Below are 1,153,433 nucleotides of genomic sequence, written 5' to 3'. Positions count from 1 at the left end.
AATTATACACAAGAAACTAAAATAAAAATGATACAATACTAACAAAGGCCAGAGGCTCCTGACTTGGGACAGGCGCAAAAATGCGGCAGGGTTAAACATGTTTTTGAGATCTCAACCCTCCCCCTATACCTCTAGCCAATGTAGAAAAAACTAACACACAACAGTACGCACAGTAAAACTCAGTTAAAGAGAAGTCCGAGTCCGATGTCAGAATAGGAAACAAAAGAAAATAAACAAAATGACAATAATACATAAATAACAATTGACTACTAGCAGTTACTGACATGCCAGCTCAAGACCTCAGTTAAACTGATTGAAAGATTATGTCTTCATCATATGAATATCAGGCACAATCCCTCCTGTTAGGGGTTTAACATTCATATATATATATCTAAATAAATTATATACAGAGCTAGCAATCAAAATCGCAAGTCAATGACCAGCTGAAAGAACTAGAAAACCACACTCTACTAGACACATTGACAACTAAACACTGAACAGCCACTTTAAAATTTTAGAAAAGATCATCTTAATAAATATACAAAAATTGATATTCCAAGTCTAAGGCATCCATTTTATATCAATCAATATATAAAAAAAAAACACATTTCCAATACTAACTACCACATGCACACATATTTCCTTTCATTAGGATAGAGCGAAGAATGCCACAGCTTTATAGGGAGCTCAAACTTGTTATATATAGCTTAGATTTCTAAGCCTTTAAAGATTCTAATAATATTCGTATCAAGCTGCGTCTTAACGATATATTATGGTATGACATTGTCGTCGTCGTACAGTATTGTGACAATTTTAAACATATAAAGTTCTATTGCAAAACATACGACTAAGGGCAAATCTTATAAGCCAAATGACAACTTTTACAAAAAATCTCTCAATTTTTCCAAGTTTTGCACTTTTACTATATCAAATAAATAGTATCATTTCTTTTTATATTATTCATTTTCTGATAAAATTTCAAAAAAGACCAAAAAATAAAAATAACCTATTATAGAATAAAACTAGGGGAGATAATGATGGTACATTGACTGTTAGTGCAAAAAAATAAAATAACAAAAAATGCCGAACTCAAGGAAAATTCAAAACGAAAAGTCCATTATCAAATTGCAAATTTAAAAGCTCAAATACATCAAACGAATGGAAAACAACTGTCATCTTCGTGACTTGGTACAGGCCATTTCTGACATCATGAAGAGAATTAAACCTGAATTTAGGATGGGTTTCATGTTGCTTAATAATTAGAATTCTGTGTAGTATTCAGTGGACTAAACATATACATATGGATTGGTGAAGGCATAATCTTTCAACTGCTAGTAGTCCTTTTTGAATTTTTGTTGATCATTGTCATTTTGTTTTGTTTCTTCTGTTACCTATTCTAACATCGGATTCAGACTTCTTTTAAACTGTGTTTTATTGTGCGTATTGCTGTGTATTTTTTTATTCTACATTGGCTAGAGGTATAGGGCATAATGTATTTTATGGAGTGGAGTGTTGGAGTGAACTTTTGGAATGAGATTTTGGAGTGAAATTTTTGAAGTGAGATCTTGGAGTGAAATTTTTGGGGTGACATTTGAAGTAAAATAGAACACAATATTTAGAGCAGAGCTGCAATTACAATGTTGAAGGGGGGGGGGGGATTCGGAGGGGTCCTGATCTCGAAATCCCGGGCTTAAAAACATGAAAGGCTATAGACTACATAGCAGAAGTCACAAGACAACTAAAAACTCAACATTACTGCCAATTAGATTTATTTAACATGACAGAATTGAAAACCCAGGTCATTGAATATGTTAAATCATAATGCGACCAAGGCATTATCGACAGCATATCATTTCATTTTTTTTTTGTCAAATGGTCAAAAATTAAGAGATGCACGTTTAGGGAGAATTTATATTCTTCCAAATTCACCGTCTTGAAACGGAGACGTTCAAACAAATACAACATGATGGATTTGATGAATTAAATGTTATTCCACCTGGAAGACCAATTATATCACAGTGTGGTTCCGTAACTGAACTTATCGGTCATTATGTGGATTATTTTCTTATACCTATTGTTCAAAATCAGTCTACATATATAAAAGGTACTACATCTTTCATTGATATCATTGAGAAATTAAAACCTATCACTACAAACCAGTAAAAGTCTGAAATGGCCTATATCTGTACTCGACTGTACTGATTTTTACTCGACCAGTCTGAATTGGTCTGAAATTTACTTGATAATACTCGACTGTAGTCTGAACCATACTTAACAGTCTGAACTTGTACTCGACCCTTACTCGACCAGTACTTAACCATTTTATACGCGTCTGAACCATGCTCGACCTAGTCTGAACCATACTCGACCTAGTCTGAACCATACTCGACCTAGTCTGAACCATACTCGACCAAGTCTTAACCAAACTAGACCTATACTTTGTATCTATCTATTGTATTTCATCAATTTAGGAACTGTTTTTAACAACAGCTATTTCCCCTGGCTAGAAATTTGAACAACAATTTGAAATTAAAAATGTATTCAATATAGCATTGAAACCAAAATTTCACAATAAACATAATTATAACTTCATCACCATATTCATCAACACTTATATACATACATATATATCACCTTTAAAATAAAAATAAAACATTGCTGATCAAATAATCTCAAAACTGAATTGTGACTCATATTTTCAATGTTATTCAAAATTTTTTGAATGTTTCAGATATATTTTATGGTTACTGGACAATTTTCACCATTAACTTAAGCCTCGTATAGATTTATGGTGTCAGTTGAGTTTAGTTAATAATGCATTAATAATAAATTTAAAAAAAGACACCTTTGTTTTGTTAAACCAAGAATTTAATATAATCATGATAATAGAACTTCCATAGTTATCCTGTGATAAACTTTTAAAAAAGGAAATATGTTCCAAAGTTACAGTAAAAATTTATTTCAATTAAATTTAAATAATTTTTGTCAAAATTAAAGACATGGCATACAAGAAGCACTTTAATAAGATTTAATTACCTCAGTACATGTGTGTTTTACAGGTAAAAAGAAAGCCCTATTTTTCTTAAACTCGTGTATTACTTATCTAGTGAATTCAAAAGGCCTTGTGATTTAAGTTTAACAGGATGTTGCAATTTTGAAAGAATGTTATTTAGAATTTAATACTCTCTGACCAGGTGTGATCTTTTTCATGAATTTGCCCCAAGCAGGAGGTATTACTTTATACTTCCCCACTAATCAGAAGAACAATTTTATTAATTTCTTTAATTTTTATCCCTTTTTGATATATATTGTATATAATATATCCCAAATTATAATAATAGATATATTTCTAAAATAAGGTTAAACAATTTCAGTGATTTTGTTGGCTGTTGTTACCTCATTAAAAAGATAATTATATAACTATTGTACATTTTTTGTATGTAACCATGAAACCTATGTAGTTTTTATTTAGGAATTTAGGAAAATTAATTTAAAAAAAAACACATGCCAAACAAGAAGCACCTTATTAAGGTTTAATTACCCTCAGTATAGGTGTGGTTTTTAGGTAAAAGAAAATCTTTTTTTAACAAAACTCTAAAACTTTAAAATTAATATAATTAAATTATTATATAAGATAATTTGATTTAACTATCTCTATTCGATAAATCTGAGAATCATGTAAGAATGTAAAAATCTGTTTTTATAATATATCTTTATTTTATTGTGGCTGTTGTCATGTCAGTTAAAAAGAAATTTATTTTAACAGTTAAAATTTAGAAAAAGTAGAGGTTATTTGGTCAAGTATGGTTCAGACTGGTCGAGTATTGTTCAGACCTTTGGTCGAGTATGGTTTAGACTGAAAAAAATAGGTCGAGTACAGGTCGAGAATGGGTTAAGACTGTTTCAGACTGGTCGAGTAATAGTTCAGACTATTTTCAATGGCAAAGATAAGGGTCAAGTACAAATCAGTACAGTCGAGTATGGTTAAGACTGGGGTCGAGTAATGTCGAGTAAAATTCAGACCAATTCAGACTGGTCGAGTAAAAATCAGTACAGTCGAGTACAGATATAGGCCATTTCAGACTTTTACTGGTTTGTAGTGTATGGCAAACAGACTTTTGGTTTCGTATGATATAACACAGATGTTTACTAATCTTCCTCAAGCTGCTTTATCAAGAGCCGTTGAACGAGCCTATGCCAATTTTGACAATCAAACTTCAAAGTCAATGCTCTGCCGGTCAATGTATTAATACATTTGTTGAGACTCATTTTAGAAAACTATGTATTTTAATTTGATGGCAAAATATATAAACAAGTAATAGGTACGGCAATATTGGTGCAGTCCCTTCACCGGAAATCTGTGAAAATCTGATAAAAAATCTCTTGATTCTTATTTAAATAAATGTATGAATGTGGTAGATAATAGAATATCACATTTTGAAAATAATTTAGAAGTAAATAATAGAGTACATAATACGCCTATTTCCAGAACAACTGAAATAAACTTCAAGAACTTTCAAAGCGGTTTGTGTTTGTACCAGCCAACAATGTGGTGGTGGTATGCCGTAAATACTACACGGATGCTCTTTAGAATGAAATTTTAAATTTATCTACATTCATGTCCATGCGCCCCACAGAGAGTCATATAGTTAACAAACATATCATAACCACATCACAGCTTAAGGCTTCTTCTGAACATTTGAAGGTCCCTACTATGTATTGGTTACCTAAACTACAAAAAAAAAACAGTAAAATATCGTTTCATCTCGGCCTCTAGTAAGTGTTCTACAACTAAGCTTTCAGTGTTTTAACAAGTTCCTTAACTACTATCAAAGAGCTTATCATAAACTATTGTAATAAAATATATGAAAATAGTGGAATTAACTATTTTTGGAGTGTAAAAAATTCTTTGGATGTTTTAGTAAAATTACGTGCTTTTGGTGGTCCTTTTGATTCTGTTGACAGTTTTGACTTTTCTATTCTTTACACTACACTTCCACGCAATCTTATCAAACAAAAATTTGACTATATAATTAAATGGTCGTTTGTTAAATCTGAATGCAAATATATTTGCTGCAACTCATTTAAAACCTTATTCTCTGACGAGAAAGGTAAATATGCTAGATATACTTACTGGAGGTGTGATGAGATGATTGAAGTTTTTAATTTTCTCCTTGATAATATTTATGTATATTTCGGCAGCAAAGTTTATCGACAGGTTGTAGGTATTCCTATGGGCACTAATTGCGCCCCTTTGATAGCAGACTTGTTTTTGTACTGTTGTGAATCACAGTTTATGACCAAACTCAGTAAAGACCCGTCTAAATTACATTTAATTGGTAAATTCAACAACACTTACCGTTATCTTGATGATGTTTTTCCGTTGAATAATCAAGAATTTTCTCAATATACTGCCGAAATTTACCCAAAGGAACTTACTTTAAATAAATCGAATTTAAACGGTAACAACTGTCCTTTCCTAGATTTAGATATTTCGGTTTTACACGGGAAACTCCACACTAAAATTTACGACAAAAGGGACGATTTTTCGTTCCCTATTGTTAATTTTCCCTTTTTGGATGGTGATGTTCCTTTGGCACCATCTTACGGTGTTTATATTTCACAACTCGTTCGCTATGCCCGTGTCTGTTGTGACGTTTTTTATTTTAACGAACGTAATCTATGTATTACTGGTAAATTATTAAGCCAGGGAATTCGTTATCACAAATTACTTAAAACATTTACTAAATTCTTCCACAGATATAAAGATTTGGTTTTGAAGTTTGGTTGTACCTGTGGTTGTACCTGTAGAAAACTTATTTCAAACGGGATTGCACATCCTCATTTTTACGGCAATATTGTATACCGTGCCCGGAAATTTAGAAACGATCCTGGTAAACTTATCGATCCTGTAAATAAACTTATTTTAAAAGGTTACCATTTCAACACTGTAATTAGATCATCATATACCAATAGCAAGAAATGCGTAAAATAAAAAATACTGGTAATGAAAATGCAGGTGTGGTGTCCACTCTCCTCATTGCTCCGCATCATGGTGCGGAGCTATTAGTTTCAGTCGATATACACGCCATCTTGAAATAATTACTTATCACAGATATATTCTGATTGGTTGCTTTATGATGCGGCTAAGATACAGCAACAGCTAATGGCTTAAATGAGATAAAGAATTACAGACTTTTCTCGTTTTCTCAGGATAAGACATCAAATGCCGGAAAATTAACTATGTGTATTTCAGTTCCGATCAACTGTCATTAATTCATGTTCGTTTTATTATGAACATATTGCACACTGCAATTCAATATTGAAATATCAATTATTTATACGTGTTTATTTGCTTTGTTAATCTGCAATATGCACGATTTGTTTTGTTAACAAATTTTCCTATACAATGGTTACAAAAATGCATTATCTGTATTTTATAACTTCTGCCAATCTAATCATACCTCCAGAGTCGTGTCTATTTGTAAATGTTTTAATTTTTAACAGGTTAAATGAACAAAATTTTAACTTTTGGTAGTACAAGTCTTTACTCCTAGGTTTTGATTGTTATTGTCTTCATCACTCGAAACCATGTCACTCTTAATCAACATACCTAATAAAATTGAGAATGGAAATGGGGAATGTGTCAAAGAGACAACAACCCGACCATAGAGCAGACAACAGCCGAAGGCCACCAATGGGTCTTCAATGCAGCGAGAAACTTCCGCACCAGGATGCGTCCTTCAGCTGGCCCCTAAACAAATATGTATACTAGTTCAGTGATAATGGACGTCATACTAAACTCCAAATTATACACAAGAAACTAAAATAAAAATGATACAATACTAACAAAGGCCAGAGGCTCCTGACTTGGGACAGGCGCAAAAATGCGGCAGGGTTAAACATGTTTTTGAGATCTCAACCCTCCCAATATACCTCTAGCCAATGTAGAAAAAATAAACACACAACAGTACGCACAGTAAAACTCAGTTTAAGAGAAGTCCGAGTCCGATGTCAGAATAGGAAACAAAAGAAAATAAACAAAATGACAATAATACATAAATAACAATAGACTACTAGCAGTTACTGACATGTCAGCTCCAGACCTCAGTTAAACTGATTGAAAGATTATGTCTTCATCATATGAATATCAGGCACAATCCCTCCTGTTAGGGGTTTAACATTCATATATATCTAAATAAATTATATACAGAGCTAGCAATCAAAATCGCAAGTCAATGACCAGCTGAAAGAACTAGAAAACCACACTCTACTAGACATATTGACAACAAAACAATGAACAGCCACTTTAAAATTTCAGAAAAGTTCATCTTAATAAATATACAAAAATTGATATTCCAAGTCTAAGGCATCCATTTTATATCAATCAATATATAAAAATACCACATTTCCAATACTAACTACCACATACACACATATTTCCTTTCATTAGAAGAGTGCGAAGAATGCCAAGAGTTTTATAGAGAGCTCAAACTGGTTATATATAGCTTAGGTTTCTAAGCCTTTAAAGATTCTAATAATATTCGTATCAAGCTGCGTCTTAACGATATATTATGGTATGACATTGTCGTCGTCGTACAGTATTGTGGCAATTTTTTATATATAAAGTTCAATTGCAAAACATACGACTAAGGTCAAATCTTATAAGCCAAATGACAACTTTTACAAAAAATCTCTCAATTTTATGAAGTTTTGCACTTTTACTATATCAAATAAATAGTATCATTTCTTTTTATATTATTCATTTTCTGATAAAATTTCAAAAAAGACCAAAAAATAAAAATACCCGATTACAGAAAAAAACTAGGGGAGATAATAATGGTACATTGACTGTTAGTGCAAAAAATAAAATAACAAAAATGCCATACTCAAGGAAAATTCAAAACGAAAAGTTCATTATCAAATTACAAATTTAAAAGCTCAAATACATCAAACGAATGGAATGAATTCTGTGTAGTATTCAGTGGACTAAACATATACATATGGTGAAGACATAATCTTTCAACTGCTAGTAGTCCTTTGTGAATTTTTGTTGATCATTGCCATTTTGCTTTAATTTGTTTCTTCTGTTACCTATTCTAACATCGGACTAAGACTTCTTTTAAGTTTTATTGTGCGTATTGCTGTGTATTTGTTTATTCTACATTGACTAGAGGCAAGGAATTGTATATTTAAAAGGAATGGAAACGCGGCCGACTTCAAAGAAAATTGTAAGATGCATCTCTGACTTGGGTGGTGTGTTAATTACATCCCGTCGCTCTAACTGGCTCATTACTTATCTGGCAGTAGTTATCGAACTTGGTCATTTAATCATGAAATGAAACAAGGAATTGTCTAGGTATTTAGATATTATAATACAATTCCTTAAATGAAATAAACAAAAAATACAACCTTAAACAAAGTTACTTCTGAAAAACATTTTTTTTCTTGTACCTCCTCTTGATATTTCATGAAGGTATGCAACAATTAAGATCAATTAATAGATGAAATCTGACATTATACGAGTTTTCTTTTAATAAAAAGATTTAAGGTAATGCAAAAAGTTAAAAAAAACAACTTTTCAATTTTGGATTATGACTGGTATAGAAAAGTATAAAGGAAGAAGTACGTGAACAGATGTAGTATTTTGTCTAGATAAAAGAACTTAGATAATAGGTGTTATAATAAACACCGGTATGGGATATCCAATTTGCAGGTATAATCTATCATGTATCATTGATAAGCTAATTTTTGTCGTATATATATTTAAGCAGGAACAGTTTGTACTAACTATAGGCTGTCCCTGATTTAAGGTGTCAAAAAGAAATCACGCCGAGCTCACCTGTTAATAAATGCTAAATTCTGCCGTGGTGCAATACATTTTTTAATTAGAAACAGTTAAAACTTTCCGACATTCGCATATTATTTATTTTAACACCGAAGGAATATTTTGCGACCCCTAGACTACTGCTCTTCTAGAAAAAAAGGAAGGAACTGTTTTGCTTTTAAGCTTGTGTTAATTTGCTGCAAAGCTTAATAATAATGGCAAACTGCAATACCAAACAACGATTAAGTATAAAAATAGTATTTGACAAAAAAATAAATGATTAAAATCGTGTATAAAACGGCACAATCAATCCCAATCGGAAGTCTTATATACATTTCTTGCCTGTAATTTCCGACTTCGTCGGTGTGGAACTTGACTGAACAAAATGGCGTCAATGTGAACTATAAACATGGGATTTTGAAAAATCATAGCAAATTCGTTTTTATCACCATTTTCATAAAACCAACACTATGTGATAGAAAAAAAAACTAAGCTTTTAAATTGTATGTCAATGTCACATCTATTTCAAGTAGTTATTTAACCCATACCAGAATACGGCGTACGTGTTGGTGTATTTATTGACACACTACTTAAAATTTTCAACATGTTTCGAAATAAAATCATTTACATTGTACCAATATCATTTAGCATTCGTAATTTATACCAAACTGTAGGAAAATATTCCTTCTTTAAAATGATATCTCATTTTCTCACTTTATTCTTTCTACTTTCCAATATTTAGAAGAAATCGTATTACACTCCCAGATTGAAAGACGTGTTTTGACAGAATAATGAAATTCAAAACTGAAATTTCGAAAAATCGTAGAAAATTCAGAAATGTTACCAGAAACTTAAAAAAATGGCAAAATGCTAGAATAAGGTTTCAGCTTCATAATGATATCAACTATTTTGTTTTGCACCTCGTAGTTGCCGAGCTTTTAGAAAAAAATCAAAACACTATTTTTTGTTTTGTAATTCGGATGAAACTCACTCAAGTTGCAAGACCGATGTCTATTTTAAGGAGAATTTTCATAATAAAATATTACAAACGTATGTTCGATGAGGCATTAAAATGATACCTAAGGCCTTAACTATTCACGGAATGGAAGTTTATTCTTGATTTTGGGTTTCTCTCTCCTTTATATCTTCTCAAGCAAGGTGACCCCGTGAATTTAAAAGACCGATCTATATGACAGGAAATGGACCACCGTCAAGATTCTTTATATTATTCATCATACTTCCGACCGAATCACACATGGATTATAGCTCTGCAGGTGCTCTGCGGGTATCCCGATTGATCTCGAGCCGCGTTTCCATTCCTTTTAAATATACAATTCCTTGCTAGAGGTATAGGGCATTCATTACTCACGTCTCAGTCATTACAACTGAACGGACGTGCTGGGTCAGCTCTCCTTTACCCGCTATCTTCGATGAGGGTTTACAGTTGGATGGATCAACGACTTACTACTTTCGATGACAGAAACCAATCCAACGCTGTACAGACTACGTTAGGCTATAATCCGCGTAGGGGCAAATTCCCGCGTCAACATACACTCCAAAACCCATTATGGATGGGGGAGTGGTATGCCGAGTGACGTCCGAGGGCTGTATCCTAGGTGTTAGATGATGGACCACCATTTCACTGTCTCACGACTTTGGTCCTGATAATGCTTCCTGTCATTGTTAATACTACGTCCGAGACTCATCTACCAGTACTCCATCATCGAGGTTAGCCGGCTGCCAAGCTGACCAATCTGGCCCTGAAAGCAGCCGTTGTGAAGACATAACATCAAAATAGTCAACAAAAGAAAAATCAAAACAACTCGCAAAACCAAGATGGCGGCCTACCAAAATGGCGTCCACCACCTGTTCCTGACCGATGGCACAAAATTATTTAAACGCTCACCAAACGCCTTCGGGCACCGAGCCGACCGTGCAAGGGCTGTATAGCCAGTCAAGGTCGTTAAAAACTTCCATTTGTTTGTTTGAGGTATAGGGCATAATGTATTTTATGGAGTGGAGTGTTGGAGTGAACTTTTGGAGTGAGATTTTGGAGTGAAATTTTTGGAGTGAGATCTTGGAGTAAAATTTTTGGGGTGAAATTTGAAGTAAAATAGAATACAATATTAAGAGAAGAACTGCAATTACAATGCTATGTCCGAGATTTGGCGTTAGATTTTGGAGTGAAATTTTGGAGTACATAGTATATTAGGAAAAAAATGGTGTCGGGTCCTATTAGGCAACATGGGATGCGTGGTTGCATGGGTGTTTTATAATAACAATAATTATCTATTCTACCAATAGAAAAAATTGTAAAAAACGATCTTACTAAGGGCGAAAAAATAGCACTATTCATTTGAAAAATGATAAAACTATAGTAATAATAAAGGCAGATAAAAATTCAAATTGTGCTATTTTAGACAGACTAGACTACATAGCAGAAATCACAAGACAACTAAAAACTCAACATTACAGCCAATTAGATTTATTTAACATAGCAGAATTGAAAACCCAGGTCATTGAGTATGTTAAATCATTATACGACTAAGGCATTATCGACAACATATCATTACATTTTTTTTGTCAAATGGTCAAAAATTTAAGAGATGCACGTTTAGGGAGAATTTATATTCTTCCAAATTCACCGTCTTGAAACGGAGACGTTCAAACAAGTACAACATGATGGATTTGATGAATTAAATGTTATTCTACCTGGCAGACCAATTATATCACAATGTGGTTCCGTAACTGATCTTATCGGTCATTATGTTGATTATTTTCTTATACCTATTGTTCAAAATACATATATAAAAGATACTACATATCTTTCATTAATATCATTGAGAAATTAAAACCTATGGCAAACAGACTTTTGGTTTCGTATGATATAACACAGATGATTACTTATCTTCCTCAAGCTGCTTTATTAAGTGCCGTTGAACGAGCCTATGCCAATTTTGACAATCAAACTTCAAAGTCAATGCTCTGCCGGTCAATGTATTAATACATTTGTTGAGACTCATTTTAGAAAACAATGTATTTGAATTTGATGGGAAAATATATAAACAAGTAAAAGGTACGGCAATATTGGTGCAGTCCCTTCACCGGAAATCTGTGACATACTTATGTTCGAAATAATGAATTAAATAATTTCTGCATTTCAACATAAAGACAAAATATTCTATCATAGCAGATAAAGGCACGATGGATTCATAATATATGATGGAGCATCAGATGAAATTACAGAATTTTTTCGTCTAGCAAATAATTAGAATCCCTTATTAAAGTTCACCTATGAAATTTCAAACGACATTTTTGTCGTTCTTAGATGTTGATGTAATTAAAGGTCAAAGAGTTACAACACATAGCATTCTTGACTTTGAAATACATTTTAAAGAAACAAATTCGTTGCTCTATCTGTATAGAAATAGCTGTCACTCACAGCATGTATTCCGAGGATTTATTAAAGGTGAAGCAATACCGCATATTAGAAACACAAGTGACCATAACAAATTAATAAACAATCTACTTAATTTCAAAGTGAAATTTTTAGATAGGGTTTATGATAACTTCGAAATAGATGATAGTATTACTGATGCTTTATCAATTGACCGTACTGAATTATTACAGCAAAACAAATCGAAGAAACAAATATTCCGTTAGTTTTAATAACTAAATATAACCCATATATACGTTAAATAAAAAAAAACGTAATATGAAAAACTGGCATTTACTAAAGTTTGACGAAGATTGTGTACAACTATTCAATGTTGCACCAATAGTTGCGTATAGCAAACATAAAAGTCTAGGAGATATGCTTAGTAGATCAAAGTTTAAGACTTTAACATAAAATTGACAGTTGGACCCCTGATCTGTCATATCTAGATCTATTGATGAAGAATTAAAACATAAATATATCAATATATTATAATGCATAATTTTCATATTTCATTATATTAAAATGGTGCATCTTAAGATGACCATCCCAAGCTTTAAATGCCGAAACACTAAAATAGTGTCAGGTCCTATCAGGCAATATGGGATGTGTGGTTGCGTGGGTGTTTTATAATAACAAAATGTAGGAATAAAAAGAATTTGGAACCCGACCCAACCCACTACAAAAAAGTCGATTTATAAATAATGTAATGGGTGATTGGAAGGCACTTTTTTGCATAAAACTAGCGATGATAGATCCACAGATTTGTTTGGGCTGAATTTAAAAATTTCATGTTATTGAAAAAAATCTGCCAGGAACCACCAACCCCATTTTGTATCCGAAATTGACCTTTTGATGTAAATCCTTAAAAGTAAAATGTCTTGGTATATTTTCTAAATGGAAATCTCGGACAACATTGTAATTGCAGTTCTTCTCTTATTCTTGTGTTCTATTTTACTTCAAAATTTCACTCCAAAAATTTCACTCCAAAATCTGACTCCAAAAATATCACTCCAAAAGTTCACTCCACACTCCGCTCTATAAAATACATTATGCCGAGGTATAGAGGAGGGTTGAGATTTCACAAAACATGTTAATCCCCGCCGCATTTTTGCGCCTGTCCCAAGTCAGGAGCCTCTGGCCTTTGTTAGTCTTGTATGTGTTTTTTAATTTTGGTTCATTTATGTTTCGGAGTTTAGTGTACATTTTCGCTGAACTAGTACACATTTTGTTTAGGGGCCAGCTGAAGCCCGCCTCCGAGTACTGGATTAACTCTCGCCGTGTTGAGGACCCCTTGGTGGTCTCGGGCTGTTTTCATCTCATTGGTCAGGTTGTTGTCTCTTTGACACATTCCCCATTTCCATTCTCAATTTTATCTGTTTTTTGGGGTTTTTTTTTACCATGGTGTTGACAATTTTCTTGATTAACTTTTTTGTATTTTGATTGCCCTTGGTATCTGCTCCTAATCACTCATCCAAACTGGACCAATCTGTCCCTCCATCTGAGAGTAGCGGATTCACCCGAGGGTTGCCAATTGTTCTCCCAATTTTATCAAAACTTCAAATAATTTACAAGATGTGACTATGTGTATCATTTAATTGTAACAGATATATTGTAAAGCAAAATACGACCATCAAAATAAAACAGCTGTGCAAGATATATATATAATCATTGGAATGATGACAAGAAAAACAAACAAGATCTAAAAATAGCAATGATGTAATAATATAAATCTTATATTTAATATAAATATTTATCTTACTGCAATGTTCAAACATGTGCAATGTGCAAGTTATTGTCTTCAGAAATTGTGTCATACCTTTTCTTAGAAGAGCTTTTACATTCGATTAAAATCTATTCAGAACTCATTCATTGAAGGCCAAAAATAAAATAAGAATTGTTTGATCTTGCCTACCTACCCACCAAAAGGGTTTTTAAGTTTTTATCCTGTTCTAACATTGTTTTCTTGTCTAAAACATGTAACTTATGTTGTTGGCAAAAAAGAAAATTCCCTAATTACCTATCCAACCCTACAAGGCATGGGTTGGCAACATCAAACAAAGTATTTGTTAAGGGTGGTCTAATGAAGGTCACTTTAACAGCAACTGACTTTTATCATTCAGCTTTTAAACAAATAAACTTGTTTGCTTGCTGGAACCTAAAATCAATGCTAGGTTTGTTTATTACTTTTTGGAATAGTAAAAATTGTGTAGAAATGTTGTCTAAAGGAATCATTTCATACCTTTTCTATCACATTCGATCAATTAAGATCTACTTAGAACTGATTTACGAAGGTCATTTTAACAGTAAGTGATATTTATCATTCAACTTTCAAACAAAACAGCTGCTTACAGCTAAAATACTTTATTATGTACACAGAATAATGACACTTGTTAGCTTGCTGGACCATAAAATCAATGCTAGCTTTGTTTATTACCTTTTGAATGAGTTAAAATAGTGTAGAAATGTTGTGTCTTTTTAACACATTCACCATTTCCATTCTCAATTTCATTTAAAGGAATCATTTCATACTTTTCTTCTTTTACATTTCATGAAAATCTATTTAGTACTGGTTAATGAAGGTCATTTCAAAAGTAACTGATATATATCAACTTTTTTTCCAAAAATAGCTTCTTGTAGCTAATATACACTAATGAATACAAAAGAACAATGTAATTAAGTTTTATACAATACTTGTTTACTTTCTGGACCCTGAAATCGATGTTGCCTTTGTTTACTGCATATTGAAAGAGTAATATGAGTTATAACAAGCCAATCAAATTACACTTAACAAAATGATGACTGAAGAATCAATGATTCATCTAACAAACCAGCAAGAGATGTTTGCACAAATTACATTAATGCACAGTCAAATAGTTCAGTTGTAAAATTTCTTTGGTTTTCAAAATGTTTCCATTTTTATCTACCCAAGACAGTATTTTGCCAATATAACCAAATGCATGCAAATGGAGATTGCAAAAAATATAATACTGAAATTTAGAAAGACAGATTCAATTTGAACATCAATAAACATTATATGCCCCAGTTAGCTAATAAATATTTTTGCAATAAATAATTGGACGGAAAAAATGTATCACCACATTAGTGAAATGCCTAAGATGTATAATATTGAGTCAGTATCTCCTATCAGAATTCAAATCTCTCTTTAATATATAATATCATATGATTAATGTAACACAATTACATTTTACATATAAAGCAATATGATCTGTTTTATCACATAATAAATAAACTTTTCACTTGGTGAAGAAAAAAATACATTTCTTTCAAATAAAGATAATCTAACATTCTGTGTTTAACACAGAGAGAAGATAAAACTAAATCAGACAAAATTGCAAAACACAAAAAAAACTCAATTTAACAAAAATAATTATTAGATATTATTTAAAATCTAAAGGTTACTTATCACTTATGAGCATAAAAATAAACGAATATGATTTAGATTGTCAGGTAATATTGTATTCATTTTCATTTAAAAAAAAAAATAAATTATTGGAAAAACATTAATATTCAAAAAATTTTCATTACACCTAAAGATTGTTTTAATTGCTCTATTGCTGTGTTCATTCTTCAATACAAATCTTTAAAAAGTAATTCTGTCATTTTGTGTGTTAATAAATTATTATAAAGTTACAAAGCCAGTAGTCTCCCTTTCTACATCTATAAAGCACAATGAACTCAACAAACCTGTGGATGATTAAGTTTCAATACTTTTAATTTTCCATATGTTTAAGAAGGTAGACATACCTCTTGTTAAAGAAGATAACTCTTTGTCCATTTAGGTGGTGGGGGACACAGAGGAGGGTCTAAAACTTTTGCCTATTCTTAGACCACTCCAACTGGAGACAGGCTTTCATATGTAGCTAACCGATTTAATAAAAATATTAAACATACAGAAAAGACGGCCTGACATAATATTAATAAAAGTGTGATTGAAAAAATGAAAAGATCTGAGAATTTTAAGCATATTTTCAAGTGAGCAATATATTTGAATTAAAAAAATTCTCAATTCTTTAATTCTTTAAAAAAAAAATTGCTCGCTGCAATATAGCCTTTTTGTGCTGAGGCGGCGTAAAGCAAACACTAATCAACCAATCAATCAATAAATTCTTTAATCACATTACAAATGAGAAATTTGAAAATTCCACACAGATAAAATATTGTTCATTCAAAATGGCTGATTTGGTATAGAATTGATAAATCATGATGGACAAATCGTAATTTAAAATAGCAGAAATCCACTAAAAAGACGAACAGATTCATCTCTGATTCATAACAGCAATTAGAGAATAACAAAAGACAGCAACTAAATTCATATGAAGCAACCTATTGAAATACATAATAAATTAAGCAGCAATATTTTTTACATACATTAATATCACAAAATACCTGAATAATACAAGCTATCAACACAAAAACACACAAATAAATAATGATCACATTACAACTGGTGGCAGCTCAAGAACAGAACACCCAATCTAGTTCTTATCATTGCCAATGTTATTTTTTGTGAAGGCAAATGTTAAAATTGTACAAAAATATAAAAAATATGGCAAGTTGATCATCTGAATAAGCAATGCATACTGAACAACTTTTTGATATTTCAAGTATCTACAATATAATGTCAGCCTATGTAGTGACAGATGTCTACAATATAATGTCAGCTTATGAACACAATTTGTTGGATAATTTTGGATATGCCTAGGCTGACCTAGCTGTTAACATCCAAAGTGCTATGGTTCAGATATCAGTAGAATTATTGTATTATTGAGGATACATCTAGCTGTAACCATCCAAAGTACTATGGTTAAAAAATACCAGAAGAATTATTGGATTTTTGAGGTTTGAGGTGAGGATACACCTAACTGTAACCATCCAAAAAAACTATGGTTCAGATACCAGTAGAATTAAAAGCTATTGATGAGCAATCTATACTCAGATTTTTCAGCTAGGTTTATCGTTTGTAATGTGATGTTTCAAGTCTTGTATCAATAACAAACTTATAGAAATATCGCAGTTAATTCTTATTCAGATAGGTCTACAAAGGCTTTTATCTTCGCTGTCTATGTTTTCTTCATAGCAGGTGTTATTAAAAGCTCTCTGTTACCTAGTACAGGTTTTCATTATTATATCTGTATAATTAGTTCAAACATTAACAAAATATATAAATTTTTTCGTAATTCATTAACAAACTATAATTTTAAAACTATATCTAAGTTGTCATGGCAATCCGTCGCATACCACATTCACAACAAAATTTGGCATTCTGAATGGGATATTTGTTTCCACACTCATGACAAAACTTAGGCATGTTCTGAGGCTGTGAGCTAGAGTGATGATGTTGGTGATGTTGGTGATGAGTTGAGGAAGTTGAGTTAGCACTAGAGATACGACGCTGGAACTGTAAGTTGACATGTTCTGTTTCTGAGCTGCTGCTATAGTAACCAGATTCTGCTTCTTTAAGATTTCCGCCACCGTGAATAGAAATTTTCCCGCCCGTACTACCGCCAGGGCTGTACTTACTACCTCCCATAGCGTCCCTGTAAAAATAAACATTAGTAGAAGCGTAGAAATCTTTTGTCATATCATATATGTAATTAATATTAAGTCAAATTTCTTCTTCTTTGTTTGTAAAAATAGGAAATAACGATATGAACCCATCTTGATTGTAGCTGCAATATATTTATAAATCTAGGGTGAATGTTTGTGTGCATGTACATCTGGTTTTACCCATTTTGTGACAAGTGTTTCTATCTGGAACATGTGGTGTTACTTGTTGTCTGTTTTTAGGAAACCCCAGTTTATGATGTGGTCTGTTGTACTTTCCAATGGTTTTTTGTTATTTCTTGTTTATATTATCAAAAAAAGTAATATCAGTTCATGTATTTTTCATTTCTTTTAGATTTCAACAAAAATAGTAGCAGTTGTCATTTATATTTAAGAAGTACATTGGAAATAAGAAACAAACTCAGTTATCAAAAATGGAAACACTTCCAAAAACAAATTGGAATTTGATTACATTTTTTATTTGAAAACAAAATATTAAGTTGGCAGACTGAGATGTCCTTATTCCCAGACCTAAAATTTTGTTATTTATGAATGATAATATAAACATTTCAAGAGGTCAGTGAAATTAAAACTTGATTCCATTGAGTCATATGCAACTTTTCAAACATACATTCTTCTCATTAGGAATTCAATTACAAAATATTATATGCCTATAATGGAACATAGACATGAGCTCAGGGTCATATAATACATGCTAGACTGACATATGCTTCTTGTAACAAATTCAAACATAAAACTAGATATGGACAATGCCCCTCCCCCCTTTTCTTCTCTGCCATATGCATGAGTATAGTTCCACATATTTTAGATTTGACAAACAGTGATGTTGGCATACAACTTGAAATTGTTACGCTGTCTGTAAGACACAAATGATGCCCCAACCTGACAATAGGAAATTATAAATTTAACACTATGTATGATGATTTAAATGTAGGAGGAGATAGCCAGACTAACCATGATCTCTTTAGGCAGCTAGTACCAAAAAAAAATGACTATGTAACTACCTGTCATTATCAGAATATTTGAAAAAAAAAAAATAAAAATCCTGTGTCATTTTGTGTTTGAACATCCTACAAAATATTAAAGCAGTACCTCCAAAACTGTAGGAGGAGATCGATAGCCGGACAAACCATGATCTCTTTATGCAGCTAGTACCAAAAAGAAAAGTCCAACTACCTGTCATTTAGAATATTTGAAAAACATCAAAATCCTGTGGCCATGCACACCTTCATTATGTGTATGCACATCCTACAAAATATTAAAGTTGTACCTCCAAAACTATAGGAGGAGATAGCCAGACAAACAATGTATCCTAATCCGGACGGACCGACGGACGGACGAACAGATAGGGGTAAATTAATATGCCCCTCGACATTTTGTCGCAGGGGCATAAAAATGTTGACCTGTCATGGATTGTCATTGAATAATATGTCTGAAAAGATATGAAATATAAACTAAAACATTTCCAACAGATGAGAATGCTAGGCAGAAATTGAGTCCAAAATAACATGCACAATTATTTGTTTACTGTTTACATTTTAAATCTTTTTGTTGCTTAAAAAAATCTGTGCTGTGCAGAAGTGTTAACAATGGACTTGCCCTGTGTAGAACTGTTAACAATGGACTTGCCTTGTATGGAAGTGTTAACAAAGGTCTTGCCCTGTGTGGAAGTGTTAACAAAGGACTTGCCCTGTGTAGAAGTGTTAACAATGGACTTGCCCTGTATAGAAGTGTTAACAAAGGACTTGGTCACTTGCCCTGTCAGAAGTGTTATCAATGGACTTGCCCTGTGTAAATGTGATCAGACATGAAGGTTGTATTGTCATTTAAAACAAGCTTCAAACTCTTTTGTTTCAATATTTAACATCATCTGAACCTAATTTGTCATGTTTGTCAAATCAATTTTCCTGCACAAGAAATGTTTTGAAAAAATTAAAAATGTTATTGTGATCAACATTTTAAAAAGATAGCCATAGATTATCACACAGAACACCATAGCCACACTGTATAGAATATAGCATGTTATAAGACCTGTCTGTCTGTCTGTCTGTCTGTCTACTTCCTTACATAATTACAAACAAGAGTTCAGAAGTTTCAAACTACAAAAGGATTTGAATACCAGGTATGGATAACCCAGCTCTTCTAAAATGTGAAGCTTTATACAAAAGGCTAACAGTGCTGCATAATAACATCATTACGTCCTCAATGCTCTGTGTGAAACAACAATGAATTTTCTTGAGTTAAAAGCAGATTTATTTATTGATGGGCTGCTGCAATATTGTTTTATAAACCACATCTGTTATTTATACTATTTATATATAAACCAAAGATTAAAAATATATGGTTATAATATAAAAAAAAACAAAAAAAACACAAGCTGTTTTTTTTTTTATATCAGTAAGCTACGCATACATATATGCCCAAATATATTATTTTAAAAACAGCCTCATTAATAACATGACAACAATATATGTATATATTTAGCTGGTTTTTTTTAAATGATGCATGCATATACCAAAATAAATGGAGAATGTGTCTATGGGTCACAGATGCCCCCGCTTGTAAATATGCATGAGTCAACTTCAACAAATAGGTGCAGGATTCAAGTAGTGAAGACAGTTTTGTGATTATAAGCATTGTGTATAAGTTTCATAACATTCGGTTGAGGCAAACTAACATCAGAGAACGGAAACGACAGATTTAGCAATTTTTCCATTTATGAAGGGGCATAACTTATGAATGGTAAAAGTGACGCCAACCAACTTGGAACTTGATCTGTGTTTTGTGGTAATAAGCATTGTGTATAAGTTTTATAACATTTAGTTGAAGCAAACTGAAGTAGGAGAATGGAAACCAATTTTGGGACATACAGACAAGGGTAAAACTTAATGCCCCACTTCCCGTGATGGTCGGGCCATAAAAATGGGGTCATTGTACATTTTTAACATAATATAAAAAAAAAAACCAAAAGATTCCTTAATTATAGCTTTTCTGAGTATTTCCCCTTAACAAATTTTGAAATCAAGCAAATGTATTTTACTTTTGTAAAAATATGAGTGAAACTAACCTCAGATCACATTAATTTGTTCATTTAACTGAAAATTTGTAAGTTGCAATCCTGCATCAAATTTGCTGGCCTAATAGAAATTCTATAATGTTCTGCTATTTTACAATCCAAGAAAGCAGTTTTGGGGACGTACAGGACAGATGGGACAGACGGGACAGACGGACACAAGTAACACAAATGCCCCTCCGCTATGGCAGGGGCATAAAATTAGCCTCATTAAATTCATACCAGGTAATAAGACACCCATATATATATAGAAGACACTGCATGCAGTTGTTAAAAAATATAGTATACTATGTATATGCTGTAGCTCAGGTAGATCATGTCATTTGTACCTGTTAACTTTCCTTAAACCAAAAACTTAACATACCTTAAACCAAGAATTTAACTTACCTTAAACCAAGTTCTTAACATACTATAAACCAAGACTTTAACATACCTTAAACCAAATTAACCTACCTTAAACCAAGACCTTAACCTAACTTAATCTAAGACCTTAACCTACCTTAAACAAAGACTTTAACACACCTTAAACCAAGACCTTTAACCTACCATAAACAAAGACTTTAACCTACATTTAACCAAGACTTTAAACTACCTTAAACCAAGACCTTATCCTACCTTAAACCAAGATTTTAAAACACCTTAAACCAAGACCTTAACCTACCTTAAACCAAAATTTTAACACACCTTAAACCAAGACCTTAACCTACCTTAAACCGAGACCTTAACCTACCTTAAACCAAGACTTTAACACAACTTAAACCCATACTTTAACCTACCTTAACAAAAAACGTTAACATACTATAAACCAAGACTTGAACCTACATTAAACCAAGACTTTAACCTACCTTAAACCAAGACTTTAACCTACCTTAAACTTAGACCTTAACCTACCTTAAACCAAGACCATAACCTACCTTAAAACAAGACTTCAACCTACCTTAAACCAAGAATTTAACCTACCTTAAAGTAAGTCTTTAACCTGGGACAGACCAGAAGGCTTTCAAAGGAGGGGAATAAAAATATCAAATACAAACACTGGTACTGTATTCTCATTTCTTATCATGGAAAAAGAAATAGCATGTCCATTCAGCAATTTGAAGGTGGGCACACATAGCAATACTTTATGCTGACTCCCTCATGGACGATGTGGAATTGACAAAATCTACCTGAGCTGCAGTGAATGATGAATTATTATGCTATATGTTATTAGATAATGTTTTGTTATTGTCATGCATAATTGCTGTACACGTAGTTCATGCATGTTCTAATAACTTACGCTGACTTTATTCTTCGACTGTAAACAGTGAAAATAGTGATGTTACTCAAACTGTGGTAAAAACCTCTCACGTGTAATTTTACTTTTTAAAAAATCCTGTGGTGTCTGAATATAGTGACTAACTTAGGTGAAGGCCATTTGAATCTTTGGTGGGGCCTGGCAGTTTTTGGCCTTTAAGTTAAAATTATTTTGTCAAGTACAAATTTGACAAATAAATATTCTGATCTGATCAAATTTGCCAGGCTCCCCCTCAGAGAATCAAATGTTTGCTCAGTTAAAATTAAGTTCATCTCAACAGTTTACACAGTAACCATACACAAACCTAACATTATATATAAGACTATAAATACTGTGGATTAAATTAACTATATTCATGGAATACCATTTTATGTGGATTTCATGTAGACCATGAATTTAAAGTATTTCTCCAGTAATCATTTTTTTTAAACAATTTGATCAGAACAAATGATGAATACACTTAATTAGGGTGGTACATAACACTAAAGGGAGATAACTCTGTAAAAATCAGCTGAACGTTTTAATCACTTTCTATTGTTAAGTAAATATTAAGCTTCTCAATGATCAAAATAAGTGTTTGTCAAACTGCTATATGTCCAATGAAATTTTTCCGATAAAGTGTGTGGGGAAAACGGCAAAATGTTTCCGCTGACCATTAAAACCAATGAAAATTAATGAATCCACAGAATACTATCACATTCCAGTGGCGGATCCAAAGGGGGGGGGGGGGGGGGTTCCGGGGGTTGAAACCCCCCTTTTTTTCAGCCGATCAATGCATTTGAATAGGAACATATGGTTGGAACCCCCCCTTTATCCTGGGTTGGGACCCCCCCCCATTTTAAAAATGGCGGGATCTGCCCCTGCATTCCATTGTGAAATGCTACTAACCCCAACATACATAGGAACAACTAAATTCTCAATAATTTGCACGCTTAAAATAAAAAGTAAAGTGGACTTTAGAAATTGTTGTTGGAATATCACCTTGAGATTAAATTGAACCTGAAAGAAACTTAATTATCTTAGAAGAGAAATACATACTTAAAGTGCTACCTAATGGTACAATTTGACTTCAAATTTTTATAATAATCAATGTTAATTACAAATGTGTTTTTAATCAGAATAATTCCGTCTTTACATTTGACACTCTGGGATAACTTTTCCAAATACCAACAGAATAGCTAGGAATTTGGTTAGCCAGATTGCTTGGATTATTTGAGTGTGTTTTAGACTTTATTTGTAATACATCATTAACTGTCAAAACACAATTCTCTCTTTCACACTGGATAAACAATATGTTATACTCATAAGTTGTTACATATATATATCATGGCTACCATGAATCATTTCTTCCTTTTCTTAGTCAAAAATGTGCAACTTGTAACATAATTGAAAACAAAATAAGTTGAACTGAAAACAGTGAACATTAAATAATGTAATTATAAAATTTGTTAGTACTGAACAGCCACATACCAATCAGGAGCTAGACTGGCTGGGGACAAGCTGAAAATCATATCAAATTATTTCAAATTCTTTAAATTTAATATTCAGAAAAAATCAGACAGATTACTCCCACTCATTAGTTTCTTACACACAAGATATCATTAAACCTTTAATAGTCCAAGTTTTCATGGAAAAAATTAAGAAAGAATTTTAGAAAATGTCTTTACATGTAGCCTTTTCAATGAAACTTTCTTTATACTTTAACAAACTATATCTACATTGATATTGCAAAGAGAAAAGACAAAAAACTTTACAGACATGAAAGAATTCAACTTTTTAATATTTCTTATTCAAATGTTTTAGCATTGGTTAAAAACTGCTGCTGGTGGACTGTTACTCTCCAATGGTTTCTGAGCTAATGCCCAAAGAAATTGGCCTTACTAATTCTTTTAAGTCCCTTTTGGTCACATATCTTGTAAGCCCATCCTAGTAGAATATGTCCAAAATAAAGATAATAACTTGTCTGTTGAATCTTTTTTTCCCCACAAATTCTGACTGCAATTATATATCTATATATCTTATGAGTTATAATTTTTGATGACTTAAGCGCCAACTAAAACCCACAAAAGTTGAGAATAAAATGACTTATAAAACATTAATTCAATCAACAGACAACATGCAGTCGGTTTGTTTACCCATACTTCTAGTTATCATATCAATAGTAAAAAAAAATATGTCACAGACCATCAGTCATTATTTTGCAAACATAATAAGATAAACTGACCCCAAATTGAGGTCAGTTGTGGCAAAACGAAAATCCTAAAACATGAAAATGGTGAATTAAGCGTACTTGACATTACATATATTTTAACACAGATATTAAACACATTAAAAGCACACTAAAAAGCTCTCTACAAGCTGAGTAGGATTACTGAAGAAAAGTACAAAAGAAAAGCAAAGGTTTTAGTTCAAATTAAAATAAATGTGCAAGAAAAAGGACAATAATTTCTTCCACAGAAAAATACTCAAACAAAAAGTCACAGAACAAAATTTCAAGTTCTCAGATGAGTAGACCACTGATGTTTACAGAAGACTATAGAACCATTGATTGACAGATTGTGGTTTGCTTAAAGTCAAATGGCATATTCTTCATCCATATTCATGGCAAGATCAAATTAACAATAAATCCACTAGTTCAAGATTCCTCTGACCTCTGAAAGCCTTTTTAATGGCTTGTTGGGGGCCTCATCTAATCTTGAGCTTAGAAATGAAAGTAGACAAGCGCTAAAAAGAGCTCATCATTATTCCTTAGAGATGTTTCCAGCTTTCAAGAAGGTCTTAATTCTATACTGATCTAAACTGAGAGTCCAGGAATAATCTAACTGAACCAAACATTGAGGATGTTCGCTACTCTGTTTCAAAATAACAAGCTTTTTAAAAGACTATTATGAATTGATAGTATATAAACAAAGAAACTAAAAAAGCAGAAAAAAATGAAGGATCTGTGTGCTTGTTTTCGAGATATAAGCCATTGAAAATATGGCGGGAAATAATTCTCTCTAGATTTTTCATGCATTTAACATTGGCACCTTTTTTCTTTCAAAAATGATGAAAAAATAACAAGGATTTTATAAGATTTTGAAAAATGTCATTTTAAACTAAAAGTAATCAAATTATGGAAAGAAAAGTATGGGTTAATGGGCAAAATTTTAATGGCACTACATGGATAAAACCAGAGGATTCCGAATATCTGTCAAAAATTCAAAAACAAGAGGAGCGAACATCCTTAATGTTTTCTAGCTGTTCTACTTTTAAAAAATCTGACTTGCAGATATATGTCTCGAACAGAATGAAAGTCAGCCTAAAACATGCAACCAACTTAATGTATTCTTTGACTTTATGACAGAACCTTTGGCCAATTAACTTCTGATAATAAATATCATCATTATAGTGACAACAATATGGAGTCATGGCTCTTCAGCACAATGGTATTCAAAATTTTGTGTACAAAAAGGCAACACCATTGAAACATACATGCAATACAATAAAGATAACGGAAAGTAAACAGAACTTAAAAAGCAGTTGCTCTGGATAAATTATAAAGATGCAGAAATGTAAACATAAGTCAAAACATTAAACAAACACCAACATAGAGAGGTTAGGATTCATGCTGTAAAAATAAATAACTGGTACCTTAACAAAGAATTGGAGGAACCCAGTTTACTGGCAGATTTAATGTCCCGTTTTGCCTCTTGGTAAATTCGCCCACCTCTGCCAGTGCGTAATGCCTTCCCTGCATTCATTCCATTGTCGTGACCGTTACTTTGATTGTCAGAGTAATCTTGTGCCTATATAATTGTGATAATTATAGAAATAATCAAGCAAAAGCATGCTCCCAGAGTCAAAGGGAAAGTAACTAGAGGCTCCAAAAAGCCTGAATCGCTCATCTGGCAAAGATATGCCATTGGACAAAAAAGTATTGTTTTTCCTTTGATTTTTGTAATCTTGTATTGCTGACAATTTAAGAACAATAAAAGGCAACAAGGCCAAAATTTGTAAAAAAAAAAAAGTTGTTTAAGGACAATAACACCTTTCAGGTACAAATAATACTTTCCCATATTACCATTTTTGTAGATCATCAACAGCTGAATATTTTTGTTTTTTACAGTTTCTGTCTATCTGTTATAGATTTCAAGACAGAAGGTAAAATAGTGTCAAAAGTAATAATTTTAGGGCAATAACTTTAATAAGGAGTAGATTAATATTTCAATGTTTTGCCATTTTTGAGGATTTAGTATTGCTGATAATTTTTGCTCCTTACAGTTTTGGTCTATCTGTTATTGCTTTCAAGTTTATTTGCAAAAATTCTACAATTCAGCCAAAATTGTCATTTAAGGGCAATAACTCCTGTAAAGGGTCAATTTATGGATTCAGCTATTTTGACATTTTGTTTTGAATTGCTGATGATTTTTGCTGTTTACAAATTTTGTAGTGTTTCAAGTTAATACTAAAATTGGTCAAATTTTCTTGCTTATGGTTAAAAGGATTCCTTTGATAATGTTGGTACAAATGGAAAATCGGTGAATCGTTTTTTTTTACGACAGACAATAGATGAAGAATATCAAACACCAAGTGATGGCAAACGCTCATTTTGACCCTAGTGGCCAGGTGAGCTAAAATACTGAAAAATCTACAAAAGCATGCTTCCTTAATCAAAGTGAAAGTAAAAACACTGAAAACGATCTACAAAGCATTTGATATGTTTTAAAAAAAGTATACAGTGTAAACAATGTTATGTCACATGATCAACGTTAACTTTAAACTGAAGACTAAAAGCATAAATCATAAAGTGATCATGTTAACTTATGAATAACCTGATCTCAAAGCAACTGACATTTATATGTATAAAAATTTCATCTGAGACTATGATCTAATTGATCCTGCTAGATGGTTAAATTTGGTTTTATCGGCCAATTTTTTAACATGAATTTTCAATAGGATCCTATTTTATGCTATATTCTAGCAAGGCAGTCATTTTCAGCCCAAACAAATATTTTTTGTGAAGTTTGGACTAATCCTATTGAACATGAGTATTTTTTGACAATTACCATAATTTCAACAATAAAGTAGGGGGTGAATATATAGTAAGTCAGAGGTCATGACTTAAGTTCAAAAATTGGTGACATAACATAGCTTTATAAACCCTGTACACATAACACAATACTGCAATTGGTGATAATTCATCTAAAAATGCCCTTTTTTTATATCTAAATGCAATTCTAAATGATATATTTCAATAAATAATAAAATATAATGAAACATGCATTTTATATAAGCTTAAAAAGCCATTTCAAATTTTTTACTAAAACTATGTATATGCTGTACCATCAATTTTCATTCAATATAACAATAGAACAATTTCATATTACCGATTTTGACTCTGGAATTTTAGTTTTTCAACAGGTTACCTCCACTGTGGTAGCTGGACATCCTGGTACTCGGTCAAGTAAGACCAACTACCAAGCTAACAATTGGTGCAGTTTGGAGAAAAAATGAACTGTTCTATGTTTTTTAAACACAACAAAATCATAAAAAACAGGTTATTTTTTCCCAAAATTGCACAGATTGTTTGCTTGATTTCACTTTTTTTAGTTGCTCTTTTTCTACATTGAATACCCAAATGTCTTACCACAGAGAAAGTAGCCTGTTGAAAATTATATACTGCTTCACAAATATGAAATACATTTTGCAAAACTAATTTTTATCATGGTAATTATCTATTGACTCCCATGATTGACAAACCTACAAATTACAATGCAAAAATTGCACTGATCTTAACACGAGTTAGTAGAATATTCACAGCAGCTGTCTCAGGATGATTTTGTCATTTCTACCGGTCATCAATGGGGTCAACACAAATCTAGAGTGGCAATGTTATTTTCCCCCTATTAACCTTGTAAATTCATTGGAAAAATATCTTTAAACTTCTGTAGTCAAAATGTTCATAAAATTAAGTTCAGTTTGAGTACAAATGTGATTTGTCAACCATTGGAAGGTGGAAATGACAATATTTTCCTGAGCTATAGCGTAAATAAGCTCTCTTTTTATTATAACTAACATTGTTCAAGGTGGTATGAGAGCATAAACAAAATAGGATTTAATTTATTCATTCTTTGCCAAAATGTAGAATATATTGTGAAATGTCCAAAAATATAATAAAATAGATAGGTCTGTCACCAAGCTTGTTTTCTGGCTACAGGTTGTGAAAAAAATAACACATTTTGTATGGATTTTACAGAGAAAAAGCATTATTATTTGAAAAGAAGGTGAACTAAATGATAGAATTTTGAAATAAAATATGAGAAGATAGCTCTTAAAACTGCTTTCTGAATATCAAAAGAAAAATTGGCATCACTGTACGTTTTAACATAATATAAAAAAAAATCCAGAAGATTCCTTATAAATTATAGCTTTTCAGAGTTAATTCCCCTTAATACCAAAGTTTAACAAATTTTAAAATCAAGCACGAATTTTCTACTTTTGTAAAAATATGAGTGAAACTAACCTAAGATCACATCAATTTGTTAATTTAACTGAAAATAAAATTTGTATTAGTAAATTGCAATCCTGCATCAAAATTTGCTGACCTAAATATAATATATACCTCTATGTTCTGCTATTTTACAATCCAAGATGGCAGAAGATACCCATACCACCTTAAAACATGATTTTATTTCTATTTAAGCATGAATTCCCTCCAATTGTTAATTCAAAACCCAAACATGAGTCACCTCCGTTGTTAACTCTACATTCCTAAACATGAATTACCTTTCTTTGTTAATGGTACTATCCCAAACATGAATTACCTTTCTTTGTTAATGGTACAATCCCAAACATGAATTACACTTCTTTGTTTATTGTACAATCCCAAACATGAATTACCTTCATTTAATAATGGTACAATCCCAAACATTAATTACCTCCCTTTTTTAAGGATACAAAACTAACATGAAATAATTTCCTTAGTTAACTTTACAAACCGAACACGAAGTATCCTTTTGTTAACTTTAAAATACATGTATCAACCAGCACTAACTCCCCTTGTTAACCCAACATAAAGTATCTCTTTGTTAACTCCACACTTCCAATTACCTCCCTTTGTTAGATATACAATACCAATTACCTCCCCTTTTGTTATTCAAAAACATTTCCTTGACAGATTACCTCATCAATATTTGCATTTTCCTATAAGTTTAATTATAAATTATTTAAAAGGAAGAAAATACTATAAATTACCATACTAATATAATGTATCCATTGCTCTAAAACTCATACATGTGCTAACTAATTTTCTTGCTTTGATTAGAATTTCACCACATTTCTAATGTTTAGAAATTAATATTGAGTAGGTGATGCAGTTAAATGCTTCAGATGAAATTTTCAAATTCCATTTAGTTTTGGTTTCACCTTTTTTGATAGACTAGTGAACAGAGTACACAAACAAACAAAATTTCTCTCATCAATGTGTCTACTAATACTATGCTCAGCAAGGTGGTAAAAAATAATTTAAACTCACATGTGAAAGACTCCAGTGTTGTGATTGGTGGTTAATTCGTTTAGATATTATTTATAGCTTGGTTGGCAACAGTGGCATTGCTGTCCTTTCCAATCAAAAGATTTAAACCGTGAAAAATTGAAAACTTTAATGAAGAATTTCTCCCTCTGGTCCTCCAGGAGGTATGATATTGTCTTGTTAATTTAAATTTTAAATACAAAATTGAATTCATAACAGAAAATTGTGAAATTCAAAATTGAACTACCATATCATAAATGTATATATCGTAACTCTCTCACAACAGGAAAAGAATCTCATTCTGTTTTATCCAAAATAATTACAAATACTGAAAAAGTATTACTTAATTACTCCAGCCCCTAGGCTATACAAAGCTGAATGATATATGAATGGTTAATCAACATACAATCAGCAATGTTATTGATGTGGTTCAAACTTATAAAACAAGTGTGTTACTGGTCTCCTCGTCACATCATGCATTACAAATCATTCAAGTGTTCACAAATTTTCTTGCAATTTGATTGAAAAAAAAATATTGTTAGAACCACATTGTCTACATAAATACTTAATACTGACATAATATAACACATGCCAGCGCAAAGGGCATAAAACAGCTTTCTTGTATCACTGACTTCAAGCGTCAACATTTTTTTGGTATATACCCCAAATATCCAATTCACATTTCCAGCGTTAAAAATTAATTATGTTAACATTTTTATCATGCAGAAGCAATATTAGATCACAATTTTTACCGTGTGAACAAATTCATCGACAGGTTCTAAAAAACTTGGTCGAAAAGACACACGGTTGGCCCATGGTTTGTGTGGCTGTGGATCTATAGCTTGCTCCTCATGGATGTCCTAGTTTAATGACCATTTTAAATACTTTAAAATCTGATTCAGCTAAACAGCATCAAAATGTTTGAAAACTGACTAGCTTATAATTTATATTTTTATCTTCATATTTAAAAAAAAATAAGGCTGGTTTGAAATTGATGTTTTACCTACTTTTTATATATAATAAGAGTCTCTTCTGGTATTCAGCTAATTGTTTACATTTCCAGATCTAAGCAATGGTTGCTACTTGTCAATTCAAGCACTAAAATAATCACAATGTCATTGTTTCCATGACAAAAGAGTACACTGAAAATTGTTTTTTTCTAAGAAATTTTTCCCTTATATGTCAGAAATAATTATACCAAACCCTCATATGTCAGGAAATCATTATACCAAACCCTCGAATGTCAGGGAATCATTATACCAAACCCTTGTATGTCAGGAAATCATTATACCAAACCCTCGTATGTCAGGAAATCATTATACAAAACCCTCGTATGTCAGGAAATCATTATACCAAACCCTCGAATGTCAGGGAATCATTATACCAAACCCACATATGTCAGGAAATCATTATACCAAACCCTCATATGTCAGGAAATCATTATACCAAACCCTCATATGTCAGGAAATAATTATACCAAACCCTCATGTCAGGAAATCATTATACCAAACCCTCATGAAAGGAAATCATTATACCAAACCCTCATTAGTCAGGAAATCATTATACCAAATTAACTCTTGCATGAATTAACATTCAAATACTAATGGCAAAGCATATATTTTGTGTTTATACCGTAATATAATAAATATTTCAGTTTGACCACAATGTTGCTGCTCATTTGATTCTGATAATTTGGTATAGTCTGTCTGAAACTTGATCTTGCATGAGGCCTAAAAAAAAATAATCTGTGTTTCCGGTAAAATCATTTTGAAAAATAGGGTCGGTAGGTTGGATTTTTTTTTTTTTTTTTTTTTTTTTTTTGACATTGTAAACGAAATCTGGAAAATTATCATGGTTTTTCCAAGTCCGGGTCCGTAATTAGTTTCAAATACCGGAAGTGCGGCCATTTGCAATGTTTTTGAAGCACCTGCTGTGCAAATTTTTTGGATTTAACCTATTTGGAATACCTTTTGACATAAATAAAATGTTTTACTGGCTTTCTGTGCCAGTAGAAGCAAGTTAGATAAATAATTATGTCGATTAACAGAAGCCTGTGTCAAAAACAGGGTCGGTTGATACAAATTTTTTTTTTTTTTTTTGAAGATTCAATAAAAAAATTAGGGGTGGGGCTAAAAAAACAGGGTCGGTCGGGTTACCAGAAACACAGATTTTTTTTTTCTCGGCCTGACTCAACAAGGCTATTTTTGTTCAGATAAGAGATGACAAATTATCTCCTTTTAAATTTGTTTTACGGAATTGGTTGTCTAAATTATCTCCCTTTGACACAGTTCTAATAATTTGGAGTTTCTAAGCTTAGCTTAGGGGAAAAGTAAAAAGTAAGTATATTATTATATTCAAACTATTCTTCTTAAGAACTACTCTTTTATGTTATGTTTGAAAAACAGAAACTTTGTTCTATAAGATAATCTGTTAGAACTATAAAAAATTTCCAAATGCAGATTGTCTGAACTAAATTCTAGAAAGAAAGGAATTGTAATTTTTCACCCACTAAAAAAAAATGTTATAACGTAGCCATTGGTTGGTAATTCATTGTTTAAAGGACATTGTTAACTCACCAAATTACCCACAATGCATTAGATTATGAACCATTGAAATGTTGAGCACAGAAAACAAGTGCATTTCCCTAAAAAATTGTCCTGAAAACTTGTGTAAAGTGAAGTGATACAAACGAGAGTTTTCCTGTTTACTTGAGTGATTATCAAATCTCATATATGTAAATTAGATCATCAAAAATCTTACCTGATATGATGTTGTTCCAGTAGAACGCCCTCTAGTGCTGGCACCACCTCTACCGTAACCATTACTAGCACCAGGGGGTGTTCTACCAACTCCTGCAAAAAGTAGAATTCAAAAAATTTATTTAAATATCAGTAATAATAAAGTTTTTATTCATTAACATGCATTACCTAGCGGTAAATCAATTTCTTCCTCTGATCAGCACATGAACTTGTAAAATTCATGTTTTTTTTTTTAAAAATGATCCCCTGTAAATATAGATAAAGTAATGTTCAAACTAACAAATGCTTGAAATAAAATCTTTATAAGTTACACATTTTATGAATTTCAGTCATACCTTCAAATAATATCAAACTAGCATTAAAATTACACCTTCTACAAAACAAGAATGCACAGGTTGTCGTGCTAAACTATTACCCCCACTTGTAAAACTATTACCCCTACTCGTAAAACTATTACCCCCACTTGTTAAACTATAACCCCCACACGTAAAACTATTACCCCCACTCGTAAAACTATTACCCCCACTCATAAAACTATTACCCCCACTCATAAAACTATTACCCCCACTCATAAAACTATTACCCCACTCGTAAAACTATTATCCCCACTAAAACTATTACCCCCACTCGTAAAACTATTACCCCCTCTTGTAATTCAAAGTATTGGTAAACAGGAAGTAGGTGTCTAACTGATCTAAAAATTGCTCATACTTTACAACTCATCACTGTCAAGCTTCTGAATAAATATGAAGTAATTACATTGTATGTTCTGTACATATATACATATTACCAGAGTAGTTGAGAAAAGTGTATCATGCCAGAAAAAATATGACGAACAGACAGACAAGGTAAATGCAATATAGCCTCACTCTAGAGTTGGAGAATAATTAATGGTATCTGTTATGTAAGTTAGGGACTTATGACTAGATATCTGAGATTTGTTCTCAATTTTTAATCATAATAAAATGGAAAAACATGCATACATACATTATTTCACTAAAAACTAAATAAAAAAACATAACAGGCGTAGCCATTTTGATTATCTTTCATTAAAAATAGCATTAAATAATGATTCTTTGTATTTTGAATCATGATTATCATAATTATAGATTATCGATGGTTTTTCAAACCAGAGGGTGTTTCTCAGCTACAATTTCACCGTAAGGCCAACAGATGAGATGTGGCCGAGAAACATCTTAAGAGTTTGAAAGACCACTGATAATCTGTTTATCGCTATTTGCCTAGAATTAGAAAGTCGTCTATAGCAGGTTTTGTGTATTCTGCCATAATTCTGAAAATCATGAAATATCTTACAACAGATGAGATAAATGGATAATTACAAAGGTAAGGTCAATAAGGCCCAAAATTAATAAGTGCTTACAAGTCATTCTATCAGAAGGACTGAAGAAATGTGTAACAAAAAAATTTCAAATCTATTCAACACACCGGAAATTCAATATATCGGCAAACAGGAAGTAGGTGTCCGACAAGTGCTCACACGTCATAATTCATCACTGTCAAGCTACTGGCTAATCATATATTTTATAAAGTTTTTCTAGATGAATGGGATATACATCAATGAGACAGCAACCCAACGACAAAAATAACATTAACACATTACAGTCTTCCCAATAGACATCTAGAGGTCAACTTACATTCTTCCCGATAGACAGGTATCTATACAATATGTTGAACTCTAAGTTCTGGGTCTATAAAAAGTTGCCAATAAATTAAACAAAAAATTACAATCAATTCGTATTTTTCATGATATTGCATGGACACAATGGACGAAAAATAACTATATGTATTTCACAAAAACATGCATAACTGCATCCTTATTTTGGTGACATTTTATGGATGCAAGGTAAGCTCATCCTAACCAAAAAAAAATAGAAAAAGATAAATGATAGAAACAAGAAAAGAAAAAAAACAATTGCCAAACATAAAGGAAGAAATGAGATCCTTCGTCAAAGATAAAAATAACAAAAAACTGTTGTCAATAATAAAAAGAAATAAAAATTATTATCAAGGAGTTTTATTAGTTACAGATTTATTGTGAATGTATTTAGGAAAAAGGTTCTACCAAAAACGTGCAATGTGCATATACAGATATATATATACCATAACTTATGCTTTAGATTAATAGATAGACCTATTATTGGGTTTAAGTTATATAGTAGCATGGTTTCATTTTAAAATTTAATGCATACTGTATGGTATTATAGACTAACTAAACCCATTTTGACAAGGAATTTTTTTCCAATGGAATTCTTATATTTTTTATATATGACTGTGTAGATAAATCAACTCAAATCTGACTGGTATATTCTTTTTTTCACTAAAAATTATAAATTGATAATTAAATGCAAATGGTATTTATAGAAACTAAACAACACAAAATAACCCAGATAAATGACATGTATAGCCATAGGTCCTGACATATAGTTTTGAATTTTAAAATATTTTGTTGACCTTTGAGTTAAAAAAAATTCTCGACATTGATTTCAAATACAGTCCTCTAAATTAACCTAGATTTCTAAAAAATATACAACTAAATAACACTAAAACTTTAATCTAGCTATAACGGCATGATTGAAACAAACAAATATGTTAGCTTAAAGCCATTGTTTTGCATATAAAATAATTCTTATAGGCAATTTTCCAATCACCTTAAAAAGTACATGTAAGTTTAAAAAAAAGTTAAAAAGCAGAAAAGCTTTATTGTAACTTCGGCCATGCATTAAAAATCAGATGTGAAATTTAAGTTTCCACTAATGTAATTTGGTAATGTCAATTGTAACTTAGCTTCTTAACGCCATTATCATTATGGGTTTAGCAGTATTACATGTTTACTATGAGGATAACAGGTCAGCTCATATACTTTTTTTATAAATTTTTTTATCAATAATTTTTTGAATAAATATTTTCATCACCTGCTTTTCTATTCTGAACTGGAGGATCCAAGTAGCCTGTATCGCTCACCCATTAACTATGCAATGTATGCACAATATATTCATGTCAATTCATAAGGGGAATATGGTTTGGTCAAGATGTCAACGTATATTTGTTTTGCCTAGTTCCCCTGGGAACTTTCTAATAAACAATGTCATGATATCTGTTCCTTTTGGAACATATATTCTATACCCTTTATTCCTTAAGGAATAAATACTATAATATTATGAGGGGGTAGACAGTGGGGTACCCTTCTCCCACCTCCCACTTTCAGAATCTTTTTTTGTCTCCCACCTTCCCCCCACCCCCACCCCATACCACAATCATACCACATCTCCTTATTTTATAGAAAAAAAGTTATTCTATGAACTTTCTAAGTCCAAATGCCAACTCATATGATTGATTGTTGCTTGTTTAATGTCCAGTGGCAAATTTGTCATGCATATTCAGGACGAATGATCAGTTAATATGTAGGTAGGTTGACCAGGATGAAAGGCTGGTAATTTGGACTGCCACTGGAAAATGAGGTACAGAAATTTTGCTTTGACCCCTCAGAGAGTTGTTGCAATGGTTCTTTAATGTGCAGAGATCATAGCAAATCTGCAAAGAAGGCTGAAATGGAGATAACTTTCACTTAACGAATTTTTGTCAAAATGGTCATAATTAAGTAAAACGAGAAATTTTTGGGGAAAAATATATGTAACTTTTTATTTTACAACTGTAAGTGGAAAATTAAATAAATGTTTATGACAGTCATAAAAGTATCATATTTCTTGTTAAAACCATATGATCTATACTTAGTTTAACAGGATGCTTGGGGATTGGCAGGAACATCAGGAATACATTTACAAGAAAACAATTGAAGGACGATTGTGTTCACATTTGAATTCAATTGCAAAATGGGTTTTAAAGGAAAAGACCATATAAAAAGTGTAATGAAGAATGTCAACAACAGACTGATATCTGCAAAAAAAAAGGGGGAAAAGGAGATGAAAACTATAATTCATTTAAAATTTTCTGAAGTTATTATTAGTCAGACGATGGATGCCAGGCAAAAGCAATAGCTCACAATGGCCCTGTGGACAGGTGAGCTAAAATGTAATTTAATTCTTCACTTAAACAATTTTGACAAACAGTTGCTACCAACAAAGGAAGTGATGGTAAATGTTTGTCCAAACACCCAAATTCAACAAAAATCAGAACAGATCAGTGCCGACCCGGTATGTCCTCTGTATTAGCAATCTAATGAAGGATAAAACACATCTCAGATACCTTGTCATAAGATAGAACACAATGAAGACTTGGTCGCTTGTTTGTCACTTTTTTTTGACAGAGGCTTTTTGGATTTTTGGCCTAGGGAAATAAATGGAATAATATTACAATTCTCTGCTCAGTTACTATCTTGACAGCTCGGTAAAGACATTTTATCCTCGAATTGACTTCCATTTATTTATTGATGAAAAAGAACTGAAATCAAATTGAGCAATGCATAACAAAAAAAAACTGAAAATGGTCCTTTCTGCCATATTTTTTTGTTTGTTTCTTGTTTTGTTTAATAAAAAATAACCTAAAGGAAATATCACTCCCTTAGTTTCTTCCTTTAATTTTTATGTAAACAAATACTTCCTTCAAAAAAGTTTTCAGATGAAAATCACAATCAATATGATATAATTGTGATAATGTTCAAAGTATAAATGATGTGGAACACTTGTGTACAGACCAATGAATTACCCACAATGCATTACCTGGTTGAGATGCTGGTGCCCTGCCATACCCTGGACTATCTCCTGCTCCTCCTGGGCTTGCTTTTGTCTTTGGCTTAGGTGCCTGATACTGTAAAATCCAAGTACTTTAAATTAATAAATTGTACAATACAGTTGTTCAAATGAGAAATCCTCTATATATAAACCAAATAATTAACTTGAAACTAATGTTTTGTGAGAACGCTTCTGTAACATGTTAAAAATAAAAATGATAAAAAACATAATGTTTGATTTCTGTTCATTGTTTTTTACAGCTTGCTATGCGGTATTGGTTCTGCTCATTGTTAAAGGTTGTACTGTGACATATACTGTTAACATCTATGTCGTTTGGTCTCTGGCAGATAGTTGTTTCATTGGCAGTCATACTAAATCTCCTTATTTCATATAAAACTATAATTTAACTTAACTCAATTAAGTGTCATTATTTTATCATAACTAGGTTGCAAGCCATCATTTTATCTTACTGTGTAACGAGCCACAATTTTATCTTACAAGTTACAAGCCATTATTTTATCTCACTGTGTTACTTACCTTCATTTTTCTTTAGTAGTTATAACAAGCCATAATTTTATCTTACAGTGTTATGAGCTAACATTTTATCTTACAGTGTTATGAGCTATCATTTCACCTTACCATACGTGTGTAACGAGCCATCATTTCATCTTATCATGTTACGAGCCATCATTTTATCTTTTATCTTATAGTGTTACGAGCCATCATTTTAGCTTACCGTGTTACGAGCCATCATTTTAGCTTACCGAGTTACGAGCCATAATTTTAGCTTACTGTGTTATGAGCCATCATTTTAGCTTACAGTGTTATGAGCCATCATTTTAGCTTACCATGTTACGAGCCATCATTTTAGTTTATTACCGTGTTACAAGCTATCATTTATCTTACCGATTTTAGCTTACAGTGTTTGTTACGAGCCATCATTTTATCTTGGGAGTTACGAGCCATTATTTTAGCTTACCATATTACGAGCCATCATTTTAGCTTACCGTGTTACGAGCCATCATTTTAGCTTACCGTGTTACGAGCCATCATTTTAGCTTACCGTGTTACGAGCCATCATTTTAGCTTACCATGTTACGAGCCATCATTTTAGCTTACCGTGTTACGAGCCATCATTTTAGCTTACCGTGTTACGAGCCATCATTTTAGCTTTAGCATTGGGATCACCCTTAGTTGCCCGGTTAGGTATCCTAGATTGTTGTTCCTTACAAAAGTTTATATGCCTCTCAGCAGCTTTTGCATTAAATCTTCTGGCACAGTAAGGACATTGCTCATAATCTGAAAATTAATAAATAAGAGTATTGTATTTAAATATTGGTGAGTATCAATTAGTGCTTAGATAGTCCTAAAGTTAGGTTACAGCTAAAGCATCACATAATCTAAAATGTTAAACCATTATATTTTTTTGGTAAAATATAAGAATTCTGTTATTAAACTTAATTTTGTTAGAACATTTTAGTCTGAATAATTAGAACAGATGTCAAAGCCAACTGCCTATTAAAAGCAGTTTGAGTTTCTAACATTTTTTTTTTAGAATATTTCAAATTTAGCATTTATAATGTGTTACACCCAGACTTGACAATAATTCATACAGAAAGGTGAAGGAGGGGTAGGGGATCTCTCTCTCTTAGGCCTGAGTGACATCCTTGACATATCTAGATTAATAGGAGGTGTAAGACGGGTAGGGAATCTCCTCTCTGAGACCTGAGTGACATCCTGACTTACCTTGGTTTAAAGAGGGAGGGGAGGATGGGTAATGGATCTCATCTCTTTAAGGCCTATGACTCATCCCCGACTTACCTGGGTTAATTGAGGGAGGGGGAGGAGGGGGTAGGGTAACTCCTCTCTGTAAGGCCTGTGAGACATCCCCAACTTACCTTGGTTTATAGAGGGAGGGGAGGACGGGGTACGGTAATTCATCTCTTTAAGGCATGCGAGACATCCCTGACTTACACGGGTTAATAGAGGGAGGGTGAGAACGGGGTAGGGTAACTCCTCTCTTTAAGGCCTGTGAGACATCCCTGACTTACTTGGGTTAATAGAGGAAGGGGAGGAAGGGGATGGAATCCTCTCTTTAAGGCTTGAGTTTCATCCATGACTTACCTGGGTTAATGGAAGGAGGGGGAGGAGGAGGTAGGGGATCTCCTCTTTCTAAAGCCTGTGTTACACCCCTAGCTGCTCTCACAGTATTGATAAAGTCTTGATGCTGCAATCTCCAGTTGGATTTTGGAGGTTTTACAACCTGGAAAGAGAGAGATTATATATATCTAAATAATCTGTATATTATATCATATTTACATCCCCAATCTCTTCCAAAGTATAAATATGAATGAATATTAGTTTGACAAAATTTGAGAAAAAGGTCTAACTACATGTTTTAAGAACCATGAAAACAGGACAAGACAGGTATGCATGTACAAATAGAAACAGGTATAGTTGATCTTTTAGTCATAGAAAATGAAAAAGTGAGCTAAGAACTAACAGTTATGCTGATCATTGAACCATGAAAAGAGATCAAGTTCAGGGGTCATAATATGTCAGATGACCATGTCCACTTTACAACCTTTCTATATATAACAAATACAGTTAAATCTCATTAAGTTGAAGTCAATTGGACAGGACAAAGTATTCCACTTATCCAAACTGCATGTATTACTCATAGTAGAAAAAAAAGACCTAAGTGCTTAAATTAAATGCTCATTAAAGTTATAAGTCATTAAACAATGAAAATGAGGTCATGGTTGACTGCCTTATGCTAGATGGAAACTTTAAACCATTAGCCAACATGTTTTTACAAAATATGGCAGGTCTAGGATGTCTAGGTTCTGAAATATTAACCGTCCATGCTGTTGTTGCTACAGGTGATAACTGATAACATACATAAATTGTCAGACATTCTGCTAAAATTGTCTTAGGCAAGACAAAAATGAATAAACCAATAAAACCATTGTGAAATACTGTGATTGATTGATTGATTGTTGATGTTTAACACCACTTTCAGTACTATTGTCTATATAGAGGTGGTAAGGATTGATTGATTGTTGGTGTTTAACACCACTTTCAGTACTATTGTCTATATCGTGGTGGTAAGGATTGATTGTTGATGTTTAACACCACTTCCAGTACTATTGTCTATATCGTGGTGGTAAGGATTGATTGTTGGTGTTTAACACCACTTTCAGTACTATTGTCTATATCGAGGTGGTAAGGATTGATTGATTGTTGGTGTTTAACACCACTTTCAGTACTATTGTCTATATCGAGGTGGTAAGGATTGATTGCTTGTTGGTGTTTAACACCACTTTCAGTACTATTGTCTATATCGAGGTGGTAAGGATTGATTGTTGGTGTTTAACACCACTTCCAGTACTATTGTCTATATCGTGGTGGTAAGGATTGATTGTTGGTGTTTAACACCACTTCCAGTACTATTGTCTATATCGTGGTGGTAAGGATTGATTGATTGTTGGTGTTTAACACCACTTTCAGTACTATTGTCTATATCGAGGTGGTAAGGATTGATTGTTGGTGTTTAACACCACTTCCAGTACTATTGTCTATATCGTGGTGGTAAGGATTGATTGTTGGTGTTTAACACCACTTCCAGTACTATTGTCTATATCGTGGTGGTAAGGATTGATTGATTGTTGGTGTTTAACACCACTTTCAGTACTATTGTCTATATCGAGGTGGTAAGGATTGATTGTTGGTGTTTAACACCACTTCCAGTACTATTGTCTATATCGTGGTGGTAAGGATTGATTGATTGTTGGTGTTTAACACCACTTTCAGTACTATTGTCTATATCGAGGTGGTAAGGATTGATTGTTGGTGTTTAACACCACTTCCAGTACTATTGTCTATATCGTGGTGGTGAGGATTGATTGATTGTTGGTGTTTAACACCACTTTCAGTACTATTGTCTATATCGAGGTGGTAAGGATTGATTGTTGGTGTTTAACACCACTTCCAGTACTATTGTCTATATCGTGGTGGTAAGGATTGATTGCTTGTTGGTGTTTAACACCACTTTCAGTACTATTGTCTATATCGAGGTGGTAAGGATTGATTGTTGGTGTTTAACACCACTTCCAGTACTATTGTCTATATCGTGGTGGTAAGGATTGATTGATTGTTGGTGTTTAACACCACTTTCAGTACTATTGTCTATATCGAGGTGGTAAGGATTGATTGTTGGTGTTTAACACTACTTCCAGTACTATTGTCTATATCGTGGTGGTAAGGATTGATTGATTGTTGATGTTTAACACCACTTCCAGTACTATTGTCTATATCGTGGTGGTAAGGATTGATTGATTGTTGATGTTTAACACCACTTCCAGTACTATTGTCTATATCGAGGTGGTAAGGATTGATTGATTGTTGGTGTTTAACACCACTTTCAGTACTATTTCTATATTGTGGTGGTAAGGATGGATTGATTGTTGGTGTTTAACACCACTTTCAGTACTATTGTCTATATCAAGGTGGTAAGGATTGATTGATTGTTGATGTTTAACACCACTTCCAGTACTATTGTCTATATCGTGGTGGTAAGTTTTGATTGGTGGAGGAAGCCTGGAGAGAACCACAATCTTTGACAGGAAAACTGGCCATTCTAGTTAATTAAGGACGTTCGCTTGTCATGTTTTGGAATTTTTGTCAGATTTTCCGAATCCTCTGATTTTATCCATTTGAATGCCTTAAAAAACTTTGCCTGCTAACCCCTACTTTTCTTTTCATAATTTTATTACACATAGTTTAAAAAGCCGTATTTGAAAATCCTATAAAATCCTTGTTATTTTTTCATAATTTTTTAAAGAAATGGGTGCCAATGTTAAATGTAAGAAAAGTCTAGAGAGAATTATTTCCTGCCAAATTTTTTCAATGGCTTATATCTCTAAAACAAGCACACGGACCCTACATTTGTTCTGCTTTTTCAGTTCCTTTATTTGTATACTATCAATTTTTAATAGTTTTTTAAAAAGCTTGTTATTTTGAAACAGAGTAGCGAACATCCTTAAGATTGGATTGAACGTACCTGCTACCTGCAGGATTCAAACTCACAACATAAGTGTTGACAAAGATACAGTAGATGAACTACTTAGACCATTCTGCCACTGAGGCCCCTGTGAAGTACTATGAGTAAGATCATACTGCGATGTCCTATCATAATTCACAGTTTCGTGACTATTTAATTATTTTCAGCAGTTCAATTTGCATAAACATTTCAACACTTTGAAAGTATGCATTGCACACATGTTGTCTAACAAGCTTAATTGATTGTGGAATGAATGAGTTTTATCATCATTCATTAATTGCACAACTTTTTTTCTGATTATCCTTTGATATAACTGCTGGTGGAATATCCGTCCCCGTGGGTATCATCAGCACAGAAGTCAATACTTCGGTACTGACAAAACCTTTCAAAAATTATTAAATTATAAAGAAACTAAAGCAACTAGGGTTTCAACTCTGTCAGTCAAAATTGGATGGATTTAGCTATTATTTTTAGTTCCATTTTGGTCATATAGCTCTTCAACTGTGTCAGTTCTTATTCATTCTTGGCTTTTAAATATTCGGCTTTGAGCGTTCCTGATGAAGATAAATCCAGAAAAGCGCCTCGGACGCATGAAATCTATAACGTGTTGTTTTCATTTTTTAATGCCCTAAATATCAAGGTCAAAGAAAAATATGGATAAATAAATTAATAAGCATTATTTTTGTTTCTCAGTAAATAACAGAAATCAGCTAGTGGAAAACCAATGCATTGGTAAATTTATCAATTCTGTCATCTGAAAAATGATTTGGGAAATTACACTTAATAACTATTAATGTAATATGATAAAATTTAATCAATGATCCTTGTCTGTGCAAAAATCATTACATCTGTGCTAAACTGAATGAACAATAAAACTTGTGATATTAATAGCTCAAATAAACTGCATAATTAGGATGACATTTAAGGAATTACTGTAATATTTTTTCTGTCTATAAAGAAATAACATCAAAAATGTGGTGCACACTAAATAACCTGCATAGATTATAATTTAATTCTAAATTCTATTTTTAGGAGTAAATTTTGAAAAAAACGTTAGTGACGTCACGTGACATGACAAAATTATGTCTATGAGCTGATAGACAAAACACTTTCAGCTGATCAGAAGATGTGCTACATCCAAAATTAAATTATTAAGATAAATTAATGAATTGTCTCTATTTTTCAAGAAACTATAATTCCCCATTTCAGAATCTAAGAGTTATTGGTAATTTCGTTGCTTGTAACACCAAAAATCAAAATGATGGTACACCATTGGTAAAATATCCATAGTTAAGGACGTTAAAAATCAATCACATAAATTTGGACTATGCTTTTGAAAAAATTACCCAGAATGCATCAGTTTGTGAAAAAGTGCTTTGACATGCAACAAAATGAGAATAATTCTTATTCACAAATCAAAAATATAAATAGACCCCAGTATGAATTAAATCATAAAGTCAAAATATCTTAACTATTGATTATGTTTGTTGATAGTGATGCCAACTGACCACACATGTAGATGCCCAACTGACCATGCATGTAGATGCCCAACTGACCATACATGTAGATGCCAAACTGACCATACATGTAGATGCCCAACTGACCATACATGAAAATGCCCAACTGACCACACATGTAGATGCCCAACTGACCATACATGTAGATGCCCAACTGACCATACATGTAGATGCCCAACTGACCATGTATGTAGATGCCCAACTGACCATGCATGTAGATGCCCAACTGACCATGCATGTAGATGCCCAGCTGCCCATGCATGTAGATGCCCAACTGACCATGCATGTAGATACCAAACTGACCATGCCATGTAGTCTGGTAGATGCCAAACTGACCATGCATGTAGATGCCCAACTGACCATGCCATGTAGATGCCCAACTGACCATGCATGTATATGTCCAACTGACCATGCATGTAGATGCCAAACTGACCATATATGTAGATGCCAAACTGACCATACATGTAGATGCCCAACTGACCATACATGTAGATGCCCAACTGACCATAACTTCTACAATACATGTAGATGCCCAACTGACCATGCATGTTAGGTGCACAACTGATTACCATGATTTCCTTTTGTTACTTAGTCTTAAGGGATTAAAATCAGGATAAGACAAAAATGTCCGGCTGGCTCAAATATTTTTTTGGAAGCCCTGATAGTTATACACAGTTCCTTGACTGACTAACAATATATAGGGATGCTGACTACATATATTACACACATTTAAAACTTCTCCTTACAATATGTCAGCCCACTTTCTTTATACTTTGTCATGTATTAAAATATTGGCCCACCAACATCTTATCTTTTTTAAATACTTTCAAAACATAAACATTTTATATCTTAAAGACATCCCTGACGAATATTTTTTTAGTTTCAAATTAAATATTTGACACAGCATAGGTTTCTGACACAGAATGAATGTGGTCTAAGAACTTAAAAGTTTTTAATTTACCTAATTTACCTAAACCATATGATTATTATTTGCTTTTATATATAAATCAGAAATAACAAATTTAAAATGGAAAATTTTAAAGAAAAAAAGGAAAAAAAAATCACCCCCCAATTTTTTGAACCCCCTTATGATTCATCACCCCCAAACTCAATCCCAGCCTTCCCTTTGTAATAATAATAATAAAATGCTCCGCTGGGGCACAGCTTGATACGACCGCAGAGGTCGAACCCTGAACAGTTGGGGCAAGTATGGACACAACATTCTTTTATATATAAATCATAAATAACCAATTTAAAATGGAAAATTTTAAAGAAAAAAAAGGAAAAAAATCCACCCCCCAAATTTGTTGAACCCCCTTATGATTCATCACCCTCAAACTCAATCCCAGCCTTCCCTTTGTGGTATGGTACCTTGCAGTACAATTTCAGAGAGATCCATACACTTGAACACAAGTTATTGTCTGGAAACTAGAAAAAATGCTTGTTTTTTGGCCCCTTTTTGGCCCTTAAATTCCTAAACGTTTAGGGCAATTACCCCCAAACTCAAACCCAGCTTTCCCTTTGTGATATGGAACATTGTGGTACAATGTCAGAGAGATCCATACACTTGAACACAAGTTATTGTCCTGAAACTAGAAAAATGCTTGTTTTTTTCCCCTTTTTGGCCCCTAATTCCTAAAATTTTGAGACAATTACCCCCAAAATCAATCCCAGCCTTCCCTTTGTGGTATTGTACCTTGCAGACAAAGATATGACACCATTAATTTATAATTCTTCTACAATGTTACATTTCTAACAAGAGAAATACATAATATAATTGTCTGTTGTTTAAACTTTTCAGAACTTGATATTCATTTTTATCTTCTTACAACAAAAACTTAATTTGACATATAAGTCTGACAATATTATGACATAAATATTCCTTTCAATTCACTATGAACCAAAGACATGACTTGCATCCCAGTGACAAGTATTTTGAATTTAACATCAGCAGCTTTTACCAACTTAGGGTGACATCTACAGTCTTTTTCTACTTTTACCTGGACTGTTCTTGACTGTTATTTACAAGTTGCATTCTTGAGGTTTGCTTTTTGAGACTGTTAAGAACGGTTCTGTGTGTGAATCCATGCATTAAGAAAACTGTAAACCAACTAATGTTCGTGAATTTTATTCCCCTTTCTAGGTGACTTTGTGGCAAATATTTTCTTGATTTTCCAACTTTGTTCGTGTATCAATTTAAATCAATTTATTATTTAAAGTGGTTTGAATAAATTGCTAGGGAAATAACTGTTGGTTGATTTATTTTCATGGTTATCTATTTCTGTGGATTGAAGAAAAATTGTAATTTGGTGGATATTTGATTTTGTGGTGTTGCCAAAGTCTGCCATACTTACTCATAGATAATTTGTACTACTTTGAACATTTAAATTTGTGGTAAGCCTTTACACATGAGATCCATATAAATCTGACAAAAAAATACTGAATCCCAAGAAGTTGGTTTACAGTAATCCTTTTAAGTCCAGGTAAACATCGAACAAGAGAAAAGAACACCAAACTTTTATTGAGTAACCAACAGTGGAATATAATCCAGGGATAAGTTTTTGTAATATACTGTTCTTTTGAAAACAATTTCGACTGCTGTTCTGTGGCAGGAAACATCTGCCAGTGTAACGACAGTCATATTTGGTTCATAGTGAAATATACTACTGATTCTTAAGATGCATGATTTACAACAATGATGGGTACACCTAACAGTCATACTTTTATAGTCTCAATCCTATCGATGATGATATTCATTTACTCCTAAATTGTACAAATACAAGTCAAGTCAATTAATAAATCTTTTGCTTTTCACTTTTTTTCTCGTTAATCTAAAACCTGCATTTTCAGTCTCATTTTTGTTTAGAAAAATTAGGTACAAGTCACAAATTAGACTTACCTATTCCAATTCAGTTTTATGATATATTTTCTGGTCAAATAGAAAAAAAAATCTCATCTTTTATACATAACTTTGGTCGAAAAGCTTAAGATTTATTTATTTGGCCAATTAGTAATAATTGTATTTTCAAGACTAGTCAACACAAACCAGTGATTTTAATGCTGCAAATTTAGTTGTATGACGATGTGTAATAGAGTCATATTACAGATATTTGCAACTGTAAAATCAAGGACATATGTTGTCAATTATTCAAATGCAATATGATTTTTCAATTTTAATTTCAAAAGGTAAATTTTGTCAGTATAATTTCTAAATTAGCATGATAATCCTGTGCTACTGAGCATGTATTTTTATTAACTTTTAAATAGCCCTTATCCAGAAATGGTGTCTGTGAAGGATAAAATCGACATTTCTCCATAAAATACTAAAAAATCACTGCATAAGAATTTCATATGACTAGAAAAGTGAAATAAGATTTTGAGTATGAGATTGACTGTTTAATGCTTTGTTTGGTTTTATACTTGCCTCCTGCTTGGCCTGTAATTGGTCGATAAGTTAGTTATAACATTTATGAAAGAATTTATGTAAATAATAACAAATCTTGGTTCAGATTAATTAGGTAGACCTAGGATAAGGGACATAACCTCTACATATCTCTTGTACGTTTGTGTAAACTATCTTTATAATAGTTTTTTAAGCTTCCAAGCAATGTAGAATATAAAAATTTTGTTTCACAAAAATGTTTAAAAAGCAATAAAGAAACTGCTTACCGGTATGATAAACACATTATTGATTTGAACAGTTATCTCCCTTTACTTAAGTCTACATATCTGCTTTCTTTTTTGAAGAATTATGCACTCACCTGGTAGTCCTTCAGCTGATTCAAACTTTTGTGACTATACAATAACAATTATAATTGTCTACTTTTTGTTGAGTTTGTGTGTGTAATTTACGATATAATGTTGATAAAAAAACGTCCTGTGTGTTTTTGAACCAAAAGTAAGGATCCTCACTATTTTTAAGGTTTTAGGTGTAATTGTTTTTTATGATTAACATTGAAAATCAGCACTCGGTGTGCAACTGAATCAAATGTTTTCTCCAACGAGGAGGCTTACCTTTTTCTGAGACTGTTTTATCTGTTTATAGCTGACTTCTGTACCCTCAGCCCTTTGTTTGGCTGAATCAAATACTTTAGGCTTTTTTGCTGCAGTCTTTCTACAAATAGGTTCATGCTTGGCCTAAAATGAAAAAAAACATAAAAAAAAACATTTGAACTGTTCTGTAAATTTAGAAATCATTTTAACATTTGCTGTTTTCATCAGTTTAAATTAATGATGCCACCAGCTTTGAATGACATTTTGTATATACTTAGCTTATAAATGTAATTGTTTTCATCAAAGTCATGAATGATATATTATGTTGTGGAAAGGAATAACTGATTTTACAATAGTTTCAGTCAACATGAATTCTACATAAATTTACAATGGTGGTCATGAGAAGCTCCAGCACTGAGTACTCAAATAACTAATTTGCCCAGATTAAATATTCCTGTTCCATTATATTAGTTAGGAAGCTTTGTTTTGTAGTTCATTAGAAAAAGGGGACACAATCTAAAACATGTATATGAATAGTAAGGCCAAAAATAAAAATATAAGAGTTTACTGTCACATGCTGAAAAAAAAATAGGGTCGGTACTCGGTAGGTCAAATTTTTTTTTTTTTGGGGGGGGGGGGGGGGGGAGTTCAATCGTAGTTTCTTGACACAATTAGCTACATATAGAGAAACAGAAGACACTGTAATGGTGCACAGCGACAAAATGCTGGCAGTGCTGGCACTGGAGGCCTCCATTGTTGTTTTAATAATACGGTAAATATCAGTACCAGTGACAGAAAAGGTGGATATTTCCAGAATTTCAGAAAATTGCCAATAAAAAAAGGGTTGTGGCGATAAAATGAGGGTGGGCCGAGTGACTGTAAACACATATGTTTTTTGTTTTGTCCTTAGAATATTCGTTTTACAGGAAGTTAATGAGTGATTGATGTCAAAATGCATCACAGGTAAATCATAATCACATGATACTGCAGATTCATATATTTTCATGGGGACTACCAATTTCCATGGGTTGAGATAAAAATGTATTTTTGTGGATATTTGATTTTGTGGTTACACCCGTACGAAATTATAAGGCGTATTACGCCTGGAAATCTGGCGTAAACCTGGCATAAGTGGTAGTTACGTGTCCAGATCCAGGCGTAAGGGAACAGGAAACGTAAATTTGTAGTCCTCACGGGCGTAGAAAATATGGTAAACCTGGCGTAAATTGAAATGAGCAAGGCGTAAATTTTCCTACGGGCGTAAAACAGTTGGTATGGCGTAAATCATAATACCCATAATGCTTTGTTGATAAAGGATCATGGGATTTTTTTTTCAAAATTTTGCTCCTTGGTATTATTTTGCAAGAGTTGGACTTATGGCAGCTTTATATATTCAGTGATAATTAAGCTTGTTTTGTGCTTTTTGGAAGAATTTGAAATTGGAATTATGGAATCAAATTGATTAATGAAAATTGTGAAATAAAAGGAAAGTAATATACATGGTAAAAGATAATTATGTGAGTAACTAAGTTTTATTTTTTAACAGTAATTTTGAATTCTGAAAACCTTCATCCTTGGATGATAACATTAAAATCTTTCACATTAAGTTAAATTGCAGTATTATCATTGATATTTTGGTTCAAATGACATTAATTTAAAAAAAACACTTAGTTAAAATGCTGGTTTTATTTCAGTAAGAATTAATTGTCATAATTCTAATTTAAACTTAAACTTATTTGAGCCAGTGTCTGTCTAATATGTATATATTTATTTATATAGCTTCATCAATTAATGGTTAATATTTCAAGTTTCATGTCAAAAAATGAGAAATTTAAGCAATAGTACAGAAGTTTGTATCAAATACACAAAAGTACACAGCTAGGGTAATACACTGATTTAAAATAAGTGTAGTATTATGTAAGGATATTACGCCTGCTTTTTTTATTGACCAGGCGTACTCATTTGCATATAACGCCTGGTTTTCTGTGGACCAGGCGTACTCATTTAAATATTACGCCTTATTTTACGCCTGGTTTCCGCCTCAGTTACGCTTGGTTTCCGCCTGGTTTACGCCTGGTTGACGCCTGGACATGCATTCTCTAAACACTACAATGACGCCCTGATAAAGTATGATTTCTACGCCTGGTTTCCGTGTCATTTACGGGCGTCCCATTTCGTACAGGTAAATTTACCAAAGTCTGCAATCAAGCCAATAGAAAATTTGTTCTTCATTGAAAATTTAATTTCTTTGTTCGAAATCCATGAAAACCTCACGAAATCTCACGAATCCAGAGTAGGTTGATACCAAATTTCAGGAAGCTCTGCTTTGTTTCTCAGAAAAATTCGTAAGGGTTCTTAGGAACAAAAATAAGATGAGGAAAAAATTAATAAAAATATTCCTCTCGATACAATTTTTTTATTGTAAGAAGCTTCTGTCCAAGTTTGGTAAAAATCCAGGATAGTTTATGAATCTAATAAATGTTTAAAAACTTTAACTGCAGACTATACGTAATGTTAACTGGAAGAAAAACTAAGTCCATTAATAAGTAATAAACGGAAAAACAGGAAATTCTTTTTTTTACAAAATTTCCTTCTAGATACTAGCTTTTGATCATAAACAAGCTTCTGTCCATGTTTGGTACAAATCCAGGATAGTTTAAGAAAGTTATTAAAATTTTAAAAACTTTAACCACATAGTGAATGTGATGTTTCCTGGCAGAAAAACTAAGTCCATTTATAAGTAATATACAGAAAAACAGGATTTTTTTTTTTTAATTTACTTCTGGATACTATCTTATGATCATAAACAAGCTTCTGTCCAAGTTTGGTAGAAATCCAGGATAGTTTGAGAAAGTTATTAAAATTTTAAAAACTTTAACCACAGAGTGAATGTAATGTTTCCTGGCAGAAAAACTAAGATCATTTATAAGAAATAAACGGAAAAACAGGATTTTTTTTTTAATTTACTTCTGGATACTATCTTATGATCATAAACAAGCTTCTGTCCAAGTTTGGTAGAAATCCAGGATAGTTTGAGAAAGTTATTAAAATTTTGAAAACTTTAACCACAGAGTGAATGTAATGTTTCCTGGCAGAAAAACTAAGTCCATTTATAAGTAAAATACAGAAAAACAGGATTTTTTTTTTTAATTTACTTCTGGATACTATCTTATGATCATAAACAAGCTTCTGCCCAAGTTTGGTAGAAATCTAGGATAGTTTAAGAAAGTTATTAAAATTTCAAAAACTTTAACCACATAGTGAATATTTGTGGACGCCGCCGACGACGCCAACGGAATGAAGGATTGCTATGTCTCGCTTTTTCGACAAAAGTCGAAGGCTCGACAATAATGTGATGAAAATTTCACTGGATGGATGGACTGAAGGCCATATACATGTATTGGTGGAGAAACAGACAAACATAAAGCAGTATACTCCTCGTTTGGATCTGGAATTTACATGTAATTATCCATTCATCTGATCTACTTTCTCTCTAAATTTTTTGGTCTAGTTTTATAACAAACAATGCCTAGGTGATATTCTCTTTTATTTTCTGTTTGTATGCATAATTACCAATGATTCTGGAACAAACTGTCTACCACAAATTCTGCAGGGTTTTCTCACTCCAACTGTGAAAAAAAAAATTACACGATTAATAAAACATACAAATATTAAAGGACAATTTTTACTGTCTGCTACCGCTACATACATTGTATTCTGCATAGCATCATCCCCCCAACTGTGAAAATACTTGTAATTAAATCAAAATACAAAAAGTACAATTCAAACTGTCTACCACAAACTCTACATGGGTTCCTCACTCATACTGTGATTTTCTTACTTTTCTGTTAATGCAAAACACAAACCAGCTGATATAAACAAGTATAATAACTATATCCTTATATTTTGTCTACCACAACTTCAGCATGTTTGATTATCTCCCTTTTAACATGTAGAACCATCATTTATTCTTCTATATATTCAAACCCTCAGATAGTGTAAAGTTTAAGCAATATCCTTTTGTCAATTAGATGTGCTTATAAGGCACATAGATAAAAGACGGACAGACAGGGTGACTTCCTACATGTATGTTTTCTCCAAATAACTTTGTTGGAAGAATTATCATCTGTTACTTATTCTGAAATGTACATAAAGGGGAACACCTATGCAGTTTCATGAAATTCTGTTGAGTGGTGTCAGAGGAGTTGCAATGGACTGACAGGTCAAAAACATTATATCCTACACACATTTGTTAGTATTGTTACATGTGTGTGGTAATATTTATTAAGCTAAGATTAACCATTTTCTCCATTAACAGACCACTTACAGACCCCTTGATTTATTACTAGTTGCTTATACATGAATAATGTCCAAAGACAAATATTTCATGCATGTTTAGGACGAAAAAAAATCAACAATACATACAACAGGTAGGTCCTGTAAAAGGGGTCAACAGGGATGAAAGGTGGGAAATTTGGGCTGCAACTGAGAAACGAGGGAAAAAGTGGCTGCAAATTTATATACCATGCACAACCAAAGGGATGCCCCACTCTGGCAAGGTTTTTTTTCTGTCAGAAGAAGACCAAGAGTGACAATATTTCTATTCCCAATTCCATGCAAGTGACCCTCAGGGTTAGACCCCTTTGAATGAGTTGTTGCAAGGGTAAGATCATCAGTAAAGATGTGGGCATAAGTCAGTTAGACACTACATGTACATGTATCTCCAAAATAACCAAACAAAATACATGTTATGATGTACTTAATAATGATCTAGAGTTCAACACAAAGCCTATTACAATAGCTATGTATACAATGTGTACCACTTCTCAAGCTTAAAAGTACCCAGTATACATTTTATAAATAGAAATTGTGTTTGATGGAAATGAAATCTGAAGAAAAAAAACAACCAATCACAAGCTTACCTGATACATCGGACATAATTGTTTTTCTGCGATGAACAAATCTTCAACTCTCTCATAGAAATCAGATAATTTACTTTAGGTCACAAAATTGATTATTTACAGTAACAATTAATGGACATCAATACTATTAAACCAGGCATGCCAGGTGTGAACGTCAACAATAACTCAAGCATGAATCACATGGAATTAAAATTCTTAACTTGTAATGAACTCAAAGAAAAGTACTTTAAAATTTACATCTTATTTTATTCATGTATTAGACTTTAAGTATAGAATATATATAGATCTGCAACTCTTTGGTCTATTATTTTGTTTTATTAAATGTAAATATTATGTTGCGTTTCAAGTACATCCAACTGTCATAATATTTACATGAAACTACATGTATGTAGGTACATGCACATGTATTTTTGTAGAGAGCAGATTATCTATTGTGTCAATATCTGAGGAAACTTTTCACTGGCATTAATTGGTTTTATAAATGTCTAAGTGTTTTCAGAAAGGAGAAGGTATGATAAGGCATGTACCTATAAAATAAAAATAAGAAGATGTTGTATGATTGTCAATGAGACAACTCTCTATCAGAGACCAAATAAAAAATTGTGGTATGATTGCCAATGAGACAACTCTCCATCAGAGACCTAATGGCGTAGAAGTTAACAACTATAGGTCACTGTGCAGCCTTCAACAATGAGCAAAACCCATACCGCATAGTCAGCTATGAAAGACCCAGACTTCAAAATCTCAATGGTGATTTAATGCACAAGAGTACCTAATGCATTCCTAAACATGTCATTAGTTTACTTAATTCCAACTTCTATGGTTTTGAATAAGTATCATGAGTATACATACATATATGTTTAAATGTATTGTTTACAGTCTGCACCGTTGGCCACTAATCCGATGCCCCGACTAGTAAAATGTTTTGTAAAATTTTGTTTAAACACATGAGAAAAATGTAATATTGGTTTCGGACTAGAAGTTGGAAAAGATTTAGGTGCAGACAGTTGTTTACTCCTCTGAATGCCTTTTAGTATCATACAGTAGTATTTTTATTTTTGAATATTGTCTAACATTTTGTAAAATGCAAAAGTCAGTTGCAATACAAGTTACATGTATCATGTGTATCAAATGATACCATAAATTTGTAAAAATTTGCCAAAAATTGTATTTTCAGGTCTTTTCATCAATAATACATGTCCCAAGTCAGGAGCCTCTAGCCTTTGTTAGTCTTGTATTATTTTTAATTTTAGTTTCTTGTGTACAATTTAGAGTTTAGTATGGCGTTCATTATCACTGAACTAGTATATATATTTGTTTAGGGGCCAGCTGAAGGACGCCTCCGGGTGCGGGAATTTCTCGCTGCATTGAAGACCTGTTGGTGGCCTTCTGCTGTTGTCTCTTCTGTGGTCGGGTTGTTGTCTCTTTGACACATTCCCCATTTCCATTCTCAATTTTATTTACATTAAAATTACTGCAGTGACATTTTATATAATTTTAGGACCAGTTTACTTGTAACATTCAGTGTTCAGTGATCCTTATCCTTTTTATGCTGTTAAATCTATAGAAGGTCAATTGTTACATATCACAAGATATCATTATATGAAAAGTTTAACAATATAATATTACATTTTGTTTAAATCAACTTTGCACTGAACTTAACCAGGAGTTATTTTTTTTAAAAGTCATTTATCTTTTATGCCACTCTTTGAATTTCAATGCATTAGTGTTATTAAACTGCTAATACTTCATATTTGACAAAACATTCTGAAAGAAAGCTTATTAAACGGAGAAAACTGTTGACATGTTATACACAACTGATCCATTCATACACAAATCATTTAATCTCATGATCTCTCATATCAAATTACAACAACTGTCCAACAAGTCTTCGCAGGTCATAAGATTAAATAAGAAATATGATTCGATATATTCAAAATACATGCTCTATCATATGTTTTGATAATTTTCTATAGCAATCATGATTACCCTACATTTTGTACTTCATGGAGAGATTAATAGATTTGACAAATATCTGATGCTTTTAAGACAGTGGTTTTAATTGCATCTGTTGAGAAAAATCTACATTTAATCAGCAACCTTAAATCATATATTTCTTCTGAATTTTAAGAACTTATCATATATATTTGATCTTAATTTTAAGACCTTTTCATTTATTTCATCTTAATTTTTAGGCCTTATCATATATTTCTTCTTAATGTTAATTATATAAGACCTTATCATATATTTGATCTTAATTTCAAAACTGTATCATATATTTTATCTTAATTTTAAAAACTTTTTCATATATTTCATCTTAATTTTTAGACCTAATTAAATCATGTATATATATATTTCTTCTTAATTTTAGACCTTATCATAATAATTATTTCTTCTGAATTTTAAGACTATCATATATGTCATCTTAATTTTAAAACCTTATCATACATTGTCATATATATTTCATCTTAATTTTAGACCTTTTCATATATTATGAAGCTAGAAATAGTAACCTATTGCAGCTACTCATCCTCAACTATACCACTCATAACCCGGTACATAGTAAGTGCCTCCCTCCCAGCTTTATAAACATGAAAAACAACTGCTGTACATTTTTGTATTTGTATAAAATAAATACTTTTAAAAAATCAATATCATTAAAAGTTAATCATTTTGAATTTAGGTCACACCTTTATCTATTTTTTAAATATTTTCAAAATACCACAAGGTATCTGTAATCAGATCTTTCAACTATTTTTTAAATAGAACCTTGTGTACTTTATGCCTCATTTAAAAGTAATATAAATGGAAATAAATGATACTTGAGATTAGGACGGCTCAATAACGGGTGGTGGAGATTTAAATTCTTTAATGGTATTGTGTACAATATGCTACTGTACATTTAAGTTGAGAGATTGCAATGCTGCCTTGCACTAATTCTGGGCGGTATCCATGTTTATCACAACATCTCCATGTAAATATTAGATATAAATCAATTTATCTAAAGATACACAATTTCTAATCTAAAGTAGTATCACTGTATTGGAGTACTCTGTCATCTTTGATTGCCATTAACAGCAGCGATTGAAATTGATTTTACCAGATTTTAATGAAATTACCCTATTCTTATCGTTACGTTTTCACAAATCCAGCTTCTTTTTTTTTTATTTCTTTTGGAAATTTGTGAGGGGAGATAAATCAAATCAAATCAAATCAAATATTTATTATTCCAATCATGGTCCCACAGGGGGCATTTACAATTAACAATTATGATAGTAGAAGCAACAAACATGAGACATTGTACAGTATATAACGTGACAGATATTATAATAGACAATGAAAATAGTATTAATAACAAAAATACATTAAAAGTACTCTTGAGTATTTTTTTTTCCCTTCCTTCCTTATCAATGCTTATGTCCAGCAGTGTAAAAATAAAAAAAAAAAAGTATTAATAATAAAGTTTGATCAACCTTAACTTATTATCTATAAAGATAATCTAGATAATTTAATTTTATAAAATTAATGTAGATTCTTTAACAAGGTGTTTGAATTACATAGGTTCAATTCTCCTCATAGTCACTACTGTACGGAACATGAGTGGACAAAGTTTTCCAGTCAAAAAAGTTTTCAGTGTTTCAGCTTTTATTCATTTTAAAGATCTGTCTAAACATGCTTAAGTTATTTATATATATTTAAAACAAGAACATTTTATAAAAATTTATAAAAGTAGCATTTTCTGAAATAAATGCACTTGTATCTATACAAGTTCCTTCATTGTAATGTCATCATGATCATTGTCCTTACCAAATGTACATTTGTACTAGATAATTTTTATCTAATTTTGCAACAAACATGCCAAATTTCACCAAAACAATATTTTTTGTGTGCGATATAAAAGGTTATGTTGTTGCAAACTTGTTCTGCCTTCAAAAGGATAAAAAACATCAGTCATCAGAACATGGGATTCAAAATCCCTGTAAAGGCCCCTGCTTATTAGAACATGGGATTCAACATCTCTTTAAAGGCCCCGGCTTATCAGAACATGGGATTTAATATCTCTTTAAAGGCCCCTGCTTATCAGAACATGGGATTCCATATCTCTGTATTGGCCCCTGCTTATCAGAACATGGGATTCCATATCTCTGTATTGGCCCCTGCTTATCAGAACATGGGATTCAATATCTCTGTAAAGGCCCCGGCTTATTAGAACATGGGATTCAATATCTCTTTAAAGGCCCCGGCTTATCAGAACATGGGATTTAATATCTCTTTAAAGGCCCCTGCTTATCAGAACAAGGGATTCCATATCTCTGTATTGGCCCCTGCTTATCAGAACATGGGATTCAATATCTCTGTAAAAGCCCCGCCTTATCAGAACATGGGATTCAATATCTTTGTAAAGGCACAGGCTTATCAGAACATGGGATTCCATATCTCTGTATTGGCCCCTGCTTATCAGAACATGGGATTCAATATCTCTTTAAAGGCCCCATCTTATCAGAACATGGGATATAATATCTCTGTATTGGCCCCTGATTATCAGAACATGGGATTCAATATCTCTGTAAATGCCCCAGCTTATTAGAACATGGGATTTAATATCTCTGTATTGGCCCCTGATTATCAGAACATGGGATTCAATATCTCTGTAAAGGCCCCGCCTTATCAGAACATGGGATTCAATATCTCTGTAAAGGCACCAGCTTATCAGAACATGGGATTCAGTATCTCTGTATTGGCCAACATGGGATTCAGTATCTCTGTATTGGTCCCTGCTTATCAGAACATGGAATTCCATATCTCTGTATTGGCCAGGCTCAACAGATTAGGCTCAATCATTCCCAAGGTCAACAGACATTGGACAAAGGTCAGTAAAAATTGGTTTGGTTCAGTTAAGTGATATGCATTATAGTAGTCTGGTCCAGTTAAAAAGAAAGGTTTACTGGACCAAATGTCCAGTTGATTTCACAAAGCCTTGGGAACCACTGGAACATGGAATTCAATATCTCTGTATTGGCCCCAGTTCATCAGGACATGGGATTCCATATATAATGTATATCTGTATTGGCTAGGCTTATCATATATGTGACACATGTGATTCCATATCTCTGTATTGGCCAGGCTTATCAAAACATGGGATTCAATATCTCTGTATTGGCCAGGCTAATCAGAACATGCGTGCGATTCCATATCTCTGTATTGGCCAGGCTTATCAGAAGATGGGATTCCATATCTTTGAATTGGCCCCTGCTTATATAGCTAGCATTGAATCTATACCAATGAATAAACAATCAGTTAATAACACATGACTAGACCAAAAAAAAATATATGTCTGTTTAAGGTTACGTCATTAAAAAAATAGGTGCGTCTTGCCATTGTCAGAGTTGTCCATGGACCAAGTTTACCCGTATTTCTAATGATTGCATTATTTCCTTTGGTTATTGGTTGAAAAAAAAATGGTGGAAAAGTGTTTATTTCATCACATGAGTCGCGAGTTTCTTAAAACAGTAGTCATAATCATGGTTGTGAACATTTAGATGTATCAGGCCATTGATTTATTTTATTGACAACTTTAACTTCCCTTGAACAGTCAGGGGACTTATTGAAATAAGTGATTTTTAAATCACTTATTTAAGTAGCAAATTCAAAGTTTTGTCACAAATTGTGATTTTGTAGTTTTACCAAAATTTTAAACACATAGGTTTAGATAATATCTTTTCATTAGTACAATTGGAAAAAAATAACTTTTTGCTTCTTTTAAGCAGCAAGGTTTGTGCCTTTGATGAAATCATTTAGCTGCAAATTCTATTTTAGTTGAAAAAATGCTATAAAAATGGCTTTACATAATGAACTGTTACTTTCTTGACAGATTTTTCCCAGCAGTGGGAGTATTTTTCCTGTAAAATTCAAGGTTTCATCTTATAGATTATGTAATTTAATTCTACTGTTCGCTATCAAAATTTCACTGTTCGAGAGTGTTGAAATTAGTGGGGGTTATTAAAATAATGATACTTAAAGAAGTGATTTTTTGGAAGGAAATTGAGGTATGATACTTAAACAAGTGATTTTTATGTCATTATCCTAGATTTAGTACAAGGTCATCACCTAACATGACCCAGTCATCCTATCAACACAGATGTTGGTTCTGATAATTTTAGCAACATAATTAGTCCCTGGATCATTAGTATTCTATATTTAAAGCTACAATAAAATAAAATCACTTAGTCTAGTGATTAATTTGTACCACTTAAATAGGTGATTATTAAAGAAAGACAACTCTTACTTCCAACCTTTATAGACATAATGTTACTTGAATCAGTGATTTAAACAATCACACTATTTAAAAAATCACTCATTTACGTAAGTCTCCTGACTGTTGAAACACGAGTCCAGTTAATTTTACACTTTACGACGAATAAAATGACTTGGAGATTGTGCTCAAAAGTAGGGTCGGTCGGGTAACCGTAAACAGACATATATATGTATATAAATAAACAAAAATATCAAGACTGGTAGGTTATTTGCTTTCAGTAAAGGCAAGCATAGCTTAAAGGGGAAATAATAATTAGCAAGTCTTTCAAAAGTTTGGGAAATAGTAAAAGAGGGACGAAAGATACCAGAGGGACAGTCAAACTCATAGATCGAAAACAAACTGACAATGCCATGGCCAAAAATAAAAAGACAAACAGACAAATAATAGTACAGATGACACAACATAGAAAACTAAAGACTAAGCAACACGAACCCCACCAAAAACTGGGGGTGATCTCAGGTGCTCCGGAAGGGTAAGCAGATCCTGCTCCACATGTGGCACCCGTCGTGTTGCTTATGTTATTACAAATCCGGTAAATAGTCTAATTCATTAAGTCACATTCGTGAAAAGGGAAGGGTATTGTAGTTACGACATAACATATCCGATATCATCTGTGAAACGGTTATTCCATAACGGTCAACCAACTCGTGATGGCGTCCGTAAAATTTACGAAGGGATGACTTCAACTTCACCATTTGGAACTCTTGGCTTAATAGCTTCCTTGTGAGCAGCAATCCTCTATCAAGGAAATCATGATAGGAAACACAAGCCCGGGAATATCGTATCAATTGGGAGATATATACATGTACTCCGTATGCAGGCGCTGCTGGAATGTTGCTACATAGAAATGGAAAGTTCACAATTGGGAAGCTGAAATCATCTCTTTTGTCGTAAAGTTTTGTTTTCAACCGACCCTCATTGTCAATTTCTAGATGTAAGTCAAGATATGATGCAGACTTAACTGTATCTGTAGTATCCTTTATCTCTAGTTCGATGGGATAGATTCGTTCAACATAGTCACCAAATTTTGTATTAAAATAGGTGGCAACAGTTGAGAAAAATATTTAAGGTGGGTGGGGGGTGCAGCCGGATTGGTCTTATCTGAAGAAGAACCCAAATGCATTTTGATAGTCTTTTCCCACTATAGCCTATCAAAATTATCTTCTTCTTATCAGTTCAAGACTTTAACTTCTCTCTGCCATTGCTGCGCAAAAGTATTTCCAAGGCATAATAGTAGAAGATATTCATGCCTGAAGGCCTAGATAGGAAAATATCCATAAAACCTAACCATAACGTAGAGCATTCTGTTTTACCTTACCATAAATGTACCATTACTATAAATTAAAGGTGCCCCTAAAGTAAAAGAAGGCCCAGTTTTTAAAACTTATTTTTCAAAGACAAAGTTAAAAAATAAACCAAATAGTAATATATTTTGTTGGTTGTCTGGTAATCTAAAACTTAATTTTATGTGTAAAATGAATGCTTGTTGTAGAGAAGCTTAAACATGACTTCGACAAGTTATTGTCAGTATGAAAAATAAAGCAATATTTTGGTCAGCAACCAAGTTGTTTACCATCGTAATCCGCCATCTTCCAAATATCCAGCGACACTATTCAGCAGCAAATAAAATTCTTTCGCTCTCTGAGGGTTTTAAAAATTTATTTGCTCTATATCTAAGATAGAAAACTTAATTTATTTTATTTGAAAAATCAGAAAATGAAAACGGTATTGTTTTAATGATTTATTTTGGTAATCGTATCGTATTTGCCTCGGAAATAAAGTGTTGTCTGCAACTTCCGGTCTGAAAAATTATGATAAATTTTAAAGACGAAACCAAAAAATCACTTTAGATCGAAATCTAGGTATATTTACCAATTAAGGTATTAATGATTTTCATGATTATATTATTTTTAACAAAATATGCATTGATGACACTTGCCTGGTGCTTCCTTTTATTTATTTGCTAGCCTAAAACATGTCATGTATGATGGAAACTGTGGCCATAACATGATTTCATTAATAAAAGTTTTTTAAACATTAGAAATTAAAAAAAAATCTTTTTTAAACATTTTATTTTAACTTTTATCAGTTTTTTAATCTTTTATGTCTTGAAAGGCAGTTTTATTTAGTATTGGGATTGTAGAATCAGGTCTTTGAAATCTACAATCCACCTTCATAAAACCATAAATTTGCTGTTAAAAAAAATTATTCAATGATAATGTTTGAAGGGAATACAGGTCGGTGCGCACAAAATCAGGTTTGCTCCCGTTCACGTTAGCCCCTTTTCACCTTTGCATCCTTTTTAAAGGTTATGTTTTGAATAATTTTTTTTCATGCTTTAGTTAGTGTATTGCTATAAAATAAAGATAAAAACTGTTTTTATTGTTAAAAAATAAATAATCGGACATTACTCTGACGTCCAAAGGCTGTTTTGCCAGACAAGCTGGGGACGTCTCCCACGGTGCAAGAAGAGCTTGGGACGTCTCCCACAGCCCCAGCTTGTCTGGCAAAACAGCCGTTGGACGTCAAAGTAATCTCGGACTAAAAAATAAAGTGACATTAATATAAAACAGGTTTTATTTTGTGAATTATTTTGACGATATGAATAATGAATATTGTCATGATAATCAAAGGCCAAGCCATTTGTCTCTAAGACTTGTAAAAGAAATATAATGAAAAGCATTTGACTAAGACTTGTAAAAGAAAGGCGGAGGATACGAAACGGCTAACAAACTAGTTACAGTGACATTGCTACGACAATAACGAATAAACAAAAAAGGGCTTCAAAGCACATTTTTATTAGGTGCATGACCATGAGGGTCTGGATAGGGTTTACAGAACAGGGAATAGTGGACCATTATTACAAAAAAAATGGCCCAAAAAAATATAGAGAAAAAAATAAATCATTTAACAATGTTTAAATAAACTAATTTTTATTCATGAAAATATTTTGATATATATATGCATCTGAAAATACATTTAATACATGTAATAATTCAACCTATATCTGAATAAAAAATAGGGTGCAAATGTGTGGGATGCTAACATGTAGTATCATGTGAACATGTTTTGGGAGCTAATGGACACGATACCGCTTGAAGGTCCAGCAACTTATTTCACAAAAAATCTTATGAGAAAAATGTTTACTTGTAATACATGTAGTGTATCTGTATGGGTACATGTACATGTATATCCTATTTAGGCTTTTATACACAGTGGAGAAAGCACTGTTGTTATTGGCGGTGTTTCTGTAGTGCTGTCTTGAATGCCTCTATAGAATCTGCATGCTCAACTTCTAAATTGTTCAAATTTGAATGTCTTGTATATATAAAAAAGAAATTGTCTTTTTTGTGGAAATAGTTTGTTATTCTTAGATATTGCAACTTTTTCCCTGTTCTATTTTAAACAGCATTACCAATCTTGAATCTTTTCTTCTGTCAGAGGCTGTGTCATTCAAGGTGATGTAACATTTTACCAATGTAATCAACTCTGGGGGTGTCTGTCTATTTGTTAGTTACAAAACGGGCAGCCCTCCTTGTGGTAAGTAAGGTTCCCAAACAGAGCAAGCATACTCTAGTGATGAATCTACAAATGATAGGCTGAGTTTGTTCACTTTATTTCTAGTGACGAATCTACAAATGATAGGCTGAGTTTGTTCACTTTATTTCTAGTGAAGAATCTACAATGATAGGCTGAGTTTGTTCACTTTATTTCTAGTGAAGAAGCTACAATGATAGGCTGAGTTTGTTCACTTTATTTCTAGTGAAGAATCTACAATGATAGGCTGAGTTTGTTCACTTTATTTCTTCCAACATGTGTTGAATAAATAATGGTAGACAGAGTTAGTTAGTCTGAGTTTGCTGTAGGCTGAGTGTGTTTTAGGCAGAGTTAGTCTGAGTTTGCTATAGGCCTAGTTTGTTTTAGGCAGAGTTAGTTAGTCTGAGTTTGCTATAGGTCGAGTTTGTTTTAGGCAGAGTTAGTTAGTCTGAGTTTGCTGTAGGCCGAGTTTGTTTTAGGCAGAGTTAGTTAGTCTGAGTTTGCTATAGGTCGAGTTTGTTTTAGGCAGAGTTAGTTAGTCTGAGTTTGCTATAGGCTGAGTGTGTTTTAGGCAGAGTTAGTTAGTCTTGAGTTTGCTATAAGCCGAGTTTGTTTTAGGCAGAGTTAGTTAGTCTGAGTTTGTTATAGGCCTACTGTAAATTCAGAAATTATTGCGATGTTTTTATTATTGCGAAAAATGCGACAGGGTTATAATCGCAATAATTTAAACTCGCATTTTGAAATTTTTTATATGAATTAAACATGATTTTTCTCAATATCGCAAAAATTAAAATCGCATTTTAGTCTAAAATGACAAAATCGCAATAATAAATGCATGCAATAATTTCTGAATTTACAGTAGTTTGTTTTAGGCAGAGTTAGTTAGTCTGAGTTTGCTATATAGGTCGAGTTTGTTTTAGGCAAAGTTAGTTAGTCTGAGTTTGCTATAGGTCGAGTTTGTTTTAGGCAGAGTTAGTTAGTCTGAGTTTGTTATAGGCCGAGTTTGTTTTAGGCAGAGTTAGTTATTCTGAGTTTGCTATAGGTCGAGTTTGTTTTAGGCAGAGTTAGTTAGTCTGAGTTTGTTATAGGCTGAGTTTGTTTTAGGCAGAGTTAGTTATTCTGAGTTTGCTATAGGTCAAGTTTGTTTTAGACAGAGTTAGTTAGTCTGAGTTTGCTATAGGCCGAGTTTGGTTTAGACAGAGTTACATGTAGTTAGTCTGAGTTTGCTGTAGGCCGAGTTTGTTTTAGGCAGAGTTAGTTATTCTGAGTTTGCTATAGGTCGAGTTTGTTTTAGACAGAGTTAGTTAGTCTGAGTTTGCTATAGGCCTAGTTTGTTTTAGGCAGAGTTAGTTAGTCTGAGTTTGCTATAGGCCGAGTTTGTTTTAGGCAGAGTTAGTTAGTCTGAGTTTGCTATAGGTCGAGTTTGTTATAGGCAGAGTTAGTTAGTGTGAGTTTGCTATAGGCCGAGTTAGTTTTAGGCAGAGTTAGTTAGTCTGAATTTGCTATAGGCCTAGTTTGTTTTAGGCAGAGTTAGTTAGTCTGAGTTTGCTATAGGCCGAGTTTGTTTTAGGCAGAGTTAGTTAACGTTAGTCTGAGTTTGCTATAGGCCTAGTTAGTTAGTCTGATTTTGCTATAGGCCAGTTTGTTTTTAGGCAGAGTTAGTTAGTCTGAGTTTGCTGTAGGCTGAGTTTGTTTTAGGCAGAGTTAGTTAGTCTGAGTTTGATTTAGGTCGAGTTTGTTTTAGGCAGAGTTAGTTAGTCTGAGTTTGCTATAGGCAGAGTTTGTTTTAGGCAGAATTAGTTAGTCTGAGTTTGCTGTAGGCCGAGTTTATTTTAGGCATAGTTATCCAGAACCAACCATCAAAGCCAGATTCCTCTTTAAAAACAAATGTAATAGGCAAATACAACAACAAACAATACATGGTCTAAAAGTATGACATGGTTTATCCACAAAATGTTTTATGTGTATACAAATCTCCCCCTTTGTCTTTCTAGATTTTGTGAAACACAATAAAAAACGTACACATGTATTTTTGCTATTGGCAATGTACAGTCATCTTCTATAGAGTGTGTATGTGTTCACTTATTTCTTTCTTTTGTAGTGTCAATTAAGAAATGGAACAATACATGGTCTGAAAGGTAGGCCGAGTTTATTTTAGGCATAGTTATCCAGAACCAACCATCAAAGCCAGATTCCTCTTTAAAAACAAATGTAATAGGCAAATACAACAGAGTTAGTTAACGTTAGTCTGAGTTTGCTATAGGCCTAGTTAGTTAGTCTGATTTTGCTATAGGCCAGTTTGTTTTTAGGCAGAGTTAGTTAGTCTGAGTTTGCTGTAGGCCGAGTTTGTTTTAGGCAGAGTTAGTTAGTCTGAGTTTGATTTAGGTCGAGTTTGTTTTAGGCAGAGTTAGTTAGTCTGAGTTTGCTATAGGCAGAGTTTGTTTTAGGCAGAATTAGTTAGTCTGAGTTTGCTGTAGGCTGAGTTTATTTTAGGCATAGTTATCCAGAACCAACCATCAAAGCCAGATTCCTCTTTAAAAACAAATGTAATAGGCAAATACAACAACAAACAATACATGGTCTAAAAGTATGACATGGTTTATCCACAAAATGTTTTATGTGTATACAAATCTCCCCCTTTGTCTTTCTAGATTTTGTGAAACACAATAAAAAACGTACACTTGTATTTTTGCTATTGGCAATGTACAGTCATCTTCTATAGAGTGTGTATGTGTTCACTTATTTCTTTCTTTTGTAGTGTCAATTAAGAAATGGAATTTGCAGAATTTATCAAGACCCCTACGGTAGAGAATGTCTGTATGAAGCGTCCTTTTACTAAATCAGTTACTGGTACACTTTGTATCACAGGACATCATGTAATACTGTCCTCAAGATCAGAAAATCATGAGGAATTGTGGGTAAGTTATGGTCATCCATTAAACTTGTCACTGGTACACTGTGTATCACAGGGCATCAAGTAATACTGTCCTCTAGATCAGAAAATCATGAGGAATTGTAGGTAAGTTAGAGTCATCCATTTAACTTGTAACTCGTACATTTTGTATCACAGGGCATCATGTAATACTGTCCTCTAGATCAGAAAATCATGAGGAATTGTGGGTAAGTTATGGTCATCCATTAAACTTGTCACTGGACACTGGTACACTGTGTATCACAGGGCATCAAGTAATACTGTCCTCTAGATCAGAAAATCATGAGGAATTGAAGGTAAGTTGTACACATTAATTAATAAATATAAAATTGGATAATAGGCATCTCAACAATATACCTCACTCACAACACCCAGACCACATTAACCACGACCATGGAACTCATGCTCTGATGGATAGTTGTCTAATTGGGAATTATGCCGAGTTCAATATTCAATGCTTGCATTATACTGTTATACTACTGTGGATTCATCTATTTTCGTGGATAACAATTTTTGTGGATTGAGGAAAACTTGCATTTTCGCAGATATTTGATTTCATGGTTTTGCCAAAGTCTGCATACAAGCCTATATAAAATTCTTCATTAGTTGAACATTTAAATTCATGGTTCACCTGTATCCACGAAAATTGTATCCAACAAATAATAATGAATCCACAGTATCAAAATAACAAAAAGGTGAGACATATCTCTGTGTCAACAGTTTATGTTATTTCAGCTTCTACATAGTGCTATTGACAGTACAGAGAAAAAAATGACCCAGTCAAATGGGAAATATATACTGATTTTGAGATGTAAAGACTTGCAGATGATAGAGTTAGAATTCAATGGTGGCGATGACTGTTTAGATGTAGCATCATCTATAGAGAAACTGTCTCATGTTGGTAAGTGGTACACATGAAAAGAGGAGAGAAATTGTTTGTTTTGCTAAACAGATTTTTATTATTATTTTCTTCTTTTTATTTTCCAGATTAATACATTTTTGGAATGAGTGCATATACACACAACCATAATTTTAAACGACACCATCATTCCCAGTAGACTAAAAAATGATATTATATGAAAAGAAAACATTATACTAAACACATTTATAGGGTTTCCCATTGGTCAATTTTATTTTTGACACCTCTTTCTCCAAAAAAGATTTTTTTTACCACTTTCAATATTTTTTTATATTCCTTTTTGCTAATAAATTTCTATTTACAGTGTCATCCTTTCATGTACATTAATCCATAATCTACATTTTAGTTAATAAAAACTAAATTAGAACAACGGTGCCAACTCTCCCAATCTCAGTGAGAGCCTCCCAACAAAGAAAAAATAACCAAGTAAATTGAAAGACAGAAAAAAAAACTTTTAATTTCATATGACCACCTGGTCTGGGACTGGCAAGGGCTCACTAATTTATGTTTGATAAATATTTCAGATCCTTGGTTTGGTTTTATTTTGTACATGTTGTAAAATGACAAAAGTCAAACAGCATTGCATTTTAAAGCAGAACATTTCAAAATACAATTTGCTTATTAATATGTTTTCATCAAAACACTGATGTGTCTTTCTGTGACTATGACCCATCTGAAAGTGTGTTAAAAGCTGCTGACTCAAACATCAACCAAACATCTAAATAATTGCATATTAAATGTCGAAATAATAATTGATATATGAGCAGCGTTGGATTGAAATCGACCTTATCATCCTTATGCAAATGAATATCAATACATCTGTTAACCTTTTTCAGCTGCAGGTTCAAGAAATCTCTACAGAAAGTCTGTCACTGTTTGAAAATTGAGTTGTTATAAGAATAAAACACTTTTATTTAGTATTTGAATGTTCCAAAATCAGTCAAAGTCTTATATAGATATAAGAAGATGTGGTGTGAGTGCCAATGAGACAACTCTCCATCCAAGTCACAATTTATAAAAGTAAACCATTATAGGTCAAAGTACGGTCTTCAACACGGAGCCTTGCTCACACGCACAGCAAGCTATTAAGGGCCCCAAAAATTAATAGTGTAAAACCATTCAAACGGGAAAACCAACGGTCTATAGAAAATGAAAGGATATGGAGTAAATGTACATGGGACAAAATCGCACACAATACATAGAAAACTATTAAAGAACAGGGCTTTTATTACTGTTCTTCATCTTGACAGTTGATGTAGGGTAATCTATATAAAAAACGAGAAACACTTATGAACCACATCAGCAAACGACAACTACTGAACATCAGATTCCTACATGTAAATGTATAGGTTCACTTGCATAAGGTCAGACAGACAGAATGGCAGGTTCCCTGTTCTCAGTTATTATCACAGACAGACAAAGGTACCAGTGTCAATTTCTATCTGACGCAGCTCATATGTAACTTATGTTGTTATTACAAATAACAGTAAGTGATAAAATTGAGAATGGAAATGGGGAATATGTCAAAGAGACAACAACCCGACCAAAGAGCAGACAACAGCCGAAGTGGTCTATGAAATGACACCGAAAATAGCGCTATTTGTTGTATTATACAATAATAATTCCAGTATCAACAGTATCTAAGTAGGTCAGAATTTATTTATAGATGATATTAGCCTGAAGTATCAATTTTTCTATCGAGCTGGATTTGAGCCGTTAGAGGACGGCTGGCAGGCTTTTCTACCAGAGAATGAATACACACGGTTTAAAGAGTGCTCTGAGGAATGGAGGCTTAGTTATGTTAACAAAGATTATAAGGTATATTACTCGTGTATGAATAAGTGAACAAATCATGACATATTTCAGATGCTTCTTTTAAGCTCAAGGGACACCTTGTCAAAAGGATAAGTGATCTCTATTGCTATCATTTGGCAGTCATTTTCTTGTCCAGTGTTAATTTTGAATTTTTGTCATTCGCTGAAACAATCAGGCTAACAAGAACCTGAATTTGATAGGCATTTTTTTTTAAAGCCCTGATGGAAAAAAGCACTTATCTCTTATTTGATGAAAAACAAGTCAGCCAAAGGACAGTTTTTGTCATGTGTCAACGAAGTAAAAAAAGCAAGACATAGGCATGCTGTTTCTTGTGGCTGTGTCAACAATGTATTAGTTTCATAATTGTGATAAAGTCAAGTTTATGGGGAACCACTAGTGGTAGGTCAATGATATTTGGTATGCAGTTGTATTAGCATTGGGTCATCTCATTTCCATGGAGATTATTTTGCCCACCCCTCAGTCATGGTCTATCTACTTTGAAACTTTTGCTAAAGTACACTTTACATGTATTATTTTGTGATTTGGTCAGTTTAAGGGGAACTATTAGTGGCAGGTTAACGATATTTGGTATGCAGATATATTAATGTAGCATTGGCACCCTTACATCTCCATGGAGATAGTTTGGCTTTGATTTATATGGCCTCACCCCTCATCATGGTTCATTGACTTTGAAACTTTTACATAGTTTACAAGTTAAAGTTTGTGTTTAGGGTTGTTTAAAGGGAACCACTTATGGTAAGTCAATGGTATTTGGTATGCAGTTTTATAACCATTGGCATTTCACATTTCCATGGTGGTTATTTGGCCCTGCACCTTAAGTCATCGATCATTGAATTTGAATTGCCATTTGAATTTCAACATTTGCATTATATCATCAAAATTACAAAACACAAGCCATGTGTGTGTGTCAACAGTTTATTTTTTCAAGAAATTAGTTTGGAAATGTGTACTTTTTTTTTTAATTTTTCTATATTTGATTGATATTATAGGTTTGTGCATCCTATCCACATGCTGTGATTGTACCTAAATCCATAGATGATGAAACAGTTATAAAGGCATCCCAGTTCAGACAGAATGGCAGGTTCCCTGTTCTCAGTTATTATCACAGACAGACAAAGGTACCAGTGTTAAATCTTTTCAATTCATACAGACAGTAGGGTAGCACACTTTTAATTCATGTAATTTTCACTTTATTTGTTCAGATATGATTCTGTTGAAAAATCTCTGAAAATGGAGGTTGACATTCTATGAAAATGGAGGTTGACATTCTATAAAAATGGAGGTTGACATTCTATAAAAATGGAGGTTGACATTCTATAATCAAAGTAGAAGTACTGAACATCGGATGACCGCAAGTTCTTGTGGATGGTCAAAAGCACTTGTCACAGAAAAAAATCACATCTCTATACCTGAAACTGAGGTTAATGTACAGAGATATATTTTTTTCTGAGACAAGTTCGTGCGTGGATGATGAATAAATGACAGGAAATTCAACCTCACCGTAATTAGTTAAACTATTATATTGTAGTGATACATAAATGACAGGAAATTCAACCTCACCGTAATTAGTTAAACTATTATATTGTAGTGATACAAATCAGTATACACTGGTTTGTTGTTATATATTATATTATTCTAACATGACGTCCTTCAAACGCTTTGAGTACACACCCGTGGTAAAATATGAATATATTGTCTGAGCTGTTCCGATCGCACTCCCACGTCATATGCTTTTTTATGAATGAGCTTCCCGACGTCATAGAACGATGACGTGAGAATATAAGCATTTTATGGAAAAATACACGCTTGTGAAACCGAAAATCATCACAACAAGGAAACATAAACAAACAATGCTTAAATGTGATATAATCCAATTTTTTTATGTTCTTTTACGTCAATTGAATAGTGCGTTTGTTTATGGGAACGGCAAATATTTGCCTTCACCAAGAGCGCTCCGATCCAAAAGAATTGCCGTATTTATTCTATTAGAATCGAAATAATTCGATTTTTCTAAAAGATTGGATATGAGTAGGCATTCATATTTTCCCGCAAAAAAAATTTCAGATTTACCGGTCCTTGCCGGGATTGTCGCAAAACATTCTTGGGATATTCTTCCGCATGCTTTAACACAATTTTTCGGTACATGTGCATAGATATTATCAATGATCTTTTACTTATATATATATATATGTATCTAAGACAAAACATTTTCATATTATTAATTATATATTCTAAACAAAATTTTTTTTATCAGTATTCATTGAAGAGATGTATTTATAACAAACAATAAGGAATGTTAGTTTGCACTAGTTAATATCCGCGTACTTATCTTGTTTATAGATGTTATACAAAACGAAAGTTACGTAATAGAAATCTAGGCGATAGCAATACATCAGAATGCCCTCACGGTCATCGCGATGTAAAAATGGAGGTTGATATTCTATGAAAATGGAGGTTGACATTCTATAAAAATGGAGGTTGACATTCTATAAAAATGGAGGTTGACATTCTATAAAAATGGAGGTTAACATTCTATAAAAATGGAGGTTAACATTCTATAAAAATGGAGGTTAACATTCTATAAAAATGGAGGTTAACATTCTATAAGGAGGTTAACATTCTATAAAAATGGAGGTTGACATTCTATAAAAATGGAGATTGACATTCTATAAAAATGGAGGTTAACATTCTATAAAAATGGAGGTTGACATTCTATAAAAATTGAATAGTGCGTTTGTTTATGGGAACGGCAAATATTTGCCTTCACCTAGAACGCTTCGATCCAAAAGAATAATCTGAATTGCCATATTTATCCTATTAGAATCAAAATTATTCATAGGGGCTTGAATATAACGTGATTTTACCATGGGTTGTCCCTTTATGCCAATATTTTACCCCCTCGCTATTGATCAGGGTAAAATATTTAGCATAAAGTGCCAACCCGTGGTTAAATCACAATATATTCAAGCCCCCATGAATTATTTCTTAAATATAACAGTTACATATACATGTATATATAATTTTCATCCATTTGTATATCATTCTATTATACTATTCTAATAATAGTGCAGTGCAAGTGCATGGTGGACACTCTTCTGTAAAAATTTGATTTTTCTAAAAGATTGGATATGAGTAGGCATTCATATTTTCCTGCAAAAACAATTAGAGAGTTACCAGTCCTTGCCGGGATTGCCGCAAACCGTTCTTGGGATATTCTTCCACATGCTTTAACACAATTTTTCGTTACATGTGCATAGATATTATCAATGATTTTTAATGCCCCTACCGTAGCGGTGGTGGCATTAAGTTTTACCCTTGTCCGTCTGTACGTCCATCAGTACGTCCCAAAATTGGTTTCCGTTCTCTAACTTGAGTTTGCCTCAACCAATTGTTATGAAACTTATACACAATGCTTATTACCACAAAACACAGATCAACTTTGAATTTTGTTGGCGTCACTTTAACAATTCTAGAGTTATGCCCCTTTATAAATGGAAAAATTGCAAAATGTTTAGTTTCCGTTCTCTAACTTAAGTTTGCCTCAACCAAATGTTATGAAACTTATACACAATGCTTATTACCACAAAACACAGATCCAGTTTGAATTTTGGTGGCGTCACTTTAACAATTCTAGAGTTATGGCCCTTTATAAATGGAAAAATTGCAAAATTTGTAGTTTCCATTCTCTAACTTAAGTTTGCCTCAACCAAATGTTATGAAACTTATACACAATGCTTATTACCACAAAACACAGATCAAGGTTGAATTTTGGTGGTGTCACTTTAACCGTACTAGAGTTATGCCCCTTTATAAATGGAAAAATTGCAAAATTTTTATTTTCTTCTAAATATCAAGTAATTTTTAAATTTGGAGTTATCTTCCTTTGTCCATGATTATAGTTGAATCAACTACAATTAATGCTTTATACAATGCAATGTTTAATTTTGACTTCCACTGATAAAACACAGATCAAGTTGAATTTGGGAAGTGTCACTTTAACCATTATTGAGTTATGCCCCTTTATAAATCGAAAGATTGCAAAATTTTTAGTTTCCATTCTGTTACTTAAGTTTGTCCCAACCAAACATTATGAAACCTATACACAATATTCATTACCACAAAACTAAGATCAAGTACAAATTTTTTGTTTCCGTTTTTGTCGAGCCTGCGACTTTTGTCGCAGAAAGCTCGACATAGGGATAGTGATCCGGCGGCGGGGGCTACGGCGGCGGCGGCGTTAGCTAACTTCTTAAAAGCTTTATATTTTAGAAGGTGGAAGGTCTGGATGCTTCATACTTTGTATATGGATGCCTCATGTTACGAAGTTTCCGTCAGTCACATGTCCAATGTCCTTGACCTCATTTTCATGGTTCAGTGACTACTTGAAAAAAAAGTTAAGATTTTTTGTAATGTTAGATTCTCTCTTATTATAAGTAATAGGATAACTATATTTGGTATGTGCGTACCTTGCAAGGTCCTCATGCCCGTCAGACAGTTTTCACTTGACCTCGACCTCATTTCATGGATCAGTGAACAAGGTTAAGTTTTGGTGGTCAAGTCCATATCTCAGATACTATAAGCAATAGTTCTAGTATATTCGGTGTATGGAAGGACTGTAAGGTGTACATGTCCAACTGGCAGGTGTCATCTGACCTTGACCTCATTTTCATGGTTCAGTGGTTATAGTTAAGTTTTTGTGTTTTGGTTTGTTTTTCTTATACTGTATGCCATAGGTCTACTATATTTGGTGTATGGAATGATTGTAAGGTGTACATGTCTAGCGGGCAGGTGTCATCTGACCTTGACCTCATTTTCATGGTTCAGTGGTCAAAGTTAAGTTTTTTGAGTTTTGGTCCTTTTTTCTAATACTCTATGCAATAGTTCAACTATATTTGGTGTATGGAAATATTTTATGATCTATTTGGCAGTCACACAGGTTTTATTTGACCTTGACCTCATTTTCAAGGTTCATTGCTCAGTGTTAAGTTTTTGTGTTTTGGTCTGTTTTTCTTAAACTATAAGCAATAGGTCAATTATATTTGTTGTATGGAAGAATTGGTAGCTGTACATGCCTGCCTAGCATGGTTCATCTGACCTTGACCTCATTTTCATGGTTCATTGGCCAATGTTTAGTTTACTTGGTTAATGTTAAGTTTATGTGACAGTTGTAATAAAACTTTATATTTAGGACTATCAACATAATATCAATGATTAGTAAAGAAGGCGAGACATTTCAGCGTGTGCACTCTTGTCTAACTTTAGTTTGCCTCAACCAAATGTTATGAAACTTATACACAATGCTTATTACTACATAATACAGATTAAGTACGAAATTTGGTGGCAACACTGTTACCATTCTTGAGTTATGTCCCTTTATAAACATAAAAATTGCTGAATTTTTCGTTTACGTTCTCTAACTTTAGTTTGTCTCAACCAAATGTTATAAAACTTATACACAACTGTTCTAGAGTAATGCATGTTTACAAATAGAAAAATTGCTGAATTTTTAGTTTCTTTCTCTACTTAAGTTAGCCTCAACCAAATGTTATGAGACTTACACACAATGCTTATTACCACAAAACTCAGATCAAGTTAAAATTTGGCTAGTGTCACTTTTGCCGTTCTTCAGTTATGTCCCTTTATAACTATATGATATGCAAGCGGGGGCATCATCTGTGTCCACATGTGGACACTATCCACATTTATTTACTTATATATATATATATCTAACGACAAAACATTTTCATATTATTAATTTATGTTCTAAACAAAAATATTTTTATCAGTATTCATTGAAGAGATGTATTTATAACAAACGATAAGGAATGTTAGTTTGTACTCATTAATATCAGCGTATTTATCTTGTTTATAGATGTTTTACAAAACAAAAGTTACGTAATGGAAATCTAGGCGATAGCAATACATCGGAATGCCCTCACGGTTTCACTCTATAAAAATGGAGGTTGACATTCAATGAAAATGGAGGTTGACATTCAATGAAAATGGAGGTTGACATTCTATAAAAATGGAGGTTGACATTCTATAAAAATGGAGGTGGACATTCAATGAAAATGGAGGTTGACAATCTATAAAAAATGGAGGTTGACATTCTATAAAAATGGAGGTTGACATTCTATAAAAATGGAGGTTGACATTCTATAAAAATGGAGGTTGACAATCTTTGAAAATGGAGGTTGACATTTAATGTAATAACTGAGAATTGATTTGTGGTTATAAACTTTAACTTTCCATATGGTGAATGATATGACACTTCAAAGTAAAGTTGATTTGATAATTTTTATTTTGTTGCTCCTGTTGGAATGATATACACTCTTAACATGTGCAGGTTATTCAGGTTCTTTCATATTTTTCACCATTATTGATTACATTTTGTTTTTTGGTTCTTCCAGGCTGTGATGATGAGATGTAGTCAACCATTGACAGGAATGAACAACAAAAGATGTAAAGAAGATGAACGAATGGTCAATTCTGTAATGGGGCGTGGCAACAAAGGTTATATCATAGACACAAGGTCACCATCTGCTGCAAAATCAGCTCAGAATAAAGGTATTGTAAAGTCTGTAATGGGGTGTGGCAACAAAGGTTATATCATAGACACAAGGTCACCTTCTGCTGCAAAATCAGCTTGGAATAAAGGTATGGTAAAGTCTGTAATGGGGCGTGGCAACAAAGGTTATATCGTAGATACAAGGTCACAATCTGCTGCAAAATCAGCTCAGACTAAAGGTATTGTAAAGTCTGTAATGGGGCGTGGCAACAAAGTTTATGTCATAGACACAAGGTCACAATCTGCTGCAAAATCAGCTCAGAATAAAGGTATGAAGAAGTCTATAATGGAACGTGGCAACAAAGGTTATATCATAGACACAAGGTCACAATCTGCTGCAAAATCAGCACAGTTTGAAGCAGAGTTTCTAAGTTATATCTGAGAAAATGTCCTATGAAGATGCTCACACTCAGAGTCATCAAACTCCATTGAGATATTTTCCTGGTACAAGAGAGATAACCCAAATTGAACCACGTTCCATTGCTTACTTTAAATGCATTGTTAGTTGCTACTTCAGAAATGTTTATTATTCGATTCTATATTTTGCAATTTTTGTCAGTATTGATATCATGGATTTTTATTCCCCACCTACAATAGTAGAGGGACATTATGTTTTTGGGTCTGTGCGTCCGTTCTTCTGTCCATTCGTCCGTCTGTCCCGCTTCAGGTTAAAAATTTTGGTTAAGGTAGTTTTTGATGAAGTTGAAGTCCAATCAACTTGAAACTTAGTACACATGTTCCCTATGATATGATCTTTCTAATTTTAATGCCAAATTAGAGTTTTTACCCCAATTTCACGGTCCACTGAACATAGAAAATGATAGTTCAAGTGGGGCATCCGTGTACTATGGACACATTCTTGTTTTCATTTTCTTTGATCTTTATTCTATGTCAATTCTGAGAGATTATAATGAAAACAATTATTTTAGTAGCACATATAAATTAGAAACTGTCATATTCTCAATTATGTTAAATATAATGAATTTCATACTAAATGGAGTTCTGTTGTAGGTGGAGGTTATGAACCTGAGGTATATTATCCACAGTGGAGGCGGATACATCAGTCTGTGGATAGGAGACAAGCTTTCCATGACTCACTCATCAAATTGATGGAATGTATGTTTATTTTTTTGTAGATACCATATTATACAGAATTTCAGGTTCCCTGCTCATAGTTATTACCACAGAAAAGATATAAAATTCTATTCAAAATTGATTTGCGATGACAAAAAATATTTTTGTGATCATTTGTATGTAAAATTGCATAAAAATTTTTTCTTAAATTATAGAAATTCACAAATTTTGAGAAACATCTTTGTGTGCTAGAATTTCAATGAAAATTGATATTTAGAAACATAAGATACTTAAATTGAATCCATATGTCAAACATGTTCTAAACTGAGACAATAATTTACTTTCTGTTAAAAATTTATAATTTTGAGAAACATCTTTTTAGTGCACAGATAATTGATGTATAGGTATATTTTGCTATTCAAAATTGTTTCCCTGGGTAGAAAAAAAGATTATTGACAACATTAGCGGAAAATATTGGTGAAAAAACACAGTTTTAAGTTAAAAATTCACAAATTACTTCAACCATCAGTTTCTTAGGATTTCAACAAAAATCATATTAATGTATAATATGTATAATATGCTATTTGAAATTGATTCTCATTGTAAAATATAAGTTTGGTTTTTTTTGTGAAAAAAATTGCAAATTTTGAGATTTTTTTCCCCTAAGATTTCAGCAAAATACTATGTGTAGGTATAATATAAATCCCTGGAATCAAAATTGGGGGGAAACTGAGCATTTATTAAATTATAAATTTTAAGAAACATGTGTTTTTGCTAGGATTTCAATGAAAATCAATATGCAAAGGTATAATTTGCTTTTAAAAATGATTTCACATGTCAATTTTTTTTTTGCACACCACTTACAATAGTGCCTGCAAAAGTGTGCAGCTGGTGCCCTTCCTGACATGTTCGATTTTTAGTTTGTAATGTCTCCATTTCAGCATCCCTTGACAACACCAGTAGTATGGACAAATGGTTATCAAAGTTAGAATCCAGTAACTGGTTATCTCATGTCAAAGATATTCTAACATGTGCTTGTACCATAGCACAGTGTATAGATTCTGAAGGTAGGATTGTAATGTATACTTGTACCGTAGCACATTGTATAGATTCTGAAGGTAGGATTGTAATGTATACTTGTACCGTAGCACAGTGTATAGATTCTGAAGGTATGATTGTAATGTGTACTTGTACTGTAGCACAGTGTATAGATTCTGATGGTAGGATTGTAATGTATACTTGTACTGTAGCACAGTTAATAGATTCTAATGGTATGATTGTAATGTGTACTTGTACCGTAGCACAGTGTATAGATTCTGAAGGTAGGATTGTAATGTGTACTTGTACCGTAGCACAGTTGATAGATTCTGATGGTATTATTGTATTGTATGCTTGTACCATAGCATACTGTATTGATTCTGAAGATAATTTAAAGTACTAGCTCAAATATAAACATTGGATGCTATTTGAAAGGTTTAAACAACAACCCCACTGAAAAAATGTTAAAATTATATGAAACTGTAATTTTACTGGAGTTTTTGTGTTGGTCCATCGAACTGAGGGATTTGATACACTACTGGATACCCCCCCCCCCCCCTCCCTATTATGTCTATTATGTCTTGATATTTTTAATGTTGTATTTTTACAGGACCTTCAGTATTGGTCCGTAGATCTGCGGGATTTGAGAAAAACATAGGATTACCTCCCCTGTGCTAGTCCATCACACTATAATTGAGTTTTTGTTGTTATATTTTTACAGGGCTTCAGTATTGGTCCATGGATCTGAGGGATTTGATACAACACAGGATTACCTCCCCTATGCTAGTCTGTCACTCTATAATTAAAAAGTTTTTTATTGTTGTATTTTTACAGGGCTTCAGTATTGGTCCATAGATCTGAGGGATTTGATACAACACAGGATTACCTCCTCTGTGCTAGTCCATCACTCAATAATTTAGTTTTTATTTTTGTATTTTACAGTGGCTTCAGTATTGGTCCATTGAACTGAGAGTTTTGATAGAACACAGGATTACCTCCTCTGTGCTAGTCCATCACTCAATAATTGAGTTTTTTATTGTTGAATTTTTACAGTGGCTTCAGTATTGGTCCATTGAACTGAGAGATTTGATACAACACAGGATTACCTCCCCTGTGCTAGTCCATTACTCTATAAATGAGTTTTTTTATTGTATTTTTACAGGGGCTTCAGTATTGGTCCATGGATCTGAGGGATTTGATACAACATTGCAGGTCACCTCCCTTGTACAACTTATATTGGACCATGACTGTAGGACCATTAATGGGTAAACAATTTAGGATTATTCAGTTTTTTTTCTCAAGCAGTTAGATGCAGTTAAACTTTTTGAATGAAATGTGACTTCATGCAAACCAAAACTTAGTAGAACTGCATATTTGTTAAAATATTTAATGTTTAGGTGACACCGTACTTTGAATTAATGCAAATAAAACAATCAGTTATATTTTTCTGAATGAAACGAGATGCTGCAATGTGAATTCAAACAAACTAAAATTTAATTTTATTGTAAAGACCTGCCATTTTACATGTTCATTTATTTCAAAGTTAAAGCCCTTATTGCAGGACATGAATGGTTATAATTAGAATATTTGTTTGCTGACCTTTGACCCAAGTTGGTCCTTATCTTATTTGTTAATTATTTTAAGATTTGAAACCTAAGAAGAACGTGTATGGTTACAAAGTGGACATCCATTTTATAACCGCTGACCCTAGGTGGTCCTAATATTTTTTGTTGGCATTAAGTTTTACCCTTGTCCGTATGTACGTACATCCCAAAATTGGTTTCTGTTCTCTAACTTGAGTTTGCCTCAACCAAATGTTATGAAACTTATACACAATGCTTATTACCACAAAACACAGATCAAGTTTGAATTTTGGTGCGTCACTTTAACCGTTCTAGAGTTATGCCCCTTTATAATGGAAAAATTGCAAAATTTTTAGTTCCCATCCTCTAACTTAAGTTTGCCTCATCCAAATGGTATGAAACTTATACACAATGCTTATTATCACAAAACACAGATCAAGTTTGAAGTTTGGTGGCGTCACTTTAACGGTTCTAGAGTTATGCCCCTTTATAAATGGAAAAATTGCAAAATATTTAGTTTCTGTTCTCTAACTTTAGTTTGCCTCAACCAAATGTTATGAAACTTATACACAATGCTTATTACCACAAAATACAGATCAAGTTTGAATTTTGGTGGCGTCACTTTAACTGTTCTAGAGTTATGCCCCTTTATAAATGGAAAAAATTGCAAAATTTTTATTATTTTAAGATTTGAAGCCTTAGTACAAAGTGAATGGTTACAAGGTGGACACCCATTTACTGATCATTGACCTAAGTTGGTCCTAATTATGTATTTATACTTTTTAGATTTGAAGCCTTAGTAGAACGTGAATGGTTACAAAGTGGACATCCATTTGCTGACCGCTGTTCCAAATCTGCATTTGCCATCACTAAACAGAGAAGTGAATCTCCTGTTTTTCTTCTCTTTTTAGATTGTGTCTGGCAGGTTGGTATATTTATATAGTTTCTTAATCAATCAATATTCCATAGCACAAAGCAAAGACTAAATTAATTTGATTGGACAGAGCAAAGGCTATAGATATTTTTGAGTACTTGTTCAGACAACAGAGAGTTTGTAATGGTATTTTGATGATGAAATTATTTTTGTTTATAAAATGTATTATAATTTTATAAATCTATCAAATAATTCTTAAGAAAGCTGTAAATTGTTCAAAGTCTGTGTAAGTTGTGAATAAATTTTAAAAGAATCAATCAAAGTTTTATAATTTGGACAAGTCTACTCTAATGTATCTTTTGATTCATTCTCTGACACATGAACTAATTATCAATGAAACGATCTTCATGGGCTTCTTAAATACTCAAGAGACAGACCTGTTATACTTGCATGTACATTTACATATATAGTATACTTATTTGCTTTGGGGATAATTGATAAGTGTTGTTTACAATGTAGATATGGCAACAGTTTCCTTGTTCATTTGAATTCAATGAAGAGTTTCTTGTCATGCTGTTTGAACACACCTATTCCTCACAGTTTGGTAAGTATTACAATAAGTAGAAAACAGAAACTGCCTACAGCTAAATCTTGTTTAGATTCACAAATCAATATAGGGATTTGTCTTTGGGATTTTATAACCTTTTAGTGAGTGGTTATCAGTCGTGGATATGTTTAGTTAGAGGTCAGAAAGCATGGTTACCTTTAGTGAGAGGTTATAAAGGTATGGTAGTCTTAAGTGAGAGGTCACCAGGCATGGTAATCATTAGTGAGAGGTCACCAGGCATGGTAACCTTTAGTGAGAGGTCACCATGCATGGTACCCTTCAGTGAATGGTAATCAGGCATGGTAACCATTAGAAAGAGGTTAGCAACCATGATCATTATTAGTTAGAGGTCACAAGGCATGGTAACCTTTAGTGAGAGTTTATAAATGTATGGTAATCCTTAGTGAGAGGTCACCAGGCATGGTAATCTCTAGTGAGTGGTCACCCGGCATGGTAACTTTTAGTGAGAGGTCACCAGGCATGTTAATCTTTAGTGAGAGGTCACCAGGCATGTTAATCTTTAGTGAGAGGGCATCAGTTATGGTAACATTTATTGAGAGGACATGAATACCAAATTAAAAGAAAGCAAGAATGTGTATCAATGAAAAATTTAGAAAAAGAAATCCACTAATTTGATTAAAAAAAACTCCAACTGATCTGGAAAAGTAAATATTTAAAAGGGACACTTAATTTCTGCCATTAGCAAGGTATTTATATTAGCACAACAGAAGTACCATTGAAAACCTTCATTTACAGTAGATTATATTTATGAATAACAAAAAAAGATGTGGGTTATATTTTCATAAGACATATTCTCATTAATGGTCAAGCATATATACCATGTGTTAACCATATAGACTATATGACAACCATATATACCATATGTACCATGTGTCAAACATACATACCATTAGTCAACTGTGTGTACCACATGTCAAGCATATATACCATGTGTCGGCATTATATACTATGTGTCAACCATTAATACCCTTTGTCGATCATATATATATTATATTATATATGTTATCAATATATAGTATGTGTCATCCATATGTCTACCAGTATTCAACAAAATATACCATTTGTCAACCAGGTGTCAGTCATTTATTATATGTGTCAACCAGGTGTCATCAAAATATACCATTTATCAACCAAGTGTCAGCCATATATGACCTATCAACCAGGTGTCAGCCAAATATTACATGTGTCAACCATTTTGGTTGACCCTGATTTTGTGATTTAAAGGAACAGTATTTTTGTGCTTGTTGTTATTGGATACTTTGTTCTACTTTTAGGTACATTCCTGTGCAATAATGAGAAGGAAAGAAAAGAGTGTAAATTGTCCTCCAGAACAGTCTCTTTATGGTAATTGAAGAAAAGTATAAATTAAAGTCTTCTCTATTTAGAAAAAAAAACATAAAAGGCTACAACCATCTTGTTTCTAGTCATTATTCACCAAGAAAACACTTTGACCTTTTAGAGTAAAACAGGTCCTGACCCATACTGGGTGACGATTATATGGGCATTATAGTTTAAAGTTTTTGCAGTCTGGATTTTAAATATAAATTGAGAAAATATCCTTTTAAGATTTTTCATTTGAAATTGTACATTATATACCGGTACCATTTTTGTCACCCCTTCTTCTTGGAAGTGCAACTTTGGCATACCATTTTTGGCATCACTGTTGGCAACAGCCTTGTCAACAACTGCTTGAAATTTGTGATTAGGTTACACATGAAATACATGTGTTAATTGTTTATTGTAATAGTGTTCAAGCGCTGAATTGTTGATCAATCTAATTCCTTTAGAACTCTTTAGTTTCAATGCTTGGATTTTAGAACAGCTGTGGTAACATTTTTTAATCTTTAACTTTTTTTACAGGACATATTTAGCAAGACCAGAAGTTTTACAGAAATATCTTAATCCTATGTATGATCCTAATCCTCGAGTGATATGGCCCTCTGTAGCTCCACAAAGTTTGGTATGTGGTATTACATTTCTCTTTGATAGAATTAACCATAAACAATAATCATACAGGAACTACCCTGAAAAGTACACATTTGTATGAATATGACTACTGTAAATTCAGATATTATTGCTAGGTTTTTATTAATGTAAATATTGCAGCTAGGTGAGTATCGCAATAATAAGAACTCACATTTTGATAACTAAAACATAGATCTGTATGTAGATTTTTCTGAAATCGCAATAATTAAAATGGCATTCTTGTCCATTTTTGAAAAATCACAATAATAAATGCATGCAATAATTTCTGAATTTACAGTATAATAAAGTGTGATAACTTCTGTTTTACTTGTTATAAATTCAGAAATTATTAAAGGTAGATCAGGTGTCTTTTACTGAGCATCTCTTCTGCGCATGTTTTAAAAATACTCTTTTGGTTTATATGAATATAAAATATTTTACAAATTATCATTCAATATATAATAAAAACATAAAAATATGAAATTTAAAGATTAATCTATCAAAATTAAGTGTAGTTAAGTGTATTTAAAATTTTCAGAAAAAAATCCTTTAAAAACCCAAGGGCAGATAATTATACTTAAAGTGATATGATTATAAAAGTTTTGTCAAGATTTTTATACGACCGCAAAAAAATTTTGTGGTCGTATATTGGTATGACGTTGGCGTCGTCGTCGTCCGAAGACACATTGGTTTTCGCACTCTAACTTTAGTTTAAGTGAATGGATCTTTTTGAAATTTGACCATAAGGTTAAATACCACAAAAGGAAGGTTGGGATTGATTTTGGGGGTTATGGTACCAACAGTTAAGGAATTAGGGGCCAAAAAGGGGCCAAAAATAAGCATTTTCTAGTTTCCAGACAATAACTGTGGAACGGTGTATGGATCTCTCTGAAATTATACTACAAGTTTCCATACCACAAAGGGATGGTTAGGATTTGCTTTGGGGGGTTATGGCTCAAACTGTTTAGGAATTAGGGGCAAAAAAGGGGGAAAACAAGGTTGTCCTGGTTAATGGACAAATACTTTAGTACAAAACATAATTTAAAGCAGTGTAAGGGAGATAAATCAAATACATCATTGAAATTATCTCCCTTACACTGCTTTTAAATTATGTATAAAGTAATGGTTAATGAACAATAAAGATAATTTAAAACAGTGTAAGGGAGGTAATCCAAATACAACGTTTTGGTTACTTCCCTTACACTGCTTTTAAATTATGTTTAAAGAAATACATATTTATAAAGGAAGACCAGTAAAAATATCTGCAAATGTTGCATCTTTTTTTTTTACAAAAAAATCCATATGAAAGATTTGACACTATATTTTTAATTCTATTATAAAATAGATTAAGTTAGCACTATGGTAAATTTAAATGGGTAATTATGGTTGCCAACTCCTTTGGAAATTTGAATTGAGATTATGACCATATCTTGAGGGAAAGAATTTTTTTGGGGAAAAAAGGGGGGGGGGGATAAAAAGGAATTGTGGGGGGTCAATTTTTATACGACCGCAAAAAAAATTTTGTGGTCGTATATTGGTATGACATTGGCGTCGTCGTTGTTGTCGTCTGGCGTCATCCGGCGTCGTCCGAAGACACATTGGTTTTCACACTCTAACTTTAGTTTAAGTGAATGGATCTCTATGAAATTTTACCACAAGGTTCATTACCACAAAAGGAAGGTTGGGATTGATTTTGGGGGTTATGGTACCAACAGTAAAGGAATTAGGGGCCAAAAGGGGCCAAAAATAAGCATTTTTGTAACTTCCAGACATAACTTGTGTGTTAGTGAATGGATCTCTCTGACATTGTACCACAAGGTTCCATATCACAAAAGGAATGCTGGGATTGATTTTAGGGGTAATTGCCTCAACATTTTAGGAATTAGGGGCCAAAAAAGGGGCAAAAAACAAGCATTTTTCTAGTTACATGACAATAACTTGTGTGTAAGTGTATGGATCTTTCTGAAATTGTACTACAAGGTCCCATATCATAAAGGGAAAGCTGGAATTGAGAATTGGGGGCCAAAAAGGGCCAAAAATAAGCATTTTTCTAGTTTCCAGACAATAACTTGTGTTCAAGCGTATGGATCTCTCTGAAATTGTACTGCAAGGTACCATATCACAAAAAGAAGGCTGGGATTGATGATGGGGGTAATTGCCTCAATATTTTAGGAATTAGGGGCCAAAAAGGGGCAAAAAACAAGCATTTTTCTAGTTTCAGGACAATAACTTGTGTGTAAGTGTATGGATCTTTCTGAAATTGTACTACAAGGTTCCATATCACAGGGGGAAAGCTGGGTTTAAGTTTGGGGGTAATTGCCCTTAATGTTTAGGAATTTGGGGCCAAAAAGGGGCCAAAAACACATTTTTTCTAGTTTCCAGACAATAACTTGTGTTCAAGTGTATGGATCTCTCTGAAATTGTACTGCAAGGTACCATACCAAAAAGGGAAGGCTGGGATTGAGTTTGGGGTGATGAATCATAAGGGGGTTCAAAAAAATTTGGGGGGGGATTTTTTTTTTTTCCTTTTTTTTCTTTTTTTCCTTTTTTTTTTCTTTTAAAATTTTCCATTTTAAGTTGGTTATTTCTGATTTATATTTAAAAGCAAATAATAATGATATGGTAGGAGATACACACCAAACAGGATGTGTAAATTTTTATATAATAAGTATTGTGCAATAGCAAGAAATTTTCAATTGCACAGTATTGCACAATAGCAAGAAATCTTCAATTGCACAGTATTGCGCAATAGCAAGAAATCTTCAATTGCACAGTATTGCGCAATAGCAAGAAATATCCAATAGCACAATATTGCACAATAGCAAGAAATTGTCAATTGTACAGCATTGCGCAATAGCAAGAAATATTCAATTGCACAGTATTGTGCAAAAGAAGATACTTCGTATAAATTGCTTATTTCTTGACCAATTTCAATGGGGTTTTATTCTTGAATTCTTGGGGTTCTTTAATATGCTGAATCTAACCGTGTATTAAGTTTTTGGATTTTGGGCCCCGTTTTTAAATTGGTCCACATTGAGGTCCAAAGGGTCCAAAATTAAACTTTGTTTGATTTCATCAAAAATTGAATTATTGGGGTTCTTTGATATGCCGAATCTAACCGTGTGTTTAGATTCTTAATTTTTGGTTCCGTTTTCAAATTGGTCTACATTAAGGTCCAAAGGGTCCAAAATTCAACTTAGTTTGATTTTAACAAAAATTGAATTCTTAGGGTTCTTTGATATGCTGAATCTAAACATGTATTTAGATTTTTGATTATGGGCCCAGTTTTCAAGTTGGTCCAAATCGGGGTCCAAAATTAAACTTTGTTTGATTTCAACAAAAATTGAATATATGGGGTTCTTTGATATGCTGAATCTAACCATGTATTTAGATTTTTGATTTTTGATTTTTGGGCCCCGTTATCAACTTTGTCCACATTGAGGTCAAAAGGGTCCAAAATTAAACTTTGTTTGATTTCATCAAAAATTGAATTCTTGGGGTTCTTTGATATGCTGAATCTAACCATGTATTTAGATTTTGGATATTGGACCATAATAGGTGAATGTCCAATTTAAAAGTTCTTAGACCACATTCATTCTGTGTCAGAAACCTGTGCTGTGTCAAATATTTAATCACAATCCAAATATTATGCAAAGCTGTATCAAGCTTGAATGTTGTGTCCATACTTGCCCCAACTGTTCAGGGTTCGACCTCTGCGGTCGTATCAAGCTGCGCCCTGCGGAGCATTTTATTAACCAATTCTATCGTTCAATGTTTCCTCAATAAAGAAAAATTAAGTTTCCCCTATTTAACCAATATAAAATAACAGTTATTTCATTTATTTCAATGTATTATAACGAGAGAAAAAAAGTTCTGTGACCCCCTGTTTTTATATTAAAATTTGAGAGAAAATTGACCCAGATGTCTTTTACAGAAGTTTAAGAAAAATCTATTGTCGAACATTTAGACACCCCAGCTACCTTAATGCATTCATTTATTATTGCGAGCAAGTCACTGATTACTGGTAAAATGTGAGATTTGATTGATGCCGTTAGGAAAGTTTTGTGAAGAAGATCACTACTGAAATTATGAATGCGAGTTTTTATTATTGAGAACCTGATACTGTCAAATTTTTACAGGAATAAAAACATTGCAATGATTCCTGAATTTACAGTAAATAAACACTGATTATAACATAAAAAGCATCATAATTTCTCCTACAAGGAGGTAAGTTATGATGCATTACACCAAGTTCTGAATAAATCTCTGTCAAATCTGTAGTCACTGTTAAATTCAGTAGAATTATATGACTTTTAATAGCAACTGTCTTCTGTTTGACATATTGTAGTTTTAAAAAGCAAAGTTTATTTTGACATTTGATTCGTCTGTGTTTTTATATCATAGCTATCTCACTTATGTATATCTCACATTAATTTTATTCATATAAGGTCAGTTACACGGGTGCCACACGTGGAGCTGGATTTGTTTACCCTTTGAATGTCCCTTTTATTTATGTTTTTGCAGGTGTTGTGGTCTGGGTTATACCAGAGATCTATAATTGACCAATCAAAACAGAAGGAGGCTTGGCAGGAAGTCAGTAAAATAAGAGAGTATGACAAGGAATTAAGGTCAAAGGTCACCAAACTTAGGAGGTAACCATACTTACTACATGTAGTGATATTTAAGCTCATATAACATGTATTTGTTTCATTTTGTTGTTGTGTGAAAACTGCTGAAATTTTTATACCAATCAACCATAAAACATGACTACCATTGACTAATAATGTAGAAGATGGAGGGGGAATAATGATACAGTATTTATGGCCTTTGTGAATTCTGCTTGACGATTCCACATAGGTGTAACCATCAATAAAAATGGGGGAAAATGGCAACATATTTAAAAAAGTTCTGATAACTACTGTAAAGTTGCAATTGCAACCAGGCTAATAAAAGTGGAACACCCTCAGGGCTTGACATTACTGTTTGTCCTATTGTATGGGACAAGTAAATGTAGGTGTCAGACAAGTTGAATCAACATATTAGTTGTCCAATGGGACAAGTGAGTGAATAATCATCAAATTAGAACTTTTTCCCTTTATTGACCTACAATTATTGAGTTTACATTATTTCTAAAGAGTTGTATAACATAATTAGCAATTTAAATACTTTGGTTTGCAATCATTCAATAATTAATTGGCTTCTTTGACATCTACTGTATAGCGGGTTATTTTCGCTGGTGTAAAATTTCGCGATTGAGGGGCAACAAAGTATACGAAAAATTTTGGCGGTTTTTATTTAGGTGGATTCTTAAATCCCAATTAAATATTTTGGCGGATACCGAAATTGTTGCAGATAAAAAGTTGTAAAAATTGAGAAGCAAGTGTCTATTGCTATAGTTAATTGATTTTTTTTACTAGAATGACATTTTATTTATTGATTATATTATACACACTTCTTTAAATTTTACGGTTGATTAGTTACGAAATTGACCGGACCTTTGTTGTACTTACTAATTAGGTTATAAAATTATCAAGAGTGTAATATGACACTAATCAATAAGGGTAAATACCTGATAGAGTTACTTACACTCTTAATCTATTTTACACTAATTGATAAGGGGATATTACATGACTAATTGCATCATTACTTTTGATTTCTCTTGGATTTTACCGTTATTACAATTTGTGATAACGGAAGACAATTTCCGGTAAAAAACATTGACAAAAAGCTTATTTTCGGATTCTTTTTAACAGTTCTTGATAATTACTAGTGTAAACAGGACATGTCCCATAGATGCATGGGTTAATGATATGGTACGTCTAGACAGAAAATTATGTGTCCAGGACTCATGTACAAGCTTTAACAAGAACACTGGTTTATATATCAAAAAAACATTAAAATAAAATTTTTCAAACAATAAATTAATTGTGTATAAAGGCATTGCCTTGATTAATATTCATCAGGAACGCTTGAAAGTCTAGAGTTTGAACATGATCTAATAAATGTGTCAGTAGGTAAGGACACTCACAACATTGTTTAATTGTTTATGCCCCCGGCGTAGCGGAGGGGGCATTAAGTTTTACCCTTGTCCGTCTGTACGTACGTCCGTACATCCCAAAATTGGTTTCCGTTCTCTAACTTTAGTTTGCCTCAACCAAATTTTATGAAACTTATACACAATGCTTATTTTCACAAAACACAGATCAAGTTTGAATTTTGGTGGCGTCACTTTTACCGTTCTAGAGTTATGCCCTTTACAAATGGAAACATAGCTGAATATTTCGTTTCCTTTCTCTAACTTTAGCTTGCCTCAACCAAATGTTATAAAACTTAAACACAATGCTTATTATTACAAAACTCAGATCAAGTACAATTTTGGTTAACGTCGCTTTTACCGTTCTTGAGTTATGTCCCTTTATAGTGTTTTATGCAAGCGGGGGCATCATCTGTGTCCCGTGGACACATTCCCCATTTATTTAACTTTTGACTTAAGAAGTTGGACAAGTTGATTTTCTTGCAACTTTCCTGAATGGACAAGTTAAAAAAAAATGATTATGTCCCTTATAAAGCATTTCTAGGTTTATAGTAGATCACCCAACCTTCTTCAAATATGTCTGCCTGTAAAGGAGCAAATTGCTATTGATTAATTGATTGATTGATCGTTGGTTGTTATGGCTGATAATATCTGAATGCTGTTAATTTATTTCAGACAACTGGCCTCATTAGAAAGAGAAGCACTAGGAGTTGGACTGATTCTTCCCTCAGAACTTGGTGTTGATTGTATACCAGAATGAGGTCAATATTCAGGACAAACTTGCTGGATTAATTTTATGAAAATTGTAAAGTCTGTAACATACTGATATAAGAGACTTTCATGTTCTATTTTGTCTTAACATACTGTTTCTTTTGTTACCATGGTTATACTATACACATTAATCAGTTTTATTAAAGTTGGTCGCTGAGAATAAATTTTTCGATGATCAATTATTTTATTTTACATGGTAGATTGGAAGTTATTATTATAAAGAATATCACATTACTGCAATTTAAAGTTATATAATTAGTTTAAAGTTCAGGACTGTGCATTTGAATAATTTGAAAACTTTATGAAGGAATATAAATATTTTCCAGTGACCAAACTTTTTTTGACAATATGTGCAATATTTAATTGTTGATGTTATCATGTTTATGTATGTACTTACTGTGATAAGTAATAAAGTTTATGATGCTTTGTTAAACTGTCATTGATCCAATCAGTGACAATTAAGAGTTGGCCTGTTAATTCCAAATGGGTCCTTGATTCTGCTAGCACCAGACAATTAAGTGGTGGCCTGTTAATTCCAAATGGGTCCTTGATTCTGCTAGCACCAGACAATTAAGTGGTGGCCTGTTAATTCCAAATGGGTCCGTGATTCTGCTAACAACAGTCAATTAAGTGGTGTCCTGTAGATTCCAGATTTGTCGTTGATTGCGCTAGCACCAGACAATTAAGAGGTGTCCTGTGAATTCCAAATTTGTGCTTGAGTCTGCTAGCAACAGCCAATTTAGTGGTGTCCAGGTAAACCCCACAGCTCTTTCTCCTTGATAATTCTATACATTGCAACAGACAATTAAGTGGTATCCAGTAAGACCCCATAGCTGATCAGTGATTCTGCCAGGCTACAAATAATTTGGTGGTGTCCAGTTAAACTCAAAAGCTCGTTCTCCTTGATTCTGCTATGCAACAGACAATTCAACTGTGTCAGTTGAACCAAAAAGGCTGTCCTTGATACTGCTAGGCAACAGGCAATTATATTGTGTCAGTTGAACCAAAAAGGTTGTCCTTGATACTGTCAGGGAACAGGCAATTCTATTATGTCAGTTACACCAAAAAGGTTGTACTATATACTGCTAGGCAACAGGCAATTCTATTGTGTCAGTTACAACTAAAAGGTGTCCTTGATACTGCTAGGCAACAGACAATTCTATTGTGTCAGTTGAACCAAAAAGGTTGTCCTTGATACTGCCAGGGAACAGGCAATTCAATTGTGTCAGTTGAACCAAAAAAGTTGTCCTTGATACTGCTAGGAAACAGACAATTCAATTGTGTCAGTTGAACAAAAAAATGTTGTTCTTGATACTGCTAGGCAACAGACAATTCAATTGTGTCAGTTGAACCAAAAAGGTTGTCTTGATACTGCTAGGAAACAGACTATTAAATTGTGTCAGTTGAACCAAAAAGGTTGTCCTTGATACTGCTAGGAAACAGACAATTCAATTGTGTCAGTTGAACAAAAAAGGTTGTCCTTGATACTGCTAGACAACAGACAATTCAATTGTGTCAGTTGAACCAAAAAGGTCCTTGATACTGCTAGGCAACAGACAATTCTATTGTGTCAGTTGAACCAAAAATGTTATCCTTGATACTGTAACAGGAAACAGACAATTTCTGCGGACAATTCTATTGTGTCAGTTGAACCAAAAAGGTTGTCCTTTATACTGCTAGGCAACAGACAATTCAATTGTGTCAGCTGAACCAAAAAGGTCCTTGATGCTGCTAGGCAACAGACAATTCAACTGTGTCAGTTGAACCAAAAAGGTTGACCTTGATACTGCTAGGCAACAGACAATTCAATTGTGTCAGATGAACCAAAAAGGTCCTTGATACTGCTAGGCAACAGACAATTCAACTGTGTCGGTTGAACCAAAAAGGTTGTCCTTGTTACTGCTAGGTAACAGACTATTCAATTGTGTTAGTTGAACCAAAAAGGTTGTCCTTGATACTGCTAGACAACAGACAATTCAATTGTGTCAGTTGAACCAAAAAGGTCCTTGATACTGCTAGGCAACAGACAATTCTATTGTGTCAGTTGAACCAAAAAGGTTATCCTTGGTACTGTAACAGGAAACAGACAATTTCTGCGGACAATTCAATTGTGTCAGTTGAACCAAAAAGGTCCTTGATACTGCTAGGCAACAGACAATTCAATTGTATCAGTTGAACCAAAAAGGTCCTTGATACTGCTAGGCAACAGACAATTCTATTGTGTCAGTTAAACCAAAAAGGTTGTCCTTTATACTGCTAGGCAACAGACAATTCAATTGTGTCAGCTGAACCAAAAAGGTCCTTGATACTGCTAGGCAATAGACAATTCAACTGTGTCAGTTGAACCAAAAAGGTTGTCCTTGATACTGCTAGGCAACAGACAATTCAATTGTGTCAGATGAACCAAAAAGGTCCTTGATACTGCTAGGCAACAGACAATTCAATTGTGTCAGTTGAACCAAAAAAGTTGTCCTTGATACTGCCAGGCAACAGGCAATTCTATTGTGTCAGATAAACAAACAGGTTATACTTGATACTGTAACAGGCAAAAGACATTCATGACGTCCAGTTAAACACTAATGCTCGTTCTTTTTGATTCTGCGTTGCATCATATGATTTGGTGGTTTTGCAGTAAAACTCAAAGCTCGACATTGATTCTAACAGGCAACAGACAAATTGAAGGTATCCAGTAAAACCCAAAGTAACGTCCTGTTTGATTCTGCTTGGCAACTTTAAATAAAAACACAAATGTCAGCACACTTAATAATCAATAATTGTAAAATGATAAACAGTTGCATTAATCTGATATGACAGTTGTTTTCCATTCGTTTGATATGTTTGAGCTTTTGATTTTGCCATTTGATAGGGGACTTTCTGTTCTGAACTTTCCCTTGATTTAATTTTTTTTTATTCCCCCGCCGTAGCGGAGGGGGCATTAAGTTTAAACCTTGCCCGTCCGTCCGTCTGTCCGTCCGTACGTACGTACGTCCCAAAATTAGTTTATGTTCCCTAACTTAAGTTTGCCTCAACCAATTGATATGAAACTTATACACAATGCTTATTACCACAAAATACAGATCAAGTGTGAATTTTGGTGGTATCACTTTAACTGTTCTAGAGTTATGCCCCTTTACAAAAGGAAAAATTGCTGAATTTTTCGTTTCCGTTCTCTAACTTAAGTTTGCCTCAACCAAATGTTATGAAACTTATACACAATGCTTATTACCCCAAAATACAAATCAAGTTTGGTTTTAGTGGTGTCACTTTAACTGTTCTAGAGTTATGCCCCTTTACAAAAGGAAAAAAATATTGAATTTTTCGTTTCCGTTCTCTAACTTAAGTTTGCCTCAACCAAATGTTATGAAACTTATACACATTACTAATTACTACAAAACTCAGATCAATTACAAATTTGGGTAGCGTCACCTTTACCGTTCTTCAGTTATGTCCCTTTATAACTTTATATGATATGCAAGCGGGGGCATCATCTGTGTCCATGGACACATTCCCCATTTATTTTTTTTACTTTTTATAAAAACTGAAGTACAAAGATAATTATAATATTACACCTTATCGAAACCCTCAGGCAAAGTTGACCTTAGAAATACTTTTAGGTCTCCTAACAAGCTGTTGGAACAGGATATAACTTAATTTACAGAGGGAGATACTATTAACCCTCTCGATGAACATACATTTGATATAATTTATGTAGAACTATTTTAAGCTTAACTTAAACTTCTAAAGTAGAAAGAATTTCATATATAAATCATTTCTTTAAAAGTGACATTCACAAAAAAAAACATAAATAAATATTTGCTATGAACATTGTATTTTATCAGTGAAACACACAGTTAAAGTATTTAATTCTGAATTTAGGTCAATTTTATCACAAGACACTCATTATGATGTTATGAGACTGTAAAGTTCGCCTTCAATGACATTTGATTTTTTTAAAAACCTGTCGAGTATCGGTGTTCTTTGTAAAACTAGCTTTTGAAGGACAAATTGTTTAATTGAAAAACACAAAATGCGTATGTTATCAACAGATGCAATACTACAAAGTAAAACATATCTTGTAATCCTATAATACTGTATAGAATGATACACATTATAATAAAATTATCTATTTTATTGTTCATGAATGCAAAATAGTGATTTAAATATTACATTTCAAATGAATTGTCCGTTGATGAGTAATATACTTGTAACTCAAACAGTTCACAATTTGGAACATCAAACTGTCGTTAATATAAAACACTAGATTCTTTTTCTGCGTGTATTTAAGTATCTAAATCAGTCAATGTTTTTATTAATTTTCGTCTGTACGAATATGTTTAATTTGTTGTGTAAGATCAAACCTGCTATAAAGGTCGCCCCTATTAAGCAAAACCTAATTTGTATAGTCATCCGATTCTTGTCCCGTTGTAGTTATATACGTGCATGTTAACCTCAATTCAAAGGCCACCTTCTCATAAGGTCATGTTTATTGTAAGAGAAAAACAATACCTTATCACAACCCTCAGGCAAATGTGGACGGATAGCTTGGGTAAATAAATGCAAAAGTAGTGTACCGCTGTTCAATAGTCATAAATCGATTAAGCGAAAACAAATCCGGGCCAGAAACCAAAAACTAGGGAAACACATCAAGATCTTGGTATCGATTTCCATCAAATTTTCATTGATAATGTATAATAATTCAGCAAAATTTGGATGGTGTGCCGCAATAATGGGAATGTTTTTTTTCTCACCCATTCCCCTATATACTTAAAAAGGTTCATTACGGCTAATATTGTTTGCACGAGAGAATCCTTAGTTTTATTAATGTTTTTTTTTCCCTGAAGCCTGACTGTAGGCGATACTCAACTTTAGTACAGAGTTATGGATGACAACTCAGGGAAGAAGATATTGTTGTAATTCATTGGGCTTACAGTACAAATCTGTTGACATTACTACATTCCTTACTTGTGTTGTAGTGTCAAGAGGAAAGTATTGGTGTTTGTCATTGGGCTTACAGTACAAATCTGTTCACATTACTTCATTTCTTACTTGTGTTGTAGTGTCAAGAGGAAAGTATTGGTGTTTGTCATTGGCTTGCAGTACAAATCTGTTGACATTACTTCATTTCTTACTTGTGTTGTAGTGTCAAGAGGAAAGTATTGGTGTATTTCATTGGGCTTACAGTACAAATCTGTTGACATTACTAAATTCCTGACTTGTGTTGTAGTGTCAAGAGGAAAGTATTGGTGTTTGTCATTGGGCTTACAGTACAAATCTGTTGACATTACTTCATTTCTTACTTGTGTTGTAGTGTCAAGAGGAAAGTATTGGTGTTTGTCATTGGGCTTACAGTACAAATCTGTTGACATTACTACATTCCTTACTTGTGTTGTAGTGTCAAGAGGAAAGTATTGGTGTTTGTCATTGGGCTTACAGTACAAATCTGTTGACATAACTAGTCTTACTTGTGTAGTAGTGTCAAGAGGAAAATATTGGTGTTTGTCATTGTGCTTACAGCACAAATCTGTTGACATTACTCCGTTCCTCACTTGTGTAGTATGGTCAAGAGAAAGATATCAGTGTCTGTTATTGGGCTTACAGTACCAATCTGTTGACATGACTCCGTTCCTCACGTGTGTAGTATGGTCAAGAGAAAGATATCAGTGTCTGTTATTGGGCTTACAGTACAAATCTGTTGACATTACTCTGTTCCTCACTTGTGTAGTATGGTCAAGAGAAAGATATCAGTGTCTGTTATTGGGCTTACAGTACAAATCTGTTGACATTACTCCGTTCCTTACTTGTGTAGTAGTGTCAAGAGAAAAATATCAGTGTCTGTCATTGGGCTTACAGTACAAATCTGTTGACACGACTCAGTTCTTAACTTGTGTAGTATGGTCAAGAGAAAGATATCAGCGTCTGCAATTGGACTTACAGTACAAATCTGTTGACATTACTCAATCTTACTTGTGTAGTAGTTTCAAGAGGAAAATATTGGTGTTTGTCATTGTGCTTACAGTACAAATCTGTTGACATTACTAAGTTCCTTTCTTGTGTAGTATGGTCAAAAGAAAGATATCAGTGTCTGTCATTGGGCTTTCAATTAAAATCTGTTGACATTACTCAGTTCCTTACTTGTGTAGTAATGTCAAAAGAATAATAATATTGGTGTATTTCATTACTACATTCTTTTCTTGTGTAGTAGTGTTGAGAGATATCCTTTTGTTATTCACCGTTACAGATATAGGCAATGGGCAAAATTAAATATAAACTAATTCTTGAGTAAAATGTGCAGAATAAATGGCAAAAAAAAAAAAGGAAAGAGAAAAATAGGGCAAAAAAACAAAGAATAGAGAATAACAGGTTGCTAAAACATAAAGATCAAAGAATAATGGGTTGCTAAAACATAAAGAATAGAGAATAATGGGTTGCTAAAACATAAAGAATAGAGAATAAAGGGGTGCTAAACCATAAAGAACAGAGAATAATAGGGTGCTAAACCATAAGAATAGAGAACAATTGGTTGCTAAAACATAAAGAATAGAGAATAATGGGTTGCTAAAACATAAAGAATAGAGAATAATGGAAAGCTAAAACATAAAGAATAGAGAATAATGGGATGCTAAAACATAAAGAATAGAGAATAATGGAAAGCTAAAACACAAAGAACAGAGAATAACGGGTTGCTAAAACATAACGAAAAGAGAATAATGGGTTGCTAAAACATAAAGAATAGAGAATAATGGGTTGCTAAACCATAAGAATAGAGAATAATGGAAAGCTAAAACATAAAGAACAGAGAATAATGGGTTGCTAAAACATAAAGAATAGAGAATAATGGGTTGCTAAACCATAAGAATAGAGAATAATGGAAAGCTAAAACATAAAGAACAGAGAATAATGGGTTGCTAAAACATAAAGAACAGAGAATAATGGGATGCTAAAACATAAAGAATAGAGAATAATGGGTTGCTAAAACATAAAGAACAGAGAATAATGGGTTGCTAAAACATAAAGAATAGAGAATAATGGGTTGCTAAAACATAAAGAATAGAGAATAATGGGATGCTAAAACATAAAGAATAGAGAATAATGGGTTGCTAAAACATAAAGAATAGAGAATAATGGGTTGCTAAAACATAAAGAACAGAGAATAATGGGTTGCTAAAACATAAAGAACAGAGAATAATGGGATGCTAAAACATAAAGAACAGAGAATAATGGGTTGCTAAAACATAAAGAACAGAGAATAATGGGTTGCTAAAACATAAAGAACAGAGAATAACGGGATGCTAAAACATAAAGAATAGAGAATAATGGGATGCTAAAACATAAAGAACAGAGAATAACGGGTTGCTAAAACATAAAGAACAGAGAATAACGGGTTGCTAAAACATAAAGAACAGAGAATAACGGGATGCTAAAACATAAAGAATAGAGAATAATGGGTTGCTAAAACATAAAGAACAGAGAATAATGGGTTGCTAAAACATAAAGAACAGAGAATAATGGGGTGCTAAAATATAAAGAACAGAGAATAATGGGTTGCTAAAACATAAAGAACAGAGAATAACGGGATGCTAAAACATAAAGAATAGAGAATAACGGGATGCTAAAACATAAAGAATAGAGAATAATGGGATGCTAAAACATAAAGAACAGAGAATAACGGGTTGCTAAAACATAAAGAACAGAGAATAATGGGTTGCTAAAACATAAAGAACAGAGAATAACGGGATGCTAAAACATAAAGAATAGAGAATAATGGGTTGCTAAAACATAAAGAACAGAGAATAATGGGTTGCTAAAACATAAAGAACAGAGAATAATGGGGTGCTAAAATATAAAGAACAGAGAATAATGGGTTGCTAAAACATAAAGAATAGAGAATAATGGGTTGCTAAAACATAAAGAACAGAGAATAATGGGATGCTAAAACATCTAACCCTAACCCTAACTCTAACCCTAACCTTAACCCTAACCCTAACCTAATAATGAACGGAGAATAATAGGGTGCTAAAACATAAAGAACAGAGAATAATGGGTTGCTAAAACATAAAGAACAGAGAATAATGGGGTGCTAAAATATAAAGAACAGAGAATAATGGGTTGCTAAAACATAAAGAATAGAGAATAATGAGATGCTAAAACATCTAACCCTAACCCTAACTCTAACCCTAACCTTAACCCTAACCCTAACCTAATAATGAACGGAGAATAATAGGGTGCTAAAACATAAAGAACGGAGAATAATGGGTTGCTAAACATAAAGAACAGAAATTAATAGGGTGCTAAAACACAAAGAACAGAGAATAATTGACAAAACATAAAAAGAATAGAGAAAATGACCTAAAAAATTAAAGAATACAGAAATGAAGGACCCCCATCCAGATCCTCAATAACAGTTAGGTTTTTAATTTTCTTTTCGATACAATTTTCTTTGTTCTGTGCATTATTATGCCATGATTTTGTGCTTAACACTCTAGAATTTCACTTTGTAATAATTGTAAAGAGTGATACAAATTAATGCACGTGGCTTCCTGCCACTGCTTCATCCATTTTTAACAACTGTTTCCCTCGAAATCTAAATAAAAAATAAGATGACTCAAATGTTTGCGTTATTTCGTAAAGGTTCGCGTTATAAGTAAACGCTAACATAGGAAGAAGCATAAAAAATTTGCATTGCGCTAATACTTTTTCGTACAAAACTCTATTAAAGTTGATCGTTTGTTATCGGTTCAATAAACATATATTGCATTGCATTGATTGGTATTGTATTACATACTAGATACCCGTATGAAGAAATGACTTGTCGACAATCGGTAATGTTTATAAAGGAAACGAAAATGGAAATTCTTTTTAACCAAGTCAGAGACATATAATACAAATGTATTATATGTCTCTGACCAAGAGGACTATTTTTAAAGGTAATTTTAGTTAGTTCTGTTGAATAATATTAATATGAAAGTTGTTTTCCGTTTGTTTGATGTGTTTGAGCTTTTGATTTTGCCATTTGATAAGGGACTTTACGATTTGAATTTTCCATGGAGTTCGGCAATTTTGTTATTTTACTTTTCATTATTCAGACAGTAATATTAGTATCGTAAAATCTATATTTGTGTGTTACATTAAATGACCTTCATGAGAAGTAAATAATATTGTAGATTTTCGTGAACATGGGCGTATCAAGGATGCATCTTATGTTGAAAAATGTGTTTTTAGTTCTTTTTTTTTAAAATTTTGACAGCCTGCTTTTTAATCTACTCCTCCGTATCTTCCCCCCTTTATCAAAGTCCTGGATCTGCCACTGGTGAAAGATATCATATTTTACACGTATATATGTCCCCTTTGAGGACCTCATTCTGAAATGTAAGAAGAAACTTTTCAAGTAACTATTTTACCAAGTTATTTAATTCAATTCATAGTAAACCAAATAGAAAAGCTGGACTCATAAAACAAACTTGCTAAGCCTTATAAGATGCACATATTTATTAGTTTAAAATAAACTTATAAACAAGTCTTACAGGTTTTTCAATCGTCTTTGTGTATCGCCCCGTAAATGACTTGATTAACTAGTGATAGCTATCAGTGCTCTTTCAATAGGTAGCTTACAAAGGTAAATCTATTTAAAGGTCCATCTAACAAGAATTAAACATAACTTCCTTATTCATTGTACACGCAAATGTATCATTGATTATACCATTTGAATGATCCAGTCAGGTGGCCTAGACATAAATTATTTTCCTGAATGTGACCTACCGAATTAGACTTATTACCGGATTTGTACTTACATGAGCTACACGACGGGTGCCACATGTGGAGCAGGATCTGTTTATCCTTCCGGAGCACCTGAGATCAACCTCAGTTTTTATGGGGTTCGTGTTGCTCAGTCTTTAGTTTTCTATGTTTTTGTGTACTATTATTTGTCTGTTGGTCCATTCTTTTTTAGCCATGGCGTTGTCAGTTTGTTTTTGGCTTATGAGTTTGAATGTCCCTCTGGTATCTTTCGCCTCTGTTTTATTGATTTATTTCCTCTGCATGACAACACCTACACTTAAAACAACAATTAAAACTTTAGGCACAAATCATTCGTCTTTTTCTGGGGTATAGTTAAACATTGTTTATTAAAAAAATATTGAAAAAAGTAAACAACATTGACATGACATAAAATGCTTAGTAAAGAGAAAATCAGCATCTCTCTAGAGTACTATTTTTAGTAGCAGGCGCCTTCCGGAGTGTCATTGAACTTATAGATAAGACATTTTTTTTTGCCCTCCTCCTTATTTCAAAATTATTTTTTGGTTTCTTTTAATTGTAATTATTTTTTTTGTGATTTTCTGTGTTATACTTCCATCAATTTACTACAAACAACGTTTGTTTACGATTTAGGGACTTATCATTTTTTACCTGGGAGAGGGGGGGGGGGGGGGGGCTAGTCATTTTGAAGTGAAACATACAAAATTTCTTGATCCCCCCATAATATTTCACTATTTTTATTTGATTCCCCCCCCCCCCCCGTAAAAACATTTAAAAATTGTGATCCCCCCTCTATTATTAAACATGCCAAAATGTGAACATGCAAAACACGTATCATGTTATTTTACGAAAATATTGAAAATGAAATATTCTCAGTGTATTGAGTCCAAAAACACACTTGAGGGAAAATTGCCTTGCAATAGGGCTCTTCCATGAATATTAGTAGGTAGAGCAAGCCAATGCTTTGAATAGCTTTTTCCGACTTTTATTCTAATTTCCTATATTGGGCTATTAAGGAAACTTTATCCTAAGTAACTCTGTAAAAAAATATACATTAAAAAGTAAACTTTTTGAAACAGTAACAACACATTATTTACTTAGAGGGATCTATTATATGTCCCTCTCTTGAACGCTGCTTAAACTTAAGTTTTACGTAAGGCCTTATTGAAACCTCCATTGAGTCGCTAAACTTTTATATGGATAGTTCATGCTTACAGCTTGAACAATTCAATTACTCATTTATTGTCACATTTCATTCATAAATGTTTGATAGTAACCTCAAAATTTTGATTTATTAGCCTAAAAAGTACACATTTTGAGGGAGTGAGAGGTATAAATGGACCCAAAGCGATCTTGTAAAGAAACAAAAAGATACATTAGTGTTGTTCATCATCTCAGAATCATCTGTTGTATCAATATATTCAACTGTTTGTATGCAGATTAGATGAATATTTTAAAATCATTTATTGGGGAATTTATTGCTCTACACTATATTCTTCCATGATGCGGCGTGATTTGTATTTTTGGACCAAATTTTGCACAAATCGCTGTAGATTTCGTTTTAATTTATACTTAATTTCTCTCAAACTATTAAGCTGATTATAACAAAACTTGGCAGTAATGCTTGTTAATTTGGTGATCGAAGTGAGTGAAATATAACGACTAAATTATTCGGATTATGAAGCACCTATGCATTTTATATGGGACAAAATGACACAAAATGGCAGCTTCAGATCCTACATCACTAAAGTCTTGTGATGTCTTACTTAATTGTATATGAATGGTGTTAAAAATATATTTTGATTTATTTTTATTTTATTTCCGTTGAAGTATGTGAACTACTTATTTCTATGTGCAAAAAATATTGATCCCCCAACATTGAATTTAAAACAAAAATTGAACCCCCCTTTTCCACATACAGAAAAAAAACTTGATCCCCCCTGCATTTTAACCAGCCCCCCCCCCTTCCCAGATAAAAAATGATAAGTCCCTTATATTACTATCAATTGCTAGTTTATTGTCGACAGCGGTCACTGATAACTTATTTGTATAAGTATTGCCGATTGACGACCAAATGTCAGATTTTTTTCTTCATTTTTTCTATGTGATCTTCATACTGCAAAGCAAATAATGTTTTGGAATGCAGCATTTTTTGTTTTCTTTCAAGAAAACTGTTCACATGATCACATTTAGTACTAGTGCATTGGACAATTCAGAGTCATTTAATATCTTAAAAGGGGTGGATGTTTTTTTTTTCTGAGGAATATCAAAAGCCATTTCTTAGGCCCGATTGGCTCAAAATATATCTGAAGGGTGCCCATTTTTGTTTCTGATGGGTCTTTTGTTGTCTTAATATGTAAAATTGAGGAAATGCTGGCACAATATGGCATCTGAGGGGTTTAAACCAAAATTAAGCACGTGAGAGATTGAAATTTGCCTGAAATTTTTCTTAGGGGGTCCTTGACAAGGTATAATCCCCCCCCCCCCCCCGGCTTTTCATATCTTAATTGGAACAGAGACATATAATACAATTATAGTATATGTCTCTGATTGGAATGTCCCATTATGAAATTGTTTCTATGCAGCATTTTTAATTATTTGTTTACCATATAAGACTAGTCTAGACAAGACTGGAGCAGTCAATATACAAGACTCAGGGCGTGTCCAGGCGGCGTTATTTCAGAAAACGGAATCTATCTACTACGGACGAGCGGAAACAGATCTTTTCGCTATTTCGGAATCTGCGACACTTGAATTATTGACGTAATACAACAATCACTTTTCCTTTGTGGCGTCAGACATTTTCTATTGTGACATCAATTTTTTTTTCGGGAATCAAAGGCTATGTGATGTCCAGTAATGACGGACAAAAAGCGACAAGAGAGGCCCCTCATGGGGGTGTCCAATTAAGTAATCACATAATCACAATTTTTTTGTCGCAATATGAATCACATAATCAAAAACCCCATGAGGAGGCTCATATTTTATAAGTGTATTTAGAGCGGAATTTTTTTTTAACGTTTTTATAATCATATAAATCGTGAGAACAATGAGAAACTGTTTTGACGATCAAAGTGTAGCGTACGCCCTCTACGTACCCCTGGATCAACCAGTACGACTGCAACCTGACTGTCTTACTTTAAAAAAATCCTATCAGAAAAATTTCCGGAAACAAGTCCTGAAACGAGTTGTATATTATGCCAAGTAGATATTAGTTTCCCGCCGCCTGTGAAAGTATGTTTCCTGTAACGATTGTGAAAGAAATGGTAAGAATAGACGGTTTTTGTCAAACATACTCAAAGATATCTCAGCTGGTGCAGTGGTGGTCCTAGTTCCAAACAACAGTAAATTATACACATATAATACTAAAAAGTCATAGTTTACAATTAGCAGTGGCGGATCCACTGGCACTGACTGACTAAGAGGGGGTCCGCTTCCAGTCATACTCCAGTGATTCCCTAAATAACCAAGTTTCCCCCCCCCCCCCCCAAATCCACCTCTAACTAGTATATCATTGACTACCCAATAAGGTCTTGCACGTGACGGTCGGTACAGAGACAGTTCACAAATTGCACAGAGTAGGGGAAAATCGCCTAATTGCGGACAGCACCGATATGCGGACGGAAAACGAATATCTCACTTTTCAATAAAATTATGAAAAATTGAAACAAAATAGATATAAGAAATAAAGTGTTTTGTTTGCTATTGAATCTCTATTTTGTTGAAATAAGGTTATCATGTCTATTGCTTACGATTTACTTTTGTGTCATGTGATTGAAATTGCATGCTATAAATAGTATGTCAACAAGTTTGAAAACCGGGAAATTTTGAAAAAGGTCCAAAATCAGCATGTCACGTTGAATACACAGTTGTTCATGTAAGAATGGCAATTTATGTGTTGAAAAGCAATAGGCATGCATTGCGTATTTTATGCAAGGAAACATTTCTTTTAATTATTTTTACTGATTTGTCTAAATTTTGATTATAAAATAGGAATAAGCAAGTGTCCACATTTTCACCACCAGAAATAAATATGGTAGCCGAAATGCGGACACAAAATATTTTGAACAACTAACATGTGCAGTGGTGCATATGTCAATACCATGATGACGGAAATAAACAAAAAACTCTTATAATCTAGCATTATTAGTTTCAATCCGATACATTTATATCAATAAAGTGTTGATTAGGGTTTATTTGTTTTGTTTTCATTTTGCATATTACGAACATAATCATGATAATGCGTTTACAAGTCTGATTTCCACTCCAGTTGGCAACTTGCACACATCTTCAATAGGTCAAAAACTGAAAACATCATCCCCGGGATGGCAAGACAATCTATTTCTCTTTCTTTACAGAATGTCTACATGTTTAGGACTTTTTTGCGAAAGCAAATGGAATGAAATAAAATGTACAGAAAACAATCGCCCGAAGGAAATGTCTTGTAGACGAGTGGCTATTTGACAATGATGTTATTGGCTATTTATATATGAAACTAATACATGTAATACGTTTATCAAAACATGAATATGTATCAACACTACTATGCAAAATTATTGAAAGTGAAAAATTAAGGAAAATGAATTCAGCAGCATTGTGTTTAAATTTATTGCTAGAAAATCAAGTAGAAAAGGGTAAGAGTTGGACATTCTTACTGCGGAAGAGGCAGATGAACTTATTGATATCACGAATATTCTTTTGAAATAAATGTTTTTATAAAACTTTTCAAAACATGAGAGAAATAATGTCACCAATACATTGGTTTTAAAGACCTCTTTAGACTTTTGTGAACGTCCAACAGTAACGACTTTGTGCATCCAGTCGTCTATCTGTCTGTTTGTCCATCCATCTGTGACAAATCGAAAAAACAAACAGGCCCCTCATGGGGAGGTACAAGTAATAGCATAATCACCCAATTTTTGCCAACATAATCATATAATGATTAAATATTTGCTTTGGTAATCAAAAACTTATTTTCTTTAGTTATCAAATAATCATAAACTAAAAGCTTTGTAATATTACATTGTAATACTTGCTACAAAATAAAAATGCCTACCTACCCCACCTAAATTTTTTGGACATGTTACCCGAACCAAACAATTTTTTAGCTCACCTGGCCCGAAGGGCCAAGTGAGCTTTTCTCATCACTTGTCGTCCGTCATCCGTCGTCCGTCGTCGTTAGCTTTTTACAAAAATCTTCTCCTCTGAAACCATTGGGCCAAATTTAACCAAACTTGGCCACAATCATCATTAGGGTATTTAGTTTAAAAAATGTGTCTGATGACAACGCCAACCAACCAAGATGGCTGCCATGGCTAAAAATAGAACATAGGGGTAAAATGTAGATTTTGGCTTATATCTCTGAAACCAAAGCATTTAGAGTAAATCTGACGGAGGGTAAAACTGATTATCAGGTCAAGATCTATCTGCCCTGAAATTTACTGACAAATCTGACAACCTGTTGTTGGGTTGCTGCCCCTGAATTGGTAATTTTAAGGAAATTTTGCAGTTTTTGGTTATTATCTTGAATATTATTATAGATAGAGATAAACTGTAAACAGCAATAATGTTTAGCAAAGTTAGATCTACAAATAAGTCGTCATGTTGTTGGGTTGCTGCCTCTGAGTTAGTAATTTTACAGAAATTTTGCTTTTTTTTGTTATCTTAGATATCATTATAATATCTAATGTCTAATACTATTAATTATGATTTTAACCTTATTTTACATGATTTCCAAAGCATCAGTAAATACAGGTGAGCGACACAGGCTCTTGAGAGCCTCTAGTTTTGTTTAGGCCTCACTGAATCTGCCTTTATGTAATATTTTGTTTTTGTGTCGAAAAGGGAAACCATTTTATTCAATGTTTCAAACATAAGTGTGTCAAAGATTTCCGGTAAAGGAACTGCACCAATAATTTTGCCATCGCTTGGGGACCTTCTCCGCCATCATCTTGTCTGCCGTCAAAAACTTAAAAATCTTCTCACCTGAAACCAGTCAGAGATATAACTCTATAGGGTTATTACAGAAAATAACTTGCGTGTGTTATTACAGATACTTTCATGAGTTGTCTACTCTTTATTCCTTAAATTTTCTAAATCTGCAATAACATATGTTTGTTATTTGTAAAATAAATCAAAAATTTTTTAATTTATAATGGGCTCTAGGGAACTCTTTGAGACTTTGCGCAGAAACTAAATGCATAGCCTTGATAATTAATTTTCTAATTAAATTAATACATTTTTGATTAACCATGGTAAATCAATGATACGAGGCTTTTAAGGGATAAAATTAGCTGTAATAACATAGCTTAGTTATTAAAGGAATGTAACCTATTATATGAGACACTTGGGAATTACTGGGAAGCTTGCGCAGAACCTCATTACATGCTCTGGTCATTATTTCTTACAATAAATTAAAATACATTGTAATTAAGCATGATGTATGTCTGAGAAAATGTTTTGAAGTGATATAGAGAAACTGTGATAACACCCTTTAGTTATTACAGGCATATTTTTTCTGTATTAACATATAGGTGTACTATGCAAAATTGGCAAACTATGAACTATTATATCTTTCTATAGTTAAGTATACATAAAGACAATAGTAATATCAATAGAACTTGTATGCATTTTAACTAAACTAGTGATGTATATTGTCCCTTTGAAACATGTAACATACATATGTTATCACAGTTCTTTGATTTTTTAGTCAACAATAACAAATGTATGTTATTTTTCTGTAATAACCCTATAGAGTTATATCCCTGACTGGAAACTACTGGGCTAAATGTTATAAAAATTTACCTGAATGTTCCTAAGGGCATCTACATTTGTAGTTTAAAAATTGTATCTGTTGATTTGATCCATTAACAAACATGGCTGATGATGCTAAAAATAGAACATAGGGATGATATGCAGTTTTTGGCTTGTAATTCAAAAACTAAAGCAGATAGAGCAAATCTTCCCATCTCCTGCAAAATTTTCAAAAAATTTGACAACACATTTTGGAGTTTTTGTCTCTGAAATGACAATTTTTAGTAAATTTTGAAAGTTTTTGGTTTATATCTTAAAAAACTCAGGGGTTCAAATCAACATTTGGTACTGGAAGGTCCAGGACCTTTGACACTCCAAACTAAAAGGTCAATAACCTAATTCCCAGGTCCTACTTTTACATGAAATATTTCATAACTCAATAAGATACAAAATTAATGTGCTTTTGGAGTAAGGTTAGTTTGTTTCATCATATTTGAACTGCATGTGATGTTTCGTTTCTCATATAATGGGCTATCCATCGAATAAACAGTTTACAACCTTCATTGTTGAAGTACTGCTTACACATCAACACCATTTTTGCACTGAATTTCAAGAATAAATTCATAGTCACTGAAGGGTGTCCCTTTTTTTTGCAATACTGTATGCAGTGTTGAACAGAACCTTATATCTATTTAACTGATCAGACTTACATTGCTTCTTGAGAATACATTGTCCAAGTTTAGTGTCTGACAATTAATCTTTAGACTTAAAATTTGGGTCACTTTCATGGATCCACTGCTTTAAACAAGATAAATGCTGGGGTGTCACTTCGTATATTTTTATTGGGTCTATTTTAAGATTTTGTGTTCCCCTTACAAGTGCACTTTCTTTTTCTGAATTGGTGGGGAACTTCTGGCAGTATGTGCATGACATTAGACCAGTTGATTCATCAAATTATATAGCCACGGTTCGATCGATTTTCCAGTGGGGCTTAAATGTCCATTCCCGTTTTTCACGATTGCATTTTTGGTCTTTAGTGAGATCTTCATTTGATTTCTTTTGAAGACTTTGAAGACACAGGTACTTGTTTCTATCCATGGGAAGGTTGAATATCCTTCTATATTTATGGATAGTCGACCTTCCCATGGATAGAAACAAGTGCCTGTGGTTGAAGACCGTTCATAATCTTCAGGCTTTCTCCTGGAAGACGTGACACCAAAGTGAAACAGACTCATTTTGTTCGAAAATGATTATGATTTGTCACGTGACTTCTCGCAACTATTTGCTTCGCATCACGGTACAGAGCTATTAGTTTCAGTCGAAATACACACCATCTTGAAATAATTACTTATCACATATAGATTCTGATTGGTTGCTTTATGATGCGGCTGAGATACAGCAACAGCTATTGGCTTCAATGAGATAAAGAATTACAGACTTTTCTTGTCTCAGGATAAGACATCAAATGCAGGAAAATTAACTATGTGTATTTTAGTTCCGATCAACTTTCATTAATTCATGTTCGTTTTATTATGCACACTGAAAATTCAATATTGAAATGTCAATTATTAATACGTGTTTATTTGCTTTGTTTATCTGCAATATGCACGATTTGTTTTGCTCAACAATGTTCCTATGCAATGATTACAAAAATGCATTATCTGTATTCTATAACTTCTGCCAGTCTAGGCACACATCAAGAGAGGCACACCTCCAGTGTCGTGAATATTTGTAAATGTTTTAATTTTCAACAAGTAAAGTGAACAAAATTTTAAAAGCATGGGTGTATAACGCACAACACTGAACAGCCATATAATAATATGGCTTAAAAATGACGATACAGATGGATAAAAGGGTCAGCAAAGATAATTTTATTTCCTTTAAAATCGAAGGTCCGTTGGGCGTAGCTATTAACCAAAACCAAAGTCTGATTGCAACAGTGAAAGGTCACGGACCTCGGACCACCGCTAATTTGAACCCCTGAAACTAAACATGCTAAAGCAGTTTAAGCAAATTTGACAATTTGCATGATTTGGAGGTCTGGGTTTATCTTCTGTGGAATTTTTAGAAAAATTGTTAATCATTTTTTCGAGTTATTGCCCTTGAAATGTCAATAATTTGTTGATTTCGTAGTTTTTGAAATTTTAATAAGTAAAAACAACCAAAATAAGATCTACAAATCATCAACTTAGACTGAATAGTCAAATGACCCCTTACAGGAATTTGTATTCTATAAATGATGCAGTATCTATAGAGAAAAAGAAATTGTTTCTTGAAAATGTATTTCCAGGTCATTAATGTCATACATGTAGGTTGTAAATCTATGACCTCATAAATATGCATGATTTAAACACAAAGCAAAAGAACAATGCTTTTATTGTTGTTCAGGGTTTCAGATTGCCATCGGTCATCGGCCATTGACCGTAATAAATCAAAAATGACTGATATTTTTTTTGTCCAAACTTACATTGTGACCGATTATTTTTTGTTACTTGTGACGAAATGGCCTAAATGTAAATTTAATCTAATCAGACCAGCGACGATCAACTACGACGGCAGAGAAACCTCCCGTGATAAATCTATTTTGTTTGTTTTGGAATTCCAATGCCTAGAAATAAATTACTTCCGTTGTTAATTTACGGCCAATGGGGACTTGCAGAGCAATGATCAAAAGATACAACCAACCAGTATGTAAAGTAATTGTACTTCTTTTTAATCAGTGATCAGAGCCTGTATATCCCAATTTCCTTATGTGTCACGAAATTCTGGTCTGTAAAGATACAAATTTATTTCTCTAATATTTTTTTTCCAGTTAAAAACTTATGTTTTTAAAAAGATTTTAACAATGGCAGAGACCCTCAGAATGCAGCATTGGGAGTCTTTAAGTTTTAAAAATTCTCTTAGGGGGGCTACCATTTGATTTTTATGGGGGGCTAGGATGAAAAATTTGTCCTGCATTTTTTTTTAGTTATAATCTCTGTCCTGCCTATTTATTTTTCACTCTATTCGGTCCTGCATTTTTTTTTTTATTAGTTTATCCTGACTTTTTTTACGTAAATTGTCATCCTACCTTTTTTTTTGCAAAGTTGCTCATCCTGCATTTTTAGCTCACCTAGCCCGAAGGGCCAAGTGAACTTTTCTCATCACTTGACGTCCATCGTCCGTCGTCGTCCATCGTCGTTACCTTTTTACAAAAATCTTCTCCTCTGAAACTACTGAGACAAATTTAACCATACTTGGCCATAATCATTATTAGGGTATCTAGTTTAAAAAAATTGTCCGATGACCCCACCTTCCAACCATCATGGCCGACTTGGTTAAAAATAGAACATAGGGGTAAAATGCAGTTTTTGGTTTATATCTCTGAAACTAAAGCATTTAGAGCAAATCTGACAGGTGGCAAAAATGTTCATCAGATTTAGATTTATCTACCCTGAAATTTTCAGACGAATCTGACAACCTGTTGTTGGGTTGCTGCCCCTGAGTTAGTAATTTTACAAAATTTTTGCAGTTTTTTGTTATTATCTTAGATATCATTATAATATCTAATATCTAATACTATTTATTATGATTTTAACCTTATTTTACATGATTTCCAAAGCATCAGTAAATACAGGTGAGCAACACAGGCTCTTGAGAGCCTCTAGTTTTTTTACTCAAAACTCCTGTCCTGCCCTTTTTTTTTAAATTTCATCCTAGCCCCCCCATAAAAATCAAATGGTAGCTCCCTAAAGAAAAAGTTCAAAATGGCCTATTTTTTACCAGGTGAGCGATTGAGGCTCACGAGAGGCTCTTGTTATTTTGTTGATATATCTTCCCATCGTATTCAGGTGTAATTGCTACACTACACATGCTCATTTTTTCACTTTTTGTACACAAATATTTCCTTCATTTTGTGTTGCAGAATATACATGTTCATCCAGTCTTGCAAAAGCTATTTATTCTCAGCTCTTATAGGCCAGGATAATCATTTTGAAAATCCTTCTCCCCTTCTTCCCTGCCCCACCCCCCCAAAAAAATGAAATGATTGTCCCCTAATACTGGTCAATGAGACAATTATTCACCAGAGGCCAAATAGTGTAGATTTTATATCAACAGAAAGTCATCATACGGCATCCAACAATGAGCTAAACTCTTATCCCTGTTGTGATTCTGTGTCTAGAGCGATTTTGTTATTTGGCTACCCTCAGATAATCATTCCCTACACAGAATCTGAAATGGGATTTAGTGTAAAACCCATACCACAAGCTATAAAAGACAGACATAAGAAAATGTAAAACAATTCACATGAGGAAACTCAACATCATGATTTATTGTTTTACAGTAAAACCCGTACCACAAGCTATAAAAGACAGACATAAGAAATTGTAAAACAATTCACATGAGGAAACCCAACATCATGATTTATTGTTTTACAGTAAAACCCATACCACAAGCTATAAAAGACAGACATAAGAAATTGTAAAACAATTCACATGAGGAAACCCAACATCATGATTTATTGTTTTACAGTAAAACCCATACCACAAGCTATAAAAGTCAGACATAAGAAAATGTAAAACAATTCACATGAGGAAACCCAACATCATGATTTATTGTTTTACAGTAAAACCCATTCCACAAGCTATAAAAGACAGACATAAGAAAATGTAAAACAATTCACATGAGGAAACTCAACATCATGATTTATTGTTTTACAGTAAAACCCATTCCACAAGCTATTAAAGACAGACATAAGAAAATGTAAAACAATTCACATGAGGAAACCCAACATCATGATTTATTGTTTTACAGTAAAACCCATACCACAAGCTATAAAAGCCAGACATAAGAAAATGTAAAACAATTCACATGAGAAAACCCAACATCATGATTTATTGTTTTTTATGAGTTATAACAGATTAGAGATAGTCTGGTTATTAACATTAGAGTGACATGACACAAAATGACTCCCAGTAGAGCTGGTCTGATTTGATTTGATTTGATTTTTGGTGTTTTAACACCACTTTTAAGCACCGCTTTTGGGCTATTTCGTGGCGGCCAGTTTTTATTGGTGGAGGAAGCCGGAGTGCCCGGAGAAAACCACCAACCTTCGATAGGAAAACTGACAATCCTAGTCAATTAAGATTGGAGTCGAGTGCACCCGCACGAGCGGGGTTCGAACTCACAACCTCAGTGTTGACTGGCTAGTGATTACAGCAGTAACTACTTAGACCATTCGGCTACAGAGTCTGGCTATTAACATTAGAGGGACATGACCAGAATGACTCCCAGTAGAGATAGTCTGGCTATTAATGTTAGAGTGACATGACCAGAATGACTCGCAGTAAAGATAGTCTGGCTATTAATGTTAGAGTGACATGACAGGAATGACTCCCAGTAGAGATAGTCTGACTATTAACATTAGAGTGACATGACAGGAATGACTCCCAGTAGAGATAGTCTGACTATTAACATTAGAGTGACATGACCATGATGACTCCCAGTAGAGATAGTCTGGCTATTAATGTTAGAGTGACATGACCAGAATGACTCCCAGTAGAGATAGTCTGGCAATTAACGTTAAAGTGACATGACCAGAATGACTCCCAGTAGAGATAGTCTGGCTATTAACATTAGAGTGACATATCAATGATGACTCCCAGTAAAGATAGTCTGGCTATTAACATTAGAGTGACATGACAGGAATGACTCCCATTAGAGATAGTCTGGCTATTAACATTAGAGTGACATAACCAGAATGACTCCCAGTAGAGATAGTCTGGCTTATAACATTAGAGTAACACAACCAGAATGACTCCCAGTAGAGATAGTCTGGCTATTAACATTAGAGTGACATGACAGGAATGACTCCCATTAGAGATAGTCTGGCTATTAACATTAGAGTGACATAACCAGAATAACTCCCAGTAGAGATAGTCTGGCTATTAACATTAGAGTGACATAACCAGAATGACTCCCAGTAGAGATAGTCTGGCTATTAACATTAGAGTGACATATCCATGATGACTCCCAGTAAAGATAGTCTGGCTATTAACATTAGAGTGACATGACCAGAATGACTCCCAGTAGAGATAGTCTGACTATTAACATTAGAGTGACATAACCATGATGACTCCCAGTAGAGATAGTCTGGCTATTAACATTAGAGTGACATGACCAGAATGACTCCCAGTAGAGATAGTCTGGCTATTAACATTAGAGTGACATAACAGGAATGACTCCCAGTAGAGATAGTCTGACTATTAACATAAGAGTGACATGACAGGAATGAATCCCAGTAGAGATAGTCTGGCCATTTACACTATAGACACATGACAGGAATGACTCCCAGTAGAGATAGTCTGACTATTAACTTTAGAGTGACATAACCAGAATGAGTCCCAGTAGAGATAGTCTGGCTATTAACATTAGAGTGACATAACCAGAATGACTCCCAGTAGAGATAGTCTGGCTATTAATGTTAAAGTGACATGACAGGAATGACTCCCAGTAGAGATAGTCTGACTATTAACTTTAGAGTGACATGACAGGAATGACTCCTAGTAGAGATAGTCTGACTATTAACATTAGAGTGACATGACCATGATGACACCCAGTAGAGATAGTCTGGCTATTAATGTTAGAGTGACATGACCAGAATGACTCGTAGTAGAGATAGTCTGGCAATTAACGTTAAAGTGACATGACCAGAATGACTCCCAGTAGAGATAGTTTGGCAATTAACATTAGAGTGACATGACCAGAATGACTCCCAGTAGAGATAGTCTGGCTATTAACATTAGAGTGACATGACCATGAAGACTCCCAGTAGAAATAGTCTGGCTATTAACATTAGAGTGACATATCCATGATGACTCCCAGTAAAGATAGTCTGGCTATTAACATTAGAGTGACATGACCATGAAGACTCCCAATAGAGATAGTCTGGCTATTAACATTAGAGTGACATGACCAGAATGACTCCCAGTAGAGATAGTCTGACTATTAAGGTTAGAGTGACATGACAGGAATGACTCCCAGTAGAGATAGTCTGACTATTAACGTTAGAGTGACATGACCAGAATGACTCCCAGTAGAGATAGTCTGACTATTAACGTTAGAGTGACATGACCAGAATGACTCCCAGTAGAGATAGTCTCACTATTAACGTTAGAGTGACATGACAGGAATGACTCCCATTAGAGATAGTCTGGCTATTAACATTAGAGTGACATGACAGGAATGACTCCCATTAGAGATAGTCTGGCTATTAACATTAGAGTGACATAACCAGAATGACTCCCAGTAGAGATAGTCTGGCTAATAACATTAGAGTGACACAACGAGAATGACTCCCAGTAGAGATAGTCTGGCTATTAACATTAGAGTGACATGACAGGAATGACTCCCATTAGAGATAGTCTGGCTATTAACATTAGAGTGACATAACCAGAATGACTCCCAGTAGAGATAGTCTGGCTATTAACATTAGAGTGACATAACCAGAATGACTCCCAGTAGAGATAGTCTGGCTATTAACATTAGAGTGACATATCCATGATGACTCCCAGTAAAGATAGTCTGGCTATTAACATTAGAGTGACATGACCAGAATGACTCCCAGTAGAGATAGTCTGACTATTAACATTAGAGTGACATAACCATGATGACTCCCAGTAGAGATAGTCTGGCTATTAACATTAAACATGACCAGAATGACTCCCAGTTGAGATACTCTGAATATTAACATTAGAGTGACATAACCAGAATGACTCCCAGTAGAGATAGTCTGGCTATTAACATTAGAGTGACATAACAGGAATGACTCCCAGTAGAGATAGTCTGACTATTAACATAAGAGTGACATGACAGGAATGACTCCCAGTAGAGATAGTCTGGCTATTAACATTAGAGTGACATGACAGGAATGACTCCCAGTAGAGATAGTCTGACTATTAACTTTAGAGTGACATAACCAGAATGAGTCCCAGTAGAGATACTCTGGCTATTAACGTTAGAGTGACATAACCAGAATGACTCCCAGTAGAGATAGTCTGACTATTAACATTAGATTGACATGACAGGAATGACTCCCAGTAGAGATAGTCTGGCTATTAACATTAGAGTGACATAACCAGAATGACTCCCAGTAGAGATAGTCTGGCTATTAACATTAGAGTGACATGACCAGAATGACTCCCAGTAGAGATAGTCTGACTATTAACATTAGAGTGACATAACCATGATGACTCCCAGTAGAGATAGTCTGGCTATTAACATTAGAGTGACATGACCAGAATGACTCCCAGTAGAGATAGTCTGATTATTAACATTAGAGTGACATAACTAGAATAACTCCCAGTAGAGATAGTCTGGCTATTAACATTAGAGTGACATAACAGGAATGGCTCCCAGTAGAGATAGTTTGACTTAACATAAGAGTGACATGACAGGAATGACTCACAGTAGAGATAGTCTGGCCATTAACATTAGAGTGACATGACAGGAATGACTCCCAGTAGAGATAGTCTGACTATTAACTTTAGAGTGACATAACCAGAATGAGTCCCAGTAGAGATAGTCTGGCTATTAACGTTAGAGTGACATAACCAGAATGACTCCCAGTAGAGATAGTCTGACTATTAACATTAGATTGACATGACAGGAATGACTCCCAGTAGAGATAGTCTGGCTATTAACATTAGAGTGACATAACCAGAATGACTCCCAGTAGAGATAGTCTGGCTATTAATGTTAGAGTGACATATCCATGATGACTCCCAGTAAAGATAGTCTGGCTATTAACATTAGAGTGACATGACCAGAATGACTCCCAGTAGAGATAGTCTGACTATTAACATTAGAGTGACATAACCATGATGACTCCCAGTAGAGATAGTCTGGCTATTAACATTAGAGTGACATGACCAGAATGACTCCCAGTAGAGATAATCTGACTATTAACATTAGAGTGACATAACCAGAATGACTCCCAGTAGAGATAGTCTGACTATTAACATTAGAGTGGCATAACAAGAATGACTCCCAGTAGAGATAGTCTGGCTATTAACATTAGAGTGACATAACAGGAATGACTCCTAGTAGAGATAGTCTGACTATTAACATAAGAGTGACATGACAAGAATGACTCACAGTAGAGATAGTGTGGCCATTAACATTAGAGTGACATGACAGGAATGACTCCTAGTAGAGATAGTCTGGCTATTAACATTAGAATGACATAACCAGAATGACTCCCAGTAGAGATAGTCTGGCTATTAACATTAGAGTGACATAACAGGAATGACTCCTAGTAGAGATAGTCTGACTATTAACATAAGAGTGACATGACAAGAATGACTCACAGTAGAGATAGTGTGGCCATTAACATTAGAGTGACATGACAGGAATGACTCCTAGTAGAGATAGTCTGGCTATTAACATTAGAATGACATAACCAGAATGACTCCCAGTAGAGATAGTCTGGCTATTAACATTAGAGTGACATGATACAAAATGGCTCCCAGTAGAGATAGTCTGACTATTAACATTAGAGTGACATGACAGGAATGACTCCCAGTAGAGATAGTCTGGCTATTAACATTAGTGTGACATAACCAGAATGACTCCCAGTAGAGATAGTCTGGCTATTAACCTTAGAGTGACATGACAGGAATGACTCCCAGGAGGGATAGTCTGAGTATTAACATTAGAGTGACATAACTAGAATGACTCCCGGTAGAGATAGTCTGGCTATTAACGTTAGAGTGACATGATACAAAATGGCTCCCAGTAGAGATAGTCTGACTATTAACATTAGAGTGACATGACAGGAATGACTCCCAGTAGAGATAGTCTGGCTATTAATGTTAGAGTGACATAACCAGAATGACTCCCAGTAGAGATAGTCTGACTATTAACGTTAGAGTGACATGACCAGAATGACTCCCAGTAGAGATAGTCTGGCTATTAACATAAGAGTGACATGACCAGAATGACTCCCAGTAGAGATAGTCTGGCTATTAACGTTAGAGCGACATGACAGGAATGACTCCCAGTAGAGATAGTCTGGCCATTAACATTAGAGTGACATAACCAGAATGACTCCCAGTAGAGATAGTCTGACTATTAACATTAGAGTGACATGACAGGAATGACTCCCAGTAGAGATAGACTGGCTATTAACATTAGAGTGACATAACCAGAATGACTCCCAGTAGAGATAGTCTGGCTATTAACTTTAGAGTGACATGATACAAAATGGTTCCCAGTAGAGATAGTCTGACTATTAACATTAGAGTGACATGACAGGAATGACTCCTAGTAGAGATAGTCTGGCTATTTACATAAGAGTGACATAACCAGAATGACTCCCAGTAGAGATAGTCTGACTATTAACATTAGAGTGACATAACAGGAATGACTCCCAGTAGAGATAGTCTGACTATTAATTTTAGAGTGACATGACCAGAATGACTCCCAGTAGAGATAGTCTGACTATTAATTTTAGAGTGACATGACCAGAATGACTCCCAGTACAGATAGTCTGACTATTAACGTTAGAGTGACATGACAGGAATGACTCCCAGTAGAGATAGTCTGACTATTAACTTAAGAGTGACATAACCAGAATGAGTCCCAGTAGAGATAGTCTGGCTACTAGAGTGACATAACCAGAATGACTCCCAGTAGAGATAGTCTGACTATTAACATTAGATTGACATGACAGGAATGACTCCCAGTAGAGATAGTCTGGCTATTAACATTAGAGTGACATAACCAGAATGACTCCCAGTAGAGATAGTCTGACTATTAACGTTAGAGTGAGATGACCATGATGACTCCCAGTAGAGATAGTCTGACTATTAACATTAGAGTGACATGACAGGAATGACTCCCAGTAGAGATAGTCTGGCTATTAACATTAGAGTGACATAACAAGAATGACTCCCAGTAGAGATAGTCTGGCTAATAACGTTAGAGTGACATGACAGGAATGACTCTCAGTAGAGATCATGGAGATAGTCTGGCTATTAACGTTAGAGTGACATAACCAGAATGACTCCCAGTAGAGATAGTCTGGCTATTAACATTAGAGTGACATGACCAAAATGACTCCCAGTAGAGATAGTCTGACTATTAACGTTAGAGTGACATGACCAGAATGACTCCCAGTAGAGATAGTCTGGCTATTAATGTTAGAGTGACATGACCAAAATGACTCCCAGTAGAGATAGTCTGACTATTAACATTTATAGAGTGACATGACTAGAATGACTTCCAGTGGAGATAGTCTGGCTATTAACGTTAGAGTGACATGACCAGAATGACTCCCAGTAGAGATAGTCTGACTATTAACATTTATAGAGTGACATGACCAGAATGACTCCCAGTAGAGATAGTCTGACTATTGACGTTAGAGTGACATGACCAGAATTACTCCCAGTAGAGATAGTCTAACTATTAACGTTAGAGTGACATAACCAGAATGACTCCCAGTAGAGATAGTCTGGCTATTAACATTAGAGTGACATGACCAGAATGACTCCCACTAGAGATAGTCTGACTATTAACGTTAGAGTGACATGACACAAAATGACTCCCAGTAGATATAGTCTGACTAATAACATTTATAGAGTGACATGACCAGAATGACTCCCAGTAGATATAGTCTGGCTATTAACATTAAAGCGACATGACCAGAATGACTCCCAGTAGAGATAGTCTGGCTAATTACATTTATAGAGTGACATGACCAGAATGACTCCCAGTAGATATAGTCTGGCTATTAACATTAAAGCGACATGACCAGAATGACTCCCAGTAGAGATAGTATGGCTATTAACGTTAGAGTGATATGACCAGAATGACTCCCAGTAGCATGAGTAGAGATTGTCTGGCTATTAACGTTAGAGTGACATGACCAGAATGACTCCCAGTAGAGATAGTCTGGCTATTAACGTTAGAGCGACATGACCAGAATGACTCCCAGTAGAGATAGTCTGGCTATTAAAGTTAGTGACATAACCAGAATGACTCCCAGTAGAGATAGTGTGGCTATTAGCGTTAGAGTGACATGACCAGAATGACTCCCAGTAAAGATAGTCTGGCTATTAAAGTTAGAGCGACATGACCAGAATGACTCCCAGTAGAGATAGTCTGTCTATTAACGTTAGAGCGACATGACCAGAATGACTCCCAGTAGAGAAAGTGTGGCTATTAACGTTAGAGTATCATGACCAGAATGACTCCCAGTAGAGATAGTCTAGCTAATGTTGGTGCGACATGACCAGAATGACTCCCAGTAGAGATAGTCTGACTGTTAACGTTAGAGTGACATGACCAGAATGACTCCCAGTAGAGATAGTCTGACTGTTAACGTTAGAGTGACATGACCAGAATGACTCCCAGTAGAGATAGTCTGACTATTCAGGTAGAGTGACAAGACCAGAATAGGGGTTCAAAAAGTTTGGGGGGATTTTTTTATATTTTTTTCCCTGTTTTCAAATTAGTCCACTTTATGGTTTGAATTGTCCAAAATTAGACATTGTTTGATTAAAATTAAATTTTTGGTGTTTTTTCTATATGCTGCATCTAACCACGTTGTTAGATTTTGGATATCAGACCATACTAGGTAAATTAAATGTCCCTTTTCAAAATTTTTAGATCTTTGACCACATTTATTTATTTCAGAAACCTATATTATGTCAAAAATTTGATCACAATCCAAATTCAGACAGTATCAAGCTTGATTATTGTCTGGCAGGTATCATCTGACCTTGACATTATTTTCATTGTTCATTGTCAATGTTAAGTTTCTTGTGTTTGGTCTGTTTTTCAATTATCGTAAGCAATGGGTCAACTATATTTGGTGTATGGAATGGTTGTAAGGTATATATGTTTGTCTGGCAGGTATTATCTGACCTTGACGTCATTTTCATGGTTCATTGGTATATGTTAAGTTTTGTGCTTTGGTCTGTTTTTCAAGTACTTTAAGAAATATTTCAACTATATTTGGCGTATGGAATGGTTTTAAGCTGTATATGTCTGTCTGGCAGGTATCATCTGACCTTGACCTCATTTTCATGTTTCATGGTCAATGATAAATTTTTTGTTTGTTTTGGTCTGTTTTTCAATTATCATAAACAATAGGTCAACTTTATTTTGTGTATAAAAAATTGTAAGGTGTATATGTCTGTCTGACAGCATTTATCTGACCTGAGTTTCTGTGATGTTTTTTAGTTATGCCTTTATCTTTAGACATTCAACATAAAATCAGCGGTCAGTAATTCAGGCGAGACATTTCAGCGTGTGCACTCTTGTTTTAATTTTTCCATGCTATTATGAATTATCCTAAAAACTCTTACACTGAGCGTTTTATGGAACTATGGAAGGTTTTAATAGACCCTTCTTTTTTCATTTATGACAATTATATACAAATTCAGAGAAAGTTTAACCAATATTTAGATAAATGTGATGTAAACTGAAATTCAGCTATTTTATACTTTCAGTTTGAAGATCTATTTGTATTTATCTATTCAAGGACCAGTCAATTTTATTACTATAGGTAAGTGAACATAATCATGATAATAGTCAAATTGTATTGGAATGTTTAATAATTTGGTTTATCAAATAAACTACAATGTTTCATGTGAATATTAAAATTCTAAAAGGGGAGATAATCAAGAACTAGCTGCATGGTTCATTCTAGTAAGTAGCATTACACCAGTCCAGTGCTTTTTAATTCTTTTTTTACAGGATTAACATTTTTCACTCTGCAACTTGTATACAAAAATAACATGAAGTAATTACATATTTAATTGCATTTAAGAGTAAAAAACTGATAAAACATTGCAATCATTAAAATAGGAATTGTATATAACAATAGAGTTGTTAACTAAGAAATCAGCTGTATGAATGAAAGATGGGAGATAGTGTTCTCACTAAGGCTGTCAATGAGTCATGGACTCGTGAAATTTTGTCTGGACTCATCATTTTCAAAACTGATGATTCTAAAGATTCATAAGGATCATAAAATATTGTATCAACTAAGCATGCATATCTTCATATCATTTTATAGCAAATGTTTAAAAATGATAAAATTTGATGTCATTTCCTTTCTCTATTTTATCATATAGACTAAAGCAATAATTATGTAGCAATGAAATTTATTTTCACTGTTGAAATCGCCAAGGTCATAAATGACGATTCCCTGGACTCCCCTTCAAGAGTCCTAAGTCAGAATCCTATGAGGTCTATGTCAATCAGACAGCAACCAATCAATGACGATTCCCTGGACTTGCCTTCAAAAGTCCTTAGTCAGAATCCTAGGAGGTCTATGTCAATCAGACAGCAACCAATCAATGACGATTCCCTGGACTTGTCTACAAAAGTCCTTAGTCAGAATCCTAGGAGGTCTATATATATATAGATGTCAATCAGACAGCAAACAATCAATGACGATTCCCTGGACTTGCCTACAAAAGTCGTTAGTCAGAATCCTAGGAGGTCTATGTCAATCAGACAGCAACCAATCAATGACGATTCCCTGGACTTGCCTACAAAAGTCCTTAGTCAGAATCCTAGGAGGTCTATGTCAATCAGACAGCAACCAATCAATGACGATTCCCTGGACTTGCCTACAAAAGTCCTTAGTCAGAATCCTAGGAGGTCTATGTCAATCAGACAGCAACCAATCAATGACGATTCCCTGGACTTGCCTACAAAAGTCCTTAGTCAGAATCCTAGGAGGTCTATGTCAATCAGACAGCAACCAATCAATGATGATTCCCTGGACTTGCCTACAAAAGTCCTTAGTCAGAATCCTAGGAGGTCAATGTCAATCAGACAGCAACCAATCAATGACGATTCCCTGGACTTGCCTACAAAAGTCCTTAGTCAGAATCCTAGGAGGTCTGTATCAAACAGACAGCAACCTATCAATGAGAGATGTCAAAATGGTATTCATTGAGTCTTTATTACATGTTATTATTTCTACTTTAATACAAACATTTCTATTTCTAGATTGAACATCTATTATTGATATTTATTTATAGACCCTTGTCCACTCAATGTGATCCTCGTCCAGTCAATGTGACCCTCGTCCAGTCAATGTGACTCTCGTCCAGTCAAGATGTTATTATAGGTAAGTGTACATTATTTGTGAACTATATATATCCCTCTGATAAAACATTTATAATGGAAAATCCCTTTATTATCAGATTTAAAAAAAAAGGTTTATACTTGATTTAAAATCGGCATCCAATGAAATTGCTTAGGGCTTTTCCAGAATTATTTGAATGGGAGTGGCATTGACTTTCTTTCAAATTTGATGTGTGGTGGTTATTTTAGACAAAGCCTTAACAATTTTATTAAGTAATCAATTAAGATTTTATGCATTTCGGTGTTAATTAAAAAGTGCATTCCTATACCACCCCCTTCTTTTCCCCCTGCTAAACAACATGGCCGACATGGCTCAAAATAGAATTTATGGGTAGAATGCAAGTTTTGTCTATTATCTTGAAAACTGCTAAAGGTCGAGAAATTCTGACATGCAGAAATGTTCAGAATGTTTGTCTGGCAGGCTTTTCAGATCTTATTTTCATGGTTCATTGGTCAGAGTTAAGTTTTAGTGGTTTGGTCAGGTTCTCAGATACTATAAGCAATAGATCAGCTGTATTTTGGTTTATGATATGCTTGTAAGGTAAACATGTTTGTCTATCCGCATGGTTTATACGAACATTATCTTATTTTCATGGTTCATTCATCAATGTTTATATTGCATGGTTATATAAAAATAAGGAGATGTGGTATGATTGTCAACATGGTCAATGAGAACTATCCGCCAAATTAAAAATAAGGAGATGTTGTATGATTTTACATATTTTACAAATCTGTGAAAATTATATAAATGCAATGTTTTTAGTATTTGTTAGTTGGTATTATCATTGATATAAAAATAAGGAGATGTAGTATAATTGCAAATGAGACAACTATCCGCCAAAGTATAAAGAGAGGTGGTATGATTGCCCATGAGAACTATCCGCCAAAGTAAAAATAAATAGATGTGGTATGATTGCCAGTGAGACGACTATTTTGCAAAGTAAAAATAAGGAGATGTGGTATGATTGCCAATGAGACAAATATTCGCCAGAGTAAAAATAAGGAGATGTGGTTTGATTGCCAATAAGAACTATCTGCCAAAGTAAAAATAAAGAGATGTGGTATGATTGCCAATAAGACAACTATCCGCCAAAGGAAAATAAGGGAGGTGTGGTATTGTTGCCAATGAAAACTATCCGCCAAAGTAAAAATAAAGAGTTGTGGTATTATTGCCAATGATACAACTATCTTCAAAAGTAATATTGAAGGTTCATTGTATGTTGATGACTTTTTAATATGTTATAGAGGCAAAAATATGAATAACATAGAAAGACAAATACAGTTATGTCTTGGAAGAATTGAAAAATGGGCCTCGGAAAATGGGTTTAAATTTTCCACTTCAAAAACGGTCGGGATGCATTTTTGTAACAAAAGGAAATTGCATCTTGATCCAGAACTCACTTTGTACGGCAACCCAATTAAAATGGTTGATGAAACCAAATTTCTTGGGTTAATTTTCAATAAAAAGTTAACCTTTCTACCCCATATCAAAATGTTAAAATCGAAATGTTTAAAAGCATTAGATATTTTAAAAGTTGTCGGCAGAACCGACTGGGGTGCTGATCGCAACATTTTACTTAATTTATATAGATCTCTAGTTAGATCTAAACTAGATTATGGCTCTATAGTGTATGGCTCTGCAAGGAAGTCCTACATACAGATTCTCGATGCTGTGCATCATCAGGGTTTGCGTCTCTGTCTTGGCGCATTTAAAACCTCACCAGTTGAGAGTCTGTATGTAGAGGCTGATGAGCACTCACTCTTTGACAGACGTTTGAAGCTTTGACTTCAATATGCTGTCAAACTAAAAGCCTACTCAGATAATCCTGCCTACAGCTGTGTTTTTAATCCAATTTATGAAGATATTTTAGCAAAACATGAAAATAAAATTCCTCCGTTAGGTATACGTTTAAAACCACATTTAGCTTCTTTTGATTTAAAATCTGTTGCTCAAGTTGAAACTTGCAAATGTCCTCCATGGGAACTTCCCAAACCAAAAATGATATTTGATCTCCGTGAACACAATAAAAATAAAACAAATCCTCTTTTAATTCAGCAACACTATGCTGAAATCAAAGCCAATTATTCAGATTTTTCAACTGTCTATACTGATGGATCAAAAGATGGTGACAGAGTTGCATCTGCTGCTGTCTTCAGGGACAGAGCTGCAACTCTCCGTTTGCCATCTGATGCATCCATCTTTACTGCTGAAGCAGAAGCAATAATTTTGGCTTTGAAATTTATTGCTTCTTCAGATAAATCCAAATTTATTATATGTTCTGATTCACTTTCATGCTTACAAGCTATACAAAATACTAAAATTAAAAACCCAACAATTCTCAAAATTTTATATGTAATGAGGAATTTAAAAATTCTTCTTAAAGAAATATTATTTCTGTGGGTGCCGAGTCATGTTGGAATCCTTGGAAACACAGCTGTAGACCTTGAGGCAAAGAATGTCCTGGGTGACCCTTTATCTAACTGTGATATACCATATACTGATTTTAAATCTAATATTAGAGAATATGTTTTTAATATATTGAAAAATGAATGGAGTAAAAAAGATGATAATAAATTACATGAAATTAAACCTAATTTAGGTAAACCTTTCAATAATGTTATGTGCAGAAAAGATCAGTGTGTTATTTCTAGATGTCGTATTGGTCATACTAGAATAACACACAAATATCTTTTAAAAAATGAAGTAGAACCACAATGTATACCTTGTAACTGCAAGTATACTATAAAACATGTTTTAATCAATTGTATTGACTTTGCTGATATTTGTAAGAAGCATTTATATGTATAATATGTATGATTTATTTAATAATGTTCCATTTACAAATATTGTTTCATTCTTAAAAGAAGTTGGAATATATTCTAAAATATAAAAATTTTATTATATTTAAAACGATTTTAAATTTTATCACGTTATCTTAATGTTCATTTTTATTTGTAAATAATCAATTTGCTTTAATCTAGAATTTTAGTTTATTGAAGGGCCTTTTGTCTGATTTTAAGAATATGCTTTAAATTGTAAAAAATATTCGAATAAGCTCTCGCCGAGATATAGCCTTGTTGTGTTATGCGGTGTAAAGCAACCAACAATCAATCAATCAATCAAAAGTAAAAATAAGGAGATGTGGTTTGGTTGCCAATGAGAACTATCCGCCAAAGTAAAATTAAGAAGATCTGCTATAGTAAAAATAAGGAGATGTGGTGTATTTGCCAATGAGACAACAATCTTCCAAAGTAAAAATAAGGAGATGTGATATGATTGCCAATGAGAACAATTCACCAGAGTAAAAATAAGGAGATGTGGTATGTTGCCAATGAGACAACTATCCGCCAAAGTAAAAATAAGGAGATGTGGTATACTAGTAATTGCCAATGAGACAACTATCTTCCAAAGTAAAAATAAGGAGATGTGGTATGATTGCCAATGAGAACTATCCGCCAAAGTAAAAATAAGAAGATCTACTGTAGTAAAAATAAGGAGATGTGGTATAATTACCTATGAGACAACTATCTTCCAAAGTAAAAATAAGGAGATGTGGTATGATTGCCAATGAGAACTATCCGCCAAAGTAAAAATAAGAAGATATACTGTAGTAAAAATAAGGAGATGTGGTATAATTACCTATGGGACAACTATCTTCCAAAGTAAAAATAAGGCGATGTGGTATGATTGTCAACATGGTCAATGAGAACTATCCGCCAAATTAAAAATAATGAGATGCGGTATGATTGCCAATGAGAACTATCCGCCAAAGTAAAAATAAGAAGATCTACCGTAGTAAAAATAAGGAGATGTGGTATAATTACCTATGAGACAACTATCTTCCAAAGTAAAAATAAGGAGATGTGGTATGATTGCCAATGAGAACTATCCGCCAAAGTAAAAATAAGAAGATCTACCGTAGTAAAAATAAGGAGATGTGGTATAATTACTTATGAGACAACTATCTTCCAAAGTAAAAATAAGGAGATGTGGTATGACTGTCAACATGGTCAATGAGAACTATCCGCCAAATTAAAAATAAGGAGATGTTGTATGATTTTACATATTTTACAAATCTGTGAAAATTATATAAATGCAATGTTTTTAGTATTTGTTAGTTGGTATTATCATTGATATAAAAATAAGGAGATGTAGTATAATTGCAAATGAGACAACTATCCGCCAAAGTATAAAGAGAGGTGGTATGATTGCCCATGAGAACTATCCGCCAAAGTAAAAATAAATAGATGTGGTATGATTGCCAGTGAGACAACTATTTTGCGAAGTATCTCTTCTACCAGTTTCCAGGGAAACTCAATTTGCGACAGTAAAACTAAGGAGATGTGGTTTGATTGCCAATGAGAACTATCCACCAAAGTAAAAATAAGGAGATGTGGTATGATTGCCAATGAGACAACTATTGGCCAAAGTAAAAATAAAAGAGATGTGTGGTATGATTGCCAATGAGACAACTATCAGCCAAAGTAAAAATAAGGAGGTGTTGTATGATTGCCAATGAGAACTATCGGCCAAAGTAAAAATAAGGAGATGTGGTATGATTGCCAATGAGACAACGATTCCCGGCAACGCGTTTTCAGGAAACTCAATTTGCGACAGTAAAACTACCAATGGACGTCTGCACAGCTTCAAATACAATACAGTTATCTCTAATCTAATCTATCTAAAATATATATATATAAATTAGTTTTGTCAAAGTAAACAGTTTTGTCTAACCGGTTAGTCGGATAATCTTTCGACCGATTATCCTGTTAACCTGTAGTAATGTTGATTGATAAAATCTTTGTCTACAGTAAACTTAAAATATAAAAATAATAAGATGTGGTTTGATTGCCAATGAGACAACTCTCCACCAGAGACCAAATGACATAGAAGTTAACAAAACTATATGTCACCTTACGGCTTATGACAATGAGCAAAACCCACACTGCATAGTCAGCTATAAAAAGCCCCGAAATGAAAAATGTAAAACAATTCAAACGAAAAGACTAACAAAGGAACAGGGAGATAACACACAAACATTGATATGTTTATAAGAAGCAGGGAGATAACACAAACATTGATATGTTTATAAGGAACAGGGAGATAACACAAACATTGATATGTTTATAAGAAACAGGGAGATAACACACAAACATTGATATGTTTATAAGAAACAGGGAGATAACACAAACATTGATATGTTTATAAGGAACAGGGAAATAACACACAAACATTGATATGTTTATAAGGAACAGGGAGATAACACAAACATTGATATGTTTATAAGAAACAGGGAGATAAAACAAACATTGATATGTTTATACAGGGAGATAACACACACATTGATATGTTTATAAGAAACAGGGAGATAACACACAAACATTGATATGTTTATAAGGAACAGGGAGATAACACACAAACATTGATATGTTTATAAGGAACAGGGAGATAACACACAAAGATTGATATGTTTATAAGAAACAGGGAGATAACACAAACATTGATATGTTTATAAGAAACAGGGAGATAACACAAACATTGATATGTTTAAAGCGGGAGATAACCCACAAACATTGATATGTTTATACAGAGAGATAACACACAAACATTGATATGTTTATAAGATACAGGGAGATAACACAAACATTGATATGTTTTTACAGGGAGATAACACAAACATTGATATGTTTATAGCGGGAGATAACCCACAAACTTTGATATGTTTATACAGAGAGATAACACACAAACATTGATATGTTTATAAGAAACAGGGAGATAACACAAACATTGATATGTTTATACAGGGAGAAAACACACATACATTGATATGTTTATAAGAAACTTTCGTAACAGTTAACTATAAAAAGAAGTACCAATGAAGTATTTTTATGTGATACATATATATTTTATCAGGCTTAAACAAGTAAATATGATTCATAGTTATTTTTCACAGACACTTTAGATGACGACACAACCTTACTTATAAATTGGGCTGACCTCAGAGGTACATTCATCAGTATTTAATTAGTATGTATCGTATAATATGTTTTTGTCTCGACTTGACGGAGACAAAAAGCGAGACATAGGTATGCTGTTGTCAGCGGCGGCGGTGTCAACAATGTATTAGTTTTAGATTAGGTCTAGTTTATGGTGAACCATAAGTGGTAGTGCAATGATATTTGGTATGCAGTTGTATTAGCATTGGCCCATTTCATTACCATGGAGATTATTTGGCCCTGCCCCCTCAGTCATGGTCTATTGACTTTAAAACTTTTGCTTAGTTTATATGTAGTAGTTTGTGATTAGATCATTTTAAGGGGAACCACTAGTGGTAGGTCAATGATATTTGGTATGCAGTTGTATTAGCATTGGCACATCTCATTTCCATGGAGATTATTTGGCTCCGCCCCCTTAGTCATGGTCTATTGACTTTGAAACTTTTGCTTAGTTTACATGTATTATTTTATGATTAGATCAGTTTAAGATGAACTGCTAATGTTAAATTAATGATATTTGGTATGCAAATTTATTGGCATTTGCAAGTATCGTATCCATGGAGATTATATAGCCCCACCCCCTCATCATGGTTCATTGACTTTGAAACTTTTACATAGTTTGCAAGTTAATGTTTGTGTTTAGGTTAGTTTAAAGGGAACGACTTATAATAAGTCAATGGTATTTGGTATGCAGTTATATAAGCATTGGCACATCTCATTTCCATGGAGATTATTTTAACCATGTACCTTCAGTCATGGTTCATCGACAAATATTTGCATAACTTACATGTTAAAGTATTGCTATTTTAATTTCAACATTTGCATTATCAAAATTACAAAAAGGCGAGACATATCTCTGTGATAACAGTTTATTTAAGGTTACATAAAAAAAAAATTAATTCATAAAAACCACCTCGTAACAGTTAACTATAAAAAGAAGTACCAATGAAGTATTTTTATGTGATACATATATATTTTATCAGTCTTAAACAAGTAAATATGATTCATAGTTATTTTTCACAGATGCTTTAGATGATGGCACAACCTTACTTGTAAATTAGACTGACCTGAGAGGTATATTCATCAGTATTTATCTAATTAGTATGTATCGTATAATATGTTTTTTAAGATTACATAAAAAAAACCCAATCCATAAAAACCACCTCGTTGATCTTCATGGTGTGTAGTATTGTGTTCACCATTAGTGTGGGAGGTGGTGGGTTTGAACCCTGGACATTTAAACCAAAGACTTGAAAATTAATATTTGCTGCTTTTCCAAAATGAGGTAAATCAATATAGACTGTAAGCAGTTTTCACATCTGCCATGCAGTCACTTCCTGTTTGCCGATAGTTTGAAATTATACAACACTCATTGTACAATGAAAATTTCTTTGAACTTTTCTTTGCTTCTATGGAAGGGAATGATTTTATATTTGATGAACAGCTTGATAATTTTGAGTTGTAGCGTGTTAGCAATTTTTATTTCGGCTGTGCAGCTTCTTCCTGTTTGCCAGTAGTTTGAAATTTTACAACACTCATTGTACAAAGATAATTTTCATGAAAGTTTCTTGGCTCTTATGATTTTATGGAATGATCATTAATGCTTCAGTAAATATTTTACTCAATCAATTGCATGCAGCGACACAGGTCTATTTGTCTTGTTTGAAGTTATGGTCCCACAGCATAGGCTAGTGCCATTTTTGAAAAGAGCTTTTAGTTAAGGACTAAGCAACAAACTAAAATATGGCAATATAACACACCATTACAATATAATGTATAACCATTACAATATAACACACCATTACATTATAATGTATAACCATTACAATATAACACACCATTACATTATAATGTATAACCATTACAGTATAACACACCATTACATTATAATGTATAACTATTACAATATAACACACCATTACATTATAATGTATAACCATTACAATATAACACACCATTACAATATAATGTATAACCATTACAGTATAACACACCATTACATTATAATGTATAACCATTACAATATAACACACCATTACATTATAATGTATAACCATTACAGTATAACACACCATTACATTATAATGTATAACCATTACAATATAACACACCATTACATTATAATGTATAACCATTACAGTATAACACACCATTACATTATAATGTATAACCATTACAATATAACACACCATTACACTATAATGTATAACCATTACAATATAACACACCATTACAATATAATGTATAACCATTACAATATAACACACCATCACAATATAACACACCATTGCATTATAATGTATAACCATTACAGTATAACACACCATTACATTATAATGTATATCCATTACAATATAACACACCATTACGTTATAATGTATAACCATTACAATATAACACACCATTACATTATAATGTATAACCATTACAATATAACACACCATTACATTATAATGTATAACCATTACAATATAACACACCATTACATTATTCTTACTTTACTTTTCATAGTTTTAAATTAGTGTGGGCCCAACGGTCAGGGACCTTTCATTTCTGTGAGAGAATCTTTGAATTTTGGAAAACAAAGGTCCATGGCCTACAGTCCGTTACGTTAGTACTTATTTCAGGACCATTGAATTTCTTGAGGAGGGCTTTTCTCTTGAAAATTGAAATGGTCCAGGACTTAACATATTTTTAAGCAAATTGTAAAACTCATAATAGAAAGAATTTCAAGCTTCAATCCTGTAAGTACATTAAGTATGTTAAGATGGAGAGGGGTATCTGTGATCATTAGATAATTTCATTGTATAAAAATTAGGAGGTGTGGTATGATAAACAATGATACAATTATTCCTAGACCATAGGACAAAGATATAAACAATGACAGGTTGTCCAATAGCCTTCAACAATGAGCAAAACTCATGCCATATAATAATAAGGAGATGAGGTATGATTAACAATGATACAATTATTCCTAGACCATAGGACAAAGATATAAACAATGACAGGTCGTCCAACAGCCTTCACCTTCAACAATGAGCAAAACCCATACCATATAACCATAAGGAAGTGTGGTTAGATAAACAATGATACAATTATTTTTAGACCAAAGGACAAAGATATAAACAATTACAGGTGTCCAACAGCCTTCAACAAGGAGCAAAACCCATACCATATGATAATTAGGAGAGGTGGTATGATTAACAATGATACAATTATTCCTAGACCATAGGACAAAGATATAAACAATGACAGGCCGTCTAACAGCCTTCAACAATGAGCAAAACCCATGCCATATGATAATAAGGAGGTGTGGTATGATTAACAATGATACCATTATTCCTAAACCATAGGACAAATATATAAACAATTACAGGTTGTCCAACAGCCTTCAACAATGAGCAAAACCCATACCATATGATAATAAGGAGGTGTGGTTAGATAAACAATGATACAATTATTCCTAGACCATAGGACAAAGATATAAACAATTACAGGCTGTCCAACAGCCTTCAACAATGAGCAAAACCCATACCATATGATAATAAGGAGGTGTGGTATGATGAACAATGATACAATTATTCCTAGACTATAGGACAAAGTTGTAAACAATTACAGGTCGTCCAACAGCCTTCAACAATGAGCAAAACCCATACCATATGATAATAAGGAGGTGTGGTATGATTAACAATGATACAATTATTCCTAGACCATAGGACAAAGATATAAACAATTACAGGCTGTCCAACAGCCTTCAACAATGAGCAAAACCCATACCATATGATAATAAGGAGGTGTGGTATGATTAACAATGATACAATTATTCCTAGACCATAGGACAAAGATATAAACAATGACAGGTCGTCCAACAGCCTTCAACAATGAGCAAAACCCATACCATATGATAATAAGGAGGTGTGGTATGATAAACAATGATACAATTATTCCTAGACCATAGGACAAAGATATAAACAATTACAGGCTGTCCAACAGCCTTCAACAATGAGCAAAACCCATACCATATAATCATCTATAAATAGCCTTGGTATGATAAAATGTGAAACATTTCAAAAGAAAAAATCCACAGCCGAAAAAAACAATGAAGGAAAAACAAATATGGTACACAACTAACTACATCCACTACGTTATAGGTCCTGTCTGTGGACAGGCACATAAAGAATAAAAAAAACAATTGAATTTAATTTGACAGTTCTAGTTGATTATGGACAGTGTTTTAAGAAACTGTTACTTGATATTTGATATTGTTTTTCATGTGTGTCTAAAAGCTAGTAAATAAAACTTTTGAAATTCTTAGGTCTGGGAAAGTGCAATAGATGTTCTGGCGTTCGATGGAAAGAGTCACACCCTGCTTGTAGAATACATTTGTACCTCATTTAGGTATGTGATTAGATCTTAAAGGTTTTGAGTTCAGTTCATTAACTTCAAATAGTGCAGAAAAGTTGAGATAAATGACTGTTTCAATGCTATTATTATTTGAATGAAATCTAAAAATATTAGGTCAGTATTTTACATCCAATAATGATCATGTACTTTTTATTGGCAGTAACTATAATACATGTACCTCAATGATAACTCAACATTAGTTATTGAATATAATTTTTCTTATCTATTTTTAGGATATAATGGAGGATTGGAATAAGGTAAGATTTACCTAATAGTCTCCTTGTCATGTGTGGTTTTGTTCCCCATTATTGTACAAATAGATACAAGTATGTGATAATTTGAGATAAAAACTAGTAGAATACTAGGTGAACTACAAAACTACTTATTCCAAGAACACAGATCAAACAAAAAAATACAAAACTGGGACAAAGCAAGGTGCACTCAAAACATTTGACAAACTAAGGTGTTGCTAATAACTAATAGCAGAGATCGTCTTAATTGTCTTATCTTCTTCGCATTACACGGGTGACACTTGATCGTCTTACCTTCTACTCATAACTTGGGTGACACTTGTCTTATCTTCTATTCATAAGACGGGTGACACTTAATTGATTGTCTTATCTTGTACTCATTACACGGGTGACACTTGCACATATGCAGATTTCCTAGTAACTTTAATATATATCCTCTGAGGTAAGGGTGTCAATAACTTACACGGGAGTGCTATGCTTATTATCATACAATACTGAGTGGCAGTTTAGTTACACAAAAAGCATTTGAATCAGTATTGAGTAACTGATGACAAACAAAATGCAATTTAAGTTTTTTAGTATGAAATTTATCAAATATTTTTCAAATATGAGTGTATACTCTGTAAAGTTCTTTCCAGTAGTAGACAGTGTATTATTTATGTAGTACCTTCAGAATCCTTATTTAAAATGTCAAATATGTAATTCATAGGTCTATAGTGTTATTAGAAAAAAATATTGGACAATTTTACTAAATAAAACAAATACAGAAGTTCTCTCCCCTTGACATTGTTAAATTCGTGTGAGTTGAATAAGACATACATGTATCTATTTTATGATATAAAGGCCAATTGATTCAACACAACATTTTAATCCAAAAATTGTTTTTCTTGTTGGGTTATAGTCTCATTACTTTATTATAACCCACATCTACATTTATTCAGTCTACATACATTTATATAAAAATTTAAACACAAGTGAACCAACGCCTGGTAAATCTTCTGTCAGTAGATTCCATAAAGTGGATACCTCCATTATGCAGGGTCGTTAAGATAAAAACATAAAATGTAGAAGGTCCAGTAACAACAACACTTTAAGGAATGCTTCAGTAATTTATTGAGAGCGACATGTTTCGATGGCTAGGCCACCGTCATCAGGATAGAAAACAATACATAAAATCATGCTGAGGTACAAAATCGGGTTGAGAAAATTAAAACGTCACAATGTTGCTATGGTGAGTAACGTTATAAATAGCAACTTTACCAGATTACAAGATTTTTTGTATCCTGATGACTTGTGTTTAAATTTTTTCAACACTTTACAGTATTCCCGACGCGATTGGGAGTAGTACCTCTGGCCAAGGGAAGCCAGTCGAAATGGTACGGAATTGCCAGTAAAATGTCGTCTATATTTGGAAATAAAGACGTTAATTAAACACAAAGTTTACACAGAACACAACTGACAATAATTTATTGTATAATTCGTTCCACTGTGCAAGAGTGCTAACACATGATGGCAGAATAATTTTAACAAACATTTTAACAACAAAAACATTGTATTTTTATTTTATTTTATTTTTAAAAAAATATTTCTTTAAGGTTAACAATTTTTGTTTATCTTGATAATATAAAATGCATAAATTCCAACAATTACACGCTTTTTAAATATTTCCTCTCTGTCTGAATGTTTTATTAAGGAAAGATACTACTGATTTATGTAGTCATTGCTATACAGAAGAATATATAATTATTACCTAATTTAACAGTAAGGACATTCATAACAATCTACTTACAGAAACTTATAACAGCTGCTGTTACTGGAGATATAGAAGCCTTAAAATTAAGTCTACAGAATGATGCAAACATTGATTTTCAAGGTGTAAGTAAAATAGTCACATTCAAAACTACTTTAATTTAATACTTCATAGAAAAATCATTTTATGATACGTCGTCTTATGGTACATGTACAATAAAAGACACAAAACTACATGTTACTTGAAAACAAAGCACAGTAAAACAGTATAAAACTACAAGTTACTTCACAATAAAGCACAATAAAACAGTAACAAACTACAAGCTACTTCAAAATAAAGCACAGTGAAACATTATAAAACTACAAATTACTTCTAAATAAAGCACAGTAATACAGTATAAAACTACAAGTTTCTTCAAAATAAAGCACAGTAAAACAGTATAAAACTACAAGTTACTTCAAAATAAAGCACAGTAAAACAGTATAAAACTACAAGTTACTTCTAAAGAAAGAAATAAATCACAGGTAAACAGTATAAAACTACAAGTTACTTCAAAATAAAGCACAGTATAACAGTATAAAACTACAAGTTACTTCTAAAGAAAGAAATAAATCACAGTAAAATAGTATAAAACTACAAGCTACTTCAAAATAAAGCACAGTAAAACAGTATTAAACTACAAGTTACTTCAAAATAAAGCACAGTGAAACAGTATAAAACTGCAAGTTACTTCAAAATAAAGAAATAAATCACAATAAAATAGTATAAAACTACAAGTTTAATTCCTCAAAATAAAGCACAGTAAAACAGTAGAGAACTACAAGTTACTTCTAAATAAAACACAGTATAACAGTATGAAACTAAACGTTACTTCAAAATGAAGCACAGTATAACAGTATAAAACTAGTATTTACTTCTAAATAAATCACAGTAAAACGGTATTAAACTACAAGTTACTTCTAAATAAAGAAATAAAGATCTGTATAACAGTATAACACTACAAGTTACTTCTAAATAAAGATATAAACCACAGTAAAACAGTATAAAACTACAAGCTACTTCAAAATAAAGCACAGTAAAACAGTATTAAACTACAAGTTACTTCTAAATAAAGAAATAAGGATCTGTATAACAGTATAACACTACAAGTTACTTCTAAATAAAGATATAAACCACAGTAAAATAGTATAAAACTACAAGCTACTTCAAAATAAAGCACAGTAAAACAGTATAGAACTACAAGTTACTTCAAAATAAAGCACAGTAAAACAGTATAGAACTACAAGTTACTTCAAAATGAAGCACAGTAAAACAGTATTAAACTACAAGTTACTTCAAAATAAATCACAGTAAAACAGTATTAAACTACAAGTTACTTCAAAATAAAGCACAGTAAAACAGTATAGAACTACAAGTTACTTCTAAAGAAAGAAATAAATCACAGTAAAATAGTATAAAACTACAAGCTACTTCAAAATAAAGCACAGTAAAACAGTATTAAACTACAAGTTACTTCAAAATAAAGCACAGTGAAACCGTATAAAACTGCAAGTTACTTCTAAATAAAGATATAAACCACAGTAAAATAGTATAAAACTACAAGCTACTTCAAAATGAAGCACAGTAAAACAGTATTAAACTACAAGTTACTTCAAAATAAAGCACAGTAAAACAGTAGAGAACTACAAGTTACTTCTAAATAAATCACAGTATAACAGTATGAAACTAAACGTTACTTCAAAATGAAGCACAGTAAAACAGTATAAAACTACAAGTTACTTCTAAAGAAAGAAATAAAGATCTGTATAACAGTATAACACTACAAGTTACTTCTAAATAAAGATATAAACCACAGTAAAACAGTATAAAACTACAAGCTACTTCAAAATAAAGCACAGTAAAACAGTATTAAACTACAAGTTACTTCTAAATAAAGAAATAAAGATCTGTATAACAGTATAACACTACAAGTTACTTCTAAATATAGAAATAAACCATAGTAAATAATAGTATAAAACTACATGTTACTTCAAAATAAAGCACAGTATAACAGTATTAAACTACGAGTTACTTCTAAATGAAGAAATAAATCACAGTAAAACAGTATAAAACTACAAGTTACTTCAAAATAAAGCACAGTAAAACAGTATTAAACTACAAGTTACTTCTAAATAAAGAAATAAATCACAGTAAAACAGTATAAAACTACAAGTTACTTCTAAATGAAGAAATAAATCACAGTAAAATAGTATAAAACTACAAGTTATTTCAAAATAAAGCACAGTAAAACAGTAAGAAACAAAAAGTTACTTCAAAATGAAGCACAGTATAAAACTAGAAGTTACTTCAAAATAAAGCACAGTAAAACAGTATTAAACTACAAGTTACTTCTAAATGAAGAAATAAATCACAGTAAAATAGTATAAAACTACAAGTTACTTCTAAATAAAGCACAGTAAAACAATATTAAACTACAAGTTACTTCAAAATAAATCACAGTAAAACAGTATTAAACTACAAGTTACTTCAAAATGAAGCACAGTGAAACAGTATAAAACTACAAGTTACTTCTAAATAAAGCACAGTGAAACAGTATGAAACTAAACGTTACTTCAAAATGAAGCACAGTAAAACAGTATAACACTACAAGTTACTTCTAAATAAAGAAATAAATCACAGTAAAATAGTATAAGACTACAAGTTAATTCAAAATAAAGCACAGTAAAACAGTATAAAACTACAAGTTACTTCTAAATAAAGCACAGTATAACAGTATGAAACTAAACGTTACTTCAAAATGAAGCACAGTAAAACAGTATAACACTACAAGTTACTTCTAAATAAAGAAATAAATCACAGTAAAATAGTATAAAACTTCAAGTTAATTCAAAATAAAGCACAGTAAAACAGTAGGAAACAAAACATTACTTCAAAATGAAGCACAGTATAAAACTAGAAGTTACTTCTAAATAAATCACAATAAAACAATATAAAAGTACAAGTTACTTCTAAATAAAGCACAGTATAACAGTATGAAACTAAACGTTACTTCAAAATGAAGCACAGTATAACAGTATAAAACTACAAGTTACTTCTAAATAAATCACAGTAAAACAGTATAAAACTACAAGTTAGTTCAAAATGAAGCACAGTAAAACAGTATAGAACTACAAGTTACTTCAAAATAAAGCACAGTAAAACAGTATAGAACTACAAGTTACTTCAAAATGAAGCACAGTAAAACAGTATTAAACTACAAGTTACTTCAAAATAAAGCACAGTAAAACAGTATTAAACTACAAGTTACTTCAAAATAAAGCACAGTAAAACAGTATAGAACTACAAGTTACTTCTAAAGAAAGAAATAAATCACAGTAAAATAGTATAAAACTACAAGTTACTTCAAAATAAATCACAGTAAAACAGTATTAAACTACAAGTTACTTCAAAATAAAGCACAGTGAAACAGTATAAAACTGCAAGTTACTTCAAAATAAAGAAATAAATCACAATAAAATAGTATAAAACTACAAGTTTAATTCCTCAAAATAAAGCACAGTAAAACAGTAGAGAACTACAAGTTACTTCTAAATAAAACACAGTATAACAGTATGAAACTAAACGTTACTTCAAAATGAAGCACAGTATAACAGTATTAAACTACAAGTTACTTCTAAATAAAGAAATAAAGATCTGTATAACAGTATAACACTACAAGTTACTTCTAAATAAAGATATAAACCACAGTAAAACAGTATAAAACTACAAGCTACTTCAAAATAAAGCACAGTAAAACAGTATTAAACTACAAGTTACTTCTAAATAAAGAAATAAGGATCTGTATAACAGTATAACACTACAAGTTACTTCTAAATAAAGATATAAACCACAGTAAAATAGTATAAAACTACAAGCTACTTCAAAATAAAGCACAGTAAAACAGTATAGAACTACAAGTTACTTCAAAATAAAGCACAGTAAAACAGTATAGAACTACAAGTTACTTCAAAATGAAGCACAGTAAAACAGTATTAAACTACAAGTTACTTCAAAATAAAGCACAGTAAAACAGTATTAAACTACAAGTTACTTCAAAATAAAGCACAGTAAAACAGTATAGAACTACAAGTTACTTCTAAAGAAAGAAATAAATCACAGTAAAATAGTATAAAACTACAAGTTACTTCAAAATAAATCACAGTAAAACAGTATTAAACTACAAGTTACTTCAAAATAAAGCACAGTGAAACAGTATAAAACTACAAGTTACTTCTAAAGAAAGAAATAAATCACAGTAAAATAGTATAAAACTACAAGCTACTTCAAAATAAAGCACAGTAAAACAGTATTAAACTACAAGTTACTTCAAAATAAAGCACAGTGAAACCGTATAAAACTGCAAGTTACTTCTAAATAAAGATATAAACCACAGTACAATAGTATAAAACTACAAGCTACTTCAAAATGAAGCACAGTAAAACAGTATTAAACTACAAGTTACTTCAAAATAAAGCACAGTAAAACAGTATAGAACTACAAGTTACTTCTAAAGAAAGAAATAAATCACAGTAAAATAGTATAAAACTACAAGCTACTTCAAAATAAAGCACAGTAAAACAGTATTAAACTACAAGTTACTTCAAAATAAAGCACAGTGAAACCGTATAAAACTGCAAGTTACTTCTAAATAAAGATATAAACCACAGTAAAATAGTATAAAACTACAAGCTACTTCAAAATGAAGCACAGTAAAACAGTATTAAACTACAAGTTACTTCAAAATAAAGCACAGTAAAACAGTATAGAACTACAAGTTACTTCTAAAGAAAGAAATAAATCACAGTAAAATAGTATAAAACTACAAGGTACTTCAAAATAAAGCACAGTAAAACAGTATTAAACTACAAGTTACTTCAAAATAAAGCACAGTAAAACAGTAGAGAACTACAAGTTACTTCTAAATAAAACACAGTAAAACAGTATGAAACTAAACGTTACTTCAAAATGAAGCACAGTAAAACAGTATAAAACTACAAGTTACTTCTAAAGAAAGAAATAAAGATCTGTATAACAGTATAACACTACAAGTTACTTCTAAATAAAGATATAAACCACAGTAAAACAGTATAAAACTACAAGCTACTTCAAAATAAAGCACAGTAAAACAGTATTAAACTACAAGTTACTTCTAAATAAAGAAATAAAGATCTGTATAACAGTATAACACTACAAGTTACTTCTAAATATAGAAATAAACCATAGTAAATAATAGTATAAAACTACATGTTACTTCAAAATAAAGCACAGTATAACAGTATTAAACTACGAGTTACTTCTAAATGAAGAAATAAATCACAGTAAAACAGTATAAAACTACAAGTTACTTCAAAATAAAGCACAGTAAAACAGTATTAAACTACAAGTTACTTCTAAATAAAGAAAGAAATCACAGTAAAACAGTATAAAACTACAAGTTACTTCTAAATGAAGAAATAAATCACAGTAAAATAGTATAAAACTACAAGTTATTTCAAAATAAAGCACAGTAAAACAGTAAGAAACAAAAAGTTACTTCAAAATGAAGCACAGTATAAAACTAGAAGTTACTTCAAAATAAAGCACAGTAAAACAGTATTAAACTACAAGTTACTTCTAAATGAAGAAATAAATCACAGTAAAATAGTATAAAACTACAAGTTACTTCTAAATGAAGAAATAAATCACAGTAAAATAGTATAAAACTACAAGTTATTTCAAAATAAAGCACAGTAAAACAGTAAGAAACAAAAAGTTACTTCAAAATGAAGCACAGTATAAAACTAGAAGTTACTTCAAAATAAAGCACAGTAAAACAGTATTAAACTACAAGTTACTTCTAAATGAAGAAATAAATCACAGTAAAATAGTATAAAACTACAAGTTACTTCTAAATGAAGAAATAAATCACAGTAAAATAGTATAAAACTACAAGTTACTTCTAAATAAAGCACAGTAAAACAATATTAAACTACAAGTTACTTCAAAATAAATCACAGTAAAACAGTATTAAACTACAAGTTACTTCAAAATGAAGCACAGTGAAACAGTATAAAACTACAAGTTACTTCTAAATAAAGCACAGTATAACAGTATGAAACTAAACGTTACTTCAAAATGAAGCACAGTAAAACAGTATAACACTACAAGTTACTTCTAAATAAAGAAATAAATCACAGTAAAATAGTATAAAACTTCAAGTTAATTCAAAATAAAGCACAGTAAAACAGTAGGAAACAAAACATTACTTCAAAATGAAGCACAGTATAAAACTAGAAGTTACTTCTAAATAAATCACAATAAAACAATATAAAAGTACAAGTTACTTCTAAATAAAGCACAGTATAACAGTATGAAACTAAACGTTACTTCAAAATGAAGCACAGTATAACAGTATAAAACTACAAGTTACTTCTAAATAAATCACAGTAAAACAGTATAAAACTACAAGTTAGTTCAAAATGAAGCACAGTAAAACAGTATAGAACTACAAGTTACTTCAAAATAAAGCACAGTAAAACAGTATAGAACTACAAGTTACTTCAAAATGAAGCACAGTAAAACAGTATTAAACTACAAGTTACTTCAAAATAAAGCACAGTAAAACAGTATTAAACTACAAGTTACTTCAAAATAAAGCACAGTAAAACAGTATAGAACTACAAGTTACTTCTAAAGAAAGAAATAAATCACAGTAAAATAGTATAAAACTACAAGTTACTTCAAAATAAATCACAGTAAAACAGTATTAAACTACAAGTTACTTCAAAATAAAGCACAGTAAAACAGTATAGAACTACAAGTTACTTCTAAAGAAAGAAATAAATCACAGTAAAATAGTATAAAACTACAAGCTACTTCAAAATAAAGCACAGTAAAACAGTATTAAACTACAAGTTACTTCAAAATAAAGCACAGTGAAACCGTATAAAACTGCAAGTTACTTCTAAATAAAGATATAAACCACAGTAAAATAGTATAAAACTACAAGCTACTTCAAAATGAAGCACAGTAAAACAGTATTAAACTACAAGTTACTTCAAAATAAAGCACAGTAAAACAGTATAGAACTACAAGTTACTTCTAAAGAAAGAAATAAATCACAGTAAAATAGTATAAAACTACAAGCTACTTCAAAATAAAGCACAGTAAAACAGTATTAAACTACAAGTTACTTCAAAATAAAGCACAGTAAAACAGTAGAGAACTACAAGTTACTTCTAATTAAAACACAGTATAACAGTATGAAACTAAACGTTACTTCAAAATGAAGCACAGTAAAACAGTATAAAACTACAAGTTACTTCTAAATAAAGAAATAAAGATCTGTATAACAGTATAACACTACAAGTTACTTCTAAATAAAGATATAAACCACAGTAAAACAGTATAAAACTACAAGCTACTTCAAAATAAAGCACAGTAAAACAGTATTAAACTACAAGTTACTTCTAAATAAAGAAATAAAGATCTGTATAATAGTATAACACTACAAGTTACTTCTAAATATAGAAATAAACCATAGTAAATAATAGTATAAAACTACATGTTACTTCAAAATAAAGCACAGTATAACAGTATTAAACTACGAGTTACTTCTAAATGAAGAAATAAATCACAGTAAAACAGTATAAAACTACAAGTTACTACAAAATAAAGCACAGTAAAACAGTATTAAACTACAAGTTACTTCTAAATAAAGAAATAAATCACAGTAAAATAGTATAAAACTACAAGTTACTTCTAAATGAAGAAATAAATCACAGTAAAATAGTATAAAACTACAAGTTATTTCAAAATAAAGCACAGTAAAACAGTAAGAAACAAAAAGTTACTTCAAAATGAAGCACAGTATAAAACTAGAAGTTACTTCAAAATAAAGCACAGTAAAACAGTATTAAACTACAAGTTACTTCTAAATAAAGAAATAAATCACAGTAAAATAGTATAAAACTACAAGTTACTTCTAAATAAAGCACAGTAAAACAATATTAAACTACAAGTTACTTCAAAATAAATCACAGTAAAACAGTATTAAACTACAAGTTACTTCAAAATGAAGCACAGTGAAACAGTATAAAACTACAAGTTACTTCTAAATAAAGCACAGTATAACAGTATGAAACTAAACATTACTTCAAAATAAAGCGCAGTAAAACAGTATTAAACTACAAGTTACTTCAAAATGAAGCACAGTATAACAGTATAAAACTACAAGTTACTTCTAAATAAAGAAATAAATCACAGTAAAATAGTATAAGACTACAAGTTAATTCAAAATAAAGCACAGTAAAACAGTATAAAACTACAAGTTACTTCTAAATAAAGCACAGTATAACAGTATGAAACTAAACGTTACTTCAAAATGAAGCACAGTAAAACAGTATAACACTACAAGTTACTTCTAAATAAAGAAATAAATCACAGTAAAATAGTATAAAACTTCAAGTTAATTCAAAATAAAGCACAGTAAAACAGTATAAAACTACAAGTTACTTCTAAATAAAGAAATAAATCACAGTAAAATAGTATAAGACTACAAGTTAATTCAAAATAAAGCACAGTAAAACAGTATAAAACTACAAGTTACTTCTAAATAAAGCACAGTATAACAGTATGAAACTAAACGTTACTTCAAAATGAAGCACAGTAAAACAGTATAACACTACAAGTTACTTCTAAATAAAGAAATAAATCACAGTAAAATAGTATAAGACTACAAGTTAATTCAAAATAAAGCACAGTAAAACAGTATAAAACTACAAGTTACTTCTAAATAAAGCACAGTATAACAGTATGAAACTAAACGTTACTTCAAAATGAAGCACAGTAAAACAGTATAACACTACAAGTTACTTCTAAATAAAGAAATAAATCACAGTAAAATAGTATAAAACTTCAAGTTAATTCTAAATAAAGCACAGTAAAACAGTAAGAAACAAAACATTACTTCAAAATGAAGCACAGTATAAAACTAGAAGTTACTTCTAAATAAATCACAATAAAACAATATAAAAGTACAAGTTACTTCTAAATAAAGCACAGTATAACAGTATGAAACTAAACGTTACTTCAAAATGAAGCACAGTATAACAGTATAAAACTACAAGTTACTTCTAAATTAATCACAGTAAAACAGTATAAAACTACAAGTTAGTTCAAAATGAAGCACAGTAAAACAGTATAGAACTACAAGTTACTTCTAAATAAATCACAGTAATACAGTATAAAACTACAAGTTACTTCAAAATAAATCACAGTAAAACAGTATTAAACTACAAGTTACTTCTAAATAAAGAAATAAATCACAGTAAAATAGTATAAAAGTACAAGTTACTTCTAAATAAAGCACAGTATAACAGTATGAAACTAAACGTTACTTCAAAATGAAGCACAGTATAACAGTATAAAACTACAAGTTACTTCTAAATAAATCACAGTAATAAAGTATAAAACTACAAGTTACTTCAAAATAAAGCACAGTAAAACAGTATTAAACTACAAGTTACTTCAAAATAAAGCACAGTAAAACAGTATTAAACTTCAAGTTAATTCAAAATAAAGCACAGTAAAACAGTAGGAAACAAAACATTACTTCAAAATGAAGCACAGTATAAAACTAGAAGTTACTTCTAAATAAATCACAATAAAACAATATAAAAGTACAAGTTACTTCTAAATAAAGCACAGTATAACAGTATGAAACTAAACGTTACTTCAAAATGAAGCACAGTATAACAGTATAAAACTACAAGTTACTTCTAAATAAATCACAGTAAAACGGTATAAAACTACACCTTACTTCTAAATAAATCACAATAAAACAATATAAAAGTACAAGTTACTTCTAAATAAAGCACAGTATAACAGTATGAAACTAAACGTTACTTCAAAATGAAGCACAGTATAACAGTATAAAACTACAAGTTACTTCTAAATAAATCACAGTAAAACAGTATAAAACTACAAGTTAGTTCAAAATGAAGCACAGTAAAACAGTATAGAACTACAAGTTACTTCAAAATAAAGCACAGTAAAACAGTATAGAACTACAAGTTACTTCAAAATGAAGCACAGTAAAACAGTATTAAACTACAAGTTACTTCAAAATAAAGCACAGTAAAACAGTATTAAACTACAAGTTACTTCTAAAGAAAGAAATAAATCACAGTAAAATAGTATAAAACTACAAGTTACTTCAAAATAAATCACAGTAAAACAGTATTAAACTACAAGTTACTTCAAAATAAAGCACAGTAAAACAGTATAGAACTACAAGTTACTTCTAAAGAAAGAAATAAATCACAGTAAAATAGTATAAAACTACAAGCTACTTCAAAATAAAGCACAGTAAAACAGTATTAAACTACAAGTTACTTCAAAATAAAGCACAGTGAAACCGTATAAAACTGCAAGTTACTTCTAAATAAAGATATAAACCACAGTAAAATAGTATAAAACTACAAGCTACTTCAAAATGAAGCACAGTAAAACAGTATTAAACTACAAGTTACTTCAAAATAAAGCACAGTAAAACAGTATAGAACTACAAGTTACTTCTAAAGAAAGAAATAAATCACAGTAAAATAGTATAAAACTACAAGCTACTTCAAAATAAAGCACAGTAAAACAGTATTAAACTACAAGTTACTTCAAAATAAAGCACAGTAAAACAGTAGAGAACTACAAGTTACTTCTAAATAAAACACAGTATAACAGTATGAAACTAAACGTTACTTCAAAATGAAGCACAGTAAAACAGTATAAAACTACAAGTTACTTCTAAATAAAGAAATAAAGATCTGTATAACAGTATAACACTACAAGTTACTTCTAAATAAAGATATAAACCACAGTAAAACAGTATAAAACTACAAGCTACTTCAAAATAAAGCACAGTAAAACAGTATTAAACTACAAGTTACTTCTAAATAAAGAAATAAAGATCTGTATAACAGTATAACACTACAAGTTACTTCTAAATATAGAAATAAACCATAGTAAATAATAGTATAAAACTACATGTTACTTCAAAATAAAGCACAGTATAACAGTATTAAACTACGAGTTACTTCTAAATGAAGAAATAAATCACAGTAAAACAGTATAAAACTACAAGTTACTACAAAATAAAGCACAGTAAAACAGTATTAAACTACAAGTTACTTCTAAATAAAGAAATAAATCACAGTAAAATAGTATAAAACTACAAGTTACTTCTAAATGAAGAAATAAATCACAGTAAAATAGTATAAAACTACAAGTTATTTCAAAATAAAGCACAGTAAAACAGTAAGAAACAAAAAGTTACTTCAAAATGAAGCACAGTATAAAACTAGAAGTTACTTCAAAATAAAGCACAGTAAAACAGTATTAAACTACAAGTTACTTCTAAATGAAGAAATAAATCACAGTAAAATAGTATAAAACTACAAGTTACTTCTAAATGAAGCACAGTAAAACAATATTAAACTACAAGTTACTTCAAAATAAATCACAGTAAAACAGTATTAAACTACAAGTTACTTCAAAATGAAGCACAGTGAAACAGTATAAAACTACAAGTTACTTCTAAATAAAGCACAGTGAAACAGTATAGAACTACAAGTTACTTCTAAATAAAGCACAGTGAAACAGTATGAAACTAAACGTTACTTCAAAATGAAGCACAGTAAAACAGTATAACACTACAAGTTACTTCTAAATAAAGAAATAAATCACAGTAAAATAGTATAAGACTACAAGTTAATTCAAAATAAAGCACAGTAAAACAGTATAAAACTACAAGTTACTTCTAAATAAAGCACAGTATAACAGTATGAAACTAAACGTTACTTCAAAATGAAGCACAGTAAAACAGTATAACACTACAAGTTACTTCTAAATAAAGAAATAAATCACAGTAAAATAGTATAAAACTTCAAGTTAATTCAAAATAAAGCACAGTAAAACAGTAGGAAACAAAACATTACTTCAAAATGAAGCACAGTAGAAAACTAGAAGTTACTTCTAAATAAATCACAATAAAACAATATAAAAGTACAAGTTACTTCTAAATAAAGCACAGTATAACAGTATGAAACTAAACGTTACTTCAAAATGAAGCACAGTATAACAGTATAAAACTACAAGTTACTTCTAAATAAATCACAGTAAAACAGTATAAAACTACAAGTTAGTTCAAAATGAAGCACAGTAAAACAGTATAGAACTACAAGTTACTTCTAAATAAATCACAGTAATACAGTATAAAACTACAAGTTACTTCAAAATAAATCACAGTAAAACAGTATTAAACTACAAGTTACTTCTAAATAAAGAAATAAATCACAGTAAAATAGTATAAAAGTACAAGTTACTTCTAAATAAAGCACAGTATAACAGTATGAAACTAAATGTTACTTCAAAATGAAGCACAGTATAACAGTATAAAACTACTAGTAACTTCTAAATAAATCACAGTAATAAAGTATAAAACTACAAGTTACTTCAAAATAAAGCACAGTAAAACAGTATTAAACTACAAGTTAGTTCAAAATAAAGCACAGTAAAACAGTAGGAAACAAAACATTACTTCAAAATGAAGCACAGTATAAAACTAGAAGTTACTTCTAAATAAATCACAGTAAAACGGTATAAAACTACACCTTACTTCAAAATAAAGCACAGTAAAACAGTATAAAACTACAAGTTACTTCTAAATAAAGCACAGTATAACAGTATGAAACTAAACGTTACTTCAAAATGAAGCACAGTAAAACAGTATAACACTACAAGTTACTTCTAAATAAAGAAATAAATCACAGTAAAATAGTATAAAACTTCAAGTTAATTCAAAATAAAGCACAGTAAAACAGTAGGAAACAAAACATTACTTCAAAATGAAGCACAGTATAAAACTAGAAGTTACTTCTAAATAAATCACAATAAAACAATATAAAAGTACAAGTTACTTCTAAATAAAGCACAGTATAACAGTATGAAACTAAACGTTACTTCAAAATGAAGCACAGTATAACAGTATAAAACTACAAGTTACTTCTAAATAAATCACAGTAAAACAGTATAAAACTACAAGTTACTTCAAAATAAAGCACAGTGAAACAGTATAAAACTACAAGTTACTTCAAAATAAAGCACAGTGAAACAGTATAAAACTACAAGTTACTTCTAAATAAAGAAATAAATCACAGTAAAATAGTATAAAAGTACAAGTTACTTCTAAATAAAGCACAGTATAACAGTATGAAACTAAACGTTACTTCAAAATGAAGCACAGTATAACAGTATAAAACTACAAGTTACTTCTAAATAAATCACAGTAATAAAGTATAAAACTACAAGTTACTTCAAAATAAAGCACAGTAAAACAGTATTAAACTACAAGTTACTTCAAAATAAAGCACAGTAAAACAGTATTAAAATTCAAGTTAATTCAAAATAAAGCACAGTAAAACAGTAGGAAACAAAACATTACTTCAAAATGAAGCACAGTATAAAACTAGAAGTTACTTCTAAATAAATCACAATAAAACAATATAAAAGTACAAGTTACTTCTAAATAAAGCACAGTATAACAGTATGAAACTAAACGTTACTTCAAAATGAAGCACAGTATAACAGTATAAAACTACAAGTTACTTCTAAATAAATCACAGTAAAACGGTATAAAACTACACCTTACTTCAAAATAAAGCACAGTAAAACAGTATAAAACTACAAGTTACTTCTAAATAAAGCACAGTATAACAGTATGAAACTAAACATTACTTCAAAATGAAGCACAGTAAAACAGTATAACACTACAAGTTACTTCTAAATAAAGAAGTAAATCACAGTAAAATAGTATAAAACTTCAAGTTAATTCAAAATAAAGCACAGTATAACAGTATGAAACTAAACGTTACTTCAAAATGAAGCACAGTATAACAGTATAAAACTACAAGTTACTTCTAAATAAATCACAGTAAAACAGTATAAAACTACAAGTTACTTCAAAATAAAGCACAGTGAAACAGTATAAAACTACAAGTTACTTCAAAATAAAGCACAGTGAAACAGTATAAAACTACAAGTTACTTCTAAATAAAGAAATAAATCACAGTAAAATAGTATAAAAGTACAAGTTACTTCTAAATAAAGCACAGTATAACAGTATGAAACTAAACGTTACTTCAAAATGAAGCACAGTATAACAGTATAAAACTACAAGTTACTTCTAAATAAATCACAGTAAAACAGTATAAAACTACAAGTTACTTCAAAATAAAGCACAGTGAAACAGTATTAAACTACAAGTTACTTCAAAATAAAGCACAGTAAAACAGTATTAAACTACAAGTTACTTCAAAATAAAGCACAGTGAAACAGTATTAAACTACAAGTTACTTCAAAATAAAGCACAGTAAAACAATATAAAAGTACAAGTTACTTCTAAATAAAGCAAAGTATAACAGTATGAAACTAAACGTTACTTCAAAATGAAGTACAGTATAACAGTATAAAACTACAAGTTACTTCAAAATAAAGCACAGTGAAACAGTATAAAACTACAAGTTACTTCTAAATAAATCACAGTGAAACAGTATAAAACTACAAGCTACTTCAAAATAAAGCACAGTCAAACAGTATAAAACTACAAGTTACTTCTAAATAAAGCACAGTATAACAGTATAAAACTACAAGTTACTTCAAAATAAAGCACAATAAAACAGTATAAAACTACAAGTTACTTCTAAATAAAGATATAAACCACAGTAAGATAGTATAAGACTACAAGTTTAATACTTCAAAATAAAGCACAGTAAAACAGTATTAAACTACAAGCTACTACAAAATAAAGCACAGTAAAAAATTATATAAAAAACTACAAGTTACTTCTAAATAAATTACAGTAAAACAGTATAAAACTACAAGTTACTTCACAATAAAGCACAATAAAACAGTAATAAACTACAAGCTACTTCAAAATAAAGCACAGTAAAACAATATAAAACTACAAGTTACTTCTAAATAAAGAAATAAATCACAGTAAAATAGTATAAAACGACAAGCTACTTAAAAATAAAGAAATAAATCACAGTAAAACAGTATTAAACTACAAGTTACTTCAAAATAAAGCACAGTAAAACAGTATAAAACTACAAGTTACTTCTAAATAAAGAAATAAATCACAGTAAAACAGTATAAAACTACAAGTTACTTCTAAATAAAGAAATAAATCACAATAAAACAGTATAAAACTACAAGTTACTTCTAAGTAAAGAAATAAACCACAGTAAAATAGTATAAGACTACAAGTTTAATACTTCAAAATGAAGCACATTAAAACAGTATTAAACTACAAGCTACTTCAAAATAAAGCACAATAAAACAGTATTAAACTACAAGTTACTCCAAAATATACAACTGTAAAATAGTATTAAACTACAAGTTACTTCAAAATAAAGCACAATAAAACAGTATTAAACTACAAGTTACTCCAAAATATACAACAGTAAAACAGTATAAAACTACAAGCTACTTCAAAATAAAGCACAGTATAACAGTATAAAACTACAAGTTACTTCAAAATAAAGCACAGTGAAACAGTATAAAACTACAAGTTACTTCTAAATAAAGCACAGTAAAACAGTATTAAACTACAAGTTACTTCTAAATAAACAAAAGTAAAACAATATAAAACTACACAATACTTAAAAATAAAAAACAATAAAACAGTATAAAACTACATGTTACTAATTTTGAACATAAATAGTATAAAACACATAACTACAAGTTACTTCAGAAGAAAACAGATTGTACATAAATAGTATAAAACACACAACTACAAAGTACTTCAGAACATAACAGATTGTACATAAATAGTATAAAACACACAACTACAAAGTACTTCAGAACATAACAGATTATACATAAACAGTATAAAACACACAACTACAAATTACTTCAGAACATAACAGATTGTACAAAAGCAGTATAAAACACACAACTACATGTTACTTCAGAACATGACATTGTACACAAGCAGTATAAAACACACAACTTCAAGTAACTTATATTTAGTAACATGATAGGTTGTAAATCTAATCTATGAAACACACAGCTCCAAGTTTATTCAAAATTAAAGCAATGTGTTCATATAAATTATAAACTAAAAACTATAAAAAAGTTACTTTAGAATATGGCAACTTGTACATACCAGTATTAAAACACAATTATATACTACTTAAAAACACACAAGATTGTACATAAACAGTATAAAACACAAAACTACAAGTAACTTTAGAACATAACAGATTGTACATAAATAGTATAAAACACACAACTACAAGTTATTTCAGAACAGAACAGATTGTACATATCCAGTATAAAACACACAACTACATGTGTAACATGATAGGTTGTAAATCTAATCTATGAAACACACAGCTCCAAGTTTATTCAAAATTAAAGCAATGTGTTCATATAAATTATCAACTAAAAACTACAAAAAAGCTACTTTAGAATATGGCAACTTGTACATACCAGTATTAAAACACAATTATATACTACTTAAAAACACACAAGATTGTACATAAACAGTATAAAACACACAACTACAAGTAACTTTAGAACATAACAGATTGTACATAAATAGTATAAAACACACAACTACAAGTTACTTCAAAACAGAACAGATTGTACATAAATAGTATAAAACACACAACTACATGTTACTTCAGAACAGAACAGATTGTGCATCAATAGTATAAAACACACAACTACAAATTACTTCAAAACAGAACAGATTGTACATAAATAGTATAAAACACACAACTACATGTTACTTCAGATTACAACAGATTATACATCAACAGTATAAAACACACAACTACAAATTACTTCAAAACAGAACAGATTGTACATAAATAGTATAAAACACACAACTACATGTTACTTCAGAACAGAACAGATTGTACATCAATAGTATAAAACACACAACTACATGTTACTTCAAAACTGAACAGATTGTACATAAATAGTATAAAACAAACAACTACATGTTACTTTAAAACATAACAGATTGTACATAAATAGTATAAAACACACAACTACATGTTACTTCAGAACACAACAGATTATACATCAACAGTATAAAACACACAACTACAAATTACTTCAGAACATAACAGATTGTACATAAGCAGTATAAAACACACAACTACAAATTACTTCAAAACAGAACAGATTGTACATAAATAGTATAAAACACACAACTACATGTTACTTCAGAACACAACAGATTATACATCAACAGTATAAAACACACAACTACAAATTACTTCAGAACATAACAGATTGTACATAAGCAGTATAAAACACACAACTACAAGTTACTTCAGAACATAACAGATTGTACATTAATAGTATAAAACACACAACTACAAATTACTTCAGAACAGAACAGATTGTACATAAGCAGTATAAAACACACAACTACAAATTACTTCAGAACATAACAGATTGTACATAAATAGTATAAAACACACAACTACAAGTTACTTCAGAACATAACAGATTTTACATAAGCAGTATAAAACACAGAACTTCAAGTTACTTCAGAACAGAACAGATTGTACATAAATAGTATAAAACACACAACTACAAATTACTTCAGAACATAACAGATTGTACATAAGTAGTTAAGAACACACAACTACAAGTTACTTCAACACAGAACAGATTGTACATAAACAGTATAAAACACACAACTACAAATTACTTTCGAACATAACAGATTGTACATCTGCAGTATAAAACACACAACTACAAATTACTTCAGAACATAACAGATTGTACATAAGCAGTATAAAACACACAACTACAAGTAACTTTAAAACAGAACAGATTGTACATAAATAGTATAAAACACACAACTACATGTTACTTTAGAACATAACAGATTGTACATAAATAACATAAAACACACAACTATGAGTTACTTCAGAACAAAACAGATTGTACATAAATAGTTAAGAACACACAACTACAAGTTACTTCAGAAAAAAACAGATTGTACATAAATAGTATAAAACACAGAACTACAAGTTACTTCAGAACAGAACAGATTGTACATAAATAGTATAAAACACACAACTACAAGTTACTTCAGAACATAACAGATTGTACATAAGCAGTATAAAACACACAACTACATGTTACTTCAGAACATGACAGATTGTACACAAGCAGTATAAAACACACAACTTCAAGTTACTTAGTAACATGATATGTTGTTAATCTTATCTATGAAACACACAGCTCCAAGTTTATTCAAAATTAAAGCAATGTGTTCATATAAATTATAAACTAAAAACTACAAAAAAGTTACTTTAGAATATGACAACTTGTACATACCAATATTAAAACACAATTATATACTACTTAAAAACACACAAGATTGTACATAAACAGTATAAAACACAAAACTACAAGTAACTTTAGAACATAACAGATTGTACATAAGCAGTATAAAACACACAACTACAAGTTACTTTAGAACATAACAGATTGTACATAAGCAGTATAAAACACACAACTACATGTTACTTCAGAACAGAACAGATTGTACATAAATAGTAAAAAACACACAACTACATGTTACTTCAGAACAGAACAGATTGTACATAAATAGTATAAAACACACAACTACATGTTACTTCAGAACAGAACAGATTGTACATAAACAGTATAAAACACACAACTACAAGTTACTTCATAACATAACAGATTGTACATAAGCAGTATAAAACACACAACTACAAGTTACTTCAGAACACAGCAGATTGTACATAAATAGTATAAAACACACAACTACAAGTTACTTCAGAACAGAACAGATTGTACATAAGCAGTATAAAACACACAACTACAAGTTACTTTAAAACATAACAGATTGTACATAAGCAGTATAAAACACACAACTACAAGTTACTTCAAAACAGAACAGATTGTACATAAATAGTATAAAACACACAACTACATGTTACTTTAGAACATAACAGATTGTACATTAATAACATAAAACACACAACTATGAGTTACTTCAGAACAGAACAGATTGTACATAAATAGTATAAAACACACAACTACAAGTTACTTCAGAACAGAACAGATTGTACATAAACAGTATAAAACACACAACTACAAATTACTTCAGAACATAACAGATTGTACATAAATAGTATAAAACACACAACTACAAGTTACTTCAGAACAGAACAGATTGTACATAAACAGTATAAAACACACAACTACAAGTAACTTCAGAACAGAACAGATTGTACATAAATAGTATAAAACACTCAGCTACAAGTTACTTTAAAACATAACAGATTGTACATAAGCAGTATAAAACACACAACTACAAATTACTTCAGAACATAACAAACAGATTGTAAATAAACAGTATAAAACACACAACTACAAATTACTTCAGAACAGAACAGATTGTACATAAGCAGTATAAAACACACAGCTACAAGTTACTTTAACACATAACAGATTGTACATAAGCAGTATAAAACACACAACTACAAGTTACTTCAGAACATAACAGATTTCACACAAGCAGTATAAAATAGGCAACTACAAGTTACTTCAGAACATGTCAGATTGTACATAAATAGTATAAAACACACAACTACAAGTAGCTTTAGAACGTAACAGATTTTACATAAGCAGTATAAAACATATAACTACAATTTACTTTAGAACATAACAGATTGTACATAAGCAGTATAAAACACACAACTACATGTTACTTCAGAACATAACAGATTGTACATAAGCAGTATAAAACACACAACTACATGTTACTTCAGAACACAGCAGATTGTACATAAGCAGTATAAAACACACAACTACAAATAACTTCAGAACATAACAGATTGTACATCAGCAGTATAAAACACACAACTACATGTTACTTCAGAACAGAACAGATTGTACATAAACAGTATAAAACACACAACTACAAGTTACTTCATAACATAACAGATTGTACATAAGCAGTATAAAACACACAACTACAAGTTACTTCAGAACACAGCAGATTGTACATAAATAGTATAAAACACACAACTACAAGTTACTTCAGAACAGAACAGATTGTACATAAGCAGTATAAAACACACAACTACAAGTTACTTTAAAACATAACAGATTGTACATAAGCAGTATAAAACACACAACTACAAGTTACTTCAAAACAGAACAGATTGTACATAAATAGTATAAAACACACAACTACATGTTACTTTAGAACATAACAGATTGTACATAAATAACATAAAACACACAACTATGAGTTACTTCAGAACAGAACAGATTGTACATAAATAGTATAAAACACACAACTACAAGTTACTTCAGAACAGAACAGATTGTACATAAATAGTATAAAACACACAACTACAAGTTACTTCAGAACAGAACAGATTGTACATAAGCAGTACAAAACACACAACTACAAATTACTTCAGAACAGAACAGATTGTACATAAACAGTATAAAACACACAGCTACAAGTTACTTTAAAACATAACAGATTGTACATAAGCAGTATAAAACACACAACTACATGTTACTTCAGAACATAACAGATTGTACATAAGCAGTATAAAACATGCAACTACAAGTTACTTCAGAACAGAACAGATTGTACATAAATAGTATAAAACACACAACTACATGTTACTTCAGAACATAACAGATTGTACATAAGCAGTATAAAACACACAACTACAAGTTACTTCAGAACAGAACAGATTGTACATAAATAGTATAAAACACACAACTACAAGTTACTTCAGAACAGAACAGATTGTACATAAATAGTATAAAACACACAACTACAAGTTACTTCAGAACAGAACAGATTGTACATAAACAGTATAAAACACACAACTACAAATTACTTCAGAACATAACAGATTGTACATAAGCAGTATAAAACACACAACTACAAGTTACTTTAGAACATAACAGATTGTACATAAGCAGTATAAAACACACAACTACATGTTACTTCAGAACAGAACAGATTGTACATAAATAGTATAAAACACACAACTACATGTTACTTCAGAACAGAACAGATTGTACATAAATAGTATAAAACACACAACTACATGTTACTTCAGAACAGAACAGATTGTACATAAACAGTATAAAACACACAACTACAAGTTACTTCATAACATAACAGATTGTACATAAGCAGTATAAAACACACAAGTACAAGTTACTTCAGAACACAGCAGATTGTACATAAATAGTATAAAACACACAACTACAAGTTACTTCAGAACAGAACAGATTGTACATAAGCAGTATAAAACACACAACTACAAGTTACTTTAAAACATAACAGATTGTACATAAGCAGTATAAAACACACAACTACAAGTTACTTCAAAACAGAACATATTGTACATAAATAGTATAAAACACACAACTACATGTTACTTTAGAACATAACAGATTGTACATAAATAACATAAAACACACAACTATGAGTTACTTCAGAACAGAACAGATTGTACATAAATAGTATAAAACACACAACTACAAGTTACTTCAGAATAGAACAGATTGTACATAAACAGTATAAAACACACAACTACAAATTACTTCAGAACATAACAGATTGTACATAAATAGTATAAAACACACAACTACAAGTTACTTCAGAACAGAACAGATTGTACATAAACAGTATAAAACACACAACTACAAGTTACTTCAGAACAGAACAGATTGTACATAAGCAGTATAAAACACACAACTACAAGTAACTTCAGAACAGAACAGATTGTACATAAATAGTATAAAACACTCAGCTACAAGTTACTTTAAAACATAACAGATTGTACATAAGCAGTATAAAACACACAACTACAAATTACTTCAGAACATAACAAACAGATTGTAAATAAACAGTATAAAACACACAACTACAAATTACTTCAGAACAGAACAGATTGTAAATAAGCAGTATAAAACACACAGCTACAAGTTACTTTAACACATAACAGATTGTACATAAGCAGTATAAAACACACAACTACAAGTTACTTCAGAACATAACAGATTTTACACAAGCAGTATAAAATAGGCAACTACAAGTTACTTCAGAACATGTCAGATTGTACATAAATAGTATAAAACACACAACTACAAGTAGCTTTAGAACGTAACAGATTTTACATAAGCAGTATAAAACATATAACTACAATTTACTTTAGAACATAACAGATTGTACATAAGCAGTATAAAACACACAACTACATGTTACTTCAGAACATAACAGATTGTACATAAGCAGTATAAAACACACAACTACATGTTACTTCAGAACACAGCAGATTGTACATAAGCAGTATAAAACACACAACTACAAATAACTTCAGAACATAACAGATTGTACATCAGCAGTATAAAACACACAACTACATGTTACTTCAGAACAGAACAGATTGTACATAAACAGTATAAAACACACAACTACAAGTTACTTCATAACATAACAGATTGTACATAAGCAGTATAAAACACACAACTACAAGTTACTTCAGAACACAGCAGATTGTACATAAATAGTATAAAACACACAACTACAAGTTACTTCAGAACAGAACAGATTGTACATAAGCAGTATAAAACACACAACTACAAGTTACTTTAAAACATAACAGATTGTACATAAGCAGTATAAAACACACAACTACAAGTTACTTCAAAACAGAACAGATTGTACATAAATAGTATAAAACACACAACTACATGTTACTTTAGAACATAACAGATTGTACATAAATAACATAAAACACACAACTATGAGTTACTTCAGAACAGAACAGATTGTACATAAATAGTATAAAACACACAACTACAAGTTACTTCAGAACAGAACAGATTGTACATAAACAGTATAAAACACACAACTACAAATTACTTCAGAACATAACAGATTGTACATAGATAGTATAAAACACACAACTACAAGTTACTTCAGAACAGAACAGATTGTACATAAGCAGTATAAAACACACAACTACAAGTAACTTCAGAACAGAACAGATTGTACATAAATAGTATAAAACACTCAGCTACAAGTTACTTTAAAACATAACAGATTGTACATAAGCAGTATAAAACACACAACTACAAATTACTTCAGAACATAACAAACAGATTGTAAATAAACAGTATAAAACACACAACTACAAGTTACTTCAGAACAGAACAGATTGTACATAAGCAGTATAAAACACACAGCTACAAGTTACTTTAACACATAACAGATTGTACATAAGCAGTATAAAACACACAACTACAAGTTACTTCAGAACATAACAGATTTTACACAAGCAGTATAAAATAGGCAACTACAAGTTACTTCAGAACATGTCAGATTGTACATAAATAGTATAAAACACACAACTACAAGTAGCTTTAGAACGTAACAGATTTTACATAAGCAGTATAAAACATACAACTACAATTTACTTTAGAACATAACAGATTGTACATAAGCAGTATAAAACACACAACTACATGTTACTTCAGAACATAACAGATTGTACATAAGCAGTATAAAACACACAACTACATGTTACTTCAGAACACAGCAGATTGTACATAAGCAGTATAAAACACACAACTACAAATAACTTTAGAACATAACAGATTGTACATAAGCAGTATAAAACACACAACTACATGTTACTTCAGAACAGAACAGATTGTACATAAACAGTATAAAACACACAACTACAAGTTACTTCATAACATAACAGATTGTACATAAGCAGTATAAAACACACAACTACAAGTTACTTCAGAACACAGCAGATTGTACATAAATAGTATAAAACACACAACTACAAGTTACTTCAGAACAGAACAGATTGTACATAAGCAGTATAAAACACACAACTACAAGTTACTTTAAAACATAACAGATTGTACATAAGCAGTATAAAACACACAACTACAAGTTACTTCAAAACAGAACAGATTGTACATAAATAGTATAAAACACACAACTACATGTTACTTTAGAACATAACAGATTGTACATAAATAACATAAAACACACAACTATGAGTTACTTCAGAACAGAACAGATTGTACATAAATAGTATAAAACACACAACTACAAGTTACTTCAGAACAGAACAGATTGTACATAAACAGTATAAAACACACAACTACAAATTACTTCAGAACAGAACAGATTGTACATAAATAGTATAAAACACACAACTACAAGTTACTTCAGAACAGAACAGATTGTACATAAGCAGTACAAAACACACAACTACAAATTACTTCAGTACAGAACAGATTGTACATAAAGAGTATAAAACACACATCTACAAGTTACTTTAAAACATAACAGATTGTACATAAGCAGTATAAAACCCACAACTACAAGTTACTTCAGAACATAACAAACAGATTGTAAATAAACAGTATAAAACACACAACTACAAATTACTTCAGAACAGAACAGATTGTACATAAGCAGTATAAAACACACAGCTACAAGTTACTTTAACACCTAACAGATTGTACATAAGCAGTATAAAACACACAACTACAAGTTACTTCAGAACATAACAGATTTTACACAAGCAGTATAAAATAGGCAACTACAAGTTACTTCAGAACATGTCAGATTGTACATAAATAGTATAAAACACACAACTACAAGTAGCTTTAGAACGTAACAGATTTTACATAAGCAGTATAAAACATGCAACTACAAGTTACTTCAGAACAGAACAGATTGTACATAAATAGTATAAAACACACAACTACAAGTTACTTCAGAACATAACAGATTGTACATAAGCAGTATAAAACATGCAACTACAAGTTACTTCAGAACAGAACAGATTGTACATAAATAGTATAAAACACACAACTACATGTTACTTCAGAACATAACAGATTGTACATAAGCAGTATAAAACACACAACTACAAGTTACTTCAGAACAGAACAGATTGTACATAAATAGTATAAAACACACAACTACAAGTTACTTCAGAACATAACAGATTGTACATAAGCAGTATAAAACACACAACTACAAGTTACTTCAGAACAGAACAGATTGTACATAAATAGTATAAAACACACAACTACAAGTTACTTCAGAACAGAACAGATTGTACATAAATAGTATAAAACACACAACTACAAGTTACTTCAGAACAGAACAGATTGTACATAAACAGTATAAAACACACAACTACAAATTACTTCAGAACATAACAGATTGTACATAAGCAGTATAAAACACACAACTACAATTTACTTAAGAACACGACAGATTGTACATAAATAGTATAAAACACACAACTACAAGTTACAAAACATGATAGATTGTATATAAGTAGTACACTAATAAAAAATAATAGGTCTGTATGGAAACTGATATTTATATCATTATACTGATTTGATATTAAATCAAAATCTGTTTTTCATAAGACAGTTTTAGTGAAAAAAATGTGTAAAGGTATTTTTTTATAAATAGTTGTTGTTTTTTTTTTTTGAATTATAGTTGGTAAAGTTCTTAGTTTGTTTCTTAACAAGAAACCTTTTTTACACCAACGGTTTACTTGATGGTGTGATAAAAACTATAGTTAGATAGTTATATTAATACAGATCTAATGTAAAAAACATATTGTATAAAGGATAAATAGTCATTAGATTCATATAAATTTTGACCTATTAGCCTCAGACCAAATGACACAGAAATTAACAACTATAGCTCACCGTACGGCCTTCAACAATGAGCAAAGCTCATCGTACAGCCTTCAACAATGAGCAAAGCCCATACCGCATAGTCAGCTATAAAAGGCCCTGAATGACAAATGTTAAACAATTCAAACGAGAAAACCAACGAACTAATTAATGTACAAATAAATGAACGAAAAAAACAAGTATGTTATCTCTTCACTCTCTGATCACATTCCTTCATCTTATTGAAAATTATATTGTTAATTAGACAGGTTTAATGGACAACAAATATTTGTCAGAATTATATAAAGTGGGGTCTCATTTTGTTTGTCTCCTCGTACTAAATCAGGAAATGTAACTTTTTTTCATATTTCTTTGAAAAAGTTACTTTTTAAAAAATTGATCATTATTCTGAATCATGTTAATCAGACAGATTTAATCATTATATCAACAAATACTTGTTAGGATTATATAAAGTCAGATGTCATTTTACTCAGAAAGTTGTAATGAATCCATTGATATAAATATTTTATTGATTTCTTCAAAAAAAAAAAATTTTCTACATGACAGTTTTGATGAAAGTTCTGACATCTCACAAAAACATTTTGTTTATTTGTTGTTTATATACAATATAAATACAAGTGTGACTGGTCATTTTATTCAGTTTTGACCACTGATTCATGTGATATATATTTTGTTTATATTTATTACACAACATTGTCCAGTTTATCAGACAAGTTTTGATGTCAGTTGTATTATTCCAGGGTAGTGGATTGACAGCATTAATGAGGGCTGCCTGGGGAGGACAGCTGGAGGTCTGTAGACTTCTCATTGATACAGGATGTAAGATCGACACCACATCAACAGTATGTTGTCTACTTAGTCTGATCACATTACTATTAATCAACACAAAATCATGTTGTTAATTAGACAGGTTTAATGAACAAATATTTGTAATAATTATATCAAGTGGGTTCTCATTTTACTCGTATTATTGTTCTGAATCAGAAAATATAACTTCTTTTCATGTTTCTTTAAAAAAATTATTTTATTAAAATGAATGATCATACTGAATCTACACTAAATCCTGATGTTAATTAGACAGATTTAATGAACAAATATTTGTTAGAATCATATAAAGTGGGGTCTCATTTTGTTTGTTTTGTTCTACTGAATCCATTGATATAATTATTTTACACATTTCTTGAAAAAAATTTTTTTTTAAGATATCAGGTTTAATGGAAGTTTTGACATTTCACAACAAAACATGTTTATTTATTGTTTATATACAATATAAATACAAGTGTGACTGGTCATTGTATTGCGTTTTGACCACTGATTCATGTGATATATATTTTGTTTATATTTATTACACAACATTGTCCAGTTTATCAGACAAGTTTTGATGTCAGTTGTATTATTCCAGGAGGATGGATGGACAGCATTAATGTGGGCTGCCAGTGAAGGACAGCTGGAGGTCTGTAGACTTCTCATTGATACAGGATGTAAGATCAACACCACAGATGTATGTTATCTACTTAGTCTGATCACATTACTATTAATCAACACAAAATCATGTTGTTAATCAGACAGGTTTAATGAACAAATATTTGTAATAATTATATCAAGTGGGGTCTCATTTTACTCATATTATTGTTCTGAATCAGAAAATATTACTCCTTTTATGTTTCTTTAAAAAAAATATTTTATTAAAATGAATGATTATACTGAATCTACACTAAATCATGTTGTTAATTAGACAGTTTTAATGAACAAATATCTGTAAGAATCATATAAAGTGGGGTCTCATTTTACTTGTTTTGTTCTACTGAATCCATTGATATAATTATTTTACACATTTCTTGAAAAAAATTTTTTTTTAAGATATCAGGTTTAATGGAAGTTTTGACATTTCACAACAAAACATGTTTATTTATTGTTTATATACAATATAAATACAAGTGTGACTGGTCATTGTATTGAGTTTTGACCACTGATTCATGTGATATATATTTTATTTATATTTATTACACAACATTGTCCAGTTTATCAGACAAGTTTTGATGTCAGTTGTATTATTCCAGGGTAGTGGATGGACAGCATTAATGTTTGCTGCCTACAGAGGACACCTGGAGGTCTGTAGGCTTCTCATTGATACAGGATGTAAGATCGACACCACAGATGTATGTTATCTACTTAGTCTGATCACATTACTATTAATCAACACAAAATCATGTTGTTAATCAGACAGGTTTAATGAACAAATATTTGTAATAATTATATCAAGTGGGGTCTCATTTTACTCATAATATTGTTCTGAATCAGAAAATATTTTTCCTTTTCATGTTTCTTTAAAAAAATTATTTTATTAAAATGAATGATAATACTAAATCTACCCTAAATCCTGATGTTAATTAGACAGTTTTAATGAACAAATATGTGTAAGAATCATATAAAGTGGGGTCTCATTTTGCTTGTTTTGTTCTACTGAATCCATTGATATAATTATTTTACACATTTCTTGAAAAAAAATTTTTTTTTAAGATATCAGGTTTAATGGAAGTTTTGACATTTCACAACAAAACATGTTTATTTATTGTTTATATAGAATATAAATACAAGTGTGACTGGTCATTTTATTCAGTTTTGACCACTGATTCATGTGATATATATTTTGTTTATATTTATTACACAACATTGTCCAGTTTATCAGACAAGTTTTAATGTCAGTTGTAGGATATGTTGTATATTATTGATATTGATAACAAAGTATTGTCCATAATATTTACATGTTATTTGGTTATATTATAGAGATATGGAGAAACAGCTTTACATTGGGCTGCTGAGAGGGGATATCTACAGATCACAAGATGTCTAGTAGAACAAGGAGGTGCCAGTCCCTTGGTTACAACACATCAGGTAATATTTCATAGTATATACCCAGTGTTCAACTATAAAGTAATGAATCACTAAAATGATGTATAAGATATGTTTGGTCAATTTGATTCTTTTTCAAGGCTAAAGTGTGATTGATCTTAAAATATGAAAGTTTTATAGGAGGGTGTGGATGGGGTATATAGATATAGGAGGGTGTGGATGGGGTATATAGATATAGGAGGGTGTGGATGGGGTATACATATATAAGAGGGTATAGATGGGGTATACATATATAGGATGGTGTGGATTGGGTATACAGATATAGAAGGGTGTGGATGGAGTATACAGTTATAGGAGGATGTGGATGGGGTATACAGATATAGGAGGATGTGAATGGGGTATATAGAAATAGGTGGGTGTGGAAGGGGTATACAGAAATAGGAGGGTGTGGATGTGGTATACAGATATAGGTGGGTGTGAATGGGGTATACAGATATAGGAGGATAAAGATGGGGTATACAGATATAGGAGGGTATAGATGGGGTATACAGATATAGGATACAGATATAGAAGGGTGTGGATGGGGTATACAGTTATAGAAGGATGTGAATGGGGTATATAGAAATAGGTGGGTGTGGAAGGGGTATACAGAAATAGGAGGGTGTGGATGTGGTAAACAGATATAGGTGGGTGTGAATGGGGTATACAGATATAGTAGGATAAAGATGGGGTATACAGATGTAGGAGGGTATAGATGGGGTATACAGATATAGGATACAGATATAGGAGGGTGTGGATGCGGTATACAGATATAGGAGGGTTTGGATGGGGTATACAGATATAGGAGGGTATAGATGGGGTGTACAGGGGTATACAGATATAGGAGGGTGTGGATGGGGTATACAGATATAGGATGGTGTGGATAGGGTATACAGATATAAGAGGGTATAGATGGGGTGTACAGATATAGGAGGGTGTACAGGGGTATACAGATATATGAGGGTGTGGATGGGGTATACAGTTATAGGAGGATGTGGATGGGGTATATAGAAATAGGTGGGTGTTGAAGGGGTATACAGAAATAGGAGGGTGTGGATGGGGTATATAGATATAGGAGGGTGTGGATGGGGTAAACAGATATAGGAGGGTGTGGAGGGGTATACAGATATAGGAGGAGGAGGGTGTGGATGGGGTAAACAGATATAGGAGGGTGTGGATGGGGTATATAGATATAGGATGGTGTGGAGGGGTATACAGATATAAAGGAGGGTGTGGATGGGGTAAACAGATATAAGAGGGTGTGGAGGGGTATACAGATATAGGAAGGTGTGGATGGGGTTTACAGATATATAGGAGGGTGTGGACATTTGAGTAAGAATATATCTGACTGTCAAAAACAACATTTACAAACAATGGCTGCCATAAACTGAAAATGTAGATAATTACAATACCGGATTAAATTCCGGGAGCGGATAAGGCTAATCCCATGTTTGCCGATCAAATGCAATGTACATCTAAATAAATAGAATAAAAAATTCCAGTCAGGTGACAAAATATAGCTATGAAATATAAACACTAGAATTGAAAACCAAAAGATATGTGAAAAAGAAAGAAGAAACAGGAAATATTTTATACAGAAACTCAAAAATTATTTTAGTTCACAAATTGTCATGTCAAAATCCAATAAAAAGGACATTACCTTTCTTTAATTATAACTAAAAAATGTTGATATTAGATGTTTTTATAATGTAAACATATAACAACAGATCCAAGAGGTAATTTCTTTTCAATTTTGAAGGACCAGTAAAAATTTGGAAAAGCAAGTGAATTAAGAAAAGTGTTAGCCTGCTTGGCCAGTTAAAATACATTTTATTTCTATCCCTGAATGATTTATTATATTAACCATGTTAACTGTTACTGTCTTTGAAGATAAACAAGGCAGTAACTTTTTATCACATGTGTGCTTTTAAGAACTATGATATTTTGACACAAAAAAAAACTAGAGTGCCTTGCTGTTAAGTTTAAAAATAAAAAGAACAAAAAATAAAATTATAAACAGCAATCATGTAGTTTCTTACTTTATTTTCACTTAAAAAGATAATTTTTAATGACTAAACACATAAAAACTCGCATCTGGTATATTTTTTGTTTTCCCAATTTCATTGAAAAAAAAATCCCAAAACTGGCAAGGGTCCTTTTCCCCAAAAAACCCAGAAATCCCCTGGTGGATGTGGATGGGTATACAGATATAGGAGGGTATAGATGGGGTAAACAGATATAGGAGGGTGTACAGGGGTAAACACATATAAGAAGGTGTGGATCGGGTAAACAGATATAGGAGGGTGTGGATGGGGTAAACAGATATAGGAGGGTGTGCATGGGGTATGCAGATATAGGAGGGTGTAGATGGGGTAAACAGATATAGGAGGGTGTGGATGGGGTATACAGATATAGGAGGGTGTGGATGGGATTTACAGATATATGAGGGTATGGATGGGGTATACAGATGTGGGAGGGTGTGGATAGGGTATACAGATATAGGAGGGTGTGGATGGGGTATAATAATAATAATAAAATTCTTTATTAAGGAAGGAAGGTAACACATTTAACAATGACATGTTAATCTTCCATGAGGCCTTCAAAAACTATTAATACAAATAAACAGATTAAGGAGGGTGTAGATGGGGTGCGCACATATAGGAGGGTGATATAGATATAGGTGGGTGTGACTGTGAATGTGGTAAACTGTGAATGGGATATACAGATATAGGAGGATATGGATGTGGTACACAGATATACGATGGTGTGGATGGGGTATACATATATAGGAGAGTGTGGATGGGTATAAAGATATAGGAGGGTGTGGATGGAGTATACAGATATAGGAGGGTGTGGATTGGGTATACAGGTATAGGAGGGTGTGGATGGGGTGTATAGATAAAGGAGGGTTTGGAGGGGTATACAGATATAGAAGGGAGTGGATTGGGTATACAGATAAAGGAGGGTGTGGATGGAGTATACAGATAAAGGAGGGTGTGGATGGAGTATACAGGTATAGGAGGGTGTGGATTGGGTATACAGGTATAGGAGGGTGTGGATGGGGTGTATAGATAAAGGAGGGTTTGGAGGGGTATACAGATATAGAAGGGAGTGGATTGGGTATACAGATAAAGGAGGGTGTGGATGGAGTATACAGATAAAGGAGGGTGTGGATGGAGTATACAGATATAGGAGGGTGTGGATTGGGTATACAGGTATAGGAGGGTGTGGATGGGGTGTATAGATAAAGGAGGGTTTGGAGGGGTATACAGATATAGAAGGGAGTGGATTGGGTATACAGATATAGGAGTATGGGAGGAGGTATACAGATAGAGGATGGTGTGGATGGGGTATACAGATAGAGGAGGGTGTGGAGGGGTTAACAGATACAGGAGGGTGTGGAGGGGGTATACAGATATAGGATGGTGTGGATGGAGTAAACAGGTATAGGAGGTTATTTAGGGGAATACAGATATAGGAGGGTGTGGATGGGGTATACAGATATAGGAGGGTGTTGATGTGGTATACAAAAATAAGAAGGTGTGGAAGGGCTGTACAGATATAGGAGGGTATGGATGGGTAACAGATATAGGATGGTGTGAATAGGGTATTGATATAGAAGAATGTGGAAGGGGTATACAGATATAGGAGGGTGTGGATACGATATACAGATATAGGATGGTATGGATGTGGTATCCAGATATAGGAGGGTGTGGATGGGGTATACAGATATAGGAGGATGTGGATGGGATATACAGATATATGAGGGTATGGATGTGGTATACAGATATAGGAGTGTGTAGATGTCGTATTCAGATATAGGAGAGTGTGGATTGGGTATACAGATAGAGGATGGTGTGGATGGGGTATACAGGTAGAGGAGGGTGTGGAGGGGGTATACAGATATAGGAGGGTGTGGGTGGAGTATACAGGTATAGGAGGGTGTGGATTTGGTATACAGATATAGGAGAGTGTGGAAGGGGTATACAAATATAGGAGGGTATGAATGGGTAACAGACATAGGAGGGTGTTAATGGGGTATTGATTTAGGAGGGTGTGGATTTGGTATACAGATATAGGAGGGTGTGATTGGATATACAGATATAGGAGGGTATGGATGTGGTATACAGATATAGGAGGGTGTGGATGGGGTATACAGATACAAGAGAGTGTGGAGGGTGCATTGTAACGATTTCGGCCCTTAAACCGAGTGGTAAGAATAATTAGAATAAGAGGCTTGATCGAACATAATTTGCATGGATCCTTTGAGTTGGTTTAAGGTTGAAATAATAACTAAGTCAGGTGTAAATCTCAGACGTACTTTATGTAGCATCTATATAATCAAATATTTACAATTCATCATAAAAACATACATTTATTGTCGAGCCTGCGACTTTTGTCGCAGAAAGCTCGACATAGGGATAGCGATCCGGCGGCGGCGGCGGCGTTAGCTAACTTCTTAAAAGCTTTATATTTTAGAAGATGGAAGACCTGGATGCTTCATACTTTGTATATGGATGACTCATGTTACGAAGTTTCCGTCAGTTACATGTCCAATGTCCTTGACCTCATTTTCATGGTTCAGTGACTACTTGAAAAAAAAAGTTCAGATTTTTTGTAATGTTAAATTCTCTCTTATTATAAGTAATAGGATAACTATATTTGGTATGTGCATACCTTGCAAGGTCCTCATGCCCATCAGACAGTTTTCACTTGACCTCGACCTCATTTCATGGATCAGTGAACAAGGTTAAGTTTTCGTGGTCAAGTCCATATCTCAGATACTATAAGCAATAGGTCTAGTATATTTGGTGTATGGAAGGACTGTAAGGTGTACATGTCCAACTGGCAGGTGTAATCTGACCTTGACCTCATTTTCATGGTTCAGTGGTTATAGTTAAGTTTTTGTGTTTTGGTCTGTTTTTCTTATACTGTATGCAATAGGTCTACTATATTTGGTGTATGGAATGATTGTAAGGTGTACATGTCTAGCTGGCAGGTGTCATCTGACCTTGACCTCATTTTCATGGTTCAGTGGTCAAAGTTAAGTTTTTGAGTTTTGGTCTTTTTTTCTAATACTGCATGCAATAGGTCAGCTATATTTGGTGTATGGAATGATTGTAAGGTGTACATGTCTAGCTGGCAGGTGTCATCTTACCTTGACCTCATTTTCATGGTTCAGTGGTCAAAGTTAAGTTTTTGAGTTTTGGTCTTTTTTTCTAATACTATATGCAATAGTTCAACTATATTTGGTGTATGGAAATATTTTATGATCTATATGTCAGTCACACAGGTTTTATTTGACCTTGACCTCATTTTCAAGGTTCATTGCTCAGTGTTAAGTTTTTGTGTTCTCGTCTGTTTTTCTTAAACTATAAGCAATAGGTCAACTATATTTGTTGTATGGAAGAATTGTTAGCTGTACATGCCTGCCTAGCATGGTTCATCTGACCTTGACCTCATTTTCATGGTTCATTGGTCAAGGTTTAGTTTACTTGGTTAATGTTAAGTTTATGTGACAGTTGTAATAAAGCTTTATATTTAGGACTTTCAACATAATATCAATGATTAGTAAAGAAGGCGAGACATTTCAGCGTGTGCACTCTTGCATTTATATACAATATGCCATAATCATCTATAATTTATAGGTCAAGAAGGTTGACTTGAAATTCCAATAAGGTTGATTGTTTGCGTAGGTTGATTTGGTAGAAGGTTGAACTTTTCAACCTTCTTTTACCGATAGTATAAAATACTTATAAGGGTTGATTTAATAAAATATACATATATCTTAATTCTTTCTGTTAAAATGAAAGTAGATTTCCAGAAAACCTCTCTCATAATTATAATAACGATAGAAGGTTGACTAAGTGGAACGACAGTTGACGGGACTTTTCTGTAGGTTGAAGGTTGACTTATGCAAAACAAACAATAGCCATGTGTAGAAGGTTTAGTTTTTCTTAAAACATTTAAAACCTGCGTACCAGACTAAAGGTTGACTGTGGCTCAGACATATCTAAAATAAACCAGGTTGACTAAAATAGAACGACTAAGCTAAATTTTATGACTGCTCTTGCAGACGATGAGAATATTTCTGAAGTTCGTTTCATTAACCTTCTATTTATAATTTTTGGGTCAGTAGATCAACCAATCAAAACGTTTGTTATGTAAACAAGCAATCTCGTGTAATAAACCGCCAATACACAACTAATATGGCTGCTCGAGTAAAATAGATTATGGCACTGTTGGGATTTAGATGATTACGGCTAAAACACAAGTTATTATATTAAGAAAATAAGTAAGTTAAAAGGGTAAACACATTCCCACATCATCTATCATAAATGTACCTGCCAACCAACCGTAAATATTCTGTATGAGGTGAAATTCTATCGTAAAAACAGTGATGTAAAAGCGTAAACAAAACAGCTGATTCGTAAAATTACTACTATAAATTATGGACAACACGAGATCCATTAATTTTATCATACGATTACTAAATGGTAACAGTATATATCAGTATATCAGATGTAGGGGGGGGGGGGTGTGGATTGGGTATACAGATAGAGGAAAGTGTGGATTTGGTATACAGATTAGAAAATCATGAATGGAAGATAAGATCTTTGAGAATAGAGAGAAATTTAAAAAAAATTATTGAACTAAAAATAATGAGGTTAAAAAATCTAAAGAATAGAAAATAATGGGGTGCTAAAATATAAAGAACTGGGAATAATTTGTCAAAAAAAAAATAAACAAATAAATAGTTTAAATTGAAGACCCCCAAAACCCCACAGCCCCTCATACATGCATGTCATATAGACATAAGGATGCATTTACCAATCTTCAAACTGGAAAGATAATTACAAAAACCAAATGATGACAGATGGAGCTTTTATTCATATGCTTTATAAAGAAGAGTAAAAAGCCTATTTAAAGTCTTTAACAAATTTTGAAAAATAATCTGAATGTTGTCTCATGAGTTATATTTAATAAAGGAATATAATCTGGTTAGCATCTATAAAAATAAAATAAAACACAACTCAGCTGCTGCAAATACTAATTGTAAGATATGTGTGACAAAAGTCTTCTTTGTAGTTATCAGATGAAAGCAATATAAAGATTTATCTGTATTTCAGGGTAAGACTCCTTACGATCTAGCAGCAGTTAGACAGAATAAAGAAGTGATGGAATACTTACAGGTACTTATAGTGTTGAAATACAAATACTTACACTTAGAATGATACTTCAGGAGAGAAATCTTAAAACAGTTAAACATTCTTTAATAGATATAAGATGTGGTATGAGTGCCAATGAGACAACTTTTAAGTCTTGAACACACAATTTAAAAGTCTAATGCAATTTATCTATTATCACGATTTTTATTGGACAACATCATATATGTGAGGCGCTAAATTCCACGCTTAACTGGCCTTTAACTAAGCTTAGCCGTCATTTTTCAATTGGAATTTATTGTTATGTGATTTTTTCAATAATCAACAAAGTTAGCAGATGTCTTCTATTTCATTCAAGAGTGAACAAGACAAGAGCAAGTTTTTATCTCAACGGGGCCCGAAGGGCCCCATGTGAGCTTATGCCATCACTTGGCGTCCGTCATCATCCGTTGTCTGTCGTCGTCGTTGTCGTCTGTCGTCGTAAACTATTTCAAAAATCTTCTTCTCTGAAACTACTGGGCCAAATACCTTCAAACTTTAACAAAATGTTCCTTAGGGTATCTTGTTTATAAATTATATCTGAAGTTTTGATCCATCAACAAACATGGCCGCCATGGCTAAAAATAGAACATAGGGGTCAAATGCAGTTTTTGGCTTATATCTCAAAAACTAAAGCTTTTAGAGCAAATCTGACATGGAGTAAAATTGTTCAATTGGTCAAGATTTATCAGCTCTGAAATTTTCAGACGAATCGAACAACCCATTGTTGGGTTGCTGCCACCAAATTGGTAGTTTTAACAAAATTTTGCAGTTTTTTGTTATTATTTTGAATATTATTATAGATATATATAAACTGTAAGCAGCAATAATGTACAGCAAAGTAAGATCTACAAAAAAGTTAATATGACCAAAATTGTCAATTGACCCCTTAAGGAGTTATTGCCCTTTAAAGACAATTTTACACAATTTGTTCATCAAGTTTGCTAACATTTAAAAATCTTCTCCTCTGAAACTACTGGGCCAAATACCTTCAAACTTTAACTTAATGTTCCTTAGGGTATCTTGTTTATAAATTGTATCCGAAATTTTCAGACGAATCGAACAACCCATTGTTGTGTTGCTGCCACCGAATTGGTAGTTTTAACAAAAATTGAATATGGGGTTCTTTGATATGCTGAATCTAACCATGTATTTAGATTTTTGATTTTTGGGCCCCGTTATCAACTTTGTCCACATTGAGGTCAAAAGGGTCCAAAATTAAACTATGTTTAAATTCATCAAAAATTGTATTCTTGGGGTTCTTTGATATGCTGAATCTAACCATGTATATAGATTTTGGATATTGGACCATAATAAGTGAATGTCCAATTTAAAATTTTTAAGTTCCTAGACCACATTCATTCTGTGTCAGAAACCTATGCTGTGTCAAATATTTAATCACAATCCAAATTCAGAGCTGTATCAAGCTTGAATGTTGTGTCCATACTTGCCCCAACTGTTCAGGGTTCGACCTCTGCGGTCATATCAAGCTGCGCACTGCGGAGCATTTTATTTGTTTTTATTGTCGAGCCTTCGACTTTAGTCGAAATGGCTAGACATAGCGATCCTACATTCCGTCGGTGTCGTCGTCGGCGGCGGTGTCCACAAATATTCACTCTGTGGTTAAAGTTTTTGATATTTTAATAACTTTCTTATTTTTTTCCGTATTTTACTTATAAATGGACTTAGTTTTTCTGCCGGGAAATATTACATTCACTCTGAGGTTAAAGTTTTTAAAATTTTAATAACTTTCTTATACTACCATTGGTTTCTACCAAACTTGGACAGAAGCTTGTTTATGATCATAAGATAGTATCAAGAAGGAAATTTTGTAAAAAAAAAATCTATTTTTTCCTTATTTTACTTTTAAATGGACTTAGATTTTCTGCCAGGAAACAACATATTCACTCTGTGGTTAAAGTTTTTAAAATTTTAATAACTTTCTTATACTATTTTGGATTTGTACCAAACTTGGACAGAAGCTTGTTAATGATCAAAAGCTAGTATCTAGAAGGAAATTTTGTAAAAAAATAAATCCATTTTTTTCATATTTTACTTTTAAATGGACTTAGATTTTCTGCCAGGAAACAACACATTCACTCTGTGGTTAAAGTTTTTAAAATTTTAATAACTTTCTTATACTATTTTGGATTTGTACCAAACTTGGACAGAAGCTTGTTAATGATCAAAAGCTAGTATCTAGAAGGAAATTTTGTAAAAAAATAAATCCATTTTTTTCATATTTTACTTTTAAATGGACTTAGATTTTCTGCCAGGAAACAACACATTCACTCTGTGGTTCAAGTTTTTAAAATTTTTATATTTTTCTTATACTATTATGGATTTGTACCAAACTTGGACAGAAGCTTGTTTATGATCAAATGCTAGTATCTAGAAGGAAATTTTGTTTTCTCCCAGTTAACATTACATTCAGTCTGCAGTTAAAGTTTTTAAACATTTATTAGATTCTTAAACTATCCTGGATTTTTACCAAACTTGGACAGAAGCTTCTTACAATCAAAAGATAGTATCAAGAGGAATATTTTTATTGATTTACTTCCTCATTTTTGTTGAGCCTGTGATTAACAGAAAAATTAGGCGAGACACTGGGTTCCGCGGAACCCTTACGAATTTTTTTGAATATTATTATAGATATATATAAACTGTAAGCAGCAATAATGTTCAGCAAAGTAAGATCTACAAAAAAGTTTATATGACCATAATTGTCAATTGACCCCTTAAGGAGTTATTGCCCTTTAAAGACAATTTTACACAATTTGTTCATCAAGTTTGCTAACATTTAAAATTCTTCTGCTCTGAAATACAGGTGAGCTATTCAGGCTTTTGAGAGCCTCTTGTTTGAATTTCTATTTGTGACAGTATGTCGATAATTGAATTCTTTGTTAATTTTGTATTAGAATGCATAACAATGGAGATAACTGTATTGTATTTTTAGCTTGTCTTACATAAAACTTTGCCCTACTTTTTTTTGGACTTAGAAAATTCACGCAAATAATCAGTTTCTCCAAATTTTTTTTTATTATGCTTGAAGATATTGATTTGATATTTGGTATATAGTTTTACCATGACAAGTTACAGATCAAGATAAAATTTCGCTTCAGGTTAAAGTTTTTGGTTAAAGTTTTTGGTCAAGGTAGTTTTTGATGAAGTTGAATTTCAATCAACTTGAAACTTAGTACACATGTTCCCTATGATATGATCTTTCTAATTTTAATGCCAAATTAGAGTTTTTACCCCAATTTCACGGTCCACTGAACATAGAAAATGATAGTGCGAGTGGGGCATCCATGTACTATGGACACATTCTTAGTTTCTGTCATGCTTGAAGATATTGATTTGATATTTTACAACTTGAAATGTTATAGATCAAGTAAGCATTTTGTTCCAATACAATGAATTGTTAACCGGTAGGGGACTGTGTATTGCCATGCAATACTCTCAAAATGCTTGTTTTCATTTTTTTGTCTCTTATCTCAAAATCTTTATGAGATAGGTAAAGATTGTTTATAGCACAAAGGATCAACAATACATGATCTACAAAATGCCAATATGACAAAAACAATATTGGGCCATAGGAGTTGTTAACCTTAAATGACATTTTTGTTACTAATTTTATTGCTTTTGCCCATTACCTTGAAAACTATAATAAAGAAGTATAAAATGTAAACAGCAAAAATAATCTGAAATGCAAAATCTATAAAACTGCTGATACAACCTAAACAACTAGATGACTTTTAAAGGAGTTATAGCCTTAAAAGACAAAACATGGCTGCCATAGCTATAAATAGATCATAATGGTAAAATGCATTAACTGTTTTATATATTGAAAACCACAATAGATTGAACAAAATCTGCCAGGAGCAAAAATGCTCTGAAAGTCAAGATCTACCTACGTCCTATTTGCACAAATTAATCTTGTTGCATAGCACCCAACACTGAGCTTGTGAGGTGCGTTCGACTCCAATCTTAATTGACCTGCCGAAGGTTGGTGATTCTCTATAAAGGGTACTCAGGCTTCCTCCACCAATAAAAACTGACTGCCACAATAAAGCCAATAACAGCTTGTGAGGTGCGTTTGACTTCAATCTTTATTGACCTGCTGAAGGTTGTGGTTCTCTAAGTGTACTTTAACACTGAGCTTGTGAGGTGCGTTCGACTCCAATCTTAATTGACCTGCCGAAGGTTGGTGATTCTCTATAAAGGGTACTCAGGCTTCCTCCACCAATAAAAACTGACTGCCACAATAAAGCCAATAACACTGAACTTGTGAGGTGCGTTTGACTCCAATCTTAATTGACCTGCTGAAGGTCGTGGTTCTCTAAGGGTACTCAGGCTTCCTCCACCAATAAAAACTGACTGCCGCAATAAAGCCAATAACACTAAGCTTGTGAGGTGCGTTTGATTCCAATCTTAATTGACCTGCTGAAGGTCGTGGTTCTCTAAGGGTACTCAGGCTTCCTCCACCAATAAAAACTGACTGACACAATAAAGCCAATAACACTGAGCTTGTGAGGTGCTTTTGACTCCAATCTTAATTGACCTGCTGAAGGTCGATGGTTCTCTAAGGGTACTCATGCTTCCTCCAAAAATAAAAACTGACTGACACAATAAAGCCAGTAATACTAAAAGTAGTGTTAAATACCAACAATCAATCAATCATTGAATTAAGTAATCAATCCAATTAAGTGTTGGCAAAAATGCCAAGGTGTGCGATACAAGTTCCTTTGAGCCTCTTGTTTATTTTTCATTTCTGCTTTTTAGCTCACCTGGCCCAAAAAGGGCCAAGTGAGCTTTCCTCATCACTTGGCGTCCGTCGTCCATCATCGTCGTCCTTTAACTTTTACAAAAATCTTCTCCTCTGAAACTACTGGACCAAATAAAACCAACTTGGCCTAAATCATTCTTAGGGTATCTAGTTTTAAATATGTATCCGATGACCCTGCCCATCAACCAAGATGGCCGCCATGTATAAAAATAGAACATGGGGTAAAATGCAGTGTTCGGCTTATATTATTTATATGGGTAAAAATGTTTATCAGGTCAAGATCTATCTGCCCTGAAATTTTCAGACGCATCATACAGCCTGTTGTTGGGTTGCTGCCCCTGAATTGGTAATTTTAAGGAAATTTTGCAGTTTTTGGTTTTTGTCGAGCCTGCGACTTTTGTCGCAGAAAGCTCGACATAGGGATAGCGATCCGGCGGCGGCGGCGTTAGCTTACTTCTTAAAAGCTTTATATTTTAGAAGGTGGATGGTCTGGATGCTTCATACTTTGTATATGGATGCCTCATGTTACGAAGTTTCCGTCAGTCACATGTCCAATGTCCTTGATCTCATTTTCATGGTTCAGTGACTACTTGAAAAAAAAGTTCAGATTTTTTGTAATGTTAGATTCTCTCTTATTATCAGTAATAAGATAACTATATTTGGTATGTGCGTACCTTGCAAGGTCCTCATGCCCGTCAGACAGTTTTCACTTGACCTCGACCTCATTTCATGGATCAGTGAACAAGGTTAAGTTTTGGTGGTCAAGTCCATATCTCAGATACTATAAGCAATAGGTCTAGTATATTCGGTGTATGGAAGGACTGTAAGGTGTACATGTCCAACTGGCAGGTGTCATCTGACCTTGACCTCATTTTCATGGTTCAGTGGTTATAGTTAAGTTTTTGTGTTTTGGTCTGTTTTTCTTATACTGTATGCCATAGGTCTACTACATTTGGTGTATGGAATGATTGTAAGGTGTACATGTCTAGGGGGCAGGTGTCATCTGACCTTGACCTCATTTTCATGGTTCAGTGATCAAAGTTAAGTTTTTGAGTTTTGGTCTTTTTTTCTAATACTATGTGCAATAGTTCAACTATATTTGGTATGTGCGTACCTTGCAAGGTCCTCATGCCCGTCAGACAGTTTTCACTTGACCTCGACCTCATTTCATGGATCAATGAACAAGGTTAAATTTTGGTGGTCAAGTCCATATCTCAGATACTATAAGCAATAGGTCTAGTATATTTGGTGTATGGAAGGACTGTAAGGTGTACATGTCCAACTGGCAGGTGTCATCTGACCTTGACCTCATTTTCATGGTTCAGTGGTTCTAGTTAAGTTTTTGTGTTTTGGTCTGTTTTTCTTATACTGTATGCAATAGGTCTACTATATTTGGTGTATGGAATGATTGTAAGGTGTACATGTCTAGCTGGCAGGTGTCATCTGACCTTGACCTCATTTCATGGATCAGTGAACAAGGTTAAGTTTTGGTGGTCAAGTCCATATCTCAGATACTATAAGCAATAGGTCTAGTATATTCGGTGTATGGAAGGACTGTAAGGTGTACATGTCCAACTGGCAGGTGTCATCTGACCTTGACCTCATTTTCATGGTTCAGTGGTTATAGTTAAGTTTTTGTGTTTTGGTCTGTTTTTCTTATACTGTATGCAATAGGTCTACTATATTTGGTGTATGGAATGATTGTAAGGTGTACATGTCTAGCTGGCAGGTGTCATCTGACCTCGACCTCATTTGATGGATCAGTGAACAAGGTTTAGTTTTGGTAGCTAAGTCCATATCTCAGATACTATAAGCAATAGGTCAAGTATATTCGGTGTATGGAAGGACTGTAAGGTGTACATGTCCAACTGGCAGGTGTCATCTGACCTTGACCTCATTTTCATGGTTCAGTGGTTATAGTTAAGTTTTTGTGTTTTGGTCTGTTTTTCTTATACTGTATGCAATAGGTCTACTATATTTGGTGTATGGAATGATTGTAAGGTGTACATGTCTAGCTGGCAGGTGTCATCTGACCTTGACCTCATTTTCATGGTTCAGTGGTCAAAGTTAAGTTTTTTGTGTTTTGGTCTTTTTTTCTAATACTATATGCAATAGTTCAACTATATTTGGTGTATGGAAATATTGTATGATCTATATGTCAGTCACACAGGTTTTATTTGACCTTGACATCATTTTCAAGGTTCATTGCTCAGTGTTAAGTTTTTGTGTTTTGGTCTCTTTTTCTTAAACTATAAGCAATAGGTCAATTATATTTGTTGTATGGAAGAATTGTTAGCTGTACATGCCTGCCTAGCATGGTTCATCTGACCTTGATCTCATTTTCATGGTTCATTGGTCAATGTTTAGTTTACTTGGTTAATGTTAAGTTTATGTGACAGTTGTAATAAAGCTTTATATTTAGGACTATCAACATAATATCAATGATTAGTAAATAAGGCGAGACATTTCAGCGTGTGCACTCTTGTTATCTTGAATATAATAATAGATAGAGATAAACTATAAACAGCAAAATTGTTCAGCAACGTAAGATCTACATATAAGTCAACATGACCAAAATTGTCAATTGACCCCATAAAGAGTTACTGCCCTTTAAAGTCAATTTTTCACAATTTTTCGTAATTTTTTGTTATCTTTTACAAAAATCTTCTCCTCTGAAACTACTGGGCCAAATTAAACCAAACTTGGCCTTAATCATCCTTTGGGTATCTAGTTTAGAAAATGTATCCGATGACCCTGCCCATCGACCAAGATGGCTGCCATGGCTAAAATAGAACATAGGGGTTTACTATAGAAGTCTATGGGAAAATTGCAAAAAAAATAATTTCAAATGGTCACAACTTGAAAACTAATTTAAATAATGATAAGGGGTCTTTCAGTAACTATTGTAAGACTACAATGGGATGACCTGCTTTTAATTTAACTACTGGGCCAAATTAAACCAAACTTGGTCTCAATTATTATTGGGGGTATCTAATACTATTTATTATGATTTTAACCTTATTTTACATGATTTCCAAAACCACAGTAGATACAGGTGAGCGACACAGGCACTTGAGAGCCTCTAATTATCTTTAAAACTATAAAACTTGGTCCGGCCAAAATGATCAGCGAAACAAGTTTTGGTCCACAGTTTCCATTAAAGTTTAAACACAAATATTCATGCTGCATTGTATAATTTTATGGGGACATAAATACCTGCAAGGGGATTTTCCAAATTCAAAAACAACCTGTTTCCTTGAAACTATATATCTCATTATTACTCTGAGCCACACATTTTCCTGAAAAATATGAAAATTTGTTCGATTGATTGATTGATTGTTGGTTGCTTAATGTCCAGTTGAAAAACTTTGTTTGATATATATTATATAATGTGAAGCATTTGTATTATATATTATTTTTGGGGGGTTTATATTTAGAAATTTAATAGTTCTACAAGAGACATGAGTGAAGATATATTTACAGTGCATATTCTTCATTTTTTAGACTGTCATGTCAGAGAAATCTTCCGGTGTGACTGCTGGACAAGGGGTAGCAGGTAATTTTCTATAACTTTATTTCATTAGTTTTAACACATTATATGTTATGCCCTACTCTACAAATTGCAGAATAACAATTATATGTTTTCTGTACGTATCATTCAATTAACTGCAATGTATTAAGAAGATTAATCACTATGATAGATAATAACAAACTAAGGAGCTATAGCGTTAGCAGCTTTCCAGTATATGAAATACAGGACATAGTAAGTACTATCAAATATATGGTCTTCTATCCGTACTCTGCAATCGCAAGCGATATTCTACTTTGCTAGAATTATTTCAACAAGATAAAGGTAGCCATTCTATAGACAACACGCTGACATAATAGATGTTAGAAACCAATGATTTATATCTCACCTGCGACAAAAGTCCTATAATGTAAGACATAGGGATAGCAATCCTATTCAGTCATGTCATTGATCAGTAATCAAGGCAAAGTTTTTATTGTCAAGTCAATATCTCAGATGCTATAGTAGGTCAACTGTATTTAATGTATAGAATGATTGTACGGTGAACATGTCTGTCTGGCAGTTTTTGTCTGACCTTGTCCTCATTTTCATGGTTCATTGGTCAATGTTGAGTTTTTGCGTTTATAGATATAGGAAGATGTGGTATGAGTGCCAATGAGACAACTCTCCATCCAAGTTACAATTTATAAAAGTAAACCATTATAGGTCAAGGTACGGCCTTCAACACGGAGCATTGGCTCACACCGAACAGCAAGCTATAAAGGGCCCCAAAAATTACTAGTGTAAAACCTTTCAAACGGGAAAACCAACGGTCTAATCTATATAAAAACAAGAAACGAGAAACTCGTATGAACTACATAAACTTTGAAAATTTGTAGTAATTCCTAATAATCAAAGCTGGTATTCAGACAAGATCCATGATAACATTAAATAACAAAATAGCATTACAACTAGTATCAACAGGTCAAATTAAAGTACGATTTGAGAGTACTCGCACTTACTGACAGCTAGTTAAATGCCAAAACAATTAATAATAAAAAATCATGCATCAGAGACTAAAATCAACTAAAACACATCCCAGGGATTTAGTATTTTAAAGTCCTGAACAGTCACAGAAGACATGACTTGTGCAATACCAAAAATAAATGTATCTACAGGCAGTAGGATAGTTCAGTCAGGGGTACTACTTGTACAAGTAATTTTTATTTACTTGAAGAAGTAAATAAAATATACTTATACAAGTTAATTATATTGTTTGAATAATCTCCCCTTAATTTTCTAAAAAATTTACTTGTATAAGTAAATTTTTTTTACAATCCCACAAAAATTCTCAAGTTTTGAGATGTAAAATCATGCCTTTAACAATTTTTCTCAGGTTAGCTCATAATTTTTGATAAGAGTTCAATGTTTCATCTCATTAATTCAACAAAGAAACTGATTGAGCAAAGATCTTAAGTATTTGCGCAAGGCCTTCAAAAATTGCTCCTTGGGGGCTTGTAAATGAGCAGTGTTCTAAAGATAAAAGACAAATGAGATTTTCATTGTCCATGAAATTACACTTAAATGAATAGTAAAGACATCTGCAAAGGACAGACAATTCAAAATTCTGTTAGAGCAAAGAAGTTCTAAGAATTCAAGAAAAGAAGATAGGATGACTTTTTTACTTGTATAAGTAAAAAAATCTGAACGCCTAAGGGACATAACTAGGCCAAAAAATAATTTACTTATACAAGTAAAAAAAATACACTTGTATAAGTATCCTACAAATTTACTTATATAAGTATATTATAATTACTTCTTCAAGTAAATAAAAATTACTTGTACAAGTAGTACCCCTGACTGTAGTTGGGAGTGACTTCTTTATAGATAAAAATGAACATGTGTGTGTCTCTATACATCCCGTTTGAAAAGAAAATACAAATTTAGTTATGTTTTAATTTGCTAAGGCTTGTTTCTTGGATCATGTAAGTAATAGGTCAACTATATTTGATGTATAGAATAATTGTAAGGTGAACATGTCTGTCAGGCAGTTTTCAACTGACCTTGATCTCATTTTCATGGTTCATTGGTCAATGTTGAGTTTGTGTGTTTTGTTTGTTTCTTGGATCCAATAGGTCAACTATATTTTGTGTATGGGATGATTGTTAGGGGTACAGGCCTGTTTTGCAGGATTCATCTGACCTTGACCTCCTTTTCATGGTTCTTTTGTCGATGTATAGTTTTTGTCGAGCCTGCGACTTTTGTCGCAGAAAGCTCGACATAGGGATAGTGATCCGGCAACAGCTACGGCAGCGGCGGCGTTAGCTAACTTCTTAAAAGTTTTATATTTTAGAAGGTGGAAGGTCTGGATGCTTCATACTTTGTATATGGATGCCTCATGTTACGAAGTTTCCGTCAGTCACATGTCCAATGTCCTTGACCTCATTTTCATGGTTCAGTGACTACTTGAAAAAGAAGTTAAGATTTTTTGTAATGTTAAATTCTCTCTTATTATAAGTAATAGGATAACTATATTTGGTACGTGCGTACCTTGCAAGGTCCTCATGCCCGTCAGATAGTTTTCACTTGACCTCCAACTCATTTCATGGATCAATGAACAAGGTTAAGTTTTGGTGGTCAAGTCAATATCTCAGATACTATAAGCAATAGGTCTAGTATATTCGGTGTATGGAAGGACTGTAAGGTGTACATGTCCAACTGGCAGGTGTCATCTGACCTTGACCTCATTTTCATGGTTCAGTGGTTATAGTTCAGTTTTTGTGTTTTGGTCTGTTTTTCTTATACTGTATGCAATAGGTCTACTATATTTGGTGTATGGAATGATTGCAAGGTGTACATGTCTAGCGGGCAGGGGTCAAAGTTAAGTTTTTGAGTTTTGGTCTTTTTTTCTAATACTATATGCAATAGTTCAACTATATTTGGTGTATGGAAATATTTTATGATCTATTTGTCAGTCACGCAGGTTTTATTTGACCTTTTTCATTTTCAAGGTTCATTGCTCAGTGTTAAGTTTTTGTGTTTTGGTCTGTTTTTCTTAAACTATAAGCAATAGGTCAACTATATTTGTTGTTTGGAAGAATTGTTAGCTGTACATGCCTGCCTAGCATGGTTCATCTGACCTTGACCTCATTTTTATGGTTCATTGGTCAATGTTTAGTTTATATTTACTTGGTTAATGTTAAGTTTATGTGACAGTTGTAATAAAGCTTTATATTTAGGACTATCAACTTAATATCAATGATTAGTAAAGAAGGCGACATTTCAGCGTGTGCACTCTTGTCATACTAAGGTCTGTTTCTTGGGTACTATAAGCATTAAGTCATCTATATTTGGTATTTAAAATAAGTGTATGGTATGCATGTCTGTATTGCAGAGTTCATGTTAAGTGTTCATGTCTGGTGTGTTTTGTGGCCACACATATGGTGTGTGGTTTTCTCCTTGAATGCCTTGCAGTGACCTATCATTTCTTATCTCCGCTTCTTTGAACTCTGGTGGATATTTGTCTCATTCGCAATCATACCACATCTCCTTAATTCTATGTTGACCTCAATTTCATGGTTCATTGGTCAAAGTTTAGTTTTCTTGGTTAGGTCTATTTCGCAGATACTTTAAGCAAAAGGTTAACTATATATTTTTTATGGAATGATTGTAAGGCGTACATGTCAGATATTTACTTCCTGTTTGCAGATACTTGATTTGTTAACATGTTTGATGTGTTGAATGAACTTAATGAACTCAAATATTTTCGTCACACATTTTTCTCAAATAAGCTGCTTGTTAATGATGAGTTCTAACATGTTTGCACTTTTCAGATCGTTAGACCCCTACTTCTTGCTTTCCAATACTCTGAATTAAGAGTGGAGGTATGCTTAGCACAATATTGTGTGCTTTCTTGTTTTATTTTTATGCCCCACCTAGGGGCATTATGTTTTTCGGTCTGTGCGTCTATTCGTTCATCCGTCTGTCCATCCGTTCGTCCGTCTGTCTGTCCCGCTTCAGGTTAAAGTTTTTGGTCAAGGTAGTTTTTGATGAAGTTGAAGTCCAATCAACTTGAAACTTAGAACACATGTTCCCTATGATATGAACTTTCTAATTTTAATGCCAAATTAGAGTTTTGACCACAATTTCACGGTCCACTGAACATAAAAAATGATAGTGCGAGTGGGGCATCTGTGTACTATGGACACATTCTTGTTTAAACATACTTTCTTTTGAGGACCCAAATATTTGGTTTTGTAAAAATGTAAATTGTTTTCAGATCAACATTTATTATACCTCTAAATATGAAAATATTCTATTCTGAAGTGAGAATAGATGATATTTACTTTTTGTTTGGCGTTGACAAAATCAAGGCGGCAAGACTTAGGCCTGCTATTAGTAGTGTCAACAATTTGTTAAAAATTATGATTAGGTCAGTTTAAGGGGAACCACAAAAGGAAAGTCAGTGATACTTGGTATTCAGTTGTTTTAGCAGTGTCACATCGAATTTCCAGGGATATTATTTTGCCCAGCCCACTCAGTCACGGTCTATTGAATTTAAAACTTATTTATGTTAAAGCTTGTGATTAGGTTACTTTAAGGGGGACCACTTATGGTAAATGAATGATAATTGGTAATCAGTTGTATCATGGAAGTGTTATATTGACAAGAACTCCAAACGAAAAAATGAGTACATTTCTTCATAAAGTAAAAGGATCCGACTCAGTTTGTCAAGTACGTGATAACTCCTTTGTGGGGTATCTGTTATGCCGCTGTGGCTTGGTTCTGTTAAATGAAGCTACTCTTATCACTTGGTTTTGATATTGAATGTCTTATCTATCTACCAATTTAAATAATTCACGCTAAATTAATGACACAACTGGTTTCTTTCAATTAAGATGGCAAACATAAGATATAAAAAATCAGTCAATATTTAGCAGAATAGCACATGAAATTTATTGCAATTGGAAGGAATATAAGATCATTTTTTATTTTTATGCCCAGCTGTAGCAGAGGGAGCATTAAGTTTTACCCATGTCTGTCTGTACGTTTGTACGTATGTCCCAGAATTGGTTTCTTATAAATCTTATGCACAATGCTTATTACCACTAAACACAGATCAAGTTTGAATTTTTGTGGCGTCACTTTTACCGTTCTCGAGTTATGCCCCTTTACAAATGGAAAAATTGCTGAATTTTTTGTTTCTAATTTCTAACTTTAGTTTGCCTCAACCAAATGTTATTAAACTTATGCACAATGCTTATTACCACAAAACACAGATCATGTTTAAATTTTGATGACATCACATTTTACTGTTCTAGAGTTATACCCCTTTACAAATGGAAAAATTGCTGTTTTTTTCTTATCTGTTTTCTAACTTAAGTTTACCTCAACCATGTCAACCAAATGTTATGAAACTTAAACACAATGCTAATTACCACAAAACTCAGATCAAGCACACATTTGGGTAGCGTCACTTTTACTGTTTTAGAGTTATGTCACAGTTAAAAATTACATGTACCTGAAGAAGAATGTTTGCGGAAAATAATGTGATGCACGTTTTAGATTTAGGTTAGACTTAGTTATTTTAGGAAAACAATCCGAGGCATAATAATGTAAATTCGAGATTTCCTTAATATCGATTTTTAAAACCTTGAACAAAAGGGAAATAAAAGAAGATTACCGTAGAAAGGCTTGTATAGTCCGCGGTTTTATTCTCCAAAATTGGACCTTCCAGACGGGGTGCGGACTATAGAGTACAATAAGCAAGAAATAAGAGAAAAATTTCAATTTCGCGGGCGAGGTGGTTTGTTTACGTTCCGCCATCTTTGTTATTTATATTGTAGAGGGCGCTCTTATCATTTTTCAAACTAATAATTTTAACTCATCCATATTAATAAGTTATTTCTATTCAATATCAAATTAATACTGATAAATATAAAAAATAAACCTTTCATTACAAATTTCTCGTTTCTTTTCAATGCATTGGTTGAAATAAACTGGTATCTGCTTGATTGAAACGATACAAACATAGTGAAAAAGACAACCGTAAACCAGCTTAGAATTTGTAAACTACAAAACGTAATCGGTTATTGTTCGTTCCGTTTTGGTGTTTCATACTGACTAATATGGTTTGTATTAGCTTAAGACCCTTCAAACATTAATGTGATAGATATATTAAAGACTGTTTTACAAAAGGATGGAACTGTTTTACTTTCAAAGTCGTATTATAGTGATATCTGTTATGTACGGATTTCGACTCTCACCAGTTAGTTTCTTCTTTTACACGTGCTTTTTAAACTTCCTGTTTAAACATACACAAGTTTCTAAATTGTTTTTTAAGTGAATTAAACTTATTTTAACAATCATGAAGCGTTCTAGAATCATTTACAAGCAGTTTCAGCTTCTGTTTGATGATGGAAAACAGGTTTTTCCAAGAAAAAACCGCAAACGACCGCACAGGATTTGAAATTACCGGAGTTTCATTAGACCTTTTCTAACAGTTACAAAAAGTTTTTTTACCTAAAATTTCGTGGGGAGAAGGGGGTGCGGACTATGTACCAGTGCGAACTATACAAGCCTTTCTACGGTAGACAATATATATGAATACATTTAACCATGATGTTTATGAGTTTTCTCTTTCTATACTTTAAGTTCTATTTTATTAAGTCTCCCAAACAATCTCCCAAACAAAGTTTGGGAAGACTTTTTGTTTTTGCTCAGTTCTTATTATTATTATGTCACCCGATCGACAATGTCGGGTGACATATTGCTTTTACTCTGTTTCTTTGTTCTTATTACTATGTCACCCGATCGACAATGTCGGGTGACATATTGCTTTTCCTCTGTTTCTTTTTCCCTATTATTATTATTATTATTATGTCACCCGATCGACAATGTCGGGTGACATATTGCTTTTCCTCTGTTTCTTTTTCCCTATTATTAATAAGTCACCAAAACGGAGTTTTGGGGACTTTATGTTTTTGTCCCGTTTCTTCTTATTATTATTATTATGGCACCCTCAAGGAGTTGAGGTGACATACTGTTATTCTACGTTTCTTTTTTTTCTTATTTTTCTTCCACACATTTTGTTCGCCCAAGTTCTTGGAATCCAATGGACCGATGTTGATGGAACTCTACTATAATGAGGACCCCCATGTAAAGTTGTGCACCTTGCTATGGAATGGTAAAAAATGGTCGCCGTTTCCATGGAAACAGCAAAAATGCGAAAAAAATCAAAGTGTTCCTAATTGGAAGAAACTCCACAGGAATGTTAACTGGCATGTGCTGATTTGCTGTTTGACTTTGGAATTTTCAAAATGGCTGCCGTTACCATGGAAACAGCTAAAATATCAAAAATTCTAACTCTTTCGTTATAAGACCCAACTGGATGAAACTTTATGAAAATGTTACCCAGTATGCTAAGATGTGAAGACAATACTTGGATAGTCCAAAATGGCCCCCGTTGTCATGGAAACTGGGGGCAAGTTTTACATTGACCCTATAGGAAAATGCATAAAATCAGCATTTTCTTAAAGAGTATTTCACCAAAGTCAGTGAAACTGTATAGATATATAACATGACATGTGGCAATGAGATGTCTGCTTTTAGAATTTTGGAATTATCCACTGTAACCATGGAAACAGCAAAAATGTCCAAAATTTCAAAAAAAATCAAAATGCTGCAAACTGGATGAAACTTTACAGAAATGGTAACTGGCATAGGCAGAGTTGCATTTTGCAGTTGGAATTTTCAAAATGGCTGCCGTAACCATGGAAACAGCAAAAATGTCCAAAATTTTAAAATGCTCCAAACTTAATGAAACTTTACAAAAATGATAATTTGCATGTGTAGATGCACTCTTTGACTTTGGAATTTTCTAAATGGCTGCCGCTCGGCTGGCAATGGGGGAAGGGTGCCATCCGCTATTGCTTGCAATGGCAAATCTAGTTATGTCACCCGATCGACAATGTCGGGTGACATATTGCTTTTCCTCCGTTTCTTTTATTTATTATACCCCACGCAACGAGTTGCGGAGGGTATAATGTTTTTGACCCGTCCGTCCGTCTGTCCGTCTGTCCGTCCGTCAGTCCTATTTCTTGTCATCGCAACTCCTCTCAAACCACACAACAGAATTTCACGAAACCTTTTTAGATAATAAGGACATACTATGTAGTTGTGCATATCGACAGGAAATTACGATTCAATTTTTTTTCTAGGAGTTGCGCCCCTTTGAACTTATTTACTTTAATGTACTACTGCAACCTTTTGTCATCGCAACTCCTCTCAAACCACACAACAGAATTTCATTAAACCTTTTCAGATAATAAGGACATACAACGTAGATGTGCATATCGACAGGAAATTACGATTCAATTTTTTTTTCCAGGAGTTATGCCCCTTTGAACTTATTTGCCAAATATACTACTGCAACTTTTTGTCAACGCAACTCCTCTCAAACCACACAACAGAATTTCATGAAACCTTTTCAGATAATAAGGACATACTACGTAGATGTGCATATCGACAGGAAATTACGATTCATTTTTTTTTCCAGGAGTTACGCCCCTTTGAACTTATTTGCCCAATATACTACTGCAACCTTTTGTCATCGCAACTCCTCTCAAACCACACAACAGAATTTCATGAAACCTTTTCAGATAATAAGGACATACTACGTAGATGTGCATATTGACAGGAAATTACGATTCAATTTTTTTTCCAGGAGTTACGTCCCTTTGAACTTATTTGCCCAATATACTACTGCAACTTTTTGTCATAGCAACTCCTCTCAAACCACACAACAGAATTTCATGAAACTGTGTAGATAATAAGGACATACTATGTAGATGTGCATATTGACAGGAAATTATGATTCAATTTTTTTTTCTGATACAATTTTTTTTTCTTACACTTATTTCTCCAATGACAATGTGGGGACGTGGGGTATGTGAGCGTGCTCACTAAGGTTCTTTAATTATTATTATTATTATTATTCTTCCACCTAGTTTTGTCCTGCAGTTTTTTTTGAGCCAATGGAACCAATCTTAATGATAGTTAATTATAATGAGGAACACAAAATTTCGGGTTGCAGTAGGTCTTAAGAACATTAAAAATGACTGCCGTTACCATGGAAACGGAACAAATGTGAAAAAATCCAGTTTTTGGTTTTGGTGAATTATTTGGAGATGCTCAAACTTAGAATCATTATATTTTAATACCATGTAGGTACCCACTATATACTGGTTTTGGATGATTTTGGCAATCAATGGAACTACTATGTTGCCATGGAAACTACATCAAAAATTTTAAAAATATAAAAATGCTCAAAATGTTTTGAAACTTCACAGTAAAGATGAGCAACATTGGTAGATGTGGAATTTGGCGTTGGAATTGCCAAAATGTCTGCCATTACCATGGAAACAATGCAAAAAGGTCAGAATGCTCCAAAAACTTCAGGGTTTGGTATATAATTTTGGTATGCTTTAACTTAAAATCATCAAATTTTTATACAATATAGTTGTCCATTATATTCAGGTTTTGAATGATTTTGACAATCATTGGAACTACTATGTTACCATGGATACAGGAGCAAACATTTCAGAATGCTTCAAACTTAATGAAACTTCACAATAATGTTGACTGTCATGTGTGGAAGCAGCAATTGGCGTTGGAATTTCCAAAATGGCTGCCGTTACCATGGAAACAAGGCAAAAAAGGAAAAATTATGCGTAAAATTTGTAGATCCACTAAATGTTCTAAAAAATTACAGAAAGATGCATAGCCATCAGTATATATGTGCATTCACTGTTTAAAATTTTAAAACTGGTTGCAATCTAGTGACAATGGGGGAAGGGTGACATCCGCTATTGCTTGCAATGGCAAATCTAGTTATTATTATTATTCTTCCACCTAATTTTGTCCGCCCGTTTTCTCAGAGCCAAAGGAACCAATCTAAATGATGGGGCACTATAAGGAGGAACCCTGACTTGAGGGTTGCAGTGCAACTCTAGAACTAAAAAATGGCTGCCGTTACCATGGAAACAGAAAATATGTGAAAAAAAAAAAAAAATTGCAAATCCATTAAATCTTTCATTATGGGACCAAACTGGATGAAACTTTAGTGGAATGTAGCCTGGCATGCCAAGATGTGTTGACTATATTTATAAATTCCAAAATGGCTGCCATTACCATGGAAACTGGAGAAACATTTACCATTAGCCCCAACGGGAAATTCTTAAAAGTAGCATTTACTCACTTATAATGGTAGATCAAATTCCATGATTCTTTCATGGTATATTCCTGGTCATCTGCCAAAGTGGCATCTGTCTTAAAAATTTTAGAATCAGTAACTGTTACCATGGAAACAACACAAATTCAAAAATGTTCAAAAATTTCAAAATGCTCCAAACTTGATAAAACTTCACAGAAATGTCAACTGAGATGTGCAGAGTTGCTATTTGTCTTTGGAATTTTCGAAATGGCCAACGTTGCCATGGAAACAGCAAAAAAAAAAGAAGAAAAACCCAACATAATACACCTCGTAAATTTGAGGCAAAATTATGTAATGAAGAGTATGTGCATACTATCAAATACAAATCTGTACTGCAAAACATCTGCTAAAATATGCTAGAAGAAAAAAATATATAATTTAACGTGCTTCTGTTCTATACAAAAATCACGCTTTGAAGAGAAAAACGCCACAGAGAGAGAGAGAAACACTAAGAGTACATATTAGTGACATTTCTGTACTTGCATTAAAGTACACATCCGGGAATCACACACCTGCTAAAATATACACATTAGGTGAAATCAATCGATGAACGTGTAATTTAATTGTACAAGATAAGATACATGTATAGTGTGATACGCGAGCTTTTGAAGAACAAAATGAACAGTTAGTATGCCGCTCCGTCAATATATACACATGTTGTCTGTCCAAGGTCCCCTCTAAAAAGAATATAAATGTGCTAAGTCCACGATAATATACTTGCGCATCACATGACGCCACGTTCTTCCTCACGTGTGGGTCTATTTTTAGATTATAAAGAATTCCCAAACTATGTATAGAACTCAAACTTATTCTACGGGAAGAGAAAAAAAAGAGGGGGGGATCAAAGACATGCCAATTCCAGCATGTATAATAGATGTGCCATTTGACTTTGGTACACTCAAAATGGTTGCTGCTACTGTGACAATGTCCAGTACAGGGTGACATCCTCCGCTATTGCTTGCAATAGCAAATCTAGTTAAGTCGCCGAAACGGAGTTTTGGGGACTTTATGTTTTTGTCCCGTTATTTATTATTATTATTATTATTATGTCACCCGATCGACAATGTCGGGTGACATATTGCTTTTCCTCTGTTTCTTTGTTATTATTATTATTCTTCCAATGATTTTTGTCCGGCAGTTTTTTGGAGCCAATGGAACCAATCTTAATGATTGTCTACTATAATGAGGAACACAAAATTTCGAGTTGCAGTAGGTCTTAAGAACATAAAAAATGACTGCCGTTACCATGGAAACGGAACAAATGTGAAAAAATCAAGTTTTTGGTTTTGGTGAACTATTTGGATATGCTTAAACTTAGAATCATTATATTTTAATACAATGTAGGTGCCCACTATATACTGGTGTTGGATGATTTTGGCAATCATTGGAACTACTATGTTGCCATGGAAACTACACCAAAAATTTCAAAAATATCAAATTGCTCCAAACTTAATGAAACTTCACAGTAACAATGAGCAACATTGGAAGATGTGGCATTTGGAGTTAGAATTTCCAAAATGGCTGCTGTTACCATGGAAACAATGCAAAAAGGTCAAAATGCTCCAAAAACTTCAGGGTTTGGTGAATAATTTTGGTATGCTTTAACTTCAAATCATCAAATTTTTATACAATATAGTTGTCCATTATATACAGGTTTTGAATGATTTTGACAATCATTGGAACTACTATGTTACCATGGATACAGGAGCAAAAATTTCAGAATGCTTCAAACTTAATGAAACTTCACAATAATGTTGATTGTCATGTGTGGAAGCGGCAATTGGCGTTGGAATTTCCAAAATGGCTGCCGTTACCATGGAAACCAGGCAAAAAAGGAAAAATTATGCGTAAAATTTGTAAATCCGCTAAATGTTCTAAAAAATTACAGAAAGATGTATAGCCATCAGTATATCTGATGTTTAAAATTTAAAAACTGGCTGCAATCTAGTAGCAATGGGGGAAGGGTGACATCCGCTATTGCTTGCAATGGCAAATCTAGTTATTATTATTATTCTTCCTAACCCTAATTTGTCCGACCATTTTCTTCCAAGCCTTAAATGATGGAAACTTTATATTTGGTATGATGTTGGGGTAGTATTCCTAGGGGTGCATTCACTATTTTTTATTTCAAATGGGGGTCAACTTGGCACTATTTGGGGGCCAGAACATGGGTGGGGTCATTGTTCGACTATGGATTCGCTACTGGTAGAACCTTTAAGTTTTGTGTAATACAAGAGACCGATGTCTAGGTGTCCATTCCACATTTTTTATTTCAGCCCGGGATCATCTTGGCATTATTTTAGGGGGTCAATTTTCATGGAACATTCTAGAACAATAGTCATGTGATTAGTCATGTGATAGTGTTGAATTATTCCTATGTACTTTTTATGTTATATAATGATAGATTATTATAGGTAGCACCATATGTAGCTGTAATTCGAATTTGGAATTTTTAGAATTCCCGCCGTTACCATGGAAACTGCAAAAATGTGAAATTTTTTTAAAATGCTTCAAATTTAATGAAATTTTACAGAGATGTTAACAAGTGTATGTAGATTTGGAATTTGACTTTGGAATTTCCAAAATGGCCGCCGTTGCCATGGAAAAAACAAAAATGCGAAAAATCTAGATTTGGTCCAATCTTTATGATTCTTGACAGTAATGTGACCTGTCATGTGTAGATGTGCCATCCGACTTTGGAATTTTCAAAATGGCTGCCATTACCATGGAAACTGCAAAAATGTCAAAAAATTCAAAATGTTTCAAACTTAATGAAACTTTACACAAATGTTGACTGTCTTATGTAGATGTGGAATTTGACTTTGAAAATTCCAAAATGGCCACCGTAACCATGGAAACACGAAAGCCTAATTGGTCCAATTTTTATGATACTTGTAAGTAATGTGACCTGTCACGTGTAGATGTGATTTCCCACTTTGAAATTTCAAAATGGCTGCCGTTACCATGGAAACAGCAGAACAATGGTTGGGGTCCGTTTTGGCGACTTTTGTGTTAGCATCCTAACACAGGATTACTTGTTATTATTATTTTTCTTCCACCTAATTTTGTCCACCCGTTTTCTCAGAGCCAAAGGAACCAATCTAAATGATGGGGCACTATAAGAAGGAACCCTGACGAGGGTTGCAGTGCAACTCTAGAACTAAAAAATGGCTGCCGTTACCATGGAAACAGAAAAAATGTGAACAAAAAATAAAAATTGCAAATCCATTAAATCTTTCATTATGGGACCAAACTGGATGAAACTTTAGTGGAATGAAGCCTGGCATGCAAATATGTGTTGACCATATTTAGAAATTCCAAAATGACTGCCATTACCATGGAAACTGGAGAAACATTTACCATTAGCCCCATCGGGAAATTCTTAAAAGTAGCATTTACTCACTTACAATGGTAAATCAAATTCCATGATTCTTTCATGGTATATTCCTGGTCATCTGCCAAAGTGGCATCCGTCTTTAAAATTTTAGAATCAGTAACTGTTACCATGGAAACAGCACAAATTAAAAAATGTTCAAAAATTTCAAAATGCTCCAAACTTGATAAAACTTCACAGAAATGTCAACTGAGATGTGCAGAGTTGCTATTTGTCTGAATTTTCGAAATGGTGGCCATTGCCATGGAAACAGCAAAAATGTGAAAAATTTCAAAATGGTCCAAACTTAAAAAAATTTCAAAATGCTCTAAATGTTTTGAAAATTTACAGAAAGATGTATTGCCATGCATATATGTGCATTCACTGTTTAAAATTTTCAAAATGGCTGCCAGTGGCTATGGGGGAAGGGTGACATCCTTTTCCTCTTCCCTCTTCCTCTTCCTCTTCTGCCACTTTTTTAAATGAACTTGTCCGCACCCGTTCTCCAAAACCGCTAGTCAGATTTACTTAAGGTTTCACAATATGTTAGACTAACATGTCTAGTGGTGCAATGAGGGTGTCGTTTGTGCATGTCGTTTCGAGATCCCCACCCCTAAACCATATATATTCCTATTCGTCATGTCAAGAAGATTCGAATGATAAATAGGGTCAGTCCCCAGGGATCACCACCACCCCCTGCCTTTTGAGGAAGTTCTAATACAGGGATTTATCTAGGTATTTTGAGAAAAAGGACCCTGGCCAGTTTTGGGAATTTTTTAACGCGGTTTTCAGTGAAATTGGGAAATACAACCTATATACCAAATGCTAGTTTTAGTGTGTTTAGTTCAATAAAAATTTTCTTTTTTGGTGAACATGGTGAAAATAAAGTAAGAAACTACATGAATGCTATTAATAATTCAATTTTCTGTTCTGTTTTTTGGTGAAAAAGACAAGTATTGTCACATTTTATTTTATTTTTACATGAAAATTTGTGAACTAAAATATTCTTCTGTATAAAATACATCCTGTTTCTTTTTTCTTTTCTTTTTTATATATCTTTTAGTTTTCAGTTTAAGGGTTGTTATTTCATAGCTGTCACATGCTTGAATTTTTTTTAATTTATTTATTTCAAGGATTTGTATATTAAGAACTATACAAATCATTTTTTTGTTTATTTATTGTATTTTATCTGCAAACCCGGAATTATAGCCTTATCCGTTTCCGGAATTTGATCTGGTTTTGTAATTTTCTTCACTTCCTGTGTTTTGGCAGCCATTGTTGTTTTTTGTCAGTCATTATGTTTCAACTGGGATTTACACATTACTTGTTGGCAATTTTCGGCATAAAGCTAGCGGTTGAACATAATAAACATCTCTGTCTCGAATAATAAATATGAAAATGAGTTTTGTTATCAATTGGGAATTTTTCCCCCAAAATTGGGAAAAATGAAGGGGTTTTGCCGTTGGGAATGGGTCCGAATACCGGACCCTGTGGAATGCTAGAAAAATCCATGTAATATCTTGTAAAGAGGTTGAGATCCCCACCCCTAATCCATATATATTCCTGTTCATCATGTCACAAATTTCGAAAGATATATAGGGTCTTTCCCCAGGCCCCCCACCTCCAATGATCTAATATCTTTTAAGTGGTTGAGATCCCCACCTCTAAACCATATATATTCCTGTTTGTCATGTCACAAAGATTCGAATGTTATATAGGGTCAGTCCCAAGGGGTCCCCCACCCCCAATGATCTAATATCTTGTAAATGGTCGAGATCCCCACCCCTAAACCATATATATTCCTTTTCGTCATGTCAAGAAGATTTGAATGAAAAATAGGGTCAGTCCCCAGGGATCACACCCACCCCCTGCCTTTTGAGAAAGTTCTAATATCTTGTAAAGGGGTTGAGATCCCCACCCCTAATCCATATATATTCCTGTTTGTCATGTCACAAAGATTCGAAAGATATATAGGGTCAGTCCCCAGGGGTCCCCCCACCCTCAATGTTCTAATATCTTGCAAATGGTCGAGATCCCCACCCCTAAACCATATATAGTCCTATTGGTCATGTCAAGAAGATTTGAATGATATACAGGGTCAGTCCCCAGGCATCACTAATATAACTTTACTGGACCAAACCAATTTTCACTGGACTTTGTGATGTCAGGCGACCCTGGGAATGACGAATTATGGGAGCTTCGTTTGGGAGACTTTGTAACAGCATCATTTCTTGTTTATGCATGTTATTAGGTAAATCAGGGCCTATAACTTCCTTTTCTGCTTTAAATTATAACCTTCTTCTTTTAACCAAATTTTTTGGGTGCCAAATATTATTGAATATAATATCTTATAACATGTTCATATTTTGTGCATGTTGTATATATATGGTAACATATTCATATTTTAGAGGGGGCCTCGGTGGCCGAGTGGTCTAAGTAGTTACGTCTGTAATCACTAGCCAGTCAACACTGAGGTTGTGAGTTCGAACCCCGCTCGTGCGGGTGCACTCGACTCCAATCTTAATTGACTAGGATTGCCAGTTTTCCTATCGAAGGTCCGTGGTTTTCTCCGGGCACTCCGGTTTTCTCCACCAATAAAAACTGGCCGCCACGAAATAGCCCAAAAGCGGTGCTTAAAAGTGGCGTTAAAACACCAAAAATCAAATCAAATCAAATCATACTTTAGATTAACCGAAATAGTCTGTATGAGTTCAAAATCAAATTTGCTTAAAGGGAAAAATAATTTCAGAAATACAAAAACTAATGCATTCTTTTTAACAAAATATGCTTTCAGGTACATTTTGCAATAATAAACATTTCCATTTACCCATGACTGATCATGAAATGAGCCAGAGTTTTTCATTTGTTTGTTTATCATGTTTATAGAAGTTGTTATCTGAAATGATTGGCTATGGTGGTCGTAGTCCAAATAATTATGACATCATGAAAGGCTATTTTATTTTTTTCTCTGTGACGCCTTTCTACGAAAATAAAATAGCATTTCAATACGGCATAATTATTTGGACTAGGATAGTCGAAGAAAAAAAAATCCAAAAAAATTACATTCTATGAGTAAAAATGTTTCTATAAAAAGTTTCAATCATTGTTCAAACTAGTTTTACCATGCAGCATATGACTAATATTTCATGCTCGTAAACATTGTCAGTGTTTGTTGTTAGTCATCTCGTTATGTTGTTGGTTGCATAAAGTTTATCTTTCATGGAATTTGAGTGTTGATAGAAGATAATTTGAAGTCTTTGTTAAATTTATGTATCCACACCATAATGAGTTCTTCAACAAGTTCAAAAACCTGTAATATGTGTTGTTAACTCGATTCCACGTTTTTTGTTTGATAAATGACAAAATCGTTGTAATGTAACATCCGTGGAATGTAATCTCTGTTGATACTTTGGAAAAGAGTGCTTTCTTTCACGTCCGCACTTCTATCAAGTTAACATTTTAGATAATTATTAAGGATGTTGAAAATAAATTCAGAACTGTGAGCAATAACATATATTATAATTCAAACGGCATACGAAAACACCATGTGACAATTTTAATTCTTTGATTTTTTAAGTTTAATGTCATGTTGCACAGTGGTTTAATGAAGAGAAGGTTATCAATAATTTTTTATCATTAAAATGAAATTGAGACTTGTTTGTTACCTTTATTAACAAAACAAAGATCTGAACAAATATTTTTTTGCAGTTAAATAAAGGCAACATTAGTATACCGCTATTCAAAATTCATAAATCGATTGAGGAAAAAACAAATCCGTGTTACAAACTAAAACTGAGGGAAACACGTCAAATATAAGAGGAGAACAACGACACAACAGAAACACAACACTAAAATGAAACACACACAGAAACGAACTATAATATAACAATGGCCATTTTCCTGACTTGGTACAGGACATTTTAAGAAAAAATGGTGGGTTGAACCTAGTTTTGTGGCTAGCCAAACCTCCCGCTTTTATGGCAATGTTAAATATAACATTAAAATGACAAGACTACATGACCGGACTACAATACAAATAAATGGGAGAACATACAGGACAGAGACACACACAAATAATAGCTATCAAAAGGTAATAAAAACAATAATAAAGATCAAATAAAACTATCCGACACTATAATGATGTATCTCGTGTATCCAATATTCACACGGGGAAAAGGGGGGTTGCATAATAGTTAATATATAAATGAGAAGATGTGGTATGATAACCAATGAGACAACTCTCCACCAGAACGCAAATGACGTAGAAGTTAAAACAACTATAGGTCACCTTACAGCCTTCAAAAATGAGCAAACCCATACCACATAGTTCGCTGTAAGAGGTCTCGAAATGACAAATGTTAAATAATTCAAACGAGAAAACTAATGGCCTGATTTATGGGACACTTTTTTAGAATGTTACAAATATATCAATGGCGTGTAATTTCACAGAGGTAATATATCAAAGTGCCCAAATTTATATGTCATTGGGTCATACATGTAAATCTTCTGTTCTGATGTCTGTAAAAACTGTGTTCTGATCTGTTTATCTCATAATATGAATCATGGATCCCATGTATTTAACATCTCATTGGGATAAGATGTCATGATTGCTGGGAAATGTATATAAATGGGTTGTGATTTTCTTATGAAATGCATGAATGGGTAGGGATTTTAGCATAAATCTATATATGAATGGGGTGTGTTGATCAAACCCTAGCCGGAAGTCTGTACCCAAATTTGTAGGTTGACACCTCCACTTGACAAGGAGCAGTTGTCCCTTTTAGGTGGTCTCTTTTACAATTGGATTTTATTATGCTACAACTGACCAAGAAAGATAATAGCTAATTACTATGAATAAAATATCTATGGAGTTTATATTTCTGATTTAAATTTTTTTTTTATGGATTTGTGCTCAATCTGCAGTTACCTGTTTTAATTTTTGTTATTGTCCTTTGTCTTTATGTCACCTCTTTTGTGTCAGGGTGTTGTTTGTTTTTATTAGACTTATGATTGTTTATCCCCCGTTTACTCTCCGTCATAAATATGCATTAAGTATTTTCCACTACACGTTCAGCCAACAATCAATCATATCGCCTCTAAAAATAACAGCACTATAACATGTATAATGACTTTTAACACGATCAGATAATTAATAAAAGTTTTGTGTAATCCTTTAAGCAGATATATACATGTCTCATATTATTTCAAATTTCAAAAAAAAAAGAAAGAAGAAAAATAAACACAAATGTTAAATATTAAAGGATCACATTGTGTTTCTGCATGGGTTGTTTGTCTCATGGTGATGATGATGGATGGCTGTTTAACGTCCAGCGCGGAAAATTAGATGCAAACATGTTAAAATGAAATATGAAGTTTAACTCTGCTTTGTACTTGACAGACTGGCTGAGTCGAATATTTAACGTGCTAATTCATTAAGTCCGCCAGAAGACATATCACCCTCCTAAGAGACATTTATATGAGTATGAGATGACTAGTCTAAAAATTGCTCTTATTCCTTAATGCTGCGTGATAAGCTGAGCAGCAGCAAATACCAATTTTAATTTGGTTTGACCCGGCTTGGGTTTGAACCCATGGCCTTCCGCACTCGAGGCAAACAAGAGACCACCCAAGCGTTGTTTGTTTGTTTCATATCATAATTTGTGGTGAAGAAAGTTATATGATCATGTAGACATTGCTGAATATTTCTTTATTTTCAACTCACAAGAAACATGCATGTTTGTGTGAACTGATAAAGTTTTAACTAGTAAAACACCATAAAAAAGAAATGATTTTAAAGGTTTCAGCGTTGTTTTATTTTTTTTTAACTCACAATATCAGATAACGACGTAAAAGGAAATAAAAATGACGTTTAATTTCTATTTTTATCTATATATTGGATACTATATACTATAAAGATGATCTATGATCTTGCTGCAATTGATATTTTATCATGTCTTACTCGGACCTTGGGTATTTTACCGGAGACCTGGAAGAAGCAGTGTTCAATGTTTAAAAAATCAAACATATATTGGTGATATGAATGATTGAAAAGTTTTTTGCTTCTTAAAGGTACTAGTAATAGGCCCCGTATGCCTCACTCCACAGGGGTATAAGGCCTCTTTTGAAAAATCCCTGACTGTCTGAAATGAGGTTTCCCAAATTCTGAATAACAGGTGCTTGTTTTTGTATATTGTGTCAGCTTAGAAATATGAGACATTTTATTCACTATATAGTATACTTAATCACTGACATAAAACACTTACTATAGTAAATTTTCATTATTAATATTTGTATCCTCGTATCCTCGTCAAGCTCATAGTTTTTACTAAATGAAAATAAATATGTATGTGATTAGATAAAACTACTCCAAATATTAATATCGTATGGTTCGAGCTATCTGTTGGCCGAATTAACCCATTAAAATGTACCTTTGTAAGCGGTAAGGTCAAGGTTGCTACACAATGTGCTAATATTTGAAGTTAAAAAAAAAGGGAAAATTAGTAAAGACTTGCTTTGGAAATCACTTGTTATGGCCTGTACATTCATGCTATGGTAACGTTTATTATTTACAAAAGTTGGTTCGTCATAATTTGTTGAATGAATCCGCACAATTATGAGTCCGTCTTAACGATCAAAACTGCTAGGAAAGTAGTAACATACAACAACAAAAACCTGCCAAAATGTGCAATTTCTTTCTATTATTAGATCACTATTGTATGTATCCGTCTGATCCTTCACCTTGTCTTGTCAAATCCCTTTCCAATTAGAGTTTCAACTCAACTCCTAACAAATTTATAGTGTTTCTTCCAAATCTAAAGTGCTTTCATAACTGATTATTGCTAAAATCTCTTTCCAAGGGAAAAATACCTCTAAAACATCTCATTTTTCGAGCATATTAACCAATTTTTGCATTGCTACAGCAGCCATATTGGATATTTTAATCAAATGATTATATTTACTTCACCTTCATGGATTAAATTTAACGACAGTTTTAGCATTTTTAACACCATGAACACCGCTTTAAAATTAACGACAAGTTTAACAACACACTAATCATATGATTAAATCAAATTATTAAGAAATTTTAACGACTCATTAGTACTAACGAGAAGTTGAACAACAGACCCCAGAAAAATTACTCATGGCAAATTAGACAACAAACATTAAACACAGAAAACTACAAAAATATTATGTTTTGACTTAAACCATATATTCTTCTGAATTTAATTAATTATGATGTCTTGAAATTCTATTTTGATATATTGCAATGACTTCCTGCGTCATAAATATTTGGACTAAGGTCATGTCTGAACTTGTCTGGTTCAAGTGGCTTGGTACAACAATTTCGGCGATGGGCTGCATTTCATTCCTTTTTGAAATGCATTTACATGATTTTATGTCCATCAATGGCTGTTGTAAAATTTCTTAACCAGGAACAAAATTTGGACAAGTGGTTTTCTCTTTCAGACAAGTAAAATATCATGGTCACTTGCCTGAAAGAGCAAGTTGTCTTATGACCAAGTCTGCCTATTAAGATGGCGGACATGGCTAAAAATAGAACATAGGGGTAAAATGCAAGCTTTTATGCCCCACCTATGGGCATTATGTTTTTCGGTTTGTGCGTTCGTTTTTCCGTTCGTCCGTCCGTCTTTACTGCTTCGGGTTAAAGTTTTTGGTCACTTCAGGTTAAAGATTTTGGTCAAGGTAGCTATAGTACTTGATGAAGTTGAAGTCCAATCAACTTGAAACTTAGTACACATGTTCCCTATGATATGATCTTTCTAATTTTAATGCCAAATTAGAGTTTTGACCCTAATTTCACGGTCCACTAACATAGAAAATGATAGGGCGAGTGGGGCATCCGTGTACTATGGACACATTCTTGTTCCTATTATTTTAAAAACGGCTATAAATAGAGAAAATCTGACAAAGGCAAACAAGTTCAGAATGTTGAGCTCTACCTACTTTTCATTTACGTTAAAACTGTCAGACGACTTCTTATAAGAGTTATTTCCCTTAAATAATGTATTTCACCATTTTTGTCTCGCCTTGGTCGAAGTCACAGTATGCGAGACATAGGTATTACTATCCGGCAGGGGCAGCAGCGTAAACTATTTGTATAAAGCTTTATATTTCAGACGGTAGAAGACCTGGATGCTTCATATCTTGTATGCAGATACCTTATGTTACGATGTTTCCGTCAATCATATGTCCATTGTCCTTGACCTCATTTTCATGGTTCAGGGACTGCTTGAAAAAAAAAATTTTGTCATGTGAATTTCTCACTTATTATGAGTAATAGGATAACTATATTTGGTATATGGGTACCTTGAAACGTCTACATGTCTGTCAGACAGAATTCATCTGACCTCGACCTCATTTCATGGATCAGTGATCAAGGTTAAAGTTATATGATTAGGTTTGTTTCTCAAATACTATAAGCAGTAGGTCAATTATATTTGGTAAATAGAATGATTGTAATGGGTTCGTGTCAGTCTTGCAGGTTTCATCTGACCTTGACCTCATTTTCATGGGTAATTGGTCAATTTCAAGTTTTTGTGTTTTTGTCTGTTTTTCAAGTACTATAAGCAATAGGTCAACTATATTTGGTGTATGGAATGATTGTAAGGTGTACATGTCTGTCTGTCTGGCAGGTATCAGCTGACCTTGGCCTTCATTATCATGGTTCATTGGTCAATGTTAAGTTTTTGTGTTTTTGTCTGTTTTTCAAGTACTTAAAGCAATAGTTCAACTATATTTGGTGTATGAAATGATTGTAAGGTGTACATGTCTGCCTGGCCAGTATCATCTGACCTTGACCTCATTTTTATGGTTCAATGGTCAATGATAAGTTTTTGTGTTTTGATCTGTTTTTCAAATATTAATAGCAATAGGTCAGCTATATTTGGTGTATGTAATCATTGTATAGTGCGCATGTCTGTCTGGCAGGTATAATCTGACCTTGACCTCATTTCATTGTTCATTGGTCAATGTTAAGTTTTTGTGTTTTTGTCTGTTTTTCAATTAGCATATGCAATAGTTCAACTATATTTGGTGTATAACAAAATGGAAGGTGTATATGTCTGTCTGACATGATTTATCTGACCTTGACCTCATTGTTATAGATCTTTAAAAATGTTAAGTTTCTGTAATGCATTTAAATTTTTGCCTATTATTTCGAAAATTATAATAGATAGACAGCAAATTAAAATTGCAAAAATGATCAGCAAGACAAGATCTACAAATAAGTCAAACATGACCAAAATCTTCAATAGGTGCCTTATTAGAGTCATTGCCTTATAATGACAATTTTTACCAATTTTGTTTGCGGTTTTGCCTGATATCTTCAAAACTAGATTAGATAGATAGAAACTTTAAATAGCAAAAATGATCAACAAGATAAGATTTGCAAATAATTAAACAGGACTGAAACTGTTAGTTAACTCCTTACTGTAGTTATTGCCTTTTAATGACTATTTTTCCCATATTTGCCTATTATCTTGAAAACTGTAATATATAGATAGAAACTTTATTTAGCACAAATTATCAGCAAGACAAGATCCACAAATAAGCCATAATGGCAGAAATCTTCAGTCAACTTTTTATTGGAGTTATTGACCTTTAATGATAATTTCAACATTTTTTTTGGCATTTTTTGCCTATTATCTTGAACGCTATAGTAGATAGATAGAAACTTGAAAAAAGGAAAAATTATCAGCATGATAAGAACCACAAATATGTCAACATGATTGAAATTGTCAGTTAACTGTTAATAGAGATATTCCCCTTTAATGATGTTTTTTACTAAAAGGTAGCCCTTGTTGAAGATGCAGGTGATCGACACAAGCTCTTTAGAGCCTATAGTTTACCTTTTCAACTGGACCAAATCACTACTTTATCTTAAAATTCACATTCCAAATTATTTATCATGATATTTCACCCCCTACTTACTATTTTTATGTATTGATTGATTGATTGGTTGTTGGTGTTAAACACCACTTTCAGCACTATTGGCTATAACTTGGCAGTTAGTTTTCATTGTTGGAGAACACAGGAGTGCCATGAGAAAACCACTGACATTCTGCAGGAAAACTGGTTATGATAGTCAATTAGGATTGGAATTGAACACACCTGCCAAGTGCAGGGTTTGAACTCACAACCTCAGTGTTGACAGGCTAGTGATACAGTAGATGAACTACTTAGACCAATCGGCCATTGAGGCCCCTTTTATGCATATAATATGAAGAAATAAATTTGGAAAGTGCATGAAAAAAATGTGCAAGTAAAACGCTGTCCTCACTTAAGGGACTATATTAGTAGACAACAAAATTCAAAGGATGATAACTATGTTCCCAGACCTAATGGAAGAGAAAAACTTGATAAATTTTAATTAAACTTGGCATGAACTAAGCTTAGTGAAATATAAGACAGTTGACTAGGTGTCATGTCAATAGGATATATATTATAGACAATAAGGCCATTTATGAACTTAAGGTGTTCAATTTAGAAAGAACTTCACATTTCACTTGTTTCAAACAGGCCATTAGACCTGGACCATAAATACAACATATTATGCACATTTGTTCTGTGCTAATCTACTTTTTTCTAAATAAGCCTTGCAACAAAAATAGCAATACACAAAAACCTGTCAGATAGAAAGTCATTAGGATATGTAGTTCAAATGTGTCTGAAGATTCTGCCTGCCATCCAACATGGCCAACATGGCTAAAAATAGAATAAAGGTGTAAAATGCAAGTTTTGTTTATTATCTTGATAACCTCTATGTATAGAGAAAACCTGACAGGGGCAGAAATGTTTAGAAAGTTGAGATTTTCCTTATGTCCATTTACATTAAAAATTTAGATGCTATTTCGTGGTCTTGAAGATTAGCTTCTGTCAAAGTTCAAAACAATCTAGGTTTACAAATTTATCATGTCAAAAAAATTTAGTCATATATTGTCTGTAAGTATTAACTGTAAAAAAAATAAAGTCCATCTGTCAGAAAAATACTGAAAATGAAAACATACATTTTCAGAAGTTTGCTTCAGATATTATCTCTTAATCATAAAAAAGCTTCTGCCAAAGTTCATGAAGGTTTGACAAAGTATTTGATGTGTAACAAACTTAAACCCCCAACTGTATCTACTTGTTACCTGTCCATTTATCAGAAAACACGGAAAAATAAATTAAAATATTTTTTAAATTTTGCTCTGGATACTGTATTTTTGACCTTAACAAACTTCAGTCAAAATTTCAGAAAAAAATCGCAGGAAGGTTTGACAAGTTATTGATGACTGAAATAACATCAGACTGAGCCTGAATTTGTTAACTGTAAACGAAAAATCCGTTGATCAGTAAAATTGGGAAAACTGAAAAACAATGCTTTCAAAATTTTGCTCTGGATACTGTATTTTGGTCATAAACAAGTTTCTATCTAAATTACATAAAATTCCATGAAGGTTTGACAAAGTTATTGATGTCTTAAAAATTTGTAACCACAGACTGAACATAAATGTAGACAGGGACGACGGAATCTAGGATCACTATTTCTCTCTTTCACGACATAAATGTGGCAGGCTAAAGAAAAATGGGGACACAATTTTATAGGTAGTTATTGCCTTTTAATGACAATTTTACAATATTTTATCATTTTTATCAGACTGCAAAAATGTGCGTCCATATAATGGTATGGCTATGTTGTCATCCTCCAAAGACATTTGATTTCCAGACTATAACTTGAGTATAAGTGAATGGATATTTATGAAATTGTACCACAAGGTACATACCAGAAAAGAAGGTTGGGATTGATTTTGGGGGTTATTTGTCCCAACTTCTTAGGAAATAGGGGCCAATTACTTTATTTTATAAATTTATTGATATCTATGAAATTGTACCACAAGGTTCCATCAGAGCTCCAGATAAGAATTCACAAATTGGGGTTTTTACCCACCATTTTTTTTATGTAATTGGGTGATAAAGTTTTTTAATTGCATTATCAATTCCAATTCACCCCTCAAGCAAATATCAAATTGGGTTTTTCACCACCAAGCTCCTTAATGTATTGGGTTTTTTCATCAACACAATATTGAATATTTAGGCATGTTATAATCACATTATATCAACCCCAGATGTGTTTCCATCTTAAATGTGTTTCTTTCTTTGTATATGTGCTTAGCTGTTTTATTTGGTTTATTCACTGACGAGCAATTGTACGTTTAATTTGTGTTCCGTTTTAAACGTTCTGTCAGTTTTGTATTTTCTCAAAACTTATGTAAACTGCAGCTGGTGTCACTAGTTGGACAGTAACTAATTGCCTTTCTAGATCCCATATGATCACCCTACAGTTTATAGTTGGGGTAGGTGTGGCTAGGTGTTTAGATTATTATGTAATATATGTGAAATTTAGGTGCTGTAAGAAAGTTTTGCCAGTCCTTTCACCTATTTGTCAGATCTACTTTTTAATAAAAATAAAAAGTAGTTCCCAGATTTAAGATATACCCCAAAGCCTTGAGATTTATAGGGTGGTTTAATGATGGAGACCACATTCAACTTAAATTAACAAATAATTCTGCAACATCAAGTAAATAAATGACAATGTTATACTGCACTTGCCAATAAGACAACTATCTTAAGCATCCAGAACAATTAGACCAAAACAAAGAAAGTGTCAAGCTGCATAATTTGACGTAAAAAACGGATATGTGTATTCATTCATCAACTAAAATGAAAAAAAATAATATATAAACTGTTTTTGTTTAATTCAATTTGCATAAATCTGGGTTAAGTTGTCCCTTATCAGAACTTTTGGTTTCCGATGCTTTCCAACTACATATCATGTCATAATTGATTTGGCCTTCACTTTTTCCAACTGATTTCGTTTTTGACGAAACCCCGTGTTTATCGTTCTATAGCAATGTTCTCGTTAAGGTACGCAAACACGCTCGTGCGTTCAATGGACGCTTCCTAAAATCACTAGCTGAGTCTTGTTATCATCATAACTTTCCCTCAGCTATCAAAAAGAAGCCGAAAACATGCTTCTATTCAATATTTTATCGGACATTTACTTTCGTTTTAATTCATTGTATGTTATGATAAATCCCAATCAATTCGAAAAAATATGACAGCATGTCACACGCTAATTGGATAAACGCCGAGAAGATCGAAATGTTTTCATAAACACGTGTACCTTTTGAGCAACGGAAAATTCCAACAGGGACCCATTTCAGCTACTTGATGCAAGGCTCTATTTTAAGAACGAAAGGACATTTCCAATTATAAATATTATAAAAATAGATTTATGCGACGACTGTTATCAGATAAGGGTAAATAACGCAAACGATAGCGAATAAAAGCAATTAGAACTCATGGTTTTGGCATATAATTGGGTTTTCTTATGAATTAATTGGGTTATTGAACACTGCAGTAAGCAATTGCATTGGGTTTTTAATTATTTGTATTGCGTGATCACGCAAATACGCAGCTTATCTTGAGCTCTGGTTCCATACCTCAAAAGAAAGGATGGGAATGATTTTGGGGATTATGGACCAAACATTTCGTAACTAGGGGCCAAAAAACTCAAGGATTTTCTGGTTTCTGGACTAAAACTTCAGTATAAGTCTATGGATCTCTTTAAAATTGTACCACAAGGTTTCATATTAACAAAGGAATGTTGGGATTGATTTTGGAGGTTATGATCTTAACTGTTTAGAAATAAGGGGCCAAAAACAATACTTCTCTATTTTTTTGGATACATTGCTTATTTCTTGACCAATTTCAATGGGGTTAAATACAAAGTCTTGAATTCTTGGGGTTTTCTATTCTTATATTTAGATGTTAGATTTTGGGCCCCGTTTGGAAATTTGTGCACGCCCTTGCAAGAATCTTGGGATATCCTGGGATATCCCAAGACCTTCCTGGGATTTCCTGAGATATTGTCTTGGGATATCCCAGGACTTCCTGAAATTAAATTTCAAGACTTTTCAGGATTTTTAGGGAGAGTATTGGAACAGGATTTCCTGGGATATCCCAGGAAATCCTGATCCTAAAAGCACAAGACCAAATGGGACTTTTCAGATCTAATTAATCTGAAATATCCCAGGATTGTCCTGAGAAGTCCCAGGGTTTTAGGACTTTTCAGGACTAGTAAACCTGAAATATCCCAGGATTGTCCTGAAAAGTCCCAGGATTTAAAAACTTTTCAGGACTTGTTAACCTGGAATATCCCAATATTGTCCTGAGAACTCTTTGGACATTTCAAGACATTGTCCTTTGATGTCCTGGGATATTTCAAGATATACCAAAAAGTCATGAAAAAAAACCCCACAGGATAACATGGACTCTCATATCCTTTACAAAATCTATGAAGACAGTATTCATTCTTCCAACATTTTTTTTTTTACACAGCACATTTGATGACATTTTCAAAATCAAATCATTTGTAAACAAATTTATTTTCTATAGTACAGTCACTGTTTTTTTTTTATTGTTATCATCTTCAATTCTCTCCAATTTGCCCAAAAGCCTTCTTTACTTTAAGCTGGTCACAGATCTTGGCCCTCACTATAGATATGCAAAATATCAGAGCTGCTGAATGTCTTGAACAGTAAATCGGAAACAAAATAAAAGTTCTGGATCTAAATTATGATAAAAAATATAAAATACCAAATCTCATGCATTATGTCAGATTTGTTGAAGTCAACATGCTTCTTTTTTTATTGAATGAATACATACATATATTTTGTGTATAAATGTACCCTGACATTAAGGACTAAGACAATTTGACCCATTCATATATCATGGACTTTAAAATATCTCCTGACAATCTATTTTTAGCAATTTTTTCTTCTCAATCTTATATTTGAAAGTTTTAACATAAAAGATGCATTACAGCAGCATGTGTCTTGTATTAAGCTTTAAGACTTATTTCAGAGATATTGCTGCAAATTTGCTTGGTGCATATCTCTTGTGAGTTTTCCCACAGTTCTATGTTTTGCATTTTTCTTTTGATAAATGTTTTTTTTTTTAAGAATAATGATTTATTGTCGAGCCTTCGACTTTTGTCGAAAAAGCAAGACATAGCAATCGTACATTCCGTCGGCGTCGTCATCGTCCACAAATATTCACTCTGTGGTTAAAGTTTTTGAAATTTTAATAACTTTCTTAAACTATCCTGGATATCTACCAAACTTGGACAGAAGCTTGTTTATGATCATTAGATAATATTCAAAAGTAAATTTTGTAAAAAAAAAAATCTATTCCTTCCGTATTTTACTTATAAATGGACTTAGTTTTTCTGCCAGGAAACATTACATTCACTCTGTGGTTAAAGTTTTTGAAATTTAAATAACTTTCTTAAACTATCCTGGATTTCTACCTAACTTGGAAAGAATCTTGTTTATGATCATAAGATAGTATCCAGAAGTAAATTTTGAAAAAAAAAAATTCCATTTTTTCCGTTTTTGTCGAGCCTTCGACTTTAGTCGAAAAAGCGAGACATAGCGATCCTACATTCCGTCGGCGTCGGCGTCGTCGTCGTCGGCGGCGTCCACAAATATTCACTCTGTGGTTAAAGTTTTTGAAATTTTAATAACTTTCTTAAACTATCCTGGATTTCTACCAAACTTGGACAGAAGCTTGTTTATGATCACAAGATAGTATCCAGAAGTAAATTTTGTAAAAATAAAATTCCATTTTTTCCGTATTTTACTTATAAATGGACTTAGTTTTTCTGCCAGGAAATATAACATTCACTCTGTGGTTAAAGTTTTTAAAATTTTAATAACTTTCTTAAACTATCCTGGGTTTGTACCAAACTTGGACAGAAGCTTGTTTATGATCATAAGATAGTATCCAGAAGTAAATTTTGTAAAAAAGATAAATCCATTTTTTCCTTATTTTACTTTTAAATGGACTTAGATTTTCTGCCAGGAAACAACACATTCACTCTGTGGTTAAAGTTTTTAAAATTTTAATAACTTTCTTATACTATTTTGGATTTGTACCAAACTTGGACAGAAGCTTGTTTATGATCAAAAGCTAGAATCTAGAAGGAAATTTTGTAAAAAAATAAATCCATTTTTTCCGTATTTTACTTTTAAATGGACTTAGATTTTCTGCCAAGAAACAACACATTCACTCTGTGGTTAATGTTTTTAAAATTTTAATAACTTTCTTATACTATTTTGGATTTGTACCAAACTTGGACAGAAGCTTGTTTATGATCAAAAGCTAGTATCTAGAAGGAAATTTAGTTTTCTCCAAGTTAACATTACATTCAGTCTGCAGTTAAAGTTTTTAAACATTTATTAGATTCATAAACTATCCTTGATTTTTACCAAACTTGGACAGAAGCTTCCTACAATCAAAAGATAGTATCAATTGTGGAATATTTTTATTGATTTACTTCCTCATTTTTGTTGAGCCTGCAATTAACAGAAAACGTAGGTGAGACACTGGGTTCCGCGGAACCCTTACGAATTTTTTACTTATAAATGGACTTAGTTTTTCTGCCAGGAAACATTACATTCACTCTGTGGTTAAAGTTTTTGAAATTTTAATAACTTTCTTAAACTATCCTGGATTTCTACCAAACTTGGAAAGAAGCTTGTTTATGATCATAAGATAGTATCCAGAAGGAAATTTTGTAAAATAAAAATTCTATTTTTTCCGTATTTTACTTATAAATGGACTTAGTTTTTCTGCCAGTTAACATTACATTCACTCTGTGGTTAAAGTTTTTGAAATTTTAACAACTTTCTTAAACTATCCTGGATTTGTACCAAACTTGGACAGAAGCATGTTTATGATTAAAAGCTAGTATCTACATGGAAATTTTGTTAAAATTTTGTTCCATTTTTTCCGTATTTTACTTATAAATGGATTTTTTTCTTCCAGTTAACATTACATACAGTCTGCAGTATAAGTTTTTAAAACATTTATTACATTCATAAACTATCCTGGATTTTTACCAAACTTGAACAGAAGCTACTTACAATCAAAAGATAGTATAGAGAGGAATATTTTTATTAATTTTTTCCTCATTTTTGTTGAGCCTGCGATTAACAGCAAAAGTAGGCGAGACACTGGGTTCCGCGGAACCCTTACGAATTTTTTTTAGTTTTTAAAAGCATACTTACAATTTAAATAGTTTTTCATTATCTATAACCATATGTATTGCTAATTATTTATGATGGTGATTACAGTAAATCTTAAGGTAAACATTCAATAAGTTTTTTCTTTACTCTTATAAATTTGCCATATGCACATATTCCAAATGGTGGACTGTAAATTTATTTGTACTTACCAAAAGATATTATCCAAAATGCAATGTAAACATCAATGCTTCTTAAAACCAAACAGTCATGTCACCAGAAGAAAACATCTCCACTATAATATAATGTTAAAATATAGAATGTTTGTAACTATTTCAACTGCATCCATTTTGTTCAGGATATAAGACATCTTTGCTTGTTGTCCAAATTCAAATTCTAAATGTGTTTGGGATTGTTTAAGGAAGTTCGATTTCTATTTTCTTTGAAATGAGTCCCAGTTGAATAAATGATCTTTCTCTTGAATATTTGATATATATTATAATAAAAAAAATATCTTTTTATTGTTTATTTACCATCTTAATGTTTTAAGTTATAGTAATTGCAGAAAATGTATAAAGCCATGTGATCCCCTTTTATAATGGCCTCACACTTTATGTTTATGATACTTCCTGCCAAGTGTCTACACAAATATAAATGGAAAACAGATGGCACATTTATACATTTCATTCACTGGCTCACATGTCTAATTGATGATGAAGAGTTATAGCATGGAATTCATTTATATAGATTTAACCTGTGTACTGTCAATCTATAATCTTTTATTTTCAAAGCCCAAGATAGAATAGTTGTATGATCATGATCTTTAATTGGGCTTTGAAAATGTTTATGTTTAATTAGAAAAATTCATGTTGTGTTAAAAAAAATGTTACTCAAATTTTGGCTTGGAGCATTTTGACATGATTTGTGATATGGGAATTTTGCATTGTTCCAAAATTGTGTACTAACATTTTTCATCAGTATGATCATATAAAAGTCTAACTGTGCACAAACAAGTCTTGGAAGTTGTAAATATAATTAAGTGGAATTAAATTGCAAAAAAGACTAAGTCTTGAAAAGAAACCCATATATTTGAAGTCCTGAAATATCCCAGTAATTCCTGTTAATAATCTAAAGTCCTAAGAGTTCTTGAAAAATCAGAATTAACTTGTGTTGTTCAAATATTGTAAGTCCTGAAATATCCCAGAAATTCCTGAAACATTAATTGGATTAAACTCCACTCAAATGCAATCTTAATTGGCCACAGTTAATATATCATTACAGTTAATAATCATACTGGCATTGAGGTCAATAATTACACATCTAACTGAATACACAAAATCTTGATCTCAATAGTGTACCTTTAATTTATTTTGATCAACACTACATAAAATTATTCTGTTAATTTTGTGTGACTGATTATTAAGATGTGTTTTTTTATTTTCAAAGAAAAGACCAAAAATAAGGTATGTTTAAAAAAGCAACCAGATTTTATTTAACCTGTAAAATCAGTGTCATAATCATCTGACATAATTTGTAATTGGGATTATCTCAGTATTAAGTATTTTTACATGACATTGTATATTTGAATACAGGAAATGTATTTTTTCCTTACTGAAGAATTTACACTGAATTTAAAAATTAGTTATTTATTTTTGATGTTGTTGAGAAAGGGCATTTTTAATGCCTCTTTCTGGAAATTATTAAGCCAATTATAAAAAAATGCTACATGCTTGAAGATTTCCCTTAACGTTCTTGTCAAAATCATTGAATTTCAAATGTTTCATAAAAAGAAGATGGGAAAAAAAACTTCAAGTGAAATACCAAGATAATTTGCATCAATACTGCAAACTTCTCCATCTAGCAATTTTAAATGAAAAGAACAAAAGAAATATTGAAAGTATGGCCAGAAAAAATGTCAGACTAGCTACAAAAATGGCTGGATCACAACATCCAAGATACTTTGATTTTCTAGGAGTTAACTTATTTGCTTTAATGTACTACTGCAACAGTTTGTCATCCCATCTCCTCTGAAACTACACTACAAAATTTCATGAAACTTTGTAGATAATAAGGACATACTATGTAGATATGCATATCGACAGGAAATTATGATTCAATCTTTTTTCTAGGAGTTATGCCCCTTTGAACTTTTTGGCCTCAATATACTACTGCAACAATCTGTCATCGCAACTCCTCTGAAACTACACAACAGAATTTCATGAAACTTTGTAGATAATAAGGACATACTATGTAGATGTGCATATCGGCAGGAAATTATATTTCAATTTTTGTCTAGGAGTTATGCTCCTTTGCACTTATTGGCCTCAATATACTACTGCAACAGTTTGTCATTGCAACTCCTCTGAAACTACACAACAGAATTTAATGAAACTTTGTAGAAAAGAAGGACATACTATGTAGACGTGCATATCGACAGAAAATTATGATTCAATTTTTTTATAGGAGTTATGCCCCTTCGCTTTGAACTTAAAATTTTTGCCATAATATACTAAACAGTAGTTTGTCATCGCAGCTGAGTCCTTTAAAAACCACACAATCAAGAGATTGAGACTTTTAAGTGTGTGTTGTTCAGCAGATCATGATTTTTATACGACCGCAAAAATTTTTTTGCATTGTATAATGGTATGATGTTGTCGACACATTTGGTTTTCGGACAATAACTTTAGTTAAAGTGAATGGATCTCTATTTTACCGGAAGGTTTAATACCATTAAAGGAAGGTTGGGATTACTTTTGGGGGTTATGGTACCAACAGTTTAGAAATAAGGGGCCAAAAACAAGCATGTGTGTTGTTTCCGGACAATAACGTGTGTTAGTGTATGGATCTCTCTGAAATTGTACCACAAGGTTCCATATCACAAAGGGAAGGTATAGGATTGAGTTTGGGGGTAATTGCCCCAAACGTTCAGGAATAAGGGGCCAAAAACAAGCATTTTTCTAGTTTCCAGACAATAACTTGTGTTAAAGTGTATGGATCTCTCTGAAATTGTACTGCAAGGAACCATACCACAAAGGGAAGGCTGGGATTACTAAAAGGGGGGTTAAAAAAAAATAGGGGGGGGGGGGAATTTTTTTTCATAATTTTTTTCTTTTTATATCTAAAATTTTCCATTTTTACATTGATTATTTCTGATTTATATATAAAAGCAAAAAATACTGATATGGCAGGAGATGCACACCAAACATGATGTGTAAATTATTATATGAAGTATTGTGCAATAGCACAGTATTGCGCAATAGCAAGCAATCTTCAATTGCATAGTATTGCGCTATAGCGCAGTATTGCGCAATAGCAAGAAATCCTCAAATACACTGTATTTCGCAATAGCAAGAAATCTTCAATTGCACAATATTGCACAATAATGTGACAATATCACAGTATTGTGCAATAGCACAGTATTGCACAATATCACAGTATTGCGCAATAGCAAGAAATCTTCAATTGAAAATTAATACAAATAGTTTAACCCATTTCAAAATTTTAAGATCTTTCACCACATTTATGTTGTGTAAGAAACCTATATTATGTCAAAAATTTGATTACAATCCAAATTCAGACAGTATCAAGCTTGAATATTGTGTTAAAACTTGCACCAACTGTTCAGGGTTGGACCTCATCGGTCGTATCAGGCTGATCTCGGCGAAGCATTTTATTTAAGTACATATTTAGGAAATCCTAGTTGGTGTATAGAATGATTGTAAGGTATATATGTCCAACTTGCAGGTGTCATCTGACTGTGACCTCATCTTCATGGTACAGTGGTGAAAGTTTTGTAATAACATAAGCAACACGACAGGTGCCACATGTGGAGCAGGATCTGCTTACCCTTCCTGAGCACCTGAGATCACCTCCAGTTTTTGGTGGGGTTCGTGTTGCTTAGTCTTTAGTTTTCCATGTTGTGTCATCTGTACTATTATTTGTCTGTTTGTCTTTTTATTTTTGGCCATGGCATTGTCAGTTTGTTTTCGATCTATGAGTTTGACTGTCCCTCTGGTATCTTTTGTCCCTCTTTTAAGAGTTTGTGTATTGGTCTGTCTGTCTTCCAGGTATCATCTGACTTTGACCTCATTTTCATGGTTCATTGGTAAATGTTAAGTTTTCATGGTTAAGTTTGTTTCTTAGAAACTATAAGCAATAGGTCAACTATATTTAATGCATAGATTGCCTGTAAGGTGTACTTGTCTGTCTGGGATGGTTCATCTGACCTTGACCTCATTTTCATGGTTCACTGGTCAATGCTACGTTTTGCTGGTTAAGTTTGTTTCTTAGAAACTATAAGCAATAGGTCAATTATATTTGGTGTATGGAAAGATTGTGAGGTGTACATGTACATGATGAATTTCTGGTTTGGTTTATCTGACCTTGACCTCATTTTCTTGGATTATCTGAAGTTTATGTGATACTTGTAGTAAAGCTTTATATTTAGGAGTACCAACATTAAATAAATTTTCAGTAAAGCAGGCGAGACATTTCAGTGTGTGGACTCTTGTTTTTCTAGGAGTTATGCCCCTTTGAACTTAGAATTTTGGCCTCAATATACTACTCCTCTGAAACCACACAACAGAATTTCATGAAACTTTGTAGATAGTTATGACATATTATGTATATGTGCCTATGCACAGGAAATTTTTATCAGTTGATTTTTGTAGGAGTTATGAGTCTTAGGAGTCTGGTGAGATTTTGTTTGCCCAGTGACAATATGTGGGGCGTGGGATATGTGAGCGTGCTCACAAAGGTTCTTTGAATCGAGACAATGACAGTTATTCTTTTACAGTGAAATTGTTTGACAGTATTTATTTTTTTTTTTTTTTTAATATAAATAATTTGTTGATATAACCCTGCAGATGTGTTTTTCAACACAAGGATTTAATTAACACAATTACATATAGATAGGGCCTAATAGGTACCTTTCCCTTTGTAGCTCACCTGGCCCAAAGGGCCAAGTGAGCTTTTCTCATCACTTGGCGTCCGTCGTCGTCGTTAGCTTTTTACAAAAATCTTCTCCTCTGAAACCACTGGGCCAAATTTAACAAAACTTGGCCACAATCATCATTAGGGTATCTAGTTTAAAAATTGTGTCCGATGACCCCGCCAACCAACAAGATGGCCGCCATGGCTAAAAATAGAACATGTGGTTAAAATGTAGATTTTGGCTTATATCTCTGAAACCAAAGCATTTAGAGTAAATCTGACACGAGTAAAACTGATTATCAGGTCAAGATCTATCTGCCCTGAAATTTTCAGACAAATCTGACAACCTGTTGTTGGGTTGCTGCCCCTGAATTGGTAATTTTAAGGAAATTTTGCAGTTTTTGGTTATTATCTTGAATATTATTATAGATAGAGATAAACTGTAAACAGCAATAATGTTCAGCAAAGTGAGATCTACAAATAAGTTGTCATGACCAAAATTGTCAGTCGACCCCTTTAGGAGTTATTGCCCTTATTAGTCAATTTTTAACAATTTTTGGTAAATTTTTGTAATCTTTTACATAAATCTTCTTCTCTGAAACTACTGAGACAAATTTAACCATACTTGGCCATAATCATTATTAGGGTATTTAGTTAAAAAAATTTGTATGAATACCACGCCCTGCTCATACAAATATCCAATCAATTCCGCAAGCCGCTATTGTTTTCCATGTGAAACCATGGATACGTTCGGAAGGAGAAAGTTCTGGAATTTATGAATCCGAGTGTCAGTGGTGTTTACAAAGTCGTAAACGATTTTTTTTTCACATCTATTTCAAAGATTTTTCATATCTATACTGAAAAGCGACCGCTAATTATGACTGACAACCGGATCATAAAACTTGAATATATTTCCAAAATTTTAAGCCATCAATGAAGAAAATCTGACGAGTAACAGCTTGCGGAATGAATTTCAAAATCAGTAGTACCTTTGACACATAGTTTTTCCGGCGGCCATTTTTTTCAAAACAACTCCACTTCAAACATTTTTTTATCGAACCAAATCACTGCAATACCCATTAGACCCCGCCTTCAAACCATCATGGCCAACTTGGTTAAAAATATAACATAGGGGTAAAATGCAGTTTTTGGTTTATATCTCTGAAACTAAAGCATTTAGAGCAAATCTGACAGGTGGCAAAAATGTTCATCAGATTTAGATTTATCTACCCTGAAATTTTCAGACGAATCTGACAATCTGTTGTTGGGTTGCTGCCCCTGAGTTAGTAATTTTACAAAAATTTTGCAGTTTTTTGTTATTATCTTAGATATCATTATAATATCTAATATCTAATACTATTAATTATGATTTTAACCTTATTTTACATGATTTCCAAAGCATCAGTAAATACAGGTGAGTGACACAGGCTCTTGAGAGCCTCTAGTTTCCTTTTTTTCCTCGTGTAAGAGTCAAAGTGAGGTCTCTAGCATTGTGGCATCATAGCAAGTTGATTCTTCAAGTATATTTTCATAGCTTCTTTCTGTATTTCTATGTGGGTATTAAAGCGACGACCGAAGCACATTAAGTACTACAAATGTACAAACGATCAATGTTTTAACAACACTGTAAAATGAAAAAAGTAGGATTCAATTTTGATAATGAGATGTTTATGCTACAATCATCATGATCATGATATAGCAGTTCATATCAAGCTTTTCATCAGTTTTCCTATGCATTGTTCTGATGTTCTCAAAGGAAGCACATGCAGTCATGAAAAAAATGAATTTTATTGGTAAATAAAATATAATTTTGGAATGTCTCATGACTGTTGTCTGTCAATCAAACCTAAAAAAACATACATGTAATGTAATTGAATATTATATATTAACATACAGTGAAAACAGGCACACAAAAGAATAGTTACGTGTGTATACTTAATTTAATAGAGTAAAGTTATAATATTCTTCTTTATGAAAAACTCTTTACGATGAAATATCTTTGTAGATGAAATGGTTCCAACTGAAATAAAATTAATGGCTGACAATAGATCTATTGATTTGTACCTCAAATTACTTGAGTCAGGCTCTGAGAAAAAGAGAGACATACGTTTAGTAGTAGTTGGAAAAAAAGGTGCAGGAAAGACATCATTGATTAAAAGATTGTTCTCTGAAGAAAATACAGATATAACTAGTACAAATGGAATAGAAATCCACACAATAAAATGCAAAGCAAAGGCTGATGATGGCATATGGAATAAATTAGATGGTATGATGTATAAGCTTAAACACAAATGTTTCTCTATTCTTAAGAAAGTATTTATAATATTTTTGATTTCTAGTTTAGTTACTTATTATTCAGCAATATTATTTGATTTGTTAGGGGACTATCTATCAATTTCCAGTTTTCAAAGCATAGGTCTTACAAGATCCAATTCAAGGATACATTTCAATGAATCCAGGTCAAGAATTTTCATAAATAGTTCATCCAGTCAGAAACTATGTGAAGAGATATTTATGGTACAAGTGCATATCTGGTACAATAGAAATAGTACCATTAATGTTATAGGCTTTTAAACAGTATCAGAAAAGGTGAACAAAATAACTAAAGCTTGGTTTGATTTTGTCAAAATATGAACCCAATAGTTCATTGTTAAATTATTGTTACAATAAAATTGAGAATGGAAATGGGGAATGTGTCAAAGAGACAACAACCCAACCAAACAGTAGAAAACAGCCAACGGCCACCAATGGGTCTCCAACACATCGAGAAAATTCCGCACCCGTAGGCAGGCTTCAGCTGGCCCCTAAACAAAATGTGTACTAGTTCAATGAAAATGGACGTCACACTAAACTCCAAAACATATAAATGAACTAAAATTAAAAAAGCATACAAGACTAACAAAGGCCAGAGGCTCCTGACTTTGGACAGGCGCAAAAATGCGGTGGGGTTAAACATGTTTTGTGAGATCTACCACATTTGCATCCATATGCATGCTACACATGGTTTAGCCTCAGTCAATATTTTGATTGTGCAAATTGCATGAATTGTGGTCATCATGTTGAGTTACTTCATCCCCTTTCACTGGTAACACCTGCCTGATTTGAATTTTAATTAAAAAGATGATGATCATCATAATTGTTTTTATCGATGATATGATATCACACAGAAAAGAGGAATATCATTATAACACTATTTCATGTGTTTTTTATATTTATCTATTTAAATTGCCTTTTTGTCACATGCCTTTTTTTAGAGCTTATGTTGACGGATAATTAGAAGTTTTCCAGTCGAAAAAATGTTGATACTTCATGAAAATTGTTTGCCTTTTCTATTGTTATTCTGTGGACTTTTTGTACTACTGATATACTTTTAAATATGGTCTAAATCAATTCTGAAAGTTCAAAATGAATACAGTTTATGTGGATTTGGTAGCTAATCCTGTTTTAACATGTGAAGACATGGATATAAAATGTGTCATAAGTGCCCATAAGACATATTTCCAACAAAGACCAAAGGATGAGAGTGTAAACAATTACAACTCACTGTTTGCCTTCAAAATTATTTGTAAACCACATCATCTCATGATGAATCTTATTTCATGCTTTTTTTTATTTTATTTTGTTGAATATCTAAACTTTATTTAGCAACATATTAATAATAAGGTATGTGTATTATATGCATCAAGTTTTGTGGTTTTAATCAAATCTGGTATATCAATATTACAACCAACTGAAGAAACTCCCTTTTCAATTGTGATAACTGTTCATGTGTATTTTTGTAGAACTAATGGTTGAAATAAAAAATTGTATGGAAAACATTTATTCTGTAACTGTTTTTTGCTTATTATTCTATAATATGATCTTACTTAACATTTATCCAATTTTTTCTATATTATTGTAATTTTCTAATGATAGGAACCAATGAAGAAACTGAAATTCATGAACGACTGTTGAAACAATTCAAAGAAACAATTGAAGCATCAGTAGAAGAAGGAGCCCATCACGCTGTTAAGGAAAACACACCATCAACAAGTTTTGATGAATCAGAGACAGTAACCCAGCAGCCTAAAAAAAGAAGACTTCAAGTAACCACTGCATCTCAAGTTGAACCTCTAGTAACCTCGCAGCAACGAAACCAATCATTAGAACAGGCAAAAATGGATATTGAAACCATGCTTAAATCTAATGTTGATTTACATGACAAAGAGGAGTATGCCACATTATTGCTATGGGATTTTGCAGGAGATGAAGAATTTTACCACACACATCAAACCTTTTTGTCCTCAGGTGCAATTTATCTTGTTGTAACAAAACTCAATGAAGCTGACGACAAAAATGCACAAGGTAACATTTCATAGAGATAAGATAAGTGAGATTTAAAATATTTTATATTTTATTTAACTTTTTCTTAGCTTAAAATGCAAATTGTTGTCAAGAACTATAGATTCCAATTTATGCTCCAAGTAAGGAAGAAAATATGGGAGGCAATCAGTCAATTAATAGCATTAACTGTTCCAATTTTACTGCACCAGATGTGTATTTCAACAATGAATGTCTCTTCAGTAATGCTTGATGCCAAAATGTTGAGCTAATTATAGCTTTTGTTAAAAAGACAGATTTATCAGTCTCGCATATGTCATATTTATATATCACCCGTCAGTTGTTCTCAACCTTTCATATGGTAGACAACCTGGAAAATCCAAATCTTGTACACAAATGTGTTATGCAGTCGGCAGGCTTTTGAAAATATATTGATGTCAGCTATTTTTAACATTTCTATTCTTTAAGTGATGTCTAGTTTGCTTAACGATTTCCAAATGTTCAAGTAGCCTTTTATTGGAATTGATATTTTTCTTTTTTCACAACATTTCAAAAGTTGTCTTAGATATATCTATAAAGTCGTTAAAACATGTGTAGAATCATATTTCGAGGCCCTGTCCCCTAGGCTAAGGTCCAGTGACTTTGAATTGATTAGCAATTTTCAATGGTTAAGTTATAAAATGATAGAATTATCTCAATTGTACACACCCATGCCATACAGTACTTGCAACCTTAGGCGTTACTATTTTAGCAATCAATCTGCGGTCTTCGATCAGTCACGGATCAGTCAAGTTCTCGTCAAACTGACGTCACCAATCCATCAGACTTATAGTAAAAATCTTTGACTGATTGAACGGATCAGACGGATTGACCCTCTGACGGATTGAACTCTACTACGTAACATGTTTATTTACTCACATGAAACAAACCGGGATGCGGTATTCAGTACGTAGGTGAAACTGGACGATATTTATCTAAACGCACTCAAGAACATCTGTATCGTTTTAAAAGACCCAGTAAATTCAAAAGTATCATTTATCAACATCTTAAGAAGCACAATCATCCTATTAAATATTTAGCAGTTCAACCTTTAGAAGTAGTAAATAAGCAGCCTGGTGAATCTCATTCAAAGTTTGTACGATCGCGGAAAATAATTGAATTAAATTGGATTAAAAAATTACAGACAGTCTACCCTCTCGGTCTTAATGATAATATCATGGGAATTGGTAACATATCAAGAACCGATTCTGTTAACATTTTGGATATAGTTTCTAAAACTGTTCGTAAAAACCGTTCTCATGGTCGTAGAAAAAATCGCAATCAAAGAAAATTTCGGACCAATCATACCAATATTTCGGACCTAATTTCTATTTCAAAAAACAACGGCAGACATTATCTGTTAACAAAGCTCTGTTCATTACCGGTTAATAAGTTAAATAAAATTTTAGAGGATTGCAACACAATTTCATATAGCAGTCCTAAGTATGAAATCGTTCAAATTATAATGGCATATTGTTATTCTAAACTGTTTCCCAAAATTGATCGCCCTGAAGATCATAAAAAACAATTTATTAAAATAAAGTATGTCAATAAAGGTTTTGATTTTGTAAATATTGCCGGTATTTTTAACGACCATTCTGTTAAAGAACAAATTCCGGGATATTTTGATAATACTGAGCTCCCTCTTATTTGTTATATTTACAAGAAATCTACCCTGAAATTTGTGTTTAATTATAGCCAATTGTGTAAAGATGATAATATCAGTGAAAATACACCTACTTCATGTAATTGCAGTAATTCTGAATACATTTATGGACCCATTTCCCATGTTATAACAGGAGATCTTAACATCGTTCAAGACCGAGAGTTAAAATCATTCCTCAGTAAAGGACCTAAATATCGTCCCCCGTCAATTATTAATTGGAATGAGTGTCGTAATATCATCCACGACTCACTCCATACTTACTGTTTGAAATGGATAAAACGGGAAAAAGCTGACAAAAAATCTTTGGACTCTTTTTTTAAATCAGTAATGAACATAGTTGATATAGGTATTCAACATTTTAAAGAACATTTTACTCTTAACAATAACCACAATAAACCTATTTCTCGTATCAAACATAAACTAAAAGAACTAGCCAAGGAATTTGTTTTTGTCCCGGCCGATAAAGCTGCTAATAATATTATTATTGTTTGACGTAAATTTTACATTGAGGTTCTGAAAAAAGAAATCACCAATTCACCAACATTCCAACTGACTCCATTTTCAGAAAACGACATCTGTAACAAACATAAACTTTTAGCTACCGCTTTACAAGCAGAACCAAATACAATGAAAGTCCCAACTATGTATTGGCTTCCGAAGCTACACAAAACACCTTACAAATATAGATTCATTTCGTCTTCAAGCCATTGTTCCACTACTAAATTGTCTATTCTTCTTACCAGTACACTTGGTACAATCAAAAACCTGATAATAAATTGTTCAAATAAGGCCTTCGAAAATAGTGGAATTAATTACTTTTGGAGTGTCAAGAACTCGTTGGAAGTACTTGATAAATTGCATGCATATATTGGTGATTTTGAATCTGTTCAAAGTTTTGATTTTTCTACCCTATATACCACATTGCCTCACATTCTCATTAAGAAAAAATTCACACACCTAATTAAATGGGCATTTAAAAAGTCAGAATGTGAATATATATGTTCAAACTCTTTTAGGTCATTTTTTAGTAGCAATAAACAAAAAAACTATGTCAATTGGACATGCTTTGATACTATATATGCCCTTGAATTTTTACTAGATAACATTTTTGTTCGCTTTGGAAATTCCGTATATCGTCAGGTTATCTGAATTCCAATGGGGACTAACTGTGCACCACTTATTGCGGACCTTTTTTTGTATTGCTATGAGTTACAATTTATGACAAAAATCAGTAAAGACCCATCGAAACAACATCTGATACACAAATTTAATAATACTTTTAGATATTTGGATGATATTTTGGCTCTCAATAATGACGACTTCAGTATGTATACTAAAGAAATTTATCCTGTTGAACTTACTTTAAATAAAGCTAATACTAACAATGACCACTGCCCTTTCCTCGATCTTGATATCTATATCATTAACGGAAAGCTTAATACTAGAATATATGATAAAAGAGATGATTTTTCATTTCCTATCGTTAATTATCCATTTTTAGATGGTGACGTTCCCTTGTCAACATCTTACGGTGTTTATATATCTCAACTTGTACGATTCGCTCGTGTATGTAACAATGTTTTAGATTTTAACGAGAGAAATTTATGTATTACTGAAAAATTATTACACCAGGGTTTTCGATATCACAAACTAGTCAAAACATTTACTAAATTTTATCATCGGTATAAGGACATCATTCGTAAATATAGCTCAACATGCAGACTTCTTATACGTTCAGGTATTTCACATCCAATTTTTTATGGAAATATTCTTTATAAAGCACAAAAATGTCAGTATTCACCTCTGAAACTAACAAAACCTTTAAATAGACTTATTAAGAAGGGATATAGTTACGATACTGTTGTCAGGTCATTAAAGATTGCATATTTTGGCGTTAATATTGATTCACTTATAGAGTCTTTGCATCGGCACTAAACACATTTATTTAAAAACCAGTTGTTGGCATGACACGGGTTATGTTCTTCTCATATATGTTATGATGGTATGATACTAAACCCCTAACGGGAAGGATTGTGCCTGATATTCATATGATGAAGACATAATCTTTCAATCAGTTTAATTGAAGTCTGGAGCTGGCATGTCAGTTAACTGCTAGTAGTCTGTTGTTATTTATGTATTATTGTCATTTTGTTTATTTTCTTTGGTTACATCTTCTGACATCAGACTCGGACTTCTCTTGAACTGAATTTTAATGTGCGTATTGTTATGCGTTTACTTTTCTACATTGGCTAGAGGTATAGGGGGAGGGTTGAGATCTCATAAACATGTTTAACCCCGCTGCATTTTTGCGCCTGTCCCAAGTCAGGAGCCTCTAGCCTTTGTTAGTCTTGTATTATTTTTAATTTTAGTTTCTTGTGTACAATTTGGAGTTTAATATGGCATTCATTATCACTGAACTAGTATATATATTTGTTTAGGGGCCAGCTGAAGGACGCCTCCGGGTGCGGGAATTTCTCGCTGCATTGAAGACCTGTTGGTGGCCTTCTGCTGTTGTCTGTTCTGTGGTCGGGTTGTTGTCTCTTTGACACATTCCCCATTTCCATTCTCAATTTTATTCACTTAATAAAAATGGCGCCACGGAAACATATGAATCGTTTTAAGTACAGAAGCTCTACAGTTTATAAATAATCATTCAGCAAAGTTTTAAGAATTAAAAGAAAAGAGAAATATGCAGATAAAACAAATTTAAATATTATTAAAGAATTGTGATTGTTGTTTATATTTGGGTTATTCTTGTCAAACCCGATGACTGCTAAAACGGTGTTTATCACGACTGTTAAATAAATTTTACGAAAATGCTTTGAAAATGAAATGAAAAGTTCATTTATTGCAAATTCAAGTTTATTATTTTCAATATAATAAAGAAGTATGCAAGTGGGACACTCAAAAACAATGCAAAAAAAAAGTATAAAGTATATGGTCCGAGTACACAGTTATTTCGTAGTGCATTTCTTTTAGACAATAAATGAAAATAAAAAAAATCCCACCTGCGCTTTCTCAATAATATTTTTACAGTGTGTTGTACTACTTTTGGGACAAATTATATCAAAATTATAGAAAACTTCATCGGCTCTAACTCAAAATATGGACAATTCTATGTTAAGGGGGTCTTGAAATCTTTTGACAGCTTCCGAAGTGCTAATTTTTAACCTTTTTCAGCTGGACCAAATCACTACTTTACTTTACAATTCATGACCCAAATTTTTTTACAGTGTAATTTCATCCCCCTACTTGCTATTTGAGGCATAAAACATGAAGGAATACATTTGGAAGGGGTACTAAAAAAATTGGCAAGCAACACACTGTCCACACTAGGGACCTTATTCGTGGACAACGAAAATCAAAGGACGATAACTGTGTACTCGGACCTAATAGGATAGAAAAATTTGACCAATCTTAATAAAACTTGGTATGACTAAAGCTTAATAAATTATGAGACTGCTGACAAAGTTTCATGGCAATAGGATATATATTATAGACAATATGATAAATTCTATATTCAACTTCGCGTGTTAAATTTTGACGTTTAAATTGAAAAATTTCAACTATCGACATTTGGGGCTTTAAAAATTAAAATATTGCAAAAAATTACATTTTAAAGGGCTTTATATATGACATATTATGTATTTAAAGCAATAGAATACTCATTTGATTTATCAAACTTATCACAATTATTTAAAAGTCAAATTTATATGAGCCTGTGCCAAAAAATGGAGGTTTTCCAATGAAGGGGGCCTTACATGAAGATGTATTATTTTCCAGCAATTTTAAATTTGTGGAGTTTTTTGGTTATAAATAATCCTTACATATGTATTAAATGTACTTTAAATGGAAAGAAAAATTACAAATAGCATACCATATTAGTATAAAAGGGTCTTAAGCCAAGTAAGACTGAAAATAATTTAGGGTCAATTTAGGCCGTAGCACATATTTACATTTAAAAATGCATACTGAAGCTATAGGAAATAAAAATTTGTGTCTCTTTTATAATTTCTATACTCAGGTTACATGATACAATAAATCTGAGAATAAAGGGACTCTTGCATTCTACTTTTTTTGCAGACAGTATGGTCTGATACAAAGATTTTTCACTTTTTAGTGAAAAACTCGCATGCAATTTTAGCCTCAGCAGGCTTATATTTGAACCACTTGCTATTTAACATAAGAAAAGAAAGATACTATGTGAAATGAAACAAGTACAAAAGACATTGTGAAGTGCTTTTAATACAAATTTAGTGAAATCTTTATTATGGACTTCAACTTTTATGTACCTAGGTCCTCACATTTAACTTGATCCAAACAGGCCGTTACACGAGGGTCATTTATACAACACATTTTGCACATATTGTCTGAGATAATCTTATTTTCTGTAGATTCAGAGTTCACAAATGAGTAATACAACTGGGTTAAAGCATAGAAACACAAATATTGACACAGGAAAACCTGTCACATAGAAAGTCAGAATGCCATTTATGCATCAAAATTGAAAAAGCTTTGAAATGCTTATTTTGACCATATAATGCCAAAATGGGTAATTTTTGCAGAATTTCTATCAAATAAAAGTTTAAATCCTTTAGTTTCATGCTATCTGACAAATTGACACCATTAAATCATTCAGGGAAGTTGCCAAAGTACAGATTCTATATTTACTGATTTCGCCTCTTAGGTCCGAGTACACAGTTATTTCGTAGTGCATTTCTTTTAGACAATAAATGAAAATAAAAAAAATCCCACCTGCGCTTTCTCAATAATATTTTTACAGTGTGTTGTACTACTTTTGGGACAAATTATATCAAAATTATAGAAAACTTCATCGGCTCTAACTCAAAATATGGACAATTCTATGTTAAGGGGGTCTTGAAATCTTTTGACAGCTTCCGAAGTGCTAATTTTTAACCTTTTTCAGCTGGACCAAATCACTACTTTACTTTACAATTCATGACCCAAATTTTTTTACAGTGTAATTTCATCCCCCTACTTGCTATTTGAGGCATAAAACATGAAGGAATACATTTGGAAGGGGTACTAAAAAAATTGGCAAGCAACACACTGTCCACACTAGGGACTTTATTCGTGGACAACGAAAATCAAAGGACGATAACTGTGTACTCGGACCATATGTTTTCCCACAAAATTCATCATATTATGGGAACAACCCAACAAAAATAATTATATTCAACATGTTCAATGATGTTTATTGTGTAATTCAATCTTAATGAAATAAAAACAAAACTTGCAGTCTTGTTCAACACAAAGAAGAATTTAATTATCTTAATCCCTATATTATAATCAAATTTTATAAAAAGTAATTTATCCAAAGGCAATTAAGATAACTGATTGCTTACAACTGTTACAGTGCATTATTTTTGATAAAAAGAAGAAATATTGGTATTTTAAACAATGAAACCATTTAAATAAAGAAATAATTGCATTATTATTCAACAAAAAACAAAAGTTTAAGTATCTTTATCCTTACATCATTCATATCTTATAAAAAAATACTTATTTAAAGGCTTTAATAATGACTGGTTGCAACTGAGGTTGCATTATTTCTGATCTAAAAGAAGAAAAATTTGCATTTTTAAGCAATGCGATCAACATTTTAGTATCTTTTTCCTGAAGATCAGCATATTTTAGGAAAAACAACAAATCCTGATGTACAAAAAGTACTAAAATCAAATGGCAGTTCATAATTTCTATTAGAATAAAGAAATGTTTTCATTCTTATTCAACACAAACAAAAGTTTAAGTACTTTTCTCCTGATGTTATTAAAATTTGTATAAAAAAAAACTTTATGTTGAGGCCTTTGAAATAACTAAATACAAATAACATTGCATTATTTTTTATAAAAAGAAAAAAAATATTGGTAATTTTAAACAATGCAAACAACATTTTAGTATCTTTTCTCTGATATTCATTTAATTTTATGAAAAAAACAACCAATCCCGATGTACAAACAGTACTAGAAATCCAATAGCAGTTAATACTTAGCTTTCTTAGAATAAAGAAATGATTGAATCCTTATTCAACACAAACAAAAGATTTATTATCTTTATTGTTATTTCCCTCATATTTCATAAAAAAACAAAAATTAGCCTGAGGCATTTGGAATAACTGATTGCTAACACCAGTGCATTATTTTTGATAAAAAGAAGAAAAAATGGTATTTTTAAACAAGCAAACACAGTTTTAGCTTTTTTCTCTCTGATATTCATCATATTTTATACAAAAATAACCCATCCTGATGAACAAAAATAACTAAAACCCAAAGATGGTTCAATATTTCTGATATAAAAAAAGAAATATTTGCATTTTTCAGCAATGCGAACAAAATTTAAGTATCTTTTCCCTGAAATTCAGCATATTTTATGAAAAACAAACAGTTCTGATGTACAAAAAGTACTAAAATCAAATGGCAGTTCATGATTTCTATTAAAATAAAGTAATTTTTTCATTCTTTTTCAACACAAAAAAAAGTTTAAGTATTTTTCTTCTGATATAATTAAAATTTTGACAAAAAACTTATCATCTGGCCTTTGAAATAAATAATTACAAATTATATTGCATTATTTTAGATGAAAAGGACAATATTGGTAATTTTAAACAATGGGAACAACATTTAAGTATCTTTTCTCTGATATTAATTTAATTTTATGAAAAACAACCAATCCTGATGTACAAAAAGTACTAAAAAAAACCAATGGCGGTTCTGATTTCTATTAACATTAATAAAGAAATGATTGAATTCTTATTCAACACAAACAATAGATTTAGTATCTTTTTCCTTATAAATTATAACATTTTTGTAATGCGTGAAAATTAACGATTAAAGGTGTCTTCGTAGAGGTCCGCATTTATCACATGTAAATACTGTGGAGTTCGTTTTATATAAGAATCTTAATTATATACGTATCCATCTGATCCATACATATAATTAATTTACTGATCGATCACTGACCGATGTCACGCTAACTCTTACATAAAATTGAGAATGGAAATGGGGAATATGTCAAAGAGACATCAACCCGACCAAAGAGCAGACAACAGCCGAAGGCCACCAATGGGTCTTCAATGCAGCGAGAAAATCCCGCACCCGGAGGTGGTCCTCAGCTTATTTGATGTATCTGACGGATTCTATGGGTCATTGATCTCCGATCATTCATCGATCGTCAAACATATATTATTTATCATTCATCGATCAGTCAAGTTCCCGTCAAACAGTAACGCCTAAGGTTGCAAGTACTGTACATATTGCTTAAAGAGTTTTCTCAATGTTCGATATCTATGAATTTTTTTTCTTATGATTACTCATCGAAATCATGATTTTTTTATAGATTAAATAGGTCAGAGTGCAGAAATCCAATGAAGTGGATTTTTTTTAAATTAAATTGTTTTACAGTCTTTGAAATCTTAATATAACTTAAAATTTTTTGTGATCATTGCAATTGTGATGTATACAAATTTTTAAATCCTTGTGCTTATAGCGCTAATCACATGCTTTCTAAATCTTCTTTTTATCAAATTGCTTCATTTGAGCAGCTTTCTAAATTGTTCAGATACATTAAGACTTGTTTAAGAAATTCTTAATCTGTCTAACATATATTCTTGAACATAGTTCTGACACATTCATAAAAATTAAGACATTTTCAGAAGTTCTGAATTTGTCTAGATCAAAAGGTTTAACTGATTCAGAAAAATGCAGCAGAAAATTCATAACTGTCAATCTCAATTCCAAAAGAGAAATCAGGTAATCTCTTGATTTATAACTAACTTAAAGGGTATCAAATGTTTGGATTTAAGCATTCCTGATGAAGGTTATTAATCATGTTAATCCAGAAAAGCACCTAGGATGCACAAAATTGGTTTTGTTATTTTCATATCAGGATTCAGAAAGATGTAGTCATATTTTTCTTGTATTACCCAGTAGACAATGGTAGACAATTTCTAAATTGGTTAAGATATTTTCAGACAAATTGGGACTGTACTCAGAACATTTCCTTCCATGACGGAACAATGTGATTACTTTTTACATTTTACTTTTTTTTTAAATAATTTCTTTGACTATGATTTTGATAATACAGTAAAATACTTGGTCTGTATTTTTATTAAAAGGTGAATGATTTAAATGTCAAGTTAGTTGTTTACATATTAAAGATTTCCCCTATAACAGTTTTTTAATCGTTGTTTATTACTGTTAGTGAGAGTTCAGTTTTGTATTGTGCATGGACTCATTGGAAGGTCTGACTGACAGGAGCTTTTTGTTCATACTTATAAATACGTCAAAATTGTTTTAAATTGATCAATCGGAGTTCAGTGTTTTTGTGATTTTACTTTTTATTATCAGATTATTGACGACAGATTTCATTATAAATTGTACACATTTCGCTATTTAAAAGCTACACAGCGTGTTATATTAAAAAAATTATTTGTTTGTGAATTTTATATCTTTCCTCTATTGCAGCTAGTTGTTAGAATTTGAAAAGGTTGAACAGTGACCTTTAGCTGATTATTTTCTTGTCTATTGTTCTTCGGTGAATTGTTGTCTCAATATATATCAATCATACCACATCCCCTCGTTTTTTTTTTGTTATAGAGAATGTGTAGAGATTTAACAAGAGTGATTTATTTTCATACCTAAAATATCACATTAATATATTCCTAAAATAGGTTAAGTAATGCGGTATACATATAACACAATGGTACCATGAATCTGTCTCCCTTAAAATAGAAACAGTACAGTTATTACATGTTCTAATAACATTGCAGTGCTGGTGAAAATAAAGACAGCTCGTGATGTGTTGTTCATCATTCCTTTGTATTGATACCCACTTACATATTAGTAAAGCTACATCTCCGGATTTTTCAACTACAATTAACTTGCAGATCTTCATGAGACTTAAATAAATGTTGATGGAAATCGTTATTCTATTTCTTTGCAGATTTATTCCAGTTATGGATGGATTCGATCCATTGCTACAGTAGACCGGAAGAGGACAAAAGTAATTCTGCTGACAGCAAGTCATCAGATGATCTTGATCCACCAGTAGTTATTGTTGGTACTTGGAAAGATGCTGTGACCTCTGATGTAGAAGAGGTATTTAAAATCTACAAATGTTTATAGGTTGCAAGCACACTTCTTCTGTTCGTTCATTTTTGGTACAGGACCATCATGTTTTACTGATAGTGTAATGTATTCAGATCAATCTTTTGACAATATCTAATGAAATAACTTTTGAAGTGTTACCAGGAAAAGCAAATCCTTTATCACATTTTACAAAAGTTGTGTTCTTACAATAATTTATTTAATATAATATAGTTATATGATTATCATATATGTTTATATAGCTTTAGTATTTACTTCATGTTTTCAAATATTTTCAAAGCATTCATTTATTTGTAAAGACCAAACAAACAAACAAGCATATTTTTTTTGTAGATTGACGATGCATACCGAAAAAACATTTTTAAGTTTACAGAGAATATGTCAGAAGATGAACTAAGACATATAAGGCAAGAATATTTCATTTCCAATACAGAAGATGACCCCAGTGTATTCCAGCAAATCCGAGAAGACATCCTAAACTTAGCCAGAAAAATAAAAACTTGGAACAAAGTTTACCCCTTAAAATTTATTCAGCTGGAAAAACGACTTCAAGAGAAAAAGAAGGAGTTACCAATTATTTCCTTTCATGAAATTCAGTACATCTCTTCTGATACACCTAATCCACTTAATGATGAGGAACTCAGATTGTTCCTGGAATTTCACCATGAGAACAGAGCTTTAGTTTATTTCAAAGATCTTCCTTCTTATATTATTTTAGACACACAGTGGTTGTCTGATGCTTTTAGATGTATAGTCACAGCAAAGAAATTTAGAGCTATTAGTATTAGAAATAGAACAAACTGGAATGAATTGTATAGTAGAGGCAAATTACATAGTGAGGTTTTAGACGACATATTTAGAAAAAGTGAAAACATTTTTTCCAAACACAAGGATCACATCCTGAACGTAATGGAGAAATTTGATATCATTATACGTCCTAACATATCAGAGACTCAAAGAGACACTGGTGATGACAAATCTCTTTATTATGTACCTTGTATGATTAAATCAGAACCCGAGTGTGATATCTACGAAATGTTTAATGTTACAGAAAACACTTGTAATAAGTCCACCTGGTTATGTTATAAGTTTAGGTTTCTTCCACCTCATTTAATGAATCATTTAATTGCGTCACTGTGCAGGAAATATAAAGTTGCAGAAGTTGTCACTAAGGAACAGAAAAGACAAATTGCTCTTTTCAGAGGCGTTGCTGTCTTTGAGTTACAGAAAAAGACAAAATTAGCAAAATTACATATAATGAAACGTCCGAATATGATTCAATTTCAGGTTTGGCAATTTGGGAAAGGACGTGAACGAGGTATGTACAAATACATAGACGACTTTGTGACAGAGGAAATTGTCAAAATAATAAGCACAAGATTTAAGATGTCTAATGTGAACTTTTGGAAAAAATGGGAATGTGGCCTAACAAAACCAGAGTCTGTTACAGGATCAAATGATTTTAATGAAGAGCAGATTGCAGAATATTACTGTGAGAAATGTACATGCACCCATATATTCATTGATGAATGGCAAGATCTGCAAAGTAGAATGCCTTGCGTAAGTGAAATATTTATTTACTGCATGGAAACTTTGATTGAAGGAGAGAGGTATATTAATTAACCTCTGTGCAGAGTTTTCGAAAAGTGGTGGTCTGAAGGTTTTGACCACCAAAATGTTCAAAGGACTGATTGACACAAGTTTGGTATTTTTTCTAGTTGTTCTTTATCTGTGTCACACTCATGATTTTTTATCTTATAGAAGCTAGCATGAAAGCTGTTTACAATAAGATGATGTGTAGCATATCATTTTTACCTTCATGTGACCTTGACCTGTGTACTCGAAGTCAAAATGCTTGATTTTCATTGGTTTTCGTGTCTGGAACATTACTTTTTTATCCTTTGACATAGGCTTTTGATAAGTGAAACATTAGTGCAGTGCCTCATCACAATGTTTTTCGTACCATAGAGGATGACCTTTGACCTTGACCTAATTTGTTTTGTATATGTCCACCAGAACTCCAAATAAATTCTAAATTGTCATTTATAATGTGAATCCCTTTTGAGTACTAGGGATTTTTTGTTGCATTTTTACTTAATTGACTTCTAGAAATAAAGGAGAGACATACCGGTACATACATTAATGTGAATTGTTCAATTACTATCTTTTAGCGCCTACCTCAATTTGGTATTTGAATCAAAAAACAAGAGAATAGATACCGAAGCCGCATCATTAGTCCAATATCTTTATTTAATTATTAAATTACATGCAAAAGAGAGGCGAAAGATACCAAAGGGACACTAAAATTCATAAGTTGAAAATAAAACTGACAATGCCCTGGCAAAAAAAAGAAAAAGACTCAAAAGACAAACACAGCATAGAAAACCAAAGACTGAGCAACATGAACCCCACCAAAAATGAATTGTAGCACACATTTTAAAGAAAGTAGTGAACCTCCAATACTACTGAATATCATTTTGTTAATTATTTCAGCTGTCCCAGAGTTGTGAGATTAAACCAGGACTGAATCCTAACATAGAAAGCATCAATCAAGTCCAAACTACATCATCTAAGGTAACAACCAATTGTTCAAGTTATTTCTTTCAAATATTTCAGATAGATATTACCATAAAATGTATATAAATTTTATGCAAGATTTATAGATTTCAATAAAAGTGAAAATTGGATAAAGTTTGCTATAAACTCATAATTTCAATATAATAATAAACATGATAAATGAGCTAATTCAGAATTTATTATTATGTTATCTAAATTGAATAACAGAAGTTGATATCAAATGACATTGAAATATTATGTGTTTTTAAACATATATTTTTCTATTGGTAAACATTCTCCTTGTGTAAAACGGAACATTTCGTGTATCGTTGTTCTTAACTTTGACACCTTTACAGTAATGTGTAGAGGGTTTGCTGTCTATGTCAATTGTTTTAAACATCAGACGTTATTTGTGTTTGTGTACACTTCATAATGCAATCACATTTGATATAAAGAACATATATTCATTTGAAAAATGTGAGAGTTGTATATATTGTTCAAGAACTCAAACTTTGAGAAGAAATAGTCTGCAAATACAATGCAGGATGAGCCATACAAACTCATATGTTGTATCACTTGTTCATATAACTGTTCAGTGTGATAAGAGAATTATCTCTTCATGCGGGACATAGATAACAGGACACAATACAAAAAAATATTTAGTTCACGTTTTATTGTCGATTTTTAATACTCTTCAACTTCATATTTGATATGATCTTCAACTGTTTTGATAGTGCGCCACACAAAGCCGCCACTAATGAGTCTTACGTAGACAAAACGTGTGTGCCGTACCAAATTATACGCCAGGTATATTTGGTGAGTTTTTATACGACCGCAAAAATTTTAAATTTTTCATCGAATATTGGTATGACGTTGGCGTCGTCCGAAGACACATTGGTTTTCGCACTCTAACTTTAGTTTAAGTGAATGGATCTCCATGAAATTTTACCATAAGGTTCAATACCACGAAAGGAAGGTTGGGATTGATTTTGGGGGTTATGGTACCAACAGTTAAGGAATTAGGGGCCAAAAGGGGCCAAAAATAAGCATTTTTGTAACTTCCAGACAATAACTTGTGTGTAAGTGTATAGATCTCTCTGACATTGTACCACAAGGTTCCATATCACAAAGGAAAGGCTGTAATTGATTTTGGGGGTAATTGCCTCAAAATTTTAGGAATTAGGGGCAAAAAAAGGGGCAAAAAACAAGCATTTTTCTAGTTTCATGACAATAACTTGTGTGTAAGTGTTTGGATATTTCTGAAATTGTACTACAAGGTTCCATATCACAAAGGGAAAGCTGGAATTGAGTTTGGGGGTAATTGCCCGAAACGTTTTGGAATTGGGGGCCAAAAAGGGGCCAAAAATAAGCATTTTTCTAGTTTCCAGACAATAACTTGTGGGCAAGTGTATAGATCTCTCTGAAATTGTACTGCAAGGTACCATACCACAAAGGGAAGGCTGGGATTGAGTTTGGGGGTGATGAATCATAAGGGGTTCAAAAAATTTGGGGGGGGGGGGGGGATTTTTTTTTTTTCCTTTTTTTTCTTTTTTTCTTTTTTTTTTTCTTTTAAAATTTTCCATTTTAAGTTGGTTATTTCTGATTAATATTTAAAAGCAAATAATAATGATATGGTAGGAGATACACACCAAACAGGATGTGTAAATTATTATATAATAAGTATTGTGCAATAGCAAGAAATTTTCAATTGCACAGTATTGCACAATAGCAAGAAATCTTTAATTGCACAGTATTGCGCAATAGCAAGAAATCTTCAATTGCACAGTATTGCGCAATAGCAAGAAATATCCAATAGCACAATATTGCGCAATAGCAAGAAATTGTCAATTGTACAGTATTGCGCAATAGCAAGAAATATTTAATTGCACAGTATTGTGCAAAAGAAGATACTTCGTATAAATTGCTTATTTCTTGATCAATTCAATGGGGTTTTATTCTTGAATTCTTGGGGTTCTTTAATATGCTGAATCTAACCGTGTATTAAGTTTTTGGATTTTGGGCCCCGTTTTTAAATTGGTCCACATTGAGGTCCTAAGGGTCCAAAATTTAACTTTGTTTGATTTCATCAAAAATTGAATTATTGGGGTTCTTTGATATGCCGAATCTAACCGTGTATTTAGATTCTTAATTTTTGGTTCCGTTTTCAAATTGGTCTACATTAAGGTCCAAAGGGTCCAAAATTAAACTTAGTTTGATTTTAACAAAAATTGAATTTTTAGGGTTCTTTGATATGCTGAATCTAAACATGTATTTAGATTTTTGATTATGGGCCCAGTTTTCAAGTTGGTCCAAATCGGGGTCCAAAATTAAACTTTGTTTGATTTCAACAAAATTGAATATATGGGGTTCTTTGATATGCTGAATCTAACCATGTATTTAGATTTTTGATTTTTGGGCCCCGTTATCAACTTTGTCCACATTGAGGTCAAAAGGGTCCAAAATTAAACTTTGTTTAATTTCGTCAAAAATTGAATTCTTGGGGTTCTTTGATATGCTGAATCTAACCATGTATTTAGATTTTGGATATTGGACCATAATAGGTGAATGTCCAATTTAAAATTTTTAAGTTCTTAGACCACATTCATTCTGTGTCAGAAACCTATGCTGTGTCAAATATTTAATCACAATCCAAATTCAGAGCTGTATCAAGCTTGAATGTTGTGTCCATACTTGCCCCAACTGTTCAGGGTTCGACCTCTGCGGTCGTATCAAGCTGCGCCCTGCGGAGCATTTTATTACAACTTGTATTACTGTATAATTGATTGAACAAAATAAAAAAGATCCTGAAATTTTGCTTATTTTACAAAAGGAAATGTGATTGCCAGTGAGACAGGTATCTATCAGTGTTCAAAGGAAGTGAACTTCTACCTTGCAGCATTCAACAATGAGCATAACCCATACAGTATTGTCGGCAATTAAAGGCAATGACATGACAAAAAATCTAAATATTTAACTGCCTTATTTATGACAAAACAATAAACGAAAAGAAAGCATGACAGACAGCAACTAACGACATCCACTGAATTACATACACATTACAGATGAACTTACTTTTTCAGTAGAAATTTGAATATAGTCACTAAAAAGGTGTTGGTAAAATGTTGGTGTGTCAAACATTTGCATTTAGTAAAAGTACTGTCTTTTTATTTTTATATAATCAATGTTCCTGTTAGTTGTTTGTGATCGGTAAGTATGTAAAACACATGAAAAAATAAAAATTCAAGCATATAAACACATTTGTGATAGCACATAAAACCTTTTTTTTTTAAATGAATCCGATCACATCAGTTGCAATAATTTTGAGGGTAGATCAAAGTACTATTTCCATATAAATTGGTCTGGTAATATAGTAAAAAGAAGATTATTAACCTGTTGCATTAATTGATACTTTGAACCACTAATTGTATAATCAATTTCATCAAATATTTACATTTAAATTTATTTAGAGGATAATTGAATCTTTTATGTATTAACATATCTTATGGCGTTTAAATTTATGACTATCAAACATTGTATTTAAGGTGGCTGGGGGTCTTAATTAAAATCCATAGAATTTTTTTAATAATTTGTCAAAATGAAGTTTTTATCATGCTTTTTTCAAAAATATAATAAAAAGTATTGGTCACTGGATTTTTTTTCACATTACAGGTTGTGCAAAATAGTCAGATTTTGTATAGATAATGCATGGAAAATCCAATTTTGTGTGATAAAAAGAAAACCACACTATAGAATTTTATGATAAAATGTGAGAAGATAGCTCTTATAACATGCTTTCAGATAAGAAAAAGAAAAAATTGGGTCACTGGACTTGTTTTCTTGCTACAAATTAAAATAGGTAAATTCACGACACTTTCTATTATAAAATTACTTTATCTGAGTTATCTCCTTTTATTTGACAAAGTTGAAAAAAATGAATCAAACAAAAATATTGTTTTTTTTTTTTTAGAAAATACAGCCGTAAATATGATAAAACACATAAGGTTCTATATTAACATGAAAAGTCTTGCACATGAATTACATACTACTCTCAAAATTTGCACATTTCATTAAAGATCTAGACCAATTGTTATCTGCTACTTCAAAATGCAAGATAGAGGAAGACACCCAAGCCACCTTAAATGATTTAATTTAGTGTATTTCATTTTGGCATTTCCCTGAAAGCATGAAATAAATCGAAACATCACATTAACCAAAATTTCCCCATTTACGGTATCAATACATTCAGTAAGGGACGACATCAAAAGTTCAATGTAGGATAAAAAACTTAATTCACTTAGTTTTTTCACTGTCCCCCACCCTCCTCTTTACTTAATTTGAGAAAAATTGATTGACCAATATGGATATGTGCAAAATCGATTTTGGATAAACAAAACTTGCAGCAAACAACACAAAGAGACAACATCCCCACCAGAGAGTAAAAAAGCAGCCGAATGCCACCAATGTATTATATGTGTATGTAGTTTCCCCTGCTAAAGCACCATCATTGCCACTATAACTGGAAATAGAGCATAAAGTTTAAAATAAACAAGTTATGTACATTGTCGGAAAATATGAAATTCATTTGAACAAGCCTTAGAAACCGTAATAAAAGTGAGGGTTGTTTAGTAGGGAGTACACGTAGATCATTTTTTCCCCAACAGTGTATGAATATTAATTTCATCCTGCCATTTAACATTGACGCTTGAATGTTTAGTTTTTAAAATTCACAGTCTTTAAGTAAGGAAATTGACATAACTTAGACACAGATTGCGAAGATGAAACCAAGTGATTTGAATGAAACCTTACGCTTGCAACAGAAACAGGATATGCGAAGACTATATACGTTTATATACGCATACTATTTCATACTGATAAAAAAAGATATGTAGAATCTGTACACAATCACAAGTATGAGTCTATAAAAATACCTATAAATTTAAACCATCAATCAGCTCCATATAGGGATAACTTTCCTTAAATAACTATAAAAAAAATCCTCAAAACTGATACTACATACACGGAAGATTAAATAAGAAAGATATAATCAACAAAAATAGATTTACAATGATGAACTGATGGCACCAACAGGTCTAGTAGTTCATTATTTTCACAGTATCACTAGCTTATTAACACCCTTGTTCAGCTATTATTGTGAGTTCGAACTTCAAACTTGGCAGGTTCCTTCGACTCTGATCTTAAAATTAACTTGGATTACCAATTTTCTTGCCGAAGGTCATAGGATCTTTCCAAGTACTCCTGCATCCTCCAACAATAAAAAAATATTGTAAAATTATTATAAAGCCAAAAGTGCTGAAAATTGCGTTAAACACCAACGATCAGTCAATCAATCTTGGAACTTTTGAAGAGAAGTAATAGTTCTATTGAGAGCGACTGATCATAATGTAAGTTACTACGTCAGTGATTTTTGTTTCCAGATACCAATACTTTATATCCTGAAATTATGATCACATTTAATAAGATGAAGATCACTAATGATATTGACGTCACCACATCAAAGGTCACTGTCCATGCTGTCATAATTATTAGATATAATCCAAAATTTCTGCAAAAGGGGGCTTCAAGATGTTAAATCAAATTAATACTACATTTTGGATTGCAACTTAACTTGGATAAATGACCGGTATGATAAGAGGAAGATCCATTTTCTATGTTTTAGTCACTAGGTATGAGGTCAAAGTCAAAATTTACTAAACCGCCTCGATGGTATCGTTTGCAGGAGATCGTGGGTTAGTTCCCCAGTCTGGTCAAATTAAAGACTTTTAAATTAGTTTTTGCTGCATCTCCGCTAAGCACGTGGCTTTGAAAATAAGAGCAAAGATGGATCAGTTAGGAATCAGAAGAATGGTTCCGGGTATAAATGTGACATGTCTTCTTGTGGACTGTTACCTTGCGAACTAGCACATTAAAAATCCAGCTCAGGGTGTCGTTCTAGCACAAAGCAGGGTAAATATTCATTTTACATTAACGTATTCTCGTCCTGAATATGCATATTAATTTGCCGCTGTACGTTAAGCAGCTATCTAGCATCATCATTATCAAAGTTACTTATAAATTGATGTTTTTGACACACTATTGCTGCCCAAAATTATAACTAAAAAGGATCACTTCTCAAAAAAAAAAAAACAAAGGACATTAAAAGCATTCGCCTTTTGTATGGGGGAGGGAAAGGTGTAAGTGTATGTAAGCCTGCTCACTTCATGTTCTTTTATTTGTTAATTGCAGGTGTGTGTCCGTGTCAAAGCTATTAAGAGAGACATTTCAAATATCCATGATGAGTCAACAGTAGCAGCCAGTTTGACAGGGGTATGTTATATCACACATCTAGTGTTGTTCTCATTTGCTAAAAGTAGTAGGATATTCTATTGCAGAAATGTGTCTATGCATAATATGTTTCTTAATTATTTTGTACATCATTTACAGATTTCGGTTGTAAAAAAAATCTCATAAAGTCATCACTTGGCGTCTGTCGTCGTCCGTCGTCGTTAACTTTTACAAAAATCTTCTCCTCTGAAACTACTGGACCAAATTTAACCAAACTTGGCCACAATCATCATTGGGGTATCTAGTTTGAAAAATGTGTCCGATGACCCGCCCTTCCAACCAAGATGGCCACCATGGCTAAAAATATAACATAGGGGTAAAATATAGATTTTGGCTTATATCTCTGAAACCAAAGCATTTAGAGTTAATCTGACGGGAATAAAATTGTTCATCAAGTCAACATCTATCTGCCCTGAAATTCTCAGACAAATCAGACATCCCATTGTTGGGTTGCTGCCCATGAATTGGTAATTTTAAGAAAATTTTGCAGTTTTTGGTTATTATCTTCAATATTATTATAAATAGCGAAAAAATGTAAACAGCAATAATGTACAGCAAAGTAAGATCTACAAATAAGTCAACATGACCAAAATGGTCAATTGACCCCTTAAGGAGTTATTCCCCCTTATAGTCATTTTTTAACATTTTTTTTAAATTTTTGTAATCTTTTACAAAAATCTTCTCCTCAAACTATTTAGACAAATTTAACCAAACTTGGCCACAATTGTCCTTAGGGTATCTTGTTTAAAAAATGTGTCCGATGACCCCGCCAATCAACCAACATGGCTGATATGGCTAAAAATAGAACATAGGTAAAATGCAAGTTTGTCTATTATTTTTTTAACTGTTATAAATAGAGAAAATCTGAAAGGAGCAAAAATGTTCAGAATAATGAGCTCTACCAATTGTCCATATACGTTAAAACTGTTAGACAAATTCTTATAGGAGTTATTGCCCATAAATGACAAATATTACCATTTTTTTCATTTTTGCCTATTATCATGAAAACTATGATGTTAAGACAGAAACATTTTTTTTCGTTATGCCTTATATAATTTAAATTTTAGTAGATAAATAAACACTTTTAATCACAAAAATAATCAGCAAGGCAATATCTATTAAAAAGTCAAATTTTGCTGATATAGTTAGTAGACTGTCACTCTTCATAGGAGTGATTGACCTTAAATGAGGATTTTTTTAACCCTCTTTTGTGTTTTTATAGCAAAACTTTAAGAAGTTAGAGAGAGACTAAACAGACTAAAAGATCAGTAATACAAGATCAACAAAATAGAGATTTTTGTCATGAATATAAAAAAGAAGATGTGGTATGATTGCCATTGAGACAACTCTCCACAAGAGACTATGAAATATATTCCCGTCAACAATGTTGAAGAGTGTCATTTGTGTGATATGCACATAGACCAAGGTGAGCGACACAGGCTTTTTAGAGCCTTTAGTTTTTATACGACCGCAAAAATTAAAAATTTTTCATCGAATATTGGTATGACGTTGGCGTCGTCGTCGTCCGGCGTCATCCGAAGACACATTGGTTTTCGCACTCTAACTTTAGTTTAAGTAAATGGATCTCCATGAAATTTTACCATAAGGTTCAATACCACGAAAGGAAGGTTGGGATTGATTTTGGGGGTTATGGTACCAACAGTTAAGGAATAAGGGGCCAAAAAGGGGCCAAAAATAAGCATTTTTGTAACTTTGAATTGAGTTCGGGGGTAATTGCCTGAAATGTTTAGGAATTGGGGGCCAAAAATAAGCATTTTTCTAGTTTCAAGACAATAACTTGTGTTCAAGTGTATGGATCTCTCTGAAATTGTACTGCAAGGTACCATACCACAAAGGGAAGGCTGGGATTGAGTTTGGGGTTGATGAATAATAAGGCGGTTCAAAAAATTTGGGGGGGGGGGATTTTTTTTTTTCTTTTTTTCCTTTTTTTTTTTCTTTTAAAATTTTCCATTTTAAGTTGGTTATTTCTGATTTATATTTAAAAGCAAATAATAATGATATGGTAGGAGATACACACCAAACAGGATGTGTAAATTTTTATATAATAAGTATTGTGCAATAGCAAGAAATTTTCAATTGCACAGTATTGCACAATAGCAAGAAATCTTCAATTGCACAGTATTGCGCAATAGCAAGAAATCTTCAATTGCACAGTATTGCGCAATAGCAAGAAATATCCAATAGCACAATATTGCGCAATAGCAAGAAATTGTCAATTGTACAGTATTGCGCAATAGCAAGAAATATTTAATTGCACAGTATTGTGCAAAAGAAGATACTTCGTATAAATTGCTTATTTCTTGATCAATTCAATGGGGTTTTATTCTTGAATTCTTGGGGTTCTTTAATATGCTGAATCTAACCGTGTATTAAGTTTTTGGATTTTGGGCCCCGTTTTTAAATTGGTCCACATTGAGGTCCAAAGGGTCCAAAGTTTAACTGTGTTTGATTTCATCAAAAATTGAATTATTGGGGTTCTTTGATATGCCGAATCTAACCGTGTATTTAGATTCTTAATTTTTGGTTCCGTTTTCAAATTGGTCTACATTAAGGTCCAAAGGGTCCAAAATTAAACTTAGTTTGATTTTAACAAAAATTGAATTTTTAATGTTCTTTGATATGCTGAATCTAAACATGTATTTAGATTTTTGATTATGGGCCCAGTTTTCAAGTTGGTCCAAATCGGGGTCAAAATTAAACTTTGTTTGATTTCAACAAAAATTGAATATATGAGGTTCTTAGATATGCTGAATCTAACCATGTATTTAGATTTTTGGGTCCCGTTATCAACTTTGTCCACATTGAGGTCAAAAGGGTCCAAAATTAAACTTTGTTTGATTTCATCAAAAATTGAATTCTTGGGGTTCTTTGATATGCTGAATCTAACCATGTATTTAGATTTTGGATATTGGACCATAATAGGTGAATGTCCAATTTAAAATTTTTAAGTTCTTAGACCACATTCATTCTGTGTCAGAAACCTATGCTGTGTCAAATATTTAATCACAATCCAATTTCAGAGCTGTATCAAGCTTGAATGTTGTGTCCATACTTGCCCCAACTGTTCAGGGTTCGACCTCTGCGGTCGTATCAAGCTGCGCCCTGCGGAGCATTTTATTTTGTTATTGCTGTGGTTACTTATCTGACCACCTGAATTTTTTTCCGACAATCGTATCACCCAACAAATCTATTGAGCCTTATTTTGGCATTTTACATATTTCACATCATAACTCTCTACATTTATCTGCATTTCAGTTCACAAAAGAGGAAATCAACTTTACAAAGATGGGAATGATTGTGCTGAATATTCTCGCTGATGCTTTATATGATTTATTAAAACAAGACAAACAAAATTTACGTCCAAGGAGTGATTGTGATATTACACACTTGTACAGTGAGCACAGGAAACTTAATAAACATATTCCTAGTAATTCATGGGGCGGTCAATGGCAAAGAATTCAGAATACAGACTTAGCTATTGGAGATGATATTGAGCGCATTAGACTTGCAAGAAACGAATTACAACACTCTAGGATATTTCAACTTGATAATAAACGTTTTATTGAATTGTGTAACATACTAAGCGATCTTTTAAAACGCTTTGATCAACATAACAAACCAACAAGGCTGTATACAGATCATTTAAATGACATTTTGGCTAAAACTATTTCTGCAGAGGAAGTGAAATCAATTGAAAATGAAATATTAGGTAAATATGCTTTAAACAGTTTGATTTCTGAGCCTTTTTCAATTCCTTTCTTTTTATGCGCAAAGTTGATTAGGATTTTAGGACCAGTTTGTACTAAAATATGAGTGTATGCAGACTAGATTATATATAGATTTTCTATGTTTATGCATATAGATTATATATTTTATATAGATTATACCGTTGGTCTCCTGTTTAAATTATTTTACACTAGTTATTCAAGGGCCCTCTATAGCTTGCTGTTCGATGTAATTCAAGGCGCCGTGTTAAACCATACTTTAATTTATAATTGTTTACTTTTTACACATTTTGACTTGGAGAGTTGTCTCATTGGCACACATATCTTATTTCTTAAATTTCTATATAAAAACGTAATAAAATCGCCTGTTGACTATGACCATAACTATGGTTACATTGTCTGTTAATCACTGAAGTTTCTTTTTATATTGGTCTAAATTGTTATATCTATAAAACTTTGATTTTTTTTAGTAGAATTTCAAACTGTAATTTATTTTATCTGTGCAGTGATATGTTTTATTTTATTTCAGGAATGGCTTTTGAAGTTGAAATTGAACACCAAATCAATGTTCCAACACAATAGAGAAATAAGCTCATCTTCACAATTTGTATAACAAACAGTTAGGTATGTATTTTATGAACAAATACACATACTACCACAGCAACAGATTTACAGAAGACCAATCCTTTATGTATAGAATCGATCATCCTTAATAGAGAGTTTATGCTGCTGATTGAAGTAGAGTTACAGAAAATAATGGGCAAGATAAAAAAGAGTGAACCAAAGCGGAATGATTTGACTAAAGTTCAAAAATGGACCAATATTGGACTGTTTCAGTATTATTTTTAAAATGGAATCACATGCAGCAAATACTGTAATATTTATATTGCTAATACCAAATCAAGTATGTACATAGAATGAATACTTGTTTATACATATATATTTATGTGTAATAATGAAATATAGAAAAATGTTTTCAGTACAGTGAGAAAATGAGACAAAACAAGAAAACAAATAAGGAATATTTTGTCATTGTTTTTGATGAGAAAGATATACATGAATTATTTTAATGATTTTGTCGTTTTAGGGAATTTAGTGCAGATGAAAGAATTTGTTAAATATATTCATAGTTTTTTCTATATTTTGCACGATTTAATCTTATGTTAATGATTGCCATATTCCTTGTGTTTTATCTGTTGTAAAAAACTGTATTTTGACATTCAAATTTCTTTATGTTTTTGTTGATTGGATTGCTGTTTCATTGCTGTTTAACAAGCAGCTTGTTTCTGAAAGGAAATTAAAAAAGATTAATAGGGAATTATATATAGTCTTAACTTTCCAGATTACGTTTGAAATATTTGTTAGTTTGTATATTGTTATGTAAAAATGAAAATAAACAATAAACCATGAAGAGACAAATCTATTAAAATGTGTTATTTTCTAAATTCTCTTCGTTCAAACGAACATAAGTTATTTATATACTAGACTATATAATTTCTGTATACCGTCGGCCCAATCTGTTTCTTATCTCATTCAAAATAGAAATAACTAAAACACTAGTTTTAGAACTTGTCAGGCACGATGACCATTTTTGATTGTACAAAGAAAGAAATTACAGTATAAATCTTATAAACCTAAAGATTTTGAAACTAATAAGCATTTTTTTCAAATTATCACTTATGTAACTGTCTTTCGCGATATCAGATTTCCACCTTCTGTGAATCTTTAATAATCTGATTGAGACACCAGAGTTACTAGCGGCTGAGCAACCGCCTGCCCCAAAACTATGTGTACCAAAAATTCTTGGATCTAAACCTATTTCCGATAGAGCTCCTTTTACAATCTCACTAGTCCTAGTATAGGATAGTTTTATATTCTTTTTTCTCAGCTTGCAGTTGTTTGTACTTTTACAATAAGATAAAGCTCTGAACACAAAATCATCTGAGAACCTGTCTATTTTAGCTTTATCTAAATAATCACTTAGAATTTTAACAGGACAGTGTGCTTGATCAAGTTTAGCTATCAAAACGTTTTTTTCCTTTTCTGTAACAATCGGTTTTACTACTCTCAATATAGATATCAATATGATCGTCTCCGAATGTAATGTGCTTTGCTCTTATCTGACATAGTTCACTGTACCTTAAAAATCCTGAATAAGCCAGAAAACACATAGCTAATAATCAAAGATTTTTTAGCAAATTATTTGTTACTCCAAATTTCTTAAAAAGACTGAGCATGATGTTTGCATTCATCGGTTCTTTTTTCTGAAAAGGTCTATTAAGCTTTCTTTTAGATGCCTCCACAATACATTTAACTATATCCGAGTCGCATGGGTCTTCAAACCCAGCTAAACTGTGAGCCCACTTTATAGCATAACATGCAGCTTCTATAGTACTATAGTGTTTTGCACTTTGCATTAGATATTGAAGATATAAACTAACATAAATTTTGTTGGCAGGAAGGACAGACTTGATTTCTGTATATTTTTCAGACCACACTACAAAACGCTTAAAACTGAATGCATATTTAACAGTTGTATTTCTGGCTTTAGAGGCAATAACTGAATTCTTCATTTTTCTGAACAAAATCTTAAGTTCTGTGTGCTTTACTTGTGTATCATTTTTTCAAAATCCCGTTGAAAATATTTTCTGTAAAATATATATAGATTAATTAAATATTTACCTTGAAATATGCATAACTGCTCAGCATTCACAAACAGACAAAAACAGGTCCAGTGACCATTACTATACCCAGTGGTATCTGCAGGCCAAGTGGCCCCAAAACTATCGTCAAGTGACGCAATATCTACATCAATAAGCTTCTGTAAGCTAACGTCTCTGAATAGAGAACCTCCAGTAAGTAAAATCTGCAAAAAATAATAAAATGTTATCACAAATATCAATCAGTAGCTTTCGAACGAACAGCTAAAATTCTACCCTTGAATTTTCCGTTCGCAAAAATAGAATTTAAATTGTTTCCAGAAACTAAAATTCTGTCTACCTCGTTAAATTCGAGCACGTCTAATACGTAAGATCTGTATTCTGCATTTTCATAAAAAAATCAATGGCCAGTAAGGAGACGACGGCCAACTCGGAACTACCAGTGTTCCCTCTGCTTTGCATCTAACCAAGTGGTTTATGCACTTACAAACTAAAGAGACTGGTGGTACTAATATATTGTTTTCTTGTGCCCAGTGGCACGAGAAAGCGTCTACTGCTGAGGAACCAGGGTTCCAGTACAACGAACTGAATTTATCTACTTTGTTATTGTCCATATTAGCAAACCTATCGAAGGTATGAGGACCCCAGAGGTCGTCTAAAAACTGAAAGTACTCTGGAGAAATACCCCAGTCATCAATATCTATAATCCGACTTAATAAATCAGCCTTCTCGTTCTCTTTTCTGGGTAAACAGATTATGTGTAATGAAATGTTTTCAAGTAAACAACACCTATAAATTTCTAAAGACAATTGTTGTAACTCTTGCACTTTGCTACCTTTTTTATGATGCTAACAGCATTCTTGTTATCTGTGTGAAAAGTCACGATACTGTTTTGTAAGAGTTTTGAAAAGGCACTGACACATAACTGAATTGCTTTTTCTTCTCGCCAAGTAGAACTCCTACCTCGCTCAGTTTCTAACCACATTTTGTGCAAAATTTTCGATGAATTTTGTATGAAACCTGCAGCGCCCGTATCGCTTGCATCTTTGAAAACATGAAAATTTGAAATGTTCTTTACCAGATCAACCGCCTTTAATAAAAGCAAATTATCTCTCCAAAAAATGAGCTCATTGATACAATCAGGGTACTTGCCGATGTTTTCATATTGATCCAAATAGTCTCTTATATTAATGACTAAACAAATGCATCTTGTCATGATCTGGGTAACATTGCCTACGGCTGGTGTTAAAGCAATTAACTTACCGCAGATTTTGGCCAACTGTCGTGCCTTTACCCTGTAACTAGAATTTAGTATAAAAGCTACCAATTTCAGGATATCATCTATTTTTCTCTGAGGAATTTGTAATTTGCAAGAAATTAAATTCCATAAAAACATAACCATTCAACGTGCTGTGAAGGTAACCATACACACTTGTCTTTGTTTGGCACAAAACCAGAAGCAATCAAGTCTGCTTTGATTCTTTGAGCGTGCTTTTCACATTATTCATAACTATCTTCAACCCCAAAACCATCATCTAAGTAAACAACTACCTTTATGCTAGATTTACGCCAGTGCTTGACCAATTGTCTCACAGCTTTAGTAAAAATATACCCGCTGGAGCTTAAACCAAATGGCAACACAGTAAAAACATAAAATTCTCCTTTCCACGAAAACCCTAAATACTTTTAATGTTGTTCAAAAATGTTTAAGTGATGATATCCAGACTTCAAATCAAAGACATACCCATAACAATTCAATGTAACATATTGTGATAAAGTTTTCCAATTTTCGAATTTGACTTTGTTTACAACCACTTGTTTATTTGGTATCCGGTCGTTCCGTCCCCAAACCGATCCGGCCCCAAGTCGATCCGGCCCAAAGTCGATCCGTCCCAAGTCGATCCGGCCCACGTCGATCCGTCCCTACGTCGATCCGGCCCCATAATAAAATATGAATAAACTATATTGACTTTGGAGGATTTTGTGACAAATTTTAACAGTATAAATGGAATTTGTAAAAAGTATCGATGATGGATGACAACAGGTAAGTGAAGTATTGGAGTACCAGTCAAAGAATTATTTTAAATCGATACGAAAATGAGTGTGATTGTGTCTGTTTGTATAGCAGCTTCAACATATTAATATCAAGTTATTTTCCATGATAACTTTGAATGTCATGGCGATTTTTATTTTATTTAATTCACACACAGAATAGCTAAATAAATATTTACTGTCCAATGGAACCTATAAATTTTAACTCATCATAATGACTTGTTTAATCAAATCATTAGTCTATAATTGGTTTGTTTATTCAACAATTGTCTGATGATTGTGAACTAAGGTAATGCCACTCGTAATCACTTAATTCAATCAAATCCTGATTGATTAAAGTTACGTAATCAACAAGGTCTTTATAGTTTGATCTTTTGTTTGGTGTTATGTGTTATAATAATTAATTGTATATTTTTTTTCAGGTAACATCAGAGGCTTCTATAACACATTCTTTTTTTGTAATATCGAATATAGTCAATATATTTTTTTAAAGTTGACAATATTTTGAATAGTTGTGTGTAGATAAAAAAAAGTTATATGAGTATCCATTATTCTTTATTGCAAGATAATAACAAAATAATTACACTGAATGCACATTTTTTTTTACCGTACACCTTTTACATTATAATAAAATTCATAAACATTTATGAATTACAATTAATATATATCTTTATTTTTATTCCCTATAAATATATTTTTTTATTGGGCCGGATCGACTTTAAATATGGGCCGGATCGACGTTGGGCCGGATCGACGTGGGACGGATCGACTTGGGCCGGATCGACGTGGGGCCGGATCGACATGAAACCATATCTTTACATGTCTAAGATCTAAAATCAATCTGTGTTTACCTTTACCGTTAACTGAAACTGTTAAAGGGTTAACAACATGAGGCATAATTGATACACGTCTTACTAAACCGCCCGATACAAGCTCTTTGATACAAAATCTGAATGCTCTAACGCAGATTTATTATTTTTCAAATAAATATTTTCAGGCTCTTTTAACAAAGGTATTTTGTAACCATTTTCAATAACATCAACAATAAAACGAAGCGTTAATACTTTTTCAAAAGTTTACAGAATTTTTCAGCCGATCTTTAACAAAAATATCTGAATAACCTTTTTCATATTCAAAATAAGATTCATAACCTGTAAAGTGTCCGTATGAGCGCTGAAATCCTAACGAAGTTCCTCTGGGAGCTCCAAATCCAGTTTTGGTGTCTTTTTTGCACTCGGAAGCCCAATGTCCAAATGTAACACATATCTCCTTCCCTGGACCTTTTGACCTGGTTTCCGTAACCAGGTCTGCTCCCACGAAAGGGCGGCATGCTGACAGAAACTGGAATTGCATTATGAACTGTTTGCAAGGTAGAACTGGAAGCTTCAGCTGGTCTTTTTCGTACAATCTGCTTCTTGTCTGCGGATTTTACGGACTTCAACTTTTTCACCGCCGGGTTGTCAGCTGCCCTTATCTTCTTTTCATCCTCGGAGTCGCTAGCTAAATCATCGGATAAATATTCTTGTACGGTCTTACATCCTCCCTCCGACTTATCAGCAATTCTTTTTAGCTTGTTTCTTTTATTTAGCGTGTTAAGAGCCTCATTCAGGTCAGTCACCGCTTTCTCCGACTTGTTATTCCCTAGACAAGCCAACGCCCTTTGTACCAAATCCTGTAAATCAACGTTCAGCTCGTACTGGACCTGATGACCCTTGAATTTGAAAGAATTTTCAGCCTTTTTAACCTTTTTCTCCGAAGTATGCGTAGTATCTGTGAAAGAAGTTTCAATACCCGACAGCCTAGTGTCCATATATGTCTTGAGAAGCGAAAATAAGTCTGCATTAGACATTTCATGCGGATTTCTAGTAGAGGTACCTTGTTAACCCGCTAAATCTAAGGTTTCCTCCTCCATGTCAGACATTGTCAACGTAAGTCTATGGCAATACAGGTATATCTAACAAAACTACTTGTGTACATGCGAATGGTCAACACCCTTGTCGATAATTTCAAATCGAGTCCACCGTATTTAAATACACTCAGGTTCATTAAACCGGTTACAATTCTATTGGTATATTAATAGAATTATCATACGATAAAATTCATCCGCCACGTACATAAATATATTTCTTTTAAACTTTTTGAAAGGGTGTATATTCATGATAACTCATATGTCAGAGGAACTTTTATATACTGGTAATCAAATGAACCTCTGTTAACATTTATCTGGATATGGTGGATTGTGCTAATTTTTCGAATATTGTTCCTGATGTTTGCAGAAGAAAAATCAGTCAACTTTTTCAGTCTTGTCTGATTATCCTGTTCAAGGAAACAATCAGAAATAACCATTATCAGAGAGTGTCTGGTTAAACTGCTTCAGGGTCTTTAAACCAATCATAAATGTATTGTTACCATGTTCTAGGGACCAATCAGAAAATCAACATTATCAGGCAATGTCTTGTTATCATGTTCTAGGAACCAATCAGAAATCACCATTATCAGACAATGTCTTGCTACCATGTTCTAGGGACCAATCAGAAAATCAACATTATCAGGCAATGTCTTGTTGCCATGTTCTAGGAACCAATCGGAAATCACCATTATCAGACAATATATGATTATCATGTTCTAGGGACCAATCGGAAATCACGACAATCAGGCAATATATGGTTATCATGTTCTAGGGATCAATCAGAAATAATCCTTTTCGGATGCTATATTATTATGTTCCAGGGACCAACCGAAAATCACCATTATAAGACTCTAACTGGTTATCATGTTTTAGGGACCAATCAGAAATCACCATTATCAGACAATTTATGGTTATCATGTTCTAGGGAACAATCAGAAATCACCATTATTGTTCTAGTTAAGAAATAGTTCTTTTATGCCATGCTCTATGCTCATTTTAACATGAGTAAGCATTATATTTATCAATATCTTTATACCGAGCGTTAGCGAGATGTAAAATGTTGACAATTATAATTTCTAGATATAAGAAGATGTGGTATGAGTGCCAATGAGACAACTCTCCATCCAAGTAACAATTTATAAAAGTAAACCATTATAGGCCAAAGAACGGTCTTCAACACGGAGCCTTGGCTCAGACCGAACAGCAAGCTATAAAGGGCCCCAAAAATGACTAGTGTAAAACCATTCAAACGGGAAAACCAACGGTCTAATCTATATAAAAAATGAGAAACGAGAAACACTTATGAACCACATCAACAAATGACAACTACTGAACATCAGATTCCTGACTTAGGACAGGTGCAAACAATTGCAGCGTGTTTAAACGTTTTAATGGTACCAAACCTTCACCCTTTTTCTGAAACAATAGTGTAACATCACAACATAGAAAGACACACTATAAAATATCAACTGAAATAGCTTAATTCAATCAAAGGACATATTAACACCAGTGAACATACACTGAACAAATAAATTTGACCTATGATACAATGTAAATACAAAATAAATAAACTAAGGGAAGAATAATAAAAGTAACATGTTATACCGCTATGAAATGTTAAACAATCTAAAAAAAAAATATGTTCGAACAAAAATATCAGCCATTTGCGATTACTTTAAACACAGGTAAATGAAAATAATTTTGTTGTTAGGTATACGTGTACAGTTAGAGAAAGGAAATATTATTACAAAATAAATAATTTTGATGTTCATAGTACGAAGTGAAAATTTATAGTAATACCAAACACTTATCAAAGCTGGTATATAGACTAGATATAACCCTGAATAACATTAAATAACAAAAAAGCATTACAATTACATTGTTGTAGTATCAACAGGTCAAATAAACAAGAAAGTACGATTTGAGAGTACTCGCAGTTACTGACAGCTAGTTAAAAGCCAAAAACAATTATTAATAAAAAATCATGCATCAGAAACTAAAATAAACTAAAACACATCCCAGGGATTTAGTATTTTAACGTCATGGACAGTCAAAGAAGACATGACTTGTGCAAAGCCAAAAATAAATGTATTGACAGGCAGTAGGATAGTTAGGAATTTATCCTCTTTATAGATCAAAATGAACGTAGGTGTGTCTTTATACATCCCGTTTGAAAAGAATACAAATTTAGTTATGTTTTAATTTGCTGATTACAAAATTGATATTAGTGCCAATGTAAATTATATTCAAAGATCTAATTACAACATTGGTAAGATAACCTTTACTAATAAGTTTGTTTAAAGGTTCGATGAGTTTACACGGTTCACATAGTGATTTCCGCGCTTTAAGTACAATATTACCGTAAAATTTAGGATGTGAAATACCGTTTTTAATCAGTTTTCTACAGGTACAGCCAAATTTACTAATCAAATCTTTGTATCTATGAAAGAATTTAGTAAAAGTCTTACGTAATTTATGGTAACGAAATCCCTGACTTAATAATTTACCTAATGCATTGATAACGTTCGTTAGAATCTATGACATCACTACACACACGGGCATAACGAACGAGTTGGGATATATAAACACCGTATGATGGAGCCAAAGGATCATCGCCGTCTAAAAAAGGAAAATTAACAATAGGGAATGAAAAGTCGTCTCTTTTGTCGTAAATTTTCGTATGGAGTTTTCCTTTAGAGATTGAAATGTCCAAATCTAGAAAAGGACAACTACTGCTGTTTATGTTAGATTTAGTTAAAGTAAGTTCTACTGGGTAAATTTCGGTAGTATATTTAGAGAACTCTGGATTATTTAACGAAAAAATATCATATAGATAACAGAAGGTATTGTTGAATGTATCAACCAAATGTAACAATGACGTGTCTTTACTGAATTTGGTCATAAACTGAGATTCATAGCAATACAGGAATAAATCTGCTATTAAAGGGGCACAGTTAGTGCCCATAGGAATACCTACTACTTGTCGATACACTTTATCGCCGAAACGTACATATATGTTGTCCAGGAGAAAATTTAAAGCTTCAATCATATCTTCACATTTCCAGTAAGTGTATCTAGCATAATTTCCTTTTTCGTTACAGAAAAAGGCTTTAAACGAGTTACAGCAAACACATTTGTAATGAGATTTTTCAAAAGACCATTTAATTAAATATGACAACTTTTTCTTGATAAGGTTGTGTGGAAGTGTAGTATACAGAGTAGAAAAATCATAACTGTCAACAGAATTAAAAGAACCATCAAAAGCATGAATTTTATCTGAAACCTCTAAAGAATTTTTAACACTCCAAAAATAATTAATACCATTATTTTCATAAGCTTTATTACAAAAGTTAATAACAAGTTATTTGATAGTAGTAAGGGAGGTAGTTAGAAGCGCTGATAGATTGGTAGTAGAACTCTTACTAGATGAGGAGATGAAACGGAATTTAAATGTTTTTTTTGTGCAATTTAGGTAACCAGTACATAGTAGGGACTTTCAAATGTTCGGAAGAGGCTTTAAGCTGGGTAGTGGCAGTGATATGTTTGTTTACAATTTGACTCTCTGTGGAGCGTACGGACCTGAATGTAGATGCATTTGTAATTTCGTTTTGGAGAACTTCCGTGTAGTATATGCGTCACACCACCACTACATTATTTTCTGCTTTGTCTGCCGGTACGAACACAAACCGCTTTGCGAGTATTCTGCCTATATTAAAATTAGCATAGAGCATGGCATGATAGAATTATTCCGATTCTAATAGGGAAATTTAGAACTATTGTACTTCGAAGCGGACCTATAATACGCGTTCAAAAGGCATCCATTTTTATTTGATGAAGCCAAACGTTACAGAAAATCAACCGTTTCACGATAAACAAATACACGTAGACTTACTTTTAGAATGATTTTATTTTATTACCTAGCGAGCAACACCAGAACATGCAGAACAAATGTCACTTTTGATTTCTGGTGTTGTTCAAAACACAGCTGACGTTGCAATTTCAAATGTGACTTCAATCACGTTCATGGCTTTGTTTCCAAAGCGAAAAAAGAACGTCACATTAGAATGACCAATCGGAAATCACCATAATCAGACTCCTTATGGTGATCATGTTCTAGGGACCGATCAAAAATCACCATTATCAGACTCTATTGTTATCAAGTTCTAGGAATCATTTAGAAACCACTATTATCAAACAATACTATGGTCGTCATGTTCTATGGACCATCGGAAATCACCATTATCAGACTCTATATGGTTAGCATGATCTAGGGACCAATCAGAAATCAGATACACTGTTCTGAGAACATCGCTGGTTATCATGTTTAAAGAATTAGTCGGAAATCACAATTATCAGACAATGTCTGGTTCTTATGTAAAAGGGACTAATTAGAAATCACCATTATCTGGAATAAAAACTTTCTTTTGTTTGGAAAATATATTTAATAATTTGATGATAAACGGATCTGTTGAATGATTGACTGGTCAATTAATGGTTGCTAAATGTCCAGCGGCAGATATTAAATGCAAATTCAGAATGGTTCTCTGAAAGAGTAGGGAACTGCAGATGGTATCAGAGTACAGGTTATCAAATTTTATATTAACATTATTTTCTTAATTATGTCTCTCGATTTTTGTATGTGTGGGCACATACCGAGGAACTTTAAAATGTTTATCCACGACAAAAGGACAAAGTCCGGTAAGGGCTAGTTTTGGCCTAAAAGTCAATGTACAAGTGATTAAAGATGTTTGACATTTTTTAAAGACTTAATTGTCTACTTCAGTCGATTCAATTAGTGTATGTAAAATATTTGAACTGATTTAATCATTAAGACGCTCATTTACAAGCTTAAATGTGAAAAATCTATTAAATAGGCCATAAAACGTCACTTTTCAGATGGTTTTGTCTAGAATGGAAGTGGTCGCATTCGTGTTCAGTCTCAACCTTTATATATGTTGCGTGATTTCATCAAATACATATCAAGACTGAACACAAATGAGGCCACTTCCAATTTAGATAAAAACCGTCTTAAAATTAGCACAAATGCTACAATTGCGAGGATTTCAGTAGTTCAAAAAAATAAGTAAATATCATTTTGAAAATTATTTTAGAGATTTATACTTCTTTTCAATGCTTAAATTGAAATTTATAAGTTATGTATTGACACAAGATAAAGAATGTGTTAGTGTTTATACTAAATCTGACAAATCAAAATTAGCTAGAAAAATAGAATAACACTGTAAAACACATAAATAATTATTGGATGATAGAACTGAGAAACACACTAATGATCGATGACAAAGGAAAGGAAAAAAATCACAAACAAATAGTAAAGCTTAGTGTTGACAAATATTTCACATGGTAACAATAGAGATAGAATACATTAATAGTAATACTGTTATCTTAAAAAAGGGGGAAATATGTAGCTTTTTATCATCAAATCAACACTGAAAACGGCAATGAATATGACGACCAAAAATCTCCAGTTATGAGGCCCATACTTCAGCTGAAAATTTTCAAATCTCCAGAAGTGAAATGACAACTCTGTCACATGTATGTAGTTGTGCATGAATTTATGATGCTATTGCCTGATGCATGTGCATTGTTTTGTCAAAAACAGCCCATATTTATGGAACAAAATGTCTTTTCTACTTTCCAATAAAGAGCTAAAAGGTTACATTTCAACAAATTTGCAAAAATGCCAAAAAGGGGTCTTGCCGGGCCTACTCCTTTCACCATATAAAAAAAGGCAGTGGCTATTTTGCCGGTGCCGGCACTGATTACAATATCTTAATTCAAGCCGGCAAAATAGCATATTTCTATAGAAATGGCTATTTTACCGGCACCAGTAATATAGTTAACTTGTTATTTTGCCGGTTCATTGTAAAGAGGGAAATTTAATATTTACTTTTGAAAAGTTTTATAAAAATGTGCACTGTCAACATAAAAGAATCAAACCATTATTTAAATAAGAAAACAGGTAACAATATTTGAGATACATATAATCGTTTAAAAACATTTATCAGTCAAAGTGAAAATAAGAATGTATAACAAGATAAAAAAATAATATTGAGCATCCATTTGTTGCAATGAAATCATATCAAAACATGTAGCTGAAATTATTTCTAAAATCAGTCAGTCTAATGCTACATGTATGTATAAGAATAAAATCTCAGATTTTTTAACTGTATGTTATAAAAAAAAATATACGTTAAAAATCTCATTGCTTCAAAAATTTGATAAAACATTATACAATATAACAAAGTCAATCACATCAAAAATAAAAAATGTTTAAATTAAACTTGCTATTGAAATAATAGTCAGTTCTTTGAATGGCATATGTGTAAACAAAAAAAATAACCATTTCTGTAGAAATATGCTCATCGAAGTGTCTTCTGCAGATAACATTGTCAGTCCGCGGCTCTTTGGAAAGTTCTTTTCTATATAGAAAAGGAAATACGCCGTTAAGCATACTAAGGTTGTTCACTTTTAAATAATATCTTTTGTTTATATGTTCGGGCCTTCTTACTGTTAATTGATCAGCTATGTCGCTTTTGTTAAGTTAAAGTACAATTGAACTGTGCCTTATATCTGAGGTAGTTGATGCATACATTAGCTTTGCATTATCCCGATTATAGCACAGTAAGAACAAAGATATTTTACCAATGTCATGTTTTACCTAATTTGTGACTGAAAGACAATATATATAGGATAATCTTTTATTTGATTTGTAATATGTGAAGAGGTACGACTTAAAAGTTGTTAGAAACTCACATTGCTCTCTTAACGCTGTGTTACTGTTAGTGTTAGTAAAGGACCTTTCCAAAATTTCTCATGTGCACGTGTGAAAAAGATTCAGGATAAATGACACCTATCTCTTTATTGATGGGTTGTTGTTTGCTAAACCTCCATTGGCAAATATTTCATGTATATTCAGTACGATAATAAATTAGCAATAAATGCAATCGATGGGTTCATAAACTAGAGGCTCTCAAGAGCCTGTGTCGCTCACCTGTATCTACTGTGGTTTTGGAGATCATGTAAAATAAGGTTAAAATCATATAGATACCATAATAATGATTGAGGCCAAGTTTGGTTTAATTTGGCCCAGTAGTTAAATTAAAAACAGAAGATTTTTGAAAAGATTTACAAAAATTACCAATAAATCGCAGAAAATAACTTTAAAGGACAATAACTCCAATAAGATGTCAATTGCCAATTGGTCATGTTAACTCATTTGTAGATCTTTCTTTGCTTGATATTTTTGCTGTTTACAGTATATCTCAATCTTTTATGATATTCTAGATAATTAACAAAAAATAAAAAAATTCCTTTCCTCCGCTCCAAAATTTATTTCACCCAGGGCCTGTATAATGCTGAAAATGCCTTTAAATGTTTTTATGGAACACCCTTTAAAAAAATTTGGGCAGGGGTTCCCCTGACCCCGACTAACCCGCCGGGTCTGGGGGGCATTCATCCAATATAAGTTTGCTGAAAGAAAAGATATAATAATGGTTTATAGAAAAAGTAACACTGGAAAATGGAACTTATCGAGGAGAAATTATTAGCACCCCCCTCTGAAAAAATTGCACCATTGGAAAAAATACAAGTCATCCCATTGTAGTCTTACAATAGTTACTAATGACCCCTTATCATTATTTAAATTAGTTTTCAAGTTGTGACCATTTGAAATTGTTTTTTTTACATTTTTCCCATAGACTTCTATAGTAAACCCCTATGTTCTATTTTTACCAATGGGGACCATGTTAGTTATAGGGCAGGGTCATTGGATACATTTTTTCAATCAAGATACTCTAATAATAATTGTGGCTAATTTTAATTCCATTTGGCCAAGTAGATTAAGAGGAGAAGAAATTTGTAAAAGAAATATAGTGAAAAATTGACTTTAAAGGACAATAACTCCTTTGGGGTCAATTGACAATTTTGGTCATGTTGACCTGATGAACATTTTAACCCCGTTAGATTTGCTCTAAATGCTTTAGTTTCAGAGAAATAAGTCAAAAACTGCGTTTTACCCCCATTAGCTATTTTTAGCCATGGCGGCCATCTTGGTTGATGGGCGGGGTCACCGGATACATTTTTTAAACTTGATACCCTAAGGATGTTTTAGGTGAGCTACAAATGAGAGAAGACGCCAATGGAATCATTTAAAAAACATAAGTCTTTGGTCAAAGAAGACTATTCTATGGCCAAAAAGAAAAGCATCGAAAAGACCAACACCAGTCTATGAAACCATACACGGAAAAATGAAGATTTACCTCTGAAAAAGTATCAATTCTTTCTCCACTAGTGATACCCGTCGTGATGCTCATGACATGTATAGGTTGAGTGATTACTCGCATTCGGTAATGTCATAATCGATTAAAATGGTAATAATGGATAGGTGTTTAACATCCAGTGGCAAATATTACATTCATATAAGGACAAAAACATGTTGGAGATGATATTGATATAACCCTGTCTTTGTACGTGGCCGACACGCTGATTTTAACATCCACAAGGTAACAGCCATCAGAAAAAAGTAAAATAACAAAAATACCGAACTCCGAGGAAAATTTGTTTCGACCCGAGAAGGGATCGAACCCACAAGTTCCTGTACTTAAGGGTTCTTTAACGGCAGTATATATAGGCATAGCACATGTCTTACACCAGGCAATTGGTACATGTATAACATCCTCAGTCTTTCCATTCGCATGTGTCTGCGTATCTATACATCCCATACAATAAAAATGGTGCATTTCTTTAGAATGGGGTTTTCTCTCGGAAGGCAGACGTGGCTGCGTATTTGTACAACCCACACAGTAAAAAGGATTTATTTCTTTAGAATGGGGTTTTCTGTCGGAAGGCAAACGTGGCTGCGTATTTGTACAACCCACAGAGTAAGAATTAAGGATTCATTTCATTAGAATGGGGTATTCTGTTGGCAGGCAAACGTGGCTGTGTATTAGTACAACCCACACAGTAGAAAGGATTCCTTTTTTAGAATGGGGTTTGCTGTCGGAAGGCAGATGTGGCTGCGTATTTATACATCCCACACAGTGAAAATGATGCATCTCTTTAGAATGGGATATTCTGTCGGAAGGCAGACGTGGCTGCGTATTTATACATCCCACACAGTAAAAAAGATTCATTTCTTTAGAAGGGGGTATTTTTTGTCGGAAGTCAAACGTAGCTGCGTATTCATACATCCCACACAGTAAAAGGATTCATTTCTTTAGACTGGGGTATTCTGTCGGAAGGCAGACGTGGCTGCGTATTCATGCAATCCACACAGTAAAAAGGATTCAATTCTTTAGAATGGGGTATTCTGTTAGAAGGCAAACGTGGCTGCGTATTCATACAATATACACAGTAAAAGAATGCATTTCTTTAGAATGGGGTATTCTGTCTGAAGGCAGGCGTGGCTGTGTATTCATACAACCCACACAGTAAAAGGAATTCATTTCTTTAGAATGGGGTTTTCTGTCGGAATGGATAAATCTTGTCTATCTATCTGCGGGTTTTTTTACAACATCTTACACATGAACTTAATATTCTTAGATTGGACGGTTATTTCGTTATTTGGTAACGACTAGTTGCTTCTTAGGGAATTATCATTTAATTCTAAGGGGGGTTTGTTTTTTTCTAAAAACTAATATTTTCAGTGAGAAGGAAAACAATTCTGATTGAGAGCATTTACTTTTATACTTGATGTTAAGTTAAAAAAATAATGGTATGCTTGCGTGGTACAAATAATAGATTCAAAATGATAACAAGATCTCCCTCGAAATTCGAATGGTCGTTCCTGTACGGGGCAGTACTAAGTCTTGTCGATGGCTTTTTCCTCTCATTTTTTTTTTTTTGCGTTTTTTTTTTTTTTTGCAATACTTGCTGGCGATCAATTGATAAAGTCTTTATTCGTGGTCGGGGCGACAAGCTGCGCATTGCGCTTATTTGTCGATGTAACCTGGAAGATGCGTCGATGACACTACAGAAAAACTGTTCAGGATCAACGAAACATTATAATGGCCGTCCATTTAAAAACACCATGAATACAGTTTTTCTTTCTCCAAAAAAACTTATCGTGGATTTACATGAGCATTATAAATACATGTACATGAAAATATAAACCAAATACTATTTGAAATAATAAAGAAAGAAATAAGTTGAACTAAATGTGGGCGAACGAACACTTTACCGAACATCACTGAGTTTTAGAGTGCACGCTGACGCAGACCGCACCAAAAACAAGATCGGGAAAATGGGTACTATACAGCGTTCAATGAATTAACTGCAGTAAGAGATACGTATATATTCGTATAACTATAGCTATCCAGCTATCCAATGTACATCTAGTGGAAGGCGGGTGTTTTATATGTGTTTCAATTAGAAATTATGTTTATGTTATTATGTAGCACAATCATATTTTTTACAACTTCCACCTATTTAGCTAAGATGCAATAACAGAATATGAAGTTGACAGATTTTGTTATCTTGATGTCGGAAAATGTTATTGAGTGTCACATTGCTTGCACCTTACATTTAATGTCGGGAAACGATATTGACTGTCCCATTGCTTCGACCTTACATTTAATGTCGGGAAATGTTATTGACTGTCCCATTGCTCGCACCTTAAATTTAATGTCGGGAAATGTTACTGACTGTCCCATTGCTTGCACCTTACATTTAATGTCGGGAAATGTTATTGACTGTCCCATTCGATTGCACCTTACATTTGATGTCGGGAAATGTTATTGACTGTCCCTTTCGATTGCACCTTACAGTTAATGTCGGGAAATGTTATTGACTGTCCCATTGCGTGCACCTTACATTTTATGTCGGGAAATGTTATTGACTGTCCCATTAGATTGCACCTTACATTTAATGTCGGGAAATGTTATTGACTGTCCCATTATTTGCACCTTACATTTAATGTCGGGAAATGTTATTGACTGTCTCATTGTTTGCACCTTACATTTAATGTCGGGAAATGTTATTGACTGTCCCATTGTTTGCAACTTACATTTAATGTCGGGAAATGTTATTGACTGTCCCATTGTTTGCACCTTACATTTAATGTCGGGAAATGTTATTGACTGTCCCATTGTTTGCACATTACATTTTATGTCGAGAAATGTTATTGACTGTCTCATTGTTTGCACCTTACATTTGATGTCGGGAAATAATATTGACTGTCCCATTCGATGGCACCTTACATTTAATGTCGGGAAATGTTATTGCCTGTCCCATTGTTTACACCTTACATTTAATGTCCGGAAATGTTATTGACTGTCACATTGCTTGCACCTTACAATAAATGTCGGGAAATGATATTGACTGTCCCATTGCTTCCACTTGACATTTTATGACGGGAAATGTTATTGACTGTTACATTGCTTGCACCTTACATTTAATGTCTGGAAATTTTATTGACTTTTCCATTGCTTGCACGTTACATTTAATGTCGGGGAATGTTATTGACATTCTCATTGCTTGCACCTTCTATTTAATGTCCGGAAATGTTATTGACTGTCCCATTGCTTCCACCTTACATTTAATGTCCGGAAATGTTATTGACTTTCCTATTTCTTGCACCTTACATTTAATGTCCGGAAATGTTATTGACTGTCCCATTGCTTCCACCTTACATCTAATATCCGGAAATGTTATTGACTTTCCTATAGGTTGCACCTTACATTTAATGTCCGGAAATGTTATTGACTTTCGTATTACTTGGACCTTAAATTTAATGTCGGGAAATGTTATTGACTGTCCCATTGCTTCCACCTTACATTTAATGTCGGGAAATGTTATTGACTGTCCCAATGTTTACACCTTACATTTAATGTCCGGAAATGTTATTGACTGTCACATTGCTTGCACCTTACAATAAATGTCGGGAAATGATATTGACTGTCCCATTGCTTCCACTTGACATTTTATGACGGGAAATGTTATTGACTGTTACATTGCTTGCACCTTACATTTAATGTCTGGAAATTTTATTGACTTTTCCATTGCTTGCACGTTACATTTAATGTCGGGGAATGTTATTGACATTCTCATTGCTTGCACCTTCTATTTAATGTCCGGAAATGTTATTGACTGTCCCATTGCTTCCACCTTACATTTAATGTCCGGAAATTTTATTGACTTTCCTATTGCTTGCACCTTACATTTAATGTCCGGAAATGTTATTGACTGTCCCATTGCTTCCACCTTACATCTAATATCCGGAAGTGTTATTGACTTTCCTATAGGTTGCACCTTACATTTAATGTCCGAAAATGTTATTGACTTTCGTATTACTTGTACCTTACATTTAATGTCGGGAAATGTTATTGACTGTCCCATTGCTTCCACCTTACATTTAATGTTGGGAAATGTTATTGACTGTCCCAATGCTCGCACCTAACATTTAATGTCGGATAATGTTAGTGACTGTCCCATTCGATTGCATCTTACTTTTAATGTCGGGAAATGTTATTGACTGTCCCATTCGATTGCACCTTACATGTAATGTCGGGAAATGTTATTGACTGTCCCAATCGATTGCACCTTACATTTAATGTCGGGAAATGTTATTGATTGTCCCATTGCTTGCAACTTACATGTTATGTCGGGGAATTTTATTGACTGTCCCATTAGATTGCACCTTACATTTAATGTCGGGAAATGTTATTGACTGTCCTATTATTTGCACCTTACATTTAATGTCGGGATATGGAATTGAGTGTCCCATTCGATTGCACCTTGCATTTAATGTCGGGAAATGTTATTGACTGTCCCATTGTTTACACTCATATTTAATGTCCGGAAATGTTATTGACTGTCACATTGCTTGCACCTTACAATAAATGTCGGGAAATGATATTGACTGTCCCATTGATTCCACTTGACATTTTATGACGGGAAATGTTATTGACTGTCCTATTGCTTGCACCTTACATTAATGTCGGGGAATGTTATTGACATTCTCATTGCTTGCACCTTAAATTTAATGTTCAGAAATGTTATTGACTGTCCCATTGCTTCCACCTTACATTTAATGTCCGGAAATTTTATTGACTTTCCTATTGCTTGCACCTTACTTTTAATGTACGGAAATGTTATTGACTGTCCCATTGCTTCCACCTTACATCTTATATCCAGAAATGTTATTGACTTTCCTATTGGTTGCACCTTACGTTTAATGTCGGGAAATGTTTTTTACTTTCGTATTGCTTGCACCTTACATTTAATGTACGGAAATGTTATTGACTGTCCCATTGCTTCCACCTTACATCTTATATCCAGAAATGTTATTGACTTTCCTATTGGTTGCACCTTACGTTTAATGTCGGGAAATGTTTTTTACTTTCGTATTGCTTGCACCTTACATTTGATGTCGGGAAATGTTATTGACTGTCCCATTGCTTCCACCTTACATTTAATGTCGGGAAATGTTATTGATTGTCCCATTGCTCGCACCTTACATTTTATATCGGATAATGTTAGTGATTGTCCCATTCGATTGCACCTTACATTTAATGTCCGGAAATGTTATTGACTGTCCCATTTGATTGCACCTTACGTGTAATGTCGGGAAATGTTATTGACTGTCCCATTGCTTGCAACTTACATGTTTTGTCGGGAAATTTTATTGACTGTCCCATTAGATTGCACCTTACATTTAATGTCGGGAAATGTTATTGACTGTCCCATTATTTGCACCTTACCTTTAATGTCGGGAAATGTTATTGACTGTCCCATTGTTTGCACCTTACATTTAATGTCTGAAAATGTTATTGACTGTCCCATTGTTTGTACCTTACATTGAATGTCGGGAAATGTTTTTGATTGTCCCATTGCTTGCACCTTACATTTAATGTCGGGAAATGTTATTGACTGTTACATTGTTTGTACCTTACATTTAATGTCGGGAAATGTTATTGACTGTCCCATTCGATTGCACCTTACATTTAATGTCGGGAAATGTTATTGACTGTCCCATTCGATCGCATCTTACATTTAATGTCGGGAAATGTTATTGACTGTCCCATTGCTTGCAACTTACATTTAATGTCGGGAAATGTTATTGACTATTTTATAATACAAAACAATAAATCGTGTCTCAGTATAAGCTTTATTTACATTTTACTGAAACAAACCGAAACTTACCGAGAGTTAATAATGTGTGCTTAGTCCAAGTTTTGCGAAATAGTCTGAAAAAAGAAATTGAACTGTAGGTTGCCTACAATATAAATATCTCTGCATGAAACACATTTTGAGCGTTTGACCTCAAAACAATCGGCCAGTTAGGTTGCAAATATATATAAACATCAAATCCTTGATAAAATGAGCGGTTTTCTTTTTTAAATCCATTTAATTAAAAAGAAATACATTGGGTACCCATCCATGACACAAAATCAGTATTTGCACAGCAAAAAAAAAAACCAAACAAACAGCAAAGAAACAGCGCCTTTATTGCTGTTTTCATCTCAAAGTCATAGTGAGGCCTTCAACACGGAGCGTGCAAAAAACAATACAAATATCTAGACAACTACAAGGCACGTCGAGTTAGTCCAGTCACGAGAATGTTGAGTTCGCTAATTTTCGGGATTAGTCCTCGGCAAACGGCTTTCGTGTGTGTGAACTATAAAGAGAAGAAGTAAAAATATAAAACCTGAATTAATTATCCAACCTGGCTCATTCTATCTCTTACTTTTTATCCAATTTAATACTTTAATTTCACATTTTTTAATCTATACTTTTAGTAAGTCAGGTATCATGATTGTATATGTAATGTTCAAACTAGTAATTATAACACTTTATTTAAAAAAAACTCACATTTTTTGCAAACATTGCATATTACATGTAATATCTGTTTTAAACAAACACACGAAATATTGGAAAAAGGTTTTTCTTCATTAAACGTTTCACAGCGTGGAAACTATGATAATAATGTCAGTAACTGCAAGTACTCTCAGATCTGTATTTAGTGTCTTTCTGTTGTGTGGATGTATAAGTACCCGTCCACGTCCACTCAGTGTTTTTTTAGATGTATTTTTATTTGTATTCATCTGATGAGTTGAGCCTTTTTTAACTGCTTTTTACAGTTTTGATATTATGTTGTACTGTTACACATCTGTCCCAGGTTAGGGGAGAATTGGCGCCCACAAACATGTTTAACCCCGCCATATTATGTTTGTGCCTGTCCCAAGTCAGGAGCCAGTAATTCAGTGGTTGTCGTTTGTTGCTGTGTAACATATTTGTTTTTCGTTCATTATTTTATACATAAATTAGGCCGTTCGTTTTCTTGTTTAAATTGTTTTACATTTGTCATTTCGGGGCCTTTTATAGCTGACTATGCGGTATGGGCTTTGCTCATTGTTGAAGGCCGTACGGTGACTAATAGTTGTTTATTTCTGTGTCATTTTGGTGTCTCGTGGACAGTTGTCTCATTGGCAATCATACCACATCTTTTATTTTTATATATAAATGGTACTTATGCAGAGAAGATATCAGAAATTGTGTTACAACTGGTAATTTTCTTTCTACTTTTCGTTTCTAAAATGTATTTACATTGAACAAGCTTAAGTTGTACAATGCCAGTAAAATCATTCTGTATATTTTCCCTTCACGACAATTTCAAGATTTCTTTAACAAGTTTTAGGTCCAGAATTAGATTGTAATATTTGCCACTGGTCATTATTCAACTTACAAGAAATTGATCAACATTGTAGTAATAATATGAACAGCTATCAAAACACTGTATTGCAATCCGTTCATTGTTCTTAGTACATGTATTTAAATACAGGAATTGTTTTCCACAAGCAGAATGAACAGCAATTTAAATAGAAATCAGATGTTCAATTTTTGTTGTTGAAAAAGTGCATTTTTGATGGAAATGTTTAAGACAAAACTTCTTTAAAAAAATATACTTTAAAGATTTTTATTTCCAATCATGTCAAAATTATTTAATTTAAAAAAGAAGAAATCAAAAATCAGTGTCCCTTCTAAAAATTGAAATATCAAAAGAACTTTTCAATCTTTTGGTGACGTCATTTTCTAATTCTATTTTCATCTAAATAAATTACATAACAGAAGCAATGAAGGAAGAAAAATCTACATGAACGTACAGAGAGTGAGGAGTGCGTGAACCTCTCTGTTTGATTTGAAAGGTTCGCAATTAAATGAAAATGTGTAATAAGTTTCATGTCGGTGTGACTATAGAGTTGTTCCCTCCGAAAAATATTCAGTATGCCCTCGGAATATACAAATATTGTCAAACTTGTCAAATAACGGTCGGGAACCAGTCTTTTGTGACCAAAACTTGTGATATGGTAAACTTTAACCTAAAAATGTACTAATTTCAAACAATATAGATTAGACCGTTGGGTTTTCCTGTTTGAATTGTCATTTTTGGGCCCTTTATAGCTTGCTGTTCAGTGTGAGCCAAGGCTCTGTGTTGAAGGCCATACTTTGACCTATTATGGTTTACTTTTTACAAATTGTGACAATTTGTGACTTGGATGGAGAGTTGTCTCATTGGCACTCTTACCACATCTTCTTATATCTATTGAACAAAAACCTTAACCTAATACAGGACGGACTATCAAATGGACGCACAGACCAGAAAAAAAGCCCCCCCCCCCCCCCTCCCTCCCCCTAATTGCATGCAGGCATTACAATGAATGGTACAACAATAATAAGCTCTTCATTATTCCAAAAAGCAAATATAATCTTTGGTTTCTGCTTTGTACAAAGTTAAAGTTTAGACATCTTTACTCAATACTAGACTTTTATGTATTATTAATGAATTCTATTTTTATCATTCATTATGAGTTATATACTTATAACATTTCCGTGTTTTCTGTTATGTGGTTTTCATTCATATTTAATCAAACAATTTTCAAAGTTCAAGTACTTTCTACAATTGTTGTGAAATTGGAAAAGTACACCAAGAAAAATGTAAACATTTATTTCCGCACCATTTGAAATTTCCTGTTATCAGTTTCACATTGTTTGACTCGGTGCGATGTAGAGCTAAACAGATTGCTTAGACACCTGGCTATTGACGAAGACTGTATGCACTCCATATATTCCTATTTTCGTCGTTTGGTTGCTGCCCCGTTGGTAAAAAGCCAAGCTTCTTTAAGCATAATCATGTGTTAGTTTATCATTCAAGTAATCAGTCTCTGCTATATTGTATAAAGTAATCAGTCTCTGCTATATAGTATAAAGTAATCAGTCTCTGCTATATTGTATAAAGTAATCAGTCTCTGCTATATTGTATAAAGTAATCAGTCTCTGCTATATTGTATAAAGTAATCAGTCTCTGCTATATTGTATAAAGTAATCAGTCTCTGCTATATTGTATAAAGTTCCCTTGTGAATATCGGTTGTTGTTCTGTACATTTAAGGCAATTGTAAGATTTATGAGCATGTCGAATAATCAAACAATCTTTATGATTAAACAAGATATTCTACCCCACATCAAAGAACAGGTACATTAAGAAAAGTGGGTACATAATTTGTGTAATCAACGCCTCCTACAGTTGTCAACCCAGATCTCTGAAACTTCACAGGAAGATTACACATATGTTGAAATTGTACACATGCTATAACGGAACTGTTTGATGATTGTTTTCTCCTCTTTCCAGTCTTGGGAATTTGGTCTTGTAAAACAAACCATGAAGATATGATCTTTAGAATTTACCATATGCTATGATATTTATTTTGGTTTTGATGAAATTCCTATTTCTAATATTTTTTGGTGTTGGGAAAAAAAAATCCAAGAAGCATCTAGTTTTACTGAATGTCAAATAATTCCGCTTCTCCAAATATATGTTGTCCATACTTCTTTTTAGATTGCCTACATATAGTTTGTGTACAAAAGCAGACCCAAAAACCTCGCAAAAGTATTTCAAATATGTACTTTTTAAATTCACATAGAGATCAAAACTTGCAAAATAGAACTAAAACATAGGAGAACTTACAGTGCGTCTACTTCTGATGCATGGCAAAATATGACTGATTCAAGCAACCTTATTCAGTATCACGAATGCAAGATCTTTATATACATCATAAATGCCACATAATAAAATAATATGAACGTCAATATACTAATATCAGGATCTGTGTTATGATTGCCAAAGATACAACTATCCACCAGGAACCAAAGAACAAAGGCACTGTACGGTTTCAACAATGAGAAAAACTCATACTCCATAGTAAGCTATAAAGGGCCCACAAATGACATTATTTGAAACAAACACACAGCATGAATTATACTACAACTATAAACGAGACACACGTCACTTAGAATAAGGTGGACTGTTGTCTTAATGCCAATTACATCACATTCTCTTATTTTCATATTGCGGACAGCGATCAACGACGACCAGTGGATGCAGCACCCTGGCCAAGGATATGCCGTTTTCGCATATTTCTTGTCCGTAATTTTGCACTGCATATGTAGCTTATTGCGTTTATATAATCAGCAAAGATCCGTCGATATTAGTATTGCGGAGTTATAATCGATATTGTTTGATGAAGCAATACTAGCCCCTCTTTACGACAGTAGGTAGGAAACATTACTTACTCTACTTAATCACCTTCCATCTATAGTGCCACTCAAATATGTAGCACTTCGTTCAAGTTTACACAATTTGCGAAATCTTACAGGTTTATTGCTTACTTTGTTCTTATCCTGAATGCGCTTCAAAATATTTGCCACTGAACGTATGACAAAAACAACAGTATATCATCGATATTGACTTATGCAGATACCAATAAAAGTACGCAATACCTGTTAACGAACATTCATGACACCATCGTCCATTTGGTTGCTATATCAACTGTCAAAACACCATCGTCCATTTGATTGGTATATCAACTGTCAGAACACCATCCTCCTTTGGTTGATATATGAACTGTCAAAACACCATCGTTCATTTGGTTGGTATGTCAACAGTCAAAACACCATTGTTTATTTAGTTGGTAAGCTCAGGCTTATATATAGAAGATAATAATTGGTATGCTAATCAGAATTTGTCAAAACTGTTGTATTTATAATAGAAATCACAATTTGTGAGAATCATGAACGAGGTTTACGACTTTGTGACACATATTCTTATTTAAAATACATCCAGCTGTTCACCTTTATAATTTATTGTTTTTGTTTTTTTGTATGTGTTTTGTTTTGTTTTGTTTTGTTTTGTTTTGTTTTGTTTGTGTATTTATTAGTTTGTTTTTGTTTTTGTATTTCATTTTGTTATTTTGTTTGGGGGAGGGTGTTTGTTTTGATTGTTTTAACTCCTTTATCTTTTTGTAACGTGTAACCAGGCGTTTATATTTCAAACGGACGTTCCATTAAATACTTGGATTCAAGCTGTCCATAAACAATACGGCAATACTATTAACTATCTATGTTATACACAATGAACTAAAATATACACACGGGCTCTATGTCGATATAAAGTAACGACTAACAATTATATGTTGGCTGGTACAGTCTGTCAATACCAGACAGTGCTGCTGGTACAGCTGTCCTCTGTGTGGGACAGTCTGTCACTACCAGACAGTGCGGGCTGGTACAGCCTGTCCTCCGAGTTGGACAGTCTGCTATGTCAATCCTATATACGTGTACGTCCACTTTGTACCCACTACAAAGTGTCTTCTGAATATCAAGGCTCTTCTAGCACTTAATATATCCGACGTACGCTCTGTTGAAGGATGACAGCTTATCGACAGCCAACGGACAGCCTCAAGTGCCGTTTCTCATTCTCTTATATACTCGTGGTCGATACCACTATTTCCTTGATAGGGATGTTCTCAAATATTACCCTTACGCAGCATAGAGAGTCCCTTACGGTCACCCCTATAACTTTCGACCCGGCCACTAATTTTCCCGCCCAACGTCTAAATCGACACAACGCTTCCTTCTGCGTGAAACATGCATTGACAAGGTTCAACAAGGTTCTTCTTGTTTGTAACCATAACGACCAATAAACATTACATTTTTATAAGACGAGGGGTTACATGGGTTGTCATATCATTCGAAAAAAAACAAACAGAAATATTGTTTAGATTGATAGACGTTGACTTATATTTTTTTCTTCTTTTGAAACAAAAATACTGTTATCAATGGCACGTGTTAGCAAACCGAAACGTTGTACTTCATACCTCAAGAAAAGATATTATAACATAGGCTCCGAGTCTACACAAGCTCTGCATGCATCCAGTCTAGACAATCTCTGTACATGCTCCTAGTCATGACAATCTGTATTAGTCTGAGTCTAGACAAACTCTGTATGTTCAGAGTCTAGACAAACTTGATATGCTCTGATTTCAGACAAGCTCTCTATGCTTCTAGTCTAGACAAGCTTTGAATACTCCGAGTCCAGACAATCTCTGTATGCTCCGAATATAAAAAAAACTATGTAAACCTCGAGTCTAAACAAGCTCTGCGTGCTCCACGTTTAAAAAAGCTCTGTATGATACAAGTCTAGATAAACTCTTTATTTCCTAGTCCGTACAAGCTGTGTATGATCTGAGTCCAGACAAGTTATGTATGCTACTAGTCTTGACAAGCTCTGTATGCTCAGAGTCTAGACAAGCTGTCTATTATCCAAGTCTAGGCATGCTCTGTATGCTCCGAGACCAGAAAACTCTGTATGCTACTACATGTAGTCCAGATAAGCTCTGTATGCTTCGAGTCTAGACAAACTTTGTATACTCCGAGTCTAGGCAAGCTCTGTGTGCCTCTAGTCTAGACAAGCTCTATATGTTCCAAGTCCAGACAAGCTAAGTCTTTGTTTTAAAATAATTTAATTGAATCTGATGATTGTTGCCTTATCAATATATGCACCGACAGAAAAACTTGAGACATGCATACATTCACGTGCCTGTTCCAATCCAAAATACTCGTCAGTTGTTGTCTTATGTGTTTATATTTTAACGTTGTTGTTGTTTGTAATTATTTTGCGACTTTGTTTTGGTGGCAGTTCTTTAAAAGTTACTGTTTAATTTATCCGCATTTTATAGACTCGGGACGGCTTAGAGCTTGGAATATTGTAAAGTTACTGTTTAATTTATCCGCATTTTATAGACTCGGGACGGCTTATAGCTTGGAATATTGTAAAGTTACTGCTTAATTTATATACATTTTATAGACTTGGGACGGCTTAGTCACTGCCTGTAACCGAGTACGGCAGAAAGTGATTTTCCCCCGATTACAGTACTGATTTTCCCTGATTGATTACTGATTTTTCCCGATTTTCCTATGTAGAGAACATCAAAAGGGTAATTATATATGAATTAAAGAAAATCTGTGTCAATAATTATGCAACCTCCCTTTTCATTCATGCATTTTTATCATTGACCTCCCATGGGCAATATGGATTTTAATGACCAATCCTAAAAATAGAAACTTTTCCGAAGCAAGGAAGTCATGGGAAGTGATTTTCTTATATTATTCAAATATCTAAATGTTATTTCTCTAATTATAGAATACTTATTCAAATGTGCAAATTAAGTTAACTTAGAGCTGGAAGAACTTTTTTAAGGAGATTAGGAAAATACTAAAAAAAATATGATTTCAATTTCTGATGTAGTGTACTGATTGTCCACTATCAGTGTACAGATTGTCCCAGAGAAGATGAAGTTAATTACAGATTTTCCCCGATTTTCTCTTATAGTATCATAATGAAAAAAGGTTCATTCTAAGTTTTATTTATAACTGTTACTTGCAAAAAAATATCAACATTGCTTTGATAGCTTTCTAAAAATGTCATCTTTGAAGAAGCTCACCATCAGAAGACACATCCATCTGAAAAACTTGTCATTTGGAGAAGACTTGAAGAGGGTGGTGAAAGATAACATACCATGCATTCATTCCAGAACTTCTTGACAGAACAGGAAAAACTTTTATTAAAATACAAGATGAAAAAATTATAATTTGTAACTTATCAACAAATACACCACAAAAGATTATCAAAAAAGGCAAATCATCACAATCTCTAACCATTTCAGACAATTTATCAAATTCACCAAACTATGAATCCAGAAATATACAAACAGTAAGTTATGAACCCCAAGCAAGAAGAAACCTGTTTAAAGTTTCTGAACCAACTAATGAAATATCAATGAACAAAAAAATCTCTTAATTCAATTTTATATATAAAATTGTAGAATTACAGGTTTGCAGGAAAATTTTTCATATATTCCACTATTTTTATTAGCACATGCCTAAGTGTAATGAAGATCCACATATTAGCTTTATTTTTGAAGGATTAGCTTTTTCAAAATCGGGGACAATCTGTATAGGTATCAGGGAAAATCTGTAATCAACACAAGCTGATCAGGGACAATCTGTACACCAAAGCTCAAGTTTAATTGCTAGTTTTTTTCCCATTTAAATGCTTATTTTGTCCAAATTTCTACTTGCATTTTTCAGATTATTATATTTGAACAAAATTTCATGAAAAAAAATCTAATTTATATTCCCAGTTTTCTAAAAGCAGACTAAAACAGATTGTTTTTTACTCAAATCAGCTACAACAGCATCAAAACAAAGAATAAGGAAGGTCATGATGTAACTTCAAAGCAATCCCACCTCAGGATACCACTTACTAATGACTGCTGACCAGACAGAATAAATGATCTTTAACCAATTGATTAGTTCAAGCTACTTAAATTGAATAACAGAACTATAGTGTAAAATTTATCATGAAAAATCAGTACAAAATCGAGGAAAATCAGTACTATAATCGGGGGAAAATCACTTTCTGCCGTACTCGGTTACAGGCAGTGTTAGTGCTTGGAATATTGTAAAGTAACTTGTCTTCTATTGAATAGTTGATTGTTGACTTCTTAACAACCAGTGACAATTAAACCAACTCAATACTCAAACGACATAGGCTAGCACCAACATGTGTTCCTTGAGTAGCTCCGAGTAAATCTATCAAAGACTATTTGATGATACAAAACAATAAATCGTGTATCAGTTTAAGCTTTATTTACATTTAAATGTTTTTTAATCAATCAAAATTTAATTGTAGCTTTAGTAACTAAAAACTGAAGAATGTTAATTCGTTTGCCATAGCGACAATGTACCGGAATATGCAATCAAAATAGTAATAAACAGTTTTCGTTCCTTCGTAAGAAAAACTACAGCAATGCTAAGAAATTGAATAACAAGATATACATTAAACCACCAAGGAGCCAACAATAACAACTTGTTAAGTTTAAATGTGTTTTATAAATTTATTTCAATCTTCATCATCAATTTCTTCGTCTGTTGAAACCTCAGTACCGTTTTGTTTTTATAAAGGGACGTAACACCACTACTAACCGTGTATGAAATAAGCCCCGCCTCCCTACTAACCTAATATGGAATATACACGGTCTCCACGCGGACGCTTTTAACCAATCATATTCCTAGAAATGTAAAGGAGGTAAGATAATTGCAATTTCATATATGTATTCACTAAACGTTCAGAGCTGACATACTGTTTGATAAAAGATACGAATTGTCTTACCGTTACGAGTTCTATGCTTTTACAGCATCATTCGTCCTGGATCATACCACAGCTTACATTATATTCATATAACATTATGCGATAACATAATGATGTGTTGTACACACAAAGTTTAAAATTCCTAGATCTATATTTCAAAAAAGCATGATGAATCTCAATATTATATACTGAAACCTAAATTGAAGGCTAATAACATTATTTGATAACTCATTTTGACAGGAATGCACAGAAGCGAATCGAGACTTTCCAAACCTTTTTTTCAGCATTATCGAATTTGGTATAACAATAAAGGGGTTAACATAGTTTGATGAAGATCATTAGAAAATAAAGTGAATTCTAAGGTTTTCTTTAAATTTCTTTGCTGATTCAAATGAAATTGCCCATGACAGCGGATTGATGCATGGACAGACCACTAAATTACTCCACTTCATTAAGCAAGGGTAAATGAATCATTATTTTGAGCTGATTTTTATGTGGTGTTGAGGGTGTCCAATACATCCCTAGTTGTCCAACGTGAAGTGTATTAAAAAGTGGGGCTTGGCCAACAAGTGCTTTTTTAAATAAAATGCTCTGTAGGGCGCAGCTTGATACGACAGCAGATGTCTAACCATGAACACACGATGCAAGTATGAACAAAACATTCACGCTTGATACAGTTCTGAATGAGGATTGTGATTAAATATTTGAAACCGCAATCAAGCAAAGTTAAAGTTGGACCCTTTGGACCTTAATGTAGACCAATTTGATAACGAGCCCAAAATTCAAAATCTAAATCCAGCATATCAAAATACCCAATGAATTTATTTTTTGTTGATATCAAACAAAAACTTTTTGACAACTTTAAAAATTAGGCTCAAAATAAAAAATCTAAATACATGTTTAGATTTAGGATATCAAAGAACCTCAAGAATTAATTGTTTGTTAAATTCAAATTCAAAGTCCAAGTCAACATATTTAGTCTGGAACAACTGTACTATACTGTCCCATAACGATTTGTGTTCCGACGAAAGCGCATTAAACCAGGTTAGAGCCGGTCCAGTCAAATGCAAATGCAAATGCAATGCCGCAATTTTGCGATTATCGTCCAATGTTGAAATGTTATGAAAGGTTGCATAAGACTCAAATTCCGATATAAATATTGCCGCATTTTCATGAGGATAGTCCCTAAATTTCCGACAGTTCGCCAATTTCCCATTTTGTTCGTTATTAGCAGTATTTAAATAAGTAGGTAAAACTAGTTTTGGGGATGGAGTAAGTAAGTAAGTAATATCAGGATCACATATCTGATTGAGCGACAAAAATTCATCGGATAAATAAGAACATGGGTAATCAGTTTCTAGAGAATGTTCAGAATACTGAGACAGAGGTGATATTGAAACTGGTAAAGGCAGTAGAGGTGTGTCAGGCGAATTTACTGGTCTAATTCCAAATTCGATTTCACTGTCGTACCCGTCGTCGGAAAAGTTTACAGATACTGGATTTGAATTCATTTACAAGTTTATACTACCCAAACTTAAGAATTTACTCGTACACGTAGCGAGTTTATTCTCACATACCTGAAAGAAAGATGCATCAGCACATTAACAAATATACAATCTTTATATATTTATTTCGTGATACGATTTATGTCTTCGTGTAGCAAGATAATTCTCGCATACACTGAAAAATGCACCAGCCCATTTACTTTCAGATAATTGCAGCGAGACAAATTCTCACATACAAAACTTAATTTCTGAAGTGACAAACATGACAAACAAGTATCTAAAATGTGAATTACAATCAGCGAGACTCATCAGAAATAAAATTTACTTTCTACATCAAAAATGTCTGCCTCTTACGACCACGTGTTTCTCCTTCAACAGAAAAATCCCAACGTCATCCAGTGATGCACATCAATCTACCGACTTGAAAACGTTCCCAACAGTACCTGGTCATCAAATAATTCTATTGTCCATCTTTAAAGTCATTTTTTCATGCATTACGGGATTAAAAATTTTATCTTAGTTTTTCCTTTTTTTGTATCCACATTTATAGTTCGTGATATAAAGTATTCGTTCCCTGCTCAGCTCAGATTAACGAAGAGTTGTTTCTATGCGAAGAAACGAGTGTTTGGATTACCCGAAATACAAAATAAGGGTTCCTTGAATAGTGTGTTCGTTAAAAAAGGGGAAGACTTAGAATATGTCAAATATCTGTCTTCTTTTTAAAAAAATTATATACCTCGGTTTCTGCCATGAAAAAAACGGATAACATATTTTTGAAAGCAGGTCAGGAACTAACCGTTATTATCGATCTGAAAGTATATATGACCGTACATATGTACATTTTGAAAAGTTTGCTTTGCCTAATGGAATTTGCTCATTGTTGAAGTGATCTACAATGTTGCTTAAGTCTACGTCATATGTTATCTGTTGAATTTTTTTCCTTATTCATATATAGGAATTTTTAATTCTTATTTTACATTTTATATAAAAATTCGAAGACTGTAGAACATCTGCCGTGAAGGTGTATTGAAAACAGCAATAGTTTTGTTCATATAAAAGGTGTGATACATTTTCTACATCTTTTTTATTTTTTTTTTTTTTGGAGCAATCGTTTATTTGGCCAATATAATTATTATTATCTTTTTTATATTATTATCTTTTGTTAAGACGGTTTTATTTTCATTCTCTTTCATACACTATATTGTCCTATAGTTTGGGAAAAGAGTCTTCAATTTCATTTATTGCAAGACTAGATTATTAATTCATTCAGAAATATTCCCCTTCGAGAATAGCAAATAATTGGATGTCAAAAAAAGGCGAAACCCTTTTTATCTTCTTTGGAAATTTAAAGTCATGTGTTGAAGATTAAAAATCGTGCGCCCAAGACATTTAAGATATTTTAAACTCAAGAAATAATAAGTAAAAGTCAAGCGCTGAAGTTTTGAAATCTAGTACAGGAGGTATAAAATACAGTTCCGAAGAATTAAATTTATTTCTAGCGCTGATTTGTTAACGTTAACGGCTATTTTTAGCATTCTCCTTCATTTTTGTTGGACAGAATATTTATTTTCATACTGTTTTGGACAAAGTTATTTTTCCCATTCATTGCCAGACAAGAATAGTCATAGTTTATATGCAATTAAGTTTCTATCATCCATCTTTGACAATAAGACACGACATTGCTGAAACAGAATTATTATCATTGAACGCTCTTCACCAGATTGGTGCAATTTTTATCTAAACGCAATTCTTTCAAATCTTCCACGGCTATTTCACAAATAAGTCACAATCTTTAAAGTTGGTTCAAAGGAATTTTATTTCTAAAGCTTATCCGCCTTTTGATAAGATTTTGTTTCCTGTCTATATTGTTCGTCGATTTTCTGCATCATTTGATAATCAGTCACGGAAAGAATAAAAAGAGCAAGCAATTAATCCTTAGTTTGAAAGTCAAAGTCAGACAAGGATTTTATTGATATGTTATCCAAAATCTGGATTGTCCTCAATCAACACACAAACAAAAGATCAAACATTAATTATTTCAATCAATTCATATACTAGTACATTAAAATGTAGATACAAAACATTAAAAATAGAATCTTGTATGTATTTTTTCCAATTTTCTATTTGACCGAGGAGGGACAGTTTTACGAATGGAAAATATAATTAGTTCTGGCTACAAATTAAATCAACAATTACATTAAGGTTAACATTATTTCTTTAAAATCACCGATATTCAAGTTTGTATTTGAAAACAAATAAATTAATGTTGAAATCTATACAGTGTATACAGTATATATATATATTAAAGTGAATTCCTAGAATATGTGATTTTTGTAAGCATACAATAACTAATACCTCATCGAGGTCAGCTTGTGATACAATTGACGATTTTTTTAATGAGGTCACTTTTTTTTATCAAAGATCTAGAAACCTGTCCTTTCTCTCAAACGTGTCAGGAACCCAAACGTGTCTACATAACGTCACTGAACACGAACCATGCATAGGTACTTGGAGACAGGACAATTTTTTTAGCCCTCCCCCTTTTTTTCAAAAATCCGTTATTTTTTTGTTTCTATTAATTTCAATTTTTTTCGCGTTTTTCTGTATTATATGAACATATGGAACCATGTCTAGTTGGTGTAGAACGTAAATGCAAAGAAACAATTGAATATTATTGCTGTGAATGACGCTTCCTTTTGTTATATGCATGCGCAAAATTGGCATCTTCTTTTATCCAGTATTTTGTTCTGTTTTGATATTATTGCACTTTAAAAAATTATGAATACACAGGCCTATAGAAAGGTGTTGGTCGGAATCAAAAGTTTATTCATAACGTTTTATGAAATCAAATGAAGCTTTATTTGCAAACTCTGCACTTTAAGAGCTTATTGTTCTTAAGAAATAAACAATGTCGTTATCAGACTAAAACATCGTGTTTCAATTCACATTTTTCTTGAAGATTGAAATTTCTGTCAGAATCACTTTCATCCATCTCAACATATATGAAATTTCGCTAAAGCGATATGTTTTATTCACACCAAAGATTCATCCTAATTATGGGACTCGTCACTGGTTTTATTTATGTATATACGCAAACAGATATTACTGCCATTTGTGTTGGGTTTATATACTTCAGCAACATCAAGAATGATACAAGAAGACTGACACTATTATTTGTAAAACATCAAACAAAGAATAATCATTTGATGTAAAAGTGCATTTTTAAGTAATTATACGATTTCTTTTCATTTACTTCAATGTAAAGTGAAATTAAAATTACTTAAAAAATATGCACAGCTATAATTTCAAAATAATTAAATCAATTACTACAGTTTTTATAGAAAATTATCATTCATATGTAGGTTTAATACAACAAGCAACATGCATGTTACTAGAATAAATAAATAACTAAAAAAAGAATTGAAATTTATCAAAAATCGTAATGTAAAAGCATAGATATAAATTAATATATTCAAAAGTCAGATGTCAAATTTATAATTGTACAGCCCATTTTTACGCTAACTTGTAAGAAGTATATGACTTTGTGTTGACTGTTGTCTAGTAAACTGAGTAGTCTGCAAACGAATGTAAGTACTAGAGAGAAAGAAAAAACTGTAAGAAGTTTATTTATAAAACAGCCTATACCTTTTTCCATACAGCTGAATCATCTGTAAGAAAGTTGATTTACGGCTATTCCAAAATCTTATCTTTATAAAAGTATATATATATATATATATGCGCTATGAACCCTTATATTATGCTGAGTTGTTTTTTGAGAAATGCACGGTTTTCGAAAATTAAAAAAAAAATATGAAAATTAAATGCAAATGAGCTAATCCTTGCTGCTGAAAGACATTGTCAATGATATATTTTGTTTTCGTTTATTTCTAAAGAGAAAACGTTGGGAGAAGAAATGCCTTGCTATAGTAGTTTACAAAAGGCCATATTGTCCTGAAACCGGAAGCATCCATTATGTAGCCCCCAACGTCTGAAAACACTTACAGTAGACTTATTTCTGCATGTTTGGTACCTTTCGGGACATCTCAACCCTTTTACTTGCGTGTTTAAGTGCAAAAAGTTCAGCCAATGAGATAGATCGATAGCTTGAAGTTGTTACAGAAGTATATTTTATGAAATGATAATGGAAAAACCACTATTGAAACTGGCGCACGTCCTGGGAGGCTGAGATCCGAAAATAGCACCTAACCCGTCAAAAGGCTTCTTGACATCAAAGTCACGGTGATGAGGCCTTCAACACACAACAAGACTCTCACCTTACTGCAAGTCAAAAGACTTTTTTTTGCAAAATAACGATCACGCCACACTATGAAAAGAAACATAAAGTTTGAAGAGTAATGTTGATAAATTAAATCTGGCAAAAAATCTAAGCATGTAATACATTGTGCTTTCAGTAATAGTTTTCTGTGACCTTTATACCGAAATGATTCCCACTGATCACTACATGTATTTCTCTTCCTTAGTGGAGACTCGGCTCATTCTAAACTTAAACACACGACAAGCCTCACTTACTGAAGTCAAGCAAAATTGTACTGTAAGGTTTATTATGTCTTTATTTTTTGTAACACTGTTGCGACATCAGGTGAATTGATAGATGAATTTTTTGTAGAAATGAATTAGCAAATTCTAAGTCATGTCATGACGAGAACAAGTTATATTTTAAAAGAAATGAGATGAACATTGTTTAGTACTTGACCGACACACTCATGCAGTCCGTTTTTTTGTTTTTATTTGCACACTAAACAGTCTAAATAAAAATATGTCGTTGCACTCAACCACATAATACTGATTCTGAGCCAACAAATTTATTTTTGACACCATAATGCTGCGAAGAATCGACAGAATTAAATATTAAAAATCTTTGAATTGCCCTGAATGTCTGCGTATTTGTTTATAACGGGGTGCAATGATTGGTGTAAGATATGACGTTAAATACCCTATACAACCAACCAAACTTTTCCCACAAAAGAGGAGGGGGGGCCGGGCCCCCTGGATCCGCCTATTGTATATAACAAGTTATGAATTAAGTTTGATGTAAGATGTTACGGTGTTGTTAGTTGTAAATAACTGGGTATGATGAAGGATGTTTTGGTGTGATACTCTGTATATAAAGGGGTACAAGGATAGATGTTAGATCTGGCGGCGTGATACTCTGTATATAAAGGGGTACAAGGATAGATGTTAGATGTGGCGGAGTAATACTCTGTATCTAAAGGGGTACAAGGATGGATGTTAGATGTGGCTGTGTGATACTCTGTATATGAAGAGGTACAAGGATGGATGTTAGATGTGGTGATGTGATACTCTATATATAAAGGGGTACAAGGATGGATGTAAGATGTGGCGGTGTGATACTCTGTATATAAAGGGGTACAAGGATAGATGTTAGATGTGGCGGTGTAGTTAGTTGTATATAACGGGGTACAATGACAAATATGATATGTGACAGTGACAGAAGTTGTATATAAAGGGGTACAATGACGGATGTAAGTTGTGTAACTGTGTAGTAATTTGTATATAACGTGGTACAATGGCGAATATAAGATGTGACACTGCTGTAAGGTTACAATGATGGATGTAAGATGTGACGGTGTAGTAAGTTGTATATAACGGCGAACAAGGATGGATGTGATGTGACGGTGTTATAAGTTGTATATAGCGGTGTTCAAGGATGGATGTAAGATGTGACGGTGTGATAAGTTGTATATAACGGTGTACAAGGATGGATGTTAGATGTTAGATGTTACGGTGTTATAAGTTGTATATAATCGGGTACAAGGATGGATGTAAGATGTGACGGTGTAATAAGTTGTATATAACGGGGTACAATGACAAATATGAGATGTGACACTGTTGTAAGGGTACAATCATGACAAATATAAGATTTGACACTGTTGTACGGGTACAATGTCATTTGGTCTCTTGTGGAGAGTTGTCTCATTGGCAATAATACCACATCTTCTAATTTTTATATTCATAGTAAATATTACTAAATAACTATCTAATCTTGTTCGAATTTTAAACACATGACGTTGTATGTATGTACACATGCCTAGCGCAATGGTAACTCATTACGATATGAACGCACATGCAAGCTCTTAATATATACGAGTACAGTCCTTAAATCTAAGTGAATCATGATATGGATGCTCGGGTTTGTATAGCTACGGTTTAAAGCAGAGAACATGTCTGGGTATGATAAAGATCATTATAGGATTAAACTCATTTTTTCTAGAGGTTATTGATGTGTAAACTTGGTCGATTAACTCACAAAATGATTTTTTTAGTTTGTGAGTCATCGACACAGTTCACACATCAATAACCTCTAGAAAAAATGTGTTTTAGGGGGTACCCAACACTTTCACTAAAATAGATTTGGCTCGTTTAATTTTCATGAAATTTTGATAAAATAGTTTCTTGGACCTGTTGATAGAAATATAAAAATTTCAAGAAATTTGAACCAAACAATTTACAGGAATAATTTCATTAGATTATAGCAGTTTGACAAACACTAATTTTGATCATTGAGAATTTTACTAATAGTATATGATTAAAACGTTCAGCTGATTTTTAAAGAGTTAACTCCCATTAAGTGTTTGGTACCCCCTTAATCCTTATAATTCTAAATCGGAACGTTATTTATTATTTCTTTTGATTTCAATTTCTTTACAATGCATCGTAAGTAGTTTCACCAACATAGTTTATCGAAGTGTAAACCTAGGAAAGAAACTTTAACGGACCAATCAAATTCAAGTATTTGTTGATAAGCAAATCATATAATAAGAATCAGCACACCGTGCAACCGAATTGTCATGATTCAATTTAAAAAAAACGTCGAACAAGGTCACAAACCGACGTTTTGCTAAATATGGTAAAAATTAGTTATGTCTATATACAAATCTAAGAGTCTTTAAACTATTTGTGTATAACAAACAACGCATTAATGATTATGCTATCTCATAATGTTATATGAATACGATGTAAGCTGTGGTATTATTTAGGACGAAGAATTCTGTATGAAACATATAAGACCATATAACCAATTACGCGAAGAGAATCATTATTAACCTTATACGAAAACATATCTCCATTGCAAATGTATGTCAACTCATAAAGTTATAGGAATACATGTATACTTATAATGTTATATGAATACATGGCTTAATTGTAAATGTATGTCAACTTATAACGTTACATGAATACATGTCTACTCATAACGTTATATGAATACATGTCTACTCATAACGTTATATGAATACATGTCTACTCATAACGTTAAATGAATACATGTCTACTCATAAAGTTATATGAATACATGTCTACTCATAATGTTATAGGAATACATGTCTACTCATAACGTTATATGAATGTATGTCTGAATTGCAAATGTATGTCAACTCATAACGTTATATGAATACATGTCTGCATGAATTGCAAGTGTATTGTCAACACATAACGGTATGGAAGTATAGGTTTGAAAAAATCTAAAAACAATACGAATTCATATCAACATTGCAATAGTCCACAACCCATAACGCCTATTCAACAACAAATTATGCTACTGCAAGTTGAAAGCATAATGCAAGTTGAAAATATAATGTGTTTAATATGCTTTCTTATGTTCATATTTTATCTTATTTTGAATACATTTTGTACATGTATCCTGACAAACTGATAAAATGTTAATGCAGAGTAAGATGAAAAATCAAACAGCATGATCAACGGTCGTGAGGGTGAAAGGGATGTAAGATACATACATCTTGTTCATCTAGTTCTAAGAGTCATAGATAAAAAAAATTAGGAATAAACATGGAATGAGACACTATTAGGGTTCTAATGGGCAGGTATATCTTGCTTGATTTACATGTATCGGTATATGTCCATATGTATGTTCATATTTTCCCTTACAATGTGAAAAACAATGAGAATTACTCCAAAAACTTGGTGTTCATATAACCAGGAAGATTTGGACAAATGTGAAATAGAAATAAATGCTAATTCCGACAATATATTTTAAGTGCTATAGTGACAATTTATTAATCCGTTTATCAAACCTTTTACATTTCTTTGTGTTTAATTAACTCTATTGTTAAATATATGTTTGTCGTAATGGAAATCACTCTGACGATGACAAGTTAATCCTTTGGACACTAATCCTTTGCTATAGTAACTGTTTTCTATATATGCTTTTGTTTGTTATTTTGTAGTCAGTTTAGGTCTTAGGTCTGGTACTGTCCGGACCTTGCTAATAAAGTTTAACGTATTGGTATTCCGTCTTTGAGTTAATATAACACGGAAAACGCCCGGTTATATATTTTTGCTATAGTAACTGTTTTCTATATATGCTTTTGTATGTTATTTTGTAGTCAGTTTAGGTCTTAGGTCTGGTACTGTCCGGACCTTGCTAATAAAATTTAAAGTATTGGTATTCCGTCTTTGAGTTAATATAACACGGAAAACGCCCGGTTATATTCATGCTGCAATCTGATTCAGGAAAGTTATAATTTTACTTTATTTCACTAAATAATATCTCGCAATGGGGATACATGTATAATTTAAACCATTTTGTATATTTGAAAACATATTAATGATTCAGGAGAAAGTGATGTATGCAATGAAATCCAAGAGATAATTGTGTGAATTTAGAACGCGGTCCTAAACTGGATGTTAAACTAAATTATTAATTTCCTCAAGTCATGAAAAAATGAAACTATTTTACCGCATGTAATAATTGGACATTCAATAGCAGGTGCCCCGATAACATTACATATGACTTTACGTCGACGTTTTCTCATTATGACGTTAACCGCCATAAGCCTGGAAATGTCAACCGGGTCACATATATATAAACATCAAATCCTTGATAAAATGAGCGGTATTCTTTTCTAAATCCATTTAATAAAAAAGAAAGATATGGGGTATTCATCCATGACACAAAATCAGTATTTGCACAGCAAAAAACACAAAAAGCAAAGAAACAGCGCTTTTATTGCCGTTTTCATCTCAAAGACACAGTGAGGCCTTGAACACGGAGCGTGCAAAAAAACAATACAAATATTAAGACAACCACGATGCACGTCGAGTTAGTCCAGTCACGAGATGTTGAACTCGCTGAGTTACAGGAATAGTCCTCGGCAAACGGCTTTCGTGTGTGTGAACTATAAAGAGAAGAAGTGAAAATATAAAACCTGAATTAAGGTAACACGATACCGAATGACGTTACGCCACGAGTTATCGTTCCTGCTGTTGTCGACATCTTTGAAATTGACGTCAAACGTATAAAACTTAGAACGAATCAAACAAACAGTTTGCCTCAGTCTGGTATAAAATAGTTGAAAGATAAATGTTTCTTTATTTCAAATTTGCAAATATATATGATTATATATTAAAAATACGCTTTCTATACGTATCATATTCAATCACAAAACAAAAAACTTTGCATAATTACGATTCAAATAAAAGTACAAAAATAAAAGAAAAAAAAACACACTTAGGTGAAATATGAATAGTAAATTAATCTTTTATTTTTATTATCATTATTCATAGCAACTTTGCATAGATAAAGAATGTCGAGGGATTTGATGCAATACGTTATTTGACATTGATTGCTTCGGCGTCTTCCTCCCATTCCTCTTCTCATTCTTCACATTTAAATATATACTTTTTAGATAAGTAAGCGTTATTACGATTTATCTATATATGTTCTTATGCAAAACAGACTGAGCTTTTTATTCTGGGTTGGGTTTTTTTTCCAATACATTCTTATTAAGGATGCACGACGTTTCCCGATGAAATTTTTTTTTAAAAGTAGAATACCAAATTATAGAAACGCATGATAATGTATGAAAATACGGGGAATTGTACGACAATTAATGCAATTCCGCTAAGAAGCCCATTCGTTTTTCAATGGTCACCGAAAAACGTCGCTAGCAAAATAGAAAAAGGAAATTTATTTGGAAAAGAATACTGATAGAATTTTTCCGAAAAAAAAGCACCATACAAGCAGACGTACAAACTCAGACAGAAACTGGTTTATTGGCATGGAATGAACAAAGAAGAGTAGATTAAATTGGCTGTTTGGCCGAACAACTTTTCCTATGTTTCAAGTGTAAACAGTCTTTGAAATTTATTGGACTGTACAGAAGAAATCTGATATGGTTTCGAAAGCTTGTTTAAAAAAAACAACTAGCATTGTAATCTAATAGTCACAGTCTAAACAGGACAGCCACATCGGAATAAGGAGAAAGTTAACAAATGCTTAAACATATGGGATGTCAACACTAAATGTGCATTCGGTTAGGTCGAAATTCAATTTAATCATTCAGATCCCGTTACATCTTTTCTTTCAATTCCGTTTTGAAATAAATTATTTTCTCGAAATTTACAATCAAACGATTAATTAAAAACCTGTGGCCCCACAATGAATGAATAATCGGTGCTTCGATGAAGGTAAATCCAGAGAAGCACTTCGAACGCAAACAAGATATTTTCATTAACCTATTTTATTCAAACGGCAAAAACAAACTGATTAAAAGAACAGTTCCAATGCCCCCCACCCCCACCCCTCCCGCGTTGTACATATTGTATCTCTCAACGGCTATTATAACTTTAACAAAAGTTGTTTGTTCTTTGATTTTTTTTTTTTTTATATAAATATCGTTAATAGAGAAATGCAGATTTGAGAGCAAATGCAATGCAATTTTCGATATAATTATTATTTCCAAGGGGCATCACTCTTTTAGAAATACTTGATCAGCACTGACCTTCGAAATTATCCAAGACAATGCTGATATAAACCTTTAATATAAATTATTTAAAGATCTGGCAAAAATTGTACACGTGAGAGTGCTTTTAAATGCAATTTTCCATATACTAATTAATATATCCAAGGGGCATGACTCTTTTAAAAATAATTCATCGGCATTGATTTTCAAACTTGTCAGCGAACATGCTGATATAAACCTAATATATAAGTTTTATAAAAATCAGGCAAGACTTGTACACGTCATACAGCTAATAAGACCGGACAGACAAACGGACGGACGGAAGGACGGACGCCTGGTATTTGTATGTCCACCACAACGCGTCGCGCGGAAGACAAAAATCCAATGAGATCTTAAAATCAATTTTATTTTAGATTCATTTTAATTTGGATTTTGTCTTCGGGAAGGGGTGTGGTTTTGGATTTTTGAGTTGGACATAATGTACAGGTATAGCGGATAAAAAAAACCGCACCTTTTCACAAAGCGGGGAGACAAAACGACTCACAGACGATTAGCAAAGGTGCATTTTGGGGGAAGGGCATATTGCTCACATAGTCGCAGTCTTAAATGGAGTTTTTACAACAAGTATACAAGTGTTTATGTAAATTAAAAGGGTTGTTTTTTCTTTGTGTGCATAAATGGAAATGTGGGATATACAATAAAACAGAAAATGGCCAATGAACGACACTAAAAACCAAAAACATCTATATAACACGTGACTAATGCAGGATGGACGAGTATTTTTTTACTGCTAATTTGTAGTTTTAGTAAAGATTCGTTGGTCCCTTGAATTGGAAAGTTAATAAGTATATTTATTATGGCAAGTATCAAACCTATCAAATTATAACATCACATGTTCACAACAAAAGTCAGATTTTAACTATAACAGCAACATATTTCAGTCTCCTAGTACGTATTTGTTAGTCTTTAAATTTTGTGTATTTCAGGAGAAAACTCAATCGCTTATGAAATAAGGAGATGTGGTATGATTGCCAATTAGAGAACTTTCCATCAAAGACCAAATGACGTAGACGTTAGCTTGATTACGTTGCTACATTTGAGATCTCCATATTACCATTCCACTATGAACTGCTTATTCAAAAAGATATTTTGTCACCAAATGATTTATAGAATAGAAAATAATCATATATGCTAATATATATTTTGCTCCCTTGACAAAATGCTGGGAGCATATTGTTTTACCCGTGTCCTTCGACAGTCCGTCCCTTACTTGGTATATAGGGGTTTATACGGCTGATTTTTTTAGGATTACAGTTTTGAAGCTTTAACTTTTAAATTATGTACTTGGTGTTAGTACATATACAATACGCGCATCTTGTCAGATTTTTATTTTTTTATGACAGGTTGCTGAATTTGGCATTTTGATAATAAATTGCACCAAGTCTTTTTTTACCTATATTGAGGGTGCAGGTATATTCTCAGGATCACTTTTTTTTAATAAATTTCCACGAATGACAGAATATTGAACTTTGTCTAATCAAGTGAATTTTGCATACAGTTTGCAAGGTTTGTCCGACTAACAACGCACACAACCCACACGTTTACATCATACAGAGTATACTATATTTATAGAATACGTATTTTATCAGGATGTTGATTTTCTTTATATTATTCACAACTAAGAGAATGTGTAACCTTTTTTGACGGCTGCATCAAATGAGTCTTTTAGACATAACTTTTCAAATTGTATTGTATCGTCCTGAAAATCCATGAAATATTTGCCACTGGACGTCAAGCAACCATCAATCAATCAATTCAAATTGTACTTCGACATCACTGTTTACCAAATCAAATTTTTGAAGCACTTGATTTTATTCATGCATAGATACATCGGTGTCATCAGCATTGTCTAGTTTGGTAGGGTTAAGTTGAAGATTCAGTTTTGAAAGCTAAAAGTGCACACAGTTAGAACGAAATAAAATTAACTCAGTCGAATGTTATACTGAATTATTAGGAAATTTCCGACAGGGGGAATGAAAACAAAATAACAAACACCATTCAGATCCCGTTACATATATTTTTTTTCAATTCCTCTGAATAAAAATAACGTTATTCTGTATTCCGTAACGTCACAAATTTTTGTCAATTACTAAGCGTATCGGTCATCTTTGAAGCGATTTATCTAAAAAACAAGGATGGTGACATATGTTTTTTTATACATGTATGGATTTGGTATACAATCCTGAATATTATATTAGTTTTTAGTCTTTCTCCGTATATGAGAAAATAGCCATCCGTTGAAAAATCTAGAAAAGTAAGTCGAAAAAAAGGCATTTTCCCTATATATCTATGTAAATTTGGCGCCAAAATTGACATTTACTTATCAAAATTACAAAAAAACAAGAATGGTGACCCCCATTTTTTATTTCATATTCCGATGTAACTCGAATCAAAGAACAAGTGTGCCAAAAAGTTTAGAAATCGGGAGATATGCCATTCGGTATCGTGTTACCTTAATTATCCAACCAAGGCTCATTCGATCTTTTATTTTTTATCCAATTTTCTACTTTAATTTCACATTTTCTAATTTATACTTTTAGAAAGTCAGGTATCATGATAGTATATTTAATGTTCAAATTAGTAATCATAGGACTTTTTTTTTTTTTTTAAACTCACAATTTTTGGAAACATTGCAAACTAATATCTGTTTTATTATGTTGCACAATTCTAAGTACGAAAAACAAACACACGAATAATGGGAAACATTTTTTCTTCATCAAACGTATCACAGCGCGGGAAACTAAGCTCATATCTGTACGTAGTGTTTTTCTGATGTGTTGATGTATAAGTACCCATCCACGTCCACTCTGTGTTTTTGTTAGATGTATTTCTATTTGTATCCATCTGATGAATTAAGCCTTTTTCAACTGTTTTTTATAGTTTGTTCTTATGTTGTACTGTTACACCACTGTCCCAGGTTAGGGGGAGGGTTGGCGCCTTCAAACGAGTTTAACCCCGCCATATTATGTACGTGCCTGTCCTTAGTCAGGAGCCTGTAATTCAGTGGTTGTATTTTGTTACTGTGTAACATAATTTTATTAAAATTAAATCAGGTGTTTGAATTGTTTTACATTTGTCATTTCGGGGCCTTTTATAGCTGACCATGCGGTATGGGCTTTGCTCATTGTGGAAGACCGTACGGAGACCTATAGTTGTTAATTTCTGTGTCATTTGGTCTCTTGTGGACGGTTGTTTCATTTGGCAATGATAACACATATTTTTATTTGTATATATAAATGGAACTAATGCAGAGAATATATCAGAAATTGTGTTACAAGTGGTAATTTTCTTTCTACTTTTCGTGTCTAATATGTTTTACATTGAACAAGCTCAAGTTGAACAATGCCAGTAAAATTATTCTGTATATTTTCCCTTCGCTACAATTTCAAGATTTCTTTAACATGTTTTAGGTCCAGAAATAAATTGTAACATTTGCCACTTGTCATTTTTCAACTTACAAAAAATTAATCAATAATGTAGAAATAAAATGAACAGTTTGAAATTTAGGCAGATCGAGGAACAAATTTTAACTTTTCGTGCTTTTATAAAGAAAATGATTACTGGTGGTTGAAAACAATTGAGAAGTAAACCCTTACTGTCCAATGTCTAATGCTATCTAGATTTTAAATTTATTAACCCAAGGTTCTGTAATGCGGAAATGATAGCACCGTAAAAGATATAAATGCTATCAAATCACTGTATTGCAATCCGTTCATTGTTGTATATACATGTATTTAAATTCAGGAATTGTTTTCCACAATGCAGAATGAACAGCAATTTAAATAGAAATTATATGTTCAATTTTTGTTGTTGAAAAGTGCATTTTTGATGGAAATTTTTAAGACAAAACTTCCATAAAAAAATATACTACATCTTACTTTGAAGATTTTTATTTCCAATCATGTGAAAATTATTTAATTTAAAAAAGAAGATATCAAAATTCAGTGCCCCTTCTAAAAATTGAAATATCAAAAAAATTTGTATCAATTTTAAGAAATTCTCAATCTTTTGGTGACGTCATTTTCTAATTCTATTTTCATCTTAATAAATTACATAACAGAAGAAATGTCAGAAGAAAAATCTAGATGGAAATAGACAGTGCATTCATGAAACGTATAGAGAGTGAGGAGTGCGTGAACCTCTCTGTTTGATTTGAAAGGTTCGCAATTAAATGAAAATGTGTAATAAGTTTCATGTTGGTGTGACCATAGGTTTGTTCCCTCCGAAAAATATTCAGTATGCCCTCGGAATATACAAGTATTGTCAAACTTGTCAAATAACGGTCGGGTACCAGTATTTTGTGACCAAAACTTCATGGTAAACTTTAACCTAAAAATGTACTAATTTCAAACTATCACATTTCAATGTTCACTGAACCATGTAATCGGGGTCAAAACCGTTATCTGCTATATGATATGAAAATTGCCTAGATTTCAAGTGGATGTGATCACACCTTCATGATAAAATACTTCAGGAACCTGTTGTTCAGTGGTTGTCGTTTGTTGATGTGGTTCATAAGTGTTTCTCGTTTCTCGTTTTTTATATAGATTAGACCATTGGTTTTCCTGTTTGAATTGTTTTACACTAGTCATTTTTGGGTCCTTTATAGCTTGCTGTTCGGTGTGAGCCAAGGCTCCGTGTTGAAGGCCTTACTTTGACCTATAATGGTTTACTTTTTACAAATTGTGACTTGGATGGAGAGTTGTCTCATTGGCACTCATACCAAATCTTCTTATATCTATTAAACAAAAACCTTAACCTAATACGGGACGGGCTATCAAACGGACGTACAGACCAGACCCCTTTTATTGCATGCGGGCATTACAATGAATGTTACCACAAATTAAGCTCATCATTATTTCAGAAAGAAAATATAATCTTTGGTTTCTGCTTTGTACAAAGTTAAAGTAAAGATATCTGTACTCAATACTAGACTTTTATGTATTATTATTGAATTCTATTTTTATCATTCATTAGGAGATATATACTTATAACATTTCCGTGTTTTCTGTCATGTGGTTTTCATTCATATTTAATCAAACAATTGTCAAAGTTCAAGTACTTTCTATAATTGTTGTGAAATTGGAAAAGTACACCAAGAAAAATGTAAACATTTATTTTCGCACCAATTGAAAATTCCTGTTATCAGTTTCACATTGTTTGACTCGGTGCGATGTAGAGCTAAACAGATTGCATAGACACCTGGCTATTGTCGAAGACTGTATGCACTCTTTATAGACCTATTTGTGTCGTTTGGTTGCTGCCCCGTTGGTAAAAAGCCAAGCTTCTTTAAGCATAATCATGTGTTAATTTATCATTCAAGGAATCAGTCTCTGCTATACTGTATAAAGTAATCAGTCTCTGCTATATTGTATAAAGTAATCAGTCTCTGTTATATTGTATAAAGTAATCAGTCTCTGCTATATTGTATAAAGTAATCAGTCTCTGCTATATTGTATAAAGTAATCAGTCTCTGCTATATTGTATAAAGGAATCAGTCTCTGCTATATTGTATAAAGGAATCAGTCTCTGCTATACTGTATAAAGGAATCAGTCTCTGTTATATTGTATAAAGTAATCAGTCTCTGCTATATTGTATAAAGTAATCAGTCTCTGCTATACTGTATAAAGTTCCCTTGTGAATATCGGTTGTTGTTCTGTACATTTAAGGCAATTGTAAGATTTATGAACATGTCGAATAATTAAACAATCTTTATGATTAAACAAAAATATATTTAACAAGAAATTCTTACCCACATCAAAGAACAGGTACATTAAGAAAAGTGGGTACATAATTTGTGTAATCAACTCCTCCTACAGTTGTCAACCCAGATCTCTGAAACTTCACAGGAAGATTACACATATGTTGAAATTGTACACATGCTATAACGGAACTGTTTGACGATTGTTTTCTCCTCTTTCCAGTCTTGGGAATTTGGTCTTGTAAAACAAACCATGAAGATATGATCTGAAGAATTTACCATATGCTATGATATTATTTTGGTTCTGATGAAAATCCTATTTCTAATATTTTTGGTGTTGGGAAAAAAAATCCAAGAAGCATCTAGTTTTACTGAATGTCAAAAAATTCCGCTTCTCCAAATATATGTTGTCCATACTTCTTTTTAGATTGCCTACATATAGTTTGTGTACAAAAGCAGACCCAAAAACCTCGCAAAAGTATTTCAAATATGTACTTTTTAAATTCACATAGAGATCAAAACTTGCAAAATAGAACTAAAACATAGGAGGACGTACAATGCGTCTACTTCTGATGCATAGCAAAATATGACTGATTCAAGCAATCTTATTCAGTATCACGAATGCAAGATCTTTATATACATCATAAATGCCATATAATAAAATAATATGAACGTCAATATACTAATATCAGCATCTGTGTTATGATTGCCAAAGATACAACTATCCACCAGGAACCAAAGAACAAAGGCACTGTACGGTTTTCAACAATGAGAAAAACTCATACTGTATAGTAAGCTATAAAGGGCCTACACATGACATTATTTGAAACAAACACACAGCATGAATTATACTACAACTATAAACGAGACACACGTCACTTAGAATAAGGTGGACTGTTGTCTTATTGCCAATTACATCACATTCTCTTATTTTCATATTGCGGACAGCGATCAACGACGACCAGTGGATGCAGCCCCCTGGCCAAGGATATGCCGTTTTCGCAAATTTCTTGTCCGTCATTTTGCACTGCATATGTAGCTTATTGCGTTTATATCATCAGCAAAGATCCGTCGATATTAGTATTGCGGTGTTATAATCGATATTGTTTGATGAAGCAATACAAGCCCCTCTTTACGTCAGTAGGTAGGAAACATTACTTACTCTACTAAATCACCTTCCATCTATAGTGCCACTCAAATATGTAGCACTTCGTTCAAATTTACACAATTTGCGAAATCTTATAGGTTTATTGCTTACTTTGTTCTTATCCTGAATGCGCTTCAAAATATTTGCCACTGAACGTATGACAAAAACAACAATAAGGGGAGGGGTTGCATGGGTTGTCATATCATTCGAAAAAAAAAAAAACAGAAATATTGTTCAGATTGATAGACGTTGACTTATATTTTTTTCTTCTTTTAAAAGAAAAATACTGTTATCAATGGCACGTGTTAGCAAACCGAAACGTTGTACTTCATACCTCAAGAAAAGATATTATAGCATAGGCTCCGAGTCTACACAAGCTCTGTATGCATCCAGTCTAGACAATATCTGTATGCTCCTAGTCATGACAATCTGTGTATACTCTGAGTCTAGACAAACTCTGTATGATCAGAGTCTAGACAAACTTGATATGCTCTGATTACAGCCAAGCTCTCTATGCTTCTAGTCTAGACAAGCTTTGAATACTCCGAGTCCAAACAATCTCTGTATGCTCCAAATATAAAAAAAAATTTGTAAACCTCGAGTCTAAACAAGCTCTGCGTGCTCCACGTTTAAAAAAGCTCTGTATGATACAAGTCTAGATAAACTCTTTATTTCCTAGTCCGTACAAGCTGTGTATGATCTGAGTCCAGACAAGTTATGTATGCTACTAGTCTTGACAAGCTCTGTATGCTCAGAGTCTAGACAATCTGTCTATGATCCAAGTCTAGGCATGCTCTGTATGCTCCGAGCCCAGAAAAACTCCGTATGCTACTACATGTAGTCCAGATAAGCTCTGTATGCTTCGAGTCTAGACAAACTTTGTATACTCCGAGTCTAGGCAAGCTCTGTATGCCTCTAGTCTAGACAAGTTCTATATGTTACGAGTCCAGACAAGCTAAGTCTTTGTTTTAAAATAATTTAATTGAATCTGATAATTGTTGCCTTATCAATATATGCACCGACAGAAAAACTTGAGACATACATACATTCACGTGCCTGTTCCAATCCAAAATACTCGTCAGTTGTTGTCTTATGTGTTTATATTTTAACGTTGTTGTTGTTTGTAATTATTTTGCGACTTTGTTGTTGATGGCAGTTCTTTAAAAGTTACTGTTTAATTTATCCGCATTTTATAGACTCGGGACGGCTTAGAGCTTGGAATATTGTAAAGTTACTGTTTGATTTATATAAATTGTATAGACTCTGGACGGCTTAGTGCTTGGAATATTGTAAAGTTACTGTTTAATTTATCCGCATTTTATAGACTCGGGACGGCTTAGAGCTTGGAATATTGTAAAGTTACTGTTTGATTTATATAAATTGTATAGACTCTGGACGGCTTAGTGCTTGGAATATTGTAAAGTTACTGTTTAATTTATCCGCATTTTATAGACTCGGGACGGCTTAGAGCTTGGAATATTGTAAAGTTACTGTTTAATTTATATAAATTTTAAAGACTTGGGACGGCTTAGAGCTTGGAATATTGTAAAGTTACTGATTAATTTATCCGCATTTTATAGACTCGGGACGGCTTATAGCTTGGGATATTGTAAAGTTACTGCTTAATTTATATACATTTTATAGACTTGTGACGGCTTAGAGCTTGGAATATTGTAAAGTTACTGCTTAATTTATATAAATTGTATAGACTCTGGACAGCTTAGAGCTTGGAATATTGTAAAGTAACTTGTCTTCTTTTGAATAGTTGATTGTTGACTTCTTAACGGCCAGTGACAATCATTTCATGCATATTTAGGAAGAGAATATATTAACATTTAATATAGTCGGTAGGTTCTGTAAGATTGATAAAACAGGATGAATGCTGGACACTGTTTGTTGCAAAACAAGAAGAGTGCTAGACATTGTGTGTTGCCCACTAATAGGAAGAATGATAGACACTGTATGTTGCCCTCTAACAAAATGATTGCTAGGCACTGTATGTTGCTCACTAACAGGATGAATGCTAGACACTATATGTTGACCACTAACCGGATGAATGCTAGACACTGTATGTTGCCCACTAACAGGATGAATGATAGATACTGTATGTTGACCACTAACCGGATGAATGCTAGACACTGTATATTGCCCACTAACAGGATAAATGCGAGACACTGTGTGTTGCTCACTAACAGGATGAATGCTAGACACTGTATGTTGCCCACTAACAGGATGAATGCCAGACAATGTATGTTGACCACTAACCGGATGAATGCTAGACACTATATGTTGACCACTAACCGGATGAATGCTAGACACTGTATGTTGCCCACTAACAGGATGAATGATAGATACTGTATGTTGACCACTAACCGGATGAATGCTAGACACTGTATATTGCCCACTACCAGGATAAATGCGAGACACTGTGTGTTGCTCACTAACAGGATGAATGCTAGACACTGTATGTTGCCCACTAATAGGATGAATGCCAGACAATGTATGTTGACCACTAACCGGATGAATGCTAGACACTATATGTTGACCATTAACAGGATGAATGCTAGACACTGTATGTTGCCCACTAACAGGATGAATGCTAGACACTGTATGTTGAGCACTAACAGGATGAATGCTAGAACTGTATGTTGACCACTAACATGATGAATGTTAGACACTGTATGTTGCCCACTAGCAGGATGAATGCTTGACACTGTATGTTGCCAACTAACAGGATGATTGCTAGGCACTGTATGTTACCATCTAACGGGATGATTGATAGAAACTGTGTAATGGCCACTTACAGGATGAATGCTAGACACTGTATGTTGCCCACTGACAGGATGAATGCTAGACACTGTATGTTGCCCACTGACAGGATGAATGCTAGGCACTGTATGTTGCCCGCTAACAGTATTTGTTAGATGTCTCTCGTGGTAGGGGAAAGGAGGCGCTCTTACTATGTAATCAGTGGTATATGTGAGCCGCTGGAATAGGTCACTATTTCAAGCTTCATAATATAAAATACGGGCGAGAAATCTAAATTACATATATGATAAGGTTACTTAGTGTATCATAAGTATCTGAAACTATTGAACCAGATGTAGTAGTATCTATTAAAGGTGTAATTTAAACCACAGTCATAAAATAATGCATCACTTGTTTAACTCCTATTTAATGAAGTGTGATATATCTTTCGTTAAAACATATATGAAAGGGTATGCATTTTCAATAATCAAAGTATATGGAAAAGGTGAGGTACTGGATATCTCACTCCTACCACAAAAGAATTGAAATATCCGTCTAAACCCACACACACACACACACACACACACACACACATTTATATGCGCGTTGTAAGTCTGCAATAGCATTTTAGACATCTAGTAAGTAAAACCGCTGCTTGAGGATTTTGTGTCATGCATTGACGCACCTTATATATCTTCTTTTCTATAGCCATGTGCACTGCTTAAAATGATCTTTAATATTTAAGGCAAACAAATCAGTATATCTTTAACTGTTGGAAAACAATTGTAACATTGCTTGACTGATTATTGTTTGCTTAACACCCAGTAAATATAACCCGCATATTCAGGACAAGGACTAATTAAATAATAACTTGTCTGACCTTGACCTCATTTTTATTGGTCATTGGTCAAGGTTAATGTGTTCTCAGATGCTATAATCAGTATGTCAATTATTTTGGTGTACGGAAATATCGTAAGGTAAAAATGTTCGCCTGACAAGGATCAAGTGACTTTGACCTCATTTTCATGGCTGATTGTTCACTGTTAAGTTTTTTTTCTGTTTACGCCTGTTTCCCAGAAACGATAAGCAGTAGGTCAACTATATTTGATGTATTGGGTTATTGTAGTGTATACATGTCCGTCTGTCATACAGGGTTATTATTACCTTGACCTTATTTTAATGGATCTTGATAATGTTAATTGTATGTGATATCTGTAGTAAAACACTGATCTCAAAGACTTTCAACATAAATTCAATCATGATCAGTATAAGGGACATCAAAAGATCGATGTAGGATACAAAAAAAACTTAATTCACATAGTCTGGTGGTGGTGGGCAATGCAAACTGGCTGCAAGTTTTGCTATTCTACATTGATTTTTCGAGTTAAAAAAAACGTATCAAAGTTCGGTCCGAGAGGTATTTGGACCTTTCATGCAAATAAAAAGTATTTAATCCATCAGGATAGTCAGTGTTTGTGGCGAAGTCTAGCATGGTATTTATGTCACTGCATGGAACCATAAATAATTGGCAATGTTTGTGGCGAAGTGTAGCATGGTATCTCTATGTCACTGCATGGAACCATAATTTATTGGCAATGTTTGTGGCGAAGTGTAGCATGGTATATCTATGTCATTGCATGGAACATCTATGTCATTGCATGGAACCATAATTAATTGGCAATGTTTGTGGCGAAGTGTAGCATGGTATCTCTATGTCACTGCATAGAACCATAATTAATTGGCAATGTTTGTGGCGAAGTGTAGCATGGTATATCTATGTCATTGCATGAAACCATAATTAATTGGCAATGTTTGTGGCGAAGTGTAGCATGGTATATATATGTCACTGCATAGAACCATAATTAATTGGCAATGTTTGTGGCGAAGTGTAGCATGGTATCTCTATGTCACTGCATGGAACCATAATTCATTGGCAATGTTTGTGGCGAAGTGTAGCATGGTATATCTATGTCATTGCATGGAACCATAATTAATTGGCAATGTTTTTGGCGAAGTGTAGCATGGTATCTCTATGTCACTGCATAGAACCATAATTAATTGGCAATGTTTGTGGCGAAGTGTAGCATGGTATATCTATGTCATTGCATGAAACCATAATTAATTGGCAGTTTTGCACCACAGCGAAACATAATACAGATCCATACAAACTAGTCTGGATTAAGGAAAAACACCTGTGTTAAATAAAAAAATTAAAAGTCATATTAGAATATGTGGGGACGGGTGAAAAATATAATATAGGTACAGAGATCATTTCACGTACATTACAGTCATAAGGGATTTTGCCATGTTGATTCTCCATAGTGGACACAAAGTTGCACAGCCCTATATAACCATTTAACAATGAATTTATTCAAATAAGCGTTTTGAGAGAAAAAAATCAAATCTAACAAACGAACAAAAAAAAAAAACATCCAAACTCTATCATAGTCTATGCCCATGACCAAAGTAGGCAAGTAGAAAATGCAGATTCCGCCCCTACTGTAGTGTACGTAAAAAATAATTCCCAGTGCTAGTTTTATTTAAATGCATCAGCACATGCACGTCAATATGTCCAGGAGACAACGTGTAGGAATTCATGCTCATGACATCATGAAAAGCGTTTATTGATATAAGAAGATGTGGTATGAGTGCCAATGAGACAACTCTCCATCCAAGTCAAAATTTATAAAAGTAATACACGTATACAGTTTTTGGTTGCCATGGCGCTCACCAATGAAATAAGACTAAACATACAAAACTGATTATATATATATATATATATATATATAACGAGATGATGTAAAATAGCTAGATCGGTATCATTCTAACATACCCCAGGGGTGACTGGGAAATAGAAATGTGGTCACTTTGGTGTTCTTCCAACTGGTAGTAAAACCCTTGCCAAAGTTGGGCGTCCGTTTGGCTGTACGGGATGTATAAATTCGCAGCCTCGTTCGGTCAGAAATGGGCCTCATGTAAAGAGAGTGCCACGCTCTCGGTGCGTTAAAAGAACATTAAGGCTTGTAACAACTCTCTGAGGTTCAATAGGTGGCCTGTTGCTAGGCACAATTTCTGTTTCTATTCAACATACCCTAATTTTCCAGTGGGAGTCCAAATGTCCCGCCCTTTATCCAAGCCGACCCTACCTTGCTGAACCTACCTATTTATTGCTAATTTGTCTTCGTCCTGAAGATGGATGAACAATTTGCCCTCGTCCTGAAGATGGATGAACAATTTGTCCTCGTCCTGAAGATGGATGACAATTTGTCCTCTTCATGAAGATGGATGAACAATTTGTCCTCGTCCTGAAGATGGATGAACAATTTGCCCTCGTCCTGAAGTTGGATGAACAATTTGTCCTCATCCTGAAGATGGATGAACAATTTGTCCTTATCCTGAAGTTGGATGAACAATTTGTCCTCATCCTGAAGATGGATGAACAATTTGTCCTCATCCTGAAGATGGATGAACAATTTGTAACTGGACGTTAATCAAACAACAATATATCAATATATTTTAACACGGTTTACTCGCTTTTTCTAATTGAGTTGAATTGAAATGAAAACCATTTAAGAAATCTGAAAAATGCAGCTGTCAACGAGCATTAAGTATACGTCAAAGCTTCTCTTTGAAATAATATATTTTCAAAAGAAAGAAAGAAAACTTATATTAGCCTGATTTATTCAGTCGTTTTTATAAATAAATTAAATGTTGACCTCTAGATGCCTTTTTTTTTGTCGTTCGATTGCTGTCCAGGACCAAATAATTTGACATGTTTTCGTGGTAGCTGTCTTTCGGAAAATATTAAATATCCAAGTGCCGGTCCATTATCAAGATTGCTAGTGTTATGAAATATATAATTTTATTTACTTCATGTCAAAATACTGGTTTGTAATACTATGGTTACGTTCATCTCTGACAAATGGCTCGGTGGGTGACTATTTCTGTTACCATCTCGTTTAAAATAATAGAAACTGGCAAAACAAAAATCACAAATTTGAAAGAAAAAGACCATTCAGTGTACTTAATATAACTCTCCAATCTCTGGTGCAAGTTGATGTTTTATTTATTTTTAAAAATTTAATACTGAATGGGAACACAAATAAAGGAAGTATTGCAATGTACTGACTGTTTGGATAAAGACATACACGAAGGAACACAAATAAAGGAAGAATTGCAATGTACTGACTGTTTGGATAAAGACGCACACGAGGGAACACAAATAAAGGAAGTATTGCAATGTACTGACTGTTTGGATAAAGACATACACGAGGGAACACAAATAAAGGAAGTATTGCAATGTACTGACTGTTTGGATAAAAACAGTCACAATTCCTTTCCCTTGTGACAGTCACACGTCCTTTCCCTGGTGACAATCACAGGTTCTTCCCCTGGTGACAATCACAGGTTCTTCCCCTGGTGACAGTCACAAGTCCTTTCCTGGCGACAGTCACATGTCCTCTCCCTGGCGACAGTCACATGTCCATTCCCTGGTGACAGTCACAGGTCCTTTCCTGGTGACATTCACAAGTTCTTTCCCTGTTGACAGTCACAGGTCCTCTCCCTGGCGACAGTCACATGTCCATTCCCTGGTGACAGTCACAGGTCTTTCCTTGGTGAAAGTAACAAGTCCTTTCCTGGCGACAGTCACATATCCTCTCCCTGGCGACAGTCACATGTCCATTCCCTGATGACAGTCGCAGGTCCTTTTCTGGTGAAAGTCACAAGTCCTTTTCTGGCGACAGTCACCTGTCCTCTCCCTGGCGACAGTCACATGTCCATTCCCTGGTGACCGTCACAGGTCCTTTTCTGGTGAAAGTCACAAGTCCTTTTCTGGCGACAGTCACCTGTCCTCTCCCTGGCGACAGTCACATGTCCATTCCCTGGTGACCGTCACAGGTCCTTTCCTTGTGAAAGTCACAAGTCCTTTCTCTGTGATAGTCACAGGTCCTTTCCCTGGTGACAGTCAAAAGTTCTTTCCCTTGTGACAGTCACAAATCCTTTTCCTGGTGACAATCACAAGTTCTTTCCCTAGTGACAGTCACGGGTTCTTCCCCTTGTGACATTCACATGTCCTTTCCATGTGACAGTCACAAGTCCTTTCCGTGGTGACAGTCACATGTTCTTTCCCTGGTGACATTCACAAGTTCTTCCCCTGATGACAGTCACAAGTCCTTTTCCTGGTGACAGTCACAGGTCCTTTCCCTGGTGACAGTCACTAGTCCTTTCCCTGATGACAGTCACAAGTTCTTCCCCAGGTTACAGTTACAGGTCCTTTCCCTGGTGACAGTCACAGGTCCTTTCCCTGGTGACAGTCACTAGTCCTTTCCCTGGTGACAGTCACAAGTCCTTTCCTTGTGACAGTCACGGGTTCTTCCCCTTGTGACAGTCACAGGTCCTTTCCCTGGTGACAGTCACTAATTCTTTCCCTGGCGTCAGTCACAGGTCCTTTCCCTGGTGTCAGTCACAGGTCCTTTCCCTGGTGACAGTCACAAGTCCTTTCCTTGTAAAAGTCACGGGTTCTTCCCCTTGTGACAGTCACAGGTCCTTTCCCTGGTGACAGTCACAAGTCTTTTCCCTGTGACAGTCACAGGTCCTTTCCTGGCGACAGTCACATGTTCAATTGACAATTTTATTTATAGTATAGATGGATTGATATTGGATAGAAAGAATAACAGGAATTGCTAAAAATATTGAACAGAACAATTAATGGACCACATTTTGGCTGTTTAACGTCAAGTGGAAAATATTACATGTATTTTCAGTTTAAGGAACATGTTATGATGTGATATGATTATAAACCCTGTTTTGTTCTAGACCATTTTGCTTGTCGGGATTTTTCACAAGTTTACAAGAAAATATGTGCGTAAGACTAACACTATCGGTCGCATTATTCTGACGAACAGAACCAAACAGTCATTGATTTTACTCAGTTATACCGCGTGCTTAGCAGGGAGGCTTAGTTCCATTAAAACTTTTCCTTTTTTTCTGAAAAGAGAGAGAAGAAACCAAGGGGACAAATCGGAAACCCAATAATAACATCAACACCATGGTCATTTATTAAAAACGACGAAAAGACAAGAAGCAATAACAATGTGTTACACATTAGTTTCTCCAAGAAGATGATATCAAGCGGACCAGTGTTCTTGACGTTGGAGAAGAAAAAGAATTGCATAATATATATTCTAAAGGAGAACGGAGAACGAAGAAAGGACAAAGGAGAACGGAGAAAAGAGAACAAAGAAAGGAGAGCGGAGAAAGGAGTACGGAGAAAGGAGAATGGAATAAGGAGAACGGAAAAGGAGAAAGGAGTACGGAGAAAGGAGAACGGAAAAAGGAGAAAGGAGTACGGAGAAAGGATAACGGAAAAAGGAGAAAGAAGTATGGAGAAAGGTGGCCCATGACGGAGCTTAATTTTGGAAGTTTTTTTTAAACAGAGGATTTTAAATTTAACTATTTTTTCATTCTTTGTGTATATATTGTATATATGTTCTATGTTTAAAAAAAAATGGTTGTTAAATAGCAAGTAAGTTAAAGTTCATGTTAAAAATAGATAAAATAGCAAATAAGTTTAAGTTAAAGTTAAAATAGATATAAAAGCGAGTAAGTGAAAAAAAAAGACAAGATAGAAAGTAAGTTAAAGTTTAAAAAAATGTATGTAAGAATTAGGTTAAATTGAATATGGAGTCATTGATAAAGCTAAACTTGAAAAGAAATGTCTCAATTGAGATAAACGGAATATGAATTATTATATTTAAGTGCCTAAATATCTTTATTAAAAGCGTTATAAAAAAATCATTTAATTTGGAAGACTGTAAATGGCAAATATGATACTAAATGATGATCGATGTTAAAGAAAAGTAATTAATAGTAAGATGATTTATAAAAAAATAAGTTATACTTGGAAAATCATAGAAAATACAAAAAGTAACTTAGAGTTACTATATTGAAATGTAATATGTCTTAGAAGTTAACGTTCGGGCGGTTCAAATTCATTTAACGTAAAAGGATAAGAAGAATTACCCTTGTTTATATGAGAGCCGTAAAATAATGCCTTAAACTTTAACCTTCAAAAGATAAAAGTACATAAAAAATAAAATCAGTAAGAAGAGGTTGGTTGTTTAAAGACTTAAAAACTTCATATTATGTGGTTTAAACGTCCACAGCAGAAAATGCCGAGGTAAGGCACATTGTCCTATAAGGAACAAATACAAATAAATAAATAAATAGTAATTTAAAGAGAAATGCACGTGTTAAAATGAATAAATGTTGGTTGATTGTTAAAGTTTTTAATGCTTCTATAGCGATTACGATAAAATGTTAAGAAAAACATGTGTTTTAAGGTTCCCGTATGTAAGAATTTAAGGTTAGTTGATATCCTAATTAACTTAGTGCTAAATATGTTGACCTAGCTAGTCATCATGTAAAACCTTGATTGTAGCAAACATAATGTATTCAAGCATAGGCAAATCATTATCCATAATGTAAAATCTTAACTGTAATCAAATGTTTTAGAAAACTATCCATTGTAAAACAAACATTTAATCCGAATAAAGTAATATAATAGAAAATAAGGGTATGACTTGCGGTAGTTCTGGAGTCGGAGCAAAATACCCAGGAAAATGAGCATACTCCAGAGAGAGGAAATGACTCGGATATGTTTGGAGTTCGAGCAGACTATCAAGAAAAGCGGGCTTACCACAAACGTATAAGTAATAGAGAAACGATAATAATAATGATATAAAAAACACCAACGCTCCTAAAATAAAGAATAAACAGATCTGTAAATGTAAAATATTTAAGATAAAATTGTTTTATTGATGAAAGAAAAAAAAAACATGAATGAAATACTACATGTATATACCGCTTGAAGTGGTTATAACTTTGATAATTTAATTTTTTTTTTCTAAATGTTGGTAAATTAAACTTTTGAATTTGTTAGGTCTGCGGAAGGGATATAGATGTTTTTTCGTGTTCGTTTGAAAAACTCACGTTTTGCCCTTCATGTTGAATACCACATTTCGGTTTTGACCATGTTACAAGATATATGAGGCTTTGGGTTTTCAAGTTATGTCATGTGAAAAGGAGAGAGAAACAATTCTTCCGTTCACTGATGACCAAACAGTATTATCTGAGGATAATCTGGAGCTGGTTTGTCATTTTTCTGGTATTGCACGGTAATATTTGTGGATGTCCACGTGCCTTTTTGTTGAATAATCTAGCTGCAGAGGCATCGCCTCTTTTAAAACAACTGTGTAAGCCTGTTCATTTTTTGGTCAATAGAATAAAGGTATGGTTACCGTCTTATGTTACTCAAAGAAGAATATTATTTAACTAGTGGCTAAAGAGCCTGTGTAACTCACCTAGGTCTATGAGCATCTTCAAAAAAGTTCTAGAATAGAATTCATGACAAAAATTTTTTTTATCTTGTATTGCTGATCAATTTTTCTGTTTAAAGTTTTTCTCTTTTTTCTTTAGTTTTAGCCCAAAACACAAACAAATAAAAAGATGAAAAAATGACATTTAAGGAAATCACTCCTGTATAGAGTAAACCAACGATTTCGGCAAAATTTGACATATTTATAGATCTTGTCTTGGTGATCATTTTCAGTTTATATAAAGTGCGAATCCAGTTAGTTCATTTTCACTACATCGTATGCGAGTATGTCTACTGTAGAAAAAAAGATGATGGGAAAAACTGCGTTTGTTTACTTTTTGAAAATACAAAATAATTGATTTGAAAGTATGTTTTAACACAATTTCATTAGAATATAACATTTTTTTAATGTATATGAAAACAGGATTAAAGTAAAAAAAAGTGTAACTAAAGCAGCTGAATCCATAATATTGATTACTGCATGCGATTCATTCTAACTATAAATGCGATCGATCATTTCTGATGTGGAATTTTTGGAGGTGCCATGAATTTTCATTGTTGTTTTATATGATAATTCGACATGCAACAACTGAAAATAGTCTTTTAATGACTTTAATATTGATGATATTTACAATTTGAAATGCAAGCTAGTTGTAGATGCTTACTTGAATATACACGGGTATAACCAACGTATGGTTGATTCCGTACGTAGTGCGTTGTGTACCGTTCGTCAATATTTTTTTCAGTACGTTCGTTGCGTGTTTTCGTTAAAGGTCTATACCGTTCGTTAGTAAAACATCGAGAACAAAATTAGCTGTTTCTATTGAAATACCTATCTTTTATTTTTTGTTAGCAAGCATTTGAAACTACTAAAACTATTTGACATTTCTAACATTTCATATTGAAGATTAAAACAACCTGAATTTTGTATTTGTTTGACGTGAAACAGAACTTACTGGAGCTAGAGAAGCCCACTAATCGGCAGCGCCTGATTGCAATCCATTTTTTTTTAGAAATCCAGTATTTTGATCTTGAGTTCAAAGGTCAAGCTCATACGAAGGTCAGGGTAATATGCGTCACATCGCCTTAAGATGATACACGTTCATATCATTCATATTCAAATATATTTGGTGAGTTTGCTATTAGTGTGTCATGGATCCGAAAATAAACTGGAGTAGAACATCAATGACTATAACGTTTTTTTAAAGCTTTGTAAGCTTTGAAAATTTGTCACGCCGTTTCATACATATTTCCACCATATTGATAGGCTTTTGCACAAGAAACAGTACAAGAATGTACAACGAACGGTACTAAAGAAAGCAAACAAACTACAAAGAGAATAAATCGTACAGTGCCAAAATTCTGAGGTCAGTTTTTCAAATACATGTCTGCAAATAGAATAAAACAACGGGTTTCTCATTCGCATTATGTATTTGAATCAACAACAAAACACAAAATACACGGTCGCATTTAGTGTAAGAACCAACCAACTATGCTATATTTGTAGTTTAATCAAGTTTGAGTTACACAGAATGTTTGTTTCGCGATGTTTACAAGTAATTCACAGACCTGTCTATTTAAAATAGTCACATGGTGTTCATGTAATATAAATAATATATAATGCTGTCAGGGGCAGTAAACTTTATTTTCATAAACATCGAATACTTAACTGAACAGTACGTCAATTAGTCTTTGGTGAAAATATTAGGACGGTCTATCTACCAATAACGCTTTGCGATGCAGCGATTAACGCCCGGAATCAACTGTACGGCGGTTATACGCCGAACAATTTAAACATGTTATAATAAACTGTATTCAATATACCCTTGTATTCTTACAATTACGTATTTGTTTATTTGTAACAACGATTTACAAGAAATTCAAACATAAATTAAGGTGACTCAACTGTTGCTCGAACTTTCTTTACTGTATACATTTGTAAGATGTATACACAATGGCATGAGAAATATCAATTATCCAGTCATCCAGTCATCCAAGCGTCAAATGTAAAGCAATTGTTTGTGCGAGATGAAAACGTTACCACTAACTCAATCGTGAAATGAAGATCGTTTTTGAATGCTCTGTGTTATCTAAGACTCATCCATTACAGCTATTTTCCTAATGCTTGTAGTTTAAAGGTTTGGTTGGCTTGCTTGCTTTGTTTGTATAAATGTTTGCTCAACTTAATTTCAATGCATAAGCAAACATTTATACAAACAAAGCAAGCAAGCCAACCACGCCTTAACTGTCCAAGATATATGTATTCAATGATGGCGTGTCATATGAAAGGATAAACTTTATCCTACATATAGATCTGAATCTGGACAAATCATTAGAGAAAATAGAATTGACATTATTAGCAATAAATGCTATTTTTTTGGAATTTATTGATATAATACCTCAGACTTTCACTCACAAAGTATGCATATATAATCAATCCTTCTGACTTCACAAATTTTGCTAGAGAGTCGGCTGAATTAAGACTTTATATGATGAAAATTAATTAATTTCCTTCTGTGAAAACGCATCGCATGTACAACAGAAATGAATAGCCCCTACAGTGAAAATGAAAGTCTAGTATCATTATTCGACAGTTAACATGAATCGCATAACGAAAACAGCATAGTGGAATTTAATTCAATATCAACAAGCTGAATAACAAAACCTGTTTTAAGTTATACAACATTAATGATTATGTTAAAAGGTACATTTTTCTGCAAATGAAACTTAACTGCTGCTTTTCAATCTCTTGCACGCTCTATTCGTGAACTATTCTTAATATTTATCTATTTGTGTATCAATTTTACACCTGGATGGCTGTAGGCGCGATGAAAACCCGTCCGCATCTCATACCTACATGTATATCATGAATTTATAACAGTACACTTTATGTATTATTTCTTATTTTATTCAAAAATCATCTGTTTATTTATCATTCTATATTAGAAATTCATAACGGATACAGTAAAAATGGTATTTCAGGATTCGCACATTATATACACTGATTTTTTGCTTTTTAAGTGTCTATTTATTTTTTATATAGTTTTCAAGATAGTAGGCAAAAACGTAAAATATTGGTAAAAATCGACAGTAACTTCTACAAAAACGTATTTGTAGTACTTGACTTGCTGATCATCTTTGCTTTTTCATGTTTTTATCTATCTATTACAGTTTTTCAAATTGATTAAAAAAAAACGTCATTAGAGGACAATAACTCGAATGAAGAGTCGTCTGACGATTTGGACTATGTGCTTTGATCATTTTTGGAATATTAGCCAAAAGTTTTGAAATAATAGATAATAAGTAGACCTCATCATTTTAAACATTTCAACCTCTTTCTATTTGTCTATTTTTCTCTATTGCCTCTATTAGTAGCAGTTTTCAAGATAATAGACAAAACCTGCATTTTATTCCTGTGTTCTATTTTAATTCATGTCGGCCATATTGGTTGGCAAGTGGGGTCATCAGACATATTTCTAAACTAGATACTCTAATGATGATTGTGGCCAATTTTGGTTAAATTGCCCAGTAGTTTCAGAGGAGAAGATTTCTGTAAAAGTTAACGACGACGGACGACGACGGCCAAGTGATGATGAAAGCTCACTTGGCCTTTTAGGCCAGGTGAGCTAAAAAATGGTATACAGATAGTAGCACATATTTATCTTGCTTGGTGGAATGAAACTTATACAGATGGTTGATATAGGGAATAGGTTAAAATTACTATTAGTTCAAATAGAAATGTTTTAATTAAATTTGGTTTTCGGTACAGTATCCCATTATTAATTGCAACACATGTATACAGACAAAATATTTTCAATGAAGGTTCCTGCTTCTTTCTCACTATAATTGCAAGCATATGTACATAAAAAGTAGTTCGGGGAGCATCAGTTGGCAGTAAAGCTTATACTGGTATTTTTTTACAAGCATATTTGTAAGATTCTGGTCCTTACTATCATTTGAATACAGCATTGCAGCTCATATTGATTTATATCTTTTGTTCCTCTATAATTAGGGGCTGAAGGGACGCAGCAGTCCATTCCATTATTCAAAATAAGCTATTTCTTAATGTTCACACGTATTTCGACATTTAGGTCCTCCGTAACCCTCTAATAGGCATTGCGGAACATATTGACTATATACCTTTTGTTCCTCTATTGATAAGCTTTCGAATGATCTATAAGATATATCTGTAATTAGAGGCTGAAGGGTCGCAGCAGTCCATTCCATTATTATAAATATTCATTTCATTATTCAAAATTGGCTATTTCTTAATTTTCACGCGTATTTTGGCATTTAGGTCCTGCGTAACCCCTCTAATGGGCATTGCGGCACATATTGATTATAACCATTTTGTTCCTCTGTCGATACGCTTTTGAATGGTGTATAAGGTTTCTCTGTAATTAGGGGCTGATGGGTCGTAGCAGTCCATTCCATTATTGAAAAAAAGCTATTTCTTATTGTTGGCGCGTATTTTGACATTTAGGTCCTCCGAAACTCCTCTAATAGGCGTTGTGGGACATATTGAATATATACCTTTTGTTCCTCTATTGATAAGCTTTCGAATGACGTATAAGGTATATCTGTAATTAGGGGCTGAAGAGTCGCAGCAGTCCATTCCATTATTCAAAATATCCATTTCATTATTCAAAATTGGCTATTTCTTAATTTTCACACGTATTTTGGCATTTAGGTCATGAAAACCCCTTATGGGCATTGTAGCACATATTTATTATAACCATTTTGTTCCTCTGTAGATAAGCTTTCGAATGACGTATAAGGTATATCTGTAATTAGGGGCTGAAGGGTCGCAGCAGTCTATTCCATTATTCAAAATATCCATTTCATTATTCAAAATTGGCTATTTCTTAATTTTCTAGCGTATTTTCGCATTTAGGTCCTCCGTAACCCCTCTAATAGGCATTGCGGCACAATCAATAAGCTATATCTATAATCAGGGGATGAAGAATAGCAAAGATCCAGTGAAAATTAAAAAAAATTACAATGTATAGTATTTTGATTTTTATATATGTTTTGGTAGTCAGGTCGTCCCATACATTAAAACAAGGAATTTCTGTTGAAAATAGTTACGGCAACCCACTAGTTTATCTTCCGAAACTAAATAAATAAACAAAGATAAAAATTTCAAAGAGTGTTTTGATTTATTTTTTCTTAGATTAATTTGAATATTTGTTAAATCACACCAAAAATGACGAATTCAGAAATACGGGATATAGTGTCACAGTCAAAAAATAAATTTTCGATTTCATTATTCACTTTTCAGCTTGAATACTGAAATATGAACTATTTCATTATTCATTATTCATCACTTAACGTTGAATAATGAATAATGAACTATTTCATTTTTGAATAATGAAAAATGAATAATGGACGTACTTCAGCGCGGTATTTAAGCAATCAAAGGTCGCCGTAAGGCCTTCAACAATGAACAAAACCCATTGCGTGTGTTCAGCTATATATATAGAATATGGCAGGATTAAGCATGTTAGTGAGTGCTCATCAACCCTCACCCTTTTCAATGTAATGCCATCTTTTTTTGAGTAGATTTTACAATAGCAGCTATATTCTTATGGAACCCTAATGGCCAATAGAACTAGAGACAGGAGACACATATTTTTTATAGTGTTTTTTTTTATCTTGTACTGTTTCTGATATATTATTTTTCACACACTTAAACTTTAATTACAACAATACTTAACTAAACAAATTAGAATATACAATACAACAATTAATCATTAATGAAATCCCTTAAAAAAACGAAAAGAGCAAAATGGTAAGACAATTTTCTTCTTGTCTATTGTAAAGAAAAGAAGATAACGAAGAGGCAATAACAATCATAATTTCTATAAAAAGCAGTAAAAAAAACAAACATCGAATGCATGTAATTAACTTAAAGAAAGAAAGAAAGAACGGAGGTGAATTCGGGTGCTCAAGAAGAGTCAACATGTTTTGTGTCACCAGTATATTATCCGCCGTGTTGAATACTAAAGTAACTGTTATCGAATATCAAAACTGCATGGATGTGCTTATTCCAAATCTTTGATATATTTTTGTTTCATATTATTTCCATCCGTTTTTGACTTGGGTCGATTTAAAGCTATACATATTGCATAGACACGTGTATATTGTCGAGGACTAACTGTTACCCTCTAGATATATATTGTTGAGATTCGTGGATATTTTTGAAGACTAACTGTTACCCTCTAGATAGATATTGTTGAGACACGTGGATATTGTTGAAGACTAACTGTTACCCTCTAGATAGATATTGTATAGACACGTGGATATTGATGAAGACTAACTGTTACCCTCCAGATAGATATTGTACAGACACGTGAGAATTGATGGAGACTAACTGTTACCCTCTAGATAGATATTGTACAGACGCAAGGATTTTGTTGAAGACTAACTGTTACCCTCTAGATAGATATTGTATAGACACGTGGATATTGATGAAGACTTACTATTAGCCTCTAGATAGATATTGTATAGATGCGTGGATTTTGTTGAAGACTAACTGTTACCCTCTAAATAGATGCTGAAGAGACACGTGGATACAGCATTTTCAAAATCGTTTAAAGTTTTTGTTGTCTATGTGCTTTTGTTTGTGTTTTTAAAAGTACCTTAGTCATGTGTTATTTGAACGTTTTATTTTTGGCTACTCGAAAAAAAAAAACGGATTGTTCTCGAAGAAACAAGGACATATACAAATTAATTTAATCTTAAAATGACCTTATTTGATCAAATACAAGTATTTCTGTAAAGTGTCTGTGAATGTAGGATATATAGGTTCTATGGCCGCATTTTGTGTGTGTAACTTCGTTTGTGTATTAAAATGGCTATATTTCACATTTTGGAATAAAAGCATTCTAAGGATATATTAGATTTGTATACCATCAAAACATGTTTGTTTGATTATAACTTTTTCTCACATAATTATACTAAAATACCTATAATATTATTGTAAGCTTCGGTTTCATGTCTTACAAGATCAATGTCTCTTTGTTTACATTTCGTATCATATCCACACGAAAAAGAACCCGGGCATAATCGAAAAACACTATTCCAGCCGTACACTATACCTACCGTGGAGTAAGCTTTATGGATCTGTTGAGAGTAATCATATTTTATTTGCTAAATTAAAGTAAAATTGATCATAGACACAAGTACATCATACTTATGAAGTCTTCTCCATGATACAATATAGAAATATACAATAATGATATGATGAGCATGCATGTAAAGCTATGAGTTTATAGAATATATTAATACGAGCTATTATAAGACATGTAGGTAAAAAAAGAAGAGAACAGAAAAAAATAATAGAGAATATTGAAAAGTCATACAATTTTGTTGACGTGGTTGTTGATGGTGATGTCGATGATGATGATGATGTTCCGTGTCAGTATCAATAACGATTTATGAAGGTAGAAGAAATCTGTTTGACCTTTTGATGAAATTTTGAACATGTTTGAAAATTCGACTATTTTGTTCAAGTTTCCGTAAACTAATAGTTTTGTATCTAAAACCAAGTTTTCGGAAAGCAACTAAGATTATTGAGTAAAGTTTCCATACATGAAGAGTATTTTGGACAAACGAAAAAGTAATGATGAACATCCTCAATATCTGACTAACATTGACAAGAAGGATCATTTATAATGTTAGCTCGAAAAAAATCATAGTTTAAGAGTGAAGCGGAACATCGCAATTGAGTCAAAATAATATTGAATTTCCTCGGACCGTACAAAAAAAAAGTTTGAACTTTACTTAGAGGATTATCGTTTTTCAATTCCTTCTTAAATTTGGATATAGAGTCGACGCTCAGATTTTTTAGATCAAGCTTATTCCATTCAAATATTGTGGAGTGAATAAACGATTCAATAGTACGGGAAAGGCTACAAAATGGAACAATAATATCATGACCATTTCGCAACGGATAGTTTGCTATACTTTGTACACATGGAGGTGCAAGATCACATAGGTACTCTGGTGCATGTTTTTGATTCATATTATAAAAAATTGAATTTTGTAATTTTCTTTTTCTTCTTCTTTCGAAAAGATATTCCTGGCCAACCTCAAAGTTCAAGGTTTCAGTTTTAGTGAAAATTGATAGACCGGTTACAATTCTTACGGCCTCTAATTGTAAATTTTCTAATTTATGTGAAAAGCATATTCCGCAATTATTCCACACTTCCGTGGCATATTCACATAAGGGTCGAATAAGAATTAGGTACACTTTTCTAAATTGTTACGAGATAGTCGGTATTTAAGTTTACGCAAAGCATTTAAGTGTTTCTTTACGCTTGTAATTATACTTTCAACATGATTGTTCCATTTTGCATCACTACTGAAATCAACTCCCTGGTGCTTATTATATGTACTTAAAGGGATATTATTAACATTTAAGGAAAAGTTTAAGTCTGGAATCTCAATATTTCAGAAAATCATAATTTCGTTTTTATCAGAGTTAAATGACATATTAAAGGAAGATGTGGTATGATTGCCAATGAGACAACTCTCCACAAGAGACCAAATGACACAGAAATTAACAACTAAAGGTCACCGTACGGCCTTCAACTATGAGTAAAACCAATCCCGCATAGTCAGCTATAAAAGGCCCCGAAATGACAAATGTAAAGCAATTCAATCGAAAAAAACTAACGGCTAATTTATGTACAAAATAATGAACGAAAAACAAATATGATATACAGCAACATACGACAACCACTGAATTACAGGCTCCTTACTTGGGACAGGCTCATACAGAATGTGGCGGGGTTAAACTCGTTCAAAGGCACCAACCCTCCCCCTCACCTGGGACAGTGGTGTAACAGTACAACATAAGAACAAACTATAAAAATCAGTTGAAAAAGGCTTAACTCATCAGATGGATACAAATAGAAAAACATATAACGAAAACACAGAGTGAACGTGGACGGGTACTTATAAATCCATTTGGTTGACCCATCAGCCAGCTCTTTCAGGTAATAAAAGTAAAATGTATACCATAAATTTGGAAAAATTGATTATTTTTTCAGTAATCATTGTATTCTAGTGTGCGTAGTATTAACCATCATCCAGCAAACAAATTCTAAAAACAGATGAATCATCAAAGCAACAAAATTAAGATGTTCATTTTTAAGGCACCGACCAAATTATAACCCTCCTTTTTTGTGGAAGGTGCATGGGATTTTTTTTCCTCGGGAAAACGCTTTTTTATATTTTAATCTAAAACACAATTTTTATTTATAATACACAAGAACAAGACATTTTTTTTGAAAATTCATGGCTGAATTTGTTGTTTCTTCTAATTTTAATTTTTTTTTTACTTGTTTACTTTCCTTCTGAATCAGTTCTCCCCTAATAAACTAAGCCCATGCAGTAAAACGATATGTTCCTAATACAGAAGGTGCTGTCATGGATCCGAATGGAGTGCAGTTGTAAGGTTTCTCTGATAGATTTACCATTTTTGCCAGCAGGTGCCAAATTCTTTTGAATTTCGTCTTAATGTCTGAATGATTAGCAAGTTGTGATCGTATGTAACCGATATTTATCGATAAGGTCAAATAATGTGAAATATTCTAGATGATTTTTCATAATTGACTTGTTCTATTATACATTTCTGATATTTTCTAACAAAAAGGTGAATGCAAAGTTAACTTGTAATTTTTTGGATATATTGCCATGAATGGTGTATACGTAAAATTAATGTGCTTACAATAATTATAACTGATAAAGTATAATCAATTCAACAATCTTTATTTGTCTGGTAAGTGTTGCCTGATTATATTGCATAACATCTTAATATCAGTCCAGAAATATAGAACAATTTGTCAATTCAATATATGACAATTTGTTCTACTTCATTTATTAGCAAATTGGAAATTGTCTTCTTGGCATTTAACCGTAAGCTTTTCTAGACACGTAGTGAATACCATTACTTGTTGAGGACAGAATTAAAGGCAAAATTATCCTTTCTATAATTAATGCCTCATCCCGTGAGATGCAAAATCTGCCACCCCGTGCTACTTATTTCAATTTGATGAAAAATTAACTTTAAAAATAAGAAATATTGTCTGGGAAGCGAGCATTATGTCTGATTCTATAATATGAATTCATTTCTATGAAACAAACAAAATGAAATAGGTCGCCAAAAAGTGGTTTGTATCCTGAAACTTGCATTTGAGTCTTAAACCTCTAATACGAAAAAACTGAGGAGGAGTGTTTGAGAAAGAGAGCACTGTAAACGTCTGCTTCTTCTTGCTGGATATAGATTTTGATTCGGTGCTTTCGTGCAATACATTATTTGGTTTAACAGTTCTCAAAAAGAATCTTTGATACTTTTACTTACCTTGATCGTTTTTCTTCGCTTCGAAACCACGATCTATGGTCAAACAGTGATTTGTTGTGACTAAGAATAGAAATAGTCTAACAAACCTGACGATTTACATTTGTCATTTTTTTTTATATCTGACTATGTGGTATGGATCATTGTTGTAGGCCGTACGGTGACCTATAGTTGTTAAATTCTATGTCAGTTGGTATCTGGTGGAGCGTTGTCCCGTCGGCAATTATACCACATCTTCTTATTTATAATGTAAACCACCAAAAACACGAAACTGAGTTCAGTTTCTAAATATTTGCCTATCACCATGTATTCTTGCCATTAACCATGTATCATTGGCGTTGATCATTACACTTACCATTTACTATATTTCCTTGTAAATAACCATATATCCTTGCCATTAACCGTGTATTCTTGCCATTAAACATAAATCCTAGCCATTAATCATAGAAAAACAAAGGATATGGGGTATCCATCCATGATACAGAATCAGTACATGCACAGCAAAAAACACACACAAAAAGCAAAGGAACAGCGCTTTTATTGCTGTTCTTCATCTTAAACTCACAGTGAGGCATTCAACACGGAGCAAAAAAAACTCTCGCCTCACAGCAAGTTTAAGACGGCTCCTAACACCGGCTTGAGTGAAATTCTTTGCAAAAATAATTTGGATAGACTTTATAAGATGTAACACCACCTAATCGGGCCAAGTCAAAAAAGAACATACTGGAAAGTAGTACATCTTTACCTGTCGCTAACTATGTATTTTGCCACTATCCATGTATACTTGCTATTAGTCATTTAAACTTGCAATGACCATGTATTGTTGTCATTAAACATGTATTCTTGTCATTAACCATTTATCCTTGCCGTTAACCATTACACTTGCAATTAACCATATAGCCTTGCAAATAACCACGTATGCTTGTCATTTACCATTATGCTTGCCAAAGACCATGTACAATTGCCATTGACCATGTATCCTTCCATTAACCATGTATTCTTGCCATTAATCATGTATCCTTGCCGTTAACCATTACACTTGCCATTTACTATATTTCCTTGGAAATAACCACGTATGCTTGTCATAAATCTTTATTTTTGCCATTTACCATGTATACTTGTCATTATATAAACTTGCCATTACCCATGTATTGTTGCCAATAACCATGTATACTTGTCATTAACCATGTATACTTGCCGTTAACCATGTAATTTTAACACACCGTAAGGCCTTCAACAATGAGAAAACCCCTTAAAGCATAGTCAGCTATAAAAAGCCCCGAAATTCAAATGAAAACAATTCAAACGAGAAAACTAAAGGCCTGATTCATGTAGAAAACAGTAAACGAAAAGCAAATATGACATACAGCAAAAAAACGACAACCACTGAATGACAGGCTCTTGACTTGGAACAGACACATACAGAATGTGGCGGGGTTAAACTAGTTTGTTGGTGCCAAATACTCCTCCTAACCTGGGACAGTGGTGTAACAGTACAACATGAGAAGAAACTATAAAAAGCAATTAAGCATATTGTATAAAGGCTTTGTTTTCAAATGAATATCATTTTAATTAATAGTTTAGTACAGTTCCTATTTACTTTTGCTGCAGATTCTAATAAAAGAGTCGATATAAAAAAGAAGATATGATATGATTGCCAATGAGACAACTATTCACAAGAGACAAAATGACACAGAAATTAACAACTATAAGTCACCGTACGGCCTTCAACAATGAGCAAAACCCATACCGCATATTCAGCTATGAAAGGCCCCGAAATGACAAATGAAAAACAATTCAAACGAGAAAACTACCGGCCTAATTTATGTACAAAAAAAAACAAATATGTAACACAGCAACAAACGACAACCACTGAATTACAGGCTCCTGACTTGAGACAGGCACATACATACAGAATAGTTATAGTTATATAATATGTATTGCCATATAGTTATTCATAACTCGATATATATATACCGGCGAGCATTGTTGTGCTGATATTTAGAGTAACTATGAATATAATATGTGTTTTCAGCCGTGTGTCACAATGTATCCATTGGATGGATCTGTCGTAGAGTTGTCACTTGTTTATAGGATTATGATTGAAAGTAAATGATGTTTCACTTCTTAAAATATAATTGAAGATATATTATACATTATATGGTATTTACGTATTTATTGGAGAACAACTTTATTCTTGTAGGCAAGGATTTGTATAGAAATCCTTGTGGCAAGTTTAGTTATTTGCAAAATAATTGCGATGAAACCTTTTACTTGTATCATAATCCGAGATATTATATTAGCGAGTTGGCAGACCTATATTCAACGGAATTGCAACCTCTTTCATAAGTGGGGCGAGTTGGCATGACTTAACGTTTTAATAGGTGCCAACCTTCATCCTTACCTGAAACAATAGTGTAACATCACAACATAGAAAGACACACTATAAAATATCAATTGAAATGGCTTAATTCAATCAAAAGACATATAAGTTTATAAAATATCTTATAAAGTTTATAAGATATCTTATATAGTTTATAAGGTATCTTATATAGTTTTAAGGTATCGTATATAGTTTTCAAGTGTGGACACAGATCAGTGTGGATAGTATGTTTGGATGTTTGACAGTGGTTTCTGACAAAAAGAGTTCTCTGGTTTCCCCCATAGGGTTCTATGTTGAACTGTTGTGCACAGTGACAGCCAACCTGTACCAAACACTAAAAGTAGCAGTGTCTATTATTTAATATTTAGTTTTAATGTTCAAGACTGTCATGGGGGAGACACTAATTTAAATCAGTGCCGACCGTTCTTAGATTTTATTTAGCTAGACATTGCTTTTAATATCAGATCTACATATTGGCCAACGTACTATGAGTGCTTCTTGTGTATAATATGTACATTCCTGTAAATAAATTTTGTGCATGTGCAACGTTCCATTGGAGGAGATCCTTTCAACTTTTTAACTTTGGAATAACTTCTATGTGAAAACATTAACATTTTTAAAATTAAAGAACCTTAGTGAGCGCGCTCACATACCCCACGTCCCCACATTGTCACTGGAGAAATAAAATAACTGTAAGAAAAAAAAATTGTATAAGAAAAAAAAATTGAATCATAATTTCCTGTCGATATGCACATCTACCTAGTATGTCCTTATTATCTACAAAGTTTCATGAAATTCTGTTGTGTGGTTTCAGAGGAGTTGCGATGACAAACTGTTGCAGAGGTATATTGAAGCAAATAAGTTCAAAGGGGCGTAACTCCTAGAAAAAAAATTGAATCGTAATTTCCTGTCGATATGCACATCTACGTAGTATGTCCTTATTATCTGAAAAGGTTTCATGAAATTCTATTGTGTGGTTTGAGAGGAGTTGTGATGACAAAAGGTTGCAGTAGTATATTGGGCAAATAAGTTCAAAGGGGCGTAACTCCTGGAAAAAAAATTGAATCGTAATTTCCTGTCGATATGCACATCTACGTAGTATGTCCTTATTATCTACAAAGTTTCATGAAATTTTGTTGTGTGGTTTCAGAGGAGTTGAGATGACAAACTGTTGCAGTAGTACATTAAAGTAAATAAGTTCAAAGGAGCGTAACTCCTAGAAAAAAAATTGAATCATAATTTCCTGTCGATATGCACATCTACCTAGTATGTCCTTATTATCTACAAAGTTTCATGAAATTCTGTTGTGTGGTTTCAGAGGAGTTGCGATGACAAACTGTTGCAGAGGTATATTGAAGCAAATAAGTTAAAAGGGGCGTAACTCCTAGAAACAAAATTAAATCGTAATTTCCTGTCGAGATGCACATCTACGTAGTATGTCCTTATTATCTGAAAAGGTTTCATGAAATTCTATTGTGTGGTTTGAGAGGAGTTGCGATGACAAAAGGTTGCAGTAGTATATTGGGCAAATAAGTTCAAAGGGGCGTAACTCCTGGAAAAAAAATTGAATCGTAATTTCCTGTCGATATGCACATCTACGTAGTATGTCCTTATTATCTACAAAGTTTCATGAAATTTTGTTGTGTGGTTTCAGAGGAGTTGAGATGACAAACTGTTGCAGTAGTACATTAAAGTAAATAAGTTCAAAGGAGCGTAACTCCTAGAAAAAAAATTGAATCATAATTTCCTGTCGATATGCACATCTTCCTAGTATGTCCTTATTATCTACAAAGTTTCATGAAATTCTGTTGTGTGGTTTGAAAGGAGTTGCGATGACAAGAAACAGGACTAACGGACAGACGGACGGACGGACAGACGGACGGACGGGTCAAAAACATTATACCCTCCGCAACTCGTTGCGTGGGTGGAATTATATATGTTGTGTACAAGTTGCAATTTTGTACATATTATAACTTCTTCAGGGTCTTTTGTACAAGCTATCAGTATTTTATTACACACATTCTTCGTCAGGTGATACTAGTGTATTTTCAATAATTAGTTGTTTTACTAAAAAAAAAAATATAAACTTCAACGTAAAGTTATTCACTGTCCTCTTTGTCATAAAACTGGAAATAGGGACACCTACATATGTATTCTATATTTATTTTTTCATTAATACCTGATTCTATGTCCACAAAATATATTTTAGTGTTCTTTTACTGTGTATCAGTGCTATGTAAAAGACTTTCTCTAATTCTTAGCTGATTCATCCTTTTCCTGACCTGTTGATTATTTTTATTTAATCAACTTGTGATTCTTTTGATCTCAGTTCTTCAATGGTTAAAATTTGATTATGACGTCAAATTGTCTTTGGTGGCCTTCGGCTATTGTCTGCTGTTGTCTGTTCGTTTGAGAGGAGTTGCGATGACAAGAAATAGGACGGTAGGACAGACGGACAGACGGACGGACGGGTCAAAAACATTATACCCTCCGCAACTTGTTGCGTAGGGTATAAAAATGATCCGTTGAGGGAACACAGCTTCCTGAGTGTGCTCCAACGCTGGAAAGATTTATGTAAAGAAGCAGAAGATTACAAGGATTGCCAAATGATTCCGATAAAATATGTTCCACAATTTTGATTTTGGATAGCAGCAAAAATTCAAATCAGAAAAGGAACACATTAGTTGCATTTCCGCATGATGTGATTTTAATATGAGAGATGGTATCCGAGAACCTGCATGCATGTAATATTTGTATGGTTCTATTTATGTTCCTTTGAGGTGGCAATTTCTTACTTGGGTTTGTCCACATAAAACTGTAAATTTGTTCAGGATTTTCCCAGTATCATTAGCAAAATATTTTGTTTAAATGTCGAAATTGTTTCTAAGAAGATATATTATGGTTTTAAGTAACAACAATATACCAGATATGGCAGATACCAATACAGATGCTCATTACTCCTACAAACTGATAAAAATTCTTTTAGATATGAACAGGACTGACGGACAAAAGGATTTAAAAAATTATATTTACTCACATTACCGGTATGTATAAGTGAATGATCATTTACATTCAGGACTCATCAGCAGGCAGCACAGATGCTTAAAAAAAGTGTTACAAAACCACCTAGCATCATATTGCTAGTAGCATTGTTTGGTAAATTTGTGCTTTTTTTATTTGGCTTCTGGACAAAAAATGTTTGGTTCAGTGTAATTAAAATCCTTTAATCTCCCATTAAATACTAACATTGAAAGAATACTACTTCAACAACTCCTTGTGCTGACAGTTTTAATCATCTTACCTCACAGCAGATCATGTGCAGATGCGAGTTGTGTGTCAAATCTTTATTTCACAAAGAATGCATTTGCATAACAATGAACTGAGCTCGAAGCAAAGCACTTTAATAATACACTTAGACAAAAAGCTCAATCCAGTGATATACTTTGTAATAGAGGTCTGTCATGAACATTCGCCGTTCATAACCACCTCTATGATCTAACAATCATGCCAAACAATATGGATCAGAATTCCTGAAAAAGACATGTAACTTTTTTTATATTATATGTACGTATCCCAGTTAAAACATACAAAGTTGTGGTAAAAACATTCAGTTTCTAGCAAGTAGTTGTCACTTCATGCACAAATTAATAATATATGCTGAGTGCCTCTCTTTTTGAAATAAAAACATACTTCCACCTATTCATACCCGCCTCCGGGTGCAGGATTTTCTCGCTGTGTTGAAGACCCATTGGTGGCCTTCGGCTGTTATCTGCTCTTTGGTCGTGTTGTTGTCTCTTTGACATATTCCCCATTTCCATTCTCAATTTTATAGTAAACAGGTGAACAAACATTAAAACTTTAAAATGTTATTAGACTTATCTATCAGCTAGTGTACTTATCTATCAGCTAGTGTACTTATCTATCAGCTAGTGTCTATTTACCGTCACAACTGAATCAATATATATACATATGTTAGACTCAGATTGACGTCCAGTCTCTAACCAACCTCCATTCCTGAAGTCGACATCCAAATCTGACGTCATAATAAAATAAGATTCCAAATCTACATGTTTGACCAAATATATATCCCTGAAATAGACATCTTTTTTGTTGTTCTCAAATTAATGTCCCAATATAATATTGGCTTCTCTAATTGATGTTTTTTTTATAGACTAGCCACAATGAAATCAAAGTTTTATAAAATGTTAGGTTGAACCTAATACTAAAAAAGTCGTGAAAGATATAATATTTTAAATCTTGCAAAAACATTGTACATGTAATAATACATTTCAACAATTGGCTGTACTTTTAGTTTTTTATTTTGTCTATTGTTTGAGATAGTGTATTGACCTCTAGACATCTTTCAATTATCTTTGGCATTGGGTGTTTTCTTATTGTTGTACATGTATATATCCATGTGGCATTTATTTATATGAATATGTAAGGAATATGACAAAGTAGATCGAAAGGATGAACTTCTTTCACCCAAATATTAATATGCATGTACATGTTCATGTAATTCTTACATGAAAGATGTTGATGGTCTTCTTGTAATTTTCTGATGTTCGACCTTTTAATTTTAAGCTGTAACATGCCCAAGATTTAATGTCAATAGACCATGACAACCACGACTAAGGGGATTGAACAACTAATCCCCATGGATGAGATGTTGTAATTCTGATACATGTACAACAACACACCAAATATTATTGACTTACCATTACTGGTTTCTCCTCAAACTGAACTAATCAGATTCGGCATATAAACTAACCAATAATTTTTGGGGGCAGGCCCTTTATTAATGAGATATTCAAATGCTCCTTCAACCGCATTATAGTACATGTACATACCACGTATCATTGACTTCCCACAAGTGTTTCCTGTTAAACTAACCTACATGTGCATTAACAGTAATGTGGTCATATTTCATAGGCGGAGGAAGCCGGAGAGAACGACCAACCATCGGTTGGAAGACTGACAATCCTAGTCAATAAAGATTATATTTTGAGTCAAAAAATTGTAATTAAAATCTTGAACAAATTGTTAACGTCATTGGCTATGCCAATAACAGCATACATTTTTTGTACCTTAGTTAAGCTTTGGAAACTTTATGTTGCAGCAAGACAAAAAAAAAAAAAATAGACAACTTTCGAGTTTGTTGCATTTCCCTCAAAAACTTTGGTTTTAGTGAACATCATTCATGCATTTAGGGGCGTCGTCAATTACGTTCTTATGTTGAGCGATTGGTTAAAAAAAATATAATGCTATATCGCGCGAATTATTACTCTAATTAAATTCTTATAATTGATAATCAGCACTTCTGTCATTTAAGAAATGTTATTTAAAAGTACCTGTTGGAACAAACATTATTTCTAGTTCATCCTGCATAATGACGATCAGGAAGACACTTGATGAATTTAATAGTGCAGGGATACAGGCGGTCCCCTCTATCTGGTAAATGACGTCATAAAGGCGTGTATAATTGACGAAATTTTCAAGTGATAATTATTTGCAGATTCATTTAAGGCCAATAAAAAAAAAGGTGTGTTTCCTGTTGCATGCTCCCAAAAAATAAATTGGAAGGTAAAAAAAAATCTAACGAGAAAAAATACTTGTAAGTCATGACTATTTCAGTATAACTTACAATCAATTTTTGTTGTAAATTTTTGTGAAAAGACAACACCCCCCCCCCCCCCCCCCCCCCGATTTTATTTCCATCAACCTTCAGACTTATCATGAAGTGCGGCAATGTTACCAACTGCGAGGTGAGGTTGTGTGAAATTTATTCAAATGGATATATATATGCTGACTGAATGATTCTTTTCTTTAACCATCCAAGGCAATCAGATCAGTGGATGATCAATGATATATGAATGGTTAATCAACATACAATCAGCAATGTTATTGATGTGGTTCAAACTTATAAAACAAGTGTGTTACTGGTCTCCTCGTCACATCATGCATTACAACTGAAATTATTCAAGTGTTCACAAATTTTCTTGCAATTTGATTGAAAAAAAAATATTGTTAGAACCATATTGTCTACATAAATACTTAATACTGACATAATATAACACATGCCAGCGCAAAGGGCATAACACAGCTTTCCTGTATCACTGACCTCAAGCATCAAAATTTTTTGGTATATACCCCAATTATCCAATTCACATCTCCAGCGTTAAAAATTAATATTGTTAACATTTTTATCATGCAGAAGCAATATTAGATCACAATTTTTACCGTGTGAACAACTTCATCGAGAGGTTCTAAAAAACTTGGTTGAAAAGACACACGGTTGGCCCATGGTTTGTGTGGCTGTGGATCTATAGCTTGCTCCTCATGGATGTCCTAGTTTAATGACCATTTTAAATACTTTAAATTCTGATTCAGTTAAACAGCATCAAAATGTTTGAAAACTGACATTTTTAGCTTATAATTTATATTTTTATCTTCATATTTAAAAAAAATAAGGCTGGTTTGAAATTGATGTTTTACCTACAGTTTATATATAATAAGAGACTCTACTGGTTTTCAGCTAATTGTTTACATTTCCAGATCTAAGTGATTGTTGTTTCTTGCCAATACAATGACTAAAATAATCACAATGTCATTGTTTCCATGACAAAAAAATACACTGAAAATTGTTTTTTCTAAGAACCTTTTCCCTTATATGTCAGGAAATAATTATATCAAACCCTCATATGTCAGGAAATAATTATACCAAACCCTTATATGTCAGGAAATAATTATATCAAACCCTCATATGTCAGGAAATCATTATAACAAACCCTCGTATGTCAGGAAATAATCATACCAAACCCTCGTATGTCTGGAAATCATTATGCCAAACTCTCATATGTCAGGAAATCATTATACCAAACCCTCATATGTCAGGAAATCATTATACCAAACTCTCATATGTCAGGAAATCATTATACCAAACTCTCATATGTCAGGAAATCATTATACCAAACCCTCGAATGTCAGGAAATCATTTTACCAAACCCTCATATGTCAGGAAATCATTATACCAAACCCTCGAATGTCAGGAAATCATTATACCAAACCCTCATTAGTCAGGAAATCATTATACCAAATTTACTCTTGCATGAATTAACATTCAATTACTAATGGTAAATCATATATTTTGTGTTTATACTGTAATATAATAACTATTTCAGTTTGACCACAATGTGGCTGCTCATTTGATTCTGATAATTTGGTATAGTCTGTCTGAAACTTGATCTTACATGACTCAAACAAGGCTATATTTGTTCAGTAAAGAGATGACAAATTATCTCCCTTTAAATTTGTTTTACAGAATTGGTTGTCGAAATTATCTCCTTTTGACACAGTTCTAATAATTTGGAGTTTCTAAGCTTAGCTTAGTGGAAAATTAAAAAGTAAGTGTATTATTATATTCAAACTATTCTTCTTAAGAACTACTCTTTTATGTTATGTTTGAAAAACAGAAACTTTGTTTTAAAAGATAATCTGATAGAACTATATAAAGAAGTAGGCCCAGTAAGACCCCTTTTTGGCCCCAAAATATAGCAGTTTTTCAAAATTGTTAAAATGTAAATTTTTAGCTATTTATTGGAAAGAAGAATACTTCTGTTACATAGATATGGGCAGTTTTTGACAATACAATGCGCATGTATCTGGTACTAGCATCATTAAGTCATGCTAAATTGCTGAAATCTTCGAAAGTTTAGCATTTTGGTTAATTTTTAGACGGTTTCCGTCTGAAATGGAAGTGGCCGCATTTGTGTTCATTCTTAATATTTAAATGTAAGTTGTATTTAATGATAATACATAACATATATAAAGGTTGAGAATGAACACGGATGCGGCCACTTTCATTTTTGACAAAAACCATCCGAAAAGTGACATATTATGGCATATTTGATAGATTTTTAATTTTTAAGCTTGAATTTGAGCGACTTTAATGACTAAATCAGTTCAAATCTTTCACATAAAGTAATTGAATCGACTGAAGTAGACACTTAAGTGTTTAAAAAGTGTCAAAAATCTTTCATCAGATGAACCTGAATTTTGAGGCCAAAATCGGCCCTTACCGGACCTCCTCCTTTCCAAATGCAGATTGTCTGAACTTAATTCTAGAAAGAAAGGAATTGTGTGTAATTTTTCATCCACTAAAAAAATGTTATAACGTAGCCATTGGTTGGTAATTCTTGTTTAAAGGACATTGTTAACCCACAAAATTACCCACAATGCATCAGATTATGAACCATTATGATTATGAGTTTTCCTAATGTTAACTTGAGTGATTATCAAATCTAATATATGTAAATTAGATCATCAAAAATCTTACCTGATATGATGTTGTTCCAGTAGAACGCCCTCTAGTGCTGGTGCCACCTCTACCGTAACCATTACTAGCACCAGGGGGAGTTCTACCAACTCCTGCAAAAGTAGAATTCAAAAAATTTATTTAAATATCAGTAAAAATAAAGTTTTTATTCATTAACATGCATCACATAGAGGTAAATTAATTTCTTCCTCTCATCAGTACATGAACTTGTTAAACTCATGTTTTTTTTAAAGATGATTGATCCATTGTAAATATAGAAAAAGTAATGTTCAAATGAACAAATGCTTGACATAAAATCTTTATGATAAGTTACACATTTTATGAATTTCAGTCATACCTTCAAATAATATTAAACTAGCATTAAAATTACACATTCTACAAAACAAGAATGCACAGGTTGTCATGTTAAACTACTACACCCACTCGTAAAACTATTACCCCCACTTGTAATTCAAAGTATTGGCAAACAGGAAGTAGCTGTCTGACTGATCTAAAAAGTGCTCATACTTTACAACTCATCACTGTCAAGCTTCTGAATAAATATGAAGTCATTATGTTCTGTACATATATACATATTACCAGAGTAGTTTGGAAAAGTGTATCATGCCAGAAAAAATATGACGAACAGACAGACAAGGTAAATGCAATATATCCCCACTCTAGAGTTGGAGAATAATTAATGGTATCTGCTATGTAAATTAGGGACTTATGACTAGATATCTGAGATTTGTTCTCAATTTTGAATTACAATAAAATGGAAAAACATGCTTACATACATTATATCACGAAAAACTATTTAAAATAGGTTGTGAAAAAAAAAACATAACAGGCATAGCCATTTTGATTATCTTTCACATAAAAAAGCATTAAATAACGATTCTTTGTATTTTGAATCGTGATTATCATGATTACTCCAATGTTCTCGCAGATAGCTGACAGATGAGATGTGGCTGAGAAACATCTTAAGAGTTTGAAAGACCACTGATAATCTGTTTATCGCTATTTGCCTATGACATCTTTAAGTTTTACATTACAGGAAAGTGCATGAATTAGAAAGTCGTCTACATGTTTTGTGTCTTCTGCCAAAATTCAGAAAATCATAATATATTTTACAATAGATGAGATAAATGGATAATTATAAAGGTAGGGTCGATAAGGCCCAAAATTGATAAGTGCTAACAAGTCATTCTATCAGTAGAGCTGGAGAAATGTGTAACAAAAATATTCCAAATCTATTCAACATATCGGAAATTCAAAGTATCGGCAAACAAGAAGTAGGTGTCCGACAAGTGCTCACACGTCATAATTCATCACTGTCAAGCTACTGGCTAATCATATATTTCATTAAGTTTTTCTAGATGAATGGAATATACATCAATGAGACAGCAACCCAATGACAAAAATAACATTAACACATCTAGAGGTCAACTTACAGTCTTCCCGATAGACATCTAGAGGTCAACTTACAGTCTTCCCGATAGACAGGTATCTATACAATTTGTTAAACTCTAAGTTCTGGGTCTATAAAAAGTTGCCAATAAATTAAACAAAAAATTACAATCAATTCGTATTTTTCATGATATTGCATGGACACAATGGACGAAAAATAACTATATGTATTTCACAAAAACATGCATAACTGAATCCTTATTTTGGTGACATTTTTATGGATGCAAGGTAAGCTCATCCTAACCAAAAAAGTAGAAAAAGATAAAAGATAGAAACAAGAAAAGAAAAAAACAATTGCCAAACATAAAGGAAGAAATGAGATCCTTCGTCAAAGATAAAAATAACAAAAAACTGTTGTCAATAATAAAAAGAAATAAAAATTATTATCAAGGAGTTTTATTAGTTACAGATTTATTGTGAATGTATTTAGGAAAAAGGTTCTACCAAAAACGTGCAATGTGCATATACAGATATATATATACCATAACTTATGCTTTAGATTAATAGATAGACCTATTATTGGGTTTAAGTTATATAGTAGCATGGTTTCATTTTAAAATTTAATGCATACTGTATGGTATTATAGACTAACTAAACCCATTTTGACAAGGAATTTTTTCCAATGGAATTCTTATATTTTTTATATATGACTGTGTAGATAAATCAACTCAAATCTGACTGATATATTCTTTCTTTCACTAAAAATTATAAATTGAATATCAAATGCAAATGGTATTTATAGAAACTAAACAACACAAAATAACCCTGATAAATGACATGTATAGGTCCTGACATATAGTTTTGAATTTTAAAATATTTTGTTGACTTTTGAGTTAAAAAAAATTCTCGACATTGATTTCAAATACTGTTCTCTAAATTAACCTAGATTTCTAAAAAATATACAACTAAATAACACTAAAACTTTAATCTAGCTATACGGCATGATTGAAAGAAACAAATATGTTAGCTTAAAGCCATTGTTTTGCATATAAAATAATTCTTATAGGCAATTTTCCAATCACCTTAAAAAGTACATGTAAGTTTAAAAAAAAGTTAAAAAGCAGAAAAGCTTCATTGTAACTTCGGCCATGCATTAAAAATCAGATGTGAAATTTAAGTTTCCACTAATGTAATTTGGTAATGTCAATAGTAACTTAGCTTCTTAACGCCATTATCATTATGGGTTTAGCAGTATTACATGTTTACTATGAGGATAACAGGTCAGCTCATATACTTTTTTTATAAATTTTTTTATCAATAATTTTTTGAATAAATATTTTCATCACCTGCTTTTCTATTCTGAACTGGAGGATCCAAGTAGCCTGTATCGCTCACCCATTAACTTTGCAATGTATGCACAATATATTCATGTCAATTCATAAGGGGAATATGGTTTGGTCAAGATGTCAACGTATATTTGTTTTGCCTAGTTCCCCTGGGAACTTTCTAATAAACAATGTCATGATATCTGTTCCTTTTGGAACATATATTCTATACCCTTTATTCCTTAAGGAATAAATACTGTAATATTATGAGGGGGTAGACAGGGGGGTACCCTTCTCCCACCTCCCACTTTCAGAATCTTTTTTTTTGTCTCCCACCTTCCCCCCACCCCCACCCCATACCACAATCATACCACATCTCCTTATTTTATAGAAAAACAGTTATTTTATGAACTTTCTAAGTCCAAATGCCAACTCATATGATTGATTGTTGCTTGTTTAATGTCCAGTGGCAAATTTGTCATGCATATTCAGGACGAATGATCAATTAATATGTAGGTAGGTTGACCAGGATGAAAGGCTGGTAATTTGGACTGCAACTGGAAAATGAGGTACAGAAATTTAGCTTTGACCCCTCAGAGAGTTGTTGCAATGGTTCTTTAATGTGCAGAGATCATAGCAAATCTGCAAAGAAGGCTGAAATGGAGATAACTTTCACTTAACGAAATTTTGTCAAAATGGTCATAATTAAGTAAAACGAGAAATTTTTTGGGAAAATATATGTAACTTTTTATTTCACAACTGTAAGTGGAAAATTAAATAAATGTTTATGATGACAGTCATACAAGTATCATATTTCTTGTTTAAACCATATGATCTATACTTAGTTTAACAGGATGCTTGGGGATTGGCAGGAACATCAGGAATACATTTACAAGAAAACAATTGAAGGACGATTGTGTTCACATTTGAATTCAATTGCAAAATGGGTTTTAAAGGAAAAGACCATATAAAAAGTGTAATGAAGAATGTCAACAACAGACTGATATCTGCAAAAAAAAAGGGGGAAAAGGAGACGAAACTAATATTCATATAAAATTTTCTGAAGTTATTATTAGTCAGACGATGGATGCCAGGCGAAAGCAATAGCTCACAATGGCCCTGTGGACAGGTGAGCTAAAATGTAATTTAATTCTTCACTTAAACAATTTTGACAAACAGTTGCTACCAACAAAGGAAGTGATAGTAAATGTTTGTCCAAACACCCAAATTCAACAAAAATCAGAACAGATCAGTGCCGACCCGGTATTTCCTCTGTATTAGCAATCTAATGAAGGATAAAACACATCTCAGATACCCTGTCATAAGATAGAACACGATGAAGACTTGGTCGCTTGTTTGTCACTTTTTTTTGACAGAGGCTTTTTGGATTTTTGGCCTAGGGAAATAAATGGAATAATATTACAATTCTCTGCTCAGTTACTATCTTGACAGCTCAGTAAAGACATTTTATCCTCGAATTGACTTCCATTTATTTATTGATGAAAAAGAACTGAAATCAAATTGAGCAATGCATAACAAAAAAAACTGAAAATGGTCCTTTCTGCCATATTTTTTTGTTTGTTTCTTGTTTTGTTTAATAAAAAATAACCTAAAAGAAATATCACTTGCTTAGTTTCTTCCTTTAATTTTTATGTAAACAAATACTTCCTTCAAAAAAGTTTTGAGATGAAAATCACAATCAATATGATATAATTGTGAAAATGTTCAAAGTACAAAGGACAGAAAGGTGGAATACTTGTGTACAGACCAATGAATTACCCACAATGCATTACCTGGTTGAGATGCTGGTGCCCTGCCATACCCTGGACTATCTCCTGCTCCTCCTGGGCTTGCTTTTGTCTTTGGCTTAGGTGCCTGATACTGTAAAATCCAAGTACTTTAAATTAATAAATTATACAATACAGTTGTTCAAATGAGAAATCCTTTGTATATAAACCAAATAATTAACTTGAAACTAATGTTTTGTGAGAATGCTTATGTAACATGTTATAAATAAAAATGATAAAATACATAATGTTAGATTTCTGTTAATTGTTTTTTACAGCTTGCTATGTGGTATTCTGCTCATTGTTAACGGTTGTACTGTGACCTATACTGTTAACATCTACGTCGTTTGGTCTCTGGCAGATAGTTGTTTCATTGGCAGTCATACTAAATCTCCTTATTTCATATAAAACTATAATTTAACTTAACTCAGTTAAGTGTCATTATTTTATCATAACTAGGTTACAAGCCATCATTTTATCTTTCTGTGTTACGAGCCACAATTTTATCTTACAAGTTACAAGTCATTATTTTATCTCACTGTGTTATGAACCTTCATTTTATTTTAGGTGTTATAACAATCTATCATTTTATCTTACCGTGGTACGAGCCATCATTTCATCTTATCGTGTTATGAGCCATCATTTCATCTTATCGTGTTATGAGCCATCATTTCATCTTATCGTGTTATGAGCCATCATTTCATCTTATCGTGTTATGAGCCATCATTTTATCTGTTATCTTACAATGCTACGAGCCATCATTTCATCTTACCGTACGTGTCTTACGAGCCATCATTTCATCTTATCATGTTACGAGCCATCATTTTATCTTTTATCTTACTGTGTTACAATCCATCATTGTTTCTTACCATGTTACAAGCTATCATTTATCTTACTGAGTTACAAGCCATGATGTTAGCTTACAGTGTTACAAGCCATCGTTTTATTTTGGGAGTAACGAGCCATCATTTTAGCTTACTGTGTTACGAGCCATCGTTTTAGCTTAACGTGTTACGAGCCATCATTTAAGCTTACTGAGTTACGAGTCATCATTTTAGCTTACTGTGTTATGAGCCATCATTTTAGCTTACTGTGTTATGAGCCATCATTTTAGCTTATGGTGTTACGAGCCATCATTTCAGCTTACCGTGTTACGAGCCATCATTTTAGCTTACCGAGTTACGAGCCATCATTTTAGCTTACTGTGTTACGAGCCATCATTTTAGCTTACCGTGTTACGAGCCATCATTTTAGCTTTAGCATTGGGATCACCCTTAGTTGCCCGGTTAGGTATCCTAGATTGTTGTTCCTTACAAAAGTTTATATGCCTCTCAGCAGCTTTTGCATTAAATCTTCTGGCACAGTAAGGACATTGCTCATAATCTGAAAATTAATAAATAAGAGTATTGTATCTAAATATTGGTGAGTATCAATTGGTGCTTTGATAGTCCTAAAGTTAGGTTACAGCTAAAGCTTCACATAATATAAAATGTTAAACCAATTTATTTTTTTGGTCAAATATAAGAATTCTGTTATGAATTAAAGTTAATTTTGTTAGAACATTTTAGTCTGAATAATTAGAACAGATGTCAAAGCCAACTGCCTATTAAAAGCAGTTTGAGTTTCTAACATTTTTTTTTAAGAATATTTCAAATTTAGCATTTATAATGTGTTACACCCAGACTTGACAATAATTCATACAGAAAGGTGAAGGAGGGGTAGGGGATCTCTCTCTCTTAGGCCTGAGTGACATCCTTGACATATCTAGGTTAATAGGAGGAGGTGTAAGAGGGGTAGGGAATCTCCTCTCTGAGACCTGAGTGACATCCTGACTTACCTTGGTTTATAGAGGGAGGGGAGGATGGGTAGGGGATCTCCTCTCTTTAAGGCCTATGATTCATCCCCGACTTACCTGGGTTAATTGAGGGAGGGGGAGGAGGGGGTAGGGTAACTCCTCTCTTTAAGGCCTGTGAGACATCCCTGACTTACCTTGGTTTATAGAGGGAGGGGAGGAGGGGGTAGGGTAACTCCTCTCTTTAAGGCCTGTGAGACATCCCCGACTTACCTTGGTTTATAGAGGGAGGGGAGGAGGGGGTAGGGTAACTCCTCTCTTTAAGGCATGCGAGTCATCCCTGACTTCCCCGGGTTAATAGAGGGAGGGTGAGGACGGGGTAGGGTAACTCCTCTCTTTAAGGCCTGTGAGACATCCCTGACTTACCTGGGTTAATAGAGGAAGGGGAGGAAGAGGATGGGATCCTCTCTATAAGGCTTGAGTTTCATCCCTGACTTACCTAGGTTAATGGAAGGAGGGGGAGGAGGAGGTAGGGGATCTCCTCTTTCTAAAGCCTGTGTTACACCCCTAGCTGCTCTCACAGTATTGATAAAGTCTTGATGCTGCAATCTCCAGTTGGATTTTGGAGGTTTTACAACCTGGAAAGAGAGAGATTATATATATCTAAATAATCTGTATATTATTGCATATTTACATCCCCAATCCCTTCCAAAGTATAAATATGAATGAATAATAGTTTGACAAAATTTGAGAAAAAGGTCTAACTACATGTTTTAATATAAGAACCATGAAAACAGGACAAGACAGGTATGCATGTACACATAGAAACAGGTATAGTTGATCTTTTAGTCATAGAAAATGAAAAACTGAGCTAAGAACTAACAGTTATGTTGATCATTGAACCATGAAAGGAGATCAAGTTCAAGGGTCATAATATGTCAGATGACCATGTCCACTTTACAACCTTTCTATATAGCTAAATCTCATATGAATCAAGTTGAAGTCGATTGGACAGGACAAAGTATTCCACTTATCTAAACTACATGTATTACTCATAGTAGAAAAAAAAGACCTAAGTGCTTAAATTAAATGCTCATTAAAGTTATAAGTCATTAAACAATGAAAATGAGGTCATGATTGACTGCCTTATGCTAGATGGAAACTTTAAACCATTAGCCAACATGTTTTTACAAAATATGGCAGGTCTAGGATGTCTAGGTTCTGAAATATTAACCTTCCATGCTGTTGCTGCTACAGGTGATAACTGATAACATACATAAATTGTCAGACATTCTGCTAAAATTGTCTCAGGCAAGACAAAAATGAATAAACCAATAAAACCATTGTGAAATACTGTGATTGATTGATTGATTGTTGATGTTTAACATCACTTCCAGTACTATTGTCTATATCGTGGTGGTAAGGATTGATTGATTGTTGATGTTTAACACCACTTCCAGTACTATTGTCTTTTTCGTGGTGGTGAGGATTGACTGATTGATTGTTGGTGTTTAACACCACTTTCAGTACTATTGTCTATATCGTGGTGGTAAGGATTGATTGATTGTTGATGTTTAACACCACTTCCAGTACTATTGTCTATATCGTGATGGTAAGGATTGATTGTTGGTGTTTAACACCACTTTCAGTTCTATTGTCTATATCGTGGTGGTGAGGATTGATTGATTGATTGTTGGTGTTTAACACCACTTCCAGTACTATTGTCTAAATCGTGGTGGTAAGGATTGATTGTTGGTGTTTAACACCACTTTCAGTACTATTGTCTATATCGTGGTGGTAAGGATTGATTGATTGTTGGTGTTTAACACCACTTCCAGTACTATTGTCTATATCTTGGTGGTAAGTTTTGATTGGTGGAGGACGCTGGAGTGCCTGGAGAGAACCACAATCTTTGACAGGAAAACTGGCCATTCTAGTCAATTAAGATTGGATTGAACGTACCTGCTACCTGCAGGATTCAAACTCACAACATAAGTGTTGACAAAGATACTGTATTACAGTAGATGAACTACTAAGACCATTCTGCCACTGAGGCCCCTGTGAAGTACTATGAGTAAGATCATACTGCGATGTCCTATCATAATTCACAGTTTCGTGACTATTTAATTATTTTCAGCAGTTCAATTTGCATAAACATTTCAACTCTTTGAAAGTATGCATTGCACACACGTTGTCTAACAAGCTTAATTGATTGTGGAATGAATGAGTTTTATCATCATTCATTAATTGCACAACTTTTTTTGTGATTATCCTTTGATATAACTGCTGGTGGAATATCCGTCCCCGTGGGTATCATCAGCACAGAAGTCAATACTTCGGTACTGACAAAACCTTTCAAAAATTATTAAATTATAAAGAAACTAAAGCAACTAGGGTTTCAACTCTGTCAGTCAAAATTGGATGGATTTAGCTATTATTTTTAGTTCCATTTTGGTCATATAGCTCTTCAACTGTTTCAGTTCTTATTCATTCTTGGCTTTTAAATATTCGGCTTTGAGCGTTCCTGATGAAGATAAATCCAGAAAAGTATTTCAGATGCATGAAATCTATAACGTGTTGTTTTCATTTTTTAATGCCCTAAATATCAAGGTCAAAGAAAAAAAAAAGTAATCCTATTTTGGATAAATAAATTAATAAGCATTATTTTTGTTTCTCAGTAAATAACAGAAATCAGCTAGTGGAAAACCAATGCATTGGTAAATTTATCAATTCTGTCATCTAAAAAATGATTTGGGAAATTACACTTAATAGCTATTAATGTAATATAATAAAATTTAATCAATGATCCTTGTATGTGCAAAAATCATGACATCTGTGCTAAACTGAATGAACAATAAAACTTGTGATATTAATAGCTCAAATAAACTGCATAATTAGGATGACATTTAAGGAATTACTGTAATATTTTTTCTGTCTATAAAGAAATAACATCAAAAATGTGGTGCACACTGAATAACCCGCGTAGATTATAATTTAATTCTAAATTCTATTTTTAGGAGTAAATTTTGAAAAAAACGTTAGTGACGTCACGTGACATGACAAAATTATGTCTATGAGCTGATAGACAAAACACTTTCAGCCGATCAGAAGATGTGCTACATCCAAAATTAAATTATTAAGATAAATTAATGAATTGTCTCTATTTTTCAAGAAACTATAATTCCCCATTTCAGAATCTAAGAGTTATTGGTAATTTCGTTGCTTGTAACACCAAACATCAAAATGATGGTACACCATAGGTAAAATATCCATAGTTTAGGACGTTAAAAATCAACCACATAAATTTGGACTATGCTTTTGAAAAAATTACCCAGAATGCATCAGTTTGTGAAAAAGTGCTTTGACATGCAACAAAATGAGAATAATTCTTATTCACAAATCAAAAATATAAATAGACCCCAGTATAAATTAAATCATAAAGTCAAAATATCTTTACTATTGATTATGTTTGTTGATAGTGATGCCAACTGACCATACATGTAGATGCCCAACTGACCATACATGTAGATGCCAACTGAACATACATGTAGATGCCCAACTGACCATACATGTAGATGCCAAACTGACCACACATGTAGATGCCCAACTGACCATACATGTAGATGCCCAACTGACCATACATGTAGATGCCCAACTGACCATGTATGTAGATGCCCAACTGACCATGCATGTACATGTAGATGCCCAACTGCCCATGAATGTAGATGCCCAGCTGCCCATGCTTGTAGATGCCCAACTGATCATGCATGTAGATACCAAACTGACCATGCCATGTAGTCAGGTAGATGCCAAACTGACCATGCATGTAGATGCCCAACTGACCATGCCATGTAGATGCCCAACTGACCATGCCATGTAGATGCCCAACTGACCATGCATGTAGATGTCCAACTGACCATGCATGTAGATGCCAAACTGACCATATATGTAGATGCCCAACTGACCATACATGTAGATGCCCAACTGACCATACATGTAGATGCCCAACTGACCATGCCATGTAGATGCCCAACTGACCATGCATGTAGATGCCCAACTGACCATAACTTCTACAATACATGTAGATGCCCAACTGACCATAACTTCTACAATACATGTAGATGCCCAACTGACCATAACTTCTACAATACATGTAGATGCCCAACTGACCATAACTTCTACAATACATGTAGATGCCCAACTGACCAAAACTTCTACAATACATGTAGATGCCCAACTGACCATGCATGTTAGATGCACAACTGATTACCATGATTTCCTTTTGTTACTTAGTCTTAAGAGATTAAAATCAGGATAAGACAAAAATGTCCTGCTGGCTCAAATATTTTTTTGGAAGCCCTGATAGTTATACACAGTTCCTTGACTGACTAACAATATATAGGGATGCTGACTACATATATTACACACATTTAAAACTTCTCCTTACAATATGTCACCCAACTTTCTTTATACTTTGTCATGTATTAAAATATTGGCCCACCAACATCTTATCTTTTTTAAATACTTTCAAAACATAAACATTTTATATCTTAAAGACATCCCTGACGAATATTTTTTTAGTTTCAAATTAAATATTTGACACAGCATAGGTTTCTGACACAGAATGAATGTGGTCTAAGAACTTAAAAGTTTTTAATTTACCTAATCAAACCATATGATTATTATTTGCTTTTATATATAAATCAGAAATAACAAATTTAAAATGGAAAATTTTAAAGAAAAAAAAGGAAACAAAAATCACCCCCCAATTTTTTGAACCCCCTTATGATTCATCACCCCCAAACTCAATCCCAGCCTTCCCTTTGTGGTATGGTACCTTGCAGTACAATTTCAGAGAGATCCATACACTTGAACACAAGTTATTGTCTGGAAACTAGAAAAAAATTCTTGTTTTTTGGCCCCTTTCGGCCCCAAATTCCTAAACGTTTAGGGCAATTACCCCCAAACTCAAACCCAGCTTTCCCTTTGTGATATGGAACCTTGTAGTACAATTCCATAAAGATCCATACACTTACACACAAGTTATTGTCCTGAAACTAGAAAAATGATTGTTTTTTTCCACTTTTTGGCCCCTAATTTCTAAAATTTTGAGGCAATTACCCCCAAAATCAATCCCAGCCTTCCCTTTGTGGTATGGTACCTTGCAGATAAAGATATGACACCATTAATTTATAATTCTTCTATAATGTTACATTTCTAACAAGAGAAATACATAATATAATTGTCTGTTGTTTAAACTTTTCAGAACTTGATATTCATTTTTATCTTCTTACAACAAAAACTTAATTTGACATATAAGTCTGACAATATTATGACATAAAGATTCCTTTCAATTCACTATGAACCAAAGACATGACTTGCATCCCAGTGACAAGTATTTTGAATTTAACATCAGCAGATTTTACCAACTTAGGGTGACATTTGCAGTCTTTTTCTACTTTTACCTGGACTGTTCTTGACTGTTATTTACAAGTTGCATTCTTGAGGTTTGCTTTTTGAGACTGTTAAGAACAGTTCTGTGTGTGAATCCATGCATTAAGAAAACTGTAAACCAACTAATGTTCGTGAATTTTATTCCCCTTTCTAGGTGACTTTGTGGCAAATATTTTCTTGATTTTCCAACTTTGTTCGTGTATCAATTTAAATCAATTTATTATTTAAAGTGGTTTGAATAAATTGCTAGGGAAATAACTGTTGGTTGATTTATTTTCATGGTTATCTATTTCTGTGGATTGAAGAAAAATTGTAATTTGGTGGATATTTGATTTTGTGGTGTTGCCAAAGTCTGCCATACTTACTCATAGATAATTTGTACTACTTTGATCATTTAAATTTGTGGTAAGGCCGTAAGCCTTTACACATGAGATCCATATAAATCTGACAAAAAATACTGAATCTAAAGAAGTTGGTTTGCAGTAATCCTTTTAAGTCCAGGTAAACATCGAACAAGAGAAAAGAACACCAAACTTTTATTGAGTAACCAACAGTGGAATATAATCCAGGGATAAGTTTTTGTAATGGACTGTTCTTTTAAAAACAATTTCGACTGCTGTTCTGTGGCAGGAAACATCTGCCAGTGTAACGACAGTCATATTTGGTTCATAGTGAAATATACTACTGATTCTTAAGATGCATGATTTACAACAATGATGGGTACACCTAACAGTCATATTTTTATAGTCTCAATCCTATCGATGATGATATTCATTTACTCCTAAATTGTACAAATACAAGTCAAGTCAATTAAATAAATCTTTTGCTTTTCACTTTTTTTCTCGTTAATCTAAAACCTGCATTTTCAGTCTCATTTTTGTTTAGAAAAATTAGGTACAAGTCACAAATTAGACTTGCCTATTCCAATTCAGTTTTATGATATATTTTCTGGTCAAAGAGAAAAAAAAAATCTCATCTTTTATACATAACTTTGATCGAGAAGCTTAAGATTTATTTATTTGGCCAATTACATGTAGTAATAATTGTATTTTCAAGACTAGTCAACACAAACCAGTGATTTTAATGCTGCAAATTTAGTTGTATGACGATGTGTAATAGAGTCATATTACAGATATTTGCAACTGTAAAATCAAGGACATATGTTGTCAATTATTCAAATACAATATGATTTTTCAATTTTAATTTCAAAAGGTAAATTTTGTCAGTATAATTTCTAAATTAGCATGATAATCCTGTGCTACTGAGCATGTAATTTTATTAACTTTTAAATAGCCCTTATCCAGAAATGGTGTCTGTGAAGGATAAAATCGACATTTCTCCATAAAATACTAAAAAATCACTGCATAAGAATTTCATATGACTAGAAAAGTGAAATAAGATTTTGAGTATGAGATTGACTGTTTAATGCTTTGTTTGGTTTTATACTTGCCTCCTGCTTGGCCTGTAATTGGTCGATAAGTTAGTTATAACATTTATGAAAGAATATATGTAAATAATAACAAATCTTGGTTCAGATTAATTAGGTAGACCTAGGATAAGGGACATAACCTCTACATATCTCTTGTACGTTTGTGTAAACTATCTTTATAATAGTTTTTTAAGCTTCCAAGCAATGTAGAATATAAAAATTTTGTTTCACAAAAATGCTTAAAAAGCAATAAAGAAACTGCTTACAGGTATGATAAACACATTTTTTGATTTGAACACTTATCTCCCTTTACTTAAGTCTACATATCTGCTTTCTTTTTTGAAGAATTATGCACTCACCTGGTAGTCCTTCAGCTGATTCAAACTTTTGTGACTATACAATTACAATTATAATTGTCTACTTTTTGTTGAGTTTGTGTGTGTAATTTACGATATAATGTTGATAAAAAAACGTCCTGTGTGTTTTTGAACCACAAGTAAGGATCCTCACTATTTTTAAGGTTTTATGTGTAATTGTTTTTTATGATTAACATTGAAAATCAGCACTCGGTGTGCAACTGAATCAAATGTTTTCTCCAACGAGGAGGCTTACCTTTTTCTGAGACTGTTTTATCTGTTTATAGCTGACTTCTGTACCCTCAGCCCTTTGTTTGGCTGAATCAAATACTTTAGGCTTTTTTGCTGTAGTCTTTCTACAAATAGGTTCATGCTTGGCCTAAAATGAAAAATAAAACATAAAAAAAAACATTTGAACTGTTCTGTAAATTTAGAAATCATTTTTACATTTGCTGTTTTCATCAGTTTAAATTAATGATGCCACCAGCTTTGAATGACATTTTGTATATACTAAGCTTATAAATGTAATTGTTTTCATCAAAGGCATGAATGATATATTATGTTCTGGAAAGGAATAACTGATTTTACAATAGTTTCAGTCAACATGAATTCTACATAAATTTACAATGGTGGTCATGAGAAGGTCCAGCACTGAGTACGCATGATCAAATAACTAATTTGCCCAGATTAAATAACTAATCTGCCCAGATCAAATAACTAATTTGCCCAGATCAAATAACTAATTTGCCCAGATTAAACAACTAATTTGCCCAGATCAAATAACTAATTTGCCCAGATTACATATGTCTGTTCCATTAGTTAGGAAGCTTTGTTTTGTAGTTCATTAGAAAAAGGGGACATAATCTTAAACATGTATATGAATAGTAAGGCCAAACATAAAAATATAAGAGTTTACTGTCACATGCTGAAAAAACTAGAGGCTCTCAAGAGCCTGTGTCGCTCACCTGATTCTACTTTGGTTTTGGAAATCATGTAAAAATACATTAAAATCATAACAGATACCCTAATAATGAGTGAGGCCAAATTTGGTTTAATATTGGTCCTGTAATTTAATAAAAAATCCTGGTGGCCATTTTGAACAGTAAATCGGCAACAAAGTAGCAACACTTAATCAGCACCTCATAAGAAACATTTATGCCATGTTTTGGTTTCATTCCATTCAGTGCACCTCTAGAAGAAGCATTTGTATGTATTTCCCATAGGGTCTTATGTTAAAGAAAGTCCCCCCATTGGCGGCCATCATGGATGAAGGATCAGCTTCAAAGTAACAAAACTTAGTCAGCACCTCATAAGGAACATTCATGCCATGTTTGGTTTCAATCCATTCAGTATGTGGTTCTCTAAAAGAAGACATTTGTATGTATTGTCCATAGGGTCCTTTGTTAAACATTGTCCCCATCTGGCAGCCATCATGGATGAAGGATCAGCTTCAAAGTAACAACACTTGGTCAGCACCTCAAAAGGAACATTCATGCCATGTTTGGTTTCATTCCATTCAATGGTTCTCTTAAAGAAAACATTTGTACGTATTTCTCATAGGGTCCTATGTTAAACTAAGTCCTCCGCTAGCGGCCATCTTAGATTATTGATCGGCTTCATAGTAACAACACTTGGTCAGCACCTCATAAGGAACATTCATGCCGTGTTTGGTTTCATTGCATTCAGTGGTTCTCTAAAAGAAGACATTTGTATGTATTTCCCATAGGGTCCTATGTTAAACTAAGTCCCCCGCTGGCTGCCATCTTGGATGATGGATCAGCTTCAAAGTAACAACACTTGGTCAGCACCTCATAAGGAACATTTTTGCCATGTTTAGATTCATTCCATTCAGTGGTTGTCTAAAAGGAGACGTTTGTATGTATTTCCCATAGGGTCCTATGTTAAACTAAGTCCCCCGCTGGCGGCCATCTTGGATTATGGATCGGCTTTAATGTAACAACACTCTGTCAGCACCTCATAAGGAACATTCATGCCTTGTTTGGTTTCATTCCATTCAGTGGTTCTCTAAAAGAAGACATTTGTATGTATTTCTCATAGGGTCCCATGTTTAACTAAGTCCCCTGCAGGCGGCCATCTTGGATTATGGATTGATTTCAAAGTAACAACACTCGGTCAGCACCTCATAAGAAACATTCATGCCATGTTTGGTTTCATTCCATTCAGTGGTTCTCTAAAAGAAGACATTTGTATGTATTTCCCATAGGGTCCAATGTTAACTAAGTCCCCTGCTGGCGGCAATCTTGGATTTTGGATCAGCCTCATAGTAACAAGACTTGGTCAGCACCTCATAAGGAACATTCATGCTATGTTTGTTTTCATTCCATTCAGTGGTTCTCTAAAAGAAGACATTTGTATGTATTTCCCATAGGGTCCCATGTTAAACTAAGTCCCCCGCTGGCGGCCATCTTGGATTATGAATCGGCTTCAAAGTAACAACACTCGGTCAGCACCTCATAAGGAACATTCATACCATGTTTGGTTTCATTCCATTCAGTGGTTCTCTAAAAGAAGACATTTGTATGTATTTCCCTTAGGGTCCTATGTTAAACTAAGTCCCCCGCTGGCGGCCATCTTGGATTATGGATCGGCTTCAAAGTAACAACACTCGGTCAGCACCTCAAAAGAAACATTCATGCCATGTTTGGTTTCATTCCATTCAGTGGTTATCTAAAAGAAGACATTTGTATGTATTTCCCATAGGGTCCTATGTTAAGGATGTTCGCTCCTCATGTTTTTGATATTTTGCCAGATATTCGGAATCCTCTGGTTTTATCCATGTAGTTCCATTAAAAAAGTTCTCCCGCTAACCTCAACTTTTCTTTTCATAATTTTATTTTATATAGTTTAAAAAGCCATATTTGAAAATGCTATAAAATCCTAGTTACTTTTTCATAATTTTCGAAAGAAAAAGGGTGCCAATGTAAAATGTATGAAAAATCTAGAGAGAATTATTTCCCGCCAAATTTTCAATGGCTTATATCTCGAAAACAAGCACACGGACCCTTCATTTTTTTCTGCTTTTTTAGTTCCTTTATTTATATACTATCAATTTATAACAGTCTTTTAAAAAGCTTGTTATTTTGAAACAGAGTAGCGAACATCCTTAAACTAAGTCCCCCGCTGGCGGCCATCTTGGATGATGGATCCGCTACAAAGTAACAACACTTGGTCAGCACCTCATAAGGAACATTCATGCCATGTTTGGTTTCATTCCATTCAGTGGTTCTCTAGAAGAAGTTCAAAATGTAAAAAGTTAACGCCGACGACGGACGACGGACGCCAAGTGATGAGAAAAGCTCACTTGGCCCTTCGGGCCAGGTGAGCTAAAAATAGGGTTGGTAGGTCGAATTTTTTTTTACAGGGGGGGGGGGGGGGAGTTCAAATGTAGTTTCTTGACACAATTAGCTACATATAGAGAAACAGAAGACACTGTTATGGTGCACAGCGACAAAATGCTGGCAGTGCTGGCACTGGAGGCCTCCATTGTTGTTTTAATAATACGGTAAATATCGGTACCAGTGACAGAAAAGGTGGAAATTTCCAGAATTTTGGAAAATTGCCAATATAAAAAAGGGTTGTGGCGATAAAATGAGGGTCGACCGGGTGACTGTATTTTTTTAATTTTGTCCTTAGAATATTCGTTTTACAGGAAGTTAATGAGTGATGGATGTCAAAATAAATCACAGGTAAACCATACTCACATGATACTGCAGATTCATATATTTTCATGGGTACTACCAATTTCCATGGGTTGAGACAAAAATGTATTTTTGTGGATATTTGTGGTTTTGCCGAAGTCTGCAATCAAGCCAATAGAAAATTTGTTCTTCATTGAAAATTCAATTTTTTGGTTCAAATTTACACCTGAAATCCATGAAAATTGAAATCTCACGAATAGTAGCTTGATACCAAATTTCAGGTAGCTTTGTTTCTCAGAAAAATGTGATGAAAATTTCACTGGATGGATAGACTAAAGGCCATATACATGTATTGATGGAGAAACAGACAGACATAAAGCAGTATACTCCCCTTGTTTGGATATGGGATTTACATGTAATTATCCATTCATCTGATCTACTTTCTCTCTAAATTTTTTTGTCGATTTTTTATACCAAACAATGCCTAGGTGATATTCTCTTTTATTTTCTGTTTGTATGTATAATTACCAATGATTCTGGAACAAACTGTTTACCACAAATTCTGCAGGGTTTTCTCACTCCAACTGTGAAAAAAAATTACATGATTAATAAAAAAATACAAATATTAAAAGACAATTTTTACTGTCTGCTACCGCTACATACATTGTATTCTGCATAGCATCATCCACCCAACTGTGAAAATACTTGTAATTAAATCAAAATACAAAAAGTACAATTCAAACTGTCTACCACAAACTCTACATGGTTTCCTCACTCATACTGTGATTTTCTTACTTTTCTAGATCTGTTAATGCAAAACACAAACCAGCTGATATAAACAAGTATAATACCTATATCCTTATACAATGTATTTTGTCTACCACAACTTCAGCATGTTTGATTATCTCCCTTTTTACATGTAGAACCATTGTCAATTAGATGTGCTTATAAGGCACATAGATAAAAGACGGACAGACAGGGTGACTTCCTACATGTATGTTTTCTCCAAATAACTTTGTTGGAAGAATTATCATCTGTTACTTATTCTGAATTATACATAAAGGGGAACACCTATGCAGTTTCATGAAATTCTGTTGAGTGGTGTCAGAGGAGTTGCAATGGACTGACAGGTCAAAAACATTATACCCTACACACATTTGTTAGTATTGTTACATGTGTGTGGTAATAATTATTAAGCTAAGATTAACCATTTTCTCCATTAACAGACCACTTACAGACCCCTTGATTTATTACTAGTTGCTTATGCATGAATAATGTCCAAAGACAAATATTTCATGCATGTTCAGGACGAAAAAAAATGAACAATACATACAACAGGTAGGTCCTGTAAAAGGGGTCAACAGGGATGAAAGGTGGGAAATTTGGGCTGCAACTGAAAAACGAGGGAAAAAGTGGCTGCAAATTTATATACCATGCACAACCAAAGGGATGCCCCACTCTGGCAAGGTTTTTTTTTCTGTCAGAAGAAGACCAAGAGTGACAATATTTCTATTCCCAAGTGACCCTCAGGGTTAGACCCCTTTGAATGAGTTGTTGCAAGGGTAAGATCATCAGTAAAGATGTGGGCATAAGTCAGTTAGACACTACATGTATCTCCAAAATAACCAAACAAAATACATGTTATGATGTACTTAATAATGATCTAGAGTTCAACACAAAGCATATTACAATAGCTATGTATACAATGTGTACCACTTCTCAAGCTTAAAAGTACCCAGTATACATTTTATAAATAGAAATTGTGTTTGATGGAAATGAAATCTGAAGAAAAAAAAACAACCAATCACAAGCTTACCTGATACATCGGACATAATTGTTTTTCTACGATGAACAAATCTTCAACTCTCTCATAGAAATCAGATAATTTACTTTAGGTCACAGTAACAATTAATGGACATCAATACTATTAAACCAGGCATGCCAGGTGTGAACGTCAACAATAACTCAAGCATGAATCACATGGAATTAAAATTCTTAACTTGTAATGAACTCAAAGAAAAGTACTTTAAAATTTACATCTTATTTTATTCATGTTTAATTATAGAATATACATGTATATAGATCTGCAACTCTTTGGTCTATTATTTTGTTTTATTAAATGTAAATATTATGTCGCGTTTCAAGTACATCCAACTGTCATAATATTTACATGAAACTACATGTATGTAGGTACATGTACATGTATTTTTGTAGAGAGCAGATTATCTATTGTGTCAATATCTGAGGAAACTTTTCACTGGCGGTAATTGGTTTTATAAATGTCTAAGTGTTTTCAGAAAGGGCATGTACCTATAAAATAAAAATAAGAAGATGTTGTATGATTGTCAATGAGACAACTCTCTATCAGAGACCAAATAAAAAATTGTGGTATAATTGCCAATGAGACAACTATCATAGACCTAATGGCGTAGAAGTTAACAACTATAGGTCACTGTGCAGCCTTCAACAATGAGCAAAACCCATACCGCATAGTCAGCTATGAAAGACCCAGACTTCAAAATCTCAATGGTGATTTAATGCACAAGAGTACCTAATGCATTCCTAAACATGTCATTAGTTTACTTAATTCCAACTTCTATGGTTTTGAATAAGTATCATGAGTATACATACATATATATGTTTAAATGTATTGTTTACAGTCTGCACCGTTGGCCACTAATCCGATGCCCCGACTAGTAAAATGTTTTGCAAAATTTTGTTTAAACACATGAAAAAAATGTTGTAATATTGGTTTCGGACTAGAAGTTGGAAAAGATTTTGGTGCAGACAGTTGTTTACTCCTCTGAATGCCTTTTAGTATCATACAGTAGTATTTTTATTTTTGAATATTGTCTAACATATTGTAAAATGCAAAAGTCAGTTGCAATACAAGTTACATGTATCATGTGTATCAAATGATACCATTTGTAAAAATTTGCCAAAAATTGTATTTTTCAGGTCTTTTCATCAATAATACATGTACATTAAAATTACTGCAGTGACATTTTATATAATTTTAGGACCAGTTTACTTGTTACATTCAGTGTTCAGTGAACCTTATCCTTTTTATGCTGTTAAATCTATAGAAGGTCAATTGTTACATATCACAAGATATCATTATATGAAAAGTTTAACAATATAATATTACATTTTGTTTAAATCAACTTTGCACTGAACTTAACCAGGAGTTATTTTTTTTAAAAGTCATTTATCTTTTATGCCACCCTTTCAATTTCAATGCATTAGTGTTATTAAACTGCTAAAACTTCATATTTGACAAAACATTCTGAAAGAAAGCTTATTAAACGGAGAAAACTGTTGACATGTTATACACAACTGATCCATTCATACACAAATCATTTAATCTCATGATCTCTCATATTAAATTATAACAACTGTCCAACAAGTCTTCGCAGGTCATAAGATTAAATAAGAAATATGATTCGATATATTCAAAATACATGCCCTATCATATGTTTTGATAATTTTCTATAGCAATCATGATTACCCTACATTTTGTACTTCATGGAGAGATAAATAGATTTGACAAATATCTGATGCATTTAAGACAGTGGTTTTAATTGCATCTGTTGAGAAAAATCAACATTTAATCAGCAACCTTAAATCATATATTTCTTCTGAATTTTAAGAACTTATCATATATATTTGATCTTAATTTTAAGACCTTTTCGTATATTTCATCTTAATTTTTAGGCCTTATCATATATTTCTTCTTAATGTTAATTATATAAGACCTTATCATATATTTGATCTTAATTTCAAAACTGTATCATATATTTTATCTTAATTTTAAAAACTTTTTCATATATTTCATCTTAATTTTTAGACCTAATTAAATCATGTATATATTTCTTCTTAATTTTAGACCTTATGATATATTTCTACTGAATTTTAAGACTATTATATATGTCATCTTAATTTTAAAACCTTATCATATATATTTCATCTTAATTTTAGACCTTTTCATATATTATGAAGCTAGAAATAGTAACCTATTGCAGCTACTCATCCTCAACTATACCACTCATAACCCGGTACATAGTAAGTGCCTCCCTCCCAGCTTTATAAACATGAAAAACAACTGCTGTACATTTTTGTATTTGTATAAAATAAATACTTTTAAAAAATCAATATCATTAAAAGTTAATCATTTTGAATTTAGGTCACACCTTTATCTATTTTTAAATATTTTCAAAATACCACAAGGCATCTGTAATCAGATCTTTCAACTATTTTTTAAATAGAACCTTGTGTACTTTATGCCTCATTTAAAAGTAATATAAATGGAAATAAATGATACTTGAGATAAGGACGGCTCAATAACGGGTGGTGGAGATTTAAATTCTTTAATGGTATTGTGTACAATATGCTACTGTACATTTAAGTCGAGAGATTGCAATGCTGCCTTGCACTAATTCTGGGCGGTATCTGTGTTTATCACAACATCTCCATGTAAATATTAGATATAAATCAATTTATCTAAAGATACACAATTTCTAATCTAAAGTAGTAGTATCACTGTATTGGAGTACTCTGTCATCTTAGATTGCCATTGACAGCAGCGATTGAAATTGATTTTACCAGATTTTAATGAAATTACCCTATTCTTATCGTTACGTTTTCACAAATCCAGCTTCTTTTTTTTTTTTTATTTCTTTTGGAAATTTGAGAGGGGAGATAATCTAGATAATTTAATTTTATAAAATTAATGTAGATTCTTTAACAAGGTGTTTGAATAATTTACATAGGTTCAATTCTCCTCATACAGTCAGAGATATAACTCTATAGGGTTATTACAGAAAATAACTTGCGTGTGTTATTACAGATACTTTCATGAGTTGTCTACTCTTTATTCCTTAAATTTTCTAAATCTGTAATAAGATATGTTTGTTATTTGTAAAATTATTTCATTTATAGTGGGCTCTAGGGAACTCTTGAGACTTTGCGCAGAAACTAAATGCATAGCCTTGATAACTAATTTTTTAATTAAATTAATTCATTTTTGATTAACCATGGTCATTGATGGTAAATCAATGAGACGAGGCTATTAAGGGATAAACTTAGCTGTGATAACAAGGCTAGGTTATTAAAGGAATGTAACTTATTATATAAGACACTTGGGAATTACTGAGAAACTTGTGCAGAACCTCATTACATGCTCTGGTCATTATTTCTTACAATAAATTAAAATACATTGTAATTAAGCATGATGTATGTCTGAGCAAATGCTTTGAAGTGATATAGAGAAGCTGTGATAACACCCTTTAGTTATTACAGGCATATTTTTTCTGTAATAACATATAGGTATACTATGCAAAATTGGCAAACTATGAACTGTTATATGAATATCTTTCAATAGTTAAGTATACATATAGACAAAAGTAATAGAACTTTTATACATTTTAACTAAACTAATGATGTATATTGTCCCTTTGAAACATGTAACATACATATGTTATCACAGTCCTTTGATTTTTTAGTGCACAATAACAAATGTATGTTATTTTTCTGTAATAACCCTATAGAGTTATATCCCTGACTGTCATACATGTAGTCACTACTGTACGGAACATGAGTGGACAAAGTTTTCCAGTCAAAAAAGTTTTCAGTGTTTCAGCTTTTATTCATTTTAAAGATCCGTCTAAACAAACGAGTCTGACATCGGACTCGGACTTCTCTTATACTGAGTTTAACTGTGCGTACTGTTGTGCGTTTGTTTTTACTACATTGGCTAGAGGTATAGGGGGAGGGTTGAGATCTCAAAAAACATGTTTAACCCCGCCGCATTTTTGCGCCTGTCCCAAGTCAGGAGCCTCTGGCCTTTGTTAGTCTTGTATCATTTTTTAATTTTAGTTTCCTGTATATAATTTGGAGTTTAGTATGACGTCCATTATCACTGAACTAGTATACATATTTGTTTAGGGGCCAGCTGAAGGACGCCTCCGGGTGCGGGAGTTTCTCGCTGCATTGAAGACCCATTAGTGGCCTTTCGGCTGTTGTCTGCTCTGTGGTCGGGTCGTTGTCTCTTTGACACATTCCCCATTTCCATTCTCAATTTTATTAAGTTATTTATATATATATATATATATTTAAAACAAGAACATTTTATATAAATTTATAAAAGTAGCATTTTCCGAAATAAATGCACTTGTATCTATACAAGTTCCTTCATTGTAATGTCATCATGATCATTGTCCTTACCAAATGTACATTTGTACTAGATAATTTTTATCTAATTTTGCAACAAACATGCCAAATTTCACCAAAACAATATTTTTGGTGTGCGATATAAAAGGTTATGTTGTTGCAAACTTGTTCTGCCTTCTAAAGGATAAAAAAACATCAGTCATCAGAACATGGGATTCAAAATCTCTGTAAAGGCCCCGGCTTATTAGAACATGGGATTCAATATCTCTTTAAAGGCCCCGGCTTATCAGAACATGGGATTTAATATCTCTTTAAAGGCCCCATCTTATCAGAACATGGGATTCAAAATCCCTGTAAAGGCCCCGGCTTATTAGAACATGGGATTCCATATCTCTTTCAAGGCCCCTGCTTATCAGAACATGGAATTCCATATCTCTGTATTGACCCCTGCTTATCAGAACATGGGATTCCATATCTCTGTATTGGCCCCTGCTTATCAGAACATGGGATTCAATATCTCTGTATTGGCCCCTGCTTATCAGAACATGGGATTCAATATCTCTGTAAAAGCCCTGCCTTATCAGAACATGGGATTCAATATCTCTGTAAAGGCACAGGCTTATCAGAACATGGGATTCCATATCTCTGTATTGGCCCCTGCTTATCAGAACATGGGATTCAATATCTCTTTGAAGCCCCCGCCTTATTAGAACATGGGATTCAATATCTCTTTAAAGGCCCCATCTTATCAGAACATGGGATATAATATAGATCTCTGTATTGGCCTTGGATTATCAGAACATAAGATTCAATATCTCTGTAAATGCCCCGGCTTATTAGAACATAGGATTTAATATCTCTGTATTGGCCCCTGCTTATCAGAACATGGGATTCAATATCTCTGTAAAGGCCCCGCCTTATCAGAACATAGGATTCAATATCTCTGTAAAGGCGCCTGCTTATCAGAACATGGGATTCCATATCTCTGTATTGGCCCCTGTTTATCAACACATGGGATTCCATATCTCTGTATTGGCCCCTGCTTATCAGAACATGGGATTCAATATCTCTGTATTGGCCCCTGCTTATCAGAACATGGGATTCAATATCTCTGTAAAAGCCCCGCCTTATCAGAACATGGGATTCAATATCTCTGTAAAGGCACAGGCTTATCAGAACATGGGATTCCATATCTCTGTATTGGCCCCTGCTTATCAGAACATGGGATTCAATATCTCTTTGAAGCCCCTGCCTTATTAGAACATGGGATTCAATATCTCTTTAAAGGCCCCATCTTATCAGATCATTGGATATAATATAGATCCTTGTAAATGCCCCGGCTTATTAGAACATGGGATTTCATATCTCTGTATTGGCCCCTGCTTATCAGAACATGGGATTCAATATCTCTGTAAAGACCCCACCTTATCAGAACATAGGATTCAATATCTCTGTAAAGGCACCGGCTTATCAGAACATGGGATTCAGTATCTCTGTATTGGCCAACATGGGATTCAGTATCTCTGTATTGGTCCCTGCTTATCAGAACATGGAATTCCATATCTCTGTATACGTATTGGCCAGGCTCAACAGAACATCAATCATTCCCAAGGTCAACAGACATTGGACAAAGGTCAGTAAAAATTGGTTTGGTTCAGTTAAGTGATATGCATTACAGTAGTCTGGTCCAGTTAAAAAGAAAGGTTTACTGGACCAAATGTCCAGTTGATTCCACAAAGCCTTGGGAACCACTGGAACATGGAATTCAATATCTCTGTATTGGCCCCAGCTCATCAGGACATGGGATTCCATATATAATGTATATCTGTATTGGCTAGGCTTATCATATATGTAACACATGTGATTCCATATCTCTGTATTGGCCAGGCTTATCAAAACATGGGATTCAGTATCTCTGTATTGGCCAGGCTAATCAGAACATGTGTGCGATTCCATATCTCTGTATTGGCCAGGCTTATCAGAAGATGGGATTCCATATCTTTGAATTGGCCCCTGGGCATATAGCTAGCATTGAATCTATACCAATGAATAAACAATCAGTTAATAACACATGACTAGACCAAAAAAAAATATATGTCTGTTTAAGGTTACGTCATTAAAAAAATAGGTGCATCTTGCCATTGTCAGAGTTGTCCATGGACCAAGTTTACCCGTATTTCTAATGATTGCATTATTTCCTTTGGTTATTGGTTGAAAAAAAATGGTGGAAAAGTGTTTATTTCATCACATGAGTCGTGAGTTTCTTAAAACAGCAGTCATAATCATGATTGTGAACATTTAGATGTATCAGGCAATTGATTTATTTTATTGACAACTTTAACTTCCCTTGAAACACGAGTCCAGTTAATTGTACACTTAACGACGAATAAAAGGACTTGGAGATTGTGCTCAAAAGTAGGGTCGGTCGGGTAACCGTAAACAGACATATATATTTTTTGGCCCTACATGTATATAAATAAACAAAAATATCAAGAATGGTAGGTTATTTGCTTTCAGTAAAGGCAAGCATAGCTTAAAGGGGAAATAATAATTAGCAGGTCTTTCAAAAGTTTGGGAAATAGTTAAGTAGGTGGCAACAGTTGAGAGATATATTTAAGGTGGGTGGGGGTGCAGCCGGATTGGTCTTATCTGAATTTAGGTCACACCTTTATCTATTTTTAAATATTTTCAAAATACCACAAGGCATCTGTAATCAGATCTTTCAACTATTTTTTAAATAGAACCTTGTGTACTTTATGCCTCATTTAAAAGTAATATAAATGGAAATAAATGATACTTGAGATAAGGACGGCTCAATAACGGGTGGTGGAGATTTAAATTCTTTAATGGTATTGTGTACAATATGCTACTGTACATTTAAGTCGAGAGATTGCAATGCTGCCTTGCACTAATTCTGGGCGGTATCTGTGTTTATCACAACATCTCCATGTAAATATTAGATATAAATCAATTTATCTAAAGATACACAATTTCTAATCTAAAGTAGTAGTATCACTGTATTGGAGTACTCTGTCATCTTAGATTGCCATTGACAGCAGCGATTGAAATTGATTTTACCAGATTTTAATGAAATTACCCTATTCTTATCGTTACGTTTTCACAAATCCAGCTTCTTTTTTTTTTTTTATTTCTTTTGGAAATTTGAGAGGGGAGATAATCTAGATAATTTAATTTTATAAAATTAATGTAGATTCTTTAACAAGGTGTTTGAATAATTTACATAGGTTCAATTCTCCTCATACAGTCAGAGATATAACTCTATAGGGTTATTACAGAAAATAACTTTGCGTGTGTTATTACAGATACTTTCATGAGTTGTCTACTCTTTATTCCTTAAATTTTCTAAATCTGTAATAAGATATGTTTGTTATTTGTAAAATTATTTCATTTATAGTGGGCTCTAGGGAACTCTTGAGACTTTGCGCAGAAACTAAATGCATAGCCTTGATAACTAATTTTTTAATTAAATTAATTCATTTTTGATTAACCATGGTCATTGATGGTAAATCAATGAGACGAGGCTATTAAGGGATAAACTTAGCTGTGATAACAAGGCTAGGTTATTAAAGGAATGTAACTTATTATATAAGACACTTGGGAATTACTGAGAAACTTGTGCAGAACCTCATTACATGCTCTGGTCATTATTTCTTACAATAAATTAAAATACATTGTAATTAAGCATGATGTATGTCTGAGCAAATGCTTTGAAGTGATATAGAGAAGCTGTGATAACACCCTTTAGTTATTACAGGCATATTTTTTCTGTAATAACATATAGGTATACTATGCAAAATTGGCAAACTATGAACTGTTATATGAATATCTTTCAATAGTTAAGTATACATATAGACAAAAGTAATAGAACTTTTATACATTTTAACTAAACTAATGATGTATATTGTCCCTTTGAAACATGTAACATACATATGTTATCACAGTCCTTTGATTTTTTAGTGCACAATAACAAATGTATGTTATTTTTCTGTAATAACCCTATAGAGTTATATCCCTGACTGTCATACATGTAGTCACTACTGTACGGAACATGAGTGGACAAAGTTTTCCAGTCAAAAAAGTTTTCAGTGTTTCAGCTTTTATTCATTTTAAAGATCCGTCTAAACAAACGAGTCTGACATCGGACTCGGACTTCTCTTATACTGAGTTTAACTGTGCGTACTGTTGTGCGTTTGTTTTTACTACATTGGCTAGAGGTATAGGGGGAGGGTTGAGATCTCAAAAAACATGTTTAACCCCGCCGCATTTTTGCGCCTGTCCCAAGTCAGGAGCCTCTGGCCTTTGTTAGTCTTGTATCATTTTTTAATTTTAGTTTCCTGTATATAATTTGGAGTTTAGTATGACGTCCATTATCACTGAACTAGTATACATATTTGTTTAGGGGCCAGCTGAAGGACGCCTCCGGGTGCGGGAGTTTCTCGCTGCATTGAAGACCCATTAGTGGCCTTTCGGCTGTTGTCTGCTCTGTGGTCGGGTCGTTGTCTCTTTGACACATTCCCCATTTCCATTCTCAATTTTATTAAGTTATTTATATATATATATATATATTTAAAACAAGAACATTTTATATAAATTTATAAAAGTAGCATTTTCCGAAATAAATGCACTTGTATCTATACAAGTTCCTTCATTGTAATGTCATCATGATCATTGTCCTTACCAAATGTACATTTGTACTAGATAATTTTTATCTAATTTTGCAACAAACATGCCAAATTTCACCAAAACAATATTTTTGGTGTGCGATATAAAAGGTTATGTTGTTGCAAACTTGTTCTGCCTTCTAAAGGATAAAAAAACATCAGTCATCAGAACATGGGATTCAAAATCTCTGTAAAGGCCCCGGCTTATTAGAACATGGGATTCAATATCTCTTTAAAGGCCCCGGCTTATCAGAACATGGGATTTAATATCTCTTTAAAGGCCCCATCTTATCAGAACATGGGATTCAAAATCCCTGTAAAGGCCCCGGCTTATTAGAACATGGGATTCCATATCTCTTTCAAGGCCCCTGCTTATCAGAACATGGAATTCCATATCTCTGTATTGACCCCTGCTTATCAGAACATGGGATTCCATATCTCTGTATTGGCCCCTGCTTATCAGAACATGGGATTCAATATCTCTGTATTGGCCCCTGCTTATCAGAACATGGGATTCAATATCTCTGTAAAAGCCCTGCCTTATCAGAACATGGGATTCAATATCTCTGTAAAGGCACAGGCTTATCAGAACATGGGATTCCATATCTCTGTATTGGCCCCTGCTTATCAGAACATGGGATTCAATATCTCTTTGAAGCCCCCGCCTTATTAGAACATGGGATTCAATATCTCTTTAAAGGCCCCATCTTATCAGAACATGGGATATAATATAGATCTCTGTATTGGCCTTGGATTATCAGAACATAAGATTCAATATCTCTGTAAATGCCCCGGCTTATTAGAACATAGGATTTAATATCTCTGTATTGGCCCCTGCTTATCAGAACATGGGATTCAATATCTCTGTAAAGGCCCCGCCTTATCAGAACATAGGATTCAATATCTCTGTAAAGGCGCCTGCTTATCAGAACATGGGATTCCATATCTCTGTATTGGCCCCTGTTTATCAACACATGGGATTCCATATCTCTGTATTGGCCCCTGCTTATCAGAACATGGGATTCAATATCTCTGTATTGGCCCCTGCTTATCAGAACATGGGATTCAATATCTCTGTAAAAGCCCCGCCTTATCAGAACATGGGATTCAATATCTCTGTAAAGGCACAGGCTTATCAGAACATGGGATTCCATATCTCTGTATTGGCCCCTGCTTATCAGAACATGGGATTCAATATCTCTTTGAAGCCCCTGCCTTATTAGAACATGGGATTCAATATCTCTTTAAAGGCCCCATCTTATCAGATCATTGGATATAATATAGATCCTTGTAAATGCCCCGGCTTATTAGAACATGGGATTTCATATCTCTGTATTGGCCCCTGCTTATCAGAACATGGGATTCAATATCTCTGTAAAGACCCCACCTTATCAGAACATAGGATTCAATATCTCTGTAAAGGCACCGGCTTATCAGAACATGGGATTCAGTATCTCTGTATTGGCCAACATGGGATTCAGTATCTCTGTATTGGTCCCTGCTTATCAGAACATGGAATTCCATATCTCTGTATACGTATTGGCCAGGCTCAACAGAACATCAATCATTCCCAAGGTCAACAGACATTGGACAAAGGTCAGTAAAAATTGGTTTGGTTCAGTTAAGTGATATGCATTACAGTAGTCTGGTCCAGTTAAAAAGAAAGGTTTACTGGACCAAATGTCCAGTTGATTCCACAAAGCCTTGGGAACCACTGGAACATGGAATTCAATATCTCTGTATTGGCCCCAGCTCATCAGGACATGGGATTCCATATATAATGTATATCTGTATTGGCTAGGCTTATCATATATGTAACACATGTGATTCCATATCTCTGTATTGGCCAGGCTTATCAAAACATGGGATTCAGTATCTCTGTATTGGCCAGGCTAATCAGAACATGTGTGCGATTCCATATCTCTGTATTGGCCAGGCTTATCAGAAGATGGGATTCCATATCTTTGAATTGGCCCCTGGGCATATAGCTAGCATTGAATCTATACCAATGAATAAACAATCAGTTAATAACACATGACTAGACCAAAAAAAAATATATGTCTGTTTAAGGTTACGTCATTAAAAAAATAGGTGCATCTTGCCATTGTCAGAGTTGTCCATGGACCAAGTTTACCCGTATTTCTAATGATTGCATTATTTCCTTTGGTTATTGGTTGAAAAAAAATGGTGGAAAAGTGTTTATTTCATCACATGAGTCGTGAGTTTCTTAAAACAGCAGTCATAATCATGATTGTGAACATTTAGATGTATCAGGCAATTGATTTATTTTATTGACAACTTTAACTTCCCTTGAAACACGAGTCCAGTTAATTGTACACTTAACGACGAATAAAAGGACTTGGAGATTGTGCTCAAAAGTAGGGTCGGTCGGGTAACCGTAAACAGACATATATATTTTTTGGCCCTACATGTATATAAATAAACAAAAATATCAAGAATGGTAGGTTATTTGCTTTCAGTAAAGGCAAGCATAGCTTAAAGGGGAAATAATAATTAGCAGGTCTTTCAAAAGTTTGGGAAATAGTTAAGTAGGTGGCAACAGTTGAGAGATATATTTAAGGTGGGTGGGGGTGCAGCCGGATTGGTCTTATCTGAAGAAGAACCAAAATGCATTTTGATAGTCTTTTCCCACTATAGCCTATCAAAATTATCTTCTTCTTATCAGTTCAAGACTTTAACTTCTCTCTGCCATTTCTGCGCAAAAGTATTTCCAAGGCATAATGGTAGAAGAAAACAGTGCATTTTAACCTGTAGATATAGAGGTGCATGTAGCACCTGCCTCATATTAAGAACTAAAGAACCTTTGTGAGCATGCTCACATACCCTCACTATTGGCACTGGGCAAAAAAAAAAAAACTCAGCTAATTCCTAAGTTCAAAGACCCAGAACTCCTACAAAAGTCAACTGAAAAAAAATCTTGTGGATATGCACATCTACATGTACATATTATGACCTCATTAACTACAAAGTTTCATGAAATTCTGTTGTGTGGTTTCAGAGGAGTTGCAATGACAAGAAGGTGAAGAACAGGACTGACAGACATGTAAAATAAATTATACCCCATGCAACAAAATTGCTTGGGGTACAGTTATTTTTCAAACCTATCTGGTTCATATGATCTCAAAGTCTACTACTCTACTAGAACTTAGAAGAGAGAAAAGAACCCTAATAATTCAGTCATTCTATTGGGCTGCTCTGAAGGCTAGATAAGGAAATATCCATAAAACCTAACAATAACGTAGAGCATTCTGTTTTACCTTACCATAAATGTACCATTACTATAAATTAAAGGTGCCCCTAAAGTAAAAGAAGGCCCAGTTTTAAAACTTATTTTTCAAAGACAAAGTTAAAAAATAAACCAAATAGTAATAAGGGGACGAAGTTCCCTATTACAGTAGAAAAATCAATAAAAAACAAAAAAAAAAAAAAATCGGGAAAATTTCCCGAAATTTTCATTGTACTAATGAACTCAAAATCGTTAACTTTTTTTTGTAACTTTTTTAATTCCCGCATTTGCGCAGAAATCTACTTCCTTCTTCCGGTCTCGTTTGTCATGAGACTTTAAGTGAAATATATATTTATCAGTCCAGTAAAATAAAGGAAGGAACACAATAACAATTTCATTTCTAATTATTCTTTGATATGAAAAAACGTTACCTGATGATAGCGTTTCTTTGTTTACATTGAATATGACGTCATAACTAAAATAACGTCACAACTAAAATCCCTAACAACAGAACCAAAATCGGAAACGTTACGGTATTTCCGTTTCTTTTTTAACAGATTAAGAACTTAAAATATGTTTGAATTAAAAAAAATAATTTATATAGACTTCGTCCCCTTTCACAGGTAATGCCTGCCTCATATTATATTTTGTTGGTTGTCTGGTAATCTAAAACTTAATTTTATGTGTAAAATGAATGCTTGTTGCAGAGAAGCTTAAACATGACTTCAACAAGTTATTGTCAGTATGAAAAATAAAGCAATATTTTGGTCAGCAACCAAGTTGTTTACCATCGTAATCCGCCATCTTCCAAATATCCAGCGACACTATTCAGCAGCAAATAAAATTCTTTCGCTCTCTGAGGGTTTTAAAAATTTATTTGCTCAATATCTAAGATAGAAAACTTAATTTATTTTATTTGAAAAATCAGAAAATGAAAACTGTATTGTTTTAATTATTTATTTTGGTAATCGTATCGTATTTGCCTCTGAAATAAAGTGTTGTCTGCAACTTCCGGTCTGAAAAATTATGATAAATTTTAAAGACGAAACCAAAAAATCACTTTAGATCGAAATCTAGGTATATTTACCAATTCAGATATTAATGATTTTCATGATTATATTATTTTTAACAAAATATGCATTGATGACACTTGCCTGGTTCTTCCTTTTATTTATTTGCAAAAACCTAATGTATGTCATCCAGCTTTTAAACTACGATGCAAACCATTACCATCAATAGGAAATAGTGACCATGATATCGTCCTACTAGATTTGGCATGCAAACCATTTAAACCAAAGCCAGTGAGAAGAAAAATTTACTTATGGAAGAAAGCAGAAATACACAAAATAAAAGAAGACTTGGCCAATTTTGATTCATCTTTCATTAACACTGTAGACAGAAATGTTGAAACCATGTGGCAAGCATTCAAAAAAGCAATCCAAAACACCATAGATAAGAGAGTACCAACAAAAATGAGCCAAGGAAAACACACACATCCATGGATAAACACCACCATTAGAAGGAAGATAAATAAAAAAAATAAAGCCCACAAGAAGGCCAGGAAAACGAAAAAGAAAAGAGACATGGATAGATATAAGAGACTCAAACAGGAAACACAATGGGAAGTCAGGCAAGCCAACAAAAAATATATGGAAGAAGTAAGCACCAATTATAAAGACAACTCGAAGAAATTCTGGTCATATATAAAGAGCAAAGGTCAAGAATGGACAGGTGTAGCACCATTAAAGAACAAATTGGGATTTCTTCAAAGCGACAATAAAAGCAAAGCTGAGATACTCAATGATCAATTCCAGTCAGTATTCACAAAGGAAAACCTAAATAACTTCCCTAACAAAGGAAAGAGCCCATATTCCACCATGGATGATATCAAAATCAGCACTAAGGGCGTACACAAACTACTCAAAAACCTTAAACCACACAAAGCTACTGGTCCAGACTCAATTCCATCCTTCATCCTGAAAACAGCGGCAGACCAACTCGCTCCTTTTCTAACAGATCTGTACCAAACATCCCTTAACACCGGAGAAGTCCCACAAGATTGGAGAGATGCTAACGTGGTACCCCTATTCAAGAAAGATGAAAGACATTTAGCTTCCAACTATAGACCTGTATCATTAACTTCCATTACATGTAAGGTCTTGGAACACATAGTCCACAGCAGCATTATGGACCATTTTGACAAACACAACATACTTACCAACGCACAGCATGGGTTCCGCAAAAAACGATCATGCGAATCACAACTTATAATAACAATCAACGACATTGCAAAAAAACTGGAAAAAGGATCCCAAGTTGACATCATCCTTCTTGACTTTGCAAAGGCATTCGACAAAGTACCGCACCACCGCCTTTTACACAAACTAGAATTTTATGGAGTAAACCCTAAAGCTACAAAATGGATTCAATTATTCCTTCAAAACAGAATGCAAAGCGTAAAATTAGAAGGAGCTGTCTCCTCTCAAGTCCCGGTACTATCAGGCGTCCCCCAAGGCACAGTTCTTGGACCTCTATTGTTTCTAACCTACATAAATGACATGCCAGAAACATCAACGTCATCTGAAACAAAACTTTTTGCAGACGATAGCCTACTTTTTAGAACAATAAACAACCAGGCAGACAGCGACCATTTGCAAAAAGACTTAACATCATTGGAAGAATGGGAGAATAAATGGCAAATGAGTTTTAACGCCAAAAAATGCATAGTTATCAGAATAACGCAGAAGAACAAAGAAGTGAGAGATACATCATATAAACTCCACGGACACACACTTGACAATGTTGATGCAAGCAAATACTTAGGCGTAACTATCAGCAACAACCTATCCTGGGATAGACACATTGATAATATTGTAGGCAAAGGAAATAAAACATTGGGATTTATCCGAAGAAATCTGAAAGACTGCACAAAACCAGTAAAAGCAGCAGCATATACAGCCATGGTAAGACCTTCAGTGGAATATGCCTGCACAGTTTGGGATCCATCGAGCCAAAAAAAGATCAAATCATTAGAACAAGTTCAAAAAAAAGCAGCAAGATTTGTTCATAATAACTACTCAGACCGAACACCTGGCTGTGTAACACACATGGTTAAACAATTACAGTGGGAAAGCCTGGAAGAACGTAGGAAAACCAACAGACTATGTATGCTATTTAAAATCCAGCACGGGCTAATCGATATAGATAGACAACAATATCTAATACCCAACGACAGCCGGACCAGAGGTATAGGCCGCTTCTACCAAGAAAGAACAAAAACCGACACCTATGGACAGTCATTCTTCCCAAAGACCATCAGGGATTGGAATCAACTTCCAGCTAAAACAACATCGACTGACTCGATGAGCTGCTCTGAAAGCAGGATCTGGAAGGAAGTAAACAGCATAGCGTGTACATAATTTTAATTGTAAATTGGCGAACGTTTTAAATGTAAATAACCTTGAGAAGACTTGTTGCCTTGCCCGGCACTGCGCTAAGTTTTCGCGGGACCATACACATTCAATATGAATTCGGTTCCTTACTTGGAAGAAGAAGAAGAAGAAGATGTCATGTAAACAGGTAAACTGTGGCCATGACATAATTTCATTCAAATAATTATGAGGTCTTGAAAGGCAGTTTTATTTAGTATTGGGATTGTAGAATCAGGTCTTTGAAATCTACAATCCTCCTTCATAAAACCATAAATTTGCTGTTAAAAAATTATTCAATGACAATGTTTGAAGGGAATACAGGTCGGTTCACCCAAAATCAGGGTTTGCTCCCATTCACGTTAGCCCCTTTTCACCTTTGCATCCTTTTTAAAGGTTATGTTTTGAATAATTTTTTTTCATGCTTTAGTTAGTGTATTGCTATAAAATAAAGATAAAAACTGTTTTTATTGTTAAAAAATAAATAATCGGAGATTACTCTGACGTCCAAAGGCTGTTTTGCCAGACAAGCTGGGGACGTCTCCCACGGTGCCAGACAATCTTGGGACTTCTCCTACAGCCCCAGCTTGTCTGGCAAAACAGCCGTTGGACGTCAAAGTAATCTCGACTAAAAAATAAAGTGACATTAATAAACAGGTTTTATTTTGTGAATTATTTTGACGAAATGAATAATGAATATTGTCATAATAATCAAAGGCCAAGCCATTTGTCTTTAAGACTTGGAAAAGAAATAAAATCATAAAAAGCATTTGACTAAGACTTGTAAAAGAAAGGCGGAGGATACGAAACGGCTAACAAACTAGTTACAGTGACATTGCTACGACAACAACGAATAAACAAAAAAGGGCTTCAAAGCACATTTTTATTAGGTGCATGACCATGAGGGTCTGGATAGGGTTTACAGAACAGGGAATAGTGGACCATTATTACAAAAAAATTGGCCCATAAAAATATAGAGAAAAAAATAAACCATTTAAATAAACTAATTTTTATTCATGAAAATATTTTGATATATATATATGCATCTGAAAATACATTTAATACATGTAATAATTCAACCTGTATCTGAATAAAAAATAGGGTGCAAATGTGTGGGATGCGAACAAGTAGGATGTGAACATGTTTTGGGAGCTAATGGACACGATACCGCTTGAAGGTCCAGCAACTCATATCACAAAAAATCTTATGAGAAAAATGTTTACTTGTAAGTCATGTAGTGTATCTGTATGGGTACATGTATATCCTATTTAGGCTTTTATACACAGTGGAGAAAGCACTGTTGTTATTGGCGGTGTTTCTGTAGTGCTGTCTTGAATGCCTCTACAGAATCTGCATGCACAACTCCTAAATTGTTCAAATTTGAATGTCATGTATATATAAAAAAGAATGTATGTCTTTTTTGTGGAAATAGTTTGTTGTTCTTAGATATTGCAACTTTTTTCCTGTTCTATTTTAAACAGCATTACCAATCTTGAATCTTTTCTTCTATAAGAGGCTGTGTCATTCAAGGTAATGTAACATTTTACCAATGTTACCAACTCTGGGGGTGTCTGTCTATTTGTTGGTTACAAAACGGGCAGCCCTCCTTGTTGTAAGTAAGGTTCCCAAACAGAGCAAGCATACTCTAGTGATGAATCTACAAATGATAGGCTGAGTTTGTTCACTTTATTTCTAGTGACGAATCTACAAATGATAGGCTGAGTTTGTTCACTTTATTTCTAGTGACGAATCTACAAATGTTAGGCTGAGTTTGTTCACTTTATTTCTAGTGAAGAATCTACAATGATAGGCTGAGTTTGTTCACTTTATTTCTAGTGACGATTCTACAATGATAGACTGAGCTTGTTCACTTTATTTCTTCCAACATGTGTTGAATAAATAATGGTAGACAGAGTTTGTTGGTCAGAGTTAGTTAGTCTGAGTTTGCTATAGGCTGAGTTAGTTAGTCAGAGTTTGCTATAGGCCGAGTTTGTTTTAGACAGAGTTAGTTAGTCTGAGTTTGCTATAGGCCGAGTTTGTTTTAGGCAGAGTTAGTTAGTCTGAGTTTGCTATAGGCCGAGTTTGTTTTAGGCAGAGTTAGTTAGTCTGAGTTTGCTATAGGCCGAGTTTGTTTTAGGCAGAGTTAGTTAGTCTGAGTTTGCTATAGGCCGAGTTTATTTTAGGCAGAGTTAGTTAGTCTGAGTTTGCTATAGGCCGAGTTTGTTTTAGGCAGAGTTAGTTAGGCTGAGTTTGCTATAGGCCGAGTTTGTTTTAGGCAGAGTTAGTTAGTCTGAGTTTGCTATAGGTCGAGTTTGTTTTAGGCAGAGTTAGTTAGTCTGAGTTTGCTATAGGTTGAGTTTGTTTTAGGCAGAGTTAGTTAGTCTGAGTTTGCTATAGGCCAAGTTTGTTTTAGGCAGAGTTAGTTAGTCTGAGTTTGCTATACATGCTATAGGTCGAGTTTGTTTTAGGCATAGTTAGTTAGTCTGAGTTTGCTATAGGCCTAGTTTGTTTTAGGCCGAGTTAGTTAGTCTGAGTTTGCTATAGGCCGAGTTTGTTTTAGACAGAGTTAGTTAGTCTGAGTTTGCTATAGGCCGAGTTTGTTTTGGACAGAGTTAGTTAGTCTGAGTTTGCTATAGGTCGAGTTTGTTTTAGGCAGAGTTAGTTAGTCTGAGTTTGCTATAGGCCTAGTTTGTTTTAGGCAGAGTTAGTTAGTCTGAGTTTGCTATAGGCCGAGTTTGTTTTAGGCAGAGTTAGTTAGTCTGAGTTTGCTATAGGTTGAGTTTGTTTTAGGCAGAGTTAGTTAGTCTGAGTTTGCTATAGGCCAAGTTTGTTTTAGGCAGAGTTAGTTAGTCTGAGTTTGCTATAGGCTGAGTGTGTTTTAGGCAGAGTTAGTTAGTCTGAGTTTGCTATATAGGCCGAGTTTGTTTTAGGCAGAGTTAGTTAGTCTGAGTTTGCTATAGGCCGAGTTTATTTTAGGCAGAGTTAGTTAGTCTGAGTTTGCTATAGGCCGAGTTTGTTTTAGGCAGAGTTAGTTAGGCTGAGTTTGCTATAGGCCGAGTTTGTTTTAGGCAGAGTTAGTTAGTCTGAGTTTGCTATAGGTCGAGTTTGTTTTAGGCAGAGTTAGTTAGTCTGAGTTTGCTATAGGTTGAGTTTGTTTTAGGCAGAGTTAGTTAGTCTGAGTTTGCTATAGGCCAAGTTTGTTTTAGGCAGAGTTAGTTAGTCTGAGTTTGCTATAGGCTGAGTGTGTTTTAGGCAGAGTTAGTTAGTCTGAGTTTGCTATATAGGTCGAGTTTGTTTTAGGCAAAGTTAGTTAGTCTGAGTTTGCTATAGGTCGAGTTTGTTTTAGGCAGAGTTAGTTAGTCTGAGTTTGCTATACATGCTATAGGTCGAGTTTGTTTTAGGCATAGTTAGTTAGTCTGAGTTTGCTATAGGCCTAGTTTGTTTTAGGCCGAGTTAGTTAGTCTGAGTTTGCTATAGGCCGAGTTTGTTTTAGACAGAGTTAGTTAGTCTGAGTTTGCTATAGGCCGAGTTTGTTTTAGACAGAGTTAGTTAGTCTGAGTTTGCTATAGGTCGAGTTTGTTTTAGGCAGAGTTAGTTAGTCTGAGTTTGCTATAGGCCTAGTTTGTTTTAGGCAGAGTTAGTTAGTCTGAGTTTGCTATAGGCCGAGTTTGTTTTAGGCAGAGTTAGTTAGTCTGAGTTTGCTATAGGCCTAGTTAGTTAGTCTGATTTTGCTATAGGCCGAGTTTGTTTTAGGCAGAGTTAGTTAGTCTGAGTTTGCTATAGGCCGAGTTTGTTTTAGGCAGAGTTAGTTAGTCTGAGTTTGCTAAAGGCCTAGTTTGTTTTAGGCCGAGTTAGTTAGTCTGAGTTTGCTGTAGGCCGAGTTTGTTTTAGGCAGAGTTAGTTAGTCTGAGTTTGCAATAGGCCGAGTTTGTTTTAGACAGAGTTAGTTAGTCTGAGTTTGCTATAGGTCGAGTTTGTTTTAGGCAGAGTTAGTTAGTCTGAGTTTGCTATAGGTCGAGTTTGTTTTAGGCAGTGTTAGTTAGTCTGAGTTTGCTATAGGTCGAGTTTGTATTAGGCAGAGTTAATTAGTCTGAGTTTGTTATAGGCCGAGTTTGCTTTAGGCAGAGTTAGTTAGTCTGAGTTTGCTGTAGGCCAAGTTTATTTTAGGCATAGTTAGTTAGTCTGAGTTTGCTATAGGTCGAGTTTGTTTTAGGCAGAGTTAGTTAGTCTGAGTTTGCTATAGGTCGAGTTTGTTTTAGGCAGAGTTAGTTAGTCTGAGTTTGCTGTAGGTCGAGTTTGTTTTAGGCAGAGTTAGTTAGTCTGAGTTTGCTATAGGTGGAGTTTGTTTTAGGCAGAGTTAGTTAGTCTGAGTTTGCTATAGGCCGAGTTTGTTTTAGGCAGAGTTAGTTAGTCTGAGTTTGCTGTAGGCCAAGTTTATTTTAGGCATAGTTAGTTAGTCTGAGTTTGCTATAGGTCGAGTTTGTTTTAGGCATAGTTAGTTAGTCTGAGTTTGCTATAGGTCGAGTTTGTTTTAGGCATAGTTAGTTAGTCTGAGTTTGCTGTAGGCCGAGTTTATTTTAGGCATAGTTATCCAGAACCAACCATCAAAGCCAGATTCCTCTTTAAAAACAAATGTAATAGGCAAATACAACAACAAACAATACATGGTCTAAAAGTATGACATGGTTTATCCACAAAATGTTTTATGTGTATACAAATCTCCCCCTTTGTCTTTCTAGATCATGTAAAACACAATAAAAAACGTACACATGTATTTTTGCTATTGGCAATTCACAGTCATCTTCTATAGAGTCTGTATGTGTTCACTTATATCTTTCTTTTGTAGTGTCAATTAAGAAATGGAATTTGCAGAATTTATCAAGACCCCTACGGTAGAGAATGTCTGTATGAAGCGTCCTTTTACTAAATCAGTTACTGGTACACTTTGTATTACAGGACATCATGCAATACTGTCCTCAAGATCAGAAAATCATGAGGAATTGTGGGTAAGTTATGGTCATCCATTAAACTTGTCACTGGTACACTGTGTATCACAGGGCATCAAGTAATACTGTCCTCTAGATCAGAAAATCATGAGGAATTGTAGGTAAGTTAGAGTCATCCATTTAACTTGTAACTCGTACATTTTGTATCACAGGGCATCATGTAATACTGTCCTCTAGATCAGAAAATCATGAGGAATTGTGGGTAAGTTATGGTCATCCATTAAACTTGTCACTGGACACTGGTACACTGTGTATCACAGGGCATCAAGTAATACTGTCCTCTAGATCAGAAAATCATGAGGAATTGAAGGTAAGTTGTACACATTAGTTAATAAATATAAAATTGGATAATAGGTATCTCAACAATATACCTCACTCACAACACCCAGACCACATAAACCACGACCATGGAACTCATGCTCTGATGGATAGTTGTCTAATTGGGAATTATGCCAGGTTGTTTTTTTCTATATGACTGTGTTAGTTTGATAAATCTAATTCCATCGAAAAAAATCCCAATTTTGAAAAAGGTTACTTATTTAAAGAATGAGGAATCATCCCTGTTTTGTATATTCAACGCTGCAATGCAGTGCTATAGACAGTACAGTGAAAAAAATGACCCAGTCAAATGGGAAATATATGCCGATTTTCAAAAAGTGAGACTTACGTATAATGTTCTTTTGTCAGCAGTATCAACAATGTATTGGTTGTATTAGCATTTTCAAATCTCATTTCCATGGAGATAATTTTGCCTGCCCCTTCAGTCATGGTTTATTGACTTTGAAACTTTTGATTACTTAACATGTATAGGTTTGTGATTAGGTCAGTTTATGGGGAACCGCTTGTGATAAGTCAATGATATCTTGTATGCAGATGCATAAGCATTGGCACATCTCATTTCCATGGAGATTATTTGGCTCAGCTTCCTCAGTCATGGTCTATTGACTGTTTTGTGTTTAGGTAACCACTTATGATAAGTCAATGGTATTTGGTATGCAGTTTTATTTAAGCAGTCTGCATTAGCATTTTTAATTTCCTTGGAGATTATTTGGTACTGTACCTTAAGTCATGGTTCATTGACTTTGAATGTTTTCTTTCACATGTTTAATAAAATTGAGAATGGAAATGGGGAATGTGTCAAAGAGACAACAACCCGACCATAGAGCAGACAACAGCCGAAGGACACCAATGGGTCTTCAATGCAGCGAGAAACTCCCGCACTTGGAGGCGTCCTTCAGCTGGCCCCTTAACAAATATGTATACTAGTTCAGTGATAATGGACGTCATACTAAACTCCAAATTTTACTCAAGAAACTAAAATAAAAAATGATACAAGACTAACAAAGGCCAGAGGCTCCTGACTTGGGACAGGCGCAAAAATGCGGCGGGGTTAAACATCTTTTTTGAGATCTCAACCCTCCCCCTATACCTCTAGCCAATGTAGAAAAAACAAACGTACAACAGTACGCACAGTAAAACTCAGTTTAAGAGAAGTCCGAGTCCGATGTCAGAATAGGAAACAAAAGAAAATAAACAAAATGACAATAATACATAAATAACAACAGACTACTAGCAGTTACTTACATGCCAGCTCCAAACCTCAATTAAACTGATTGAAAGATTATGTCTTCATCATATGAATATCAGGCACAATCCCTCCTGTTAGGATATTTGGATGGAATTCAATATTTGCATTATACTGTTATACTACTGTGGATTCATCTATTTTCATGGATAACAATTTTTGTGGATTGAGGAAAACTTGCATTTTCGCGCATATTTGATTTCATGGTTTTGCCAAAGTCTGCATACGAGCCTATATAAAATTCTTCATTTGTTGAACATTTAAATTCGTGGTTCACCTGTATCCACGAAAATTGTATCCAACGAATAATAATGAATCCACAGTATCAAAATAACAAAAAGGCGAGACATATCTCTGTGTCAACAGTTTATGTTATTTCAGCTTCTACATAGTGCTATTGACAGTACAGAGAAAAAAATGACCCAGTCAAATGGGAAATATATACTGATTTTGAGATGTAAAGACTTGCAGATGATAGAGTTAGAATTCAACGGTGGCGATGATTGTTTAGATGTAGCATCATCTATAGAGAAACTGTCTCATGTTGGTAAGTGGTACACATGAAAAGAGGAGAGAAATTGTTGGTTTTGCTGAACAGGTTTTATTATTATTTTCTTCTTTTTATTTTCCAGATTAATACATTTTTGGAATGAGTGCATATACACACAACCATAATTTTAAAAGACATCATCATTCCCAGTAGACTAAAAAATGATATTATATGAAAAGAAAACATTATACTACAGACATTTAAAGGGTTTCCCATTGGTCAAATTTTTTTTGACACCTCTTTCTCCAAAAAAGATTTTTTTTACCACTTTCAATATTTTTTTATATTCCTTTTTGCTAATAAATTTCTATTTACAGTGTCATCCTTTCATGAACATTAATCCATAATCTACAATCTAGTTAATAAAAACTTAATTAGAACAATAGTGTCAACTCTCCCAATCTCAGTGAGAGCCTCCCAACAAAGAAAAAATAACCAAGTAAATTGAAAGACAGAAAAAAACAACTTTTAATTTCATATGACCACCTGGTCTGGGACTGGCAAGGGCTCATTAATTTATGTGTAATAAACATTTCAGATCCTTGGTTTGGTTTTATTTTGTACATGTTGTAAAATGACAAAAGTCAAACAGCATTGCGTTTTAAAGCAGAACATTTCAAAATACAATTTGCTTATTAATATGTTTTCATCAAAACACTGATGTGTCTTTCTGTGACGATGACCCATCAGAAAGTGTGTTAAAAGCTGCTGACTCAAACATCAACCAAACATCTAAATAATTGCATATTAAATGTCGAAATAATAATTGATATATGAGCAGCGTTGGATAGAAATCGACCTTATCATACTTATGCAAATGAATATCAATACATCTGTTAACCTTTTTCAGGTTCAAGAAATCTCTACAGAAAGTCTGTCACTGTTTGAAAATTGAGTTGTTATAAGAATAAAACACTTTTATTTAGTATTTGAATGTTCCAAAATCAGTCAAAGTCTTATATAGATATAAGAAGATGTGGTGTGAGTGCCAATGAGACAACTCTCCATCCAAGTCACAATTTATAAAAGTAAACCATTATAGATCAAAGATTCAACACGGAGCCTTGGCTCACACGCACAGCAAGCTATAAAGGGCCCCAAAAATTACTAGTGTAAAACCATTCAAACGGGAAAACAAACGGTCTATAGAAAATGAAAGGATATGGAGTAAATGTACATGGGACAAAATCGCACGCTATACATAGAAAACTATCAAAGAACAGGGCTTTTATTCCTGTTCTTCATCTTGACAGTTGATGTAGGGTAATCTATATAAGAAACGAGAAACACTTATGAACCACATCAACAAACGACAACTACTGAACATCAGATTCCTACATGTAAATGTATAGGTGCACTTGCATAAGGTCAGACAGACAGAATGGCAGGTTCCCTGTTCTCAGTTATTATCACAGACAGACAAAGGTACCAGTGTCAATTTCTATCTGACGCAGCTCATATGTAACTTATGTTGTTATTACAAATAACAGTAAGTGAGAAAATTGAGAATGGAAATGGGGAATATGTCAAAGATACAACAACCCGACCAAAGAGCAGACAACAGCCGAAGTCGTCTATGAAATAACACCGAAAATAGCGCTATTTGTTGTATTATACAATAATAATTCCAGTATCTAAGTAGGTCAGAATTTATTTATAGATGATATTAGCCTGAAGTATCCATTTTTCTATCGAGCTGGATTTGAGCCGTTAGAGGACGGTTGGCAGGCGTTTTTACCAGAGAATGAATACACACGGTTTAAAGATTGCTCTGAGGAATGGAGACTTAGTTATGTTAACAAAGATTACAAGGTATATTTCTCGAGTGTGAATAAGTGAACAAATCGTGACATATTTCAGATGCTTCTTTTAAGCTCAAGGGACACCTTGCCAAAAGGATAAGTGATCACTATTGCTATCATTTGACACCCATTTTCTTGTCAAGTATATTTGTTTTGAATTTTTGTTATTCTCTGAAACTACCAGGCTACTAAGAACCTGAATTTGATAGGCATTTTGTACTTTAAAGCCCTTATGGAAAAATCACTTATCTTTTATTTGTTGAAAAACAAAGGACAGTTTTTGTCTTGCACCGACGAGGTAAAAAAAGTGAGACTTAGGCGTGCTGTTTCCTGTGGCGTCAGCAACAATGAATTAGTTTGTGATAACATTAAGTTTATGGGGAAGCACTAGTGGTAGGTCAATGATATTTGGTATACAGTTGTATTAGCATTAACACATCTCATTTCCATAGAGATTATTTTGCCCCACCCCTCAGTCAAGGTCTATTGACTTTGAAACATTGCTTAGTTTACATGTATTAGTTTGTGATTAGGTCAGTTTATGGGGAACCACAAGTGGTAGGTCAATGATATTTGGTATACAGTTGTATTAGCATTAACACATCTCATTTCCATTGAGATTATTTTGCCCCACCCCTCAGTCATGGTCTATCGACTTTGACACTTTTGCTTAATTTACATGTATTATTTTGTGATTAGGTCAGTTTAAGGGGAACTATTAGTGGTAGGTTAATGATTTTGGTATGCAGATGGATTAATGTAACATTGCCACATCTCATTTCCATGGAGATTGTCTGGCTCCTCCCACAGTCATGGTTCATTTGAATGTTTTGCATTATTTACATGTTATGTTTGTGATAAGATCAGTTTTAAATGAACAACTCATGTTAAGTCAATGATATTTGGTATGCAGTTGTATTTGCATTTGCAAGTGTCATGTCCATGGAGATTATATGGCCCCAACCCCTCATCATGGTTCATTGACTTTGAAACTTTTACATAGTTTACAAGTTCAAGTCAATGGTTTTGGTATGCATTTTTTTCGAGCGAGACATAGCGATCAGAGATTCTGTCGTTGGTCGTCGGCATCAACATTAAGGTTCAGTCTGTGTTTACAGTTTTTTTTTACATCAATAACTTTATCAAACCTACATGGAATTTTATGAAATTTGGACAGAAGCTTGTTTATGACCAAAATCAAGTATCCAGAGCAAAATTTTTAAAATATTTATTTTCATTTTTCTGTATTTTACTGATAAATGGACTTAGTTTTTTTACATTTAACTTTCAGATTTAGCCTGAGGTTGAAGTATTTTTAGACATCAATAACTTTGTCAAACTTACATGGAATTTAATCAAATGTGGCCAGTAGCTTGTTTTTGACCAAAATACAGTTTCCAGGGCAAATTTTTGAGAAAAAAATATTTTCGTTTTTCGGCTTTTTACAGATAAATTGACTTAGTTTTTTTTTACAGTTAACAAGTATATATATACAGTCTGGGGTTAAAGTTTGTTACACAACAATTACTTTGTCAAACCTTCATGGACTTTTATGCAACATTGGCAGAAGCTTTTTAATGATTAAGATAAAATGTCTGAAGCAAACCTTTGAAAATAAAATTCTGTATTATACTGATAAATGGACTTACTTTTTAAGTTAACATTACACTTTTACACTGACAGCAGCAATCGCAGGGGAGACACAGAGTTCCGCGGATCCCTTTACCAATTTTATAAGCATTGGCATTACACATTACCATGGAGGTTATTTGGCTCTTCACCTCCAGTTGTGGTTCATTGAATTTGATTATTGACATTTTAATTTGCATTATACCATCAATATTACAAAATGCAAGACATATCTCTGTGTCAACAGTTCATTCAAGAAATTAGTTAAGAGATGTTTACTTTATTATTATAAATGATTTTTTCTTGAATATATTCAAATATTTGATTGATATTATAGGTTTGTGCATCTTATCCGCATGCTGTGATTGTACCTTAATCTATAGACGATGAAACAGTTATAAAGGCATCCCAGTTCAGACAGAATGGCAGGTTCCCTGTTCTCAGTTATTACCACAGACAGACAAAGGTACCAGTATAAAATATTTTCAAATCATACAGACCTTAGGGTAACATATTTTTATGCCCCACCTAGGGGCATTATGTTTTTCAGTCTGTGCGTCCGTTCGTCTGTCCATCGGTTCGTCTGTCTTTCTCATTTTAATGTCAAAATAAGAGTTTTGACCCCAATTTCACGGTCAACTGAACATAGAAAATGATAGTGCGAGTGGGGCATCCGTGTACTATGGACACATTCTTGTTAATTCATGTATTTTCAATTCATTTGTTCAGATATGATTCTGATGAAAAATCTCTGTAAATGGAGGTTGACAGTCTATGTAAATGGAGGTTAACATTTAATGTAATAACTGAGAACTGATTTATGGTTATAATCTTTAATTTTCCATATGGTGAATGTTATGACATTTCAAAGTAAATTTGATTTGATAATTTTCATGTTGTTGTTCCTTTTGTAATGATGTACACTGATTCACACAGTCAACACTTGCAGGTAATTTCAGGTTCTTTCATATTTTTGACCATCATTGATTAAATTTTGTTTTTTCGTTCTTCCAGGCTGTGATGATGAGGTGTAGTCAGCCCTTGACAGGAATGAACAACATAGATGTAAAGAAGATGAACGAATGGTCAATTCTGTAATGGGGCGAGGCAACAAAGGTTATATCATAGACACAAGGTCACCATCTGCTGCAAAATCAGCACAGAATAAAGGTATGGTAAAGTCTGTAATGGGGCGTGGCAACAAAGGTTATATCATAGACACAAGGTCACAATCTGTCTCAAAGTCAGCTCAGAATAAAGGTATGGTAAAGTCTGTAATGGGACGTGCCAACAAAGGTCATATCATAGATACAAGGTCACCATCTGTCTCAAAATCAGCTCAGAATAAAGCTATGGTAAAGTCTGTAATGGGACGTGCCAACAAAGGTCATATCATAGATATAAGGTCACCATCTGTCTCAAAATCAGCACAGAATAAAGGTATGGTAAAGTCTGTAATGGGGTGTGGCAACCAAGGTTATATCATAGACACAAGGTCACCATCTGTCTCAAAATCAGCACACATTATAGGTATGGTAAAGTCTGTAATGGGGTGTGGCAACAAAGGTTAAATTATAGACACAAGGTTACCATCTGTCCCAAAATCGGTACAGTTTGTAGCAGAGTTTCTAAGTTATAGTTGAGAAAATATCCTATAAAGATACTCGTATTCAGAGTTGCCAAACTTCATTGAGATATTTTCCATGTGCAAGGGAGATAACCCAAATTGAAGCATGCTCCATTGCTTACTTTAAATGCATTGTTAGTTGCTACTTCAGAAATGTTTATTATGCGATTCCATATTTTGCAATTTTTGTCAGTATTAATATCACTGATTTTTTTTCATTTTCTTTTATCTTAATTCTATGTCAATTCTATGAGATGATAATGAAAACAATTACTTTAGTAGCACATATAAATTAGAAACTATGAAGTCTATTAAATATAATGCATTTCAAACCAAATGGAATTCTGTTGTAGGTGGAGGATATGAACCTGAGGTATATTATCCACAGTGGAGGCGGATACATCAGTCTGTGGATAGGAGACAAGCTTTCCATGACTCTCTCATCAAATTGATGAAATGTATGTTTATTTTTATTGTGGATACCATATTATACAGAATTTCAGGTTCCCTGCTCATAGTTATTACCACAGAAAAGATATAAAATTCTATTCAAAATTGATTTGCTATGACAAAAAATATTTTTGCGATCATTTGTATGTAAAATTCCATTAAGAAATCGTTTTTTGTTAAAACTCACGAATTTTGATAAACATCTCTGTGAGCTAGAATTTCATTGAAAAATTGATCTTAAGCAATATTAAGACTTTTTAGATTGAATCCATACGTCAAACATCTTCAAAAATGAGATAATATTTTACTTTCTGTTAGGAAATATTAGTTCTGAGAAACCTGTTTTCAGTTCACAGATTTCAACAAAAATAGATGTAATGATCAAAATTGTTTCCTAGGGTTAAAAAAAAAAAGACTTTTGACAACATTAGGGGAAAAGATTGGTGTAAAAACACAGTAGTTAAAAATTCAAAAATGTCCTCAACCATCATTTTCTTAGGATTTCAACAAAAATCAAATTAATGTATAACAAGTATAATATGCTATTCCAAATTGATTCTCAATGTCAAATATTGGGTTTTGTTTTTGGTGAAAAAATTGCAAATTTTGAGATCTTTTTTAGCTCACCTGGCCTACAGGCCAAGTGAGCTTTTCTCATCACTTGGCGTCCGTCGTCGTCGTTAACTTTTTACATTTTGAACTTCTTTTAGAGAACCACTGAATGGAATGAAACCAAACATGGCATGAATGTTCCTTATGAGGTGCTGACCAAGTGTTGTTACTTTGTAGCGGATCCATCATTCAAGATGGCTGCCAGCTGGGGGACTTAGTTTAACATAGGACCCTATGGGAAATACATACAAATGTCTTCTTTTAGAGAACAACTGAATGGAATGAAACCAAACATGGTATGAATGTTCCTTATGAGGTGCTGACCGAGTGTTGTTACTTTGAAGCCGATCCATAATCCAAGATGGCAGACAACGGGGGACTTAGTTTAACATAGGACCCTATGGGAAATACATACAAATGTCTTCTTTTAGAGAACCACTGAATGGAATGAAACCAAACATGGCATGAATGTTCCTTATGAGGTGCTGACCAAGTGTTGTTACTTTGAAGATGATCCATCATCCAAGATGGCTGCCAGCGGGGGGACTAAGTTTAATATAGGACCCTATGGGAAATACATACAAATGTCTTCTTTTAGAGAACCACTGAATGGAATGAAACCAAACATGGCATGAATGTTCCTTATGAGGTGCTGACCAAGTGTTGTTACTATGAAGCCGAACCATAATCAAAGATGGCCGCCAGCGGGGGACTTAGTTAAACATAGGACCCTATGTGAAATACATACAAATGTCTTCTTTTAGAGAACCACTGAAAGGAATGAAACCAAACATGACATGAATGTTCCTTATGAGGTGCTGACCAAGTGTTGTTACTTTGAAGCTGATCCATCATCCAAGATGGCCGCCAGCGGGGGACTTAGTTTAATATAGGACCCTATGGGAAATACATACAAATGTCTTCTTTTAGAGAACCACTGAATGGAATGAAACCAAACATGGCATGAATGTTCCTAATGAGGTGCTGACCAAATGTTGTTACTTTGAAGATGATCCATCATCCAAGATGGCTGCCAGCGGGGGGAATAAGTTTAATATAGGACCCTATGGGAAATACATACAAATGTCTTCTTTTAGAGAACCACTGAATGGAATGAAACCAAACATGGCATGAATGTTCCTTATGAGGTGCTGACCATGTGTTGTTACTATGAAGCCAATCCATAATTCAAGATGGCCGCCAGCGGGGGACTTAGTTTAACAAAGGACCCTATGGGAAATACATACAAATGTCTTCTTTTAGAGAACCACTGAATGGAATGAAACCAAACATGGCATGAATGTTCCTTATGAGGTGCTGACCAAGTGTTGTTACTATGAAGCCAATCCATAATTCAAGATGGCCGCCAGCGGGGGACTTAGTTGAACGTAGGACCCTATGGGAAATACATACAAATGTCTTCTTTTAGAGAACCACTGAATGGAATGAAACCAAACATGGCATGAATGTTCCTTATGAGGTGCTGACCAAGTGTTGTTACTATGAAGCCAATCCATAATTCAAGATGGCCGCCAGCGGGGGACTTAGTTTAACATAGGACCCTATGGGAAATACATACAAATGTCTTCTTTTAGAGAACCACTGAATGGAATGAAACCAAACATGGCATGAATGTTCCTTATGAGTTGCTGACCAAGTGTTGTTACTTTGAAGATGATCCATCATCTAAGATGGCCGCCAGCGGGGGGACTTAGTTTAATATAGGACCCTATGGGAAATACATACAAATGTCTTCTCTTAGAGAACCACTGAATGGAATGAAACCAAACATGACATGAATGTTCCTTATGAGGTGCTGACCAAGTGTTGTTACTTTGAAGCTGATCCATCATCCAAGATGGCCGCCAGCGGGGGACTTAGTTTAACATAGGACCCTATGGGAAATACATACAAATGTCTTCTTTTAGAGAACCACATACTGAATGGATTGAAACCAAACATGGCATGAATGTTCCTTATGAGGTGCTGACTAAGTTTTGTTACTTTGAAGCTGATCCTTCATCCATGATGGCCGCCAATGGGGGGACTTCCTTTAACATAAGACCCTATGGGAAATACATACAAATTTTTCTTCTACATGTTCTAGAGGTGCACTGAATGGAATGAAACCAAACATGGCATAAATGTTTCTTATGAGGTGCTGATGAAGTGTTGCTACTTTGTTGCCGATTTACTGTTCAAGATGGCCACCAGGATTTTTTATTAAATTACAAGACCAATATCAAACCAAATTTGGCCTCACACATTATTAGGGTATCTGTTATGATTTTAATCTATTTTTACATGATTTCCAAAACCAAAGTAGAATCAGGTTAGCGACACAGGCTCTTGAGAGCCTCTAGTTTCTTGTAGTAATAATTCAACAAAAAACTATGTGTAGGTATAATATGCATCCCTGGTGTCAAAATTGAGGAAAAAGTAAGCATTTATTAAATTGTAAATATTACGGAACATTTGTTACGCTAGGATTTCAACATATATAGGTATAATTTGCTCTTTCAAAATAATTTCACATGTCAAATTTCATTTGTTGCACCCCACTTACAAAATTGCCTGCAAGCTTGTGCATGTGGGGTGCCCTTGATGTCATGTTAGATTTTTAGTTTGTAATGTATCCATTTCAGCATCCCTTGACAACACCAGCAGTATGGACAAATGGTTATCAAAGTTAGAATCCAGTAACTGGTTATCACATGTCAAAGATATTCTAACATGTGCTTGTACTATTGCACAGTGTATAGATTCTGAAGGTATGATTCTAATGTGTGCTTGTACCATAGTATAGTGTATTGATTCTGAAGATAATTTAAAGTATGAGCATAAACATTGGATGCTATTTGAAAAGTTTAAACAACAACCCCACTGAAAAACTGTTCCAATTATATGAAATCATGTAATTTTACTGGAGTTTTTGTGTTGGTCCATTGAAATGAGGGATTTGATATACTCTGGATTATCTTCCCTGTACTAGTCCATGTAAAGCAATTTTAATTCAACAGTATAGGCGAAAACACTTAACAATAATGAATAACATGGAACCTATAAAAGATAGATAAGAACACATGTTTGAGAAGGGGTATATGTCAAATCATGACTTAGCTTAGTTTTTATACGACCGCAAAAATTTCGTATATTGGTATGACATTGGCGTCGTCGTCGTCTGAAGACACATTGGTTTTCGCACTCAAACTTTAGTTTAAGTGAATGGATCTCTATGAAATTTTACCATAAGGTTCAATACCACAAAGGAAGGTGGGGATTGATTTTAGGGGTTATGGTACCAACAGTTAAGGAATTGGGGACCAAAAAGGGGCCAAAAATAAGCATTTTTGTAACTTCCAGACATAACTTGTGTGTTAGTGTATGGATCTCTCTGACATTGTACCACAAGGTTTCATATCACAAAGGGAATGATGGGATTGATTTTGGGGGTAATTGCCTCAACATTTTAGGAATTAGGGGCCATAAAAGGGGCAAAAAACAAGCATTTTTCTAGTTTCATGACAATAACTTGTGTGTAAGTGTATGGATCTCTCTGATCTGAAATTGTACTACAAGGTTCCATATCACAAAGAGAAAGGTGGGTTTGAGTTTGGGGATAATTGCCCTAAATGTTTAGGAATTTAGGGCTAAAAAGGGGCCAAAAACAAGCATTTTTGTCGAGCCATCGACTTTTGTCGAAAAAGCGAGACATAGTGATCCTACATTCCGTCAGCGGCAGCGTCCACAAATATTCACTCTGTGGTTAAAGTTTTTGAAATTTTAATAACTTTCTTAAACTATCCTGGATTTCTACCAAACTCGGACAGAAGCTTTTTTATGATCATAAGATAGTATCCAGAAGTAAATTTTGTAAATAAAAATTCCATTTTTTCCGTATTTTACTTATAAATGGACTAAGTTTTTCTGCCAGTTAACATTACATTCACTCTGTAGTTAAAGTTTTTTAAAATTTTAACAATTTTCTTAAACTATCCTGGATTTGTACCAAACTTGGACAGAAGCTTGTTTATGATTAAAAGCTAGTATCTAGAAGGAAATTTTGCTAAACTTTTGTTCCATTTTTCCGTATTTTACTTATAAATGGACTTAGTTTTTCTTCCAGTTAACAATGTTACATACAGTCTGCAGTTTAAGTTTTTAAAACATTTATTAGATTCATAAACTATCCTGGATTTTTACCAAACTTGGACTAAAGCTACTTACAATCAAAAGATAGTATAGAGAGGAATATTTTTATTAATTTTTTTCCTCATTTTTGTTGAGCCTGAGATTAACAGTAAAAGTAGGCGAGACACTGGTTTCTGTGGAACCCTTACGAATTTTTCTAGTTTCCAGACAATAACTTGTGTTAAAGTTTATGGATCTCTCTGAAATTGTACTGCAAGATACCATACCACAAAGGGAAGGCTGGGATTGAGTTTGGGGGTGATGAATCATAAGGGGATACAAAAAATTGGATGGGGGGGATTTTTTTAAGTTCTTAGACCACATTCATTCTGTGTCAGAAACCTATGCTGTCTCAAATAATTAATCACAATCCAAATTCAGTGCTGTATCAAGCTTGAATGTTGTGTCCATACTTGCCCCAACTGTTCAGGGTTCGACCTCTGCGGTCGTATCAAGCTGTGTCCAGCGCAGCATTTTATTCGACCGTGTTTTGGTTATTAAATTGAACTTACCGGTTTCCTGAAATTCATTTTTTTTTCACTTTGATTAGACAATCAGGTTGCTGTATGGGAACAGCTTTTGTCTATATCGCAGGGGGAAAGGGTAGAAATGGGATTCACTGCAAAATATTTAACAGTCGCTAGCTTGGCGATCAGGATGATAAAATATATTCGCCCAGCTGAAAATCTGGTAGCCTTGAGCGACTTGGCAACCTTGAAGTTTAGTCCCTACTTCAGTATTGGTCATGGATCTTAGGCATTTGATACAACACAGGAGTACCTCCCCTGAACTAGTCCGTCACTCTATAATTGAGTTTTTGTTGTTGTATTTTTACAGGGGCTTCAGTATTGGTCCATGGATCTGAGGGATTTGATACAACATTACAGGTCACCTCCCTTGTACAACTTATATTGGACCATGACTGTAGGACCATTAATGGGTAAACAATTTAAGATTATTTTGGTCTTTTCTCAAGCAGTTAGATGCAGTTATAAACTTTTTTGAATGAAATTTGACTTCAAGCAAACCAAAACTTAGTAGAACTGCATATTTGTTAAATTTTTAATGTCAGGTGACACCCGACCGTACTTTAAATTAATAAAAAAATAAAACAAAAATTATAAATCAATCAGTTATATTTTTTCTGAGTAAAACAAGATGCTGCAATGTGAATTCAAACAAACTAAAGTTTAATTTTATTGTAAAGACCTGCCATTTTACATGTTCATTTGCTTCAAAATTAAAGCCCTTATTGTAGGGCATGAATGGTTATAATTAAAATATTTTTTCTGACCTTTGACCCAAGTTGGTTCTTATCTTGTTTGTTTATTATTTTAAGATTTGAAGCCTAAGTAGAACGTGAATGTTTACAAGGTTGACATCTATTTTCTAACTGTTGACCTAAGTTGGTCCTAATCTTATTTATTTATTATTTTAAGATTTGAAGCCTAAGTAGAACGTGAATGTTTACAAAGTGGACATCTATTTTCTAACCGTTGACCTAAGTTGGTCCTAATCTTATTTATTTATTATTTTAAGATTTGAAGCCTAAGTAAAACGTGAATGTTTACAAAGTGGACATCTATTTTCTAACTGTTGACATAAGTTGGTCCTAATCTTATTTATTTATTATTTTAAGATTTGAAGACTAAGTAGAACGTGAATGTTTACAAAGTGGACATCTATTTTCTAACTGTTGACCTAAGTTGGTCCTAATCTTATTTATTTATTATTTTAAGATTTGAAGCCTAAGTAGAACGTGAATGTTTACAAAGTGGACATCTATTTTCTAACTGTTGACCTAAGTTGGTCCTAATCTTATTTATTTATTATTTTAAGATTTGAAGCCTTAGTAGAACGTGAATGGTTACAGAGTGGACATCCATTTGCTGACCGCTGTTCCAAATCAGCATTTGCCATCACTAAACAGAGAAGTGAATCTCCTGTTTTTCTTCTCTTTTTAGATTGTGTCTGGCAGGTTGGTATATTCATCTATTTTCTTAATTAATCAATATTACATGGTACAAAGCAAAGACTATGAACTATTTTAAATTTAAATATTCCATGGCGCAAAACGAAGACTGAATTATTTTTGGTATGCAGTTGTATTGGCATTTATCCTTCTACATGTAGGTTATTTGGCTTTGCACCTTCAGTCATGATCCATTGACTTTGAATGCTTTGCAGAGTTTACATGCTAAAATATTGCCATTTTAATTTCAATATTTGCATTATACATGTACTCACGGATTTTCTCGCTGTGTTGAAGACCCATTGTTGGCCTTGGGCAGTTTTCTGCTCTTTGGTTAGGTTGTTGTCTCTTTAACACATTCCCCGTTTCCATTCTCAATTTTACTATGAAAATAACAGAAAGGCGAAACATGTTTCTGTGTCAAAAGTTTATTATTTTATAGACTATTCTACATTGCTTTTGATTCATTCTCTGACACATGAACTAAACATCCATGAAACTATCTTCATGGGTGTCTTAAATACTCTGAAACAGACCTTTTATACTGGCATGTACATATATATTATACTTCTTTGCTTTGTAGAATAATTGATTAAAGTGTTATTTACATTGTAGATATGGCAACAGTTTCCTTGTTCATTTGAATTCAATGAAGAGTTTCTAGTCATGTTGTTTGAACACACCTACTCCTCACAATTTGGTAGGTATTATAATAAGTGGAAAACAGAAGCTGTCTACAACTAAATCTTGTTTAGATTCAGAAATCAATATAGGCATTTGTCTTTGGGATTTTATAAACTTTACTGAGTGGTTATCAGTCATGGATATGTTTAGTGAGAAGATGTCAGGCATGGTAACCTTTAGTGAGAGGTTATGAAGGTATGGTTGTCTTAAGTGAGAGGTCATCAGGCATGGTAACTTATAGTGAATGATCATCAGGCATGGTAACCTTTAGTGAGAGGTCACCAGGCATGGTAACTTATAGTGAATGGTCATCAGGCATTGTTACCAGTAGGCAAGATAATTTATAGTTAGAGGTTACAAGGCATGGTAACCTTTAGTGAGAGTTTATAAATGTATGGTAATCCTTAGTGAGAGGTCACCAGGCATGGTGATCTCTAGTCAGTGGTCACCAGGCATGGTAACTTTTAGTGAGAGGTCATCAGGCATGTTAATCTTAAGTGAGAGGGCATCAGTTATGGTAACATTTATTGAGAGGTCATGTATACCAAATTAAAAGAAAGCAAGAATGTGTATCAATGAAGAATTTAGAAAAAGAAAACCACTTATTTGATTAAAAAAACTCAACAGATCTGGAAAAGTAAATATTAAAAAAGGACACTTAATTTCTGTCATTAGCATGGTATTTATATTAGCACAACAGAAGTACCATTCAAACCATTCATTTACAGTAGATTATATTTATGAATAACAAAGGAGATGTGGGTTATATTTTTCATAAGACATATTCTCATTTATGGCCATAAAAGGACTCTAAAATGTCAACAAACAGTCTTTGATAACCATATGTCATCTATAAATATCTTATGTCAACCATATTTACTATGTGTCAACCATAAATACCTTGTGTTAACCATACATTTGTATAAATAATATGTCATTCATATAGACCATGTGTCATCCATATATACCATGTGTCATTTATATTTACCATGTATCAACCATATATATACCATATGTCATTCATATATACCATGTGTCATTTATACATACTATGTGTCAACCATATATACCATATGTCAAGCATATATACCCTTTGTTAACCATATAGACTATATGACAACATAGATACCATATGTCAAGCATATATGCCATTTGTTAACCATATATACCATACGCCGACATTATATACCAAGTGTCAACCATTAATACCCTTTGTCCACCATATATATATTATGTCATCAGTATATACTATGTGTCATCCATAAAGACCATATGTCTGCCAGTATTCAACAAAATATACCATGTGTCAACCAGGTGTCATCAAAATATACCATTTATCAACCAAGTGTCAGCCATATATAACCTATCAACCAGGTGTCAGTCAAATATTACATGTGTTAACCAATTTGTTTGACCCTGATTTTGTGATTAAAGGAACAGTCTTTTTGTGCTTGTTGTTATTGGATATTTTGTTCTATTTTTAGGTACATTCCTGTGCAATAATGAGAAGGAAAGAAAAGAGTGTAAATTGTCCTCCAGAACAGTCTCTTTATGGTAATTGAAGAAAAGTATAAATTAAAGTCTTCTCTATTTAGAAAAAAAAACATAAAAGGCTACAACCATCTTGTTTCTAGTCATTATTCATCAAGAAAACACTTTGACCTTTTAAGGTAAAAAATGTCCTGACCCATACTGGGTGACGATTATATGGGCATTATAGTTTAAAGTTTTTGCAGACAGGATTTAAAATATAAATTGAGAAATTATCCTTTTAAGATTTTTCATTTGAAATTGTACATTATATACCATTTTTATGCCATCACTTGGCGTCCGTCGTCGTCCGTTGTCTGTCGTCGTCTTCGTCTGTCGTCGTAAACTATTTCAAAAATCTTCTCCTCTGAAACTACTGATCCAAATACCTTCAAACTTTAACTAAATGTGCCTTAGGGTATCTAGTTTATAAATTGTATCCGAAGTTTTGATCCAGCGACAAACATGGCCGCCATGGCTAAAAAATAGAACATAGGGGTCAAATGCAGTTTTTGGCTTATATCTCAAAAACTAAAGCTTTTAGAGCAAATCTGACATGGGGTGAAATTGTTCAATTGGTCAAGATCTATCAGCTCTGAAATTTTCAGACGAATCGAACAACCCATTGTTGGGTTGCTGCCACCAAATTGATAGTTTTAACAAAATTTTGCAGTTTTTTGTTATTATTTTGAATATTATTATAGATATATATAAACTGTAAGTAGCACAGCAAAGTAAGTTCTACAAAAAAGTTAATATGACCATAATTGTCAATTGCCCCTTAAGGAGTTATTGCCCTTTAAAGACAATTTTACACAATTTTTTCATCAAGTTTGCTAACATTTAAAAATCTTCTCCTCTGAAACTACTGGGCCAAATACCTTCAAACTTTAACTAAATGTTCCTTAGGGTATCTTGTTTCTAAATTTTATCCGAAGTTTGTATCCATCGACAAACATGGCCGCCATGGCTAAAAATAAAACATAAGGGTCAAATGCAGTTTTTGGCTTATATCTCAAAAACTAAATCTTTTAGAGCAAATGTGACAGGGGTAAAATTGTTTAATTGGTCAAGATTAATGGCCCTGAAATTTTCAGACGAATCAAACAACCCATTGTTGGGTTGCTGCCACCGAATTGGTAGTTTTAACAGAATTTTGCAGTTTTTTGTTATTATTTTGAATATTATTATAGATATATATAAACTGTAAGCAGCAATTATGTTCAGCAAAGTAAGATCTACAAAAAAGTTAATATGACCAAAATTGTCAATTGACCCCTTAAGGAGTTATTGCCCATTATAGACAATTTTACACAATTTTTTCATCAAGTTTGCTAACATTTAAAAATCTTCTCCTCTGAAATACAGGTGAGCGATTCAGGCTCTTGAGAGCCTCTTGTTGTCTTCCCTTCTTCTTGGAAGTGCAACTTTGGCCTACCATTTTTGGCATCACTGTTGGCAACAGCCTTGTCAACAACTGCTTGAAATTTGTGATTAGATTGCCCATGAAATACATGTGTTACTTGTTTATTGTAAAAGTGTTTGAGCGCTGAATTGTTGATCAATCTAATTCCTTTTGAACTCTTTATTTTGAATGCTTGGATTTTAGAACAGCCTTGGTAACATTTTTTTAATCTTTAACTTTTTTTACAGGACATATTTAGCAAGACCAGAAGTTTTACAGAAATATCTTAATCCTATGTATGATCCTAATCCTCGAGTGATATGGCCCTCTGTAGCTCCACAAAGTTTGGTATGTGGTATTACATTTTTCTTATAATTACGTTACATATATGTTTCATTATGATATTATGTTATTTTGATTGGCTAACAGCAACCTCGTGTCATTCTGATATTAACCTTCTTTCAAAATGAAATGTAACATTCATGATGACTTGAGCTTCCACAATAAAGTGCACAAGTAAATAAAAGAAAAACTTGATAGAAATCATGTTTTCATGATCCTAGCTAAAAAAAATGTAAATATAAGTATTTAATGTTTCTTTTAGTAATTTTATAGGGTTATGAAAGCGTTGATCGTGCACACTTTTTTAGAATGAAGCACTTCCACACTTCATACAAAATGTATTTCGGTCAACATTTTTACCCCCGAATAAATTTACAAAAAGAAGCATTAAATTTTTAATTGATTTAATTAACCATAAGCAATAATCATACACAAACTACCCTGAAAAGTAGGTTTTAAATGAAAAATACATATTTGTAAGAATATGACTATAACATGTATAATAAAATGCGATAGTTTCTGTTTTACTTATTATAAATTCATAAATTAAAGTAAATCGGGTGTCTTTTTCTGAGCATCTCTTCTGGGCATGTTGCAAAAATACTCTTTTGGTTTAAAAGTATTTAAACAATTATCATTCAGTATACAATAAAAACATATAAATTTGAAATTTAATGAAAGATTAAACTACCAAAAATTTAAAGTGTATTTAATATTTTCAGAAAAAAATCCTTTTAAAATCAAGGGCAGATAATTATACTGAATTTGATAGGACAATTTGTGTTTTTTTAATTTTTAAAGAGTATAAGACATGTGACCTCCTATTCTTATTTGATATTTCGGAAGTATTTATGAAAAGCAATTTTCACATTGATTTTTAACCAATTCTATCGTTTAATGTTTCCTCAATAAGGAAAAATTAAGTTTCCCTTTATTTAACCCATAAAATAACTGTTATTTCATTAATTTCAATTTATTTTAATGAAAAAACAAGGTCCTTGACCCCAGTTTTTATATTAAAATTTGAGAGAACATTGACCCAGATGTCTTTTACAGAAATTTAAGAAAAATCTCGTCGAACATTTAGACACCCCAGCTTCCTTAATGGGTGCATTTATTATTGAGAGCAAATAACTGATTACTGATAAAAATGTGAGATTTAATTAATGCGATTATAAAAGTTTTGTGAAGAAAATCACTACTGAAACTATGAATGCGAATTTTTATTATTAAAACCCTGATACTGTCATATTATCGCATGGATAAAAACAATGTAAAAATTTCTGAATTTACAGTAAATAAGTTCACGTTTTGTCAGAACACTGATTTTAACATAAAAGACATCATAATTTCTCCTACAAGGAGGTAAGTCATTACACCAAGTTCTGAATAAATCTCTGTCAAATCTGTAGTCACTGTGTTTTGTCTTGCCTTTAATGTCTTACGTGATTAGGTCTGTTTCTCAAATACTATAAGCAGTAGGTAAACCATATGTGGTGTATGGAATGACTGTAATGGGTACTTGTCAGTCTGGCAGGTATCATCTGACCTTAATCTCATTTTCAAGGTTTATTGGTCAATGTTAAGTTTTTGTGCTTTGGTCTGTTTTTCTAGTACTATAAGCAATAGGTCAACTTTATTTGGTATATGGAATGATTGTAAGGTGTACATGTCAGTCTGACAGTTTTAACTGACCATGACCTCAATGTGATGGATCTTTAAAAATGTCAAGTTTATGTGATACTTATAGTAAAAGCTTTATCTTTGAGACTTTTAACATAGAATCAATGGTCAATAAATCAGGCAGACAACACTGTGTGCACTCTTGTTATGTCATAGGATTGCTATCTCATTTATGTATATCTTTCATTACTTTTATTCATATAAGGTCAGTTACACAGGTGCCACATGTGGAGCTGGAGTTGCTTACCACTTGAATGTCTATTTGGTATCTTTCACCTCTCTTTTACACAAATCATGCAGTTTTATCAACTTTTATTTATGTTTTTGCAGGTGTTGTGGTCTGGGTTATACCAGAGATCTATAATTGACCAATCAAAACAGAAGGAGGCTTGGCAGGAAGTCAGTAAAAAAAGAGAGTTTGACAAGGAATTAAGGTCAAAGGTCACCAAACTTAGGAGGTAACCATACTTACTACATGTAGTGATGTTTAAGCTCATATACAGTACGCACAGAGAGTTTGTAATCACGATATATAATCACGGATCTCGGAGTGTAGCGGTGTTACACCGCGAATCACGCATTATACTCCCAATTTCCTCCAAAGATTCTCTCCCAACACCGTGTGGCTGTTAATTGGTTTATTGCCCATCGGATGTACTGAAAATTAATGACGCGTGACAACATAATCGGATTAGCCAGATTTATTACCTTTGTACATTTAATCGATCTTGATTGCACCTGTGTGCTTTAAAACACGGTATTAAAATTTCCTTTCTTTGACAGATAAAAATGTGACATTTTCATTCAAAATAAGATAATTATTCTTGTATGTATTTGTCCCATGTCATTGTCATTTGAAATAAAACGTACAAACGTATAAAAATATGAATAAAACACTTATTCTGTATTTTTAGGCAGTTAAGCTGCCTTATGCGAGCACCCTAGATTTGTGTCCTACCCAATAAATGCTGAAATACGTGCCATTGTTATTATCTAGACATTTTTTTAATACTTTTATTTCTGGAATACAAAAAATATGACCAGAAAAACCTTAAATGATCGTCGAACTACCCAAAACTTTTGAAGTTGCACATAGGAAGTAGTGCTCAATAGAAATCAGTACGTAGTTTATTATCCCCTGTGCATTTGGCTACGATGTCAAAGAACAATTGTATGAAATATTTCATCGCCGAAAATCGGTAATTACAAGTCGTTTATAATTCCCAAATGGCAAAATGCGCAGGAATATTGTTCATGTACAACAAATCTCTATGATAGAGGAAATAAAGTTATATAAGTGGGCGGTTATTTTTAACTTATCTTGCCAAATAAGGTTGTTGTTATTTTATGAATGAAACGAGGTTATGAAACAGATGCGGAAATCGACGTTGATGGGATGTTTTAAGTAATGTGGACAACTCGTCCTCGAGACAAGTCGGACCGAATCCACTCAAACCGTCTAAGAAGACAACTTTGACCGTTTGTCAGATTTACTTAGGGTTTCATAAAATATTAGACTAACATGTCTAGCGGAGCCATCAATCTTTTGTTTGTGCATTGGGGTCTATTTAGGGGTATTTGGAGGGGCCTGAAGAAGGGAGGGGTTTACTATAGAACCCTATGGGATTTTATTTTCAAATGACTATTTCTCGAAAACAGTAAGTGATAGACTCATGCAGTCTTCAGTAATGAGAACAGGACAATAAAAAAAAATCAACCAAAATATAGGGTGAGTCCCTGGGGGTCATCCCAACCCCCTTCAATTTGAAAATGTACTTTTATCTTGTAAACCGTCGCGATCCCAACCCCTAAACAATATATATACTTGTATGGGACAATAAAACAAATCAAATGAAAATAATTTGGGGGAGTACCTGGGGTCACCCCACCCCTCCTGTTTGAGAACTTGGAAATGGTTGAGATCCCCACCCCTAAACCATATACATGTATGTATGTTTGAGAACTTGTAAACGGTTGAGATTCCTACCCCTAAACCATATATATTCATGTATGGGACAATAAAACAAATCAAATGAAATATAGGGGGAGTCCCTGGGGACACCCACCCCCTCCTGTTTGAGAACTTGTTAATCAAGATCCAAACCCCTAAACCATATACTAAGTATATTCATGTATGGGACAATATAACAAATCAAATGAAATATGTTGGGAGTTCCTTGGGTCACCCCGTCCCCTCCTGTTTGAGAACTTGGAAATGGTCAAGATTCCCACCCCTAAACCATATATATTTAAGTCTCCCAAACATAGATGAACTTGTCCGCAGCGGTTCTCCAAAACTCCTTGTCAGATTTACTTAGGGTTTCAAAAAATGTTAGATTAACATGTCTAGGGGAGCCATTAACCAATCGTTTGTGCATTGGGGTCTCTAAAGGGGTATTTTAAGGGGCATAAAGAAGGGAGGGGTTTACTATAGAAACCTTTGAGATTTTATCTTTTAAAATTTTCAAATGACTTTAACTTGAAAATTGTAAGTGATAGACACACACAGTCTTTAGAAATGATCACAGAACAACAAAACAAATCATATGAAATATAGGGTGAGTGCCTAGGGTCACCCCCACCCACAACCCCCTTCAATTTGAGAATGTGCTATTATCTTGTAAACAGTCGAGATCCCCACCCCAAAACCATATGTATTCTTGTATGGGACAATAAAACAAATCAAATGAAATATAGGGGAAGTCCATGGGGGGTAACCCCCGATCCCTTTCTTTTTGATAACTTGTAAACAGTCAAGATCCCCACCCCGAAACCATATATATTCTTGTATGGGACAATAAAACAAATCAAATGAAATAAAAGGCTAGTCCCCTGGGGTCACCCCCACCCCCCTCCTGTTTAAGAACTTGTAAACGGTCGAGATCCCCACCCCTAAACCATATATATTCTTGTATGGGACAAAAAAACAAATCATATGAAATAAAGGGCTAGTCCCCTGGGGTAACCCCCACCCCCTCCTGTTTGAGAACTTGTAAACGGTTGAGATCCCTACCCCTAAACCATATATATTCTTGTATGGGACAATAAAACAAATCAAATGAAATATAGGGGAAGTCCACGGGGGGTAACCCCATCCCCTTCTTTTTGAAAATTTGTAAACGGTCAAGATCCCCACCCCTAAAACATATATATTCTTGTATGGGACAATAAAACAAATCAAATGAAATTTAGGGGAAATCCCCTGGGGTAACCCCCACCCCCTTCTTTTTGAAAACTTGTAAACGGTCAAGATCCCCACCCCTAAACCATATATATTCTTGTATAGGACAATAAAACAAATCAAATGAAATAAAAGGCGAGTCCCAGAGGGGTCACCCCCAACCCCCTCCTGTTTAAGAACTTGTAAACGGTCGAGATCCCCATCCCTAAACCATATATATTCTTGTATGGGACAAAAAAACAAATCATATGAAATAAAGGGCGAGTCCCCTGGGGATCACCCCCCCCCCCCTTATATTCTTACCCCACCCCTCTTTAATTTGAGAATGTGCTTTTATCTTGTAAACGGTCGAGATCACCACCCCTAAACCATATATATTTCTGTTCATCATTTTAAGACGATTTGAATGACATTCAGGGTCAATCCATAGTCGTCACTTATGCATATCACAATCCAATTTGTACTGGACTTTGCCCAATGTCAGGCGACCATGGGAATGACGAATTATTGGAGCTTTGTTTGGGAGACTTCGTAACAGCATCCTGTTACAATTATTTCTTGTCATGTATGGGACAATAAAACAAATCAAATGAAATATAGGGGGAGTCCATGGGGACACCCCACCCCCTCTTGTTTGAGAACTTGTAAACAGTCAAGATCCCCACCCCTAAACCATATATATTCATGTATGGGACAATATAATAAATCAAATGAAATATTTGGGGAGTCCCTGGGGTCACCCCACCCCCTCCTGTTTGAGAACTTGGAAATGGTCGAGATCCCCACCCCTAAACCATATGTATTCATGTATGGGACAATATTACAAATCAAATGAAATATAGGGGGAGTCCCTGGGATCACCCCACCCCTCCTGTTTGAGAACTTGTAAACGGTCGAGATACCCACGCCTAAACCATATTTATTCCTGTTCATCATTTCAAAAAGATTTGAATGACATACAGGGTCAATCTCCTAGGTGTCACATATGCATATCACTTTACTAGACCAAACCAATATGAACTGGACTTTGCCCAATGTCAGGAGACCATCGGAATGACGAATTATAGGGGCTTTGTTTGGGAGACTTCGTAACGGCATCCTGTTACAATTATTTCTTGTTTATTATAAAATTTTATTGATGCAAAAAATGAGCCTAGGTTTATTGAATTTACTTTAATAATTTATTAAATTATTTCTGGGCTTTTAATAATTTTCATTTATGGCTCATTTTAAAGAAAGCATATAAATCTTTCAAGCAGTGTAAAGCCCGAGAATGTTTGACCAACTATTTTATAATCACCTGTCATTTTATTCCAAACTTGGTATGGAGTAACATCATGCATATGGGGATGAAGATGGGGGTCATTTACATTGATATATGAGTTGCTTTTGAAAACCTTGATGAAATATTAATTAATTTGCCTTAATAATCAATTCATTTAATGAACATAAATGTACAATATACGAATGTTTAATGTTTGTTCTTTCAAATCTTAAAAAAAAAATGAAGCAACACTGCCACAGTTTTCATAATTACGTTTGCCTTGGTTTTTGGTTAACTGCCTACAGCGCTTACAGTGCTTTGATTATTATAGTCCGGTCAGGTCATAATTTTTGTTTTTTCAACAAAGACGATTTGACTACAATTAGAATCTTTTATGACCTACTAATCATTAATTGTTCAATATATAAATATCAACTGGCTTAAAACAAAATGATGTTTTTACGGTAATTTGTCCAATCTAAACCCAAGAGTTAAATTATCGGATCAACAAGTGAACTCTGTTACTTTCAATTTATTTTGCAATGTAAAATATTATGTTTCACTACCTCGGTAGATTACCGACTTGAAATATTTGAACTCAGAAAAGAAACTGTAAAGTGACAACTCTGTTGTTTGAAGGGAAAACGTTTTGTATGCAATGTGCCCTATATTCATAAAAACACAACACTGAGAGACATTCCCCGCCCAGACACAACACAATAATCACAACCTAATTTAATTATATGAAGAAAAAAAATCATGTGTTGTTTGTCTCTGTTATGATCTGTTATTGATCCTTTATTATTTAAAATAAAATTGGATGGGCGCAATCCGTATTTTACTGCTCGTTAAAAGTCCTTGGCGAAATATAAAAAAGAAGTATTTCAACAATTAATACTATAGAATATTTAAATGAAATTATATCGTGTTCTACAAGAAAGAAATATGTGAAAAAAATGTGGATCGGATTTTTACGATCTACACATTTTCACAGAGGATCTCTACCAACGCCCAACAGGAACTGAACGACATGCATCCTGTTTTCATCTACCATTTATGTATATTGTTGACCATGGACGTATAAATAATGTCCAGGTTTATGTCCTGTGTTGACTGAGAAACGTAAAATTAAAAGGCTGGTGTTCGTTTATTCAGAAAAAGGATTATATATTTTAGATTCCGGTTAATCAATTGTAAAAGGACCTTCTAAACCTCAATCTTAAGGCATACAAATGTCAATCATTCCAAAGCAAATTTAAACTCCGAATGAATTTTCCCACGGTCATCCAGAAAGGTCACCTGAGTTTACTGTTACGTGATAATATTTCCCGCCAAATAAAAATCTCGTGGACAAAATTGATGTCACTATTTTTAGCATTCAATATTGTGAGCGAAGTCAAGTTCAAAGTTCAACCACGGACTGTTGATCACTGAGATGTGTATCGTCTTCCCACGGCAATTAATTTCTTTTAAAAAATTAAAAAATCACTGTCCTTTATACAACACACAAATTTACATTCATTGTGCGTAAATGAATATTATGCAACGACGAGTTGATGCAGCTATAGAAGTATTCCTGTTGTAGCCGAAATGTAATTATTTATCCTAAAGTAATGCCAACAAATCGTAAAGAGAAAATGCCGTAGACTTATTAAGCATAACGAATGGTGAATAGTATTTTCTTTTTTACTTGCATATACAAATTTTGAGACTTGTAATTTTCCTTAAACTGCTCACTTTTATATTCAGCGTTGGTTTCAGTTTATTTTTACGCAAGTATGTCTCTTTTCGTAAATAAAATAATTTACCAATGAAATAAACAAGGTCAAAATCAAGTTTAGTTTTTGTTATAAAACTTTAATGCAATTGAAAGAATTAACAACAACATTTTGCTTTTAAATCTTTAATTTGTGCCAAGCAATTATGTAATCGTAAAATGAAAATGGCGTGGACTTATTAGCATAACGAATAGTGAATAATATTTTCTTTTTTACTTGTATACAAAACTTTGAGACATGTAATTTTCCTTTAAACTGTCCACATTTATTCAGCGTAAGTCTCCGTTTATTTTTACACAAGTATATCTCTTTTGTAAATTAAATATTAATTTACTGACCAGAAAAAAAAACGATTTTTAATAAAACTATTTTTAAATGTACCGTGTAATTGAAAGGATTCACAAAAACGTTTTGCTTTTAAATCTTTTATTTGTTTCAAGCAATCAGAAATATAACCTGATTATCAATAGACAGGAAATACAATTGTTTAATTACATAAGTAATCTCACATACCTTGACTGTCGCGTGCCGGTATAGATCAGAAGGATTAGGGCAATTAATTACCTGGTGTGACACCGCGACTCACCGGACTGGGAGAGATGTCGCTAATACAATAAACAAAAGGTAGCGAATTCACGCGGAAGTCGGAGGGAATACTCCCAAATTTCTCCGAGAATTTAGGGAGGGATGTCGGAGTTTCCTGGTGTCGCACCAAGAAAAAACTTGGTGTTCGGAGTTTGGGAAGCCTTTCGCGAAATTTGTACTGTAACATGTATTTGTTTCATTTTGTTGTTTTGTGAAAACTGCTGAAATTTTTATACCAATCAACCATAAAACATGACTACCATTGACTAATAAAGTAGAAGATGGAGGGTGAATAATGATACAGTATTTATGACCTTTGTGAATTCTGCTTGACGATTCCACATAGGTGTAACCATCAATAAAAATGGGGGAAAATGGCAACATATTTAAAAAAGTTCTGATAACTACTGTAAAGTTCCAATTGCAACCAGGCTTATAAAAGTGGAACACCCTCAGGGCTTGACATTACCGTTTGTCTGATTGTCTGGATCAACAACATATTGGGTGGAACAAGTGAATAATCATCAAATTAAAACTTTTTCCCTTTATTGACCTACAATTATTGAGTTTACATTATTTCTAAAGAGTTGTATAACATAATTAGCAATTTAAATACTTTGGTTTGCAATCATTCAATAATTAATTGGCTTCTTTGACAACTACTGTATAGCGGGTTATTTTCGCTGGTGTAAAATTTCGCGATTGAGGGGCAACAAAGTATACGAAAAATATTGGCAGTTTTTATTTTGGTGGATTCTTAAATCCCAATTAAATATTTTGGCGGATACCGAAATTGTTGCAGATAAAAAGTTGTAAAAATTGAGAAGCAAGTGTCTATTGCTATAGTTAATTGATTTATTTTACTAGAATGACGTTTTATTTATTGATTATATTATATACACTTCTTTAAATTTTACGGTTGATTAGTTACGAAATTGACCGGACCTTTGTTGTACTTACTAATTAGGTTATAAAATTATCAAGAGTGTAATATGACACTAATCAATAAGGGTAAATACCTGATAGAGTTACTTACACTCTTAATCTATTTTACACTAATTGATAAGGGGATATTACATGACTAATTGCATCATCACTTTTGAAATTTCTTGGATTTTACCGTTATTACAATTTGTGATAACGGAAGACAATTTCCGGTAAAATACATTGACAAAAAGCTTATTTTCGGATACTTTTTAACAGTTCTTGATAATTACTAGTGTAAACAGGACATGTCCCATAGATGCATGGGTTAATGATATGGCACGTCTAGACAGAAAATTACGTGTCCAGGACTCATGTACAAGCTTTAACAAGGACACTGGTTTATATATCAAAAAAACATTAAAATAACATTTTTCAAACAATAAATTAATTGTGTATAAAGGCATTGCCTTGATTAATATTCATCAGGAACGCTTGAAAGTCTACAGTTTGAACATGATCTAATAAATGTGTCAGTAGGTAAGGACACTCACAACATTGTTTAATTGTTTATGCCCCCGGCGTAGCGAAGGGGGCATTAAGTTTTACCCTTGTCCGTCTGTACGTACGTCCGTACGTCCCAAAATTGGTTTCCCTTCTCTAACTTTAGTTTGCCTCAACCAAATTTTATGAAACTCATACACAATGCTTATTACCTCAAAACACAGATCAAATTTGAATTTTGGTGGCATCACTTTTACCATTCTAGAGTTATGCCCCTTCAAAATGGAAAAATTGCTGAATTTTTCATTTCCGTTCTCTTACTTTAGTTTGCCTCAACCAAATGTTATGAAACTTATGCACAATGCTTATTTCCACAAAACACATATCAAGTTTGAATTTTGATGGCGTCACTTTTACCGTTCTAGAGTTATGCCCCTTTACAAATGGAAACATTGCTGAATTTTTCGTTTCCGTTCTCTAACTTTAGCTTGCCTCAACCAAATGTTATAAAACTTAAACACAATGCTTATTACTACAAAACTCAGATCAAGTACAATTTTGGTTAACGTCGCTTTTACCGTTCTTGAGTTATGTCCCTTTATAGTGTTTTATGCAAGCGGGGGCATCATCTGTGTCCCATGGACACATTCCCCATTTATTTAACTTTTGACTTAAGAAGTTGGACAAGTTGATTTTCTTGCAACTTTCCTGAATGAACAAGTTAAAAAAAAAATGATTATGTCCCTTATAAAACATTTCTAGGTTTATAGTAGATCACCCAACCTTCTTCAAATATGTCTGCCTGTAAAGGAGCAAATTGCTATTGATTAATTGATTGATTGATCGTTGGTTGTTATTGCTGATAATATCTGAATGCTGTTAATTTATTTCAGACAACTGGCCTCATTAGAAAGAGGAGCACTAGGAGTTGGACTGATTCTTCCCTCAGAACTTGGTGTTGATTGTATACCAGAATGAGGTCAATATTCAGGACAAACTTGCTGGATTAATTTTATGAAAATTGTATAGTCTGTAACATACTGATATAAGAGACTTTCACGTTCTATTTTGTTTTAACATACTGTTTCTTATGTTACCATGGTTATACTATACACATTAATCAGTTTTATTAAAGTTGGTCACTGAGAATGAATTTTTCGATGATCAAATTATTTTATTTTACATGGTAGATTGGAAGTTATTATTATAAAGAATATCACATTACTGCAATTTAAAGTCATATAATTAGTTTAAAGTTCAGGACTGTGCATTTGAATAATTTGAAAACTTTATGAAGGAATATAAATATTTTCCAGTGACCAAACTTTTTTTGACAATATGTGCAATATTTAATTGTTGATGTTATCATGTTTATGTATGTACTTACTGTGATAAGTAATAAAGTTTATGATGCTTTGTTAAACTGTCATTGATCCAATCAGTGACAATTAAGTGTTGGCCTGTTAATTCCAAATGGGTCCTTGATTCTGCTAGCACCAGACAATTAAGTGGTGGCCTGTTAATTCCAAATGGGTCCTTGATTCTGCTAGCACCAGACAATTAAGTGGTGGCCTGTTAATTCCAAATGGGTTCGTGATTCTGCTAGCAACAGTCAATTAAGTGGTGTCCTGTAGATTCCAGATTTGTCCTTGATTGCGCTAGCACCAGACAATTAAGAGGTGTCCTGTGAATTCCAAATTTGTGCTTGAGTCTGCTAGCAACAGACAATTTATTGGTGTCCAGGTAAACCCCACAGCTCTTTCTCCTTGATAATGCTATACATTGCAACAGACAATTAAGTGGTATCCAGTAAGACCCCAAAGCTGATCAGTGATTCTGCCAGGCTACAAATAATTTGGTGGTGTCCAGTTAAACTCAAAAGCTCGTTCTCCTTGATTCTGCTATGCAACAGACAATTCAACTGTGTCAGTTGAACCAAAAAGGTTGTCCTTGATACTGCTAGGCAAAGGGCAATTATATTGTGTCAGTTGAACCAAAAAGGTTGTCCTTGATACTGTCAGGGAACAGGCAATTCTATTATGTCAGTTACACCAAAAAGGTTGTACTATATACTGCTAGGCAACAGGCAATTCTATTGTGTCAGTTACAACTAAAAGGTGTCCTTGATCGATACTGCTAGGCAACAGACAATTCTATTGTGTCAGTTGAACCAAAAAGGTTGTCCTTGATACTGCCAGGGAACAGGCAATTCAATTGTGTCAGTTGAACCAAAAAGGTTGTCCTTGATACTGCTAGGAAACAGACAATTCTATTGTGTCAGTTGAACAAAAAAATGTCGTTCTTGATACTGCTAGGCAACAGACAATTCAATTGTGTCAGTTCAACCAAAAAGGTTGTCTTGATACTGCTAGGAAACAGACTATTTAATTGTGTCAGTTGAACCAAAAAGGTTGTCCTTGATACTGCTAGGAAACAGACTATTCAATTGTGTTAGTTGAACCAAAAAGGTTGTCCTTGATACTGCTAGGAAACAGACAATTCAATTGTGTCAGTTGAACCAAAAAGGTTGTCCTTGATACTGATAGGCAACAGGCAATTATATTGTGTCAGTTGAACCGGAAAGGTTGTCCTTGATACTGCTAGGTAACAGACAATTCTATTGTGTCAGTTGAACCAAAAAGGTTGTCCTTGATACTGTTAGGCAACAGACAATTCAATTGTGTCAGTTGAACCAAAAAGGTTGTCCTTGATACTGCTAGGCAACAGACAATTCTATTGTGTCAGTTGAACCAAAAAGGTTGTCCTTGATACTGCTAGGCAACAGACAATTCTATTGTGTCAGTTGAACCAAAAAGGTTGTCCTTGATACTGCTAGGCAACAGACAATTCTATTGTGTCAGTTGAACCAAAAAGGTTGTCCTTGATACTGCTATGCAACAGACAATTATATTGTGTCAGTTAAACTAAACAGGTTATCTTGATACTGTAACAGGCAACAAACAATTTCTGCAGACAATTCAATTGTGTCAGTTGAACCAAAAAGGTCCTTGTTACTGCTAAGTAACAGACAATTCAATTGTGTCAGTTGAACCAAAAAGGTTGTCCTTGATACTGCTAGGAAACAGACAATTCAATTGTGTCAGTTGAACCAAAAAGGTTGTCCTTGATACTGATAGGCAACAGGCAATTATATTGTGTCAGTTGAACCAAAAAGGTTGTCCTTGATACTGCTAGGTAACAGACAATTCTATTGTGTCAGTTGAACCAAAAAGGTTGTCCTTGATACTGTTAGGCAACAGACAATTCAGTTGTGTCAGTTGAACCAAAAAGGTTGTCCTTGATACTGCTAGGCAACAGACAATTCTATTGTGTCAGTTGAACCAAAAAGGTTGTCCTTGATACTGCTAGGCAACAGACAATTCTATTGTGTCAGTTGAACCAATAAGGTTGTCCTTGATACTGTTAGGCAACAGACAATTCAGTTGTGTCAGTTGAACTAAAAAGGATGTCCTTGATACTGCTAGGCAACATACAATTCTATTGTGTCAGTTGAACCAAAAAGGTTGTCCTTGATACTGCTAAGCAACAGACAATTCAATTGTGTCAGTTAAACAAAACAGGTTATCTTGATACTGTAACAGGCAACAAACAATTTCTGCAGACAATTCAATTGTGTCAGTTGAACCAAAAAGGTCCTTGTTACTGCTAGGCAACAGACAATTCAATTGTGTCAGTTCAAACCAAAAAGGTTGTCCTTGATACTGCTAGGCAACAGACAATTCTATTGTGTCGGATGAACCAAAAAGGTTGTCCATGATACTGCTAGACAACAGACAATTCAATTGTGTCAGTTGAACCAAAAAGGTCCTTGACACTGCTAGGCAACAGACAATTCTATTGTGTCAGTTGAACCAAAAAGGTTATCCTTGATACTGTAACAGGAAACAGACAATTTCTGCGGACAATTCAATTGTGTCAGTTGAACCAAAAAGGTCCTTGATACTGCTAGGCAACAGACAATTCAATTGTTTCAGTTGAACCAAAAAGGTCCTTGATACTGCTAGGCAATAGACAATTCAACTATGTCAGTTGAACCAAAAAGGTTGTCCTTGATACTGCTAGGCAACAGACAATTCAATTGTGTCAGATGAACCAAAAAGGTCCTTGATACTGCTAGGCAACAGACAATTTAATTGTGTCAGTTGAACCAAAAAAATTTTCCTTGATACTGCCAGGCAACAGACAATTCTATCGTGTCAGATAAACAAACAGGTTATACTTGATACTGTAACAGGCAAAAGACAATTCATGACGTCCAGTTAAACACTAATGCTCGTTCTCTTTGATTCTGCGTTGCATCATATGATTTGGTGGTTTTGCAGTAAAACTCAAAGCTCGACATTGATTCTAACAGGCAACAGACAAATTGAAGGTATCCAGTAAAACCCAAAGTAACGTCCTGTTTGATTCTGCTTGGCAACTTTAAATAAAAACACAAATGTCAGCACACTTAATAATCAATAATTGTAAAATGATAAACAGGTGCATTAATCTGATATGACAGGTGTTTTCCATTCGTTTGATATGTTTGAGCTTTTGATTTTGCCATTTGATAGGGGACTTTCTGTTCTGAACTTTCCCTTGAGTTAATTTTTTTTTATTCCCCCGCCGTAGCGGAGGGGGCATTAAGTTTTAACCTTGCCCGTTCGTCCGTACGTACGTACGTCCCAAAATAAGTTTCTGTTCCCTAACTTAAGTTTGCCTCAACCAATTGATATGAAACTTATACACAATGCTTATTACCACAAAATGCAGATCAAGTGTGAATTTTGGTGGTATCACTTTAACTGTTCTAGAGTTATGCCCCTTTACAAAAGGAAAAATTGCTGAATTTTTCGTTTCCGTTCTCTAACTTAAGTTTGCCTCAACCAAATGTTATGAAACTTATTCACAATGCTTATTACCCCAAAATACAAATCAAGTTTGATTTTAGTGGTGTCACTTTAACTGTTCTAGAGTTATGCCCCTTTACAAAAGGAAAAAAATATTGAATTTTTCGTTTCCGTTCTCTAACTTAAGTTTGCCTCAACCAAATGTTATGAAACTTATACACAATACTAATTACTACAAAACTCAGATGAATTACAAATTTGGGTAGCGTCACCTTTACCGTTCTTTAGTTATGTCCCTTTATAACTTTATATGATATGCAAGCGGGGGCATCATCTGTGTCCATGGACACATTCCCCATTTATTTTTTTTACTTTTTATAAAAACTGAAGTACAAAGATAATTATAATATTATACCTTATCGAAACCCTCAGGCAAAGTTGACCTTAGAAATACTTTTAGGTCTCCTAACAAGCTGTTGGAACAGGATATAACTTAATTTTACAGAGGGAGATACTATTAACCCTCTCGATGAACATACATTCTAAAGTAGAAATAATTTCATATATAAATCATTTCTTTAAAAGTGACATTCACAAAAAAAAAAAACATAAAAAAATATTTGCTATGAACATTGTATTTTATCAGTGAAACACACAGTTAAAGTATTTAATTCTGAATTTAGGTCAATTTTATCACAAGACACTCATTATGATGTTATCAGACTGTAAAGTTCGCCTTCAATGACATTTGATTTTTTTAAAAACCTGTCGAGTATCGGTGTTCTTTGTAAAACTAGCTTTTGAAGGACAAATTGTTTAATTGAAAAACACAAAATGCGTATGTTATCAACAGATGCAATACTACAAAGTAAAACATATCTTGTAATCCTATAATACTGTATAGAATGATACACATTATAATAAAATTATCTATTTTATTGTTCATGAATGCAAAATAGTGATTTAAAAATACATTTCAAATGAATTGTCCGTTGATGAGTAATATACTTGTAACTCAAACAGTTCACAATTTGGAACATCAAACTGTCGTTAATATAAAACACTAGATTCTTTTTCTGCGTGTATTTAAGTATCTAAATCAGTCAATGTTTTTATTAATTTTCGTCTGTACGAATATGTTTAATTTGTTGTGTAAGATCAAACCTGCTATAAAGGTCGCCCCTATTAAGCAAAACCTAATTTGTATAGTCATCCGATTCTTGTCCCGTTGTAGTTATATACGTGCATGTTAACCTCAATTCAAAGGCCACCTTCTCATAAGGTCATGTTTATTGTAAGAGAAAAACAATACCTTATCACAACCCTCAGGCAAATGTGGACGGATAGCTTGGGTAAATAAATGCAAAAGTAGTGAACCGCTGTTCAATAGTCATAAATCGATTAAGCGAAAACAAATCCGGGCCAGAAACCAAAAACTAGGGAAACACATCAAGATCTTGGTATCGATTTCCATCAAATTTTCATTGATAATGTATAATAATTCATCAAAATTTGGATGGTGTGCCGCAATAATAGGAATGTTTTTTTTCTCACCCATTGCCCTATATACTTAAAAAGGTTCATTACGGCTAATATTGTTTGCACGAGAGAATCCTTAGTTTTATTAATGTGTTTTTTTCCCTGAAACCTGACTGTAGGCGATACTCAACTTTAGTACAGAGTTATGGATGACAACTCAGGGAAGAAGATATTGTTGTAATTCATTGGGCTTACAGTACAAATCTGTTGACATTACTACATTCTTTACTTGTGTTGTAGTGTCAAGAGGAAAGTATTGGTGTTTGTCATTGGGCTTACAGTACAAATCTGTTGACATTACTTCATTTCTTACTTGTGTTGTAGTGTCAAGAAGAAAGTATTGGTGTTTGTCATTGGCTTAAAGTACAAATCTGTTGACATTACTTCATTTCTTACTTGTGTTGTAGTGCCAAGAGGAAAGTATTGGTGTATTTCATTGGGCTTACAGTACAAATCTGTTGACATTACTAAATTCCTGACTTGTGTTGTAGTGTCAAGAGGAAAGTATTGGTGTTTGTCATTGGGCTTACAGTACAAATCTGTTGACATTACTTCATTTCTTACTTGTGTTGTAGTGTCAAGAGGAAAGTATTGGTGTTTGTCATTGGGCTTACAGAACAAATCTGTTGACATTACTACATTCCTTACTTGTGTTGTAGTGTCAAGAGGAAAGCATTGGTGTTTGTCATTGGGCTTACAGTACAAATCTGTTGACATTACTTCATTTCTTACTTGTGTTGTAGTGTCAAGAGGAAAGTATTGGAGTTTGTCATTGGGCTTACAGTACAAATCTGATGACATTACTTCATTCCTTACTTGTGTAGTAGTATCAAGAGGAAAGTATTGGTGTTTGTCATTGGGCTTACAGTACAAATCTGTTGACATTTCTACATTCTTTACTTGTGTTGTAGTGTCAAGAGGAAATTATTGATGTTTTTCATTGGGCTTAAAGTACAAATCTGTTGACATTACTTCATTTCTTACTTGTGTTGTAGTGTCAAGAGGAAAGTATTGGAGTTTGTCATTGGGCTTACAGTACAAATCTGTTGACATTACTACATTCCTTACTTGTGTTGTATTGTCAAGAGGAAAGTATTGGAGTTTGTCATTCGGCTTACAGTACAAATCTGGTGACATTACTTCATTCCTTACTTGTGTAGTAGTGTCAAGAGGAAAGTATTGGTGTTTGTCATTGGGCTTACAGTACAAATCTGTTGACATTTCTACATTCTTTACTTGTGTTGTAGTGTCAAGAGGAAATTATTGATGTTTTTCATTGGGCTTAAAGTACAAATCTGTTGACATTACTTCATTTCTTACTTGTGTTGTAGTGTCAAGAGGAAAGTATTGGAGTTTGTCATTGGGCTTACAGTACAAATCTGTTGACATTACTACATTCCTTACTTGTGTTGTATTGTCAAGAGGAAAGTATTGGAGTTTGTCATTCGGCTTACAGTACAAATCTGGTGACATTACTTCATTCCTTACTTGTGTAGTAGTGTCAAGAGGAAAGTATTGGTGTTTGTCATTGGGCTTACAGTACAAATCTGTTGACATTTCTACATTCCTTACTTGTGTTGTAGTGTCAAGAGGAAATTATTGATGTTTGTCATTGGGCTTACAGTACAAATCTATTGACATTACTTCATTTCTTACTTGTGTTGTAGTGTCAAGAGGAAAGTATTGGAGTTTGTCATTGGGCTTACAGTACAAATCTGTTGACATTACTACATTCCTTACTTGTGTTGTAGTGTCAAGAGGAAAGTATTGGTGTTTGTCATTGGGCTTACAGTACAAATCTGTTGACATTACTTCATTTCTTTCTTGTGTTGTAGTGTCAAGAGGAAAGTATTGGAGTTTGTCATTGGGCTTACAGTACAAATCTGTTGACATTACTTCATTTCTTACTTGTGTTGTAGTGTCAAGAGGAAAGTATTGGTGTTTGTCATTGGGCTTACAGTACAAATCCGTTGACATTACTTCATTTCTTATTTGTGTTGTAGTGTCAAGAGGAAAGTATTGGAGTTTGTCATTGGGCTTACAGTACAAATCTGTTGACATTACTACATTCCTTACTTGTGTTGTAGTGTCAAGAGGAAAGTATTGGTGTTTGTTATTGGGCTTACAGTACAAATCCGTTGACATTACTTCATTTCTTATTTGTGTTGTAGTGTCAAGAGGAAAGTATTGGAGTTTGTCATTGGGCTTACAGTACAAATCTGTTGACATTACTACATTCCTTACTTGTAATGTAGTGTCAAGAGGAAAGTATTGGTGTTTGTCATTGTGATTACAGTACAAATCTGTTGACCTTACTCCGTTCCTTACTTGTGTAGTATGGTCAAGAGAAAGATATCAGTGTCTGTCATTGGGCTTACAGTACAAATATGTTAACATTACTCCGTTCCTCACTTGTGTAGTAGTGTCAAGAGAAAGATATACGGGTCTTTCATTGGGCTTACAGTACAAATCTGTTGACATTACTAAATTCCTGACTTGTGTTGTAGTGTCAAGAGGAAAGTATTGGTGTTTGTCATTGGGCTTACAGTACAAATCTGTTGACATTACTTCATTTCTTACTTGTGTTGTAGTGTCAAGAGGAAAGTATTGGTGTTTGTCATTGGGCTTACAGTACAAATCCGTTGACATTACTTCATTTCTTATTTGTGTTGTAGTGTCAAGAGGAAAGTATTGGAGTTTGTCATTGGGCTTACAGTACAAATCTGTTGACATTACTACATTCCTTACTTGTGTTGTAGTGTCAAGAGGAAAGTATTGGTGTTTGTTATTGGGCTTACAGTACAAATCCGTTGACATTACTTCATTTCTTATTTGTGTTGTAGTGTCAAGAGGAAAGTATTGGTGTTTGTCATTGGGCTTACAGTACAAATCTGTTGACATTACTACATTCCTAACTTGTGTTGTAGTGTCAAGAGGAAAGTATTGGTGTTTGTCATTGGGCTTACAGTACAAATCTGTTGACATTACTACATTCCTTACTTGTGTAGTAGTGTCAAGAGGAAAATATTGGTGTTTGTCATTGTGATTACAGTACAAATCTGTTGACCTTACTCCGTTCCTTACTTGTGTAGTATGGTCAAGAGAAAGATATCAGTGTCTGTCATTGGGCTTACAGTACAAATATGTTAACATTACTCCGTTCCTCACTTGTGTAGTATGGTCAAGAGAAAGATATACGGGTCTGTCATTGGGCTTACAGTACAAATCTGTTGACATAACTAATCTTACTTGTGTAGTAGTGTCAAGAGGAAAATATTGGTGTTTGTCATTGTGCTTACAGCACAAATCTGTTGACATTACTCCGTTCCTCACTTGTGTAGTATGGTCAAGAGAAAGATATCAGTGTCTGTTATTGGGCTTACAGTACCAATCTGTTGACATGACTCCGTTCCTCACGTATGTAGTATGGTCAAGAGAAAGATATCAGTGTCTGTTATGGGGCTTACAGTACAAATCTGTTGACATGACTCCGTTCCTCACTTGTGTAGTATGGTCAAGAGAAAGATATCAGTGTCTGTTATTGGGCTTACAGTACAAATCTGTTGACATTACTCTGTTCCTCACTTGTGTAGTATGGTCAAGAGAAAGATATCAGTGTCTGTTATTGGGCTTACAGTACAAATCTGTTGACATTACTCCGTTCCTTACTTGTGTAGTAGTGTTAAGAGAAAAATATCAGTGTCTGTCATTGGGCTTACAGTACAAATCTGTTGACACGACTCAGTTCTTAACTTGTGTAGTATGGTCAAGAGAAAGATATCAGCGTCTGCAATTGGACTTACAGTACAAATCTGTTGACATTACTCAATCTTACTTGTGTAGTAGTTTCAAGAGGAAAATATTGGTGTTTGTCATTGTGCTTACAGTACAAATCTGTTGACATTACTAAGTTCCTTTCTTGTGTAGTATGGTCAAAAGAAAGATATCAGTGTCTGTCATTGGGCTTTCAATTAAAATCTGTTGACATTACTCAGTTCCTTACTTGTGTAGTAATGTCAAAAGAATAATAATATTGGTGTATTTCATTACTACATTCTTTTCTTGTGTAGTAGTGTTGAGAAATATCCTTTTGTTATTCACCGTTACAGATATAGGCAATGGGCAAAATTAAATATAAACTAATTCTTGAGTAAAATGTGCAGAATAAATGGCAAAAAAAAAAAAAGGAAAGAGAAAAATAGGGCAAAAAAACAAAGAATAGAGAATAACAGGTTGCTAAAACATAAAGATCAAAGAATAATGGGTTGCTAAAACATAAAGAATAGAGAATAATGGGTTGCTAAAACATAAAGAATAGAGAATAATGGGTTGCTAAAACATAACGAACAGAGAATAATGGGTTGCTAAAACATAAAGAACAGAGAATAATGGGTTGCTAAAACATAAAGAATAGAGAATAATGGGTTGCTAAAACATAACGAACAGAGAATAATGGGTTGCTAAAACATAACGAACAGAGAATAATGGGTTGCTAAAACATAAAGAACAGAGAATAATGGGTTGCTAAAACATAAAGAATAGAGAATAATGGGTTGCTAAAATATAAAGAACAGAGAATAATGGGATGCTAAAACATCTAACCCTAACCCTAACTCTAACCCTAACCTTAACCCTAACCCTAACCTAATAATGAACGGAGAATAATAGGGTGCTAAAACATAAAGAACAGAGAATAATGGGTTGCTAAACATAAAGAACAGAAAATAATAGGGTGCTAAAACATAAAGAACAGAGAATAATTGACAAAACATAAAAAGAATAGAGAAAATGACCTAAAAAATTAAACAATACAGAAATGAAGGACCCCCATCCAGATCCTCAATAACAGTTAGGTTTTTAATTTTCTTTTCGATACAATTTTCTTTGTTCTGTGCATTATTATGCCATGATATTGTGCTTAACACTCTAGAATTTCACTTTGTAATAATTGTAAAGAGTGATACAAATTAATGCACGTGGCTTCCTGCCACTGCTTCATCCATTTTTAACAACTGTTTCCCTCGAAATCTAAATAAAAAATAAGATGACTCAAATGTTTGCGTTATTTCGTAAAGGTTCGCGTTATAAGTAAACGCTAACATAGGAAGAAGCATAAAAAATTTGCATTGCGCTAATACTTTTTCGTACAAAACTCTATTAAAGTTGATCGTTTGTTATCGGTTCAATAAACATATATTGCATTGCATTGATTGGTATTGTATTACATACTAGATACCCGTATGTAGAAATGACTTGTCGACAATCGGTAATGTTTATAAAGGAAACGAAAATGGAAATTCTTTTTAACCAAGTCAGAGACATATAATACAAATGTATTATATGTCTCTGACCAAGAGGACTATTTTTAAAGGTAATTTTAGTTAGTTCTGTTGAATAATATTAATATGAAAGTTGTTTTCCGTTTGTTTGATGTGTTTGAGCTTTTGATTTTGCCATTTGATAAGGGACTTTACGATTTGAATTTTCCATGGAGTTCGGCAATTTTGTTATTTTACTTTTCATTATTCAGACAGTAATATTAGTATCGTAAAATCTATATTTGTGCGTTACATTAAATGACCTTCATGAGAAGTAAATAATATTGTAGATTTTCGTGAACATGGGCGTATCAAGGATGCATCTTATGTTGAAAAATGTGTTTTTAGTTCTTTTTTTTAAAAATTTTGACAGCCTGCTTTTTAATCTACTCCTCCGTATCTTCCCCCCTTTATCAAAGTCCTGGATCTGCCACTGGTGAAAGATATCATATTGTACACGTATATATGTCCCCTTTGAGGACCTCATTCTGAAATGTAAGAAGACAACTTTTCAAGTAACTATTTTACCAAGTTATTTAATTCAATTCATAGTAAACCAAATAGAAAAGCTGGACTCATAAAACAAACTTGCTAAGCCTTATAAGATGCACATATTTATTAGTTTAAAATAAACTTATAAACAAGTCTTACAGGTTTTTCAATCGTCTTTGTGTATCGCCCCGTAAATGACTTGATTAACTAGTGATAGCTATCAGTGCTCTTTCAATAGGTAGCTTACAAAGGTAAATCTATTTAAAGGTCCATCTAACAAGAATTAAACATAACTTCCTTATTCATTGTACACGCAAATGTATCATTGATTATACCATTTGAATGATCCAGTCAGGTGGCCTAGACATAAATTATTTTCCTGAATGTGACCTACCGAATTAGACTTATTACCGGATTTGTACTTACATGAGCTACACGACGGGTGCCACATGTGGAGCAGGATCTGTTTATCCTTCCGGAGCACCTGAGATCAACCTCAGTTTTTATGGGGTTCGTGTTGCTCAGTCTTTAGTTTTCTATGTTTTTGTGTACTATTATTTGTCTGTTGGTCCATTCTTTTTTAGCCATGGCGTTGTCAGTTTGTTTTTGGCTTATGAGTTTGAATGTCCCTCTGGTATCTTTCGCCTCTGTTTTATTGATTTATTTCCTCTGCATGACAACACCTACACTTAAAACAACAATTAAAACTTTAGGCACAAATCATTCGTCTTTTTCTGGGGTATAGTTAAACATTGTTTATTAAAAAAATATTTAAAAAAGTAAACAACATTGACATGACATAAAATGCTTAGTAAAGAGAAAATCAGCATCTATCTAGAGTACTATTTTTAGTAGCAGGCGCCTTCCGGAGTGTCATTAAACTTATAGACAGGACATTTTTGTTTGCCCTCCTCCTTATTTCAAAATTATTTTTTGGTTTCTTTTAATTGTAATTATTTTTTTTGTGATTTTCTGTGTTATACTTCCATCAATTTACTACAAACAACGTTTGTTTACGATTTAGGGACTTATCATTTTTTACCTGGGAGAGGGGGGGGGGGGGGGGGGGGGGGCTAGTCATTTTGAAGTGAAACATACAAAATGTCTTGATCCCCCCATAATATTTCACTATTTTTATTTGATCCCCCCCCCGTAAAAACATTTAAAAATTGTGATCCCCCCTCTATTATTAAACATGCCAAAATGTTAACATGCAAAACACGTATCATGTTATTTTACGAAAATATTGAAAATGAAATATTCTCAGTGTATTGAGTCCAAAAACACACTTGAGGGAAAATTGCCTTGCAATAGGGCTCTTCCATGAATATTAGTAGGTAGAGCAAGCCAATGCTTTGAATAGCTTTTTCCGACTTTTATTCTAATTTCCTATATTGGGCTATTAAGGAAACTTTATCCTAAGTAACTCTGTAAAAAAATATACATTAAAAAGTAAACTTTTTGAAACAGTAACAACACATTATTTACTTAGAGGGATCTATTATATGTCCCTCTCTTGAACGCTGCTTAAACTTAAGTTTTACGTAAGGCCTTATTGAAACCTCCATTGAGTCGCTAAACTTTTATATGGATAGTTCATGCTTACAGCTTGAACAATTCAATTACTCATTTATTGTCACATTTCATTCATAAATGTTTGATAGTAACCTCAAAATTTTGATTTATTAGCCTAAAAAGTACACATTTTGAGGGAGTGAGAGGTATAAATGGACCCAAAGCGATCTTGTAAAGAAACAAAAAGATACATTAGTGTTGTTCATCATCTCAAAATCATCTGTTGTATCAATATATTCAACTGTTTATATGCAGTTTAGATGAATATTTTAAAATCATTTATTGGGGAATTTATTGCTCTACACTATATTCTTCCATGATGCGGCGTGATTTGTATTTTTGGACAAAGTTTTGCACAAATCGCTGTAGATTTCGTCTTAATTTATACTTAATTTCTCTCAAACTATTAAGCTGATTATAACAAAACTTGGCAGTAATGCTTGTTAATTTAGTGATCGAAGTGAGTGAAATATAATGACCAAATTATTCGGATTATGAAGCACCTATGCATTTTATATGGGACAAAATGACACAAAATGGCAGCTTCAGATCCTACATCACTAAAGTCTTGTGATGTCTTACTTAAATGTATATGAATGGTGTTAAAAATATATTTTGATTTATTTTTATTTTATTTCCGTTGAAGTATGTGAACTACTTATTTCTATGTGCAAAAAATATTGATCCCCCAACATTGAATTTAAAACAAAAATTGAACCCCCCTTTTCCACATACAGAAAAAAAACTTGATCCCCCCTGCATTTTTACCAGTCCCCCCCCCTTCCCAGATAAAAAATGATAAGTCCCTTATATTACTATCAATTGCTAGTTTATTGTCGACAGCGGTCACTGATAACTTATTTGTATAAGTATTGCCGATTGACGACCAAATGTCAGATTTTTTTCTTCATTTTTTCTATGTGATCTTCATACTGCAAAGCAAATAATGTTTTGGAATGCAGCATTTTTTGTTTTCTTTCAAGAAAACTGTTCACATGATCACATTTAGTACTAGTGCATTGGACAATTCAGAGTCATTTAATATCTTAAAAGGGGTGGATGTTTTTTTTTTTCTGAGGAATATCAAAATCCATTTCTTAGGCCCGATTGGCTCAAAATATATCTGAAGGGTGCCCATTTTTGTTTCTGATGGGTCTTTTGTTGTCTTAATATGTAAAATTGAGGAAATGCTGGCACAATATGGCATCTGAGGGGTTTAAAACAAAATTAAGCACGTGAGAGATTGAAATTTGCCTGAAATTTTTCTTAGGGGGTCCTTGACAAGGTATAATCCCCCCCCCCCCGGCTTTTCATATCTTAATTGGAACAGAGACATATAATACAATTATATTATATGTCTCTGACTGGAATGTCCCATTATGAAATTGTTTCTATGCAGCATTTTTAATTATTTGTTTACCATATAAGACTAGTCTAGACAAGACTGGAGCAGTCAATATACAAGACTCAGGGCGTGTCCAGGCGGCGTTATTTCAGAAAACGGAATCTATCTACTACGGACGAGCGGAAACAGATCTTTTTCGCTATTTCGGAATCTGCGACACTTGAATTATTGACGTAATACAACAATCACTTTTCCTTTGTGGCGTCAGACATTTTTTTTGTGACATCAATTTTTTTTTCGGGATCAAGGATGCATCTTATGTTGAAAAATGTGTTTTTAGTTCTTTTTTTTTTAAATTTTGACAGCCTGCTTTTTAATCTACTCCTCCGTATCTTCCCCCCTTTATCAAAGTCCTGGATCTGCCACTGGTGAAAGATATCATATTGTACACGTATATATGTCCCCTTTGAGGACCTCATTCTGAAATGTAAGAAGACAACTTTTCAAGTAACTATTTTACCAAGTTATTTAATTCAATTCATAGTAAACCAAATAGAAAAGCTGGACTCATAAAACAAACTTGCTAAGCCTTATAAGATGCACATATTTATTAGTTTAAAATAAACTTATAAACAAGTCTTACAGGTTTTTCAATCGTCTTTGTGTATCGCCCCGTAAATGACTTGATTAACTAGTGATAGCTATCAGTGCTCTTTCAATAGGTAGCTTACAAAGGTAAATCTATTTAAAGGTCCATCTAACAAGAATTAAACATAACTTCCTTATTCATTGTACACGCAAATGTATCATTGATTATACCATTTGAATGATCCAGTCAGGTGGCCTAGACATAAATTATTTTCCTGAATGTGACCTACCGAATTAGACTTATTACCGGATTTGTACTTACATGAGCTACACGACGGGTGCCACATGTGGAGCAGGATCTGTTTATCCTTCCGGAGCACCTGAGATCAACCTCAGTTTTTATGGGGTTCGTGTTGCTCAGTCTTTTAGAGGGGTTTAAAACAAAATTAAGCACGTGAGAGATTGAAATTTGCCTGAAATTTTTCTTAGGGGGTCCTTGACAAGGTATAATCCCCCCCCCCCCCCCCGGCTTTTCATATCTTAATTGGAACAGAGACATATAATACAATTATATTATATGTCTCTGACTGGAATGTCCCATTATGAAATTGTTTCTATGCAGCATTTTTAATTATTTGTTTACCATATAAGACTAGTCTAGACAAGACTGGAGCAGTCAATATACAAGACTCAGGGCGTGTCCAGGCGGCGTTATTTCAGAAAACGGAATCTATCTACTACGGACGAGCGGAAACAGATCTTTTTCGCTATTTCGGAATCTGCGACACTTGAATTATTGACGTAATACAACAATCACTTTTCCTTTGTGGCGTCAGACATTTTTTTTGTGACATCAATTTTTTTTTCGGGAATCAAAGGCTATGTGATGTCCAGTAATGACGGACAAAAAGCGACAAGAGAGGCCCCTCATGGGGGTGTCCAATTAAGTAATCACATAATCACAATTTTTTTGTCGCAATATGAATCACATAATCAAAAACCCCATGAGGAGGCTCATATTTTATAAGTGTATTTAGAGCGGAATTTTTTTTTAACGTTTTTATAATCATATAAATCGTGAGAACAATGAGAAACTGTTTTGACGATCAAAGTGTAGCGTACGCCCTCTACGTACCCCTGGATCAACCAGTACGACTGCAAACTGACTGTCTTACTTTAAAAAAATCCTATCAGAAAAATTTCCGGAAACAAGTCCTGAAACGAGTTGTATATTATGCCAAGTAGATATTAGTTTCCCGCCGCCTGTGAAAGTATGTTTCCTGTAACGATTGTGAAAGAAATGGTAAGAATAGACGGTTTTTGTCAAACATACTCAAAGATATCTCAGCTGGTGCCCGAAGGTCCAAGTGAGCTTTTCTCATCACTTGTCGTCCGTCATCCGTCGTCCGTCGTCGTTAGCTTTTTACAAAAATCTTCTCCTCTGAAACCATTGGGCCAAATTTAACCAAACTTGGCCACAATCATCATTAGGGTATTTAGTTTAAAAAATGTGTCTGATGACAACGCCAACCAACCAAGATGGCCGCCATGGCTAAAAATAGAACATAGGGGTAAAATGTAGATTTTGGCTTATATCTCTGAAACCAAGGCATTTAGAGTAAATCTGACGGAGGGTAAAACTGATTATCAGGTCAAGATCTATCTGCCCTGAAATTTACTGACAAATCTGACAACCTGTTGTTAGGTTGCTGCCCCTGAATTGGTAATTGTAAGGAAATTTTGCAGTTTTTGGTAATTATCTTGAATATTATTATAGATAGAGATAAACTGTAAACAGCAATAATGTTTAGCAAAGTTAGATCTACAAATAAGTCGTCATGTTGTTGGGTTGCTGCCTCTGAGTTAGTAATTTTACAGAAATTTTGCTTTTTTTTGTTATCTTAGATATCATTATAATATCTAATGTCTAATACTATTAATTATGATTTTAACCTTATTTTACATGATTTCCAAAGCATCAGTAAATACAGGTGAGCGACACAGGCTCTTGAGAGCCTCTAGTTTTGTTTAGGCCTCACTGAATCTGCGTTTATGTAATATTTTGTTTTTGTGTCACAAGGGAAACCATTTTATTCAATGTTTCAAACATAAGTGTGTCAAAGATTTCCGGTAAAGGAACAGCACCAATAATTTTGCCATCGCTTGGGGACCTTCTCCGCCATCATCTTGTCTGCCGTCAAAAACTTAAAAATCTTCTCACCTGAAACCTTGGAAACTACTGGGCTAAATGTTATAAAAATTTACCTGAATGTTCCTAAGGGCATCTACATTTGTAGTTTAAAAATTGTATCTGTTGATTTGATCCATTAACAAACATGGCTGATGATGCTAAAAATAGAACATAGGGATGATATGCAGTTTTTGGCTTGTATTTCAAAAACTAAAGCAGATAGAGCAAATCTTCCCATCTCCTGCAAATTTTCAAAAAATTTGACAACACATTTTGGAGTTTTTGCCTCTGAAATGACAATTTTTAGTAAATTTTGAAAGTTTTTGGTTTATATCTTAAAAAACTCAGGGGTTCAAATCAACATTTGGTACTGGAAGGTCCAGGACCTTTGACACTCCAAACTAAAAGGTCAATAACCTAATTCCCAGGTCCTACTTTTACATGAAATATTTCATAACTCAATAAGATACAAAATTAATGTGCTTTTGGAGTAAGGTTAGTTTGTTTCATCATATTTGAACTGCATGTGATGTTTCGTTTCTCATATAATGGGCTATCCAGCGAATAAACAGTTTACAACCTTCATTGTTGAAGTACTGCTTACACATCAACACCATTTTTGCACTGGATTTCAAGAATAAATTCATAGTCACTGAAGGGTGTACCTTTTTTTTTGCAATACTGTATGCAGTGTTGAACAGAACCTTATATCTATTTAACTGATCAGACTTACATTGCTTCTTGAGAATACATTGTCCAAGTTTAGTGTCTGACAATTAATCTTTAGACTTAAAATTTGGGTCACTTTCATGGATCCACTGCTTTAAACAAGATAAATGCTGGGGTGTCACTTCGTATATTTTTATTGGGTCTATTTTAAGATTTTGTGTTCCCCTTACAAGTGCACTTTCTTTTTCTGAATTGGTGGGGAACTTCTGGCAGTATGTGCATGACATTAGACCAGTTGATTCATCAAATTATATAGCCACGGTTCGATCGATTTTCCAGTGGGGCTTAAATGTCCATTCCCGTTTTTCACGATTGCATTTTTGGTCTTTAGTGAGATCTTCATTTGATTTCTTTTGAAGACTTTGAAGACACAGGTACTTGTTTCTATCCATGGGAAGGTTGAATATCCTTCTATATTTATGGATAGTCGACCTTCCCATGGATAGAAACAAGTGCCTGTGGTTGAAGACCGTTCATAATCTTCAGGCTTTCTCCTGGAAGACGTGACACCAAAGTGAAACGGACTCATTTTGTTCGAAAATGATTATGATTTGTCACGTGACTTCTCGCAACTATTTGCTTCGCATCACGGTACGGAGCTATTAGTTTCAGTCGTAATACACACATCTTGAAATAATTACTTATCACATATAGATTCTGATTGGTTGCTTTATGATGCGGCTGAGATACAGCAACAGCTATTGGCTTCAATGAGATAAAGAATTACAGACTTTTCTTGTCTCATGATAAGACATCAAATGCAGGAAAATTAACTATGTGTATTTTAGTTCCGATCAACTTTCATTAATTCATGTTCGTTTTATTATGCACACTGAAAATTCAATATTGAAATGTCAATTATTAATACGTGTTTATTTGCTTTGTTAATCTGCAATATGCACGATTTGTTTTGCTCAACAATGTTCCTATGCAATGATTACAAAAATGCATTATCTGTATTCTATAACTTCTGCCAGTCTAGGCACACATCAAGAGAGGCACACCTCCAGTGTCGTGTCTATTTGTAAATGTTTTAATTTTCAACAAGTAAAGTGAACTAAATTTTAAAAGCATGGGTGTATAACGCACAACACTGAACAGCCATATAATAATATGGCTTAAAAATGACGATACAGATGGATAAAAGGGTCAGCAAAGATAATTTTATTTCCTTTAAAATCGAAGGTCCGTTGGGCGTAGCTATTAACCAAAACCAAAGTCCGATTGCAACAGTGGAAGGTCACGGACCTCGGACCACCGCTAATTTGAACCCCTGAAACTAAACATGCTAAAGCAGTTTAAGCAAATTTGACAATTTGCATGATTTGGAGGTCTGGGTTTATCTTCTGTGGAATTTTTAGAAAAATTGTTCATCATTTTTTCGAGTTATTGCCCTTGAAATGTCAATAATTTGTTGATTTCGTAGTTTTTGAAATTTTAATAAGTAAAAACAACCAAAATAAGATCTACAAATCATCAACTTAGACTGAATAGTCAAATGACCCCTTACAGGAATTTGTATTCTATAAATGATGCAGTATCTATAGAGAAAAAGAAATTGTTTCTTGAAAATGTATTTCCAGGTCATTAATGTCATACATGTAGGTTGTAAATCTATGACCTCATAAATATGCATGATTTAAACACAAAGCAAAAGAACAATGCTTTTATTGTTGTTCAGGGTTTCAGATTGCCATCGGTCATCGGCCATTGACCGTAATAAATCAAAAATGACTGATATTTTTTTTGTCCAAACTTACATTGTGACCGATTATTTTTGGTTACTTGTGAGGAAATGGCCTAAATGTAAATTTAATCTAATCAGACCAGCGACGATCAACTACGACGGCAGAGAAACCTCCCGTGATAAATCTATTTTGTTTGTTTTGGAATTCCAATGCCTAGAAATAAATTACTTCCGTTGTTTATTTACGGCCAATGGGGACTTGCAGAGCAATGATCAAAAGATACAACCAACCAGTATGTAAAGTAATTGTACTTCTTTTTAATCAGTGATCAGAGCCTGTATATCCCAATTTCCTTATGTGTCACGAAATTCTGGTCTGTAAAGATACAAATTTATTTCTCTAATATTTTTTTTCCAGTTAAAAACTTATGTTTTTAAAAAGATTTTAACAATGGCAGAGACCCTCAGAATGCAGCATTGGGAGTCTTTAAGTTTTAAAATTTCTCTTAGGGGGGCTACCATTTGATTTTTATGGGGGGCTAGGATGAAAAATTTGTCCTGCATTTTTTTTTAGTTATAATCTCTGTCCTGCCTATTTATTTTTCACTCTATTCGGTCCTGCATTTTTTTTTTATTAGTTTATCCTGACTTTTTTTACATAAATTGTCATCCTACCTTTTTTTTTTGCAAAGTTGCTCATCCTGCCTTTTTAGCTCACCTAGCCCGAAGGGCCAAGTGAACTTTTCTCATCACTTGACGTCCATCGTCCATCGTCCGTCGTCGTCCATCGTCGTTACCTTTTTACAAAAATCTTCTCCTCTGAAACTACTGAGACAAATTTAACCATACTTGGCCATAATCATTATTAGGGTATCTAGTTTAAAAAAATTGTCCGATGACCCCACCTTCCAAACATCATGGCCGACTTGGTTAAAAATAGAACATAGGGGTAAAATGCAGTTTTTGGTTTATATCTCTGAAACTAAAGCATTTAGAGCAAATCTGACAGGTGGCAAAAATGTTCATCAGATTTAGATTTATCTACCCTGAAATTTTCAGACGAATCTGACAACCTGTTGTTGGGTTGCTGCCCTTGAGTTAGTAATTTTACAAAATTTTTGCAGTTTTTTGTTATTATCTTAGATATCATTATAATATCTAATATCTAATACTATTTATTATGATTTTAACCTTATTTTACATGATTTCCAAAGCATCAGTAAATACAGGTGAGCAACACAGGCTCTTGAGAGCCTCTAGTTTTTTTACTCAAAACTCCTGTCCTGCCCTTTTTTTTTAAATTTCATCCTAGCCCCCCCCATAAAAATCAAATGGTAGCTCCCTAAAGAAAAAGTTCAAAATGGCCTATTTTTTACCAGGTGAGCGATTGAGGCTCACGAGAGGCTCTTGTTATTTTGTTGATATATCTTCCCATCGTATTCAGGTGTAATTGCTACACTACACATGCTCATTTTTTCACTTTTTGTACACAAATATTTCCTTCATTTTGTGTTGCAGAATATACATGTTCATCCAGTCTTGCAAAAGCTATTTATTCTCAGCTCTTATAGGCCAGGATAATCATTTTGAAAATCCTTCTCCCCTTCTTCCCTGCCCCACCCCCCAAAAAAATGAAATGATTGTCCCCTAATACTGGTCAATGAGACAATTATTCACCAGAGGCCAAATAGTGTAGATTTTATATCAACAGAAAGTCATCATACGGCCTCCAACAATGAGCTAAACTCTTATCCCTGTTGTGATTCTGTGTCTAGAGCGATTTTGTTATTTGGCTACCCTCAGATAATCATTCCCTACACAGAATCTGAAATGGGATTTAGTGTAAAACCCATACCACAAGCTATAAAAGACAGACATAAGAAAATGTAAAACAATTCACATGAGGAAACCCAACATCATGATTTATTGTTTTACAGTAAAACCCGTACCACAAGCTATAAAAGACAGACATAAGAAATTGTAAAACAATTCACATGAGGAAACCCAACATCATGATTTATTGTTTTACAGTTAAACCCATACCACAAGCTATAAAAGACAGACATAAGAAATTGTAAAACAATTCACATGAGGAAACCCAACATCATGATTTATTGTTTTACAGTAAAACCCGTACCACAAGCTATAAAAGACAGACATAAAAAATTGTAAAACAATTCACATGAGAAAACCCAACATCATGATTTATTGTTTTACAGTAAAACCCATACCACAAGCTATAAAAGTCAGACATAAGAAAATGTAAAACAATTCACATGAGGAAACCCAACATCATGATTTATTGTTTTACAGTAAAACCCATACCACAAGCTATAAAAGTCAGACATAAGAAAATGTAAAACAATTAACATGAGGAAACCCAACATCATGATTTATTGTTTTACAGTAAAACCCATTCCACAAGCTATAAAAGACAGACATAAGAAAATGTAAAACAATTCACATGAGGAAACTCAACATCATGATTTATTGTTTTACAGTAAAACCCATTCCACAAGCTATTAAAGACAGACATAAGAAAATGTAAAACAATTCACATGAGGAAACCCAACATCATGATTTATTGTTTTACAGTAAAACCCATACCACAAGCTATAAAAGCCAGACATAAGAAAATGTAAAACAATTCACATGAGAAAACCCAACATCATGATTTATTGTTTTTTATGAGTTATAACAGATTAGAGATAGTCTGGCTATTAACATTAGAGTGACATGACACAAAATGACTCCCAGTAGAGCTGGTCTGATTTGATTTGATTTGATTTTTGGTGTTATAACACCACTTTTAAGCACCGCTTTTGGGCTATTTCTTGGCGGCCAGTTTTTATTGGTGGAGGAAGCCGGAGTGCCCGGAGAAAACCACCAACCTTCGATAGGAAAACTGACAATCCTAGTCAATTAAGATTGGAGTCGAGTGCACCCGCACGAGCGGGGTTCGAACTCACAACCTCAGTGTTGACTGGCTAGTGATTACAGTAGTAACTACTTAGACCATTCGGCTACAGAGTCTGGCTATTAACATTAGAGGGACATGACCAGAATGACTCCCAGTAGAGATAGTCTGGCTAATAACGTTAGAGTGACATGACAGGAATGACTCCCAGTAGAGATCATGGAGATAGTCTGGCTATTAACGTTAGAGTGACATAACCAGAATGACTCCCAGTAGAGATAGTCTGGCTATTAACATTAGAGTGACATGACCAAAATGACTCCCAGTAGAGATAGTCTGACTATTAACGTTAGAGTGACATGACCAGAATGACTCCCAGTAGAGATAGTCTGGCTATTAATGTAAGAGTGACATGACCAAAATGACTCCCAGTAGAGATAGTCTGACTATTAACATTAGAGTGACATGACACAAAATGACTCCCAGGAGAGATAGTCTGGCTAATAACATTTATAGAGTAACATGACCAAAATGACTCCCAGTAGAGATAGTCTGACTATTAACATTTATAGAGTGACATGACTAGAATGACTTCCAGTCGAGATAGTCTGGCTATTAACGTTAGAGTGACATGACCAGAATGACTCCCAATAGAGATAGTCTGACTATTAACATTTATAGAGTGACATGACCAGAATGACTCCCAGTAGAGATAGTCTGACTATTAACGTTAGAGTGACATGACCAGAATTACTCCCAGTAGAGATAGTCTAACTATTAACGTTAGAGTGACATAACCAGAATGACTCCCAGTAGAGATAGTCTGGCTATTAACATTAGAGTGACATGACCAGAATGACTCCCACTAGAGATAGTCTGACTATTAACGTTAGAGTGACATGACACAAAATGACTCCCAGTAGATATAGTCTGACTAATAACATTTATAGAGTGACATGACCAGAATGACTCCCAGTAGATATAGTCTGGCTATTAACATTAAAGCGACATGACCAGAATGACTCCCAGTAGAGATAGTCTGGCTAACTACATTTATAGAGTGACATGACCAGAATGACTCCCAGTAGATATAGTCTGGCTATTAACATTAAAGCGACATGACCAGAATGACTCCCAGTAGAGATAGTCTGGTTATTAACGTTAGAGTGACATGACCAGAATCACTCCCAGTAGCATGAGTAGAGATAGTCTGGCTATTAACGTTAGAGTGACATGACCAGAATGACTCCCAGTAGAGATAGTCTGGCTATTAACGTTAGAGCGACATGACCAGAATGACTCCCAGTAGAGATAGTCTGGCTATTAAAGTTAGAGTGACATAACCAGAATGACTCCCAGTAGAGATAGTGTGGCTATTAACGTTAGAGTGACATGACCAGAATGACTCCCAGTAAAGATAGTCTGGCTATTAACGTTAGCGCGACATGACCAGAATGACTCCCAGTAGAGATAGTCTGGCTATTAACGTTAGAGCGACATGACCAGAATGACTCCCAGTAGAGAAAGTGTGGCTATTAACGTTAGAGTATCATGACCAGAATGACTCCCAGTAGAGATAGTCTAGCTAATGTTGGTGCGACATGACCAGAATGACTCCCAGTAGAGATAGTCTGACTGTTAACGTTAGAGTGACATGACTAGAATGACTCCCAGTAGAGATAGTCTGACTATTCAGGTAGAGTGACAAGACCAGAATAGGGGTTCAAAAAGTTTGGGGGGATTTTTTTATATTTTTTTCCCTGTTTTCAAAAAAGATGGCCGACATGGCAAAAAAATAATACATAGGGTAAAATGCAGTTTTTGGCTCATATCTCTGAAACCAAAGCATTTAGAGCAAATCTGATGGTATAAAATTGTTCATTAGGTCAAGATCTATCTGCCCTGAAATTTTCAGACCAATCAGGCAACATGTTGTTGGGTTGCTGCCCCTGAATTGGTAATTTTAAGAAAATTTTGCAGCTTTTGGTTTTTATCTTGAATATTATTATAGATAGAGATAAACTGTAAACAGCAATAATGTACAGCAAAGTTAGATCTACAAATAAGTCAACATGACCAAAATTATCAATTGACTCCTTAAGGAGTTATTGCCCTTTATAGTCAATTTTTTACAATTTTCATAAATTTTGTAAATTTTTGTAAATTTTTACAAAATATTTTCCACTGCAACTACTGGGCCAAGTTCATTATAGATAGAGATAATAGTAAGGAGCAAGAATGTTCAGTAAAGTAAGATCTACAAACACATCACCATCACCAAAACACAATTTTGTCATGAATCCATCTGTGTCCATTGTTTAATATGCACATAGACCAAGGTGAGCGACACAGGCTCTTTAGAGCCTCTAGTTTTTTTATTAGTTTATCCTGACTTTTTTACATAAATTGTCATCCTTCCTTTTTTTTTGCAAAGTTGCTCATCCTGCCTTTTTAGCTCACCTAGCCCGAAAGGCCAAGTGAACTTTTCTCATCACTTGACGTCCATCGTCCGTCGTCGTCGTCGTCCATCGTCGTTACCTTTTTACAAAAATCTTCTCCTCTGAAACTACTGAGACAAATTTAACCATACTTGGCCATAATCATTATTAGGGTATCTAGTTTAAAAAAATTGTCCGATGACCCCACCTTCCAATGCAACCATCATGGCCGACTTGGTTAAAAATAGAACATAGGGGTAAAATGCAGTTTTTGGTTTATATCTCTGAAACTAAAGCATTTAGAGCAAGTCTGACAGATGGCAAAAATGTTCATCAGATTTAGATTTATCTGCCCTGAAAGTTTCAGACGAATCTGACAACCCGTTGTTGGGTTGCTGCCCCTGAGTTAGTAATTTTACAAAATTTTTGCAGTTTTTTGTTATTATCTTAGATATCAATTTAATATCTAATATCTAATACTATTAATTATGATTTTAACCTTATCATACATGATTTCCAAAGCATCAGTAAATACAGGTGAGCAACACAGGCTCTTGAGAGCCTCTAGTTTTTTTACTCAAAACTCCTGTCCTGCCTTTTTTTTTAAAATTTCATCCTAGCCCCCCCATAAAAATCAAATGGTAGCTCCCTAAAGAAAAAGTTCAAAATGGCCTATTTTTTACCAGGTGAGCGATTGAGGCTCACGAGAGGCTCTTGTTATTTTGTTGATATATCTTCCCATCGTATTCAGGTGTAATTGCTACACTTCACATGCTCATTTTTTCACTTTTGTACACAAATATTTCCTTCATTTTGTGTTGCAGAATATACATGTTCATCCAGTCTTGCAAAAGCTATTTATTCTCAGCTCTTATAGGCCAGGATAATCATTTTGAAAATCCTTCTCCCCTTCTTCCCTGCCCCACCCCCCAAAAAAATGAAATGATTGTCCCCTAATACTGGTCAATGAGACAATTATTCACCAGAGGCCAAATAGTGTAGATTTTATATCAACAGAAAGTCATCATATGGCCTCCAACAATGAGCTAAACTCTTATCCCTGTTGTGATTCTGTGTCTAGAGCGATTTTGTTATTTGGCTACCCTCAGATAATCATTCCCTACACAGAATCTGAAATGGGATTTAGTGTAAAACCCATACCACAAGCTATAAAAGACAGACATAAGAAAATGTAAAACAATTCACATGAGGAAACCCAACATCATGATTTATTGTTTTACAGTAAAACCCGTACCACAAGCTATAAAAGACAGACATAAGAAATTGTAAAACAATTCACATGAGGAAACCCAACATCATGATTTATTGTTTTACAGTAAAACCCATACCACAAGCTATAAAAGACAGACATAAGAAATTGTAAAACAATTCACATGAGGAAACCCAACATCATGATTTATTGTTTTACAGTAAAACCCGTACCACAAGCTATAAAAGACAGACATAAAAAATTGTAAAACAATTCACATGAGAAAACCCAACATCATGATTTATTGTTTTACAGTAAAACCCATACCACAAGCTATAAAAGTCAGACATAAGAAAATGTAAAACAATTCACATGAGGAAACCCAACATCATGATTTATTGTTTTACAGTAAAACCCATACCACAAGCTATAAAAGTCAGACATAAGAAAATGTAAAACAATTCACATGAGGAAACCCAACATCATGATTTATTGTTTTACAGTAAAACCCATTCCACAAGCTATAAAAGACAGACATAAGAAAATGTAAAACAATTCACATGAGGAAACTCAACATCATGATTTATTGTTTTACAGTAAAACCCATTCCACAAGCTATAAAAGACAGACATAAGAAAATGTAAAACAATTCACATGAGGAAACCCAACATCATGATTTATTGTTTAACAGTAAAACCCATACCACAAGCTATAAAAGTCAGACATAAGAAAATGTAAAACAATTCACATGAGGAAACTCAACATCATGATTTATTGTTTTACAGTAAAACCCATTCCACAAGCTATAAAAGACAGACATAAGAAAATGTAAAACAATTCACATGAGGAAACCCAACATCATGATTTATTGTTTAACAGTAAAACCCATACCACAAGCTATAAAAGCCAGACATAAGAAAATGTAAAACAGTTCACATGAGAAAACCCAACTCATGATTTATTGTTTTTTATGAGTTTTAACAGATTAGAGATAGTCTGGCTATTAACATTAGAGTGACATGACACAAAATGACTCCCAGTAGAGATGGTCTGATTTGATTTGATTTGATTTTTGGTGTTTTAACACCACTTTTAAGCACCACTTTTGGGCTATTTCGTGGCAGCCAGTTTTTATTGGTGGAGGAAGCCGGAATGCCCGGAGAAAACCACCAACCTTCGATAGGAAAACTGACAATCCTAGTCAATTAAGATTGGAGTCGAGTGCACCCTCACAAGCGGGGTTCGAACTCACAACCTCAGTGTTGACTGGCTAGTGATTACAGTAGTAACTACTTAGACCATTCAGCCACAGAGTTTAGCTATTAACATTAGAGGGTCATGACCAGAATGACACCCAGTAGAGATAGTCTGGCTATTAATGTTAGAGTGACATGACCAGAATGACTCGCAGTAAAGATAGTCTGGCTATTAATGTTAGAGTGACATGACAGGAATGACTCCCAGTAGAGATAGTCTGACTATTAACATTAGAGTGACATGACAGGAATGACTCCCAGTAAAGATAGTCTGACTATTAACATTAGAGTGACATGACCATGATGACTCCCAGTAGAGATAGTCTGGCTATTAATGTTAGAGTGACATGACCAGAATGACTCCCAGTAGAGATAGTCTGGCAATTAACGTTAAAGTGACATGACCAGAATGACTCCCAGTAGAGATAGTCTGGCTATTAACATTAGAGTGACATGACCAGAATGACTCCCAGTAGAGATAGTCTGGCTATTAACATTAGAGTGACATGACCAGAATGACTCCCAGTAGTGATAGTATGACTATTATCATTAGAGTGACATGACCAGAATGACTCCCAGTAGAGATAGTCTGGCTTTTAACATTAGAGTGACATGACCATGAAAACTCCCAGTAGAGATAGTCTGGCTATTAACATTAGAGTGACATATCCATGATGACTCCCAGTAAAGATAGTCTGGCTATTAACATTAGAGTGACATGACCATGAAGACTCCCAGTAGAGATAGTCTGGCTATTAACATTAGAGTGACATGACAGGAATGACTCCCAGTAGAGATAGTCTGACTATTATCGTTAGAGTGACATGACCAGAATGACTCCCAGTAGAGATAGTCTGACTATTAACGTTAGAATGACATGACCAAAATAACTCCCAGTAGAGATAGTCTGACTATAAACGTTAGAGTGACATGACCAGAATGACTCCCAGTAGAGATAGTCTGGCTATTAACGTTAGAGTGACATGACCAGAATGACTCCCAGTAGAGATAGTCTGACTATTAACGTTAGAGTGACATGACCAAAATGACTCCCAGTAGAGATAGTCTGACTATTAACGTTAGAGTGACATGACCAGAATGACTCCCAGTAGAGATAGTCTGGCTATTAACATTAGAGTGACATATCCATGATGACTCCCAGTAAAGATAGTCTGGCTATTAACATTAGAGTGACATAACCATGATGACTCCCAGTAGAGAAAGTCTGGCTATTTACATTAGAGTGACATGACAGGAATCACTCCCATTAGAGATAGTCTGGCTATTAATATTAGAGTGACATAACCAGAATGACTCCCAGTAGAGATAGTCTGGCTATTAACATTAGAGTGACATAACCAGAATGACTCCCAGTACAGATAGTCTGGCTATTAACATTAGAGTGATATATCCATGATGACTCCCAGTAAAAATAGTCTGGCTATTAATATTAGAGTGACATGACAGGAATGACTCCCATTAGAGATAGTCTGGCTATTAACATTAGAGTGACATAAGCAGAATGACTCCGAGTAGAGATTGTCTGGCTAATAACATTAGAGTGACACAACCAGAATGACTCCCAGTAGAGATAGTCTGGTTATTAACATTAGAGTGACATGACAGGAATGACTCCCATTACAGATAGTCTGGCTATTAACATTAGAGTGACATAACCAGAATGACTCCCAGTAGAGATAGTCTGGCTATTAACATTAGAGTGACATAACCAGAATGACTCCCAGTAGAGATAGTCTGGCTATTAACATTAAAATGACATATCCATGATGACTCCCAGTAAAGATAGTCTGGCTATTAACATTAGAGTGACATGACCAGAATGACTCCCAGTAGAGATAGTCTGACTATTAACATTAGAGTGACATAACCATGATGACTCCCAGTAGAGATAGTCTGGCTATTAACATTAGAGTGACATGACCAGAATGACTCCCAGTAGAGATAGTCTGACTATTAACATTAGAGTGACATAACAGGAATGGCTCCCAGTAGAGATAGTCTGACTATTAACATAAGAGTGACATGACAGGAATGACTCCCAGTAGAGATAGTCTGGCCATTAACATTAGAGTGACATGACAGGAATGACTCCCAGTAGAGATAGTCTGACTATAAACTTTAGAGTGACATAACCAGAATGAGTCCCAGTAGAGATAGTCTGGCTATTAACATTAGAGTGACATAACCAGAATGACTCCCAGTAGAGATAGTCTGGCTATTAATGTTAGAGTGACATGACAGGAATGACTCCCAGTAGAGATAGTCTGACTATTAACGTTAGAGTGACATGACAGGAATGACTCCTAGTAGAGATAGTCTGACTATTAACATTAGAGTGACATGACCATGATGACACCCAGTAGAGATAGTCTGGCTATTAATGTTAGAGTGACATGACCAGAATGACTCCCAGTAGAGATAGTCTGGCAATTAACGTTAAAGTGACATGACCAGAATGACTCCCAGTAGAGATAGTCTGGCTATTAACATTAGAGTGACATGACCAGAATGACTCCCTGTAGAGATAGTCAGACTATTATCATTAGAGTGACATGACCAGATTGACTCCCAGTAGAGATAGTCTGGCTATTAACATTAGAGTGACATGACCATAAAGACTCCCAGTAGAGATAGTCTGGCTATTAACATTAGAGTGACATATCCATGATGACTCCCAGTAAAGATAGTCTGGCTATTAACATTAGAGTGACATGACCATGAAGACTCCCAGTAGAGATAGTCTGGCTATTAACATTAGAATGACATGACCAGAATGACTCCCAGTAGAGATAGTCTGACTATTAACGTTAGAGTGACATGACCAGAATGACTCCCAGTAGAGATAGTCTGACTATAAACGTTAGAGTGACATGACCAGAATGACTCCCAGTAGAGATAGTCTCACTATTAACGTTAGAGTGACATGACCAGAATGATTCCCAGGAGAGATAGTCTGGCTATTAACGTTAGAGTGACATGACCAGAATGACTCCCAGTAGAGATAGTCTGACTATTAACGTTAGAGTGACATAACCATGATGACTCCCAGTAGAGAAAGTCTGGCTATTAACATTAGAGTGACATGACAGGAATGACTCCCATTAGAGATAGTCTGGCTATTAACATTAGAGTGACATAACCAGAATTACTCCCAGTAGAGATAGTCTGGCTATTAACATTAGAGTGACATATCCATGATGACTCCCAGTAAAGATAGTCTGGCTATTAACATTAGAGTGACATGACAGGAATGACTCCCATTAGAGATAGTCTGGCTATTAACATTAGAGTGACATAACCAGAATGACTCCCAGTAGAGATAGTCTGGCTAATAACACTAGAGTGACACAACCAGAATGACTCCCAGTAGAGATAGTCTGGCTATTAACATTAGAGTGACATGACAGGAATGACTCCCATTAGAGATAGTCTGGCTATTAACATTAGAGTGACATAACCAGAATGACTCCCAGTAGAGATAGTCTGGCTATTAACATTCGAGTGACATAACCAGAATGACTCCCAGTAGAGATAGTCTGGCTTTTAACATTAGAGTGACATATCCATGATGAATCCCAGTAAAGATAGTCTGGCCATTAACATTAGAGTGACATGACCAGAATGACTCCCAGTAGAGATAGTCTGACTATTAACATTAGAGTGACATAACCATGATGACTCCCAGTAGAGATAGTCTGGCTATTAACATTAGAGTGACATGACCAGAATGACTCCCAGTAGAGATAGACTGATTATTAACATTAGAGTGACATAACCAGAATGACTCCCAGTAGAGATAGTCTGGCTATTAACATTAGAGTGACATAACAGGAATGACTCCCAGTGGAGATAGTCTGACTATTAACATAAGAGTGACACGACAGGAATGACTCCCAGTAGAGATAGTCTGGCCATTAACATTAGAGTGACATGACAGGAATGACTCCCAGTAGAGATAGTCTGACTTTTAACTTTAGAGTGACATAACCAGAATGAGTCCCGGTAGAGATAGTCTGGCTATTAACGTTAGAGTGACATAACCAGAATGACTCCGAGTAGAAGTAGTCTGACTATTAACATTAGATTGACATGACAGGAATGACTCCCAGTAGAGATAGTCTGGCTATTAATGTTAGAGTGACATATCCATGATGACTCCCAGTAAAGATAGTCTGGCTATTAACATTAGAGTGACATGACCAGAATGACTCCAAGTAAAGATAGTCTGACTATTAACATTAGAGTGACATAACCATGATGACTCCCAGTAGAGATAGTCTGGCTATTAACATTAGAGTGACATGACCAGAATGACTCCCAGTAGAGATAGTCTGACTATTAACATTAGAGTGACATAACCAGAATGACTCCCGGTAGAGATAGTCTGACTATTAACATTAGAGTGACATGACCAGAATGACTCCAAGTAGAGATAGTCTGATTATTAACATTAGAGTGACATAACCAGAATGACTCCCAGTAGAGATAGTCTGGCTATTAACATTAGAGTGACATAACAGGAATGACTCCCAGTAGAGATAGTCTGACTATTAACATAAGAGTGACATGACAGGAATGACTCACAGTAGAGATAGTCTGGCCATTAACATTAGAGTGACATGACAGGAATGACTCCCAGTAGAGATAGTCTGGCTATTAACATAAGAGTGACATAACCAGAATGACTCCAAGTAGAGATAGTCTGGCTATTAACATTAGAGTGACATGATACAAAATGGCTCCCAGTAGAGATAGTCTGACTATTAACATTAGAGTGACATGACAGGAATGACTCCCAGTAGAGATAGTCTGGCTATTAACATTAGTGTGACATAACCAGAATGACTCCCAGTAGAGATAGTCTGGCTATTAACCTTAGAGTGACATGACAGGAATGACTCCCAGTAGAGATAGTCTGGCTAGTAACATTAGAGTGACATAACCAGAATGACTCCCGGTAGAGATAGTCTGGCTATTAACGTTAGAGTGACATGATACAAAATGGCTCCCAGTAGAAGTAGTCTGACTATTAACATTAGAGTGACATGACAGGAATGACTCCCAGTAGAGATAGTCTGGCTATTAATGTTAGAGTGACATAACCAGAATGACTCCCAGTAGAGATAGTCTGACTATTAACGTTAGATTGACATGACCAGAATGACTTCCAGTAGAGATAGTCTGGCTATTAACATTAGAGTGACATGACCAGAATGACTCTCAGTAGAGATAGTCTGGCTATTAACGTTAGAGCGACATGACAGGAATGACTCCCAGTAGAGATAGTCTGGCCATTAACATTAGAGTGACATAACCAGAATGACTCCCAGTAGAGATAGTCTGACTATTAACATTAGAGTGACATGACCAAAATGACTCCCAGTAGAGATAGTCTGGCTATTAACATTAGAGTGACATAACCAGAATGACTCCCAGTAGAGATAGTCTGGCTATTAACGTTAGAGTGACATGATACAAAATGGTTCCAAGTAGACATAGTCTGACTATTAACATTAGAGTGACATGACAGGAATGACTCCCAGTAGAGATAGTCTGGCTATTAACATAAGAGTGACATAACCAGAATGCCTCCCAGTAGAGATAGTCTGACTATTAATGTTAGAGTGACATGACCAGAATGACTCCCAGTAGAGATAGTCTGGCTATTAACATTAGAGTGACATGACCAGAATGACTCCCAGTAGAGATAGTCTGGCTATTAACGTTAGAGCGGCATGACCAGAATGACTCCCAGTAGAGATAGTCTGGCTAATAACGTTAGAGTGACATGACAGGAATGACTCCCAGGAGAGATAGTCTGACTATTAACTTTAGAGTGACATAACCAGAATGAGTCCCAGTAGAGATAGTCTGGCTATTAACGTTAGAGTGACATAACCAGAATGACTCCCAGTAGAGATAGTCTGACTATTAACATTAGATTGACATGACAGGAATGACTCCCAGTAGAGATAGTCTGGCTATTAACATTAGAGTGACATAACCAGAATGACTCCCAGTAGAGATAGTCTGACTATTAACGTTAGAGTGAGATGACCATGATGACTCCCAGTAGAGATAGTCTGACTATTAACATTAGAGTGACATGACAGGAATGACTCCCAGTAGAGATAGTCTGGCTATTAACATTAGAGTGACATAACAAGAATGACTCCCAGTAGAGATAGTCTGGCTAATAACGTTAGAGTGACATGACAGGAATGACTCCCAGTAGAGATCACGGAGATAGTCTGGCTATTAACGTTAGAGTGACATAACCAGAATGACTCCCAGTAGAGATAGTCTGGCAATTAACATTAGCGTGACATGACCAAAATGACTCCCAGTAGAGATAGTCTGACTATTAACGTTAGAGTGACATGACCAGAATGACTCCCAGTAGAGATAGTCTGGCTAATGATGTTAGAGTGACATGACCAAAATGACTCCCAGTAGAGATAGTCTGACTATTAACATTAGAGTGACATGACACAAAATGACTCCCAGTAGAGATAGTCTGGCTAATAACATTTATAGAGTGACATGACCAAAATGACTCCCAGTAGAGATAGTCTGACTATTAACATTTATAGAGTGACATGACTAGAATGACTCCCAGTAGAGATAGTCTGGCTATTAACGTTAGAGTGACATGACCAGAATGACTCCCAGTAGAGATAGTCTGACTATTAACATTTATAGAGTGACATGACCAGAATGACTCCCAGTAGAGATAGTCTGACTATTAACGTTAGAGTGACATGACCAGAATGACTCCCAGTAGAGATAGTCTAACTATTAACGTTAGAGTGACATAACCAGAATGACTCCTAGTAGAGATAGTCTGGCTATTAACATTAGAGTGACATGACCAGAATGACTCCCACTAGAGATAGTCTGACTATTAACGTTAGAGTGACATGACACAAAATGACTCCCAGTAGATATAGTCTGACTAATAACATTTATAGAGTGACATGACCAGAATGACTCCTAGTAGATATAGTCTGGCTATTACATTAAAGCGACATGACCAGAATGACTCCCAGTAGAGATAGTCTGGCTAATAACATTTATAGAGTATCATGACCAGAATGACTCCCAGTAGAGATAGTCTGACTGTTAACGTTAGAGTGACATGACAAGAATGACTCCCAGTAGAGATAGTCTGGCTAATAACATTTATAGAGTGACATGACCAGAATGACTCCCAGTAGATATAGTCTGGCTATTAACGTTAGAGTGACATGACCAGAATGACTCCCAGTAGCTTGAGTAGAGATAGTCTGGCTATTAACATAAGAGTGACATGGCCAGAATGACTCCCAGTAGAGATAGTCTGGCTATTAACGTTAGAGCGACATGACCAGAATGACTCCCAGTAGAGATAGTCTGGCTATTAATGTTAGAGTGACATAACCAGAATGACTCCCAGTAGAGATAGTGTGGCCATTAACGTTAGAGTGACATGACCAGAATGACTCCCAGTAAAGATAGTCTGGCTATTAACGTTAGAGCGACATGACCAGAATGACTCCCAGTAGAGATAGTCTGGCTATTAACGTTAGAGCGACATGACCAGAATGACTCCCAGTAGAGATAGTGTGGCTATTAACATTAGAGTATCATGACCAGAATGACTCCCAGTAGAGATAGTCTGACTGTTAACGTTAGAGTGACATGACCAGAATGACTCCCAGTAGAGATAGTCTGACTGTTAACGTTAGAGTGACATGACCAGAATGACTCCCAGTAGAGATAGTCTGACTGTTAACGTTAGAGTGACATAACCAGAATGACTCCCAGTAGAGATAGTGTGGCTATTAACATTAGAGTATCATGACCAGAATGACTCCCAGTAGAGATAGTCTGGCTATTAACATTAGAGTGACATATCCATGATGACTCCCAGTAGAGATAGTCTGGCTATTAACATTAGAGTGACATGACAGGAATGACTCCCATTAGAGATAGTCTGGCTATTAACATTAGAGTGACATAACCAGAATGACTCCCAGTAGAGATAGTCTGGCTATTAACATTAGAGTGACATATCCATGATGACTCCCAGTAAAGATAGTCTGGCTATTAACATTAGAGTGACATGACCAGAATGACTCCCAGTAGAGATAGTCTGACTATTAACATTAGAGTGACATAACCATGATGACTCCCAGTAGAGATAGTCTGGCTATTAACATTAGAGTGACATGACCAGAATGACTCCCAGTAGAGATAGTCTGATTATTAACATTAGAGTGACATAACCAGAATGACTCCCAGTAGAGATAGTCTGGCTATTAACATAAGAGTGACATAACAGGAATGACTCCCAGTGGAGATAGTCTGACTATTAACATAAGAGTGACATGACAGGAATGCCTCCCAGTAGAGATAGTCTGGCCATTAACATTAGAGTGACATGACAGGAATGACTCCCAGTAGAGATAGTCTGACTATTAACTTTAGAGTGACATAACCAGAATGAGTCCCAGTAGAGATAGTCTGGCTATTAACGTTAGAGTGACATAACCAGAATGACTCCCAGTAGAGATAGTCTGACTATTAACATTAGATTGACATGACAGGAATGACTCCCAGTAGAGATAGTCTGGCTATTAACATAAGAGTGACATAACCAGAATGCCTCCCAGTAGAGATAGTCTGACTATTAATGTTAGAGTGACATGACCAGAATGACTCCCAGTAGAGATAGTCTGGCTATTAACATTAGAGTGACATGACCAGAATGACTCCCAGTAGAGATAGTCTGGCTATTAACGTTAGAGCGGCATGACCAGAATGACTCCCAGTAGAGATAATCTGGCTAATAACGTTAGAGTGACATGACAGGAATGACTCCCAGTAGAGATAGTCTGACTATTAACTTTAGAGTGACATAACCAGAATGAGTCCCAGTAGAGATAGTCTGGCTATTAACGTTAGAGTGACATAACCAGAATGACTCCCAGTAGAGATAGTCTGACTATTAACATTAGATTGACATGACAGGAATGACTCCCAGTAGAGATAGTCTGGCTATTAACATTAGAGTGACATAACCAAACCAGAATGACTCCCAGTAGAGATAGTCTGACTATTAACGTTAGAGTGAGATGACCATGATGACTCCCAGTAGAGATAGTCTGACTATTAACATTAGAGTGACATGACAGGAATGACTCCCAGTAGAGATAGTCTGGCTAGTAACATTAGAGTGACATAACAAGAATGACTCCCAGTAGAGATAGTCTGGCTAATAACGTTAGAGTGACATGACAGGAATGACTCCCAGTAGAGATCATGAAGATAGTCTGGCTATTAACGTTAGAGTGACATGACCAGAATGACTCCCAGTAGAGATAGTCTGGCAATTAACATTAGAGTGACATGACCAAAATGACTCCCAGTAGAGATAGTCTGACTATTAACGTTAGAGTGACATGACCAGAATGACTCCCAGTAGAGATAGTCTGGCTAATGATGTTAGAGTGACATGACCAAAATGACTCCCAGTAGAGATAGTCTGACTATTAACATTAGAGTGACATGACACAAAATGACTCCCAGTAGAGATAGTCTGGCTAATAACATTTATAGAGTGACATGACCAAAATGACTCCCAGTAGAGATAGTCTGACTATTAACATTTATAGAGTGACATGACTAGAATGACTCCCAGTAGAGATAGTCTGGCTATTAACGTTAGAGTGACATGACCAGAATGACTCCCAGTAGAGATAGTCTGGCTATTAACGTTAGAGTGACATGACCAGAATGACTCCCAGTAGAGATAGTCTAACTATTAACGTTAGAGTGACATAACCAGAATGACTCCCAGTAGAGATAGTCTGGCTATTAACATTAGAGTGACATGACCAAAATGACTCCCAGTAGAGATAGTCTGACTATTAACGTTAGAGTGACATGACCAGAATGACTCCCAGTAGAGATAGTCTGGCTAATGATGTTAGAGTGACATGACCAAAATGACTCCCAGTAGAGATAGTCTGACTATTAACATTAGAGTGACATGACACAAAATGACTCCCAGTAGAGATAGTCTGGCTAATAACATTTATAGAGTGACATGACCAAAATGACTCCCAGTAGAGATAGTCTGACTATTAACATTTATAGAGTGACATGACTAGAATGACTCCCAGTAGAGATAGTCTGGCTATTAACGTTAGAGTGACATGACCAGAATGACTCCCAGTAGAGATAGTCTGGCTATTAACGTTAGAGTGACATGACCAGAATGACTCCCAGTAGAGATAGTCTAACTATTAACGTTAGAGTGACATAACCAGAATGACTCCCAGTAGAGATAGTCTGGCTATTAACATTAGAGTGACATGACCAGAATGACTCCCACTAGAGATAGTCTGACTATTAACGTTAGAGTGACATGACACAAAATGACTCCCAGTAGATATAGTCTGACTAATAACATTTATAGAGTGACATGACCAGAATGACTCCTAGTAGATATAGTCTGGCTATTAACATTAAAGCGACATGACCAGAATGACTCCCAGTAGAGATAGTCTGGCTAATAACATTTATAGAGTGACATGACCAGAATGACTCCCAGTAGCATGAGTAGAGATAGTCTGGCTATTAACGTTAGAGTGACATGACCAGAATGACTCCCAGTAGAGATAGTCTGGCTATTAACGTTAGAGCGACATGACCAGAATGACTCCCAGTAGAGATAGTCTGGCTATTAATTTTAGAGTGACATAACCAGAATGACTCCCAGTAGAGATAGTGTGGCTATTAACGTTAGAGTGACATGACCAGAATGACTCCCAGTAAAGATAGTCTGGCTATTAACGTTAGAGCGACATGACCAGAATGACTCCCAGTAGAGATAGTCTGGCTATTAACGTTAGAGCGACATGACCAGAATGACTCCCAGTAGAGATAGTGTGGCTATTAACATTAGAGTATCATGACCAGAATGACTCCCAGTAGAGATAGTCTGACTGTTAACGTTAGAGTGACATGACCAGAATGACTCCCAGTAGAGATAGTCTGACTGTTAACGTTAGAGTGACATGACCAGAATGACTCCCAGTAGAGATAGTCTGACTATTAAGGTAGAGTGACAAGACCAGAATAGGGGCTCAAAAAGTTTGGAGGAATTTTTTTCCTTAAAAAATTTTGAAATAACAAAATTTTTGAAAATTTTTTTTAGGGGGATTTTCTTTTTTCTTTTTTTTTTTTTGGGGTACATTCTTATTTTATTCAAGATTTTTCAGAATTTCAAATTTTTTCAATTTTTTATGGGGGGGGGGGGGGGGGTGGGACATGTTTTGGTGGGATATTTTCCGAAAAATTTTCCATTTTTACATTGATTATTTCTGATTTATATATAAAAGCAACACATTTAGATTTTTTATTTTGGGCCCTTTTTTTCAAATTAGTCCACTTAATGGTTGGAATTGTCCAAAATTAGAATTGTTTGATTAAAATTAAATTTTTGGTGTTTTTTCTATATGCTGCATCTAACCACGTTGTTAGATTTTGGATATCAGACCATACTAGGTAAATTAAATGTCCCTTTTCAAAATTTTTAGATCTTTGACCACATTTATTTATTTCAGAAACCTATATTATGTCAAAAATTTGATCACAATCCAAATTCAGACAGTATCAAGCTTGATTATTGTCTGGCAGGTATCATCTGACCTTGACATTATTTTCATTGTTCATTGTCAATGTTAAGTTTCTTGTGTTTGGTCTATTTTTCAATTATCGTAAGCAATGGGTCAACTATATTTGGTATAGAATGGTTGTAAGGTATATATGTTTGTCTGGCAGGTATTATCTGACCTTGACGTCATTTTCATGGTTCATTGGTATATGTTAAGTTTTGTGCTTTGGTCTGTTTTTTCAAGTACTTTAAGAAATATTTCAACTATATTTGGCGTATGGAATGGTTTTAAGCTGTATATGTCTGTCTGGCAGGTATCATCTGACCTTGACCTCATTTTCATGTTTCATGGTCAATGATAAATTTTTTGTTTGTTTTGGTCTGTTTTTCAATTATCATAAACAATAGTTCAACTTTATTTTGTGTATAAAAAATTGTAAGGTGTATATGTCTGTCTGACAGCATTTATCTGACCTGAGTTTCTGTGATGTTTTTTAGTTATGCCTTTATCTTTAGACATTCAACATAAAATCAGCAGTCAGTAATTCAGGCGAGACATTTCAGCGTGTGCACTCTTGTTTTAATTTTTCCATGCTATTATGAATTATCCTAAAAACTCTTACACTGAGCTTTTTATGGAACTATGGAAGGTTTTAATAGACCCTTCTTTTTTCATTTATGACAATTATATACAAATTCAGAGAAAGTTTAACCAATATTTAGATAAATGTGATGTAAACTGAAATTCAGCTATTTTATACTTTCAGTTTGAATATCTATTTGTATTTATCTATTCAAGGACCAGTCAATTTTATTACTATAGGTAAGTGAACATAATCATGATAAAAGTCAAATTGTATTGGAATGTTTAATAATTTGGTTTATCAAATAAACTACAATGTTTCATGTGAATATTAAATTTCTAAAAGGGGAGATAATCAAGAATTAGCTGCATGGTTCATTCTAGTAAGTAGCATTACACCAGTCCAGTGCTTTTTAATTCTTTTTTTACAGGATTAACATTTTTCACTCTGCAACTTGTATACAAAAATAACATGAAGTAATTACATATTTAATTGCATTTATATTAAGAGTAAAAAACTGATAAAACATTGCAATCATTAAAATAGGAATTGTATATAACAATAGAGTTGTTAACTAAGAAATCAGCTGTATGAATGAAAGATGGGAGACAGTGATCTCAATAAGGTAGTCAATGAGTCATGGACTCATGAATATCTGTCTGGACTCATCATTTTCAAAACAGATGATTCTAAAGATGCATAAGGATCATAAAATATTGTATCAACTAAGCATGCATATAATCATATCATTTTATAGCAAATGTTTAAAAATGATAAAATTTGATGTCATTTCCTTTCTCTATTTTATCATATAGACTAAAGCAATGATTATGTAGCAATGAAATTTATTTTCACTGTTGAAATCGCCAAGGTCATAAATGACGATTCCCTGGACTCCCCTTCAAAAGTCCTTAGTCAGAATCCTAGGAGGTCTATGTCAATCAGACAGCAACCAATCAATGACGATTCCCTGGACTTGCCTTCAAAAGTCCTTAGTCAGAATCCTAGGAGGTCTATGTCAATCAGACAGCAACCAATCAATGACGATTCCCTGGACTTGTCTACAAAAGTCCTTAGTCAGAATCCTAGGAGGTCTATGTCAATCAGACAGCAACCAATCAATGACGATTCCCTGGACTTGCCTACAAAAGTCCTTAGTCAGAATCCTAGGAGGTCTATGTCAATCAGACAGCAACCAATCAATGACGATTCCCTGGACTTGCCTACAAAAGTCCTTAGTCAGAATCCTAGGAGGTCTATGTCAACCAGACAGCAACCAATCAATGACGATTCCCTGGACTTGCCTACAAAAGTCCTTAGTCAGAATCCTAGGAGGTCAATGTCAATCAGACAGCAACCAATCAATGACGATTCCCTGGACTTGCCTACAAAAGTCCTTAGTCAGAATCCTAGGAGGTATGTGTCAAACAGACAGCAACCGATCAATGAGAGATGTCAAAATGGTATTCATTGAGTCTTTATTACATGTTATTATTTCTACTTTAATACAAACATTTCTATTTCTAGATTGAACATCTATTATTGATATTTATTTATAGACCCTTGTCCACTCAATGTGATCCTCGTCCAGTCAATGTGACCCTCGTCCAGTCAATGTGACTCTCGTCCAGTCAAGATGTTACTATAGGTAAGTGTACATTATTTGTGAACTATATATATCCCTCTGATAAAACATTTATAGTGGAAAATCCCTTTATTATCAGATTTAAAAAAAAAGGTTTATACTTGATTTAAAATCGGCATCCAATGAAATTGCTTAGGGCTTTTCCAGAATTATTTGAATGGGAGTGGCATTGACTTTCTTTCAAATTTGATGTGTGGTGGTTATTTTAGACAAAGCCCTAACAATTTTATTAAGTAATCAATTAAGATTTTATGCATTTCGGTGTTAATTAAAAAGTGCATTCCTATACCACCCCCTTCTTTTCCCCCTGCTAAACAACATGGCCGACATGGCTCAAAATAGAATTTATGGGTAGAATGCAAGTTTTGTCTATTATCTTGAAAACTGCTATAGGTCGAGAAATTCTGACATGCAGAAATGTTCAGAATGTTTGTCTGGCAGGCTTTTCAGATCTTATTTTCATGGTTCATTGGTCAGAGTTAAGTTTTAGTGGTTTGGTCAGGTTCTCAGATACTATAAGCAATAGATCAGCTGTATTTTGGTTTATGATATGCTTGTAAGGTAAACATGTTTGTCTATCCGCATGGTTTATACGAACGTTATCTTATTTTCATGGTTCATTCATCAATGTTTATATTGCATGGTTATATAAAAATAAGGAGATGTGGTATGATTGTCAACATGGTCAATGAGAACTATCCGCCAAATTAAAAATAAGGAGATGTTGTATGATTTTACATATTTTACAAATCTGTGAAAATTATATAAATGCAATGTTTTTAGTATTTGTTAGTTGGTATTATCATTGATATAAAAATAAGGAGATGTAGTATAATTGCAAATGAGACAACTATCCGCCAAAGTATAAAGAGAGGTGGTATGATTGCCCATGAGAACTATCCGCCAAAGTAAAAATAAATAGATGTGGTATGATTGCCAGTGAGACGACTATTTTGCAAAGTAAAAATAAGGAGATGTGGTATGATTGCCAATGAGACAAATATTCGCCAGAGTAAAAATAAGGAGATGTGGTTTGATTGCCAATAAGAACTATCTGCCAAAGTAAAAATAAAGAGATGTGGTATGATTGCCAATAAGACAACTATCCGCCAAAGGAAAATAAGGGAGGTGTGGTATTGTTGCCAATGAAAACTATCCGCCAAAGTAAAAATAAAGAGTTGTGGTATTATTGCCAATGATACAACTATCTTCAAAAGTAATATTGAAGGTTCATTGTATGTTGATGACTTTTTAATATGTTATAGAGGCAAAAATATGAATAACATAGAAAGACAATTACAGTTATGTCTTGGAAGAATTGAAAAATGGGCCTCGGAAAATGGGTTTAAATTTTCCACTTCAAAAACGGTCGGGATGCATTTTTGTAACAAAAGGAAATTGCATCTTGATCCAGAACTCACTTTGTACGGCAACCCAATTAAAATGGTTGATGAAACCAAATTTCTTGGGTTAATTTTCAATAAAAAGTTAACCTTTCTACCCCATATCAAAATGTTAAAATCGAAATGTTTAAAAGCATTAGATATTTTAAAAGTTGTCGGCAGCACCGACTGGGGTGCTGATCGCAACATTTTACTTAATTTATATAGATCTCTAGTTAGATCTAAACTAGATTATGGCTCTATAGTGTATGGCTCTGCAAGGAAGTCCTACATACAGATTCTCGATGCTGTGCATCATCAGGGTTTGCGTCTCTGTCTTGGCGCATTTAAAACCTCACCAGTTGAGAGTCTGTATGTAGAGGCTGATGAGCACTCACTCTTTGACAGACGTTTGAAGCTTGGACTTCAATATGCTGTCAAACTAAAAGCCTACTCAGATAATCCTGCCTACAGCTGTGTTTTTAATCCAATTTATGAAGATATTTTTGCAAAACATGAAAATAAAATTCCTCCGTTAGGTATACGTTTAAAACCACATTTAGCTTCTTTAGATTTAAAATCTGTTGCTCAAGTTGAAACTTGCAAATGTCCTCCATGGGAACTTCCCAAGCCAAAAATGATATTTGATCTCCGTGAACACAATAAAAATAAAACAAATCCTCTTTTAATTCAGCAACACTATGCTGAAATCAAAGCCAATTATTCAGATTTTTCAACTGTCTATACTGATGGATCAAAAGATGGTGACAGAGTTGCATCTGCTGCTGTCTTCAGGGACAGAGCTGCAACTCTCCGTTTGCCATCTGATGCATCGATCTTTACTGCTGAAGCAGAAGCAATAATTTTGGCTTTGAAATTTATTGCTTCTTCAGATAAATCCAAATTTATTATATGTTCTGATTCACTTTCATGCTTACAAGCTATACAAAATACTAAAATTAAAAACCCAACAATTCTCAAAATTTTATATGTAATGAGGAATTTAAAAATTCTTCTTAAAGAAATATTATTTCTATGGGTGCCGAGTCATGTTGGAATCCTTGGAAACACAGCTGTAGACCTTGAGGCAAAGAATGCCCTGGGTGACCCTTTATCTAACTGTGATATACCATATACCGATTTTAAATCTAATATTAGAGAATATGTTTTTAATATATTGAAAAATGAATGGAGTAAAAAAGATGATAATAAATTACATGAAATTAAACCTAATTTAGGTAAACCTTTCAATAATGTTATGTGCAGAAAAGATCAGTGTGTTATTTCTAGATGTCGTATTGGTCATACTAGAATAACACACGAATATCTTTTAAAAAATGAAGTAGAACCACAATGTATACCTTGTAACTGCAAGTATACTATAAAACATGTTTTAATCAATTGTATTGACTTTGCTGATATTCGTAAGAAGCATTTCAATGTATAATATGTATGATTTATTTAATAATGTTCCATTTACAAATATTGTTTCATTCTTAAAAGAAGTTGGAATATATTCTAAAATATAAAAATGTTATTATATTTAAAACGATTTTAAATTTTATCACGTTATCTTAATGTTCATTTTTATTTGTAAATAATCAATTTGCTTTAATCTAGAATTTTAGTTTATTGAAGGGCCTTTTGTCTGATTTTAAGAATATGCTTTAAATTGTAAAAAATATTCGAATTAGCTCTCGCCGCGATATAGCCTTGTTGTGTTATGCGGCGTAAAGCAACCAACAATCAATCAATCAATCCAAAGTAAAAATAAGGAGATGTGGTTTGGTTGCCAATGAGAACTATCCGCCAAAGTAAAAATTAAGAAGATCTGCTATAGTAAAAATAAGGAGATGTGGTGTATTTGCCAATGAGACAACAATCTTCCAAAGTAAAAATAAGGAGATGTGATATGATTGCCAATGAGAACAATTCACCAGAGTAAAAATAAGGAGATGTGGTATGTTGCCAATGAGACAACTATCCGCCAAAGTAAAAATAAGGAGATGTGGTATACTAGTAATTGCCAATGAGACAACTATCTTCCAAAGTAAAAATAAGGAGATGTGGTATGATTGCCAATGAGAACTATACGCCAAAGTAAAAATAAGAATATCTACTGTAGTAAATATAAGGAGATGAGGTATAATTACCTATGAGACAACTATCTTCCAAAGTAAAAATAAGGAGATGTGGTATGATTGCCAATAAGAACTATCTGCCAAAGTAAAAATAAGAAGATATACTGTAGTAAAAATAAGGAGATGTGGTATAATTACCTATGGGACAACTATCTTCCAAAGTAAAAATAAGGAGATGTGGTATGATTGTCAACATGGTCAATGAGAACTATCCGCCAAATTAAAAATAATGAGATGTGGTATGATTGCCAATGAGAACTATCCGCCAAAGTAAAAATAAGAAGATCTACCGTAGTAAAAATAAGGAGATGTGGTATAATTAAGTCTCACAAACGAAGTTTGGGAAGACTTATTGTTTTTGCTCAGTTCTTATTATTATTATTATTATTCTTCTTCTTCTTCTTCCTCTTCCACCGCTTTTAAATTTGAACTTGTCCGCACCTGTTCTCCAAAACCGCTTGTCAGATTAACTTAGGGTTTCACAATATGTTAGACTAACATGTCTAGTGGTGCAATCAGGGTTTTGTTTGTGCAATGGGGTTTATAAAGGGGTACTTTGAGGGGCAAAAAGAAAAGAGGGTTTTACACTAGAACCCTATGGGATTTTGTTTTTTAAAATTTTCAAATGATTATAAATTGAAAACCGTTTGTGATAGACACAATCTTTTTAATTGAAAATGTTCTAAATGATAAAGCCCATTAAATGAAATACAGGGTTAGTCCCCAGGGGTCACACCCACCCCCTGCCATTTAAGAAAGTTCTAATACCTTGTAAGTGGTCAAGATCCCCACCCCTAAACCATATATATTTTGGTTTGTCATGCTAAGATGGTTTGAATGATATACAGGGTTAGTCCCCAGGGGTCATCCCGACCCCCTGCCATTTGAGAAAGTTCTAATATCTTGTAAATGGTCGAGATCCCCACCCCCTAAACCATATATATTCTGGTTTGTTATGATAAAGCACATCAAATGAAATACAGGGTTAGTCCCCAGGGGTCACCCCCACCCCATGCCATTTAAGAAAGTTCTAATATCTTCTAAGTGGTCAAGATCCCCACCCCTAAACCATATATATTCTGGTTTGTCATGCTAAGATGGTTTGAATGATATACAGGGTTAGTCCACAGGGGTCATCCCGACCCCCTGCCATTTGAGAAAGTTCTTATATCTTGTAAATGGTCGAGATCCCCACACCTAAACCATATATATTCTGGTTTGTCATTATAAAGCACATCAAATGAAATACAGGGTTAGTCCCCAGGGGTCACCCCCACCCCCTTGCCATTTAAGAAAGTTCTATATCTTGTAAGTGGTCAAGATCCCCACCCCTAAACCATATATATTCTGGTTTGTCATGCGAAGATGGTTTGAATGATATACAGGGTTAAAATCATCTTGGCATGACAAACCAGAATATATATGGTTTAGGGGTGGGGATCTCGACCATTTACAAGATACTAGAACATAGGGGGTGGGGGGAACCCCTGGGGACTGACCCTATACGTCATTCAAATGTTCGTTAAATGACGAACAGGAATATATATGGTTTAGGGGTGGGGATCTCAACCATTTACAAGATATTAGAACATTGGGGGTGGTAGTCCCGAGGGGTCATCCCGACCCCCTGCCATTTGAGAAAGTTCTAATATCTTGTAAATGGTTGAGATCCCCACCCCTAAACCATATACATTCCTATTTGTCATGTCTCAAACATTTGAATGACGTATACCATCAGTCCCCAGGGGTTCCCCCCACCCCCAATGTTCTAATATCTTGTAAATGATTGAGATCCCCACCCCTAAACGATATATATTCCTGTTCGTCATGTAACGAACATTTGAATGACGTATAGGGTCAGTCCCCAGGGGTTCCCCCCACCCCCTATGTTCTAGTATCTTGTAAATGGCCGAGATCCCCACCCCTAAACCATATATATTCTGGTTTGTCATGCCAAGATCATTTGAATGATATACAAGGTTGGTCCCCAGGCATCACTAATGCATATAACTTTACTGGACCAAACCAATTTTCACTGGACGTTGCCAAATGTCAGGCGACCCTGGGAATTACGAATTATGGGAGCTTCGTTTGGGAGACTTCGTAACAGCATCCTGTTACAATCATTTCTTGTTACCTATGAGACAACTATCTTCCAAAGTGAAAATAAGGAGATGTGGTATGACTGTCAACATGGTCAATGAGAACTATCCGCCAAATTAAAAATAAGGAGATGTTGTATGATTTTACATATTTTACAAATCTGTGAAAATTATATAAATGCAATGTTTTAAGTATTTGTTAGTTGGTATTATCATTGATATAAAAATAAGGAGATGTAGTATAATTGCAAATGAGACAACTATCCGCCAAAGTATAAAGAGAGGTGGTATGATTGCCCATGAGAACTATCCGCCAAAGTAAAAATAAATAGATATGGTATGATTGCCAGTGAGACAACTATTTTGCAAAGTAAAAATAAGGAGATGTGGTATGATTGCCAATAAGAATTATCTGTCAAAGTAAAAATAAAGAGATGTGGTATGATTGCCAATGAGACAACTATCCGCCAAAGGAAAAAAAAAGGAGGTGTGGTATGATTGCCAGTGAAAACTATCCGCCAGAGTCAAAATAAGGAGATGTGGTATGATTGCCAATGAGACAACTATCTCTTCTATGCGTTTCCAGGGAAATTCAATTTGCGACAGTAAAACTAAGGAGATGTGGTTTGATTGCCAATGAGAACTATCCACCAAAGTAAAAATAAGGAGATGTGGTATGATTGCCAATGAGACAACTATCGGCCAAAGTAAAAATAAAAGAGATGTGTGGTATGATTGCCAATGAGACAACTATCAGCCAAAGTAAAAATAAGGAGGTGTGGTATGATTGCCAATGAGAACTATCGTCCAAAGTAAAAATAAGGAGATGTGGTATGATTTCCAATGAGACAATGATCTCCGCTACGCGTTTCCAGGTAACTCAATTTGCGACAGTAAAACTACCACAGCTTCAAATACATTAATTACAGTTATCTCTAATCTAATCTATCTAAAATATATATATATATAAATTAGTTTTGTCAAAGTAAACAGTTTTGTCTAACCGGTTAGTCGGATAATCTTTCGACCGATTATCCTGTTAACCTGTCATTGCCTGTAGTAATGTTGATTGATAAAATCTTTGTCTACAGTAAACTTAAAATATAAAAATAATAAGATGTGGTTTGATTGCCAATGAGACAACTCTCCACCAGAGACCAAATGACATAGAAGTTAACAAAACTATATGTCACCGTACGGCTTATGACAATGAGCAAAACCCACACCGCATAGTCAGCTATTAAAGGCCCCGAAATGAAAAATGTAAAACAATTCAAAGGAGAAGACTAACAAAGGAACAGGGAGATAACACACAAACATTGATATGTTTATAAGAAGCAGGGAGATAACACAAACATAGATATGTTTATACAAGGAGACAACACACAATCATTGATATGTTTAAAAGGAACAGGGAGATAACACAAACATTGATATGTTTATAAGAAACAGGGAGATAACACAAACATTGATATGTTTATAAGAAACAGGGAGATAAAACAAACATTGATATGTTTATACAGGGAGATAACACAAACTTTGATATGTTTTAACAGGGAGATAACACACACATTGATATGTTTATAAGAAACAGGGAGATAACACACACACATTGATATGTTTATAAGAAACAGGGAGATAACACAAACATTGATATGTTTATAAGAAACAGGGAGATAACACAAACATTGATATGTTTATAAGAAACAGGGAGATAAAACAAACATTGATATGTTTATACAGGGAGATAACACAAACTTTGATATGTTTTAACAGGGAGATAACACACACATTGATATGTTTATAAGAAACAGGGAGATAACACACAAACATTGATATGTTTATAAGGAACAGGGAGATAACACACAAACATTGATATGTTTATAAGAAACAGGGAGATAACACAAACATTGATATGTTTATAAGAAACAGGGAGATAACCCACAAACATTGATGTGTTTATAGCGGGAGATAACCCACAAACATTGATATGTTTATACAGAGAGATAACACACAAACATTGATATGTTTATAAGAAACAGGGAGATAACACAAACATTGATATGTTTATAAGGAACAGGGAGATAACACAAACATTGATATGTTTATAGCGGGAGATAACCCACAAACATTGATATGTTTATAAGAAACAGGGAGATAACACAAACATTGATATGTTTTTACAGGGAGATAACACAAACATTGATATGTTTATACAGGAAGATAACACAAACATTGATATTTTTTTACAGGGAGATAACACAAACATTGATATGTTTATACAGGGAGATAACACAAACATTGATATGTTTTTACAGGGAGATAACACAAACATTGATATGTTTATAGCGGGAGATAACCCACAAACATTGATATGTTTATACAGAGAGATAACACACAAACATTGATATGTTTATAAGAAACAGGGAGATAACCCACAAACATTGATGTGTTTATAGCGGGAGATAACCCACAAACATTGATATGTTTATACAGAGAGATAACACACAAACATTGATATGTTTATAAGAAACAGGGAGATAACACAAACATTGATATGTTTATAAGGAACAGGGAGATAACACAAACATTGATATGTTTATAGCGGGAGATAACCCACAAACATTGATATGTTTATAAGAAACAGGGAGATAACACAAACATTGATATGTTTTTACAGGGAGATAACACAAACATTGATATGTTTATACAGGAAGATAACACAAACATTGATATGTTTTTACAGGGAGATAACACAAACATTGATATGTTTATAGCGGGAGATAACCCACAAACATTGATATGTTTATACAGAGAGATAACACACAAACATTGATATGTTTATAAGAAACAGGGAGATAACACAAACATAACACACAAACATTGATATGTTTATACAGGGAGATAACACAAACATTGATATGTTTTTAAAGGGAGATAACACAAACATTGATATGTTTATACAGGGAGATAACACAAACATTGATATGTTTTTACAGGGAGATAACACAAACATTGATATGTTTATAGCGGGAGATAACCCACAAACATTGATATGTTTATACAGAGAGATAACACACAAACATTGATATGTTTATAAGAAACTTTCGTAACAGTTAACTATAAAAAGAAGTACCAATGAAGTATTTTTATGTGATACATATATATTTTATCAGGCTTAAACAAGTAAATATGATTCATAGTTTTTTTTCAGACACTTTAGATGACGACACAACCTTACTTATAAATTGGGCTGACCTCAGAGGTACATTCATCAGTATTTAATTAGTATGTATCGTATAATATGTTTTTGTCTCGACTTGACGGAGACAAAAAGCGAGACATAGGTATGCTGTTGTCGGCAGCGGCGGTGTCAACAATGTATTAGTTTGTGCTTAGGTCTGGTTTATGGTGAACCATAAGTGGTAGTGCAATGATATTTGGTATGCAGTTGTATTAGCATTGGCACATTTCATTACCATGGAGATTATTTGGCCCTGCCCCCTCAGTCATGGTCTATTGACTTTAAAACTTTTGCTTAGTTTGCATGTAGTAGTTTGTGATTAGATCATTTTAAGGGGAACCACTAGTGGTAGGTCAATGATATTTGGTATGTAGTTGTATTAGCATTGGCACATCTCATTTCCATGGATATTATTTGGCTCCGCCCCCTTAGTCATGGTCTATTGACTTTGAAACTTTTGCTTAGTTTACATGTATTATTTTATGATTAGATCAGTTTAAGATGAACTGCTAATGTTAAATCAATGATATTTGGTATGCAAATTTATTGGCATTTGCAAATATCGTATCCATGGAGATTATATAGCCCCACCCCCTCATCATGGTTCATTGACTTTGAAACTTTTACATAGTTTGCAAGTTAATGTTTGTGTTTAGGTTAGTTTAAAGGGAACGACTTATAATAAGTCAATGGTATTTGGTATGCAGTTATATTAGCATTGGCACATCTCATTTCTATGGGGATTATTTAACCATGTACCTTCAGTCATGGTTCATCGACGAATATTTGCATAACTTACATGTTAAGTATTGCTATTTTAATTTCAACATTTGCATCACCATTAGTGTGGGAGGTGGTGGGTTTGAACCCTGGACAGTTCAACCAAAGACTTGAAAATTAATATTTGCTGTTTCTTCAAATGAGGTTAATCAATACAGACTGTAAGCAGTTTTCACATCTGCCATGCAGTCACTTCCTGTTTGCCGATAGTTTGAAATTATACAACACTTATTGTACAATGAAATTTTCTTTGAACTTTTCTTTGCTTCTATGGAAGGGAATGATTTTATATTTGATGAACAGCTTGATAATTTTGAGTTGTAGCGTGTTAGCAATTTTTGTTTCGGCTGTGCAGCTTCTTCCTGTTTGCCAGTAGTTTGAAATTTTACAACACTCATTGTACAAAGATAATTTTCATGAAAGTTTCTTGGCTCTTATGATTTTATGGAATGATCATTAATGCTTCAGTAAATATGTTACTTAATCAATTGCATGCAGCGAAACAGGTCTATTTGTCTTGTTTGAAGTTATGGTCTCACAGCATAGGCTAGTGCCATTTTTGAAAAGAGTTTTAGTTAAGGACTAAGCAACAAACTAAAATATGGCAATATAACACACCATTACAATATAATGTATAACCATTACAATATATCACAACATTACAATATAACACACCATTACATTATAATGTATAACCATTACAATATAACACACCATTACATTATAATGTATAACTATTACAATATAACACACCATTACATTATAATGTATAACCATTACAGTATAACACATCATTACATTATAATGTATAACCATTACAATATAACACACCATTACATTATAATGTATAACCATTACAATATAACACACCATTACATTATAATTTATAACTATTACAATATAACACACCATTACAATATAACACACCATTACATTATAATGTATAACCATTACAATATAACACACCATTACAATATAATGTATAACTATTACAGTATAACACACTATTACATTATAATGTATAACCATTACAGTATAACACACCATTACATTATAATGTATAACCATTACAATATAACACACCATTACATTATAATGTATAACTATTACAATATTACACACCATTACAATATAACACACCATAACATTATAATGTATAACTATTACAATATAACACACCATTACAATATAATGTATAACCATTACAATATAATGTATAACCATTACAATATAACACACCATTACAATATAATGTATAACTATTACAGTATAACACACCATTACATTATAATGTATAACCATTAAAATATAACACACCATTACATTATAATGTATAACTATCACAATATAGCACACCATTACATTATAATGTATAACCATTACAATATAACACACCATTTCAATATAATGTATAACTATTACAGTATAACACACCATTACAATATAATGTATAACAATCACAATATAACACACCATTGCATTATAATGTATAACCATTACAGTATAACACACCATTACATTATAATTTATAACTATTACAATATAACACACCATTACAATATAACACACCATTACATTATAATGTATAACCATTACAATATAACACACCATTACATTATAATGTATAACCATTACAATATAACACACCATTACATTATAATGTATAACCATTACAATATAACACACCATTACATTATTCTTACTTTACTTTTCATAGTTTTAAATTAGTGTGGGCCCCAACGGTCAGGGACCTTTCATTTCTGTGAGAGAATCTTTGAATTTTGGAAAACAAAGGTCCATGGCCTACAGTCCGTTACGTTAGTACTTATTTCAGGACCATTGAATTTCTTGAGGAGGGCTTTTCTCTTGAATATTGAAATGGTCCAGGACTTAACATATTTTTAAGCAAATTGTAAAACTTACTTATAGAAAGAATTTCAAGCTTCAATCCTGTAAGTACATTAAGTATATAAAGAGGGAGAGGGGTATCTGTGATCATTAGATAATTTTATTGTATAAAAATTAGGAGGTGTGGTATGATAAACAATGATACAATTATTCCTAGACCATAGGACAAAGATATAAACAATGACAGGTTGTCCAACAGCCTTCAACAATGAGCAAAACTCATGCCATATAATAATAAGGAGATGAGGTATGATTAACAATGATACAATTATTCCTAGACCATAGGACAAAGATATAAACAATGACAGGTTATCCAACAGCCTTCAACAATAAGAAAAACCAATACCATATAATCATAAGGAAGTGTGGTTAGATAAACAATGATACAATTATTTTTAGACCATAGGACAAAGATATAAACAATGACAGGTCGTCCAACAGCCTTCACCTTCAACAATGAGCAAAACCCATACCATATAACCATAAGGAAGTGTGGTTAGATAAACAATGATACAATTATTTTTAGACCAAAGGACAAAGATATAAACAATCACAGGTCGTCCAACAGCCTTCGACAAGGAGCAAAACCCATACCATATGATAATTAGGAGATGTGGTATGATTAACAATGATACAATTATTCCTAGACCATAGGACAGAGATATAAACAATTACAGGCCGTCCAACAGCCTTCAACAATGAGCAAAACCCATGCCATATGATAATAAGGAGGTGTGGTATGATTAACAATGATACCATTATTCCTAGACCATAGGACAAAGATATAAACAATTACAGGTCGTCCAATAGCCTTCAACAATGAGCAAAACCCATACCATATGATAATAAGGAGGTGTGGTTAGATAAACAATGATACAATTATTCCTAGACCATAGGACAAAGATATAAACAATTACAGGCTGTCCAACAGCCTTCAACAATGAGCAAAACCCATACCATATGATAATAAGGAGGTGTGGTTTGATTAACAATGATACAATTATTCCTAGACCATAGGACAAAGTTATAAACAATTACAGGTGGTCCAACAGCCTTCAACAATGAGCAAAACCCATACCATATGATAATAAGGAGGTGTGGTATGAATAACAATGATACAATTATTCCTAGACCATAGGACAAAGATATAAACAATTACAGGTTGTCCAACAGCCTTCAACAATGAGCAAAACCCATACCATATGATAATAAGGAGGTGTGGTATGATTAACAATGATACAATTATTACTAGACCATAGGACAAAGATATAAACAATAACAGGTCGTCCAACAGCCTTCAACAATGAGCAAAACCCATACCATATAATCATCTATAAATAGCCTTGGTATGATAAAATGTGAAACATTTCAAAAGAAAAAATCCACAGCCGAAAAAAACAATGAAGGAAAAACAAATATGGTACACAACTAACTACATCCACTACTTTATAGGTCCTGTCTGTGGACAGGCACATAAAAAATAAAAAAAACAATTGAATTTAATTTGACAGTTCTAGTTGATTATGGACAGTGTTTTGAGAAACTGTTACTTGATATTTGATATTGTTTTTCATGTGTGTCTAAAAGCTAGTAAATAAAACTTTTGAAATTCTTAGGTCTGGGAAAGTGCAATAGATGTTCTGGCGTTCGATGGAAAGAGTCACACCCTGCTTGTAGAATACATTTGTACCTCATTTAGGTATGTGATTAGATCTTAAAGGTTTTGAGTTCAGTTCATTAACTTCAAATAGAGCAGAAAAGTTGAGATAAATGACTGTTTCAATGCTATTATTATTTGAATGAAATCTAAAAATAATAGTTCAGTATTTTACATCCAATAATGATCATGTATTTTTTATTGGCAGTACCTATAATACATGTTCCTCAATGATAACTCAACATTATATATTGAACATAACTTTTCTTTTCTATTTTTAGGATATAATGGAGGATTGGAATGAGGTAAGATTTACCTAATAGTCTCCTTGTCATGTGTGGTTTTGTTCCCCATTATTGTACAATTAGATACAAGTATGTGATAATTTCAGATAAAAACTAGTAGAATACTAGGTGAACTACAAAACTACTTATTCCAAGAACACAGATCAAACAAAAAATTCAAAACTGGGACAAAGCAGGGTGCACTCAAAACATTTGACAAACTTAGGTGTGGCTAATAACTAATAGCAGAGATCATCTCAATTGTGTTCTCGTCTACACATTACATGGGTGACACTTGATCGTCTTACTACTACTCATTACATGGGTGACACTTACTCGTCTTATCTTCTACTCATAACACAGGTGACACTTGACTGTCTTCTACTCATTACATGTGTGACACTTGTCTTATCTTCTACTCATTACGAGGGTGACACTTACTTGTCTTATCTTCCACTCATAACATGGGTGACACTTATTTGTCTTATCTTCTACTCATTACACAGGTGACAGTTAATTGTCTTATCATCTACTCATTACATGGGTGACACTTGGTTGTCTTATCTTCTACTCATTACACAGGTGACAGTTAATTGTCTTAACATCTACTCATTACATGGGTGACACTTGGTTGTCTTATCTTCTACTCATTACACAGGTGACACTTAATTGTCTTATCTTCTACTCATTACTAGGGTGACACTTGATCATCTTATCTTCTACTCATAACACGGGTGACACTTACTTGTCTTATCTTCTTCTCATAAGACAGGTGACACTTAATTAATTATCTTATCTTGTACTCATTACACAGTTGACACTTGCACACATGCAGATCTCCTAGTAACTTTAATATATATCCTCTGAGGTTAGGGTGTCAATAACTTACACGGGAGTGCTATGCTTATTATCATACAATACTGAGTGGCAGTTTAGTTACACAAAAAGCATTTGAATCTGTATTGAGTAACTGATGACAAACAAAAATGCAATTTAAAGTTTTTTCAGTAAGAAATTTATCAAATATTTTTCAAATATGAGTGTATACTCTGTAAAGTTCTTTCCAGTAGTAGACTGTGTATAATTTATGTAGTACCTTCAGAATCCTTGTTTAAAATGTCAATTATGTAATTCATAGGTCTATAGTGTTATTAGAAAAAAATATTGGACAATTTTACTAAATAAAACAAATACAGAAGTTCTCTCCCCTTGACATTGTTAAGTTCATGTGAGTTGAATAAGACATACATGTATCTATTTTATGATATAAAGGCCAATTGATTCAACACATCATTTTAATCCATAAATTGTTTTTCTTGTTAGGTTACAGTCTCATTACTTTATTATAACCCACATCTACATTTATTCAGTCTACATACATTTATATAAAAATTTAAACACAAGTGAACCAACGCCTGGTAAATCTTCTGTCAGTAGATTCCATAAAGTGGATACCTCCGTTATGCAGGGTCGTTAAGATAAAAACATAAAATGTAGAAGGTCCAGTAACAACAACACTTTAAGGAATGCTTCAGTAATTTATTGAGAGCGACATGTTTCGATGGCTAGGCCACCGTCATCAGGATAGAAAGCAATACATAAAATCATGCTGAGGTACAAAATCGGGTTGAGAAAATTAAAACGTCACAATGTTGCTATGGTGAGTAACGTTATAAATAGCAACTTTACCAGATTACAAGATTTTTTTGTATCCTGATGACTTGTGTTTAAATTTTTTCAACACTTTACAGTATTCCCGACGCGATTGGGAGTAGTACCTCTGGCCAAGGGAAGCCAGTCGAAATGGTATGGAATTGCCAGTAAAATGTCGTCTTTATTTGGAAATAAAGACGTTAATTAAACACAAGGTTTACACAGAACACAACTGACAATGATTTATTGTATAATTCGTTCCACTGTGCAAGAGTGCTAACACATGATGGCAGAATAATTTTAACAAACATTTTAACAACAAAAACATTGTATTTTTATTTTATTTTATTTTTAAAAAAAAATTTCTTTAAGGTTAACAATTTTTGTTTATCTTGATAATATAAAATGCATAAATTCCAACAATTACACGCTTTTTAAATATTTCCTCTCTGTCTGAATGTTTTATTAAGGAAGGATACTACTGATTGATGTAGTCATTGCTATACAGAAGAATCTATAATTATTACCTAATTTAACAGTAAGGACATTCATTAAAATCTATTTCTATGTTTTACTTACAGAAACTTCTTACAGCTGCTGATACTGGAGATATAGAAGCCTTAAAATTAAGTCTACAGAATGATGCAAACATTGATTTTCAAGGTGTAAGTAAAATAGTCACATTCAAAACTACTTTAATTTAATACTTCATAGAAAAATCATTATAAGATACGTCGTCTTATGGTACATGTACAATAAAAGACACAAAACTACATGTTACTTGAAAACAAAGCACAGTAAAACAGTATAAAACTACAAGTTACTTCACAATAAAGCACAATAAAACAGTAATAAACTACAAGCTACTTCAAAATAAAGCACAGTGAAACATTATAAAACTACAAGTTACTTCAAAATAAAGCACAGTAAAACAGTATATAACTACAAGTTACTTCAAAATGAAACACAGTGAAACAGTATAAAACTACAAGTTACTTCTAAATAAAGCACAGTATAACAGTATAAAACTACAAGTTACTTCAAAATAAAGCACAGTAAAACAGTATATAACTACAAGTTACTTCAAAATGAAGCACAGTGAAACAGTATAAAACTACAAGTTACTTCAAAATAAATCACAGTAAAACAGTATAAAACTACAAGTTACTTCAAAATAAAGCACAGTAAAACAGTATTAAACTAAAAGTTACTTCAAAATAAAGCACAGTATAACAGTATAAAACTACAAGTTACTTCAAAATAAAGCACAGTAAAACAGTATAAAACTACAAGTTACTTCAAAATAAATCACAGTAAAACAGTATAAAACTACAAGTTACTTCAAAATAAAGCACAGTAAAACAGTATTAAACTAAAAGTTACTTCAAAATAAAGCACAGTATAACAGTATAAAACTACAAGTTACTTCAAAATAAAGCACAGTAAAACAGTATAGAACTACAAGTTACTTCTAAAGAAAGAAATAAATCACAGTAAAACAGTATAAAACTACAAGTTACTTCAAAATAAAGCACAGTAATACAGTATAGAACTACAAGTTACTTCTAAAGAAAGAAATAAATAACAGTAAAATAGTATAAAACTAGAAGTTACTTCTAAAGAAAGAAATAAATCACAGGTAAACAGTATAAAACTACAAGTTACTTCAAAATAAAGCACAGTATAACAGTATAAAACTACAAGTTACTTCAAAATAAAGCACAGTAAAACAGTATAAAACTACAAGTTTAATACTTCAAAATGAAGCACAGTAAAACAGTATAGAACTACAAGCTACTTCTAAAGAAAGAAATAAATCACAGTAAAATAGTATAAAACTACAAGTTACTTCTAAAGAAAGAAAGAAATCACAGTAAAATAGTATAAAACTACAAGCTACTTCAAAATAAAGCACAGTAAAACAGTATTAAACTACAAGTTACTTCAAAATAAAGCACAGTGAAACAGTATAAAACTGCAAGTTACTTCAAAATAAAGAAATAAATCACAGTAAAATAGTATAAAACTACAAGTTTAATTCCTCAAAATAAAGCACAGTAAAACAGTAGAGAACTACAAGTTACTTCTAAATAAAACACAGTATAACAGTATAAAACTACAAGTTACTTCTAAATAAAGCACAGTATAACTGTATGAAACTACAAGTTACTTCTAAATAAAGCACAGTATAACAGTATGAAACTACAAGTTAGTTCAAAATAAAGCACAGTATAACAGTATAAAACTACAAGTTACTTCAAAATAAAGCACAGTATAAAAGTAAAAAACTACAAGTTACTTCAAAATAAAGCACAGTATAACAGTATAAAACTACAAGTTACTTCTAAATAAAGCACAGTATAACAATATGAAACTACAAGTTACTTCTAAATAAAGCACAGTATAACAGTATGAAACTACAAGTTAGTTCAAAATAAAGCACAGTATAACAGTATAAAACTACAAGTTACTTCAAAATAAAGCACAGTATAACAGTATAAAACTACAAGTTACTTCAAAATAAAGCACAGTAAAACAGTATAAAACTACAAGTTACTTCAAAATAAAGCACAGTAAAACAGTATAGAACTACAAGTTACTTCTAAAGAAAGAAATAAATCACAGTAAAATAGTATAAAACTAGAAGTTACTTCTAAAGAAAGAAATAAATCACAGGTAAACAGTATAAAACTACAAGTTACTTCAAAATAAAGCACAGTATAACAGTATAAAACTACAAGTTACTCCAAAATAAAGCACAGTAAAACAGTATAAAACTACAAGTTTAATACTTCAAAATGAAGCACAGTAAAACAGTATAGAACTACAAGTTACTTCTAAAGAAAGAAATAAATCACAGTAAAATAGTATTAAACTACAAGTTACTTCTAAAGAAAGAAAGAAATCACAGTAAAATAGTATAAAACTACAAGCTACTTCAAAATAAAGCACAGTCAAACAGTATTAAACTACAAGTTACTTCAAAATAAAGCACAGTCAAACAGTATAAAACTGCAAGTTACTTCAAAATAAAGAAATAAATCACAGTAAAATAGTATAAAACTACAAGTTTAATTCCTCAAAATAAAGCACAGTAAAACAGTAGAGAACTACAAGTTACTTCTAAATAAAACACAGTATAACAGTATGAAACTAAACGTTACTTCAAAATGAAGCACAGTAAAACAGTATAAAACTACAAGTTACTTCAAAATAAAGAAATAAATCACAGTAAAATAGTATAAAACTACAAGTTTAATTCCTCAAAATAAAGCACAGTAAAACAGTATAGAACTACAAGTTACTTCAAAATAAAGAAATAAATCACAGTAAAATAGTATAAAACTACAAGTTTAATTCCTCAAAATAAAGCACAGTAAAACAGTAGAGAACTACAAGTGACTTCTAAATAAAACACAGTAAAACAGTATAAAACTACAAGTTTAATTCCTCAAAATAAAGCACAGTAAAACAGTAGAGAACTACAAGTTACTTCTAAATAAAACACAGTATAACAGTATGAAACTAAACGTTACTTCAAAATGAAGCATGGTATAACAGTATGAAACTACAAGTTACTTCAAAATAAAGCACAGTAAAACAGTATAAAACTACAGGTTACTTCAAAATAAAACACAGTAAAACAGTATAGAACTACAAGTTACTTCTAAATAAAACACAGTATAACAGTATGAAACTAAACGTTACTTCAAAATGAAGCCCAGTGAAACAGTATAAAACTACAAGTTACTTCAAAATAAAGCACAGTAAAACAGTATTAAACTACAAGTTACTTCAAAATAAAGAAATAAATCACAGTAAAATAGTATAAAACTACAAGTTTAATTCCTCAAAATAAAGCACAGTAAAACAGTAGAGAACTACAAGTTACTTCTAAATAAAACACAGTATAACAGTATGAAACTAAACGTTACTTCAAAATGAAGCATGGTATAACAGTATGAAACTACAAGTTACTTCAAAATAAAGCACAGTAAAACAGTATAAAACTACAGGTTACTTCAAAATAAAACACAGTAAAACAGTATAGAACTACAAGTTACTTCTAAATAAAACACAGTATAACAGTATGAAACTAAACGTTACTTCAAAATGAAGCCCAGTGAAACAGTATAAAACTACAAGTTACTTCAAAATAAAGCACAGTAAAACAGTATTAAACTACAAGTTACTTCAAAATAAAGAAATAAATCACAGTAAAATAGTATAAAACTACAAGTTTAATTCCTCAAAATAAAGCACAGTAAAACAGTAGAGAACTACAAGTTACTTCTAAATAAAGCACAGTATAACAGTATGAAACTACACGTTACTTCAAAATGAAGCATGGTATAACAGTATGAAACTACAAGTTACTTCTAAATAAAGCACAGTAAAACAGTATAAAACTACAAGTTACTTCAAAATGAAGCACAGTAAAACAGTATAAAACTACAAGTTACTTCAAAATAAAGCACAGGAAAACAGTATAAAACTACAAGTTACTTCAAAATAAAGCACTGTATAATAGTATAAAACTACAAGTTACTTCTAAATAAAGCACAGTAAAACAGTATAAAACTACAAGTTACTTCAAAATAAAGCACAGTAAAACAGTAATAAACAACAAGTTACATCAAAATAAAGCACAGTAAAACAGTATAAAACTACAAGTTACTTCTAAAAAAAGAAATAAATCACAATAAAACAGTATAAAACTACAAGTTACTTCTAAATAAAGAAATAAACCACAGTAAAATAGTATAAGACTACAAGTTTAATACTTCAAAATAAAGCACAGTAAAACAGTATTAAACTACAAACTACTACAAAATAAAGCACAGTGAAACAGTATAAAACTACAAGTTACTTCAAAATAAAGCACAGTAAAACAGTATAAAACTACAAGTTACTTCTAAAAAAAGAAATAAATCACAATAAAATAGTATAAGACTACAAGTTTAATACTTCAAAATAAAGCACAGTAAAACAGTATAAAACTACAAGTTACTTCTAAAAAAAGAAATAAACCACAGTAAAATAGTATAAGACTACAAGTTTAATACTTCAAAATAAAGCACAGTAAAACAGTATTAAACTACAAACTACTACAAAATAAAGCACAGTGAAACAGTAGAAAACTACAAGTTACTTCTAAATAAAGATATAAACCACAGTAAAATAGTATAAGACTACAAGTTTAATACTTCAAAATAAAGCACAGTAAAACAGTATTAAACTACAAGCTACTACAAAATAAAGCACAGTAAAACATTATATAACAAACTACAAGTTACTTCTAAATAAATCACAGTGAAACAGTATAAAACTACACATTACTTCAAAATAAAGCACAGTATAACAGTATAAAACTACAAGTTACTTCAAAATGAAGCACATTAAAACAGTATTAAACTACAAGTTACTCCAAAATATACAACAGTAAAACAGTATAAAACTACAAGTTACTGCAAAATAAAGCACAGTAAAACAATATTAAACTACAAGTTACTTCAAAATAAACAATTAAACAGTATAAAACTACAAGTTACTTCAAAATGAAGCACAGTAAAACAGTATAAAACTTCAATTTACTTCAATATAAACAAAAGTAAAACAATATAAAACTACACAATTACTTAAAAATAAAAAACAATAAAACAGTATAAAACTACATGTTACTAATTTTGAACATTAATAGTATAAAACACACAACTACAAGTTACTTCAGAACAGATTTGTTAATCAGACAGATTTAATCATTATATCAACAAATACTTGTTAGGATTATATAAAGTCAGATGTCATTTTACTCAGAAAGTTGTAATGAATCCATTGATATAAATATTTTATTGATTTCTTCAAAAAAAAAAAAATTTCTACATGACAGTTTTGATGAAAGTTCTGACATCTCACAAAAACATTTTGTTTATTTGTTGTTTCTATACAATATAAATACAAGTGTGACTGGTAATTTTATTCAGTTTTGACCACTGATTCATGTGATATATATTTTGTTTATATTTATTACACAACATTGTCCAGTTTATCAGACAAGTTTTGATGTCAGTTGTATTATTCCAGGGTATTGGACGGACAGCATTAATGTTTGCTGCCAGGGGAGGACACCTGGAGATCTGCAGACTTCTCATTGATACAAGATGTAAGATCGACACCACAGATGTATGTTATCTACTTAGTCTGATCACATTACTATTAATCAACACAAAATCATGTTATTAAATAGACAGGTTTAATGAACAAATATTTGTAATAATTATATCAAGTGGGGTCTCATTTTACTCATATTATTGTTCTGAATCAGAAAATATAACCTTCTTTTATATTTCTTTAAAAAAATTATTTTATTAAAATGAATGATTATACTGAATCTACACTAAATCCTGATGTTAATTAGACAGTTTTAATGAACAAATATGTGTAAGAATCATATAAAGTGGGGTCTCATTTTGCTTGTTTTGTTCTACTGAATCCATTGATATAATTATTTTACACACTTCTTGAACAAAAATTTTTTTAAGATATCAGGTTTAATGGAAGTTTTGACATTTCACAACAAAACATGTTTATTTATTGTTTATATAGAATATAAATACAAGTGTGACTGGTCATTTTATTCAGTTTTGTCAACTGATTCATGTGATATATATTTTGTTTATATTTATTACACAACATTGTCCAGTTTATCAGACAAGTTTTGATGTCAGTTGTATTATTCCAGGTTGGTGGAGTGACAGCATTAATGAGGGCTGCCAGGGAAGGACACCTGGAGGTCTGTAGACTTCTCATTGATACAGGATGTAAGATCGACACCACAGATGTATGTTATCTACTTAGTCTGATCACATTACTATTAATCAACACAAAATCATGTTGTTAATCAGACAGTTTTAATGAACAAATATGTGTAAGAATCATATAAAGTGGGGTCTCATTTTGCTTGTTTTGTTCTACTGAATCCATTGATATAATTATTTTACACATTTCTTGAATTTTTTTTTTTTTTTAAGATATCAGGTTTAATGGAAGTTTTGACATTTCACAGCAAAACATGTTTATTTATTGTTTATATAGAATATAAATACAAGTGTGACTGGTCATTTTGTTGAGTTTTGACCACTGATTCATGTGATATATATTTTGTTTATATTTATTACACAACAGTGTCCAGTTTATCAGACAAGTTTTGATGTCAGTTGTATTATTCCAGGTTGGTGGATGGACAGCATTAATGATGGCTGCCAGTAGAGGACACCTGGAGATCTGTAGACTTCTCATTGATACAGGATGTAAGATCGACACCACAGATGTATGTTATCTACTTAGTCTGATCACATTACTATTAATCAACACAAAATCATGTTGTTAATCAGACAGGTTTAATGAAGAAATATTTGTAATAATTATATCAAGTGGGGTCTCATTTTACTCATATTATTGTTCTGAATCAGAAAATATTACTCCTTTTCATGTTTCTTTAAAAAAATTATTTTATTAAAATGAATGATTATACTGAATCTACACTAAATCCTGATGTTAATTAGACAGTTTTAATGAACAAATATTTGTAAGAATCATATAAAGTGGGGTCTCATTTTGCTTGTTTTGTTCTACTGAATCCATTGATATAATTATTTTACACATTTCTTGAAAATTTTTTTTTTTTAAGATATCAGGTTTAATGGAAGTTTTGACATTTCACAACAAAACATGTTTATTTATTGTTATATAGAATATAAATACAAGTGTGACTGGTCATTTTGTTGAGTTTTGACCACTGATTCATGTGATATATATTTTGTTTATATTTATTACACAACATTGTCCAGTTTATCAGACCAGTTTTAATGTCAGTTGTAGGATATGTTGTATATTATTGATATTGATAACAAAGTATTGTCCATAATATTTACATGTTATTTGGTTATATTATAGATCAATGGATACACAGCTTTACATTGGGGTGCTCAGAGGGGATATCTACAGACCACAAGATGTCTGGTAGAACAAGGAGGTGCCAGTCCCTTGGTTACAACACGTCGGGTAATATTTTATAGTATATACCCAGTGTTCAAGTATTAAGTAATGAATCACTAAAATGATGTATAAGATATGTTTGGTCAAATTGCTTTTTTTTCAAGGCTATAGTTAAAAGTCATATGATCCTTTAAATTGGACTTAAAATATGAAAAAGTTAAAAAGACTTGAATGGCTTAATTTTACTATAAAACACATGAACATAGACTATTATACTTGCTGTAATTAAAATCAGTGTAAACAAACAAATTGTCAAACAAAACTTACACCAATCCGTTGTCATGACAATTATAACAAAGACAAATTACTAGACAATATTTTTATGTTCAATAAGGAGGAAATAAAAATTGTTTTATTAGTTTTATATTGTGTTGGCACTTAGAAAATAATTTGAAAGAGATGATCCTATAAAGACTATATTTTTTTTTCCAATTCCTGTATTCAAGATGTCAAGTGGCAGAGATACCTAACATCTTTGTCAAAATTTATTTATTTGCTTATTTAAACAATAACACCAGTGATAACACTAAAAACTATAAAATGCTGTAAAATAACAATATACAGATATAGGAGGGTGTGGATGGGTTATACAGATAAAGGAGGGTGTAGATGGGCTATACAGGTATAGGAGGGTTTGGATTGGTTATACAGATATAGGAGGGTAAGGATGGGGTATACAGATATAGGAGGGTAAGGATGAGGTATACAGATATAGGTGGGTGTGGATGGGGTATACAGATATAGGAGGGTAAGGATGGGGTATACAGATATAGGAGGGTAAGGATGGGGTATACAGATATAGGAGGGTAAGGATGGGGTATACAGATATAGGAGGGTGTGGATGGGGTATACAGATATAGGAGGGTTTGGATTGGTTATACAGATATAGGAGGGTAAGGATGGGGAATACCGATATAGGAGGGTGGGATGAGGGATACAGATATAGGAGGGTAAGGATGGGGTATACTGATATAGGAGGGTAAGGATGGGGTATACAGATAAAGAAGGGTGTGGATGGGGTATACAGATATAGGAGGGTTTGGATTGGTTATATTGATATAGGAGGGTAAGGATGGGGTATACAGATATAGGAGGATGTGGATGGGGTATACAGATATAGGAGGGTTTGGATTGGTTATACAGATATAGGAGGGTAAGGATGGGGTATACAGATATAGGAGGGTGGGGATGAGGGATACAGATATAGGAGGGTAAGGATGGGGTATACTGATATAGGAGGGTAAGGATGGGGTATACAGATAAAGGAGGGTGTGGATGGGGTATACAGATATAGGAGGGTTTGGATTGGTTATACTGATATAGGAGGGTAAGGATGGGGTATACAGATATAGGAGGGTAAGGATGGGGGTATACAGATATAGGAGGGTGTGGATGGGATATACAGATATAGGAGGGTGTGGATGGAATATACTGATATAGGAGGGTAAGGATGGGGTATACAGATATAGGAGGGTTTGGATTGGTTATACTGATATAGGAGGGTAAGGATGGGGTATACAGATATAGGAGGGTAAGGATGGGGGTATACAGATATAGGAGGGTGTGGATGGGATATACAGTTATAGGAGGGTGTGGATGGAATATACTGATATAGGAGGGTAAGGATGGGGTATACAGATATAGGAGGGTGTGGATGGAGTATACATAGGAGAGTGTGGATGGGTTATTCTGATATAGGAAGGGTGTGGACGGGTATACAGATATAGGAGGGTGTGGATGGGGTATGCAGATATAGGAGGATTTGGATGGGGTATACAGATATTGGATGGTGTGGATTGGGTATACAGATATAGGAGGGTGTGGATGGGGTATACAGATATAGGAGGGTATGGACGGGGTATACAGATATTGGATGGTGTGGATGGGGTATACAGATATAGGTGGATGTGGATGGGGTATACAGATATAGGAGGAGGTGGATTGGGTATAGAGATATAGGAGGGTTTGGACGGGTTATACAGATATAGGAGGGTGTGGATTAGGTTTACAGATATAGGAGTGTGTGGATTGGGTATACAGATATAGGATGGTGTGGATTGGGTATACAGATATAGAAGGGTGTGGATGGGGTACCGTAGAAAGGCTTGTATAGTCAGCGGTTTTATTCTCAAAAATTGGACCTTCCTGACGGGGTGCGGACTATAGAGTACAATAAGCAAGAAATAAGAGAAAAATTTCAATTTCGCGGGCGAGGTGGTTTGTTTACGTTCCGCCATCTTTGTATTTATATTGTAGAGGGCGCTTTTATCATTTTTCAAACTAATAATTTTAACTCACCCATATTAATAAATTATTTCTATTCAATATCTGATAAATATAAAAACTAAACCTTTCATTACAAATTTCTCGTTTCTTTTCAATGCATTGGTTGAAATAAACTGGTATCTGCTTGATTGAAACGATACAAACATAGTGAAAAAGACAACCGTAAACCAGCTTAGAATTTGTAAACTACAAAACATAATCGGTTATTGTTCGTTCCGTTTTGGTGTTTCATACTGACTAATATGGTTTGTATTCGCTTAAGACCCTTCAAACATTAATGTGATAGATATATTAAAGACTTTTTTACAAAAGGATGGAACTGTTTTACTTTCAAAGTCGTATTATAGTGATATCTGTTATGTACGGATTTCGACTCTCACCAGTTAATTTCTTCTTTTTCATGTGCTTTTTAAACTTCCTGTTTAAACATACACAAGTTTCTAAATTGTTTTTTAAGTGAATTAAACTTATTTTAACAATCATGAAGCGTTCTAGAATCATTTACAAGCAGTTTCAGCTTCTGTTTGATGAAGGAAAACAGGTTTTTCCAAGAAAATACCGCAAACGACTGCACAGGATTTGAAATTACCGGAGAAGTGGGTGCGGACTATGTACCAGTGCGAACTATACAAGCCTTTCTACGGTATACAGATATAGGAGGGTAAGGATGGGGTATACAGATATAGGATGGTGTGGATTGGGTATACAGATATAGGAGGGTATGTACGGGGTATACAGACATAGGAGGGGGGTATACAGACGTAGGAGGGTTTGGAGGGGGTATACAGATATAGGAGGGTGTGTATATAGATGATAATTAAGGCAATGTATGTAAAGACAACTGTTTAGCCATTATATTTATATACAACAAATGTATTTCCACCAACGGCGACGTCACTGACAACATGACTTCGAAAATGGACAAGTACAATAGTACGGATGATATGTTCCAGCGACAATCTCAACAGTGGATGGGCTATACAAATATAGAATTTGGATAGGGTATACAGACATAGGAGGGTGTGGATGGGGGATACAGATGTAAGAGGGTGTGGATGGGGTAAACAGATATAGGAGGGTGTGGATGGAGTATACAAATGTTAGAGAGTGTGGATGGGGTATACAGATAGAGGAGGGTGTGGATGGGGTATACAGGTAGAGGAGATTGTGGATGGGGTAAACAGGTAGAGGAGGATGTGGATTGGGTATACAGATATCGGAGGTTGTGGATTGGTACACTAATATAGGAGGGTGTGGATGGGTATATATAGATATAGGAGGGTGTGGAGGGTTATAGAGATATAGGCAAACAATTAATGAATAGAAAATAATATAAGAATATAAAGAACTGTCCATAATGTGTCCAAAAAATGTAAAAAGATAGTTAAAGATGAAGACCCCCAAAATCCCACACCCCTTATGTAGATATAAGGATGCATTTATCATTCTTCAAACTGCTAAGAAAATTAAGAAGACCAAATGGGGACAGATGGAGCATTTATTCATATGCCTTTAAAAAAAAAGAGTTAAAAGCCTTTTTCAAGTCTTCAGAAAATTGTGAAAAATAATTTGAATGTTGTCTCAAGAGATATATTTACTGAACGAAAATAATATGGTTAGCATCTGTAAAAATAAAATAAAACATCACTCAGCTGCTACTTATACTAATTGTAAGATATGTTTTACAAAAGTCTTCTTTGTAATTAAGTCTCCCAAACTTCTGGGAAGACTTATTGTTTTTGCTCAGTTATTCTTCTTCTTCTTCTTCTTCTTCCGCCGCTTTTAAATTTGAACTTGTCCGCACCCGTTCTCCAAAACCGCTTGTCAGATTAACTTAGGGTTTCACAATATGTTAGACTAACATGTCTAGTGGTGCAATCAGGGTTTTGTTTGTGCAATGGGGTTTATAAAGGGGTACTTTGAGGGGCAAAAAGAAAAGAGGGTTTTACTATAGAACCCTATGGGATTTTATTTTTACAAATTTTCAAATGAGTATAAATTGAAAACCGTTTGTGATAGACACAATCTTTTTAATTGAAAATGTTCTGAATGATAAAGCCCATTTAATGAAAAACAGGGTTAGTCCCCAGGGGTCACCCCCACCCCCTGCCATTTAAAAAAGTTCTAATACCTTGTAAGTGGTCAAGATCCCAACCCCTAAACCATATATATTTTGGTTTGTCATGCTAAGATGGTTTGAATGATATACAGGGTTAGTCCCCAGGGGTATTCCCGACCCCCTGCCATTTGAAAAAGTTCTAATATCTTGTAAATGGCCGAGATCCCCAACCCTAAACCATATATATTCTGGTTTGTCATGATAAAGCACATCAAATGTTATACAGGGTTAGTCCCCAGGGGTCACCCCCACCCCATGCCATTTAAGAAAGATCTAATATCTTGTAAATGGTCAAGATCCCCACCCCTAAATCGTATATATTCTGGTTTGTCATGCTAAGATGGTTTGAATGATATACAGGGTTAGTCCCCAGGGGTCATCCAGACCCCCTGCCATTTGAGAAAGTTCTAATATCTTGTAAATGGTTGAGATCCCCACCCCTAAACCATATATGTTCTGGTTTGTCATGATAAAGCACATCAAATGTAATACAGGGTTAGTCCCCAGGGGTCACCCCCACTCCATGCCATTTAAGAAAGATCTAATATCTTGTAAGTGGTCAAGATCCCCACCCCTAAATCGTATATATTCTGGTTTGTCATGCTAAGATGGTTTGAATGATACACAGGGTTAGTCCCCAGGGGTATTCCCGACCCCCTGCCATTTGAGAAAGTTCTAATATCTTGTAAATGGCCGAGATCCCCACCCCTAAACCATATATATTCTGGCCATGGTTTGTCATGATAAAGCACATCAAATGTTATACAGGGTTAGTCTCCAGGGGTCACCCCCACCCCATGCCATTTAAGGAAGATCTAATATTTTGTAAGTGGTCAAGATCCCCACCCCTAAATCGTATATATTCTGGTTTGTCATGCTAAGATGGTTTGAATGATATACAGGGTTAGTCCCTAGGGGTCATCCCGACCCCCTGCCATTTGAGAAAGTTCTAATATCTTGTAAATGGTTGAGATCCCCACCCCTAAACCATATATATTCTGGTTTGTCATGATAAAGCACATCAAATGTAATACAGGGTTAGTCCCCAGGGGTCACCCCCACTCCATGCCATTTAAGAAAGATCTAATATCTTGTAAGTGGTCAAGATCCCCACCCCTAAATCGTATATATTCTGGTTTGTCATGCTAAGATGGTTTGAATGATACACAGGGTTAGTCCCCAGGGGACTTCCCGACCCCCTGCCATTTGAGAAAGTTCTAATATCTTGTAAATTGTCGAGATCCCCATCCCTAAACCATATATATTCTGGTTTGTCATGATAAAGCACATCAAATGAAATACTGGGTTAGTCCCCATGGGTCACCCCCACCCCATGCCATTTAAAAAAGTTCTAATATCTTGTAAGTGGTCGAGATCCACACCCCTAAACCATATATATTTTGGTTTGTCATGCTAAGATGGTTTGAATGATATACAGGGTTAGTCCCCAGGGGTATTCCCGACCCCCTGCCATTTGAGAAAGTTCTAATATCTTGTAAATGGTTGAGATCCCCACCCCTAAACCATATATATTCTGGTTTGTCATGATAAAGCACATCAAATGTTATACAGGGTTAGTCCCCAGGGGTCACCCCCACCCCATGCCATTTAAAAAAGATCTAATATCTTGTAAGTGGTCAAGATCCCCACCCCTAAATCGTATATATTCTGGTTTGTCATGCTAAGATGGTTTGAATGATAAACAGGGTTAGTCCCCAGGGGTCATCCCGACCCCCTGCCATTTGAGAAAGTTCTAATATCTTGTAAATGGTTGAGATCCCCACCCCAAAACCATATATATTCTGGTTTGTCATGATAAAGCACATCAAATGTAATACAGGATTAGTCCCCAGGGGTCACCTCCACCCCATGCCATTTAAGAAAGATCTAATATCTTGTAAGTGGTCAAGATCCCCACCCCTAAATCGTATATATTCTGGTTTGTCATGCTAAGATGGTTTGGATGATATACAGGGTTAGTCCCCAGGGGTCATCCCGACCCCTGCCATTTGAGAAAGTTCTAATATCTTGTAAATGGTCGAGATCCCCACCCCTAAACCATATATATTCTGGTTTTTCATGATAAAGCACATCAAATGTAATACAGGGTTAGTCCCCAGGGGTCAACCCCACCCCATGCCATTTAAGAAAGTTCTTATATCTTGTAAATGGTCGAGATCCCCACCTTTAAACCATATATATTCTGGTTTGTCATGCTAAGATTGTTTGAATGATATACAGGGTTAGTCCCCAGGGGTCATCCCGACCCCCTGCCATTTGAGAAAGTTTTAATATCTTGTAAATGGTCGAGATCCCCACCCCTAAACCATATATATTCTGGTTTGTCATGATAAAGCACATCAAATGAAATACAGGGTTAGTCCCCAGGGGTCACCCCCACCCCCTGCCATTTAAGAAAGTTCTAATATCTTGTAAGTGGTCAAGATCACCACCCCTAAACCATATATATTCTGGTTTGTCATGCTAAGATGGTTTGAATGATATACAGGGTTAGTCCCCAGGGGTCATCCCGACCCCCTGCCATTTGAGAAAGTTCTAATATCTTGTAAATGGTTGAGATCCCCACCCCTAAACCATATATATTCTGGTTTGTCATGCCAAGATGATTTGAATGATATACAGGGTTAGTCCCCAGGCATCACTAATGCATATAACTTTACTGGACCAAACCAATTTTCACTGGACTTTTCCCAATGACAGGCGACCCTGGGAATTACTAATTATGGGAGCTTCGTTTGGGAGACTTCGTAACAGCATCCTGTTACAATCATTTCTTGTTAACAGATGAAAGTAATATAAAGATGTATCTGTATTTTAGGGACAGACTCCATACGATCTAGCAGCAGAATGGAAGAGAGGGCAGTATAAAGAAGTGATGGAGTACTTACAGGTACATATAGTGTTGAATTACACATGCTTCAAGTAGAAAAGAAGTTACAAAATATAAAGAAATATAAAACTAAGAAAACAAATGCTGCAAAGCCAAGACACTTCAGGAGAAAAATCTTTAAACAATTAAACATTCTTTAAGTCTTGAAAAAAAGTTTCAAATTGTAATGCAATTATTTGTTAACATGGTTTTGATTGGACAACATCATCTATTTGAGGTGTTAAATGCCATGCTTTAAGGGACTTTAACTAGCTAAGCCGTCATTTTTCAATTCACTAATTTATTGTTATGTGTTTTCTTCAATAATCAACAAAATTAGCAGATGTCTTCTATTTCATTCTATAGTGAACGAGGCGAGAGCAGGTTTTTTAAATTCGATTTATGATATTCTTACACCGACAGTATGTCGAAAATTAACTTTTTTTGGAAAATTTTATATAGTATGAGATAACTGTATTGTATTTTATGCTTGGCCTACATAAAACTTTGTCCTACTTTAGCAAATATCCTTTTACCTAGTTAACTTCTCAGTTCTGTATCACTAGCGTTTTAACATTCAGGTTGTGAGTTTGAGTTCTTCAAGTTGCAGGACTTCCTAATTCACTCAAGCAATTGGTTTTCCACACATTTTTTTCGTGTTGCTGTCCCAAGTCAGGAGCCTGTAATTCAGTGGTTGTCATTTGTTGCTGTGTTACCTATTTGTTTTGCGTTCATTTTTTTGTACATAAATTAGGCCTTTTGTTTTTTCGTTTGAATTGTTTTACATTTGTCATTTAGGGCCTTTGATAGCTTTGCTCATTGTTGAAGGCTGTAAGGTGACCTACAGTTGTTAATTTCTGTGTCATTTGGTCTCTTGTGAAGAATTGTCTCTGTCTCGAAATAGAAGTTCCTTCATAACATTCAAATGGAAAAAGTATTTTGGAATATTATTTCCACTGGAATAAATATTACAGTATATGTTCCTCACGGAATAAATGATATAGAATATTTGTTCCAACAGGAACAGATATTGTGACATTGTTTATAACAAAGTTTCTAGTGGAACATCTGTTAGGCGGAACAAATATACGTTGACAGATGTCTCATTGGCAATCATACCACATCTTCTTTTTTATATTTAAGATTTTGATTTGATATTTGGTATATAGTTTTACCATGACAAATTACAGATCTATCAAGTTCAGATTTTGTTCCGGTCTGATGATTTTTTGAAGAGTTATCCTCCTTTGACTTAGAAAATTCAGGCAAGTAATCAGTTTTCCACACATTTTTTTTTTTCATGCTTTAAGATTATGATTTGATATTTGGTATATAGTTTGACCATGACAAGTTACAGATCAAGTTCAGATTTTGTTCCGGACTGATGATTTTGTGCAGAGTTTTCGTCCTTGGACTTGAAAAATTCATGCAAATAATCAATTTTTCAATTATGCTTGAAGATATTGATTTGATATTTGGTATATAGTGTTAACATGACAAGTTATAGTTCAAGATCAAATTTTATTTCGGTTCTGATAATCATTTTGCAGAGTTATTGTTCTTGGACTTCACGCAAATACTCAGTTTACCACACGTTATTCCATCATGGTTGAGGATATTGGTGTAATATGTGTTATATAGTTTACAACATGACAATTAATAGATCAAATTAGAATTTTGTTCCAATAAAATGAATTTTCAACATGTGGGGAACTGTGTATTGCAATGCAATAGTCTCCGAGTACTTGTTTTTTTGTTTTTTTTTGTCTCTTATCTCAAAAACTTTATGAGATATGTAAAAACTGTTTAAAGCAAAACAGATCAGTAATACATGATCTAAAAATGTCAATATGACCAAAAACAATGGACCTTAGCCATGTTAGCAGTTATTGTCTTTATTGACCTTAAATGACAATTTTTTACTAATTTTAATGTTTTTGCCCATTTCCGTGAAACTATGATAGAGAAGTAAAACTGTCAACAACCAGCAATGCAAGATCTATTAAACTGCTGATACAACCTTATATTTAACAACTGGATGACTTATAAAGGAATGATAGCCTTAAAATTCAAAACATGGCTGCCATAGATATAGAAATAGAACATGAGGGTAAAATGCATTAATTGTATTTGTCTTGCTACTGGATGTTAAAGAACCAACAATCAATCAATCATTGTCTTATATCTTGAAAACCACGTACAACAGATTGAAAAAAAAATCTGTCAGTAACAAAAAAGCTCTGATTGTCAAGATCTACGTGTACCTACCTCCTATTTTTACCAAATAATCTTGGTACATTGCTTCCAACAGTGAGTTTATGAGGAGTGTTTGACTCCAATCTTAATTGACCTGCTGAAGGTCCATGGTTACCTAAGGCTCCTCAGGCTCCTCAGGCTTCCTCCGCCAACAAAAACTGACCGCAATTATGTAGCCAATAGTGCTATAAGTTGTGTTAACAACAGTCAATCAATCAAGTAATTAATCCAATTTAGTTTTGGCAAAACTGTCAAGGTTCATTAGTATGGAAAGCCAACTGGGTCAAAATTTCTTAATTTGTAAATTTGTAATTTGTAACTTTGTAATTTCAAAATTCTTAATTTGTAAATTGTCAATTTGTAACTTGTATCTTTGTAATTTCAAAATTCTTAATTTGTAAATTGTCAATTTGTAACTTGTATCTTTGTAATTTCAAAATTCTTAATTTGTAAATTGTCAATTTGTAACTTAAGCTTGTAACTGTGTGATTTCAAAATTTTTTACTGGTAAATTGTCAATTTGTATATTGATGTTTTGTAACTTGTAACATGTCAATTCGTTAAATGTTGATTTGTTAAATGTCATCGTTGTATTATGCTAACGATCATTATGACGAAAGATGGTGCTCGATTTCTTCTTCGGTGTATAAGCCTCCTGTAAGTAGGAGCACCTCCATATGGAGTATATACCTAAGTAATTTAAAATCAATTATGTACAGCAAATGCATCTAAAAGAAAACAAATAGAAAAATAGAATTTTTTTTTTTATGGCATGTATACAGGAAGGTTTTATTTTGTTTTCTGAAGACGACAGGTGGCATTTTATTCAAGAACGGAAACTATATAAAAATACAACCTGAATAGTTCAGTCCCTCCACGTAATCGATCTCTCCTACTTGCGAGATTAATGAAGTATTGGTAGATCAGCGGAATATAACGACTGAATTATTCGGGTAAATATATATAAGGAGATGTGATAATAAACCGTATGATTGCCAATGAGACAACTACAGTATCCATCAAAGGTCAAATAAAGTCGGATGTAAGCAATTATAGGCAAAGGATGGGCTGACAAATATTTATCAATTATGGACTTTTAACGAGGTCAATACGTTATATATGGACCTGTTCAGATTATATTGACCAAGGACGAAGTCCGAGTGTCAATATAATAAAACAGGTCCATATATAACGTATTGACTGAGTGAAAGTCCTTAATTTTTATATTACATATGTAAATAATGTATTTGGAAAATGGCACTTAATGTTCTTTCTGTGTATTCTTAAATTGTATTTTGCAAAAAATTTAACATGTTATTGAAAATATAAATATTCTTTGAACAACTTTATAGCTTGTTGCGTAAGCTTTCTTGTATTCTCAGCGTCTGCATTTAACATACAATTCTTGATATCTCCTTCTGATAAACTTGCAAATTTCTTTTTGTCTGCTGCGGTGCATCCTTCATGGTTCAGTTGTTATGTGTGACAACATGACGTCATAAATCTAAATTTAGCAACAGATTTTTTATATTGACCACCAATATACATATAAATAGAAATATAGCGTCAATATATGTAAAAATAGAAACAAGGCTTCAGATACGTATAATAACTTATGAAACACGTGATCGTCATATCCAATGAAAACAGTAAAATGCTACACCATATGTAATATATATATTTATTATATACTTAGTAGTATAAATACAGATAAATTGTATGTGTAATACGATCATTGGCAAGCCTTCTGTATCAGCCACCCGTGATGATATCGATATCAGCACGGTTGCAAGGCTATATCACACTTTTAATCTCTATGACGTCACGTCATCGATTGCAGCCACTGTTGCAAAGACTTTATCAAACCCCTAATCTGTATGAAGTCATGTCAAACCTATAATCTGTATGACGTCATGTCACATTAAAAAAACATCTACGTGAGGTATATAATAAAGTGTATATGATATGGCTTTTTCAATATCACATACCGTATCAACCCTCAACCAATATAATCCCTCGAGCAGAGCACTTGGGATTATATTGGTGTCTCGGGTTGATACGGATGTAATATTGAAAAAGCCATATGATATTCTCTATCTAACTTTTCTGGTCAAGAAGCTTAAGAGAGCTAATTTCCTAATGCTTGTAGAGTAAGACTTTGGTTGGCTTGCTTTGTTTGTATAAACATTGGCTCAGGCATTGTTATTAAGATTTACATCTGCAAACAATATAGACAGGCTTAGATAATATATATAGGAAGATGTGGTATGAGTTCCCATGAGACAACTCTCCATCCAAGTCACAATTATAAAAGTAATCCATTATAGGTCAAGGTACGGTCTTCCACACGGAGCCTTGGCTCACACCGATAAATCTGTATATATTATATTAAAATTTGATATAATGTCATCCCAATTACAATTGTACAATATACAAACAAAGCAAGCCAGCTAACTAAAGTCTTACTCTACTTGCATTAGGAAATTAGCTCTAAGAATTGCCGTTACCAGATTATTCGTTCTATAAAAATTTACAAAACAAAAAGACTAAAATATTCCCGATTCTCTCAACTGCTGCTAAACGCCCCCCCCCCCCCTCTTCTGTCGAGCAGTGAGCCAGGATCCCAGGCTACCCCCCCCCCCCCCCCCTCAGTGTTACTCTACAAAATGATCCCTGACAGACCCCCTGGCCAAACCCCAAATCATGTGCAAAGATTTTCATGGAGAAATAAAATTAGGGTAAGCAGATTGGAGATAATTGCTTCTGTCTTGCAAATGGGGAGATGGCGTGATCTTCTCTCTGACAAGTCAAAGGGGTAGGGTGTCACTTTGGTTAAAAGTGGGTATAGGTGTACATGTGTATAATAAAAAAGAAACAGTTTCATAGTTTTACGATCATTGTCATAGACAAAATATCCAGAGGGGACACCTCCTAGTATATGTCTATCCAGTACCATGATCATTCTAGACTTGAATCTGTATCTGTAGGAATACGTTGTGGATACCAATACTGTCTTTAATACAATGGTAGCAAACGAGAGCAGTTTCTGAAGCTGTCAACGCTTGTTGTGCGCACTATAGTGTCTTCAAGGTGGTTCCACTCGATTACTGTTTTTACGAAAAATTAGTTAAAATATTGTGGTATTTTTGCTCGTTGAAATCTCAAAACACTTTGTGTAGTTCTTGACTTGTTTTTCCACAATATTTATTGACTGATATTTGTCAAATCCCTTGGCAGCAATTGTTCTTTTTGGACAAGCTTTTTTTTTAAATTTGTCTGGTTATATAGCAGGAACCAGGGCCCGTATGCATAAAGCTACTTAAGTTAATATTTGTTCCGAACGGACAGATTTTTCTACATGTCCAACGATAAATTAGTACTACGATTGGATTTCTTACCTTAAGTGGTTTTATGCTTACAGGCCCAGCTCTTCAACCACATCGTACAGAAAAATTAGCTTCTGGCTTCAGCGTCTTGTCCGTATGTCTTGTAGTGCCAGTTTGGCGAGCGTGTTTGAGACACAACCATCTTCTCTGGATTTGTAGTCTCCTGTTATAAATCTCGCAGCTTGTCGCTGTATTCTTTCATGCTTGTTGATGTTCGTAGATGTGTAAAAGTCCCTTACTATTGCTTCATACTCTATTATTGACCTGACCAGTGTACCATTAGCGACAATTTATATTCACGTTATTTTTCTACTCGCCAAAGTCGCGAAAATAAATCGCTCGCTAAGATTAGTTGGTTGACAGTATACAGTTTTCTTGCATTCTTGCTTATACACCGAAGAAGAAACCGAGCGCCATCTGTCCTCATAATGATAGTTAGGATAATACAACGATGACATTTAACAAATCGACATGTTACAAGTTACAAAACATTAATATACAAATTGACAATTTACCAATAAAGAATTTTGAAATCACACAGTTACACAAGTTACAAATTGACTATTTACAAATGAAGAATTTTGAAGTTACATAGAGACAAGTTACAAATTGACAATTTACGAATTAAGAATTTTGAAATTTCATAGTTACAAGTTAACAATTTACAAATTAAGAAAACTACAAAACTTGTTCAAGCCAAAATGATCAGCAAGACAGTTTTTGGCACACAGTTTCCATTAAACACAAATATTCTTGTTTCATTGTATAATTTTTTGGGGGCAAAAATACTGGGTAAGCGAATATTTTAGAAATTTAATAGTTCTACGAGTGTCGACACGAGTAAAGATTTATTCATAGTGCTTATTTCTCATTTTTTAGACTGTCATGTCAGAGAAATCTTCAGGTGTGACGGCTGGACAAGGGATAAAAGGTAATTTTTGTAACTTTATATCATTATTACACATATCGTCACTGGGCTTCCAAAATGTCAGATATATATTTTTTGCTAAAACTACTTTTTCACACAAACTGCCTTGGTGGGTGGAAATCTCTGATGCTCCAAAATATCATACAGTTGGACCAATCAAAACATTAGAAATAAGATTAATAACTATAATAGATAATAACAAACTATGGACCTATAGCGTTAGCAGCTTTCCAATAGATGAAATACATGACATAGCAAGTACCATCAAATATATGGTCTTCTATATAATGCTATAGTAAAGCAATATTCTGCTTTGCTAGAAATATTTCCCCAAGAAAAAGGTAGCCATTGTATAAATGACACATTGACATAATAGCTGTAAGAAACCACCTACGACAAAAGTCCTACTTGTCTGTTCATAAATTCTAGTATATGATAAAACATAAGAGTTCAGTTTAAAAACAACTTTTGGTCTGAAAACACTGTTATTGCGTTGTACATTTCTTTAGAACAATAAATGCAAATTAAAACAACCCCACATGTGTTTTCTCAATAAAATGTTTACAGTGTAATGTACTACTTTTGGGTTAATTTATATCAAAATTATAGAAAAATCTACCAGCTCTAACTCAAAATTAGACAATTTAATACTAAGCGGGTCTTAAATTCAGTTTGATAGCTTCATATATATACTCATTCACTACCGTTTCAACTGGACCAAATCACTACTTTATCTTAAAATTCACGCCTCAGTTTTGTTTTATAGATATAGGAAGATGTGGTATGAGTGCCAATGAGACAACTCTCCATCCAAGTCACAATTTATAAAAGTAAACCATTATAGGTCAAGGTATGGTCTTCAACACAGAGCCTTGGCTCACACCGAACAACAAGCTATAAAGGGCCACAAAAAATTACCTGTAATTTCACCCCCTCCTTACTAATTTATACATTGATTGATTGGAAGGATGATTTTTTTATTATTGAATATTCATTTTCTATTTTGTGATTCTAAAATCTTGATTGTTTTATTTTTTTTGTCGCCAAAAAACTTATTTTCCCTTATGAACACATAAATGTCCTGTATTTTGGTGGGTAAATTGCAAGGTCAGATTATTGATTTACTAAATCCCCTGCCTCCATCTCTTATTTCAAATAGTCATCTCCAAACAAAATCTTTGAAATGCATTTAAACCCTTTCTAGAAACTTGAACATTATCTGATCGTATCAACTCATCTCTAACTTCAGTAATGTTTTTGCTAGATCTTCTTAAGCTTATCCTCTCAAAAATGTAAACTGAAAGTCTTGAAGGTTTTACAGTTCAAGGATAAATATCCATTTTGTACTTATATACTATGATTAATTATAACCTCCGCAACTTTTGACTGGTCTGTCCGTCAGTCCTCACCTGTTCTTGTCATCGCAACTAGATAATAAGAACATACTATGTAGATGTGTATATCGACAGGAAATTATGATTCAATTTTTTTTCTAGGAGTTACGCCCCTTTGAACTTATTTGCCTCAATATACTACTGCAACAGTTTGTCATCGCAACTCCTCTGAAAACACACAACAGAATTTCATGAAACTTTTTAGATAATAAGGACATACAATGTAGATGTGCATATCCACAGGAAATTTTGATTAAATTTTTATGCCCCATTTATGGGCATTATGTTATCTGGTTTGTGCGTCCATTCGTCCATTGGTTCGTCCGTCCGTCCGTCTGTTCGTTTGTCCCTCTGTCCCGCTTCAGGTTAATGTTTTTGGTCGAGGTAGTTTTTTATGAAGCTGCAGTCCAATCAACTTGAAACTAAGTACACATGTTCCCTATGATATGATCTTTTCTAATTTTAATGCCAAAATAGAGTTTTTACCCCATTTTCACGGTCCACTGAACATAGAAAATGATAGTGCGGATGGGGCATCCGTGTCCTATGGACACATTCTTGTTTTTCTAGGAGTTACGCCCCTTTGAACATATTTGCCTTAATATACTACTGCAACAGTTAGTTTAATTTATCAATAATTAGTCCAGCAAGATATAAAATAGACTGGATTGTATTAAAATTTTCAACTGGAATTCTACCTAGTTCCAATCTCACTCCTATATTTGATAAGGTCTTCTTGGTTAAAAGAAGGTATTTACAAAATGTAAGATGGATTATTTCAAAAGGTGTTTTATCAATAAAGTTTATAAGATGATCAATGTCACAATTTCTTTGGGCAGTTCTATGCTTTGCCTTATGGTACACAAGAAAATAATCCATAAAGGATATTTCAGAGTTGTAAGTCAAAATAGGTTTGACCAATTTATCAAAGAGATTTTTTGACACCGAAACAGGTAAAGTGTCCACAGAAGCTGTCTTTGCTCTAAGGGAAAATAACATTTCCTGGCCTTTTTTGCCAGCTCTTCTAGACTATGTTTGAGGTTACCATTACACTTAAATAGGCAACCTAAACATATATATTCAGTTACAATCTGTATTATGTTACCTTTAAATTCTATAAAAAGGGAAACTATACTTGTGTGTTGTTGGATAACCATAGTTTTTTTCTTTTTAATATTTAAGGTTAGTTGCCAATCATCACAAAAATTGTTAATTTTATCAAGACTATTGTGTAGGCCACCCTTACTTTCAGACATAAAACAAAGGTCATCTGCAAATGATAGTGAGCCAATATTAGAGTTTAATAATTTTGCGGGTCTGCATTCTTGAGTGTTAAAGCTTGGACTTGGGTCATTAAGAAAGATATTAAATAGGGTGGGGCTTATGGAATCCCCTTGTTTTACCCCTCTTAGTATTTTGAAATATTCTGAGTGTTTATGGTTAATCTTTAGAGCTGTTTTGTTTTATAAAGCAAAGTTATAATAGCATTAAATGATTATATTCCTACACCGATATTAGCTAACTTGTAGAGCAAACCATCTCTCCACACTGAGTTGAAAGCTTTTTGGAAATCCACAAAGCATACATATAATGTCTTTGATTTTTATGAAGATAATTATTTATTAAGGTTTTAAATATAAATAAACTATCAGATGTTCTCTGGTTTTCACAGAATCCAAATTGTGAATAAGAGTACGTATCTCTCATCAACAAGTTCAACCTGTTGTTTAAGATGCCACTGAAAATCTTTGCCATACAATTTATTAATGAAATCCCTCTGTAATTTGATGGGTCAAGTTTATTACCAGACTTTTGTAACAAGATTAAATATGATTTGTTCCACTGCTCTGGTTAATAGCCAGTTTTTAAAATTGAATTAAACAGTTTAGTTAATGCAATTATTGTAAAATTACTGCTATACTTTAATATTTCATTAACAATGCCATCAGAACCACTTTAATTTTACCGCTAGTTATTATAGCTTTTTGAGAACCCCTTTAATTTCACCACTAGTTATTGGTTTTTAACTGTTTCTGGATTAATAGTTATGTTGTTTTCAAACTTAGAAATTTTTTGTTTAATATTATTTTCAAAATCTATGGTTGCACTTTTACACTCTCCTTGTTCTTGACCATGCTCACCTAGTTCGATTCGCTATTGTATGTAACAACGTATTTGATTTTAACAAAAGAAATCTCTGTATTACTGAAAAATTGTTACACCAGAGTTTTCGATATCACAAACTAGTCAAAACATTTACTCAATTTTATCATCGGTAAAATGACATGTTTCATAAATATAAATCAATATACAGACATCTTATACGTTCAGGTGTTTCACATCCATTCTTTTATGGTAATTGTCTGTAGAAAGCACAAAAATGTGGGCATTCACCTCAAAAGCTAACCAAACCTTTAAACAGACTTATTCGGAAGAAATATAGTTACGATACTGTTGTCAGGTAATTAAAGATTGCATATATTGGTATTTATATTGATTCACTCGTAGCGTCATAATGCATCGGCAATAAGCACATTTGTTCTAAAACCAATTGTTGGCATGGTACGGGTTATGTTCTTTTCATATATTTTATGATGGTATGATACTAAACCCCTAACGGGAGGGATTGTGCTTGATTTTCATATAATGAAGACACAATCTTTCAATCAGTTTAATTGAGGTCCGGAACTGGCATGTCAGTAACTGCTAGTAGTCCTTTGTTAATTTATTTATCATTGTAATTTTGCTTAGTTTCTTTTGTTACCTATTCTGACATCGGATTCAGACTTCTTTTAAACTGAGTTTTATTGTGCATATTGCTGTGTGTTTGTTTTTTCTACATTTGCTAGTGGTATAGGGGGAGGGTTGAGATCTCACTAAACATGTTTAACCCCTCTGCATTTTTGCACCTGTCCCAAGTCAGGAGCCTCTGGACTTTGTTAGTCTTGTATGATTTTTAATTTTAGTTCATTTATATGTTTTGGATTTTAGTATGACATCCATTTTCATTGAACTAGTACACATTTTTGTTTAAGGGCTATCTGAAGCCCACCTCAGGGTGCGGGATTTTTCTCGCTGTGTTGAAAACCCATTGGTGGCCTTCTGCTGTTTTCTGCTCTTTGGTAGGTTGTTGTCTTTTAAACACATTCCCCATTTCCATGTCAGTTATTCTTAACATTTCTATTTTGTAAGCAATGTTCTAGTAGTTGATTGCATAATTTCTACAATAAAATTCCTTTGAAAAATGGGATTGACTTTGACTTTGTACAAGGATTCAATCCTTTTTCAGAAAATTCGGTAAAAGAAAACAATGAATAACGGGCGATCTGATTTTGCTGAAAATTGTTCGTTAATCGCTAAAACTTTTATATTTGTGGATTTAATAAAATAACATAACTCATGGCTGATGAAAACTGTACATGAAATTTTCTATAAAAAAGCAATACAATATTGGAATGTTATGAAACTTGGACCAAATTTTTTTTCAAGAAAAAGAAACAGCATCAGAAGAAAAAAATATGATGTATATAAAAAAAATTCCCATAATTTTACTGATACATGGACTTAGTCTTATTTTTTTGGCAATCAACAATGTACTTTTACTGTGACAGCAGCTAACGCAGGCGAGACGCAAGATTGTCGATGAACCCTTTACAATTTTTTTTTTTTATTGAAAAAATATTCCAGGCATTTAAATTCTCATATTTTATCTTAAATTTTATTTACACATGACAACGAATGTTTCATCTTTTCCTCATTCTGTATTTGTCTGAAGATATTAAATTATGACATTTTACATCATTTAGCTATTCCCTCGTTTGATGGCACCTCGTTTGACCACGAAAGGGTTTCAACATAATGGGGGTGGGGGTGTTGTTTTTTTTTTTCATATAAGAAAATATATACAACCCTGCCGCTTTCAATGGATAAGTAATATTCATCTTTCGATAGGATATCAAAATTGTATCTATATCATACCTGAAAAATATATGAATGGATAATGAGTTTGCAGTATTAATGAGTAATATTTTTCACAAATCCTTCTACATAAGAAAATGCTTGTACCAAGTCAGGAATGTGACAGTTGTAATTCAATTGTTTGATGTGTTTGAGCTTTGATTAGGGACTTTTCTTTTTTGTCTCGCCTTGACGGAGTCAAAAAGCGAGACATAGGTATGCTGTTTCCAGCATCGGCAACGACTTCAGCGTCAACAATGTATTAGTTTGTGATTAGGTCTAGTTCATGGTGAACCACTAGTAGTAGGTCAATGATATTTGGTATGCAGTTGTATTAGCATTGGCACATCTCATTACCATGAAGATTATTTGGCCCCGCATCCTCGTTCATGGTCTATTGACTTTGAAACTTTGCTTAGCTTACATGTATTAGTTTGTGATTAGGTCAGTTTATGGGGAACCACTAGTGGTAGGTTAATGATATTTGGTAAGCAGTTGTATAAGCATTGGCATATCTCTTTTCCATGGAGATTATTTGGCCCCGCATCCTCGTTCATGGTCTATTGACTTTGAAACTTTTGCTTAGTTTTCATGTTTTAGTTTGTGATTAGGTCAGTTTAAGAGGAACCGTTAGTGGTAGGTCAATGATAATTGGTATGCAGTTGTATAAGCATTAGCACATCTTATTTCCATCGAGAATATTTTGCTCCGCCCTATTAGTCATGGTCTGTTGACTTCGAAGATTTTGCTTAGTTTACATGTATTAGTTTGTGATTAGGCCAGTTCAAGGGGAACCATTAGTGGTAGGCCAATGTTAATTGGTATTCAGTTGTATAAGCATTAGCACATCTCATTTCCATGGAGAATATTTGGCCCCGCCCCCTCGGTCATGGTCTATTGACTTTAAAACTTTTGCTTAGTTTACGGCATGTATTAGTTTGTGATTAGATCCGTTTAAGATGAACTGCTAATGTTAAGTCAATGATATTTGGTATTTGCAAGTATCGTTTCCATGGAGATTATATAGCCACACCCCCTCAGACATGGTTCATTGACTTTGAAACATTTACATAGTTTACAAGTTAATGTTTGTGTTTAGGTTTGTTTAAAGCGCTTGACTTATAGTAATTAAATCAATGGTATTTGGTATGCAGTTGTATTAGCATTGACACATCTCATTTCCATGGAGATTTTTTAGCCATGTACCTTCAGTCATGGTTCATTGACGTTGAATATTTGCATAACTTTCATGTTAAAGTATTGCTATTTCAATTTCAACATTTGCATTATCAAAATTACAAAAAGGCAAGACATATCTTTGTGATAACAGTTTATTAATCTTCCTTGGAGTTCTGTATTTTTGTGATTTTACTTTCCCCTACGGGCTCTTTCTTTTAATTGGTAAACTCGGATGTGCTGCTGGTATGGGTCACTTTTCTGGAATTTAAAATATATTAATGCGGTCCAATTTCACATAGGCAATACAACAATCGTCAATGGGTAGAAATTGATGTGCCAATAGGTCATAAGTATTTATTTTTTGTGATTCCATGTAGTTAACATCTAAATAAAATATATTTTTCAAACCCCAGCTGCACGTTTGTAACCAAATTTGAATGTTGAGACCAGTCCCTCCTTGCCTGTCCCCTGTTATACTCATATAGTTGACAATTCTATACTTAACAAAAAGGGGATTACTACATGCAGTGCTAGTAATGATTTCCCTAAAGCAGCGTTTTAAATAAAGATATAAGTTTCAATAGGTGAAAATATGGATCTATTGAAGTACACCTCTTAGGGTACTATCTACTTTAGAGACTCCGCACATGTTTATTTTAGATACTAGTAATACAGGTTGTTCATGACTTACCAGTCTATGTCTCAAATCTCTGTTATAAACATGATAAAGTAGGTATATGGATTTTCTGTCAAAATCTTCACTTAAGTTGCCCTGAATACACATTTTGTATTAAATGCAATGAAACAGATATAATTGCTAAGAAATTCATTTCTATTTGCTGTTTATACAAATTGGCATTATTTATTATCTTTGCTTTTGGTATTGTAAATTTTGTTATACACAGGAATAAAAAAAGATAATGTTTTATAATAGTCATTACATTTTCAAACGTAATTCGGACACATTTATAAAAATTACAAAAAAATTCAGTAGTTCTGAATTTGTCTGAATCCTATTCTAAATGATACAGAAAGATTCTTAATCCATCTTGAACTTAGTTCTATTACATTGAAAACAATTAAGACACTGTTTAGAAGTTCTGAATTTGTCTTGTTAAAATTCTTGTTTTCGGCAAAAATTCAGAATTATCAGCATCAATTCAGAAGGTAGATAAGGATTCAGAAAATACCAGGCAATACTTCTTATGTAAGACTATTTCAGCTCAGATTCAGATTTTTTTTTCATGAGGAGCAGACAGGTCCACAGTCAATCGTCAATATGCCTGGCCCTCTGTTAAAAAAAGAAGATAAATTTGAAATTGTGCGACCAAACAAAGAAAGAAATTCACCATGCATTGCCCGACGTTGATAAACATAGAGTTATTTGCGCAAATTGCATGCGATTTAAGGGCCCATTCCCATATCATTGTTCAAAGGACATAGAGGTCAATGTACACTTTATAATCTTTTAAGGAATTGGCTGCATTAGAGCAAAAAATGTCATCTCACACATCACCGGTTTGAGTTTAATATATTGCTAGATCTCAATACTGGGACATCGGTTTAACAGTGTAATATCAACACATTATTAGCTCACCTGGCCCACAGGGCCAAGTAAGCCTTTCTCATCACTTGGCTTCCGTCTTCCGTGGTTCGTTGTAGTCTGTTAATTTTTACAAACATCTTCTCCTCTGAAACTACTAGGCCACATTTAACCAAACTTGGTCACAATTGTCATTAAGGTATATAGTTTAAAAAATGTGTGTGATAAACCGGCCCGCTAACCAAGATAGCCAACATGGCTAAAAATAGAACAAAGGGGTAAAATACAAGTTTTATCTATTATTTTGAAAACTGTTATAAATAGACTAAATCTGACTAGGGAATGTTCAGAATGTTGAGCTCTACCTATTGTCTATTTACGTCAAAACTACCTTTTCTTAAAGGAGTACGTGAATGTCAAATTTTACCATTTTTTAAGATTTTTGTCTTTTATCTAAAAAACTGTAATATATATATATATATATATAAAGATCACTATAATAAATGTTCTTGTGTATAGAAATAGATATAGATTACTAATAAATCCAACATTTCCGGTATGAATAGTTTTATTTCACAAGTACTTTCATGTTTTTACATAACAATCGTCGTTGAGTATATAACGACAACCTTAACGACATCTATGACATTACATACCTACCATTACATAGTTACTCTGATCATGTATAGTTTCACCTGAAGATTGTTACGTAAAAACATGAAAGTGTTTGTGAAATAAAACTATTCATACCGGAAATGTTGGATTTATGAGTAATTGCGGTTTTTTCCAACGCAATCATAGGTTTGAAAGTTGTTTTCAATTTAGACTTGTTTATATTTTTTCATTTGAGCTTGTATTATATTTGCCTTCAGGTTTAGATGATTCGTTCCTCCTATTTTGACTCTTCTAAATTCAAGAGTCAATCCCAAATTGAGGTAAATTATATGGCCTTCCAAATACCGTTTCGATTCCTAACATCACTGAAGAGACATTAATTGTCGAAATCCGGATATGGTGTACAAATTTTTGCACCTCATGTTTGCGGTATACCATCTTTTCCGCAAGTTAATTGTTTTCTGTTTGGTATTAAACTAATAATTAAGATCCATTTTTACATCTGGTGATCTGTTTATTTGGCAATCGCCACAGCAGTCAGCAGGGTTTAAGAACATCTGTTGTTCGACCTGCTAGTCAAATGCGTTTTGTTAAAATATACTTTTTCACTTTTTTTGGTCTTTTGGAAAATGTTGTTTGTGCTGTATTTAGACCACTCTACCAAGAAATTTGTTTTGCATGCACACATATAAAATTGCGGTTTTTATCCAACGCAATCATAGGTTTGAACTTTGTTTTCAATTTAGACTTGTATATTTATATATATATATATATATATAAGAGAGAAACTTTTAAATGCAAAAATGATCAGCTAGACATGTTCCACAAATAAGTCTTATGGTTGAAATCGTCAGTCGACTCCTTATTAGAGTTATGTACCTTTGATGACAAATTGTTACCAAATTTTTGCGTTTTGCCTTATATCTTAAAAATGATAATTGATAGATAGAACCTTAGATAGGCAAAAATGATCAGCACGACAAGATCTACAATTAATAGAATATGGTGGAATGCTTATAATTAGGGCCCCGCCGAATGGCGGCCGCCCTATAGTGATCAGTATGTCCGTCCGTCCGTAACAAATCGTGTCCGCTCTATATCTTGAGAACCGTTATGATTTCAAAGTTTATACTTGACATGTATATTAACCAACACCAGAGGGTGTGTCATAATGTATGTTCAACTTCCTAGGTCAAAGGTCAAGGTCAAAAACTTTGGTTTTAGTTGACAATCCCATGTCCTATGGTAAAGATCGTGTCCACTCTATATCTTGAGAACCGTTATGATTTCAAAGTTTATACTTGATATGTATATTAACCAACACCAGAGGGTGTGTCATAATGTATGTTCAACTTCCTAGGTCAAAGGTTAAGGTCAAAAACTTTGGTTTTAGTTGACAACCCCATGTCCTATGGTAAAGATCGTGTCCGCTCTATATCTTGAGAACCGTTATGATTTCAAAGTTTATGCTTGATATGTATATAAACCAACACCAGAGGGTGTGTCATAATTTATGTACAACTTCCTAGGTCAAAGGTCAAGGTCAAAAACTGTGGTTTCATTTGACAACCCCATGTCCAATGATAAAGATACAAATTTTTTACCACACATTATTCACAGTGGGGCCCACAGAGATGGCTCCCATCTCAATGATATCTAGTTGATTTTGTATGACACAACCATTCACCTTGAAGTCATATCAAGTTTTTTGCGTGTTTTCAAATGCATTGTTGTAATGTTCTCATGAGAAGCATGTGACGTCATGCATGTTGAATTTTATTTGGAAATAAAATACATTTTGGAATACCTCACTAGTGTTGTCAGCCAATTAGAATTAGGGATTCTGATTAAACATGCATGTAAATATTTTTCTTTATCAGAATAAAGTATATATATAAATATATATATAAACTGAATATAAAATATATGCATACAATGAAAACATGAAAACAGGCACACAAAAACTAGTTATATTTCATCTAGTACAATAAAGTTATGATGTTCTTCTTTATAGATGATATAGTTCCAACTGAAATCAAATTAATGGCTGACAAAAGGTCGGTTCCCTTGTACCTCGAATTACTTGAGTCAGGATCTGAAAAAAAGAGAGACATACGTTTAGTTATAGTTGGGAAGAATGGCGCTGGAAAGACATCGTTGATTAAAAGATTGTTCTCTGAAGAGAATACAGATGTAACTAGTACAAATGGAATAGAAATCCACACAATAAAATGCAAAGCAATGTCTGATGATGGCATATGGAATAAGTTAGATGGTATGATGTATAAGTTTAAACACAAATGTTTCTCTTTTCTTGCTAAAATAATTGATAATTAACAGTTTAAGTTCCTAGTTTACATATCTTATATGCAAAGTTATTGTGTTTAATTTGTTTGGGGATTATCCGTCAATGTGCAGTTTGGGAAGCATTGGTCTTACAAGATCAAATTCAAGGTTACATTTCAATGATCCCAGGTCGTGAATATTCAGGCTTGCCGAGCGTTTTAAATATTTAAAATTTAACTGTCGAGAGTGGATAAATATCGTATTACACGAGATTTGGTGGTGGAATCTGTTTCTCTAATGATTTTCAAACAATATGCAGGCAAACTTATTCCGTCTTTTCGAATGATCTGTAAAAAGATGTGTTCTTTCTATGTGACGTCATCAGGCATGGTCGCCTTTTTTCATGCTGTCACAATAGGAAATTCAGAGGAAAGCAAGTAAATTCGACGTCATAATCAGATTTTAACCAATGAAGAACTGAGATCAAACGAACCACACGTTGATTAAATTTTTTTTATACAATGGGTGCAGAAAGGGATAAATTGACGAAGAATTAGAGAAATATATATATGATATGATATGATATTGATCACACAGAAATAAGGAATATTGTCATTACACTATTTCATGTTATTTATATTTATTTATTTAAATTGCCTTTTTCTCACATGCCTATTTTAGGAGGTTATTTCGGTGGCTAATTAGATGTTTCCAGATGAAAAATGTTGATACTTCATACAAATTGTGTACCTTTTCTGATGTTGTCTGTGAATCTTCTGTGATTCCGATATACATTTAATTATAAATCAAACTTAAGAGTTCCGAGTCGATTCTGGTAGCTAATGCTGCTTTATCATGTGAAGATATTGATATCAAAATATGGTACGATTGCGAATGAGACAGCTATCCACCAAAGACCAAAGGACAGCAACAAGTTTAACGCAATGTTTCCTTTCAAATTATACAAAATCCACACCGTCTCATGGTTATTTAAGTTTAATTTTTCAAAGTAATATTATGATTCTTAATGCATGCTTATTTTTTGGTAATTTTGAGGAATATCAATATTATCATCAATAGTAGTTTGAAACTTTATTTACCAAAATATTGATAATACGGTTTGTGTAAATTATGCATCAAGTTTAGTGGGTATTCATATCAATATTGCAACCAATGAAAGAAACCCCCTTTACAATTTTAATTACTCGTCATGTATATTTTTGTAGGTTTAATTGTTTAAAACAAACAAAAACTCTGATGGACAACATATTTGTAACTGTGTATTGCTTATTTCATACTTTGATCTTACTTAATATTTCTCACATTTCTTTAATATTATTGCAATTTTCTAATGATAGGAACCGATGAAGAAACTGAAATTCATGCACGACTTTTGAAACAATACAAAGAAACAATTGAAGCATCAGTAGAAGAAGGAATACATAAAGCTACATGTATAAGGGAAAACACACCATTGACAAGTTTTGAGGAGTCAAAAGAATCAGAGAAAGTAACCCAGCAGCCTAAAGTAATGACACCTTCAGTAACCACTAACTCTCTAGTTGAACATCCAGTAACCTCGCAGCAACGTAGTCTGTCATTAGAACAGGCAAAACATGATATTGAAAGCATGCTTAAATCTAATGTTGATTTACATGACAAAGAGGAGTATGCCACATTATTGTTGTGGGATTTTGCCGGAGATGAAGAATTTTACCACACACATCAAACATTTTTATCACCAGATGCGATTTATCTAGTAGTTACAAAACTCAATGAGGCTGACGATAAAAGTGCACAAGGTAATATTTCATATAGATCAACAAATAAGTTATACTGAAATAATACTTGACATTTTATTGTATTTTCTTTATCTTTTAAGTTGTAAAATACATGTATTGTCAAGAATGGTGCTAAAAGTTAAGACACAAAATATGTTAAACAATCAGTCATTCAGATGATTATTATAATAGCTTTTGTATAAAAGACAAATTTATCAGTCACAAATCTGTCATAATTGTATGCTACTGGTCAGTGGTTTTAAAGGTAGACAAACTGGAAAATCCAAATCTTGTCTACAAATGTCATATACCCAAACTGTTCAAGGTTCGACCTCTTCTGTCATAAAGAGCTGTTCCCCCGCAGAGCATTTTATAACATTTATTTGCAAGTTTAAATATGTTGAACAACTTTTATTTAACCTTTTTAGCTCATCTGGCCCAAATGGCCTAGTGAGCTTTTCTCATCACTGGTTGCCCTTTGTCGTTGTCTGCTATTTATAACAAAAATCTTCACCTCTGATTCTACTGAACCAAATTTAACTCATCTTGGCCGAAATCATTATTGTGATATCTAGTTTAAAAATGTGTCTGATGACCCCACCTTTCAACCAAGATAGCCGACACGGCTGAAAATAGAACATAGGGGTTAAATGCAAGTTTTCTCTATTATTTTAAAAACTGTTATCAATTAACATGAGCTAAAATGTTCAGAATGCTGAGCTCTACCAATTGTCTAAATACGTCAAAACTGTTAGACGACTTCATAGAGGAGTTATTGCCCTTAAATGACAAATTTTACCATTTTTTTCACGTTTGCCTATTATCTTGAAAACTGTAATAGATAGAGAGGAACTTCAAGTTGCAAAATTGATCAGCAAGACAAGTTCTGCAAATAGATATGCATGGTCGAAATGACTACTTATTTGTTGCCCTTTGATGACATTTTTATGGTCCCGCAACAAAGTTGTCGGGGCCATATAGTTTTAACCTTGTCCGTCATTCAGTCATTCTGTCATTCCTTCATTCCGTCATTCCGTCATTCTGTCATTCCGTCATTCTGTCATTCTGTCATTCCGTCATTCCGTCATTCCGCAACAAACCATTATACAGAGTTTTTTTCTAAACGCCTTCAGATATTGGGCTGATTTTTGGTATGTGAGTTAACCATGATGAGTTACAGATCAAGTTTAAGTTTCGTTTCGCTCCGCTAATTTTTGCCGAAATTACGGGCTTTGGACTTTGAAAACTGTTGAAAATCACAGTTATACAGACTTTTTTTCTAAACGCCTTCAGATATTGGGCTGATTTTTGGTATGTGAGTTAACCATGATGAGTAACAGATCAAGTTTAAGTTTCGTTCCGCTCTGCTAATTTTTGCCGAAATTACGGGCTTTGGACTTTGATTAATTGTTGAAAATCACAGTTATACAGGCTTTTTTTCTAAACGCCTTCAGATATTGGGCTGATTTTTGGTATGTGAGTTAACCATGATGAGTTACAGATCAAGTTTAAGTTTAGTTCCGCTCCGCTAATTTTATGCTGAAATTAAGGGTTTTAGACTGAAAATTGTTGAAAATCACAGTTATACAGAATTTTTTTCAGATTTTGCGCTGTTTTTTTATATGTGAGACTACCATGATGAGTTACAGATCAAGTTTATGTTTCGTTCCGCTATGCTGATTTTCGTGTCGTTTCAACACATCTTGTTAGATCTGCAGTACATCCACTTCCTGTATGTTGATAGTTTGAAATTTAATTACTCATTGATCAATGAAATTTTTCATCAAACTAGTTTTGGTCTTGAGAGCTGGATACTATCCATGCATGTTTGTGTCCACATGTGTTGTTGAAATTGCAGATTTTTCAACTTTTTGAGACGGGGCCATTCGTGTCGTTCGGACACATCTAGTTTAATATTTTTCATTTTTCCTTATATCTTAAAATTATAATATATAGATAGAACCTCAAATAAGCAAAAATGATCCGGAAGACCTTCGGAACAGTGAGCTTTTGCCATCACTTGGCGTCCGTCGTCATCTGGTGTAAACTATTTCAAACATCTTCTTCTCTGAAACTACTGAACCAATTTCTACCAAACTTAAGCTGAATGATCCTTAGGGTATCTAGAATAAAGTTGTGTTATATTTTCTGTTTCGTCAAAAAACATAGCCGCTATGGCTAAAATAGAGCATAGGGGTAAAATGCAGTTTTTGGCTTATATCTCAAAAACCAAAGCATTTAGAGCAAATCTGACGTTGGATATAAGTGTTCATTAGGTGAAGTTCTATCAGCCCTGAAATTTTCAGATGAAGCTTATAACCCATTGTTGGGTTGCTGCCACTATATAAGTAATTTTAAGGAAATTTTTTGCAGTTTTGGATTATTATCTTGAATATTATTAATGATAAAGATAAACTGTAAACAGCGAAAATGATTAGCAAAGTAAGATCTACAAATAAGTTTAAATGACAAAAATTTTCGATTGACCCCTTAAGGAGTCATTGCCCTTTAAAGACAATATTTAACAATTTGTTTGCTTACTTTAAAAAATCTTCTCCTTTGAAACTGCTGAATCAATTTCAGCCAAACTTGGGCTGAATGAGTTTCAGAGTATCTAGTATAAATTTTGTATTTTATTTCCTTGTACATCAAGAAACATAGCCACTATTGCTAAAATGGAACATAGGAGTAAAATGCATTTTTTTTTGCTTTTGAAGAAAATATGACAGATACAAAGAACATTTAAATGGAATTTTTAAGCCACTCATTAATATATATTGAAAAGCAAAAATAATCATTGATGAAAGATTTAAGCAAAAAATTACAGGTGAGCGATTCAGGCTCTTGAGAGCCTCTTGTTAAACAATACAAACAAAATTTAGCATCTTTTCTCTGATATTCTTATTTAACATGTTTAATGAAGAACGTCTCATCCTCATGAAAAAAAGTACTAAATTCCAATTTCAGTTAATGATTTCCATTAAAAATAAAGAAATGTTTGAGTTCCTATCCATCACAAACAAAAGATTCAGTAACGTTATCCTTATTTTCTTCATATTTAAAAAAAAATAAAAAATAACTAAGCCTGAGGTATTTGAAATAATTGCTGAAAACAGTGCATTATTTATGAATAAAAAACTATTGGCATTTTTTAACAATGCAAACAAAATTTGATTCAAGTAAAATAAATTTGGGGCATTATCAAAGAATGCAAACAAAAAATCAACAAATCCTATTTTCTTCATATTTAAAAAAAAATTCACAATATATTATACAAACAACCCACCCTGATGTACAACAAGTAGAAAAAATCATATGACAGTCAAAAATTTCTACTAAAATAAAGAAATAATTGCATTCTTTTTTTCACAACAAAAACAAAAGTGTATGCATAATTTGATTTATCCTGATTATTTACATTTTATAAAAATAAATTATTCAGATGCATTGAAAATGACTGATTACAAATACCATTGCGTTATTTTTGGATGAAAAGAAGAAATATTGGCATATTTAAACAATGCAATCACAAATTTTAATATCTTTTCTCTGATATATGTCAATATTTAATAAAAAAAAAACCAACCCATTCTGATGTACAAAGAGTACTAAATTCTAAGGGCAGTTCATGATTTCCATTAAAATAAAGAAATAATTGCAATCTTATTCAACACAAACAAAAGTTTAAGTATCTTTAACCTTATATTATTCAGGTCTTATACAAAATTACTTATCTAAAGGGATATATAATGAATGATTGAAAATGACGTTGCATTATGTTTGAGCTTTTGATTTTGCCATTTGATTAGGGACTTTCCGTTTTGAATTTTCCTCGGAGTTCATTATTTTTGTGGTTTTACTTTTTATATCTGATATAAAAGGAGAAACATTTGCAATTTTATGCAATGCAAACAAAATTTTAGTATCTTTTTCCTAAAATTCATCTTATTTTATGAAGAAAAAAAAACAATCCTGATTTACAAAAAAGTACTATAATCAAAGGGCAGTTCATAATTTCTATTCAAATAAAGAAATTATTGCATTCTTATCCAAGCAAACAAAAGTTTAAGTATTTTTATGTTTTATTATCCATATATTAATAACGTTTTATCCAAAACAATTTAGCCTGAGGCCTTTGAAATAACTGATGCTAAAAAAAGTGCATTAATCTTTTATGAAAAGAAGAAATATTGGCATTTTTAAACAATGCAAACAAAAGTTTAGCATCTTTTCTCTGATATTCATCATATTTATGAAAAACAATCCATATGATCCTGTGTATGACTGTGCTTGTGATGACCCCAAGACCTCTAATTAAATTTTTGTAGATCCTTTTATTTGACAGTGTCCATCAAAGTGTTCTATTTTTAACCATGGAACAACTGGTGCCAAATTATTGCTCTCAACATACATGACATAAGCATGTATATACAACATAGGCTTATTCAAGCTTTTGAAACATCCAAACACTACAAGTCTCTAAACTGTATCTATAAGATGAAGAACCACAATCACTGACAATATAACGAGAACCAGACAAATGACTAGACCTGACATCATTTTAGTACATGTAACTTCAACAATTTGATAAGGCTGTTGATAACAAAGGCTGGATAAAATTTTACTTTTATTATATAATATAAATTTACACTTTTGGAGTCAGTATATCAGCTGGGAAGATTTTTCTCCAAGCCCTGTCGACGACACTTGGTATAGTGGGTAGCCAAGCCCCATGGACATGAACACTCCGCCAATCAACTGGAACGCAGAGGGTTCCAAAAAGAGATGAAGCGATGCTTTATCATGTAGCAGGGTGCTACGAAAAGGGGTTGAATTGACGGTGGAGAGATGCAAAGTAGTTAATCAATTTGGGATAAGAAGATAAATAAACCAGTGGTGAATTTCGAAATGGTACAAAGATCAGATGTGAAAAAGCTGAATGACCCCCAAGGAGTTGAATAGGAAAGTTGGTGTAAAGGGATGAACTTATTATATAACACCTTGGACACCTTCAATAATTCACTGATAATGAAAGATAGAAATGATAAAATATATTAGTAATCATAGTTTTTAAAATAAAGCAAGCAAATACATGATAGTTAAAATAAATAAATGTTTAAAATATTCAGGTATGTACATGTGCAAATGTACACTATATAGTATAAAATAAGAAAGCTAGCAAAATTTATTTTGCACACAATATGAAGTTATGGATAAATACAAGTATTATAAATCATGAATCTGATGTTCAGTAGTTGTCGTTTGTTGATGTGGTTCATAAGTGTTTCTCGTTTCTCTTTTTTTTTATATAGATTAGACCGTTGGTTTTCCTATTTGAATGGTTTTACACTAGTAATTTTTTGGGGCCCTTTATAGCTTGTTGTTCGGTGTGAGCCAAGGCTCCGTGTTGAAGACTGTACCTTGACCTATTATGGTTTACTTTTATAAATTGTTACTTGGATGGAGAGTTGTCTCATACCACATCTCCCTATATCTAATCATATAGATAATTTTGTTGTGCCTTTTTAATTACCATTTTACTAGTTCTTATATAGCGACAATAACTGTTAAAATTCCATCTAACTAATGTTTTAATTAAGTGATCCTCTATTATATTGGATTTTCCGGCTGTTGTAGAAGCTCCAATTCGAAATGAATGTCCGTTACAGGACTGAGGATTATATTCACATATACCCAACAGATGCTTTAACTTGCTAATGAAAAATTCTCTTTTTCGAGCTTCGTTTACCTGATAAATAACTATCAATTTGAAATTTAAACATGGTTTTCCTTACAATCAAATAGTCTTGTAAAGTTTTAAATGGACAACAATCATGATTTAGCTTGTGCAGTTGAATATCTACACCTATCCTGAAGAGGTCTGTCTTAGATTGCTTTTAATGTAAAATGAATAAAACAAAACATCAGATATACAAAAATTGTTATTAAAATCAAAAGTAAAATCACAAAAATACCGAAAATTCAAAACGGAAAGTCCCTAATCAAATGGCAAAATCAAAAGCTCAAACACATCAAACGAATGGATAACAATAAACTCATCATAGATACCAGGATTGCAATTTTATATTTTCGCCAGTCGTGCGTTTTGTCTAATTCCTGATTTGGTCCAAATGATTTTGACTACAATGTAAGAAACCATAAAAAGCTACTGTATAACATCTGGTCAATAAAAGGAGAAAAAAGTCATTCTTTTAGCTTACACTGCATGAAAAGGTCGATTTACATACGTATGTAAATATATGATAAACATAAATAAAGGCACATATTTAGATAAACTTTACTAGGCTGTGAATATGTATGTGCTATCTTTGTTGACAATAAATCTTAATATTTCCCCATAAACATCCATGGTGTTGCAGGTAGGCACGGCCGCCTTTTACATATCATATAAAACGTGGGTAAATTGTGTGAACTCGGTACAATTCTCTATCCTGAACAATTGTTTTGAATTCAATACAAATACAAAAGAATCACACCATTATTAAACGTGACCATGGCGCTAAATTTAACTAGCGTGTGGTATTGTATGGAAAAAGTTAAATTTGCAATGGTAAGTAAATGCTGATGTTTTTTAGTGCATGCAAATATGACTTTTTAAAATGATTTATTGCTTGAGAAAATGTTAATTAAAAGTTGATATTTAGTTTATCTTTTACATGCACTAAATGTTTCTTTAATATTGATATTTAGTTTTAATTTTACAGGTTTTGTGTCAAAGTTAAATTTCAAATTTTGTATAGGTATAAGCAGTATTTCATTTGCATACATATTCAAATATGGTGAGGCATCTTAAATTTGAACCTGGTGACCCGATAAAGCAAATATTTAAGTATTTACATATTTCAGACCAACATAAAGAAATGAGCAACCTTATCATTTGTGATTAATTTTTAAGCTATCCAAAGATAACGGCATTATGGAAATTTGCATATATGTGAAACCTTTGTAGATATATAGGAAACATAAACATTTATGTGGTGTGCAAATGATTTGAAAGGTTGTTGTTTGAAATCATTTATATTATACGAAAAATACGAAAATTAGAAAAGGCCGAAGGAAATGTTCTGGTTTGTTGATGTTTCTTCCTGGGGTACTTTTTTGACTCCTTGAAAGTTTTATAATTCATGTTATTTAATATGGAAACCAAGGACTATTTATTTTTCAAATCCTTGTATTATCTACAAATATGATCCAAAAAATATCATCTCGTCATCAATAGCAATCCACTTAAAATATTAATTCCGTTTTGATCCACATCAGAGCGATTACACAACTCGATGAAAAATGGTTCCTGGTTGTTGGTATTCAGCAGTTCGACGTCGGTTAGCGATGTTGAACGTACTTAACAGATACTGTATGCTCTAACATGTCTAGGTCGGACTCGTGCGGTACTATTCAAAGTTATTAAAAGAATGCCTATTTGATTTGAATTCTACCCCGGCTTTTCTACATATTTATCTATAATGCATTTTAGCCAATCAAATTGACGTAAACAATTGAATACCCGCCCACAAGTTTGATTGTAAGTAAACGCTGCATGCATTCAAGTGCTAAAATTACCAGTATTAAACTAATAATAAAGTATCATACAATGCCGGGTTTTGAAATGTTGTTTTCTTTGAAGTTGTCGGGCAGCAAGTTGTTATATATTTTACTTTGAAGTTATATGAATTGCATGAAACTGAAACAAGTTTAACCATTATTTTTTTATAACTTTGTCTTTGGTCGTTTAACCTAAGACATTTTGACTAAATATATTAGTCCTAGATGTTGCTAAGGGGTTTTAAAGCGTTTAAAGCGTTTTTGAACGTATCGATGGTACATGGAAGAATATTTGTAAGAACATTGAATTGTGTAAGAAAATGCATAATTCACATTACATTACACGAGCAAATCAATTTGTAAAAACTTGTTATGGTTCATTGAGTCAAATATGTTATCAACATTATTGAGTGGTTGTGTTTGTGATATATTTGCTAACAAATTGCAAGTCAGATTGGACATTTGGGGTTACTGGTTTGAATATACTGAACACCAGTTTTATTTTTTAGCTAAATTGAATATTCACTTAAGAAGATTTAACTTCAAGAGGGGGTTATATTGGTATGAATTTTTTTTTCAACAGATGGACACGATCAAACCAAATAATTTTTCTTCCCAAGTTGAGACAAAATATTATTTCTTTTTGTAAAACAGAATAGTGTGGTCAATGCTGCGACAGCTTATTTATTTTTCTTCCCTTAGGAATTTGTTTTTTTTTTCTTCAAAATACCATATAACAACCCCCTCCCCCTCTTTTAAATAAAAGGGTTGTTCCTTAAATGCATTATATTTCCGTTTTGAATATTCACTAAAATTTAACAAACGACATCTTGCTAACAAAAATCAATCCCTTAATGAAATCTGAATTATTCTGAAACGCTGCTTATTAGAGGGGGTGGACAGGGGGTACCCTTTTCTCTTTTTTTAATATTGATATGTTGTTGCCGATAGATTTTTAAAGAACGATCAGCAATAATTAAAGGGTTATCTAATAAGATAATAACACCTCATTGAATTAATTGTCAATGTCTTTGAACTAGCTGTCAGTAACTGCGAGTACTCTCAGATCTGTACGTATAGTGTCTTTTTTGTTGCGGGGATGATATGTTAAGTACCCTGCCACGTTTGGTCTGTGTTTTTGTTAGATGTATTTCTGCTTTGTATTGATCTGATGAGTAAATCCCTGTTCAACGGATTTTTATAGTGTGTACTTATGTTGCACTGTTACATCACTGTCCCAGGTTTAGGGGGGGGGGGGGGGGGGGGTTAGCGCCTTCAGACTAGTTTAATCCACATTCTATATGTGCCTGTCCCAAGTCAGGAGCCTGTAATTGAGTGGTTGTCATTTTTTGCTGTTTCTCATATTTTTTTTTCGTTTATTGGTTTGCATAGTTTGCTCTTGGTCTGTGTTGTTACAACACTGTCTGTTAGTTTTCTAGCTTAGATTGTTTTACATTTCATTTCGGGGCCTTTTATAGCTGACTATGAGCTATGGGTTTTGCTCATTGTTGAAGACCATACGGTGACCTATAGCTGTTAACTTCTATGTCATTTGGTCTCTGGTGGAGAGTTGTCTCATTGGCAATTATACCACATCTTCTTACTTTCATATGAAATATTTGCCACTTGACGTAAAACCAAATAATCAATCGATCAATCGTACCATTTACATGCAGACAATACAGAATGATCTAGTAAAGGATGTCACGATAAATCTAAATAGATTCTTAAAGCATACTAGTATACTGTAGACATAGTCTATGAATATCAACTTTAATATCGGTTAACCGGTTAATCGGTCGAAAGATTATCCTAGTAAGCGGTTAGATAAAATTGTTCGATTTGACAAACTATACTAAATAGCTATTTAACATTCATGTTTTATATGCGTTATGTCAAATTTGGTGAGTGTGCCAAAGAGCCAACAACCCAATAACATAAAAAAACATTTTTGTCTGTGAATATCTAAGTTTTAGACTCATATGGGGTAGGGTCGCACACTTAATATTATACAGTACTTTGTTCACTAAATACCAATAAAAGCAAATGTACAGAGAGACGACTACATGGATGTCAAAATAGCAGCAAATCCGTCCAATTATATCTTTTTATGTCACACCCATATTTGTAAATAATGAGACCAATAAGTTTGTATTAGGATTAGAACCACATTGATTAGACCTAACACTTAATGCACATATGAATAAATTTAAAAGGGGCCATCACAGAATACCTACTGAAATCCCGTGTATGGTTTACTTATGCTATATTCGTGATGGCAAGAGATAACTTAATCTTTGAGCAAGATCTTTTTTGTTGGCGTACTCTTATGAAATAAACTTGGAAGTATGTTAAGCGGCCTATATTAGTATATTAAAGAGTTGGAAATTAGCTGGTCATTACTTTAAATGCTCTTTTAAGTAACTATACACTATTAATTAATATTGGTAGTTTTAACAAAATTTTGCAGTTTTTTGTTATTATTTTGAATATTATTATAGATATATATAAACTGTAAGCAGCAATAATGTTCAGCAAAGTAAGATCTACAAAAAAGTTAATATGACCATAATTGTCAATTGATCCCTTAAGGAGTTATTGCCCTTTAAAGACAATTTTACACAATTTGTTCATCAAGTTTGCTTACATTTAAAAATCTTCTCCTCTGAAACTACTGGGCCAATTACCTTCAAACTTTAACTAAATGTTCCTTAGGGTATCTTGTTTATAAATTGTATCTGAAGTTTGTATTCATCGACAAACATGGCCGCCATGGCTAAAATAGAACAGAAGGGTCAAATGCAGTTTTGGGCTTATATCTCAAAAACTAAATCTTTTTAGAGAAAATGTGACGGGGTAAAATTATTTCATTGGTCAAGATCTACTGGCCCTGAAATTTTCAGACGAATCGAACAACCCATTGTTGGGTTGCTGCCACCGAATTGGTAGTTAAAACAAAATTTTGCAGTTTTTTGTTATTATTTTGAATATTATTATAGATATATATAAACTGTAAGCAGCAATAATGTTCAGCAAAGTAAGACCTACAAAAAAGTTAATATGACCATAATTGTCAATTGACCCCTTAAGGAGTTATTGCCCTTTAAAGACAATTTTACACAATTTGTTCATCAAGTTTGCTAACATTTAAAAATCTTCTCGTCTGAAATACAGGTGAGCGATTCAGGCTCTTGAGAGCCTCTTGTTCTATATTATATTTAGCTTTAAAAGGTCCCGACAAGACAAAATGTTAATTGAAATGTAAGGGAAACCAACGACCTGATTTATAAACAGAACAATAAACGAAAACATGTATGACAGACAGCAAACAGCGAAAACCACTGAATTAAGGACTCCTGATTTCGGACATTAATAATTTGGCAGGGTTAAACGTGTGTGCACTCAGTCTAAGATGTAATTGTTACTGAAAAGGCAACAGAGCAGTGACAAAGATACATTTGTATTATGTCATATACAACCAGCTTTAAAACTGTAGTTGATTCATGTCTGCCATATTTGTTTTCTGTTCCATACTTTCAGATTCATCCTATTCAACAAAAAAACCGGCACAATCAAAGTCCCCTAAGAATAGTATTATATAAATTGTGCACTGTTTCGGAGTCAAATTAATCTAGCTCTGTATATATATGCACAAAATATTATAATGTTTCAAAGCCATTGTTTCCGTTTTTTCATAAGCAGAAAGACAGCTCAAAATGTGGTCAATATTTACAATTGTCTTGGTCAAGATCTACTTAAATACGACAGTATTTTACTCGGATAGCCATTTTGTCTCTCCTTCGACGAAAGTTACAGAGTGCGAGACATAGGGATGCTTATCTTGCGGCAGAGGCAACGTAAACTATTTGTATAAAGCTTTATATGTCAGAAGGTCGAAGGCTTGGATGCTTCATACCTTGTATATCGATGCCCTATTTTACGACCTTTCCGTCTGTCATGTGTCCATTTGATCCAATTTTCATGATTCAACTAAAAAAACAAAGTAATTGGATTACCGTTCACAAATTTATGTATAGTCTAAGCAGATTTTAAGTAAAAGCTCTTCCTTGCTTCATAAAAATATACTTCGATCGAATAAACCTTTTCACACTAAAATAAGACTACATGTACATTAAAATGTACATAAAATATATCTGTCCATATAACATCATGGCCAACTCGTACTCTCTTACGTCCATGTTTAGTATACCGTAAAATCAGGCAAAATCCGAATATATCAAATGATTTGAACAGATCACCCCTTAATACACATGTTTACTTTTTTCATGTTGATGAATAAGAATAATAACATTTTGATGCGACCAAATCTTCTTGGTTAACTACCTTAACAACAAAACTCAACTTGAGAACATTTATATGGTCAGTGACCGTGTCACCGAGGTCAAAATCGTTTTTGGCATATACAGTTAAAATGTTCATCACATTCTTCTTTTGTGTGGTGGGGGGGGGGGGGGGCTTGGTTTTTTTGTTGAGCCTGCGACTTTTGTCGCAGAAAGCTCGACATAGGGATAGTGATCCGGCGGCGGCAGCGTTAGCTTACTTCTTAAAAGCTTTATATTTTAGAAGGTGGAAGGTCTGGATGCTTCATACTTTGTATAAGAATGCCTCATGTTACGAAGATTCCGTCAGTCACATGTCCAATGTCCTTGACCTCATTTTCATGGTTCAGTGACTACTTGAAAAAAAAGTTAAGATTTTTGGTAATGTTAAATTCTCTCTTATTATAAGTAATAGGATAACTATATTTGATATGTACGTACCTTGCAAGGTCCTCATGCCCGTCAGACAGTTTTCACTTCATTTCATGGATCAGTGAACAAGGTTAAGTTTTGGTGGTCAAGTCCATATCTCAGATACTATACGCAATAGGTCTAGTATATTCGGTGTACGGAAGGACTGTAAGGTGTACATGTCCAACTGGCAGGTGTCATCTGACCTTGACCTCATTTTCATGGTTCAGTGGTTATAGTTAAGTTTTTGTGTTTTGGTCTGTTTTTCTTAAACTGTATGCAATAGGTCTACTATATTTGGTGTATGGAATGATTGTAAGGTGTACATGTCTAGCTGGCAGGTGTCATCTGACCTTGACCTCATTTTCATGGTTCAGTGGTCAAAGTTAAGTTTTTGAGTTTTGGTCTTTTTTTCTAATACTATATGCAATAGTTCAACTATATTTGGTGTATGGAAATATTTTATGATCTATATGTCAGTCACGCAGGTTTTATTTGACCTTGACCTCATTTTCAAGATTCATTGCTCAGTGTTAAGTGTTTGTTTATTGTCTGTTTTTCTTAAACTATAAGCAATAGGTCAACTATAATTGTTGTATGGAAGAATTGTTAGCTGTACATGCCTGTCTAGCATGGTTCATCTGACCTTGACCTCATTTTCATGGTTTATTGGTCAATGTTTAGTTTACTTGGTTAATGTTAAGTTTATGTGACAGTTGTAATAAAGCTTTATATTTAGGACTATCAACATAATATCAATGATTAGTAAAGAAGGCGAGACATTTCAGCGTGTGCACTCTTGTTCTCGGGACAAACAATTATTTTCAACTGAAATCAAAATGAAACTATTTTTTTCAATGACATACAGGAACAAGTATATTTTTTTTGGGGCACTCAATATTGTGTTTTTCTAAGGGAAAACAAACTATTGTTTTCTCCTCCCTCCTGAAACAAATTATTTTCTTCAAGACATGTATAACCAAATAATTTGTTTAAAACCCCTCCATGCCCCCAACCCCCCACCAGCACCACACACACATGTGATGATATACCTTCATGTTAAAAAAAAATGCAAAAAAAAAAAAAAAATAAAACCTGCTACGGGACAGACGAACACACAGGCCAGATAACACTAAATCCCCGTTAATCGTAAAAAGAGTATTGGAATAAGAAAAAAATAATCTAATCTTAATTAACTTTATATCACTATAAAAAATCTATGATTCAATACAGGAAAGGTCAGTCGATTATAAGTAAGTTCTAGAATTAATCTGGTCAATTGTATTACAAATGCAATACAATTGAAACTATTTGGGAATATATTGTAAGAAAATCAGTTTCTGGTTTTGTCAATATAAAACTTCCATGTTTATACCGACTCGGTAGTCCCTTGGAAGCGATCTCGCTGTGAGTGTGGGAGGCTGTTGGTTTTTCCTATACATAGTTAAACAACTTTTTAAAAAAATAGCTGTTTAGTGCGTTTCACTCACAAGGTCAAAATCTATAAGTTGTCAAGTTCTGCTGGTAATTGAATATTAAAGAGTCTATGCATATGTTTTTATATCCGACTATTCAGTGTGGGTTTTTCTCATTCGTACGGTTGCCTTTAATTGCTCACATCAAATTCATTTGAACTTTGGTGGATAGTTGTCTCGTTGGCAATCATACCACATCTCCTTATTTGTATACCATAGATGCCAAAAAGAATTTTTGCGACAACAGATTAAGATGCACATAGTTTTATGATGCAAAAAAATCTGTAGATATTGTTTTAAGGATGTACTTAGGTCAGGTTTGGGAATTTTTGTCAGATGTTCGGACTCCTTGTTTTTTTTTTTTTTCTTACGATACAGGCTAAACATTTTGCCCCATAACACCTATTTTTCTTTTCATATAAGACTTCAATAGCTCATAAAAGGTCATTTACCAAAATTTAAGCAGATTCTAGATTTCTTTTTTTTTTCGATTTGAGACCCAAATAATACCAAATTGCAAACATAAGGTAAAAAGTCCAAGTCAGCCTTTTCCTGCCATTTAAAAAAAAATATCTCGAAAAGGAGCTCCATAACGTATCAATATGTTTAGCTTATTTTGTTCCTTAAATATTAATGCTTTTCCGACTTATAGTATCAATTCTAGATTTTTTTAATTTCACCTAAAGATTTTTGGCGCATATGAAATGCCGATTGACGCAAATGCAAAGTGCCGACCGAAAGACATCACGATCCATAACAAATATATGTGTATCCAAAAGTCAACAGATACCTTTACTTCCAACATATTTTTATAGTGGTTAACATTTATACATTTTTTGGAAAAAATGCTAAATATTTGTCTTCAGCGTTTTAAAGCCTGTTCAGGAATAAGCCATAACAGTATAAGAACCTTAAAGTTCATACATTGGGCTTTGATTCTATGAATTTAAGTGAAGATTGAAAGACTTTAAGAATGGCAGTTGTGTAAATAAAATCAGGGGAATTTGGCCCTTTAGAAAATATTATGTCGATTTATGCAATTAAACGAGTGTTATAAAATACTTATTATATAATAATGTGGTGTGTGTGTGTGTGAAGGGAAACCTGCCTGTGATTTTTAGCCCTTGACATTAAACACTTATCCAGTATTCATTCTATATAAAAGTTAAGCTGTATGAAATCTATATGCATATCATGTGAAATGCCAATTTATTCTATGAATTTTTATTTTATGGTAACATTCACTATGATCAGTTTCATGTCTCACATATATAAACGAGGGTTCTCAAAAGCACGGCATTGGTTACTTTTACTTGAGTTTCTTTTTCAATATAGTTTTTAGAAAAACATGTATGCAAATACATTACAGGGAGATTACAACATCTTATTTCATTTTTATTTCAAATTTTTTTATTCTCGTATTCTTTCGTCCGTATTTTCTACACAGCAGGACAAGTAAGTTAAATTATTGAAACATTATAATTTGACTATAATAGTTCCATGGCTCAATTAAAAGAGGGACGAAAGGTACCAGAGGGACAGTCAAACTCACAGATCGAAAACAAACTGACAACGCCATGGCCAAAAATAAAAAGACAAACAGACAAATAATAGTACAGATGACACAACATAGAAAACTAAAGACTAAGCAACACGAACCCCACCAAAAACTGGTGGTGATCTTAGGTGTTCCGGAAGGGTAAGCAGATCCTGCTCCTCATGTGGCACCCGTTGTGTTGCTTATGTTGTTACAAATCAGGTAAATAGTCTAAGTCGGTAGGTCACATTCGTGAAAAGGGAAGGGTATTGTAGTTACGACATAAGGATATATACTCCGTATGCAGGCGCTGCTGTAATGTTGCTACATAGAAATGGAAAGTTCACAATTGGGAAGCTGAAATCATCTCTTTTGTTGTAAAGTTTTGTTTTCAACAGACCCTCATTGTCAATTTCTAGATGTAAGTCAAGATATGAGGCAGACTTAACTGTATCTGTAGTATCCTTTATCTCTAGTTCAATGGGATAGATTCGTTCAACATAGTCACCAAATTTTGTATTATTTAGTGAGAGAACATCATCTTTATAGCGGAACGTAGAGTTAAAGGATATTGCTAACTTCTTATCTTTCTTCCTAAGAAGTTCCTGTATGAAGTCAGCCTCATGATAATAAAGAAACAAGTCGTCAAGAAGAGGGGCACAATTGGTTCCCATTGTAATTCCGACAGTCTGTTGAAAAACACGTCCTCCAAGCATAACAAATATGTTGTCAATCAAGAAATCAAGCATCTCGATAATGTCAGTTTCAGAGAATTTTTTGTTTGAATCAGAGTGATTCTTTACAAAGTAGGATTTATCCCTCCCCAAGACAAGATACTTGTATCCACGTTCGCCATTCTTTTTAATGAAACAAAATAATACCAACTCCTTCAATTTGTCTTTTAGTTTGGAATGGGGAATACTTGTGTAAAGTGTAGAAAAGTCAAATGTTTTAATACTATTGCAAGATGAGAGAGTCTTAGATTGTATGTACTCTAAAAGATCTTTGGAATTTTTTAGTATCCACATCTGATTCACGCCACCTCTAGAATAGGCAGTTTCACAATAACTTTGGAGCCCGGCTTTGATTGTTGATAAAATAGATGTTAATAATTTAGAAAGAGGTTTCGTGGAGCACTTGGAAGACCCAGCAATATACCGTTGTTTGTAAGGACACTTATGTAGTTTAGGTATCCAATACAGTGATGGAAGAAGTTCCAGTTCTTCATCTTTGGTTGAAATTCCAAAGGAACATAGAACAGACCTATGATTAACAAGGATTTCCTCTGTGGTAAGTGTCGTGAGAGTATATGTTGAGTTTCCAAATGAATTGTCAATACCTAATTCATTTATCAAGCAGTTTATGTAATGATATTTACACACAAAAACGATGTTGTTTGGGGCTTTATCTGCGGGGACAACAACATATTTGTCATGGAGGTAGGACAAGTGTTTTTGCAACATTTGGGTCTTTAAAAATTGACGTAGCGTGGGTATTGATAGACCCATTTAGTTTCTTAATTCGGATTTGTATCAACGACCTCACAGCCTTAATCCATTCGGAAAAAGTATCTATGTCTTCTTTCTCGCGTTTAGCCCATTGCCTGGCATAATCCTCGACTGAATCCATTTGTATTTTGAAGTTGTATTTCCAATTGATGGATTTAGGCTCACGATATTTCGGACCTTTGGATACCAAATTTCGCAGGCAAGTGTTATTGACAATGTTGAGGTCTCCGGTAATAACGTGGCCAACCGGATTATATGTGAATTGGGAACTAGCACAGGTGCAATCAGGAGGTTTAGACTTGAATTTGTCAATGTTGAGATCCTGCAAAACGTGTTTGTAATTGAAAATTTTAGTTGCAATTGGTATGGTATCGGTATAAGAAATTATTGGTACAGACTGATTTTTAAAATAAGGATGTATTTTCGACTGAACTAATTTATTATGAAGGATATTGCCTAAGTTGACGCCATCGAGACCTTTGTTGGTAAAGGAAAGTTTAAGAAAAGATCTTTTCTCTTTTTCATCTTTTCCAATGCGAACTTGTTTGAAAAGTCTGTGACTTGCAATATCCGAAATGATAGCTGTAAGCTTGTATTGGTTTGAATGAGGGTTTGTAACAGTGGTTTCCAAACATAAATTGAACAGAGAATGAAGTTTTGAAAGGGGTAATGAATAAAGTTTCGTGTGAATGTGATGAATACCTAACGGCTTTTGTATAAATGGCAGCAAGTCATTAATAGAGACATCATGCAAAGTAGGTGATGTATAATGACGATGACCATGACTGTGTCTACGTCGAGGAGTAGAGTTGAAAATATTCATCACATTCACCGAGCTACAGGAAGGACTAGATACCTTTACCATCAATTTTGTCATTGCAACCATATGGTGTCGCAGTTCCCAATTGTCGAATCCAGTAGTCCTCTTTTTGTCTACGGAGAGGCGTTGCAAGTTGAGGATTGTTAGTCTTGTGGTATATTTTTTCAATAATACGAACTGTCATAGAAACGATGGAATGATCAGGCTTATTAAAATGCTGGTACAGAATGTCGTTTGCATTAAGGTTGATATCTGATCTATGGCCGCACATACGTTTGTTTAGCCTTCCTTTCATTTCAATGACGTAAACCAATCCGCAAAGGTTACATTCTAATCCGTAGAGGACATTTATAGATTTACAATTCAGATCATCGTAACTTCTAGTAAAATAAGACTTTTTAGTTAAATTTCTAGTGAATTGAGCATCTGTTATTAAAATTTCACAAGTTTTGCAGCCATTTGTTCCACATTTCGAAATGAGACAGTGTTGGTCCGCACAATTATGTTAATATTTTTTGTTAACTTCTAAATCGTACAAGATTGTGTACAGAGAGGTGTGAATTTCATAAAACAACAAAGTGATATCCCACTGTTATATAATAACATCAAAAACTTAATACAGAATTTTCATCAGAACATGCAGAGATGCTTAACAATTAACACCCGTGTGAATCAATCAGTAGATCACCTCGGCTGGTTACGTAATGACATTTCCCATATCAGAAAAATACAAATGGTTTTATGGACACAACGAACGAAATACAAGATTTTAAAGTCTCCATTATAAATATATATCTTCCTTTTTCTCTATATTTATTGTGATTTTACATTTGTCCTGCATGCAAAAATTATTCTTGACTTGCTATTATTGAATAAACAATACAAAAACTGCTTAAAACGTATGAACATTAAAAATCAGATGACCAAGTTGTGAGTTGGTTCCCGGATTTATCAATTAGAAAATATCTTGTATTTTCTTTCTTTTTACGAAATCTTGATACCTTTAGGTTCTGTATATCATGTAAATAAAACTCAAAACAAGTGGATTTATTTCAAAATTATAGTGAAGTTTTGTCTTAATAGTTAACCCTATTTTTATGTAATTATAATATTGTCAAAATGTTTTCTCTGCAATGTGTATTTTTGGGAGTAAATTCCATTAATTCAAATCATGGAAGTAAAATGAAAGTCAATATAATACTTCCATGTTGAAATGCACGGCACTCTTTGGAAACCATGAAATTGAAAAAACACCAAAAGTATTACATGTAATAAAAAGTCACGTATGAGTACATAATAGTGAATAATCGACCAAAAGAAAGAGCGAAAAATATAGAAAAGAAAATTGATAATAGATTATTCCAAATTGGTATTATTGTAGTACGTTTTTCTATATGTACTGGATTTTGAATAAAACAGCATATTCATTTGAAAAAAGTGAAGTTTGCCGCGCTAAACGTCAATTGGCCTGAGTGAATATCAGTTAGTACTTAAAACATGCAAACAAATTGAAAAACTTTACACATATTTGGCTTTAATATCAATATGTATTAAATACTTGCATACGATTTGGATATGTTTATTCAAGAATGTAAAACACATTATGAGGGTCTTGATCGGGGGTTCTTCATTTCTGTAAAACATTTTATATGCCAGTTTTCTCTTTTCTTTATAGATTTTGCCTGTTATTGTCTATTCTTTATATTTTAGCACTTCATTATTCTCTATTCTTTATTTTTTTTGCCATTTTTTCTCTATTCTTTATTTTTTCCCTTTATTCTGCACATTTTGTCCATTATTCTGAACATTTGCAAAGATATGGGAAAGCTTTGTATATATCTAACACACTATGCGAATAGAAAGCAAATACAAGTGTCTACTTTGCTTATATTTTACGATGTTTGTAAATTTAATGTAAAAGGCAGCCTTTCATATCTTTAAATAGGACGACAAAACAACTAATTTAGATTAATACTTAAATATATTTCGGAAGCTATATGAACATTTGCAAAGACATGGGAAAGCTTTGCATATATCTAACACACTTTGCGAATAAAACGCAAATACAAGTGTCTACTTTGCATATGTTTTACGATGTTTGTAAATTTAATGTTAAAGGCAGCCTTTCATATCTTTAAATAGGACGACAAAACAACTAATTTAGATTAATATTTAAATATATTTCGGAAGCTAAATGAACATTTGCACAGACATGGAAAAGCTTTGCATATATCTAACACACTATGCGAATAAAACGCAAATACAAGTGTCTACTTTGCTTATGTTTACAATGTTTGTAAATTTAATGTAAAAGGCGGCCTTTCATATATTTAGATAGGACGACAAACATGACAAAACAACCTATTAAGGTTAACATTTCAATACTTTATAAATGTAAGTAAATAAGACCGTTTACTTTACTTACATTTAACGTTGTTTGAAAGTTAAGGAAAGATTAGCATAATTTTTGCAATTTCTTTGCATATATAATGTACGAATGCAAACTTATCATGTATTTATTCACCAAATAATGAGTATTGAGATATATGGTGCAACAAAGTGCCTATCTTTGACTTGCTTTTATATACACGAGTAAAGAAATGCAAATCAACCTTTTCATGCAGTGTTAACACATAAATGTTGAAGAATATCAAAAGTTATATTTAAACGATCTTTAATGATTAGTTTCTGTAATCTTTTTATAGAATTAAAAAGCAAGGACAGTTTCTCCAAATTGTTACTAGAATTGTTGAAAGGAGATCATATTTTAAATGCATTGGATATACTGTATTTGGATAGACTTGAGTTTCTACTGCATTTTGAAATGATGCGGATAGCTTCATCTATTTTCACATTAGACATAGAACAATCACTTTTGTCCATCATATCATTAACACTCATACATTCGTCATTGTGTGGTGATAACAATTCTAAAATTAATCTTTTCTTATCAGAATATTTCCTTGTTGCTACCTCTAGAGGTCTTACTCTAAAACGAGGAAAAGGAGTATGTTTAAATGACCCATATACATAACCCCTTTCACACACCTCTGAATCAAAAATCTGACCAACTGCAGATTGAGACCTAATCGAGTAATTATTTTTGCATACTTTGATATCTCATGTATCATATTTTACCATAGAATCGAAACCATTTCTTAATCCATTTATTAAATATGATTTGAATGATTCTGAAGCTCATGCTCAAGTTTTCTATGTTGATAGGAGTTGATGCTTCCATTGAATAATCTTCGAAATGTACATGTAGTCATGATTTGTTATCAGGTTAAGTGTTATTTTTGTAGGTTTGTGAATATTTTTGAGGTATGTGTACATTGTGATGGTTTTGTCTATTACCTGTACATGTAGGTGCAGGGTGACCTGTGGATCTACAATTTGAACATGCATGGAGAAGGTAACATGTTGTTCTGTAGCAACCCCTTACATTATTAAATGGGGGCGGTCGGGCCGGCGGGCATGCGGACTGGCGGCTGCCAAACAGTGTCTCCACAATAACATGAAAACGCTTTAACAATTTTTTTAAAAATAATAAATGTGTTGTTTCCTGGGACTTAATGAAGGTCTAGTTCAATTTTCAAGATTTTAGTGTTTCTCCTTTTTGAGTTAGCGCCATTTTTAATATCCAAAAGTGGAATTTTTAGATATTTTTCTCTTGTTATCATGTTATGACTTGTCTTATCTCACAATTAAAATTGGAGTGACAGATTTATTTGAAAATTATTAATTTCCTAAGTGGTGATGATTATGAGCTATATCATTAGACATTTTGAAGTTAATTACATTATTAATTATTAATTAGATCTGGGTTATATCTTAGCATATGATTATCATTGGAGTGACAGATTTATTTGAAAATTTTCTGTTTCCTAATAAGATCTGTAGGACTGTATATATAAAGTTTGAAATTTACTAGTAGGACTGTATAAATGAAGTTTGAAATTTACTGTTCATTATTAGACATTTTGTAGATAATTCAGTCTCCCTAAACCATATATATTCTTACCCCCACCCCCCTTCAATTTGAGTAATTATCTTGTAAACGGTAGAGATCCCCACCCCTAAACCATATATATTCTTGTATGGGACAATAAAACAAATCAAATGAAATATTGGGGGAGTCCCAGGGTTCACCCCACCCCCCTTCTTTTTGAAACTTGTAAACCGTCAATATCCCCACCCTGAAACCATATATATTCTTGTATGGGACAATAAAACTAATAAAATGAAATAAAAGGTGAGTCCCCTGGGGTCACCACAACCCCCTCCTGTTTGAGAACTTGTAAACGGTCGAAATCCCCACCCCTAAACCTTATATATTCTTGTGTGGGACAATAAAACAAATCAAATGAAATATAAGGCAAGTACCCTGGGGTCACCCCCAACCCCTCCTTTTTAAGAACTTGTAAATGGTCGAGATCCCCACCCCTAAAGCATATATATTCTTGTATGGAATAATAAAACAAATCAAATGAAATATAGGGCAAGTCCATGGGGGTAACCCCCACCCCCTTCTTTTTGATAACTTGTAAACGGTCGAGATCCCCACCCCTAACCATATATATTCTTGAATGGAACAATAAAACAAATCAAATGAAATTGAGGGGAAGTCCCCTGAGGTAACCCCCACCCCCTTCTTTTTGAAAACTTGTAAACGGTCAAGATCCCCACCCCGAAACCATATATATTCTTGTATGGGACAATAAAACAAATCAAATGAAATATTGGGGGAGTCCCAGGGTTCATCCCCACCCCCTTCTTTTTGAAACTTGTAAACCGTCAAGATCCCCACCCTGAAACCATATATATTCTTGTATGGGACAATATAACTAATAAAATGAAATAAGAGGTGAGTCCCCTGGGGTCACCACAACCCCCTCCTGTTTGAGAACTTGTAAACGGTCGAAATCCCCACCCCTAAACCATATATATTCTTGTATGGGACAATAACACAAATCAAATGAAATATAGGGGAAGTCCATGGGGGTCACCCCGACCCCCTTTATTCTTGAAAACTTGTAAATAGTCAAGATCCCAATCCGAATCCATATACTTTATTGTATGGGACAATAAAACAAATCAAATGAAATAAAAGGCGAGTCCCTGGGGTCACCCCCACCCCCTCCTGTTTGAAAACTTGTTAGAGGTCGAGATATATACCCCTAAACCATATATATTCTTGTATGGGACAATAAAACAATTCAAATCAAATATAGGGCAAGTCCCCTGGGGGTAACCCCACCCCCTTCTTTTTGATAACTTGTAAAAGGTTGAGATCCCCACCCCTAAACCATATATATTCTTGAATGGGACAATAAAACAAATCAAATACAATTGAGGGGATGTCCCCTGGGGTAACCCCCACCCCCCCCTTTTTTTTTTGAAAACTTGTTAACGGTCAAGATCCCCACCCGAAACCATATATATTCTTGTATGGGACTATAAAACAAATCAAATGAAATATAAGGCGAGTCCCCTGGGGTCACCCAACCCCCTCCTGTTTAAGAACTTGTTAAGAGTCGAGATCCCCACCCCTAAACCATATATATTCTTGTATGGGACGATAAAACAAATCAAATGAAATATAGGGGAAGTCCATGGGGGTTACCCCCACCCCCTTCTTTTTGAAAACTTGTAAATGGTCGAGATCCCCACCCCTAAACCATATATATTCTTGAATGGGACAATAAAACAAATCAAATGAAATTGAGGGGAAGTCCCCTGGAGTAACCCCCACCCCCTTTTTTGAAAACTTGTAAACGGTCAAGATCCCCACCCCGAAACCACATATATTCTTGTATGGGACAATAAAACAAATCAAATGAAAGATAGGGGAAGTCCATGGGGGTTACCCCCACCCCTTTCTTTTTGATTACTTGAAAACGGTCGAGATCCCCACCCCTAAACCATATATATTCTTGAATGGGACAATAAAACAAATCAAATGAAATTGAGGGGAAGTCCCCTAGGGTAACGCCCACCCCCCTGCTTTTTGAAAACTTATAAACGGTCAAGATCCCCACCCCGAAACCATATATATTCTTGTATGGGACAATAAAACAAATCAAATGAAATATAAGGCAAGTCCCCTGGGGTCATCCCCACCCCCTCCTTTTTAAGAACTTGTAAATAGTCGAGATCCCTACCCCTAAACCATATATATTCTTGTATGGGACAATAAAACAAATCAAATGAAATATAGGGCAAGTCCATGGGGGTAATCCCCACCCCTTCTTTTTGATAACTTGTAAATGGTTGAGATCCCCGCCCCTAAACCATATATATTCTTGAATGGGACAATAAAACAAATCAAATGAAATTGAGGGGAAGTCCCCTGAGGTAACCCTCACCCCCTTCTTTTTGAAAACTTGTAAACGGTCAAGATCCCCACCCGAAACCATATATATTCTTGTATGGGACAAATCAAATGAAATATCAAGCGATTCCCTGGGGTCAACACCCCCCCCCCCCCTTTTGAGAACTTGTAAACGGTCGAGATCTCCACCCCTAAACCATATATTCCTGTTTGTAATTTCAAGAAGATTTGAATGACATACAGGGTCAATCCATAGGCATCACTTATGCATATCACGAGCCAATTTGTACTGGACTTTGCCCAATGTCAGGCGACCATGGGAATGACAAATTATTGGAGCTTTGTTTGGGAGACTATGTAACAGCATCCTGTTACAATTATTTCTTGTAACTGATAAGTTTTATAGATTTTGAAAAGACATGTATTAATGATAAATAAAATTTTGGATTTTTTTCTTATTTTCTTTGGTAAATTGTTTGAAGAATTTTGTGGCAAGTTTGTTTGTTATTCTGTTAAAACTAATATTCTGAATGCTATATATATTTTTTTTTATGAAGTGAACTCCTTTAAAAACTAAGCTTATATTGTCTATTAATAAACATATATTTAGATTTCTGATTTTGGGCCCAGTTTTCAAGTTGGTCCAAATCGGGGTCCAAAATTAAACTGTGTTTGATTTCAACATAAATTGAATGTATATAGGGTTCTTTGAAATGCTTAATCCAAACCTGTATTTCTTTTCATTATTAATAAGATATTACCACATTGAGGTCCAAAGGGTCCTAAATTAAACTTTTGTTTAATTTCATCAAAAATTGAATTCTTTGGTTCTTTGATATGCTAATTCTAACAATGTTTGAGTGTAAAATCATATCTAATTTTAGAGAACTTAGTCATCACTGGTTGTTGTTATTATATTATTGATTATAATTTGAAAAATTGCATCATATCTTATTTTAGAGAACTATTTATCCAGTTTGAGTTATTTCCCTTTGCACAGAAAATATTATGGATAAAATTAACCTGTTTTTCATTTCAACATAAATTAAATATATATAGGGTTCTTTCAAATGCTGAATCTAAACCTGTATTTAAATATAAGATGTTTGGGCCCAGTTTTCAAGTTGGTCCAAAGTATCAGGGTCCAAAATTAAACTGAGAGATTTTGGATTGTGGGCTCCTTTATCAAATTGGTCCACATTGAGGTCCAAAGGATCCTTAATTAAACTTTTGTCTGATTTCATCAAAAATTGAATTCTTGGGGTTCTTTGATATGCTGATTCTAATGTACTTAGACTTTGGATATTGGACCATAATAGGTATTTAAATGTCCAATTTCAAATATTTCAGTTCTTTGACCACATTCATTTTGTGTCACAAACCTATGCTGTGTCAAATAGTCAATCACAATCCAAATTCAGAGCTGTTTTAAGCTTAAATGTAGTGTCCATACTTGCTCAACTGTTCAGGGTTCGACCTCTGCAGGAAAATCCGGTGCTGTCACTCTGACAGCCTCTTGTTCTATGTTGATAGGAGTTGATGCTTTCATGGAATAATCTTCCAAATGTACATGTAGACATGATTTGTTATCAGTTGTAGTCTGAATGACATCCTTGCTACTAGTGCTATTTTTGCAGGTTTGTGAATAGTTATGAGGTATGACTACATTGTGATGGTTTTTGCCATCACTTGGCATCCATTGTCGTCCGTCTGGTGTAAACTATTTCAAACATCTTCTCTGAAACTACTGAACCAATTCCAACCAAACTTAAGCTGAATGATCCTTAGGGTATCTAGAATAAAGTTTGTGTTTTATTTTCTGTTTGTCAAAAAACATGGCGGCCATGGCTAAAAATAGAACATAGGGGTAAAATGCAGTTTTTGGCTTATATCTCAAAAACCAAAGCATTCAGAGCAAATCTGACATGGGGTGAAAGTGTTCATTAGGTGAAGTTTTATCAACCCTGAAATTTTTAGATGAATCTAAAAACCGTTTGTTGGGTTGCTGCCACTAAATTGGTAATTTTAAGGAAATTTTGCAGTTTTTGGTTAATATCTTGAATATTATTAATGATACAGATAAACTGTAAACAGCAAAAATGTTCAGCAAAGTAAGATCTACAAATAAATTGAATGAACAAAATTGTCAATTGACCCCTTAAGGAGTTATTGCCCTTTAAGGACAATTTTGCACAATTTGTATATTATGTTTTCTAACTTTAAAAAATCTTCTCCTCGAAAACTGCTGAACCAATTCCAACCAATCTTAAGCTGAATGATCCTTAGGGTATCTAGAATAAATTTTTGTTTTATTTTCTGTTTCGTCAAAAAACATGGCCACCATGGCTAAAAATAGAACAAAGGGGTAAAATGCAGTTTTTGGCTTTTATCTCAAAAACCAAAGCATTTAGAGCAAATCTGATGTGACGAAAAGATGTTCATTAGGTCAAGTTCTTTTAGCCGTGAAATTTTCAGATGCATCTAACAACTCATTGTTGGGTTGCTGCCACTAAATTGGTAATTTTGAGGATATTTTGCAGTTTTTGGTTATCTTGAAAATTATTAATGATAAAGATAAACTGTAAACAGCAAAAATGTTCAGCAAGGTAAGATCTACAAATAAATTTTATATGACCAAAATTGTCAATTGACCCCTTAAGGAGTCATTGCCCTTTTTTCACAATTTCTTCATCTAGTTTGCTTGGCTAAAATGGATCATAGGGGTAAAATGCATTTTTTTGCTTTTGAAGAAAATATGACAGATACAATGAACATTTAAACGGAATTTTTAAGCCACTCATTAATAGATATTGAAAAGCAAAAATAATCATTGATGAAAGATTTAAGCAAAAAATTACAGGTGAGCGATTCAGGCTCTTGAGAGCCTCTTGTCTCTATTACCTGTACATGTAGGTGTAGGATGACTTGTTGATCTACAATTTAAACATGCATGGAGAAGGTAACATGTTGTTCTGTAGCAACCACTTACATTATTAAGACAATTCGTCCCCGAGTGTATCACCAGCCCAGTAGTCAGCACTTCGGTGTTGACATGAATATCAAATATATGGTCATTTTTATAAATTTCCTGTTTACAAAAGTATGAATTTTTCGAAATACTAAGGATTTTCTTATCCCAGGCATAGACTACCTTAGCCGTATTTGGCACAACTTTTTGGAATTTTGGGTCCTCAATGCTCTTCAACTTTGTACTTGTTTGGCTTTATTACTAATTTGATCTGAGCGTCACTGATGAGTCTTATGTAGACGAAACGCGCGTCTGACGTATTAAATTATAAGCCTGGTACCTTTGATAACTATTTACACCACTGGGTCGATGCCACTGCTGGTGGACGTTTTGTCCCAGAGGGTATCACCAGCCCAGTAGTCAGCACTTCGTTGTTGACATGAATATCAATTATATGGTAATTTTTTTAAATTTCCTGTTTACAAAAATATGAATTTTTCGAAATACTAAGGATTTTCTTATCCCAGGCATAGATTTCCTTAGCCGTATATGGCACACCTTTTTGGAATTTTGGGTCCTCAATGCTCTTCAACTTTGTACTTGTTTGGCTTTATTACTATTTTGATCTGAGCGTCACTGATGAGTCTTATGTAGACGAAAAGCGCGTCTGACGTATTAAATTATAAGCCTGGTACATTTGATAACTATTTACACCACTGGGTCGATGCCACTGCTGGTGGACGTATTTACACACTTTTTTACCATCGAACAATACTCTATTATGACCTTGTTTATCAAGCTTGTTTGGCATGTTTGGTCTAACTGACCTGTTGTAACCTAAGTTACTACTTATACCTTGTTGATCTGAACAGTGTAATGCAAAAATTATGTTGCATGATCAACTTGATTATATAAAGTGCATGAATTAACTTTTATACTCCCACTTACTAAAGATAAAATGTCACGGGTCTCTCTTGCTCCAGTCTACTTTGATGTGCTTCTCTCTTAGAAATGTAGCTGCCTTTGTTGAGAATAACTTGTGATTAGTATAAAACTTCTCTCCATAGAATTTGTGGATCTGAATTAAATCTGCTTCATATGCATTAAGCTCTTCACATCTTTCAGGATATACCACACACATGATGCCCTTGCATTTGCCAAAAGCCCGAATAAAATCTTGTATATTCATGTTCCTATTAAGACGGGGGTTAGGTTTGCTAGAAAGATTTACTTTAAGTTCATCAGCAGTGACACTGTGTGCTTGAGGGTTTTCGTAGCTGGATATTAACAATGTAGTGAGATTAATGTCCTTACCCTCAATACTATTTCTTTGGATGTTGGGCGACACAATATCAACTTTGGTAAATGAATCTGAACGCACTTGTAGACGGACCATAGCTGACGTTTTGATGTGAGGCGGTTCTTTGAGGGACACCAGAAGCTGGGATGAGCTGAACATCTGAAGAGTTTCGTTGTTCATACCAATTGGCTAAATCGTGGTGTAGGAATCCCTTGTAGGTTTAATGTGCTTGTCATGTAAAGGTGTTAATCATTGTTGTTGGAAACAAAGTGGCCATATTGTTTACATTAGAGTCCGCACGTATGTCATATCTGGTTACAGTATCCATGTGCTTTAATAAGGCGGAACTTCTTTTGTCTGTGGGCGGGTTTTGAAATTCTTCTGTTGCCAAATACGGTTATCCGCTGCGACGGTTGCACCTTCTTGAATTTCATTAGAATATAGGCGCTCTTTGTTGTCCAAATAAAGTTGTTTTAGTACTGTTTTTGACCAGCTTTTGTGGATGCTTATTCCTAACTTCTGCAACTCGTCCCGGAACCTTGCATTTGTCCAATTTTCTGGATTTTCCATATCCCATTGTGAGCTGTGTATTGCATTTTCTTCGTTGTTATATGGATGCTGTCTGTTTCTGGAATGACGGTTACATCTGGTTAAAGAAGCCATATTATTTAGTAAAGTTTTTTATAGCCGTAAAATCACGAAACTATTAAATAAACTGATTCAAGTTCTCTAATTTTGGGAAATAGTAATCTAATATTGAATAGCAAGAAGTGTTTGGAAAGACGAAACATGCTCCCTTTAACTGCAATGATCAAATCATGTCCAAGATAACGAATTTACATTGAGATTTGAAGAGGTAACTTCAGGTCTAGTGAAGAATATCGTAATCTTTCACAATGGTCTCAAGTTTAACAGCAGAAAATACATGTTAATAAGTAAAACTGTAAAATGATATTGAAACCCTATTCCTATTTATAAAGTAAACATCCTTTGTATTTAACAGCCAAATCAAAAGTGAGAAGTCAGCAGCCTGCAATTGTAATCTGAGTACCTAATCCCTGATAATCAGGCAGAACAAATTAGGCATGACTTTGACCATATAATGAAATGAACTGCCCCATCTCACGGAAGAAACCATTCCGCTTGTATAAGCAACACTGTGTATAAGTTACAATGACGGTTCATTTGATTTCCATTAAAATGAAGAAAAAAAATATTTCTTATTTAAAACAAAGATTAATTATTCTTTAACTCATATTATTCAAATTTATAAAACATAACTTAATTACATGTATATTGAGACTTATAAAAATAACTGATTACAAACAACATTGCACCATCTTTAAGTAATACATTTATGAGCATTATTAAAGATGTTAGAAAATGCAATCAAAATTTGGTATATTTTCTCCTATATATTTCACCATATATTATGCTAACAACTCATCCTGATGTACAACAAGTACAAAAATCCAATGGTGGTCAATAAGTTCCATTAAAACAAAGTAATGACTGCATTCTGATTCTGGCGTGGGCGAAATATTTTACTTCTTACGCGAACAACTTCAAATCAAATAATAAAGGAACAATCTAACAGTGTGAGTAGAAATTCACTCATTTACAAAAAATGTACAAATATATATATTATTCTCTATTACCTTTCCAGTCAAATTAGCAGATGAATTTCAGCCGTGTAATTACTGGTTTTTAAATTATAAAAACAAACCAATAGAAGAAATATTGGCATTTTTAAACACTGAGAAAACAATCTTAGTAGCTTTTTTCTGAAATTCATCATTATTTATAAACAAAAATAACCCCTCCTGAAGTACAAAAAGTAATACATTCCAATGGTGGTTAATGATTTCCATTAAAATAAAGAAATAATTGCACTCTTAATCAACACAAACAAAGCTTTAAGTATCTTTACTGTTATATTATTTTTCTTTTCAGCATCTAGACTATTGCCATTCAAATGCATAAGTGCTAAATAGGGTTCTTATTTCAAATGATAACATTTTATCTCCTGTTAAGTGATACAGAAACAATCTGAGCATGTGATTATTTTGCACTTGCACAAATTTATGTAATTTATTTTCCAGAAATATAAAACTAATGAAAAATACATATAATGCATGAAAAGTGATTTATATACTTTATGTGTTATTGCGACAAAGTTGATTCTTTTCATTTCTTTGTAAATTCCTCCGCGTCGGAGCACCCATGTCACACAGTAGTAAAATATAAAAGTTTTATCTTTATAATATTTAAATTATCATAAAAGAAAAGGTGGTAAGGAGATATATTTACAGCAGGCCATTATTTAATTTTTTTAGTATACGTTAAAGAGATATTAGCTATGGTAAGATATTTTATAGCATTGCTTAAAAAACAAATATAAGTAAAATGTGTGCTAAAATTTACAGTGGGAAGATTTATATCAGATTTAATCATGTTAATTACATTATATAGTTACTTATAAAATTTAAAAGTAACTCAAACCCTTCAATTTGTATGATAAGATGTATAAAAATAAAAACTTCTATATATGATTCAATTGATAGTGTCCTCAACCTGCGGTTCTAATCTTAATTAAGATTATCAACCCTTATCTGATATATAATTTCAATATTGGATTTACCAGCAGTAAAATTGTCATGGTAACTCTCACATCGCTTATTTCACTTATTTGACATATTTGACGGATTATATGGGTCTTTGATCAACGATCATTCATTGGTCAGTCAATCATCCGTCACCAAACATTCACTAATCAGTTCAGTGCCAGTCAAACAGTAACACCTTAGGTTGCCAGTGCTGTATAGATAGCAGACTGAGAATTTGATTTACCCTCTTTTGTGTTTTGAACAAAACATAAAGAAGATATAGAGAAACTAAACAGACTAAATGATCAGCAATTCAAGATCAACAAAACAGAGATTTTTGTCACAAATTATATTCTTGTCTTGGCGGGCATCTGCCAAACAGGGTCTGTTCAATAACAAGAAAACGCTTTGATTATTTTTTTTTATTTTTTAAACTTAGATATGTTTTTTCTGTGACTAAATGATAGTCAAGTTCAATTTTCACGATTTTAGCTTTTCTCCTTGTTGATTGATCGCCCTTTTTAATATCCAAATGTGGTACTTCTAATGTGATTGAGTTATTTTCCTTTAAAATGAAATTGTTAATTATATATAAAGTTTGATTACACTAAGTGTTTTTAAATAATGTTCACCTGTTATCAGATTACAAAGCATATGGTAAATGATTTATCACACAATTATAATTGGAGTAACAGATTTATTTAAAAATTGTCTGTTTCCTAAGTGCTGATGATTATAAGCTTTATATAGGACTGTATAAATATAGTAAGAAATTTACTTTTTATTTTTATACATTTTGAAGATAATTACAGATAAGTTGCCCGCAGACACCGGCGGGCATCTGCCAAACAGTGTCCGTTCAATAACATGAAAACGCTTCAACGAATTCTTTTCAAATTTAGATATTTGTTTCCTGTGACTAAATGAAGGTAAAGTTCATTTTTCACGATTTTAGTTTGTCTCCTTGTTGATTTATCGCCCTTTTTAATATCCAAAAAGCATATGGTAAATGTCTTATAAAACAATTATAATTGGAGTGACAGATTTATTTGAAAATTTTCTGTTTCCTAAGTGCTGATGATTATAAGCTATAAATAGGACTGAATAAGTATAGTAAGAAATTTACTTTTCATTTTTGTACATTTTGAAGATTATTACAGATAAGTTTTATAGATTTTTAAAAGACATTGTATATAATGATAAATAACATTTTGGCCTTTTTTTCTTTTCTTTGGTAAATTGTTTGAAGAATTCTGTTGTAGGTTTGTTAGTTATTCTGTAAAAACTAATTTTCTGAATGTTATGCATATTTTTTTGATGAAGTGAACTCCTGTTAAAACTAAGCTTATATTGTCAATTAATAAACATATATTTAGATTTCTGATTGTGGGCCCAGTTTTCAAGTTTGTCCGAATCAGGATCCAAAATTAAACTTTGTTTGATTTCAACAAAAATTAAATTTATGGGGTTCTTTGAAATGCTGAATCTAACTATGTATTTAGAGATTTTGGATTTTGGGCACCTTTGTCAAATTGGTCCACATTGAGGTTCAAAAGGTCCTGCAATAAACTTTTGTTTGATTTCATCAAAACATGAATTTTTGGGGTTCTTTGATATTCTGATTCTAATAATGCACTTAGATTTTGGATATTGGACCATAATACAATTTCAAATTTTTCAGTTCTTTGACCACATTCATGTTGTGTCACAAACCTATGCTGTGTAAAATATTCAATCCTAATCCAAATTCAGAGCTGTTTTAAACTAAAATGTAGAGTTCATACTTGCTCAACTGTTAGGGATTCGACCTCTACAGGAAATCCAGTTTGCTGTCACTCTGACAGCATCTTGTTAATATTGACATTGATTAAATAAATTATTTGCCTTACTATCTCTATGAATCATATTTTTCTTACATAACACCTAAATGGAGAAGTTCAGCAGGATTAAAGGTTAAACAATGATAATTTGATTAAATTTAATTGCAAGAAATCCGAATGGAATAGACAGTCAACTAAATAAAACAATTAACTAATAACTAATGAGATAAGGCAACGATTTCAGATTTTTTTACTTCATTTCTTGCACACATAACTAAACAAACATTAATCGAACTTTCTGCAATAATAGGTTATACCTTTTTGTGTGTATTGGCAAGACTTGCAGATCTTCCATTTGTATAATTAGAGCTACAGAAAGTTTCAATAAAATGTTTTAAAGTCATAGATAGAGAAAACATGCATGGTTTAGATATACTCTTTAGGTCAGTATTTGTGTCTTAAAGTCTGTTTAACCCAACACATGATACAACAAATGTCTACTTTCTTTTAAAAAACTGAACTTGCTTAATTTGACCACAAAGCTGGCCATAACTAAGTACAGAGTGTATAATGCAAGCGTTAATTTATTTTCTGAATGACATATATTTTGTTGGTTGTAGATTTTTACTTTTTCATCAAAACTAAGACACCATGGTGGTTTACCAGTTGTTCTATCTAAAACACAATGGAATTTGTGTGTGGTCAATATAGCTTAAGTCTATGTTTTTTTTTTCTTTCTGAGAGAACCTCCGGCAATTAGTAAAACTATGAATACAACTGTGGACCTTAATCTTAAGACAGCAATACAAATCCTGATGTAAAATCATTATTTTGTAGAGATGTTTCAGTTGTGGATGAACTCAATTCATTGCTACTGTAGACCCAAAAGTAATGATGAAGAAGTGCATAGGAAAGAAAATGATAATTACATTTATCCACCAGTAGTTCTTGTTGGCTCACATAAAGATAAAGTTGAACTTACTGAGGGAGAAGAGGTATTTTGAAATATATACATATATATAAAAGATAAAGAGGCAGAGAAAATATATAATCCTCAGGGATTTTTAAATGAAAAAATCTCATCACTCTAATAAATCTGATTGTGTATTATATTTTTTTTTTATATATTCTGCATGCAATTATTATTGTTGTTGATTTTGGGGGTAATTGCCTCAAAATTTTAGGAATTAGGGGCAAAAAACAAGCATTTTTCTAGTTTCATGACAATAACTTATGTGTAAGTGTATGGATCTTTCTGAAATTGTACTACAAGGTTCCATATCACAAAGGGGAAGCTGGAATTGAGTTTGAGGGTAATTGCCCAAAACGTTTAGGAATAAGGGGCCAAAAAGGGGCTAAAAATAAGCATTTTTGTCGAGCCTGCGACTTTTGTCACAGAAAGCTCGACATAGAGATACTGATCCGGCGGCGGCGTTAGCAAACTTCTTAAAAGTTTTATATTTTAGAAGGTGGAAGGTCTGGATGCTTCATACTTTGTATATGGATGCCTCATGTTATGAAGTTTTCGTCAGTTACATGTCCAATGTCCTTGACCTCATTTTCATGGTTCAGTGACTACTTGAAAAAAAAGTTAAGATTTTTTGTAATGTTAAATTCTCTCTTATTATAAGTAATAGGATAACTATATTTAGTATATGCGTACCTTGCAAGGTCCTCATGCTCGTCAGACAGTTTTCACTTGACCTCGACCTCATTTCATGGATCAGTGAACAAGGTTAAGTTTTGGTGGTCAAGTCCATATCTCAGATACTATAAGCAATAGGTCTAGTATATTCGGTGTATGGAAGGACTGTAAGGTGTACATGTCCAACTGGCAGGTGTCATCTGACCTTGACCTCATTTTCATGGTTCAGTGGTTATAGTTAAGTTTTTGTGTTTTGGTCTGTTTTTCTTATACTGTATGCAATAGGTCTACTATATTTGGTGTATGGAATGATTGTAAGGTGTACATGTCTAGCTGGCAGGTGTCATCTGACCTTGACCTCATTTTCATGGTTCAGTGGTCAAAGTTAAGTTTTTGAGTTTTGGTCTTTTTTTCTAATACTATATGAAATAGTTCAACTATATTTGGTGTATGGAAATACATTTATGATCTGTTTGTCAGTCACGCAGGTTTTATTTGACCTTGACCTCATTTTCAAGGTTCATTGCTCAGTGTTAAGTTTTTGTGTTTTGGTCTGTTTTTCTTAAACTATAAGCAATAGGTCAACTATATTTGTTGTATGGAAGAATTGTTAGCTGTACATGCCTGCCTAGCATGGTTCATCTGACCTTGACCTCATTTTCATGGTTCATTGGTCAATGTTACAGGCCTCTACAATAACTTTTTTTCCAACTTGCCCAATAGGACAAGTACATATCAAAACTTACTTGTCCGAATGGAATTGTAACTTGTCCAAAAAAAAACCCTTTATATTATCCTTTTTTGCATTTTAGATTGATTCAATGAACAAAATGAATTAAACGATAGAACAGAATTTGATTTATATTTCTTAATATCCTTTTCAAAAATATTAGTCGAGAACAACTGAATCTAGTCATGTCTAGTCACAGGACTTAGGTCCTAGTTTTCATCAATGCCAAAGACTCTTCACATCAGGCACAGTCTGGTAGGCCTTCAGTCTACACTCTTTTGGTTTGTATCCTGGTCTTTTATGTTGATAAAATATTGATTATTATTATTAATGCCTTACTACAATCAGCTTTGTTTTAATATATTAAAATGTTTATTCAAACACAATCAAATATTGTTTTGTCTAAATATGATCATATGATTTTATGAATTTTATGGTCAATAATTTCTTCATTTTTATTTTAAAAATATTTTTGTTAAATACAATTTATCATTTTTTTATTACAAAGCAACAGAATAACATGGGGAAAAACGAGGTACTGGTTTTTCTTGGTACTGAAATGTCTCAAACAGTACCGAACTGTCTATTAAACATGGAGCCGATTCGTTTCCTTGCCGGTGCCGAACTGTCTTGTTACCTTATCTACAAAGCGCACCGCTGATTCCGATCAGTAAGACTGGTTTCGAGAATAGTATGCGTTTTATTTGTTATAAAGTATCTGACAAAGAACCAGTTTTAAATTATCGATCGCAAGTAAACATGTCAAATTACTATTTATTTTTATCCTCTTTTCTTGTTTTTTGTTTATTACTTTGATCATCAAAGTTGGATTTAATTAATTTTCTACAGAATGATTTTACTTATCCCGTCGGACAAGCTTGATATGGCTTTTACTTGTCCGACCTTTTTTTCCTCTGGTACCGGACAATCGGACAAGCTTTATTGTCGAGCCCTGAATGTTTAGTTTACTTGGTTAATGTTAAGTTTATGTGACAGTTGTAATAAAGCTTTATATTTAGGACTATCAACATAATATCAATGATTAGTAAAGAAGGCGAGACATTTCAGTGTGTGCACTCTTGTTCTAGTTTCCAGACAATAACTTGTGTTCAAGTGTATGGATCTCTCTGAAATTGTACTGCAAGGTACCATACCACAAAGGGAAAGCTGGAATTGAGTTTTGGGGTAATTGCCCTAAACGTTTAGGAATTTGGGGCCAAAAAACAAGCATTTTTACAGTTTCCAGACAATAACTTCTGTTCGAGTGTATGGATCTCTCTGAAATTGTACTGCAAGGTACCATACCACAAAGGGAAGGCTGGGATTGAGTTTGGGGGTGATGAATCATAAGGGGGTTCAACAAATTTGGGGGGGGGTTTCCTTTTTTTTTATACGCCCGTTTACGGGACGTATTATGGTATACCGTTGTACGTCTGTCCATCCGTCTGTCCGTCCGTCGTCAACATGACAGACATTAACTCAAAAACGCTTTAACCAATTTGCATAAAACTTTGGTGATTTTTTTATATATATTGACGTGAGCTCCCTTTCATTTTTTATAAATTTTAGATTTTACGTTTCCGAGTTATGGGGTTTTATTCATTAAAAAAAGGGGGATTTTCCAGTTTTCGGACAATAACTCGAGAATGTTTTCACCAACTTGCAAGAAGTTGTGGTGAATTGTTTATATCTATTGACATGAGCTCCCTTTTGATTTTTAAATATTTTAGATTTTACATTTCCGAGTTACAGGGTTTTATTCATAAAAAAAGGGGGATTTTCCAGTTTTCAGACAAAAAATCAAAAATGCTTTCAGCAGTTCTTATGAAACTTTGGTGAATTGTTTATATCTATTGTATGAGCTCCGTTTAGAATTTTATAAATTTTACATTTTACATTTCTGAGTTATGGGGTTTTATTCATTAAAAAAGGGGGGATTTTCCAGTTTTTGGACAATTACTCAGAAATGCTTTCAGAAATTCTAATGAAACTTTGGTGAATTATTTATTTCTATTGGTGTAAGCTCCCTTTACATTTTTATAAATTATTAATATGACATTGAGAATTAATTGAACTTTAATTGTTTATAGTCTGACAGCAGATTTACTAAGTATTGCGCAACAGCACAGTGTATTGCACAACAGCAAGAAATCTTTAATTGAATATAAATTCAATTCATATAACCAATTTCAAGTTAAATATTTAATACAATCCAAATTCAGACCTGTATCAAGCTTGAATATTGTGTCCATTTTTGTCCCAACTATTCAGGGTTGGACCTTTGCGGGCGTATCCAGCTGCGCTCAGCGAAGCAGTTTATTTTTTTCCTTTTTTCCTCTTTTTTTTTTTCTTTAAAATTTTCCATTTTAAGTTGGTTATTTTTTATTTGTATATAAAAGCAAATAATAATGATATGGTTTGATTTTATCAAAAATTGAAATATTGGGGTTCTTTGATATGCTGAATTTAACCGTGTATTTAGATTCTTAATTTTTGGTCTCGTTTTCAAATTGGTCTACATTAAGGTCCAAAGGGTCAAAAATTAAACTTAGTTTGATTTTAACAAAAATTGAATTCTTGGGGTTCTTTGATATGCTGAATCTAACCGTGTATGTATTTAGATTTTGGATATTGGACCACATTCATTCTGTGTCAGAAACCTATGCTGTGTCAAATATTTAATCACAATCCAAATTCAGAGCTGTATCAAGCTTGAATGTTGTGTCCATACTTGCCCCAACTGTTCAGGGTTCGACCTCTGCGGTCATATCAAGCTGTGCGCAGCGGAGCATTTTATTTTATATTCAAATTATAGTATTTGTGGTTAGCAAAATGGGTTGGAAATATCACGATGGAAACATCATGGTTTTTCAAGAGTAAAGAGAGATATACAAATCATATGAATACACAGAACTTCGATCCAATCAATCATTTGCCTAAATGTTAAATTTTTACTTGTTTTTTACTATCTAAAAGCGTGTAATTTTTGTACAATTTTCATTTGAAATCTGGGAATCCTAATCTTTTATTATTGTAAATTTAAAAGCTCGATGAATTGACAGAACTATATAGTATTAAAAGAGGAGCGAAAGATACTAGATGGACATTCAAACTCATAGCTCAAAAATAAACTGACAACACCATGGCTAAAAAAGAGTAAAGACAAACAGACAAACAATAGTACACAAGTCAAAACAGAGAAGAAACTGAAGACTTAGCAACACGAACCACACAAAAATGGGGGGGGGGGGGGGGGGGGGGCACCCGTGTTGCTCATGTTTATTACAAACCCAGTAAATAGTCTAATTCGGTAGGTAACATTCATGGAAAGGGAACAGGATTGTAGTTACAACATTTGGAACATATCCGATATCATCTGTGAAACGGATATTCTGTAACAGTCAACCAACTCGTGATGGCGTCCGAACAATTTACGAAGGGATTACTTCAACTTCACCATTTTGAACTCTTAGTTTATTAGCTTCATTGTGAGTAGCAATCCTCTATCAAAGAAATCATGATAGGAAATACAAGCCCGGGAATATCATATCAATTGGGAGATATATACTCCATATGCAGGTGCTGCTGGAATGTTGCTACATATAAATGGAAAGATTACAATTGGGAAGCTGAAATCATCTCTTTTGTAGTAATTTTTTTTTTCAAACGACCCTCATTGTCAATTTCTATTAATCTAACCATCATGAACACTAACTTATTGGTAAGAACATTTTCTTACCATCATGACGTAATTTACAAAAATATATCTATATCTAGGATAGGCTGCAATGTCGATTGAATGCTTATTAACAATCAGGTTACTTAGTATATTAAGGTTTAGACAGTGTTTATGATATATTTCGTTTAATATTGTTAAACTAGAGTATTTCTATAAATGACTTCAAATAAATTGACGGGAACGATCACTTAATTGGTATGCACCTGTTTTGTCAATAATTGTTACAAGTAATAAATAGTAGGTTAGCTTGGGCGATTGTAGTATTTCTGAGCACTTCATATGAGTCAATCGAAATCTTGAATAATCGGACTAAGGTGTTAAGCAACCAACAATCAATCAATTACAAAATGCGAACATAAACTTACAAAAGAAAATATATATATATATATATGTAGGACTCTAAAGTGCGATGGGGACGCTAAAGTACGATGCTCACGCTAAAGTGCGATGGTCTGCGCTAAAGTGTGATGCTTCCATACGCTAAAGTCCGATGGTCCACGAAAGTATAAACGTAAGAAACGTAGTTGGATTATGACGTTAACAGTCGTTTATACAAACCAAAAATGTACATGTCGGAAGATAAATCAAGAATATTTAATTAACAACTTTTAAACCAAATGTCCATGACTTAATTAATTTAAACCTAACGGCGTGCTTTGTAGGCTAAAGCAAATGTGTTTTTTCGGGTGCTGGAAGAAGGACTTGTATCCTGCCGTTGACCATTTTACTATATAGATACAAAATAGTATGTATCCTATATCTTGCCACTATTGGAAGCGATGGATACATTTAAATCAATTTTTACGTTGCAGTTTACTTTGCGGTCCCCGTTAAAATATTGTCGATTTTGCTAAAAAGTAACATCAGTTTAATAAAGGTACATGTTTTTTAAAGCGTAAATTATAAATAATCGGCTCAAACATTAGTTTGTACATTGTAGGAAAATAAAACATGTATTTGTACTCGCTACGAAAAAGGAGAAAGCTCTACGAACATCGCCTTTCTCTTGCATTTAAATTAAAGCTTATATGTTACATATTCCGACAATGAACGAATTTTGTATTTGAAATTTACAATGATGACTGTAAGGGGAGGTGTTCACATAAGATATAGACTGTGTGAACGGCAAGCCACAATAAACACCAAATATTTGATACGCCCGAATTGTTAAAAATGCATTTACAGGAAATATAGTATTTTATGACACGTAAATTACCTTTTAAGCAATAATAACGTGGTCGGTCTTCCAAATTTAGAAACAATCACTTAAGCCTGACCGGTAAATATAAAGCCTTATACATATGTTATACTTTAGCATCCCTGTACTTTAACGTTTTAAGCCCTCGAACCCTACCCTATTGGTCCATTTTAATTAAGCGTGATGTACCATCGTACTTTAGCAAACAAACAACCATCGCACTTTAGAGTAAGACACCATCGTACTTTAGCGTAGACCATCGCACTTTAGAGTACCATCACACTTTCAAGTCCTACATATATATTAGGGATGTCAACTCGGTGAAGATTTACTAATCGATTACTTCTTGGTAAACGGAGCGATACTTGAATACTTGCTCGGTAAAACATTTACAAATTGGAAACACAAAATTATACCCATTATACCCATTTTATGTATTGTGGGTCGTTGTCTGCTGAATGTAAAACCCTCAATATTATTACCTAGGACTAGATAATAGTCCATGGAACTGTATACCATAATTTATAGCTCATTAACTAAATGTTCTAATTATTTAAACTGGCAATAAACTAATCAATTAACTAATTAATATCTATAGCAAAATGATTACTCAAACATGTAAAAAAAAATACACATTTATTGACCAACAAAGGGGTGGCGATTAGAACTTACTAATGTCTTTAATCATTTCTGAGGGTTGACACATGGTGCAACGAATTTGTTCTTATTTAAAGATATTATCTTGTCAACTTTTTCTGGGATGAGGCGATTTCTCAACTGTGTTAGGTAACTAAAAGTCCTGTTGATGAAAATATATGCTCTGACGGTACAGAAGTGGGGCAATGACTAACATAAGCTAAATGTGTGAGTCTCGGAAAAATGCTTTTGTTCATATATCCTTCCTCTGTTTGGAGGAATTGTTAATGCAAACATTCGAATTGTATCGTATTTTAATTTTTCTTAATTTGATTTAAATTAATTATTTAATTTCCTTGGAGGTGCTCTAAAAAAACTTGTTCTTTTTTGTTTACACTTAAAGAAAGCAACATTATTCTAACAGGATACCGATTAGTCGAGTTTCATTTTGGTAATCGATCTCGTTACTACCGAGCAATACTCAAGTACTGGAGTACTCGTTGACATCCCTAATATATATGTATATATATATATATATATATATAAACAAGTCTAAATTGAAAACAACGTTCAAACCTATGATTGCGTTGGATAAAAACCGCAATTTTTATACGTGTGCATGCAAAACAAATTTCTTGTCAGAGGGGTCTAAATACAGCACAAACAACATTTTCCAAAAGACCAAAAAAGTGAAAAAGTATATTTTAACAAAACGCATTTGACTAACAGGTTGAGCAGCAAATGTTCTTAAACCCTGCTGACTGCCATTGGCGATTGCCAAATAAATGGATCACCGATGTAATAAATGGATCTTAATTTTGAATTTAATACTAAACAGAAAACAATAAACTTGCGGAAAAAAGGTTTTTGTACACCATATCCGGATTTCAACAAATAATGCGGAAAAAAGGTTTTTGTACACCATATCCGGATTTCAACAAATAATGTCTCTTCAGTGATGTTAGGAATCCAAACGGTATTTGGAAAGCCCAACATTTTACCTCAATTTAGGATAGACTCTTGAATTTTGAGGAGTCAAAATAGGATGAACGGATCATATAAACCCTAAGGCAAATATAATACAAGCCCAAACGAAAAAATATAAACAATATATATATTAGGGATGTAATAAATGGATCTAAATTCTAAATTTAATACTAAACAGAAAACAATAAATATATATATATATATAAATGGATCTTAATTATAAATTTAATACCAAACAGAAAACAATAAATATATATATATATATATATACAACTCGTCTAAACATCAGCCCAACAATGTTAGATCTGTAAATTTGCTTTCGCAAATTTTTTGTTCTTCCCTCGCCGGGATTTGAACTCATGCTACATATATATATATATAATTATACAAGTCTAATTTGAAAACAACGTCCAAACCTATGATTGCGGTGGATAAAAACCGCAATTTTCATACGTGAAAACTATTAATTCAATATCAAACAGAAAACAAAAAACAAATATATATATATATATTTATTGTTTTCTGTTTAGTAATAAATTTATAATTAAGATCCATTTATTACTTCGGTGATCCGTTTATTTGGCAATCGCCAATGGCAGTCAGCAGGGTTCAAGAACATTTGTTGTTCGACCTGTTAGTCAAATGCGTTTTGTTAAAATATACTTTTTGACTTTTTGGTCTTTTGGAAAATGTTGTTTGTGCTGTATTTAGACCCCTCTAACAAGAAATTTATTTTGCATGCACACGTATAAAAATTGCAGTTTTTATCCAACGCAATCATAGGTTTGAACGTTGTTTTCAATTTAGACTTGTTTATATATATATATATATATATAACAATAAGAAGAAGTGGCATGATTGATAATGAGACAACCAACGAACAGAGACAAAATGACGTCATCAACTATAGCTTCCGTACTTTAAGGAATACAATAAATCACTTATTTATAGGATTTTTTCATTGGACATGATGGTGATTATTTAGATCAATAAACTTCTGGTTATTGAAAATAATAATCCCAGTTCCTATATAATTAAACATTTAAATAATTGGTTGATCTATAATGAAAAACATGTGGTTATCAATTTAATCTAAATCAATAGAATTGTTATTTTGGTCGTATTATTATTTAAGTATACCCAACCATATCTGAAATGTGCTATCATGCTAATACTTATCAAGTTTATTGCGGTATAGACTGAATACAGCACATACTTTATATTGAAGATTGAGGACAGATGCAGAGCTTGTCTTGATAGATATGTCCAAGATGTGTCAGAAGATGCGCGAAGACATTTATCAAAAGAGTATGAATACTTGATTTCAAATACAGAAGATAACTCTTGTGTATTCAAGAAAATACGACAAAATCTCTTAAACTTAGCCAAAACAATGAAAACCTGGAATATGGACTATCCACTTAAATTTATTCAGTTGGAAAAACGTCTTCAGCAGAGGAAGAAGAAGTTACCAATTATTGAATTTCGTGAACTTAAGGACATTTCTACTGAAACTCAAAAGCCACTTACTCACAAAGAACTTAAGTTTTTCTTGGAATTTCACCATGAAATGAGAACTTTAGTATATTTTGAGGATCTTTCTGATTATATTATATTAGATACACAGTGGTTGTCTAATGCTTTCAAATGTATTATAACAGCAAAGAAATTCCAATCAGACGCAAGTCGTCATCTTGTTAAAGATAAATGGGATGATTTGAATGTCAGAGGATTATTACATAGTGTGGTTTTAGAAAATATATTAGACAGAAATAAGAAAATTTTTGAATTTGAAGAAGAAGAGCACCCTAATGATAAGCACAAAGATCATATCCTGAAAGTCATGGAAAAATTTGATATTATCATACGACCAAAAACATCAGACCAAGTTGCTGCTGATGAGAAACCTCTGTACTATGTACCATGCATGGTAAAAGCAGTACCTGGAAAGGACATATATGAAATGTTTAATGTGACAAAAGATACATGTAGGATATCTACTTGGTTGTGTTTCCAGTTTAGCTTTCTACCACCACATCTAATGAATCATTTAATTGCTTCTCTGAGCCGGAATTATGAAGTTGCAGAAGTGGGTGTTACCAGACAAGAGCAAAGTAAAATTGCTCTTTTCAAAAACATTGCTGTTTTTGAGTTACAGAAGAATACAAAGTTAACAAAATTACTTGTTATGACATTCCGAAATATTATTCAGATACAAGTTTGGGATTTTGTGGCAGAAATTAAAGCTGGACAGTTTAAATTCATTGCCGACTTTATGACACAGGAAATAAACAAAATAATACATACACGATTCAAGATGTCAACTGTAGAATTTTCAAAAAAGTGGGATTGTGGTTTTAAAAAGCCAGAATGTATGACAGAATCAAGGAACTTTGATATTGTTGGAAAATATTACTGTACAACATGTCTTGAACCACACACCTTCACTGATGAATGGTCAGACCAGCCAAAGGTAAGTAACTATTTGTTTATGAAGACACATCTGCTTTGCATTTAATGCATAATACCAGGTGTCACTTTTTGTGCCCCGCGCATTGCGTTGCTGCGGGGACAAAAAAATATTTGGCGTCCATATATCTGTCTGTATGGTCTTTTTAGCGCTATCACATGTATAATTCTTGACAGATTGTTATGAAACATATTTCAAAGATTTATATCAGCAATGTCTCGGACAAGTAATTTAAAAAGGTGTTATGCCCCTTTAATAAATTAATCATATCTAAATTGCATCGTATTTTCTCTCAAGCCTTCATTGTCGAAAAAGCGAGACATAGCGATCCTACATTCCGTCGGCGTTGTCGTCGGCGGCGTCCACAAATATTTACTCTGTGGTTAAAGTTTTTGAAATTTTAATAACTTTCTTAAACTATCCTGGATTTCTACCAAACTTGGACAGAAGCTTGTTTATGATCATAAGATTATATTCAAAAGTAAATTTTGTAAAAAACAAATTCCATTTTTTCCGTATTTTACTTATAAATGGACTTAGTTTTTCTGCCAGGAAACATTACATTCACTCTACGGTTAAAGTTTTTGAAATTTTAATAACTTTCTTAAACTATCCTGGATTTCTACCAAACTTGGACAGAAGCTTGTTTATGATCATAAGATTATATTCAAAAGTAAATTTTGTAAAAAAAACAAATTCCATTTTTTCCGTATTTTACTTATAAATGGACTTAGTTTTTCTGCCAGGAAACATTACATTCACTCTACGGTTAAAGTTTTTGAAATTTTAATTACTTTCTTAAACTATCCTGGATTTCTACCAAACTTGGACAGAAGCTTGTTTATGATCATAAGATTATATTCAAAAGTAAATTTTGTAAAAAAAAAAATCCATTTTTTCCGTATTTTACTTATAAACGGACTTAGTTTTTCTGCCAGGAAACATTACATTCACTCTGTGGTTAAAGTTTTTGAAATTTTAATAACTTTCTTAAACTATCCTGGATTTGTACCAAACTTGGAGAGAAGCTTGTTTATGATCATAAGATAGTATCCAGAAGTAAATTTTGTAAAAAAAAAATTCCATTTTTTCCGTATTTTACTTATAAATGGACTTAGTTTTTCTGCCAGTTAACATTACATTCACTCTGTGGTTAAAGTTTTTAAAATTTTAACACCTTTCTTAAACTATCCTGGATTTGTACCACACTTGGACAGAAGCTTGTTTATGGTCAAAAGCTAGTATCTAGAAGGAAATTTTGATAAAATTTTGTTCCATTTTTTCCGTATTTTACTTATAAATGGACTTAGTTTTTCTTCCAGTTAACTTTACATACAGTCTGCAGTTAAAGTTTTAAAAACATTTATTAGATTCAAAAACCATCCTGGATTTTTACCAAACTTGGACAGAAGCTACTTACAATCATAAGATAGTATAGAGAGGAATATTTTTCTTAAATTTTTTCCTCATTTTTGTTGAGCCTGCGATTAACAGCAAAAGTAGGCGAGACACTGGGTTCCGCGGAACCCTTACTAATTTTTTTTTATAAGATATTTGTAAAAAGTTTTAAACATGAAAAAAAAGCTTTTTTAGTTATTACTTGAGGAAAGATCAATTAAGTGCAGAGTGGGACATAGGATCTCTGTTCTTTTATCATGTCTAAGTCTTACTCCATGTCTTAATGACTACACAAGAAATGTAACGTTGGGCTTTTAAAAAAAAATGTGTAGATATTGTACAAGCCTATCGAAAATATCATGATCAGCATTTGTGAAACTTATACAGTTTCTTAAAAGTGTTTCAATATTTTGACAATTTCATCAAAACTTGCCAAACTGTGTTAAGTTTAATTTTTGTTTTCTATCTATAACAAGGAACTGCTAAATTACTTCATATTTCTTCATTGTAAAAATTTTCTAGTGTTGTCTATGGTTAACCGGTAAACCACTGGAAGAACCGAATATTAAATACCAAAACCACTTACTGGTTAACCAGACCTGTTTTTCTTTATATATGAAATAATTTATATTTTTTTTTAAATTTTAGAATCATCATCATGCTCTTTAATACATCATAATACGACACATGATTTGTCCAGTATATTGATTACTATAATTGTTAACTTTGAATGCATTTCAACTTAACCAAATTAATTAGCACACAGTAAACTAGCACACAGAAAACTTGCCCATCTACAGTAAACATGATTAACATAAATATATATTGAACAGTTGTAAACAGATATAATTTTAATTCATTATTTGACTTCGATTTACATGTAATATTGCATAGACCTACGTGTAGACCCCGTTTACACTTGTACGAAATTGAATTGATCTTAATTTGAATCGATCTTGAAAAGACCAGGTCGATCTTTTTTAATCCATTGCGTTTACACTACTACATAAAAAGAACCGGTCTGACCTTAATCCTAAAAAAAGAATAGTAAAGGAAATTCTGCATCTTGCGCGGACTATCACACACTGCAAATTCATGGAGAAAATAGTTTGCTCATTGGAATTTCGTATTGATTTATTAATATTTTTTTTGGTTCATACATCACAAGTCTTTAACAAACACATGTGTGTAGACTCGCTAAAAAACGAATGGTCAATGGGTTTGAAGATGAGGATTTGCAGTAAAGAAATAGAACTTATCGATTTAGAAGATATACCCAAAAACAGTGGAATCTATGTTTACTTTTCTTATTCCATCCATTGTTTTTAAACAAGTGTGTTTTTGCCGCTGAACATGCACAGATTTATTTTCATATCTAAATATAACATAACCAGTAAAAAATCAATCGCGATCGATCTAAGCGTTTACACTTGAAGAAAGATCGTTTCAAATAAGATCGATCTTTTTTAGCTTACATGAAAAATATTTTTATGTTTGTCATTAACTTGGGTAAACAAAAGTTTTTAACACATTCACAGAACTATATCATGTATATTGATATTGAAACATCATACACATTTCAATGAATAAATTTTACATAAACAGAGTTAAATGTCTCAATTTTAAAACCATGATGAAACAAATCTAAAAATTCAGGAATATTGGAGTGAAAAAAAAAAACATTTCAATCTTTGCCTGAGGGTTTAACTTGAACTGATGATGTAAAAAAACCTTTTTCACTCAATGACATAAAAACCCTTATAAGTAAATTCTTATCCATGTTATCTGGAGCTCTGTAAGTCTCAATATGCAAGACAGGGATTACTATCCAGTGGCAGCAGCGTAAACTATTTGTATACATGGTATACAGCTAGCTTAATATATATTCCAGAATGTTGAAGACCTGGATGCTTCATGTTTTGTATGCAGATACCTTATGTACAGTCCTTGGCCTCCTTTCATTGTTCACTGACTGCTTAAAATGATTAAAATTTGTTTTTGGCATGTGAATTTTTCACTTATTATGAGTAAAAGGATACATATATCATTTAATAATCAACATAAATATCTAGAACTTGAAACTATCAAAACATTAAATGTCGTAAATTGTTGAATTCTTTCAAAACTTCTATTAAAATCAAGTGCAGATAATATTATTGAATTTGTGTTTTTTTTTTTTTTTTTTGTTAAACCAAGTCTCATTACCTGCTATCTTTAAATACCCCACTCAACGAAGTTCCCAAGGGTATAATGTTTTTGACCCGTCCGTCTGTCTGTCCATCCCTCCGTCCATCTGTCCGTCAGTCCTGTTCTTGTCATCGCAACTACTCTGAAACCACACAACAGAATTCTATGAAACCTTTTTAGATAATAAGGACATACTATGAAGATGTGCATATCAACAGGAAATTATGATTCAATATTTTTCTAGGAGTTACGCCCCTTTGAACTTATTTGTCCCAATATACTACTGCAACAGTTTGTCGTCACAACTCTTCTGAAACCACACAACAGAATTTCATGAAACTTTGTAGATAATAAGGACATATTATGTAGATGTGCATATCGACAGGAAATTATGATTCAGTTTTATTTCTAGGAGTGACGCCCCTTTGAACTTATTTGCTTCAATATACTACTGCAACAGTTTGTCATCGCAACTCCTCTGAAACCACACAACAGAATTCCATGAAACTTTGTAGATAATAAGGACATACTATGTAGATGTGCATATCGACAGAAAATTATGATTCAGGTTTTTTTCTAGGAGTCACGCCCCTTTGAACTTATTTGCCTCAATATACTACTGGAACAGACTAGTTTGTCATCAAAACTCCTCTGAAACCTCACAACAGAATTTCATGAAACCTTTTAGATTATAAGGACATACTATGTAGATGTGCATATCGACAGGAAATTATGATTCAATTTTTTTTAACTTAAAGTTCTTTTATTTGTCCAGTGACAATTCAGGAGCATGGTTAATGTGAGCGCGCTCACTAAGGTTCTTTAATTTTAAAATATTTCTGATGTACGAAGTGATTTAATCTTGCTGTATCTTTAAATATACATGTAATAATGATCCAGGGACTAATTATGTTGCTAAAATTATCAGAATCAAAATCTGTGTGAATAGGATGACCAGTCATGTCAGGTGATTACCTTGTACTGAATCTGGTATAATGACATAAAAAGCACTTGTTTAAGTATCATATCACTATTTATCTTCCAAAATATCACTTCTTTAAGTATGATTATTTTGAATACCCACACTAATTTCAACACCCCCAAACAGTGAAATTTTCATCGCGAACAGTAGAATTTTATATCATAATCTGCAACATGAAACCTTGAATTCTACAGGAAAATTACTCCCACTGCTGGGAAAAATCAGGTCATTATCATAATTATGTAAAGCCTTCATTATAGCATTTGTTCGACAAATATAGAATTTACAGCTAAATGATTGCCTCAAATGCATAAACATGTAAACCTTTCTATCGGAAAGAAAAAAAAAGGTTCAATTTTCAAATTTTACTAATAATAAGATATAAACGTGCACTTAGTCAATTGTCTAACCATATATTAATGTACGACAACTGGTATAACTAGTCTATTTTGCAACTTTATCCTCACAAAGTATAAATAAGTTAACAAAACAAAAACAAAGATGGCTTGCATTACTGAAAAATTATTACACCAGGGTTCTCGGTATCACAAACTAGTCAAAACATTTACTAAATTTTATCATCGATACAAGGACATCATTCTTAAATATAAATCAACATGCAAACATCTGATGTTCAGTGATTGTTGTCTGTTTATGTGGTTCATAAGTGTTTCTCGTTTCTAGTTTTTATATAGATTAGACCGTTGGTTTTCCCGTTTGAATGGTTTTACACTAGTAATTTTTGGGGCCCTTTATAGCTTGCTGTTCGGTGTGAGCCAAGGCTCCGTGTTGAAGGCCGTATCTTGACCTATAATGGTTTACTTTTATAAATTGTTACTTGGATGGAGAGTTGTCTCATTGGCACTCATACCAAATCTTCCTATATCTATCTTATACGTTCAGGTATTTCACATCCAATATCTCATAATAATATTCTTTACAAAGCACAAAAATGTCGGTATTAACCTCAAAAGCTAATCAAACCTTTAAACAGACTTATTTGGAAAGGATATAATTATGATACTGTAGTCAGGTCATTAAGGATTGCATATGTTGGTATTAATATTGATTCACTCATAGTGGTCTAAGTAGTTACTACTGTTATCACTAGCCAGTCAACACTGAGGTTGTGAGTTCAGACCCCGCTTGTGCGGGTACCCTCGACTCCTATCTTAATTGACTTTGATTGTCAGTTTTCCTATCGAAGGTCGTAGTTTTCTCCGGGCACTCCCGCTTCCTTTACCAATAAAAACTGACCGCCAAGAAATAGCCTAAATGCGGTGCTTAAAAGTGGCATTAAACACCAAATATAAATCAATCAACTGATTCACTCATAGGGTCTTTGCATCAGAAATTAACACATTTATTATAAAACCAGGTTTTGGCATGATACTCATGATACTGGTTATGTTCTCATATATTTTATGATGATATAAACCTCTAACGAGAGGGATTGTACCTGATTTTAAGATGATGAAGACATCATTTTTCAATCAGTTTAATTAAGGTCTGGAGCTGGCATGTGAGTAGCTGGTAGTAGTCCTTTGTTAATGTATGTATCATTTTCATTTTGCTTAGTTTCTTTTGTTACCTATTCTGACATCGGACTCGGACCTCTTTTAAACTGAGATTAACTGTGTGTATTGCTATGTGTTTCTTTATTCTACATTGGCTAGAGGTATATGGAAAGGGTTAATATCTCACAAAAAATGTTTAACCCCGCCGCATGTTTGTCAAATAACTCCGCCTACCATTCAACAAGGCTGACTTGGCCAAAAATAGAACATAGAGGTAAAAAGCAAGTGTTGTCATTTATATTTTGAACCATTATAAATAAAGAAAATTTGGAAGGAAAAATTATGTTCAGAATAATGAGCTGTACCAATTATCCACATATACGTCAAAACTGTCAGACAAATTATTTCATGAGTTATTGCTCATAAATGACAAATTGTACATTCTTTAGCTCACCTGGCCCAAAGGGCCAAGTGAGCTTTTCTCATCACTTGGCGTCCGTCGTCCGTAAACTTTTACAAAAATCTACTCCTCTGAAACTACTCGGCCAAATTTAACCAAACTTGGCCACAATCATCATTGGGGTATCTAGTTTAAAAAATGTGTCCAGTGACCCGGCCAACCAACCAAGATGGCCACCATGGCTAAAAATAGAACATAGGGGTAAAATGTAAATTTTGGCTTATATCTCTGAAACCAAAGCATTTAGAGCAAATCTGACTTGGGTAGAATTGTTTATCAGGTCAAGATCTATCTGCCCTGAAATTTTCAGATGAATCGGACAAACCGTTGTTGGGTTGCTGCCCCTGAATTGGTAATTTTAAGAAAATTTTGCAGCTTTTGGTTATTATCTTGAATATTATTATAGATAGAGATAAACTGTAAACAGCAATAATGTACAGCAAAGTAAGATCTACAAATAAGTCAAACATGTCCAAAATTGTCAATTGACACCTTAAGGAGTTATTGCCCTTTATAGTAAATTTTTTACAATTTTCATAAATTTTGTAAATTTTTTACAATTTTAACAAAATATTTTCCACTGTAACTACTGGGCCAAGTTCATTATAGATAGAGATAATTGTAAGCAGCAAGAATGTTCAGTAAAGTAAGATCTACAAACACATCACCATCACCAAAACACAATTTTGTCATGAATCCATCTGTGTCCTTTGTTTAATATGCACATAGACCAAGGTGAGCGATGCAGGCTCTTTAGAGCCTCTAGTTTTAATTTTTATAAGTCCGTCAAAATTTTGACGGGACGTATTATGGTATACAAATGTCGTCTGTCCGGCGTAAACATGTCGCACAGTAACTTGAGAACAACTTATCCAAATTTCATGAAACTTAACATAGTTGTTTCTTATGATGGTCAAACGATCTGTATACTTTTTGGTGAAAATAAGATTAAAACTTTTTGAGTTACGGGTCTCTAAAACAGGTGTGTGTTTTTTTCACATGTCGCACCGTATCTCAAAAACAATTTATGATTATTGCTTAAAACTTTACACACTTCTTAGTTATATTAATCTTAAGATCTGTATACTTTTTGGTGATGAATCAAAATTTTATTTTTGAGTTATTGAGTATTTTATAAAAAAAGGGGGAGGGGGTTTTCACATGTCGCGCTGTAACTCAAAAACAATTCATGATTATTGCTTAAAATTTTACACACTTCTTAATTATATAAATCTAAAGATCTGTATACTTTTTGGTTTTGATTCAAAATTTTATTTTAGAGATATTGAGTTTTTTGTAAAAAAAAAGGGGGGTTTTCGCATGTCGCGTCGTATGTCAGAAACTATTTATGATTATTGCATAAAAATTCACACACAAGACGACGGGCGTATCATGCTATCATGGCGCAGCTGTTTATTGCTTATTATCATGACAACTATGATATTTAGAGAGAAACATTTTTTTATGATTTAAATTCTGAAATATAAATAAACATCTTGAATCACAAGAATTATCAGCAAGGCAAGATCTTTTAATAAGTCAAGTGCAAGTGATTTAATTACTGTAATTTTTCCCAATAATGTGAGTTTTAGATGTTGCCAGCTCCTCAGAATTGCAGAGACCTCTTTAATCTTCTTAGCAAAATTAATTTCTGTGATACAGCTTAAATCTAAAGAAAATTCAATCCCCAAAAGTTTTAAAAAATTTGAATGTGACCAATGAAGTTTTAAGTTAGGACATAGAATAAGATCTGAATATGTTTTACTTCCATCCCATAGTGCTTTTGTTTTTGAAGCAATTATTTTCAAACCTGAAATTTTATAAAAAGATTCAAAACATGAAAGTGTTTCCCTTCCATCTAACATAAGGAATGTGTCATCTGCATACTGGCTTAAAAGTGATTCATTAACATTGACAGTAATTCCCCTTATATCAGGATTACCTTTCAATTTCAAAGATAATAATTCAACACCAATTATAAATAAATAGTCAGAAAGAGGATCTTCTTGTCTGCAACCTCTTTCTAAATGAAAAAACTTAGACATGTGTCCATTATTTATAACACAACTTGATGCCCGTAAGTATAAAGTTTCAAACCATCTACATATCGAAGGCCCAAAATTAAAGCTTTTCAAAGAATTTTTTTTAAAATAACCATTCCAAAGAATCAAACGCCTTTTCAAAATCAACAAGTTATAAAAGACCTGTCTTATTATTTTCCTCAAGATAGTGCATCAAATCATAAAAAAGACGTGTGTTCTCACCCATAAATCTGTCTTTAATGAAACCTTTTTGTGTATCACTTATGATAAATGGTAATAAGTTATCCAAGGTACCAGGCTTATAATTTAATACGCCAGACGTGCGTTTCATCTACATAAGACTCATCAGTGACGCTCAGATCAAAATAGATTTAAAGCCAAACACGTACAAAGTTGAAGAGCATTGTAAAACAGGTTTAAGTCTATTAGCTATAACCATGATAACAGCAGAAGCTATTTTCATATCAGTATTCAAAAGACTAAGAGGACGCCAGTTATTAATATACTGTCTGTCTTTTCCCTCTTTAGGAATGCAAGTTATTATACTTTGATACTGAAAATCAGAAAATTTTCCACCCTCATATCCAAAGTGAATAGACCGAAAGACAAAAGGGCCAATATCTTTCCAAAAAAAATTTATAAAAATCTACAGTACACCCATCAGAACCAGGACTTTTTCCATTTGTCATAAATTTTAAAGAATCAGCACATTCTTTAAAAGTTAAATTTTCTTCACAAAGGTCACTTCTGTAAGCTTAATGTTATGATTAAAGAATGATGTATCATTGCAATCTAATTTTTTGCTTGGGTACAAGTTTTTGTCGAGCCTGCGACTTTTGTCGCAGAAAGCTCGACATAGGGATAGTGAGGCGGCTACGGCGGCGGCGGCGTTAGCTAACTTCTTCAAAGCTTTATATTTTAGAAGATGGAAGGTCTGGATGCTTCATACTTTGTATATGGATGCCTCATGTTACGAAGTTTCCGTCAGTCACATGTCCAATGTCCTTGACCTCATTTTCATTTTCAGTGACTACTTGAAAAAAAAGTTAAGATTTTTTGTAATGTTAGATTCTCTCTTATTATAAGTAATAGGATAACTATATTTGGTATGTGCGTACCTTGCAAGGTCCTCATGCCCGTCAGACAGTTTTCACTTGACCTCGACCTCATTTCATGGATCAGTGAACAAGGTTAAGTTTTGGTGGTCAAGTCCATATCTCAGATACTATAAGCAATAGGTCTAGTATATTCGGTGTATGGAAGGACTGTAAGGTGTACATGTCCAACTGTCAGGTGTCATCTGACCTTGACCTCATTTTCATGGTTCAGTGGTTATAGTTAAGTTTTTGTGTTTTGGTCTGTTTTTCTTATACTGTATGCCATAGGTCTACTATATTTGGTGTATGGAATGATTGTAAGGTGTACATGTCTAGCGGGCAGGTGTCATCTGACCTTGACCTCATTTTCATGGTTCAGTGGTCAAAGTTAAGTTTTTTGAGTTTTGGTCTTTTTTTCTAATATTATATGCAATAGTTCAACTATATTTGGTGTATGGAAATATTTTATGATCTATTTGGCAGTCACGCAGGTTTTATTTGACCTTGACCTCATTTTCAAGGTTCATTGCTCAGTGTTAAGTTTTTTGTGTTTTGGTCTGTTTTTCTTAAACTATAAGCAATAGGTCAACTATATTTGTTGTATGGAAGAATTGTTAGCTGTACATGCCTGCCTAGCATAGTTCATCTGACCTTGACCTCATTTTCATGGTTCATTGGTCAATGTTTAGTTTACTTGGTTAATGTTAAGTTTATGTGACAGTTGTAATAAAGCTTTATATTTAGGACTATCAACATAATATCAATGATTAGTAAAGAAGGCGAGAAATTTCAGCGTGTGCACTCTTGTTATAAAAATTTTGTTGTTCCATCAGAGTTTTGGATTGCTCTGAAATATGTTGACCTTTCTCATCAAAGGCTCTAATTTTTCATGTGCATCATAAGATATGTCCCTGAGATTACAGTAGGTGTACTTCTAATTCTAATGCACAGCTCATGACATGTTTTTTTTTTCACACTGATCAGTAACATTACAGATTGAACTACACATTATGATTTGAGATCATGGAGAGAATGTTCCTTCTATGTGTATATGTAAAGCAAAATTATATCCGGCTGAAATATCATCGGGCGGAAAAAAAATTACAGATGATGTTTTAAGATTTTTTCCCTAGGAAAATATTTCATTGTGAGATATTTTCCATTGTCATGAAATTTTTCCAAGAAGTTAAGATATTAAATTGTTAATAAAAAAAAACAAATCTTTGCAACTACTATGGACTAATAATTGTGTATTTTAATATAACCTAAAATACTGAATGCAAAACCAAATAAATGTATTATAATGGGAAATAATTTCACAGATTAAAATTTAATGATATTCTTCAATAATTTTAAATATCATTCTTTTAAAAGACAATTATCATGAAACAAAACCAGAAGTAATTTCACAGATCTTAACTGTGAAATAATATCATGATCAATAAGAAAATAAGGTAAGTGAATACAGGTATTAAAAGGTGGGTTGTTTTCAGATCTCTGTGCAAATACATTTTGAATTTAATTAATGTGTACATTTATGAAAATGCAGTTTAATTTGTAATGTAGTTTGTGATAATGTGACAAAATCAGATGAATCATAACACAACAATAAATAATAACAAAAACAATTTTAACAGCTGGATAGTATTTAACTATGAAATAATTTCTGTCTAATTATTTTTTTATTAAATTCATCCTTTAATATTAATTTATATAAAAGATCAGAGATAAAAGTGTTTGGGAAACTTTATTGTGACACATTCTCCACCAGAAAAAAATATTACAGAGGAAGAAATAAACCATTACATATACAGATTGCATTATACTTAAGATTAGGCTCGAGGGTACAAAAATTTCAGCAAAAATTTAAACATTGTTTTTTTTCATTAAAAATTTTATTTATTACACTATTAGTTGTTAGTTTATGATATGTTACAAAAATCAAATAAAAAAAATCCTTTTGGCCCCAGATGACTTTTAAAATGTTTATATCATTGAAAAAGCTCGAAATGATCTCCCTTTGATGCAAAAATGCCATTTTTTTGCATTTAAATTGAAATATCTTATTTAACTCATTTTATTATTTTTTTTCAAATGAGCTGTACTTAAACTAAACAATTGTAAAATTTAAACGATTTCTGTAATTCAGTTCTTTTTTCTTATTATACGACCGCAAAAATTAAAAATTTTTTGGTCGTATATTGGTATGACGTTGGCGTCGTCGTCGTCATCTGGCGGTCTTCCGGCGTCGTCTGAAGACACATTGGTTTTCGCACTCTAACTTTAGTTTAAGTGAATGGATCTCCATGAAATTTTACCATAAGGTTCTATACCACGAAAGGAAGGTTGGGATTGATTTTGGGGGTTATGGTACCAACAGTTAAGGAATTAGGGGCCAAAAAGGGGCCAAAAATAAGCATTTTTGTAACTTCCAGACAATAACTTGTGTGTAAGTGTATGGATCTCTCTGACATTGTACCACAAGGTTCCATATCACAAAGGGAAGGCTGTAATTGATTTTGGGGGTAATTGCCTCAAAATTTTAGGAATTAGGGGCCAAAAAAGGGGCAAAAAACAAGCATTTTTCTAGTTTCATGACAATAACTTGTGTGTAAGTGTTTGGATATTTCTGAAATTGTACTACAAGGTTCCATATCACAAAGGGAAAGCTGGAATTGAGTTTTGTGGTAATTGCCCGAAACGTTTAGGAATTGGGGGCCAAAAAGGGGCCAAAAATAAGCATTTTTCTAGTTTCCAGACAATAACTTGTGTTCAAGTGTATGGATCTCTCTGAAATTGTACTGCAAGGTACCATACCACAAAGGGAAGGCTGGGATTGAGTTTGGGGGTGATGAATCATAAGGGGGTTCAAAAAATTTGGGGGGGGGGATTTTTTTTTTCTTTTTTTCCTTTTTTTTTCTTTTAAAATTTCCCATGTTAAGTTGGTTATTTCTGATTTATATTTAAAAGCAAATAATAATGATATGGTAGGAGATACACACCAAACAGGATGTGTAAATTATTATATAATAAGTATTGTGCAATAGGAAGAAATTTTCAATTGCACAGTATTGCACAATAGCAAGAAATCTTCAATTACACAGTATTGCGCAATACCAAGAAATCTTCAATTGCACAGTATTGCGCAATAGCAAGAAATATCCAATAGCACAATATTGTGCAATAGCAAGAAATTGTCAATTGTACAGTACTGCGCAATAGCAAGAAATATTCAATTGCACAGTATTGTGCAAAAGAAGATACTTTGTATAAATTGCTTATTTCTTGATCAATTTCAATGGGGTTTTATTATTGAATTCTTGGGGTTCTTTAATATGCTGAATCTAACCGTGTATTAAGTTTTTGGATGTTGGGCCCCGTTTTTTAATTGGTCCACATTGAGGTCCAAAGGGTCCAAAATTTAACTTTGTTTGATTTCATCAAAAATTGAATTATTGGGGTTCTTTGATATGCCGAATCTAACTGTGTATTTAGATTCTTAATTTTTGGTTCCGTTTTCAAATTGGTTTACATTAAAGGTCCAAAGGGTCCAAAATTTAACTTAGTTTGATTTTAACAAAAATTGAATTTTTAGGGTTCTTTGATATGCTGAATCTAAACATGTATTTAGATTTTTGATTATGGGCCCATTTTTCAAGTTGGTCCAAATCGGGGTCCAAAATTAAACTTTGTTTGATTTCAACAAAAATTTAATATATGGGGTTCTTTGATATGCTGAATCTAACCATGTATTTAGATTTTTGATTTTTGGGCCCCGTTATCAACTTTGTCCACATTGAGGTCAAAAGGGTCCAAAATTAAACTTTGTTTGATTTCATCAAAAATTGAATTCTTGGGGTTCTTTGATATGCTGAATCTAACCATGTATTTAGATTTTGGATATTGGACCATAATAGGTGAATGTCCAATTTAAAATTTTTAAGTTCTTAGACCACATTCATTCTGTGTCAGAAACCTATGCTGTGTCAAATATTTAATCACAATCCAAATTCAGAGCTGTATCAAGCTTGAATGTTGTGTCCATACTTGCCCCAACTGTTCAGGGTTCGACCTCTGCGGTCGTATCAAGCTGCGCCCTGCGGAGCATTTTATTTCGATACATGTATAACCTCTGTTTCTCCTTTTAGTTCAACAGGAAAAAAGTACCTTACCATGCTTCTTTCGGAGGCAGATTGTGAGCTTTAATGGATGGTGACCCCATTTTTTTATTTTTATTTTTTCTATTAAGTTTATGATAAAGTTCATTTATAGAAAAAAAATAGATTTATACCCTCGAGCCCCTTAATTGTTTTTTTGCATTTTTTATTTAAAGTTATTGCTTTCTGAATACCTATTTTGTGATAAACATGATATAATGCAATTTAACTATACAGTTTAAGTGTTGCAAACGTAATTTGATAATGGTAAATGGAGATAGAGCCCACGAGTAGAATAACACACTTTTAAGAATGAAGATGCAATCATATTGACCATCAATATCTCACAACTACAGCATTTAATAATGTTTTGTCTAGAACATTTGTAGAATTGGCTATTATAATAAAGAAGTATCAATCCACCGTTGAAATTATATAACGTGATCACATGATGTTCTACACCAGGAACGTGTTAAAAGAAAAACACACAACATTCTCCAAGCAGGGGAACGCTTTAGGCGGGGGAAAGTATCAGCTTTTTACCCAGAGTGCTACTTTGAGTGAATGCAGATGGCATATACCTTCTTCGTATTTTTGGGCATTTATCACAAACAAATAAAAAAGTAATAACATGTGGTCGACAGATATGAAATGATGTCCCAGTAGATGCAAGTGCATGCGGACAATGATGTTATGTACAGTCCTGTTTAAACTGTGCTCGTGTTTAAATAGATTAATGAGTCATATCCAGTTATAAGGAATATGTCATTTAACAGTGGATTTATTAATATCTCTCTTACTTACCTTTCATATTTATAATATTCATGTAGAACCATTGGTACGTGTAAATTATCTAAAACTTGACTGAATGTGAACCTTCTGAAAAAAATTAGACTGATTATTAGACATCTTGAAAATGGCCCGCCGTATTGAATTTGTCAGAGTGTGTTCATAGCTTAAATTGACTACCACATGAAGATATACATTTATGCACAGTTTCATGCTTTATTACAATCAAACACACAATTCCTCTCAAAATATGAACGAATCAGCTGACCTTTCAGAACATATCAATTTGACGATTATTTTGAGGCCCTCTTTCCAAGTATTACCAAGTCATGATATATACCAAGTCAGGAACTACTTACAATAAAATCTATTAAGTTAGATTACTGTCTGAACATCGCAATTTGTCGACCATTTTCACCTCCTGCCCACTAGATCATAGTTCAGTTACTGAATTAACATGATTAATATGCAATGTTATTGTCCATCAGGTTGTCTTTTTCTTAATTGAATGCCGATAGGTGAAACATATCTCTGTGTCAACAGTTAATTGTATTGAAATTGAACGTACAGTGACCCAGCAGTCTTTCCCATAAGTTTAAGAAAAATATCTTGTCAGTCATTTAGGCACCCTAGCTACCTTAACGAAATATTTCAAAAGAAAAAAGCTAAAAGCTGCATTATTCACGTTGCGTAAACAGCTGTAATCTAAGTTCACTTTGTCTAAACTACACTGACAAAAATGTTGGGACTCGGTGGTATCTAATAACCAACACAGTGACGGTGCATTAATAGACAGAGAAAAAGTAGGTTTCTATTTATTTATTTTTTTCTTTTCATGATATCGAAGAATATATACGTATATAACTATTTTCTATTGTACTTCCAAGTCATTAAAACCAGGTTTAAAACCAGGTTCAATCCACCATTTTCTACATAAGAAAATGCCTGTACCAAGTCAGGAATATGACAGTTGTTATCCATTCGTTTGATGTGTTGGTTTTTTTTATTTTGCCATTTGATTGGGGACTTTGAATTTTCCTCGGAGTTCAGTATTTTTGTGATTTTACTTTTTGTGAGATGTAATATTTTCTACAAACGTTCTAGATTAACGGAGAAATAAGTAAAAATGCACGTCAAAATGACGAATTGAGTGAACCTTGCCTCGAATTTGTTTAGTATCTCGTTAAATTGTTCACATTGTACGAAAAGAAAGGCACGGAAATAAAGTTATTTACATGGAGATTGCAAAACTAGCCAAATAAACTGTCATTTGCCAATGACATTCTAAAAGTCGTAGCAAATTTACACGATAAACCCCTTATATTATTGAAAGAACTTCCTTGTTTATTAATAGAAAAAAAATCTAGTCCTGAACATGCATGCAATATTTGCCATTTGGAGTTAAGCAAACAAAAATAATCAAGCAGTCACAAAACATAATTTTTCTGGGTCATTAAGATAATCGACTAAACATCTCTATTTTCATTTCTTGTAATATAAGATCAGCAAAAACATTTGGAAAGTCATTGATTATTTAACAATTCTATTTCCAATAATGTTCACAGCTACTAAAAGACAGTATTCACTGTTAAATAAAGGCAACAGTACCCTTGCAAGATTCTACTGGGATATCCTAGGATATCCCAAGACCTTCCTGGGACTTCCTGAGATATTTTCTTGGAATATCCCAGGACTTCCTAAAATTGAATTTCAAGAATTTTCAGGATTTTTAGGGAGAGTATTTGAACAGGATTTCCGAGGATATCCCAGGAAATCCTGATCCTAAAAACATAGGACCAAATGGGACATTTCAGGACTTTTCAGGACTAGTAAACCTGAAATATCCCAGGATTGTCCTGAGAAGTCCCTGGGTTTTAGGACTTTTCAGGACTAGTAAACCTGAAACATCCCAGGTTTGTCCTGAGAAGTCCCAGGGTTTTAGGGCTTTTCAGGACTAGTAAACCTGAAATATCCCAGGTTTGTCCTGAGAAATCACAGGTTTTAAAAACTTCCCTATTAGGACTTGTTAACCTGGAATATTCGATATTGTCTCTTGATAACATGGATCCTTATCCTTTACAAAATCTATGAAAAGACAGTATTCATTCTTCTGAATTTTTTTCTACACCGCACATTTGATGGCATTTTCAAAATCAAATCACTTGTAAACAAATTTATTTTCTATAGTACACTACAGTCAAATTTTCCCAAAAGCCCTCTTGACTGGTTTAAGCTGGTCACATGTTTTGGTCCTCACTATAGATCTGCATAATATCAGAGCTGTTGAATGTGTTTAACAGTAAATCTGAAACAAAATAAAAGTTAAAGATCTAAAGTTTGATAAAAAAAAAAATATAAAATACCAAATCTCATGCATTAGTATGTCAGATTTGTTCAAGTCAACATGCTTTTTTTTTTTATTTAAATGAGTACATACATGTATATATTTTGTGTATAAATGTATCCTGACATTAAGGATCAAGACAATTTGACCCATTTATATATCATAGACTTTAAAATATCTCCTGACAATTATTTTTAGCAACTTTTTCTACTCAATCATATATTTGAAAGTTTTAGAATAAAAGATGCATTCCAGAAGCATGTATCTTAAATTAAGGGACCTATTTCAGCGATATTATCTGCAAATTTGCTTGGGGTAAATATCTTTTTTGAGTTTTCTCACAGTTCTTGTGTTGCATTTTTCTTTTGATAAATGTTTGTTTTTTTTTAAGAACAATAGTTTATTTATAGTTATTAAAAGCATACATACTGTTTAGATATTAGGTAAACATTCTATAAGTCTTTCCTTTACTCTTATTGCCATATGCACATATTCAAAATGGTGGAATCTGATTTATTTTTACTCACCAAAAGATATTATCCAAAATGCATGTAAACATCAATGCTCCTTTAAAAACCAAACAGTCATGTCACCAGAAGAAAACATCTGCACTATTAATCTAATGTTAAACTATAGAACTGTTTTGAACTATTTCATGCATCTGCACCATTTTGTTCACGATATAAGACATCTTTGCTTGTTGTCCAATTTCAAATTCTAAATGTGTTGGGGTTGTTTAAGGGAATTTAATTCCTATTTTCTTCAAAATGTTACCTGGTTGAATAAATGATCTTTATCTTGAATATTTGATATATATATATATTATAATAAAAAAAATTTAAAAATCCATTTATTGTTTATTTACCATCTTAAATGTTTAAAGTTATAGTAATTTCAGAAAATGTTTAAGGCCATTTGATCCCCTGTATTTGGCCTCACACTTCCTGTCCAGTGTCTACACTAATATAAATGGAAAAACAGATGGTACATTTATAAATTTCATTCACTGGCTCACATGTCTAATTGATGATAAGAATTATAGCATGGACATCATTTGTGTGTTCATTTAGATACTTGAAATTATATAATAGTCATATAGGTTATCTATTATGATTTTATCTTTTATTTTTAAACCCCAAGATAGAATAGTTGTATGATCATGATCTTTTAAAATTGGACTTTGAAAATGTTTGTTTAATTATAAAAATTCATGTTGTGTTGTTACTCAAATTTGGGCTTGGGGCATATTGACATGATTTGCATGATTTGTGAGATGCAAGTTTTACATTTTTAAAAATAGTGTACTAAGATTTTTCATCAATATGATCATATTAAAGTCTACCTGTGCACTGACATTAGTCTTGGAAGTTGTAAATAAGTATATACTTCAGTGAAATTCCTGAAATATCAGGACAACAGATTTCAGGACTTGTAGGGAGTTCCTGGGACACTTGAAATATCAGGATTCACAAAATGACCAGTGCTGGGGTTTTTCGAGATATCCCAGGACTTCCTGGGATATCCTGACTTCCTGGGATATCCTGAAAGAAAAGATTTTTTCAGGACAGCATTTTGCAGGGGTAGTATACCGCTGTTCGAAATTCATAAATCGATTGAGAAAAAAACAAATCCCGGTTACAAACTAAAACTGAGGGAAACACATCAAATATAAGAGGAGAACTTCGACACAACAGAAACACAACATTAAAATGTAACACACACAGAAACGAACTATAATATAACAATGGCCATTTACCTGACTTGGTACAGGACATTTTAAGAAAAAAATGGTAGGTTGAACCTGGTTTTGTGGCTAGCCAAACCTCCCGCGTTTATGGCAATGTTAAATATAACATTAAAATGACAGCATTACATGACAGGACTTCAATACAAATAAATGGGAGAACATATAGGACAGAGAAACATACGAATAATAGCTAACAAAAGGTACCAGGTTTAAAATTGTTAAAGATTGTTTTTAAACTCTAAATCCTCACGTGTCGATGTCCATGTCAAAATATGTTAATATGCACTTGATTGTTACATTTTATATTTCTTCTTTGATTTTAAATGTGTTGACGTCATGGTGTGAATGCAGATACTGGTAAACATTTTACTTATATTTTGTAACTCATTTCAGCCGCCTAAGAGTTTGGAAGCTGCGTCAGGATTAAAATCTGACATAGAAGACACCTCTCATACAAACATTATTCCAGAAAACGTAAGAAGCTGGTACATGATAGTAAACACAGCCTAAGTATCTTATAAAGGGGTCCAGGCAAATGAAATCAGCATTCTGAAGATTTCTACCTACCATCTGGTATAGCAAATCAAATTCTGCAGTTTGGAAAATGATTTTATAATTTCCATGCAATCCCCAGAAATCAAAGAGAACCCTAGTAAATGTATCAGCAACGACAATAACTTACTTAAAATTGTGCAATTAATTCAAAATGTAAACATCTGTACTGTATCTTAATTATGTTTACATAAACACTATTTTTATTACATTAAGTGCAAACACTCTTGGAAAGTCATTGGCTATTGAACAATTATCTGTCAAATAATGTTCGCAGTAACTGATAGATAATATCCACCGATAAGGATTGCTTTTACACTCTAATTCATCATGTTATAATGTCCATTTCAAAATATAAATATATATATAAATAATATAATATAATATGTAAAACTTGGATCTTTCCTTATTAAACTACATCAAGTAAATTATAAAGTCGCGAAATTAAATAGACGCGATAGGGGCTAGAAAGGGCTAAACGTGAAATAATGTATCTGCGAAAATAAGTTTGTTTACAGAAAACACTGGCGTAAACTGTTCCATTTGATATTCCTTCTATGAATGCACATGTATTGTGGTATGATTAAAATTGGTTTCAAATGCAAACATTGTTGCCTCAGGATTGACATCTGACATAAAAGGCATCTCTCAGACCAACATTATTCCGGAAAATGTAAGAACCTGTAACATTATAGTATAATCGTCTATGTATTTATTTAATGAAGGAGTCAAGGCAAATGAAATCAGCATTCTGGAGATTTCAGTCTACCTTCCGGTATAGCAAATCAGATTCTGCATAGTAATAAAAATGACTTTAAAGTTGAGATTCCCATGTGATCCCCAGAAACCAACGGGAACCCTCGTTAACCTATAGTTTCGTAATATTTATAAAATTTCTTTTAATCTTACTAACTGATAATTTCATTTCTCAGCACAGTAGAGTGATATGAAGAAGTTTTGCTAGAAACTAAGGGTGCATGATTAACAACATCGTCATAGGTAAAATAGCGATAAAGAGATTATCATTGGTCATCTCAAATCGATTGCTTTTCTCCCTTTCGTCGTACCAGCTCAAGCGAGAAAATCAATCTCGTTGAGTTGACCAACGATAATCTATAAAAAAAAGACTAGTGAACATTTTACTTATATTTTGGAACTCATTTCAGCCACCCAAGAGTTGTGAAGCTGACATAAAAGGCATCTCTCAGACCAACATTATTCCGGAAAATGTAAGAACATGTAACATTATAATAATATCGTCTATGTATTAAACGAAGGAGTTAAGGCAAATAAAATCAGCACTCTAGAGATTTTCCACTACCATCCAGTATAGCAAATCAGATTCTGCATAGTTAGGAAAATGATTAATAGTTGAGATTCCCGTGCAATCCCCAGAAATCAAAGGGAACCCTCGTTAACCTACATTATTGCTATTTTACACAATTTTCTTTTGATCTTACTAACTTATAATTTCTTTTCTCAGCACAGTAGAGTGATATGAAAAAATATCGCTAGAAACTAAGGGTGCGTGTGCCGTTGTCAATGCAATTAACAGCGTTGTCATAGGTAAAATAGCAATAAACAGATTATCATTGGTCATCTCAACTCAATTGTTTTTCTCACTTTCGGCGTACCGGCTCAAGCAAGAAAATCAATCTCATTGAGATGACCAACAATAATCTATAAAGAAAAGACGATAACTTACTTTAAATTGTGCAATTAATTCCAAATGTAAAGATCTGTATTGTATCTTAATTATGTTAGTAGAAACTATTTTATTTTACAGTAGTGAAATAAAAGATCATCAAAAACTCTTTAATCGCATTAGATATTTAACAATTATATTTCAAATTATGTTCACAGTTACTTTTTGATAACATTTGCTTCTTTGTTGAAAATTTGTTTGTTTTTTTTTCTGATTGAGATTGTGACACAGTGATGACTGCTGTACCCCTATTTTGACAATTTAACCTATTATGTCTGTTTTGTTCACGCATCGTTGTAAATATAATGGAATTTGATTAGACTGTCATACAAGTGAGCGGTTTAGCACTATAAAACCAGGTTCAATCCACTATTTTCTACATTTGAAAATGCCTGTATAAAGTCAGGAATATGACAGTTGTTGTCCATTTGTTTGATGTGTTCTTATCATTTGATTTTGCCATTTGATTAGGGACTTTCCGTTTTGAATTTCGTCTGAGTTCAGTATTTTTGTGATTTTACTTTTTACACTCTCGTTCTTCACATTTAGATATGATTTTAATCTATTTTACATGATTTCCAAAACCAACGTAGAATCAGGTGAGCGACACAGGTTCTTAGACGCCTCTAGTTTTACACTCTCGTTCATACCATTTAAATATAATAACACTTGAAGAAACACTGCAGTAAATAGTTACATTTGATATTCCTTCTATGAATGCACATGTATTGTGCTATGATTTTAATGTGTTTACGTCGGGGTTTAAAATGCAGACAATAGTGCACATTCTACTTTTTTTTGTAAACTTTTTAGCCATCTAAAAAATATTATGTTCTATATTCCTTTTATAATTGCACGTGTATTGTGATATGATTTTAAATGTGTTGACGTCATGGTTTCTTATGCAGACACTGGTAAACATTCTATTTACATTTTGTAATTTTTCCAGCCACCAAAGAGTTTAGAAGTTGCCACAGGATTGACATCTGACAAAGGAGACACCACTCAAACCAGCATCATTCGAGAAAATGTAAGCTGTTGTAACAATACAGTACAATAATCTGAGTATTTTATGTAGGAGTCCAGGGGGAAAAAATCAGTAATCTAAAATGTGTATTCTAAAATCCTGTATAGTAAATCAGATTCAGCATAGTTTGGAAAATGACTTCATAGTTCATTCCAAAACATGTAAATATACACTGGAGTAAATTGTCACATTGTTACATTTTTTTCTTCAATGCTTAAACTTACTCATGAATTGTTATATGATTTTAAATGTGTAGACGTCGTTGTTTCTAATGCAGACATCATGGTGAAGATTTTTCTTACGTTTTGTAAATTATTTCAGCCACTAAAGAGTTCTGAATCTTCCTCTTCTAAAAACATAAGGAGCTGTATCATTTTAGTGGACATCATCTTAATATTTAACAAATGAGTCTTTATTGGTAAATAATGTAGAATGATATATTATGCAATTATCAATACAAATTACAATTATTACTGCATGTAGATCTTCTGTTAAATGGGGAGAACAAATGAGGAATCAATGTGTTAATCCAGTATGCATCACTTCTTTTTGTTTAGATTTTATAGAGATTTTATAGAGATGTTATATTATATTGATAATTGTTGAATTAAGAATAACGCAGCAAATCTGGAACATCTTTTTTCAAATACGTTCAACTCTCTTTGTCAAAATGCAATAATTAACATTTAGTAGAAACGAGCTCGATAAAAAAAAATCATCAGTCTTTAACTTTCCTCCTTACATCTATTATGATAATAGTCAATCAGTTTCTGAATAATTCGAAAATAGACCAGAAAGTTCAGATTGCCATGCAATCACTAGAAATAAATGGGAAATTGCAATTGGTACCAAAAGTAAACATCGGCCCTGTATCTTAATAAAACACCCTTCTATTCCATTGCTACATTAGAACAATGAGACAGCAACACAAAAAAACACAAGATCAATACCGATCTTATTATGAAGTGGTGTTCATAGATTTTGAAAAAAAATATAAGTATGTTGTTTTAGATGTGTCACTTTTTTTACAGGAACAGAAGTGTGACCATAAAGGTATGTGTTTTTTTTTTAATTTGTAATCCGTTATATCTTCAATTTGAAAAAAAATATACTTACTAGACTTTATAATCAATTGAAGAAAAAGATGTTATTCATATTGAAAAAAAAAATATGCTGATTTACTTTGTCCCAAAAATTTACATCATTCAAAAATAAACATCTAATTCAGGTCTCCCTTTTTTAGCTCACCGGGGCCCAAAGGGCCCCATGTGAGCTTATGCCATCACTTGGCCTCCGTCGTCTGTCGTCGTAAACTATTTCAAAAATCTTCTTCTCTGAAACCACTGGGCCAAATATCTTCAAACTTAAATTAAATGTTCCTTAGGGTATCTTGTTTATAAATTGTATCCGAAGTTTTGATCCATCGACAAACATGGCCGCCATGGCTAATAATAGAACATAGGGGTCAAATGCAGTTTTTGCTTATATCTCAAAAACTAAAGCTTTTAGAGCAAATCTGACATGAGGAAAAATTGTTCAATTGGTCAAGATCTATCAGCCCTGAAATTTTCAGACAAATCGAACAACCCATTGTTGGGTTACTGCCACTAAATTGGTAGTTTTGAGGAAATTTTGCAGTTTTTTGTTATTATCTTGAATATTATTATAGATATATATAAATTGTAAACAGCAATAATGTTCAGCAAAGTAAGATCTACAGAAAAGTTAAATGACCAAATTTGTCAATTGACCCATTAAGGAGTTATTTCCCTTTAAAGACAATTTTACGCAATGTGATCATCAAGTTTGCTAACATTTAAAAATCTTCTCTTCTGAAACTATTGTGCCTAATACTTCTTAACTTTGAATGAATGTTCCTTTAGGAATCTAGTTTATGAATTGTATCCGAAATTTGTATCCATCGACAAACATGGCCGCCATGGCTAAAAATAGAACATAGGGGTGAAATGCAGTTTTTGGCTTATATCTCAGAAACTAAAGCATTTAGAGCAAATCTGACATGGGGTAAGATTGTTCAATTGGTCAAGATCTATCAGCCCTGAAATTGTTGGGTTGCTGCCACTAAATTGGTTGTTTTAAGGACATTTTGCAGTTTTTGGTTATTATCTTGAATATTATTGAAGATAAAGATAAACTGTAAACAGCAACAATGTTCAGCAAAGTAAGATCTACAAAAAAGTTTTATATGACCAAAATTGTCAATTGACCCCTTAAGGAGTTATTGCCCTTCAAGGACAATTTTACACAAGTAGTTTTATGTTTTTTAACTTTAAAAATCTTCTCAAATGAATCTAGTATAAATTTTGTATTTCATTTCCTTGTACGTCAAGAAACATAAACATGGCTAAAATGGAACATATGGGTAAAAAGCAAAAATAATCATTGATGAAAGATTTAAGCAAAAAAATAACAGGTGAGCGATGTATTAGTTTGTGATTAGGTCAATTTATGGGGAACCACTAGTGGTAGGTCAATGATATTTGGTATGCAGTTGTATAAGCATTGGCATATCTCATTTCCATGGAGATTATTTGACTCCGCCCCCTCAGTCATGGTCTGTTTACTTTGAAACTTTTGCTTAGTTTACATGTATTAGTTTGTGATTAGATCAGTTTAAGATGAACTGCTAATGTTAAGTCAATGATATTTGGTATGCAAAGTATCGTTTCCATGGAGATTATATAGCCCCAGCCCTGATCATGGTTCATTGACTTTGAAACTTTCACATAGTTTAGCATTGGCACATCTCATTCCATGGAGATTGTTTAGCCATGTATCTTCAGTCATGGTTCATCAACTTTGAATATTTGCATAACTTACATGTTGAAGTATTGCTATTTTAATTTCAACATTTGCATTATCAAAATTACAAAAAGGCGAGACATATCTCTGTGTTAACAGTTTATCTATGTTAATTTCCATAACTTGATTAAGAAGACAATTCAAGTTACAAAACATAATCTCCTGCTATGCATGCCTCCCCACCATGTTTTCCTTTACATGCATTTTCCACAAGACGTCGAGCAACTGAAAATACATCAGTCATTTGTATACTCTACACCATATGCAATGATTAATAAAGTATAAAGATATTACATTTTTTTACATTTGTGGAAAAAAAATAGAATCGGCATATGGATGGGTACCCTTCGAAGGTCTTTATATTAGTCTTACATAGGAAACCTTCCTCTGACCTCAGGGATTAAGGTTTTAATGATAACTATACGATGGGGAAATGTGATGTGCTTGCTGACTGGACAAATAAGTTGATTTAAGCATCTATAGGTCACAGTATGGCTTTCAACAATAAGCAAAACACATAGTTTTGTCAGCTAGCTTTAAAATGCGCCGACATGACAAAATGTGCTGTTGTTCAAATGACAAGACACAATCATACTGTATTGTCAACTATAAAAGACGTGGGTATGGTAAACTGTGACAAAAAATCAAAAGAAAAGACAAACTGTCAGCTTTATGACTAAACAAAAATATATATATATATATTGTCTACAGCAATCAACAATAACCACTGCATAACAGATTCCTGACTCAGAACAGGAACACATAGAATTTGGTGGAATTAAAACAGATTTACGGGCGCCTAACCTGGGGGAAAATGTGTAGCAGCACAACATAGGACCAACATGTAAAAGTCCATAGAACAGTGCTAGTCATATCGATAAAAAGCATAAAAATACCTAGCAAATAGACTAAATATACAAAGTTGTTTCATTCGCAATGATAAACCACACCTCTGTTATTTTTATGATGTATCGTATGTAACGTTTATATGCAGTATGTACAGAATGATCTCAGAAAAAGACACATTATAATAAAATAAAGTATATAAAGACAACAGTTATGAAAAGTATCTTACCAAAAGTGTTATCTTATCCGATTTCAGGCACCATCAAAGATAACTATAACTATATCGTGCAGCATATATTAGATGTAAGTGAAATCTTAGATCGAATGATGACACATTTGGTAATATCAGTAGACGACAGACGCGTCATTGAAAATGACAAAAGGCAAGATGGTCGGACCAAAAAATTGCTCAATATAGTGATTGGAAGGGGAGGGACAACCAACAATGTGTTTATTGATGTATTAAAAGATTGTGGTTACAACGAGATCGCAGACAATTTGATAAAAGAGTCGGAGAATGATTGTCAAAGTTCAAAATTAGGTAGGATCTGTATGTGTGCATATTATCTATAAATATTAAAGCTAGATGTAATGAACTTATCAACTGTCTTTTTAAAACGTTTGTAATTGATATTGAATGTGTATGCTCTTATGTCGTTAGTTTTCATTAATCAGCTTTTAGTCCACCCTTAATTAATATTAAAGCATTATACTTCACATAACAGATAAACATGTATATATATTACATACTGATGTCTTTGTTTGAACTTTTATTTTGTTGAATTTTGATGTTAAACCCACTTTTAGGGTCCCCTGGCTATACAGCCCAGGTTGAATTATTTAGAACATCTCATTACTTATAAAATATGCTGATAAGTATAAAAAAAATCATAAGTGATAAGGTACCACGACATAGCGGATTAATATAAGCCCTTAATTGACCCTTAGACGTCACTAAATTCTTAAACCATCAGTCATATAAATTCCCTTACCCTACTAATAAACCCATCATAGAAACAAGGATTAAAATTGTATACGCTGTAGCGTGAATCAGCCAAAATGCGATTCTCTTTATTACCTTTAATTTATAATGTTTATTGATGATTGCTTTCTGAAGAATTGTATGATTTTTGCTAATTATATTGAATCTTCTAACAGAGAATCGAAAATACTACAAACATGGTCAAGAAAATGGCTGAAACATTCTTCCTTCAAGGAGATTTTGTGCTAAAATCTCAAATTGTGCTAAATTCCATGACATATGCATACTATATTGAAATTTGTGAAAGATTAAGAGGAAATGTAAATATGATTGAAAACAGAAATTAACTTTTTATTAGAAAGCTATTTATTAGAAGGCAACTTAAAACAACAAATAGGTACATCTACATCGAGGCTAGATATACTAATAAATTAGAATTAGAGGCAAATTAATTGAAAAGGTCATTTATATATCTGTAAACCAACTAATTTTCGAGAGCGATTTATTTTCGCAACTTTTGCGAGTAGAAAAATATTGCGAATATAAATCGTCGGGAATATGTAAAACTTTTTTTCTTACTTAACTTCATTAAGTAAATTTGAGAATCGCGAAATTAAATCAGCGCTAAATGGGCTAGAAAAGGCTAAACGCGAAATAAAGTATCCGCAAAAATAAGTTGGTTTAAATCATGTACCAAGTCAGGAAAATGGCCATTGTTATATTATTGTTCGTTTCTGTGTGTGTTACATTTTAATGTTGTGTTTTTGTTGTGTCGTTGTTCTCCTCTTATATTTGATGCGTTTCCCTCAGTTTTAGTTTGTAACCCAGATTTGTTTTTATCTCTATCGATTTATAAGTTTCGAACAGCGGTATACTACTGTTGCCTTTATTTACAGTATCTTATATGATGATATACCCAAATGTATGATATTAATTTCAAGGATTGTCAAAGTGGACTGACTGATTTATAACATACAATTATATTTTTTTTTAGATTTAGAAGAGGTTCCAGCATATAAAATACGTCTACAGAAGAATTACTTTGAAATAATCAACACGTTAAAACACAACGACCAGTAGATCGTTCGAAACAGTGAAATATGAAAATACTGGGAAATAATTGAAACAATTTCTGTAAAAGAAGAAAAAAAAATCAGCTTGCTTTTTCAAATCTACTCAAATGAACCCTGCATGAAGTACAGCAAACAGACCACATAGAAAAAGGTGCACTAGAGATAGCTGTTGCAAAGTCCAAATTACAGACAGTTGTTCTTTTTGGATGTACCCATCATTTATTCGGTTATATATTTGTTAAATGGAATGTATCCATCCTTTTTTGTATCTTAGTTGATGAAATCAAAATGTATTTAGGTGTAAATTAATCGCACACATTTTAATGGCCCAACTATGGGCATTATTTTTTTCGGTCAGTCCATTCGTTCGTTCGTTCATTATTGCATTCGTTTGTTCGTCTGTTCGTCTGTCTGTCTGTCCTGCTTCAGCTCAAAGTTTTTGGTCAATGTAGTTTTTGTCGAGCCTGCGACTTTTGTCGCAGAAAGCTCGACATAGGGATAGTGATCCGGCGGCGGCGTTAGCTAACTTCTTATAAGCTTTATATTTTAGAAGGTGGAAGACCTGAATGCTTCATACTTTGTATATGGATGCCTCATGTTACGAAGTTTCCGTCAGTCACATGTTCAATGTCCTTGACCTCATTTTCATGGTTCAGTGACTACTTGAAAAAAAAGTTAACATTTTTTGTAATGTTAAAATTATAAGTAGTAGGATAACTATATTTGGTATGTGCGTACCTTGCAAGGTCCTCATGCCTGTCAAACAGATTTCATTTGACCTCGACCTCATTTCATGGATCAGTGAACAAGGTTAAGTTTTGGTGGTCAAGTTCATATATCAGATACTATAAGCAATAGGTCTAGTATATTCGGTGTATAGAAGGACTGTAAGGTGTACATGTCCAACTGGCAGGTGTCATCTGACCTTGACCTCATTTTCATGGTTCAGTGGTTATAGTTAAGTTTTTGTGTTTTGGTCTGTTTTTCTTATACTGTATGTAATAGGTCTACTATATTTGGTGTATAGAATGATTGCAAGGTGTACATGTCTAGCTGGCAGGTGTCATCTGACCTTGACCTCATCTTCATGGTTCAGTGGTTATAGTTAAGTTTTTGTGTTTTGGTCTGTTTTTCTTGTACTGTATGCAATAGGTCTACTATATTTGGTGTATGGAATGATTGTAAGGTGTACATGTCTAGCTGGCAGGTGTCATCTGACCTTGACCTCATTTTCATGGTTTAGTGGTCAAAGTTAAGTTTTTGAGTTTTGGTCTTTTTTTTCTAATACTATATGCAATAGTTCAACTATATTTGGTGTATGGAAATATTTTATGATCTATATGTCAGTCACACAGGTTTTATTTGACCTTGACCTCATTTTCAAGGTTCATTGCTCAGTGTTAAGTTTTTGTGTTTTGTCTGTTTTTCTTAAACTATAAGCAATAGGTCAACTATATTTGTTGTATGGAAGAATTGTTAGCTGTATATGCCTGCCTAGCATGGTTCATCTGACCTTGACCTCATTTTCATGGTTCATTGGTCAATGTTTAGTTTACTTTGTTAATGTTAAGTTTATGTGACAGTTGTAATAAAGCTTTATATTAAGGACTACCAACATAATATCAATGATTAGTAAAGAAGGCGAGACATTTCAGCGTGTGCACTCTTGTTGATGAAGTTGATGTATATTCAACTTGAAACTGAGTACACATGTTCTCTGTGATAGGATCTTTATAATTGCAATGCCAAATTAGAGTTGTGATTCCAATATCACAGTCCACTGAACATAGAAAATGAAAGTGCAAGTGGGGCAACCGTGTACTATGTACACATTCTTGTTTCCAAATTATACACAGTGAATGGTCAATAAAAAGGAAGGAAGATAGTACAAAAGGACTCATTGAAAACAAGTATTCATTATATATTAATCTGAAAGATTAATTGTTAAATGATATGTTTTAATTGAAACTTACATTTTATAGCAATTTTAGGGCAAATTCTAGTTCAAACAAGAAATAATTTGAGACTGGAATAGTTTTGCATTCGGGAAAATAACTTAGAAATTTATGATGAAAACTAACCCAACAAAGTAGGGTTAGCCATGCACGCATGGCTAAGGTTCATTTTACTTTATTAATATTTCAGTAGGAACTAAATAACCCCCTTAATAGCCATGCACGCATGGTTAACCGTCCCTATTTATGTTACTTTTCATTAAGCATGTGTCAAACCTTTCTTATCAATTTGTCGGAATTCAAAATAATTCCAGATTCAAATAATTTCTTGTTTTTATATGACCGCAAAAAATTTGTTGGGTATGTATAATGCTATGATGTCGTCGTGGACTGCGTCGTCGTCCGAAGACATATTTTTTTTCCAGACAATAACTTTAGTTTAAGCAAATGGATCTCTATGAAATTTTACACGAAATTTCAATACCACAAAAGGAAGGTTGGGATTGATTAATGGGGTTATGGTACCAACAGTTTAGGAAGTAGGGGCCACAAAGGGGCCCAAAACAAGCACATTTGTAGTTTCCGGACAATTAGTTGTGTGTAAGTGTATGGATCTCTCTGACATTGAAACCACAAGGTTCCATATAACAAAGGGAAGGCTTGGATTGAGGTTTGGGGTAATTGCCCCAAACATGCAGGAATCAGGGGCTAAAAGGGGGGCTACAAAAGAAGCATTTTTGTAGTTTCCAGACAATAACTTGTGTTTAAGTGTATGGATCTCTCTAAAATTACACTACAAGGTTCCATACTACAAAGGGAAGGCTGGGATTGAGTTTGGGGGTAATTGCTCCAATTGCGGGGGGTTCAAAATGTTTGGGGGATTTTTTTTTTCCAATTTTTTTAAGGGGTTCATATTTTTTTTTTTCAAAATTTTTCAAATTTCAAATTATTTGAAAAGTTTCAAGAAGAAGTCATCAAATGCACATATTGCGCAAAAGATCTTTGACCGCATTTATTTTGTGTCAGAAACCTATCTTATGTCAAAAATTTGATCACAAACTAAATCCAGACTTTATCAAGCTTGAATATTGTGTCCAAATTTGCCCTAACTGTTCAGGGTTCGACCTCTGCGGTTGTATCAGGCTGCGCTCAGCGAAGCATTTTATTATTTAATATACGGAGAAAATAACTTAAAGGGGCACTAGCTGTCAAATTCATGTTCACCAATTTGATTCATAACAATTTATAACATTTATCCATCTATTAAAAGTCTAAAATAAACAATTTACAAGGCATGGCCTCGATAATATGTAGCTTCGTTTCATGTGTATTCTAGTCTAGACGCCATCTAATTAACTATCGAGTTGACCTCCGAAGTCCTCCGATGACCATATAAGCGATGTAAACATAAATATAGAAATAAATAGATTAAGCGAACTCGTGCTTTTGGATTTTTCTAGGTCTGTTTAATTTCATATTATAGATTAAAAATATATGTTTATCATCGTTTTTACCTGTATAAGAATGATTTGTTGTGGATCGAATCAGTCAATCAAATGATTTACCTTTGTTTCACTTTCAATGTTGACTTTCTTTTCCTTTAAATAACTTTACACGCACAATGCATGCGTTATCCATCTCTAGCTAAGGGGTTAAATTGAAGTTCACATGAATACGGATTCAATGAGGTCGAATTATTCACTTGCAAGTGAATAATTCATCATCAATGTTTCTTAGCTTATATCGACAAATTGAACCATACTGGCTGCTAAAAGCGAATAATTATTTCACTATTTTACTTTCATTAATGATTCAACAAAAAAAATCATATTTTAAATTTTTTATATATCTCGTAGCTAGTGCCCCTTTAATACTTTCATTTGCTGCTTATCACTTGAGAGTTTCGATGAAAAGTAGACTTAAGCTTGATCTTTCTATCAAACAGTTTGAATAAGAATTAAATGGTTGTTGAAACAATGCATAATAGCTGAAATTTGACTCTATAGGAAAAACCAATGCATAATCAGTATTCGTCGAATTATCATAGTTGAATGAAAACAGGACAATATGTTTTGACTTTAAGGATAGGAAACATATCGAGCATGTTTTGTGAAAATCTTTCAGTTTGTTTTCTGAAATAATCTGATAATTTTTTTATGTTTTGCATATCTAAATAAGGTTGGACTCCTTTAAATTTCCTTTAGTTCCGCCAAAATGTTGATTTATAACAGTTAAAGAATTTGTATGAATAGCTTACCAAAAATCGTTCTATATGGATACATTATTTCTATTTCTGTTCACCCTGAAATAATAGTCTTAATTTTAGAGAAGGGGCAGATTCTCTCTTTGATATTTCAAACAAAAATAAACATTTAGATCAAACTGCAGTCTTGGGGTTTTTCATGAATCATTTTAAATAAGCATTAACTTATAAATCAATTAAAATGTACGTTTTTGTTATTAAAGAGTGTTTTAGTCCATATTCCTGAGTTTGATAGAGATTCTTGTGTTATGTAATTGCTTGGTGTAAAATTATGTAGATTCGTGTGGTTTTTTTTCAGTGCATATTTGCAGATTTTTGAATCAATTGATTGTTCACTGTATCATGCAATAGATTAATGATTCATTCTGTTGCTCCATGCATTCTGATAAAGTTTTGATTGTTCAGTGCATTCTAGTGTTAATACTTTAGTCCTATTTTTTTTTAATTGTTTTGTTGTTTAATGCGTCATCTATGCATCAGGAACTTCTTAGGAAAAAAGATAAGTTAGCAAAATCCTTTAACTTTACGTTCCGCTATATAGATGATGTTCTCTCACTAAGTAATACAAATTTGGTGACTATGTTGAACGAATCTATCCCATCGAACTAAAGATAAAGGATACTACAGATACAGTTAAGTCTGCCTCATATCTTGACTTACATCTAGAAATTGACAATGAGGGTCGGTTGAAAACAAAACTTTACGACAAAAGAGATGATTTCAGCTTCCCAATTGAGAACTTTCCTTTTCAATGTAGCAACATTCCAGCAGCGCCTACATACGGAGTATATTTACATTGTATCGTAGATCAAATTTATTCGTTCAACGATGTTCATTTGATCACTACATCTTTTGCTTGAGTTAAGCCATTCCAATTGATATTTTATAGTGTGTCTTTTTATTAGCTCACCTGGCCCGGAGGGCCAAGTGAGCTTTTCTCATCACTTGGCGTCCGTCGTCCGTCGTCGTCGTCGATAGCTTTTTACAAAAATCTTCTCCTCTGAAACCACTGGACCAAATTTAACCAAACTTGGCCACAATCATCATTAGGGTATCTAGTTAAAAAAATGTGTCCGATGACCCTGCCAACCAACCATGATGGCCGTCATGGCTAAACATAGAACATAGGGGTAAAATGTAGATTTTGGCTTATATCTCTGAAACCAAAGCATTTAGAGTAAATCTGAAATAGGTTAAAACTGATTATCAGGTCAAGATCTATCTGCCCTGAAATTTTCAGACAAATCTGACAACCTGTTGTTGGGTTGCTGCCCCTGAATTGGTAATTTTAAGGAAATTTTGCAGTTTTTGGTTATTATCTTGAATATTATTATAGATAGAGATAAACTGTAAACAGCCATAATGTTCAGCAAAGTAAGATCTACAAATAAGTTGTCATGACCAAAATTGTCAGTCGACCCCTTTAGGAGTTATTGCCCTTTATAGTCAATTTTTAACAATTTTTTGTAAATTTTTGTGATCTTTTACAAAAATCTTCTCCTCTGAAACTACTGAGACAAATTTAACCATACTTGGCCATAATCATTATTAGGGTATCTAGTTTAAAAAATTTGTCTGATGACCCTGCCTTCCAACCATCATGGCTGACTTGGTTAAACATAAAACATAGCGGTAAAATGCAGTTTTTGGTTTATATCTCTGAAACTAAAGCATTTAGAGCAAATCTGACAAGTGGCAAAAATGTTCATCAGATTTAGATTTATCTGCCATAAAATTTTCAATCGAATCCGACAACCTGTTGTTGGGTTGCTGCCCCTGAGTTAGTAATTTTACAGAAATTTTGCAGTTTTTTGTTATTATCTTAGATATCATTATAATATCTAATATCTAATACTATTAATTATGATTTTAATCTATTTTACATGATTTCCAAAGTATCAGTAAATACAGGTGAGTGACACAGGCTCTTCAGAGCCTGTAGTTTAGCCATGGCGTTGTCAGTTTATTTTCAATGTATGAGTTTGACTGTCCCTCTGGTATCTTTCGCCCCTCTTTTAATTGTAAAGTGCTGTAAAATGCAGATTCTTGAATCATTCAACTGTTCATCATTGAATTGTATGTATAGTATTGAGTAATTGTATTCTTCATTATTTGTTAATACATTTTATTTGTAAAGTAATCCGGAAATATGAGTCATTAGTCTAATATAGATAATTGAGACACTTGATTGTTCAGTTAAGACGCATGTAAATACATTTAATTGTGAAGTAATATAGAAATATAAGTAATAAGTCTTATATAGATAATTGAGACACTTGATTGTTCGGTATAGTCGAATGTAAATACATCAGTAGTATATGTTGGAGTTTAATGCTCAAGTATTTATATGATTGTTTATAGCATTTACATGTTGGTTCTTGTGAAATTAACTTGTTCAGTGCATTCTTTTATAAACGTGATTAACAATTTTGCTGTTCAGGAATTATGGTTGATTGGAAATTGACAGTTAAATGGTGTTGGCTGTTCTTTTTTTGGAAAATAACAAGCTTTATAAAAGACTTATAAACTGATAGTTTATAAAAAAGCAAACATAAATGAAAGAGTGTGACCTCATTGTTAAGTTATTGACTTTTTGACGGGAAATGATTTTCTCTAGATCTTTCTATTATTTAACATTAGCAGTTTAGCACCCTTTTACTTTTAAAAAACTTTAAAAAAAAAAATAAAGATTTTAAAAGATTTTCATGAATGGCTTTTTAATCCAAATATTATAAACTTTGAAATAAAAAGTAGGGGTTACAGGGCAAAGTTAATAATGGCACTACATGGATAAACCCGGGGTATTCAGAATCAAACAGAACCTTTTATGTCAAAATAAACATGATAGAGGCCCACCGAGTTTGATATAGCAAACTTTCATTTTTCTTTTCGATGGGTATTGTCCTCAATCGATTTAACATCAACACTTATAAATGTTATGTACTGCCAGTTTGCTTTTATCTTTGGTTGATTTCATTTTATAGAGAATTCTGATGTAGAATATTTGACTGTTTAACAGACAGTTGTGTTATATTTTCTTATTAAGTCATTCTACGAATACTCATCTCATTGAGATATCCCCTAAACAATATTTATAGATTTTCAAGTAGAGTTAACCATATATAAACATGTCACTTTCAAAACATATATGCTAGAAAATGTTTCTTTCTATTTAACATACATCATGCAAACTTAGCCTTACCAGATATATTTTTTAAAATTATGTATGTTGTATGTATGTATTATAGAATGTTTTTGTTTACTTGATGTGCAGTTAACCATACAGAAACATCATATGAAACAAATAAAAATATCTTTTATATACATGTATATGTTTATAGCTGTCTATACCAATAAGTTTGTAGAAATCCATATCATTATTTGCTACATCAAACTAACAATGAAATTGAGAATCAAAATTGGGATCGTGTCAAAGAGACAACAATCCGACCAATGAACAGAAAACAGCCGCCGAACGCCACTAAGGGTCTTCAATACAGCGTGAAAATCCCGCACCCGGAGTCATGCTTCAGCTGGCCCCTAAACAACATATGTACTCTTTCAGTGATAATAGACGTCATACTTATCTTTGAAATATATAAATGACCTGAAACTAACAATCATACAACACTTACAAAGATCCGAGGCTCCTGACTTGGGACAGGCGCAAAAATGCGGCAGGGTTAAAGTATATAATATATGATACCTGTATCACTTCGATTTTCCAAACAAAGTTTGGAAACAACCATTATATTTTGGTACACTGTCTGTCATTTTAGTTGGCATTTTGTAGTACAACCTTGCCTTTAGATATCACAAGAAGGCCTTAAACATTAAAAGTACCTATAACTTTTGTATTATTCATTAATAGAGGTACCCAGGATTCTATCTATATTATAAATTGTGTTGATTTTATTTTGGTTTAGTACTTTTTGTCTTAAAACTTCAATCATTGAAAGTAAAGAATGAAGCCAATAAAAAATAAATAGATAGAAAATAGAATATGTACTATGACTGGCAATAAGACAACTATCCACCAAACTTTAAAAGATGTGGTTAAAGGTCTATATACGGCAATCAATAATGAGAGAAAAACATGCTGAAAAGACCAGAACATGAAAGATTATAAACAATTCAAATTAAAAAAAACTGACAGTCTCATTTACAACATTACAATTTATTAAAACAAATAAGACAGACATGAACCAATGACACCCACTGAGTTACAGGCTTGTAGCACCGGACAGGCATCTCAAGCATATGAGTGGGTTTTCACATGTTTGTGATCGTTTGGCACTTCCATGAGTCATTTTAACGTTTGACAGTGGTGTAACAACACAATATTAAAACGAACTGCAAATCAGTTACTAATGGTTAAACTGAAAAAAAAGTAGAACAAAGCATTAAAAACCTCTAGAATAAACTCATAAAACAGACTTCAAAAATATGTATAATGTCTTTAGCTCACCTGGCGGAACGGGCCAAGTTAGCTTTTATCATTACTTCGTCGTCCGTCGTTGTCGCCTGTTAACTTTTACAAAAATGTTCTCCTCTAAATCTACTGCGCCAAATTTAACCAAACTTTGCCACAATCGTCATAGGGGTATTCAATTTTGAAAATGTGTCCAATGACTCCACCTGCCAACCAAGATGGCTACTTTGTCTAAAAATAGACCATAGGGGTAAAATGCTTGTTTTGTCTTATTTTGAAAGCCGTTATAAATAGAGAAAAATCTGATAGGAGCAGAAATGTTGAGAATGATGAGCCCTGCCAATTGTGCACATATACATCAAAACAGTCCGACAACTTCTAATACATGTAGGAGTTATTGCCCTTATTGACCAATTTTACCTTTTTTCTTTTACATTTTTGACTATTATTTAAAAAACTATAATAGATATTAGTGAAACATGAAATTGCAAAAATGATCAGCAAGACAAATTCTAAAAATAAGTCTAACATTGTCAAAATCGTCAGCAAACTCTTAGAGTTATTGCCCTTTGATGATGTTTGTCTACCATTTTTTTTTTTTTTTTTGCGTTTTTGCCTTATACCTTTAAAAATTTAATAGATAGATAGAAACTTAAATAAGCAAAACTTATCAGCAAGACAAGATCTACAATTAGAAAAAATAGAAGAAATTGTTCGACTACTCCTTTTAGAAATATTGCCTTTTAATGACGGATTTTTACCATTTTTTGTTTTTGTTTTTTGCTTTTTGCCTTACACGATAAAAACTATAATAGATAAATAAACACTTTAAATCACAAAAAAACATCAACAAGGCAAAATCTATGAACAAGTAAAATTTTTGATAAAGGTAGTAGACTGTCACTCTTATAGGAATAAATGATAATTGATGTAGGTTTTGGATTTTCAATTGTTTAGCATCGTGCATCTTTAAAGAAACATTAATTGTCGAAACCCGCATGCGTCGCCAAAATAAATGGTACCATGAATAATATTTTTTTAAGTATCCTAGATTAAGACACCCTTTAAGATTCAGAGCAGACACTCTGTGCTTACAGGGTCTTGATTAATCTCGATTAGTGTAATAAGGTTCCATTAAACCATGCCTGTGTATAACTATTGCAATGCTAGGGTAAAAGTTAAGGGAAATACTTGGTTTTCTGACATTACACTTGACATGAAACGCATAACACGTTCATGTCACAAGAAATAACGTAAAGAGGAGAAGTAATTCGCTGATCCTGTCTTGGTCACTACGAGAACATGTTTAAAGCATAATAACACTAATGGGACATCTGTACTTCTTTGTCGAGTGATAGCTGAACAGAGAACGAACAATAGTCCCATTGGAAAAAATTGAATCACTATCGGATTCTGGTAAACGGTTTACAAGTCCAACATACCATCTTAATGGAACATTTTCAAATTGCTCGTAGAGCTTCGTGCGTCTCTCTGTTGCAGATATGAAATGTCTATACCTGGCCGTTTAACTCACTTCGGGAGAGCCAGCATCAAGCAGTTGCTTTTACGCGTTCCGTTGATTGAAAGCTTTTGTTAGCTTTAATAGACTTCCCCTTTTTGAATTTGTCTTGAAGTTCAGTATTGATGTTTTACTTTTTTTTCTGAATGCAACTATACCCGAAACTAATGTAAATTGTTCAATAATATAGATCAAAGACCCTGTCTTTCGAAATGGAGAAGTTCTTGGATATAGAAGGGACGTGTGCTAGAAATTGTATATAAAAACAAGCAGTTGTATTATTTGCTGTGAGCTGGATATAATGTTTTTTAAATTGAATTTAGTCGTATTACAGCAGTTGTCATTCTTTAATACACAACAGTGATCAACGAAAAGGTAGTTATATTTAAAAAAAACTCAATGAGAAATATGCATTCAGTTTAATGCATGATTAATAATTAAATGATATGGTTAATTTTTCATACTTTCGACCAACCAAGCTAACAAGTTATTATAAATCTATGAGCTGTCACAACATTTATAATTACCAAAAAATGAAGTAACAAAAGTTTGGTGCTTAAATTTTTGGTAAATATTGTTTATATGATGTTAGACTAGACTGCGCAAGTCATAAGAGAGGTGGAAAGGTACAAACTAGGGATATTAGGCATCAGTGAATGCAGGTGGATAGAGTGAGGAAAAATTATCACACAGGGTCATACCATCATCTACTCCGGCAGAAATGACAACCAACATACAGAAGGAGTGGCAATCATTATGAATAAGGAATGTATGAAGAGCTTGATAGAATGGGAACCTATAAATGAGCAATTGATCAGAGCTCGCTTTAATTCCAGCTATGCCAAGACAACACTTCTTATTATAGGAGACCAAAATGCTAAGGTTGGGAAAGTAAATACAGAGCATGAAAGAGCTATGGGAAAAGAAGGTCATGGCGTAATGAATGAGAATGGAGAGAGACTTGCAAATACGTGTTCAACTAATGGATTAGTTTTTGGAGGAACCCTATTTAAACATAAAGACATACACAAAATTACGTGGAATTTCTTCAAACTACAGGGACAAAAATCAGATTGACCACATCATCATAAATGGCAAATGGAGACGATCGTTACTCGAAACCCGAGCATTTAGAGTAGCAGATGTGAACAGCGACCATCATTTAGTTATAGCTAAACTCCAACTGAAGCTGAAAAGGGTACCGGACAATAACAAACCTGGGAGAAAGATCCTCAATATCAACCGTCTGAAAGAACCTGAAATCAAACAAATGTTTTGTCATTGAACTCAGAAACAGATTTCGAGTATTAGAGGAAATTGAGCAAACTGAAGACAGTTCCATAGAAAAGATATGGGAAAACATCAAAGAGGTGTATCGAAACACAAGTGAAAATATCATTGGCTTCCGTAAGATCAGCAAAAAACAATGGTTAACATCAGATACATGGCAAGCAATTGATGAAAGAGCAAACCTCAAAGAAAAGGTCCTCAGCACTAGATCATCAAGGTTAAAAGAACAAACACAGAAAGAATATGCAGAGAAAGATAAGGAGGTAAAGAAAACAGCTAGAAAAAATAAAAGGAACCATCTGGAAGAACGAGCTGGCGAAGCAGAAAAGGCTGCCGCAAGAGGTGATTTGAGTACAGTCTACAAGATTACAAAAGAACTATGTGGACAATTCAAACAACCACCTCCAGTATAAGACAAAAATGGAAAAATCATTACAACTAAAAGGGAACAGGCTGGACATTTGGTAGAACACTTGAAGGCTGTTTTGAATAGACCAGAACCAATAAATGAATTTCAGGGAGCACCACAATTTCAAGATCTAGATATTAGCACTGACCCACCATCTAAAGAAGAAATTACAAAGGCAATTAAATCCATGAATTCAGGAAAGGCAGCAGGCATAGATGGGATTCAAGCTGAACTACTGAAAGCTGACATCAACACAGAAACAGTCATACTACATGATCTCTTCAAAGACATATGGGAAAATAAGAAAATAAAATCCCTGATGACTGGGCAAAAGGTCTTATCATTAAACTAACGAAGAAAGGCGATCTTGGGAATTGTGACATATGGAGAGGGATAACATTACTCTCAATCCCAAGTAAAGTGTTTTGCAGAGTACTGTTAAACAGGATAGACTCCGAACTGGATGACAGCCTAAGACAGGAACAAGCTGGGTTTAGAAAAGGGAAAGGATGCATTGGTCAGATCTTTGCTCTTAGAAACATCATTGAGCAGTGTATTGAATAGAAGACAACTCTATATATCAACTTTATTGATTTCAAGAAAGCATTCGACAGTTTACACAGAGAGACAGAGAGGACAATCCTTATATCATATGGAGTACCATGTGATACTCAAGAACAAGGAAACTGACTGGTTTGAAGTAAAATCTGGAGTACGACAGGGCTGCTTCATCTCACCCATCTTATTCCTGGTTGCCATTGACTGGGTGATGCGGAAGACCACCAGTGACAAAAAAAGAGGCATCACATGGTCAATGTTTACAACCCTAGAGGACCTTGACTTTGCTGATGATATAGCACTGCTGTCATCAAAACAAGATAATATGCAGGAAAAGAGAAATCGGCTCAGCCATTTTGCAAGCCAAATTGGACTAGAATTGAACGCAAAAAAGACTCAAGAAATGCGACTTAACACAACATCCAACTTAGGACTAAAATCTGAGGGCACAGCAATCCAACAGGTAGATAAATTTACTTATGTAGGAACTGTGGTTAGTACAGAAGATCCAACACAAAAAGATATTAAAAGTAGGATGCGAAGGCAAGATCTGCATTTCAAAGACTACGACTCATTTGGAAGTCCAAACAATACAACAGGAAAACAAAGATAAGGCTATATAACAGTAATGTTAAATCTGTCCTTCTGTATGGAAGTGAATGCTGGAGAGTAACAAAAACAGATATGAGATCGCTCTCAAGTTTCCACCACAATTGTCTGAGGCGAATCTACAAAATCTTCTGGCCAAACCGGATTTCAAATGAACGTCTCCTTGAAATGACCGAATCCACATGTATCCTCAAGGAAATTCGACAGAGGAGCTTCAGATGGCTGGGGCATGTACTCAGGATGCCTATATCTAATATAACTAGGATAGCTCTTAGATTGACGCCCCAGGAGAAGAGATTAAGAGGAAGAACCAAAACCACCTGGCGACGAACGATTGAAGCAGAACTGAAGGAGCTTGACATGACCTGGGGAGAAGCCGAAACAAAGACTAAAGACAGAGCTGGATGGCGAAATATTGTGGTGACCTTATGCTCAGCCAGGAGCGAAGAGGATAGGTAGGTAGGTAGACTAGAAATACATAAAAAAAATCTCTAATTAAATTGTTTTAACTGATGAGTCTTATGAAGACGAAACGCTCATCTAACGTATCAAATTATAAGTCTGGTACCTTTGATAATGATTTACACCACTGGGTCTATGCCACTTGTGGTGGACGTTTCGTCTCCGAGAGTTTAACTAGCCCAGTAGTCAGCACTTCAGTGTTGACTTGTATATCAATTATATGGTCATTTTTATAAATTTCCTGCTTGCAAAAGTATGACTTATTCGAAATACTAAGGATTTTCTTATCCCAGGCATAGACTCTCTCAGCCGTATTTGGCACAACTTTTTGGGATTTTGGGTCCTCAGTGCTCTTCAACTTTGAACTTGTTTGGCTTTCTAACTATTCACTGATGAGTTTTATAAAGACGAAATGCGTGTCTGGCGTATAAAATTATAAGCCTGGTACCTTTGACAACTATTTTATGGTCATTCAACCTGCAATGGATACGAACACGTGATAGTAAATGAAAATAAACTGTTTTTCGTTCTCTATGTCCGTGTCTGTTTGAGACGTTTTGGATTTTAATTAACGTAATCTATGTATTACTTGTAAATTATTAGGTCAGGGATTTAGTTACCACAAATTACTTTAAACCTTTACTAAATTCTTCCATAGATATAAAGATTTGGTTTTGAAGTTTGGTTGTACCTGTAGAAAACTTATTTCAAATGGGAAAGCCCATCCTCATGTCTACGGAAATGTTGTTTACTGTGCCCGGACATTTAGAAACGATCCTTGTAAATTTATCGATCCTTTAAATACACTTATTCTAAAAGGTTACCAATTCAACACTGTAATTAGATCTTTGAATATTGTTTTTGTTGGTATCAATAAAATTGAGAATGGAAATGGGGAAACTAAATATTATTGTTATATACATATGCACATTCATGGATCTAAAATCTGTCGATAGCTGTCTCTTGTCATTGCACAAGGTCATGTTTTTCTCTGACTGTTTATGACATCTTTACACTAAATCCATTGGATGTTGGATGTGTAATGATTGATAATTAAGTCGTAGATACATGATTTTTGTTATTAGTTGTTATTGGCTTTGAACTAGCTGTCAGTTACTGAGAGTACTCTCAGATCTGTACTTCGTGTCTTTTTGTTGTTGGAATGTACATGTACCCGGCCACGTCCACTCTGTGTTTTTGTTAGATGTATTTCTATTTGTATCCATCTGATGAGTAAAGCATTTTTCAACTAATTTTTATATAGATATAAGAAGATGTGGTATTTGTAAAAGTAAACCATTATAGGTCAAAGTACGGTCTTCAACATGTTGTACTGTTACACCACTGTCTCAGGTTAGGGGAGGGTTGGGATCCCACTAACATGTTTAACCCCGCCACATTCTGTATGTAAGTGTCTGTCCCAAGTCAGGAGCCTGTAATTCAGTGATTGTCGTTTGTTTTTCGTTCATTGTTTTGTACATAAATTAGGCCGTTAGTTTTCTCGTTTGAATTGTATTACATTTGTCATGGGGCATTTTATAGCTGACTATGCGGTATGGGCTTTGCTCATTGTTGAAGGCCGTACGGTGACCTTTAGGTGTCAAACCACCAGTTCACTCCCTCCAATTTACACGGTGGGTAAGGTTTTCTGCGAGAGAACGTTCTGTGCTGGTGCTGGTGGGTCCTGATTCTGTGTTGGTGAGTTTGTTTACATTGTATTAAAACGACAATAAAACAACCGTTTTGTCGCTTAATTTTTCAGTAATACGTCATACGTACCTTGCTAGGTATATTACAACGATTTTTTATTGCAAAAGTCGTGCAAATTCGTCAAACGAAATTGTCCTGATGATGTGCTGGTGATTCGAAAAACGGTCCTGGTTCTTTGCACCTATGTCCTGGTTCTGTGCCTTTATATTTTAGTAAAAAGTGGCAAATATTCAAGATCAAAGATGCAGAGAATTTGTGTAATTGATAGAAAATATACCCAGTATACATTTGGTGAATGAAATATTTCAAATGAGCAAAGTTAAGTGTACTTTGTTCATTATAATTTTTTAGATAAGAGAATATGCATGTAATTTGCGGGATTGATATGTTCCTTTTACTTGACCACCAAAAGACGGTGCAAAATATCCGATACCTATATAAAAAAAGAAAATGTGGTATGATTGCAATTTGGACAACTATCCACCAGAAACCAAATGACGTAGGTGTAAACAACAGTTACTATAGGTCATGGTACGACCTTTAACAATGACTCGAAAAGTCAAAATGTAAAGTCAAAATGTATAAGGTTTTGCATAAAAAAGGTTAGCATAAATATAGAATAAAGATCGACTTTTTTCACATTGACTTTGTCATGGTAAAATATCAGGTGAGGCCGCACACTTCTAAGATGAGTTTAGATAATAAATTAGGTGCAGCCTTAGCATCCTGGATATCGTTTCCCTGACAAATTTGTGTGGTACTTTAGATACTTTTCTTTTTAATCAACCAAATGATTTTCAATCTTGTTTCTGTGCGTAAGAGCCACGTGTCCTCAGCAGCTTAAATCAGAATGTTAAAATATGGTTTTTACTAAAAGGATGACAAAATTAGTGTTTTTTATGGAGAAAAGGGGGATGGAGGTTACGGTGAAAGTTGCTAAGCATTGTAATAGTTTTTAAATTCTGAATTAGCGGATAGCAAATCATTTGATGCAGATGATTATGAACGATTTTCGACTACGGCAGATAATAATTTTACCCTGAAAACATTTCCCAAAATGAGGGTCCAGGTGAGATATAAAACAAATGTATCTGTTAGCTAAGCATCATTTCCTATACTTTTCAGCCTTTCCTCAATATAAAATTATTGTCTGATCTGTTGTCAGGGGGGATTTTCGGAAGTTCAATATAACACTAACACAAATCTATTTACATATTTCATGGAAGGGCAGACTAGAATTTTTCAGAGATTGCAGACTAATAACCCAAGATAACACACACAAAAATGAGATTTTTTCCAACTGTATATCAGCCTGTATCGCTCTAAGCTCACCTGGATCAAAGGGCCATTTGAGCTATTGACTTGGCGACCGTAATTCAAAATAAAAATCTTTTCTGAAACTACTGGACCAAATGTAAACAAATGAATTTTTCTTAGAAAAAGGATCTAAGGGGCATCGAACGATATCCACGGAACTTTTCATGCTCCTCAAAATTAGTCTAATAATAAGTTAAATAACCGTCTAGGACTACCAATTTATATTTTGCTACAGAAAACAATCATCAGGAATGGTAGAAACGTATATTTAACAGTTTATATAAACTCTTAAAACCATAAATTTAATATAACTAACCCGTCAACTAAACCAAAACAAACAACATGGCCGACAACAACTCATATGCCGGCGCTGTTTCAAAACCAGCAAATCAAAATCATGATAATCAAAATGATAATCTTGAAGAACTGTCGTCAGTAAAGCCCGTATTTATCCTTGAGACAGATTTATTCGGCAATTCAATACTTCAACAAAAAGATTTCTTAACACACGAAGAAGTATTCAAAAGTATCGGCACAGAGATACCAAGATACCAAATGAAGGGATTACAAAGAGTCAAGGGAATGTGGCGCATTTACCTTGCACAAGAAGAAGCAAGAGACCACCTCCTCATATCTGGCGTATCTATACGTAATAAACTTTTAACAATCTATAATAAAAATCCAAGAATAACTGTAAATGACCAGCCAGAATATCTCAGAGTACGTGTCTCCAATATTCCATTATCAGCTGATGACGGTCAAATTTTCGGGTTCTTCCAGTCTATTGGCGTAGTTATAACAAGCTATTTCAGAGAGAGACTGAGAATAGATGGTTTTCTCACTGACTGCCAATCTGGAGACAGAATCTTCTATGTACAACCATTGGAAGGCACTTTGCCCAGATTCACAAAAATTGGAAAGTACAATGCCAAAATTTATTATAAAGGACAAATCTACATAAATCCCTACATAACTTGTCAGAAATGTCTGAAAAGGGACACAAACAAGAAAAGTGCCAAAACAATTGGATCTGTAACCAATGTGGAAAAGAAGGGCATAACGCAAAAGAATGCCAAACTCCAACTACAAAAGTATCAGACACTAAAGTGAATAACAATGATGATCAATCTGATTCAAGTGAAAGTGAAAGTGGGAATGAGACTGACATTGGTGATCATGTTGATCACAGTGAAATACCACCTTCACAGTCCATATTGCAACCTACAGATGCAATAACAGATACATCAACAGAAATCAGTGAAGTCACAAATAAAGAAACTGAGTCTGAACTACAGAAAAAGAAACAAAACAAACAAAACAAAAAAGATAAAACAAAAAACAAGGCAAAATCAGATGCAAAAGGTCCAATTGACAAATTTATTTTGAATTCTGAAATCAACACACCACTACAAAAACATGGAAATAGAACAGCAACAACCCCAACCGATGAATACCACAATAGAGAAACTGACTCCAGCAAAGCTTCAAAGACATAGGTCTACATGGTCTAAGAACAGTTACCATATATCATGTTCTTTCAACATTTTCTACTGATCTCTAAATGATCAAAATGATATATACTTGTATAAACATCTGTAAATATTCCTATTTTATCTATAGCTATGAAAAACATAATAAAAAATATGTGGCAGTGTATGATACAGTACCCTTAGATTGTATATACTCTGCACAATATCATTACAACAAATAACTTATATATAGATGTTTGTCAATATAGAATATATAGACCATGAATGAGATAATAAACTTTTCACATGAAATAACTAGTATAGTTATACATGAATATGTAATTATTTTGTTTTAATGTATAGAAAAATGTATATGTGCGTTTACGTCGTATAGCCCTATAAATATATTTACAATATACTACAAAACACTTAGCTAATTACATAGATATGCAAATTAATCACATCGCTATCTCCACTCACCTGTGTAAAAAATGTAAACAAATCAGTTTGATCTATTTATACCTTTTTATCTATATAGATAATTATCAATATTTTATAGTAGCTGCGAAAATTTCAATATACAATCAAACAATATTTATCCATGGTACTAATGATTTCCTTAAATTGATAAATCTCCGTATTAGTAAAGACAACCCAAGTAAACCGAACAATCATGTCTGTTTATATATATCATACGCATGCGAAAGCATCTGAAAATAATCTTTCAGTTTATATGGAACTCTAATTTCGCTGTTATACTTTCTGAAAACTTTTTAAAAGTATACAAATAATTATTTATAAACAAAATACTTACCCATTTAGAAACATTTGTTATACATCCAACACAATTATATATTTCAATGTAAGGTATGCCGGTTAATATAGTGTCGATGCTCGTGGAAATCAATTGTTACACATGTGAAGGTCGATATATTTTATCAGTCAATGATTCTAAATATAGAAACAGGTGGAAACCTATCAAAGTCGGTCAATATGGAATTAAATGTATGTGCGTACATGTATATATATTGCAACTCACAGGGTGAAGGTTAAATCTGTCATTGATGATATATGTGTGTCATTTATTTTGTCTCTAATTTCTATAGTTGTAAATACCTGTATGTTTTATTTTTGTTTATTTATTTATCATCGAATACTTTTAAAAAAAACAACCAAGATGTCACTTAATCTATTACACATATGTTCTTTAAATTGTCAGGGGTTGAGAAAACATGAAAAAAGAATTAGACTAAAAGAATGGATGAGACAACAGAAATGCAATATAATATTTTTAGAAGAAACTCATTTTTCGGATAATTCTATAGACAAAGAATTCACTGGAGAATTATATCATAGTTTTGGAACTACACAAGCAAAGGGTGTTTCGATTTACATTAACAAAATAATTAAACATGAAATTATTGACAAGTATGTAGATCAAGAGGGAAGAATTGTTTTAATCAACATAGAAATTGATAAAAAATATATTTACTTTTGTTAACCTTTACGCCCCAAACACATGTAAAGATAGAAATATATTCTTTACAAAAGCTTTAAGTGTCATTGAAAAATATAGCCTTGGTATACTTATTATAGGGGGAGATATGAATGAAACGCTTAATATAAAAGATAGAAAAAGTAATAGAAAAGATAAACAAAAAATAAAAAAATAAGACAAATGCGTTGAAAAGTTTAATATAAAAACTAAAATTTATAGACATCTGGAGAGTAATAAATCCAAATAAAACACAATATACCTGGAGAAGAAAAAATAATGAAGTAGCTAGTAGAATTGATTATTTTCTTGTTAGTCAAGACGTGAGACCTAGAGTACTCCACACTGATATAAGACCCGCTACAATTCAATATACAGACCGTCTAGCGATATCACATAATACATATATTAACAATTTCGTTCCAATCCTATCACAGATTAAGCATACTTCTAATATTTAAAAAAAGAACCAAAATTATGCACATCATATATTTAAAGTATCAGAGGTGTGTAAAACAAGCTGACGTGAAAAAAAATGAATGATCGCGCGGCAAAGCAAAACCCGTTTTAAATGAAATGTATTTCTTTGGAGAACACCCCACCCCCAACCCCCAAAAAAAAAATAAATGAATAAAAAAACCATCGTTCACTACCTACATGTACGTATGCATATTTTTTGGGCATGGTCATTCAAAGGAAATCTGCAAACATTTTTATGTCACCCAGGACCACTGAATGCTCTGAAGACCTTGATTGACTTGCTAGTCATTTTGTGCAATTCATAGTTGCTCTCTATATTTGTTATAGTTTCTAGAGGTAGGCAAAAATGGATAACAAACATTAGTTTTCCTAGATATGACAATATTTCTTATAAAAAATAAATTTTTAACTTTTCAACTAAAGTTTTATGACAATTTGACAATTTTTATTGCAAAAGGTATACTATATGTGACTTTTATCCGTGACCTCTTTTTCTGCATTTGTTACTTGCAAAGAAAAATTTGTCTTCATACATCAATGTTTTTATATTTTCCGCTGATCAGAAAAAAAAACTATGGCATAAATAAATTTCATGTAAAATTCTAACAGTGCTTACAACAAACTATCAAAGTAGCTTCGAGGTTCCTAGAAATATTTTTCCCTTTGTACAATTTTTTTCAATTTTAAATTTTCATTCAACAATTTATTAATCCTTATAAAGATAGGGACATTAGACATAGAATCTTCAATAAAGTAATCTTGATAGTGAAGATAAGCAGATAAGTGCTGCATTACTTTATATCTACATGTTTGCCAATCGACAAAAGCGCCGTATTTGCGTCAATAAAAGTTCGGTTTTTTTTTCCAAAAAAAGAGTCCACAATTATGCAAAAACAGTATTTCTTATACAAAAATTTCCGAAGGTCATGTTTATAAATGATTATTTTTAACTTTTTTTCAGCCAAAACTAGTGGATAATAAATATCAGAATATCATTCATTAACAGGTGGAATTATAATTTCAAACACGCACAAGATCAACAACGTTCATTATGTTTTTTCAGACTCAGTTGTACACAGGATGTATATTACAGCTGATAGTTTTATGGTACAATAAATGTTACCTGTGCACACCTGGTACTCAATAAAGAGGCCATGCATGGACCTGTATTATATAATTGTGTATTACGAATTTTTAGTCGACAGGATGTCACCGGAATACCTAACGAAATCTGTCGCTCTGACACGACCTCCATCAATAATTTATCCAGTCTGACATGCCTATAATCAATTCGAGAGGAAGCCGAAACATTAATTTAGAAGATGTCGTAAATAGAAAAAAAAACTATCAATTTTACAACGAACATACTAGGGTCACACGTTAATCTGTAAAAGCATCTTTATAAGTGACCGATCTAAATTGATCCCGTATCAATTTAATATTACGTAAAGCTTACATGTAGTTAAAAAAAAGCAATTTTAATAAGCACACCATATATGAAAAAAAAAATGAGATGTCCGATATTCCGATATTTACATATCAATAACCTGGGATTATTATACTATATCAACATATTAATTTATGACCCAACTAAAACATTGCTTCGTGTCAATTTTAGAGTAAAAAAAAATATCGTTGAACTTGATTTATTCAACAATTATCATGTCTTCATGTCTTAATACAGAACTATTCTTTATATATACCAATGCACTTTATATAAAAGAGACTTACAAATGAATCTTTCGTAATTCAGTGACTGTTACAAGAACACTGAATTTGCTCTTTTATAATTGAAATGTCGATAGCTGTTGAATATCATAATAAAAAATGTTATTTATCGTATAACTTTATTAATTCAAAAAATTATCTTGTCTAAATACGGAACTATTCTTTATATAAACCAATGCACTCTATAAAAAAAAGACATACTAATGAATCTTTTGTGAGTCAGTGACCGTTACAAAAACACTGAAAATGCCTTACTTATAATAGAACCTTTATTTCCTCATCAACTTTATTATTTTTCAATCAACGTGATCTCATCATTTAAGGATTTGACAATATTATAGCTATATATAACTGCTAGGTTATTTTGTTATTAAAATAGTATAATTACCATCAAATTTCCTTCGAAACAAGTTTTGTCAAAATGGTCTTCACACACCAATTTGTGCTTGTTAAAGATGAAACTATTTGATGTAAGGTTAAGGTTGCACAACCATGTCTGATATAATTCTGTCTTTTTTGTGGGATCTGGAAAACTATGTAGACTTTTGCCGTAACCTTGTCGGACAGAACAACCGTACGCTTGACAAGACATTTTGACACTGAATGACGACTATACGGTAATACCCGATTGATGATGGGGAGTTTAACGAACGGTCGGTAAATCCCCGATTCGTTTGAAACTTTGTGGTTTTTAGATATCACGTGACTTTACTATCGGGAATGCCGGTAAGATGGCGGCATGTCGAAAACTGATAGTTAATTTCAGAAATCGATTTTGAACTCTTTAAATGGAGAATAAAACTTTAATATTTTTGATAATGTGATTTTTTATGCTTAAAGAACAACATATCAATTTTTCATTTTTTTGCGGAGTTTCCCTTTAAGACAAATCATTGTCAGGGGGAGAAAGGAAAGGGTTATTTCAAATTAAACAATAGTATTCTTAAAGACGAATCATACAAAATGAAAATAAACACTTTAATAGATAAATATGAAACATTTAGAGACCGAAAAGGTTTAGCAATCGTGTGGGATCTGTTTAAAATAGAGGTAAAGGAGACGACTATTGAACATTGTAAAATTAAAGCTAAAAATTAAAGAGATGAAATTAAAGAATTAGAACAAGAACTAAAACTTTTGAATGAAATTCAGGATAATGTCCTTGATGAAAAGAAAAAATATAACATAATAGATTAAATAAAGAAAACAAAAGAAATGTTACAAACTCTATATTCTGATAAAATAAAAGGGGCACAAATAAGATCAAGAGTTAAATGGGTAGAAGAAGGCGAAAAAATACAAAATATTTTTTGGGATTAGAGAAATCGAGACAGACAAGAAAAAATATAACTGCTATAAGGGACAGTGAAGGGGAAATAACTGAGGATCAAGGTAAAATATTAGAAACGGGGAGGCATTATTATGTAAATTTATATACGTCAACTAAGCCAGACTTGGGAGAAATTGAGAATTATATTGAAAATACAAAAATAAACAGCAAACTAACTACACACGAAAGTAATGAAATTGAAGGAAAGCTGACAATAGAGGAATGTACAATTTCGGTTTTAAAAATGAAACTTAACAAAACACCGGGTATTGATGGTCTTCCAATTGAATTTTATAGATCTTTCTGGTCCAACTTACAATATTTTGCTGTAGATGTCTTTAACCATTGTTATGACAAAAAAGAATTGACAAATTCACAGAAACTAGGATTAATTACCCTTATTTATAAGAAAAATGACCCGTTAAATTTAGACAATTATAGACCAATTACTTTATTTAATGTAGATACCAAAATTATAGCATATTCTCCTGCACAAAGACTTAAACCAGTATTGCATAAAATCATTCACAGTGATCAAAACGGGTATGTAAAAAACAGATATATTGGGTTTAATATTAGACAAATCCAAGATATTATAGACTATTCAGAAAAATTCAACGTAGACGGGGCAATTCTTTTTTTAGATTTTTCAAAGGCATTTGACTCGTTAGAATGGGAATTTATGTATTGTTCATTAAAGAAATTTGGCTTTCAGAAATCTTTATTGAAGTGGATAAATACTTTATATACAGATATAAAGGGTTGTATATTAAATAATAGGTGGATTTCAAGACTCTTCAGTATTGAGCGCGGGATCCGTCAAGGGTGTCCCGCGAGTTCTATAATTTTCGTTATTGCTGTTGAAATTTTAGCCTGTAGATTAAGACAAGATAAAAAATTTAAAGGTTTTCAAATCAAACTAGATAATAAAACTCATACTCTAAAGTGAAGCCAGCTTGCAGATGACACCACTTTATTTTTAAATTCAAAACAAGAAGTTTCATTAACTTTGAACATTATCGAAATTTTCGGATAACTTTCAGGCCTAAAGCTTAATCGAAATAAAACAGAGGGGATATGGCTCGGAAATTTAAAATCCTGTAAAGATAAAGTTGAAAACATTAAGTGGACACCAGAACCGATAAAAGTATTAGGAATATATTTTGGACTTAATAAAAATGAGTGTTAAAAATTAAACTTGCAAAGACAATACGAAAAATCGGAAAAAATAATTAAAGATTGGAATAAAAGAAAAGTAACTATGTTAGGTAAAATAACTCTTGTTAAATCACTAATCCTACCAAATATAACCTATGTTGCATCAGTAACAGAAATTGATAAAGAATATCTCGCAAATTTTAAAAAAATAATATATAGTTTTATATGGAATAATAAACCAGAAAAAGTTAAAAGAGCTATAATAAGTAAAAATTATCTTGCCGGCGGGCTTAAAATGATAGACATAGATAAATATATAGAATCCATAAATATTAATTGGGTAAAAAGACTCATTGATAATGAAGACTCATCACCCAATTGGAAAGTCTTACCAAAATTTTACTTAGACAAGTTTGGACAAGAATTCCTTATATTTATAATGGACTTTAACAATATTAATCTAATCAATAAGCTAAAAGAAATTGTTCCAGAATTTTACTTAAAAATAATTATATCATGGATAAACTCAAAATCTGAAAAAGAATCAAATCGACTAACATATAAGCATATCAGACAGCAACTAATATGGGGCAATAAGCATATCAAATTAAATGGTATATGTCTTATTTTCAAAAATTGGATAAACAGCAAAATTTTATTTGTAAATGACATAATTGATGATAAAGGAAAAATTAATCAAAATAAGATTTTAGATAAACTGTCTTGCCATGTTAATTGGTTTTCGGAATATTCTAAATTGATGAAAGCAATTCCAAAACAGTGGTTACAAGAGCTCATAAAAGAAGAGTCAATCAAAACAAAAGTTGCTACCGACTCCGAATTTAAATTCAAAGATAGAGAAGGAAAATGGTACCAATAAAAATATTTTCCTCGAAAGATATTTACATCTCGCTTTTAAATAGATATTATGAGAAAGCAATAGGATTTCAAAAATGGGACAGAATTCTAAATTTAGATAACAATACAAGGAAAAGAGAACAAATGCTGTACTTCATCTTTAACTATATCCAAGATAATAAAATGAGAATGTTAAGATGGAAATTTCTACATTACATTTTACCAACCAAACAATTACTTTTCTCTTGGAAAATAACTAAAACTCCTCTATGTAATATATGTAATGTCATTGAAGATTATGATCATTACTTTCTGACATGCAAATATCTAAAATTATTTTGGGATCAAATAAAACTAATACTAGACAAACTTAAAATAGGACATCATATAATATCACTGGCATCACTTTTGAATGGATATAAGATAAACGATACAAATTATTACAATATCAACGATTTTCTAACAATCATACTTCTTACTATATATAAAGTATATTACATATCCGAGCAGAAAACAAAACAAATTAATGTGTTTGAAATTTTTAAAAGTGAACTTCTCCAACATTACGAAATATTGACAAATAAACAAGGCAAATATAAAAACTTTTACAAGGAAAAACAATATTCGAGAACTTGATCCATCAACAAACATGACCACTGTTTGTTAAAAATAGATTTGAGTTGTAGAACTGAAGTTTTTGATTTATATATCGCATAAGGTCAAGCAGTAAGAGCAAACCTTGCTGAGTAATAATAATCAACAGGTCATTTTCCATTTACCTTTCACTTTTCAGAAAGTTTAGATCACCCATTTTGAACTTATTGTACCTTTTGATTTCCATTTTTAGCAAATTTAGCAGTTTTTCGTTATAATTTTAAAAACTTTTATAATTGAGAGAAACTTTAAAAAGTAAAACTGACTAGCGAAATAAGCTCATCAAATAAGTTAACATGACCGAAATTGACAATAGATTCCTTATTGGAGTAGCTGCCCTTGAACGGCGATTTTTACCATTTATATAATTTCTTTGGAAACTATAATAGCAGAAAGTGATAATTGTAAAAAGCAGAATGGTCAGCAAATTATGATCTACAAGTAAAATGCGATTGGTCAGTTGCCTCCTTATAGGAGTTATTACCCTTTAATATAAAAAGCATATAAAGGATACGAGGTATGATTGCCAATAAGAAAACTATCTAACGACTATTTTTACTCTTTTTGTGTTTCGGCTATAATCTTGAAAACTATGATTTATAAAGAGATACTTTGAACTTGCAGCAAAAATTATCAGCCAGACGCGACAAATAAAGTCCCTATAGTGTGGACAGTGTATAACTTGCAAATATTTTTTCCTACACTTTCCAAATGTATTTCTTTATATTTTATGCATGAAATATTAAGTAAGGGGATGAAATTACATGTTAAAAATAAATGGGTGCTGAATATTTATGTTAATTGGTGATTTGGTCCAGTTAAAAAAGGTCAAAGACTGATTAGCTATACAAAATCTATAAAATAGTTAATTTTAAAGAAAGGTTTATTTGCCCTAAATAACAATTTTAACCCATTTGGGTTTTTTTTTCAAAATAAAAAGGATACACCTAATCCTGGTCCAGCAATATTTATCAGCAATATACAAGATTTTGACCCACACAGTTTTCATTCAACACAAATATTCTGTTGTAATGAATCATTCTAAGTGCAAAAATGCCCTTTGCAGCCGTTAGTCTGTTTATTTATATATTATGTGAATTCCATGACATCTCAAATAAACACTAAACAAGAAATAGACAGATAATTGCAACCTCGGGATGACATTTCAAGTAAAAAATTACTTTCTTGTATTCGAAGTTTTCGCAGTTTTGTTTTGTCCAAACAAATTGATACAGAAAATGAATATATCAATATTGTTTTCTTTAACTTAAAATGTTCGATAATAATCCTGTCAAGCATGAATTGAGCACAAAGTGTCAGAGAAGAAAATGGAAAAAGAGAGGCGAGAGATACCAAAGGGACATTTAAACTCATAAGTCGAAAACAAACTGACAATGCCATGGCAAAAAAACAAAAACGATCAAAAGACAAACAGCAGTACACACAACTAAACATAGAAAACAAAAGACTGAGCAACACGAACCACACCAAAAACCGAGGTATATCTCGGGTGCTCCGGAAGAGTAAACAGATCCTGCTTATGAATGTGAAAGTTTACGGACGGTAGGTGCAAAAGGATACTAACAGCTCACATAGCCCGTCAGATCAGGGTGAAAGCTAAAAATTGGATCAAAGTCCAGAACAAAAATTATTTTAAACCTTCATTCATTCCAATGAGATTTTGTTGAGGAAGTTACCGCTTACTGCAACAGGAAAACTTTAAGACATTTAACATGTTTAATGCAAAGAAGGTTTAAAGTCTTTCGCCAAAAAAATATTATAAATTTCTTCTTAGCCTATGTATCCATTCATGCAATCTCTATCCCTATATGATTAATAAATTGCACGGTAATCTTCCACATGACTTTATAATGTCTGATGTATACGTACGTATAACAATGACTGTAACATGTGAGCACAAGATTCACTGCACAATCTTAAAAGTTCTGCTAAAAAATGATTGTGAATTTAAGTTTCAAGTTGTGCGAAATTTGTTGGATGTGCTCCGATTAACAATTTAATCTTAGAGAACGCAATGGTTTATCTATTAGTTGAAAATGCGGATTTGAACTAACTTTCAGTAGCTGCGGGCCCGGGTACTCTTAGTTCAATAATTTTAGTCTTTATGTGGTTTTGTTTGTGTGCTACGTACCGATATGTCGGGTAGACACTTTCCAACTGCATGATTTTTACACTTTGTTGTTACACCACTGTACCAAATTAGGGGGAAAGGGGAGGGATTGGTGGGGCTGGGGTGTTGAGCGCAAAAAAAAACATGTTAAACTCTGTCACAAGTGTCCCAAACCAGTTTCTATCTGTCATATTTGTTTTTTAAATTAGGCCGAAGGTCTCACTTTTAAATCGTTTTAAATGGTTTTTGTTCATTGTTTAAGGTCATATGGTGACTTGCAATTGTTCACATCTTGTTCCATTCTTGGTAGTTGTTATCAGTCATGTATGAAAAGCAAGTCTAGGTCGAGTTTTTTTTATCCAGTCGAAATGTATTGGAGAAAATGTATATATTAAGGAGGAAATTAGAGGCAACAGTAGTTAAATTATCTAACCTCGTATGATTAACTGAAATAGACCAGTCAAACATTTATTGTCGTTAAAAATTTCGCTTGACCTTATGCACCTTTTACAACTGTTATAGTAAGCATATTATGTTGAAAATCAGCATTTAATATCTTAAATAAAACTATTCTAATTGAAAATATTTTTATCTGATATTGAACTGAAGATGTTGCCATTTTAATTCATATAATTTACGATTATTTAAAAACGCTTATTAAACAGCCAAATGGATAGCCAAAAATAAAAAGAGGAGTCTTAAATTCGATTGAATTCAATTAATTGCCCAATTTAATTGATTCTGTAACGATTGTTTCAAATCGGACCAAAAATCACCAGCACTGTATCAGGACCCAAAAGCACAATGCCAGGACCCACCAGCACAGAATCAGGACATGTCTAGACGGAGAAAATGCACATGTTTGATAAATTGCAACGGTTTTTCACAAAATATTTTTTTTCGTTCAGATTTTGGTATAGAAAGCGGACTTCAGGAGCATATTTTTTTTTCAGTTCTAGATGTTCTAAAAACGAGCACTTTTGTGTTACGCTTACTGAAACAGTTTAGAGGGTCAATTTTTTAATTGCTTGCTTTTGAAACCATAAGAAACAAAATTAAAACATCTCAACCATTTCCTTCCATATTTTATTCGAGAAAACATCAAAATTCATCATTTTCGTCTTTGTTTACATATTTTTAATGATCACCAGCACCGATCAGGACTGAATCACCAGCACAGAACGTTCTCTCGCAGGACAACCTTACCCGCCGTGACGTTGATGTATCAATTTCTTAATATTATAGTGAAAGAAATGTATAAGGCATATATTTTAAAAGGTTTTTTTTATTGAAAATAAAACATGTGCTTTTACAGCCGTAATACGGACATTTTAGAAAACGTCCGTAAAACGGATGTTTTAGAACGTCAGAAATACGGAAGATCTGTTTTACGGACGTGGTTCTATTTTCCCGTAAAACGTCCGTGATACGGATGTTTTATGCCTTGGTCACACATTCACGGATTTGACGCCGGATGAGCTACAGATACGATCCGGCATCATTCGTGGCAATCTGTATTAGACCGTAAATTTCCGTATTGTAGCCGTAGTCATACGTAGAAGAACTTGTATATCCTTGATAATTTTTGAACATGCGCAAAATTTTACCACGGATCAAACAACCGTAGTACATCCTTACATAACCGTATAAGAACGTACTGATCCGTTTTAGTCCCTTTCAAAACCGTATTAATCCGTACTTATTCGTAGGCCCTAAGGATTTCTACGGTTAGTTCCGGAGAACTACGTACTAGAACGGTTACACCACGTATTTGTTAAGGATACAATGCAATTTGTTACGAATTTGTCACGGAACGGCAGGATTTCATTACGTAGCAATACGGATAGCTAGGGATCAGCCAGGGTTCTCAAAGTCTGCTACGGTTTACTACGTTACAACGCGACAAAATACGGAATATTACTGTCCACGACAAACTGACATAATGCTTCTGTATAAATACTCCATACTTATAGGGCCCAGCGTATTCTATGTTCGGGCTTGCCGTAGAGGTATACATAACATTATCCAACATGAATAATCATCAACTGATGCTTGCAATTAATTGGCTGGGATTGGATATTGATATGGCACAAAATGCCAGGGCAGTGATCGAGCTACTTGATGACAGACGTAGAGGTGACCGGAGGCAGAGGAGATGGTTCTAGGGACTGGCTTCTCCGAAGACCTATTCATGGCCAGTATGAGGCCCTCGTGACTAAATTTTGTGCGGAAAATCCAACTGCATTTAAGAACTTTGTAAGAATTGTCCCGAATATGTATCAAGAACTGCTACATGTTGTTGGTCCTAGGATTACAAAGAACACCACCTGGTACAGGCAGACAGATAAATAATTTATATATAAAACAAAAAAATCTACGATCCACTACCATAAAGAATTGATTAATCACAAGCTTAACTAGAAATGATTAACGGCTTTAAGAAATGTGGCAATTAATTCGTACTATCCGTATCAGACCATTCTCATTCGTACTAATCCTTACTTATATCGTAGCAAACCGCTGTTTATCCGCAGTACATACGGCCCGATACGTGTCGTTGCGTACTAAACCGTGTCATTTCCGTATTTAACCGTGTCTTACCGTAAGAACCCATATCGCTCATGTCGAAAAATGAAACCTTGCCTACATTACCCGTGGCAGTTACGTCAAAACCCGTAGTCATACCGTTGTGCATCCGTATTGGATCCGTATTGGACTACAGAAACTGCATTTCCGGGATCATCCGTGAAATTTAATCCGTAGTGGAACCGGCGAGGTGATCCGTGAATGTGTAACCTAGGCATTATGGACGTTTCTTTTATAACATCCGTAACACGTCCGTAGCTATTTTACCTGTGTAATGATGGTTTTGAAGGTAAAGATCATGTTTGCAATGTGTATTTCAGGTTTAAATGATGACGCTTTAAGCAAGACACCAAGTGATATTGAACTTCTGCGTTTTTCAAACCACTGCGAATCAAATCAAACGCATGAATTAGTTACACATCTTGGAATGGTTAGGAAATGGAAAAATATCGAATACAATCATCCTACAGATATAGAGGTTGCCAAATTTTTGATATTATCAAAATGGAAAGAGATGAAAGTTAAATGCAATTTGTCAGAAGCTCTGATCAGCATGGGTACATCAACACATGTGTTGTGTCAAGTAAGTTTGTGCATAGTTTTAAAGATAATTATTTAACCATTGAATGAACAATTTGAGAGTTATAGAATCCTTTGAAGTCCAATATATTGAAATTGTTGAATATAAATTAGAAGACACCAAGGTTGCAATCAATATAAAGAAAGACTGGCGTGGTCAAAAGGAGAAAGAAAAGATGTAAAGTCAAACAACAGTGCTTAACACATGTAACATTAAACAGATTGTACCAGCAAACAACAGTGCCTAACACATGTAACATTACACAAATTGCACCAGCAAACAACAGTGCTTAACACATGTAACACAGATTGTACAAGCAAACAACAGGAACCCAGAAAAACACATAGGGTTAAAAACACATAGGGTTATCTATGGTCCACTGATATTGTTAGACGGTCCGATTCTCCTTTTGGTATTTGTTATCTTACTTGCGAAGAGTACAACTCTGATGATAAGTTATTGTTTATGTTATGAATAAGAAATAGACTGGAGGATAGAATGTTTGCTAACCCTAACAAATTCAACGTGTCCATAATATTCTTTTACAGAGATAATTCTTATCAGTCAATCAAATTTTGATGGTTTTATTAAATCTTAAGAAGATATGGCTTGACGTTAAAAATTCGAAGTAATAGCCCTATAGGCCTCTAAGAAAATCCTGATGTAAAAAAAGCCCTTAAATATTATATTAAATGGGAGATATATATAATCCCTGTGGAAGTGCTGCTGGAAGGTTGCTATATTGGAAAGCAAACTTACTTTATTGGTTGTCAGTCTGATTAATGCAGAGAAAGTTGTAATCTAGCATAAATAATTTCAACGTTTGCCTTACAAACAAGTTAACAAAGTGTTCATTTCATAATAACTCAGTCGAATGGTAAAACATATAGAATAGATATACTTTTACCGTTTGTTTCTGTTAATATATTATATTTTGTTGTCAATGGGGTTTTAACTTTTGTTTTCAGGTAAGAAGAGTCATAAAAGCAGAAACAGGTATGTAGTAATACAGTAACCAAAAAATTGTAATACAGTCACCTAATACGTACTAATACAGTCACCTAATACATTGCAATATAGTCACCTAATACATGGTTAATATTGTTTATCTTCTATTTAAGTGTAAGAATATTTTACAATGTAACAAGTGTGGACACAGATCAGTTTGGATAGTATGTTTGAATGTTTGACAGCGTTTTCTGACAAAGAGACTTCTCTGGTATTTTTTTCCGCAGGGTTCTACATTAAACTGTGTTGCACAATGACAGCCAACCTGAGCCAAATACTACACATTAGCAGTGTTTTTAATTTTAAATCTAGTTTTAATGTTCAAGACTGTCATGGAGGAGAAACTAATTGCATTGATTTCCAAATAATCATGATAAAATATGTTCCACATCTTTGATTTTGGATGCATTTGTAGCTAGAACAGGAACACATTAGGTTTCTTTCTGCATGATGTGATTTTTTGTATGGAGGATGGTATCTGAGAACATGCATATACATGCATGTACTATTTGCATGGTTCTATTTATGTTACTTTGTTGTTGATCTTCCCAGTATCATTATAGTAAAATATATTTCATTTAAATGTCGAAATTGTTTCTCAGATTAGAGAATATTTAATGGTTTTAAGTAATGACAATGCCTTACATGATGCTTGGGTCTAGATGAGCTAGAAAGTAAACTTCTGTGTTATTTTTTAGTAGTTCTTCGAAAATGTCTTCTCCAAATAAAAAATGTTTTGACCAGTATGCAAATGATATCAACAAAAGACCCTTTGTGACATGCTTCAAAGACTCATAATTGCTGCAAAAGTCAACTGATGGAGATTTCTAGTGGATATGAACATCTACTTAAAATGTTCTAATTATCTAAAAAGTTCTAGTACCGGTATTCAAAATGAAAAAGGTACTGCCAAAATATTCTTGTTTCAAGATTATTTTGTTATACGGATACAAATGTTAGTGATACCCGTACAGTGAGCTAGTTTTGTTGTGGTATAGTGTTTCCTGCAGCTTTTCAAAAGGGCAGGGTAATTTTTTTCTCAAAGGGCACACTTAGCTCGATTGAATACACTTTAGGGCACTTTTACATTGATATAAAGGTATTGTAATGGATAGGGATTTAATTGAATATACCGTGGCATGTTTCATATTTATTGGTAAGAAAAAAAGACATGTGTATTAGGGTGTTAATTTAATTCCTTTTTTGTAATAAAATTATCACTTCTAGACACAGCATTTAGAATCTTGATCATGTTCATTGTGCAACTGCCTCATTTCAATCAATAACTCCAGTTATAAGTGATCCAGATAGTGGAAGGATGTGTGAAAGTGGACTTTGCATTACCAAGAGCATATGCAATGGCCAATGCTTTGCTTTTTTAGATGCACAAAAGAAGTGCCAAATACCTTTTGGATCTCGCATGTTTATACCAATCAAAGCTACTGTGGCTCATAACTGTACAAATAGTTTTAGGATATTCAAAGATTTGTATAGCAAGACTTGCTATACAATTATTCTTCTGCTGTTCATCTCTGTTTCCACCTGTGTTTTTTATTTTATTTATTGAACCGTTGTTGATTTGTTTGTACAATTCAAATCTGTATATAGCAGCTATATTCCTAACTTTATTTTTATTAAGATAACAACAGTATGAAAGCCGTGGTAAATTTACACCCAATCCGATGTCTCGACCGACCTTATAGTATAAACAGGAAATATATTCAAACATCATGTTTACGTAAATTTTATCAGTGGTAATGTTATCGTAAAATTATAACTCAAACGATCGCCTGGTTCCCTTTTCAAATTGTCCACATGTAGAGGTACAAATCGGTGTTGTCCCTATTAGATCTTAATTCTTAAATCGTATTTGTAATCTGTCACTTCAAAACTGTTCAATTACGTTCAATAAAATGTCGGCCATTTAAATTGAATTTTGATTTTCATTCCAAGGGAAATAACTCGAAATGGTCTTGCTAAAATATGAATTACAGAACCGATATTATATTACGGCGGGGCGTTCTAAAATACGACGGAAAAGGGGCATGGCGCCATACCATGCCAAAACATCCTGCAGCAAACAATAGTGGTATAAAAGTGAACAGTAATTAACATTTACTGCATTATTTCACACAAATTCAGAAATTAACGAACAAATGTTAAATGTTGAACAATAAAGTATAATTTTAGAAATCAATTTGGCCAGATAGGCCTTATGAATTTTGTCCTTTTTTTTTTGGCGCCCTTATTTTACATACTGAATGACCATTTACACTCAGGACTGGGTCGTCAGTAGGAAGTACAAAAAAATATATAAAAAACCACCTAGCATCATATTGCTAGTAGCACGAGTAGAATTGTTTGGTAAATTTGTGCTTTTTTTCTAATTTGGCTTCTGGATAAAAAAAAAATTTGGTTCAAATGTAAATAAAATGTTTTTATCTCCCCATTACTACTTACATAGATTGGATTCTTCTACAATTCCTTGTGCAGATGAGAGTTATCTGTCAAATCTTTATTTCACCAAGAATGAATTGCATAACAATGAACTGAGCTCAAAGCAAAGCAATTTAATAATACACGTAGACAAAGAGCTCAATCCAGTGATATACTTTGTATAACAGGTCCTTCATGAACATCCATCCTCCATAACCACATCTCACAAACATGCCATACTACATAGATGGATCAAAATTCCTGAAAAAGACTTGAAATTTTTATCATATTTTCAGTATTTAAACTGGTTAAAACTTTCATAAAGTTGTGGTAAAATCATTCGGTACCTAGAAAGTAACAATCGCTGAGTGCCTTTCTGTTTGAAATAAGAACATACCTCCATTGTAAACTGGTGAACAAACATCAAAAACTATTAAAATGCTATAAGACTTATCATTTCGGGGCCTTTTATAGCTGACTATGCAGTGTCAGCTTTGTTCATTGTTAAAGGCCGTACGGTGACCTATATTCGTTAATTTATGTGTCTTTTAAAATTTGGCCTCTTGTGGAGAGTTGTCTCATTGGCAATCATACCACATCTTATTTTTTATAATTATCAGTGTCTATTTACCATCACAACTGAATCAATAATAATTGTATACATATATAAGACTTATATTGACGTCCGGTCTCTAATCGACTAATAATTCTTTTCAATAATTCGCTCTATTTTCTAATTTTGTCTATTGTTTGAGATTGTATATTGACCTCTAGATGTCTTTCAATTACATTCAGTTTTGCGTTGGGCTGATTGTTGTACAAAATGTACATGTAATATCAACATGGGATTTATTTACGTAAATAACAGCTATTCGCCAAAGTTCAAATAAAGTGGATGTAAGCAATTATAGACAAACATACAGCGTCCTAAAATGAGAAAACCCCATAGTGGCATACTGCATAATCGGCTGTAAAAGAACATTTATAGCCGAGTTGTCTCATTGGCAATCAGACCACATCTCCTTTTTTTATATATAAAATTGAGAATGGAAATGGGGAATGTGTCAAAGAGACAACAACCCGACCATAGAACAGACAACAGCAGAAGGTCACCAACAGGTCTTCAATGCAGCGAGAAATTCCTGTTTATAATGCGATACAGTGTTCTCCCCAGGCCAATATGACGGTGTGGTCCGCAGCGCCTTTTAAATACTTTCGTTGATCCTGCAGCGCCTTAATTGGCTGCTGTCCCCTGTAATTGATCCCGCAGCGTGTTAATTTTCACATGTTAATTATAAATATTGGTTAAAATTGTCAAGTTGTTGATCACCGCCGAGACTGAGAGGTCGGTCAAAGTTGCGCAATAAGTGATAATTAGCAAGTCTCTGCTTTACATGTGCCAGCCTTATCAGACCATGTAATCAGGTTATAGGGTAACTGATCATCAATGCAAGAAGATAGATATTTTTAGTAGAAAAATATTCAAGCTTGATACAGGTCTGAATTTGGATTGTATTAAATATTTGACATATTATAGGTTTCTGAATAAATGAAGTCAAAGAACTTGAAATTGGTTGTATGAATTGAGTTTATATTCAATTAAAGATTTCTTGCTGTTGTGCAATACACTGTGCTGTTGCGCAATACTTAGTAAATCTGTTGTCAGACTATACATAAACGAATAGAGTTCAATTAATTCCCAGTCATATTAGAAATTTATGAAAATGTAAAGGGAGCTTACATCAATAGATATAAACAATTCACCACAGTTTCATGAGAATTGCTGACAGCATTTTTGAGTTATTTTCCGAAAACTGGAAAATCTCCCCTTTTTTAATGAATAAAACCCCATAACTCAGAAATGTAAAATGTAAAATTTATAAAATTCTAAACGGAGCTTACATCAATAGATATGAACAATTCACCAAAGTTTAATACGAACTGCTGAAACATTTTTGATTTTTGTCCGAAAAACTGGAAAATCCCCCCTTTTTTATGAATAAAACCCTGTAACTCGAAAACGTTAAATCTAAAATATATAAAAATCGAAAGGGAGCTCATGCCAATAGATATAAACAATTCATCACAGTTTCTTGCAAGTTGATGAAAGCATTCTCGAGTTATTGTCCGAAAACTGGAAGATCCCCCTTTTTTAATGAATAAAACCCCACAACTCGGAAACGTAAAATCTAAAATTTATTTACAAAAATATACTTTGGGAGTAAAAGAGCAATAACGATTCCTTCCTGTAGATTTGGAAATGGATCTTGTCAATTACTTAATTAGATTTTAAGAAGATGAAATAAAAGTATTACACAAAAAAGCTGTCTAAACTTAAAAAACTATAGTATGTTTTAACAGACAAATAAGTAACACACAAATTGAAAACAAAATGAGAAGAACTGACTAATCACACAAGAGGAAGTTGATCATGGCGGATTTCTGTAGAAGGATGAAATGAATCGTGCTTGGAGATCATGCCCATTGAATGATTACAAAATCAAGAATATATAATTATCCAGAAACCTTAACAAAAAATTCAAAATAAATATATAATTTTCTTTCTATGAAATTATATAAAAATGCATTCTGAAAAATTTAGCCTTCTAAAAAAACTGGAAAGGTTTCAATGGTCTTTATGAATCGAAAATCATTCTGATTTACGAGATTTGATCATCGATAAACTAATCTCGCCTTAATCAAACATCTTAAAACAGATTAATATTGTAACATAAGAAAGTAGCGGATACGTGTAATCATAATTCTATAGGTTTATTGCAGTAAGAGGGAATAAACTCGTAATAAATAGAGGTCCAAATGTATTCATAATAATTTTTTTTTAATTTAGTTTTGTATATTGGTGTTTGTAAAGTTTATCTGTTCACGTTTTTATATCTCCTTTCTCATCAGGGTCGTATCAATGTGATGTGTAAAGTCATTTCTATGTACATTTGAACAATATAACAAAATGTCACAAGTAATAAGAAAGTTGTTATTCCCATCAAAATATGACGACGTTTAGTTTATTGATTTCAGTAAACCTAGTTTTGTTATAATAGAAGACGTTTGAGTCTTTTAATTTGCCACAAACAGAAATACAAAATGTATCTTTTTTTATTTTGTATTGAATACAATACATCAAAAGGATAAACTGGATCGTTGAAAACCCACTCACAGCAAATGTTCCTATCACAGATACATATCTATAAAACAGATCAACAAACTTGAGCCCTTCCGAAAAAAAAACATAATGACAAAGACAATAACAATGCAAACCACAACCTCCATATAGCATGGTTTTGTATAGTTATGATAAGTACAACTTCTGGTTGCAAATTCGTAAAGGGTTCAACGGAACTCTGTGTCTCGCCTGCTATAACTGCTGTCACCATAACAGTATAATGTGAACCTGCACAGTCCTTTCAAAACGAATCCTTTTATGATATATTTCTCTATCTCAAAACAAACTTCTGTCAAAGTTTTATAACGATCCATTACGATTTTACAAAGCTATCGATGTAATCCCTTTCTGTATATAAATGTTGACAGCAAAACATAAACTGTATCTGAATCATAACAGCAAAGCAAAAATGTATCTACATTATAACAGCTCAGCAAAAATTGTATCGAAATATTAACATCAAAACAATAACCGTATTTAAAGGTTTACTGCTCAAAATATCAGTAAAAATACGGAAAGTTTGAAAAAAAAATTAACATCAAACATTATTTCTTAATTATAAAAAAAGCTTCGGCCAAATTGTATAAAATTCTACTAAGTTTTACTAAAGCTAAAGCTATTGCTGTTTACCATTATAAAACCTCATCCCGTATCTATACGTTAACTGCAAAAATAAAACTAATTTTTTGATAAATAAAAATTTTAAAAAAGGAGGAAAGCATTTTTTTCTTAAAAATTTAGCTCTGGATGTTTCTTGTGACCATAAAAAAGTTTCTTTTTAATTTTCATACAATTATGTTAACATGATTATGGTTTGACAATATTGTTGAGGTTCAACAAAACTAATCACAGACTTAGGATAAATGGAGGATGGCTATGATTCCTTTCCGTGACAATATGTCGCATACTCGTCAAATATAAAAAAAATCAATTCTCACAGGTTTCATGGAGTTTTATTACAACAGTTCATATAATCGGCAGTTATTGTGCCAATAAGCATTTAATACAAATCAGAATGGCAAAAGACAAAAAGGTCTTGATAGGTTTATATATAGTATAGAGATAAAGGGGTAAAAAGTACAGAATAAAAGGCACAAAAATGCATAATAAAAGGCAAAAAAGAGTAGTTTTATCGAATCAGTGAATTTATTACGCCTATGGCCCTTGTAATATGTCCCGAGTTCAATATATCCCTTTAAAACAACAAAATTTACGATGGAGAGAAAATAATGATAAACACTTATTGACTGGTTGTGAAGGTTAAAGCTAGTTTGTCGTCTCAACTATTGCTCGAGGCTATACCTTTTATGACATAATTTGTCATGCCTGAGACGAAATTCGCGAAAAGTGAGACATAGGGATTGCTTTTCCGCGACGGCTGCGATGACAGCGTCAACAATTGTTAAGTTTTCTGTATACATGTAAGTTAGTTTGATACGAACTACGTGTGATAGATCATATATATTTTGTATGAAGGTGCATTGATATCCGTACTATCAGTTTTACGACAATTTTGAGGCCCTGCCTCCTAGGCATGGTCCAACGACTTAGATTTAATTAGCCATGTTCAATGTTAAGTTTTCCGCTTAATTTAGTTTGATAGGAAGTACTTGTGATAGATCAATGATATTTTGTGAGACGTTGCCTTACTATCAGAACATATAAGTTTCTTTACTATTGCATGGCCCTGCCCCTAGGTCATGGTCCAGTGACTTTCAATCAATAAAAAATTTTTAATGTTAAGTTTTATGATTAAGTAATTTTGATAGAAACAACTTACAGAAGATAATATCCCACCAGGCATTTCAACGTTGAAACAACGTTGAATCAACGTTAATCTGTAAAGTTGAAAAGACGTTGAATTAACTGTTGGTTTCGAAAGGTAAAACGACGTTTTATTTTCAACATTGTATCAACGTTGATATTTCGGTGAATATAGGTTGAAACCTAACACTGAAACAACGTCACCCGAATATTGCAACAACATTGATTCATGTTGAAATAAGCAATTCGTTGCTTGTTTTTGGTTCATCTGTCATATTTGTTTGTCGTTTAGGGGGTTGGTTTTTCTCGTTTGAATTGTTTTTAACAAATTGTGTCCGGTTCTTCTATCGCGGACTATACGGTGTGGTGTTTGCTTACTGTTGAAGGCCGTTTAGTTTCCTCCACGTCCATTGGACTCTGGTGGATATTTGTCTCATTGTCAATCATACCCCATCTCCTTATATCTATAATACTTAGTAACCACAAAAGATATTGAAGCCACATGACTCAGCAAGATTTGAAACAAAACAGTACAACAGATGTCAAGTTATGACAAAAGCTCATATAGCCAAAAGGTGATCTGGTAAATGAATAAAAATAATCTCTTAATCATTTTTAATAGTTTCGTGAAAATGAATTGTATTCTCTAAACTCCTCCAACCATATCTAGTGCATGATCCTTCTATAATTTAGCTTCTGTTATTTTTGTGTAGGCATCAATTACTCTTTCTAAAGAAAAAAAAACAACCACAAATAAAAAATATAAATATTTTGTAAACAAGTTAACAATAGTTAACAATTACGTAGAACGTCAAAGGCAGGGAATAAAATGTTATATAAGGCCAGTTTTTTATATTAATTTATTGGTTTACATAAACGCTGATCCTTTTTTACATTTTTTCGCTGCTGTACACGTAGCAATGCCACCTATCTCGAGCACCAGGATTTATTGTACAAATGCCACCTATTTCGAGCACCAGGATCTATTGTAACAATGCCACCCATCTCAAGCACCAGGATCTATTGTAACAATGCCACCCATCTCGAGCACCAGGATCTATTGTAACAATGCCACCCATCTCGAGCACCATGATCTATTGTAACAATGCCACCCATCTCGAGCACCATGATCTATTGTAACAATGCCACCCATCTCGGGCACAATAATCTATTGCTAAAATGCCACCCATCTCAAGCACAAGGATCTATTGCAGACTCTTTTGTTTTAAATTTGATACGCATCAAAAAATATAAATACAAATCAAATCAAATGTCTTTATTCCTAATTAAAGGGCCAATATAGAGCATATAAATCAATACAAATCACAAAGTTCATGCAGTATCAACACAAACAACACTTGAACATATGCAATCTAACATACATACTGATTATTGATAATAAAAAAATTTAAATTTTAAAAAAATATACATACCTTGACAGAATTTACCTATATCATCAAATCTTTTTTTCCAAAAACTCTAAGTTATTGTTCTGTCCCTTATACCTGTGCAAAAAATAAGAATAACATCATGATCATCATCGCCAAGCAATATTTCAAATTAGTAAAATACGATCGAGGAATAAAAAGAAATCATTAAAATTTCAGAGCATAGTTGACATTAATTAAAATTGTGTGATTATGAATGACGAGTTAAAATTTTAGATAAAAAAGTGGGAGATGATAATCTTACTTCGCAAAAGTACCTTTTCTTTAACAAATCAGCAGTAAATAACTAAAATGAACTGTATGTAGGCTGAGTATGGTGTTTCCAGATTATAGTACATATTTATATAGAAGTGCAGTCATAAATTTGAACGTACAACAAAATAGACGATGTACACACTGTATGAAGTCAGTAATGATATCTTTACAACATACACTATGGCAAGTTTTTCAAAATATACACGTACGTTTGTGCATTTATAATCTCCCAATGTTAACATCACACAAGCATTAAAAGACAATTAATACAGCAACGGATAATAATTTAAAGAAACACTTACATTTCTATGAATTCTTCTTTCCTGAAAACGGTCCTAAATATTGTCCAGGAAAATTATACAATCTCTGCGTTTGAAAAAGGCGGTCACACACGTGCGGTCATACATTAATCAGCATCATGTCACGTGCTAATTTTATCAATAGATTATTTGGAGTGCTAATCCTCGTGTATCAGTTGTGTAGATGCCGCACTTTCACATTGTGTGTCTTATCTTTGATTAAAATATTTCCGGATAATAACAAATTAGTTAGTAGCATATTTCGATGAATGATAATTTATATTTGTACACTTTTATGATTTTGATAAACGTCCCGGTTTTGGAATATTCCTAATTTTACTAGATATTGTACCAAAAAAAAATGAAAGGATCGGAACATTGATTACAATTTTCCATAGCAAAATTCTTATTTATGAACTTTTGTTGATACAATAACAAAGGATGTACAACTATAATGATTCACCTTTAACGCTGATGGTGAATAATTTTTTACACCGATGCATACAATTTTTTTTCTGCACGAACCTCCATCGTCGACATGTCAACCAACATTTAACGTTGAAACAACATATTTATTTCAACCTAACTTCAACATTGAAAATTCAACTAAAATTCAACGTTGAATCAACTAACTTTCTGCAACATAACTTCGACGTTGCTGTTACAACGTTGAAACAACGTTGAATCAACGTCATGACGAAATATCAACCAAATTTCAACGTTGAAATGACGTTGCGTGCCGGGTGGGATATTCTATAAAGTTACATTGCTGTTTGTTCATCTCAGCTTGTCAACCATTTCGAGGCCCTACCCACTAATTGGTCCATCAACTTTGGATTAATTAGAGATGTTGCTGTCCATCATATTGTCTTTTTACTGAATTTTAGGCCGACAGGCGAGACATATCTCTATGTCAACAGTTTATTTTATCAATATAAAGTTTTATTTTAGCTGATATAGATCTCGTATACGACGATCCAATTTGCAGGCAAGGAAAGAAGACAGGAGATGGTTGGATATTTATGGATGGAACGCCAATGACATATTTCAACTGGGGCGATAACCAGCCAAAATCTCTAACAAATCAACTGCGCATGGTCAGAATGAAGAATTACAGATGGTTCACTACTAGTGATACTAAGATGTGTAGTTACCTGTGTGAATATCCATGATTTGTGGTGGCAGTACAGATTTACATATGCAATTGGATCACTACTGTTTGTTCTGAGAGATTTAGTTACCTGTGTAAATATCCATGACTGTTAGTGCTAGTAGAGACAAGATTATAAACATAAAACTAAATTTTTATTTTATAATTTTGTGTATTTATGTTCTTATATTATATTGCTATAACTATTCGTTACAAGTACAAAATTAAAGCAATAGGCAGATTTTTGTATGAAACGAATCATTGTAAATATATTGAATGGTATATGTTTTGACTGTGGCTTGTATGGCCACCATCACCCAGATAGTAATGATGGGCCTTTTTTTTTGTTTAACAAACCAGAATTCGTTTGCCCAACATCGGATGATAATGTTGGCCAAACTTTCTAACTGCAAAGTGGGCCAGCGTTAACCCAACATTATGGAATAACGTTGAGCATGTTTTAAGATAACGTTGTCTCAACATTGGGATAACGTTCGAAATGTTTTAATAACATTGGCCTAACATTAAATATTGTTTAGAATAACATTGGCCCTACACATAACATTTTTTGTAGGTACTTTTTGTGAACGAGAATATCGCTATTTGTCCACCATTACTGGACATCACAGAGGTTTCCCTCAAATTTTGACGCCACAAAGAAAAAGTGAAATTGTATGACGTCAAAAGTTCAAGTGTCGCAATTTCCCAAATAGCAATAAGGTCTATATCGACGAGAACAATATGAAACATCAAAGGTCAACGATAAACTAGCATAAAAACGAAAGTTTCCAGAAAAAACCAACCTAATGTTAAGGGCAATCGGTTAACCCTGCTTTTTTACCTATATAAAAGAAGTATAGCATAACTTGTCTCAGAATTGAAATTTGAAAAATATTGAACGAGTGACCGAACAACACATTTATTGTTATTATCAGAGGGTTGCTGCTCACAAGGAATCTATTAAACCAAGAGTTCCAAGTAGTGAAGTTGAATTCATCCCTTCCTAAGTTTTACGGACGCCATCAGGAGTTGGTTGACCGTTATGGTGTCAGACCACCAATTACTCCCTCAAATTTAGAACGTATGTAAAAATAGGCCTACTTGGACAAGGAATAGTGCTTTTGATGTCATTGTTTACTTGAACTAACCAACAAATTTGCAGAAATGAAACTTTTGGTGAAAGAGAAATATATTTAGACCATTTGAGCCAAAATTTACTTGTCTATGAGTTTGCATTAAAAATTGAGGATTAATGCGCTCCATAGTATACTAATTTAAGATTTCGAGAAAACCAGGGGTTATTTTAGTGGTACCTCAGTTCGGGAGGTCTCTTCTTTCTTATATGGCTTTAAAGGTAGGTTGAAAATTGGCATGTAGAAAGGTGATACCTGTACGATTCAGGATATACCTGTAAACTATTAATTTAAGGTAAAATATTTAGAAAGCTGTGAAAATTGCAAAATTTGGTTGAACAGATCGGGACTTTTAATTAGTGGTCTGACACCTTTAAGCGAAATCGCACGTGCAGCCTTGACATTGAAAGTATATTTTCCTGCCTTTAGTTTGAATTTAAGGTTCATCATAACAAATGGACAAATATGGCCGTATTTTCACATCAAAAACTACTCTGTGTACAGACTTACCTGTGCAGTTTGGAAAGTTTTAAGGTCTGGCATCCACTAGATATATAAAAGTTAAATGCATTTTGTGTTTCAGAAAGATAAAATCGTTTTTGGATTTTGATGGGCATTTTTTTTCCTTCCTGCAGAAGGTGTAAAAATAAACAAACACCTGAATTGCATTTGATACTGTCCACTCAGTTACTACCTTTAACTCACCTATAGATGTGTAGATATCTATTGTCCATGCCAATCAAGTACAATCAATACAATACAAACCAGTTGTTACCTGAGAGGGAGCATCTCAAAGTTGTATCCCAACTTAGTTTATTTTTACACCTTCTGCAGGAATGAAAAAAAATGCCCATTAAAATCCAAAAAAGATTTTACCTTTCTGATATACAAAATACATTTAACTTTTATATATCTAGTGGATGCCAGGCCTTAAAACTTTCCAAACTGCTGAGGTAAGTCTGTACACAGTGTAGTTTTTGAGGTGAAAATACGGCCATATTTGTCCATTTGTTATGATGAACCTTAAATAAAAAAAATGAATGCTTATGAAAGGATTGAAAAGCAAAAACAAAAACAAAGACTCTCCTTGAATTCGGAGGCCTATGGGGCCCTCGGCTGCTTAGCCCATTGTGCAAATTGGGGGAGGGAAGGCACCATATTCAAAGGTGATACCTGTACAATTCAGGATATAACTGGTTTCTATGAAGTTAAACTTAAGGTAAAATATTAAGAAAGATGTGAAAATTGCAAAATTTGGTTGAACAGATAGGGACTTTTAATTGGTGGTCTGACACCTTCAAGCGAAATCGCACGTGCAGCCTTGACATTGAAAGTATATTTTCCTGCCTTTAGTTTGAATTTAAATTAAAAAAATGAATGCTTATGAATGATTGAAAAGCAAAAACAAAGACTTTCCTTGAATTCGAAATTTTGAAATGACTTCAAGCATGTAGGTGTCACACATTTGTCACAATAAGCGGTGTGTTAATGCTGAACATCTATCACTTGAACCCGAGCATGTCAACAAAGACCGACAAATATGCCGTGGACTTTATCCTGTCCACTGTAAAACTCATCTGCCATACCCTGATTGCATGCTTTATAAAGGTACAACAGTTAAAATAAACAATCCTTAAGCACACACTTTATATATATACAATATTTACACTTATAAAGAACATCAACATTCAAAGGGAGATAATCACAATGAAAACCACAGATGTAAATTATGTATTTTACTATTTTCATTATATCTTCTCAGATTGAGCCTTTGGATCTGCAATACCACTGCGATAATGAATTTTGTAATGTTTTGCAGCATGCAGGTCATATTTTCTCTGAGGTGTTGCAGTCCTGAGACATTTAGTCTCTTTTAACATTTTCCTTTTGCTGCAATAAACATCAGCATGTTGGTTTTGTTTTAGGTGCTTTATGACAGATGAGCCAGGAGTAAGCTCTGCACCCAGTACCTTTGTACGGAGTATGGTAGAGTTACCAAATTTGTGATTTCTCAAGTGGACCGCTGTGTGAACACGACCTGAGAAATTTCTACTGTGAGTAATTATTTTGGGATTGCACCTTTGTAATGCACGATTAAATGCTTCACATTTTTGAGTCGAAGTTAAACTTTTTGGACCTAACAGCACATTAATGCAGTTCTCAACAAGAACCTCATCATCACATGTCATTTTTAGAGGCTCTTTATTTGGAAGAAAGCCCTTTTGCCAGTGATCAGATGACATACCGGCACAAACATATGAAATGATTTGGCACGACATACCGCAACCACCACTGTAGCATAACACAATTGCCTTTATTACTGCTGGCATATGATGTTTCACAGCAAATAATTCACCTTCATGTGCTTTAAATGCGTAGGTTAATTCTGCAGTACACCGTGCCTTTAGGTCCAACCCAAATCGGTGTTTAAGATTTCTTTTATTTGTACCAGAGAACATAGACAAACTAAAAGTACAGTTTTGTATGGCCCTTTTCATGCTATTTGCAAGATGTCTTACATCTCGGAGGATTTTAACATTTGAACATTGGGCATTTGTAATACCATTCACAGCTTTGCTGTCACCATCAGTAGTAACATGTGCAATTTTAAGTTTATCATTAAGTTCAATAGTGCATTGTCTAGCATATTCAGTTTCATTTCCAATTACTGAATCTTCTGCTAAATTTGCTGAACAATGTCCCGCATGATTGGGACACAATACCTCAATGCCTTTATTCCTTAACCTTGATGCAACCTTGCAAAGCTTATTACCAGTATATACACTAACAATTTGTTTTTATTTAGTATTATTCTCAACATTAGCTTGTACAACTTGGGTTCCAGCTTGGAACGCAGTGACGTCACTATTAAATATTGGATTGTTGTATCGCCCATCCGTTTCAACATTTACTAAGACAGGGTTAGCATAACCGATCATTTCATTTTCAGAGACAAGACTTTCCCTTATATCTTTCATGTCTTGTTGGTTAAAATTCACAATAACTGATCCAACTTTATTGGCCAGCTTTTGCATACCTGATAAATTTATTGGAATAACATTACATGTGAGAGTGATATCTCGAAAACTCTTGTTTGAAATAGTTGTTGTCATCAAGCCTGCCTGTATGCCCATATTAATGGTTGCAGCCTTTCTACCAGGTGCAGGTGAATTTACTTCATGATAAAGTTTGTGATATTGACCAACAAAACCACATTTTACACATTTCAATCTCTCTTTCCATGCAAATCCCCATTTTTGGGCTGCATGGGAGTCAAAATCTAGGTCACCATCACAACCATTATTCTCAAATGCATGTTTGTTTATTGTAGAATTCCACATAGCACTCACTAGAGATGGAACATAGTGTTTATATGTGTGATTATCAGGATCAGGGACATTTGGATCCAAATATTCATCAATCTGTTCAGGAATTTTGGGACGCGGCCGCAGTAGCATGGGAGGACAGGCAGATTGTTCAACATCATGAACTTCAAGGACTTTTGAACTTTTATGTGAAACGCTAGACTCAAAACAGTATATTGTAGCCGCATAAAAGGTTCAGATTCAATTTTAGGTTCAAACTTTAATGTCTTACCCTTGGTAGCTGGGGTGTTTCCTTTCTGAAAGCCAAATTTTTTAGATAGAGCCTTCCTCTTTCGAGCCATTTTCTTGCTAAAGATTTGTTTTAACTGCACTTAAAGCTTAGATTATTAGCTATGAAAGCTATTGATGATAATTTGATATGCATTTGGAAACAGAAAATTGGATACATTTTACTGTTAATAGCTATTTTTGACACCCCCTGTGAAAGTTATAAATCCAAAGATATTATACCTGCTGATAAAGATATGACCTGGGGACATAAATTAATCAGATTTCTACAACATGTTTGAATAAAATTACTGTTAAGATGTTGAATTTTATTTTTTGCTGCCTTTTTCCAACGTGTTTAGTCTGAAAACCTATTTATTTCAATAAAAAAGACAAAATTAAATTTGTTTTCTTAAAAAATTCAAATTTAAATTGAAATAAAATTTCTTTGATTATTTTTTTTGGCTTAAGTAATTAGAGGTTAAGGTACTGCGACAAATACTAAGAGAATTTGTGTGAAGAAATTTTAGATTAAAAGTCTTTTATTACTTTAAAAAAGGGTTTTCCTTAGCACTACACAAACCAAGAATTAAGATGAAAATGTACATTGTTGTGGCTAATGGATGATACTATGACTATTTTTCAAAAATTTCAAAAACCGCTTATCGAAATTTAAAAAAATCTTGGAATTTTACTCATAACTCCTATATGAAGATAAAATCAGAGTTTAAATAATTTTGAAGGGAAACAATGTCTCTTTAGGTGTCAGACCACCAATTACTCCCTCAAATTTAGAACGTATGTAAAAGTAGGCCTACTCGGACAAAAAATAGTGCTTTTGATGTCATTGTTTACTTAAACTAACCAACAAATTTGCAGAAATGAAACTTTTGGTGAAAGAGAAATATATTTAGACCATTTTGAGCCGAAATTTACTTGTCTATGAGTTTGCATTAAAAATTGAGGATTAATGCGCTCCATAGTATACTAATTTTAGATTTCGAGAAAACCAGGGGTTATTTTTAGTGGTACCTCAGTTCGGGAGGTCTCTTCTTTCTTATATGGCTTTAAAGGTAGGTTGAAAATTGGCATGTAGAAAGGTGATACCTGTACGATTCAGGATATACCTGGTTTCTATGAAGTTAAACTTAAGGTAAAATATTTAGAAAGCTGTGAAAATTGCAAAATTTGGTTGAACAGATAGGGACTTTTAATTGGTGGTCTGACACCTTATGGAATATCCGTTTCACAGATGATAACGGATATGTTCCTAAAACCGTAACCACAATCCCGTTCCCCCCTTTTCCCGAATTGACTTATTACCGGGTATGTAATAACATGAGCAGCACAACGGGTGCCACATGTGGAGCAGAATCTGTTTATGCTTCCCGAGTACCTGAGATCACCCTTAGTTTTATGTGGGGTTATGTTGTTCAGTTTTTAGTTTTCTATATTGTGTTTTGTGTACTTTTGTTTGTCTATTGGTTTTTTAGCCATGACGTTGTCTGTTTTTTTTTTCGACATATGAGTTTGAATGTCCCTCTGGTCTTTCGCCCCTCTTTTATCAGTGTTATTCAGTCACTATTTAAATATTTTTCGATATTTCAATTCTTGGATTAGTTAACATTGACCATGGACTTTTTAATGGACATCATGTAGAAATCGGAAGGAACTCAATTTGTGTTGATGTAACGTCATCGACAACGTCATGACAACACCCATTGTTGTTTCACGTCAGAGGAGTGAAATTACTAAATTTGGTAAACATATAAAATTATTGGTTTTTATTTCGCTGAGAAATCAAGGTCATTCATTGCAAACAATGTGATAGTTCATAGCGCAGTAAATTTACTTCTAAATTGTTGTGATACTTTGGTATACATCATAAATGTTTTTGTAATGAAAATTCTTTTTATCAATTATTAAAATAACTCTCTCATTAAAAAACCAATCTATAATGGAGCAACCATTTAAAGGGGGGTACGGTTTTTTTGTCTGAGTCAAATTTTTTTTTTAGTTTTTCGACGCTATCAATCAAATTACTTTTTTTTCAAAATTTAACACTATAAGGTATGGGGAAAATCTGGATTCAGAATATTTTTTTTTTGTTCTCTGCTTGACAACAAAATTTTTTTTCTTCATCAAATTGGGATCATAATATTTTTTTTAAGAAAAAACCATAACACCCTCCCCCATTTTTGAGGTTAAATGGTCGTTATGTTAATAAAACATTAGAGTTATGTAAACTGTATTAATATTTAAAATGTAAAATTTGCGATGCTATATTTCATAATGTAAGAAGTATTTTCTCTAATATGATAAAAAAAAATCGTGGATTTTTGTAGAGACTTAGAGGTTGAATGACCTAAAATAAATACTTTTTAGTTTTCTGCTGTTTATAGACCACCAAATTAATATCAATATCAAACACCTTAATATTAGACAAAGAACTGACAAATAATGCAACACGATATACATTTTACGAAATATGAGAGACTTGTAATATTACTTGTTGTCACGTTCCTACAAATGCTGTCAGTGACCTTAACCCTTTCACTGCCACACAGATTCTATACTTTGCCAAGTCAGATTTTGGGTATTCAAAATGCAACTGTACCGCTTATGACGTCGACAATAAGAGAACGTCACGAAGAGGGGCACAGATAAAGGTGTGCACAGAAAGAAATGTGATTTAGGGTTTTACAACGTTTTGGTATGGAGCACAGCAGACGAAATGTCAATTTCTACATATTTGAGGGTTCCATAGTAATTTGAAACACTACATTATGACTTAATGTGTTTTCAAATGGAAATTTACAAATAAAAGTATATTAGTTAAACTTAAATTTTGAAAGACGAACATTTTTTTTGTGTTTGTCTCATTGAAATTTAACATATTTCAAAAATAAATAAGTTTTGTTCATATGTATATTTAGAGTATTTGTAGAATAACTTTGATTTTGAACATGCATGCGATATATCACAAAGCCATTTAATAATCTATGATATATTTGTGGGGATTACGAAAATGAACTTAAGATCATGCCTATACGAATATCTTATCTTTTTTATTTTTTTCGTGGAGACCTTTGTTGCATCTGCATGGCGCAGTATGTACTTGTCCTGCGACGATAGCTAGAATGGGTGCAAACTATGCACTTTTTTGTTTCTCTCTTGCTTTTTTCTTCGATCCTTGGTAGTTGATTAGTTTATTCCAAAAACCAAGACACAGATGTTCAAATTTTAAATAAAATGCGAGTACAAATATTTTGAGTACTTTTCACACACCGCAATGGGGTTTTAGCACTATTGTGATTAAAAAAAGTGTAACAAAAATATGGATACACAAAGGTGATCCCTAAAATGGATTCACAAACGCAATCTCTTGGAAGTCTGGTTGAATTTTTGTTTATATAAATAAGTTAGACCTCGGATTGCACTGTGTTGACTTTTTGTAAGTTGTCCGAGGACACAGTTATCGTCCTTACCTTTTCGTTGTATATAGTCCCTAGTGTGGACAGTGTATAACTTGCAAAAGTTTTTCATACACTTTCCAAATTTATTTCTTTATATTTTATGCATGAAATATTAAGTAAGGGGATGAAATTATATGTTAAAAAAATTTGCGTGCTGAATCTTTATGTTAAGTAGTGATTTGGTCCAGTCCAAAAAAGTTCAAAAACTAGCATGTCTGAAGCTGTCAAACTGAAATCTAGACCCCCTTAACATAGAATTGTCAATATTTGGAGTTAGAGCTGGTAGACTTTTCTATAAGTTTGATATTGTTTATCCCAATAGTAGTATACTACACTTCAAAAATCTTTTTGAGATAGAGCAGGTGCGATTTTTTTAATTTGAATTTATTGTCTAAAAGAAATGCACTACGAAATAACTATGTTCTCGGGCCAAGTTTTATTGACCCGTCACAAATTGAATTAATAATTTCGGAAACACGATATATTTCAAAATACGTGTTATCCATGGGAAACGGTTTAATTTTACGGATCGCAAGGACGGATTTTCTCAATCTGATTAAAATTCTGATCTATATTAACTCGAGTACTCGTATATATGATCATATATATGAATATAACGAAATCAGAGAACTATATTTTAATTAGATTGGGATTTTTTTTTTATTTCTCTCTTTCTGTCAACATATATAACTCGCCAGATATGTAAGAGCTACTTTGAAATTCTTTAATTGAAAAATATGGGGGTACCAATGTGTTTGGAGGTTTGTAATATTGATGATATAAAATTTAATGAATGTTGGATTTCTTCCGTCCTGCTGTGTTGTAAAATAGTAGAAAACAATCAGTCTAGATCTAAATGAAATATGCATTTTGAGTGAGGCATGCAATTCATTTGTAAGACTTTTCTTCAAAACGAAGAAAATTATGTGTTTTATCGGATTATTAGGACTGTTTTATAAAATGACTGAATTTGATTTGTAGCACAAAAACGAGTCCCGTTATCCCAATTTTTATTAATTTTTATTTTCTGAAAGCACATTATGAGAGTTATCTTCTCGTTTTATCTAAAAGATCTATCGTTTAGTTTTTTTTCTATTCATACACACTGTTTTTCCAGGTATAATTTTTACAAAATCTAACATTTTTGCACAACCTGCAGCTTAAAAAAAAACAAAGCTCCTTGACCCTACTGTTTGTTATATTTTTGAAAAAAAAACATGATAATAATAAACTACATTTGGCAAATGATGGAAAAATAAAAAAAATGGTTGATAAATGCGACGCAAAATGTTGACGGTCATTATGTTACGATACTACAGTTATGACGTCATATTTTACCATTACGTCAAAGTCAGATGACGGCAACAGTGGCAATTCTTGCCCCTGAAATCAACTTAAAAACATTTTTGCTGCATTGAAACTGTTGATATATCCCGTGTCGATCCTCAATGTATTGTCCCCATTCCACTGTGACGTAACGTGCATTGTTACAGAACAGACGATATAGGCAACCGTTGCCAAGCCTAAATAAAGACCGTTGGCATTTGAAAGGAGTACAGAAAGCCTAAATATAGGCTCTGCGGCATAGTGAGGGTTTAACTTAACTTTGTGCAAACTTATGAAATTGAAATGGAAGATGATATTGATAATTTTATCGACAAATGTTATGAATTTTATGATCTAGAATTCACCAATGATACCTTGAGTGGTGAACTCGATTAAATAAGCTGAGTGCAATGAAACCATGAAGGGTGAACTCGATTAAATAAGCTGATGGCAATGAAACCTTGAAGGGAGAATATTCGATAAATTAGAAGAGTGCAATGAAACCTTGAAGTGTGAACTTAATTAAAAGAGCAGAGTGCAATAAAACATTGAAGGGTGAACTCGTTTAAACAAGCAGAGTGCAATAAAACTTTGGAGTGTGAACTTAATTAAACGAACAGAGTGCAATAAAACCTTGAAGGGTGAACTCGATTAGATACGCAGAATGCAATGAAATCTTGAAGGGTGAACTCGTTTAAACAGGCGGAATAGTTCCAAATGAACTACAAGTCACAATCATTAGAGAAGTAGATATTGTTACAGACCTCATACGTTAGAAAAAAATAAAACCATTACAAATTGAAATATGATTCTAATGTGGTACTCTGAAGATTCATTTTAGATATTGAATGAGTATTTTGTTTGAGAGAAAGCTACGGGCCTCCGTTCTTTTATTTCCTAGGAAGTGACAATTATTTCGACTTTCTATATAACGTACATGTCTTGGGTGGGGAAAGAAAAAAAAAGTATGCCCCAACACATGCACATGTGACCGATTTAATTGTATTTAGATTTTGTTATTTCCAGTAATTTGAAAGTATTAGATAAAGAAATTTCACAATATTGACTCGTTGTTTAATGCTTTTTGTAGCTCAATCGGACATTCATTTTCTTCAATTAGAGAACCATGTTATAATTTAGGGTTAAGTCTCTGAGTTTGACTAGTAAGTTAAGGTATGATGTTTTGCTATTTCAAAGGTAGTGTTTAATTAAGCATATCATCACCCCATTTTTTTCCACACCACTTTCTTTGGGTTCCTTCGAGTAAATAAAATTCCCAAACCATAATTGATGTTTTGATTATTTGCTGTATGTATATATATATACATATTTTTTTTTTTTCATTTATACGGAAATTGGAAATTTCATGGTAATTGATATGATTTATTATCTTTATTTTTGCATCATTTACTATTCGCAATAAGCGGAAAACGACAGTAAAATAACAACTTCTGAGATCGCAGTAAATACACTGTTCTAAGCTTCTCCCATTCTTTGTTTTTCCTTTGATAAGAATACAAACGTACTCACGCATGCTCTCATGCAATAGTTGAATGGTAGATGTCTCATATTATTTGTTCGTGTTTACGTACTGAACCAAAAGAATGGCGATCTCTAAATGCCTTGCCTTGTAACTTTGTTGGAGGGTTGCTGTCTTCAGCTCCTATTTGAAGAACAGATATCCACTTCAGACCGTACGTCAATTTGATTTCAACATATGCACCAACTAGCAGGTGTCCTTCATATTGATACTATTAAATATCAGCTGTGAGTCAATTTAATTAAAACATTGTTCATATCTATTACGGTATCTGTGTAATCTATAACATACTTTTCAGGTTTAAGGGTACTTCTTTATTAGTATCATCATTTGATAATGACTGTAAAAGTTTTCCCATAGGGTGAATATTTGATTAAATTAGAAGAGTGCAATGAAACCTTGAAGTGTGAACTTACTTAAACGAGCAGAGTGCAATAAAACATTGAAGGGTGAACTCGTTTAAACAAGCAGAGTGCAATAAAACGTTGGAGTGTGAACTTAATTAAACGAGCAGAGTGCAATAAAACCTTGAAGGGTGAACTCGATTAGATACGCAGAATGCAATGAACTCGTTTAAACAGGCGGAATAGTTCCAAATGAACTACAAATCACAACCATTAGAGAAGTACATATTGTTACAGGCCTCATACGTTAGAACAAAATAAAACCATTACAAAATGAAATATGATTCTAATGTGGTACTCTGTAGATTCATTTTAGATATTAAAGGAGTATTTTGAGTGAGAGAAAGCTACGGGCCTCCGTTTTTTTATTTCCCAGGAATGGACAGTTATTTCGACTTTCTATATAACGTACAAGTCTTGAGTGGGGAAAGAAAAAAAAGTATGCCCATAAAACATGTACATGTGACTGATTTAATTGTATTTAGATTTTGTTATTTCCAGTAATTTGAAAGTATTAGATAAAAAAATTTCACAATATTGACTCGTCGTTTAATGTCTTTTTTTTTTTTAGCTCATTCGGACATTCATTTTCTTCAATTAGAGAACCATGTTATGATTTAGGGTTAAGTCTAGCAGTTTGACTAGTAAGTTAAGGTATGATTTTTTGCTATTTCAAAGGTAATGTTTAATTAAGTATATCATCACCCCCTTTTTTCCACACCACTTTGTTTGGGTTCCTTCGAGTAAATAAAAATCCCAAACCCTAATTGATGTTTTGATTATTTGCTGTATGTATATATATATATATATTTTCATTTATACGGAAATTGGAAATTTCATGGTAATTGATATGATTTATTATCTTTATTCTTGCATCATTTACTATTCGCAATAAGCGGAACCAGACAGTAAAATAACAACTTCTGAGATCGCAGTAAATACACTTTTTTAAGCTTCTTCCATGCTATGCTTTTCCTTTGATATGAATACAAACGTACTCACGCATGCTCTCATGCAATAGTTGAAGAGTAGATGTCATATTATTTATTCGTGTTTACGTACTGAACAAATAGAATGGCGATCTCTAAATGCCTTGCCTTGTGACTTTGTTGGAGGGTTGCTGTCTTCAGCTCCTATTTGAGGAACAGATATCCACTTCAGACCGTAGGTCAATTTGTTTTCAACATATGCACCAACTAGCAGGTGTCCTTCATATTGATACTGTAAAATATCAGCTGTGAGTCAATTGAATTAAAACATTGTTCATATCTACTACGGTTTCTGTGTAATCTAAACTAAAACATACTTTTCATGTTTAATGGTACTTCTTTTTTAGTATCATCATTTGATAATGACTGTAAAAGTTTTTCCAAAAGTCTCTGTGACGTTGCGCACGATGTTGGTACGAATTCCATTTTGCAATAGATTATCATAAAAAAAAATCCGTTGATTGGTCAAGTCGATAAAAATATATTGATTTTTGGTTGAATTGAGTTTAATAGGCTTGACAATATAGAAAAATAAGAATCGAAATGTATAAATATCAAAATTATAACACTTAATTACCCCATTTATACGCAAAAACGTCATGACCAATGTTTCATTTTGTGTGCAAAACATGAGAGTTTAGTGACTTTTATATCGTATTATTTATCCGATCATCGTTAAACTTGACAAGAATATTACTTTTATTATTGTTATTTGCATGTTCAGACAAAATCAACATAACTAAAACCGTAAACCGGAAAAATGCTATTTCTAAAATATGTGCAAGCATGTGTAAGGTAAGCATATTCGAGTTCGTCCATTTATATCGTGAAATTGGAAAAGCTGAGAGGAAACATTCTGTATGTGCCTGTCCCAAGTCAGGAGCCGGTAATTCAGTGGTTGTCGTTTGTTGCTGTGTTACATATTTGTTTTTCGTTTATTATTTTTGACATAAATTAGGCCGTTAGTTTTCTTGTTTAAATTTTTTACATTCTTTCATACATCTTTACATGTTCTTTTATAGCTGACTATGTGGTAGGCGCATTGCTCATTGTTGAAGGCCGTATGGTGACCTTTAGTTTTTAATTTCTGTGTCATTTGATCTCTTGTGAAAAATTGTCTCTTTAGCAATCATACTACATCTTCTTTTTTATATATAGTATAAAAAGTACATTTACAGTCAATCCTGTTTTAAGCAGTCACTCATGGGAAGTATCAAAAGACCGCTCAAGAGAAGTGTTTAAACGAGGTTCCAAAAAATTCCGATTCCGACATCGCCCAAGACCGGGATCGGGGCAAATTGTTTTAGTGTTCTCAATCGGTAGAGTTACCGTACTTGCGAGCAGTGAAATAAAAAATGTGAGTTCGTGGTCTAGTGGTTAAGACCGCTGGCTATAAAGATAAAAAAAAAAGACCGCTGGCTACAGTGCTGAAGGTCCCGAGTTCGATTCTCACTCGGGGTGCTAAAAATATCAGTACATCAGAAGGGTGATTTTCACCCTCTCACACACATCTCTGGTACCCAGACCGGAGTTTAAACTAGAATGGGTACTATGGGGGCCTCGGTTGGTCAAAGTTGCTCCCGACTTTGACCCGAAGATCAATCTGCTGATATCTCTTCGGTTTGTCTGTTTCCGCCGAGCAGCCCGGTGGTTTTCTCCGAGTACTTCGGCTTCCTCCACCATAATAACAGATCCGCCCGGTGTCCTAACACACCCTGGTGTTGGGGTTGGGATTGTCCTTGTAAATATTGAACATTGTAAATACGTTAACGACACATCTCCATTAATCCCGATAGGGAGTGTACATGGATTCCACTGTACCCTCGCAGCTCTCGAGGGGTGCTCCGTAAACGGAGGGATCTACGTACAAACATACATACAGTCAATGACGGATTCCGGCGCTAAATTTGAAGATTATTCGAAATATGTTAATATTCGTGGAGAAATAAGTCGGTGATACATTCTTAATGGAAACTGAAAAGAGCGGAACACTGGAAATTCACGCATTCAATTCTATTGCGCGATCTTAGTTGCAAACGGGTTTCAATTTTTATTTTTACTTCGATATTGACATCATATACTTTTCGTCATGAAGATTTTTGGTAGTTAAAACATTAAAATGACTGTTGATAAAAGTTGAAATGACACTTTCGTTAGAAAATTAGGTGACCGCTGAAACGAGCTAAATTATATAGAAAAACCGATTGGGAGGATCTGAAAGTGACCGTTAGAGGCAGGTGACCGGTAAGGCAGGTTTGACAAGTTTGTACTTTATTCTTGGTACATGAAATTTTGTTGCCGGAAACATGATTATAGTCATTACTGCAATGTCTTCAAAATGTTTAGCCATCAAAAACTGGGAAAAAAAAATGTAAAACACTTTTGTTTACAATTGAGGTTTTAACTGGCTGTATATCAAATAAGCATGTTAGATCATGGTAGAAGTACCGTTAACTTGTTTCTCAATTTTAAACTAAATAGTTTATTATACAATTTTAGTTATAAAACAAGATTTTTAAAAGTTATCAAGAAGTATAGCCGTTTTGTCACAACGTCTGCTAAACGTTATTATATTACCCACATATAAAAAGTATATTTTGTTTTCATGATGCCTGCGTCACACTGTTCCAAAATTGACACCAGATGAATACACGATAAAGGAAATGTTCAAATTCGGATCTGATTGTAAAAACATCGGGCCATCAGAGCATCTTAAGTCATCGTGTGACCGCCGATTGAGTCGTGATGAGCGGTGGCATAATCTCTGGCATGTAAAACATTGCCAAAAGATCTTGCGAAGGTTCATTTTCGTGTTGAATTCGTGTGTCCATTTTGGCTTTCATAAGGCTATCGTGAGGGCATCTTGTCAAATCGTGCCATCTTTGTCTTTACGTCGTGCAATCATCGGTGCCATTCGGGCATTTTTAACCTCACGAATACAACACGAAAGTTGTCCGATCTTCTTAGGAGGACAACACGACTACGCGAGGCCCTCGCAATGCCGTTGTGTAGTCATCGTATTATAGAACGATGACAGTGAGATAGAACGACGGTGTAGGCGAAGACAGCCGAATTTAAGTAACTCAAGTGTTTCACATGTGCCATTGTAACGTGGGCATACAAAAGACCAGCTTCAGAGCATCTTCCTCAGTCAACTCAGTCAACTCGACAGAGTAGAGGCGTGTTTAATTCCCAACGATTCAATCACAAAAAAATCACAACTCAGTTCAGGCATACTTTGATATGATGAGACAACCAGATTCTAAACAAATAAATAAATGACTACCTGATATATTTTAAATCCAAGCATAAAGATGTAAAATAGTCAAATTCCACAATTAATATCACTTGCTTACAGTCAAAGTTGAATGAAATAGTTTAAAGAAAGTTGGCATGCGCCGAATCGGTAAAAATATTAAAACAAGAAACACAAATTTGAAAATTTTTAGCCGTTTCGGAAGTAAAAAATCCCCTCCCTAGATGAAGTATTTACTTTTTGCATCCGGCACTAAAAAAAAACCAACATACACTTTAAATAATTACAAAATTAAGTATATCAAAGACCAAAGTTTACGAATCGTTTTATTTTCACTTGAAGTCTGCTAGATGTTTTGATTTACAAAATCGTCTGAACAACATACCCATCAGTTAAAGTTTCATATGAATTTTAAATAACGTCTCCTTAAATGTATATTAAAGTTTTAATCAAAAGCAAATACAAAATGTGAACCATTCCAGCTGCACGTCTGTGTTAGATGTATATTAAAGTTTTAATCAAAAGCAAATACAAAATGTGAACCATTCCAGCTGCACGTCTGTGTATACCTTTAAACAGTAAGAAACCATTCATGTTAGATGTATATTAAAGTTTTAAGAAAAAAACAAAATTCAAAATGTAACCCATACCAGCTGCACGTCTGCGTATACCTTTATATAGGAAGAGACCTTCCGTGTTAAATGTATATTAAAGAAAAGTGCTTTCTGTTTAGTGGTTCAAAATATTCCATTCAAATTTCAATCAATTTCAAATGGTCGTTCTCAATTTATCATTCAGAAACCACAAAGTTCTGATTTTTTTCCAACAATCAAGAACCATAACTCTGGAATGGTAAAAGTAAAAACAAAGTAATAACAAACTTGATTTATGTTCTGAAGTCCAAAACATTCCATGAACATTTCAATCAATTTGAAAATGGGGTTTTCTAAAACACAAAACTGATTTTTTTTCCAACGATCAAGTACCATATCCTTGGTAGGTAAAAATTAAAACGACAAAAAAAATCGAATTTAAGCTTTCTTTAGTGTTCATTCACAAATATTTCAATCAATTTACAAAGGGATTCTCCACTTATTGTCAGGAAATATAAAAAAACACTGAATTCGTCAACAATCAGGAACCAAAACTCTGCAACGGTAAAAGTGAAAGCGACGAAAATCAAACTTAATCTAATCCAGAGGTCCAAAACATTCCATACAAGTTCAAATAATTGCTAAAAGCTGATTTTGATTTATCATTTTGATTCAAAGGTGTGACGGACGGACGGATGGACAAACATGATGATTCCTTTATACGCCGACTCGGGGGTATACACATGAGATTCAAGTCAAATATATTCTAGTCTGTACTGTTAGAACGCCGACTCTGTCGAGCGGGGGTATAAACAAGAGATTCAAGTCAAATATATTCTAGTCCATACTATTGGAACGACCACTCTGTCGGCAGTGTATAAACAAGAGATTCAAGTCAAATATCTACTAGTCCATACTGTTGGAACGACGACTCTATCGAGCAGGGGTATACACATGAGATTCAAGTCAAATATATTCTAGTCCATACTGTTGGACCGACCACTCTGTCGAGCAGGGGTATACATATGAGATTTAAGTCAGATATATTATAGTCTGTACTGTTAGAACGACCACTCTGTCGAGCAGGGGTATACACATGAGATTTAAGTCAAATACATTCTAGTCTGTACCGTTAGGACGACGACTCTGTCGAGCAGGGGTAAACACATCAGATTCAAGTCAAATATATTCTAGTCTGTACTGTTAGAACGCCGACTCTGTCGAGCGGGAATATAAACAAGAGATTCAAGTCAAATATATTCTAGTCCATACTGTTGGAACGACGACTCTATCGAGCAGGGGTATACACATGAGATTTAAGTCAGATATATTACAGTCTGTACTGTTAAAACGACGACTCTGTCGAGCAGGGGTATACACATGAGATTTAAGTCAGATATATTACAGTCTGTACTGTTGGAACGACCACTCTGTCGAGCAGGGGTATACACATGAGATTTAAGTCAGATATATTACAGTCTGTACTGTTAAAACGACGACTCTGTCGAGCAGGGGTATACACATGAGATTTAAGTCAAATATATTCTAGTCTGTACCGTTAGGACGACGACTCTGTCGAGCAGGGGTATACACATGAGATTCAAGTCAAATATATTCCAGTCTGTACTGTTAGAACGCCGACTCTGTCGAGCGGGGATATAAACAAGAGATTCAAGTCAAATATATTCTAGTCCATACTGTTGGAACGACGACTCTATCGAGCAGGGGTATACACATGAGATTCAAGTCAAATATATTCTAGTTTGTACTGTTGGAACGACCACTCTGTCGAGCAGGGGTATACACATGAGATTTAAGTCAAATATATTCTATTCCATACTGTTGGACCGACCACTCTGTCGAGCGGTGTATAAACAAGAGATTCAAGTCAAATATATGCTATTCCATACAGTTGGAACGACTACTTTATCGAGCAGGGTATACACATGAGATTCAAGTCAAATATATTATAGTCTGTACTGTTGTAACGACCACTCTGTTGAGCAGGGGTATACACATGGGATTTAAGTCAGATATATTATAGTCTGTACTGTTAGAACGACCACTCTGTCGAGCAGGGGTAAACTCGTGAGATTTAAGTCAAATATATTCTAGTCTGTACCGTTAGGACGACGACTCTGTCGAGCAGGGGTATACACATGAGATTCAAGTCAAATATATTCTAGTCTGTACTGTTAGGACGACGACTCTGTCGAGCAGGGGTATACACAAGAGATTCAAGTCAAATATATTCTAGTCCATACTGTTGGAACGACGACTCTATCGAGCAGGGGTATACACACGAGATTCAAGTCAAACATATTCTAGTCCATACTGTTGGAACGACCACTCTGTCGAGCGATGTATACACAAGAGATTCAAGTCAAATATATTTTAGTCTGTACTGTTAGGACGACGACTCTGTCGAGCAGGGGTATACACAAGAGATTCAAGTCAAATATATTCTAGTCCATACTGTTGGAACGACGACTCTATCGAGCAGGGGTATACACATGAGATTCAAGTCAAACATATTCTAGTCCATACTGTTGGAACGACCACTCTGTCGAGCGATGTATACACAAGAGATTCAAGTCAAATATATTCTAGTCTATACTGTTAGAACGCCGACTCTGTCAAGCAGGGGTATACACAAGAGATTCAAGTCAAATATTTTCTAGTCCATACTGTTGGAACGACCACTCTGTCGAGCAGGGGTATAAACAAAAGATCCAAGTCCAAATTAATTTAGTTTGTACTGTAAGAACTCCGACTCTGTCGAGCTGGGTATACACACGAGATTCAAGTCAAATATATTCTAGTCCATACTGTTAGAACGCAGACTCTGTAGAGCGGGGGTATACACATGAGATTCAAGTCAAATATATTCTAGTCTGTACTGTTAGAACGCCGACTCTGTCAAGCAGGGGTATACACAAGAGATTCAAGTCAAATATTTTCTAGTCCATACTGTTGGAACGACCACTCTGTCGAGCAGGGGTATAAACAAAAGATTCAAGTCCAAATTAATTTAGTTTGTACTGTAAGAACTCCGACTCTGTCGAGCTGGGTATACACACGAGATTCAAGTCAAATATATTCTAGTCCATACTGTTAGAACGCAGACTCTGTAGAGCGGGGGTATACACATGAGATTCAAGTCAAATATATTCTAGTCTGTACTGTTAGAACGCCGACTCTGTCAAGCAGGGGTATACACAAGAGATTCAAGTCAAATATTTTCTAGTCCATACTGTTGGACCGACCACTCTGTCGAGCAGGGGTATAAACATTAGATTTAAGTCAAATATATTCTATTCCATACTGTTGGACCGACCACTCTGTCGAGCAGGGGTATAAACATGAAATTAAAGTCAAATATTTTCTAGTCCATACTGTTGGAACGACCACTCTGTCGAGCGGTGTATAAACAAGAGGTTCAAGTCCAAATTAGTCTAGTCTGTACTGGTAGAACTCCGACTCTGTCGAGGGGGGTAATACACAATTAAGAGATTCAAGTCAAATATATTCTAGTCTGTACTTTTTGAACGCAGACTCAGTCGAGCGGGGGTATAAACAAGAGTCAGATATATTTAATTGCATCCCAAATACAAATCAGTCACTTCTTTTTAGATAAAGGACCTGTATACAGTAATTTGCTGAATCAGTGTTCTTTTGATAAATTAAGGTCATTTAGATGACAACACGTGTGTGATACTATGAATGGAAGAAATGTGAATTTAGTTTGATTGATAGGACACCCTTTTAACTTTCTTAGAGTGTAAAATATTTGAAAATCGCAAATGAATTCATTAAAGTTACCAGGCTTAAAATTGTGTACGCCAGACGCACATTTTGTCTACCATACTTACATGTATCAGTAACGCTCGAATAAAAAAATTTGAAAAAACCAACTAAAATACGAAGTTGAAAAGCATTGAGGACCAAACATTCCGAAAGGTTTTGATAAATACATCTAATGTAATATATTCCTGGGGGAGAAAATCCTTAGTTTTTCGAAGAATTCAAGGTTTTGTTTACAGTTGATTTATAATTATGACAGTATCAATCATAATTCATGTCAACACAGAAGTGCTGACTATGTTACAACAGTTCTTATTCTATTTACCAGTAACATAACCGGAAGTAAAAAAGTACCCATGAATTTATTCCGCTTTGTACGAAGATCACATCTTTTAAAAATTAATCTGATGAAAATGAAAAATTACACAATATTATAATTTTTGTCGACTAAACATATTGTTTTAAATTTTAAAAACTATTGGTACATTATATATATTATTTCATCTGTTTGTTGGCTACATAGAAAAACTCCGAATGTCCACACCAAACACGCGTAGATTGGTACAATAGTTATATAGATATTGCCTATGTGATAATTGATAGTTGAATACTGAAATTCGGGAGTTAACGCTGAATTCGACTTCGCCTAGATTATATATAGATATTGCGAATGTAAAAAGGACAAGTTTGAGCTTTCTAAAAAACTGTGGACTGCTTCGCTCTATCCTAATTAAAGGTTATATGTGTGCATGTGGTTGTTGAATTAGTATTCTGGAGGTGTGCCTAGATTGGCAGAAGTTATAAAATACAGATAATGCATGTTTGTTAACATTGTATAGAAACATATGCATATTGCAGATAAACAAAGCAAATAAACACGTATTAATAATTGGTATTTCAATATTAAATTTCAGTGTGCAATATATGCATAATAAAACGAGCATGAATCAATGACAGTTGATCGGATCTGAAATACACATAGTTAATTTTCCGGTATTTGATGTCTTATCCTGAGACGAGAAAAGTCTGTTTTTCTTTATATCATTTAAGCCAATAGCTGTTGCTGTATCTCAGCCGCATCATAAAGCAACCAATCAGAATCTATACGTGATTAGTAATTTTTTCAAGATGGCGTGTATATCGACTGAAACTAATCGCTCCGCACCGTGATGCGAAGCAACAATTTTACAAGTGATTGTTATTTGTTGGTCGCACTAAACACGTCTATGGCCCAAAGTTTGACAATTGAAAATCTTCAAAAAGGAATTTTAAAAAAGGAGCATATTTCAGTTTAGATGCATGATTTTTTAGTAGTTGTTATTGGCATTGAACTAGTTGTCAGTAACTACTGGTACTCTCAGATATGTACTTAGTGTCTGTTTTTGGTGCGGGTGTATAAATATCATGCCACGCCCGGTCTGTATATTTCTGCTCTGTATCGATCTGATGAGTTAAGCCCTTTTCAACTGACTTTTATAGTTTGTTCTTATGTTGTACTGTTACACAACTGTCCAAGGTTAAGGGGAGAGTTAGCGCCTTCAAACTAGTATAACCCCGCAACATTCTGTATGTGCCTGTCCTAAGTCGGGAGCCTGTAATTCAGTGGTTGCCATTTGTTGCTATATATAATATTTGTTTTTCGTTTATTATTTTGTACATAAGTCAGGCTGTTAGTTTTTACGTTTGAATTGTTTTACATTAATTTTGTCATTTCGGGGCCATTTTAACTGACTATGCGGTATGGTTTTTGCTCATTGTTGAAGACCGTACGGTGACATATAGCTGTTAACTTCTGGTGGAGAGTTGTCTCCTTGGCAATCATATCCTTCTTATTTTTATATTGTAATAATTCTAGATATAAATCAAAATGAAGCGGTGAATGATATTTATACGGTAATAGTTATGTTCATGCTCCAAAAACATTTTCCGAACAATTTTGAATATATATTTTTACATTCCACTCTGAACGGTCTTTCCAGAAACAGATAAACTACAGGATTCCCCGCACTACTAATGAAAAATCCTCTGTACAAAATGGCCGACATGGATTTAAAGGAGCCTGTAGTGTCTGGATTGATAAAATCAATCAAAAAGCTGATCACAGTTAACAAATATCCAACATAAGACATAGTTGACGTCGCAATGAATAAAAATGAAATATCCCGTGAGTATTTAAGACTGTCGTTCGGTTTTTCAGTTTTATCCCGTGTCTTATCCTTTTGATCATTGTTGCTATTTGATAAATAGAATTTTTAAATTATCTTTTTCCAAGTCTTGGATGGTTAGATTTGAAAACATTCTTCTTCGTCTTTCGAAATGGACTTCAATTCATCTACAAAAAAGTATCAACATGAAGTTTTGAAGTTAATAATCGACACAGCTGTGATTCCATTAAGACAGTTTCTACAATGTATCCCTGAACAATTGCTTAATTAGATATAAGAAGATGTGGTATGAGTGCCAATGAGACAACTCTCCATCCAAGTCAAAATTTATAAAAGTAAACCATTATAGGTCACAGTACGGTCTTCAACACGGAGCCTTGGCTCACACCGAACAGTAAGCTATAAAGGGCCCCAAAAAATTACCAGTGTAAAACCATTTAAACGGGAAAATCAACGGTCTAATCTATATAAAAAACGAGAAACGAGAAACACTTATGAACCACACCAACAAACGACAACTACTGAACATCAGATTTCTGACTTAGGACAGGTATAACTTTGTTTACATAATTTTTCATTGGACGATTTTGGCTGTTCCGTTAAGACCTTGTCCGGTTTTTAGTGCTTTCAAGTTTGGGGTTTAGTGGGGTACCCCTTTAGGTCACAAGGTCACGTTTCCAAATTGCCTCAGGTCTCAATGTCACTTTTAAGCAAACGAACAATACATCTCTAAGCTGATCTGAATCTTGCTTTTAAAGATTTTTAAAGGTCACAGGTCATTTTCATTAAAACGTCAGATCGCAAGGTCTACCACCATACTCCAACGGTCACAGATCATTCTTCCCAAATATCAATGATTGATTGAAACACATAAAGTGTGTGCACTTAAAACAGTATTATATAATTTTATGATCATACGTTTCTATTAACAGTTTGCTCAGTGGCGGATCCAGGGGGAGGGGGTTCGAACCGCTCTTTTTTTGACGGTCAATTGCTTTTGAATTGGGACATAAGGTTGTCCCCCTTTTTTTAAATGTCTGGATCCGCCTCTGTTGCTTATTTTCTTACCTTAATTTTGTAAACGAATAAACATAAACTCACGGTAGGAATAAAATGGACAAAGTCCGACCTACATAGTCATTTAGCAAGTCAATATTATTCGTGTTACTGTATGACCAGTTAAGTACTTATGATTTACGTAGGTTGTTCTGACTAATATAAAATATGGTAATTAGCAAACAGTATAACCCGCGAAAATGTCATCCTATATTATGTAATAATATTATCACATCATTTGCTTTTTATCGTCAGATCAATATTTTTAATGTCTAATTGTGATATTAATATTGTTATTGTCGTGAACGATTTGTCATTTGGTTGATAAAATAGTCAACACAAGGGGGAAAAACAGCAAGAACACAGATGATAAAAGGAAGGGAAAACATACTATCAATCATACACACGTAAAATAAAATGTAAACAAATCGAAAATATCGTTGGATAAATTCATAAAAACAGCAATCGATTGGTGTTTGCTTAAAATCAAATCAGTGGTTAATATTTCATGCATGTTTTCGAAACAAAAAAAATGAAATCAAATTTATAATTATTCAATATTTTTAAGTTACCTACAGTGTAGTACCTTAATTCGGACATACTTTTTGTGTCCCGCACACAATAGTATAAGCACATTTGTTTTCTGACTTTGCGTCCGTCCGTCTGTCCTGTATCATGTCAAAGTTTTGATATATGGTAGCTTCTCCTGAGGTTATGGTGATATTAATCTGACAGATAGAACACCTGTTCATTGTGATGTCCGTTCGTTCTCTCGGTTGTCCGTTCGTCCGTCTGTCCTGTAATCATGTTAAAGTTGCTCTTCTGAAGTTATGGTCATATCAAACTGACAGTTAATTCGCCTGTTCATTGTGATGTCCGTTCGTTTTCTCGGTTGTCCGTCCGTCCGTATGTCCAGACTTCTGTTCATGTTTGAGTTTTGATATATGCTAGTTTCCCCTGAAGGTATGGTGATATCAACCTGACAATTAGTACACATGTTCATTGTATATATACCAAAATTAAGACTACTAAGACCAATTTTTTTGCAGTTTACTGAAAACCGAAAATATAAAGAATGGGGCATAACAAGTATCCCTTCTTGCTATGAATTCCTTATGAATAAATCCTTCTTCACAACAAGGAGAAATCTTCAATTCATAAAATAAATTTAAATGTTTTTTCGAAGCACCTTTTTACTCCAACTTTCTTGTTAGTTGTTGCATTCTCGAGCATTATATTGGTAATCTCACGTGATTGTTGGCATCTAAACCGGTCTTCCGAACACGTGTTTCTCAAGCCAGGGATCCAGGCTCTTTGCTCGGCTTACAAGCGCAAGGAGGAGAATTGACCTGTATACTAGACTAATACTCTTGTGATGATATGTATGTAATATTTGCCACTGAACATTAAACACTTAGCCGCTATAAACATATTTTCGTCCTGATAGGTATGTAATATTTGCCACTGAACATTAAACACAAATTCTTTATTTACATTTTCTTGTCCTGATATGTATGTAATATTTGCTTCTGGACATTAAATACCAATCCATCATTTTCATTCTCTCGTCCTGATATTTATATAATATTTGCCACTAGATATTAAACACCAATTCGTTATAATCATTCTATCGTCCTGATATGTGTGTAATATTTGCCATTGACTTAAACCCTTATTTGTAATAATCTCCACCCAAAAGTTTGGAATGTCACGTACATTAAACGTGTTTGGCAAGGTAAAAAGATCAAGACAAACGTCGGAAGAATTGCACCCTTTGTTTTAGTATCATAACAAGTTTACCTAGTATCTTTGATGAGTTTTTACAGTCAACACTTATAAGGGGTAGGGTGTTCTAAATACAGTCAACACTTATAATAGATAGGACGTTCTAAATACAGTCAACACTTATAATGGATAGGGTGTTCTAAATACAGTCAACACTTATAATGGGTATGGTGTTCTAAATACAGTCAACACTTATAATGGGTATGGTGTTCTAAATACAGTCAACACTTATAATGGGTATGGTGTTCTAAATACAGTCAACACTTATAAGGGGTATGGTGTTCTAAATACAGTCAACACTTATAATGGGTAGGGCGTTCTAAATACAGTCAACACTTATAATGGGTAGGGTGATCTAAATACAGTCAACACTTATAATGGGTAGGGTGTTCTAAATACAGTCAACACTTATAATAGATAGGACGTTCTAAATACAGTCAACACTTATAATGGATAGGGTGATCTAAATACAGTCAACACTTATAATGGGTAGGGTGTTCTAAATACAGTCAACACTTATAATGGGTATGGTGTTCTAAATACAGTCAACACTTATAATGGGTAGGGCGTTCTAAATACAGTCAACACTTATAATGGATAGGGTGATCTAAATACAGTCAACACTTATAATGGGTAGGGTGTTCTAAATACAGTCAACACTTATAATAGATAGGACGTTCTAAATACAGTCAACACTTATAATGGATAGGGTGATCTAAATACAGTCAACACTTATAATGGGTAGGGTGTTCTAAATACAGTCAACACTTATAATGGGTATGGTGTTCTAAATACAGTCAACACCTATAATAGATAGGACGTTCTAAATACAGTCAACACTTATAATGGATAGGGTGTTCTAAATACAGTCAACACTTATAATGGGTAGGGCGTTCTAAATACAGTCAACACTTATAATGGGTAGGGCGGTCTAAATACAGTCAACACTTATAATGGGTAGGGCGTTCTAAATACAGTCATCACTTAAAATGGGTATGGCGTTCTAAATACAGTCAACACTTATAATGGGTATGGCGTTCTAAATACAGTCAACACTTATAATGGGTAGGACGTTCTAAATACAGTCAACACTTATAATGGGTATGGCGTTCTAAATAAATTACGTATGGAGGAACGAGAACATGTACAGTACGAAACAAATCTGATTTCTGCTGAACTGAGTATTTGTATTTGATTTATTTTTTTTTTTTGGGGGGGGAGGGTGGACGATGAAAGTGCTGATAGCATGAGCATGACTCTTCAGGTATTAAGGCATTTCAAAAAGGAAGTTGTCAAAATTGAATATTTTGAAGTCTTGATTATATTAATCACTTTTGCATCTCATTTATTTAAATAGATACGAATCATCTCGGTTCGCTCTTGGTAGTTTTTGAAATCAAAGCTTGACTATTTTCCAAAAAAAAGACAAAAATAAATACGTACCATGAAATTGCATTTCTATAATACAACAAAAAATCAAATCGAAGAGCACTATTATACATGTTCTAGACCATATGAGTATTTGGAACGTACGTGTAAGGTCTAGACCGTATACGCACTTTTTCAAAATACGCATACGGTCGGACTGTACGCGTACGGTTTGCCTATTTTTATGAAGTTTGTCATGTTTATTAGATACAAATGTTTAACTACAGATCAACATAACTGAAATCTCGAATTAATATAAAAAAATCAATTGTAATTGAAATAAAAACTTAATATTTTAACTATTTAAAAAAGTCACGTTAATTTTATCTGTTAATCTCCTGTATTTAGCATGTCAGTAATGCATGAAATTGAATTATGCTCATTTAAATGTAAGTTATCGGAAGTAAACATAATGTGGGAAGAAAAGTTTTTAGAATATTTAGGAATTTTACTACAAAAACCGTCAAGCCAGCTGTTTACTTGTGAAAAGACTGATAGAGTTATAAATGTTTTGATAAATGGGAAAAGTTATTCAACGAGATTCCGACAATATATGTTAAGGAAAAGAAATTCGCATTGATTAATTGTCCTGACTTTTGAATGGAATTGATTCGAAATGTTCACTTATTCACTTTATTCATCTAATGTAATGATATTAATTTGTAAAACTCAAAAAAAGATTTTGATAAATGTTTGTCTAAAATTAAATTGATTTTGATTTTGATTTTTCCGCTTTTGGGCTATTTCGTGATGGCCAGTTTTTATTGGTGGAGGAAGCCGGAGTGCCCGGAGAAAACCACCGACCTTCGATACGAAAACTGACAATCCTAGTCAATTAAGATTGGAGTCGAGTGCACCCGCACGAGCGGGGTTCGAACTCACAGCCTCAGTGTTGACTGGCTAGTGATTACAGTAGTAACTACTTAGACCACTTCGCCATGGGTTGTCTTTTCTTATTCGTATCGATGGCAAATATTCATCTGTTAAATGTATTCATGTAATTTCAACCGTTTGAAGGAACTGAATTAGATTGAAATTAATTTCTTCTAGTTGTCTGCTCATAGACCGTTATTTGTTTTCCCGCGCGCGCTTCATGGAATATAACCATTCAGCACGACAGGGCCGACTCAAATAGACGTGTTTCACAGTTTTATCCTGCGTTTGTGAATTTATTTGATGTTATATTTTATGTTTTGATTTCAGTAATATTTTAAATTACTGACTATATTTTGTCGACATGATATCATGTATAATAATGTGCAATTAAAATTAGCACATGGCACTGTCATGTGGGTATACAATTTGAAACTTAAGTATTTTTATTAGCGTTATGAGACTGTGGTTATGGGTATAGACGTTGTAAGCTGTAAGCTAAGTGGTTTAACTGTAAACTTAGTAGAGATGTAAATTCCTTTCCAAACTTAGTGATTGTACTGAAAACTCGGCAAAGATGTTCCGTTCCAAGCTAAGTGATTTTACTGTAAACTTGGCAGAGCTGTAAATTCCTTTCAAAGCTTAGTGATTTTACTGCAAACTTGGCTGTTATATGTTCCTTTTCAAGTTAAGTGGTTTTACTGTAAACTGAGTAGAGATGTTCATTTCTAAGCAAAGTGATTTAACTGTAAACTCGGCAAAGATGTTCCTTTTCTGAGCTAAGTGAGTTTACTGTGGTGCAAATTTGTCAATGTAAAAATAGGTATAAGGAGAACTGATGGGGTATGATCACCAATGAGACAACTATCCATAAAGACCAAATGATAAAGATAAGAGGAACTGGTGTGGTATGTTCTTCAATAAGACAAATATCCATATAGACCAAGGGTAACGATCAGGAAAACTGATTTTGTGGTATGATCGCCAATGAGACAATAATCCAGAAAGACCAAAAAATAAAGATACGAAGAACTGATGGGACATGATCACCTATGAGACAACTATTCATAAAGAACAAATGACAAAAGATAAGGAGAATTGATGTTATTTGAACCCTAATGAGACATATATCCATAAAGACTAAAGGATAAAAATAAGACGAACTGATGTGGTATGATCACCAATAAGACAACTATTCATAAAGACCAAATGATAAAGATAAGGAGAACTGATGTCGTTTAAACCCTAATAAGACAACTATCCATGACGACCTAAGTATAAAGATCAAAAGAAATGTTGTGGTATGATCGCCAATGAGACTATAATCCAGAAAGACCAAAAGATAAAGATACGAAGAACTGATGGGACATGATCACATATGAGACAACTATTCATAAAGAACAAATGACAAAGATAAGGAGAATTGATGTTATTTGAACCCTAATGAGACATATATCCATAAAGACTAAAGGATAAAAATAAGACGAACTGATGTGGTATGATCGCCTATAAGACAACAATCCATAAAAACCAAAGGATAAATTTAGAGGAACTGATGTGGTATGATCGCTTATGAGACAACTATCCAAAAAGACCAAAGGATAAAGATAAGAAGAACTGATGTGGCATGATCGCTTATGAGACAACAATCCATAAAGACCAAAGGATAATGATCAGGAGAACTGATGTGGTATGATCGCTTTTGAGACAACTATCCATAAAGACTAAAGAATAAAGATAAGGAGAACTGGTGTGGTAAAAACTATGATCGTCAATGAGACAAGTATCCAAAAAGACCAAAGGATAAAGATAAGGAGAACTGATGTTGTATGATCGCTTATGAGACAACTATCCATAATGTCCAAAGAATAAAGATAAGGAGAACTGATGTGATATGATCACCAATGAGACAACTATCCATGAAGACCAAAGTATAAAGATAAAAAGAAATGTTGTGGTATGATCGCCAATGAGACAATAATCCAGAAAGACCAAAAGATAAAGATACGAAGAACTGATGGGACATGATCACCTATGAGACAACTATTCATAAAGAACAAATGACAAAGATAAGGAGAATTGATGTGATTTGTACCCTTATGAGACAAATATCCACACAGACTAAAGGAGAAAGACAAGGAGAACTGATTTGGAATGATCGCCAATAAGACAGCAATCTATAAAAACCAAAGGCTAAATTTAGAGGAACTGATGTGGTATGATCGCTAATGAGACAACTTTCCATAAAGACCAAAGGATAAAGATCATGAGACCTTATGTGGTATGATCGCCTATGAAAACAACTATAAATAAAGACCATAGGACAAAGAAAAGGAGAACTGATTGGGTATGATTCCCAATGAGACAACTATCCATAAAGACTGAAGGATAATGATCAGGAGAACTCATGTGGTATGATCGTCAATGAGACAACTATAAATAAAGACTTGAATATAAAGATAAGACAAACTGATGTTGTATAATCGCCTATGAAAACAACTATAAATAAAGACCAACGGACAAAGATAAGGAGAACTGATGGGATATGATCCCCAATGAGACAACTATCCATAAAGACTAAAGTATAAAAATAAGACGAACTGATGTGGTATGATCGCCAATGAGACAACTATTCAAAAAGACCAAAGGAAAAATATAAGGAAAACTGATGTGGTATCATCGCCAATGAGACAAGTATCCATGCAAAAAGACCAAAGAATAAAGATAAGAAGAACTGATGGGGCATGATCCCCATTAAGACAACTATTAGTAAAAAAAAAAAGAATAAATATAAGTATGATCGCCAATAAGACAACAATCCATAAAAACAAAAGGATACATTTAGAGGAACTGATGTGGTATGATCGCTTATGAGACAACTATCCAAAAAGAGCAAAGGATAATGATCAGGAGAACTGATGTGGTATGATCGCTTATGAGACAACTATTTATAAAGACGCAAGTAGAATAAAGGAGACATGATATGATATGATCGCCAATAAGACAAGTATTCTAAAAGAATAAAGATAAGGAGAAGTGATGTGGTATGATCGCTTATGAGACAACTATTCATAAAGACTAAAGGATAAAGATAAGGAGAATTGTTATGGTATGATTTTCCTATAAGACGACTGTTCCTTAAGCCCACAGGATAAAGATAAGGAGAATTGTTGTGGTATGATTTTCCTATAAGACGACTGCTCCTTAAGCCCAAAGGATAAAGATAAGGAGAATTGTTTTGGTATGATTTTCCTATAAGACGACTGTTCCTTAAGCCCACAGGATAAAGACAAGGAGAATTGTTGTGGTACGATTTTCCTATAAGACGACTGTTCCTTAAGCCCACAGGATAAAGATAAGGAGAACTGATGTGATATGATTTTCCTATAAGACGACTGTTCCTTAAGCCCAAAAGATAAAGATAAGGAGAACTGATGTGATATGATTTGCCAATAAGACGACTGTTCCTTAAGCCCACAAGATAAAGATAAGAAGAATTGTTGTGGTATGATTTTCCTATAAGACGACTGTTCCTTAAGCCCACAGGATAGAGATAAGGAAAATTGTTGTGGTATGGTTTTCCTTTAAGACGACTGTTCCTTAAGCCCACAGGATAAAGATAAGGAAAATTGTTGTCGTATGATTTTCCTATAAGACGACTGTTCCTTAAGCCCACAGGATAAAGATAAGGAGAATTGTTGTGGTATGATTTTCCTATAAGACGACTGTTCTTTAAGCCCACAGGATAAAGATAAGGAGAATTGTTGTGGTATGATTTTCCTATAAGACGACTGTTCCTTAAGCCCACAGGATAAAGATAAGGAGAATTGTTGTGGTATGATTTTCCAATAAGACGACTGTTCCTTAAGCCCACAGGATAAAGATAAGAAGAATTGTTGTGGTATGATTTTCATATAAAACGACTGTTCCATAAGCCCACATGATAAAAATAAGGAGAATTGATGTGGTATGATTTTCCTATAAGACGACTGTTCCTTAAGCCCACAGAATAAAGATAAGGAGAATTGTTGTGGTATGATTTTCCTATAAGACGACTGTTCCTTAAGCCCACAGGATAAAAATAAGGAGAATTGTTTTGGTATGACTTTCCTATAAGAAGACTATTCCTTAAGCCCAAAGGATAACGATTAGGAGAATTGTTTTGGTATGATTTTCATATAAGACGACTGTTCTTTAAGCCCACAGTATAACGATAAGGAGAACTGATGTGGTATGATTTTCCTATAAGACGACTGTTCTTTAAGCCCACAGGATAACGATAAGGAGAACTGATGTGGTATGATTTTCCTATAAGACGACTGTTCTTTAAGCCCACAGGATAACGATAAGGAGAACTGATCTGGTATGATTTTCCTATAAGACGATTGTTCTTTAAGCCCACAGGATAACGATAAGGAGAACTGATGTGGTATGATCGCTTATGAGACAACTATCCATAAAGACCAAAGAATAAAGATAAGGAGAATTGTTGTGATATGATCGCCAATAAGACAACTATCCATGAAGACCAAATATAAAGATAAAAAGAACTGTTGTGGTATGATCGCCCATTCTACAATAATCCAGAAAGACCAAAAGATAAAGATACGAAGAACTGATCGGACATGATCACCTATGAGACAACTATTCATAAAGAACAAATGACAAAGATAAGGAGAACTGGTGTGATATGTACACTAATAAGACATATATCCATAAAGACTAAAGGATAAAGATAAGGAGAACTGATTTGGAATGATCGCCAATAAAACAACAATCCATAAAGACATAAGGATAAATTTAGAGAAACTGATGTGGTATGATCGCTAATGAGACAAGTATCCAAAAAGACCAAAGAATAAAGATAAGAAGAACTGATGGGGCATGATCCCCATAAAGACAACTTTCAGTAAAAAAAAAAGAATAAAGATAAGTATGATGGCCAATGAGACAACTTTCCATAAGGACTAACGTAAATAAATAAGAAGAACTGATCTGGTATGATCGCCAATAAGACAACAATCCATAAAAACCAAAGGATAAATTTAGTGGAACTGATGTGGTATGATCGCTTATGAGACAACTATCCATAAAGACTGAAGTATAAAAAAAGGAGAACTGATGTGGCATGATCGCCTATGAGACAACTATCCATAAAGACTAAAATATAAAAAAGGAGAACTGATATGATATTATCGCCAATGAGAAAACTATCCATAGAGACCAAAGAATAAAGATAAGGAGAACTGATGTGGTATGATCGTCAAGAGACAACTATCCATAAAAACTAAAGGATAAAGATCATGAGAACTGATGTCGTATGATCGCCTATGAGACAACTATCCATAAAGACTAAAATATAAAAAAAGGAGAACTGATATGATATTATCGCCAATGAGACAATTATCCATAGAGACCAAAGAATAAAGATAAGGAGAACTGATGTGGTATGATCGTCAATGAGACAACTGTCCATAAAGACTAAAGGATAAAGATAAGGAGAACTGATGTGGTATGATTGCCATTAAGAAAACTATTCATAAGGACTGAAGGATAAAGATAAGGAGAGCTGGTGTGGTTTGATCGCAAATAAAACAACTATCCGTAGAGACTGAAGAATAAAGATAAGGGTAACTGATGTGGTATGATTGCCAATGAGACCATATGAATTATTCATAAAGACCGAAGGATAAAGATAAGGAGAACTGATGTGGTAGATCGCTCATGAGACAATTATCCATAGAGACCACAGGATAAAGATAAGATGAACTGATTTGTTATGTTCGCCAATGAGACAACTATCTATAGAGACCACAGGATAAAGATAAGATGAACTGGTGTGGTATGATCCCCAATGAAACAACTATCCATAAAGAAAGACCAAAGTATAATGATCAGTAGAATTGGTGTGGTATGATCCTCGATGAGAAAAATATACATGGAGACTAAAGTATAAAGATAAGTAGAACTGATGTTGTATTTTCTCCAGTGAGACAACTATCCACAAAGACTAAAGGATAAAGATCAGTAGAGCTGATCAGTTATGATCACCTATGAGACAACTATCCATAAAGACAAAACGATAAAGAAACGAGGAATTGATGGAGCATGATCCCAAACGAGACAACTATCCATAAAGGCTATAGGATAAAGATAATAAAACTGCATGGTGTGGTATGATCGAATATGAGACAACTTATAATATACACAAAGTATACAGATAAGGAAAACTCATTGATTAATCGTTCAACGAGACAACTATCCATGAAAAAGACCAAAGTATAAGGATCAGGAGAACTGATGGGTATGATCCCCAATGAGACATATATCCATAAAAAAGACCAAAGGATAATGATCTGGAGAACTGATGTGGCATGATCTCCAATGAGACAACTATCCACAAAGAATAAAGTCAATTATTTGTGAATGTTTCACTTTTATATGGTGAATTAAGTCGATGACGTTTTTTAACACATCTGAACACATCTTGAACACATCTGAAGAAATTTTGAACACATCTGAACACATCTTGAACACATATTGAACACATCTGAACACATCTGGACACATCTTGAACACATCTGAACACATCTTGAACACATCTGAACACATCTTGAACACACATGTATGGGTTTGAAAAGTGAAAAGTTGCACAGATCCCTGCATAGTTTCAAAAACGCATAGATGAACTTACAATAAACGGTGGCATTTTTAAACTGTTAAATGATAGACAGAAATAAAAAAAAGTAGAAGCAAAAAACAAAAATTGATTATTTAGAAAAGCAGCGGTTGTAATTTATTAGAAGTTGAAAGCATCTCTTCTACCCACGTTGAAATTTTCAAGGAAATTGGACAACCCATTTAGGGTTTAATGTCCCTGAAATATATAAATACAAATTTACTGCATTGCAATATCTTAATTTGACGGGGTTGTCGATGACCGAGTTAGTAAGTAGTCTAAGTATTTCATTGACTGCGATCACTTACCTATCAACGCTTGCGTTTGAACCCCGCAAGTAGCAATTAAAATGTATTCGTTCGTATCTGGTCTTAATTGACAAGAATTGTCAGTTTCACCTTCCAAAGGTCAGTGGTTCCGTCCGGGTACTCCGGACTCCTTCGCCGATACAATATGGCCGCCATGTTATAGCCAATGTCACTGAAAGGGGTGATATTAAACTAAGAACTAAGAAGGTATTGCCAACAACACAAGAACAAAGGTAGGTTCTGTTGAATCTTTGAGACAAATATTTGAAAATAAACAGGAGGAAACTGCGGCAATTAAAAGTCCATATTTTATATGTCTATTTTGTTCTAGAGCGCGTCTAGTTTTTGAGAGATGATAAATCCGGTTTTAATACTTAAAGTCAAATAGAAACTATATATAAAACGTTCAAAAAATTTGAGACAAAATTTCAACCAACTCTTACAGAACTCTTTCACTTGTGTAGGTAGAATATTATACTCGTGATGTCATGAAAAGACCGAGTTTATAAATATTAAGACACTTTTTGGTTGCCATGGCGCTTACTAATGAAATAAGACTAAAGTGAACGACCATTTCATATTCTTGAATGAAGGTGGCAGAAGATATTTTTCTGACGGAATAATCATTTACACATTTTGCGAACATGTTTATTTTCTGCATTTTGTTAGGCAAAATATTCATTTTTATTCTGTTTTTGGCAAGGTGATTTTTTTCAGTTCTTACCAGGCCAGAATATTTATTTCCAATACAAGATTGAAAAATGCATTTCAAATCTTCTCTTCGGAATAATATCTGATCGAAAGTAAGAACACATAATACTAAAAAAAACGACTGGGCTATCAAAAACATTGACAAAATGTCAGCCTTATTTTCATCTGTGGTATTATTGTTATACAGTCCGTTTAACTTAAATGTTGTATTATGGAAAATATCTAATTTTGACCTCTAGATTTGTATTTGGGTTGCTGCCAAGGAACAAATAAATTGAAATGTGTACGTTCATTTGCTTCTTTATGTATTAACTATCCTGGGGTATCGGACCCCTATTGCATGACCATTGTTACTGCAGCTATGTTTAATGACTTCATGCTAAACACTGGTTTCATTGGTTGATACGAATTTTACATTCTACTCTAACAAATGGCTCAGCGAGATTTTTTTTTTAGATGTTACCAACTTGTATTACACATTCTGAAAAACGGAAAAACAAAAATAAATTATGATAGACGATTGAGTATAATAAATTATGATAGACGATTGAGTATAATAAATTATGATAGACGATTGAGTATAATATATTATGATAGACGATTGAGTATAATATATTATGATAGACGATTGAGTATAATAAATTTGATAGACGATTGAGTATAATAAATTATGATAGACGATTGAGTATAATAAATTATGATAGACGATTGAGTATAATAAATTATGATAGACGATTGAGTATAATAAATTATGATAGACGATTGAGTATAATAAATTTGATAGACGATTGAGTATAATAAATTATGATAGAAGATTGAGTATAATAAATTATGACAGACGATTGAGTATAATAAATTATGATAGACGATTGAGTATAATAAATTATGATAGACGATTGAGTATAATAAATTATGATAGACGATTGAGTATAATAGATTTGATAGACGATTGAGTATAATAAATTATGATAGACGATTGAGTATAATAAATTTGATAGACGATTGAGTATAATAAATTTGATAGACGATTGAGTATAATAAATTATGATAGACGATTGAGTATAATATATATATTATGATAGACGATTGAGTATAATAAATTATGATAGACGATTGAGTATAATAAATTATGATAGACGATTGAGTATAATAAATTATGATAGACGATAGAGTATAATAAATTATGATAGACGATTGAGTATAATATATTTGATAGACGATTGAGTATAATAAATTATGATAGACGATTGAGTATAATAAATTATGATAGACGATTGAGTATAATAAATTATGATAGACGATTGAGTATAATAAATTATGATAGACGATTGAGTATAATAAATTATGATAGACGATTGAGTATAATATATTATGATAGACGATTGAGTATAATAAATTATGATAGACGATATAGTATAATAAATTATGATAGACGATTGAGTATAATGTATTTGATAGACGATTGAGTATAATAAATTATGATAGACGATTGAGTATAATAAATTATGATAGACGATTGAGTATAATAAATTATGATAGACGATTGAGTATAATAAATTATGATAGACGATTGAGTATAATAAATTATGATAGACGATTGAGTACAATAAATTATGATAGACGATTGAGTATAATAAATTATGATAGACGATTGAGTATAATAAATTATGATAGACGATTGAGTATAATATATTTGATAGACGATTGAGTATAATAAATTTGAGTTGATATATCTTTTCAGTTTACCCTACTACCTTATGAACGAGTTTTATTCATCTCAGAATTATGTGGTCTTCATTGGTGCTCGCCCTTTTTTTACATTTTATATGACATTGGATTCCACTTTTTTCTCTCTATCTCGATCAAATCTGAGAACACAACTTATCACGCATGACAACGAATACATGGGGTATTATACTTATACGTTAGAAAAGGCAGTAATTCAACTGCATAAACACCAAGGCAAAGTCAAAATATCTTAGAAATCAGACCAAGAACTCGCTTCTATTTTGAATACTTCTTCACTGCAACGGTGTAACTAATGGAATATGGTACATTTTAATATAAGACAATGCGAGTCTCATTTTCAATTAAAAAAAAAATATTTGTAAATAAAAGAAGGTTTCCCACATATTGTTATGCTGGAAAAAGCTTCGGACAAATTCTCTTTATAAGCTTGCGAATCAACTCTAGAACTTAAAATGTATTTTTACATAATTTAGTGTATTCACCAAATTGTCGGTGTGCATGTTGTTGTGCTATAGAAACAAGAACTCATTTTTTTTTATTAAACTCGTCCAAACTAAACTAACACACGTAAAGTTTTAATGAATTCTCTTGCTTATTTTTCGCAGCGTATTGACGTTAATAATTTTGCTTTTGGGTCCGATTTTTTAACTGATGAAGAAAATAGTACTCTTTTGTAAATGTTTTCATTGCATTTCATTCAATTCATTTCATTCAATTCATTTTGTTCACTTGTTTTTCTCTCTCTCCCTTTTTTCTCTAATTATATAATACATCTTATTTCATATTTACTATTCTTACTATATTTTAATTGACAGAACATGCTCCAAACATTTTATTCTATTTTTTGGAGTTAGATTAAAACCAAGCAATGTTGTTTTTTCTGGATCCTATCATTTATCATAAAGTATTATATTATACAGCATGATATGATTTATTGTCTCGCCTTGGCAAAGTCAAAAAGCGAGATATAGGTATGATGTTTCCGGCGTCAACACAGTATTAGTTTGTGATTAGGTCAGTTTATGCAGAACCACAAGTGGTAGGTCAATGATATTTGGTATACAGTTGTATTCACATTGGCACATTTCATTTGCCGAGTTTACATGTATTTGCAGATGTATATGTTTGTGATTAGGTCAGGGTTTTTTTTTCGACTACAACAGACATGGTGTCCTTTTTCTTTTTAAAGGAGAATGAAATACTGCAACATTGACCTTAAAAACTGCATTGTTTATTTAATAACTGTAAATTTATTTTATAAAACACATATTTTTTTGAAGACCCACAAAACTCATATCCATAATTTCAAATCATTTTGATATCAGATAAGGAGATGTGGTATGGGTTCCAATGAAATAACTATCCAACAGAGTCCCAATTACGTGAATTTAAGCAATCAAAGGTCGCCATAAGGCCTTAAACAATGAACAAAACCCATTGCGTGTGTTCAGCTATATATATATAGAATGTGACAGGATTAAGCATGTTAGTGAGTGATCATCAACCCTCACCCTTTTCAATGTGATGCCATCTTTTCTTGAGTAAATTGTACAATAGCTATATTCTCATGGAGCCCTAATGGTCAATAGAACTAAAGACAGGAGACACATATTGTTTAGAGTGTTTTTTTTTTATCTTGTACTGCTTCTGGTATATTATTTTTCACACACTTAAACTTTAAAAGCAACAAAACTTAACTTAAAAAAATAGAATATAGTATACAACAAATAAGCTTTAATGAAATCCCTTAAAAAAACGAAAAGAGCAAAATGGTAAGACAATTTTCTTCTTGTCTATTGTAAAGAAAAGAAGATAACGAAGAAGCAATAACAATAATAATTTCTATAAAAAGCAGTCAAAAAGACAAACATCGAAAGGACGGACATCAATGCATGTAATTAACTTACAGAAAGCAACAAAGAACGGAGGTGAATTCGGGTGCTCAAGAAGAGTCGTCAACATGTTTTGTGTCACCAGTATATTACCCGCCGTGTTGAATAATAAAGTAACTGTTATCGAATATCAAAACTGCATGGGTGTGCTTATTCCAAATCTTTGATGTATTTTTGTTTCATATTATTTCCATCTGTTTTTGACTTGGGTCGATTTAGAGCTATACATATTGCATAGACACGTAAATATTGTTGAAGTTTAACTGTTACCCTCTAGATATATATTGAACAGACACGTGGGTATTGATGAAGACTAACTGTTACCCTCTAAATAGATATTGTATAGACACGTGGATATTGATGAAGACTAACTGTTACCCTCTAGATAGATATTGTACAGACACGTGAGTACTGATGAAGACTAACTGTTACCCTCTAAATAAATATTCTACAGACACGTGGATAGTAATGAAGACTAACTGTTACCCTCTAGATAGATATTGGATAGACACGTGGATTTTGTTGAAGACTAACTGTTACCCTCTAGATAGATATTGTATAGATGCGTGGATTTTGTTGAAGACTAACTGTTACCCTCTAGATAGATATTGTATAGATCAGGCGTGGATTTTGTTTAAGACTAACTGTTACCCTCTAAATAGATACTGAAGAGACACGTGGATACAGAATTTTCAAAATCGTTTAAAGTTTTTGTTGTCTATGTGCTTTTGTTTGTGTTTTTAAAAGTACCTTAGTCATGTGTTATTTGAACGTTTTATTTTTCGCTACTCGATAAAAAAACCGGATTGTTCTCGAAGAAACAAGGACATATACAAATTAATCTAATCTTAAAATGACCTTATTTGATCAAATACAAGTATTTCTGTGAAGTGTCTGTGAATGTAGGATATATAGATTCTATGGCCGCATTTTGTGTGTGTAACTTCGTATGTGTATTAAAATGGCTATATTTCACTTTTTGGAATAAAAGCATTCTAAGGATATATTAGATTTGTATACCTTGAAATCATGTGTAGTAACTGTGGTTGATTATAACTTTTTCTCACATATACTAAAATACCTATAATATTATTGTAAGCTTCGGTTTCATGTCTTACTAGAACAATGTCTGTTTGTTAACATTTCGTGTAACTTTATTTTTTGGAAAGCCACCTAAGATTATTGAGTAAATTTTCCCTACATGAAGCGTATTTTGGACAAACGAAAAAGTAATGATGAACATCCTCAATATCTGACCAACATTGACAAGAAGGATCATTTATAATGTTAGCTCGAAAAAGGTCATAGTTTAAGAATGAAGCGGAACATCGCAATTGAGTTAAAATAATATTGAATTTCCTCGAATCGTACAAAAAACTTTACTTAGAGGATTATCGTTTTTCAATTCCTTCTTAAATTTGGATATAGAGTCGATGCTGCGAATTTTTAGATCAAGCTTATTCCGTTCAAGTATTGTAGAGTGAATAAACGATTCAAAAGTATGGGAAAGTCTACAAAATGGAACAATAATATCATGACCATTTCGCAACGGATAGTTTGTTATACTTTGTATACACATGGATTATATAGGTACAAGATTATATAGGTACAAGATTATATAGGTACTCTGATGCATGTTTTTGATTCATACAATGTATTATAAAACATTAAATTTTGTAATTTTCTTTTTTTTCTTCTTTCGAAAAGAGATTCCCGGCCAACCTCAAAGTTCAAGGTTTCAGTTTTAGTGAAAATTGGTAGATCGGTTACAATTCTTGCGGCCTCTAATTGTAATTTTTTTAATTTATGTGAAGAGCTTATTCCACAATTATTCCACACTTCCGTGGCATATTCACATATGGGTCGAATAAGAACTAGGTACAGTTTTTCTAAATTGTTACGAGATAGTCGGTATTTAAGTTTACGCAAAACATTTAAGTGTTTCTTTACGCTTGTAATTTTACTTTCAATATGATTGTTCCATTTTGCGTTACTACTGAAATTAACTCCCTGGTGCTTATCATATGTACTTAAAGGGGTATTATTAACATTTGAGGAAAAGTTTAGGTCTGGAATCTCAATATTTGAGAAAATCATAATTTCGGTTTTATCAGGGTTAAATGACATATAAAAGGAAGATGTGGTATAATGCCAATGAGACAACTCTCCACAAGAGACCAAATGACACAGAAATTAACAACTATAGGTCATCGTACGGCCTTCAACAATGAGCAAAGCCCATACCGCATAGTCCGATATGAAAGGCCCCGAAATAACAAATGTAAAACAATTCAATCGAAAAAACTAACGGCTAATTTATGTACAAAATAATGAACGAAAAACACATACGACAATCACTGAATTACAGGCTCCTGACTTGGGACAGGCTCATACAGAATGTGGCGGGGTTAAACGTTTAAAGGCGCTTACCCTCCCCTAACCTGGTACAGTGGTGTAACAGTACAACTTAAGAACAAACTATAATCAAAGTACTGAAGTACTGAACATTGGATGACCACAAGTTCTGGTGGATGGTCACAAGCTCTTGTCTCAGAAAAAAAAAACATATCTCTATACCTGAAAGTTAGGTTAAGGTACATAGATATATTTTTTTCTGAGACAAGTTCCTGTGTGAATGATGAATAAATGACAGGGAATTCAACCTCACCGTAATAATTATTATATTGCAGTGATATAATCATTTGTTATCAGTATACTCTGGTTTGTTGTTATATATTATATTGATATTTGTATAACAGTTATATATATATTGTAGATCATCTTAATAACTCTACAGGCAAATTTTCATCCATTCATATATCATTCTATTCTACTATTCTAATGATAGTACAGTGGAAGTGCATGGTGGACACTCTTCTGTAATAATTCGTTTTTCTAATAGATTGGATTTGAGTAGGCATTCATATTTTCCCGCTTTTGTTGCAAAACGTTCTCGAGATATTCTTCCGCATACGTTAACACAGATTTTCGGTATTCATGATTTGTTATTGATATATGTATTTCTCACGACAAAACATTTTCATATCATTTATCTATGTTCTTAAAAAACAATTTCATGAATATTTATTGATGAAATTAATATATAACAAGCGATAAGGAATGTTATTTTGCACTCGATAATATCCGCGTAATTATACGAAAAACGTTCGGTTATCAGTCAAAAGCGCAAGGAAATTTCTGTGGCAACATAACACTGGTATGACCTCTCTAGGTCACATCCGATGTAAAAATCAGTTGAAAAAGGCTTAACTCATCAGATGGATACAAATAGAAATACATATAACGAAAACACAGAGTGGACGTGGACGGGTACTTATAAATCTATTTAGTTGACCCACCATACCCAACTCCTTCAGGTAATAAAAGTAAAATGTATACCATAAATTTGGAAGAATTGAATATTTTTTCAGTAATCATTGTTTTCTAGTGTGCGTAGTATTAACCATCATCCGGAAAACAAATTTTAAAAACAGATGAATCATCAAAGGCAACAAGATGTTCATTTTTCAGGCACCGACCAAATTATAACCCTCCTTTTTTTGTGGAAGGTGCATGGGATTTTTTTTCCTCAGGAAAACGCTTTTTTATATTTTAATCTAAAACACAATTTTTATTTATAATACACAAGAACAAGAATTTTTTTTTTTGAAATTCAATGTTGAATTTGTTGTTTCTTCTAATTTTTTTAAAACAAATTTACTTGTTTTACTTTCCTTCTGAATCAATTCTCCCCTAATAAACTTAGCCCATACAATAACACGATGTGTTCCTTAAGCAAATGGAGCTGTCGTGGACTCGAATTCTCGAAACCAACCATGCAGTAACACGATATGTTCCTAATACAGAAGGTGCTGTCATGGATCCGAATGGAGTGCAGTTGTAAGGTTTCTCTGATAGATTTACCATTTTTGCCAGCAGGTGCCAAATTCTTTTAAATTTTGTCTTTTTCCAAAAAAAATCACTTAATGATTAGCAAGTTGTTTTCGTACGTAACCGATATTTATCGATAAGGTCAAATAATGTGATATATTCTTGATGATTTTTCATAATTGACTTGTTCTATTATACATTTCTGATATTTTCTAACAAAAAGGTGAATGCAAAGTTAACTTGTAATTTTTTGGATATATTGCCATGAATGCTGTATACGTAAATTTAACCTGCTTACAATAATTATAACTGATAAAGTATAATCAATTCAACAATCTGTATTTGTCTGGTAAGTGTTGCCTGAATATATTGCATAACATCTAAATATCAGTCCAGGAATATAGAACAATTTGTCAATTCAATATATTACAATGTGTTCTACTTCATTTATTAGCAAATTGGAAATTGTCTTCTTGACATTTAACCTTAAGCTTTTCTAGACATGTAGTGAATACCATTACTTGTTGAGAAGGACAGAATTAAAGGCAAAATCTGCCACCCCGTGCGACTATGGCATGGTAAGGGTTGCAAAAATTAAATTGGTATATTTCCTCATTTAAATGCAATATTTTTTTATTTGAATGGTATATTTTTTCCTTTTAAATGCAATATTTTTTATTCAAATGGTATAATTTGTCATTCAAATGCAATATTTTTTATTTGAATAGTATATTTTTTCATTTCAATGCAATATTTTTTATTCAAATGGTATATTTTGTCATTCAAATGCAATATTTTTTATTCAATTGGTATAGTAGTTTTTTTTATTTATATGCAATAATTGCATTTTGGGAAATTTTTTGACGTCACAAGGTCAAATTTGCAACAACGTTTGTGATTGGTCGGTAATTGTTTGGATTTCTCCCCTTTCTTTCTAAACATGAGTGACCAAGAATTAAATAAACGCGTCGGAATATCGCCCCTCTAACTAAATTTGGCGTTCATGCGAGTTCGTGCACTGGCTGTTAATGCCAATAATAATTATTAATTTGACAAGTAATAATAATTAATTTGACACACAACCTGTTCATCGATAGAAATAAATGCCTGCGTGCATGGCAAAAACGCCTCAAATGAAAACCCTTTCTGAAGAAACTTCCCTCAGTCTACACATTGAAATAGAAATAAAAAACAGCTAGTCCCCCCCCCCCCCTTTCCCCTTCTAAGTCCAGATACATGTAATCATGACGTTCTCTGATACTATATCATCTTTTACTTTTCTTGATCCTCAGAGACGTTGCAGGAAGGCAAACATAAAAAAGAATAAAAAGCCTTTCAGGACGTTATAATTATTTGGACTCAGCCCCGTATTTTTTGCTACATGTAGAAAAAAAATCACCTAATTACGACAGCAGAACCAGAGACCACAAGAAGAGACCTGAGCTGTGATACTCCGGAACTAATTCTTTAATAAAGACAATTTGGGATAAATTGGAACCAGTTTCTAACCCATGTTACAACAATAGTCCTATGACATAGGACGTACACTGTATAAGGCGTGAACTTCATATTTTGGACTATCTATAATATGTGCTCTCATGTCATATGCCGCAAATCATTTTACATTTAGGATTCGTTGCTGAGCTTATTTTTACTGTTCCCATCTCCGAATCCCTTAAATAGATTTGTTTTCAAGCCCCACAGTAGTTCAATAATTACTATATGTCTTTGCATAAATAAGTATGCAGGGCATATTTCAAAACATATTTTTTCTTCAGGACTTTTAAATGATTTACTTTTCAATACTGCATTTGGAAAGGGGGTGGGGGGTTATACAAGTTTATTTTGTGACACAGTATATAATATAATTAGATACAAATCTCTAATGATTTGTATCCAACAAGTTATAGAATTGTACGTTTAGCTATTATCTAGACCCGTACAAATTGTATATAATAAGATACATTTAACAGGGGCGGATCCAGAACCTCAGATTTAGATATTTGTATAGAGATGTATATATGCGAGTATTGGCAGTAATGGTTATGGTGTGTGTGTGAGGGGAGGGGGAGGGTTTTCAGATCAAAGATCGTTTCTATAATTCTATATCTTTTAGTTTTTACCATTTCACTTTTTTCTTTATCCTTTGATCTCTATTATATTTGTCCTAAACATGCGTGAAATATTTGCCACTGGACATAAGGCAACCAAAAAACAATCAACGTATTCTTCATATTTCATCATTTTTTTATATGTTATCTATAGGTTTGGTCCCGCCCCTTATCTATTTTTTGCACATTATTCTCTCTATGTAAACCCAATTCCTGTCCTGATAAATGGTGACTCATGCATAGCATCATATGTGGTTATTAAAACAAGAAACATATTCATATTATAATAATTTACTGTATGCTTTGAAATATTTGCCACTGGACATAAGGCAACCAAAAAACAATCAACGTATTCTTCATATTTCATCATATTTTTATATGTTATCTATAGGTTTGGTCCCGCCCCTTATCTATTTTTTGCACATTATTCTCTCTATGTAAACCCAATTCCTGTCCTGATAAATGGTGACTCAGGCATAGCATCATATGTGGTTATTAAAACAAGAAACATATTCATATTATAATAATTTACTGTATGCTTGGACTTATGATGTCATTAGTCCCAGATCATGTAATAAAGTAGGTCCTATAAAAATATAATAGCATTTTAATGATGATTATATATATGTATATATATTTAACAATGCCAATTTTTAGGAAAAAAGAGTAGGGCAAGGCGTTTTTTAAACATCTTAATAGGGCGCGTTTGTTTGTTCTTCGGTAGTGAGCCAGAAGAAGTCCCAATTCTGTTTTTTGCATTGGGAAGATCTTCTGGCTCTCTTCCATCTCTTCTTTTTTTATAGGTTGTTTAGACGGCAGAGGCACATAACAAATATGGCGTCGTTTAGTCTAAATGACATTATTAAATTTATGAATGCAGATATATTAGAATGTGAGCTGTGTTATAAACGTTTTTATGGTATGCCAGCCTTAGTAGGACATCCCTGTAGGACGATAAGCTGGATAAATATAAGAACTACACGGACAATAACAGTTAAGGGACTATTATTTGATATTCTAGGGATGGGATTTTGATTGATTGGTGTTTAACGCTACTTTCAACACTATTGGGCTATACCGTGGTGGTCAGTTTAATTTATAGATGAAGGATGGGGAAGGGAAGAGAGGGCATTATTATTCATTTTAATCTGTCGCTAATCATGCCTATTTTTCAGCTCTTATACCAGGCAACCATATTCATATATGAAATCCTTCTGTCCCCCACCCCAACAAATAAATAAATATCAAATGGTTTTCCTCTTATTTAACACAAGTTTAAATTGATTGATTGTTTGTTGTTAATTTTTAACGCCCAGTGACAAATATTTCATGCTTGTTCAGGAAAACACGAGTTTAGAAGTCAGGTATATAATATAAAAACGAAGAGATGGGATATGATTGCTAATAAGGTAACTATCCACCGGAGTTCAAATATGAAGTGGATGTATAGACAATCGTAATGCCTTCAACAATGACAAAAACCTATTACTGTAAAGTCGTCTTTAAAATGCCCGACATGAAAAGTGTGAACAATTTAAACGAAAAACTAAAGGCCTTATTATACATAACAAAACAATTTACAAAATACCAAATATGAGTCGAGACATGAACCAACGACAACCACTAAACTACAGGCTCCTGACCTGGGACAGGCAAATAAAGAATATGGCAGGGTTAATATAAAAACGAAGATGTGGTATGATTGCATATGAGACAACTCTCCAAATTACACAGAAATCAACAGCTTTAAGTCACCATACGGCCTTCGACAATAAGCAAAGCCTACACCGCATAGTCAGCTATAAAAGGCCCCGAAATCACAAATGTAAAACAATGCAAACGAGAAAACTAACGGCCGAATTAATGTACAATAAAATGAACGAAACACAAATATGTATAACACAGCGACAAACGGCAACCACTGAATTACAGGCTCCTGACTTGGGACAAGCACATACATACAGAATGTGGCGGTGTTAAACATGTTAGCGGGATCCCAATCCTCCCCCTAACCTGGGACATTAGTGTAACAGTACAACAACATGTTTGTGAGCACTCAACCCATCCCGAAGCTCTGACAGTGGTGTAACAGTCCAATAAAAGAACAACCTGCACTAATCAGTTGTAATTAGATTAACTCAAAAGATCGGTAGGAGACACACAAAAAAACCCTAATATTAAGACAATAGACACAAAGCACCGACATAAGAGTATTTGCAATTACTGGAAGTTTGCTCAAAGCTCATTACAACTAGTACTGAAATAAATCTTGTTCTCCCAGATTGAAGTATCAATCAGTACACAACGCGCGCGCAAAGGATTTATTAAAAAAAGAAAACAGTCTGAGAAACGTCTGGTTTACGTTGTATATAGATATAAGAAGATGTGGTATGAGTGCCAATGAGACAACTCTCCATCCAAGTCATAATTTGTACATGTAAACCATTATAGGTCAAAGTACGGTCTTCAACACGTAGTCTTTGCTCACACCGAACAACAAGATATAAAGGGCCCCCCAAAAAATGACTAGTGTAAAACCATTCAAACGGGGAAACCAACGGTGTCTAATCTATTTACAAAAAAAACGTTATACATGCATATAGATCCATAAATAATGAAAGTTTTTGAAAAGTGGTGGTCTGAACGTTTTGATCATCGAAATTTTGAAATCGAAATAATAGTTAGGACCAGAAGATTTTAACAGTTTATAAACTAAGAAAAACCTTTACTATATATCATAAATCAACAGTACTTCCATAAGAACAAACAATATGAATCTCCAAAATTTTAATATGTATAAACTTTTAAGAGATAGAGAATTGACAGGAAAGATCAGACGATCGCGAAGAGGTCCAAAAAAGACTGCAAATTTGATAATTGAACAGAGTTGATAAACTTCATCATGAAGAACTATCTCGGTGTCCAGTAGAAACATGGTTTCTAAAAAACGGTTACATTTTTAGTATTCTATACAACTTTGAACACCACCAAGAGTTTATTGAAGATCTTTATTTTTTGTGGTTGTTACTTTGATGCAGTGTTAGCCGACTACAAGTGTATGGATCCTGTCAACCACCAATAAAATAAAATCCATGTATATCATTTACATGTGTACAACGGTCCTTTTTAGGACCAATAAATCATTCAAAAAGAGTCTTTTATTGTTGTACATGATCAGTTCGATTTTGTTCTCCAACGATTATGAAATATCTACACAAGGTTCACAACTTGTTTATTTTCGAAGAAAAGAAAACTAGACTATATATGTTATTACTTTCAATTGATAAACACACATTATTTCAACTAAAACAGCATTATGATAACAAAAGTTTTCATATTGAAAATTGGAAATTACACCTTCTTAATGAAATTCTCCTATAAAATATAGATATATATTTTTGTGTATATGAAAAAAAAATCATTTAAGTTGAATGGTTAGAGAGAATGAGCACGGAAAACACTCAAACAAAGTGGTGTTTTTTCGGGCAGAATATACCAAAAGCAGAGATCGTGTATTTTTGTCAGATGATAATAGTTTTCATAATTGTTATTGCAGCAGTTGTTAATTTGTCGACACAAAATGGAAGTATAGAACTATGGGTTAGTTTGTTAAGTGGTTGTACTGGTTATATTTTACCAAACCCCTCTATAAATAAAATATAAATGATATTCATATTAAAAGGAGGAAAAAAGTGTGTTTTAGTGACCCTCCTCCCCCTCACGTGACTGAAACGTTTACCATACGTTTATTGTTTTTATGGATCATCATTAAACATTTAATACGCTATCACAACTATAAAAGCACACAATTATATCAATGACACAGGCACTGATAATATAATGGTGGACATTAAAGACGGTATGGGAAAAAGGCTACTTTCAACTATATTATTGTTTTCTTTTGCTGAATTATTAGAAGAAATGGTGCAACAATTACCTGATGAAGGTAAATCCAGAAAAGCGCTTCGGACGCATGAAACTATTAAACGTGTTGTTTTCAATTGTTATCAAAGAAGTTTTGCCAGGGATGCAAAGTTGAACATGGATCACAACATAGACACGATTGTTTGATAGATAGTGAACTGGATAAACTTGAAAAACATTTTGAACAGGCGTATTGTGAATTTAAATACAGTCACATACTGGGAAAATACAGAGAAAATGTGAGAACATTGAACTTGGAAAATAGTGTCGTTTTAAACTGTTTCATTCTTCATGTGTTGTTCATGGATACACTTCGATCACAAAAAATGAAAGAGACTGTTTATAATTTAATGGAAAAGAAAGTAAAACTTTAAGGACGTTTCACACAATAAGATTGTATTATATATAAATACATGTATATTTCATTGAATAAATTTGTATTCATATTTTTGCGTTGTGTATTTATTTTCTAAATGAAAAAATTATATTTCCTGTAAAGATTAGAAATGACTTCATGTTCGTTTATTTCCGTATGTATATTTATTTCCGGTAGTAGTCGGAAACATTCGTTTATTTCCGAATGTAAAGTCATTTCCGATCATTTCCGGAATCGTTCGTTAATATTCGCTTTTTCATTCCGGAATCATTAGGTTGCATCCGTATTTTAATTCATTTGTTGCACTTTATTGTGTATTTGGTTCTTTTTTTTTCAGTTGTAGTATTTTGATTGTTTTTTTTTTTGTTTTTTTTTCTGGTGATGCATTTTGATTCTTTTTATTCTTTCTGGTGGTGTATTTTCTTTCTCAAATAAAAAAAAAAATAAAACAAGTTAGAAATAACAGTATATAAAACAAACAAATACCTTGAAAAATTAAAAAAAAAAATCCATAAGACAATTAAGGTTTAGACAACAAACAAAAAATCAATGTGTGAAGACCAGGAGAAAGTGCTTTTGCCGTTTCAATCTCCGTGTTGTATACAATAGTTTGACCTACTCAGTCAGGAAAAACCATGCTTACATATAAAATCCTGGCTCAATCTGAATACCTGTTTACCAAAACACCAAAGAAAACCATTTATTGTTACTCTGCATATCAGGATATGTTTTCAGAGATGGAAACAAAGTTAGAAACATAACTTTTCACGAAGGTTTACCAACCAGTGAGGAAATTGATAAATGGTCAGAAAATAAAGAACATATGATTCTTTGTCTTGATGATTTATTATGTCAAGCTTCAAATTCAAGTGATGTATTAAATCTTTTCACGGTAAAATCTCATCATTGCAATATAACAGTTTTGTTTCTAATGCAAAATCTTTTCCCTCCTAGGAAATGCATACGTACTATTTCGTTAAACGCAACATACATACTATGTCTAAAAAACCAACGTGACAAACATCAGTTATCAGTTTTAGGAAGACAGATTCTCCCAGGTCAATTAAACTATTTCATGTCAGCTTATGAAAAGGCAGTTTCAGGTAGGTTTGGTTATTTGATTATTGATTTGTCAATGCATACAGATAAAACATATTCATTGAGAACAAAAATGTACATTTTTTGTCGCTTTTAATTACGTGTGACGATGAACAGAAAATTGCATTGTTAAAAACCATGAATGACAAACAATTTCAACTTTTGGATGAGTGTTTTTTTAATGTGTTATGCCAGATATTTCAAGTAAGTCATTTAGTTAAAAAGAAACTCGTGGAATATAAAAGTATCATTCGGAAAATAACAGATAGAGATACATCACGTAATCAGAGAAAACAGTTATTTCTGAAATATCGTTACATTATTCCTATTATTGTAAAACCAATCGTTAAACAGTTAAATGATGACAAGAGAAATGATTCTTCTTCCTAAACAAAGATATGAAAGTATTTTACAAACAACAAAAAACAATGAAACGAGTAAAATAACTGACTCTAAGGAAGAAATTTCACCCAAGGAGGATATTAACACAGAAAAAGATAATTCAGATCATGATTTGAACACTTTGATCGAGCTGACCATACCAGTGAAATACAGAGAAAAGGCAAAAAAACTATTGAAATTTCTTCAGAGGCAGCCTACAATAAGTTGGAACAAACATGGACAAGTTAAGATCAACAACGAAACTGTACCAAACTCTCATATTGTTGACTTATTGTGGGATGTTGTCATTCATTATGGATGCAAACAACTACCGAGTGGACATGCATTTTTGTTATGTTTTTCTTAAAAATATTCACATACCTATGGGACTAATTTCAAGTAGAATGAGAAAACAACTGGTTCAATCTAATATACAAACAACAGAGGAAAATGAACAATTAGGTGAAAGTGAACCAGAGAAAAATAAGAAGAGGAAGATTAATAATTTTTTTGTTAGGAGGGAACTCTCGAGACTACTTGAAGAAAAACCTAAACTGAAATGGAAAAGATTCAAACTATAGCATCATTTCTAATGAACAATTGATAAAATATGTTATTTTCTATGTCAAAATAAAGATGAATAAAAAAGTCTTTTGTTTTGTTTTAATTTCATTTCCATGTTACAATCTAAAAAAAGTTGTTCCATATACTTAAATGTAAAAAAATAAATTAAAAAAACAGCAGAAAAAAACAATAAAAAAACCAACAACAAAGATGCTTTCAACTTACAAAAAAAAAAAAAAAAAATAACAAAAAAAACCCAACAAAAATAATATTTTTTTTTTTCATTTCCAGGTACAACCTCAAAACTTATGTGAGTTATATACTTTAAGGTAGATAGGGTGTATTCCTCCATTTTGGATTTTGAAATACCAGAAAATAATCGGTCTAGATCTTTAATAAAATGTGCAAATTTTGACAGTAGTGGGTAATTCATGTGTAAGAATTTTCATTTTAATATAGAAAATGACATGTTTTATTATATTTATGGTTGTATTTTACAAAAAACAGAATACTTTTGTTTGATTCAATTTTTTCCAACTTTGCCACATAAGGGGAGGCAACTCAAATGTAATGGCAGATAATTCAGATAAAGTTATTTTTACAATAGAATGTGTTAGGAATTTACCTATTTTATTATGTAGCAAGAAAACGGGTACCGTGACCCCATTTTTTCTTTTTCTTATCTGAAAGTATAATATTAGAGCTATCTTCTCATATTTTATCTCAAAATTCTATGGTGTAGTTTTCGTTTTATGGCAGAAAATTGCGTTTTCCATGCATAATCTATACAAAATCTGTCAATTTTGCACAACCTGTAGCGTGAAAATAAGCCCCGTGACCCATTCTTTTTATTATTTTTTTCAAAAAAGCATGATATAAACTACATTTTGGCAAATTATTAAAAAATTCTATGGATTATAATTTAGACACCCCATCTACCTTAATTTGATAAAAAAAACCTAATAAAAACTATTCTTATAATTACTTTTAATAAGATTCTTGTAGTTGTTAGATGTAACATCATATCAAAATAACCTGAGTATGAATGAGGAACTAGATTCTCTCCTGAGTAAATACTATTATGACGTTGGAGGACCAGCTTCATATGCTTCTGCCGAAAAACTGTATCACATTGTAAATGCAGAGGGCAAAAAAATTGGCAGATATAAAATAAGACGGTGGTTAAATTCACAAGATAATTACAGTTTACAAAAAACACCTCGTCGTTCTTTTAAAAGAATAAGAGTTTACACTACGGGGATGAATAATTTGTGGGATGCTGATTTAATGGACCTAAAACAATTTTCCAAAGAAAATGAAAATTTCAAATACGTGTTAGTTGTTGTTGATTGTTTTTCACGCTATCTTTGGTTACAACCATTGAAAAATAAAACAGGAGACGAAGTCACCTCTGCATTTAAAAAGATTTTTACTGAGGTAAAACCAGAAAAAATTCGAACAGAAAAGGGACAAGAATTTCTAGCAAAAAAGACACAGTCGTTATTCAAAAGTAACGGTGTCCGATATTTTTCGGCTCAAAATGAACTTCATGCAAATTATGCTGAAGGGGTCCTACAAACTATAAAGAATAAAAATGTTCGCTTTTTCACAAAGAATAGAACTCACAGATATATTAACATCTTGCAAAATTTTGCAAAAAGCTATAATGGTACTCCACATAGAAGTTTACAAAACATTGCACCTAAAGATGTTAATTCTGTCAACGAAAGTGATATCTGGGGAAAATTGTATTTAAGTAAAACAGAGAAGAAACCAAAAGAAATCAAAGTACAAACAAACAAAAAGAAAAGGAGGAAAAAACAATTCAAATACAAAATCGGTTCTTTAGTTCGACTGTCAAATATTGCTCATATTTTTGATCGATCCTATAGCCAAAGATGTACAGAAGAGATATTCAAAGTGGTGCAAAGATTCAGAAAACAAAATATTGATCTTTACAGGCTTTCAAATATAAAAGGAGATGAATTTATAAGGGGAACATTTTATGATAGTGAGCTTCAAAAGGTAGACAAAGACCAAAATAGTCTATGGTTAATTGAAAAAAATTTAAAGAAGCGAAAAAGACGAGGAAAAACTGAATAATTAGTTCGTTTTCAAGGGTGGCCTCCGTCGTATGACGAATACATACCAGAAGAACAGATTCAATCTTTATCATAATGGAACATATAATTTTCATTCGAAGTGATCAATCTGATGCATATTACCCTACTAATTCACCGTTCAAGTTCAAAGTGTGTTTAAATGAAGTTTTACAATTACAAGGTGAATGGAAACTGGGAATATTAGATTTTTACATAGATCAAAAAGTTACAAAAAAGAACAATCATCAATTATACTTGTTTTGTGATGTATGTAGTGGAGTGAACGTTTTCCCCAATATACAATATTCACTTTTAAGAAGAAATACAATATTCACTTTTAAGAAGAATATTTCCCACGGATATGAGTACATGGAATTATATTTTTTCCTATCCAATTTATTTACCAGTAAAGAAAAACGACATGCATGTCTTAGAATTTCTTATAAAAGATGAACACGGAGAAAACGCTTCATTTTTGAAAAATAATTTGTCTTTTACACTACAATTTATACCAAGCTTATTTTAGCGCAGATATGACAAAAACTGATAAAATGTACATTCCTAATGTTAATCAATGGACAAGATATTATCAGAATGTAGTAAGTGGTCAATCAAATGCTTACGTAACTCATATGAAATCTGGATATAACAAAGGATCGCAATCGGGATCATTTATGATTCCAATTTCGAATAAATCTTATCCAATTCGTGCAGAAAAAGAAAACAATGTTGTAGTGCGTTTAGTGTCACCTAGTGAACAAATTGTAAATCAAGCAAAAGAAGAGATAAAAATTGACGATGAGAGTATAAATAAAACGGACAGAAAGAGAAAATATCATCATTCGCCACAAAGCAGAGGAGGTGAAAAGAAGACGAAAAAATCGAAAAAAGATAAAACTGTTAAAAAACATAAAAGGGGTATATTTTCAACATAATGTCCTTGTTAACAAAAGATAATTTTATTGAAGCACAACCGTCAGAGTTACAGATTTTTGAGATACCTCCATATCAAGTAGGTGTTGAAAGTATAACATACGAGGAATGCAGACCCGTTAGTCAAATTACTGCTTACGATCCTATAGAATTCGATCTATGTGCAAACAATGGTATGGATTATATAGATCTTAAAAGATCGAAATTATACGTGAAATTAAAAGTAAAAAAAGGAAATGGTAAAGATTTACAAGATGGCGATACGGTAGGACCTGTGAACTTATTTTTACAGTCGCTTTGGTCGCAATTGGATGTTTATATACAAGGACAAATGGTAACGTCTAGTAATACGTATTACCCGTATAAATGTATGATGAAAACATTACTGCAGTATGGCCAGGACGCAAAGAGTACACAATTATCTTCTTGTCTATACTTAAGAGCCAATCCGCCAGAAAACCATGCAATATTCAGAAAATCGTCCAAATCGACAATCACAACTTGACAAATTTTTATACATCATCTTAATCCTTGACATAAAATAAAAGAATTTGACCACTTAATTTTTCCCAGAATCGTATCTATTTTTAGTAACAGCCTCATTTGCATAATTCTGTAAATTCATAATGAAACCAAGGAAAAATCCAACTTTTGTATGCCTTTTAAGAATGACCCAGAAGCATATTAAATGGGGTAGTTGAGTTTTTAGAGTAATGTCAGCTGAAACTCATCCATTTTACTATGTTATGATCAATACAAATGAAAATTTAAACGATTTGGCACATTGCCAGGAGCAGGGAGACAAAGGCGGGGTTTTTCATACATGAATTTACGTGGTTTTCATTCGCTTCTATCTTGCAAGACCCATTCCGGATTTGTTTGCAACCTATATCGGTTTCAACTATGGGGTATGTTTTATATCAAAACAAAATATTAAGCTTGGCAAATGACTATTATATGTTAATTTATGCCTTGGAAGAATGGTGATTTTAGTCCCAAATTGACACATTTTTATTTTGATTTTAATTAAATTCTAAACACAATTGGTACTAAAATGGCTCATAAAATCATTCGAACAAGTAAAATCAATCTGTATTTGTACTGCAAGTCCAAAAATCAATAAATTGTCTGAAACCAGGGAGTCCATCTTTTATGCTCTTCCATTGACTTATCTCCCTTGGGTAAGATCTCAAACATGTCAGCTCCCAGTGATGGTTTGGCAGACAAATGTTTACAGTGAAGTTTGTGACTTTAATAATCTAGAATGAGCATGTGGGCTATCCCAGCCTTATACATCTACATATTACAAACTATTTAAGATATCTGAATGCACTAAAGACCAAAATAGCATTTCCAAAAAAAATAATTACTGCCAAGAAATTTGACAATCATAACAATAATTTAGTGAATAAACATGATAAATATTGATTGGCAAAATAAGTCCATGAACAGCAAAAAGTGTTTTTAGATTTCAACGAGCAAAACAAAAGTATTCTAAATCATTCTTCGTAAAAAAAAAGTGAGCCAGTGGAACCACCTTGATCGCACCAAAATTGAGATTGAGAGTCACAGTGTCAAAACTGCTCTGGCGCACCATCAATAAATCAACGACACTCTCTCTACTGTGGTTTTGAAACCAGCATTGGTAACCAAACATATTCATACAGATACAGACTACCATTCATCTACATTTAGGAAGTCTGAATAATACTGAAAACTATGGTGTAGAATTTCCAACAGGACTCCTTATTTTATATAAGACACGGAGTGGTTTATTTTCCAATGGTTGTTACATCATCTTGTCTTTGAATATGCTGGAAGTACAGGGACTTTTATGGAATTCATTGACATGATAGTCAAGCAAGATGTCAACATCTCGTCCAACCCTCTTCCAGCAAAGCCAAAGCTGACCAAGGATCTTCACCCTTTCAAAACAGGCTGTATACAGGACGAGTTATTCCAGTAGGAACAGGTACAAATCTTACAATCAATTTTCATTTGTTCCATATAGTCAATCTGAAATTAGGGGACCAACAATTGATACATTAGCTAGATTAAAAAAAGGGGTGGGGGTGGGTGTTGAAGTGTAACAGTGGTTTGATTCCGCCAGTGTACTTTATCCGGAGGAAGAAAATCCCCAGTGATTTTTATCCACCAACAAAAAATCACTACGGTTTTCTATCCGGGGTCCAGTGTAAAACATCCACCAGTCATTATAAGGTTCTAAAAAGGATTTTTTGAAGGGGAAATATATATAAAATGTGGCTTAATAGTTTTTAGTGTATTTAAAAATTGCATAGCTGATTTATGTAAAAAGTGGAGAGTTTTCATCCAAGGAATGTTCACACTAGTGTTTTTGAACCAGGAATGATTACACTAGTGATTTTGTACCGGAATGATTGCACTAGTTATTTTATATCCGGCGGGATTAATTACACTAGTATCCATTCATTGATGAAGTGATTAGTACTCATTTTGAACACACGATAATGCAATAATGCTTATTAACGAATGAGATTTAAATAATTTTTCTGTGCAAATCTATAAAATCATATGCTTTTAAATTGTCACTAATTGTAATATTCATATTTATTGGATTGCCGAAGTTTTTTCTATGTATTAAATTTGCTTTTCTGTCGACATGGATATTAAATAATATATTCTATGTCAATATCTAAGGATGCTTCTGTAATTGAAACTTTATGTAAGAACAAATCTGCTCTTGACTTTAAATTTGGTTTGTATCAAGTTCAATGTCCTGATCATTGATAAAGTATTTTGAGTTATAAAAATATCCTCCTCATCATCATCAATATTATTTACTAGATTGACTCAGATTAATTAAACTGGTTCCTTGAAAATCATTTTAATTTTAACCCATTTATTTATGTAAACAATAAACCGGTCTAATATATAAACAAAACAACGATATCAAATTGATGCTTTCACACTATTTACATCCAATATTCTCTACTGAAAAACAGTTACCCGGAATAAACACACGGCGGAATGAAAGTACGCTTACAGAAGAGGCATGTGAATATTCTTTTACACCTGACCTGTTTCTAAGACATCTTATTTATTTCCTATGGCAAAGTGCAAGCAAATAATATATATCCGTATATACATTGTTCTGTCTTGGGACCATTTGATTAAAAAAGCAAGGGGGAGGGATAGAATGGTCAAAATATTTATGTCCTTGTCAGCTTAGGACAGAATTTTAATTTTCAAGCTATTAACCAGGGTACAATATATATTTATTTTCTGCTTTAAAAAATCAAATTATAGACCAGAATCATGATAATAATCAAAATCTATTTCAACATATTCAACGTTTAGCAGGTCAGGTTTTTATTCTCTTCCCCTAAGTTATATTTTCAGTTCTTACTGGAAGTTGTTCAGCTCTTTGTCTACTAAAAAAACTTTTATCTCGTGGAAAAGCCTCCTACAAATACATGTTTTACATACAACATACTGTACATGTAACACTAGACAACTTTATCCAGAGAATAATATTTTTTAATGAACTAATAGGCCATGGGGACTAAAAAAATCAAAAGCATTGCAAACTTTTGTAAAGTTCAATTTTAGGACCCTACATGTACATGTATGTAGATTACTTATAGAGCCCTTTTTAAAAGAAAAAACATACATTTAAACTACATGCACAGTGATGCTACACTACCCTACATTTCCTGTCTGATATATTTTATTTCATGTAAAACAAAATAGAAGAATTATTTTATAGTTTAACACTTTTTATTTGTAGGGCTATATATATGCAAGCAATGCTCAATTAAGATGAATTTTTGTAAAAGTGACAATAGCCAGGTCAAACTAAATACATGTATAGAAGAAGATATTGGTAAGTTATTATTAACTTATATATTAATTTAACTGTTTGTATAACATGGTAATCATACAAAGTATATGTAATCACTTATATAATAACATAATTATACAATTAACAACTGGTGTTATCTTTTTAAATGAAACTTTAGTGAAAAGAAAAGCACAATATGTGGATGATTATCTGATGTCAAACATTTTCAAGATGGCCACCAAGGATGGCACAAATTTCAACACTGGTTAATTTAATGAAAATTGTTAATTAGGGATAGTCGTGGTAGTTTGACTTGCTAAACAAAGTAAGGTTGTTTTTTCTTCCAAAATGGCAAACATTTTCAAGATGGCCTTATATGAAAATTGACATTAAGGAATTATAGCACTTTTGACATGCCAACAAAACAATGAAATTTTTTTTTAAGGTGGTACCTAACACTACAGGGAGATAACTCTGTAAAAATCAACTAAACGTTTTAATCACGTTGTATTGTTAAGGAAATATTAAGCTTCTCAATGATCAAAATTAGTGTTTGTCAAACTGCTATATAACCAGTGAAATTTTTCTGATAAAGTGGTTGGTTCAAATTATTCGAAATTTTTATATTTTTGTCAAAGGGTCAAAGTAAACATTTTGTCAAACTTTTAGGAAAATTAAACGAGCCAAATTAATATTAGTCAAGGTGTTGGGTACCACCTTAAAGATGGACACAGCAAATAAAGGGTAAAATTTTCAATTTAGTTGACTTTGATTTTAAAGAATATTGATATTTAGCTGTATTTTGACACAGAGAACAGATATAAAGATGGCCACCATTTCAAAGATTGTCACTAAAAGCGGTCAAATTATCATCATTGTCTGTTTTCAATGTAAAATTATATTGAGAGGTAATTTGACATGCCAAACCAAATGGAGGCAATTTTTATTGTTGTAAAGATGTTAAGTAAAATTGAGAATGGAAATGGGGAATGTGTCAAAGTGACAACAACCCGACCATAGAACAGACATCAGCAGAAGGTCACCAACAGGTCTTCAATGCAGCGAGAAATTCCCGCACCTGGAGGCGTCCTTCAGCATAAGGGCTATTTGGACATGCTTAAAAGGAGTGGATAATAACTATTCTGCAAAAATGATTTGGCTTTAGTTGGGAGAATTTTGTAACTGCATCCACTTACAGTAAAAGTTGTCAATTTTATTTCCTGTCAGTGGTATATATGAAATTAAAAAAAAATGTGGTATGATTGCCAATGAGAACAAATGACATAGAAGTAAAGCTATAGGTCTTCATACGCCGTATGGCCTTCAACATAGAGCAAGACCTATACTGCATATATATTCAGCCATAAAAGGCCCCAAAATAAGAAAATGAAAAATTTGAAAACTAACAGCCTGATTTATGTATGTATGTTTTGTGGTTTTCAGATCTAGACTCGCAGCTAACCTTTCTGTCAGTGTCAACAACTGAACTTTCACAGCAGTCAACATCAGATTGGGAGACTGATAATGCTTCTAACAGAAATAATTTCAACCAACCAAACAAGCAACAGAAACTTTCCAACTTTAAAACATCAGTTAAATCTTCCATGGGATGATGTCTCAAAAAATAACAGTTCATCATTTATGGAGATTTTAATGTTATGGTTTTTCTTTTACAAGAAAGTTAATGTACACTTGTTTTATAGTAAAACCTATAGCCGTTCAAGTATAAAAAAACACATTCAACTTTATTGAAATTTGAAGATTCATATGACTTATTTTAATTCTGTTATCTCCGAGGATGTGATGTAGAGCATTATAGGTATAGGTACAGTAATCTTAACAGCTATCCAATTTCATTCAAAATTCTTTATAAATTTTGCACTGGTATATATAGACTAAGTAATTTGTTTTTCGTCTAGTTATGGGATTTTTTTCAGAAGCATTTATGATTTTCATGTTTGTATTGACCACATTGCAGCAACATAGATATAGGTACCTGGCAAATCTTGCCTTGTTAGCATACTAGGCTCAAAGGGTCATAAAAAATGTCCATCACTAAGTGTCTGTTAAAATCATCTGTTTACAGTTTTCACTTTTAAACCATCATCTTAATAACTTTAGAAGAAGTGTCATACATATATATATGTATACAAAATTTAAAAACTTTTCAATATATATATATATATATATATATTGATAAAAACTATCAACATGACAAGATCTAAATACCCAAAATTTTTCTGAAAAATTGGACATAACATCTTTGAGCTATTGTCCCTGAAATGTGTAAATTTACAAATTTTCACCGTTTTCTGCTACTTTCCGACAACTATATCAATATATTATAAGAATAAATTGCAAAAGTGGTCAGAAGAAACTTTTTTTTTACAGTCTGAACTTATTCTGAATTGTTTAACTTCTAATTTAAATTGATTGCGTTTGAAATATGTGCTTTTTTTTATCGTTTTAGGTGCACAATTTGTCAAAACGATCTATTTCGGCTCCTGGTAGCCTCTAGATTTATAATGAATAATTTGTATTTATGTATGATTATTTTCTTAATGTATTAAATGAAACATTAATTATTCTTTTCCATTTGTTGTTATACTTATTTATAAGTCCAGATCCTATCATATGTCAGTAGTTACAAATTAGACGGCAAAATTGAGAAAATTTGAATATGCAGGTTACCCCATTTTGTTGTGGCATATACCAGACACTAACATTATTTGCCGAGCTTGATATTTTTTTTGATTGGGTATATATAGTTATACTTTGCAAGTAGATATGTTGTTTTACAATAATAAACGGGTCTTGGAGTATTTTGGCTCTGAAAGATGACCAAAATCAGCCATTTTGGACATGTAGCTAAATAAGACATATTGAAACAGTTAGATTATACATACACTTAATAGACAGCATTGTTAATTCTATGCATTCTTACACTTACAGCGATATATTTCTAGGAACAACTATCAAAAAATTATAAATGTTACCATATTTTTTTATTTAAACCAGCGAAATATGCCAAAAAAAGCTTATTTTAGCTGTAATCGAGCAATTTCATCTGTTAAAACATGGCGCTCAAAAAATATCCAGATAGGGTCAATATTTTCCCAAAAAAATTTGTGTGGTTATTTACATTACTAAGGTGCACCAATGTGCCAAATATGAACTCATTTGGAAAAAGTGACATTCGGACGGTTTTGCATGGTTTTCTGGCAGATTGGCTCTTAAAAGATAGATATGGTCACATGGATGAAATATCGACTAACACTGGACTGTATGAACGCAGAAAATTTATTTCTGATTCGAAAACATCAGAAATAGAGGGACCAATTTTTTCCGATATCATTGAGATGGACAGATACCTGCTAAATATGTTATCCCTTAAACTAAAACTATACCGCAGCGATGCAAGTTTTTGTTTGATGTCTGGAGAAATTGATACCAACTATCATATTTCTTTGGAAGATGTCGTGATCAAGCTTTGCAAGATCAGACCTAACCCAGCTATAATTGTCGCTCATTCAGAAGCTTTAAAGACAACAAATGCTAAGTATACTTTCACAAAAACCATGATGAAAAATTTTACAATCATGCAAGGAAGTACCTCGTTAATCGTAGAAAATGTTTTCCAAGATGTGAAACCAAAAAGTATTGTCCTTGGATTGGTTTCTTCAAATGCTATGTCTGGCGCATATACAAAAAACCCATTTAACTTTATGAACTATGATTTAAAACAGGTGACTCTGTTTTGTGACGGAATACCAGTTGATGGCATACCACTCAAACTTGATTTCAACGAGAAAAGCGGTGCATCGAACGTTTCTCCTTATGTAAAAATGTTTGAAACAGGAGGAAAGTGGATGTTGGATACTGGAAATGAAATAACAAGGGCTGAATTCAACAATGGATATACGCTTCTATGCTTCAACTTAGAACCATTCTTTTCGGATACCATATATCTTTCACTACTGAAGCAGGGGAAAATACGGTTGGAATGTCAGTTCGGTACTCCATTACCAGAAACAGCTGCCTTACTGATTTTAGCTGAAAACTATGGATACTTTGAAATAACCGAGAATCGACAAATAAAGATTGAACACTAACATTTCCATGTGAATTGGACTCATCATGACTATAACTGTTTGTTTATTGTGTACATCTGTCTTTTTTTTATATTGTGTGTTTTACTGATACATATATTCAAATAAACGAAAACAAACAACTGTACTCATTGATATATTTTGTTTTATTTCAATCAGATAGGATACAAAAAAAAAGGAATAAAGAAAACATATTACATTACAGGAAAAAATGACCCACAAACAAATTTTTGCATACACAAAATAATAAACTGAATAAATACTATCGAATACAATATACAATAAATCATAATAAAAATATGATGCATCTACATTCTCCCTCACTATATGTAACAATCGTATTTAAATCACCACAAATTTTTGATATACAAAAAAAATCCCACTTTGCTCTTGTTAATAATACACATTTGACAAAAAGAAAACAAACAAACAAAAAAAAACCAATGCATATTTGAATATATATAATAAAATACATATACACAATAACCCTCAAATGAACAAATAATAGTTTCCTTCGCTATATGTTTAAATATTATTTCAAACACCCCAAATTTTGATATAGAAAACAAAATGAACAAAATAATAATAAAAATACGAAATAGTTAAAACAAATAGAAAAAAACATACAAGACTTGAACGTTTTACATGATAAAAAAAATGTCATTTGTTTATATGTTGTCTTTATGTCCAAAGGCTCTCGTTGTCACACCATCATTTAAAATCAATCTTTTATCATCAAAAGAACTAATGATTTTTTATATTAAAAGTTTTAGTATATAAAACATGGCTTTCGCTTCTTATTATATTCATTTCAGAACGGGTAACAGTTTGATCGAAAAGACAATTTTTGTACATTTCATGTTTTAGTTTCCTGGATGCAGATTTTTTTTCCATCTCTGAAAACAAATCCTGATATGCAGAGTAACAATAAATGGTTTTCTTTGGTGTTTTGGTAAACAGGTATTCAGATTGAGCTAGGATTTTTTTTATGTAAGCATGGTTTTTCCTGACTGAGTAGGTCCAACTATTTGTATACAACACGGAGATTGAAACGGCAAAAGCACTTTCTCCTGGTCTTCACACATTATTTTTTTGTTTGTTGTCTAAACCTTAATTGTCTTATGGATTTTTTTTTAATTTTTCAAGGTATTTGTTTGTTTTATATACTGTTATTTCTAACTTGTTTTATATTTTTTTATTTGAGGAAGAAAATACACCACCAGAAAGAATAAAAAGAATCAAAATGCATCAACAGAAAAAAAAAAAAAAAAAAAAAAAATCAAAATACTGCAACTGAAAAAAAAGAACCAAGTACACAATAAAGTGCAACAAATGAAGTAAAATACGGATGTGTAAGCGTACTTTCATTCCGCCGTGTATTTAATCCGGGTAACTGTTTTTCACTAGAGAATATTGGATGTAAATAGTGTGAAAGCGTCAATCTTGATATCGTTGTTTTGTTTACATTAGACCGGTTTATTGTTTACATAAATAAATAGGTTAAAATTAAAATGATTTTCAAGGAACCAGTTTAATTAATCTGAGTCAATCTAGTAAATAATATTGATGATGAGGAGGAGGATATTTTTATAACTCAAAATACTTTATCAATGATCACGACATTGAACTTGATACAAACCAAATTTAAAGAGCAGATTTGTTCATACATAAAGTTTCAATTACAGAAGCATCCTTTGATATTGACATAGAAGATATGATTTAATATCCAAGTTGACCGAAAAGCAAATACATAGAAAAACTTCGGCAATCCAATAAATATAAATATTACAATTAATGACAATTTAAAAGCATATGATTTTATAGATTTGCATAGAAAAATTATTTAAATCTCATTCGTTAATAAGCATTATTGTGTTATCGTGTGTTCAAAATGAGTACTAATCAATTCATCAATGAATGGCACTAGTGTAATTAATCCCGCCGGGAATAAAATACTAGTGCAATCATTCCGGTACAAAATCACTAGTGTAATCATTCCTGTTCAAAAACACTTAGTGTGAACATTCCTTGGATGAAAACTCTCAACTTATTACCTAAATCAACTATGCAATGTTCAAATACACTGCAAACAATTAAGCCACATTTTATATATATTTCCCCTTAAAAAAAACCTTATTAGAACCTTATAATGACTGGTGGATGTTTTACACTGGACCCGGATAGAAAACCCTAGTGATTTTTCGTTGGTGGATAAAAATCACTGGGGGTTTTCTTCCTCCGGATAAAGTACACTGGCGGAATCAAACCTCTGTTACAGATGCAACCTAATGATTCCGGAATGAAAAAGCGGATATTATCGAACGATTCCGGAAATTACTTTACATTCGGAAATAAACGAATGTTTCCGACTACTACCGGAAATAAAAATATACAGACGGAAATAAACGAATGATATAAACGAACATGAAGTCATTTCTAATCTTTACCGGAAATATAATTTTTTCATTAAAAAATAAATACACAACGAAAAAATATGAATACAAATTTATTCAATGAAATATACATGTATTTATATATAATACAATCTTATTGTGTGAAAAGTCCTTAAAGTTTTACTTTCTTTTCCATTAAATTATAAACAGTCTCTTTCATTTTTTGTGATCGAAGCGTATCCATGAACAACACATGAAGAATGAAAATGTTTAAAACGACACTATTTTCCAAGTTCAATGTTCTCACATTTTCTCTGTATTTTCCTAGTATGTGACCGTATTTAAATTCACAATACGCCTGTTCAAAATGTTTTTCATGTTTATCCAGTTCACTATCCATCAAACAATCGTGTCTATGTTGTGATCCATGTTCAACTTTGCAACCCTGGCAAAACTTCTTTGATAATTATTGCACCATTTCTTTTAATAATTCAGCAAAAGAAAACAATAATATAGTTGAAAGTAGCCTTTTCCCCATACCGTCTTTAATGTCCACCATTATATTATCAGTGTTTGTCTATAAATGAATGAAGAAATAAGATGCTTTCCTTTAGATTACACAGTTTTCTTTACTGATCAGAATCGTTTTCCCTTTTATAACAAGCTGTAATCGGGTATGTTTTCCTCTTTTCTTCACCACCACTTTTATCGTTTCATCAATTAAACATTCAATCTGTTTCTTGAATAAATCAGTATGCAAATGTTCAAAGTAACAACCGTAGACCTCCTTAGATAAATCAACCTGTGCCTGTGTCATTGATATAATTGTGTGCTTTTATAGTTGTGATAGCCTATTAAATGTTTAATGATGATTCATAAAAAAAATAAAGAAACGTATGGTAAACGTTTCAGTCACGTGAGGGGGAGGAGGGTCACTAAAACACTCTTTTTTCCTCCTTTTAATATGAATATCATTTATATTTTATTTATAGAGGGGTTTGGTAAAATGTAACCAGTACAACCACTTAACAAACTAACCCATAGTTCTATACTTCCATTTTGTGTCGACAAATTAACAACTGCTGCAATAACAATTATGAAAACTATTATCATCTGACAAAAATACACGATCTCTGCTTTTGGTACATTCTGCCCGAAAAAACACCATTTTGTTTGAGTGTTTTCTGTGCTCATTCTCTCTAACCATTCAACTTAAATGATTTTTTTTTCATATACACAAAAATATATATATCTATATTTTATAGGAGAATTTCATTAAGAAGGTGTAATTTCCAATATTCAATATGAAAACTTTTGTTATCAAAATGCTGTTTTAGTTGAAATAATGTGTGTTTATCAATTGAAAGTAATAACATATATAGTCTAGTTTTCTTTTCTTCGAAAATAAACAAGTTGTGAACCTTGTGTAGATATTTCATAATCGTTGGAGAACAAAATCGAACTGATCATGTACAACAATAAAAGACTCTTTTTGAATGATTTATTGGTCCTAAAAAGGACCGTTGTACACATGTAAATGATATACATGGATTTTATTTTATTGGTGGTTGACAGGATCCATAAACTTGTAGTCGGCTAACACTGCATCAAAGTAACAACCACAAAAAATAAAGATCTTCAATAAACTCTTGGTGGTGTTCAAAGTTGTATAGAATACTAAAAATGTAACCGTTTTTTAGAAACCATGTTTCTACTGGACACCGAGATAGTTCTTCATGATGAAGTTTATCAACTCTGTTCAATTATCAAATTTGCAGTCTTTTTTGGACCTCTTCGCGATCGTCTGATCTTTCCTGTCAATTCTCTTTCTCTTAAAGGTGTATACATATTAAAATTTTGGAGATTCATATTGTTTGTTCTTATGGAAGTACTGTTGATTTATGATATATAGTAAACGTTTTTCTTAGTTTATAAACTGCTTGCATTCAGATTATACTTCAGGATGTAAACGTGGATAGGTCAACGTGTATGCAACGTTTACAAGATTATACATCAGGATGTAAACGTGGATAGGTCAACGTGTATGCCACGTTTACAAGATCATACGTAGGAGGGTAGGGGATTAAAACAACTTCCGTTAATTGTCCACCATCGGATTTTAACCAGGATGTTAAGTAGCAGTTAAGAGGATTACGAGATGAATTCACTTCAGTTAAGAGGATTATAACCAGGATGTTAAGTACCAGTTAAGAGGATTAAGAGATTAATCTACTTCAGTTAAGAGGATTATAACCAGGATGTTAAGTAGCAGTTTTGAGGATTAAGATATTATTCCACTTCAGTTAAGAAGATTATAACCCGGATGTTAAGTAGCAGTTAAGAGGATTACAAGATTAATCTACTTCAGTTAAGAGGATTATAACCAGGATGTTAAGTAGCAGTTAAGAGGATTAAGAGATTATAGACCGGACATTACGTCATAGTTAAGAGGATTGACTTCTGGTGGCCGTTGGTGGCGGACTGACCCCTTTTCATACTACTATCAGGTTTCTGAAAGGACAGGTGCAAACAAATGCAGCGGGTTTAAACGTTTTAATAGGCGCCAACCGTCACCCTTACCTGAAACAATAGTGTAACATCACAACATAGAAAGACACACTATAAAATATCAATTGAAATGGGCTGAATTCAATCAAAAGACATATTAGTTTATAAGATATCTTAGATATCTTATATATAGTTTACAAGTGTGGACACAGATCAGTGTGGATAGTATGTTTGGATGTTTGACAGTGGTTTCTGACAAAAAAAGTTCTCTGGTTTCTATGTTGAACTGTTGTGCACAGTGACAGCCAACCTGTACCAAACACTAAAAGTAGCAGTGTCTTTTATTTAATATTTAGTTTTAATGTTCAAGACTGTCATGGATGAGACACTAATTTAAATCACTGCCGACCGTTCACAGATTTTATATAGCTAGACATTGCTTTATCAATATCAAATCTACATATTGGCTAACGTACTATGAGTGCTTCTTGTATATAATATGTACATTCCTGTAAATAAATTTTGCGCATGTGCAACCTTCCATATAGGAAATCCTTTCAACATTTTAACTTTGGAATAACTTTTATGTGAAAACATTAACATTTTTAAAAATGATCCGTTGAGGGAACACAGCTAGCTGAGTGTGCTCCAACGCTGGAGAGATTTACGTAAAGAAGCAGAAGATTGCAAGGATTGCCAAACGATTCCAATAAAATATGTTCCACAATTTAGATTTTGTATAGCAGCAAAAACTCAGATTAGAAAAGGAACACATTAGGTGCATTTCTGCATGATGTGATTTTAATATGCGATATGGTATCCGAGAACCTGCATGCATGTAATATTTGTATGGTTCTATTTATGTTCTTTTGAGGTGGCAATTTCTTACTTGGGTTTGTCCACATAAAACTGTAAATTTGTTCAGGATTTTCCCAGTATCATTAGTAAAAGATTTTGTTTAAATATCGAAATTGTTTCTAAGAAGATATATTATGGTTTTAAGTAACAACAATATACCAGATATGGCAGATATCAATACAGATGCTCATAACTCCTACAAACTGATAAAAAATTTTTTAGATATGAACAGGACTGACGGACAAAAGGATTTAAAAATCATACTTACTAACATTACCGGTATGTATAAGTGAATGATCATTTACATTCAGGACACATCAGCAGGCAGCACAGATGTTTAAAAAAAGTGTTACAAAACCACCTAGCATCATATTGCTAGTAGCACCAGTAGCATTGTTTGGTAAATTTGTGCTTTTTTTATTTGGCTTTCGACAAAAAATGTTCGGTTCAAGTGTAAATAAAATTCTTTAATCTCCCCTTAAATACAACCTTGAAAGGATGCTACTTCAACAACTCCTTATGCTGACAGTTTTAATTATCTTACCTCACAGCAGATCATGTGCAGATGTGAGTTGTCTGTCAAATCTTTATTTCACAAAGAATGCATTTGCATAACAATGAACTGAGCTCGAAGCAAAGCACTTTAATAATACACTTAGACAAAAAGCTCAATCCAGTGATATACTTTGTAATAGAGGCCTGTCATGAACATTCCCTCTTCATAACTACCTCTATGATCTAACAAACATGCCAAACTAGATGGATCAGAATTCCTGAAAAAGACATGTAACTTTTTTATATTATATGTATGTATCCCAGTTAAACATACAAAGTCGTGGTAAAAACATTCAGTTTCTAGCAAGTAGTTGTCACTTCATGCACAAATCAATAATATATGCTGAGTGCCCCTCTTTTTGCTGGTATCTGCTCTTTGGTCGTGTTGTTGTCTCTTTGACATATTCCCCATTTCCATTCTCAATTATATAGTAAACAGGTGAACAAACATTAAAACTATTAAATGTTATCAGACTTATCTATCAGCTAATGTCTATTTACTGTCACAACTGAATCAATATATATACATATGTTAGACTCAGATTGACGTCCAGTCTCTAACCAACCTCCATTCCTGAAGTTGACATCCAAATCTGACGTCATAATAAAATAAGATTCCAAATCTACATGTTTGACCAATTATATATCCCTGAAATAGACATCTTTTTTGTTGTTCTCAAATTAATGTCCCAATATAGTATTGGCTTCTCTAATTGATGTCTTTTTTATAGACTAGCCACAATGAAATCAAAGTTTTATAAAATGTTAGGTTGAACCTAATACTAAAAAAGTTGTGAAAGATATAATATTTTAAATCTTGCAAATACATTGTACATGTAATAATACATTTCAACAATTGGCTGTACATTTAGTTTTTTATTTTGTCTATTGTTTGAGATAGTGTATTGACCTCTAGACGTCTTTCAATTATCTTTGGCATTGGGTGTTTTCTTATTGTTGTACATGTATATATCCACGTGGCATTTATTTATATGAATATGAAAGGAATATGACAAAGTAGATCGAAAGGATGAACTTCTTTCACCCAAATATTAATATGCATGTACATGTTCATGTAATTCTTACATGAAAGATGTTGATGGTCTTCTTGTAATTTTCTGATGTTTGACCTTTTAATTTTAAGCTGTAACATGCACAAGATTTAATGTCAATAGATAGTGACAACCACGACCAAAGGGGTTGACCAACTAATCCCCATGGATGAGATGTTGTAATTCTGATACATGTACAACAACACACCAAATATTATTGACTTACCATTACTGGTTTCTCCTCAAACTGAACTAATCAGATTCAGCATATAAACTAACCAATGATTTTTGGGGGCAGGCCTTTTATTAATAACAATGGAATGAGATATTCAAATGCTCCTTCAACCGCATTATAGTACACGTACATACCACGTATCATTGACTTCCCACAAGTGTTTCCTGTTAAACTAACCTACATGTACACAAACAGTAATGTGGTCATATTTCATAAGCGGAGGAAGCCGGAGAGAACGACCAACCATCGGTTGGAAGACTGACAATCCTAGTCAATAAAGATTATATTTTGAGTCAAAAAATTGTAATTAAAATCTTTAACAAATTGTTAACGTCATTGGCTATGTCAATAACAGCATACATTTTTTGTACCTTAGTTAAGCTTTGGAGACTTTATGTTGCAGCAAGACAAAAAAAAAATAGACAACTTTCGAGTTTGTTGCATTTCCCTCAAAAACTTTCGTTTTAGTGAACATCATTCGTGCATTTAGGGGCGTCGTCACTTACGTTCCTATGTTGAGCGATTGGTTGAAAAAAATATAATGCTATATTGCGAGAATTATTACCCTAATTAAATTCTTATAATTGATAATCAGCACTTCTGTCATTTAAGAAATGTTATTTAAAAGAACCTGTTGGAACAAACATTATTTCTAGTTCATCTTGGCGATAACGAAGAAACTTGATGAATTTAATAGTGCAGGGATACAGGCGGTCCCCTCTATCTAGTAAATGACGTCATAAAGGCGTGTATAATTGACGAAATTTTCCAGTGAAGGACATAACTCTAAAGTGGTCTATTGGGATACTGGGTTCCGCACCTACAATTGCAGCTATCAGTGTTAATGTGTAATGGTGACTGCCAAAAAATAAGTCCATTTATTAGTAAAAAGGGGGAATTTTTGTTTACAAATCCATTTTTTGTTAAATTCTAGATTATTATATATATAATTATTTGCAGATTCATTTAAGGCCAATAAAAAAAGGTGTGTTTCCTGTTGCATGCTCCCAAAAAATAAATTGTATAGTCATGACTATTTCAGTATCACTTACAATCAATTTTTGTTATAAATGTTTGTGAAAAGTTGTGAAAAGACAACCCCCCCCCGATTTTATTTCCATCAACCTTCAGACTTATCATGAAGTGCGGCAATGTAACCAACTGCGAGGTGAGGTTGTGTGAAATTTATTCAAATGGATATATATGCTGACTGAATGATTCTTTTCTTTAACCATCCAAGGCAATCAGATCAGTGGATTACCTGTAAAAATCAAAGCATCATCGATGTTGTGATCCAGCCATATTTATAGCTAGCCTAATATATTTTCTGACCATTCTTTTTTCAACAATTTTTTTTCTCTTCAAAAACCTTTCAAGACATCATAATTATTTGCATTTGTTCTGTTGATTGATAGTGATATAAGGACTGGAATGAGATCAAATGTATATAGTTCTGTTCAACAGTTTTATGGTAATTCAGTTGCAGTAGGTTGTTTAAAGTTTGCAGCATATATAACTTTGTACATCTTTTTCAGGTCTGCAATCGATATAAAAATCAGAATATGTGGTATGATTGCCAATGAGACAACTATCCACAGAAGTTCAAATGACAAAGCAATTATAGGCAACCATACAACTTTCAAAAATGATGAAAATCCTTGTCGGCTGTAAAAAGTCCCGATATGAAAAGTATGCAACAATTCAATTGAGAAAAGTAATGGCCTGATTCCCCCCCCCCCCCCCCCCCCCCCCCCCAAATGTGGGATATCCCTTTAATATTTTGCTGTTGTAGAAAAGGAAAAAAGAAAATGTAGCCTTTTTAACTTAATAAAGGGTGGGATTCATTATATTCGGAACAACTTTTCTAAAGGATGGATCCACTTATTTTCAATAAATAATAAAGATTGAAGTCCATCTGGGAACATTATATCTGTATTGTGTATATTCCAAATAGTGGACAAACCCGACATCAAATGTTGATACTGTTCTTCTTGAATGACTGTAGTTGTAGCTATATAGTAGAGATTTAATGAGTATAAACCTGACGTAAAATTATGTACTGTACAAGAAGAAACAAATAATATCACATTAAATCCTATCACATTACATCCAAAAACAATTTATATCACATTACAATAATCCAAATTCAATTATTGACGTCCATTAAATTACAATGTCACTGGAAGAAGTTCCCGCGCAAATGTTATGTGTTAAACGGGATAGACCAAAAAGAATTTTAGGTCTATGTTGTCATTCACATTCCGATCAATTTACACAGTTAAACAAATTATATATGTTAGTTTTATTTATATTGGTTTTGAATTTAGTTACTTTATCAGAAAAATGATTTATTTCTCGCAGAGTATAGATGGTTAAATTTGGTTTTATCATCCAATTTTTACATGAATTTTCAATAGGATCCTATTTTATGCTATATTCTAGCAAGGCGGTCATTTTCAGCCCAAACAAATATTTTTTTCACTTTTTTTTAGTTGCTCTTTCTAGATCGAATACCCAAATGTCTTGCCACAGAGAAAGTAACCTGTTGAAAATTATATTCTGCTTCACAAATATGAAATACATTTTCAAAAACTAATTTTTATTATGGTACTGATCTTTTGACTCCCATGATTAACAACCCTACAAATTACAATGCAAAAATTGCACTGATCTTAACACGAGTTAGTATAATATTCACAGCAGCTGTCTCAGGATGATTTTGTCATTTCTACCGGTCATCAATGGGGTCAACACAAATCTATAGAGTGGGAATGCTATTTTCCCCTTTTATTAACCTTGTACATTCATTGGAAAAAAATCGTTAAACTTCTGTAGTCAAAATGTTCATTAAATTTAAGTTCAATTTGAGTACAAATGTGATTTGTCAACCACTGGAATGTGGAAATGACAATATTTTCCTGATCTATAGCGTAAATAATCTCCTTTTATTATTACTAACATTGTTCAAGGCGGTATGAGAGCATAAACAAAATAGGATTTAATTTATTCATACTTTGCCAAAATGTAGAATACATGTATATTGTGAGACGTCAAAAAATATAATAAAAATGATAGGTCTGTCACCAACCTTGTTTTCTGGCTACAGGTTGTGAAAAAAATAACACATTTTGTATGGATTTCACAGAGAAAAAGCATTATTATGTGAAAAGAAGGTGAACTAAATGATAGAATTTTGAAATAAAATATGAGAAGATAGCTCTTAAAACTGCTTTCTGAATATCAAAAGAAAAATTGGGGTCACTGTACGTTTTAACATAATATAAAAAAAAAATCCAGAAGATTCCTTAATAAATTACAGCTTTAATACTAAAGTTTAACAAATTTTGAAATCAAGCAAAAATATTCTACTTTTGTAAAAATATGAGTGAAACTAACCTAAGATCACATCAATTTGTTAACTTAACTGAAAATTTGTATTAGTAAATTGCAATCCTGCATCAAAATTTGCTGACCTAATTAAAATTCTATACCTCTATGTTCTGCTATTTTACAATCCAAGATGGCAGAAGATACCACCTTAAAACATGATTTTATTTCTATTTAAGCTTAAAATCCCTCCAATTGTTAATTCAAAACCCAAACATGAATTACCTCCTTTGTTAACTCTACATTCCTAAACATGAATTACCTTGCTTTGTTAATGGTACTATCCCAAACATGAATTACCTTTCTTTGTTAATGGTACAATCCCAAACATAAACTACCCTTCTTTGTGAATGGTACAATCCCAAAAGTGAATTACCTTCATTTAATAATGGTACAATCCCAAACATTAATTACCTCCCTTTTTTTAAGGGTACATAAATAACATAAAAAATGTTAACTTTACAAACCTAACACGAAGTATCCCTTTGTTAACTTTAAGATACATGTATCAACCAGAATTAACTCCCCTTGTTAACCCAACATAAAGTATCTCTTTGTTAACTCCACACTACTAATTACCTCCCTTTGTTAAAAAAACAATACCAATTACCTCCCCTTTTGTTATTCAAAAGCATTTCCTTGACAGATTACCTCATCAATATTTGCATTTTCCTATAAGTTTAATTATAAATTATTTAAAAGGAAGAAAATACTATAAATAACCATACTAATATAATGAATTCATTGCCCGAAACCTCATTGTGCTAACTAATTTTCTTGCTTTGATTAGAATTTCACCACATTTCTAATGTTTAGAAATTAGTATTGAGTAGGTGAAACAGTTAAATGCTTCAGATGGTATTATAAAATTCCATTAAGTTTTTGTTTCACCTTCTTTGATAGACTAGTGAACAAAGGTAAAAACAAAAACAATTTCTCCCATCAATGTGTCTACTAATACTATGCTCAGCAAGGTGGTAAAATATAGATTCCACCACTGCAACAAGTGTGTTACTATATTTCTCCAATCAATGTGTCTACTAATACTATGCTCAGCAAGGTGGTAAAATATAGATTCCACCACTGCAACAAGTGTGTTACGATATTTCTCCACTCGAGACAGTTAAATTCTAATATTTAAAGCGCGAGGCTTGCCAAGCTTTTTAAATAATTAAAATTTAACTGTTGAGAGTGGAGAAATGTCGTAATACACGAGTTATAAGGTGAAATCTGTTTCTCTTATGATTTTTATCCTTCCATTTCAAAGATTTGCAGAAAGTTGTGTTCTTTATATGTGACGTTTTCAGGCATGGTCCCCTTCTTTCATGACGTCACAATAGGAAATTCAGAAGAAACCAAGAAAATTTGACGATATAATTAAATTTCGACCAATCATTTGCCAAGAACAGATATTTCACTAGTGAGGAGAACAATTTTTCCCAATCAGTTGGGAAATGTGAAAATAGTGAAAAAATAAGGGAAAAACAATTTAAACTCACATGCGACAGACTCCAGTGTTGTGATTGGTGGTTAATTCGTTTAGATATTATTTTTAGTTTGGTTGGCAACAGCGGCATTGCTGTCCATTCCAATCAAAAGATTTAAACCGTGAAAAACTGAAAACTTTAATGAAGAATTTCTCCCTGTGGTCCTCCAGGAGGTATGATATTTTCTTGTTAATTTAAATTTTAAATACAAAATTGAATTCATAACAGAAAATTGAGAAATTCAAAATTGAACTACCATATCATAAATATATATAACGTAACTCTCTCACAACAGGAAAAGAATCTCATTCTGTTTTATCCAAAAAAATTACAAATACAGAAAAAATATTACGTAATTACTCCAGTCCCTAGGCTATACAAAGCTGAATGATATATGAATGGTTAATCAACATACAATCAGCAATGTTATTGATGTGGTTCAAACTTATAAAACAAGTGTGTTACTGGTCTCCTCGTCACATCATGCATTACAACTGAAATCATTCAAGTGTTCACAAATTTTCTTGCAATTTGATTGAAAAAAAAAATATTGTTAGAACCATATTGTCTACATAGATACTTAATACTGACATAATATAACACATGCCAGCGCAAAGGGCATAACACAGCTTTCTTGTATCACAGACTTCAAGCATCAACATTTTTTGGTATATACCCCAATTATCCAATTCACATCTCCAGCGTTAAAAATTAATTATGTTAACATTTTTATCATGCAGAAGCAATATTAGATCACAATTTTTACCGTGTGAACAAATTCATCGAGAGGTTCTAAAAAACTTGGTCGAAAAGACACACGGTTGGCCCATGGTTTGTGTGGCTGTGGATCTATAGCTTGCTCCTCATGGATGTCCTAGTTTAATGACCATTTTAAATACTTTAAATTCTGATTCATTTAAACAGCATCAAAATATTTGAAAACTGACATTTTTAGCTTATAATTTATATTTTTATCTTCATATTTAAAAAAATAAGGCTGGTTTGAAATTGATGTTTTACCTACAGTTTATATATAATAAGAGACTCTACTGGTTTTCAGCTAATTGTTTACATTTCCAGATCTAAGTGATTGTTGTTTCTTGCCAATACAATGACTAAAATAATCACAATGTCATTGTTTCCATGACAAAAAAATACACTGAAAATTGTTTTTTCTAAGAACCTTTTCCCTTATATGTCAGGAAATAATCATACAAAACCCTCATATGTCAGGAAATAATTATACCAAACCCTCATATGTCAGGAAATAATTATATCGAACCCTCATATGTCAGGAAATCATTATAACAAACCCTCGTATGTCAGGAAATAATCATACCAAACCCTCGTATGTCTGGAAATCATTATACCAAACTCTCATATGTCAGGAAATCATTATACCAAACCCTCATATGTCAGGAAATCATTATACCAAATGATCATATGTCAAGAAATCATTATACCAAACTCTCATATGTCAGGAAATCATTATACCAAACCCTCGAATGTCAGGAAATCATTATACCAAACCCTCATATGTCAGGAAATCATTATACCAAACCCTCATATGTCAGGAAATCATTATACCAAACCCTCATATGTCAGGAAATCATTATACCAAACCCTCATGTCAGGAAATCATTATACCAAACCCTCATATGTCAGGAAATCATTATACCAAACCCTCATATGTCAGGAAATCATTATACCAAACCCTCATATGTCAGGAAATCATTATACCAAATTAACTCTTGCATGAATTAACATTCAATTACTAATGGTAAATCATATATTTTGTTTTATACTGTAATATAATAACTATTTCAGTTTGACCACAATGTTGCTGCTCATTTGATTCTGATAATTTGGTATAGTCTGTCTGAAACTTGATCTTACATGACTCAAACAAGGCTATTTTTGTTCAGTAAAGAGATGACAAATTATCTCCCTTTAAATTTGTTTTACAGAATTGGTTGTCGAAATTATCTCCCTTTGACACAGTTCTAATAATTTGGAGTTTCTAAGCTTAGCTCAGGGGAAAAGTAAAAAGTAAGTATATTATTATATTCAAACTATTCTTCTTAAGAACTACTCTTTTATGTTATGTTTGAAAAACAGAAACTTTGTTTTAAAAGATAATCTGATAGAACTATATAAATTTTCAAATGCAGATTGTCTGAACTAAATTCTAGAAAGAAAGGAATTGTGTGTAATTTTTCATCCACTAAAAAAAATGTTATAACTTAGCCATTGGTTGGTAATTCATTGTTAACTCACCAAATTACCCACAATGCATTAGATTATGAACCATTGAAATGTTGAGCACAGAAAACAAGTGCATTTCACTAAAAAAATTGTCCTGAAAACTTGTGTAAGGTAAAGTGATACAAACGAGAGTTTTCCTAATGTTAACTTGAGTGATTATCAAATCTTATATATGTAAATTAGATCATCAAAAATGATGTTGTTCCAGTAGAACGCCCTCTAGTGCTGGCGCCACCTCTACCGTAACCATTACTAGCACCAGGGGGCGTTCTTCCAACTCCTGCAAAAAGTAGAATTAAAAAAATAAATTAAAAAATCAGTAAGAATAAAGTCTTTATTCATTAACATGCAATTCACAGCGATAAATTAATTTCTTCCTCTGATCAGTACGTGAACTTGTTAAACTCATGTTTTTTTTAAAGATGATCGATCCATATTGTAAATATAGAAAAAGTAATGTTCAAATGAACAAATGCTTGACATAAAATCTTTATGATAAGTTACACATTTTTACATTTTAAGAATTTCAGTCATACCTTCAAATAATATTAAACTAGCATTAAAATTACACATTCTACAAAACAAGAATGCACAGGTTGTCATGTTAAACTACTACACCCACTCGTAAAACTATTACCCCCACTTGTAATTCAAAGTATTGGCAAACAGGAAGTAGCTGTCTGACTGATCAAAAAAGTGCTCATACTTTACAACTCATCACTGTCAAGCTTCTGAATAAATATGAAGTCATTATGTTCTGTACATATATACATATTACCAGAGTAGTTTGAAAAAGTGTATCATGCCAGAAAAAATATGACGAACAGACAGACAAGGTAAATGCAATATATCCCCACTCTAGAGTTGGAGAATAATTAATGGTATCTGCTATGTAAATTAGGGACTTATGACTAGATATCTGAGATTTGTTCTCAATTTTGAATCACAATAAAATGGAAAAACATGCTTACATACATTATATCACGAAAAACTATTTAAAATAGGTTGTGAAAAAAAAACATAACAGGCATAGCCATTTTGATTATCTTTCACATAAAAAAGCATTAAATAACGATTCTTTGTATTTTGAATCGTGATTATCATGATTACTCTAATGTTCTCGCAGATAGCTGACAGATGAGATGTGGCTGAGAAACATCTTAAGAGTTTGAAAGACCACTGATAATCTGTTTATCGCTATTTGCCTATGACATCTTTAAGATTTACATTACAGGAGAGTGCATGAATTAGAAAGTCGTCTACATGTTTTGTGTCTTCTGCCAAAATTCAGAAAATCATAATATATTTTACAATAGATGAGATAAATGGATAATTATAAAGGTAGGGTCGATAAGGCCCAAAATTGATAAGTGCTAACAAGTCATTCTATCAGTAGAGCTGGAGAAATGTGTAACAAAAATATTCCAAATCTATTCAACATATCGGAAATTCAAAGTATCGGCAAACAAGAAGTAGGTGTCCGACAAGTGCTCACACGTCATAATTCATCACTGTCAAGCTACTGGCTAATCATATATTTCATTAAGTTTTTCTAGATGAATGGAATATACATCAATGAGACAGCAACCCAATGACAAAAATAACATTAACACATCTAGAGGTCAACTTACAGTCTTCCCGATAGACATCTAGAGGTCAACTTACAGTCTTCCCGATAGACAGGTATCTATACAATTTGTTAAACTCTAAGTTCTGGGTCTATAAAAAGTTGCCAATAAATTAAACAAAAAATTACAATCAATTCGTATTTTTCATGATATTGCATGGACACAATGGACGAAAAATAACTATATGTATTTCACAAAAACATGCATAACTGAATCCTTATTTTGGTGACATTTTTATGGATGCAAGGTAAGCTCATCCTAACCAAAAAAGTAGAAAAAGATAAAAGATAGAAACAAGAAAAGAAAAAAACAATTGCCAAACATAAAGGAAGAAATGAGATCCTTCGTCAAAGATAAAAATAACAAAAAACTGTTGTCAATAATAAAAAGAAATAAAAATTATTATCAAGGAGTTTTATTAGTTACAGATTTATTGTGAATGTATTTAGGAAAAAGGTTCTACCAAAAACGTGCAATGTGCATATACAGATATATATATACCATAACTTATGCTTTAGATTAATAGATAGACCTATTATTGGGTTTAAGTTATATAGTAGCATGGTTTCATTTTAAAATTTAATGCATACTGTATGGTATTATAGACTAACTAAACCCATTTTGACAAGGAATTTTTTCCAATGGAATTCTTATATTTTTTATATATGACTGTGTAGATAAATCAACTCAAATCTGACTGATATATTCTTTCTTTCACTAAAAATTATAAATTGAATATCAAATGCAAATGGTATTTATAGAAACTAAACAACACAAAATAACCCTGATAAATGACATGTATAGGTCCTGACATATAGTTTTGAATTTTTAAAATATTTTGTTGACTTTTGAGTTAAAAAAAATTCTCGACATTGATTTCAAATACTGTTCTCTAAATTAACCTAGATTTCTAAAAAATATACAACTAAATAACACTAAAACTTTAATCTAGCTATAACGGCATGATTGAAACAAACAAATATGTTAGCTTAAAGCCATTGTTTTGCATATAAAATAATTCTTATAGGCAATTTTCCAATCACCTTAAAAAGTACATGTAAGTTTAAAAAAAAGTTAAAAAGCAGAAAAGCTTTATTGTAACTTCGGCCATGCATTAAAACTCAGATGTGAAATTTAAGTTTCCACTAATGTAATTTGGTAATGTCAATAGTAACTTAGCTTCTTAACGCCATTATCATTATGGGTTTAGCAGTATTACATGTTTACTATGAGGATAACAGGTCAGCTCATATACTTTTTTTTATAAATTTTTTTTATCAATAATTTTTTGAATAAATATTTTCATCACCTGCTTTTCTATTCTGAACTGGAGGCTCCAAGTAGCCTGTATCGCTCACCCATTAACTATGCAATGTATGCACAATATATTCATGTCAATTCATAAGGGGAATATGGTTTGGTCAAGATGTCAACGTATATTTGTTTTGCCTAGTTCCCCTGGGAACTTTCTAATAAACAATGTCATGATATCTGTTCCTTTTGGAACATATATTCTATACCCTTTATTCCTTAAGGAATAAATACTGTAATATTATGAGGGGGTAGACAGGGGGGTACCCTTCTCCCACCTCCCACTTTCAGAATCTTTTTTTTGTCTCCCACCTTCCCCCCACCCCCACCCCATACCACAATCATACCACATCTCCTTATTTTATAGAAAAACAGTTATTTTATGAACTTTCTAAGTCCAAATGCCAACTCATATGATTGATTGTTGCTTGTTTAATGTCCAGTGGCAAATTTGTCATGCATATTCAGGACGAATGATCAATTAATATGTAGGTAGGTTGACCAGGATGAAAGGCTGGTAATTTGGACTGCAACTGGAAAATGAGGTACAGAAATTTTGCTTTGACCCCTCAGAGAGTTGTTGCAATGGTTCTTTAATGTGCAGAGATCATAGCAAATCTGCAAAGAAGGCTGAAATGGAGATAACTTTCACTTAACGAAATTTTGTCAAAATGGTCATTATTAAGTAAAACGAGAAATTTTTGGGGAAAAATATATGTAACTTTTTATTTCACAACTGTAAGTGGAAAATTAAATAAATGTTTATGATGACAGTCATAAAAGTATCATATTTCTTGTTTAAACCATATGATCTATACTTAGTTTAACAGGATGCTTGGGGATTGGCAGGAAAATCAGGAATACATTTACAAGAAAACAATTGAAGGACGATTGTGTTCACATTTGAATTCAATTGCAAAATGGGTTTTAAAGGAAAAGACCATATAAAAAGTGTAATGAAGAATGTCAACAACAGACTGATATCTGCAAAAAAAAAGGGGGAAAAGGAGACGAAACTAATATTCATATAAAATTTTCTGAAGTTATTATTAGTCAGACGATGGATGCCAGGCGAAAGCAATAGCTCACAATGGCCCTGTGGACAGGTGAGCTAAAATGTAATTTAATTCTTCACTTAAACAATTTTGACAAACAGTTGCTACCAACAAAGGAAGTGATAGTAAATGTTTGTCCAAACACCCAAATTCAACAAAAATCAGAACAGATCAGTGCCGACCCGGTATGTCCTCTGTATTAGCAATCTAATGAAGGATAAAACACATCTCAGATACCTTGTCATAAGATAGAACACGATGAAGACTTGGTCGCTTGTTTGTCACTTTTTTTTGACAGAGGCTTTTTGGATTTTTGGCCTAGGGAAATAAATGGAATAATATTACAATTCTCTGCTCAGTTACTATCTTGACAGCTCAGTAAAGACATTTTATCCTCGAATTGACTTCCATTTATTTATTGATGAAAAAGAACTGAAATCAAATTGAGCAATGCATAACAAAAAAAACTGAAAATGGTCCTTTCTGCCATATTTTTTTGTTTGTTTCTTGTTTTGTTTAATAAAAAATAACCTAAAAGAAATATCACTTGCTTAGTTTCTTCCTTTAATTTTTATGTAAACAAATACTTCCTTCAAAAAAGTTTTGAGATGAAAATCACAATCAATATGATATAATTGTGATAATGTTCAAAGTACAAAGGACAGAAAGGTGGAATACTTGTGTACAGACCAATGAATTACCCACAATGCATTACCTGGTTGAGATGCTGGTGCCCTGCCATACCCTGGACTATCTCCTGCTCCTCCTGGGCTTGCTTTTGTCTTTGGCTTAGGTGCCTGATACTGTAAAATCCAAGTACTTTAAATTAATAAATTATACAATACAGTTGTTCAAATGAGAAATCCTTTGTATATAAACCAAATAATTAACTTGAAACTAATGTTTTGTGAGAATGCTTATGTAACATGTTATAAATAAAAATGATAAAATACATAATGTTAGATTTCTGTTAATTGTTTTTTACAGCTTGCTATGTGGTATTCTGCTCATTGTTAACGGTTGTACTGTGACCTATACTGTTAACATCTACGTCGTTTGGTCTCTGGCAGATAGTTGTTTCATTGGCAGTCATACTAAATCTCCTTATTTCATATAAAACTATAATTTAACTTAACTCAGTTAAGTGTCATTATTTTATCATAACTAGGTTACAAGCCATCATTTTATCTTTCTGTGTTACGAGCCACAATTTTATCTTACAAGTTACAAGTCATTATTTTATCTCACTGTGTTATGAACCTTCATTTTATTTTAGGTGTTATAACAATCCATCATTTTATCTTACCGTGTTACGAGCCATCATTTCATCTTATCGTGTTATGAGCCATCATTTCATCTTATCGTGTTATGAGCCATCATTTCATCTTATCGTGTTATGAGCCATCATTTCATCTTATCGTGTTATGAGCCATCATTTTATCTGTTATCTTACAATGCTACGAGCCATCATTTCATCTTACCGTACGTGTCTTACGAGCCATCATTTCATCTTATCATGTTACGAGCCATCATTTTATCTTTTATCTTACTGTGTTACAATCCATCATTTTTTCTTACCATGTTACAAGCTATCATTTATCTTACTGAGTTACAAGCCATGATGTTAGCTTACAGTGTTACAAGCCATCGTTTTATCTTGGGAGTAACGAGCCATCATTTTAGCTTACTGTGTTACGAGCCATCGTTTTAGCTTAACGTGTTACGAGCCATCATTTAAGCTTACTGAGTTACGAGTCATCATTTTAGCTTACTGTGTTATGAGCCATCATTTTAGCTTACTGTGTTATGAGCCATCATTTTAGCTTATGGTGTTACGAGCCATCATTTCAGCTTACCGTGTTACGAGCCATCATTTTAGCTTACCGAGTTACGAGCCATCATTTTAGCTTACTGTGTTACGAGCCATCATTTTAGCTTACCGTGTTACGAGCCATCATTTTAGCTTTAGCATTGGGATCACCCTTAGTTGCCCGGTTAGGTATCCTAGATTGTTGTTCCTTACAAAAGTTTATATGCCTCTCAGCAGCTTTTGCATTAAATCTTCTGGCACAGTAAGGACATTGCTCATAATCTGAAAATTAATAAATAAGAGTATTGTATCTAAATATTGGTGAGTATCAATTGGTGCTTTGATAGTCCTAAAGTTAGGTTACAGCTAAAGCTTCACATAATCTAAAATGTTAAACCAATTTATTTTTTTGGTCAAATATAAGAATTCTGTTATGAATTAAAGTTAATTTTGTTAGAACATTTTAGTCTGAATAATTAGAACAGATGTCAAAGCCAACTGCCTATTAAAAGCAGTTTGAGTTTCTACCATTTTTTTTTAAGAATATTTCAAATTTAGCATTTATAATGTGTTACACCCAGACTTGACAATAATTCATACAGAAAGGTGAAGGAGGGGTAAGGGATCTCTCTCTCTTAGGCCTGAGTGACATCCTTGACATATCTAGGTTAATAGGAGGAGGTGTAAGAGGGGTAGGGAATCTCCTCTCTGAGACCTGAGTGACATCCTGACTTACCTTGGTTTATAGAGGGAGGGGAGGATGGGTAGGGGATCTCCTCTCTTTAAGGCCTATGATTCATCCCCGACTTACCTGGGTTAATTGAGGGAGGGGGAGGAGGGGGTAGGGTAACTCCTCTCTTTAAGGCCTGTGAGACATCCCTGACTTACCTTGGTTTATAGAGGGAGGGGAGGAGGGGTAGGGTAACTCCTCTCTTTAAGGCCTGTGAGACATCCCCGACTTACCTTGGTTTATAGAGGGAGGGGAGGAGGGGGTAGGGTAACTCCTCTCTTTAAGGCATGCGAGTCATCCCTGACTTCCCCGGGTTAATAGAGGGAGGGTGAGGACGGGGTAGGGTAACTCCTCTCTTTAAGGCCTGTGAGACATCCCTGACTTACCTGGGTTAATGGAAGGAGGGGGAGGAGGAGGTAGGGGATCTCCTCTTTCTAAAGCCTGTGTTACACCCCTAGCTGCTCTCACAGTATTGATAAAGTCTTGATGCTGCAATCTCCAGTTGGATTTTGGAGGTTTTACAACCTGGAAAGAGAGAGATTATATATATCTAAATAATCTGTATATTATTGCATATTTACATCCCCAATCCCTTCCAAAGTATAAATATGAATGAATAATAGTTTGACAAAATTTGAGAAAAAGGTCTAACTACATGTTTTAATATAAGAACCATGGAAACAGGACAAGACAGGTATGCATGTACACATAGAAACAGGTATAGTTGATCTTTTAGTCATAGAAAATGAAAAACTGAGCTAAGAACTAACAGTTATGTTGATCATTGAACCATGAAAGGAGATCAAGTTCAAGGGTCATAATATGTCAGATGACCATGTCCACTTTACAACCTTTCTATATAGCTAAATCTCATATGAATTAAGTTGAAGTCGATTGGACAGGACATAGTATTCCACTTATCTAAACTACATGTATTACTCATAGTAGAAAAAAAAGACCTAAGTGCTTAAATTAAATGCTCATTAAAGTTATAAGTCATTAAACAATGAAAATGAGGTCATGATTGACTGCCTTATGCTAGATGGAAACTTTAAACCATTAGCCAACATGTTTTTACAAAATATGGCAGGTCTAGGATGTCTAGGTTCTGAAATATTAACCTTCCATGCTGTTGCTGCTACAGGTGATAACTGATAACATACATAAATTGTCAGACATTCTGCTAAAATTGTCTCAGGCAAGACAAAAATGAATAAACCAATAAAACCATTGTGAAATACTGTGATTGATTGATTGATTGTTGATGTTTAACATCACTTCCAGTACTATTGTCTATATCGTGGTGGTAAGGATTGATTGATTGTTGATGTTTAACACCACTTCCAGTACTATTGTCTTTTTCGTGGTGGTGAGGATTGACTGATTGATTGTTGGTGTTTAACACCACTTTCAGTACTATTGTCTATATCGTGGTGGTAAGGATTGATTGATTGTTGATGTTTAACACCACTTCCAGTACTATTGTCTATATCGTGATGGTAAGGATTGATTGTTGGTGTTTAACACCACTTTCAGTTCTATTGTCTATATCGTGGTGGTGAGGATTGATTGATTGATTGTTGGTGTTTAACACCACTTCCAGTACTATTGTCTAAATCGTGGTGGTAAGGATTGATTGTTGGTGTTTAACACCACTCTCAGTACTATTGTCTATATCGTGGTGGTAAGGATTGATTGATTGTTGGTGTTTAACACCACTTCCAGTACTATTGTCTATATCTTGGTGGTAAGTTTTGATTGGTGGAGGACGCTGGAGTGCCTGGAGAGAACCACAATCTTTGACAGGAAAACTGGCCATTCTAGTCAATTAAGATTGGATTGAACGTACCTGCTACCTGCAGGATTCAAACTCACAACATAAGTGTTGACAAAGATACTGTATTACAGTAGATGAACTACTAAGACCATTCTGCCACTGAGGCCCCTGTGAAGTACTATGAGTAAGATCATACTGCGATGTCCTATCATAATTCACAGTTTCGTGACTATTTAATTATTTTCAGCAGTTCAATTTGCATAAACATTTCAACTCTTTGAAAGTATGCATTGCACACACGTTGTCTAACAAGCTTAATTGATTGTGGAATGAATGAGTTTTATCATCATTCATTAATTGCACAACTTTTTTTGTGATTATCCTTTGATATAACTGCTGGTGGAATATCCGTCCCCGTGGGTATCATCAGCACAGAAGTCAATACTTCGGTACTGACAAAACCTTTCAAAAATTATTAAATTATAAAGAAACTAAAGCAACTAGGGTTTCAACTCTGTCAGTCAAAATTGGATGGATTTAGCTATTATTTTTAGTTCCATTTTGGTCATATAGCTCTTCAACTGTTTCAGTTCTTATTCATTCTTGGCTTTTAAATATTCGGCTTTGAGCGTTCCTGATGAAGATAAATCCAGAAAAGTGTTTCAGATGCATGACATCTATAACGTGTTGTTTTCATTTTTTAATGCCCTAAATATCAAGGTCAAAGAAAAAAAAAAGTAATCCTATTTTGGATAAATAAATTAATAAGCATTATTTTTGTTTCTCAGTAAATAACAGAAATCAGCTAGTGGAAAACCAATGCATTGGTAAATTTATCAATTCTGTCATCTAAAAAATGATTTGGGAAATTACACTTAATAGCTATTAATGTAATATAATAAAATTTAATCAATGATCCTTGTCTGTGCAAAAATCATGACATCTGTGCTAAACTGAATGAACAATAAAACTTGTGATATTAATAGCTCAAATAAACTGCATAATTAGGATGACATTTAAGGAATTACTGTAATATTTTTTCTGTCTATAAAGAAATAACATCAAAAATGTGGTGCACACTGAATAACCCGTGTAGATTATAATTTAATTCTAAATTCTATTTTTAGGAGTAAATTTTGAAAAAAACGTTAGTGACGTCACGTGACATGACAAAATTATGTCTATGAGCTGATAGACAAAACACTTTCAGCCGATCAGAAGATGTGCCACATCCAAAATTAAATTATTAAGATAAATTAATGAATTGTCTCTATTTTTCAAGAAACTATAATTCCCCATTTCAGAATCTAAGAGTTATTGGTAATTTCGTTGCTTGTAACACCAAAAATCAAAATGATGGTACACCATAGGTAAAATATCCATAGTTTAGGACGTTAAAAATCAACCACATAAATTTGGACTATGCTTTTGAAAAAATTACCCAGAATGCATCAGTTTGTGAAAAAGTGCTTTGACATGCAACAAAATGAGAATAATTCTTATTCACAAATCAAAAATATAAATAGACCCCAGTATAAATTAAATCATACAGTCAAAATATCTTTACTATTGATTATGTTTGTTGATAGTGATGCCAACTGACCATACATGTAGATGCCCAACTGACCATACATGTAGATGCCAACTGACCATACATGTAGATGCCCAACTGACCATACATGTAGATGCCAAACTGACCACACATGTAGATGCCCAACTGACCATACATGTAGATGCCCAACTGACCATACATGTAGATGCCCAACTGACCATGTATGTAGATGCCCAACTGACCATGCATGTACATGTAGATGCCCAACTGCCCATGCATGTAGATGCCCAGCTGCCCATGCTTGTAGATGCCCAACTGATCATGCATGTAGATACCAAACTGACCATGCCATGTAGTCTGGTAGATGCCAAACTGACCATGCATGTAGATGCCCAACTGACCATGCCATGTAGATGCCTAACTGACCATGCCATGTAGATGCCCAACTGACCATGCATGTATATGTCCAACTGACCATGCATGTAGATGCCAAACTGACCATATATGTAGATGCCAAACTGACCATACATGTAGATGCCCAACTGACCATACATGTAGATGCCCAACTGACCATGCCATGTAGATGCCCAACTGACCATGCATGTAGATGCCCAACTGACCATGCATGTAGATGCCCAACTGACCATAACTTCTACAATACATGTAGATGCCCAACTGACCATAACTTCTACAATACATGTAGATGCCCAACTGACTATAACTTCTACAATACATGTAGATGCCCAACTGACCATAACTTCTACAATACATGTAGATGCCCAACTGACCATAACTTCTACAATACATGTAGATGCCCAACTGACCATGCATGTTAGATGCACAACTGATTACCATGATTTCCTTTTGTTACTTAGTCTTAAGAGATTAAAATCAGGATAAGACAAAAATGTCCGGCTGGCTCAAATATTTTTTTGGAAGCCCTGATAGTTATACACAGTTCCTTGACTGACTAACAATATATAGGGATGCTGACTACATATATTACACACATTTAAAACTTATCCTTACAATATGTCACCCAACTTTCTTTATACTTTGTCATGTATTAAAATATTGGCCCACCAACATCTTATCTTTTTTAAATACTTTCAAAACATAAACATTTTATATCTTAAAGACATCCCTGACGAATATTTTTTTAGTTTCAAATTAAATATTTGACACAGCATAGGTTTCTGACACAGAATGAATGTGGTCTAAGAACTTAAAAGTTTTTAATTTACCTAATCAAACCATATGATTATTATTTGCTTTTATATATAAATCAGAAATAACAAATTTAAAAAATTTTAAAGAAAAAAAAGGAAACAAAAATCACCCCCCAATTTTTTGAACCCCCTTATGATTCATCACCCCCAAACTCAATCCCAGCCTTCCCTTTGTGGTATGGTACCTTGCAGTACAATTTCAGAGAGATCCATACACTTGAACACAAGTTATTGTCTGGAAACTAGAAAAAAATTCTTGTTTTTTGGCCCCTTTCGGCCCCAAATTCCTAAACGTTTAGGGCAATTACCCCCAAACTCAAACCCAGCTTTCCCTTTGTGATATGGAACCTTGTAGTACAATTCCATAAAGATCCATACACTTACACACAAGTTATTGTCCTGAAACTAGAAAAATGATTGTTTTTTTCCACTTTTTGGCCCCTAATTTCTAAAATTTTGAGGCAATTACCCCCAAAATCAATCCCAGCCTTCCCTTTGTGGTATGGTACCTTGCAGACAAAGATATGACACCATTAATTTATAATTCTTCTACAATGTTACAATTCTAACAAGAGAAATACATAATATAATTGTCTGTTGTTTAAACTTTTCAGAACTTGATATTCATTTTTATCTTCTTACAACAAAAACTTAATTTGACATATAAGTCTGACAATATTATGACATAAAGATTCCTTTCAATTCACTATGAACCAAAGACATGACTTGCATCCCAGTGACAAGTATTTTGAATTTAACATCAGCAGCTTTTACCAACTTAGGGTGACATCTGCAGTCTTTTTCTACTTTTACCTGGACTGTTCTTGACTGTTATTTACAAGTTGCATTCTTGAGGTTTGCTTTTTGAGACTGTTAAGAACAGTTCTGTGTGTGAATCCATGCATTAAGAAAACTGTAAACCAACTAATGTTCGTGAATTTTATTCCCCTTTCTAGGTGACTTTGTGGCAAATATTTTCTTGATTTTCCAACTTTGTTCGTGTATCAATTTAAATCAATTTATTATTTAAAGTGGTTTGAATAAATTGCTAGGGAAATAACTGTTGGTTGATTTATTTTCATGGTTATCTATTTCTGTGGATTGAAGAAAAATTGTAATTTGGTGGATATTTGATTTTGTGGTGTTGCCAAAGTCTGCCATACTTACTCATAGATAATTTGTACTACTTTGAACATTTAAATTTGTGGTAAGGCCGTAAGCCTTTACACATGAGATCCATATAAATCTGACAAAAAAATACTGAATCCAAAGAAGTTGGTTTGCAGTAATCCTTTTAAGTCCAGGTAAACACCGAACAAGAGAAAAGAACACCAAACTTTTATTGAGTAACCAACAGTGGAATATAATCCAGGGATAAGTTTTTGTAATGGACTGTTCTTTTAAAAACAATTTCGACTGCTGTTCTGTGGCAGGAAACATCTGCCAGTGTAACGACAGTCATATTTGGTTCATAGTGAAATATACTACTGATTCTTAAGATGCATGATTTACAACAATGATGGGTACACCTAACAGCCATACTTTTATAGTCTCAATCCTATCGATGATGATATTCATTTACTCCTAAATTGTACAAATACAAGTCAAGTCAATTAAATAAATCTTTTGCTTTTCACTTTTTTTTCTCGTTAATCTAAAACCTGCATTTTCAGTCTCATTTTTGTTTAGAAAAATTAGGTACAAGTCACAAATTAGACTTGCCTATTCCAATTCAGTTTTATGATATATTTTCTGGTCAAAGAGAAAAAAAAATCTCATCTTTTATACATAACTTTGATCGAGAAGCTTAAGATTTATTTATTTGGCCAATTACATGTAGTAATAATTGTATTTTCAAGACTAGTCAACACAAACCAGTGATTTTAATGCTGCAAATTTAGTTGTATGACGATGTGTAATAGAGTCATATTACAGATATTTGCAACTGTAAAATCAAGGACATATGTTGTCAATTATTCAAATACAATATGATTTTTCAATCTTAATTTCAAAAGGTAAATTTTGTCAGTATAATTTCTAAATTAGCATGATAATCCTGTGCTACTGAGCATGTAATTTTATTAACTTTTAAATAGCCCTTATCCAGAAATGGTGTCTGTGAAGGATAAAATCGACATTTCTCCATAAAATACTAAAAAATCACTGCATAAGAATTTCATATGACTAGAAAAGTGAAATAAGATTTTGAGTTTGAGATTGACTGTTTAATGCTTTGTTTGGTTTTATACTTGCCTCCTGCTTGGCCTGTAATTGGTCGATAAGTTAGTTATAACATTTATGAAAGAATATATGTAAATAATAACAAATCTTGGTTCAGATTAATCAGGTAGACCTAGGATAAGGGACATAACCTCTACATATCTCTTGTACGTTTGTGTAAACTATCTTTATAATAGTTTTTTAAGCTTCCAAGCAATGCAGAATATAAAAATTTTGTTTCACAAAAATGCTTAAAAAGCAATAAAGAAACTGCTTACAGGTATGATAAACACATTTTTTGATTTGAACACTTATCTCCCTTTACTTAAGTCTACATATCTGCTTTCTTTTTTGAAGAATTATGCACTCACCTGGTAGTCCTTCAGCTGATTCAAACTTTTGTGACTATACAATTACAATTATAATTGTCTACTTTTTGTTGAGTTTGTGTGTGTAATTTACGATATAATGTTGATAAAAAAACGTCCTGTGTGTTTTTGAACCACAAGTAAGGATCCTCACTATTTTTAAGGTTTTATGTGTAATTGTTTTTTATGATTAACATTGAAAATCAGCACTCGGTGTGCAACTGAATCAAATGTTTTCTCCAACGAGGAGGCTTACCTTTTTCTGAGACTGTTTTATCTGTTTATAGCTGACTTCTGTACCCTCAGCTCTTTGTTTGGCTGAATCAAATACTTTAGGCTTTTTTGCTGCAGTCTTTCTACAAATAGGTTCATGCTTGGCCTAAAATGAAAAATAAAACATAAAAAAAAACATTTGAACTGTTCTGTAAATTTAGAAATCATTTTTACATTTGCTGTTTTCATCAGTTTAAATTAATGATGCCACCAGCTTTGAATGACATTTTGTATATACTAAGCTTATAAATGTAATTGTTTTCATCAAAGGCATGAATGATATATTATGTTCTGGAAAGGAATAACTGATTTTACAATAGTTTCAGTCAACATGAATTCTACATCAATTTACAATGGTGGTCATGAGAAGGTCCAGCACTGAGTACGCATGATCAAATAACTAATTTGCCCAGATTAAATAACTAATCTGCCCAGATCAAATAACTAATTTGCCCAGATCAAATAACTAATTTGCCCAGATCAAATAACTAATTTGCCCAGATTAAACAACTAATTTGCCCAGATCAAATAACTAATTTGCCCAGATTAAATATGTCTGTTCCATTAGTTAGGAAGCTTTGTTTTGTAGTTCATTAGAAAAAGGGGACATAATCTTAAACATGTATATGAATAGTAAGGCCAAACATAAAAATATAAGAGTTTACTGTCACATGCTGAAAAACTAGAGGCTCTCAAGAGCCTGTGTCGCTCACCTGATTCTACTTTGGTTTTGGAAATCATGTAAAAATACATTAAAATCATAACAGATACCCTAATAATGAGTGAGGCCAAATTTGGTTTAATATTGGTCCTGTAATTTAATAAAAAATCCTGGTGGCCATTTTGAACAGTAAATCGGCAACAAAGTAGCAACACTTAATCAGCACCTCATAAGAAACATTTATGCCATGTTTTGGTTTCATTCCATTCAGTGCACCTCTAGAAGAAGCATTTGTATGTAATTCCCATAGGGTCTTATGTTAAAGGAAGTCCCCCCATTGGCGGCCATCATGGATGAAGGATCAGCTTCAAAGTAACAAAACTTAGTCAGCACCTCATAAGGAACATTCATGCCATGTTTGGTTTCAATCCATTCAGTATGTGGTTCTCTAAAAGAAGACATTTGTATGTATTGTCCATAGGGTCCTTTGTTAAACATTGTCCCCATCTGGCAGCCATCATGGATGAAGGATCAGCTTCAAAGTAACAACACTTGGTCAGCACCTCAAAAGGAACATTCATGCCATGTTTGGTTTCATTCCATTCAATGGTTCTCTTAAAGAAAACATTTGTACGTATTTCTCATAGGGTCCTATGTTAAACTAAGTCCTCCGCTGGCGGCCATCTTAGATTATTGATCGGCTTCATAGTAACAACACTAGGTCAGCACCTCATAAGGAACATTCATGCCATGTTTGGTTTCATTGCATTCAGTGGTTCTCTAAAAGAAGACATTTGTATGTATTTCCCATAGGGTCCTATGTTAAACTAAGTCCCCCGCTGGCTGCCATCTTGGATGATGGATCAGCTACAAAGTAACAACACTTGGTCAGCACCTCATAAGGAACATTTTTGCCATGTTTGGTTTCATTCCATTCAGTGGTTCTCTAAAAGGAGACGTTTGTATGTATTTCCCATAGGGTCCTATGTTAAACTAAGTCCCCCGCTGGCGGCCATCTTGGATTATAGATCGGCTTTAATGTAACAACACTCTGTCAGCACCTCATAAGGAACATTCATGCCATGTTTGGTTTCATTCCATTCAGTGGTTCTCTAAAAGAAGACATTTGTATGTATTTCTCATAGGGTCCCATGTTAAACTAAGTCCCCTGCAGGCGGCCATCTTGGATTATGGATTGGCTTCAAAGTAACAACACTCGGTCAGCACCTCATAAGAAACATTCATGCCATGTTTGGTTTCATTCCATTCAGTGGTTCTCTAAAAGAAGACATTTGTATGTATTTCCCATAGGGTCCAATGTTAACTAAGTCCCCTGCTGGCGGCCATCTTGGATTTTGGATCAGCTTCATAGTAACAAGACTTGGTCAGCACCTCATAAGGAACATTCATGCTATGTTTGGTTTCATTCCATTCAGTGGTTCTCTAAAAGAAGACATTTGTATGTATTTCCCATAGGGTCCTATGTTAAACTAAGTACCCCGCTGGCGGCCATCTTGGATTATGAATCGGCTTCAAAGTAATAACACTCGGTCAGCACCTCATAAGGAACATTCATACCATGTTTGGTTTCATTCCATTCAGTGGTTCTCTAAAAGAAGACATTTGTATGTATTTCCCTTAGGGTCCTATGTTAAACTAAGTCCCCCGCTGGCGGCCATCTTGGATTATGGATCGGCTTCAAAGTAACAACACTCGGTCAGCACCTCAAAAGAAACATTCATGCCATGTTTGGTTTTATTCCATTCAGTGGTTATCTAAAAGAAGACATTTGTATGTATTTCCCATAGGGTCCTATGTTAAGGATGTTCGCTCCTCATGTTTTTGATATTTTGCCAGATATTCGGAATCCTCTGGTTTTATCCATGTAGTTCCATTAAAAAATTTCTCCCGCTAACCTCAACTTTTCTTTTCATAATTTTATTTTATATAGTTTAAAAAGCCATATTTGAAAATGCTATAAAATCCTAGTTACTTTTTCATAATTTTCGAAAGAAAAAGGGTGCCAATGTAAAATGTATGAAAAATCTAGAGAGAATTATTTCCCGCCAAATTTTCAATGGCTTATATCTCGAAAACAAGCACACGGACCCTTCATTTTTTTCTGCTTTTTTAGTTCCTTTATTTATATACTATCAATTTATAACAGTCTTTTAAAAAGCTTGTTATTTTGAAACAGAGTAGCGAACATCCTTAAACTAAGTCCCCCGCTGGCGGCCATCTTGGATGATGGATCCGCTACAAAGTAACAACACTTGGTTAGCACCTCATAAGGAACATTCATGCCATGTTTGGTTTCATTCCATTCAGTGGTTCTCTAGAAGAAGTTTAAAATGTAAAAAGTTAACGCCGACGACGGACGCCAAGTGATGAGAAAAGCTCACTTGGCCCTTCGGGCCAGGTGAGGTAAAAATAGGGTTGGTAGGTCGAATTTTTTTTTACAGGGGGGGGGGGGGGGAGTTCAAATGTAGTTTCTTGACACAATTAGCTACATATAGAGAAACAGAAGACACTGTTATGGTGCACAGCGACAAAATGCTGGCAGTGCTGGCACTGGAGGCCTCCATTGTTGTTTTAATAATACGGTAAATATCGGTACCAGTGACAGAAAAGGTGGAAATTTCCAGAATTTCGGAAAATTGCCAATATAAAAAAGGGTTGTGGCGATAAAATGAGGGTCGACCGGGTGACTGTATTTTTTTAATTTTGTCCTTAGAATATTCGTTTTACAGGAAGTTAATGAGTGATGGATGTCAAAATAAATCACAGGTAAACCATACTCACATGATACTGCAGATTCATATATTTTCATGGGTACTACCAATTTCCATGGGTTGAGACAAAAATGTATTTTTGTGGATATTTGATTTTGTGGTTTTGCCGAAGTCTGCAATCAAGCCAATAGAAAATTTGTTCTTCATTGAAAATTCAATTTTTTGGTTCAAATTTACACCTGAAATCCATGAAAATTGAAATCTCACGAATAGTAGCTTGATACCAAATTTCAGGTAGCTTTGTTTCTCAGAAAAATGTGATGAAAATTTCACTGGATGGATAGACTAAAGGCCATATACATGTATTGATGGAGAAACAGACAGACATAAAGCAGTATACTCCCCTTGTTTGGATCTGGGATTTACATGTAATTATCCATTCATCTGATCTACTTTCTCTCTAAATTTTTTTGTCGATTTTTTATACCAAACAATGCCTAGGTGATATTCTCTTTTATTTTCTGTTTGTATGTATAATTACCAATGATTCTGGAACAAACTGTCTACCACAAATTCTGCAGGGTTTTCTCACTCCAACTGTGAAAAAAAATTACATGATTAATAAAAAAATACAAATATTAAAAGACAATTTTTACTGTCTGCTACCGCTACATACATTGTATTCTGCATAGCATCATCCACCCAACTGTGAAAATACTTGGAATTAAATCAAAATACAAAAAGTACAATTCAAACTGTCTACCACAAACTCTATATGGTTTCCTCACTCATACTGTGATTTTCTTACTTTTCTAGATCTGTTAATGCAAAACACAAACCAGCTGATATAAACAAGTATAATACCTATATCCTTATACAATGTATTTTGTCTACCACAACTTCAGCATGTTTGATTATCTCCCTTTTAACATGTAGAACCATCATTTATTCTTCTATATATGCAAACCCTCAGATAGTGTAAAGTTTAAGCAATATCCTTTTGTCAATTAGATATGCTTATAAGGCACATAGATAAAAGACGGACAGACAGGGTGACTTCCTACATGTATGTTTTCTCCAATTAACTTTGTTGGAAGAATTATCATCTGTTACTTATTCTGAAATGTACATAAAGGGGAACACCTATGCAGTTTCATGAAATTCTGTTGAGTGGTGTCAGAGGAGTTGCAATGGACTGACAGGTCAAAAACATTATACCCTACACACATTTGTTAGTATTGTTACATGTGTGTGGTAATAATTATTAAGCTAAGATTAACCATTTTCTCCATTAACAGACCACTTACAGACCCCTTGATTTATTGATTACTAGTTGCTTATACATGTATAATGTCCAAAGACAAATATTTCATGCATTTTCAGGAGAAAAAAAATAACAATACATACACGTGTACAATAGGTAGGTCCTGTAAAAGGGGGTCAACAGGGATGAAAGGTGGGAAATTTGGGCTGCAACTGAAAAACGAGGGAAAAAGTGGCTGCAAATTTATATACCATGCACAACCAAACGGATGCCCCACTCTGGCAAGGTTTTTTTTTTCTGTCAGAAGAAGACCAAGAGTGACAATATTTCTATTCCCAAGTGACCCTCAGGGTTAGACCCCTTTGAATGAGTTGTTGCAAGGGTAAGATCATCAGTAAAGATGTGGGCATAAGTCAGTTAGACACAACATGTACATGTATCTCCAAAATAACCAAACAAAATACATGTTATGATGTACAAAATGTACTTAATAATGATCTAGAGTTCAACACAAAGCCTATTAAAATAGCTATGTATACAATGTGAACCACTTCTCAAGCTTTAAAGTGCCCAGTATAAATAGAAATTGTGTTTGATGGAAATGAGATTTGAAGAAAAAAAAGCAACCAATCACAAGCTTACCTGATATTTCGGACATAATTGTTTTTCTGCGATGAACAAGCTTCAACTCTCATAGAAATCAGATAATTTACTTTAGGTCACAAAATTGATTATTTACAGTAACAATTAATGGGCATCAATACTATTAAACCAGGTGTGATCGTCAACAATAGCTCAAGCATGAATCACATGGAATTAAAATTCTTAACTTGTAATAAACTCAAAGAAAACAGTACTTTAAAATTTACATCTTATTTTATTCAAGTTTAAGTATAGAATATATATATAGACTTGCAACTCTTTGGTCTATTATTTTGTTTTATTAAATGTAAATATTATGTCGTGTTTCAAGTACATCCAACTGTCATAATATGTACATGAAACTATGTAGCAAAAGGTACATGCACATGTATTTTTGTAGAGAGCAGATTATCTATTGTGTCAATATCTGAGGAAACTTTTCACTGTCGGTAGTTGGTTTTATAAATGTCTAAGTGTTTTCAGAAAGGAGCAGGTATGATAAGGCATGTACCTATAAAATAAAAATAAGGAGATATTGTATGATTGTCAATGAGACAACTCTCCATCAGAGACCAAATGGCGTAGAAGTTAACAACTATAGGTCACCGAGCACCCTTCAACAATGAGCAAAACCCATACCGCATAGTCAGCTATGAAAGACCCAGACTTCAAAATCTCAATGGTGATTTAATACACAAGAGTACCTAATGTATTCCTAAACATGTCATTAGTTTACTTAATTCCAACTTCTATGGTTTTGAAAAAGTATCATGAGTATATACATATATTTAAATGTATTGTTTACAGTCTGCATCGTTAGCTACTAGTCCGATGCCCCAGACTAGTTAAATGTTTTTCAGACTAGCAAGTATTTGCAAAACTTTGTTTAAACACATGAGAAAAATGTCATAATATTGATTTCGGACTAGAAGTTGGAAAAGATTTTGGTGCAGACTGTTGTTTACTCCTCTGAATGCCTTTAGTATTTAGTCTAAATAATTGAGTTTTATAAGGGCCAGGTCAACACCTCTCAAGTTGGCAGGTCTGGCTAAGGCCCCTTTTTTGGCCCTTTGCATTTTAAAATAAAAAAGTGCCATACAGTAGTATTTTTATTCTTGAATATTGTCTAACATGTTTGCAAAAGACAATATTTCCCAAAGGAATGTAAAATGCAAAAGTCAGTTGCAAGTTTGTCTTATTTTTTAGCCATGGCATTGTCAGTTTATTTTCGATCTATGAGTTTGACTGTCCCTCTCAGGCTCTGGTATCTTTCGCCCCTCTTTTTTCAAATGATAGCATTTGTAAAAATTTCCCAAAAATTGTACTTTTCAGGTCTTTTCATCAATAAAACATTAAAATTAGTGCAGTGACATTTTATAGAATTTTTGGACCAGTTTAATATATTATATATATATATAGTGACATTCAGTGTTCAGTGAACCTTATCCTTTTTATGCCGTTAAATCTATAGAAGGTCATTGAATTGTAACATATCACAAGATATCATTATATGAATATTTAGTTTAACATACTTACAATATAATATTACATTTTGTTTAAATCAACTTTGCACTGAACTTAACCCAGAGTTATTTTTTTTTTAAAACTCATTTATCTTTTATGCCACCCTTTCAGTTTCAATGCATTCATGTTATTAAACTGGTAATATTTCATATTTGACAAAACATTCTGACAGAAAGTTTATTAAAAAGAGAAAACAAAACGTTGACATGTTATACACAACTGATCCATTCATACAAAAATCATTTAATCTCATGATCTCTCATATCAAATTACAACAACTGTCCAACAAGTCTTCCCAGGTCATAAGATTTAATAAGAAATATGATTCGATATATTCAAAATACATGCCCTATCATATATTTTAATAATTTTCTATAGCAATCATGATTACCCTACATCATGGAGAGATAAATAGATTTGACAAATGTATATATCTGATGTATTTACAACAGTGGTTTTAATTGCATCTGTTGAGAAAAATCAACATTTAATCAGCAACCTTAAATCATATATTATATTTCATCTTAATTTTAAGACCTTTTCATATATATGTCATCTTAATTTTTAGCTTTTACAAAAATCTTCTCTGAAACCACTGAGCCAATTTTAACCAAACTTAGCCACAATCATCATTAGGGTATCTAGTTTAAAAAATGTGTCTGATGACCCCGCTAACCAACCAAGATGGCCGCCATGGCTAAAAATAGAACATAGGGGTAAAATGTAGATTTTGGCTTATATCTCTCTGAAACCAAAGCATTTAGAGTAAATCTGACATAGGATAAAACTGATTATCAGGTCAAGATCTATCTGCCCTGAAATTTTCAGACAAATCTGACAACCCGTTGTTGGGTTGCTGCCCCTGAATTGTAATTTTAAGGAAATTTTGCAGTTTTTGGTTATTATCTTGAATATTATTATAGATTGAGATAAACTGTAAATAGCAATAATGTTCAGCAAAGTAAGATCTACAAATAAGTGACCAATAATTGTCAGTCGACCCCTTTAGGAGTTATTGCCCTTTATAGTCAATTTTTAACAATTTTTCGTAACTTTTTGTAATCTTTTACAAAAATCTTCTTCTCTGAAACTACTGAGACAAATTTAACCATACTTGGTCTTAATCATTATTAAGGTATCTAGTTTAAAAAATTTGTCCGATGACCCCGCCTTACAACCATCATGGCAGGGGTTCAAATTAGCGGTGGTCCGAGGTCCGTGACCTTCCACTGTTGCAATCGGACTTTGGTTTTGGTTAATAGCTACGCCCGACGGACCTTCGATTTTAAAGGAAATAAAATTATCTTTGCTGACCCTTTTATCCATCTGTATCGTCATTTTTAAGCCATATTATTATATGGCTGTTCAGTGTTGTGCGTTATACACCCATGCTTTTAAAATTTTGTTCACTTTACTTGTTGAAAATTAAAACATTCACAAATAGACACGACACTGGAGGTGTGCCTCTCTTGATGTGTGCCTAGACTGGCAGAAGTTATAGAATACAGATAATGCATTTTTGTTATCATTGCATAGGAACATTGTTGAGCAAAACAAATCGTGCATATTGCAGATTAACAAAGCAAATAAACACGTATTAATAATTGACATTTCAATATTGAATTTTCAGTGTGCATAATAAAACGAACATGAATTAATGAAAGTTGATCGGAACTAAAATACACATAGTTAATTTTCCTGCATTTGATGTCTTATCCTGAGACAAGAAAAGTCTGTAATTCTTTATCTCATTGAAGCCAATAGCTGTTGCTGTATCTCAGCCACATCATAAAGCAACCAATCAGAATCTATATGGGATAAGTAATTATTTCAAGATGGTTCGACTGAAACTAATAGCTCCGTACAGTGATGCGAAGCAAATAGTTGCGAGAAGTCACGTGACAAATCATAAATCATTTTCGAACAAAATGAGTCCGTTTCACTTTGGTGTCACGTCTTCCAGGAGAAAGCCTGAAGATTATGAACAGTCTTCAACCACAGGCACTTGTTTCTATCCATGGGAAGGTCGACTATCCATAAATATAGAAGGATATTCAACCTTCCCATGGATAGAAACAAGTACCTGTGTCTTCAAAGTCTTCAAAAGAAATCAAATGAAGATCTCACTAAAGACCAAAAATGCAATCGTGAAAAACGGGAATGGACATTTAAGCCCCACTGGAAAATCGATCGAACCGTGGCTATATAACTTGATGAATCAACTGGTCTAATGTCATGCACATACTGCCAGAAGTTCCCCACCAATTCAGAAAAAGAAAGTGCACTTGTAAGGGGAACACAAAATCTTAAAATAGACCCAATAAAAATATACAAAGTGACACCCCAGCATTTATCTTGTTTAAAGCAGTGGATCCATGAAAGTGACCCAAATTTTAAGTCTAAAGATTAATTGTCAGACACTAAACTTGGACAATGTATTCTCAAGAAGCAATTTAAGTCTGATCAGTTAAATAGATATAAGGTTCTGTTCAACACTGCATACAGTGTTGCAAAAAAAAGGGACACCCTTCAGTGACTATGAATTTATTCTTGAAATCCAGTGCAAAAATGGTGTTGATGTGTAAGCAGTACTTCAACAATGAAGGTTGTAAACTGTTTATTCGCTGGATAGCCCATTATATGAGAAACGAAACATCACATGCAGTTCAAATATGATGAAACAAACTAACCTTACTCCAAAAGCACATTAATTTTGTATCTTATTGAGTTATGAAATATTTCATGTAAAAGTAGGACCTGGGAATTAGGTTATTGACCTTTTAGTTTGGAGTGTCAAAGGTCCTGGACCTTCCAGTACCAAATGTTGATTTGAACCCCTGCATGGCCGACATGGTTAAAAATAGAACATAGGGGTAAAATGCAGTTTTTGGTTTATATCTCTGAAACTAAAGCATTTAGACCAAATCTGACAGGTGGCAAAAATGTTCATCAGATTTAAATTTTTATCTGCACTGAAATTTTCAGACGAATCTGACAACCTGTTGTTGGGATGCTGCCCCTGAGTTAGTAATTTTACAGAAATTTTGAGTTTTTTGTTATTATCTTAGATATGATTATAATATCTAATATCTAATACTATTACAGCCGGTTCCAACGAGTGTGTAGCTAAAGGTAGAATCTTTGGTTAGCTTCCTTGCTAGCTCAACCATGAAATGATTATTACCTTAAAATTGGGAGGAGCAAAGCGCTATTTTATCATCCAATGAAAACATTTATATCAATGGCCTATTTATTATTTATAATATATGTATGTTTCATACAAAGGTTTACCGAGACTTCTTTGCAAATGAAATTTCATTTCTTACTCTTTGATTGAATTAAAAAATCTTTTTATTACAATAAATCAGAAGCGCAATGACGTTGTTTTTTTTAAATATTTACGCCGTGAATAGGCAGTTTAGTTAATTAATGTCTTTTGGTGTATTCCCCACATATGAAACATTGACCGAGGGGAGGAACGACACCGACACAGACGGACGGACATAGCCATCTATGGCACGACAATATATCCTGTGGTAAATTCCCAGTAACTAAATAATACGGTATATATATATAAGTTTATTAACAAATGTACATTACTTTAGACTTATTGACAAATAAACTACAAAGTTTAAACATATAAACTTTACATACAAGTCCTCCAGAATCTTTACTGATTCAAGACTTAAGGAATACACATCCTTTCAGTATCACAGCTGATACACAATCTCCCAGTATCTTGAACAACTGACCTTTATCATAGAGTTTAATTACTTCATCTCTAGACAAACAAATAGGCATAACTAATTTTATTACCCTACACCCCAAGACATCGCTACTTGTCTTAATTACATCTGACAGTTCAACTTTAACTGCAGATAATAAAACTAGCCATTGTCAAATTAGCCTTGCTCATTAATTTTCTCTGTACACAAATAAACAGTTATAAAGCCAAATTAACTAGAGGTCAATATTTACAAAACATTAAAATATTACAATATATTTGATCTTAGTTTCAAAACCGTTTCATATTTTATCTTAATTTTAAAACCTTTTCATATATTTCATCTTAATTTTTAGACCTAATTATATATTTCTTCTTAATTATAAATATGAAGCTAGAAATAGTAACCTATTCCAGTGACTCATCCTTAACTATACCACTCATTACCTGGTACATGGTGAGTGCCTCCCTCCCAGCTTTATATAAACAAACTACTGCTGTTCATTTTTGTATTTGTATAAAATAAATACTTTTAAAAATTCCATATATGCATTAGTGATGCCTGGGGACTAACCCTGTATATCATTCAAACCATCTTAGCATGACAAACCAGAATATATATGGTTTAGGGGTGGGGATCTTGACCACTTACAAGATATTAGAACTTTCTTAAATGGCATGGGGTGGGGGTGACCCCTGGGGACTAACCCTGTATTTCATTTCATGTGCTTTATCATGACAAACCAGAATATATATGGTTTAGGGGTGGGGATCTCGACCATTTACAAGATACTAGAACTTTCTCAAATGGCAGGGGGTCGGGATGACCCCTAGGGACTAACCCTGTATATCATTCAAACCATCTTAGCATGACAAATCAGAATATATATGGTTTAGGGGTGGGGATCTTGACCACTTACAAGATATTAGAACTTACTTAAATGGCATGGGGTGGGAGTCACCCCTGGGGACTAACCCTGTATTTCATTTGATTTGCTTTATCATGACAAACCAGAATATATATGGTTTAGGGGTGGGGATCTCGCCCATTTACAAGATATTAGAACTTTCTCAAATGGCAGGGGGTCAGGATGACCCCTGGGGACTAACCCTGTATATCATTCAAACCATCTTAGCATGACAAACCAGAATATATATGGTTTAGGGGTGGGGATCTTGACCACTTACAAGATATTAGAACTTTCTTACATGGCATAGGGTGGGGGTGACCCCTGGGGACTAACCCTGTATTTCATTTGATTTGCTTTATCATGACAAACCAGAATATATATGGTTTAGGGGTGGGGATCTCGACCATTTACAAGATATTAGAACTTTCTCAAATGGCAGGGGGTCGGGATGACCCCTGGGGACTCACCCTGTATATCATTCAAACCATCTTAGCATGACAAACCAGAATATATATGGTTTAGGGGTGGGGATCTTGACCACTTACAAGATATTAGAACTTTCTCAAATGGCAAGGGGTCGGGATGACCCCTGGGGACTAACCCTGTCTATCATTCAAACCATCTTAGCATGACAAACCAGAATATATATGGTTTAGGGGTGGGGATCTTGACCACTTACAAGGTATTAGAACTTTCTTAAATGGCAGGGGGTGGGGATGACCCCTGGGAACTAACCCTGTATTTCATTTAATGGGTTTTATCATTTAGAACATTTTCAATTAAAAAGATTGTGTCTATCACAAACGGTTTTCAATTTATAATCATTTGAAAATTTTAAAAAATAAAATCCCATAGGGTTCTATAGTAAAACCCTCTTTTCTTTTTGCCCCTCAAAGAACCCCTTTATAAACCCCATTGCACAAACAAAACCCTGATTGCACCACTAGACATGTTAGTCTAACATACTGTGAAACCCTAAGTTAATCTGACAAGCGGTTTTGGAGAACGGGTGCGGACAAGTTCAAATTTAAAAGCGGCGGAAGAGGAAGAGGAAGAAGAATAATAATAATAATAAGAACTGAGCAAAAACAATAAGTCTTCCCAAACTTCGTTTGGGAGACTTAATTACCCTATTCTTATCGTTACGTTTTCACAAATCCAGCTTCTTTTTTTTAATTTCTTTTGGAAATTTGTGAGGGGAGATAATCTAGATAATTTAATTTTATAAAATTAATGTAGATTCTTTAACAAGGTGTTTGAATTACATAGGTTCAATTCTCCTCATACATGTAGTCACTACTGTACGGAACATGAGTGGACAAAGTTTTCCAGTCAAAAAAGTTTTCAGTGTTTCAGCTTTTATTCATTTTAAAGATCCGTCTAAACATGCTTAAGTTATTTATATATAAAATTGAGAATGGAAATGGGGAATGTGTCAAAGAGACAACAACCCGACCATAGAACAGACAAATATATATATATATATTTAAAACAAGAACATTTTATATAAATTTATAAAAGTAGCATTTTCCGAAATAAATGCACTTGTATCTATACAAGTTCCTTCATTGTAATGTCATCATGATCATTGTCCTTACCAAATGTACATTTGTACTAGATAATTTTTATCTAATTTTGCAACAAACATGCCAAATTTCACCAAAACAATATTTTTGGTGTGCGATATAAAAGGTTATGTTGTTGCAAACTTGTTCTGCCTTCTAAAGGATAAAAAACATCAGTCATCAGAACATGTGATTCAAAATCTCTGTAAAGGCCCCGGCTTATTAGAACAAGGGATTCAATATCTCTTTAAAGGCCCCGGCTTATCAGAACATGGGATTCAAAATCTCTGTAAAGGCCCCGGCTTATTAGAACATAGGATTCAATATCTCTTTAAAGGCCCCGGCTTATCAGAACATGGGATTCAAAATCTCTGTAAAGGCCCGGCTTATTAGAACATGGGATTCAATATCTCTTTAAAGGCCCCGGCTTATCAGAACATGGGATTTAATATCTCTTTAAAGGCCCCTGCTTATCAGAACACGGGATTCCATATCTCTGTATTGGCCCCTGCTTATCAGAACATGGGATTCCATATCTCTGTATTGGACCCTGCTTATCAGAACATGGGATTCAATATCTCTGTGAAGGCCCCGGCTTATTAGAACATAGGATTCAATATCTCTTTAAAGGCCCCGGCTTATCAGAACATGGGATTCAAAATCTCTGTAAAGGCCCGGCTTATTAGAACATGGGATTCAATATCTCTTTAAAGGCCCCGGCTTATCAGAACATGGGATTTAATATCTCTTTAAAGGCCCCTGCTTATCAGAACACGGGATTCCATATCTCTGTATTGGACCCTGCTTATCAGAACATGGGATTCAATATCTCTGTAAAGGCCCCGGCTTATTAGAACATAGGATTCAATATCTCTTTAAAGGCCCCGGCTTATCAGAACATGGGATTCAAAATCTCTGTAAAGGCCCGGCTTATTAGAACATGGGATTCAATATCTCTTTAAAGGCCCCGGCTTATCAGAACATGGGATTTAATATCTCTTTAAAGGCCCCTGCTTATCAGAACACGGGATTCCATATCTCTGTATTGGCCCCTGCTTATCAGAACATGGGATTCCATATCTCTGTATTGGACCCTGCTTATCAGAACATGGGATTCAATATCTCTGTAAAGGCCCCGGCTTATTAGAACATAGGATTCAATATCTCTTTAAAGGCCCCGGCTTATCAGAACATGGGATTCAAAATCTCTGTAAAAGCCCGGCTTATTAGAACATGGGATTCAATATCTCTTTAAAGGCCCCGGCTTATCAGAACATGGGATTTAATATCTCTTTAAAGGCCCCTGCTTATCAGAACACGGGATTCCATATCTCTGTATTGGCCCCTGCTTATCAGAACATGGGATTCCATATCTCTGTATTGGACCCTGCTTATCAGAACATGGGCTTCAATATCTCTGTAAAAGCCCCGCCTTATCAGAACATGGGATTCAATATCTCTGTAAAGGCACAGGCTTATCAGAACATGGGATTCCATATCTCTGTATTGGCCCCTGCTTATCAGAACACGGGATTCCATATCTCTGTATTGGCCCCTGCTTATCAGAACATGGGATTACATATCTCTGTATTGGACCCTGCTTATCAGAACATGGGATTCAATATCTCTGTAAAAGCCCCGCCTTATCAGAACATGGGATTCAATATCTCTGTAAAGGCACAGGCTTATCAGAACATGGGATTCCATATCTCTGTATTGGCCCCTGCTTATCAGAACATGGCATTCAATATCTCTTTGAAGCCCCCGCCTTATTAGAACATGGGATTCAATATCTCTTTAAAGGCCCCATCCTATCAGAACATGGGATATAATATAGATCTCTGTATTGGCCCTGGATTATCAGAACATGGGATTCAATATCTCTGTAAATGCCCCGGCTTATTAGAACATGGGAATTAATATCTTTGTATTCGCCCCTGCTTATCAGAACATGGGATTCAATATATTTGTAAAGGCCCCGCCTTATCAGAACATAGGATTCAATATCTCTGTAAAGGCACAGGCTCATCAGAACATGGGATTCAGTATCTCTGTATTGGCCAACATGGGATTCAGTATCTCTGTATTGGTCCCTGCTTATCAGAACATGGAATTCCATATCTCTGTATACGTATTGGCCAGGCTCAACAGAACATCAATCATTCCTAAGGTCATCAGACATTGGACAAAGGTCAGTAAAAATTGGTTTGGTTCAGTTAAGTGATATGCATTACAGTAGTCTGGTCCAGTTAAAAAGAAAGGTTTACTGGACCAAATGTCCAGTTGATTTCACAAAGCCTTGGGAACCACTGGAAAATGGAATTCAATATCTCTGTCTTGGCCCCAGCTCATCAGGACATAGGATTCCATATATAATGTATATCTGTATTGGCTAGGCTTATCATATATGTAACACATGTGATTCCATATCTCTGTATTGGCCAGGCTTATCAAAACATGGGATTCAATATCGCTGTATTGGCCAGGCTAATCAGAACATGTGTGCGATTCCATATCTCTGTATTGGCCAGGCTTATCAGAAGATGGGATTCCATACCTTTGAATTGGGCCCTGGGCATATAGCTAGCATTGAATCTATACCAATGAATAAACAATCAGTTAATGACTAGACCAAAAAAAAATATATGTTTGTTTAAGGTTACGTCATTAAAAAAATAGGTGCGTCTTGCCATTGTCAGAGTTGTCCATGGACCAAGTTTACCCGTATTTCTAATGATTGCATTATTTCTTTTGGTTATTGGTTGAAAAAAAAATGGTGGAAAAGTGTTTATTTCATCACATGAGTCGTGAGTTTCTTAAAACAGCAGTCATTATCATGATTGTGAACATTTAGATGTATCAGGCAATTGATTTATTTTACTGACAACTTTAACTTCCCTTGAAACATGAGTCCAGTTAATTTTACACTTTATGACGAATAAAATGACTTGGAGATTGTGCTCAAAAGTAGGGTCAGTCGGGTAACCGTAAACAGACATATATATTTTTTGGCCCTACATGTATATAAATAAACAAAAATATCAAGAATGGTAGGTTATTTGCTTTCAGTAAAGGCAAGCATAGCTTAAAGGGGAAATAATAATTAGCAGGTCTTTCAAAAGTTTGGGAAATAGTAAAGTAGGTGGCAACAGTTGAGAGATATATTTAAGGTGGGTGGGGGTGCAGCCGAATTGGTCTTATCTGAAGAAGAACCCAAATGTATTTTGATAGTCTTTTCCCACTATAGCCTATCAAAATTATCTTCTTCTTATCCATTTGTTATCAGTTCAAGACTTTAACTTCTCTCTGCCATTGCTGCGCAAAAGTATTTCCAAGGCATAATGGTAGAAGAAAACAGTGCATTTTAACCTGTAGATATAGAGGTGCATGTAGCACCTGCCTCATATTAAGAACTAAAGAACCTTTGTGAGCATGCTCACATACCCTCACTATTGGCACTGGGCAAAAAAAAAACTAAGTTAATTCCTAAGTTCAAAGACCCAGAACTCCTACAAAAGTCAACTGAAAAAAAATCTTGTGGATATGCACATCTACATATTATGACCTCATTAACCATGTTAACTACAAAGTTTCATGAAATTCTGTTGTGTGGTTTCAGAGGAGTTGCAATGACAAGAAGGTGAAGAACAGGACTGACAGACATGTAAAAAAAATTATACCCCATGCAACAAAATTGTGTGGGGTACAGTTATTTTTCAAACCTATCTGGTTCATATGATCTCAAAGTCTACTACTCTACTACTACTAGAACTTAGAAGAGAGAAAAGAACCCTAATAATTCAGTCATTCTATTGGGCTGCTCTGAAGGCTAGATAAGGAAATATCCATAAAACCTAACCATAACGTAGAGCATTATGTTTTACCTTACCATAAATGTACCATTACTATAAATTAATGGTGCCCCTAAAGTAAAAGAAGGTCCAGTTTTTAAAATTTATTTTTCAAAGACAAAGTTAAAAAATAAACCAAATAGTAATATATTTTGTTGGTTGTCTGGTAATCTAAAACTTAATTTTATGTGTAAAATGAATGCTTGTTGCAGAGAAGCTTAAACATGACTTCGAAAAGTTATTGTCAGTATGAAAAATAAAGCAATATTTTGGTCAGCAACCAAGTTGTTTACCATCGTAATCCGCCATCTTCCAAATATCCAGCGACACTATTCAGCAGCAAATAAAATTCTTTCGCTCTCTGAGGGTTTTAAAAATTTATTTGCTCAATATATAAGATATAAAACTTAATTTATTTTATTTGAAAAATCAGAAAATGAAAACTGTATTGTTTTAATGATTTATTTTGGTAATCGTATCGTATTTGCCTCGGAAATAAAGTGTTGTCTGCAACTTCCGGTCTGAAAAATTATGATAAATTTTAAAGACGAAACCAAAAAATCACTTTAGATCGAAATCTAGGTATATTTACCAATTAAGGTATTAATGATTTTCATGATTATATTATTTTTAACAAAATATGCATTGATGACACTTGCTTGGTTCTTCCTTTTATTTATTTGCTAAAGCCTTCTCTGCAACAAGCATTCATTTTACACATAAAATTCCAACATTTCATGGCACTGTGTTAATTGTGGAATGCCGAATTTTTCGTCATCATTATTTGAGTCCTTCATCATCGACTCAACTTACAACTCGTTCCAATCGTTATCCAGCTGTGAAACATCAATATCAAGTCCAGGACCACCAGCATACTCATCATCACCTAAGCAAAAAAGAAAAAATGACAAACAGAAGCAAAATAAGAAAGGCAATAACACTAAAATTGTTGTTGTGAACTTTCAGAGCATAAAAAATAAAAAAGAAGAATTACTGAACATGATAGACACTTCCAATCCCGAAATAATATTAGGGACTGAACCCTGGCTAAGACCGGACATATTAAGCTCTGAGATATTTCCACCACAATACTCAGTATATAGAAAAGATCGTATAGATGGATACGGGGGTGTATTGATAGCTGTAAGAGATATCATCATCAGCGAAGAACTACCCATACAATGGGACACAGAATCACTATACATTAGAGTAACAACACCTGACAGTAAATCTATCATAGTAGGATGTCTCTATAGACCACCAAGTAGTGATATCACCTACATGGATAAAATGAGTAACACAGCAGAAGAAATATTTAAAGAAAATAATTCATCAATATTATGGCTAGGAGGAGACGTAAACCTTCCTGATATTGACTGGAAATCAAATTCAGTAAGTGGCAACCAATATTCTACACAAATCAATAATAGGTTTGTAGATATGGTAAATAACTGCTGTCTAGATCAAGTGGTAACATTCCCCACAAGAGGATCAGCAACACTCGATATTTTCCTCACAAACAGACCATCCTTAGTAAATAGATGTGAGCCTATTCCTGGAATAGGAGACCACGACATCGTCTTTATTGATAGTAATGCCTTAGCAATGCACCCAAAACCAACACAAAGAAAAATTTACATCTGGAAGAGAGCCGACATAGAAAAGATGAAATCAGAAGCACAGGAACTATCCAAAATATTCCATGGCTTATACAACGCACAGAGCTCAATATCAGAGATGTGGGAGTTCATAAAATCAGGACTTAAAAACATCCAGGATAAAAACGTACCATCAAAAATGTCTTCAACAAGATTCCACCAACCTTGGATAAATGGTACAATAAAACGTATCACACGAAGGAAAAAGAAAGCTTTTAAAAAAGCTCGAACAACAAAATCAACTAAAGACCTTAAGAGATACAAAACTATCAAAAAGAGCTCACAAAAAGAATGTAAGAAAGCTTATTCTACATACATCCACGACATCATAAGCCCAGAGCAGAAATCCAATCCTAAGAAGTTCTGGAGCTTCATAAAGAATAAAAGATGCGAAAATGGAGGAGTTGCACCACTTAGAAACACAGACGGGCTCACATACTCGGATAACAAAATGAAGGCAAATATACTCAACAATCAGTTCTCTTCGGTATTTAACAACAATGAAGACAAGACTACCATAAAGAAAATGAAAACCAACCCGTACCCACACATGGAAAACATCACTAATTGGGAAAACGGAATACACAAACTACTGTCAAATCTTAACATACATAAAGCATCAGGGCCAGATGAAATCTCTACAAGATTATTGAAATCAATAGCTTCTGAAATATCACCAATACTTACCACCTTTTTTCAAGCCTCAGTCAACCAAGGCACATTACCATCTGATTGGAAAAATGCGAATGTCGTACCAATATTTAAGAAAGGGGATCGTAGCCAAGCATCAAACTACCGACCTGTCTCACTAACTGCAATATTATGTAAACTATTGGAGCATATCATCTGTACCAATATTATCAAACACCTAGAAAGTCACTCCATCTTGACTGATGCTCAACATGGTTTTAGAAAAGAACGGTCCTGTGAATCCCAACTGATTCTCACAATTCAAGACCTAGCAAAAAACATCGACAATAAAGAGCAAGTAGATCTAATTCTCTTAGACTTTTCAAAGGCCTTCGACAAAGTCCCACATGAGCGTCTACTGTACAAGATCGACCATTATGGCATTAGAGGGACAACAATAAAATGGCTGAGAAACTTTCTGGATGACAGACAGCAATGTGTACTCCTGGAAGGAGAATCGTCAGAAACCTCGCCAGTGCAGTCTGGAGTCCCACAGGGTAGCGTGCTTGGCCCGCTGATGTTTCTTATTTTTATAAATGACCTCCCAGAGTATGTGTCATCTTCAAATGTTAGACTTTTCGCAGACGACTGCTTTCTCTACCGACAAATAAGAAACGAAACAGATGTGAACACCCTTCAAAACGACCTGGATGGACTACAACAATGGGAGGCAGACTGGCAGATGGAATTCCACCCCCAAAAATGTCAACTCCTAAGAGTAACAACAAAGCGAAAAACAGTTAAGGCAAACTATAACATCCACGGCCATATCCTAGAAGAGGTTGACTCTGCGAAATATCTTGGCGTCTCCATACACAAAACATTGAGTTGGAACAAACACATTGACAACATCGCAAAGAAAGCTAACTCCACCCGAGCTTTTCTTCAAAGGAACATCAAAAACTGTCCTAGTAAAACTAAAGCTTTATGTTATCAAACGCTTGTAAGACCACTCATGGAATACTCTAGCACCATCTGGGATCCATCTACTAAGGACAACATAAACAAATTAGAAGCTATACAACGCAGATGCGCACGATTTGTACTTAATGATTACAGAAGAACAAGTAGCGTAACATCAATGCTACAGGCACTAAACTGGAAGACGCTACAGGAAAGGAGAGCTCAATGTAAGGTCATCATGTTTTATAGAGTAGTGCACGAACTGATTGCCATACCAACTACAAATCTACAGCCAGTAACATCAACAGTAAGAGGACACAAAGAACGATTCCTCGTTCCTTTTGCCAGGACTCAAGTATATCGATACTCGTTTTTCCCAGATACCATCAGAATCTGGAATGGACTGCCACAACACTTAGTAAGCTGTACAACCCTTGAATCATTCAAAAGGGGTGTGCAAGTGGTCCAGCTTCGATAGATGTACAACCTTGTTTTTATCGTTATTTTAAAGAAGCACCATTTTCACTGTAGATAATTCGCACTTACCCGCACATTTGTTCTCACATCGAACATGTACATAAAACAGTACGATAATACTCCCATGGGAGGCCTGTACTATAAAGGAAGAAGAAGAAGAAGAAGAAGCCTAAAACATGTCATGTAAACTGTGGCCATGACATGATTTCATTCAAATAATTATGAGGTCTTGAAAGGCAGTTTTATTTAGTATTGGGATTGTAGAATCAGGTCTTTGAAATCTACAATCCACCTTCATAAAACCATAAATTTGCTGTTAAAAAATTATTCAATGATAATGTTTGAAGGGAATACAGGTCGGTTCGCCCAAAATCAGGGTTTGCTCCCATTCACGTTAGCCCCTTTTCACCTTTGCATCCTTTTTAAAGGTTATGTTTTGAATAATTTTTTTTCATGCTTTAGTTAGTGTATTGCTATAAAATAAAGATAAAAACTGTTTTTATTGTTAAAAAATAGATAATCGGAGATTACTCTGACATCCAAAGGCTGTTTTGCCAGACAAGCTGGGGACGTCTCCCACGGTGCCAGACAATCTTGGGACTTCTCCCACAGCCCCAGCTTGTCTGGCAAAACAGCCGTTGGATGTCAAAGTAATCTCGGACTAAAAAATAAAGTGACATTAATAAACAGGTTTTATTATGTGAATTATTTTGACGAAATGAATAATGAATATTGTCATGATAATCAAAGGCCAAGCCATTTGTCTCTAAGACTTGGAAAAGAAATAAAATCATAAAAGGCATTTGACTAAGACTTGTAAAAGAAAGGCGGAGGATACGAAACGGCTAACAAACTAGTTACAGTGACATTGCTACGACAACAACGAATAAACAAAAAAGGGCTTCAAAGCACATTTTTATTAGGTGCATGACCATGAGGGTCTGGATAGGGTTTACAGAACAGGGAATAGTGGACCATTATTACAAAAAAATTGGCCCAAAAAAATAATCATTTAAATAAACATGATAAACTAATTTTTATTCATGAAAATATTTTGATATATATACATGTATGCATCTGAAAATACATTTAATACATGTAATAATTCAACCTGTATCTGAATAAAAAATAGGGTGCAAATGTGTGGGATGCGAACAAGTAGGATGTGAACATGTTTTGGGAGCTAATGGACACAATACCGCTTGAAGGTCCAGCAACTCATATCACAAAAAATCTTATGAGAAAAATGTTTACTTGTAAGTAATGTAGTGTATCTGTATGGGTACATGTATATCCTATTTAGGCTTTTATACACAGTGGAGAAAGCACTGTTGTTATTGGTGGTGGTTCTGTAGTGCTGTCTTGAATGCCTCTATTGAATCTGCATGCACAACTTCTAAATTGTTCAAATTTGAATGTCTTGTATATATAAAAAAGAATGTATGTCTTTTTTGTGGAAATAGTTTGTTGTTCTTAGATATTGCAACTTTTTTCCTGTTCTATTTTAAACAGCATTACCAATCTTGAATATTTTCTTCTATCAGAGGCTGTGTCATTCAAGGTGATGTAACATTTTACCAATGTTACCAACTCTGGGGGTGTCTGTCTATTTGTTGGTTACAAAACGGGCAGCCCTCCTTGTTGTAAGTAAGGTTCCCAAACAGAGCAAGCATACTCTAGTGATGAATCTACAAATGATAGGCTGAGTTTGTTCACTTTATTTCTAGTGACGAATCTACAAATGATAGGCTGAGTTTGTTCACTTTATTTCTAGTGAAGAATCTACAATGATAGGCTGAGTTTGTTCACTTTATTTCTAGTGACGAATCTACAATGATAGGCTGAGTTTGTTCACTTTATTTCTTCCAACATGTGTTGAATAAATAATGGTAGACAGAGTTTGTTAGTCAGAGTTAGTTAGTCTGAGTTTGCTATAGGCCTAGTTTGTTTTAGGCAGAGTTAGTTAGTCTGAGTTTGCTATAGGTCGAGTTTGTTTTAGGCAGAGTTAGTTAGTCTGAGTTTGCTATAGGTCGAGTTTGTTTTAGGCAGAGTTAGTTTGTCTGAATTTGCTATAAGCCGAGTTTGTTTTAGGCAGAGTTAGTTAGTCTGAGTTTGTTATAGGCCTAGTTTGTTTTAGGCAGAGTTAGTTAGTCTGAGTTTGCTATATAGGTCGAGTTTGTTTTAGGCAGAGTTAGTTACTCTGAGTTTGCTATACATGCTATAGGTCGAGTTTGTTTTAGGCATAGTTAGTTAGTCTGAGTTTGCTATATAGGTCGAGTTTGTTTTAGGCAAAGTTAGTTAGTCTGAGTTTGCTATAGGTCGAGTTTGTTTTAGGCAGAGTTAGTTACTCTGAGTTTGCTATACATGCTATAGGCCTAGTTTGTTTTAGGCAGAGTTAGTTAGTCTGAGTTTGTTATAGGCCGAGTTTGTTTTAGACAGAGTTAGTTAGTCTGAGTTTGCTATAGGCCGAGTTTGTTTTAGACAGAGTTAGTTAGTCTGAGTTTGCTATAGGTCGAGTTTGTTTTAGGCAGAGTTAGTTAGTCTGAGTTTTCTATAGGCCGAGTTTGTTTTAGGCAGAGTTAGTTAGTCTGAGTTTGCTATAGGCCAAGTTAGTTAGTCTGATTTTGCTATAGTCTGAGTTTGTTTTAGACAGAGTTAGTCAGTCTGAGTTTGCTGTAGGCCGAGTTTGTTTTAGGCAGAGTTAGTTAGTCTGAGTTTGCTATAGGCCTAGTTTGTTTTAGGCAGAGTTAGTTAGTCTGAGTTTGCTATAGGTCGAGTTTGTTTTAGGCAGAGTTAGTTAGTCTGAGTTTGCTATATAGGTTGAGTTTGTTTTAGGCAGAGTTAGTTAGTCTGAGTTTGCTATAGGTTGAGTTTGTTTTAGGCAGAGTTAGTTAGTCTGAGTTTGCTATAGGCCGAGTTTGTTTAAGGCAGAGTTAGTTAGTCTGAGTTTGCTGTAGGTCGAGTTTGTTTTAGGCATATTTATCCAGAACCAACCATCAAATCCAGATTCCTCTTTAAAAACAAATGTAAAGGCAAATACAACAATAAACAATACATGCTCTAAAAGTATGACATGGTTTATCCACAAAATGTTTTATGCTATAGGTCGAGTTTGTTTTAGGCAGAGTTAGTTAGTCTGAGTTTGCTATAGGCCGAGTTTGTTTTAGGCAGAGTTAGTTAGTCTGAGTTAGCTATAGGCCTAGTTAGTTAGTCTGATTTTGCTATAGTCCGAGTTTGTTTTAGACAGAGTTAGTTAGTCTGAGTTTGCTGTAGGCCGAGTTTGTTTTAGGCAGAGTTAGTTTGTCTGAGTTTGCTATAGGCCTAGTTTGTTTTAGGCAGAGTTAGTTAGTCTGAGTTTGCTATAGGTCGAGTTTGTTTTAGGCAGAGTTAGTTAGTCTGAGTTTGCTATATAGGTCGAGTTTGTTTTAGGCAGAGTTAGTTAGTCTGAGTTTGCTATAGGCCGAGTTTGTTTAAGGCAGAGTTAGTTAGTCTGAGTTTGCTGTAGGTCGAGTTTGTTTTAGGCATATTTATCCAGAACCAACCATCAAATCCAGATTCCTCTTTAAAAACAAATGTAAAGGCAAATACAACAATAAACAATACATGCTCTAAAAGTATGACATGGTTTATCCACAAAATGTTTTATGCTATAGGTCGAGTTTGTTTTAGGCAGAGTTAGTTAGTCTGAGTTTGCTATAGGCCGAGTTTGTTTTAGGCAGAGTTAGTTAGTCTGAGTTTGCTATAGGCCTAGTTAGTTAGTCTGATTTTGCTATAGGTCGAGTTTGTTTTAGACAGAGTTAGTTAGTCTGAGATTGCTATAGGCTGAGTTTGTTTTAGGCAGAGTTAGTTAGTCTGATTTTGCTATAGTCCAAGTTTGTTTTAGACAGAGTTAGTTAGTCTGAGTTTGCTGTAGGCCGAGTTTGTTTTAGGCAGAGTTAGTTAGTCTGAGTTTGCTATAGGCCTAGTTTGTTTTAGGCAGAGTTAGTTAGTCTGAGTTTGCTATAGGTCGAGTTTGTTTTAGGCAGAGTTAGTTAGTCTGAGTTTGCTATAGGTCGAGTTTGTTTTAGGCAGAGTTAGTTAGTCTGAGTTTGCTATAGGTCGAGTTTGTTTTAGGCAGAGTTAGTTTGTCTGAGTTTGCTATAAGCCGAGTTTGTTTTAGGCAGAGTTAGTTAGTCTGAGTTTGTTATAGGCCTAGTTTGTTTTAGGCAGAGTTAGTTAGTCTGAGTTTGCTATATAGGTCGAGTTTGTTTTAGGCAGAGTTAGTTACTCTGAGTTTGCTATACATGCTATAGGTCGAGTTTGTTTTAGGCATAGTTAGTTAGTCTGAGTTTGCTATATAGGTCGAGTTTGTTTTAGGCAAAGTTAGTTAGTCTGAGTTTGCTATAGGTCGAGTTTGTTTTAGGCAGAGTTAGTTACTCTGAGTTTGCTATACATGCTATAGGCCTAGTTTGTTTTAGGCAGAGTTAGTTAGTCTGAGTTTGTTATAGGCCGAGTTTGTTTTAGACAGAGTTAGTTAGTCTGAGTTTGCTATAGGCCGAGTTTGTTTTAGACAGAGTTAGTTAGTCTGAGTTTGCTATAGGTCGAGTTTGTTTTAGGCAGAGTTAGTTAGTCTGAGTTTTCTATAGGCCGAGTTTGTTTTAGGCAGAGTTAGTTAGTCTGAGTTTGCTATAGGCCAAGTTAGTTAGTCTGATTTTGCTATAGTCTGAGTTTGTTTTAGACAGAGTTAGTCAGTCTGAGTTTGCTGTAGGCCGAGTTTGTTTTAGGCAGAGTTAGTTAGTCTGAGTTTGCTATAGGCCTAGTTTGTTTTAGGCAGAGTTAGTTAGTCTGAGTTTGCTATAGGTCGAGTTTGTTTTAGGCAGAGTTAGTTAGTCTGAGTTTGCTATATAGGTTGAGTTTGTTTTAGGCAGAGTTAGTTAGTCTGAGTTTGCTATAGGTTGAGTTTGTTTTAGGCAGAGTTAGTTAGTCTGAGTTTGCTATAGGCCGAGTTTGTTTAAGGCAGAGTTAGTTAGTCTGAGTTTGCTGTAGGTCGAGTTTGTTTTAGGCATATTTATCCAGAACCAACCATCAAATCCAGATTCCTCTTTAAAAACAAATGTAAAGGCAAATACAACAATAAACAATACATGCTCTAAAAGTATGACATGGTTTATCCACAAAATGTTTTATGCTATAGGTCGAGTTTGTTTTAGGCAGAGTTAGTTAGTCTGAGTTTGCTATAGGCCGAGTTTGTTTTAGGCAGAGTTAGTTAGTCTGAGTTAGCTATAGGCCTAGTTAGTTAGTCTGATTTTGCTATAGTCCGAGTTTGTTTTAGACAGAGTTAGTTAGTCTGAGTTTGCTGTAGGCCGAGTTTGTTTTAGGCAGAGTTAGTTTGTCTGAGTTTGCTATAGGCCTAGTTTGTTTTAGGCAGAGTTAGTTAGTCTGAGTTTGCTATAGGTCGAGTTTGTTTTAGGCAGAGTTAGTTAGTCTGAGTTTGCTATATAGGTCGAGTTTGTTTTAGGCAGAGTAAGTTAGTCTGAGTTTGCTATAGGCCGAGTTTGTTTAAGGCAGAGTTAGTTAGTCTGAGTTTGCTGTAGGTCGAGTTTGTTTTAGGCATATTTATCCAGAACCAACCATCAAATCCAGATTCCTCTTTAAAAACAAATGTAAAGGCAAATACAACAATAAACAATACATGCTCTAAAAGTATGACATGGTTTATCCACAAAATGTTTTATGCTATAGGTCGAGTTTGTTTTAGGCAGAGTTAGTTAGTCTGAGTTTGCTATAGGCCGAGTTTGTTTTAGGCAGAGTTAGTTAGTCTGAGTTTGCTATAGGCCTAGTTAGTTAGTCTGATTTTGCTATAGGTCGAGTTTGTTTTAGACAGAGTTAGTTAGTCTGAGATTGCTATAGGCTGAGTTTGTTTTAGGCAGAGTTAGTTAGTCTGATTTTGCTATAGTCCAAGTTTGTTTTAGACAGAGTTAGTTAGTCTGAGTTTGCTGTAGGCCGAGTTTGTTTTAGGCAGAGTTAGTTAGTCTGAGTTTGCTATAGGCCTAGTTTGTTTTAGGCAGAGTTAGTTAGTCTGAGTTTGCTATATAGGTCGAGTTTGTTTTAGGCAGAGTTAGTTAGTCTGAGTTTGCTATATAGGTCGAGTTTGTTTTAGGCAGAGTTAGTTAGTCTGAGTTTGCTATAGGTCGAGTTTGTTTTAGGCAGAGTTAGTTAGTCTGAGTTTGCTATAGGCCGAGTTTGTTTAAGGCAGAGTTAGTTAGTCTGAGTTTGCTGTAGGTCGAGTTTGTTTTAGGCATATTTATCCAGAACCAACCATCAAATCCAGATTCCTCTTTAAAAACAAATGTAAAGGCAAATACAACAATAAACAATACATGCTCTAAAAGTATGACATGGTTTATCCACAAAATGTTTTATGTGTATACATGTACAAGTCTCCCCCTTTGTCTTTCTAGATCATGTGAAACACAATAAAAAACGTACACATGTATTTTTGCTATTGGCAATGTACAGTCATCTTCTATAGAGTCTGTATGTGTTCACTTATTTCTTTCTTTTGTAGTGTCAATTAAGAAATGGAATTTGCAGAATTTATCAAGACCCCTACGGTAGAGAATGTCTGTATGAAGCGTCCTTTTACTAAATCAGTTACTGGTACACTTTGTATCACAGGACATCATGTAATACTGTCCTCAAGATCAGAAAATCATGAGGAATTGTGGGTAAGTTATGGTCATCCATTAAACTTGTCACTGGTACACTGTGTATCACAGGGCATCAAGTAATACTGTCCTCTAGATCAGAAAATCATGAGGAATTGTAGGTAAGTTAGAGTCATCCATTTAACTTGTAACTCATACATTTTGTATCACAGGGCATCATGTAATACTGTCCTCTAGATCAGAAAATCATGAGGAATTGTGGGTAAGTTATAGTCATCCATTAAACTTGTCACTGGACACTGGTACACTGTGTATCACAGGGCATCAAGTAATACTGTCCTCTAGATCAGAAAATCATGAGGAATTGAAGGTAAGTTGTACACATTAATTAATAAATATAAAATTGGATAATAGGCATCTCAACAATATACCTCACTCACAACACCCAGACTACATTAACCACGACCATGGAACTCATGCTCTGAGTGATAGTTGTCTAATTAGGAATTATGCCGAGTTGTTTTTAGCTCACCTGACCTGAAGGGTCAAGTGAGCTTTTCTCATCACTTGGCGTCCGTCGTCGTCCGTTGGCGTTAGCTTTTTACAAAAATCTTCTCCTCTGAAACCACTGGGCCAAATTTAACCAAACTTGGCCACAATCATCATTAGGGTATCTAGTTTAAAAAATGTGTCCGATGATCCCGCCAACCAACCAAGATGGCCGCCATGGCTAAAAATAGAACATAGGGGTAAAATGTAGATTTTGGCTTATATGATATATCTCTGAAACCAAAGCATTTAGAGTAAATCTGACGAGGGTAAAACTGATTATCAGGTCAAGATCTATCTGCCCTGAAATTTTCAGACAAATCTGACAACCTGTTGTTGGGTTGCTGCCCCTGAATTGGTAATTTTAAGGAAATTTTGCAGTTTTTGGTTATTATCTTGAATATTATTATAGATAGAGATAAACTGTCAACAGCAATAATGTTCAGCAAAGTAAGATCTACAAATAAGTTGTTATGACCAAAATTGTCAGTCGACCCCTTTAGGAGTTATTGCCCTTAATAGGCAATTTTTAACAATTTTTCGTAAATTTTTGTAATCTTTTACAAAAATCTTCTTCTCTGAAACTACTGATACAAATTTAAACATACTTGGTCATAATCATAATTAGGGTATCTAGTTTAAAAAATTTGTCTGATGACCCCGCCTTCCAACCATCATGGCCAACTTAGTTAAAAATAGAACATAGGGGTAAAATGCAGTTTTTGGTTTATATCTCTGAAACTAAAGCATTTAGAGCAAATCTGACAGGTGGCAAAAATGTTCATCAGATTTAGTTTTATCTGCCCTGAAATTTTCAGACAAATCCGACGACCTGTTGTTGGGTTGCTGCCCCTGAGTTAGTAATTTTACAAAAATTTTGCAGTTTTTTGTTATTATCTTAGATATCATTATAATATCTAATATCTAATACTATTAATTATGATTTTAACCTTATTTTACATGATTTCCAAAGCATCAGTAAATAATACAGGTGAGCGACACAGGCTCTTGAGAGCCTCTAGTTTTCTATATGACTGTGTTAGTTTGATAAATCTAATTCCATCGAAAAAAATCCCAATTTTGAACAAGGTTACCTATTTAAAGAATGAGGAATCATCCCTGTTTTGTATATTCAACGCTGCAATGCAGTGCTATAGACAGTACAGAGAAAAAAATGACCCAGTCAAATGGGAAATATATGCCAATTTTCAAAAAGTGAGACTTACGTATAATGTTCTTTTGTCAGCAGTATCAACAATGTATTGGTTGTATTAGTATTTTCAAATCTCATTTCCATGGAGATAATTTTGCCTGCCCCCTCAGTCATGGTTTATTGACTTTGAAACTTTTGATTACTTAACATGTATTGGTTTGTGATTAGGTCAGTTTATGGGGAACCACTTGTGATAAGTCAATGATATCTTGTATGCAGATGCATAAGCATTTGCACATCTCATTTCCATGGAGATTATTTGGCTCAGCTTCCTCAGTCATGGTCTATTGACTGTTTTGTGTTAAGGTAACCACTTATGATAAGTCAATGGTATTTGGTATGCAGTTTTATTTAAGCAGTCTGCATTAGCATTTTTAATTTCCTTGGAGATTATTTGGTCCTGTACCTGAAGTCATGGTTCATTGACTTTGAATGTTTTTTTTTAAATGTTTAATAAAATTGAGAATGGAAATGGGGAATGTGTCAAAGAGACAACAACCCGACCATAGAGCAGACAACAGCTGAAGGCCACCCATGGATCTTCAATGCAGCGAGAAACTCTAGCACCCGGAGGCGTCCTTCAGCTGGCCCCTAAACAAAGGAAAAAGCTGACAAAAAATCTTTGGACTCTTTTTTTTAATTCAGTAATGAAGATAGTTGATATACGTATACAACATTTTAAAGAACATTTTACTCTTAACAACAACCATAAAAATCCTATTTCTCGTATCAAACATAAACTAAAAGAACTAGCCAAGGAATTTGTTTTTGTCCCGGCTGATAAAGCTGCTAATAATATCATTATAGTTTGACGTAAATTTTACATTGAAGTTCTGCAAAAGGAAATCACGAATTCACCAACATTCCAACTGACTTCATTTTCAGAAAACGATATCTGTAACAAACATTAACTATTAGCTACTTCTTTACAAGCAGAACCAAATACAATGAAAGTCCCAACTATGTACTGGCTTCCGAAGCTACACAAATCACCTTACAAATATAGATTTATTTCGTCTTCAAGTCATTGTTCCACTACTAAATTGTCTATTCTACTTACTAGTACACTTGGTACAATCAAAAACCTGATAATAAATTGTTCAAATAAGGCCTTTGAAAATAGTGGAATTAATTACTTTTGGAGTGTCAAAAACTCATTGGAAGTACTTGATAAATTACATGCATATATTGGTGATTTTGAATCTGTTCAAAGTTTTGATTTTTCTACCCTATATACCACTTTGCCTCATATTCTTATTAAGAAAAAAATTCACACACCTAATTAAATGGGCATTTAAAAAGTCGGAATGCGAATACATATGTTCAAACTCTTTTAGGTCATTTTTTAGTAGCAACAAACAAAAGAACTATGTCAATTGGACATGCTTTGATACTATATCTGCCCTTGAATTTTTACTTGACAACATTTTTGTTCGCTTTGGAGATTCCGTATATCGTCAAGTTATCGGAATTCCAATGGGGACTAACTGTGCACCACTTATTGCGGACCTGTTTTTGTATTGTTATGAGTTACAATTTATGACTAAAATCAGCAAAGACCCATCGAAACAACATCTGATACAAAAATTTAACAATACTTTTAGATATTTGGATGATATATTGGCTCTCAATAATGACGACTTCAGTGTGTATACTAAAGAAATTTATCCAGTTGAACTTACTTTAAATAAAGCTAATACTAACAATGACCACTGTCCTTTCCTCGATCTTGATATCTATATCATTAACGTGAAGCTTAATACAAAAATTTATGATAAAAGAGATGATTTTTCATTTCCTATCGTTAATTATCCATTTTTAGATGGTGACGTTCCCTTGTCACCATCTTATGGTGTTTATATATCTCAGCTTGTACGATTCGCTCGTGTATGTAACAACGTATTAGATTTTAGCGAGAGAAATTTATGTATTACTGAAAAATTATTACACCAGGGTTTTTGATATCATAAACTAGTCAAAATAATTACTTAATTTTATCATCGATGCAAGGACATCATTCGTAAATATAACTCAACATGCAGACATCTTATACGTTCAGGTATTTCACATCCAATCTTTTATGGTAATATTCTTTACAAAGCACAAAAGTGTCAATATTCACCTCAAAAGCTAACAAAACCTTTAAACAGACTTATTAAGAAGGGATATAGTTACGATACTGTTGTCAGGTCATTAAAGATTGCATATTTTGGCTTTAATATTGATTCACTTATAGGGTCTTTGCATCGGAATTAAACACATTTATTCTAAAACCAGTTGTTGGCATGACACGGGTTATGTTCTTCTCATATATTTTATGACGGTATACTACTAAACCCCTAACAGGAAGGATTGTGCCTGATATTCATATGATGAAGACATAATCTTTCAATCAGTTTAATTGAGGTCTGGAGTTGGCATGTCAGTAACTGCTAGTAGTCTGTTGTTATTTATGTATTATTGTCATTTTGTTTACTTTCTTTTGTTTCCTATTCTGACATCGGACTCGGACTTCTCTTATACTGAGTTTTACTGTGTGTGTACTGTTGTGCGTTTGTTTTTACTACATTGGCTAGAGGTATAGGGGGAGGGTTGAGATCTCAAAAAACATGTTTAACCCCGCGGCATTTTTGCGCCTGTCCCAAGTCAGGAGCCTCTGGCCTTTGTTAGTCTTGTATCATTTTTAATTTTAGTTTCCTGTGTATAATTTGGAGTTTAGTATGACGTCCATTATCACTGAACTAGTATACATATTTGTTTAGGGGCCAGCTGAAGGACGCCTCCGGGTGCGGGAGTTTCTTGCTGCATTGAAGACCCATTGGTGGCCTTCGGCTGTTGTCTGCTCTATGGTCGGGTCACTGTCTCTTTGAAACATTCCCCATTTCCATTCTCAATTTTATACTAGTTCAGTGATAATGGACGTCATACTAAACTCCAAATTTTACACAAGAAACTAAAATAAAAAATGATACAAGACTAACAAAGGCCAGAGGCTCCTGACTTGGGACAGGCGCAAAAATGCGGCGGGGTTAAACATGTTTTTTGAGATCTCAACCCTCCCCCTATACCTCTAGCCAATGTAGAAAAAACAAACGTAAAACAGTACGCACAGTAAAACTCAATTCAAGAGAAGTCTGAGTCCAATGTCAGAATAGGAAACAAAAGAAAATAAACAAAATGACAATAATACATAAATAACAACAGACTACTAGCAGTTACTGACATGCCAGATCCAAACCTCAATTAAACTGATTGAAAGATTATGTCTTCATCATATGAATATCAGGCACAATCCCTCCTGTTAGGACATTTGGATGGAATTCAATATTTGCATTATACTGTTATACTACTGTGGATTCATCTATTTTCGTGGATAACAATTTTTGTGGATTGAGGAAAACTTGCATTTTCGCGGATATTTGATTTCATGGTTTTGCCAAAGTCTGCATACGAGCCTATATAAAATTCTTCTGTTGAACATTTAAATTCGTGGTTCACCTGTATCCACGAAAATTGTATCCAATGAATAATAATGAATCCACAGTATCAAAATAACAAAAAGGCGAGACATATCTCTGTGTCAACAGTTTATGTTATTTCAGCTTCTACATAGTGCTATTGACAGTACAGAGAAAAAAATGACCCAGTCAAATGGGAAATATATACTGATTTTGAGATGTAAAGACTTGCAGATGATAGAGTTAGAATTCAACGGTGGCGATGATTGTTTAGATGTAGCATCATCTATAGAGAAACTGTCTCATGTTGGTAAGTGGTACACATGAAAAGAGGAGAGAAATTGTTGGTTTTGCTGAACAGGTTTTATTATTATTTTCTTCTTTTTATTTTCCAGATTAATACATTTTTGGAATGAGTGCATATACACACAACCATAATTTTAAACGACGCCATCATTCCCAGTAGACTAAAAAATGATATTATATGAAAAGAAAACATTATACTACAGACATTTAAAGGGTTTCCCATTGGTCAATTTTATTTTTGACACCTCTTTTTCCAAAAATTTTTTTTTTTACCACTTTCAATATTTTTTTATATTCCTTTTTGCTAATAAATTTCTATTTACAGTGTCATCCTTTCATGTACATTAATCCATAATCTACATTTTAGTTAATAAAAACTTAATTAGAACAACGGTGTCAACTCTCCCAATCTCAGTGAGAGCCTCCCAACAAAGAAAAAATAACCAAGTAAATTGAAAGACAGAAAAAAAACTTTTAATTTCATATGACCACCTGGTCTGGGACTGGCAAGGGCTCACTAACTTATGTGTGATAAATATTTCAGATCCTTGGTTTGGTTTTATTTTGTACATGTTGTAAAATGACAAAAGTCAAACAGCATTGCGTTTTAAAGCTGAACATTTCAAAATACAATTTGCTTATTAATATGTTTTCATCAAAACACTGATGTGTCTTTCTGTGACTATGACCCATCTGAAAGTGTGTTAAAAGCTGCTGACTCAAACATCAACCAAACATCTAAATAATTGCATATTAAATGTCAAAATAATAATTGATATATGAGCAGCGTTGGATTGAAATCAACCTTATCATCCTTATGCAAATGAATATCAATACATCTGTTAACCTTTTTCAGGTTCAAGAAATCTCTACAGAAAGTCTGTCACTGTTTGAAAATTGAGTTGTTATAAGAATAAAACACTTTTATTTAGTATTTGAATGTTCCAAAATAAGTCAAAGTCTTATATAGATATAAGAAGATGTGGTATGAGTGCCAATGAGACAACTCTCCATCTAAGTCACAATTTATAAAAGTAAACCATTATAGATCAAAGATTCAACACGGAGCCTTGGCTCACACGCACAGCAAGCTATAAAGGGCCCCAAAAATTACTAGTGTAAAACCATTCAAACGTGAAAACCAACGGTCTATAGAAAATGAAAGGATATGGAGTAAATGTTCATGGGACAAAATCGCACGCTATACATAGAAAACTATCAAAGAACAGGGCTTTTATTCCTATTCTTCATCTTGACAGTTGATGTAGGGTAATCTATATAAGAAACGAGAAACACTTATGAACCACATCAACAAACGACAACTACTGAACATCAGATTCCTACATGTAAATGTATAGGTTCACTTGCATAAGGTCAGACAGACAGAATGGCAGGTTCCCTGTTCTCAGTTATTATCACAGACAGACAAAGGTACCAGTGTCAATTTCTATCTGACGCAGCTCATATGGAACTTGAATTTATGTTGTTATTACAAATAACAGTAAGTGATAAAATTGAGAATGGAAATGGGGAATATGTCAAAGAGACAACAACCCGACCAAAGAGCAGACAACAGCCGAAGTGGTCTATGAAATGACACCGAAAATAGAGCTATTTGTTGTATTATACAATAATAATTCCAGTATCAACAGTATCTAAGTAGGTCAGAATTTATTTATAGATGATATTAGCCTGAAGTATCCATTTTTCTATCGAGCTGGATTTGAGCCATTAGAGGACGGTTGGCAGGCGTTTTTACCAGAGAATGAATACACACGGTTTAAAGATTGCTCTGAGGAATGGAGACTTAGTTATGTTAACAAAGATTATAAGGTATATTACTCGCGTATGAATAAGTGAACAAATCGTGACATATTTCATATGCTTCTTTTAACCTCAAGGGACACCTTGTCAAAAGGATAAGTGATCACTATTGCTATCATTTGGCAGTCATTTTCTTGTCCAGTGTTAATTTTGAATTGTCATTCGCTGAAACAATCAGGCTAACAAGAACCTGAATTTGATAGGCATTTTTTTTTAAAGCCCTGATGGAAAAAAGCACATCTCTTATTTGATGAAAAACAAGTCTGCCAAAGGACAGTTTTTGTCATGTGTCAACGAAGTAAAAAAAGCAAGACATAGGCATGCTGTTTCTTGTGGCTGTGTCAACAATGTATTAGTTTCATAATTGTGATAATGTCAAGTTTATGGGGAACCACTAGTGGTAGGTCAATGATATTTGGTATGCAGTTGTATTAGCATTGGGTCATCTCATTTCCATGGAGATTATTTTGCCCACCCCTCAGTCATGGTCTATCTACTTTGAAACTTTTGCTAAAGTACACTTTACATGTATTATTTTGTGATTTGGTCAGTTTAAGGGGAACTATTAGTGGCAGGTTAACGATATTTGGTATGCAGATATATTAATGTAGCATTGGCACCATTACATTTCCATGGAGATAGTTTGGCTTTGATTTATATGGCCCCACCCCTCATCATGGTTCATTGACTTTGAAACTTTTACATAGTTTACAAGTTAAAGTTTGTGTTTAGGGTTGTTTAAAGGGAACCACTTATGGTAATTCAATGGTATTTGGTATGCAGTTTTATAACCATTGGCATTTCACAATTCCATGGTGGTTATTTGGCCCTGCACCTTAAGTCATCGATCATTGAATTTGAATTGCCATTTGATTTCAACATTTGCATTATATCATCAAAATTACAAAACACAAGCCATGTGTGTGTGTGTCAACAGTTTATTTTTTCAAGAAATTAGTTTGGAAATGTTTACTTTTTTTTTTAATTTGATTTTTTTCTTGAATATATTAAAATATTTGATTAATATTATAGGTTTGTGCATCCTATCCACATGCTGTGATTGTACCTAAATCCATAGATGATGAAACAGTTATAAAGGCATCCCAGTTCAGACAGAATGGCAGGTTCCCTGTTCTCAGTTATTATCACAGACAGACAAAGGTACCAGTGTTAAATTTTTTCAATTCATACAGACCGTAGGGTAACACACTTTTAATTCATGTAATTTTCACTTTATTTGTTCAGATATGATTCTGTTGAAAAATCTCTGAAAATGGAGGTTGACATTCTATGAAAATGGAGGTTGACATTCTATAAAAATGGAGGTTGACATTCTATAAAAATGGAGGTTGACATTCTATAATCAAAGTACTTAAGTACTGAACATCGGATAACCGCAAGTTCTTGTGGATGGTCAAAAGCACTTGTCACAGAAAAAAATCACATCTCTATACCTGAAACTGAGGTTAATGTACAGAGATATATTTTTTTCTGAGACAAGTTCGTGCGTGGATGATGAATAAATGACAGGAAATTCAACCTCACCGTAATTAGTTAAACTATTATATTGTAGTGATACAAATCAGTATACACTGGTTTGTTGTTATATATTATATTATTCTAACATGACGTCCTTCAAACGCTTTGAGTACACACCCGTGGTAAAATATGAATATATTGTCTGAGCTGTTCCGATCGCACTCCCACGTCATATGCCTTTTTATGAATGAGCTTCCTGACGTCATAGAACGATGACGTGAGAATATAAGCATTTTATGGGAAAATACACGCTTGTGAAACCGAAAATCATCACAACAAGAAAACGTAAACAAACGATGCTGAAATGTGATATAATCCAATTTTTTTATGTTCTTTTACGTCAATTGAATAGTGCGTTTGTTTATGGGAACGGCAAATATTTGCCTTCACCTAGAGCGCTTCGATCCAAAAGAATTGCCGTATTTATCCTATTAGAATCCAAATAATTCATGGGGGCTTGAATATATCGTGATTTTACCACGGGTTGTCCCTTTATGCCAATATTTTATCCCTCGCTATCGCTCAGGGTAAAAAATTTAGCATAAAGAGCCAACCCGTGGTAAAATCACGATATATTCAAGCCCCCATGAATTATTTTTTAAATATAACAGTTACATATATATATAATTTTCATCCATTTGTATATCATTCTATTATACTATTCTAATAAAAGTGCTGTGCAAGTGCATGGTGGACACTCTTCTGTAAAAATTCAATTTTTCTAAAAGATTGGATATGAGTAGGCATTCATATTTTCCCGCAAAAACAATTACAGAGTTACTGGTCCTTGGTGGGATTGTCGCAAAACATTCTTGGGATATTCTTCCGCATGCTTTAACACAATTTTTCAGTACATGTGCATAGATATTATCAATGATCTTTTACTTATATATATATATATGTATCTAAGACAAAACATTTTTATATTATTAATTTATGTTCTAAACAAAATTTTTTTTATCAGTATTCATTGAAGAGATGTATTTATAACAAACAATAAGGAATGTTAGTTTGCACTTGTTAATATCCGCGTATTTATCTTGTTTATAGATGTTATACAAAACGAAAGTTACGTAATAGAAATCTAGGCGATAGCAATACATCAGAATGCCCTCATGGTCATCGCAATGTAAAAATGGAGGTTGATATTCTATGAAAATGGAGGTTGACATTCTATAAAAATGGAGGTTGACATTCAATGAAAATGGAGGTGGACAATCTTTAAAAATGGAGGTTGACATTCTATAAAAATGGAGGTTGACATTCTATAAAAATGGAGGTTGACATTCTATAAAAATGGAGGTTGACATTCAATGAAAATGGAGGTTGACAATCTATAAAAATGGAGGTTGACATTCTATAAAAATGGAGGTTGACATTCTATAAAAATGGAGGTTGACAATCTATGAAAATGGAGGTTGACATTTAATGTAATAACTGAGAATTGATTTGTGGTTATAAACTTTAATTTTCCATATGGTGAATGATATGACACTTCAAAGTAAAGTTGATTTGATAATTTTTATTTTGTTGCTCCTGTTGGAATGTTAACATGTGCAGGTTATTTCAGGTTCTTTCATATTTTTCACCATTATTGATTACATTTTGTTTTTTGGTTCTTCCAGGCTGTTATGATGAGATGTAGTCAACCATTGACAGGAATGAACAACAAAAGATGTAAAGAAGATGAACGAATGGTCAATTCTGTAATGGGGCGTGGCAACAAAGGTTATATCATAGACACAAGGTCCCCTTCTGCTGCAAAATCAGCACAGAATAAAGGTATGGTAAAGTCTGTAATGGGGCATGGCAACAAAGGTTATATCGTAGACACAAGGTTCCCTTCTGCTGCAAAATCAGCACAGAATAAAGGTATGGTAAAGTCTGTAATGGGGCATGGCAACAAAGGTTATATCGTAGACACAAGGTCACAATCTGCTGCAAAATCAGCACAGAATAAAGGTATGGTAAAGTCTGTAATGGGGCATGGCAACAAAGGTTATATCGTAGACACAAGGTCACAATCTGCTGCAAAATCAGCACAGAATAAAGGTATGAAGAAGTCTATAATGGGGCGTGGCAACAAAGGTTATATCATAGACACAAGGTCACAATCTGCTGCAAAATCAGCACAGTTTGAAGCAGAGTTTCTAAGTTATATCTGAGAAAATGTTCTATAAAGACGCTCACACTCAGAGTCACCAAACTCCATTTAGATATTTTCCTGGTACAAGGGAGATAACCCAAATTGAAACATGTTCCATTGCTTACTTTAAATGCATTGTTAGTTGCTACTTCAGAAATGTTTATTATGTGATACCATATTTTGCATTTTTTGTCAGTATTGATATCATTGATTTTTATTCCCCACCTACGATAGTAGTGGGACATTATGTTTTTCGGTCCGTCCGTTCGTCCATCCGTCTGCCCCGCTTCAGGTTAAAAGTTTTTGGTTAAGGTAGTTTTTGATGAAGTTGAAGTCCAATCAACTTGAAACTTAGTACACATGTTCCCTATGATATGATCTTTCTAATTTTAATGCCAAATTAGAGTTTTTATACGCCCGTTTACGGGACGTATTATGGTATATCGTTGTCCGTCTGTCCGTCCGTCTGTCCATCGTCAACATGTCGGACATTAACTCAAAAATGCTTTAACCAATTTGCATAAAACTTTGATGAATTGTTTATATCTATTGACGTGAGCTCCCTTTCGTTTTTTATAAAATTTAGATTTTACGTTTACGAGTTATGGGGTTTTATTCATTAAAAAAAGGGGGATTTTCCAGTTTTCGGACAATAAGTCAAGAATGCTTTCACCAACTTGCAAGAAATTGTGGTGAATTGTTTATATCTATTGAAATGAGCTCCCTTTCGATTTTTATAAATTTTAGATTTTACGTTTCCGAGTTACAGGGTTTTATTCATAAAAAAAGGGGGGATTTTCCAGTTTTCAGACAAAAATTAAAAAATGCTTTCAGCAATTCTTATGAAACTTTGGTGAATAGCTTGTATGTATTGATGTAAGCACCCTTTAGAATTTTATAAATTTTACATTTTACATTTCTGAGTTATGGGGTTTTATTCATTAAAAAAGGGGTGATTTTCCAGTTTTCGGACAATAACTCAAAAATGCTGTCACCAATTCTCATGAAACTTTGGTGAATTGTTTATATCTATTGATGTAAGCTCCCTTTTTATTTTCATAAATTTCTAATATGACATTGAGAATTAATTGAACTTTATTTGTTTATAGTCTGACAACAGATTTACTAAGTATTGCACAACAGCAAGAAATCTTTAATTGAATATAAATTCAATTCATATAACCAATTTCAAGATCTTTGACTACATTTATTCAGAAACCTATAATATGTCAAATATTTAATAACAATCCAAATTCAGACCTGAATCAAGCTTGAATATTGTGTCCATTTTTGCCTCAACTGTTCAGGGTTGGACCTTTGCGGGCGTATCTAGCTGCCCTCAGCGAAGCAGTTTATTCGTAAATTTTTGTAATCTTTTACAAAAATCTTCTCTTCTGAAACTACTCGGCCAAATTTAACCAAACTTGGCCACAATCATCACTAAGGTATTTAGTTTAAAAAATGTGTCCAATGACACCGCCCACCAATCAAGATGGCCGACATGGCTAAAATAGTACATAGGGGTAAAATGCAGTTTTTGGCTTATATCTCTGTAACTAAAGCATTTAGAGCAAATTTGACGTGGGTAAAAATGTTTATCAGGTAAAGATCCATCTGTCCTGAAATTTTCAGACGAATCAGACAAGCCGTTGTTGGGTTGCTGCCTCTGAATTAGTAATTTTAAAGAAATTTTGCAGTTTTTATCGTATATTGGTATGACATTGGCTTCGTCGTCCGAAGACACATTGGTTTTCGCACAATAACTTTAGTTTAAGTGAATGGATCTTTGTGAAATTTTACCATAAGGTTCAATACCACAAAAGGAAGGTTGGGATTGATTTTGGGGGTTATGGTATCATTAGTTAAGGAATTAGGGGCCAAAAATAATCATTTTTGTAACTTCCAGACAATAACTTGTGTGTTAGTGTATTGATCTCTCTGACATTGTACCGCAAGGTTTCATATCACAAAGGGATTGCTGGGATTGATTTTGGGGGTAATTGCCTCAAAATTTTAGGAAAAAGGGGCAAAAAACAAGCATTTTTCTAGTTTCATGACAATAACTTGTGTTTAAGTGTATGGATCTTTCTGAAATTGTACTACAAGGTTCCATATCACAAAGGAAAAGATGGAATTGAGATTGGGGGTAATTGCCCACAACGTTTAGGAATAAGGGGTCAAAAAGGAGCCAAAAATAAGCATTTTTATAGTTTCCAGACAATAACTTGTGTACAAGTGTATGGATCTCTCTGAAATTGTACTGCAAGGTACCATACCACAAAGGGAAGGCTGGGATTGATTTTGGGGGTAGTTGCCTCAAAGTGTTAGGAATTAGGGGCCAAAAAGGGGCAAAAACAAGCATTATTCTAGTTTCAGGACAATAACTTGTGTATGGATCTTTATGAAATTGTACTACAACATGTACAAGGTTCCATATCACAAAGGGAAAGGAAAGCTGGAATTGAGTTTGGGGGGTAATTGCCCTAAATGTTTAGGAATAAGGGGTCAAAAAGGGGCCAAAAAACAAGCATGTTTACAGTTTACAGACAATAAATTGTGTTCAAGTGTATGGATCTCTCTGAAATTGTACTGCAAGGTACCATACCACAAAGGGAAGGCTGGGATTGAGTTTGGGGGTTATGAATCACAAGGGGTTCAAAAAATTGAGGGGGGGGGGGGATTTTTTTTTTTTATTTTTCTTTAAAATTTTCCATTTTAAGTTAGTTATTTTTGATTTATATATAAAAGAAAATAATAATGATATGGTTTGATTTCATCAAAAATTGAAATATTGGGGTTCTTTGATATGCTGAATCTAACTTTATTTAGATTCTTAATTTTTGATCCCGTTTTCAAATTGGTCTACATTAAGGTCCAAAGGGTCCAAAATTAAACTTAGTTTGATTTTAACAAAAATTGAATTCTTGGGGTTCTTTGATATGCTGAATCTAACTGTGTATGTATTTAGATTTTGGATATTGGACCATAATAGGTAAATTAAAAAATTTTAAGTTCTTAGACCACATTCATTCTGTGTCAGAAACCTATGCTGTGTCAAATATTTAATCAAAATCCAAATTCAGAGCTGTATCAAGCTTGAATGTTGTGTCCATACTTGCCCCAACTGTTCAGGGTTCGACCTCTGCGGTCGCATCAAGCTGCGCCCAGCAGAGCATTTTATTTTTACCCCAATTTCACGGTCCACTGAACATAGAAAATGATAGTGCGAGTGGGCATCCGTGTACTATGGATTCATTCTTGTTTTCATTTTCTTTGATCTTTATTCTATGTCAGTTCTGAGAGATGATAATGAAAACAATTATTTTAGTAGCACATATAAATTAGAAACTATCATATTCTCAATGAAGTCTATTAAATATAATGAATTTCATACTAAATGGAGTTCTGTTGTAGGTGGAGGTTATGAACCTGAGGTATATTATCCACAGTGGAGGCGGATACATCAGTCTGTGGATAGGAGACAAGCTTTCCATGACTCACTCATCAAATTGATGGAATGTATGTTTATTTTTATTGTGGATACCATATTATACAGAATTTCAGGTTCCCTGCTCATAGTTATTACCACAGAAAAGATATAAAATTCTATTCAAAATTCATTTGCTATGAAAAAAAAAAATTTAAATTATAAAAATTCACAAATTTTGAGAAACATCTTTGTGTGCTAGAATTTCAATGAAAATTGATATTTAGAAATATAAGATATTTTAAATTGAATCCATATGTCAAACATGTTCTAAACTGAGACAATAATTTACTTTCTGTCAAAAATTTATAATTTTGAGAAACATCTTTTTAGTGCACAGATAATAGATGTATAGGTATATTTGGCTATTTGAAATTGTTTCCCTGGAAAAAATGATTATTGACAATGACACTATTGGTGAAAAAACACAGTTTTAAGTTAAAATTCACAAATTAACTCAACCATCATTTTCTTAGGATTTCAACAAAAATCATATTAATGTATAATATGCTATTTGAAATTGATCCTCATTGTAAAATATTAGGTTTGTTTTTTTGGGAAAAAAAAATTGCAAATTTTGAGATCTTTTTGTCCTAAGATTTCAACAAAATACTATGTGTAGGTATAATATGCATCCCTGGAATCAAAATTGAAAAAAAACAAGCTTTTTATTAAATTATAAATTTTCCTTTTGCTAGGATTTCAATGAAAATCAGTATGTATAGGTATAATTTGCTTTTTCAAAATGATTTCACATGTCAAATTGTTTTTTGCACACCACTTACAAAAGTGCCTGCAAAAAAGTGCAGGTGGGGTGCCCTTGCTGACATGTTAGATTTTTAGTTTGTAACGTCTACATTTCAGCATCCCTTGACAACACCAGTAGTATGGACAAATGGTTATCAAAGTTAGAATCCAGTAATTGGTTATCTCATGTCAAAGATATTCTAACGTGTGCTTGTACCATAGCACAGTGTATAGATTCTGAAGGTATGATTCTAATGTGTGCTTGTATCCATCTGATGAGTTAAGCCTTTTTCAACTGATTTTTATAGTTTGATCTTATGTTGTACTGTTACACCACTGTCCCAGGTTGTGGGAGGGTTGAGCACTCACAAACATGTTTAACCCCGCCTCATTCTTTATGTCAGTGGTTGTCGTTGGTTCATGTCTATCATATTTGTTTTTCGTAAATTGTTTTGTTATAAATTAAGCCGTTAGTTTTTCTCAATTGAATTGTTTCATATTTTTCATGTCAGGGCCTTTTATAGCCGACTATATACAGTATGGGTTTTTCTCATTGTCGAAGGCCATATGGTTGCCTATAATTGCTTACATCCACTTCATTTGAACTTTGGTGGATAGTTGTCTCGTTGGCAATCATACCACATACCTTATTTTTATATTGTACCATAGCATAGTAAATTTATTCTGAAGATAATTTACAGTACGACCTTAAATATAAACATTGGATACTTTTTGAAAGGTTTAAACAACAATCCCACTGAAAAAATGTTAAAATTATATGAAATTATAACTTTACAACAGTTTCTGTGTTGGTCCATTGAACTAAGGGATTTGATACAATACTGGATAACCTTCCCTGTGCTAGTCCATCACTCTATAGAACCCCATCTACTAAGTCTGTTGGTATTTTAATGGTGTATTCTTATAGTACTTTCAGTGCTGGTCCCTAGATCTGAGGGATTTGATACAACACAGGATTACCTCCCCTGTGCTAGTCCATCACTCCATAAATGAGTTTTTGTTGTATTTTTACAGGAGCTTCACAGGGAAAAACTTAACTGTTTTTCTCCAGGGGACAGCTGGGCCTCCAAAATAATATTCTTCAGGGGCCAAACCAATATTTATACTAATGAACTAAAACTTTAATGCAGTTTTAATATACTAATAAAGCCTTTTTTTTTTGGTAATCCTATTTGTAGCTTTTGAATCTGATAAAATTATTATATATTTGAATTATTGCCACCTGAAATATATACTTTATCCCCAAAATTGTCTCCCTTCAATTTGAACTTCCTGTTGACATTTTGACAATATGGCTGTTTCTATGAATCATTAAATCCTATTTCAAATTACTGTGGATTCATTATTATTCTTGGGATACCAATTTTGGTGGATTTTGTTATTACAGGTGAACCATGAATGAAAAAGTACGATAAGGCCCGTTTTTGGCCCCCCTATTTTCTCATTTTTCAAATTCTGTTTTGGAAAGCTACTTATTATGTTAAAATATTCCCTGAGGTTTGAAGTTGTTTGGATGAACTTCAAAACCACCAATTTTAGCAACTAAATGAGGTGAGGGGGTAAAATTTCTGTTATTATTCAAATATTGTAATTATTATTCACTTTGCAGGTGTTCCGTACAACTAATTTTTAGATTTTTTTGTGCCTGCGCCAACGTGACCCAGGAATTTTTTTATTCCAATGTCATGAGAACTGTTTTTGCAGTCTAAATCGCAATAATTTTCTCCGGGTCACGTAGGCGCATGCTATTAAATCTTAAGAAACAATGGCCGAAAATCGTACTTTTTCCTTCTTTTGGCGTTTTTGATGCCCTTTTACCCCCCTCGCCTCACCCATTTTCTGAAATTAATGGTTTTGAAGTTCATCCAAACAAACTTCAAACCTAAGGGAATATTTTAACGTGACAAGTAGCTTTCCAAAACAAAATTAAAAAAATGAGAAAATAGGGGGCCAAAAACGGGCCTTATCGTACCTTGTCCTTTCCTATAGTCTTATATGTAGACTTTGGCAAAACCACGAAATCAAATGTCCAAGAAAATGCAAGTTTTCCTCAATCCACTAAAATTGGTACCCTCGATAATAAATGAATCCACAGTAAAGCCATCCTCAATGGCATTATTCAACTATATTTTTCAATTAATTTTTGTTGAAAATTGGATAGCAAACTAAATATTTTGATATTTATTTATGTGATTTTGCGCTTTTTTTTTTTTCATTGAAGATTTTGTAAATAGCGATGCTTGGACAAGTTATCTTCAAATACGGGCTTTTTATGACTCCCTGGACAACTGGAATGCATCTCTAAAGCAATGTAAATTTAACAGTTTAGTGGAAAACACTAAACAATAATGAATAATCGTAGAAGCTTTAAAAGAGAGATAAGAACACAGGTTTTGAGAAGGGGTATATGTCAAATCATGACTTTGCATCGAAAACTTAGTTGACCGACCTGGTTTTGGTTATTAAATTGAACTTACTGGTTTCCTGAAATTCTCTCTTTAATTTTCCTGCTTTTATTAGACAATCGGGTTTCCGGTGAAAAGTGTAGAAATGGGATTCACTGCAAAATATTTAACAGTCACCAGCTGGGCGATCAGGATGATAAAATATATTCCCCAAGCTGAAAATCTGGTTTAAGTTTAGTCCTTGATTCAGTATTGGTCCATGGATCTGAGGCATTTAATACAACACAGGATTACCTCCCCTGTGCGAGTCCATCACTCTATAATTGAGTTTTTTATTGTTGTATTTTTACAGGGGCTTCAGTATTGGTCCATGGATCTGAGGGATTTGATACAACATTACAGGTCACCTCCCTTGTACAACTTATATTGGACCATGACTGTAGGACCATTAATGGGTAAACAATTTAGGATTATTTTGGTCTTTTCTCATGCAGTTAGATGCAGTTTTAAACTTTTTTTGTATGAAATGTGACTTAATGCAAACCATATATGTAAAGACTTGCCATTTTACATGTTTATTTGCTTCAAAAGGCCTGAGAACACAGTTATTTCGTAGTGCATTTCTTTTAGACAGTAAAGTCAAATAAAAAAAATGGCACCTGCTCTATCTCAAAAAGATTTTTACAGTGTAGTGTACTACTATTGGGACAAATAATATCAAAATTATAGAAAAGTCTACTAGCTCTAACTGTATGAAAAAAATTTGCAAGTTATACACTGTCCACACTAGGGACTATATTTGTAGACAACGAAAATCTAAGGACGATAACTGTGTCCTTGGACCAAAATTAAAGCCCTTATTGCAGGGCATGAATGGTTATAATTAGAATATTTGTTTGCTGACCTTTGACCCAATTTGGTCCTAATCTTATTTATTTATTATTTTAAGATTTGAAGCCTAAGTAGAACGTGAATGGTTACAAAGTGGACATCCATTTTCTGACCTTTGACCCAAGTTGGTCCTAATCTTGTTTGTTTATTATTTTAAGATTTGAAGCCTAAGTAGAACATGAATGGTTACAAGGTGGACATCCATTTACTGACCATTGACCTAAATTGGTCCTCATCTTTATAGATTTGAAGCCTTGGTTACAAGGTGGACATCCATTTACTGACCATTGACCTAAATTGGGACTCATTTATTTATAGATTTGAAGCCTTGGTTACAAGGTGGACATCCATTTACTGACCATTGACCTAAATTGGGACTCATCTTATTTATTTATAGATTTGAAGCCTTGATTACAAGGTGGACATCCATTTACTGACCATTGACCTAAATTGGGACTCATCTTATTTATTTTCTAAATTTGAAGCCTTGGTTACAAGGTGGACATCCATTTACTGACCATTGACCTAAGTTGGTCCTAATCTTGTTTATTCTTTTTAGATTTGAAGCCTTGGTAGAACGTGAATGGTTGCAAGGTGGACATCCATTTGCTGACCGCTGTTCCAAATCAGCATTTGCCATCACTAAACAGAGAAGTGAATCTCCTGTTTTTCTTCTCTTTTTAGATTGTGTCTGGCAGGTTGGTATATTCATATAGTTTCTCAATCAATTAATATTCCATGGCACATCTAGCAAAGATTATGAATTATTTTAAATTTGAATATTCCATGGTGCAAATTTAAAGCAAAGACTGAATTATTTTTAAATTAACCACTCATATTAAGTCAATGATATTTGATATGCAACTGTATCAGCATTTGCACGTTTCATTTCCATGGAGATTATATGGCCCCTCCCCCTCATCATGGATTACTGACTATCAAAAATTTGCATAGTTTGTTTTTAGGTTAGTTTATAGGTATTTGGTATGTAGTTGTATTGGCATTTATCCTTCTTCAGGGAGGTTATTTGACTTTGCACCTTCAGTCATGATCTATTGACTTTGAATGCTTTGCAGAGTTTATATGCTAAAGTATTGCCATTTTAATTTCAATATTTGCGTTATACATGTACTCACGGATTTTCTCACTGTGTTGAAGACCCATTGTTGGCCTTGGGCAGTTTTCTGCTCTTTGGTCAGGTTGTTGTCTCTTTAACACATTCCCAGTTTCCATTCTCAATTTTACTATTAAAATAACAGAAAGGCGAAACATGTTTCTGTGTCAACAGTTTATTATAATTTAGACTATTCTACATTGCTTTTGATTCATTCTCTGACACATGAACTAAACATCCATGAAACTATCTTCATGGGTGTCTTAAATACTCTGAAACAGACCTTTTATACTGGCATGTACATATATATTATACTTCTTTGCTTTGTCAAATAATTGATAAGTGTTATTTACATTGTAGATATGGCAACAGTTTCCTTGTTCATTTGAATTCAATGAAGAGTTTCTAGTCATGTTGTTTGAACACACCTACTCCTCACAGTTTGGTAGGTATTATATAAGTGGAAAACAGAAGCTGCCTACATCTAAATCTTGTTTAGATTCACAAATCAATATAGGCATTTGTCTTTGGGATTTTATAACCTTTACTGAGTGGTTATCAGTCATGGATATGTTTAGTGGGAAGATGTCAGGCATGGTAACCTTTAGTGAGAGGTTATGAAGGTAGGGTAATCTTAAGTGAGGGCATCAGGCATGGTAACCATTAGAAAGAGGTTAGCAGGCATGATAACCTTTATTGAGAAGGCTTCAGGCATAGCTATCTTTAGTGAATTGTCATCAGGCATGGTAACCATTAGAAAGAGTTTAGCAGGCATGATAATCTTAAGTGAGAGACCATCAGGCATGGTAACTTTTAGTGAGAGATCATCAGGCATGGATACCATTCTTGAGAGGGCATCAAGCATGGATACCTTTATTGAGAGGTCACCAGCCATGGTAACCTTTATCTAGAGGTCATCAGGTATGGTAACCATTAGAAAGAGGTAATCAGGCATGGTAATCTTTAGTGAGAGTTTATGAAGGTATGGTAATCTTTAGTGAGAGTTTATGAAGGTATGGTAATCTTTAGTGAGCAGTCACCAGGCATGGTAACATTAAGTGAGAGGTTAAAAAGGTATGGTAATCTTTCGTCAGAGGTCACCATGCATGGTAACTTTTAGTGAGAGGTCATCAGGCATGGTAATCTTAAGTGAGAGGGCATCAGTTATGGTAACATTTTTTTGAGAGGTCATGAATACCAAATTAAAAGAATTGTGTATCAATGAAGAATTTAGAAAAAGAAAACCACTAATTTGATTAAAAAAAACTCAACAGATCTGAAAAAGTAAATATTAAAAATGGACACTTAATTTCTGCTATTAGCATGGTATTTATATTAGCACAACAGAAGTACCATTCAAACCATTCATTTACAGTAGATTATCATTATGAATAACAAAGGAGATGTGAGTTATATTTTCATAAGACATATTCTCATTAATGGCCATAAAAGGACACTAAAATGTCAACAAACAGTCTTTGATAACCATTTGTCATCTATAAATACCTTATGTCAACCATATTTACTATGTGTCAACCATAAATACCATGTGCTAACCATACGTTTGTATAAACAATGTCATTCATATATACCATGTGTCATTTATATTAACCATATATATATATCATGTGTCATCCATATATACAATGTGTGATTTATACATATCATGTGTGATTTATACATATCATGTGTCAATCATATATACCATGTGTTAACTTTATAGACTATATGACAACCATAGATACCATATGTCAAGCGTATGTACCATGTGTCAAACATACAAACCATATATCTACCATATATACCATGTGTCAAACATACATACCATTAGTCAACCGTTTATACCACATGTCAACCATATGTCAAGCATATATACCATATGCCGACATTATATACCATGTGTTAACCATTAATACCCTTTGTCGATCATATATATATATATATATATTATGTTATCAGTATATACTATGTGTCATCCATAAAGACCATATGTCTACCAGTATTCAACAAAATATACCATTTGTCAACCAGGTGTCAGTCATTTATTATATGTGTCAACCAGGTGTCATCAAAATATACCATTTATCATCCAAGTGTAAGCCATATATGACCTATCAACCAGGTGTCAGCCAAATATTACATGTGTCAACCAATTTGTTTGACCCTGATTTTGTGATTAAAGGAACAGTCTTTTTGTGCTTGTTGTTATTGGATATTTTGTTCTATTTTTAGGTACATTCCTGTGCAATAATGAGAAGGAAAGAAAAGAGTGTAAATTGTCCTCCAGAACAGTCTCTTTATGGTAATTGAAGAAAAGTATAAATTAAAGTCTTCTCTATTTAGAAAAAAAAACATAAAAGGCTACAACCATCTTGTTTCTAGTCATTATTCATCAAGAAAACACTTTGACCTTTTAAGGTAAAAAATGTCCTGACCCATACTGGGTGACGATTATATGGGCATTATAGTTTAAAGATTTTGCAGACAGGATTTAAAATATAAATTGAGAAAATATCCTTTTAAGATTTTTCATTTGAAATTGTACATTATATACCATTTTTATGCCATCACTTGGCGTCCGTCATCGTCCGTTGTCTGTCGTCGTCCTCTGTCGTCGTCGTCGTAAACTATTTAAAAAATCTTCTCCTCTGAAACTACTGGGCCAAATACCTTCAAACTTTAACTAAATGTTCCTTAGGGTATCTAGTTTATAAATTGTATACGAAGTTTTGATCCAGCGACAAACATGGCCGCCATGGCTAAAAATAGAACATAGGGGTCAAATGCAGTTTTTGGCTCATATCTCAAAAACTAAAGCATTTAGAGCAAATCTGACTTGGGGTCAAATTGTTCAATTGGTCAAGATCTATCAGCTCTGAAATTTTCAGATGAATCGAACAACCCATTGTTGGGTTGCTGCCACCAAATTGATAGTTTTAACAAAATTTTGCAGTTTTTTGTTATTATTTTGAATATTATTATAGATATATATAACTGTAAGTAGTACAGCAAAGTAAGTTCTACAAAAAAGTTAATATGACCATAATTGTCAATTGCCCCTTAAGGAGTTATTGCCCTTTAAAGACAATTTTACACAATTTTTTCATCAAGTTTGCTAACATTTAAAAATCTTCTCCTCTGAAACTACTAGGCCAAATACCTTCAAACTTTAACTAAATGTTCCTTAGGGTATCTTGTTTCTAAATTTTATCCGAAGTTTGTATCCATCGATAAACATGGCTGCCATGGCTAAAAATAGAACATAAGGGTCAAATGCAGTTTTTGGCTTATATCTCAAAAACTAAATCTTTTAGAGCAAATGTGACAGGGGTAAAATTGTTTAATTGGTCAAGATTAATGGCCCTGAAATTTTCAGACGAATCGAACAACCCATTGTTGGGTTGCTGCCACCGAATTGGTAGTTTTAACAAAATTTTGCAGTTTTTTGTTATTATTTTGAATATTATTATAGATATATATAAACTGTAAGCAGCAATTATGTTCAGCAAAGTAAGATCTACAAAAAAGTTAATATGACCAAAATTGTCAATTGACCCCTTAAGGAGTTATTGCCCTTTAAAGACAATTTTACACAATTTTTTCATCAAGTTTGCTAACATTTAAAAATCTTCTCCTCTGAAATACAGGTGAGCGATTCAGGCTCTTGAGAGCCTCTTGTTGTCTTCCCTTCTTCTTGGAAGTGCAACTTTGGCCTACCATTTTTGGCATCACTGTTGGCAACAGCCTTGTCAACAATTGCTTGAAATTTGTGATTAGATTGCCCATGAAATACATGTGTTACTTGTTTATTGTAAAAGTGTTTGAGCGCTGAATTGTTGATCAATCTAATTCCTTTTGAACTCTTTATTTTGAATGCTTGGATTTTAGAACAGCCTTGGTAACATTTTTTTAATCTTTAACTTTTTTTACAGGACATATTTAGCAAGACCAGAAGTTTTACAGAAATATCTTAATCCTATGTATGATCCTAATCCTCGAGTGATATGGCCCTCTGTAGCTCCACAAAGTTTGGTATGTGGTATTACATTTTTCTTATAATTACGTTACATATATGTTTCATTATGATATTATGTTATTTTGATTGGCTAACAGCAACCTCGTGTCATTCTGATATTAACCTTCTTTCAAAATGAAATGTAACATTCATGATGACTTGAGCTTCCACAATAAAGTGCACAAGTAAATAAAAGAAAAACTTGATAGAAATCATGTTTTCATGATCCTAGCAAAAAAAAATGTAAATATAAGTATTTAATGTTTCTTTTAGTAATTTTATAGGGTTATGAAAGCGTTGATCGTGCACACTTTTTTAGAATGAAGCACTTCCGCACTTCATACAATATGTACTTTGGTCAACATTTTTACACCCGAATAAATTTACAAAAAGAAGCATTAAATTTTTAATTGATTTAATTAACCATAAGCAATAATCATACACAAACTACCCTGAAAAGTAGGTTTTAAATGAAAAATACATATTTGTAAGAATATGACTATAACATGTATAATAAAATGTGATAGTTTCTGTTTTACTTATTATAAATTCATAAATTAAGGTAAATCGGGTGTCTTTTTCTGAGCATCTCTTCTGGGCATGTTGCAAAAATACTCTTTTGGTTTAAAAATATTTAAACAATTATCATTCAGTATACAATAAAAACATATAAATTTGAAATTTAATGAAAGATTAAACTACCAAAAATTTAAAGTGTATTTAAAATTTTCAGAAAAAAATCCTTTTAAAATCAAGGGCATTTATTATTGAGAGCGAATCACTGATTACTGATAAAAATGTGAGATTTAATTAATGCGATTATAAAAGTTTTGTGAAGAAAATCACTACTGAAACTATGAATGCGAATTTTTATTATTAAAAACCTGATACTGTCATATTATCGCATGGATAAAAACAATATAATAATTTCTGAATTTACAGTAAATAAGTTCACGTTTTGTCAGAACAATGATTTTAACATAAAAGACATCATAATTTCTCCTACAAGGAGGTAAGTCATTACACCAAGTTCCGAATAAATCTCTGTCAAATCTGTAGTCACTGTGTTTTGTCTTGCCTTCAATGTCTTACGTGATTAGGTCTGTTTCTCAAATACTATAAGCAGTAGGTAAACCATATGTGGTGTATGGAATGACTGTAATGGGTACTTGTCAGTCTGGCAGGTATCATCTGACCTTAATCTCATTTTCAAGGTTTATTGGTCAATGTTAAGTTTTTGTGTTTTGGTCTGTTTTTCTAGTACTATAAGCAATAGGTCAACTTTATTTGGTATATGGAATGATTGTAAGGTGTACATGTCAGTCTGACAGTTTTAACTGACCATGACCTCATTGTGATGGATCTTTAAAAATGTCAAGTTTATGTGATACTTATAGTAAAAGCTTTATCTTTGAGACTTTTAACATAGAATCAATGGTCAGTAAATCAGGCAAGACAACACCGTGTGCACTCTTGTTATGTCATAGGGTTGCTATCTCATTTATGTATATCTCTCATTACTTTTATTCATATAAGGTCAGTTACACAGGTGCCACATGTGGAGCTGGAGTTGCTTACCATTTGAATGTCTATATGGTATCTTTCACCTCTCTTTTACACAAATCATGCAGTTTTATCAACTTTTATTTATGTTTTTGCAGGTGTTGTGGTCTGGGTTATACCAGAAATCTATAATTGACCAATCAAAACAGAAGGAGGCTTGGCAGGAAGTCAGTAAAATAAGAGAGTATGACAAGGAATTAAGGTCAAAGGTCACCAAACTTAGGAGGTAACCATACTTACTACATGTAGTGATGTTTAAGCTCATATACAGTACGCACAGAGAGTTTGTAATCACGAACTCTAATCACGGATCTCGGAGTGTAGCGGTGTCACACCGCGAATCACGGATTATACTCCCAATTTCCTCCAAATATTCTCTCCCAACACCGCGTGGCTGTTAATTGGTTTATTGCCCATCGGATGTACCGAAAATTAATGACGTGTGACAACATAATCGGATTAGCCAGATTTATTACCTTTGTACATTTAATCGATCTTGATTGCACCTGTGTGCTTTAAAACACGGTATTAAAATTTCCTTTCTTTGACAGATAAAAATGTGACATTTTCATTCAAAATAAGATAATTATTCTTGTATGTATTTGCCCCATGTCATTGTCATTTGAAATAAAACGTACAAACGTATAAAAATACGAATAAAACACTTATTTTGTATTTTTATTATAGTCCGGTCAGGTCATAATTTTTGTTTTTTCAACAAAGACGATTTTACTACAATTAGAATCTTTTATGACCTACTCAGTGAGCAATATCCGGTTCATTAATTGTTCAATATATAAATATCAACTGGCTTAAAACAAAATGATGTTTTTACGGTAATTTGTCCAATCTAAACCCAAGAGTTAATTTATCGGATCAACAAGTGAACTCTGTTACTTTCAATTTATTTTGCAATGTAAAATATTATGTTTCACTACCTCGGTAGATTACCGACTTGAAATATTTGAACTCAGAAAAGAAACTGTAAAGTGACAACTCTGTTGAACGAAGGGAAAACGTTTTGTATGCAATGTGCCCTATATTCATAAAAACACAACACTGAGAGACATTCCCCGCCCAGACACAACACAATAATCACAACCTAATTTAATTATATGAAGAAAAAAAATCATGTGTTGTTTATCTCTGTTATGATCTGTTATTGATCCTTTATTATTTAAAATAAAATTGGATGGGCGCAATCCGTATTTTACTGCTCGTTAAAAGTCCTTGGCGAAATATAAAAAAGAAGTATTTCAACAATTAATACTATAGAATACTTAAATGAAATTATATCATGTTCTACAAGAAAGAAATATGTGAAAAAAATGTGGATCGGATTTTTACGATCTACACATTTTCACAGAGGATCTCTACCAACGCCCAACAGGAACTGAACGACATGCATCCTGTTTTCATCTACCATTTATGTATATTGTTGACCATGGACGTATAAATAATGTCCAGGTTTATGTCCTGTGTTGACTGAGAAACGTAAAATTAAAAGGCTGGTGTTCGTTTATTCAGAAAAGGATTATATATTTTCCCACGGTCATCCAGAAAGGTCACCTGAGTTTACTGTTACGTGATAATATTTCCCGCCAAATAAAAATCTCGTGGACAAAATTGATGTCACTATTTTTAGCATTCAATATTGTGAGCGAAGTCAAGTTCACGGACTGTTGATCACTGAGATGTGTATCGTCTTCCCACGGCAATTAATTTCTTTTAAAAAATTAAAAAATCACTGTCCTTTATACAACACACAAGTTTACATTCATTGTGCGTAAATGAATATTATGCAACGACGAGTTGATGCAGCTATAGAAGTATTCCTGTTGTAGCCGAAATGTAATTATTTATCCTAAAGTAATGCCAACAAATCGTAAAGAGAAAATGCTGTAGACTTATTAAGCATAACGAATGGTGAATAGTATTTTCTTTTTTACTTGCATATACAAATTTTGAGACACGTAATTTTCTTTAAACTGCTCACTTTTATATTCAGCATTTGTTTCCGTTTATTTTTACGCAAGTATGTCTCTTTTCGTAAATAAAATAATTTACCGATGAAATAAACAAGGTCAAAATCAAGTATAGTTTTTGTTATAAAACTTTAATGCATTTGAAAGAATTAACAACAACATTTTGCTTTTAAATCTTTAATTTGTTTCAAGCAATTATGTAATCGTAAAATGAAAATGGCGTTGACTTATTAGCATAACGAATAGTGAATAATATTTTCTTTTTTACTTGTATACAAAACTTTGATACATGTAATTTTCCTTTAAAATATCCACATTTATTCAGCGTAAGTCTCCGTTTATTTTTACACAAGTATATCTCTTTTGTAAATTAAATATTAATTTACTGACCAGAAAAAAAACCGATTTTTAATAAAACTATTTTTAAATGTACCGTGTAATTGAAAGGATTTACAAAAACGTTTTGCTTTTAAATCTTTTATTTGTTTCAAGCAATCAGAAATATAACCTGATTATCAATAGACAGGAAATACAATTGTTTAATTACATAAGTAATCTCACATACCTTGACTGTCGCGTGCCGGTATAGATCAGAAGGATTAGGGCAATTAATTACCTGGTGTGACACCGCGTCACACCGGACTGGGAGAGATGTCGCTAATACAATAAACAAAAGGTAGCGAATTCACACGGAAGTCTGAGGGAATACTCCCAAATTTCTCCGAGAATTTAGGGAGGGATGTCAGAGTTTCTTGGTGTTCGGAGTTTTGGAAGCCTTTCGCGAAATTTGTACTGTAACATGTATTTGTTTCATTTTGTTGTTGTGTGAAAACTGCTGAAATTTTTATACCAATCAACCATAAAACATGACTACCATTGACTAATAAAGTAGAAGATGGAGGGTGAATAATGATACAGTATTTATGACCTTTGTGAATTCTGCTTGACGATTCCACATAGGTGTAAACATCAATAAAAATGGGGGAAAATGGCAACATATTTAAAAAAGTTCTGATAACTACTGTAAAGTTCCAATTGCAACCAGGCTAATAAAAGTGGAACACCCTCAGGGCTTGACATTACCGTTTGTCTGATTGTCTGGATCAACAACATATTGGGTGGAACACGTGAATAATCATCAAATTAAAACTTTTTCCCTTTATTGACCTACAATTATTGAGTTTACATTATTTCTAAAGAGTTGTATAACATAATTAGCAATTTAAATACTTTGGTTTGCAATCATTCAATAATTAATTGGCTTCTTTGACAACTACTGTATAGCGGGTTATTTTCGCTGGTGTAAAATTTCGCGATTGAGGGGCAACAAAGTATACGAAAAATTTTGGCGGTTTTTATTTTGGTGGATTCTTAAATCCCAATTAAATATTTTGGTGGATACCGAAATTGTTGCAGATAAAAAGTTGTAAAAATTGAGAAGCAAGTGTCTATTGCTATAGTTAATTGATTTTTTTTACTAGAATGACGTTTTATTTATTGATTAAATTTTACACACTTCTTTAAATTTTACGGTTGATTAGTTACGAAATTGACCGGACCTTTGTTGTACTTACTAATTAGGTTATAAAATTATCAAGAGTGTAATATGACACTAATCAATAAGGGTAAATACCTGATAGAGTTACTTACACTCTTAATCTATTTTACACTAATTGATAAGGGGATATTACATGACTAATTGCATCATCACTTTTGATTTCTCTTGGATTTTACCGTTATTACAATTTGTGATAACGGAAGACAATTTCCGGTAAAATACATTGACAAAAAGCTTATTTTCGGATACTTTTTCACAGTTCTTGATAATTACTAGTGTAAACAGGAAATGTCCCATAGATGCATGGGTTAATGATATGGCACGTCTAGACAGAAAATTATGTGTCCAGGACTCATGTACAAGCTTTAACAAGAACACTGGTTTATATATCAAAAAAACATTAAAATAAAATTTTTCAAACAATAAATTAATTGTGTATAAAGGCATTGCCTTGATTTATATTCATCAGGAACGCTTGAAAGTCTAGAGTTTGAACATGATCTAATAAATGTGTCAGTAGGTAAGGACACTCACAACATTGTTTAATTGTTTATGCCCCCAGCGTAGAGGAGGGGGCATTAAGTTTTACCCTTGTCCGTCTGTACGTACATCCGTACGTCCCAAAATTGGTTTCCGTTCTCTAACTTTAGTTTGCCTCAACCAAATTTTATGAAACTCATACACAATGCTTATTACCTCAAAACACAGATCAAGTTTGAATTTTGGTGGCATCACTTTTACCATTCTAGAGTTATGCCCCTTCAAAATGGAAAAATTGCTGAATTTTTCATTTCCGTTCTTTTACTTTAGTTTGCCTCAACCAAATGTTATGAAACTTATGCACAATGCTTATTTCCACAAAACACAGATCAAGTTTGAATTTTGGTGGCGTCACTTTTACCGTTCTAGAGTTATGCTCCTTTACAAATGGAAACATTGCTGAATTTTTCGTTTCCGTTCTCTAACTTTAGCTTGCCTCAATTAAATGTTATAAAACTTAAACACAATGCTTATTACTACAAAACTCAGATCAAGTACAATTTTGGTTAACGTCGCTTTTACCGTTCTTGAGTTATGTCCCTTTATAGTGTTTTATGCAAGCGGGGGCATCATCTGTGTCCCATGGACACATTCCCCATTTATTTAACTTTTGACTTAAGAAGTTGGACAAGTTGATTTTCTTGCAACTTTCCTGAATGGACAAGTTAACAAAAAATGATTATGTCCCTTATAAAGCATTTCTAGGTTTATAGTAGATCACCCAACCTTCTTCAAAAATGTCTGCCTGTAAAGGAGCAAATTGCTATTGATTAATTGATTGATTGATCGTTGGTTGTTATTGCTGATAATATCTGAATGCTGTTAATTTATTTCAGACAACTGGCCTCATTAGAAAGAGAAGCACTAGGAGTTGGACTGATTCTTCCCTCAGAACTTGGTGTTGATTGTATACCAGAATGAGGTCAATATTCAGGACAAACTTGCTGGATTAATTTTATGAAAATTGTATAGTCTGTAACATACTGATATAAGAGACTTTCACGTTCTATTTTGTCTTAACATACTGTTTCTTTTGTTACCATGGTTATACTATACACATTAATCAGTTTTATTAAAGTTGGTCACTGAGAATGAATTTTTCGATGATCAAATTATTTTATTTTACATGGTAGATTGGAAGTTATTATTATAAAGAATATCACATTACTGCAATTTAAAGTCATATAATTAGTTTAAAGTTCAGGACTGTGCATTTGAATAATTTGAAAAATTTATGAAGGAATATAAATATTTTCAAGTGACCAAACTTTTTTTGACAATATGTGCAATATTTAATTGTTGATGTTATCATGTTTATGTATGTACTTACTGAGATAAGTAATAAAGTTTATGATGCTTTGTTAAACTGTCATTGATCCAATCAGTGACAATTAAGAGTTGGCCTGTTAATTCCAAATGGGTCCTTGATTCTGCTAGCACCAGACAATTAAGTGGTGGCCTGTTAATTCCAAATGGGTCCTTGATTCTGCTAGCACCAGACAATTAAGTGGTGGCCTGTTAATTCCAAATGGGTCCGTGATTCTGCTAGCAACAGTCAATTAAGTGGTGTCCTGTAGATTCCAGATTTGTCCTTGATTGCGCTAGCACCAGACAATTAAGAGGTGTCCTGTGAATTCCAAATTTGTGCTTGAGTCTGCTAGCAACAGACAATTTAGTGGTGTCCAGGTAAACCCCACAGCTCTTTCTCCTTGATAATGCTATACATTGCAACAGACAATTAAGTGGTATCCAGTAAGACCCCAAAGCTGATCAGTGATTCTGCCAGGCTACAAATAATTTGGTGGTGTCCAGTTAAACTCAAAAGCTCGTTCTCCTTGATTCTGCTATGCAACAGACAATTCAACTGTGTCAGTTGAAGCAAAAAGGTTGTCCTTGATACTGCTAGGCAACAGGCAATTATATTGTGTCAGTTGAACCAAAAAGGTTGTCCTTGATACTGTCAGGGAACAGGCAATTCTATTATGTCAGTTACACCAAAAAGGTTGTACTATATACTGCTAGGCAGAAGGCAATTCTATTGTGTCAGTTACAACTAAAAGGTGTCCTTGATACTGCTAGGCAACAGACAATTCTATTGTGTCAGTTGAACCAAAAAGGTTGTCCGTGATACTGCCAGGGAACAGGCAATTCAAATGTGTCAATTGAACCAAAAAGGTTGTCCTTGATACTGCTAGGAAACAGACAATTCAATTGTGTCAGTTGAACAAAAAAATGTTGTTCTTGATACTGCTAGGCAACAGACAATTCAATTGTGTCAGTTCAACCAGAAAGGTTGTCTTGATACTGCTAGGAAACAGACTATTTAATTGTGTCAATTGAACCAAAAAGGTTGTCCTTGATACTGCTAGGAAACAGACAATTCAATTGTGTCAGTTGAACAAAAAAATGTTGTTCTTGATACTGCTAGGCAACAGACAATTCAATTGTGTCAGTTCAACCAAAAAGGTTGTCTTGATACTGCTAGGAAACAGACTATTTAATTTTGTCAGTTGAACCAAAAAGGTTGTCCTTGATACTGCTAGACAACAGACAATTCAATTGTGTCAGTTGAACCAAAAAGGTCCTTGATACTGCTAGGCAACAGACAATTCTATTGTGTCAGTTGAACCAAAAAGGTTATCCTTGAACTTGTAACAGGAAACAGACAATTTCTGCGGACAACTCTATTGTGTCAGTTGAACCAACAAGGTTGTCCTTTATACTGCTAGGCAACAGACAATTCAATTGTGTCAACTGAACCAAAAAGGTCCTTGATACTGCTAGGCAACAGACAATTCAACTGTTTCAGTTGAACCAAAAAGGTTGACCTTGATACTGCTAGGCAACAAACAATTCAATTGTGTCAGATGAACCAAAAAGGTCCTTGATACTGCTAGGCAACAGACAATTCAACTGTGTCAGTTGAACCAAAAAGGTTGTCCTTGATACTGCTAGGCAACAGACAATTCAATTGTGTCAGTTCAACCAAAAAGGTTGTCTTGATACTGCTAGGAACAGACTATTCAATTGTGTTAGTTGAACCAAAAAGGTTTTCCTTGATACTGCTAGGAAACAGACAATTCAATTGTGTCAGTTGAACCAAAAAGGTTGTCCTTGATACTGTTAGGCAACATACAATTCAGTTGTGTCAGTTGAACCAAAAAGGTTGTCCTTGATACTGCCAGGCAACAGACAATTCAATTGTGTCAGTTCAACCAAAAAGGTTGTCTCGATACTGCTAGGAAACAGACTATTCAATTGTGTTAGTTGAACCAAAAAGGTTGTCCTTGATACTGCTAGGAAACAGACAATTCAATTATGTCAGTTGAACCAAAAAGGTTGTCCTTGATACTGATAGGCAACAGGCAATTATATTGTGTCAGTTGAACCAAAAAGGTTGTCCTTGATACTGCTAGGCAACAGACAATTCTATTGTTTCAGTTGAACCAAAAAGGTTGTCCTTGATACTGTTAGGCAACAGACAATTCAGTTGTGTCAGGTGAACTAAAAAGGATGTCCTTGATACTGCTAGGCAACAGACAATTCTATTGTGTCAGTTGAACCAAAAAGGTTGTCCTTGATACTGCTAAGCAACAGACAATTATATTGTGTCAGTTAAACTAAACAGGTTATCTTGATACTGTAACAGGCAACAAACAATTTCTGCAGACAATTCAATTGTGTCAGTTGAACCAAAAAGGTCCTTGTTACTGCTAGGCAACAGACAATTCAATTGTGTCAGTTGAACCAAAAAGGTTATCCTTGATACTGCTAGGCAACAGACAATTCTATTGTGTCGGATGAACCAAAAAGGTTGTCCTTGATACTGCTAGACAACAGACAATTCAATTGTGTCAGTTGAACCAAAAAGGTCCTTGATACTGCTAGGCAACAGACAATTCTATTGTGTCAGTTGAACCAAAAAGGTTATCCTTGATACTATAACAGGAAACCGACAATTCTATTGTGTCAGTTAAACCAAAAAGGTTGTCCTTTATACTGCAAGGCAACAGACAATTCAATTGTGTCAGTTGAACCAAAAAGGTCCTTGATACTGTAACAGGAAACAGACAATTCTTTGTGTCAGTTAAACCAAAAAGGTTGTCCTTTATACTGCTAGGCAACAGACAATTCAATTGTGTCAGCTGAAACAAAAAGGTCCTTGATACTGCTAGGCAATAGACAATTCAACTGTGTCAGTTGAACCAAAAAGGTTGTCCTTGATACTGATAGGCAACAGACAATTCAATTGTGTCAGATGAACCAAAAAGGTCCTTGATACTGCTAGGCAACAGACAATTCAATTGTGTCAGTTGAACCAAAAAGGTTGTCCTTGATACTGCCAGGCAACAGGCAATTCTATTGTGTCAGATAAAAAAACAGGTTATACTTGATACTGTAACAGGCAAAAGACAATTCATGACGTCCAGTTAAACACTAATGCTCGTTCTCTTTGATTCTGCGTTGCATCATATGATTTGGTGGTTTTGCAGTAAAACTCAAAGCTCGACATTGATTCTAACAGGCAATAGACAAATTGAAGGTATCCAGTAAAACCCAAAGTAACGTCCTGTTTGATTCTGCTTGGCAACTTTAAATAAAAACACAAATGTCAGCACACTTAATAATCAATAATTGTAAAATGATAAAAAGGTGCATTAATCTGATATGACAGTTGTTTTCCATTCGTTTGATATGTTTGAGCTTTTGATTTTGCCAATTGATAGGGGACTTTCTGTTCTGAACTTTCCCTTGAGTTAATTTTTTTTTATTCCCCCGCCGTAGCGGAGGGGGCATTAAGTTTAAACCTTGCCCGTCCGTCTGTCCGTCCGTACGTACGTACGTCCCAAAATTAGTTTCTGTTCCCTAACTTAAGTTTGCCTCAACCAATTGATATGAAACTTATACACAATGCTTATTACCACAAAATACAGATCAAGAGTGAATTTTGGTGGTATCACTTTAACTGTTCTAGAGTTATGCCCCTTTACAAAAGGAAAAAAATATTGAATTTTTCGTTTCCGTTCTCTAACTTAAGTTTGCCTCAACCAAATGTTATGAAACTTATACACAATACTAATCACTACAAAACTCCGATCAATTACAAATTTGGGTAGCGTCACCTTTACCGTTCTTCAGTTATGTCCCTTTATAACTTTATATGATATGCAAGCGGGGGCATCATCTGTGTCCATGGACACATTCCCCATTTATTTTTTTTTACTTTTTATAAAAATTGAAGTACAAAGATAATTATAATATTATACCTTATCGAAACCCTCAGGCAAAGTTGACCTTAGAAATACTTTTAGGTCTCCTAACAAGCTGTTGGAACAGGATATAACTTAATTTTACAGAGGGAGATACTATTAACCCTCTCGATGAACATACATTTGATATAATTTATGTAGAAGTATTTTAAGCTTAACTTAAACTTCTAAAGTAAAAAGAATTTCATATATAAATCATTTCTTTAAAAGTGACATTCACAAAAAAAAACCATAAATAAATATTTGCTATGAACATTGTATTTTATCAGTGAAACACACAGTTAAAGTATTTAATTCTGAATTTAGGTCAATTTTATCACAAGACACTCATTATGATGTTATCAGACTGTAAAGTTCGCCTTCAATGACATTTGATTTTTTTAAAAACCTGTCGAGTATCGGTGTTCTTTGTAAAACTAGCTTTTGAAGGACAAATTGTTTAATTGAAAAACACAAAATGCGTATGTTATCAACAGATGCAATACTACAAAGTAAAACATATCTTGTAATCCTATAATACTGTATAGAATGATACACATTATAATAAAATTATCTATTTTATTGTTCATGTCCGTTGATGAGTAATATACTTGTAACTCAAACAGTTCACAATTTAGAACATCAAACTGTCGTTAATATAAAACACTAGATTCTTTTTCTGCGTGTATTTAAGTATTTAAATCAGTCAATGTTTTTATTAATTTTCGTCTGTACGAATATGTTTAATTTGTTGTGTAAAATCAAACCTGCTATAAAGGTCGCCCCTATTAAGCAAAACCTGATTTGTATAGTCATCCGATTCTTGTCCCGTTGTAGTTATATACGTGCATGTTAACCTCAATTCAAAGGCCACCTTCTCATAAGGTCATGTTTATTGTAAGAGAAAAACAATACCTTATCACAACCCTCAGGCAAATGTGGAGGGGTAACTTGGGTAAATAAATGCAAAGTAGTGTACCGCTGTTCAATAGTCATAAATCGATTAAGCGAAAACAAATCCGGGCCAGAAACCAAAAACTAGGAAAACACATCAAGATCTTGGTATCGATTTCCATCAAATTTTCATTGATAATGTATAATAATTCATCAAAATTTGGATGGTGTGCCGCAATAATGGGAATGTTTTTTTCTCACCCATTCCCCTATATACTTAAAAAGGTTCATTACGGCTAATATTGTTTGCACGAGAGAATCCTTAGTTTTATTAATGGTTTTTTTCCCTGAAGCCTGACTGTAGGCGATACTCAACTTTAGTACAGAGTTATGGATGACAACTCAGGGAAGAAGATATTGTTGTAATTCATTGGGCGTACAGTACAAATCTGTTGACATTACTACATTCCTTACTTGTGTTGTAGTGTCAAGAGGAAATTATTGGAGTTTGTCATTGGGCTTACAGTACAAATCTGTTGACATTACTACATTCCTTACTTGTGTTGTAGTGTCAAGAGGAAAGTATTGGTGTTTGTCATTGGGCTTACAGTACAAATCTGTTCACATTACTTCATTTCTTACTTGTGTTGTAGTGTCAAGAGAAAAGTATTGGTGTTTGTCATTGGCTTACAGTACAAATCTGTTGACGTTACTTCATTTCTTACTTGTGTTGTAGTGTCAAGAGGAAAGTATTGGTGTATTTCATTGGGCTTACAGTACAAATCTGTTGACATTACTAAATTCCTTACTTGTGTTGTAGTGTCAAGAGGAAAGTATTGGTGTTTGTCATTGGGCTTGCAGTACAAATCTGTTGACATTACTTCATTTCTTACTTGTGTTGTAGTGTCAAGAGGAAAGTATTGGTGTTTGTCATTGGGCTTACAGTACAAATCTGTTGACATTACTACATTCCTTACTTGTCACAGTGTTGCAGTGTCAAGAGGAAAGTATTGGTGTTTGTCATTGGGCTTACAGTACAAATCTGTTGACATTACTTCATTTCTTACTTGTGTTGTAGTGTCAAGAGGAAAGTATTGGAGTTTGTCATTGGGCTTACAGTACAAATCTGATGACATTACTTCATTCCTTACTTGTGTAGTAGTATCAAGAGGAAAGTATTGGTGTTTGTCATTGGGCTTACAGTACAAATCTGTTGACATTTCTACATTCCTTACTTGTGTTGTAGTGTCAAGAGCAAATTATTGATGTTTTTCATTGGGCTTACAGTACAAATCTGTTGACATTACTTCATTTCTTACTTGTGTTGTAGTGTTAAGAGGAAAGTATTGGATTTTGTCATTGGGCTTACAGTACAAATCTGTTGACATTACTACATTCCTTACTTGTGTTGTAGTGTCAAGAGGAAAGTATTGGAGTTTGTTATTGGGCTTATTGTACAAATCTGTTGACATTACTACATTCCTTACTTGTGTTGTAGTGTCAAGAGGAAAGTATTGGTGTTTGTCATTGGGCTTACAGTACAAATCCGTTGACATTACTTCATTTCTTATTTGTGTTGTAGTGTCAAGAGGGAAGTATTGGAGTTTGTCATTGGGCTTACAGTACAAATCTGTTGACATAACTGCATTCCTTACTTGTGTTGTAGTGTCAAGAGAAAAATATTGGTGTTTGTCATTGAGCTTATAGTACAAATCCGTTGACATTACTTCATTTCTTATTTGTGTTTTAGTGTCAAGAGGAAAGTATTGGTGTTAGTCATTGGGCTTACAGTACAAATCTGTTGACATTACTACATTCCTTACTTGTGTTGTAGTGTCAAGAGGAAAGTATTGGTGTTTGTCATTGGGCTTACAGTACAAATCTGTTGACATTACTTCATTTCTTATTTGTGTTGTAGTGTCAAGAGGAAAGTATTGGTGTTTGTCATTGGGCTTACAGTACAAATCTGTTGACATTACTTCATTTCTCACTTGTGTTGTAGTGTCAAGAGGAAAGTATTGGAGTTTGTCATTGGGCTTACAGTACAAATCTGATGACATTACTTCATTCCTTACTTGTGTAGAAGTGTCAAGAGGAAAGTATTGGTGTTTGTCATTGGGCTTACAGTACAAATCTGTTGACATTTCTACATTTCTTACTTGTGTTGTAGTGTCAAGAGGAAATTATTGATGTTTGTCATTGGGCTTACAGTACAAATCTGTTGACATTTCTTCATTTCTTACTTGTTTTGTAGTGTCAAGAGGAAAGTATTGGAGTTTGTCATTGGGCTTACAGTACAAATCTGTTGACATTACTACATTCCTTACTTGTGTTGTAGTGTCAAGAGGAAAGTATTGGTGTTTGTCATTGGGCTTACAGTACAAATAAATAAATGCAAAAGTAGTGTACCGCTGTTCAATAGTCATAAATCGATTAAGCGAAAACAAATCCGGGCCAGAAACCAAAAACTAGGAAAACACATCAAGATCTTGGTATCGATTTCCATCAAATTTTCATTGATAATGTATAATAATTCATCAAAATTTGGATGGTGTGCCGCAATAATGGGAATGTTTTTTTCTCACCCATTCCCCTATATACTTAAAAATGTTCATTACGGCTAATATTGTTTGCACGAGAGAATCCTTAGTTTTATTAATGGTTTTTTTCCCTGAAGCCTGACTGTAGGCGATACTCAACTTTAGTACAGAGTTATGGATGACAACTCAGGGAAGAAGATATTGTTGAAATTCATTGGGCTTACAGTACAAATCTGTTGACATTACTACATTCCTTACTTGTGTTGTAGTGTCAAGAGGAAATTATTGGAGTTTGTCATTGGGCTTACAGTACAAATCTGTTGACATTACTACATTCCTTACTTGTGTTGTAGTGTCAAGAGGAAAGTATTGGTGTTTGTCATTGGGCTTACAGTACAAATCTGTTCAAACTACTTCATTTCTTACTTGTGTTGTAGTGTCAAGAGGAAAGTTTTGGTGTTTGTCATTGGCTTACAGTACAAATCTGTTGACATTACTTCATGTCTTACTTGTGTTGTAGTGTCAAGAGGAAAGTATTGGTGTATTTCATTGGGCTTTCAGTACAAATCTGTTGACATTACTAAATTCCTTACTTGTGTTGTAGTGTCAAGAGGAAAGTATTGGTGTTTGTCATTGGGCTTGCAGTACAAATCTGTTGACATTACTTCATTTCTAACTTGTGTTTTAGTGTCAAGAGGAAAGTATTGGTGTTTGTCATTGGGCTTACAGTACAAATCTGTTGACATTACTACATTCCTTACTTCTGTTGTAGTGTCAAGAGGAAAGTATTGGTGTTTTTCATTGGGCTTACAGTACAAATCTGTTGACATTACTTCATTTCTTACTTGTGTTGTAGTGTCAAGAGGAAAGTATTGGAGTTTGTCATTGGGCTTACAGTACAAATCTGATGACATTACTTCATTCCTTACTTGTGTAGTAGTATCAAGAGGAAAGTATTGGTGTTTTTCATTGGGCTTACAGTACAAATCTGTTGACATTTCTACATTCCTTACTTGTGTTGTAGTGTCAAGAGCAAATTATTGATGTTTTCATTGGGCTTACAGTACAAATCTGTTGACATTACTTCATTTCTTACTTGTGTTGTAGTGTCAAGAGGAAAGTATTGGAGTTTGTCATTGGGCTTACAGTACAAATCTGTTGACATTACTACATTCCTTACTTGTGTTGTAGTGTCAAGAGGAAAGTATTGGAGTTTGTCATTGGGCTTATTGTACAAATCTGTTGACATTACTACATTCCTTACTTGTGTTGAAGTGTCAAGAGGAAAGTATTGGTGTTTGTCATTGGGCTTACAGTACAAATCCGTTGACATTACTTCATTTCTTATTTGTGTTGTAGTGTCAAGAGGGAAGTATTGGAGTTTGTCATTGGGCTTACAGTACAAACCTGTTGACATAACTGCATTCCTTACTTGTGTTGTAGTGTCAAGAGAAAAGTATTGGTGTTTGTCATTGAGCTTACAGTACAAATCCGTTGACATTACTTCATTTCTTATTTGTGTTGTAGTGTCAAGAGGAAAGTATTGGTGTTAGTCATTGGGCTTACAGTACAAATCTGTTGACATTACTTCATTTCTAACTTGTGTTGTAGTGTCAAGAGGAAAGTATTGGAGTTAGTCATTGGGCTTACAGTAGAAATCTGATGACATTACTTCATTCCTTACTTGTGTAGTAGTGTCAAGAGGAAAGTATTGGAGTGTGTCATTGGGCTTACAGTACAAATCTGATGACATTACTTCATTCCTTACTTGTGTAGTAGTGTCAAGAGGAAAGTATTGGTGTTTGTCATTGGGCTTACAGTACAAATCTGTTGACATTTCTACATTTCTTACTTGTGTTGTAGTGTCAAGAGGAAATTATTGATGTTTGTCATTGGGCTTACAGTACAAATCTGTTGACATTACTACATTCCTTACTTGTGTTGTAGTGTCAAGGGGAAAGTATTGGTGTTTGTCATTGGGCTTACAGTACAAATCTGTTGACATTACTTCATTTCTTTCTTGTGTTGTAGTGTCAAGAGGAAAGTATTGGAGTTTTTCACTGGGCTTACAGTACAAATCTGTTGACATTACTTCATTTCTTCATTTCTTACTTGTTTTGTAGTGTCAAGAGGAAAGTATTGGTGTTTGTCATTGGGCTTACAGTACAAATCCGTTGACATTACTTCATTTCTTATTTGTGTTGTAGTGTCAAGAGGGAAGTATTGGAGTTTGTCATTGGGCTTACAGTACAAATCTGTTGACATAACTGCATTCCTTACTTGTGTTGTAGTGTCAAGAGAAAAGTATTGGTGTTTGTCATTGAGCTTACAGTACAAATCCGTTGACATTACTTCATTTCTTATTTGTGTTGTAGTGTCAAGAGGAAATTATTGGTGTTAGTCATTGGGCTTACAGTACAAATCTGTTGACATTACTACATTCCTTACTTGTGTTGTAGTGTCAAGAGGAAAGTATTGGTGTTTGTCATTGGGCTTACAGTACAAATCTGTTGACATTACTACATTCTTTACTTGTGTTGTAGTGTCAAGAGGAAAGTATTGGTGTTTGTCATTGGGCTTACAGTACAAATCCGTTGACATTACTTCATTTCTTATTTGTGTTGTAGTGTCAAGAGGAAAATATTGGTGTTTGTCATTGGGCTTACAGTACAAATCTCTTGACATTACTACATTCCTTACTTGTGTAGTAGTGTCAAGGGGAAAATATTGGTGTTTGTCATTGTGATTACAGTACAAATCTGTTGTCATTACTAAATTCCTAAATTGTGTAGTATGGTCAAGAGAAAGATATCAGTGTCTGTCACTGGGCTAACAGTACAAATATGTTAACATTACTCCGTTCCTCACTTGTGTAGTATGGTCAAGAGAAAGATATACGGGTCTGTCATTGGGATTACAGTACAAATCTGTTGACATTACTCAATCTTACTTGTGTAGTAGTGTCAAGAGGAAAATATTGGTGTTTGTCATTGTGCTTACAGCACAAATCGTTTGACATTACTCCGTTCCTCACTTGTGTAGTATGGTCAAGAGAAAGATATCAGTGTCTGTTATTGGGCTTACAGTACAAATCTGTTGACATTACTCCGTTCCTCACGTGTGTAGTATGGTCAAGAGAAAGATATCAGTGTCTGTCATTGGGCTTACAGTACAAATCTGTTGACATTACTCTGTTCCTCACTTGTGTAGTATGGTCAAGAGAAAGATATCAGTGTCTGTTATTGGGCTAACAGCACAAATCTGTTGACATTACTCCGTTCCTTACTTGTGTAGTAGTGTCAAGAGGAAAATATCAGTGTCTGTCATTGGGCTTACAGTACAAATCTGTTGACACGACTCAGTTCTTAACTTGTGTAGTATGGTCAAGAGAAAGATATCAGCGTCTGCAATTGGACTTACAGTACAAATCTGTTGACATTACTCAATCTTATTTGTGTAGTAGTTTCAAGAGGAAAATATTGGTGTTTGTCATTGTGCTTACAGTACAAATCTGTTGACATTACTAAGTTCCTTTCTTGTGTAGTATGGTCAAAAGAAAGATATCAGTGTCTGTCATTGGGCTTTCAATAAAAATCTGTTGACATTACTTGTGTAGTTATGTCAAAAGAATAATAATATTGGTGTATTTCATTACTACATTCTTTTCTTGTGTAGTAGTGTTGAGATATATCCTTTTGTTATTCACCGTTACAGATATAGGCAATGGGCAAAATTAAATATAAACTAATTCTTGAGTAAAATGTGCAGAATAAATGGCAAAAAAAAAAAGGAAAGAGAAAAATAGGGCAAAAAAGTTAAGAATAGAGAATAACAGGTTGCTAAAACATAAAGATCAAAGAATAATGGGTTGCTAAAACATAAAGAATAGAGAATAATGGAAAGCTAAAACATAAAGAACAGAGAATAATTGGTTGCTAAAACATAAAGAACAGAGAATAATGGGTTGCTAAAACATAAAGAACAGAGAATAATGGAAAGCTAAAACATAAAAAGAATAGAGAAAATGACCTAAAAAATTAAAGAATACAGAAATGAAGGACCCCCATCCAGATCCTCAATAACAGTTAGGTTTTTAATTTTCTTTTCGATACAACTTCAATTTACCCAATTTTCTTTGTTCTGTGCATTATTATGCCATGATTTTGTGCTTAACACTCTAGAATTTCACTTTGTAATAATTGTAAAGAGTGATACAAATTAATGCACGTGGCTTCCTGCCACTGCTTCCTCTATTTTTAACAACTGCTTCCCTCGAAATCTAAATAAAAAATAAGATGACTCAAATGTTTGCGTTATTTCGTAAAGGTTCGCGTTATAAGTAAACGCTAACATAGGAAGAAGCATAAAAAAGTTTGCATTGCGCTAATACTTTTTCGTACAAAACTCTATTAAAGTTGATCGTTTGTTATCGGTTCAATAAACATATATTGCATTGCATTGATTGGTATTGTATTACATACTAGATACCCGTATGTAGAAATGACTTGTCGACAATCGGTAATATTTATAAAGGAAACGAAAATGGAAATTCTTTTTAACCAAGACAGAGACATATAATACAAATGTATTATATGTCTCTGACCAAGAGGACTATTTTTAAAGGTAATTTTAGTTAGTTCTGTTGAATAATATTAATATGAAAGTTGTTTTCCGTTTGTTTGATGTGTTTGAGCTTTTGATTTTGCCATTTGATAAGGGACTTTACGATTTGAATTTTCCATGGAGCTCGGCATTTTTGTTATTTTACTTTTCATTATTCAGACAGTAATATTGGTATCGTAAAATCTATATTTGTGTGTTACATTAAATGACCTTCATGAGAAGAAAATAATATTGTAGATTTTCGTGAACATGGGCGTATCAAGGATGCATCTTATGTTGAAAAATGTGTTTTTAGCTCTTTTTTTTTAAAGTTTTGACAGCCTGCTTTTTAATCTACTCCTCCGTATCTTCCTCCCTTTATCAAAGTCCTGGATCTGCCACTGGTGAAAGATATCATATTTTACACGTATATATGTCCTCTTTGAGGACCTCATTCTGAAATGTAAGAAGACAACTTTTCAAGTAACTATTTTACCAAGTTATTTAATTCAATTCATAGTAAACCAAATAGAAAAGCTGGACTTCATAAAACAAACTTGCTAAGCCTTATAAGATGCACATATTTATTAGTTTAAAATAAACTTATAAACAAGTCTTACAGGTTTTTCAATCGTCTTTGTGTATCGCCCCGTAAATGACTTGATTAACTAGTGATAGCTATCAGTGCTCTTTCAATAGGTAGCTTACAAAGGTAAATCTATTTAAAGGTCCATCTAACGAGAATTAAACATAACTTCCTTATTCATTGTACACGCAAATGTATGTAATAGTTATACACCGAGGGATAGGTGTGTCTGGATAAGAAACCCCGTCGGCCGGAGGCCGGAGGGGTTTCTTATCCAGACACGCCGTATCCCGAGGTGTATAACTAACTTACACCCCATTCTAAACCCTATATTTGTTAACATTGATTATTAAATGAAAAAAAAAAACAAAACGAAAGACAATATTAAACCATGATTTATAAGAATTTTTTTTTTATTACATGAAACCCCACTAGTAACCTTTCTTTGGTTATCTTCGTTCAAACTTTGACAAGTGAGTATATTTTACAAATGTAAAGTTGTTTTGCATATTCCCGTTAAATCCATGTGCTTATGTGGATCAGCAGGTCAAGGTTGAGTGTTACGTGTATTCTTATTACAATCAAAAAATACATCATGCTCCTGGTATACAGTTAATTGTCAATATGGACGGGTATAAGACGGACGACATTTTGTGGCAAGCGTTGGATTTGGTAGAAGAGACTAAAGATAAAGGCAATATTATAACCCAAAGTACTTACCTGTATCAGTTTAATAAAGGTAATCATAACTGTATTTTCTATCTTACGATTTTATCAAAAACAACCCCCCCCCCCCCCCCCCCCCCTCTTCTCGAGAATAAACAAACATTCATATTCGAACATACTAAGGGATATGTGTATCTGCATTAGAAACCCGACTACCAGACACGCTCAACATACAATATTTAATATTGAGGAACTCCCTTTTGGGGGGGGGATCAGGGGCTGATCAAGCCGGGGGTTCCCAACTCAAGAGAAAAAGGGGGGTCCAACCATTCAAATGCATTGATCTTTTAAATAAAAGTCGGGTCCAATCCGCGGAACCCCCAAACCCCGGATCGGCCACTGGGTAAGGGGGGGGGGGGGGGGTACGGGAGTTAGAATCCCCATTTTTTTTAAAAGATCAATGCTTTAGAATAGAGACATATGGCTGGGATAAAAAAAATTACCTTCAAGCAAATTTAAGAGTATTTAAAGGATTATTTTTGAATTCCATATGGATGCTTAATTATTGGAATTTCCTAAAATGTGGTTTTTTTTTTAATATCATGAAACAATTTGTAGTGAACACTATTAGTTATTTCTTATGTTCGTGCTATTTAAAAAATAATCAATTTCTATTGTTACGAATAACAATGGACTTTGTTTGCGGGATGTAGAAGCAGGGGTTTCCAGAAACCCCGCTCGTCACACCCTGTGGTCAAAATCCATTGTTATTCGTTACAATAGATCTATTCAATTTACACTTGTTTCAGAAATAGAAACTATGAAGTATAACAATAGAACTGGGGTGTAACATTGATTATACCATTTGAATGATCCAGTCAGGTGGCCTAGACATAAATTATTTTCCTGAATGTGACCTACCGAATTAGACTTATTACCGGATTTGTACTTACATGAGCTACACGACGGGTGCCACATGTGGAGCAGGATCTGTTTATCCTTCCGGAGCACCTGAGATCAACCTCAGTTTTTATGGGGTTCGTGTTGCTCAGTCTTTAGTTTTCTATGTTTTTGTGTACTATTATTTGTCTGTTGGTCCATTCTTTTTTAGCCATGGCGTTGTCAGTTTGTTTTTGGCTTATGAGTTTGAATGTCCCTCTGGTATCTTTCGCCTCTGTTTTATTGATTTATTTCCTCTGCATGACAACACCTACACTTAAAACAACAATTAAAGCTTTAAGCACAAATCATTCGTCTTTTTCTGGGGTATAGTTAAACATTGTTTATTAAAAAAATATTTTAAAAAGTAAACAACATTGACATGACATAAAATGCTTAGTAAAGAGAAAATCAGCATCTATCTAGAGTACTATTTTTAGTAGCAGGCGCCTTCCGGAGTGTCATTGAACTTATAGACAGGACATTTTTTTTTTGCCCTCCTCCTTATTTCAAAATTATTTTTTGTTTTCTTTTAATTGTAATAATTTTTTTTGTGATTTTCTGTGTTATACTTCCATCAATTTACTACAAACAACGTTTGTTTACGATTTAGGGACTTATCATTTTTTACCTGGGGGGGGGGGGGGGGGGGTGGGGGGTGGTTGGGGTTGGTCATTTGAAGTGAATCATACAAAATTTCTTGATCCCCCCCATAATATTTCCCTATTTTTATTTGATCCCCCCCCTCCCCGTAAAAACATTTAAAAATTGTGATCCCCCCTCTATTATTAAACATGCCAAAATTTTAACATCCAAAACACGTATCATGTTATTTTACGAAAATATTGAAAATGAAATATTCTCAGTGTATTGAGTCCAAAAACACATTGGAGTGAAAATTGCCTTGCAATAGGGCTCTTCCATGAATATTAGTAGGTAGAGCAAGCCAGTGCTTTGAATAGCTTTTTCCGACTTTTTTTCTAATTTCCTATATTGGGCTATTAAGGAAACTTTATCCTAAGTAACTCTGTAAAAATATACATTAAAAAGTAAACTTTGAAACAGTAACAACACATTATTTACTTAGAGGGATCTATTATATGTCCCTCTCTTAAACGCTGCTTAAACTTAAATTTTTACGTAAGGCCTTATTGAAACCTCCATTGGGTCGCTAAACTTTTATATGGATAGTTCATGCTTACAGCTTGAACAATTCAATTACTCATTTATTGTCACATTTCATTCATAAATGTTTGATAGTAACCTCAAGATTTTGATTTATTAGCCTAAAAAGTACAAATTTTGAGGGAGTGAGAGGTATAAATGGACTCAAAGCGATCTTGTAATGAAACAAAAAGATACATTAGTGTTGTTCATCATCTCAGAATCATCTGTTGTATCAATATATTCAACTGTTTGTATGCAGATTAGATGAATATTTTAAAATCATTTATTGGGGAATTTATTGCTCTACACTATATTCTTCCATGATGCGGCGTGATTTGTATTTTTGGACAAAATTTTGCACAAATCGCTGTAGATTTCGTTTTAATTTAAACTTAATTTCTCTCAAACTATTAAGCTAATTATAACAAAACTTGGCAGTAATGCTTGTTAATTTAGTGATCGAAGTGAGTGAAATATAACGACTAAATTATTCGGATTATGAAGCACCTATGCATTTTATATGGGACAAAATGACACAAAATGGCAGCTTCAGATCCTACATCACTAAAGTCTTGTGCTGTCTTACTTAATTGTATATGAATGGTGTTAAAAATATATTTTGATTTATTTTTATTTTATTTCCGTTGAAGAATGTGAACTACTTATTTCGATGTGCAAAAAATATTGATCCCCCCACATTGAATTTATAAAAGAAATTGAACCCCCCTTTTCCACATACAGAAAAAAACTTGATCCCCCTGCATTTTGACCAGCCCCCCTCCCAGATAAAAGATGATAAGTCCCTTATATTACTATCAATTGCTAGTTTATTGTCGACAGCGGTCACTGATAACTTATTTGTATAAGTATTGCCGATTGACGACCAAATGTCAGATTTTTTTCTTCATTTTTTCTATGTGATCTTCATACTGCAAAGCAAATAATGTTTTAGAATGCAGCATTTTTTGTTTTCTTTCAAGAAAACTGTTCACATGATCACATTTAGTACTAGTGCATTGGACAATTCAGAGTCATTTAATATCTTAAAAGGGGTGGATGTTTTTTCCTGAGGGATATCAAAAGCCATTTCTTAGGCCCGATTGGCTCAAAATATATCTGAAGGGTGCCCATTTTTGTTTCTGATGGGTCTTTTGTTGTCTTAATATGTAAAATTGAGGAAATGCTGGCACAATATGGCATCTGAGGGGTTTAAAACAAAATTAAGCACATGAGATATTGAAATTTGCCTGAAATTTTTCTTAGGGGGTCTTTGACAAGGTATATTCCCCCCGGCTTTTCATATCTTAATTGGAACAGAGACATATAATACAATTATATTATATGTCTCTGATTGAAATGTCCCATTATGAAATTGTTTCTATGCAGCATTTTTAATTATTTGTTTACCATATAAGACTAGTCTAGACAAGACTGGAGCAGTCAATATACAAGACTCAGGGCGTGTCCAGGCGGCGTTATTTCAGAAAACGGAATATATCTACTACCGACGAGCGGAAACAGATCTTTTCGCTATTTCGGAATCTGCGACACTTGAATTATTGACGTAATACAACAATCACTTTTCCTTTGTGGCGTCAGACATTTTCTATTGTGACATCAATTTTTTTTTCGGGAATCAAAGGCTATGTGATGTCCAGTAATGACGGACAAAAAGCGATAAGGGAGGCCCCTCATGGGGGTGTCCAAGTAATCACATAATCACAAATTTTTTGTCGCAATATGAATCACATAATCAAAAACCCCATGAGGAGGCTCATATTTTATAAGGTGTATTTAGAGCGGAATTTTTTGTTAACGTTTTTATAATCATATAAATCGTGAGAACAATGAGAAACTGTTTTGACGATCAAAGTGTAGCGTACGCCCTCTACGTACCCCTGGATCAACCAGTACGACTGCAACTAAACTGGTCCGCCGTTCCATCTATAGCTTCGCACCGAAGGGGTCAGTGTAGCGATAAGTGAACACAACAGGGGTCCAGTTTAGACTGCAACCTGACTGTCTTACTTTAAAAAAATCCTATCAGAAAAATTTCCGGAAACAAGTCCTGAAACGAGTTGTATATTATGCCAAGTAGATATTAGTTTCCCGCCGCCTGTCAAAGTATGTTTCCTGTAACGATTGTGAAAGAAATGGTAAGAATAGACGGTTTTTGTCAAACATACTCAAAGATATCTCAGCTGGTGCAGTGGTGGTCCTAGTTCCAAACAACAGTAAATTATACACATGCAATACTAAATAGTCATAGTTTACAAGCAGTGGCGGATCCACTGGTACTGACTGACTATAAAGAGGGGGTCCGCTTCCAGTCATACTCCAGTGATTCCCTAAATAACCAAGTTTTTCCCCCAAATCCACCTCTAACTAGTATATCATTGACTACCCAATAAGGTCTTGCACGTGACGGTCGGTACAGAGACAGTTCACAAATTGCACAGAGTAGGGGAAAATCGCCTAATTGCGGACAGCACCGATATGCGGACGGAAAACGAATATCTCACTTTTCAATAAAATTATGAAAAATTTAAATAAAATAGATATAAGAAATAATGGTGTTTTGTTTGCTATTGAATCTCTATTTTGTTGAAATAAGGTTATCATGTCTATTGCTAACGATTTACTTTTGTGTCATGTGATTGAAATTGCATGCTATAAATAGTATGTCAACAAGTTTGAAAACCGGGAAATTTTGAAAAAGGTCCAAAATCAGCGTGTCACGTTGAATACCAGAGCTCCAGATAAGCTGCGTATTTGCGTGATCACGCAATAAAAATAATTAAAAACCCAATGCAATTGACCATTGCAGCGTTCTAAAACCCAATACATTCAAAAGAAAACCCTATTATATGCCAAACCATGAGTTCTTTACGCTTTTATTCGCTATCGTTTGCGTTATTTACCCTTATCTTTTACATAGTCGTGCGTAAATCTATTTTTATAATATTTATAATTGGAAATGTCCTTTCGCACGTGTTGATGAAAACATTTCGATCTTCTCTGCGTTTATCCAATTAGGGTTTGTCAAGTTGTTATAATCTTTTCGAATTGCTCGGGTTTTATCATAACACACAATGAATTAAAACGAAAGTAAATGTCCGGTAAAAGTATTGAATGGTTTCAGCTTCTTTTTGATAGCTGAGGGATTACTATGATGATAACAAGACTCAGCTAGTGTTTTTATGAAGAGTCCATCGAAAGCACGGGTGTGTTTGCATGCCTTTACGAGAACATTGTTAGAACAAACACGGGGTTTCGTCAATAAACTCAGCATGCTCAGTTGGAACAATGTAAGGCCAAATTAATTATGACATCATATGTAGCTGGAAAGCATCGGAACCAAAAGTTCTAATAACAATTATAAGGAAAAACTTAACCCAGATTTATTTAAATTAAAATAAACAAAAACATTCAAGTATAATTGAATATATATTATTTTGTCATTTTAGTAGACCGAATTATCTGTCGTTCAAAAGCTTTTTTTTTTTATGGTGCTTTTGTGACAAAACAGATAATTCGGTCTATTATTTTAGTTGATGAGTGAACACACATATCCGTTTTTACGTCAATGTAGCTTGGTCCTTTCTTTGGTTTTGGTCTAATTGTATGCTTAAGATAGTTGTCTAATTGGCAAGTGCAGTGAAATATTGTCATTTAATTAATTGATGTTGCCGGATTATTTGTAAATTTAAAATGAATCATTAAACCACCCTATCATGAACCTGGTCAAGGTTTTTGGGGGTATGTCTTCAATCTGGGAACTACTTTTTTTTAAGTAGTTCTGGCAATTAGGTGGTAGGAGTGGCAACACTATCTTACAGCACCTTATGTTCACATATAATATTACAAAAAAATCTAAACACGTAGCTATACCTACTCCAACTAAACTGTAGGGTGATCATATGTGATCTAGAAAGGTAATTAGTTACTGCCCAACTAGTGACACCAGCTGCAGTTTATATAAGTTGTGAGAAATTACAAAACTGGCAGAACGGTTAAAACCAGACACAAATTTAACCTACAATTGCTCGTCAGTGTATAAACCAAATAAAACAGCTATCGCATATACAAAGAAAGAAACATATTTAAGATGGATGAACATCTCGGTTTGATAAAATGCGATTATAAAATGTCTAAATATTCAATATTGTGTTGATGAAAAAACCCAATACATTAAGGGGCTTGGTGGTGAAAAACCCAATTTGATATTTGCTTGAGGGGTGAATTGGAATTGATGATGCAATTAAAAAACTTTATCACTCAATTACATTAAAAAATGGTGGGTAAAAACCCCAATTTGTGAATTCTTATCTGGAGCTCTGGAATACACAGTTGTTCATGTAAGAATGGCAATTTATGTGTTGAAAAGCAATAGGCATGCATTGCGTATTTTATGCAAGGAAACATTTCTTTTAATTATTTTTACTGATTTGTCTAAATTTTGATTGTAAAATAGGAATAAGCAAGTGTCCGCATTTTCACCACCAGAAATAAATATGGTAGCCGAAATGCGGACACAAAATATTTTGAACAACTAACACGTGCAGTGGTGCATATGTCAATACCATGATGACGGAAATAAACAAAACTCTCTTATAATCTAGCATTATTAGTTTCAATCCGATACATTTATATCAATAAAGTGTTGATTTGGGTTTATTTGTTTTGTTTTCATTTTGCATATTACGAACATAATCATGATAATGCGTTTACAAGTCTGATTTCGACTCCAGTTGGCAACTTGCACACATCTTCAATAGGTCAAAAACTGAAAACGTCATCCCCGGGATGGCAAGACAATCTATTTCTCTTTCTTTACAGAATGTCTACATGTTTAGCATGTTTAGGACTTTTTTGCGAAATGTACAGAAAACAATCGCCCGAATGAAATGTCTTGTAGACGAGTGGCTATTTGACAATGATGTTATTGGCTATTTATTTATGAAACTAATACATGTAATACGTTTATCAAAACATGAATATGTATCAACACTACTATGCGAAATTATTGAAAGTGATAAGGAAAATGAATTCAGCAGCATTGTGTTTAAATTTATTGCTAGAAAATCAAGTAGAAGAGGTTAAGAGTTGGACATTCTTACTGCGGAAGAGGCAGATGAACTTATTGATATCACGAATATTCTTTTGAAATAAATGTTTTTATAAAACTTTTCAAAACATGAGAGAAATAATGTAACCAATACATTGGTTTTAAAGACCTCTTTAGACTTTTGTGAACGTCCAACAGTAACGACTTTGAGCATCCAGTCGTCTGTCTTTCTGTTTATCCATCCATCTGTGACAAATCGAAAAAAACAAACGAGGGCCCTCATGGGGAGGAACCAGTAATAGCATAATCACCAAATTTTTGCCAACATAATCATATAATGATTAAATATTTGCTTTGGTAATCAAAAACTTATTTTCTTTAGTTATCAAATAATCATAAACTAAAAGCTTTGTAATATTACGTTGTAATACTTGCTAAAAAATAAAAATGCCTACCTACCCCACCTAAATTTTTTGGACATGTTACCCGAACCAACCAATTTTTTAGCTCACCTGGCCCGAAGGGCCAAGTGAGCTTTTCTCATCACTTGTCGTCCGTCGTCGTTAGCTTTTTACAAAAATCTTCTCCTCTGAACCCACTGGGCCAAATTTAACCAAACTTGGCCACAATCATCATTAGGGTATCTAGTTTAAAAAATGTGTCCGAGGACCCTGCCAACTAACCAAGATGGCCGCCATGGCTAAAAATAGAACATAGGGGTAAAATGTAGATTTTGGCTTATATCTCTGAAACCAAAGCATTTAGAGTAAATCTGACAGGATAAAACTGATTATCAGGTCAAGATCTATCTGCCCTGAAATTTTCAGACAAATCTGACAACCTGTTTGTGGGTTGCTGCCCCTGAATTGGTAATTTTAAGGAAATTTTGCAGTTTTTGGTTATTATCTTGAATATTATTATAGATAGAGATAAACTGTAAACAGCAATAATGTTCAGCAAAGTAAGATCTACAAATAAGTTGTTTTGACCAAAATTGTCAGTCGACCCCTTTAGGAGTTATTGCCCTTAATAGTCAATTTTAACAATTTTTCGTAAATTTTTGTAATCTTTTACAAAAATCTTCTTCTCTGAAACTACTGAGACAAATTTAACCATACTTGGCCATAATCATTATTAGGGTATCTAGTTTAAAAAATTTGTCCGATGACCCCGCCTTCCAACCATCATGGCCGACTTGGTTAAAAATAGAACATAGGGGTAAAATGCAGTTTTTGGTTTATATCTCTGAAACTAAAGCATTTAGAGCAAATCTGACAGGTGGCAAAAATGTTCATCAGGTTTAGATTTATCTGCCTTGAAATTTTCAGACGAATCTGACAACCCGTTGTTGGGTTGCTGCCCCTGAGTTAGTAATTTTACTAAAATTTTGCAGTATTTTGTTATTATCTTAGATATCATTATAATATCTAATATCTAATACTATTAATTATGATTTTAACCTTATTTTACATGATTTCCAAAGCATCAGTAAATACAGGTGAGCAACACAGGCTCTTGAGAGCCTCTAGTTTTTTTACTCAAAACTACTGTACATGTCCTGCCCTTTTTTTTTAAATTTCATCCTAGCCCCCCCCCCCCCCCATAAAAATCAAATGGTAGCTCCCTAAAGAAAAAGTTCAAAATGGCCTATTTTTTACCAGGTGAGCGATTGAGGCTCACGAGAGGCTCTTGTTATTTTGTTGATATATCTTCCCATCGTATTCAGGTGTTGCTACACTACACATGCTCATTTTTTCACTTTTGTACACAATTATTTCCTTCATTTTGTGTTGCAGAATATACATGTTCATCCAGTCTTGCAAAAGCTATTTATTCTCAGCTCTTATAGGCCAGGATAATCATTTTGAAAATCCTTCTCCCCTTCTTCCTTGCCCCACCCCCCAAAAAAATGAAATGATTGTCCCCTAATACCAATGAGACAATTATTCACCAGAAGCCAAATAGTGTAGATTTTATATCAACAGAAAGTCATCATACGGCCTCCAACAATGAGCTAAACTCTTATCCCTTTTGTGATTCTGTGTCTAGAGCGATTTTGTTAATTGGCTACCCTCAGATAATCATTCCGTACACAGAATCTGAAATGGGATTTAGTGTAAAACCCATACCACAAGCTATAAAAGTCAGACATAAGAAAATGTAAAACAATTCACATGAGAAAACCCAACATCATGATTTATTGTTTTACAGTAAAACCCATACCACAAGCTATAAAAGTCAGACATAAGAAAATGTAAAACAATTCACATGAGAAAACCCAACATCATGATTTATTGTTTTACAGTAAAACCCATACCACAAGCTATAAAAGACAGACATAAGAAAATGTAAAACAATTCACATGAGAAAACCCAACATCATGATTTATTGTTTTACAGTAAAACCCATTCCACAAGCTATAAAAGACAGACATAAGAAAATGTAAAACAATTCACATGAGAAAACCCAACATCATGATTTATTGTTTTACAGTAAAACCCATTCCACAAGCTATAAAAGACAGACATAAGAAAATGTAAAACAATTCACATGAGAAAACCCAACATCATGATTTATTGTTTTACAGTAAAACCCGTACCACAAGCTATAAAAGACAGACATAAGAAAATGTAAAACAATTCACATGAGAAAACCCAACATCATGATTTATTGTTTTACAGTAAAACCCGTACCACAAGCTATAAAAGTCAGACATAAGAAATTGTAAAACAATTCACATGAGAAAACCCAACATCATGATTTATTGTTTTACAGTAAAACCCGTACCACAAGCTATAAAAGTCAGACATAAGAAGATGTAAAACAATTCACATGAGAAAACCCAACATCATGATTTATTGTTTTACAGTAAAACCCGTACCACAAGCTATAAAAGCCAGACATAAGAAATTGTAAAACAATTCACATGAGAAAACCCAACATCATGATTTATTGTTTTTTATGAGTTTAAACAGATTAGAGATAGTCTGGCTATTAACATTAGAGTGACATGACACAAAATGACTCCCAGTAGAGCTGGTCTGATTTGATTTGATTTGATTTTTTGGTGTTTTAACACCACTTTTAAGCACCGCTTTTGTGCTATTTCCTGGCAGCCAGTTTTTATTGGTGGAGGGAGCCGGAGTGCCCGAGAAAACCACCGACCTTCGATAGGAAAACTGACAATCCTAGTCAATTAGGATTGGAGTCGAGTGCACCCGCACGAGCGGGGTTCGAACTCACAACCTCAGTGTTGACTGGCTAGTCATGCTAGTGATTACAGTAGTAACTACTTAGACCATTCGGCCACCGAGTCTGGCTATTAACATTAGAGTGACATGACCAGAATGACTCCCAGTAGAGATAGCCTGGCTATTAACGTTAGAGTGACATAACCAGAATGGCTCCCAGTAGAGATAGTCTGGCTAATAAGGTTAGAGTGACATGACAGGAATGACTCCCAGTAGAGATAGTCTGACTATTAAAGTTAGAGTGACATAACCAGAATGAGGCCCAGTAGAGATAGTCTGGATATAAAGTTAAGAGTGACATAACCAGAATGACTCCCAGTAGAGATAGTCTGGCTACTAACTTTAGAATGACATGACAGGAATGACTCCCAGTAGAGATAGTCTGACTATTAACGTTAGAGTGACATGACAGGAATGACTCCCAGTAGAGATAGTCTGACTATTAACATTAGAGTGACATGACAGGAATGACTCCCAGTAGAGATAGTCTGGCTATAAATGTTAGAGTGACATGACCAGAATGACTCCCAGTAGAGATAGTCTGGCAATTAACGTTAGAGTGACATGACCAGAATGACTCCCAGTAGAGATAGTCTGGCTATTAATGTTAGAGTGACATGACCAGAATGACTCGCAGTAAAGATAGTCTGGCTATTAATGCTAGAGTGACATGACAGGAATGACTCCCAGTAGAGATAGTCTGACTATTAACGTTAGAGTGACATGACAGAAATGACTCCCAGTAGAGATAGTCTGGCAATTAACTTTAAAGTGACATGACCAGAATGACTCCCAGTAGAGATAGTCTGGCTATTAACATTAGAGTGACATGACCAGAATGACTCCCAGTAGAGATAGTCTGGCTATTAACATTAGAGTGACATGACCAGAATGACTCCCAGTAGAGATAGTCTGACTATTATCATTAGAGTGACATGACCAGAATGACTCCCAGTAGAGATAGTCTGGCTATTAACATTAGAGTGACATGACCATGCAGACTCCCAGTAGAGATAGTCTGACTATTAACATTAGAGTGACATAACCATGATGACTCCCAGTAGAGAACGTCTGGCTATTAACATTAGAGTGACATGACAGGAATGACTCCCATTAGAGATAGTCTGGCTATTAACATTAGAGTGACATAACCAGAATGACTCCCAGTAGAGAAAGTCTGACTATTAACGTTAGAGTGACATGACAGGAATGACTCCCAGTAGAGATAGTCTGACTATTAACATTAGAGTGACATGACCAGAATGACTCCCAGTAGAGATAGTCTGGCTATTAAAATAAGAGTGACATGACCAGAATGACTCCCAGTAGAGATAGTCTGACTATTATCATTAGAGTGACATGACCAGAATGACTCCCAGTAGAGATAGTCTGGCTATTAACATTAGAGTGACATGACCATGCAGACTCCCAGTAGAGATAGTCTGACTATTAACATTAGAGTGACATAACCATGATGACTCCCAGTAGAGAAAGTCTGGCTATTAACATTAGAGTGACATGACAGGAATGACTCCCATTAGAGATAGTCTGGCTATTAACATTAGAGTGACATAACCAGAATGACTCCCAGTAGAGATAGTCTGACTATTAACGTTAGAGTGACATGACAGGAATGACTCCCAGTAGAGATAGTCTGACTATTAACATTAGAGTGACATGACCAGAATGACTCCCAGTAGAGATAGACTGGCTATTAACATTAGAGTGACATGACCAGAATGACTCCCAGTAGAGATAGTCTGACTATTATCATTAGAGTGACATGACCAGAATGACTCCCAGTAGAGATAGTCTGGCTATTAACATTAGAGTGACATAACCAGAATGACTCCCAGTAGAGATAGTCTGACTATTAACGTTAGAGTGACATGACAGGAATGACTCCCAGTAGAGATAGTCTGACTATTAACATTAGAGTGACATAACCATGATGACTCCCAGAAGAGAAAGTCTGGCTATTAACATTAGAGTGACATGACAGGAATGACTCCCATTAGAGATAGTCTGGCTATTAACATTAGAGTGACATAACCAGAATGACTCCCAGTAGAGATAGTCTGACTATTAACGTTAGAGTGACATGACAGGAATGACTCCCAGTAGAGATAGTCTGACTATTAACATTAGAGTGACATAACCATGATGACTCCCAGTAGAGAAAGTCTGGCTATTAACATTAGAGTGACATGACAGGAATGACTCCCATTAGAGATAGTCTGGCTATTAACATTAGAGTGACATAACCAGAATGACTCCCAGTAGAGATAGTCTGGCTAATAACATTAGAGTGACATAACCAGAATTACTCCCAGTAGAGATAGTCTGACTATTTACATTAGAGTGACATGACAGGAATGACTCCCATTAGAGATAGTCTGGCTATTGACATTAGAGTGACATAACCAGAATGACTCCCAGTAGAGATAGTCTGGCTATTAACATTAGAGTGACATGACAGGAATGACTCCCAGTAGAGATAGTCTGGCTATTAACATTAGAGTGACATAACAAGAATGACTCCCAGTAGAGATAGTCTGGCTAATAACGTTAGAGTGACATGACAGGAATGACTTCCAGTAGAGATAGTCTGGCTATTAACGTTAGAGTGACATAACCAGAATGACTCCCAGTAGAGATAGTCTGGCTATTAACATTAGAGTGACATGACCAAAATGACTCCCAGTAGAGATAGTCTGACTATTAACGTTAGAGTGACATAACCAGAATGACTCCCAGTAGAGATAGTCTTGCTATTAATGTTATAGTGACACTACCAAAATGACTCCCAGTAGAGATAGTCTGACTATTAACATTTAAAGAGTGACATGACCAGAATGACTCCCAGTAGAGATAGTCTGGCTATTAACATTAGAGTGACATGACCAGAATGACTCCCAGTAGAGATAGTCTGACTATTAACATTTATAGAGTGACATGACCAGAATGACTCCCAGTAGAGATAGTCTGACTATTAACTTTAGAGTGACATGACCAGAATGACTCCCAGTAGAGATAGTCTGACTATTAACATTTATAGAGTGACATGACCAGAATGACTCCCAGTAGAGATAGTCTGACTATTAACGTTAGAGTGACATGACCAGAATGACTCCCAGTAGAGATAGTCTGGCTATTAACATTAGAGTGTCATGACCAGAATGACTCCCAGTAGAGATAGTCTGACTATTAACATTTATAGAGTGACATGACCAGAATGACTCCCAGTAGAGATAGTCTGACTATTAACGTTAGAGTGACATGACCAGAATGACTCCCAGTAGAGATAGTCTGACTATTAACGTTAGAGTGACATGATCAGAATGACTCCCTGTAGAGATAGTCTGGCTATCAACATTAGAGTGACATGACCAGAATGACTCCCACTAGAGATAGTCTGACTTTTAACGTTAGAGTGACATGACACAAAATGACAGCCAGTAGATATAGTCTGACTAATAACATTTATAGAGTGACATGACCAGAATGACTCCCAGTAGATATAGTCTGGCTATTAACATTAAAGCGACATGACCAGAATGACTCCCAGTAGGAAAGTCTGGCTAATAACATTTATAGAGTGACATGACCAGAATGACTCCCAGTAGATATAGCCTGGCTATGAACATTAAAGCGACATGACCAGAATGACTCCCAGTAGAGATAGTCTGGCTATTAACGTTAGAGTGACATGACCAGAATGACTCCCAGTAGCATGAGTTGAGATAGCCTGGCTATTAATGTTAGAGTGACATGACCAGAATGACTCCCAGTAGAGATAGTCTGGCTATTAACGTTAGAGCGACATGACCAGAATGACTCCCAGTAGAGATAGTCTGGCTATTAATGTTAGAGTGACATGACCAGAATGACTCCCAGTAGAGATAGTGTGGCTATTAACGTTAGAGTGACATGACCAGAATGACTCCCAGTAAAGATAGTCTGGCTATTAACGTTAGAGCGACATGACCAGAATGACTCCCAGTAGAGATAGTCTGGCTATTAATGTTAGAGCGACATGACCAGAATGACTCCCAGTAGAGATAGTGTGGCTATTAACGTTAGAGAGACTTGATTAGAATGACTCCCAGTAGAGATAGTCTAGCTAATGTTAGAGCGACATGACCAGATTGACTCCCAGTAGAGATAGTCTGACTGTTAACGTTAGAGTGACATGACCAGAATGACTCCCAGTAGAGATAGTCTGACTGTTAACGTTAGAGTGACATGACCAGAATGACTCCCAGTAGAGATAGTCTGAATATTAAGGTAGAGTGACAAGACCAGAATAGGGGTTCAAAAAGTTTGGGGGGATTTTTTTCATATTTTTGTCGAGCCTGCGACTTTTGTCGCAGAAAGCTAGACATAGGGATAGTGATGCGGCGGCGGCGGCGTTAGCTAACTTCTTAAAAGCTTTATATTTTAGAAGCTAGAAGACCTGGATGCTTCATACTTTGTATATAGATGCCTTATGTTACGAAGTTTCCGTCTGTCATATGTCCATTGTCCTTGACCTCATTTTCATGGTTCAGTGACTACTTGAAAAAAAAGTCATAATTTTTTGTAATGTTAATTTCTTTCTTATTATGAGTAATAGGATAACTATATTTAGTATGTGCATACCTTGCAAGGTCCTCATGCCCGTCAGACAATTTTCATTTGACCTCAACCTCATATCATGGATCAGTGAACAAGGTTAAGTTTTCGTGGTCAAGTCCATATATCAGATACTATAAGCAGTAGGTCTTCTATATTTGGTATATGGAATGATTGAAAGGTGTACATGTCCAACTGGCAGGTGTCATCTGACCTTGACCTCATTTTCATGGTTCAGTGGTCAAAGTTAAGTTTTTGAGTTTTGGTCTTTTTTTCTAATACTATATACAATAGGTCAACTATATTTAGTATGTACGTACCTTGCAAGGTCCTCATGCCCGTCAGACAATTTTCATTTGACCTCGACCTTATTTCATGGATCAGTGAACAAGGTTAAGTTTTCGTGGTCAAGTCCATATATCAGATACTATAAGCAGTAGGGCTACTATATTTGGTATATGGAATGATTGTAAGGTGTACATGTCCAACTGGTAGATGTCATCTGACCTTGACCTCATTTTCATGGTTCAGTGGTCAAAGTTAAGTTTTTGAGTTTTTGTCCTTTTTTCTAATTCTATATGCAATAGGTCAACTATATTTGGTGTATGGAAATATTTTATGATGGACATGTCAGTCTCGCAGGTTTTATTTGACCTTGACCTCATTTCCACGGTTCATTTCTCAGTGTTTAGTTTTTGTCGAGCCTGTGACTTTTGTCGCAGAAAGCTCGACATAGGGATAGCGATCCGGCGGCGGCGGCGTTAGCTAACTTCTTAAAAGCTTTATATTTTAGAAGATGGAAGACCTGGATGCTTCATACTTTGCATATGGATGCCTCATGTTACGAAGTTTCCGTCAGTCACATGTCCAATGTCCTTGACCTCATTTTCATGGTTCAGTGACTACTTGAAAAAAAAGTTCAGATTTTTTGTAATGTTAAATTCTCTCTTATTATAAGTAATAGGATAACTATATTTGGTATGTGCATACCTTGCAAGGTCCTCATGCCCGTCAGACAGTTTTCACTTGACCTCGACCTCATTTCATGGATCAGTGAACAAGGTTAAGTTTTCGTGGTCAAGTCCATATCTCAGATACTATAAGCAATAGGTCTAGTATATTCGGTGTATGGAAGGACTGTAAGGTGTACATGTCCAACTGGCAGGTGTCATCTGACCTTGACCTCATTTTCATGGTTCAGTGGTTATAGTTAAGTTTTTGTGTTTTGGTCTGTTTTTCTTATACTGTATGCAATAGGTCTACTATATTTGGTGTATGGAATGATTGTAAGGTGTACATGTCTAGCTGGCAGGTGTCATCTGACCTTGACCTCATTTTCATGGTTCAGTGGTCAAAGTTAAGTTTTTGAGTTTTGGTCTTTCTTTCTAATACTGCATGCAATAGGTCAGCTATATTTGGTGTATGGAATGATTGTAAGGTGTACATGTCTAGCTGGCAGGTGTCATCTTACCTTGACCTCATTTTCATGGTTCAGTGGTCAAAGTTAAGTTTTTGAGTTTTGGTCTTTTTTTCTAATACTATATGCAATAGTTCAACTATATTTGGTGTATGGAAGTATTTTATGATCTATATGCCAGTTACGCAGGTTTTATTTGACCTTGACCTCATTTTCAAGGTTCATTGCTCAGTGTTAAGTTTTTGTGTTTTCGTCTGTTTTTCTTAAACTATAAGCAATAGGTCAACTATATTTGTTGTATGGAAGAATTGTTAGCTGTACATGCCTGCCTAGCATGGTTCATCTGACCTTGACCTCATTTTCATGGTTCATTGGTCAATGTTTAGTTTACTTGGTTAATGTTAAGTTTATGTGACAGTTGTAATAAAGCTTTATATTTAGGACTATCAACATAATATCAATGATTAGTAAAGAAGGCGAGACATTTCAGCGTGTGCACTCTTGTTGTGTTTTGGTCTGTTTTTCTTCAACTATAAGCAATAGATCAACTATATTTGTTGTATGGAAGGATTGTAAGGTGTATATGTCTGTCTGGCAGGTATCATCTGACCTTGACCTCATTTTCATGGTTCATTGGTCAATATTTAGTTTTCTTGGTTAAGATTGTTTCTTAGAAACTATAAGCAATAGGTCAACTATGTTTGGTTTATTGAATGATTGTAAGGTGTACATGTATTTCTCGTTTGGTTTATCTGACCTTGACCTCATTTTCTTGGATCATGTTAAGTTTATGTGTTACTTGTAGTAAAGCTTTATATTTAGGACTATCAACATAAAATCAATGGTTAGTAAAGAAGGCGAGACATTTCAGTGTGTGCACTCTTGTTTTCCTAAAAAATTTTGAAATTACAAAATTTTTGAAAATTTTTTTAGGGGGATTTTCTTTTTTCTATCTTTTTTTTGGGGGTACATTCCTTTTTTATTCAAGATTTTTTAGAATTTCAAATTTTTGAAAATTTTTTATGGGCCATGTTTTGGTGGGATATTTTTTTTCCGAAAAAATTTTCCATTTTTACATTGGTTATTTCTGATTTATATATAAAAGCAACACATTTAGATTTTTTATTTTGGGCCCTGTTTTCAAATTAGTCCACATTAAGGTTTGAATTGTCCAAAATTAGACATTGTTTGATTAAAATTAAATTTTTGGTGTTTTTTCTATTTGCTGCATCTAACCACGTTGTTAGATTTTGGATATCAGACCATACTAGGTAAATTAAATGTCCCTTTTCAAAATTTTAAGATCGTTGACCACATTTATTTATTTCAGAAACCTATATTATGTCAAAAATTTGATCACAATCCAAATTCAGACAGTATCAAGCTTGATTATTGTCTGGCAGGTATCATCTGACCTTGACATTATTTTCATTGTTCATTGTCAATGTTAAGTTTCTTGTGTTTGGTCTGTTTTTCAATTATCGTAAGCAATAGGTCAACTATATTTGGTGTATGGAATGGTTGTAAGGTATATATGTTTGTCTGGCAGGTATTATCTGACCTTGACGTCATTTTCATGGTTCATTGGTATATGTTAAGTTTTGTGCTTTGGTCTGTTTTTCAAGTACTTTAAGAAATATTTCAACTATATTTGGCGTATGGAATGGTTTTAAGCTGTATATGTCTGTCTGGCAGGTATCATCTGACCTTGACCTCATTTTCATGTTTCATGGTCAATGATAAATTTTTTGTTTGTTTTGGTCTGTTTTTCAATTATCATAAACAATAGGTCAACTATATTTTGTGTATAAAAAATTGTAAGGTGTATATGTCTGTCTGACAGCATTTATCTGACCTGAGTTTCTGTGATGTTTTTTAGTTATGCCTTTATCTTTAGACATTCAACATAAAATCAGCGGTCTATAATTCAGGCGAGACATTTCAGCGTGTGCACTCTTGTTTTAATTTTTCCATGCTATTATGAATTATCCTAAAAACTCTTATACTGAGCGTTTTATGGAACTATGGAAAGTTTTAATAGACCCTTCTTTTTTCATTTATGACAATTATATACAAATTCAGAGAAAGTTTAACCAATATTTAGATAAATGTGATGTAAACTAAATTTGATCTATTTTATACTTTCAGTTTGAAGATCTATTTTTATTTATCTATTCAAGGACCAGTCAATTTTATTACTATAGGTAAGTGAACATAATCATGATAATAGTCAAATTGGATTGGAATGTTTAATAATTTGGTTTATCAAATAAACTACAATGTTTCATGTGAATATTAAAAGTCTAAAAGGGGAGATAATCAAGAACTAGCTGCATGGTTCATTCTAGTAAGTAGCATTACACCAGTCCAGTGCTTTTTAATTCTTTTTTTACAGGATTAACATTTTTCACTCTGCAACTTGTATACAAAAATAACATGAAGTAATTACATATTTAATTGCATTTAAGAGTAAAAAACTGATAAAACATTGCAATCATAAAAATTGGAATTGTATATAACGATAGAGTTGTTAACTAAGAAATCAGCTGAAAGATGGGAGACAGTGATCTCAATAAGGCAGTCAATGAGTCATGGACTCATGAATATCTGTCTGGACTCATCATTTTCAAAACAGATGAATCTAAAGATGCATAAGGATCATAAAATATTGTATCAACTAAGCATGCATATAATCATATCATTTTATAGCAAATGTTTAAAAATAATAAAATTTGATGTCATTTCCTTTCTCTATTTTATCATATAGACTAAAGCAATGATTATGTAGCAATGAAATTTATTTTCACTGTTGAAATCGCCAAGGTCATAAATGACAATTCCCTGGACTCCCCTTCAAGAGTCCTAAGTCAGAATCCTAGGAGGTCTATGTCAATCAGACAGCAACCAATCAATGATGATTCCCTGGACTTGCCTACAAAAGTCCTTAGTCAGAATCCTAGGTCTATGTCAATCAGACAGCAACCAATCAATGACGATTCCCTGGACTTGCCTTCAAAAGTCCTTAGTCAGAATCCTAGGAGGTCTATGTCAATCAGACAGCAACCAATCAATGACGATTCCCTGGACTTGTGTACAAAAGTCCTTAGTCAGAATCCTAGGAGGTCTATGTCAATCAGACAGCAACCAATCAATGACGATTCCCTGGACTTGCCTACAAAAGTCCTTAGTCAGAATCCTAGGAGGTCTATGTCAATCAGACAGCAACCAATCAATGACGATTCCCTGGACTTGCCTTCAAAAGTCCTTAGTCAGAATCCTAGGTCTATGTCAATCAGACAGCAACCAATCAATGACGATTCCCTGGACTTGCCTACAAAAGTCCTTAGTCAGAATCCTAGGAGGTCTATGTCAATCAGACAGCAACCAATCAATGACGATTCCCTGGACTTGCCTTCAAAAGTCCTTAGTCAGAATCCTAGGAGGTCTATGTCAATCAGACAGCAACCAATCAATGACGATTCCCTGGACTTGTGTACAAAAGTCCTTAGTCAGAATCCTAGGAGGTCTATGTCAATCAGACAGCAACCAATCAATGATGATTCCCTGGACTTGCCTACAAAAGTCCTTAGTCAGAATCCTAGGAGGTCTATGTCAATCAGACAGCAACCAATCAATGACGATTCCCTGGACTTGCCTACAAAAGTCCTTAGTCAGAATCCTAGGAGGTCAATGTCAATCAGACAGCAACCAATCAATGATGATTCCCTGGACTTGCCTACAAAAGTCCTTAGTCAGAATCCTAGGAGGTCTATGTCAATCAGACAGCAACCAATCAATGACGATTCCCTGGACTTGCCTTCAAAAGTCCTTAGTCAGAATCCTAGGAGGTCTATGTCAATCAGACAGCAACCAATCAATGACGATTCCCTGGACTTGTGTACAAAAGTCCTTAGTCAGAATCCTAGGAGGTCTATGTCAATCAGACAGCAACCAATCAATGATGATTCCCTGGACTTGCCTACAAAAGTCCTTAGTCAGAATCCTAGGAGGTCTATGTCAATCAGACAGCAACCAATCAATGACGATTCCCTGGACTTGCCTACAAAAGTCCTTAGTCAGAATCCTAGGAGGTCAATGTCAATCAGACAGCAACCAATCAATGATGATTCCCTGGACTTGCCTACAAAAGTCCTTAGTCAGAATCCTAGGAGGTCTGTATCAAACAGACAGCAACCTATCAATGAGAGATGTCAAAATGGTATTCATTGAGTCTTTATTACATGTTATTATTTCTACTTTAATACAAACATTTCTATTTCTAGATTGAACATCTATTATTGATATTTATTTATAGACCCTTGTCCAGTCAATGTGATCCTCGTCCAGTCAATGTGACCCTCGTCCAGTCAATGTGACTCTCGTCCAGTCAAGTTGTTATTATAGGTAAGTGTACATTATTTGTGAACTATATATATCCCTCTGATAAAACATTTATAATGGAAAATCCCTTTATTATCAGATTTAAAAAAAAAGGTTTATACTTGATTTAAAATCGGCATCCAATGAAATTGCTTAGGGCTTTTCCATGGGAGTGGCATTGACTTTCTTTCAAATTTGATGTGTGGTGGTTATTTTAGACAAAGCCTTAACAATTTTATTAAGTAATCAATTAAAATTTTATGCATTTCGGTGTTAATTAAAAAGTGCATTCCTATACCACCCCCCTTCTTTTCCCCCTGCTAAACAACATGGCCGACATGGCTCAAAATAGAATTTATGGGTAGAATGCAAGTTTTGTCTATTATCTTGAAAACTGCTATAGGTCGAGAAATTCTGACATGCAGAAATGTTCAGAATGTTTGTCTGGCAGGCTTTTCAGATCTTATTTTCATGGTTCATTGGTCAGAGTTAAGTTTTAGTGGTTTGGTCAGGTTCTCAGATACTATAAGCAATAGATCAGCTGTATTTTGGTTTATGGTATGCTTGTAAGGTAAACATGTTTGTCTATCCGCATGGTTTATACGAACGTTATCTTATTTTCATGGTTCATTTGTCAATGTTTATATTGCATGGTTATCATGGTTATATAAAAATAAGGAGATGTGGTATGATTGTCAACATGGTCAATGAGAACTATCCGCCAAATTAAAAAATAAGGAGATGTGGTATGATTTTACATATTTTACAAATCGGTGAAAATTATATAAATGCAAAGTTTTTAGTATTTGTTAGTTAGTATTATCATTGATATAAAAATAAGGAGATGTAGTATAATTGCAAATGAGACAACTATCCGCCAAAGTATAAAGAGAGGTGGTATGATTACCAATAAGAACTATCCGCCAAAGTAAAAATAAATAGATGTGGTATGATTGCCAGTGAGACAACTATTTTGCAAAGTAAAAATAAGGAGATGTGGTATACTAGTAATTGCCAATGAGACAACTATCTTCCAAAGTAAAAATAAGGAGATGTGGTATGATTGCCAATGAGAACTATCCGCCAAAGTAAAAATAGGAAGATCTACTGTAGTAAAAATAAGGATATGTGGTATAATTACCTATGCGACAACTATCTTCCAAAGTAAAAATAAGGAGATGTGGTATGATTGCCAATGAGAACTATCCGCCAAAGTAAAAATAAGAAGATATACTGTAGTAAAAATAAGGAGATGTGGTATAATCACCTATGAGACAACTATCTTCCAAAGTAAAAATAAGGAGATGTGGTATGTTGCCAATGAGACAACTATCCGCCAAAGTAAAAATAAGGAGATGTGGTATACTAGTAATTGCCAATGAGACAACTATCTTCCAAAGTAAAAATAAGGAGATGTGGTATGATTGCCAATGAGAACTATCCGCCAAAGTAAAAATAAGAAGATCTACCGTAGTAAAAATAAGGAGATGTGGTATAATTACCTATGAGACAACTATCTTCCAAAGTAAAAAAAAGGAGATGTGGTATGATTTTACATATTTTACAAATCTGTGAAAATTATATAAATGCAATGTTTTTAGCAGTCAGAGCTCAGACATAAATAAGTCTAAATCTGCTTTTGACTCATTGAGGTCTAAATTTGAAGGTTTCAAGATTTATCTCCCTTTAATTTAAGACAAATTAGGACTTCAATAAGTCAATTAGTGTTTAAGCAAGAAATTTTTGACAAGTATTAAAAAGTTGCAAATATTGACTCCTACAAGTCAATAAGTAACCAAAATTGGTAAACTTCAAGACCCAAGCATATTTATAAAAAGGTCATGCATCTACTTGAAATTATGACAACTTTGAAAGACAATGCTTTGTCTTCTAAGGAAAAATATGCATGAGAGCCTAAAAAAACGGAGATAATGTTTATAAACTTTACAATGCAACCATCTGTAATCACACAAAATGAGGAAAATAATCTATGTTAAGTAAAAATGTTCAATTAGATAATTAATTATAGATAGCTCAGGTCCTTGTGAACTCTCAGACAGGCTTAGGATGTCATAGGTGGTGCAGTTTGGCTACCGATTAAAATTAAGTCTTTTCATAAACATAAATAGACCTAAACAAGTCTGTCAATTTCTGAATTAAATAAGTCTGAAAATGAAAGTTCATTTTTATAATAAATATATTTTTTGACTTATGCAAGTCAAAAACAAAAATCAACTTGTTTATGTCGGAGCTCTGACTGTTTAGTATTTGTTAGTTGGTATTATTATTGATATAAAAATAAGGAGATGTAGGTATGATTGCAAATGAGACAACTATCCGCCAAAGTATAAAGAGAGGTGGTATGATTGCCAATGAGACAACTATCCACCAAAGTATAAAGAGAGGTGGTATGATTGCCAATGAGAACTATCCGCCAAAGTATAAAGAGAGGTGGTATGATTGCCAATGAGACAACTATCCACCAAAGTATAAAGAGAGGTGGTATATTGCCAATGAGACAACTATCCGCCAAAGTATAAAGAGATGTGGTATGATTGCCAATGAGACAACTATCCGCCAAAGTATAAAGAGAGGTGGTATGATTGCCAATGAGAACTATCCGCCAAAGTATAAAGAGAGGTGGTATGATTGCCAATGAGACAACTATCCACCAAAGTATAAAGAGAGGTGGTATGATTGCCAATGAGACAACTATCCACCAAAGTATAAAGAGAGGTGGTATGATTGCCAATGAGACAACTATCCGCCAAAGTATAAAGAGAGGTGGTATGATTGCCAATGAGACAACTATCCGCCAAAGTATAAAGAGAGGTGGTATGATTGCCAATGAGAACTATCCGCCAAAGTAAAAATAAATAGATGTGGTATGATTGCCAGTGAGACAACTATTTTGCAAAGTAAAAATAAGGTGATGTGGTATGATTGCCAATAAGAATTATCTGCCAAAGTAAAAATAAAGAGATGTGGTATGATTGCCAATGAGACAACTATCCGCCAATGGAAAAAAAAGGAGGTGTGGTATGATTGCCAATGAGACAACTATCTTCCAAAATAAAAATAAGGAGATGTGGTTTGGTTGCCAATGAGAACTATCCGCCAAAGTAAAATAAGAAGATCTGCTATAGTAAAAATAAGGAGATGTGGTGTATTTGCCAATGAGACAACAATCTTCCAAAGTAAAAATAAGGAGATGTGATATGATTGCCAATAAGAACAATTCACCAGAGTAAAAATGAGGAGATGTGGTATGTTGCCAATGAGACAACTATCCGCCAAAGTAAAAATAAGGAGATGTGGTATACTAGTAATTGCCAATGAGACAACTATCTTCCAAAGTAAAAATAAGGAGATGTGGTATGATTGCCAATGAGAACTATCCGCCAAAGTAAAAATAGGAAGATCTACTGTAGTAAAAATAAGGATATGTGGTATAATTACCTATGCGACAACTATCTTCCAAAGTAAAAATAAGGAGATGTGGTATGATTGCCAATGAGAACTATCCGCCAAAGTAAAAATAAGAAGATATACTGTAGTAAAAATAAGGAGATGTGGTATAATTACCTATGAGACAACTATCTTCCAAAGTAAAAATAAGGAGATGTGGTATGTTGCCAATGAGACAACTATCCGCCAAAGTAAAAATAAGGAGATGTGGTATACTAGTAATTGCCAATGAGACAACTATCTTCCAAAGTAAAAATAAGGAGATGTGGTATGATTGCCAATGAGAACTATCCGCCAAAGTAAAAATAGGAAGATCTACTGTAGTAAAAATAAGGATATGTGGTATAATTACCTATGCGACAACTATCTTCCAAAGTAAAAATAAGGAGATGTGGTATGATTGCCAATGAGAACTATCCGCCAAAGTAAAAATAAGAAGATATACTGTAGTAAAAATAAGGAGATGTGGTATAATTACCTATGAGACAACTATCTTCCAAAGTAAAAATAAGGAGATGTGGTATGTTGCCAATGAGACAACTATCCGCCAAAGTAAAAATAAGGAGATGTGGTATACTAGTAATTGCCAATGAGACAACTATCTTCCAAAGTAAAAATAAGGAGATGTGGTATGATTGCCAATGAGAACTATCCGCCAAAGTAAAAATAAGAAGATCTACCGTAGTAAAAATAAGGAGATGTGGTATAATTACCTATGAGACAACTATCTTCCAAAGTAAAAAAAAGGAGATGTGGTATGATTTTACATATTTTACAAATCTTGTGAAAATTATATAAATGCAATGTTTTTAGCAGTCAGAGCTCAGACATAAATAAGTCTAAATCTGCTTTTGACTCATTGAGGTCTAAATTTGAAGGTTTCAAGATTTATCTCCCTTTAATTTAAGACAAATTATGACTTCAATAAGTCAATTAGTGTTTAAGCAAGAAATTTTTGACAAGTATTAAAAAGTTGCAAATATTGACTCCTACAAGTCAATAAGTAACCAAAATTGGTAAACTTCAAGACCCAAGCATATTTATAAAAAGGTCATGCATCTACTTGAAATTATGACAACTTTGAAAGACAATGCTTTGTCTTCTAAGGAAAAATATGCATGAGAGCCTAAAAAAACGGAGATATTGTTTATAAACTTTACAATGCAACCATCTGTAATCACACAAAATGAGGAAAATAATCTATGTTAAGTAAAAATGTTCAATTAGATAATTAATTATAGATAGCTCAGGTCCTTGTGAACTCTAAGACAGGCTTAGGATGTCATAGGTGGTGCAGTTTGGCTACCGATTAAAATTAAGTCTTTTCATAAACATAAATAGACCTAAACAAGTCTGTCAATTTCTGACTTAAATAAGTCTGAAAATGAAAGTTCATTTTTGTCGAGCCTGCGACTTTTGTCGCAGAAAGCTCGACATAGGGATAGCGATCCGGCGGCGGCGGCGGCGGCGGCTACGGCGGCGGCGGCGGCGTTAGCTAACTTCTTAAAAGCTTTATATTTTAGAAGATGGAAGACCTGGATGCTTCATACTTTGTATATGGATGCCTCATGTTACGAAGTTTCCGTCAGTCACATGTCCAATGTCCTTGACCTCATTTTCATGGTTCAGTGACTACTTGAAAAAAAAGTTCAGATTTTTTGTAATGTTAAATTCTCTCTTATTATAAGTAATAGGATAAGTATATTTGGTTTGTGCGTACCTTGCAAGGTCCTCATGCCCGTCAGACAGTTTTCACTTGACCTCGACCTCATTTCATGGATCAGTGAACAAGGTTAAGTTTTCGTGGTCAAGTCCATATCTCAGATACTATAAGCAATAGGTCTAGTATATTCGGTGTATGGAAGGACTGTAAGGTGTACATGTCCAACTGGCAGGTGTCATCTGACCTTGACCTCATTTTCATGGTTCAGTGGTTATAGTTAAGTTTTTGTGTTTTGGTCTGTTTTTCTTATACTGTATGCAATAGGTCTACTATATTTGGTGTATGGAATGATTGTAAGGTGTACATGTCTAGCTGGCAGGTGTCATCTGACCTTGACCTCATTTTCATGGTTCAGTGGTCAAAGTTAAGTTTTTGAGTTTTGGTCTTTTTTTCTAATACTTCATGCAATAGGTCAGCTATATTTGGTGTATGGAATGATTGTAAGGTGTACATGTCTAGCTGGCAGGTGTCATCTTACCTTGACCTCATTTTCATGGTTCAGTGGTCAAAGTTAAGTTTTTGAGTTTTGGTCTTTTTTTCTAATACTATATGCAATAGTTCAACTATATTTGGTGTATGGAAATATTTTATGATCTATATGTCAGTCACGCAGGTTTTATTTGACCTTGACCTCATTTTCAAGGTTCATTGCTCAGTGTTAAGTTTTTGTGTTTTGGTCTGTTTTTCTTAAACTATAAGCAATAGGTCAACTATATTTGTTGTATGGAAGAATTGTTAGCTGTACATGCCTGCCTAGCATGGTTCATCTGACCTTGACCTCATTTTCATGGTTCATTGGTCAATGTTTAGTTTACTTGGTTAATGTTAAGTTTATGTGACAGTTGTAATAAAGCTTTATATTTAGGACTATCAACATAATATCAATGATTAGTAAAGAAGGCGAGACATTTCAGCGTGTGCACTCTTGTTATAATAAATACATTTTTTGACTTATGCAAGTCAAAAACAAAAATCAACTTGTTTATGTCGGAGCTCTGACTGTTTAGTATTTGTTAGTTGGTATTATTATTGATATAAAAATAAGGAGATGTAGGTATGATTGCAAATGAGACAACTATCCGCCAAAGTATAAAGAGAGGTGGTATGATTGCCAATGAGACAACTATCCACCAAAGTATAAAGAGAGGTGGTATGATTGCCAATGAGAACTATCCGCCAAAGTATAAAGAGAGGTGGTATGATTGCCAATGAGACAACTATCCACCAAAGTATAAAGAGAGGTGGTATGATTGCCAATGAGACAACTATCCGCCAAAGTATAAAGAGAGGTGGTATGATTGCCAATGAGACAACTATCCGCCAAAGTATAAAGAGAGGTGGTATGATTGCCAATGAGAACTATCCGCCAAAGTAAAAATAAATAGATGTGGTATGATTGCCAGTGAGACAACTATTTTGCAAAGTAAAAATAAGGAGATGTGGTATGATTGCCAATAAGAATTATCTGCCAAAGTAAAAATAAAGAGATGTGGTATGATTGCCAATGAGACAACTATCCGCCAATGGAAAAAAAAGGAGGTGTGGTATGATTGCCAATGAGACAACTATCTTCCAAAGTAAAAATAAGAAGATCTGCTATAGGAAAAATAAGGAGATGTGGTGTATTTGCCAATGAGACAACAATCTTCCAAAGTAAAAATAAGGAGATGTGATATGATTGCCAATGAGAACAATTCACCAGAGTAAAAATAAGGAGATGTGGTATGTTGCCAATGAGACAACTATCCGCCAAAGTAAAATTAAGGAGATGTGGTATACTAGTAATTGCCAATGAGACAACTATCTTCCAAAGTAAAAATAAGGAGATGTGGTATGATTGCCAATGAGAACTATCCGCGAAAGTAAAAATAAGAAGATCTACTGTAGTAAAAATAAGGAGATGTGGTATAATTACCTATGAGACAACTATCTTCCAAAGTAAAAATAAGGAGATGTGGTATGATTGCCAATGAGAACTATCCGCCAAAGTCAAAATAAGAAGATATACTGTAGTAAAAATAAGGAGATGTGGTATAATTACCTATGAGACAACTATCTTCCAAAGTAAAAATAAGGAGATGTGGTATGATTGTCAACATGGTCAATGAGAACTATCCGCCAAATTAAAAATAATGAGATGTGGTATGATTGCCAATGAGAACTATCCGCCAAAGTAAAAATAAGAAGATCTACCGTAGTAAAAATAAGGAGATGTGGTATAATTACCTATGAGACAACTATCTTCCAAAGTAAAAATAAGGAGATGTGGTATGATTGTCAACATGGTCAATGAGAACTATCCGCCAAATTAAAAATAAGGAGATGTTGTATGATTTTACATATTTTACAAATCTGTGAAAATTGTATAAATGCAATGTTTTTAGCAGTCAGAGCTCAGACATAAATAAGTCTAAATCTGCTTTTGACTCATTGAGGTCTAAATTTGAAGGTTTCAAGATTTATCTCCCTTTAATTTAAGACAAATTATGACTTCAATAAGTCAATTAGTGTTTAAGCAAGAAATATTTGACAAGTATTAAAAAGTTGCAAATATTGACTCCTACAAGTCAATAAGTTACCAAAATTGGTAAACTTCAAGACCCAAGCATATTTATAAAAAGGTCATGCATCTACTTGAAATTATGACAACTTTGAAAGACAATGCTTTGTCTTCTAAGGAAAAATATGCATGAGAGCCTAAAAAAACGGAGATATGTTTATAAACTTTACAATACAACCATCTGTAATCACACAAAATGAGGAAAATAATCTATGTTAAGTAAAAAAGTTCAATTAGATAATTAATTATGGATAGCTCAGGTCCTTGTGAACTCTCAGACAGGCTTAGGATGTCATAGGTGGTGCAGTTTGGCTACCGATTAAAATTAAGTCTTTTCATAAACATAAATAGACCTAAACAAGTCTGTCATTTTCTGACTTAAATAAGTCTGAAAATGAAAGTTCATTTTTATAATAAATACATTTTTTGACTTATGCAAGTCAAAAACAAAAATCAACTTGTTTATGTCGGAGCTCTGACTGTTTAGTATTTGTTAGTTGGTATTATCATTGATATAAAAATAAGGAGATGTAGGTATGATTGCAAATGAAACAACTATCCCCCAAAGTATAAAGAGAGGTGGTATGATTGCCAATGAGACAACTATCCACCAAAGTATAAAGAGAGGTGGTATGATTGCCAATGAGAACTATCCGCCAAAGTAAAGATAAATAGATGTGGTATGATTGCCAGTGAGGCAACTATTTTGCAAAGTAAAAATAAGGAGATGTGGTATGATTGCCAATAAGAATTATCTGCCAAAGTAAAAATAAAGAGATGTGGTATGATTGCCAATGAGACAACTATCCGCCAAAGGAAAAAAAAGGAGGAGTGGTATGATTGCCAATGAGAACTATCCGCCAGAGTAAAAATAAGGAGATGTGGTATGATTGCCAATGAGACAACTATCTCTTCTACGCGTTTCCAGGGAAACTCAATTTGCGACAGTAAAACTAAGGAGATGTGGTTTGATTGCCAATGAGAACTATCCACCAAAGTAAAAATAAGGAGATGTGGTATGATAGCCAATGAGACAACTATCGGCCAAAGTAAAAATAAAAGAGATGTGTGGTATGATTGCCAATGAGACAACTATCAGCCAAAGTAAAAATAAGGAGGTGTGGTATGATTGCCAATGAGAACTATCGGCCAAAGTAAAAATAAGGAGATGTGGTATGATTGCCAATGAGACAACGATCTCCGCTACGCGTTTCCAGGAAACTCAATTTGCGACAGTAAAACTACCAATGGACGTCTGCACAGCTTCAAATACAATACAGTTATCTCTAATCTAATCTATCTAAAATATATATATATAAATTAGTTTTGTCAAAGTAAACAGTTTTGTCTAACCGGTTAGTCGGATAATCTTTCGACCGATTATCCTGTTAACCTGTAGTAATGTTGATTGATAAAATCTTTGTCTACAGTAAACTTAAAATATAAAAATAATAAGATGTGGTTTGATTGCCAATGAGACAACTCTCCACCAGAGACCAAATGACATAGAAGTTAACAAAACTATATGTCACCGTACGGCTTATGACAATGAGCAAAACTCACACCGCATAGTCAGCTATAAAAAGCCCCGAAATGAAAAATGTAAAACAATTCAAACGAAAAGACTAACAAAGGAACAGGGAGATAACACACAAACATTGATATGTTTATAAGAAGCAGGGAGATAACACAAACATAGATATGTTTATACAAGGGGACAACACACAATCATTGATATGTTTATAAGAAACAGGGAGATAACACAAACATTGATATGTTTATAAGAAACGGAGATAAAACAAACATTGATATGTTTATACAGGGAGATAACACAAACATTGATGTGTTTTAACAGGGAGATAACACACAAACATTGATATGTTTATAAGAAACAGGGAGATAACACACAAACATTGATATGTTTATAAGGAACAGGGAGATAACACACAAACATTGATATGTTTATAAGGAACAGGGAGATAACACACAAACATTGATATGTTTATAAGAAACAGGGAGATAACACAAACATTGATATGTTTATAAGAAACAGGGAGATAACACAAACATTGATATGTTTAAAGCGGGAGATAACCCACAAACATTGATATGTTTATACAGAGAGATAACACACAAACATTGATATGTTTATAAGAAACAGGGAGATAACACAAACATTGATATGTTTTTACAGGGAGATAACACAAACATTGATATGTTTATAGCGGGAGATAGCCACAAACATTGATATATTTATACAGAGAGATAACACACAAACATTGATATGTTTATAAGAAACAGGGAGATAACACAAACATTGATATGTTTATAGCGGGAGATAACCCACAAACATTGATGTGTTTATAAAAAACAGGGAGATAACACAAACATTGATATGTTTATAAGAAACTTTCGTAACAGTTAACTATAAAAAGAAGTACCAATGAAGTATTTTTATGTGATACATATATATTTTATCAGGCTTAAACAAGTAAATATGATTCATAGTTATTTTTCACAGACACTTTAGATGACGACACAACCTTACTTATAAATTGGGCTGACCTCAGAGGTACATTCATCAGTATTTAATTAGTATGTATCGTATAATATGTTTTTGTCTCGACTTGACGGAGACAAAAAGCGAGACATAGGTATGCTGTTGTCGGCGTCGGCGGTGTCAACAATGTATTAGTTTGTGATTAGGTCTAGTTTATGGTGAACCATAAGTGGTAGTGCAATGATATTTGGTATGCAGTTGTATTAGCATTGGCACATTTCATTACCATGGAGATTATTTGGCTCTGCCCCCTCAGTCATGGTCTATTGACTTTAAAACTTTTGCTTAATTTACATGTAGTAGTTTGTGATTAGATCATTTTAAGGGGAACCACTAGTGGTAGGTCAATGATATTTGGTATGCAGTTGTATTAGCATTGGCACATCTCATTTCCATGGAGATTATCTGGCTCCGCCCCCTTAGTCATGGTCTATTGACTTTGAAACTTTTGCTTAGTTTACATGTATTATTTTATGATTAGATCAGTTTAAGATGAACTGCTAATGTTAAATCAATGATATTTGGTATGCAAATTTATTGGCATTTGCAAGTATCGTATCCATGGAGATTATATAGCCCCACCCCCTCATCATGGTTCATTGACTTTGAGACTTTTACATAGTTTGCAAGTTAATGTTTGTGTTTAGGTTAGTTTAAAGGGAACAACTTATAATAAGTCAATGGTATTTGGTATGCATTTATATTAGCATTGGCACATCTCATTTCCATGGAGATTATTTTAACCATGTACCTTCAGTCATGGTTCATCGACGAATATTTGCATAACTTACATGTTAAAGTATTGCTATTTTAATTTCAACATTTGCATTATCAAAATTACAAAAAGGCGAGACATATCTCTGTGATAACAGATTATTTAAGGTTACATAAAAAAAAAAATCAATTCATAAAAACCACCTCGTTGATCTGTATGGTGTTGTAGTATTGTGTTCACCATTAGTGTGGGAGGTGGTGGGTTTGAACCCTGGACATCTATACCAAAGACTTGAAAATTAATATTTGCTGCTTCTCCAAAATGAGGTAAATCAATACAGACTGTAAGCAGTTTTCACATCTGCCATGCAGTCACTTCCTGTTTGCCGATAGTTTGAAATTATACAACACTCATTGTACAATGAAAATTTCTTTGAACTTTTCTTTGCTTCTATGGAAGGGAATGATTTTATATTTGATGAACAGCTTGATAATTTTGAGTTGTAGCGTGTTAGCAATTTTTGTTTCGGCTGTGCAGCTTCTTCCTGTTTGCCAGTAGTTTGAAATTTTACAACACTCATTGTACAAAGATAATTTTCATGAAAGTTTCTTGGCTCTTATGATTTTATGGAATGATCATTAATGCTTCAGTAAATATGTTACTCAATCAATTGCATGCAGCGACACAGGTCTATTTGTCTTGTTTGAAGTTATGGTCCCACAGCATAGGCTAGTGCCATTTTTGAAAAGAGCTTTTAGTTAAGGACTAAGCAACAAACTAAAATATAGGAATATAATTCACCATTACAATATAATGTATAACCATTACAATATAACACACCATTACATTATAATGTATAACCATTACAATATAACACACCATTACATTATAATGTATAACTATTACAATATAACACACCATTACATTATATTGTATAACCATTACAATATAACACACCATTACAATATAATGTATAACCATTACAATATAACACACCATTACAATATAATGTATAACTATTACAGTAGAACACACCATTACATTATAATGTATAACCATTACAGTAGAACACACCATTACATTATAATGTATAACCATTACAATAGAACACACCATTACATTATAATGTATAACCATTACAGTATAACACACCATTACATTATAATGTATAACCATTACAATATAACACACCATTACATTATAATGTATAACCATTACAATATAACACACCATTACAATATAATGTATAACCATTACAATATAACACGCCATCACAATATAACACACCATTGCATTATAATGTATAACCATTACAGTATAACACACCATTACATTATAATGTATATCCATTACAATATAACACATCATAACATTATAATGTATAACCATTACAATATAACACACCATTACATTATAATGTATAACCATTACAATATAACACACCATTACATTATTCTTACTTTACTTTTCATAGTTTTAAATTAGTGTGGGCCCAACGGTCAGGGACCTTTCATTTCTGTGAGAGAATCTTTGAATTTTGGAAAACAAAGGTCCATGGCCTACAGTCCGTTACGTTAGTACTTATTTCAGGACCATTGAATTTCTTGAGGAGGGCTTTTCTCTTGAAAATTGAAATGGTCCAGGACTTAACATATTTTTAAGCAAATTGTAAAACTTACTAATAGAAAGAATTTCAAGCTTCAATCCTGTAAGTACATTAAGTATGTTAAGAGGGAGAGGGGTATCTGTGATCATTAGATAATTTTATTGTATAAAAATTAGGAGGTGTGGTATGATAAACAATGATACAATTATTCCTAGACCATAGGACAAAGATATAAACAATGACAGGTTATCCAACAGCCTTCAACAATAAGAAAAACCAATACCATATAATCATAAGGAAGTGTGGTTAGATAAACAATGATACAATTATTTTTAGACCATAGGGCAAAGATATAAACAATGACAGGTCGTCCAACAGCCTTCACCTTCAACAATGAGCAAAACCCATACCATATAACCATAAGGAAGTGTGGTTAGATTAACAACGGGAAGGATTGTGCCTGATATTCATATGATGAAGACATAATCTTTCAATCAGTTTAATTGAAGTCTGGAGCTGGCATGTCAGTTAACTGCTAGTAGTCTGTTGTTATTTATGTATTATTGTCATTTTGTTTATTTTCTTTGGTTACATCTTCTGACATCAGACTCGGACTTCTCTTGAACTGAATTTTAATGTGCGTATTGTTATGCGTTTACTTTTCTACATTGGCTAGAGGTATAGGGGGAGGGTTGAGATCTCATAAACATGTTTAACCCCGCCGCATTTTTGCGCCTGTCCTAAGTCAGGAGCCTCTAGCCTTTGTCAGTCTTGTATTATTTTTAATTTTAGTTTCTTGTGTACAATTTGGAGTTTAGTATGGCGTTCATTATCACTGAACTAGTATATATATTTGTTTAGGGGCCAGCTGAAGGACGCCTCCGGGTGCGGGAATTTCTCGCTGCATTGAAGACCTGTTGGTGACCTTCTGCTGTTGTCTGTTCTATGGTCGGGTTGTTGTCTCTTTGACACATTCCCCATTTCCATTCTCAATTTTAATGATACAATTATTTTTAGACCAAAGGACAAAGATATAAACAATTACAGGTCGTCCAACAGCCTTCAACAAGGAGCAAAACCCATACCATATGATAATTAGGAGAGGTGGTATGATTAACAATGATACAATTATTCCTAGACCATAGGACAAAGATATAAACAATTACAGGCCGTCCAACAGCCTTCAACAATGAGCAAAACCCATGCCATATGATAATAAGGAGGTGTGGTATGATTAACAATGATACCATTATTCCTAGACCATAGGACAAAGATATAAACAATTACAGGTCGTCCAACAGCCTTCAACAATGAGCAAAACCCATACCATATGATAATAAGGAGGTGTGGTATGATTAACAATGATACAACTATTCCTAGACCATAGGACAACGTTATAAACAATTACAGGTCGTCCAACAGCCTTCAACAATGAGCAAAACCCATACCATATAATCATCTATAAATAGCCTTGGAATGATAAAATGTGAAACATTTCAAAAGAAAAAATCCACAGCCGAAAAAAACAATGAAGGAAAAACAAATATGGTACACAACTAACTACATCCACTATGTTATAGGTCCTGTCTGTGGACAGGCACATAAAGAATAAAAAAAACAATTGAATTTAATTTGACAGTTCTAGTTGATTATGGACAGTGTTTTAAGAAACTGTTACTTGATATTTGATATTGTTTTTCATGTGTGTCTAAAAGCTAGTAAATAAAACTTTTGAAATTCTTAGGTCTGGGAAAGTGCAATAGATGTTCTGGCGTTCGATGGAAAGAGTCACACCCTGCTTGTAGAATACATTTGTACCTCATTTAGGTATGTGATTAGATCTTAAAGGTTTTGAGTTCAGTTCATTAACTTCAAATAGTGCAGAAAAGTTGAGATAAAAGACTGTTTCAATGCTATTATTATTTGAATGAAATCTAAAAATATTAGGTCAGTATTTTACATCCAATAATGATCATGTATTTTTTATTGGCAGTAACTATAATACATGTACCTCAATGATAACTCAACATTATATATTGAATATAACTTTTCTATTTTTAGGATATAATGGAGGATTGGAATGAGGTAAAATTTACTTAATAGTCTCCTTGTCATGTGTGGTTTTGTTCCCCATTATTGTACAATTAGATACAAATATGTGTTAATTTCAGATAAAAACTAGTAGAATACTAGGTGAACTACAAAACTACTTATTCCAAGAACACAGATCAAACAAAAAATTCAAAACTGGGACAAAGCAGGGTGCACTCAAAACATTTGACAAACTTAGGTGTGGCTAATAACTAATAGCAGAGATCATCTCAATTGTGTTCTCGTCTACACATTACATGGGTGGCACTTGATCGTCTTACCTTCTACTCATTACATGGGTGACACTTACTCGTCTTTTCTACTCATAACACAGGTGACACTTACTTGTCTTATCTTCTACTCATTACGAGGGTGACACTAGATTGTCTTATCTTCTACTCATTACATGGGTGACACTTGATTGTCTTATCTTCTACTCATTACACAGGTGACACTTAATTGTCTTATCTTCTACTCATTACGAGGGTGACACTAGATTGTCTTATCTTCTACTCATTACATGGGTGACACTTGATCGTCTTAACATCTACTCATTACATGGGTGAAACTTGATTGTCTTATCTTCTACTCATTACACAGGTGATACTTAATTGTCTTATCTTCTACTCATTACTAGGGTGACACTTGATCATCTTATCTTCTACTCATAACACGGGTGACACTTACTTGTCTTATCGTCTTCTCATAAGACAGATGACACTTAATTAATTGTCTTATCTTGTACTCATTACACAGTTGACACTTGCACACATGCAGATCTCCTAGTAACTTTAATATATATCCTCTGAGGTTAGGGTGTCAATAACTTACACGGGAGTGCTATGCTTATTATCATACAATACTGAGTGGCAGTTTAGTTACACAAAAAGCATTTGAATCTGTATTGAGTAACTGATGACAAACAAAAATGCAATTTAAAGTTTTTTCAGTAAGAAATTTATCAAATATTTTTCAAATATGAGTGTATACTCTGTAAAGTTCTTTCCAGTAGTAGACAGTGTATTAATTATGAAGTACCTTCAGAACCCTTGTTTAAAATGTCAATTATGTAATTCATAAGTCTATAGTGTTATTAGAAAAAATATTGGACAATTTTACTAAATAAAAAAAATACAGAAGTTCTCTCCCCTTGCCATTGTTAAGTTCATGTGAGTTGAATAAGACATATCTATTTTATGGTATAAAGTGCCAACTGATTCAACACATCATTTTAATCCAAAATTTTTTGTTGTTGTTAGGTTACCGTCTCATTACTTTATTATAACCCACATCTACATTTATTCAGTCTACATACATTTATATAATTTTCTCTTTAAGTAAGTAAAGAGAGATTTCTACTATCTAATATAAAAAAGGATGAGAAAGTACCTAGGGGCAATTAAAGGACTAAGTGAATGAAAAACACAACTACATGTCTTAAAAAAGGACAGAAGTCAAAATGCAGAAAACACTTCACGAAAGAATAATCAAGGATATGCCAAATCTAGTCCATGATTCTATTAAAAAATATTTCTCAAAGGTTAACAACTTTTGTTTATCTTGATAATATAAAATGCATAAATTCCAACAATTAAATGCTATTTAAATATTTCCTCTCTGTCTGAATGTTTTATTAAGGAAGGATACTACTGATTTATGTAGTCATTGCTATACAGAAGAATATATAATTATTACCTAATTTAACAGTAAGGACATTCATTACAATCTATTTCTATGATTTACTTACAGAAACTTATTACAGCTGCTGAGACTGGAGATATAGAAGCCTTAAAATTAAGTCTACAGAATGATGCAAACATTGATTATCAAGATGTAAGTATAATAGTCACATTCAAAACTACTTTAATTTAATACTTCATAGAAAAATCATTTTAAGATACGTCGTCTTATGGTACATGTACAATAAGGATAACAAAACTACATGTTACTTTAAAATAAATCACAGTAAAACAGTATAAAACTACAAGTTAGTTCAAAATGAAGCACAATGAAACAGTATTAAACTACAAGTTAGTTCAAAATGAAGCACAGTAAAACAGTATTAAACTACAAGTTAGTTCAAAATAAAGCACAGTAAAACAGTATTAAACTACAAGTTAGTTCAAAATGAAGCACAGTAAAACAGTATTAAACTACAAGTTACTTCTAAATAAAGCACAGGATAACAGTATAAAACTAGAAGTTACTTCTAAATAAATCACAGTAAAACAGTATAAAACTACAAGTTACTTCTAAATGAAGCACAGTAAAACAGTAATAAACTACAAGTTACTTCTAAATAAAGCACAGTATAACAGTATGAAACTAAACATTACTTCAAAATGAAGCACAGTGAAACAGTATAAAACAACAAGTTACTTCAAAATAAAGCACAGTAAAACAGTATAAAACTACAAGTTACTTCTAAATGAAGCACAGTAAAACAGTAAAGAACTACAAGTTACTTCTAAATAAAGCACAATAAAACAGTATAAAACTACACCTTACTTCTAAATAAAGCACAGTAAAACAGTAGAGAACTACAAGTTACTTCTAAATAAAGCACAGTAAAACAGTATAAAACTAAACGTTACTTCAAAATGAAGCACAGTGAAACAGTATAAAACAACAAGTTACTTCAAAATAAAGCACAGTAAAACAGTATAAAACTACAAGTTACTTCCAAATAAAGAAATAAATCACAGTAAAACAGTATAAAACTACAAGTTAGTTCAAAATGAAGCACAATGAAACAGTATTAAACTACAAGTTAGTTCAAAATGAAGCACAGTAAAACAGTATTAAACTACAAGTTAGTTCAAAATAAAGCACAGTAAAACAGTATTAAACTACAAGTAAGTTCAAAATGAAGCACAGTAAAACAGTATTAAACTACAAGTTACTTCAAAATAAAGCACATTAAAACAGAATAAAACTACAAGTTACTTCTAAATAAAGCACAGGATAACAGTATGAAACTAAACATTACTTCAAAATGAAGCACAGTATAAATATTTATTAAAGCACAAATTACACCCACAAGAGGGCCAAAGGCATGACAATTACATGTAATAACAACAATATAATGATGACATTAAATGTATAAAACTACACCTTACTTCAAAATAAAGCACAGTAAAACAGTATAAAACAACAAGTTACTTCAAAATAAAGCACAGTAAAACAGTATAGAACTACAAGTTTCTTCAAAATAAAGCACAATAAAACAGTATAAAACTACACCTTACTTCTAAATAAAGCACAGTAAAACAGTAGAGAACTACAAGTTACTTCTAAATAAAGCACAGTAAAACAGTATAAAACTAAACGTTACTTCAAAATGAAGCACAGTGAAACAGTATAAAACAACAAGTTACTTCAAAATAAAGCACAGTGAAACAGTATAAAACAACAAGTTACTTCAAAATAAAGCACAGTATAACAGTATGAAACTAAACATTACTTCAAAATGAAGCACAGTATGACAGTATAAAACTAGAAGTTACTTCTAAATAAATCACAGTAAAACGGTATAAAACTACACCTTACTTCAAAATAAAGCACAGTGAAACAGTATAAAACTACAAGTTAGTTCAAAATGAAGCACAGTATAACAGTATGAAACTACAAGTTACTTCAAAATAAAGCACAGTAAAACAGTATAAAACTACAAGTTAGTTCAAAATAAAGCACAGTGAAACAGTAATAAACTACAAGTTACTTCAAAATAAAGAACATTTAAACAGAATAAAACTACATTTTAGTTCAAAATGAAGCACAATGAAACAGTATAAAACTACAAGTTACTTCAAAATAAAGCACAGTTAAACAGTATAAAACAACAAGTTACTTCAAAATAAAGCACAGTAAAACAGTATAAAACTACAAGTTACTTCAAAAAAAAGCACAGTGAAACAGTATAAAACTACAAGTTACTTCAAAATAAAGCACATTAAAACAGAATAAAACTACAAGTTACTTCAAAATAAAGCACAGGATAACAGTATGAAACTAAACATTACTTCAAAATGAAGCACAGTATAAATATTTATTAAAGCACAAATTACACCCACAAGAGGGCCAAAGGCATGACAATTACATGTAATAACAACAATATAATGATGACATTAAATGTATAAAACTACACCTTACTTCAAAATAAAGCACAGTAAAACAGTATAAAACAACAAGTTACTTCAAAATAAAGCACAGTAAAACAGTATAGAACTACAAGTTACTTCAAAATATAGCACAGTGAAACAGTATGAAACTACAATTTACTTCAAAATAAAGCACAGTATGACAGTATAAAACTAGAAGTTACTTCGAAATAAATCACAGTAAAACGGTATAAAACTACACCTCACTTCAAAATAAAGCACAGTGAAACAGTATAAAACAACAAGTTACTTCAAAATAAAGCACAGTAAAACAGTATAAAACTAAACGTTACTTCAAAATAAAGCACAGTATAACAGTATAAAACTAGAAGTTACTTCTAAATAAATCACAGTGAAACAGTATAAAACTACAAGTTACTTCAAAATAAAGCACATTAAAACAGAATAAAACTACAAGTTACTCTAAATAAAGCACAGGATAACAGTATGAAACTAAACATTACTTCAAAATGAAGCACAGTATAAAACTACAAGTTACTTCTAAATAAATCACAGTAAAACAATATAAAAGTACAAGTTACTTCAAAATAAAGCACAGTAAAACAGTATAAAACTACAAGTTACTTCAAAATAAAGCACAATTAAACAGTACAAAACTACAAGTTACTTCTAAATAAAGAAATAAATCACAGTAAAATAGTATAAAACTACAAGTTACTTCAAAATAAAGCACAGTAAAACAGTATTAAACTACAAGTTACTTAAGAAAAAAGCACAGTGAAACAGTATTAAACTACAAGCTACTTCAAAATGAAGCACAGTATGACAGTATAAAACTACAAGTTTAATTCTTCAAAATAAAGCACAGTAAAACAGAATTAAACTACAAGCTACTTCAAAATGAAGCACAGTAAAACAGTATAAAACTACAAGTTATTTCTAAATAAAGAAATAAAACACAGTAAAATAGTATAAAACTAAAAGTTAGTTCAAAATGAAGCACAATGAAACAGTATAAAACTAGAAGTTACTTCTAAATAAATCACAGTAAAACAATATAAAAGTACACATTACTTCAAAATAAAGCACAGTGAACCAGTATTAAACTACAAGTTACTTCAAAATAAAGCACAATGAAACAGTATAAAACTACAAGTTACTTCTAAATTAAGCACAATAAAACAGTACAAAACTACAAGTTACTTCTAAATAAAGAAATAAATCACAGTAAAATAGTATAAAACTACAAGTTGCTTCAAAATAAAGCACAGTAAAACAGTATTAAACTACAAGCTACTTCAAAATGAAGCACAGTAAAACAGTATAAAACTACTTGTTACTTCAAAATAAAGAAATAAAGATCTGTATAACAATATAAAACTACAAGTTACTTCTAAAAAAAGAAATAAACCACAGTAAAATAGTATAAGACTACAAGTTACATAAATCAAAATAAAGCACAGTAAAACAGTATTAAACTACAAGCTACTACAAAATAAAGCACAGTAAAACATTATAAAATTACACATTACTTCAAAATAAAGCACAGTAAAACAGTATGAAATAACAAGTTACTTCAAAGTGAAGCACATTAAAACAGTATTAAACTACAAGTTACTTCAAAATAAACAACAGTAAAACAGTATAAAACTACACATTACTTCAAAATAAAGCACAATGAAACAGTATAAAACTACAAGTTACTTCTAAATTAAGCACAATAAAACAGTACAAAACTACAAGTTACTTCTAAATAAAGAAATAAATCACAGTAAAATAGTATAAAACTACAAGTTGCTTCAAAATAAAGCACAGTAAAACAGTATTAAACTACAAGTTACTTAAGAAAAAAGCACAGTAAAACAGTATTAAACTACAAGCTACTTCAAAATGAAGCACAGTAAAACAGTATAAAACTACAAGTTACTTCAAAATAAAGAAATAAAGATCTGTATAACAGTATAACACTACAAGTTACTTCTAAATAAAGAAATAAATCACAGTAAAACAGTATTAAACTACAAGCTACTTCAAAATAAAGCACCGTAAAACAGTATTAAACTACAAGCTACTTCAAAATAAAGCACAGTAAAACAGTATAAAACTACAAGTTACTTCAAAATAAAGAAATAAAGATCTGTATAACTGTATAAAACTACAAGTTACTTCTAAAAAAAGAAATAAACCACAGTAAAATAGTATAAGACTACAAGTTACATAAATCAAAATAAAGCACAGTAAAACAGTATTAAACTACAAGCTACTACAAAATAAAGCACAGTAAAACATTATAAAATTACACATTACTTCAAAATAAAGCACAGTAAAACAGTATGAAACTACAAGTTACTTCAAAGTGAAGCACATTAAAACAGTATTAAACTACAAGTTACTTCAAAATAAACAACAGTAAAACAGTATAAAACACACAACTTCAAGTAACTTAGTAACATGATAGGTTGTAAATCTAATCTATGAAACACACAGCTCCAAGTTTATTCAAAATTAATGCAATGTGTTCATATAAAATATAAACTAAAAACTACAAAAATTTATTTTAAAATATGGCAATTTGTACATACCAGTATTAAAACACAACTATATACTACTTAAAAACACACAAGATTGTACATAAACAGTATAAAACACAAAACTACAAGTAACTTCAGAACATAACAGATTGTATGTAAGTAGTTAAAAACACACACCTACAAGTTACTACAGAACATAACAGATTGTACACTAGCAGTATAAAACACACAACTACAAGTTACTACAGAACATAACAGATTGTACACTAGCAGTATAAAACACACAACTACAATTTACTTCAGAACATAACATATTGTACACTAGCAGTATAAAACACACAACTACAATTTACTTCAGAACATAACAGATTGTACACAAACAGTATAAAACACACAACTAAAATTTACTTCAGAACATGACAGATTGTACACAAGCAGTATAATACACACAACTACAATTTACCTCAGAACATGACAGATTGTACACAAGCAGTATAAAACACACAACTAAAATTTACTTCAGAACATGACAGATTGTACACAAGCAGTATAATACACACAACTACAATTTACCTCAGAACATGACAGATTGTACACAAGCAGTATAAAACACACAACTACAATTTACTTCAGAACATGACAGATTGTACACAAACAGTATAAAACACAACTACAATTTACTTCAGAACATAACAGATTGTACACAAGCAGTATAAAACACACAACTGCAATTTACTTCAGAACATGACAGATTGTACACAAGCAGTATAAAATACACAACTATAATTTACTTCAGAACATGACAGATTGTACACAAGCAGTATCAAACACACAACTACAAGATACTTCAGAACATAACAGATTGTACATAAGCAGTAAAAAATACAGAAGTACAAATTACTTCAAAACATAACAGATTGTACATAAGCAGTATAAAACACGCAACTACAAGTTACTTCAGAACATAACAGATTTTACATAAACAGTATAAAACACACAACTACAAATTACTTCAGAATATAACAGATTGTACATAAGCAGTATAAAACACACAACGGCAAGTTACTTCAGAACATAACAGATTGTACATAAGCAGTATAAAACACAAACTACAAGTTACTTCAGAACATAACAGATTGTACATGAGCAGTATAAAACACAAACTACAAGTTACTTCAGAACATAACAGATTTTACATAAACAGTATAAAACACACAACTACAAATTACTTCAGAACATAACAGATTGTACATAAGCAGTATAAAACACTCAGCTACAAGTTATTCAGAACATAACAGATTGTACATTAGCAGAATAAAATACACAAGTTTAAGTTACTTCAGAACATAACAGATTGTACACCAGCAGTATAAAACACACCTGCATGTAATATAGAACATAACAGATTGTACACCAGGAGTATAAAACACAAAACTGCAAGTTACTACAGAACATAACAGATTGTACATAAGCAGTATAAAACACACACTACAAGTTACTTCAGAACATAACAGATTGTACATGAGCAGTATAAAACACACAACTGCAAGTTACTTCGGAACATAACAGATTATACATCAGCAGTATAAAACACACAACTACAAGTTACTTCAGAACATAACAGATTGTACATAAGGAGTATAAAACACACAACTACAAGTTACTTCAGAACATAACAGATTGTACATCAGCAGTATAAAACACACACTACAAGTTACTTCAGAACATAACAGATTGTACATCAGCAGTATAAAACACACAACTACAAGTTACTTCAGAAAATAACAGATTGTACATGAGCAGTATAAAACACACAACTGCAAGTTACTTCGGAACATAACAGATTATACATGAGCAGTATAAAACACACAACTACAAGTTACTTCAGAACATAACAGATTGTACATCAGTAGTATAAAACACACACTACAAGTTACTTCAGAACATAACAGATTGTACATCAGCAGTATAAAACACACAACTACAAGTTACTTCAGAAAATAACAGATTGTACATGAGCAGTATAAAACACACAACTGCAAGTTACTTCGGAACATAACAGATTATACATGAGCAGTATAAAACACACAACTACAAGTTACTTCAGAACATAACAGATTGTACATAAGGAGTATAAAACACACAACTACAAGTTACTTCAGAACATAACAGATTGTACATAAGCAGTATAAAACACACACTAGTATAAAACACACAACTACAAGTTACTTCAGAACATAACAGATTGTACATAAGGAGTATAAAACACACAACTACAAGTTACTTCAGAACATAACAGATTGTACATAAGCAGTATAAAACACACAACTACAAGTTACTTCAGAACAGAACAGATTGTACATCAGCAGTATAAAACACACACTACAAGTTACTTCAGAACATAACAGATTGTACATAAGCAGTATAAAACACACAACTACAAGTTACTTCAGAAAATAACAGATTGTACATGAGCAGTATAAAACACACAACTGCAAGTTACTTCGGAACATAACAGATTATACATCAGCAGTATAAAACACACAACTACAAGTTACTTCAGAACATAACAGATTGTACATAAGGAGTATAAAACACACAACTACAAGTTACTTCAGAACATAACAGATTGTACATAAGCAGTATAAAACACACACTAGTATAAAACACACAACTACAAGTTACTTCAGAACATAACAGATTGTACATAAGGAGTATAAAACACACAACTACAAGTTACTTCAGAACATAACAGATTGTACATAAGCAGTATAAAACACACACTAGTATAAAACACACAACTACAAGTTACTTCAGAACATAACAGATTGTACATAAGCAGTATAAAACACACAACTACAAGTTACTTCAGAACATAACAGATTGTACATAAGTAGTATAAAACACACAACTACAAGTTACTTCAGAACATAACAGATTGTACATAAGTAGTATAAAACACACAACTACAAGTTACTTCAGAACATAACAGATTGTACATAAGCAGTATAAAACACACAACTACAAGTTACTTCAGAACATAACAGATTGTACATAAGTAGTATAAAACACACAACTACAAGTTACTTCAGAACATAACAGATTGTACATAAGGAGTATAAAACACACAACTACAAGTTACTTCAGAACATAACAGATTGTACATCAGCAGTATAAAACACACACTACAAGTTACTTCAGAACATAACAGATTGTACATAAGCAGTATATAACACACAACTACAAGTCACTTCAGAACATAACAGATTGTACATAAGCAGTATAAAACACACAACTACAAGTTACTTCAGAACAGAACAGATTGTACATCAGCAGTATAAAACACACACTACAAGTTACTTCAGAACATAACAGATTGTACATAAGCAGTATAAAACACACAACTACAAGTTACTTCAGAACATAACAGATTGTACATTAGCAGTATAAAACACACACTACAAGTTACTTCAGAACATATAATAATAATATATCTGTATGGAAACTGATATCTATATCATTATACTGAATTTGATATTAAATCAAAATCTGTTTTTAATTTAACAGTTTTAGTGAGAAAAAAATTGTTTTTGTTTGTTTTGAATTATAGTTGATAAAGTTCTTACTTTGAATATTTACAAGAACATTTTTTACACCAAGGTTTTACAGTGGGTGTGAAACAAATATCACACATGTATGTTGTCTCTTCACTCTCTGATCACATTCCTTAATCAACACAAAATTATGTTGTTAATTAGACTGGTTAAATGGACAACAAATATTTGTAAGAATTGTATAAAGTGGGGTCTCATTTTGTTTGTCTCCTCGTACTAAATCAGGAAATGTAACTTGTTTTCATATTTCTTTGAAAAAGTTACTTTTTAAAAAATTGATCATTATTCTGAATCATGTTAATCAGACAGATTTAATCATTATATCAACAAATACTTGTTAGGATTATATAAAGTGAGATGTCATTTTACTCAGAGATTTAATCATTATATCAACAAATACTTGTTAGGATTATATAAAGTGAGATGTCATTTTACTCAGAGATTTAATCATTATATCAACAAATACTTGTTAGGATTATATAAAGTGAGATGTCATTTTACTCAGAGATTTAATCATTATATCAACAAATACTTGTTAGGATTATATAAAGTGAGATGTCATTTTACTCAGAGAGTTGTAATGAATCCATTGATGTAAATATTTTATTGATTTCTTACAAATTTTTTTTTTATTAAAATGACAGTTCTGATGGAAGTTTTGACATCTCACAAAAAACATGTTGTTTATTTGTTGTTTATGTAAAATATAAGTACAAGTTTATTGAACAAATATTTGTAATAATTATATCAAAATATATATCTTCTTTTATGTTTCTTTTAAAAAATTATTTTATTTAAAATGAATGATTATACTGAATCTACACTAAATCCTGTTGTTAATTAGACAGTTTTAATGAACAAATATTTGTAATAATTATATCAAGTGGGGTCTCATTTTACTCATATTATTGTTCTGAATCAGAAAATATAACTTTTTTATGTTTCTTTAAAAAAATTATTTTATTAAAATGAATGATTATACTGAATCTACACTAAATCCTGTTGTTAATTAGACAGTTTTAATGAACAAATATTTGTAATAATTATATCAAGTGGGGTCTCATTTTACTCATATTATTGTTCTGAATCAGAAAATATAACTTTTTTATGTTTCTTTAAAAAAATTATTTTATTAAAATGAATGATTATACTGAATCTACACTAAATCCTGTTGTTAATTAGACAGTTTTAATGAACAAATATTTGTAATAATTATATCAAGTGGGGTCTCATTTTACTCATATTATTGTTTTGAATCAGAAAATATTTCTCCTTTTCATGTTTCTTTAAAAAAATTATTTTATTAAAATGAATGATTATACTGAATCTACACTTAATCCTGATGTTAATTAGACAGTTTTAATGAACAAATATTTGTAATAATTATATCAAGTGGGGTCTCATTTTACTCATATTATTGTTCTGAATCAGAAAATATTTCTCCTTTTCATGTTTCTTTAAAAAAATTATTTTATTAAAATGAATGATTATACTGAATCTACACTAAATCCTGATGTTAATTAGACAGTTTTAATGAATAAATATGTGTAAGAATCATATAAAGTGGGATCTCATTTTACTTGTTTTGTTCTACTGAATCCATTGATATAATTATTTTACACATTTCTTGAAAAAAATTTTTTTTTAAGATATCAGGTTTAATGGAAGTTTTGACATTTCACAACAAAACATGTTTATTTATTGTTTATATAGAATATAAATAAAAGTGTGACTGGTCATTGTATTGAGTTTTGACCACTGATTCATGTGATATATATTTTGTTTATATTTATTACACAACATTGTCCAGTTTATCAGACAAGTTTTGATGTCAGTTGTATTATTCCAGGTTAGAGGACAGACAGCATTAATGATGGCTGCCGGGGGAGGACACCTGGAGGTCTGTAGACTTCTCATTGATACAGGATTTAAGATCGACACAACATCAGTATGTTATCTACTTAGTCTGATCACATTACTATTAATCAACACAAAATCATGTTGTTAATCAGACAGGTTTAATGAACAAATATTTGTAATAATTATATCAAGTGGGGTCTCATTTTACTCATATTATTGTTCTGAATCAGAAAATATAACTCCTTTTCATGTTTCTTTAAAAAAATTATTTTATTAAAATGAATGATTATACTGAATCAACACTAAATCCTGATGTTAATTAGACAGTTTTAATGAACAAATATTTGTAAGAATCATATAAAGTGGGGTCTCATTTTACTTGTTTTGTTCTATTGAATCCATTGATATAATTATTTTATACATTTCTTGAATTTTTTTTTTTTTTTTAAGATATCAGGTTTAATGGAAGTTTTGACATTTCACAACAAAACATGTTTATTTATTGTTTATATAGAATATAAATACAAGTGTGACTGGTCATTTTATTGAGTTTTAACCACTGATTCATGTGATATATATTTTGTTTATATTTATTACACAACATTGTCCAGTTTATCAGACAAGTTCTGATGTCAGTTGTATTATTCCAGGGTAGAGGATGGACAGCATTAATGTTGGCTGCCAGTAGAGGACACCTGGAGGTCTGTAGACTTCTCATTGATACAGGATGTAAGATCGACACCACAGAAGTATGTTATCTACTTAGTCTGATCACATTACTATTAACACAAAATCATGTTGTTAATCAGACAGTTTTAATGAACAAATATTTGTAATAATTATATCAAGTGGGGTCTCATTTTACTCATATTATTGTTCTGAATCAGAAATTATAACTCCTTTTCATGTTTCTTTAAAAAAATTATTTTATTAAAATGAATGATTATACTGAATCAACACTAAATCCTGATGTTAATTAGACAGTTTTAATGAACAAATATTTGTAAGAATCATATAAAGTGGGGTCTCATTTTACTTGTTTTGTTCTACTGAATCCATTGATATAATTATTTTACACATTTCTTGAAAAAAAATTTTTTTTTAAGATATCAGGTTTAATGGAAGTTTTGACATTTCACAACAAAACATGTTTATTTATTGTTTATATAGAATATAAATACAAGTGTGACTGGTCATTTTATTGAGTTTTGACCACTGATTCATGTGATATATATTTTGTTTATATTAATTACACAACATTGTCCAGTTTATCAGACCAGTTTTAATGTCAGTTGTAGGATATGTTGCATATTATTGATATTGATAACAAAGTATTGTCCATAATATTTACATGTTATTTGGTTATATTATAGATAGATGGATACACAGCTTTACATATAGCTGCTCAGAGGGGACGTCTACAGATCACAAGATGTCTAGTAGAAGGAGGTGCCAGTCCCTTGGTTAAAACACCTAAGGTAATATTTTATAGTATATGACCAGTGTTCAACTATTAAGTAATGAATCACTAAAATGATGTATAATATATGTTTGGTCAAATTGATTCTTTTTCAAGGCTAAAGTGTGATTGATCTTAAAATATGAAAGTTTTATAAGAGGGTGTGGATGGGGTATATAGATATAGGAGGGTGTGGATGGGGTATACATATATAAGAGGGTATAGATGGGGTGTACAGATATAGGAAAGTGTGGATTGGGTATACAGAGATAGAAGGGTGTGGATGGGGTATACAGTTATAGGTGGATGTGGATGGGGTATATAGAAATAGGTGGGTGTGGAAGGGGTATACAGAAATAGGAGGGTGTGGATGTGGTTTACAGATATAGGTGGGTGTGAATGGGGTATACAGATATAGGAGGGTAAAGATGGGGTATACAGATATAGGAGGGTATAGATGGGGTATACAGATATAAGAGGTTGTGGATGGGGTATACAGATATAGGAGGGTGTGGATGGGGTGTACAGATATAGGAGGGTGTGGATGGGATAAACAGATATAGGATACAGATATAGGAGGGTGTGGATGCGGTTTACAATATAAGAGGGTGTGGATGGGTTATACAGATAAAGGAGGGTGTGGATGGGTTATACAGATAAAGGAGGCTGTGGATTGGGTAAACACATATAGGAGGGTGTGGCAGGGTATACAGATATAGGAGGGGTGGGGATGGGGTAAACAGATATAGGATATGTTGAGGAGGCATGGAGATGTAGGAGGGTGTGGATGGGGTATACAGATATATGAGGTTGAGGAGGAGGTATGCAGATATAAGAGGGTGTGGATGTGTTATACAGATATAGGAAGGTGTGGATGAGGTTTACAGATATAGGAGGGTGTGGAGGGGGTATATGGATATAGGAGGATGTGGAGGGGGTATTCAGATATAAGGGGGTTTGGGTGGGGTAAACAGATATATGAGAGTGTGGATGGGGTATACAGACATAGGAGGGTGTGGAGGAGGTGTATAGATAAAGGAGGGGAGGATGGGGTATACAGATATAGGAACGTATGGAGGGGATATACAGATATAGGAGGGTGTGGATGGGGTATACAGATATAGAAGGGTGTGGAGGGGTATACAGATGTCGGAGGGTGTGGATGGGGTAAACAGATATAGGATAGTGTGGATGGGGTATACAGACATAGGAGGTTGTGGAGGAGGTGTACAGATAAAGGAGGGGGAGGATAGGGTATACAGATAAAGGAGAGTGTGGATTGGGTATACAGATATAGGAGGGTGTGGACGGGGTATACAGACATAGGAGGGTGTGGATGGAGTATACAGATATAGGAGAGTGTGGATGGGGTATGCAGACATAGGAGAGTGTGGATTGGGTATACAGATATAAGAGGGTGTGGATTGGGTGTACATATATAGGAGGGTGTTGATGGGGTATACAGACATAGGAGGGTGTGGATGGAGTATACAGACATGGGAGAGTGTGGATAGGGTTGTTGAGATTATAACGGGAACATAACGTTCCAACTATTGTACTTACTCATAGGCGACGTCGTATTGTCAATGACGTTGCCTTTGGCAGAAATATGTACTTGTATATTAAATGTAATGGCTGAACAGTCGTTGTAGTACACATTGCCTTAACTATCATCTACAAGGGTATACAGGTATAGGAGGCTGTGGATTGGGTAAACAGATATAGGAGGGTGTGAATGAGGTATACAGATATAGGAGGGGTGGGGATGGGGTATACAGATATAGGAGGGTGTGGATGGAGTATACAGATATAGGAGGGTGTGGATTGGGTAAACACATATAGGAGAGTGTGGATAGGGTATACAGATATAGGATGGTGTGAATGGGGTATACAGATATAGGATATGTGGAGGAGGTATGCAGATATAGGAGGGTGTGGATGGGGTATACAGATATAGGAGGTTGTGGAAGAGGTATGCAGATATAGGAGGGTGTGGATGTGTTATACAGATATAGGAGGGTGTGGATGAGGTATACAAATATAGGAGGGTGTGGAGGGGGTATACGGATATAGGAGGATGTGGAGGGGGTATACAGATATAAGGGGGTTTTGATGGGGTAAACAGATATAGGGGAGTCAGGGGTTAAATTTTTTTGTTACAGCTCACTAGTCCAGAACTTATTGGTAGCAGGATTTTACTAGCCCTGTTGGAAGAACTGCTAGCCCATGAAAACTGACCTGCTAGCCCGAGTATGCCTTAAAACTTCAGAGTTTGATAAAAAATTTATGTCAGCAAAAAATATCCCATTACCCGATATATATATATTAAATTCAAAGACGATAAATGTATATTCAATATTCTGCAATAATGAGTTGACCTAATCCTGAAATGTAACAAGCCTCGACCACTGCTATATATGTATATAAAAAAGGGTTGGAGTGATTTTAATCAGATACATCATCACGTTTGTGTAAAAAAATTATCAGCTGCTTATATTGTTTTCAGTTTTTAAATTCTATATCTATTTAGATAAATAAAATGTCCTCAAATATTTATAATTTTATGTGAATCAGTATCTACCATCCATAGTTTGTGTCTTTGATATTTGTTTTATAAAAAAAATGATATCCATATTTACATTTATCCCAGGTAAGCTAATTGGGCTATAAATTGATTACAGCATGCTCTGTGTATAATCTCTAAACTGAAATCTTATTTGTAATAATATATTTTATTTCTTTAAATAATCAAATTTATTTGAATATTAATGAAGATTGTCATGACTGATAAAATATTATTGCATCAAGTTCAAGTTTTCTGAAGACTTTAAATGTTTAGGTCATGGTTCTAAAGGCTTCTTCCAGTATGTAAACGAATCAAAATGGCGTCCATAACATGTGGTCATGCACATGTTACAAATTTATATCTGACAAAAGTCAGGTTTCTCTTGTCAAAAGGGATTCTGATGTATAGTGCAATAAATTATTCAAAAGGAGGTACATTCAGTTTAAATTATATTTCTCTGGTTGCATAAGCAATGACAATACCCCTTGTACTGACAAATTGATATATTTTGAAAGTACGGGAATGGCGATCAATACATGATACGGGTCCACCCAGAGTTATTTGTTCTATTTTTAAAACATGTACAAATCAGTTCTAATTTTTGGAATCCTGGATGCCGTAATTGAATCTGATTGGCTAAGATAGAATAATAATGAGGGGATTTTCCACTTTCTATTTTGGAAACGCCAAGAATTTTTTGGTACTAGTCCGTCAGGCGTATTGGGTTACAAATTTTGATTGCCCAAGGCCAAAATGCTGAAATCCCGGGCGTCGGGCCAGTGGATTTTTTAACCCCTGGGAGTGTGGATGGGGTATACGGACATAGAAGGGTGTGAAGGTGTACAGATAAAGGAGGGGGAAGATGGGGTATACAGATATAGGAAAGTATGGAGGGGGTATACAGATATAGGAGGGTGTAGATCCGGTATACAGATACAGGAGGGTGTAGATCGGGTATACAGATACAGGAGGGTGTGAATGGGGTATACAGATATAGGAGGGTGTGGAGGGGTATACAGATATAGGAGGGTGTGGATGGGTTTAAAAGATATAGGAGAGTGTGGATGGGGTATACGGATATAGGAGGTTGTGGAGGAGGTGTACAGATAAAGGAGGGGGAGGATGGGGTATACAGATAAAGGAGTGTGGATTGGTATACAGATATAGGAGGGTGTGGATGGGGTATACAGACATAGGAGGATGTGGATGGAGTGTACAGATATAAGAGAGTGTGGATGGGGTATGCAGACATAGGAGAGTGTGGATGGGGTATACAGATATAAGAGGGTGTGGATGGGGTATACAGATATAGGAGGGTGTGGATGGGGTATACAGATATAGGAGAGTGTGGATGGGGTATACAGATATAGGAGGGTGTGGATGGAGTATACAGACACAGGAGAGTGTGGATGGGTTATACAGATATAGGAGGATGTGGAAGGGGTGTACAGATATAGGAGGGTGTTGATGGGGTATACAGATATAGGAGGGTGCGGATGGAGTATACAGACATAGGAGAGTGTGGATGGGTTATACAGATATAGGAGGATGTGGAAGGGGTATACAGATATAGGAGGGTGTGGATGGGGTATACAGATATAGGAGGGTGTGGATGGGGTATATATATATAGGATATGTTGACGGGGTATACAGATATAGGATATGTGGAGGAGGTATGCAGATATAGGAGGGTGTGGATGGGGTATACAGATATAGGAGAGTGCCGATGGGGTATAAAAATATAGGAGGGTGTGGATGGGGTATACAGATATAGGAGGGTGTGGAAGGGGAATACATATATAGGAGGGTGTGGAAGGGGTATACATATATAGAAGTGTGTAGATGGAGTATACAGATATAGGAGGGTGTGGATTGGGTATACATATATAGGATATGTTGACGGGGTATACAGATATAGGATATGTGGAGGAGGTATGCAGATATAGGAGGGAGTGGAGGGGGTATACAGATATAGGAGGGTGCGGATGGGGTATACAGATATAGAATATGTGGAGGGAGTATACAGACATGGGAGGGTGTGGATGGGGTATACAGATATGAGGATGTGGTATACAGATATGAGGATGTGGATTGGGTATACAGATATAGGATATGTGGATGGGGTATACAGATAAAGGAGGGTGTGGATGGGGTATACAGATATAGGAGGATGTGGATTGGGTAAACAGATATAGGATATGTGGATGGGGTATACAGATAAAGGAGGGTGTGGATGGGGTATACAGATATAGGATATGTGGAGGGGGTATACAGCAATGCTTCCAAAACGGTTATATATTCCGGACATTTGTATAATGTCCGGTAAAAGTCCGGCTGGGCAAAGCACGAAACGGTCATCTACTTTTTATTTTTCAAGGCTTTCTTAAGAGACATTCGTTTTAACATAATTCGCGATCTTTTTGACCCAACCTTTTGCCTTTAACAGCCACAAATTTCCGGTCATAAAAGTGACATGATCATTAAGTACTATCAAAACAAAAGGCTAATTAGTTGTCGAACAGCAGAAAATTACCTGTTCAGGTGACAGGTAAACTATTTTGAACCGGACATTGATCGGTCTATTCAAAGTTATTTTCTTACATTTCACCGGTTTGCATCTAATTAATTTAGTCAAAAAGATTTAAATTATCAGAAATACATTTACAAATATGATTTGATGAAAAAATTAAACAGGTGAAAATGAAAAATCGTCATAGCCACGTTGTTTGAACCAGAGACATGTCTCTGTTTGAACTAGTACACGTGTGCGCATGTGCATGTGCGCAGGTGTGAAATTTAATTATGCATCCTAATTTCTTAAAAAAATGCTTAAATTGTCATTGATACCTTTATCTCACTTTTATTTCGAATATTTTCTTGAAGAAATAACGTAGAATGAGCTACTTACACTCATTCATGCTTTTCAAAAGTAGACGGAATTTACGTATCCCACTCTGGTCCATGTTTTACCATTGTCAAGATAACATCCGGTTTCAGATTTAAAAACGTTTTTTTGCACAAATAAAGAGTCTAAGGCAGATATAAGTACGCTGATGTTGCACACTTCGGATGATGTACTGCCAATTTAACAGTTTACTTCAGAACTTCGAATTTGAATCAAAGAAAGTTTAATATCAGTATTTTTTAAATATCAATCATTGGGATGGCCAACTCGGCAACTGATTACCATAATTGCCTTTTGTTTATTTAGTCTTAAGGGATTAAAATCGTGATAATATATAAAATGTCCGGCTGGCTAAAAATAATTTTGGAAGCCCTGGTTTACAGATATAGGATACATGGATGGAGTATTGCAGATATAGGAGGGTGTGGAGGGGATATACAGATATAGGAGGTTAACCGTCTCTGACCTAAGAGATGAAATTAGTAAATGCAACTTATGCAACTTCCCCGAATGATTTGAGGGTATCAACTTGTCAGACTGAATGAAATTAAAGAATTTTCATCTTTAATTGATAGAAATTCTATACAAATGTCCAATTTTAGCATTATATGGCTGAAATAAGCATTTTATCCCGCTAACATGTTTAACCCTGCCACATTCTCTATGTATGTGACTGTCCCAAGACAGGAGCCTGTAATTCAGTGGTTGTCGTTTGTTTGTGTGTTACATATTTGTTTTTCATTCATTTATTGTACATAAATTAGGCTGTTAGATTTCTCATTTGAATTGTTTTACATTGTCATTTCGGGGCCTTTTATAGCTGACTATGCGGTATGGGCTTTGCTCATTGTTGAAGGCCGTACAGTGACCTATAGTTGTTAATTTCTGTGTCATTTTGGTGTCTTGTGGAGAGTAGTCTCATTGGCAATCATACCACATCTTCTTTTTTATATTTTTAAGCCATTTCAATTTTCATGCCTGATAACTAGCTGACTTTCTATCTGACAGATGTTCATGTTTTGATATTTGTGTTTCTAGGCTTATTTCAAGTTTATATAATCATATGTGAACCCTGAATCTAGAGAAAAGTAGATTATCACAGAAAAAATGTGCAAAATGTGTTGTATTTATGGTCCTGGTCTAACGGCCTGTTTGACGGAAGTGAAATGTAAGGAGCTATGTACATAAAAGTTGAAGTCCAATATTAAGAGTTCACTAAACGTTTGGTAAAAATGTTCATCAGGTTTAGATCTATCTGCCCTGAAAATTTCAGACGAATCAGACAACTCATTGTTGGGTTGCTGCCCCTGAATTGGTAATTTTAAGGAAATTTGCAGTTTTTATACAACCGCAAAAATTTTTTGCGATATTGGTATCACGTCGTCGTCTTCGTCGAAGACACTTGGTTTCCGGACAATAACTTTAGTTTAAGTGAATGGATCTCTATGAAATTTAAACACAAGTTTTGAAACCACAAAAGGAAGGTTGGGATTGATTTTTATGGGTTATGGTCCAAACAGTTTAGGAATTAAGGGCCTAAAAAGGGGTCCAAATAAGCATTTTTCTAGTTTCCAGACAATAACTTGTGTGTAAGTGTATGGATCTTTCTGAAATTGTACCACAAGGTTCCATACCAAAAAGGAAGGTTGGTATTGATTTTGGGGGTTATGGCCCTAACTGTTTAGGAATTAGGGACAGAAAAGGGGCCAAAATTAAACTTTTCTAAAACTTTGTATAAATTGCTTATTTCTTGACCAATTTCAATAGGGTTTTATTCTTGAATTCTTGGGGTTCTTTAATATGCTGAATCTAACCATGTATTAAGTTTTTGGATGTTGGACCCCGTTTTTAAATTGGTCCACATTGAGGTCCAAAGGGTCCAAAATTAAACTTTATTTGATTTCATCAAAAATTGAATTATTGGGGTTCTTTGATATGCCGAATCTAACCGTGTATTTAGATTTTTAATTTTTGGTCCGGTTTTCAAATTGGTCTACATTAAGGTCCAAAGGGTCCAAAATTAAACTGAGTTGGATTTTAACAAAAATTGTATTCTTGGAATTCTTTGATATGCTGAATCTAAACATGTATTTAGATTTTTTATTATGGGCCCTGTTTTCAAGTTGGTCCAAATCAGGTCCAAAATTAAACTTTGTTTAGTTTCAACAAAAATTGAATATATGGGATTCTTTGATATGCTGAATCTAACCGTGTATTAAGTTTTTGGATTTTGGGCCCCATTTTTGAATTGGTTCACATTGAGGTCCAAATGGTCCAAAATTTAACTTCGTTTGATTTCATCAAAAATTGAATACTTGGGGTTCTTTGATATGCCGAATCTAACCATGTATTTAGATTTTTAATTTTTGGTCCTGTTTTCAAATTGGTCTACATTATGGTCCAAAGGGTCCAATATTAAACATAATTTGATTTTAACAAAAACTCATCACTTGGCGTCCGTCGACCGACGTCCGTTTTCCATCGTCCGTCGTCCATCGTCCGTTAACTTTTACAAAAATCTTCTCCTCTGAAACTACTGGGCCAAATTTAACCAGACTTGGCCACACTCATCATTGGGGTTTCTAGTTTAAAAAATGTGTCTGATGACCCGGCACACCAACCAAGATGGCCACTATGGCTAAAAATAGAACATAGGGCATGAATTGTAGATTTTAGCTTATATCTGAAACTAAAGCATTTAGAGCAAATCTGACATGGGGTAAAATTGTTTATGAGATCTATCTGCCCTGAAATTTTCAGACAAATCAGACAACCCATTGTTGGGTTGCTGCCCCTGAATTGGTAATTTTAAAGAAATTTTGCAGTTTTTGGTTATCATCTTGAATATTATTATAGATAGAGATAAACTGTAAACAGCAATAATGTTCAGCATAGTAAGATCTACAAATAGGTCAACATGACCAAAATGGTCAATTGACCCCTTAAGGAGTTATTGTCCTTTATAGTAAATTTTTAACAAATTTTTGTAAATTTTTGTAATATTGCAAAAATCTTCTCCTCTCAAACTACTGAGACAAATTTAACCAAACTTGGTTACAATCATTATTAGTTTAAAAAATGTGTCCGATGACCCCGCCTGCCAACATGGCTAAAAATAGAACATAGGGGTAAAATGCAGTTTTTGGCTTATATCTCTGAAACTAAAGCATTTAGAGCAAATTTGACAAGTGATAAAAATGTTCATCAGGTTAAGATTTATCTGTCCTGAAATTTTCAGACAAATCAGACAAACCGTTGTTGGGTTGCTGCCCCTGAATTAGTAATTTTAAGGAATTTTGCAATTTTTGGTTATTGTCTTGAATCATATTATAGATAAATTGTAAACAGCAATAATGTTCAGCAAAGTAAGATCTACAAATGACCCCATAAGGAGTTATTGCCCTTTAAAGTCAAATTTAACAATTTTTCGTAAATTTTTGTAATCTTTTACAAAAGTGTTCTCGGGCCTCTCCTGAAACAACTGAGACAAATTTAACCAAATTTTGCCACAATTAGCATTAGGGTATCTAGTTTAAAAAATGTGTCTGATGACCTTGCTTGCCAACCAACATGGCAGATATGGCTAAAAATTGAACATAGGGGGAAAATGCATCAATTGTAAATTAAAAATAAGGTGAGCGACACAGGCTCCTTGAAGCCTCTAGTCTTAAAATTATTATAGATAGAGATAATTAGTTTTCAAAGGTACCAGGATTATAATTTAGTACGCCAGATGTGTGTTTCGTCTACATAAAACTCATCAGTGACGCTCAGATCAAAATAGTTATAAAGCCAAACAAGTACAAAGTTGAAGAGACAAACTGTTAACAGCAATAATGTTCAGCAAACTACGATCTACAAAGAAGTCAATACGACCAAAATTGTCAATTGACCCATTAAGGAGTTAATGCCCTTTATAGTCAATTTTTCGTTAATTTTTGTAATCTTTTACGAAAATATTCTCCACTTAATCTACTGGGCCAAATAGAATTAAACTTAGCCACAATTTTCAATAGGGTATCTTGATTGAAAAATGTATATGATGACCCTTTTATCCAACCAACATGGCCACCATGGCTAAAAATAGAACACAGGGGTTTACTATAGAAGTCTAAGGGAAAATTGTAAAAAAAAACAATTTCAAATGGTCACAACTTTAAAACTAATTTAAATAATGATAAGGGGTCTTCAGTACTATTGTAAGATTAAAATAGGATGACCTGCTTTTAATTTAACTACTGGGCCAAATTCAACCAGACTTGGCCTCAATCATTATTAGGGTATCTAATACTATTTATTATGATTTTTAACCTTATTTTACATGATTTCCAAAAATACAGTAGATACAGGTGAGCGACACAGGCTCTTGAGAGCCTCTAGTTTTTTAGTTTTTGTCGAGCCTGCGACTTTTGTCGCAGAAAGCTCGACATAGGGATAGTGGATGCCTCATGTTACAAAGTTTCTGTCAGTCACATGTCCAATGTCCTTGACCTCATTTTCATGGTTCAGTGACTACTTGAAAAAAAAGTTAAGATTTTTTGTAATGTTAAATTCTCTCTTATTATAAGTAATAGGATAACTATATTTGGTATGTGCATACCTTGCAAGGTCCTCATGCCCGTCAGACAGTTTTCACTTGACCTCGACCTCATTTCATGGATCAGTGAACAAGGTTAAGTTTTGGTGGTCAAGTTCATATCTCAGATACTATAAGCAATAGGTCTCGTATATTCGGTGTATAAGGTGTACATGTCCAACTGACAGGTGTCATCTGACCTTGACCTCATTTTCATGGTTCAGTGGTTATAGTCAAGTTTTTGTGTTTTGGTCTGTTTTTCTTATACTGTATGCAATAGGTCTACTATATTTGGTGTATGGAATGATTGTAAGGTGTACATGTCTAGCTGGCAGGTGTCATCTGACCTTGACCTCATTTTCATGGTTCAGTGGTTATAGTTAAGTTTTTGTGTTTTGGTCTGTTTTTCTTATACTGTATGCAATAGGTCTACTATATTTGGTGTATGGAATTATTGTAACGTGTACATGTCTAAATGGCAGGTGTCATCTGACCTTGACCTCATTTTCATGGTTCAGTGGTCAAAGTTTAGTTTTTGAGTTTTGGTCTTTTTTTTCTAATACTGTATGCAATAGGTCTACTATATTTGGTGTATGGAATGATTGTAAGGTGTACATGTCTAGCTGGCAGGTGTCATCTGATCTTGACCTCATTTTCATGGTTTAGTGTTCAAAGTTAAGTTTTTGAGTTTTGGTCTTTTTTTCTAATACTATATATATATATGCAATAGTTCAACTATATTTGGTGTATGGAAATATTTTATGATCTAAATGTCAGTCACGCAGGTTTTATTTGACCTTGACCTCATTTTCAAGGTTCATTGCTCAGTGTCAAGTTTTTGTGTTTTTGTCTGTTTTTCTTAAACTATAAGCAATAGGTCAACTAGATTTGTTGTATGGAAGAATTGTTAGCTGTACATGCCTGCCTAGCACAGTTCATCTGACCTTGACCTCATTTTCATGGTTCATTGGTCAATGTTTAGTTTACTTGGTTAATGTTAAGTTTATGTGACAGTTGTAATAAAGCTTTATATTTTGGACTATCAACATAATATCAATGATTAGTAAAGAAGGCGAGACATTTCAGCGTGTACACTCTTGTGCCATATGGGTCAGTCCATTCACACAGTGCTTTAGTGGTATAGCAGGGAAAACATATAATATTTTTTTTAAGGAGCAATTGAATGCTACAAAATGGGCAAGCATGTTGCTGATATAATAAAGAGATAGTATGAATAATTATATTTTGGTTGATTGTCAAACTTTTTTTATAATAAAGATTATATTTCAAAAAGGCCTCATTTTTACCCTTTTTAAATGGGACAATTAATACATTGCCAAACTTGTATAAGATGAAAAACAAATATGTTGAAAAAATATAGGGTGAATGGTTTTTATTCATTTCAGTGCATAAAAGTGTGTTTTTTGTCTTAAACTACTTGTTTTGTGAATTTGATTTATAAAAATTTCCTGATTTTTAACATTTTTATATGCTGTTCATATGTGATTACATTCCGTCAAATATACATTCACAGAAAATTATTCCTAACGCACATAACAGCTGTCAGTTGAAAGTTAATGTGTATGAAAACACAGACATTTATAGTTGACCTATTTGTATATAGATTATATTGCATCTGTTATTTCTTGTATGAGGATAAAAAAGAAAGAAAAACGCTTCTTTCGAATGTCCGTGAACATTAAGGACAACAAACATGCATATTATTTTCATTTTTCTCCACTGTTTACACAAGTCATTATTTAGGACAATTGCTTATATCGGAAGTTATCATCATTGCCTCGTTCTAAAAAGATTATGACAATGTAGGGTAGCAGAATCTGCCGAGGTTTACCGATTGTACTTTGTCCGTCAACACTTCACAGCATTATAACGTATGAACAATTTATCATGAACATACACAAAATCGAGAAGGAATTGTCTTATACCTGTTTCTTTATCCTGTAAAAATATATGGTTCTTGAAAACAAAGAATATATACGTCTGTTGCCAAATACCAAAGTATGCTAAGACCTCGAGGACCTCATAAGGGGATGTGCACGATTGTGATTTGACTGTTTGACGGTTTTTTCGTTTGTGATTCTTTACCATAATATTGAAAGTCAAACATTACAATTGTTTTAGATTGTATATGTTACTGCCAATTTCGGGATACGTGCATAAAATTCTTTAACTAAGTTTTTTTAACTTAGTGTTGATTCTTCGTCTGTAACTTGGAATTTCGACCAGTATCGAAAAACATGTAAATAAATTGTTATCACTTAATAGTAACATATGTGATGATAAAACTATTTTTATGTGAACATACACTACGGTCTGGTGCTGTCAACAATCATGTATGAATATATGAAGCTGATCATATCCCGATGGTACTTACAAATAAAAATATTTATTTCTTTGGTTCATAAATTAAGACAAAAAAACTTTATTGAATCTTGACTTTATTTTCAACTTTATTCATGTAACTAGAAGCAAATTCCAGCAATGCACATATGTGATGTTGTCAATAATCACACATGTTATTGATAAAATAAAATTGCTTAAACAGACAGTCAGGGGTACTACTTGTACAAGTAATCTTTATTTACTTGAAGAAGTAAAAAAAATATACTCATATAAGTTAATTATAATGTTTGAATAATCTCTCCTTAATTTTCTCAAAAATTTACTTGTATAAGTAAATTTTTTTTACAATCCCACAAAAATTCTCAAGTTTTGAGATGTAAAAACATGCCTTTAATGATTTTTCCCAGGTTAGCTCATAATTTTTGATTAGAGTTCAATGTTTCATCTCATTAATTCAACAAAGAAACTGATTGCGCAAAGATCTTAAGTATTTGCGCAAGGCCTTCAAAAATTGCCCCTTGGGGTCTTGTAAATGAGCAGTGTTCTGAAGATAACAGACAAATGAGATTTTCATTGTCCATGAAATTACACTTACACGATTAGTAAAGACATCTGCAAAGGACAGACAATTTAAAATTCTATTAGAACAAAGAAGTCCTAAGAATTCAAGAAAAGAAGATAGGATGACTTTTTTACTTATATAAGTAAAAAAATCTGAATGTCTAAGGGACATAACTAAGCCAAAAATTTATTTACCTATACAAGTAAATAAAATACACTTGTATCAGTATCCTACAAATTTACTTATATAAGTATATTAATATTACTTCTTCAAGTAAATAAAAATTACTTCTACAAGTAGTACCCCTGACTGACAGACCGTTTTTTGCAATATAAAAATAAGATGTGGTATGATTGCCTATATGACAACTCTCCACCAGAGATCAAATGATGTTGAAGTTAATAGCAATTATAGTTCACCCTACGGCTTCAACATGGAGCAAAAGCCCACACTGCATTGCAAGCTGCAAAAGGGCACCAAAATCAGATAAGTTTAAAAAAAATTAAATGAAAAAACCAACGGCCTGATTTATGTACAAAACTATAAACAAAACAAAAAATGATAAACAGCAACAAACCACAGTCGGGACAGACACATTTAGAAATTGACATTGCAGGTCAGTTGAGAACTAAACTTTACGACAAAAAAGATGATTTCAGCTTCCAAATTGTGAACTTTCCTCCTTTTCTATGAAGCAACATTCCAGCAGCGCCTGCATTTGAAGACCATATCTCCCAGTTGATATGATATTCCAGAGCTTGCATTTCCTATCATGATTTCCTTGATAAAGGGTTGCTGCTTACAAGGAAGCTATTAAAGCAAGAGTTCCAAAAGGTGAAGTTGAAATCATCCCTTGGAAAATTGTAAGGTCAGTGACTCTCATGAGTTGTTGACCATTATGGAATATCTGTTTCACAGATAACGATGGTTATGTTCCAATTGTCATTACCACAATCCTGACCCTTTTTTCATGAATGTCACCTACCGAATTAGAATTATCACTGGGCTTCTACTTACATGAGCAACACAACGGATACCACATGTGGAGCAGTATCTGCTTACCCTTTCGAAGTACCTGAGATCACCCCTGGTTTTTTGTTGGATTCGTGTTGCTCAGTCTTTTGTTTTTTTATGCCCCACCTAGGGGCATTATGTTTTTCAGTCTGTGCGTTCGTTCGTTCGTCCGTCTGTCACGCTTCAGGTTAAAGTTTTTGGTTAAGGTAGTTTTTGATGAAGTTGAAGTCCAATCAACTTGAAACTTAGTACAAATGTTCCCTATGATATGATATTTCTAATTTTAATGCCAAATTAGAGTTTTGACCCCAATTTCACAGTCAAATGAACATAGAAAATAAAAGTGCGAGTGGGGCATCTGTGTACTATGGACACATTCTTGTTTCAACCTGTCTCACATTCTAGAATATAACTATAATGTCCCATTTTGTGTCATGTCTTAATGGACAGACCGATATATGATACAAATTATAATAGATAAATAGACACTTAAAATCACAAAAATGATCAGCAAGGCAAGATCTACTAGTAAATGATCAACAATACAAGTAATAAAAAAACAGAGATTTTTGTCATGAATTCTATTCTCGTCTACAATGTTGGAGGGTGCCCTTTGTCTAATATGCACATAGACCAAGGTGAGCGACACAGGCTCTTCAGAGCCTCTAGTTATACGACTGCAAAATTTTTGTGTTCGTATAATGTTATGGCGATGTCTGCGTCGTCCTCTAAAGACATTTGGTTTCCAGACAATAACTTTTTTTTTCATTTATTTTTTTAATAGGATTTTACATCACCCTTTCAGCTCCACCTGACTAAGGTGTTACAGGGTTTTAAGAATATAACAACAAAAGACTATAGTTTTACCTAGATATAAACTAAAATATAAATCATTTGAAAATCTCTTTTTGTCTCTCTGATTCTCTCCTTCTCTCTCTCTCTCACTCTCTCTCTCCTTTTTCACAAACTCTTTATACAGAACTATGTATAGATAATTAAATCGAAAAAAAAGGTTTAAATGTGATGTGTATATATTGCATGTTGTTTGCTCTGTTTTCCTAAATAAATCAAAAAGATATATATTAATACAATATGGTTGTTAGACTACCATTAAGGATAAATAATTAGCATAGGGCCCAAAGTTTTTCAAGTGCAAAAACTCTGTTGTACTTTCTTGTTGTATATAATTCTAAGTTATAAAAGTATTTTAGTCTATTTTTTGATTCAAGTGTTTTAGGAAGCTTTTCTTCCAGCTTGCATTTGTTTATGTATTTTTTGGCAAAAATTACAAGAAAATTTGAAAATAAGCTTTCTTTTACAAAACCTAGAAAAAAGTTCTTTTTGTTGAATTCAATGTTTACATAGAAATTTTTCAGACAAGTACAGAATAAATCTAAAAAAATTGATGTCACTTGACAATCATAAAATAAATGTCCAATAGTTTCATCTTCACATCTACAATCCAAGTACTGAAGTACTGAACATCGGATGACCGCAATTTCTTGTGGATGGTGACAAGCACTTGTCTCAGAAAAAAAAAATCACATCTCTATACCTGAAAGTGAGGTTAAGGTACATAGATATATTTTTTTCAGAGACAAGTTAGTGTGTGGATGATGGATAAATGACAGGGAATTCAACCTCACCGTAATAACTATTATATTGTAGTGATACAAATCAGTATACTCTGGTTTGTTGTTATATATTATAATATAATATTTGTATATAACAGTTACATGTATATATAATTTTCATCCATTTGTATATCATTCTATTCTACTATTCTAATAATAGTGCAGTGCAAGTGCATGGTGGACATGCAGGGGCGGATCCAGCCATTTTTAAAAGGGGGGGGGGGGGGGGGGGGGGGTTCCCAACACAGGATAAAGGGGGGGTTCCAACTATATGTCCCCATTCAAATGCATTGATCGTCAAAAAAAGGGGGGGTTCCAACCCCCGGAAACCCCTCCCCTGGATCCGCCACTGACACTCTTCTGTAATAATTCGATTTTTCTAATAGATTGGATTTGAGTAGGCATTCATATTTTCCCGCAAAACGTTCTTGAGATATTCTTCCACATGCGTTAACTCAAATTTTCGGTATTCTTGATTTGTTATTGATATATATATATTTCTCACGACAAAACATTTTCATATCATTTATCTATGTTCTTAAAAATTATTTTCATGAATATTTATTGATGAAATTGATATATAACAAGCGATTAGGAATGTTATTTTGCGTTCGGTTATCAGTCAAAAACGACAGTCACGTGGGTAGAAATGTCTGTGGCAACAAAACACCGGAATGCCCTCACGGTCATCTGATGTAAAAAGAACATAACTTTGTGTCTTTGATTTTAATCTTAAATAAAAATGTATTTGTAAGACTAATCCTATCTAGAAATTTATATTGGAAATCAAACAAATATCTATCTCTACAACCTTTCTGAAGTATACAAAAATATTTTTGCCAGTCTTCAATGTTAGTATGCAGTTCATCCTCCCATTTTGAAAAATGACAATAACTTGAGACTAAAGTATATGGATCTCTTTGAAATTGTAGCATAAGGTTCCATACCACAATAGGACGGATGGTATTGATTTGGGGGGTTATTGTCCTAGCTGTTTAGGAATTAAGGGCCATAAAGGGGCCAAAAACTTGTCGTCCGAAGACAGTTTGGTTTCCAGACAATAACTTGAGTATAAGTGTGTGGATCTCGATGAAATGTAGCACAAAGTTCAATACCACAATAGAAAGGTTGGGATTGTTTTAGGGGTAATTTTCCTAGCTGTTTAGGATTTAGGAGCGAAAAACGAAGATTTGTCTTGGATAATAACTTGTGTATAAGTGTATGGATCTATGAATTTTTTCCAAAGGGTTCTATACCGCAAAAGGAATGTTGGGATTGATTTTTCAGGGTCATGGACAAACCGTTTAGGAATTAGGGGCCGAAAAGGGGCAAATTTTTTTTTAGATTTTCTTGTTTTTGGACAATACATGTACTTTGAGTATAAGTCTATGGGTCACTATGAAATTATACCACAAGGTTCCATACCATAAAAGGAAGGTCATTTATCATGAAGGCAAAATTAATTCTTCTTTTCTAGACATGCTAGATGTCTTGTATAACAATTTATAAATCATTCTCTTTTGTCATTATCTCCAGAGTTCGAAGTCTAACATTTTTAAAGAGTTCTATACATTTTTTTATCAATCTTTTTTTTATACATTTTAGAGTCAAGAAAATTTTGATAAATTTATAATTTGTCATATTAGAAAAGAATTTAAAACAGCAAAGATTTTTTGCAGCAGTAATAAAAAGTGGAGAAACCCCGCATTCATAATACAGTAGAGATCAATCTTGTCTCTAATACTACCCACACACATTTGAATCACCTCCCTTTTGATTGCATAAACAGACTTCAAATTTGTTTGTCTATGAATTGTTAATTATACAGATAATAAGTAGGTTGATGTAAAAGTCTGACAACACAATCAGCTGACTTTGGGTTCACAATGACCATACTATTTCTAATTGTTTTTAAAAAATACCAATATCTTATAACTTAAATTCAGCTTCGCCTTTGCAAATTTATGTATAACCACCTTTAAATATAAACTCCCAGGGGTACGAAGATATTGGGCTAAATTCAGAGGAAATTTTTGTTCGGAATGTTTGTTCCATTTGAAACAAGTCAAAACTATGTTGTAAATTTGCCCCATCTTTTTAAAGTTGATCTCCTTTATATTTTTATGCCCCCGCCATAGCGGAGGGTGCATTAAGTTTTACCCTTGTCCGTCTGTATGTCCATTTGTACGTCCACCCGTACGTCCCGAAATTGGATTCCGTTCTCTTAACTTTAGTTCGCCTCAACCAAATGTTATGAAACTTATACACAATGCTTATTACCACAAAACACAGATCAAGTTTGAATTTTGGTTGCGTCTATTATACCATTCTAGAGTTATGCCCCTTTACAAATGGAAAAATTGTGGAATTTTTCGTTTCCGTTCTATAACTTTAGTTTGTAGTAACCAAATCTTATGAAACTTATACACAATGCTCATTACTACAAAACATAGATCAAATTTGAATTTGGGTGGCGTCACTTTCACCGTTCTAGAGTTATGCCCCTTCAAAAATGAAAAAATTGCTGAATTTTTCGTTTCCGTTCTCTAACTTTAGTTTGCCTCTACCAAATAAAATGAAACTTATACACAATGCTTAATACCACAAAACACAAATCGAGTTTGAATATTGTTGGCGTCATTTTTACCGTTCTAGGGTTATGCCCCTTTACAAATGGAAAAATTGCTGAATTTTTTGTCTCCGTTCTCTTACTTTAGTTTGCCTCAACTTAATGTTATGAAACGTATACACAATGCTTATTACCACAAAACTCAGATCAAGTACAAATTTGGGTAGCGTCACCTTTTACAGTTCTTGAGTTATGTCCCTTTATAACTTTTTCTTGTATGTAGTTATCTTAACCATGTCACAATTCAACAGCAATTTTGCAATGGCACAGTTTATTTTTATTTTCTGTCAAAAAACATGCAGTATTGGGAGCATCTGTTGACAGTGCCAGCTTTCCATTGATTTGCATTTCAGAGCACATTTTAGCCATATCCTATAAAGTACTGATGACCAGGTCCGAATATTGTCAAAATAAAATAAAACACCACTCAGCTGCTACTGGTCTCACTAAATGTTAAATATGTGTTACAAAAGTCTTCTTATTAACAGATGCAAGCAATATAAAGATTTATCTATATTTCAGGGTGAGACTCCATACGATCTAGCAGCAAAACAGAAGACAGGACAGTATAACGAAGTGATGGAATACTTACAGGTACATATAGTGTTGAATTACAAATGCTTACACTCAGAATAAATCGGTATAAAGCGATTAACTAAATGTAGAGAGATAAAAAACTAAATACCATAAAAAGGGAAGACACACAAAACCATCTTAGGTGCACCAGAAGGATAAACTTAACAAATTTTACATCTTATAGTCAAAATTTCTCATTACCAAAGTAAAATCATGAAAGTACATTAGAGTTTTTTATTATATTTGAGGTATCTCTGGGTCTTGTAGTCATCAAACAGTGGCTATCAACACTGCGGTGAAAAAGTAACAACATACTGATGCTAAGCCCCTTTTTTAATGACTTTTCTTTTTAGATTTGATCCTATATAGAAATAGAATATAAATTAATTGGTTCACACCCCAAAAGTTTAAATTGTATAAAAATTAGAAGCAGCTAGCTTGTCATAAATGAGCTCTTACAATGTTTGATAGATTAGATAGGGGGCAAAAGGAAGCTGAAAGGAACTCATACAATTTTTTAAGTCGGATTCTTTTGCAGCTTTAAGAATAATAAAAAACAAAACTCTTTAAGGCCTTCATAAAACAACATGATACAAGGAACAGAATCAAGAATAAAGTAAATGTACATAACATTTTGATAGTACTTTAGTTTATGACGTCAATTTCTATTATTTGATAGTATTTTCTGTTCACACCACACATTATATATTGAAGGATATACTTCATAGCACATTACTAAAAGTTGAAAACCCAAAAGTATAAAATGTGTGAAAGTCTGAAGATTAAAAAAGGTTTGAATTGGGAGCGAAAAAATCCTGATATTGTTAACTTTGCCTGATGGAGTTGACACCTTTTGGTTTATCCCAATTACTTAATCATATGAATTGGAAATAACACAAATAAAACAGAATACTAACAACCACTGCACTTCTTAAATAGATTAAAGGAAACCTGAGAATAGGTTATTCACATTGGGAACATAATTGGTTCCCCTATATTTATTAAAAAAAAATAAAGACAACACTTCATTTTCATTTTAAATTTCATGCATTGCAAGCATTTTTCTGGATTTATCTTCATCAGGAAAGCTCGAAGCCGAATAGTTGAAAGCCAAGGTTATATTTGAGAACCGAAACAGGTTAAGAGGTTTATAACCAAAGAGGACCTAAAATAATTAAAGTTCACTTTGCATGTTGTGATTCTAACTTCTTTGTAAAACAATATTATAGGGCAGCTACAATGTTTCCATATTGACTTAACATAGTTACTCATGACCAACATAATAATTTAATAGACTTGCACTGTTAATTATGTTTCTTAATTTTATAGGAAATATCAGATCCCATTTTGACCAAACTCGGGCAGTTAAATAGAAATGACTTCCAGGATCTTGTAGCTCTGGGAACATTTGCTTCCTATGAAAATAGGGTGTATTTGGCTGGGCCTTGTAACATTGGAAAATCGTCGCTTGCAAGTATTCTTATCGGCGAGGAAATTCCAAAGACATGGTTTTCAACTGATGGACTAATTATTCATTTCGGAAGAAATGGCATCGACTTACAACAAAGAAAGATGATTCCATTGAAAAAGGGTATGTATTATATGTTTTATGTCGTGGCCTTTTCAACAAGATTCTTCATTGACATATAAATTATCTTCAGTTTATAGAAAACTGTTATTTCTTCTTTCACTGTCTTGTTGTTTTAACAAGAATTGTTATTGCCTTAGTACAATAGCTTAATATTGACTATACAGTGCATTGCCTTAAAGCTAACAACAATTTAACGTTTGAAGCACTAAAATTTCAACAAAGCATGAGTTCTGTTTGAATTGAGTTATATAATTGAGGAGTAGAATAACATTTTGATGAACACAATTCTTGTTTTAGAATTATTGATTTCACCGTAAAACTTGATAAAGTTCACATGAAATTGATAATTTATTTGACTGCAACTTTTGTTCACATCCATACAATTGACACTTTATAAATCGTCTCTGTGACACAAAGAAAGAAGACAGAAACATTTTTTTTTTATACAAGGAGGGACATTACATTTATTATTTTATCATTTGAATGTCAGGGTTCATAGAATAGATGGCAAGTTCTTTTTTATTTATTTTAACACATACCATTCAAGAATAAAAAAAACCTTAGATACCGAACTTATAAGGTTTTATTTTGGTTCTCAATCTTTATGGAATAACCTTTTGAAATAAGAATATAGCATGCATAAATTCAATGTCTTTAACATGTTTAAACAATTCAAATCCATTTTGATGGTTTTAATATTAAACCTTTCAATCTTCTGTATTATACTGATTAAAATTGTTTAAAACCTTTTTCAAACCTTTATCAGTAGCTTCTTCATGATGAAAAGTAAGCATCTGGAGAAAAGAAGATTTTTCTTATGTTCTGTAGTTTACTGATATAAATACTAAAATGAACAAATTTTTGTTTAGGAGTAAACATTAAAAAGCAGCCTAGATTTAGAATTGTTTAAATGTCAATAACTTTTTACAAACTCTAGATTTAAATGTGTTTAAACATCAATAACTTTTTACAAACCTTCATCAAATTGGAAGATATTTTCATAGGTGTTTGTGCAGAATCAAGAAATACAATCTAAATCTTCATTTTTATGTTTTTTTTACTGATAATTGGAAATTATTTTTTGAGTCAACTTTGCAGTACTACAATAACAGCAGCAATCACAGGCAAGATCAAGGGTTAAGCGAAAACCTTTACAATCTGGGGGTTTCCAGATGATGGGTTTTTTTCTTCTGCATTGGCAGGAGTATTTAGTATCACTAGATTATAACCTTTTTCTAGCTGCTGTTCCAATCTTTCGATCAGTAATTTCGACCGCTTTGATTAATATATAAGTTTTAATATACAGGATATATTCTTAATGCTAGGTTATTTATTATGATTTCCTTGATAGAGGATTGCTGCTCACAAGGAAGCTATTAAATCAAGAGTTCCAAATGTGGAAGTTGAAATCATCCCTTCGTAAATTTTACGGACACCATCACGAGTTGGTTGACCGTTATGTAATAACCGTTTCACAGATGATATCAGATATGTTCCTTATGTCGTAACTACAATACCCTCCCTTTTCACGAATATGACTTACCGAATTAGACTGTTAACCGGAATTTGTAATAACATAAGCAACACGATGGGTGCCACATGTGGAGCAGGATATGCTTACCCTTCCGGAGCACCTGAGATCACCCCCAGTTTTTGGTGGGGTTGGTGTTGCTTAGTCTTTGGTTTTCTTTGTTGTGTCATCTGTACTATTATTTGTCTGTTTGTCTTTTTATTTTTGGCCATGGCGTTGTCAGTTTGTTTTCGATCTATGAGTTTGACTGTCCCTCTGGTATCTTTCGTCCCTCTTTTATTTAAATTAGGAATTTTCAACAAAGTTAAATTATGAGAAAATGTTCTGAGTCTGTTTAAAATTTTTATGAAAAATTATGATTTTATAGATATTTGAAATTTTCTATATATATAAAAGCACAATACAGTTGACATAGTGGAGAAAAGGAAAGACACAAATAAGTACTCTTTGTTTTGTTATAATTTGGTACAGAATTTTAGTCTCTTGTTGAGAATTGTAAAGATAAACAGTCACGGATTAAACCATGACCATCAAGGGGTAGTATTAATCCTTCAGACAGGGGCTTTTAAAAGATGGAATGGGTACAGAAAATTAAGTAATTCTGTTTTAATAGATATTGAATTTAAAAGAACAATTAATAGAGTTATTAACAAAGTCAAAATATGTATAATCAGTAGTAACAATGGTGATATCCTTCTATAATGGGTCAACCTAAAAGTTGAAATTAGGGACGAGTCTACTTTACTGTGAAAGGAAATTTGAATTACCCCGGTATCAAGCAAGACAATAAGAAAAGCACATAAGAACACTTTGGAAACTTAGAGATGAACAATTAAATGAAGATGAAAAAAATGACAAATAATATAAAAAACAATTGAAAATCAATTTTCAGAAAGTCTTATTATTGAAGGTCATTGAATATTAAGGATCAAATGAACTTTTATACAGATATATAAAATCTTTTTTTATTACAAAAAAATAACCTTCATAACAGATATCATGGTATAAGAATATGATAAATCTAGTTTTTATACGACCGCCAAAAAAATTTGTGGTCGTATATTGGTATGACATTGGCGTCGTCGTCGTCGTCCGGCGTCGTCGTCTGAAGACACATTGGTTTTCGCACTCTAACTTTAGTTTAAGTGAATGGATCTTTTTGAAATTTTACCATAAGGTTAAATACCACAAAAGGAAGGTTTGGATTGATTTTGGGGGTTATGGTACCAACAGTTAAGGAATTAGGGGCCAAAAAGGGGCCAAAAATAAGCATTTTCTAGTTTCCAGACAACTGTGGAACGGTGTATGGATCTCTCTGAAATTATACTACAAGTTTCCATGCAACAAAGGGATGGTTAGGATTTGCTTTTGGGGGGGTTATGGCTCAAACCGTTTAGGAATTAGGGGCAAAAAAGGGGGGAAAACAAGGTTGTCCTGGTTAATGGACAAATACTTTAGTACAAAACATAATTTAAAGCAGTGTAAGGGAGATAAATCAAATACATCATTGAAATTATCTCCCTTACACTGCTTTTAAATTATGTATAAAGTAATGGTTAATGAACAATAAAGATAATTTAAAACAGTGTAAGGGAGGTAATCCAAATACAACGTTTTGGTTACTTCCCTTACACTGCTTTTAAATTATGTTTAAAGAAATGCATATTTATAAAGGAAGACCAGTAAAAATATCTGCAAATGTTGCATCATTTTTTTTTACCAAAAAATCCATATGAAAGATTTGACAGTAATGATGGGTAATTATGATTGCCAACTCCGTTGGAAATTTGAATTGAGATTATGACCATATCTTGAGGGAAAGAATTTTTTGGGGGGAAAAAGGGGGGGGGGGGGATAAAAAGAAATTGTGGGGGGTCAATTTTTTCTCATTTCAGATTTCAGAAATTAAAAGAATTATTCTTCAAATATTATTTTTTTTTCAAATTTCAAATATTGAAAAATTTCAAGAAGTAATCTTTAATTGCACAGTATGGCGCATTAGATTTGTAAAATCTTTGATCACATTTATTTATTTGTTGAGCCGAATCTAACAGTGTATTTAGATTTTTAATTTTGGATCCAGTTTTCAAATTGGTCTACATTAAGGTCCAAAGGGTCCAAAATTAAACTTTGTTTGATTTTAGCAAAAATTGAATATATGAGGTTCTTTGATATGCTGAATCTAAACATGTACTTAGATTTTTGATTTTTGGCCCAGTTTTCAAGTTGGTCCAAATTGGGGTCCAAAATTAAACTTTGTTTGATTTCAACAAAAATTGAATATATGGGGTTCTTTGATATGCTGAATCTAACCATGTATTTAGATTTTTTATTTGTGGACCCTGTTATCAAATTGGTTCATATTGAGGTCAAAAGGGTCCAAAATTAAACTTTGTTTGATTTCATCTAAAATTGAATTATTGGGGCTCTTTGATATTCCAAATCTAACCGTGTATTTAGATTTTTTATTTTGGGTCCTGTTTTTTAAATTGGTCTACATTAAGGTCCAAAGGGTCCAAAATTAAACTTAGTTTGATTTTAACAAAAATTGAATTCTTGGGGTTCTTTGATATGCTGAATCTAAACATGTGTTTAGATTTTTGATTATGGGCCCAGTTTTCAAGTTGGTCCAAGTTGGGGTCCAAAATTAAACTTTTTTTTGATTTCAACAAAAATTGAATATATGGGGTTCTTAGATATGCTGAATCTAACCATGAATTTAGATTTTTTATTTGTGGGCCCCGCTATCAAATTGGTTCATATTGAGGTCTAAAGGGTCCAAAATTAAACTTTGTTTGATTTCATCAAAAATTGAATTATTGAGGTTCTTTGATATTCCAAATCTAACCGTGTATTTAGATTTTTAATTTTAAGTCTCGTTTTTTAAATTGGTCTTTTTTGTTTGATTTTAACAAAAATTGAATATATGGGGTTCTTTGATATGCTGAATCTAACCATGTATTTTGATTTTGGACATTGGACCATAATAGGTAAATTAAAAAAATTCAAGTTCTTAGACCACATTCTTTCTGTGTCAGAAACCTATGCTGTGTCAAATATTTAATAACAATCCAAATTCAGAGCTGTATCAAGCTTGAATGTTGTGTCCATACTTGCCCCAACTGTTCAGGGTTCGACCTCTGCGGTCGTATCAAGCTGCGCCCCAGCGAAGCATTTTATTAGTTCTTTTCTTTGAAATAAGGGAGATGACCATCTACTTCCTGGTTAGAATAGTGGTCTTTACATCCTGGTAAGAATAGTGGTCTAAGTAGTTAAATGACTGTATCAATAGATTGTCAACACTGAGGTTGTGAGTTCAATTCCAGCACATAGCAGGTGGGCTCAACTCCAATCTGAATTGACAAGAATTCAGTTTTACTACCAAAGGTCGTGGTTTAAATAAGCATTAAACATGTTGAATGCAGTTTTGTTTTTGTTTTTTCTTTGAGGGACCGTGATCCCATCATTTCAGATAAACAAACAAGTTAAAAACTCTGTCCTTAGTCACTGACGAAAAGGAAATTACAGTACTATAATGATGTTAAACATGTGTAATAATTTATCAAAGATTTTTTAATCATTTGAGCAGATATATACACGTCTCCTATTATTTCAATTTTAAAAATCAAAAAAACGAATATTGAATATCACATCGTGTTACTGCATGGTTTGTTTGTCTCATGGTGATGATGATGGGTGGCTGGTTTACTTCAAGCGCAGCAAATAAGATGCATATTTAGAACCAGAACATGCTAATGCGATATGAAAATTAATCCTGCTTTGTACTAGACCGACTTGCTGACCCAGATTTTTAACTTGCTAATTCACAAGGTAACAAGCGCAGGAAGACACGTCCCCGGATCCCTTATTCTCACTATGAGCCTACTAGTCTTTGCTCTTTACCTTGTATGATTAGCAGAGAAACAAGCAAATACTAATTTTGGTTTAACCCGGCTGGGGTTTGAACCCACAACCTGCCACACTAGAGGCAAACACAAGACCACCGAGGCAGTGTTTGTTTTTCTCATAAGTTTTGCGCTGTGAGGATAAATGCCTTACCAAGGGAAGCGAATACCCAACTGAATATTTCCCCTTGATTTAAGATTTGAATGCTTCTTTTTGTAATTTCATTGGGTGTAAAAGTGTTGACCTAAGCATATTTTCTGTAAAGCGTGGAAGTTACAAAAAGAAGCATTCAATTCTTATAATAACATTTTTATGCTAAAACCATAAAATTACAAATTTTATAAAATGTTTCGTTTATTTTCGTATGCATTATTTTGACATTGTCATGATAGTGATTACTGTAGAACATCGATGTCCCGACAATTTTCTAATTTATATCAAAATAAACAAAATAACACCTAACATTATGAACATGCATAAAAATAAAAAAACTGAAACTTCAGAAAAAAATCATAAAATTATGTCACAAGATTGATCAGATTGAAACACCTGGAACATTTTTTTAAGTGTTTGTATTTGATTGCTGTCTACCATTTTTGTTTTTTGTTTATTGTTTTAGAAAATATCAGGCTGTTGGTCCTCATTGGAACTGTATTAATTTTTGTCTTGCTTGTGACCCTTATTGCTTTCTATGCCATTAATACTACATGGTTTTGCTCATTGTTGTTATGATGGCCTTTATTTGTTTAATCCACATCTTTGTTTTCTGAAGGATGGAAGTCTCATTGGCCATCATATCACATCTACAACATTGTATAGCTTAATTTAAAGTATGGGTTTTGCTCATTATTGAAGGTTGTACAGATAACATCTCCTAATTGCTTTAAAAAACAGAAAAGCTGACAACAGCACAACTGCAATGAACAAATTATATCTATGGTAACTATATATAAGGAGGATTCTTTGATTTAGGGTGAGGTTGGGAACTTTTGTCATTGTTGGTACCTTTATTTTCATCCCATTTTAGCTCACCTGGCCCGTCGTCGTTGTTAACTTTTACAAAAATCTTTTCCTCTAAAACTACTGGGCCAAATTTAACCAAACTTGGCCACAATCATCATTTGGGTATCTAGTTAAAAAAAATTGTCCGATGACCCTGCCTCCCAACCAAGATGGCCGACATGGCTAAAAAAAGAACATAGGCGTAAATTGCAAGTTTTGTCTTAATATTTTGAAAACGATTATAAATAGAGAAAATCTGACAAGGGCAAAAATGCTCAGAATGTTGAGCTCTACTATTTCTTGGGATATGTCAAAACTGTCAAATGACTTCTTGAAGGAGTTATTGCCCTTAAATGACAAATTTTACCATTTTTTTTCCATTTTTGCCTATTTTCTTGAAAATTATAGTAGATAGAGAAACTTATAAGTTGCAAAAATGATCAGCAGGACAAGTTCTACAAATAAGTCTAATAGTCAAAATCATCAGTCAACTCCATATTAGAGTTATTGTCCTTTGATGACGATTTTTACCAATTTATTGCGTTTTTGGCTTATATCTTTAAAATTATAATATTAGATAGATATAGAAACTTAAATAAGCAAATATGATCAGCAAGACAATATCTACATTTAATATCATAGGTTTATATCAGCAATGTCTAAGACAATTGGAAAATCAATGCCTATGAACTATTTTTAAAAGAGTTATGCACCTTGGAAATATTAATTATATGTAAAATTTCTTTATTAGCGCTCTCTTGTGTACAATTCTTGCAAGATTTTTATGAATCTTATATCATAGGCTTATATCAGCAATGTCTCGGACAACTTCAAAAAACAGTGCTGATCAATTATTTGTAAAAGTGTTATTATGTCTGTTGGAAAGATTGATTATCTGGAAAATTGAATTGTAAGCGCTCTCATATGTACAATTCTTGCCAGATTTTCATTATGTTTTGGACAAATACGAAAATCAGTGCAGATCAAATCTTTTTAAAAGAGTTATGCCCCTTGGAAATATTGATTAAATTGGAAATTGCATTGTATTTGCTATCAAGCCTTCATTTCTAAGATGTTTGTAAAAAGCTTTAAAAACAATTAAACAAAATAAAGATTTTTACTTATAGCCCTTGGATAGATAAAATAAGTGCAACACAGGTGACATTGGAACTGAGTTATTCTAATAAAAAAATCATTCTATGTATCATTAAAAAAAATTATTAGGGTCCCGCCGAATGGCGGTCGCCCTATAGTGATCGGTCTGTCTGTCCCTCCGTCCGTCTGTAACAAATTGTGTCCGCTATATATCTAGAGAATCGTTATAATTTCTTGCTTTATACTTGACATGTTTATTAACCAACACCAGAAGGTGTGTTATAATGTTTGTACAACTTCCTAGGTCGAAGTTCAAGTTAAAAAAAATTGGTTTCAGTTGACAATCCCATGTCCTATGGTAAAGATTGTGTCCACTCTATATCTTGAGAACTGTTATGATTTCAAAGATTATACTTGACATGTATATTAAGCAACACCAGAGAGTGTGTCATCATGTATGTACAACTTCCTATGTCAAAGGTCAAGGTCAAAAACTTTGGTTTCAGTTGACAACCACATGTCATATTGTAAAGATAGAAATTTTTTACCACACATTATTCACAGCGGGGCCCACAGAGATAGCTCTCATCTCAATGATGTCTAGTATTATTTTGTAAGGCTTGAATTAGTTGACAAGTATTAGTTTTACAATTTCTAGGGTCAAATTATTGCTCTTTTCATACCTCCTCCTTTTTATTTTTTTAAACCTTGTCAGGTAGTGGTGATGTTTTAACGAAACTACTTCTTGGGAATCCAGAATTAAAGAAACAACCAAGTCTGCAAGGTGAAAGTAAAGAAAAAATTCCAGGTGATCCAAAATCTAATTTTACAACAAAGGAAAACCAGTTAATTCCATCAAATACAAATCTATATCCTTCAAACCAGGAACACATGTCACCAAAATCTAATCAGAAGACATCAAAAGGCTTCAAGGTACCACCAATTCATACTGCCCATTCTATACAAGATGACTTATTGGAGAAGATTAAGAAAGGTACTAATATCATGAACATAGCACCATCCGATCTGGTAGATTTTGGTGGACAAAAATCATTTGATATGACTCATCAGTTATTTATCCAGCACAGGGGAACGTTCATTCTGATGTTTGATGGACGTAAAGGCCTTTATACAGAATTGGAAGAATATTCACAAAGAGATGTTACAGCAGCATGTAAGTCACTTCGAATATACAATCGAATTTGAAATGTTCTAATTGATTATAATATAGAGTAATTAACTGCTTGTTTCTGTATTGACCCTGTTATAGATTCGAGGTTAACTGTATTGGACACCAGACTCGAAACGTCTAGGGCCAATACAGCTGATCGAGAATCTATATTAGGCCCAATACAGAAACAGTCAGTTCATAACACTTTTATGAAATGATTTTAATTCATATCTGAACTTGTCTTGTCGCAGTCACGATGGATTTATATTGACAGGGCAACTTCATCAGTATCGCACATGCTGATTTACTCATATCATTTAATAATAATAAATATCAATGCATATATCATGTATGTATTGTCTATTGAAATTGAATGTTTTGGTAGATAATTTCAAAGGACACTTTGCCCACATCTCTATTAAACATCATAGAAATTGATGTGTTGCTGTTAACCTGTTCATACATTACACCATGCTGACAATGATTCAATAGTTAACCCGTTCATACATTACACCATGCTGATGATGATTCAATAGTTAACCCCTTCATACATTACACCATACTGACAATGATTCAATAGTTAACCCGTTCATACATTACACCATGCTGACGATGATTCAATAGTTAACACGTTCATACATTACACCATACTGACAATGATTCAATAGTTAACCCTTCATACATTACACCATGCTGACGATGATTCAATAGTTAACCCTTTCATACATTACACCATACTGACAATGATTCAATAGTTAACCCCTTCATACATTACACCATGCTGACAATGATTCAATAGTTAACCCGTTCATACATTACACCATGCTGACGATGATTCAATAGTTAACCCGTTCATACATTACACCATGCTGACGATGATTCAATAGTTAACCCCTTCATACATTACACCATGCTGATGATGATTCAATAGTTAACCCCTTCATACATTACACCATACTGACGATGATTCAATAGTTAACCCCTTCATACATTACACCATACTGACAATGATTTAATAGTTAACCCCTTCATACATTACACCATACTGACAATGATTTAATAGTTAACCCCTTCATACATTTCACCATGCTGACGATGATTCAATAGTTAACCCGTTCATACATTACACCATACTGACAATGATTCAAAAGTTAACCCCTTCATACATTACACATGCTGACGATGATTTAATAGTTAACCCGTTCATACATTACACCATACTGACAATGATTCAATAGTTAACCCCTTCATACATTACACCATGCTGACATTGATTCAATAGTTAACCCGTTCAACATTACACCGTACTGACAATGATTCAATAGTTAACCCGTTCATACATTACAACCATGCTGACGATGATTCAGTAGTTAAACCCTTCATACATTACACCATACTGACAATGATTTAATAGTTAACCCCTTCATACATTACACCATGCTGACGATGATTCAATAGTTAACCTGTTCATACATTACACCATACTGACAATGATTCAATAGTTAACCCCTTCATACATTACACCATGCTGACGATGATTCAATAGTTAACCCCTTCATACATTACACCATGCTGACGATGATTCAATAGTTAACCCGTTGATACATTACACCATGCTGACGATGATTCAATAGTTAACCCGTTCATACATTACACCATGCTGACAATGATTCAATAGTTAACCCGTTCATACATTACACCATGCTGACAATGATTCAATAGTTAACCCGTTCATACATTACACCATATTGACAATGATTTAATAGTTAACCCCTTCATACATTACACCATGCTGACGATGATTTAATACTAGCTCTGTATCTTGTTTTTACTGATGTCAAAAATACCCATTAAAATCAACTGCCTAATATATGCTACATTGATAAACGAGGTGGGAACTTGACGGATTGCGACGTCCACTGAGTTACCGCCTCCTGACTTTGGAGAGGCACATACAGAATGGGGAAGGGATACACTTGCTTGCAATTCCAATCACTCCCTTTTACCTAGGACAGTGATTTACTTACTCAACATGTGGATGTTAAGCAAACAACAACTGAACAATTAATCTCTCATTTTGTTTATCCTTATTATCAAAAGGAATATTGTATTTCAATACTACTGTTAACCAACTAATTTGATTATTTTTCATGAGAAGAAAAATAACATGAATGTAAATCATTGCTAATATTGCTAATATGTAAAGCTTTGACCTTTCCCTATATAAATATATCATGAAAATTAGAAAAATAAATAACTGCGAAGTCTGCCAGAAAGAAAGAAAATAAAGTATATGCAAACGTATCTTGGAATACAAAAAATTATTATAAAATGCCTTCTGTATCTTACTTTTGTAGCTATTCTGAGCATTGGATTGTTTCGGTATTAATCTACTTTAACAAAACTGAAGATAAAATGCCTACTCTATTATACTTTTGTAGCTGTTCTGAAGCATTGGATTAACTCTGTATTGACCTACTGTAACAAAACGGAAGATAAAATGCCGAGAATTTTGTTTGCTGCCACCCATAGTGATAGCTTCTCAGAGGTATGTCTGACTTTGATATCCATTTTCCACCGATTTTTCAACACAAATACGTGCGAATATTATCACAAGTATCTAGTCAATGACTATATACATAACAAATGTGTAAAATTAAAAACAGTCCTTATACAACTTTCAGTAACAAAACTTTTTCTCCCCCTTTTTGAAAATATATAGAAATTAAAATAATCAGGGACTAAACTTTATTCTTTTTTGTCAGTGGCAAAGTTGAAATTTAGGGCCCCAACCAATTTTTATACTAATAAAATAAGACTTTAAATGTACTTTTCATATACTAATTATATATATAATAAAGCCTTTTTATGTAATACTATACGTAGCTCTTGGGTCTAGAAAAGATTACCTATGATAACTTTATAATATTAGAATTATTGCCATCAGAAATATATGAGCTGTGTCAGAGAGAAATCTACCTTATGCATCCACTATAAGGTTTGATCAAAAATATTTTTCAATTACTTGTTATTGAAGATGGGATATATAGCAAACTAGATATTTCAGTGTATTTTGAAGTTTATTTACAAGATTTTGCATGTGGTATTTCATTGAAGATTTTGTAAATAGAGATCAGTGGACAAGCTATTGTCAAATATGGGATTGTAATGAATCCCTGGAAAACTGAAATGCATCTCTGAAGCAATGTTGATTCAACAGTTTAGACAAAAACACAAAACAATAATGAAATAATCATAGAAGCTTTAAAAGAGAGATAATAACACGTGTTTGGAAAAGGGGTATATGTCAAATCATGACCTTGCATTGAAAACTTAGTTGTTCGATCAGGTTTTGGTTATGGAAATGAACTTACTGGTTTCAGGAAATTCTCTCTGTAATTTTCCCACTTTGATAAGACAATTAGGTTTCTGTTTGGGAACAGTTTTTTGTCGAGCCTGCAACTTTTGTCGCAGAAAGCTCGACATAGGGATAGTGATCCGGCGGCGGCTACGGCGGCGGCGGCGTTAGCTAACTTCTTAAAAGCTTTATATTTTAGAAGGTGGAAGGTCTGGATGCTTCATACTTTGTATATGGATGCCTCATGTTACGAAGTTTCCGTCAGTCACATGTCCAATGTCCTTGACCTCATTTTCATGGTTCAGTGACTACTTGAAAAAAAAGTTAAGATTTTTTGTAATGTTAGATTCTCTCTTATTATAAGTAATAGGATAACTATATTTGGTATGTGCGTACCTTGCAAGGTCCTCATGCCCGTCAGACAGTTTTCACTTGACCTCGACCTCATTTCATGGATCAGTGAACAAGGTTAAGTTTTGGTGGTCAAGTCCATATCTCAGATACTATAAGCAATAGGTCTAGTATATTCGGTGTATGGAAGGACTGTAAGGTGTACATGTCCAACTGGCAGGTGTCATCCGACCTTGACCTCATTTTCATGGTTCAGTGGTTATAGTTAAGTTTTTGTGTTTTGGTCTGTTTTTCTTATACTGTATGCCATAGGTCTACTATATTTGGTGTATGGAATAATTGTAAGGTGTACATGTCTAGCGGGCAGGTGTCATCTGACCTTGACCTCATTTTCATGGTTCAGTGGTCAAAGTTAAGTTTTTGAGTTTTGGTCTTTTTTTCTAGTACTATATGCAATAGTTCAACTATATTTGGTATGTGCGTACCTTGCAAGGTCCTCATGCCCGTCAGACAGTTTTCACTTGACCTCGACCTCATTTCATGGATCAGTGAACAAGGTTAAGTTTTGGTGGTCAAGTCCATATCTCAGATACTATAAGCAATAGGTCTAGTATATTCGGTGTATGGAAGGACTGTAAGGTGTACATGTCCAACTGGCAGGTGTCATCTGACCTTGACCTCATTTTCATGGTTCAGTGGTTATAGTTAAGTTTTTGTGTTTTGGTTTGTTTTTCTTATACTGTATGCCATAGGTCTACTATATTTGGTGTATGGAATGATTGTAAGGTGTACATGTCTAGCGGGCAGGTGTCATCTGACCTTGACCTCATTTTCATGGTTCAGTGGTCAAAGTTAAGTTTTTTGAGTTTTGGTCCTTTTTCTAATACTATATGCAATAGTTCAACTATATTTGGTGTATGGAAATATTTTATGATCTATTTGGCAGTCACACAGTTTTTTTTTGACCTTGACCTCATTTTCAAGGTTCATTGCTCAGTTTTAAGTTTTTGTGTTTTGGTCTGTTTTTCTTAAACTATAAGCAATAGGTCAATTATATTTGTTGTATGGAAGAATTGGTAGCTGTACATGCCTGCCTAGCATGGTTCATCTGACCTTGACCTCATTTTCATGGTTCATTGGTCAATGTTTAGTTTACTTGGTTAATGTTAAGTTTATGTGACAGTTGTAATAAAGCTTTATATTTAGGACTATCAACATAATATCAATGATTAGTAAAGAAGGCGAGACATTTCAGCGTGTGCACTCTTGTGGTTATATCGCTAGGGAAACAGTAGAAATGGGATTCTCAACAAAATATTTTACAGTCAAAATATATTCGCCCAGTCGAAAATCTGGTCGCCTTTGGAGACCATTAAGTTTAGTCCCTCGAAGTTTCTAGTTATTTGGTAACCTGCACAAAGCTTAGGAGGAGGGATGTGGTATGTTGCAAGACAAAAATGGACATGCTATATATAAATGTATCCAACAACATCTGTAGGACAATCTTATACAAAATTTCCCTATTTTATAAAAAAGAAGATGTTGGTTGATTGCCAAGGAAACACTTCTTCACAAGAGATCAAATGATACAGAAATTAACAACTCTAGGTCACCGTATAGCCTTCAACAATGAGCAAAGCCCATAAATTGTATTTAATCACCTCAATAAACAGTCAATGTAATGACAAGGATAACTAATCTAAGAATTAAAATATTGAAAACTTTTCTGAATACATTAATGTCAATTAACATGATTAATGTGTTGTTTGGTCACTGACTAGTTTTAGCATTTGAATTTTTGATTAGTTATTCTATAAAGTATAAAAGTTTAATCAGTATTCTTAAGTGCTCACATCAACAAATTCTACAGCTGTCTCTATTGTTCGTGTAAACAATTGACACAGAACACAATGGCCTGCATAAAAAGTATAGACAAACTGTTTGTGTTGTTTGTTTGCCGTGTCATGGACATATACCCCATTATTCTTGTACTTATATAAATCATGTATGCCTGAGATACATTTTTAAAGCTAAAACTGAAAATTCTGAGTCGTCTGCAAAAAAATAGTTAGGTATTTTAAATTTGTTTACAGTGCTTGAAAATATTCAAGTTGAATGAAAATGGTTCTATGAAATATGTTAGCAATGATGAGAAAAGCCCTCTCCAAATGATTTTTATATAAAAATATGGAGAAGTGGTATGATTGCCAATGAGACAATTATTCACCAAAGATTGTTTGTTGTTTTGTTGTGCTGTTATAAAACTGTCAAAAAAAAGTTTTGGTTTTTCGTGAAAAGTAAATCATATATTCATGTCATTGCTTTTTGATAAATTGACAGGATGAGAAAAGGATACTAGCCCTTAAATTCAATGAAGAACTGCGGAAATTGTTTTCCTCACACAAACTTCAAGAGCATATCCTATACGACAAAGTCTTTTTCATGAATGCAACAGATGCAGCAGATCAAGATATTGAGCGCTTGAAGGATACATTAGTCGATATTGCCTTTCAGCAGTCAACATGGGGACAACAGATGCCAATTGTTTGGGTGCCTCTTGATTTACAGATATCAGATATGAGAGCAGATGGAGTAAAGCTGATAACAAAAGAAAGACTTTTAGACATAAACAAATCTAATATTGAATTTTCTCTGAATGAAAGAAGAGTAGACGATTTCTTACTTGTTCAACACTCAATAGGAAAGTTATTATACTTTGATGAACCTGCTTTAAGAGATTTCATTGTAATTCAGCCTACAGCAATGGTCAATATCCTGAGAGCCTTCATTACAGACATAATGTTTTGGCCAGAAAAAGGACCCGTTCGAGACATACTGGAGAATTTGTCATCTACTGGAGTTCTAAAGAAGACAGACCTTTTTACTCTATGGTCACAACCAGCTTTCAAAGAAATTTTGACTGATGTCAAAACAAAGGAATATATAGTGCAGGTCCTCCTTCATCTGGATATCCTTGTAGAACCTAAACGCTACACTGAAACGGATGCAGCTGCAGACTTATTTCTAGTACCCTGCATAGTGAAGGCAAAGATTCCACAAAAAATGCACAGAAATGCAAAAGATGACAGAACACTATGCATAGCTTATCATCTGAAGGAGACAGTGGTTCCATCTGCTTTGTCGTTCAAGCTTATAGGGGCTGCAATTAGCATATGGCCTCTGAAAGTAGAAAACTCTTGTTTTTGTCTTTATTTTCAAGCTGCAATTATGGATGCTGACAACAGAAATGAACTTCAAATTCATGTTGAAGGGCAGAGAATATTTGCATACCTCATCAATGACGTGTCAAAGCAGCTCATATCACCAGATCTAGCAACAACAACACAGGAATGCCTGACTTTGGCACTTGGACGAATTCTTCAGTTTTACCGTCGTTGTTTTGGTAAACAAAGTCACCATTTTATGTCAGATCTTTTTGAAATTGAAGTTGGAGAAATATGCAAAGGTAAAACGTGTTTAATACCTTTGTCAGATGCAAAAAAGAAAGCACAATGGAGATGCGAGAATGGGAAAATGCATGAAACAAAATGTCCTCTAAATTGGGTTTTTGAAAAGGTTAGTAGTGTTTTTGTATACCCTCTATCTTTTGAAAAAAGTAAAAGAACAATAATACCGAACTCCGAAAAAGCTCAAACACAATAAACGAATGTAAAACACAACTGACCTATTCCTGACTTAAGTGTATATAAAATAAATTAATTGATCAAAGCAGAAAAAACTAATGGAACTTTTATATTCTGGGGAAAAACATCTCCAATATGTTACCAGTTAATTAATTGAATGATTGATTGATACTTGCTAAAAGCACAGTTAAGCTTGAGCTAATCTAATGCCTACTTGCCAGTATTTAGTGTTACTTTTCGTCAATGTGCTGTTTTGATGCAATGTAATGTATCACAGCACTATAAGTATATACCATATATCGGGGTTTTTTCGCGTGTGTATAATTTACGCTTTGTTAGCGGCAGCTATAGAAACGCAAAAATTTGGCACTGCGTAAATTTCCCTGCATATTTCAAGTGTTATCGTTGTTTAAAAGTTTCATACATTATACTGTTAATTTTCAAGTCTTTTGTGTTGTTCTACATATCACAAAAATGTGCATACTTAATTATTATCTCTGTTTTCATGATAATTAAATAGGCTAATCATACTTGTAACGGTTTACTCCTGGTTTGCCCACATTTAATTATACCAATTATCTATTAGTAAAGAAAACAAAAAAAGACAAAAGGTTTAATGGGCATACAATTGTATAGTCTGCTCTTACTTTGTATATGTAAGAGAATGATAATCCCTTTCTTCATGAATAAGTACGAGCGTTAGCGAGTACTTATCATGAAGTAAGGGATTATCATTCTCTTACAAACTTAGAATATTGTAAAGTGCTCAAGGCTCAAATGATCTATTCAAGAATAAGTTTCATTGTCAGTGCAATATTTATAATTGATGCATGACTTCCTTTTTCGGCATGTCATTTATGGATAAGTTTAAGTGATGTGAGGACTTTCTTATCATTTGGGAAATATTTTAAAAAAATGCGTTATAGATATTAGATGACACAAAAGTAGAAAGAAAAGGTATGAATTGTATGTTTCCTGATTGTGAGTATGAATGTAAATCATGTTATATTTTAGTGAGGAATTATCCTGTTTTATTTACAGTTTAAATCAATTAATACATTAGAGTTACAACTAAATTTTATTTCACAACCAATAATTTGGTCCGGCTTTTTACATCAAATACTGTTTCATTATGTCAGGGAAATGCTCAAAAATAATGCCCTTAAAAGTTTTTAATAGGTTTAAAATTTAATTCCTGTTTTTTATCGGAATAATTGTATTGGAAATAACTATTCTCCCCAACCGCTGATCAAGTAATCAAAGTTTTGGAAAGCTAAAGATTTAGGTTATTTTTTATCTGACAGATTTTTTTTCTTTTTTTTTTTTGCATTGCTTTGGTAATGTTTAATTTTATAGTAATTTGAAGTTATTAATATTTTCATAATAAAATTCTCGGTACCAATTTTACTGCACCAGTAAACTTCAACTTATTTTGAGATTTTTGTTTGTTTCACAATTCAACTTTTAGTCAGTTTCAATCACTGTGTGATAAAACCTTTCAATCTGATAAATGTGCTTCGGGGCAGTTGTAACTCATTTATAGAAACTCTTTGTTTTGAACTGTAAATAGACCCAAATAATAGGATAATCCCTTACTAAGAACATGATTTACATTCATTCTTCACAATTAAGAGGCATCCAATTCTACAATTTCATTGGTCGAGAGTACTTTGCTATATTCTAAATATGTATAATGTTTATCTGTGTTTTGTTTTTTTTATATATATTCAGATATGTTTTATTTCGTAGTTCTATTTATATATAATATTAATATCAAATTTGTTCACAATAATTCAATATCAATGCAATCAATTCATTTAACATACAACTAACATGAATAACGATAAAACGATTGCATTCATTTACAAAAGTGTCTTATTAAATTGTCAGTATCTAAATGATTAAGATATAAATACACCAATGTATGATAAAATTTTCTTTAACTGCAAATATATTATTTTATCTTATGAATCAAATTTATATATGCATTGCATAAGAAAACAAAAATAAAAGCACAATGGAAAAATAAGTAATATGGGTCACTATATGCATGATATGTATAATAATGAAAAATACAACTTTTTCAAAAGTAACAAAACATTTATATATTAACAAAGTAACAAAACATTAATTTACAAAGTCATTAAGTCAGAAATTACAATATTTCACAAAGTCATTCAGATCAAATGAAGAAGATGGGATGCTGCGTAGTCTATCATGTGGATGATTCCGTGTGTGTTAGTATCTGTCTTTCAGTAGTTGAAGGCTGATGTCTATAAATTTTTATCGTCATTCTTTTTATACCCCTGCTTTAAAAAAGTGGGGGTATACTGTTTTACCTCTGTCTGTCTGTCCATCCGTCCGTCCGTCCGTCCCATGATTATTTTTCGTCGCATCTTTCTCAGGAACTACATTAGAAGGATTTCTGAAATTTGGTTTCAAGGTTTATATGAGTCAGCTATACCGTGTGATGCGTTTTCAGATTCATCATTCAACAACTTCCTGTTTACCTTATACTTTAAGTGGGCGGGGGTATCATTAGTGAGCAGTTTTTTTTTTTTTGGTTGGTAGGCTTCTGCTGCATACTGGATAATGGTACATCCTGTTAATGGCTGAGTCTTCTTAAGTAGCTCGATGATCTCCTAGATGTTGGGGTGGTCATGGTGGAGTCTCTTTTGAATTTTTGTTTTGCCAACCTTCGAGGGGGTTGGTGATGCGGGTCCTTCAGTTAAGTAGTGGTTCCAGAAAAAGCAGTAACCTTCAACCTAAGACTCTGTCATATAATCATTAAAATTATGTTGCAGTTGCTATGTTGTCAGCTTTACCAATGTCTTCTTAAGTTGTAAGCCAAGCATCCTCAACAAGGTAGGGTGGAACAAGAGATTATACTGTGGTTCATCGTATTAGTCGAGTGATGTCTTCATTTTCTTTATCGTATGACTGTAGTCCATATTTCTGTGCCTTTCGCCAAATACACTGGGTAAAGTGGAAGAAGCAGTCTTTCACGGTTACCCATGGGAACACTTTCCCTGTTGCGTTGTTGGTTTCAGACATGTAATCGATAAATACTGTTTCTGGTTGAAGTTGTAACTGATGAAGTTGAGCGATGTAACATGTGTGATGGGAGAAGCGTGAGTACATGATCTCGTCTTTTCCTGACAGTAGAATATACACAAGTGGGAACATAGAACTTATTATAAATTGAAAGAAGAAAGTGCTTGCTTGGATGCAGATTACTGTTCAAATTATGTCATTTGGAAAGCTGCAATTTGGCTACTGAACAGTGGCATTTTTATTTTTAGAATTAAATGTTTTTATTAAATTTCGGAACAAAGTATTTATTAATATTAAAAAAAAAATTTAAAAATTTGAAATATTTCTTTATTTTATCTTTTACATTTTTTCCCAGAATGTACCAACAATTTAAAAATTTTGTCGATACTTTGTCAAAATTATAAACATTTTTGAATATATTTTTTTAAATATTCGTCAAATTCAATACATTTTCCTGGTAAATTTATGAAATATTTTTGCATATTTTCTTTGATTTTATAGTAGAGTTAAGTATCTTTTATAAAATTTACAGTTGAAATAAAAGTAAAAAATATGACTGTAATTCAGAATTCTAATATGACGTGCTTCTTTCGCTTTGTAAACAACACCGTGATAAAATTTCCGATATATCTATACTTAGTGCAGACTCAGAGATATACATAATAATGGATGTTACAATATACCTCCCTCGTAAATCCACATGTATTGGAACCTATTTGCAAATGCTATGCCGATTTTATTGTTTTAAAAATTGCAATTGAAAAACGACTACAGAGCTTTTTTTTCTTATTCGGATGCATAACAAAAAGAATTAATGCACAAGAGCTCGGAGAAATCTACAATATCAAAATAAAATAAAATTCCGCGAAAGTCCATTAATGTTTTTGGCGCATTTAAGTCACTTCAAAACATGACATCATACAAATGAAAACGCTAAAGCTGAAGGTTTTTCTGTTATCTGAACCATCGAAATTCGTATAATATTACATTAAAATGGATTTTTGAGGTAGATGTTGTTTTATTTTCTATTTTATTGCATTATTCGCATATTTACTGATTTCAGCAAGTCAACATGGCGGTTCCTTAGTTACGAAATGTCAACTTTGGATTTGACGGTAGCTTACGAGAAAAACATGTAAATTAAAAATGGCAAATGTTGGGTTTAAGAATTAAAAGAATTAAGCACATTTTTTCTAGCGGTTGTTTACGAAATAATTCATGCAAGCTACAGATTTATTAGAATGTTTTAGCTTTATCTAACAGGGAGTAAAAAAGAACAGCCACACACACGGCATACCCACCCTTGCTTCAGTTTTTTAATGACCGTATTTGTCCTATTAGAATCGAAATAATTCATGAAAGCCATAGATTTGTTGTAAATTTACACATGGCCTGGGCCATGATATTCGTTAATTTTATCCCTCGCTAACGCTCAGGATAAAATTCGATTATCACGGCCCAGGCCATGTGTAAATTTCCAACAAATCTATGGCTTTCATGAATTATTTCTTAAATAAACTATAATTGTTAAAACAACAAAACACCCTTTTTACAACACAGCATTCAGTGACATGTTTAAAAATGTTAATTAGATACGATCTATTAATTGGCGCCATAACCCGAACATTTTGCCTATAATGTAAAAATAAATCTTTTTACACAGATATTTTTATATCGGTGATGATCAAAATCTTCAATTTTTAACATGCCCTAAAGTCATTGAAAGTTCTCTGAATTATGTGTATTTTTGTTTGTTGTACTCATATTTATTTACAACCGATTACCTGTCAGTCAATCAAGTTCATACTGTTTACTTCTGTAACAATCAATTTTATTCATATTTTACCGTATTTTCAACACGACTGGTGCCACATGTGGAGCAGGATCTGCTTACCCTTCCAGAGCACCTGAGATCACCCCCAGTTTTTGGTGGGGTTCGTGTTGCTTATTCTTTAGTTTTCTATGTTGTGTCATCTGTACTATTGTCTGTTTGTCCTTTTATTTTTGGCCATGACGTTGTCAGTTTGTTTTCGATCTATGAGTTTGACTGTCCCTCTGATATCTTTTGTCCCTCTTTCACATTCAGCGACAATTATACACAGTGAAAATATAACCTGCCATTGTGTCATCAAATCGCAAAAAAAAAAGATATACGGTATTCTCGTGATTTTTAGTGTTTAAATAGAACTTTCAAGATCACTTGTGCTGTCTACGTAATATTTACTTATCATCTTTTGTAATACATAGTCATGCGAGGCACTGCTATTCAAGAAATTATAGTATTTTATAGAAAGAACTACCATAAAATCAAAAGTTGACTAAAAACTCTTGATCATCTACAGTACAGTATTTGTAACAGTGGTTTGATTCAGCCAGTGTACTTTATCCGGAGGAAGAAAATCCCCAGGGATTTTTATCCACCAACAAAAATTCACTAGGTTTTTCTATCCGGGTCCAGTGTAAAACATCCACCAGTCATTATAAGGTTCTAAAAAGGGTTTTTTGAAGGGCAAACATGTATAAAATGAGGCTTTATAGTTTTTAGTGTATTTGAAACTTGCATAGTTGATTTATGTAAAAAGTGGAGAGTTTTCATCCAAGGAATGTTCACACTAGTGTTTTTAAACAAGAAATGATTACACTAGTGATTTTGTACCGGAATGATTGCACTAGTTATTTTATACCGGCATGACCGGGATGAATTACAATAGTGCTTTAGATCCATACATTGATGAAGTGATTAGTACTCATTTTGAACACATGATAACACAATAATGCTTATTAAAGAATAAGATTTAAATAATTTTTCTATGCAAATCTATAAAATCATATGCTTTTAAATTGTAATATTTATATTTATTGGATTGCCGAAGTTTTTCTATGTATTTGCTTTTCGGTTGACTTGGATATTAAATCATATCTTCTATGTCAATATCAAAGGATGCTTCTATAATTGAAACTTTATGTAAGAACAAATCTGCTCTTTAAATCTGCTTTATATCAAGTTCAATGTCCTGATCATTGATACAGTATTTTGAGTTATAAAAACATCCTCCTCATTATCATCAATATTATTTACTAGATTGACTCAGATTAATTAAACTTGTTCCTTGAAAGTCATTTTAATTTTAACCCATTTATTTATGTAAACAATAAACTGGTCTAATATAAACAAAACAACAATATCAAGTTCGACACTTTCACACTATTTACATCCAATATTCTCTAGTGAAAAAACAGTTACCCGGAATAAATACACGGCGGAATGAAAGTACGCTTACATATTCGTACAACTGCATTTGCTAACTGTTTTTCCAATGACTCCAACCGTAAATCATGTAATTGACAGTAGTCATCATCAAATCAAAAGTGACTGCTTTAGAAAAGCTTCTTTATTAGATTGAAGCATTACAGCTCGTCACAAAAAGGTTGTTTAATATAACTAGCTAGATGATAAAAATGATATTTGTAAAACTTGTGACAATTTTCAAGTTTGGCAGTCTACAAACAATCACAAAATGAAAAAAAAATGACAAAAGCTAATGCGACAGGAGATACCCATCAATAATTGTTAGTCAGTGTACAAAGTGGACAGACAACACAGCGATGGAAAAAAAAACACACAACTTTTGAAATCTAAAGATTGAGTAAATATTTATCATAAACAGGATGAAGGCAAACTAAAAGCTGATCATTTGTATTTGTTTATTTTCAGAATAAGAAGCATTGTGACTCAAATTGTAAAGGTAATAAAATTACATGCATTTATAGTGGATTTCAAATATTCAGCATTGAGCGTTCCTGATTAACGTAAATCCAGAAAAGCGCTTTAAACGCATGAAATTTATAAAGGGTTGTTTTCATTTGTAAGAGTTTTTTCACCTGCAACTTGTCTCAAATAAATGAGGCAATTCATACTTTACATGACTGAGTTTTTCATATCTTACTACTTAAGGCAAATGAATGCTTACAGGGAAAGTAATGCTATACATGTTCTTCAGGGTGCATCGACTAGGGCAGTTACAAAGTTTGAAAACAAATCAGTTCTGAATTAGAAAAAAACATTATACCCAGCAAAATATTACCATTCAAGAATATTACTGAAGGCTTGACCAAATTACCGAATTGCCATGTGATGTAACTTTTTCAAATAGGATCTATGAATCAATTTCACTCAGTATTCCGAATATGAATGGTCAAGCAAGGTATAAGATATAATTTGTGTGGTTCATAGTATTGAAAAACTGTTGTTTTATAAATAATTGAAGTTAATGAATTATGTAACAGTTGTTATGCATTTGATGCACAGGCATAACAATGTTGTTTTTTTATTTTGGTGTTATGGATTTTTTTGTTTTTATTCAATTTTTTATTTTTGTGGGTTTGAAAATATTTAAATCAAAGCACTACTGATGAAACAAATTTTGAAAAAGAGAGAAATTTTCAGCAAAAACTAAACATTTAATTAAAGTAACAAAAAAAAGAAAAAAAAGACATAAATAATGTGATGATTATGATGAAATTTATACCCTCATTAAGTTTAACAACTAATTTACCCTTCCAGGTCCTGAAACAGAAACACTAGACTTGAAACCAGATAATCATCATTTCGTGCAACTAGCAAGAACAATAGGTATTGGAGACTTCTACAACTTCTTCATTAAACTTGGAATGGAAAAAACTGATCTTGACAACTTAAATTTTCGTTATTTTTCAAATCCTATGGATTTTATGTTGATGGGGCTCTTTGAATGGAGGGATAAAACAGAAAGTGACGAAATGACTGCAACATTTAGGAAATTGCAGACGGCTCTGGAGGCTATTGAAAGACAGCACTATCTTTGTCAGGTTGGATAAATAAACTTATTATTTTTTTTTTTCTCTGACAAATTTTTCTTACAATGTTATTATAATTTCTTTTGTGACAACTAAATACATCTATCGCCAATAAAATTCTATGATAAAGTAGATGGTATCTTAACATTGTGCAAAGTAATGTTAACCAAAATAAATTCCAAATGGCCAGCATATAATTATTGTATTATTAAAACACATCACATTGTATTTAAGCAATTTAACCATTTAACGTCTCGTTATAACATTACAATCTACGGTACACATTTTATAGAAAATGTATCTTTTTTTTTTCTAGTTTTATATTTGCTCTTTGATACTATATAAGACTTCAATTCATTTGATGCATTCGTTTACCTTTGGCATATTTCAGGTACACAGAGAGGATCAAACGTTAGCAAGTAGGTGTACTTTTATTGTTAAGTGGCTGATTCATTGACATATACTCATATCTTCATTATTTGATTCATATCTTACTTTATCCTGCAATCAGCTAACTATTGTACAAATAACAGGTACACAAATAAATTTTTGCTTTATTTGTACTTGTACAAATTAAGTCTCCTGTTACCCCCGCTTCCATGTTGAGCAAGCGGTAATGTGGATATTTCTTTTTGCGTACCAGTTCATTTTGGGGTCCTCTTCGCAGTCCGCATTTAAACTATGTTGATTTTTTGAAAAATTAGAGGCAATGATTTAGATTTTAACAACTAAAGTTTCAAGTGTTGGGTGTAAATTTCAGGATAAAAACAACAATATATGTACATTTTTGGAAAATATAAAATTTATTTGTACTCGCTACGAAACAGGAGAAAAGCTCGTCGAGCCTCGCTTTTCGTCCTGTTTCTAAAGCTCGTACAAATAAATTTTATATTTTCCGACAATGTACATATATTGTATATTTATACCATTTCTTCAAAAACAGACAAACAACATGATTCATTTTATTAAGGTACACATGTATGTGCATTTCAGTACAGGATATGAAAGTTGAGGATTGAGTAAACCTTGGTTTTTAATTCATTTTGATTTTACTACTTAAAAATGAGGATAAAGGTTTTTTGTAATATCATGTTTCAATGTGTCATTCCAATAATTCTTTTTGTTTTTTTTTACAGAAATAGCTAACATCAGCCTACAAGATGTTCCCTCAAATGATGTAATCAGTAGTTTGACAGAAAAGAAGTTGATAGGTGATTGCATTGTTCACTTAGGCATTGAATTGGGTCTTAGCATCAATAGCATTAAGGAGACAATAGTCAACAATCCAAGGACTTTGTATGGTCAAATACATAATCTTCTCATAAAATGGAAATCTGGCAAGGTGAAGCCAACTATCTACCGACTTATGGTAGCTTTGAAAAAAGTTAAAGCATCTGAAGGACTAGCTTTTGTGATGAAAACGTATGGTGTGGAGCAAAAGTATAAAGAAAATTTGGTAAGTAGATAAACTTGTGACCCGTATTTAGGAGAGTCTTAACATTTGTTAAATTAGAGAAACTTTGTATAAATATCCAAGGAATCTCCTCAGAAAATGGAAAATTGCAAAAAACACCAGCATGGTGAAGCCAATAATCTACCTACTACATGTTGGTAAGGCATCTGCAGGACTTGTTTTTGTGATTAAAACGTATAATGTGGGGCCAAACTATGAGGTAAATGTTAGTATATAAAACTGTGACATGTATGTAGAAGATTAATAATTTATCTTTTCAGAAAAATAGATACTTTCCACTGCTGATGATAAGTTTGTGTTACGGCTTACACATACTAATGTCTAAGAAATACTTAAGCTCACCACTTTATATCATAGGGTCATTTCGTTGCTACTAGTAAAAATATCATAAAAAACCTGCACTCATACCTTGTTATGGTACGTTCAGGTGCTAGCATTTACAAGGAAAAAAAAACTTAGAAGTACATAGACATATCCATTTTTTGATACCTTAATATGCTAGCATTTTCAACAACAACAAAAACCCTAAGAAGTACATAAACATATACTTTTTTTGATAAGATTATTTGGTATCAATAACTCCAAAAGGTCAGAAAATCAGGGATCGTTTGCTTTCGTAGATGACTCCAAATTATGCGGTATGATTGCATTGCCAATGATACAACTCTCCAACAGAGACTAAATGACGTTGTAGTTAATTACTGTAGTTCAAAGTGCAGCCTTCATCAATGAGCAAGTTAACCTTTCTCTGTCCTTTACCATTAAAAAGAGTCCCGTTATTATGAAAAGCACATATGTCAATTATGAAACATTTTTTTTTCAAAGATATGCCAAATTAGGGTTTGTACCAACATTTTCGGTTCACTGAATATTGTAACCTGAACATACATATCATATCACCGTTTATGGTAAAGGAAGTTCACCCTCAACATGTATAATATAAACTTTAAACATATCATACATGTTGATTGTGATGTGACCTTTTGAAAATATATTTGCCAAACTAGGTTTTTGATCAATATTTCACATTTCAATAAACACATAAACGTGATAATACCAGCAGAGCGTTGTTGTTTTAAGAACACATATTTTTAATTGTTTAACTTTCCTAGTAAATGTATCAGTCATTGAAGAGTGATTTGCTTTTTGGATTTTATCACACATATGAATTTTTGTAACAAAGGAGATAACTAATGTGTTATGATTATTTTTGTTTGATTGTATTTTGTTTTTCGAAACCAATAGTTTTATTATGTATTTGAATTTTAGTATGATGATCTACAAATTATATGCCAATAAGTTGATTCTTCGTAATGTAACTGATTCTAGTCTGTAAAACAATGTATTGATATTTTGGGGCTGGTAGTATTGGAATGTTTGATTGGAAGGATACAGGTGTGTGGTTGGTTGTGAGCTTAACCCTGCTGAAGAATTTCGTTTCGGTCTATTTTTTGGTTTTATTTGACCTTGAGAGGTGAACATTGACAAAACTGTCATTTAGTTTTAACCTTGTAGTTTCAGCAACCCAAAAAATATATCTTTGCATTATTAACCTTAGATTTTACCATTGCGTATATATTGCCCTCCCACTCCTAAAAAATACCGTAAACAATACTTCTTAAATTGTTATTATTTGCAACCCCCAAACAAGTAAAATTGACCCAAAAATTTTATGGGTGTCGTGTGATAACATTCAAAGAAATTCCCCACCTCAATCTGAGTAATACACCCGAGTTTTCAAGCGTCCCTATTAAATCGTTCTTTCATCGTGTATTTGCGTTTTTTGCAAATGTAAAATTATAGAGACGTTGTATGGCTGCCAATAAGACAACTATCCACTAAAGTTCAAATGATGTGGATGTAAATATTTATAGGTACCCGTACGGCCTTCAACAATGAGAAAAACCCATACCGTATAGTCGGATATAAAAGGTCTTGACAAGTTTTTTCTTGAGGATGTTTTCCAAATTATTGATTTATGTTAATCTGTTGCTATGCATGCATATTTTTTCACTTTTGTACACATTTGCATTCTCAACTATCAGGCATGTCATGTTGCAGAATATTCATATCATTCTGTCTTTCACAAAGTCCTCTTCTTGCCCCCCCCCCCCCCCCCCCTCCCCAAATAAAAATCAAATCAAATAGTCGACCCTTACGTTCATATTGAACTCTTATTAAATTGATATATGTAATCAAAACTGTTTGTTAGGTTGTGTGTGTGTGTTAACTGTCCGCTGAAATTGACACAGGATTTCACATGTTTGCTGGTTTTTGTTTATATTTGACCTTTAGATCAATGGTAAGAACTTCTCACAAAATCTTTTTTTTTTTTCTGTCTCATTATTTTTGTTTTTGTTTCGATTTTTTCCATACACTGTTGCATCCTTCAAAGCTTGTCTGGCAAATCTTGATGATCCATGTGACAATTTGATGATGACATAGTCATTAATATATAAAAATTATTAAGAATTGTGTCGTTATCATACTTCAAGACGTTCATTAAAATGTTTTAAATGGTTTAAATATTTAAAAAGTATGCATGAACAATTCCTGCGCAAATGTGGGTAATCATGGTTAATATAAGCAAGGTATTGGATGTAAGAGTATTTTTAACTGTTTTTCTTTATTTTTAATTTCTTTATTAAATGCGCACTTTATTTTTCGATATGCTTAAATTTTGAAAAATACCTTTGATTCGGAAAAAAGGTTGTAATCGGATAAATACATAGACTCTCGGTGTTATCTTAGGAATGTAATACATGCTCCCTTTACGTTCGTTCTTACCTATCGTTTAATGTAAGAAAGTTCTAATAAGTATTTAGAAAGAACAAATCATGTTTGGAAAGATGTTTTAAATGTTTGAATTGATTTACCTCTAAATCTATCAAGTATCAAGGTCTTTGTTTAGCAAATTTTCAAATCTAAAAATATTTTTTACGAAATGATTCATTCATACCAAATATTGATTGAAACACAATTCCTAATTTACTAATAATTTTTTGAATACATGTAGCTATGATTAGTCTATATGTTGATTCTATTCAATTCATATATGCATACTAAATTTCTAAAGCTATTAACAATACACAGTAGTTTGAATAGCTTTTATCTAGAGGTCAATATGACATTTTTTTTATACTTGTTCCGTTGATTAGTAGTGCAGAATTAGTCCGTTTCTGTGTATGTTGGCGTTTGTTTTTGTTGCAGTTCTGTGTTCCTGTTGTTCCGTTGTTTTCCTCTTATAGTTGATGTGTTTCCCTGGGTTTTGGTTTTTGAGCCAGATTTATTTTCGCTTAATTGATTAATAAATATTGAACAGCACTGTAATATAGTATTATTGCCTTTATTTGATTTTGTCAGTTTTAATGGACTTCCCCTTTGTGGGTTTTGTTATACTTTCTTCCATGGCAAAGTTAAAATTTCAAAAGATCTTTTCCATGGTTCATTCATACCAAATACTTATTGAAGCATTTTAACTATATTAGGAAGTTTAGATAGCTTGACTATTTGAATATAAAAGGTCTTGTGGGGATTCAATGTTCCATGATAAAGGGGTCAAAATACCATGGCTGAATTAAAATCATAATTTTCCAACATGTTTTATTGATACCTTATACATATTGGAATTGTATCACTGTATAAAATAGTCTGTATAGAAATGAGGATAAGAAAATCTTAAGTATTGAGAGGAAGGATGAAAACCATGGCTGAGTAAAATATTAGTTTGAATAACTATGGTGATTTCAAACTCTGGGTCTTATTCTATTTTCAATGGTTAGGGAAAAGAGGGTCCAAAATATCACTGCTAACTTAAAGTATTTAAACATTTTCCAACATGTTTTATACCAAACTCTTATAAGAGCGCTTTTGCAATATAGAATATATAAAAAGAAGATGTGGTATGATTGCCAATGAGACAACTCTCCACAAGAGACCAAATGACACAGAAATTAACAACTAGGAGTCATCGTACGACCTTCAGCAATGAGCACAGAAATTTCAAATAGCTATGATTATTTAAAAATCTGCAATAAATGGGGGTAGAAGGTCAATTTCATGGTAGTGGGTTTCAAATACCATGGCATATAAAAGAGTTGAAATATCTGTTTCAAAATGTTTTATTCATACCATTCATTGCTTTGGTTTCAAAACATTTTAATTTGACAGCCCAATTTAGAGTTATTGCTCCTGAACATGCTGAAATTATTATTTTTACTGTGTGTTATAGTTTTTGCTATCATAAAAAAAAACTAAAGAAGCTAAGTTCAACATGTAAGTTGATAAAAATTTTAGTAACACAAAGAGTAAATATAGTTAGTGCATATAAAAGTGCTAATCAGCAAAATGGCGATTGCTTTATCAGGTGAGCGAGGCAGGTACAGATGTACCTCTTGTTTGTTTGTTTTTTTAATATTTTTTTTGTATTTGCTACAATAACACCTTGAATATCGAGCGGATTTAACGACTATAAGGTTTCTAAATGAAAATTGTGATGGCTTTGGAACAGTCTTGGGGGGGAGGGGGTTAGAGCGATTTGTGTTATTTCAAGTTAGGATCATCCCTTAAACTATGAAGAAATTATTTGTTTGCAAATTAATACAAGATTAATGAATTTTGATAGGATCAAGTAATTGCAATGTTTTGTCACACATAGAGCCTTTAAATTTATGACATATATTGTAATTTATGTTTTGTTTTATTAGGCAATGTAAAGACAAACAATACTTTTTCCAACTTTTGATTTCAAAGATAACATTGTATATTTCAAATTTAGTTTTGTCATGTAGGAGTCATTTGAACTTATATGGAAAGTTGTGTTTCAAATTATAGCATGATTTCTTTGATAAGATCTGAAAATCATACCACATCTCCTTAGTTTATATCAATTTCTTAACCCACATTCGTGCTATAATTGGTGTATCTATATGTGTGCTTTGATGTACTTTTACTACATTCTTCCACAGATATAGAGATTTGGTTTTGAAGTTTGGTTGTACCTGTAGAAAACTTATTTCAAATGGGATTGCACATCCTCATTTTTACGGCAATATTGTTTACCGTGCCCGGAAATTTAGAAAAGATCCTGGTAAACTTATCGATCCTTTAAATAAACTTATTGTAAAAGGTTACCAATTCAACACTGTAATTAGATCATTAAATATTGTTTTTATTGGTACTAATATTGATTTTGTTATCAGTAAATTAAAAGCAAACAAAATATTATTGTTATATACATATACACATTCATGGATCTACAATCTGTCGATACCTGTATCTTGGCATTGCACAAGGTCATGTTTTTCTCTGACTGTTTATGACGTCTTTACACTAAATCCATTGGATGTTGGATGTGTACCGATTGATAATTTAGTCTTAGATGCATGATTTTTTTTTATAAGTTGTTAGTGGCTTTGAACTAGCTGTCAGTAACTGTGAGTACTCTCAGATCTGTACTTAGTGTCTTTTTGTTGTTTGGATGTACAAGTACCCAGCCACGTCCACTTGTATTTGTATATTTGTATTTTTATCCATCTGATGAGTTAAGCCTCTTTCAACTGATTTTTATAGTTTGTTCTTATGTTGTACTGTTACACCACTGTCCCAGGTTAGGGGGAGGATTGGGATCCCGCTAACATGTTTAACCCCGCCACATTCTGTATGTATGTGCCTGTCCCTAGTCAGGAGCCTGTAATTCAGTGGTTGTCGTTTGTTTATGTGTTACATATTTGTTTTTCGTTCATTTTTAGTACATAAATTAGGCCGTTAGTTTTCTCGTTTGAATTGTTTTAAATTGTCATTTCGAGGCCTTTTATAGCTGACTGTGCGGTATGGACTTTGCTCATTGTTGAAGGCCGTACGGTGACCTATAGTTGTTAAATTCTGTGTCATTTTGGTCTCTTGTGGAGAGTTGTCTCATTGGCAATCATACTACATCTTCTTTTTTATATGAAATACAGTGGTTTGCTTTTGATCATTAACCTTCTAAAGGAATAAAAGTGCAAACAAAAATTTTCAAAACCTTTGCAATAATATTAAGCAGAGAAAAACAAAATTTTCATCTGTTTACAAAAAATATTGAATTATGAATAAGTTATCAATCAAATATCCACACACACTTCAATCATATGGTGTTTGCTATGCATTGACTATTTTTTTTGTGGAGGCTGCGACTTCTGTGGCAGAAAGCGATACATAAGGATATTGAACTGGTGGAGGCATTAACGTACTACTTAAAAGCTTAATATTTCAGAAGATAGAAGACGTGGATTCTTCATACTGTTTATATAAACGCCTTTTGATATGAAGTTCAGTCTGTCCTATGTCTATTGTCCTTGACCTAATTTTCATGGTTCACTGACTACGATATACTTGAAAAAGACATTACTATTTTTTATAATTTAAAAAATTTAAACACAAGTGAACCAACGTTGGACCTTCTATATTTTTTATAATGTTAAATTCTCTCTTATTATGTGTCATAAGATAACTATATTTGATATGTGCATACCTTGTAAGGTCCATGTGACTGTCAGACAGTTTTTACTTGACCTCAACCTCATTTCATGGATCAGGGAACAAGGTAATGTTTTCGTGGTCAAGTCCTTATCTCATATACTTGACCTCAACCTCATTTTCAAGGATCATTGCGCAATGTAAAGTTTTTGTGTTTTGTTCTGTTTTTCCTAAACTTCAAGCAATAGGTCAGCTATATTTGGTGTATGGAAATATTTTACCATGTTCAGGTCAGTCTTTGCAGGTTTTATTTTACCATTACCTCATTTTTTCAAGGTTCATTGCTCATGTTATGTCTTTGTGTTTTGATCTTTTTTTTTTAAACTACAAGCAATAGGTCAACTATATTTGATGTATGGAATGATTGTAAGGCGTATATGTCTATCTGGCAGATATCATCTGACTTGACCTCATTTTCATTGTTCATTGTTTAATATCAAGTTTTCATGGTTTGGTCTATTTCTTGTATACCATAAGCAAAAGGTCATCTATATTTGGTGTATTGAAGGATTCAAAGGTGAACATGTAATTCTGGCTTGGTTTTTCTGACCTTGACCTCATTTTCTTGGTTCATGTAAAGTTTATGTGATACTTGTAGAAAAACTTTATATTTAGGGCTATCAACGTTATAGCAGAAATGACATTTCAGGGTGAACACTCTCGTCTCAAACTCAAGAATTTATCCTTTTTTATTTTACAGGAACAAAAGCAGTTTGACCCTAGTTTAGCAGGTAAGTGTTACATTTAAGCTGATATGTATTTGTTGTCCCTATTTTGTCACTGTGGCACAAAATACCTAACAGATTAAGTACTAAACTGAGTTTAAATCACATTGAAGAAATAACACGAAGCTATGATAATGTATAATACAAAACGTTTTAACGTCATTCATTTATAAGCATTTCGATTTAAAGTTAGATTGATTAGTTCAGTTCGCTATTACAAAACATGAAGAACCTATCCAATATTGTAGAAACACAAAAAATCAAAGAAGAACAACACAAATATATCACGAAAGAAGTGAAAAGAAAAAGTGAGCCCTATCAATTGATTTCAGACAAGGACAACTGCTTACCTTCAAATCTGGGGAACCTTGTTCATGTTTTTCGGGCAATATAAAATAAGTTTTTAAAATCTATGTAATGAGTGAATTTGTATCATACATGTTTATGAGAAGCATTATAAACATTCTAAGGGAAATAGGGAGCATAATGTATAGAAACGTAGTACAAATAATATCTTATAAAACAGTAGTATTTAAAATGAGACAAAATTTGATACTAATGAAATATGTGTTTCATTTTCAATGGATTTGTTTTTCAAGGAAAATGTTTACTGACTGTTTTGAATGTTTCATTGTAATTGTCATATAAAATGCAAATAATAAATATAATTATAAATATCATTTTAGGGAGAATTCTGAATATAGAAATTAAAATATGTGGTGTGATTGCCAATGAGACAACTATCTACCAGAGATAAAATGACATAGCAGATCAACAATGAGCAAAACCCATAACGCATAGCAAGCTACAAAACGCCCCAAAACTACAAATGTAAACCGTTCAAACGAGAATATTAACGGCCTAATTTATGAACAAAACAATAAACAAAAACCAAATGACAACCACTGATTAAATACAGGCTCCTGAAAAAATGAAGCACAAGTTTGTGTGTTTTTTTGATGAAACGAGCATATCTTCTTCCTGTTCATTTCTGCAGAATAAGCAACCAATTAAAGCTATAGGTTGAGTGGCATTATCTGCACATGCGCTAGCTATATAGTAATCATATTTAACATGTTTAACATTGAATTAACAAAACGGTATGACCACTGTTTAAAATAAATAATTGAATATTTTCCTTTAGAAAGCTATTTATTGTCTTTGTGGAAAGAAATGTACCTGCCTTCATTTTATTTCCAACATATACATATATCTATATATTATTGACAAAGATATGCCAAAATGTATTATTAGATAAGAAGTAAGTTTCGCTTAATAAATTAAGTATAGCTTAAAATAGACTTCTTTAAAAAATGTGTCTTGTTAAACTTGTATGAGGGGGCGGACAGGGTAAAGGGAGACGGGGAGAGAAGGGGTGGGAGAAAGGAGAGGAGGGGCGGGAGAAAGGAGAGAGGGGGCGGGAGAAATGAGAAAAGGGGTAGATAAGGGAGACAAAAATGTTTATAAAAAATAATAAAAGTGAGTCGGAAATTGATTATTTTATTAAATTAGATAATACAAAGTTTGAAGAAAGTGCTAATAAATGTCAAAGTAGGCTTAATGAAAACGACCTCATAAATACGCCAAGCGTCGTCACTTATTCAATCATTACGATCTCTTATATACGGAGAAAGACTAAAATCTAACAGAATATCAATGATTGTATTCTGAATCCGTGCATTTATAGAAACAAACATGTTACTATCCCTGTTTTTTAGATAAATTGCGTCAAAGTTGATCGATATGCAAAGAATTTGACAGAAAAGGGGTGACGCTTCTGCATATCAAATAACGTTATTTTTACGGAGAGGTATGAACATATGTAAAGGGATCTGAATGGTGTTTGTTATTTTGTTTTCATTTCCCCTGTCCGGTTACTTACATTTAGTCCTTACCGGGTGCATAATTAGCTTATAAAGAAATTCAAATCTTCAACTTAACCCTACTAGCCCAATTAGACAAGGGTGATGCCACCGCAACTTCCGTGTGTCAAATATTTCATGCATGTTTAGGACGATTCAATACAATTAGAAATAGTTGTGTTTAAAAGACACATTTAATGCAACCATCAAAAAAGGTTAAACATTCTGTTAGTTGTAAAAATGATAGATACAAACAATATCTTGATGAAATACATATTCTTAATCAAGTATACTGTATAGTGTAAACGTGTGATTTTTTTTAATGAGTTTGCTCATTTTAACATTTTGGATAATATATAAAGGCACCTTACAAATTGTATTCAAAATTTCACTTGAAAAGACAAAGTTCAACATTCTGTCATTCGTGAAAAATTGTACAATATAAAATCCTGAGAATATATATGCACTCTCTATATAAGTAAAACACTCGGCGCAATATAAAAGTTCAAGCTTGAAATTGTAACATGTAGTCGTAGAAGGAGTAGGCAGGGCTATGTATTCTGCCTGCATTTATATATTATCAAAATGCCAAATTAAGCAACCTGACATTTAAAACAAACAAAAATCCTGACAATATGTGCACTTTTGGTATATATACTAACACCTGGTACATAATTTAAAATTGAATCTTAAAAACTTTGCAATAAGAAATAAACTGAATAAAACCTCAGTTATATATACCAAGTTAGGGACGGGCGGTCATACGGACACGGGTAAAACAGTATGCTGCCGGGACCAAAATATATATTAAGCGTATCTGGTGATGGTCTATTTTATAAGGCAATTTGTGACAAAACATTATATTGTCTTTGATAGAAAGATGTCTCATAGGCACTACATCTCCTTATTTCATAATGGTTTGAGTTTTCTTCTGAAATACGAGTTGTTCAAAGACTAACAAATTTGTACCTTACGAGATTGACATATGTTTGTATTATAATTAAAATAACTAATGTTGTGAACGTGTGATGATATCATTTGATAGATTTTATACTTGCTTTAGTAAATATACTTATTAACTTTCAAATTCAAGGGACCAAATTATCTTTTCTAAATCTACAAATTAGCAGTATAAAAATTCTCGTCCATCCTGCATTTGTCCTGTGTTATCTAGATGTCTTTGGTTTTTGTGTGTCGTTAATTGGCCAGTTGCAGTCTTATTGAATCTCCCATATCTCCCTTTACAACACTTTTATTTAACATACATACTTGTATATGTACTTGTTATAAAATCTCTTTTAAAGATCGTAAATACCCTCTTACTTTTTCCGACGCTCATGGAGTCATGTCAGCAATGTGTCCCTCCCCAAAAAGACACCTTTGTTAATCATTTGTGAATCGTTTTGACTCACCGTTTTATGAGATGGTGCATTTTTCATCATCTGTACCTGTACAGCATGTCCAGCTCAAACAAACAAAAATACAACCATTCCTGTACACCGAAGCTTAAATTAACTTGAACCTGTATTAAAATCAATCAGGTCCAGGACCAATCCAGTATATCTTATTATAATCCTTCGTAATTAATTCCATTTTCTATGTCATACCTGCCAACCTCTGAAACCTTCAAAGAGGGAGATCTCCCTCTCAACTATGACAGCTGAGGGGGAGATTTTGCGCGAACGACATTTTCAAGTGAAATATATGACTTTTATTTATAAATCTACGAAACACATATAAGAGTTAATAAATATACTTTGTTTCTTTAAATATGGTTATATCCTACAGAAGGTTTGTTGCTTATTTCTTTCGTATTTCATCAACTTTGACATTTGAATCCCTTCCGGACAACTTTCACTCCAGATACTTCAGTTATAAGTGAGCAATCATGTTGTCACAGGTGCATTTTGTGTGTGCTCATATCTATTTCACTAAATTTGGTTCAATACATATCTTAAAAATTTCAATATAAACATTGAATAGAAGTATAGATCTTTTACATGTACGTGATTTTTAAAATATAATTATTTTTTTTTGTCTTAAGGCATACAAAATCTTTCAATTGCCATCCTTTTATGATTCTTTGTTTAATTTGTATTTAGTTTATATTGTTTTATCAATTCACATTATTTTAAGAAGGGTAACTTAAAACAGGATTAAACAGGGGAAGTAACCCGAAATTTCTATTAAGTGTTTTGCTTGAAGCAAAAGTCGTTAATGATCGTTAATTTAGTACTATGTTTGACACCCAAGCTGTCAAGTGAAGCCATTTAATTTCACATGGTCAATGATTTACAGGTAAAAACAACCCTCATCAGTGAGACAAAAACGTAATTAATGTTGACTTGTCATTCAAGGTTAAAATATCCCAAAGTGGGAGATTCTATACTCCCGCGCGGGAGGGTACCGGCAAGCGGGAGATTTCCCGAATTTCGCCATTTGAGCGGGAGTCTCCCGCTGATAACGGGAGGGTTGGCAGGTATGCTATGTGCATATATTTTGAATAATTTGGAGCTGGTATACTCAGCATATGATACATATTTCTTGTTGTGGAATACATTTTTCAGAATTTATTTTCATATTTTTTAAGACATTCACATTTCCATGCTTGTAGTATAATTATTGTGTGTGTGTATTTTTAGAATAGAAATCCAGATCTGGTCTGTGTTTCTTATACTAAACGAGGTTTTTCGGTTATGGTCATGTATACGTAGGCCTCTCCTCATGAGGTATACTTCCGAAATCATATCGAATTTCTTCTAAACAGTCCAATAACAGATATTTTTTTCTTCTTATTTAGCAGCATTTGGATTTCTACTTTTAAAAAAAATCATCGGGAAACGGCGTGCATCAAACTCAGTTGCAAATTCAATGCAAACAGCCAGCTTAACAGTCAGTGAAAATAATATTGAGGTTCTTGAAGCAGAAGAAACAACACTTCTATCTTGTGAAAGGACAAGACAGGGACTAGCTATCAAAAAAAGCAACAAATTTGATCGATTTTTATTAAAACGAGATTTCTATACATTAGTTTTTCATGTTTGAGGTCGAGAGACAAGAGAAGGGGGTGGGAGAAAGGAGAAAAGGGGCGGGAGAAAGGAGAAAGGGGGCAGGAGAAAGGAGAGAAAGGAGAAAGGTACCCCCTGTCCGCCCCCTATCATATAATAGTTTTCTAATTCCTTCATAAACTCATCAGCTGGCTTTGCAAATTTTTACCCATTTATAGTGTGTTTGCCTATTAACTTCACAATGGTAGATAACAAAAAATAATTCAAATATCAAGAATGATCCGAATGTCTAGATATACAAATAAATTGGCATAACCAAACTTGTCTAGTGACTCCCTATTGGATTTATTGCCTTTAAGGTACAGAACCACTAATTCTGCCCGGTCAGAAAGAACATACAGGAAAGTATTATATATTTTTGACAACATAGTTCCTACACATAGCTGTAGCTTTGTCAATAAGTAAAATATTTGGGTAATTTTAGTATCAAATGAAAACTTAAGGACTTGGGATCACGGTAGAACCCATTTTTGGGACGTTTCATTTGAATAATAAATAAATTTCTTGTAACATGACTATACAAATTCTCTTATCTCATTTGCTAAAATCGTAAGGAGTCTTCTATGATAAAAATTTATATTCACCTAAGTTGATATAAGATTTGGTACACAGGTACAGCTAAAGTTTTTCCTAGGCAACTTCAAAAACATAGGCTTAATCTATCATGCACTATGTTATTTTTATTCCTCTTTATTTTGATGTTATTCATTTTAGAAAATCCTAGAAGTTACAGATGGATAAACAAGTAAAATAATATAACAAGTTTTGACTGTTGATATCAGTTTATATAATGATTTATCAACCCCATAGATAAGACATTCACCCTTGGCTGTTGGCCTCCGTGAATATTATATCTCTGTGTTTGAGAAATCATTGTACCAACCTCATCAAAAGTATATAATTGTATAATATGAAATTTGAATAGCGGGTATATTTGCCCTGTTGCTCAGATCAGAAGTACTTTTCAGCTCACCTGGCCCACAGTGCCATGTGAGCTTTTCTCATCACTTGGTGTCTGTTTTCCGTCCTACGTCGTTAACTTTTACAAAAATCTTATTCTCTGAATCTATTTGGACAAAGTTAACCAAACTTGGCCAACAATCATCATTAATACTCTAATCAGTAATTGATATGTATTTAACATGCTGGAAAAGATATTTGGAAAATTTTACTTAGCCATGGTATTTTGACCCCCTGCCAGGTTATATTGAACCCCCTACTATAGACCTCCAATTTGAAAGTTTCTAGCTATTCTAACTCCTTTACATAGTAATAATACTCCAATAAGTAGGTGGAATGTATTTAACTTGTTGGAAAAGATGTTTGGAACATTTTACAAAGCCATGGTATTTTGACACTCCCCCCCCCCCCCTGCCATGGTATATTGAACCCCCTTCTATACACCTTCAATTTCAAAAATTATAGCTATTTTAACTCCTTTACATAGTAATAATATTCCAATAAATAGTTGTTAGGTATTTAACATGCTTAGACAAGTGTTTGGAAAATTTTACATAGCCATGGTATTTTGACCCCCTGCCATGGTATATTGAACCCCCTACTATACACCTCAAATTTCAAAAATTAAAGCTATTCTAACTATTTTACATAGTAATAATACTCCAATAAGTAGTTGATATGTATTTAACATGCTGGAAAAGATGTTTGGAAAATTTTACTTAGCCATGGTATTTTGACCCCCTCCATGGTATATTGAACTCCCTCCTATGCACCCCCAATTTCAAAAAAATCATAGGCAACATATTTTACATTAGATTATCTGCAATACTATTTATCTAAAACAGGGGGGTTTAATTTTCCATGGTGGGGTTCAAAATACCATATGGGAAAAATGACCCCGGGGTCAAAATACCATGCGGTATAATGACCCCGGGGTCAATTTTTCATATGGTATATTTTGACCCCGGGGTTCACTTTTCAGGGAGTTCAAAATACCATTTGACACCAGCCCGCCAACCAAGATGGCCGCCATGGCTAAAAATGAACATAGGGGTAAAATGTAGATTTTGGCTGATATCTAGAACTTTGAAACCAAAGCATTTAGAGCAAATCTGACATGGGGTAAAATTGTTTATTAGGTCAACATCTATCTTATCTAACATATTCTTAGACGAATCAGACAACCCGTTGTTGGGTTTCTGCCCTGAATTGTTTTTTTTTTTTTTTTCAATTTGCAGTTTTTGGTTATTATGTTGAATATTATTATATATAGAGATAACTGTAAACCGCAATAATGTACAGCAAAATAAGATCTACAAACAAGTCAACATGACCAAAATGGTCAATTGACCCCTTAAAGAGTTATTGCCCTTTACAGTCAATTTTTAACAATTTTTTGTAAATTTTTGTTATCTTTTACAAAAATCTTCCCCACTAAAACTACTGGGCCAAATTAAACCAAACTTGGCCACAATTTTCATTTGGGTATTTAGTTTTAAAAATGTGTCCGATGACCCTGCCCACTAACCAAGATGGCCGCCATTGCTTAAAATAGAACACAAGGTAAAATAAAGAATTTGGCTTATATCTCTGAAACTAAAACATTTAGAGGAAATCTGACCGTATGAAAACGTTCATCAGGTTTAGATCTATCTGACCTGAAATTATCAGACAAATCAGACAACCCGTAGTTGAGTTGCTGTCCCTAAATTGGTAATTTTAAGGAAAGTTTGCAGTTTTTGGTTATTATCATGAATATTATTATAGATAGATGTAAACTGTAAACAGCAATAATGTTCAGCAAAGTAAGGTCTACAAATATTAAAGTAAACATGACCAAAATGGTCAATTGACCCTTTAAGGAGTTATTGCCCTTTATAGTCAATTTTTAACGATTTTTTGTAAATTTTCATAATCTTTTATCTTCTCCTCTGAAACTACTGAGACAAATTTAGTTAGTTTAAAAAAGATGTCAAATGACCCCGCCTTCCAACCAACATGGCCAACATGACTGAAAATAGAACATAGGGGTAAAATGCAAGTTATTATTTTTTGAACTGTTATAAATAGAGAAAATGTGAAAGGAGCAAATTTTTTCAGAATAATGAGCTCTATCAATTGTCTATATACATCAAAACTGTTAGACAGTTTCTGGTAGGAGTTATTGCCCATAAATGTCAAATTTTACCATTTTTTTTTTCATTTTTGCCTATTATCATGAAATTTATGATATTTAGAGAGAAATTTTTGTTTCTGTTATGCCTTATATGATTAATTATTACCGGTAGTTACTTATATGTTATATAAGTTATGTTTATACATAGTTTGATTTCCATTACACTCAGTAGTCATTATTTTAGGATTTTCCCAGGATGTTTTGTTTTCTTTACTATTGAGAAGAAGCAGATTTATTATCATATCTTAATCAGCTACATGTGAATTTATCAGGTGTTCTTAGCAGGGTGGTTTAATTACATCAGTTCCATTACAAATATACATGTTTTGTTAATTAGTGACCACTTGTGGCATCTGGCTTTCCTTTATCCTTTGTTTGTTTGCACATAAACTTTGGTGTAGTTTAGCTCCTCCCATTTAGGAATATCCCATTAAGTAGTTATATATTGAAAACCAGTACATGCTGCCTTTAGTGTCCAGTTTTTTCAATGCAGATTAAGCAGTTAAAAGAATAATTTTGCTCAAAAAGTGGCTTAGCTAAAAACTTGCCTCCCACCAACCCTAACCTTACACCTTCAATATTGCCATGACAGGGGAATCAATCTCAGCACAATTTATAAAAGATTCTTATTGATTTTTCTGTATATGTATATGTTACAAAAGTGCTTAAAAAATTTCATTCCAACACCAGTTCATATCAGTAGATCTCAGCAACCAGTAGTGCAAAAAAGTACTTTTAGGAGCTATGTTGGATCGGTGGTTGTTTCAAAAATTTCACTCATCCCCCCAGAATTTCTGGGGATAAACTGTCAAATTTCATACAAATTCATTCCAACACCAATTCAACATCAACACTACTTGGCTTCCTCATAGCCACATACTAGGCTTCCTCATAGCCACATACTAGGCTTCCTCATAGCCACATACTAGGCTTCCTCATAGCATCATTATAGGCTTCCTCATAGCCTCATAGGCTTCCTCAGACATAGCCTCATAGGCTTTCTGATAGCCTCATAGGCTTCCTGATAGCCTCATATGCTTCCTGATAGCCTCACGCATTTATTTGGAACCATAGATCCAATTGGATTGGTGTGATGTCAAGCCAGGGGTCTTTACTTTGCTACTTTTCAGTACGCACATAGGCTCTTGGCTTAGGCATGGAGCAAAAATTTTAATTTTAGCTGAGTAGATTCCCCAAGGGCCAAAATTAAGTGATGAATATAAAATAATAAAAGTTATAGTTCATTTATGATTTATGTTTCATTCAAACCTGGATACAACTGGCACTGCTACACAATACATGTATTTACACAGAAGTTTATTTATTATAATGGGATAGAGCAGGATTTTGAATTATGTTGATTATTTTGTTGATATGAGTACTAAATGCTTAATTTTACATATCATGAGTTCAAATTGAGAGTTCTGAAGCAAATCAGGATAATTAAAATGTTGCTTAAATTAATTGTCTTAAGAACTCATTATGTGTGACTTTGAGGATTTTGTTCATTGGGCACACATTTCGGCAAGTTATACTTATACTAAGACAGGTTTTTAATGTCCGGTCAAAAGATTTTTGCAAGGAGGTAACTGTTTTTCTGGATGTTTATTCAGGCGTTGTATACTTTTCATTATTACAAAACACACATCCACTAACCAAAGGAGAAATATGTACAGTATAAACAACAGACACTTTAATATTAAGTACAACATTACAACAAATTATGAATGGACCTTTAGTATATCTACAATCCAGAATCGGTACTCTAGTCAAACATGGAACAAATTACAGTTTAAAATAATCAGGACCATTTCCGAGGACTTTGTATAAAATTAGATAAAAAAACACTTTAAATCACAAAAATGATCAGCAAGGCAAGATCTATTATAAAGTCAAATTTTGCCGATATAGTTAGTAGACTGTCACTCTTCATATGAGTGATTGCCCTTCAATGAGCATTTTTTTACCCTCTTTTGTGCAAAAACTAAAGAAGATAAAGAGAAACTAAACAGACTTAAAGATCAGTGATACAAGATCAACAAAATAGAGATTTCTGTCATGATCGAAGTCTATTCTCGTCTACAATGTTGGAGAGTGTCCTTTGTTTGATATGCACATTGACAAAGGTGAGCCACACAGTCTCTTTAGAGCTTCTAGTTTTTGTGTACTACCAAATTTGCAAGGACCAGTGCGCTCTAATATGCAATTAAAGGTATGTTAAATTTTTTAGCATAATTCAGGATAAGGTATAGTCTTTACATGAAATGACTGCAGCCTTTTTTATGCCCCCGCCGTAGCGGTGGGGGCATAAAGTTTTACCCTTGTCCGTCTGTACGTACGTACGTCCCAAAATTGGTTTCCGTTCTCTAACTTAAGTTTGCCTCAACCAAATGTTATGACACTTATACACAATGCTTATTACCACAAAACACAGATCAAGTTTGAATTTTGGTGGCGTCACTTTAACCGTTCTAGAATTATGCCCCTTTATAAATGGAAAAATTGCAAAATTTTTAGTTTCCGTTCTCTAATTTAAGTTTGCCTCAACCAAATGTTATGAAACTTATACACAATGCTTATTACCACAAAACACAGATCAAGTTTGAATTTTGGTGGCGTCACTTTAACCGTTCTAGAATTATGCCCCTTTATAAATGGAAAAATTGCAAAATTTTTAGTTTCCGTTCTCTAATTTAAGTTTGCCTCAACCAAATGTTATGACACTTATACACAATGCTTATTACCACAAAACACAGATCAAGTTTGAATTTTAGTGGCGTCACTTGAACCGTTCTAGAGTTATGCCCCTTTATAAGTGGAAAAATTGCAAAATTTTTAGTTTCCGTTCTCTAACTTAAGTTTGCCTCAACCAAATGTTATGAAATTTATACACAATGCTTATTACCACAAAACACAGATCAAGTTTGAATTTTAGTGGCGTCACTTGAACCGTTCTAGAGTTATGCCCCTTTATAAGTGGAAAAATTGCAAAATTTTTAGTTTCCGTTCTCTAACTTAAGTTTGCCTCAACCAAATGTTATGAAACTTATACACAATGCTTATTACTACAAAACACAGATCAAGTTTGAATTTTGGTGGAGTCACTTTAAACATTCTAGAGTTATGCCCCTTTATTAATGGAAATTTTTTTATTTTCTTCTAAATATCAAGTTAAGTTTTAAAATTGGAGTTATCTTCCTTTGTCCATGATTATAGTTGAATCAACTACAATCAATCCTTTATACAATGCAATGTTTAATTTTGACTTCCACTGATAAAACACAGATCAAGTTGAATTTGGGTAGTGTCATTTTAACCATTATTGAGTTATGCTCCTTTATAAATCGAAAGATTGCAAAATTTTTAGTTTCCATTCTGTAACTTAAGTTTACCCCAACCAACCATTATGAAACCTATACACAATATTCATTACCACAAAACTAAGATCAAGTACAAATTTTTTGTTTCCGTTTTCTAACTTTAGTTTGCCTCAACCAAATGTTATGAAACTTATACACAATGCTTATTACTACATAATACAGATTAAGTACGAAATTTGGTGGCGACTCTTTTACCATTCTTGAGTTATGTCCATTTATAAACATAAAAATTGCTGAGTTTTTCGTTTCTGTTCTCTAACTTTAGTTTGTTTCAACCAAATGTTATAAAACTTATACACAACCGTTCTAGAGTTATGCGTGTTTACAAATAGAAAAATTGCTGAATTTTTAGTTTCTGTTCTCTACTTAAGTTAGCCTCAACCAAATGTTATGAGACTTACACACAATGCTTATTACCACAAAACTCAGATCAAGTTCAAATTTGGGTAGCGTCACTTTTACCGTTCTTCAGTTATCTCCCTTTATAACTATATGATATACAAGCGGGGGCATCATCTGTGTCCACATGTGGACACTATCCACATTTATTTTCAATTTAAGACAAAATATCTTATGGATTCTTGAAAATGCAGAAATTAACATTTTTTGTGTTTTGGGCAAAACTGATGAAAATAGAAATTATAAAGAGTTAAAATTTTCATCATAACGAAAAGACCTGTAAAAAAAAAGCTTTTTGTCAATAATCATATTCTAGTCAATAATGTTGAAACATGTCCATTGTAAAAGATGCACATAAACCTAGTTCAGCATGAGTGGATTTATTATAAGATTTTCATGTCTAAACTGCAGATTTCATCAGACCGTGATCTCAACTGCATGGTTCATTAGTCAATATCAATTTTTTTGCGGTTTTGTTTGTTTCTCAGTAAATATAAGCAATACATCACCTTTACTTGTTGTATTTGATAAGTGTGTGGCGTACATGTCTGTCTGGCAAGTTTGTTGAAACCTGGACCTTTTTTATCCTGTTATTTTGTCAATGCTAAGTTCTTCCAATTTGATCTTTTTCTCAGATACTATAGGTATTATAGCGTTATGTGGTGTACGGAATGAATCTGAGGTGTACATGTCTGTAAAGTGTACATGTTGTCTGACCTTGACCTAATTTGGGGGGTTCATTGGTTAATGTTAAATGTAAGTACTAAAGGTCTATTTCTCAGATGCTAAAAGCAGTAGGTGAATGATATTTGGAATGATTGTAGATAAACATGTATGTCTGGCAGTGTTCATCTGACCTTTTCCACATCATGCACATTAACATTGATAATTTATAATGGTATATGTATGTGATACTTGTAGTAAAACCTTCATATTACAAATCTTCAATCATGGTAAGTAAAAGTGGGCGAGCCATTCCAACGTGTTAATTCTAATTTAAACATATACAACAGATCTAGAGATAACCCTGTGTTATTTTGACCTTATGATCATTTCATAGTGTCATAATGAAATGTCAAATTCAGCATTTATATTTGAAGGGACAACACATCTACTTTGCAAGATATCCTTTTCATAAAAAGATGCTGCAAGGAATTCCTTGATTTTATAGCTTAGGACATGAAATTCTCCGATAAGGTAGCATCAATATAAACAATAACATCCAATATTGTAGTGGATATATGTCGATGTAAAAGTCTATGTTGCAATGTTGCTAACATTCAAGTCATTTAGTCTCTGCTTGATTATTGCCTCAATAGCAATCTTCTTAGTTCTTATTGTTATACAAATCATGTAAGCACGCTGTTCAAATCATGTCCATGACTAGAATATACACTTATTAAGAAAGGGATCACAAATTAAGCTGTTCAAATCATGTCCATGATTAGAATATACACTTATTAAGAAAGGGATCACAAAGTTACTTGGAACATTTACTAGATTATTCGGTGATACAAATACTATACCCCAACTAAACTACTAACATTTACTAGATTATTCAGTGATACAAATACTATACCCCAACTAAACTACTGACCTTTACTAGATTATTCAGTGATACAAATACTATACCCCAACAAAACTACTAACATTTACTAGAGTATTCAGTGATACAAATACTATACCCCAACTAAACTACTAACATTTACTAGATTATTCAGTGATACAAATACTATACCCCAACTAAACTACTAACAGTTACTAGATTATTCAGTGATACAAATACTATACCCCAACAAAACTACTAACATTTACTAGATTATATAGTGATACAAATACTATACCCCAACAAAACTACTAACAGTTACTAGATCATTCAGTGATACAAATACTGTACCCCAACAAAACTACTAACATGTACTAGATTATTCAGTGATACAAATACTATACCCCAACAAAACTACTAACAGTTACTAGATTATTCAGTGATACAAATACTATACCCCAACAAAACTACTAACATTTACTAGAGTATTCAGTGATACAAATACTATACCCCAACTAAACTATTAACATTTACTAGATTATTCAGTGATACAAATACTATACCCCAACTAAACTACTAACAGTTACTAGATTATTCAGTGATACAAATACTATACCCCAACAAAACTACTAACATTTACTAGATTATATAGTGATACAAATACTATACCCCAACAAAACTACTAACAGTTACTAGATTATTCAGTGATACAAATACTGTACCCCAACAAAACTACTAACATGTACTAGATTATTCAGTGATACAAATACTATACCCAACAAAACTACTAACATTTACTAGATTATTCAGTGATACAAATACTATACCCCAACAAAACTACTAACATTTACTAGAATATTCAGTGATACAAGTACTATACCCCAACTAAACTACTAACATTTACTAGAGTATTCAGTGATACAAATACTATACCCCAACTAAACTACTAATATTTACTAGATTATTCAGTGATACAAATACTATACCCCAACTAAACTACTAACAGTTACTAGAGTATTCAGTGATACAAATACTATACCCCAACTAAACTACTAACATTTACTAGATTATTCGGTGATACAAATACTATACCCCAACTAAACTACTAACATTTACTAGATTATTCAGTGACACAAATACTATACCCCAACTACACTACTAACATTTACTGTTAATATTCTAACTTTTATTCCTTACTGTTAGTTGTTGTTCTTGTGACGAGTTGAGCTCTTTACAATAGAACTTTACAGTTTGTACTTTTGCTGTGTTGTTACTACCATGTCTCGTTTTAATGCAGGGTTGAGGTCACACAACCGTCTTTAAACATGTCACATTCTTTATGTGTCTTTCTCAAGTCAAGAAAACCTGTAAATTACTCATCAAAGATACCAGGCTTATAATTGTGTAGGCCAAATGGGTGTTTGTCTACGAAAGACTTATTGGGCATGCTTGAATCAATAAAAATTAAAATGCTTAATAAGGTACAAGGTTTAAAAGCATTAAGGACTCAAAACTATGCAAGGATTTGTCAATACACTTTATCAATATATTCTTGCGGTAGTAAATCTTATAAAGTTCTTCTAGCTGTCCAAAGCCTTGTAAACAGATAATTCATGAATATGACCTGTACAATGATAATTAATGTTATGTCATATTCCAGTGGTTGTTTTTTTTTTTTGGTTTTTTGTTTGTTTTGATCAATGGAATAGTAATACTCAGGCCTTTGTATTTTCCTTTTTTGAATAGTTTCACATCTTCTGATATTAGGGCCTTTTACAGCTTTCCTTGTTGCTCATTATTTAAGGCCTTTAAATGACCTGTAATTGTTTACTTATTTGTCCTTTGGTTGATGAAAAGCTGTCTTGTTGACACTGATGACCACATCTCCTTATTTTATATTGTCTATTGTATATATTATTCATTTTATACGATTTCAGATACCAAATTAGACTTTAGCGATATTTTAGATAAAATGATGACACAGTTAGTGATATCAGTGGAAGACAGACGTAGCATTCAACAAAATGATGATCCAGAAAAAAAACTGCTCAGTATGATGATTCAAAGGGGAGAGCCTAATAAATCTGTGTGTATTGATGTTTTAAAGCAAAATAGAGGATATGAAGATCTCGCAGAAAAATTGTCTGATTCATCCAGCTCAGTGTCATCACCCACTAAAACAGGTAAGATCTGTATGTGTCATCATAAAACAGATCATGGAGATCCCTGGTGTGCGTTCGATCCCTTTATCAAAATTAGATATAGCTGTAATACACTATTGTACCATACGCAACAACTTGCGGCGTATATCAAGATTTGAAAGTCCTTCACTGCGTTTGTCAATCTGTGTGTCACTCCTATTGTCAGCACTTTGTCAGCAGGATATCATACTTTGTAATTCTGATTTATTCTGTCAACAAACATATCAAGCGACTCCCGATGGAGGGAGCTGTTATTCCAGCTGATGAAGTCAGTATCAAAAAATAAATTGCCCTTCTTTATTTTAATCCACAATTTGTCTATACCATGCTTTTTTTTTAGGAATATGCAATACTATAAAGAAATTCTTAAGCCTATGTTTAACAAGTAGACATTGTTGAGATAGTTATTTCTTTGTATGAATAACGGTGCATGCATGTATTTTATTGACATTTTGACACTTGATTTACATGAAAACGTGACATCATTTCATAATACTTTAAAGTAGCTCCTCCTGTCCTTGATCTAAAAAATATAAGCCAGTTTTATCAAAGGGTAATTGAACATATTGTGAATAGAGAAATTTAGTTAAGGTACCTACAGCTTTTGGTTTGTTACGCTCATGTCAATGCTAAAAGAGGGGGCAATATAGTTACACCCTGAAAATAATATTTCATCATGGCTTGCAATTACTCATATTTTACAATATTTGGTATTTTTCATTTCTGAAAATTAAATCAACTTTACTTTTTTTATATGTACACTATTTTTTCATGGTACAATGCCTTTTCTGAAGCATATTTCAGACTGTTAAAAAGTGTGATTTACCACTGTTTATGCCATACTGTTCTCCAATTGTATGGACAATAAATGTGCAACATTAAAAGGGAACCCCGTTCACTAATTAATATTAACAGCTACTGCATCAAGAATGATACTTATTCTACCCTTTTCATTTGTATGGTCTCAGCTGTTGGTTTATTTTCTAGCAACAAGTGTTGTTCACCAAGAAATTTTACTATCATGAATTTCGCATTATAAGGCACTTAAAGGCAGTAGTAATGATTGGTCGATTGACCGATTTGTAGCCAACATCATGAAAAATCTCTAGATGGGTCAAGGCAATGGATAAAACGAGGGCCACAAATAAATTAGTTTTTACAACTCTTTTAACTACCACCAATATTTTTTTATAATTGCGGGAATAATTTTGAAAGATTAATGGTTGATAACATTTTTTTATTGATTTGAAACTTTAAAAACCACAAAAATAATCAGGAATATTAGATATGAAAAAAAATATTTAGGATTGAAACCACCAAATGATTTCTTTGATGGCATATTGCCCTACAATCTCCATTGAACCATTTTACAGGACACTTGTATATGGTTTAAAAAATATTATTGATTAAAAGAAACTACATACAGTATACATAATCAGACAGATACTATCAAAATAAAAACATGACTGAAAGCAACAATTGACTCTTTCTATCAGAAATGTTCCCCTTAAATATCCATGGTTTTATCAATTTATTGGTTTATCCTGGAAACTATTTTTAGATAGTAGTGAATGAAAGACAACAAAAATTGTCACTGAAGAACTGATGTATAATATACATTTGTACATTATTTTAGAATTACAAGATGTTCCAGATTATAAAATACGTCTACAGAAGAATTACTTAGAAATAATCAACAGGTTAAAACATGACCAGTAGATCTACAACAACAGTGAAAGTGATTGAACAGAAAAATGAGAAACACATGTTTGAATAGAGGAAGAACAAGTTTTTAAAAAGAAATTTGTTTAATTCTCCAGAAACGAACCTGGCCTAAATCAGACCTGACAGACAAGATGGAGAGAAAAACAGAAGGATCTGATAAAGATATTTATATTATCTATCAACCTTTCAGACATTATTCTAGTGAAAAGTGCAATGAATGGATATACTGCAGTTTCATTGTATGATAATGAGTCCAATATAGATTCTTGAGTAATGTTATAGTTCGATGTTAACTTTTGTAGATTTTTGTGTGTTTTTTTCTCTCCTTCATATTTGTACATTCCTGAGTCAATTGACTGTTCATGGATTCATACAATAGATTGATGCATCATTCTGTTGATCCAAGCAATCTGATACTGTTTCGAGAGAATGTGATTGTTCGGTGCATTCTAGTGTGGATACTTGATTTTGATTTGTCTGTTGTGACATGTAGATTTATGAAGTATTTCAGGTATCACTACAGTCTTATAATGACTTGTTAGTTAACTTGTTTTTATTATTCTTAATTGTATTTGATGTATACTATTAAGTCATTTTAATCTTCCGTACGCTTCACTACATTTGATTGTTAAGTAATCTGGAAATATGAGTCATTAGTCTTATGTAGATCATTAAGACACTTGATTGTTCGATATAGTCACAGGTAAATACTTGAGTGGTTGTATTGTTCATTGCATTACTGATTTGTCTTATGTTTGATTTTCAAGGCATAATACTGTTGACTCTTGAGTCATTTATTGTTCATGGCATTCCATGATGTCATTTTTTGCTGTTCAGAAGTAATGGTCTAGGAATGATTTGAAATTAACTCGTTATGTTGTTTCTGTGCAATGAATATTGAACCATACAACAAACAAACTTTTAACATTTTGATTTATCGCTACTGATTACAAAATTTAGGCATAGATGGAAAATGAGAATTTTTACGTTTGCCTTCAGGAGTTATGGTCCTTTTTTACAGTAATTGCAAACTTAGGCTTTACTGTTTGAAGGAAAATTGACTGACCGGTGAATGATCAGTTACGGATGTTTGACTGATCTATGAATGATCAGTGAACGATTACTCATAGAATCCGTCAGATACGCCAAATAAGGTATGTGAGAGTTACTGTGACAACGGTCAACGATCAATCAGTAAATTAATTATATGCATGGATCGGACAGATATGTATATAATTGAAATTATTATGTAAAATGAGCTCAACAGTATTTACATGCGATAAACGCGGACCTCTTCAAAGACACCTTAACTCGTTAATTTGTAATCAACTTGGTCACAATAACTCATAAAAAAATATATGAATTACGTTTTACGCATTATATGTATAATGTATTACTTCTTTATTGGTTCTTTTATTTTTTGCGAAATAAATTACATAAGTGCAGAATAATGTCATGCTAAGAGAGTTTTTGTATCACTAAACAGAGATAAAATATTATCATTTGAAATAAGTACCCTATCTACCAATTATGCATTTTAATGTCTAGATGATGAAAATAAAAATAATATAACAGTAAAGATACTGAATAAAAGCTTTGTTTGGGTTGATTAAGAGTGTAATTATTTCTTTATTTTAATGGAAATCATGAACCGCCATTGGAATGTATTAAAAAATTTTGTACATCAGGATTGGTAGTTTTTGTCTCGCCTTGACGGAGTCAAAAAGCGAGACATAAGTATGCTGTTTCTGGCGGCAGCGGCATCAAGAATGTATTAGTTTGTGATTAGGTCTAGTTTAAGGTGAACCACTAGTGGTTGGCAAATCTCATTTCCATGAAGATTATTTGGCCCTGCCTCCTCAGTCATGGTCTATTGACTTTGAAACTTTTGCTTAGTTTACCTGTATTAGTTTGTGATTAGGTCAGTTTGTGGGAACCACTAGTGGTAAGTCAATGATATTTGGGATGCAGTTGTATAAGCATTGGCATATCTTATTTTAATGGAGATTATTTGGCTCCGCCCCCTCAGTCATGGTCTATTGACTTTAAAACTTTTGCTTAGTTTACATGTATTAGTTTGTGATTAGGTCAGTTCAAGGGGAACCACTAGTGGTAAGTCAATGATATTTGGTATGCAGTTGTATAATCATTGGCATATCTCATTTCTATTGAGAATATTTGATTCCACCCCCACATTCATGGTCTTTGAAACTTTTGCTTAGTTTTTGAAATTTTTACATAGTTTACAAATCAATGTTTGTGTTAGTAAGTCTATGGTATTTGGTATGCAGTTGTATTAGCATTGGCACATCTCATTTCCATGGAGATTGTTTTGCCATGTACCTTCGGTCATTGTTCATTGACTTTGAATATTTGCATAACTTACATGTTAAAGTATTGCTATTTTAATTTTAACCATTTGCATTATCAAAAGTACAAAAAGGTGAGACATGTCTCTGTGTTAACAGTTTATTACAAATAAAGATAATCATAAATATCAGAGCTACTAAAATTGTATAAATTACAGAGTATGATAGATGTAAAAAATAAAAAGATAACTGAATTTGACAATGTATGGAATGTTTTTGAAAAACTGTTATTCAATACTAGCTAATGTCTTTTTTTGTTACATTTTATTTATAATCTATTTTAAAGAAAATATTATTGTCATGTTATTTCCTTGATCTGTGTTGCTGGCTGTTACACAAGAAATATATATGTATAGTTAATTTTTCAAATGTTTTTCAACATGAATATGTTACATTTAAAATTAAAAAAAAAATATAGATAGGGATGTAACTGAATAAGCTTTTTTTTTGTTTGTTTTTTTTTTTTTTTCCTCCTTCTTCATTTTCAACTTTTATCTGTTATTATTATTAATTTATTTATTTATTGATTTCTATATTTTTTAAACATTTTTCTTTTGATCTATTCTATAGAAAATGACAAATATTTCCAATTATGATGTATTTATAGTAATGACATTGTATATATCTTACATGTAATATATTGTATGTATGTCAAGTATATGTTTTAATTGTTGGAAATAAAAAAATCAAAATTAGAAAGAAAAAAAAAATTTGTTCATATTGTTAAAAAATTTCTTTTTTTTATCCAAAAATGCAATGTTTTTAGTAAACTTATTCACGGATGTCATTTGGTTTATCGAGAGAAATGATCGTGAAAGAATACCTAACGGTGGTCAAGCATTGCGACTGGATCGTGAAAGATCTGGCATCGGATCGTGAATGTAATTTAATGTAAATTCTACTTCAAAATCTGTGAAAAAAATCGCTGAATTTTCAAAACGCGGGACAAATCCAAAAAAAAACATATGTCTGTCAAAATAATTCAACTTTCTCAACAATACTGTTCAATAACATAAAGAAAATATGCAGTACTTTATGAGAAAACACAAAAGGCACAATACATGTCTATAGGATTCATTAAAAAACACGCTTTTTGTACCTATAATTGTCACATTCCAATATATCATGATATATTTGAAACTTAATCTTTGGTGTGTCCGATAGTACAGTAAAATAAAAGTATTCTTTTCCCTTGAAACCGTTCATTTGTTTATGAAAACCTTGAATTTTGTTGTTTTTTCATCAAACTTGATCGTGAAAGATCAGGCAACGCATTATTTTGATCGTGAAAGACAAGGCGTGACCAGACTTAATGATCAGAAACAATATTTCTTTTACCAATTGATATAATTGCAACTGGTTGAAGAGTGTAACTATTTTTATAAGAACGAACATTAAAGCTTTCATTTTTTTTTATGTATCTTTTTTTAATTCAACACTTTGCCTCGAAAATTAAAAAAATAACAAAAAATTGGTCTAGATAAGTTGGTTTCCAAAAAGGACCTCCACGAGCGTAAATTGTCGAAAAGTAAAGGTATATATGTATCTTTAAATGCACTCGCCTTGGAATAAATGCATGTGTAGGCAATTTTTGTCTCGCCTTGACGGAGTCAAAAAGCGAGACCTAGGTATGCTGTTTCCGGCGTCAGTGACAGAGGCATCAACAATGTATTAGTTTGTGATTAGGTCTAGTTCATGGTGAACCACTAATAATAGGTCAATGATATTTGGTGTGCAGTTGTATTAGCATTGGCAGATCTCATTACCATGGAGACTATTTGGCCCCGCCCCCTCAGTCATGGTCTATTGACTTTGAAACTTTTCATAGTTTACATGTATTAGTTTGTGATTAGGTCAATTTATGGGGAACCACTAGTAATAGGTCAATGATATTTGGTATGCAGTTGTATAAGCATTGGCATATCTCATTTCCATGGAGATTATTTGGCTCCGCCCCTTTAGTCATGATCTATAGACTTTGAAAATTTTGCTAAGTTAACATGTATTAGTTTGTGATTAGGTCAGTTCAAGGGGAACTATTAGTGGTAGGCCAATGTTAATTGGTGATCAGATGTATAAGCATTAGCACATCTTATTTCCATGGAGAATATTTGGCCCTGCCCCCTCAGTCATGGTCTATTTACTTTGAAACTTTTGCTTAGTTTACATGTATTTATTGTGATTAGGTCAGTTTAAGATGAATTGCTAATGTTAAGTCAATGATATTTGGTATGCAAATTTATTGGCATTTGCAAGTATCTTTTCCATGGAGATTATATAGCCCCACCCCTGATCATGGTTCATTGACTTTGAAACTTTTACATAGTTTACAAGTTAATGTTTGTGTTTAGGTTTGATTAAAGGGAAATACTTATAATAAGTCAATGGTATTTGGTATGCAGTTGTATTAGCATTGACACATCTCATTCCATGGAGATTGTTTAGCTTTGTACCTTCAGTCATAGTTCATTGACTTTGAATATTTGCATAACGTACATGTTAAAGTATTGCTATTTTAATTTCAACATTTGCATTATCAAAATTACAAAAAGGCGAGACATATCTCTGTGATAACAGTTTATTATTTTGTAAGGGTTGTTACTTTCAGTTATGTGGAGTGTCGTTCGTGCATACATAGAATGACAATATTGACAAATTGAAATTTATTGTTATTTCTAGGCTGCGCTGACACAAGTTAAAAAGGTACAAAGATAATGTTATTTCTAATTTAAAATTGTTTGTTTAGTCTTTTCACAATAGCTATACGACTTGGATGACCAGCTTGAACTGTAATTTAACCGATTAAGTTCTATTCTCAATCCTTACAATTTTTACTGAATCTGCATTGGTATGTCTAGCGATATCATACCTTTTTCAGTTCGTGTGTGAAAAATTCCGCTTTGAGAATCGGACTAGTACAATTCAGGCAGACATATCTACTTACCGCCACTATTTAGACAAAACAATAATATGGGTATTGGCACTCATACCACATTTTCTTATATCTATATGCAAGTTTTAACCATCTACCATATCTAATAGCGAAAACAGCATCTTTCATTAACAATTTGAGATTGAACGATAACCAACCGTTTGTGTTGCAGTACTTTCTTAAGTTCTATGTATCTTTATATACAACGTTCCAGATGTGGAATGATTGCCAATGAGATAATTATATATTACAGACTAAAGAATACCAGAGCGCAGATGCTGAAATGTCTCGTCTGCTTTACTTATGATAGTACATATGTTGAACGTCTGTAATATTAAGGGTTTTTGTCACGCCTTGACGGAGTCAAAAAGCGAGACATAGGTATGCTGTTTCTGGCGGCGGTGGTGTCAACAATGTATTAGTTTGTGATTAGGTCTAGCCTAAGGTGAACCACAAGTGGTTGGTCAATGATATTTGGTATGCAGTTGTATAAGCACTGGCACATCTCATTTCCATGGAAATTATTTGGCCCTGCCCCCTCAGTCATGGTCTATTGACTTTGAAACTTTTGCTTAGTTTACATGTATAAGTTTGTGATTAGGTCAGTTTATGGGGAACCACTAGTGGTAAGTCAATGATATTTGGGATGCAGTTGTATAAGCAATGGCATATCTCATTTCCATGGAGATTATTTGGCTCCACCTCCTCAGTCATGGTCTATTGACTTTAAAACTTTTGCTTAGTTTACATGTATTAGTTTGTGATTAGGTCAGTTCAAGGGGAATCATTATTTGTAGGCCAATGTTAATTGGTATGCAATTGTATAAGCTTTAGCTCATTGCCATGGAGAATATTTGGTCCCGCCCCCTCAGTCATGGTCTATTGACTGAAACTTTTGCTTAGTTTACATGTATTAGTTTGTGATTAGATCAGTTTAAGATGAACCGCTAATGTTAAGCCAATGATATTTGGTATGCAAATTTATTGGCATTTGCAAGTCTCGTTTCCATGAAACTTTTACATAGTTTACAAGTCAATGTTTGTGTTTAGGTTTGTTGGAAGGGAAATACTTATGATAAGTCTATGGTATCACATACGCTTAAGATTATCAATGAAAATGAGGTCAACGTCATATATGAAACATGCAGACAGACATGTACATCATACAGCAAATACAGTGGCCCTTTAGCTAACAGGTATATCAGCATATTTATAAACATAAAGAACATAAAAAAAACATTGCCCAGTGATGCATGATAATGAGGTCAAGGTTAGTTGAAACCTTTCTAGTCAAAAATGTACACCTTCAATCGTTACTTACATCAAATACAGTTACCCTATAGCTTGACGAATCCGCGATACGGACTTGACCACAAAACGTAACCTTGCTTCATGAAATGAGACGCAGTCGAGGTCAGGTGAATCCTGTTTGAGGGACATATAGATTATAGGATCACATATACAAAATATAGTTATCCAATAACTCGAGATAAGTGAGTAGTTCACATGACAATAAAAATCTTTAACCTGCAGTCAGCAATCTCACCGTGTAGTCAAAAATGTACACCTTACAATCGTTACTTACATCAAATACAGTTACCCTATAGCTTGACGAATCCGCGATACGGACTTGACCACAAAACTAAACCTTGCTTCATGAAATGAGACACAGTCGAGGTCAGGTGAATCCTGTCTGAGGGACGTATAGATTATAGGATCACATATACAAAATATATTATCTAATAACTCGAGATAAGTGAGTAGTTCACATGACAATAAAAATCTTTAACCTGCAATCAGCAAACTCACCGTGTAGAACGCCACATGCGGGGTGTCGGCTATGTTTGACACGGGGTGGCGCTTTTGAAGCGAAGGAAAACTATCAAGGTAAGTTCAAGAATCAAAATTTCTTTTTTGAGAATTGTTAGTTCCAAATAATGTATTGCACGGAAGGAACCGAAACATAATCTTTTTCCAGCAAGCAGAAACAGACAGCTCTCCCTTGTTTTCCGTGTTGCAGATTTTGCGGAACAGTTCATTTTGGGATCCTATTCGACGTCCACGTTTAAACTACGTCGATTTCTTTGAAAAATCGCTTTTCGTCCTGTTTCTAAAGATCGTACAAATAAATTTTATATTTTCCAAAATTGTACATATATTGTATGTATACTTTTTTTGGTTCACCCGAGTGCATAAATTTCATAAAATAGCACGCATTTTGTTTGGGTATAAGTGTAATTTGCTCATTAAATAAAACTTATGAAGGACTGACAAATAGATGATTCACCCAGTCTGTGTGGTATATTATAAGATAATTAGATCCACTGGCATTGCATGCACGATGGTAGCCGTATTCACCAACAAAAGAGACCCGGGTCATTCATGCAAATCTTGTTTTTTTTTTTCTATACCAGTAACAAATATAAATTATCATATAATTGAAGAATGATTTGAACGTCTTCGTAGCATCAGATCTTTCGCGATCTTCAAAAAGCGGTACGTGATCTTTCACGATCCGAAATATCACTTTGTGTAAATATTTCTTTTTTACAAAGTTTCTGATTATGCTTACATAAAATAACTTTGAGAACTATTTGATTCATTCATATAGAATGACCTTTTTGGGAGAAAAGTTGTTTAGTCATTCGAATTATGAAAAAAATCATGTTTGTTTACATTTTTAATGTCATTGAAATGTCGAGGAGCAATCTGCCTTTTGTAGTTTTGTAAAAACAAAGTACTTTTAAACCTGGATTTTCTCACATACTGATCATAATGTTGAACCATTTTGACAGACAGTTTTATCTTGTAAATTTGTCCGTGTAATTAACTAATTAGATTATTTACTGATTTTTCATATGTCTTCTTGATTAGATTTCCTTCAAGATCCTATACAAGAGCTTTCACGATCCAATCGGAATACTTGACCACCGTTAGGTATTCTTTCACGATCATTTCTCTCGATAAACCGAATGACACCCGTGTTATTAATCGCCATTTGATTTTAGTAGTTTTTAGGCAGTTAAGCTGCCTTATGCGAGCACCCTAGATTTGTGTTCTACCCAATAAATGCTGAAATACGTGCTATTGTTATTATCTAGCTGGCTATTATGTCATTTATAACTAATTGGACATTTTTTTAATACTTTTATTTCTGGAATACAAAAAATATGACCAGAAAAACCTTAAATGATCGTCGAACTACCCAAAACTTTTGAAGTTGCACATAGGAAGTAGTGCTCAATAGAAATCCGTATGTAGTTTATTATCCCCTGTGCTTTTGGCTACGATGTCAAAGAACAATTGTATGAAATATTTCATCGCCGAAAATCCGTTATTACAAGTCGTTTATATTTCCCAAATGGCAAAATGCGCAGGAATATTGTTCATGTACAACAAATCTCTATAATAGAGGAAATAAAGTAATATAAGTGGGCGGTAATTTTTAACTTATCTTGCCAAATAAGGTTGTTGATATTTTATGAATGAAACGGATGCGGAAATCGACGTTGATGGGATGTTTTAAGTAAAGTGGACAACTCGTCCCCGAGACAAGTCGGACCGAATCCACTCAAACCGTCTAAGAAGACAACTTTGACCGTTTGTCAGATTTACTTAGGGTTTCATAAAATATTAGACTAACATGTCTAGCGGAGCCATTAATCTTTTGTTTGTGCATTGGGGTATATTTAGGGGTATTTGGAGGGGCCTGAAGAAGGGAGGGATTTACTATAGAACCCTATGGGATTTTATTTTTTTAAATTTTAAATTTTCAAATGAATATTTCTCAAAAACAGTAAGTGATAGACACATGCAGTCTTCAGTAATGAGAACAGGACAATAAAAAAATCAACCAAAATATAGGGTGAGTCCCTGGGGGTCATCCCAACCCCCTTCAATTTGAAAATGTACTTTTATCTTGTAAACCGTCGACCTCCCCACCCCTAAACAATATATATACTTGTATGGGACAATAAAAGAAATCAAATGAAAATAATTTGGAGGAGTCCCGGGTGTCGTCCTTACCCCTCCAATTGGAGAACTTGGAAATGGTCCGGATCCCCACCCCTAAACCATATATATTCATGTATGGGACAATAAAACAAATCAAATGAAATATAGGGGGAGTCCCTGGGGTCACCCCAACCCCTCCTGTTTGAGAACTTGGAAATGGTTGAGATCCCCACCCCTAAACCATATACATTCATGTATGGGACAATAAAACAAATCAAATAAAATATAGGGGGAGTCCCTGGGGACACCCACCCCCTCCTGTTTAAGAACTTGTAAACAGTCAATATCCCCACCCCTAAACAATATATATTCATGTATGGGACAATATAACAAATCAAATGAAATATATGGGGAGTTCCTCGGGTCACCCCACCCCCTCCTGTTTGAGAACTTGGAAATGGTCGAGATCCCCACCCCTAAACCATATATATTTAGGTCTCCCAAACAAAGTTTGGAGACTTATTGTTTTTGCTCAGTTCTTATTATTTTTATTATTCTTCTTCTTCTTTTTCTTTTTCTTGAAAACTTGTAAACGGTCGAGATCCCCACCCCTAAACCATATATATTCTTGTATGGGACAATAAAACAAATCAAATGAAATAAAAGACGAGCCCCCTGGGGTCACCCCCATCCCCTCCTGTTTGAGAACTTGTAAACGGTTGAGATCCCCACACCTAAACCATATATATTCTTGTATGGGACAATAAAACAAATCAAATGAAATATAGGGGAAGTCCACGGGGGTCACCCCCACCCCCCTTTTTTTTGAAAACGTGTAAACGGTCGAGATCCCCACCCCTAAACCATATATATTCTTGTATGGGACAATAAACAATAAAACAAATCAAATGAAATTTAGGGGAAATCCCCTGGAGTAACACCCCCCCCCCCCCCCCCCTTTCTTTTTGAAAACTTGTAAACGGTCAAGATCCCCACCCCTAAACCATATATATTCTTGTATGGGACAATAAAACAAATCAAATGAAATAAAAGGCCAGTCCCCTGGGGTCACCCCCACCCCCTCCTGTTTAAGAACTTGTAAACGGTTGAGATCCCCACCCCTAAACCATATATATTCTTGTATGGGACAAAACAAAATCATATGAAATAAAGGGCGAGTCCCCTGGGGATCACACCCCCCCCCCCTTATATTCTTACCCCACCCCCCTTCAATTTGAGAATGTGCTTTTATCTTGTAAACGGTCGAGATCACCATCCCTGAACCATATATATTCCTGTTCGTCATTTCAAGAAGATTTGAATGACATACAGGGTTAATCCATAGGCGTCACTTATGCATATCACAAACCAATTTGTACTGGACTTTGCCCAATGTCAGGCGACCATGGGAATGACGAATTATTGGAGCTTTGTTTGGGAGACTTCGTAACAGCATCCTGTTACAATTATTTCTTGTCATGTATTGGACAATAAATCAAATCAAATGAAATATAGGGGGAGTCCATGGGGACACCCCACCCCCCTCTTGTTTGAGAACTTGTAAACAGTCAAGATCCCCACCCCTAAACCATATATATTCATGTATGGGACAATATAACAAATCAAATGAAATATTTGGGGAGTCCCTGGGGTCACCCCACCCCCTCCTGTTTGAGAACTTGGAAATTGTCGAGATCCCCACCCCTAAACCATATGTATTCATGTATGGGACAATATAAAAAATCAAATGAAATATAGGGGGAGTCCCTGGGGTCACCCCACCCCTCCTGTTTGAGAACTTGTAAACGGTCGAGATACCCACACCTAAACCATATTTATTCCTGTTCATCATTTCAAAAAGATTTGAATGACATACAGCGTCAATCTCCTAGGTGTCACATATGCATATCACTTTACTAGACCAAACCAATATGAACTGGACTTTGCCCAATGTCAGGAGACCATGGGAATGATGAATTATGGGGGCTTTGTTTGGGAGACTTCGTAACGGCATCCTGTTACAATTATTTCTTGTTTATTATAAAATTTTATTGATGCAAAAAATGAGTCTAGGTTAATTGAATTTACTTTAACTATTAATAAACTATTTCTGGGCCTATAATAATTTTCATTTATGGCTCATTTTAAAGAAAACATATAAATCTTTCAAGCAGTGTAAAGCCCGAGAATGTTTGACCAACTGTTTTATAATCACCTGTCATTTTATTCCAAACATGGTATGAAGTAACATCATACATATGGGGGTGAAGATGGGGGTCATTTACATTGATATATGAGTTGCTTTTGAAAACTTTGATGAAATATTAATTAATTTGCCTTAATAATCAATTCATTAAATGAACATAAATGTACAACATACGAATGTTTAATGTTTGTTCTTTCAAATCTTGAAAAAAAAATTGAAGCAACACTGCCACAGTTTTCATAATTACGCTTGCCTTGGTTTTTGGTTAACTGCCTACAGCGCTTACAGTGCTTTGATTGTACATCAGGATTGGTTGTTTTTCATAAAATATGCTGAATTTCTGGGAAAAGATACTAAAATTTTGTTCGCATTGCTTAAGAAAGCTAAATTTTCTTCTTTTGTATCAGAAATATTGCAATGTCAATTGCAATCAGTCATTATAAATGCCTTAAGATGAGTAATTTTGTATACGATATGAATAATTTAAGGACAAAGATACTTAAACTTTTGTTTGTGTTGAATAAGAATGCATTTATTTCTTTATTTAAATGAAAATTGGAATTCAGTATTTTTTTTTCTCACCAGGCCCTTATCACTTGAGGTCCGTCGTCTTTAACTTTTACAAAAATCTTATCCTCAGAAACAACTGGACCAAATTTAACCAAAGTTGGCCACAATCATCTTTGGGGTATCTAGATTAAAACAATGAGTTCGATGACCCCGCCTGCTAACCAAGATTGCCGACATGACTTAAACAGAACATAGGGGTAAAGTGCAAGATTTGTCTATTATTTTGAAAACTGTTATAAATAGAGAAAATCTGACTAGGGCAAAAATGTTCAGAATGTTGAGCTCTACCAATTAATCATATACGTCAAAACTGTCAGACGACTTCTTACAGGGGTTATTGCCCTTTAATGACAAATTTTATCATTTTTTAGCTCACCTGGCCCAATGGGCCAAGTGAGCTTTTCTCATCACTTTGCGTCCGTCGTCCGTTAACTTTTACAAAAATCTTCTCCTCTGAAACTACTGGGCCAGATTTAACCAAACTTAGCCACGATCATCATTCGGGTATCTTGTTTTAAAAATGTTTCCGATGACCCGGCCTGCCAACTAACATGACCGACATGGCTAAAAATAGAACATAGGGGTAAAATGCAGTTGTTGGCTTATATCTTGGAAACTAAAGCATTTAGAGCAAATCTGACATGTTCATCAGGTTGAGATATATCCGCCCTGAAATTTTCAGATGAATCAGACAACCCGTTGTTGGATTGCTGCCCCTAAATTGGTAAATTTAAGGAAATTTTGCAGTTTTTGGTTATTATCTTAAATATTATTATAGATAGAGATAAACAGTTAACAGCAATTATGTTCAGCAAAGTAAGATCTACAAATAAGTAAAACATGACTAAAATTTTCAATTGACCCCTTAAGGAGTTATTGCCCTTTATAGTAAATTGTTAACCATGTTTCGTAAGTTTTTGTTATCTTTTACAAGAATCTTCTCCTCTGAAACTTCTGAGCCAAATTTAACTAAACTTGGTCACAATCATCATTAGGGTATCTAGTTTAAAAAAACGTGTCCGATGATCCCGCCTGCCAACCAACAAGGCCGAAATGGCTAAAAAATAGAACACAGGGGTAAAATGCAGTTTTTGACTTATATATCTGAAACTAAAGCATTTAGAGAAATTCTGACATGGGTAAAATGTTTATCAGGTTTAGATCTATCTGCCCTGAAATTTTCAGACGATTCAAACAACCCGTTATTGGAGTGGTGCCCCTGAATTGGTAAATTTAAGGAAATTTTGCAGTTTTTGGTTTTTATCTTAAATATTATTATAGATAGAGGTAAACTTTAAACAGCAATAATGTTCAGCAAAGTAAGATCTACAAATGAGACAATATAACCAAATTGTCAGTTGACCCTTTAAGGAGTTATTGCCCTTTATAGTAAATATCTCGTAAATTTTTGTAATCTTTTACAAAAATCTTCTCCACTTAATCTACTGGGCCAAATAGAATTAAACTTAGGCACAATTTTCAATAGGGTATCTTGATTGAAAAATGTATCCGATGATCCTGTCATCCAACCAACATGGCCGCCATGGCTAAAAATAGAAAATAGGGGTTTAAAATAGAAGTCTAAGGGAAAATTGTAAAATAAACAATTTCAAATGGTCGCAACTTGAAAACTAATTTGAATAATGATAAGGGGTCTTCAGTAACTATTGTAAGACTACAATGGAATGACCTGCTTTTAATTTAACTACTGGGCCAAATTAAACCAAACTTGGCCTCAATCATTATAAGGGTATCTAATACTAATAACTATGATTTTAACCTTATTTTACATGATTTCGAAAACAACAATAGATACAGGTGAGCGACACAGGCTCTAGGAGCTTTTAGTTGCATTTTTGCCTATTCACAGTGTATACATATATTCAGAACGCTTGCTTTCTGATTCTATAAACAGTAATGCTTGCTTTCCGAATCCGTATACGCTTACTTTCCGATTGTGTACAAGAAAATTACAGATAGGGTAGAAAGGTAGGTTAAACAAATTATAAATTATCAATTTTCTTGAATGAAACTAAAGTTGATCGAACAAAACAAATAAACAGGTATACAGTTTCATGATTGATTGTTGATAAATGAATGTGATTTCATTCACAACAGAACTTTGTTGTCTTGTAAAATAAACTTTACTGCCAAACTTTAATCCACATTAACCTTTCTCAACTCAGTTTTATCTTAATAGGGTAGATATATCATTTTGATACAAACTATAAAATCACAAATGATGTTATTGTGTTTATTTACCGTTTTTCTGAAAATCGATGTGTAACGCTTACTTTGAGATTCAGGAAACGCTTACTTTAAGATTGAAGGGTGCAAGTTATAGAACTAGTAATTAAGCATGTTCAAACATATTTCATTGTAGAAAATCATTTTATTACGCAATGTTTCAAGACTACCGACATATCTACGGTATCTAAGACGGGGGTGTCATATTTTTCATATGATTTGTCGACCTTAATATATAGATCAGGAAGCTTGAAATAGTGACCCATTTCAACGGCTCATCGCTACCACTTGATAATAGTAAGTTCCTCCTCCCCAAGATGTTAGTAACTTTTTATCCATATAGTCTTTATGATATATTTCAAATACTTGTTTCAACAATTTTAACATACTCCCATAAAATCAACATGACGAGTTATTCAGCCCTATTTTTGCCGTTACAAGCATTTGATATACAATTGCAAGTTTTACCTTTGTTTTTTTTCAAATTTTGCATTGGTTGATTGATTGATTGTTGTTTGGTTGCTTAACGTCTAGTGGCAAATATTTCATGCATGTTTAGTGAGAAATTTTGCATCAAAGAACGCTGCTTACCAAAATATGTCCATGGGACAATACATAGCTTCTCTTTTAGCATAGATTATATCCCGTGGTCTATAATTAGGTAATTTCTTTATAAAATCCGAAAGTTCACACATTGGACTGTGATTGAGCCATTACAGATTCATTTTTTTTTCAGTGTTTTGGTCAGGTAACATTATTATTTGATATAGTAATCCATTATTATTGTCACAGTATGTTTAATGTTTTTTTATGTACTCTTTTGAGGATGTAGCCAAAGACCTTTCTTACACAATTTATTGTGGGTTTTTTCTTTCTTTCAAAAGTAATTATCAAAATGTTGTTATTTAAAAACGGAAGTAGTTGAAATTATTTACCCTTTCGGAACACATGACTTGTTTTTAATAAATTGTTTTTGTTCGTGGTTATTTTCGGGATTTCGTATCTTTTATTCGCGTAAAGTATGTAATGGGTGCCGATTTGAACATTTGAATCTTTACTTTATATTTTATTGGAGTGAATTATCCCGTTGTTGGTCAAACTAGATGCCAATTTGACTTATTACCTCCACTGTGTCGTAGGATGTTAATAAATAAATATCGACGCAAAAAGGAAATTTAATAGTCTGCATGTGATCCAATGATTAGCAAATCGTTTCATCTGAAAGAAGTCGTTAACTGAAAATCGGAAAGCAATCGTTTCCAAGAATGATGCTGAAGGTAAACAACCTGAAAAACAGCTTTTCCTGTGATTTTTTTCAAAGATCATTTATGGTTAGATTGAATGAATTTCGAGAAACGGAAGAGTATTAATGAAAGGAAAGTCTATAGAGGATTTGAAATTTTAAATGTTTAAACAGTTTCATACGAAAGAAATGCATTCTTGTGTTCATTCGTTTAAAGCGTTGCATTTGTACAAATTGTTATGATGACATGCATAACATCTTTATCAAGAAAAAATATCTCTAGTGTTCCGTGAGATACAAGAGGAAACACCATTTACCATTCGATTTAAGGATCGTCCATCCTTATTTCGTGTCTCCTGCTTCTTCGTCAACATAAATCTGAAGGCAAGCGTTACGCGTGCCGGAAAGCAAGAGTTATCGTCGATTGGATCGAAAAGCAAGCGTTCCGAATATACACCGTGCTATTATCCTGAAAGGTATAATAGATAGAGGGAAACTTTAAATGGCAAAAATGATCAGCAAGGCAAGATCTACTAACAAGTTAAATTTTGCCAATATAGTTCGTAGACTCACTCTTTATAGGAGTGATTGCCCTTAAACATGTTAAATGAGGAATTTTTGTTACCCCCTTTATTGTTTTGAGCAAAAACTAGAAAAGATCGAGAGAAACTAAAAAGACTAAATGATCACCAATACAAAATCAACAAAACAGAGATTTTTGTCATGAATTCTATTCGTCTACAATATTGGAGAGTGTCCTTTGTTGATTATGCACATAAACCAATGTGAGCGACACTTAAGAGCCTCTAGTTTTAAATCATGATGGGTTGTTTTTTTTACTAATAGTGATATATATCAGAGAAACGATAGTAAAAATTGTGTTCTCATTGTTTAAATATGCCAATATTTCTTCTTTTAAGTAATAAAAATAATGATCGGTGGTTGGCAATCAGTTATTTTAAATGCCTCTGTGTAAATTATTTTTAAAAAAAATGTGAATAATTTAAGGATAAATATGCATAAACTTTTGTTTTTGTTGAATAAGAAGGCTTTCATTTCTTTATTTTAATAAGACTTATTGACGCCATTGGATTTTTGTGCTTTTTGTTCATCAAGATTGGTTGTTTTCCATACAATATGAATATCAGATAAAAGATGCTGAAATTTTCTTTGAATTGTTTTTAAATGCCAATCCTTTTTCTTTTTATCAAAAATAATGCACTGTTGTTAGCAATCAGTTATTTCAAATTCCTTAGACTAAGTTATTTTTGAAAGAATATGAAGAAAATAAGGATAAATCTTTTGTTAGTGTTGAATACAAATTTAATCATTTCTTTATTTTAATAGAAATCATGAACCGCCATTGGATTTTAGTACTTTTTGTACATCAGGATGGATTGTTTTTAATAAAAGTAAATAAATATCAGAGAAAATATACTAAAATGTTGTTCGCACTGTTTGAAAATTACCAATGTTTCTTCTTCTTTATCGAAAATAATGCAATATTATTTGTAATTATTATTTCAAAGGCCTCAAGATAAGTTTTATTTTGATAGAATTTTAATATATCAATCTTTTGTTTGTGTTGAATAAGATTGAAATAACTTCTTTATTTAAATTGAAATTATGAACCGTCTTTTGATTTTATACTGAATTTCAGGGAAAAGATACTTGCTTTTTGTTTGCATTGCTTAGAATTGCAAATTTTTCTTCTTTTATGTCAAAAATAATGCAACTTCAATTGCAATCAGTCATCATAAATGCCTTTAGATAAGTAGTTTTGTATAAGATGTCAATGATTTAAGAATAAATATGCATAAACTTTTGTTTGTGTTGAATACTTATGCAATCATTTCCTTATTGTAATGAAGATTATTGATCACCTTTGGATTTTTGTACTATTTGTAGATCAAGATTAGTTGTTTTTTCATAAAACCAAATGCATATCAGAGAAAATATACTTAAATGTTGTTCACATTATTTAAAATTACCAATATTTCTTCATCGTAACTAGTGATTTCAAAGGACTCTAGATAAGTTTTTTTTTTATTAGAATTTTAATAATATAAAGAGTAACATACTTAAACTTTTGTTTGTGTTGAATATGAATACAATAATTTCTTTATTTTAATAGAAATTATAAACAGCCATTTGATTTCAGTACTTTTTGTACATCAGGATTGGTTGTTTTTCATAAAATAAGCTGAATGTCATGGAAAAAGATACTGAATTGTTGTTTGCATTGCTTTAAAATGCAGATATTTCTTATTTTATATCAGAAATAATGCAGTCAATTGCATTCAGCTATTATTAATGCCTTTACATAAGTAATTTTTCATGTTTTTATAAGATATGAATAATATAATGAAAAATACATAAACTTTTGTTTGTGTTGAATTAGAATGCATTTATGTCTTTCTTTCAATAGTTTCATGGTTTAAAAATACCAATATTTCTTTTTTTTTATCAAAAATAATGCACTGTTGTTAACAATCAGTTATTTTAATTGCCTTTGGATAAATTACTTTTTATAAAATTTGAATAATATAGGGATTAAAATATTCAAACTCTTCTTTGTGTTGAATAACAATGCATTTTTTTGTTAATTCTTTAAGATTTGATTACACAAAAAAAACCATCATTATGAATTTTGAAGGTAAATATACTTTAAAAAAATTAGTATTGTTTTTGAGTCTCTAAGTTGCATATTCCAGATTTTTGTCTCACCTGCGACAAAAGTTGCAGTATGCGATACATAGGTATTACTATGCTGCATGGACAGCGTACACTATTTGTATAAAGCTTAATATTTCAGAATGTATAAGATCTGGATGCTTCATATCTTGCATGCAGATATTTTATGTTACGAAGTTTCCGTCTGTCATATGTCCAATATCATTGATCTCATTTTCATGGTTCAGTGACTGCTTGAAAAAAAAATTGAGTTTTTTCATAGTGTGAATTTCTTACTTATTATGAGTAATAGGATGACTATATTTGGTATATGGGTTCCTTGCAACGTCGACATGTCCGTCAGACAGGATATATCTGACCTTGACCTCATTTCATGAATCAGTGATCAAGGATAAAGTTACGTGATTAGGTCCGTTTCTCAAATACTATAAGCAATAGGATAACTATATGTGTTGTATGGAAGGACTGTAATGGGTACATGTCAGTCTGGCAGGTATCATTTGACCTTGACCTCATTTTCATGGTTCATTGGTCAATGTTAAGTTTTTGTGTTTTTGTCTGTTTTTCAAGCACTTTTAAGTAATAGGTCAACTATGTTTAGTGTATGAAATGATTGTAAGGTATACACGTCGTACTAGCCAGTATCCTCTGACCTTGACTTCATGTTAATGGTTCATTGGTCAATGTTAAGTTTTGTGTTTTGGTCTGTTTTATGAAATTCTCAAAGTAATAGTTTAACTATATTTGGTGAATGAAATAATTGTAATGTGTAGATGTCTGTCTGGCAGGTATTATCTGACCTTGACCTCATTGGTTCATTGGTCAATGATACATTTTCGTAATTTTGTCAGTCTATCAGATACTAAGCAACATGTCAACTTTATTTGGTGTATTGAATGATTGTAAGGTGTAGATGTCTGTCTTGCCTGGTTCATCTGACCATGACCTTATTATCATAGAACATTGATAATGTTTAGTTTATGTGATACTCGTGGTAAAACAGTCATGTTAAAGATTTTCAACATAAATTCAATGATAAGTAAAACAGGCAAGACATGTCAGTGTGTGCACTCTTGTTATTGAAAATAATACATCGAAATTTGAAATGAAGGATAATTTCATTTCAATTTTCAGTGCTTTTGTGGAAAAAAATTTAACAGTCGCAATAAACACCGTTTTAGCACTCTTCGGGTTCTAAAAAAATAACCTAAATGAAAATGACAATCTAAAATCTTTAATAATATTTAAATTTTGTTTTATCTGTATAATACTCTTAAAACTTTGTTGAATGATTAATAATAAAATGCTCAGCTTCTTTACTTGAATGATTCATTTTTTGTTCATGTCACCATTTTAATGTTAAATGAAACAAAACTAAGATTCCGTAATGTGTATGGTTTCAACATGTGACGTATTAGAGCCAAAAAAAGTTAACCCGTCCGATCAGTAAAATATTTTTACTATAAGTCTGACGGATTGGTGACGTGAGTTTGACGCGAACTTGGCTGATTGGTGACTGATCAATGACCGCTGATTGATCGTTAAAATAGTAACGACTCAGGTTTCAAGTACTGTAATAGTAAAATGGAACTTTATGTTGTTTCTGTTAAAAGCTTATGAACTGGCCAACCAAAGCTTTATAAATAATTATGTTTTTTTTTTAATTGAGGTTTTATTCTATAATGTTGATTATCAGTTATGCTTGGTACTAGTAGTAATAATGGTCATTGATTGGTTGGGAAATTAAAGTAAAATAACAAAAATACCGAATTCCTAGGAAAATTCAAAACGGAAAGTATCTTATTATATGGCAAAATCAATAGCTCAAACACATCAAACAAATGGAAAACAAGTGTCATATTCCTGACTTGGTTCAGGTATTTCCTTATGTAGAAAATGGTGGATTAAACCTGGATTGATAGCTTTAATGACACCTTGAGGGTGTTGGCTGCTTTTTTTCAAACTAACAAAGACTGTTATAGACGATAGTATATAAGTAACAAAACTACAAAAGCAGACAAAAATAAAAGGTCTGTGTCCTAGTTTTTGAGTTATTAACCATTGATTTGTTTGTGGAAAATGATTTTCTCTAGATTTAAGGATGTTCGCTACTCTGTTTCAAAATAACAAGCTTTTTAAAAGACTGTTATAACTTGATAGTATATAAAAATAAAGAAACTTAAAAAGCAGAAAAAAATTGAGGGTCAGTGTTCTTGTTTTCGAGATATAAGCCTTTGAAAATTTGGCGGGAAATAATTCTCTCTAGAGTTTTCATACGTTTAATATTGGCACCTTTTTTCTTTCAAAAACGATGAAAAAATAACAAGGATTTTATAAGATTTTCAAAGATGACATTTTCGACTATATGTAATCAAATTATGGAGAGAAAAGTAGGGGTTAGTGTGCAAAATTTTTAATGGCACTCCATAGATAAAACCAGAGGATTCCGAATATCTGGCAAAAATTCAAAAACAAGGGAAGCGAACATCCTTAATATTGGCATCCTTTTCATTCAAAAACAATGAACATATATCAAAGATTTTATCAGATTCGAATAAATGGATTTTATAAACCTAGGTAATAGCATTATGAAAACAACAGTAGGGTTACAGGGCAAAGTTTTAATGGCACTTCATGGATAAACCAGAGGATTTCGAACATCTGACAAACAGTCAAAAAAGAGATCAGTGAACATCCATAACACCTGCCAGTGCTATAAGTTGAGAACCTTTCATGTCAAAATAGAGGTCAAGTTTGATATTGTAAACTTTCAACTGCCGTTCAGGGGGTTATAAACCTCAATCAATTTAACATCAACACTTATAAATTTATATACACCCAGATTGCTTGTATCTTTAGTTCATTTGATTTTTTTAGAGCATTTGATGTAGATTATTTAGTCATTCGTCTGTTTTAATTGCACCTCATGGAGAATCCAGAGGATTCGGAACATCTAAAAAAAGTCATTATATGATTGGATATTTTTCTTCTTAGTTTACATACACCATGAAAACTCAGCCTTACCATTATATCGATGTATGTATCTATTTTAGAAAGTTTTTTTCACTGAACCGTACTTAAATTTCATTTGAAGGATATTTTTATGAAGTAAAGAAAATTATCTTTTGTAAAGATGTGTATAGCTAGCTATACCAATAAATGTATAGAAATCCGTATCATTATTTGCTTCATCAAACATTCAGTATATAGTTGTCTTTGATACACTTTAGATTTTCTAAACAAATTTTGGAGACAACGATTATGTGTTGGTACACTGTGTTTCATCTTAGTTGGCATTTTCATGTACAACCTTAACTTTTGATATCACAAGAAGGCCTTTATTTTAGTATTGATCATAGTATACAAAACATTAAAAATACCAACCTATGAGTTTTGTTTTATTTATTAACATAGGTACCCCGGATTTTATCTGTAATATAAACTGCATTGATTCTAAATGGGAATAGTACTTCTTACCTTCAAACTTCAAACACTCAACGTAATGAAAGAAAAAAAAAATAGAAAGAAAATACATTATAGAAATGAGGAGATGTGCTATGATTGGCAATTAGACAACTATTCACCAGAGTTTAAAAGACGTGGTTATAGGTCTATGTACTGCAATCAATAATAAGAGAAAAACATACCGAAAAGATCGCGACATGAAAAATTATAAACAATTCAAATGATAAAAAAAACAGCCTATTTTACAATAGTACAATTTATGAAAAATAAATATGAACGACATGAACCAATGACACCCACTCCACGGATTTACAGGCTTATGACTTCAAACAGGCACATAGAAATAGGCACTGGCTACGGTTACATTGAAATGTAACAATAATAAAAAGTTATTGGTACGTTGGAGACTTCTGCAGGATTGGGTAAGGAACCGATTAATTACGAATTTAACAATAATATTTGTGTCTACGGTTACGTTGTGTTATTGTTACGTTAATGCACTTCAATATGCTGGGATAAGTAATATGTATTCAAATAAAACTTAAAAACTTTTATTTGAACTTTACAATATAGCATTCAATTTTAATGTTTTTAATTTACAATGGCAGTTTCTACACATCCAGTATGTTGTTTTGGGAGCATGTTTCAGTCCGACGCATTTTTGGTGAAACAACTCTAGATAGCCATCACAAAAGAGTGACATTAATTTTTAGCAATAGACCTTCCCATAAAATTTGACAAATCTGAAACTGAGATATATATCAGAGAAGAGAAAGATACCAAAGGGACAATTAAAATTAATCATTTACTGCGAGTTTTATATTTCCAATCGGTTGTTGGTATACGACATAATTACGGTTGACATACTTGGGGAGGCCTGCTACGAAGGATTCCGACAACAAAAGTAGGTGTGTTATACACCATTGTGTGGATAAATCAATTTATATTTACGGCATTACAAGTTTTAGTGTGGTTGACAACCGTGAAATTGAAATATAACGGAAGTTCGCGACCGGGTGACATTTTTCAAAAATGCGAGTTTAGTACCTTGTGTTATATTAAGGTATACATGAAACAAATTATGAGACAAGTGCCCGTGTACATATCTCAGAATTAAGCAACAAAACTATAGAAGGTTATAGTTTAATAAATATAATGAACAATAACACAACGTAACCGTAGACACGAATATTATTGGTACATTCGTAATTAATCAGTTCCTTACCCCCACCCTGCATTCCGGCAATTAGTCTCCAATGTAACAATAACTTTTTTTATTATTATTGTTACATTTCAATTTAACAGTCGCCAGTGCCTATAAATATGGCGGGATTACACATGTTCGTGAGCGCTCAGTACTCTCGTTAATCATGTTAACCTTTGACAGTGGTGTAACAGCACAATATAAAAACGAACTGTGAAAATCAGTTACAAATAGCTAAGCTGGAAAGATTGGTACGAAGCACAAAAAAAATTACTGAAAAGATTTGTACTAAGCGCAATATACAGCTAAAATAAAAACAATAAACACATAGCACCGACTTCAGAAAATATAATGTATTTTAGCTCACCTGGCCCTAGTGAGCTTTTCTCATCACTTTGCGTCCGTTGTCCATCGTCGTCGTCTGTTAACTTTTACCAAAAAAACTTCTCTGAAACTACTGGGCAAAATTTAACCAAATTTTGCCACAATCATCATTGGGGTATTTTGTTAAAAAAAGTTTGTCTGATGACCCCACCTGCCAACCAAGACCGAGATGTCTACAAAAAAAGGAACATAGAGGTATAATGCAAGTTTTGACTATTATTTTGAAAATCGTTATAAAAAGAGAAAATCTGAGAGGAGCAGGGGTGTTAAAAATGGTGAGATCTTCCAATTGTCCACATTTGTCAAAACCGTGCGACAAAACTAGGAGTTTTTGCCCTTACATGACAAATTTTACTATTTTGTTTCAATAGATATGAGAGAAACATTAATCTGCAAAAATGATCAGCAAGACAAGATCTACAAATAGGTCTAACATGGTTAAAATCGTCAGCCGACTCTTTATTAGAGTTATTGCCCTTTGATGATGATTTTTACCATTTTTTGCGTTTTTGCCTTAAATCTTAAAAGTTATAATAGATAGATAGAACTTGAATAAGCAAAAATGACCAGCAAGACAAGATCTACAATTAAAACAATATAGATGAAGTTGTCCGATAACTCCTTATTGGAATTATTGCCATTTAATGACGATTTGTACCTCTTTTTTTTTTAGTTTTTTAGTTTTGCACTACATGATAAAAAAACTATAATGGATAAAGAGACACTTAAATTACAGAAATGATCAGCAAGGCAAGATCTACTAACAAGTCAAATTTTGCCGATATAGGTAGTAGTCTTTCACTCTATAGGAGTGATTGCACTTAAATGAGAATTTTGTTTACCCTCTTTTGTGTTTCGAGCAAAAACTAAAGAGAGAAACTAAACAGACTAAATGATCAGCAATATAAGATCAACAAAACATATTTTTGTAATAATTTTTATTCTCGTCTACAATGTTGGAGATTGTACTTTGTTGAATATGCACATAGACCAAGGTGAGCAAACAGGTTCTCTAGAGCCTCTAGCTTAAATTTGCTGTTACACATTTCGAAAAAACTTCAAACTAAGAAATGTATCTACCTCAGGCATAGCTTTAATTCCTTGTCTGTTTTTTAGCTTTGTTTATGGCACTTTTGGTTTGATCAGCGCTTCAACAGTTGTATCAGATTTTTGATTTTCAAATATTTTGGCATAGATTATCACTGAGAAGACTTTTTTGCAAAATGTGTATCAAGTCCAGAAACAAATTGGTATCGTTTGTATTATTACTACCACTGGGTCGATACCTCTGCTAATGGATATCTCCGAAGTATCGTAAGCTCAGTAGCCTGTAGTTCGGTATTGGCATGAAGATACAAATATTGTCTTTTTCAATATCGTTGTAATAATATTGATTTAAGAAATTTATGTCCCTCAGATATAGCTCTGATTCCTTGTTCGGCTTTAATTTCATTTTTAGCCTTTTAGTCTGATCAGCTCCTCAACAATTGTTTTAAGTTTTGGATTTTTAAATATTTTGGCATCGTGCGTCACTGAAGAAATATTAATTGACGAAACGCGCATCTGTTGCCGGAAAAAAAATTGGTACCATGGATATTAGTATATCAATAGAATCCTAGATTTAGACACCCTTTAAAATTCAGAGCAGACACTTCTAACTAGGCCTGATTGTGCTTACAGGGTCTTAATTAATCTCGATTAGAGTAATAAGGTTACATTAAACCATTCATGTATGTAACTTTTACAATGCTAGGAGAAAAACTAAGAGAAATACATGGTTTTCTGACATAACACATCCCCTGAAACGTATTACACTTCCAGGTCACAAGAAAAAACGTATAGAAGAGGAGTGGCAATTTGCTGCTCCTGTCTTCAAAATACGAGAACATCATGTTTGAAGCATACTAACACTAATGGGACAACTGAAATTCTTTGTCGATTGATATCTGAACGAACATACCATCTAAGTGGTACATTTTCAAATAGTCCGTTGCACTCCATGATATTGTCTCCGATCGTCCACCTTTCCGAAACGCATTAATACTGTCAGCTAGAACAACAACATATATATTTATCGTAAAGAAAGCATATAGCATCCACCACCTCGGGTTTCTTGAAAGAGTCAGAAGTCCGTGTGTACATTGTTAGTCGTAGATTTGGAATGGATTTCCTCTACACATTGTGTTGGCTTCTTTTTTAATATAATTTGTATGTTTGTTTGAACTTTTTAATCTTGTGTATTGTATGTCTGTGATGCATTTCATAGTTTTGACTGCTGGATCGCAATTATCATCAAATCAAGCTATTATAAAATTGAGAATGGAAATGGGGAATGTGTCAAAGAGACAACAACCCCACCATAGAACAGACAATTATGTCTGTTTGGGTAGCTTACCCAATTTTGTCAGTATAACGAAACTAAAAAACAAATGTCATACAATTGGGACGTTTAGCTATTTCTTAATCCAGGTTTAACTCACAATTTTCTTCGGAAAATGCATGTAACAGGTCAAGAATACAGCAGTTGTTTTACGTGTTCCGTTGATTGATGGGCGTTGTCAGCTTTTATGGACTTCCCCTTTTTTTAATTTGCCCGGAGGTTCAGTATTGTTGTTTTACTTTTTTTAAATTCATGCATACCCGAAACTAGAATTATTGTTCAGTAAAACAGATTAAAGGCCCTCTCATTCTAAATGAAGAAGTTTTTAGTTGTAGGAGGAAAGTGTAATAGAAATTGTAAATAAAACAAAATAGTTCCAGTGTTTGCTGTGAGCTGGATATATATTTTTTTTAATTGGATGTAGTCGTGTTACAGCATTTATCATTCTTTTATACACAGTAATGATCAATGAAAAGGCAGTTAGATTTAAAAACGACTCAAATGGAAATATGTATTCAGTTTAATGCATGATTAGTTATTAAAAGATATGGTTAATATTTTATACTTTCCACCAACTAAACAAACATGTTATTACAAATTTATAAGCTATCACTTTTATAATTGCCAGAAAATAAATACTGTTTATATAATGTTAAACTATTTGAAACACTAAGGTTTTACTAGCCCCAGACAGTTTCCTTAGCCGTGTTTTGCGCATCTTTTCGGAATTTTCGGGTTGGAATCCACTCAATCCCAATTTTTCTAGGAAGTTTGAAACTAGAAATAATACACACAAAAAATGGAATCCAAATTATTTATATGATCAAATAGATCTGTTTGTTATTATTGCAAAAAAGGGTGTATGTTATCCAAGTGTAGAACCAATCAGTGATATCTTAAAAGAGAAGGAACGAAAGAGCTATTCCTTTTACTGATCCAGTTAATTGTCTTCAAACAGATATGTTCTGGGAGGTCTTGGTACAGTCCCTGTGTGTTGATGGATTGTGCAATGTTTTGTATGAAGAATTCATACAATTTGTTGGGGATGATACTTATCTAAACTCGTTAAGAGATACTTGTGCATTATAATTATTTTTAAGGACGCATGCCCCTGTATTAATTTAAGGGGTTTCGGGTATCAAATTTGAGTTCAAATATACTTTTTGAGTGGGAACCTAAGCAAAACCCTACCAAAATTGATTTAGGGGCAAACCTTTCTAAAATTGTTTAGTAAGTACCTCCAATTGGACTGGGGAATAAAAACATGTTCACTTAGGTCCGGTAGAAAAACCATGGAAAAAGTGCAACATCCGTTTTGTTGTGCGGAATGTTCAAGTACACAGCCACATCCGGTCAGAATAGATTTTTTCTGTTTTTAACTGCCATTAACTGCTTTTTCTTAGATTTCTTGCTCGTATGTTTTTTCTCCACTGTAACATATATCAATCATAAAATAACATTGATTGTATAAACAAAAGTAGCATGAAATGAAGGTAAAAAGATTATGAGACCCTGTACTCGGTTTTAAAGACCGTGTTTAAGGGACCCAGTGATTTCTTATATTACAAAATTACGGTAAAAACGTTTTCATAACAGAAAAAGGTTAGATTTGATCAACATAGTATGTGTTGGGACAAATTAAGAATATATAGTATTGTCCTTAGTTACAGTTACAAACTAGAACAAGTCAGTTTTAAGCCCAAGTCTTCTTTCTTGTTCACATTTCTTTCAAAAATCCGCACCATTTGTTCAAAATCCCGGACGTTTTAAATGTTGTTCTGAAAAAAACACACACAATATAAAACACTGAATTGTAAGTGAATTAAAAGGGAAATTGTGCATCGTTTGTGCTCAAAACATGTATAGCATTCAGAATAATACGAACAATAACGAATAAAACTATTATTCTCTCGAAATAGCAGTAAATCGATCCAATCGCATGTTATATCACTCGAAAAAAAAAACCTGATTTAGACTCGAAACAAGTGGACCGATTAAATAGAAAAACACGATCTCAGTCTGACACTTTACCTTCCGTTATAAAAAGTTAAACGTAGAATAAACTTTTTATGTTAGATAAATGTTGGCAATTGAGAATCGAAAGTGTAGAGTTGGATCATTGAATAAAGATTCATCTCAAAAGAAAGACGAAAGATACCAAAGGGACATTCACACCAATAAGTCAAAACTTTTCAAAAGTATGAACTCCATAATTGATTTACTAGTTACATTAATAGCTCTAGTTACATTGCTACGAATATATATACATGTATAATAATTTAGAAACCAATTGTTAATGTAATTCATTCCATATGTTTTACTTTAAACACGGTTTTTGGTTTAATCCTGAATTAATTGGTTGATAAAATGGTTGCATAATATCAGATGTGACAAGTTCTTCATAATGATACGTCGGTTCGTCGTTTGATGTATTAGTGTGTTGGTTGAATAATTGATTGATTGGTCTATTGATTGTTTGGTTGAATGATTAAACAATGTTTGCGAATTGTTAAGAGACGCATTTTTCATTCATTGATTAATTGATTGTTTGTGTGTCGTCCATTGACGAATATCAAAGAACATATTTTACTCAGAAAGATCAGTTATAACCCTTCCCCTCTTCCTTTCAGACAAAACAACCAAACACCCTTGATTAAATACATATTAACGATTTTATTGTAAAAAAGCGAAAAAGAAAATGCGATGGACTTTTCAGATTCACACAGAAACGTTAAACAACAAAAACAAAAGTGCGGGTCCTAGTTTAATAACTATGAATACAAGATAAACAAATAACAAATACATAAAAAATATATTCCGAGGATCCCCAAAAAAATCATTAAAGAAGATTCAATGATATGTTTTAGGAGGGGTTTAATCCAGGCATGTTCCCATTTAAATTTATAAAGTGAGAGGTTAAGCTATCTATAAAACCAGTCTAAATAAGAAAATGCCGGTACCAAGCAAGAATTATGACAGTGTTTTCCATTTGTTTGATGTGTTTGAGCTTTTGATGTTGCCATTTTGTAAAGAACTTTCTGTTTTGAAATTCCCTTGGAGTTCGGTATTTTTGTTATTTTACCTTTTATTTGAATACAGATAATCACGTTACACTGACATGAACATCTGTAATTTAAGGGGATTTAGGCCCTAGCTCTTTTCGATTGGTCCTAATAACCCAACCCACTGTATTCTGTTAAGGGAAGAATTAGTTCCCCGCCAGCCTCATTTTTGGAAAAGGGGGTATCTATTATCATATATATCACAGGGTAAATGGCCACTAGGGTTGTGTTCAATCAGGCGTAGATATAGTGATGATATATATTGCAAACCAACTTTTTATTCACACTAAAAATACATAATTATAATAAACTGTTATTTCAAATGTTAACTTGAAGTTTCCTTGGAATATGAACTGTGAATTATGCCTGCATAATTAAAACTGTGAATAATGCCTACAGAATTAAAAGTGCTTGCTTGGAGATAGAGAAAACGCTAAGTTATATTTCCCATAGTTCTTGTAAGTGCATACTGAAGTGTGAAACCCGTACTAGTACGAGTACACAGTATATATAGTATCATAAAATGTGGCGGGATTGCATGAATTATTATTCGTGCAGAATAGTAGATAGACATAATTCTTTTTCTAACTGTCCGTCAATGAATGAATGAATGAATGAATGAATGAATGAATGAATGAATGAATGAATGAATGAATGAATGAATGAATGAATGAATGTGTACATGATAGTAAATATTGTACATAAAACATATAGTGTAATACTAGTATAATAGCTGGACTCTTCTGATGAATTGCCAGGGTGACATAAAAGCAAAAAACGATCGTTAAATATTTGTCACTGTACGTCAAAGTAACAATTAATCAATGCATAATATGTATTGAAACTGTCAATCAATCAATAAATCATTCAATCAAGCAAACGAACAACGCAAATCAACTGAAAAATGAATAAAACATTCGTCAAATATTGCATTATGTAAAATTTCGCTCAATTAGTTCACCTACCTACAGACCATTAAAACCAACAAATCTATATGAAAAGAAGTATAGCAAAAATACTGTACTTCAGAGCAAATTTAAACAAGGGGTGAGTCCATTAAAACCAACGAAACAGGTGAAAAACAACTACCACCTTCCTGATTTGAAAAAAAAAGAAACATAAATTATGCAAACATTCTATCAAACTACCAATCAACTTATTATCACAATTAATCAGGTAGAAACTCACAATGTTTTTTTTATATTCATCAGAAACGCTATTACAAATGCAATTGGTCAAGTTAATAAATATTTCAATTATAGTTTATAAGATGGTCCTTTATTCATGATATGGTCCCTTATTCATGAGATGATCCCTCATTCATGTTATTTACAGGTTTTAACCCTCGAGTCTCAAATATTATTTATGAGATGTTCCCTCATTCATGTTATTTACAGGTCTCAACCCTCGAGTCTCAATAGTTATTTATGAGATGGTCCCTCATTCATGTTATTTACAGGTCTGAACCCTCGAATATCTCAAATATTTTTTATGAGATGGTCCCTCATTCATGTTATTTATAGGTCTGAACCCTCGAATCGCAATTATTATTCAAGAGGTGGTTCCTTATTCATGTTAATTACAGGTCTCAACCATCGAACTTCAAATGTTATTTATGAGATGGTCCCTTCTGCATGTTATTTATATGTCTCAACTCTCGAATCGCAATTATCATTTATGAGATGGTCCCTGTTTCATGCTATTTACAGGTCGCAACCCTCGACTCTCAATTAATATTCGTAAATTTGAATCTAACATGTCTATCAGTTGTTAAAATACAGTTGGAAAAGTATTACCTGAATTACAGACTACTCCATCATGCAAAGTCTACCTTATGTGGTTTTGTTGTTATATCTACGTCCCTGTTTTATAACCCTGCAATTGTTTTGGTATTTATACATTCTTGGCTTTCCAAAAGTTTGGCTTAGTGTGTTGAAGGAGTTGATGAAGGTGAATCCAGAAACGTGCTTCAGACGCATCAAATTTATGAAATGTTTTTCATTCTTTATATATTTATATATAGAACAGAATCTGCTGACGCTTCTTGAGTACCTGCAAACATCTATGGAATGTAGTTGAATTGGTGTAGCACTGTCAGTTAATTTTCAAATTGAGAGTTTGAATATCCCTTTGGTATCATTGACCTTTCCTTATTAATGAATTAAAATTTGCATGAGCGAGTTTTTAAAAACATGTCTATAACTATGTATGAAAATTTAAGAAATGTATGTAATAATTCATATCATTATTTAGGAATTGGGTATTTGAATAATGTAACCATCAAAAATGAATTATTTCTTGAAATGTAACAGTTATATGTTTATTTATAGACAAACAGGAAACTACTGAAACAAAATCCATAGATTCTTATTTCAGACTGACATGAATACGGGAAGTTCTTCTCATGAAAAATGTTGATACAGGAGCGACTCAACAACATAACAAAACCAAATAATGTTTTATTGTTACACCTCTGATCAAAGTGAAGAGAGAGTTGCATCCTTACATACATGTATAACCAAACCACATTATTGTGTGATTGTCTTAAGTCATGAGCCTGTAATTAAATGGTTAGACTTGGTTGCTGTATGCTAATTGATTATTCGTTGATATTTTAAGAATTACTCGTGCATACTATTTCAAATGTGTCATGTGTAAGTGCCTTTTACGGCTTACTTATGCTAACAGAAACCTTTAGTTGTTAAGATTCTTTGTTTGCAGTTAAATAAAAAAAAAAAAAAAAAACCAAACTCCAAGGAGAATTTCAAAACGGAACATACCTTACCAGAGTATGTTTTTTAGAGTTAAGTGTGGCGTTCATTTCCCTCAACTATTTAATATTCTGTTTAGAAGCCAGCTGAAGTCTGCCTCCGGATGTAGGATTTTTTCGCTGCATTAAAGACCCATTTGGTGGCCTGATTTCTGATATTTTGTCGGGATTTTATTTCTATGACACATACCCCTTTTCCATTCTTTTTTATATTGTTCTTTGTTTTCTTGTAAATATTTTTCTTATTTGGATTCATACCCTTACACCAAGTTTGTATACATTTTCTGTAAATTTACTGGTTATAAAATGTTGAATCAATCGAAACACCATGTGTCTTCCCCAGATGCATAAATTGCGTTTGCAGTATTTAGGTGTCAGACCACCAATAAACTACCTCCAATTCAAAACGTAACAGTAGTCCTAATCTGACATAAAATAGTACCTTTGATGTCATTGTTTACTTAAACTAAGAAAATTGCATAAGTGAAACTTTTGGTGAAAGAGAAATATATTTAGACCATTTTAAGCCAAAATTTACTATGAGTTTGCATTAAAATAAAAAAAAATTGAGGATAAATGCACTCATACAGTATACTAATTTAGGATTTCCAGAAAACCAGGGGTTATTTTTAGTAGTACTTATCTTCCCAAGGGCATTTTTTTCTTAAAAGACTTTAAACATGGGTTGAAAATTGGCATGTAGAAAGGTGAAATTCAGGATGTACCTGGTTTATTTAAAGTTTAACCTAAGGTTATGTGTTGGGAAAGCTGTGTAAAGTGCAAAATTGGTTGAACAGATAAGGATTGTGAATTAGTGGTCTGACACCTTAAGCACAACTTCACCGTATTTTTGTTTTGTACTGGGTTTCAATTTCGTAAGTGTGTTCGCCCTCTCACGTTTAGACCGAAGCAACTGATGAGGCGTATCTGGCTTACAAATTAAGAAGCCTGATATCTTTGATGAGTTTCAATTTTCAATTTTGGGTTAGGAATATATTTGAAAAATTTATAAAAAGTGAAAATAAACAACCCCTTAATATCGGAAATTTGAAATTCAGCTGCAATGACACTACTTACATATTTGAAATATTTTTCCTTGAAGGTGATACATTTTAATACCCCAATAATACCCCGTCATTATTATAATCATTCATTGTAGCGTTTAAAAGCTACCCTGCAACAAAAAGCAAAGGTTCAAATAAAGGGGGTGGACAATTATCACAAAAAAAAAAATAATGAGAATACTAAATTTGGAATTGTTGTTAAAGGACGTGTATGAAATGTAAAATCACAAAAATACTGAACTCCGAGCAAAATTCAAACCGTTAAGTCCCTAATCAAATGGCGATATCAAAAGCTCAAACACATGAAACGAATGGATAGCAACTGTCATATTCCTGACTTTGTACAGGCGTTTCCTTATATACCTGTATAACACAGTTTGTGATATAATGATAGTTGTTAAGTTTTAATACTGTTGAGATAATATTGAAAGAACATTAATTCATTATGTTCACACATGTAGACATGGGTTATTATAAACAGATCTTTAGACCAAAAACCGTGAGACATGGCATTGTGGTCATAATAATGGTCTGATTTGTAATTTTTTATTTTGTAACAACAACTTTCATAGTGAATAGACTACGAGACTAGTCAATTCACTGCTTGATGCTTAATATACCCATTTACTTATTATTGACAGAAATAAGAGACGAAAAAAGTAAAATCACAAAAATACTGAACTCCGAGCAAAATTCAAAACGTAAAGTCCCTAATCAAATGGCGAAATCCAAAGCTCAAACACATGAAACGAATGGATAACAAATGTCATATTCCTGACTTGGTACAGGCATTTCCTTATGTCGAAAATGGTGGATTAAACCTGGTTTTAGGTGGCACGGTAGTATTTCCTGGCCCATAAGGGATAATGATAGCCTTTTTAAACTTTTCACCACTTTCTAGCACTGCCCAAAATTCTATGTACACAGTTTACTGAAGTACTTTCATTATAATTTTCAGAAATGAATTTAAATATGTATCATGACCGTTTACTTTTTTTGCTATCTTTAAAAACCTAAGGCCACTAGTGCTTTTAGGTCTTTTATTATGCAGTGAATACAAAATTTAAAAAAATTCTCAAAAATTCATTTTCACCTGTATGTAAAATTATTTCATATTTTTCTACACCTGATTCATCCCTCAGTTTGGGAAAATATGTTCAGTTGATACTGTATTTTTTGTCCAATCACACTGTTCAAATACATTGACTTAGGTAGGGTACACAAAAGAGCAACCTAAATTCCGGAATGCAAATACTACCGTGCTACCTTAACCAAGACATCACAAACTTGAAACCAGTCATAACACCTATGATGCATAGACTTCTTACTAGGAAACATATTACAATAAAGAATACTAGTCTGCACTAATTCCTTACCCCAAAAAATTTAAAGATTATACCCCTACCCCAGCTGGCAGATTTTACCTTTTTTTTCATCCTGTCATTTTTACTTAAGGAGTGAACAAAACCCAAATATATGATGTTTCAAATCAACACAGAAGTAAAACATGATGATTCAGGAGGAATTATTGGATTGCCAACTCTATTTATAGTTAATCTGACTGAAAGAAACAGTTTAAGCACCAAATCATGAAAAATGATAGTAAAGTCCATTCCACATTTTACAGCATGCCTTACATTCCTTTAAGCATTTTCAGATCATGAAGGCAATTTAACAAGATTCTTTAGATGGCAGTTAACTATTACTAGTATTCTAAAGTCTTTTTGACAATACATGTACTAGAATATATCTCTAAGATGACTGTTTGTCTATTTCTCATGTATGCATTAAGTTAAATTATGTCCCCTTAAATAATCAATTTACCTTTATTGTGTATTTCAGGGTCAGAAAATCAAAACAATTCATCATATTTGCATGGAAAATGAATAAACTATTTAATCTTGCTGATATACAATCTTAATCACATTCTTTGTCCAAATAATTGTCTTGTCAATGTAAAGAAACCCCTAATACTATCTCTATTTCAGCTAAATATGAGGGCTAAATGAATAAGTAAGGACCCCTAAACCACTTACTGGTTCCAAAAAAGCTCACACTGGTGCCATGTTACCACAGAACTACAAATTAAACCTAAAGAAAACTAGTATAGCTGTACTTGTGTGGAAAAAAATAAAAAATTATGCGCTTTACTTATTTCGGTGAAAATTATAGGACGTACAGACAACTAAAATATGTCGCGTCTCAAATTCCAGTTGTTGCACATGTGTCAGACACTGCGAAAAGTTAAAGCAAACATTTATTATTAAAAATGTACTGCAAGTTACATAAAAAATAATCAAATTTTACTTTCTAGGTAAATTTTTACATTATTACCCACAGATCAGGCAAAATTTGCTGAATCAGCAATTTTCACTCCCAGGGGTGGAATTAAATGGGCTGTTTTTATTCTAGTTGCCCTTGATCAACTTTTTATTGATAAACTTGCAAATTGTATAGGTGAAAAAAGGACCTCTATTGATTTATTGTAAACATATATATATTCCAGTTAAGGTGGCACGGTAGTATTTCCTGGCCCATAAGGGATAATGATAGCCTTTTTAAACTTTTCACCACTTTCTAGCACTGCCCAAAATTCTATGTACACAGTTTACTGAAGTACTTTCATTATAATTTTCAGAAATGAATTTAAATATGTATCATGACCGTTTACTTTTTTTGCTATCTTTAAAAACCTAAGGCCACTAGTGCTTTTAGGTCTTTTATCATGCAGTGAATACAAAATTTAAAAAAATTCTCAAAAATTCATTTTCACCTGTATGTAAAATTATTTCATATTTTTCTACACCTGATTCATCCCTCAGTTTTGGAAAATATGTTCAGTTGATACTGTATTTTTTGTCCAATCACACTGTTCAAATACATTGACTTAGGTAGGGTACACAAAAGAGCAACCTAAATTCCGGAATGCAAATACTACCGTGCTACCTTAACCAAGACATCACAAACTTGAAACCAGTCATAACACCTATGATGCATAGACTTCTTACTAGGAAACATATTACAATAAAGAATACTAGTCTGCACTAATTCCTTACCCCAAAAAATTTAAAGATTATACCCCTACCCCAGCTGGCAGATTTTACCTTTTTTTTCATCCTGCCATTTTTACTTAAGGAGTGAACAAAACCCAAATATATGATGTTTCAAATCAACACAGAAGTAAAACATGATGATTCAGGGGGAATTATTGGATTGCCAACTCTATTTATAGTTAATCTGACTGAAAGAAACAGTTTAAGCACCAAATCATGAAAAATGATAGTAAAGTCCATTCCACATTTTACAGCATGCCTTACATTCCTTTAAGCATTTTCAGATCATGAAGGCAATTTAACAAGATTCTTTAGATGGCAGTTAACTATTACTAGTATTCTAAAGTCTTTTTGACAATACATGTACTAGAATATATCTCTAAGATGACTGTTTGTCTATTTCTCATGTATGCATTAAGTTAAATTATGTCCCCTTAAATAATCAATTTACCTTTATTGTGTATTTCAGGGTCAGAAAATCAAAACAATTCATCATATTTGCATGGAAAATGAATAAACTATTTAATCTTGCTGATATACAATCTTAATCACATTCTTTGTCCAAATAATTGTCTTGTCAATGTAAAGAAACCCCTAATACTATCTCTATTTCAGCTAAATATGAGGGCTAAATGAATAAGTAAGGACCCCTAAACCACTTACTGGTTCCAAAAAAGCTCACACTGGTGCCATGTTACCACAGAACTACAAATTAAACCTAAAGAAAACTAGTATAGCTGTACTTGTGTGGAAAAAAATAAAAAATTATGCACTTTACTTATTTCGGTGAAAATTATAGGACGTACAGACAACTAAAATATGTCGCGTCTCAAATTCCAGTTGTTGCACATGTGTCAGACACTGCGAAAAGTTAAAGCAAACATTTATTATTAAAAATGTACTGCAAGTTACATAAAAAATAATCAAATTTTACTTTCTAGGTAAATTTTTACATTATTACCCACAGATCAGGCAAAATTTGCTGAATCAGCAATTTTCACTCCCAGGGGTGGAATTAAATGGGCTGTTTTTATTCTAGTTGCCCTTGATCAACTTTTTATTGATAAACTTGCAAATTGTATAGGTGAAAAAAGGACCTCTATTGATTTATTGTAAACATATATATATTCCAGTTAAGGTGGCACGGTAGTATTTCCTGGCCCATAAGGGATAATGATAGCCTTTTTAAACTTTTCACCACTTTCTAGCACTGCCCAAAATTCTATGTACACAGTTTACTGAAGTACTTTCATTATAATTTTCAGAAATGAATTTAAATATGTATCATGACCGTTTACTTTTTTTGCTATCTTTAAAAACCTAAGGCCACTAGTGCTTTTAGGTCTTTTATCATGCAGTGAATACAAAATTTAAAAAAATTCTCAAAAATTCATTTTCACCTGTATGTAAAATTATTTCATATTTTTCTACACCTGATTCATCCCTCAGTTTTGGAAAATATGTTCAGTTGATACTGTATTTTTTGTCCAATCACACTGTTCAAATACATTGACTTAGGTAGGGTACACAAAAGAGCAACCTAAATTCCGGAATGCAAATACTACCGTGCTACCTTAACCAAGACATCACAAACTTGAAACCAGTCATAACACCTATGATGCATAGACTTCTTACTAGGAAACATATTACAATAAAGAATACTAGTCTGCACTAATTCCTTACCCCAAAAAATTTAAAGATTATACCCCTACCCCAGCTGGCAGATTTTACCTTTTTTTTCATCCTGCCATTTTTACTTAAGGAGTGAAAAAAACCCAAATATATGATGTTTCAAATCAACACAGAAGTAAAACATGATGATTCAGGGGGAATTATTGGATTGCCAACTCTATTTATAGTTAATCTGACTGAAAGAAACAGTTTAAGCACCAAATCATGAAAAATGATAATAAAGTCCATTCCACATTTTACAGCATGCCTTACATTCCTTTAAGCATTTTCAGATCATGAAGGCAATTTAACAAGATTCTTTAGATGGCAGTTAACTATTACTAGTATTCTAAAGTCTTTTTGACAATACATGTACTAGAATATATCTCTAAGATGACTGTTTGTCTATTTCTCATGTATGCATTAAGTTAAATTATGTCCCCTTAAATAATCAATTTACCTTTATTGTGTATTTCAGGGTCAGAAAATCAAAACAATTCATCATATTTGCATGGAAAATGAATAAACTATTTAATCTTGCTGATATACAATCTTAATCACATTCTTTGTCCAAATAATTGTCTTGTCAATGTAAAGAAACCCCTAATACTATCTCTATTTCAGCTAAATATGAGGGCTAAATGAATAAGTAAGGACCCCTAAACCACTTACTGGTTCCAAAAAAGCTCACACTGGTGCCATGTTACCACAGAACTACAAATTAAACCTAAAGAAAACTAGTATAGCTGTACTTGTGTGGAAAAAAATAAAAAATTATGCACTTTACTTATTTCGGTGAAAATTATAGGACGTACAGACAACTAAAATATGTCGCGTCTCAAATTCCAGTTGTTGCACATGTGTCAGACACTGCGAAAAGTTAAAGCAAACATTTATTATTAAAAATGTACTGCAAGTTACATAAAAAATAATCAAATTTTACTTTCTAGGTAAATTTTTACATTATTACCCACAGATCAGGCAAAATTTGCTGAATCAGCAATTTTCACTCCCAGGGGTGGAATTTAAGGGCTGTTTTTATTCTAGTTGCCCTTGATCAACTTTTTATTGATAAACTTACAAATTGTATAGGTGAAAAAAGGACCTCTATTGATTTATTGTAAACATATATATTCCAGTTAAGGTGGCACGGTAGTATTTCCTGGCCCATAAGGGATAATGATAGCCTTTTTAAACTTTTCACCACTTTCTAGCACTGCCCAAAATTCTATGTACACAGTTTACTGAAGTACTTTCATTATAATTTTCAGAAATGAATTTAAATATGTATCATGACCGTTTACTTTTTTGCTATCTTTAAAAACCTAAGGCCACTAGTGCTTTTAGGTCTTTTATCATGCAGTGAATACAAAATTAAAAAAAATTCTCAAAAATTCATTTTCACCTGTATGTAAAATTATTTCATATTTTTCTATACCTGATTCATCCCTCAGTTTGGGAAAATATGTTCAGTTGATACTGTATTTTTTGTCCAATCACACTGTTCAAATACATTGACTTAGGTAGGGTACACAAAAGAGCAACCTAAATTCCGGAATGCAAATACTACCGTGCTACCTTTATAGCTAGCTAAAACTCTCACTTCTATGACATAAAATTCTAATAATAATTGTGTGCTGGTTATACGATAAATATTTCTTATTCCGAATGGAGTTTAAAGACAAGGAACTATAATTCACTCAATATGTGTATTTTTAAAGTTCATTTACCTGGCATGAACCAGTTTACATACACATGCAAAATGTTGACAAAACACACCGACGAACAGATTTCTTCATAGTTGTAGAAATTAAGGAATGAGAGACCTATTGATAAATCAAGCATCATAGTCGATTAAAATGTAGGTTGAGACAACTTTACATAATACATTCGATAATTGTTTTTTAATCATGTTTACAAAATACACTATTTATTTGCACAAACACGTTGAGATTAAATGATTATGGTATTATCAAATACAAACAATAAAACAAATAAAGAATATCGTATAATAATAGGACACTGACAATATCTTTCTTATTTGAATTTCAAAAAATAAGAAGAAAAAAGATGACTGCAAAAAACCAGTGCATTCCTAAATCATCAGTTATGTCAATGAACAAACATGAAAACATTATTAACATTTAGACAGATGTCCTTGAGATAGGACAATCATTCATAAATTTTGCAGTGATTTTTATAATGGCGAATCGCTGCTCAACAGTGTGTTAAACTCCCTCAATGATATTGATTGTAATCTAATACGATTTAAATGTGTGTTTATTTTCTAAATATAGGCATCTCTACAAAGGGTATTTAATAAATACAATGTGTATTTTACTTGTTCATTATAACACAGTTTTTGAAACAATTATAGTTGTTAGATTGTTATCCTGTTGACATAATTTTGAAAGAACATTAATTCAGACATGGGTGATTATAAACAGATTTTAAGACCAAAAAGCTATGGATATGACATTCAGTCATAATAATGGTCTGATTTCTAATTATTTTTTTTGTAACAACAACTTGCAAAGTAAAAAGACCACGAGCCTAGCCGATTTAGTGCTTGGTGCTTAATATAACCATTTACTTATTATTATTAGATATAAGAGAAGAAAAACAGTCAATAAAGCACTTAACATACCTCTAATTCAAGGTTGTGTATTGATATCAAGTAGTTGTTTGTTGTTATTTGACAGGTATTCATATTTGGTCTATAAACCACATAATATTTTAACTGCTTCTACATTAATAAAGGCAACAGTAGTATAAAGTAAAATCACAAAAAAACTCCGAGGAAAATTCAAAACGGAAAGTCGCTAATCAAATGGCAAAATCAAAAGCTCAAACACATCAAACGAATGGATAACAACTGTCATATTCCTGACTTGGTACAGCGTTTTCTTAGTATACCGCTGTTAAAAAGAACATAACTGTCCCATGTTAGGGGGAGGGTTGGGATCCCGCTAACATGTTTAACCCCGCCACATTCTGTATGTATGTGCCTGTCCCAAGTCAGGATCCTGTAATTCAGTGGTTGTCGTTTGTTGATGTGTTACATATTTGTTTTTCGTTTATTTTTTGTACATAAATTAGACCGTTAGGTTTCTCGTTTGAATTGTTTTACATTTGTCATTTCGGGGCCTTTTATAGCTGACTATGCGGTATGGGCTTTGCTCATTGTTGAATGCCGTCCGTGACCTATAGTTGTTAATTCCTGTGTCATTTGGTCTCTTGTGGAGAAATGTCTCATTCACAATCATATACCACATCTTCTTTTTTATATCAATATAAAAAAAAAACAATTGTAGTAATATCTAATTCTTGACTTAGTTCTGTAAATATTTGAAAACATTAACTGACATTTGATTCAGGTTCAGGTTGAAGAATCGTCAATTATGAATAAAAATGAAAAATATTCGCGGTATCGTAAGCGTTTTATTTTCATATAATTATCCAGAAAGATCACTAACGACTAACGCAGTCTTGGAAAGAGTAAAACGATTGATAGAGGACTTATGATTTTTGTTCTCTTCAATTTCCATGTTGATACAAAATTTTTAATGCTTTTAAATAAGGTGGTAAAATTCAATAACTGACCATTTGTCTGACAGTGTATGTTAATTTTTTGGACTGATTCCGATCGCGTTAAAAGAATAATCGTCGAAAACAACATGTGGTAACTTTTTACATAGATTATTAGTTTTTTTATTTTGTAATCTGGTGCAAAACATCTGTAGTTATTGTTTGCTATTTTGTTGTGTATTCTTCCAGACACAACTTGTGTGTTGGATTATTGTGATATGTGTGTGCATTGTGTACGAAGAGAAATGATTTATAGAATTATAAAATAATAGGAACACATTTTAATAAGATTAAAGTAAAACACAAATACTGATGTTTTTATCAAAAGTGTGGCAATATGCACAGGGAGTAATACCATATAACATGCAATAGCTTTGTGTTTTAATTTTTTGCAGATTGAAGTGATATACTAACATGTGTATAATGAAAACAGCAGGACTACCCTGGTTTCTTCAAGTAAGTACATTTTCTTTTTCATTTAAGTATATTTTTATTATTTGGCATATGTACATTTATGTTTGTTAAGTTTGTTCACACCTCTTTGATTTAGAGCCGGAGCTTTGTCCTTGTAGAACTAGATTGTGCAGAATGTTACTCAAGATTGATCAATTGAGGATTTAACTTGAAAATAAGAAGATGTGATGTGGTTGCCAAAGATCCACGAAGACAAAACAAACAATTATGTTGGCTACGGCTCAGACAAAAGTATAACTGTCTACAAAGATACCGAACTCCAAGACAAGAGACGGCTGGTTACAAATTTTAGTAACTAACCAGCGTTTGTTGTTGCTGTTATTTTATTCATAAAAGAGGGGCGAAAGATACAAGAGGGACAGTCAAACTCATAGATCGAAAATAAACTGACAACGCCATGGCTAAAAATGAAAAAGACAAACAGACAAATAATAGTACACAAGGCACGAAATAGAAAACTAAAGACTAAGCAACACGAACCCCACTAAAAACTGGGGGTGATCTCAGGTGCTCCGGAAGGGTAAGCAGATCCTGCTCCACATGTGGCACCCATCGTGTTGCTCATGTTATTACAAACCCGGAAAATAGTCTAATTCGGTAGGTCACATTCATGAAAGGGAAGGGGATTGTAGTTACGACGTAAGGAACATATCCGATATCATCTGTGAAATAGTTATTCCACAACGGTCAACCAACTTGTGATGGCGTCCGTAAAATTTACGAAGGGATGATTTCAACTTCACCATTTGGAACTCTTGGTTTAATAGCTTCCTTGTGAGCAGGAACCCTCTATCAAGGAATTCATAATAGGAAATACAAACACGGGAATATCGTATCAATTGGGAGATATATACTTCGTATGCAGGCGCTGCTGGAATGTTGCTACTTAGAAATGGAAAGTTCACAATTGGGAAGCTGTAATCATCTCTTTTGTCGTAAAGTTTTGTTTTCAACCGACCCTCATTGTCAATTTCTAGATGTAAGTCAAGATATAAGGCCGACTTAACTGTATCTGTTGTATCCTTTATCTCTAGTTCGATGGGATAGATGCGTTCAACATAATCACCAAATTTTGAATTATTTAGTGAGAGAACATCATCTATATAGGGGAAAGTAAAGTTAAAGGATATTGCTAACTTCTTATCTTTCTTCCTAAGATGCTTCTGTATGAAGTCAGCGTCATAATAATAAAGAAACAAGTCGGCAAGAAGAGGGGCACAATTGGTTCCCATTGGAATGCCGAAAGTCTGTTGAAAAACACGTCCTCCAAACGTAACAAATATGTTGTACACATCTCAGTATTGCTTAGACTATTGTTATAATCAAAATCATTGCACACAGTTCAATATTTCTTGTTGTAGTGACGTCATAAGGATGTGCACATATTTATACTAAGCGTCTGTATTTATATGGAACGGAAATTAGCAATACGTGTAAAACAAATATTGACAGTAATCACTACAGGCATTTGACAAAAAATGTATAAAAAAGAATGAAGGAACAGCTAGTATTGCTGTTGTTTTTATCAAGGAACTATTAAAGCTGTAAACACTTAGCATGCCTCGATGCATCTATGAGTCGTTTCAGCACTAGTTTTAGCGAAATACGTTGCTTAAAAATGTGGATTGAAGACTACAGCTGCATCATTCTATCGAAACGAATGAAACAATTTGAATAAAAAAAATAATCATATCATAGATTGCTGAAAACTTCACGTCATATCGCAAAAATATTACAACAGTTTAGGAAACCACATCAAGACATTTGTTAGATATAACTTTGCAGGGAATGTTGTATGAAAGGTGAAACACATTCGGATGGTCTTTATGACAATATCGATATATAAAACGTATAAAAAAGAGAAGATAAAGAAGATCATATACGAGGGACACTATTTCACGAATACACATCAAAATGACAGACCAAAGAGGGCGTTTGTACTGAATTTACACAACACGCGATACAAATCATTTTCAATTATTATTTCTGTCTTTACTCATAAAATGAAATGTTCATTATTTGTTGTTAGCGAAGGGTAAATAATTTAGAATAAAACAAAAGGCAATTGAACACATCCTATTATAAATATGACAGCAAACGATACTTTTTTCTTTTAAATTTTACATCAGTAAACTCGTAACATTTATAACATATATGACATTTGTCAATTTATTTTGTTTTTACCCGATTGAGGTTCATTTGCTTTTTGCCGTAAACAGTAAATCATAAGATTTCATAGAATATAGAATGGAAGCGGGGAATGTGTTAAAGAGACAACTACCCAACCATATATATATATACCTTGAAGGGTCTATAAAATGTTTTTGATAATCATAAACGAATTTGGCGTTCTTCTCTTTGTGTATTAAAGGCATATTTGAAAAGAGAGATACGATAACATTACAATTTGACCATCGTTTGTACAGAAGAAACCTATGGGTTCCAAATTGTGTAACAACAATCCTGTTCTATTTAACTCAAATGGGACCTTCCGAATTAGACTTATCATCGAATCTATTGTTACATGCACATCATGACAAATGCTACTTATGGCGCGTGATCTGCTTATCCTTCCGGGGCACCTTAGATCACACATTGTTTTTAATGGTGTTCGTGTTGCTTAGTTTATTTTATGTACTATTGTGTGAACTGTTGTTTGTCCTTTTGGCGAAATAGAAAACTAAAGACTAAGCAACACGAACCCCACTAAAAACTGGGGGTGATCTCAGGTGCTCCGGAAGGGTAAGCAGATCCTGCTCCACATGTGGCACCCATCGTGTTGCTCATGTTATTACAAACCCGGAAAATAGTCTAATTCGGTAGGTCACATTCATGAAAGGGAAGGGGATTGTAGTTACGACGTAAGGAACATATCCGATATCATCTGTGAAATAGTTATTCCACAACGGTCAACCAACTTGTGATGGCGTCCGTAAAATTTACGAAGGGATGATTTCAACTTCACCATTTGGAACTCTTGGTTTAATAGCTTCCTTGTGAGCAGGAACCCTCTATCAAGGAATTCATAATAGGAAATACAAACACGGGAATATCGTATCAATTGGGAGATATATACTTCGTATGCAGGCGCTGCTGGAATGTTGCTACTTAGAAATGGAAAGTTCACAATTGGGAAGCTGTAATCATCTCTTTTGTCGTAAAGTTTTGTTTTCAACCGACCCTCATTGTCAATTTCTAGATGTAAGTCAAGATATAAGGCCGACTTAACTGTATCTGTTGTATCCTTTATCTCTAGTTCGATGGGATAGATGCGTTCAACATAATCACCAAATTTTGAATTATTTAGTGAGAGAACATCATCTATATAGGGGAAAGTAAAGTTAAAGGATATTGCTAACTTCTTATCTTTCTTCCTAAGATGCTTCTGTATGAAGTCAGCGTCATAATAATAAAGAAACAAGTCGGCAAGAAGAGGGGCACAATTGGTTCCCATTGGAATGCCGAAAGTCTGTTGAAAAACACGTCCTCCAAACGTAACAAATATGTTGTACACATCTCAGTATTGCTTAGACTATTGTTATAATCAAAATCATTGCACACAGTTCAATATTTCTTGTTGTAGTGACGTCATAAGGATGTGCACATATTTATACTAAGCGTCTGTATTTATATGGAACGGAAATTAGCAATACGTGTAAAACAAATATTGACAGTAATCACTACAGGCATTTGACAAAAAATGTATAAAAAAGAATGAAGGAACAGCTAGTATTGCTGTTGTTTTTATCAAGGAACTATTAAAGCTGTAAACACTTAGCATGCCTCGATGCATCTATGAGTCGTTTCAGCACTAGTTTTAGCGAAATACGTTGCTTAAAAATGTGGATTGAAGACTACAGCTGCATCATTCTATCGAAACGAATGAAACAATTTGAATAAAAAAAATAATCATATCATAGATTGCTGAAAACTTCACGTCATATCGCAAAAATATTACAACAGTTTAGGAAACCACATCAAGACATTTGTTAGATATAACTTTGCAGGGAATGTTGTATGAAAGGTGAAACACATTCGGATGGTCTTTATGACAATATCGATATATAAAACGTATAAAAAAGAGAAGATAAAGAAGATCATATACGAGGGACACTATTTCACGAATACACATCAAAATGACAGACCAAAGAGGGCGTTTGTACTGAATTTACACAACACGCGATACAAATCATTTTCAATTATTATTTCTGTCTTTACTCATAAAATGAAATGTTCATTATTTGTTGTTAGCGAAGGGTAAATAATTTAGAATAAAACAAAAGGCAATTGAACACATCCTATTATAAATATGACAGCAAACGATACTTTTTTCTTTTAAATTTTACATCAGTAAACTCGTAACATTTATAACATATATGACATTTGTCAATTTATTTTGTTTTTACCCGATTGAGGTTCATTTGCTTTTTGCCGTAAACAGTAAATCATAAGATTTCATAGAATATAGAATGGAAGCGGGGAATGTGTTAAAGAGACAACTACCCAACCATATATATATATACCTTGAAGGGTCTATAAAATGTTTTTGATAATCATAAACGAATTTGGCGTTCTTCTCTTTGTGTATTAAAGGCATATTTGAAAAGAGAGATACGATAACATTACAATTTGACCATCGTTTGTACAGAAGAAACCTATGGGTTCCAAATTGTGTAACAACAATCCTGTTCTATTTAACTCAAATGGGACCTTCCGAATTAGACTTATCATCGAATCTATTGTTACATGCACATCATGACAAATGCTACTTATGGCGCGTGATCTGCTTATCCTTCCGGGGCACCTTAGATCACACATTGTTTTTAATGGTGTTCGTGTTGCTTAGTTTATTTTATGTACTATTGTGTGAACTGTTGTTTGTCCTTTTGGCGAAATAGAAAACTAAAGACTAAGCAACACGAACCCCACTAAAAACTGGGGGTGATCTCAGGTGCTCCGGAAGGGTAAGCAGATCCTGCTCCACATGTGGCACCCATCGTGTTGCTCATGTTATTACAAACCCGGAAAATAGTCTAATTCGGTAGGTCACATTCATGAAAGGGAAGGGGATTGTAGTTACGACGTAAGGAACATATCCGATATCATCTGTGAAATAGTTATTCCACAACGGTCAACCAACTTGTGATGGCGTCCGTAAAATTTACGAAGGGATGATTTCAACTTCACCATTTGGAACTCTTGGTTTAATAGCTTCCTTGTGAGCAGGAACCCTCTATCAAGGAATTCATAATAGGAAATACAAACACGGGAATATCGTATCAATTGGGAGATATATACTTCGTATGCAGGCGCTGCTGGAATGTTGCTACTTAGAAATGGAAAGTTCACAATTGGGAAGCTGTAATCATCTCTTTTGTCGTAAAGTTTTGTTTTCAACCGACCCTCATTGTCAATTTCTAGATGTAAGTCAAGATATAAGGCCGACTTAACTGTATCTGTTGTATCCTTTATCTCTAGTTCGATGGGATAGATGCGTTCAACATAATCACCAAATTTTGAATTATTTAGTGAGAGAACATCATCTATATAGGGGAAAGTAAAGTTAAAGGATATTGCTAACTTCTTATCTTTCTTCCTAAGATGCTTCTGTATGAAGTCAGCGTCATAATAATAAAGAAACAAGTCGGCAAGAAGAGGGGCACAATTGGTTCCCATTGGAATGCCGAAAGTCTGTTGAAAAACACGTCCTCCAAACGTAACAAATATGTTGTACACATCTCAGTATTGCTTAGACTATTGTTATAATCAAAATCATTGCACACAGTTCAATATTTCTTGTTGTAGTGACGTCATAAGGATGTGCACATATTTATACTAAGCGTCTGTATTTATATGGAACGGAAATTAGCAATACGTGTAAAACAAATATTGACAGTAATCACTACAGGCATTTGACAAAAAATGTAAAAAAAAGAATGAAGGAACAGCTAGTATTGCTGTTGTTTTTATCAAGGAACTATTAAAGCTGTAAACACTTAGCATGCCTCGATGCATCTATGAGTCGTTTCAGCACTAGTTTTAGCGAAATACGTTGCTTAAAAATGTGGATTGAAGACTACAGCTGCATCATTCTATCGAAACGAATGAAACAATTTGAATAAAAAAAATAATCATATCATAGATTGCTGAAAACTTCACGTCATATCGCAAAAATATTACAACAGTTTAGGAAACCACATCAAGACATTTGTTAGATATAACTTTGCAGGGAATGTTGTATGAAAGGTGAAACACATTCGGATGGTCTTTATGACAATATCGATATATAAAACGTATAAAAAAGAGAAGATAAAGAAGATCATATACGAGGGACACTATTTCACGAATACACATCAAAATGACAGACCAAAGAGGGCGTTTGTACTGAATTTACACAACACGCGATACAAATCATTTTCAATTATTATTTCTGTCTTTACTCATAAAATGAAATGTTCATTATTTGTTGTTAGCGAAGGGTAAATAATTTAGAATAAAACAAAAGGCAATTGAACACATCCTATTATAAATATGACAGCAAACGATACTTTTTTCTTTTAAATTTTACATCAGTAAACTCGTAACATTTATAACATATATGACATTTGTCAATTTATTTTGTTTTTACCCGATTGAGGTTCATTTGCTTTTTGCCGTAAACAGTAAATCATAAGATTTCATAGAATATAGAATGGAAGCGGGGAATGTGTTAAAGAGACAACTACCCAACCATATATATATATACCTTGAAGGGTCTATAAAATGTTTTTGATAATCATAAACGAATTTGGCGTTCTTCTCTTTGTGTATTAAAGGCATATTTGAAAAGAGAGATACGATAACATTACAATTTGACCATCGTTTGTACAGAAGAAACCTATGGGTTCCAAATTGTGTAACAACAATCCTGTTCTATTTAACTCAAATGGGACCTTCCGAATTAGACTTATCATCGAATCTATTGTTACATGCACATCATGACAAATGCTACTTATGGCGCGTGATCTGCTTATCCTTCCGGGGCACCTTAGATCACACATTGTTTTTAATGGTGTTCGTGTTGCTTAGTTTATTTTATGTACTATTGTGTGAACTGTTGTTTGTCCTTTTGGCGCTTTTTTTTTTGCCATGGTAATGTCGTTTTTTTCTGCCTTTTTATATCTTTGTGGTATCTTTGGCCTCTTATAGTTTGTATTCATTTTTTCATTTTAATATTTGATCAATGTCAGAAAGGATCAAAGTACAGCAGTGGTACGTTTATATAAAGACTAAAAGTTGGAATTGTAAAAATCAAATAACAATACTTCATGACCTTATATAATCTGTCGAGTAACCAAACTTATAATATTTGACAGGTCATTGCTGTGACGTTTTTATATGAGTTAAAATGTCCAGCGCCAGGACATTGGCGTCTCAGAGCAAGAAAATTTTACTGTGGTCAGAGATATGTGTGTTTGTTGCGTTCACCAGAGAATTCGTATCGTGAGACCTGTGATGGACTCGATTATAGCAGCACAGGTAATATTATTATTAACTATCAATAACCGATTGCCCCATGATATCTTGTCTCCTATCGTAATGGACTTTTCAATAAAACAAAACTCTGCTTTGATAAACTGCTTCAATTTCAGATTTACATTCATCTAGCTAGTGAATTAGTCATACTGAGGGGGAAAGATAATACGGCGTCTTTCATTTTATTAAATAAACCAAAAATTGTGTTAACCGTATTACCAATATATGTTAAATAGGACATATCAAACATTTCAAAGAAGTCACATTATTAAACACATTCCACATCAATAGTCAATGTATAGTTACAACTGACGATTGTCTTTACTTGAGACAGGCACATGCAAATGTCGCGGGGTTAGGTATGTATAGATATCTGATACCGCAAACCTTTCTGATTGTAGCAGTAAAGACAAACAGACAAACAATAGTACACAAAACACAAGCAACACAAACCCCATCAAAACAGGTCCTGAAGGGTAAGCATACCATGCTCCACACGTGGCACCCGTCGTGTTGCTCATGTCAATACAAAAACTGGTAAAAAGAAAGTATTCATTGCAATCAAAAGTCTATACTCATCCAATAAAAATATTGAATAGATAGACAGATAAGAAAAGTCAAAGTGTAGAAGATACTTACTTGGCTGGTAAGACGGAGTCTGAGGTATTCTTGCCAGACTTATTGTTTTTTGCAGGGTGCCAACACCATTTGATGATATTATTGTATTGAGCAATAAAACTACCATACTAGTAACTTAAATTGATATTAACACTTATTTGTTTGTTTTTTTGTTTTCCCTTTTTGTTGACAGTGATGTTCATTTAACTCCTGCGTACGATGCTTAAATTTCTCACCTCATTTGTGTTTATTGTTGTTTTTAAGAATATAAAATAAACATAGTTTACAAAATTTCAATCCCAGTATCTATGGATGAGTTTATTTACCATAAAGTAGGGGTTGTGCTACAATGATTAACTAATTTATATTACAAAATTATCCTCTTCCAATTACTGTTATATCAATTTTAGGCAGCAAACTTATATTTGAACCGTATTTCAACAAAGCAGGATGCAGATACTCACGGTATCAGCCTTTTCCATTTTCAACTGATGGTAACAATAAGTGTGTGTATCAAAAGTCATTTTGTAATGAAGAGGGTCAGATCGTCTACCGCGAAGGAAGTATGATAAATGATACAACATGTGGATGCGATTCGTCTCAAGGGTACAAATTTGTGACCACGCCAAAGCACAACTGCTATTGTATACCCTCAGAGGAAGACTGTTCATGTCACAAACTCATTTGTAATAATGAAGGTAAATGTGAACAAACATGTTACTTCACAACCCTGATGTATACCCTAATAGAATGTCGATGTAAAAAGAAAACAAAAACAAAACTACCGAACTCAAAGGAAAATTCAGATCGGAAAGTCCGTTATCAAATTAAAAATCAAAAGCACAAACACATCAAACGAATGACAAACACATGTCATATTCCTGACTTTGTACATTCCACTTAATGCTACTGCTGTATCCGTATTGATTTCTGTTTTGAAAAACAGCCAGCAAATAATTTGGTAAAGCTGAAGAACATTTTAAATTATTCTACTCATTGGTTATGCGCTTGTTCCTCTGCAACTATCTATATTATGGAACAGTTATGTATTAAAATTCTTGGAACACAAACCCCTAATGCAAATGATAAATTATAGCCTATAACAAAGAAAACACTTTTTACTGATATTCGTCTAATGAGAACGACATTATAACCTTCATTACAGACAAACATTTAATTATCACAACATTTAAATATGAAACCTTTCAATTTTCTGTCTATTAACGAAAATGCTGATTAATGTTAGTTGATTTTTTTTGTTATACGGTATATATGAATTTGTATGCCATTTGTTAAAAAAACTTATAATAACCAACGGATACAAAAAACTTATTCTTGCAATATATGTACTTCAATTAATTTCATGTTATTTTTGTCATTACAGCTAACCCGTGTCCCTATATTGGTACTGCTGTTCGGAATAAGTCATGTCTAGAAATTATCGTCAGACCGTAAGTAAATTGCCACTTTGAAACACATCTAGCCTTTCAGTTTTTTTTTTACTTTAGCACGGCTTCCGTTCTATTGAAGGAATTTTATGAAAGATGTATGTTGTTATTCTGCGGTTTAAGGTAGTTCAGGGGTATACTGTCATCTTGAATTGTACAATCACAGTAAATAATCGGTCTAGTTCTTTCCCTAAATCTGCAAATTTGGAGACAGATGTGCAATTTATTGGTTACACTGTTTATTTATATAAAGAAAACTTAGTTTTTCAGTGCATTATAAAAAAATGTTTAAACAAATACCAATTATTTGTGCTGTTAGAATTAATTTTTCAAATAAGCCATTTAAGGGGAGATAACTCTTTTAGTACGAAATTTATACTGGACATATAGGGAAATTTTCATTTTTTACTTGTAGCAAGAAAACAAGTTCCGTGATACCATTTTTTCTTTTTATTTTCTTAAAATATATTATAAAACCTATCTTCTCATATTTTATTTAAAAATTCTGTCACGTAGATGTCTTTTTATGCACAAAAATGTGTTTTTTCATGAACAATCTAAGCAAATTTTGGCAATTTTGAACGACTCGTACCTTGAAAGATAGCGCGGTGACCCATACTTTTTATCATTTTTTTTAAAAAAGCATAGTAAAATCTTCATTTTGGCAAAGCATAAGAAAATTTTTTTTCATTTTTTCTATACCCCTGAACTACTTTAAGGAATGTAATGTACTGTCATATTATATTATTTATTAATGCGTTTCTCTGTACTTGTTCTTGTGATTGTTTGTACTGTTTTTCTGTTACGTATTGCTGTCATTTTAGCGTTATTTTTTTATCATTGCCATATAAACTGGGGGTAAAGCTAGCCATAAGACAAGGTTTAACCCACAAGTTTTTCTTAAAATGTCCTGTATCAAGTCAGGCATGGTAGTTGTTATCAAATAGTTTGTTTCTTTGCATTTTGGTGTTTGTTTTTGTTTTCCGTTGTTTTCCTCTTATAGTTGATGTGCCTCCCTTGGTTTAAGATTGCAACCTGGATTTGTTTTTCTCTCCATCGATCTATGACTTTTGAACAGTAATAATTCTTTTCTAACTCAGGACTAGATTACCTGAGCTGTATTTGGCAAAACTTTAAGGAAATTTTGGTCCTCAATGATAATGCATGTACCAAGTCAGGAATATGACAGTTGTTATGCATTCGTTTGATGTGTTTGAGTTTTTGATTTTCTCATTTGATTAGGGACTTTCCGTTTTGAATTTTTCTCGAAGTTCAGTATTTTTGTGATTTTACTTTTTTCTTAAACTTTGTACTCATATGGCTTTTTTTAAATTCTATGCTTCGAGCGTCACTGATGAGTCTTTTGAAGACGAAACGCGCGTCTGGCGTAAATACATAATTGTAATTATCGTATTTGTGATGAGTTTATATACTACTGTTGCTCACATAAATGACAGCAATGCTTTCAATTATAATGAAAAGAATTAGCTTTAATAATTCAGACCATAAACATAAAGTTTGAAAATAGAAATACCTGAAAATCTTTTTTTGTTTCTAAGTAGTTTTTATAAGCAAGCTATGAAGTGCTCGGTTTTGTAAACAAATTTCAAAACGTGATACTATTATTTTTCTAACTTGAAATATTTTGTAACACTATTAACTTTATGATCAGTTGTGCGGATCTATGAAAAGTGTACCATTTATGTAATGTGCCCTCCTAATTCATACGGCAAATAATTTCGAGTTGTACGTACTTTCAAGGCGAAACAAGGAAAAATGTCGTATACACTTTGATATGCTTTACCTTTATGACAAAAATAGTTCATAGAGTTTAATGGTGAAGAAACACGGTCCCAAAGCTTATTTATGTCATTTCGGCAGTCTTTAACTTGTGAAAAAATGTTAGTTGTCGGACTTTTCTCTGATTATATCATTATATTATTAACATGATGACGTAACAGCCTAATACATGAATATGTTTTACTTTTCACAAATCCTTCACGGTTTCTGCCATATGTAATATACTTCAATCTAAACTATCTTACTAGTATTTATCTATTAAGGTTTTCGAGTTCATTACGTGTCAAGATATTAAGGTTTTCGAGTTCATTACGTGTCAAGATATAAAGGTTTTCGAGTTCATTACGTGTCAAGATATAATGTAAGAATATCAAACTGAACTCTTCGAATTAATGGTTGTCCAGTTAAGAAACCAACATATTTCCCGTTATTTGTAAAAAGCGTTTTGCGATTGATACTCATAGTCAATCACTAGGATACAATTCATCAGGCATTTTCAGACTAAACGTTTCTATTGATAAATTTGGCATTAAGCGTCTGTTTTCTATAAAGAATAGTTAGAATTATTGAAAATTAAGTTTGAAATATCTAAGACATCGATGACATTTGATTTCGGTTCATTAAATAGGACTTATGGTTTTAATAATTGGATTTGTGTGTGAAATTACCCCTCATGTGTTCCCAACGGCGTAACAATTATCTGCTCTTCTTTTGTATGTTGTCGTATTGGTATGACAGCACCAACTCGACTTAAAACAAAATGTTTGTCAGTCATTACCTACACTACCGGTGTCCTAAATGAAAAGGGACTATTCAGTGTAATTTACCACACAAGTTTATTTCTTCGTTTTGTTTGTTTTGTAGTTTTCAATCTTTTGTTCCTGTGTAAAGATTTGTGGATATTCACTGTGTATCATCACTGTGCATATATGTACCCTTAATCTGGTTCTAGGTTTATTGTCTAAGAAATACTACATTACTGTACATATACCAACATATATGTACCCAGGTAGCTGCTATACGTTGGTATTTGAACAATAATGTTGTTTTTTTTAAGCCATGAACAGTCTGTAACTAGTGTGGTAATTTGTCTTTATTGTTTGTCGTTCTTCAGTGTTACTGATGCGTCAGGTGGATATGATTTTTGATAACCCCTAGTATATTTTCCTACTGTGTTGGCTCCTATTTAAAGCACTCTTTTTTTTAGATTAAACAAGCTATCAAAGTTACAAGTCGATATTGAAATGCACATATATTTGCTGCATAAAGAACGCGTTTAAAAGTTTGGTTCACTGTTGTCTGTGTAATCTGTTGCTATATACACCTTTTAAATAATCAATATTTTGTGTATCACAATGATTATTGTCTAGCAGATATGTTTCTTAATTTCCTTAAACAGGTCACAACAAAAAAACTTGTCCTCTCCATTAGAAAACAGATTTAAAGACGTAAGAAATGATTATAACGAAGGTATGTTTACATTTGTTAAGAAAGAATCATATGTGTGCCTCTTAAAAAATCAAAAAAGATACCAACATTGAATCAAATTATACAAAAAACTAGAAAACAAATATTATATTTTAATAAATTCAAATCTTAAAAACCGTATTACAAAATTGAGGCAAAAAATACGTAAGGGACATTCAAACTCATAATTCAAAAATAAACTGACAACGCTATGGCTTAAAAAGAAACAAGACCAACAGAGAAGACAAATAAATGTACAAACAACAGCTCAGAAAACTGCATGAACTCGAAAATAGGCGAGACTGGCTCCCCTCGAAAGTTCCCAGGGTATAGTGGTATCCTAGTCCAAATAATTATGACGTCTTGAAAGGCTATTTTAATTTTTTTCTGTGACGCCTTCCTACGACGTCATAACGCTGAAGCCATTTTTTCCGTCTGGACTTTGAGAGCAAATTTTGGGGGGAACTTTGAGAACCAATTTAGGCATGAAATTTTCATTGCCAGCTAGAAATTTTGGCATAGTTACAAAGTCCTACCTTTTTTGTGCTTAATGATGCAAAATATTTCCAGAAATATCCAAAAGATATGATAAAATAAGATACGATTTCATTTGAGGTGAGCAAATATTTACTTTAATTTCAAAATGGTTTCCCAGAATTTCCAAAATATGTCACTTCCGAAGAGTATAAAATATCAAACTCGGTAAAATTTGGCAGACCCGAATTTCCGGATAATATAAATCGAACGTTCCGGAAATTCTGGTCCATCAAATTTTTACCGAGTTTGATGTTTTATACTCTCCGGAAGCGACGTATTTTGGAAATTCTGAGAAACCATTTTGAAATTAAAGTAAATATTTGCTCACTTCAAATGGAATCGTATCTTATTTTAAAAAATTTCTTTGGATATTTCTGGAAATATTTTGCATCATTAAGCACAAAAAAGGTAGGACTTTGTAACTATGCCAAAATTTCTAGCTGGCAATGAAAATTTCATGCTAAAATTGGGTCTCAAAGTTTCCCCCAAAATTTGCTCTCAAAGTCCAAACGGAAAAAATGGCTTCAGCGTTATGACGTCGTAGGAAGGCGTCACAAAAAAAAAATTAAAATAGCCTTTCAAGACGTCATAATTATTTGGACTAGTGGTATCCATGAACACAGCCTAACAGGATGAATTGAGATTTGTCAATAACATAGGTTCACTCTACCACCAGGGACAAATAATCCCCAAATTGCCCCAACATATCACCATGGGAGTGCTAGGACACCGGGAAGTCTGTAATATATGTGTAACACTCAGAAACGTGTCCTTCCAGTTGGAAAGCAGGTCACGGTTTGACCCCAAGTCCATCAGCAACAATAGAGGTCACGTGACCGTGAAAATTCAGTAAAACTACGGATGAGACAAACCTCATTTTACTCACTAAAATATCATTGTCGTGATAAAAACTTATAGTTCCAAATAATCTTAAATATACATAGTTCTTATTCGTCAAAACTTACACATCAACTCAAAGTCCTTTATTCTTTATTGTATCTTCAAACATGAAGTTTGTGTGAAAATTGTCAAGTCTCCTGATCGAAAAATCTAAATATTTTCGAGGAAACTAAAAATGATGGGCTGAATTTAAATTTGGTAAAGCATCTCATTAAGACAAACACTCAATAGGAATATCTAGGCAATAGAGTTTTGGATACGCAAACGTTAAGTTATTTTCAACACGAAGCGGTGGTTTTTTGCCGATTTGTGCAAGTGGTAATCTCCCCTTGATATCACCAGTCAAAACTAAAAACCCAGCAAAATGAATAAAAAGGAGTTTACTTTTCAAAATTCAGGGAGAAAAGAAATGGAATTCGATTTACAACTGTCATATTATAATATTCAGAAGAGATACTTCCCTACTTCTCAGAGAAGGATTAGATGTAAGAATTAAATGACAAAAATGAGAAAAAAATTCAGAAATGTAAACCTAAATCTATTTACCTAAATTAATATAAATCAGCTCTTGCTGATGAAATTTACTTTGTAATTTTTAATAATGGAATATGGAATCACTCCTAGTGGAAATTTTTAAAAACACTTCTAATAATGTTTAATGCATTAAAACATATTTTATACAATTTGAATAATCTTTCTGAAAATGAAAATAATAATTGTACTGATCATTTATATCTTATGTTCTATAAAGTGGGACCAAGAGTCACACAATAAGTTTCTTCAAAATAAAAAAGCCTTTAAACTCAAGCCGTTTCTTAGTTGAACATTACAGTACTGCCTAGAAAATATCCTCCAGAAAAAGGATAAGTTTACCAAAAATATTGACAGAAAATCTATAAAAAATAATACTTCAAATTATAAGTGAAAGTGACATAATTTTGGATTTTAAAATCATTATTATTGTAAAATCAATTATTAGAGTAGCTAGCACAGCTAGTAGCCCTTGCCTAATTTCTCAGGGTATTTTATAGATTATGAAAGTAAACTTTTTGAAATAAAATGGGGCTTTTACTCTTCATGTTGCTGTATTAGCTGGTATACATATTTAAAAACAAAGTATTGTTTATTTTATCTTAATAATTGAATATTTATATCACAAATGAAAGTTGGCTGGACAAATCTTGTGCATTTTACTTAATGATCAATGAATTGTTAAATTTGACAAGAACTTGCCATTTGAATAATTCAATTTTGTAAGAAAACATCAAGTCAACATCTTAACTTCTTGTTTGACTTGATAATCTAGTCTTTGATCTTATAAATGTAGTAAGCTTACTTAGTAAAAGGATAATTAAATAAGTATGGTTTTTTAACTTATAAATTTAATTAACTGACCTTCATTTCCTTTTTCCTATGTGTTCTCCTCCAGAAATTTTCTATACAAGGCATTTTCTATTTTTATTTTTAGTGCTTTTGTCCATCCATATGCTATCATTAATTTGTCAGATTTGTTTCCAGTATGAATAACATTTGTAAGACGTATAGTTTCAAACGCAATATTTAAAGATGTTATTGTTTCACTTTTCCATTTGTGTAAATTTTAACTATCACTATGCACACACATATGACCCTGACACATATTTTGTTAACGTTATATGACGTATGTTGAAAATTTGAAAACAATCACGTCACCGTCAATTTGTGTAGGGGATCAAGAAGGGTTTTAATTACTTTGTAATTGTGAAAAACAACAATTTTCAATCACAATTTTATTCATATCTTTAATAAAATCAGTATTTTAGAGTACTTTGGTAACAGGTACAATGAAAAGAAGTTAAACTTCAGTTTTGAACTAGAAACGCAGCCAAAACCAGGTACAAATTGACATGACTGGTGGTCACTAAAATTGATGTATTACAGTAAAAAATGATGGCTTCAAAACTGTGTTGAAATTTGAAATAGGTTACTTGGTTTCATTTTAGATTATTACCGTTCTTTTCCGTATTTGGATACGCAAACGTCAAGTTATTAAAATTCGATTTTTTTGGCGAACAAAAAAGATGGCTGATAATTTTTAGAATGGACAGGACAAAGAAATAGAAAATAAAAGCTATTGTGGATAATTTTGTATGTTGTATTGAAACTATATTGCTAACAAAACCTACAAACTTCAAAAATCAATTATAATAAAAGCATGACAAGTTGAAAAGAATACTTTCAACGTCAATTTTTTAGCCGATTGATTTCGCGGACTTTTTAACGTCACCGACGACTGTAGCGTCACCTAAGTAATTCCCCCTGCTATTGTTGCTGATAGAGCTTGACGACAACGGACGTTTCCAAGGGCTTGCTTTCCAACTGCTTCCGCCCAAACGTGTCCGATTCCCCCAAACGTGTCCGCATGACGTCACTGAACTGCAAAACATGCCTAGTTGTAAAAGGGCGCCAAAGCGTGTCATTTGTATAAACGCCCAAAACGTGTCCAATCCCCAAACGTGTCCATATCAAGCTTCTTTGTTTTTCTCTTTTACTGGACCTATCATTCGCGTCCATATTATAAATAAGTAGGTTATTTGGTTATTGCTTTTTCATCAACGTATACTCATTTTACTATTTTATTAAAAAATAGAAATAAATTAGTATACTAAAATAGGCCATAAATTTCCGGTATGATAATAGAACCTATCTGCAGTATCTACTGATGTCGTTCAAATAATGCATGAAATATTTGACACTGGACGTTATCATGTCTCTTGTTTGTGTACATGTCTTTAGTGATGCTCGAAACCCAAAATTTATTAAAAAAACTGATAACCAGTTTATGATTTGAAGAGCTTTTAAAAAATATCAGAACCGTTGAAAAAAGGGAAGTCAATACTGCTGAAAGCCCGCAGTGCAATATTCGGATTAATATAACAGGCATTATCGGAGTTTATTAGTACAAAATAATTTTCATAATTCAACTGTACTATAATCATTTGTATGTTCGATCTAAATGAGCATGAAATACTTGCAACTGAACAATAAGCAATTTCAGTCAAAAGTTAATTCATATGTTACAGATTAAATTTGCAATTATGATAATCATTAACAACCGGCATTAAACAAACTAATGCTAATAAATGACCATTTCATTAACTGTGTCAAACATCATAGAATTGCCGTATTTTAGGACAGACATGTATTAGCGCTAAAAGACATGAGACGTTCTGTCGTTTGATAGTGGACTCGTTTTGGTGAATAACAATTATCGGACACGTTTGGGGGCTATGAAATCGGACACGTTTGGGGGCTATGAAATCGGACACGTTTGGGCAATATTGAATATTATGGACACGTTTGGGGAGAATAGACACGTTTGGGGGAATCGGACACGTTTGGGGGAATGGACACGTTTGGGAGTGTAACATATGTGTTAGTTTACAGATTTTTCTCATGTTTGGTCGGTCGAAAAAAAAAAAAGAATAAAAATATTTTGCAAGACATAGATATGTATATCATATTCATTTTGCGTTTAATATATGGTTCGTAAATAGATTTCCCGTTAAAATTATTTTACATTTGTCAATTCAGGGCTTTCTATCAGCTTGCGTTGTGGTATTGGTTTTTCTCATCATCAAAGACCGTACGGTGACCTATAATTTTTAACCTCGACGTCATTTGGTCTATGGTAGAGAGTTTTCTCATAGCCAATTATACCATATTTTCTTATTTTCATATCGTGTAATGTGAAACATAAACTTAGATTTCTCTTTACAGGTAGAACTCATAAATTAAACTGTATTTACTTTACCGTAGCATTGTTGATTGTCTTCGCCATTGTTTTACCATTATACGGTATGTATACAAACATAGTCAGATGAAAGCTAGATGTCGTGCAATTATCAGTTACAAAGTAACACACCAAGAAATTTCAAAGTTTAGTAGTTTTATCAAACAACAGGATAATACAAACTCTTTTCCGATGAAATTACTGAACAATTTAGGTAGCACGGTAGTATTTGCATTCCAGAATTTAGGTAGCAAGGTAGTATTTGCATTCCAGAATTTAGGTTGCTCTTTTGTGTACCCTACTTAAGTCAATGTATCTGAACAGTGTGATTGGACAAAAATTCAGTATCAACTGAACATACTTTCCCAAACTGAGGGATGAATCAGGTGTAGAAAAATATGAAATAATTCTACATACAGATGAAAATGAATTTTTGAGATTTTTTTTTAATTTTGTATTCACTGCACGATAAAAGACCTAAAAGCACTAATGGCCCTAGGTTTTTAAAGATAGCAAAAAAAGTAAACGATCATGATACAAATTCAAATTCATTTCTGAATAGAAAAATGAAAGTACTTCAGCTAACTGTGAATGTAGAATTTTTGGCAGTGTTAGAGAGTGGTGAAAATTCTAAAAAGACTCATTATCCCTTATAGGCCAGGAAATACTACCGTGCCACCTTAATGTGACTTACCGAATAAGACTATTTAACGGATTTGTAATACCATAAGCAACACGACGGGTGCCACATGTGGAGCAGGTTCTGCTTACCCTTCCGGAGCACCTAAGATCACCTCCAGTTTTTGGTGGGGTTCGTGTTGCTTAGTCTTTGGTTTTCTATGTTGTGTCATCTGTACTATTATTTGTCTGTTTGTCTTTGTTTTTGGCCATGGCGTTGTCAATTTGTTTTCGATCTATGAGTTTGACTGTCCCTCTGGTATCTTTCGTCCCTCTCTTAAGGCGGATATATATGTTTACACTAAATCAATAAAGGATGTTTTTTTTACCTATGCAATTGTAAGTTTATCAATAAAAAGTTGTTCAAGGGCAACTATAATAAAAAGAGCCCTTAAATTCCACCCCTGGGAGTGAAATTTGCTGATTCAGCAAATTTTGCCTGATCTGTGGGTAATATTGTAAAAATTAACCTAGAAAGTAGAACTTCATTATTTTTATTTAACATGCAATACATTTTTTATTATAAATGCTCGCTTTATATTCACCGAAATAAATAAATTGCATCATTTCTTATTTTTTTCCACACAAGGACAGCTATACTAGTTTTCTTATTGGTTAATTTGTAGTTCTGTGGTAACATGACACCAGTATGAGCTTTTTTGGAACCAGTAAGGGGTTAAGGGGTCCTTACTTATTCATTTAGTCTTCATATTTGACTGAAATAGAGATCGCAATAGGGGTTTCTTTACATTGACAAGACATTTTTTTGACAAAGAATGTAATCATGATTGAATATCAGCAAGATTTAATAGTTTATTCATTTTCCATGCAAATGTCATTAATTGTTTTGATTTTCTGACAATGAAAAACACAATAAAGGTAAACTGGTTATGTAAGGGGACATAATTTAACTTAACGCATACATGAGAAATAGACAAACAGTCAACTTAGAGATATATTCTAGTACATGTATGGTCAAAACGATTTTAGAATAATAGTTAACTGCCATCTAAAGAATCTTGTTGTGTTGCCTTCCTCATCTGAAAATGCTTAAAGTAATGTAAAGCATGCTGTAAAATGTGGAATGGACTTTAATATCATTTTTCATGATTTGGTGCTTAAACTGTTTCTTTCAGTCAGAATAACTAGAAATAGAGTTAACAATCCAATAGTTCCTCCTAAATCACCATATTTGACTTCTGTGTTGATTTGAAACGTCATCTATTTGGGTTTTGTTCACTCCTTAAGTAAAAATGGTAAGATAAAAAAAAAGTGAAAATCTGCCAGATGGGGTAGGGGTGTAATCTTTCATTTTTTGGTGGATAGATATAAGTGCAGACTAGTATTCTTTATTGTAATAGGTTTTCTAGTAAGAAGTCTATGCATCATAAGGTGTCATGACTGATTTCAAGTTTGTGATGTCTTGGTTAAGGTAGCACGGTAGTATTTGCATTCCAGAATTTAGGTTGCTCTTCTGTGTACCCTACTTTAGTCAATGTATCTGAACAGTGTGATTGGACAAAAAATACAGTATCAACTGAACATGCTTTCCCAAACTGAGGGATGAATCCGGTGTAGAAAAATATGAAATAATTTTACATACAGATGAAAATGATTTTTTGAGATTTTTCTTTAATTTTGTATTCACTGCACGATAAAAGACCTAAAAGCACTAGTGGTCTTAGGTTTTTAAAGATAGCAAAAAAGTAAACGGTCATGATACATATTCAAATTCATTTCTGAATAGAAAAATGAAAGTACTTCAGTTAACTGTGAATGTAGAATTTTTGGCAGTGTTAGAAAGTGGTGGAAATTCTAAAAAGGCTATCATTATCCCTTATGAGCCAGGAAATACTACCGTGCCACCTTTACATGTTTTATTTTTGACAAAATAAATTGCACTGCTACTGTCGAGGTTGACGGTTGACTATCAGTCTCCGATAGTATAATCAGCTCAGTAGTCAGTAATTCGGTACAGACTTGATTGATAACAAATCTTTCTTAAATTGCCCGTTGATAAAGTTTGAAATAATTAAGAAACTAAGTTTTAACTCCCTCAAAGAAAGTTGGCCTTAAATTGATGTGGCTATTTTGTAGGTATTTTTTGTCATAAAAGTCTTCAACTGTTTCGGTACTAATTTTTCCTCGTCTTTCAAATATTTGGCTTTGATCATGAACATCCCTGATGAAGGTTCATTCAAAAAAGTGCTTCGAACGCATGAAATTATCCAACGTGTTGTTTTCATTTATTGAAGCATCGAAACTACTCATAAGACTCACACGTTTCAATGTCATGTAAATACTCTATATGTCGACATCCTCTTTTTATAAAAATTGTTCTCTCTGTCTTGATCTTCAAGCTGTGGCAACGTCAATATCTGGCTAAGAAAACGATCTTTAATTTTTACTTATTTCTTTATTTATCTTGAACGAGTCTAGAAAGTATAACATCTCACAATCAAAAAAAAGGAGTAGTTGTATATTCAACAAGGTAATAAAAAAAGCAAGTTAACAAACCCACATTTGATATATATATGTCAGTGGTCAAATCTCCAGCCTAGATGTTATATACTAACGAGTGCAGACATTTCTGATGGACTGTTTACAACACAGTGTACTTTAATTGCAGAAATAAAAGGATAAATTGCAACAAGAAAATGATATTTATGGATCAGTCATTGTCGTTTTCCCCTCTGGATTTTTTTTTAAATTCAGTAATCCGATTAGCTGTGTATTTTTTATTTTTCCATTATTCAAATCGATAATATAAAAATTGATTTTTCTGCTGGCGTGAAACTGTTATTTGATGTGATATGTCACTTTTGATAGATGAAATTGGTTATACTTGTAGGTTTATCACAGTGGCCTGATGCATTCTATAAAGTTCCTTCGTTTAAATGGATAGTAGATTACCTAACGTTTATCAATATGTTGAAAAACAAAGAAAGAGTTAAGATTAAAAAACAGACTTCTCTTAAGGAAAAGAACAGAATCCTAATGAAAATACTTTTGCGTGGAAATAAAAGTCATTATGATCAATTCCTCGAAGCTTTAAACGCATTCGATGAATATAAAGACCTCGCATTACTAATACAAAACACAGAAGTTACCTCTAAAGATAAAGAACTCTTTCAAAATTGCACAGAAAGAAGTAATTAAAACATTCCTTCTTTGGCTGTATGTTTTTGTTCTATCTATTGTTTGAGACTGTATATTCCTCTCTTGATGTCTAAAATGCATGTACCAAGTCAGGAATATGACAGTTGTTAGCCATTCGTTTGATGTGTTTGACCATTTGATGAGGGACTTTTCGTTTTGAATTTTCCTCAGTTTTTTGTTCAGTATTTTAGTGAATTTACTTTTTAGTGCATTTTTGTTTACATTCATTTAATATTATTTGTGAAAAACAATCAATCCTGATGTACAAAAATTTATTAAAATGCAATCTACTGTGGATTCATTATTATTCGTTGGATACCAATTTTCGTAGATTTCATTGGAGAGGTGATCCACGAATTTAAATGTTCAACGAATTACAAATTTTCCATTGGCTTGTATGCAGACTTTGACAAAACTACGAAACTAAATATCCACGAAAGTGTGAGTTTTCGACAATCCACGAAAATTGGTACCCACGAAAATAAATAAATTCACAGTATTTGGTGGGTTGTTTTCGTATATTCAGATGACAGTCATTTATAGGAATATGACAGGAATACGATAACGTAGATAAACTGCTTTCACCAAAATATTATTTCGCATGTACATGCAATATGATGTCGAAGTGTAATATCGTCTTTTTCTTTTTATTAACACAAAACGAAACATATGATATAAACAAAGATCAAACTTAAAATAAATGATGATATAATTGAATGCTTTTGGACATCGATGAGAGGAAATTTCGATCGATTAGACGTCGGTTTGGTATAACATGATTGATGTGATATTGGACGTCGACTAGATGAATGAAATATTGGACACAGATTTGAGAAAGAGACCACACATATGACTTTGTTTTGAGGAACGGACGTGGATCTAAGTATAACATATAAAGCATAAGTAAAAAGATCAAGATACAAAGTTTCGCTTACAATTGAATGATTTGTCTTTAATAAAATAAAGCAGGCGTACGAACGAGTGAGCTCTTTAAACACACGCATAGCTCATTTTGATAAGGGACTGACATTGCTGAAGACCATTCGTTGTGCCAAAATGTCTGTCAAAACAAGTCCATTTCATTTTTGTTCGTATATTTTTATCTTTTATTATAATTTTATCATAACAAATTAAAACATCTAACTTTGTTTGTGTGTCTGCTGTTTTTTGCTTTGTGTAGTCTTTTCGATATGTACTAAAGGCTCTGTATTTAAGCATTCATAAATACATGTTTGTTCATCAACTTAATAAATATAAATCTATATTCATAAAATTGATCGGATATCTTCTTTCTTTGTTTGATGTAATGCCTGTATATTTTGATTTGATATTTTCTTTCTTTGACCAATGTAATGCCTAAATATTCATAAATTTGATTTGATATCTTCTTTCATTGTTTGATGTAATGCCTGTATATTTTTAAAACTGATCTGATATCTTCTATCTTTGTTCGATATACGGTCTGCAGAAATTGTGTTGATGCTTGGTTAATTCGTGTAAAAGGATTACTTAAAAATCGAGTGGGCTTTCGTTTACGTACATGACATATCAGGTATCGGTGACCAGTGGGTAGAAACTAAAAAAATAAAAACATTCATAAATAACTTCGTTTATAATGCTTGCAGATTGTGAACTGTTTTTGGTATGTTGGTTTATAGCTAACTGATAGAATGTTCGTTTGTTTTGTTTGAGAGAACATTGAATGATTTTTACTTTTTAGGAAACACAAGGTTATTTAAAAAAACGTTATTTAAATGAGCAAGTTTATACTTGTTTTGGCTTTCGAACTTTTTTGATCTGAGCGTCACTGGTTAGTCTTATGTGGACGAAACGCGTGTCTTGCGTATTAAATTTTAAACCTGGTACCTTTTGTTAGCTATTATTCGTATGTTTCTCTGTCCTATATGTTCTCCCATTTATGTGTATTGTAGTTCTGTCATGTAATAATGTCATTTTAATGTTATATTTAACATTGCCATAAAAGCGGGAGGTTTGGCTAGCCACAAAACCAGGTTCAACCCACCATTTTTTCTTAAAATGTCCTGTACCAACTCAGGAAAATGGCCATTGTTATATTATAGTTCGTTTCTGTGTATGTTACATTTTAATGTTGTGTTTCTGTTGTGTCGTAGTTCTCCTCTTAAATTTGATGTGTTTCCCTCAGTTTAAGTTTGTAACCCGGATTTGTTTTTTTCTCAATCGATTTATGAATTTCGAACATCGGTATACTACTGTTGCCTTTATTTATCAGAATACCAATGGGGACTGAATGTGCACCACTTATTACAGACCTATTTATCTATTGTTATGACTAAAATCAGCAAAGGCCCATCGAAACAACATCTGATACAAACTTTTAGTGACACTTTCAGACATTTGTATGATATATTGGCTCTCAATAATGACGACTTCAGTATGTACACTTATGAGATTTATCCTGCTGAACGGACTTTAAATTAAGCTAACACTAACAAAAAGAATGCCCTTTTCCGGTTATTGATATCTATATCTTTAACGGGAAACTGAATACCAAAATAAATGATCAATGAAGTGATTTTTCATTTCTTCTTGTTAATTGTCCATTTTTAGATGGTGAGGTGTCCTTGTCACTATCTTATGTTGTTAATATACGGACGGATTTAAGAAACGCAACACATACTTTGTTTATGTTTGCATCAAATCATGACTTATATTCATTTCATGGCTTATCATGCTTCCCGTACTCCTTTTTTAATATAAAAATCAATACCTTAATTTCCTCAGACAACCAAATATCGCTGAATTTCGACGTCGCATGAATTTCTTGACACGAACTTAGAAGCGCATACATGTTTTTTTATCTACGTTTAACATTTCCTGAATCAATTGCCAAGTTCTAATCAGTAAAAAAATATTGATTTTCCTTTTCGTCACGACTGAGAAATGAAAATTAAAATTAAGTCATTTAAAATTTACAGACGGAATTTAATGCACGTTCTTTTGAGAACAAATTAGCGCTATAAAATTACTTTTAAATCCCTGAAACTTCAGAGCAGGTAGTCATAACTCGTAAGTGACCACCTATTGACCCAGTCAACCTGTAGTTTAATGTTACGTCATTTCAATCAAATTAGGCAACGTCATAAGCAATGTTTCTCGTATGCTGAAATGCCATATAACCCACGTTAATTATGTTTATCAAGGTTTAAGTGTTCACCACATTACTGCAAAAACAGACTGGATTGGGGGGAAATGGCATAAATCAAAAGGGGGAAAACTTTGACTCAAAACATTACCAACAGCATTATATTGGTTAACCTTTCTGTCAGTCAATTAGCGATATTTAACAGCTGTCTTTACCTTTGACGATTGACAAGACCAGCAAAATAAGAGAAAAAAACAGGATTTCTTTGCATTCCACACGATTTAAACGTTAACGTTATCAATTCAACTTTCGAATTTCAAATTTACCTTAGACGATGAAGAAATGAATCAAATTATTATTTAATTTAGTTTTGCATGCGTAATGTGTATCTCAAAATGAAAAACTAAAAAAACTAATCAAGTGTTGCGTTTTTTAAAGTCCGTAGTTGATATTCCTGAAATGGTACAGGCATTTCATTGTGTAGAAAATGGTAGATTAAACCTGGTGTTAAAGCAAGCTACATGTCAACCTCTCACTTGTATGACAGTTGCATTAAATTCCATCATATTGACAACCACGTGTTAGCAAAACAAAGATGCATATTAGGTAAAAACGTCAACAATTAGGGTACAACAGTCGACATTGTAATATAATCTTTATCAATAGCAAGTAAATGTTTCAACAAAGAAACACAAAATGGTATATAGGCAAAGTACATTAGCAAAATTGAATTCAAAATAAGGAGATGTGGTATGATTGTCATGAGACAACTATTCACCAATGTTGAGATGAAGTGAATGTAAGCAACCATATGGCCTTCAATAATGAGAAAAAAATCATATTGTATAGTCGGCTATAAAAGGCTCCGACACATTTGTTTTCATGCTTTTGATAATTGATCTTATTGAACTTTTCGTCAATTTCAATTACAATCTAAAAAAAAAAATGTGGGAGAAATGAATTAAAAAGAATGTTAACAAATTGAGTTTGACACTAGCGTATGTTTGATGTTTAACGGACGCAATCATGAATTGACCGTTATGAAATATCTGTGTCATATGATCATGAATATGTCCCAGCTGACTTTATAACAATTTCGTTTTCCTTCCACATTATTGAATGAAACTTACGAATGACAACTCTTATCGTTTCCACTTGCAAACATAAAAAGGAAAGAGGAGCACATGTAGGACTAGTAACACATTATTCACCATTACATGCACTACACATTTCACTAGTAACTTAACAGGAAAAACTTAATGGACACAACCTTTGGAGCCTCTGTATTGTTCCACAGACATAATCTTTTACAGAATTAATTGTTCGTCGTGTGGGCTTCTTTATGTTGGTGCAACTCCACAAACTTTGCGTAAAAGAATGAATCAACAACGGTCTAATACTAAAGATCCATAGTTCATGGTTTTTTATAACAAATTGAATAAACCGGACCATGATCTATTGCTATCTATGAAAGTAGGCATCATAGAGAAAATCGATCATTGCACAATAACACTATACTAAGTACTCCCTTCCGTAAAGATAAAGAAATTTTCGAGATAAAAGAATTAAGTACTGCAATACATCAATTGAAACCATAACTTCAAAGTTAATATGGATTCTCATGAGGACTACGCAAGAGCATGGGCTAAACGAGAAGAATTTTTTTTCACAATGGGTAAATGCAATCAGGTCTCTGATGATAAACGTCAAATTCCTCAGTTGAAAAACTCATGAAACTGTTGAATAATCGACCGACGACTGTATCAAAAAAAAATAAGATGTGAAATGTATATTATTACTTCACGATAAATATCTTGTTGTTCCTGCGGCAGATACGTTCTATAATATTGGCTTTGTATGTAAATCGTACTACTACGAGTTTCTTGTCGAATAATAAGCATAAATCAGCACTCTGGTAATCCCACATTCAAAAACATATCATTTGACAAGGATGAAAAGTTGGTGAATCATAAGTCTCTCATGGCTTCAATGAACATTTACATTGAACAGAAACTCTGAGGACTTACCTTGTCTGTATTGGATACCTACGCTTCACAAACTTTCATACAAACAACTGTACATTGCAGGCTTATCTGCATGTTTTACAAAGTAATTGTAAATTAGATTGACAAAACATCTGTCCGCAGTGAAATACTGTGAAACTGTTTACTTACGTAGTGGTCTTAACCATATGTGGATTCTAAAAAACTGTAATGAACTTCTGGATAATTTCAAATCTCGATCTTTCTCTGAAATTTATTTTATCAAAACTTTAGATTTTCTAACGCAGTACACTACAATACCGCATGTAAAACTAGAAAAAAACGTCTTAAACAATAATCCACAATGCTTTCCAATATAAAATTGGTAGCATACGCAAGAATTTTATTATTTAAAGCTATCAGACGACATATTATCTGAACAGAAAGGTAAAGCATGCTACACAGAGGACCAAGTTAGCTGTATGCTGGTATTATTGACAACATATTTGTTGAACTTGGAGGTAGACTTTTTCAACATATTACCAGTGTTCCTATGGGAACGAACTGTGCGCCTCTCCTTGCCGACCTCTTCTTAATTTCCTATGAGTCGGTGTTCTTTCACACACTTGTCAAAAAAAGAAGATCAATGAAGCCAGATCATTTAATTTCACATTCAAATACATTGATTTTGTTCTTTCCATTAACAATTCATTCTTTTCTGATTGGGTTCTATTTCTATCATTCTATATTCTCCTGAACAAGACATTAAAGATCAATAAACGCATCTTCTTCAGCTTCATTTTAGACTAATACCTCATATATAGGCATAAGTGTTCATCTTGTTACCATATTTTATGACAAACGAGACGATTTCAATTTTCAAATTATCAATTTTCCCTACCGTTGTATCAATATACCAGCTCCACCAGCATATCGGATATATATAAATTTGCGAAAGCAACAGATCTAACATTGTTAGGCTGATGTTTAGACGAATTATATATATATAATATATATAATTCGCCTAAACATCAGCCCAACAATGTTAGATCTGTAAATTTGCTTTCGCAAATTTTTTGTTCTTCCCTCGCCGGGATTCGAACTCATGCTACTGAGATATCGTGGCACCAAATCGCCTGCACTGTGCCCGACGCGCTAGACCACTCGGCCACCTAGGCTATACACTCATTTCCCAATACATTCGATTTTCGAGAGCTATCAGCTGCTACCCAGACTTAAACGTCACTACTCAGTGTCTAAGCAGAAAGTTAATGAACCAGGGTTAGGTCAAAGAACGTCTCGTTTTTGTCATTAAATGAGTAAACGGTTTTTATTTTAGCCTAATAAACGGAGAGTTGTTATTGCTTTAAAAAAATGATAGAAAATTGTACAGTAAAACCTTTATTGACATTATAACACGAATTAAATGTTTGAATACTCTGTAGATTGCATTTAAATCATGGTAAATGATGACCTAACGCAGGCCATTATTTTGTGCTTTAAACCACATTTTATTAAAACTTGTGAAATTCCAGGTTTGGTCTTCAAATAAAGGACCGAAAGACAACAACCTTGTAGGTATATAATATAAAGATAACTTTATTCAACTGAATAAACTTGTCACATCCTATTGTATTTTAATTTCTCATCGATGATTAAATGCAGTTGGTTCATTCGTGTAGTGTGAAGACTGTGAACATATATTGTCCTACGTTATTTTGTTATTATATGACTTACATTAACGTCTCTGATCAACATGATATGCAATCTTATATTACTAGATACGTGATTTTTGGTTTATTTATTTATCATTTTAGGGGGGGGGGGGGGTCACTAAATTCCAACTAAACTAACTATTACCAATTACAATAGAATAGTAGGTACTTTTAATTTAAACCAATTATATGTACACAGGTCGTTTGCCCTTTTCAATTCATAAAGACTGTACACACCTTGTTTGTGCGATAGTTTCAGTATTTACATACAAATGCTTCTTAATAACTTTAAAAAATAATACAAGCCCCACATTTTTTTGGTCCAATACAGGCCATTCCCGTTATTAATCAAGTTATCAGTTTTGACGTAAGAGACGAAAAAACTAAATTGGTGCTTCAACGATTTACAATAAAATACGTAGAAAGGTTAGGACGAAGGCCGTATAAGTTTATGTAATGTAATTATTGTGTATGTTTTATCAGAAACTTTTTCACAAGTTTTGTAAATCACAGTATCTCTGTCAAAGTTGACTGAAATAATTTAAAGACAGTGGGCATGCGCCGTGTCGGTAAAAAAAATGATAACAAGGAAAAAAAGTTAAAAATGTGTAGCAGTACTTTTGGAAGTGAAAAAAAAAAAAAAACTCCCAAAACAAATTACTTTTTTAATCCGGCACTTAAAAAAAGCTAACATACTTTACATGATCACAAACTTAAGTGTTTCAAAGATCAAACGATATAAGTCGTCTTATTTTTACTTGAAGTCTGCCAGATATAATAACTTACAAAATCGACCAAACAACATATTAGTTAACTTTTCACAGCTGAAAGTTTCAAGCCTAAAAATGTAAAATGTAACCCGGAACATCTGTGTATACCTGTATGTTGGAGTAGACCATCCGTGTTAAACGTGTATATATTACTGACCCGGCACGTCATCATCATCATATCATCATCACATCATCATCATCATCATCATCATCATCATCATCATCATTATGATAAAACAAATTATATAATAACAAAAATACCTCTCCTTTTATTTGTAAAAAAACAGAGATAGTAGACCTCTTTCGAGTTGTGTCTATTAAAGTTCATCAAGCGTCTTCGTGATCGTCATTCTGCAGGATAAACTAGATTGTTGTTCATTATTCTAAATTTTGAACGACGCCCATAAACGCACGAATGATGTTCTCTAAAACCGAATATTTTGACGGAATTAACGAACTCGAAAGTTGTCTATTGACTTTAATATTAACGGATGGGAGCACTTGCAGTCATGTGTGTAAAAGAACAATTAGAATAAATGTTATGGACCATTACCAACTGATCAAAAGATAGAACTATGATTTTGTTATGAGTTCGCCAGTTTCGATAGATCTTAATTTTATACGGTACTAGTTATGATGATGATGGAAGTTTTTAACGATTTGACTGGCTATACAGCCCTTGCACGGTCGGTTGTAGTTATGTTCTTGCTCTGAAGATATTTATACGGTAATCGTTATTTCCTTGCTCCAACAACATTTTCCAAACAATTTTGAATAAACATTTTTACATTCCACTCTGAACTGTCTTTCCAAAAACAGATAAACTACAGGATTCCCCGCACTACTGATGAAAAATCCTCTGTACATTATGGCTGACATGGATTTAAAGGAACCAGTAGTGTCTGGATTGATAAAATCAATCAAAAAGCTGATTACAGTTAACAAATATCCAACATAAGACATAGTTGATGCCGCAATGAATAAAAATGAAATATCCCGCGAGTATTTAAGACTGTCGTTCGGTTTTTCAGTTTTATCCCGTGTCTTATCCTTTTGATCATTGTTGCTTTTTGCTAAATTTGTCTGAAGCCTTGTAGAGAACCTACTTTTTATCTGACTGGTGATTATCTTTATAACAATTGAATATGCAATAATGCAAATTACGTATAAAATATTCAATAAAACCGCTAAGAAAACAATGAATATAATAAAATAAGATGCCATAAAATATTTTGGATCGACTGTACACTGGTAACTTTCTACATCCGGTGTTCCATTTTCTACAGCACCATAAAAATAAACACTTGGTACAGAGATTAGCCCTGCTATTATTAGAACCACAAAACAAGCAATGTGGGCCTTTTTTAGTGTGAATTGTCTGCCATGGGGATTCCCAAGTTTTCTTTTCCGGTGGATTGCAATGACGGCTAACATGAAACCGGATGATATCACCAGAGCATGCGTAAGGAATCGAAATAGTTTGCAAACGATGTCATACTTATATGTCATATTCCGAACGACAATGGATATTTCGAACGGGATGCAGATAACACATACTGCAATATCTACCGAGGAAAGCCACTGAACAAAAACACGGCAATTTGTTGGTTTAAAACGGAAAGTGTAAATCAGAAACGCATGCGCATTTCCAAATACACCGACAACGCAAAGTAAAGATAAAAATATTGTAACTCCAATGCCATCCTTTTGAAAATTATGTTCTTCCAAGTCTTGTACGGTCAGATTTGAAAACATTCCTTTTTGTCTTTCGAAATGGACTTCAATTCATCTACAAAAAAGTATCAACATGAAGTTATGAAGTTAATAATCGACACAGCTGTGAATGATTCCATTTAGACAGTTTTTACATGTATCCCTTATCAATTGCTAACCCCTGTAGCTTTGTTTACATATGTTTTCATTGGACGATTTTGGCTGTTCCATTAAGACCTCGTTCGGTTTTTAGTGCTTTCAAATTTGGGGTTCAGTAGGGTACCCCTTTAGGTCACAAGGTCAAGTTTCAAAATTGCCTCAGGTCTCAAGGTCACTTTTATGCAAACGAACGATACATCTCTTAGCTGATCTGATTCTCGTTTTTAAATATTTTTAAAGGTCACAGGTCATTTTGATTAAAGACGTCAGATCGCCAGGTCTACCATTAAACCCCAAAGGACACAGGTCGAATTTTGCTTCCCAAATTTCATTGATTGATTTAAACACATAATGTGTTTATACTTAAAACGGTATCATATATGATCATACGTTTCTATTAATAGTTTGCTCAGTGGCGGATCCAGGGGTTCCGGGATTTGGAACCCCCCTTTTTTTACGAGCAATGCTTTTAAATGGGGACATGTGGTTAGAAACACGCCCCCCCCTTATCCTGGGTTAGAATCCCCTTTTAAAAATGACTGGATTCGCCCCTGTTGATTATTTTCTTACCTTAATTTTGTAGACAGACGAATAAATATAACCTCACGGTAGTAAAGTCCGACCTTCGAAGTCATATAGCAAGTAAATATTATACATGTTACTGTGTGACCAGTTAAGTACTTATGGTTAACGTAGGTTGTTCTGACTAATATAAAATATGGTAATTAGCAAACAGTATAACCCGCGAAAATGTCATCCTATATTATGTAATAATATTATCACATAATTTGCTTTTTATTATCAGATCAATACTTTGTATGTCTAAATGTCATATAATTATTGTTTTTGTCGTAAATGAGTTGTCATTTTAATTTGTTGATAAAATAGTCAACCCAAGGGGAAAAACCTGCAACAACACAGATGATAAAAGGAAAGAAAAACATAATCATACATACGTAAAATAAAGTGTCAACAAATCGAGAATGTCGTTCTATAAATTCATAAAAAAGCAATATATTGATTGTTGTTTGTTTAAAATCAAATCAGAGGTTAATAGTTCATGCATGTTTTCGAACAAAAAAAATGAAATCAAATTTATGATTATTCGATTTTTTCAGTTACCTATTACGAGGAAACCTTAAGTCGGACATACTTTTTGTGTTGCATACAGTATAGTATAAGAGATAAATTTTATTTCCAATAGAGGACCCATTATAGGCATAGTCACTACATTGATTTGTTTATATCACACAATTGCAATAGACAATACACAAGAAAATAAAAAGAAAAAAAAAGAAATACAACTGAAAAAAAACATGAAATAATAGTTAATAATACATGTAGTCACGTAAACCAGTATGTTTAGTGTTTATTGACCATGCACCAGAAGCAGCATCACATCCATTATAAAAAAAGCTTTTGAGTCAAGTCCTTCCTCGTGGCTGATGCATATGAACAAATAGTATTGTTGTTGTTCATATGCAGGAGTCACCAAGGGCAGGTGCTTAAAGGATACTCAAGCCAATACACAGAAATATGAACACTTTACAACACAAGCATAAACTAATACTTAAAAAGAATTACTATATTATAGTCCTCCTTGTGGCTAATGCACATAAATAAGATTAATATGTAGTTATCCAAATGCAGGAGCCACCAAGGGCAGGTGCTTAAAGGACATAGTAATATATTGTGTAAAATTTTTGTGTAAAAATATTTGGATTTGGATGCAGCCTCTAGCACAACTTGTCCCAATGCTCTGAGAGAAAAAAAGAGAATACACAAAAAACACAAACAATGGTATGAATTATGAGTATTTTTCATTCTGTTTTATGAAAGCACACATTTCATACAAGATATCCTTGCTTTCATTACTCATTAACCAAATAAACTGATCTTTAATTGTCAACATATCAAAATTAGCACAATATTTCCTAGCACAAAGTATTAATTTACGTCTCTCATTATTTAATGAGGTACAATTAAGAAGAAAATGTAACTCATCTTCAACTTCAGAGCTTGAGCATCTGGGACAAGTTCTATCGTGTCGAGGAATACCCTGATACCTTCCCTTTTCAATCTTTAGGGAGTGTGCTGAAACACGCAGCCTTGTCAGATTTTTTCTAATATCAACATTGTGGATTACAGATAAATATTTTTTCACAGACAAAATTGTTTTTATAAAGTACATAAGAACACAGTTTACTACCAGCATGTATTTGTAATGGCTGCTCCCATTCTTGTAAAAAAAACAGTTCTTAATAAACTTACTATTTACATTCAGTAAGTTTTGATTGTTCATTGGGTTAGCAGACTTAATAATTTTTAATATCATATTTAAACAACCATACCATGAAGGTTTTTTTGCATCAGATAAAAATATTGATTCATGAAAAGCACTATCTAGCAGTGGAGATATGAACTGATTTCTTATTAACCTGTTATAGTATTTAACCATAGCTTTTACAATATTGCAATATAAAGGAAGTCTGCCCAATTCAGATAAGACAGCTATATTTGTTGTTTTTGAGTGGACACCAAGAATATATTTACAGAATTTTAAATGCAGTTTTTCTGCATGACATTTATCATAAATTTGATGAAAGGTTAACAAGCCATTCCTAAATTTAGATGTGAACGGATTAAACATTCCCCACACCTCACAACCATATAATAGAATTGGTTTAATTGTATGATCAAAAACATGCACACTAGTTTTAACAGAAGGATTCAGTGACAATAAATCTTTTGATAATTTGAAGTATGTAAGGCTTTTTTATAGAGTTCTTCTTGTGCAAAGGAAAATGATCCTGATGCACAGAAGTGAATACCAAGATATTTGTATCTATTTACACATTCAAGCAACACATTTTTAATCTTAAATATATGATGGATATGTCTACCTGCTTTGTTGAATATCAATACTTTTGTTTTTTTTGGTATTTACAGTTAGACACCAATCATTACAATATTGATCAAGTAAATCGTTTCTTTTGAAGTCCTTCCGGAGAACTTTATAGTAAAATACAATAGTATAAGTGCATTTGTTTTCTGACTTTGCGTCCGTTCGTTCTCTCGGTTGTTCGTCCGTCCGTCTGTTCTGTTCATGTTTAAGTTTTGATATATGGTAGTTTCCCCTGAAGTAATAGTCATATCAACCTGACATTTAGAACACCTGTTCCTTGTGATGTGAATTTTGTAAAGTATATATACCAAAATTATGACTAAGACCAAGAATTTGCAGTTTACTGAAAATAGAAATGTGATATCAAGAGCGGGGCATGACATCCCTTCTTGTTATGAATTCCTTATGAATAAATCAGGCTTTACAACAAGGAGAAGAACTTCCATTCATAAGATAAAGTTAAATGATTTTTTGGATCACCTGTATACTCCTCCTCTCTTGTTAGTTCTTGCATGATCAAGCATTATATTGGTAAGCTCATGTGGTTGTTAGCATCTAAACCTGTCTTCCGAATACGTGTTTCTCTAGCCAGGGATTCAGGCTCATTGTTCGGTTTACTGACGCGAGGAGGATGGACCAGGATACTATCCTAATGCTCTCGTGCTGATATTTATGTAATATTTGCCATTGAACATTAAACACCAATCTGTTATAAACATGCTCTCGTCCCGAATTGTGTGTAATGTTTGCCACATAACATTAAACACCAGTTAAAATACCAACTGAAAGGTTTGGAAAGTCACGTACATTAAACGTGTTTGCAGGGTAAAATGATCAAGACAAACGTCGGAAGAATTGTACCCTTTGTTTTAGTATCATAACATTATTTAAAAACAAGTTTACCTAGTTTCTTTGATGAGTTTCAACACTTATAATGCGTAGGACGTTCTAAATACAGTCAACGCTTATAATGGGTAGGGTGTTCTAAATACAGTCAACACTTATAATGGGTAGGGTGTTCTAAATACATTATAATGGGTAGGACATTCTAACTACAGTCAACACTTATAATGGGTAGGGCGTTCTAAATACAGTCAACACTTATAATGGGTAGGATGTTTTAAATACAGTCAACACTTATAATGGGTAGGGTGTTCTAAATACAGTCAACACTTATAATGGGTAGGGTGTTCTAAATACAGTCAACACTCACTTATAATGGGTAGGGCGTTCTAAATACATTCAACACTTATAATGGCTAGGGTGTTCTAAATACAGTCAACACTTATAATGGCTAGGGTGTTCTAAATACAGTCAACACTTATAATGGGTAGGGCGTTCTAAATGCATTACGTATGGAGGAACGAGAACATGAACAGCAGTGTATGTACAGTACGACGCAAAATCTGATTTCTGCTGAACTGAGTATTTGTATTTATTTTTATTTATTTTTTTTTGGGGGGGGGGACGATGAGAGCGATGATAGCATGAGCATGACTCTTCGGGTATTGGTGGGGGTGGGGGTGGAGGCGACAATGAGACTGATGATAGCATGAGTATGACTCTTCAGGTATTGAGGGTGGGGGTGGAGGGGACAATGAGACTGATGACAGCATGAGCATGACTCTTCAGGTATTGGGGGTGGGGGTGGAGGGGACAATGAGACTGATGATAGTATGAGCATGACTCTTCAGGTATTGGGGGTGGAGGGGACGATGAGAGTGATGATAGCATGAGTATGACTCTTCAGGTATTAATGGTGGGGGTGGAGGGGACGATGAGAGTGATGATAGCATGAGTATGACTCTTCAGGTATTTGGGGTGGGGTGGGAACGATGAGAGTGATGATAGCATGAGTATGACTCTTCAGGTATTGGTTGTGGGGGTGGAGGGGACGATGAGAGTGATGATAGCATGAGCATGACTCTTCAGGCATTGAGGGGGGTGGAGGGGACGATGAGAGTGATGAAAGCATGAGTATGACTCTTCAGGTATTGGGGGTGGGGGTGGGGACGATGATAGTGATGATAGCATGAGCATGACTCATCAGGTATTGAGGGGGGTGGAGGGGACGATGAGAGTGATGATAGCATGAGCATGACTCTTTAGGTATTGGGGGTGGGGGTGGGGACGATGATAGTGATGATAGCATGAGCATGACTCTTCAGGTATTTGGGGGTGGGGGGATGAGAGTGATGATAGCATGAGTATGACTCTTCAGGTATTTGGGGTGGGGTGGGGACGATGATAGTGATGATAGCATGAGCATGACTCATCAGGTATTGAGGGGGGTGGAGGGGACGATGAGAGTGATGATAGCATGAGCATGACTCTTTAGGTATTGGGGGTGGGGGTGGGGACGATGATAGTGAAATTTGAATATTTTGAAGTCTTGATTATATTAATCACTTTTGCAATTCATTTATTTGAATAGATAGGAATCATCTCGATGTGCTCTTGGTAGTTTTTGAAAACAAAGCTTGACTATTTTGCACAAAAAAAGCCATGGCACTAAAATAAATACTTACCATTATAGCATTTCTGTAATATAAAAAAATCAAATCGAAGCACACTATTATACACGTAAACTTTGTTTTTGTATTAATAATTCATTTCTAAATCGTCCTCAGTGGTCGATATGGTTTGTTATAATTTATAAAAAAAAAAGATGGATAGTAATGTGAATAACTTACACCTCCGAACGGAAATCTGTAACCGGATTTTCTTCCTATTAATACATATATGTTTCTTCAAGACGGAAGTCCTAAGTTTCAGTTAGTCAAGAGCAATATTTGTAAACCACTTGGATTTTTTTTGTATGCTTACCGGATATATATACATATATTTTACTTGATAATTTACACTATCAACACAATCACTGATTCAGCGTGTAATAAAAATATTTTAAAACATGTAGTTACCAAACGACACATTTCAGTAGAGTATGCGACTATTTGATTTTCGGGATCGGAGATTTGATGCGGAGGGAATATTATTTTTCATCTTTTGCAAGCCTGTCTTATTTATTTGGAGCGACTTTATTTTCTTATATTTTCAGTTTTGAACACAACTGTTTCCTTTTTTACATACATTTTTACATGTCACGGAAAAGATTTTTTTATTTTCAGTTTTTACCAGACCAGTGTTTCCTTATCCTCGAACCGAACATAATATGTTTATCTCTGAATAACTATGAGTTTGTCTTCAGTGACCTTTTATTCATTTCTCGAGATTAAAAGGGAGATTAGTTGAGGTGTCTACACTAGTTTGACCCTGTCAGGTTTTCATGTGCCAATCGGCAAACCTCGGGTGACTCCGCTTCTCTCCATCTATCCGTTAGAGGGAGGTACGGAATCGGCCGAGTTGTGCCGAATGGTTCAAATGCCTGACCCGAGTTAGGAAACTCTTCGGGGGTTGCCTATTGTTATATCTTAATGTTTTTCTTTGATTCATAGAATTTGGTATTGGTAGCAAATCTTTATCTGTTAAATCTATTCTTAACTTATTATTGATTCGATGAGATTTATAATTCAACAATGGAAATTATTTCGTGCACATTAATAGAGTTAGTAGAAATAACCAATCAAAACAAAAGTTAGGTTCCACAAGGTAGTCCGATCGGAATGAAGGGCGGGAAATGCCCTGGAAATGAGGTTATGTTGAATAGGGGCAGACATATTGCCTTGTACCAGGTCATCTACGGACCTCTCATAGAGTTGTTTTAATGTCGGTCCTTTATCGTGCAGAGAGAATGGCAGTCTCCCTCCACCAGGCACTTTAGGCATCGGATCTAACATTCCAATTCCAACTGGACGTAGCTGCGAATTTATACATCCCGCACAACCAAACGGAGGCTCTACTTTGACAAGGCAGTTCGGCAGAGTCCACGTAGCCGTATTTCTTTACCCATGTCAACCTGCGGGGTAATAAACGTCTTGAAATTCGATGGGTTACTGTTTCATTTACATATACCATACATGCTATTTTCCCCACACCATTAATTAAGGTAGATATTTTTCTAATTCAAGATTTTGTTTTTAGTTTATTATTTTTAATCCCGAAATAAACCGGAATGACTTCATATTACACTGTAACTCTTAATCATCAAATACGTGGATGGTAAGCTGTAAAAAAGAAATGGTTCTGAAACTTGTGATACTCTTTACTGTCTAAAATATTCCACATGAAATGTTGAACTGAGCTGTGTTCCAACAGATCAAGAAAACACATTCGGTATAGTAAATTTGTCAACGATTAATAAACGTTTGTCACTGGAGAAAACAGTGGTAGTCAAAACTAGTGTAACGTAAAATATACATTGAAACTCGTATATTCTTTTTCCTTAATCAAAATTGATTCAGATACGGTAAAAATCAGATTAAAAGGGAGATTAGTTGAGGTGTCTACACTAGTTTGACCCTGTCAGGTTTTCAAGTGCCAACCGGCAAATCTCGGGTGACTCCGCTTCTCTCCATCTATCCGTTAGAGGGAGTTACGGAATCGGCCGAGTTGTGCCGAATGTTTCAAGTGCCTGACCAGAGTAAGGAAAATCGTCGGGGTTGCCTTTTGTTATATATATATTATCTTAAATTGTTTGGGGTTTTTTTTCGATTTATGGAATTTGGTATTGATAGCAAATCTTTATCTGTTAAACTTTAATTATTCTTAACTTAATTATTATTGATTCGATGAGATTAAGAATTTGATATATTTTACAGACACTTTCTATTGTTAAAGACGTCTACGTATATTAAGATGTTGATTGATTGAATGATTGATTGATTGATTGTTTGCTTAACACCCAATGGCAATTATTTTGTCCACATTCAGGGCAAGAAAAAATAACCGAAAACCAAAGGTAGGTTCTACAAGGTAGCAGCCGATCGGAATGAAGGGCGGGAAATGCCATTCGAAAAGAGAGTATTTTGAATAGGGGCAGCCATTTTGCCTTGTACAAGGTCATCTACGGACCTCTCATGGAGTTTTTTTTAATGCCAGTCCTTTAACCTGAAGAGAGAATGCAAATATCCCTACACAAGGCACTTTAGGCATCGGATTTAACATTACAATTTCAACTGGACGGGGCTGCGAATTTATACATCCGTCACAACCAAACGGACGCTCAACTTGGACAAGGTCGATCGGGAGAAGTCCAAGTGGCCGTATTTCTATACCCCTGTGAACCTGCGGGGTTATATGCACGTCTTGAAATTCGATGGGTTACTGTTTCATTTACATATTCCATTCACGTTCTTTTCTCAGAGTTTCCAATTTTAGTCATATTAATTTATGTTCGGATTTGGTTTTTTTTCGACTCAAAGAATTCGAAAACGTGATACTTCGGCATCAAGCATCTCCAATGTTTTATACTGTGATAAGGTCAGCTTTCTGTGAAAGTACTTTTATTCGTGGGTATCAATTTTCGTGGTTTCAGCAAAAGTTAACATGTTAGTGGGTTGTTAAATTAGTGAATTTTAGTTTTCTGAAGAAAAAAATATCAAGTGACGAATTTGAAGATTTCAGAAACGAATATTCGTGAAATTAATCATTTATTATATGTTATTTTATTATGATTTGTGGACATTGTAAAATAAGGTGTTCATTTTCACTCACTTGTTCGTCTTTCATTACTAACAACATTCATAATATTTTTAATAAAATGATAACCTGATTCATCTATGCTTACCAATTGTCACGATTGAAGGAGAATGCAGAGTAAACATTTTAGTTGTTGCATACGTGTAATCAGAAGTTATGACACTAATTAACTCGAGATCGAATGATCAACAGATTGACGATCATCAAAGGTGTAAATTGGGCCATAAACATGTAACTTAACGAAAACGGTTTCATAAAAGAAAATGCTGCAACATGTACAAATGTACTTTGAATTATAAAATTAAATATGAAATAAAAAGGAAGCCAAAAATGAAATCACTCTTTTTTTTCGTATGAGAATTATGAAAAAATAAAATGAACATTTCATTATCGCATATCATCACCGGAAATCTGACTTTCATCGATCAAAACTTATTTTTCATGAGAATTAAAAGGCTAAAAGTCGCACAGTTTAGATATTTTAAAGATTAAATGGGTAAAATCCAGTCTGAAGTTGAATATTTAGTTCATAGTGCGTTGGTTTATATCGCATCCATGCAGTCAAACCTACATGGGGTCTTTCCATGTCTGGAATTGGCCAACAGTTTTTATATTTCGTTGGACACTTAATTTGTGGATAAAGCCATCCACGAAAACCACGAAAATTGGTACCCCACGAATAAAAGTACTTTCACAGTATTGAGAATCACTATTGGTAGGTCAATAATATTTGGTATACAGTTGGATTAGCATTGGCACATCTAATTTCAATAGAGAATATTTGGCCCCGCCCCCATTGTCATGGTCTATTAATTTTGAGCTTCTGCTTAGTTTGCATGTATTAGTTTGTGTTTAGGTCTGTTGTTGAATGTTTTGTTAAAGTATTGTCATTTTAATCTCAACATTTGCTGACATTTTTAAAATGCTTGATTTCTTGATTGACACTGAGACTACTAAAATATATAGTTGTCTCAGATTGACAGCATATTTGTTAAGTTTGGAGGGCACGTTTTTTAAAAAACAATCGGCATTTCTATGGGAACTAACTGTGCTTCTCATTTTGTTGACTTGTTTCTTTATTTGTGTGAGGCTGACTTCATACATGAACTTGTTAGGAAAAATGAAAAAAAGTACATGTAGCATTATCCTTTAACTTCGCATTCCACTATATAGATGATGTCCTCTCACTAAATAATTCAACGTTTGATGACTATGTTGAACGCATCTATCACATCGAACTTGAAATAAAGAATACAACAGATACAGTTATATCTGACTCGTATCTTGACGTACATCTAGAACTTGACAATAAGGGTCGATTTAGAAATAAAACTTAACGACAAAAGAGATGATTTCAACTTCCCAATTGTGAACTTTCCCTTTTATTTATAGCAACATTCCAGCAGCGCCAGCATACCGAGCATATATATTTCTGTTGCTACGATATTCCAGAGCTTGCATTTCCTATCATTATTTTCTTCATAGAGGGTTGCTGCTTACAAGGAAGCTTTTGAACCAAGAGTTCCACATGGTGAAGTTGAAATCATCCCTTTGAAAAATTTACAGGTGCCATCACGAGTCTGTTGACCGGTATGGAATAGCTGTTCCACAGATGACGAGGGATATGTTGCAAGTATCGTAACTACAATCTAGTCCTCTTTTCTTCTAATGTAACATATCGAATCATAGACTTATAACCGGGTTTGTAATTAAATGAGCAACACGACGGATGCCAGATTTTTAACAGGATCTGCTTACCCATCCGGAGCACCTGAGATCACCCCCAGCTTTGGTGGGGTCATGTTGCAGAGTCTTTAGTTTTCTATGATGTTTTTTCTGTACCGTTTGTCTTGGCATTGTCAGTTTGTTTGAATGTCCCTTTGGTGTCTTTCGCCTCTCTTTTGCATTACACTACCACAATTTCTTAACGGCGAGACATATCTCTGTCTCAACAGTTTATTATATCATTGAAATCATAATTGTTTGTTTGGTTATTTGTTTGCTTGTTCGTTTGTTTTGTTGGCTTTTTTCTTATACTATATTTATACACAAATGCCCCTAATTTGAACCTAAGCTGGGACAGTATACATATAAAAAAGAGGATGTGGTATGATTGCCAATGAGACAACTCTCCACAAGAGACCAAATGACACAGAAATTAACAGCTATAGGTCACCGGACGGCCTTCAACAATGAACAAAGCCCATTACGCATAGTCAGCTGTAAAAGGCACCGAAATGTACTTGTGTAATACTTTGTCAAACTTCTTGAATGGTATTTCAACATAATGGAAGAATTACTACAGTGCGTTTAAAATTACCTTTTAAAGTTCATTAACTGATTATGACCAGATAATAGATTTCTTAACCTTTTAATTACAGAATAATAGAAATGGGGGAAAATGGAAGAGAATATTTGTAAATACAAATTTAAAGAATGAAGTTTAACGAGCAAAAAGTAAGAACAGAGAAATTAACCTTAAGTATACAAAATTGAAGACCCCCCCCCCCCCCCCCCCAAATCAATACAGACCCTCTTCTATTGGAACAAGTAGCCACACTAGAACTGTCCGTGCTTATACGTAACCTTGTATTTTCAAACGCTTTCTTATTCCTGTATAAAAATAATGAGATGTAGTATGATTGCCAATGAGACAACTCTCCATCCAAGTCACAATGTATAAAAAGTTAACAATTTAACACGAAGCCTTGGCTCACACCGAACAACAAGCTATAATGGGCCCCAAAATGACTAGTGTAAAATAATTTAAACAGAAAAACCAACGGTCTGATCTATATGAAAACGAAAAACGAGAAAGCATATGAAACCACACCAACAAACGACAACCACTGAACAACAGGCTCCTGACTTAGGACAGGTGCATAAAAATGCAGCGGGATTAAACGTTTTAACAGTCGCCCAAACTTCATCCTAACCTGAGACAGTAGTGTAACATTACAACATAAAAATATATGTATGGTATGTTTATGCTAAGCTGTGAATGTTTGAAGCTACCGACTTTCAAAAACATTTAGGCTTAAATTTGAAAATAAAAATGAACATGGTATTCTAGTTATTATTTAGCTATCGTAAAATACACTTTTAAGATAAAACTTTGTACAAGATGAACATTAAGTAAAGAATAAGAAGTTCCGAAAATAATAAACTTCAAAGTATATTACAGGAAATGTATGTCGACTTCCTATAAACCAGCTACTTTTGGATGAAAATCCCTTAAAAACAACGTTATAATAAAAGCTTGTGCAGTTATTGGCATGGTAGTGACTTTAAAGTACAGCCACTTTAACATTGAGGATGAATCCTATTGTTTTACGCCTTTAAAGTACAGCCACTTTAACATTGAGGATGAATCCTATTGTTTTACGCCTTACTCGTCTATCTTATAATGAGGGAAATCTTAGTTCATTCATAGGAGAACGTTCACGACGTCTATCTTATAATGAGGCAAATCTTAGTTCATTCATAGGAGAACGTTCACGACGTCTATCTTATAATGAGGCAAATCTTAGTTCATTCATAGGAGAACGTTCACGACGTCTATCTTATAAAGAAGGAAATCTTAGTTCATTCATAGGAGAACGTTCACGACGTCTATCTTATAATGAGGGAAATCTTAGTTCATTCATAGGAGAACGTTCACGAAGGGTCAAAATTTGTTTAAAAATATAATGTTAAAATCCTAAACCAGACGTTTCTATGATTACAGATCCCAAACAAACAGACGACATTCAACAACAGTTGTTTTAAAGGCTCTTCCTAGGGCTGAAATAGTAATTGAAGCTATGTTATTTGTCTTTACTTAAAAACATGTTTGAAAAATGTAGATAAAAATTATCTGTACACGTAATTTAAATCTACAGGGGTACTTGCATTGTCATCTTATAAATCAAAAGTCACAATAACTGTTTTCATATTACCGACAGGGGAGTAGCTACCCGGAGGCACGACAGCACGTGCATCCACGTCCCCCCCCCCCCCCCCCCAACAGAGAGAGAGAGGAACAAAGTTATCATATAATATAAGAATTGGTCTTTCTATGTATTTATTTTAAAAACTTCACAAAGAATAAAAGCAAGAGGAAAACACATGCAGCGAAATTTTTAATTCTGTAAGACATGTATGTGTACGATAAATACATACAACTGGTGTAAACTTAGAGGAACTTTTTATATTACGGGCACTGTTTAGAAAATACCAGCTACATTGTTGTCGGTACCACCACCATAATGTATACTCGCCTTGAGTGCAAAAAAAAAACATAATCTATTTAGGGTTAACAAAAAAACTTGAAAATCATTATTTTTCGGTTCGCCCAAAAGCGCACGATCCGGGAATAATGACTGTTACGCCCTTGTGAACTAGTTCAAAATTGACTAAGTATGTAGGTCTGGACAACACAATACTGTGGATTCATTATTATTCGTTGGATACCACTTTTCGTGGGTTTCGTGGGTACAGGTGAACCACGAATTCAAATGTTCAACGAATTTACAAATGTTAATTTGGCTTTGTATGTAGAGATTGGCAAAACCACGAAATCAAATATCCACGAAAATGCAAGTGTTCCTCAATCCACGAAAATTGATACCCACGAAAATAAATGAATCCACAGTAGATCATTTTCCGTATACTAGTAGATGAGAAGTTGGAACTGCTGTTATTGTAAAAAATGACACATTTTCATGTACATGTATTTTGTTTTTATTCATTTTACAAAAAACATCTTGTATATAGATTCTATAATTCGAAGTCGTTTCTATATGGGCTGGCTATACGAATGGTTGATTGTAAAAGCATTTAATAAATTGTTAATTCTAACTCGTTTTACTGGACTATTTGGTCATTCAATTTCATAATGAATTTTCTGTCCGAGTCGGACACTAAACTGCTGATTCTTGTTCGAAAGAGACACCAAATTTTTAATACACGTATCTTCGCTGTTATCATCTAGATATTTCCATACAACTGGTCGAATGCATAAGTATCTGCTTATCAGCTGGATAATTAACAAGCGCAGATCATGAAAAAAGATCAAGATCAAAGTACCATTCACTCTGAAAAAGTTCATTAATTTCAACCTCGAGAATTCCTAACTGCGCAAAATTAGAAATTCCTATCTCTCTCTTGTAGAGTTTACCCACAATTTTTTTAAACATCTAAATGCATATGTTCAGCAAAATATTATAGAATGTATCCACCAAGTATTTGGTATCTAATGATGTTTATGCTAACAGAAACTCCACATATAGTAATGTGTTTATGTTTATTGTTCTTTTTTTATATATCTACTTTGCTCAATACAAATACTAGCATATGGAACAAATCTCCGTGATTTTAAAAGCTCTCACGGCGTACAAAAATACGCAAACGACAATGTTTAGTCTTCATTCGATTCGAAGTTAAACAAATATGTTCGGTGTGAGCCAATGCTCCGTGTTGAAGGCCGTACCTTGACCTATAATGGTTTACTTTTATAAATTGTAACTTGGATGGAGAGTTGTCTCATTGGCACTCATACCACATCTTCCTATATCTAGTTGACCAAAAAACCACAACAAAAATGTACAAGTTTTATTACGGTTGTGATTGTTTTGAAACGCTATATATGCGGAGCTTCCGGGGGTTTCGCCCCCTGGCCCCCAACCTTTGGCGGCTCCAAGACCCCTCGCCCTTTAGTTTGTGATTCCACTTTACTAAGAAGGTAGCTACGCCCCTGACCGACTTTTGACTCCAGAGTATGTATAAAAAATATATATGTATATGGGGGCGGGAATACCTGTTAAATGGTGGTGGTACGACTATCTTCCAACGGAGCTTGTTTATAGTATGTATGGCCACCGTCATTTTACATCAAAATTTGTGAAAATTTGGAAACCTTTTCGAATAATTTAATTATCCATTTGAACTTTGGTGGGTAGTTGTCTAATTGACCTTCATACCGCATCTCCTTATTTTTATATAAACGGTAAATTAGTCAATTTCAAAATATTGCTGCATAGGTTGTAAAAAATAACTCGCATTTCATCACGAAGAAAATATATCTTAATTCTTAACCCCATACAGACTATCATATATATATATGTAGTAAAGATTATGTATTCTAAGATATACGAACCAGGAACCCAACTGCAAGTCTGAAAATTTTAAGTAGAAACTATTTATGGCATATAGGTTTAGCAATTCAATACCTACAAAAAAGCCAATATGTCCGAAACCATTGGATGACTCATCTATGATGCTATGGTCATTACGAATTTTAAAGTTTTTGACAAATAGTAGTACCAGTAGTAGTAGTATATCGAAGTACCAGTAGTAGTAGTATAGTAGTACCAGTAGTAGTAGTATATCGAAGTACCAGTAGTAGTAGTATATCGAAGAACCAGTAGTAGTAGTATATCGACAAACATTAACTAAACACGTGTATGTTTTATTGTTTACCCTAATGACGGTGAAGTCATTGAAAAAAAGTTAAATAAAGAAAAATTCACATAGAAAAAGAACTATATAGACAATTGAAATAACAGTCCACTTTATGGGAAGGGAAGGGGATTAATATCAGAGAAAATCGATTCAAATAGATAATCATCTGTCATAAATTCCAAATCATAAACAATTACGATTATCCTGGTCTGAAACTGAAACTTAATGACAAGTATCTTTTATGAATTAAAACGAATAGTTCAACATATTTTTTCCATAGTTTAGTTTCCTTATGAATTAAAACGCATTTTCAACAAATTTTTCCCACAGTTTATACACTGCTTGAAAAATTGAAATTGTATATATCATTTGTACATGAAAATACAATATTTAGTATTTCAGTGCTTGTACCGACCTCAATGATTGTGTACGTCATGTATGCTTATTTTATTTCTAACCTATGAAACCACATAATGTGACATTGTATAGGAAATCCTACATATGGAACAAACTAAGATGAAAGAATAGAAAAACTCATCATAGATAGTAGGCTTATAATTTTGTACGCCACACGTGCGTCTCGTCTACAATTTTAAGAGACTCATCAGTGACGCTCGAATCAAACAAGTTAAAAGGTCAAATAAAGTATGATGAATCTGAAGAGCATCGAGGACCAAAATTTCCGAAAGGTTTTCCAATACAGATCAAGTAATTGATTACTGCGGTAGAAAATCTTTAGTATTTATTAATAGTTTAAATTTTCTGTTATCATTTATTTAGGGGGATATACACAACAGTCACAAAATATCCTCGTATCATAAAAAAACCAAATCTATTAAACATGTTAAAGATGACGTGCAAAAGATAATCTCACTATAATTATTTAGTAGATAATCTATGTTTTATTTACTTATTTCCATTACACGACACAAGGAAGTATGTATACAAAGAAGGAAGGAAACGTACGTCAAGTACTGTTATGTTTCATCCTATTTAATCAGATTTACTTTTCATTTACCATTATTCTCATGATCTGGTTTATAGTTTTATAGAATGAAAGGGTAAGTTTTATTACAAAAGATACTTCTTCTTTGGGTCATATGTTTTTATACTTACGTTTAGATTTTCATTAATCTTATTTCCAACGTTTAAGTTCTTACGATGGGAATAATTTGAGATAATCTTGTTAAGATAATTAATAAAATAGCGTTGATCAAACATTGCCATTGTACACCTAGTCGGATAATTTTCTAATAAAAGTTGAACTCCGTCTTTAAAATTGCTATGGAAATACAAACACAATTTTATTTAGGGGCCAGCTGAGGACAACCTCCGGGTGCGGGATTTTCTCGCTGCATTGAAGACCCATTGGTGGCCTTCGGCTGTTGTCTGCTCTTTGGTCGGGTTGTTGTCTCTTTGACATATTCCCCATTTCCATTCTCAATTTTACATGAACCATTTCTAGGCAAAGTGTAGCTTACGTTATTCAGATACCAACCTTAAGGTCTGTTTAAACTGATTATATTCTATCTTTAACTAAGTTATTTTATTTTAATATCTAGGATGGAAGTCAACACTACTCATAGCTTTTTTATGGATATTAAGAATTCAACCATTACAACAGGTTCATATCACTTAAATACAACAGACAACAACAATCTTGTGGAAATAGATCTCCAGAATTTCCTAAACAACGACATTCCAGTAATGTCTATTCTTAGTGTTCTTTCGTTACTTGGAGTTATCGGGAATCTTCATGCTATTGTCATATTTCGTAGGTACCCGGTATCTCCCGTTACAATTCTAATCTTATGGATGGTTGTGGTTGATTTCGTAACGTGTTTCGTGTGTATTCCTCTAGAACTGGTGCAGATACGCTTCAAATACACATATCCATCAGATGTATTATGCAAATTTACTCGTTTTCTTACTAATTATACGAGTTTTATTGCTGGTATCTTACTCATTATAATATCAGTTGAACGACGACAAAAAATATGCGCGCCATTCCAGTGGCAGTTATCTCTCGAAAGAGCTAAAATATTAGGGATAGTTGTTACTATAGTATGTGCTTTTATGTCTATTCCGTCCGTCTTTTTATATGGCTTTTCAGAAATAGTTGTAAATGATGCAGAAACATTTGATAAAGGTTGTACATTCCTTAGAGGAAAGAAAAACTTAATGCCAACAACCTACGCCATATTGGTTTTTGTCGTCTGCTTCATAGGATTCTTCATATGCGCTGTCGCTTATATTCAGATTGTCAATGTAATAAGAAAACAACTTCGGGCAGAAAAAAACAGAACGACACAGTATTTCGACGGAATGTCTAACAATGAAGATCCAGCATCCCCTGGACCAAGGACCAGATCAGAGAGCCTTACTCCAGAAGCTTGGGACCAGTTCACTTCCACGATACAAAGAAGAAAGACGCGACAAAAGCGCTATAAAGACTCGAGAACTATGACTATAATGCTATTGATAGCAACTGGAGTATCTTTCGCTGGTTTCATTCTACATGTCTCTGCTGTTATCCTACGAACAACTGACGCGTTAAAAGGTGTCCGATCAATATACTCTGTTTTAGTTAGAGGCTATTATTTACATAGTTCTGTTCATCCAATTATTTACTTCATTGTAGACCAACGATTTAGGACTGAATGTAAAAAGTTTTATAGTAGTATGATAACGTCATTGTCTGTTGATAAAGAATAACATTTTTAACACCTTTGTTTTCTTTTTTTTTAATTAAAAACGTTGGTCCCTTATTCCGTTAGAAATATTTGTTTTAACTACCTTTATGTGTTTGAATATTTTTTTCTCCCGCCTTGAGAGTTAAATCTTTGGAGAAAATAATTGAAATAATTCCAGCGTTCTTATGATGTCACAGGCACGTGAGCACTCATTTTTTTGGATCAGTGTGATATTTACTTTGATAAAGTCATTTTTTATCTCCTTAAAATTTAAATATTCAAATAGGATATATACATTCTTTCATAATTTTCTTTGTATTTGAGAAAATGATATATATATCTAGACGTTAACAAAGTTATTTATTACTACGAAATGGGAATAGTCCCAGCTATGAATTGGAAAAAGTCTGAGGCATAATGCGTTTTATCAAATGCCATTGTTTTCGCTTACGTCTTTATAACAAAAGAATAATCGATTACAATCGAATGTTAAACGTTTGTCAATTATGGACTTTTGTTAAGGTCAGTACGTTTTATATTGACCTGTTCGAATTTTCTCGACTGAGGACGAAGTTCGAGGTTCAATATAATCTAACAGATTCATATATAACATATTGACTGAGTGAAAGTCCTCATTTTATATATTACATATATATAAATAGTGAATGTTTAAAAATGACATTGACTCTATGTTATTATTTTTGGAAATTATATTGACTCGATGTTACTATTTTTAGTAACATGGGGTCAATGCTCTTTTTAAAAATATTATCGCCGAGTCAATATGTCAAAATAGTGTAAAAATACAATATATATATTGGGAAACACGTGACCAACAAAATCAATGAGAAACAAGAAATTTAAATCAAACCATATATATGTAATATTTAGTGTAATTTATCAGATATATCTTGTTTAAGAGGGATATTTGGGCAGTTTCCGAGGCAAACTACTGGCTCATATTTTATAAATATTTATACATATACACTAAATGAAATGAAACTTATAAATATAAAAATAAAAAGATGTGGTATAATTTCCAATGAGACAACTATCCACCAGAGACCAAATGACATAGTATTTAACAACTATAGGTCACCGCACGGCCTTCAACATTGAACAAACTCATACCGCATAGTCAGCTATAAAAGGCCCCGAAATGACAAATGTAAAATAATTCAAACAAGAAAACTAACAGTCTAATTTATGTACAAAAAATGCATCCTCCGGGTGCGGAATTTTCTCGCTGCGTTGGAGACCCATTGGTGGCCTTCGGCTGTTGTCTGCTCTTTGGTCGGGTTGTTGTCTCTTTGACATATTCCCCATTTTCATTCTAAATTTTATGTTTAAAACAAACAGACAAAACGTTTATTATTCTCCGTGTTGAAGTCCTCACTTTATGTGTCAGACCACCAATTATCCGTGTTGAAGTCCTCACTTAATGTCTCAGACCACCAATTCTCCGTGTTGAAGTCCTCACTTTATGTGTCAGACCACCAATTCTCCATGTTGAAGTCCTCACTTTATATGCAAGACCACCAATTCTCCGTGTTAAAGTCCTCACTTTATGTGTTATACCACCTATTCCCCGTGTTGGTCCCAGGTGTCAGACCACCAATTCTCTGTGTAAATGTCCTCACTTTATGTGTCAGACCAACAATTCTCCATGTTGAAGTCCTCACTTTACGTGTCCTACCTGCAATTCTCCGTGCTGAAGTCCTCACTTTATGTGTCAGACCACCAATTCTCCGTGTTGAGAAGTCCTCACTTTATGTGTCAGACCATCAATTCTCCGTGTTGAAGTCCTCACTTTATGTGTCAAACCACCAATTCTCCGTGTTGAAGTCCTCACTTTATGTGTCAGACCACCAGTTTTCCGTGTTGAGAAGTCCTCACTTTATGTGTCAGACCATCAATTCTCCGTGTTGAATTCCTCACTTTATGTGTCAGACCACAAACCACCAATTCCCCGTGTTGAAGTCTCAGGTGTCAGATCACCAATTCCATGTGTTGACGTCCTCACTTTATGTGTCAGACCACCAAATCTCTGTGTTGTAGTCCTCACTTTATGTGTCAGACTACCAATTCTCTGTGTTGAACTCCTCACTTTATGTGTCAGACCTCTAATTCTCCGTGTTGAGAAGTCCTCACTTTATGTGTCAGACCACCAATTCTCCTTGTTGAGAAGTCCTCACTTTATGTGTCAGACCACCAATTCTCCGTGTCGAAGTCCTCACTTTATGTGTCAGACCACCAATTCTCCGTGTTGAAGTCCTCACTTTATGTGTCAGACCACCTATTCTCCGTGTTAAAAAGTCCTCACTTTATGTGTCAGACCACCAATTCACCTTGTTGAGAAGTCCTCACTTTATGTGTCAGACCACCAATTCTCCGTGTCGAAGTCCTCACTTTATGTGTCAGACCACGAATTCTCCGTGTTGAAGTCCTCACTTTATGTGTCAGACCATCTATTCTCCGTGTTGAGAAGTCCCCACTTTATGTGTCAGACCACCAATTCTCTGTGTTGTAGTCCTCACTTTATGTGTCAGACCACCAATTCTCTGTGTTTAAGTCCTCACTTTATGTGTCAGACCATCAATTCTCCGTGTTGAAGTCCTCACTTTATGTGTCAGACCACCAATTCTCAATGTTGAAGTTCTCGCTTTATGTGTCAGACCACCAATTCTCTGTGTTGAAGTCCTCATTTTATGTGTCAAACCACCAATTCTCCGTGTTGAAGTCATCGCTTTGTGTGTCAGACCACCAATTCTCCGTGTTGAAGTCCTCACTTTATGTGTCAGACCACCTATTCTCCGTGATGAGAAGTCCTCCCTTTATGTGTTAGACCACCAATTATTTGTGTTGAAGTCGTCATTTTATGTGTCAGACCACCGATTCTCCGTTTTGAAGTCATCACTTTATGTGTCAGACCACCAATTCTCCGTGTTGAAGTCCTCACTTTATGTGTCAGACCACCAATTCTCCATGTTGAAGTCCTCACTTTATATGCAAGACCACCAATTCTCCGTGTTGAAGTCCTCACTTTATGTGTTATACCACCTATTCCCCGTGTTGGTCCCAGGTGTCAGACCACCAATTTTCTGTGTAAAAGTCCTCACTTTATGTGTCAGACCAACAATTCTCCATGTTGAAGTCCTCACTTTACGTGTCCTACCTGCAATTCTCCGTGCTGAAGTCCTCACTTTATGTGTCAGACCACCAATTCTCCGTGTTGAGAAGTCCTCACTTTATGTGTCAGACCATCAATTCTCCGTGTTGAAGTCCTCACTTTATGTGTCAAACCACCAATTCTCCGTGTTGAAGTCCTCACTTTATGTGTCAGACCACCAGTTTTCCGTGTTGAGAAGTCCTCACTTTATGTGTCAGACCATCAATTCTCCGTGTTGAATTCCTCACTTTATGTGTCAGACCACAAACCACCAATTCCCCGTGTTGAAGTCTCAGGTGTCAGATCACCAATTCCATGTGTTGACGTCCTCACTTTATGTGTCAGACCACCAAATCTCTGTGTTGTAGTCCTCACTTTATGTGTCAGACTACCAATTCTCTGTGTTGAACTCCTCACTTTATGTGTCAGACCTCTAATTCTCCGTGTTGAGAAGTCCTCACTTTATGTGTCAGACCACCAATTCTCCTTGTTGAGAAGTCCTCACTTTATGTGTCAGACCACCAATTCTCCGTGTCGAAGTCCTCACTTTATGTGTCAGACCACCAATTCTCCGTGTTGAAGTCCTCACTTTATGTGTCAGACCACCTATTCTCCGTGTTAAAAAGTCCTCACTTTATGTGTCAGACCACCAATTCACCTTGTTGAGAAGTCCTCACTTTATGTGTCAGACCACCAATTCTCCGTGTCGAAGTCCTCACTTTATGTGTCAGACCACGAATTCTCCGTGTTGAAGTCCTCACTTTATGTGTCAGACCATCTATTCTCCGTGTTGAGAAGTCCCCACTTTATGTGTCAGACCACCAATTCTCTGTGTTGTAGTCCTCACTTTATGTGTCAGACCACCAATTCTCTGTGTTTAAGTCCTCACTTTATGTGTCAGACCATCAATTCTCCGTGTTGAAGTCCTCACTTTATGTGTCAGACCACCAATTCTCAATGTTGAAGTTCTCACTTTATGTGTCAGACCACCTATTCTCCGTGATGAGAAGTCCTCCCTTTATGTGTTAGACCACCAATTATTTGTGTTGAAGTCGTCATTTTATGTGTCAGACCACCGATTCTCCGTTTTGAAGTCATCACTTTATGTGTCAGACCACAAATTCACCGTGTTGAAGTCCTCAATTTATTTGTCAGACCACCAATTCTCCGTTTTGAAGTCCTCACTTTATGTGTCAGATCACCAATTATCTCTGTTGAAGTCCTCACTTTATGTGTCAGGCCACCAAATCTCCTTGTTGAGAAGTCCTCACTTTATGTGTCAGACCATCAATTCTCCGTGTTGACTTCCTCACTTATGTGTCAGACCACCATTTCTCCGTGTTGAAGTCCTCACTTTATATGTCAGACCACCAATTCTCCGTGTTGAAGTCCTCACTTTATGTGTCAGACCACCAATTCTCCCGTGTTGAGAAGTCCTCACTTTATGTGTCAGACCACCAATTCTCTGTGTCGAAGTCCTCGCTTTATGTGTCAGACCACCAATTCTCTGTGTCGAAGTCCTCACTTTATGTGTCAGATCACCAATTCTCCGTGTTGAAGTCCTCACTTTATGTGTCAGACCACCATTTCTCCGTGTTGAAGTTCTCATTTTATGTTTCAGACCACCAATTCTCCGTGTTGAAGTCCTCACTTTATGTGTCAGACCACCAATTCTCCGTGTTGAGAAGTCATCACTTTATGTGTCAGACCATCAATTTTCCGTGTTGAGGTCATCATTTTATGTGTCAGGCCGCCAATTTTCTGTGTTGAAGTCCTCACTTTATGTGTCAGATCACCAATTCTCTGTGTTGAAGTCCTCACTTTATGTGTCAGACCACCAATTCTCCGTGTTGAAGTCCTCACTTTATGTGTCAGACCACCAATTCTCCGTGTTGAAGTCCTCACTTTATGTGTTATACCACCAATTCTCCGTTTTGAAGTCATCAAGTTATGTGTCAGACCACCAATTCTCCGTGTTGAAGTCCTCACTTTATGTGTCAGACGACCAATTCTCCGTGTTGAGAAGTCCTCACTTTATGTGTCAGACCACCAATTATCCGTGTTGAAGTTCTCACTTTATTTGTCAGACCACCAATTCTCCGTGTTGAAGTCCTCACTTTATGTGTCAGACCACCAATTCTCCGTGTTTAGAAGTCATCACTTTATGTGTCAGACCATCAATTCTCCGTGTTGAAGACATCACTTTATTTTTTTGATAAAGATCAGATTTTGATTTTTGTCTCGCCTACAACGAAAGTCGCAGAATTCGAGAATTCGAATAAAATCCGACGGCGGTATACACTTTGTGTAAACAGGGCCTTAAATTAATATGTTTAATATGAGGCATTGTAATAGGCAGTGGTCTTGGATTGCTCAACTCCCCAGAAGCTTAGCAGTTTTCGTGTTTTATCATTCATTTTTATTTTTCTGGATATATTTCAACTTGGTTTCAGAAAAAAACATTTTCAAACCTCAAAATTAAAAGAGCACTCTATAAATAACTGATAATTTTGATTATTGATATCAAATTCACATTTAGATATAGTAAAACCTGTCTCAATTGAACCTTTTTGAGACTGATGATGTTATGTTTTGGAAGATGTTAGATAAAATCATTTAACCAGGTTCACAACACATACAATTTGATAAGACTAGACTTAAGAACATGTTTGGTTTAGAAAGGTTTCCGGTTTATACAAGATTCGATTTAAACATGTCTTTTTTTGCTTTATGTTTGGTGAAGATCTGAACATTGTTAGCTTATTATTATGATTTGTCAAAGTCGTTATTGTATTGTTATTTCTGGTAGAACTACTACCTCTCTAATAGCTTCCTTTGCATTTTCTCGTTTTATGAAAAGATGTACCTATATATCGTGCTCTAGCTTGGACAGGAACTTCCACAAGATAACTTTTTTTCAGACTGAAGTTCTATGGACAACAGTCTTATCCAAGTACTGTAGGAGCTGTTACGACTGTGAGCACTATTATTTTAAAATTAAGGCGAAGTACACGTAATAGGGTAGTATTTATGATTTTTATGAAATTATGAAATTATGAACGTAATTGGAAATCGTCGACCCATCTGAATATTTAAAAAGTGAAATATATGTACAATTCATATCTTTAAGAAAACATTCAATCAAAATTTATGAAAAAGGAACTTTATTATAATGTACATAAGAATCATCATTAAAATACATTTTTATTCAATTTCAATTTCTCGAAATTACGTCCACGGAATTTCTTGGATTCTTTTTCATTCAGGAAACGGAAATCATGTACACAGCGATAACATATTTCATTTTAAAACAAAGTTCTTAGGAAGGAATTTTGATAAATCCCGCTATTACGAAATAAAATGTCTTTCTTCGTCGCTACTTCCATATACATGATCATTCTATACATTATTAGTTTTATTTTAAATGATAGAATATGAAGACAGCACGTTAAATATTTTCATGCTTCCGAAGCGTTTTTCTGGATTTATCTTCATCAGGAAGGCTCAAAGCCGTTTATTTGAAAGCCAAGTATGTATAAGAACCGAAACATTTGAAGAGTTATATGACAAAAAACCTTAAAAAAAAATAGCCAAATCCATCTATTAAGGTCAATTTTGACTGAGGGAGTCGAAACCATAGTTTCTTTATAATTTCAAGATTTAGAAATGGACAATTTTAGAAAGGTTTAATGTTACCAATTAATTCACGAATGACAATAAAAAAAAATTTAGACGCGTTTGACGCCTAAGTCACGACAGAGAAAAAGTGTATGTTTGTCTGTGACAATAGATAACACAGTTAAACCTGTCTAAACCGAACTTCTTCGGGACTTAAAAGATTTTGTTCGATTTTGACAGATGTTCGGTTTCTACAGGTTCACAACGCATACACTTTGATATGACTGGGCGTACGAACATGTTTGGTTTAGCCAGGTTTTTGGTTTATGCAAGATTCGGTTTGGACAGGTTTCACTGTAAATATAAAAATAAGGAGATGTGGTATGTGAAAGTTCCTATCATCTTAAAGTGCAATTTTCTGCCCCTTGAAGATCTGAAACCATGAAGACATCACAACTCATTGTAAACTACAAACGAAGATTGTCATACATGTATAATCTAATGAAGAAGAAATACTTAAGATAAAAAGTTGAAAATTTATGTATATCAATTACGTTGACATAATCTGATTTAAATTAAAAGAATGATTGAAGCTCTAGAAGTCTATATATTAATGCTAAAGGTGCAATTAAACGCCAATTTCATACAAAATTTATCGTGCCAAAGACAAGATTTAAGGAGAATGACCGTTTACAAAAGATGATACTTCGCATTTGGAAAGTTTTTAATAATTCTCGGGTTGATAAGCAACAAATGCCATGTGACCGAAGATTTCTGTCGATTGTTAAAACGAGGCAATTTTTATGTTCTACACGGTTTTGTTTTTTGGAAAATGAGTTCACTCGTTGGTTGTTGTCTTTCGTATTTGTTTTTCATTTATTGTTTTGAACATTGTTTGCAATCATACCACATTTTGTTACTTTAATATTTAAGAAATAATTCATGGCAGCCGTAGATTTGTTTTCATTTAACCATAGTTCTGGCATTTATATTTGATAATTTTAACCAGAGCGAAAGCGAGGGATAAATACCATGGTAATGGCTGTGAAAAGGCTCTGGTCCATTGTTGGGATGTAATGAATCATCATTATGCACAGCCGTCTAAAGTGCTGGCGGAAATTTAACTCACTGGTTACGTAATTGTTTCCTAAGTAGTCGGCAAAGTTGTTGCAGTTTTCATTTATAGGAGCATCTGAAATTATATCGTCTGCAAAACTGTCCTCAACTTTCTCCACCGGAAGAAATGGTAATCCAAAAATCTGCGTAAACCATATCCTATTTCAGTTGACTTATCTTTGTCCACATTATCTAAGCCTAAAAGACTGTAGTATTTGGATACATTTTAATAAAACAGTTCAAATTAATTTCAGTTTGTTGTTTTTTTTTTGTTATTATATTTGATAATTTTAACCAGAGCGAAAGCGAGGGATAAATACCATGGTAATGGCTGTGAAAAGGCTCTGGTCCATTGTTGGGATGTAATGAATCATCATTATGCACAGCCGTCTAAAGTGCTGGCGGAAATTTAACTCACTGGTTACGTAATTGTTTCCTAAGTAGTCGGCAAAGTTGTTGCAGTTTTCATTTATAGGAGCATCTGAAATTATATCGTCTGCAAAACTGTCCTCAACTTTCTCCGCCGGAAGAAATGGTAATCCAAAAATCTGCGTAAACCATATCCTATTTCAGTTGACTTATCTTTGTCCACATTATCTAAGCCTAAAAGACTGTAGTATTTGGATACATTTTAATAAAACAGTTCAAATTAATTTCAGTTTGTTGTTTTTTTTTTTGTTAATTATAAATAATTTTTTTTAACTTGGGAAATTACAATTTGTTTATGAATAGTCAAGAATTTGTTTTTTATAATTTTTATTTTAATCAAATGCATTGAATTTTCAATAGATAAATTTCGCGCAAACGTAACGAGTTTTGTCGCGCAAACTTAGGACGAATTCGCGCAAACGTAACGCGCCGACCTCTTTTTATGGCTCAACTTCTGCTTTAAAAAAATGTGTTTTTTGTCATGTGAATTTCTCATTTATCATGAGTAAAATATTTGGTGTTCTATGCAAGATCCACATGTCTGCTTAGCTCGACCTAAATTCACATCCATTTCTCAGATATCATAAGTAGTAGGTTAACTATGGATGGTGTATAGAATGATTGTAAGGGAAATATGTCTGTTTGGCCGGTATCAGATATCCTTGACCTCATTTTTATGGTTGATTGGTCAATGACAATGATTGGTCAAAGTTTCCACAGTTTAGCCCTCTTCTAAGATACTTTAAGCAATAGATTAACTATATTTGGTATATGGAATGCTTGTAGGAGATCTAGACATTTGTCATTTACTTTATTTTCATGGTTCATTGGTCAATGTTATTTTATCCTGGGTAAGTGTTTTACTTGCAAAACATAAGCAATAGGTCAACTATAATTGGTGAATATTTTAATATGTGAAAATCAACAGAACATTATAAATTAGAACTTTCAAAAACTGAAATTAAGCTATGATTGATACTATCATAAATAGTATAACTGGTAACTATATGATGGTGATTTCGGTATTTTTTTAAAACAAACTCAGGGGCGGATCCAGCCATTTTTAAAAGGGGGTTCCAATCATATGTCCCCATTCAAAAGCATTGATCGTAAAAAAAAGGGGGGTTTAACCCTCGGACCCCGAACCTCCCCTCTGGATTCGCCACTGAAACTTTACAGAAATTGTTAGCAGTTTTAGATTTTATTTTCTAAACTGTTTTGGAAATACTTATATTGAGACTTAAAATTTCAAACAATTAGAATAATTCTGAAATCAGTTCGTTGTATATCTACAACCAAAAAAAAGTCATTAGTTTATAGGAGCGAGTGGGAGGCTTCCGATAAATCTAAATGAAAATGATAATTGTGTGCGAAAGGGTTTGTAGATAAATATTGAAATTTTATCTTCGTCCTAGATCTCGGGTAAGAAGAACATAAGCATCGTGAAATGACGTAACATTATAATCATGTCATTAAATTTTTGCATTAAATTGCAATGGTTCAAAATTTGAATATCAATACGGAAATATACTATTTTCATATTACCGACTTTTGACCCCGGATTTTAACATTTTTCGACAGGTTACCTACTCTGTGGTATGACATCCTGGTACTCGGTCAGTTAAGAGCAACCAAAAGACGGAAATCAAAAATATAATTGGTGCAATTTTAGGGGAAACTTTAGTGTTTTCCGATGATTTTGTCGTGCAAAGAAAACATATAAGAGGTAATTTCACACACCCCCTAAATTGTACCGATTGTAAGCTTGATTTGACTTCTTTAAGTAGCTCTTACTTGACCGAGTACCAGGATGTCAAACCACAGAAAAGGCAACCTGTCGAAAAATTATCTAATCCGGTGTCAAAAGTAAACTTGACCCCTGCTGTTGTTTCGCTCTTATCTACACAAACAACAGGTCACGCTAATTTAAGACAGCCACGATTAAGGCCGTATCATACTCTCTCGCGCTTTACGAGAGTTCAGAGTTCAAATTATTGAAAATGGCGCCCTACAAGTAAACATGACTCCACGCAAAATTGGAAAGAATATATGCGCTGTTTGCAAAATTCTTAATTCAGTACCCCTGAATTTGTTTATGGTTGACAAACTAACTTTATTTCATTCACTAGTCTAATTTTCTTTTCAAAGTCAGCCATGTTTATCTAGGACGCTGCGTATCGGAATATCTCTAGAGTTACTGAAAAATCAATTGACCAATGCGATGCTCTAATTAGCCTATATCAATTTACCACTGACCCGTTGTTTGTGGCGAAGTATCAATCAGCGGGTGGCCAGTTTAAGTCAAAAGTAGGTAATATGAAAATAGTCTATTCGAACATGATTTAGTTCCGGATCAAATATTTTTCCGTATAAGAATTTTACACACATAACGCCAAAAATATATGCAATGTGTGTATCAATACAACGTCGTCTGCATTTTGACATCAATTAATTTATGATGTCACATTACGGTTGGTTTTTATGAGGGGGAGAGAGAGAGGGGTAAAAATAGAAAAGTGTGCTCTATTTATTTAAGTGTATATCTACGTGACACGAGTTTTTCAACCTCCACATTGAAACAACAACTCAGTATCTGGAACTCTTCTATAGCATAACCGTAACAGCGTTTCTGCTTAATCACACTGAACTGTTAACTCTGGATGAAGCATTTAAGTGTTTCAAGGAACTATACACTGGTATCGATTTGTGGACAAGGGTAACCTTTTCTAGTTTTATGCAAAATCACAAGATATTTTACTAAACAAACAAAAGATAAACGCCCTATTCCGGAACAAGAATTTGTATACAAATCCTTGTCTGGAAGGGAAAGTAGCATCAGAACCCCTTGATAAGATCAGCGAAAGAAAGGATACAAAAAATCATCGGAAATAAGACAGACGAAAAAGGTAAAATAACAAAAATACCGAACTCAAAGGAAAATTCAAAACGGAAGGTCCCTTATCAAATGACAAAATCAAAAGTTCAAACACATCAAACGAATGGAAAACAATTGTCATATTCCTGACTTGGTACAGGAATATTGCACAGATTCATGTGGCGGATCCATTTGGATGTTCCAGGGTTTTAACGGTATTGTCTATTTGTCAATTACCTATATTTATTCTGTTATAACACACTTTTAACACAAGTTGCTTCCCTTTGCCAATTGCCAGACTGGTTTTTAACTGAACTTGCAATGTCAGCTGTTGTCTGTGTACAGTAAAATAAGTTATAAGTTATATAGTATAGGCATTTATCTTACCTCTTTTACGTTTCAAGGAATATGATTGGTTAAAAGCAACCGCGTGGAGACCGTGTATTTTCCATATTAGGTTATTAGGGTTTCATATTAGGTTAGTAGGCGGGGCTTATTTCAATACACGGTTAATATTGGCAAAAGTTTCGGACAAAAAGCAAAATTATCGGACAAAAAGCGAAACGGACAAAAAGCAACGGACAAAAAGCAAAAGTGTCGGACAAAAAGCAACGGACAAAAAGCAAAAGTGACAAAAAGCAACGGACAAAAAGCAATATTATCGGACAAAAAGCAAAAGCGGACAAAAAGCAAATTGCGGACAAAAATCACCGTATCATTGGTGTTATGTCCCTTTATAAAAACAACACGGTGTTAAGGAAAAATCTTAAATGTTTCAACAGATGAAGAAATTGATGATGAACGATTAAAATAAATTCATAAAACACATTTAAAGCTAACAAGTTGTTATTGTTGGCATCTGTTCTTGTATAGACCAATGAAAGTAGGTTCTTAATACTAACGGTATTGAAGACTTGATCACTTTGATAGGCCACTAGTCTAAAAACCACAGATAGTCGGTAAGATAAATTCGTTACATAGTGTGCTAGTGGCCTAATACGATATATATGGGGTCAGTAAATTCCATATGGGGATTCTTCGCTCTCACCCCATATGGAATTTACTGACCCCATATATTTCGTATTAGGTCACTAGCACACTATGTAACTAATAATGCACAATTTCTTATTGAAAATTTACTTGATATCAAAAGTTTTTACCTTAACAAAAGAAAAGATGTAATTAAAAGATTTGAAAAACTTACAGATTATTACGCACATAATCACAGAAAAAATGTTCTTCCCATTTACTGTTCATTGGCAATGGCAATTTATGTCCCTCATAACAGACAAAAAGACTATTCAATATTGCTGCAGTCCTATTGCGTCAATTGCCATTTAAAAGATATGATATTTGCTTTGAAGAGGCATTAGCTGTCAAATTCATGTTTACCTATTTGACTCAAAATCTCATATTCGATTTATAACATACTCAAACGTATATCCAAATCATAAAAATTCTAAAATTAACAATTTACGATGCATGGACTCAATAATATTTATCAGCATTTCGTGTGTATTTTAGTCTAGACGCCATCTTATTAACCATCAAGGTGACCTCCGACAACTGCTGACGGACATATCTCGATACAAACATAAATATAGATATAAATAGATGGCGAACACGTGCAGTCGGATTTTTCTAGGTCTGTTTGATTTTATATTATAGGTTAAAAAAATATGTTTATCAATATTTTTACCTGTATAGGAATGAGATATTTGTATACAGTTTAGTTGAGATTTTGCATACAGTATAGTTGAGCTTTTGCATACAGTATAGTTGAGATTTTGCATACAGTAAAGTTGATGAGATTTCGCATACAGTATAGTTGAGATTTTGCATACAGTATAGTTGAGCTTTTGTATACAGTGAAGTTGAGCTCTTGCATACAGTATAGTTGAGATTTTGCATACAGTATAGTTGCAATTGTGCATACTGTAAAGTTGAGATTTTGCATACAGTATAGCTGAGCTTTTGCATTCAGTATAGTTGAGCTTCTGCATACAGTATAGTTGAGATTTTGCATAGTTGAGATTGTGCATACAGTTTAGTTGAGATTTTGCATACAGTATAGTTGAGCTTTTGGATACAGTATAGTTGAGCCTTTGCATACAGTGTAGTTGAGCTCTTGCATACCGTATAGTTGAGCTTTTGCATACAGTATAGTTTAGATTTTGCATGCAGTATAGTTGAGCTTTTGCATACAGTATAGTTGAGATTTTGCATAGTTGAGATTGTGCATACAGTAAAGTTGAGATTTTGCATACAGTACAGTTGAGCTTTTGCATACAGTATAGTTGAGATTTGCATAGTTGAGATTGTGCATACAGTAAAGTTGAGATTTTGCATACAGTATAGTTGAGCTTTTGCATACAGTAGAGTTGCGATTTTGCATAATTAAAATTGTGTTTACAGTATAGTTGAGATTTTGCATACCGAATAGTTGAGCTTTTGCATACATTATAGTTGAATTTTTGCATACAGTATAGTTGATATTTTGGATAGTTGAGATTGTGCATACAGTATAGTTGAGATTTTGCATAGTTGAGATTTTGCATACAGTATAGATGAGATTGTGTTTTGCATACAATAAAGATGAGATTGTGTTTAGCATACAGTATTATATTAATAGTTGTTGAGATTTATAAGGTGTTGTTGTACAACAAAAGACTTTACTGCGAGTGTATATACATTTGAACTGTGCATTACTGTTTGGATTGAATCTCTTTCATATTTACATGAGATTAACTCACAGAAGTAAAATCGACAAATACTGTTAAAAGAGAATGGGAACATAGATGATATTTGAAACCTTTCTGTCGGGGTGTATAAGATATATTTGTTGGTGGTACATTCAAGTACAAGCACATGGTTTCATTTTGATTATTGGTAGTTTCTCTCCAAAAATAACATTCAATATTTGCCAATTCCTGTAACTAGAGATCAATATTAGTTATCTACCTTAGAAGGGACATACATTTTCTTTGACAATGAAGATCTAACTTTTGACTTTTCACTAAAGATTGGGTAAAATGCCTATATATCACTTTCAACTTATCATATTTTGCGAGGGCAGAAGCCCATTTTGTCTAGTTTAGAACCAGTCTAGAATTGAAAAAGGGGATACTAACTTTTCGGCATGAATGATAGTAGATATTTCAAAACATAGTGGCGCAACCGTATTACTGGCACTATAAAGTGTCGCATTTTTCGAAAAGTTTACTGTCAATTGCAATTGATATATAGTAGATATTTCAAAAACTAGTTGCGCAAACGTATTACTTGCGCAAAAGGACGCAAATATATTTCTCCCAAAAATATATAACTTATATATGCAGTCGTACAGTACATCTTCATCAATGCCAAGGCAATGACTTTTAAATGAATGGAACAATAAGCGGTATTATTTGATAACTGATTCTTAATCACAATTTTGTATTTATGCTGTTACAGTAGTTAACTTAGGTAAACTTCGGAATTCCTCGGACCATGCATGTATGTAATTATCATGTTCCTGTATAACTGAGGTAAACTTCGGAATTCCTCGGACCATGCATGTATGTAATAACCATGTTCCTGTATAACTTAGGTAAACTTCGGAATTCCTCGGACCATGCATGTATCTTCGGAATTCCTCGGACCATACATGTATGTAATTACAATGTTCCTGTATAACTTAGGTAAACTTCGGAATTCCTCGGACCATGCATGTATGTAATTACCATGTTCCTGTATAACTTAGATAAACTTCGGAATTCCTAGGACCATGCATGTATGTAATTACCATGTTCCGGTATAACTTAGGTAAACTTCGGAATTCCTCGGACCATGCATGAATGTAGTTACCATGTTCCTGTATAACTTAGATAAACTTCGGAATTCCTCGGACCATGCATGTATGTAATTACCATGTTCCTGTATAACTTAGATAAACTTCGGAATTCCTCGGACCATGCATGTATTTAATTACCATGTTCCGGTATAACTTAGGTAAACTTCGGAATTCCTCGGACCATGAATGTATGTAATTACCATGTTCTGGTATGATATTTATATTTGCATCTCATTTTTTAATGATTATGTGAAGGTTAATAACATATATATGCTCTTATATATTCCCTATAAATGGGATGGTTTAACCGGAAGTCTAAGTACTCTATTCAGAGATCACAAATAGCCTTTCTTTCCGAATTTTTTCACATATCTATTAAAATTTATTGTCACATATTCAACTGTCTGATCAGTTTGAAAGAAATCACAAAACACTCCTAGAACAACAGGCACAACAGCTAGTCATTTAACATGTTGAAAAAATGAACGAAATAGATAAACTAAAATATAAAATCAATTGACAAAATTACAAGCTTGAGCTCAACGAGTTGTATTTCTGTTTTTCGAAATTGAAGAGGAAGGATGTGCTTATGATGAATAATGTTTTATTTATACTTATATGTATCCGTTGTATAAGAAACTTCTGCGTCATTCTTCATCTGATTTTCGAAAAAAGGACTTAGGTAAGGTGGTTTAATGAAAAAAGGAAAGAATATATATGGTTGGGATTTAAATAGACAATAAATACAATAACTAAAATATGAAGTAATCATTAAAACAACAGTACTTTTATTGCTGTTGTTCATCTTGAAAAGTGCTTGGATGTTTTTTTAGAAATGAACTAAAGCTGTTAAAACTGATAGCAAGATCAAACGGATCCAAGCATCGACTAGGGCAGTACTCTTTATTGTTCATTTCTTCATGTACGCTACGTTTCAAACCCGGACAAGATAGTCAAATCCGGACAGGAAAGTCAAACGCGGACAAGATAGTCAAACCCTCACGAGCGAGCAATTAGAGGGATAATTCAATTTCAAGCGATTAACCATGTTTACTGTAAGACTAATTTGAATATAATAACACATTTTTTAAGTAAACAAGCATATATACTGTTATCGAACAAGTGTATGAAAGTGAAATACGATCAAATACGGCCATAATTCTATGCATGCTAAGTTTAATGTCAACGAATGACACGAAGACAAAAGCAACATAGCATGCCACATTGCATTGCTGAATATCAATAGGAGGCCACAAAGAATTAAGCTTTCGGTAATAATAATTAAAATTAAGTGAAGACAATCAAAATAAAGCGACTTTATTTTTTTGTATTACAATCTCAATATTAGACGGATAAGTAAAATCAACAAGTATTTGTATTGCGGGGACAATTTTACAAAATAGAGAAGGATAACAGGAATCACCAAAAATAGTGGACGGTACACTCGACTCCTAATAAAAATAGTGAACAGTCCACTCGACTCCCATAAAAATAGTGGACAGTACACACTTGACTCCTCATAAAAATAGTGGACAGTACACTCGACTCCTAAAAAAAATAGTGGACAGTGCACTCGCTTCCTCGGAAAAATAGTGGACAGTGCACTCGACTCCTCATCACAATACCGGACGGTACACTCGACTCCTAATAAAAATAGTGGACAGTCCACTCGACTCCCATAAAAATAGTGGACAGTACACACTCGACTCATAAAAATAGTGGACAGTACACTCGACTCCTCAGAAAAATGGTGGACAGTGCACTCGCCTCATCAGCAAATTAGTGGACAGTGCACTCGACTCCTCATCACAATACCGGACAGTACACTCGTCTCTTTATAAAAACAGTGGACAGTATGCACTCGACTCCTCATAAAAATATACGTACACACTACACTCATATACAAAACGACAACAAACAAATGGCGATCAAGATCAGCTCGATTTGGTACAGACATACACTGAACTTTAGTAGGGTTTTTTCATAGATCAGTTTATTAACATGTCTAAATTCAAACAAATTTTGTATCTGTTTCAGCATGTTCGAGTACTCTAGATCTTCTGACACATTTCCAATGTCCTACCCGAATACGGTTTCTAATTTCGCAAATTCAACTGTATCTCCCGATTATGTATGGGAATTTTTGGAGCAACTAGACTGGTACCAATTTGTTAACGAGCGAATACCGACTTTCGTGTTCCTTCTCGTCATTTCCGTGATCGGTATAATAGGAAATTCCCATGCTATCGTGATCTTCCGTAAGTATCCGTTATCTTCCGTAACTGTTTTAATCAGATGGATTGTTCACGTAGACTTATTGGCATGTTTTATTTGTATTCCTTTAGAACTTGTACACATACGTCATAGATACACCTATCAATTGAGAATTTTATGCAAAATCACCAGATATTCTACACATTTTACAAGTTTTTCATCCGGGGTTCTGCTTTTATTGGCAGCCATTGAAAGACGACAAAAGATTTGCGCACCTTTCAATTGGCAATTGTCATTTCGAAAAGCCAAGTGTGTTGGGATTTTCGTGCTGGCTTCGACTGGAATTATTTCTGTCCCAGCTGCAGTATACTATGATGTATTCGACCACAAAACAAGTAAACCGGTATTTGTTGGCAGAGACTGTCGGGATTCGAAAGGTTTTGAGCAAGCAAAAATGTATGCCTTGTTCGTTCTTGTTATTATATTATCCGGGTTTTTAGTTTGCACTGTTGCATACATACAGATTATAAAAGTAATAAGAACTCAATTAGAAATAGAACAAAACAGATCGAAATCAAATTCGTTATGGGAAACACGTTTTGCAGCGGAGGAATCTGAACAAAATAGCAGACGAGCTTCTTTGAAGGAGAAAGTTGAAAACCTGGAAATATCCGAAAATACGTGTAATAACTCTGATACTTTGTCAAGAACGCCTAAATCTCCCAGAGAAAAACGTTATAAGGATTCTTGGACAATAACGATGATGATCATGATAGCAACAGGGATTTCCTTTGTAGGATACATGTTACATTTTTGTGCAGTAATAATGAAAACAACTTTTCATCCAGAAACACTGGATAAAATAAGACCCGTCTACATATTGATTATCAGGGGTTATTTCTTGCAGAGTGCCATTCATCCCTTAATTTACTGCATAGTGGACAAGACGTTCCGAAAAGAAGGCAAAACTGTGTATAGGAAAACAATAAACAGACTTCGATCGAGAAAAAAATAAACTCTTATGTGTTTTTACATTGTTGGCACAAACTACATAAGACCTGTGACAAATGAGCTATCTTCCCAATAATTTTAGAATTTCATTACCTCAAAACCAGTACATATCGTAAACATATATGCCACATTGCCTCCTTTCCTGTTTATGATATCATACCAAATGCCATAGGTACTTGGGAACAGGACAATTGTTTTGCCCTCCCCCTTTTTTTCCAAAATCCGTTATTTTTTTTGTTTTCTATTAATTTCAATTATTTTCGCGTTTTTCTGTATTATATGAACATAAATATACTAGAAATAACTTGTATTTCCTATTTACTATCAATTCCAAGTTTACTATGCACAGCGGTCACTAATATATTCACTGAAACTTGGAAATAACGGATTTTGGAAAAAAGGGGGAGTACTAGAAAAAATGGTCCTGTCCCCAAGTACCTATGCTTAATGGAACTTAATAATCAAATAATTTTGATTTTGAAAATAAACTTTTTTCAAGAACTACATAACGGGGCCAACTAATGTAGCAGGGATGGGATATCATGGTTTTAAACTAGATACCTCAATGATGATTGTGGCCAACTTTGGCCAATGGAACAAAAATAACAAATAAGACAAACACCTTTATGAAAAAAAAAAAAAAAAACACTTTCAAACTCATTTTTATAATTGACAACCCCACCCCTTCTCATTACTAAATTACATATATGACTAAAGATTGAGCAACCCCATTAAAACCAGGATTTTCAATCCCTGCTACATTGTTTCTCTCAAACTCTATTTTATAACTGACCACCCTTTCTCTTTACTACTACATAGATGAGTAAACATTGAGCAATGGGAGAAACAATGCAGCAGGGATTGAAAATCCTGGTTTTAATGGGGTTGCTCAATCTTTAGTCATCTATGTACTAGTAATGAGAAGGGTGTGGGGTGGTCAGTTATAAAATTGAGTTTGACAGTGTTTCTTTTTTATTCTTTTTTATAAAGGTGTTTGTCTTTTTTGTTTCTGTTGTTCAATTGGCCAAAGTTGGCCACAATCATCATTGGGGTATCTAGTTTAAAAAGTGCGTGACCACCGTCACTGTGTCCGATCACCCCGTTAAACATTATAAGTTATCTACGTTCATATCCGTAGATATGGATATTTTAACACCCTGAAGTATCCAAGTACACCCTGAGGCGCAGCCGAAGGGTGTATAGGGTACTGAAGGGTGTTAAAATATAAATATCTAAGGATATGAACGTAGATAACGAATTTATCCTCGGTCTTAGTCTAAATCTGGCGATTTTTAGAGAAATTCGACCGCAAAGTTTAACGTGAAAGCAACGTTTTTTTTCATTTTTTAAATATCTTTTATTGAAATTTGGGAATTTGACATATTTTTAACGGGGTGTAGGGTACTACCTTTGGTAGAACCCTGCATGTAGACAAATATAAGACGTTTTTAAACTAGAGACAGAGAAACTGAAATGGGTCGAATTTGGCGCGCAATGTTGTGAGAGTTACATCATAAACAGTGTGACGTCAACGTGGGTCCTTTGCATAGCTAGGTCAGTAGTACCATTCATTGACAATGTGGCTGCATAGTGACGATTTACTAAAATGTGTGCAAATAATCGATATAATAAGATAAAATCGTTAGTGGATTAAATATTTAATTATACAGACATCATGGAAAATCTACAGAATTCGATATTTCATAAGGAACAACCATGGAACTAAGGAAAACGCGCGTGAAATTCCCCGATGTAATGGGTAGCAACGTCCGTGTATATGGGTTAGCAACACCCAGGGGCTATGGGTTTTGTAACGACGTGCGTTAACCAATCAAAATCCTAGAAATATACTAAGCCGGGGATAATGTGTCTGATCATCCCGTCTGCCAACAAAAATGGTAGACATGACTAAAAACAGAACAGAAATGCAAGTTGAGTTTTTTTATCTTCAAAACCGCTATAGATGGTGTCTTCCCGATTGTTCCACTTTTTGAAAATGCTGACCGGTCTAGATTATCATTACAGAAATAAGTCAAGAAAGTGTTATGATTATATCTTATTGTAATATATTTTCTTTTTTACAAAAAGTAAAAAGATTTTCAATTATTAATTATATTTTGTTATATCAGGGGAGATAACTCAGATAGTTAAGATTTATGAAAGAATGTATAGTTATTTACCTATAATAATAATATGCAACGGGAAATAAGTACTAGAACGCCGACCCCCATTTTTGTATTGCATGAAAGCACATTGTTAGAGCCGTCTTCTCATATTCTATTTTCAAAATTTTATCAGTTAGTTTTATCTTCACACAAAAGTGCTTTTTCTGTGTAATCCTTCAAAATCTGACAATTTTGCTCAATCTGTGACCCATAATTTTTGCAATATGTTTTTAGAAAGAAAAAAAAACAATATTAAATACATTTCTGGAAAAATGTAATTAATAGAATTCTGGACATTAGAACAGTGGCATAGAAATATCAGATTGACAAATTGGAGTGTCTAGGAAGGGTTTGCAAATTAAAGAAAAATGGACAGAAAAAAGCGAGAAATTGGCTAAAAAAATACAGAATATACAATAGTGGAGTACTAAAATGTAAAGAATAGCGAAATGGACAAAACAATAAAAAAAAAGAGAAAAAGCTAAACAAATAAAAGAACAAGAAAATAAACCCCATCCCCCATGTCTAGACCTCAAAATGAACATGTTGGAAATAACGAAAAGTGTGTCTTGGTAAACTGACATTGTAACGATCAATCAATTCACAATGGTTCATTTTGTGGTTCCTCTCGAACCGTTTTTGGAGAAGATTTTCCGAGTCAATAGAAAAAATTCTGTTATTTAAATAGCCATAATGAAAACAAGCTCTAACATATCTTATCAGCTGACATACAATATATGTTTGGGCAGTTGGTATGGTGCGACTCAGTCAAAAATAGGAAGTTGACAATAGAAAAACTTACATTCTCGCGTTTGTTTGGCTGGCAAGATTCCTATTTTTCAGTAGCCCATCAACATCAACTTAAAAGAAAGGTTGTACATATACGTATTTAGCAGGGCTCCACGTGGCTACAGTTCTTCTCTTATATGTTTATGTTTCAAAGGAATTTTACAGTGAAAAAAACCACAATGACTACACGTGAAAGTGAAATTACAGGGTTTTCTTAGATCTTTTTGTTTTTGTTTTTAAAAGAATTTTGTTTAAGGTTTATTTTACGAGGGCAAAACAAACAAGACAGCAAGCATTGGGCTAAATTAGTACCAAACTTTGCCCAACTAATTTCTGCGATGTTATCACTCTAATTGTCTCTTTCGTCAATCAACTTTTGAAAAAAAAATAGATAAGGAAAAATCAGAGATAAATAGGATTGTTGCATTGTTTTATTTACTCACAGGTCACCGTACCGTACCGTCTTCAACAATCATAGCGGAAGTTTGGCTGTTACGTACCTGTAGAAGTCTTATTCAAAACGAGATATCACATCATTATTGTTACAGTAATGTTGTTTTTAGAGCTACTTAATTTGGATACGATCCATGTAAACTCATTGATCCTTTGAATAAACTTGTCACATTGTACACAACCTCCTTGATTCCAGTAGGTATCTAGCATATTTCTTATTTCAAAAGAAGGTTTTATATGAGTTATAGCAAATAAAATTGCCATCAGATTTTTAAAGGACCATTTGATTAGATAAGAGAACTTATGTTGAAAGAAATTATGAGATAGTGTAGTGTACAGTCGAAAAATCATAACAGTTAACCGACTTGAATGGACCATCAAAAGCAAGTGATTTATCCAAAACATCCACATGATATAATCTCTCTCTCTCTCTCTCTCTCTCTCTCTCTCATAACGATTTCGTCCCATTATTTTCAATGGAGCGTCGTTCTAATAGTTGTATTACATAAGAGATATATGTTGAAGTCGAAATTCAAGTATGGATTAAGTTTCTATAATCGTCGATGTGAAAGGCCACAGAAATATATAGGCTATACCACAGAAATAGATAGGCTATACCACAGAAATATATAGGCTATACCACAGAAATAGATAGGCAAAATGTTTTATAATATGAAAAATACTTCTCTTCCTATGGCTATATAAAGGTATACACAGACGTGCCTCTTGTATGGGTCGGTTTTTTTTTAATGTCAAATATATCAACGGGGTGCAATTTCACGGAGGTATATACCAATGGATAGAAATTTATTTGTCAATGGGTCATACATGTTCATCTTCTGTTAAGATTTCTGTAAAAACTGTTCTGATCTTTTATCTCATAATATGAATCACGGATCCCATGTGGTTAACATCTCATTGAAATAAGATGTCACGATAGCTTGGAAATATATATAAATGAGTTGTGATATTCTTATGAAATATATGAATTGGTAGGGTTTTTCGTAATATCAATATATGAATGGGGGTGTTTTTCAAACCATAGCCAGACGTCTGTACCCTTTGAAGGAAAAACCTGTGGGTGCTAAAATACAAATGATTGGTGTTTGCTTTACGCAGCATCAGCCAAAAAAGGTATATCGCAGCGACTCTAACATACAAAGAATAGAGAATACTGGACAAAATGAAAAGAAAAAAGGACCTAAAGGATTTTAACAATAAAAAATGATTGATTAATTGGTTGATTGGTGGCGTTTAATGCCACACTGTTTCTAATGATGGAGGAAACCGGAGTGCCCCCAGGGACGGATTCAGGCGGGGATATGGCGGGCGTGCGCCCCCCCCCCCCCCCCAAAAAAAAAAAACAAATTTGCACAGCATGGGTTGTCCTCAGCTTAATAAAGAATATTTCCGATAATTTTACCTAAAAAAAATTTAAGTTTGCGCCCCCTTATCTAAAATCCTGGATCCGCCCCTGGTCCAATGTTGAGAAAACAAAGATCTTAGGCAGATAAACTGGCAATCCTAGTCAATTAAGATTGAAGTAGAACGTAACTCCACTCGAACTCACAACCTAAGCGTTGACAGGCTAGTGATAACTGTCAATGAATTACTTGGACCACTCGACCACAGAAGCCCCTACAAATTTGGAGACTGTGAACCCCCATTGCGCCAAACCAAACTCTCGTGAATACAGTTACTAGAGATGGCCGTTGTGTCTGTAAGACACGTTTGTTTTCCCTGGCATGAATTATAATAAATTCCATAATACAGGACAATTAATTGTAACAACAGTTTTGTTGTTGTTCCTCACAGACTTTATAGCGCGAGTTCGACAAAAATTACAGGGGGCATAAAATGTGAATGTAATGATACAAAAACAAGTCCAATATATAACTCCTAAGATAGAACATTGTCCTAAGATGGTCTTAGGACAGATCCTAGTCCCAAGACTGCTTTGATAAACAGGCACAATACCTATAATGAATAGCGATTTACTTAACACTATAATGGGTGTTGAAATTAGTGTATAATACAGAAAATCTTAAATTTCAAAGCTACTTAAATCAGTTAATGGCATCTATAAAAAAATGTAGTAAACAATCCTAAATTTGCAGTTTTTATCAAAGTTTACATTCAGCATGTTCAGTAAAAGTGTTCTATTTCTATTTACCGTTTGTTTTGTTTTTTTTATAAATAAGCTATCCATATATTCGCATTCTGGTTTTTTTTTATCACACTAGCTAGCTACTATTGCGTTTTTTGCCGTTTTTTGCAACAAAACATTAACAGAAATTTTAAAGTTTCCGTTGAAATGGGCTATTAGACTGAATACTATATGTTTACGTGGGGTGAATTATTGGAAAATTGGAATGTTTTTTGTTGTAAAAGTGCTGCATATTGCGTAGAATTTAATTTATTCTATATATTTTTATTTTTGTCATTCTTTAATTAACATCTCAATTATCGTTTGACATGACTGGCTGAGAAACCAATTCAGAAAAAGATATATAAGTAGATTATCAGTTGATGTCGATATGCACATCTACATATAGTATGTCCTTATTATCTACAAAGTTTCATGAAATTCTGTCGTGTAGTTTCAGATGAGTTGCGATGACAAACTGTTGCAATAGTATATTGAGGCAAATAAGAGCAAAGGGCACAATTCCTAGAAAAAAAAATGAATCATAATTTCCTGTCGATATACACGTCTACATAGTATGTCCATATTATCTACAAAGTTTCCTGGAATTCTATTGTGTAGTTTAAGAGGAGTAGCGATGACAAACTGTTGCAGTAGTATATTGAGGCCAATATGTGCAAAGGGGCATTACTCCTAGAAAAAATATTGAATCATAATTTCCTGTCGATATGTGCATCTACATAGTATGTCCTTATTATCTACAAAGTTTCATGAAATTCTGTTGTGTGGTTTCAGAGGAGTTGCGATGACAAGAACAGGACTGACGGACAGACGGGTCAAAAACATTATAACCGACGCAAAAATTTGCGTGGGGTATAATAAAGTTATAACTGGTATTATGATGTAAATGTGTTCCAAACATCATTGACCACGTCCTGTTAAAATGATATCATCACCAGTTTTTAAACTCAAAGTGTCAGCAAACAGAAAGTAGTTGACTGACCGATCTGAAAAGTCCTCACATGTTACCACTCATCACTGTCGTGCTGCTGACCAAAATGATAGCCATTCTGATAAGCCGTACCTGAGAATAAGAGCTGCGCCATGAGCGCATGATACGCCCGTCGCTTTTTCAACAAGTTCCATAACTCCTCAATGTCACATCAGAAATTTATAAAAAAAAAACTAAAGGGAGCGGTCTCACTAATTAGCGACAAGAAGAATTTTAGCGACAAGCACCGACAAGAAGCATCAAGAAGTGACTAGACATGTAGAAGAAAAAAAATAGCGACAAGAAGAAAAAATTAGCGATAAGAAAGTTTATATACTATCAAGACAATACAACAAGTCAATTAATTACAGCTGATTATTTGTTGTTTAATAAAGTTTCAAATTTTGTTTTATTCAATAGCACTATGTATAGTTTTGTATTGAATTTTTAGTGAAAAAAAAAATTTAAAGTATGTATCAATATGAACATTTTGAAACAATCCCAGAAACATTATCATGTTGCAACGGAGTTATTTGGAAATTAAATTATGTAAATACAAGCACATGGCAATTACTCTATATATAAGAGCATACGTGAGGAGCTAATCCTTCAATCATCTGATTATACTATGTATCCATAAAGAACTCACAAAATTAAAGAATAAAGAAATGACCCCCCCCCCCCCCCCAAAAAAAAAAAACAAACAAAAAAAACAAACAAAACCTCATTTACCTTATGATTTTTAACTATAATTAATAATGTAAATATTTTGTCATGTTTAGACAGAATGATTAGTGTCATGCATATATGGGAAGAACAAAATATTTGCGAAAGCAAGTTTACAGATCTAACATTGTTGGGCTGATGTTTAGACGAGTTGTATATACAGAATGTACACAGCCATGTATCACCATCACTGCTGGTGATCCGATGGATAAATCTGTTGTAGAGTTGTCACTGGTTCAGACGTACTTATATATATATATTGGTCTTTTGGAAAATGTTGTTTGTGCTGTATTTAGACCACTCTACCAAGAAATTTGTTTTGCATGCACACGTATAAAAATTGCGGTTTTTATCCAACGCAATCATAGGTTTGAACGTTGTTTTCAATTTAGACTTGTTTATATATATATATATATATATATATATATATATATATATATATATGTATATATATATATATATATGGTTGACTTTACATAAGTAATGAAAATACACTTATATTAAGAAAAGCACCCTGTAAGGCATGTTTCTATATATATTCATTTTAAATAATCAATATTAAAATTTCTTGCCACTAAATTATTCTTCTTGTCGCTAATTAGTGAGACCCAAAGGGAGGTTATTTTAATAGATATAAACCAGTCACCAAAGTTTCATGAAAACTACTCAAAGCACTTTTGAGTTATTGTCTGAAAACTGGAAAAATCACCCCTTCTTTTAATAAAATCCCATAACTCGGAAACGAAAAATCTAAAATTTATAAAATAAAAATCTAAAGGGAGCTTAAGTCAATAGATATAAACAATTCACCAAAGTTTCATGAAAACTGCTCAAAGCATTTTTGATTTATTATCCGAAAACTGGAAAATTCACCTTTATTAAAGAATAAAAACCCATTATTCGGAAACTTAAAATCTAAAATTTATAATAAACTGTTATCACAGAGATATGTCTCGCCTTTTTGTAATTTGGATAATGCAAATGTTGAAATTAAAATAGCAATACTTTAACATGTAAGTTATGCAAATATTCAAAGTCGATGAACCATGACTGAAGGTACATGGCTAAACAATCTCCATGGAATTAGATGTCCCAATGCTTACACCCCAGTTCTATTGTTATACTTCATAGTTTCTATTTCTGAAACAAGTGTAAATTGAATAGATCTATTGTTACGAATAACAATGGATTTTGACCACAGGGTGTGACGAGCGGGGTTTCTGGAAACCCTTGCTTCTTCATCCCGCAAACAAAGTCCATTGTTATTCGTAACAATAGCAATTGATTATTTTTTAAATAGCATGAACATAAGAAATTACTAATAGTGTTCACTACAAATTGTTTCATGATATTAGAAAAAAAACACATTTTAGGAAATTCCAATAAGCATCTATATGGAATACAAAAATAATCCTTTAAATACTCTTAGTTTTGCTTGAAGGTAATTTTTTTTATCCCAGCCATATGTCTCTATTCTAAAGCAATGATCTTTTAAAAAATGGGGATTCCAACTCCCGTATCCCCCCCCCCCCCCCCCCCCCAGTTACCCAGTGGCCGATCCTGGGTTGGGGGTTCCGCGGGTTGGACCCGACTTTTATTTAAATAATTCGTAAGGGTTCCGCGGAACCCAGTGTCTCGCCTACTTTTTCTGTTAATCGCAGGCGCAACAAAAATGAGGAAGTAAATCAATAAAAATATTCCTCTTGATACTATCTTTTGATTGTAAGAAGCTTCTGTCCAAGTTTGGTAAAAATCTCGGATAGTTTATGAATCTAATAAATGTTTAAAAACTTTAACTGCAGACTGAATGTAATGTTAACAGGAAGAAAACAAAATTTTCTTCTAGATACTAGCATTTGATCATAAACAAGCTTCTGTCCAAGTTTGGTACAAATCCAAAATAGTATAAGAAAGTTATTAAAATTTTAAAAACTTGAACCACAGAGTGAATGTGTTGTTTCCTGGCAGAAAATCTAAGTCCATTAAAAGTAAAATACGGAAAAAATAGATTTATTTTTTTACAAAATTTCCTTCTAGATACTATCTTATGATCATAAACAAGCTTCTGTCCAAGTTTGGTACAAACTCAGGATAGTTTAAGAAAGTTATTAAAATTTTAAAAACTTTAACCACAGAGTGAATGTAATATTTCCCGGCAGAAAAACTAAGTCCATTTATAAGTAAAATACGGAAAAAATGGAATTTTATTTTTACAAAATTTACTTCTGGATACTATCTTATGATCATAAACAAGCTTCTGTCCAAGTTTGGTACAAACTCAGGATAGTTTAAGAAAGTTATTAAAATTTTAAAAACTTTAACCACAGAGTGAATGTAATATTTCCCGGCAGAAAAACTAAGTCCATTTATAAGTAAAATACGGAAAAAATGGAATTTTATTTTTACAAAATTTACTTCTGGATACTATCTTATGATCATAAACAAGCTTCTGTCCAAGTTTGGTAGAAATCCAGGATAGTTTAAGAAAGTTATTAAAATTTCAAAAACTTTAACCACAGAGTGAATATTTGTGGACGCCGCCGACGACGACGACGACGACGACGACGCCGACGCCGACGGAATGTAGGATCGCTATGTCTCGCTTTTTCGACTAAAGTCGAAGGCTCGACAAAAATCAATGCATTTGAATGGTTGGACCCCCCCCCCCTTTTTTCTCTTGGGTTGGGAATCCCCGGCTGGATCAGCCCCTGATTGACCCCCTCCCCCCAAAAGGGAGTTCCTCAATATTAAATATTGTATGTTGAGCGTGTCTGATAGTCGGGTTTCTAATGCAGACACACATATCCCTTAGTGTGTTCGAATATGAATGTTTGTTTATTCTCGAGAAGAGGGGGGTATTGTTTTTGATAAAATCGTTAAATATAAAATACAGTTATGATTACCTTTATTAAACTGACACAGGTAAGTACTTTGGGTTATACTATTGCTTTTATCTTTAGTCTCTTCTACCAAATCCAACGCTTGCCACAAAATGTCGTCCGTCTTATACCCGTCCATATTGACAACTGTATACCAGGAGCATGATGTATTTTTTGTTTGTAAATAAGAATACACGTAACACTCAACCTTGACCTGCTGATCCATATTAGCACATGGATTTAACGGGAATATGCAAAACAACAACTTTGACATTTGTAAAATATACTCACTTGTCAAAGTATGAACGAAGATAACCAAAGAAAGGTTACTTGTGGGGTTTCATGTAATAAAAAATATTCTTATAAATCATGGTTTGATATAATATTGTCAATAAATATGCTATCGTTTTTTTTTTTCATTTAATAATCAATGTTAACAAATAGGGTTTAGAATGGGGTGTAAGTTAGTTATACACCTCGGGATACGGCGTGTCTGGATAAGAAACCCCTCCGGCCTCCGGCCGACGGGGTTTCTTATCCAGACACACCTACCATCGGTGTATAACTATTACTAATACAACTGCATACCAAATACCATTGACTTATTGTAAGTCGTTCCCTTTAAACAAACCTAAACACAAACATTAACTTGTTAACTATGTAAAAGTTTCAAAGTCAATGAACGATGATCAGGTGGGGGGCTATATAATCTCCATGGAAACGATACTTGCAAATGCCAATAAATTTGCATACCAAATATCTTTTATTGTAAAAAGTGGGTCTTGATAAAGGGAGATAATAGTGTTTTTCTTTCCATTGTAAATATTTGTCAAAATTGTAATAGCTTCTTTTAAAAGTATTTAAGGAATGACTGTAATATTTTTTCTGTCTATGAAGAAATAACATCAAAAATGTGGTGCACACTGAATAACCGGCGTAGCAGGTTATTTAAAAGTGTGCACCACATTTTTTATGTTATTTCGAATAGACAGAAAAAATATTAAAGTCATTCCTTATAATTTAATTCTAAAAAGGAGTAAATAATGATAAAAACGTTGATGACGTCGCGGTCACATGACAAAATTGTGTCTATGAGCTGATAGACAAAACACTTTCAGCCAATCAGAAGACGCGTTACATCCAAAATTAAATTATTAGCAAATAAGTTTTAATTTAGAAAACACTTGTTTTGATAAATTATCATGTTCTCCACCTTCATCTAACAACTAATTCTGAAAAATTTCTATAATAAAACAAAATTAAATTTAATCCCAGTAATGAAAATACATAACCCTCTATCTAGATTTATTTGATTTTAATCTACTGACAGGTTTCAGTAATTTTATTGAATATTGCTTATAAAAGATGACTACAGTAAGATGAAAGAAGCACCTGCTGTTAGATTAAAACAGAATAAACCTTAACAAAGTCTTGTTCTCTCTCTCTCTATCACATAATTATGCAAATCAGATGAATTTAAAATGCAAAAAGAAGAATTTTATATCCAAAAGAAATCATTGATTTTCAAACCAACCCATACTGCTATTTCCTAGAAAATAGTTTACAGTTTTTTTTTAATTTTTAATGTTTTTTACATTTTTTTTTTTACTAAGCTCTACAAAATGTCAAATTTTGATAACATCTGAGGAGCTCCCATTAATGTTTAATTAATTACTTTTCACCAAAGGAAGCGACCAGAACAAGGAGGTAAATAGGTGTATTCCCTTCCCTTGCCATACACTTCACCCTATTAGCTCCTCATTCATCACACCTGGATTTTGCTTTCTGTGTTGAAAGGTTTAACAAATGACATAATACACATAGAATAGAACATGGCTGTGATGTTTAAAAAAATGAGAGCTTATTTATTAAATTTTGATCTATGTAATATTCAAGTTTATATTCTTTGTTCATAGATAGATTTAAGCCACACAAAAAAATCAAAGAAAAAGTAGCATCTCAAAATACTATCTTCCACTTCTAGATTTATTGAATCTAAACCAACTGGCAGGTTTTGGTAAATTATTTGAGACCAGTCTACTAAATGTTGTAAGAAGCACCTGCTGTTTGGCTGAAAGAGAATAAACCTTCACAAAATATTATCTTTCTCTCCCTCCCTCTCACACACACACACACACACACATCAGATGTATTTAAGTTGTAAGAATATTTTTGAATCCGATACAACTTATAAATTTCAGAACAACCCATACTGCCATTTTCTGGAACTTAGTTTACAGTTTTTTCTTCTTTTTTTTTTTTATAGTTTTTTGTTTCTTTTATCTTTTTTTTTGTTTCTTTTTTCTTTTTGGTTTCTTTTCTTTTTTCACATTTTGTCTTTACTAAGCTCTACAAAATGGCAAGTTTTTATAACATCTGATGAACACTTAAAAAAACTACACATAAATATTATAGTATTATAAATTAACTTTCATCAAAGGAAGAAACCAGTATTTGGAGGTAAATAGGTGTATTCCCTCCCTTTGCCGTAACTAACACCTATTAGCTCCTCATTCATCATACTTAGATTACACTTCCTGTGTTGAAACTTAAAAATATATATATAAAAAAAATGATAAGTGTACACTTAATATTTAGCATGATTGTGATAATTTAGATATAAAATGAAAATTTATTATCTGAATTTTTTAATATATATTTTAAGTGTGTCTGAAATGCATTTTTAGAAATACAGTTTTTAATACACAATGTTATACTCATCCAAGATTTATCCAATTTAAACAAATTGGCAGGTGCTTGATTATTTCAATACAAGAAATCATAAAGAACCTGCTGTTTTGGTGAAAAAGAATAGACCTTTACATACTCTCTCTTTTTTCTCTTTCACACACTGCGTTTTTCCTTCCTCTTAGATTAATCTTTTTTAAACCATAAATGCAAAAAAAAAAAAAAAAAAAAAAAAAAAACTTGCAGTGACAGTCTATTGTCAAACCCTGGTTAAAAAAATGGTAATAATATTATGAGCTTTATGGTTGAAATAGGATAAATCTTTACAAATGAATATTCTAACTCTCTCAAATTTTAACATAATCTAAATTTTGAAGAAAAAAAACCCACATTTTTAATCTAACATCGTGAGATATTAGCAGTGAGCTGTAAAATGAAAAAAGTAATCTTCAAAAAACCTAGCTGACTCTATCCCTTTCACACATTTCATTTTTGAAAATAATATTCGACTTTCTCTCCTCAAATTTATAACTAGTAAATAAAAAAGTTCATGCTAAACAAAGTTTTTATTTCATCACTGATTATATTCTATAGTTTTGTTGTTTAATAAATGTTTCTTGTCATGCAAATCATATTCCCGAGTCTGTTGTTTTGTTTAAGTCTCTTTCCCTTGCACAGCTTGTTCTGAGTCCATTAGTGTTTTAGTCCATATTCTATCACAGCAAATTAATTCTGGAGTTATGTTTTGCAACTGAGTTTCTCTTTTAAAAAATATTTTCTGCGTGTTGACATCCTTCCTTCATTTTCACCTTTTTTCCAAAATATCCAGAATTGGAAGCATCAAACATGACCTACAAATGAAATGAAAAATTTTATCACAAGATTCTTAAACATAAAAAGGAGGAGATTTTTTCTGTATTACAATATTTGCTCTTCATACTTGGGTTAATCATTGACAGGTTAGATTATGTTTTGCTGCTAAGAGCAGAAAGGTTCTAGATGTTTAAACCGTTTGGTGTTCAACTTTGAATTTCCATTTACAATGCAAGCCAGGTGGTGAATATTTGGTTTTAAGAATACAAAAATATTTCAAATGGTAAAACTTTACCATTCTGTGGTTCTTAACAGTAAGATCAGGATGTCATTTCAGCCCTATTTGCAAATCTGATTTGATGATGGTATGATTTTGTATTTATAAATTATTCATGAAGAAAAAAAAATCACTAAAATTGTCTCCCTTGAAATAATAATTTTCAGCAATGTATTCTCCCCCCTTTCCTCATTATGATTGTGTGATGCATATTTTATATAATTAGTATGTCTTCAAAATGATGTTATTAATGAAAAAAAAAACATTCCCTAAGAACTGAGTCATATTTAAGAGCGCTGATGGTCTTTTGTTGTCACCCATATGTTCCATTTGCAATAGTTGTCCACCTTCTTGGAAGGATAATAAATTAAGAAAAAAATAAATCCTAGTGGTTTGTTTTGGTTAGAAATAACTTTATAGTTTCAAAAATATAGCAGTAAAATATACAAAATAATTCAATACTGTTATGTGTCAACTAGTTTTGAGGATATTAAATATATATATATATAGTAATATCTAGTGTATGAAAAAAGGGAAATAACTGTCACCTGAATTCTTTAACAAGGGAATTTTGTACAAGGATACAACCAATCTCTTATCAATGCATTTGCATAGTGTTATAATAGTAATGCTGACTTACCTAAACATCAGATAATGTTTTCCCAAAAAGTCTTCATCTTAAATCATGGCACTTTGCGAATACTGTAATTTATAAATAGAGCTGCAAAATAAATTTATCTTGTTTTACTGTCATGAGATACTTACCGGTAATTATTCTTCAATTTCTGTGTGAAACAATTTGAAAGCAATATAAAATATTACTCATTTCTATTCTGGATTTTGCAACTTTTTTTTATAGATAATCTGTAAAAGTAAATCCATCTGAGAAGCTGCTCTAAAAAAATCAGCCTTCGTTGCTCACTAACTGTCATAAAGATAACTTTTGAAGCAAGAACAATTTCCCCAGAATAAATCACATCCATCATTCTGATTGGATTTTTCTCTTTTGTATTTCCCCCATATTGTCACAAGTAAGAGAATTCTCTAAGATCATGATCAGATTGCGGACTGGGTCTTATTGATACATGACCATTATAAATCAATGTTCTAAATATTACAAATAACTTCAGAAAAATTACCTCATGATTTGCATTGAACCACTTCAGACTTGAGGTAACAATCCCTTGACAACTTCATGTTTGCTATTTTCATCCTGAAAAAAGAAGAACCAGTTTAATTGTCTTGATGAAAATAGAAGAAAAAATGTTTAAATTAAAATATATGATATAATTGGCAATGCATATGATCTGATGTTAATGATATTTAAAATTTAACTCCTAATATAGCTTAACTTTGAAATATTTCATTCACACTTTCTTCTAATTATAAACATGATACGGCAACAGTGACTTTTCTTTGTGTCTTTCTTGAATACAAAGATTAAATGTATGCATGAAAGGTGAAAATTATTGCCTGAATGAATTTAGAATATGCTACTTACTGTTTTGTTGATGAAATGTTGTTTTTCATTCTCAAGTCTACAGAAGTTTTGACAGCAATTTCTCTCAATTTCTGTTCTACACTGAAAATAAAAAGTAAGTTCATATATACATGTATATCTTGAAATACCAATTATTAATATGTAAATGATCTTCAACATTAAAATATTTTTTCTGCAAAAGAAGATGATAAATTCACCCTGAATGGGGAATTACAATTGAGCATAACTTCAATTCTTTGATATAGTTTTTAAATTTGAAATTGTTCCAACATCCTAAATTGTAATAATTTTTTTTATGTTACAGAATTTTGACTAAAAATCTTGTTAGTATTTGCAAAATGTTATGTACACAATACCTTAAAGATATAAGTAAACTTGACAGCAACAAAACAAAATCATTGCTTTCTTTATTTTAAATATTTTTTAACAAACCTGAGATAAAACAAGATATAACTTCCAAGTCCTGCAACAACATTTGATTAGTCTTTTTGTGTGATGTCTGCATCTGAAAAAGATGTAAATACTAGCTATAAGTTAAGAAATTATTGCGTGCATTTATAATTGTGATTTTTGAAGAATGGCTGGAAAAGCGAGACTAATTATTGCAATTTCAGAAAAATCTGCATACATATACATTTTTTTCGATATCAGAATGAGAGTTTTGTATTGTGATACTCACCCAGTCACATAATTTGCAATTATAAAAAACAATAATTTCTAAATTTAAAATCCATATCAATATCACTATCATTTTACTGCAAAAGAAAATGAATCCACCCAGAATTCCCAATTGCAAATTAAACTTATTCTTTATTATAGATTTAAATTTGAATGTGTAATCAAGTTTAAAAGATAATCACCAACCTTTGAAAACATTCTTTTTATGTTACAGAAATTTGACTGAAAATAATGTTAGTTTTGAAAAAAAAAAATTATGTTACTGCCTCTTTAATAAAGATATGTAAATTTAACAGAGAAACAAAACAAAACCGTTGGCTCTCTTTACTATAAATCTTTTTTTTAACAAACCTGAGATAAGATAGTACCAAACTTCAAAGTCCTGCAGCTTGATACATCTGAAATGACCATCTTTCTGGTTGAATTTAGTTTGCCATCATTAATGGAAAGTTTATCTTCTTCCATCAGACATTTGCTCTGGTCATGGATAACCTCCTTTCATAATATTCCATCTTGTTGAAGCATGTTGATGTCCAGTTGCTATTATTTTATGCATATTTAGGACAAAAAAGAAAGATGTCATTTATGAATACATTAAATAATACAGGGCCTAATATAGATCCCTGGGGAACACCTTTATAGATATCTTGCATTTGACTGATACTCTGTCCTATTTTTACACACTATTTTCTTGTCGTCAGATAACTTTTGAGCCATCCAAGAGCAGATGGACTAAGCCCATATTTTTCCAATTTACAAAGAAGTAGATCATGTGGAAGACAGTCAAAAGCTTTACTGAGATCCATCAATATTGCTGCTAAGTATTTATCATCAGAGATAATTCCAGCTGTTTTCAAATGGGTCCCTTGACCATCAAATTGGGAATTTTTATCCCAATTGGGAATCTTTTATGCATAAAATCTAAGATGAAATAACATTATTTTCCTGTAAAAACGGAAAATGTATATTAAGTTTCATCTGTACACTGATGTAAGAAGTTGTAACATTTTGAATAATTCTGGATGGGCTACTGAATATGATGTATATATCATATGTGATAACCAGATCGCTTGACAGTTATTTGATTGAGACCAGGGAAGTTGTTACATTAAAAGATCATTGCACATGATGCACCATCTTTTGTAGGCTTGCATCTTACAATGTAGCTATGGTAACCTAGACCTTTTACAATAATATATTTATTAACTAACATAAACCACTGAAAAAAAATCATCCATTTGGGTATTTTTTTCAACAACAGATCGTCAAGCACAGTTTTTTTTTATGAATTGGTGCCACTTGGGCGATTTTTAACGAGTCTGGAAAATGTTAGTGGACAATGATAAATTAACAAGCTGTGTGATAGGTTTAATCACTACAGGTTTAGCAGCGTGTAAAATTTTTGGTGATATACCATCTATACCAGTTGCCTTTTTAACATTTATTTTACCAATTCTTTTAAAAACAAATTCTTCATTTATAGGCTGAAAAGTAAGTTTATCTGATGTTGACCCATTTGAGTATTTATTAGAAATAGCTTCTATACTTAGGTGTTTGTCATTCACCTGTATGTTGTTGTCACCGATGTTTTTTCAACATTTACCATGTTTACAAAAAAGTTATTAAAAATTTCAGCTATTTCTTGTTGGTTTGTGATGATTTCATTGTCTTCCTGTAGTATGGTTTCTTTTTGGCTGGTGCATCCTTGGTTTGTCAGGAATGGCTTTACTGTTGGCCAGAAGTCTTTAGACTTGGGACCACCTGTGCATCGTTCTAGGAAGTATCTATTAATCGATGTTTTTAAGTTCAGTGACAAAATTTCTTTGAGTTTTGTATGCATCCCATGTCTTGCTGTTATTCATTTTTTGAAATTTGTTATACAGCATTTTCTTTTTATAAACTGCAGATTTTAACTGTTTATTCGTAACCTAGACCTTTTACAATAATATATTTATTAACTAACATAAACCACTGAAAAAAAATCATCCATTTGGGTATTTTTTTCAACAACAGATCGTCAAGCACAGTTTTTTTTTATGAATTGGTGCCACTTGGGCGATTTTTAACGAGTCTGGAAAATGTTAGTGGACAATGATAAATTAACAAGCTGTGTGATAGGTTTAATCACTACAGGTTTAGCAGCGTGTAAAATTTTTGGTGATATACCATCTATACCAGTTGCCTTTTTAACATTTATTTTACCAATTCTTTTAAAAACAAATTCTTCATTTATAGGCTAAAAAGTAAGTTTATCTGATGTTGACCCATTTGAGTATTTATTAGAAATAGCTTCTGTACTTAGGTGTTTGTCATTCACCTGTATGTTGTTGTCACCGATGTTTTTTCAACATTTACCATGTTTACAAAAAAGTTATTAAAAATTTCAGCTATTTCTTGTTGGTTTGTGATGATTTCATTGTCTTCCTGTAGTATGGTTTCTTTTTGGCTGGTGCATCCTTGGTTTGTCAGGAATGGCTTTACTGTTGGCCAGAAGTCTTTAGACTTGGGACCACCTGTGCATCGTTCTAGGAAGTATCTATTAATCGATGTTTTTAAGTTCAGTGACAAAATTTCTTTGAGTTTTGTATGCATCCCATGTCTTGCTGTTATTCATTTTTTGAAATTTGTTATACAGCATTTTCTTTTTATAAACTGCAGATTTTAACTGTTTATTCATGTATGGTATTTGTTTTGCTAGTATTTTTCTTTCTTTAGAGGGTGCATGTTTGTTTGCTGTATCAATAAACTTCTTGTTAAAGTTTTCATACTCAGTGTTTACATTATTATGTGGGTCAACATCCCAATTTAACTCATTCAAATCTGATAAAAAATTATTTACATCAAAATTTTTAAAGCTTCTACATTTCCTGTATTTTGGTTTGATGTTAGGTCGCTCACAATTTATCTGGACCCCAATAAGGTTGTGAACATCACTTAAACCACATGAAAAATTACATATTTTACCACATTTATTTTCTTGGTTAGTTAAATTAACATCAAGAAGAGTTGGTTTAGAATTTCTAGTATAACAGGTTGCTTTTTTAATAATGTTCTTCATACAAAAAATATCACAAAATTTAAAAATGAGTTGCTGCTTTTGAAATTTGAAATTCAAATAAATAAGTAAATAGGATAATAAAGATTATTATGTCGCTAATATGACAACGAAAATCATTATAAAATGATATATACTTTTGATTTAGTTTTTTTTTTTAATTTCTGTCACAAAGTATTGGAATCTGAAATTTTGCGTCTTTACCTCAAAAATTCGAAATCATATATGCTGAAGTATATCGAGCCATGAAGGCATATTTTTTCTTTCCATTTTCCATATTAAGTGAGTGCATATCATATTTAAGTCATAATTTCATCGAAAATTCAACGTCAGATGTCTTCTGCATCATATCCAAAATTTATGAGAAAAGATTTACAAAGCCGTGTTTTGATCCATATAACGAAAATAATCTGGGAAAATATCTACCTTGTGTATGTGTGGCTTCACGAACAGCTTCAAAGTTCACATCAAATCTTTTGCTTCTGTAACCTATGCACCACTTGTTCGTCTGAAGACAAAGACGTTCAGTGCTATTTGAAACACTTAGGCGGGAAGTTTTCTACTGGCCAAAAATAAAGGGTCACAAAACTTCAAACCAATGAGAACCCACAAAACAAGACACATCCTCGGCATAACACTACTCACACAATTTATTTGACCACAGCCTTGTTGAACAATAAACTTTAGATCTCAAATCGAGCATAAAAAGGTAGCCTACGGTCAAATTATAATAAAGAACGAACATTCATTTTAATTCTAGATAAGAAGTACGTGAAATAGTGTATTTAATATGTATTTTAACAACATATATACCAATCGAAGTCTTAAATGCGAACTAACCGTCGAAATTATCCTAAACGGACATATCTAGATTTCATTACGGCAACCTGATTTGAATCTATATAGTAATAATCATATATTTATTTCCTGAAACGACTTAAACAACCTTTTTTCAGTGCTTAGCTGACAAGTTACAAGAGGAAATTTCTGTACTTACTCAATAGCAAACTTCCGACAGCAGTAGACCAACGTTCCCGCCCTACCGTGATCAAATAACCTACGTATTGTTTTTTTCTTGTCTAGAATATGCATGACATATTTGCAACTGAACGACTACCAAACAATACAAATAATTAATCGGTATATCTGAATGAAAAGGAAAAAAATAACGAAGCAAATTATTTACAACAAAGTCATAGAGGTTAACAGTAAATGTAACAGTGATATATGGTTTGCAACAGCTAAACTTTAATCATATGTTTTACTAATACATTTTCAATTAGCTTTGTTAAACTTGTAATACAGATTTCATAACGTGGGGCCATGTCAATGAAAGTATCCTAGGATATGTCCTAAGATACGTCCTAGGACTTCACTTAGGATGGTCTTAGGACGTGTCTGAAACGTGTCTAAATTAGGATGTAAAACAAAGCTATCTTAGGACAGTCCTATAACTACAATTGTCCTAGGACCATCCTATCACATCTGTTTAATTAAAAAAATATGTAGAGAATTAAATGAAATATATTTTAATATATTTCAGAATATATGTAAAGGGCGGGAGGTTGCATCTTTTATGAAATATTTTTTTAACGCAAAATAAAGTTGTAACGTAATACTAATAGATACATTATTCCAGGGGCGGGTCCAGGTAAGGGCGTAATAGGCGTACGCCCCCCCCCCCCCCCTTTAAAAAAAAAAACAGAATAAAAAAAATCGTTATCTGCTTATATTGTATTGAATATGGCAATTTATCATATTCATTAATTAAACACACTCTCTGATTTCTTTTTATACTGATTCCCCCATCCGATGGGTAACTTGGACACCTTTTTTAATCAACCAAAGCGGTCAGTAAATCTATACATGAAATGGTTGTTTTGTGTGACACTTCCCCAATGGCCATTCTACATCTACCCGGGGAATACTCGCTGTATATATGATACCGGGTATGTTCCGACAAACGGGGTTGCATTTTCAGCTAAATTGTCTGAAATGGGGTTATGTTTTTTTCGCCTTGCATTGGAAGGGGTCAGATTTGACTATCTAGAACGGGGTATTATAAATACAATGTTGCACTATTGTTTCCGATAAGAGTGAATGTTTGGTACCATTAAAACGTTTAAACCCGCTGCAACTGTTTGCACCTGTCCTAAGTCAGGAATCTGATGTTCAGTAGTTGTCGTTTGTTGATGTGGTTCATAAGTGTTTCTCGTTTCTTATATACATCAGACTATTTTCACCAATTTGTCTATCATGGAGTCTGTTATAATACTTCATAATTCGATGCTAAATTGTTGAAATCCAGGAGCTTCTGACTTTCCCCATGGACCCTATACCAGGGCAACCGGAATTACGCCTCCCGTTAATAAAATCCAGGCCTAGGACTATTGAAATGTAAAGTAACGCCCTATACCATAGAATTTGGAATTTCTCGTTATTGGTCTACTGCTGTTAAGATCCATCCAATCATTTTAATATACCATAGACAATTAATGGAGAGAATTCGGCATAAAAAATATCAAACCCTGACACTTTAACTATAAAATATACATGCTCCAAGTCAGGAACCGTTATATTAGTGCATTTCACAATTATTTTATGTTTTTTAGACAAAAAAAGGTCCAAAAAAATGCATTCTACGCCCCCTCTTTCAAATATCCTGGAAACGCCCCTGTTATTATATACTATTATAATGATCAATAAATTCCGTACTACTAAACTAAATTGTCACAAAACTTTGTTAAAGGCTATAGTTTTGTGCTCAAATGTCCTGTGTTGAATCAGTCTTAGTAAGAATAGAAGTCCATTAATTTTATCTGAAACCGAAATTCAAATGTTTTCCACATTTCAATTATTAATGTACCATTTGGTCAGGTGCAATAAATGTTGCTTAGATTGATAGAATTTTTATACTTCAAAAAAAGGGCAGCAGAAATTATCTTAAATGAGCGTAATGTTATGACATCGTCAGAAAAACTTTTTGGAGTGCTGCGATTGATGGATGTCCATTTCATATTATTTTGTATATAGAAAAAAAATAATTGTAGCTATTAAAGTACTTCACCAAGTGACTCCGGAATATCTCAATGTATTTAGATATGTGCATCAGGTTAGTTCTAGAACAACCAGGCAAAGTACCGGTACTTAAAATATGTTTTTTGTTCCAAATACTGTAAACGCTCCAGTGGCGGATCCAGAAGTTTTCATAAGGGGACCCACTGACTGCTTAAGAGGGGGCCCGCTTCAGTCATGCTTCAGTGATTCCCTTTATAATCAACCAAATTTTTCCAACAAAAGGGGGGCCCGGGCCCCCTGCCCCCTCTCAATCCGCATCTGCGCTCCTTGTTGCTATCTGGAGGTATTTCATGGAACAATTTGTCTAAAAATTTAAAACAATGAAACACAATTGAATGTTTAAAATACATATATTGAAGATTATTCTAGTAACAATATTATAGCTTAATATTTGTATTAGTATTTTTATTATTGAATTTTATACTTTATGTTGTAATATATGTATATAATGCAGGACCTTATTGTAAACTAGTCTTTCGACTAAATAATTTATCCTGTTGAAATAAAGGAAATTATAAGTATATTTAAATTGGACTTGCCGAAGTAAATACGCACAGGGGAATTTTATTCACCAAGCTATCAAATGTGGGGACGAATAATATTAAGAAGATATGGGATAGTAAGATTGAGAATGGAAATGGGGAATGTGTCAAAGAGACAACAACCCGACCATAGAACAGAACAGAGTATCTACACGGAGTAAATACTTCAAATACTGACTGAATGGCATATTTGTTGTTTTTGTTTCGACTTAGGATATATACATAGGTGTCGTAGGATGGTCTTAGGATAGTCCTAAAAGTTACGATGTCCTAACTTTAAGTCCAAATTTAGGACATATTTTATCTTAGGAGACTTTCGTTAACCTGGCTTAGAACTAAGGCGTGTACTAAGACCATCCTAAGACACGTCCTAGACCTAAGACAGATTCGTTGACACGGTCCGTGGTTGCTATTTCTGTGAGTCGTATTATGTTAAGCTTGTCTCGGTTGTAATCTATGGATCACGCCGAATTTAGCTTATGCTTGACTTATGTTAGACTGTTGAAGAGTTTTAACAGGTGAACTGATGGCACATTTTAACAGACGATATGTGGTCCGCCCACCACCACAATTTCCTGATTCAGTTTTAGTGAAAATATTTTAAAAAAATATGGCATTGAAGTGGCCGGTTAAGGCCATTTCGCGTTTTCGCTCTTCATATTCTATAGGGCGAAAACGCGAAATGGCCTTAACCGGCCACCATAATTATCTTTAACATATGGTGGCCGGTTAACAATGGTTAAGGCCATTTCGCGTTTTCGCGTTTTCGCCTTTCATATTCTATAGGGCGGAAACGCGAAATCGCGAAGTCGAAAACGCAAAAACGCAAAGTCGAAAACGCGAAAACGCGAAAAGGCGAAGTCGAAAACGCGAAAACGCGAAATATTTTTTCTTTCCGATTTCGCATTTTCGATCGCGTTTTCGCCTTTTTGTCTCTACTCGAAAACATTTATGATTTAGGTACATGTTAGAAAATATGTCAAAATGTTGTTAAAATCGTTGAAAATTGATACAGGATGTATATCTCAAAAAGACAGAAGCCTATACCTTAAAGCAGATCAATTTTGTAAAAACAAGGATTGTAGTATTCATCAGAATATGAATGATTTACATATGAAGCACTTTTTTGGATAAATCTTTATTGCCTACTTTAATGGCAGAACGTAGGTAAACAAAGAAGTAGTAAGACACTATAGATGGCATGATGGTAATGCATTAAGGAAAAAAAATATCCAAATTACACTGGTCTTCAGATCTAAATTGATAAAGAACCGTCTAGTATACAATTTTTTAAAACCATTTACAATTGATGTGCTATAGAAAGCTATATCTCATCAACACATATTCCAGTATCTAAAAACTAAATAAAAAAACAGAGTTCCAATGTCCCTGTCACATATTTCATCTATCAAAGGTTATATAGTCCAAGGGCATAACTCTTTTGAGAAAGGCAATCAGCACCCATTTTAGAACTTGTCCGAGAATTAAATTGCTGATATCCTGAATATGCATATCAATTTGCCCCTGTACGTTAAGCAGCAATCCATCATCATCATCATCATTCTTATCATCTCTATCCCATATACCCTCATTTTCTACTGGCATTTCAAATTTCTCGACATTCATTTCTTTTAAAAGACCTTCCTGTTGTATTCATTGTTGATTTGTTATCATCATGGGCATGCATTAAATATTTGACACTGGACGTAAAACAAACCACAATCAATCAATTTATCGTTCTACTAATACCAGTGTAAATTAAATATACTTCTTCTGCTAGTGCTGTGGGGGATATATGTCGAATATTAGTACAATGAGTAATTGATAAAATAAATTTTAATTGGTATACAAGAAAAAATAAAGCTAATAAACACTGCAGGTTCCTCTATCAAAATATATGCAATGAAAATAAGTAAAAATTGTATCTATTTATACAAATCATAAAATACATGACACCATGATCACCATAAACGTGGTTACTTAAATTACTGAAATCTATCGTTTGCATTAATCATAATATCATTGTGTAAATTATATTAGTTGTATGATTCACTTCTTTTAGTGGTCTTTAAACAATAATCTTTTAACAAAAAAATATAACATTCTTATTTTTTTTTTAAGAAATATAAGTTATACCCTGCTATATCTTCAAATTATTTCATTTCACTTTTTTGGACCAACTTGAATACTGGGCCATAAAATAAAAAATCTAAATACATCTTTAGATTCAGCATATCAAATAACCCAAATCATTATTTTTTTGTTAAAATCAAACTAAGTTTATTTTGGATACTTTGGACCTTAATGTGGAGTTTGAAAAAAACAGGCCCAAAATTAATAATCTAAAACACTGTTAGATTGGGCACATCAAAGAACACCAATAATTAAGTTTTTGATGAAATCAAACAAAGTTTAATTTTGGACCCCAATTTGAACCAACTTTGAAAACCAAGCCCAAAATCCAAAACATAAAACACTGTTGGATTGGCCATATCAAAGCACACCAATAATTCAATTTTTGATTGGACACCAATTTGGAACAACTTGAATACTGTGCCCAAAATCAAAAATCTAAATACACTCTTATATTCAGCATATCAAAGAACCACAACATTTTTTTTAATCAAACAAAGGTGTAATTTGGGACCCTTTGAACCTTAATGTAGACCAATTTGAAGACAGGCCCCAAAATTAAAAATCGAAATACACAATTAGATACAGCATATCAAAGAACACCAATAATTCAATTTTTTATGAAATCAAACAAAAAAAAGTTTAATTTGGACCCCGATTTAAACCAACTTGAATACTGTGCCCAAAATCAAAAATCGAAATACACGCTTAGATTCAGCATATCAAATAACACCGACAATTCATTTTTTTTAAAATCAAAGTTTAATTTTGGACCTTTTGGACCTTAATATGGATCAATTCAAAAACAGAGCCCAAAATCCAAATTCTTAATACCAAATTAGATTCAGCATATATCAAAGAACCCAAAGAATTCAAGACTTTGAATTAATCCCGATTAAAATTGGAAAAAGAGGCAATGTATACAAAGTACTACGGAGGTGTTGTTTTCGGCCCCTTTTAACTAAATCGTAAGGGGCATAACCCCCTAAAATCAATCCCAAACTTTATTTTATGGTATAACACCTTGTGGCACAATTAAATAGCCATCCATAGAAAAAAATGCTTGTGTTTGGCCCCTAATTACTTAACAGCTACAACAAATCCAATAACCCCCAAAATAAAACCCAACCTTCCTATTGTGGTATGGAACCTTCGCCGGATCAGCTTCTGCTAAAATTTAATAGAGATCCATAGAGATGCCGAAACGTCATGTATCGTTTTTTAATTCAATTTTATATTATGTTTGAAAATTATATTGTAACTAGTATCTCAATTGTTTGTAAAACAATTGAAAGGTCTTTCCTGCAAAAGTGATGTTTTTGTAATGTACTCTTTAAGACCTTTCATTTGATATACGACAAGCATACCTTCTGAAACTTTTCGCTTTTTACACTTAATGACCCCATTCACCTAATTTTCGAGATCAGAAGTATGATATATGTAATGAAGACTTGAAGATCTTTCATTTGATATGCGACAACACCATCTTCTAGAAAGTTTGATTTTTGCACTTAATAACCCCATCCAACTAGTTTTTGGAGAACAGGAATTTGATATTTGAAATGAACACGTTATGACCTTTCATTTGATATACAGCAACCTTATCTTAAAAGATAAATTTATGTTTTGCACTCAATGCCCCCACCCAACCCATTTTTTGGGACGTCAATTTTATATTTGAAATGTACGCTTTATGGACTTTCATTTGATATGCGACAACCTAACCATCTGAGTAGTTTGATTTTTTTTGCACTAAATGACCCCACCCTTCACACTGGGATGAAAAAGAGGTTTGAAATTTTCATTTTTGAGTAGAGCTCATTTAGACGTTCAATTTGATATACATAATGACCGCATTTGGCAAAAAGCCAAAAATGATGTAATATCAATTACATAAATAGAACTTATGAAACTTACAAAGTCAATGTAAAAGATAGAAATTTCAAACTGATTTTTTTCTTTAGTTTTTCATTGAAAGTTTTTGGTAATTGGTCAAACATATACCCATGTTACACTCTTCAATTTCTGAAAATTTCAGGTGGAAAGCTGTTGTCGATTCAGAAATACATGCCTCCGCTCGCAAAATTTCAAACTGCATTATCTCTAAAACAACAATAGATATCTCAAATCTGTTAAATGATAAATGATCTGCAGTTAAAGGACAACATTGAAGAAAAAAATTTGGGACAATTCCAATGTTCATCAAGGTCAGAATGAATCATCAAATATATGATGCAATACCAAACTTGAGAACCGGAAATCGTAGAGACATGGGACTACCACCATTCAACTCAGGACCACTTGACCTTTCAAATGTCATAAGGTCAAGGTCATAGTTCACTTTGAAGGTCAAGGTAAAATTTCATCATGACCTGACCTTGACCTCAAATTGAAGGTCTTGGATTACTGATCATATTTGCAGTTTATAGTAGGTTGTTATATGTAACCATTTAAAAGATATTCACACAATTCTATACTTTTAAGAATTATCTTGATGTAACTTTTGAACAGACGGTCGGACATGTTTAAGCTTAAGTATAAAATGTAGAGCTTGTTGAGAGGAACATTTTATACACAGTATGTATGCAGCAAACTCTTATCGTTTTCTTAATATGCAAGCTTGAAATTGCAGCGTAAATTTTATTCGCACTCGGTGACCTTTGACCTTGGGTGCAAGTTGAAGGTCACATGAATTAAAGATTATTCATGAAGGTCCCAAGTCTCTACGACTTCCGGTTCTTGAAATAGAATTTTTTTTAAATTGTGTATAATTTTTAAAGGGAAATAACTCCTTATAAGGGTTGATATCAACATAATTGTTTATGTTTATTTACATTGCCATCTGTTCTTGTACATGCTGCCATTTTCAGATCAATTCTATCCCTAATACTTTTTGAGAAAAATGCAAAGGAAAGAAATTGCTTCAAGGGGATATAACTCGCATAGGGGATGATGAAATCCTATGCAGCCTCATATGGTAGTACATCATGATGAGATCTATCTATTGTCCAAATAAAGTTATGATATCTTCAAAAACAACAAGGGAGGGCCGTGTCGAAAAAATCCAATAAAAGGGAGATAACTTCTACAGGGGATGATGAAATCCTTAACAGGGTCATGTGGTAATACTTCATGATGAGGTCTATCGATGGTCCATATTTGATCTTGATAACTTCAACAGAAACGGGGGAGGGCATTCCCAAAAAAATGTTGGAAGAAAAAAAAGAAAAAAAAAAAAAAAAAAAAAAAAAAGAAAAAAAAAAAAAAAACATTTGAAAAACAATAAGGTCTTTCCTAACAGAGTGGAAAGACCTTAATTATTCTGCTCATTTTGGGCGCCGTGATTGTCATATAAAGTATTTGTTAGTTTGTTTGTGCATTTCATTGCAATACGATATTACGCAAAAAATACTTATTTGTCCCGTTATATACTCCTACTTTACAATAAAAGGTCAGGACTACGTTTTAAGACTAGTGATATACTAACTACCTATTAATAACTTTAAAGAACTATAATGACATTGAGGAAGTAAAAATTCGATGGCGATCATTCAAAGAGCACTGTTTACGTGGTTTATTGTGCTTGTGTTCCTTATTTTAATGGTACTTCGCCTTGACAAAAAAGTCAGTTGGAACTGGTTCTTAGTGTTCATACCCATGTGGGTATTTGATGCTGTTGTAATTATCTACATAACATTCAAAATTATAGTGCATTGCAAAAATGGATTTGATCACCGATCCGATTTAAATATTTCTGTTTCAAAGAAAGTTCTTTACATGATGGCAGTGTTGTTAAAACTTTCATTTCAAGTATTATTGTGTATGAGACTTCAATACTACCCACAGATAGACCTCAAATACGTAATGATTCCTTTCTGGATGTTACTGTCAAAAGCCATTTTTGATGTCTTCATGAACCTAGTACATGTAGCACGAACACCGTCATGACCAATGCGAGTTAATACTTTGCATTATTTAAGTGTGTGTATTTCATTTTCATCATCATTGACATGAGTCGTAATAAATTGGAGAACTAGATCATAGACTTCTAACCACATCACAAACATTAGCTGAAATAATAGCAATTTTAAAGAACATTAAGGCATTCCCAAACATGTGATTGATGGAACATTAATATAGAACAGAATTTTTAAAGTGCAACCAGATCTAAATGAATAAAATGTTCAAACGGACATGATAAATACTTCAGACTTTGTTTTAGAAATGGGAAGTAATTTCTGTTATTAATGTGCGTGCATTGAAAACATATGGTTTCACCATTTCCATGGTTTCTGTGATACATTTTCATCGATATCATTTAAAATATTCTTTCTCTGACCATCATTTAGCATATTTATTTGCTTTTTGTTTAAAACAAGGTTGGGCGGTATTTACCGCCCCCGGTATTTACCAGTGGTATTTACCACCCTGGACAATACTCCCCAAGTGGTCAATACTGGCAAATACTGGTCAATTGAAATTTTCATGCTTCTTTTGACCGACTTATCTATCAATTCTAGTAAAAAAATGGTTGATTAGGGAATCCTTTATTCCTTTGGCATGATTCAGTTTATAAAAATAAATGATATTGGTATGTTATTAACTATTAAAACATTAAAAACGACTAATTTGGTTCTTAGGGGTAATGATATTGCATACTTTTGGTATACATATAAAATTGCTATATCAGTTATTTTAACATGTATAAATCAAGATATTTTTTTCTTGAAAAGGTTTGAATTTTACAGGTAAATAGAATTACAAGTGACTAGCAATATAGATTATCAGAGCATTACCTATTATATGGCTAACAGGTGTCAAAAGTTTAATTACTATAACAACTGTCCCCTAATAAATGTTGACATAACAGGAAAAAGGTCATTAAAGTGATTTTCTGAAGATTGTTTTAAACAATGAATTAATTCCTGACTATTCAACAGCATGATAAAAATCTTCTAAATGCAAGAAATGTTTTTTTTTAATAAATATATAACATATATATAAATAGAACAATTTATTTTTTATTTTTTAATTGCATCTTTCAAAATAACTGTTAAGAAAACCAGATGTTACATAGTCTCTTTTAAGTGACTGACTTCATGATCTGTTGTATGATTAAATTAATATTTAATAAATCTTCATGAACTAATTAATGGTGATTTTTTGTCCTAGTACAATGTAGTAAATAAGTGACTTTCTGCCTTGTGACTATATATATATCTATCCATTTACCAAGTAATTGACCTGAGGTAAGGACTAGTTTTTATAGTAAAGTCCTATCAAAATTTCAATTGACCAGTATTTGCCAGTATTGACCAGTATTTGCCAGTATTTCCCGGTATTTACCGGTATTTACCGCCGGCATGGTCAATACTAGTATTGACCGCTTTTTTGACAACCTTGGTTTAAAACATTGACATATATACATTTTGTACTGCAGAACATCATTTTAACAGTTCCTGTATTTAATTTAATAAATGCTATTAAATTTGTTGTTTTAAAATAAGTTGATATCTGTTTATTGATCTGGACTGGCTGAAATCAGGATAAAAGGAGATATGTGGGAGACCTACCATCACATCAATAAGACAGCAACCAAAACAAATAAGAGATACAACATGTACAAGAGGTGTCAACAACATACAACCCATACAGCAGATAGAGTAAGCTATAAAGGGCCCCAAAATGACAAATATAAATTTTAAAACAATTCAAACGAGAAACTAGCAGCCTGATTTGTTTACAATGATCATGACGAACGAAGAACAAATATGATATACAACAACAAATGACAACCACTCTGAATGACAGGCTCCTGATTTGGGACAGGCACATACAGAATGTGGTGGGGTTAAACATATTTTTGTGGGGCCCCATGGCCAACACTCCCCTAACCTGGGACAGTGGTGTAACAGCACAGCATATAAACAAACTTGTATAAAGTAGCAGTATATATTATCATGATTTAAAATTTTGTAGTGTAAAAAAACTTTTTTCATACATTTGGTTCTTTGGCCTACTTCATTTTCTGTTATCTCTTTCAACTACATGTATATATGGTACATGTATAATGTTAGATCAGTTACCTTTCACAAATACAGCATTTATAGACCTGTTATACAGTGTACATTGTATATTTACATGATATATCCTTGATAATGCTACATACATTGCAAGTATGATGTAACATTTTAACACTACACAACTGTACATCAATCATGATGATACAAAAGAACATTTCCCGTGCAAGTTTCTACACAAGAATAAAACTATTTATAAGATTTCTGTGCACTTGGCATGAGATTTTAGATTTCAACTCTTCAAGAAATAAGCAGACCTTAGACTCATGTTTGGTCATTGGATAGCCAAATTCACGACTTACATGACTTATAAAAGTGCATCAATTAAACATTGAAACGACAGCTGTCAAATGTGAAGCAGGATCTGCTTTACCTGCTGGAGCACCTGAGAACACTCGTGTTTTTGATGGGTTTGTGTTGCTCAGTCTGTAAATAGTTTTCTATGTTGTATTTGTAAACTTGTTTTCGTTTTTCTTTTTTTGCCTTGGCATTGTCAGTTCATTTTAAACTTACGAGTTTGAGTCATGTGAGTATCCCTTTTGTATCTTCCTCCTCTCTTTCATTTCTTTCAAAGTATTGTTTTGGTTAAAAATAAATAGAAACAATCCATAAAACATCCAAATTAACTATTCTGTAAGTCAAAAGCATAATTTGACTTCTTTATGTCTGAGCTAGTAATTTGCATCTTGGTCAAATGTTGGTGACAATCAACATACACACAGGGAAATACAATGTACACTCTTCTTCACCATTCAATAGAATTGAGAATGGAAATGGGGAATGTGTCAAAGAGACAACAACCAGACCAAAGAGCAGAAAGCACACTTCATTACCAGAGGCGAATTTAAGGGGGAGGGGGCCCGAGACCCCTCCCCCCCCCCTTTGTGGGAAAAATTAGGTTGATTATTTAGGGAATCACTGAAGCATGACTGGAGTGGGCCCCCCTCTTTTGAAAATTTCTGGATTTGCCACTGATTACTAAGAGTTAAAAGCGTTGTTTTTTTCATAGCTAGAATCACACTTTGCTTTTGGGCAAAGTCAAAATAAATGGTTCCTTGCATATAAAGCAATATTTATCAATCATGCTGATCATTTGATTGGATAAATTGATTCCAAATGATGTGGCTTGATGTGTAGAATATTCATGCAAAAGATCTTTGGAAAATCTCAAGTATTAAAAAAAGATGCCAAAATTGTCAGGAGTGCAACACTTTTTTGTGACATTTTGAAAAAAATACTTTTTTTTGAAGACACAGCAAATTGTTGTATGGAAGAATATACTTTAAATTCTTATTTGTTTTACAACTATTATATCTTAGTGATGATTTCAGCTCAGAATGAAGCTTGTCCATTGAACCGTTTTGATACAGGTGTGTTTTGAAAAAAAGTTGTGCTATGTCAGGAGTGCAACACAAAAATTAGTATTACTGAGGAATAGAATGATTTTTGCTTAAATGACTCACACCTAAACATAAACAAAAGTCAATCCTGTAAAACAAATATGTCCTTTCTAGAATAAATAGTTCATTTACCTGATTATTGATATAAATAATGTGTGAGAGTCTAGTAAATAAGGCCTCCCTATAAGTGTCAGGAGTGCAACTTTCAAGTTTAAAGACTCCCACTGAAAAAATACAAAAGCCAATATATGGTTCTGTTTTATTTTTCAAAAGATACTATACTAGATACAAGATTGCACCCAAAGAGTAGCATGATGGACAAGGAATTTTTCTTTTAGAACCATTTCTTTGATGTCAGGAGTGCAACAGTTTTAAAATGACATTTTCTTGGACTTACATTTTAAGATAATCTCAGCTCCTAGTGACTTATTTGCATCTAAACATGTTTTCTAACTATTTAGGTTACATGTATGAATAATAATAAATTCTTAAAGGTAAATTTCAAAGCAGGACTTTGTCCAAGAATCATTGTTTGTCGCAAGCAAAAATATTTGAATGCTAAATTTTCATATTATTTTCAAATTGTGGAAGCTAATTGTCTTAAACTTTGTCATTTGATTAGGAAATAACCATATTTCAATTTAAAAGCTTTATAATGGTTTCATGTTTTATAAATACTTATTAAATTCATAGGCGGATCCAAGGGGGGTCCCGGGCCCCCCTTTTGTGGGGAAAATTTGGTTGATTATATAGGGAATCACTGAAGCATGACTGGAGCCCCCCCCCCCCCTTAGGTCAGTCAGCGGGCCCCCCTTATGAAAAGTTCTGGATCCGCCACTGCAATTATTATAATTGTTATAAAAAACAATTAATTTTGTTGCACTCCTGACATGAATTTACCATAATAAGCTGTTTTGCACATTTTGAGTTCAATTTTAAGACCCAACCTTTGAATGAATGAAAGTTGGGAAAGATGGTTGTGAAACTATACTTCAGAATAAAATCAGACAGGCTAAGTGCATACAAACACACCATCAAAGTCAACAACAACTTTTTTCAAAAATTGAGAAAAACACTAAAATAAGATCCAAATCTCAATGACAAACTAGACAAAGAAAGAACAAAGAAAACAAAGCAATGTAACACTAAATTCAAAAGACTTAGACCAGAATTAAAACACATATGAGAAAATGAAAACAAAACAGAGAAAGTGGCAACAGAAGAGAAGAAGAAAATTGACACAAGCTAAAAAAAAGTTGCAAACCAGCAGAAAAGTGTCCAGTCAAGTAGCAAAAGTACAGATGCACTTACAATACCTAGAGAAATCAGAAAGAGAAGTCAAAGAATAAGACATTATCTTCCTGACCATCCAAAAAATTGTGCTTAAACAATTGAGCACATCATATCCACAGCTACACCAAGGTGGTTGTCAGAGTTAAAGAGAACTGATGGCAGCTGTGTGCAAGAAATTGATGAGTCTTGAACATGTTAAAGTATAAACAAAGTTGAGGAACCCCTTAAAGATCTGAAAACTGTTGAAAAGAAAATGGCATTTTCAAAAAGTCCCTTAGTTCTAAGTCTAAGTTTTTCAGGTAGCCTCTATTCTTTTTGAAATTGCCAGTTTCTTTTCAACAGTTTCCAGATCTACTAAGGGTCTCTCAACTTTGTTTCCACTTCAGCACCCATCAATTTCTAGCACTCTTCTATCAGTACTGATTAGTTCTTACAACTACCGTGGTGTAGCTGTGGATATGATGTATTCAATTGTTTTAGGGCATGGTTTGGGTTGGTCAGAGAGAACTTTCCCTATACTTTGTCTTCTCTTTCTGATTGCTCTAGATAGTGTATCTACACCTGTATTTTTGCTTCTCCACTGGTCATTTTTCTGTTGGTTTGCAACTTTTTTGGCTTGTGTCAATTTTCTTCTTCTCTTCTGTTGCCAATCTCTCTGGTTTTTTTTCCATTTTTTTATCCATCTGTGTTTTTGTCTTCAGGTCTAAGTCTTTGTAATTAAGTTTTATATTGTTTTGTTTTCTTTGGTTGTATTTGTCTAGTGTAACCTTGAGGTGGATCTTCTTAAGTTATAGTCGGTGTTGACTTTGATGATGTGTTTTTATCCCTTAGTCTGTCTGATTTTATTCTCAAGTTAGTTTAGTATCTTTCCCATCTTTCATTCATGTTAAGGTTGGATCTGCAAGATGAACTCCAAAAGTGTGAGACTTTTTAAAATAAAAATATTGAATCTGTGCAAAACTTCTTGTTCTGGTAAATTAATGTCAGGAGTTCATCAAAATTAATTGATTTTTATTACAGTTATAATAATTTAATTAGTATTAAATGAAACCATTATCAAACTTTTAAATTGAAATATGGTTATTTCCTAATCAAAATACACAGTTAATTCCTAAATTCTAAAATTATATAAAAATTCATCATTCAAATATTTTTGCTTGCGACAAACAATGATTCTTGGATCAAATTCCTGCTTTGAAATTTACCTTTAAGAATTTATTATAACTCATACATGTAACTTAATAGTTAGAAAACATGTTTAGATGCAAATAAGTCACTAGGAGCTGAGATTATCTTAAAATGTAAGTCCAAGAAAATGTCATTTTAAAACTGTTGCACTCCTGACATCAAAGAAATGGTTCTAAAAGAAAAATTCCTTGTCCATCAGGCTACTCTTTGGGTGCAATCTTGTATCTAGTATAGTATCTTTTGAAAAATAAAACAGAACCATATATTGGCTTTTGTTATTTTTTCAGTGTGATTCTTTTAACTTCAAAGTTGCAGGTAAATGCATTATCTATTCTAGAAAGGACATATTTGTTTTACAGGATTGACTTTTGTTTATGTTTAGGTGTGAGTCATTTAAGCAAAAATCATTCTATTTCATCAGTAATACTAATTTTTGTGTTGCACTCCTGACATGGCACAACTGTTTTTCAAAACACATCTGTATCAAAACGGTTCAATGGACAAGCTTCATTTGTAGCTAAAATCATCACTAATACATAATAGTTGTATTATAGATAAGAATCTATGGCACATATAATCATATTACAAGTTGCTGCGTCTTTAAAAAAAATTTTTTTTCAAAATGTCAAGAAAAAGTGTTGCACTCTCTGACAATTTTGACATCTGTTTCTAACGTCATTTTTTTAATGCTTGAGATTTTCAAAAAATATTTTTCAGGATTATTCTACACATCAAGCCACAAAATTCAGCCCATTTTAACATTGCGATGACTGCCATTTAAAAAAAAGTAGTAGCGAAATGTGATGAGACATGAACTTGTGCTGCTGTATGCTTTATGGTCGGGTTGTTGTCTCTTTGACACATTCCCCATTTCCATTCTCAATTTTATTATGTATACAATAAGTGATATGTATGATATAGTTCAAAAATATTGTTTAAATAAATTAAAATGTTAAATCTGAAAGGTATATACACTTAATCTACTCACTTACAGGAATCATGGGCTTTTTTTATGATGTATAACTGTTTTGATATGATATATCTTGAATGTCAGGGGTGCAACAAGATAGGAGAAATAAAGTACCTTATATAGGTAATAATTTAAAAAATAATAATAGTTCAGAAAAACTTTGAAGATTGCAGATCTCTTTTTAAGTTGTCAAACAACAATTCTGCTGAATATTTAATAGAATTTAGTTCATTGTTTGTAACTTAACCTCATTTTTATAAAAATGTGTCAGAAAAATCAATTTAAATATGATCTGAAGTGCACAAGATGCATAAGTTAAAACCGAAATAACATTCAAATGACAGATTTAGGTCTTTATAAACCAGCAATTACAAATTAAAAAAAATCATGAGTATTTTGTTCTAGTTTCTTAATTTAGTTTGGTGTATAATATGTCAGGAGTGCAACAAAAACCGGGGAAATTGGATGTATTTTCTATTTGATATATCTTCTTTAATAAAAGATTTATCTATCATTTTTTTCCTCAGTGAATTTGAAAAAGGGTTAATTTTAATATGGAGAAGTTTTTTTATCAACTAATTGATGAATTATTTTTTAATCTAAACTTTTTCAATCAACTTTAAATGAATTGATACAAAAATTGGCAAAAACATAAAAAAAAATGATAATCAAAGATGAGATTAATAATCTTTGCATCAAAAGTAATGTTTGGATGTCTGCAATCAATTGAGGTGAAAAAAATATAAATTTTTGATAGTGTTTGTCTGAAATCATATTCCCAAAAGGTATACTTGATTTAAATTTGTTTTATTGGTTTATGTCAATAAAGTTTCAGCACTTTTTTTATTTCTTCCAGTCAACAGTCAAGGGTCTAACTTAAATAAGTTATTAGAGAAAAATAACATACATTTGTTATTGAGGGCTAAAAAATCAAAAATCTGTGATAACATATGTATGTTACATGTTTCAAAGGGGCATTATACATCCTTTATTTTGTTAAATTGTGTACTAGTTCTATTGATATTATAATTGTCTTTATGTATATTAAACTTTAGAAAGAAAACATTGAAACATTTTGTGCTGGTGTTGTTTTTTGTTGTTGCTTATTTCATCACCGTTCATGAAAACTTAAGATGCATGAACATAAATGAATAACGAAAGTATAATTGTGATAAAAGTAATTTCATAGAAATGAAAATCTCAATTGTCTAGTTAAAATATTTTTAAAATATTACTTATTTTAAATACAAGCTTATCAGGGAGTATTTTTTTTAACCCATGCACAGTAACTTAATGAAACTTGTTAAGAAAGGTTGATCTCATATTACAAAATTGTAAGTAATTCAGAAAAATGTTTGAGGCATGTTTGACTTCCCAAAACTTGAAAATCTCAGGGGTCAAAATAATAAAGTGTTTTTAGGTAGGATTCTTTTCTGTTATGATTTATATTTGAGACAGTTATAATGTAACAAAAATCTTTTTTAGTAGCTTTGACCTTGGCCTGAAGTTCACCTCATGACCTCAAAATAAATAGGGATCACCATATACAATTCAAGGAAGAGTGCAATCTGATAGGTACATGTGTATTTGATTTAGTTAGAATAGGAAACAAATTAATTAAAGATGACTAAAGCCCCCAAAAAATACATATACTTGTTTCTTGTCTTCAAGCTGAAAAAAATAGGGAAGGAACATGTACATGTAGCCATTGTAGGTATAGAATTTGTTTTATGTTATTTTTTAACTAAGAACCAAGATATACAATGTACTCAAAACCAATACCAATAAGCATTACTAAATATTTTAGGAGAGAGGAAAGCTAGACACGTGTACATTAGTTTTATTTGGTTATAGTCTGAATGACATTTTGTTTATATTTTGAGGAGACAGTATGATCAGATCACTGTCATGATGTTTATCACCTATTCACCTGCAAATAAACGCAAAAAAAATAGGGGCAGGATCCATGATGGGGACAGTTGGGGAGGTAGGAAACAAGCATATATTTTTTTGGTTTAACAGACTGACAGGTTAAAAACCATATACCATATATACTTTGTAGCATAAGGTATACAAAGCTGAATGCAAATAGTTAATGCTGCTGCTGTCGACGGGGCTCCAGGATAACATTCATAACATTTGTTGCAGGAAATAAACCAACATGTGTCATCTCGGTCAGTTGATTTATGCACATGCTGACCATACAAATACAACTTCAGGAAAATGTTATTATTTGAAAACTATATTTCCTTCAAATTTTATTTTGATAAAATCTACACATGATCTATATCTTTTATTTTTTCTCAATGCATATCAATACGTGTTGTACCACTCTAGCCATACAGTACTGTGAAAACACTTTGCATTTAAAGAAACTTACTTCTAAATTTTATCAAATCTAGTCCTATTAAAAATGTCAACATCTTTCTCTTAAGGTCAACACAGAATTGTAATTGTTTCTAGGTTTTAACATGAAATAATTAAGTTGGTCAGCATGGTCAGTGTCCATATTTTCCTTTTCCTACACAATCATATTTGAGAATACAACATGAAATTCATTTAATATCCTTTTAATATTTTGTGAAAGATTATTGTGCCAATTAAGTACATCCAAACATCTTATTACATCCTAATCTGTTATCAGGAAAAGAACTTTTGTTAAGAGTATCATTTTAATCATCTATTGGATGTATTGAGATCTGGCACTTCAATGGAAATCACATCAGATATCCTGAGTACAGCATTTGGGATGTTTCCCATTGGTGTAGTTAGATCGGAGACTTGAACATGGTGAATGTCAATATCAACTTGTCCTAAAACACAAGACACTGATGTTCTCTCATGCATCTTAATTTTGGCATCTTGTCCTGATAAATGGGACAGAAGGCGAAGAAATCTTTCACGTAAAAAAGTCCTCTGCTCTTGCTTTGTAACCGCAGAATTGTTCATATTTGTTTTAATTCTGAAAAAAAGAAGAAACAGTACAATGAATTTTTGGCCATATCAAAATCACTTGTTTATTATGGGGTCTAAACCCATAAATTTTGGCTCAATCATACCACATCTATTTATTTTTATATTTACACATACATGTACAGTTAATTTACAATCATATTTCTCTAATTCTTCTGCAATTGAACCCTTTCTGGACCCATTGTTTAAACAAATTTAATCTAATCGTGATTGCCAATGACCTCAGTAGATGATTGGTTAAGTTAAAAGGTCATAACCAGTATATCAGCTCTCAGGATGAATGAACAGATGTTCATCTTTATAAATATTTTTACTATACATTTTTAGTTTATTGTTTTGTACATAAATCAGACCATTAGTTTTCTGATTTGAATTGTGTTACATTTGTCATTTCAGGGCCTTTTATAGCTACATTTACTATGAGGTATTTGTTTTGCTCATTGTTGAAGGCTGTACCGTGAGGCTTGATCCAATAGTTGTTAACTTTTTTGTGATTTGGTCTCTGGTGGAGAGTTGTCTCATTGGCAATAATACCACATCTTCTTATTTTTATATTTACACTTACACATGATACGTATACATGTACATGTAGTTAATTTACAATCATAAGATATTTTTATTCCAATTAAAGGGCCCATGAAGAGCAAAGTAATTTAATACAATGATTTTTTATAATTGACACTTGATTTTGACAATCATATATAAATATGAATATAATCAACATGATCAAATAAAAATTCAGATCTTAAGTCACAGCCAGATCAAAGCCATAAGCATTATCCATATATATATGTGTAAAAAGGCAGTAATAAAACATATAGCATAAATAGCTGAGGCAAATATTCTTAATGGGTTACAAATAAACATATCATTAACATATCTGTACTATATTGATAGTTTTTGAATAAAATAAATCATGTTCTTGATTCAAACACCGCGGCTTGTTTAGAGGGTCAGACGAGGTTTTACTGACAATGGCAGTCGCTATCCTATTTACCGGTATAGGGTCCATTTGCACCCATAACATGTTTGCCCCCTGGGCCCTTTTATTTTTAATTATTAGATTATTTTAAGATGTATATATATCAAAATATTTCTATTTTCATGAATAAATACTCGTGAATTTTTTAAATGAAATATTTTTTTTGGTGATTAGATGATTATTTTTGATTTCTGTTAATTTATATTTACAAAGCTAATTTGATATTATTGTTAGATGTTTGAACATCATGACTGTTTTTAAAACTAATTTTGGTGTACTTACCTTAAATATTCTAGAGCTATTTTTGATTTGGAATAGTGCATGATTTTACATTTTTTGTTACATTTGTATTCATTTCGTCAAAAAAGTTCACAAAACACTAGAGGAAAGCTGTATCAGTTTTTAGAAAGTCACTTTATTTTAAACTGGGACTATTACACTAACATAATATACAAGTCCTAGTTTTAAAATTATAAACCAGAGGCTCTAAAGAGCCTGTGTCGCTCACCTAGGTCTATGTGCATAATCAACAATGGACTCTCTCCAACATTGTAGACATAAATAGAGTTCATGACAAAATTTTCTTTTTTGTTGATTTTGTATTGCTGATCATTTTTTCTGTTTAGTTCTCTCTATCTTCTTTAGTTTTTGCTCAAAACACAAAAGAGGGTAAAAAAAATCCTCATTTAACATGTTTAAGGGCAATCACTCCTATGAAGAGTGACAGTGTGAGGATCTTGCCTTGCTGATCATTTTTGTTATTTAAAGTTTCTGTTTATCTCTTATAATTTTTATCATATAATTAGACAAAACGCAATAAAAAAATGGTAAAAATCATCATTATAAAAGGGTAATAACTCTAACAAGGAGACTTAAATGTAGATCTTGTCTTGCTGATCATTTTTGCAACTTAAAGTTTCTCTCTATCTATTATAGTTTTCTAGATAAAAGGCTAAAATGAAAAAAAATGGTAAAATTTGTCATTTAAGGGCAATAACTGCTAAAATAAGTCGGCTGACAGTTTTGACGTCTATAAACAACTGGTAGAGCTCAACATTCTGAATATTTTTGCCTTGTCAGGTTTTCTTTATTTATAAATATAATAGACAAAACTTGCATTTTACCCCTATGTTCTACTTTTAGCAGTGTCGGCCATCTTGGGTGGCAGGCAGGGTCATCTGACACAGTTTTTAAACTAGATACCCAAATGATGATTGTGACCAAGTTTGGTTTAATTTGGTCCAGTAGTTTCAGAGAAGATTTTTGTAAAAGTTAAAGGATGACGATGGACGACGGACGCCAAGTGATGAGAAAAGCTCACTTGGCCCTTTGGGCCAGGTGATAAAAAAAAATTATTTTATTTGATATCAATACCAATACACTAACTAAAACACAATTAAAAAATGTGGATAGTGTCCACATGTGGACACAGATGATGCCCCCGCTTGCATATCATATAGTTATAAAGGGACATAACTGAAGAACGGTAAAAGTGACGCTACCCAAATTTGAACTTGATCTTAGTTTTGTGGTAATGAATATTGTGTATAGGTTTCATAATGTTTGGTTGTGGCAAACTTAAGTTACAGAATGGAAACTAAAAATTTTGCAATCTTTCAAGGAATAAAGGGGCATAACTCAATAATGGTTAAAGTGACACTACCCAAATTCAACTTGATCTGTGTTTTATCAGTGGAAGTCAAAATTAAACATTGCATTGAATAAAGCATTGATTGTAGTTGATTCAATTATAATCATGGACAAAGGAAGATAACTCCAATTTTAAAAATTACTTGATATTTAGAAGAAAATAAAAATTTTGCAATTTTTCCATTTATAAAGAGGCAAAACTCTAGAACAGTTAAAGTGACGCCACCAAAATTAAACTTGATCTGTGTTTTGTGGTAATATAAGCATTGTGTAAAAGTTTCATAACATTTGGTTTAGGCAAACTTAAGTTAAAGAACGGAAACTAAAAATTTTGCAAATTTTCCATTTATAAAGGAGCATAAATCTAGAACAGTTAAAGTGACGCCACCAAAATTCAAACTTGATCTGTGTTTTGTGGTAATAAGCATTGTGTAAAATTTTCATAACATTTGGTTGAGGCAAACTTAAGTTAGAGAACGGAAACTAAAAATTTTGCAATTTTTCCATTTATAAAGGAGCATAACTCTAGAACAGTTAAAGTGACGCCACCAAAATTCAAACTTAATCTGTGTTTTGTGGTAATAAGCATTGTGTATAAGTTTCATAACATTTGGTTGAGCCAAACTCAAGTTAGAGAACAGAAACCAATTTTGGGACGTACGGAAGGACGGACGTACGTACAGACGGACAGGGGGAAAACTTAATGCCCGCACCACTACGGCGCGGGCATAAAAATTATTCAATACAAAACCTTTAAAAATGGTGCGAACCTGTGCCTGTGGGGTGCACACATAAATGGGGGGGGGGGGGGGGGGGGGGGGGTTGTGTTGTTGAACATGGACGGGGGCAAACTTTCTTTAGGGAGAACAGACCCAGATTCCTATATTAAAAATCAATAAGGATAGCGACTGCCATTGACCTCGTCTGACCCACTAACATGACTAAACAAACCCCTGTGTTTCAAAGTGGTTTTCTCTTATTAATGTCGGCTGCTATTTGAAAATTGAATCCAGGGGCGGATTCAGGCAGGGGCATGGAGGGCGTGTGTGTCCCCCCCTTAAAATTAGCAAAGCATGGGTTGTCCTCAGCTTAATAGAGAATATTTCGATAATTTTACCTAAAAAAAAAAAAAATTAAGTTTGCACCCCCCCTCCCCCCTATAATAAAATCCTGGATCCGCCCCTGGAATCAATAATTTTTTTTCAAATAAACATCGTTTAGTGTTTTTTTTAAATATTGTGTTGCCGAGCTGGTTAAAGGCCGAGTTTGTTGGAACCCGAACACCAGAGTCGTCTGAACGACCAAAAGCGACGTCAGATAATTCTTACGTTATCCCCTTTGTTCGTAAACACGTCGTTGGTTTAATCGTGGTTGCAGTAAATCCATAAAAATCTCCTTTCAAGATGTGCTTCGTGGTGTTGTTAGAAATCGTTAATGATATTATATCTGTAAACATGTGCCGTCACTTTTTGTTTACGATAGAATCATTTTACTTCCGGGGGATGAAAGGACCTCATTCGTTTTCAATTACTTAATTTAAAAAATCACTTGATGCAGTATTTTAACATTTAATAGTTGTTGGTTGAAGAAGTCAAATCAAAACAATATCATAACTATAAATTGTTCTGTCTTCGAAATTCAAAGTAATTATTTCAGAAATAGGTTCTTGTAAAATTTCCTTTCGGTTCTCGACCAAACCGGAAGTAGTAAATTATGGACATCGTTACAGAACATGACCCTGAAAAATAAACTTCCCAGCTGATTATACAAATTTTCAAAATGGCAGGAAGATCTGAAATGTCAGATATGACAGATATGGGTAGTTCGGAATCAGAAAGTGTCCTTGGCCAGGATGACTCTGAACTGGCGTTGTCGGGAATAAGGATGTTACTTAACAATGGTTTTGAAGAGGCACAAGCACTTTTTGACAAATACAAGTACGCCCCCTTATAATTTGTTTTCATTAGAAACGTACACCAATAATGCACTGTTGTTATGATTTCTTTCTTGCCCGAACAGTTTTGGCTGTATTTACAAAATTTTGTACAACAGTTCTTTATTTATTTGTGTGTTTAGTAATCACATGGCAGATTGCATAAAGCACTAAGTTGTTGCAGGATCTTTAAAAAGATGTGATAAAAATATGATTGTTTTACATAGTTAAATGTTTATCTTCATTAGAACTTTGCTGTCTAAACACAAAGATAAAAGTGGTATAGTTATATGAATTTCATTTCTCAATCTTATGGCCTGTTGGCACAACCTAGTCCTATAACGAACATGACTTCTGACTTCACATTCTTATTCCATTTTTAAGGTTCAACAAAAGGAATCAACACATGTGTTTACTGTTTACACCAAACAATCTACTCTACAGACAAACTGGTGCATTAAGGTTTTAAGGCATAACTGTACCTGATATAAAAAAAGAAGGGTACTCGACAACTCATACTCAACTAACTCTTACCCTAGTTTTACCAACTCGAAACCCAATATTTTATTATTATTTATATACATTATACATTATATTTGTTATTTCCTTTCATATATCATGATAATCCTATAGCAGCATACAAATAAAAAAAGATATAACTTTTATTGGTAATAATGATGCAATCATAATTGATTCAAATCAAAGCTAAAACTAAATGCTAATTATTAGTCATTAGAATTTTTTGATTATATGAAATTGTTTGAAAGGCAATTTATTTGATATGCATATTAAATAATTATAATCATACAACATATGTACAATAAACTGATCAGTGATCATTATTGGATAATAGACCTACATGTACAAAAATACAATGGGTTTGTTTAATAAGAAATAAACATAAGAGAAGTATATAAAAACAAAAAAATCTATAAACGTGGCACTAAAATAAATATATGTAAACCATTTGGACTTTGTTTAATTCATGTGCTGGCTTTATGGTTTCAAAAGGATTTGAAAGGTGTTCATTATATACATTGTACACTAGCAGGAAAAAAACTCACATGTCCAATGCAAAATTCAGTAAAAATATCCTTTTCCAATATTCTATGGATCGTTTAAGCTTGAGATGATGTTCTATATATATATTCTTATTTACCAACAAGGGTTAAAATTAATGAATAAATTACTTCACAATTAAAGACTTATGCCGCATTTAAAAAAAACCTGTTAAAAAAAAACATAAGAAAATCATATCAGAAGATCTATTGCAAAATAAAAATAACAAATTTTCAATATAACCTAATAAATGAAACACACGATCATGCTAAAAAAATATTGGGTACAAGTTGGCGAAGGTACGAGATGACATGTATCCAAAAAGTGATATGCATTTTGTGTTTCAGAAAATAAAAAAAAAATTACTTACATTTTGACTTGTCTTACATTTTTTTAAGTCTGCAGAGATGGCTAAATAATTAATATACAGAACCTGAGTTTCACTTGATAATGTTGATACGGTCCACTCAGTTAAACAGTTTAAATCACCTTTTGTTTGCAAATATCTATAGTTCCTCTATTGTCCTTGTCAATTAATACAGTTCACTACATTTATTATATGAGGGGAGTTTCTCAAGCATCTCTCCCAACTTTCAGAAATGATAAAAAAAACGTAGCAAAATCTAGTAGTTTTTATTATTTTGAAACTTAAAACGTAAAATTGATGCATTTAAATTCTATTTATCGAAGGCTCAGACATGCCTTAAAATTTCCTTTTTGACGAAAGGTTATTATGACCTTATTGATTTTATGTTGATAATTTCATTTTTCATTTTATAGAATACGAAGTGTAAGATAACTTATACATGTTATAATTCCTTTTCACTGACTATTCAGTATGAGTTTTGTTCATTGAATTGTCAAATTGCATGTATTGCTAAATATATTATGTTTGCCAATATTATTTGAAAAATTGTAAGTCTGCTACATATATTATAAAAATTTTAGCCTGAAATATGAATATATATTTCATTTCATTCTTTTTTTCTAGGTATATGTGTTTCTTTTTTCAACCTTATTTCACAATTTCATGTATAAGGCCACCCCTTGCCCATTTAAAATGTGGTTGAAAAGTAAAGTATATATGGTTTACTGTAAATTCAGAAATTATTACTAGGTTAGGTTTTTATTATTGCGAATAATGCGACTGGGTAGGTATTGCAATAATAAGAATTTTTTAGCAAAATAATCGTGTTGCAAGGGGTATCGTGGTGCCACTGTTTATTATCATGATTATTCAAAAAACTCATAAATTTTGTTAAATTATGCTAAAATCAGGCTTTAACCAAATCCACCTACATTTGTGATGTCACAAATGACACAATTTGTGAAAAAATTCTCATTAACTGAAACAATTGGACATTTTAACAAATATTTTTATTAAATTTTCACAACATTATCGTAGTTAAAAATGTTCATATTTTTAGGGCCAAAATTATAACCAACTCCTTTAACATGTTTAACATGTTTAAAAAAGGGAAAAAAAACAACAATTTTTCAAATAAATAATACACAAATAAAGAAAAGTTAGGAATCAGAATGATCCCCTAGAAACAGTTTATCTCCCTCTCCCCTCTATGTACAGACTATATGTGTCTGAAATTTCATCAGATAGTGTCTAAGAATAACTGGTCTAGAAGACAATTAGCTTGATGCTGAGTTAAAAGTTCTGTAATAATACACCATGTGAAAGCCTCTGTGACCAAATCATAATATTTTTATACTGGACATGTCAGACAGTAAGACAGATTTTAAGACCTGACATTACTTTTGCATATATATACATTTATATTTAAAATTACTTTTAGTATTTTAATATTTATTCCAGAAACGACAGTTCTTTGATGCATGCTGGCCACAGCTTTGTATATTTTATGGTTAGTATTGGATAGTCAAATAAGGTTATTATTCCCTGAGATAGCTATTGTCATGGATTTTGTGTGTATAGATAAACCATGAGTTTAATGTAGTACTTTTTCCTAAACATGCATGCTAATGGGCTTTGCTCATTGGTGAAGGCTGTACTATGACCTATAGTTGTTAATTTCTGTGTCATTTGGTCTCTTGTGGAGAGTTTTCTCATTGGCAATCATACCACATATATAAAGTATTGAATGCAGACTTTGGCAAAACCTTGAAATAAAATATCCATGAAAATACAAAAATTGGTACCCACAAAATTAAATTAATCCACTGTATGACTGACAATTCCACACTAATAAGAAAGATGGTAAACTACACATTTTATTAATTATTTTTATATTAAAATAACATGTAGAATGATTAATGCTACAAATATGCCTCAATTTTATACGTCAGCTTATGAGTTCTATGTCCTTTAAATGAGGTGTTTACACAGAGGGAATTACCTGCCAATCATGTGAAGTTCCGACTAGCCCCCTCCCATCTTTTTGGCATATCCTGTAATTTATAGCCCCCTCCATCAGATCTTCTTCTTATAAACTCTTTAAACATTTCTCAAGATTAACTATATAATTTATTGACAAAAAAGTGGAAATATCAAAGCTACAATTACTGACAATATTTGTGGCAAAATGAATAAAAGCTGGAAGTAATAAGCTAGTGTACAAATAATAGAGAGGAAACTGAACCAGTTGATTGTCTTACATGTTTAAGGAGTTCAATATTTTGTATTTGTTAAAAACATTATTTGAATGTTGTTTAAAAAGTTATGTTTATTTAATGTGTTTAATTTTTCAGACAGCTTTAATCTCATTTGAAGACGAAAAGTTGGCAGAAGCATTGAAAAAGTTAGAAGAAACAGAAAAGTTGTGTGACACAGATTCTGGTATCTTCAAATCACTAAAAAAGAAATTAAAATCAAAAAAGAAAAAGGAGGTTTGTTTAGTTATGATACTAAAAACATTTGGACCTTCTGTGTTCTCACAAATTTCATATATAATCCTTGTAAACAGGTAAATTTGAAAGATCATCTTGTTTCTAGAAATTATAGCATCACATCCATAACACAATCTATAAGAAAATCATTTCAGACAGAATCATATTCAAGTCAATAGCATCACATTACCATGAGGCGTAAAGGCTCTGGTGGAGAACACTAACTGTCATTGATGGCCAAGTTTGTCAGCTAAATGAATTACTGGAGTTTCATTTTTATTCGTGGGAAACTAGATTTGGGAAGAAGAAAAAAAATAATCAGGAAAATTTTTGATCTTTTAATATGCTGTAGGCATTACCTGAAGAGGAAGCTCTGCAGTACATGTGCTGGACAAATCTGCCTTTGTACATGTATAACAAAACATATATAAACTTTTAGAAATAATTTGAAAACTCAGATGTTTCTCACATTCCTACAAATTTAATGTAATACAGAAAGCAAAGGATATTTTTTTCTAGACACTATGTATGAAAATAAACATTTGTTTATCTGTTCTTTTCTTCACACATTTTACAGGGAGAACCAACAATTAGTATTGAAGATAAAATACAACGACAAGTCATAGTGGCAGATTCCATTTTATATCAGGGGATTTTAATTTTCACAAATCAGGACATTTCAAGTTATATCAAAGGGGGTTGGTATCTTCGTAAAGCATACAAGATTTATGAAAAACTTCACAAAGATGTTAATCAGCTCATTGCGGCTTCTAAATTAAAACAGAGCAAGTCACAAAACAGTCTAACTAGTACAGGGTCAGCGGTCAGCTCAGATGGACCAATCGACAGCAATGATAATGAACTCACACAGGATGTCCTCTCACGTTTATTAGGAGCTGTGAACTTTGGTTATGGAACCTTTCAGTTGTGTATATCAATGGTCCCACCTAAGATTTTAAAACTGATAGAATTTCTAGGATTTGAAGGTGATAGAGAGGCTGGACTTGCCGCCTTAGATTTTACTAATCATAGCAAGGATATGAAAGCTCCATTGGCAACACTGGGGTTGCTATGGTACCATACAGTATTACGACCTTTCTTTGCACTAGATGGTGCTAATGAATATGATGCAGGTAAATTTATCTTACCTTTGGGCCTAAATTAATATATTGTTTGTTTCCCCAATCCCGACCCTGCCAAGCCAGGTGTGGGTAGGTAGGTAGGGAAATAATATTATTTTTCCAAAAAGCTTGAACATTATCGGACGATCTGGCAAGCCTGAAAATCCAAAATGATTAAAATAATATTTGACTTAGTTTTGACAATAAAATTTTACGAGTAGCACCATTTTTGCAGGGTCGGTGGGGATTGGGGAAACAAACAATATTTTATTTTAGGCCTTGTTACAAATAGGTTTAGAGCCATTACTGATATCTTCGCAAAAAATGCCTTACCGTATTCACAAAAGAGAGACGAAAGATACCAATGGGACTTTAAGTCGAAAAAAAACTGACAAAGCCATGGCAAGAAACGAAAAAGACCAAAAGACAAACAACAGTACACAAAACACAAGGTAGACAACTAAGGACTGAGCAACATCAACCCCACCAAAAACTGGGGGTGATCTAAGATGCTCTGGAAGGGTAAGCAGAATGTGCATGATTCTGTTGATTACCCTCTTACTTCTAATCTGTGAATGACAGTAAAATTCGTGATTTATAATGAAAACAGTGATCATGATGGTGCCCCTGTCGTATTATATCTATTCAGTGGATTCATTTATTTTCATGGGTACCAATTTTCATGGATTGAGGGAATATCATATTTTTCGTTGATATTTGTTTTCGTGGTTTGCAAGTCTGCACACAAGCCTATAGAAGAATTGTACTTGGTTGAACATTTAAATTCATGGTTCACCTTTACCTACGAAATCCACAAAAATTGGTATCACAAGAATAATAAGGAATCCACAGTATATATAGTTTAGAGGGAATAACCCACTATCACCCGCATTCATTATCTAAACTTCCCCACCAAGACTGATAACTAATTGATTCATCTCATGCTGTATGTTGTACTATTATTACTAAAATTGGTAAGTATAATTATGTAAAGATATTCTTAGTACATGTATATAGGAGCTGGTCTTATCTCAGATTTTCCTAAAATCATGACTATATTTGTTTTCACTTTTAGGTACACACGATGCAGAAGTCATCATTGCAGAGAAAGAATCGGAATTTGAAAACTCAGCATTATTTTTGTTTTTCCGAGGTAGAATACAACGATTAAGGGTAAATATATAAAATAGATATAAGAAAAATTCTGTAAACCCATTATTTTTGGACGGATTTTTTTTTTCATTGTTGAAGAATAATGTGAATAAATAGTCACGAATACAATGTACTGTGAAAGTACTTTTGTTCGTGGGTAACAATTTTCGTGGATTGAGCAAAAGTTACATGTTCGTGGGTTCTTAAATTCATGGATTTGAGTTTTCTGAGAGAAAAATATTCTGGTGAAGAATTTGAACCCATCAGAAACTAAGATTCTTGAAAATAATCATATGGTGTTCATTATCACTTAAATGTTCTCCTTCATTTCTGATAACAGTCATCAAAAATTTAATAAAATAATTGCTTTCAGAAATAAGCTGATTCATCTCTAAATACAAATTGTCTCATTGACGGAAATTTCAAAGTAAACATTTATTTGTTGCACACGAGTAATCAGAAGTGGTGACACTGATTAACCTGAGATCGAATGATCAACAAATTAACAATCATCAAAGGTGTTAAATAGGCCATAAACATTTCATTTAAAGAAAAAGGTTTGTATAAAAATGCTACAAATGTACTTTGAAATTAATACTTTTTGAATAAAAAAGCAAGCCCTATATGAAATTATTATTTTTTTTCATGAGAGAATTATGAAGAGATAAAATGAACACTTCATCAAAAATCTTCACTGGAAGTCTGATTTTCATCTTTCAAAACTAATTTTTCATGAGAATTAAATGGTTAAAAGTCGTACAACTTAGACTATTTAAAGATGAAAATCCTGTCTGAAGTTGTACATGCTACACTGGTGCTACACCACTGCATATAGTTCATAGTGCGTTTGCTGCTATTCGATGTTTTCTCAAGCATATGCCTGTATCAATGTAGTCGAACCTACAGTCAATCTTTCCATGTCTTGATTTAGACAAGAGTTGTTATATTTCGTTGGACACTTAAATTCATGGACAAAGCCTTCCACGAAAACAACGACCATTGGTACCCCACGAATAAAAGTACTTTCACAGTATGTCAAACTTGGCTCTTGTCTTGTATGAACACAAACAAAGTTACAAAACTTATTTTTCATTGTTGAAGAATAATGTGAATAAATAGTGACGAATACAATGTACGTCAAACTTGGCTCTTGTCTTAGATGAACATGAACAAAGTTACAAAACTTATTTTTTATTGTTGAAGAATAAGATGAATAAATAGTGACGAATACAATGTATGTCAAACTTGGCTCTTGTCTTGGATGAAAATGAACTAAGTTACGAAATCGTGAATATGATGTTGTAGCGTAATTGGCTAAAAAGGGCTAATGGTGAAAAAAATGCCTTAAGAAGTAGCTTGCATTGAAGTTGTTTACTGGCAGTACATTTTTCGGAATGTGGGATATGAGAGTTACTATTGTATATTGGTAAACCAGGTAAAACAGGAATTACTGTTGTATATTGGTAAACCAGACGGGTAACAGGAATTACTGTTGTATATTGGTAAACCAGACGGGTAACAGGAATTACTGTTGTATATTGGTAAACCAGACGGGTAACAGGAATTGTTGTAGTGTGTCAAAGAAAAAGAACGAAAATTGCCTTTTTGTATCTGATGTGTTTTTTTATTAATTTTTGAGGTATGAATTTCTTCTATTGCTTTGTAGAAAAAGACAGATGAGTCATTAGAATTATACAGAAGAGCTTTGGAGGCAGCAAAAGGCCAGAAAGAACTTGAACTTATGAATTTGTATGAAATAGGTAATACTATAAATATTTGATTTTTTTTCTTCAAAAGTGTACAAATGACAAATATACAACAGTACTAGTAACAAAGGGGTTTGAAAACAAGAAAAACTTAAATAAATTTGTCTCCCTAAAAACAGTTTTGTGATCTTATATTAACTTATATCCTGCTTTTCTTTAGATGTTTGTAATTGAATTTTTCTGGGGTTTTATAATATAACTGATAAGACAATAAAAATTCACCATCAGCACAAGATCCCAACAATATTCTCAAAATTGTTCTTTTATCAACTGGATGTTTATCACATATCTAAAAAAAAAAACAGACAGCCAAGTTAATTTCAGATCTTGATTCAGGCTGATCAGTACTGGACTTGTTCTTGAATAAAAAAAATTCTGGGTACTTTTTACAATATTTGGCATGTGTGGGGGATCCGATAACTTACTAAATGCAGTGAGAAAGTAGGTGTATTCCTGTGTATGTTTTTGTTTGTTCTGAACTGAAATATCTAGGTATCACTATATTTTGTTTGAGATATCTGTAAAATATATCAGTATATGTTGTTTAAACTGTTACTAGCCACAATTGAAAACATTATAAAACGCAGTCAAAATGTATTTACCCTATTGATTTGTGAGGTCGGACATAGTTTTTATACATCCGTCAAAATTTTGACGGGATGTATTATGGTATACAAATGTCAGGCGTCTGTCTGTCTGTCCATCCGTCTGTCCGGCGTCCACATGTCACACTGTAACTTGAGGATGACTTATCCAAATTTCATGAAACTTAACATAGTTGTTTCTTATGATGGTCAAACGATCTGTATACTTTTCGGTGAAAATAAGATTAAAACTTTTTGAGTTACGGGACTTTGTAACTAAAACAGGGGGTGTTTTTTTCTCATGTTGCGCCATATCTCAAAATGATTTAGGATTATTGCTTAAAACTTTACACTCTTCTTAGTTATATTAAAGGGGGGGGGTCACATGTCGCGCCGTATCTCAAAAACGATTTATGATTATTGCTTAAAACTTTACACACTTCTTAATCAGTCAGGGATATAACTCTATAGGGTTATTACAGAAAAATAACATACATTTGTTATTGTTGACTAAAAAATCAAAGAACTGTGATAACATATGTATGTTACATGTTTCAAAGGGACAATATACATCACTAGTTTAGTTAAAATGCATACAAGTTCTATTGATATTACTATTGTCTTTATGTATACTTAACTATAGAAAGATATAATAGTTCATAGTTTGCCAATTTTGCATAGTACACCTATATGTTAATACAGAAAAAATATGCCTGTAATAACTAAAGGGTGTTATCACAGTTTCTCTATATCACTTCAAAACATTTTCTCAGACATACATCATGCTTAATTACAATGTATTTTAATTTATTGTAAGAAATAATGACCAGAGCATGTAATGAGGTTCTGCGCAAGCTTCCCAGTAATTCCCAAGTGTCTCATATAATAGGTTACATTCCTTTAATAACTAAGCTATGTTATTACAGCTAATTTTATCCCTTAAAAGCCTCGTCTCATTGATTTACCATGGTTAATCAAAAATGTATTAATTTAATTAGAAAATTAATTATCAAGGCTATGCATTTAGTTTCTGCGCAAAGTCTCAAAGAGTTCCCTAGAGCCCATTATAAATTAAAATATTTTTGATTTATTTTACAAATAACAAACATATGTTATTGCAGATTTAGAAAATTTAAGGAATAAAGAGTAGACAACTCATGAAAGTATCTGTAATAACACACACAAGTTATTTTCTGTAATAACCCTATAGAGTTATATCTCTGACTGTTAATTATATTAATCTGAAGATCTGTATACTTTTTGGTGATGATTCAAAATTTTATTTTAGAGATTGATTTTTTTATAAAAAAAAAGGGGGGTTTTCACATGTCGCGCCGTATCTCAGAAACGATTTATGATTATTGCATAAAACCTCACACACAAGACAACAGGCGTATCATGCGCTTGTGGCACAGCTGTTTATTATACTGTCTGAGGTTAAAGTTTGTCACACATCAATTACTTTGTCAAACTTGTAAACCTTCATGGATTGCTAATCTTCAAGACCAAGAAATAGTATTTAAAGAAAATGTTTTAAATTCTGTATTTTGCTGATAAATGGACTCCCTTTTTAAGTCAACATTACACTTTTATTCTGACAGCAGCAATCGCAGGCGAAACACAAGGTTCTGCGGAACCTCTTATGAATTTTTATTCAAGGTATTTCATTTAGAATAGTTTAAGGAGTTGCAGTATAAAAAGTACAACCATACATTGTCTCAAAATATAATATTATATGTACTTAGTTAGAAACTAGGTAGAAATGTTCGAAAGTGTCTTCCATTTTACCTGTTTCTAAGTCTTTTTACAAATAAATTTTATATTTTTGTAATTTTTGAGGCTATAACTGTTCTATATTCACAATTATAAATGCACACAATAATTTCTGAATTTACAGTATTCTATAAAGAAGCTTATCATTTGATATATTTTAAACTCCTTTTATTTTTCATATTTTAACAGGTTGGTGTAATATCATGAAACTAAACTGGAGAGACTCTCTAGGAGCATTCACAAGGTACATATAGTCAAATCATTACTGGTAATTAAGTCTCCCAAACGAAGTTTGGGAAGACTTATTGTTTTTGCTCAGTTCTTATTATTATTATTATTCTTCTTCCTCTTCCTCTTCCGCCGCTTTTAAATTTGAACTTGTCCGCACCCGTTCTCCAAAACCGCTTGTCAGATTAACTTAGGGTTTCACAATATGTTAGACTAACATGTCTAGTGGTGCAATCAGGGTTTTGTTTGTGCAATGGGGTTTTTAAAGGGGTACTTTGAGGGGCAAAAAGAAAAGAGGGTTTTACTATAGAACCCTATGGGATTTTATTTTTTTAAATTTTCAAATGATTATAAATTGAAAACCGTTTGTGATAGACACAATCTTTTTAATTGAAAATGTTCTAAATGATAAAACCCATTAAATGAAATACAGGGTTAGTCCCCAGGGGTCACCCCCACCCCCTACCATTTAAGAAAGTTCTAATACCTTGTAAGTGGTCAAGATCCCCACCCCTAAACCATATATATTCTGGTTTGTCATGCTAAGATGGTTTGAATGATATACAGGGTTAGTCCCCAGGGGTCACCCAGACCCCCTGCCATTTGAGAAAGTTCTAATATCTTGAAAATGGTCGAGATCCCCACCCCTAAACCATATATATTCTGGTTTGTCATGATAAAGCACATCAAATGAAATACAGGGTCAGTCCCCAGGGGTCACCCCCACCCCCTGCCATTTAAGAAAGTTCTAATATCTTGTAAGTGGTCAAGATCCCCACCCCTAAACAATATATATTCTGGTTTGTCATGCTAAGATGGTTTGAATGATATACAGGGTTAGTCCCCAGGGGTCATCCCGACCCCCTGCCATTTGAGAAAGTTCTAATATCTTGTAACTGGTCGAGATCCCAACCCCTAAACCATATATATTCTGGTTTGTCATGATAAAGCACATCAAATGAAATACAGGGTTAGTCCCCAGGGGTCACCCCGACCCCTGCCATTTAAGAAAGTTCTAATACCTTGTAAGTGGTCAAGATCCCCACCCCTAAACCATATATATTCAGGTTTGACTTGCTAAGATGGTTTGAATGATATTCAGGGTTAGTCCCCAGGGGTCATCCCGACCCCCTGCCATTTGAGAAAGTTCTAATATCTTGTAAATGGTCGAGATCCCCACCCCTAAACCATATATATTCTGGTTTGTCATGATAAAGCACATCAAATGAAATACAGGGTCAGTCCCCAGGGGTCACCCCCACCCCCTGCCATTTAAGAAAGTTCTAATATCTTGTAAGTGGTCAAGATCCCCACCCCTAAACCATATATATTCTGGTTTGTCATGCTAAGATGGTTTGAATGATATACAGGGTTAGTCCCCAGGGGTCATCCCGACCCCCTGCCATTTGAGAAAGTTCTAATATCTTGTAAATGGTCGAGATCTCCACCCCTAAACCATATATATTCTGGTTTGTCATGATAAAGCACATCAAATGAAATACAGGGTTAGTCCCCAGGGGTCATCCTGACCCCCTGCCATTTGAGAAAGTTCTAATATCTTGTAAATGGTCGAGATCCCCACCCCTAAACCATATATATTCTGGTTTGTCATGCTAAGATGGTTTGAATGATATACAGGGTTAGTCCCCAGGGGTCATCCCGACCCCCTGCCATTTGAGAAAGTTCTAATATCTTGTAAATGGTTGAGATCCCCACCCCTAAACCATATATATTCCTATTTGTCATATCCCGAACATTTGAATGACGTATACAGTCAGTCCCCAGGTGTTCCCCCCACCCCCAATGTTCTTATATCTTGTGAATAGTTGAGATCCCCACCCCTAAACCATATATATTCCTGTTTGTCTTGTAACGAACATTTGAATGACGTATAGGGTCAGTCCCCAGGGGTTCCCCCCACCCCCAATGTTCTAGTATCTTGTAAATGGTCGAGATCCCCACCCCTAAACCATATATATTCTGGTTTGTCATGCCAAGATGATTTGAATGATATACAAGGTTAGTCCCCAGGCATCACTAATGCATATAACTTTACTGGACCAAACCAATTTTCACTGGACTTTGCCCAATGTCAGGCAACCCTGGGAATTACGAATTATGGGAGCTTCGTTTGGGAGACTTCGTAACAGCATCCTGTTACAATCATTTCTTGTTACTATTATTTCTAAGTACCACCAGTATTTGTTTCTCAGTAAGGACTGAAATCAACCTTTAATACATCTTCACTGTTTAAAATCTTTGGGAGAACTTTCTTCATTAACCTTTATCAGAACTTTTTATACTGAGAAAGTACTTTGTTGAACATTTAAATTTGTGGTTTTTCCATGTATATCCATGAAATCCACAATATATAAATAACACATAGCTGAGAGGGTGATAGAGCAGATTGTTACCCCGAGAAAACATTGTCAATTGAGGCGAAGCCAAGGTTGACAATGTCTTTTTGAGGGGTAACAATCTGCTCTATCACCTTCTCAGATTTGTGTTATTTAATTTATTATACTGTATGTTCTGTTATTACTGTCTATTAAATTTCAAATTCGAAGTAATAAACTATGACGTCTTGTACATAACTATCATCCGTATTTATTAAAGCACACACTTGAGCAAGCGTCTCCGTGAAGGGTAATAGAGTATTTGCCATGGGATAGAGTAAATTGTCTCCCTCTTATTAACCAATCAAAATATGGCATTTTGACATGAAATATAATAAAATTTAATATCCCATGAATAATAATAAATCCATATGTAACAGATTTTGTGCAAGAAATCACTGTCGTTAAATCTTCTATATGAGTACTTAAAACTTATTGCTGTATCATGAAGGGATAAAGACATTTAAAACCCTTAAAATCTATATTATATCTGCATATGTTAATTTCATAGAATCAACTGTTAATTATCAACAGGGAATAGACATTAAGACATTTTCAATGATTTTTTTTCATAAAATCTCCAAAACCTCTTATATATCAAAACTTTTAAACCAGATGGAAAGTGTTTGGTAGGAGCTTTTTTCATGCTTTTTATCTGACAATGTTTCAGAAATACTAAGTGCTCTATTCTTGCATGCGTATTGATTTTCATGCATATTGATTAGGAAATGACTGACAAATATGTATTATATTTAATGAATGGCTATTATTTATTTTGAATTTATTGAACCATAAAATTAATTTTTGACTCTTCACATTGAATAATCCGCGAAGCGGATTATGTAAAATGTGAAGAGTTAAAAATTAATTTTATGGTTCTATCAATTCAAAATAAATAATAGCCATTCATTATAAATAAATTTCTATCAAAAATAAGGCTCAAAGAGCTTTTTATATTATTTATATTAACAATAGCAACGTACACACATGTTGGAGTCTGAATACACAACGTCAGAGTGGGCGTGTCGCCATAAAAATTAACAACATTGAAAATAAAGGTAATACTTTTAACCAATCAGAAGACAGTAAATACACCAAATTTATTTATTTTAGATTAAAGGATGAGACTAAATGGTCCAAGTGTTATTATACATATCTGATGGGAGGTGAGTACTGCTCTAGGCAAAAATAAAAATATCTGATGCGAGGTGAGTACTGCTCTAGACAAAATTAAAAATATCTGATGGGAGGTGAGTACTGCTCTAGAGAAAAATAAAAATACTAGGAATTTCCAAAACTGTGGTTTCACTTTTATTCTTTGAATACAAAAATTGAAATTTTTGGTATATATTAGCCTAAAGAAAATTTGTACTTCATTTGACATTTAAATCAGTGGTTCACTTATATATATAAATATCCACAAAATCCACGAAATATGGTAACCCACAAATGATATTGAATTAACAGTATATAAGATAAGACATGATTTTATGTTTATTTTACAGTATCTCTTGGTGCTATGGGGGATGTTAAAGGTGCTAAAGACACCCTGAAAGATGTCCCAGGACTGCTGAAAAAGAAAAATAACCAGATTGAGGCTTTTGTTTCTAGGAGGGTAAGTGATAAAGAGATAGAAGAAAGGATGTCTTAGGATCGATTGATTCCAAAATTAAATGTATGGGGAGTTGGATAGCACTTTTTCCCCTAAGACCTCCACCCATACAATTAAAAAAAAATAATGTTTTCAGAGGTTAAAATGTTTTGCTACAACTCACTAGACCAGGACTTATTATAGCAGGATTTTACTAGTCCTGTTGGAAGAACTGCTAGCCGGAGACTTGGTAAATATCGACCATATTAACAAAACATTGTCTCTGGTTTTAATATCATCAGCAGCATTCAACATTACCAATGGGAATCTCTCTGTCCATGATACAATAAATGTTCTTTTACTCTTTTCCCGGTTGAGTTTGTCATTTTTACTTTTTGATGACGTATCAGCCTCAGTTCTTCGTTTCTAAACTGAAGATGTTCCTGACGTGCCCCTACTAAAATATTTAGCAATACTTTGTTGCATGGTTTTGTGCTGTCCAATATGACAAGTCATATTGATCAATGCATCATAACCCCAGTACCGTCAGTTGAAAGTCTAGGAATGAACAATGTATAATACCCCTTGTACCGATATAATCTATATTGAAAGTATGATAATAGCGATCAACACATGATACCGATCCACCCAGTTGTTAGTTCAATTCTTTAAAACAAGTACACAATCAGCTCAAATTCCTGAAATCCTGTATGAAGTAATTGAATCCGATTGGCTAAGATAAAAATAGTGAGGAAGGGATTTTCCACTTTCTATTTTGATAACGCCAAGGATTTTGATTTACTAGTCCGTTTGGCATATTGGATTACAAGTTTTGATTGCCCGATGCGTAAATGTTTTAGTCCAAGGCGTCGGGCTGGTGGATTTTTTAACCCCTTGTGTTATTGTGTGAATATATTAATATTAGGTGCCTTCCAATATCGCTGTACAATTAATTCTGGAATAGCCCATAGACAAATTAGCAAACTGATTGTTTGTTGGATGAAAAGCTGAAAAAACACAGAATATCTAAGAAAGAAGATTATGTTGTGAAAGATACAAAAAAAAATTAAGGTTTTGTGGGAGTGTTTGTATGTACTGTAGATTTATTTATTTTCGTGGGTAACAATTTTCCTGGATTGAGGAAAGATGATATTTTCGTGAATATTTGATTTTGTGGTTTTACCAAAGTTTGCATACAAACCTATAGAACACTTGTACTGCATTGAACACTTTATTTGTGGTTTACCAATCACACGAAAATTGGCACCCAACAAATAGTTATGAATCCACAGTATGTTATATTCAATTAAATCTGGAACAGCTCGTAAACAAATTAGCAAGTTGATTTTTGTCTACGAATACACAGAAGATTCTAGGGCTATTCCATTAAAATGTATTTGGGAAGGTAGGAAGGGACTTTCAAAATATCCCTACAACCAAGAACCATTTTTTAGATAATTTTGCATAATGGTAATAGACGCATACTGAAAAAAGACCCATGACCCACATTCAATAATTAAACTTCCCTTCCTACCCTCCCACATACATTTTAATGGAATAGCCCTTATTGAGACAGAATAAACTGTGTAAAAAGATGAATTTAAGCCTTTTGGCAAACCTGCTTTATTAAATGCACCAATTTCAAGTTAAAGGACTTTTCTACAACAGACCTTTTATGTGCATTGCTTGACCTAATTAATTTTATTATCTATGTTATCTACATTTATGTGTATATGAGATACTTCATAAAGAATCAGGTTGAACTGAATGTAAGACGAATTAATTTGAAAAGTATTTTATTTCATAGGCAGAAAAGATGAAGAAGAACCCACCAACCCAAGAAATATGTCGACTGCTGAGTTTAGAACTTATATTCCTATGGCATGCTCTTCCTACTTGTACAGAGGCTGAACTAAAACCATTTTTAGATGGTGTGTAAAGTCATATGTTATTAAAAAGAAATTTCAGGTCTTGTAATTGTTATCCATCTTAACTCTTTATTACTGCATATAAAAGATGAAATTAGGGTGTAAACTGTGGATATAAAAAGTATATCTTTATGGATACCACTTTTCTTAGAATATATTTATGAAAGTGGCTGAAATAAAGTACCAGTAAATTTTAAGAGTTATTTCCGTTTACTTCAAATGTTTTATAATTTTGTACATTACCTGTCTGACAACTTGTTTTAGCTTTTGCCTTTACTTGCTCACTTTCATTTGATTGTTTTTATTTTATTTATTTGGTCTCGCAGTAAACCTTTGAAATATAAAGAAACCAAACATAGTAGTAATTACTGTAAATTGTTACTGAATTTGAAATAGATATTTATCATACAATTGTATTTTCAGTATGTGATATGCAGACAGACAAAAATGTATTCCACTTAAAGTGTCTACTGGAGGGCGCTATATATAAAGAATTAGGTCAAGATGAATATGCTTTACAAGTAAGATTTAAGTCATGAGGAAACGTGTCATAAATGTGTTTTTCTCGGTCCTTGAAGTAGACAATTAAGGGTATTTCCTACAAAATTTAATATGTTATTGAAATCTGATTATTGTTCAGATATAAACCCAGTGACTTTTGACAATTTACTGAAACACTTATTATTATTTGTAAATCAAGAGCACCTCAACCAGTTTGTTCTTGATTTATCAAAAACAATATTTAAGTTGTCAGACATACATGTACTTACTAGTCAAATATTTTTTAAATTGTCAGACATAAATTCTAGTAAAACATTTAAGTTTGTATCTGCTACTAAGAATTTTATTCTGAATAAAAAAATGATATAATATTCAATGAGACAGCTACCTTACAACACAAGTCAATTAAAACAGATAGATACATAGAGGTCACTGTATGATCTTCAATGACAAATATGATCACAAGCTCTAAATGACTGATATACTTATTGACAATTTGGTATGATTCTGACCTTTGTCTTGTTGTAGTGTTTAGATGAATCACTAGCCAGGTATGATTCTGACCTTTGTCTTGTTGTAGTGTTTAGATGAATCACTAGCCAGGTATGATTCTGACCTTTCTCTTGTTGTAGTGTTTAGATGAATCACTAGCCAGGTATGATTCTGACCTTTGTCTTGTTGTAGTGTTTAGATGAATCACTAGCCAGGTATGATTCTGACCTTTGTCTTGTTGTAGTGTTTAGATGAATCACTAGCCAGGTATGATTCTGACCTCTGTCTTGTTGTAGTGTTTAGATGAATCACTAGCCAGGTATGATTCTGACCTTTCTCTTGTTGTAGTGTTTAGATGAATCACTAGCCAGACACCAGGGTATGAAGGATGACAACCATGTACCAGCCTTTGCTTTGTATGAAATAGCTTCCATTAAAATGAAATCTCCAGAGGTAAGACTCGGTATATTGGATAGAATACAGGCATACCCCCCCCCCCCCCCCCCCTTTGTAAAATTGACTTGAACAAAAATTGAACAAAAAAGAAAAGTCAGTTTTTTCCTTTATAAAATATGCTAATCAACCTTTGACCTTGATGTTTTAGGGGAATTATTTAAGGCCCATGCTATCCTAGTTAAACCACAATCATTGATCAATGACTTCTCATACTTTTTGGGTAAAGATTGCATGAAATGCAATCACAACCCAATGGTACTGACTTGATATCTATATCTTCCAAGGTTTATCACTACATTTTGATAGTTCAAACAAAGAGTGCAGTGAAGTGATCATTATTTAGATCCTATCCAGTCAATGTCATGCAATTTATTAATGATATGTTATACTATGATATTTAAGTTACAATATGATGTGTATTTGAATTACCATACTAGTCAAGAAATAAGTATTGCATGGTGTATGGCATCTGTTATAAAAATAGGTTCAACTACAAATATTCAATCATAAACAAAGGAAGATAACTCCATTTTTTAAAATTTAAAATTTTTTAATTTGCCTTACAAAATACAATTCAACATGTTCAATGTTTTATTTAAAAATTCACAAAACTGCAAAATATAAGCAATCTTTACTCTTCAGTGATCACAAGCACTTTGGTTATAGGTTGTTGATAACTTTTTCAATGAAAATGAGAAATGATAAATAGATTTGTTATTCAGTATCATATTTATATTCTGGAGTGAAAACTCCCCGGTATGCATTAATGGGTATGGGTATTTTTTTTGTAAAGTTTGGTTAATGTAATATTAAAATCTTTACAAGCAGTATACATAAACAAATTGAAAAATTAATGATAACAAATATATGATGCTGACCTGTGATTTTTTTTTATCCATTTGATTATCTGATCAAATACCATAAAGTCAACAACGTGAACAGACTTACAGGACAACAATGTGGACAGACTTACAGGACAACAACGTGAACAGACTTACAGGACAACAACGTGAACAGACTTACAGGACAACAACGTGAATAGACTTACAGGACAAATGTTATAACTTAATTTGACTTTATTCAGGGTTCTCATTAAGGCAAGTCCTCGAGTCCTGTGCTCATGAAAATCTGTCTTGACTCATCTTTTTCAAAACTGTTACTGACATGTCCAAAAGATGAATTAAGATTGTAAAATGTTGTACCAACTGACCACCCATTGGCCATATCATCGTTTTCTAGAAAAAAATTAAGATTAATCTTAATTAGATGTCACTACTATATCCTATTCGTCATGGAAACTGAATTAGATAAATTATATAGCAATAAAACATCATCTTCACACTGTTGGACTCACCATGGCTAAAAATGATGAGTCCCTGGACTCACCTTCATAAATCTTATGTGGGAACCCTTAAATGAAAGATAAATCTTGGTAGGTCAAAAATACTTACTTCATAAATGTCCTTTAATATCTCTTATACAGTGCTTTATGAAAGTTCTGGTTTAGCGTCCAGTTAAATCTATCATAAATATGTCATAAATATGTCATAAAGAAAGGTAAATTACTCACATTATTGTCAGGCTACTTGCAGTAAAAGTCTAAAGTCTTGGAATTCATGAAGAAAAAACATTGAGTCTATAACAAACGGAACAAAAAAGAAAATGTCTTTAATGAAAAGCTATCATATAATTCCTTCAGCATTTTAGCTAACAATGTTTATAAAAAGAAAATAGATATAAAAATTTATATGACCACAATTTTGCTGTTTGTTGTATATAATTCATTTGAATTTCTTTATAAATTTGCACGTCCAATTTGGTAAAATCTACTTGCCATGGAGAAAACGTTTTTTTCACTTTTGAAAAAAAAACATGTCCAAAATTAAAAGTATTGTGTACCCATTATCTGTAGTTTATGTTTGTTTTCTTTTTCTCTTTCTGTACAATACAAAATTAGCTGTAAGGCCCATTTCATCTTAATAATCAAGAATTCTTAATCAAATCTAATTTTTCTAACATACATATTCTTCATATTTGTAGACAAAAGGAAAAGCAAAAGATCTCTTACAGAAAATTAAGGTTTGTTAACAAAGATTTATGTGTACCATTTGTAATATAGATTGAATTGCATGCCAGTCAGTTTTATTAACATCATACATAGGCATGAAAAAAAAAATCCTATATACCTTAATATAACACTAGATACCCAACTCACATTTTTGAAAAATAACACTCAGTCGCAAATTTCTGTTATATTTCCACTCCACTGTTGTCTATCCCACCTAAACTTGTTATGTAGTAAAACTACATTAAATTATCTACAAAATGGTGTATAACAGGCCTGTTTCTGTTGTCGGAATCATTCGTAACATGCCTTCCAAGTAGGTCAATCGTAAATTATTTTGTCTCTCCCAGGGAAATGGCAAAGTTAGATTCACAGTGAATGATTAATTATAAAAAGTATTTCCCCAGTTCTATGAATAGAACTTATCATCCATATAGTAAATTTGTAAAAGATGCTGTGATAAAAAAATCTAATAAGCGTTATTTGAGGTATTTCTATAAATGTGTTAGGAGTTTCTATTTTTAAACTCAAATTTCCCCATTCTATTAACGTCATTCAGATTCTCTCTGACAAAATGATATTAGGTATATAGGTAATTTTTTCAAAGACCATTGCCAGTTTTATGTCAAAGTATTTGGTTTAAGACATAACATTTGTCATTTTGGTACTTTGAGCAAAAAGGATGAATATCTTAAATTGAAGCATCGTGGCTTGAATGAATGTGATATAACGTATATCGGGTTTTCTTCGCGTGTGTTTAATTTTTGCTTTGTTCACAACACCTAAAGAAACAAGAAATTTTGACCCCGTGTAAATTTCCCTGCATATTCCAAGATTTATGTGTGTTTGAAAGACTGTTAATTATTGAGTCTTTTGTGTTGTTCAACAGATCACAAGAATATGAATACTTAATTAAGATCTCTGTTTTCATAATAATTAATTGGCTAATCATACATGTCACACCTTTTGACAACACAGTAATCTGTGAAATGTTAAAAATGTTAATTAGCGACGTTCTATTAATTGGTGTCATAACCCGTGCATTTTACACGGATATTTGTATATCTGTAATGATCAAAACCTTCAACTATCATACTCCAGTGTAAATATTTTATGTCCCTTGAAAGTGTATTTTCGTCTGTAATACTCATATTTAGTTGATATCGATTAACTGTTGGTTTAATAAGTTTATGTTGTTTACAACTTTAACAATATGATACGGTTATTTTTTCGCCTGTATTTTCCCATTCAGCGAAAATTATACACAGTGAAAATTTAACCTGTCCATTTTGTCATCAAATCACGAAAAAAAAACGATATATGGTATAACAAAATTAATACATTTCGTAGGTAGGGTTGAATAATATACATAAAAATACAGACATATGCTTCAAAAATGTCAATCTGGCACAATGGCCTTGTCAATTCAAAGATGCAGGGATCTAGTTTGCCCATAAAACTATGTAAAAATCCATATTATAGTTGGAGAATTTCTGGAAATGGAAATGATATTAATCAGATGTATCGGATCATGTGACAAATGTATTGAATCATGTGACAAATGTATTGGATCATGTGACAAATGTATTGAATCATGTGACAATCTTATTGGATCATGTGATACAACCAATAGCTAATAAAAAGGGTGTTATCTATTTCCTGCTTACAGTTTTCTGTGAAGATTTTGCATTATTTTATTAAGAAGTAATTTTACCTATGGTGCATTAATTTGACAGGAGGGAAATGAATATGTGATAGTGTGATTCTATACTATAAACTCAAATTTGAATTTTGACATATTTTTGCTCTATTAAATTTTCCCACATTATATTTTTGCTTTCTATTTATTTTTCAGGATAACTATAAAGACTATGACTTTGAGAATAGACTAACTGTGAGAGTTAATAATGCTCTAAAACAGTTAAAAACTAGTGGATAAGTAGGATAGATCTAAACACCAAAGAGAAAGAACTGAGATTATAATAGTACACTGTCTCTAATGTTGTTGATAGTCAGTTCTACACACTGAATCAAAATTGTTATGCTGTAATTTATTATTTTTTATGTTAGTGCTAGGCATTGGTTCACAAGAGTTATCTTTCTTAGAAGCAGGTTCTTCCTGTATAATTGTCATGGAAAATGTAATAATTTTTTATCAATTCTTGATTTTTGGGGCATTTAAAATACATATATATACAATCAAAGTTTACAGAAACTATGATGTAACTTTTGTACTTTGTCAGAAAATTTTGTACCAGCCTTATTCTAAGACACACTGATGAATTGAGTTATCATTATTATGAATCATAACAATATCATTAAAGCCAACAGTTTTTTCAAGATATTGCAAAGAGACTGAACAATTCTTCACAATTAAGCTCAATATGAACTTTCTTGGGTAACACTTTATGGTGAAAGAAAAACTAGTTTGATTCAAATTGGTGCATGTTTTTCTGATTTTATTATACATCTTTGAAGGTCTGGATGGGGATAACAATATAGAATAATGGCATTAAAAATAAAGAAGAAGGGACTGTTCCACAAAATTGGCACAGATGATTGAAAAAATTGAAAAGGCTGCATATGCTTTGAAAAAACTGAAAGAAAAGGGAAAAAAGATATTAGCAGGAACCAAGTAGACCTGGCAGACTATTCAATTAAGGCCTGGGTCCCTAAATTTTAGCTGAAAATATCCAAAACGCTTATATATGTTAATCTTTCATATTGTGGCAGGTTGGGCCCTAGATGAGAAATTTCAGTCTTTTCCCCTGATAAACTGTACATTTTTATATTCTGTAATCATTGTTAATACAATAATGAAAACAAATTTGATGTCAGTGTGTAGTAACTACATTTAGACTGTGATTTGATTTATAAATGTGATACATAGATGTAGAAATGGGGTTCAAAAGGTCAAAGATCCTGGACCTGTTTAATATTGTGAAAGTTCATTCCAATATTTGACAGTGATTTGATTTATTTTTTGAAGAAAAATAATCGGGTAGGTTTAAAATATATATAATTTAAATTGTACTTCCTGTTTGAACATGCCACTGAAATTTGTCATGTTTTAATATTGACATGACTTTCAAGCAATGTTAAGTTGATCTCAATAAAAACATTGGTCGATCACTGTTGTACAGTAGACGTGTTTACACTTGTATGCAAATTTGTCCGCCATTACTTAAAATCACACAAGTTCCCGTAAAATCTGACATCACAATTTTAAAAAAATGACGTCATAATTAAAAACTGAATTGTTGCTTGACGTCAGAAGGTTATTCGGTGGCAGATCTAAGGACATTCAGAGACAAAATTCAGCTAAATACCAAAAGTGTAAATACGCTTATACACTAATTTGTAGTTTTAGGGAGCTACCATTTGATTGTTATGTGGGGGGGGGGGGGGGGGGGGGGGGGGCTAGGATGAAAAACGTTGTCTTGCATTTTTTTTTAGTTGTAATCTCTGTCCTGGCTTTTTATTTTTCACTCTTTTCGGTCCTGCCTTTTTTTTTAGTTTATCCTGACTTTTTTTTTGTCATCCTGCCTTTTTTTTTGCCAAGTCGCTCATCCTGCCTTTTTTTTTTTAAAACTCCTGTCCTGCCTATTTTTTTCAAATTTAATCAAAGTTGAGATAAATCATAGTTTAGTTGTGTATTGAGGTAATTGGCTGAGATTTAGTATTCCTGATTTGACTGATAAAATATCATATTTTGGCATAAGATTGTCATAATTGATTTTTTTTACCATTATGTACAATTAGTCCCCACCCCTTTCTTGGAAATGCTCCTATATGTAAGTTCTTGAACTCAAAATTGTTGTATAGAAATAAAACTACTTTTTAGAAGATTTCTACCATTGATAACATTTACATTATGATTTCTCTATTATTAAATGTAATTGACTTGTAGTAAAGGAGCAAAATCTTTCCTATGTATAGACATTCACTCTGTTATCCTGTGAAAACAACTAACTAAAATTAAAACCAGTCAGTTAATAAACTTTGAACTTTCCCTTGCATTTTTAATGCTTAGAATAAAAAAGTTTCACCTACTTTTGATAAGAGACAGAAAAGCAAAGAAATTAAAATTGTCTTGTCCAGGATCTTTAACTTTTAGAAGTAATTTTTTGAACCCTTGAACACTATTAGAGTAGATTTATTTTGTATTAGCATGTTTAGTTAGAATTCACAATTTGAATTCAAATCACATTATTTGTATGTATTAGCCATTTTCAGTGGCGGATCCAGGGGTTGGGGGGTTGGAACCCCCCATTTTTTTAAAAACGATCAATGCATTTGAATGGGGACATATAGTTGGAACCCCCCCTTTTAAAAATGGCTGGATCCGCCCCTGCATTTTTGTGTACTGATCAAGAAATCGAATCCTTAATTATTTTAAGAATTAATAGTACTTTTACACCTTTTAACTGAAGAGCTCACTTTTTGATCAAAACAGTACATTGACCATTTTTGGAAAAGTTTTTTGAACTTTCTATTTATAGAGGTCACAGATTTTCATTAAACTTAGATTAATTGAAAATTTTGATTAATTTACTTGTAAAGTCTTGTACTGTGTTAACATGCATCTTAAATGAAAAAAAAACAAACTTTGGCATTTATTACTTGAATAAGATATTAAATTTAACATTTTAACACCATATATTTAAAAGGAAATTGTAAACTGGATTTTTTGTGTGACAAGATTTAAAGTAGATTTCAGGGAATTTTTTTTCTATCATTTAAATTCACCATTTATATATTTCCATTGAATTTCACAATGAGCAATATTTTTTTTAATTGAATCTTGCCTATGAAAACCGATATCCTCAATCCCACCTGAATTTTGTATAGAATCAAAATATTTTTGATGGAAAATTTATAGTAAAATTTTGTGATAGTTTCGATTTAATTTCTCAAGCATTATTAACATAAAACATATCAAAGTGTTAACATTAACAGCTGTATATAAATCGCTTTAGATATTTTTATTGTTTTAGAGCTGAAGTAATCCATCTGTTTATCAAATTTTTTTTACCCCTTTAACTTTGGCAAAACAGTGATCATTTCTGTTCACACTTTGTTAATCTAAAACTTCTTGGAAACAAATTGACAGAATTTAACCAAACTTAAACAGACTCTACAGGTGATATTATATTGTGACCCTGTTATCGTAATGATCTGTATGACATTTGATATCAAAACAAAAACTAAGCCATTTCTGCTTGTGTGAGTTTGTTGATCCACAACTCCTTCTAAACAACATCACACAATTCAACCAATCTTACACATATTTTTCTACAGGACATAAAGGTGTGCACCTGATATTTTAATTTTTAATTAGTAGAAAATTGATTGATTGATTGGTGTTTAACGCCACTTTCAGCACTATTGTGCTGTTTCGCGGCAATCGATTTATATTGGTCGAGGAAGCCAGAGTGCCCTGAGAGAACCACAAGCTTCTGTAGGAAAACTGACAATCCTAGTCAATTAAGATTGGAGTCTAGCGCATTTGCCACATTCGGAATTCGAACTCTCAACCTCAGTGTTGACAGGCTAGTAATACAGTAGTTCGACTACTTAGACCACTCGGCCACTGAGGCCCCTCATATTAGGAGAAAAAAGGGAGGTATTGAAAAAGTTCAAGTTTATCTTTTTCTACTCCTGTTCATAACTTGGTTACACTTTCAAATCAGAGCTTCCTGAAATATGGTAACAAACTTTAAGTGATGCATTTTTACCGTTCTTTTTTTTAAGTAATAAATTTAGTGTATAATTATCCTACTAGGAGCTATTACTGTAAATTCAGAAACTAATGCGTGCATTTAATTTTGCAATTGTTGAAGAGAGGACAAAAATGCGAGATTAATTATTGAGATTGCAAGAAAATCTGCATAGTTATGTATCTGATATCAGAATGCGAGTTCTTATTATTGGGATACTCACCCATTCGCATTAAATAAAACCTCGCAATAATTTCGGAATTTACAGTATATTTAAATTTGAAGATGGATTTATACATTTATGAATTAAAGTTCTCTTAGTGAATTTTTCCAAACTCTTTTAATGGTGAATGTTGAATTTAGTGCCAAACTAATGTAATCTTATTATATCCATGTATGCAATTGTTTCTAGACATTTCAATTAGTTATACGACCTATTTATTGCTCATATATGTTGTACTCATTGTTGTTGGTGTTAGGCTATTTATAAAGATGTTAGGGAGCTACCATTTGATTTTTATGGGAGGGGCTAGGATGAAATTTGAAAAAAATAGGCAGGACAGGAGTTTTGAGTAAAAAAAAGGCAGGATGGGATTGTTTGCAAAAAAAAAAGTCAGGATGACAATTTAAGTAAAAAAAAGTCAGGATAAACTATAAAAAAAAAAGGCAGGACCGAATAGAGTGAAAAATAAAAAGACGACCAAAAAGAGGGAAAAATAAAAAGGCAGGACAAAATTTTTCATCCTAGCCCCCCCCCCATTAAAATCAAATGGTAGCACCCTTATAGGATTAGAAAGTCCTCATATATGTTATAACTGTACTACTTTAATACTTGAACTGCGTCGGATAGAAATCGACCTTATGCAAGTGCACTTATATATATGTACATGTGGAAGACTTTGAATTTTGGAACATCCAAATACGAAATAAAAGATGAATTTTGGTCTATTTTGTAGGGTTCATACATCAACTCAATTTTCAAACAGTTGCAGAATTTGCATAGAGATTTTTTCAACTCGAAACTCAACAGATATATTGATGTTCATTTGCCTAAGGTCGATTTCTATCTGACACAGCTCACTTTATAATTTCAAAGGAGGTTTTTCCACCCTTTCAAAATTTTATATATATATATGTACTGATTTTTTGTGTATAAGTTGGTTTGTACTTTGTGCTGTGTCATCTGATATTTGTTGCTGTTGTAATAATTTGTTTTGTATTCACATTGATTGGGACCAAATATGAAGCCATGCTGAATGTAAATCTGTTATGGCTGTAATTTATTTCAGGGTTTTGTTGTTTTACATGTTATATTGATGATAGTGTTTTGATTTATTTGAGATTACCTGTGTTTATAAATCGTATTTATGAATCATGGAATAGTCAAGGAATAAAACTACTTTGTTTGGAGAGCTGTCACTGTCAGTTGATTATTTGACAGTCACAAATGCAGCATTACTGGTGACATGGACCAGAGTAAATGGTAAACGGATATTTGCAATATTCAAATCTCAAATTGACGATGACAACTCTTCATACCCAGTACTTTATTTCCTAAATTAATGCAATACTAAAAATGTTGACTGGAGATGGTTCAGAACATTTTGAGTTTACTTCCAAAGGTTTTATGCATTTGGTTTCTTTTGGTCTGTCATGATATAGCTAATATTTACTTCCATGATCTGGAGCATGCCCTTTTGAATTGGGGGCTGGTCCTTTTGGTCTGGAGCATGTCCTTTGTAACTGGGACATGCCCTTTTGATCTGTAGTAGGTCTTTTTGAACTGGGTAGGCCGTTTTGGTCTGGAGCATGCCCTTTTTGAACTGGGGCTATACCCTTTTGGTCTCATGTATGTCTGAGGTTGTTTTTCTAGAAATATGTAGCATACACTTGTAAACTACTGTTTATTATTTATAAGACCTTTCAATAATCATGTTTTAATTCCAACATTACTGCTGAAATGATGGTCAAACCCAAAAGAATATATGTTGTTTTCTTTTAATGACCATATCTAATTTATAGTATTATGATGTACTCATTATGCAGATTTTGAAGTTAATCAAAACGCATTTTAAAATTACCTGTTTTGTGCATAGAATGTAACTTTTGAGTTTCTAACATATATAAAATAAGGATAATCCCCTAACCAAAGATTTTACCACAAAACATCATTAGATTGAAACTCATAAATATAAGGACTTACAATTTATTCATTTTGGTCCAATTTAAAACATTGAATTGAAATTTCATGGTCTGGTTAAAGGTGAAACGTAACAATTCTTTACTCCTTGCCACTTGTTCTCGGGTGGATAGAGTTTCTATTATCAGTATTATGAGATTGATAAACGGATCTTGTACCTGAAATCGAGTTCTATAGATCATCTGGCAAACAAGTAAAGATATAAAACTGGTTCAATCTTTCTTTGGAAACCAGTGCCAGTAACTACACCCTGTAATCTCTTATCGGATAATTAGAGCTACCATTTGATTTTTATGGGGGGGCTAGGATGAAAATTGAAAAAAATAGGCAGGACAGGAGTTTTGAGTTAAAAAAAAAAGGCAGGATGACAGTGAATGTAAAAAAAAAAAGTCAGGATAAAATAAAAAAAAAAAAGAAGGCAGGACCGAATAGAGGGAAAAATAAAAAGACAGGACAACATTTTTCATCCTAGCCACCCCCCCCCCCCCCATAAAAATCAAATGGTAGCTCCCTTAACTGTCAATGGTTTTATAAACATTGTTATTTATTATATTTCCTTGTTTACTATTTTTGCTGTTATCAGAATCAATCAACCGATTTTCTTCACTATATATTGTAAATTTTTATTCTTCAATGTTTGAAATAAAAGAATTCTTAAAAAAAAGTAGAACACTGTTTGTATTGTTTCATATCTCATTCAATTGTACCTGTCTTCATGGACATATCATTCAGAGGTCACTTATTAAATATACCTTTTAATATAAAAATAAGGAGATGTGGTATGATTGCCAATGTGCTGTCACTAAAGACCAAATAAGATGTGGTATGATTGCCAATTTTACTGTCACTAAAGACCATATAAGGAGATGTGGTATGATTGCCAATGTGCTGTCACTAAAGACCAAATGAGGAGGATGTAAAACACTACAAGTGACCATGCAGCCTTCACAGTTGATTTTACACAAACCACAGCCACATTAACCACGGATATATAGACTTTCATATTTAGTAAAAGGACAATCAGTGATTGATAAATTTGATAAGCAGGCACACCTTGTCAGACTTGGTAAATTTAATTGAAGGGTAAACAATTTGGAAAGTACCTTAATTTAGATTTGGTGAAATTCAATTTTGCCTGTGTAGTTATTCAGTGTCCTCTAATTTTCAATTTTTTTTTTACACCAGTGTCAAAAGATAAAAAGTATGGCCCAGACAGTATCATGTCACTCAAATAAATAAGTTGACCATGAGGGGAAAGGTCATGCCAAACGTTTTTTGAGGTGTCATACCCTTATTAAATATAAATAAAAATATCAAAATGTTATGGACCTGACACAACTGTTCTCCTTATTTTGGGTTATGAACTGATAAAGAACATTTAGTAAGACCATGTTACTAATATTGACAGAAGTATGCGAACTATTTTGTTATGTTCAGTTCTGTTGGTCATGGACTCAATTTTGTTAGTTTTGGACCATTTTTTCTCATTTTTGTCTCGCCTTGACGGAATCAAAAAGCGAGACATAGGTATGCTGTTTCCGGCGGCGGCGGCGTCAACAATGTATTAGTTTGTGATTAGGTCTAGTTCATGGTGAACCACTAGTGGTAGGTCAATGTTATTAGGTATGCAGTTGTATAAGCATTGGCATATCTCATTACCATGGAGATTATACGGCCCCGCCCCCTCAGTCAAGGACTATTGACTTTGAAACTTTTCATAGTTTACATGCATTAGTTTGTGATTAGGTCAATTTATGGGGAACCACTAGTGGTAGGTCAATGATATTTGGTATGCAGTTGTATAAGCATTGGCATATCTCATTACCATGGAGATTATTTGGCCCCGCCCCCTCAGCCAAGGTCTATTGACTTTGAAACTTTTCATAGTTTACATGTATTAGTTTGTGACTAGGTCAATTTATGGGGAACCATTAGTGGTAGGTCAATGTTAATTGGTGTTCAGTTGTATAAGCATTGGCATATCTCATTACCATGGAGATTATTTGGCCACCCTGATCGTGGTTCATTGACTTTGAAACTTTTACATAGTTTACAAGTTAATGTTTCTGTTTAGGTTTTTTAAAAGGGAACGACTTATAATAAGTCAATGGTATTTGGTATGCAGTTGTATTAGCATTGGCACATCTCATTCCATGGAGATTGTTTAGCCATGTACCTTCAGTCTAGTATTTTCTAGATTGATATCCTTATTAGTCCCCTATCAACGAAGTCGAAGGGGACTTTATGTTTGCATTCCGTTCGTCTGTCCATCCGTCAGTTAGGCAAATCAGTTTTCCGCACTTTTTTTCTTCATGCTTGAAGATACTGATTTGATATTTGGTGTATTGTTTTATCATGACAAGTTACAGATCAAGTTTGAATTTTGTTACGGTCTGATGATTTTGTGCTGAGTTATGGACCTTGGACTTAGAAAATTCACTCAAATATTCAGTTTTCTGCACTTTTTTTTGTCATGCTTGATGATATTGACTAGATATTTGTTATATAGTTTACACCATGACAAGTTATAGATCAAGTTAGAATTTTGTTCCAATACAATGAATTTTTAACTGGTAGGGGACTATGTATTGCCATGCAATACTCACAAAATGCTCATTTGTAATTCCTTTTTTCTTTATGAAAAAAAAAAACCCAACACCTTATGTTAATATTTTATATACATTATTTATATTCATAAAACTATTACATTTCCTCACAGATTCACACACACACACACACACACACACACACAATTAAGACAAAATATTGATCATTTGTTTCTCTTCTTTGCCTTTGTCATCACTACAACTTTTTCATTCTTTTTAGGGTCTTTTTCATCACTAAATTCATGTAGTCTTTGTAAAATGTCTAAAGTGGTTAATTCAGATGTCTTAAACTTGACTTTGTGGTCATCAACTGAAAAGAGAGATTCATACGCAACTAAGTACTACTTTCTACAACGTGTATAATTTTTAGAGCTATTTTCCTAATGATTGTAGTATAAAGGTTTGATTGGCTTGCTTTGTTTGTATAAATGTTTGCTTAAGCATTGTAATTAAGATTGACATCTGCAATCAATAGATAGGTGGGGCTTCAGCTTGTAAACATTATACAAAATGTACTTAAATGTTATTGGATGTTAAGTATAATGCAGCGTGTAATGTATACAAGCTGAAGCCCTCCTAATCTATTAATTGCAGATGTCAATCTTAATTACAATGCTTGAGCAAACATTTATACAAACAAAGCAAGTAAGCCAACCAAACCTTTCAACTGCATTAGGAAAATAGCTCTAATGATCTGGTTACCTTGACATTATCTGGTAAATTAAATATCTAAGTTTGTATCATTTATTAATTGCTTTACACAGGCATGGATAGGATCTAAACAATGATCAGCTCCGTGCACTTTGTCGTGTGTACTCACAATACACAGGTAATGAAAAGGTTGAAATCTAGCTAAAACCAACTAGTGACTATTGGGAATCAATTGCAATTTGTGCAATTTTACCCACAAAAACAGGAACTGTATTGAAAGAGAATGTGACATGACATACTTTTCTACCATTATGATTTCTGTTTGACAGCAAGCTGTCATGTAAAGCTTTGTTCAACACCAAAAGTACTAATAAAAAGACCAGCAGATTCAATCTATTGTAAATTCAGAAATTAATGCAAATCCTTGACCACTGGGAAAAATGTAAAATCAAATTTTTGCGATTGCAAAATATTTTTGAAGGAAAATTAATACAGATATAATGAATGCGACTTTTTGTTATTGCAAGCATTTTTTTGCATTAATAAAATCATTGCAATAATTTCAGAATTTACGGTATTTAAATCTAGCCAGAGATTAACCTATCCTCAAATGAATCAGTGTAATTAAGTCCTCATTGAATCACCCTGTAAAATGTTAGAATAAATTAATACAGCTTTTTGTTTTATGGAAATACAAATAGCCAAGTCACATGATTTTCATATTGGACACTTATTTTTTTATTGTGTTTGTTGATAGGCATTATATCCAACATATAGATGAACCTTTCATTATAACAAGTTTATACTGTAAATTCAAAAACCAATTGCAGGCCTTTATTAATGCCAATCCCTGATGTATATTGCTGGTAAAATTTTAAGACCAAATGACATCGCAATTATATTCATCAATTTTGCTAAGTTGTTTGTTTGTTTGTTCTTGTCTATGTTGTTTGTCTGTTCTTGTCTATGTTGTGTGTCTGTTCTTGCCTATGTTGTGTGTCTGTTCTTTTCTATGGTGTGTGCCTGTTCTTGATTAAGTTGTTTGTCTGTTCTTGTCTATGTTGTGTGTCTGTTCTTGTCTATGTTGTTTGTCTGTTCTTGTCTATGTTGTTTGTCTGTTCTTGTCTTAGTTGTTTGTCTGTTCTTTTCTATGTTGTTTGTTTGTTCTTGTCTATGTTGTGTGTCTGTTCTTGTCTATGTTGTGTGTCTGTTCTTGTCTATGTTGTGTGTCTGTTCTTGACTAAGTTGTGTGTCTGTTCTTGTCTATGTTGTGTGCCTGTTCTTGTCTATGTTGTGTGTCTGTTCTTGACTAAGTTGTTTGTCTGTTCTTGTCTATGTTGTGTGTCTGTTCTTGTCTATGTTGTTTGTTTGTTCTTGTCTATGTTGTGTGTCTGTTCTTGTCTATGTTGTGTGTCTGTTCTGGACTAAGTTGTTTGTCTGTTCTTGTCTATGTTGAGTGTCTATTCTTGTCTATGTTGTGTGTCTGTTCTTGTCTGTTGTGTGTCTGTTCTTGTCTATGTTGTGTGTCTGTTCTTGCCTATGTTGTGGGTCTGTTCTAATCTATGTTGTTTGTCTGTTCTTGTCTATGTTGTGTTTCTGTTCTTGTCTATGTTGTGTGTCTGTCCTTGCCTATGTTTTGTGTCTGTTCTTGCCAATGTTGTGTGTCTGTTCTAATTTATGTTGTTTGTCTGTTCTTTTCTATGGTGTGTACCTGTTCTTGACTAAGTTGTGTGTCTGTTCTTGTCTATGTTGTGTGTCTGTTCTTGTCTATGTTGTGTGTCTGTTCTGGACTAAGTTGTTTGTCTGTTCTTGTCTATGTTGTGTGTCTATTCTTGTCTATGTTGTGTGTCTGTTCTTGTCTGTTGTGTGTCTGTTCTTGTCTATGTTTTGTGTCTGTTCTTGCCTATGTTGTGGGTCTGTTCTAATCTATGTTGTTTGTCTGTTCTTGTCTATGTTGTGTGTCTGTTCTTGTCTATGTTGTTTGTCTGTTCTTGTCTATGTTGTTTGTCTGTTCTTGTCTATGTTGTTTGTCTGTGCTTGTCTATGTTGTTAATCTGTTCTTGTCTATGTTGTTTGTCTGTTCTCGTCTATGTTGTTTGTCTGTGCTTGTCTATGTTGTTTGTCTGTGCTTGTCTATTTTGTTTGTCTGTTCTTGTCTATGTTGTGTGTCTGTTCTTGTCTATGTTGTGTGTCTGTTCTTGCCTATGTTGTGTGTCTGTTCTAATCTATGTTGTTTGTCTGTTCTTTTCTATGGTGTGTTCCTGTTCTTGATTAAGTTGTGTGTCTGTTCTTGTCTATGTTGTTTGTCTGTTCTTGTCTTAGTTGTTTGTCTGTTCTTGACTAAGTTGTTTGTCTGTTCTTGTCTATGTTGTGTGTCTGTTCTTGTCTATGTTGTGTGTCTGTGCTTGTCTACATTTTGTGTCTGTTCTTGTCTATGTTGTGTGTCTGTTGTTGTCTATGTTGTGTGTCTGTTGTTGTCTATGTTGTGTATCTGTTCTTGTCTATGTTGTGTGTCTGTTCTTGTCTATGTTGTTTGTCTGTTCTTGTCTTTTTTGTTTGTCTGTTCTTGTCTATGTTGTGTGTCTGTTCTTGACTAAGTTGTGTGTCTGTTTTTGTCTATGTTGTGTGTCTGTTCTTGTCTATGTTGTGTGTCTGTTCTTGACTAAGTTGTGTGTCTGTTCTTGACTAAGTTGTGAGTCTTTTCTTGTCTATGTTGTGTGTCTGTCCTTGTCTATGTTGTGAGTCTGTTCTTGTCTATGTTGTTTGTCCATACTTGTCTATGTTGTTTGTCTGTTCTTGTCTATTTTGTTTGTCTGTTCTTGTCTATGTTGTGTGTCTGTTCTTGACTAAGTTGTTTGTTTGTTCTTGTCTACATTGTGTATCTGTTCTTGACTAAGTTGTGAGTCTTTTCTTGTCTATGTTGTTTGTCTATACTTGTCTATGTTGTTTGTCTGTTCTTGTCTATGTTGTGTGTCTGTTCTTGACTAAGTTGTGTGTCTGTTCTTGACTAAGTTGTGAGTCTTTTCTTGTCTATGTTGTTTGTCTATATTTGTCTAAGTTGTGTGTCTGTTCTTGTCTATGTTGTGAGTCTGTTCTTGTCTATGTTGTTTGTCTATACTTGTCTATGTTGTTTGTCTGTTCTTGTCTATGTTGTGTGTCTGTTCTTGACTATGTTGTATGTCTGTTCTTGTCTATGTTGTGTGTCTGTTCTTGACTATGTTGTTTGACTGTTCTTGTCTATGTAGTGTGTCTGTTCTTGACTATGTTGTTTGTCTGTTCTTGTCTATGTTGTGTGTCTGTTCTTGACTATGTTGTTTGTCTGTTCTTGTCTATGTTATTTGTCTATTCTTGTCTATGTTGTGTGTCTGTTCTTGACTATGTTGTTTGTCTGTTCTTGACTGTTGTTCGTCCTTTTTGACTATGTTGTGTGTCTGTTCTTAACTATTTTTATGTGTCTGTTCTTTTCTTCTAGCCATAGAGTTGTCTGTCCTTCCAACACTTTACATGCTCAAGGGTAACATGATTTATTTTGTTCATGTTGTTAGTTGTAATTGGCTTTGAACTAGCTTTCAGTAACTGCAAGTACTCTTAAATTGACGTTTTGTGTCTTTAGTCTTTTTGTTAGTTTTTGTGCTTTGTGTTAACCTGATGAGTCAAACCTTTTTCAACTGATTTTTATAGTTTGTTATTTTTATTGGACAGCATGTTGATCTTTTTTCTTATTTTAAATTATTGTGTTGTTAGGTTGCTGACTTACCCCTTCTTTCTTTTTCTTATATTTACTGTGGATTCATTTATTTTTGTGTATACCAATTTTTCATGGATTGAGGAAAAATTGCATTTTTGTGGTTTTCATAAAATAATAAATCCACAGCACTCTACCTTAATATTTTATACTCACTAAATGCTATGTTGATCTCGGGATCACAGCGATTAGATTTTACATCAACTTTTGTTGCACAGTTCAAGTTTGTCTTTAGTATACGTGCCTGTTTTATCAGGAATAAACACTCTCTGAAAAATATGTTATTTCATAATTATGACCATTGATGTAAAAACAATAAAACTTGATTTATCATTCCAATGAAGTCTTCAACCTTTTAACCTTATAGTCACCATTTGTGTGCCCCTGCACTCAATGGTTGGGACTTATCAGGGCCTTTCCTGGTCCTTCTAGGAATTCTATTTTACCTACAATTTGGAATTTGTTATCAATGTTTTATTGGTACACTACAGCTCTGATCACATTTATCAGTATCAATATTTTTTCAATCTGATGAGTTAAACTTAAGCCTTTTTACTTTAAATCTTTACAGTGCATTAATTTGTGTTGTAACATCAAACACAGCTCCAGGTTAGGGGAATATTGAGTGCTCAGAAACATTTTTGAAGACAGCCAAATTTTTCATGTGCCTGACCCAAGTCAGGAGGCTATAATTCATTGGTTGTCGCTGGTTTCTGTTTACCATATTTGGTTTTTGTAAATGGCAAACTAGATTGGAATCTCTGTTCCTAGCTGATAAACTGTAGGACTGTAAGGGCTATAGATGTTCTGCTCAAAGAATTGAAAGATATAACAACTCTCAAAGAGCTTGTGTAGCTCACCTGTATCTACTGAGGTTTTGGAAATCATGTAAAATTAATATCATAATAAATAGTATAAGATACACTAATAATGATTGATGCCAAGTTTGGTTTAATTTGGCCCAGTAGTTAAATTTAAAGCAGGTCATCCCATTGTAGTTTTACAATAGTAACTGAAGACCCCTTATCATTATCAAAATTAGTTTTCAAGTTGTGACCATTTGAAATTGTTTTTTTACAATTTTCCCATAGACTTCTATAGTCATGATAGTAAACCCCTATGTTCTACTCTAAGCTGCCATGTTGGTTGGATGACAGCGTCATCGGATACATTTTTCAATCAAGATACCCTATTGAAAATTGTGGCTAAGTTTAATTCTATTTGGCAGTCGAATCAGTACAGTAGATTACCGGTAAGTGGAAAAGATTTTTGTAAAAGATTACAAAAATTTACGAAAAATTGTTAGAAATTGACTATAAAGGGCAATAACTCCTTAAGAGGTCAACTGACAATTTTGGTCATATTGACTTATTTGTAGATCGTACTTTGCTGAACACTATTGCTGTTTACAGTTTATCTCTATCTATAATAATATTCAAGATAATAAGCAAAAACTGCAAAATTTCTTTAAAATTACCAATTCAGGGGCAGCAACCCAACAACGGGTTATTTGATTCGTCTGAAAATTTCAGGGTGGATCAATCTAAACCTGATGCACATGTTTACCCACATCAGATTTGCTCTAAATGCTTTTAATAATATTAATAGTTTCAGAGATATAAGCCAAAAACTGCATTTTACCCCTATGTTCTATTTTTAGCCATGTCGGCCATGTTGGTTGGCAGGCGGCGTCATCGTACACATCTTTTTAACTAGATACCCTAATGATGATTGTGGCCATGTTTGGTTAAATTTGTCTCAGTAGTTTCAGAGGAGAAGATTTTTGTAAAAGATTACAAAAATTTAAGAAAAATTGTTAAAAATTGACTATAAAGGATAATAACCCCTTAAGGGGTCAATTGACCATTTTGGTCAAGTCGACTTATTTGTAGATCTTACTTTGCTGTACATTATTGCCGGTTTACAGTTTATCCCTATCTATAATAATAATCAAGATAATAACCAAAAACTTAAAAATTTCCTTAAAATTACCAAATTCAGGGGCAGCAACCCAACAGCAGGTTGTCTGATTCGTCTGAAAATATCAGGGCGGATAGATCTCAACCTGATAAACATTTTTACAAATTAGCGAAACCTAGATGTAACACTTCTTTTCGTTTAAGACATTTTTCACAACGTATTATAAATGACTGGAATAACCTACCAGTTGAAGTAATTTCTTCAAAAACTGTGGAAGCTTTTAAAATTAGTATAGACCGTCATTGGGAGTCAGTAATGTATCAGTTAAGTAACTAATGAGGACACAAATAGTTTTTCTATAACTTTTGTGTGAAATATTGCACCAAACCATGCAGGATTGATGGTTGTATCAGTTTTAAAAGTGTACCAAAATAAGGTCACTGGTGGGCTAAAAAGGATAAGATCCTTCCATATGAGCCCCACAATGATCTTACAGGTATGTATTAACTAGTAAACAATCAGGTATCCATAATCCAGAAATGTTGTAAACAAAACATTTGTGCCTTTCAATTAATTATTTGTACTTTACATCATTTACCCCTATCAAAAATTTAAAACATTTCTATAGTAGATTATATATTCCGGTCTACTTGTCCTTAGAACCAGTACATGTATATCCAGTACTGTCAGAATTAGCTGTATGGATATAAGAAGATGTGGTATGAGTGCCAATGAGACAACTCTCCATCCAAGTCACAATTTGTAAAAGTAAACCATTATACATGTAGGTCAAAGTACGGTCTTCAACACGGAGCCTTGGATCACACCGAACAGCAAGCTAATTAAAAGGGCCCCAAAAATTACTAGTGTAAAACCATTCAAACAGGAAAACCAAAGGTCTAATCTATATAAACTAGAGGCTCTCAAGAGCCTGTGTCGCTCACCTGTATTTACTGATGCTTTGGAAATCATGTAAAATAAGGTTAAAATCATAATCAATAGTATTAGATATTAGATATTATAATGATATCTAAGATAATAACAAAAACACTGCAAAATTTCCCCGTAAAATTACTAACTCGGGGGCAGCAACCCAACAACGGGTTGTCAGATTCGTCTGAAAATTTCAGGGCAGATAAATTTAAATCTGATGAACATTTTTGCCACCTGTCGGATTTGCTCTAAATGCTTTAGTTTCAGAGATATAAACCAAAAACTGCATTTTACCCCTATGTTCTACGTTTAACCATGTCGGCCATGATGGTTGGAAGGCGGGGTCATCGGACTTATTTTTTAAACTAGATACCCTAATAATGATTAAGGCCAAGTATGGTTAAATTTGTCTCAGTAGTTTCAGAGAAGAAAATTTTTGTAAAAGATTACAAAAATTAACGAAAAATTGTTAAAAATTGACTTTAAAGGGCAATTACTCCTAAAGGGGTTGACTGACAATTTTGGTCATGACGACTTATTTGTAGATCTTACTTTGCTGAACATTAATGCTGTTTACAGTTTATCTCTATCTATAATAATATTCACGATAATAACCAAAAACTGCAAAATTTACTTAAAATTACCAATTCAGGGGCAGCAACCCAACAACGGGTTGTTAGATTTGTCTGAAAATTTCAGGGCAGATAGATCTTGACCTGATAATCAGTTTTACCCTGTCAGATTTACGCTAAATTCTTTGGTTTCAGAGATATAAGCCAAAATCTACATTTTAACCCTATGTTCTATTTTTGTCGAGCCTTCGACTTTTGTCGAAAAAGCGAGACATAGCGATCCTACATTCCGTCGGCGTCTGCGTCGTCGTCGTCGTCGGCGGCGTCCACAAATATTCACTCTGTGGTTAAAGTTTTTGAAATTTTAATAACTTTCTTAAACTATCCTGGATTTCTACCAAACTTAGACATAAGCTTGTTTATGATCATAAGATTATATTCAAAAGTAAATTTTGTAAAAAAAAAATTCCATTTTTTCCGTATTTTACTTATAAGTGGACTTAGTTTTCTGCCAGGAAACATTACATTCACTCTGTGGTTAAAGTTTTTGAAATTTTTATAACTTTCTTAAACTATCCTGGATTTCTACCAAACTTGGAAAGAAGCTTGTTTATGATCATAAGATAGTATCCAGAAGTAAATTTTGTAAAATAAAAATTCCATTTTTCCGTATTTTACTTATAAATGGACTTAGTTTTTCTGCCAGTTAACATTACATTCACTCTGTGGTTAAAGTTTTTAAAATTTTAACAACTTTCTTAAACTATCCTGGATTTGTACCACACTTTGACAGAAGCTTGTTTATGATCAAAAGCTAGTATCTAGAAGGAAATTTTGATAAAATTTTGTTCCATTTTTTCTGTATTTTACTTATGAATGGACTTAGTTTTTCTTCCAGTCAACATTACATACATTCTGCAGTTTAAGTTTTTAAAACATTTATTAGATTCATAAATTATCCTGGATTTTTACCAAACTTGGACAGAAGCTACTTACAATCAAAACATAGTAAAGAGGGGAATATTTTTATTAATTTTTTTTCCTCATTTTTGTTGAGCCTGCGATTAACACCAAAAGTAGGCGAGACACTGGGTTCCGCAGAACCCTTACGAATTTTTAGCCATATCAGCCATCTTGGACGGTTGGCGGGGTCATTGGACACATTTTTTAAACTAGATACCCTAATGATGATTGTGGCCAAGTAAAATTTGGCCCAGTGGTTTCAGAGGAGAAGATTTTTGTAAACGCTAACGACGACGGACGCCAAGTGATGAGAAAATCTCACTTGGCCCTTTGGGCCAGGTGAGCTAAAAATGAGAAACACTTATGAACCACATCAACAAACGACAACCACTGAACATCAGGTTCCTGACTTAGGACAGGTGCAAACAAAAGCAGCCGGTATAGGACCACCGGTACCTCGAATGACTGAATAACACCGTTATTATCCAAATAACACTTGTAATGAACAAATAACACTTGAAATTTTAATATTAGCACATATTAGTGACATTTAAACATTGATTATTAAATAATATCATATTATAAGTGTATTTTATAACTTAAAAATGATTTACAGAAAGCAGGTAAGTTCATAAAGATCATTATAAATATAGTGTGTACATCCAACATGGCGACCAAGGAAAACACAATGGGAAGAATAAAAGAATGATTGCATATGCATTCAAAGGGAAATGCTATGAAAATAAAGTATTTAATAATGTACTGTATACAGTCAGGGGTACTACTTAAACAGGTGATTTCATAATCACCTATTTCAGTGATTTGATAAATTCAGTTATCACCTATTTAAGTGATTTTGATGTTTCCTTTGATCTTCAAATGCTAATTTCATTGATTTTCCATATTTTGACAAACTTTTCTATAATTTTCCTACATAGAACTAATTATTCCTTTCTTTTGTATATCAATTTCACCAGTGAAGTTAGTGCGCTAAAGCTTTTAAAAGTACCCTTGGGAATTTTTCTATAATCAAATATTCATTAACTACTCTTACTATCAGACAAAGGTCAACAATATTAGGTAACCTCATTGGTTTTCTTTAGAGTTATAATGATATACTTCAAGGTTATGTCCTGATCTACAAATTATTCCAGTTTTTGCATATTTTAAATCAACTGTCAAAACTGAAAGGCTAATCAAGCAAAAGACAATTTCTGCATGTACATAGTTGATTTTTCAATGGAATTCTTGTCTTTTTACCAATAAAAAAATCAAGCTTGTGGGAAAAGTATCAAGAAAATGTTATAAACACTTGTTGAAGTGATTACATTTTAACTTCTCAAATTACTTGTTTCAGTGATTTTAAAAAGTCTGTGTCTATTTTTGTGAAAATTTTTAATATTTCACAGCCAAAATCACTTGAAAAAGTGATTCTGAAATCACTTGTTTAAGTAGTACCCCTGACTGGTATATACAGAGTATTGTCCAATAATTGTTTTTCAATAAGGGTTTGAAAAGTTAACAAGTACATCAAAGCCATGCAATTACTCTAATCACCTATAAGTTTTCTTAACGATTTACTCAATATATATGCTTTCTGTAAACAGTCAAGGATATAACTCTATAGGGTTATTAGAGAAAAATAACATATGCTTGTTATTGTGGACAAAATCATCAAAGAACTGTGATAACATATGTATGTTACATGTTTCAAAGGGACAATATACATCATTTGTTTTGTTAAAATGTATACAAGTTCTATTGATATTACTACTGTCTTTATGTATACTTAACTATAGAAAGATATAACAGTTCATAGTTTGCCAATCATGCATATCACACCTGTTATTACAGAACAAATATGCCTGTAATAACTAAAGGGTGTTATTATAGCTTCTCTACATCACTTCAAAGCATATGCTCAGACATAGATCATGCTCAATTACAATGTATTTTTATTTACTGTAAGAAGTAACGATCAGAGCATGTAATGAGGTTCTGTGCAAGCTTCCCAGTAATTCCCAAGTGTCTCATTTAATAAGTTACATGCCTTTAATAACTAAGCCTTGTTATTACAGCTAAGTTAATCACTTAAAAGCCTTGTCTCATTGATTTACCATGGTTAATGAAAAATGTATTAATCTAAATTAATAGTTAGTTATCAAGGCTATGCATTTAGTTTCTGTGCAAAGTTTCATGAGTTCCCTAGAGCCCACTAAAATAAAAATATTTATGATTTATTTTACAAATAACAAACATATATGTTATTACAGATTTAGTAAATTTAAGGATTAAAGAGTAGACAACTCATAAAAGTATCTGTAATAACACATGCAAGTTATGTTCTGTAATAACCCTATAGAGTTATATCCCTGACTGGTAAATCATTTTTTAAGTTATAAAATACACTTATAATATAATATTATTTAATAATCAATGTTTAAATGTCACTAATATGTGCTAATATTAAAATTTCAAGTGTTATTCGGTCATTACAAGTGTAATTTGGATAATGACGGTGTTATTCGGTCATTCGTGTTACCCAGGTCAGGAATAACCACCAATTGGTGGATTATACCTCAATTGACGTATAATCCACCAATTGACATATATTGGTATAGACCAATTGACGTATAATGCAAGTTTTTTTGTTATAAAATGCTAGTGTGAGATAGGAGCATCATTTTGCAACTTACAACCTATTTTATGACCATTATTGAGTCCTCCGAAAGTTTCAGTTTTGTCAAAGCCTGCTGCATCTCTCGAGAATGCATGTGTACAACAATTCTTTTGTTGAAACATCTGTACTATTGACCATGATTGACTTTTAATAATGAAAGTCAAGTATTAACAAAGAGCTCCATTCACCTGTGGAGTTGTACTCATAATCACATGACTGCAGACAGTATTGATGTCCATTGACAGGTGATTAGTGGTAAATTTGCCAATCAAGAATTGACACAAGATAACAATAGAAGAAACTGTAAATACAATTATTGATTAAAAGCAATATGTTATGTCACTATACTAAACTAGGAATGTTTGATATGTTTTCATACAATAATATGGTTTTAAGAAAACAATGCTCCATTTTGGTTGAATAATTTGCTTTGAAAAACAAAGAATTATACGTCAATTGGTCTATACCATTATATGTCAATTGGTGGATTATACGTCAATTGAGGTATAATCCACCAATTGGTGGTTATTCCTGACCTGTTACCCTAGGACCACTTGACCTGTCAGTGTGTATCGATAGTGTTTCATCAAATCACCTCATCGATCTGATATTTGGATGGTATGGGTCAAAGGTGAACTTTATAGACTTCATTGATCTCAGGTGAAACGCTTCTAAAGTTTTCTTCATGGGATTTATAACACGACTATAACCAGCTCTTGTTAACCCTGCCATGCTTAGACTTCTTCATAAGGTACAAGTCAAAGATCTTCCAAATGACTGTACAATTTTCGGAACTTATCTAAACATCGGAGTCTACAGCATATGGAGCTGCTGTAGAACTATTGTAAATACCACTAATTACCTTATTAGATTAAACAATAAACACACTACAACGGACTGAAATTGTTAATAACTTGTTTTCAGATTAGCCTGGACTATTAAATCAAAAGTATTGGTGAATGTTAAAAGTTATGTATCCCCAATTAATAGCTCCCGAATGAACACAATGACAAAAATAAACAATACATTCATATCTATAACACATAGACATATCGTCTCATGGTCCGAAATCGGACATATGTTCAAGCCGGCTAATCCATTTTGATTTGATTTTAAACATATTTCATTCATAAGATATGAAAAGGATTGAGCAACAGGTACAACCTATAAAAGATCTCGCCATACTACATATACAAGGTATAAATCAAATATTAACAAATGTATTTGAAATAATATAATATAGTGGAACACACACAAAGAAATACATATTTACAGTGTTAATTACTAGATGCATAGTATATTTAAGTATGTAGGGAATAAATCATCATTTATTCAAGTACCTTGAGTCATGTAAGTATCCATATAAGTCAGTATAAATATATATTTTTATCCAACGCAATCATAGGTTTGAACGTTGTTTTCAATTTAGACTTGTTAATATTTTTTTCGTTTGGGCTTGTATTATATTTGCCTTCGGGTTTATATGATCCGTCTATCCTATTTTGACTCCTCAAAATTCAAGAGTCTATCCTAAATTGAGGTAAATTGTGTGGCTTTCCAAATACCGTTTCGATTCCTAACATCACTGAAGAGACATTAATTGTCGAAATCCGGATATGGTGTACAAAAACCCCATTATTCTCTATTCTTTTTTTTTTTTGCTCATTTTGCTGTATGCTGTATGCATTAATTTTTGCCACTGTTCTTTATTATGTTAACGCTACCAAGACCCCTGTTCAAGTCCCAACAATTCTGTATATCCGATTTCCAACTATATGAGGCAATTGTAACCCTGAAAGAGGACGACTATTTCAAATATCTTCTATATTTGTTTACATAAGAACGGTTCTTCAATGCTGACTCAACTTACAATTTAAGATAGGAAACAAAATGAAACTTTTTTGTTTAAGCAAAAGATTAAAAACACGCCGATGCGTCTATCTTCTCTGAATTCGTGGAGAAATAATAATAATTCTAATAAGATAGAACATACACGTTACCTATTCTTCTTCTTCTATGTGTCAACAAGGCTTCAACACTGAAGAATACATATATTGCCTCATATGATTTGCAGATAAACAGTGAAGAACGTCATAAATAAATAGCATTAAGGATGTTCGCTACTCTGTTTCAAAAGTAACAAGCTTTTTGAAAGACTGTCATAAATTGATAGTATATAAATGAAGGAACTAAAAAAGCAGAAAAAAATGAAGGGTCCGTGTGCTTGTTTTCGATATATAAGCCATTGAAAATTTGGCGGGAAATGATTCTCTCCAGATTTTTCATACATTTAACATTGGCACCTTTTGTCTTTTAAAAACATTGAAAAAATAACAAGGATTTTATAAGATTTTCCAATATGGCTTTTTAAACTATATGTAATAAAATTATGAAAAGAAAAGTAGGGGTTAGTGGACAAAATTTCTTAATGGAAAAACATGGATAAAACCAGAGGATTCCGAAAATCTAAATATTATGAAAAGAAAAGTAGGGGTTAGTGGACAAAATTTCTTAATGGAAAAACATGGATAAAACCAGAGGATTCCGAATATCTGACAAAAATCAAAAACAAGAGGAGCGAACATCCTTAATTAAAGCTTAACCAACTACATCGGGGCGCCAGATTACGTATTTCAACTTTCTTTTTAACAGAAAGCAGAGACATATGTGTATATATGTCTCTGCAGAAAGTATGCAAGAATTGTGGATAAAATCAAGATACTTATTCACAAAGAACTGCAAAGCTTCTTAAATTGTTCTTGTGGTGTGCGATCCAATTTTCCTCTAGAACATGTATTTATTATAGAGTTATTGTTTGTGCGTTGTATATAAAAAAAATCATTAGGTTATAATTATATGAAAAGTGGTTCTAATGGCAGACATTCTAATATGTCATTAGAAATACATTGACTTGATTGGTTAAAATTTTGGCCAATCGAAGGTTGTATGACATCTAATGGATGCAATAACCTCATTTGTGTCGAAGTGTGCTAGTACATTTAATTTAGATTTTTTGTGGGAAAATCGAGTAAAAAACCCATCAGCAGAAGTAAGTTATGTGATCGACATCTCAATCATCAAGTTTACATTGACCGATGATAAAAAAACTTTTGACATAGCTGTTTTTCAAAGAAAAAATAGTTTGTAAATAAAGGAGCGTCCGCCATTTTCAACGATATTCACGACTGCTTTATCTCTGTCAGTTCACTAATTAACCGTAAAACAGTTGACACCACACGATTAATGTTATAGCTCTAGAAATAAACCCTGTAAGATAATATTTTGCACTTACTTAATCTAGTAAATGATATAGCAGAGCCATATGAAGAAATGTAATGGTTACTCGAAGAGACACTGCCACTTGGACACCCGAGTAACATTCTAACAAGCAACGTGTACATTCATATATGTATCAGTTCGATGCAGCCCAAAGTCGGCCTGGCCCATTCAAAATATGCATGGTCTGCGAAAGTACGAGAATGTATTTTCACTAGAAATTCTAATTTTAAAACATTAGTCATTACATTATAAATTTATCTTATAGATTTCAAAATTCTTATATTATGATTAAAATCTTTCATTTCCCCAGTAGCCATCAAATACAAATATCTTTAACTACATCAGGTACTAAGTAAGTAAACTTTATTCTGATTTGACATATATACTAAAAATGAACATAAGCTCTGAGTCTGATAAGCTTTTCACTAAATATATAAACACATACTATAGACTGTTGACAAGAATGAGTTACACAGACACCAAATAACCTTGGGTTAATTAGCAATTTGCGTAAATGATGCATTGATCAATCGCATCTTACTTTGACATAATAACATAAGCATCTTAACATAGGAAATGTTAAGGAAAGTGCAGAAATTTGGAAGTGGTCTATTACAATAGAAGCAAAGCAAGCTGCATACAAATAAATGGTTCTTTAAACAGCACCACATTAACTGCTTACACTAACATGGCATATATCATGTATATGAAGCACTAAGATAGACTATAAAAATTATGATACTTTTTGTCTCGCCTAAAAGCAAGGCGAGACATACTGTACATTTTAAGTTTCTTTTCATAATTTTATTACACACAGTTTAAAAAGCCATATTTGAAAATCCTATAAAATCCTTGATAATTTTTAAAAGAAAAAGGGTGCCAATGTTCAATGTATGAAAAGTCAAGAGAGAATTATATCAAGCCAAATTTTCAATGGCTTATATCTCGAAAACAAGCACACGGATCCTTAACTTTTTTCTGCTTTTTTAATTCCTTTGTTTATATACTATCAATTTATAACAGTCTTTTTAAAAAGGTTGTTATTTTTAATACAGAATAGCAAACATCCTTAAGACTTTTATGATGTATTTAAATGGGTTATTATGGTTGCAAAATCCATTGAAAATTTGAATTGAGATTATGACCATAACTTGAGGGAAAGATTTTTTTTTGGGGAAAAAGGGGGGGGGGGGGTAAAAGAAATTGTGGGGGTGACCCGGGTCAAATTTTTCTCATTTCAGATTTCAGAAATTAAAAAGAAAAATTCTTCAAATATTATTTTTTTGCAAAAAAAGTGTGTGTGTGTTGGGGGGGGGGGGGGGGGGGGGGGGGTTAATACACAACAGCATAGTGTATTGCACAAAAGCAAAACAAATAGGGGGGTTATTTTGTTTACATTTTTTTGTGGGGGGAGGGGGGTCAATTCGCAACAGCAAAGTGTTTTGCACAAAAGCAAAAAATTGAATATAAATTCAAATCATATAACCAATTCTAAGTTCTTTGACTACAGTTATTCTGTGTCAGAAACCTTTTATTTGTCAAATTCAGGGTTGGACCTCAGCGGTCGTATCCAGCTGCGCTCGATGAAGCAATTTATGTAAATTTTCTGCTGACAGGCGAGAGATATCTCTGTGTCAACATTTATCTTAAAATAAATGTGTTTATTTCCGAGGCAAAGACCTTATGAGTTAATCAATATCAAATCCAAAATATGCCATCTTTAATGACTTGACAACAGTATTGTAACTACATCCCTTGACCACATGTACATAATGTATGTGGGGAGTGTAGATCATATATATGTGATCTTGTTTATTCAGATTTCTTTCAAAATTATAATCAATATACAGTCTACTGAGTCTAGAGACTTTATTATGACTTAAAGTATTTTAGAACAGAAAAAGTATTATGCACTTACTGCATTAGTTCGATAATTTCCCAATTTGTTTGAAATTACAAAATTATTTTTTGAAGGGAACTATATTGAAACATCAGAAATCATCCCTGCCTCTAAGAGTAAGTAAGGATATTTGAATATATAAATGTGCAGAAAAATTTTGTTAAAAGAAATTTTTTTTATATGCTCTATCATGAATAAGGTGTCTCTTTATTTGTCCACTGACGTAGTAAGAGGTGAAACCTCTTTAACTTGTCAGTGGACAATTATTTTTGGCAACTTAAATCACCATTTCGCTGGCAAGATTATGGCCTGCTCGTACTGCTTTCAGTAAACATCTAATTTTATGTCTTTGCAGATGCCTAGAGCATACAGACGTTCACACAGTAGGTCAACATCTTATGATGGCAGACGGAAAAGACGAAGAAATGATTATTATGAAAGAAGATCAAGAAGGTAATTAGTTAAACAATATATATTACTAAATAAGCTTCACTGATAAGTTTTGAGATAAGAAATAAGCTTCACTGATGTGTGCTGAGATAAAAAACAAGCTTCACTGATGTGTGTTGAGATAAGCAGAGTTTCCCATTCAGCATTTAAGCCGAGTGTGCCGACCACCTTTCCATTTTAGAAGGTGGTCAGCTTTTTTTTCAAATTCCGGTCTTTTTTTCGGTTCCGCACCGTAAAAATTTAAATACTAATCACGCTTGCTGATTTGTTTTCATTGACAAAAATGGCCGATCATCAAATTTCAATGTTTTCTTTTATTAATCGGGGAAAGAGAGGCAGATGACGAAGGTGATAAGGAAAATTCTTGGCCAAATAAGTCAACTAAAACGGATAGTTGTATTGAAATTGTTGAAATTGAAAAAAGAACACATCAAAACAACGGAAAAGGCACGCAAGCGAGGATATATAAGAACAGGACTTTATGTTCTGTGTGCCAAAAATACAGCACTAAATCGATGAACAGGACAGAAACTTGGATCGACAGGCCATGCATTCACAGGAGAAGGGAGTCCTGCAGAAGCCATCTGCTATCCGAGATGCATAAAATAGTGATTGAAAGAAGAAAAGGGATAAATTATTGAAAAAAAAAATCAATCAAAAGAGAATATTTGACAGTTTATGTGACTACATCTATCTATATTTTTTTCAATTCCATTAAATGTGAATACAACACTAATTCTTCTTTTTGTGACCCCACCCACAGTAAAAAAAACCCTGTTGGAAATGTTTAAAAAAACAAAACACCTGGTTGCAAGTGGTTTTTTCAAAACACCCACCTTACCTTAGTGAAAAAAGGAGAACACTGATAAGACATAAGCTTCACTGATGTGTGTTGAGATAAGACATAAGCTTCACTGATGTGTGTTGAGATAAGACATAAGCTTCACTGATGTGTGTTGAGATAAGACATAAGCTTCACTGATGTGTGTTGAGATAAGACATAAGCTTCACTGATGTGTGTTGAGATAAGAAATAAAACACAGTTTTATGCTGTTATAGAAGGTTAAATTTTCTATACCTGCAAATATTCCACAAACTTAATTGCCAGTCAATATTTGTTACTTTTTGTGTCATATTTCACCTTAATTCGTTTTACATGCAGCTGTATATAGCTACTCATTTTGACCATTGAGCTGTTGCCTTCATTTGGTTTTAGTTCGAACTTCGAAGTCTACTTGCGGCAGGTGGGTTTGACTGATATTGACTAGGATTGCCAGGTGGGTTTGACTGATATTTATTGGCTAGGATTGCCAGGTGGGTTTGACTGATATTGACTAGGATTGCCAGGTGGGTTTGACTGATATTAATTAGGGCCCCGCCAAATGGCGGACGCCCTATAGTGATCAGTCTGTCCGTCCATCCATCTGTCCTTAACAAATTGTGTCCGCTCTATATCCAGAGAACCGTTATGATTTCAAAGTTTATACTTGACGTGTATATTAACCAACACCAGAGGGTGTGTCATAATGTATGTACAACTTCCTAGGTCAAAGGTCAAGGTCAAAAACTTTGGTTTTAGTTGACAACCCCATGTCCTATGGTAAAGATCGTGTCCACTCTATATCTTGAGAACCGTTATGATTTTAAAGTTTATACTTGATATGTATATAAACCAACACCAGAGGGTGTGTCATAATGTATGTACAACTTCCTAGGTCAAAGGTCAAGGTCAAAACTTTGGTTTTAGTTGACAACCCGATGTCCTATGGTAAAGATCGTGTCAGCTCTATATCTTGAGAACCGTTATGATTTTAAAGTTTATACTTGATATGTATATAAACCAACACCAGAGGGTGTGTCATAATGTATGTACAACTTCCTAGGTCAAAGGTCAAGGTCAAAACTTTGGTTTTAGTTGACAACCCCATGTCCAATGATGAAGATACAAATTTTTTACCACACATTATTCACAGCGGGGCCCACAGAGATGGCTCCCATCTCAATGATATCTAGTTGGCTAGGATTGCCAGGTGTGTTTGACTGATATCAATTGGCTAGGATTGCCAGGTGGGTTTGACTGATATTGACTAGGATTGCCAGGTGGGTTTGACTGATATTGACTAGCTTGCAAGGTGGGTTTGACTGATATTGACTAGGATTGCCAGTTTTCTTGCCAATGTTCAAAGGTTTCTTTCTGGGCACTCCAGCTTCCTTTATGAATAAAAACTCAATACCATGATATACAATGTACATGTAGCTGAGAGTGCTGAAAATGAAGTTAAATACCAACAATCAATCAAACATTTGATGTCCTTGGTCATAGAATACTTTTTCAAAATTAAAAATCTTTTCCTGAAATCCCTTGGCTGATTTACACAAGAATAATTTGATCAGTTTAGATTAAAATCAGTCTATTAATTAAATGACATGTTGCATTGAGGAGGTTAAATCAGATGCCTCATGTACATGTAGAGGGAGTGCCAAATTTTTTGCTCATTAAAGAACCTTTACAATGTTATCATATTAGGGGTCTGTAGTACACTATCCGAAATACCCTTGATTTATGGTGGCAGTAAACATTTGCTAGTGTTGATCCTGGTCGAGTTACCCTGAACCTACCTTTTGTATTAGTTGTTAATTTGTTCTCATTCTGAATATGGATGAAATATTTTTACACTGGATGTTAAGCAAACAAAAATCAATCAATCCAGCAATTTAGATTAAATGATTGTCGATTACACTAGCATGGTCACTGTTGTTATAAATAGAACAAAGGAGTCAAATGTATATTAACTTGATTATACAAACCAGTCACATGCATAACTAACAGAAAGTAAGGCAGACAACTCAACTATAAATACTTAACTGACGCTACAAATGTACTAATGTACCTGCATTGGAACACAATTAAATGTCCCAATCTGTCAAAAGTGTATCTGTAATTGTCTTATATGAAGTCCTTCTGTGTGCATTTTTTTAAGCCCCTTTCCTTCAGAAGTATATTCATTTAAGCAAAAATAGACCTATTTCAATTTTTTTTGTTTTTATAAGTGAGTAAAGCTATTTGACCTTAGGTCAATAGGAGTAAATGATCTGGAGTCTGATGTCAATGGACCTACTGTGACATGAGCATTGTGACATCAGATATGTACAGAAAAAATTTAAAAGATTATATATTAGGTAAAGAAAATTCAAATGTATGGAAAAAAATTCTGCTTATTAGAGTTTTCCTGAAATCTCAATAACAGCTGATCACTAGTACTATACCTTAAAGATTTTTAAGAATGTGGTCTACAATTTTGAATGTGGTAAAAATCAAAATTTTGTGACTGTAAACAATTCCAGACAGATTGTCTTGGACAAAATAAACAAGACCAATAAATTAAACTATCAAACTGCTAGAGTTATTTCCCTTACCTCAGAATAAATCAAATTATCAGCTCTTGCCCTGAATCATTCTGAATGTTCATTGTTGTATGACTCATCTTGTAATTGTTATATGTATATATTGTACATGTATATTATATATTCATGGTTACCTTCTTTAGGTGTGTATAAAACGAACTCATGCATAGTGCGCACTCTTGAAACTTGTGAAAAAAGTTTCTTCTTATGCTTTACACGTAGGAACTTTCTGGAAAATCCCAACTTGAAACTCAGTAAAATGAATCTATTGAAAATGATTTCTTTTTCGGAGACAAATTTAACTCCAGTTCTGGTTGATTACAGGATAATGAAAACATTGTTGCAGAATAAATAATTCAGCAAAAGATGTTTGATTCTTTATTGTTTCCACGGATGTGTTTGATTGAGAACAACAGGAAGTGTTAAATCAGGAAGTTGTTTAAATGCAAATCGTAGTCATTGAATCTTGTATGGAATACGGATTCATTACGAATATATTCTTAAATGAATAAATATTAATCTCTGCTAATTTTATTTATTTTTTGTTGGTACTCATTGAATCGTATAATCTGGATTATCACACTCTAATTATTGAAAGTCAATTAGGAAGTCTAATTGTTGTCAAAACAAATCAATTGACAGATTAATTTTGTTCTTTTATCTAATCGTATAGTTTACAAGATGGCATTGACATGTCGGCAATTATGATTTGTATGAAGGTTTGTTTTTATACGACCGCAAAAATTAAAAATTTTTTGGTCGTATATTGGTATGACGTTGGCGTCGTCGTCGTCCGGCGTCGTCCGAAGACACATTGGTTTTCGCACTCTAACTTTAGTTTAAGTGAATGGATCTCCATGAAATTTTACCATAAGGTTCAATACCACGAAAGGAAGGTTGGGATTGATTTTGGGGGTTATGGTACCAACAGTTAAGGAATTAGGGGCCAAAAATAAGCATTTTTGTAACTTCCAGACAATAACTTGTGTGTAAGTGTATGGATCTCTCTGACATTGTACCACAAGGTTCCATATCACAAAGGGAAGGCTGTAATTGATTATGGGGGTAATTGCCTCAAAATTTTAGGAATTAGGGGCCAAAAAAGGGGCAAAAAACAAGCATTTTTCTAGTTTCATGACAATAACTTGTGTGTAAGTGTTTGGATATTTCTGAAATTGTACTACAAGGTTCCATATCACAAAGGGAAAGCTGGAATTGAGTTTGGGGGTAATTGCCCGAAACGTTTAGGAATTGGGGGCCAAAAAGGGGCCAAAAATAAGCATTTTTCTAGTTTCCAGACAATAACTTGTGTTCAAGTGTATGGATCTCTCTGAAATTGTACTGCAAGGTACCATACCACAAAGGGAAGGCTGGGATTGAGTTTGGGGGTGATGAATCATAAGGGGGTTCAAAAAATTTGGGGGGGGGGGGGGATTTTTTTTTTTTTTTTTTAATTTTCCATTTTAAGTTGGTTATTTCTGATTTATATTTAAAAGCCAATAATAATGATATGGTAGGAGATACACACCAAATAGGATGTGTAAATTATTATATAATAAGTATTGTGCAATAGCAAGAAATTTTCAATTGCACAGTATTGCACAATAGCAAGAAATCTTCAATTGCACAGTATTGCGCAATAGCAAGAAATCTTCAATTGCACAGTATTGCGCAATAGCAAGAAATATCCAATAGCACAATATTGCGCAATAGCAAGAAATTGTCAATTGTACAGTATTGCGCAATAGCAAGAAATATTCAATTGCACAGTATTGTGCAAAAGAAGATACTTCGTATAAATTGCTTATTTCTTGATCAATTTCAATGGGGTTTTATTTTTGAATTCTTGGGGTTCTTTAATATGCTGAATCTAACCGTGTTTTAAGTTTTTGGATTTTGGGCCCCGTTTTTAAATTGGTCCACATTGAGGTCCAAAGGGTCCAAAATTTAACTTTGTTTGATTTCATCAAAAATTGAATTATTGGGGTTCTTTGATATGCCGAATCTAACCGTGTATTTAGATTCTTAATTTTTGGTTCCGTTTTCAAATTGGTCTACATTAAGGTCCAAAGGGTCCAAAATTAAACTTAGTTTGATTTTAACAAAAATTGAATTTTTAGGGTTCTTTGATATGCTGAATCTGAACATGTATTTAGATTTTTGATTATGGGCCCAGTTTTCAAGTTGGTCAAAATCGGGGTCCAAAATTAAACTTTGTTTGATTTCAACAAAAATTGAATATATGGGGTTCTTTGATATGCTGAATCTAACCATGTATTTAGATTTTTGATTATGGGCCCAGTTTTCAAGTTGGTCCAAATCGGGGTCCAAAATTAAACTTTGTTTGATTTCAACAAAAATTGAATATATGGGGTTCTATGATATGCTCAATCTAACCATGTATTTAGATTTTTGATTTTTGGGCCCCGTTATCAACTTTGTCCACATTGAGGTCAAAAGGGTCCAAAATTAAACTTTGTTTGATTTCATCAAAAATTGAATTCTTGGGGTTCTTTGATATGCTGAATCTAACCATGTATTTAGATTTTGGATATTGGACCATAATAGGTGAATGTCCAATTTAAAATTTTTAAGTTCTTAGACCACATTCATTCTGTGTCAGAAACCTATGCTGTGTCAAATATTTAATCACAATCCAAATTCAGAGCTGTATCAAGCTTTAATGTTGTGTCCATACTTGCCCCAACTGTTCAGGGTTCGACCTCTGCGGTCGTATCAAGCTGCGCCCTGCGGAGCATTTTATTAAATATGTTACAAAGTAAAACATGTTTAAAATCATCACTTTATTCAACTTTACAATTGTTAAAAATCACATGACATGTGATCACCTGATACTACAAAAGTAAAAAAATAATGGCGGTTGCTATCATCAATTTTCATACATTTACCTTCTGTATTCCTTGTTAGAACACATATACAAAGTAAGTGATAAACTCGATAAAAACACCTACACTAATTTGGCCATTGACAGAATCCTTCATCTCTAATTTTGACATAATCAAATGCGACTTCCGGGCGGTAACAAAGAACACAAGAAAACACAAAAAACAACTACTAAAGCATTTAAATGATTTTTATTTGCATATAACATTACAAATCGGATACAAGAAGGTACAAATATACATGTAAACCATTACAACAATCAAGTTTATGCTACGAAAATATTTTCCTCCAGACCACCTGGTTTCTTGATTGGAATTCGGCCTGAAAAAAGTATTAAGAACAATGTACCCATACATTATATGCACCCCCCTTTTCAGAAATCATTCCCAGGGTAAAAACCCACGTACTATGCACACCTTAAGACGGTAAGTAATTATCTGAATTTATAGCTTTCTTTCTCAAAATGTTCTTATTCAATATTAATTAATACGTTAATTATGTATTTGTGTGATGTTTAAGAAATCTAAATTAAAGACAGGGTAGGTCTCTAAATTGGCTAGAGAGGATGGAAGTTGTGCATCTGTTATAAATTTGAATTTTGCATTCCTGTTCTCGGACACATTCTCCTTTTTATTTCTTGATTTTTTTTCCCATACCAAAGGATAGACTTAGCTATTTCTGTATTATCATTTGGAAACTTGCACATTTCATATATATACATTTGTAAATGATCAATATATTTTACCTAAAAAAATTTTAGATATTGGAATTTTTAAGAATTGACAAAAAAGCAAGATGAATTATTGAGATTAGGAAAAGAGGCATACATATATTTATCTTACCTCCTATACATTTCTAGGAATATGATTGGTTAAAAGTAACCATGTGGAGACCTTGTATATTACATATTGGGTTAGTAGGGTTCCATATTGGGTTAGTAGGCGGGGCTTATTTCAATACAGGGTTAGTAGTGGTGTTACGTCCCTATATAAAAACAACAATGAGTTGAGGCAGATAATCTCAGTGTTTCAACAGACGAAGAAATTGATGATGAACAATTGAAATAAATTCATAAAACACATTTAAAGCTAACAAGTTGTTATTGTTGGCATTTGTTTTTGTATAGACCAATGGCAGTAGGTTCTTAATACTAACCGTTTTGTAGACTTGATCACTTTGATATGCCACTAGTCTAAATACCACATGTTAAGATAGTCGGTAAGATAAATTCGTTACATAGTGTGCTAGTGACCTAATAAGATATATATGGGGTCAGTAAATTCCATATGGGGATTTGAGCTTCGCTCTCACCCCATATGGAATTTACTGACCCCATATATATTGTATTAGGTCACTAGCACACTATGTACATTTGTAACTAATAACATATGCATCAGATATCACAAATGGGCTCAACAATAAGGCTTAAAACAAAGCTGATTATAGTAAGGCATTAATCATAATAATCAATATTTTATCAACTTAAAAGACCAGGATACAAACCAAATGAGTGTAGACTGACAGGCCTACCAGACTGTGCCTGATGTGCAGAGTCTGATGAGACTTTGGCATTGATGAAAACTAAAACCTAAGTCCTGTGACTAGACATGACTAGATTCAGTTGTTCTCGACTCATATTTTTGAAAAAGATATCAAGAGATATAAATCAAATTCTGATCTATTGTTTTAATTCATTTTGTTCATTGAATCAATCTAAAATGCAAAAAAAGTTAATATAAAGGGTTTTTTTTTTTTGGACAAGTTACAATTCCATTCGGACAAGTAAGTTTTAGTATGTACTTGTCCTATTGAGCAAGTTAATAAAAATGTTATTGTAGAGGCCTGTCACAATGCAAGTTCTTATTGTTGCAATATTCACTCAGTTGTATTAATTGCATTATTAAAAACCTCACAATAATTTCAGAATTTACAGTACTCCAAAACCACAAGTATTTTGGCTATCCTTCATCATAAACGTAATGATGTACTTCTCCTACTTAAACATGATCTTAGATAATTACGGTTTTCTCATTATGACCTCATAAGAAAGATGTTAATTACATATAGATACATGTGTTTGTACATGTGCCAGTTGTGCATTGTTCTGTCATGTGATTGTCGTCATTATGAAACATTGTTGTGTCGTCATTATGCTCATTTGGCAGAATATCTGTTATGTTGACGTTTGTTCTTTACTTTTCTATTATTTTCCCGATGTTTCTTTGTTGACTGATATTATGTTGACGTTTGTTCTTTACTTTTCTGTTATTTATTTTCCCCGATGGATGTGTCTATGTTTTCTACATTATAAACAAATAATTCATTTCTATGTGGGATGTTCTGTTTTTGTCTGAGGTGTTGCAGTGATCCCAATCAAAACATATTTTTGTACATTTAAACCAGTTCTGATCTGACACTCTGATGAAGTTGTGAAAAAACAAATGTTTATTTAAATTTCATCATCACATGTTCCTTAAAACATCAGCAACCCCCTCCATCAACTTGTTTCTTTTGGCAGAAAAAAAGAGGGTAGATAGGCATATAAAAAAAAAGTATCCTACATACAATGTAAACTAGATACATGATAAAGATTAATGTTCCTAAATGTTTAAGGTGATTTTTATCTGTGGAAGTCAATGGTGCTTAACCAAAAATACCCATAAAATGTGTTAGGGCAGGCAAGCAAATATAGTGTAAATAGGGAGGCTGGTAATATTTTGTTTGGCCTTTGCCCATTGAATATTATGTTTATCCACTCTTGATACAGATGTTAATTTAATTTTAAAATGGTTGGCAAGCAATGTATTTTGTCTTCAACAACTGACTAGCCCTCTGGGTCTGTATCATAGACTGTATGACAAGTTCTAAATCTTCTGCAATCTAATAATATATTTTGAATAAGTTGGATCCACCTTATGCCAAATGGCCCTTTACCAAGTTCTTTCTTTCTTTGTCTTATGTCAGTTACCGATTTATTTCTTCTTGTGTCATATCTTGATATATTGCTTCAAAACATATCTTATAATTAGTTTCAGAGGGTACTGCCCACTCATGACACATAAAAATCATCAATACATTCATATTTCCTTGCTTTTCATGGTTCATTATCCTTTTGGTTCAATATTATTCTTATCTGAAAGATTAAGTCAAAGAGGAGATAACCCTGATCTCAAATAAGTTATAGATTCTTTGTACCATCACAAGTCTATTTCTAAGACATATCCTATGGGGAAATGCACAAAGTCCAAGGGGAGATAACCCTGATTTCCAATAAGTTATAGTTTCTTTGTACCACCACAAGTCTATTTCTGAGACATATCCTATGGGGAAATGCATAAAGTCCAAGGAGAGATAACCCTGATTTCCAATAAGTTATAGATTCTTTGTACCATCACAAGTCTATTTCTTAGAGATATATCCTATGGGAAAATGCACAAAGTCCTTTTTATTCCATGTGTGATCATCAGAAGGGCTTCTTTCAGAGAAAAAAAAAAACGTTTTGAACTGATTTGGCCATGGAAATCTAGAAATTGAAACTCCACAAAAAACAAACCTCTTTACTTTTTATACGACCGCAAAAATATTTTGAGGTCGTATATTGGTATGACGTTGGCGTCGTCGTCAGAATACACAATGGTTTTCGCACTCTAACTTTAGTTTAAGTGAATGGATCTCTATGAAATTTTACCATAAGGTTCAATACCACAATAGGAAGGTGGGGATTGATTTTAGGGGTTATGGTACCAACAGTTAAGGAATTAGGGGCCAAAAAGGGGCCGAAAATAAGCATTTTTGTAACTTCCAGACATAACTTGTGTGTTAGCATATGGATCTCTTTGACATTGTACCACAAGATTCCATATCACAAAGGGTCAATGCTGGGATTGATTTTGGGGTTAATTGCCTCAAAATTTTAGGAATAAGGGGCCAAAAGGGGGCAAAAAACAAGCATTTTTCTAGTTTCATGACAATAACTTGTGTGTAAGTGTATGGATCTTTCTGAAATTTTACTACAAGGTTCCATTTCACAAAGGGAAAGCTGGAATTGAGTGTTGTGGTAATTGCCCAAAACGTTTAGTAATAAGGGGCCTAAAAAGGGGTTTAAAATAAGCATTTTTTAGTTTCTAGACAATAACTTGTGTTCAAGTGTATGGATCTCTCTAAAATTGTATTACAAGGTACCATACCACAAAGGCAAGGCTGTTATTGAGCTTGGTTAGGGGGGAAAGGGGGGTGGGGGTGATGAATCATAAGGGGGGCGGGGGTCAAAAAAGGGGTAATTTTTTTTTTTCCTTTTTATACGACCGCAAAAAAATTTTTGTGGTCGTATATTGGTATGACGTCGTCGTCGTCGTCCGAATACACATTAGTTTTCGCACTCTAACTTTAGTTTAAGTGAATGGATCTCATTGAAATTTTACCATAAGGTTCAATACCACAAAAGGAAGGTGGGGATTGATTTTGGGGGTTATGGTACTAACAGTTAAGGAATTAGGGGCCAAAAGGGGCCAAAAATAAGCATTTTTGTAACTTCCAGACATAACTTGTGTGTAAGTGTATGGATCTCTCTGACATTGTACCACAAGGTTCCATATCACAAAGGGATTGCTGGGATTGATTTTGGGGGTAATTGTCTCCAAATTTTAGGAATTAGGGGCCGAAAAGGGGCAAAAAACAAGCATTTTTCTAGTTTCATGACAATAACTTGTTTGTAAGTGTATGGATCTGTATGAAATTGTACTACAAGGTTCCATATCACAAAGGGAATACTGGGATTGATTTTTGGGGTAATTTCCTCCAAATATTAGGAATTAGGGGCCAAAAAGGGGCAAAAAACAAGCATTTTTCTAGTTTCATGACAATAACTTGTTTGTAAGTGTATGGATCTTTATGAAATTGTACTACAAGGTTCCATATCACAAAGGGAAGGCTGGGATTGATTTTGGGGGTTTTCCCTCAAAATTTTAGTAATTAGGGGCCATAAAAGGGCAAAAAAAACATGCATTTTTCTAGTTTCAGGACAATAACTTGTGTGTAAGTGTATGGATCTTTATGAAATTGTACTACAAGGTTCCATATCACAAAGGGAAAGCTGGAATTGAGTTTGGGGGTAATTGCCCTAAACGTTTAGGAATTTGGGGCCAAAAAGGGGCCAAAAAACAAGCATTTTTCTAGTTTCCAGACAATAACTTGTGTTCAAGTGTATGAATCTCTCTGAAATTGTACTGCAAGGTACCATACCACAAAGGGAAAGCTGGGATTGAGTTTGGGGGCGATGAATCATAAGGGGGTTCAAAAAATTGGGGGGGGGATTTTTTTTTTCCTTTTTTTTCTTTAACATTTTCCATTTTAAATTGGTTATTTCTGATTTATATATAAAAGCAAATAATAATGATATGGTTTGAATAGGCATACATGTGAACCTCCCGACGGGAGTACAATAATCCCGTTTTCAGGGGTCTCCTCCCCCCCTCCCGTTGAAAAAATCCAGTGTATGAAATTTTTCATGAATGAAAAATTTCTGCCCAACATAACATCTCAGGCATCTGGTGTAACTGACATTACCTGAAGTTATATTTTACCTGTAAATCAATTAACATGCATAATTATATGGCTTCACTTGTCAGCTTGGGTGTCAAACATACTGGTAAGCAACGATTTTTACCTCAGGCTAACTGCCGTTGTGTAACAAAAACTGTGTATTTATTGGGTTACTTCCCTTGATTTATCCTGTTTTAAGTTACTTTCCTTTTAATAATGAAAATTTTTAAAAGAATATAAATAAAATATAAATTGAACAAATAATCATAAAAGGATGGTTATTAAATGATTTTAAATGTCTTAGGACAAATAAAAAAATAATATGAAAATTATTTGAGGATTCTATACTTCCTTTTAAGGCTTAAATTGAAATTTATATAATAACTATGACCCTAACTTTACAGACAGAATGAATTTCTGAGTTTGCAAGAGAAAAAAAAAAAAATAAAAACTATTTGCAGACAGCTAAACAAATGTTCTGGTTGCAATGATTGTTTTATAGAATATGAAGTAAAAAATTTAAAGAACATACTGGAAAAAAACAATGTTAGATTGAACATGTAGAATATAAAGATGGAGAAACTTTATAAGTACAAGGGTTACCTATAAACATAATAAATTGGTTGGAAAGTTGAAGAAAACACACTTTAAAAGACCATTTTTACAGCACACGGTTACATTTACAACAAAATTAATGTCGATTAAAAACCTCCTGATCTGAGTCCTAATCTCCTGACCAAAATTTCCCAATCTCCTGATCTGAGTTTCACAGTCCATCACATGTATGAATAGGTAAATTGAAAATTTTTAAGTTCTTAGACCACTTTCATTCTGTGTCAGAAACCTATGCTGTGTCAAATATTTAATTACAATCCAAATTCAGTGCTGTATCAAGCTTGAATGTTGTGTCCATACTTGCCCCAACTGTTCAGGGTTCGACCTCTGCGGTCGTATCAAGCTGCGCCCCAGCGGAGCATTTTATTTTTTTTGTTTAAAATTTACATTTTAAGTTAGTTATTTTTTATCACGAAGAGAAAGTAGGAATTGAGTTTTGGGGTTAATTGCTCATTTATGAATAAGGGGCCAAATATTGGTTGAAAATAAGGATTTTTTTAGTTTGCAACAAAAACTTGTGTTCAAGTGTATGGATCTCTGTGAAATTGTATTGCAATGTACCATACCACAAATTGAAGGTTGTGATTGAGATGGGGGATGATGAATCAAAAGGGGGTTGAAAAAATGTGTGGGGGGTAGGATTTTTTTTTTTCCTTTTTTTTTCTTTAAAATTTTCCATTTAAAGATGGTTGTTTCAGATTTATATATGAAAGAAAATAATAATGATACGGTTATATATCATGAGGAACTGAAATTTAAAATTATGTATATTGGAAATTTAGGTTACATTGGAAAGTAATAATTGGCTTGGGGGGGGGGGGGGGGTTGGTTATGGCTCTAATGTTTAAGGAATAAGGGGAAAAAAGGTTAAAAAACAAGGGTTTCCATTTTAATAGACAAATAATTGAGTAAAGAACATTATTTAAAAGCAGTGTAAGGTTGGTAATTCAAACTCATTTAAATATCTCATCTACACTGCTTTTAAATTATGTAAATTGGAAATTTGCCAATAACTTTATTATTAATAAATGCATTGGAAATTTGCCAACAATTTTAGTGTAATAAACTTCATTGGAAATTTGCCAATATAAAATTTTGCTGATGAAGGTTTTTTGTTTACCTTTAGCCTTGACTATGAAGTCATTTTCTATTTTTATAGCCTTATGATGTAGTTGAATTATTTAATACTTTTATGATGTGTTTAAATGGGGTTTTATCATGTTTATGGTTGCAAATTTATTGTTTTAGTATAATAAACTCCATTTAAAATTTGCCAATAAAAAAAATTTTTGTTTATTTTTAGCTATGATTATGATGTCATTTTCTATTTTACTTTTATGGTTGCAAAGAAATTTTTATTTTTAGATATTACTGTTAAATGATGCTGATTAAGGTTTTTGCTATGTTTAGCCATGACTATGATGTCATTTTCTATTTTAATATCTGTTATGATGTATTTAAATGGGCTTTTATGGTTACAAAGGAATTTTATTTTTAGATATTACTATAAAATGTTGCTGATGCTGATTAAGGATTTTGTTTATTTTTAGCCACGACTATGATGTCATTTTCTATTTTAATACCTTTATGATGTAATTTCCATTTTTAGATATTACTGTTAAATGATGCTGATTAAGGGTTTTTTGCTATGTTTAGCCATGACTATGATGTCATTTTCTATTTTAATATCTTTATGATGTATTTAAATGGGCTTTTATGGTTACAAAGGAATTTTATTTTTAGATATTACTTTAAATGTTGCTGATTAAGGATTTTTGTTTATTTTTAGCCATGACTATGATGTCACTTTCTATTTTAATACCTTTATGATGTATTTAAATGGGCTCCCATGTATTTAGATTTTTGATTATTTATACATGTTACCAAATTGGTCCACATTGAACAAAAATCTAGCGTAGATTTAAGAATTCTGTAACAATCATTGTGCAAAGACTGTTAAAACACTGACTGGTCCCAGTAATGCTTGAACAATTAATGGAACAAAAGACCACTGAGGTCCAGAACACCTTAGTGAGATAAATATATAGTATATACTAAACATCAAACGAAACACACTTTATAGTCCAGTAATTTCTTTGGAGTAAATTTCTAATGCATTTAACTTTATATATAAAAAGTTTTGACACAATATTTCTGGATTCTTAACATGAAATTTGTGAAAATGAAGTTATTATGCCCCACCTACAATAGTAGAGGGGTGTTATGTTTTTCGGTCTGTGCATCTGTTCGTTCATTGTTTGTTCATTGTACCGTCCGTTCGTCCGTCTGTCCCGCTTCAGGTTAAAGTTTTTGGTCAAGGTAGTTTTTGATGAAGTTAAAGACCAATCAACTTGAAACTTAGTACACATGTTCCCTATGATATGATCTTTCTAATTTTAATGACAAAATTAGAGTTTTGGCCCCAATTTCACAGTCCACTGAACATAGAAAATGATAGTAAGAGTGGGGCATTCGTGTACTATGGACACATTCTTGTTTTTGTATGTTTTTTTTCTCAAAGCCCAACTGTAAAAGAAAATTGATACGAAAAATGATTGATATTTTACAGTAGTGACAGACGTCGTCCTCGCAGACGAGATGATTCAGTGGACAATTACAGAGACAGATCTCACACACCAGACCGGCATGGTCGCTGTAGTAACAGATATGAGGCTTCACACAACAGATACAGAGAACACAGTGGTGCACACAGTAGTCATAGAAACACTAACAGAGATCAGATTAGGACCAGGAGGCAGGGAAGACCTCGTAGAAGTTATCGTCACAGACGGAGATCCTCCTATACTTCTGAATCCAGCAGCAGGGTGAGTTTTTGTTCTCGAGATAATCAAGTCCAATTTTGGCCTTTTCAGAATTGCTTTTCTATCAGAAGTTCAAAATCTACACTTAAGAATGGAATTTGTAATGTTAGTTTTATAAAATGTAGATATGGAAACAGTTATGTTACATTTTTTAGGGTAACATTCAATGTAGTCATTTTGAAACACAAAAATTAAATAGATAAGGAACTCAACAGAACTGACTGTTTCCAGAATTGAAAATTTTCATGCAAAAATTTTTAAAAATGTCCATTCATGTGAAGATTTTGGACCTTGATAAATTTTAAAAATTTGAATCGTGGTCCCCAATAAGAGTATAAACCAGGCCAGAGATAAAATATTTATGTAGGCTACACGTCCCGATTGACCCTGAAAAATTAATATGAATTATTTATCTATATATATTTTTTTGAACAATTCGAAATTTTAATAAATTTTATATATATATATATATATATATACATGTATATATATAGAAATTTTCAGAAAAAAACCTTTTATTATCATAATGATAAATAATCTAAAGTTCATTTGAATTTTTTGGGTCTTTAGGACAATGGCAAACCAATGATATTTTATTTCTGGTCCTATGTTTTCATTTTTTCCCAGCATTGCCAGGAACAGGTGAGTTAGAAATGTATGTTAAAGGCAGGAAAAATCAACCAGAGCCATTATATAGGGGAAATATCCAATTGACATAATTACAAATGCTTAAGAACCTTGTATCAAGTGGTTAAAACAGAAATATAAAGGACAATTGAGGCTTCCAAAGGGGAATTTTAGAATTAAAGGGAAGGAACTCAAAAGGAAGCGTTGTAAGAAAATACAGGGTAAATATGTAAATAAACGTATTCAAATGATTTACCAAAAAACAAACATGAGTTATGTTGTAGCCATCTGATATATTTTTCTTGGGGTTCCCTGTTGAAAAAAGGGCAATGAATTAATATATGCAAGGGAGACAATTTAAGAAAAAAACATTAAGTTTAATCTTAATGTGGTTCTATAAGTTGATCTCTGGTATAAAGTATGCTTTAATTATTTGTTACAGTATATGAATGTAAATATGTTTTTGATGGTCTGATAATGTCATTCATTCTCCTCCAATAAATTCTTCAGAAATTGTTGTCATTATCAAATTTTTACCAAGTCGAAAAACAATTTCTGGACAATTACACGATTGATGACATTATGGGCCATTCAAAAACAACATTATTTAACATAATTACAAAATGTCATGTAAAAATATTACTGAATATTACTACAGCCGAGATGTGTGAACATACATTGTTTTAATACTATAATTAGCATATAAAGAGAATTCATTTCATCCATTTGAAATATTATATATATCCATGTACAGTGCAAGCCAATTCTATATTTTGACATATTATATCTAAATTCAATGAAAGGACTTTTAATTCATTGAATTAGTAAAACCTCTAATTAAAAAAACTTACATACTAATTATAATTCTATAATCCATGAAATTTGAATTCATGAATATTTTGAATTATTCTTATGGTATGTCACTGAAGTGACTGAGCTAGCTTCGTACCTATCTTGATCATAAATTGATTTTCTCTCATTTTTTGTAAGCACCAATTCTTTGAAAAATAGATATAATTTGAGTAGACATATTATTTGGAAATGAATTGAAGCTCGGACAGGAGAGTTAAAAACTGCTTTAAAAAAAAGGATTTTTGAGTTTAGAGTTGATGAAAGGTTGAATAGTTAGTTCATTCTTTTGTTTGATATAATACTGTTTGATATCTGTAATTCATTTATTGAATGAAGATTTGATTACAATGACAAACAATTCTTTCAAAGCTTTCTAATCAATAAGTGAATCAGAGCCCTTGACTTTTCAAAATAACCATTTTCTTTGTTCAACATTCAAGCCTCAGTGGTCTACAACGTTTAGATGCTTTTCAAATTTACAATCTTTGTACATTATGGATTAAGGAAATTGCAGACAAACTTCTGAAAAAGACTTAGGCCTAATTACCCAATGTTAAAACTGCAATGACATTGATTATTTAGAGATGATTCTTGCCGCTTGCTTGCTTTGCATATTGGGTAATTTCTTCAAATATTGATCTGCTCCGAGAAAACATTCTGATTAAGTTTTAAGGTCCTTTGTTCTTGTCGATTAATATGGGATGAATGTGCAGCAGAAATCATCATTTCTTTGAGTCAGACGTGTTGTCACGTTTAATGTTGTGGTGTTTTGTCTTTGTGTTCGGTGTACTATAGTGTAGGATTTAGATGTCCGAATGCAGATATTAAGTAGTAAAGGAGTGAGAAACATCTAGTAGGAATTGATTATAGATCCGAATGCAGTTTTGCAATGTTAAATTTCTAGATTTGTATGGGGAAAACATGGAATTAAAAATAACCACAACATAGGATTGATTGAGTCCTGCATTGGTTTGAATGTTTCAATAAAGGTACCTGTACATTTTATTATTGTGATACTGTGACAGAGGCAAATAATATTAATTCAATTAGAATGGAGACGCAGAAAGCATAGAGTGTTGCCAATTTCTCTCTAACCGAGGAGGATTTATTTTTAAATCACATACAATTATGAAATTTCAAAAATATGATAAGTTAGTAACAGTAAAAACGTTGAGTTGCTGATACTTTAAGTGGGAGAAACTGAAAATATTAAAATTGTGTTTAAGATATTTTAAACTTTCCAAGAATGGTTTAATTATAAATGTGTGTTAAAATAATTCATAATTGATTTTGGACAGACTTTTGGATGAAATGAAAATTGGACTTACTTTCAAAAGTAAAATAATGTTTATTCCACGGTCAGAGATTTTGTGGTAATGAAAAAGATTTCATGAATGATTGAGCAAAGCAAGTGACATAGTATACAAATATAGTGAATATAGTGAAAATTGGATAAAAATAATATAATTGATGATTAAAAAAAAATGTAACAAACCACAGGATAAGAAAAAAATCAAAAAGACAAACTATAAAAAGAGTCATGCTCCAGTGATTCCTGACTATAAACTGGAGATAAAGGATTTACATGTTGTTGAGAGATAAAATAAACATATTGATCAGGATAAATATGAGGAAAAGAACATCTGGTTGTAATTAATGATTGGTCAGTTAATTAATTACAGTATCTTGGACCCTAGGGGGTAGAGATTGAAAGGATTGTAGGCGTAGTGAAAGAAGATTAAGAGACATTTATAACTAAATAGATAGAATTTAGAATGGTTTTATTGTCTGAAAGGGTTTTTTGTGGAACTTCACAAAGATTCCAAGAAATAGATGAAATCTGACTGGAATTAGAAATTCTAAACTGATTTTCATCATGAAAAGTGCAGATATGTTTTAACATTTACAAAATTGATATAGTTGAGTGTTTGACAGTTAAACTTTTATGATGTTGAAAGGTCAACGGAATATGAACAAATGGTTAAATGTTATTACATAAAATTGATGTAATTGAATATTGACTCTTATAATCATATTTGTACATTTCCCTAGAGTGCCTCGTTAATTGATAAATTTCACAATAGAGTTGTAGAGTCATTGATGATTGATGGAGTGGCAATATCCTGTGGGAGGCCCCACATTTATTACACACATTCACAGCAGCATATTTTACGTGTGTTGTGCTTCAGAAGTTTGTCAGACTTGGTAAAGTGATACTGCACACTAAACATTCTGGATGCTGATTGCTCCTCAGACATTCTGAACTCCTTGGCTCTTTTGGTTTGTTTTGAGGGAAGTGTCTAGAGAAGATTTGTTCAGTAGAGAATGAGAGTTGATGGGATATACAGCAACAAAGAATGGGGGACAATGCCTGCCACACACTATAATCCGTCCGGCACTTACAATAGTTACAAATATGACACAGGACAAACGTCTTACCAAAGTTCATATCGTAGTCGATTCCTTGTGAGTTTTTTGTCAACTTTTATTAAGTTTTAGGGAGAAAATTCAAGTGAAATTCTGTGATTTTTTTTGGCTGGGAATTTTAAGTTTGACTTCTGGATTATTTCTACTAATAAGTATCTTAGTATTAAAGATAAGTATTTGAAATTCAGTTTGGATTAAATTGTTCAAGCTTTTGTCTCTAAATTACTGAGTGTTTTGTTTTGGAATATATTCATCATATCAGAAAGATCTTTATGGAATTTTAGGATTGAAAATGAAGGATTATTTCTTATAACAAAAAAATCAGTGACCAAACAGCTTTCATTTTAAGTGGCATTTACTTACAGCATTAAACCTGTGTGTTTTTGGATATACTTTTTTTTTATAGCTTTGAATATTTTTTATGGACTTAAAAAGTATGATAAAATTCCAGTCAGATGAATGTTTTAAGATTACCAGGTGCAGTAGTACTTCCAGAGCTTCTTTGAGATAAGTTTTTATGATTGTTTGGGTGCAGACAGTAGTTGATTTGACCTAATTTTTCCCAGATGTATTAAATCATATAATCTCCTAGGATAAAGAGGATTAACTTCAAAGTTTGCTTTGATTTTGATAAAATTTTATTATAAGATGGATTTTTACAGTTTTTACAAACTTTATGAAATCTTGTTAGTAATTTATTCTGTTTTGTACTAAATTATAAATGAAGTACATGTATACTTTTAACATTTATACGATGTCATTCAACACCACAAAATTCTTACATGTTACAAAATATGTATTGTTTTAAATAGAACTTGATCAGAAGTCACCAAAATTCTTGAATTCAAAATTTACTAGAAACTACTCTGGAGTGTCTGTGACGTTTTTCTTTTTGGTTTTAAAGTAAATGTTAAACTCGATCTGGACTCTTGAAAACTACAAACAGTTGTTCAGTTTATCATGTTTTCCATTTACATGTTATTTTTCTTTTTTTTTCAAATTTATAAAAATGGGGAATTGAACAATTAAACAGATCCTTTAGTGAAATTGATTACTATTAGATATATACTTTAATTGATTGATTGATTGATTTATTTTGATGATTTAAAGCCATGTAAGCACATCAGCATTTTCATCAGCCATAGTTACTTTTTTTAAAAGTGTCCAGTCTTCCTTTGGAATATATTTTTTTCAATTAGGCCCACCCACCTGATGTCAGAAAGAATTTCCTGTATATATGATTCTAAAATTTTCAACAATATGATTTCTGTGACCTAATTAAATAGATTTGTTAGTTACAAAACATGACATATACATACAATGTATTGTTTACATGTCATTGAGGGGATGGCCAGGTTAAGTGTACTGAGTGTACTTAAGGTTTTTTTGGTTAACAAAATCAGTTGTATGGGAACCAGAATTGAATTCCTACATGATTAGAATGATATAGGTCAAAATCAGCTGTTTGGTCACTGACCCCTATTTCCTGATGCCTACTTTCATCTTAATTTATTTCATTAGGTAGTTAAGTTTCTGATAAAGTTGACTTTGTGTTGTAATTCTGATTACTGAAGTTAAAAAAACAACTTCTGGGCAAGGAAGAATTGTTTGCCTGTGTAGTAATATGTATTTTTCAAATTTAGGTAATTGTTCATCAATTATTCAGCCTTTACATTGAATGTTAAAATAAAGATGTTTTATATCTTCAGTGATAAAAGAGTAAAGATGAATAAGATAGATCAATTAATCATTTGACATGTAGAAAAGAAAATGTCGTGTTCACACATCTCGCGTTGGTAAAAGCTTGCTATACATGAGAAGACATCAGAGGCCAGCTACAGATTTAAACATTCCTAAAGAAAAAGAAAAGAAAGGTGCTCTACAGAGCTTATGTTGTATTGTTTTATGTACACCCGACTATGAATACATCTGTTATGCTATGCTTTATTCAATTTGTCAATTTTTTGAAAAATTAACCATTAAAATCAACTAAAAAGTATGTGTGTTAAGAGTTCCACACAAAGAATTCCAGTTAATTATGGAAGCCCTAATCAGATTAATTAATTTGGCTGTTCCCACTGGTAACTTTTAATAGATGTATTTTCTATGCCTTTCCCAATGGTTGATTTTAGAATGACTGTTTGAGTCCATTATAAGTTGATTGGTTATCTATCTTCATGGGTATCCTTCATTAATAAATCAATACAAATTGCCTAAGATTTATCATCATGCTTTTCCTGTTTCTTGGTTCCTTTGCTTAGGGATATCTCCTTTTAGATATTTGTTTAAATCTATAAAAAAAAATAAGAAATATCTCACCAGGAAGAAGCAATAAAGTTATTCCTTGTGGAGTAGATTTTATGGAAATAAAAAATAAGAAAATAACAGAGATCTGCATATACATTTTATGACTTCCTTGTCCTTCTTCTTAGTGCAACGTTAAAAATAGAATCAGTTTTCCCAAACTTTTCACTTCATTTAGTTAAAAAAAGTGACAACTTTTAAAAAAAATAATGTATTAACCCCAAAAAGAAAAAAAAAGTATGCAGTAGGCCTAATTACAATGTTTTGAAAAGTAAAAAGTGTCTTTAGGCTGAAACTTGGTCTTTGATGTCTTTTCACATTTAAAAAAGCAAGCAAAGAAATAAAAAAATATTAAATAAAGTAAATTGATTAATTAATGATAATAATGTGTATAGATTGGAAAATTGTTGTTTTTTGTGACAAAATCTTTACTTGGTTGTCTCCTTCCAAAATTTTATCTCTGCTGGTCCAACCTGAATCACATAAATAATTGTGGGCTGTAACGAAACATGAAAATGATGAACCTTGACCTTTGGTTGCCATGGTGATTGTGTGTGTGGCGGACATGGTGGATTGTTGATTGGGATTGTGTACTTACAGCAAGACCAGAAAGATACCAGTGAACAGGGAACATGCATTGCAGACGACGACGATGGTCACCTGATATATCAAGCGGGAGACTTGCTACAAGCTAGATGTACTTCCATTTTCGTAATGTTTAGCCTAGAATTATATTTCATGTTTTTGTGCCTGCTCTTTGGACCATTAATGTAACCTTCTGTTTTACAGAATTATTCTCCCATTGATTTTGACAGAATTATGTCCCCTGATTTTGACAGAATTATGTCCCCTGATTTTACTGCTTTCTTTATTTGTAGCACAGTTTTGAACCAAAGCTGTGCTTGTGTTTGTTTTTATCTCTTTTTTTTTTTACAATACTAGCATTTATTTATTAATCAGAAAGAAATTTGGGGAGATATATGTATGTGGAAGGATTTTGCATATTATGTTTATTCATTATCTCCCGAAATTGGAGGTAAATGAGTTACCTGCCCTTATGTATTGTAATTTACATTGTACAACGATACATTCAGGAGGTTGAAATTTTCATGAAAATGCTGCACTAAGGGGTTTAATGAGAATTACAGTTTGTGTAATATGGGATGGGATAGGGCAACGGAAAAGGGAAAAGGTAGTACAGTTACGACTCCACAATTTACACACATACATAAAACAACTTGTGTCATCAAGACCACATGTAAAACAGGAAACAGGAGAGACTGCAGTTGTAAATTCCAGTTTGGGTTGGGGGGAGATGGCATGTATTGCCATTTAGATCAGATTTTATCTGCTGTGTTAACTTTTTCAGATGAAGTGGTATCCACGTTAGGAGAAGGAACATTCGGAAAATGTGTGGAAGTCAAAGATGTGCACAGGTAAGACTTGATATTCATAGTAACTACCGGGTACAGTGTCACAAAGTTTGTCAAAGATATTCAAAATAGTGTTCTCCCTGCAGTGAGGGGGTCTTGTTAGCCAAGTGTTCTAAGTTATACAACTACTGTATCACTTGTCAACACTCAGGTTGTCAGTTCCAATCCCACAGTTGCAGGTGCATTCAACTCCGATCTTAATTGACTAGGTTTTCAGTTTTTCTGCCAAGGGTCCACCAATTAAAAATAGACTGCCATAGCCTAGACTGATGTATACGTGAATCATAGACTGATTAATTTTTAAACAGACCTTGCATGCATCTACTTTTCCTCGAAGGGAAATTTGTTTTAGACTATAGTTCTATGATAAAAAAAAATTGGCCATGGGTCTATTTTAGACCACTGTGACCCCTGAAAATTTGAAGATGCAAATTTTTTGACAAAATTTAATAATTTCTATGAGATTTCCATTTCAAATGGAAAATTCTCATCAATGAACTTAATTCCACTATTTTCTAATCCTTTTTAAACATTCTGCAAATGGAGGTGCAAAATGCAACTAAGAAACAAAAAAAACATTCACTTAACAGGAAGTATTAAAAGAGTACTGTAATTATATAAGGAGAACATTGCAAAATAATTGTGTGCCTACATTTAGTAAGAGTTGATAAGTTAGAGTATGGCAATACAAATAATTAAGGACTGGCTCTTAATGTCTGTAATTTTTCATCAGCTTGACTAAAGGGCTAGCAGCTGTTTTAGAAGGATAATCTATATTTGGAATAATAAAAACGCTATAGAACAAATTCAATCTATTAGTATTATCTTAAATGAAAATTTCCTAAAAATGAAATATTGTGACAATATTTTTTAACTACATATTCTTTCATTTGAACAAGATCATAGATGGAAGGGAGACTACTCTTAAAGAAGGGATTTGTTTCAGGGTAATTGTTGAAGTACTAGTGTTCTGTGAGATTCCACACGGGTGTTACACATACTGAATATATTATATTCCCTCTGAGTCTCATCTAGGTTAAATTCTTTGTCTGAATTTCATTTCAAATTTCACTTTGGACAGTTCTGGGTCAACAAAACTATAATGGACAGATATATTTGTAGGCAGCCATAGTTTTTGCCCTACATTTCATTATTAAGACTAACCATGTCAAACTGCTCATTCTTTGTACAGGCTAAGAATGATTTGTTAGTGATGAGAATTATTTTAATCAACATAATTCTGTGATAATAAACACCTGTTTTAGTGTTTGTAGAAGATGAATGAAATGTCGAATCTGATGGAATGTGAAGATAAGACTTTTGTAAATATTTATTTGATAATCCAGCTAGGTGTCTGCATTGTAATCTGTTGGATGTAAGCTGTTATCTTTGGCTTTCTCTGTTTATGTTGTATGATAGTCTTAGAGATCTTTCTAAAACCCATGTTCCTAAAAAGGGGGGTGTGTTAATCTTGTCTTAGAAGTGACATAACAAAGTTACTGTGGATTGGGTTATTTTCGTGGATACCAATTTTTGTCGATTTATGGGAAATTGTAATTTCATGGTTTTGCTAAATTCTGCATACTAACTAGCCTTTAGAAAATTTTTACTTCACTGAACATTTAAATTCTTGATTTACCTATACAAAAAAAAAAAAAAAAAAAAGTATCCCACAGATAATAATGAATCCACATTAAAGACTAAAGTATGCTTGTTCCCTAGGCTACATTGATTTACATTAAGTAAAGACTTTTTAGTTTTTTAAGTGGAAAGTCTTTTGAGCATTTTTTTTGTTTTGAAGAAAAGTTGAATTTTTTAATCTTACGAGTTGGATTGTAATTGATGTCTACTCTTTGAGAATTGGACAAATAAAACAATTGAGAATACTCCTGGAATTTTTAGTCTAAATTTTCTATGCTCATCTTGATTGATGGTAACAATGTGTTGTATGATTAACAAGTAGTTCAAAAGAATATGAGCATTAAATAAGCAAGAAATAATGGTATCTTTTGGTGTGGGCTAGCTAGGAATCTTAAGCTTTTTTTAACTTAATAGTTTTTATTGTTACCTGCAATATTAGATTACCTGATAAAAGTTGAACCAAGTTTTCATCTACAAAATTGTGTAGGCTGGTTATTCAATGAAATGATAAAGCAATATACTGTTGTTTGATTTTAATTTCATTATCTGTTTAATGACAGTTATTGAAATTCAATACCACCTTGTGAATTCAATACCTCTAATTATTCATAAGTAAATAACAGTCCTGTCATTAAATACAATCGATATTTCATTCATAAATTGTATAATAATAAGTATTATTTTGTTTTCTATAATTTACGAAAAATTCCACTAGAGAGTAGGCAAATGATTGATTCTAAAACTGTATATAATGGAAGCTAAAAATAGAACAAAAACATAATTTGATGTTGGGTTTAATTATCTGGTAAATATTTCTACTTGAGTGTATAAATAGAAGACTACTGTCTGGATTTATCATCACAAGTTTTCTTCAGGGTGTGTTTTAGGCACAATAACATAGAAAACAGAGCCAATATTTTGCACAGATCATTACAAACATTGTAACAGCAACTGTACAACAAATTAGTCTAATGTTTGTCATCAGTGGCATCATCACACTGTACATAAGTTGTAGTCATTACACATATATGTACACATTGTACATAAGTTGTAGTCATTACACATATATGTACACATTGTACATTAGATGTAGTCATTACACATGTATTAGCATAAAGCTTTGCATATTTGGCTAATAATTTCATTCTTAAACCTGTTTAAAGCAATTTTTTGGTATACACATTTATTCCCTGATTAGAACACAATGTGTTATTTTGAAATACTGTGTGTTCACTCATTAAACACAAGTTGTGATTTTTGAACACTGATAATTTTGAAGCTCATAATATTGGCATCTAAAAGACTCATTGGGCTTATCTACAAGTATGTGAATTTACCTGTAGAGGTCTTATGAGTCAAGTAATCAGCAGGCCTCCTCATTTGGACTTACTTAATAAACAAGAAATTCTCCAACCTAGGCTTACAATGATAGGATAAATTCTGAATTGGCGTGTCTAAAGATGCTAAAATATTGAAACGTAAAACTTATGAAAGGTTGTAAACCGAAATTTAAAAAAAAAATTGCCATCTGTTATACTTTTTGACCCAAACACTCAATATTTGAAATCTATTTATTCTGATCTTGAAAAGTACAAAAATATCTGCTTCTTGCTATTGGCAGAACTTCCTGACTTATTGTTACAGATCAGACGATTATATCTGTACATACACTGACATATGGAGGTAATTATTATCCACCAGACTTTGGCAGATGTCTTACTTTACATTCTAGGATGTTAATTACAGACTTGTACATATCATTATACAACATCCTAACCCTTCGTGTTAATGACAGACTTGTACATATCATTATACAGCATCCTAACCCTTCGTGTTAATGACAGACTTGTACATATCATTATACAGCATCCTAACCCTTCGTGTTAATGACAGACTTGTACATATCATTATACAGCATCCTAACCTTTCGTGTTAATGACAGACTTGTACATATCATTATACAGCATCCTAACCCTTCGTGTTAATGACAGACTTGTACATATCATTATACAGCATCCTAACCCTTCGTGTTAATGACAGACTTGTACATATCATTATACAGCATCCTAACCCTTCATGTTAATGACAGACTTGTACATATCATTATACAGCATCCTAACCCTTCATGTTAATGACAGACTTGTACATATCATTATACAGCATCCTAACCCTTCATGTTAATGACAGACTTGTACATATCATTATACAGAGCATCCTAACCCTTCATGTTAATGACAGACTTGTACATATCATTATACAGAGCATCCTAACCCTTCGTGTTAATGACAGACTTGTACATATCATTATACAGAGCATCCTAACCCTTCGTGTTAATGACAGACTTGTACATATCATTATACAGAGCATCCTAACCCTTCGTGTTAATGACAGACTTGTACATATCATTATACAGCATCCTAACCCTTCGTGTTAATGACAGACTTGTACATATCATTATACAGCATCCTAACCCTTCGTGTTAATGACAGACTTGTACATATCATTATACAGCATCCTAACCCTTCGTGTTAATGACAGACTTGTACATATCATTATACAGCATCCTAACCCTTCGTGTTAATGACAGACTTGTACATATCATTATACAGCATCCTAACCCTTCGTGTTAATGACAGACTTGTACATATCATTATACAGCATCCTAACCCTTCGTGTTAATGACAGACTTGTACATATCATTATACAGCATCCTAACCCTTCGTGTTAATGACAGACTTGTACATATCATTATACAGCATCCTAACCCTTCGTGTTAATGACAGACTTGTACATATCATTATACAGCATCCTAACCCTTCATGTTAGTTACAGACTTGTACATATCATTATACAGCATCCTAACCCTTCATGTTAATGACAGACTTGTACATATCATTATACAGCATCCTAACCCTTCATGTTAATGACAGACTTGTACATATCATTATACAGCATCCTAACCCTTCATGTTAGTGACAGACTTGTACATATCGTTATACAGCATCCTAACCCTTCATGTTAATGACAGACTTGTACATATCATTATACAGCATCCTAACCCTTCATGTTAATGACAGACTTGTACATATCATTATACTGCATCCTAACCCTTCATGTTAATGACAGACTTGTACATATCGTTATACAGCATCCTAACCCTTCATGTTAATGACAGACTTCAGACTTGTACATATCGTTATACAGCATCCTAACCCTTCATGTTAATGACAGACTTGTACATATCATTATACAACATCCTAACCCTTCATGTTAATGACAGACTTGTACATATCGTTATACAGCATCCTAACCCTTCATGTTAATGACAGACTTGTACATATCGTTATACAGCATCCTAACCCTTCATGTTAATGACAGACTTGTACATATCGTTATACAGCATCCTAACCCTTCATGTTAATGACAGACTTGTACATATCATTATACAGCATCCTAACCCTTCATGTTAATGACAGACTTGTACATATCATTATACAGCATCCTAACCCTTCATGTTAATGACAGACTTGTACATATCATTATACAGCATCCTAACCCTTCATGTTAATGACAGACTTGTACATATCATTATACAGCATCCTAACCCTTCATGTTAATGACAGACTTGTACATATCATTATACAGCATCCTAACCCTTCATGTTAATGACAGACTTGTACATATCATTATACAGCATCCTAACCCTTCATGTTAATGACAGACTTGTACATATCATTATACAGCATCCTAACCCTTCATGTTAATGACAGACTTGTACATATCATTATACAGCATCCTAACCCTTCATGTTAGTGACAGACTTGTACATATCGTTATACAGCATCCTAACCCTTCATGTTAATGACAGACTTGTACATATCGTTATACAGCATCCTAACCCTTCATGTTAATGACAGACTTGTACATATCGTTATACAGCATCCTAACCCTTCATGTTAATGACAGACTTGTACATATCGTTACACAGCATCCTAACCCTTCATGTTAGTGACAGACTTGTACATATCGTTATACAGCATCCTAACCCTTCATGTTAGTGACAGACTTGTACATATCATTATACAGCATCCTAACCCTTCATGTTAGTGACAGACTTGTACATATCATTATACAGCATCCTAACCCTTCATGTTAGTGACAGACTTGTACATATCATTATACAGCATCCTAACCCTTCATGTTAGTGACAGACTTGTACATATCATTATACAGCATCCTAACCCTTCATGTTAGTGACAGACTTGTACATATCATTATACAGCATCCTAACCCTTCATGTTAATGACAGACTTGTACATATCATTATACAGCATCCTAACCCTTCGTGTTAATGACAGACTTGTACATATCATTATACAGCATCCTAACCCTTCGTGTTAATGACAGACTTGTACATATCATTATACAGCATCCTAACCCTTCGTGTTAATGACAGACTTGTACATATCATTATACAGCATCCTAACCCTTCGTGTTAATGACAGACTTGTACATATCATTATACAGCATCCTAACCCTTCGTGTTAATGACAGACTTGTACATATCATTATACAGCATCCTAACCCTTCATGTTAGTGACAGACTTGTACATATCATTATACAGCATCCTAACCCTTCATGTTAATGACAGACTTGTACATATCATTATACAGCATCCTAACCCTTCATGTTAATGACAGACTTGTACATATCATTATACAGCATCCTAACCCTTCATGTTAGTTACAGACTTGTACATATCATTATACACCCTTCATGTTAATTACAGACTTGTACATATCATTATACAGCATCCTAACCCTTCATAGGCTCAGTTATTAGTTCATTGATTGTTTTTTTAGAAATATTAAATAGTAATATTTGATATTAGTTTACATGCATGAAATTGATTTGTTAAATGATGATAAGGCCAGAATAAAAGTGTTTTATTTTCTTATTCTTATTCTCATAACCATGATTACATTGTCTCAAATTATGGCTGCCACTTTTTATGCTCCACCATAGTGGAGTGGGCATTAAGTTTTACCCTTGTCCGTCCTTCCGTACGTACGTCCCAAAGTTGGTTTTCGTTCTCTAACTTTAGTTTTCCTCAACCAAATATTATGAAACTTATACAAAATGCTTATTACCACAAAATACAGATCAAGTTTGAATTTTGGTGGCGTCACTTTAACCGTTTTAGAGTTATGCCCCTTTACAAATGGAAAAATTCTGAATTTTACGTTTCCGTTCTCTAACTTTAGTTTGCCTCAACCAAATGTTATGAAATTTATACACAATGCTTATTACCACAAAACACAGATCAAGTTTGAATTTTGGTGGTGTCACTGTAACCATTCTAGAGTTATGCCCATTTACAAATGGAAAAATTGCTGAATTTCGTTCTCTAACTTAAGTAAGCCTCAACCAAATGTAATGAAACTTATACACAATGCTTATTACCACAAAATACAGATCAAGTTCAAATTTTGGTGGCGTCACTTTTACCGTTCTAGAGTCATGCCCCTTTACAAATGGAAAAATTGCTGGATTTTTCGTTTCCGTTCTCTATCTTAAGTTTGCCTCAACTAAATGTTATGAAACATATACACAATATATACTTATTACCACAAAACTCAGATTAAGTACAAATTTGGGTAGCGTCACTTTTACAGTTCTTGAGTTATGTCCCTTTATAACATTATATGCAAGCGGGGGCATCATCTGTGTCCCATGGACACATTCACCATTTATTTTTCTCTCCTTTAATGCAGATAATAAGTATGATGGTTCAAAACTGGTAAAAATGTACATTTATTAAATGCATTTCAAAGTAACATTAGAACTTCAAAAGCTGATTTTAGATTTAGTAAATTTATATTTTCTAAGCCTTAGTAATGAGGATAGAATGTAGAAGTTTGTGGTTTGTAAAGGATGTTCAATTACTGGTTCAATTAACAATGATTCACTGTAAGGTTGTCTAGTTTGTTTTCACCACAGCTCTCTGGGAGGATAACCACTTAGGTGGCAGAAACCAGTTATTTTACAATAAATCTTTAGAATTTCATTGATTTATGATTTAATTTTCTTGAAAAATCATTCAAGCTTATATACAAATAAAATGTATGGTTTCAAGTAACGAAGATGTGTGCCTGCTTATGTGAATATATAGAAAACTTTTAAATTTGGGTGTCTGTCCAGCATGCAGATTATAAAATTTATAAATGCATTGCAAATAAGGCAAAAAATGTGATGCTCTGATACAAATCTAATCCTCACCTACAGATTCCTGCTAATAGCAGACAAGAATTTTAGGCAAAATTCAAGAGATAAATGATATTCAATGAATTAGAGCCTTGTCCGCACCTATCCTTACAGTTACCATCAAAATCTCAAGACATTTTTGTTAACATAAAACTGAATTTTTTCCCCACTTTGATTGGATGCCATCAAGTGAGGAGACCACAATTTGGCTTCTGATTGGACCCATATGTGAAGGACATCCCCAACCTGTGTATGCAACTACTTACTTGTGTAGTATAATAGCCTAGAATTTACATTCATTTATTTTTTCAGTCCACATGATGCAATTATATACCTCATTGCTTAACTATAACAAAATTTCTGTGTGGGACACATGTTCTGGTACACCAAAACTGGTACCTGCCACCTTACATGTCTCTACAGGAAAGTGGAATTTGTGGCTGTAAAAGGGGAAAAACATTCCATTTAAAGAATATAAGAACAAAGAAAATAGAACACTAGAACACTAAATATTTATAAATACAATTGACAGTATTTTATAAACACAATTATATAAATAGGTACAATTTTTGGCATTGGTTCCTTTTGGCTTCAAACTGTAGATCTTGAAAATTATGTAATTTCATTGAATGGCAGAAAATTAACTGATGATAAATCAATTACCCAACATAGAAAAAGTTTGATTTTTTTCGTACAAATGCACAACAGATTTGACCACAATCCTAAAATGTCCCAACTAATGATTTCAAATGCTTCGTCTCTAGCAAAATTCATCAAAGTAAAGCAGTTGTTTCAAAAGGTACTACATTAAAAATACTTGCATTCATAATTTCAGCAGAGATTTTCCTTTACAAACCTTTTGCAATCACTTTAATTAGATTTCACATTTTTACCAGTTAATCATTAATTAGCACTAATAATTGCACACTTTAATGTATGAATTTACAGTGTTTTATACTATTCTGGGTTCATTCAGTTTATTTTAAAAATTTTGAAAGTTGAATACTTGAAGAAACTTTTATCAAGTGGGATAGGTACTTGATACCTGTTATAGATTTGAGTTATATAAATAAAAAAATGTCATGATAATATCCAAACTTATAGTGCCTACGTGCATACCAACCTGACTAGGAATAGACTTAAGGTCATGAAAAAAGCAGTAGTGGTTACCATAGTAACTGTTATCTAAACAGAATGTGTGTATTTCCTGCTACATTCTTCACAAGTTTTATCACTGATACATGGGATATCAATCAGAAATTAGGAAAAAGACATCAGTTAGTACTGTAGGGGCTCAGCAAGGGGGTACCTGGGTTATTAGACAGTGTTAAAGGGGGTGGGGAGGCTCAGCAAGGGGCTACTGGAGTATCAGGCAGTTGTTAATGGGGTGTTCAGCAACTGTCCTACTGGATTATTGGGCAGTGTTGATGGGGGGCTCTGTAACAGGGTGTTAAATAGCTGGGGCTCATCAGGATTATCAGGGCTTTGAAACAGGGTATTAAATTTAAGATAATTTAAGATTTGTACCATAACAATGTTATATAAAGGATTATATTAAGCAAAATTGTTTTACTGACCTGAAATTATCTAAGTGATGGTAGAATATTTTTTCTTTGAGACTAGAAAATTCCTCAATTTGTTGTTGAAAATATTTCATACATATTGAGGACTAAAACAAGGTTGAAGACTATACAGTTACCTGATGTTGTTAACATACTTATGTCCTTAGGTCCTTGGTCGATAGGTCATACCACATCTCCTTATTTCTATATATAGATATATAAAAATAAATTAATGTAGAGATGTGGATACAATGAGATGGCATGCATTAATCAAACCAAAAAGAAGTAGAAAATGGCGGTTTAAATTAAATCATTTTATTTTTTAGTCAAAATCAACATCAATACCAAATCATAAGTTATCAGATATGAACAAAATGTTTAGCATCAAAATCTTAATGTGAAAAAAAAATGATCATGTGGTGAGTTTTGTTAGCCACCTGCTTCCTTAAATTCCCAAATGTTGTAAAAGATCTGTTATCAAGATTTAGCTTTGTATGTTTTGATAATAAGTCAATTAAATATCAATTTTTTTGTTGTAGTTAAAACTTAATAATTTATATTTTATCTATTAATAACTCATGCAGCATATAACAAAGAATTATGAACTTTGGGGCCTGAATGGGGTTTACATAATAGAGAATAATGGCTAAAAACATTATAGAAATGAAGACCCCATAACGATAAAACACTCTAATTACTGGTATATATATACAAGATGTTGGATATATATATCAATTGACAGAAACCAAACAACACATAAAAACTTATAAAAAGACATGAAGAGATTAACAGTTCATAGCTTGTGTGGATTTGTCCTTTCCATCAATGCACAATGAATCAGTCCTACCCAGAAGGGGGGGGGGGCATTGTCTTTTTATAAGTCCCTTAATGGATAACTTGCAGATATCCTGATGAAACTCAAAGTAAAGAAAAAACCTGCCTAAACCACATAGTGGAGAGTTGAAAGTTTTGTCTATCTTGTGCCTACTTCCATTATTCAAGGATTGTGTCTGTAAAATCAATCTAAGCTACATTTTATAAAGTGTAGACAAAGATTAACAGAAAACTTATAGCCTCCAACTTATATCTACATGCTTTAATGTAAAACTAGTTCTTGCCCACTTATAAATTGTTTTAACCAGAGAATTATACATTTTGCACATTACTAAATTCATCTGTGGTTAAACTTGGTAAATTAAATCAGTTGAGTGTTGAATTATTATACTCAGAAATTATTATACTCAGACTCAGAAATCAACCAATCAGAAGACTGGATTTGGTGTTTCTTTGAAGTACAGATTTTGTACTCCAAGTCCTGAATAAAGTTTTATGACTGACAGACCTGGTTAGGGACAGGAATTTTTTGCAGCACTGTTGATAAATAGATATATAAACCAATAGTTTATTGTGTAAATAATTAGTTTTCTTCTTTATTGTAGAAATCAGGAACATATTGCCTTGAAGATCATCAAAAACATAGAAAAATACAGAGAGGCTGCCAAACTAGAAATCAATGTCTTAGAAAAAATACGGGAAAAAGATCCCGAAGGAAGATAGTAAGCTGTTTAAAATATCAAATTTGTTTTTTAATTAACTTTAAATTCTTCTATTATCAAATGTCAAGATGTACATTTCAATACAAGTCTTATAAGAAATACACTTTTAAAGTATTTTTCAAGAGTGTTGAATCTGTTTGACTTTAGTATATGAATTATGAAAGGTCCTTACCATAAGTTTGACTTTTTATTTTAATTATGAAAGATCCTTACAGAATATATAAGACTTGTGATTTTTTTTTGATTTTCTACTCATCATGACTTACAAATTACCAAGACGATGAAAGCATTTGAAAAATAAACTTTATGACAAAAGTCCACAACAATGAGAACTGTATTAGTTGAATTTGAAAGCATGTTAATTTTATAAAAAGTTGTTTTCTGAGCAGTATTCATTTGTTTAAGCCTTGTATAATTCATCCCTTTGATTTAGTAAGGATCTATAGTCACATTTGATTAGCCAAATCTAACAAATGGCAAAGGGACATAACTCAAAACGAAACAACATCATATTAAAGAAAATCAATAGCCTGTTGATTTGGTCATGAACGAACATTTTATTTTTACCTCTATCATTATCAAACAAACTGTACAGTTTTAAAACATTTCTGAAATTTTGTTTGTTACCTGTCTTTGTCACCTCAGCCACGTTATTTTTTTGTTGTTTTATAATGTATATTCAGATATTATTGCAAAAAATATGATATGTACGCTAAAATTATACTATCATTTTAAATTCGTAAGCATTATTTGTATACAGAATTTCCTGAAATTGTGATATTTTATCTGACATTCATGAATTTCCATTGTTTAACACTCTTAATTATAAATTCACCCAAACATTTCTGAATTTACATTAGTTGTTGACTTTGATTTTTTTCAGCCTATGTGTTCAGATGATGGAATGGTTCGACTACCACGGCCACATGTGTATAGCGTTTGATATGTTAGGTCTCAGTGTATTTGATTTTCTGGTATGTTTAATTAGTATATTTTGTAATAGTCAGTGTTCTCCCCAGGATTTTTTTAAGGCGCAAAATTCAAGGGAGCGTAACTCTTTTTTTAGAGTGAACGTTTGTGATCTGAAGCAATAAGTCATAAATCATGACATGCAATATGAATTATAATGCTTTGTGTTATGTGTTTAATAATGCAGAGTATTAATGAATTACAAGAATATATATATGAAAGAAATTGATTTTAAACACAAAAGTTATTTATATTCAGTCAATTAAAGAAGTCAAAATATAAATATTCATCTCTACTCTCTGCTCCTTCTAGGGATATTGTTTTAAGATAGTGTTATTTTGTTGGACAGTCTGTTCCTCAACTTTGTCTTTATCCTCTTCAGGGTTAAAAATTAAACCCCCACTCACAATAACTTTTGCTTATACCCCCTTTAACATTTCTAAGCCATAAAAACTCAGTCAGCCACTTGTCATTGAAACCAGAAACATGGTGCTTGCTTTTATCAATTGCTAAAACTTGAGCTTGGTTGGGATTAGGAGAAGCAATGAAATCTGCTTATAATGACAGTGTAGACGGAGGTGTATTCCCCTTTTAATTAGAAGTCATTGGTCGAAAAAAAACTTCTACTTCCATCATCTACCTTTTGCTTATAATTCACCCCTTTTTTATTTGCAGAGAACATGTTCATTCAGAATTAATAAAATCGAATATGGTTAAGATATTTGGTTTACAACTTTTTAAAACAATTTTTTTTATATAAATGAACAGCTGACCAGTTTCCGTAGTTTCACATTACACTTCCGTGCGTATTATTGTTTAATCCTATCTTTGGCAGATAGATATAAACGAAACTTTACAAATTCGTTAAAGTTAAAACCATTGAAATTATTTACCAGTGACATTATACAGAAGCTGCGGCGATTCTGTACCCGTGTTGATTGTCACATATTTCCAGAAGCACGGGTTCACGATCGATGTTCAGATGATCATTTTATTTCTAAAAATATGACAGTTTCAGACGAATTTACCTTGCAAGCAACATTTTTTCACTTTCTATTAAATAAATCACTCCTCGTTATCTTTAATCAAACTTTATTTTAATTTTTTCAACTACTTATACTTTCATTCATAGTTTTCATCGTAAATATCTTTAGCAATGTGTATTCAAATTTATCATGTGTATTCAACACGTTCATTGGTCGTGTTTAAATAGATTCTTCTTCTCGACCAATGAAAAAATTCGTTATATAAATGGTCAAGTGATCACACACACGATGCGTAAATACAATGTATTTGCGATCTATTTCTTCAATTTCTGCACTGAAGTTTTTAAAATTTTTAATTTTCTTCAAAAAATATCTATCTTCTTGATGATCATTTACGCTATTACCTGATAACATAGTCCGATAAGGCTGAGATAAGCGTGGCTCAGGTAAAACTAATTATTAGTTATTGTGTAACACTGACCGACCCATCAGCGGTGATCAGTAACTTGACAATTTTAACCAACATTTATAATGAAAATGTGAAAATTAACACGCTGCAGGATCAAGTATTAAGGGACAGCGTCCAATTAAGACGCTGCGGGATCTACAAAAATATTAAGAAGGCGCTGCGGCACCGCAGCGTCATATCGGCCTGGGGAGAACACTGATAGTGCTTAGTAATTATTTCACAGAAATATATTTTAGTAGGAATTTTAGAAACAGAGACATTTTCGTTATGAAAAGCGTGATTCCCAAACTGCTGAGTGGTAGATTGAATTATTTACCATGCAAAACAAAACAAAAAACACAATGGAACATATTGAAAAAGATGTCTTTTAAATTAAATTTAGGCCTGTCATAAAAATATTGCATGGTCTACAAGGAATTTAATGAGGCTTTCATTTATTGTTAATGCCACCCTTTTGATTGATAGAAAAAGTGATATGGATGTATGTCTACAATGTAAGAAGTAACCATGTACAATGTACTGGGCACTTTTATTGCTGTTTTTCTTCTTGAATAATATGTTAAGCAGAGACTTAGAGAGGTGGGCTAACATACTGAAAAAAACGAGTTTAAGTAGTTCATTACCAGTATCACCAGCTTGTCAACACTCAGGTTGTGAGGTCGAACCCCTCATGTGGCAGGTGCTGTTGACTCCAATCTTAATTGACTAAGATTAACAGTTTCCTGCTGAAGGTCGTGATTCTCTTCAGACACTGGCTTCTTCTGCCATTTAAAACTGGCCCCTACCATATAGCCAGTAGTGTTAAAAAGTGGCGGGTTTATAGTAAATTGAAAGACTTTTGTCTGATTTTTAAAAAAATTACGTCTTGTTACAATATTTAAAATAGCTCTCGCTGCGATATAGCCTTATTGTGCTGATGCAGCGTAAAGCAATCAACAATCAATCATAAAAAGTGGCGTATTATGAAAACACCAACAATGAATAAATAGATAAATGAAAATGTTTATCTTGCTGTTAAAATGTGATGACCTATGATACTAATATTACATATTTTATTTTTCAGAAAGATAACCATTATATACCTTATCCATTAGATCAAGTACGACACATAGCATATCAACTGTGTTACGCTGTAAATTGTAAGTATCACAGAGTTTTTTCCTCTTTTTTTTTTTTTTTTTTTTTTTTCCTTCATTAAATTTTGTTATACTGTGGATTTATTTATTTTCATTGATACCAATTTTTGTGAGTTGAGTAAAAATTTGTATTTTCATGGATATTTGATTTTGTGGTGTAGTCAAAATCTGCATACAAGTCTATAGAAAATTTAGATAAAGCTGGTCATTTACTATGGCTAATCTTTAAAATAAAACTTGGTTTGGGGAATTTGTAAATGTCTGGTGGTGGTGATTCAAGTTTCTGTTTAGAAGGAGGCATTTACATTTAAACACTCCAAAAAGTAATACTTTAGGCCCCAAAACAAGCTGAAAAAAATATGCATTCATAGAAAATGATTCAGATATTCTCCCTGTAACATTCTAAAATTTCAATGGGAGTCCTTCACTGGATGGTAGGCTTAAATTCAGTATGTAGGTAGTCCTGAGCACAAAAAAAAGAAAGAAATTTATTTGAAATGGATGGATGAATAGATTTGAGATATGAATGCCTTTCAATCCACACTGTACATCATCTTCTAGAATATTATTGAAAATCATTATACATATATATATACATGTAATATACATATTTAATTCAAATTGTTAGACAATGCCGTAGAAATAATAATTAAAAAATTCTATTATAAATAAGCCATGTAAGCCCTAAGATTGAAAATGTAAAAACATAGCTTTACATTTTAATATATTCATCAACTTGTTTATTATTATGTATTTTCAGTTTTACATGAAAACCACCTCACACATACAGATTTGAAACCAGAAAATATATTATTTGTAAATTCAGATTTTACCGGTGTATATAATCCTAAAAAGGTAAGTCAGTTAAACTGTCAAGTTTTTTTTGCAAGTCCTCTCAGGTCGACTAAATTTACATAATTCTGTATTGACTTATTCTTGATTTTTTTTATAGGACATGGCCTGCATTTTACAAAAAATCTTCACAGGCTAAAATTGATCATAAGTCTACTGCATTGTTCATGAATTATCAGTATTTTTTGTTAAAGATTTTTTTTGTGAACATTAAAACACCTTTGGTGTGAAAGCTCTATGATTTAAAATTTCTGGATGTCTGTTTAGGGGTTTCATGGACATCATGTTTTCCCCCTAAGTCTGATATTTTTATTTTCAAGTATTAACTAGAGTCAGAATAAATAAAATGTTCATTAAATTTTATCCCAAGCAATGTATAAATGTTTGCCTTATTACCTAGATTATGATGATTTGAAAAATTTTGAAAATATTTTTGCCTGAAATTGTCATAATTTAAAAAAAATTACAGAAACATATTGTAGCAATATTTATCAAGGCTTTATATAAACATTATATATAAAGAGCTCATGATTCTACTAATTTGTGTAAATCCTAGGCACAGTAATTTTGCACACACATCAGAAAAACCACAACAAACAAAGCAAAAAATCCTCAAATTAACATAAGAATAGAAATAAACAACAAAACAATAAGAAAAAAGCCATGCTACTAAATGATATTATTTCAACCATATTCATGAGAGAAAACATAATATGGCTTTTTCAATATCACATCTGTATAACCTGAGACACCAATATATTTGTTATACGACCGCAAAAATTAAAAAATTTTTTGGTCGTATATTGGTATGACGTTGGCGTCGTCGTCGTCATCGTCGTCGTCCGAAGACACATTGGTTTTCGCACTCTTACTTTAGTTTAAGTGAATGGATCTCCATGAAATTTTACCATAAGGTTCAATACCACGAAAGGAAGGTTGGGATTGATTTTGGGGGTTATGGTACCAACAGTTAAGGAATTAGGGGCCAAAAAGGGGACAAAAATAAGCATTTTTGTAACTTCCAGACAATAACTTGTGTGTAAGTGTATGGATCTCTCTGACATTGTACCACAAGGTTCCATATCACAAAGGGAAGGCTGTAATTGATTTTGGGGGTAATTGCCTCAAAATGTTAGGAATTAGGGGCAAAAAACAAGCATTTTTCTAGTTTCATGACAATAACTTGTGTGTAAGTGTTTGGATATTTCTGAAATTGTACTACAAGGTTTCATATCACAAAGGGAAAGCTGGAATTGAGTTTGGGGGTAATTGCCCGAAACGTTTAGGAATTGGGGGCCAAAAAGGGGCCAAAAATAAGCATTTTTCTAGTTTCCAGACAATAACTTGTGTTCAAGTGTATGGATCTCTCTGAAATTGTACTGCAAGGTACCATACCACAAAGGGAAGGCTGAGATTGAGTTTGGGGTTGATGAATCATAAGGGGGTTCAAAAAATTTTGGGGGGGGGGATTTTTTTTTTTATTTTTATTTCTTTTTTTCCTTTTTTTTTTCTTTTAAAATTTTCCATTTTAAGTTGGTTATTTCTGATTTATATTTAAAAGCAAATAATAATGATATGGTAGGAGATACACACCAAACAGGATGTGTAAATTATTATATAATAAGTATTGTGCAATAGCAAGAAATTTTCAATTGCACAATAGCAAGAAATCTTCAATTGCACAGTATTGCGCAATAGCAAGAAATCTTCAATTGCACAGTATTGCGCAATAGCAAGAAATATCCAATAGCACAATATTGCACAATAGCAAGAAATTGTCAATTGTACAGTAATGCGCAATAGCAAGAAATAATCAATTGCACAGTATTGTGCAAAAGAAGATACTTTGTATAAATTGCTTATTTCTTGATCAATTTCAATGGGGTTTTATTCTTGAATTCTTGGGGTTCTTTAATATGCTGAATCTAACCGTGTATTAAGTTTTTGGATTTTGGGCCCCGTTTTTAAATTGGTCCACATTGAGGTCCAAAGGGTCCAAAATTTAACTTTGTTTGATTTCATCAAAAATTGAATTATTGGGGTTCTTTGATATGCCGAATCTAACCGTGTATTTAGATTCTTAATTTTTGGTTCTGTTTTCAAATTGGTCTACATAAAGGTCCAAAGGGTCCAAAATTAAACTTTGTTTGATTTCAACAAAAATTTAATATATGGGGTTCTTTGATATGCTGAATCGAACCATGTATTTAGATTTTTGATTATGGGCCCAGTTTTCAAGTTGGTCCAAATCGGGGTCCAAAATTAAACTTTGTTTGATTTCAACAAAAATTTAATATATGGGGTTCTTTGATATGCTGAATCTAACCATGTATTTAGATTTTTGATTATGGGCCCAGTTTTCAAGTTGGTCCAAATCGGGGTCCAAAATTAAACTTTGTTTGATTTCAACAAAAATTTAATATATGGGGTTCTTTGATATGCTGAATCTAACCATGTATTTAGATTTTTGATTGTTGAGCCCCATTATCAACTTTGTCCACATTGAGATCAAAAGGGTCCAAAATTAAACTTTGTTTGATTTCATCAAAAATTGAATATATGGGGTTCTTTGATATGCTGAATCTAACCATGTATTTTGATTTTTTATTATGGGCCCAGTTTTCAAGTTGGTCCAAATCGGGGTCCAAAATTAAACTTTGTTTGATTTCAACAAAAATTGAATATATGGGGTTCTTTGATATGCTGAATCTAACCATGTATTTAGATTTTTGATCATGGGCCCAGTTTTCAAGTTGGTCCAAATTGGGGTCCAAAATTAAACTTTGTTTGATTTCAACAAAAATTGAATATATGGGGTTCTGTAATATGCTGAATCTAACTGTGTATTAAGTTTTTGGATTTTGGGCCCCGTTTTTAAATTGGTTCACATTGAAGTCCAAAGGGTCCAAAATTTAACTTTGTTTGATTTCAGCAAAAATTGAATTATTGGGGTTCTTTGATATGCCGAATCTAACCGTGTATTTAGATTCTTAATTTTTGGTTCCGTTTTCAAATTGGTCTACATAAAGGTCCAAAGGGTCCAAAATTAAACTTAGTTTGATTTTAAAAAAAATTGAATTTTTAGGGTTCTTTGATATGCTGAATCTAAACATGTATTTAGATTTTTGATTATGGGCCCAGTTTTCAAGTTGGTCCAAATCGGGGTCCAAAATTAAACTTTGTTTGATTTCAACAAAAATTGAATATATGGGGTTCTTTGATATGCTGAATCTAACCATGTATTTAGATTTTTGATTTTTGGGCCCTGTTATCATTTTTGTCCTCATTGAGATCAAAAGGGTCCAAAATTAAACTTTGTTTGATTTCATCAAAAATTGAATTCTTGGGGTTCTTTGATATGCTGAATCTAACCATGTATTTAGATTTTGGATATTGGACCATAATAGGTGAATGTCCAATTTAAAATTTTTAAGTTCTTAGACCACATTCATTCTGTGTCAGAAACCTATGCTGTGTCAAATATTTAATCACAATCCAAATTCAGAGCTGTATCAAGCTTGAATGTTGTGTCCATACTTGCCCCAACTGTTCAGGGTTCGACCTCTGCGGTCGTATCAAGCTGCGCCCTGCGGAGCATTTTATTGAGGGTTGATATCATGTGGAATATTGAAAAAGCCATATCATATACACTTCATTATATACCTCAAGCAAGGATTTATATTACTAAAAAATAGACGTCCTTGCCTCAAGTAGATTTTTTACGTCATATGATGTAATGCAGATAGTAGGATTGCCATTGACTGAATTACTCAATTTACTTGTATTTACTACGAAGAACTGTAAATTCAGAAATCATTGTGTGCATTTATTATTGCGATTTTTAAGAAAGGACAAAAATGCAAGATTAATTACAGTAGACTCCGGCAAATCGGATACCCAAAATGTTAGCTAAAAATATCCGATTACCCGATATATTCAATTAAACGATGAATGTATATTCATTGAATATTCTGCAATAATGAGTAGATATAATCCTGAGATGTTACTAACCCGGACAATTGCTAAATATGTAAAAGGGCTGGAGGATTGATGGAGTGATTTTTATACGACCGCAAAAATTGAAAATTTTTTAGTCGTATATTGGTATGACGTTGGCGTCGTCGTCGTCGTCGTCCGGCGTCGTCCGAAGACACATTGGTTTTCGCACTCTAACTTTAGTTTAAGCGAATGGATCTCCATGAAATTTTACCATAAGGTTCAATACCACGAAAGGAAGGTTGGGATTGATTTTGGGGGTTATGGTACCAACAGTTAAGGAATTAGGGGCCAAAAAGGGGCCAAAAATAAGCATTTTTGTAACTTCCAGACAATAACTTGTGTGTAAGTGTATGGATCTCTCTGACATTGTACCACAAGGTTCCATATCACAAAGGGAAGGCTGTAATTGATTTTGGGGGTAATTGCCTCAAAATTTTAGGAATTAGGGGCCAAAAAAGGGGCAAAAAACAAGCATTTTTCTAGTTTCATGACAATAACTTGTGTGTAAGTGTTTGGATATTTCTGAAATTGTACTACAAGGTTCCATATCACAAAGGGAAAGCTGAAATTGAGTTTGGGGGTAATTGCCCGAAACGTTTAGGAATTGGGGGCCAAAAAGGGGCCTAAAAATAAGCATTTTTCTAGTTTCCAGACAATAACTTGTGTTCAAGTGTATGGATCTCTCTGAAATTGTACTGCAAGGTACCATACCACAAAGGGAAGGCTGGGATTGAGTTTGGGGGTGATGAATCATAAGGGGGTTCAAAAAATTTGGGGGGGGGGATTTTTTTTTTTTATTTTTTGTCGAGCCTGCGACTTTTGTCGCAGAAAGCTTGACATAGGGATAGCGATCCGGCGGCGGCGGCGTTAGCTAACTTCTTAAAAGCTTTATATTTTAGAAGGTGGAAGACCTGGATGCTTCATACTTTGTATATGGATGCCTCATGTTACGAAGTTTCCGTCAGTCACATGTCCAATTTCCTTGACCTCATTTTCATGGTTCAGTGACTACTTGAAAAAAAAGTTCAGATTATTTGTAATGTTAAATTCTCTCTTATTATAAGTAATAGGATAACTATATTTAGTATGTGCGTACCTTGCAAGGTCCTCATGCCTGTCAGACAGTTTTCACTTGACCTCAACCTCATTTCATGGATCAGTGAACAAGGTTAAGTTTTGGTGGTCAAGTCCATATCTCAGATACTATAAGCAATAGGTCTAGTATATTTGGTGTATGGAAGGACTGTAAGGTGTACATGTCCAACTGGCAGGTGTCATCTGACCTTGACCTCATTTTCATGGTTCAGTGGTTATAGTTAAGTTTTTGTGTTTTGGTCTGTTTTTCTTATACTGTATGCCATAGGTCTACTGTATTTGGTGTATGGAATGATTGTAAGGTGTACATGTCTAGCGGGCAGGTGTCATTTGACCTTGACCTCATTTTCATGGTTCAGTGGTCAAAGTTAAGTTTTTGAGTTTTGGTCTTTTTTTCTAATACTATGTGCAATAGTTCAACTATATTTGGTATGTGCGTACCTTGCAAGGTCCTCATGCCCGTCAGACAGTTTTCACTTGACCTCGACCTCATTTAATGGATCAATGAACAAGGTTAAGTTTTGGTGGTCAAGTCCATATCTCAGATACTATAAGCAATAGGTCTAGTATATTCGGTGTATGGAAGGACTGTAAGGTGTACATGTCCAACTGGCAGGTGTCATCTGACCTTGACCTCATTTTCATGGTTCAGTGGTTATAGTTAAGTTTTTGTGTTTTGGTCTGTTTTTCTTATACTGTATGCCATAGGTCTACTGTATTTGTTGTATGGAATGATTGTAAGGTGTACATGTCTAGCGGGCAGGTGTCATCTGACCTTGACCTCATTTTCATGGTTCAGTGGTCAAAGTTAAGTTTTTGAGTTTTGGTCTTTTTTTCTAATACTATGTGCAATAGTTCAACTATATTTGGTATGTGCGTACCTTGCAAGGTCCTCATGCCTGTCAGACAGTTTTCACTTGACCTTGACCTCATTTCATGGATCAGTGAACAAGGTTAAGTTTTGGTGGTCAAGTCCATATCTCAGATACTATAAGCAATAGGTCTAGTATATTCGGTGTATGGAAGGACTGTAAGGTGTACATGTCCAACTGGCAGGTGTCATCTGACCTTGACCTCATTTTCATGGTTCAGTGGTTATAGTTAAGTTTTTGTGTTTTGGTCTGTTTTTGTCGAGCCTGCGACTTTTGTCGCAGAAAGCTCGACATAGGGATAGCGATCCGGCGGCGGCGGCGGCGGCTACCACGTCGGCGGCGGCGGCGGCGTTAGCTAACTTCTTAAAAGCTTTATATTTTAGAAGATGGAAGACCTGGATGCTTCATACTTTGTATATGGATGCCTCATGTTACGAAGTTTCCGTCAGTCACATGTCCAATGTCCTTGACCTCATTTTCATGGTTCAGTGACTACTTGAAAAAAAAGTTCAGATTTTTGGTAATGTTAAATTCTCTCTTATTATAAGTAATAGGATAACTATATTTGGTATGTGCGTACCTTGCAAGGTCCTCATGCCCGTCAGACAGTTTTCACTTGACCTCGACCTCATTTCATGGATCAGTGAACAAGGTTAAGTTTTCGTGGTCAAGTCCATATCTCAGATACTATAAGCAATAGGTCTAGTATATTCGGTGTATGGAAGGACTGTAAGGTGTACATGTCCAACTGGCAGGTGTCATCTGACCTTGACCTCATTTTGATGGTTCAGTGGTTATAGTTAAGTTTTTGTGTTTTGGTCTGTTTTTCTTGTACTGTATGCAATAGGTCTACTATATTTGGTGTATGGAATGATTGTAAGGTGTACATGTCTAGCTGGCAGGTGTCATCTGACCTTGACCTCATTTTCATGGTTCAGTGGTCAAAGTTAAGTTTTTGAGTTTTGGTCTTTTTTTCTAATACTGCATGCAATAGGTCAGCTATATTTGGTGTATGGAATGATTGTAAGGTGTACATGTCTAGCTGGCAGGTGTCATCTTACCTTGACCTCATTTTCATGGTTCAGTGGTCAAAGTTAAGTTTTTGAGTTTTGGTCTTTTTTTCTAATACTATATGCAATAGTTCAACTATATTTGGTGTATGGAAATATTTTATGATCTTTATGTCAGTCACGCAGGTTTTATTTGACCTTGACCTCATTTTCAAGGTTCATTGCTCAGTGTTAAGTTTTTGTGTTTTCGTCTGTTTTTCTTAAACTATAAGCAATAGGTCAACTATATTTGTTGTATGGAAGAATTGTTAGCTGTACATGCCTGCCTAGCATGGTTCATCTGACCTTGACCTCATTTTCATGGTTCATTGGTCAATGTTTAGTTTACTTGGTTAATGTTAAGTTTATGTGACAGTTGTAATAAAGCTTTATATTTAGGACTATCAACATAATATCAATGATTAGTAAAGAAGGCGAGACATTTCAGCGTGTGCACTCTTGTTCTTAAACTATAAGCAATAGGTCAACTATATTTGTTGTATGGAAGAATTGTTAGCTGTACATGCCTGCCTAGCATGGTTCATCTGACCTTGACCTCATTTTCATGGTTCATTGGTCAATGTTTAGTTTACTTGGTTAATGTTAAGTTTATGTGACAGTTGTAATAAAGCTTTATATTTAGGACTATCAACATAATATCAATGATTAGTAAAGAAGGCGAGACATTTCAGCGTGTGCACTCTTGTCTTATACTGTATGCAATAGGTCTATTATATTTGGTGTATGGAATGATTGTAAGGTGTACATGTCCAACTGGCAGGTGTCATCTGACCTTGACCTCATTTTCATGGTTCAGTGGTTATAGTTAAGTTTTTGTGTTTTGGTCCGTTTTTTGTCGAGCCTGCGACTTTTGTCGCAGAAAGCTCGACATAGGGATAGTGATCTGGCGGCGGCGGCGGCGGCGGCGTTAGCTAACTTCTTAAAAGCTTTATATGTTAGAAGGTGGAAGACCTGGATGCTTCATACTTTGTATATAAATGCCTCATGTTACGAAGTTTCCGTCAGTCACATGTCCAATGTCCTTGACCTCATTTTCATGGTTCAGCGACTACTTGAAAAAAAAGTTCAGATTTTTTAGAATGTTAAATTCTCTCTTATTATAAGTAATAGGATAACTATATTTGGTATGTGCGTACCTTGCAAGGTCCTCATACCCGTCAGATAGTTTTCACTTGACCTCGACCTCATTTCATGGATCAGTAAACAAGGTTAAGTTTTCGTGGTCAAGTCCATATCTGAGATACTATAAGCAATAGGTCTACTATATTTGGTGTATGTAATGATAGTAAGGGGTACATGTCCAACTGGCAGGTGTCATCTGACCTTGACCTCATTTTCATGGTTCAGTGGTCATAGTTTAGTTTTTGTGTTTTGGTCTGTTTTTCTAATACTGTATGCAGTAGGTTAACTATATTTGGTGTATGGAAATATTTTACGATGTACATGTCAGTCTGGCATGTTTTATTTGACCTTGACCTCATTTTTAAGGTTCATTGCTAAATGTTAAGTTTTTGTGTTTTGGTCTGTTTTCCTAATACTGTATGCAGTAGGTCAACTATATTTGGCATATGGAAATATTTAATGATGTACATGTCAGTCTGGCAGGTTTTATTTGACCGTGACCTCATTTTCATGGTTCATTGCTTATGTTACGTTTTTGTGTTTTGGTCTGTTTTTCTTACACTTTAAGCAATAGGTCAACTATATATGGTGTATGGAATGATTGTAAGGTGTACATGTCTAGCTGGCAGGTGTCATTTGACCTTGACCTCATTTTCATGGTTCAGTGGTCAAAGTTAAGATTTTGAGTTTTGGTCTTTTATTCTAATACTATATGCAATAGGTCAACTATATTTGGTGTATGGAAATATTTTATGATCTTTATGTCAGTCGCGCAGTTTTTATTTGACCTTGACCTCATTTTCACAGTTCATTGCTCAGTGTTAAGTTTTTGTGTTTTGGTCTGTTTTTCTTAAACTATAAGCAATAGGTCAACTATATTTGTTGTATGGAAGAATTGTTAGCTGTACATGCCTGTCTGGCATGGTTCATCTGACCTTGACCTCATTTCCATGGTTTATTGGTCAATGTTTAGTTTTCTTGGTTAATGTTAAGTTTATGTGACAGTTGTAAGAAAGCCTTATATTTAGGACTATCAACATAATATCAATGATTAGTAAAGAAGGCGAGACATTTCAGCGTGTGCACTCTTGTCTTATACTTTATCCAATAGGTCTACTATATTTGGTGTATGGAATGATTGTAAGGTGTACATGTCCAACTGCCAGGTGTCATCTGACTTTGACCTCATTTTCATGGTTCAGTGGTCAAAGTTAAGTTTTTGAGTTTTGGTCTTTTTTCTTATACTATTATGCAATAAGTCAACTATATTTGGTGTATATAAATATTCTGTGATGTACATGTCAGTCTCGCAGGTTTTATTTGACCTTGACCTCATTTTCACAGTTCATTGCTCAGTGTTAAGTTTATGTGTTTCAGTCTGTTTTTCTTAAACTATAAGCAATAGGTCAGCTATATTTGTTGTATGGAAGGATTGTAAGCTGTTCATGTCTGCCTGGCATGGTTCATCTGACTTTGACCTCATTTTCACGATTCATTGGTCAATGTTTAGTTTTCTTGGTTAAGTCTGTTTCTTAGAAACTATAAGCAATAGGTCAACTATATTTAGTGTATTGAATGATTGTAAGGTGTACATGTATTTCTTGTTTGGTTTATATGACCTTGACTTCATTTTCTTGGATCATGTTAAGTTTATGTAATAGTTGTAGTAAAGCTTTCATTTAGGACTATCAACATAATATCAATGGTTAGTAAAGAAGGCGAGACATTTCAGCATGTCCACTCTTGTTTTCTTTTTTTCCTTTTTTTTTTCTTTTAAAATTTTCCATTTTAAGTTGGTTATTTCTGATTAATATTTAAAAGCAAATAATAATGATATGGTAGGAGATACACACCAAACAGGATGTGTAAATTATTATATAATAAGTATTGTGCAATAGCAAGAAATTTTCAACTGCACAGTAATGCACAATTGCAAGAAATCTTCAATTGCACAGTATTGCGCAATAGCAAGAAATCTTCAATTGCACAGTATTGCGCAATAGCAAAAAATATCCAATAGCACAATATTGCGCAATAGCAAGAAATTGTCAATTGTACAGTATTGCACAATAGCAAGAAATATTCAATTGCACAGTATTGTGCAAAAGAAGATACTTCGTATAAATTGCTTATTTCTTGATCAATTTCAATGGGGTTTTATTCTTGAATTCTTGGGGTTCTTTAATATGCTGAATCTAACCGTGTATTAAGTTTTTGGATTTTGGGCCCCGTTTTTAAATTGGTCCACATTGAGGTCCAAAGGGTCCAAAATTTAACTTTGTTTGATTTCATCAAAAATTGAATTATTGTGGTTCTTTGATATGCCGAATCTAACCGTGTATTTAGATTCTTAATTTTTGGTTCCGTTTTCAAATTGGTCTACATTAAGGTCAAAAGGGTCCAAAATTAAACTTAGTTTGATTTTAACAAAAATTGAATTTTTAGGGTTCTTTGATATGCTGAATCTAAACATGTATTTAGATTTTTGATTATGGGCCCAGTTTTCAAGTTGGTCCAAATCGGGGTCCAAAATTAAACTTTGTTTGATTTCAACAAAAATTGAATATATGGGGTTCTTTGATATGCTGAATCTAAACATGTATTTAGATTTTAGATTTTTGGCCCAGTTTTCAAGTTGGTCCAAATTGGGGTCCAAAATTAAACTTTGTTTGATTTCAACAAAAATTGAATATATGGGGTTCTTTGATATGCTGAATCTTACCATGTATTTAGATTTTTTATTTGTGGGCCCGCTATCAAATTGGTTCATATTGAGGTCAAAAGGGTCCAAAATTAAACTTTGTTTGATTTCATCAAAAATTTAATTATTGGGGTTCTTTGATATGCCAAATCTAACCGTGTATTTAGATTTTTAATTTTGGGTCCCGTTTTTTAAATTGGTCTACATTAAGGTCCAAAGGGTCCAAAATTAAACTTAGTTTGATTTTAACAAAAATTGAATTTTTGGGGTTCTTTGATATGCTGAATCTAAACTTGTGTTTAGATTTTTGATTATGGGACCAGTTTTCAAGTTTGTCCAAGTTGGGGTCCAAAATTAAACTTTGTTTGATTTCAACAAAAATTGAATATATGGGGTTCTTTGATATGCTGAATCTAAACATGTATTTAGATTTTAGATTTTTTGGCCCAGTTTTCAAGTTGGTCCAAATTGGGGTCCAAAATTAAACATTGTTTGATTTCAACAAAAATTGAATATATGGGGTTCTTTGATATGCTGAATCTAACCATGTATTTAGATTTTTTATTTTGTGGGCCCGCTATCAAATTGGTTCAAATTGAGGTCAAAAGGGTCCAAAATTAAACTTTGTATGATTTCATCAAAAATTGAATTATTGGGGTTCTTTGATTTGCCAAATCTAACCGTGTTTTTAGATTTATAATTTTTGGTCCCGTTTTTTAAATTGGTCTACATTAAGGTCCAAAGGGTCCAAAATTAAACTTAGTTTGATTTTAACAAAAATTGAATTCTTGGGGTTCTTTGATATGCTGAACTAAACATGTGTTTAGATTTTTGATTATGGGACCAGTTTTCAAGTTTGTCCAAGTTGGGGTCCAAAATTAAACTTTGTTTGATTTCAACAAAAATTGAATATATGGGGTTCTTTGATATGCTGAATCTAGCCATGTATTTTGATTTTGGACATTGGACCATAATAGGTAAATTAAAAAAATTGAAGTTCTTAGACAACATTCTTTCTGTGTCAGAAACCTATGCTCTGTCAAATATTTAATCACAATCCAAATTCTGAGCTGTATCAAGCTTGAATGTTGTGTCCATACTTGCCCCAACTGTTCAGGGTTCGACCTCTGCGGTCGTATCAAGCTGCGCCCAGCGAAGCATTTTATTATCAGTTTGTGTACCATCACCACGATGTTTGTGTAAAAAATTATCAGCTGATTATGTAATTATTAAATTTGTTTGCAGTTTTTAAATCCTTTATTTATTAAAATAAATCAAATGTCCTGAAATATTTATGTGAATTATTATCTACCATCCATAGTTTGTCTTTATTTGTTTTTCATAAGCAAATTAATATCCATTATTTACATTATCACACAGGTAAACTAATTTTGCTATTAATAGATCTAAGCATGTCTGTGTAGAATCTCCAAACTAAAATCGTATTTGTTATAATTTTATTTCTTTAAATAATCAAATTTAAATTTATGAAAATAATCATGATTGATCAAATATTATCGCATAAAGTTTACGTTTTCTGAAGACTATTTATATTTAGGTCATAGTTCTAGAGGCTTCCTCACAAAAATGTAAACATCCAAAATGGCGTCCATGACATGTGGTTACTTTTGCACATGTGAAAAAAATATATCTGACAAAAGTCAGATTTCTTTTGTCAAAAGGGATTTATATTTATATTGCAATAAATTATTCAGAAGGAGGTACATTCAGTTTAGATTATATTTCTGATTCTGTGAACATTTGGAGTTTAATCAAAATTCTCCAAACAGCAACGTCAACTTGTCAACTGAGTCTTGCATATATTAGAAATAAATTCAAACCATTTGAAGTAAAAGGGCATCTAATTCACATGACAAAGGAAGACAATGATTAAAGACAACAATTTATAAAGAAATAGTTCCTTTTATTTAGTAAAAACAAAATCTTCTTGTCTGCAAGATTGTAAATTCGTAACTTCCGGGTCCATTTCCTGTTAGAAAAACATTGAAAATATCCGATTGTGCATGATTTTGAACTAAATGACCTGAATATTCTTATCCGATTTGCCGATATATTCTTATATCCGATATTCGATTACACGATAAAATTAACATTAAACATATAGGGAAGGGTTTGGTGTTTTGGAATAATATTACAATAGCCGATATATTCGTTTAGCCGATATCCGATTAGGTGGAGTCTACTGTATTGCAATTTCATTAAAATCTGCATACAGTTATATGTACTGGATATCGTAAAGTGAGTTCTTATTATTGCAATACTCACCCAGTCGCATTATTTGCATCGATTAAAACCTTGCAATTTACAGTATATAATAATTCACATAATTTACAGTATGAATCTGTTCAGAAGATTATGTCTAAGTGGCACAAATAATTTATTTTTCAGAAGAGAGATGAGAGAACAGTAAAATGTACAGACATTCGATTGATAGATTTTGGTTCAGCAACATTTGATCATGAACATCATAGTACTATAGTCTCAACAAGGCATTACAGAGCTCCAGAAGTTATTTTAGGTAAGGCCAGGAAACAAAAGTTAGGTAAGGCCAGGCTGTCCCAAAATCTTTTCTAACTACTACTCTGAATACCAATGTTATGACATTTTCCTGAATTGTCTAAACAAAGTTTTGCAAAAACTTACTAGTCCGAATAAAATTTTAGGAGCCTCGGACTGGTCCATGACACAAAATCAGTACATGCACAGCATAAAACAAACAAAAATTAAAGAAACAGCACTTTTATTGCTGTTCTTCATCTCAAAGTCACAGTGAGGCCTTCAAATGGAGTAAAAAAACTCACCTCACTGGAAGTTTAAGACGGCGCTGATGTGGCTTAAAGCAAACAATCAATCAAACACTTCTCTGTTATATAGAAGGATCTATTTATTGATCTTTTGTTATGCCCCCGCCGTCCGTTCTTTTACTTAGATTTGCCTTAACCAAATGTTATGAAACTTGTACTCAATACTTATTACCACAAAACTCAGATCAATTTCGAAATGGGTGATGTAACTTTTACCTTTCTTGAGTTGTGTCCCTTTATAATGTTATATGCAAGAAGAGCATCATTGGTGTCCCATTCTCCATTTATTTGATTGTAAGTCTTAATGATGAAGTTCTAGACATGCAGATTTTTAATGTTTTTTCTTAATGATAAAAATAAATAAAAAATTATAATTGGAAACGTTATTGACATCTCAAAAAATGTTTGCATCTCTGTACAATAAAGATCAGAGTGTATTTTTGAATGATGACAAATATTTATTTATAAAAAATAAGAATATTTATAGCATATGTTATTGCAAAAATTAATAATTATTTATTTAAAGGTATGATTTTGATGGAGAAGATGCTAAGTACATTTAATTATTTGTTTTCAGAACTTGGCTGGGCTCAACCTTGTGATGTATGGAGTATAGGATGTATTATATTTGAATTGTATACTGGTTTCACATTATTTCAAGTAAGTTGCTTTAAACTCAATTTAAAATTTGAATAATTTGTTCCATTAAAAAAAAATTGATACAGAGGAAAGCCATTGTTTCGAAGCAGTTTTAACTTTTATCACATACAATGTGTTTTGAACAAAAGTCCAGAGTGTGATTATTTATTATTTATTGGACATATTTGAATTTTTTTCCAAATTTTAAACTTATTTTGGGCATTTAAACTGTTCCAATAATTACAGTATTTAGATAATGATGAGTTATAAGATGTATTTGCAATAAAAAGGGATGTCAACTCTGTAAAGAATACCAAACTCAAAGGTAAATTCAAAAAGGGGGGAAGCTTTTAAAAACTTGACAAAATCAAAGGAAGACCAAGGGAATAAATGGAAAACAACTCATATTATTGACTTGGTACAGGCATTTTCTGAAATAAATGGTGGGTTAAACATGGTTTTGTATGATTAAGTGCTCCTTTGTTTTACCAAGCAATACTCCAATACCCACACCTAAAACAAAAAAATTCTCAAGAATTATAGAAATTTGGGTATATTTTATAGTGGACTTTTGGGGTATTTTTGTAGTCATTTTGGAATTACAACGTTTTTTTTTGAGATGTATAAGTTGGACTCATTTCACCAAAAAATCTTTAAAAGAAAAAATACTCCCGCAAGTCCTGAACATTTCATTATAACTTATGATCAGTTTTGGTCTAGATTTTTTGTGAAAAGAGCCCCAGAATTGTAAATGACGTTGTCTATTGATGTTTACAGACACATGACAATAAAGAACATTTAGCTATGATGGAGAGAATATTAGGAACCTTGCCATACAGGATGATTAAAAAGACAAAGTAAGTACTAATATATATCCTCTTAATTTCTTTTAACTTTGTTCCCTCTTATAGAAAATAAAAAGCTTTTTCCTTTAGTTTTTCTCGGCCACAAGAGAAAATATTTGACTTGATAGATCAAAAGGGATTTTTTTTAAACATCATTTGGTATACAATGTACTAGTGCAAAAATTAAGGACAGTCTTGTAAAGTAGTGAAATTTTTGTTTTTACCTTTCTGTGGTCATTCATATTAAAAATGAAAAAGATTCTGCTTTTATCAGTATTCATCAGATTAATTGTGAATTTTTAATTTTGAAAAGAAGAAAAATAATTAGTTTTACAACAGTCAAATGACATTGAGCTTGACACCATTGAGGAACTGCTATCATAATGACTATAATCAAGTCTTTGTATTTTACTTCATTTTCACTCCTTAAATATTTGCAATTTATAAAGAGATGCTAGCAAATTGCTGTATTTTGAAACTTTTAAAGTTGTGATTGATTGTAGCTACTTTTTAAATACAAAACTACTTGCTGCCTGTTTCTTTATATCAAGTAAACCATACTGCTTATTCTTATTATTAGAAATTGTTCAGACAAGGTATAAAAATTTGAGCTTGAGTTGCAGAATAGATGTACAAACAAAACAAAGATCAGTGCTTTTAAAGATGTAATTTTGCATTTTTTTCTTCCCTGTAAACTTTTAATATGAAAGAACAAGCACTTTTCCTTCTTCATTGTATTTCAAACCAATCTTACCAAATTGTTCTCTGCCTCAATGAGGTTTTCCTTACCAAATTGTTCTCTTTCTCTCTCCGTGGTGTTTTCCTTACCAAATTGTTCTCTGTCTCTCTCCATGGGGTTTTCCTTACCAAATTATTTTCTGTCTCTCTACTTGGGGTTTTCCTTACCAAATTGTTCTCTGTCTCTCTCCTTGGGGTTTTCCTTACCAAATTGTTCTCTGTCTCTCTCCGTGGGGTTCTCCTTACCAAATTGTTCTCTGTTTCTCTCCGTGGGGTTTTCCTTACCAAATTGTTCTCTGTCTCCCTCCTTGGGGTTTTCCTTACCAAATTGTTCTCTGTCTCTCTCCGATGGGTTCTCCTTACCAAATTGTTCTCTGTCTCTCTCCGTGGGGTTTTTCTAACCAAATTGTTCTCTGTCTCCCTCCTTGGGGTTTTCCTTACCAAATTGTTCTCTGTCTCTCTCCGTGGGGTTTTCCTTACCAAATTGTTCTCTGTCTTTCTCCGTGGGGTTTTCCTTGCCAAATTGTTCTCTGTCTCCATGGGGTTTTCCTTACCAAATTGTTCTCTGTCTCTCTCCGTGGGGATTTCCTTACCAAATTGTTCTCTGTCTCTCTCCTTTGGGTTTTCCTTACCAAATTGTTCTCTGTCTCCCTCCTTGTGGTTTTCCTTACCAAATTGTTCTCCGTCTCCATGGGGTTTTCCTTACTAAATTGTTCTCTGTCTCTCTCCGTGGGGTTTTCCTTACCAAATTGTTCTCTGTCTCTCTCCTTGGGGTTTTCCTTTCCAAATTGTTCTCTGTCTCTCTCCGTGGGGTTTTCCTTACCAAATTGTTCTCTGTCTCCATGGGATTACCTTACCAAATTGTTCTCTGTCTCTCTCCGTGGGGGTTTTCCTTACCAAATTGTTCTCCGTCTCCATGGGGTTTTCCTTACCAAATTGTTCTCTGTCTCTCTCCATGGGGTTTTCCTTACCAAATTGTTCTGTCTCTCTCCATGGGGTTTTCCTTACCAAATTGTTCTCTGTCTCTCTCCGTGGGGTTTTCCTTACCAAATTGTTCTCTGTCTCTCTCCATGGGGTTTTCCTTACCAAATTGTTCTGTCTCTCTCCGTGGGGTTTTCCTTACCAAATTGTTCTCCGTCTCCATGGGGTTTTCCTTACCAAATTGTTCTCTGTCTCTCTCCGTGGGGTTTTCCTTACCAAATTGTTCTGTCTCTCTCCGTGGGGTTTTCCTTACCAAATTGTTCTCTGTCTCCATGGGGTTTACCTTACCAAATTGTTCTCTGTCTCTCTCCGTGGGGTTTTCCTTACCAAATTGTTCTCCGTCTCCATGGGGTTTTCCTTACCAATTTGTTCTCTGTCTCCCTCCTTGGGCTTTTCCTTACCAAATTGATCTCTGTCTCTCTCCTTGGTGTTTTCCTTACCAAATTGTTCTCTGTCTCCCTCCTTGGGCTTTTCCTTACCAAATTGTTCTCTGTCTCTCTCCTTGGGGTTTTCCTTACCAAATTGTTCTCTGTCTCCCTCCTTGGGCTTTTCCTTACCAAATTGTTCTCTGTCTCTCTCCTTGGGGTTTTCCTTACCAAATTGTTCTCTGTCTCCCTCCTTGGGGTTTTCCTTACCAAATTGCTCTCCGTCTCCATGGGGTTTTCCTTACCAAATTGTTCTCTGTCTCTCTCCGTGGGGTTTTCCTTACCAAATTGTTCTGTCTCTCTCCATGGGGTTTTCAGGCCTCTACAATAACTTTTTTTTCAACTTGCCCAATAGGACAAGTACATACCAAAACTTACTTGTCCGAATGGAATTGTAACTTGTCCAAAAAAAACCTTTATATTATCTTTTTTTTTTGCATTTGAGATTGATTCAATGAACAAAATGAATTAAAACAATAGAACAGAATTTGATTTATATTTCTTAATATCCTTTTCAAAAATATGAGTCGAGAACAACTGAATCTAGTCATGTCTAGTCACATGACTTAAGTTCCAGTTTTCATCAATGCCAAAGTCTCATCAGACTGCACATCAGGCACAGTCTGGAAGGCCTGTCAGTCTACACTCATTTGGTTTGTATCCTGGTCTTTTATGTTGATAACATATTGATTATTATGATAAATGCCTAACTACAATCAGCTTTGTTTTTAATATATTAAAATGTTTATTCAAAAACAATCAAATATTGTTTTGTCTAAATATGATCAAATATGATTTTATGAGTTTAAGGGTCAATAATTTTTCATTTTTATTTTAAAAATATTTTTGTTAAATAAAATTTATCATATATTTATAATAAAGCAACAGAATAACATAGGAAGAAAGCGAGGTACTGGTTTGTCTTGGTCCCGAAATGTCTCCAACGGTGCCGAACTGTCTATTAAACATGGAGCTGATTGTTTCCTTGCCGGTGCCGAACTGTCTTGTTACTTTATCTACAAAGCGCACTTCCGATCAGTAAGACTGGTTTCTGAGAAAAGGATGCGTTTTATCTGTTATAAAGTATCTGACAAAGAACCAGTTTTAAATTATTGATCGCAAGTTAACATGTCAAATTATAAATTAATATTTATTTTTGTCTTCTTTTCTTGATTTTTTGTTTGTTACTTTGATTATCAAAGTTGGATTTAATTTATTTTCTACAGAAGGATTTTACTTGTCCCGTCGGACAAGCTTGATATGGCTTTTACTTGTCCGACCTTTTTTCCCTCTGGTACCGGACAATCGGACAAGCGTTATTGTCGAGCCCTGGTTTTCCTTACCAAATTGTTCTCTGTCTCCATGGGGTTTACCTTACCAAATTGTTCTCTGTCTCTCTCCGTGGGGTTTTCCTTACCAAATTGTTCTCTGTCTCCATGGGGTTTTCCTTACCAAATTGTTCTCTGTCTCTCTCCATGGGGTTTTCCTTACCAAATTGTTCTCTGTCTCCCTCCATGGGGTTTTCCTTACCAAATTGTTCTCTGTCTCTCTCCGTGGGGATTTCCTTACCAAATTTTTCCATGTTTCTCTCCATGTGGTTTTCCATACCAAATTGTTCTCCGTCTCTCTCCATGGGATTTTCCTTACCAAATTGTTCTCCGTCTCCCTCCTTGGGATTTTCCTTACCAAATTGTTCTCTGTCTCTCTCCTTGGGGTTTCCTTACCAAATTGTTCCATGTCACTCTCCATGGGGTTTACCTTACAAAATTGTTCTCTGTCTCTCTCCATGGGGTTTTCCTTACCAAATTGTTCTCTGTCTCTCTCCATGGGGTTTTCCTTACCAAATTGTTCTCCGTACCAAATTGTTCTCCGTCTCCCTCCTTGGGGTTTTCCTTACCAAATTGTTCTCTGTCTCTCTCCTTGGGGTTTCCTTACCAAATTGTTCCATGTCTCTCTCCATGGGTGTTACCTTACCAAATTGTTCTCTGTCTCTCTCCATGGGGTTTTCTTTACCAAATTGTTTTCTGTCTCTCTCCATGGGGTTTTCCTTACCAAATTGTTCTCTGTCTCTCTCCATGGGGTTTTCCTTACCAAATTGTTCTCTGTCTCTCTCCGTTGGGTTTTCCTGTTTGTAGTTTGGCTATTAATAGTTTATCTGTAATTAGCATGTGATTTTCAAGAAGTTTTTGCTAAAACTTTTTACTTTGTATGATCATTAAAAGCCCTCTTATAGGATATGGCTGTTTCAGTTTCTGTTTCAACCATAATATAAAAAACGTTCTAAAAAATATTTCTTCATTGAACATGGTTAAAATTGCGACCACACAAATAACTTGGAATGAAAGATTCCTTGTATTTGATATACAAGCTGTATATTTTTCTTGATAAGAGGCCAAATGATTGTGTTACCTTTTTAAAATTAATAATTCTTTAATCCAGAGATCATATTTTTGAGATGACTGAAACATATCATGATTAACGTTCACTTTGTCAGTGAAAAAGAAAAGAGAAAGGGATGTAATACATAGGATATTGATAGGAAAAAATGTGCTGTGGATTAATTTTTTTTTGTGGCTATCAATTTTTGTGAATGAGAAAAAAAGTTGTATTTTCATGGATATTTTTGATTTTGTGGTTTTGGCAACGTCTGCATACAAGCCAATAGACATCTTGTACAGCATTAAACATTTGACCAATAGAAATCTTGTACAGCATTAAACATTTGACCAATAGAAATCTTGCACAGCATTTAACATTTGACCAATAGAAATCTTGTACAGCATTAAACAATTGACCAATAGAAATCTTGTACAGCATTAAACCTTTGACCAAACGAAATCTTGTACAGCATTAAACGTTTGACCAATAGAAATCTTGTACAGCATTAAACATTTGACCAATAGAAATCTTGCACAGCATTAAACATTTGACCAATAGAAATCTTGCACAGCATTAAACATTTGACCAATAGAAATCTTGTACAGCATTAAACATTTGACCAATAGAAATCTTGTTCAGCATTAAACATTTGACCAATAGAAATCTTGTACAGCATTAAACATTTGACCAATAGAAATCTTGTACAGCATTAAACATTTGGCCAATAGAAATCTTGTACAGCATTAAACATTTGACCAATAGAAATCTTGTACAGCATTAAACATTTAAATAAGTGGTTCACCTTTTACTGATGAAAACCATGACACTTGGTATCCCACTAATAGTAATGAATCCACAGTAACTATCTTTAAGCCCCCATAGCACAACTGTATTTAAATTCAACAAAATTTATTTAAGAGTGCTTCAATTAAATACATGATAAGTGTATACAACCATATTATTCTGACCATTATTTTATCTATAATAAAAAATTAATGGTTAGATTTTACTTTGCTTGCAACAATAGTTGCCATAAATTAGTAAATTGCAAAGTAAAGTTTGACAAGTGTACAACAATTATGACCCAGTTTTCTGTTTCAATTATGAAGAGTACCAGATTTGTTCTGGCATGGCCGACTTGATTGGGACCCAACAACCAATGCAGGCCGTTATGTCAGAGAAAATTGTAGGCCTCTTTATGTAAGTATGTCTTGCCTTGTCTGCCCAGGCCTTGCCTGCCTGCTTGTGGCCTGATTACTGAGTCGCCCATTAATCATTTTGCTTTTGAAGTACGAGCATGTCCAGTTGATTTATTTTTGTGATATGTGTTTCTCTGTGTCAAGTGTTGTATTGTCAAAAAACAAATGATTTCTTTTACCATTTGAAACGAAAAACAAAAATGACTAATGAAATATCAAAAAACTAAATATTGATGATAATGATAGTTAGGAGGAAATTGTCTAATAAGAAATGAAGTAGCAAGCCTCAAAGAAAAAAAAGGTTTCAGAAACATGTTGCATTGATATTTTTAAAATCTGTTTAATGTTGCAGGTTTAGCATTTTCATTTTCATTTTAAGTGAAAGGTCAGTTATTTTAGAAATACAAATTTTCGTGGAAAGGTCAAAAGGTCAAGCAGACTTTGGCAGACATACTTTACAGAGAGAAACTGGTATCATTTTAGCATGGAGTAGTAAGCATGTTTGTCTATTAAAGCTTTTGTTTGTCTAGGAAAACCAAGTACTTCTATCATGGCCGGCTAGACTGGGACTCCAAGAATAAGAATGGCCGTTATGTCAGAGAAAATTGTAGACCGATCAAGGTAGGAGTTGTATAAAGTATTACCCAATCATGTTTGTTTATTAATGTACAAACTACTTAAGTTCCTGCTTCTATGAAACTTATGAAGAAGAAAAACCAATTACAGATTTTAATTTTTAATGTAAGATATAGATTAATAAAGATTCTACTACTGTATCAAGTGTGATATGATATTTCTTTACCTGAGACAATTAAATTTTGAATTTGAAATTTAACTGTCGAGAATGCAGAAATATTGCATTGCACGAGAATGGTGGAATCTCTTTCTCTAATGAATTTTAGGTGATTTGTTGACAAACTTTATCATCTTCTTCATTGATCTGCTAAAGATGTGTTCTTTCTATGTGACGTCATCAGGCATCAGTTTCCTTTTTTCCTGTCATCACAATAGCAAACTGAGGAAATCAAGAAAATTTAAATCGGCTGATTTAAAGAAAATGATGGATAAGTGATTTAAAGTTTGATAACCTGCTTGTAAAGAACAATACCATTCCATAAAGTAAAACAAAGGTCGAGATGTTTGGAACATAGGAACTTAAGTTAGTTTGTGCATTTGTAAAGGTATTATTCAAACATTATCAGTGACAAACAACAAAATTATTTCATTTTGTGACTATATATAAATATATCTATTGCTATTTTGTGTATTTTTCCTTTGATCTTTTTTGTGAATATCTTTTATATCATGCTACTTGCTTGAGATAGAAAATTATTGCCAGAAACTAAGAGGGCATATGCCGTTAGTCACTGAACATCAATGAAGTCATAGGCAAAATAGTGATAAACAAATTATCAATGGTTTTCAAACTAAAGGATGTCGCCCTTCAATGAGATTGTAGCTGAGAAACACCCTCTCGTTTGAAAAACCATCTATAATCTGTCAATATTCTTTGTTAATAGTTCATAAAAATGTCAACATTTCGATGATATTTAGTCAATCACAGGATTAACTTCATAACCAAAAATGTTTGCTCTTACAAAAGGATGTTTTGAATATCAAAACATAATCTTAGGTGTTTGCACCAATTTCATCATGGCCAGCTAGGCTGGGAGTCCAAGAATAAGATTGCCAAAATTTTATAATAATGTAAGCATTTTTGTCTTTATTTAATAATCAAATTTTATGTTAGCCACTGATAATGTTTGTATATATGTTGATACATGACTGGTGTTTGTAGAAAACAAAAAGCACAATATTGCTATATATAATTAAGATTACAATCAGTTGCCACAAGAATATATTTTGCTCATGTGAATTTGGTGGGAAAATCCTGTGAAAATTTTTACCCAGATTTCACGTGAGAAAATTTATACGAATTATTCACCGGGAAAAATTTCGTTTAAGATTGTTGTACATAAAATTTTACATTCTGAATAAGTTGCAGTTTGGAAAGCACTTTTTGATTTAAAAAAAAAGGACACTGTTTCTTTTCACTTGAATTTCCCATAAAACTAAGGTGAATAAAGAATAATTTATATGCTGATTTCACTTCAAATTTATATGAGCAAAATTTGCTTGTAACAAGATCCAAATTTGACTATTTAAATCAAAGCTAGCAAAATACTGATGGTGGGGGGGATTGGAGGCACTCAAATTAATTAGAAATGGGTGGTTGCATTTCCTTTTAATTTTGTAAGAATTATAATTAGATGTAAATTTTTATTTAGTAGGTGGTCAGGGTTTTAAAAAGTGCTTCCCACACCCCTATGCATTTAATTCTGGAATAACCCTGAGCAAAATACTAGAATGAAAAAATAAAAAAAAATGGACAAATATACAGCAAGGTGTGATATCTTGTTTGAAAAAAATATGAAAAGGACAGTTGTATGCTACCAATAAAATCACAGACAGGGATCTTATTTGAATTCAGTTTATAAAAAAAATAAACAATTGGTAAAATTTGAAAAGAAGAGTTATGAGATCTATTAAAACATACCGGTCACTTTGAATGCATATCTTTAGGAAGTATCGTATATTTATTTGTAGAGGGAAAATGTCCTTAAAGAAGTTTGAAATTTATTCTGTCTTTTACCTGTTTTATAAGTTGCTTTTAAGGCATCTATTATGTTTAAATGAAACAGCTGTCATTAAAAAAGATAAGCAAACATGGAAAAAAAAACCACCACAAAACATATAAAATCACATGTTACATGAATATCCAATTTTAAACAAAAATTTAAGTACAATAAGAATAAGAACTCCTTTTCCAGCATAAAGGATCGACAAAAAGATCTCTCCATTTAATCACAATTTTCTTAAACTTTCATATTTCTATGTGATTAATTTCCATTTCGAAACTGATATGAGTTTTTCTCTGTGGAGTAGAGAAAGAAAGTGATGAACATAGCCAAATTCGTTGATGTTGCCTAGGAAAATAGCAATAAATATTATATCTATGATCTTTCAACTTGAGGAAGTTTCTTGGCTGAATCTCATCTCCGGGCTATCGTCCTTTAATCAGATTGTAGCCGAGCAACTCCAACTTGTTGTCAGTACCAAAGATAATCTTTTACTATAGTATTTATTGTTAACCTTGATTCAGTCAGGCAAGGTTAAAAAGTTACCAAGAGTTCCGTACAAATCAAAATGATGAGGCACTAGATCCTTGCAGTCATAAAATGTCAAGTGCGATTATCAAAATTCAACAAATAAAAATCCTGGATTTTGTGTTTCAAGCACAAATTTTGTACTCCGAGGAACTGAGTAAAGTTTTATGGCAAAGAGCCTAGATCCTTGTTTACTTTGCATGATAAACCTGTTTTGATATTTCTGAGAATTAGTTGCCTGTTTTAGTGTACTGTAAATTCAGAAATTATTGTATGCATTCATTATTGCGATTTTTAAAAAATGGACAAAAATGCGTGATTAATTATTGCGATTTTAGGAAAATCTGCATACAGATATATGTATCAGATATCAGAATTCAAGTTCTTATTATTGCAATATTCACCCAGTCGCATAATTCGCATTAATAAAAACCTTGTATTAATTTGTGAATTTACAGTAATTGATGCAGTATTGTGTTGATATCCCTGCATGATTGTTGTTGTCAGTAACATGTCCACAATGATAGACCATATATTATTATATTTACCATGTAATATCTAATACTGAAAGTATGCCACATTTTTTAGGGGGCTTTGCCTTCTGATTGTTTTAGTGTTATGTTCAATAATTTGTTGCCACTTGTTATTTTTGTAGCAGTCATCATTGATACGTTTTTTATTCACGATATTTTTTGTTCAGGGTGTCAAAAAGAATGGTCAGATAAAAAAAAAACTTTTATTGCCTGACAATCTAATTTGGAACTAGTCAATACGATTAGTGGTCCATCAGTTGTCCGGAATGATCTTTGGACAGTAGTAAATGTTATAATTATTGTTACAAGTCTAGTTTTACCCTAGTCAATAAGATCATGTTTTTGTTAAATCTACTGACCAAACAACTGTGTACATATTTGTTAATTTATTAGTTAAGTATGAATAAAAAATTATGCATATAGATGCCAGGACTAAAATTTTCTACGCCAAGACGCGGGTTTTGTTTACATGAAATTTGTGGCATACAAAGATTCTAACTATGTATAAATACCATGTGATTTGCCTGATTTGCATGTGATGAAAATGAGTGATATATTAAAGTGAAATATACATTGTTGTGCTGTAGACTCACTTATTGTTTTGGGTACTGATGTTTGGAGTTTGACTAAAAGCTTCTATTTTGAGGCATTTTGAACAAAGAACTGCTTCTCTAAATGCTTAGAATTGAAATTGAAGAACAGTTTCTGAAATTGGCCACTGTTCCAGATTTTTAGAAGTTTTGTTCATACAGTTCTTTACGAACAATGAAGATATCGACAATGAGATAAATTCTTTAAAATTTGCCCTTTTGAATTTTGAAATTTTCTGTATTAAAGTTTTATCAATGAACAAGACAATGAGTATCCCAAAAATGTCAGTAAACCCCCAAGTAGACAGTATATGTTTCATTGAGTGGATTCTGGTGTGTTTGTTTATTAGAGTGTGAGATAGTTGAATCCACGAACTGATATCATAAAGTTATATAATATTGTACTCATTTTATACTTTTTTGAAATTTTTCCATATTGTGCAATTTGTAATTTAATTGCTTATAATTCAAAATATTTTAATGGAAAGCAAATAAATTTTTATAAGTTAACAATATCTTACATGTCTTATATATATTTCAACTGACAAAAGATTTTTTTAAATTTATTATTTCTATGCTCTTACATTGAAAATGTGTACATGTAATCGACCTAACAAGCAACATGGGGCTTAGAAAATTTATTTCGAGTTGGTGTACCAAAAAAAAAAAGTCACGAGTTCAGGGGTTCAAATTTACTTTAAGCAATGGAAGGTCCAGGACCTATTCTCAAAAAGACTGAAAGGTCCTCCTTTATTCATAGAAGGTCCAGTTTCAATTGTACTTGCAAACTAAAGTCGAGAACGGAAACTAATTTTGGGACGTAGGGATGGACAAGGGTAACACTTAATGCTCCCTCCGCCGCAGGGCCATAAAAATGATGTTGCCTACCTGCCTACTTTGCATCAAACAAATGTTATGAAACTTATACACAATGCTTATTACCACAAAACACAGAACAAGTTCGAATTTTGGTGGTGTCACTTTTACTGTTTTACAGATGATGCCCCTTTATAACGTTAAATGCAAGCTGGGAATCATCTGTGTCCCATGGACACATTCTCCATTTATTTTTTCAATAAATTAGGTAGACTCTTTAAGGAAATTTATAAGTGCTTCACCAAAATTATATGGAATTGAAAAATGTTTAACAAAAAATGTTCAGAAAGGCATGAAAATTTAAGAAGGGAGGCAGGAAATAAAATATTTTTTTTAGTTTTAAGTATTATTAAAGATGAGAACCTTGTAGAATGTTATCTGGTGAGGTTGTATATTAAAATTCACTCTAGTACGAAGTAATATTTTATCAATATGGTCAAAAGATCAAAGGCGGATTTGGTGGGGGGGGGGGGGGGGGGAATGGGGCAGGGTGCATGACCCCACCTTCCTAAGCTACAATTATGGTTAATCCAGACTTTTTACCTGTTCCACTCCCAACTTAGTCTATGTTAGGGCCTGCGGGCTCCCTCCTTTTTCAAATTCCTGGATCCGCATCTGAAGATTACCCACTAGATAATAAACACCTTTAAACAAAATGGGTGGTGCTTATTAGGTTGATTACATTTACTTAATTTTAAGATCTTTAAAAATAAAGAAAGGAAAACATTTAATGATAGAAAAAAAAATAAAGAATGGATAAAATTTAATGATAGTGAAATATGTGTTCCTTGAGAAGTTGAAGATTGTGGATTTGTTCTTCCAGAGTTATATAAGAGACAAGGGCAGTGAACATCGACAGGTTCTTGAAGTTGTTGAAATGATGCTGGAATTTATGCCAACTGACAGAATGAAACTTAAAGATGCCATGAAGCATCCATTCTTTCGTCCTGTTAAAAAACAACATCCAAACAGATACCCCGAATACACTCCAACACCAGACAGGGAAGCTAAGTCTAAATCCAGGAGGTCATCACGAATTGTTGAGGAAGTAAAGGAAGAGGAGGCACGAGAGAAAGCTGAAGAGAAAAAGGCAGATGCAGCTTGTGCCATGCAGTGTGATGATGGGAATCTGGCCCCTCAGTTGTCCATTGATGAAAAAGATGTTGATGATGTCAGATATGAGCATATTTTAAAGGACGAGGAAGCTCGGACGAAAATTGATAGTGAGCGTGGCCCATTACAGCATGGAATCAATCTCCCAGCTCTAGAGGAGGAAAAATCTCATTCTGAGCCAAAAATAATGAACAATTTGAAACCACCAAGAAAATTTGAAGATGATGAAAAGGAGAAACCGAAATCAGAAGAGACTTGTAAAACAAGGTCAAGAGACATTTTTGATACTGAGATGAATTTGTTAAATATGAAATTACGACATATCAAGGAAGAATTTCAGATGGAATCAAAGTTGTCACCTCCAAAAAAGGTGGAGGTTGCCTCTGCCAGTAATAAAGCGGGGAAAAAAGAAGAAGAAAACAAACCAATGGAGGAAAAATCAAAATATCAAAAGTTAAGTGATGCTGCATTGGTAGAGGCAAATCTTACTCCTACACAGATGGTCCGACAATGGCTACAGACTCCGACACTAGGGGGAAAATCAGACAAAAGTCCTCAAGGTTCTGTCAGTCCAGCTGTGGCCAGGAAGGACTTGGCCCACGTGAAGAGTTCTTGCAGTCCATCCAGTTCAAAAGCAGACGATGAACAAGGGAATGCTGAAGACACATCATCAAGGAGGAGAAATAGACGACATCGCCAGGATGCACAAGTCGATTCTTTTGACAATGAGGAGGTGACAGATCTTGATGCTAGACTTGAAGCAAGACGAGCTGCTAGACTAAAGAAGACTACCGATAGTCAAGACGTCTCTCAAACCTCTCAAACCTCTAGCCTAGATGATTCAGAGGCAGGGGAGACAAGAGAACAAAGAGCTGCAGCAAGACGACTTCGTAGAAACAAAAAGGTAGTTGAGCAAGAACCACCTTCGGAACCTAAAAAACAAGAGATTAGTATGAGAAGTATATTTGACTTTTTCAAGAAAACAACCCCTGAACCCATCAAACTATATCCTGATTTATTTGTTGATCACTGTACCAAAGAAAAGAGTGAATCAGTTAAAACTGACAAATCAGAAACCTCAGATTCCACAACTGCATTGTCCATAGAATGTAAAACCAATTGTGATAATACTGCTGAAGAAATGGAAGCCAGAACAGATGATGCTGCAGAGACAATAGATACCACACTAGTCGAAAACGGACCTGTGGAGGCTAATGTTGAAGAAAACGGACCTGTGACTGTGGAGGCTGATATTGAAGAAAATGGACCTATAGGGGACACTACATTGATATCTGTGGATGGGGAGGACATTAATGTGACAATCACAGAAGAAAACAATTCCAGGGTCGGGCCGCAAAATGATTTCACAGTTGTCGAGGAAAAGGAATCTAAAGAAAATATTGAAAACGGTGACAATGTTTCTGCTAGCGCTTTCATGTGTGTGCCTACACAAACTATAAAATTTCCTGGATCTCTGCAAAATGAAGAATCTGTGGACAGTTAATGGTTTTCATTGTAGGTGATGTTTGAATGATTTACAGTGTGTTTTACTGCATGGAAGTTTCATCACAGTTTTATATAGATTTCTTGTGGTTGAATTATCATGTCATTGCATTTTGTATCATATTTGCATTTTGTATCATACTTTCTTAATTTTGCATCTCTATATAATCATTTAGGTTTTGCTTTTAGTAGAGTTGTCTTGGAAAGTACATTGAAATTATTTTTGAAGTGGAGAGATTCAATAGACTTTTTTGACATCTCATGATATTGTCTTGCCATATATAACAAGGCTTGGTATAAGATTATATCATCTCAAGTTGCTGTTTATGACTTAAGAGAAATAACCAGTTAAAACCAGTTTTTACCAAATTCAGCTTTGTTTTTTTAGCTATAAATTTTATCTTTATTTTCATCAATTTAGCAGGAATTCGGAGCTCTTGGCTAATTTAATATTGAGAACTAGACAACTCTTCTCATGGAATGTTTTCATACTAAAAAAAAAGAATGAATGCTTTAAGTAAACTAATATTACCTGTACCAAAATAAGAGTGCATGGAATGATACAATAGATGAATGACAGAAGATGTTATATGCTAGATTGACAACATAGAATGAGTGATCTGTAGGCATGAATTCCTTATTGTATAGAAAAACTCTTGTTATTTACTTAAATAATTAAATATCTTTGTGTGCTGTGAGTGTATTAACTTGCCTGACATTTTTCAAATATCTTTTCGAATTCTTTGTTCACAGCTAAAGAATCAGGTTACTAGCCCTTTGTTTCAGTTTAGTAAAGAGACATTCATGCTAACAAAAAGTTTGCATAAAATTAGAGACAAATGTAAAAGATCTTCTGGTCTAGTTTATCAAACAGATTTTGGTAACAGACTGGATTCCAAAATAATTTTACATATAAGTCCTTGAATTTCTTGATCAATCAGTGTTTTACATTATGCTGACCATTACATGTTGAAACATTATTTTGTTTTATTGGTTTTTTAACGCCATTGCTCAGATAGACATTGTCATTTCCAATGAATAACAGGTGCCACTATTATAGCAGGAACTGATTATCCTACCAGAGCACCTGAGTCCACCCTTTGTTTTTGGTGGGGTTCTTGCTGCTCAATTTTTAGTTATCTTTTTAGTATTTTGTGGACTGTTGTTTGTCTTTTGTCTTTTTGACCAAACATCATTTGTGGTCTCTTGGTCACCAGCTGGCTTCAAGTGCCTTAAGTTGCGAGTTCCATCACTGGGCTTGTCAAACTAAAGACTTGATTACTGGTATTTGCTGCTTCTCCATTAAGCACATAGCATTTGGAAGTAAGAGTGAAGACTGTTCAGCTCAGAATAATGTGTCTTGGCAAGGTGACATGTCTTCTTGCATACACCCTGTGAACAAGCATGTTTTAAAAACTCATACTCAGCATGTTAGTCCAGTACAAAGCAGGGTTCATATTCATACTACATTAACATAGTCCTTTTCTGATATGCATATGATATTTGCCGCTGGACAATAAGCACAAATTTATCATCAATGGTCAACTTTTTAGCTCACCTGGCCAACTAAGCTTTTCTCATCACTAGATGTTCGTGGTTGGGGTGATCTTCCGTTAACTTTTACTAATATCTCCTCCGAAACTACTGGGCCAAATTTAACCAAACTTAGGCACAATTATAATTGGGGTATCTAGTTTTAAAAATGTGTCCTGCCTACCAACCAACATTGCCAACATTACTAAAAATAGAACATAGGGATAAAATGCAAGTTTTGTCTTTAATCTTGAAACCTTCTGCTATACATAGAGAAAATCTGAGAGGACAGAAATGTTCAGAATGATGAGATCTGTCTACTGTCAATTTACATCAAAACAGTCTGATCACTTCTTACAGGAGTTATTGCCCTTTAATGACGAATTTTGCCAATTTTTTTCTCTTTTGCCTATTATCATGAACCAATTTTAAGGGTTATGAAAGTTGGCACCTTTGTTAACATGTCATTGTTAATTGAAGTGCACATTTCAAGTGTAGATATCACAACATTAACAGGTTTAAATGATTATAATTTTTAAAGAAACCATAATGGTTTCCAATCTATGTCATGTTTGACCAAACATTGTTGATCAATTGTTAATTGTGAATCACAGATACAATTACTGAAGTAGAACATACTTTAGTTACACTGTCATTTAACCCAGGCTTCATCATATGACTTACATTTAGTAATACTTAGTGTTTGTGATGCATGTACTGTATATGATATATTCTCATTAAGACATTAACTGATTAACTCATCATTTCATATGAAATTTTTTTGAGGGGTGGAGAGGGGGGGGGGAGGGTAACAGTTGTTAATTTGTGAAAAACTAATCATCTCAAATCATCACATCCCTTTAATTGGTGATGAGAAGAAAAAACTACCAAACAATTAAAAAAAAAAATACTTACCTTTCATTACACAAATCACCACATGTAAATTATGACAGCAGAAAAAAAATTCACAATTATGCAAATAATTCTTATTGTTCATCATAATTTAATCGCATATGATTATAATGAATATTAGATAATTGTAAATTTATGTTTATAATTATATTTTTCAGCGTTACATTCGACAGCCAGAAAATCCAGAACATCAAGAGTTTTTCGATTTCATCAGCTCCATGTTAATGTATGACCCCACGGAGCGTATCTCATTACATGAGGCTTTCAGACAACCTTTCTTCTCCCCCTACTTCAGAACAGACCAAGCGGCAAATGCAGGCAATGACAATGGCGACCGAGACAGGTCACATAGTACCAGTAGATGACTATAGGGAACCAGTCAATAGCAAGGCAGAAAGACAGTAAACAAGTCTGTGTAATGACTGGTTACTTTGGCTGACGTGAGGCTGGCTAGAGCTCTATGTATTAAACATCCTGTACTTGTGGTTTTACATTGTAAAATGAAAGTTGGTTAAAGCTTTGGCCTAGTTTGTAGTCCTTATTTATTGGAGGTTGTGTAAACGCAGGTTCTAGCTTTGGCTTTGGGTATGAAGAGGTCATATTTACAAGGTGCTATGTATAGAACCCTAAACGACAATCCCTGCCCAGTACATAAGATACTGGTATATATAAAGAGAGAGTGTGTGAGTTTAATGGTGCTAGGACAAATGTATAGAGGCTAACTACACTCAAGATTAGTATTTACCTTTAAAACAGTATAACTGTGTGTAGTCCCGTTGTCAGTCTATATTCATGCTTCAGACGAATTGTAGAAATAATTCAAGCAGCTGTGTCCCATACATTTCTGTTCATTTTATTTCTAAATGAAATTCTAGTTAATATGCTTAATGCATGTTTCAGACCAAATTTAGAAATAATTCAAGCAGATGTGTCCCATACTTCTAAAAAAAAGTTTATTTAGATATGCTTAATTCATGAATTGTTTGAATACAGAAGTGACTTTTAATGCAAACTTTGACAACATGCATTACAAAACGTTTATGATATTATTGGTACATATTGCTGTTTTGTTTTTAAGAACAGGGTCATTGCACATGGCTCTTCATTTATTTTTTGATTGTTTAGTTTAATATGTCAAACTGTCATCAAATGTTCAAAGTTTTAGAAAGTATTTGAGCAGTAACAGTTTTGGTGATAGTTATTTATAGAAATGTTCTTTGTGTTTAAATTTTACCAAAGAAAAAAACAAAATACTTGAAAATAAGTTCAATCATTGGAAGTTCACAAAATAATCATACATTAGTTTGCTTGTGAGAAGGGCATTAATTTGTATAACAGGAAAAACACAGGTCTAATCTCAATGATTTTTAGCACATTTTTTATTGTAAATATGTGTAAACTGTATAAAACAAATATCTCAATGTCAGTTTGTTGTAATTAGTGTAAAATATGTAAATAGGTTAAACTTAGAACATACGAAATGGCTGAATATCTATCTTAAGAGGTTATAAAGTCTCACATAGATATACAGTGGACATGAATTTTCCTCAAGTAGGATTAAAAGAAACTTAAATGTGATATTTAATTTATTGGTAAGATTTTAATTGTGAATGTCATTTTTTAAATAATTATATTTTACCAAAAAAAATGTCCAATAATTGTAATGTGTTTGTTCTTTAACAATGAATGTTAAGATTTTACATACATATCTCATGGGGAAAATATTTTATTTGACATTTTAAATGGTCTGAAACATAAGGGGGAGGCGATAATAAAAGTTTTTTTTTTTTAATTTGTTGGTTTCATATATTAAGGGGAGACAATCGATTATGATAAGGGTCTTTTTAATTTATCTGTTACTAAAACAAATCCCCCAATATATGATTAAATTCAGTATCCATTATTTCAACATATTTGTATCTACATGTCAATTTGTTGATCAGTATGCATCAGTCTTTTTGTAATTAATTATTTTTTGGGAATGTGAAACTTGTCTTTTCACAAGAGCTTGAAAAACAAAAGAATTGTCCATAGATTGGACAATCTTTAAACATATTAAAATGTGCCTTGCAGGGTTTTGTATTCATTTTCATTTTAAGAATTTTCTGTTTTAAGGGAAAAAAAGGAAGAAAAGATGTTCTGGATTTTCATGTTGTGGAGAATTGGTAATCATATGCAAATATTTCAATATTTCTTATTAAATGAAATAAATAAGATAATTCTTGTATTAATAAAATTATGATTACACCTGAACAATAAGAATGTTTCATTTAGGATTTTGTTAAAATGTATCACATATTATGATATTATATTGAAGACCTAAAATCTAAAAATATGTGTTTCTGCTAACCCCAAAAAATCGAAAATAATTTGACAAATTTTAAAAAGCAGTGTTATTTAAGTAAGAATCCCACCACATACCTTTTGATACCAGTAAAAAATTAGGTGGGGATGGGGTGCTTTTGAAAATTAAACAATAGAACAAATTAGCAGAAACATCATTATTATTATATGTTTATGGTGTAATTAATTTGAAAGATCTTGAATTTTTGGCATTTTATTTATAATCATTATGAAGTGTTTTGTCATTGGCATCATTTTCATTACAATTATTGCAATATTTTGTTTTCAGCAATCTTAAATGTAATTGTGCTAAAATGTGTGTTTTCATTGGTCAAGTGACCTATGTATGTGCTGAATGCTGGTATGAACCAGTTATTAAAATATCAAAATACTTTGTTTTTTTGTTTGAGTCTATTTTAGTTTGTTTTGATGTGCAAATGTTTGTTTTATAGAAATGTTGAGTGGACTTCTTTGATCACTACGAAACCAGAATTAAAATAAAGGAAAATGTTGTAAATTAAGATACCAATACGATATCTATTTTCCAAAAACAAAGATAAAAGAAACAAAAAGACTACAGGGTACTGTACTGCCTTCAGCTATGAGAAAACCCCATAGTGTATAGTAAGTTATTACAGGTCCCATTATAGCAGAATATTAAAAAATTCAAAAGTAAAAAACGAACGGCCTTGCCGTCTGATATGAGATAATAATATATTATGGAACAAATAGTAATACTTCATATGCAGAAAAGATGCCTTTTCAATATTGCCTGGAGCTCTGTGTTCATATGCCAGAAAAAGGTTAAATTTTGGTTTCAAGCATCAAAATAGTTTTCCTTCAGTCTAAATTTGGCAAGTAATTAATTCTTGTGACAACTAGAGTGCAGTAATCTGTAATACAGTAGCAAGATTGCAGATAGGTAATATGGATCATACTTTTCTTATCAGACCATTGTTGAATTTAACAAAGCGAGATTTTCACACGTTACTGCACAGGGTTAATATAACTGTCCATTGTTCTTTATCTTATTCTCATAGTTCAATGACTGCTAACATCTATAGTTTTTATACGACCGCAACAAAATTTTGTGGTCGTATATTGGTATGGCGTTGGCATCGTCGTTGTCATCCGAAGACACATTGGTTTTCGCACTCTAACTTTAGTTTAAGTGAATGGATATCTATGAAATTTTACCATACGGTTCAATACCACAAAAGGAAGGTTGGGATTGATTTTGGGGGTTATGGTACCAACAGTTAAGGAATTAGGGGCCAAAAATAAGCATGTTTGTAACTTCCAGACATAAATTGTGTGTTAGTGTATGTATCTCTCTGACATTGTACCACAAGGTTCCATATCACAAAGGGAATGCTGGGATTGATTTTGGGGGTAATTGCCTCCAAATTTTAGGAATTAGGGGCCAAAAAGGGGGCAAAAAAACAAGCATTTTTCTAGTTTCATGACAATAACTTGTGTGTAAGTGTATGGATCTTTCTGAAATTGTACTACGAGGTTCCATATCACAAAGGAAAAGCTGGAATTGAGTTTAGGGGTAATTGCTCAAAACGTTTAGGAATAAGGGGCCAGAAAGGCGCCAAAAATATGCATTTTTCTAGTTTCCAGACAATAACTTGTGTTCAAGTGTATGGATCTCTCTGAAATTGTACTGCAAGGTACCATACCACAAAGGGAAGGCTGGGATTGATTTTTGGGGTAATTGCCTCAAAATTTTAGGAATTAGGGGCCAAAAGGGGCAAAAAAAAACAAGCATTTTTCTAGTTTCAGGACAATAACTTGTGTGTAAGTGTATGGATCTTTATGAAATTGTACTACAAGGTTCCATATCACAAGGGAAAGCTGGGTTTGAGTTTGGGGGTAATTGCCCTAAACGTTTAGGAATTTGGGGCCAAAAAGGGGTAAAAAAACGAACATTTTTCTAGTTTCCAGACAATAACTTGTGTTCAAGTGTACGGATCTCTCTGAAATTGTACTACAAGGTACCATACCACAAAGGAAAGGCTGGGATTGAGTTTGGGGGTGATTAATCATAAGGAGGTTCAAAAAATTTGAGGGTTTTTTTTTTTTTTTCCTTTTTTTCTTTAAAATTTCCATTTTAAATTGGTTATTTCTGATTTATATATAAAAGCAAGTAATAATGATATGGTTTGAATAGGTAAATTAAAATTTTTTAAGATCTTAGACTACATTCATTCTTTGTCAGAAACCTATGCTCTGTCAAATATTTAATCACAATCCAAATTCAGTGCTGTATCAAGCTTGAATGTTGTGTCCATACTTGCCCCAACTGTTCAGGGTTCGACCTCTGTGGTCGTATCAAGCTGCGCCCAGCGGAGCATTATATTAGCTGCAGTAATAGGACAGCAGTATTAGGAATCTGGAAAAATTTCAAGGTCTCCATGTCTGTCGGGCAGAGTTTACTGGACATTGGCCTCATTCCATTAATCGGTAAGTTAAGTTTTTCTTTGAGACTTTGAGAATTAGCTGACCTTGACTTCATTTTATGGATCATTCAGATTAATAATTTCAGTGGTACATTTAATAGAACCTTTAATTGAAAGACCTTTATATAAAATTCAATCATGACCAGTTAAGAAGCCAACACTTTTCAATGTGTGCACTCAGCTGATACTAAAGAAAAAATTTATAAAAGGCTTAAAAAAATATATGTAATTGTTGTTTAAGGTGAAGCTTTCTTGCCAGATTTGATTCGCAGAAACAACACATAGACATGCTATTTCTAGCAGCGTCAACAATTTGATAAAGGTTGGTTCAAAATTGGCATATAGAAAGGTAATACATGTACATTACGGGATATATATTGTTCTGTTAAAGTAAAATATTTATAAAGATGTATAAATTTAAAGAACAAATGTTGAATATAAAGGGGTTTTGAATTTGTGGTTAGTCCCATAAAGGCAATTTAGAACATGTTATAAGAGTACCAATTAATGGTAAATCAAAAATATTTGTATATGCAGTCGCATATATTATAACACAATGTTGACTGCTGTACCCCTATTTTTGACATTTTTACCTATTACGTTCACACATTGTTGTCAATATAATGGAATTTTATGCGACTGTCATACAAGTGATAGATTAAGCTAGCTTTAAAACCAGGTTTAATCCACCATTTTCTACATAAGGAATTTTGGTGGCGTCACTTTAATCGTTCTAGAGTTATGCCCCTTTATAAATGGAAAAATTGCAAACATTTTAGTTTCCGTTCTCTAACTAAAGTGTGCCTCAACCAAATGTTATGAAACTTATACACAATGCTTATTACCACCAAATACAGATCAAGTTTGAATTTTGGTAGGGTCACTCTAACCGTTCTAGAGTTATGCTCCTTTATAAATGGAAAAATTGCAAAATTTTTAGTTTCCGTTTTCTAACTTAACTTTGCCTCAACCAAATGTTATTAAACTTAGACACAATGCTTATTACCACCAAATACAGACCAAGTTTGAATTTTGGTAGCATCACTCTAACCGTTCTAGTTTTACATTTTGCATATGTCATTGGTATATCTCATTGCCATGAATATTATCTCCCTATCATGAACCATTTACCTTAAGTTTTGCATAATAAACCTATTAAAAGTGTTGCAATTTAATTTCAACAAATGCATTATACTAGTAAAGTACTATGAAAATTACAGACAGACAATCGCGATACCTATATATGTGTCTACACTTATATATAGAAGTACTGAATGGTGCTCCATGCACATAAACTTCTATAGCAGACCATCAAATGATAGTTTTGGATAAGTAATAAGAGCCAACCAGTATTTATACCTTTCGCAACACTCATTTGTCCATCTTGAAAAGGGTTTTAGAAATTAAAAAAAATCTGGCCTAGTAAAAAGTGAAACAAAAAAACTTGCCCAAAGAGGATATATTGCAGGAATAAATTTACGAAATGGAAAATAAATTTGTGTGTGCCAAGAAAAGGAGATTCGCAAAAGGTGAAAATAAATATTCTCTCATCAAAAAAAAATCGCTTCTCCCCAGCATATCACACAAAATCTCATCCCGTAAACATACAAACAAAGCCTGTTTTTATTAACCGCATGAACCGCTACGAGACCAGGTGCTTTGCTGTATCCAGTTTTGAAAGACAATGAAATACAGAACTGATTCTTAAAAACTGGTTATCCGGCTAGTGATGTATTTAGTTCATGAGCAGTGACATTGACTCTATGGTATGAATAAAAGGTAATAAGACATCAATTATATTGTCTCACCTGTTGCAGAATGAGATACATAGGGAAGCTAATACGGCTATGACTGCATAC

At 33.2% G+C, this 1,153,433-nt stretch overlaps 15 protein-coding genes, 4 long non-coding RNA genes and 1 pseudogene across 105 annotated transcripts; 12 read left to right on the top strand and 8 right to left on the bottom strand.

The window, feature by feature from the left end:
- Nucleotides 1-13,841: 13,841 nt before the first annotated feature.
- Nucleotides 13,842-60,612, bottom strand: LOC127731946 (zinc finger C2HC domain-containing protein 1A-like). Of its 5 annotated transcripts, none has more exons than XM_052240879.1 (12): nucleotides 60,584-60,612; nucleotides 51,346-51,401; nucleotides 47,794-47,916; nucleotides 39,325-39,463; nucleotides 38,348-38,499; nucleotides 37,189-37,276; nucleotides 32,493-32,584; nucleotides 30,485-30,592; nucleotides 29,384-29,404; nucleotides 25,853-26,007; nucleotides 22,202-22,219; nucleotides 13,842-17,824 (listed from the first exon to the last, which is right to left on the bottom strand). In XM_052240879.1, the coding sequence occupies exons 1-12, from the start codon at nucleotides 60,597-60,599 to the stop codon at nucleotides 17,497-17,499; spliced, it is 1,296 nt and encodes a 431-aa protein (XP_052096839.1). In that variant the 5' UTR covers nucleotides 60,600-60,612; the 3' UTR covers nucleotides 13,842-17,496. The 5 variants fall into 5 exon arrangements, with proteins under 5 accessions (XP_052096839.1, XP_052096840.1, XP_052096841.1 ...); XM_052240880.1 differs by lacking the exon at nucleotides 60,584-60,612 and adding an exon at nucleotides 52,695-52,826; XM_052240881.1 differs by lacking the exon at nucleotides 22,202-22,219.
- Nucleotides 60,613-60,794: 182 nt separating this feature from the next.
- On the top strand, nucleotides 60,795-89,202 carry LOC127731940 (myotubularin-related protein 9-like). Of its 3 annotated transcripts, none has more exons than XM_052240872.1 (15): nucleotides 60,795-60,872; nucleotides 65,306-65,465; nucleotides 66,215-66,380; nucleotides 68,065-68,216; nucleotides 69,224-69,352; nucleotides 74,645-74,891; nucleotides 75,814-75,918; nucleotides 76,818-76,943; nucleotides 78,077-78,179; nucleotides 79,284-79,422; nucleotides 79,891-79,975; nucleotides 81,274-81,343; nucleotides 81,860-81,959; nucleotides 86,489-86,616; nucleotides 88,674-89,202. In XM_052240872.1, exons 2-15 carry the CDS (start codon nucleotides 65,319-65,321, stop codon nucleotides 88,756-88,758), a joined length of 1,782 nt encoding a protein of 593 aa, XP_052096832.1. In that variant the 5' UTR covers nucleotides 60,795-60,872; nucleotides 65,306-65,318; the 3' UTR covers nucleotides 88,759-89,202. The 3 variants fall into 3 exon arrangements, with proteins under 3 accessions (XP_052096832.1, XP_052096833.1, XP_052096831.1); XM_052240873.1 differs by having other exon boundaries at nucleotides 60,795-60,890; nucleotides 74,645-74,801; XM_052240871.1 differs by having other exon boundaries at nucleotides 60,795-60,890.
- An 8,355-nt stretch (nucleotides 89,203-97,557) lies between these two features.
- On the top strand, nucleotides 97,558-241,960 carry LOC127731936 (uncharacterized). Of its 12 annotated transcripts, none has more exons than XR_007995913.1 (20): nucleotides 97,558-97,693; nucleotides 118,769-118,824; nucleotides 120,314-120,402; nucleotides 126,374-126,424; nucleotides 130,732-130,814; nucleotides 131,054-131,077; nucleotides 132,863-132,946; nucleotides 159,419-159,520; nucleotides 160,739-160,837; nucleotides 161,466-161,573; nucleotides 168,701-168,763; nucleotides 177,066-177,117; nucleotides 214,743-215,003; nucleotides 216,653-217,081; nucleotides 227,724-227,878; nucleotides 228,221-229,447; nucleotides 230,381-230,461; nucleotides 231,178-231,250; nucleotides 236,687-236,767; nucleotides 240,062-240,109. XR_007995913.1 is itself a non-coding variant. In XM_052240806.1 (20 exons), the coding sequence occupies exons 6-20, from the start codon at nucleotides 131,060-131,062 to the stop codon at nucleotides 241,111-241,113; spliced, it is 3,267 nt and encodes a 1,088-aa protein (XP_052096766.1). In that variant the 5' UTR covers nucleotides 97,558-97,693; nucleotides 118,769-118,824; nucleotides 120,314-120,402; nucleotides 127,440-127,490; nucleotides 130,732-130,814; nucleotides 131,054-131,059; the 3' UTR covers nucleotides 241,114-241,960. The 12 variants fall into 12 exon arrangements, 10 of the variants coding, with proteins under 10 accessions (XP_052096766.1, XP_052096765.1, XP_052096763.1 ...); XR_007995912.1 differs by having other exon boundaries at nucleotides 231,178-231,259; nucleotides 240,062-240,080; XM_052240806.1 differs by lacking the exons at nucleotides 126,374-126,424; nucleotides 231,178-231,250 and adding exons at nucleotides 127,440-127,490; nucleotides 241,061-241,960 and having other exon boundaries at nucleotides 240,062-240,515.
- On the top strand, nucleotides 119,689-120,228 carry LOC127731905 (uncharacterized). Its single transcript, XM_052240751.1, has one exon. It carries the CDS (start codon nucleotides 119,689-119,691, stop codon nucleotides 120,226-120,228), a length of 540 nt encoding a protein of 179 aa, XP_052096711.1.
- Nucleotides 175,087-179,293, bottom strand: LOC127731954 (uncharacterized). Of its 2 annotated transcripts, none has more exons than XR_007995915.1 (3): nucleotides 179,278-179,293; nucleotides 175,449-175,601; nucleotides 175,087-175,302 (listed from the first exon to the last, which is right to left on the bottom strand). It is a non-coding gene; the product is annotated as an uncharacterized LOC127731954 (long non-coding RNA). The 2 variants fall into 2 exon arrangements; XR_007995916.1 differs by lacking the exon at nucleotides 179,278-179,293 and adding an exon at nucleotides 177,665-178,255 and having other exon boundaries at nucleotides 175,449-175,595.
- Nucleotides 241,961-319,908: 77,948 nt separating the features above from the next.
- On the bottom strand, nucleotides 319,909-704,230 carry LOC127731904 (zinc finger C2HC domain-containing protein 1A-like). The gene is made up of 8 exons (XM_052240750.1): nucleotides 704,202-704,230; nucleotides 690,969-691,024; nucleotides 687,018-687,140; nucleotides 680,002-680,140; nucleotides 679,016-679,167; nucleotides 677,791-677,878; nucleotides 322,022-322,113; nucleotides 319,909-320,034 (listed from the first exon to the last, which is right to left on the bottom strand). Exons 1-8 carry the CDS (start codon nucleotides 704,215-704,217, stop codon nucleotides 319,909-319,911), a joined length of 792 nt encoding a protein of 263 aa, XP_052096710.1. The 5' UTR covers nucleotides 704,218-704,230.
- LOC127731945 (myotubularin-related protein 9-like) lies at nucleotides 354,311-391,464 on the top strand (annotated as a pseudogene).
- LOC127731935 (uncharacterized) lies at nucleotides 401,675-561,277 on the top strand. 17 transcript variants are annotated; one of them, XM_052240785.1, is made up of 23 exons: nucleotides 401,675-401,804; nucleotides 430,630-430,685; nucleotides 432,006-432,094; nucleotides 440,931-440,981; nucleotides 445,265-445,347; nucleotides 445,587-445,610; nucleotides 447,824-447,907; nucleotides 453,327-453,425; nucleotides 453,985-454,083; nucleotides 454,474-454,572; nucleotides 455,199-455,306; nucleotides 462,545-462,616; nucleotides 469,117-469,168; nucleotides 479,868-480,128; nucleotides 481,498-481,941; nucleotides 515,440-515,597; nucleotides 524,766-526,010; nucleotides 545,121-545,201; nucleotides 546,446-546,508; nucleotides 547,934-548,014; nucleotides 549,043-549,064; nucleotides 551,937-552,221; nucleotides 553,657-561,277. In XM_052240785.1, the coding sequence occupies exons 6-23, from the start codon at nucleotides 445,593-445,595 to the stop codon at nucleotides 553,740-553,742; spliced, it is 3,357 nt and encodes a 1,118-aa protein (XP_052096745.1). In that variant the 5' UTR covers nucleotides 401,675-401,804; nucleotides 430,630-430,685; nucleotides 432,006-432,094; nucleotides 440,931-440,981; nucleotides 445,265-445,347; nucleotides 445,587-445,592; the 3' UTR covers nucleotides 553,743-561,277. The 17 variants fall into 17 exon arrangements, 16 of the variants coding, with proteins under 16 accessions (XP_052096745.1, XP_052096746.1, XP_052096747.1 ...); XM_052240786.1 differs by having other exon boundaries at nucleotides 440,931-441,004; XM_052240787.1 differs by lacking the exons at nucleotides 401,675-401,804; nucleotides 430,630-430,685; nucleotides 432,006-432,094; nucleotides 440,931-440,981 and adding an exon at nucleotides 444,453-444,688 and having other exon boundaries at nucleotides 444,931-445,347.
- On the bottom strand, nucleotides 562,110-573,003 carry LOC127731956 (uncharacterized). The gene is made up of 2 exons (XR_007995918.1): nucleotides 572,543-573,003; nucleotides 562,110-562,332 (listed from the first exon to the last, which is right to left on the bottom strand). It is a non-coding gene; the product is annotated as an uncharacterized LOC127731956 (long non-coding RNA).
- Nucleotides 704,231-704,408: 178 nt separating the features above from the next.
- Nucleotides 704,409-745,010, top strand: LOC127731944 (myotubularin-related protein 9-like). Of its 2 annotated transcripts, none has more exons than XM_052240878.1 (15): nucleotides 704,409-704,508; nucleotides 714,184-714,343; nucleotides 719,648-719,813; nucleotides 721,491-721,642; nucleotides 722,666-722,794; nucleotides 724,798-724,954; nucleotides 728,733-728,837; nucleotides 729,670-729,795; nucleotides 732,331-732,433; nucleotides 733,429-733,567; nucleotides 734,344-734,428; nucleotides 736,216-736,285; nucleotides 737,916-738,015; nucleotides 739,660-739,787; nucleotides 744,481-745,010. In XM_052240878.1, the coding sequence occupies exons 2-15, from the start codon at nucleotides 714,197-714,199 to the stop codon at nucleotides 744,563-744,565; spliced, it is 1,692 nt and encodes a 563-aa protein (XP_052096838.1). In that variant the 5' UTR covers nucleotides 704,409-704,508; nucleotides 714,184-714,196; the 3' UTR covers nucleotides 744,566-745,010. The 2 variants fall into 2 exon arrangements, with proteins under 2 accessions (XP_052096838.1, XP_052096837.1); XM_052240877.1 differs by having other exon boundaries at nucleotides 704,415-704,490.
- Nucleotides 745,011-756,814: 11,804 nt separating this feature from the next.
- Nucleotides 756,815-879,412, top strand: LOC127731938 (uncharacterized). Of its 50 annotated transcripts, none has more exons than XM_052240822.1 (24): nucleotides 756,815-756,950; nucleotides 776,786-776,841; nucleotides 778,953-779,914; nucleotides 781,330-781,374; nucleotides 781,423-781,516; nucleotides 781,612-783,002; nucleotides 785,356-786,473; nucleotides 787,396-789,340; nucleotides 793,394-793,476; nucleotides 793,711-793,734; nucleotides 795,490-795,573; nucleotides 806,517-807,344; nucleotides 826,098-826,169; nucleotides 827,481-827,742; nucleotides 835,992-836,450; nucleotides 838,889-838,995; nucleotides 842,497-843,732; nucleotides 850,570-850,600; nucleotides 851,419-851,702; nucleotides 852,082-852,109; nucleotides 852,827-853,146; nucleotides 860,381-860,411; nucleotides 875,734-875,979; nucleotides 877,634-879,412. In XM_052240822.1, exons 13-24 carry the CDS (start codon nucleotides 826,155-826,157, stop codon nucleotides 877,714-877,716), a joined length of 3,102 nt encoding a protein of 1,033 aa, XP_052096782.1. In that variant the 5' UTR covers nucleotides 756,815-756,950; nucleotides 776,786-776,841; nucleotides 778,953-779,914; nucleotides 781,330-781,374; nucleotides 781,423-781,516; nucleotides 781,612-783,002; nucleotides 785,356-786,473; nucleotides 787,396-789,340; nucleotides 793,394-793,476; nucleotides 793,711-793,734; nucleotides 795,490-795,573; nucleotides 806,517-807,344; nucleotides 826,098-826,154; the 3' UTR covers nucleotides 877,717-879,412. The 50 variants fall into 50 exon arrangements, with proteins under 50 accessions (XP_052096782.1, XP_052096807.1, XP_052096820.1 ...); XM_052240847.1 differs by having other exon boundaries at nucleotides 781,330-781,516; nucleotides 781,612-781,657; nucleotides 781,850-783,002; XM_052240860.1 differs by having other exon boundaries at nucleotides 781,330-781,516; nucleotides 781,612-781,705; nucleotides 781,802-781,849.
- A 37,293-nt stretch (nucleotides 879,413-916,705) lies between these two features.
- LOC127731950 (uncharacterized) lies at nucleotides 916,706-942,334 on the top strand. The gene is made up of 8 exons (XM_052240889.1): nucleotides 916,706-916,851; nucleotides 918,974-919,034; nucleotides 926,408-926,570; nucleotides 927,596-927,883; nucleotides 928,570-928,636; nucleotides 931,833-931,903; nucleotides 937,097-937,174; nucleotides 940,639-942,334. Exons 2-8 carry the CDS (start codon nucleotides 918,993-918,995, stop codon nucleotides 940,944-940,946), a joined length of 1,017 nt encoding a protein of 338 aa, XP_052096849.1. The 5' UTR covers nucleotides 916,706-916,851; nucleotides 918,974-918,992; the 3' UTR covers nucleotides 940,947-942,334.
- A 6,083-nt stretch (nucleotides 942,335-948,417) lies between these two features.
- Nucleotides 948,418-956,076, bottom strand: LOC127731949 (neuropeptide Y receptor type 1-like). Of its 2 annotated transcripts, none has more exons than XM_052240888.1 (2): nucleotides 955,843-956,076; nucleotides 948,418-950,326 (listed from the first exon to the last, which is right to left on the bottom strand). In XM_052240888.1, the coding sequence occupies exon 2, from the start codon at nucleotides 950,290-950,292 to the stop codon at nucleotides 949,258-949,260; it is 1,035 nt and encodes a 344-aa protein (XP_052096848.1). In that variant the 5' UTR covers nucleotides 950,293-950,326; nucleotides 955,843-956,076; the 3' UTR covers nucleotides 948,418-949,257. The 2 variants fall into 2 exon arrangements, with proteins under 2 accessions (XP_052096848.1, XP_052096847.1); XM_052240887.1 differs by lacking the exon at nucleotides 955,843-956,076 and adding an exon at nucleotides 950,980-951,312.
- A 10,231-nt stretch (nucleotides 956,077-966,307) lies between these two features.
- LOC127731948 (neuropeptide Y receptor type 4-like) lies at nucleotides 966,308-968,077 on the top strand. Its single transcript, XM_052240886.1, has 2 exons — nucleotides 966,308-966,414; nucleotides 966,916-968,077. Exons 1-2 carry the CDS (start codon nucleotides 966,407-966,409, stop codon nucleotides 968,066-968,068), a joined length of 1,161 nt encoding a protein of 386 aa, XP_052096846.1. The 5' UTR covers nucleotides 966,308-966,406; the 3' UTR covers nucleotides 968,069-968,077.
- Nucleotides 968,078-983,749: 15,672 nt separating this feature from the next.
- On the top strand, nucleotides 983,750-987,528 carry LOC127731947 (cholecystokinin receptor type A-like). Its single transcript, XM_052240885.1, has 2 exons — nucleotides 983,750-983,767; nucleotides 985,123-987,528. The coding sequence occupies exon 2, from the start codon at nucleotides 985,124-985,126 to the stop codon at nucleotides 986,312-986,314; it is 1,191 nt and encodes a 396-aa protein (XP_052096845.1). The 5' UTR covers nucleotides 983,750-983,767; nucleotide 985,123; the 3' UTR covers nucleotides 986,315-987,528.
- A 37,181-nt stretch (nucleotides 987,529-1,024,709) lies between these two features.
- On the bottom strand, nucleotides 1,024,710-1,029,267 carry LOC127731953 (uncharacterized). Its single transcript, XR_007995914.1, has 2 exons — nucleotides 1,029,089-1,029,267; nucleotides 1,024,710-1,025,117 (listed from the first exon to the last, which is right to left on the bottom strand). It is a non-coding gene; the product is annotated as an uncharacterized LOC127731953 (long non-coding RNA).
- Nucleotides 1,029,268-1,029,463: 196 nt separating this feature from the next.
- LOC127731943 (tetratricopeptide repeat protein 39C-like) lies at nucleotides 1,029,464-1,053,199 on the top strand. Its single transcript, XM_052240876.1, has 14 exons — nucleotides 1,029,464-1,029,697; nucleotides 1,032,581-1,032,629; nucleotides 1,033,474-1,033,611; nucleotides 1,034,189-1,034,744; nucleotides 1,035,808-1,035,905; nucleotides 1,037,551-1,037,644; nucleotides 1,040,197-1,040,251; nucleotides 1,043,745-1,043,797; nucleotides 1,044,137-1,044,246; nucleotides 1,046,030-1,046,153; nucleotides 1,046,574-1,046,671; nucleotides 1,047,492-1,047,596; nucleotides 1,049,640-1,049,678; nucleotides 1,051,520-1,053,199. The coding sequence occupies exons 1-14, from the start codon at nucleotides 1,029,540-1,029,542 to the stop codon at nucleotides 1,051,601-1,051,603; spliced, it is 1,761 nt and encodes a 586-aa protein (XP_052096836.1). The 5' UTR covers nucleotides 1,029,464-1,029,539; the 3' UTR covers nucleotides 1,051,604-1,053,199.
- A 7,045-nt stretch (nucleotides 1,053,200-1,060,244) lies between these two features.
- On the bottom strand, nucleotides 1,060,245-1,072,439 carry LOC127731952 (probable 39S ribosomal protein L53, mitochondrial). The gene is made up of 3 exons (XM_052240892.1): nucleotides 1,072,250-1,072,439; nucleotides 1,064,743-1,064,855; nucleotides 1,060,245-1,060,500 (listed from the first exon to the last, which is right to left on the bottom strand). Exons 1-3 carry the CDS (start codon nucleotides 1,072,384-1,072,386, stop codon nucleotides 1,060,355-1,060,357), a joined length of 396 nt encoding a protein of 131 aa, XP_052096852.1. The 5' UTR covers nucleotides 1,072,387-1,072,439; the 3' UTR covers nucleotides 1,060,245-1,060,354.
- A 2,149-nt stretch (nucleotides 1,072,440-1,074,588) lies between these two features.
- LOC127731937 (cyclin-dependent kinase 12-like) lies at nucleotides 1,074,589-1,144,332 on the top strand. Of its 2 annotated transcripts, XM_052240814.1 has the most exons (14): nucleotides 1,074,589-1,074,703; nucleotides 1,077,189-1,077,286; nucleotides 1,092,318-1,092,573; nucleotides 1,099,381-1,099,477; nucleotides 1,100,150-1,100,216; nucleotides 1,111,121-1,111,237; nucleotides 1,112,121-1,112,211; nucleotides 1,114,725-1,114,800; nucleotides 1,115,558-1,115,652; nucleotides 1,128,918-1,129,047; nucleotides 1,129,911-1,129,993; nucleotides 1,130,750-1,130,829; nucleotides 1,136,450-1,136,540; nucleotides 1,142,529-1,144,332. In XM_052240814.1, exons 1-14 carry the CDS (start codon nucleotides 1,074,611-1,074,613, stop codon nucleotides 1,144,320-1,144,322), a joined length of 3,168 nt encoding a protein of 1,055 aa, XP_052096774.1. In that variant the 5' UTR covers nucleotides 1,074,589-1,074,610; the 3' UTR covers nucleotides 1,144,323-1,144,332. The 2 variants fall into 2 exon arrangements, with proteins under 2 accessions (XP_052096774.1, XP_052096775.1); XM_052240815.1 differs by lacking the exons at nucleotides 1,074,589-1,074,703; nucleotides 1,077,189-1,077,286; nucleotides 1,092,318-1,092,573 and adding an exon at nucleotides 1,092,580-1,096,515.
- Nucleotides 1,132,529-1,134,659, bottom strand: LOC127731955 (uncharacterized). Its single transcript, XR_007995917.1, has 3 exons — nucleotides 1,134,335-1,134,659; nucleotides 1,132,820-1,132,858; nucleotides 1,132,529-1,132,636 (listed from the first exon to the last, which is right to left on the bottom strand). It is a non-coding gene; the product is annotated as an uncharacterized LOC127731955 (long non-coding RNA).
- Nucleotides 1,144,333-1,153,433: the final 9,101 nt, after the last annotated feature.

Source organism: Mytilus californianus, unplaced genomic scaffold (genome assembly GCF_021869535.1).
Source record: "Mytilus californianus isolate M0D057914Y unplaced genomic scaffold, xbMytCali1.0.p SCAF_21, whole genome shotgun sequence".
NCBI lineage: Eukaryota > Metazoa > Mollusca > Bivalvia > Mytilida > Mytilidae > Mytilus > Mytilus californianus.
The sequence above is the reverse complement of the archived record's forward strand: the minus strand, read 5'-3'. Positions and strand labels throughout refer to the sequence as shown.

What these genes read in the sequence shown, in the direction of transcription:
- LOC127731946 (XM_052240879.1), bottom strand. An exon ending in AGTTTGTTCCAGAATCATTG is followed by an intron (nt 47,917 to 51,345) that starts GTAATTATGCAT and finishes TTTTCATTTTAG; the next exon opens with GCCAAGCATGAACCTATTTG. An exon ending in GGCACCAGCATCTCAACCAG is followed by an intron (nt 32,585 to 37,188) that starts GTAATGCATTGT and finishes TACTTTTTGCAG; the next exon opens with GAGTTGGTAGAACACCCCCT.
- LOC127731940 (XM_052240872.1), top strand. Translation starts at nt 65,319, where the DNA reads ATGGAATTTGCAGAATTTATCAAGACCCCTACGGTAGAGAATGTCTGT. An exon ending in TTTTAGATTGTGTCTGGCAG is followed by an intron (nt 79,423 to 79,890) that starts GTTGGTATATTT and finishes TTTACAATGTAG; the next exon opens with ATATGGCAACAGTTTCCTTG. An exon ending in CTGTAGCTCCACAAAGTTTG is followed by an intron (nt 81,960 to 86,488) that starts GTATGTGGTATT and finishes ATGTTTTTGCAG; the next exon opens with GTGTTGTGGTCTGGGTTATA.
- LOC127731905 (XM_052240751.1), top strand. Translation starts at nt 119,689, where the DNA reads ATGTCAATCAGACAGCAAACAATCAATGACGATTCCCTGGACTTGCCT.
- LOC127731936 (XM_052240807.1), top strand. An exon ending in AAGTGATGGAATACTTACAG is followed by an intron (nt 168,764 to 177,065) that starts GTACTTATAGTG and finishes TTCATTTTTTAG; the next exon opens with ACTGTCATGTCAGAGAAATC. An exon ending in CATATGGAATAAATTAGATG is followed by an intron (nt 215,004 to 216,652) that starts GTATGATGTATA and finishes TTCTAATGATAG; the next exon opens with GAACCAATGAAGAAACTGAA.
- LOC127731935 (XM_052240785.1), top strand. An exon ending in CCAACATTATTCCGGAAAAT is followed by an intron (nt 546,509 to 547,933) that starts GTAAGAACATGT and finishes TAATTTTTCCAG; the next exon opens with CCACCAAAGAGTTTAGAAGT. An exon ending in TTGTCAAAGTTCAAAATTAG is followed by an intron (nt 552,222 to 553,656) that starts GTAGGATCTGTA and finishes ATTTTTTTTTAG; the next exon opens with ATTTAGAAGAGGTTCCAGCA.
- LOC127731904 (XM_052240750.1), bottom strand. An exon ending in AGTTTGTTCCAGAATCATTG is followed by an intron (nt 687,141 to 690,968) that starts GTAATTATACAT and finishes TTTTCATTTTAG; the next exon opens with GCCAAGCATGAACCTATTTG. An exon ending in CTGGAACAACATCATATCAG is followed by an intron (nt 320,035 to 322,021) that starts GTAAGATTTTTG and finishes TCATTAAACTAG; the next exon opens with GACATCCATGAGGAGCAAGC.
- LOC127731944 (XM_052240878.1), top strand. Translation starts at nt 714,197, where the DNA reads ATGGAATTTGCAGAATTTATCAAGACCCCTACGGTAGAGAATGTCTGT. An exon ending in ACTCATCAAATTGATGGAAT is followed by an intron (nt 728,838 to 729,669) that starts GTATGTTTATTT and finishes TCTACATTTCAG; the next exon opens with CATCCCTTGACAACACCAGT. An exon ending in CTGTAGCTCCACAAAGTTTG is followed by an intron (nt 738,016 to 739,659) that starts GTATGTGGTATT and finishes ATGTTTTTGCAG; the next exon opens with GTGTTGTGGTCTGGGTTATA.
- LOC127731938 (XM_052240866.1), top strand. An exon ending in GATGATTCCATTGAAAAAGG is followed by an intron (nt 827,743 to 835,991) that starts GTATGTATTATA and finishes AAACCTTGTCAG; the next exon opens with GTAGTGGTGATGTTTTAACG. An exon ending in GTTTGACCCTAGTTTAGCAG is followed by an intron (nt 860,412 to 875,733) that starts GTAAGTGTTACA and finishes ATACGATTTCAG; the next exon opens with ATACCAAATTAGACTTTAGC.
- LOC127731950 (XM_052240889.1), top strand. Translation starts at nt 918,993, where the DNA reads ATGTGTATAATGAAAACAGCAGGACTACCCTGGTTTCTTCAA. An exon ending in ACTCGATTATAGCAGCACAG is followed by an intron (nt 926,571 to 927,595) that starts GTAATATTATTA and finishes TATCAATTTTAG; the next exon opens with GCAGCAAACTTATATTTGAA. An exon ending in CATTGTTTTACCATTATACG is followed by an intron (nt 937,175 to 940,638) that starts GTATGTATACAA and finishes TTATACTTGTAG; the next exon opens with GTTTATCACAGTGGCCTGAT.
- LOC127731949 (XM_052240888.1), bottom strand. Translation starts at nt 950,292, where the DNA reads ATGTTTTCAAATCTGACCGTACAAGACTTGGAAGAACATAATTTTCAA.
- LOC127731947 (XM_052240885.1), top strand. Translation starts at nt 985,124, where the DNA reads ATGTTCGAGTACTCTAGATCTTCTGACACATTTCCAATGTCCTACCCG.
- LOC127731943 (XM_052240876.1), top strand. Translation starts at nt 1,029,540, where the DNA reads ATGGCAGGAAGATCTGAAATGTCAGATATGACAGATATGGGTAGTTCG. An exon ending in AATCAAAAAAGAAAAAGGAG is followed by an intron (nt 1,033,612 to 1,034,188) that starts GTTTGTTTAGTT and finishes CACATTTTACAG; the next exon opens with GGAGAACCAACAATTAGTAT. An exon ending in ATCTCTTACAGAAAATTAAG is followed by an intron (nt 1,049,679 to 1,051,519) that starts GTTTGTTAACAA and finishes TTTATTTTTCAG; the next exon opens with GATAACTATAAAGACTATGA.
- LOC127731952 (XM_052240892.1), bottom strand. Translation starts at nt 1,072,386, where the DNA reads ATGGCAGGGTTAACAAGAGCTGGTTATAGTCGTGTTATAAATCCCATG. An exon ending in CCAAATATCAGATCGATGAG is followed by an intron (nt 1,064,856 to 1,072,249) that starts GTGATTTGATGA and finishes CATATTTTTCAG; the next exon opens with AGAGTGTTTATTCCTGATAA. An exon ending in CGAGATCAACATAGCATTTA is followed by an intron (nt 1,060,501 to 1,064,742) that starts GTGAGTATAAAA and finishes CTCTCTTTTCAG; the next exon opens with TTGATGACCACAAAGTCAAG.
- LOC127731937 (XM_052240814.1), top strand. Translation starts at nt 1,074,611, where the DNA reads ATGGATGCAATAACCTCATTTGTGTCGAAGTGTGCTAGTACATTTAAT. An exon ending in AGGATGATTAAAAAGACAAA is followed by an intron (nt 1,130,830 to 1,136,449) that starts GTAAGTACTAAT and finishes TCAATTATGAAG; the next exon opens with AGTACCAGATTTGTTCTGGC. An exon ending in AAAATTGTAGGCCTCTTTAT is followed by an intron (nt 1,136,541 to 1,142,528) that starts GTAAGTATGTCT and finishes TTGTTCTTCCAG; the next exon opens with AGTTATATAAGAGACAAGGG.